Here is a 1,153,433-nt window from a genome sequence, read left to right as displayed (position 1 = left end):
GTTTTTTGATCCCTAATCTGTGGTGTCAGTATTACCTGATAGCTTTGTCTACACTATGAGATAAAGTCAAATTAAGAAACACAACTCAGAGGCGTAGTGAGGGTGTTGTGCGCCCGGGGGCAAAGGCAAAATTGGTCCCCCGCCAAATGGTGGGGCCCTGAACCTGGCGCACAGTTGAGCCTGACCCTGGAGGAGTGGGGGGAGCTTGTACTGCGTCTTATACAACCCCCTCCAGTTTGGGACTGGGTCCCGCATGCACTAACCCTCTGGCAGAGGTGGAGGGGGTTGGGCTGGGGGCACAGAGGCGGGAAGAAGGTAGCTCCAGCCGGTGGAGGCGGGCAGAGGAGGAGCAGGTGAGCAGAGGGATGATCGGGGGAATGTAGGGGGACTATACTGGCACCTCACTAGTGTGGCACCCAGGGGCCACTTCCCCTCCCCCCCCACGCGCCCTCCTCACTACACCACTGTAAATAATCCACCTCTTAGGATATTTATTGTTTAATGAATTACTTATTTTACTAACTACAGACATATAAATTATAAAGTTTTGTGGTTTGGGTTTGAGCGGGGCGGGCGCTCTTGGGGAGCGGAGGGTAATTGGGTTCGAACAGGGATACGGGAGTGCCTGGCTCTGGGGGAGTGGAAGGGGATATTTTGTTAATGTTTTGGTTTTTATTTATTTATTTCCAAATAAAATCACAAAATGTGTATTCATTTCATATGAAATATATCTCATTTTTTTTGCAATTGCACGAATAATTATATGTTTATGCAAAATCTCAAACTTACAAAGTATCTGAAATTTTCACAGAAGCCTGTTCTATTTGATTGACCATGGTCTATACTTGTTTTTATTTCAACAAAACAAGTTATGTATCATATAAAAAATTTAAAAGTACCTTAAATTTATATTTAAATTAAAAATTATTTTGAGAGTAATTAACAATTTTACACATCAAATTATTGTATTATATTAAAACAAGACCTGAAAAAAATATCATAAAATATACCTAAAACATAATCTGTAATAATAAATAATTACAACTTTCCGATAGAAGCACAGTTTCTTTGGTGTCCCTGAAAACTATCAGTTTTCATTTGTGTGGCCCTCAGTGGGCTTCAAGTTTGACATGCCTGATTTATATCTTTGTTAGTCTTTTAAATGTAACCAGACTATTATTTTTTTCAGTTTTTCCTTTGGTTATAAAATATGTTTTATTTTAAAAAAATTATAAGTAACCCCAATGCACCTACTTCTCTCCCAGAGCCAGCCCCTCCCCAGCGTCCCCCATCCCAATGCACTCACCCCTTCCCCTGAGCCAGCGCCCCCCATCGCAATGCGCTCACCTCTTCCCCAGAGCCAGCCCCCCACCCCAGGGCCTCCCATCCCAATGCACTCACCCCTCCCCCTGAACCTGCCCCCCCCCCCCAGTGTTGGGAGCACCCCGCCCATCAAATCCTCCCCCGCCCCCCCCAGAGCCAGGCACCAGAGGAATGGAGCATCCGGGTAAGGAAATGTAACCTTTAAAGTGGCCGCTGCTGCCGCCTGGCCCTGCTGCATCCTCTCGCAGCGTATAGAGAGCCAGGAGCACTTAGCCAATTCCTGAGTCTCTGTTCAAAAGTGTCACATGGGCCAAAGCAGCATGCGCTTTGCTCCCACCCCAGCCCAGCGCCCCCCTAGCGTGGCGTCTGGGGGCAGCTGCCCCCTCACTTCCCCTTCACAAGTTTATAATTGTGACAGATTCTAGACCCCTTTCTGGCCTCTCACTAGCATTGCTGTGAGGGAATTCAAGCCTCTGTGCTCTGGATTCTCTGGGTTGTGTAAAAACTCCATGTTCCTGTATGTTTCATTATTTAATCTCCTCCTTGTCACTTGATCTATCTTGTTCTATTCCTATTACATTTCTATTAGTCTTACCTTCCCCTTTTCTTCAGGGAATTGAGCTAAAACTAGGTTTCAAGACCTGGCCTACTTTTTAGCATATTCTTTGTGAGGGCTAAATACTGTTTTTAACCTTAATTATTTCCCATTGTCCACATCTGTATGGCTCTAGGACAGAACCTATCAGCAATGGTGGATCCACATACACGTCTGCACTCATGATTCAGCACTTTTCCATAATACAACTTCATAATAGCAAGCAAAAATAGTGAGTTGTACAGACATAGCCCCAATTCATCACAATAGTCATCAAAACTCATTTGATGGTTAGGTGGCCCATATAAAATGGGTCAAGTTTGGAATGCTTTTGTTGGTCCCAATGGTGATCGCGGCAAGAAAAGTATTGAAAAATAGCACTGCAGATTGTATTGCTATGTGAGTGACTCAGGGTCTGATCTTTCCATTAACTTGAATGGACTTTGGATCAGGCTCTCAATGCATCAACCCTTGCCTTCACAGGCTTTGCAGAAAAAGAGTTCTCTTTGTTCTCAAAACTGCTACAAAGCTAAGCTACTCCTAGTAGCCTGGCCTCCTTACACTTAATTTTTGTCAGTGCTTTTTCCAGCCTTCCCTTCCTTCACAGCACTATTTCACCCCACCTTGGTTAGTCAAGCAAGGTTATTCCCCCATTGTTATAGCTCACTGTGATTTTTCAAAATTCATAATTATTATTCACATTTTGAAGCTGTGGTGGGGGAATTGAGAAACATTTCACGAATTAAAGTTTCAGAGGGGTAGCTGTGTTAATCTGTAATTGGAAAAACTTAAAAAACAACAAATAGTCGTGTAGCACCTTAGAGACTAACAAAAATGTAGACGGTATCATGAGCTTTCGTGGGCACAACCCACTTCCTCAGATAAAGGAGTTTAAGGGGTCCAGTTTTCAAATAAATAGCACAGAGAGGGGATGGGGTGGGGAAGAGGAGGAAAAAGAAGAAAAGGGGGAAAGAAATTGTCAATTAGAGTATCCATGCTAAATGAAGCTGATAAGAATACTTAGTACCTACTCTAAGTACCCTTTGTTTGTTTTTTTATGTCATTGGATGTGGAATGTAGTGGGCCATCCACCCAATGTCTTTGTTTAGACTTCTGTAGTAGGAATCAAACTTGTACATGAAATTAAGTTCTGCGGCTTCCCTGTCCAGCTGGCTTTTGAAATTGGTTTGAAATAATACAGTGACTTTGAGATCCATCGATGAGTGCCCAGGCAAATTAAAATGTTCCCCAACAGGTTTCTGTGTTTTGCCTTTTCGGATATCTGATTTGTGTCCATTAATTCTTTCTCGTAGAGACTGTCCAGTTTGGCCAATATACATGACAAAGGGGCATTGCTGGCACTTGATGGCATAGATCACATTAGTGGATATGCAGTTGTACAAGCCTCTGATGTGGTGGTTTACGTGGGTAGGTGTTGTGATGACCTCGCCTGTATAGATGTGTGGATAGAGTTGGCATGGGGGTTGATTGCAGGGGTGAGTTCCTGGATGAGTATGATAGAGGTGTGATGCGTGGTTATTGGAAAGAATTGATGTAGCTGAAGTTATATATCTTAATTCAACTTTTGCCCTACAGTGTATACGTGCCCACAGAGGCCTCTGTTAGCAGTGGCTTCTTGTGAGGGCAAATGATGATACTACAGGTTGAACCTCTAAAATCAGGGATCTGGTCTGGCAACGTCCAGACCACGGATATTGCTTGACCACAGAGCCCCGGCTGGCCAGTTCAGGGGGTGGGCTGTGGGTGGGGAGTGCAGCTCTGCCTGGCTGGAGTCAATGAGGCAGGCAGCTGGGATCACAGCCCCAGCCAGTGGGAGCTGGCTGCACAGTCCTGGCTGGGACCAGCATAGTGGGGACTGTAGCCTTGCTTGGGCCAAAGGCAGTGGGGCCAGCACCTGGGAGCACAGTCCCAACAGGAGCCCAGGAGTGCAGCTTGGGCTGGTGGTGAGAATGTAGCCCCAGCTGGGGTCAGTGTGCTGAAGCACATAGCCCTGACTCCGGGTTTGGAGCGCAGCTCCGGCAGGGCTGGGGGCAGTGGATTTGCGGAGGGGAACAGGACGGACAGTTGGGAGGGGAGTCTTGTCCTCTCCTGGTCTATAAAACTCTGTGGTTCAGGACCCTTCAGGTCCCAGGGTGTCAGATCAGGAAGGTCCCACTTCTATTTCAATAAACTGAATATGTAAAAGAGTGAATGTGAGTTAACATCTACGGATGCTTCAAGGAAAAAGAACAATGGTGGGAAAAGATGTCCCAAAATGAATGAGTAGATGGAAGCTTCAGGACAAAGTCTTTTTAGAATAGCTAATTTATTTACCTAAAGGAGGTAAAAGAGAAATGCTCCACCATGCTTGGGAGGGCTGGAGCTTGTACTTGAATATCTCTGGCTCCTGTACTGGAAGGATGAACAAAGCTCTAACAAAATGCAGGACTATGTAGCACTTTAAAGACTAACAAGATGGTTTATTAGATGATGAGCTTTCGTGGGCCAGACCCACTTCCTCAGATCAAAAAAAAAAAAAAACCAATGAACAAAGCTCTGATCTACATGTTGTTCACTGGAATCAAAAGGTCAGTAATGATTCATTATTGGGTGGGACGGCAGTATTGCCTAGATAGCAAAGCTGTGAATTAAGAGCCAAGACTCCTGATTGTCATTTCTGGCTCTGATGGCTGCTCACTATAACACCCACGCGGGAATATGTCTGCCTCAGTTTTCCTCTACATACACTGGAGATAAAAAATACCACCTACATGTTTCACAAGTGCCCTGAGAGACTTACATTAGTAAGAGTTGCTGAGATCTTTGGATAAAAGGTGGGATGGAAGTCCAAAGGATTCCTATATTTTCATTATAAGCCTTTCATACAAAGCTTGACTTTGAGTGATAATATCTTCAGCATCTGTTTTTCAAGGCACTGAGCTCCTGCAGCTCTTGTTGACTTCAGCTGCAGCTGTGGAGCTCAGCACCTCTGAAAATCAGGCCCAGGCATTAAATAAAGGCATCTAATACTGCTTTTCTATTGAAGTATACACTGCAACCCAGCATTTTCCAGTTGAAGATAATAACTATAAACCATAAATGTGATCTATAACATTATTAACTCAGCGATAAAAGGTTTTTTTCATTAAACTAAAAATCTATCTTTTGGGGGCAAGATGTAGGATAGGGTTAGTGAATGGAAGGACAACAGTTTGGTCACTGAGGGATAAATCTCTCCTCATCTTAAAAGCAAGACAAAAACAGACTTTTTCTTCTATTTCTCTACAAACGAAGACCATTGTATTTCCATCCTTGTCCGTGTCAGCAGTGATAGCCCTTTTTTCCAGCATTGATTGTTGACTTCCCTTGACACCATATCACAACCCATTAGTGCTGAAAACTGACAAGCCCAGCTGCAACAGCAAAATGGCAAGTTCAAAAGAAAATATTCAAGGGACAAACACAGAACACTATTCATATAAAAAAAGTTGTGGGCTTTTTTTTTGGTCTTACCTCTGTGAAAGTCCAGAAAGTGGATATTTTGTCCCCTTTAACCAAAACTTGATGTGTATTTTTCTAACAAAATACTTGAAAAAAAAATAAGGGCTTCGATTTCTGTTTTACAAGAGCAGCTGCGTCGAGGTATATTAAAAGAGAATCTCTTTTTAAGATGCTTTCAGGAAATATCTTGCTGATGTCAATATACTGTACGTTCCTTTTTTGACAAGAGACATTTCAGATAAATTAGCAGCTCAGCAATTCCCAGCTTCTGAAGACCCAGCTCCAGGCCTTGGCACTGTTTTTAAGTTACATTTTTTTCCTGTGGAGTAATATAGTGTGTGTCTGTGTTCTGGAAGGTACAGTAATGGTAATGGCAAGTGTTCCCAGTGATTGTACACATGATTGCCCAGGGGAAGAAAATGACAGCCTCCATAGTTCCAATAGGCCTTGTACTTGCCGAGATATAGAGCTTGAGCAAGGGCAGGCAACTTGTCAAAATCTTAGATCCAAGGTCCCTATTTGATATTACTCTAAGGGCTGCAAGCACGTTTTGTTCTGTCAAAGCCCAAGGAATGCTTCACCAGACAAATGGAGCCCATCAAGTACTGAGGCACTGCCTCTAGTTGCAAATGGTTATGGGGCAGCACAACGACAAAGAACTGGGAAGAAATATTTTTGAAAAGGAAAAAAAAAGCCAGAAAATAAAAATAAGCAAAACTGGATCAGGAACACATCTGAAACCCTGTAGGACGTGGCAGTGAGGATACCCAAACAAAAAAACCCCACACCCTGCTAGCAGTGATGAGTTGCTTTGAGTAAAAGGAATTATATAGACATGTTCTTTCTAGTAGATAGCTTTGGAAACAAACCCAGAAGACATTCCCCCTAAACTCTATTATTCAACCCTGTCATTGCAAGCAGACATTAGTTCCTTCAAGCTTTGATGGCATTAGCATCTCAAGTCCCCAGTGTCCTAGGGCATTGCACAGAGACAGCACCTTCCCCAAAGTGCTTATATTCTATCTTGACAAGCTGGACAAAGGAAGCATTATTAACCTCCCCATTTGATAGGTGGCGGACTGAGCCACAGAGGCTACGTAGAAGCACTGCACTGGCTGGCCCAGCTGCACGGATGCGCTTCCGGGGAAGACTCTCAATAAATCCCTCTCCACAAGAGGCAGTGGCTATGCCATTAGGGGGCGCTCTTTCACTGTCATAGAGCTGTCCACTCTGGTTCTTAGGTCACTGTAACTTTGCTCACAGGTGCGGTTTATTCACATCGCCCTGGCGACGTAAATTACACGGAAGTATGTGGAAATGTAGACCTGGCCTAAGTGAGATGCTCAAGTTTACACAGTGAATACATTCCTGAGTAGGGAATTATATCCCACTTTCTAGAATCCCCAACCAGTGCCTTTAGCACAGCCCATTCTTGCTCTCAAACTTTCTTTCTCTCCTTCTTTCTCCTCTTGTTAGTGCCACTCAAAGGCTTTCTGAGGTACCCCAGGACACTTTTGATTTTTTTAAAGTGTGTTTTTTGGGACAACAAAGGAGTTGGATCCCTTTTATCATAACATGATCATTGCAATGTAATTGTAGCTGGTTCTCAGGAGGTTTTTTTTGTATGGTTTTCCTAATCATGCTACATGTGGAGCGTAATATAGAATGAGCTCATGCAGCATTTGAACCCCTGTAAAATAAAAGCCCTCGCTTTACTGTGCCAGTCTCAGTTGTAAAAAGGCCTACCTGTTCCACCCCAGTCACTCATGCACACTTTTTAGAACCTGCACATTTATATTTGCTTCCAATCCACAGGCCTACCAGTGAGGGTGGAGGCAAAGGGGGCAATTGCCCCTGGGCTTGGTGATTCAAAAGGGCCCCGGGTTTCCAGCCACAGCCACCGCTGTTACTACGACAGCAATGACAACTGGAGCTGCAAGCCCTGAATTGCTGCCAGAACACTGGGCAGTGCCTTCCGGGAGACACTGAGGACTGTCTGCTGAAGTCTTGCCCCTTCCGGAAGTGCAGAGCTTCCCCCCTCCACCTTGCCCAGGCAAGTCTGTTGGAACTAATGCCAATCTGTGATTTGTAAAAATGGGCCGTGGATGTAAAGTGAATGTCTGTGGATTTGCAGGGCTTTAATAATTTTATCCAAATGGGCAACATTTTCAGAGGTGCATCAAAAGATACAAGTGACCTGACTTACCACTGCAGTACTCCAGTTTTACACTGGTATACCTCCACTGAAATCACTAGTGCCATGGTGAACCAAGCCCCCAAACTCCTCAGAGTATTTCAGAGAGAGAGATAGAGAGAGATACAACCTTTCAAATGTGTAACACTGGGAGAAGTAGATTTGACCCTAATGGACTATGTCTTGCTTTTGCATTCATTACTTTAAATTTATCTCATCTGCATATCAAAATTTTAATATGGAGCTTTTCACTTGAGCTTTTCATCTGTGAAGAGCTAAGTTTAAGTCATGATGTTAGTCACAGATAATTTAGGTTTTGAGATCTTCATCTTAGTCCACAGTGATCATTTGTCAATATTACAAGCAGGGGTGCCATTTCAGATTTTGGTGTGATGGGGGCGACCTGTGCATGTCAGGATGGAGCGGGGAGAGAGTGAGAGCATGGGAGGCAGACTGAGGACAGTGGCTTCAGCAGTGTTACTGAGCACGCTCAGTACAAGCCAAGCACCAAATGGTGGGGAGAACCAATTCTACCCCACACACAGATCATCTCTATCCCCGGGCTACTAAGGCATTGGAAAACTCTGCTTTTTTGGCAGACAACTTAGCAGTTAGTTGACAGGAGCACTGTATCTAATTCCTATATAAACGAAATAAAATTAAATAAATATTAGACCCCCTCAGCTCTAACACTTAACATATTCTGACATCTTGTGGCAAATCACTTAAGGGACAATAGTTAGCCTTAAAATTGTAATGCATATTCTTACTTTGTTACTAACTCTCTGGGGAGAGGGAGAGACCATGTCAGGATTCCTGGGTGCTCTCTCAACTCTGGAAGGGGAGTAGTGTCTAGTGGGTTACTAGAAGGAAGATACATTTCAGCTTTATATAAGAAAATCAGAATGGCCACACTAAAGGTCCTTCTAGCTCAGTATTCTGTCTTCCAACGGTGGCCAATACCAGGTGCTTTAGAAGGAATAAACAGAAAAGCCAAGCATCATGATCAACTCCCTGTTGCTCATTCCCAGCTTCTGACAAAGAGAATGTAGAGATACCATTCCTGCCCATTCTTGCTAGTAGCCATTGATAGACCTGGAACTTATTTTGTTCTTATTGGAACCCTGTTACGTTGGGTTTTTCCACCATCTCCTGGCAAAGAGTTCCACAAGTTGATTGTGAAAAAAATTGTGTTTGTTTTATATCTGCTGCCTCTAAATTTAACTGGGTCAGCTTCTTGTGTTATATTAGTGAAGGAATGAATAACATTTTCCTATTCTATTTTTCCACACCATTCATGATTTTCTAGACATCTAACATATCCCCAATGATCCTTCTAGCCCTGTATCCTGTCTTCTGACAGTGGCCAATGCCAGGTGCTTCAGAAGGAATAAACAAAACAGGCAATGATCATGATTCATCCCCCTGTCGCCTATTTTGTTTGTTTTTAAATTTGCTGCCTATACATTTAATTGGGTCACCTTCTTATTATGTTAGTGAAGGAATGAATAACATTTCCTTAATTTATTTTTCTATACCATTCATGGTTTTCTAGACCTAAGATATGCCCTCACCTTTTAGTCATTTATTTTTCAAGCTGAAAAGTCCTGGTCTTGTTAATCTTTCCTCATATGGAAGTTGTTCCTTACCCCCTAATCATTTTTGTTGCCCTTTCTGTATCTTTTCCAAATCCAATATATCTTTTTTTTTTAGATGGGGTGACCAGATCTGCATACAGTTTTCAAGATGTGGGGATACAATGATTTTATATAGAATCAATATAATATTTTGTCTTGTCTATTCCTTTGCTAATGATTCCCAATATTCCGTTAGTTTTTAGACTGCCATTGCACATTGAACAGATGTTTTCAGGAAACTATCCACAAGGATTCCAAAATTTCTTTCTTGAGTAGTAACAGCTATTTTAGACCCCATCATTTCTGTGTCTAAAGTTAGGATTATATTTTCCCATGTGCATTACTTTGCACTTATCAACACTGAATTCCATCTGCCTTTGTGTTGCCCAATCACCCAATTTTGTGAGATCCCTTTGTAACTCTTTCCAGTCAGCTTTGGATTAGTCACCGTTTACTCCTTTTTCAAGAACATTTATGAGAAGTTGAGAAGCAGTGATCCAAATGCAGATCCCTGCAGCACAACACTCATTCCTATACTTCTCCCCCCATCTTTTAAGTGGAGTACCTTGCAAAGTTTTCATGATGATCTAACGATTCTTTAATTCTAGCCTTTTGTTATTCTTAGTCATGGTGCCCCTCCCTCTGTTTATAAGAACTGTCTCTGGAGTCAGAGCATAGGCTTTAAGTAGACCTCAAGCATGAAATCCAGGGGTTCAATCTTGGGACAGGGGCTACTGCCCCGCTAGCTCCCAATAAATGGCACTCTGATTACAAAACCAGTGTGGTGGGGGTGATGAGAAAGCTTGGAGAGAGAGCTTGCCACAAGCAAGGGTATTTATGTATCTTCTTTAAGGTTTAATACATCTGCCGGAAGGTAAATATGCTTCACTATGCTGGTCCAGCAACAACGCTCTCTAACATTTCAACTGTGCACCAGCTGAAACCATTGTAAACCTCACAATAAAAACCCAGAAAGAACAGACTGCAGAAATGGCAGAAACACAAGTGGATCTCAGAAAGAATTCATGATGTATGCTAGGGAATGAATGACTGGGAAAGTATGTGTTATACAGATGTGTGATGAATGATTGTGGGTGGGTTCTGGATTACTATGGGGGGAAGCAGGAGCAGATCAGTGGCAAGGCCAGGCTTATAAATCCACAGGCAAAGAGCCATAGAACAATTTTTGGAAGGGAACTGTACGATCTGAGCGATTTCAGTGCCCTCATGGGTAAGACTGGGGGCACTGGGGGACACATCATTGGCCAACACGGCACAGGTAGCATCAGCAAAAGTGCCAACATATCCGAGAGCTTTGGGCCTCTTGTGAGCTGATAGTCCTGAATATCTATTTTTGCTTGCACCAGCAGCATCTTTGCTCAGGCCACTGGCATCAGTCTGACAATATCCCGATCCATCGCAGAAACATTTGCAATGTACTGCAAGCTCGATCAATGCAAAGCCCTGATTGTGAAACTGCCCAGCCCCATCTAAAGAGCCCCGGTCTACTGATGTGGGCGTACGGGGCTCACGCTGCATGCCTATGAATATGGGTTGAAGTCTGGACTACAAGATCCACTTCCTTGCCAGAATTCCAAGCCCCAGCATCCACCAAGTGGCTTTTTGCCCTGTAGTGTGAGCCCCTCCAGCTCGAGTCCGTTGACCCTGGCTCTGAGGCTGCTGTGGGTTTTTTTTTTCAGTGTAATTGTGACCTCAATGAGTGGCCTGGTTATCAGTAGCTTCCATGTAAATGAACAGAAGTTGCTGGAATTCCTAGCAACTTGCAAAATGAAGCTACTTTTGTCGGTGTCTAAGTATGGTATTTGGCGCTCAGATTTGCACATCTGGGCCCGTAGGGGTTGCATTTTATATTAAGCATCCATATGTAGCTCATTAATAAAGAGCTCATAAATACTTAATAGAGGTTTTAATAAATAGTTACTGAATTGTTATAGAATCCAGCGGGTGGTTTATGACCATGGCTTATGTCTCTTATACCTCGTCCTGATGTGCTTATATCCATCCATAACACGCTATTCACATCTATATCAAGCCTATAGTATCTACTGATAATTTATTAGCCCTTTATAAATTCCTTTTGAAAGCACTTTAATGGAAGGTGTGAGTACTATACATATGTGGAAAGGTCTTTATGTCAAATGGCATCTGATCAAAGTCAGCTGGTGTGATGGGAGCTGAGCCCCTCAGAGTCTCAAGCGGGGCACCCAAACACTGGGGCACGATAAGTGGGTGGGCTCTTCCATCAGCTAGAAATAAAGTGCCAAGTCTTTTAAAGCCCTTTCCTCAGGGCTTGTTCATTATCTACCAGTCACAAAGTAAAAAAATAAATCATTTGAGAAACACTATGCAATGAATTCCCTGGGCATTTTCCCCACTTCAGCTGGCTACAAGTTGAAAAAATCCACCCTTCCCTGAGACCTAGCTTCCCCTTTCTTTTTATACTCTGCCCCAAGCAGCCAGGTGACCAGCTGGGATCTATTAACTCTTTACAGTGTAGCTGGTCAGGCACTCTCAATTAGTAGACATGTTTGAAAATCTAGACCTTAACCTCTGGGTTTTATAAACACCCACTGTTATTAAAATGCTTTGTGAGCATTGGATGAAAAACATGTTGTAAGTGAAAAGTATTATTGTGTATAGTAGCATATTAATAACATTCTCCTGGCTTTACTCTTGTGGATCTTGATGGATCTGTGGGGCATAGACGCAGAACTGCAGCTCATGCCAGAAGAATGCATGAGAAAAAGACCAGGAGAAAAACTCAGCAATGAATTTCTCATGGAGATTCATTCCTCCCAAGCTCTCCTTTGGGTTTTTATTAGGTAGAGATATGTCCAGGTCTACGATTCTACTAAGATTGTATCCCAATTATACAGAACCCGCTGAAATGTTCATTTATTTTCTTACCCTCTCTCTCCAAAATGTTCGGCAAAGATATTTTGCCAGTCTTGTTTACATAAACTCTCCATTGTGCTTTGCATTTTTATTAAATAAGGGTGGTGTTTGCAATATCTTGTAAATTGACAGGATACAAATTGGTGGGAAAGCAGGCATTAAAGAACCAGTGATGTTTCCTGGTAAGCTTTGAAAAACATTTTATTTAGGACCAGGTCTGCAGCTATATCATTTATGTTCCTGGGGTTCCCCCCCCTTCCTTCATTTGTTATGACTAGAGACATTTGCATGAAAATAGCATTTTGGTGGTTGGTTTTTTTTTTCAAAATTCATCTGCTCCTACAGTTTTTCTCCATCTGAAGTTTCAGTACTTGGTTTGTGACATCAAAGTTGATTTCTGTGGACACGACTGTGCTCCCCCTGAAAAAGGTAAGGCTGTGATTTTAAGGAAATGAATAACTCTGGTGATTGGCAATAGATTTAAACATGTCTTTTAGGTCACGGGTTCAAATTCAGTCCATTTCGCTAGTGACTGTAAATTGTTTACCATCTGATAGCTTTTTAGCAGCATGTGTAGGATGGGGATAGTGGCATAATTACAGTTCCGAGTGTTCAGTTGTGTACATCGCACTAAAATGGCACACTTGCTAAGAGTCTGCTTCCCTCCCATCTTTAGTCAGTGTTGAGATGCATCCAGGGCAGTGCAAAGAAGCTTGCACTACTACTTTCCATGCCATAACTGTTCCTGGGAGAACTAGAGTATCTCAGTCTCCATCAATGCAAATGCAACACTATTCCTGAAAACTACATTCCCTCAGTGAAGAGGTGTGTGTGTGTGTGTGCAGGGGAGCTGCAACTTTTTGTATAATGGGGGTACTAAGAGCCATTGAACCAAACTGTAAACCACTCTATTTAATGGAAACCACTACCTGCCAGAGGGTGCTGCAGCAGCCCCCGCCACCTCCACATCCCTAGCACCAGCAACTCTATGTGTGTTTGTGTGTGTGTGGAGGGGGTGAGATAAATAATCAGTGATAAGAATTTAACCATAGATGATGAAAGATCATCTTGCTGTCATCTGAGTGTTTATAGCAATAACAAGTGACAGAAACACTTCCCCAACACACAGAAAAATCAATGCCACACAAGCAGAAAAAAAAAGGTCTATCTACAGAATATACTTCAGAATGTTTCAGAAGTTGTCAGCTGCCCTTTACCAGCAGCCCCAAAGCTGGGTGAGCATAGATACTGTGCTCATTCCAATAGCAGACAGAGAGCCCTAGGAAGCTAACTTTCCTTGCCATATTCGTGGTCTGATATATCCAGACATCGCTCCCTTCACCTTCTGCTTTCACGCTCAAACTCATTTCCTACACCTCTAAAATGTGCTACTGAAATTGACTTATTGGTCAAGTCACTGCTCCTAACCCCTGGCAAAGAATGAGGCAGGTAAATTGCTCCTGTAGGAACCCATGCTGGTAGAATCTATGCTCACCCAGCAGGAGGGACTTCAGAGGAGACACAGGCTGCATTTCTCTCCTAGACCCGAGCTTATCATTTGTATGACACACACAGCATTCTCCAGTGGCCTTGGAGGCTCTGGGAGCCTGCACTCTTGTCTGAGCTCATCTGCCCTGCATAGAAGCCCAGTGCACTGCTGCCCTCCTGCCACCATGGTGTCTTCCCTCCTTTGTCTCTGGACAATACTCCTTTAAAACCTTCTTTGCAGCATCTCTTGCATCACTTAGACAAAAGGGCTCATTTCCCCTGACCACATTAGCCGATGCCTTTTTTCCCTTTTCACAGCAGTGATTTTGTTTGTGTGTGTGTGTGTGTGTGTGTGTGTGTGTGTGTGTGTGTGTGTGTGTGTGTGTGTGTGTGTATAAAAGGAATTTGATTGTAAGGTTTAATTTTTGCTCCTGTTTGTATTCTTTTTTCTCCATAAAGAAAGACATAACAAATGACTTGTCTACTTTAGGTGCATTTGAATAATTGTGGTTTTTTTAAAGGCTCTGTCCTGCAAAGTAGATTTCCATTCCCTGAAGAGCAACGTGGCACTCTCTGACTCCAGATAGGCAGACAAGCCTAATTCAGCTGTCTGTTTCACAGTATGGTTAAGTGGTATTGTAAACAGTCTTCCCTAAAATGTGGCAGTTTAATGGGTTGTCATCAGGACAATGTCAATTTTCATCACAGCCTGCCTAGACCAAAAGGGCATCTTATGTCCCAACTGTGAAACCTGAGGTCAGATCTACACTATAAGGCTGTGTCCAGACTCAGGGTTTTTTTCGAAAAAAGTAGCCTTTTTTCGAAAAAACCTCACCTGCGTCTAGACTGCAGCTGCGTTCTTTCGAAATTAAATCGAAAGAACGCGGCTTTTCTTTCGATGGAGGTAAACCTCATTTCACGAGGAAGAACGCCTTCTTTCGAAAGTTCCTCTTTCGAAAGAAGGCGTTCTTCAATGTAAATAGGGCTTCTTCGAAAGAGAGCATCCAGACTCACTGGATGCTTTCTTTCGAAAAAGCAAGCCGCTTTTTCGAAAGTTCAACGTGCAGTCTAGACACTCTCTTTCGAAAGAGGCTCTTTCGAAAGAGGCTTGCACTCTAGACATAGCCTAAATGTCATATCACTGAGCCAACCTACTTGCTCTATGTGGCACCCCACCACCTTGTACTGCTGGCCAGAAGCTCTGGTCTTCCCCATAGCAAAGCCACAGAGTTGGGGTAACACCCCCCCAGCAGAATAACACAAACACAGAGTACAGCTCAGCTCTTGGTGCATGTCTACACAGTGGCATTATTTCAAAATAACATGGGTTATTTCAAAATAATAAAGTGAGCCACTACACAGCAAGCCTGGAATTTCAAAATTATTTTGAAATAACTGGCTTCTTATTCTGCATTCTGTAACCCTCATAGGAATAACACCTATTTCAAAATATCATTTTGAAATAGAGCGTGTGTAGACAGGGCAGCTAGAGTTATTTTGAAATAAGTGGCCTCCAGGGCTTCCCACAGGTGCCTGATGGCCACTCTGTCCACGCTCATCAGAACTCTATAGTTTTCCTTCCCTTGCAGCCCTTAAAGCAGCAACCACAGGGGAAAGGGCTTGTGGTACACAGCTGGCCTAGTTCGCAACGTGCCATACAGCAGAGCCCTGACAGCTATCACTGCTGCCATGGCAGCTCCTTGTGCTCCCTCCGAGCCCCCCATGGCTGCAAGGGAGCAGGAAGCTACCTCCAAGCTCTTGGCGGGGGCCAAAAGAGGAAGGGGCCCCTGTGGGCCTATGTGGAGATCCTGGATCTCATTGAGATCTGGGGGGAACACTCCAACATCCAGGATCTCTGCGTGACATGGCGAAAGGTGGACATCTACAGTCGTGTGGTCGACAGCCTGGTCCAGAGGGGCACAGCCGCATTCTGAGCCATGTGCGACTGAAAATAAAGGAACTGACCCAGGCCTATGCCAATACCAGGGAAAGAAGTTCTTGATTGGCAGCAGCACCCCAGACCTGCCACTTTTTCACCCAGCTTGATGGCATCCTGGGAGGAGGCCTGTTGTCAGCCTCCTAGAGGGCATGGCTGTGGAGGAGGACAATGAGGACGAAGACGGGGAGGAGGTGGACAGCACAGACACCATGTCCACTGGCCAGGAGGTCAGACTGATCATGGAGCTGGTCCCCCCCCCCCCCCCCTTCCAGAATGTCACCTAGGATTCAGACAAGGGCCAGGGAAGAATCATCAGGCGAGTTCCATTACTTTATCTGGACACACACCGAGGGGAAGCGGAGGGTGGCAAGATGGCTGCACGCTCCTCGCCCACCTTTCTCTGCCTGGGAACTGCACAGCAGCCTGTGCACGTGTATTGCTAGTCTGGAGCAGACAGCCGCAAGGAGGTAGCCTCTAAGGAACCTTGCGCTGCTGCTCACTGGGGTTCTGAAGTGGCCTGCCTTACTCCCAGCTCTGTGGTGGGACAGCTTCCCACCACCACCCCTCACTAGGGAGGATGGGGTCACACACACACACACACACACGCACACACCCCTGCACTCCTGGGGCAGCATGCACGCCTGGGCAAATGTGATGAGGCAGAGGACACTCGTCCCCTGCCAGAGGAGCCTGCTGGGAGGTGGAGAGAGAGGAAGTGGAGGGACCCCAGCAGCACCCTCCCCAGCATGTGGCATCTGCCATTCACACACACCTCCCCGAACACCCTCCTCCATCTCCTCCAGAAGGCAGGTGTATAAGTCCTCTCCCAGTGGGACACCGCCACTGCTGCACCCAGCATGGCACGTATAGAAGCCAAGGCACCCCATTGCCCCGCTCCTGCCTCCAGGCTCCTGTCCTGGTCAGCGGCTTCCCATGCCTGCTTGTCCCCAGGACGTAGGGGTAGTAAGGCTCCCTCCTGGGACATCCGTACTCCTGCAGGAAAGGGCCTGCTGTCTAGGCCACAGATGGCCTTGCTTGAAGCACATCACCTTTATCTGATCTGAGACCTTTTGGTGTCATCTCAGCGATGAGGGCTTGGCTTCACTCACTCTGTCTTCTGGGGCGACTTTCCTTGTCAGTTTTCTTCACAGATGGATCAGCTGCAAGTGAGGTTTGAGCCACATCTCCCGAACCATCCTCCCCACCCCGTGTGACCCAGAGGTGAAGGTGACCCCAAGAAGACCTGCAGCGGACGCACATCACCTGCACTGCTTGCCCTGCAGCAGCCTCTGGAGTGGCAGGACCACAGACTGGAGGTAGACCTGGAGCTGTGCCACACCACCGGGCAGGAGCTGTTGCAGCACGCTCAGACCACATGCGCGGCTTACACCACCATTGTCGACTGCCTGGTGTCCACTCCTGCTGCTGCTTCCGCTCCAGCTCCCACCCTTCTGGCTTCTCCCCCTAGCCTCCCCCATGGCTGCTGAGGCCCCACACATGAGGCAGTTGGACTCCCCAAGGCAGGCGCCACTCCCAGCCCCATCTCTGAGCTTTTCCTCCTCCCTCTTTCCCCTTCCTTTCTCCTCCTTCCCCCTCCCAGGTTCTTTCCCCATTCCCTTAGTTACAATTAATTGGTGGGGGCCCAGATGCGGATGGTGCTGTCAATTGCCCTGCCCCCCGCAGCTGGGGAAGCCCATGGCAGCAAAGCCAGCGCCGATGGGGTCCACGTTGCCCAGGATGATGACCTTGAGCAGCAAGTTGGTGTTGATGGCCTTCACCACCTGTAAAAGGAGCCAAACAGCACGTTGAGCTTCCAGAGGGCAACGGCGACCCACTTCTGGAGGGGATGGTGGGTTGCATGTGGGTGTCCCGTTGTCTGAGGGCAGGGGCAAGCGACTCACACAGCTCCAGCAAGGTGTCCTTGTGAATGCGGAAATTCTGGAGCCACTGCTGGTCGTCCCACTGCTCCATGATGATCTGGCCCCTCCAGCTGGAACAGGTGTCCCGTTGCCAGAAGCGGCAGTGCTCAGTGTGAAGGGGAGGGAGGGTGGGTGGGATCATGCTGCCTGAGCAGCATCTGGAGAGAGGAGGGGTTGTGCCCCGAAGTGAGCTGTGGGTCCTGTTCCTGCAGGGCCATGAGGGTGGCCTGCAGAAACTGCACCAGGAGGTGCAGTATGAGACGTAAGAGCTGTGGACTGCTGGGAGGCAGGTCTGGCTCCATGGCAGGAGTGCTGTGGTGTCCGCAAGAACAACCAGAACAGGCAGTGAAAAGGCTTTGCTGTCCCTCAAGGAGGTAGGCAAAGGAAAGGAGCCTGAGACACGACTTCACCGGGGGGCGGGGGGGGGGTGTCCCTTTAAGTACAGGCAACAGCTCCAGGAAGTGACTGCTGTCCTGATGCCCTGCTTAAAGTGCTTCCGGGCCACTTTAAATGCGTTTCAGGCTCCAATCAGTGTAGACGCTTTGGGTATGTCTAGACTACATGGCTCTGTGGACAAAGCCACGTAAACTAGCTTACCCGACATAGTCAGTGAAATGGGGATTTAAATAATCCCTGCTTCATTAAAATAAAAATGGTCGCCGTGCTGTGCCGACAATCAGCTGATCCAGCACAGCGCGGGCGTCTAGATGCAGCCTTTGTCGACCGCTCCCTTATGCCTCGTGAAACGAGGCCACAAGTGATTCCTCAGTCTCTCTTCCCACTTCTCTCTATTTTGTTATAGTGGAATGGGGTGTGAGTGTGCAGATGGTAACAGGGCCAATGACAGAATCTCATCCAGGGTCTCTCTCCCAAAACCTTGACCGTTTTATTATATGGTTGTTACAATAACTTTCTGCGTGCAAGAGAAGACTGGTGTGTCTCTCCATCACCCCCATTCCCAACCAGTTCCGTTTGCTGCCAACAGCATCGATGCAGCTGTGCTGCTGTACACGATGTAGTGTAGATACAGTCCCACTCTCAGCTGTGTGTTCTTAGTGCATGGCTGCTCCAATCTTCCCAACTAGAAGGCAGGGATTTCCCCAGATCCTGGATGACATAGGGGATGGATAGGGAAAGTAGTTCAAGTTCTCTTTGAGGTTCAAGACACCCATCACTCCCTTCCTCAGAGCAGTTAGGTCTGGCAGCCAGAGTCAATTTACACTCCCTCCTTGCAGGGCAGTACAGCTTAGTGGATAGAGTCAGTAGCAAAACTCCTGTCTCTCTGGGCAGTGAGGCCTAGTGGTTAGAGTCAGTTCCAAAGTCAATATCAACGCTCCTTCACATAGGGCAATATGGCGTAGCAGCCCGAGTTACTAATTGCAGTTGTAGCATCTCTCTTTGGGAGTTAATAGGGACGGGGTAAGAAAACCAGGGTCCACCCTCTCTACCAGGTTCCAGCCCAGGGCCTTATCAGTGTTGGGGTAGCCCACCCCTAGCTGCAGGGAATCTACCCAAAACATGCCAAGCTCTTGGGAATTTAACTCCCGGCCCTGGGCTAATTCCTATCAGACTCATGACAGTCGTCTTTTCTCCACTTTCCTCTGGACTAGGGGCTTCTCTGGCCAGTCCTCACTGACTGGCAACCACAGTTTGGTCCAACCGCAGCTCTTCCTCCAGAGCTCTGGCAGCACTTCCTTCTTCAGCAGTGGTCGACCTTGAGTGAGATGCTCTGTCAACCTTTATATCTGTTCTCCAGCTGGAGCATGCCCAGCAGGGCTATGGGGGCAGGGCTCTCTCAGCCAGGTAACACTGGTTAACTCTTGCAGGCCCAGTGCAGGGTTGCTACACCCTGTCACAGACCCTCCGATTCCAGATCACTTGAGGAATGTCAGGAGAGGAGCTGAGACTACCCCGGAAAGACAAGCCCCCTCAAAACTGGCTCGCAAGAAGGAGATGGAGAAGATGAGGTGTCAGACTGTAGCCATGTAGCTAAAATGTAGCCTTATACAATGTAATGTGTCTCAGTGTACCCTGCTGGCTACCCCAGATCCTGTGTGCTTCTTATAAGCATAACAACACTCCCAATTGATGGGCAGAGGCCACCCCAGTTCCTGGCACATACACAAAAGGAGGTAAAGGGGCTCAGACCCCTCAGATTCTGGCGCACACCCATGCAAGATAGAATGTGGAGCTGACAGGTGTCACTTTCCCTAGGATCCCCTAGTCCTCCTGCTGCTTTCTGTCATGTTCTCTTCCCCATGTCCTCACCTTTCCCCTTCCTCTGGTATTCTCCTTGATGCAACCCCTACCTCCTCTCACCTCCTAGTCACCATTGCTCCATTCCCTAAAATGCCCCACCCCTACCAGCAAGAATTTCCCCTCCCCTCCTTTTTTTACAAAAATAGTTTGATTGTGTTTCTTCCTTTTCCTTCTCCCTCCAAATGGACAGACAGATTTTAGCAATATACCTTTAAACCTTTTCCAGATTTCTGCCTAATGTGGAACTTAAGCTGACACTGCCTGGGTTAGATTCAAAGGACTACTGCTTATCCCCTTGAACTTTCCAGCTGGTATGAAAGTTTCTAGGCTAAAAATCCTATGAACTCCTCTGTCCCTGCATGCTCAGCATAATATATTTGGTGTAACAAGGACTTTAAAGGTGACTGCTCTAAACAGGAAAGCTAAAATCTTTGGCTAATACAGTAAAAGCTCAGCATTATGAACACCTCTGGAATGGAAGTTGTTCATAACCCTGAACAAAATGTTATGATTGTTCTTTCAAAAGTTTACAACGGAACATTGACTTAATACAGCTTTGAAACTTCACTATACAGAAGAAAAACACTGCTAATAACATCTTAATTTAAAGCACAGAAACAGTTTCCTTACCTTGTCAAATCATTTAAAAAATGTGTCCTTGTAAAGTAGTTTATGTTTATCACAATATTATACCAATATTATATATAATATTATTATATTTTCTTTTTTTAAAAAATCCCTGCTACTGCCTGTTCCAACTTCTGGTTCCAAATGAGGTATATAGTTGACCAGTCAGTTCATAACATTTATGTTCATAACTCTGAGGTTCTGCTGTAACTTTGTAATGTGATTTCCCCCAAAAGGTGGCATGCATGTTGTTGGAGATAACTCTCAAGCATCTTGAGATTCTGGGTATGTCTAGACTACATGCCTCTGCTGACAGAGGCATGTAAAATAGGCTACCTGACATAGTCAATGAAGTGGGGATTTAAATATCTCCAGCTTCATTAAAATAAAAATGGCCACCACGCTGTGCTGGATCAGCTGATTGTCGGCACAGCGCGCGAGTCAAGACGCGGGTTGGTCGACAGGGGAAGCCTTTGTTGACTGCTCCTGTAAACCTCGTTCCATGAGGCATAAGGGAGTGGTCGACAAAGGCTTCCCCTGTCGACCGATCCGCGTCTTGACTCGCGCGCTGTGTCGACAATCAGCTGATCCGGCACAGCACGGTGGCAATTTTTATTTTAATGAAGCCTGGGATATTTAAATCCCCACTTCATTAACTATGTTGGGTAGCCTATTTTACATGCCTCTGTTGGCAGAGGCATGTAGTCTAGACATACCCTCTGTTGTGTGATGAGCTCAGCTCTGGTTTGATCACTTTCTGCATGCAAAAAAATGCAAGACCTTAAGAAAAATCCTAACTATAATATAATAGAGTACAGAAAATATGCATACACCTAAAAAAAGCAAGAAGACAAAAGAATAAATAAAAATATAACTATGGGAATAGATTCGAAAAGGTTATTTGAGACAAACAGGTATCCTAAGGAAAATGAAATTCCAACCCTAGAATCTGAATAGAAAGGAGCATAAATAGCAGCAGGTAAAACACATACTGGAAAGCAGGATGGCTCTGTGAGAATTTGAAGGATGAATAGTCTAAAACATGAAAATGAATTTTTAAGAGGATCCGAAAGGCTCCATAGGTCTGTTTAAACCAGCAGGCATAAAGGGAGATGTTAAGGAGGACAAGGACACTGCAGAGAAGCTAAATAATTTTTTGCTTTGATCCTCACCACAAAAAAATATTAGGGAAATATGTAGCAGAGACCTATTCTTTTTAGGTAATAAAGTTAAGGTACTGTTAGGAAGTGAGATATCAAAAGAGCAAATGCTAGAAGAAACTGATTTATGAAAGAGCAAGATATCATTGGGTCCAGGTGGCATACATCCACGTGTTCCCAGAAATCTTAAGAATGAAGAGGCTGAGCTATTTACAAATATATGCACCTTCCCATTAGAACCAACCACTGTAGCAGGGGACTAAAGTAGGGAAACAAAGATGGTACCAGTATCTTTTAAAAAAGACTCTAGGAGATATCCTGGGAGTTACAGACCAAAGATATATTTATATAGATGACAGGATAGAATAAAATATTTTTCTCCATAAAGGACATAAACCTTATGGTGTAAGGCAAACTGAGGTGGGGGACACTTCTATGTGCTAATTATGCTGTATTGTTCACTATGAAGTTTCTTGCATCTTTTCTTTAAGCATCAGAAACTGACCACTGTCAGAGAGAAATTATTTTGGTCTAGGTGGACTGCTGGTCTGTTCCAGTGTGGCAATTCTTATTTTAAGAATCTAGGGTTACATTCATCCTTGCACCTCCCTGCACCAATCTGGTTCTCTGTGCTCTGGGGTTGGAAGAAGGAATTTATTTCAGAAATGACAGACTATAGTACCATTGCCTGCTCTCTCTAGGCTCAGCCTCTGTGAGGGTGTGTCTAAACTAGATGGCTCCATTGATGGAGCCATGTAGATTAGGCTGATCGGCAAAGGGAAATGAAGCCGCGATTTAAATAATCGCTGCATCATTTAAATTTAAATGGCTGCGGCGCTGAGCTGACAAACAGCTGATCAGCTGTTTGTCGGCTCAGCGCGCTAGTCTGGACGCTCCCGCGCCGACCTGAAAGCCCTTTATCGACCTCCCCGTTATGCCTCGTAGGATGAGGTTTACCGGGGAGGTCGATAAAGGGCTTTCATGTCGGCAGGGGAGCGTCCAGACTGCCCCGATCTGCCGACAAACAGCTGAGCGGCAGAGCGGGGCAGCCATTTAAATTTAAACGAAGCCGCAATTATTTAAATCGCAGCTTCATTTCCCTTTGCCGAACAAACAAATCTACATGGCTCTGTCGACGGAGCCATGTAGTTTAGACGTACCCGGAGAGTTCCCACGGGCATGCTGCTGAGTTGCATTAGTGCATTCCCCAGCCACCCTAGCTACACACCTTTTTAGGTCTGCTGCCACTTTTTGGACACCCATTATATTTTCGTGCCCATGGTGTTCTCTGACAGTATGTACAGTGAGGTAGAAAAGAAGTTTTGCTCTTCCAGTCAAGCTAGGGGAGAGCACTGAGATATTAGGCAGGTCTTTCATACTCCAGTAGAGGTCAGATACCTACATACTGTAAGAAAGCTAATTCATAACAGAATGATAGATTATAACAGTTTATTTGGAGCCCCATTATATAAATCACTTAAATGGGTATTTACATAACATTCATATTAATTACCATGAAACCTATAATGACTCTGTCTGAGCTGTTCTACTTTATCTTGTAAATATGTATTTAAGCAATTTTGTAACAGGTAATATTTAGCCGATAAACTCTAGTAGCTCATTTATCATGCCAAACCTTTGTGTAAAAAGTGGATTTTGAACTGGATAGTACTTAATGGATCCTTTGGAAAACCACTTACTGTATTGCATTAATAATGTGGAAATTGCACACTGTTAATAGGGAAATGCCTTTACAAACTGTATTGTGATCTGCCTAGTGGTAGCTCTCCATATGGTCAGGAGTCTTGCTTTTTTTTTGCGAGGCAAGGAAGTGATTATATTAATTGTGACACCTGTTGCAAGAGCTGAACTGACAGGCTGCAAGGGGCTTCTGTCTGACTCTTTCTTGCCTTCTCCCTAAAAATAGTGGCAGTGGTGAACTCTTATGTACAGTATTTATATTGCCATATATAATAGTATGGAAGTACTAGTATCATGAAGTCTTTAATGTATTTGTCTCACAACAGCACTGTAAAATAGGGGAGTGCTGCTGTCTGCAGACAGTGTGACTAAGAAAGACACTAAAGGTACGTCTACACTGAACAGCTATTTCGAAATAAACTGTTTCAGAATAGTTATTCCGAAATAGCTTATTTCGAAATAGCACGTCTACACTGCAGGGATGCCTCAAAATTAGTCCGAGGCAGGCTCCCCTAATGTAGGTGTGCCATCTTGATTTAGAGTCCTAGGAGGTACTGGGGAGGAATAACTTAGAATGGCCCTGGTGAGGAGCTATTTTGAAATAGCAGCAGTAGAGCGTCTATACGTGCCTTATTTTGAAATAGCTATTTCGGAATAGGTATTATTCCTCGTATAATGAGGTTTACAGATTTCTGAATAAGCTGTCCGTTATTTCAAAATTATTTTGAAATAACAGAATGGCCGTGTAGACGCTCGCATTGTTATTTCGAAATAATGCTAATTATCTCAAAATAACAGTGCAGTGTAGGTGCACCCTAAGTGACTTGCTTTAGGACATTTGTGCCTGAGAAGGGAATTGAACTAGGATCTTTCAGGCCAACCTTTTATTTCTCTGTCTTTGCATGGAGAGGTGAGTGGTTTTTGCAGGAGTTGGAATAGGGATCTTTAACAGTTAACCACTAAAAATATTGCTAAGCCTCATAAATTACTGGTTAACTGACCCTTGGCAACAAACTCTGGCAGTGACCAGATGCTTTGGGCTGGAGCAGCCCTGGCCACAGAGGAGCCAGAGGACCGGGCAGCAGAACCTCACAGTGGGACCCAGGGATGCAGCTGTGGTGGGGCCGGGTGGTGGTCCAGGCTGCAGCAATTGAGTCAAAACAGTTAACAAGTTAAGCACTCTCATTTGTCCAGTTAACCGTTTTAACATTCCTAAACTGGTGGAGGACCTGAAGGGAACCAAGTGCCTGTTCATTTGTCAGTTTCAAGTGCTGTTGATTGTCTTAGGTTTTTTAAAAATATACCAAACTGATTAGCAGGAGGGGCTTGTTTTGTTAAATATTAAATCTACAAGGCAAACACAAAAAGTCTAAAATAAATAAATCTAAGCTCTGCTCAGAATCAGAAGGGTTTAGTACCTTAACATGTTATGCTGAAGTGCACAAGATATCAGTATGCCGGGGCGCTTGCAGTGAAATCCTGCTTGTCTCATCTAGGCCAGGTATCCAGCTGACTTTAAAGGGATTGCTCATAAGAGGGAGATGAGCAGGATTTGGTCCAAAAATTGTTTTATTGTGTATTGTGGTTACACCTCCAAGCGAGCCTCCCAGAGCCCGTAGAGGATTTGCATCAGCAGGGATTGAGCTAGGATGCTAAAATCAGCATTGTGAATGTTGTATGGGCCTGAGTACAGATCACTAGCCTGAGTCCCTGCTAGAGCCACAACACTCACACTACTATTTTTTATGCCCTGGATCGAGCCTTGCTAGTATGAGTCTGTCTACCAGGGATGGGAGGCTCATTCCCAGCTGCAGGGCAGACATACCCTGGAAATCTGCTTGGTGTAGTTAGTGTGTACTAACGGACCCTCCCTCTGGAAAGCTGCCTTCTAGCTATAACCAAAGTCACAGGGGAACACTAGGGGCTGATAGCTGGTCCAATAAAAGATATGATCTCACCCACCTTGTCTCTCTAATATTTTGGGGCCGACACAGCTGCATAGATGTCAGCAAAACTGTTGCGTGAATAAAGTAAGCAGGATTTGTTTCTAGTCTAGTAATATAACCCTCCCACCCATTTGTCCTGCATTACAAGACTATCATGCAGTCTGCACTGATTAGCAGTCACTGCTCAAAAGAGGCACGTGACTGAAGTACTGTAGTAAGGAAGTCCAATGTCAGGGTTATAATGGGTAGGCAGAGCTTAGAAGAGAGATTTGTACATCACTGGATCTAGCCAATGCTAGTCTCTTGGGGTATGTCTACACTACCCTCCTAGAACTAGGAGGGTAATGTAGGCATACCGCACTTGCAAATGAAGCCTGGGATTTGAATTTCCCGGGCTTCATTTGCATAAGCCGGGTGCCGCCATTTTTAAATCCCGGCTCGTTCGAACCCTGTGCCGCGTGACTACACGCGGCATGGACTAGGTAGTTCGGACTAGGCTTCCTAGTCCGAACTAACGTTACTCGTCATTCCACAAGTAGTAACGGTAGTTCGGACTAGGAAGCTTAGTCCGAACTACCTAGCCCGTGCCGCGTGTAGCCGCGCGACACGGGGTTCGAACGAGCTGGGATTTAAAAATGGCGGCGCCCGGCTTATGCAAATGAAGCCCGGGAAATTCAAATCCCGGGCTTCATTTGCAAGTGCGGTATGCCTACATTACCCTCCTAGTTCAAACTAGGAGGGTAGTGTAGACATACCCTTGCTTTCATAAGCACTAAATTCACTTACAGTTTAAAAAAAAGCCATTAATGGTTCCATTGGTGCTTTTGCAATTTGATGTGTAATGTAGGCTTTGATTAATTTTTGTAAAAAAGTCTGCTGTTGTTGCAAAACAACACTTCTCATGTGCAATAAATAATCAATGTATACTAATCACTTGCAAAATGTCTTTGTTTCAAGTATGTTGTGTTCAGGGTGGTTATAACTATATTGGTCTCAGAATATTACAGACATGAAGTGGGTGAGATAATATCTTTTATAGGACCAACTTCTAGTGATGAGAGAGAAAGCTATACAGCCACACAGCTCAAGATGACATGAAGAGCTCTGCATGGCTTGAAAACTTATCTCTTTAACCAACACAAGTTGGTCCAGTAAAATGTATTACCTCTCAGATCCCGTCTCTTTTGGTTTCACAGAGACAATTTTTGAGTTGCCCAGTTGCAACCTCCCCCCAACTTTCATATTTACAAAAGATTGACCCATCTTTTCTTCTTTTTCTTTTTTTTTGCCAATTAGCACAAAATATTATGATCTGGCACAAATATTTCTCCCAAATTATTGTTTTTATAACCAAGTTTTAAATCCCTGACAAACGTGGCAAGCTAACACATCCCTAAGTACAGTACTGATGCTAGCTGCTGCTCTAATGAAACAATCTACAAGATAGTTATCATTCATGTAAAATTGCTTTCCCAAAACAGCTAAGCACATTAATCATACCTGAACCAAATTTGTAATTATGCATGCACCTCAGAAAACATATAAGAACTGCCTTCTGAGTCCAGAGTTATAAAGATGCCGCAGTCTTTATGATCTTACATACCTTGCACCATGGAGCTTCTAAAAGGAAAAAAGAAAGAAATACTCAGCCATTGGAGGGTTGCTTATAGGTGAACTCTGGCTGCCTTTTACAGCATTAATTTTGCTCTCTGTGAACTGCGCTTGATACCCTGGTAAGGTCTAGAAAATGTTTTACATCTCTGACTGACCTACATGGTTATTTGCTACTGATTTGCACTTTGAAGGTGACACACTGTCAAAAAAGAAATAGCTCACTGAGGTGCTGACGAACAGCATCCTGGGCTGAATCCTGCAATGAGTTCTGACAAGAGTAGGCCCTGCTCATGCAAGTAGTTCCACTGAGATCAATAGGACCCCTTGTATGAGTAAAGATATCAAGATCAGGAACTACAGACAGTGGGAAGGATACACTATTTTAATTGTAATCTCCATTTTACTTTCCCTTAATTTTTTACTTTTCCAGCTTACTTTCATTTATTTGACTACTGTACCTATGAACCTAAAGTACCCTGCAGCACTACTGCTGTCATGTTGGTGTTACTTACTTCTGACAGAATATTTAGTCTTGGTGGTATGAGCAAAGACTACTGGAACCCTGTTTTCCAAAGTACAAACCAATCCAGCCAAGACTAAATAGTATGAACAGGCCTGATATTCAGTATACAATGTTGATAATACTTCCAAAGTAGCCAGACCTCTTCACCTCATTAGGCTCTGATTTTACAGTCCTATTGGGGCAATTCATAGAATCATAGAGCTAGAAGATACCTCAGGAGGTCATCAAGTCCTGCCCCTTGCCCAAGGCAGGACCAATCCCAACTAAATCAACCCAGCCAGGGTTTTGTCAAGCCGAGACTTAAAAACCCCTAGGGATGGAGATTCCACCACCTCCCTAGATAACCCATTCCAGTGCTTCACCACCCTCCTAGTGAAATAGTTTTTCCTAATATCCAACCTAGACCTCCCCCATTGTACCTTGAGCCCATTGCTCCTTGTTTTGCCATCTGTCACTACTGAGAACAGCCTTTCTCCAGCCGCTTTGGAACCTCCCTTCAGGAAGTTGAAGGCTGCTACCAAATCCCCCCTCACTCTTCTCTTCTGCAGAGTAAACAAACCCAAATCCCTCAGCCTCTCCTCATAGGACATGCGCTCCAGCCCCCTAATCATTTTGGTTTCCCTCCGCTGGACCCTCTCCAGTGCGTCCACATCCTTTCTATAGTGGGGGGCCCAGAAGTGGACACAATACTCCGGATGTGGCCTCACCAGAGCTGAATAAAGGGGAATAATCACTTCTCTGGATCTGCTGGCAGTGCTCCTCCTAATGCACCCAAACATGCCATTGGCCTTCTTGGCTACAAGGGCACACTGTTGACTCATATCCAGCTTCTCATCCACTGTAATCCCCAGGTCCTTTTCTGCAGAACTACTACTGAGCCAGTCACTCCCCAGCCTGTAACAATGTTTGGGATTCTTCTGTCCCAAGTGCAGGACTCTACACTTGTCCTTGTTGAACCTCATCAGATTTCTTTTGGCCCAATCCTCTAATCTGTCTGGGTCACTCTGGACCCTATCCCTGCCCTCCAGTGTATCTACCTCTCCCCCTAGCTCTCCCATTCATTTTAACTTCTATAAGATATTCTATTTGAAAAACTTTCATCTGGTTCTAGTTCACCAACTAGGTTTTAGAAAAGACTAATATGTCAGTCTGCTGGTTCCTGTGGCTATTGTTATCCTGTAGACCAGTGGTCCCCAATGCGGTGCCCGCGGGTGCCATGGCACCTGCTGGGCCATTTATGTGCACCCGCGGAGCAATCTCGGCTGGCCCCACCCCCGGGCATGCGGCAGGTGCCAGCCCCGGGCACATGGGCGGCTCCTGCCCCACGGTTGCGGTGCATGCCGGTGCCAGCCCCATGCATGCGGTGCCTGGACAGCCCCTGCCTGGGGTCACAGCACATGCCAGTGCCGGCCCTGGGTGCGCAGCACCTGGGTGGCCCCTGCCTGGGGTTGTGGCACATGTTGGTGCCGGCTCCGGGCACACGGCACCTGGGCGGCCCCTGCCCGGGGTCGCAGCGCATGCTGGTGCCAGCCCCGTGCATGCGGCGCCTGGGCAGCCCCTGCCTGGGGTCACAGCACATGCCAGTGCTGGCCCCGGGCGTGCAGCGCATGCTTGGCCCTACCCCGAGGCACGTGGCCCATGAGCGGCCCCGTCCCCGGACGCACGGCACATGAGTGGCCCTGCCCCCAGGTGCCTGGCTGCCCCAAAACATTGGGGACCACTGCTGTAGACCAACAGAAATCAATAGATTGGTTATCCAATATAAATCAGTTGATATATTTTAATATGACTTACTTGAGTTACTCCGAGGAATTGGAATTTTTCCTGGCTAAGGATTATAGGACTAGTTATTGTCTGTTTCGGTCTAAACAGAAGCATAAAGAAGGTAAAAGTTCCCTTATGGAATAGTCTGGTAGACATCGATTTTTTAGAAATTGTCCTTAAAATACAGAATTTAATAGAAAGCAATACCCATCTCATCTGATCTGTTTTTCTTCTATTCCTTATTTGCGAAACCCATTACAACCAGAGATGGTGATGATTTCTATTGTGATAGTGCCCAGTGTCCCCAGCCAGGACTGAAAACATATTGTGACAGGGTGATATATGAGCATATAAGAAGAGCTTACAGTTCATAAGAAGTCCCACATCTCTTTCTGCTTTCAAGACTACTGTGATATATTGAACTTTTTTACACTCATACTATATTTATTATTCTGTTTCGGCATTGTAATTTTCATCATAATACAGTGAGATGTTAGGTGGTGTGAATGATCCTATAGTCTCCTTCTGTGCATTTTAGTGTACTTAGATGAGTGATTTCACAACTTCCTCCTCAGCATTTTAACAGACAAAAATATTTGCTGAATACTCAGGGAATGGGAAAATCCCTCAACATTTAGGTTCAGCTAAAGTAACACACAGGGAAAAGTGCTAGAGAAGGCAATGGAAAATAATAACCTTTCTATTAGTTATTTGGAAGATGATTCTAAACCAGAGAAGAACAGAAGGAGATGATTTCCTATTAAATTCTATATATTAAAAACAATTTCTAAAAAATATCTAATGCTGCCTTAACTGTAGAGTCACAGTCAGTACCTCCATGAATGAACCTGATTACAGCAACCCTATTGGTTTCATCCTTATGAAGATGTTCCATAAGGGAACTCTTCCCCTTTTTTCATGATGCTAAGCTAAGTGGGACATCAGAGTTTCATAAAACTATGTAATCTAGCTAAAATACTTTTAGGAACTATGGGGTCGATATTTTGTTTTTCCTCGCCCGGACTTTTACTCTCCAAAGGCTACTTAAACCCTATTGGCCCAGTTGGATAATGTCCTGCTATTTGCTTTCGGAAATTGCATTATCATCTTCAAATTTTTATACAATAGCGTTTTTGTCACATCAAATGTCTCTCATAGGTCAGCTTCCTCTCTATCTTCCACCTACTGGGAGCTGTCTTGATCACTCGACTCCTTCCTTTTGTTGGCAGTGTCAGATTAGCCATCCAGCTCCTCTTGTGAGAGAGACATTGGAAAGGCCAGAATGAACTTTTATCTGAGTGTGTGTGTGTGAGTGTGTGCACCCCTGCATGGGATGGGGGGACTGGCTTTTTCTTCTTGCAGGGTGTTTAGGAGGGCTGAATGCTACTTAGGTCAGGATTAAAGAGGTTGTTCACTTCAGGATCCTAGATGCCATACAGATGGGTGCCACTTAAGAACCTATTAGCTAGCTGGATGTTGGTGATGTCTCAGGGTATGTTTACACTGCAGAGTTTTTTTTCCCGGAAAAACTACACTTATGTCCGCACTGCAATTGCATTTTTCGACAGAAAGTCGAAAGTATGCAGGGGTTTTTCCAGCAGCGGTAAACCTCTTTCTCTGAGGAAGAAGCCTTTTTCTGAAAGAGCTCTTTTGGAAAAAGATGTGTGTGAATGGGAAAGAGGGGTTTTTTTTCAAAAGAAGAGGTCTCTAGGAAAAAGCACAGGTGCCCTGGTGGACACTCCATCCATAGTAATCACAACTTAAATGCAAGATAGTGTCCAATAAATGTGGCCTCTACCTTTCGAAAAAGCAGATTGCTTTTTCGATGCACTTTTGCTGTGTGAACGCTCTCTTTCAAAAGAAGATTTTGTGGAAGATCTCTTCCAGAAAAGCTTCTTCCAAAAGAAGCCTGCAGTCTAGATGTAGCCTCAATAATGATCTTCCACTTGGGCCAGTATGTACTTGGGGAGGCAACAAGTACAAATTTAATTTTATTTACACTTTGTGGCCAATTTTTGCCCGCTCAGAGTAGTTATAAAATGCATTTTTTTAAAACAGTGAGGGTAACTAAGGGATGTAGGGAATTCTCTAACACCTGAAGTCTGTGAATCAAAATTAGATGACTTTGTAAGAGCTATATTGTAATTCAGTCACGAGATACAGGGCTTGATATAGGACAGAAGTCTCAAACTCACAGTCTATGGGCCATCTCCAGCTACAGCAATTGTGCAATCCAGCCCAGGGGGCCTGTTCATTCCCATTCCCCACCCCTTCCCACCACGCCCAGTCCCCCATGATACCTTGTGCCTTGAGAGATGCAGCCTTGGGATTTATTGAGGAGGCCTGATGTGGGGTGGCAGCAGTGGTTGCCACCTCATGCTTCTGATGGCGGCGGAAGCATGGGGAGTCATATTAGTCTCTTCTGGCCTTAATATTTATGACTCTTCAGAAAATCCAACAAGATAATAACCAGGATTCAACAATTAGGACAATCTACTCGCCCGTGGCGAGTAGATTTTAGCCCGGCACAGTGCTGCAGCACGATCAGCGCATGCGCAGTGGGCCAAACCGCACGGCTGGTGAGCAGGGCTCGCCGCCGCTTGTCAAGCCCTGATAATAACAATGTGTTTACAACACACAAATTTCTAAGTAAGATTTTCATATGAATAGATACAAATCATAAAACTCCTGTATACAAATTGTGACCATATTCTGTTGTGCTGCTATTATGAATCAATTTAAAAAAATACTGCTGGTAAATAAGCTGAGAGAGGCTACAAATCAGTTACCATTCAAATAGTGTTGGAAAGGCGCTAATTGCTCTAAACTAGCTTCACTGAAGTGCAGAGCAAGAGAACAGATAACAGGGAAATGTATTAGTTGCTTTTATTGCAACATAAAGGACTGTGGTGAGGGATTAGATTTTTCTTTTCAGCAAAGGAACCGACTTACTTATTTCCCCCCTCCCTCTTTGCTATAGTTCAAGAATCTCAAGATACTCAAAACAATTTGGCAGCATCAGCAGCACAGTTTGACAACACACAGAGTGGCACAGTGCTGCCCTGAAGACTAGTTTCCTGACGCCCTTTAAAGATTACAATTTATGAGTGCACTGTATGTTGAGAACATTTTAATGGGAACATACAGGAAAACAAACACAGATGGCTGCAATTGCTTTATTTTTTTCTAGTGGGTAATCGGCACTTGTAATAAGTCATACAGTTATTGGGGATAATACTATGTTACTGGGGCATACATCACAGATATTTTCTTTATAAGGTTCACTCAGTAAATACCATGTAACTACATATAAATTACATGCTGCCACCCATTATTTAGGATTAGATCCAATAAAAACTCCATCTGATTTCTTTACCAGGTAATCACATCTGGGTTATGTAAAAGTATTTCTTGTGAGGGTCAATCATTTGTGAAAGCATATGGAAAGAATATGATATTGAAGCCTTTGAAATAACACACACTATCTGCCAGGGAATTTTGCCCAGATTTTAATGTTGATAATATTCTACTAACGGTCCTCTTTTGAGCCAGGGTTATGTTTTGTTCTGTATTTGTACAGCACCTAGCAGAATGTAATCTTCTGCATTGCTTCATTGCAAATAATAATAACAACAGTGGCTTATATGTTTTCTAATGGCTTGGAACAGAGGGAAGAAATATTTGAATAACTTCTACCCATGGGGCTGGGGGAAAAGCAAATATATACTCCTGTGGATCCCAGTGACACATCAGGATCCTATTGTGCTAGGCGTAGTGCTTAATTTGTACAAGGGCTTGCCAGAGCTGAGCCTCAGAACCTTTCATCTTGGCAGTTCATAGTCCTGGCACTTCTGGGCTTGCCACATCAGCTATTAAAATAAAATTGCTTGATCCTGGGCATCTGATTGCTTGAGCCCCAACACCTATTTCATTGCAAATTAAGCACTGAGTCTGACTAGGCATTGTACAAACAGAACAAAAGACAGGCTCCACACCAAAGAGCTTACAGTCCAAGACAAAAGATGGCAGATGGAAAAGGCAAACAGACTGGGGTGCACTAGGAAAAACAGAGATTAAACTCTTCAGCATGAAAAGCAGTGGTCACAACACTGCAAGCTGTCCAACTATGTTTAGTTTTTTTGTAGGCAAGAGGAAATTGTGGACTGTTCCTCCAACATCTCATAGCCATTAGAATTTCCTCGGCCTACTCAATATGGATAGCACCCAGATAAATAGGATGTAGTTAAAGGCAATTGTATTTATGTAACACTGCTTACAATGGAAACAAACACACATACAAGAGAAGAAGAGTGAAATAACATCAAAGATACAGTCTTAGAACACGTCTACAATAAAAAAATATTTCGAAATAACTTAATTCAACATAATAACACCTGATTTAACAAAATCGAAATAGTGTGTCCCTATTACAGGGAAGCATCAAAATTAGTGAGAATTATTTTGAAATAGCGCGTCCACGCTGATTGGAGCCTGCTTCAGACTTAGACCCCTGGAAGTACTCTGGGGAGAGCACCACGAGAGCAGAGACTTCCTCTGGCTACATGGTAAGGCAAGCTGCAACAAATGCTTTCCTCTCTATGGCCGTGTCTCACATGCCACTCCTCCTCTGCCTCCCCCCTTGTGGGACACAAAAGCAATGCTGTGTACCCTTGTGGGCACCAAAGCCCTCAAAGCTTTGAGCCAGAGCTGCTGCAAAGCAGTGCTAGGCTCCTGGGTCTTGTGCTGTACCGCATGGTGCAGTTCGTTCAGACCACTTGCATGCTGCTCCAGCAGAATGAGGACCAGCCTGGACCCCCATCACCGAGGTCCTGGCATTCCTGCTGCTGCAAATGCCCCTCAATCCCCTAGACACTGTGGATGGCCACTTCCGGTGGCAGGAGACCAGTTCGAGCTGGTGGGACCACATCATCCTGCAGTTATGGGAAGTTCAACAGTGGCTGCAGAACTTCCACATGTGGAAGGTGACCTTCTTCAAGCTCTGCAAGTGGCTGGCCCCTGCCCTCAGGCAACAGGACACCCTTGTGCAACCCGCCATCCCCATGCAGAAGCGCATCACTCTTGCACTGTGGAAGCTCGCCTCACCAGAGAGTTACCGCTCTGTCAGGAAACAGTTTGGCGTGGGGAAATCTAGTTGGAGCCATGCTCATACAAATCGCAAAAGCCAACAACCAGGTGATGCTACAGAGGGTTGTCATTCTGGGCAACATGGACATCATCATTGATGGCTTTGCCACCATGGCTTCCCCTACTGTGTGTGGGGGGCATCCATGACACACACATCCCCATCCTAGCCCCTGATCACTGGGCCTCAGATTACATAAACAGTATGGTGGTGCAGGCCCTCATGGATCCCAAAGGACGCTTCACCAACATCAACGTCAGCTGGTCGGGGAAGATGCACAACGCTCGCATCTTCCAGAACTCCTGCCTGTTCTGAAAGAGTCACGGCGGCACTTTCCCCCCATCAGAATCAGAGAAGTGGACATGCCCATAGTATTCCTGGCTGACACAGCCTACCCCTTGCTCCCCTGGCTCATGAAGCTCTACACGGGCAGCCTGGGCCCCGCCAAGGAGCACTTAAATGCCAGGCAGAGCAGGTGCCGCATGATGGTAGAGAGTGCATTCAGCCATTTAAAGGGCAGATTTAGGAGTCTCCTCACCCATCTGGACCTCAGTGAGCGCAACATCCCCATTGTAGTAGCAGCCTGTTGTGTGTTCCACAATCTATGTGAGAGCAAGGGGGAGACTTTTCTGTCAGGGTGGGGGGCAGAGGCTGAATGGCTGGCCAGGGTATTTGAGCAGCCAGACACCGCTGCCATTAGATAAGCACATCATGGAGGTCTTGAGGGAGAGTTTCGTCCAAGACCAGTTGTGAGATTAATAAAGCCTCTTACAAAAACAAAACAAAAACAACAGGACTGTTATTTGGGGGACATAGAACAGGGGAGGGACTGGGGAAAGAACCTGGAAAGGTGAAAGCGGGAGGAGTGGCGAGAGGAATAAAGGGGTGGGGCTTGGAGTGGTGCTTGCCTCTGTGTGGTCAGGAGGCTTCAACTGCCTGAGAGATCCCACTGTCTTGTTTTCTGGGGCCCCATCAGTCCCTGAGGATGCCAGGAGGGGAAGCCATGAGGGGAGGTGGGCAGGTGGCTGGTGGCCCACTCTGTGCATCAGCAAGGTGAGGGATGAGCACATGAAGCCTTCCTCTTCTTCTGGTCAGCCCAGCATTCCTCCCGGTCAGTGGCATGCTTCTGGCACTCCTCCTCAAGTCCCTTCATAAGGGACTGCAGGCAGACCATCTGCTCCTGCATCGGGTCCCCATGTGTTCTTTTCTGCCTGCAGATCCCACATTATCGTGCAGATGGCATAGGAGGTGGTGGACGCGCTATGCTCGCACCTGGGCCAGCTGTGAAGAAAAGTAACAAGGGCAGACATCCCAGGAGACACTGTGCATGAAGACTCGCCCTAATCTCTGAGTCAACACTGAATAATAACCTCCCTTAGGTTGAATTAATAACCGGTGGTTCAGACGATGGAGATGTGCTATGAGCAAGGCCGTATGTTACCTAGACAGCAGGCACCTTCCATCAGGGGCACAGACATCCTAGGGAAGCATCGCTAAACCCACAGCCCGGGGACAAGCAGGCATGAAAAGGTGTCGGCCAGGCCAGGAGCCTGCAGGTGTGTGGGTGGGGGGGAAGGGAGAGGGGTGGGAATGGGCAGTTCAGCTTTTCACTGTGTCCTGCACGTGCTGGATCCAGCACTGGCGGCATCCTGCAGAGAGAGAACTTCTATTCCTGCTTGCACCAGTCCAGGCCAGAGCTCTCCTGTGTCCCTGGCCAGTGGCACCTGAGGGAGCAGCAGGAGTGCTGGCAGCCATAGGAGGCTCTGAGAAAGTGCTGGGGTCTGTCATGGCTCCCTCGGATGCTGCTGTCTCACACGTGCCTCTCATTGCTCTCCAAAGTGCAAGAATCCCTTCTCCTGCTGTCTGGAGTTTTAAGCTCCACAGGAGAAGGGGAGCTGTGGAGATGCCAGGTATGGCCAGAGTGGTCAGGACTGCAGCTGTGAGAAGCCTCTAGAGGTCAAATATTTTGAATTAGCAACAGCGGAGCATCCACAAAAATGCTATTTCAAAAATAACTATTTTGAAATTAGTGTTATTCCTCGAGGAAAGCAGAAGTACTGATTTTGAAATTTTCAGCCCATTATTTCGAAGTAATGGGCTTGGTAGTGTGGATGTACCAGTTATTCAATCTAAGAGGGGTTATTTTGAAATAACTCCCTAGTGTAGACCAGGGCTTAGAGGGGCATCCGTGTTAGTCTGTATCTGCAAAACCAACAAGGGCTCTGTCTAGACTATACCTCTCTGTCGACAGAGAGATGGAGATTAGGCACACTGAAATTGCGAATGAAGCAGGGATTTAAATATTCCGTGCTTCATTAGCATAAACATGGCTGCTGCTTTTTTTCAAAACGGAGCTTTTTCAAAAACAAAACAAAACAAAAAACCCCCGGCAGAATAGACGTGGATCTGTTGAAAATAAACCCTTTTTCGACAGATCCTGTAAACCTCATTTTTTGAGAAAAACAGGATCTGTCAAAAAAGGGTTTATTTTCGACAGATCCGTGTCTAGGCTGCCATTTTTTTTTCTGAAAAAGCTCCTTTTTGAAAAAAAGCAGCGGCCATGTTTATACTAATGAAGTGTGGGATATTTAAATCCCTGCTTCATTCGCAATTTCGACGTGCCTAATCTACCTCTCTCTGTCGACAGAGAGGTGTAGTCTAGACATAGCCAAGGAGTCCTCTCGCACCTTAGGGACTAATAGATTTATTAGGGGATAAGCTTTTGTGGGTAAAACCCACTTCATCAGAAAAATAGGGTTGGAAATTATAGAGACATGAGGATATGTATATCTGCCTCTGTAATTTCCAACCCTATTTATCTGATGAAGTGGGTTTTACCCACAAAAGCTTATGCCCCAATAAATCTATTAGTCACCACAGGGCTCATCAAATATATAATCATCAGCTAAATGACTACCAACTGCCTAATGACTTTTTGTGTGCATTACTAGTGATCTTTAGCCCAGTGAAAGATAAAGAAAAGCTCCCTAAAAGTTGCACGTAACATTTCTTAGAAGTCATATCCTGACTCATAAGCTGGCATCCACCTATCTTGTATGAAAGAGAACTTGACCCCTTTCTTCTCACCATCTGTCTGTCCCTTCTTCTCTCTGCAGGACTGAGAGAATTTGTCTTCACTCCTATCTTGCCATTCTGACAGGTTAATGTAAAAAGCATACACAAATTATTATATACAAATGCACATGAATGTCAGTAATTGGCTTTGGTATTTGTCTGGGGCATTACCTTATCCAGCATTCCTTTACAAACCCTGTGGCTGGTGAATTTAAAGTCTGAGATCATGGTTATATGTTTAGTCATTAAAAGGACATTTCGATTTAAGAGTCATACTTCTGTACAACATTTTTTACCTTCTCTTGTTGCAAATAATACCTCAGAATGCTCAGCTCAAAGAGGTTAAAAGAAAAAAAAACCCTTTGTTGTTTAGTATGTTTACTTTGTGTCTTGGATATTGCTTTGTAGAGTCAGTTTTAATTTCCCTTGTCAGGTCAGCTACTAAGTCATTTCTTCTATTTGTATAGACCAAGCCGGGAGGGGTTGCAAGTGCATTGGAGAATGGGATTATAATTCAATATTATCTGGACAAACTGGAGAAATGGTCTGCGGTAAATAGGATGAAATTCAATAAGGACAAATGCAAAGTTCTCCACTTAGGAAAGAACTATCAGTTGCACACACACACAAAATGGGAAGTGACTATCTAGGAAGGAATACTGCAGATAGGGGTGTGGGGGTCATAGTGGACCACAAGCTAAATTTGAATCAACACTTGCAAAAGAAGTGATCATACTGGTATGTATTAACAGGAGAGTTGTAAGAAAGAAACAAGAAGTAATTCTTCCACTCTTCTCCATGCTGATTAGGCTTCAGCTAGAGTACTGCGAACAGTTCTGTGTGCCATATTTCAGGAAGAATATGGACAAATTGGAGGGGACGTGATAACAGTTTTCAAGTATATAAACAACTATTGCAAGGAGGAGGGAGAACATATGTTCTTAACTTCTGAGGCTAGGTCAAAAAGCTATTGGCTTAAATCACAGCAAGGGAGGTTTAGGTTGGACATTAGGAAAATCTTCCTAACTGTCAGAGTGGGTAAGCACTGGAATAAATTGCTGAAATTTAAGCCCATTGCTTCTTGTCCTATCATCAGAAGTCAAGGAGAACTTTTTTTTCTCCCTTCTCCTTATAACACCTTTTTAGGTACTTGAAAACTGCTATCATGTCCCCTCTCAGTCTTCTCTTTTCCAAACTAAACAAACGCAGTTGTTTCAATCTTCCCTCATAGGTCATGTTTTCTAGATCTTTAATAATTTCTGTTGCTCTTCTCCGGGCCCTCTCCAGATTCTACATATCTTTCTTGAATTTGGTGCCCAGAATGGAGGACTAATCAGCGCAGAGTAGAGCGGAAGAATGACTTCTTGTGTCTTTCTCAAAACACTCCTGTTGATGCATCCCCGAATCATGTTTGCTTTTTTTGCAACAGTATCACGCTGTTGATTCATATTTAGCTTGTGGTCCCTTTCTGCAGAATTCCTTCCTAGATAGTCACTTCCTGTTCTGTATGTTTGAAACGGATTGTTCCTTACTAAGCAGAGTACTTTGCATTTGTCCTATTTACCTCAGACCATTTCTCCAAATTGTCCAGATCATTTTGAATTATGACCCTATCCTCCAAAGCACTTACAACCCCTCCCATCTTGGTATCATCTGCTAACTCTCTGTGTCATTATCTAAATTGTTGATGAAGGTATTGAACAGAACTGTTCTCACCAAAATGCACTCAGACCCAGCACTCATCTAGCAGCCTTTCAGCACCCACCGACATGCAGATGTCCTAGCATCCCTCCCCCCAACCACTTCTCAAGCACCCTCTACCCACCCTAGCCAGAGCTGCCAAGTTTTGCACAGATTCATGTTTTATCCCTGCCGCTGCTTGGGCAGACTATTAATGGAAATTTATCATGATATACAAATTATTTAGAAATGTATTAATGAATTCATTAGATAATTTGCAAAAAGGGTCACTTGGGGCTAAACAAAACGTGGCAGCTATGCTCATATCCTCTTTGCCTCTGCTCTGTTGCTGCAAAGGGAGTGTAGGTAGGTATGAGCCCTTCCCCTTGGACAATATTGCTGCAGCAGGGCCCTATGTGTCAACTCTGCCACTCCCCATGGGATACTCCACGGCAAGCAGCATTCTGGGGTGGAAGGGAGGCAGAGTGCAGGACTACCCTAGCCCTCAGCTCCACATGGCTCAGCAAGGGCCAAACTAATCCCTGGCAGCTCTAGGATCAGGAAGTTGAACACCATCTTCCATTCCGTCCAATTGATTTAATTCTTATATGACAGGAGATAAAAATCGCAGAGAGAGAGAGAGAGAGCCTGTGTCACAGACATCACTGTCGTTTTTGGTGCCGGATGTCTGGCTGAAATTCAGAGCTGTCAAAAGTACCAACCCACAAGATACTGTGTTCAGATGTTGAAGGATGTGGTCTCCCTGTTGACTTTTCATGTCGGAGGTAGAGTTGGTTAAACAGTTTTCACTGATGTTGCCATAGTCAGCTAAGTTTCCACCAGCAACAGAGGTTAAAGCTTCTGCCTCCTTCTTGATGCTGCTGTTTTACTCCCTGGTTTGACCAACGGGTGGGGACAAGGCTCTTTGCACAAGGAGAAACAGAAGGAATTCTCATGCAACAGGCGGATAAAACCAAAGGAGCGGCACGTCCTGTCAGTGCCTACATTTCAGAGAGCGATTGTGAGTCACTCGCACAAAATATATTTACTCTCCAGTGATGTGACTTATCCCTAGAATGCTTCAGACTTTTTATGGCTGTTCCCACTTGCTGCAGTGTCACCTGCTGGTGAGATCAAAGTAGGCAGCTGCACACTCCCCTGCTCCAAACCAAAGTTACCAACCTACGGACAACTCCTACAGATGTTTCCTCTCTGAAAGCAAAAGGATATTTTTCTCCCCTCCTTCATACCAAAGAGCAAATCCTGTGCCTAAGTCAGTACCACCTGGGATTCATTGGCTCTAATGCAAATGTTCATGGCTTTGCAGGGGTGCTGCTGAGTGCTTAACGGTTGCTTCCATGAGGCTACTCCACTTCAGCTGTGTAATTCATTGCTTTATAAAGTGCTGTGCAGTGCACTACAGTGCAGGAAGTTAATCATATGCTGTAGCAGATAATTCAGTAGAGATTCAGCCTGTTGGTGCTGGTCTCCTAAGGCCATATCTAAAGTTTTCAGTTCTTCTGGGGAAAATCCCAGAGAAGCAAATTGCTGTTGTGGCTGAATGAGGATGGCAAGATTGGCCCCCTAAGGAACAAGCTGTAGTACCATCAGCATCTCGAGAACTTCTTTCAGAAGGGTCTTTGAGGAATTTCCTTTAATTCCTTTTCAGCCAAGATCATTTTCCCCCTTTTCACTCACTCTGATTTTCTTTCCTTCCTTTTGGGCAGCTGTGGAAAGTGCACATTCTGCCATGCAATAGAGTTAAGGAAACACATGATTCCATTTGAAGAGGATAATTTTCAGTTGCTTATGGTTTTGGCTGAAATTTGGCATGTACGTAGTTGTATTTGTATGTAGTTCAGGTGTAGGTTTGGCTTGAAAGTTTGAGACAAAATGGTTGCAGTGTGTTCAAGAACAAAGTTAAAAAATACACTTTTCTGGCTTTAATTTTTGTCGGATTTTTTTGAACAGTTCTCACAAGTCAGGGTTACACTGCAGAAACTTGAAATTTGGCATGAAGGTGGTTGGTACATTGCAGATCTCTCTTTTATGGTCTGGTGAAAATGGGCTGTCACATATCAATGTTACAATAGCTATCCAAAATGTTTCTTGTGTACACACACTAGTTTGTAATGCAATCCTTTAATGGTGTGTTGACATTATTTTGGTGCTGTGCAATTGAGTGTAGGTCAGGAAAGCTCACAGAAAGTGCTGTAAGATTCTCTTGGACCAATGAGGTAAAAGGAAGAGAGTAGTGATTCCACTGACAATATAGCAAGATGTGTATATGGAGTCTGGTAATAGCTCTCACCTCATTGTTTGCTCAAGTTTCACTTTAACATACAGTATCATCTACTGCTATCTAGCAAAAAGTTGAACATGGTGGAATTCCTCCCTCCACTTTCATTTTCTTTTTAAAGTAGGAAATTCCATTTAGTAAGGAAATGCCAGAATTAAGCGTCTCTCCACAACATTAATTCTGTTCCCTTGTTTGTATGAATTATGATAACATCTTTTTAGATTGGTTAGGAAGGTGGCAGGACTTCTACCTCATTCATTTTGCACATTGAATGGAGAATTAGGCAGAGTTTTATAATGTATTATAATGTATTTATAACGTCCAGTGGTCCAGAGCACCCCTTTCTCACTTTCTGCAGAAGTTGTGGGGTATATCATGAATGAAACTAGTGTCTGTAACAGGCAATATAGCATGTCATGGATGCAGGAGACTACATAATAATCCACTCTGGGATTTGGTAAATATAGTTTCATTTATTATATACATAGGAACCCCAGTCTGCTATTCAGGAACTTGTAGTCCACACAAGGAGTGATAGAGAACATCAAGTTACATAGACCTCTGCTTCAGATTCCTTCCATTTGTACATATACCTCCCCACGTCCTATTGACTGCCTGGAAGTCATTAAGCAGAAAACTCTAAATATGAAGGAATCTAATTCAGGCCCCAATCCTGTGACATTTCGTTCTGCCTTCTAACTTCTTTAGGTAAGTTAATTCTGTGGGAATTGTGGGCACTTAGAACCTCACACAACTGGGCCTTCTTATATTAACTGATGTCCTGCAAATACGGCTCTTGCTACGCCTATTTTCTGAATCTCCAGGCAAACACACCCAAAGCTCCCACTCCCATTCATTCACTGTGGTGAATATGGAGTTCAATTTTTAACAATAGATTTATACTGTAAATATGTGTTGCCTTTCTAGTAAATGGAGCACTATGGCCATTTATTTAAGGGGTAGCTTTCCAATCTTGTCAGTGTGGCTGGCAAGGTTGGAAAGTTGGCCCTGTGCATGCGCATGTGTGTTTAACATTTTCATTTCTACTTCCAAGACATTCTTATGCTGTGGTGATTTTCACTCTATAATACAAATTGATTTCTTTTGAACTGGAGGGAGCATAAGCACAATGCTGAAAACCTTCATTATTTCAACTTCCAAAAATTGGCAAATATGTCAAGGATACTAAGCAACTGTCATGAGAAAGGGCTCCCACCTAATGGACAGATGTTCTAATTTTTTAGGATCAGCTAACCTTTTCTATTTGTTGGTTCATTTTATGCAAATTATTAGAATTCAAAAAGACTTTATATGTATAATCCAAGACACAAAGGGTCAAGGCTCATTTTTTCTACTCTCTCCACGGGTAAAGTTTTGTCTCAGTTAAATGTTAACATTTGTGATTTAAATATACTTCAGCAAGAAGATTAACACATTTTTATTTTCACTCCCTCCAGGAGTCCCTTATCCTCCCCTTCAAATGTTAAGATCAAGTGGGTAAAACAGGAAGATTAATACAATTGCTACATAACACTGCTTAAATCTGTGTCTTCTTTTAAGATCACTAGGCTCTTGAGAACCTTTGGATCATTGCTGAATAAAACACAGCTCATTAATAGCAGTGATCTTGGAAGAAGACCTATCAATTTGGAAGAAGACCTGGCTACTTTATTTATCATTTATTTACCATTTACACTAATAGAAAGGAACACAGCACCCAGTCCTGGAAGTAACTGAACTCCTGCCTCCTCCACAGACTTTTTTTTTTTTACTTCAAAAACAGGTGAGAACACTCAACACCTTATAGCAGGGGTGGGCAATAATTTTTGAAGTGGGACCACTTCACAAATTTCTGAAGTGGTCCCTGGCATCCCCGGAGGGGCAGGGCCTTAGGCAGAAGGGGCGGGGCAGGAGACTTCCCATACTCCTTGTCACGTTACTGGATTTTAAGGGGATCAGACAGGTCACTGCTACACCCAAGGTGGCGGGGGGGGAGGGGTGTTTGCTCCAAAGTCTATACAAAGGGGGCCATGTGAGGTGTCAAATGAAAGCTTATGTTCTACTGATTCTATATGTGCTACTTATATAATTGTATGATGTCTGTATGTGGAGTTATGAATATGGGATTTGTGCTGGTGTTGGAATGTTCTCAGCCTGAGACAGTGCAACGAGCCAGGAATGTCCAGTGAATGATTATGCTAATTAGCACAGTTCCAGGGACAATGGCTCACAAGGTGTCCAATACATACCTGAGGACTGCATCTGGAAACCTGCAAACTAGCCAATATCATGGCTGCTGACATGGGACACAGGGATAGGTCACTTGGCCTGTGCTTGGAAGGTACCAGGGATGGATATAAAGTGCCATGAGGCAAACTCCATTTGGTCTTCAATTCTGCTCCTGATCCCAGATGCAGCCTTGCAAGGGACAGAGAGCCGGGAAGAATTGTGGACTCATCCTGACATAGGATGTACACCAGAGACTTTTAAGCTTGCAGTTTGTGACATCTCTGCTGAGAGCCTGCATCAAGAACTTGGTGACTGGTGCATGTAATGTATTTTCTTTAACAGCCTTATTCGCCACCTTTTCTTTCTTTTATTAATAAACCTTTCGATTTTAGATTCTAAAGGACTGGCCCAGCGTGATCTTGTGGGTAAGATCCAAAGTGTAACTGTGGGGGGAGGGATAGCTCAGTGGCTTGAGCATTGGCCTCCTAAACCCTGGATTATGAGCTCAATTCTTGAGGAGGCCATTTACAGATCTAGGGCAAAATCTGTCAGGGATGGTACTTGGTCCTGCCATAAGGGCAGGGGTCTGGACTTGATGCCCTTTCAAGGTCCCTTCCAGTTCTATGAAATAGGTAAATCTCCATATATTATAACTGTGGTTGGTCTTTTGGGACTGGGAGAACCCATTCGGGGTAGGTGAGATTGGGTTCTATAACCCCTCACCTGTGTGTTAGGCCCGGGGCTGATTGTGGCACGGGGAGAGCTGAGGGGTTTGGCTCATGAGGCTTCCTGCTGGTCAGATTGGCAGCTGAAGTGTTCTGTGAGACTGGTTTGTGACTTTTTTGTGGGAAGAGTCTCTACTCTGGGGCTGTAAGGAGCCCTGGTTTTGAGCAATTTGTCCTGAGCGGATACTCTCAGCGGTGCCCAGACCCGGCCTGGTCTGTCACATGCCCCCACCCATGGACCCTGATTGGCCTGGGAGCAGGGGAGCGCATGAAGTCTTTGTCTCCCATTCCCACCCAGCAAAGGGAATGCAGTGCTTAGAGTGAACCTCCAGCTGTTCAGAATAGTGGTTCTCTTTAGGCACTGAGCACCCCTGGTGGTGGGGGAAGACTTTGCACATTCCCCCTGCTCCCAGGCCAATCAATGTCTAGAGGTGTGGGAATGCACAAAGTCTCTTGCCTCCTGTCCCCAACCTGCTAGATGCACCCAGTGCCTAGAGGGAACCGCCAGATGTTTTGAACACCTGGTGGTTCCCTTTGGTGCCGCGTGCCCCTGGCATGGGGAGGAGATTTTGCATGATCCCCCATCCCCCGATTGCAATTGGCCTGGAGGTGGAGGAACAGCAGGGTGGCTGTGGGCCAGATCAACTGGCTTGGAAGGCTGGATTCAGCCCATAGAGGCTGTCTTGCCCACCCCTGCCTTATAGGGTTGGAGCCTGAGTGAATAAAAGAATAATTTTTTAAAAAGTCCTTAATTCTTACAGATAACTAGAGATTGGAATGAGCCAGTTGAATATTGTGCCTCTGTTCTCTAGCGGCCTCAACATTTTCTGAAGATCTTAAGCTTTTATTAAAAAAACCCAAAACATCTGGTTGCAAAGAATATGTCCTCCACAGAAGTGAGGAGTCTTTGTGCACCGCCCCTACCCCCCAGCAGATTCCCATTGGCTGGTTTTTGGCCAATGGGAGCTGCCTGTTTGAAGAACAGGCAGCACCCGAAATACCCATCACCTCAGGCTCGCAGGTATTCACAGACATACATGGTCTCTGCAGCTAGTGTGGGGGCACAGCAGTCAGGGAACCTGCCTCAGAAACATGCAGGGATGAGGGTGAAGAACTGCTCAGGTAACTCTCCCAGCTGCAGCCTATTTCTGGCAACCCAGCCCTTCCCTTCCCCCAACCCTCTGTCTCCCACTCCTACCACTACACCAATATAACTCAAATCCTCTGTACCCCTTCCTCACCCTGCACCCAATATCCTGCCCCAAGTCACACCCCCCTCCTACCTAGGTCACAACCCAAACCCCTGCACCCTAGTCTTCTGCCCCAGGTCACAACCATCTCCTTCACACAAACTCTCCCCCAGACTCCTCACTCCCTTCTGCACCTCAGTCCTTTATCACAAGCTCCCTTCTGCACCCAACCTCCATTCCAGACCCTGCACCTCCTCCATTAATTAGCATGGACCAATGAGGCCCTTGACCACTTCCCAAAATCTTGGAGGGCCCTCCCCCCCAAAAAAATATTGCCCACCCCTACTTCAGACTAATGACAGAGCTGGGAATGTAATCTAGGTTTCCTAACCCCCAGGCTAGGGCTCTTCCAGTAGAACAATGGTTCTCAGCCAGGAGTCTGGGGCCCCGTGGGGGAACTGCAATCAGGTTGCGGGGGGACTGTTCAGGACTGCAGTTTGGGTTCTTGAACTCCACCACCCAGGACTGAAGCCAACAGGCTGAGCTATTTATCTTTGCCATGCCCCCTATGGTGTGGAACCCTAGGTAATTGGCCTTTTTGCTACCCCCCTACTGATGACCCTGACTTTTATGTGTTGGAAAACAGTTACTGTGGCACAGCTGGGCTGTGGAGCTTTTAGAGCATGTTGGGTTGGGGTGTGATGTGGGACTCAGAAAGAAATAGGTTGAGAATCTCTGCAGTAGGTCCTACTGTCTTCTTTTAAAACAGAGACACCATCGTTTATTTTATTTTATTGCTTTTTGTATTTCATTCGGTGTGAACAGCTAAGCTAGTCTCATCTCTTTCACTTTCTGTTTGGAGTCACTGTTGGGTTCTCACGCACTAGCACAAACACTGTGGCTCTTGTGTTTCCAACATGCAGAGGCAATGATTACATTAAAAAACCCACACAAAACAGATGTTTTCTTTTGATAGGCATCATGCTGTAAGGAAACTCTGGAGGATGCAAGGAACTGAATAAGAATATATCTGTGCATGTGTCCCTCTCTGATCATCCAGAGCTTGTTAAGGAAATGCTGTGCATGGTAGAGGACTGATTTAGCACATTGCCGCAGCTGGACTAGCAAATGATTGCCTGCAGGGGCAGCACAGGGAAAAGAATTGAAAGCAATTGCAAATGAAATCTTACTGTTTTTTAACAGGCCACAGCTGGGGAAGCAAGGGGGGGTGGGAGCTAGCAAAATGAGTGAGGAGGCTAACATAGAGTTTGGGGCTCAGCATTGCAAGGCATAGAAGAGCAGTACAGACAACAGAGAAGACTGGAAAATGGACCAAGGAAAGCGGCAGAAGTCTGGAAGCAGGATCCATTTGGACATGTCTAGAGGCTCAGGAATTGGATTGGCTCTCTTGGTCTGTACACATTTCCCCCCAAGCACCAACTGGGAATTTTTCATTTGTGCCAATTCAAAATGAAAATTCTTGGATTATGGAATTCCAGCTGTGTTCTCATGAATGGAGAGGTCATTCACTGTCCCCAGTGATAAAATCTCTAAAAATCTTTGCACTGCATTCAAGGATAGGTAGAGCTATTAATAACACTTTCTCCAAAGTTGTTAGCTTTTTCAGTCTAAACACCCAGTTGGAGTTGGTTTGTTTATGTGTTTTCAGGGAAGTCCTCCAGGTTTAGGATACATTTCACTTTCCTGGCTCCTGTCTTCACTGTTTGGTTGAAATCAGAGGAAGGGGCATTGGTATAATAATATGTCAGGAAGGGGAGTGCTTAGGATACTCTTGGGAGTATCTCAGGGCATGTCTACACCATTTAAAACAGAGAAAGTCCCTTTTAACCTTGGGAGCATCTACACCTGGCAATGAGTTTTTGCAGTGAAATGCAGCAGTTTCACTGCAAATTGAAAACTACCTCCACAAGAGGCATACAGCTCTTACCAATGATGCTGTTGTGGCAATGTGCAAGTGAAGACATGTTTTTGCTGTATACAGAACATTTAGCCTCCACAGGGTCTAGGTGTACACTGTGGCCAGCACTTTTGCTGCTCTGATGCTAGGTAAACACATGTCTGTCTCTCCACCTGTAAAGCCTGGGGAAATTTAAAACTCCCCTTCATGAAATCTTGGCAAGTGCTCATTTATCATCTGGCCAGTAGACAAGGCCTGCTTCATAGAGCAAAGGATCCCCGACTTGCAGCAGTGTTGAGCTACAGGAGCTGACCACCTTTTGGGCTGACCAATGTTTTTCTATTACCAGTTCCCTAACACTGGTGAAACTCTGCAAGGGTAGACAGCCTCAGCAAAGCTGCTGTAAAGACACTTACTTTTGCTTCTGTTGAGTGGTAGGACTGATCTGAGCCTCCAGACACCACCTGCTGGCAAAGTGACTTGTAAAGAACAGTGGAAAGAAGGAGGAAGTAGTTTGGGGTAGAAGGAAGAGGGTTGCTGGCAGTGTAACGCAGAAGCATCACTCAGCCTTCCCGGAGATTCCCCGATGGGTTAACCCTTTCCCAATTTAAAATAACAAAGCTGATCCTTTGCAGGCATTTACTGATAACCTATCCAACTGCCTAGGAATATATAATATGCATAACAAGTAATCTCATCCTGTACATCTATCTGTATTACACATCAGTACAAAGATTAACCGGGATCCCCAACCTCCTAGGAAGTTGCTAGGGAGGTCCTCAGTCATGAGGGTTAGTCAAACCTAGGGGCTGTGTCTAGACTGGCCACTTTTTCCGGAAAAGCAGCCGCTTTTCTGGAAAAACTTGCCAGCTGTCTACACTGGCCGCTTGAATTTCCGCAAAAGCACTGACGATCTCATGTAAGATTGTCAGTGCTTTTGCGGAAATACTATGCTGCTCCTGTTCGGGCAAAAGTCTTTTTCCGAAAAACTTTTGCGCAAAAGGGCCAGTGTAGACAGCAGAGATTTGTTTTCCGCAAAAAAGCCCCAATCGCGAAAATGGCTATCGGGGCTTTTTTGCGGAAAAGCGCGTCTAGATTGGCACGGACGCTTTTCCGCAAAAAGTGCTTTTGCGGAAAAGTGTCCTGCCAATCTAGATGCGCTTTTCCGAAAATGCTTTTAATGGAAAACTTTTCCGTTAAAAGCATTTCCGGAAAATCATGCCAGTATAGATGTAGCCGTACTGAACAGAGTGTGCAGTGCAGAGAGCTAGGGGAAGTTTACATACGAAGCTATGTAGTATATACATTTGAGCTACGTCTAGACTGGCATGATTTTCGCCATTTGCCCGAACGGGAGCAGCATAGTATTTCCGCAAAAAGCACTGATTTCTTACGGTAGGAAGTCAGTGCTTTTGTGGAAATTCAAGTGGCCAGTGTAGACAGCTGGCAAGTTTTTCCGGAAAAGTGGCTGATTTTCCGGAAAAACTGGCCAGTCTAGAGACAGCCTTGTAGTTTAAAATCCTTCCTTTTCTGCATTTAATGTATTCATTAATAAATGACAGTAAATCTAGAAATTAAACCCCTTTCCCCTAGTTCATATATGATTTTAAACACATAACCTGTCAATCCACTTACTAAATCAATTGTTAATGGGGTGTGTCTACTCAGCAAAGTTATTTCGACATAACATGTTATTTCAAAATAACTATGTGAGCAGCTACACAGCAATTCTATAATTTTGAAATAATTTCAAAACAATGAACAGCTTATTCTGACTTCTGTAAACCTCATTCTACGCAGAATAATGCCTATTCCAAAATAGCTCTTTCAAAATAAGGCATGTATAGACACTCCATGCCCCTTACCAGGGCCATTCTAATTTATACCTCCTGGGGCGCTAAATCGAGATAGCATGTCTATATTAGGGAAGCCTGTCTAGGACTAATTTTGAGGCTTCCCTACAGCGTAGACATGCTATTTCAAAATGAACTGTTTCAGAATAACTATTCCAGAATAGCTTATTCCAAAATAACTGGGCAGTATAGACATAACCTAGATGAACACTAGACCAGATTGTGACTGACCCGCCTGCTGCTGTGTAGGAAGGATGGGGTTCAAGGACCTGCCTCTTCTTGTGCACTCCATGCAAGGGCAGGTGATGGACACAAAAACTGCTCTGTTTATTCAATCCCAAGGGTACACGTTGCCCCCCGCCCCAAGGAGCAGAGAGGCTATAGGGTCATGGTCTTGCCTCAGTTCCCACTCTGCATCTGACTGTGGAACAGACCCAGTGCACCGAGGGAAGCGAGTACCGTGTCCTTGAGCGTTCAGGGAAGAACTGAGGCTCACGGAGGCACCATACCCCTTGCTGGGTCCCCTAGGGCAGAGCAGTCTGCACTGTCCTTTTCTCAAGGCTGTGAATAAATCACAATGTCTAGCCCTGAGAAGGGGATGACTCAGTGCTGTGTAAATCAACATGTGCCCTGAAAGGGCAGTTTTGAAATATTTATGCTTCCAAGGTGTGTAAATGGGACAATTATATCACATTATTGCTGGTTTATGCACATGTGGGACATGGGGGCAGTTAGTCCATCCTCCTGCCAAAGTAGAAAGCAGGCCTGAATAGGGAATGCATCAGCTATTAAACCGATACCGCACTTGGTATTAGACAGTTATGTATGTGAGACAGTATTATTGCTTTTAGTGCAGAAAAGGAAAAATATGAAAAACAAACATCCTGTAGCTCTTTCTCTCTCAAGGGCTCCTGCCACATGCACATAAAGCACCATTGTGAAGGAGCATTTAGCACTCTCACAGCCTTCCACGGAGATGCAAGGAACAAGTAGATAGGCAAGTAGAAGGTGGGAAGTGGAAAGCAGCATAGCTTGAGTCACTAGCTCTTTTGCTGGCAGAGGAGAAGATACTAGGCTGCCATAGAAGAGGTAGGGTGACAGGACAGTTGAAAACCCTAGTGCCAGGGATCTGGTTAGAGGCTGGTGCTATACTCCTGCTTCCTCTCCTGTAAAACTGCTAGTAGTTGCCCTGCTCATTCAGAGCCTGTACTTGTCTCCCTGAAGGGCAGGAGAACCAAAGAGTAGAATTGTTTGGTCTCTCTCTGGAATGAAGAGGGCTACCGAGATTGCAAGACCTGTCTACCAATAGCTCCAGGGTAGTGGCCAAAGCTTAAGGGTGCTGGGAAGAGTCCCAGCTGAAGTAAGACTGTAGGCAGCTATGGCAGGATTACTCAAACTAGCTGGCTTAGCTCAGGTGGAAGTGCTGTTAATCTGTTGGGCTGTTAATCTGTTGTTTAACAGTTCAAGTCTCTGGTTTCCACCTGTTGTATGTAACAGGTACTAATAAAGGTGCTTCTTCAGTGGCCTGCACTTTATCACAGAAAGTGGTGTATTGTGATGTTGTAGTTGGAAATTCTGGAGCAGTAATGTCTGTATACAAACAGCAAAAGGAAAAGCAGATCTTTGCTACTTGTACTTCTGCACAAGAACATTGTGAACATGCTAATTAAGCTTAATAACATCCATATGCGGTAGGAATTAAAGCTGCTTTACAGACAAAAAGGGAGGCACAGAATAGTTCAGGACATCTTCAAGTAGCCTTGGCCTGTGTGTGCCTAATTTGATATAGAGAGGCCCTGATTTTCGTAATAGCTGAGTATCCCCAACTCCTGCTGATGTCAAGAGGAACTGTATATGCTCAGCACCTCTGAAAAGTCAGGCATAAAGGGGCTCCAGTTTGGTACCCAAAGCAGAATCCACTTTTGGGCTAAATGACTTGCTTGGGGGGCTATGTGTGTTGGTGACAAAATGAGTGAATGCCAGTGTCAGAAAGAAAGCCCAGGAACCCTGACACCTACATTGCTACTTCAACTACTGACAGCACTGCCTATCAAATACAGTTAGTAGAAATTAAGCTGTAATGTGTGCCAAATTATTTGAGGTAAATACTGATCTGCTTGTGGCTGAACATCTACTACTGTTCCTACAACACTTTTCTTCAATAATGAATGACTTGCCATATTGTAATTCTGTTAAGTGTACTGTTCTTCTACAAATGGATTAGTGGTGGTGCATGTTTATGTGTTAAGCCCTTAGTGTATCAAGTTTATGAGCCTAATTGTCTGCTCAAAAGAATCACTTCATCAAGCCTTGCAAATTGAACAAGTCCCCTTAGTTTTTGAGTGTTCTGTTAATTCTCTGAACATTAGTTTTTCTTACTTTTTTAATTTACTTTTTATTGAGTTTATTATGACTTAAATACAACTGAGGCAAGTTCTACAATTAAACCAAATAGTTTATTACAGATGACACTAATAATTGAACGTGGAGATTATAAAATATCTTTTATTCTTTACGGGGAGCCTGAACATTTGTCAGTAGGTTGTAACTGCATATGAAATGTCTAGAAAGAAAAAGGAATAGTAATGTTCTCTTATAAATGATTGTATGGAACTTTGACTGGATGGTTGAGGGCATGGCTCTCAGAAACGTTCAGTAGATAAAGGCCTTTTAAAATAATTTTACAATCCCTCCTCCATGCCTGCTATGTGATTTTGTGAAAAGGAACACAAAACCAAAAAGGAACACAGCAACATCTTGCTCTGACTGTAATCCTATCACATCATTATTGCTGTGGTTGAGATATTAGACCACGAGCTACAGGGACATTTAATTTTATCTGAGGTCAAAAGGTTTGAGGATATTTATTGTTAGCACTATGTCTAGATTTCATATCAGTATTTCTTACTGATCCCATTCTGGCAATTAATGTGTAAGAGGGGGACCATGTTAATTTCCAAGCCATTCAGAAATAAGCAATGCCATTATTCTAATACACATAACTTTATCCATAGCAAAGCTAGGACGATGCAGGTTCTTTGGGATCGGAGGATAAGATGACACTGTATTCTTGGAAACAGGTTTTAGAGTTCTCTTCAACTAGAGCTAAGAATCAGCTTAAATTTGACCTCAGTGAGGTCAAAGAAGAGATCAACGTGGTTTATCCATTATAATTAGTATATTCACTAGTCTCTCCCTTTTCCCTCCAAGCAGCTACCCAATGGCCCACTGATGGCAAGGAATAAAGACGCAAAGGCAGGAAAATTCACATCTAGGTGCTTTTGAACATTGTGTCTAGAGAACAAGAGCTTAATTCTGCTCTCAGGTGCCTGGCTGCAGCTCCCACTGAAGTCAATGGGAGCTGCACTTGTATGAAGAGGAGAGACTGAATAATTCATTTCTAACTTAGTATAGAAAACTTCATATTTAGCTCATAATTGACATTTTCAAGATTGAGCTTTTAGTACATTGCTGCTACTGAAATAACTAGAGGAGAGTTAGGGTCTAATGAGTGATCACAGGCTGGGAGGTTGGACAGCTGGGATGTATTTCTGGGTTTGTCACCCTATATATGTGACTTTGTATAAGTCACTGAACATCTCTGTATCTCCATTCACCCATCTGCATACTGGCTATATTTACATACCTCACAGGCCAAATTCTGAAGTTTAACTAATGAACTCTGAAAAAAGCATTTTGAGATAAAAGATTTTATATAAATACAGTCAAAGTTTACATTAATATACTTGATGCAAAAGCATCTCAAATATGCTGGACTAAGTAAATTTCATGTAGACTTCCCAAAAATGGGACCAGAAATTCACCTCCAATGCAATCCCCCTGCTGGTATTAGTTGTGGAAGCTATAAATATAAACAGGGCTTAGAGACTTGTTGTCTAAGCAGGTTTAGATGGCATAGTGAGAAAAAGGTTTGAGCTCTGTCTACACTACATCCTCCGCCATTCTGATCACCAGTGCAGCTGCTCCAGTGATTGAATCACAGAGTCCATTGTTGTTAGCGGAGATCATAATTCCTCCTTTATTTATTTAGCATTTTTGATTGGTAGATCTCAAAGCATTTTACAAAGGAATCTAAGCATCATAATTATATCATGACCAATCAAGACTATGTAGAATAGAGAGATGAAGTGATTTGCTCAAGTTCCACTAACAGGGATCTTGCTAGGCTACTATGTCACTCGAGCCTTGAGTTTCAGAGATACTCACCAGCTAATTCTGGCTTGCATAAACTACTCTTGTTTCATCATTTCTACTTAAATGTGTTAATTCTGCTAACATCTTTCAATGACTTCTTAAAAATCTTAGGCAGTAGAGGCATTTTTTCCTAATTGATTGGTCGGCTCTCTCAAATACTTGCAATTAAGTCTTTGTTTTCAAGAGCTAGCAACCTGGCTGAATCTAACAGTTCAACAGTGCCTATTTTTAAAATAATGGTTTATCATAGACATACCATTAAAGAATACAAAATGCCATGTATAAATAATATTTCAGAACACCAAAAAAGTTTACATGGATTTGTATTCCATAAGAGAACAATTATTTCTTTCAAAAATGATGCTACTTATTTTGTTTCCCATTTAAAAGAGCCTGCTTTGCATTTTTTCTTATCTACAAAAAGACTTGTTTAGCACAGCAATTCACAGCAAAAATATTCAGAAACCCCTGTGCATTCTTGCCTCATCTGCTACAGTTCCTTTCTCCAGCAGAAAAAGATCTTGCATTCTTTAGATCTGTGGTTTTATTTAACAGTCAGGACTGTTTAAAAAAGACCCACTTAAAATTAACTTTAATAATATACTTGAAATGCTGAAATGTCATTACAGTCAACAATGTGCATGATAGTTTGAATAAATCTCGTAAGGTCTAGCTAGGCTCCAGTTCAGAAAAGCACCTGCTTACATGCCTAAAGTCACACATGTGCTTAAACCTATTGTCTTAGTACTTTGCTAATCAGACCCTTAGTCTCTGATCCAAGGAGGCAGTTACATGGATACTATAATAGCAGTGCGGATGTATGGACAAATCTGGTGCAGGAGCCAAGCATTTCAGGAGTTTCTGCCTTAATTAAGATATATTTCAAAAGACAGCCTGTTCTTGGCCTTTGCTTTATTCAAGGGTGACCAGATGTTTTGTTTTTGAGCCCTTCTGCGGGTGTTCTTTTTCTTAAAAAGAGGCAAATTGTCCCATATTTTCTGTGTCTCCACCATCATTACTGGCAGGTCCTGCTGTTGTCCAGATTCCTGCTTGCAAACTGGCCACCCACCAGTGATGAGAGAGGGATAAGTCCAGTGGCTGACAAGCGGGGTGGGTGTGCAAGGCTGGTGGTGAGCTGAAGGTGCAGTGTGCAGGATGGGCTCTCAGAAGGGGCAGATCCTCATCCCATTTTCAGCTGGCACTGGCTGCACGTTGCAATGGCGGGCCCCGGGCAGCAGCTGGTCACATGTTGCCTCTGCTGCCCACCCATAGGCCCTTTTCTTGCTTCCCCCCTCACTGTCCTCTCCCTGCTTTGCCCATTCTCTCCCCAAATGCTTCTGTATATCCCCCCAACAGGGAACATCCTGCTCCTAGTGCTGTGCAGAGAATCAGCCCATGGAAGGGGTGATGAGCTCACCAATAACTTGACCATCAGGCTCTTTCCTTCCCCCACTGCCTCTAGCTGGGCCAGGAAAGCCTAAGACTTTCTGGTCTGAGGTGTTGACCTGAAGGAGCTGAGCCCTGCATGTGTCAAACCCCAAACAGCACTAGTACCAGGAAGCCTCTCTGCCCCACAGCTAAGCTCAGGAATGGCAGGGGAGAACAATTTCCAGACTGTTCACACCCCAAATGTGCAGGCTCTATAGCAACCTGCAGGGCAGGGGCTTAGTACCCTTTTAATACCTGCCTGGCCTCCCTGGCAGCATGAGACTGCTTCATCCCCTAGGCATTGTCCCATGCTGGGCCACCTCTCTGGCCAAGTTCACTGAAACTTCTACAATCCTGAGCCCTGGTGCACAATGCATCCTTTGGGCTTAAACCCTTTCTGCTTGTTCTGTAGCCAGAGGACAGGAGGCAACTGGGACGTGTCGGAGGTGTTGGTGTCTTTGGAAACTGTGGGTAGGAAGAAACAAGCTGCTTCCAGTCACACAGGAGTGGGGCAAGGGGTAGGGGAGGGTCATCCCTTCTCTCTCCCCCTTCCGCCCCCCTCCCCCTGTGGCTAGTAGCAGCTCCCATCTTTTCCCTCCCACATAGTGCAGAAAGTCTGATTCTGGCCCCATTCTGGTGTGAACCCTGAGGGTTTGTCTACACTAGCCCCCTCGTTCGAACTAGGGAGGTTAATGAAGGTGAACGAAATTGCAAATGAAGCATTTTGGAAATTGACTAGCCCGGAATAACTGCCAGCGTCTACACGCGGCAGTGAAATGGGAGTTGGAAGTAACTCAGAAAAATATGATTCATATGGCATCACACTAAGCCAAAGCAGGTCAGCATTGTCAAAGTGCCCTAGTATGTGGGAACTAGCATACTAAAGATTATTCCACAGGCTTATCAACACTGGCAGAAAAACTTTAATCAAGTAACAAATTATTTTTAAAAAAAAGGTAAAATAGTGACTTAGTAACCCCATGTGTGGCTGTAAAGACAGTTTGCAGACATAAGAATGGACACAGGTTCTCATGCAGTAAGAGGAAGAATGGGAGGCCTACCATTTTCTCCTATCTGAAAGCTTTAGGAAGAGTTCTTGATCAAAGAGATAAACAGACAAACTCTCTAAAATACATACAAGATATGAATAGCCATATTGGATGAGACCAATGATCCATCTAGCTCTGTCTTCTGATAGTGGCCAATCTAGGTGCTTCATAGGAAATGAGCTGAACTGGCTGTCATCAACCCCACTCTCAACTTCTGGAAAACAGAGGCTAGAGATACTCAGGGTATAGTTTTGCCTCTGTGAACATCTTGCCTAATAGACCTATTCTGATTGAACTTGTCTAGTGCTTTTTTGAATCCTGCTCTAATTATGGTCTTTACAACATTCCCTGGCAACAAGTTTCACAGGCTGATGACGTGTTGTGTGGAGAAATACTTTTGTTTGTTTTAAACCTGCTACCTACTAATTTCATTGGGTGACCCCTGGTTCTTGTGTTGTGTGAAGAATTAAATAGCAATTCCTTATTTACTTTCCCCACACCATTCAGGATTTTATCGACCTCTATCATATTACCTCTTAGTCATCTCTTTTCCATGTGGAAAAGTTCCAGTCTTTTTAAAATCTTAAGCTGTTCCATACCCTAATCATTTTTTTTAGCCCTTCTCTGCACCTTTTCCCATTCTATTCTGTCTTTTTTGAGATGAGAAGACCAGAACTGCACACAGTAGTCAAGGTTTAGACATACCATAGTTTTTGTATAGGATAATTATGATATTTTTCTGTTGTATTACCTATCTCTTTTCTAATCTGGTACTTGTAGCTGAATCTTTGGACCAGAGCTGTGCAAAATTTGGTGGTTTCAGTTTGTGTGACACAGAATTTTGCATTTAACATTTGCATTGATTTTTGCATTATGTTGTAATCTGTTCTACTGTCCAGGATGTTTTGTTTGCTTTGTATACACATCAATTCTTTCTAGTGGAAAGCTTCTCTCTTGCTTTGTTAGTGTGCCTGTGATTGACAGCTGACTTCTTCCAGAAAAATGAGTGTGAGTTCAAGGGCAGAATGATAAATCTTTCTCAGCCAGAACCATCTAAACTTCTGACGAGAAGGAGAATGAAAAGCTTAAAATTAAGGGTCAGATTGTGCTTTACAAGAAGTACAAGAATGTGTATAAAGAGCCTGCCTTCTTTCTTGTGCAGGAACCTGACTCACATGCACTCCCTCTGAGTAGATCCCTAAGGGACCCCTTCCTTAGCCTCAAATGCCAAGGTGATCTAGCAGGGACCATGCTTCTGATTCTGCCTGCCAGAGTTTCCTCTTTTTCCAGGCCACTCCACTTCACTCCCAATGGTGGGATGTCCCTCATGGATACTGTTGGCCCCAAGTATGCTTGAGTGAAATAATGTTCTCATAAGAGAAGAGTTATTTAAACTTTGGACGGGGCATTCAAAATCATCAGCTGAACCCAGATCTAAATTTTGAAATTAGGGCCTATTTTTATAATAAGCTGTTTTTTTAATTAGGAAGTTCTACAGCAATGGTTCTAAACACTACAAGTTACAATAATGTTTTTGTGGTGCTTTAGCTCTTTACTGTAAAATACTGTGACGGAGCATCATTTATCAATAATGTATATATGATAGAGAGTAAAAAAAATATTGCTATGATGAAATTATTGGTGCTGTATCATTAAATTCAGAACCAAGGAAGATATTATAAGTCAAAGGAAAACTAATTAGCTTTCAGAAAAGAGTTCAGCCCAGCATTTTACATGGTACAGATATACAAACCCAAATTTCTCATAGCTGGCTCACTATTTTCCAGAATGGAACTATACCAGTGTGTATGAATTCATCACTCTTCCCTCTCTGTTCTTCAGCCAATCTGGATCTAGGATTTTTTACTCTCAGTACCTCCTGCTCTTAATGATCTGACAGATTCCTCAAGATGAGAACTCTGAGTTAGAGACAAGCCCAGACCCCTGACTATCCTGACCCTTTGCTCGCCCTGCATTGTGTTCAAGGGAATCCCATGAAGATGTCCACACTGATGTTGCCACATCCTGGAAAACAATTAACAAGGTAGGAAAAAATGTTTTTTTCCATGATCTGTCTGGCTCTAGTATAGATGAATGTGTCCTACCCTCCATTACTGTTTTTATCACTGAATACTCCCATATTGCTTTATTACATTTTGCTTCCAGAAGGAGTAACTGTGGAGAAACTAGAAAGGGCTAAGATGAAATCATGGGACAGTGGGAGGAGGCAGAGACCAGTCACAAACTACTGGGTTAAACGGACTTCTCTCCCAAGGCAGCAGACCTATGCATGATAGAAAAGGACCCTTCTGAGCACACAGACAGAAAGTCACATCAGCCAATGGGTAAAAATTCCAGCTCATAGTGTCTTGAAGAGGAGTAAGGAGGAATAATCATCTCTGAGGAGCTCCCTTGGAGCCTGTGACATTGCAATCCATATCCTTCACAGTGATATTACTATGATATGATTATGGCATACTTATGATGCATTTTGTACAAGATAGGTCACATGAGGTGTTATTGGAAAAGTTACAATTTGGCTGAAAATAATTTTCATATTTGTATATGTGTATCATTTTTGTGCCTAAAGTTATCAATATTGACTAGGGAGCTATATTTCAAGAGGGTATACTCTGGAAAACACCCACAGGCAATCTTTCAGGTACAAGAAGCCAGAGGGGCCAATGATCCATCAGTAAAGACAATGGACAGTGGAACAGCATAACCTTCCTGTGGGTATTTTGGCCAACGTGGGCAATGGTTGCTATAACGATGCAGGGACCTGTGTCTAGGCCTTATATCTCTGGACTCCATCTTGGGATTTCAGTGTTTTTCCATGAACTGAGGTTTGGGACAAATGGTTCCCACCATGTGCTTAAGCTATATAAGTCAGGGAGTGGCATCATTGATGGTTCTTTATTCCAACACAAGAAGGCTTCTGGAAACACCTGAGCAACAAAGACTGAACTGGAGGAAGTGCTGATCCCAGACTAGCTGGTGAATGAAAACCTGTGGCTTCAAAGCTGCAAAGCAAGTGTAGTTTGTGCCTTAAGAATCTGCAGTTTGCTTGTTTCATCAGCCAGGGTGAGAATAAGGTTAGACTTAGACTCAGGTTGTATTTTGTTTTGTTTATTTACTAGGTAATCTGCTTTGATCAGTTTACTATCACTTTTATTCACTTAAAATCCATCTTTTGTAGTGAATAAAATTGGTTTTGCTATATGTAAACCCGTGAGTTGGAGTGAAGCGTGTGGAATATCATAGCTGAAGAAGCAAAGATTGTTGCATATTCTTCTCCCCATTGGAAAGGGGCAAAACTCTATAAGCTTACACTGTACAGTTCTTGTGCAGTGCAAGATGGTATAATTTTGGGTTTATGCTTAAGAGGGGATGCATGCCTGGGAGCTGAGGGTATGTCTAGACTACAGGGTTTTGTCGACAAAAGTGGACTTTTGTCGACAAAACTATACCTGCATCTACACTACCGCTGAGTTCTGTCGACAGTAAGTCAACAGAACGCAGCAGTTTTGTCTACGGTGGTAAACCTTATTCTATGAGGAATAATGATTTTTTTTGACAGTTATGTCAAAAAACTATTGCATCCACACTGTGCTTTTTCAAAAGAGCGTCTAGATTCTCTGTCGAAAAAGCGGCTTGCTTTGTCAACAGAACTGGCTCTAGTCTAGACACTCTTTTTCGAGTATCTGTTGACAAAGCCTCTGTCGACAAAAGCCTGTAGTCTAGATGTTCCCTGAGAATTACCTTAACTGTAGCCTTTCTGTTATGCTTCATGCAGAGGCTGGTCAGACAGCCTGCATGTATATGCATCTCGGTGTGTATTCTGGTGGAAGTTTAAGACTGGGATCGGGTCTGCAACTTGTCACAGCTGCACAGTGTGAGAAAATGCTCAGGCTGGCAGGTCTGAGGGCTCAGTGGTACCTCAGTTGAAGGTGCCTAGTTCCCTGGAGAGAACTGTCACAGGGCCCATTTTGATTCTCTATGGACTTCTGCTCCACCAGGATAATCTTCTAGGTTTTGCTCAGATGGTGCTTAATAATTCCATTCCTTAGGACTAACATGTATAGAGGTCTAAGAAGAGTCAGAAGATAGAGAGGATAGGGCCTGCATAATTCTGATAGCAGTGAATAGTGAGCGGGCAGATCTTGAAAGTTTTCAAAGGCTTGTTCAGATGATCATCCTCAAGTTAGGCATTGAACAAGCATCCAGTGTGGATGTCTTTGGTCATAGATTCCAGGGTCAGAAGGGACCACTCAGCATCTAGTCTGACCCCCATTTTGACACAGGCCACAAAACTTCTCTAAAATAATTTATAGAGCATAGGGTTTTTTTGAGATTTTTTGGACAAACATACAGACTTGATTTAAAATTGCCAGTGACAGAGACTTTATCACAGCCCTTTGTAAACTGTACAACCCAAATGTTGAACTGAAAGTCTTAAGAGAACCAGCTCTCTGAGGAGACTCATAACTAAGTCCATCTGAGTTAGAAATACTGTAGGATCAGCTTTTCTTGTGTGACTTCAGCATGCTTTTAAGCCAGGAGAAAGGGTGTCTGACACTGAAATTAAAAACAAAAAAATTATCGCATTTTTTTACTTCAGGAAAGGTTCAGTTTGGTTCTCATCTTTTCCAAACCTGTTCATCCATTCCTAATGGTGAAAAGAGAATCTCTTCATAAAAGAACAACAACAAATGGTCTGTTAGTACTTTATAGACTAACTTTGCCTCTTGCACCCCTCCTCACCAGTAATGGAATCTGTCAATGTTCCCCACCCCACTTTGGTTGGGGGCGGGGCCAAGACTTGGGGCCTGAGCCTGAAAGCCATCAGCAGGGCAGCAGGAGCCAGAAGATGGGATCAAGCTGTGGCTGGGGGGGAGGGTGAGGCGGGGGTGGGGCGTTTAGGCTTGGGCCAGAACAGAATTGGGGGTAGAGTGGGGCTGAGGGATGCTCTCTTCCCCCTGTAGGGGGTTGGCCTAGACCCCGCTGCACCCCCTGGACATTCCAGTTTGGGAACCACTGGTTTGAGTATATGGCTTTCTCACTTTTATCACTGAGCAGTCACAGACTTCCTTATTACAGTTCAACCAGGAGGCATGAGAGTTGTATTTAGATCCCAATAGGCCATAAGATACATGCAGTTTTGAAAATTGGCTTCCACCTAGTGTTAGGTAGCTGCTTTAAAGTCTGATTGAATTACACGTGTTCCCCACATCCCTCTGCCTAAATTAGATTGACAAGCAGGAGCAAAGCAGACCTGTTCTGGGTTGGAGGAGTGAGGGGGAGAGAGAGAGGGTATTAATTTCCCCTTCTTAAGAGAGTGATCTATAGAAGAATCCAGCCCCTCTGATTTTCTTTCATCTCAGAAAATCACTGCATGGAAAATGAGGTTTAAATAGTTTACAAAGTGCATGTCAGCTCTTTATTTACATTGATTATTGCATGATTTGTAAGTGCTTAATACATTGGTAATACCACGTGCTTGTGTGTATGCAGAGGTAATGTGATTTGGTGGACAAAGGACAGGACTTGGAATTGGAAATCTACAGTTTTCATCCCAGCTTCCTTGTTGCCTCCTTCTGTGGCCTTAAACAAATCACCTGAACTCATTACACCCTGTCCCACGAGTGTGAGGTCCTAAGAGTGTGTGGACACTGCTTGCAGTCTGTCAGTGACCTGAGTCGATCTGTCAGTCTAAGGCAGCACAATCTAATGGCCAGAGTTTGCATAGTAGCCCTTGGATTGTAGGGCAGCACAGCCTAATGTCTGGAGTCTATAAGGTAGCCCCTGGGTTGCAGGGCAGCACTGCCCAATGGCCATGGTCTTTGAAGTTCTGGAGCTCCTGAAGCAGGTCCTTCCTCTCCAACATCCAGCCCAGACTGAGCTGAGCTGCTCCCTTTTATACTACCCCAGTACTTGGAGCATGCTCAGTATGGCTGGGAGGGGGGACTTTCTCCACCCACAGGGTATTAACTCCTTCTGTCTCAGTGCGAGGTCTGCACACCCCATCACAAACTTGTATACCACCTTTTTATTTGAGGCTCTCCAAACCATTTTACAAACACTAACTCTGAAATCTCACCAGTGAAAATAGAGAGTAATATTATTATATCCAGTTTACAGATGTGTAAGTTGAGGCTATGGACACACAGCAAATCAATGACATTTAGGAAAAGAACTGAAGAATTAGTTTCCTCTTCTTGGTCATAATTACTAGAAACATTAGTTTCCTCTTCTTGGTCATAATTACTAGAAATTATTCTTCACACTTTATGCCCAGTATGTACAAATTATGCATGTTGTCTCTCTTAATAGTTTTCTGCCCTTGAGGCAACTGAGCAGCATACATGTAATATGTAGAGGAAGTTCACTGCAGTTGTTTTCTTTAATATTCTTGAGTAATAATTTGTGTATGGGGTGATTTTCTGGACTTGTGTCGCTGGATCCTGAAATACATTTTGTATTCCAAGCCTGCAGTTAGTAGCCCTCTGGGGGAAAGGAGCTAGTGGTTTCTCTTCTCTATTGACCTTTTCTCACATCTTTTCCATCGAGACAGCCAGCTTGGCTGCGTTACCGTATGGCTACAAGCAGTGTGATGTAGTTGGAATGTATTGTTCATTAGGGACTATTTCATGTGGCTTGGGATATTATTTTGCACTTGAATGTACAGTTGAAAAGAAGTTGATAAACAGGACTGGAAGAAAGATAGTGTTGTGCCAATATTTTAAAAGGGTAAATGGGATGACCCAGTAATTATAGGCCTGTCAGTCTGACATCGATCCTCAGGCAAGATAATGGAGCAGCTGATACAGGACTCGATTAATAAAGAATTAAAAGAGGGTAATATAATTAATCCCAATCAACATGAGTTGATGGAAAATAGATCCTTTCAAACTAGCTTGATATCTTTTTTGATGAGATTACAAGTTTGGTTGATAAAAGTAATAGTGTTGATGTAATATACTTAGACTTCTATATGGGATTTGGCTTGGTACTGCATGGCATTTTGATTAAAAAACTAGAACAATATAAAATTAACATGGCACACATTTAATGAATTAAAAGCTGGCTAATTCATGGGCCTCAAAGGGGGTGTGCATTTAGTTCTAATGGGGCCCAGCACAGATTGGTTCTTTGCCTCCCTTATTTGAAATTTTTTTCAGTGACCTGGAAAAAAACATACAATCAACGCTGGTAAAGTTTGCAGATGACCCCAAAACTTGGGGAGAGGTAAAAAATGCGGAGGACAGTTTACTGATACACTATGATTTTGATTGCATCATAAGTTGAATATAGGCAAACAATGTGCATTTTAATATTACCTTAGATGAAAATGTATAGACCTAGGAACAAAGAATGCAGGCCATACAGGGCGGTGACTTTATCCTGGAAAGCAGTGAGACAGTTATGCTGCATGTTCTATAGAAACAGGAGGTGGCTCTGTGTATAGTTCTGGTGTATTTACAGTCCATTGCATGTATAGGTACAGTGTATGTAACCTTTAGCATACATCTTGATTATGAAGGGAACACATTAGAATGTTTAAATATGGCGGTTTTACTCTCCTAATCACTAAGATTTCCACATTTTACTGATATTCCCCCTCCTCCCCAACAAACATACACATGCTGCATTTTCTTTTCTGTCCTCTCATGCCTTGCTCTCTTTTTCTCCCCCAATCCCACTATTCTTGATTTTACATCTTCCATCACTGCACTCAGATCATATTCTTCTGCATACAATACATGAATTATATAAGAAGAGTTGGACTGAAAATGTAATTAAATCATTAAAAAAGTAAAAAAAATAAATAAAAAGAGGGGTTAACAAATCAAATATCACGTTATATTTGACTTCAATATTAACTGATGGGGATTAGCCAAGATGAAATTTACTTTGGAAAGGATGAGTCTGCATGGTATCACTAGTGAAAGAATCTTAGAGACTTTGCAGTTTTTGCACCAAAGAGGATTTTTTTTGTTACCTTGATGCAAAGAAAACTGTTTCAGGCATAGTGCAAGAGGGCAGAATATGTGGAAGTGTGTGTGTGTGTGCGTGAGCGAGGGGTGGTGGTGGTGGTAAGAATTCAATTTGTTTTTCAACATCCTAGGGACCATAGCATGATCTATTTCCAGCCTCCATCAGCCCTTTGTTGAAAAAGTAACATTTGTGTTCCACAATCTACCTTGTTTTGCTGATGCTAGACTTCTGTCCCCATGTGGTCAGATGATGCCACAGCTGCTTTCCCAAAATCTCAGTCATTGTCTCCAAAATAGGAAGATGAGAGATTGGACTGCACTTGGCAAGAAAGTGAAAACTTTCCATCTGGTATCAGTTGCAGGGAAAACTGGCATCTTGCTCCCCCAGAGAGGTGTAAATCCAGTTCTCTGTCAGAATTCAATTCCCACCCTCCTTACCCCACAGGTTCTCTTCCCACTAGTGCAGGAAGCCTCTCTCTGCCTCTTTAGGAGACCTAGATGTAAGGTTATTCTAGAGTAGATCAGGCCTGAGGCAGGGTTGAAAAAGGAATTGGCAGATCAGTATTGGGAAGGGAGTAACTGAATGACTGTTGCTGTGGCAAATCTGAACCCTTATTACTGTGCTTCAGGGGGTAGCCGAGTTAGTCTGTTACAGAAAAAACCAACAAATGGTCTGGTAGTTTGTTAGTCTATAAAGTACTACCAGACCATTTGTTGTTTTTTTCCTTATTACTGTGGTTCATTAAAACAGCATTTTAGATCAGCCCTGTTGCACTGAGCCCAATAGGCCAGGAATAAGGGAGGCAAATTACTATCCCTTCATCCCTGTGATAGTACCAGTGCAGAATCAAGTCTTCTATGATTGCTTTGATCAGTTTTTCTGTCTTAATGGGCCCTGGAAACATTTGCCTTGGCCAGTCTACTTCTGGCATCTTATAGATTTAGAGAAGCTTTGAGGTCTAGTAAGACTTGCCTCCTAGTGATTCACTCCTATCACTGTAAAACCTCAGGACTGAGAGCTCTCAGCTCAACCTGACCCTTTGGATCGGGAGTTCCTATTCATCTTCCACCCTGTGACATTGCCACACTTCCAGCTCTTAAATCTCAATTCAAGACACACTTGTTTGCTGGGGCTGTTTAAAGTCATCTGTGCCCCATGGCAATCGCCCCTTTAGCCTCCTTCCTCCCCTCAGTGGCCCTATATGAACACATCTGATACTTCATACGATGCTTTCTCATTCCTTTCTTTTCTCAAATGCCGAACAAAAAGTAGCAAAACAAAATGATTTTCTGTTAAAATGTAAAATTGCACAGCAGCCATTGCTCTACAGCCCAGCGTCAGACCTGCCACTCTTTGCAGGTTAAGTGAGTTTCCCTCATCTGCCTCTACTCTCCAGCCTTACAGACCTCTGTGTTACTCTTCATACTTTCAGCCATGACTTCCATCCCAATCACCTGGGGCAATTGCTAGAGTCTCAGAAAACTGGCCACTTTGCTTTTGCTCCCATCTGTCACTGCAGCAAAGAAAAGGGAATATCATTGAAAATCTGGACCTTAGTCTCTCTGCTTTTCGGTGCCCCATCTGTACAATGGGGATAACAGCACATCTGTACCTCAGAGAGGAGAAACAGGTTAAGCATTGTGAGGCATTCCGACACTATGGTGATGGGGCCATCTAAGTACCACAGGTAGAGTGGGAGCCTCCCTATACCCATATCCCTTCCCTGGGGTTATGGCCCCTTCTTTTCATCGGTGCCCCCTGAAACCTCCCTCTTTTCTGAGTGTAATCTTTTTTTGAGTCCCCTGCATTCTCTGTTCAACAGCTCCCCACCCCTGCAAAGGGATTCCTGTTTTACAGGCAATTACCAGCCCTTTCTTATCTTAACCAACCTGCCTCTGTCTGTAAACAAAATACTGACTCCCTGTGTCAGGGACACCTCTCCTCTGTACAACTCACATTCCATACTAATGCTGTGTTGTAGTTAAGAGCTAGGTGTATGAAGCTAGAGGTGGGTGGAGGGTTGGGAGGGAGCTCTCTCCCCTGCTCCCTCCCTTAATGGTGCCCCTTCTTGTTTGACCTGCCACATTCATAAGCACTCAAGCTAGTTTGGTTTCCACGTGAAGTGTCTGGAGATGCATGGCATGAAAAGTGCTATAGTAGTAGGTTTGATTTAATTTGGTTTGTTTTACAGTTTGAAAATAACAATCTCTAAATACCTGGGACCTCATGTAGCTCACTCCTTCCTCACTTAAAGCTACTTCTATTCTCTCCTAGATCACTAGGGATTTCCCTGACACATTTACGCTCTCTCTCTGAGTAACTTCATATGCAGGTTTATGCTCTGTCTCTCCCTCCCGCTCTCTCTCTCTCTCTCTCTCTCTCTCTCTCTCTCTCTCTGTGCTCTTGCTAAGATTTTCTTCCATGAGCAGAGTAAGTTTTGTCTTTGTGAGCCAACAATGAGGTCACATGCACTTGTTTGAGTATGTGCCACTGTGGTGCCCACCAGTGGTGCTGCTCCCCAAGGGTATGTCTACACTACAGAGTTTTGTCAGAAAAACGGTCGTTTTTCTGACAAAACCTGAGTTATGTCCACAATGCAATTGCGTTCTTTCAAAAATAAATTGAAAGAATGGGTTTTTTCTTCCAGCGTTGGTAATCCTCTTTCTACGAGGTAAACCTCATCCCACAAGGCATACCAGGGAGGTCGACAAATGCCTTTGATGTCGACTGCAGCGCATCCAGACTACAGCGCTGTGCCGCCAAACAGCTGATTGGCACAGCCTCCAGATCCCCATCGTCACCTGGCCAGAGGTCATGGTGGAGGAGGAGCAGGATGACCAGGGCCAGCCAGAGGAGGAGGAGCAGACGGACACCTTCACCTTATCCCTGGAGCTGGTGCGCATGAGCCAGGATGTCACCCAAGCCTCGTTGGATGCTGGGGAGGAAACTTCAGTTGAGTGGTCTTAGTTTGTCTCACACACAGAATGGGGGAGGCCGGCACACAGGAGGTGGGGTGCGAGTGTTCCTTGGTCTGGACATCGTGCTGCGATCCGTGCATGTGGAACCACGTTCAGTGTTACTACATGGCATGCAGATGCAGCAGGCAGACCTTGAACACGGTGGGATCCTGCTGCCAGGCTTAAGGGAGGACACACACGTCCTGCCACAGGGTGGGCGGGGCCTCCCAGCACCTGCCACGGCTGGAAGCCAGCTAGCTACCAGGGCAGAGGCACGACCCCAGATACACAGAGAAGTGCCTCAGACAGCACACGGGCATGCCTGCATGTGTGAGGCACCACCTGCTCCCGGGGCAGTGCTGCTAGCTGCAGGTATGTGTGCAGACACCAGAGAGGGCCAGGCTGCTTCCAGCTCCTCTGCCACCCATGAGGGGACCCCACTGTGGCTGGACACTTCCCAAGCCTGCCTGTTTGTGCTGTGTATATGTGTGTGGAGAAAGCAGGCAGCATGGTCCCTGGGGACCTTGGGGTCCCTGTGATGCATGGCCCGCTGTGCAGGCCACACATGGTCTTGCTCCCAGGACATCCCCCTCCTCTGCCCCGTGGACTGTGATCACCACTCACAGAGCAGGCACGGCCTCAGGGACAGTGTGTGCATGGATGACTGACTGCCTCTCCCTCTTTGTATTCTTCACAAGTGGACCAGCTGGGACTGAGGGGCAAGCCACACCATCAGAGCCAGCCGCTAGAGCCCGGGAATCCCAAAAGAGCTCCAGGGTCCAGGAAGACCACATGGACCAGAATGTCAGCCTCCTGTGCGACATGCAGCAGACCCTGGCACAGAAGGTCTGCGAGGAGTCAGAGTGGTGGAACCGTGCATGGGACCAGCTCATGCAATGGTGTGATTGCTTGTCACCGTGATGGCACACCCACCTGCTGCTGCTACACCTGGCTTCCACCCTCCTGCCCCCTCTCTATGCCCATTCCCCCTCCATCTGCCCCTCATGTGATGCCTCTGCTCCCTCCCAAGGTGATTCCCATCCCCCCATGTGATGCCTATGCCCCAACCCCCTGCCTCCCCCCCCGCCAGCCCTGACCCTGCTCCAGCCCTCCCCTCCTGTCTACCACCCTATGGTCTCTGGACCCACTCAAACCTCACTCTGATGAGGTCCCTGCACCCGAGGTGGCACAGATAACCTCCCCCTCTTGCCCTACAGGTTATGAGCCCCACTCCTACTCCAGGTTATGAGCCCCCCCCACCCCCTGCCCACCTTTTTGGATTGTAAGATAAATGCAGACTTTGTTTTGTTCAAAACCAAACAGGTGTCTTTATTCTGAAGTCAGGGAAGGGGCGAAGGGTGGGGATGTGTTGGGGAAGGGATAGGGCTGCAAGGCAGAGGCCCCTAGGGGGGCGACTCTGGGGAGAGTTACTGGGGTGCTTGAGAGAACTTCTCCCTCAAGACCTCCCGGATGCACACCGTGGCTGATGGGCCTGTCGGATGGTAGCTGTCTGTGGCTGCTGAAAGGCTTACCCCCCACCCTGAGAGGAAGGCCTCCCCCCTTCCTCTCCACAGTGTTGTGGAGGATACAACATGCCGCAACCACCTCGGGGATATTGTGCTCCCTCATGTCGAGATGGGTCAGCAGACACCTGAACTGTGCCTTGAGGTGGCCAAAGGCGCACTCCACCTGGATCCGGGCCTGGTTCAGGCGGGCAGTATATGGCTTCATTAGCCATGGTATCTGGCTGTAGGCCTTGTCCCCCACAATGCACAATGGCATCTGTCCCTAACCACAAAGTCATGGCGGGAGAAGAATGTGCCCATCTCTAGCTTGTTGTACAGGCTAGAGTTCCGAAACAGGCAGGCAGAGTGTGCCCTGCCTGACCATCCGACAAAAATGTCTATGAACTGTCCACAGTGGTCGACCAGGGCCTGCAGCACCATCAAAAAGTAGCCTTTCCTATTAATATCCTGGGACGCTCAATGTTTTGGTGCTCAGATCGGATGTGGGTCCCTGCTATGGCTCCAGCACAGTTCAGGAACCCCAGGGCAGCAAATCTGGCCACGATCAGGTCCAGGCTTCCCAGGCTGATGACCCTCTGCAGCAGGAGTGCGTTGATGGCCCTCACCACCTGCAGAAGGAGACAAACACACACAAAAAACAGAGAATGAAAGAGGGAGTGCCTCAGCCGTTGGGAGGTGCCCACTCCCCTCTCCTTCCTTACCCTCCCCCAAACACGCCAGGAGCCACCTCCTATGAGGCCACACCCCCCCCCCCCACTACACACAGGGACTGCACAACCACACAGGGATGGGGCTTCCCCTCACCCCACCCCCACTACACCCCCACACCCCACTTTCCTGAGGGACTCCTCTTTTCCAGGACTCCCCACCCCCTGCAGGGACTGCAGCCCCAAAGTGCCTTACTTCCCTGAGAAGGGCCCCAGTGGTGGACTTCCCCATACTAAACTGGTTGCCCACCGACTGGTAGCTGTCGGGGGTGACAAGCTTCCAGAGGGCGATTGCGACCCGATTCTTCAGGGGGATGGCGGACCACAGGTGAGTGCCTCCAGAAGGTGGGGGTGAGCCAGGCACATAGCTCCAAAAGGGTGGCCTTCCACATGTGGAAGTTTTGGAGCCACTGCCGGTCATCCACTGCTTCATGACTAGCTGGTGTCCATCCTCCAGAAATGCCTCTCTACATGGGTTGCAGTTGCAAGGGTGTAGCTCCCGCAACCAGGGAGAGGGTCCCCAGAATGAGCTCAGGGTTGAGCTCGGTCAGGACCAGGAAGGCAGGTGGCATAAAGTGCTGCAAAAACTGCAGCATGGCCGTGTGGGGCCATCACATGCTATGGGGCAGCTCCAGCTCCATGGCACAAAGGAAAAAGCTGTGGCATCCAAAAAAGCTGGGCAACCACAGCAGGCACTGTGAGAGCTTTGCTGTCCCTCCAAGAGGTAGCAAGCTCTCAGCAGAAGCAGAGAAATGGTTGTCCATGGGGATCCTTTTAAGCACGTGTCTCTGCAAGGCTCCGGCACCAGCACTCAGAAGCAACTGGTGATCTAAAGCCCTGCCTGAACTGGTTCTGGGTGGCCTTTTATGCGAGAGAGTGTCCAATCAGTCTGGACACTCTCTTCCGAAAAAAGCTTCTTCTGAAAGAAGCCTGCAGTCTAGACATAGCCCAAGAGACTCTCCCAGGTAGCATCCCCTTCACCTCCTGGGGAGAAGGTGAGACGTGTCCTTCCCCTTCCTCCTCCCGCGAGTGCTGCTCCCTGGGCAGCCTGTGTGCAGGGCAGGGTCCAGGCTGCTCCTCTCGGGGTTGGCTGAGAGTTCCTATCTGTCGCAGAGGGAAGCTGCTGCCAGCGCCCAGGGTTTGCAGGGAGTGAGGAGGTGGGGGTGGGGCAAATGCCATGTGGAGAGCGGGGGAGGGACTGAGGGTTGGGGGCAAGGGGCTCTGAGGGGCAAAAGAGGGGTGCGGGAAGGGGGAGAAGAGAGATGCAGGGGGCCGCAGCCCCAGGAGCAGCCACACCACAGCCCAGCTGCAGCTTTGGGCAGCCATCACATGGCCAGTCCAGGGAGCAGTGGGGAAGCCCCTTTGTGTCCCTGAACACAGCCCGAGCCCTAAGAAAGGGCTGGAGCTGGCCCCACTCACCGGAGCAGCCCCCCCCCCCCCCCCACCGTGGCCCTGGCCCACAGCCCCAGCCCCCGCAACATGTGTCCTCAGCTCCCCCCCTCATGATTCCCCCACCACACCGCCTCAGGCGACCCCAGCCTGGAGCAACCACCTGCCATGCCACTCATCTTCCAGCAGGAAAGTGAGTGTGGCTGTGCAGCTCTACAAAGTAGGTGAGTGGGCGGAGAATTTTTTGTGCGTGGCCACACAGTTTGTCTGTCTGTTTCTGTGTATATCTATCTGTACAATTACTAATACTGCTTGCTTTACAGGTATTAAAAATAACCAAACCTAGCAAAATAAAAGCTTCCTATAAAAACACAGACATTTGTTTTCATTCTGAGATTAGAAAGACACCATTCTTTATCTTTTCACCAACCCCAACAGCTTCTTCAAAGTTTCAAGCAGAGTCCGGAGGCTGAGAAATTACAACTGTTCTGTAATCCCCAGAGGGTTTAAAAAAATGAAGAAAATTTCTTAACACAAAAAACCTCCTGCATATTTGCACTTGTCATTATTTATTTGTATTAAGATATCACTCCGATCAATGTCAGGGCCTCACTGTGCCAGGCACTCTACAAACACAGTAACTGCTCCAGGAAGCTTACACTCTAAATACGTAAGACAGACAAAAAGTTGGAAGGGAACAGGCAGAGAGAGGTGAAATAATTTATGTAAGGTTACAAAACAAACCAGCAAGCATGGCAACTAGTGTCTGCAGTGGGAGAACGTGCATGGAGGGCCACCAGACGAGCAGGGAGGGGATATGGAGGCACCCCATTTAGCAATTAAAATTTTGGCAGGGGCATAGGAGAGCGGTGTACCTCCTGGGATCACCTCTGTTAGCAAGGGTGGTCCGGGGTTAGAGTACAGTACTAGTGTAGTACTTGGAAGATTTGGCTTCAAGTCCTTGATCTACCCCAAACTTCTTGCAAGATCTTGGGCCAATCACTTAGTATGTGTATGCCTATGTTTCCCATTCCTACAAGGGGGACAACATTATGTACCTACTTCAGATGACTGGTGAGGTACTCAAATACAAAGTCAATAGGGCTGTATATTTACCTATAATAAACTTGTTTCTTTCACCAATAGAAGTTAGTCCAGTAAAAATGTTTCCTTATCTACCTTGTTTCTCTACGTTAGATAATGCAGAACCAGCAATAGAATCTAGGTCTCCTGACTTATCCATCTCTGAATTTGTCTTTCTTTTCCTTAAACATGCACATAAAGTGGAAAAGATGCTTGTGTTGGACCCAACGAAAATAAATGTTTAAGGAAATGGGAATGTTGTGACTAGAAATAACACTGCAATGTTAATTTGCTTTATTTAGCATATTCCTAGCTGCTTGTCCTTCAGAAAGAAAAGAAAGTAGCCTCTGTCCACCTACCAAGGTTCCCTAGTGTGTGACAAACTTAAAGAGAGGGACATGATCCAAATTGGAACCATTTTATTACTTACCATAGCATTAGTTATTATCTCAGTTTCATAATTAGCCATAATAAAAGGTGAAATTACACCCAAATCTGTGCAAGGTGGAGATGGATTTCACATTAAAACCTCTTGGAGGGATTTTTTTTTTTTTTTTTGGCCAGCAAGAATGTAATATAAATTCTAAAACAACTGTTGGCCAAAGGAAAAAGTCCCACCAATTTACCTTGGCAAAAATACTGCACCTTTTATAGTAAAGGTTCATGAGACCTTAAAAAGTTGCACTGCAGTGCTTTGAACCTTTATTATAGACTAATGCAGCAGAGTGATTTGAGTAAATTGACAAAGGGATCAGGAGCCAGGTAATCTTAAATCTGTGTTCAAGTGATTGCACATGTCCATTCTGCTTTAGGTGTCTGTGCACTCCAGTGCATGTTTGTCAGAGAGTGTTTTCCCTGAGCAGTACCCATCCGGGCAGCCCACGCACCCTCTATTATCTCGTGCACAGTGCACAGATGTAAAGGGCTGAGCTGCCCCAGACCCACCTCAATTCCTTCCTAGTCCTGTCCTTGCTTCTTGAAATCTTTTCTCAGTACCAGTATATCGTATTCATGTATTGTTAGTTATTAGATAGCTTGTTAGAATTGCTTTAATTGCTCTCTGGGTTTCAAGCCCTGCCTTTTTTGTGGCAAGGCCATGCCTAATAGTGGCCCCCATCCCAGCTGCCTTAAATATTTGGGGGAGGCTCATGTGGATGACACAAATGTGGCATTTGAAGGACATTTAAGTCCTGTTTGAAAAAAGACAAGGCAGCCAGGTTAAAATATCTGCTGTGCAGGCCTGTTGCGACTGGCTCCTGATGCACCTCCATTGGCATCTGCCCCTGCCATGGTATTGCAGTTGAACCTCTTGGTGCTGCCATCACAAGTGGTTCAATGGACTTGCCCTGCACTGGGGCCCCAGGTGCTACCACCAGCAACTTCACTTCTCCATCTCGCAGTTCCAACTGAAGGGTGCCTGTGAGACTGGTACTATCTAGGATAAACCCATAGATGATATCCCTGGCTCCCCTTTCTTCAGAATCTGACTCTTTTTCTTCAATACCAATGACTACAGTGCCACTGTACTCTCAAAGGAAGCCTCATTCTCATCAGACTCTGTAGTGAGCTCTGATGTATCCCAACCTAGCTAGTCCCATCAGGAAGGGCATTCCACCTGCCCGTCCTGGCTTCTGCCTCAATACTAGCAGGTAGCTTACAAGAGGGATCCTACAAATAGCTGGGGCATGGAGGCCATTCCAATGGCTCTCTTGGAACATGGCAGGTTTCTCCCAGAGGGTATGTCTACACTACCACCCTAGTTCGAACTTGGGTGGTTAATGTAGTCATATGGAGTTGCAAATGAAGCCCGGGATTTGAATTTCCCAGGCTTCATTTGCATAAAGCCGGGCGCCGCCATTTTTAAATGTCCGCTAGTGCAGACGCCGTGCCGCGCAGCTACATGCGGCACGGACTAGGTAGTAACTCACGAGGAGTAACGGTAGTTCGGACTAGGAAGCCTAGTCTGAACTACCTAGTCCGTGCTGCGTGTAGCCGCGCGGCACGGAGTCCGCACTAGCAGACATTTAAAAATGGCGGTGCCTGGCTTTATGCAAATGAAGCCCGGGAAATTCAAATCCCAGGCTTCATTTGCAACTCCGTATGACTACATTAACCACCCTAGTTCAAACTAAGAGTCAAGAATTAGCCATCTCAGCCAGTTCCATCTGCTGGCTATCAGGAGCATCATTGCCAGAAGCACTATATTGTCGGTATCAAGCCTGGCACTGATCAGTGTCAGGGTATTTCTCCCTAGCAGCCACAAGAGGTGCAGGAACCGGAGCCAGAACCAGTACCATTAGCATGCTCTTGTGCATCTCTGATTGAGGCAATTATTGTGGAGCCTATTTCTCTGTCTCCAGTACAGAAAATAGAATTATTCAGAACAGTTCTGGACTTAGCAATGGCCAAGCCTTGCTACTATAGTCGATGTTACTTGCAAAGCAAAGCCACATTTTGGACTTGAAGACTTATTTTCTCACTGTAGTGAAGAACAGTTTAAGACTGCTAGGGCACATGGCAGTGGGCACTTAAGTGGTCCAGTTCACCAGACTGCGTCTCAGATGTTTTCTGGCTGGTTGGCAGAAGTACTGAACCTCTTTAATCCAGCAACCTTGGAAATAGGCTATGCTGGATTATGGGTGTTCGCCATAATGAAGGGTAAACTGTTGAAGACGTGTTTAATGGAAAACAAGATTGGGGCATCCTTCTTAGCAGATTTGGTCTTTTGAACAGAAGAATGGCCATACTGGCTCAGACCAAAAATCCATCTAGCCCAGTATCCTTGTCTTCCAACAGTGGCCAATGCCAGGTGCCCCACAGGGAATGAACAGAACAGGTCATCAAGTGGTTCATCCCCTGTCACCCATTCCCAGCTCTTTTTTGAACCCTGTTATAGTTTTGGACCTCACAATATCCTCTGGCAAGGAGTTCCACGGGTTGACTGTGTGTTGTGTGAAGAAATACTTCCTTTTCTTTGTTTTAAAGCTGCTGCTTATTAATTTCATTTGGTGACCCCTAGTTCTTATGTTATAGAAAAGAGTATATAACTCTGCTTTATTCACTTTTTCAGCACTGGTCATAATTTTATAGGCCTCTATCATATCCTGCCTTAGTCTTTTGCAACACACAAAGACCCCCTCTAGCATGCGGAGTGCAGAGATGCACATGCCCCCCTAAGCCAGACACCTTGGGCAGCATGCAGGGGGGGGGGGAAGGGGTGGCAGGCAGGCAGGTAGCTTGCTGAAGGCAGGCCAAATCTGGCAGTTTGGCGGGCTGAATCTGGCCGATGGGCCATATTTTGCCCACCACTGGTCTATAGGCTTATTTCCTCTTATCTAAGCTTTAATCTTTCTTGAAAGCTTTTTAAAATTCCCATCAGCCAATTCCCATATCTACCTGGGAGAAGCAGACTATCCTTTCAGCATGCTCTCTCTATTTCTGTGTCTCCTCTCATGCCTGCCTATCAGTGCTCAATAACACTCCCTGGAAAGACTCCCTTAGGTCACCAAACCCTGCCTTTTTACAGGCCTTGATCCTGTCATGATTTAACATCTTCCTTTGATTCTAGGCTGAGCCTTGGGAAGTCAGAGTAAGCCAACCTTAGTCTGAATGGAGCAACGTAGAAGGTATTTCCCGATAAACAGCTTCCCTCATTGTTTTCTCAGAGCCTCTTATCTTAGCCGTTGTTTTGCCTTTCCTGATTGATTCCTTTAACAACTGCCTTGATTTAACTTTATACATTTAGGCAGGAGACTATGACACAGGTAAATTGAGGAGCACATGATATGTATAAAAAATGCACAACTCCCTTATTCTCTACACCCTCTCATTGGAGCATTCACCTCCTGGAAATTAATTGGCTGTGAACCCTCATGCACCCTCTCATTAATGCAACATTAAAGGCAAATCACTTCAAATGCTTTCACACAAAGAGCTCTCACCTTTCAGGTTTACATTTCAGAGTTTAAAGCTGGGTTTAACCTAAGAAATACTGTTCCCATTAGAGGAAATCCCATGTGATAGTAAGGAAGGCTAGGTCTACACTATAGCCTCTTTTCTTAAAAAGCTACGCAAATTGCACTCCGCAATTTACGTAGCTTTTTCTGATTGCTTTTCCGGAAAAGGCTTTTCTGACATTTGGCCCCGAGACGGGGGCAAATGTTGGAAAAACCTCCTATTTTGGAGGTGCCCTTATTCCTCATAGAACAAGGTATGCAGGGCTTCCCGAAAGAGTGCATTTGCTCTTCTGCAAAAACAGCGGGAAAGCAAACGCGTTCCCTGGACGTAGCAGAGTTTTTCTGGGATACGGTATCCCATAAAACCCCCGCAGTCTAGACATACCCTAAGTCATCTTGACCTCCTGTCAGTCTCCCCATCCTACCATGAACACATGGTTTCTGATCCTCGAACATCTTGGTTTTATAGAAAGTGTCTCTCAGTCTTTCCAGGCTATGGTACCCCTTTCAGGAATCTGATGTCTTGAGTACCCCCAGCTTTTACCTCACTTAAAAACAACTTTAAAATACAAATTGTGACACATCACATTATTACTGAAAAATTGCTTACTTTCTCACCTTTATCATATGATTATAAATCAATTGGAATATAAATATGTTGCAGTGTATAGCATATACAGCAGTATAAACAAGTCATTGTCTGTATGACATTTTTGTTGTACTTAATTTACTAGTGATTTGTATGTAATCAGTTGTAAAATTAGGCAGATATTTATTTGAGATGATGTACCTTATGGAATACCTTTATGTACCCCCAGGGTACACATATATCTGAATGAGAACTTCTATTATAGAAGGCTCTCAGGAAAGAGAGTTATCACAAGATACCTGTGATATGAACCTGTAAGGAGGCTTTTTCTATCAAGGGTTTGAAGTCAAGACAGTAGCACCTTTGTTCTGCTAGAATTGGACTATGGAAGTTAACTTTAGGCACATTTAGGGGAGTTCTTCCCCACTGGAGATGGCAAAAAGGGGAGGGAGCAGGCCACACATCTTTGGGTTTTGATGTTGCCTACAACTACTTCTTTTCTAACAAGCCAGTCCTGGATGGGAGAAGTCTAATACGTTAGGAGAGGGGTCTTTATCTAGAGTTTTTGTTTCACTTTTGAATAAGAGACCAAATAGATTTATGGGGAAGTAGCATAGAATTTGCAGAAATCAGTCTAGAATATTTTCTTTTTTGTTTTGTTTGGGGGGGGAAATAATTAAGGGGCACAAACCATATCCTTTGCTTTGCATATTAGAAAACGCACTGATTGCAGGAAAGAAGGGAGCAAAATGGATAACAAGAGCTCTCATTTCACCCCCCACAGTGTGCCAGCTTACCAATGGTAACCTTGTGATCTGCTGATGTCATCCTTACAAAGCAGCTACTTCTGAAGAAGTAGGTTTCCTCAGATTTTACCATCTGAGGAAAATATAGAGTGAAAAAAGTGTTTGAAAGAAAAAAAAATGTTAACATGTCTGTGTTTTACCAAAAGCCTTTGTAGGAGGCTATTAACTTCAAAAGACAACTAAATTTATCATAACTTCTTTTCCCTCCTGTGTTTCTGAAAAGGGTGCTTGCTGTGATTGTCTGAGCCATCAAGGGCTTCTGGAAGGGTGACCAAGTCCTGAGCTCCCATCTCATGTGCCTACTGATTTCTAAACCTGCGTGTAGGAAAGAAGAAGGTGAAATTTCTCCTTTAGTGGTAGATGGGTTCTGAAGACTAAAATACAATTATTATGCAGACTCTCAACATGTAGGAAATAGGGAGAAAAATCCACCTCTAAGATCCACATTAAGCAAACTTTTTAGGCTGTCAAAGCAGCAAAGATTTCAACACTTCACACTTTTTTTTTGTCATGAACAATGATTCCTGAAATGAAAGTTGTGCTTTACAAGGGGATTTAGATGAAAACAATTGATTCCCAGCTATTGGTTTTGAACCTTGCACGAGGCCCACACCCCCGCCCAGTCTCATTGCACCACCAAGAGTCATGTGTATCATTTTGTTCAAGGAATCTCAGGTAATAGTGCTGCAGAATTGGCAGAGGGAACATGCTTTCTTCTCTTCCTGAGCATGGACCTCGTAATATGAATAAGATGGGAAGGTATAGAAATCATTTAAGGCACTACTGGTGCAAGAGTGTCTGGCATTAGAGTGGAACAGACGTATTTCAAGTACCACACTTGCAGGGCAATAACATGAGAGGGCTCCCTGTTTGTAAAACTACATTAGCTCTTTGTTAGGAGAACACTTTGCAGAGATGCAATAACTGCAGGTAGCATTCAGGCCAGGTGCATGCTGACTGATTTCTTAGTACACACCTCAAACTCTTCCCTCCTACAGTCTGGTCTCTTCCCTCCACATTCCAAAATCTTGTCTTCCATGCACGCATTTGCAAATGAAGCCCAGCACATGGCATTTACTACCAGCCCATTCCGGTTTGTTAGGCCTCAAGAGTCCTTCAAGTGTGCTGGTCTTTGAACCAGCCTTCAACAGCCAGTCTTGTGTTTTTTCTATTAGTGGGGCACTTGCCTCCACAGTATTGCTGCCTCCATCCCATTGGGTAGCATCCTGTTGGGCCTATTTGAGGGTCATATGACTCTCCTATATCAGGCCAGATGATGGCTGAGGCTCTTTCTATATCCTCCTGGTCCTGGCATTGGACACATATGGCCAGATGTGCTAGATACCTGCCATTACTCCATAGAGGTCTTCGGTTTCACCTTCTCTGCTGTCCTCAGTCCATAGCTGTCTCATATTATCTGTGTCCCCCTGCAACTTGGACTATTGCCTTTTGTCATTGCTTTTATGGATCTTATATGGGCCCGTATGTAGTGTAACTTTGGGTACGTCTATACTTGCTCCCTAGTTCGAAATAGGGATGCAAATGTAACCAACTGAAATTGCTAATGAAGCGGGGATTTAAATATCCCACGCTTCATTAGCATAATCTCGCCCACGTGCTATTTCACTCGCCAGCTGATTCAAACCAGGAAGTGCACTCCGGGAAGTGTTAGTTCGAATCAAACCCCTTGGTTTGAACTAACGTTACTAAAAAGAGCAGTAATGTGAGTTCGCATCAAGGGGTTTGATTCAAACTAACGCATCCTGGAGTGCACTTCCTGGTTTGAATCAGCTGGCGAGTGAAATAGCGCGTGGGCGAGATTATGCTAATGAAGCGTGGGATATTTAAATCCCCGCTTCATTAGCAATTTCGGTCGGCTACATTTGCATCCCTATTTCGAACTAGGGAGCAAGTATAGACGTACCCAAAGTGACCTTTGTTGTAGTGGGCTATTTGCTTAGCCTGCTGTTCTCTCAACTGCTACTGTGTCCTGTCTGTTGTTTTCCTGCTAGGTTGCAGAAGACTGCTTCTCATGAGAACCCAAGTCTTGGGTCTCCAACACATCAGTCCCTGTGTTGGGCTGCTGTCTAGTTCCTGGGAAGGTATATCACAATGGTCTAACATGGCTAGGCAGGGATCTCTTCCTGTCTGTTTTGCTTGAAGGGTCTCTTACCACTTACTAGGCTGCTGATCCACTCTGTCTAGTTTAATTGAGTGAAATAAATGTCTCTTCTTTGCAGCCTGTTGGCTATCTTTATTGCTGACCCTACTTTCCTGTTGCTTTGTGGGTACCCACAGGAAGACATTATGTGCTCAGATTACAATTTGGCACTGAATCATTTGAATCCTGCTGCACAGTAGCCAGCGGCCCATTGTTTGAGCACAGTGTTTCAGGTATGCCATACTATGCAAAATGGGCCTTCATAGTTTTTGCCTGGGTATTCTCCCCTCTAGTTCACTCCCCAGAAACTGGAGCGGTAATCTATTAGTTCCTGTCATTGAAAGTGAACAGGTCTATTGGGACCTGGATTAGGATTTCAAGAGTCTCTTTTTTGTTATCAATCATTATATTCATTACACACCTTACAGTGATTCATATTTACTTTCAGTTAGGTGTTCACTAGGGTTACCATATTTGAATTTCAAAAAAGAGGTCACTCCTGAGAGTGAATGTATCTGTATTGGTATCTACCATCTCATGTTGTATTAATGTGTTGTATAGTATAGTATAGTATAGTATAGTATAGTATAGTATAGTATAGTATAGTATAGTATAGTATAGTATAGTATAGTATAGTATATAACACATTAATACAACATGAGTTGGTAGATACTGATACAGATACATTCACTCTCAGGAGTGTCCTCTTTTTTGAAAGTTCGAATACGGTAACCCTAGTGTTCACCCTGGACAGTATGTACATACCCTTGCTTCTCAGGCATGCCTCTGTCCTCAGGCCAGAACCGTGTATCTGTGTCATGATGTCAGATACCAAATCATCTGGAATTCCTGCATAGATCCTTTTATGAAAACTCCTATCTTGCATGTGTAAACCCCCCTTTCCTTCCTCCTACTAGGGAGCAGGAAACACTCATTTGTGTGCCTGGAGGTCTGCTGATGTTGATGGTAAAGGAAATCCTGAGTATCCTGGTGCTGATGTTGGATAGGTAAGACTCCTCTGTACAATCCTCTGCAGAAGTCCTTTCACTTATCAGACAATTTATTTTGGTGATGGCTTGGCATGTCTGGCCCTTGTACACACAAACTGGTTTGTCTTGGGAACCTCCAGGAATAATCCTGAGCTAATCTATGCAATGGGTTTAATGTAAAAGGGCCAGTTATAAACTCTAGGCAAACTGTGTACTCTAAGATTAGAGTTAACACATCCTTAACGATTTAGAAAAATATGATCTAACAGATTGAAAGGAATCAAAATGTCACAACCACATCAAGTCTGTAGGGGACGCATCAATAAATCCATTAATAAATAGAGATACTAGTAGTTAACGAAACGTACTCACTGACATTTATCCCATAGCCATTTGCTCCACCCCAGCTGTGCATTCCTCTGAATTTCAGAGTTCTAAACATTGTGTATCTGCACTTGAAGACCTTGAAGCTGGAGACAGCACTCTGTTGGTCTGGTAAAGCAGTTCCAGCCAAGTCAACGAAGTCCCCAGGCGCATGTCCTATCCCCTAGGCCACTCTGGTGCAGAGCAATTCTAATTTGGGATCAGCCTGAGCTGCACAAGTTGCCAACTCTTCTGTGTTGTTTTGGAGTTTCCAGGAAAAAGACTGATAGATCTTTTAATATGATAAAACCTCCAGCAATATCTCAAACCAAAAGTGGTAACCCTATGAACAAACTCTCTGAAGATCAGAGTTGTTAGAGCTTTGGACTCAGGTGTCAGCTTCAGTTGGGCAGTGGGGTTTGGTTTACACAGTCCTAACAAGTGTAAGCCAACTCTGGTGACCCCATTAAAATGGGGTCATGACCCACTTTGGGTCCCAATCCACAGTTTGAGAGCCACTGTTCTATGTATATTCTTACATTAGGTGGTGCCCTAACATGCTTCCAACTGTGCAATGATATCTCCCAGTTGTCCAGAACTGTTTTAATATCTCATTAGTGTACTACTTGCTTGGTTTATCTTTTTTCTCTCTCCTGGTACTCTGATCTGGCCTGGGCATAGCACAAACATGTTTGCACCTGGCAGTGTTTTCTGGCAATGTCACAGCTTGGCACAGAACACCAATTCTAGTTCCAATTTCTTTTTTTAAAAGATTTGCTTATATTCGGCAGCCTTCTTTTAAGTACAGGCTTTGGGTCATCCAGTTACTGCTAACGGCTCTCATGAAAACTCTGCAATATTAACACTTAGCATGGGGAGAGATTACTATATATATTATGGGAACACCTAGGTGCTTCAATTGAGATTGAGTGTGCCTATTGTTCTAGGCACTGTAAAAGCATATAATAAGAGACAGAATTGCACATCAGCAGATTGATTCATAAATGTTGAGCTTGATTTTGGCCCACCTTATTAGAGTGCAAGGTGGTTAGGATACAGGCCTTTCCTTCACACAAGGATGGGCAATTCTAGGTTGGGAACACAGTCACTACTCCATGCTAGTGCTGCCAGCAAAACTAGATATTTGAAAGGGTACATATAGGGTTGGAAATTCAGTTGGCTGCGGGTAGAGGAAAGAAGTGCCTACTGAACCTGCTGAAAGAGTGACAGAGCTGTTGCTGTAATGTAGCTTACACAGGGAGAGAACCTGGTTAAGTCTGACTACCAGGGATTTGTACTAATGTGGGAGAAAGGACAATGGGGGAGCTAATGCTGAACACAAAATTAACTGCTCTCCGTTATTTCAGTGAGAATGCTGCTCACCTGGCTCGGGAGGTGGAAAATGTCAGAGCACCAATAGTGTGGGAATGGGGACTGCTGGGGTGACACAAGAGTGGCCTTTCCTCCTCCAGCATCTCTGTGCCTCCCAGTTGCCAGGCAGAGGGAGATGGGAGCTGAGTGGCTACCTGCTGCCCTTATCTTTAATTTACACCTTTACCCAGCTCTTAGCCTCTTGTGCCATTTTAGCTCCAATGGCATTACTTTGGACTGACACTGGTGAAAATGATAGTAGCGTTGAATCCCATAGCTTCGGTGTCTATAAAATACTAGCTATGTTTATGAAATGGGTAGTTAACAAAACCACTTGTATATATGCCTGAAGTAACTTTAGGTGAAAAACAAGTCAACTAATTAGCATATGAAAGATACTTACTGTTAAGTGAGAGTGCTGTCCCTTGCTGCAGGGATTTGAGTTAAGCAAAGAGACTGATAAATTGTTATGTTCACACAGGCTACGTCTACACTGGCCCCTTCTTCGGAATAGCCATGCTAATTTAGAACTTTGGAATAGGGAAATGCGCGGGGGATTTAAATATCCCCCGCGGGATTTAAATAAACATGGCCGCCGCTTTTTTTCCGGCTTGGGGAAAAGCCGGAAAAGAGCGTCCAGACTGGCGCGATCCTCCGGAATAAAGCCCTATTCCGGAGGATCTGCTTTCAAGTAGGAATAAGAGATCCTCCGGAATAGAGCTTTATTCCGGAGGATCGCGCCAGTCTGGATGCTCTTTTCCGGCTTTTCCCCAAGCCGGAAAAAAAACGGCGGCCATGTTTATTTAAATCCCACGGGGGATATTTAAATCCCCATGCATTTCCCTATTCCAAAGTTCTGAATTAGCATGGCTATTCTGAAGAAGGGGCCAGTGTAGACATAGCCACAATGTCACTCAGTGATATAATCATGGTTTTTGTAAATATTTAGTCAATCCAGCTGTTCCCAGCCAGGTTTTATCCAGTGTCAGCCAGTGCTCAGTGCTGCTGATTTATTTCTCAGGTATTTTAGTCTTAGTAAGATCACATTTTTATGAGCCTCTAAATAGTTGTAATAATAAATGGCAAGAGTGATAGTGATAATGACAATAGTAGAACTAATGAGAAAGAAGGGTGTCATCCAGAGTCCTGAATAAGAGTGAGGAACGGGATTTTTGTCTTTCGGGACAAATGCTTAGCTATTCTTTATCCAGACTAACAGCATGGCAGACCTATTCAATTGTCATCTAAAAGGGACAGTCAGTGAAGCCGAGGAAGGAGCCATTTTTCAGCATGTTGGTGATATTTTGAAGCTCTTGAGCTATTTGTTGACAAGTAAATGTGGTTCCAAAGCTTTGCAGAAGATTTCAAGATTTGTTTTTGTTCTGATTCAAAACAAAACCCCAAAATTTCAACATTCTCTTGTGAAAGAGAATTCCAAAACAATGTATTTTTCAGATTGTTCATTTTGATTTTGACTTTTTTATTTTATATTGCAGCATATATATAATATAATACACACATTTTTAAATAAAAAGTTGTCTAAAAATCAAAATGTTGAGATAAAAAAATGCCTGTATGAGAGCTTTTTCCCCCAGTTTATTTTGTTTAAAGAAAAATTTTGGTGACATTGCCATTTAGATTTTGATGGGACTGCATTATCTGATGGAAAATTATTCTGTTTAAAGTTTTTCCAAACATCTGGCATTAACCAGTTAAACTATATGTTTAACAGGTTTACCGGCATGCTGCATTGCACCAAGAGTGAGGGGAGCGCTGGAGTAGCTCCTGCTCTGTGGCGTGGCACAGGCCGCACCAGAGTCTCTTCCACCTGAAGTGCGGTGTTGTGGCCTCAGCCACTGGTTAACTGGTTACTTGTTTACATCTCTACTGATGCTGCATGCCTGTGGTTCTTATTTTAAAAAGTAAAATTTTAGGAAGGATTTCAATGAAGACCTGCTGTTCTGGGACTGAAAAGTTGTCCTTGGAGGACTTTAAGTAAGAAGGAGTGGGATTGAATCAAAAGCTGAGGCTTAGCATCATCAGTGGAACAAAAAGAGCACACTAGAACACAATGAGAAATAAGATATGTTTCCATGAACAGTAAATAAGTTTCAAGCTAAACACTGCAATTGGATTTCTTTAAATAAGTCTGGTCATTCTAATGGACAGTGACACTTGTAGTTATGCAAACTTGAATAATTGGAGTGAGCACATTGCCAGTGTCAGGGCTACAACTTCACCACACTGTCATAACACTAGGGCCGTGTCCAGACTCAGGGTTTTTTTCGGGAAAAGTAGCCTTTTCCCGAAAAAACTTCCCCTGCGTCCAGACTCAAGCCGCGTTCTTTCGAAATTATTTCGAAAGAACGCGGCTTTTCTTTCGATGGCGGTAAACCTCGTTTCACGAGGAAGAACGCCTTATTTCGAAAGTTCCTCTTTCGAAAGAAGGCGTTCTTCAATGTAAAGAGGCCGTCTTCGAAAGAGAGCATCCAGACTCGCTGGGTGCTCTCTTTCGAAAAAGCGGATTTCTCTTTCGAAAGATCCGCCTGCAGTCTAGACGCGATCTTTTGAAAGAGGCTCTTTCGAAAGATGCTTTCGAAAGAGCCTCTTTCGAAAGAAGCCTGCAGTCTAGACATAGCCCAGGTGACATACTGTGCTATACAATAGGATAGTTGTACTTGTAGCATCTGTCTTTCTGTAAGGCTTCAGGTGTTGGCTACTAGACTTGATTTACAACTGGATTGTGTGGTAAAGTGGAGAAACTGCCTGCCAGTGTGGCAGGATTTAAAGAGATACTTGGGCCCAGCTAGCTACACCCTGTTATGCCTGCGGCCAATGCTAGACTTTGAGAGTGGAGACAAGAGAAGAACATGGTTCAGTTTGGGGATGACTGGAAAAGGGATAGGAAATAGCTGCCTCCCTACCTGAGAAGAAGGGTCACTAATCTGCCAGTCAAAGCAGCTACCAGGGAGTAATAGTGTCAGAAAGCCACTCTATGACTAAAACCAATTAAATGGAAAAAAACCCCTCTAAATATTATAGTGTTTCCATTTCCCTATAGCCTGTTGCCAGTGGTAACCACAGGTTGCAATCTTGTAGGCTCTTATAAGCCAGAAAGGGCTAACCACAATGAGTTCTTAGATGGAAAAATTCTCAAGAAAAGCCAGTATGGGTCCCATAGAAAGAAGTATTGCCTGTCTTCTGTATTGGTACCTGGCAATGGTGTTCTGTTGCTGCTGGAAGAAGCAGAATTTCAGATGCCTCTACAACCAAAGCCCCAACCACCTGTAATTATTAAAGGTCACAGATATTTTTTTTGAAAGAATGGGAGTGGGGTTATAATCCAGTGTACTGGTCACATTGCATCATGATTAATTACATTCTGCATATCTAAATTCCCTGGATGATTCTTTGTATAAGACATTTGTTCCCCCAAGCCATTGTGTAGCATTTATTGTTGCTGTTTAGTATCAGCTGCATTCAACCCCAGAGAGAGCTGCATTTTGGTGATAAGTGAGCCATAGACATATATAATCTATAATTCTTTGGAACCCTTTTTGGTTTGTAAAAGGTATTATACAAATCAATGAATTATTTTCATTCACCATTGTTTGTAATATATTCTTAGTCTATGATTGAAAATAATTTTTTCCATATTGATTTTCTTCCTTTATGTTGGCCAACATTGATTTTTCCTTTTCCTAATGGAGCAGAAACCAGCCTATCTGGATTTCAGTTACTTGTTTCTCTCTGGGATCATTGAGGAGATCAGCGGAAATATCCCTAAAGGGTAGTATTTGGTCACTGACTGCAGGGGGAACTCACTTTGTTTTAGTCAGTCTACAAGGGAGCCATATATTTGTTTATAATATAACCCAATTTATGTAATTTCTAATGGGTGTGTATGTGTGTGCATATCTTTCTCCACATTGAGGGAGGAGGAGCATTGCATAGTTTGGGGTTCGTAGGTGGACATCGGGGTGCTGTGGTAAGTCTCAGAAGCTGAGTCTTCTCACTGTCTGTATCATTCTGCAGCTAGTTGTGGCCCTACCTATATGTATGCTGGAGGAGGCTTAAGAGTCTGGTTCAACAGGACAGGATTAAAGGGTATCTAGTCTGGCAGAAATGGTGGGCTCAGTGGTATCTTCAGCACATCAGGTACCATCCCAGAGGGTCCAACTTATCTTAGTCCAAGCCATCACAATAATGATAACTTTAGAAGTAGGAGGATTTTTTTCCAGAGTTCTAAACAATTTTAAGATATGCCAAATTGTTGGGGTATAGATGGGATGGTTCAAAATCTTTACTCAGATGTTGAACCACATCATATTCAAGTTTTGACGGTCTGCTTTCAGTCTCTGCAAGTCTCTGCCCTTCCTGGCATCAGCAGGAACTGGAGGACAAGAACTGCAATAAAAGGTTATTCCTGTGGTATTTTCAGTCCAGCTTCAGCTAGTAAGAACCAGCATTTTCATGAGAAAGATTGTTTTTGTCAGAGTGCCAGGTGCCTGATACTATATGACACTAAGTGCCCTTCTCTAGTGAGAAAAAGGGGAACTTTGGGCACTCAGCAAATCAGAAGTTACTCAAGAATCTTACAAGATCAGTCCCCCAAAAAGGCTCAGATAAGATCAGATAATCATCCCAGTTTTGAGATGAGCCATACTTCTTTAACTCTGGCCATTTGTCATGATGAGCCTGTGCAGTCCATGAAGAGTTAAGATTTTCATATTCCTTAATGTGATACAGATTATTATTATTGACATCAAATTAAAGTAGAAGAATCTTGTGATTCACTCTCTACCTTTATACAACCTTTGTATCACTCTTCAATAGGTTAAATAAACATGGTTCAACACCAGCCTACTGAATAAATATTATATACAGTGTATATATAAATATGATTCCATTTATCCTGAATTTCTGGAATTCATTGATTTTTAACAATATTTAAATTATATCCACTTTTATTGAGACAAATCCATTGAAGAATTAAATAGCAAAATTTGCTCCAATCTATAAACATGATGGAGGGATGATTTCTTCTCATTTGCTAAATATACAGTTCCTTAGTCTGAGACATAAATAAGGATGTTACCTAAGTAGGTCAGATTTGAGCTAGGGCTTTTCAAAAGACATGAAAGCAACCACCATGAATATGTACTTCAAAGTCAGAACCTATTTTTTGTGCACATTTTGTTCCTGAGAAGTGTTCCATCTAAGTTTTCTAATGTCATGGCTTTGCCACAGTGGCATGTCCTCAGACTCTGTATCTCTGGCAACTCACACGCTTTACTTTTTAATGCAGCAGGTAAAGGAGATAATTGGAAGACCTTCAGAACCAGTGAAGGGGAGGAGGAAGGGGGGAATTTTTCAGGACTAAACGGAGACGGAAGGATATACTTCTGCTCCTTTTTATTAGATCTCATTTGATTGGATGCTAGAAGCTGAAAGGAGGAGTGTGCATTATGAAAGGCTCCTTTAGGGGCAAACCTGAAATTAAAAGATAGGTAATATTTAGAGAGGTTAGTGAAGTTCAGTTCACCCCAGTCTCTGTGAAAGTGCAGTACCATATTCAGAATTCTTTATGAATTTAAACCCTTTTTTCATCAGCAATAGTTTCACATGATCTACCTGTCACTTTTTCAAACGATGCCTTTCTGACTTCTTCATGTAGCTCTGAAAGGGGAGGCAGCTTCCTCACTAATATGTCACTCAACCCACCCACCCAGCCACCCACAGCTTGTTTGAAGACGGCATTAAAAAAAAATACCCACAAACTCCCACCACCATGGATTTCAGACAAACCAGAGGAAGAAATTTAAATATCATTATAATACAGTCCTAGTTTTAGATGAAGTAAGGAAGAAATTTTGCCTCGGGGTTATAAAATCAATGCAGTTATTTTTTTGTTTTATTACCTATAAATCAGTAACAATGCTACTCTGAGTAGTATACTTACACAGCACTTTCATGCCTTGAGATCTTACAGTGTTCCATAAAGTACTGCATCCGCCAGGCTGGTTTATAACTTGTGACAAGGGTAATATGCTAATGAGAAAATAATGAGCTAATCCTAGTTCAACAATCAGATGACTGAGGGCTCCATAATTGCTCCAAGATGTAGGAAAGAGCAGTGATATCTAGAGTGAAGTGAGGAGGAATAATAGCATGATAACAGGAGGAACAGGCTGGGAGCTGGCTGTGGAGATAAGTCTGGGCAGTTTGGGAGCTGGGTCAAAAAACAGAGAGCTGGGGTGGGGAGCGGCTCATTGGTGCCAGGAGGCCAGTGGTAGCCAAAGCTCATGGATAGTTGGGAGTGGGTTGCAAACAGAGTGGCCCCATGGACGGGCCTGACTCAGATCACAGCCTCTGCAGGCCAATGTGTGATTGTGTCTGAGAGAAGGCCCGGGGGCTGTGTCCTGGCCACCAGGTCTGAGACCCCAGCCTATGTACCCTGGTACTGGCTAGATCCAGAGTCTGCTGTAGGCACTGTTGGTTTGATCTTTATTGTAATTGTTAACTGTACCAGTGCCAGGAGGTGTGTGCACTCTTCTTTCTCTGGCAGCCCTTGTAAAGGCATCCTGTGTTGTACCCAGAATGTTATACCCATCAGAGCAAGTCACAAAGGGCGACAGCATGTAGAGCCTAGTGCTTGAAGCATTTATAACACTTGACTCTGAGTGTGTGATGCGCTCAGCATGCTAGCAGATCTCAGAGCAGCCCGGTGTAGCATCACACTCACTGTCACACCCTGCAGTGGGGTCAGTTGTGTGTCTGAGTGTGTAGGGATCATGTCACCGATTACTGAACGGCAGTAACCGTTTAACAATTTACAGCAATATAACTGAACTGTTCATGACAGGAAAAATGAAGAATAGTGTATCCATCTGAGACTATGCTTTATGTAGGCAGAATGTAATTGTGCATGTTAGTAACCCTGGTCCAGCTTTATTTTTTAGTGTGTCTTGAAGTAGCTTGGAAACATGCAGGTCCTTTTCACTATCATGGAGAGTACAGGGTAAAATAGAGGTTTAAGAGGCTCTCACCCCATTTCTGTCCCCTTTATGTTTCCCTTGTGTTGCAAAAAGGCTGGAAAGCAGCTGAATCTCCCTACACTGTAATTTACCTGGTTTGCCATACACTGGCACCCTTTTAGGCAGGCCAGGCAGGCAGGAGCAGATGTTGCAGGAAAGAGGGTGTACTCTGCACTCTGGCTCTTTTGGGCTACTAGGTAGTCCCTTGGGGGACAGATGCAGCCCGAGCATAAGTTAGACAAACCTTTAGGGCTCCTCTAGTTTATGTGGTGGATCAAATCAGCCCCTCAGTTCAAACACCCATGTGTCCAGAGGTACAAAGGTCTTTACCTCCCCACAGCATTCTGGCCTGTTCTCCCTAAGAGCTGCAAGTTGGAATCTAGGCCTCTGTATTTTTAAGAGGGCATTGGTTTGTAGGAAGAGACACAAAGATCACTCTCAACAGAGACAAAATTTTTATTTTTTGTGGAGGAGAATGGTTAGTAATCTGCTATAAAGAGTTGAGTTGAACAGCAAGGGAAGCAAATGTCTGGTAGAGGTTAGGTATTGCTAGATGGTACAGGAGTAACAGCAAGATGCAAGTCAATCATTTCAATGTGGTGTGTCCTGTAAATGAGCAGAATATGGGGGCTTTTCAAACTGACAGCTGAGTGATTAATTTTATTTTATTTTGCCTGTTTTTCCTCTCTTGATTTTTTCCAAACATAAACTTAAAAAAAAAAAAAGGATTTCAAACACTATTCAGGACTATTGCTACAGTAATTACAAGGTTTATTACTTGAAGACCCACTCAAAACCTGTTGCCCAGCCATTTGAATAGCCATTGTGCCAGCGAGCTCTGAGATGCCCAGAATGTTTTCTAAGGTGTCAGGGGAAAGGATGGATGGTGCTAGTCCTGAGTGAATTGCTTTTTACCAGATGACAGGTATCAACATGGATACAAGAGGCCACTTCATTTTCTTCTTTTTTCCCCCTCTGCAGCTCCTCCAAACATAGCAGCTGCTGGGGAGGCAGTAAAATAAGAACTTCGCATCTTCTTAGCACTTGTATACTCTAAGTACAGCCTTGTTGATTATACATCAGCTTGATGGACTAACTGTAGCAGAGTAATTAAAGCACAGAGAACATTCTGGAGTACTTAGTGCCAGTTGCTGTCTGTTAATCCCTCTGAGTTCTGCAATAAATAGAACTCTAAGTTTAATTAATATCCAATTGCCTGGCTATCCATTGAGGGGATGGGACCTTAGAGATCAGATGTTTTTGGTTCCTCTTAAAATCATTGATAGAGTTTGCAGCCTTGCTGCATGACTGTGAGTCCTGAATGGTAGAGAGGCTCTGTAAATAGCCTGGATAAGCTAGGAGAAGAGGGGATGCAGGTCAGTGGGCAATTAAAAACACACAGAGATGCACAGAAAGAGAGACAAAGTAAAGGAACAGCTTCTTTCCTGAAATCTTTGTTTTTACTTCTAGGTTTTGGAAATAAGTTTTATTTATGCTCCCGTGTTACTAGGTAAGGTCAGGCCAGGACTGTCTCTTCTGTAGTCTCCCACTAAAACAGTGGTTCTCAACCAGGGCCATGCATACTCCTGGGGATATGCAGAGTTTTTTCTAGGAGGTTGTAATGGGGCTAGGCCCAAAGGCTGGAAGGGCCATAGAGAAGTCCTCCAGGTAGCTAGAGTGCCTAGGAAGAAATCAGCCAATCAGGGGCTAGAAGGGACTATATAATAAGCTGCAGGACACAAGGCAGGTCATTTGCAGCTTGGATCTGGGATGGAGAAGGTACATGGTAGCTGGCAGATAGCTCAGAGTGGGGAGCTATTTAGAACATTGTCTGCAGGAGGAGAAGCTGTGGAGGCACCACTCTTATACTGAGTGGGGAAACAGCCTAAGAGAATGGACTGAATGAGAGATTGGATTGGACTCAGAGACACACTTTACAGAGGGCACTGGCATGGGCCCCTGTTAGAGGTAAACCCCGGAAGGGGTTGTGATTTCACACAAGGCTGTGTGACTTGGCTGGAGGGCTGAGTAGCTGAGAAGGCTGACGGGCAGTGCAGACCTATGGTACTTGGCCAAATGGAGGTGCTTGTGGGAGGTGAGTGCCACCCTGTTACAGGGGTGTATCAATTAATCTAGATATTTGACTACTCTTATATATTTGGCTTTCATATATGACTACATAATTGAAACACAGATGTCTCTGTGGCATTCCAGGCCTTGTTGTTGTGCCAGCAAATCAAAGTTGACTCTGCTCTTCTAGACTGAAATAAGCTCTTTTTGGCTTTGAACTTCTGATTTGATACTTATTGCTATATGCCGGGTGCAGCTACAGTTTTGGCTCATTTTCTTTCTGTTGCAAACAAGATGTTGGCCTAATGCCCAATTGTTGACCAAAAAGACCAACACAGTGATTCTGTTACGTACTGCAAGTGTTATCTATTTTGCATACTAAATTGGTTGGCTTTTAAAAGTTATTCTGCTTTTTCCACTCCCAGAAGTATTCCAATTTTCACATTGTTGCTGCATGGCCCAAGCTTTTTGTCACTCAATTGTGAGAACTCCAATTGGGTGGGAGTAGGGGAAGCCATTTGTTTGTCTCCTGTATGTTCATTTTATTTTAAGACCACTTCCTATTAGAGAATCAAGGCTTAAGTTTGCAAAGAAGTATGGGAACCTTGGGTGAGGAGAAGGCAGGTGGTCTCCATATAAAAATATAATTAGCGAAGCAAATGGCAGTCCCATATGTTGTCTTACACAAACATAACAAACTTTCCTGACAATTTGTTCTTGTGTTTGGCTTGTTTTCAAGAATATTCTCTGGAGGAGCCCTCTACCTTTGCCCCTAGTTACTTCCACCTCAGAGAGAGGCTCAGAGCTTTATATAACCAGGATTGCTTTAGGTGCTATCTCGAAAGAATCCTAGAATTGTAAAGAATGCATGACAGTTTTCTAGAGAGCTGAGATCAATTTGTTTATATGTAAAACATCCTGAAGAGCTTAAGTCTTCACAGCTGAAAGTGGCTGCTACATGCACATAGTTTGACCACTTATTTGAGGATCAGGCTGGGTAACCTGGGAGGAGGAGAAAACAAGGTGGTGTGTAAGACAAGGGTTGGCTAAGAACAACAGAGCATTGAAGAATTAAACAGTTAATCCTTTTCTAATGTCCCTTTCCAAGTTTCAGAGGTTGGTATTGTCTGGCAACATCTGACGTTCTCTTTTTTGAAGTTGAATAGTTGCCCAAGCCATTGACTAGATCCTCAATAGAGTCTCTCACAGATTTATACAATACCACTTATTTCTAAGGATAGTCTCTTCTCCCCTCCCCCATCTAATTTGGCTTTTTCCTTTCCATGAAATGCTCTGAGTTATGGCACTTCTTCAAGCATTAGAAAATTGGAAAGAATTAATTGGTAATTAAATTGATGGGAGAAGATTTACAGAAATGTTAGAATTTACCACCTCAAAATGAACAAAAATGAAACGGAGGCGAGGAGTCCTGTGGTGCCTTATAGACTAACCGAAGTGTTGGAGCATAAGCTTTTGTGGGCAAAGACCCACTTCATCAGATGTGTGTTGTGGAAATTTCCAGTGGCAGGTATAAATATGCAGGCCAGAATTAGGCTAGAGATGACCACGTGGATCCAATCAGGGAGGATGAGGCCCACTTCTAGTAGTTGATCTGGAGGTGTGAATTCCAAGAGAGGAGAAGCTGCTTTTGTAGCTAGCTAGCCATTAACAGTCTTTGTTTAATCCTGAGTTGATTGTGTCAAACTTGAAGATGAACCTCATCATCTCTAGCCTGACCAAATTAACAGGGAAAAAGTTTGAAGTGTTGTAATGCTGCCTACTGTGATTTATATGAATATTTGGGACCCCCTAGGGAGGGCGGTAATCCAGGGCTCCTTGCTTGTATGAGAAACACAGAACAATTTAATATTGACAAAAAATCTTTAATTGGATATGTACACAATTTTTGAAATATGAAGAAAACACTCTATCCAGTAAGTTACAGATTTTGTTGAAGGAGCCCAATGGAGGAGTCCTTCTGTAGAGAATTTTCTCTCTCTCTCTCTCTCTCTCTCTCTCTCTCTATTGAATTTTCTACAGGAGGACTCGCCCATTGGGAGAGTCCAATAATAATATATTGACAGCTAAAAGGAACATTAATAAAATGGATATAAAAGGCTATAAAATTCAAGCCATATGGTTTCCTTAGTTCACGCATTGTGTATTTTCCTTCAATGAAAAGTGAGATTGTAACTTAATGGGACACTTATTAAATAATTGTGTATAGACTGATTATATCTATGCATGCATATTCATGATCTCCTCACAAAGCCTATGCTCTACTGAATTTCCATGTAAGCCCTCAATTTTATATGTAAGAGTAAAGTTTCAGAGCTTGGTTTTCTTAGCATCTCACAATCCCCTTTAAGTTTGGCCTTGCTAACAGTGGAATGGTAGCTCAAGCCACTGTCCAGATTCTCAATATAGTTTCTCACAGATCTATAGAAATACATCCACTTCTCTCTTTCTATAGAAAGAAAAGTGCCATATTTTAATTTCAAGAAATGCCAGAAACATCTAGGCTACATCTACACTGGCATGGTCTTGCACAAATACTCTGTAACGCAAGAATCTTGCATTAAAGTAGTTGCGCAAGAGAGCATCTATATTGGCTGGGACTCATGGTAAGAACGATGCGCTTTTGCGAAGGAGATCGTCTACATTGGTGGGACACTCTTACACAAAAGCAGGAGCCCGGAACCGTTTTGGAGAGGGCAAAAGGGCACCAGCCCTTTCTGGGGGCGGGGGCTGGAGCTCCTTTGAGACACGTGCTTAAAGGGATCTCCCTGGACAGCCGTTTCTCTCCCGCTGAGAGCTTTAGGGCCTCTTGCAGGGACTGGCAGCCGTAGCAGTTCTAGTTCTGGTTGCCCTCTGCCTTGTTGGACACCACAGCTTGTGCCTTAGTGCCATTTGCTGATTTTTTTTTTTTTACCTCCGTACTGTGGCGTGGGCCCACTTGTTCCCCCTCCCCCCCGTGTTGTATGTTTGCCTAGAGGACATACGGCAGACGTGGTCTGGGCTCTCAGATCTCCATCACGTGGATGTTTCCTGGACAGAACCAGGGGTGACTGGGGATTGTATCATCCTTGCAGTGATACTCAGGTGGTCCTTGGGCCAGCCCGAGCGCTTCCGCCCTCCCCCTCCCACTAGTCCTCACACGTAGCCCAGACACATGTGTGGCTGCAGTGGGGACTTCCCTCGGGTGGGGGGGGGGCAGCCAAGGCACTGGGAGCCATGCTCACAGGGCTGTGTCACTGCGGTTTTCCTAGGAGTAGCTGGCTGGGCTGCACAGCCCAGTCATGGAACAGTGTGCTGTTCTGTGTGCTGCACCCTTCGGGAGGTGTGGGCTCTGGCCTTAGCCCCTGGGTCCCTGGCTGGTTCCAGCCCGCATCCACCTTTCCCCCCTGGTCCGGATGTGTGCGAGCAGCACAGTCCCAGGTGTGCCCTGGAGCTGCCTGCCGCGGCCACATGCCGCTCGGTCACCAGGCTGCACATGGTTGCACATGCTGCATACTGGTAATGCTACACAGCGCTACACTCCCCCCGGGTGCATAGCTCCCCCCCGTCCTTGTGAGTGCAAAGTGGATCTTTCCCAAGCCTCTGACACACAGGAGACATCCAGGCTGCCTGAGAGGACCTCCAGCTGGAGGGTCACACTGCTCCCCTGGTCCGCCTCCTCCGACCCACTGGGCAGCTCTTCCTAATCCCCTGCCTCACAGGGTCTGGTGACAGGAGGGGCAGGGGGGTGCCTCCTGGTGTCCACTGGCACTGATGGTACCTGGGGTGCTGCCTCTCCCACAATGGCATGGAGCCGCTGGTAACGGGGGCAGCTGTCGGTTCCTGGTCCTCGCTGGCCCGGATGTAGCCCAGGTGCAGCTCCTTGACGTTAGCCTGGACCTGTTCGAGGGTCTGGGCTGGATGACTCTGGTCAGAGTGCCTAGGCCATTTGGCGGAAGATGTCTGCGTTCAGCCAATGGGACCATGGGTCGTGGAAGGCCTCTTCCTCTCCCCAGATGTCCAGGAGGGCCTTGATCTCCCCTCAGGACCAGGAAGGGGCCGCTTTGTGCCCCTTGGGGCCTCCTGCGCTGAGGGTGCGGGTTGTTGTTCTTCTTCTCCCCTTTCCCCCGGAGTGGCCATCCTGGGTGGACTGGTGGCTGTTTGGAGGGAGCAGAGCTGGGTGGCAGAGGTGCTTCTGCCTTGTGGCCTCTGCAGGTTGCATGTGCCTTTAAGGGGGCTCGGGTTACCAGGAAGTCCAGAGCTGCCTGCGCGTACGGAGCATCCAAGCAGCCACTAGGGCTTTTTTCCGTTTGGACTGCTCTTGCGCAAAATCTCTTGGCTACCTGTCTACACTGGCCTCTTGCGCAAGAACAGTTGTGCAAGAGGGCTTCTTCCTGAGTGGGAGTGTCAGAGTTCTTGCGCAAGAAGCACTGATTTCATACATGAGAACGTCAGCGTAGTTTCACAAGAACTCCCCATGGGTATGTCTACACTACCACGCTAGTTCGAACTAGCGGGGTAATGTAGGCATACCGCACTTGCAAATGAAGCCCGGGATTTGAATTTCCTGGGCTTCATTTGCATAAGCAGGGAGTCGCCATTTTTAAAACCCCGCTGGTTCAAACCCAGTGCAGCGCGGCTACACGGGGCTCGAACTAGGTAGTTCGGACTAGGATTCCTAGTGGAACGAGGTGTACCGGTAGTTCGGAGTAGGAATCCTAGTCCGAACTACCTAGTTCGAGCCCCGTGTAGCCGCGCTGCACTGGGTTCGAACCAGCGGGGTTTTAAAAATGGCGGCTCCCCGCTTATGCAAATGAAGCCCGGGAAATTCAAATCCCGGGCTTCATTTGCAAGTGCGGTATGCCTACATTACCCCGCTAGTTCGAACTAGGGTGGTAGTGTAGACATACCCCACCTGTGTAGACAGGCAGCAAACTTTTGTGCAAAAGCAGGCGCTTTTACGCACAATCGTGCCAATGTAGACAGCCCTACAGTCCAAAGTACATGAATATATACTCTAGATCTGAGACATTGCAGCTTGATTACTACAGTAATTATCTAATCACTAGATGATATCTGAATGCCAGGCTTTTAGGGCAGGTACATGCCCCGGCTTTATTTGCCATTCCTTATGCATTGCGATCTTTTTACCTCTTCGCCATGGACAAGAATTAAGGTGGTTGTGACCAAAGAGGGCATTAATGAATATCAGTGTACCTGATTTTGTTAGGTTTGGTGTGCCCATTAATTTTATGAGGAGAAGACAAAATGCCACACCTAGCAGGAGCAGGCCTTAGGGTATGTCAGCGCTGTAATTAAAAAGTTGTAGCTGGCTTGTGCTCACTGAATTGGGCTATTGGCGCTTGGGCTAAGGGCCATTAATGACTATGTAGGTGTTCAGGCTTGGGAATGTTCCTGAGCTTGGGCTGCAACTGAGCCCTGACCTCTACACCAGAATTAAACAGTGGCCCCAGCCTCACATCAGAGTCAGATGGCATGGGCCAGTGGAGGGTGTTAAATTCCCATCTAGACATACCATTAGAGAATGATTAATGTTTCCCAAAGGAAATAAAAGGTTGTACTTTACTTTCACTATTACTTTTGTGTACTCAAAAATGTTCAAGACCCATTATAAAAACAGAAAGATGCAGCCCCTGTACTAGTCACACTTGTATCATGGCTAAACTTTGAATTACTTGTCTTTCAGTCATTGATTATGGGGAAATTCAAAGGCTACCACAATAAGATCATATGGTTGCTCATTTAAGGCATGTGCATACTCCTGATGATGTTAGGAGTGCCTGGGCAAGTTAAAATGTTCCTCAACAACACACACAAACCTGTTGGGGAACATTTTAACTTACCCGGGCACTCATTAATACATCTCAAAGTTCCCATTTTGCAGGCCAATTTCAAAAACCAACTTGAAAGGGAAGCTGCAGAACTTTATTTCATTTGCAAGTCTGATATCTACAATAGAGGCTTAAACAAAGACAGTGTCTGGATTACCTGCTGGCTACGTCTAGACTATATCCCTTTTTCGTAAAAAGGATGTAAATTAGACGTGTCGCAATTGCTAATGAAGCGAGGATTTAAATCTCACCTGCTTCATTAGCATAAAAATGGCTGCCGCTTTTTTCCGGCATGAAGCTTTGCTGGAGAAAAGCGCCAGTCTAGAGGCTGATCTTGTGGAAAATAAAGCCTTTTCCGAAAAATCCCTTATTTCAAGAGGGATAAGGGATCTTTCAGAAAAGGCTTTATTTTCTGCAAGATCAGCGTCTAGACTGGCACTTTTCTCCGGCAAAGCTCCGTGCCGGAAAAAAGCAGCAGCCATTTTTATGCTAACGAAGCGGGGGAGATTTAAATCCCTGCTTAATTAGCAATTGCGATACGCCTAATTTACATCCCTTTTACGAAAAAGGGATGTAGTCTAGACGTAGCCGCTATGTTCCACATTCTAATGACATAAAAATACCATGTACTTAAAAGTACTTGGAACTCTCTCTATGAGCTTCATTTAGCATGCACACTCTGACTATTGTTTTTCCATTTTTTTCTCCTTTCCTTTCCCTGTTCATCCCCTCCCTTTCTCTGCTTTTTATTTGGAACCTGAATGCCTTAAACTCCATCTGAAAAAGTGAGTTCTGCCCACGAAAGCTCATGATACCATCTATGTTTTTTGTTAGTTCCTAAGGCGCTGCAGGACTAATTGTTTAATTTTTTTCTATTGGGGTATGTCTACACTACCACCCTAGTTCAAACTAGGGTGGTAATGTAGGCAACCGGAGTTGCAAATGAAGCCCGGGATTTGAATTTCCCGGGCTTCATTTGCATAAAGCCGGGCGCCGCCACTTTTAAATGTCCACTAGTGAGGACTCCGTGCCGCGCGGCTACACGCGGCACGGACTAGGCACGGAGTCCGCACTAGCGGACACTTAAAAATGGCGGCGCCCGGCTTTATGCAAATGAAGCCCGGGAAATTCAAATCCCAGGCTTCATTTGCAATTCCGGTTGCCTACGTTACCACCCTAGTTCGAACTAGGGTGGTAGTGCAGACATGCCCTTACAGACTAACACGGCTATCCTTCTGAAGCAGTTGAAATAAGTTTTTAGGAAGGGCTACCATAAAGAGATGGCCTGGCGATTTGAGATGGCACTCAATGACGAGGGCCAGCATGGAGGAAGTAGATATAGGAGTAGGATTTTGAAAATGAGCACAAGAAAGGTGAAGTTGCTACATAGTGATATGCAACTTGGTATATATTGAATATAAACCTAGACAGGTGACTCTTGTCCATTCTTGCGGACCCCAGTAAAATGTTAAGGATCCATGAGGATTCAAAGATTCCTTTTTTTAGCTATTCTTCTGGACAGTGTGAAGACCTGAGTATTGAGAAGTGGACATGGATATAGACCCCCTAGAAAGTATGCAACAGTCTATGCATATGTATTTCAAAACTCAAACTCATGACTAAACCAAGAGTGAGACAGAACTCTGCCTTGTAACCCATGTACAATTCTTAGGTGTTACAGTAAGTAGAGGTGTAGAGATTTACAAATGCATGTACATTTAAAGAAGTTCAAGTGAGCTATTTTTGGTATATTGTCTGTCTTATTAGTCCTTTACCTGTATTTTTCTCTTGAGTATCTGCCCTCTGCAGTTCATTCTGCTAGGTAGAAGCACAACTAACTCCAGATATTTGGCCTTTTTTTGGTTTGTTGCCTTAGAAAACAGAAGTTGCACATGGAAAAATATTAAAGGCCAACCTAGAAGAAAAAGAAAATATATAATACTCTGGCCAAAAGACCAGGAAAATCCGGTTCACTTATACACATGGGTTGGTCTCTAGTTGTATCTTTAAGGGTGAACTGAAAGGCTTGGCTCTTTGAATAGAGGTGAAGGTATCATTAGTACTAAAGAACTGAATTATCTTCACGGTTAGGGATACCATCCACTGTTGCATGGGGGAAAACATCACTCAGTGTAGGTCTTGGCAGGTAAGTACGGGAAATAATTTTTCTTAACATTGATATCCAGATCCTTAAATGATGTCAATTGGCGGAGCAAATGGAGCTATGCTGGTTTAAACCAGCTGAAAGTCTGGGTTCTGTAGTTTTAACTGGTGACAATTGTTGCTAAACCTGGATGTACAACTTGTTATCCAGCTTGGTTCCCAAAGTTTTGAAACCTAGTTGGGAGGGAAGGGAGAGGGCAGAATGTTCTTGCAAGTCTATCTTGAAAAAATTAAGAACAAAGCCAGAGAAAATGCTTGGCACCAAGTATTCTTTCTTTGGGATAACTATCAAAGTAATGATGTCTTGTAATGTCAATAGTGGCAAAGGAGATAAGTAAGCTTTGTCACCTCTAGAGCAGCAGTTCAAATCTAGACCAAATTGCTAGATATACAAGGCTGTTTCCATTAATGAAAGAATGGTCTCATTCCAATTCATAGCAGGTACCACACTACATTCCACATCGATGATCCAAGAGGGACCATAAGTGCCATTTGAGTTCATGGATTCAAGAGGTATCATGTCTCAATTATGCCGTCATCTAGAAAGGTGGTTCCTGCATAGCAGTCTAATATTGGTGGAACAAAAACCAGGACTATGCAGCACTTTAAAGACTAACAAGATGGTTTATTAGGTGATGAGCTTTTGTGGGCCAGACCCACTTCCTCAGATCAAATTGTGGAAGAAAATAGGCATGACCATATATACCAAAGGAATACAATAAAAAAAGTGAACACACATAAAAAGGATAAATCAAATTTCAGAGCAGAAGAGGGTAGGGGGGAGGTAAATGTCTGTGAGCTAATGATATTAGAGGTGATAATTGGGGAAGCTATCTTTGTAATGGGTAAGATAATTATCGTCTTTGTTAATTATCATCCCACCTAACCTCAGGATGATTCTTACCAACAACCACAGGACAACCACACTAATACCAACCCTGGAACTTTTCCTTGCAACAAACCCTGGTGCCAGCTTTGTCCACATATTTACTCTGCTGACACCATTATTGGACCTAACCAATTCAGTTATAAGATCAAGAACACATATTCCTGCTCATCCAGAAATATAATTTGTCATCATGTGCTGACAGTGTCCATCTGCTATGTACATTGGACAAACGTCTCAGATGCTTCGCCAAAGAATCAATGCACACAAAACGGATATCAGACAGTATCACAAAATAAAAACAGTTTATGGCCATTTCAACCAGAAAGGGCATTGTCTTAACGACTTGATTACCTGCATACTGCTTCAAAAGCATTTTAGCACCAGACTTGAAAGAGAAACCTCTGAACTGTCATTCATGCTTAAATTTGACACTTTACGCCGGAGTCTTAACAAAGACTCTAATTATCTTACCCATTACAAAGATAGCTTCCCCAATTATCACCTCTAATATCATTAGCTCACAGACATTTACCTCCCCCCCCATCCTCCCTCTGCTCTGAAATTTGATTTGTTCTTTTTATGTGTTCACTCTTTTTGATTGTATCCCTTTGGTATATATGGTCATGCCTATTTTCTTCCACAATTTCATCTGAAGAAGTGGGTCTGGCCAACGAAAGCTCATCCCCTAATAAATCATCTTGTTAGTCTTTAAAGTGCTACATAGTCCTGTTTTTTGTTTCAGCTAGACTAGACTAACACGGCTACATCTCTATTGACATTGGTGGGGAAGCCTGCAATACTTACTTTTGTCATACCTTTTCTATATATATAAAAGACTCCAAGGCTACCAATCAAGTGTTCTTTTCCAGCATGAAGCTAGTTCCTAAATACCTTGCAACCTTTGGTAAGTCACTACCAGAAAAAAGTGTTGGATATCGTGGTGTGTGCGTAGGAAATAAAGCCTGTCTCACTTTTTACAAATGACAGCAATCATGGCAAAAAGCAAACATCAGATAAAGTAATACAAAACTGCAGAATAAACCTGGATTGCTGCTACTGCTAATTAAACATGTCAATTAAGAGGTGCAATCTTCCAATTGTCTGAGACGGATCTACCATCAGCTTGACTGCATAAAAGAAGTTACTAACATAAAAACAAGCAATTTTATAGTAGTTAGGTCAGTGGTTTTTTCAGTGACGTTTTGGAGTGTGGTGGGAGGGCATGTATATAGTGATTATCAGGTTTGACTTGCTTTAAAATCTAAAAGTAGAGAAAATGATATTTAAATTATAACTAATAGCAGGCTTTTGGTTTTATGATGTGGCATTATTTGTATCAGATCTATTACTAAACCAGACAAAAATGTATTTATTGGGTTTCTTCAAAATTCAGGGTACAATATTTAACAAGATGCAGGAAAAATAAACTAACTCTGTGGTGTTGTGTTTTTTCGATTTTTATTCCCTGGTTGTTGACAGATTTAGCGTGTATGGCATATATAGTGGGTTCCATGTTTGAAAGGAGTGAAATCAACAATCTTAGGTATAAGAGGTAACTTGATTTGAAAATGCTGATGCATGAATGAACAAAATTCTCTGCACTGATTTACTGTTTAGGTAGCACATGCACTGTGGCAACCACATCTAATCAAGTTCAGTGCCATTCACAAGCCAATTAAGTTACAAAATCTCAGTGTCTTTTTACTTTGGTTAAAGATTTCCCCTTTCCAGTATTCTTATCAGACATTTTCAGCAAACTATCTCTAGTGTCCTTCTATTGAAGGCAATGGTGCTAAGCCCAAGGTAAATTTTGCTCTCAATTTTAACGCAAATGTTTCTAACAAGGATAATGGTACTGTTCAATTAATGCATAGGAGACATTCTAGTAAAGGAGAGCACTCAGAAGGTCTTGAGGAATGATTGCTTCTCTGGCTTGAGGTCCCTCTCCCATGGAGTATAGTATGATACTCATTTGTTATCCCTCGTGTGTAACACAGTTAGGGCCCATCATGTTAGGTGGTGTACAAATGCAAAGTATGGGAGACCTCTTACTTTGAAGAGCTTACAAAATGGGTCCTTAGCAAAAATGGACATTGCCTCCAATTATCTGCTCTAGATGTCCCAATATGACAGGGACAGTCCCTATAACTTGGGGCTTTGTCTATGGTAGGCACCTATTACCCTCTCCTCCAGCTTGATATTTCACATTTGCTATCTACTCACCCTATGTGCTCCTCTCTGCCTCCTAATGGCATAGGTGTCTTTCACCTTCCCTGAGAGCAGCTTGGCTTCAGGCACCATGAAGAAGAAAAACCCCATGATACCATGAGGTGGAGGGGAAACAGACTTTCTAATGTGAGGGGGCAATACATTTCATGGGGGGGGGGGGGGAAGCTATGTAACAAATTTTGGTATGTGGTCATGGGCCTGCTCCACCCTGGAAGAGGCAGGGCCTGAGGTGGAAGGGGCAGGGCTGGGGACTAGCCTCCTCTAGAATTGTCTAGGCCAGAGGCTTTGGCACAACAAGGGGCTCATGGCTCCTGGCTCTTCCGCTACCGTGCTGCCTGGCAGCCACCTAGGGTTGCTGTAGCAATTTAAAGAGCTCTGGGTGACTGGGAGCAGTTAGCCATTTCAATAGGATCCTTCTGCTGAGCCATTGCCTGGAAATTTCCCTGTCTCAAAACTAGATCTGTTTTATTACCATTATCTTATCTTTCCTAACTACAAATGTCATCATCAGTCATGAAAATGTTGTCTAACTCTTAAGAATCCAGGCACTGTATTGAAATCTCTGATCAGCTGCACCAGTGAATTCCTTCTGGTCGGTTAAACATGATGAGGAGCAATGGCTTAAATTTTCAGAAGGGGCTAGTGATTTTTTTTGTCTCAACTTGAGACACTAGAAAGGGACTTTTTTTTTTTTTTTTTTTTTTTTTTTTTTTTTTTCAAAAACCGCTGATCACCAGCCTATTCATAATCAGGCCACTTCAACCAGGGCACCCAAATCACTAGGCGCTTCTGAAAATATAGGCCAGTATTTCTAAATGAACCAGTTATTCATTTCATGTTGTGATCCCTTTTTCATACATAGTGTAAGGTGAAATGGAGAATCCGGTTTTCACTATCTTTGTTTGTGATGCTATCTTCTGTTTCTTTTTCTTCTTCTTCACATTTAAAAATCCTCAGAAGCTATCAGACATAGATTTGCATCCTCCCCCCTCCTATTCTGTTAGTCTGTGTTAAATAAATGTTGGTGTCCTGGATTACATTACAGCTCAAAGGGTTAATAGTGAGGCATGTCACTATGAGCTCTTCTCATGGTAACTGCGCAGTGTGAGTATCTGAACAGTACTGATGGAATTTTGGGGGTCAGATCCTTGGCAGCTCCTACCAGTGTTTGTGCTGCTCTGGTACTACAAAAGCAAACTGTAAGTGGGCTCAAAAGTCCACTTGAAATGCTCCATTATGTAGAAGAATCCTGGATAGGCCAGATCTGCATCATAAAAAGACTGTTATACCACATACTGGGAGATCAGACTGGCACCCAGCAACCACAGAATCGAAGGGATTTTTTGACCCTGAAAGCCATGCTAAGTGCACAAAGCTTTGGCCCTTAGGCTATACCAGTAGGTTCTGGATCCAGAGTAAAACCTGGGATGGGTTCTCGGGGATAATCTACTCTGCACTGGTTAGGCCTCACTTGGAGTATTGTGTCCAGTTCTGGACACCGCATTTCAAGAAAGATGTGGAAAAATTGAAGAGGGTCCACAGAAGAGCAACAAGAATGGTTAAAGGTCTAGAGAACATGACCTATGAAGGAAGGCTGAAAGAACTGGGTTTGTTTAGTTTAGAAAAGAGAAGACTGAGGGGGGACGTGATAGCCGTTTTCAGATATCTAAAAGGGTGTCATAAAGAGGAGGGAGAAAACTTGTTCATCTTGGCTTCTGAGGATAGAACAAGAAGCAATGGGCTTAAACTGCAGGAAGGGAGGTTTAGGTTGGACATTAAGAAAAAGTTCCTAACTGTCAGGGTGGTCAAACACTGGAATAAATTGCCCAGGGAGGTTGTGGAATCTCCATCTGTGGAGATATTTAAGAGTAGGTTAGATAAATGTCTATCAGGGATGGTCTAGACAGTATTTGGTCCTGCCATGAGGGCAGGGGATTGGACTCGATGACCTCTCGAGATCCCTTCCAGTCCTAGTATTCTATGATTCTGTGAAAGTTCTGGTAAGGAAATTTTCAGGGAATGTCCCAAGGTGATTACAATATTTTTATTACTATTAATTGTGGTAGCACCAGAAGCCCCAATCAGAATCAAGGACTGATTATGCAAAACACTGTATAAGTGCATCTGACACAATCCCTTGCCACATGAAACTTGCAATCTAACCTGTTTTCCTGTGCTCTTTTGACAATTTTAAGAATTTATCTTTCTGTGTAGCACTGATTTCACTTTCTGATTTCCCAAAACATGTTTGCAGAGTTGGATCCTCAAATACTACGCCTTTAAGCAGGTACAGGAACACTTTGTCTGTCACATCAGCTCTAAGATTTCAGTACCTGTATCTGTCTTTGCCATATACAGTTATGTATCTCCATTCCATAATTCTGTAGGGGATAGAGCATAAGAAAAGCCTCAACTTAATCAAGAAAAATTCAACATGTGGCACACAAGAGAGCATCAGGGTATAAAAGGAGACAGCAAACAAACAAGCAGACTCTTGTGATGTCAAAATTAATGACAAATGTACTGCTGTGCATTTAGGCTTTTTGTAGTATGTGTACTGTACAGCATTGTTCTGTGGTTTGTTTCCTTCTGCTGCTCAGCTCTGGAGGGTTAGCTGCTGCCAAGGGTGCTGCTGGGACACCAGCAGGTGTCTGAATAATTGGAACAAAAATTCTTTTAGAGAGAAGCAGTTCATAGGAAAGAAACCCTCTTTTTAGATTAAAAATATTCTTTTGCTGGTACATTTGATGCTGCTAATGAATCTCACGCTTTCTTAAAATAAAAATTATGGTGCACAGAATAGTGGGGCTAGTAAACGCTGAGCCTGGGGTACAGATTAAAGATACTCGAAGTATTCACAACACCTAAAGAAAGACTTGACCTGTACTGAAAACTGAGGCAATGAAGTGCTCGGGAGCAGTGTCAGAGTGGCAGTAATACAAATCCCACTGTGGACAACAAGGGGCTAAGGAACTGCTTGGGGCTCAGACAGCTCCACCTGCCACAGTCACCCTGCAAGGCATGTACTGTACATGCTGGAGGAAGAGCACAGAAGGAGAGCAGAGCAGCTTGCTTCTGGGGAGACCAGGGGAGAGAACACATCTTCAGCCCTCAGCTCCTGAGGAGCAAGCTGGCTGTGGGAAAGAGCTTCCTTGACAGCCACTGCCCAATTGCTCCCTATAAATACATCAAGGGGACGAACACAAGGGAGGAGTTATTTAAATTAAGGGCCACTGTTGGTACAAGAACAAATCAATATAAACTGAACACAAACTTGAAATTAGGTGAAGGTTCCTAACCATCAGATGAGGGAGATTTTGGAGAAGCCTTCCAAGGGGAATAATGGGGGCTGCGCTTGATAAATTTACGGTGGGGATGGTGCAGTGAGGTTGCTTACAGTGGCATACGGCCCATCTGCAGTTGCTATTAATCTCCGGTGCCTGGAGATGGGATACTAGATGGGCATTTTGAATTACTACAAAGAATTCTTTCCCAGGTGTCTGGCTGGGGATTTTGCCCAAATAGTTAGGGTGCAACTGACTAAGGGTATGTCTACACATCAAAGTTATTTCAAAATAACAGCCGTTATTTTGAATTACCTTTAATAGCATCTAAATAGGCAAACTGCTATTTTGAAATAAAATCGAAATAGCGGGGCGCTTATTTTGAATTTGGTAAACCTCATTCTACGAGGAATAAGTGAAAGTGCGCGCTGGGATGGTTCAAACTAATGTGTTCAAACTAGTAAGTGACCCATGGCCCATGCTGCAGAGGAAGATGAAAAACTCAGGGTACCTATCAATCTGATCCAGCAGAAAATTGCTTCCCTGCCCCAGATACGTAAGTGTATGTTTACACTACAGCGTTATTTCAAAATATCTTATTTCTAAATAGTTAGTTCAAACTAGGGAGCAAGTGTAGACGTACCCTCAAGGGTTAGGACCTATTACAGGAGTGATCTGGATGATTTTTTGGTGGCCTGTGATATTCAGGAAATCAGACTAGATGGTAATGATATCCCCTTCAGGCCTTTACATTTGAGTCTGAATTGCAGTTGTGATGTCTGTAGCTGGGTCAGCACAATATGCAATTTCAAGAGATGTCATATAAGCCTATGGCAAGAGGAGGTAATTTTATATAGAAACCAAAAAGGCAGTTCCTGAGTAATTGTCCATAGCACAAATTTGTGCCACAATGTGGTGCAATTGTCAGCTTTCAAAGCCCAGGGCTGGAGTAGCAGGAGTTGTTTCTAGAAACACCTCAGCAGAAGTCCTTAGGAGATGCTTGTATAGTAATTATCCCCATTATACCAGCTCTCGGCAGTGCTGTCAGCTGTTCATTTTTATGTGCACAAAAATTCTGAACCCAAATATATGCATAGAAAGTGATTTTTATAAACACCTCTTGCCCATAATTGTTTCTTGCAGAACAATTGACTGCTACATCCTAGAATCTCCTACCCTGTCTCTAATAGGAATGAGTGTCTTGCTATTTAGGCATCCAGCAGTGCTGAGGAATCCAAAAGAACTTGGCCTGCAAAAGTGGACTCAACAGTCTGACAGGTGCCTTTATTGGGGGGGAGGGGATGTTAACAGAGGAGGCAAGTTCTTTGCTGCATTTCCTTTTTCCTAATTAAATCACCTCAGTCTTGCCTAGAGCCAACTTGAGTATCTGCTCTTAATTCAAGTGCCGGTTACAGCTAAGCATTGTAAGAGCTGGGAGATGATGCTGTTTATATTTGATGTAAAAGAGATGCTGTCTTCCTGTTGACATATCATCCCATGTTGTCTCTCCATCTCCTCCAATGAGTTAATGTCGATATTGAATAGCATTCAGGAGAGGAGCAAGCTTTGTGGCAACTTGGAGAGGAAGGCATAGTTGGCCTGCTGTGTGAGGCCTGAGAGAGAAGATCTGAGTCATGTGAGATAATATTAGAGGGAGGTCCAATGGGATGAGGATGATCACTTTACCTTGTCAGCGGACTGGAGGTGCTCATCCACCAGAGCAACAAGTGCTGGCCTCTGGCCCAAATCAGAGGGAACCTCAATGTTGGCGGCTGAAAGGTGGCAATTAAAGCTGCTTTCTAAGCAAACTAATTGGAGATGCTAGAGAACTGGAACATGATTTTAAAAGGCCTCTAGAATTAAGTGATTCCTCTAGGAGGGGAGGATTGTTTAATTCTTTAAGAAGGCAGGTAGATCGCACTTACTGAAGTATGCGTTGTCAGTCTGTTAGCAGGGGTCCCATGTAATCTCTGCTCCCTATCCAGGAATGGGAATAACAAAAGTGTTTTATTTTTGTGTGGCATCATATGTATAGTAGCCCAATGTCTGTGACTCTGTAATGCTGGCTGTTCCCTCTGGGCGAGGCTGTTGCCTCGCGCCATGGTGCTCAGCTGATTTTTGCGCTGCTCAGCTGGGCTGCTGCGCGGGAGCAAGGATACAGAGACGAGAATGGAGGAGGAGGCTGCAGAGGACAGTGAGAGTGAGAGATGCAGCAAGAGGAGGAAAAGAGAAACAGAGTGAGAGGCAGGAGGGGGAGAAAAGAGAGAGAGAGACAGAAAGAGGCAGGAGGTGGATGAGAGCTGAGAGAGAGGGTAAAGCAGTAGGAGGAGGAGAGATAGGGGCCATTTGCACCACTTGCTCCCGCGTGGCGGTCCGGCTGAGCGGTGCAGAAGTCAGCCGAGCACCACGGCAGGAGGCGAAGGGGGGCAGGATGGTGACATACACACCCAGAGGGCGGGGCATGGACGAGCGTGCATCCCCGACGGACACAGAGGAGAGCAGAGAGAGAGTGAGAGGTAGGACGGGGAGAAGAGAAAGAGAGACAGAATTGAGAGAGTGAGAGGCAGGAGGAGGAGGAGAAGAGAAAGGGAGAGTGAGAGACAGGAGGGGGAGGCAGAAGGCGGAGGAGAGGGGAGGGAGGCAGGAGGAGGAGGAGGGGGGAGAGAGAGAGAGGGAGAGGGAGAGATGGAGCAAGAGACCAGAGGCTCAGGAGAGAAGACTGATGTGGAGGAGAGACCTGAAAATCCCGTCTTATGACAGGCTAATTGACTAGTCAACTAACAGTGAGCTTAGTGACTCTCACATGATGTAAACACCAGTGTTCTACAGTGTTTGGGGAGAACCACCCTTTGAGCAACCTCTTAAAATTAAGTAGACAGTGTGAGCCATAATAAAAAGAACATTACAGTGGAGGTGTCAGTATTTGCATTGGAAGGGGGAAAAATTGCTTATTGGCCGATCCTGCATGTGCATTTATGAATAATGAAAACCTTGTGTGACATGAGGGAATAAGCTGTAAAGTAGCACAAAGCCCTAGAAACTAAATCCATCCAAAGTGCTCCTTTTCTCAAAGAAAACCTAAAACAATGCTTTTGATTACCTGACAGTCAATTTAATCCAAAGGAAACATTCCTTTGTTAGTTTCAAGGAGAATTGCTTGAAATAGAACCAAACACATTGTATAAAGGTCTATTTTAGTCTTAAGTGGTGTGCCCCCTTTATTGTTTCAAAATTCAAATAGATATCTAATCGATGTCTATGTGGAAGTGCTGAGGCCAAGTCTGAATCCTTATATGGAGTTACCTTTTGTATGTGGACAAGTCACCAAGGTCATGTCTATATTGCAAAGTTTGGGTGATGCAGGTTATAGTGGCACAAAGCTGTTGCAGTTAGTATATTGCTTTTGTATTTATATTCTTGTCTCCTTGCCCAGTACTGTGCGCGCTTACCTGGAATGTTTGTGTTGACATAGTGTGGCCCACTATGGGTAGATATTCCAGCATGCAACCTGCCACCGTCCAGTGCAGTGTTTTGGGAAGTTTTAGCAATGCACGGAGGGGCAGAGACAAGTGGTGCCAATATGTCTGGGAGCAAGGGATCAGCTTCTCAGCATGCAGCTGTCTCCCTTCCATACTGTCAACTATCTCCTATAATTTTTGTGCCTAAAAAAAAAAAAAAAAATCCCACAAACCCTCATGCCTCTCTTTTCTGCCTACCATCTGTGACAAAAGCATGGAGCCTGCACAAATCTGCACTATAGTCATAAGCACAGTGCTCATGTTCCTCCAGTATTTGCAGAGCCATCAGAAGAATTGAATCAGCAGGGAACATGACAATTAAGAGGAGGACAGATCACTGTGGGACATAATGAGAACGAATTCAAGACTGTTGCTGGCATTCACGGAGCAGCTGCAGAAGCTGGAGCATTTCTCCTGGGCCTAAGAACCAGGCACCACAAACAATGGCTGCAGAACTTTGGGATGTGCAAGGACACATTCCTGTGTACTGAGCTTGCCCCAGACCTCCAGTGCGGACACCAAAAGAAGAGTTGCACTGACAGTGAAGTGAATGGCAATTGCATTGTGGAATCCTGCAACTTTGGATTAGTACTGGTCAGTGGAAAATCATTTTGGAGCTAGAAAATTCACTGTGGGGAGCCATTGTCATGTGTGTCATTAAGCACCTCCTGCTATGCAGTACGGTAACACACAGCGATGTGGAGGACATAGTGGTTTGATTTGCAGCACTGGCATTCCTGAACTGTGGTGGAACAATATATGGCATGCTTATCTGTTTTAGCACCAGGCCACCTTGTCAGAGTATATCAATGGAAAGGGCTACTTTTCTAGGACTATGCAAGCAGTGGTGGATCACTGGGGACACTTCTGATATCAGAGAAGGTACTTGATGCTTGCATCTTTAAGATCGTAGTAGTTTCCAGAAGCCTACAAGCAGGGATTTTTTTCTGACCTTCATCATTGGCAACGTTTAAATGCCCATAGTGATCCTGCAGGATCCTACCTTTTGCTCCTCTGGCTTACAAAGCCATACACTGGACAGCTCCGAGGAATGATTCAATTGCTGGCTCAGAGGAAGAATTAGTTAAATGTTCTTTTGGTAGATTGAAGGAATCAGGATGATGTTTGTTGACAAGATTTGATGTCGGGGCAGGAGAGCTGGCAGAACCATCCCAATGATTATATCTATCTGCATAGTATCTGTGAAGCAAAGGGGGGAACGTTTCTTCTATGGCGGATGTGGAGCAGCTGCCTGCTGAACTTGAACATCTGGAGACAAGGGCTATTAGAGGAGCTTGACATAGAGCTAAAGCTCAGGGAGGCTTTGAAAGAGTAGTTTAACAGGAAGCACAGTATTGTTTGCTATACCCAACTGTGGTGCTGTTTCTGGACATGTTAGGAAGTGTGGTGCTTTCTGTACATCTAGGAGATGCACAGTCAATGCACCTACTAATTTTGCAGTGCTTGCTGTACACTTATGATTATATTGTTTGTCATTGATCCTCTGAGCTGTTACTCTACAATATTACACAAGTAAGTTGGTGCTTTCAGAACTGCAAGGCACTCTGCATTATGTCTGAAACTAACAATGACTTATTTTCCAACTAATAGAATTTTATTCAGTAACAGAACCCATGGGGAAAAATCAGTGCAAGTTAAAAGCAAATACATTACAAACTTATAATAGAATATTAGGACTGGAAGGGACCTCGAGAGGTCATCAAGTCCAGTCCTCTGCCCTCATGTCTAGACCATCTCTGATAGACATTTATCTAACCTACTCTTAAATATCTCCAGAGATGGGGATTCCACAACCTCCATGGGCAATTTATTCCAGTGTTTGACTACCCTGACAGTTAGGAACTTTTTCTAATGTCCAACCTAAACCTCCCTTCCTGCAGTTTAAGCCAATTGCTGCTTGTTCTTTCCTCAGAGGCCAAGATGAACAAGTTTTGTCCCTCCTCCTTATGACACCTGATTAGATACCTGAAAATGGCTATCATGTCCCTTCTCAGTCTTCTCTTTTCTAAACTAAACAAACCCAATTCTTTCAGCCTTCCTTCATAGGTCATTTACCATTTATTCCTACCCTTTTTTTCCTGTCTTTTAACCAGTTCCCAATCCAAGAAAGGACCTTCCCTTTTATTCCATGGCAATATAATTTACACAAGAGCCTTTAGTGAGGTACCTTGTCAAAGGCTTTCTGAAAATCTAAGTATACTATATTTACTGGATCCCCATTGTCTGCATGTTTGTTAACCCCTTCAAAGAACTCTAAGAGATTAGTAAGACATGATTTCCCTTTACAGAAACCATGCTGACTTTTGTCCAACAAATTATGTTCTTCTATATGCCTCACAATTTTATTCTTTACTATTGTTTCAACTAATTTGCCTGTTTTTTCACTGGTAGGTGAAGCTATGGTGGTCCTTAATCTCTCCTGGATTACAGTGGGATGGATAGGGAGGTAAACCTTAATGCCAAGGAGAAGGAGGCATGTACATGTAGAGAGGTGCTATAATGGTGTTCTCCAGGACTGCAAGGGGAGGTGAGCTTGCGATTATTGAACTTGTAGAGCTACAAGAGTCTACAGCATCTCTATTTGCTTCTAGAGAAGCCCCATTCTGTCCTGGTGCATCTTCCTCTTATTGCTGGGACTCCTGGGTCTTTTTCTGGTCCATTCTTTCCTTCTCCAGGCTTTCTGCACAGTTCATCCTCCAGGCCCTTTGATTTATACTCTGATGCAGCATTGACTTACAGGATCTTATTTGCAACCCTTCTGCCAGATAACACCAGCTGCAGCCAGGGCTGGGTTCCATATCTATGGGTTCCTCTCCCTCCATCCATCACAGAACTGGCTCAAGTCTCTGCCCATTAACCTGGGAAGTTCACACAAGACTCCTGGGAGCCTCTGAGAGGCAATTCTTCTCCACTTGCAAGCACAGAGTCTGAGTGTAGAAAAATACACTTGTAATAAAAGTGTGTGTGTGTGGGGGGGGGGGGGGGGAGAGTAATGTCCCATTAATTTGGGAAAACACCACAGAGTTTGTAACCAAAACCATGAGTAACAGTCCCACCCCAAGTAAGTTGGGCAGTGCCCTTTTCCTCTCAGGTTCTTAAGTCCAGCAATGTAAATGTCCCCTTCACATGCCCAACCCTTCTCTGCACCCCACTCACAGTCGCTGCCCTTAGTTAGGGCAGACCCAGCATTCAGAGATGCATCTGCAGAGTTCACCTCCCATCCTGAGTATGGGTGGGTGGGTGGGGGGGAGGTAAAGAAGCATCTTACTCACTCTGCTAGTCACTCACTATCCGCTTGCTCTCTGGCACCACCTTGCTGGCCATCTGTCTCACCTCACTGCTGCTGCTCTGCTGGTTGCACATTAAATGTCATCAGAGACAAAAGGAAAACTCATTTGTCCCTCTTTTGGGAAGGGCTTCAAGGTCTCTCTCCCACAGGGGGTAGAGATGGATAGAAAGGACAGACTTTGGAAGCTAGTTTTTTAGTTTTAGTAATTTAAAATGTGTACTTTTAGAGAAAGGTGGTCTTTTGAAGAATTTATTAAAAAAGCACTGTCTTAAAATCCAACTATTTAATACTCAGATTGCATAAATATTTAGATTTACAAGGATTTTTTTTAGAGATGTGATTTTTATAATCTTTAGCAACAAACTAATGAAATATTTAGCAAATTTGAAACTAAGGTCCTATAGATATAATAATTAACAACTGGATTTGTCACTAAATTCAGGGCTGGCACATTGCTATTAAATGGCTTCATTACCAATTTACGGCTTTTTCACAAGTCCCATGTTTATACTAATAGGTCTGGCAAGCTGTAGATCAGTTCATTTTTCAGTTAACTGATCTACTTTGTGGGGAAGAGACACCAATCTGCAACAGCCAGCTGTGGAAGCCTTCAGGAATGGTCAGAATAGGGATAGGAAGAGGTGAGATGTTGAGTGCTAAGACCCTGCAAAGGCATTGCCTCCTCTTGCCTCTTATACCCACCCCCCATGGTGTGTATTAACATTATATGTAATGTTCTGACAGCTCAACTGAAACCAAGTAAATAAGTTTCTCAAAGAGCAAGGATAAGGTGATGCCTCTAGCAAGTATCATCAAAGCTGATAGGCACTCACCTGCCAAGTGGCCGTTTGACAATGAAGGGGGCAGGAACAAATTGGTCTGAATTTTAGAAAACACCAGGGAACCTCTGTCAACATGAGACTCCTTGTCTCTTTCCTCTCAGGGGAATGCACTTTATCTAGGGCTAACCCTCAGGAAAATGCATTTTCAAAGGATAACTGGGCTAAAAAGTGAGGGGCAAAACACTCCAAAGTTTCTCTATTTCTTTTTCACTTAAAAAGACAAAGGAAACAGCCTTTTGACTTGAGGAGAGATCCTGATCTGAAATTTGATCAGCCCTGTTGGTAGCATGTGATAACAGTTTTATCTTGAACAAAGTCTAATTTATTAAGTTTTAACACTAGAAGGCATTTGATCTTTATTTTTCTTGTAACTGTTTCTGACATCTACTCACATAAAATCTATCTCTTTCTAGTTAAGCAATGTTTATTCTTATTTCAAAACTAATTCAGCATCCTAGTTAAACTGTTCTGTGGTAACTGCATTTAAAGCAGCAAACTGTGGCCAAAATGGGCAATAGGCCTAAAATAGCTGAACTGCCCAGGAAAGGGTTGGATAGTGCAGAGCACACTTCCCCCCCAGAAAATCTGGGACTGAAAGTGTGTTGGGGTCACCTTGAAAATAGCAATCAGTTCTGCTGGGAGCCAGAGCATAATCAGTGTTTGCTGACGCACTGCTGGGGTCACACTACTGGAGTCCGAATTGCTGGACTGGAGCTGTGGCTACACAGATTCATTCTGTCAGGCAGTCTGTGAGTGGCGTAAGTAAGAGCTACAGCAACAAAACCTTGAGATGCTCTTCCCCATTGGGTAAGGGCGGGGACGGGGGGACACCACCTCACTGATCTGGATTCCATCCCAGAATATCAGAGGTGGATTACCAACGCTGACAGAAGAATCTCTCCTGTCAATGTACGTAGTGCCTACACTGGAAACACTGCAGTGGTGCAATTACAGCACTGCAGCTGCGATGCTGTAGTGTTTCCAGTGTAGACAAGCTCCCTCCCACCCAATTTTGTAAGGGTGTGTCTAGACTGGCAAGTTTTTTCCGGAAAAATCATCTGCTTTTGCAGAAAAACTTGCCAGCTGTCTACACTGGCCACTTGAATTTCCGCAAAAGCACTGACGATCTCATGTAAGATTGTCAGTGCTTTTGCAGAAATACTACGCTGCTCCTGTTCGGGCAAAAGTCTTTTTCCAAAAAACTTTTGCGCAAAAGGGCCAGTGTAGACAGCAGAGATTTGTTTTCCACAAAAAAGCTCCGATCACGAAAATGGCGATCGAGGCTTTTTTGCAGAAAAGCGTCCTGCCAATCTAGACGCGCTTTTCTGAAAATGCTTTTAAAAGAAAACTTTTCCGTTAAAAGCATTTCTGGAAAATCATGCCAGTGTAGACGTAGCCTAAGTGTTTAGCCAAATTATGAACTAAAATGCCCAGGCTCCTCCTTTGAAAATGTTAAAAACAAGTAGTTCTGTGGTGTTTTAGAATAACAAAATATATCTAATATAATGACCTTTTCTGGGCAAAGCCCACTTCAGATGAACTTGATGGAGAAAAGGGGGACCCTCAGAAGATAGAAGAGGAAAAAAAGGAGAGTGGAAAGGAAAACATGTCAATTGTTGTGCCAGTGCCAATGAGGTTAATTGAGTGGGCTGGAGGTGTCCCATATTTTGAAAGTGGTGTGCAGTTTCCTTTGAGGATGAGGACTGATAGGTCAGATATGGAGTGATGGCTTTGTGAAAAGCATTTGCCCACAGGTAATAGAGCATTTTTGTCTTATTTTTTTCTGACACAAGTTGGGGTAAGGTAATGTATTGCATTGGACCGACTTCTGTTGATGAGAGACAAGCTGATACCAGACTAGAGAGCTTGTTCTACCATCTTCTGGTAGCTGCAAGTCTCATTCCAGGATGACCCTGGCCCTGGTCAAACAAGTCTTGTTAGCTGTAAAATACACCATGCTTCAGAGCACCAGCCTTGAAAACACTGATAAAAGGCAATATTTTTACACTAACTATTTTTAACTAGTAGAACACATCACCACAACATATCATTGAGGCTGAGAGATTAGTAATATGCACGAAGTAGTTAGCTATTGTTGTTCATAAGGAGAACTTCTACAATTACATTAGATGGATATTTTTTTTTAAATTTGATATCAACAGTCATGCTTCAGGAAATGATATAACCCTGTTGACAGAAATAGGGCTATGAAGAAACTTCCCCTCTAGGCAAGTGAGCTGGGGTGTTCATGCTTAACTGCCAATGGCCTGTGAGAGGTTACTGAGGCGGAGAATGTGCCAATTAACAAGATTAGCCACCTATTTCCACTCAGAAGTAGCCTAAATATCTCCTGAATGATGATGGAGCCCATCAGAGAAGGAACAGGTGGGGCTGGGTTAGAGCTAGGAAGCTAGCACCAGGATGGGGCTGTATTGAGGAAGTCTGCTGCCACTCTCTGGACATTAGAGAGGGATAGGAGAAGGATTATGGAAATGGCACTGTAGCTTAAGATGTTATGAATCTTGGCTGCTGATTGGAGGGTCTCTTAGCTAGAGCAGTGGGCAGTCCTGGGTTCCCTTACCAGCCATGAGGAAAGTGGCATGATCAGGGGCAACGAATGGGAAGAGTGCCTGAGTAAGTTTATGGAAAAACTTTGATAACCCCAGAAGAGGGCATGTGTATGTAACCACCACCAGACAGATTTGAACCTGGGACTGCTGGAGCTTAGTGTAGGAACCTCCACAGCCAGCTGGCTCTCAGCTTGGTCAGTACAGCTCTCTTGTTCGTATCTCTCTGTAAGTGGCCTCAGTGCCACTACATGGGACAATGACCCACGCTAGGTGTGTGGGTTACCTGGCTTGAGGGCCAAACCACAAAGAGCACCATCACACAGACAGAGCAGGGGGTACAGTGGGCAGCAGAAGGGGGTAGAGGACCCAGAAAGAGCTAATCCCTTGAATCAGCAGGTGTTTGAGCAATGAGTGTGGTTCTGTCACAGCAAGTTATTCCATAATTGTTTTCATGGGGTTTCTTGCATGTTTCTTTGATGCATCAGATACTGGCCACTAGCAGAGCGCATACTAGGGTTGTGTGACCGTCTGATGCAATATAGCAAATCCTTTGTATTAGAAAAAAGTCACTTCAACTTTGGTTCAATACAGATTCAGATGGCAAGATGAATTAATAACTAACGTCTATTCAATAATCCAGTCCACTGCTTAGTCACTTTCCTTCCCCACCCTTCTTTCTGAAAATGTGCTGCCTTTTTTTTTCCTCAAAAAGAAATTCTTTTTGATCTTTAAATAGTCCCAGAATGTGAAGCCACAGAGTAATTTAAAAAGTATTAAGAGGATGTCAGTAGTGACTCTAATGATAAGATTGTGTTGCGATTTGAACTCAAAGCAGGCCTAGTGGTCCTCTGTTTCACTCTGATGGTTAAATTTAGTGCCTGTATTTGGCACAGTAAATCTTTAGAGGGCAGTTGCACTAAAAATTATATAACTAATTCAATATTTATTACATGTTGCAGAGGAAATGTTTAAAAATACTCCCTATTTGAAGTTTTGTCCTGTTTGTTTAGTGTGTGTGTACACTCATACAGAGATTCTAACATTCTCATGTGTTGCCTGCTTTTGAACTTTTAAATTACTAACATTACATTATTCCCCTTATTCTGAATTATTAGTTTGAATTGAACAAAAGTAAGCTAGAGGAACTGTTCAGAGCTGTCATCTGCTTCTGTTTTATACTGCTGCCAGCTTGTTTTCCTCATTTACCAGCTGTACATGGCACAGACCCACTGGGAACCCAGGGAGGAAGGCTGGCAGCAAGGGGAAGGGACGTGGTCTGTGGAAGAGAGTTGGAGGTCTAAGTGCCGTGGAGTTGAAATGGGACAGATTGTGTGGGGCTTGGAGTTCTGTGAGGAAGAGATTTGAGGGTTGTGGAAAGGAAGCTTGTATGCAATGGGAAGGAGTGAGGACATGTAGGGAGCCTGGGATGGAGAAGCCCAATGTCTTTCTCTCAGATGCCCTGAGGAAGCAGGACTTTGGAGAGCCCTTCAAACACTGATTCTGCAGCACAAGCCTGTGCAAACAGAAAAATGCTGAGGGAGTGAATGTGTTGTAAACTTTTTGAAATACACACTTTTAAAAGGAAGGTTCTTGGCAGAGGAACAGCAGCAACTACAATATAATTTTTTTTAACAAGCACCTTTAAAAATATCCCAGTCCAGCTCAAAGCACGAAAAGGGTAAGTAAAAGGGCAGTTAACATGGAATGTGCTAAATGCTGGTGGGAAGTTGCCAGCATATTATCCTTCTATCTTTAACCAAGGAGGACTTCACTTGCAGAAATGGCTCTTGACAAAGTTAAGTGGCCCTATACATTGTTTGAGAAATTGCCCTTATTTTGTGTGCTTCTTGTTCCAGTAATGGAACCCATGAGCAGGAGATAATTGCAGCAGTCTCATCTGTCAAATAATATTAGAAGTCAACAGCTATAATCTCAGCCACTTGCTTTACACAGCTTTTCTCTGTATTTTTTGTTCAAATTGTCAGTTGTTACATGTAAGTGTCCCCATTCCCTGTGGCTGATAAAAGTAAAAAGATTTAAGTAAATCAGGAGGCAAGCAGTAAGAGGGCTTGGTCAATGGCTCTCAATGCTAGCACAGTAAATCATGTGACAAGAGAACACTGGATGTGAAAAATTACAGCCTGAGCAAAGTGTTCCTTGTGGCTATAATATTGGCAGAGCAGCGCAAAACTGGGTGGTTTGGGTTTGCAGAGATTCAAGGAAGCTGTTGAATGGGTTTGCACTGCATGACTTTAGTTTTCAGTAACAGGTTTGAACAGAATCCAAGAAAATCAAAATCAGCCCGAATCATCATTTTGTTTTGGTGTCAGAACAAAACCAAGCAAAAATAAATTGCTGAGACCATCAGCTGAAACTCTTCCCCCCACCCCATCCTATCAGCACAGCTGTTCTCTCTCCACTACTTTTATTTACCTTTCTGCAATGCTCCTATTCTCCATCTCTGACAGGAAATCAGCCAGATGGGGTTGAAACACAGGATACTGTCTGCAGCAGTAGCTTCATCAGTGTTAACTCTGAGTATGTCTAGACTACATCCCTCTTTCGAAAGAGGGATGTAAATAAGACATATCAAAATTGCAAATGAAGCCAGGATTTGAATTTCCCGTGCTTCATTTGCATAATTGCATCACGCATTATATCAAAAAACGCTATTTCGAAAGTGAAATCAGGTCTAGATGCTGTTCTTTCAAAAAAGGCGAACCACGTCTAGACCGTGATTTCACTTTTGAAATTGCATTTTTCGACAGAATGCCGTGATGCGATTATGCAAATGAAGCATGGGAAATTCAAATCCTGGCTTCATTTGCATTTTCCATATGCCTAATTTACATCTCTTTCAAAAGAGGGATGTAGTTTAGACATACTCTTAGTCTGCAAAAGGGGCAGGATTGTTGGACTTGAGTCACAGAGCAAGGACAGTATAGGCAGCAGTAAAGTTTCTCTGCACCCCTCATCAACAAGCACTAACCCTGTATAATACTCTAAAGGTATAATCTCTAGAAGAGCACATAATGCCGTTTCCCTGTCCCTGAATCCTTCCCAGCTATTGTCACTGTGCTAATATATTTGTGTTGTGTATGCTGGTCTATTGGATTAAGGCCTCTGATGGCATTTAAAATAGCTACTGAACAATCGCCCATGAGCCTTACATATTGGTAACTCTTTGCCTAGGCCAAATTCACCCTAGTGACCTAGATGTGAAAGGTTCTCTGTCACTACTAATTGCCTGAGCTGTACATGGCTATCCCTTGGCTCTGTAAATAGTCTTAACTCTGGTAGGCTTCTAATGAGCTCTGTAGGAAAGTGCTCCTGTTCTAACTTAGTCATGGATTACATGCACTGCAATTAAAATACTGTGAGATGTTAGTGTACCCCTCCCACCAAGATGTGCTTTAGAGGATATAACCCCTTGTCATGTTGCTTTCCTGTTGATTATGTCCTTCAGCTATCAAAACTCCTTGATATAACCGCCATGCTGAGTTCTCACACAAAAACATGTACACAAAGCTGAGGTGGTTTGCTGTTTTTGATATCCGACTCAGGCATTGTTGCTTATGTATTCTGCTAGTGTCAATGACACAGTTCAGTTGAATTTTATCCTGTGGTGTTAGTTATAGGATGATCCAATCAAGGTCCTCCTCAGTCAATGCAATAGGTACGCTTGTAGCAGCTTTCCCCTCTGTCTATACTTTTATGTATATGGTGCAACAGGTAATGATTAATGCGTCCAGCAGTCTTCTTTTTTGGTGTCGGAATAATGAAATATCTATCTTGTCAGATTGTTTGCTTGATTGTTCCACTAGATGCATTCAATGCCAAAGCTAGAGCTAACATATATGTATACTAATACCTTTCTTGCCATTATTGTCAGAAGTGACAGCTGATCGCAGGTATTTGAATGATGTAGCTTGTTCAAATTTAATGTTATCTATTATGAACTCTACTTCATGATGAAAATAGCTGGGAGGCATTGATTTTTGTTTTCTGCTACTTATCTCAAGCCCATACATTTCACTTGCATTATTGACTTTTTTGATCATTTCATGCATCATCTCTTCAGAAGATGTGTAAATCAATGCTGGTTGTGAAACGTACATTGTTTATTAGGCTGCTGAGAAGGTTTACACCTTCATGAAAATCAGCTAATGCTGTCCACATCAGATAATTGTTGAGCAGGTCTGGCAAGAGAGGGCAACTTTGGAGCATGTCAACATGAGTGTAGGAAAGTTCAATTAATTATTTATCTGGGCCACAGTATTTGCATGCCTGCATGAATTTTTTATGAAGCTAATTAGCTTTTCAAGATGTTGAATTGGTTGTGTGGCAATGATTGCAGCATGAAAGACTGGTCTTACTGAGCAGGAGATACCTGAATGGCACACAAAAGCATAGGGCAGTTGGGCACACAAGTGGAGTTGAATGCATTTGATTACTGTCAACAGGTGATTCTTAAATTTACAATACATATCGTGTGTATCAACAGGAGCAAAAAATAACGGGTAGGTCTGGGGTTGTGTTGGCACAGGCATGTGCATTCTCACCACAGGTAGGGACCCAAATTATGCCCTGTGTACCAGTTGGGGACCCTGGTTATGCATAAACACAAAGTGCCTCTCCAGGGTTGCTCCATCCAAACTTCTGCGCCAGCCTTTCTGTTGTGCATGGAGGGTGCACAGACACCATTGTCTCAATGACCTCACTACCTGCATCCTGCTTCAAAGAGACTTTAACACCAGACTACAAAGGGAAGCCTCAGAACTGTCATTCATGCTTAAATTTGACACTTTACGAATGGGCCTTAACAAAGATGCTAATTATCTTACCCATTACAAAGATAACTTCCCCAATTATCATCCCTAATATCATTATCTAATGGACACTAACCTCTGCCCCTCACCCTCCTCTGTTCTAAAATCTGATTTGTCAATTTTATGTGTTAACTTTTTTTGATTGTATCCCTTTGGTATATATGGTCATGCCAATTTTCTTCCACAATTTGATCTGAGGAAGTGGGTCTGGCCCACGAATGCTCATCTAATAAACTATCTTGTTAGTCTTTAAAGTGCTGCATAGTCCTGTCTTTTGTTTCAGACATCTTTGAGTACCTGTTCCTATATGGGGCTTAACAGACATGGAGACTGTGACAATGACCCTATTCACTGGGAGCAATTTCATCCTAAGTAGTTAGGCATTCTTGAAAAGTGCCATTGTTACATGCTTTGATTTGCTATTTAGTCCCTCCAAATATTATTTCTGGCCACTTAATAGCGAAGGTATGGGATTTAGAAAATGTTTGTATTTTTAAAAAAAGGTGCTGTATACTGCAGTGTTCCAAAGTCATCCCCAGCAAAAGAGTGTGTGTGTGAGAACCTTGTAAATGCACCTATGATAAGATACCCCTGTGTGCAATTTTTCTCACACCCATAGCAATTTATTCTGGTGACAAAATATTTCAGCATTTGTTGACAATCCCGGATTTGATTAATCTCAGTCCGTGTGAAGAGAGAAGAATATCAAATGGGCCCAGATAAATCCCATTGAACTACTGTATTTCCATATATACTGGAAAAAAAAGAGCAGAGAAGATTTTTTTTCCAGGCAGAGGGTTAGTTATTCAACTCAGTTGGAGAAACAAACTTCATAGTTTTATTTTGTCATAGCTATACCTCGTATCTGAAGTACTAAATGAAGTTTGGCAAAAAGTATTTATATTTTGAAGTTAAATAACTTGGTCTGAACATCATTAAAAATGTTTTACCAGGTACTAATTTAATTCTTGGTTAGAAAGGTCATTGTTTGCTGAACAAAAGTGTGTGTCTGGGAAGTTATTAGAAACTGCTACATAGCTGAAATGAGAACACAGACTGGAAGGGGAAGCTTTGGGATCAAGAAGAGGCATCGTTCGGTGTGTGTTTGAGCATCAAAACTTCTCCAACTAGTCGTCGACCTGATAGACAGAAGGGTATGACTGGGCTGCATGAATCCCTGCTAGTCACTTCATTTTGGCATCTGAAAACCAATTTTGTTTTTTGTGCACCCAATTTTAAGCATTGTTGTTCCTAATTTTTCACTTAAAATGAACTCTTTGAAAATCTAGCTCACTTATGCAATATTTTAAAACGTGTCCATTTGGAATAGATATTTTTGTAGTCCACTGTCAGTTGCTGCAATACAACATTTGCTCCTGATGGATCTGGCCTAGCTTGCTCTCATAATTCCACATGTTCATCTTGAGGTATATCAGGGTGCCAGTTAGTTGTGAATGGTCTTGGATGTCAGCTGTTGATGGCTAGTTCACTTGTTAGTATTCAGAGTCCTGAGAAGTTGCACATGCATGTTAATTTGATCTTGAATTTGCACATTGATTTTTGAGGCACTAAGCACCTGCAGCTCTCCTCATTTCATTAAGTTCCTTGTACCCAGCAGCTTTTATGGGAGAACAGAGGTAAGGGTTTGGAATGATTTGTCTGATTCTTTCTCAGATATTGATGCACCTTGCTGAAGAACCAGGTGAAAATTACATAAAAGGATCTTTAGTTTTAAGAAGGGAAAATGGGCCAAAATCATATATATAAGAGTATGTCTAGACTACACCTCTGTCGACAGAGATGTAGATTAAGCACATTGAAATTGCTAATGAAGCGGGGATTTAAATATCCCATGCTTCATTAGCATAAACATGGCTGCCGCTTTTTTCCGAAATGGAGCTTTTTCGAAAAAACCAAACAAATGGCAGTCTAAATGCAGATCTGTTGAAAAATAAACCCTTTTTCAAAAGATCCTGTATTCCTCCAAAAATGAGGTTTACAGGATCTTTTGAAAAAGGGTTTATTTTTTGACAGATCCATGTCTAGACTGCCATTTTTTTCAAAAGCTCCATTTTGAAAAAAAGCAGCGGCCATGTTTATGCTAATGAACCATAGGATATTTAAATCCCTGCTTAATTAGCAATTTTGACGTGCCTAATCTACATCTCTCTGTCGACAAAGAGGTGTAGTCTAGACACAGCCTAAAGGTTAGGTTATACCAGAAAAATGAGAAGTCCCTGGAATGGGATTGTTTTCCATAACATGTAGAAAGGAGGGATGTAATACTCACCTGGGCCACTGAGGGCAGCAAATGCCGAGGAGAGCTATACTGCAGAGTGACCACTGGGAGCAGCTGCACAATCAAGAGTGGCCTCACCAGACCAGGTGTAGACAGACCCCTTCATCCTTGGCCCTTGGCTTCAGTACTGTAGAGGAGGGTAGAGAGTCCTGTCAGACTGGGGACAAAGGTCCCTGCTGGTCAGGGGATTACGGGGAGGGGAAAGGCCCCTGCTGCTGTGAGGGCAGTGGGGAGAAAAGGCCCCTGCTGACCAGGGGAGGGGAGAGAAGGCCCTTGCTGGCCGTGGGGGGGAGGGGACTTGAGGGGAGAGTGTCCCAACAGATGGGACCCCCTTCCTGAGCCCCTCCTCAGCCCTCAACCATCATTCTCATCCCCACCCCAGCCTCTTCCCCTGCCTTCCCATCCCAAGACCCTGCCCTAGCTCCTGCACATCCCCCACCAACCTCCTGCCCTGAAGTCAACGCTGGGTAAGTCTTCTAGTATCCATAATTACTACCAGAAAACACAATAAGAGCTGTGAATGTATAGCATTTATTACTCCTAGATTGAAATCCTGTTCCTCTTCACTTTAATCTGAATTTTGCCTTGATATCAGTGTGCCATTATTTCACCCCCTAACCTAGCTCTCACTCAACAGTGAGACCTCTACCTGCACCAACATTACCTCTAGCAGCATCTAAAATTATCAAGACAGATCCTTCCCCTGTTCAGCTCAGTCTTTATATTGCAAGAGGAAATGAGCCAACCAAAAGAATGAGCCATTCTTCCTTTCAAAGAAATGCAGTTTTCCTCTTACTAAAAAACATAATTTAATCATGACACACAAAGTATTTTTTAAAATAACATTCTCTAATGTAAATAATCATAGCAGATGGCAACTTAGTTACTAAACTACATTTCCCACAAGGCAATAGAACTAAGTTCAGTGTTCAAACACTATCCTCCCAGGTATAAGAAGTCTTGAGAAGCTGTGCTTTCTCATAGGTATTTGTGAACTGTTCTAGGACACCTAAGGGAAGTAACAATTTTTTTTTGCATACACAAATACACTGTTTAAAACAACTCCTTAATTTGATCGGAATAAACCCAATAGGCCCTAATGCTTGGTGTGGGTTCCTATTTACTATTACAATAGAAACAATAAATACAAAGCCATTTAATAGTCCTCTCCCCACATATGTTCACTGTACCAAGATAAGGCTTGCATTTTACAAAAATAATTTCCAAGACAGACGGAGATAAAGGCAAGCAAACAGCTGTTTAATACCCTTTTATTCATATAGGGCATGTCTACACTGGGGAGTTATTTCAAAATAACTTCCTTTACTTTGAAATAACAAGGCAAGCATCCACACTACCAAGCCCATTATTTAAAAATAATGGGCTTTTTTAAATAACTCCTGCTTGTGAAGAGGAATAACTTATTTTGAAATAATAATTTCCCAGTGTAGACATACCCATATATATGCATGTGTGAGGATAACATCAATAACTTGCATTTCCTCTTATGTGCTTTTCTGCACTTTCTTCCAGGCAGTTATTGAACATGATTGTTAGCTGGAGTAACTCTGTTGAAGTCAGTGGAGCAATGCTGATTTTTATATCAGCTATGGATCTGCCCTGATATTTAAAGTTAGGCTTTAGATAGCAAAGATCTTAGTCTTTATCGTAAGCTTCTTCCATATTCATTTTGTGAGGCAACCAAAGCTAGTGGCTGCCTTCCCAATATGTATGTCCAACTCCTCATCTAATGACAAGTTCTTAAGCCTAGTTCCCAGGTAACAAATAAAAAATGATTTATAAAGCCTGCAAAGTCAGCATCTTCCTTTACAGCAGTGAGACATGGACTTCACATAGCAGGTAAGAAAAGAGACTCAGTCACTTTCATCTTCAATGGCATTTTAGGCATCACCTAGCATGATAAAATCACTAATGAAGAAATGCTAATTAGGGCACAAATCTCCAACCTGACACCTATTATCAAGCACAACCTCTTTCTTGGTTGGGTCATGTGCATAGGATGTAAGATGGAAGACTTCCTAAAGATATCTTATATGGTGAGTTAAAAGAGGATTAAAGACAGAGAGGTTGCCCAAAACTAAGGTTTCAAGACACATGCAAGAGAGATCTAAAATGCTTTGGTATCGAGCCACAGACTTGAGAAGCCCAAGTGGAAGATCATTCAAGTTTGCAATCCAGTCTGGAGACAGGCATCAGAATATGATAAAACAGCAGCTCGCCACATCCAAAACACAAAGAAGCAATTAAAAACAAGCAATTAGGTAGGCATGGTCAGCAGGAAAACTCCTTTCATTGCACTCAATGCAATACAATCTTTTTTGTATTGGAAAAAAAAAGCTGCAATACCCAACTGTGATCTCACATCCACAATAATCCAATGTCTGTAAAGATGAATGGGGCCATTATCATTAGGTATTAGATAGCAAAGAAATATACAAGTTTTCAGAGGAATGGGGGAGACTTTATACTTGCTTCCTATTTCCATTTCTAATAGGTTCTTATAGGTGTTTGGCACTATCTGACCCTGGATCCAGAGATCTGTGTAGTTGTGCTTAGGTTGACTACTTGTACTTTGGGATCTAGGGGTGGAACAGGCATGTGTCAGCTATTTTCCTATACTAATGATGTGTACATGTACCAGCAACCTCTCATAAAGAAACAGGAGAAAGATTAGCATTTCTCTGAGTCTTCACTCAGTACCACAAAGAAACCTACAAAGAAACCACAAAACGTCATTGCAAATGTTGAACTTAAGGTGGAAACAGATCTTGTGTTCTGAGTTAATATCAGATTGACATGACTGTTTCAAGATAATACAAGGCATCTCTTGTTATCAGGAAACATATCCAGTTCTTATCAGAAAGCATCTAGTACTTGGAGTTTGACAAGTTGGGATAAACAAGAAATGGTCTGAATCCAATATGGAACTAATGTCCTTTGGTTGTATTTTTATTGCTTACCTGTACTTTCACACTGGATTATTTCTATCCAATTACAGATTTGGAGGAAGATTTCTATATTCCGCTGTGCATTCCTTTCCCTCGTGTGTTCTCTGCTATTGCACAGTATTACTCTGATTCATGTGTTAAATGACCTGTTAGGAGCAAGTAACGCTTTAATACTTAAAAGCAGCAAGCATTTTGGATTCCTGTATGTGGATATATGCAGGAATTATGGACATGGCTGCAAAATACAAAAATCAACATACGATCATAGCCTACAAAGTAGCAAGGTTTCTGGACTTCCCTTGCACAGCACCCTAAACTCAAAATAAGATACACAATTTGCTCTACGTAAATTGCATATCTTATTTCAAATATTTTGAAATAGCTTACTTTGAAATTTGGCTACACAGCACCAAATTTCAAAATAATGAGCTATTTTGAGATATCCCTTAACCCTCATGGAACCACCGTTACCAAGATGCCAAAATAGTGTGCCAATTATTTCGAAAAATATTTTGAAATAATGGGCGGCTTGTGTAGACGTGGGGGTAGCTACTTCAGGATACTTCCGGTATCCCGAAATTGCCATGCAGTGTAGACATCCCTAAAAAGAGTAATAGATAAGACATCCCCAAAACAAATGGTATTTAGATAGGGCAGAATTAAACCATGTATCAAGGATAAAGAAAATGAATATATATTTCATTTCCCCAATTTTACATTCTGCCCTGCAGTAAATCTATCTTGCTGTATAAACATTTTTTCCTAGACTATTTAGGGGGATATTGACATTTCTATTTGATCTTTTTATTCACTTTATGTCAACTGGTCATTCAGAACATTAGTTCACCAGCCCATCTGTGAAGGAGGGGGGGGATTACATTCCATTCTAGCTGCCATCTGTCAAACTCAGCTTTTTAGCAAAGCAGTTCCAAATTCTTATTTCTCTCTGGGGTGTGACTCCTTGGGTGCCTATGACTTCTTCTGTTTGTATGCCATCATCTATTCTAGTTTTTACACATGCAAATATTTTACCTCTTGAGTAACTTTACTCACGTGGGCAGTGTCAATGAAGCTAAATTTCTTTGTTTCCTAGATGTGAGTGATCTGTGTGCGCTTAAGTGTTGTAGGATCAAGGGGCCTACCTATTTTTACTTTTATATTGTCAATGTGTACACTAACACTGTACATTCCTCTACAGATCAGAGTTTCTGCTAGATTATTAATCTTCTCTGTCATTCTGTTTGTCAATGTTGAAGAAATCTCTTCAGTATTATTCACTCCTTGACAAGGTTCAAACTTCTGTGCACTGTGCATAGTTCCCAAGTTATGTGGTAGGAATGCCCAAACCATGGAGTAGGTACTTTTCACTCAACCCTTTCTCCCTTAGCAGCTTCCTACTGCAGTCCAGTCAGTGTGCTGTCCCATGTTGATTTTACACTGAATTGACTTTATGCAGCTCCTGTAAGTGTAGATTTGTAGACTGAAAGCTTAACAGTTCTTGTTAGAGGCGCTTGTGGGAGGGGGAGAGTTGGATTTTAGGTAGTCTGAGGACAGTTGAGGGTTTCATCACTAAATTGGAGAGCGATCTCATTTCTGACACAAGGGGACAGGTAAAGCACTCAGCACTGAGGTGAGAAATGATTTTTCTATTTACTTCTCCATTTTTGGGCAGAGTTAGAGGTGATGCTATGTCATGTGCCCTGTATGAAAATAGTTTTTTTTTTTTTTTTTTTTTTTTTTTTTTTTGCTATTCAGCATAAACAAACTTCTCTGGCCATCTCTAGTGAATGTATGCAGATGTGCCTGGAAGAAGTGAGGTTTCAATGAGGCCACCTGTCTTTTGCCCTCTGTTGGTTTCAATGAGTTTCAGTTTCACAAGAACACTGAATCAGACTAGGGATTCTACATTGCAGATATGAGATGTCAAGGAATCTGCTCTTACCCAGACCCTAGGCTGTCTAGTCTTCATGATGGAAACCAGAGTTTACCTGGACATTGGTTTTATGATGTGGCTGGTGGGAGAAGGAAAGAAATGCCGAACAAAGATGAACAGATGTATAGGAAAATGTGTCCACTAGAGCTGTTAGAAAAGTTCTAAATGTTGAAAAACTTTTTGACAAATAAGGTGGCTTTAACTGCAAAAGTTTCCCTGTTTTCTAGTGGGTCTAAAGCCTTCCCCACCAGTTTTATCCCCATTCTCCAGGGGACATTTTGACAGATAGGGTCTACCTCAATACCTACCCATACATCCAATGGTGATGAACAAATACATTAAATAGATGTTGCTTCTTAAATTATGAGCACTTGCACCTAATGAGGATACATTAATGCTTTGAGATGAATATTCACATTTATAAATATATTGTCTTGGGTTGCCTGCAGACTCAGGCAGATATCACTATATTGGTTGTGATCTTTTTACAATGTTGAAGGTTTTGCTGCTATCAAAAGGCCTGTAGACATATTTTCCAAATGAAAGATTTGATTTTGGAGCACAGTTCCAGTCTGGTAGTTTACATTCTTTGCTCCCAAATTTAAAACAATAAATGTCCCTAGATATTGCTCCAACAACTTAGGTTGTTTCTGCATGCTCAGTTCTTGTAGAATTTTTTGGGGTGTTCAAATCTTTCATAACCAATCAGTGTTCATGTCAGTACCTGGCCCAAACTGGGAAAGCTAATGATCAAACCAGGAGACCACTTTGGTAATGAACCCGGGCCATGTGTTGCCTGAGGCTTTCATGCATACGCTAAGCAGATTCCGACCAGTAGCAAAAGCCTCTTTGAGAACTTGCTTTTTTTCATTGGGAGCTGTTGGCCTTGAGAATGACCTTTTTGTTATCATCTACAAATTAACTCTTGATGTCACTTACAATTACAATTAAAGAATAGAAATAGTTGCAGGAGATATGTATAGGCTGGAGGGTCACGAGGAAGATGAACCATCACTAGATACTGCTAATAATACTTTCTAAATCCCCTTGCATATCAGTGGAAAATCATATTTTCTGTGTAGAAAATAAGAAAGTTAAATCACATTAAATGGAAAATAAAGACCTGTTTAAATTAGCTATCCTCATCTTCAGCGATTATGGGAAATAAAAGGTGGTTGGGAGTAAGATGAAAATTCTGCAAATTTTTCAAACACAAGTGAGGAGCTGTGATAAAACCCAACTTTGAGGTAATCATTTTAAAGGGTCTTTTAATTAGCTTTTCTGGAAAGATCACTGATGAGGAGCTGGAATAATGATCCCCATATGCTAGAAAATGTCTAGTCATTAGCCAGCATGGTGGGCGAACATATTAATACTTTTGCCTTTTAAACATTTCAAGAACGGCTGCTGCTGCTGCTGTTACTGGTGAGGTCAGTGATTTGTTTCATTAAATCATCTGTGGAATTTTCAGGACTGAATCATTTTCCTAATCATACAGTGAACCTCAATTCCATTTGAAATGGGAAGGGCAAAGGATATAAGGGGGAGATGGTTTGTTTTCCATCCTTTTCTTTTTTTCCCCTGTTGGCCCTCATCCACAGGAAAGTACAGGTATCTGGAGCAATTTAATAGAACAAATGTGGTGACAGGTTGCCAGTTGTCAATTTGATATAATCACATTTTCACTAACGATGTAGTCATTATAGTTCTTTGCCTTCTCAGCTCATATCTGTGTTCTAATTTCATTTTCACATTTCTCCTGTGAAATAGTGTTACAAGTAGCATCCCTGTTAAATAGGCAGAGAAACTGAGGTTCAAAGGTGGTGATTTGCTTGAGGGCATGTAGCAGAGTTGAGCTCACAACAGCAGAGTTCATGCTACTTAGCTTTAGTCTGTCTACCAGAGATTGGAGTATTCTGTTGCTTTCGATAGGTTGGAATTTTTCAAAAATAGCTCTGGGACTTAGGCACCCAGCTCCCATTGATGTTCACTAGGATAAGGGTGCTGGACTCCCATAGGCTCCATTGGAAATCCTGTGATAAAGGTTTCTAAAGCACAACATGGACACTGAGGCTACGTCTACACTGTAGCCTTCTTGTGGAAAAGCTTATGCAAATGAAGCTCTTAATGGAATATTGCCACGCTTCTTTGTGTAAGTAATGAGCAGCCATTTTTGCGCAAGAGGCAATTTGCGCAAAAAAGAGCAGTGTAGATGGCTCCCTTTTGCGCAAACTCCCCCTCTTGTGCAAGAGCCATTCTTCCACACTTTTCCCTCAGGTTATTTTTCTTTTTTCAACAATATTTTAGGTGGCTTCATACTGGGGTAGCACCAAGTCCCAGTTATGAACCTGCGCTGCACTGTGCTAGGTCTGTACAAACATCTTTGAGGATCTGGGTCATTTTTATTTAAGGCAGTGGAATTGTAAGAGTCTGTTTCGCCGAAGGTCTATAGCTTTATGTGGATTTCCACAGGTGGAAGATTAACTTAGTTTTAGCTGAATTGGAGGCTTGGGAATACAGTTTCTTAATGAAGACCTAAGTTATGCTTTAGATCAGCACTTCTGATCTCCAAAATTTGAAATAATTAATGCATTAATGGAGGTGACAGCAGCTTCCACATTCACTGCTAAACACCAACCTTTGAAAGTGCTGATGTGTAGATCTGCATGTTGATTGTAACGGACACTCAAAAACGGGAGTTTAATATGGCCCAAAATAAGTCTAATATGGCCCAAAATGAGCTGATTTAGCAAATAGTTCACATTCTTGTGCTGCTGCTGCTGCCTGAAAAAGCTAGATATGTAGGCAATTTATTCAGCATAAATTATTGCCAGCCTTAGCTAAAACAACTTACACTGTTGAGCTTCCTCAGATGTGTAGCCAATAGGGAACTATCTGACTAGATCTGTTGCACATCGTTCAGATATTTTATATACAAAATCCAGCATTGGAAATATCATGTGATTTGTGACATTCCTTGGAGACCTTTCGTCCATAAACCAATCCATCCATATATGTAGCTTTTTCATCTGTGACAGATACAATATTGATAGTATTCTGCATTGTAATATTTAATGACAATCTTCATTGAATAATTAATCACAGAATAATTTAATACAAGTCACACACACTGGAGGTTGAAAAATATTCTTCATCTAAGTAAACTGTTTCAGAGAAGAAAACAATAGAAATTATGCAGAACAGATGTAATACGTATTGGTCAAGTCAGACTTATTGTTGGGCCACAGTATGTGGGAATGTTGTAATTTATTAACAGAATATTTTTAAAAAGGGGGTAATTAGCTTTATATTCTGGAGTGATGTATATTTATCAAGTCCCCTCTTTTCTTTCACTCTCCTCCCAGATCAATCCTCTTCCCTGGACCACTTCTCAAAGCATAGAATATCTCATTCCTCCAGCTGGCCAAAGTCGCTTTCCTAGTGCCCCTCCCTGTCTAGCTGCAAAGCTTTCCCTGATGATCTCCTCTTGCCCTTCTTGCAGCTCTCTTTGTCATGCTGCTCTTCCAAGCCTCACAAAGGGCCAGAGCTATTCTTCACTTCTTCTTTGCTTGGACGGAGTCTAAGCTCTGGGATCTTTAATCCTCCCTGGGCTAAGGAGTTGAGTAACTAGGAGAGGATGTTGAAATTTGAATTGAAAAGATATACCTGCCTGTTTCTGATCCTGGCACTGGTTGCTCCATCATTTCTGGCTCTTGGGTTGGTTTCATCTGGATTCCAGAAACTGGATCCACTGCTGCTGTTGTAGTCGCTGAACTTGAGGTGTGGTTCTGCCATCTGTCTGGGTTTCTGGCACTGGTGTGTTAGGGAATACAGACTGGGCCATTGTAGAAGGCTCAAGAACTGGATTAGGCATGGAGGCCTGCTTAGCCTTGCTTCAAGCGACCATTCCACCTTCTTAGCTTGTCTCTAATGGTTGGCTAAGTCCTCTCCCTCCAACATAGGAATGGGATAATCATCATAGACTACAAATATGCAAATTCCTGACCAGCCCTTTTACGTAATGGGCAATTTGGCTGTAGGCAGGTCAAAAGAGTCTGCCTTGAAGGGCTGAACCATTACTTAGGCCTCTGGGTTGATGAGTTCGGGGTCCACTAGGGATTGGGAGATGGTGGACACATGCTCCAGTGTTTCTCCACAATAGCCTTCTTCCTGCCCACGCTGTTTGTCTTCACTCTGGGGTTATCTGGGAGGCATCTGGGCTTGAGGACTCTTGGTGTGACCATGATGTAATGAACTGCACTATGCTAGTGTTCTTGGGGGCAGCTGGCCTTCACATACCCCAGATCATTGCATTTAAAACATTGCCCGGTTAGCTTGTCACTGGGGCAAGGTTGATCGCTAGAGGATGGGGTTGTAGGATGAGAGTGTGTCTGTGGCTTCCCTTGGGGTGGAGAGGGCTCCTCCCTGTGAGGTAGGTCCTTAGATTGCTCCTGGTGGTGGGATGCCATCTCTGGGAGCCTCCCTCGAATGTCTGTCAGTTTTGTTCTCCATCACCTCCAGGTAGTTGGCTCTGATTTTCCCCACCTCTGTTATGGTTTTAGGCTTCCCATCTTGGATGTATGTTTCCTCTACAACTGTTCCATGTGTATCAGGAGAGAGAGCTCTTCCATAGTCTTAATATCTGCTCCTGATATCCATGCTTCCCAGTTCTTTTTAATCTGGTAGGCATATTGGGGTAATGTCATGTCCGATTTCTACCTCAGGGCTCTGAAATGGTGACGGGCATGTTTGGCAGTGAGTCCCATCATAATTCTGGCCTCTTTTTTAAAGAGTTCATAATTATTCATGTGTTTCCCAGGCATTTCAGCATTCCACTGAGTTGTGATCTCAGCTCCATCATGTACTGGTCTTTGGGGATGTTGTACCTAAGACAAGGCCTTTCAAAATTCACTAAGGGCTCTGCATCATCTCCTACCAGGTACACTGGGTATTTCTTGGGTTGGGGAGCATTAATTGGAGCAGGGTGGTTAGTCAGTGTAGTTGGAATACCCAGCTTCTGAGCTTTCTCCAGTTCAACTTCTAACCGCCTCTTTTCCACTTCCGCCTCTCCTCTGCTTCTATGTGCCTCATCTGCAGGAAGAACTTCATGTCGTCCTTAGATATGCATGCCTTAAGGACGATCTCCCACCCTGAACACAGCAGTAGGGGAGGGGTATGGTCACCACTCTCTGCTCCTGCCCCCACAAGATTACTTCTTCCTGGCCTCACAGGGATATGCTCCTGTCCCTCTGCCTCGTCATACAAGACTTCCTTGAAGGTGGACATCTAGCCCTGATCTGAGGCTGTTTTTTACCTTGGTGTGTCACTTAGGGAAGGTTGGTTGCTCCAGGGCTACTCTGCCTGACCTCAAATGAATGCACTGAGCTGCTTCCCTGCCATACTTTAGCCTAGCTATCCAGTTGCCCTGAAAGCTAGGAAAAAAGCAAAGCTGTTTAGTTTGGACTCTCTGGCTGTTCAGGTTTAACCTTCTGTGAACCTTTCCCCCTCAGGCAGCAAAAGAAAAAAAATCCCCAAACTCCCAAACAACAAAAGAAAGGAGAAAAGTGTCCTTTTAAAATCCCGATATCTGTGTTCCTAGTTCAAAATGATCCCACCAGCACAGCCACCATGTCAAAGCTGTTCCTCACTTTGAGTGCGGAAGGTGGGGGCTTGCTAAAGACCTTAAAAATACCTTGCCTATAGGTTTCTGCTTAAAAGCTCTCCAAGGACACAGATTCCCTGGCCTTGGGAGAGAGGCTGACACCAAGTAAGTATTTGTGTGTTTAAAAAAAAAACCCCAAACCCTTCTTCTTAGGCTCAGGAAGAAACACTTAAACTTCTTTCAGGGGGACATCCCTCCCAAGCTCTCTTTTCACTCCCATGCCCAGTATTCCTTGTAGGTGTGGTAGTTCTGCCTGGTTCAATTCATCTTGTTTCCCCAGCTCCTAGCTTAAGTCTCACAAAGAAAACAGCTGGCCGATGTATCTTTTCAATTCCAATTTCAACATCCTCTCCTATTGGCTTTCCTGTCTCTCTGGCAACACCCCCTAAATACCTGAGTTTAACCCTTTAGTCACTGAATGCTGACCTGGACTCCCCTAGTCACCACAGGCTCTTTGTTAGGATTCACTTGCAAATCAGACCTCAGTGGAACAGTTTCAAGCCAGCAGTTAAAAATGACCTTGGTGTGCCCCACCAAATTAAACAAATCTCAATCATCAGCAGACAAATTACTTTTGGGGAGCTTGCATGAGAATAAGAACATAAGAACGGCCATACTGGGTCAGACCAAAGGTCCATCCAGCCCAGTATCCTGTCTGCCAACAGTGGCCAATACCAGGTGTCCCAGAGGGAGTGAACTGAACAGGTACTGATGAAGCGATCTCTCTCCTGCCATCCATCTCCACCCTGTGACAAACAGAGGCTAGGGACACCATTCCTTACCCATACTGGTTAATAGTCATTAATGAACTTAACCTCTATGAATTTTTCTAGTTCTTTTTTAAACCCTGTTATAGTCCTAGCCTTCAACTTCCTCAGGCAAGGAGTTCCACAGATTGACTATGCGCTGTGTGAAGAAGAACTTCCTTTTATTTGTTTTAAACCTGCTGCCCATTAGTTTCATTTGGTGGCCTCTAGTTTTTATATTATGGGAACAAGTAAATAACTTTTACTTATTCACTTTCTCTACACCACTCAAGATTTTATATACCTCTATCATATCCCCCCTTAGTCTCCTGCTTTCCAAGCTGAAAAGTCCTCCTCTCTTTACTCTCTCCTCTTATGGGACCCGTTCCAAACCCCGAATCATTTTAGTTGCCCTTCTCTGAACATTTTCTAATGCCAGTATATCTTTTTTGAGATGAGGAGACCACATCTGTACACAGTATTCAAGATGTGGGTGTACCATGGATTTATATAATGGCAATAAGATATTCTCCGTCTTATCCTCTATCCCTTTTTTAATAATTCCTAACATCCTGTTTGCTTTTTTGACTGCCGCTGCACACTACGTGGACGTCTTTAGAGAACTATCCACAATGACTTCAAGATCTTTCCTGATTAGTTGTAGCTAAATTAGCCCCCCATCATATTATATGTATAGTTGGGATTATTTTTTCCAATGTGCTTTACTTTACATTTATACACGTTACATTTCATTTGCCATTTTGTTGCCCAATCACTTAGTTTTGTGAGATCTTTCGAAGATCTTTACGGTCTGCTTTGGTCTTAACTACCTTGAGCAGTTTAGTATCATCTGCAAACTTTGCCACGTCACTGTTTACCCCTTTCTCCAGATCATTTATGAAAAGTTGAATAAGATTGGTCCTAGGACTGACCCTTGGAACACCACTAGTTACCCCTCTCCATTTTGAAAATTTACCATTTGTTCCTACCCTTTGTTTCCTGTCTTTTAACCAGTTCTCAGTCCATGAAAGGATCTTCCCTCTTATCCCATGACAACTTAATTTATGTAAGAGCCTTTAGTGAGGGAACTTGTCAAAGGCTTTCTGGAAATCTAAGTACACTATTTCTACTGGATCCCCCTTGTCCACATGTTTGTTGACTCCTTCAAAGAACTCTAATAGATTAGTAAGACATGATTTCCCTTTACAGAAACCATGTTGACTTTTGCCCAACAAATTATGTTCTTCTATGTGTCTGACAATTTTATTCTTTACTATTGTTTCAACTAATTTCCCTGGTACTGACATACCAGTCTGTAATTGCCGGGATCGCCTCAAAAGCCCTTTTTAAATATTGGCATTACATTAGCTATCTTCTAGTCTTTGGGTTCAAAAGCTGATTTCAAGGATAGGTTACGAACTATAGTTAATAGTTCAGCAATTTCACATTTGAGTTCTTTCAGAACTCTTGGGTAAATGCCATCTGGTCCCCGTGACTTGTTAAGTTTATCAATTAATTCCAAAACCTCCTCTAATGACATGTCAATCTGTGACAAGTCCTCAGATTTGTTACCTACAAAGGACAGGTCAGGTTTGGGAATCTCCCTAACATCCTCAGCCGTGTAGACTGAAGCAAAGAATTAAGTTAGTTTCTCTGCAATGACTTTATCGTCTTTAAGTGCTCCATTTGTATCTCAATCATCCACAGGCCCCACTGGTTGTTTAGCAGACTTCCTGCTTCTGATGTACTTAAACATTTTACTTTTTGAGTTTTTGGCTAGCTGTTCTTCAAGCTCCTTTTTGGCTTTTCCTATTACCTTTTTGCACTTAATTTGGCAGTGTTTATGCTCCTTTCTATTTACCTCACTAGGCTTCCACTTTTTAAAAGATGCCTTTTTATCTCCTCTCACTACTTCTTTTTCATGGTTAAGCCACAGTGGCTCTTTTTTAGTTCTTTTACTGTGTTTTTTAATTTGGGGTATCATTTAAGTTGAGCCTCTATTATGGTGTCTTTGAAAAGTGTCCATGCAGCTTGCCAGGATTTTACTTTAGTCACTATACCTTTTAATTTCTGTTTAACTAACCTCCTCATTTTTGTATCGTTCCCTTTTTTTTTTTAATTAAATGCCACAGTGTTGGGCTGCTGAAGTGTACTTCCCACCATAGGAATGTTAAATATTGTTATATAATGGTCACTATTTCTAAGCAGTCCTGTTAGTTACCTCTTGGACCAGATCGTGCATGCCACTCAGGACTAAATCGAGAATTGCCTCTCCCTATGTGGGTTCCTGTACCAGCTTCTCCATGAAGCAGTCATTTAAGGTATCAAGAAATTTTGTCTCTGCATCTTGTCCTGAGATGACATGTACCCAGTCAATATGGGGATAGTTGAAATCCCCCACTATTATTGAGTTCTTTATTTTGATAGGCTCTCTAATCTTCCTTAGCATTTCATAGTCACTATTACTGTCCTGATCAGGTGGTTGATAATAGATTCCTACTGTTATATTCTTATTAGAGCAGGGAATTACTATCCATAGAGATTCTATGGAACATGTTGATTCATTTAAGATTTTTACTTCATTTGATTCTAATTTTTTTCACGTATAATGCCACTCCCCCACCTGCATGACCTGTTCTGTCCTTCCAATATATTTTGTACCCCGGAATGATTGTGTCCCATTGATTGTCCTTCTTCCACCAGGTTTCTCTGATGCCTATTATATTAGTATCCTCCTTTAACAGGAGGCACTCTAGTTCACCCATCTTACTTTTTAGATTTCTAGCATTTGTGGACAAGCACTTTAAAAACTTGTCACTGTTCATTTGTCTGCCCTTTTCTGATATGTCAAATTCTTTTTTATGGGAATGTTTTTTGTCTGATCTGGCCCATACTTTATCCTCTTCCATTCTCTCTTCCCGACTAAAACCTAGACAATCTCTATCAATAGACTCTCCTCTAAGATATATCTCTGTCCAATCCACGTGCTTCTCTGCACCAATTGGCTTTCCCCCATCTCTTAGTTTAAAAACTGCTCTGCAACTTTTTTAATGTTAAGTGCCAGCAGTCTGGATCCACCTTCATTTTGGTGAAGCCCATCCTTCCTGTATAGGCTCCCCCTAACCCAAAAGTTTCCCACAAGTTTCCCCAGTTCCTTCTAAATCTAAACCCCTCTTCCCTACACCATCGTCTCATCCATGCATTGAGACTTTGAAGCTGTGCCTGACTACCTGGCTCTGCGTGTGGAACTGGAAGCATTTCTGAGAATGTCACCATAGAGGTCCTGGATTTCAGTCTCTTCCCTTGCAGCCTAAATTTGCCCTCCAGGACGTCTCTGCTACCCTTCCCTACAACATTGGTACCTACATGTACCATGACCACTGGCACCTCTCCAGCACTACACATAAGTCTATCTAGCTGCCTTGAGAGATCTGCAATCTTCGCACCAGGCAGGCAAGTCACCGTATGGTTCTCCCGGTCATCGTAACCCAGCTATCTACATTTCTAATGATCGAATCTCCCATTACTAACACCTGCCTTTTCCTAATGACAGCAGTTCCCTCCCCTGGAAAGGTAACTTCAGTGTGAGAGGATACCCCAATATCTGGAAGGAGGGTTCCAACTATGGGAAGGTTTCCCTCTGTTCCCGTTGACTGCTCTCCTTCCCTGAGCCTTTCATCCTCCTTAACAGTGCAGGGGCTGTCAGACCAGAGAGGGGACAATTCTGCAGTGTCCCAGAAAGCCTCATCAGCATACCTCTCTGCCTCCCTCAGCTCCTCCAGTTCAGCCACCCTGGCCTCCAAAGCCCGTACGTGGTCTCTGAGGGCCAGGAGCTCCTCACACTGAATGCACACATATGCCACCTGCCCATAGGGCAGGTAATCATACATGCTACACTGAGTGCAATAAACAGGATAGCCCCCACTGCTGCTTGGCTTCTGCCTGCATTCTCACCTACAGCTACCTAGGTTATTGATAAGGTTTTTAGTTAAATCAGGAAGTTTTGATTAAAACCTTTAAACTAAACTATAAAGAATGGCAAGTGTACCTTGGCCCCTTCCAAACTCCCTCTCAAAACTCCTTGTTTGCTGCCCCAGGTCGCAAGGCTCCCTGGTCGCTGACTCGCTGCTTTATAAAACCCTGGCCTTCCTGATAGCCCCGCCCCCTGACTACAGCTCAACCAAATGAACCAGAGGCTTCTAGATTTCAAATCTTTAGAAGCTCACAGCTTCCAACTGCGGGCCACAGCACACGCTCCTTCAAACAAAATAAACACAAGCTCAGCACACAGCAAGTAACCCCCAAACACACACTACAGACAGCACCTTACCTCAAAGGTCCCATATTTGCTCCTCCTTTACCTGGAGAACTGCCTCCCAAAACTCCCTGTTTGCTGCCCTTGTTCACAAATGAAATGTAATGCAAAAGACATTGAAAGGGTGGCAATTTTGTCTTATGAGTTTGCAAAATATATCCTCCCTGGTGGGTGAAACTCAAAAGAATAGGTAGGTTAGAGCTGATAAATACCTACACTATTCAAACCTCTAAGGCTACGTCTACATTGTCATGATCTTGCGCAAATAATCTTTAACGGAAGAGTTCTTGCGTTAAAGTATTTGTGCAAGAGAGCGTCTACATTGGCATGTGCCTTTGCACAAGAGCATCCATGCCAGTGTAGACGCTCTCTTGCGCAAGAAAGCTCCAATGGCCATTTTAACCATCGGGCTTTCTTGTGCAAGAAATTCTTGTTGCCTGTCTACACTGGCCTCTTGCACAAAAACAGTTGCTCAAGAGGGCCTATTTCTGAGCGGGAGCATCATAGTTCTTACTCTAGAAGCACTGATTTCACACATTAGAACGTCAGTGTTCTTGCACAAGAACTCCCCGCCAGTGTAGACAGTTAGCATGTTTTTGCGCAAAAGCGGCCGTTTTGGCGCAAGATTGCGCCAATGTAGACACAGCCTAAGGTTTTATGCAAAAATAATGTAACACATTAGTCAATTCTATATTGGACTTTCTCATAGGACTCCTCACTTTATTTCCACTGCTGTTAAAGTAGTGGAACAGCTTTAATTGAGTCTTATCACTTCTGCTTATAGCCCCAACCAGAACAAGGAGGGATGTATGTGTGTCGGAGAGAGGGGATGGAGGGGAGAGGAATGACCAGGAAGTAAATAAATGTGTGTGGTTTTTGTGGTGTGTTTTTTATTTCTTCCTTATTATTCTGGACTTAATCAAATTTTTTGCTGGCCTAAATTGACATAGCTTCACTGAATGTAATAGAGCTACTCAGATTTATAACAGGTGAAGATCTGGCCTGTAATTTTGAATAGTAATTCAGGAATCAAATTGTTCAGGAAAGACTGTACAGCACTTATTAACTGCATAAGCACTCAAATAATTAGACTCTGCTTAGTCTTCTGGAACAATATAGTTAACAATGACCATACTTAGGCTTACCACAAGAATTAGTCAAAGGCCCTCCTACTCTCACATTACATCAACTAATTTGCATAGCCAATCCCATCCTAGAAATGTGGTAACTAGCCTTGTATCTGCCTTTTTAGTGAAATTCAACTCTACCAGACTAAGCAAGTTTGAGAAGCATTTCAAAACCCACTGACTAAACTATTTCAAAGACAAAAATGTTGCCTTAAAGAATTAAGGCAACACTTTCATGCTGAATAGAATAGCTTTGTAGTCAATAGGTTTTGAAATACTTCTGCCAGTCACAGTTTATTTTAGTCCCGTAAATAACTGGCTGGGATTCTCAGGGTTTGGATACTAATGTGACTCACTGCAGGCTGATTACATTATGGATTTTGCCAGATTCTACCTGCTTTTGGCATCCTGCTTTTCTGCATGTAATGATTCTGCTGACACACTCATAGATCCTGACATTCCCTCCAAAAATCAAGCTTTTGCCTTTCTCTTAGGTTTCAACAGCTGGATGGGATGTTGAAAGCAATTAGTGATATCTTCTGATACCTTGCAAAACATACCTGTTAGTTTCAGAGGTGAGGTTGGTAAGGCATAAAGAGCTCAAACCCTTTCCTCGGTCCTTTCCTAACCCCTGACCTGCAGCTCCTCTGAGTAAGACAAGAAAGACTCCCACTAGAAAGTCATATCTCCTCCTTTGCCTGAATGCCTAGATGTATGTTCCTTTCTTCTTACAGATGTAGAAAGCCATTCGGGTTATTAAGGAGTTATGGTCTTAATTTACCATACCCATCTTGAAATTTACCCCGGAGTTTTTTTTCTTAAAAGAAAAAATGTAAATTGAAACAATCAGCACAGCATCCTCCAACACAATAATACTTTGTGCATCTGTAGATCTCAAAATGCTTTTCAAATGTGCGTAAGTGTCATTATCTCTATTTTTATCAGTACTTTCCAAATTTACTAATACTCACTGTAGCCAGGGCTTCAATTTCTAAGTGTTATTAGTCAATGGAAACACTGTTCTATTTTGCAAGCACACATAAAGGCAATTCATTCGATACAATAGATCTGAGGGCACTATTTTTCTGACTCTGATTGCAAATCTACAGCTTTTTCTTTCTCTCCTACAAGCATACTGAGTCATGTATTTTTGAGAGAGTTGAACAAGTCTTGCTTGACCTGCAGATCTGATATCTCTTTTGCTAGCTCTACCCTGCCAGATGCAAGCAATATAAAAATATAGAAAACTTGAGTGATTACTTCTGGATATTGAAGTTCATAATTTTTTTTCGAGCAGAACTTAGAAGTTGTCTTCTGAACTGATGGCTAAGATCAGGGCTTCAGTGGTGTGAGAAATTATCAGAAATATTGTATGTTTTCTTCTTTTCTCTCCAATGAGTAATTTTTTTTTAAAGGAAGTGTGTGAGAGAAGTTATAAGACTTTTCCATTTGCACAGGAACTTATTCTCCCTCCTGGTCTCTCCCAAACAAAACATATTTCTAAAGACAGGAATTGAATAATCCATTATAACTTCAATGTTTACCTGTTTCAGTACATCACCTGATCATCAGAATACAGACAATATAATGGGGGGGAGAGGAAAGGAAGGGAGGATGAGCAGAGACCTAGTCAAACAATGACACATTCCATAAGGAAAGCTAAACTCCATAAACTTCCTAGACTTGCTGAATGTTAGCAGTACACTGCTAGAATGAACGACCTCCTCAGCACACATTTCAATGAGCAGCTGAATATGGAATGAATTTCCCACCAGATCTGTTATTCACACCTAAAAAATACCAGTCTTATGAATACAACTGGAAGAAAGCCAACATGCACAATTTATTATAATAAACCTACAAGCCCACTGGCAGACTGAAAGGTGTGCAGCCAGCCCTCTGACAAGAGGATAAAGCCAAGAAAGTGACACCATTGCCACTGCAAAGACGTGATAAGGATGGCTATCAAATTATTAATATAGGAGTGACTACACAAAATAAGCTTCTGTAATATTAGCATGCAGTGACTATGCTAATGCAAGTTTTAAATCTGAGCATGCCCACTACGAAATGGATATTACTAGGAGCCGAAACAGGCTTGGACAGATGAATGCTTTCCCATTGAATCAAAATCTCTACCGTCTTTTCTCACCATTTGACTCCTAAATAGAACTGGTTGAATTATTCTTTGATTAATCCAGTGTTTCTCAGTGTTCTGCAGGCCCACTTCAGGAAAGCCACTAGTGAGCCTGTGCTGCTTTGTTGGCCTAAAGGGTCTATAGCCATGGAGCTTCATTGCTGCCTTTCGCTCCGGTTTGTTGCTTCCAGCCAAGGGGAGCTGCGGGAAGCTGTGTGGTGCAAGCAGCCACTTCCTGCAGCTCCCCTTGACTGGAAATGGTGAATCGGAGCCAATGGGAGCCACGAGGTTCTGTGGCTTCAGAGCTCAAAGTGTCGAGGACCTGCTGGTGGTTTTCTCAAAACAGGCCCTCAGAACAATTTTGAGAAACACTGGATTCATCTATTAGCTGTATTTCTATTTCTTTTCAGGGCTAACTCAATTTCCCACAAGTTACCAGTCAACTGCAAACCAAGATAAATAAGAGTGAGATCAGGTCTTTGCTGTAGCCCCCCAAATATATAGCCTTTATAATCCAAAAACAGTAGTGTGCAGACTTAGCAAGCATTTATAACCTTTGGCCAAAGACTAGCAGACAGAATGTATTAAAAGAATTTTTTATCAGAAAATTTCTTCCCTGCTTATCAAAAATTGGCTCTTTTGGGTGTGTGGAACAGGGAATAAAAACTTTTTTGTATATAATTTTCTTCAGAACTTTTTTCCTTAAAAAAATAAAATATAATAAAAGCTGAAAACTGTTTTACTGAAAAGTTTTTGGTTACTTTCAGTCTTGCCTAGGGAAAACATGAAAGATTTCCTAACCCAAAAACCTCCCACTTTTTCATTTTTTTTCCAGAAAATTCTTACCATTTTCTAACCAGCTGTACTACTAAGTTGAACTCACTTGTAGTATATTTGGATAGTAAAATAGAATGAAAATTTGAAGTAATTTCAATATATCGCAATCCCTGTTAAATCCATATGAGGAGATGCAGTTTGTCTGCTTTCATATGGACAAATCAGTTATATTGCCCAGTTTAAGACTTAGAGCTGCATAAGTCAAATATGTTACAGGGCTCTATGTTTTTCTCAGGGAATCTTCTTTTCTGTTGATTAGCACTTTTTTCCTTTTGGTTAAGCAAGGGCTGGCCAACCCATTCCAGGCAAAGAGATATCAGTTGATCCAGCGTGAAGAGTCGGGGCAAAAAAAAAAAAAAAAGACTGCCCCTTTAAGAAAAACTTTAAGAAAACACATGTAGAGGCTTTTAGCCACATCAGGAACCCAACACCATCTTTAATACTCCATTTTTAATGACTGAGCCGTGTGCGGGGGCGGGGGCGGGGGCGGCATCGTGAGCTGCACCTGGGGGAGGGGAAGAGGCGTATGCAGCTCGCGAGCCGCAGGTTGGCCACGGCTGGATTAAGCAATGTATTTCTATTAAGACATGAGTTACTTTTATTTCCAGCCATCTAGTAAAGTGGATGTTGAATGGTTCTTGTCATGCATAATCTTACTGCAGATTTTTATGCAATTGCTTTTTTGCTTCACTGTAAGAAATACCCTAGAAATAATGGAATATCATCACCATTGTTCCCTCATACCCTTGTCTTTCCAGTAGACTGCAGAGAACGTTTTGTTTAAAAAGTACAGCATCAGACATCACTATCCTACCCACATTCAAAACCTACATTGCCTGTAGCCGGTTATCATATATAAAGCCATCTTTGCTACTATTTTAACCCTTTCTAACTTCAGATGACATTTATAGTTGAACATAACCATCAAACCAATACTCTTATCACATAAATGCCTCAATCCAGCTGTATTGGGGCTTATCTTTTCTGGCTTTGGGCACCTACACCTGCCTTTATTTCCATTCCCTAACTTAATCAAACAGATCAGAGATGTTTGTTTACTATCAATTGACTTTGATTCTTATCTGCTTCATTTAACTATCCAATCTTCAGTTACTTAGGGTATGTCTACACTACAGCTCTAATTCGAATTAACGGATCCAGACTAAAAAACTAGTTCGAATTAGCGTTTTGCTAATTCCAACTAGCATGTCCACATTAAGTGGACCCTGAACTGGGGTTAAGGATGGCCGGAAGCAGTGCCAGCAGGGCATCAGATGAGGACTTAGAGCGTGGAGCTACTGCCTCAGGCTAGCCGAGGACTGTGCTTAAAGGGACCCGACCCCCACCCCGGACAGACCGTTCTCAGGGGTGCCCCGCTTGCAAAACAGTCCTGGCTTGGATTGCCCGGAGTACCCACACTGGGCACATCACAGCACTCGGCCATCAGACCGGCTGCACTTGCCGCAGGCTGCCATCAGGGGAGAGGGGGCAATCGGGGGGCTGCAGGAGAGCTTCCACCCCCAGAATCCCACAGAGCCAGCCCAGTCCTCCCCATCGGGGGCTCGTATCCCATTCCTCCCTCACCTCCTTCCACTTACCCTTCCCTAGCCCCCCCTTCCTGATGTACAAAATAAAGAAAACGTGTGGTCAAAAATAGATTCTCTCTTTATTGAACAAAACTCGGGGAGACTGGGAAAAGGAGGTGGGAGAGGGGAAGAGAGAGGCTGGGAGAGGGGAGGGCAACTAAAATGATCAGAGGGTTGGAACAGGTCCCATGTGAAGAGAGGCTAAAGAGACTGGGACTTTTCAGCTTAGAAAAGAGGAGACTGAGGGGGGATAGGATAGAGGTTTATAAAAGCATGAGTGGGGTGGAGAGGGTGCATCAAGAAAAGTTCTTCATTAGTTCCCATAATAGAAGGACTAGAGGACACCAAAGGAAAGGAATGGGTAGCAGGCTCCAAACTAGTAACAGAAGGTTGTTCTTCACAAAGCAAAGAGTCAACCTGTGGAACTCCTTGCTGCAGGAGGCTGTGAGGGCTAGAACTAGAACAGAGTTTAAAGAGAAGTGAGATCAACTCATGGAGGCTGGGTCCATGGAGTGGTATTAGCCAGGGGGTAGGAGTGGTGTCCCTGCCCAAAGTTTGTGGAAGGCTGGAGAGGGATGGCACGAGACAAATGGCTTGGTCACTGTCTTCGGTCCATCCCCTCCAGGGTCCCTAGGGTTGGCCGCTGTCGGCAGACAGGCTACTGGGCTAGATGGACCTTTGGTCTGACCCCGTACGGCCATTATAAGCTCAGGGCTCAGGGTCGGGGGTCTCAGTGGACCACCTTGATTTTCATGCACACCTGCTCCTGGGTGGCCAGGCTGGCAGCTCTCCTGCCCTAGACGGCCACTTTCCTGTGCCTAGTGCGTAGGTCATGGACGAGGTCCACGATGTCTGCACTAGACCAGGCGGGTGCCTGCCTCTTGCGGTCCCAGGCAAGCTCCCAGGAGCTGCCAGCCTGGTCCCGGGGAGAGGGGGAGGGCTGGGAGGCATTGGGTGGCTGGCTCGAGCCGTGCCAGGTGCAGGGTCTGCTATCTGGGTGCTGGCAGGCTTGCACCTGGCACGGGCACCGTAGCCAGCCCGTGCCCCTTTAAGGGGTCCAGGGCCGGGAGGGGGGCAATAGAGTTTCCCTGGTGTTGGCCAGAGTGGCCACCAGGGAAAGCTGGGGAGGGCTAGCCTCCCATTAGTTTGAATTAAGTGGCTACACACCCCTTAATTCGAACTAGTAAGTTCGAACTAGGCTTAGTCCTCGTAGAATGAGGTTTACCTAGTTCGAACTAAGCGCTCCGCTAGTTCGAATTAAGTTCGAACTAGCGGAGCACTAGTGTAGTGCCTATCAAAGTTAATTCGAACTAACGTCCGTTAGTTCGAATTAACTTTGTAGTGTAGACTTACCCTTACTGATTCCCTCTAGCTTCCTGTATCCCACCCCCTTCCTGTTTTTCCTCCTCCTCCCCCACCCATCCATTTATTTTGGATTTGCACATCCGAAACTCAAAACTCTGGTCATCTGAAGAAGTAGGCTGTGCCCACGAAAGCTCACAATACCATCTACATGTTTTGTTAGTCTATAAAGTGCTACCAGACCATTTCTTGTTTTTTCTTTACAGACAAACTCATCTACCCCCTGAAGCTTCTTTTGAGAGTCTGGCTTATTAACAAAGTTCAAAACCCATGCAAATCTTTATTCCACACTTCCAAGATAATCCTTAGGGCAGGGCTCCTCCTCCTATCTCTAAGATCTTCCAGAAGATTTTCTCTGTAAATTTCCAGCCTGTCTACCTTGCTCCTGAACCCTGGTAAAGCAGAGTCTCTCTCTGCATAGAGCAGCTCCTGCAGCACTCCCATTTCTTTGAGATTGTTCCTAAACCCTCTCCCACAGAACCAGGCCTGTTGAATGGCTGAGCTTAGTTACCTGCTCCCATCATGTGTGTCTCTTGGGGTGTGTCTAGACTACTTAGTTTTGTCGACAAAACTATACCAGCGTCTATACTACCGCTGAGTTCTGTCGACATAACGTCGACAGAACTCAGCAGTTTTGTCGACGCTGGTATACCTCATTTTACGAGGCATAACACCTTCTGTCAACAGAACTCTGTCGACAGAAGGTGTTATTGCCTGTAACGTTGCGTCCATACTACGGAGTTCTGTCGACAAAGCAGCTTGCTTTGTTGACAGAACTCAATGTGTCTGGACGCTCTTTGTCGATGGAAGTTTTGTCGACAGTATCTGTCGACAAAACTTCCGTCGACAAAACGCGGTAGTCTAGACATACCCTTGGTCTCACTCTTGTTACCTGGGGAGGTGAACTAAGCCATCTTACTTAAAGGGCAAGCTAACCCTTCGACTCTAGCCCTATATATTTTGGAGGAGAACATTAAGTATATTACCCCTGCTTTTGTCCCTACCTCCTCTCCAGTGTTGAACAATGCTGATATTTAAATTGGGTAAGTTCTTAACCATATCATTTTTAGGGGTCTAGAAGCCATCATACAAATTAGGTTTCCAGTGAATGATCTGGTCACAGAGATCCACTTGATATATTGAAAATACCACTGAGCCCATCTACTTGCCCTCTGGACAACACCACCTTGTCTTCCTGAGCCAGAATCTCTGGTCTTCCCCAAGAAAGGCACAGAGTTGGTGTCAGCCCATAGAAGAGTAACTGTTGTTCCTGATAGGCTGGAAATAATGCTTTTCTTAGTATGAACATACTGATGATAAATCTACAGTCAATATTCTTAATTTCTGACACAGAAATAGTACATGCATACAAATCAAATATACACATTCAGGGGATTATAGGCTTTCTAAGAATAGGTTGCATAAAGCACATTCATGTTAGGCATATTCATATTCCTGAACATATTTCCACAAATATGAAATATACAGTCATAGCCCTTTGTCCCAGCATATAATAAAGCACCTATTTAAGTCTGAGTAATGTTTAAAGGTCTTGTTTTCTTTTCCTTTTTGAAGAAGTCAACAACTGTGTGCCGTTTTATATATTCATAATAAATGTCAAATTATGGGTTAGAACCCCCATTGGACTACTGCAGGATAGTCTTTCATTCTAATACCAGTTCAAATCAAGCCCACATCAATGGTAACAAAAGGCACCAATGCAAATCTATGAAGTATAAAACAAGCTGGCAATTTTTTCATTCCGTTCCTCGTGGATAAATTTTCAGAATACAAAACATGCCACTGCTATTGGCACCAACATTTGGCCTGAGTAATGAAACCAAGGACCTGAGAGTCATGGATACCGTATTGCCTTTTTGCCCCAAGTAAGGGCTGAGTCACATTCTCAAGATAATGAGAAGCTTATCTTGCTGCTACCTTTCTGGTACCTGTTCTGGACAGAGGGGAATGCAGCCTTTAATACTATCATTCCATGAAATTTCATAAGAAATCAAGTCATAAAATGGGCATTAAATCATGCAATAATTATCTTTAACTGGTTGTAGCGAATTTGTTGTGTCAACTTGTGATATTCAGGTGCATGTAACAAGGCCCTGATTAAATAACATAGGCAAGCTTGAGCCTCAAACTCAGACTTGAAGTTAGGCACATACGCAAAAGAGGCTCAGAGGAGCAATTTTAAAATCTCTCACACTGCAAAAAATCTTAAAGGAGTATGTAAATGTCTTGCTTATTTGGGGGGAAATAATGCCCCTTCTTGAGTACATTTCAGTTTTGAAGGAACAAACTTCTTGTGGCATAACAATATCTATCCTCTTAGAGACTTTTAAGTGCACATTTTTCTGTGGAATCTGAATGCCAAGTACAATAATTAAGGCTTGCATAATATACCAGTAACCTATAATTTTATATGAGAACCACATTATGCATCTAGTTTAAATTAAAAGCTATAAGTAGGAAGACTTGAACCTTGCAACACATTTAGAAGTTGAGTTGGATATTGACTTCAAACAGTATTGAACTTAAACAAACCAAAGTTCTGTTTATTACAGGTTTTAGGTTATAAGCTTGAGGAAAAAAATGATATAATAAAAACAAGCAACATCAATAGAGTAGAGAGCAAGAACCACCTGCCACTCTGCTAGCTGCAGTCGGCTTAGGGTACAAAAAAGAAATGATTGACATGGGCATACAAACATACACCCTGACTAGACATAGCAATATAGTTCAATTGCAGAGTTATAGCCAATGACGGGATGAAAGAATACAGGCTTTAAAAGTAAAACGCTTTGTGAACATAAACTCTCTCATATATTGTAGTGAGTCTCATAGGATCAACAGTCTGTTCACTACCCTTTCTTGGCTCCCTGTTTCCCACAGATCCATATCTGCAGTTACCAGACAAGTTCAAACAAGGTCAGAATGTCTGGCTTCTTGGCAGGAGTGATCCTTTCTGCAAACAATGGATGGAGTCCAGGTGCAGAAGATATGCTTTGCAGATATGTCCTCCATTGTGCTTGTAATGTTTTCCATAGTTAGCGCTGTATATCCCAGGATGTATTATGTCTCCTGCTGATCAGAAAGGGAGCTGACAGCAACCAGTTGCCAAGAGAAAAAACCTAAATTTGAGTGCACAGAAATTAATGTGCTCTCTAAAAACATACAAAAAATATCAGTTACAGCCAGCTGTCTGGAGAAGTCTCAAACACCCAGCCTGAGGATTAGAACTTAAAATCTTTGAAAGCTACCTGGTGCACCAAGATGGAAAATTTACATTTTTTTTTTTAAAGCATCTTTCTAACCCACAGGGTTATGATGACATTTAAAATGTGAGATGAGGGTAACTGATGCAGAGTTGCCTTCCTGAGCCTACAATGTCTGAATGATGGCTGTAGAGGAAATTTACCCTCCCCCTGTTAATTTCACTATTGTATTAACTCTAAAGACAAATGAGAACACGTCTGTGTTGTTAACTATTTAAACAGTGATCCTTTTATCAGATGGGATAGGAAACAGAAGAAGTGAAGCCCCTAGCAGTAAATGTGGGAGTTGCTGGTGGGATAGAACTGCAGAGGGAAGAAAGGAGGGAGTTGAAATAAAGACAGGATAGGGAACGAAATAGAGAAGAGAATGGGTGGAAAGAAGAGAAACAAGGGGCAAAAATAGTTGATGCCTGTTTTCCCACTGAAAGATGGTCAATATCAATTAACAAATGCTGCTGATATAGAAAAATGTAGTTACTATGTACAGGCCATATTCCAACTTCGATATTTATGCAAACCTCTCATTGACATCAGAATGAGTGTTCTCTAGCTGGAGGCTGGCATGGAATCTAAAATGTATGTTAAAACCCATGGTTAACTCTGTACATCTTTAAAAATAAGTTTGACACCTAGGATTTACAGCCTTCAGAGGCTTCCTTCATGTTATAATTTGTTGCCTTAATTTAAGGCTCCTGAAAGTGCAGGGCCCATTGAATAGATGGCATATACTCTCCAGCTTCTCCACTTCAGATGGAAAACCAATTACCCATTCCTGTTACAAGTAAAGTTTTTGATTTGACAGTGTTTGCTTCCTGTGAACATTGAGTGTTTGAGCTTTATTTGGGAAAATACAAAAAGCAAATATTTTGCTTGCACAGGAGCTGAAGGCAAACTTCAATTGCATTTTCAATTATAAAAATTGCTATTTGCAAAATTAGCAAAACACAGATTCTGAATCTTACAATTTAATATACAATTTACAGTCCACTTTGTGTTGACCAATTGCGTGCCATAAGTGATTGTTTTGTTTGTTTGCCTGGATGACTTCTGCAATTAATCAACATGGATTAAATTCTGAACTGGATATTTGATTGCAAAATATATACTATAGGCTATGTTGGTTAGTTACATATGTTTCCCAGTAAGGGACCAAAGTCAGTACCCTGGGGCTAAATAAGTGTTTATTCAGTTGTAAAATTTGCACTATGTAATTCTAGTCAAGAATTCTATCAAGAATTGTTAGCTGGTAACATTTTGAGAGTATTATTTGTAATGCCTGGTTAACAATAAGTATATTCCAGAATTTTGTGTCCCATTTGTGGGCAGTGCCTTTATTGAAAAAGGGAAGACTATGTTAAATCATTCATCTAGTTCTACTGTCTGAAGTTCTTGGACTCCCTTGTGCTGTATTCATCAGCTGTGCCTAAATATGCCATACCTTTTATAATGTTCAGAAATGGAGAGTAAACTGAGCCCAGCAAGCTCACTTTCTCTTGATATATGGTTTCCAATTCTGTCTCCTCTGGTACTGAAGCCTATACCTAACTGATCCCTGGAAGATCCTAACTTTAGGGCACTGGGAAAAAAATATACCAGAAATCTGTCCTTCCTAGCCTTCCATAGTTTTGCCATGAGGCATTAGATGTATCAGGAATCATTCTATTTAATTTTGAGGTGAGAGACTCCCATAACCTATATAAAAATGTATGTTGTCTCAGCATTTCCAGTTGATTGAAATGCATCTGGTTAAGCTCCAAATAAATGGAACTTCTTCAGAATTTTCTGAGACTCATTTTCCCAGGCTAGTGTATGAATGAGTTGTATAGGTTCTTTAACATGGTGAAGTAACACCTTTAGAGACAATAGAGTTGAGACACATCTTTCAGGACTCTAGGCAAATGTATTATGTCAAGCTCTGAGGGGGGAGTCTCCACAGAGGTCTTATTTATGGCTCTGCTTTATCTGTACTTGATTTTAAATGGTGTGTAAGCAATATCAAAAGTGGATTGAATGTAGCACTTAGAGGACAAGAGCCATGGTTGCATCCAGTATTTCTGAGTAGTCCAGATTTTCCAGCATGTGCATGGCAACTATGGATTATTATATTCAGGCATGTGACTGGGTATATCTACCCCGCACTGAAGGACAGGGAGTTGCCCTGGCCCAGCTGGCCGAAAAGGCCCCACCCCCACAGCCCAGCTGGGCATGCTCCCAGGGGAGGCAAGGTATAAAGCCCAGGGAGCCCCTCACTTGGGGCTGACTGACGGAGGGGAAGGAGCTTGGGCAGGAGCTCCCAACCAGCCCCTGCAGTAGCAGCCACAGCCGCCTGAGGAGCAGTGCCAGGAGCCGCAGCCGCAGACAGAGCCCCAATGGCTGTCCCGACCAAGGAAGCCACCTACAGGGTTTCGACTGATTGAGAAACACCCAGGGAGTGGAGTATCCTGCCAGGAATGGTAGGAAGTAGCCCAGGGTGGAGGATTGTCCTCCGGGAGCCTGGCGAGCATGGGTAGGAATCCCCACTGAGCAGACAGCGGAACTCACCCCTGCCGACAGGGCCCTGGGCTGGGACCTGGTGGAGCAGGAGGGCCCGGGTCTCAATCAGATGACTCCCTTGCCTGGGGAGGCTTACTTGGTGACTAAGCCTCAGGGCTGTAAATACCCTGCCAGAGGGGCATATACTTTTGACCCTGCTGCAGAGCCGTAAATACCCCAGTTGAGGGGAAGGTACTTTGGACTAGGCCCCTGGGTCTAGGGTTGCCAGGTGGTTTCAACAAAAATACTGGACACACTTGACATTACATTGCAATCTACATTACATCTGATTTAGAAAACACCGGACATTTCTCAATTTGTTTCCCGAACAGAAAGCTCCAATACTGTACTGTCCAGTTCAAAACCCGACACCTGGCAACCCTATCTAGGCCGTATATTCCCTGCTAGAGGAGCATGTACTTTTAACCCTACCGCAGGGTCATAAATGCCCCAGTAGAGGGGAAGGTACTTTTGAGTAGGCCTCAGGGTAGAGCGGCATTGGTTATAAACCAGCCTACATACCATGTTTACCCTAGAGAAAGGGGGCCTTGCACTAGGCTTCAGAGACGCTTGTACCATCGAGGGGGGTCATGCCCCTCAACAATGCAAAACCTTAAAATAAGCATGGAAGGAGAGAGGAATTTAAAATTTGGAAAAAGGTGATTCCAAAGCTTAATTGAATATAGGATAAAGGGGTTTATGAATGCCATCAAGTGTGTCTCCATTTACTCCACCCCTCCAAAAGACAGAGTAACTGAATTTAGATGGACTAGTGTTCTTGTAACAAGTTCTCATGCTAGCTACTGGATGCAACTGTATCAACCCTCAAAATATCCCAGGTCTTGCATAAATAATTTATTTGCCTTTCCTAGAATCTGTGTACTACAGAAACGTACTAAAAGTGCTTTCTTTCCAGTTGCTTACTGCACTGCAAATCTGTTTAAGTACTGGCACACTTTTTATAGAACTATAGATTGCATCTGAAACTATTTTTATTGTGTTTTACATACAACACACCTTAGATTTCATTCTGAGATTGCCCCATTTTAGTTGCACTGGGTTGCTTCTATTTGACTTAGAATGCATCCTTTTACCATAATGAACTCCTTGGGATTTGTTCATTACAGCCAGGAGCTCGTTATAAGAAAGAAGACGCAGGGCATGTCTTAACTACATTCCTCTTCCGAAAGAGGAATGTAAATGAGCCTGATCGAAAATGCAAATGAAGCCCAGATTTAAAAATCTTGTGATCCATTTGCATAATTGCATGAGAGCGTTTTTCAAAAAAGGTTTTGTTTGTGATTATGCAAATGAAGCGTGAGATTTGTAAATCCATGCCTCATTTGCATTTTTGATCGAGCACATTTACATTCCTCTTTCGGAAGAGGAATGTAGTTTAGACGTGCCCCTACTGTGGGACTAGAGGTGAGATCCAGGAATTGTGTTCATTGTATGTGGAGGTTTGTTATGAAGAGTGTTATAGCAAGGGTGCCCTGCATCTATAGTGTGCACCAAATCTTTTTTGGTGGTTTTATCTTGCACATAAGAGAGGGAAGCCTGCTTGAATGATGATACAATTGAATTTTAGCAAAGACAGTACACATGACAACAGCTCAAATGCAGGAGGGCTACATCCCCAGCATGGGGACTTGACATGTCTTTCCTGATTATGGGTATTAGACACTTTGCAGAGATGGAGACATTAAATTCTCTTGAAATTCCTTAGTATTTCCATACCTAAAAATTAAACTTTTTCTCTTTAAAGGGGTAAAATATCAGCAGCTCAGCAACCAGTTCTTTTGGCAGGTTCATTGGCATTGACTTCTGTTTAGTCACAGTTTATTTGGAAATCAGACAGCTGATAAAACACTGACATCTCAAAGAACTGGTAGTAATCATAAAGCATTATCCATGCTTTCTGCAGTGGAGTCCAGAAATGTTTAAAGGAGTTCCATAATGAGTGTGAATATCACAGTAACACATGGGTAGCCCTTGTTGTGTCACGACCAAATATAACTGAGGTAGAATTATTAAAGCGGTTAACCCCCAGTAGTATGATGCGATTATCCTTATCAGGTGATTAAAATATCCTGTAAAATGATTAAGTGAAACTGTTCCTGCGAAGGGATACTTCATTTGGTCACCGACTTTCTCCATCTACTAACAAAAGCAAGAATGTAAAATGGGCAAAGGGGACTACAGCAGCATTTGACTGTGGTCTGATTGCTGCCTGCCTCTTTCCACCCCCTGCCCTCAGAAGGGTTGTACATCTTCTTGCCACTTACTAGGTCTGTGGTAGAACCTTCGCTTGTTTTCATACTGCAGTTAAGGGATGTTATGGGGCACTGTGATTTGAATGGTGTGTGTGTTTTTTTTTCTGAGACCTTTTGCTTTATTTTTTGTGCCTTCAAGTACATGGAATGGGATTGAAAACATTGGACCCCCTTGATCCCTATTCTTATGGAAATGGTTGTGAAAGCTCTAGAGGGGAAAGAGTATTAGCTATTTTAAGGTAAAATCCAGCTCAAATTAAGTGCACACCTCTTTTCCTCGCCAAGATGCATGCTTGATGGATTTTGAATGGGAATGGAGACAACTCTTGTCCCCTCTGAAACTGCAACTAAGAGTATCCATTGTGGGGGTGACTTACTGATATAGATACTTCTCTGCTCAGAATGGAGCTAAAAGCACCTTATTTCAACTCGGCCGCTGTGTAGCCACCTGAAGAAAAGGATTCCGTGACTACCAGAAATGCCATGCTTTAGGTTAAAAATTTAATTCCTGGTATAGTTTTGGTTTTGGCAATTCTGCAGACTTCTATGTGTGTGGGGTCAGAAGTAGTATAGACATAAGTGCTAGGTGTAGTTCTAGAGGGGATGACTAAAACACATGGGCAGGTAAAATACTGAGGAGAAATAATTAGTTTCTTAACCAGATTTGCTAATAATTCACTTGTATAGCAGTTATGATGCATTTCTACAACTATATATCTCAGCATAGTGACACATACTATTACTTCCTCTCCTCAACCCATGTTAAAAAAACCCTTAATTTTTTGATGGCTCAAGACTTTGTGGGTGACTCATGCTATGAGGCAGACACTCACAGTACATAATGGAGCAGTTGAAAACATTTAACTTCCCCCATGCCCTGGTTTGCCAAAGATTTACTAGGTAATTTAAAGGGAAATAATTAAGATTTTACACACACACACACAAATAGCTCTTGCAGCTAATTATGTAAGTAAGTCGCATCTGGAACACTATTACCAAGGGTGCCATTTATGAGTCGTTGGGCAAGCAGTAGCTCTCTTCCTTAGTTTGAACCCCCTGGAATTCCTACTTGAAGTCTTAAAGCTGGATGCCCTGACTCCAGAGGCAGTTCTTAAATGCAACAGAGTTTGAGCTGCTTGTAGGTTTGCCTTTGGGGCAGGGAGCTGGTTATAAAAAGAGGAAGGCAGGGTGACTAAGAATAACAAAAGGCTGGGCATTCCAGTAATTGAAGGATTGTTAGATCATCACAAAAACATTGCCAGGTACTTCACTTAAAAGATAGAAGGGGAAAGTAAGAATGAGTGTTCTGCTGCTGGGATCTGCATTTGGATTACTGTGTTAAACTTACAAATGTTCTTGAAGAAAAGGTGAATGAGGACTTATCCAAAGCTGACTGTAAAGAGCTAAAAAGGGATTTCACAAAGTTGGATGATTGGTCAACTCAAGGGCAGATGGAATTCAGTGCTGATCAGTGCAAAGTAATGCACATGGAAAATATTATCCTAACTATAGATACAAAAGAGCTGTTACCACTCAAAGAACTTGGAATGATTGTGGCTAGTTCCCGGAAAACATCTGTTCAATGTGCAGTGGCAGTCTAAAAACTAAAAAGCTAACAGAATATTGGGAATCATTAGGAAAGGTATAGATAAGACAAAACACCATACTGTGTCTACATGAAATAATTGTATGCCCACATTTTGAATACATTGTATGCAGATCTAGTCAACCCATCTAAAAAACCCATATCTTGTGTTTGGAAAAGTTACAGAAAGGGCAACAGAAATGATAAGGGGTAAGGAACTGCTTCCATATGAGTTGAGATACTCTTCAGCTTGGAAAATAAATGACTAAAGGGAGGAGGGATATATTAGAGGTCTAGAAAATCATGAATGGTGTGGAAAAATAGAATAAGAAAATGTTATTCATTCCTTCATTAACATAACACAAGAAGCTGACCCATTTGTATTTATAGGCAGCCAGATGTAAAACAAACAATTTTTTTCACACTCAACTTCTGGAACTCTTTGCCAGGAGATGGTGGAAAAGCCCAAACAAATAGGGTTCCAATAAGAACAAAATAAGTCCAAGGAGGATAGGTCTATCAATGGCTACTAGCCAAAATGGGCAGGAATGGTGTCCCTGGCTTCTGTTTGCCAGAAGCTGGGAATAGGCGACAAGGGATGGATCATAGCGATTGTCTCTTCTGATTGTTCCTTCTGAAGCACCTGGCATTGGCCACTATGTGAAGACAGAATACTGGACTAGAAGGGCCTTTGGTCTTGACCCACCATAGCCATTCTGATGTTCCTATATAGAGCTGAAATATGTCTACCCCTTTGCTACAACCATTAGACACCATGGCCCTTCTAGAGCTGAGAGAGAGCCCAGGAGTCCTGACGGGTTCTCTCTCTCCGGAGTTAGTAACAAAATAAGAATATACATTAATATTTTAAGGCTAACTAGCGTTCCTTAAGTGACTTGCTACAAGATGTCAGAATATGCTAGTGTTAGAGCTGAGTGGGCCTAATATTCATTTAATTTTCTTTCTTTTATATAGGAATTAAAGTGCTTGGCTTGTACTGAACATGCTCAGTAACACTGATGAAGCCTCTGTCCTAAGTTTGCCCCCCATGCTTTCACTCTCTCCCCCCAGCATGACATGCATAGGTTGCCCCCCCATCTGAAATGGCGCCCCTGACTATTACAAGACCATGCTGACCTCTGTCACTCACTAATGTCACTATCACTGTCAGAAGGACCTAGCCTGATCCACAAGGTTCCAGCCCAGGGATTCTATAAACCAGAAATCAGGGGTCCTCATTCCTTGCCCTTGTTGCTGTAGCTGTCTACCAAGCCTCTACTTTTGCCTGCTTCTGGATTTACCTCTAGAGCCTGCTTTCCTCCCTGTCACTACAGCATCCTCTACACCAGTGGTCTCATACCTTTTTAACCACAAGATCACTTTTTCAATGTAAGTGTAATGTAAGATCTACCTCAAACCCAAATACCCTTGCCCCACTTCCTTCCCACCCCTTCTCTGAGGCCTCACCCTGCTCACTCCATCCCTCTTCCTCACTCACTTTCACCAGGCTGGGGTAGGGGTGCAGGCTCAGTTCTTGGGCCAAGGCATTTGGAGTGTGGGAGGGGCTCTGGGCTTAGCCCAGGGTGGAGGATCGGGGTCCATAGAGGGTTTCAGGGTGCAAGTTCTGAGAAGGAGTTTGGGTGCAGGGGGACTCTTGTCTAGGGCAGGAGGTTGGGTGTAGGAGGAGGTTCAGGGCTGGGACAGGGGTTCAGGACTTAGGCTCTGAGTGGGCACCGTTTCATTGAGAGAGCTTCCGGGTGTTGGAGAAGTGGGGTTACGGCAGGCTTAGCCCTGCCCTGCCCCTGCCCCACTCCTGAAAGCAGCTGGCATGTACAGCAATGGCTCCATGGCACCATGTGCTGTCCCCATCTACAGGCACTGAGCCCACAGCTTCTACTGGCCATGGTTCCCCATCACTGATCAATGGGAGCTGCAAGACTAGTGTCTGCAGGCAAGGACAGCATGTGGAGACCCCCTGTTCTGCCTTTTCCAGGGGCTGCAGGGACATGCCAGCCATATCCAGGAGCAGCAATTACCACAGGGACAATGACTCCAGCCACGACAGATTCGGCATTTGAGAACTCACTACTCAAAGAATTAAATTTAAGTGTAAGAGAGAAATTAAAATTATGAAATGCACAGACTAGTCAAAACCCAAAACTAACCCACTTTGCAAGCAGTAATAGGAGTAATAACAACAGCCCATATATGTGTAGGGTCAGGAGATGAGAGGGAAGGACAGTGTGTGTTTCTGAGAATGACAAACACACACAGTGTGTGACAGTGACAGAGATTTGCATTGCCAGGCTCCCTCTATCCCCTTCTCTCAGTGTGGAAATGGGGTACAGGAGTGGGGGGGAAAAAGGGATACCCGGACATCAGAGCCCCCTCTTTTCCATCCCACACCCTGCACAGCAAGCAGGAGGCACCTAGGGGTCACTTCCATGGCAGGGGGCAGGAGCAGCATGGCAGTGGGTGGAGGGACAGTGGCCTGGGGAGCTAAACCTCAGTGCCCACCAGATCACATCACCACCATCCCCCACCCCCACCAGCTCTCAGAGCTGCCCAGAGCACTCTGCACGGCACCCCAACAGCAATTTAAAGGGCCCAAGTTTCTGGGCACCATTGCTGATTCAGTAGCATCAGTGGTGCCACCCAGGAGACCTGGCCTCTTTGAATCGCTGGGCCCTAGAGCAACTTTCTCTCTTTGTCCTTCCTTCCTCCCCCACCCCTGTTGATGTGCCCGAATACAGCCACTCCCCTCGAGTCAGAGGAGAGAGGAGCAGAGAAAGAGACCAAAGAAATTAAATCATCACAAAAGAGACTTGCAGCTCTGCAGGGCTAAGAGGTAAAATCATCCTAGGGCTGCAGCTGCCTGTCTTTCCCAGATTTAAAGGGCTACCTACCAGGGCAACAAACACCTGTCAAGCTAAGATGGGGAGTTCAATGAATGCCAGGCAGTCAGAATGAAAGGAACATGAGTTGGATAGTGCACTTTTCTGAATGCTCAAGATCAGCCTGACTCCAGAGTGGGAGCCTATTTATATGTATCTGAGCTAGTTACATTTCTCTGGTTTGGCTATGACTCTGTATAACATAGTCTCAGTTCAGGCCCCTTTTAGGTGTCAGTTAATTCTTTCACCTGAGTTTTATTTTTCTCTCTCTTTCATCTCCAAGACCAGACATCTGAGTGCAGCTGACACAGACAGAATCCAAATTGTTAACCTCAGCTGAGTCTCTAAGACACCAGAGGTTCTCTGGGACCGATTCTGACCTCACACGCACCACTGACTTCACTGGATTTGCTTCTGATTCACAATGCCATGTGTAACATGGATGGATTCCAGTCATCTGGAGGCAGAAATTAACCTGGGATCTCTGGAGCTTAGGGCATGAGCCTCTGCCACATGGGGTGAAAGTCAACTGTCTGTTATCTAAGACTGTAGAGCAAACTCCTTGTTCTCTCTGTGGCTACGTCTAGACTACACCTCTCTATCAACAGAGAGATAGCATAAACATGGCTGCTGCTTTTTTTGAAACGGAACTTTTTTGAAAAAAAAAACCCATCAGTCGAGTCACGGATCTGTCAAAAATAAACTCTTTTTCGACAGATACTGTATTCCTCAAAAAATGAGGTTTACAGGATCTATCGAAAAAAGGGTTTATTTTCGGCAAATCCGTGTCTAGAGTGCTGTTTTTTAAAAAAAATCTCCATTTCGAAAAAAAGCGGTGGCCATGTTTATGCTAATGAAGCATGGGCTATTTAAATCCCTGCTTCATTAGCAATTTTGATGTGCCTGATCTATATCTCTCTGTCAACAGAGAGGTGCAGTATAGACACAGCCTCTGTGTGGTGTCAGTGTCACTAAATGGGACAGTACTTTACCCTAGACTCCTTGTTCTGGGGATATGATTTTAGAGCTGCTGCTTCTGGAGTTCCTCCTTGTCCTTCACAACCACCCTCATCCCAAGGAGTGACTGCAGCTTTCTTCCACTGTCACCTCCAACACTTTGGAGCCATCTGGCTTTATATTGGTGTTCCAGTCCTTTCCCAGCTGTGCTGCGTCCTTGCAGATGACACCAGGTCACCTTTGTTAACCCTGTAAAGGCTGGTGTTGATTGCAAACCCCATCACAATGCCCCCACTTAGGCTTCTTGGACCTGATTCTTTTCAGCTATTAGTATCCACTACTCCCTCTAAAAATCAGGCACAACTCTGAAAATGTTGATATGAGTCATTTGTCTGTGAATCAGTAGAAAATATTTGTTTGGACTCTTGGATTCCTTAAGGAGAAACTCAATAGAGGGAGTGACAGCTTTGGGAGTTTGTGAGAGAAGAGGCAGCAGAGGTTGGGCTGTTAGGAGAGCCCTAAACAGGAGGGAGCAGTGTTTCTATAGCCAAGAGAAGTAGCAGAGGGAGTGGAGAAAGCTCTATATTGTTCATGCAGATGTGGCAGACATATCTATTATAAATGAGTCGTTAGATTAAGTAGCTGCTTTGTAGCAGCAATTAATAGTTGCATGGATTCTGCCAGACAGCTCAATAATGATTCCAAATCATTTGGATTTGGAAGGCAATTGAGTAGTTCTAGAGTTCTAAATTCCATAGGAAACAGTGAACTGTGGATTCCTCTGAACAGGAGGTTCAAATGATCATCCAAATGAAGGTGAAAATACAGCATCTCTGCTTTTACATAGGGATGTACTTCCTTGGCTGCCCTTCTTGACTTTCTGCGGTATGTATGGTGATAAGAGGGAAATATGACAGGTTAGCTCCTGACGCCATTGGCTGTGTGATGGGGTCTGTCCAGAACTATGCAGCCCTGTCTAGCTTCATGGCCGTAGACTCCCAACACATGTTGAGAAAGAATCTGATTTCTCAGGGAGTGTGTGTGTATAGTTGTCTCCACTTCTCCCTCTTTCATGTCCTTCCTTACGCCACTGAAACCATCCTGTTTAGCAGCTAGTGCATGGGGATGTGGTGGGCAGAGACCATACCTCCATGGTGTCCTGAAAGGCTCACTTTGAGTAATAGCTAGCCAGGAAGAAAGGAAGACTGGCTGAGCAGCCCAAAGACACCTGTGAAATAGATTGATGCCGTAGGGAGAGGATGGCAACATGGGGGAAGAAAGGGAACAAGTTCCTTTATTCCCAGAAAGAGAATACAAATGATGTAATATATCAAGTTATAGCTGATGGTGGGTGTCTCAATCCCTTAACTGGAAAACTACTCCAGCTGTCCTATGAAAATACTGTAACTTAGCCAGTTTTCTATGACTGAGAACAAAATGACCTAAGATGATGACGAACAGCAACATAAAAATGAGTTTGCAGACTAGATGCCAGCTAGGGATGTTAGATGTTGTGTAGTTGGAATAGTAGTGCAACTGCATGAAATCTTAGTGGTTACATGACTATTTGATAGTCTGTGGGGATGGAGTCAGCAGGCAGTGCACTCTGGCCCCACTCCTGGGGAGTCCCCTGCCACCCCATATAGCTGCCCCTGTATCAGAGGCAACACTGTGGGGTGGCAGGTGGGAGCCAGTTTAAAAACCAGCTCCCTGTGCAGACCAGCTGCCTGCCACCCTGTGCTGCTGCCTTTGATAGGGGCAGCAGCATGGGGTGGCAGCAGCCCCTGTGTGTAGGGGTCCGAGCTTGCCATGGATGAAGGCTGGTCCACAGCAGCAGCCTCTGTCTGTGGGGAGCTTGGACTCTGCCCCCCACGGACAGGGGCTGCTGCAGACCAGCCTCTGTCCATGGCAAGCCTGGGCCACCATGGACAAGAGGCTGCTTGATGGCAGCCTTCCCTCCCCCCACCCCGTGTTGCTGCCTCTAATAGAGGCAGCAGCGCAGGGGTGGGAGGGGCAGGCAGCACTGAAGAGCTGGTGTTGGGCGGAGGGGGACATCGGCTTTTAAGCCGGCTCTCCCCAGCACTGGTTCCTGCTTGCCCCCTCTCACTGCCTCTGTAGGAAGGGGCAGGCAGGTCTGCAGAACTGGTACGTGCGGGGAGTCTGCTTGAAAGCCAGCTTCCTGTGTGTATCCGCCGCAGCCTGCCCGCCCTCACCCTCCACACTGCTGCCTCTATCCGAGGTGGCAGTGCAGGAGTGAGCAGGGGGTTCCAGTGCTTGTCTTAAAGCTTATCAGTTAATCAGGCTTATCAGTTAATTGTGTAGTCAACTACACATTGATATCTCAAATGCCAACCATTACACACAACTGGTAATCGCTTCAGTTTAGTTCTGATGCAACTGTACTAGAAAACTACCTTCAGTTCTAGACAGTAACTTCACATCCATATAGTCAACTGATCACTAAAAGGAGTTATTGCTGAAAGTAAATTCCACTGGTGATTCAAAATGTTTTCTTAAAATTGATACAAGAACCTGAAAAGAATAGTATTTTTCTTCACCCATCACTATGGTATCTGAATGCCTTCCATAGGTGCATTAAGCTGTAAATAGCACCTGTTACGCATGCTTCTTTCTCAATGTCTCCTCCTGGGTGGTAGTGGTAGGTTTATTTGTTTATATAATGTTCTCTTTAAATGTGTTATGAGTTTTTATTGGAAAAGTCCAAAAAATCTGCGTTGCGATTTGAGTGGACAATGGTAGCTTGACCCTATTTTCTTATGTTGAATATGGGACAACTGGTACAATTTATTGGTATTTAAAGTGAGTTCAGTAGCAATCGATCAGAACTCATTTGTCAATCAGCATATGTTCAAATGAACATCAAGTTGACTGAGCTCCTGTTAAACATAAATATTGCAAAGCTGGATTCTTTTTATTTGTCTTATCTTTAAGTCTTTAGGGTTCACACGGGGAAAGGAGAACACCTCTCCATAGACCTCTATCACATGGATAGGGTGACTGACCCTCCCTGGCTGGCACACTGTCTCCATCCACACGTTACTGGCTGAGGTCTGGCATTTGCTCACACTTACCAGCTACTGCTTGCCTGCAGTGTGCAGTCAGTTCTGGATGGAAATGGGACAGGGGGTGGGGCCCTGCTGGCTGACACCTGGCACACTGTGAGGGCAATGCTGATGGACCAGCACAGGGAGCAGCCAGCCCTGCGTGCTGCCGGTTTGCCCCACACCTGCTTTGTACACTCACTGCCATTGTCAGCAAGGGTCAGGTCAGTAAAAGGACCTACCAGTACTGATGGGAGCAGACAGAAAATATGGGGAAAATTGCCTGTTTGTTAAAAAGTTGGGAAACCTGCAGGAAGGCTTAAATACGGGCCTATCCCGCATCTGATATGATAGAGGTCTATAAAATCATGACTGGCATGGAAAAAGTGAATAAGGAATAGTTATTTACTTATTCCCACAGTATAAGAACTAGGTGTCACCAAATGAAATTAATAGGCAGCAGGTTTAAAACAAACAAAAGGACGTTTTTCTTCACTCAGCACAGTCAACCTATGGAACTCCTTGCCAGAGGATGCGGTGAAGGCTAGAACTTTAACAGGGTTCAAAAAAGAGCTAGATAGATTCATGGAGGTTAGGTCCATCAATGACTATTAGCCAGGATAGGTAGGAATGGTGTCCCTAGACTCTGTTTTTCTGGAGGTGTGTGACAGGGGAGAGATTATGTGAGGATTACCTGTTGTGATCCCTCCCTCTGGGGCATCTGGTATTGGCCACTGTTGGCAGAGAGGATATTGGGATAGATGGACCTTTGGTCTGATCCAGTATGACCATTCTTATGTTATATCTTATCCGGCCATAGGTGATGTGCAGGGACATAAGGTAGGAACAACTGGGCTGGCCAGTAGCCAGCAGAAGGTTAGCGGGGGAAGGATGCCTGGTGCCTGTAGCAATGGTTCGCCTCCACCCACTCACTGGTGGAGGAGGGTTGTCCTAGTTCTTCCCTATGCTGAGAGGTGTCATGTGGCCTGTGCCCCCCGTGCCACTTCACCTGTTGCATCTGACCCAAATTTGCTTAATAGTTGCCACCCTTTCTCTCCCAAGGAGATATGAGCACCTTCCACAAAACTACTTCAGAGAGTGCTAGTGATACCCCCCTTTATAACCTTTAATTCCATTGTTAGGGCACTGACATCACCTATGGGACACTGATGCAGAGAGGTGATTTGTACTTTTATCTCCTGTACTGGAGGAGAGTGTCCTAACTATAGGTCTACTGGATATTCTCGGGCTGCAGTCTCTCCTATTGAAGCTGCTCCACTGTGTGTACATAGAGAGATAATGAGAACAGGGACCTGAAGGCTGGGTTTCTTTTCTGGTTGAGTGCCCTAATCACCAGGCTGCAGGCTAGTTGGGCTGTGTGGTTCTCAGCATCTCATGTGGAAGCTATTCCATGTTGTATAAAATACTTGAATAGACATTAGGCTGGAGAAAAATAGTGATTCTATAGCCTGGTGTTAGGGGACTCTTCTGGGAGATGAACTTTTTTCAATTTTTCAGAGCTGCCAGTGAGCCCAACAAAAAAAAAATCCATTATTTGTTCAGGTCTAGATATACTATGGGGCCAATTTAGTGAGCAGAATCCCAGTTTCTTAGAGTTGCAATAAGCAGTGTTACTGCTGCATTTGGCTCCAGCTATATTTTTCTAGCTGTTGAAGCTTTCCAACCTAGGTAGATAGTATTTACAATCTTGCTGTTAAATCATCATATACTTTTAATGCCAGGAATGTGACCCATTCACAAAATCAAATGTAAATAGCAAACGTTTGGAGCAGTGTTGAAATTGCTTTTAGGGTGAATCATAGAAACTTACAAAAAAAACCCTGTTAAAATTAATAAGGCAAAAGTTGTGATAATGACTATCTGTTCCAAATAAAGTAGAAGCAAGATTTTTACCAGCTTCTCCTGGCAGAAACTTATGATGCTGGCTGAGATATGAATGAAAGCTAAATAGTTGTAGTCATTTGACCTGTTTCCAGAACCATCAGACATGTGGAAAGTAATATATGGGGGATGGTCTACACTTGCTTCACCAGCAAAGTTGAGAGAAATCACAGTTCAGTCTGTCAAATTTGAAAAGTGTCAGAGGATCTTTTGAAAGTGAATAAGAGGATTAAATAATAAGAGCTGAACATAGCCATTTAAAAAGTTTAAACATTTGGACAAATGAAAACAAACGCAAAAGTGAAAGGAAAGATTTTAGCATATGAAATAATTTAAGAGTGCTCAGTTAAGTGTGGGAATTTTATCCTATTAGTTAGCATTTGTGATGGGATTTTCACAGACCCAAATGGCAGTGAAGTCAATTCTCCTTCTCCCCATTCTATGATGATTGGATAACTGCCATTTGTGTCTTTGAGATTATCCTCTCCTATTGTAGCGGCACTAGAAGCCTCGACTAAGTCAAGGCGCTGTTATGCTAGGTGCTGTACAATACTCTGAAGTTCCTTGTCTTTACTGCTTATTGTTTGTCATATTTGCATTGTATTTATTGCAAGTCTCTTAATTGGCGCATCCTAATAGTCAACCTGCCTTGATTAACACTCTTACAGTTAAGAGCTCAGTCTTGCTCCCATGAAGTCAACAACAGAACTCCTTTCTGATTCAAATGGGAGTAAAACTTATAGGAACAGACCATTAGAGTTGGAAGAAACTGAGGGTGAAATAGCTGACATGAATAAAGGTTCTGTTTGATGCATTTCATCTTTGTCTTTGTCGTGTGTGTGTGTGTGTGTGTGTGTGTGTGTGTGTGTGAGAGAGAGAGAGAGAGAGAGAAGGATTCCAGAGGGCTCAGGGGAGAGGAAACAGTCCCTAGATTACAGAAGTGTATTAGTCATTCTCTGCCTCTGAGCTACAACCACTAATTAGGGTATGCCTTGCCCTACACAGGAGCACGTAATTAATACGAATGTGTAGTCATGGATCCACTGGCATTAGCATTACCCAGAATTTCCTTCTGCCACCCATCTTCGGGGGGCTGTGACACACAGTCTCCTTGGCAAAAGGTCCTGTGTTTCTTGCAAATAGTACTCAGCTCATACCTGACAAACTCCCTGCACTGTAATACATTGCTTACAGAGTATTTATCCAGGAAGGGTAACATCTTGAAAGTTTGTAGCTTGTCAACGTCTGTAATAATAGTGCAATGTGTACATGGGTAACATTTAAGGGATAATGTAACTATTGAGGCTTTTGTGTACAGGAGGCCCCACTTTACGACAGCCTGATTTATGACCCCTCCATACTTACAACCTTTTCTGTAAGTGTAGAAGGGGCCAAAATCCCCCGACTTATGTCCTCAGCCCTGCATTTATGATGGCGTATGACACATGTCATAAATGCGGCTTGAATTATGACACCCCTGACTTGCGACGCTATCCCTGGAGCCGATCACGTCGTAAGGTGAAAAGAAGTCCTCCAGGAATTATATTACTTGGTGACAGCCTATCAATGCAGGCTGAAGTTACTAACCTTCTTGGTTTAGGGATGGATGAGTTGTCTACCATTATCTCAACAGAAAACCATTAGAGACAAATGCAAACAAAGGAACACTGTAACAAAGGGGATCACCCCCACCTATAGATTAAAATAAAATATTGTATTAGTATGACAAAGTGTATAAGATCTTTTATTGGACCAATATGTGTTGGTGGGACACAAGATCTCGAGCTACACAGAGCTTTTCTGCAGGGATGGGAAAGGTACTGAAGCCACATCTTCACTTGCTGTGCCAGAGATCAATCTCCTGGCATTCACTTTTGTGGGTCTAGATAAGACCTGCTAAATCGACCACTGAGGGTGACTCTGATTGGCGCTGATACTCCTCATAGCCGTGAGGAGTAAAGGAAGCTGACGGGAAAGTTTGCTCCCATCAGCCTCCTTGTGTGAAGGTGGCACCAAGCTTGGCTTAAGGTGAGTAGACTCCAGTTACGTAAAATAACTGGAAGATTGATCTCTGGCATGGCAAGTAAAGACCTGGCCTCAGTACCTTTCCCATCCCTGCAGAAGAGCTCTGTGTAGCTCAAGATCTTGTGTCTCTCTCTCCAACAGATGCTGATCCAATAAAATATCATCTCATGCGCCTTGTTGGAGCTGGAGTTTCATATGTTAACCCAACCTTCCAGGTCTAGTGTAGACCTGGCCTGCGTGTCACAGTTACATGCAAGACTGAAAAGAGTATATGTACTGACTACTTATGCTAAACTTCATGGGACCATTCAAGATGATGTGGTCCATTAGCATCTGTCCTAGGACAGAAAAAAGGTGCGGAGTTACGGATTGTTATAACATGGCCCAACAACACAGCATGTATCAATATAACCACAAGTACTGAAATAATTTTTATAGTGGGCGTGCTGATGATGGAAACCATGTATTAGGTGTGTGTTATTGCTAATTCAACCCAGAGGTGTGCAACAGCACTCCCAGCCAACTTATCTGATGAAGTGGGTCTTACCCATGAAAGTTCACAATCCCTATATATTTTTGTTAGTCTCAAAGGTGCCACAGGACTACTAGTTGGTTTTAAAATGATAGACTAACATGACTATCCCCCTGAGACTTTTTAAAGAGAGACTCTGGATCCACTGACTGAGGAGACATTTTGTTGAGTAGGTGTGTTCTGCAAGAAAGTTTGGATTCTGGATGGGGGAACCTACTTCACTAGATAGCAAAGGTAACTATCAAATGTAAGAAAAACTTTAAAAACGAATAGTCTAGTAGCACCTTAAAGACTAAATAGTTAGAAGAGGCTGATAAGAACCATTAGTTTGCACTTGGAAAGGAAGATGACCAACACCAGATTCTACACAGACATCAAGAACCATTAGCACCTTCATTGGTTGGTTGGTTGATAATGTGCGAGCCATTGATATCACAATTCATACCATTTGCATGAACTAAACTTGCGAATGAAGTTAAATTCCAACCCTTCTCTGTGTATTTGGCTTCTGGAATTGGTCTGAAACAAAATAGTGACTTGGAGATCCATTAATGAGTATCCAGAAAGATTAAAGTGTTCTCCAACAGGTTTTTGTGTATTGCCTATTGAGATATCTAATTTGTGTCCATTAATTCTTTCCCATAGAGACTGTTTAGTTTGGCCAATATACATGGCAGTGGGGCATTGCTGACATTTGATGGCATAGATCACATTAGTGGATGTGCAGTTAAATGAGCCTCTGATTTGGTGGCTGAGGTGGTTGGGTCCAGTGATGAAATTGCTTGTGTAGATGTGTGCACAGAGTTGTCACCAGGGCTGATTGCAGGAGTGGGTTCCTGGGTGCATATGCTGGAGATGTGTTGCGTGGTTACTGGAAAGAATGTACGTCCTAGTTTGCATTTCTTGATTTCTGTTTCCTGTTGAACCATTTGTTTCCATCACTTGCTCATTTCTAGTTAAATCTGTATCTGCATCTTAAATCTAGATACCACAGGGGATGTTTCAAAGGAACTTGGGGATGGGAGTACACCTCTTGTTAATCTGTAAAGCAAAGCCAGGGCTAGTATAGCCCAGAGGAGAGTGCTTGAGTGGCTAACAGGCTGGTGGTATTGGGGACCTGACAGCCAGCTATCCTGGGGTAAAAGGATAGAAGATAAGCTGACTCTCAGCTTTGAGAACCACCCTCCTCAAACTCAGCTCTCACACTCAAGCTAAACCTATGTAGGCACTTTACTGTAACTTTCTGGCTCAAGGGTATGAAAACAGCCCTCCCCGCACCCAGAACACAGGAGGTTCCAATTCTGTAAAACACCACTGAACCAAGCTACAGGACTGGGAGCCAGACTCCCAGTGCTGTTACTTAGGCTACGTCTAGATTGCAGGCTTCTTTTGGAAGAAGCTTTTCTGGATAAACTTATTTTGAAAGAGAGCATCCACACAGCAAAAGCACATTGAAAAAGCGATATGCTTTTTTCGAAAGATAGTGTCCACCTTTATTGGATGTTATCTCACATTTAAGTTGTGGTTACTATGGACAGAGTGGCCACAAGGGCACTTGTGCTTTTTTCTGGAGGTCTCTTCTTTAGAAAAAAACCCTCTCTTCCCCCATCCACACATGTCTTTTTTTTTAAAGAGCTTTTTTGGAAAAAGACTTCTTCCTTGTAGGAAGAGGTTTACTGCTGTTGGAAAACCCCCTGTGTTCTTTCAACTTTCTGTTGAAAGAATGCAATTGCAGTGTGGACAGCTGTTTTTCTGGAAAAAACTCTGCAGTGTAGACATACCCCTACTCCTGCCTGTAGATGGTTTATATAGAGTGCTGAGAGAGCTCTCTCCCTGTGCTCAGGCTGTGGCCATGCTTTCAGTTTAAAGTGCTGCGCTTTAAACTTTTATGTGTAGGCAAAGCCTCAGTATAAAAGCATTAGTTAAGCTTCCTTAAGAACACTCCTGAAACAGAGGAGTGCTAGATTTGTCTCCCACTCTTCATTTGCCAGCTTTTGCATTAAAAGACTGGATACCCATTTAACATATGGTTTTTAGATTTGGGGCCCATGTACAGGTATTAATGCAAATTAAAAAGATAAAGGTTAAGGTTATTCCAGAAAAATCCATGTCTTTAATTTGGTCAGGAGCTCTGACTGTCAGTAGAAGATAAATCTGCTTGCAGCAGCTGTGATGGCTCTTTAAGTCTAAGGTCTGAATAGCTTAATTTGAGGGAAATGATCAATGTTAAGATACATATTCAAGATGACATCCTTGGTGCAGTAAATTCTTTCAGAGTTGAACATGAATAAAATGAGCACATTTATGAAACAATGATGTCATCTTGAATCTGGTTTGTTGAGAACCTTCCATCTTTATTCCTACCCTACCCTGTAACACTCATGGGCTACATCTAGACTGGCATGATTTTCTGCAAATGCTTTTAACAGAAAAGTTTTCCGTTAAAAGCATTTATGGAAAAGAGCGTCTAGATTGGCATGGATGCTTTTCCTCAAAAGCACTTTTTGTGGAAAAGCGTCCGTGCCAATCTAGACGTGCTTTTGTGCAAAAAAGCCCCGATCACCATTTTCGCACTAGCCCTTTTGCGGAAAAGCTTTGCGCAAAAGGAACTTTTGCCCGAATGGGAGCAGCATAGTATTTCCGCAAGAAGCACTGATTTCAGACAGTAGGAAGTCAGTGTTCTTGCGGAAATTCAAGCGACCCGTGTAGACAGCTGGCAAGTTTTTCCGCAAAAGCAGTTGCTTTTGCAGAAAAACTTGCCAGTCTAGACACAGCCACGAATTGCCAAATGCAGGTTACATTGAATGGTCTAAATTCACCAGTGGTGGAATATTCAGTTTCTCTCCCCTCAATTTCTCAATCCACTCCCATTTCTACATTAAGTATGAACTACAGAATATAAATACTTCCTAAATTTGTGAAATTCTTCATCTAAATTACTTGGTGAATGTTTTCCAGACAAAGGTCCCCTACAATTCCTGCCCATTTATGATCTAGCCAGGACCTCAGTGTTAACACTACAGCAAAGGAAAAAGATTAATCTGGGCTTACTCGGCACAACCCATCTCCAATGACTGGAGGCTTTGATGTCATTGTAGGCTTTTTAAATTCTGTATTTCTTGCAGCAGAATGGGATCGAAGTGGTGGTGCTGATTTTCTTCCACATATTGATCTGAGGAAGTGGGTCTGGCCCACGAAAGCTCATCACCTAATAAACCATCTTGTTAGTCTTTAAAGTGCTACATAGTTCTGTCTTTTGTTTCAGCCAGACCAGACTAACATAGCTGCATCTCTATCACTTTTCTTATCCCTACTGTTCTGCTACCTAGTTCTCTGCCAGCCACACACCACTGCCCCCTTTGCTGCCTTTTAACATAGAGGGGAGAGTTACTGCAACTCTATGGAGAATACTCTGTTTAATTTCTCTTGCAGCTGTTACCCATGCAGAGTATTTTAAAGCTTCTGGTGGTGGTGTTTTCCATAGCAGGGTGAAGATAATGGGTTCTTTTATTTTTTTACTTATTTTTAAAAATAGATTCCAGATCCTGCTAGATATCTTGAAGTCAACAGTTTGCACTAAGCAATTTTAAAATGCAGTTATTTTCACTTTTGTGATTAGTTCATATGTCTGCACGTGTGGTGCATAAGAATATAAGAATGGCTGTACTGGGTCAGACCAAAGGTTCATCTAGCCCAGTATCCTGTCTTCCAACAGTGGCTAATACCAGATGCCCCAGAGGGAGAGAACAGAACAGGTAATCAAATGATCCCTTGCCTGTCATCCATTTCCAGCCCCTGACAAACAGAGGCTAGGGACACCATTCCTACCCGTTTTGGCTAATAAGTATTGATGGACCTAACCTCCATGAATCTATCTAGCTCTTTTTTGAACCATGTTAAAGTCCTGGTCTTCATAACATCCTCTGGCAAGGAGTTTCACAGGTTGACTGTGCACTGCATGAAGAAAAACTTCTTTTCGTTTGTTTTAAACCTGCTACCTATTAATTTGTTTACTCTAGTTCTTATGTTATGGGAACAAGTAAATACATTTTCCTTATTCACTTTTTCCATGCCTGTCTTGAGTCTATAGAACTCTATCATAACCCCCCTCTTTTCTAAGCTGAAAAGTCCGGCTTACTTAGTGACTAGTCCCAGAGTGTTTTATGCGAAAGAAATGGCTTTAGGTTATGTGAAAAGTATCTCTTCATTCATTCGCCACTTCATGATTAACCCTCTAGGCTCCCACCGAACTCTGACAACAAATAAAACGAGGCAAGATAGAAAACATTTTCTTGTTGATGTAAACTAGAGTAGGACAACATCACTGATGCTAGTACCATATATTTTGTCAAGATTAATTTGCATGCTTCAGTTTTTAGTTATTTCTTTGGCTTGCTGCTCATGGGGAACAGCACTAAGTCGGGCAATAGAAGGAAAAGGGTCTTTTTTAGTTTCGAACACAGACTGTAAGAAAAATACCCTCCAAATGAGCTCGTATCAATATACTGACATTGATGCATTTCCTTCCACCTGGTATTCTACTGAAGCTGTCCTCATCCACTTTAGGGGTGTGTGTGTGTGTCTGTATTTAGCAGATACAGTGTAGCAAAAATCCCATCGCTAACTAATGAAAATAGTATACAATGAATTGGGCAAATCAAGCAATCTGAATAAAGCAGGAATGTTGAACGTGATGCTGAATACATTTCATTGAAATGCCTTTTGTCTGTTGCAGCTGATGTTGTTTTATGTAGGAGTTGTGGGTTATAAGTATCTAAAAGGAGAAACACCGTAAATAACAATAAACTAGGACCAGGTGTGTATGGTTGAGGAAAACAAAGGAGATAGGAAAGGAAAGGCCTCCAAGGCAGTGGAAGATGGGAGCAGAACAGGACATTCTTTATCATGTTCTCTATGACCAGAATCTCCCCGCCCCCCCGATGGACATTTATCTAATGGGAGCCGTCTTGCTTTGGGTGTGGGGTGGAGGAACAGGTAGGAGGTTGGCTTATCTATACTGATGAGGGGAAGATAGGAGCAGAGAGACTCTATTGGACATCACCCACTCCTCTGGAGATGTAGTGCCTGATGTTAATCAGGAATAACTAAGCGGAAGTCAGCAAAGTTACACTGGTGTAAGAGGAGAATCAAGGCCTTTGGGAATTTCCAGGCAGAAAACAACACCTGGACTTAATTGTTCTCATTGCACTATTCACTCCTTGGTGTTTTTTTACCTCATGCTATGGTAGTATGTGCAGTATGGTAGTATGGTGGTAGTGCAAAGTGATGGAGGAGGGAGCAGAGCTACCGGGGAGGAGGAAGAGGCTGTGGAATAGTGTGGAGGGCCAGTATAAAGCATGGAAGCTCTATGGCTTCTGGATTTGATGGGTTTTGGTGGCTACATCTACCACTTGCTTCACAGAGCAGCAAAGCCTTTCCCATTGGGCAAAACAGAGCAATCTTAGAGCTTAAACTTGAGTTTCAGGATGAATTTCTTCCTCTTTTGTGGGTAAAGTAAGGAACAAGTTATTTGAACTATTTAATGTCCTAATTGCATTTAATTATTTTAACATCATTCCGGTCTCTTTTTACCCTCATTAGCATATCCAGTATTTTTCTCTCAAGCGCCCATTTCTTTTGCACTCAAGTAGACAGTGCAATTATCATAAGCTTTAATGTAATGTTTAAAAATAATAGGTTTAAAATAAGGAATGGGTGATTATCCAAAGGGGTGAACCAATGTAATAAGGGATGGTTCCATAAAATTAGGGATGGCTGGCCTCCCTCAGAGGTGGCTGGAGCCGAACTGAGGCAGCTTTGGCTGAAGCGGCAGAGAGAGCCATCGCTTTCCTAAGGGATGCTATGGCAGGTCTTGTGTGCAGCAAGTACAGATGAAATCACCCCAGCTGGGTCAGGAGGTAGAGCTCTCAGGCAGCAGTGATCTGTCGGCATCCTTGGTCTTCTCCAGCTCATGCCAGTTAACAGTGAGTGAGGAGTAGGGGTGAAATACCATGGTTAAGGCCCTGTTGGGGATGGGAGTCTTACCTCATAAAATTGGTTGATTTATTAACTCCTGGTTTTCACAAATTTATTCTGCGGTTCACCCCTTTGTCTCTGTTCTTTTAGTTTTAGCCCCTGAGCTCAATGCTGGCAAGTTGCATTGCTCAACAAGGGCGTGTATAGTTTCCCAGGCTGAGGTGAAGGTGTTTGAGCCAATGTTGAAGTATAGAAAACTGAACCCAACTTTTTTTTTTTTTTTGCTGCTAGCAACACCTGGAAGAAGGGTTACACATATTAAAAAGTATTATTAGTTTTAGGTCCTTCATTATGTAGCCCTAGGCATCCTGTATGTTTTGGCATCCTCCATGCAATTAGCGGGGAAACTGTTCCCTAAATATTGTTGGACAGGTATGTGTGGGGGAAAGGATCTACGAAGAATCTACGTCTCCATGCTGGCTCCTGGTGTCCTCAAGTTTCTTGGCTAGCTGGCTTCTGCAGGAGCTGTGCCACTATAATGTTTCACTGCTGAGTGCTGCTACCAGAAACCTTTCTTCCATTCAGGCATTTCCACAGCACAGAAAGGGGGTTCTGCAAAGTCCTATAGCTCTGGATGGAGAACTGTGCTAGAGAGTGGCTGTTTCCTTTCCTTCCGAAATCTGCGCAGCTTCCCAAGGGTTAATGGAAATGGGAAATGATACTAAAGAGATGAAGTTTCCCATTTTAGTACTGACGCAGCATGTATCTGCTGCGTTTTTTATCATATTGGTGCGATGTTCTCTAACTTGATCTCACCAAGTGAGTAACAAATGTGTACTTTTTAGCTCACTACTCCAGTATTCTTACAGAATCATAGATAGTCCCTTTAGACCAGTGGTCCCCAACCTTTTCAGGTTGGCGGGCGCCAGGGGGCGTGGCCGTTCGCCCGCTGGGCGCCGGGGGCGGGGACACTTGCCCGCCCGGGGGCGACCTCCCCAGCCGCATGCCCGGGGGCGGGGCCCCCCCAGAGCCGCGCGCCCGGGGCCGGGGCCCCCCCCCCGTAAGTGCCGCGGGGCCAAGGCCGGGGCTGGAGCCATGGCACGCGCGGCGCCCCCAGGGGAGGGGCCAAGGCCGGCGCCGGAGCTGGCAAGGGTACGCGCGGCGCCCCCGGGATCGGCCATGCGCCCGGGGCTGGCACCTGCCAGCCCAGATTGCTCCGCGGGCGCATGTAAAGAGCCCGGCGGGCGCCATGGCGCCCGCGGGCACCGGGTTGGGGACCACGGCTTTAGACACTCCAGACTATTGTGCCACTCAGACAAAATGGCCTTAGTGATAATGGTCACATAGACCCAAAACCACACCACCCCAGAATACCACTTACCTTAGATCAACTTATACCACATATCCTACATCAAGGATAGTAATGGAAGCCAATTCTGTAGTAAACAAAGTAAAGATTTATTTTCTTAGGGAAAAAATGAGTTATTGAGAGGTTAAAGTAGGTAAAATGTATATACAAGTAAATCACAGTTTGTAATGCCAAATGGTGGCAGTGAGGTAATAAACTGCCAGTTTCCCACAAGTCTTACAGGGCTAAAAAGAATAACTCAGGGGATCCCTGACTTTCATTCCCCTACCTCCGTTAGAGTCCAAACAATCCAAAGATGGAGGCACTTTCCTTGAATCCATCTGTTATATCTCCTTTACACAGAAAGCTAGCTATGTGTCTGTACCAACATGGTTTTTCTTTGACAGGTAGTGAGGAATGCACTTGGAATCCTTGACCATTAAACACAATGACCACTTGCTTTGATTATTTTCTGTTAAAGGCCTTATGTCCTTCATTAGCCATTTCACCAGATTTCTTTGAGGGGTAATTTTAATTACAGGGTAGTGCTCAAATGTGAATGTTGCTGTTACATTATAATAGGAGTAGATAAGTGAGAACAATACAAAAATGATCCATTAATTTTCATAAAGTCTGAACATCTGAACAAATATGCATAAATTGGCAGTTGCTATTTGGGTCCGGACCCATAGGTTGGGAATCCCTGATCTAGACTAACATGAGTGAACTGGCTTGTGGCCCTGGTTTGCCAGTGTCACATCTTCATCTTCAATAGCCAGAGAGGCAGGTTAGCTAATAACTCCTGCCACTTCATTTCTTTAGTTATAATTACTGTTGCCTAGTCCAGTTGCAATTCTATGTTGAAAACTCTTCATTTTCAGGTAATGTTCAATGACTTATGATTTTAAGAGTTTTGAGTTAAATATCCCACAATTCCCCAGTATTGTGGGCATTCTCAAGTTTTATTTGCACTGTATGAACTGCCAGCTTCCTAGAATCAGCACATTACATATTTTTATGACTCCATGTATTTGTGACCCATATTTATAATGTACATACTTGCTGAGTAGCATCCCACATTTCCCACTGCTACATGACTTTGTATTTAATGTTTCTACTACAAGGACTATCAGAGCAGAGTTGGGCTTTGTTTTGAGAACTAAAATCTCTGTTTTTGTACGGTTTCTATATTATCAACTTTAATGCATGGAATCTTTGACAGCAGGGGTGGGGAACCTTTTTTGGGTTAGGCTACTAGATTTTGCTGATGACGCACAGCAACACCAGTCGGGGGCCACACACAAGTGAGAACGAGAGGATCGGGGGGGGGGGGGGTAAAGGGGGGGGCGCTCAGGCTAGTAGATTTTGGAGGGCCAGAATAGTGAGAGCTCTGAGCCTTGGGGGCCAGATCCTGACAAACCGGGGGGCTGCATTCGGCCCCGGGCCTTAGGCTCCCTACCCCTTCTTTGTTTCCTTTTAAGGAAGGATATCTATATTCCTCATTATACATCACGGTCCCAATGATCCCAGATTTCCTAGTCTGTTATTAGAAGTGTTACTTTCTACAGTACCCCCTCTAATAACAGATGGAACAACCACAAAATCAAAACTGATAGCTTTTAGGACTTTTGTGCCTCAGATCTGTGTGGCTACTTCAAATGGATAATTCCTGCATTAAGGCAGGATGGAATGAATAATAATGGATCTGTTTAGTGGCAGACCCACATGTATTCCCAAATCCCTGCTGCATTGTGGTGTGCAAAGAACATTTGCAAATACTAGCTCAACAGCACCTTTATGTGAGGGCTAATCTCTTCTTGATTTCCCAAATTCTGCCCCTATGCCAGGGAATCTGGATTCACTTTAAGCACAGAGGACTAGTGCCCACAGAGAAAGGAGGAGGGATTTGCTCCATAACGAATAACTTCTGGGCTCTGTGGCAGGTAAATAAATATTCTCTATTATAAACATAGTACTGGGGAGGGAGACTGCATGGAGCAGAAGCCTGTGAGGTTTTGGCTCCAAGTTCTGCTGCTGATAAATATTAACTTGCAGAATTTGAACCCAAATAGTTTAAAATGTAGTAGAATACCCATTTAATCATTTTAAATGAGAGAATAATCAGTTAATAAAAGGTGTTTTTGCACCAGTGCTAAGTAGTGCCAGGAAAACAGTTACCCAAGTAAATTAGTTTCTATTTCAAAGTCTCCTTATCACAGCCCCTGAACCTGTCCTTCAGAGAATTACTGAAGCCAGCTACAAATTATTTTGAAGAAGGTAAGTGACTCTGCATTACCAGTCAGAAAAGAAGTTGTTCACTACTTCTCCAGGCCTGCTGAAAACGTGCTTTGAACACACACTTGTCCTGTAGGTGTCATAAAAATCCTTGCTATTAAAGGAACTCAAAACTCCCTTTTTTTCTTTCCGGGAAGAATCCATCACTGACATCTAGAGGTCATTCCATAAGCAAACTCTGTGTCCACAGAGAGACAGACTTGGATGGTTAGTGGTTGCTAATATTAGAGACCGTCAAATACTGCAAAAAACATTTCTATTAATAGTCTTTTGATGAAATGTGTTTGTGTTTGCAGCACCTGCTTTGTGTGCTCTCTACATCAGTTTTGATGCTCATATGGCTATCATTACCATAATGTCAGAGCACTTAGATGTTTTAGCCAATGAACAGACTTGCAGGAGTGTTCTGTGAAACAGTAATCTTTTTTTTCCCTAATGCTTTAGAATGTTTTCAGGAAGCAAATTTTGAATTGGTCTTTGGCAGTGTTAATATTTGAAACATAGTTCTCAGTCATGCTTATCCAGTCAGGGCACAGAAGCATAACAAGTAACTGATGTGCAGCTAAAACAGTTGGAATTTTGAATTTCTAATATCAAATGCCACAAACTTGCAAAGGGGCAACATACCAAGAATAACTTGAAGACATTATTTTGCGAATAATTTCAAATAGCAAATATGATCAAGAACATTCTGATCTGTGTGGACAGAGCATGATCAGAAATAAATGACTAAATTATTGGTTATGAATAATTTGCTAAGCTTTGATGTGGCAATATCAGTAACTGCCAAGGCAACAGTGTAAAAAGGGAATTCGTGAGAGCCTTTTTCCTGCTGATTTGCACCAATAGCAAAATGAAATGGTGTGCTGTAAATTCTCTTCAAGCCAAGAAAGCTTTGAAGGATGAGAAGGTAAAGGGGCAGTATCATTAAGTTGCTACCATTCTTCTGACAATGGAGAGGAGTGATTTTTATTATTCATTGAATGACGTGTTGGCAGTTGTGAAGTTTTAAAGTGAAAATCCAAGAAGGACATTACAAAATACTTGGAGTGTAGCACTTTGGCAGATGATACCAAGCTGAGAGAAGTATCAGAGGGGTAGCTATGTTAGTACCAAGCTGAGAGAGGTTCCAAGTGCCTTGGAGGATAGGATTATAATTCAAAATTATCTGGACAAACTGCAGGTAAATAGGTTGAAGTTTAATAAGGATAAATGCAAATTACTTAATTTAGAAAAGAACAATCAATTGCATACATACAAAATGAGACATGACTGTCTAGGAAGGTGTACTGCATTTATCAATGGTTCACAGTCATTCTGGATGAGCATAACAAGTGGGGCTCCACAGGGGTCTGTTTTGGGACTGTTCTGTTGAATATCTTCACCAATAATTTTGATATTGGCATACAGAATACACTTATTAAGTTTGCAGATGATACCAATCTGGGAGGGGTTTTAAGTGTTTTGGAGGATAAGGTCATAATTGAAAATGATCTGGACACACTGGAGAAATAGTCTGAGGTAAATATAATGAAGTTTTATAAGGACAAATGCAAAGTACTCCACTGCGGAAGGAACAATCAGTTTCACAATTACAGAATGGGACAAGACTGTCTAGGAAGGAATACACAAGCTAAAAATGAGTCAGCAGTGTGACCCTGTTACAAAAAAAGCAGATTCTGGGATGTATTAACAGGAGTGTTGTGAGGAAGACATGAGAAGTAATTTTTCTGCTCTACTGCTTCAGCTGGCATAGTATGTCCAGTTCTGGGTGCCACATTTCAGGAAACATGTGGGCAAAATGAAGAAGGTCCAGAGAAGAGCAACAAAAATGATTGAAGGTCTAGAAAACATGACCTATGAGAGAAGATTGAAGGAATTGAGCTTGTTTAGTCTGTAAAAGAGACAACTGAAAGGGGGCATGATAACAGCTTTCACATACCTAAAAGAGTGTTACAAGGAGTGAGAAAAATTGTTCTCCTTAACTTCTGATGATAGGAGAAGCAGCAATGGCCTTAAATTTCAGTAAGGGAGGTTTAGGTCAGACATTTAGTGAAAAACTGCTTGTCATGGTGGTTAAGCTCTGGAATAGATTGCCTAGGGAATTTGTGCAATTTTCATGATGGGAGACTTTTTGGGGCAGGTTAGATAAACACCTGTCAGGGATGGCCAAGATGGTGCTTAGTCTTGCATGAGTTCAGGGTACTGGACTTGATGGCCTCTTGAGGTACCTTTCAGTTCGATGATTCTATGGATCTTCACATCCTCAATGGAATTACTTTCAGAAAATGAATGTGGGCATCATGATTCCCACCTCTTTTCATGTTTTTTTTTCTTTCAAAATATGCATATGGTATTTTGAGTTGGCACCAAAAAGAATGATCTCACTTGAACTGGCTTGTCAGACTTATCCAGGCTGCTCTCCCCAAATTGAGAATAATCTTTTAATGCCCACTTGTGAGGCTCTTTCAAGAAAAAGGGGTTAAGGTATGCGTGAAAAGCTGATGGAAACATCATACGTGGTTGGCTCACCACACCTATACTATGGTGGCTACTGTCTTCGTTTCCCCTTCTTTAGTAGTTTATATGAATCCCTGGTAGGAGTAATGGGATGAAATTAAGAAAATGAAAATATCCCGGGGGAAGAGGGGGTGGAATCAGTGTGTGGAATTATCTCTGATCAGATAAAATGGAAGCGTTATCACTTGGGCTACGTCTAGACTGCAAGCCTCTTTTGAAAGATACTTTTGAAATAGCCTCTTTCGAAAAAGAGCATCTAGACTACAACCAGTACTTTCGAAAAAGCAAGATGCTTTTTCGAAAGGGAGCACCCAGGCAGTCTGGATGCTCTCTTTAGAAAAAGGACAGTTTGCATTACATAGAGCCTTTTTTTGAAAGAGCACTTTCGATAAAAGTTGTTATTCCTCATAAAACGAGGTTTTCTGCAGTCAAAAAAACTGCTGTGTTCTTTCAATTTACTTTCAAAAGAATGCGGCAGCAGTCTAGACGCAGGGGAAGTTTTTTTGAAAAACAGCAATTTTTTCCGAAAAAACCCTGTAGTCTAGACACTCCCTTAGACTGCTTAAAACTGGACTGGACAAATCACTGGAGAATAAAATATAGAGAATGACTTTGCAAGGGCAGGAGGATAGATTTAATGTCTTAAATATAATACACAGTCAGATTAGATAAGTACATTAGCTGGTGATTTTGCTGAAACGTTGATAGGCAGGGCTCGCAAGCGCGGCAAGCCGCACTTGCCAGCCGCACAGTTCAGCACGCTGCACATGCGCTGATCACGCTGGGCTATAATCTACTTGCCTGTGGAGAGTAGATTACCTAAATTGTCAAGCCCTGTTGATAGGCAAAGCCAGATTTTTAAATTTGCATGGATGTACGTTCTGGTATCTGCACATTTTAGGTGCACGATTGCAGACAGACACAAAAGGGGGCATGCACAGAATATTTCCTGCCATGGATGGGCCTGTGTATTGATAGGCATGCAGAATCCTGGATGTCTAAAAGATTGCCTAAAGCTCTGGGATGGAGACCACAGTCAACTCCATTTGCAATGGAACTCTTAATAATAAAGTAAAGTAATAAAAAAAGCTTATCTGTGGTGGGAGGCAGAATTTTTCCCAAGAATGGTCCAAAATTCTGTAATAAATTCCTTAGGATCTAAGGACCATCACAATCCTCACCACCTTCCTCTCTAAGTGCAAAACACATTTCTTTGACTTTACTGTCTCTAATATAAACACATCAAACAGACATATTTAATAAAAATATAAAAACATAATAAAGAAATCCCTGCCGAACTAAGACACACCACTGTGCACTCTCCTTTCCCTCAGAGGAGACCGAGAGAACAAATATAACGGGTGTTAGTCACTTGACTGAATGCACACAATACTATAGTTGGGAGCATAGCAAAAGAACCAGTATAGAATAAGCTGCCAAAGTTCCTTAAGGTACGCTTCACATAAATTAGACATGCACAGGTTAGTAAGGATTCAGGGAAATGCCTCAGAAGTGGTCTCCAGTTATCCCTGGGCTGACTACTAAGTCTACCACTATAGTACTAAATCACCTAAGGGAGAAGGATAGCTGTGTATGTAATTGTGGGAGGGTGATGCAGGAAAGGGCTAGAGGGGAGAGTGTCCAGGAACAAACAGCACGGAGAACGTGAGACAGACATGGAAGAGAGAGCAGTCACATCCTGACCTGCCTTGTATCCTTCAATGGAAGCTAATTTTAAGAAGAAATCTATGCAAAGATATGGAATGTTAACATTCATATTGTGGCGGATGGATGTGTGGGCAGTAGCTAGTTGAGGCAGTTGCAGCTGTGTTCAGTTGCAAAAGGCACTACTCCAGGAGGGGAGGCTGAAGGAGAAACAGGGAGTTGAAATGGATGCAAGTACATACAGAATCTTCAGTTGTACCCAGTGCATGTCTCCTCTACCCTGCCATAACCCTTCTCTTTTTTCCCCACCCTGTTTTCCCAGGCTGAAAAATATAGACATTAGCAATAGTCACTCATTGGCTGAAGACAGTCAAATTTTTATAGACCAAAATATTGGGGTATAAAGTAAAAATTAGTTCCTTTGTTACTCACATAATCCTTGTACATATTTTGCTGTAATGATCTTTTTGTTAGACTCTATGAAAAAATAAGATTTTTTTTAATCTATTTGATGTATTCTGGAGAATTTCAATAAGCCCCTTACTAATGTATACCTGTATATATCTATATACAAATCTAGCAAGACCACCAAGAAATGTTTCCCCTAACAGAATTTATTGCAAACTGATTATGTATTAATATATACAAATGACACATCTAAAACACAATGTCAAAAAGCAAGAAAATGTAATCAAGAATTTATTATTCTCCCATTACTATTCAACTGGGAAAATAACGGTTCTACTTTAAGAGAATTAAAAAAAAAAATTCCACACACCCAAATCTGGCTTTCTAAGTGAGTGCCACTAAAATTACTGGTAAAATAATACTTAAATATATAACAATACCAGAAGTGCACTGTAATTTATCTAAATATGTTTTTTTGCTTCTGCATGTAAATGTGGGTTTATTATAAGAGCTTATTGTTGCTTGTGCGCCTGCTTGCCTTCCTTGCTGGTTCATATTACAAACAGAATAAAAGTCCAATATATTTCAAAACTTTCACCTTGTTCTCTTTTCTATATTGTATTATAACTAAAGACCATCACATAAAATAGTCACAAACTCCCTTCTCCTTGGATTTCCATACCCCACCCTGAACATAACTAGAAGTTGCGGCATTGTAACAAAGCTTTGATAAAACTGTAAGCCCTGGTCTACAGTAGGGAGTTATTTTGAAACACCCTCTGCCTCTTATTCTGAAATAACAAGTGGTGTGTCCATACTACCAGGCCTGTTGTTTTAAAATAACGGGCTGGTTATTTTGAAATCTGCACTCCTGCTTTCCTCTGGGAATAGCAATTATTTCAAAATTGTTACTTTGGAACAGCATTAGTGTGGACAATCTGGTGCTACGAATTCGAAATAATTGACCTCCAGAAACCTTTCACAGCTGCACATGTGGCTGCTCTGGCTACACCTGCCAGATCCACTGCTCTCCTTCTTCCATGGAACTTAAATAGAGCAGACTGCTAGGGAAGGGCTTGTGGCATGTGGCCAGCTTTGCAAGTCCCGTGCCGTATAGCAGCAACTGACAGAGCCAGGGCAGACCCCAAAACTCCCTCTGAGCCCTCCACGGCTGCCAGTACTCCTGCAGCACCCTCAGCTTCACTGGCCAGGGACACAGGAGAGCACGTACCTGGACTGATGTGGAGGTCCTGGATCTCATTGAGGTCTGGGAGGGAGGAGACCAACCTCCAGGATCTCTGCACCAGGAAGAGAAATGCTGACATCTACGGCTGGATGGCCACTAGCCTGGCCAAAAAAGGCAACACCCAGGCCCAGTTTCTGGCTGTCCAAAGAGTAAGAGATGCCAAGATGAGTTTCTAGAGAGGTACAGTGAGGAAGGTTATATATTTGTATTAGACTAACTTCTGCTGATGAGACCAAGTTCTAAGATTACACAGAGACCTAAGAAGAGCTCTGGCTAAGCTTCAGAGTTTGTTTCTCTCACCAACATTGGACTAATAAAAGATATTACCTCACCTACCTACTCTCTACTATAATGGGATAGACATGACTACAACAATTTTGCACACACAATGGCTTTCTAATGGTTGCGTTTACTTCCTCTGCTGCAGCCCTTACCATTGTTAGCTCTGCTTTTTCTACTGTCACATGGTCTCCATAGAGCATAGTGGAGTCCGCCAAGTTAGAAAGAGTGCAAAACTGTCTTTTTATGTATGTACATATCAAGTCTGAACTTGATAAGGAATCTTGGTATAGCATTTAAAGGATCTTTCTGTGTTTCATACTGCAGCAATCATTCTAAAATCACATATAAGAAGCCATTATAATAGTTATTCTATTTATGGAGAAACGTGTAGCTGAAATGTAGGCAAATTATTTTTCTTCATATTCTCACGTTTTTACTTAAGAAACAAATCACACAGTAAATTACCTCGGATTTGCATGAAATGTTGCATGCATCTAGATCTCAGCGTGAACTAGAGGGAAGACATTGTTTTAATTCCATAGCTCTTATAGTTTTATGTTGTATTACATTTTCCTATGCTATAATTCTTACTTGGTTTCTCTAAGAGTCACAAAACCCTCCTGGGTAGAATTTAACATCTGCAGATTTCCATGGTTGGTAACGAAAGACTAATTGATGCTGCCCAGGGAAGAGAAGCAGGTAGAGGAGCATAAAGCTTCCTCCCACGTCCAATAGGGCAGATACTGGGGGAAATGGATACTTGCCAATGGATAGCTCAGGAAGAGAAGCTCCCTTCCATTTCACTAGTGGGTATTGAAGCAACTGACAACCAGTATATCAGTTGTTTCCCTGCTCTTCCATTTGTGGCTATTTATCAACTTATACTTTTTTTCTTCTTTGTTGTCTCCCTTCACTCTTCACTCTGATAACCAGAGTTCATGTGTTCATTTTTTTAATTGTATCATTTGGTATATATGGTTGTGACAATTTTCTTCCACTATTTGATCTGAGGAAGTGGGTCTGGCCCACAAAAGCTCATCACCTAATAAACCATCTTGTTAGTCTTTAAAGTGCTACATAGTCCTGGGTTTAAAAGGAAAGCGTGAGCATAAAGTATCATAGAAGGATTTCCATATAGAAAAAACTTGGTTTGGGGTGGGGTCACAGTGTTTTGATATTCAAATTTACACATATGCACATATAGGGTCCCTTTTACTGTAGGAGCCTCTGACTTTTACTGGGAGGATCCTTTGTTCTGCGATTTAGCCCTAGAGACTACAACTCCCATGATCCTGGGGAATAAGGAGGGAAAACTGTTGCTCTCATCCAGGCAGTGTAGGGAGAGAGTTGGTGGGTTCCAATTTGGAGAGAGGAGCCAGATTGCTGATGTGGAGCCTTTTCCAGGCCAGGAGCTGCTACTGGAAGCTAGAGCCTGCTGGGGGTTGGATCTAGCAGGCTGCTTCAGGAGCTGTTGATGATTATCCCTGGAGGAGAGAGACTTTGGCTGTGGCTGTGGCTGAGAAGGGCCTGCATCAATCTGCATAGAAGGTATTGTGAGTAACTGTTGTTGTTTAGGAAAGTGTTGCCTGGGATGGAGCACGGAAGATAGACTGACTCTGGGTCCAAAGAGATCTAGAGTGATCTACCCAGTGAACGAGATGTTCCTGGCATTTCGTGGGGCCAACTCCAGTGGCAGAGGGATTTTGCAGTTGTTGCTGCCTGGACTGACACACACACACAACCTGCACAGTGCTGTCTCTTCTCTAGCCTCTGCTCTTCAAGTGCTCCCACGCAAGACTCGGGGACTCGGAATCCAGAGGAGTGCACACTTTGGGGTGGGATAAATGGTGGCAGTGTAAATGCAGTTAGGTACATTCCATTTATTTCTGTGTACTTTAATTGATTTTATTCACTTTTAGTTTGTTAAACCATGTTTCTTAAGTAAAGGCGTGTCAATTCTAATGTAATCAATTAGAAGTATATTATTTATAATTGTTGTCTTGGAGTTAGATTCAGATTATTACTGGAATAAGTTTATTCCTGGAGGCTCTAAATCTCACCATTAAATGTGTACAGGGCCAGCCAGGTGAAGGCACCACTATTGTATATTCCTTTAGAAGCAAGGGACTGTAGCAAGAGGTGAATTGAGGATCCCCCAACTACCCAGCATCTGCACTGGGATACTCAGGATCTCCTTTATGTTAAAAACATCAGGTCCCAGGCACACAGATGAGTGTGGCCTGCTCCTGAGTAACCCAACGGTGAAAGAAGGGGTTACACATGCACAAAACGAATTCAATTTGTGTGAGGGGATGGGGAGAAATCCATTTTTGACCTGCCCTAATATTGACAAATCGTGTGCAATTGTGAAAAAAGTAACAAAAATGATCAGAGGGTTGGCAAGATTTGAGGAAAGATTAAAAATGCCTGTTAGCTAAGCAAGCCAAGACTTGATGGGACAAATCCACAAATATTTGAAGGGAGGTGAACACTGAGGAGAAGGAGGAATTATTTACTTCCTGCTTCAGAAAAGCGCTTAAGCATGCACTTAAGTGTTGTCTTGGATAGGGATGCTGTCATGAACTGGGGCGTTGGTGACATAGATGGAGGCTAATAATAATGAGATAAAATTAAGAAGGAGAATTAGAGTGAATGTTTAGAGAAACTACTTGAAAGAAGTGATTGAAGCCAGATCCCTTGGAACTTTTGAAACTGGTCTCGCTAAGGCACTCCCACTGCAACATCAGGGCAATTCTGCATGATCTATCAGATCTTCTTCATCTCTGGATTCTGCATCTAGGCTATCAGGACAGCCCTGTCCCAGTGTGTGTGTCAGAAAGTGGAGCTAAGAATACCAGTTAGATCTTAAGTTGAATTACCTTGGGATTAAAAATACATTTTCAAAAATAAGGATGTTACAAATATGCAAAATGTGGTTGTACAATATGCTGAACTGGTTTTCTTCTGTTGTGTTTAGCCTCACTTTCCTGGACATCACAACCTGGCAAAGAGAATTTACACACACTTCACTTTAAAAGCTTTCATGCCAGATGTGTGATTCTGTATTTCCTTACTGCTGCTTAGGGGATGTTGCATCTTGTTCTAGCCAATCTTTAGTATGCTTAAAGGCTGACAAAATCTCAGTCTAAACTACAAGTGTGAAATCTGTTGCAATTAGACATGTACTGCTTTATAATTACTGTCACTATTTGGTTTTACTGGCAGGCATGGAATAAATACCTGTTGCCTACGGATATTTATACCTTCTAAATTACTGAAAAGATTTCAGTCCCAGTTTCAACAGCCCTGAAGAGGTAATATTGGCTGCTTCTATATACCCCTTGCATCTGCTAAAAACTGGAATTAGCAACCATATCCGGATTATTATTTTTTGCTGTATGCAGGGCAAAAGTAGAAAATATCCATGTTTAAAAAATGAGGAGTCCTGTAAAACCACTAAAGCTTATGCCCAAATAAATTGGTTAGTCTTTTAGGCTGCGTCTAGACGACATCCCTCTAGACTACTGTAATTTAGTACAGGATCTTTGGAAAAAGCCTGCCATTTTTGACAGAACCGTGTCTAGACAGCGGTTTTACTTTAGAAATGGCGCTTTTTCGAAAGAGAGCCATTGCGCGATTATGCAAATAAGGTGCGGGATATTTAAATTCCCTCTTCATGTGAAATTTCAAAGTATCTAATTTACATCCCTCTGTTGAAAGAGGGATGTAATCTAGACACAGCCTACGGTGCCACAGGACTCCTCATTATTTTTGAGGAGATAGAGGGGTAGCTGGGTAAGTCTCTGAGACTTGTCACCATGGTTTAAAAAGCAATTCTAATCTGCTAGTTCCTGATTTTGTGCAAACAATCCTGATTTTTTTGGATGGTTGTAACGCTCCCGCCCCCTTTCTTGGGGAGGGGGCCGTTCTGCTACGTTATCTCATGCTTTAATTGTCCTCTGGTACCCTGCTGGGGCGGAGGGGGACCCGGGCCCGCCCTCTCTCCAGGTCCCAATCCAGAACCCTAAGGGAGTGCGTCTGAGACGCGCTGCCCGACCAGGGGGGTTACGGCCGCAACTCACCAGTCCCCAGGGTTTCCAACCCCGTCCTGGGCTGCTTCTTCCGGCCCTTCAGGGACCGTATGTCTCAGTCTGGTTCGGCCGGGTGGCTGGGGGGAGAGGGGACTCACCCACTCTGGCTGTGGGGGTTCTCGGTCGCCCGTCCTGGGTCTGCTGTCGGTCCGGTCACCTTGTCGCAGTTCCCGTCGGGTGCCCATTGGTGTCCCCCCCCGGAGCTTCCTCTCCCCCCATTTTGTGTCCTGCCCGCCCGGCTTTTAAACCTGGCGCCCTTGATCCGGGACACCGGTGCATGCCTCCTTGGGGGTGGGCTCCTGCGCCTGCATCGGCAGCCGCTGCTGGGCCGGTGCCGTAGCGCCTCTCGGGCATCCCAGCGGCCGTTTCCTACGGTGCCCCTGGTACGGGGTGCGGGACTGGGGCTTGCACTCACGGCCGCCCGGCCACCGCCTGCGTCGGCAGCCACCGCGAAGCAGGCGCGGCAGAGCCGCTCAGGCGTCTCGGCGGCTGTCCCCCGTGGCGCCCTAGTGCGGGGTGCGGGGTTGGGGCTCGCTATCCTTGCTGCCCCGTCACAATGGTCTATATTGTTTTTTCAGCAAAAACCCATCAGTCTCAAATAACTTTTCCTTTTCCTTTTGTTCACATTTTCAGCCTTTTGCCTAGTACCAGGCAATGAGTTCAGAGGCATTAACACATGCCCTTTTTAACAATAGCAGTAGGTAACTAGATATCACAGTGATGGGTGTATTAGAAGTTAATAGACAGATGACCATCATTACTTTAGTGCCTCTTTCAGCAAGAAGTACACTGGAGCAAAGCTATCTGAAACAGGACATAACTGGAGACATTGTCACATGGATCTGTACTGTACAGAACATACTGTCGGCTTGCCCAGGGATGTTTCTGATGGCTTTAATGAGGCCAGTGTAGCAGTCCCTTGCCCCTGCATGCCACCCACCTGCTGGCAGGATGACTCTTGTAGCAAGACACAACTGGCATAACTCTGCTCTGCTCACAATGTCTCTTAAGACCTGAGGGGAAACAGAATTCAGTGAGCTGGCTGAGCTGCCTAGCTGATGGAAACACTGGACTAGGAATCTGGGGAGTTAACTGGGGTCTAGTTCCAAATATTCCACTGTATTACTGTGAGATGTCCTAGGATAAGCCAGGTATGTCTACACTACAGCACTAATTTGAACTAACTTAATTCGAATTAGTTAATTCGAACTAAGCTAATTCGAACTAGTGCAGCTAGACCTAAAAACTAGTTGGAATTAGCATTTTGCTAATTCGAACTAGCATGTCCACACTGAGTGGACCCTGAACAGAGGTTAAGGATGGCCGGAAGCAGTGTTGGCAGGGCATCAGATTAGGACTTAGAGCATGGAGCTGCTGTCTCAGGCTAGCTGAGGGCTGTGCTTAAAGGGACCCGACCCCCTTCCCGGACAGACAGTTCTCAGGGTTCCCTGCTCACTTGTCTAACTCGATGAGGGACAGCAAAGCAGTCCTGGCTTGGAGTGCCCTGAATGCCCACACTCGGCACATCACAGCACTCGGCCATCAGCCTGGCTGCACTTGCTGCAGGCTGCCATCTCAGGGGGGGTGTCAATCGGGGGGCTACAGGACAGCTTCCACCCCAAAGAGCCCACAGAGCCACCCCAGTCCTCCCCATCGGGGGCTCGTACCCCATTCCTCCCTCACCTCCTTCCACTTAGCCCTCCCTAGCCCCCATTTCTGATGTACAAAATAAAGGACACGTGTTCAAAAATAGAAACTCTCTTTATTTAACAAAACTGGGGGGGGGGGATTAACCTCTGGGGAGACTGGGAAAAGGAGGTCGGAGAGGGGAAGAGAGAGGGTGAGAGAGGGGAAGGGGAAACCTGGGAGGAGGGAGCTGGAAGGGGGAAGCCAGGGGAAGAAGGAGGAGGGGAAGTATCAAACTATGGTATGCCATATCTTCAGTACTGTGTACAGATGTGGTCTCCTTACCCCAGAAAAGATGTTTTGGCCTTGGAAAAGGTTCAGAAAAGGGCAACTAAAATGATCAGGGGTTTGGAACAGGTCCCATATTAAGAGAGGCTAAAGAGACTGGGATTTTTCAGCTTAGAAAAGATATGATAGAGGTCTATAAAATCATGAGTGGGGTGGAGAGGGTGCATAAAGAAAAGTTCTTCGTTAGTTCCCATAATAGAAGGACTAGAGGACACCAAATAAAATGAATGGGTAGCAGGCTTCAAACTAATAACAGAAAGTTCTTCTTCACAAAGCAAATAGTCAATCTGTGGAACTCCTTGCTGCAGGAGGCTATGAAGGCTAGAACTATAACAGAGTTTAAAGAGAAGTTAGATAAAGTCATGGAGGTTGGGTCCATGGAGTGCTATTAGCCAGGGGGTAGAAATGGTGTCCCTGGCCTCTGTTTGTGGAAGGCTGGAGATGGATGGCATGAGACAAATGGCTTGGTCATTGTCTTTGGTCCATCCCCTCTGGCGTACCTGGTGTTGGCCGCTGTCAGCAGACAGGCTACTGGGCTAGATGGACCTTTGGTCTGACCCAGTATGGCCGTTCTTATGTTTTTATGTTCTAAGCTCAGGGCCCAGGGTCGGGGGTCTCACTGGACCACCTTGATTTTCATGCAAACCTGCTCCTGGGTGGCCAGGCTGGCAGCTATCCTGCCCTAGACGGCCACTTTCCTGTGCCTAGTGCGGAGGTCATGGATGAGGTCCACGATGTCCGCACTAGACCAGGCGGGCGCCCGCCTCTTGTGGCCCCGGGCAGGCTCTTGGGAGCCGCCAGCCTGGTCCCAGGAAGAGGCGGAGGGCTGGTTAACAGCAGGTGGCTGGCTCGTGCCGTGCCAGGTGCAGGGTCTGCTGGCTGGGTGCTGGCAGGCTTGCACCTGGCAAGGGCACCATAGCCAGACTGTGCCCCTTTAAGAGCTCCGGGGCCAGGAGGGGGGCAGACAAGTTTCCCTGGTGGTGCCCAGAGAGGCCACCAGGGCAAGCTGGGAAGGGTAGCCTCCCACTAGTTCGAATTAAGTGGCTACACAGCCCTTAATTCGAACTGCTTAATTCGAACTAGGTGTTAGTCCTCGTAGAATGAGGTTTACCTAGTTCGAATTAAGCGCTCCACTAGTTCGAATTAAGTTCGAGCTAGCGGTTTGCCTGTGTAGCGCCTATTAAAGTTAATTCGAACTAACGGCTGTTAGTTCGAATTAACTTTGTAGTGTATACATACCCTCATATATTTCCTGTGCCTCAATTTCTCCATCTGCCAGGTGTTCCTACTACCAACTAGTCCATATTTTTAAAGCATTCTGATTTTTGAAAGTGCTATAGAGACACAGAGCATTATTATTTCACCCTCTACATTTAGGAAAAGGGAAGAGAAATGGGTCCCAGAAAGGTAAATTCTTCCCTGTTGCAAATTCTTCCCTTGGAAGGCTCTAGACTGAAAGATGAATTTCACCTACTCTCTCAGGATCAGTGGATTTATTACCGTTTTTTGCACCCAATGGAGGGTTATGTAACCACATGAAAACCAAAGGCTGTATTCACAACATCTCATAGGAAGTGACTCTCAGTGCCTGCATGGACTGACTGCTGTCAAAAGTAAGTGAAGATAGCATGGGGGACTTATTAGGATTTGTTTGCAGCAAGAATGTGAATTGGCATTATTCAACACATGTCAAGAATACATGCTGGAGATCAAAGCCACCTCTGAACAGCTTGCATGGGGATAGAGGAGTTCTGTTTTAAAGCAGAGAAGTAACAGGGGAGACTTCATTTTAAAATTTACTGTGAGTTAACAGAGATGGCACCTTTTGGCCATTGTCTGCTAACCTAAGCTGCAAGAAAATGAAATTGAGCAATAAGTAACTGCTACATGCACTGCATATTTGTCAGTTTAGTGCTCAGTGTCAGCTTGATAAGCTCCTGTATAAATCTTTCTACCATGGAAACACATTTTAATGTATAACCCCTATAGTTTCAGCACATAATCTAGTCACTGTCACCTTCAATACACAATTTCCAGACAAGCTATAAGCTAGAGTGGAGGTGGAGAACAATATTTCCTTTAAAAATTACTAGATTGTTTTTAAAGACTCAGCAACAAAACTCTCTGAATCTGAAAACTATTCAGTTAAGATTCTAGCACCAGATTGACATCTAGCATCAATCCCAATGAACACCTGCCTCCCTCCATTCCATTAGTGGCTATAGAGCTCCCCAAGGGCAGTGGGTGAACCTGGGGTTGAAGGAGGCAAGACCCCAGCTCCACCCCTTCCATCCAAAGGCCTGCCCTTGCTGCTGAGGACCCCCATGGGAACCAAGCCCCTCCATCTCCCACAGGAGCAGGCCATCTCCTCCAGTATGGAGAGGGAAGGCTGGCGGCACATCTCCAGCCTTATTAGAGCTGAAACTCAGGCAGCCCCAGGAGACTGGGGAAGTCACGCTGAATGGGAGGGAGGCTATGAGTGGAGTGTGGGTGGGACCAGCTGGGCAGTTTGGTAAGGCATTGCCTTTTCCTGCCTCTTATATCCACTGTCCATTAGCCCCCCTCCCTGATCCTCAGAAGTTTGCATGAAGCCTTCAAACTGCAAGCACACACAGCCCAGAGACACTAACCTTCTCCCGTCCTGTTACTCCAAGGTGGATATTCTACCTCTCTCATCTTACCCTCTACAGGCGTCTCACATCGGATTCTCTATAACCCTGCCCAGTCCCATTTCCAGTATGGACTGCGGACCTTACGGGAATCCTCAAATCATACTTGGTTAATCTGTGTATATGGCTACGTCTGCTCTTCAATCTGGGAACATAGTTCCCAGCAAAAAGAGCCACACCTGCCCTCATTCAGATTGAGCTAGCATACTAAAAGTGCCCATGAGAGGTAGAAGGGCTAGCCACCTCAGGTATGTTCCTTCTAGTCTCCAACAGGACATGTGGGCCTTCCATTTTCAACACAAGCAAGATTATATTTGGTCTGTTCTCTATATAACAGGTCCCGCAGATTCCCCAGTACCTTCTCCCCCACATGGTCTTTACATTGCTCTATAGAATCCTGTGTGGATAAAAAATTGGCAACCGTATATGCAAAAGTGATCTGCGGATATCTGCAGATATAAAGAAGATATTTGCAAATTTGCAAGGTTCTAGATACAAAATTTGTATCTACAAAAATGAACCATGGATATCTGCATCCACATCTGTGGATGTGGATACTCAAGGATATAAAGTGGATATCTGTAGATTTGCAGAGCTCTATCCCTCTGTTATGTAATAACATAGAATAGAAGAGTTCATGGTATTATATACATGAAACTGATAGCATGGTATTTGATTCCTCATCATTTACAGAATGATCAAACTTGTCATTCATATCCTATCAGAGCAAACAGAAGTTTCTTTTCTGGAGGGGTCGCCTGGGCTACGACTAGACTACAGGCTTCTTTCAGAAGGTTTTTTTGGAAGAGATCTTCCCAAAAAACTTCTTCCGAAAGAGAAAGTCCTCACTGCAAAATACATAGAAAAAATGATCTGCTTTTTCGAAAGAGAACATCCAGACTGAATGGATGCTTTCTCGCATGTAAGCTGTGATTGCTATGCACGGAATGGCCACCAGGGCACCTGTGCTTTTTCCTCTTTCCTCTTCTTCTGAAAGAACTTCCTCTTCCCCATCTACACATGCCTTTTTGCAAAAGAGCTCTTTCAGAAAAAGGCGTTTTCCTTGTAGAAAGAGGATTACCAATGCTAGAAAAATCCCTCTGTTCTTTAGATTTTCCTGTGGAAGAACGCTATTGCAGTGTGGATGTTCCTCAAGTTTTGTCGGAAAAACGTCAGTTTGGGACAGTGCCACTGGAACTACTCCCTGCATGGCCTAGGGAGAGAAACTGCTCCTGTCTTTTGTCCAGCTCCACTTTTTACATCACGTTTCTGAGTGGAATTAAACATATTGATTGCCCAGTGTATTGGGGAATTACTGGCTGGATATTGCTACATCCATCCCATCAGACCCAGCTATACCACCTGCTTGGCAAATATGTATTATTACGTCTCTTTGCACTGTTGCAGTTTTGCCTGCCTTGCAGCAAGTGAAAGGCCTTGCCACATGTCCGAAAATACTGAAATCCTCTCTTAGATTCGGTATAAGCAATTTTCACATTATTTCCGCCTCTCACATTGGGTGATCTGAAGCAGCTCAGAGATATGAGACAGCTACCAATATATGTGTTACAACTGGAAAAGCTTCTGTATATTTTGGATTCATTGCAATCTATTCATTGCTTTCTGGAACTACTGTGGCCCTCCAGGGCATGTCACAAATCCAGATGCTGTCCTTGAGTGCTGGCTTTTGCATTTAGGTTTCTGAGTCAGGTGAAAGCTGCTCTCCCTTGGCTTGACTCTTAAGTACCAGCGTGGAATGTGATATGATAACTGATATGCCTGACCTTGATCACTGAATACAAATGAAATAAATTGGATAATAGAGCTACTATTTGAGATACTAGAATACAGTTAATCAAATCACATTGCTCCTTGGATTTTCCTGTGCTTACTCATGGAGTTGCAGAGCCATACTCTTTGGACATCGCAGGATATTGGCAGATGAACAGTTGTGGGCACGAACTGCTATTAGACTCACAAATGCATAAAGTCTCTCCACTTCGGGTGTACATGCATATCAGGGCAGAATTGGGCTCTCAGCATGTTAATATTGAAAGTCATCCTGTGGATGAAGAGAGTTTGTAATTACTCCAAGCTCTGCCACTTGAGTCAGTACTGCATTCATACATAAGCTAAGTAAACTACAATTTAGGGCCTCAAATTATGAGAGGCCTCTAAATAAAAAATAGTATTAGTTTTTTTTTGTTGCATCCCCGACTATGTACTGGTAGATATGCAAATATAAAACTGTTTCTATTTTCTTATCCCTTTTGGTTAGAATATTTTTCGATAATGCTATGGGGCTTCTTAAACTTAACATAGTTTACGGCCTCAGCATGTCTTAATCCAGCCCTGACTTGAGTACATACCCAGGGTGTGGGGCAGGCTTACACAGCCTGTGAAGCTGTCTGTGCTGATATGGGGATGCTGTGGTTGCTGTTGGAGCTAGATACAACAAAACCACCTTAGGTATGTCTTCATGTGCTGCAGTCACACCTCTGATTGCAGTGATTGGTCTCTGTGTCAGTACTTCCCTTCTTGGAGGATTGTTGGGAGGGAAAACACTTTGCACTGCAAGATGTTCAGATACTACTATGATGGAGGCCATATAAGTATAATAGATAAAGACTTTTAAAGTTAGAATTCTCCATTTCCAAAGACTGGTGCTGCAATGAGGGTAGAGTGTGTCTTCCCATTATCAACATCATGAAGGCAATTCATGGGGCAGTGCTCCTTAATAATGAACCACTGTGAAGGAAAACAGCATGGGAAGATGCTTGTGATGTCACATTCACCATCGCACCTCTTGCCTAAACTTTCGTCAGTTATTATTGCATAAATCTGAAGCTAGTGCAGGAATCCCCCGGGCAGTAATTACATTTTCAAGAGATGTGCTTTTAAGGGAAAAGGGGAGAGCGAAGGGAATGTGTGGTGAGTTGTAAGGACTGTTAATGACTGTTAGGGTTGTACAAAATTAACAGATACAATATCTATGGTTGTTGAAGAGACTCCTCTGAACTGAGACAGCCATTTAAGTAGAACAATTTGGGATTATGGTCCATAGGAGACTTTTTAGTTAATTTGCCCACTTTTAACTGACCATTTTGCATGATAAAAGGAAGATGCTGTCTTTTTAAATAATATTGTTTTTCCTTAAAATTTGTTTAGCTTTTGCAGTGTTCTAAGTTCTAACAGTGGTGATGTTATTGGAAATTCCCCTCCCTCCTGTTTTATCATGATTTCTGCTTCAATCTAGTTGCTTTCACTCACGTAGTTTTAGCACTTTCTAACGCCACAGTCCTTTCTCAGTTCCCTCCATGAAGAAAGGTAGCAATGAACTGAATGTGCATTATCTCGGAGCAAAGATGGGTGAACAGTTTTGCCCGAGGATAGCAACATTTACCACAACAGAGCGCAGTTTTGGCAATTGACTGAATCCTTACATATTGACTCATTTTGTATGCTCATGCACTGCTGATGGCAAGACCAGACACTTTGCTGCTAATTCTAGCAGTCTTTGATGGTAGCCTAATTTCCACAGAAAAATCGTGAGTGTGAAAGAGGAAAGGGAAAATTAATGCCTGGGTACTGACATTATTCACCTTTCACCTGACGAGAAAAGTTACAATCCTGTCTGATAGCTGAGATTTTGCGTAGTTAGGAAAATGGAGCCTACAAATAACATGAAGTCCAGTGTTTTCCTTTCTAGTGCTGTTTTTTGGCCAGAAATCCTATCTTCATGCTTGCAGCTGGCACTGCTCTTTGTAACATTGACTCCTTCCTAATCATTGAACCCATAAGACTTATTTCTGCCCATCCAAGCAACACTATAACATGTAATGGGGCGAGTGGGCAAGCATCCACTATGAAATGAGCATTAAATGGGTGATGTTGTTGCAGTAACATCAGGCTTCAATAGCAAGGGTCTTTGATGTGTCTTTTACTCTTTTTTTATAGGATAACAAGTCTTGTGGATAAAGGAGAAGTGGTGGGCGTGGTATACCCAGATTTAGTAAAGCATTTAATATAGTCTCACATGGCCTTTTTATCAATAAACTAGGGAAATACAACCTAGATGGGGCTACTATAAGGTTGGTGCATAACTGGCTGGATAATTGTTCTCAGAGAGTAGTTATTAATGCTTTAAAGAATGAGAAGGTAAAGGGGCAGTATAATTAAATTGCTACCATGCTTCTGACAGTGGAGTGAAGTGATTTTTATTATTCATTGAATGATGTCTTGGCAGTTGTGAACTTTTAAAGTGAAAATCCAAAAGGAAGAACATTACAAAATAGTTGGAGTGTAGCACTTATAAAGTTGGCAGATGATACCAAGCTGAGAGGGGTTCCAAGTGCCTATAATTCAAAATTATCTGGACAAACTGGAGAAATGGTCTGAGGTAAATAGGATGACGTTTAATAAGGACAAATACAAAATACTTCATTTAAAAAGGAACAACCAATTGCATACATACAAAATAAGAAGTGACTGTCTAGGAAGGAGTAATGCAGTTATTAATGGTTTACAGCCATGCTGGATGAGCATAACCAGGGCTTGCCAAGTGGTTCTGCTCGCCAGCCGCGCGGTTTCGCGCCATTCTGCGTTCTGCACATGTGCAGATCGTTCTGCGCATGCTCAGATCACTCTTCGCCAGCTCTTCCGGGTCGTAATCTACTCGCCAACGGCCCTGAGGGCTTATTTGTCGAGCCCTGAGCATAACAAGTGGGGTTCCGCAGGGATCTGTTTTGGGACCGGTTCTCTTCAATATCTTCATCAACTATTTAGATATTGGAATACAGAGTACGCTTATTAAGTTTGCAAATGATACCAAGCTGAGAAGGGTTTTAAGTGCTTTGGAGGATAGGGTCATAATTCAAAATGATCTGGACACATTGGAGAAATGGTCTGAGATAAATAGGATTAAGTTTAATATGGACAAATGCAAAGTACTCCACTGTGGAAGGAATAACACACGCAGAATGGGAGGCAATTATCTAGGAAGGAGTACTGCAGAAAGGTTTGTAGGGGTCACAGTGGATCACAAGCTAACATTGAGTCAACAGTGTGACATTGTTGGAATCATATTTGCTTTTTTTCTGGGATCCATTAACACGAGCATTGTGAGCAAGACACAAGGGCTGTATCTACATTGGCACCCTTTTCCGGACAAGGGATGCTAATGAGACAAGTCGGAATTGCAAATGCCGCGGGGGATTTAAATATCCCCCGCGGCATTTGCATGAACATGGCTGCCACTTTTTTCCGGCTCGGAGCTTTGCCGGAGAAAAGCGCCAGTCTGGACAGAATCTTTCGGAAAATAAAGCCTTTTCCGGAAGATCCCTTATTCCTCTTAAAATCAGGAATAGGGGATCTTCCGGAAAAGGCTTTATTTTCCGAAAGATCCCGTCTAGACTGACGCTTTTCTCTGGCAAAGCCCCAAGCCAGAAAAAAGCGGCAGCCATGTTCATGAAAATGCCGCGGGGGATATTTAAATCCCCCGTGGCATTTGCAATTCCGACTTGTCTCATTAGCATCCCTTTTCCGGAAAAGGGTGCCAATATAGACACAGCCGAGAAGTAATTCTTCCACTCTACTCTGTGCTGATTAGGCCTCAATTGGAGTGTTGTGCCCAGTTCTGGGCACCACAGTTCAAGAAAGATGCGGAGAAATTGGAGAAGGTCCAGAGAAGAGGAACAAAAATGATTAAAGGTCTAGAGAACATGAGCTATGAGGGAAGACTGAAAGAACTGGGCTTGTTTAATTTAGAAAAGAGAAGACTGAGAGGGGACATTATGGTGGTTTTCAAGTGTTAGAAGGAGGGTGTTACAAAGGGGAGGGAGAAAAAGTGTTCACCTCGGCCTCTGATGATAGGACAAGAAGCAACAGGCTTAAATTGCAGCAAGGAAGGTTTAGGCTGAATATTAGGAAAAACTTCCTAACTGTGAGGGTGGTTAAACCCTGGAATAAATTGCCTAGGGGGCTGTGGAATCTCCATCACTAGAGATATTTAAGAGCAGATTGGATAGACATCTATCAGGGATGACCTAGATTGTGCTTGGTGCTGCTATGAGGGCAGGCGACTGGACTTGATGACTTCTCAATGTCCCTTCCAGTTCTATCATAATGTTCTATGATTCTATGAAATCCAAATAATGATATTTACTAACTATATTCAAGGTCCAAGGCTTACCTACATACATACCCTGCTTCTCTGGCAGGGTGCTAAATATAGAACACAGAACATCACCAGCGGTCTCACAAATGACTTCAAGGGACACTACCCAGCTCCTGTATAATGTAGCCGTAATTTGCAGAGGTATTGCTGTGAAAATGTGCAGGTCCCTAGTCCACTAGTTGGATTTATTTGGCCATTTTAGTCCATGTTAAGTGAAGAGAATCCAGATATTGCTTTCTTCCACCCTCTTTTGCCATGCACACAGGGGCTTGTCTACACACAAGTTGCTCTAGTTTAAGGAAGTGTGATTTATTTTAAACTGATCTTGTTAAGCCAGTGGGAACCCCTTCATGGATCCATTTGTAGACCTTTAAAACTGGGAATAGTGGGTTGGGTTGATGTGATGCTTTCTTGGGGTGCCCCGAACGATGAATCACCTCAGACTCCAGTGAGAGAAAGATTTGCTTGTCCTTAACTGTTGTCAACTCTCTGACACTTCTAGCCTGTTAGATACATGGGCACGCTCCTCTGGGCAATGCCAGCCCTCCTTTTTGCTTACAGGTTAGCAATAGGTACATTCCAGCCCGCAAGCCCATTTGAAGTGCTCCCCTGTGATATCCAGCACCTGTCATTGGCTACTCATAGAAATATCAGGTTTACTATCCACTAGAGATCAGAGAACACACTAGCTTGTTGATTCAACTGATGATTGGCTTGTGTAAAACATCCTAGCACCGAGAGATATTTAAAATGAAAACTATCATAAGTTTAATATCAAAGGCTAGTTTAATATCAAAGATAGTGAGTAAGAATAAAAGCAGCAGAAATGGTAACATATAAAACAAAATCAATATGTGCTCGCTAGAAACTAAGCTTCACTTTAACAGGCTAACAATCTGATTAAAGGCAGTCTTCTCTCACTCCAAGCTTTCTTACCATGTTTCCAGCTTAGGCAGGTTGAGATCTCATTTCATGAATGCAACTGCACTTCTCAAATATTTTCTCCGGTGCAGGAAAAAGAGGTGCCCTTTTGTCTTCTCCTTATATCCCCTCGAAATCTATTATTTGTTCCCAGAGTCAGGATGATCCCCTGTTGTCTATTTTCTGGATTGGTGATGTCATGTTGGCTTTGTATACAAGTGGGGCTTCCATTGTATGGGCTTACAATGGTACATTTATATGTGAATGGAGACAGTTGAATATACATCCTTTGTCTGGCAGAAACCTATTTGCCAACATTGCCCCGATTCATACTTTTAGGAACTTTTTTTCTCTCTCTCTCCTTGTGTGGTGTTTGTACATATATTTCATAATATTATTAATGATAAGTGTGAGTGACCCTGTTTTTCACTGAACAGTTCATAGGGCATTCTTTGTGGATAAATGCTGTGAAAGCAGTGTGTTCAGTGTCGTGAATGTGTCAGGCCTTTTAGGAGCTGCTGCTACACAATAGTGAATCCTTTGCCAAGCTGACACTGAGGGCTTCCTACGGCTACACTGCCATTTTTTTGTGGGAAAAGTTATGCAAATCGTGCTTGCATTTGCATATCTTCTTCTGATTCTTTTTGTGGAAGAAGTTTTGCTGCTATTTGGTCCTGTGAAGACGGGGCCAAATGTCGCAAAAAAACCCACCCTCTTTTGCAGGTCCCCTGTCTCACATACACCTGCAAATGTAAGGGTGTAAACCATGCTGGTATTAGGCAGATTTAAATTGATTCTAAATCACCTTTGATTAAACCATTATGACTTTGTGCTTGGACCCAGCCATGGAAAATAGATAGGATTTATTGTACATGACTAGGAGCCAGGAGAGTTGAACTATGGTCTGTACCTAGCTATACTGTAGATTTGCTGTATGACCTTGAGCAGGTCCATTAACTTGTCTTTGTCTTGGCTTCCATACAATAGACACAATCAATTTCTTATGTTAGACATACCACAGAGGAATCTGTGAGGCTCAATTCTTATGTCTGTAAAACACTTTGGCATCCATTTAGATTGTGAATTCTGGGAAGGCAGAAACTGTGCAGTACCGAGCTTAATGGACCCTGATTCTGATTGAGGTTATGAATGTTATAGTGATATTAATACATGAACATGTAATATGCTGCATCCTAGTGATCCTCTGATGGAAGGTGCTAACAAAGTGATATTATTCTTTACTATTGTCATAAGGAAGTAATTGTTCTGTTTGCTGGTCAGCTCTGATATAAGCACGGTGGAGCAGAGACCAAATAACATCTGAAGAGAAGGGCAGCTCCGAGAGAGCACACAAGTAACTAAGTTCTTCCCCTGTTCCTTGGCACAGAGCAGCCACAATCATAATCCCTGAATTCATGGAATAAAAGGGGGAAATCACAGCATCACTAGCCTATGCTAACTACAGCTGTCAATCCAGAACAGGTAGAAATGCTTCCTGCACTCCTTCAATGGAGCAGTAGTTCCCACATGTGCATGTCCCCTCCCCCGCCCCTTCCATGTACCAGGTAAGCGAATATCTCTAATGCAGGCCTGTAGTACAGAGCTCCTGCAGTACAAACCCTGGTGAGACTCTGACTTCCAGAATACCAATAAAGCCCCAACAGCTCAGAATCATTGCTGTGGTTTCAAGAGGGCTGTTTTTTTGGGGAGTGTATTTGTAGTGCACATCAGTAGTGTTGAATAGGTATAATTTCTAACCATCAAAAGGAATCCAGAGAACAGAACTGCACTGGGTTTCATTTTGCCCACAGTAAGCTTTGTCAGAGGAAAGATTCCTATTCCCTAACCTTTCAGAGTGGTTCAACATACGCCTCTTGGTAAAAGTAATTTGGTAATCAGCTTCTCCATCACTATGCAGAGGGGCAAAGGAAGGGGTGGGAGGTGGGAAAGCAAGCCAGCAATCTGTGTTCAGAGGCCACTCATGGATTCATTTGGTGGGTCAGAGTTTGCACACAATTAACTAATTAGGGGAAGAAGTCATTGCTGGGAGTGAAGAGCAAGCCTCTAGCTTCTAAAGTGAGTGTTCAGCACCTTTTGAAGGGTGAATACTTGACAATGAGCTCAAGCTTTAAACGGGAACAGATTTTCAAATGGAAATGTGTCTTTCATGTGCAAGGCTACATGCACTCTCTTAAATCTTTGGGATTCTGAACTGCTTAAAGGTAATTCCCCCATTCCCACACAAGAGGATTTTCTGTTTGACTCTGAAATAATTCCCTCCCCTGCTTCCAAATGATACAAAAGAATTTTTGTTTGTAGGGCAAGATTCTTCAGCCCCAAATGTTCTATTTGTGGATAATTTAAAATGTTCCTGTAAGTGTGAGCTTAGAATAACTGATACAGTCTTAACTACAACAGTACAGACACCATTGCTATCAATTCTATGCATATGTAGAATTAATTCAAAGAAAACTGTAACTGTAGCCAATAAACTGTGATAAATAAACTTCAGGCATAGGGTCCAGGCCTCATAAATATAGTGAAGCGTTTCAAGTTAATCACTTCACACAATATTCTTTGGGGAGTTTTAATCAGCACATGTTGGGCACTTGCCCATATGAAATGTAGTTAGCAGGATCGTTGACCTGATCTGGCTGCTTTTTTTTTTTTTGACATTCCTCTCTCCGGCTGGCTGGTACGTGTGAAAGAACAAATAATATAGTCATCCAGCAATAGCAGAGCAATCAAATCAGCAGTGCATGTGTGTTTGAAACAGGTTGTCTTTACAAAGTCCATGTAAATGTATTGATAGACTGATGAGGGTGGGGAATGCCGGACAGAGAAAGGAAGTGCAGATATTTGAAGCAACAGTAAAGACTCCCCACCTCTAATGCTTGTCCAAAGAATTAAGCATAGACTGTGTGCAGGGTGGTTGACAGATTTGCCAGGCCCCTGGGCAAGGTGGGGGAAGGTGGCTCTGCACCTCCTGGAAGGGGCGGGGCCTCAGGTGGAAGGGGTGCAGTGTAGCAACCTCCAGCCAGTTTTAAGTGCTGCCCAGAGTGCACTGTATGGAGCTCTGGCAGCTATTTAAAGAGTGCAGGGCTGTAGCTGTAGCGGTGGTAGCTGGGAGCCCTGGACCCTTTTAAATTGCCAGGCTCTGGGATAGCTGTCTCTTTTACTGCTCCATGTTGGTAGGCTTGATTGTGTGTTTTCTTCTCCTACCCTCTCACTAGTGGTTGCTATGAAAGCTAATGGAACAAATTTGCCCATAGGGTAAATCCACTAACTAGAGTGCAGTTACTCAGCTATATTTAATTGTCATGTGTCTCTAGCCTCTGTAGAAAGCTGCACTGTCTCCTTAGGGGTTTGTGTACTCTCCCAGTGCAGCCAGTGGCTGAATACTTCCTGTGGACTGTGTTTGTGACTCCACACACAACTGTATGAAACTGTAACTGCTCTTTAATGAGGGCTGCAGGGGCTGGGTTAGTGGAGGGGTACAGAGAGACCTCAACATCATTGAAAGTAGAGTGCATTTCAATTTTCATCTTTACATCCTTTTTTTTTTTTTTTTTTTTTTGCTACAGAATGAAAACGAAGATCTTAATCAAACTCCCTGTGCAATAACAAATGTCTTATTTGTAGTTTTATGAAGACAACTACCTGGTCCTTCTTAGCTGTTAGGCTTGTATGGGGAAGAGCACTTTGAAATTTTGCACCCAGTATGGCAAAAATACTACAAAATGAGTATGATGCACAAGGAATGGGGCACAGTTTCTTCTGTGAGTTTGAGACACAAACCTTAGATTGGGTGTTTGTGAGATGTGCTTGTGTGAATTCCTGATTTATGAGTTGAAATTTTATATAGTCTGATTTATTTTACACCAAGTCTCTCCTGATTCATTTGCTCATTGAGTACTGTTGGCATCTATATCTTCAAGGTGCAGGAATGAGCTAAGTACCTGTGAAATCTCATGCTGTGTAGCTTTGAGAAGATGTTTTAATATACTACAGGTCTCTTAGTATTGAACCACTATTTTTCCATGTCAGAGGTGGCAGAGAGAGGGAGACAACAATATGGATAGCACTAGTGGAGAAAATGCAGTTAATGCTCATCAGAGGTAGGTGGAGGGACACTTACTGAGATATTATCTGATCAATTGGAATGCACATGGATTAGCAAAGAGATGATCCCATCTAACTAATCGGATAGAATTTTTATTTTTAGGAAATAGCACAAAGAGCTGGCAAGAGGATGCTGTGGATATAATTTACCTAGGCTTCATGATACTTCTGTTACAGAAAGAAACACAAAAAGATTAATCTACAGGGTCAGCAGCATGGTATCTGGGGTGAAATGGTTGAGTGGATTAAGAAGTGGTTTAGATATGGGCTACAGAGGGAGGTGGTAATTCTTTTGGTCTGGTAATTATTTGGGGTTACAAGTGTGGTATCAAATGAATGAGAATTTGGTCTAGATTTATTTCTTTTATTTGTGCTACAAGATATGGAAGAGGAGAAAAATGCTGTAAAAGCAACATTGTCCCCAGAAGTCATGAGCACAGACAATAGAAAGAAACTGAATAAAAGGGATGGACAGATGAGTAAGCCCCTCTATGAATGTAAAGTAATGAGGCCCAGGACAAAATAGAAGAATAGACCCTAAAAGATCATATCATAGAAAAATTTGAGTCAAGAAAAACTCCTATAAGTTACAGTGACCAGATCTCTGAAACACAACTGAATGATTAAAGACAGCTCACACACACTCACGCAAAATTAAAACAGCTCTGTGAAGTGTAGTGTAAATAGAACTATTAGGTTTGAATAAGGAAACTATACTCCTTTAGTCCTAAGGAGACCCTATTTGGAATACCATTCTTAATTTACTATTAAAAGGAAATCCTAGGGAAAGAGAAAGTACTACAAAAGGCAACCAAAATGATTCTGGGAACTTAGTTATAGCAAAAAACCAAACCAAAACAAAGAAAACAACCAAACCCTAAAGGAATAGGACTCTTCTTTTTATGAAAAATGAGACACGAAGGTGTTCTCATTTTGGTACACGCCACTCTGAAAAAAACAGAAAAGATGGATGATACAGGACAATTTGAGCCTGTGTCAAATACAAGAAGAAGGGGGGCATACATTAAAGCTATGGACTCTATGGAAAAGGCTTCCTCAAGGAATGTAGATAAAATTTATTTATGTAGAGAGCAGATAATGTATTGAATGCTGAAAAGTACACTGTTATGCAAGAGTCCCAATGCCAACATCAAGTACTTTTGTCTATGTCCCTCACAGCCAGATTTTTGTCTGGAAGAGTGATTTGAAACATGTCAGTTTTCTTAAGAATACAGGAAAGGATTATAAAGGAAAGATAACCTGTGCCATCCTTGTGGGAGTTTATTGGTAGCAGTTTTTGGGAGGTTGGATAGTGCTGTGTCTGAACTCTTCAGAAAACGTCAGTAATGAAGGAAGAATTTACAAGAGAGTGTCTGTTACCTTTTACACTTGGTAATGTGGCTTCCGGGTGTCACATAGGGCCACTGACATAGGGCCGCTGGGGAAGACGGCTGGCCAGTCTCCAGCCCCCTGGAAGAAGTAGGGCTTTGTGTGGAAGAGACAGAACTGGAGGCTCTCCTCCCCCAGAGAGCCCTTTGGTGCTACCTGGCCTATGGCACCTAGGGCTCTAGTGATGATTTAAAGGACTAGACCATTGCCGAGGTAACGGTGGCTAGGAGTCCCAGACCTTTTAAATTGGTGGGCCCTGGGGAAGCTGCCCCCCCCCCCCATTGTCAGTGGCCCTAGTCTCACAGGTTTATGCATGAAAATACAAAACCTTTTGGAGGTGAAGTCTAGGCTGTGCAGCATGGAACCCCTCATTTTGTTGTAGTTTTTGATGGTAATTAAACTAAGCTAATGGGTTTGGATGGCAAGCTACCCAGCGAGGGTTGCAAGCCTCAGAGTGAAAACACAGAACTGAGATTATTTGGAGTAATTTTTAAAAATATGATCTGTTCAGATGTCTCAGAAAATGTGCAGCACGGGTGCAATTGCTGATGCCTCATAAAACGCTACTCCTGGTTGACCTTATCTGATCCTTTTGATGTTGTACAGGTTGCGTGATAGTCTAAAATTGCACTTAAAATAAACAAAAGAAACCCCGTAAGTAATTGTTTAATTTGTGAGAAAAGAGGAGAAATTGTATGAAAAAGAGAAGATTGAAAGGAAATAATATGATCAAGAAAGAGAAGAGGGAAGGAGATAGAGCAGTCAACGTTTGGACCTGCTCCACACGGCTTGCTTCTGTTTTCCCATGCAGCCTTTTGATCTGCTTCTTTAAGGAACTGATCCTGTAATGGACTGAACACCACCTCCACAGTGAAGAATTCTGTCCACTCCCAATGGTCTGAGAGCTAGTACCCCAACACTAGTACCACAGCCCTTAACATGGTTAGGCTCCAAGTGAATTCTTCACTTCCTTCTTCAATCTCTGAGCTTCATATCAAATACTTCAAGTGTTTTGTATTTGCACCTAACACCTAGGACAATTCTCATTGGAAAGAATGGCATTATCACTCTATTCTCTCTTTTCAACAGGAATGTTGTGGGCATTAGTAGTCAGAACTACATTTTGACCTGCCAGTGACACCTGCTAGCATATTGCATCTCAATCTCACACACAAACTGCTTGCAATACATGTTTAAATCCCAACCTGAGAAACAGATTTTAAATTAGTCTTTCATACAATATATATAAGAACTAACCTTACTACTACGATAGGCGTCCAAAAACCCAAGGTGTAACTCCTTGATATCTGGATTCCAGTTTTCTTCTTCATTCCTCCAAATGAATGCACCATTGTACATGACTAGCTGACACAAAAAGATTTAAATGCACACAGGAAAGTATGCAAAAAGGCACCTGATCAAATCATTTAAAGCATGGAGTAGAAACTGCTGTAGAGTGAATTATTTTTACATAGGTAATTAATAATGGAGAAACAATGTAGTGACAGTGAGCGTCTCAAGGGAGAAAACTGTCAGCCTATTTATTCATTTATTCTTCTCTAACTAAATTGATGGGATAGTCTGATGCCTTTCCAGATTCCACACGGATGATGAAACTGCAAACAAGTTTCATTTAAATAATGGGCAAATCTTCCAATTAGTCAAAGCCAGTCCTCATGTCTTAAAAATGATGAACTGTACTTACCCTGGCCTCTGTCAGCTTGAAGCAGGGGAAGAAAACCCAGCAAAAAAACCAGACATTGATCTAAAAACTTTGGAGCACGGATTCAATAGTACATTAATCTATACGGAGCCGATGACTATGATTAAGATTTCTTACTCCACGTTTAATGTCACCCAGTCTTTCATATGAGCTCATGATGTGGTTCCTGGAGAGTTTCAATTCACTGAAAATTCAGTTTAAGAAAATATAACACTGAAGTTTTCCATCTAGTGAATGGGAAGCTTCAGTGTTCTGTAAGGTTTACACTTTGGAAATTACATTCTACCTAAATGGTGAAATGTTGGTTCTAGAAATTGGTTTCACTAGGGCCAGGATGTCATCTTCATTTTAGTCTTTATTAATTAGTAACTTTTTAGCAAATCTACAAAACCATAATTGGTTTTGTCAGGTAGATAGGACTGCATATAAAACCTGAATGCCTAACATCACAGTTTGGTGAGAAAAGACCTTTTATTCTCACTGAATTAAAGCCTAACTTTTCTCCCAGATTTGGTGTGTCAAAAATGCTTTTCAAAGTTGAGCTTAAAGAGGAAGTTATAAGCATCAGTTGGTAAAACAGAACATCTGCGGCCATGGCCGAGGGGATTGTACGACTGGTGCTTTCCTATGGGTTTACGTGTAGCTATTTGCACATCTTGCATTTTTTAAAAGTTATTTTTGAGATGGGACTTTTCAGGGTGGTTAGGAGGTTTTCTCAAAGGGATCTGAACCTCAGGTGTCCCAGAAGTAAATAAAAGACAACATTGCACTGTTTGAGTGCTGCTATGTGCTGATATAGATAGTGCAATCCAACTTCCATTTTGAATTCTCGGTTCCATTTTACCATACATGAACTATTGGGACTACCTGAGGCAAAGGAACTGGTATGGACTGGATTTTCCCGCCAGAAGAACTGTTGCACTCAGCACTAAAGGTTGCACACGTCACCTATCATCATTTGCTCTCAGCACTAAACACCTGCACTCAGCACTAACTGTTTGCACACTGCACCATCTAATGTGCACACAGCACAAACCTCCTTTTCCCGCCAAGGACCTTTTAAAAGGGCTCTTGCCCTAAGGCTCGTTTTGCTTCTTCCTCGGTTGCTGCTTCGTCGGACTCAAGGCTGGTGAGATTCTTAGGCCTTTGTGACATCTTTCAGCATAGTCTGTAGTAAAGGCTCAGTCACTGCATGTGGGAGTGTCAAATAGAGACCGAGGGTCCTCACCATCATAGCTGGATAACACCTCAGCTGTCCAGGTTCCCAAGTTGTGGTGAATACCCAAGCATCAGTGAAACTAAAGCAAGAGCTACCAAGCACGGACATTTCGGGTGGCTGTGGCAAAGGCCCAGGCCTACTGAAACTGTTCTGGCCTAATACGACCTGGAATTCTTGAGGGATCACTAGATATTCCTCCCCAACGGCTATAAGCAGCCCTACGGTTGAAGGTCCCGAGCAGCTCACCTGACTCCTCTCTGGTCCTTGCATTGTATCATCTACCAATTGTAAAGTTGCTTACTTGTTTCTTCGGAGTTTCCTTTAGTATCCTCTATTTCTTCTTGGGTGTGGGTTAGTTTGCTGACACAAAGTGTCTGGGGTTGTTGTTTTATATTGTTAACTGCTGTGTTTATTCAAATTTATAATATAATTGAGTTTAAAATTTATTCTGGACTCTGGCTGTGTTTATCTGACCGGTGATTAGATATGGGAGTGCCAAGCCAAACCTCACTTCTGTGCAGAGACACTCAAAATCATAGCCCACAGTATCAAATTGCTTACCTGGGTCTCTGGGATAACAGGATCTGAACCTCAGGTGTCCCAGAAGTAAATAAAAGGCAATATTGCAGTTCACCTAGTGATGGCCCATACATCTGCCACCTCATTAACTGATGCCTGAACTGGAAAACCCTTACTTTTTGATGCCTGGTGTGGTTAGAAGACCAAACTAACAGTCTGACCACTTCCCCATGAGAAGTCTGTACTTCTTACTGTTTGCTTATAAACATAGGGTATGTCTACACTACCCCGCTAGTTCGAACTAGCGGGGTAATGTATGCATACCAAACGTGCTAATGAAGCCCGGGATTTGAATTTCCCGGGCTTCATTAGCATAAAGCCGGCGCCGCCATTTTTAAAAGCCGGCTAGTGCGAATCCCGTGCCGCGCGGCTACACGCGGCACGGGCTAGATAGTTCGAACTACGCAGTTGTTCCGAACTATCTGTACACCTCATTCCACGAGGCGTACAGATAGTTCGGAACAACTACGTAGTTCGAACTATCTAGCCCGTGCCGTGTGTAGCCGCGCGGCACGGGGTTCGCACTAGCCGGCTTTTAAAAATGGCGGAGCCGGCTTTATGCTAATGAAGCCTGGGAAATTCAAATCCCGGGCTTCATTAGCACGTTCGGTATGCATACATTACCCCGCTAGTTCGAACTAGCGGGGTAGTGTAGACATACCCATATGTCAGTGAAGTTCTGACATAGCAAAAGACTTAAACATGAGCAATTCAGTGGGAAAAAATATTTTTAGTCAGTTTTGTTTGTGATAATTCTGGCGGAAAGGAAACCTTTTTACTCAATGGGGAAATCATTTAGATGTGAGAAAATTCCTAGTACCTGTCTGAGTCTTCCACCAAGATCATCAGCAAGAGACTTGACACTTTTGATATTTCTAAGTTTTGTCTATTTTTTTTAAAAGCAGTTTGTCTGCCAAAATAATGTTGATAATAAGAATTTTAGAGTGGGAAAAAAAGGAAGGGGGGAAACATTTTTCTTATAACCATTAATCACAAAGTAATTGGGTACACTGAGATACATGTAGTCCAGTTCTATTACCATAGCATCTTACTTCAGACCTCTTTTGATATCTCTAGAAAGTTACCGCACCAAAATCAGGAATTTATCTGAAAAAAAAAAACACACACACACACAGATATTTTATAAGGATGAAACAATTAGCAAGATGTGACAGGAGCTGCTAATGGCCTACTATATATTGAAGAAATATTTGAGTGAAACTCTGCCAGCGCTTCAAATGTAGATGGTAAGAAGTCTGATCTTGTACTTGAATATACAGCTTGGAAACAATTCATGGAAGCAGGTGCACTTTTCATTACAGACAGACTCTACAGCTATTCCAACAGACGATATTGCATCACTCTTACCCATTTCAAAATTCAGACAGAGAACAATACTCAAAGAAAAATGCCAGCAGACAGAACTTTAGATGGATTAATAACAGTCTTTAGCGAATTGTGATGAGAATAAACCTACTGGGTAATCCATATATTCATTTTCAGTAAACTTTTGGTCATCAAAGCTATGCTACACCAAAGCCAGAAAACTGATACCTGCTTCAATAACACCTGAAATGTCACAGTTTGCACACAAGGGACATTTAGTGATTGTAAAGAGTTGAAGGGCCAGAAGAGTCAGGCAAAGGGCTGGTCAAAGATGAGCAAAAATGTTGAGGTCGTAGTGCATCAGTAGGAGCGTTTTATTAGCAACATCCATGCAAACAAGCAAAAGAAACAATGAAGTTGCTTCATAAGCCATTCATTGCAGCTTTAGAGGTGGTCTCCCAAGTACTTTTTTTGTTCTCCCAGATGAACCTGCAAAAAGACATGTTACTCTGCTTCATCTTTCTGAGATAGGAAAACTCAATGGCTGTGTCTAGACTGCATCCCTTTTTCGTAAAAGGGATGCAAATTAGACATATCGCAATTGCAAATAAAGCGGGGATTTAAATCCCCCCTGCTTCATTAGCATAAAAATGGCTGCCGCTTTTTTCCGGCTCAGAGCTTTTCTGGAAAAAAGCACCAGTCTAGACGCGGATCTTTCGGAAAATAAAGCCTTTTCCGAAAGATCCCTTATCCCTCTTAAAATGAGCAAGGGGCAAAATTAGCCATCCTTATAATTTTCAAAATGGAGATTGAAGTAAAAGCTTTGAGCTATTGAGTGTTTTCTTGACATACATAGTAATTAATAAATCATGGATCTTTATGAGAGAACTGAAAACTACGTGGCCAAGCTGACCAGCTTGAGCAGAACTTACAGGTTATTCAGCAGAGAAAAGGTCTGCCAGAAACCTAAAGAAGCTGTTGGAGATGTATCAGAAGCATAGAAATTATTAAAAGTTTACTGTAGTCGCAGGACCTTTATTGCTAGTTAATTAGCAATTATCTTGTTAATAAACCCTCACACTGAACAAGACACAGTTCAGTTTCTTTTCCTTTTACAAAAAGAAAAGCTCTGCAGATATTGTATCCATTACTAGACTGACCCACTAGAGGGAATTGACTAAGTTTACATGTGCCTGAATGAAGTTATGTCATATGACCTCTTCCTAACAATTCATCTGCAAGCAAATCTCACCTTTACAGGCCATTTGTATTATTGTTGTGCTAAGGAGCTCTGTTCATGTACCAGGACCCCATCTGCTGAGTGCTGTATGAAAACAGAACAAAAAGACTGTCCTTATTGCTTCCCATCTTGTCCATAGTCATCCAGTTAACACTGACACTTTATAATGCAGAATAAATAAAATGGGAACTTCGATTTTCTAAACAACCTATTGGCAAAAACCTACAGGGTTTCACCACACCGTACAATATGGCACAAATCAGTGTGACATTATGATTCCATTTTAATTTAAGATTCCCACATCATTATTTGAATATCTGTGTTGTTTAACGTTGCTTAATATTTCACATTTCACTCTACATTTTAAAGTTCCTTGTCTGATTATTAAACCAGCATGACAGCAAAATTAGAAATGGACGTTATGATCTTTTCCACAAGACCCTGGCCCTACAAGCAGTGTCACAAATCATGCCACTCCTAAACGTGATGGTCACAAGCAAGAGGCTCAGAAATACCATAGTAGTCAAATAGGCTTTTTGGAAAACGGCTTCTCTCCCAAGGTGACCTTTTGGAATGCTGTGCTTAGCAGAATAGGGGTGCATTCTCTCTTGTGCACTACAGGGCATTGCAGTAGAAAACAAGGACTATGCTTGAGCAGCCTTGCTGACTTCAGCAGAGAGGTGTGAGTGATTCGGATCAGAATTTGGTACCAAGATGAGTCTAGAGTCACGCACAGCGTGGTGGCTTTGCTCATATAAGAAACAGGGATGAAAGCACCTTGTGTCAGAAGGGGTGACAAATACGAGTGCTAAGAAGAGAATGGAGTTTATTCTCTGACTTCAGTCACCTGACTTGAATTAAGGTTCCCAGCATTGGCTGTTATACTCTGAAGGATCTGGGGGTGCTGCATGGTTTCTTTAAATAGTGGGAGAATGCTAAGGAAATCTGACATTAATAAGATTCCTGGCACATGGGAGAGAATTTTAGGTGCCTCCTTAGTTATTTTCTCCTCCCTCTTCCCCCTGCCATCAAAATCATTGCTGGGATTAGAAGTCTTTTGAGTTATGTATAAAACCCGAACAACTGATAGATTGCCCAGCAGAAAACTATTTACATGAAAACTCCTGCCTAAGCATAATTTTTCTTGAGATGACATCTATTTTGAAAACACATGATTTCCACTCAACAGTGGAAGTAATGCATACCCCTCCTTATGTTTTTTTTTGTTTTTGTTTTGTTTTTTGCTGACACCAAGTGATACTGAAGTTGCTGATGTTACAGGGCTAATACTAGGCAGAATCCATGCTAAATAGCCTATAAATCTGTGTGATCTACAGTACAGAGAAAAATATCATTGATTTATGTAATTGGAAATTTTAGCAATACATTTTTCTGTAATTATGTTTGTATTTCCCTCCAAAGACTTCCATCCCTGATGAATCTTGTAACAACTGCGACTGTACAGCACCACTGTTTATTCCACCCCAGTACTTCCCTGAAGCATAATTTATGATCTATTAGCATTGTCTTTGAGGGCTACCAAATCTGTGAAAATGCTGAAGAGCGCAGATGGAATAAAGTTTAAAGGATTTATGAATAAAACGGAAGTGGCTGATACTTCAAGTTCAAGCACAAACACTGAGTTGGCTAAATGGAGAGAGATAGCTACTTTAGCTCAAATAGAAGCTGCAGCATCAACAGGATTTGCTGGGGATTACAGTTGCCGGGGGCTCTAGTTCCAGTTGTTGCTACAAATATATTTAATAGTGATGTGCATAATGTACCTGCATATATATTTTAATTATTTATTAAACTGTTTTCATTTTTTCCCTGAAAACTGGCCAAAGCATTCTAAGGGACAACATGTAAAATAATTGCCAAAGACCAAGGTATTTACACAGTGCTCGGATTTCCACATATGAACTGCAATATGTTCAGCACATGGATTGTTGTGTCACCTCTATTAACAATATTAAGGGAGTAAAAGTCAAGAGGCACAAGAGTCTGGGGGTCAGGGTAGGGAGCCCAGATGCAAACGTGAGATGGGATGGACACAAAGGCTACATCTACACTGCAGGGTTTTTGCACAGGAAGTCTTTTGCGAAAGAGTTCTTGCGCAACAACTTCTTGTGCAAAAGTGCATCCACACCTCAAAGCGCATCACTTTTGCAATGCGCTTTTGCTTAAGAGAGTGTCCACACTGCATGGACGCTCTTGTGCAACAAATTCACAGAATTGCCATCAGAGCACCTGTGTTTTTTCGGATAGGCTCTATTTGCGCAAGAAGCCCCTGCAGAGTGTCCACACATGCCTTTTTGCACAACAACTGTAGTGCAGAAAGGAGTTATGCCTCGTAGAAGGAGGTTTACCGACACAGCAATCAGCCCTCTGTTCTGTCATTTTACTGTCAATTTACTTGTGCAAAAACACGCTTAAGGTATGGATGCTCCATGGGTTTTTGCACAAAAACCTTGTAGTGTAGATGTAGCCTAAGTGTGTGGATTTTTCCTCTGCCCTCCATCTAAGCCTTTTGCAGGGATCTTTAGTCAACTTGCTGAATTTGATTGGGCATACTTAGTATAGAAACATATTGCATTAGTTAAATAGGTACCAAGGATGAGGCTGTTTAATAATATAGATCACTATTTTGCTTATTCCCTTACATCATTTAATTCTGTGCTGGTGACCCTGAGACCCAGTAATACACACTGCAACCAATAACCACAACACTGATCTGTGTAGAATAAATGAGGGATGGTGGCAAATATATAATTTATTACCTTCTATGGTGCTGTGTTATTATTATGTGACTGCTATAGCAGTGATAGTTTGATAGATTCCTGTTAGTCAGTCAGTAAGAGAACAGATAGCATATTTTGTCAAAACCCGATGCCTATCAATAAAGTGTGTGAATGCTGCGTTTATTGAACAGCTAACCTGTTTCATATAACATAGCACCACACCCTGAATTTTCACCCCAAATGTGAATGTAACCTGAACTGTACCTTTTTTCAGGTTCAGAAAAGCATGAAAGTCATTCTTTCCTCTGTATCCTGAATCTCTCTACCTCTGCACTTTCTGAGTCTCACTAGGAGAGGAAGAAGTGCCAGTACAGTATCAGAGCTCTAGTTATATTCTGTCCCCATAATAGAAACAAGAATTATCAAAAATATTGTATCATAAGACAATCTGTTGTTACAATATTCCCAGACCATTAACTAAGAATCAGGTAGATTTGGTTTACACAAACTTTTGGGGTTCCCATTGTGCAGATACTGACTAAATCTGAACAACGGCAGATTAGGGAAAAATCTTTCCCACAGCCCATGATGCATAGAAGTGCGATCTGGACATATGACATTGTCTAGCTGTTCTTGTCTAGCAGGTAAGAGAGGCTTGCTATAGACTGAGTGATACCTGATATATTCACATTTAGCTTCTAGGCAGAGGGCTAAACAGGATTGGAGTAAAGGCAGGGCTGGCCTTACCATGAGGCAAACTGAGGCAGCCACCTCAGGTGCCAGACTGTGTGTGTGTGTGGGGGGGGGGGGTGTCACTAGGACCCAGAGTGTAGAAAATTGTGTCTGCTGCTGGTGCATATGTATTCTCTCTGCTACTCTAGATGCACAGAGATAGTGGAGTGCTGTGCTAGAGGAAGGAGGGCACAAGAGACATAACAGGCAGGAGAAAATGTGGCATGGGGGTGTCATTTGAGCTCCCCACCTCAGGTGCCAAAATGTTGTGGACTGGCCCTGCATAAAGAGAACTGAGCTGCTGGATTGGAGAGAAGGAGGAAAGGAGGCTGAGCATTGTCATACAATGGTGTTGTGATGACACAGAAAATATGGAGCTTATTAGTAATTAGAGTGACATACATCCAGACATAGGCCAGAATGCTTGGTACATCTGAAGCCAAGAAGACTTTAAAACGTGCCACAGCACATGATGTTTCTGTGTTTCACTCAGGAGACGTTGGTGGAGTAACTACAATGGATGACTAGCTAAGCTTAACCATTGGTGAGCTGCGAAATAGCTTCTTTTTCTTTTCCTTCTATTTTACATGATTTGTGCCTGTACATTTGTAATAAAGAGATGGAGTAGTTCATTTTAAACAGTATCATAAAGTATAATGCTATCACAAGGTAAAAGGCACTAATGAAGATTTAAGAAATGGTATCAGAAAATTAAAGCTATCTAGAAAGCATTCTGTAACAGGCCTCTTCAGGTTGAGGAAGTTTCCTTGATTAGGCAACCCGATGAGAAATTTACTAATAGTTTTGGACCAAGTTGTCTATTTTAAATAAAAATTATCTATACAATTTGGTGGTCCTAGCTCTTACCATTTAGGAGGCATTCTTGAACAAACACTGACAGACAGATGGACAGATAAATACATATATTTAGAGAGTTTATCTGTCCATCTGTCTGTCTGTTCCAGAATGCCTCCTAAATGGTAAGAGATGGGACCACCAAATTTGGGTTACAGCTTTCTCTTTATGCCAGGAAAATGGGATGTGTTTGGAATGGGATTGCTTCTCATAAAACTTTATAGAAAAGAGATAGAATCACCAGGTAGGAGACTGGGCTGGTTGGGGGTGGCCTCCATCCAGAATTGCCCGGGGTGGAGCCTTTCATCTCCAGCCACTCTTTAGGGAGGGTGCTGGTGGGGCTGAGACACCCCCTCATAATTCATATGGGGATGTTGCCGACTGTTTCCCTTTGTCAGGGAGTTAGGGAAAGTGCACAGTTTGCTCCATTTCTCAATCTAGCTGGGAAGTGCAGGGAGCAGAGAAACCTGGACCTACCCTAGAGGGGAGTCATGCAACCCATCCTAGCTGTGCCCGCTGGAGCTGCAGTGACCATAGAGAGGTGCTTCTCACCTGGCCCTTAGCTGATGCAGTGAAGGCTGGAGTAGTTCTCTCTCCCTGGGGCAGCCTGCACACCCAAGCTACGCTGGGTAAATTTTCTAGTGTGTATTTATGAAACTAATCTTAATAAAAGTATATGTAAGAAAGTATTTATTTTGCATTACATTCAAATGGTATATTGAGAAATCAATGTAAATTTTTAAAGATGAATCCACCAAAATGTTATAAGATCAAAAACCCTGACCAGCTATACGATTGTCAGTTATACAGAGAGTGTTTTACACGTGGAACACTCTTATAAGCCTTATAATTGAAGTGTAGGGAATAGTCAAATAATGGCCTAGAAGCTTATACAGCTGTTTTGTATGATTTCATTATTGTCGTCTTTTGGTGATTGGCCATGCAAGTGAATCAAACAACTACAAATAATTTTCCACATGATGAGCTACTAAACAAAGACAGAATCAGCAAAACTTGCAAAGAGACTTTACATAAAGACTTTTCTAACTTCAAAATGGACATTTCTGCAGAGTTATAAAAGTGTAGGTGGGACTGGAAAGAGTATGGAGGTGTGCAGAGTAGGCCAAAGGGCCATACTACAAAGGAGCCCATGGAAAGTAACTCGTGGAAGTAGTTTGCTGATACACACTTTAGATGTTATTAGGAGGCATGAGGTATGGACTTTAGTGTAGGCTAGCCACCTCAGTGACTTCTGAGGGTCTTGAGTGGGCTTGTGTAGCCCATACCTTTGCAGCTACATTGCTACCTGAGGATCCTGAGTGGGCTTGTGTAGCCCATACCTTTGCAGCTACATTGCTACCTGAGCTATTTAGATTAAATATAGGTTGGGTACATCTACATAGCTGCAATCACATTCCTGACTGATTATAATAAATATAAATACCTAGCTCTTATGTGGAACTTATCAGTAGAAGTCAAAGTACTTTCTAAAGGAGTATCAATTTCCTTATTTTGCAGAGGCAAAAAATGATGCACAAAGAAAGGGAGTGAGTTGCACAATATCACCCAGCAGCCCAGGGAAAGAGCTAAGAATAGAGCCCAGTTGTTCTACCCATTAGGCAATACTGCTTCCCCAGTGTACCAATCAATGTGCTGTGAGATTAGGGATGGGAAAGCTTGGATTTAAGTTTAACTACAGGCAGAAAGGCACATTATAGTTTATCTTGCTACCTAAGTCTGAGTAATTTATAGCAAAACAAATCTGATGTAATTATTAGTTGTTGCTGCAAATCTCAGCTCATTTTGATTTTAGGAGGTGTATCGCTGTAATACTTTGTGTCAAGTTGAACTGGCTGGGAATTTTTTATCAGAATGACTTTTTGATGGAAATGCAGTTTTTGCCAGATCAAAATTACTCGGTGGGAAAATATGGATTTTGATAAATTGTTTTGATTTTAATGTTGGGAAAACTAAAACCAATATTTTTAACCCAAAGTGAAATTTCTCAGTTTCTTGAACTGACTGGAAATGTTTCGGTTTTTGTCAGTACAACATCCATTCCACCATGAGCTGAGCCTCTTGGGTCTGATGGACTTATTCTTCCATGCTACAATGCAGTCTCTTCTCTGACCAAGCAGTGAGGTGCACCATGGGAGTTATACGATCTGTGAATTATCTGGCACATCAGCTTAACAACCCTAAATTAAGTATTTTGTTTTGGAAATGATAAAAAAAATGTTTGGTTGTCACCATTAGGATCCTTTTGCATAGAACTAATGTAACCTAAATCAGGGCTGTTTTTAAGAGGATCAAGACAGATACATTTGTGGGCACATTGAAAAAGTCCCAATGGTGAAATTCAATCTGCTTGGGATTTTCCAAAGCTAAGCAGTGTGCTGGAAATAACAATAATAGAAGACAATCTTGTCCCTTATATCCAAAACCATCTAATAGAGCACAATTTTCTTCACATCCTGTTGCCACCTGTCCTTAATATAATTGGCTTCATGAATGTTTGTCTTGAAATAACAGCATTTCACTCTTGTAGCATGTGTAAATCTCTTTTATTGCTAACTTGTTTATACAAGGAGGCTATATACTTTACACTGTTTCACTGTAAACTTTCATACACATTCAGAGATAATGAAAAAAGACAATGAACCACAGATGTTATATGTTAGTCATGTCACTAAGTATCATGTCATGTCAAAAAAGCTAAAACCATGTTAGGGACCAATAGAAAAGTGATGCATTGTATGACGGAAAATACCATCATTCCATTATACAAATCCATGGTATGCCCACAGCCTGAATACTGTGTCCAGTTCTAGTCAACCCATGTCAAAGGTATATTTTTAAAGGTTTAGAACCGGAAAAAGTACAGAGAAGTGCAACAAAAATGGTCAGAGATATGGAACAGATTCTGTATGAAGAGTGATTTGGAACAACTTTGAGGGATCTGATAAAGGCTGATAAAATAATGAATGGCGTGGAGAAAGTGAATAAGACAGTGTAATCTACCCCTTCACAAACACAAGAACCAAGGGTCACCCAATGAAATCAATAGGCAGCAGCTTTAAAACACACATAAGGCAAAGTTATTTACAGAACACATAGTTAATCTGCTGAACTCATGAGATGTTTTGAAGGCCAAAAGTATAACTTTATTCTAGAAAGAATTATATAAGTTCATGGAGGATTGGTCCATCAATGGCTATTAGCTAAGGTGGTCAGGGATTCAATCCCATGGTTTGAATGTCCCTTAGCCCCTGAGCTGAGAAGCTGGAACTGGGTGACAGGGGATGGTAAATCTCTCGGTAAATTTTCCTGTTCACTCTTTCTGAAGCACCTGGTATTAGTCACTGTTGGAACATAGGATGCTGGGCTAGATGGACCATTGGTCTGACCCAGTACGGCCATTCTTATGTTCTTAATGTATTAGTTGTTGGTGATGGTTACTAAGGTGACGAGGACAGTGTAAGAACCACTGTGGAATAGAATATGCACAACTATTTCATGTGTTTTGAAATGTGTAACACCACCTTTCTTCTAAGATGCTGTGCTGGTCCTGTTAATAGACTAGGATTTTCATAATGTTATTCAGAAAGAGCTCTTTTTATTTCATGACCTTGTGCATAATATGTGGGCTAAACTCTGTTTGAATGTGTAGGTTATCATGGTCCATTGACTGACAGAGTCCATTGTTATGTACAGGAAATGTGTTAATCCTCTCATAATTAGCACCTTGTTGGGGTCAGAAAAAGTCAAGGACATAGTCTTTATGCATTTTGTTAAATTTACTCAGCTTTTTTTCTCCTCTGCTATCACCCATTTCCCCTTCACCTTTAGCTATAGCTACTCAGCAGAAATTCTTCTTCATTCCTCACATACTCTTTCTACTGTTATTCTGTTAATGCAGTGGTTTTCAAAAGGGAATGAAACAATGCAAAAGGAAACTTTAAACCTAATAACAGAAAAAACTTTCCTAACACTGTTTCTTAGTCTGAGTAATAATTGTACCCGGAGGAAGCCAATATCTTGAGCCATTGAAAACTAGACCGATTTATTCCAAGTCAAACTTCTTTGATTCTATGGTCCTTAAAAAGAAATACACCTCCAAAATGTCGAGTGCCCAGCAATTCCAATCAAGATTGAAGTCTTATTGTGTTGGGTGCTGTATAAACATAAAATAAAAAGGCAATATTCACCCTACAACATTATAACCAATCTATGGCCTTCATTCTGCAGACACTAAAGCACATTCTAATAATTTTGTACCTGATACACTCATTTGCTATGTATTCTGGGGAAAATCATGTATGCCTTCATCCTACAAACAATAAGCACATGCTTAACTTTACATATAGGTGTAGTTACATTAAAGTCAATGTTCAAATTAATCAAGTTAAGCATATACCTAAATGCTTGCAATATGAGGTTCTTAGTATAATTTTCTCTTCCCTTTTCTTGTTGTTTTGGGAAACATATGCTCAGAAGGTTTTTTTTACTAAGACCTTACTATCTAAATAAGATATAGAAGTTTAAGCTGCCAGGTGGAGAGTCAAGTTTACTCAGTGCAGAAATCTCTGGAAGATTATTATTGAAAATAATCTAACCCTCTTCCCCCAAAAAACTATTTCAGAAGTGATTTGATTGGAGAAAGGGCAGGTTCCTTGGTGTAGGAGATGCGAGAGGTCTGAAGCACAAAGACATGCAAAAAAGCATACAATTTGAGTAAGAGTGCAAGGAGCATAGGCAAAGAGAGAGGAGTAGCAGAACCACTTCACCACTACTCAATTTTTCAATGACAACTCAATGGAAGCCACATCGAGTCACAAATGCAGAACATGAAATATCTCTACTGTTGTGAATTAGGACCCAGCCTAAAAGAAAAAGAGATGGAGCTGCTTTCAGAGCTGTGCATGTGGCAGGCTTTCTTTCACACGGCTTATTCCAGTCACCTGGAACTCAAATTGAGGCTGCAGCTTCATTGACTGGATTGGATTGTTTCTACCCATCACATCATTTCCAAAACAGAACTAGAAAGATGTCTGCAGTCATGGGGCATCCAAGTCTTTGAAAATGCCAACAGCACTACGTGCTATTTGATTGTATGATGAATATTTAGATTTACAACCCGTGGGCTTGAAATTCTCTTCAGAATTCCAGGGCAACAAGAGAATTCACAGCTGGGATAATGCAGCTAAAAAAATGTCACTAGGGCCAAACTGCACTTTTGTGGGGCACAGTAACATTCACTCTTGTTTTGATACATGATTCAAATCGTGCCCCCAGAGCACAAGGCAGAGTCACATCATCACCAGCTGTACTGGACTATTCCAAAGGGGTGTCATGATGGTCACTCCTGAAGATAGGCTAAACAAATAAAAGTATTGCTGTATTCCAATGGAGTGTCCCCAAACTCTGAAGTAACGCTGTTGTAAGTCCTGGTGTTTAGGGGCATTGCTAAAGTGTAGTGTAGCATTGTTTCTGATAAGGGAGAGACTGAACAAAATGGAAGAGAGTGGATCAAAGCCTTTCCAGACAATAACACAGGTGTCGCTAGTCCTGATGCTCTCAAAAGAATGATGTTAATAATCCATGGAACCGCATTTGGCAAAGCCACAGACATGTCTAAAGGGAAATCTAAAATGCTGCAAACTGACTATTTTCAGGTTACAGCTAACCTGCGAGAGATCCACCTCTCAGACTCGCTAGACTATCATACTTTACTACTCATTAGCCAGAACCATCTATTACCAATACTACTGAGACAGGGATGCAGACATAAATAAAATAAAATAAAATAAAAAAAGCCAAAAGGTAACGAACAGTTAAAAGAAAGAAAGGTAACAGATGTGCTTTACTCTCTTGCCCCAACTGGGTGACACTTTAATCGCTTTCTTATTCTGCCTCGTTCTGCTAAGAGACTGGAAGACATATGTCACTTTTCCACCTTAACTGTGCATTTTCTAGTTTGTTTGGATTTATGTCACAACCTTAATGGGATTTAAATGGAATTTTTATATGTGAATAATACTCTGCATTAATGCAAGAACTTTAGGTTGCTGTGCTACTGGCACAATTTGCATAAAGGTTTTTAAATATGAAAGAAGAATAGCCAGGCTATTGTAAATGGCAAAGTAAAAAATGACACTGGGATAATAGTAAGGGGAGGCTACAAAGCCACCAAAGCACTGACTTTCCTTGGGCTTAATACTGCAATATTTAGATACAGTGAGGCACAAGAAAAGAAATTAAAGGTGATGCGAATCTGTATTTAGCTATTGGAGGATCCAGAAAGGATTAAACAGATGCAGAGACCAGAGCAATGTCAGCAGGTGAGAAGACATCTTCAGCTATATGCAACTACTAGCCATACTCTACAAATGCATATGTACCTGGTTATTTGGTGTCATGTTTCTTTTGTCAGGTAATTAACTTTGTGTGTCTGTTTATGCACCCATATACATATATTCCTGCAGTTATTTTACATTTAATTCATACAGCAAAACCTAAAAAGCAAAATAAAGCTATACATGAATATTGTACCACATTGTTCAACTGTACACAAAGAATCAGCATTAATAGTGCTTTGTCCTTCTTCTATTTAAAGCTCTGTATCTCTTAGCAAATTCTGTTCACTCAATATTCACCTAATTAAATAGGAGAGTATTTATAGCCCTGTTTTACAGATGGAGGCACCGAGGGATTTTTAAGTGACTTTCCTGGGTCAGAGAGAAATTCTGTAGAAGAGTTGGGAATAGAACCACCAGCTAGATCACCTGACACTTAGTTCTGTGCCTTAAACATAACACTGTCCTTTTGGATCAGGCCTTAATTGTTCATAGCAGAAGAGTTACTGATGTTGATGCAGTCTGTGAACTTTCATATTGGTATTTTTTCATTGTTTTGCATACCATTATTATTAACATGTATTATTTACAAAATGCCCTCGGTGCACATACTGCTTTGCATGTGTATAATAAAACATTTTTTCCTGCTCTGACAATCTAGGGACTCAATCCTCCAAGCACTTATTACTTGATGATATGCTTACTACCACAAACAGTTCCATTGATCTGTCCCTAAGTGGTCTGGATAACCCAACAAATGAGAGAGAAAAGATGGGGGAGCCACAACAGCAAAGAGGAAAGTCCTATCAAGTTCACTGTCCATTTTGGTCAATTTCACAGTCACAGGTTTTTAAAAATTATCAATTTCATGATTTTGTCTATTTAAATCTGAAATTTTACAGTGCTGCAAGTGTAGAAGAGAGGGTCTTGACCAAAAAGGAATGTGTGTGTGCACGTGTGTGCGTGTGTGGGCGTCACAAAATTACTGTAGAGGTTGTACCCTTACTTCTGCGCTGCTGCTGATGGGATGTTGCCTTCAGAGCTGGGTGCCTAGCCAACACCTGCCACATTTCAGCTGTCCAGTACCAAAACTACTCAAGACAGTTAAGTCCCAGACAGACTGGAAAGAGTTACAAGAGGATCCTTCAAAACTGGGTGACTGGACAGCAAAATGGCAGATGAGATGCAATGTTGATAAATGCAAATGCACATTGGAAAATATAATCCCAACTATACATGTAAATTGACAAGTTCTAAATTAGCTGTTACCCTCAAGAAAGAGATCTTGGAGTTACTGTGAATAATTCTCTGAAAACATCCACTCAATTTGCAGCGGCAGTCAAAAAAGCAAACAGAAGCCTGGGAATCATTAAGAAAGGCATAGATAATAAAATAGAAAAGATCATATTGGCTCCATATTAATCGATGATATGTTCACATCTTTAATACTGCGTGCAGATTTTGTTGCCTCATCTCAGAAAAGATGTATTGGAATTGGAAAAGGTTTAGAAAAGGGCAACAAAAATGATTAGGGGTATGGAACAGCTTCTGTAAGAGGAACAATTAATAAGACTGGAATATTATAGCTCAGAAAAGAGATGAATAAGGGGGGATATAGAGGTCTATAGAATCATGACTGGTGTGGAGAGAGTAAACAAGGAATTATTACTTACTCCTCACTACACAAGAACTAGGGGTCATCAAATGAAATTAATAGGCAGCAGGTTTAAAACAAACAAAAATAAGTAATTTTACACACAACGCACAGTCAACCTGTGGAATATTTTGCCAGAGGGTGTTGTGAAGGCCAAGGCTATAACAAGGTTAAAAAAAGAACTACATAAATTCATTGAGGATATATCCATCAAAGTCTGTTTGCCAGGATGGGTGGAGATGGTTGTCACTAGCCTCTGTTTGCCAGAAACTGGGAATGATGGAATGGATCTTTGATTACCTGTTTTGTTTATTCTCTGTAGGGAAACTGGGATTGACCACTGTCAGAAGACGGAATAGTGGGATATATGGATTTTGGTTGTTCTTACAGTCACCATGTGACACAGTCTTCAAAGTAAGCTAGATAGTGGGTGGAATCAAGAAATACAGTAGTTGTGCTTATTTTGCACAAGCTGACCTGCTGTGATAGAAAGTGTTGGCCAGTATCCCAACTGTCTCACGTCCTATAGGTGAGTTGTCAGGTGAACTGAATCAATTATAGTCACCATGGAATGCAATAACAAATAAAAAAATAAAATGAAGAGGGGGAACGTGAACAATTTGTACTAGTAAAATCCTTATTGTCAGAATTCCAATTCAAGATTTGTTTCTCACTTTTAATCTTCTTGTTGGGATTCCCTCTGAGGCCCTTTTCACTCAGCTTACCCAAAACTCCTTGGCCAGTTCTGGAATAACTCTTCATCTAGTTCTCTGGAATAATAATAATAATAAAAACCCTTTTACTATAGCTTTCATAAATCAGGTATCCCTTTATTGGCATACAGCAAAGCTGTGTTGAGTTGAATGTGTACCACACAACCAAAATTACACAAAAAATCTCTTCCTTTATACATTTATGCATTAAGTTGTATTTACATTACAGTGCATCGTATGTTTTGGGATTAGCTTGGTTGCATTGCAGGAACCAATCCCTGTGCTTCATGTTCTGTCCAAAGATTGTCCATACTTGACTTATTCTTTGCCTCATCTCTACAATCGTAACTTATTGAGTCCATTGTTAGTACGTGGGCATTCTCCCTCTTACCTTAGCTGGCTTAGACAGTCTGTCTTTTTAGTGTATGACCCTATTTACTTCTCTTATTTAGCACATACATTTTGTTTTCACTCTAATGACCTGTTTACCTCCTTAATTCTATCCTTTAAAAATGAGGCCTCCCTCTATGTGTTAATTACTCATTTCAGGCCAGGGCTCAGCTACACTTTTCCTTTTGATGTACCATGCTTTGTAAGAAAATATTTTATCACCCTCTCAGATCACAGTGAAATTAGAGCATCAGACTATAAGAGCCTGTGTTCTCTCTCTCTCTCTCTCTCTCTCTCTCTCACTCTCTTTCTAACTAATGGGGTAAAAGTTTAATTAAGTCTTAGTTGCTTGCTGGGATTTTGAAGCAGTGCAGTACACTGATTATAAAATGGCATGAGTATTTGTATGTCTTATCGTAATATCTAGTTTTGGTGACATAAGTGATAATGGAGTTGATATTGTATTAACAGAGGTGACCTGAGAGTAGGCATCAAATAGGAGATTTATTTATTAAATGAATGAAAAAGTAATTGTTTAAAAAGACCTAATTATGGGAGAAATGCTGGAAAATATATTTACTATACTGAATACTTGTCTACCCACCATTTTTGACCCACTTTAATGTACATAAAGTTAAAAAATAATCTATACCAGTATAAGCACCTTTGTTCAAGAATTACTGCATCAACATTAGGGGTTTGTACCACTTCAGATATATTGGTTTCTTAACCAGTATAGCAATAGTAGTAGAATGTACTTTATTCCACTGTGGAGACTAAAGCTGAAAAGAGAGTCAGACAAATATGTTAACGTGCAAGCACCGAAACAGTTTCTAAAGAGATTCTAGCATACTGCAGGCAGAAAGACAGGAAGAAGGGTGAGTGCCATGGAAATTAGTGTTGCCATGTGATGGCTGTCTGGATAGAATGGAAACTCCATAGGTGGTTTCAGAGGAAGTTGGTTTGGTGATTCACACTGGGGTTTATATTTAGTGTCCAAGAAAACATTGACAGGATTTAATGGAATCAGCTACTTGGGAACTACAGAGGGGATTCCCAGTTGTTTGATGTATGGCCCTTTGTTTAAAAAAATAATTCTACCCAACAAGCTGTAGGAGGTTTATGCATAGTTTGCAATCCCACAGTGCCCTCCAGCAAAGTCAAGTATTTTGTAGAATGTCACTGCTTTAACAAGCAAGCTCATGGTCCCCTTGCAAATTTGTACTGTGTTTTTTCTAACAAGGTGTGAACGAGCGGGCTAGTCTCCCTCTCTCGTGGGGTCCCACTCTCATTCCTAATTGGCCCTCTGCTCAGAGTTTTTCACAGGCCACCCTGCCTCTTCGGCCGTCTATTAGAGTCTCGGCTTCCAATAGCTCGTACACTGGCATCACCCTTGGCGGACGGGGTAGAGGGACCCGGACCTGCCCTCTCTCACGGGTCCTAGCCCAGGGCCCTAAGGACAGGCACAGACAAGCTCCTGTCTGGCTGATAGGGATTCCTGCCGTAACTAGTCAGTGGGCGTTAGCAGGGATACCCTGCCCTGGGCTACTTCCTACCCCAGCTACAGCTGGGGGAGGTCCACACCCCTCCAGGCCATCTCCTCAACCAGAACAAATGGCTCACCGAAGCCGGCCGAGCCCTGCTGCTCTCCCGCCCACTTGCTCGTGGCGACTGTCCTCTCTCTCCTCCTTCGTCTCCCCTTTTCTCCTGTGTCAATTTCCCTTTTGTACATCCCGCCTTGTCTCTCTTGTCCCACATCTCCCCATGATGTCACCGCTACATGCCTCGGCCACCGCGCCCCTCTCGCGTCATTCCTGGCGCACTCGTAACGCGTCTGAGGTGTCTCACTCTGGTTTGTGGTGCCGTCCAGCTTTGCTGTGGCACGTGAATGGGGGGTGAACACTCAGCACAAGCAGCAAGACAGGCTCTGTGCTCCCCACAGAGTACGGCAATGGGGGCATTCAGAGTACGGGGTTATCATGCCCCGTCACACATGGTTTCTGGACTTATAGACAAATCACATCATGTCCCTTGTAGACAACCCCAGCAGGGAGACAAAATTGTGAATAGACAGGCTTAAAAATATCAGAGGGGTAGCCGTGTTAGTCTGAATCTGCATAAACAACTGGAAGTCCTGTGGCATCTTATAGACTAGCAGATTTATTGGAGCATAAGCTTTCGTGGGCAAACCACCGGCACAAACACGGGTGCATCTGATGAACTGGGTCTTTGCCCACGAAAGCTTATGCTCCTCTCTGTGAGTATCCAATAAATCTGTTAGGGTATGTCTACGCAGCAAAGTTATTTCAAAATAACAGCTGTTATTTCAAAATGACTTTACTAGCGTCTACACAGCCAAACCGCTATTTCAAAATTAATTTGAAATAGCAGAGCGCTTGTTTTGAATTTGGTAAACCTCATTCTACGAGTAACAACACCAAATTCAAAACAGCTATTTCAAAACAAGTGCTGTGTAGACACTTATATCGAAATAGGGGGCCTCCAGCCTTCCCAGGGTGCCCTGGTGTCCACTCCAGCCTCAACCAGGAACACGCCTCTCCCTCCTGCCTCCCCGGAGCTCTTAAAGAGGTTGACTCTGGCCACAGTGCCTGTGCCAGCTCCAAGCCTGTCAGCCGAGAGCCAGCAGTCACTGCACTTTACCCAGTGGCCCCAAAACATGAGTCAGCAAGCCACTGGCAGCCAGCCCTCCACCGCTCCCCAGGAGCAGAATGCCAGCTCCCAGGAGCCTGCCAGGGCCTGGAGAAGATGGGCGCCTTCCTGCCCCACCTTCTTAGCCCCACAGATGCCTTGTGGCTTTGCCATCGTCCATCCCCGTCACTCCTTTCTCCCTTTCTGGTGCTCTCCTTTACTACACTCTGTCCAGTGCAGATCAGTGGTTGGCAAGAGGCTGACAGCTGCTTTTCAGTCTTTCGTGGTCTAGCTGGAGATTTGCAAGGTCAGTCACAGGAGACTGCTGGGCTATGCCATGGAGAGGCAACAAGCAGACAGACTGATGGGCTGCCAGTTTCAAGGAATGCTGCAGACACTAACTTTCTTCACCTCACAGTATCAGGGAAGTTTCCTTCAGTGAAAGTGGGAATTTAACAGCATTCCTTACTCTTCCTGGTTCTTGGCTGTCCTTTTCAGAACTCCTTTCTGCTTCTCCCTACTTCCTTTTTCTTTTGCAAAACAGCAGCAAATCTCTTTCAGGCTAATGTTTTTCATTGTGTCTCTGTAGTAGCAGCTGTAGAGTTCCTGGGTTGTGTGGGCCCCAGACACTCCTGGGAATAACGACCTAGAAACTATATCCATGTCAAAGTTCTGCCACCACTGACAACCCAGAAATCTGTACCACCGCATCTCCTTTAATCTCATTATTACATATGAATGAACTTACCTACACATCCTGTACACGTTTCCATCACAACTTTGTTTGCTACCTAGGGTAGTTGGCATTTGGCATCAATCCCTCAGCTTGAGTGTGTGTTCCTTCATTATTACATAGGCTGACTTGGTAGCTTGGAAAACACTGAACATCGAAGGGTGAAATATTAACTCCTGACCAAAAAGCTTTTAGAGTTTAGTCTCCTGATGAATGATACTGATATGGGAAGGATCAATTGTGGTAGGTGCTTTAGGGGGAAAAAAATCTAATAACTACTTCCAAACATTTCCCCTTTGACTGGTGTGGATTCTTTCTTGTAATGACAGAAGGGAGCAAACAAAACGGAAAGCAAGATATTACAAATATAAAAGGCATTCTCCAAAAGATGAGCTGTTTTCTTATCATGGTAAGTACTGTAATATTTTTCTCAGATCTCCATAGCTCTTTTCTGAGGCAAACAAGTTCAACTTGAAATCAGTGTTGACTAGATGGGAAATGATTTACTCATAATGCCCTGTGTGTCTGATCTCTATTTTATTTATACAGAGAGATTTTTAACTTACATCTCTTGTTTTGATCTTCAAGAATTACTGATGACCATTTAACTAATGACTGCATACAGGTATGGTAGCAAAATATTCAGTGCTGCTTTTACCTTACACACTATTTGTTTTTTTCCTAAGATATTTTAATCATGATTAAGCAGTATGATATAATAATGTAGCCTTTTTTAAAAGGCAAGATTGGAAACAAGTGTTTGGAGAAGGATGTAAAACATTGAATTTGATTGAATTTTTGAATACCAGGATTCCATTGTCTGAATGGAAGTACAAGTTGAACCCCCTGATACAGCACCCTGGGGACCTGACTGGTACTGAACCAGAGAATTTGCCAAACCATGGGAGGTTAATGTTGTCTAGAAGCATAACCAACACTTCTACTGCTTGCTTGGCTCTTAGAAGACATTTAGGGGTAAATTAGAGCTAGTTAACACACAGAACACAAATAGCCAGGATGGGTGGCTGTAAACAAACTTTATGGGACCACAGGAAACTTGGCCACACCCATGAGATATGGACATCTAGCTAACTAAAATCATGCTGGACCACTGATGTTGCCGGTCTAGAGAGTGCCGGATTAGAGAAGTTCTACCTGCATAGAGCAATAAAAGTAGATCCTGTGCTATCACAGTGGAGGCTGAATATTTGCCCCATATGATTTTCTACTTTCTAGTAGTTTTTTAAAATTTTTGAAACTTCATATTTAATTATTAGGGATACATGGGTTATAGAATGGCTTGCCATGAAATAGTGGGTTGCTGGGCAAAGAACTAGATATATCAGTTATAATGATCAATACAGAAAATATCACAAAGGGTCACAGAGGAGTTTTTAGATGTGTTTGGGGTTTTTTTCTTTACACTATCTTTTTCAGTTCTCTGCCTCCACAGGAATTTCTTCAGCTCCTTCTTGGTATAAATAATCTACTTCAGGGCTGGCAAAGTGCCAGCAAAGGGAAGTCCTGAGCATAATAAATCCGGTATCTGTTTGTGCTATGCAGATCTATTGTAACAAACATACAGAATAAACATAATCAATAATATAGTTAGGATAATTAAGGGGGTCAGTCCAAAAACGTGTAAGCCGCTCCCCCCTTGCTCTGATTCTTTTAAGAGAGATTTTAAAATGGAAGAACACCTCCCAGTAGGCCAGGAGGGTGCTGCCAGATTTCTTTTTCTTCTATCCTTTCACAGACATGTAAAATGATAAGGCCTAGAGTAAAAAAGTTCGTTAACTCCTCCCACATCTTATCCTTTGTGTATTCTTCTCTGGCATATTCTATGCTGTCCATATGACTTTTATCAAACGTGAGCATGGGAATGGCTGAGATGTAAAGAATCTTTGAGATTATCTGCCAAATTCATCCCCTGAAGACATTTAATACCAGAGAGTCAAAGCTTCAAGTGAGACAGATCCACTTTGTTTTGAGGAGTAGAGTGAGGTTGCTTGTTTGTAATTTACTGGGGAGGTTGAGCCCCTCACTGGCTGTCTAGACATGGGGCTTTTCTGTTCATTTACTCTATTGTACTGAAATCAGTGACAGAATCTGTGCTAATGCGGAGTGTGAGAAATATGGGCAGCGTTTGAAGAGAGCTTATTGAAGGATGCATTGCAGGCCACAGAAAGAGAGTAGTATGCAGTGGACCCATGAGGAAGGCGTAGCAATATATACTAAATGTTAATTTATTCAGCCCATCAAACAGGTCAGATTCATTAAGGTCCCTCCAAATCTACTAAGTGAACTTGGGTCTAACAGTGCAAGTTATGTGCCCTGTGTTTGCAGTTTTGATGCAAAATCTGGCATCTTAGAGTCCAGTTTGATTATGAGATTTTGTTTTCCTAATGTAAATTCAAAGTTCAAAGTATAATTTGAGGCAGGAGCATATATGAAACTACATGGATCAAACTAAAGAAGATAGTTGCACAAACCCTCTAAAGTCAGCTTTGGATGATATCATGATGAACAGTAGGACAATAGTTTTAATCAGGGATGCTCCAGATCAAGACATTTTCCATGAGTATGGTCGATAGAAAAGTTATGCAAACTGATTTGCACACGACACAATAATTAAATGAGGAAGCGGGAGTGAGAGAAATCATATCTGATATTTGAATATTGTTGGGCCCAGTTCAGAAAAGACCACATTTGCTGATAAAAATTAAGCCAGGAACACTTCATTTATTTTAATTCCTAGAAATCAATTTTGTGATTTCTCACAGTCATATTAGATAATATCACAGAAACTCTCAGCTTTCATACCTAATGGAGAAGTGCTTGATGTTACTGGGAATTATGCCAAAGACTCATTGCCAGATGCCAACATGGCAATTATTGAAACAATAAGTAAAGACTTGCATCAATATTTTTTTCCACAGTCATAAATGTGAGTCCTTGTGGAATGTAGGTCTCTGTGTGTCTGAACGCTACAGAGGACCAAGAAAGCCAACCTTAAGTTGTCAATGGAACTGTCAATGAATATTACAGTAGACATGCTTGTACATTATCCAGGTAATGAGATGAGAAGAACATAAATGTGGTGAGGGTGATAGGAAAACCTTTGTATGATGCCATACTTCAGGACTGAGAATAATATCCTCAACCAAAACAAGGGTTCAGCAGGGAAACTAATATTTTCAGTCACTAAGGCCTGTTCTACACTAAAAAGAAAGTCACAGAAAGGTAGCTGTAGTCTGATCATGGTAAAACAAAAAAGCAATCATGTAGCACTTTAAAGACCTGTAGCACTATAAAGACTAACAAAATAGTTTATCAGGTGATGAGCTCTTTTGTTTTACTTAAAACAAAGGTCAGCCCAACTATATTCCCCGGGGATGTGAAAAATCCAAACCTGTTGGCAAAGATAAGCTAACCTTTTGTTTCACCCTGGGATACACAGCAAAGTCAGTAGAAGAATTCTTGAGATACAAACCTCCTGTTGAACCTGCTAGCTTGAGTTTAAAGCACCACTTAACACAAACAAGAGACATCTGTGTGGAGATGGGACTCAGTTTAGGGCATCACTTGAGTTATACCTTGCGCTAACACTGAAGTAAAGACAAGATCAATGAAATAGTTATACAATGGTAGGCAACCTGTGGCCCGGGTGCTGCATGTCACCCATTAGGGTTGTATGTGTGGTCCGTAAAACATTTCGTTTTGCATTGTCCACATGCAGGGTTGCCAGATTCCATTGGTTTCCATTCATGTATTTTTTTTTCTACTGGTTTTTCTAAAGTGACATGCAAATGCAGCCAGGGCTGGTGAGGTGAGGTGCCTGCTGAGTGGACACACAACATTGACTGTCAGAGCCGTGCACTCCTTCATCTAATTAAAGTGATCCCATCATTAAATTGCCTACAAATTCTAGGTACTCAAGTGTGGTTTGCAAAACTACCCTATCCTGGGAGACCAAGGTTACAACAATCTTGTTGCCCACTGAGATGAAAGAGGGACATTTATGTGACCCAGTTCTTAGCATAGGTTGCCCATCGCTGCGCTAATGGGTTTCTAAGGAAGAGGTAATGTGTCAAAGTATTTATTCAACCCAGAGTACTTCTTCATGGTGCAAGAGGAGGAAGCTGAAAATTCTTAGATAGGACTAGAACTAATCAGGAAAGATTGTAGATTAGGGAAAATCTGTTTACTGAGAGGATCCACACCCATTACTACACTGAAGCACTACAGTGGTGTATGTAGTGCTGCAACAGTACTGCTGTAGTGGCTTAAGTGTAGACATAGACTAAGTGACCCACCCTGGGTCACTCTGAAAGTTTGTGGCAATGCTGGGAAGTGAATCCAGATCTTCAGTGCCTCAGTCATCATGACCTTCATTCATCTCACTCAATGCCTGCTCCTTTGTGCTCAAGCTTTCTTTTCTATTCCTTAAAATACAGGAACCTAGCTCAGGTTTGCCTTCAAGTCTATGTTATTATGGTCCATGTAGGGAAAAATTGTATGGCATTTAGACCAAAAGTAATTAATGCTGATTACATGTTGAGAAAAAAAATCCTTGCTAATATGTATTTTCAATAAAGTTGAAAGAAAAATGATGCTGTCTAAATTGTTTGAGACAGTCAGATCTATTTTATCACATCTCTGTAGCAGCAGGATATAACAAAGCTTAAGATTTAAGGCAATTTTGACACCTTCAAGCAAAACTGTTAGCACTACATAGACTTTTAAATCTAAAGAGGATTCAGCCTGTTCATTTATTGCCTTCTGCATCTTCAAAGAGACAAAGGTTTCTTTTTTAATCTTTTTACTTTGCTGTGAAACCATAGGAAGTTATTGACTTGATAGGCACTTTTAGTATACAGTCAGCAAAAAAAAAAAAAAAAAGGACATTAGTGCAGTCTGAGGCTGGAAGTTCAAATTCTTATCTCTTTATATCACTCTCCTCTCTACTCCAAGACAATTTAAAAGCACAGAACAAATGGTGAGTTGTTATAGTATGGTTTGACCCGCTTGTTGAGCCATATCTATCTGCAGGCTTTCAGGGAAGACTTCATTACCTGACAGCTCTTCAGGGCATCATTGGAAGATGTTTTTCGCAACATGATATATATTTGTAATAAGAGAGCGTTCAGATTCTGGATCTGAATTATGACTGAGTTTTTTCTCTGTTTGTAGCACCTGTGTATTATGCTGGTGGCTGGGTGTCTCCCAGGGAGGGCGTATTTGATCTGTGGGAAGTCACAGATGTCATCATTGTAGCTCCTAGGTGTGATAGCTGTTTTCCTGTCAGGATAAATGAGGGAGCAGTTAAATGCCTTTTGTTTGGTGATAGATGAAATAGTAGAAACTACTGCCCAAATTACAGATCAACATGGAAAGGAGTTGAGACATATGATTTGAGGCAACTTCCCTAAGATCTAAATGCAAACATGGGGGCTGGATATTGTTGAGTGGAGCTGAGTGAATCTGTGAGTCAGTGGCAAGCAGTGAGTCAAGAAGACATCAAGAGAAGAACTAGGAGTGTGACTGTGAGAGAATTCTCAAAAATCTCTTCTTTGGCTGAGTGTTAAATTCAAAGAGTCTTAGAACTATGAACAAAGGTGGTTTGATTCAGAGACACAGGACTTTGTTCATTCTTTGAAAATATATAGGATTCTGTCAAATAAATGCCTGAGTCATATAATCCATTTCTCCTTCTAACACAAACAACCACAAGACCCTGAATATTGGTTAACCAGGTGGATTAAAAAAGAGGTCACATAAATTAAATTTATTTAATGAAGTGGAGAGTTTCAAACTAATAGCTCACATATGAACTTTGTGGGGAATTCAGAAAATAAACCTTGATTTAGATCCAAAGTTGGCAGCTGACTCTTATCTCTGTAATGAGTAGAATCAATTGTAGTGGGTCCTAATTTTACTGGGTTAGGTTGTATTCTCTCTAGGTCCTCCAGGGTTCCACATAAAAAGCCTTATAAAACCTCCCTTGGTGTTATCTCACATACATGAAATCTCAGAACTAATATTCTTGTAGAAGATTTTGACTAAAGTCTAAATAGCCAAGCTCAAAGAGAAGCTAACATATTAGCTCTCTTTGGAAGTATTTAGTCAGAAAAAATATGGCCAGGATATTCCAAAATAACTTAGTGGGCAATTTAAAGAAGCCCTGATTTCCAGAAAGTTCTAGGTACCTGCACTGGAACATGTGTCCAATTGTGAACTTAACAATTGAGATGCCATAAGCATTAGTCTCATTTGGAAAATATTGGACTACAGCTTTCAAGAAAAGTGCTTAATGTTAAAAGCAATGTCCTGAATAGTGGAGAGCTACAGAAGTGGTGTTATATAGAAGTGGTGTAATACAGATTTTGTTTAACATTTTTGCTCTTCCTCTACAAAAGAGGGGGAAAACATGTTAATTAACTTTGCAAAGAGTACTAAAATATTGTGCATGCAAGTTTGAAATAATACAAAGAAGGGAACTAAAGATGTTTTAAATATGATCAATAAAAAATAACTGTAGAGCCAATCATAACAAATAACAAACAAGTTAATGCTGCAAAAAAACCCAAATTATAAACCCCAAATTTTAGTGGGAAAGAGACATCTGGAAAGCAGCAATACTTAGATACAATGGCAATACTGTCATTTTTTATGGGCTGAAAATATATGCTGACCTCTACAGGTCTGAAGAGTGTCCCAGCATTGGATAACTCAGAATCAAAAAGAGAAAAAAAGAAGAGGAAATGCGACAAAAATCCCTGATGGAAGGAGTTAATTTTAATAGTTTTTTTTTAATTTTACTCTTGTAACTTTTCATTTATTAAGATTGTGAGCCTCATAGAAGTATATTTAGAGGAAGGATTGGAATGAGAGCAGAGTGAAGCTCTGGTGTATGAAAGAGGCTCACATCAGGGACTAGCAAATTTAAGAGTAACAAAAAAGTATATTAAATGTTGCTATGATGCTTCCATAGTTATCTAGTCGCCCAAATTTTGGAACCACACTATGCAGTCATCCTCTTGATCAAGTCCTGGGATATCTGGGTTCCAGTTTGCAGTATAATCCAGTCAAAATTTCTCCTTCCCCTGAGGCAATAAGACCCAGAAGTTTAATACTATATGCTCGTGTTTGGTTTTCTAGTTGTTCAATTTCATACATCAAACCTTTATTAGCCTTTGCCTTCCCATTAAGTGAGAACCCAAGCTGTGTGCTCCTGCCCTCTTTTCTTTTCCTCTCCTCAGAATTCTCAGTGCTCTTCTCAATTGCATCCATAAGGCTTTCCTCCTGCATTATTCACTCACTAGGAGAGTTGGTCAAATTTTACATCTATTGCCTGTACACCAGTTTGCACCTTTAGTTATTTAGATAAAGACTTGGGAAGGATTCATTTAGTTTAGATGACAGATTTAGCATTCAGATCTCTGACATATTAGACATATCATGACATTGCTCTTAATGTCTGTGTTGAGAGTCTTTTTCCAACTAAATCTAATTGACCTGCCCATGGGAAAGTAAAGTCATGAATGCAAATCAACATAGATTTATGGAAAATAGATCAGACCAACCTAACTTAATGTATTTTTGATGAGATTACAACTTTGGTTAATAGAAATAATAGTGTTGGCATATTATATCTAGATTTTTGTAAGGTGTTTGACTCGATTCCACATGACACTTTGGTTAAAATTAGAACAGTGTAAAATGTACCTGGCACACATTAAATGGATTCAAAATTGGCTTATGGACAGGTTTCAAAATGTAATTGTAAATTGGGAACCATTATTGAGTGATTTCGGAGAGGCAGCCATGTTAGTCTGTTTCAGCAAAATAAGCAAGGAATCTGGTGGCACCTTATAGACTAACAAATTTATTAGGGCATAAACTTTCATGGGATACAACTCACTTCCTCAGATGCTTGACTTGAAAGAAAAGCAGAGATACAAAAATGGGAGTGTAATATTTGTTGTCATTCTTAGGCAAAACAACTTCAAAAATAGACTGCAATGCAAAATTGCTGAGCTGGAATTCACATGTAAATTTGACACCATCAGAATGGGTCTGAATAGAGACACAGAATGGCTCTCATTACAATAAGTAATTTCCCTTTCAGGTACTCTCACCTTCTCATCACTGTTGGAGATCAGCCACGTCTACCCTGATTTGATTAGCATTAACGTTACACTCCCATCTCTGGATCCCTGCCTTTCTTTCATGTGAAGCATCTGAGGAACTGAGTTGTATCTCACAAAAGCTTATGACCTAATACATTTTTTACTCTTCAAAGTACCACTGGACTCCTTGTTATTATTGAGTGGGTATGTTTGCAATGGGGGTCCCACATGAGCAGGTACGGCCTGTGGATGTAGGCAACCTCGGCAGTTGCCTAGGGTGCCATGTTTAGCGCAGCACCCAATGATGACATCACACCATTGAGGGCTATGGAGGGGGGGCGCCGATTGCGCATTCCACCTACGGTGCCAGTTGCCGGCATTTCTCCTCGAGCCACTCCTGCACATGGGACTGATTCATGATTCTATTCTATTTAATATTTTTTCATTAATGACCTGGAAGAAAACATACAAACATCACTCATGAAGTTTTCAGATAACAAAAAAATGGTGATCGTGATAAATAATGAAAGGATCTGGATTGCTTGGCAAACTGGATAAAACCAAACAATATGTATTTTAATATGACTAAATATAAATGCATACATCTAGAGAAAAAACTATAGGTCAGACTTAGAAGATGGGGGACTCTGTCCTAGGAAGCAGTGATTCTGAAAAAGATTTGAGAGGACAATCGCTGAACATGAGCTCCCAGTGTGGCCAAAAGAGCTAATGTGTTCACGATATTCATAGAGGAATCTCGATTAACACTAAATAGGTTATTTTACTTTTTATTTGGCACTCATGCAGCCATGTTGGAATACTGTGTTCAATTCTGTTGTCCACAATTCAAGAAGGATGCTGTTAAATTGGAGAGAGTTCAGACAGAAGCCACAAGGATATGAATTAAAAACTATGCATCACAAAGCTTAACAAGGGATGACTTGACTACAGTACAGTCTATATGTATCTACAGATATTTGAGAATGTGCTCTTCAGTCTATCTGAGAAAAGTCTAACACAATCCAGTGCCTGGAAGTTGAAGGTAAACAAACTGAGAAGTGAAATAAGGCAACTTTTTTATGGTGAGGGTAATTAACCATTGGAATAATTTACCAAGCATCTCCAGCTCTGACAATTTTTAAATCAGGATTGGATTTTTTTGGAATATTTTCTCTAGGAATAGTTTTGGGGAAGTTCTATGCCCTGTGTTATATAAGAACTCAAACTACATGATCACATTGATTCCTTCTTGGCTTGGAATCTATGAATCTGTTCTCAAAATTCTGTGCATGTTTATAGAATAGGTAATTTTTCCTGCTGTTCCTTATTTATATTGCATCAAGTAAAACATTTCAGACCAATTTAACAGGCAAATTCTTGGTTTTATGTCCTACCTTCGCAATACAATTTTCTGAGTAAATTAAATGGATGTGAAAGTCAGGGTCTAATAACACTGAGACAGACAAGTGTTATGCAAGTTTCCCACAGGGCCAATCTCATTTTGCCAAATTATATGGTGGTTTATGATGTGGACTAAATGAAACCACTGAAATTACTTACACTTATGACCTAAAAGAGGGATTGAGCTCAGGGCATGAGAGGTAAAAGATTAGTTAAGCCACTGGCCTCTCTGGAAACAGTAAAGTTGTTTTGTTACATATTATTATTCAGGTTCAACAAATCTACATACATGTAAAATCAAAAGACACAAAACAGAGGATGAAATATACAGAATGTTAAGATGTGTAGCAGAGATGCCTTCAGGAGATTAATATATAAAACTAATGAGAAAATTTAAAATAACTTGTGCCACTCCCTAGTGCTGATTTATGGGGTCCTGCTTCCTTTTATGTCATGCAAAGAATAAAAGGCCTGATTCACAGTCCAATGAAGTCAATGGATTGACTCACAAGATGAATGCCATTTGAAAAATCCCATTCTGAAAGAGTGAGAGCAAAGATACATCTCCCATTTTTAAGCCAAACAAAATGTGAAAGAATGGAGCTGGAAGTCAAGACCTGGAAAAACAAAAATAAAACTAAGGCTAGGTCTACACTGCAATGGTAAGTCAGAAAAAGAAACGTAACTTTTTAAAGAAAAGCGTAACTTTTTCCACATTACTGTCAGAAGAGGTTTTTCTGATATTTAGTGCATCTACACGCCGCCAAATTTTGGAAAAAAATGCTCTTTCAACACATCCCTTATTCTTTGTAAAATGAGTTTTACAGGGATGGCAAAAGAGCACATCTGCTTTTTTTCAATTTTTTTTCTGAAAAAGCAGATGCATTCCTTGGATACTGGAGGTATCCCAGAAAAGCCGTGCAGTCTAGACGTAGCCTACGTAGAAAAAAAACCCCAACAAGTCCCACAACAAAAAAACCCACCTCCTGAAAGAATTCTTAATTATCAAAGAAAATATCACAAAGGTTGGCAAAGCTTCTAGCTCAAATAGGGACTGGGTCTTCATTTTACATATTATGTAGTTTAATATACCCTAATGTATAACTATGAAAATCTTATCTGTGGGTTATATAATAGCCATGTTATGCTGTAAAAATTAGATTATTTGTTCCATTGTCTTAAGACTTTATAAAGTTATTTAATTTTTTTTAAATTAAATTCATTTCTATAGTTCCTTTTGAGACTTGAATGTGAGGAGGTTGACCCTGTGCAATCCTTGCTGAAAAACCTTACAGACTGAACTCTGGCTCTCCAGCTACTTTTCTGTGGGAGCTGGGGTTTTCATCATAGAATACAATAACTGGAAGTGACCTTGTGAGGTCATTAAGGCCAGTACCCTGCACTCACAGAAGGAACAAGCACCCTTTAGATCATCCCTTATAGATATTTGTCGAACCTGCTCTTAAAAAGCTCTAATGATGGAGATTCCACAACCTCCCTAGGCAACTTATTCCATGTATTTAACTGACCTGACAGTTAGGACATTTTTCCTAACATCCAATCTAAACCTCCCTTGCTGCAATTTAAGCCCATTGCTTCTCATCCTATCCTCAGAGGGTCAGGAGAATTAATTTTTCTCCCTATCCTTTGTAACTCATTTGAGGTACTTGAAAGCTGTTATCATTCATAGCTGGATGGAAGTTGTTGGATTTATATGACCCAGATACTTTTCTGTTAACAGCCTCTCCGAATCCAAAGTCCAGTTCTAGGAAACAGAACTGAACTCCAATGGGGTCAGTGTTTTAGGAAACAGGAATTATGCACTCCACTGCCAAATTCCAACTGCCGTGAAGCACAGAAATTCCCAGTAATGGATTTCATAAACCTGTCTGACATGCAATTCCTGTAATCTTCTTCACGGCAGCATTTTGTGTTCACGGAAAGATCGAGAGTCATGGGAGCAAGGGACTTGGACTCAGGGATATTCATCTCATACCTATGTGCTCTGACCACCAGTCAGCAAGGTCATTTTCAGTCTCTGGCTTGACCTTACAAATCTTGGGATTTATACACACACAGTGGATTACTTCCCTAGGACAGATAGAGAAACCCTCATCAGACTGAGAGCTGAGATGCTAGTGTGACCCACATACCTAGGCTATGTCTACATTCGCGGCTTGTTGCGCAAGTAATATGCAAATGAGGCTAAGCGTGGAATATCGCCGAGCCTCATTTGCATACTTAATAAGCCACCATTTTTTTCAAAGAGGCTCTTGCGCAAGAAGGAGCGTCTACACTGCCCCTTCTTGCGCAAGAAAAACGCTCTTGCGTAACACCGTTCTTCCTGAAAAGTAATAGGTGTAACGGCGTTGCACAAGAGGGCTTTTCTTGTGCAAGAAGGGGCAGTGTAGATGCTCCTTTTTGCACAAGAGCCTCTTCTGAAAAAAATGGTGGCTCATTAGGTATGCAAATGAGGCTCGACGATATTCCACGCTTAGCATCATTTGCATTTTACTTGCGCAAGAAGCCACAAGTGTAGACATAGCCCTAGTGTGGTTCACTGTCCCATGTAGTGGCACTTAGACCACTTACAGTGATAGATAAGAACAAAGGAGCTCTACAGCCCAGGCTGGGAACCAGCTGGCTTTTAGCTCCAGCATCAGAGGCTCCTACACTAAGCTACAGAGGTCCCAGGTTCAAATCTGCCCAGTGGCGGTTACAAGGGCGACTTCTGGAGCTTAGTGTAGGAGCCTCTACAGTTTGAGCTATAAAGCCAGATGGCTCTCAGCCTAGGCTGCAGAGCTCCCTTGTTCTTATGGGTTACATACTTCCCCAAGCTTCAGAGACCCAGCTGAGATCCCAAACAAGCTCCCACAACCCACTGCACTGTATCAGAGGCTGCAGTGTGTGTGTAGGGGAGAAGGGCAACCCCCCACTTCTCTGCTGCTTCTGGTACATGTAACTACAAGGGTTAACTAATAAGCCTAGGCTCATCGGTTAACTGTTTACACATATACACTATCACATCCCTATTTAGTACTCATACAAACACTGCAAGAAGAATGGTTATCAAAGAGTGTAAAATTGTTTAAAAATATATCATTACCATCTGGTCCAACTGCTTTATAGACCAGTAATTGTTGCATTGCTTTATTTATTTCATCTTGGGACACACTTGCTGCTAGGATTTTTGGATAATTGTGTGTCTAACAAGAGCAAAGTTAGTTTGGCTAGAAATTTTATGGTATTTGGATATGGAGTTTTCTCCAGGGTATGAAGTTTCTGATGTTCCATAAATTTTCATTTTCTGTGTCAGTATATTGTTGTGCCTAGAGTTCTGCATTTGGAAGCTCCAATATGCATTCTATGTTGCCGGAGTTGTGTGTAAAATTATTAACTTCTTCCTTGGTTTGTTTTCTCGTGGAAAGAACCTTTACTTTTGTAGACTATTTGCTACCTCATTCAAGAGAAGTGTTTTTATTCTTTTATACTCTAGGCAAATATCATTTATGTATCAAAGCACCAGTGTGGTAAATAGGAGACACCGGAGTCATCTTTCTTTGGGTCTGACTCTTATTGTCATTGAGACAATCTAATCCAGTGGATGGGATGCTGCATAGGGAGCTGGATTCCATTTGCAGCTCTACAACTGACCTCCTGTATGACCTTCGGCACATCTCTGCACCTGTTTTCCAACCCACAATTTATCTGTCTTGTCCATTTAGATTGTGAATTGTGAATTGTTTAGTGTGGAGGCTGCTCTCTTTCTAAGTGTTTGTACTGTGTGTAGCATTGTGGGGTCCTGATGTTAGCTGGAGCAGTTGAACACTTTAATAAAACAGTTAATCTTACTATATATTTCAGATATATGCATCTGTCTGTCTGTCCATCCATCTGTTCAATAAATCCTCCTAAATAGTAGGAGCTAGGACCACCAAATTTGGTAGGCAGCTTCCTCTGATCATACCTTAAAGCAAGGCCAGGGTTTGGTTGTGCCAAGACAATGGGATGTATGTGGAATTCAGCTGTTTCTCAGAAAATGGAAAGAGAGGGATCTGTTTGGAGGCACAGTGAGAAAGCAGAATGACCACAGGAGGGCAGCAAGAGGACCGGAACAAAACTCACCATATTGGGCCATGAGGGGACAGGGGTGGAGAAAGGGTTATCTATCCACTATATATTTGAGAGAGTTTGTCTGTTTGTGTGTCTGTTTGTCTGTGTGTCTGTCTGTGTCCTTCAGTCAGGGGATATGCACCCCGGCCCTGGCTGTGCCTGGTGCAGCTGCAGCGGCCATGAACAGGCGCTTTTCATTTGACCCCAAGCTGCTGCAGTGAGAGAGGGCTTGGCTTGTCCCCTCTCACGGGGGCGGCCTGCATACTAAACCCCAACCCCACCCCAGAACAATGATTTACATAAAGAAAAACAAAACTTATTTGAGTTAACGACTTAAGCAACTCTGGTAAATCTTCTAGTTAAAATACTTTTATGTTTTAAAACTATTTTCAGTTGAACTTACTATTAAGGGGTTTCTTTCTGAATGCATACTGTGTATGAGGTAATAATTACTTGTAGCAGCAGTTGGTATAATCCCACAATGGGCAGGGATTTGTATTGGTTTCACTGAACTCATAAAATCATTTTGTGTCAATTTTATCCGGGTTTTAAAGGAAGCACCAGCTAGAAAGTAAATGGGAACTCTCCAATTTGAAGTTGAGATTTTGATGCAAGATCTGCTGCAACCAGAGAGGAACGTAATCTGAAATTATAATTGATCCAATATAACAGACACAATATATCTACCTACATTTGTCAAAAATGGGTCTAGCCTAGAATAGGGCTTGAACTGGACATCGGGGGGCATAGGCCTCATGCTAGCCTTCTGGACGAGCAAGGCTTTCACCTTACAAGAATAAAAAGAAGAATCTTTACCACTGGACATAAGTACCTCTTAATTTCAGTAACCTATGGTTGGTAGTAAGACAACAGTGATCAAATATCTTACCTAATTAAAATCACAGTGGTAACCTAAGATTGGCAGAACATATTGGAATTTGTCCAGGATGCTGGTAGCTGTTGCCTAGAGTAAATAGGGTCATTACAGAATAAAAGAGTGCACTGAAAATATCCAGGCACATTTTTTTTTAAATAGAATGAAAATGGCATTTGGAAAATTGGGACTGACTGCTATGCAGAGAAATATGAGTGTAGCTATATGGTATAAGAAATCCACCACTAAAATGTCCCCATATGTGGTACATAGTGGGGCCGACAGCCACCATGGACACCAGGACAAGGTGTGTGCAGGAGGTGGGTCTGTGCCCCCTGGAAAGGATAGGGCCTCTGGTGGAAAGGGTGGGCCCAAAGGCAGTCAGCCCTTAGCACTGCCCAGCCCATGGGGTGACCCCCTCCCAACCCTCAGAGCTGAGTGGAGAGGCATTTTCATACCTGGAGGCAACTCAAAGAGACCTGGTGGGTCCGTCTGCCACCATTACTGCAGTAGTGGTGGCAATAGCCAGGACCTATGGGTCTTTGAATCTCTGGGCCTCGGGACAATTGCCCCCTTTGCCTCCCCCCATTGACAGGTTTTGCAGTACAAGGCAGCATGATGTGCTGTATCTTTCTGTTTAAGAGAAGAATGAAATGTTTAGTATTGGTGTTCCCCTTTGTGAGCCCAGAGCTCTATTGTTTGATTTGTTTTCAAAAACAAAGGAAAGCCATAAAATAAAAAATATCTCTTCCTGCACAGTGACCCCTATGTAGTGACTACAGAGTATTCTTTCCCAGGTGTCTGGCAGGAGAGTCTCACCCACATGTTCAGGGTCTAACTGATTGCTGTATTTGGGGTCAGAAAGGAATTTTCCCCCAGGTCAGATTGGCAGAGTTCCTAGTGTTTTCTCACTTTCATCCGCAGCATGGGGCATAGGTCACTTGCCGTTTTGAACTAGAGTAAATGGATTCTCTGTATCTCGAAGACTTTAAATCAAGAGTTGAGGATTTCAGTAACTTAGCCAGAAGTTATGGGTCTATTACAGGAGTGAGTGGATGAGGGTCTGTGGCCTACAATGTGCAGGTGGTCAGACTAGATGCTCGCAATGGTTGCTTCTAGCCTTAAAGCTCATGAGAATATCTCTATGGGCATGTCTAAACTACATCCCTCTTTTGAAAGAGGGATGTAAATTAGACAGATCGAAATTGCAAATGAAGCTGGGATTTGAATTTCCCGCACTTCATTTGCATAATGGTGGCCATGCATTCTTTTGAAAACGGGGATTACGAAAGTGAAACCACTGTCTAGATGCGGTTCTTTTGGGGAAAAAAACCCCTTTTCAAAAGATCCTGTACTCTTGATGGTTTTTTTCCCAAAAGAACTGCGTCTAGACAGCGGTTTCACTTTGAAATCTCCGTTTTCAAAAGAACGCGCGGCCGATATTATGCAAATGAAGTGCTGGAAATTCAAATCCCGGCTTCATTTCAATTTTGATCTGTCTAATTTACATCCCTCTTTCAAAAGAGGGATGTAGTGTAGACATAGCCTTTGTATGTATAACTCTGTGCTTTCCATTATAGGTTTATATAATAAACCCTTTTGGTTGGAAAAACAAGTGGATTTGTATAAATATATCTTAATTCCACTTCTAATCTGCCTGTAGGATGGTATGCTTGGATGAAAATAAAAATTAGGGGCCTTATCCTGCCCCTTTAAAGTCAATTGGATTTTCCCATTAGCTTCTATAGGAGCAGGCCACTGAAGTCACTTATTGAAGTGCTCTTTATTCCTAAAGGTATTCCCACTGAACTCCAATGGGATTCTTTGCAGGACAAGACCCCAAGAAAACAAAATAGTTTTGGTTAGTCCAAATAAAAGAGTGGGAATAAAAATCAGAGCAGCCCCCCACAGTTTGTTACTGGGAATCTGCGGAAAATGGGGAATAGAAATAGAATTAAACTAATTTTCAAGCAGCATTAGAGGCTGACATCTGTATCTGAGATATGTGACAGAACTTGTGTTATAGTCTTCAGCTGAGAGAGAGAAACAAAAAATGTACGTCTGTGGAGACGTTGAATCTGCTGCTTGGCCTGATATGCCTGAGGAGTCACTTGATTTCTATGAAGTGAGGTTTCCATTACCAATTGGATAAGTATCAGCTAGCAGAGGTCACTTCTCCAATCTAGACGTGTCTAGGAAGGAAAATACCCTATTCTGTATTATTGTCAATGTCAGATTCAATTATGTGAGAGAGAGACAGAGAGAGATGAGGTGGGAGGGGGCACCTTACTTTTAGATAAGACCCTCAGTCCATTACTGTATATTCTCAAATTCCAAGCACTTTCCTTAGTAGTGAAACTATTTTCCATTCTTTCCCATGCAACCTTACATCCCCTCTTTGATATTGTCTTGAGACCATTGAAGTATAGCTGCTGTTCACTCACTTAAATATCACAAAAGCCCCCATAAATAGAAAACAAATCTGTATGCTACTGTAAGAGATGCACAAGAGCACTTTGGAAGGAATGTCTGATGGACTCAGACTGATTCAAGTTGGTATTACTATATCCCTATCCTTTAGATTAATGGGATTAGTCATATTTCCAAATGTTTACTACTTTGGATGGGGGGGGGGGGGGAGGGAGGAAGGGAAGTGGCACTGCTACCAATTCCATTAGTACCCTGTGCATGGTACAAAGGAATAGAAAGAGCCTCTCAGTTTTTTCTTTTTCTTTATTTTCTTTTCAAGGATTCACTCTAAAAATTGCACAGTTCTTTTGAGGGGAACCTTTGTTTACAGTTTCTTTTTGTTTTGTTTGGCGAACATGCCCTTTACTGTGATTAAGGAATAATTGGATTCATTTTGAATTGTAGTAAATGGCACAGTATTCTTTTCATGAAGTTTCTGGATCCGCAATTACATTTCTGCAGCACTGTCTAGCAGTCACGAAAGATTAGCAGTGTTTTCTTCTTCTGTCATGCAGTTTTCTAATCTGTCTGGAACACAAATAGATCAAGAAATGTAGCTTTGTAGATTGTATCAAATGCCACTGTATATTGCTTTGTAACTATTGGGTCATTCTTGGACATATAAGACCGACACATAAATCTATAAGAACAATTTCCAGAAAATATGTACTGGGCACTGCCCTCCCTTACTTCCTTTTAAGTAAAAATTTCATAATTAGAACAAGATGAACAATAGTACTCTCTCGCAGACGAATAAAGATGCGCTCGGCTCCCTTTCTGCTGCCTTTGAAAGATGAATAAATGGGTTTTTCTTCAGCTTTGCTAAATCTTCTCTTCCTCTTCACACCTTGCTCCATTTTTGAACATTTCAATAGGGATGAGTGAACTGCTTAGATAAGAGCCACCTCTAGAAAGAACTTCAAAGAAAAAGACAGGGACAGACAGGCATAGAGAATTCCTTCGGAATACAAAATACAGGTATATTTAGTACAAGGTGTTGGCAATGACCTTTGTTTTGTTATAATTTTAGTTCCTGTGACAGCAGAAATTGTACAATTTTTTTGGTCCAATAAAGCTGGCAGTTTCGGAAACATTTGTTGAGCTACAAGGACAGGAGAATGGCTGGAAGAGAATGACCCTGAATGGTAAATGGGGTAATCTTGTATCCATCAGAGTGGGACTATTTTCCTTTAACCCCACATCTGCAATGTGCAGACAGGCACCAAATCACAAAATCCTTACCCCACAGTTTTTATCGTATTGTATGGAGAGTTCAGTGAAATGATTATCTTTGTTGTTAATGGGAGATGTTTGGCTGAAACCTTATGCAAGTTAACCTCTTTAAAAAAGAATGTCTTTAGGAGCACGTAGAGACCTCATCTCTTGATGAAATGTAAGACAGGGATTGAGTATTTGTATTAATTAAAGAACTCGTGGAACTTTTCAAAAGAGTTAAGGGTGTAAATTCTGCTGTTCTGGCCAAATTTCAATTTGGTTAATTAGATCCTTGCTTATATAAAATGTGTCCTGTTGTTTTACTTTAAGGTAGGCTTTATGCCTAACTGTAACTGTTTTGTAATGTTTAGAACATTGCTGGTTAACTAACAGAAAAATATTTGTCTGATACATGTTTTCTATGAAAATAGTGGTTATCCATTAAATATTGTCTTCTGTGAATAATATTCTAACAGCTTATAGTTGGTTGAATGCCATGAAAGAATGTAATCTAATAAATTAGTTGATAAAAAAGCAAAGTTAGTTGAAATAATGTATGAGTTGAATAATATTTGCCCAGGCATTATTTAGAGCAGGGGTGGGGAATCCTCACTGACGTGGCCCCATCAGAGCCTAGAAAGGGCCCAGGCTAGTAGGTTGTGTGTGCTCCAGCCCCATGGGGAGCCAGGCATGGGGATAGAGTGCCAGCGTGGTCTCCCCAATGCTTGTGAGGGGAACCCTGAGCTGGGGGGCCTGGAGTTCCCCACCCTTGGTTCAGAGATTGCCACTTTCCATCTCAGTAAGAGTTATGTATCAACAAAATGATCCTGATAAAAATAGTTGAGAGTTTGTCATGTGCTCTAGTATCTTTATTTGAGAGGCGATATCTAAATTACCATTGTTATTGTAAGCCAACTCTATTTTCATTGGGAGTAAAAAACAATGTCATTTTAATGCTTGAATAAATGGGATTGTAGATGAATGTAGTGCCAGTCAATTAATCATGTTTGATTTTCAGAGATGATGTCAAAAGACAAGGTCCTTGAGACCTTTTTGTAAGAACAGGAATATGCCTTGGTGGAGTGTATGATTGTCCAAAAGCTTATAAAACTCCATTGTTTTTTTCAGTTGAAAGATGCTACAAACATACATTGCTGTTATATGTAAACTAGTAGGGTTGTTCAACAATGAAAAAGTCTTTCAGTCAGTTTTCTTCCTCGAGAGTGTATTTTTGAGGCATTTAGAACTGACACAGTACTCAGGTGAGGCCTAACAAGTGCCAAGTAGAGGGGCAGTGTTACCTCTGATGACTTGCATGCTATACCTCAGTTAATGCAACCTAAAATCCTTTTTTTTTTTTCAACAGCATCACATTGCTGACTCATGTCAAGGGTATGATCCACCACAACATCTCATTTCTTCTCAACAGTGCTCTTACCAAGCCAGTTTCCCTCCCGATTTGGCATTTGGCCATTTGGTTTTTCTTCCTGAATGTAGCACCTTACATTTGTTTTTGTTGAATTGTTCTCCAATTTATTAAGTTCTCTCTGATTTTAGCTCTATACTGCAAAGTATTGGCACCCCCCTGAGCTTTGTGTCATCTTCCAATTTGATCAGAATACTCTCTTCCTACATCCAGGTTGTTGTTAAAGATGTTAAACAACATCGGATGCAGAACAGATTCCTGTGGAACCTCACTCTAGTCCTGTCTATAATCTGACATAATTCAGTTAGTTGTTACTCCTTGTCTGTTTGTTTAATCAATTATTTATCCACCTAATGGTAGTTCTACTGAGCCTGCATTTCTCCAGTTAACTTATGAAAATTGTGTCAGAAACCTTGCTGAAGTCCAGGTACACAATGGTCCATCACGTTTCTCCTGTCCACCAAACCAGTTACCATCAGGTTTGGCATAATATGTTCTTAATACATTCATGCTGGCTCCTATTGATTATCCCTTTGCTCTCTAGCTAGTCACAAAAGGAATATTTTATACATTCCCCTAGTAATTTCCTGGAAATTGGGGTCATGCTGCATAGGCAATTGGTGTCTGTCGGGACAAGGGAAAGGGGCATAGGGAGAGCCACCCAGAGGAACCAGGAGGGGCATGAAGGGTGAACCCCAGTTAGCAATGAAAAAGTTGGTGGAGGCACAAAAAGTTCAAGTTCCCTACCACATTCATGTTCACAACTAGTCCCTGTAGGTCAAAACCAGATAAAAAATGGATGATCCCTTAGTTGTTTCCTCAATTTTCTGAACCACAAAGTACATGCTAAGAATTTGCCGGATGTATTATGTTTTTCTGCAATTACCTTCCAGCAGGTATCAGGAAGTTAAAATCCTCCATTAATACTAGCACATGTGTGGAAGCTAATGTTATTACTTGTATGCAGAAAGGAAGTACTGTATATGGGCCATTTCCTGATTTGGTGGTCTATAATAGATTCCCACCATAATATCACTACTGTTCTTTTCCCTTTTATCCTCACTGAGAGACTCTCAATAGGTCAGTTGCTCGCTTTCCCTTATACCTTGGGGTATGTCTACACTACCCCCCTAGTTCGAACTAGGGGGGTAGTGTAGACATACCCTTGGAGTAAGTGTATGCTTTCTTGACAATACAGTACAATACCTCTTCTTTTCCCCTCATACTTACGTTTTGGCACAAGCTATATCTCCCAACACTGGTTCTCCAATCATGGGAGCTGTCCCACTAAGTCTCTGTGATGCCAATTAAATCATAATTTTCTTCATATATCGTGACTTCATAACTACAGTATTTGTGTTAAGTTTTTCCTGTTACAGACTAACTCGGCTACCCTCTGAAGCTTATCTACTCACTGTCCCTCTTTTTTTGTCTTCTTCCCCTCCTTTTTTCTCTCTTTCTCCCCCCCTCCCTCCTTCCCTTATTTATTCTTGGATCTGGACTTCTAACACTCCTGTAATCTGAAGAAGTGGGTTGTGCCCACAAAAACTCATGATACCATTTACATGTTTTGTTAGTCTTTAAGGTGCTAGTAAGCAATTGTTTTTAACGTTTTTCCTGTTACAGACCTACTCGGCTACCCCTCTGAAGCGTCACCCTGTTTGCTCCCCATGTTCTTTCCATTTGTATACAGGCATTGCAGATATTTTGCAGACTGCCCTGTTGCTTTGCTTTTCGCCTTTTTAAATGTATGTGTGATTTCTAGACCCTTCTCCGGAAATTAGCTCTTTCCCTTTGTCTTGCTTGAGCCTATATATCCATTGGCTGGATTTTTGTCACCAACCCACATAGGACCTAGTTTAAAGCTCTCTTTATCAGGTTAGCCAGACAATGCCCATAGATGCTTTCCCCAGTATTTGATAGATGGACCCTATCCCAGCATAATAATCCTCTTTCTTGGAACATCAGCTTGTTACTGAAGAAGCCAAAGCCCTCTTGCTAACACCGACTGCACAGTGATGCATTTACTTCCATGATTCACTGGTTCCTGCCTGGGCCTTTTCCTTCAACAGGGAGCATGGATGAGAATACCACTTGTGCCCCAAACTCTTTTATCCTTCTTCCCAGAACCACATAGTTTGCAGCAATCTGTTCAAGGTCATTCTATTTGTGCCTAAAGCTAGTTTCCCCCCATTAACTTGAACAGAGTTTTACTGCCTTAACATTACTCTCATGGCAACATCAATGTAGTTTTATGGAAACAAGTGTTAGTGCAAGTAAACATGCAAATTGTCAGTGCAATCTGATCCACTATTAAAAAAAGCAAAAAAAAAAAAAAAAGTGTGTGTGTGTGCTATTTGAAAATAATTTTAAGACATTAAAAATTATTATTATTAATAATTTTAAAATGTTAATTTTTCAAAAGCAAAGAAATTCTGAATTAGAGTATTTGACCAAATTGTTAAATGAATTTACTTTGGCAATAGGCATGTGTGTTTTGTGCTCACTTTCTGCAAACATCTGCATGATGGAGTTTTACTAACATGTGCTCAAACAAAGCTAATTTTAAGCTTTCATGCTTTGGTAATCACAAACAAATTAATTTAAAATTTTTAAGAGAATTCTCATAAGAAATCTGAGTATGTCCAGTCATGTAATATAATACTTGATGTGATTTGTCACAACTAGACAACACAGCTAAAATTTTGCATAAGAAGACAGACATTTGCAACAACAAAAAAGCAATCCAATAATTTTGCAATTATAAATTAGTATGATCTGCAACCTCTAGTTCAACTTCAGCTGGGCTGTTTTTTTATATAAAGTCAAGTATGTCCTTAAATACTTTGTGGGATCACAGCCAAAGTGCTCAGCAGCTTATGGGAATAAATCTTTGAAAAAATTAGAACAATTACAAATATTAAAGAAAACATGAAAACTTTATTTTTATAGCACCCATTGATCTCAAATGCCTGCCAAGTAGTTGAGAGAAGAGAAGCCTCTGTTAAATATTTCAATGCCCTTGAACTTTCAGTAACAGTCTACAAAAACTCTCGCTTCAGTTCTCAATCAGGTCCTCCTTAGAAGACATGCAGGCACATTGGGGAAGAACTTTTCTAAGGTAAGAACAAGGAGGAAAGAAAAAAGGAACAATCACAGCAACAGACTTTTAGGCCTTCTCTATATATCATAAACTAGTGCTAGAGGAGACTGACAAGAACTAAAGAGGGACCCAACAAAGTATGGAAACAGGTGGCATAGTGCTGATTTAAATATAAGGTAACACAGTTAGATTAATAAATTCAAAGGTTAGAATATTTGTATCCATGGCTGGATTCAGTATAATCTCTCAGGAAAGAAAGAGAGTAGAGTATTATTCTTGTAGACAGCTCACTAAAACATATGCTCAGTATGAAGTGGTAGACCTAAATGCAAATAAAATTCTCATGTATAAAAAAGGGACAAGAAATAATATTAAATATATATATATATATATACCTATATTATATGTCAGCAGTACCCCCTTAGCTAGAATTCTATGTTCATTTCTAGTCAACCCATTTTGAAAAGCCATAACAGAAATCAAAGGGATCAAAGGGATCTAAATTGTAAACAGCAACCCCCCTACTTTTCAACCTGCATTTATACATGCATCATAAATAAAGGAGGAAAAAAGCAACACAAATGCAATTCTTTGCAAGATATTTTTTAAGGGACACATAGTTGAGGCTGCATCTCACCATCTCTCTTTGTGAATCAGCTGTACAGCAATAAAAGGTGACTCAACCAAACAATGAACCGACTGACCGACCAAATCCTGAGGCCACCAGGACTGTGATTAATCAGTTCAGAGGTTGGTGAGCCCCATTGTCTGTCTCTAAACCAGTGTTTCTCAAAGTAGTTCATGAAACCTGTTAATTGGCTGCTCCTCTGTGTTTATTTACTGGTGCCACGGTCACAGTGCCTCTCAGTTCTCACTGGCTCCAGTTTGTTGTTTGCAGCCAAGGGGAGCCGCAGGAAATGGCGTGGGTCGAGTTGCCACTTCCCGTGGCTCCCCTTGGCTGAAAATGATAAACCATGTCTAACGGGAGCTGTGAGGCTCCGTGGTTATGGCTCCGGTAAGTAAACACACCGGAGCATCCAGTTAACAGGTTTCTGAAAGTGGTTTGAGAAACACTGCTCTAAACAAAGCTTGAAGGCTGAGAAGATAAAAGACATTGGATACAGGTAAAGCTAACTTGCAATTCCCCCGTGCTGGTTATAGTGATTACAGGAGACAGTCCCACTAATGTGATGTAACATTCAGATTGCCAATGTGCCCAGGAGTTCAATGCAAATAAAGCCTATTCTTTCCCCTTTAGATTGAACACCATGAGTAATCTCTTCCCACAATCCCTTTCCCCTAGGAGCAAATATAACTGGGATCTGAAAAATATTTCTCCCACAACAAAAAAGAATGACTGGATTGTCTTTCTGCTTTCCATTTGAGCTTGGTTATATTTGGGCATGTTCCTGCTCTCACTGATGTCAGTGGTGAGCCTGCAGTCAGAAGGCGTACTGGCAATCAAAATAGGCCTGGAAAATAGGTTAAGAAGAGCCTTCCCCATGACCTCACCCCTGCATGCCCCTCAAGACCCGCCCCCTGCGCCATGTCCGGCACACAGCGCAGGTGGCGGGTCAGGCATACAGCGCGGACGCGGAGCTGCTCGGAGTGAGGGGCAATGGCGTGCGGACACAACAGCCCACCGGGAAATTCCTGGTATCCCGCTGGGCCAGTTCGCCCCTGCCTGCAGTTGACTGAAACAGGATTAGATCAGCCCCATTGTGCAAGTCTTCTCCAAAGGGGGACCAAATTTTCTGCTGACATAACTCCACTGATTTACAGGGCCTTAATTTTTGCTGACATAACAATGAATGAATTAATCTGATCCACTTTCATGGCTTTTGCAATGTGTGTCTTGTATTTTTAGGGTCTTTTGCTCTGTAATAGTGAAGAGTCCAAATTGTTCATATGATATTTAGATTTGTGTTTAACTCCTTGCTTCTCTTCTGTGTGAAAGTTTTGTGTTTTTATTCAACCACAGAGATAGCACAGTAAAGCTGCAGAATGAATCTCTAAACTTATAGGACAGACTATGGGCCTGTCAAGGAATAAGGGAAGTCGAAGGGAGTTCTTCTCATGCATTGGTTAAGAGGTAAACTATAGAATGCTAAGAAAAAATTGAACATGGTGAAGGAATTTATTCTGTTCAGACCATATTAGTAGATGATCATTTTAGCAGGCCCCGACAGTGCATTGCCAGCTAAGGCTGCTTCAGAATTTCTGTAAAGAAACTCCAGTGTTTCTGAGAAGTTTGTAAAATTTTTGAGACTGCTCAGAAGGCTGCCAGTTTTGTTGATGGGGAAACCTGTCCCCAAAAAACTACACCAATTGATTGCACAGATTCCATCAAACAACCCTTCAGAAATCAATAATGACCTGGTGATTTAGGCATTGATCTAATTTGAGTGATTTGATCCATAGGTAAAATTATTGCTCTATCTGCCATTACTAATCTTTTGAACCTTTCAGTACCCTCCAAAGAGCCTCGCACCTCAGTGGAAATGGATAAATGTAATGGTTCAGTTCAGCTAGCATCAGGTCTGAAGAAAGAAGATAGCAACAGGAATTGGGGATATGAGTTACCCTTTTTCTTATTTTTCTGTACAGGTCAGTTATTTGGCAGCATGAAACTTGATTGTACAATATTTTGAGTAAGACAAGAGAGTTGTTTGTCATTAGCCATTCTATTAGGAATAGACATCTATGGGTATGTCTACACTACAGAGCATATCGAAGTTGCTGGTGTCTAATGAATACACACTAATTCAAACTGAGAGGGCATTCTGGTTGATGTTTGTAGTCCTGCTTACACAAGGAATAAGGGAAGTCAAAGGGCAAGTGTGCTCCCTTTGACTTCCTGAAGCATAGATAGCAACAAAAGTCGAGTTAAGGTACTTCGACTTCAGCTACGCAATTAACGTAGCTGAAGTAGCATATCTTAATTCGACCTTATCACGTAGTGCCGACGTATCCTAAGCAAATTCTTTTATACATCCTCTTCCTCTGTAGTACAGTGACAGTATCCTTTGTTGTAGTGTTTCCAGGCTACAACTTCACCACTAACACAATAAACCTATCAAGTCTTTTATTGAGCTATAGAAACCATGAATATATAAAATTCATTTGACACACAATTTCATATCCTTTTCCCAGGACCTTAACCCTTCCAACCTTTGAATTAGTTATGAGTGCCAAAGATGAATACAAACAGCCAAGGGACTTTTGGGACTGGTAATGGGATACAGAGCCTTTTACCTTCAAGTAATATCTAGCCCATGTTAGCAGTGAACAAAAGTTTGTTTATTTGACAACTTGGTAGCTTATAAAAATTGAAAGATTTAAAAAGGGCAGCAAGCCCCCAAACCCAATTGAATTTTAATGGGATTTGAACTGGTGATGCCAAATTCAGATACTTTTCTTTCAGAGATTGTTCCTCACCCCACATTCAAATAACACACTAGTTGAATACTGCACTATGCCAGCCATGTATTCGGTATATTTTTTAGGCACAAAGTACAGATTTCTGGAACGTACACTTTGTTAAGTGGAATTGCTCCTTCCTTGCCTAGGGTTATGAGAACACATTTTTGTATAAATAGAAAAACAAATTAATAGTTTCCTTAACCTCTTCTCTGTGAGCACACAAAGCCTGGTTCAAGGTTTATCACAAGCTAAAAGAGGTGGCAGCTTTTTCTGAGACCCCCCCTGTTAAAACATTGGCAGCACATCATTGGTTTGGGAAGATACCAGATGTCTCACTTGATATAAAAACACAATGCTTCTAAGAACTATGGAAAATTTCCAATATGAGCTGAAAGATACTGTGGGAATTTTTAAAAAATTGGTTGCAATCTTTTCACTGAGGCATATATTGAAAAATAAAAAAAAATCACAAGTAAAACTATGGTAAGAAGTCAGACAGTTGGTTTAGCTGCTTTTGTTGGCAGCTTTAAAACTCCCTTACACTGATTTTCAGATTGCATTAGAAGTCAATGTTGCACTTTATGCACTGCTGGGGATATCCTGCTTCTTGAGGTGAGGAGGCAAGATTTTGGACCATGATATGGCTTTCTTGCTTCAAGGGAGTTGTGAAAAGGGGGGCATAAATTTGCCATCTAGTGGGCAGCTTAGGATTCTATGAGCCTGGGGAAATTCTTGGTTGGTATATAGTGGGCAAAGCAGTGTGTATGCCACCCATTCCCGCCCCAAGGCATTGGAAATTAACCCAAGGAATTAACTGTTGTGCTTTGGTGATCCACAATCAGAATAATGGTCTGCTTATACCATGGTGTCCAACCTGTTCTGAAGCAATCACCACTATAGTGACTACTGCTATATCAAACTAGCCACATTATTCAAGCCAGCTAGTCACACTCAACCAGGCAAATAGCCACATGTAGCTAGTGGCTAGTGTGTTGGACACCACAGGTCTAATAGGAGCTGTTAGCGAAGCCTCTGGAATGATCTAACTTATGTTGAGGGTCAAAAAGATCTCCTGTAGCCTCAGGGGTCTGGGCAGGGCCCGGAAAAATCATGGAGGGGATCCTCAAGGAATCCATTTTGAAGCACTTAGAAGAGGGGAAGGTGATCAGGAATAGTCAACATGGATTCACGAAGGGCAAGTTGTGTCTGACCAATCTGATTAGCTTCTATGATGAGGTAACTGGCTCTGTGGATATAGGAAAGTCAGTGGCAGGGCCAGATTAAGGGGGGGCCTAGCCAGGCAGCTGCCTGAGGTGCCAACCTATGGGGGGCGCCTGATGGCATCTGTAGGGGTCACCATGCACCCGGTTGCGCGGCGCCCCTTAGAGCTGCAATCAGGCACCACGCATCCTGGGCCGGGAGCCGCACAGCACCCCTTAGAGCTGCCATCAGGCGCCGCGTGCCCGATTGCAGCTGTAAGGTGTGCAGCGTGCCAGGGGGCAGGGCGCAGGAATGGCTCGAGCCAGCCCTGGTCAGTGGATGTGATATACCTTGACTTTAGCAAAGCTTTTGATACGGTCTCCCACAATATTCTTGTCAGCAAGTTAAGGGAGTATGGATTGGATAAATGGACTGTAAGATGGATAGAAAGCTGGCTAGACCATCTGGCCCAATAAGTAGTGATCAATGGCTCGATGTCAGGTTGGCGGTCGGTTTCTAGTGGAGTGCTCCAAGGATCTGTTCTTGGACCGTTTTTGTTCAACATCTTTATTAGTGACCTGGATGAGGGGATGGATTGCACCCTCATCAAGTTTGCAGATGACACTAAGCTAGGGGGAGAGGTAGATACGCTGGAGGGCAGGGATAGGGTCCAGAGTGATCTGGAGAGATTAGAGGATTGGGCCAAAAGAAATCTGATGAGATTCAACAAGGACAAGTGTAGAGTCCTGCACTTGGGATGGAAGAATCCCAAGCATTGTTACAGGCTGGGGACCGAATGGCTAAGTAGCAGTTCGGCAGAAAAGCACCTGGAGATTACAGTGGATGAGAAGCTAGATATGAGTCAACAGTGTGTCCTTGTAGCCAAGAAAGCTAATGGCATATTAGGGTGCATTAGGAGGAGCATTGCCAACAGATCCAGAGAAGTGATCATTCCCCTTTATTTGACTCTGGTGAGGCCACATCTGGAGTATTGTGTCCAGTTTTGGGCCCCCCACTATAGACAGGATGTGGACACATAGGAGAGGGTCCAGCGGGGGTGACCAAAATGATTAGGGGCTGGAGTGCATAACCTATGAAGAGAGACTGAGGGATTTGGGTTTGTTTAGTCTGCAGAAGAGAAGAGTGAGGGGGGATTTGGAACCTGAAGGGAGGTTCCAAAGAGGAAGGAGAGAGGCTGTTCACAGTAGTGACAGATGGCAGAACAAGGAGCAATGGTCTCAAGTTACAGTGGGGGAGGTTTAGGTTGGATATTAGGAAAAACTAATTTCACTGGGAGGTTGGTGAAGCACTGGAATGGGTTACCGAGGGAGGTGGTGGAATCTCCATCCCTAGAGGTGTTTAAGTCTCGGCTGGGTTGACTTAGTTGGGATTGGTCCTGCCTTGGGCAGGGTCTGGACTTGGTGACCTCCTGAGGTCTCTTCTAGCTCTATGATTCTATGATTCAGTGAAAGGAGATACTTAGCTACCTTTGACCCCTACGCCAGGGTCTTGTCCCAATATACTTCATTCAGAGTCAAACTGGAACAAATGGTTTGCTATTAATGTGAATGGGAGCATGATAAAACCGGTCTAGCACCCCTCACTGGGCCATTATTCTGATTGAGGACCATCAGAGCACATGCTAATTCCTTGGATTGAGTGTGTAAGCGTATGCATATATCAAGAACATATACGATACATTTTGAAAAGATATATGGGATTTGTGTGTCAGGGAAATTGTGACTTTTCTAGTAGATATGCCAGTAAAGTAGTGCTTAAAATTGGATAGCATATTGGGGTGAACTTCTGTGAAATATACAGTGATATCACTGGCCAAATTCAATTTATTTGTGATTTACTCAGATTTTGGGGGAAATGGTGGCATACCCTGAAATAAGCAGTACTTTGCTGCAATCCTTTCTTATCTTTGACACAGATTTTTAAGTACTTCATCTCCAGTTCAAATACTTGCTAACGGTGTTACACATTTTAGTTATTGTGAGTATTATAGTCATTTTTTGGGGTCTAATAAAAAACACTGTAACTTACTGGGAAACTTGGGGACTCTTCATTTCGGGAGGCTCTTTGGGTCCTCCTGGATTAACATGATTTCCACTTAAGTCTCCTGTCCTGTGATTTTTAAGTGATGTATCTCTTGATTTAAGAACAGAGTCCATATTATGTGGCGAATGTATACAAACTGGGAACACAGCACATTATTTGACACTATTGTTGTCAAACTTTACCTTTATAATAACTGCTTTTGTCTTTTTTTTAAGCTGTCAGACAAGTCCTTAGAAAAAGTCTCAGCTGCTTTTGTGTGGAGCAATGGTCACACCCAGTGGCCAGTTGGGTTAATCACATATGTGTATTCCCTATGGAGATATATGAGAGAATGACCCAGACTTCATCTCTTATTTACAAGTGTCAGTCTGGAATGAAACTGAATGTCAGCAGTAGGGCCTAGTGAAATTAATACATGCCACCTGTACCCTCTGCTTTGTTCCCTAAAGGTCCTTGATTGATCAAACTGAAGTTCCAGACCATTCGTGAAATTAACAGTAGAAAGGAAATGGACCCCCTATAGAGTCTGGCATTTTTTAAATTAGGACCTTTGGCAATAATGAGATGGATTTTAAAAGAATCAGTCAAGGACAGGCTGAAACAAAAAGCCTTACTTTTCCCCATTTTAATTTTCTCTTTGTTTCAAACTGTGGAGAAACTGAAACATTTGAACAGACAGTTGATTTTTTTTTGGTGTTATCAATGTAATTTAAATCTCTTTCTTTCTTTCTTTCTGTCTTTCTGTCTTTCTTTCTGTCTTTCTGTCTGTAAAAATACACAGAGGTATCATTTATAAATCAAAGGAGGTACATAGATTAATCCCCAACCCCTGTCCTCAGAGCTCAAGCCACAGCATCCACCATTAGCATCACAATGATACTAATGTTGTTTTCTTTCTCTTAATGGAGACTGTTTTGTCAAGATCCCTGTTTTCAATTAGAGTCAATGAATGACACATTAATGAAAACACTGGGAGCATGTGTCAGTGAATGTATAAGTATGGTCTTTGATTTGTGTTGTGAGTGGAATGGCTGATCATTGAAATTGGGAACGAGAGAAAAAGCATTCCCAGTAAAAATTAACTTTTAACATTTCAATGGACACACACTTTATTTCCACTCCACACCTCTCATTCCCATGTGCTTAGACCTTAGTGAGGTACCTCCAAAAGCTCCGATGTATGCTGTAGGGGCCTTTACATAAAGTACCACACACATCACTTATTTGATAATTAAAAGGCAGTCCAAATCTACACTATTTAAACCTGTCTCAGAGGGGTAGACATGTTAGTCTGTAACTTTAAAAACAAGTGGTCCCTATGGCCATGTCTGCACTAGGAGATTACTTCAAAATTACTAAAATCAGCATAACTCCTGATTTAACAAAATCAAAATAGCATGGTCCCACTATGGGGAAGCATCAAAATTACTTAGAATTATTCTGAAATAGCGCGTCCACACTGGTTGAAGCCTGCCTCAGACTAAGGCTACGTCTAGACTGCAAGCCTCTTTCGAAAGAGGCTTTTTCAAAAGATACTTCCAAAAAAGCCCCTTTCGAAAAAGAGTGTCTACACTACAATCACTTCTGTCGAAAAAGTGAGCCGCTTTTTCAAAAGAGAGCACCCAGGCAGTCTGGATGCTCTCTTTTTGAAAAAGCCCTGTTTGCGTTCAAGAACGCCTTTTATCAAAAGAGCACTTTTGAAAAAAGGTGTTCTTCCTCATAAAATGAGGTTTACTGCGGTCAAAAAGACCGCTGTGTTCTTTTGATTTAATTTTGAAAGAACTCAGTGGCAGTCTAGATGCAGGGAAAATTTTTCTGAAAAAAGGCCACTTTTTAAAAAAAAAACCTGTAGTCTAGACACACCCTTAGAGCCCCCAGAACCACTGTGGGGAGGGCACCAGGAGGGCAGATACTTCTTTGGCTGCTTGGTCAGACAAGCTGCGATGTGTGCTTTCAGGGGCGCCTCTCTATGGCTGTGTCTCACGTGCCACCCCTTTACGGCTTCCCCCTCACAGGACACAAAAGGGATGCAGTGCTAGGCTCATGGGCCTCATGTTGCACCTCATAGTACAGGACTTCCAGACTGCTGTGTGCTCCACAACCTTTGTGAGAGCAAGGGGGGGACATTTCTGCCAGAGTGGGGGGCAAAGGCTGAACGGCTGGCCAGGGAATTTGATCAGCCGGACACCAGTGCCATCAGGAGAGCACATCAAGGGGCTGTGCTCATCAGGGAGGCCTTGAGGGAGAGTCTCATCCAAGGCCAGTTGTGAGACTCTCTCCTATGCCTCTCCACAAGGGGCCCCTGCATGCCCTCTGTGTGCCTTCTATCCCCCACCCCTCACTTCCTCTGCCCTTCCTTCCCTCTTTCCCTCTCCCCTGCAGAGCAAATAATACATCCATGTTTCTTGAAAAAACAGGACTCTTTATTAGGGAGACATAGAACAGGGGAGGGACTGGGGAAAGAATCTGAAATGGGGGAGTGGAGAGGGGACACAGTGATGGGGCTGGGAGTGGTGCCTGCCTCCGGATGGTCAGAAGGCTTTGGTTGCCTGAGAGGGCCCACTGCCCCATGTTGTGGGGCTTTGGCAGCCCCTGGGGAGCATTGGAGGGGAAGCCATGGAGGGAGCAGGGAGGGAGCTGGTGGCCTGCTCCATGCACGATGCCATGCGCTTCACTGCTGAGGTGAGAGAGGAGAACATGGTCTCATGCTGGTGCACCAGCTGGTCCCAGGTGGCCTTCCTTTGTTCTCGGTTAGCCCAGTGCTCCTCCTGGTTGGTGGCCCACTCCTGGTGCCTTTCTTTGAGCTCCCAGATGAGGGACTACAGACAGGCCATCTGCTCCCTTATCAGGTCCTCCTGGGTGCGTTTCCTCCTGCAGATCCCACACAGTCAGGAAGATGGCATGGGAGGTGGGAGACACATGAAGCTCGCAGCTGGCCCAGCTGTGAAGTTACAAGGGCAGACATTCCAGGGGATTCTGTGCATGAAGCCTAGACCTAATCTCTGAGCCAACACTGAAAGTCTCTGTTCAGACAATGGCAATGTGCTTTGAGCAAGGCCATATGTTGTGTAGGCATGTTCCTGCAGGGCCACAGACATCCCAGGGTAGCATCGCTACGCCCACAGCCCAGGGACAAACAGGTATGGGAAGGTGCCGGCAAAGCCAGGAGCCTGTGGACAAGAGTTGGGGAGGGCGGCTCAGCATCCTATTGTGTCCCGCACATGCTGGGTCTGGCACTGATGGCATCCCACAGAGAGAGAACTTCTATTCCTGCCTGCTAGAGGAGGAGGGGGATGTTGGGGCAGATGTGTCTAAGCACTAGACGTCTCTTGCTGGAGAGAGTGCTACTGGATTCTCCTCCTCCTCTTCCTCCTCCTCCTCCTCCCTCCTCCAGCAGGTTCCCATTTACGGGATCAGTCTCCTCTGCATCACTGTGCTTGATCGAGAGTGAATGCTGATTGAGAACAGGTATGACCCTGTGCCATGTGCAGCACTGCCGTGTGGTTCAATGACCCCAGACTACTTAGTGGTGGCTTATTGTGGGAAGGTGTTCCACCACGGAGGCCAGAGTAAGGCAGGCCTCTCCAGGAACCTTGTGAGAAGGACCAAGGGGTTCCTGTATGTGAGCGTCATGGGGTTGGGTGCTCCAGACTGGTGCTCCATGTGCACACACATGCATAGGCTGTGGTGTGATGTGACCCCCAGGTTGAGTAGGCCGAGCGAGAAGCACGCAGCCCCTCACAGCCTATTGCCTGCTCCCACGTGTATATCGGGAAAGTTATAGAACTCACCTGAAGTGCCTTCCCTGGGTTCATCCAAAGCCTGGGAGACATTCTGGGAGGAAGGGGACCGGCTCCAGGGTGAGGAGCAAGCCTTAGCTCACAAGCATGGTTGCCTGGCTGGCCTCCTCCTCATCCTCGTCTGCCACTCCACCCTACTTGAGGCTAATGTTGGGCGTGTCTTGGCCAGACTCTGCAATGCACGTGGGGAACGTGACCATTCCCCCTCCCAGGATGGTATCCAGCTGGTCATCATAACAGCAGCTGTGTGGTGCTGCTCTGGAGAATCTGTTCTGCTCCCTGGCCTTGTGGTAGGCTTGACAGAGCTCTTTTATCTTCATCTGGCACTGGTTGAGTGTCCAGGTGTGGCCTCTCTCAGCCAGAGTAGTGGTGATCCGGCCATAGACGTCTGCATTTCTCTTGCTGGTGCAGAGATCCTGGAGGTTGGTCTGCTCCCCCCAGACCTTGATGACGTCCAGGATGTCTGCAACAGTCCAGGCCAGAGCTCTCCTGCGTTCCTGGCCAATGGCAGCTGAGGGAGCAGCAGGAGGGCTGGCAGCCATAGGAGAGTCTACTGGAGCGCCGGGGTCGCTCATAACTACCTCGCTTGCTGCTGTGTTACACAGGGCTATCACAATTTTTCATGTTGCAAAGCCCTTCTGCTGCCGGGATTTTTAAGCTCTGCGGGAGATGGGGAGCAGTGGAGATGCCACGTGTGGCCAGAGTGGTCAGAGCTGCAGCTGTGAGAGGCCTCTGAAGGCCAACTATTTCAAATTAGCAGCACCGGAGCATCCACACTAATGCTATTTTGAAATAACAATTCAAAATTAATGTTATTCCCAGAGGATAGCGGGAGTACAGATTTTGAAATATCAGCCTGCTATTTTGAAATAATGGGCTTGGTAGAGTGGATGCTCTGCTTATAAATTCAAACTGAGGGGTGTATATTTTGAAAGAATGCCCTTGTGTAGACTAGGGCTTAGAGACTAACAGAAATAACAACAGAACATGAGCTTTCCTGCGCAAAACCAGCTCGTCATCTGAACAAGTGGGTTTTGCCCACGAAAGCTCATGATACTATAAGTATTTTTATTAGTCTCTAAGGTGCCACAGGACTACTCGTTATATTTAAACCTGGTTACTCTTGCTCCAAATGTATTTACAAAATATCTTTAAAAACTTAAATCATTTGTTTCTTTCCCATGAAGTCCTTGTTTATCCTATACCATTTCCCCTCTCTTAGAATTGGGTAAAATCTTTTATTTATAAATGTTTCTGTTCTTCTAATATCTATATTAGGTCACAATCAGTTACTCAGTACTGAATGTAATGTGTTATGTGGGAACTTTTACTTTATTGAAGAACCTCTCAAAATTGATAACCTTCAAGGTGAACCACAAAGAAATAATGAAGATTACATTAAACTTAGATTTTTGTGCCATTAACTAGGTATTTGGGGGCCATTCATCATAGAAATATTTTTAAGATAACTTTATATCCTTTTTCCTCTGTGAATTTTCTTGGTGCTTCTTGGTTCATTGAAGAGACCTCACAATTCAGCACAGTAGAGATTTAGAAAATGATATCACACATTTTCATTTCAACTCAGATGGCTTGGCATCAGTAAGGTTAGTAACTGATGCATTCTGGGATATCTTCAATGTCTCATGAACTCCTTTGTCAAGAATATCTTACAAAAAGAATATATAATAAATATGTTAAAATTTTGTTTCTGTGATGAATTTTCTTTCTTTCCCAGACTGATTAGTGGGGACATTCAGCAGTGAGGAAACCATGCTTAACTCACTTTTCATTTTTGCTTTGCAGGTCACATTTAAAAGGAAACTTTCACAGCAGAGCAAACCAGACAAAAGAGAACATTTACACGTACAGAAAAAATTGCTTAATTTTTGTCTGGGTTTCTTTAGCTGCACGTTGGAAATATTGGTGATATAAAGAGAGACTATCAGGCCCCCAATTCAAAATAAGTTCTAGAACAAACTGTTTTAGACAAAACCTAAGACAAGTAGGGGGTTTTTGTGTGTAATTTAATAAACAATCAAACTGAAACCACCTCTGGGGCTGCAGAATTGTAGCGGTGTACGAGAACCCAAAAGCAAAACTGACTAGAAACCATCTATAAATCTAAATGAAATTCTCAAATCTACTGCAATTATCCAAGCTGAGAGAAATACAAACAAGAGAAAAGTAAATTAGGTTTAAACAATTCTTTTGGTTTTAATTATCTAAAATGATGGTATTAACATATGTCAGGATATAAGATTTATAATTTGACACAGTCCCTTTAAAAAGAACCTAAATTTTTCTACTTGATAGTACAGTGAAATCACAATGCAGTTTTAGTGACATCATAGTCTGTTGCTATGGAGATATGTTATCACAGTAATAGCACTTCAGTCCAGAATCAAATAGCAGGGACGATGAGCAGGGAACATGTAGCTTTCTGACTCTTCTCTCCCAGCTCAGACAGAAAAAAGATATGTGGCTGCCAGTCTCTGCAGCACAACACTTAATGGGCCAGATTCTTGGCCCACATCACCCTGGCTGATACGTGCTGCTGTGATAGTGCAAAGCCTCCAGACTGAAGTGCTTTACAGCCACTTTTGTCCATCTTCTCAGTTGTCTGACTACAGTGCGTCCAGACCCAAGTGATTGGCTCTATGTCTGGAGAGTAGGTTTGCTATGAAACTTGGCCCACTCTTTGTGATATAGGTAACGGCAGAAGCCGTCAAGTACCCAGTTACCATGTTCTCTTGCAAGTGGTCAGCATCACAACTGAGCCTTTAAAAGACCGGTTGGTGTGGGGCTGGCAAAATTCCTAATTGGCTCTGTGTGATTCTCCAGAAACATCAACCTATCTCCTGGTTTCTAAGTGGAGGGATGGCCACAATGGCTCTGTGCATTGCCTGTGCCATGCCCCAAATGTTGGCTCTGCTGCTCCCATTGGCTGGGAACTGTGGACATTGGGAGCTGCGGGGGCAGCGCCTGCTGGTGCAGGCATCATGAAGAGTTGCCTGGTTGTGCCTCTGTCTAGGAACTGAGGAACCTGTCACTGCTTGTGGGGAGCCACCTGGAGTGAGCACTGCCCAGAGCCTGCACCAGAGCTCCATCCTTCACCCCAACTCTCTGCTCCAGCTCAGAACTCCCTTCTGCACCCCAACTCCCTTATCCCTGGCTCCACCCCACTGCCTGAACCACCAGCCCAGAGTGTATACCTGCCTTGCCCCCCCATGCTCCAAATGCCAGCCTCAGCCCCGAGCCCCCTCCCACACTTCAAACCAAGGTTCCCTCTAAGCTGCACAGCAGCACAGCTTCACAGCTGCTTAATGAGTCCCATTCAGGGCTGCCGTGCATGGAGCTGCCTGGTTGGGGGAGGGGCACTTCTCCCTCAGCTACAGCCACAGCTCCCTGCTGAGGAAAGAGCAGCGAGTCTCTCCAAGCCAGTATGGACACGTCCCCTCCCTACTGGCTGGAAGAGACTCACTGCTCTGTCCTCAGCTCCTATAGATGCATTAAGCAGCTGTGGGGCCATGCTGCTGCACAGCTTACAGTGAACCTTGTTCGGGGCCACTCGGCAGGGCTGACATCAGACTTTTGCAGGCCCTGGGCAATGTGTGTATGGTGGGGGCGGGAGCTTGCCTTCAGGCCTCCCAGAAGGGATGGGGCCTTGGGCCTCCTGGAGGGACAGGGCCTCAGGCAGAAGGGGTGGGATTGGAGACAGGGCTTTCAGCGCTGCTTGGGGTTCTGGCAGCAATACAATGTGCCCAGAGTTCTGGCCACTGCTGTTGCTGAGATAGTGCTCAGAGCCCTTTTAAATCACCGGGACCCAGGGCAACTGTGCCCTTTGCTCCCCTTGTTGGAAGCACTGCTAAAAACAGGTGTGTGAATGAGGGTTGGGGAAAGTGAGCAACAGAGGGATGAGCTATAGACTAAGAAGGGGCAGGGCCTTGGGGAAGAGGGACAGGGAAAGGGTGTTCAGTTTTGTGCAATTAAATCATTGGCAACCCTACAAGCATGTACATAATACATGGTCAGCAACTGGGGTCAGGTCACATCCAAGGCCATGCAGCTAAACTTGCCTCCTGAGCTCCTCTGCTTTTCCCCAGGACTGCCCTTTACTAATATGGCACTTCTTTCATTTCAGGGAAACCAGCTGCCAGGCTAGGGAAATACTGGCCCAAAAACTAATAAAATAACATACAAGCAAGCAATGTTAGGCTCATGCTCCCCCTGGAGCTACAGAAAGCACTAGGAGTTACTGCCAAGATATATATTGTGGTCATAGATAGACTTTCTTCATGTGCACTGACAGGATTGATTTTATAAGAAGCATTATGATCTATGGTATCAAAGCTCCACCACTCGTAAGAGTGTATCACTTTCTCTAACAAAGACAGGACTATGCAGCACTTTCAAGACTAACAAGATGGTTTATTAGGTGATAAGCTTTCGTGGGCCAGACCCTGGCCCACGAAAGCTCAACACCTAATAAACCATCTTGTTAGTCTTGAAAGTGCTGCATAGTCCTGTCTTTTGTTTCAGCAAGACCAGACTAACACGGCTACATCTCTATTACTATCACTTTCTCTGAGAGCCATGCAGTCAGGATTGCAATGGGATTAAAATCCTGTCAGGTTAGAATCTGGTATAATGTCTATGGGAGATTTCGAAAGCATATCTTTTGATCCAGGTCCTCCTGCTTTAAGGTCTGTCAGGAATGCATTCAGCTGTGCTGAGACTCGATGCACTGCGACGCATCTCAAAGCAGCTATGTCATCTCAATAGAAGGGCCACAGTAATTCCAGTAAGATCCCATAGGAGAGCCGCACCAACATCTGGAAGGTTCCCACTGAATTATAATGGCTGCAAAGAATGCAAACAAAATTATTTGAAGAAACTTAATAGAAAAAACAAATGTTCATAAAAACATTACATGTATCATATAAAATAGATAACAACAGAGTCTGTTTTACTCCTGCAAGCCTCTCAGACTTGGATATATTCTTCTGTGGTATGATTAGGATGACAATGTGGGCATGAATTTCACAGAGTCAAATCCGTGTCATGATACATAGTTAGGCATGATGGCATGAGCTAATAGAGTGGCAACTTTCCAAAATGTCTTGATTTGGTCCATTTTGATAAATAATACTTTGCACTTACTGTACGTAGGCTTTTCATCTGAGGATAGAAAAAATACTTGATGAGGTTTGATTAATTTCTATGATAATGCTCCTGTGGTTTTATATAGTAGCTGCTCTTACTTGGATCTAGTTTGTCCTTATCGCTTTGAATTCAAAACTTAGCTGATCATGTTGTTCATATGTCCACAAGGGTGACTGCTGTAGCTTGCTAGACATGTCAATAAAATGTCTGTAACAGAACTTTTAGTTGCAGCCATTGTTTATTATTGCTTCAGTCTTTCATGGACAGACTCTTTTAGAATTTTTGTATTTCATTATTAAATGAAGCATTCTCTAACGAGTGATTACACTATCGATCACCTGCCTTAAAGCAACCAAAACTGATCAGAATAAAACCTGTTGTTCTTTTTAGTGTATATAACTTAGTTCAAGAGGCTTGATCAAATTACACAGGAATTAAACAATAAGCAACTAAAGTGAAAGGCATTTTCTGGAGGAGGAAGCTGAAGTGCACAGGTGTTAAGTGACTTTTGCCTGAGGTCCCTGAAAGACCCAGGAATAGAACTTGGAATGCTTGAGTTTAGTCCCAGGCCCTTGTGCTTGGGTACACTCCTTTCCAGTGTGGAATACTAAAAGTTACATAATATTGCATTGTATTCATTTAAGATCTACACATGAGAGTTAATTTTGATTGTGAAATAAAGTCATGAGGCAAACTAAATTCTGATAGAATGCGTCTACACTGCATCTGCAGCTTGAAATAAACTATGCAATGAGCTATGCAAATTGCGTAGCTTATTTCGAGTGTTTTGAAACAGCTAATTTTGAAATTTGGAGCTGTCTAAACAGTGCCAAATTTTGAAATAAACTGCTATTCTGAAATGTCCCTTAATGCTTGTGGAATGAGGTTCACAGGAACATCAGAATAGTGAGCCTGTTATATTTTGAAATAATGGGCTTTTTTAAAAGACGTGGAATACGTATTTCAGGATACCAGAAGTATCCTGAAATAGCACCACAGTGTAGACATATTCTTATAGAATGAATAAACCCTTCTAGCCAAAGTGGTATTTTACCTTTAAACATGACAAAATATTCAGCTTCCAATATGATTCAGATGTTACTCATCTTTGTGGAAAACTATAGAAATCATCCCTCATTTAACTGAAATCACTTTCTAAATGTTTGCCTTTTACTGGAGGTCAGTAACCTTATGGATTTGAAAATAACTGCTTGGTGACCACAAGTAGGTGACTGATTTAATGGATGTCAGATACCGTGGTGACTGGCTGGTATACTAATGTAAACAATAAGGATTTTAAAATGAAACGTAGTCACCCTAGAAATGTAAGTGAATGGTTAATCTGAACGGGCATTTCTTTAGGAATGAAATAATTAGGAAGATAATTGCTTGGAAGTTGGAACTAGTTTACTGTATTTGTCCAATAAATCAGAAGCTGAGTACTGAGCTCTCTTTAAGGAAATAAGCTTGTCTGGATGATACAGGATGTAGGTAGTGCTGTGTATCTTATCTAGTTAGGAGACGGAGTTTCCCCCTTCTTTTCTAGACAGGTAGGTATGTTTTCAAGATTTTCTGCTGTATAGGCTGTACTATAGAAGGCACTTTATGTTAGTTGAAGGGCCTTTGACATGAACTCCCTGATGGAAAAATAGATGTTTCCTCTAAGAAAAATGAATGGGGCATTACTGATGGCTAAAGGGTTTCCTCCCATAAGTGGAGTAACAATTCATAAGCAGCACGTCTCCATGGGACACAAAGCCCCTGATTGCCTAAAGTGGGCTGCAATGCACAGGATTGCAGAGCAGTCTGTAGCCAGACAGGAATCCCCCTGTAACATCCATTTTTGCTTGCCAGGAGCACACAGGGCACACAGAGCAGTAAGCCTTGAACAGAAGGCCCGGATATGCAGGCTGCTGTGACCCTGAATGGCTGTAAACAGAGATACGCCAATTGCTGACCAAGAGGCTGCCAAGGAGTGCCCTTGACTGAAACCCATATTGATACGAACACACAGCCGTCCGCGGGGGGAGGAATCTCTCGCCCAGTAAAAAAATGTCCAGTACTCACAATTTAGTTATCTCTCTTGCAAGTGTAAATTAAGTTGAATCTTGCTTGTAAGAACTGGCATCACAAAAACAGACCAGTACAATTTGGCATCTTAGATAAGAAAGAGGATACGAGCCCCTATGGGTATAAAGATGGGTCCAGCAGCACACTTACTCTGAGTGTCAATCTACCATCTAGCTGCTGGTCAGGTTAGGTGTTTGACCTCCTGAGGTTCCACAGGGAGGCCCACCTCATATTTGTCTTTCCTAGAAATTGAGGGACCGGCCCTGGCTTGACCTGCTGGAGTCGAGAGGCACAGAAGGGGGTAAAAATTGTACCTGGATGTAGTCCTTTGTCTTAAGTGTACACGTAGACTTAGAGCTCTTTAAAGATTAAGCTGTCACTTGGTACCATTATTTCTATTTTCTATCTTTATTTTCTTTGTAACCATTTTTAAGATCTATATTTGCTAGCAGTTAAGAAAGAGAGCAATAACCACTGTAACCATATGATTTATAAGCTTCTTAAATAAACCTGTAACTGTTTAAGCTTTAACCTGACTCCTTCAGTTTCTGTAACAGAACCAAGCACAATTTAAAAGAACTTCAGCCGGTCATAAGGGACAGGTATAGGGGGAGCTTGAGCGTTGGATCGTGTCACTTCCAGAGGACAGATCCGTTGGGGCATCTCTCAGCCTCCCTGGCTGCCCACTGCGAAGGGATCCTGTATCCTAGCAGTTGAAATCTGAGATGTAATAAGCTCTTCCTATAAACTCTGGGGTGTCTGTCAGCCTGTTGGCTGCCCTCCATGATGGGACTCCTGTCCTAGCAGTAAAGACACAGACATTAAACTTCTCGGGGCGCCCTTAAGCCTCCTAGGCTGCCTGCTGTGATGAGACCTTGCGTCTCAGCAGTTGAAGACTTGGGTGTGACACACACACATGCACACACACACACACAGCCCTGACCATTGGCTGACACAGTCCAAGAAATAAAGAAAGGTCACTACTTCATGGTGTGGCCAGGGTTGTTGGTCTTGATTGGAAGCATTATTTTGAGTAAAGTTGGTGGGAAGTTTTCCACCAAATCTTGGTTTAGTTGGAAAATGTTGATTAGCTGAAAAGTCCTGGTGAATCTATTAGGGTACGTCTACACTGCAGAGGAAGATCAAAGCTGCCACTGTCGATCTTCCAGGGTTCGAATTAGCGGTCTAGTTAAGACAGCTAATTCGAAGTGAGAGGGGCACTCCAGTCGATGTCAGTAACTCTGCTTTCACGAGGAGTGAGGGAAGTCAAAGGAAGAGTGTTCTTCCTTTGACTTCCTGCAGTGTAAACAGCACCAAAAGCCAAGCTAAGCTACTTTGACTTCAGCTACACACTTAACGTAGCTGAAGTTGCATATTTTAACTCGGCTTTGTCCTATAGTGTAGACATACCCTTACCAAGTCAACAAAACAGGCAGGTATTCCAGGGTTCACAGTTCCCTGGCAGGTATCCTGCTAGCCCCTGCTACATTCTTGGGTAGAGTGAGGCTGTAGGAGCTAGCAGACTTCTGGTTTTGTGCCAGCAACTAAAGCTCCTTCTTCAGGGCAGCTGGGATTGGCATTCTTAGGACTAGTAAAGAGAGAACAATTTAATTGAAAAGGCTCCACAATTTTTGCCCACCTGAAAACACAGACTGACATTTCTTAGTCCAGTTTTGCAAACAGGTGCTAAGAAAAGATTCCTGTCTTTTCTTTTTTAGTTAATGTTCACTTGTGAATATATAATACAGCCATAACATTCTCATACTATAATCTGTTCTACATTACCTAATTGCATCTGTCATTTTACTCTGAAGTAAAATACTTTGGGGGGAAAAAGAAATATGAAACCTACCACTTGAACTGCTTTTTTTTTTAAATTGCTTTTGATTTTAAACATAGAGCACCGACATTTAAAATTTAAAAGGCAAAAACAATCTGCCTGTTATCAGGGCTCTGTACTATGTGGTTTATAGCTTTGCTTAACTGATTCTTAGGGCAAAGATGTCCTCAAATGAGAACTAAGCTACACTCTGTGTATCCCTTTTTTCTTCATATCATGAGCTTTAACCAGTTTATGGACTGGCTGGTTTTGTGTTGTTTAATTATTGCTTCACTGACCTTGCTAATTACATCTGGCTGTATTATTTGTAAATGGGAGAGGTGCCAAAATATTCAGCCAGCAGCATCTTTGCTGAATCTATGCCAAATTGGCAACAAACATATCCAAGGTGGTTATTGATCCTTTTTCATGTGCTTTTACAGTTGATCCCCCCCCCCAGATTTTTTTTGCTTCTCTTTTATTCTTGAGTTAATATCCAATTAAAGTGATATCCTTTAGCATATCCTATCCCAGCAATGCATCCATTTCTTGCAACACTCAAAGTCAATTTCAGTTTTCCTTATACTTTTCTTATCTCTGCCCTTTCCTTTTGTATCTTCTATTTCTAGTACAGTAGATCAAGGATCTGGCACGTTTGTTCATTATTCAGTGGCTGGGTTTCTTGATGGACACAGAAAAATTAGCAATGAATTCTTTATTGCCCTTGAAATTCATAAAAGCCACCATGCAGACCTACCTCCTAGAGTGCCGGTAAAAAGACAGTGTTGTCTTCCGTTTGCCTACATAAAAGGCAAACAGTAGGGATTAATTATTTTAGTTAGCTAAATAAATATTTATTTTTTCATTAGAGTCTTCAGAAATATCGGTCACCATTTCCATACCTAAATAACAATGAATGGTGCTGTGAATGGCATATTTCTCAATGGGACCTGCCATTTTACTGACATTTTCCACTAGGCGATGTAATGTGATGATACCCTATGGATTAAGGCAATGTGTGCAGAACAGCATTGCAACAGTTTAACTAAAAGTGTGACGTTAACCCAATTAAATTATACTAGGGCAAACCTCTTAGTTTTGTTTAGAACATAAGAACATAAGAATGGCCATTCTGGGTCAGACCAAAGGTCCATCCAGCCCAGTACCCTGTCTGCCGACAGTGGCCAATGCCAGGTGCCAGGGAGTGAAGGTAATGATCAAGGGATCTCTCTCCTGCCATCCATCTCCACCCTCTGACAAACAGAGGCTGGGGACACCATTCCTTACTCATACTGGCTAATAGCCATTTATGGACTTAACCTCCATGAATTTATCTAGTTCTCTTTTAAACCGTTATAGTCCTATCCTTCACAGCCTCCTCAGGCAAGGAGTTCCACAGATTGACTATGCACTGTGTGAAGAAGAACTTCCTTTTATTTGTTTTAAACCTGCTGCCCATTAATTTCAATAAACTGAGTTTATTTCTGTTCATCCTAAATTAGTTGGAAATCCATTAAAATAAATTAACATAAGCAACTTTTACACAAAATTAAGTATGTCCGAACATGGTTTTGCACCAGTTTAATTAAATCTGTTTTTAAAATTGTACATTTCTGTGTAGACAATGTCTAAGACATAGGAAATGCATTTAGTCATTGGAAACCCTGAAAAAGGTGGGAGATTTTGAAAGTGTGTGGCTAATCAAATAGCCTGGTATGTTTTGCAGTTTGGGAAGGCTACTAAAATGCAGCATAAATGGTTGTGAAATGTCTATAATTAAAGGCTTTAAGCTCAGAAACAGCATGTGTTTAAGAAAACATGAGACTTTTTATCTTGCAGCAACCAAGGAAATTTTAAGTTCTTTGTTATTTTGCCAAATAAGAGTTGTACTCCCTCATTCTTTGACCTCCATCTGCATTTAGAATGGAGGCCTTCTGTCTGCTAGTTCGTTTCCTTTGTTATATTTCAGACTCTTTAGAAATGTCATGCCCTTTTTGAGGCATTAGAATATCTTTTATATAACACAGGAGATTTCCTTTAACTTTGCATGGGTTCTAAATCACTTCAGATATGGAAGGGCCTGACTGTATTTGCCAGGAAAACCTTAGGTCCTCTGCTTGTCCTGTCCCAATGACCAACCCGAGCTACAGGAATTTCTGTAAGGATCGTCTTATGCAGTACCCCTCTCTTCGTACATTTCAAAAGGGAATTAAAATTTCTGACTGCTTCATAGGAACCCTGGAGTCACAGTCCTCAGTAGGGAAACCTGACTATAACTTTCTGTACCTGGGGTATATACCACATGGATCTAGCTGCTCCTCCTATCTCAGATGCTATAAATGGCTTATGAGTTACGGTGCCTTTGATTCTTTGTGCTCTTTCCTAACATTCCTGGGCTTGCGCCTGCACCTGCCCACCCACAACCCCCAGAAAATGACACGACGAGCAGTTCCATTAAGGGCAGAGTGGGGTCCAGCCCACCTCTGTTCTAAGTTCTGGTTCTTTAAGGACAGATCCTGGGGAGTTGCGGTCCCTGTGTGGGTCAGCCGATGAAGGGGATGATGTGTTGGTAGGTGCATGAAACAGCTGTGCACTCTCCAGAGTGCCAGGGTCAGTGTAGTCAGTGTCTCGTGATGTGTCCAGATTAGCAGTCAGAGTAGGATTGTTTTATTTCCTTGCCTTTCCAGACTACTTGCAGATCTTGGCTGTTGCCTGGAACCAATGTCAAAAAAGAGAGGGAGCAAGCAGTGGAACAGGTCTCTAGAGGTGAAAAGGTAGGACGTTAATCCTTCATTCACTTCTTTCTCCTTTTCACTCCCTTAAACTTTTCTGTGTTGCCATGCACCTGAGCGGTTGCTTCAATATATCTATTTTCCACACACTGAGGTGACTTCATCTCAGGTGTAATTCCATTGACTCTGGCCCATTATTCCCATGCTGCTTTATAAATTATGTTGACCTGAGAAGTGATTTCTGTGTTAGGTATACACTATCTGGCTATTGAACTATTTTATGTTTTCTTGCAATGCAAAGGCAGCAGGCATATAACTGTCAAACTAATTAAAGTTTCAAGAGAGACCTTTATAAAAAAGTATTGTACATATTGGCCGAGTTAATTTGTTGTCACAATATCTTATGGTAAATGTTTTTCGCCATTGTTAGCTAAATTAATAATAAACATAACAGAGCACGTGGAAGGAGCCAGCTGATGATTCAAGGTTGCAGGAAACATCAAGATTGAGTCTTTAAGTGGCCCACTGCCTTAAGGTTTTCTTTATGTATAATTTGACAGAATATTACAATATGACAATATTACAATTTAGATCAATATGACACTCTTTACCCGCATCTTCACTCTTTACCAAGGTGGGCTGAGTATCCCTGTTTCGTCCCTATGCAGTGTTAGGCCAACTCAGTTTTCATGGAGATTTATATTTCTATCCAATAGCCTAAATTCAGTGCTGATATAAAAAGTGGTGCAAGTGGGTCAGAAAGTGGGTGGTATGGAAAATGTAGTGTTATTGGCATCAGTTTGGCCATCAGTGCTAATACAAAAGAAATATAATTTACACTATCGTGGTGTCCTATCAGCACCAAATTCAGCTCTGTCATATAATAAGGAAAAGTTATATCCGCTTACTCCAGGACGCAGTTGACACAGCTTGTTTACATATGTTACCCTGTGCCTCTAAATTCTAGCCTGGGAATGGAAAGAGTCATGAATTAACCTGTGTTTTAGGTCTCTATAGAAGTGGAGTGAACCCCCGGGTATAGGTTTTTGAAAGCTGGGTGCTAATCCCTTGCTAAGGTGTACTGACTATGGAAAATATATTTTTCCTAGCCCTGAAACAGTTGACATAATGCAGATTTGGGAGTAGATGGTGCTTATGGCTTTTTTGGATTCACATTCCAGCAGTATTCAGCACAATAAGAGTCAACTTCTGGGTTGGTAATTTGTTATTTCTGTCAAGATCCTTCTCATTACAGATCTCCATTCTTGGATTGGTACTCTCATATGCATGAATTTTTGAAGTTCTAAGTTTGCCCCTGTATGGGCCAACTTGTGCCTGTGCCTGTAATGGAATCCGAAAACCACTTAGGGCAGGAGTGGGCAATAAACAGCCTGTGGGTCAGACGCAGTTCACCAGCGTTATCCCTCGACAGGCTGCCAGATGCTATATTTACCTTAGTGTCTGAAGGTACGGCTGCTCACAGCGCCTGTTGGTCATGGTTTGTCCTTCCTTCCTTCCTCCTTCCCTCCCTCCACAGCTTGGCTAGACTTGTGGATCCCAGACCTCACTTACTGACTTTTAAAAAAACCAAAACAATGAATAGGCTTACACTACCTTATTTTTTCACTCAGCCACATTCTCTCTTCGGTCAATGAGACTGTAAAGGTTTAATTGAGGGCAGATGCTGGTCTAACATTTCTACCAATCAATGGCATTCTGTGCCAAACAATCACATAAAAAAGCTTAGGAACTAGCCCCTATGAAATCAAAATAGGTTGCAACTTGATTATGATGCAGTGTAGTTTCTGATGCTAGTACACTATCACAGAGCTATAAGTGGAAAACAAGCCTCATTTTGACTTAAAAGAAATATCAGCTGTAAAAGAGCATCCATGAATCCAATCCAATACACTGATGTTGGCATAGTTAGCAATGTCACACTGTAGGCACAAGAGAATGGGGTTGATCTGCTGACCTCATTTAGCACATAGGCTGTAACTCCAATTAGCACTAAAGGGAGCTTTGTATGTAGTTTGGGAGGAAAATACATCACCAAATGAGTATTATAAATATGCATCCTAAATGAATGCTATAGTAAATGCAATGGTATACTAAATGAATCCTCTCATTACTTTTAAGAGGCTGGTGAAAGTAAAATACCATTTACTCAACTGCTGTTGCCATTGAACATGTGTGCAAAATGGTTGGGGAAGAAAATGGGGAGAGCCTTCTTGCTTGTTTATGAGCAATGGCACTGCTTGAGCACCCCTGAATAGGTCAGTATTAGAGGTAGCAAGAGTCCCTTGTGTATCAGTCATTGGGGCTGGCTGCTTGACATGGGGGAGGACATGAGGCCAACTGCCTCTTGGTTCTCCCTCTATGGTAGTGCACCTCACATCTACCATCCTGTGGGTTGTGACTTCAAGTTCATTGTAAACTGAATTTTAACAAATCTAGTAAAAAAATTTGCTTTGGGAACAGGCTATTTTGCATGAAAATATTTGATGTGACATTTTTGGTTTGTGGAATTTTAAAATGAAATATTTACTTTTGCGTCTGAAAGAATTAAATAAAATTTAAAGAATGCAATCTTACACTTTTTTCATGTAGAAGATTTTATTGGAAAATTTTTAAAAAAAGAATGACACTTTCCCTGGGGAAAATGTTTGGCAAAACTCCATTTTTTCAGATTGAAATATTTTCAGTCAAAATGTTTTGTACTTTTGAAACAAAGAGCAAGTGTGTGGGTCTGTGTGCATTACTGGTAAACTTGAGTATCCTTCAGGTGACTCCCTAGAGACGTGCTGCAGTGTCTGAAGGAAGTATTGCAGCAAGAATCAACAGTCACAGAGATGAATAGTTTAAACTATAACTCTTTGTTAAGAGAGGCTGGCCAACCACTCAACAGGATCAGAAGTCTTTTTTTCTCTCTCTCTCACTCTCTACCTTCATTCACAGCTTTCCCCCAGAATACTGGATTCTGGTTACTCTTTGGCTACGTCTACACTGGCATGATTTTCCGGAAATGCTTTTAACGGAAAAGTTTTCCGTTAAAAGCATTTTTGGAAAAGCGCGTCTAGATTGGCAGGACGCTTTTCCGCAAAAGCACATTTGTGGATCCATGGCCAATCTATACATGCTTTTCCGCAAAAAAGCCCTGTTCGCCATTTTCGCAATCGGAGCTTTTTTGTGGAAAACAAATCTCTGCTGTCTACACTGGCCCTTTTGCACAAAAGTTTTTCGGAAAAAGACTTTTGCCCGAACGGGAGCAGCATAGTATTTCTGCAAAAGCACTGACAATCTTACATGAGATCGTCAGGGCTTTTGCGGAAATTCAAGCGGCTAGTGTAGACAGCTGGCAAGTTTTTCCGCAAAAGCAGATGATTTTGCGGAAAAACTTGCCAGTCTAGACACAGCCTTCTAGTTTAAAAGTGATAATTTGCAACATGGTAACTGTTAATTGTGCCACAATGTCCATTCAAACCTTTAAAACATCTCACTTTTACAGCTATTCAGTGTTCTAAAATTGTTTTATTTATTTTAAAGTACGTATTTGATGCATATGAGCAACCCTGAAGATGACAGAGTGGTCTCAGAGCCAGCAGGAGTCATTATAGGATGGCAGGACTGCTCCACAACTGCACTTTAATAGTTTGCTTCAGTAGATGAAAAATATTTTTAAAAATGGAGGGAAAATCCTTAAAAAAATGATACTTATTCTTTTCAGAATCTACTTACCTTTGCTTTGCTTGTTCATACATAAACCTCTAAACCTTCTGGTGTTTTCATTTTTTAAACCAATTTTCATTTGATTCGGTTTCATTAGATCTTTGCACAAAAGGGCATTTATGTATTGTTTGGTTCTTCTTTTGTGCATGGATTGCTTTAGTTGGAACAAGGGAGAAGGGTTCCTATTGTCTGCTCCTCCAAAACATAACCCTCTTCTGTCCACCAAGACTGAAAATACAATCCACAAAAATGCAACCGTAGAAGCAGAGAACAAAGATTCTCTAACCAGTGGATGCTTCTTAGGAACTCTGGGTAGGAGGATCTCCAGGCAACTATTTAATTCAGGGGTGGGGAACAACCCCATCCTCAGGGGCCAGATGTGGTCCCTGGCTTGCCTGGATTTGGCCCCTGGGGCTCAGGGCTCCTCTCCCCACAGCATTGGAGAGCCCGCACTGGTGCTCCAGTCCCCATTGCCTCCTGCTCAAATGATTTTTCTGTGGGTCAGTGGCCCCAGACTCCAAAAAGTTTCCGCACCCCTGATTTAACTAAAATAACAAACATAGGATCTGATCCTGCAGACACTACTGGATACAATAGTTACTACTATGAATTTGTCCACTGATGTTCAGTGAAACTACTCATGAAAATAAGGATTGATCCTGATAATATTTGCAGAAACAGAGCCACATGTTCTATCACAGTGTCTGTTCCAAATGAGCTCTTCTGACATAAATGGCAAAACTCACTCCCTTCAGTGAGAGTATAATCAGGTCCTTACAAAAGAGCAGTAATCAAGAAATTTGGGAGAAATGTATTTGGAGAAAGGGGCATAAAGTCCTATGAAACAAGTCCAGGAGTTGCAGAAAGGAGTTAAAAAACCTAAGAAAAAAATACGTTTTGAGAAAAATATTGGAGTTTAGGAGATAAAAATAGACTGCATCGAAATCCAAAGAGGTGAAACTCTTGGACCTTGAGAGATGGCAAGGACATAACTAAAAATCTAGGTGGCCTTTTGTGTTTTGGAACAAATGTTGTGAGGTGGGAAGATATTAGTAATCTGTACCTCTATCTTTCTTTTTATCTTTGGGAAACTTGTAGAAGGCAGCAGTCTGAAGGGATCTCTAGAGACAGCTTAACTTTCACAATGAACAGTTTAACAGAAATGACAGTTAAAGTAAAACAGTAGAAAAAAATAGTCCAGAAAGGGAAGAGTCTACAGTTTGTGGATTGAGAGAAAAAGGAGGTGAAGCTTAGATCACAATTACTGTGTATATCTATTCTCCAGACAAAATATGTGCAATCATCAATATTTTGTTTTTAATTCTGTGGGCATCATTCATCTGTCATACAGATGTTTTATAAGTCAACTTCAGAGAGCGGAGTTACTTCTGAATCTCAGTTACTGCTGTAAAATGCAGGAGCGACGCAGGCTCTGAACTACTGCGGTCTCATAGTGCATAAAAACAATCTATTTAGCAGCAAAATACAAATAGGATTTTTAAATAATTAAGCCAATCTCTCTCACATCTTTATGCTTTAAGATATAGCAAGTAAAGGACCCCACAACTTCTTTATGCAGATATGCAGTGAGCAAAGGTTGGCCACTCACTGACCCTGAGGAAGAAGAACCCCTTCTGAGCCTGGGTGGGCTGAGCCAGAACCAGCCCCTTTAAGTCCACAGAGGCCTGGGAGAGGGGGCAGGAAGTAGAAAAGGTAGGCCTAGGAACTCAGTAAAGGGCCTGCTGTCTGAGGGAGCAGAGGCCTACTCTGAACCCTCACTCGGGAAGACCCTTCGGGGCTGACGAATGTCCGAGGCTACCTGGACCCAGGCATTGAGGAGACTTTTTTTCTCTACGCCTAAAATTGGACTACGCAGACCCTGTGAACCTGCTGCTGCCGGGGAGCCAGGTACAGACTGAGGGAGAGTCCGGCAGTGGCCCAGGGGAAGCGGAGGACAGTCAGATGGACCTGATAACCCTTTGAGGTGTGCCAGCCTGTTGCGGAGTGGATTCCCTGCTGACCCCAGTGGCGGCCAAGGCGGCCCCTGCTAGAGCCCTGGGCCGGGATGTGGTGGAGTAGGAAGGGCCCAGCTGCTACTCCTCATACTGGGTGGTGGTCTCCCCTTTCCTGCTTGGCCATGAAAGCTGTTCCTTTGTCTGCCCCGCCCTGAACCAGGGCCTGGGTCTCCATTTGACCTTGGGAACTGTTTGCCTGCCTGCCTTCGGGGCCCAGGTCTTAAAGGGACTGCCGGATGAGAAAGTACAGGCCCAAGCACTGTACACGGTCAGTAATAAGCGAATTTGCTTACAAGATATTATATGATTTTCTCAGCATATCTTATGCCATGGGTGTTATACAGGTTTTACATATCTAATTGGAGAACTTGAAAAATATGTGGGCAGATTACAACGTTTTAAAATTTTTGTTTCCATTCAGAGATGATGTATGGGTTTTAGGAAACACCCCATTATTTCACAGAAAATGTAAACAATAAATACAACTGTAAATCTGTTTAGGGAACCTGGGGCATAAAAATACAATGCTGGATAGATCCCCAATTCTATTTTGTTCAAGTGAATTTAAGTAATACATGTGAATTACAGTATAACATACTGATAGTCCCTGTGGGCATGCAATTGAGATGGGGGGGGAGGGATCTAAGGAAAAGTTCCAGGGAAAATGTGCTGCAAGAGTATTTGTAAGTTGAAATCTTTTGTCTGCCATATTTTTCAGTCTCTGAAAGTGCTATAAAATATCATGCTATAACAATATAAAAAAAGATGGTTTTGTCTGACACAATATTTTGTAGCACTTTAAAGACTAACAAGATAGTTTATTAGGTGATGAGCTTTCGTGGGCCAGACTCACTTCTTCAGATCATATTCCGAAAGAGACTTGGCATGACTATATATATATATATATATATATATATATAATATGTATGGTCATGCCAATTATATAGCTCATCACCTAATAAACTATCTTAGTCTTCAAAGTGCTACATATTTTTTTCCTTTTGTTTTACCAAGATCAGACTAACACGGCTACCTATCTATTACAATATTTTCTGTCCTACATAACATTTTGGGGACTGGCTGCTGCACTGAATCCCAATCCTGCCAATACTTATGTGTGTGAGTAATTTTGACATGCATAGTTCATTGAATTCAGTAGACTTGCTCACATGGGTAAAGTTGTTAATGTGCCTGTTTGCTGGATCAAGCTTTAGTGTGGAAGAGTGGATGCTCACATATTCCTCACACATCCTGAAATCCTTTCACTTCTCATTCCTGCTCCTGGGATCATCTACAAGCAGCTCTCAATCTAAATAAAATCTGCAATAGTAACAAGACTCAGTATTTCATAGCCCTTCTACCCAGAATGAGCTGTAAAAATGCCACAAAGCAGCTCCAAAACAACAGGGAATATGGGCCCATATAGCTCCATTTCAGATACTAATCTTTTTCCTTCAGACTTGGCACGTAAATGTTATAATGATAACAAACAATTCTGGAAAAATCCCAAGATATCTCAGCCTAATCTGAAAAATCATTGAATATAACCCAAAGAAAAAAAACTAGTAGCTATGCATCCAAATCCATGCTCTTGAAAAACATATGAAAATTATGACGAGTCCTGTGGCATCTTAAAGATTAACAGATTTATTTAGGCATAAGCTTTCATGGGGGAAACTCCACTTCATCAGATGCATGGAGTGGAAATTATAGAGGCAGGTATAAATATATTTATGGGGAAGGAGGGAGGGAGTTACCTTATCAAGTGTAGAACCAGTGCTAATGAAGCCAATTCACTCAGGGTGGATGTGGCTCACTCCTAGGGGTTGATGAGGAGGTGTGAATACCAAAAAAGGGAAAATTGCTTTTGTAGGGAGCCAGACATTCCCAGGCTCTAGTCAAACAACCCAAATTAATAGTGTCAAGTTTCCAAATGAATTACAGTTCTTCAGTTTCTCTTTGAAATCTATTTTTGAAGTTTTGTTATTGAAGGATGGTCACTTTTAGATCTGTTACTGAGTGACTAGGGAGATTGAAGTGCTCTCCTACTGGCTTTTGTATGTTGCCACTCTTGATGGCTGATTTGTGTCCATTTATTCTTTTGTGTAGACTCGTGTTTGGTCTGGGCACATGGCAGAGGGGCATTGCTAGTGTAACCCACACACCTAGACTATGTCTACACTTGCGGCTTCTTGTGCAAGAACATCTTGCTCAAGGGTTCTTGTGCAAGAAGTCTTGCACAAGAAAACATCCACACTGCCATGTGCGCGCTGTGCTTTTGTGCAAGAGCTCCCATGGCAGTGTGGACGCTCTCTTGTCCAAGAAAGCTCCAACAACCATTTTAGCCATAGGGCTTTCTTGCGCAAGAAATCCCTGCCCAGCGTCCACACTGCCCTCTTGCGCAAGAGCTCCTGCACGAGAGGGCTTACACCTGTTAAAAAAGAGCGTAGTTCTTGTGCAAGAAGCCCTCTCTTACCATGCCGTATTGTAAATTTCCTTGCGCAAGAGGGGGCGGGCAGTGTAGACACTGTGGATTCTTGCGCAAGAATGGCCATACTTGTGCAAGAAGCCGCAAGTGTAGACATAGCCCTAGTGTGGTTCACTGTTCTGTGCAGTGGCACCTAGACCACAGCAACAGTTAAGACTAAGAGACCTCTATAGCACGGGCTGGGAGGCAGTTGGCTTTTAGCTCAGAGGGTAGAGGCTCCCATACTCAGCTCCAGAGGACCCAGGTTCAAATCTGTCTAGTGGTGGTTATAGGGGCATATATCACATTAGAAGATGTGCAGGTGAATGAGAGACCCTGATGGTATGTCTGAAGTGATTAGGTCTTAGGATGGGGTTGCTTGAGTAGATATGTGGGCAGAGTTGGCAACAGGGTTTGTAGTTGGGTTTAGTTCCTGGATTAGTGTTCCTGTAGTGTAGGGATGTAAAATCCTATTTAATTGGTTTTCTGGTTAAATGTGATGTTTAACCAATTAAAGGGGAGCAGATGGCTGGAGCAGCTCCTGCCTGCGATATGCCTGAGCCTGTCGCTGATAGGGGCTGCTCTGGACCTGGACCACCTGCTTGTGAGGCAGGTGCCCGAATACAGCATGGACAGGGGATGCTCCTGTCTGTGGCCATGATGGATGGGGAGTGTCTCCAGTGCCCCCATTCCTTCCCCCTGGTTAACCAGAACTGGTAAGCATCACCAGTTAACATTTCACATCATTACTGTGGTGTGATGTTTAGTTGCTGGTGAGTATTTGCTTCAAGTTGAGGAGCTGTCTGTAAGCAAGGACTATAAGTATATTTATTCCTGCTTCTGTGATTTCCACTCCACGCATCTGATGAAACGGGGTTTTGCCCCTGAAAGCTTATGCCCAAATAAATCTGTTAGTTTTAAGGTGCCACAGGATTCCTTGTTGTTTTTGCAGATACAAACTAACATGGCTACCAGTCTGATATATAAAAATTACGTAGTTAGCATCTTCCTGCTTATTGTGATGTGTTTTACCGAATCTAATCTTTAACTTCAAAGCACAAAGGAGAAAACTCTTCTGTGTGATCCTCTATATGAACATGTCTCTCTTATCCAGAGTGCTTTTAGTTTCATATTCTGTGCACTTCTCCTACTCACACAGCTACGATTGATACCTAATGAGAGTTCTGCATACAGAACAATTGTGGAATATAAGCAGCATTGTAAAATTCTCCATGCCAACCAACCCAACTCAAGGAAGTTCAGTTTTTTTACAGGTGTATAAAATATTTTTAGCTGTTCTCTTAGCCTCGCTATTTGTAGCAAAATCATCATTCAGGCTCAAATTGTGCCTCTGATGGAAGAGACAAAAGGAGAGAAAATCTGAGACTCCTCTTACAAGAATCCTCGCTTTGGGGAGAGGTGGAGTTGGATCCCTGAATAAAATAACCCTGTAGACCTTTCTCCAAAACTAATGGATCCCCCTGGTATCTGCATGAATCTATAAGCAGTCAGGCTCAATTAGACACTAGTTTAGGCATCTGATGACTTGACCCAGTTCTCTAGCAGTATGGCTGTATTGGAGCTCCATCATCAGGGAAAGCCCCGGCTACTTCTGCAGTCATCATCATTGAAGCCAAAAGGTGAATAATGTGTCCCTTTCCTCCCCTCTCCCACACCATGATCCCTGCCTGTGCCCCTTTCACAGATCTGAATCCATGGAGTATCCTCGCCAGGGGATGGGGTGAGTTGTGGAAACTGTGCAGAAGAGGTAGTCAACCCCCAGTATGTGCTGGCCACTGTATTGGCAACTCCTGTCAGCTTAGACTCTGTCCCTAGGTTCCCTCCTTTGTCATTATATCATATTCAACTTTTTTGGTCCTAACCTAGGCCTTGCATTACTCCCACATTCCCTATTTGTCCACCCTATTTGTGCGATTGGGAGAACCCAGCAGGACAAAGTTAAGCATGCATATGTATTTGCAAGTTTGAGGACTAAATCGGCAGTCTCCTTTAGTCTAGAGCTAAGATGTTCTCCTTCTGCTGCAGGAGTCGGAAGTGCAAAGATAGATATAAAGCTGTTAGTATGCAAGGGTATGTCTACACTACAACCCTAGTTCGAACTAGGGTGGTTAATGTAGGCAACCGGAGTTGCAAATGAAGCCCGGGATTTGAATTTCCTGGGCTTCATTTGCATATTGCCGGGCGCTGCCATTTTAAAATGTCCGCTAGTTCGGACTCCATGCCCGCGGCTACACGCGGCACTAACTAGGTAGTTCGGATTAGGCTTCCTATTCTGAACTACCGGTACACCTCGTTCCGCAAGGAGTAACGGTAGTTTGGAATAGGAAGAGATAATTTATTGTAAGTAAGGGAGGGATGTTATGAAGAAGAGCAACTACAGTAAATATTCTTTCAAAGACTGGAGCAAACACAAAACCACAAGACCTTTTTCACAGTAGTGTTCTATAGAGAGCAAGATAAAAGACAGGGAAACACACTGGACTAAATCCTGTGCTCCTTTTTAGTGCATATTCAGGCAACCGCCCATTGAAGTTATTCAGGATTTGGTCTATTACAAAATGAAAGCGCAACATTTCAAGTTCTCTTTAGAATGAACAAACCAATATTACTGTGGGTGAATTTCAAAGAATCTTTTCTGCATGCCAGCTGGTGCAGCAGGACCACTTCGTTTTTTCTGGCCCGAAAGCTCACGAGGAGACTACACGTGTTCTAAACATAGTAGAGTTGCCCCCACACCAGTTCTGCACAGAAGAAATGGGGACATTGGGGATGGAGTGAGGGAAGGACAGAGGTGTAGCTAGAGTATTCATATGGTTCCACTAACCACAATCCTTTGTGAAGCACAAGCACAGAAGTCAAGCCACTACTCAAATGTTAGAAGGCATAGCCCAATGAATAGAAAAATAGATATTCTTGACTCTGCCTGTGACCTTATTTATAATCTTAGGCAAGTCAGTTGAACACTGGGCAAAACACTGGCTCCTTTGCTTCACCCTCTACCTTAGTTTCCCCATCTGTATTTTGAGCATATGTGCCCCATTAGCAGAGCTCTTTGAGATATATAAATGAAAAGTGCTATTCAAGATAAGCTTTATATGTTATTTATTATTATTTCCATTCCCCTAATCCTTGTACTCCGCTTGAATAAAAAAATAAAGTCTTATACAGGGCCCATATAGAATTTCAACCCTGGTTGAACAACAATAAAAGTAAGGGTAGAAAAATGTCAGAAAACAAATTTTTAAAAAAATCACTGAGAGCAGAAGAAAAGGCAAGCCAAGTTTGTATTATTTATTCTGTTTTGTATTTTATCACCTTTTGAACATATGAAAGTTGCATATTCCTTGCCTTTAGGGACCGAGAGAGAAGCAGTAGAGATGAAGTTGGATGGCTGGAAATAGAGTTGGGTGAATAATTCATAACAAATAATTTCTTCAATTTTTCTATTTATCATCTTACAAATTACTCTAAAACAGATTACTGTGCTCTCAAATTCACTTATTATTAAGTAACTTGTTTGTTACTATTAAATATTATAAAGTTAAACTATTTTGATTTAATATACAGGACACATGTTATTTTTCTGTTCACTGAATGGAGGAGTATAATCTTAACTTGATTGCTTTAGGCACAGACATCTAGCTGTTTGTTGCAGCTTCCAGGGGTGGGCCCTAAGTTGGGATTCATAGTGCAAATTCATTATTGTGCTTTCCATGCATAAATTAAGAAAAAGTCACTTCAAATTAACTTTTATGTTGAATTTCCCTGCCAATATACGTGTGGGCTAGAATATGTACAGAAGATAAAAGCAAAAGTTGTGCAAACCCCCTTTAAACAAAAAATATTAATGAGAATAGTGCAGTATTCAACCTGCTCTCACTGGAGTAAATAATTGTGTTAAAAGAGACACCAGATTGGGAAGATTTTAGAGAACCTTCAAAGTAAGCTACTGGTTTTAATTTAAATTTAATTTAATTTAATATTTATTAAAAGTGCAGGCTTGACAGCCCAGGAGAATGTGTTTGGAAAAGTAGGTTGGTTTACACATCCTTTTAGCCAAACCAATCTTTTCCTTAATGCTGCAGTCTTGGAAGGAAAATCTGATTGGGATTCAGGGGCTGAGACTGAGAGGGACTGGAGACTTTGCTCTAGGTGCCAATTGGATATTCTGTTACTACAGTAATTTGTTTTTGTTTAAGGGTAGGAGACCCCAATGGTTCTTTGGCTAGCTTGATGGCAAATGTGAATGCAAACAACTGCACTGTGTGTTGGAGGTTTAACTGTGCTTGTGCTACTGATGATCTGTCTGCAGAACAAGGTAGTTGCTTTACTTAGCGTAGGTTGGTAAGAGATCAATTAGAGTGAGAAAGTTCACAGCCCACTTAAGAAGCAATATTCTCCTTTTATCTCATCTCATCTCTGCTTCTCCCTCTTGTGTAGCTGTGTGGCTGTTGTGCTAAGTGCTAATGTGAAAATTCTTCAACCAGTGCTAGGCAGATATTTCTGTGAAAATTAATTCTATCCCCTTGCATTTGTCTCATGCTTTTCTGCATCCCTATCCAACTGATCAAATTATCACCCTGATATTAAGGGACAGCACCTTAAGTACATGGATTGCTGTCTTTCTCCACTAATGATGCTCCGCTCCAGCTGGTAATTTCAGAACAACTTTGCTGAGATTGTTTTATTTTTGCAGAGAAGCAAGGAGTTAGGGTGAGAAGCCAATCATGATTCCTTTTAAATAAGATTTGAATAAAGTAATAAAGCCTTGTGTTCATTATTGAAATTACTATAGGTAGTTGAATAGTATTCAGAAAATAACTCATTCAGCAGTTTTCCTTTTTTTAATCATTGCACAGTGTTTTCATTCTTTGACCCGCTGTTCTCCTCAGTGATTATTGGTCTAATTGTCTCTATTCTATTCATGTTCTTACACTGAGTGCATCACTGTGGTTTCTGAACATTAGATCAATGGCATGTAATTACAGTCACACAGAACACAATCAACAATTACAGTGATCTCTTTTGAGATCTTTCAACAAGGAAATCCTATTTAAGAAATTGCTGTAGGATTTCAGATTTCCAAATGTTTGCTCTTGTAATTAAGCAGATGGAGAACCTGCTGGTAATGAGAAACCAGGTCTCAGAACTTCTTCTTCCACAGCTAATTTCTGCCCAGACCAAAGTAAATTATGCTACAACAATTCTTTATCAAGGTAAATAGCACTGTACTCCACTTGGCAAAGTGCCTAACAACAAAAGCCTAAAGAAACCTCTAAAGGGTTTAGTAAACAGTGGGAGATTTTCAGGCCACAGTAATAAATGAAACACAACAAAAACCTATAGCTAGCAGAAGGGAATGCCTTCTTATCTAACTACTCTGGAGGATATTTGTTGATCAATCCTATGAAAGGATGATAAGCTTGTGTGTGTCCAGAGGATGAAATAACAAGCCTGGAGGTAATAATGCTCTCATAGCATGTTTGTAAATTTTACAAATACAGCATGAGGCTCTGTGACACAGTCTGAATGGAATGGAATTCTGCTTAGCCCATGCATTTTACATGATATTTCACTACCAACTCTTTTGGGCAGTTTTCCTAGGTGACAACCACAGAATCATAGAACTGGAAGTAACCTTGGGAGGTCATCAAATCTAGTGCCCTGAACTCATGGCAAGACCAAGCACCATCTAGACTATCCTTGACAGTCCTATGTCTAATCTGCTCTTTAAAATCATCAATGATAAAGATTAACCACCCTGACAATTGGGAAGTTGTTCCTAACATCCAACCTCTTTTGAACATCTCTTGAAATTTAAGCTGATTGCTTCTTGTCCTATTGTAAGAGGTTAAGAAGAATATGTTTTCTCTTTTCTCCTTGTAACAACCTTTTGGGTACTTGAAAGCTTTTATGCCCCCTCTCAGTCTTCTCTTTTTCAGAGTACACAAACCCAGTTCTTTTGATCTTCCCTCAAAGTCATGTTTTCTAGATCTTTAATAATTTTTGGTGATCTTATCTGGACTTTTTCTAATTCGACCACATCTTTCTTGAAATGTGGCACCCAGAACTGGACACAGTACTCCAGTTGAAACCTTATCGGCATGAAGTAGAGCAGAAGAGCATGTCTTGCTTACAACACTCCAGCACGTGTCCCAAAATAACGTTGGTGGGTTTTTTGTTTTGTTTTGTTTTTTGCAGCACCGTTACACTGTTGACTCATATATACCTTGGGTCCACTATAACCCCTGGATTCCTTTCCACAGTACTTCTGCCTAGGTAGTCATTTCCCATTTTGAATATGTGCAACCGATTATTCTTTCCTAGGTGAAATACTTTGCATTTTTCCTTATTGAATTTCTTCCTGTTTACCTCCAGTTTGTTCAAATCATTTTGAATTACAATCCTATCCTCCAGAGCACTTACAATCAGTGTTCTTTCTAAGCTGAGCACTTGAGGGGCCACCCAAGAGAGATTCAAATGATGCCTAGCTGATTAGCAGAGTGTCCACAGGTGTCAGCAGCCATCAGCATGTGTTTCTACTGGTGGTGCACATTCACACATGCCTCAGTGTACATAACAAAATTTATTCTACACATTGATGGAAAAAATTAGAGAAAACATTGCTTGCAACCCCTCCAAACTTGGTATGATCCACAAACTTTCTAAGCGTACTCTATATGCCATTATCTAAACCATTGATTGAAATGAACCAGACCCAAAACTGATCCCTGCGGAACCCCACTCATTTTGCCCTTCCAGCATAATTGTGAACTATTGATAACTACTCTCTAGAAACAGTTATCCAACCACTTATTCACCCACCTTATAGTAGCTTCATCTAATTGTATTTCCTTGTTTGTTAATGAGTAGGTTGTGTGAGACTGTATCAAATGCCTTATTAAAGTCTAGATATACCACATCTACAACTTCCCTCTTATCCACAAGGTTTGTTACTCTGTCAAAGAAAGCTATCAGAATGGTTTGACACAATTTGTTCTTGATAAATCTATGCTGTTACTTATTACTTTATTATCTTCTGGATGTTTGCATATGAATTTCTTATTTGTTCCATTATCTTTCCTGGTACAGAAGTTAAGATGACTGGCTTATAATTCTCTGGTTGCCCTTGTCTCCCTTTTTTATGGATGGGTACTATATTTGCCCTTTTCTTGGGTCCTGGAACTTCTCCTATCTTCTATGACTTTTCAAAGATAATAGCTAATGGCTCAGATATCTTCTCTATCAACTCCTTGAGTATTCTAGGATGCTCATTAGGCCCTGGTTACTTGAAGGCATTATCTTAAATATTTTTTTACTTGTTCTTTCCCTCTTATAGCTTCTGATCCTTTCCTATTTTCACTGGTATTCACTATATTAGGTGCTCAGTTGCCATTAACCTTCTTGGTGAAAACTGAAACAAAGAAATCATTAGGTATCTCTGCCATTTCCACATTTTCTGTTATTGCTTTTCCTTCTTCATTGAGTAGCAGGCTTACCTTGTCATTGGTCTTCCTCTTGCTTCTAATATATTGGAAGAATGCTTCCTTGTTAACCTTTGTTTCCAGCTAGTTTGAGATTATTTTGTGCATTGGCCATTGTAATTTTGCCCCTATGTACTTATGTTGTTTGTTTATATTCATCCTTTGTAATTTTACCTAGTCTCCACTCTTTCTATGACTCTTTTTTTGATTTTTAGATTTTTTGATTGAAGATCTCCTAGTTAAGTTAAGGTTGACTCTAGCCTTACTTTCTGTATTTCATATACTCTTTTGTCCTTAATAATGTCTTTTTGAAAAACTGCCAACTGTCCTCAGTCATTTTTCCTCTTAGACTTGCTTCTCATCTGATCTCACCTACCAACTCTCTGAGTTTGCTAAAGTCTGCCTTCATGAAATTCATTGTCTTTATTTTGCAGTTTTCCCTCCTACCATTCCCTGCAATCACGAACTCTAGCATTACATGGTCACTTTCACACAAGCTGCCTTCTGTTTTCAAATTATCAACCAGTTTCTCCCTATTGTTATAATCAAATCTAGGACAGCCTCCTCCCCTAGTATCTTTCTCCACTGTCTGAAATATAAATTTGTTTCCAATACATTCCAAGAACTTGTTGGATAATCTGTGCCCAAAGGTGTTATTTTTCCAACAGATGTCTGAGTAAGTTGAAATCCCCCATCACCACCAAATCCTGTATATTGGATGATTTTATTAGTTGTTTAAAAAAAGACTCATCCAATTCTTCCTTCTGATTAGCCAGTCTATAATAGCCATCTACCATTACATCACCCTTGTTTTTTACTACTTTTATCCTTACCCAGAGATTCTGAACAAGTCTGTGTCCTATTTTCATCTCAATGCCAGTCCAAGTGTTTTTTTAATATACAAGTCAACACCACTTATCTTTTACCCTTTCCTGTCCATTCCTGAGCAAGCTGTACTCCTCTGTAACAATATTCCAGTTAATGTGCATAATCCCACCAAATTTCTGTGACTCCAAATATGTCATAGTTGTGTTTATTTACTAGCATTACAACTTCTTCCTGCTTATTTCCCATACTACTTGTATTAGTATACAGACATCTAAGATACTGATTTGATTCTCCACAACTTAGTTCTGTCTGGTTTCTCCTTTATCCCTGCTATTAAAGTCCATGCACCCCCCAATTTCTGACCCTTCTCCCAGGTTTCAATATCTTTGACTTACCTCTGGGCTTTGGTCACCTGCCCCCTACAAACCTACTTTAAAGATCTCCTCACTAGGTTAGCCACGCTGTGTATTTTCCCCTTTCTTGAAGGTGGATCCCATCTGTGACTAGCAGTTCTTCTGCTTGGAACAGCATCCCGTGGTCAAGGAATCCAAAGCCCTCCTGGTGACATCATCTTTGCAGACAGGCATTCACTTCTGGATGCACCTGTCTCTGCCTGGGCCCCTACCCTTTACTGCAAGGATCAAAGAGAACACCACCTGTGCTCCAGGTCCTATAGCCATTTCTAATCTGCCGAGGGTCATATCTTACAGAGGGTCAGATGATCCTTGACAATTCCTATGTAATGTCTCAGATAGGGGACCTTGGCAGACAGCATATCTCCTGGGATGCCATGTCAGGGTGACAGATGGGTGCCTCCATCCCCCGCAGAGGAGAATCTCCAACCACCACTACTGTACATCTCCTCCTGGGAGTGATGGCTACAAACCTTACAGATTGAGGGTACATGGCTTCTCCTCCTTCATATTTAGGGGTGATTCCTCATCTCTTGTTGCCAAGGCAACACAATGGTTCTCCATCACCATAATAGGTGAGTTGGGAGTAGGGGAGGAGCACTGCCTGCTGCCAGAAGTGACCAGCTACAAGTATCCTCCCTGTAACAGAGCCACCTTCTCCTGCCCTGGTAGTGTGACAGCAGTCCTCTGTAGCTTCCTCAGCATTGGATGTCTCCTCATTAATGCTCTCGAGGAATTCCTTGTGGGCACAAATACTCCTACAACTCCCCCATCTGTTTCCTGAGAGATTCCATCAGCGGGCACCTTTCACACTGTATGGTCTCCCCAGCCTGGTTTTCTGTGAGTGGGAAATTCAGATCACAATCTCTGTAAAACCACACCAGGATCTGGATAGAGGCATTGAAGGTCAGGCAGTCTGTCTGTCTATGGATGCACATGGAGGGACAGGAGAAGCATTGGCACAGATGATGCAACTCTTCCAAACCACAGACCAAGGTTACCCTTTTTACTCGTGCTTTTATTGGTGTTTAGTTGAATGTGTGTGTGTGTGTCCCTTCTCATAGGTGATTAAGCCAATTCTATGTCCCCTCCCTTGGGGTCCTATATTTTATTTTATATCTATTGTGGCAGGGCATTGCCCTGCACTGGCCCTTTAAGGGGCTGGGAGCTGGAGTGAAGGAGGGAAGCCCAGCTGAGGCAACTAATGAGGACTCAACTGGAGGCAATATAAAGCAACTCCTGGAAGAAGGAGGAAGACCTGCCTGCAATGAGAGAGGCTTCAGCTTAGCAAACCCAGGCTACCCAACCTAGGCTTGCCAGGTATCTGGTATTCACCTGGACGGTCAGATATTTTTGGCTCCTGTCCGGTAAAAAAAATTCAGAGAATACCAGACACCTGAGATGTCCGGTATTTTCTGAATTTTTCCCCAGCCAGGAGGTGAAAATACTGGGCACTTGACAACTATACAAACACTCAGCACCTGGCTTTTCCCATTTTCCACCCCTGGTCCGCAACACCCCCAACCTTCCGACCCCAGCTTCCATGCTTACCTGGTTCCCCAAGGCTGCTGGCACAAAATGGCTGCCAGCCAAAAGACCTATGGGAAGCAATGCTCAGCTGCTCCCCTGTTCCTATCCCTGTATTCACTCTTAAAGGGGACATGCTGTTTTATTTTTATTTTAATGCTAACTCGGCTGCAAAGAGGCAGTCATGGAGGGCAGGGCTCGCATGGAGGCAGCCCTAAAAGGCCGGGCTGCAAGGAGGCGGCCACAGTTCTGCAAGGAGGCAGCTGCAGTAGGCTGGGGGAGTTCGAGCCAGGGAAGCTCCAGGCCATAAGTCTGCAGGGCAGGGTTGTAGGAGGCAACTGGGGGGCAGAGTGGGAGAAGAACTGGGTGTCCTGGGGAGTAGGGAGGACCCTGGAGGAGGAGTGGAGGAAGAACAATGACTCCCTTCCCCCCCCCCCGCCATCCCTTGGAAAGGGGTGCAGACCAAGATCGGAGTGGTCACCCTGAAGAGAACACCTCACCCAAAGGGGGTGCGTCAACGTTGGAGCAGCCGGTTACTTCCCCAAAAGCCACCCTGAGGGAAGAAGCCATAAAAGTGAGTCAAACCCGCTACAATATGTATATTTGTGTTTTTTAAAATATTCGAGGCGGCCTACAAAATTTTTAATAGAGAGGTGGGGTAAAAACATTTTAAATAAATAAATAAATAGATATTACATAAGAACAGCCATACTGGATCAGACGAAAGGTCCATCTAGCTCAGTATCCTACAGTGGCCAATGCCAGATGCTCCAGAGGGAATGAACAGAACAGGTAAACATCAAGTGATCCCTTTTCTGTCATCCATTTCCACCTTCCGACAAACAGAGGCTAAGGACACCATTCCTACTCTTCCTGGCTAATAAGTATCGATGGAGCTCCATGAATTTATCTAGTTCTTTTTTGAAGCTTGTTAAAATCGTGGTCTTCACAACATCCCCTGGCAAGGAGTTCCACAGGTTGACTGTGCACTGTATGAAGAAAAACTTCTTTTTGTTTGTTTTAAACCTGCCACCTATTTAATTTGATCTTGTAACCCCTAGTTCTTATGTTATGGGAACAAGTTATTAACTCCATACCTGTCATGATTTTATAGACCTCTATCATATCTCCCTTAATCTCTTTTTTTTAAGGATGAAAAAATCCCAGTCTTTTTAATCTCTCTTCATATGGCACCATTCCAAACTTCTAATAATTTTAGTTGCCCTTTTCTGAATTTTTTTCCAGTGCCAATACATCTTTTTTGAGATGAGGTGTCTACATCTGTACAGAATATTCAAGATGTGGGGATACCATGGATTTATATACCAGCTGTAAGATATTCTGTCTTATTCTCTAACCCTTTTTTAAAAAATCCCTCTTACAAATTTCCCCTCGAGCTCCCCTGTTTGTAGTCTTTTGTTTGCTACCTCACACATTTTGTGAAATTTATGAGAGACTCTTAAATGTTAACATTTGAGAATTACAAGAATATTTAATTTGTTGTCTCTCTTTCCTTTTTTTTTGTTTTTTTTGTTTTGTAAACTTACCAATAGTTTTGAGTATTTGTGAGAATCAGCAAAGGATAAAAATCAAAATCCTCAGGAAAAAAAATACAATTTAGTGCTGTTTTTTCATGGTTTCTTTCCAGACTATAAATTCCATCTGGAATTAAAACACCATTCCCAGTACAATAAACTCTTCCACATTCATCAAAAAATAACAACTAGTTATATAGATTTTTTTTTAAGATAAAAGTCCATTCCTTTTTGTTGTTTCTACAAGTAACAATTCTAAGTGATCATCAAATTTCCAAATAGAAAACTGGTATGTATGTGGGAGGGTAATAGTGCAATCTGATATTCTTGTAACACCCATTTGCTATAAATAGAGAAATCTGTTATTTATCAGTGGAACTCTTTGTTAACTTAAAAATATATACATTGTTGGGCATCTGTTCCTACATCTGCAATTGACAGGACTTTTAATACCCAATTGCCATTAAGTGGACTCTCATTGGAAACTCAGGCTTTGAGATGAGGCATCTAGATTCATTTGTACTATTGCCAGATCTCATGATATTTGGGGATTTTTCTTAAAGTACCAGCGCCTGAAGTTGGGTGGCTTACATGAGACTCTCAGCTTTCATTTAAAAATAAGATGAAGTTTCTAGCTTTCATGGTTGCAGGATAAAGATTGAAAATGTGAACAATAATAGCTGAGCCACCCTCCACCTGCAAGTGACTGCAAATGAAAAGAAACCCAAATTTATTATATTTTTTAAAGTAATGATCCTTGAGTCATTCCCTTGATTCTTAGGAGGCTTGACTCATGATTTTTGAATGCTTGTAGCACTTGCTATATTGACTGAAATATCACAAAACCATTCTGTAGCATTGTAGATTGTTCACCCTGCAGGGCAGAGACTCTCTCTCTCTCTCTGTGTTTGTTCCCTGCTCTGGCTGTGCCCACTGCAACAGTAGCAGCCATGGAGAGGCACTTCTCACCTGGTCACAAGCTGCTGCGATGATAGGGCCAGGGTTGTCCTCTCCCCTCAGGACAACCTGCATACTGGTCCCCTCATCCCCAGCCTCACCTGAGCCTCCCACATTCCTGGCACCCTTTAGCGAGGCAGGGGGGAGGAGGGGATTGAAGCTCCCCTCCCTCAATTTGTACAGGGACATTGCTGACCTGAGCAATACTGGGTAAATCGTCTAGTTCCTATATAAGAGAAAGAAAATTAAATACATATTAGACCCACTGAGGTCTAATGCTAACGTGTTCTGACATTTTGTGGCATGTCACTTACAATTTTAAAGTGTATTCTTGCTTTGTTACTCACAGCAGAGAAATGACCCATCATCCGTTCTATCTCAGTTCTGAGAGGGGAGTGGGATCTATTGGGTTACAGAAGGAGGCAGGCTCATATATTCTACATGTAAACATTAGAATTGCTATACTGGGTAAGACCAGACCAATGGTCCATCTGGCCTGGTGTCCTGTCTTCCAGCAGTGGCCAATACCAGATGATTCAGAGGGAATGAATAGAACTGGAAATCATCAAGTGATTCATCCTCTGTGGCCCACTCACAGCTTCTGGCAAAGAGTAGCTAGGAATGCAAAGAACATTGTGTTGCATCCCTGCCCATAGCCATTGCTGGGCCTATCTCCCATGAAATTACCTAGTTCTTATTAGAACCTTCTTATAGTTTTGGCCTTCACAATATCTCCTGGCCGAGACAGGTGGTGAAGAAATACTTTCTGTTGTTTGTTTTAAGCCCTCTGCCTATTAATTTCATTGGGTGACCCCTAGTTCTTCTGTTATGAGGAGTAAATCACATTTCTTTATTCAATTTTTCTACACCATTCATGATTGTGTAAACCTCAATCATATCCCTGCTTAGTCATCGCATTACCAAGCTGAAAAGCCACAGTCTTTTTTAATCTCTCCTCATACAGAAGCTATTCCGTGACCCTTATTATTTCTGTTCTTCTTTGTACCATTTCCAAATCCAGTATATCTTTTTTAGATGGGATGACTAAATTGGCATGCAGTATTGAATATAGATTTATATAGAGGCAATATGGTATTTTCTGTCATATTATCTATTCCTTTCCCAATGATTCCCAATATTCTATTAGCTTTTTTTGATTAGTGTTGCAGATTGAGCAGTCATGTTCAGAGAACTTTTCACATTGACTTCAAGACCTCTTTCTTGATTAGTAACAGCTCATTTGGATCCCATAGATTTGTATGTATAGTTGGGATTATATTTATCATGTGCATTACTTTGCTTTTATCAACTCAGAATTTAATCTACCAGGGTGTTGCCCGGTCAACCAGTTGTACGAAATCCCTTTCTAATGCTTTGCCGTCGGCTTGAACTTAAGTAGTATTGAACCATCTGCAAATTTTGCCACCTCGCTGTTTACCCCTTTTTCCAGATCAATTGAACAGCACTGGTCCCAGTGCAGGTCCCTAGGAGACTGTACTATTTTCCTCTCTTGATTTTCACCACTTATTCCTACCCTTTGTTCCCTACTATTTACCTGGAGTGTCTGTCAATGGTTTCAGGATCATAAAAGGATCCTTAAACCAATGTTAATGACTAGCCTTTCATTCTTGTAATCTCTGCCTCTGTTTATAAACAAACTCCCTGCCCTGAAGGTGGAAGTTGGGAGCAGCACAGAACTCATCACATATCACACTTAAGATGTATTGCAGTTAAGAGTGACATTTGGGGCTAAGGCATGCACTGTCTGCAGACTTCGGGTATGAATCTCAGAGAGGGGCTAGAGCTCCTACCTGCCTCCTCCAAACAGTGCCCCTGCTGCTTGGCTTTGTTGGATTCTTCTGTAACATAAATAATTATCAGTCCACTTTCTAGCCCATCAGAACACATGGCCTTCAAGGGCAGTGGTTGGGTTCAAAAGGACTGCAGGGATAGGCCCCATATGGAACAAACTAATGGCTCCATGGGGAATTAATGAAATCTCATTTTTAATCTGATAGCTGAGGATCAATAATCCCCTCTCAGCATTCGATTTAGGGCCACTCATGGAATGCTATTGCTTATTAACTCTTGTATTTTATAAACAGCCTCTTCTAGTCACTGCACAAACATCTTGACTGTTGTTTTCACCATTGTTTTCCTAAAGAAACATGTTGCTCAGGTGGACATAGTTGCCAAACAAATGTGAGTATTACAGAATCACTTTGCCCCTCCCTACAACTAGTGTTTGTCATTTATTGTCCCTCTGTGGCTTCCACCCACAGTTTGGTAATTTCATTGTTGTGTGTTTTCCTAATCTGCCTTGCTTTAGTCACATTGAATTCTGTGATGTTGCCTAGTATGTACAGTGGGGTAAAACTTGAGCTACCATCTTTTCCCCATTAGTTTGCATGGACAGAGATTTGATTTTGTTCTTTTTGTAAGTATTGGTCTTCCTTTATACTTCAATAATGAATAAAACAATCCTCACTCTCCTGTTTTAAGATGGCAAGCAGGATGACAGTGGGTGGCAAAATGTTCTGCATACTGACTTTTTAGGGGAGGGGAATTTCTTAGCTTGCAGGGACTAATTGAGACAGTTTAAAATGGCAAGCTTTACTTTCCCTTAGTCTTATTTTTAAAGATTCAGAGCTTAGCCTGCACAAATCAGCTCAAACTGTACATTGCAAGGCAACTACTTGACCTTGAAGCAATCCTTTTTGAGGGAGAGGTGACAAAGGGGTTGGCAGGAAGAATTTATTGCGCTCTGGGGAATGGAGAAAGGAGCACATGAGCATAAATATATGGAGAACTGGGAGCTGGAATCACAGATGGATCTGGCAGATAAGACTTGGGCCTGTATCTCTGAGTAAGTAGGTCAAAGTGTGATGGTATCGTCTCCAATGGAAATGCGATTCAAAATCTTGTTTGAATGGTATATGATGCCAGACAGACTTCAGCAAATAGATAAAAAAAATCTCCATTATGCTCATGATGGTACAGAATAAATAGAAAACTAAACATATATTATGAATGTAAAGGAGTTCCAGGGCAGAATACCAAGGGTGACTACAGAAATCACACAGAAAAAATTCTTACTGAATCATTTTAAAGCCATTCTAGGTCTGGTCTCTGTGGAATGACATGGGCCTAGGCAAGACACTGCAGCCTGTAGGTTGTTCTGTAACTAAAGCTTTTCAAGGGAGACATGTGAGCCTCTTTCAGTGTCCACAAAGCAAGTGGAAAAAGGGAGGGGGGAGTTCTTTTTGAAAGAATATTGCTACTCAGACTGCAAAAGTTGGCCAGCACTGATACACTGTACATCCCAGTAGTATAACCTCAGGGGGCTGAGGCAAGGGCTAACAGGGGTAAGGCCTACAGCTGATAGGGAAGCTCTCATTCTCATTGACAAAAACATATGGGAAAACATGCCATTGCTTTTCACTGGACCAAGAGAACAGAATGTGGCTTTTTGAGCTCTGGCCAGAGTAAAAAAACCCAAACCCCCACACACCTATTCCAAGGAGCACGGTGCAAGCCATGGGTGCTTAGGGGCTGGAGTACCCAGGAGGAAATTAGTGGGGCAGCCTATGTCTCTTTCTGTTTCCCCAATGCCTCTTCCCCCAGTGGCCCTACTAACCCGCTCCTCCCCCTCCTTCCCAGCACCTCCCACCCACTGCAAAACAGGTGTTTCATGGTGTTCAGGAGACTCCGGCAAGGAGCGGGGAGGAGTATGGATGCAGTGCACTCAGGAGAGGAGGCAGAGCAGGAGCAGGAGCAGGGGCAAATGGGTGGAATTGGGCTGGGATGGATTCTAGCACTCCCTGCTGGAGGGAAAGTTGATGTTGATGCATCTACATACAACCACTGCAATTTTGTTATATCAGGTTTATAGCACAGGATGGAATCAACTTCTGGCTTGTAAAGTTTCTAGTAGCTTCCTCAATTCATAGTCAGAATGACCTTTTTTAGAAGTAAGTCCAGAGCAGGAAAGAGGCAACCCAGAAATGATTCAAGAGTCTTTTGTATCCTCTGCCATGTGCTTGGGATTTCACTGTCACAAAACAAAACTAACAGCACAGCTTCTGTAAAATCACTGTCACAAGATGGCGTCCGGGGTCGCATGATCAAGTCAAATGCCTTTACATGCCTTGCTGACTCCCAGAGGCAGCCATTATCCCTATGCTGGCTAATGTGTCCACAGGAAGGTTCACTGGGAAGGACCAATGTCTTCTGTGGCCCATTGTGAAAGTTAATTGCCTCTGATGGCCATTCATAAGGCTATGAGACTGTCATAGAGGTTGAGGAAGTCATGTATTCCATGATTTTCCATAGTCTCCATGAATTCCGTAGTTGCAGCAGTATGTGCAGCTGATCCCAGGGCTGGCTAAGCAGTTGGTTGGTGCTGGCGTGGCCCTGGGGGTAGCTGCTCTGGTGACCTGAGGCCAGACACTCCTGGCAGCTGGAGGCAGGCAGCCCTCCCTCTCAACTGGAGCAAGGGCTAGTTGTCAGCCCCTGAGTCTCCCTGGAGCACTGGCACCCCAGAGCCACAAAGCAACAATGCTCTAAGAGCAGCTCAGATTTAGTCAGTGGTACTTATAATTAAAGTCAGGGACAGGCTGTGAGTCTTTGTTTATTGCCCATGAACTGTCTATGACTTTTACCAAAAATACCCATGACTAAATCTTAACCTTTGCCGTCAACACAAAGTTGGCATATAAAAGAGAGAGAAAAAGAGAAAATTCATAACTTCAGATAGAATGATGATAAATGGATTTAAACAGGATAGCTGTCTTTAGCAAATCATATTCTTTCCATTAACACCCTTTACTGGACATACTTTGTACAAGATTTGTTATGACTGTCAGTGGCAATGTCAATAATACACAAGATTGTATTTCAATCACACAGCATCACAAGGGGTCACCACCAGGAGAGTGGTTACAGGTTGGGGCATAGACTAGACCCAGTGTCTCAATGATGCCCAGGAAAGCCCCTAAATAAACCTCCTTTGGTGAAGGCCAAAATGCTTTGCCAACTCCAGTCCCAGTCTGTCACCTTGTGTTTACAGCCCACTTCCATCTTCCACAGTTCTATGATCCAGCCCTTCCAAGCACTGGGACTCCAGGCGGCCAAGTAGCTACTCTAAAGTGGAGAAAAAATACAAGTTCAAGACATAGAAACAGAGAACTAGAGGAGAAAGGAGATGAAGTAAGGGGAAAGGAGAGAGAAAGCATGGCTGAAGTGCCAGAGATATCTATTTATTTATTTTTTGAAAACAAAGTGTGGAGTGCTTGTTCTTTTCAACTGTTCTCCCCACCCCGCACCTCTCTCTTTGTTGTTGTAGTAGCTTCTTTCTGTCTTCTGCCCTTTTTTATTCTGGCTTCTCCTCTGCCTTTGGAAATATTTAAATTATGATCTCTCTGTGTGGCTGTTGGGTTTTTGGGCCCTTGGACAAGGCCTGCCTTATTATGTACAAATGGGTATAATGTGGTCAAAAGTTAATTAGACATAACATATGACTATAATTAATCACAGTGCACCTCTTTTATAGAAAGCCAGTGTAATTTTCTGGGAAAGCTTCTTCTGTGTTGTTCCTCTGGAGAAGGGACATCAGTAGTCCCTATGTACTTTCAGCTGTCCCTGATCATCTGGGATTTAATTTATGAACACTGCAGTGTCATCGTGAGTGTCGTGATATTTTCTGCTTACCGTAAGCTGCTGGGATCCCATGATTTTGTGAGAATCTCATTTGAGAATCTCACAGAAATTGGCCCAATCAAAGACATTACCTCACACACTTTGTTTACAGGTTTGCACTGTTAATAAAGCTTCAGTTTCAGGGCATAGGCAATAGCTGCATGTGTCAGGAAATAACTTTTGTTTGTTTTCCATTTTTGACTGCCTCACCTTTCCCTCTTTCACACACAGCTTACTTTGAAACATTCAGAACCCTATACCTCTAGAAGCTGGGCCTGGACCACAGATGGTGGAACATTCAAAATTCTCCTATTTTTTTCCTCCCTCTGAATGAAGCATCTGGCAATGGTCACTGTCAGAGGACAGGATACTGTGGTAGATGGATTATGATCTGCTTCGGTATGTCCATTGTTCTGAAACATCAATTATTGGCTATCTCCCAAAGCAGGACATGGTGGACGATTGGGCTGTGTCACTGTAACAAGTCTATTACCCATTTTTTTAACCATTAAGATCCAGAAAAGGAAAATTCCTTTTCATTAATTCTCAGTGTTCGATGCCTAATATTCTGCCACTGTATATAGCCCCAGAAATAAAGGGCTATTCAGTAACTAGAATCTGTGGCTATGTGTACACTGCAGCACTATTTGGGGACACTTCTGGTATCCTGAAATAGCTATTCTTCATCTTTTAAACAAGCCCGTTATTTTGAAATATAACAGGCTCATTATTTCAGTGTCCCTGTAAACCTCATTCCACGAGGTTTAAGGGACATTTTGGAATAGCACTTTATTTCAAAATTTGATGCTGTGTAGACAGTGCCAAATTACGAATTAAGCTATTTTGAAATGAACTGAAAATAAGCAACACAATTTGCGTAGCTCAAATTGCATAGCTTATTTTGAGCTAAGGGTGCAGTGTAGACACATCCTGTATGGGCTGCAGAAAGGCACAAAGAGAATATACTTTCATGTATAGAATACTTGCTAGCCACTGACCAGTCTCTTGACCCTTATATCCCAGTAAGAATTAATCATGTGGTTTCTTCTAAACTAGGGCAGTGAAATACTTAAAGAAAAGGGAATTGGATGGTGATAAACAATTCCTTAATGGCCGTATTGGTCTACGTTCTGGCAATGAATACATGTGTGTCTCTTCCCATAGAAGTTACAGAGGCAATTTATTTGGAGTGTCGTCTCTGAAAAATGGAGAGACGAAGTAGCCTTTATGTAATTCATTATGTGTACAGTACCAGTTTGTTCTAGGCACTTTACACACCGGTAAATTATAAGGTCTTTGACCTGAAGAATTTCCAATCTAGACTGGGTCAAAAAATTGCATGCAGGGAACAGGATAAGAAGAAATGGGAAGTAACTGAGAAATGAATCTGAGGCTCATGATTTTTTTGGTAAGAGGAGATGCATCTGAAGGAGTACATCTGAAGGAGGACAGCAGGGAGGCATGGCTTACTGGGTGAGATGAGTTTCCAGCTATATGGGAACTGCGTAGAAGAAGGCCCAAGAACGAAGGAGGTGGGGCAAGTTGGGCTGTTTGGAGAGGGTGCAGTGGGAATGTCCTTTCCTTGTTCTTTTACATGAAAACATCATTATTCAAGGAAATCTGTCTAACCCTCAAGCTAGAGGAAAAGAGGGAGCCTGGTTTGTACATGGACGTACATGTGCTACCACAACAGCACATTGAGAATGTTCTGTTCATGTGTGTGAGTCAGCGGCAGGGTAGGCAGTCATGCTATAGACACAAGCTAGAAGACACATTTTGTAAAGAAAAAAATATGCAGGTAAAAAGCGTTTTGCACAAATCAATGTGAAAATAGAATCTGCTGGAATGGTTGTGAAAGGGACAGGTGTTCAGAGTTCCACCTTTAACTCAAGGCCTATTATCTCTCTGAATACTGAAGCTCACAATGTTCCCCCCCCTCCAATTTCAGAAGTGTCAGACGGGAGACACAGTGCCAGTGGAAACCCTTATTCCGCTCTCTTGTTAGCTAACTGCAGTGTTTTGTTCCATGGTTACATGTCTGCACAAGCCATCACTGTGTCAGTCATAATTACCACCTGTTCAGTGGCTCCCTTCAGGGTTCATCACCACTGTAGTATTAAGCAGCCCGCTGCAGGAAGCAGAGTCAACTGCCCTGGAGCAGCAACCATACGGCTGTGGATTTCAGAGTATAATTGCTGCCTGTGCACAAGTATGTCTCCTTTCCCCTTTCTCCCCCAACCCCACAAAAAAATAGACTGCCCTGTCTGACTTACTTTCTTTGGCAGAGACCAGAGCTCTATCAAATGTAGTTTTTGCCCTGAACTGGAATACACATGACTCTATCTTATGTAAAAACTAGTCTGTCTGCTCATTGTCTCTGGTATGTGATTCTTTAAATGAAATATCCCATAACAGTTACATAGTTTGAATATTCTTTTTTCTAGATGGAACTTTGAGGGACCCATATATACCCCAGTTGCCCTCAAAGCACTATATTAACTTAAGGAAGAGGCCAGATGCATAAATTTCTGTGCCAATCAATAGTTTTCCCATTAAACAGACTGAGAACCTAGATTGGAAATCAAACCAGACCTCCTGGATGTAATTGCAGAGCAGCACAGTCTAGCCAGTTAGTGCTTTTAAATGGGACTTTTTTCTCCCTTCGTTTCTCCCTTCTTTTTTTTAATTCGGCATTGGCTGCCTGACCCAAACAAATGTTCCTGCCAATAATCATGTTGCATTTTATAACTAGTTATGGCTTGTGGACAGTTCACTGCTGTGGTTATCACACTTTTTCACTTAAACATATGGCACACAGAGACACAAATTGCTCCAGCATACAGCTTTAAATGACAAACTTTGCATATTCATGGCAGACGTGGTATGCTGCTGCTGAGATATAACCCAGTCTTGGGAAGTGCTGAGTACCCACAGTTCCCACTGAAATCAATGCAGTTGCTGACATGCTGCATTTTTAAGGCTCTGGTTAAATTTGGAAAGGTGCTGTGAGAGTCAAAGAAGCTCCTGGTTCTTGCTCAGTCCAATAGAAGCTTCCCAGAGGAGGAAGTCACCCAGTAAATGAGAGGCATTAACAATATTTTTCAATGTGAGTAAAAGGTTTACAAAGCTGGGCGTGGAAGGAAAGGATGAGAAGAGGGAAGATGCAATCTAATTTTAATTGAGAACAAGGTGTAACTTAAGGGCTCAGAAGTCCAGTCTGGAGATAAACCCTGAAATTAGGACATATAGTTTCTCTCGAGTCTAAAACTGGTCTGGAACTCTTTTCAGCATTCACTTTTCCCAGCTCTAACTTCCAGCCCCAGACAGAATGAGGAAGTGGAAAAAAAAATATTGAATGTGAAAATGAAAGACACTTACTCATTCAAAATGCTCTAACTCTCCAAAAGCTGAGTTGCACTTTGAGGGACACATGAAGAAAACCCTCCTGTTTTTCTATTTATCCAGATTAATTCCTCCCTCCTTAATTTGATGGGGTAAACTAGAGGAAAGGAATTAAATGGATTTTGCAGGTGTGAGCTGACACGACCTGCTGAATCTTTATCCGATGTTGGCAGGTCTTGACTGAGGAAATTCTGCAGACTTGCCTTCTTATCGCTATCAGTTGTGCGGATGCTGGTGCAAACATGAACATGGGGGAGCCAAGAAAAATGAGATGGAGCTATTCTAATTTTTGAGTAGGGGCAGCACACAGTTTAAATTTGCATATTTTTCAGGTGCTAATTTTGTGGGAGTGTAAGAAATTTGGTAAAAATATCTCACTTCTCCCAACTTTTATAAGGGGAAGAGTTAATCATGAATCATCAGCTGGAAAATGGAGCAGCTGCTACACTTTCTCAACAGATTTTTATTAGTTTTGCATACAGCTAAACTGAGTGATATTGAAATATGGGGCATTTTGTGTTAAGCTGATTTCATAAATAATGTGTTTAAATTATGGCAAATCTCTACAACATGCTTGCCACTTTATTGTTCAAAGTACTCTAGGAACCTTCATGATGGAAGGTGATATACAAGTGAATACATTGGTATATGCCACTATTGATGCTATTGATCCATATGCTCTATCTTGATATCTTGACTAATCTTGGCTTTTAATACTCTCTCCTTTTTTGTTTCTCCTCCTACCTGTTTAATGGTACCTTAAGCATCCCTTTCCATGGGTTCTGCCCTTTCCCACATACTGTGAGTCTTTTAACAGGGCTCCAATATCTAGCCAAGTTTTTTTCTTCTCCTTGTACACCCCTTATGCCCTCTTATTTACTCATATGGCTACAATGACTATCATTGAGCAGATGACACAAACATCTGATTTGTCTCCTACTATCCAATCCAAAGAGGTATAATATTACTCCAAGTTCCACTTTAGCACATTGGTCCAAAATACCATTCATTTTATTCATGCAAATTTGATTCCTATTGAAGTAACTTGAATTAACATGAACATGAAGTAACTTGAAGTAACATGGGATTACATATGAAAGTATGGTGAGTAGAGATTGGCTCAGTCTCTCAATAGAAATTTAATAGCATTGGAAGAGAAAAAGACATTAGGCTCCCAGAGTATCCTGTACACTTTAGGCATTGCTCAAGTACCTATCTCAATCTGGTCTCATTACAGCTGAACTCACAAGTGACGAGCATAAACCAGAACTTCAAATATGAATATCCTTGAACCTTGGGAAGGTTCAGATCTAGATCAAAGCTTTGTGGCTTGGCTGCATACTGAAAACAGGTTGAATTATCACAGAATCCACTTAACAATGGAGGAACAAGAAAGTATAAAATAAGAAATTATATTGCATCCAATTAAGTGATAAGATTGGATAGGAAATAAAGTGTATATTTTTAACAATGAGGATAATTACCCATTGCAACAAATTTACTAAGGCTTATGGTAGATTCTAGCACTTTTAAAATCAAGATTGGATTTTTTCCCGAAAAGATATGCTCTAGTTCAATCAGCAATTAATTCAGTGGGAATTGTTTGGACTGTATTATGCAGGAGTTCAGAGATCCCAATGAAATTTTCTGGCCTTATAAGCTATTACTCTAAAACACACAGATAATTTAGGAAGGAATTTTGCAAAGAACTCCCACCCACCCTCTGTTAAAAACAGTCACATTTATTTTTCAGTGGGAGGGCAGAATACAGTTAATCATAATTATACATAACTAAATATTGATACGTGGAAGTTTTTACTCTACTCTCGACAAGGGAACATTGGAGAGATTGATGAATAGTTCTGAATAAAGTGAATCTGTTTAGAATTAGTCAGGCTCAAGTCAGCCAAACCAAACTTGAACACTGTGGATCTGATGTTGTAATCTGATGATGTTTTTACTGTGATTTTTATCACATTACTGGGCTAGAGCAGAAAAAATGTTAGTCTTGTGGTATAGGTTGTAAAAGAGGTTTTGCAATATGAAGTGGTGTTATTATTTCTCTGGGTGTGTCAGATTGTGCTAGGTAGCCCTCTAAACAGAAAAGATATGACTTCTTCCCTGTGAAATTTGCTAATTCAATTAGACATGTGTGACGGCGCGTTGGGGTCCCCGTCTCCTGCACCCCGAAATGGCACAAACAGACTGCACCAGCCAGTGGAATAGAGGAAGTTTATTGCCTCTCCAGGATACAGCACAGCACAGATGTAATCTGGTCACAGAGCTGGGCTAGGATGCCTCAGGCCCCCTTGAGATGGGGGGAGACTGGGCCCCTAAACTCCAGCCCCTTTCCCTAGGCTGTCTCCTCCATGCTTCCAGCCAGCAACCCACTAACTCTCTTCCAGCCCTGCCCCCCAGCCAGGGCAGCATTCCACCTTCCTTTGTTCCTCTCCATGGGGGGTGTCAGGCAATACTGGTTTGCATAGTGACTCATCCTGTTTTGCTAGGTCGTGGTACCCACGGCAGCCAGTGGGGGTTACCCCAGAGCCAGCAGCATAGAAACCAGCCAGGTACCCCCACTACGTCACAACATGTGAATAGGGTGGAGGAGGGAAGAGAACGGAAACATAAAAAGTAGCTAGGGTGTGGTCAAAATACAGTAAGGACTTGTAATAGTTTGGGGGCTGTCTGAATCTTTTTGTCTTTGCTGGCCTCTCTGAGTGCACCCCACACTTTATGCATCTACCTTTCTTGAAGCAGAATTCCATACTTCTTCCACTTGAAGACTGGACCCAGTGCATTCACTGTTTTTAGTCAACAGGTCTGACTTGATTGCTGGCACCTGTGTTTCTTCCTTTTGGAAAACTGTGACCATGGGAATACAGTGACCAGACAACTTCTTAAAAATAGAGTATTGTTTACTTTGCCAGTAGGAGTAAAACAATAAGTAGAAAAGGCTTGTTCTAACACACTTGTTAGATCAAGTGTCCCTTGTTCTAACTTACCTCTAAGCTTAACATATAGCTGGTGACTTTCCCATGATCCTGTACTATAGTATAATTATCATTAAACTGTGGGTGGCTCAACATGTCATCATTTCCTTCCTATTTGTTTTCCTTACAGTATGCTATTAAAAGAAACCAATATATTCATATAGTAAACATCACATTAAACAGATCAACAAACCATAGTAATAAAATATCACAGAGAAAACCCCATGTCTGTCATGTGACTATCCAGGAAAGATTGACTTTTTTTTTTTTTAAATCATGTTGTTTGAAACTTTTCACTATTTGGGTTTTTGGAATCACTTTTTCACTTCAAGAATTTTTGTTTCATTTTGATATTGGTTCCCTCCTCCTTCCTCTTCTCATGCCCTCCATTCTCCAATTGGGCAGGTAGAGAAAGAGAGAGAACCTTTGAAGCTAAATTAAAAATGTTGATCAAAATTGCAAACTTGTCACATTTAAAAACTAAAGCATTTAAAAGAAATGAATTTTTCACGTAAATTTGTTTCCTACAATAACTTATCTTGCATAGTAATTTAAAATTTTTTTTTACCAGCTTTGGAGGTACTTCTTCCTTAGAGAGAAGAGGCTCAGCTGCTTCTCAATGCAGATGACTTCTACAGAGTGTGAAGGACTTTGAATGATCTGGAGACCGGAGGATGCCCTCCACTTACCAGAGTATGGCTTATGGTAAACTAGCCCCGCAGATTCTGATCTTCAAATTGGAGTATATTTTTGATACTGCACGTTAAAATGGCTGTGTTACAAGGAGATGGGCACCTTACAGTAACTGATAGGTAGATGTTTTAAAGAAGTTTCAGTGTTCCAAATGTAATGGAGCCCTTAGCATTTGAATTCCAAAATCTTTAAGAACAGCCATACTGGATCAGACCAATGGTCCATCTAGTCAGTATTCTGTCAGAAGAGGAATGATTATAACAGTCATCATCTCCTTTTATCCATTCCCAGCTTCTAGCAAAGGCCACAGACATACAGAGCATGGAGTAGCCTAGTGTTGTAAGTTTGCTTTACTTGAGTACACACTGCAGCTCTTCTGAACTGAGGCAAAAACTAAGACTAGGCAGTACATCTATTATTTGCTTCAGAGTTTTCACTACCTTCAACTATTGGAATCCCTGTAACAAAGAGGCCATCACTGATTGGGAGTAATTTTTTTCTTGACAGAAGTGAAAACCCAAATTTGGCTAGATTTCATTAGGTGGAATCTGAGGCATAAGTTTGTGGCCAATTTCCATTATTCAATGAAAGGAGCCTCCATTTAAAACATATATAAAACTTTCCAAGCCTAAATCAGAATGTAGTAGCTTGCACATTTAATGAGTCATTACTGTTGATTGCTTGCATCGTGGTATTATGTAGAAGACCAAATCCTTATTATGTTAGGTGCTGTACAAACTAAAAGTATATCTAAACTGCAATTAAAAGTCTGTATCTGGCCTGTGGCTGCTGACTCAGACTCATAGAGCTTGTGCAGGGGTGGGCAATAAAACATCGGTGGTTCACCAGGGTTAGTCCCTGGTGGGGCACCATTGCTTTATTTACCTGCCTGAGTCCAGTACTGGTGATCACAGCTCCCATTGGCTGCAGATCACCATTCCTGGCCAAGGGGAATGGTAGGAAGCAGCGCGGACTCCTTCCCACTTCTCACAGCTCCCATTGGCTGGGAATGACGATCTGTGGCCAAGGGGAGCTGCAATCACTGGTAACTACAGCCCAACAGGTACATTTTTTTAGGAAGAACAGTTCTTGTACAAGAGGTATTAATTATGCAAATGAAGTGCAGCAATATGCTAATCCTCACTTCATTTGCACAGGCTTTTGCAGAAGAGGGAAGCTGTGTAGACGTAGCCTAAGTGTGTAACATAGGGGCAGCAGAGCTTTTTTTTTTTAATACTTTTTTTTTAATCTAATTTGGATCTATTATTTCCAAACTTTCTGGTGTTCAAAATTCAGATCTGAATCCAGATCTAAGCTTTTGACTCAGTCCTGCAAGATGCTGAGCACTCTCCATGAGGGACTGAGTATCCACTGACAACTGTGGGAAGCTGAGGTCAGTCAGCACCTGGCAGGAGATACTCAGCATCTCAGAGGATCGTGCTGTTTTATAGCGCAGGCCCATCTTTGATTTAAGTATGGTTTTAATTTTTTGCTGTGCCTCAGTGTATCTAATCTTTGTCCTATTAAAATACAAGGACAAACTGTTGGCACACACAGAGATGTATAAAAAAGGCACCTGGGTGCAATATCTGTGCAAGATTTGAGACAATTTCCTACGGTACATCTTTGAGAGAGAGCCTAGTGCTTGTGCTCTATAATTGTGCATTCAGTCACTGAATATGGATAGCATTTACAAGTGCAGTGTAACGTGTTGACAACCCTGCACACATAAATATTTATCATTTATTTCAGCTGTAGCCCAGCCAAAGAGAAATGAAAAGTGCTGTTTTTATTTTATTTTATATTTTTGCAATGGCTAAGCAAACTATTACATGATTTATGAAGGAAAGTAGGAGTCCTAATGGCTTAACTGCCAATTCAAGATAAAGGACTTCAGATCTACAGGCTCTGCTTCCTAAAAACATTCATATCTGTTTCTCAGATCCCACCAATTATTTCTTCCTTTGCAGCTATTAGCTCTTGAACTCCCCAGTTTGTTCTATACCTCTTTTCGATCACTTTTCAAAATTCAGATCATTCTAAAGTAAAAGCTTTAACTATCCTTTAAACCAAGCTGCCTCTTTCTTTCTAACATAAAGACTTCTCCCTTTGATAACTTCAAATGCTTTTTCCCCCTCTGCACCAAGTATTTAATTCTCACCAGTGGTTTTGCTTTTCAATCAACTCTAGCAATAACAAACTGAATGTTGTTTATCTCCTTTGGTCACTTTTTTTTTTTTAATTTTGCTGCCATATTGATATAAACAACACTATTACTTGTATAATACTGTTGTGGGTTTTTTCCTAATTATGTAAAATTTCACTTGCTCTTTAAACAAAATATAAGCTTCCTTTATGTGTTAGTAGAACTGCAGAACTGGGGTTTTCATCCCATGCATTGCTCTCTCTGGCTGTGAAATAAATAAAAGCTGAGATTTTGCATTTCATAACCTTGAAGTTCTCAGAGTAGTTTCACCTCCAGGGCTGAGTAACTGAGCATTTTCAAGCATCTTAGCGAGCAAAGGCGGGTGGGGAGAGGGGAGGAGAGGTGATAAAAAGGCAGTAAATGAGAATATAATTGGAAGTTTTCATGATTCAGATTAAACTAAATAACAAATAGCAACAACAGCAGCATCAAAAAAGCAAACCTAATGTGTGAGTGTAATGGAATGGTTTTATAATTTAAAACATAGAGTATTTTACTCTTTCAGCCTTGCATCATGAAAAAATTAGTTCATTGCTCCTAATGACTATTATTTATTTAGGACCTTTTGTCCCATAATATTTAAAGTGTTCTGAAGAGACTGAAGAAATCTCTTAAGATCATTTTATATACCAATGAAACACATCCACATAGGGGTGAGGACGGTTAAAGTGGTGACTGTTTGATAGTGCACTTCAGTGCTATGCAAGAGTTTTGGACTGGAAATGAGAGAGAATACCACAGACATTCTACTGGAGAAATGGATTAACTAGAATGAAAATAGTGTCTCATGAGTAGTGAGGAACTGAGCTAGTTTTACTAAGATCATTGGGGTAACTGTTAAGAAAACTGTTGCTGCTCACATTAGAATTTGGCCAAGATACCACCTTCCTCCTTCCCCCAGTAAAGTAGCAAAATTTGTAAATAATACACAGTTCTAGGCAGTTTAGCCCAAAGCTAACCATGAAGAATGGCAGAATAATTGGACAACAAAATGGCAGATAAAATGTAATTTTGATAAGTGCAAAGTAATGCACGTTGATAAGTGCAAAGTAATGCACATTGAGTAATGCACGTTCTATATTAGCTGTTACCACTCAAAGCAGATCTTGAAGTGACCAGGGATATTTTTCTAAAAATTTCGTCTAATGTACATCAGTGGCTGAGAAGGCCAACAGACTATTAAGAACTATTAGGAAAGATACAGATACTAAAACAGAAAATATCATATGATCTATGTAAGTCCATGGTGTACCTACAGCTTCAATACTGTGTCTATTTCTGGTCATACCATCTCAAAAAAGATAAACAAAGAGGTTCAGAGAAGGTTCAACATAGGTGATCAGGTCTATGACACAGCTTCTGCATGAGGAGATGCTAAAAAAGATTAGGGCTGTTCAGCTTAGAAAAGAGATGACTAAATGGGGAATATTATAAAGGTCTATGAAAACATGAAAGGTGTGGAAAAATTAATGGAGACGTGCCATTTACCATTTCTTACAATACAAAAACCAGGCGTCATCTGAGAAAATTAATAGGCTTAATACAAACAAGAAGTACTTTTTTGACACACTTCACAAATAACATGGATAATTGCCAGGAGATGTTGAGTTGGCCAAAAGTATAACTAGGTTCAAAAAAGAACTAGTAAGCTCATGGAGGATAGGTCCATCAGTGGTTATGTAATCCCATGCTTGGGGGTGACCCTAAACTTCTGGTTCCAGAAACTGGGATGTCAGGGGGCAAGACAAAGGTATATCAATCCAACTGCCCTGTTCTATACACTTCTCCTGAAGCTGTGATATTGACACCCTATGAGAGACAGGATATTAGGCTAGATGGACCACTTGTCTAGTCCAATATGGAAGCTCTTCTGTTCTTCACACACCATAGGATCTTTTATAATCATGAGTGAACCTGAAAACCTGTGTTTTCCACTTCTAAAAATTATCACCTTTGCAGCATATGGGCTCACTTGTTATATCAATACTAATTGAGAGTAAAGAATATCACATAATTTTCTGTACTACTTTCTCTGGCACCTAAGTTTACCTTAGAGGTCTCTTCTCCAAGTTCTTGATCCAGTCTACTTATCTTTCAAGATCTAATAGAATCACAGTAGAAGTTGGTACAGCAGTTAGTATGTTAGCTTTTCAAAAATACATGTACCCTTTTCCACCTCACAGAACAAACTCCAACACATCCATGCAAGCTGAAAGCTGATATAAGTATGCACATACTTATACACTTGTGCAACCAAGGGGTACTGACAGGAAAAATACAGGTGGTTTGTTTGAGCACAGAGAAGTGAAGCTTTTTGGAAAACATCACATAAGTAAGGCACACCATGGAATATGGAGAAATGAGTTGCTTTTGATGTTGGAATATTGGTGAAATCATCAGTTCCAGAATCTGAATAATCTTGTAGTATGCCATGTGTCATTGGATACATATATAACAAAATGCCTTATATAACCAACTTAATGGTATTTATCTTTTCAATGGATGACTGTTTACATATGGTCAAGTAGGTGGTTAGATGAGGGTTTTTTGATGTATTTTCTGTGTGTGTATTAAGTGCATTGTTTCTGTTGTAATTTTTTGCTATTATACAGTACAGCTATAATCTGCAAAAGAGACAATATGTTTTAAAACCAAGAGCAAGGGTTGAGTGAATACACTGGGACTTGTGCCCATATACTTCTGAAAATCTTGCCCTGTATGTGTACACTAATTTAAAGAAGAAAAGGCAATGCGAGACTAATGTTTGCTACAGCAATGTCATCTTTCTGAAGTAATTGTTATTTCTAAACACAGAGGTAGCCTCCAAAAGGGTTGAGGAGAAAGTGAGAGAAGTAATATATACAGCTACTGTGTTCATTACAATTTCTGGTGTGCACTTTGGACAAAAATGAATTATGACCTTTACCCTCTTTTATCTACTACTTTTCTTTCATAGATCTCCCAGTGCTTTAATAATAATAAATGATAACATCTAGTGCTTACATTGTACTTTTCATCTTCAGATAAAACAGTGCTTTAGGTAGGCAGGCAAGCATCAGTATCTCCAATATCTCCAGTACTAGTCAACATATTCCTAAATGATCTGGAAAAAGGAGTAAACAGTGAGGTGGCAAAATTTGCAGATGATACAAAAACTACTCAAGACAGTTAAGTCCAAAGCAGACTGAAGAGTTACAAAGAGGTTTCACAAAACTGTGCGGGTAGACAACAAAATGGCAGATGAAAGTCAATGCTGATACATACAAAGTAATGGACATTCGAAAATATAATACTACTATACATATAAAATGATGGTGTCTAATTTAACTGTTACCTCCCTTCCTCTCCCCCCAAGAGAGAAATCTTGGCGTAATTGTGGATAGTTTTCCGAAAACATTTGTTCCATGTGCAGCAGCAGTAAAAAATGCTAATAGAATGTTAGGAATTATTAGAAAAGGGATAGATAATAAGACAGAAAATATTATATTGGCTCTATATAAATCCATGATACAGCCATATATAATACAGCATGCAGATCTGGTTACTTCAGATCAAAAAAGATATATTGGAATTGTAAAAGGTACTGAAAGGGACAACAAAAATGATTAGGGAGAAGAAATTAATAAGACTTGGACTTTTCAGCTTGAAAAATAGAGAACTAAGTGGAATATGATAGAAGTCGATAAAATCATGACTGGTATGGAGAAAGTAAATAAGGAGGTGTTATTTACTCCTTCTCATAACTCAAGAACTAGGAGGTCATCACATTAAATTAATAGGCATCACATTTAAAACAAAGGAAAGGAAGTATTTCTTCACCCAACGGACAGTCAACCTGTAGAACTTTTATCAGAGGATGTTGTGAAAGCCAAGATCACAACAAAGTTTAAAAGGAACTGGATAAGTTCATGTAGGATAGGTCTGTCTATAGCTATTAGCCAGGATGTGCAGAGATGCAAAGCTATGTTCTGAAGTGTCCCTAGCCTTTCTTTGCTAGAAGCTGGGAACAGGTGACAGTGGATGGATCACTTGATGATTGCCTATTCTGTTCCTTCCCTCTGGGCAGGAACAGCCTGAGACAGGCTGTGGCAGCTGGTGCCCCAGGTGGAACGCATGATCGGCACCCCCGCCTGCACGGCCGTCAATGAAGTGACGTCATCATCAGGCGCCCTGTGACATTATCATCAGGCGCCTCAGGTACCCCATTGAAGACGGCACCCTAGGCAATGGCTGAGTCGGCCTATAGTCACGGGCCGCCCCTGCCTCTGAGGGACCTGGCATTGGCCACTGTCAGAAGATAGGACACTGAGCTAGATGGACTTCATAACTAGTGCCTAGAAACCAGTGCTATAGGGAAGCAGTAGTCACCCAGGAACCAGAGACAGGCAAGTGAAGAGAAACAGAAATAGAAATGTGAAAGCAAATACCCAGAAATTGATCAATTAGAGTGAAAATAGTGCTCTTACTCAAGATGGAAGGGGAAAATCATGTTTATTGCAGTAGTGTCTACAAACTACTCAAATCAAGGTTCATTGCATTGGTCTTGTGCAAACAGAGGAGATGGCCCTTGCCCTGAAGAGCTTACTATATCACAGAAAGTACAGACTCAGGGCTGGGGATGGGTGTAACACATAACTCAATTGAACAATGTGATGGTAGCAGAGGGCATGTTAGTGCCACAGTTTCTGAGTGTGGGTTTAGTTAGGAGAGGATCAGTTAAATGTTAAGAAAAGGGGAAGATAAGGTGGGGAAGAGGGCAAGGCAGGGAAGGAGGAGGTAAGGTGGGGCAGTAAAGCTGAGATTAAGGCCTTATCTATACTTACCGAAAGATTGATGCTCCAGCGAATGATCTTCCAGGATTTGATTTAGTGGGTCTAGCAAAGACCTGCTAAATTGAAAGCTGAGGGCATCCCTCATAGATCATGGTACTTCCTGCAGTTGTAAGGAGTATGGGAAATTGATGTCAGAGTTTATCCCATTGATCTCTCATTGTGAGGCCACCCCAAAAAATTGATATAAGGTACATCAACTCTGCTACACAATTGTTGTAGCTGTAACTGTGTATCTTAACATACATTTTCTCCATCAGTGTAGACCTGTATGAAGACAGGGTGTTGGGTGGGGGATGGAATGGGTAGAATAGCCGAACAACACAGGGCAGAGAAAGTCAGGGAATTGTCTGCAGTTTTGCCTGGAATGATCAAAAGTGAAAAAGGGCCCTGATTTGGATGCTTCTGTTCCTACCAGCTGGAATTTCTGGCCGGCTCATCTCTGAAGATTAATTAAATACTGCTGGAGTAATTATCATTATTATCACACCCCCCCCCCAACAAGGGGGTGTCAGAGTATGGTTCTGAGCTAGTGAGGAAGAATAATAAAACTCCAATCTAATAAATTTAAAGAAGTGATGGACTGAAAGGACACCCATAAGGTGAAAGACAGATTTCTAAGGAACACCAGGGAATCCAGTAATAGACGAGAGACAATATGAATTGAGAGTAACAATATAATAGGTAGGGATATAAGAGGTTAAGGCCCCAGTCCACAAAACACAGGAGCCTGATGTTAGTTCTACTGAAAAATTATGCGTATACGTAAATGTTTTGCTAAATCAGGTCCTATATGTTTCTGTTAAGCTGACTCATGTTTCTGACTGGTGAAAATCTTTAGGGATGACATTGATCAGCTGAAGCAGAGTTTGAAAAGGTAGATAGTCACATATTAGTCTGAGTCAATACAGGCCGACCTTAGTGCTAATTGCTGTGAAGATAGATTTACATTTTCAGAAGTTATTTGGAAGGAAATAGTTGTCAAAATGTCAGCAGTTAGGAGTTGAAATTATTTCCAGCTCCTGAGGGATAAATATCCATGTGCATATATAGTCTGTGTAGATATTGGTCTCTACGCAGAAAATTACAACACTTAACATGGGCAAATTCTGCTCTGGATAATGCAGTAAAGGGTAGCAAAGGGTGCTACTTGATGCAATCTACCTGCTCAGCCATGATTCCCTATGACAGAGAAGAATGCAGTTGTTCTTGTGGATCAAAGTACGCCCCAACCTGCTGTGAGCTAGTGCTCTAGCTGACCACATCAAATGTTCTAGAGGGCAAGAAGTGCCCACTAACTCATACTCTTTTGGGGGATAAGGTGCATAACTTAAGCCACGATTCTGGACGTCTATCACTCTTGAGAAATGTGGAGATATCCTACTCTACTGTTTATGGAAGGGGAAACAAATCTGTCTATATTTTCTTTCTGCCTGTGTCCTGGAACAAAAGGAGAGCAGAATACAGGATCTAGCTGATGTTGTAGGTAGCTACTCTACTTGCTACATACTTTAAAAGAACAAGGTCGCATCTTTGTAAGGAACTAAGTATCATACAGGGTTGAAAGAAGGGCCACACTCTGATCTGTTATACTGGTGTAAAAATCAAAGTAGTTACACCACTACTTTGCAGGAGTCACTGCAGATTCACAATTGTGAAACTAAGATCAGAATCTGGCCCAGAATGATAATAAGAATCAAAGGTAAATGAAATCTTCCCATCATATTTTATGAATACTTAAAAGATTTTACAAAGCTTCAAAATATCAGAAGGGCAAAGAATGTTGAATAGATAAGCAGAAAAATATGGGTTTGCCTTTTAGTCTGCATTTTGAAATGTCTAATCCAGGTCATGAAGGACTGCACTAAAACTCTGTGCGTGTTAAGTATGCATTGCCCTAAGGTGTGTGTCAACAATACATAAGTGCTTACTGACTAATCTTGTGAAAAGGAATGGAGGTTCAGGAAAGCTGCATAGCCCAGAGATAGAGGGAGAGAAATGCAAATGCAGATCGACCCTGTAATGAAAAACCTTCTTATTAAACTGTGCTTTATCTTGGAGCAGTCTTTCCTTTCGGAACACATCCAAGCAGAGATAAAGGCGTCTTACCATACTCATTAAACTGTGCATGGTTTGATGCAATCAGACTGGTATAATTTGCATATGGATCAGTTTAATCTAGTTCATCCTGTTTCGCACCTATTGTTAATCATGCCCAGATTCCCCCTCCTTTTCTCTTCCCCCCCACAACCCTTTGATTCAAGTAGATAAATGAATAGGCATAAGGACATCAACATCTTTGTGAGTGATCATCCGCCTTGTACTCTCAAAATGTCCCATGCTTTGCTGATTATGTCTTGGTTGGCATTCCATATGTTCTTGATAGCGTCTGTCTTTACTGATTTAGGAAAAGCTGTACATAGGGAGTCTGAGAAAGATAGAAGATTATTAACACATGCTGCAGACCCAAGTTTAAGTTAATCTCTAGCCCACAAATTAAATAAGATTTGTGTTCTCAACTTATTCAGCAGGATGGAGTTGCCATTAGAGACTATATCTCTGAATAGCCTTGTAGGTTACACTGAGCCAAAAAATCCTTTTTGGTTACTTTGTACTTACATTGTTATTTATGAATGTAAATAGGTCATAAGTAGTAAAAGCTGATCTATTTAATTTATCCACAGGGAAGAGGTAACCTGGATTTATTCAAACATACATTTTGAATTTCTTGGGTTTTTGTTGTTGTTGTTTTTCATCTGATCTCTAATAGATCTCTGCTAATCTTAATCCTGAATGACCTATTTTTTTATGCCTGATCTGGGGATAATTTGAGATATTTGTTATTTTTTTGGCCTTAAATTACTGATACCTCCTTCCAAATTTAACCCCAATTAAATGCAGTTTGCTTTTTAGGATACTATATATAATGGTATCATGCGTACTGTACCTAAGAAAGTATGGGAATAACTATTGTTTGAGAAGGGAAGGAGAGCAACATATTGGACAGTTTATGTACAGTATTCATTGCAGGGAATTTCCCACAGAAATGTGATACTACAGATGACAGTGGAATAAATGGTTTACATGTCCATATTTAAAATTGCAACCTGTGCTCTCAGCCCTGGTCTGCCCCTGTCTATAGAACACTCAGGGCTGGTCTACATGGAAAGGTTATATCTTCATAGCTATATCTCTCAGGAGCATGGAAAATCCTCACCCCTGAGAGACACAGCAAAGCCAGTTTAACCTCCGGTGTAAGCAGCACTAGGACAGTGGAGGAATTCTTCCATCAACATAGTTATCATCTCTTGGGAAGCTGGATTATCCATGATGCTGGGAGAACCCTTCCTCTAATAGTTAAATTGCTATGATCTCCACCTATAGGTTATCAATAGCACCAGGCCCGCAGACAGGGATGGGAGCGGTTTGAGGGGAGGAAGGCAGCAACTGACCTGGGGATTGGAGGGTCAAAAAAGCCCGGGGCTCCAAGCCACCACCTTTGCCCTTTAACTTACCACTGGAGCTCCCGGTGACACACCAAGTGGCACTAAAGGGCTGGCGGGATCAGGGAGAGTGGCTCTGTCTGCTCTTAGCCCCACCCTTTTGCCGTGATCTCCCACCCCCTTCCAAGAGTGTGGAGCTGCTACCCCCTTTGTCAGGGATCCGGCAATTCTGTTGGCCACCCTGGATACGTCTACACTACATGGCTCCGTCGATGGAGCCATGTAGATAAGCTTTGTAGACATAGCAAAATGAAGTGGCTATTTAAATAATCGCCGGTTAATTTACATCAAAATGGCTGACGCGCTGTGCCGATCAGCTGTTTGTCGGCACAGAGCGGTAGTCTGGACTCTCGGCGATCGACATCAAAAGCCTTTGCCGACCGCCCCGATAAACCTCATCCCACGAGGCGTAACGGGGCGGTTGACAAAGGCTTTTGATGTCGACTGCCGAGCGTCCAGACTACTGCGCTGTGCCAACAAACAGCTGATCGGCACAGCGCAGCAGCCATTTTGATGTAAATGAAGCGGCAATTATTTAAATCGCCACTTCATTTTGCTATGTCTACAAAACTCATCTACATGGCTCTGTCGACGGAGCCATGTAGTGTAGACATACCCCCTGAATAGCACAATTACATAGCATGGTTAGAATGCACTAGGAGTGGTCTAACATGTCTACACGTAGTTATGGTATCATGCTGTTAAGTGTGTTTTTGTTTTATTTTGCCCATTTCTCGTTTTGGGCATTCACCTGGGGAGTGCAAGGTAGTGGGCTCAAGTCCTACCCCCACCCCCGCACCCACCATCGGAGCAGCCGGACTGCCAACACAGGCTGCCCCAGGGATGGAGCTGGCTCCTGTATTAGGAAGGCAGGATATGGGAGCCGCTGAAGACTACATAGTATTACATAGTGTCCATTATATTTCATAGTGCCTGTTAATAATATCTGAGTATTTGATACTGTATAATCTGTAATGTGGACAGAGTCTAAAGGAGTGTGTGTTTATGGGGGGGATCTGGCTTGGAAAAAGGGAACCAACATTAATATAATCTCCACACACACCAGCTGCTATCTGCACATGAATACCAGCCATCAACATTGAGTACTCTCAATCTTCTTACCCTTTGTGGATGCTAAATTCATCATTTATACATGCAGCGGGATAAAAAGAAAGTTTAAATATTCAGTTGATAAATGAGGTAATGATTACATAAGGAACTGATTTGTCATTCCTTTTTATGTCCTGCAGTATGCTTTCTTATATTGCCTAGGAGCCCATGCTTGTTAGTGGAGCTTTCATGCTAGAGCCATTCCAAGGTATTATCATTGTGTGCCACAGAACTATATATACAGATTTGACAATATATTATGGTATGCTGTGGTATAAAGGCTGTTTCAGTGTGAGTTTGGGATGATCCATGACATGCAACAGAACCAAGCATGCTCCTTGGATAATCCTTAGTAATACCATTATTCATTAAATTTAGACAAAAGGATTTAAAATTCATAATCATCCATTCCTTCCATCTCATTTACAAGAAATGTGTATGCTTTTGTTTTCAACGTGAACAAGATATATAAACCATTATTCAACAGCAGGTACAGATTGAATCTCCGAAATCTGGGACTCTGTGGTCCAGCAACATCCCCAGGAGTGGGAGCCAGCTGAGAGAATGTGGGGTTTGTGGAGTCCTGGCTGGGCCAACAGCAGCTAGGCAGGGGAACCCCAGAATCAGCGGAGCTAAGCAGCATCCCCCCCTTCTGGGGAACCCTGGTGATAGTGGGGTCAGATGGCTGGAGAGCCCATGTAACAGGGCTGGTGACAGCTGGGGAAGACCCCCAGCAGCAGTAGCAGCAGGGCTGGGATGGCCAGGCAGCCCTGACCAGGAAACCCCTGGCGGCAGCAGGGCCAGGAAGTGGTTCGGGAGAACCCTGTCAGCAGAGCCAGGTGGCAGCTGGGAGTTCCTGGCCCCCGCAGGGGAACCCCAGCATCAGTGGGGCCAGGCAGCATTGGGGAGCCTCTGCCCTGACTGGGGAACCAGCGGGGTCAGGTGGCAGTGGGGCTCCCGGGAAACCTTCAGCAGCAGCAGGGCTGGGCCCCTGCAGCTGGGTCACCGTGGCCAGGCGGCCCGGGGCTGGGAAACCCCAAGGAACCGCTGGAGGTAGCGGGACCAGTATTGGCCAGGCGGCACTGGCTGGGGAACCCCTGAGTACTCCCAGTGCAGCTGGTGGGGAGCCTTGGCCAGACCAGCTTTAGCAGGGCAGCAGCAGAGCAGGGAGCCCCAGCCTTAGGAGCCCCAAGGAGAGGAGCCATCAGCGGGACAGCTGGCAGGGAAGCCTTGACCATCCCTGGTCTAGCACATTCCCTGGTCCGGAATGGCTCAGGTCCTAAGGGTGCTGGACCAGGAAGGTCCAACCTGTATCTTATTTATCCCTTCTAGGATTTTACATCAGGTTAGTATCATTACATTAAAAACTATACACATAAAGATACACATTTTGCTCTTTCTTTTGCTCCTTCTTTCTTTCATTCTGCAAGAGCTGGGCTTTGTTATTATCTTTGGTCAGTTTTTTTTTGCAGGGAGGGGAGGATCATTGCAGGAAGAGTAGGTCTAAGAGAGTGATTTTTATATTTGACTCTGGTGTTTGTGGTCAACCCAGTCCCTTCTGGGAGTCAGTACTAGATCTGTATACCTGTGAAAAAGAAAGATCATAGGTTCATGAGGTTCACTCTTGAGGCTGCCATTTTGATTGTTCAAGAGGAAGTGGACCGAGTCCAGCAGTGTCTCTGGTAACAGGGACTAGTCCTATGGGGAATGAGTTGAAGAGAGAAAAGTACTGAAGTAATGAGCTCTGGGCCGCATGCCTTCTTGCTGCTGTGTTCTGACCAAAGTATACGCTTGTTTTAAGTCAGCAGTTTTTGTGAATATATGTGCCAAAGGGCATAGGAGACTTGTTGTAGCACCCAGGAGGTGCACTGCTTCCCCATGTGTCTCTGTCAAAATTTTGATTGCTAAATGTAGTGCTCCCTCATGGCCCCTCCCTGTTCCTCTGGGTGACCCTCCGGCACTGCCACTCCTGGCAGTCAGCTGTTGCTTATGCCAAAGGGGTTAACATAATCCTGTCACTGTTCAATATCAAACAGCATTAAACAAGGCCCAGGCTTTAGGGTACAGAGACATCAGACTTCTTAATACAATGGCAAATACGCTAGTAAACATCCTTGTAACTTTTTAGTAAATATAAAAGAAAAGAATGAAGAACAGTTAAAAAATTGAAATGTAGAGTGTTAAATCAGGCTTTTATTTTAACTGCATCCCTTGTTTCCTTTCCCATTTGCTGCAGAGAGTTTTTAGAACGTAAGCCCTCTTTTTTGGACAGCCACTTTGATGGTGTTGAAGATGTTGATAATTGTAACTTTGAGGAAAGGAGAAGTTAGTTGAGAAGGACCGGAACTATTGTCATTCCTGTTGTTAAACTCAATCCCATTTTATCCCAATTGGTGTTTGGGATTCAGCTCAAGCCAGCAGAGGTAGCAATGTTATCTGGGTCCCTCTCTCTGACCCGGTCTTATCAGGGTTAGGGTGACAAAAAAATCCAGGTTTCCAGGAAATAGTGAGGGTGGCAACCATTTAGTTTAACTTTCTCTGTCTTCTTATTTTTTCCCATAGTCTTTCTTTTAGGACCCAAAAAGGGAGTGGTGAGTGGAATATCCCGTCCCCTCATTATTTTGTCCACCTATTAGATTTAGTTTACAACATACCAAGTTTGGTTCATTAATTTCTGCATCCACATTTTCTTGGGGTATGTCTACACTACAAAGTTAGTTCGAACTAACGGACGTTAGTTCGAACTAACTTTAATAGGCACTACACTAGCGCTCCGCTAGTTCGAATTTAATTCGAACTAGCGGAGCGCTTAGTTCGAACTAGGAAAACCTCATTTTACGAGGATTAAGCCTAGTTCGAACTAGCTAGTTCGAATTAAGGGGTGTGTAGCCCCTTAATTCGAACTAGTGGGAGGCTAGCCCTCCCCAGCTTTCCCTGGTGGCCACTCTGGCCAACACCATGGAAACTCGTCTGCCCCCCTTAAAGGGGCACGGGCTGGCTACGGTGCCCGTGCCAGGTGCAAGCCTGCCAGCACCCAGCTAGCAGACCCTGCACCTGGCACGGATCGAGCCACCCACCCGATGCCCCCCAGCCCTCCCCCTCTTCCCGGGACCAGGCTGGCGGCTCCCGGGAGCTTGCCCGGGACCGCAAGAGGCGGGCTCCCGCCTGGGCTAGTGCGGACATCGTGGACCTCGTCCACGACCTCCGCACTAGGCACAGGAAAGTGGCTGTCTAGGGCAGGATAGCTGCCAGCCTGGCCACCCAGGAGCAGGTGTGCATGAAAATCAAGGTGGTCCACTGAGACCCCCGACCCTGAGCCCTGAGCTTACAATGGCCGTACTGGGACAGACCAAAGGTCCATCTAGCCCAGTAGCCTGTCTGCTGACAGCGGCCAACCCTAGGGACCCTGGAGGGGATGGACCGAAGACAGTAACCAAGCCATTTGTCTCGTGCCATCCGTCTCCAGCCTTCCACAAACCTTGGGCAGGGACACCACTCCTACCCCCTGACTAATACCACTCCATGGACCCAACCTCCATCACTTGATCTCACGTCCCTTTAAACTCTGTTGTAGTTCTAGCCTTCACAGCCTCCTGCAGCAAGGAGTTCCACAGGTTGACTCTTTGCTTTGTGAAGAACAACTTTCTGTTACTAGTTTGAAGCCTGCTACCCATTCCTTTCCTTTGGTGTCCTCTAGTCCTTCTTTATGGGAACTAATGAAGAACTTTTCTGTATGCACCCTCTCCACCCAACTCCTGCTTTTATAGACCTCTATCCTGTCCCCCCTCCGTCTCCTCTTTTCTAAGCTGAAAAGTCCCAGTCTATTTAGCCTCTCTTCATACGGGATCTGTTCCCAACCCCAGATCATTTTAGTTGCCCTCCCCTCTCCCACCTCCTTTTCCCAGTCTCCCCCAGTTTTGTTTAATAAAGACAGATTCCATTTCTGAACACAATTGTCCTTTATTTTGTACATCAAGAAGAGGGGCTAGGGAGGGGTAAGTGGAAGGAGGTGAGGGAGGAATGGGGTATGAGCCCCCGATGGGGAGGACTGGGCTGGCTCTGCGGGCTTCTGGGGGTGGAAGCTCTCCTGCGGCCCCCCAATTGCCCCCTCTCCCCAGATGGCAGCCTGCGGCAAGTGCAGCCGGGCTGATGGCCGAGTGCTGTGATGTGCCCAGTGTGGGTACTCCGGGCAATCCGAGCCAGGACTGCTTTGCAAGCGGGGCACCCCTGAGAACTGTCTGTCCGGGGTGGGGTTCGGGACCCTTTAAGCACAGCCCTCGGCTAGCCTGAGACAGCATCTCCACGCTCTAAGTCCTCCTCTGATGCCCTGCCGGCATTGCTTCCGGCCATCCTTAAGCCTGGTTCAGGGTCCACTTAATGTGGACATGCTGGTTTGAATTAGCAAAACGCTAATTCGAACTAGTTTTTTAGTCTGGATCCATTAGTTCGAATTAGCTTAGTTCGAATTAACTAATTCGAACTAAGTTAGTTCAAATTAACGTTGTAGTGTAGACGTACCCTTGTTTAGCTAGCACGATCTTAATACCAACATTATTATATCATCAGGCTTTTCATTTAGACTTATTCAATCTTTCTTTCTCCTTTTTGTATCCTTTCCCATTGCCATTTATTGTTATAGATTACTTTATGAACGTTTAAATACTTTTTATAGTTGAGCTTAGAATCAGGATAAATTTATAGGCCTAATTATCACAACACGTAGTTATAACTGGAATGACAACATTTCTGTCATTTTTTTACAAAAAAGGATACCATGGCTAATGAACAAATTAGAAAATAATATTAAATCTGTGAAAACAACTATTTGGGAAATTTTTATCAAGTTTTTTTCAAAGAAAAGTGCTGATTTTTCAAAACTTACATTGTTGGTGAAATAAGGCTGGGTTTGACAATTTTTACAGCTCAGAAATATATCAAAAGAAATGTTTGAAATTGTTGCAATATTTCATTTTGATTCTTACAAAAATGAAAAAGTCTAGTTTCCTAGATCAGAATGACTTTCATTTTAAAATATAAGCTAGTTAGATTAAAATAAAGGTGTTTTTTTTTTAAAGTTAAAGTCCAAATCAAAATGGAACATTTCAAAGTCATTGAAGCAAAATGTTTTAGTTGATTGAACTGGAAAAAAGTGTTTTTTCAAGTTTGCAAATATTTTCAAGATTTCAACTTTTCATTCAATTTGAGACAGAAAAACATTTTAAACTCTTAAAAAATGTGTGGGACAAGAAAACAGTTTCTGTCTGTGTTCTACCACTTTACTAATACAGGCAGTCCCCGAGTTACGCGGATCCGATTTATGTCGGATCCGCAGTTACGAACAGGGTTTGCTGCCCGTCTCCCTGGTCTGCTGAGACGGGGAGCAAAGCCTCTGAGGACGCCGGCAGCGGGACAAATATTTGTATAGCAGAATACATGAACTGTCCCGCTGCCGGCATCCTCAGAGGCTTTGCTCCCCGTCTCCCTGGTCTGCTGGTCTCCAGGAGACCAGGGAGACAGGGAGCAAAGTCTCGGAGGACCTGGGCGACGGGACCATGGTGCATCTCGGTCCGCCGCCCGCGTCTCCCTGGTCTGCTGGCGGGGGGGGGGCGGCGGCGCAGCTAGTACGCCCCTCCCCCCAGCAGACCAGGCTTTTCTCGGGACGCCTGTGGTAGAGCAGCTGGGGCACTGCCGGTTGGTCCCACAGCGCCGCTCTGGGCGCTACTGGACCAACCCAGCAGCACCCCAGCTGCTCTGCCCCAGGCATCCTGATTCAGCCGCTGCTGGTCAGTTTCAGCAGCGGCTGAATCAGGACTCCTGGGGCAGAGCAGCTGGGGTGCTGCTGGGTTGGTCCAGTAGTGCCGAGGAGCGGCGCTACTGGAGCAACCCAGCAGCACCCCAGCTGCTCTGCCCCAGGCTTCCCCAAGTCAGCCGCTGCTGAAACTGACCAGCGCTGACTACAGAAAGCCCGAGGCAGAGTTGCTCTGCCCCGGGCTTCCTGGAATCAGCCACTGATCAGTTTCAGCAGCAGCTGACCTAGGGACGCCTGGGGTTCTTAAGTTGAATCTGTATGTAAGTTGGAACTGGCGTCCAGATTCAGCCTGTTGAAACTGATCAGAGGCTGATTCCAGGAAGCCCGGGGCAGAGCAACTTTGCCTCAGGTTTCCTGTAGTCAGCCGCTGGTCAGTTTCAACAGTGGCTGAATCTGGATGCCAGTTCCGACTTACATACAGATTCAACTTAAGAACAAACCTACAGTCCCTATCTTGTACGTAACTGTATCTGACTGCCTGTATTTCAATCTTTGAAATTTTATCAGTGTAATTAAAATATTTGTATAGCAGAATACATGAATTGGAACTGATTTGTGTTTATTCTGCAAACACTAAAAGGAAAATTTCCAAAATGTATTCATTGCTACTTGTAACTGTCATAATTGGTGATAATTCTGATAAGTGAAAAAGTACATATAATTTTCCTAATAATGAAAAATGTTAGCTTTATGTTTATATAGCCTATTTTTGTATCAACTAAATTAGACAATATCACATTTCTAGAGAATTTCTAGAGAACTTACATTAGTCCAAATTTTTTCTTTAAGGGTCTCATCCAACTTCCACTGAAGTCAATGAGAATTTTTCAATAGGTTTCAATGGGAGTGGGATCTAAATCAAAACTTGATATATTTGCAGTAGAAGGGATTTCCTGAAAATGATTATCTTAGGATCTTTGCTCAGCTATCAAGAAATGCCCAATTCTGGAGCATTGGTAACTTTGATCTTCTGTGGTAGGAGTGTTCTTTTGTCATAGATTTCCATTTTCCTTATTTATTTAAAACCCAAATTGGGGTGCGTATTCACAGCAGGGTTTAACTTGAAATAAGCCACACAAATTGAGCTACATCAATTGTGTAGCTTATTTCAAAATAGGTTATTTCAAAATAGCTTATTTTGAAATTGGGAGCATCTACATAGCACTTATTTCAAAATAGAGCACTCTTCCTCCGACTTTCCTTACTCCTTGTTCAATGAGGGTTACAGGAGTCATAGTAAGAAGTCTTCCAGCTTGACAGTATTTTGACATTATTTTGAAATAACTGCCTGCAGTCTAGACACAGACTAAGTTCTTTCAAAATAACATTGCTGTGTAGACGTACCCTTAATCTCATGCTAAGTGGGCTATGAGGATGGTCCTTTCTTGCACCACTTGCATCTTGTAGTTTAATTGGACTTTTCTCAGATTGGAAATCTTTCAGTCATACTCCTTTTAAAATAAACAGGTGGTTAGTCTGGCATGCTTAATATGGAAACAGAAACATCAACACAAACACCTTGCTGTTTCTATTGAAACAGAACTTTTTATCTTATATATGATAAAGATATATATGACCTCTCTAGTGAGACAGATTTGTTTTGGTGGGATGACTTTTTATGACTGAGTCTGTGTCCATTCAATCTTTGCCTTCTCAGTTGTGATTGCCAGCCAGGGTCCCAGTTAGGTTTTTTTCTGACACTGCCCAGTAGGAATTGAATAGTTACCAGATGGAAACAACTTTTAGAAGCTACCAAAATTTGGCTTGATTTGAACTGTTGTGTCATTCCTTCCCAGAGCAGTATTTTTACAGCACTGCCAGAAAGCTCTTTTATTACAATAACAAATCAGGTGGCTAGCAACATCAGTGTTTTAATCTTAATCCAACCTGCATTTCCCCCTTGTTTTCTCTTTTCTTTTTGCCCCTAAACAATACATTTACAAACAGAAAGAGTCCCCCCGCCCCATAAATACAATGGATGTTGTTGTCAGTTCAGATAAGAGCAAATGCCAGATAGGATTGCAATATTTTCAGTGCTGGCAAATGCAATCATAAGTTCAGTTTATTAATATTGCAACAGTTGCACTAAATGAGATCACTTGGATAACAAAACATTTATCAACAAAACGCTGCCACCTACTGAAGTTTTGCAAACAGCCCAGATGATTGGATAAGATCACAAATTCACTCTGTCACGAGCTTATGGTCTTTGCTAAAATCACTCTGAAAAAAAGAATGATAACCAGCAGAATGAGGCAAGACATCTCTTTCATGCAGTCTGTTCAGAAAGTGTCAGGGTAAATCCTGGAAAGTGGCATCCAAAGAGAGGAGGAGTTTTTTACTCTTATTTTCAGTTTGGTGTGGAATGTAAAGTACAATGGCTGGGAGGACATTTCCAATCAACTGCTAAGAGTTGCTATCTATTACAAATTTCTATTCCTCTTTGCGTGCTGATCTTCAGGCTGTAGTAAAGAAACCTAGTTTGTTTGCTTCCTTTACTCCAGAAAACAAATGTTTAAATAAATAAATAGGGAAGGGAAAGCTAATTAAAAAATCGTATGTTTATACCGTGCTTTTCATCCCACAGAATCCCAAGCAATTTATAAACTGTGGGTTTGATTATGATCTCTGTTGCATAGGGTGACCAGATGTCCCATTTTTAAAAGGACAATCCCATATTTAAGCCCTGCTGCATTTGACACTACTTTAAAAAAAAGGGGGGGGGGAAATTGTCTCATTTTCTGTCTCTTTCTTCCCATCAGTACTGGTGTGTCCTGTTTCTGGGTGGATCTTTGCTCACCAGCTGCCCAGCTACCAGTGGTGTGTGATGAGGGTCCAGTGGCTGACATTGGGGGTGAGTGTGCAAGGCTGGTGGTCAGGCAAAGCTGCAGCATGTGGATCCAGATGCTGCTGTTGCTGGTCCGTGAGTGCAGTCTCTGCTGAGTGCCAGCTCTTGGCCAGCAGACTCCTTCTGCACCTTTTCCAGCCAGCACTGGCTGCTTGCTGCCGTGGCTAGTGAGTGTGGGCTGGTTACATTTCACCTCTGCTGTCCACCCATCAGCCCTTTACATGCTTTCCCTCTCACTCTCTTCTCTCTGCTGTGCTCATTTACATACCCCCAATCCTCACTGCTCTTCCCCGCCTCCCAGATGGGGACTAACCAAAGAGAGATCTTATCTCATGGGAGAATTGCCTTGGGATATTGGGTTATTGATATTTGGTTATTGCTTTTTCTTTATTAATTTATTTAAAGTTAAACAGACTTTTTGACAGGGCAACTATTTTATTACACAAGCAACATAAGTCAGGCTACCAGATGAACAAGAGAAGCAAATATGAAGAGTTAAGACCGCACAGATTATGAGTTGCAGTTGTTATGAGTTGTTATACCAATGGCATTTTAAAATCAATCTATCTTACTCAGTCCCACTTAATTAATTTGTTTTGTTAATATAACACGAGTAGTAAGTTATTCCATGCCTCTTGGGGTGGGATTTTTAAGACGTGTATAATTTAGGAGCAGAAGTTCCATTTATTTTTTCTCTTTTCGTTTTTAATTATCACATGCATATAGTAGATATTTGTTTTTCATAATTCTAATATTGAAATAAATAGTACATTGGCTGCAGGCACAATGGATGAAATTCTGCCTCTACTGAAGTCAGTGTTTTTATTAATTATTTTCTCTATTTCAAACAGGAATTATTTGGGGAAAGTTCTTTGGCTTGTGGCCTGAATGATGCTTGTAGTTGCAGCATCCCTGTAAATTCTTCTTTTAATAAAGAACTAATTTAGTTTCAAAACATGGAGTTCTACCAAGTTATTGAGCAAGTGGTAAATGTAACACAGCCCAATCACTCCGGATATAACCTCAGGATAGGATTTGCCCCAGATAGCATATGTGATACAAGGGGATATATTTAAAGTTGTGTTTGGAGCTGACAGTAATATCCTCAGCAGGTGAAAGTCACTGTAGCTCCATTGAACGCTATGAAGCAATATCAGTTTACGTCAGCTGAGGATCCGGCCCTGTTATCTCTGAGGGCCTCTTGCGCATGCAGTTGTGCACCTACAACTGGACACCAGAACTTCAAATTAAATTTCTAGTCTCTTGCAGTTTTAAATGTGCCAGCTTGCTTTTAGCAGAGTGAATGTAGTTTGCTTGCAGGGGTTTTTTATTATTTATTTATTTATTACATTATACCTTGCCCCGTCTGAATCTCGTCATTAACTTTTCACAGTGTCATCTCCTGAGGAAGTCACAAGTGACGACGGCAACTTTCTTACTGTTTGGCATGTATTTCAAAATCATACTGCCAGGTTTTAATATTGATGGAAGGCAAAGAGATTAAATCCTCAAATGCCAACTCAGATTGGTTGGGATGACACAACTCCTGCTGTCTTGTTAAATTTACTTGAATTTGTGTGGGGGATGATGGGGCTTTGAAAAAAATGGTTTATTTACTAAGACAGCAAATGAGGAAATGAGTACTTGAAAACTGTAAACATTGTATTTGGAAAGGTTTGGCATTGTGCCTCAAGAGCTCTCTGCATTGTTTGGTACTTACATAACTATGAGTGCAATTTCTGTGTGGTGGGTTTGTTTTTGCATTTGTTTTTATGGACAGTTCAGAGCGATATCTAGGGAAATGGAACACCAATGGAATCAGTCTGGCTGTAAAGAAATGTTCATGCATTTTCTGGTTGATGGATTACTAAACCACAAAAGTACCAAGAGCTCATTAATGCAGCATTCTCAGAGTGTGGCTCATGGGGATGGGAAGAGCTCCGGAGAGAGAGAAAGATGTGTGCTGTTGTAAATGTGGCCTCCTGAAGCAAAGGATTATGGGAAAGGGACAGCCCTGTAACAGTTCAGCTCAGCCTTCCTTGGGGAGCACTAGAATGTTTTAGCCAGCGTTTGAATTAGGCAGGAGGAGGGAGGAAAGAGTGGAGAACAGCATTCTGCCCCAAATATCTCTACCGATGTTAGGACCGGCAGCAGAATGGAGAGTGTGTGTGAGTGGTAGGGGAGTGGAATGGGATAAACGCTCTACTTCCCAACATGAGCCCTGTTGTCAAAGAACATATAGTAGGATTTTGAAGAGGAAAAGCAGCCGTTCCAGGATGGACCCATAACCTTGGCATGTATTGAGCACAAGTCTGTTAGTGGAAACGCCAAACACTCTGTGCTATGTACAGCGTTTTTGAAGAGCAGGATGTCATTCACAGAGCTCATGTTCCTGCATTAATTGGAAAAACAACAGTTCAGTGTGCAACAAGGACTAGTTCAGCTCTCAGATATGCACACATAGTCACCATTGACTTCAATGGGAGTTGCATAAAAGGCATCTCCAGGTTAGGATTGAGTCCCAAAACAGTTACAAGTGACTCAAAGGTAAATAATTGACCAGTTATTGGTCACTTGGACAATGCAGGTTTGACGTGTTAGAGCTTTTCCAACCTTCATGTTACCAGATGTCTGTAAAAATTCATAGCAGGCTATTAAATTTAGCAGATCCCATCTTAATTAGATTAGCTTCTGCACAGCATGACAGCAGTATTTCACTGATGCAGGATTTATGTAGATTTCTGATGGGAATTCTTTATGGATGATGTCGTCTTTTATCCAGTGGGATTTACAAATAGGGAAAAAAATAGCCCTGATAATGACACACAAACATTGTCACGGAATGTTAGAATACAAAATGGCAGCTCTTATTATCTTGATGTTCTCTTTTTATTTCTCTTAAGCATATGGAGAGTGAATATGTGGTTGTTTTTGTGGTGGTTTTTGTGCCGTTGAATATAAAGCCCAGCTAGCATAATGGCACATGGATGGTGGAAAATGACAAGCAAATTCTTGTTGTCAAACTCCCTCATAAATCTAGCACCAAAAGAGTGCTTGTCTGTTCATTAATTATTTTTTACCTATGGGAAACAGAACTGTACGGTTTGTACGGGGCTGGCTTTATGTGCTGCAGTCCAGGGTCTATACATGCATTGTATAGTTCCAGAAATAGATCACTTCATTGAAAAAAAAAAGTTGGCAAAATGCGAGAGGTGCATGGATAATTTTTCTTGTCTCCTGCTTTCTCATTTCAAAGGTCACTTCCATGAAAGAAAAAACAGCCTTCCTTGTAAAATATCTGGAGGAGGAGCAGAAATGCTAGGAAAAGCAGAAGAGGCCTAAGAAGAAAGACTCCCTGCCACAAGGTAATTTTCATGTGGTAGCAAAGCAGCCCTTTTAAACACAAGGGCACACAAAACCCAGAGCATGTATGCTGGTGGCTGATAAAAAGAAAGGACCATCATTTGCTCACGCCGCAGGCTGATAGCATTCACATCATACACCGTTTGTTACTAGGCAACTGATTAAATATACGTGCTGGTCTTTCAAGCAGTGCTTGCAATTAATTAACCAACCCATTTTCATTTGGACGGTCTTCCCCTCCCCCCTCCTGTCCCACCCCACCAACCACCTTCTCAAGCCCTGACATCTGATAGAAGTGCAAGTGATTTGATGCTCCTAAAGCACTCTGATGTAATAAAATGATGGACTCCTTCCCCAGCGGAGATGGTTGGCACACAGGTAGCATACACCTCAGAGCGCATGTGCTGTGTCTGGTTGCAAGCACAACAGGCTTTTGTTTGTTTGTTTTTGCAAGTGCTAGAGCAAAGTGAGCTGCTGAAAGCACAGGGAGGTGTTCCGCAGAAGATTCCTACACTGTACACTTGACTGTGATTGCTTTGGGGGATTTTGCAAAAAGACAGGACTCCTGATCCTAAAGTCTTTTTTCGTCAAGTTCAAATTACTATTATTATTTAATATTTATATTGAAGTCGCATCTGGAGGCCCCAGCTGAGATTGAGGGCCCCAGTGGGCTGGGAGCCATGCAAACCCATAGTGAAAAATATTTGCTGTCCTGCAAAGCATACCTTCTACTAGACAAGACAGGGAAAAAGTAGGAGGGAAAACACACAGACATGAAGGTTAGAGTAATTTGCACAAGGTCACCCAGCAGGTCAGTGGCAGAACTGGGAATAGAATTTGGTTCTTGATTTGAGAAGAAATTCTCTAATAACAAAATCAAGGATTCACCCCATCCAACGTTTTTTCCTCTCTAATTTTGTAATACACTTTTCATATTTGAGTTGTGTGAAAAAGACCAATATTACACATGGAAAATGGATAACTACATGAATCCTGGAAGATCTGACTGTTCCTATTACACTTGATCAAATGCAACTGTCAGCTGCTTTGGCAGAGATCACCTCTGATGATTACAAGGAAAGGACTACATTACAGGTGGGTTCAAACGCAAAACCGCTAGCTGCAATCCACAATTAAACAGGAATGGGTATTGTTCTGCTCACTGACTGGGAACAGAGCATCAGTTTTATTGGAGTTCACAGGCTCACCGCAGTGTTTGCCTTTGATGAGACACAAAACCTTTCTAAATGAGTGCTCTCTGCCCTGCTCAAAAAATCTGAGTGCATTAAAAGAAGTAATTTAAGTTTTATTTGAAGGGAGAAAAAATATAATGTCCAGTTGTGTTTCTTTTTACCCCTCTCCCCACTGGCTTTCTGGGGTGGGATTTTGAATCAGCGGTTTTCCAGCAGTACTATCTAGTACTACAGTTGGGTCTATAATCACTAGAAGTGTGTGAGACATGAATAATATAACATAAAAGTACTGAAACCTTAGGGATATTTTTCTAAATATTGGAAAGATCCTCAGTAGGTTGTGTACTGTAAATGGAGCCATGCCAGCTTACGCTAGCTAAGGATCAAATCCTCTGTAATGGAGACAAAATCGGAATAATTTCTATGCAAAATGTTCTTTGGGTATGTGATTATTTTAAAAGATTTAATGTAAATTAGCCTGTTTTTGTTGTGCACTCTTTTGAAAAGAGAACAAGTGCTTGTTGGATTTTTGTTTTTGGGGACTTTTTTTTGCATACGTTCAGTGTCAAAACAGACACTTCAGCAAAAGATTTGCATTCATCAGACATGTAGCAGTGAAAGGAGAGTGAAGTCCAAAGTATATCATGCTTGCAGTATTCAGGTACAAACCAGCCCTTTCTGGAGCCTCAGTTTATCTCATGATAAAAGGTCAGACTAAGTGAAATACCCTACTTTTGGCAGCTGAATTGCAGGATGTAATGTACAAAGCAGTCCCACTGGAGTCTTGCACACTTCCTGAGTGGCTTTGCTGACCCCAGAATGAGGACAAAACCATTAGAAAAGAGTTATTTTGTACCATCATTGGGAGCTATGTTACAACAGCCTGTGATGAAAGCACAACCCATCAACCTCACCCAGAGAACTCAGCCTCATATGCTTGCTGTTTACATTAACAACAATGCTACAGTATTAATCCAGCAGGTGCTTATCAATAAAATAAAATAAATGTTTCTAACCAGCCGAGGAGTGAAATTCTGCATCAGGCTTCCTAAAGGAATCATGAGGACAAAAAGCCTAACCTCCATTTTAAAATCGAGCTTGATAAATTCATGAACAGGGTAACATGAATGGGTTGCTTATAATAGCAGGGGACTGGACTTGATGATCCAGGAGGTCCCTTCTAGTCCTATATTCCTCATGAGAGGTGATAATCCCACTCAGCAGCTTTGAAGATTGTCTCCTCTGCCAGCTCAGACAATGCTTTTCAGCCTTATTAATCCAGAGCAACAGAGAAAATTGAAAAATGTTTGCATTTTCCAGGTCTTTTCCTTTTGTTCTTTTCCTGTCATCTCTCTAGTGTTCTATATTTAATTATGTCTTCATTTCTTTTCTTCTTTTAGTCTTGCAGGTCCCAAGCCCAAGTATAACCTGTCACCAGCTCTCATTTTTCCACCTCATTTAAAAGAGTAAATCCAGTGGGGCTGGACAGGACAATTTGCTTGCCAAACGCAGGCAGGAAGCATATGTATAAGAGGCAGCCAGAAGCATCTGACGATGTGTCTGTGCTGTGTGTTTCAAGGCAGGCCTGTAGCAAGCCTGGGAGAACTTCTGGCCTTTGCTATAGTAATCGTGAGGCAAATCCTCCCATTGTTAGCATAGGCACAGTAGAGATTTCTAGGAGAAAGACCCTGGGGTTCCTCTAGACACTAGTGCACATAATAGTCACCCACAATAATATATTCATATTTCTAAATGAGACTTACTGACCTAGCAGATGGATTCTTGAGAGGATGCACCTCAGCAAACAAAGTTCTGGGTTAGGAGACTTGTCTTCACCATTCCATAGCACCATTTTACCCTCCTCTCTTAGGTACGTCTACACTGCATGGCTATTTCGAAATAAGCTATTCCATAATAGTTATTCCAAAATAGCTTATTTCAAAATAGCATGTCTACATTGCAGGGAAGCCTCAAAATTAGTGGGAGGCAGGCTTTCTTAATATAGACGTGCTGTCGCTATTTAGAGCCCCTGCAGGCACTGGGGAAGAATAACTTAGAATGGCCCTGGTGAGGGGCTATTTTGAAATAGCAGCAGTGGAGCCTCTACACACACCTTATTTAGAAATAGCTATTTCGGAATAGTTGTTATTCCTCATAGAATGAAGTTTACAGATTTTGGAAGAAGCCGTACATTATTTTGAAATAACGGAATGGCTGTGTAGATGCTCGCATTGTTATTTTGAAATAATGGTGCAGTGCACCTTTACACAGAGGTATTTTAATCTTTCCCCATTCTTAAAAGAGTACACTGCAGTCCTGGGATATACCCATTACAGGTCAGGGGCCAGATTTGCAACTGACACAGCTCCATTTAAGTCAATGGAGCAGCTCTGCTGATTTACACTGGCCAAGAATCTAAGCCCACATTTTTATATCTGTTGCTAATACTTACCATACTATACCAGTTTGGGGATCTGGTAGCTTTATTAATCCCTATTACACTAATTCTGCTACAGTAACTTCCCTTCTTGGCTGCTTTAAAAGTTATGAATGAAATGATCATTTAATAATCTAGTTGGACCTTAGAATGATTTTACTTTCAATGGATTGCTCTCAGTGACAGTATGAAGGGAGGAAGCAGCTCCTATCCCTGTATAGTTTAGACATCTAAATCCTTATCTCCACATCTTCCATGTTTCAGCTGGAGAATGTTATGATAATTTTGCTTGCAGCTTCACATCAGCTGAATTTCTGGCTGGCTTCAACTTAAGCTGTTTTTATTTCAAACAAGGTAAATTACCAGCTTCAGCTCAAGGCTCAGTTTCCAGGCTACCGTTTTGTTGGTATTCAAGCTTCATTTCCAGCAGTTCAGCATAATCCCTTTGGAAGGTACATTGTCCTTTACTCCTGTGCTAGGGATGTACCATTGTATTTGTCTGCTCTATCAACTTAGGACTAAGAGAACTCCTCTTCCTCTGCCTTTCTACTTGAAATCACCAGGGCTTGTTTTTTACCTCCATTGAACAATCTTTTCTTAGACATGTTTGCCGGGTCCTGCTCTCATTCACAGAGGCACTGAGCCTCTTTTATAGAATCATAGAACACTAGAACTGGAAGGAACCTCGAGAGGGATCAAGTCCAGTCTCCTGCGTTCACGGCAGGACCAAGCACCATCTAGATAGGTGTTTGTCTACCCTGCTCTTAAAAATCTCAAATGATGGAGATTCCACAACCTCTTTAGGCAATTTATTCCAGTGTTACACCCTGACAGTTAGGAAGCTTTTCCTAACATCCAACTTAAACCTCCCTTGCTGCAATTTAAGCTCATTGCTTTTTGTCCTATCCTCAGAGGTTTCTTTTGGATTTGCCAAACTCTTTGGCCATAGAAATGAAAAGGATAATGCATGTGGTAAAGGAGAATCTCTATAAGTGGCTACTGAAGAAAAGTTAAATAACGGGACATTTGATAAATATTTATTATTTGTATTCCTATAAAGGCTGAAGATTCCAGTTGAGTTGGCAGTTGGGAGCAACTACGCTAGGTGCTATACCAGGGGTGGACAATTTTTGACAGGGGGTGCCACTCCAAGATTTTAATGGAGATGCGGGGTCTGGGATGTAGGTTGGGTGCAGAAGGGAGATTGGGGTAAGGGACTGGGATGCAGGAGGGAGACTGGAGTCTGGGAGGGAGTTGAGATGAGGCAAGTGGTTGTGACCTAAGGCAGGGGACTGGCATGCAGGGGTTTGGGGTATAACCTAGGGTAGGAGGGGATTGTGATCTGGGGCAGGAGATTGGGGTGCCAGATCTGGGATAGGGTATGGGTATAAGAGGGGAACAGAGGGCTTGGGTATGTTGGGGGGGGGCAGAGAGTTGGGCAGGAAAGGGTTGGGGTACCAAAAGCAGGCCGTGGCCAAGAGACTTACTTGTCAGCTGCCAAACTAGACTGACTGCTTGCCTGGCCATGTGCTTCTTGAATAACTGAGCAGAGAAGAGGGGGCGTGATTCTTCTTAACTGCCTGTTATTCCAAAAAGCAGCTCCCATTGGCTGGTGTCCAATGGGAATGTGTTGGGGTCTGGGCAGCTCCTAACATTTCCCCCCTCCCCTCCAGTTTCAAAACAGAAATAGAGCCCTGCAGCTGTGTTTCTGCTCGGCTTGCAGGGCTGCAGGGTATCCTGACTGGGGCTCCCCGCTGCCTCTGCGGGCCGGATCCAGTGGCTTCGTGGGCCGTATTTTGCCCAGGCCCGTGCTATACAAACACAGGAGGCTATCTTTGCCTTGGGGAGCTTCTATTCAAATAAATAGGCAAGAAAGACAAAGGAGGGAGGCAAACATGAAGCATGTAGAAAGGTGCACTGCCTTGCCCTGAATCAGAGGCAGAGCTAGGAGCTCAGGTTTCCTGATTCTCATCTTAGTGCTCCATCCACTGGGCTTCACAGCCACTTAGAGACCCATGGAACCTGTTCAAGTGTATTCTAGCCCCATGAACATTACATTAAAAAAAACCAAGCAAACAAAACCCAACCTCCCTGACCTCAGGAGACAGAACAAAGCACCACAATATCACACAATGAAAAATAATGTTTTTCTGCTTAACCTCAGGGACCGCTGACTTTTTTTGTGCTTTGCTTGGGCCTTTCCAGTGATGACATTTTGTAGGCACAAAACTCAGGTGGATAATTGCTCAAGGGCACAGTATATACTTGCTCAAAGGCATACTGACCTCAGAATCATTTTCATATGTGAGCTGTTTGGGAGTTAGACTAGATAATCCTGGAGGTAACTTCTAGACCTAGGATTCTGTAATCTGTGTAGAAGAAGAGTTGGTGTGATTCAGAGAGCATCTGAGGGAATTTCAGTGTAATTTGTGAAAGGATTTTTAAAAAATTATTGAGGATTGATTAGCTGAAATCTTTGTCATGTGTAGTTCATCTGTTTCTCATCTTTTTCTGGCATACAAAGCAGTTTGCGGACAGTTACGCAGTATTTTTAAATTGTTTCAATAGCTGTTCAGGAAACTGAGAGAGCAGGCCTGATTCTCCTGTACACCACTTCTACTAGCAGCCTGCCTCTTTTAGGAAAGGATTGGCCAGTTCTGGAGGTCTCAGAGAAAAGCATCAACACCTTCAAATTCATGTACACAAGACTAACTAGTAAATGATGATTCACACTCTGAACCTTTCTATTCTGTTTTGTTTATTTATGTTTTTATATCATGCCTATCACCAAAGGTATCCCAACATCAAGAGGCGATGATGGAGCTTATAGATTTAATTTAGGTAGTGTAACTTCAGATTCCTCTCCTGTGAACATATACTAAATGTCTAGTGCATTTTTAAATGTTAAACTCTGTGTTTCCATAGCATTCTCCGTCACTAAGTTAAACAGGCTAATTAGATAGTACATTGCATTAAAATGTATTTCCTGCATCTGATTAAAATAGGTGCTGTTGCCTTGGAAAAATCCAATTGTTACCTGTACAATTTATTATTTTAGCTACATTACAGTACAGTATATACTATATACCATATCTCTCTGGTTTGGGGTTTTTATTCTTCTATTTTCTGAAGAATGAAAATAAATATTGTAGGTCTTCTAAAGTCTCATGTTCTAGCCCGCCTCTATATGCTGCCAGATATTCTTGTTGCTCTTTTCTGTTTCTTCTATTTTTTTTCGTAATGGAGATGAGGTGGTTGAAAATGAATGCAATGGGCAAGCTAAAGGTATATCATATGATTGATTAGTACAGTGTCACATAACATTTTCTTTATTATTTTAGACTCTAAGGCTACGTCTAGACTGCATCCTTCTACTGACAGAGGGATGCAAATCAAGGACTTCGGAAGTGCAAGTGAGCCTGGGATTTAAATATCCTGGGCTTCATTTGCATACTCACGCTCGGGCATTGTGCTGATCACGTGCTCTTTCGAAATTTTTTGAGGAGTACAGGATCTGCCAAAAAAGCTCCCTGCTGTCGGCAGAGCCGTGGCTACACTTTACTTTCACTTTTGAAAGGGTGCGAGATTGGCACAGAGCCCTAGCGTAAATATGCAAACGAAGCCCAGGATATTTAAATCCCAGGCTCATTTGCACTTCCGAAGTGCTTGATTTGCAGCAAGAGGGATACAGGCTAGACACAACCTTATTAATGCAGCCTGATGTCATCTTTTTTTTTTTTCTTTTTGGACCACTGCTGCACATAAAGCAATTACCTCCCTTAACCTGTCTATATTGATGCCTGGATATTTTTTATGAGATAACTAATTTAGAACCTATTGGGGTGTGTGTGAGTAGTTTAAGGGGTTCTTTCTGATGTGCACTATGTTTCTATGTTTCTGTTGCCTATGGTGAATTTCATCAGCTATCTCTGTTTTACTGAAGTTTTCCAGGAGTTTTTTTTCTACCGTCCCTAGTCTAAATAGCCTTCGTAATTTTATGTCAGCAAATTTTGTCACCTTCTCTATTCACCATCTTCTTTAGATCATTAATAAATATATTGAACATGAGTCCTACTACTTACCCCTTGGGAACTCCACTATTAACCTTTTTCCATGCTGAGAATTGGCCATTTGCTCTTACTCTTTGCTTCCACTCTCTTAAGCAGCTTTTTTTTTTTAATACATGAGAGGACTTTATTTCTCACCTTGTCGTTACCTAGCTTCTTTTATAGCCTCTTCTCAGGAACTTCATCAAAAGCTTTTTGAAAGTCTAAATAAAATATACCAACTGGGTCTCTTTTATCCAGTGTTGTGTTAACTCTTTCAAAGGTTTCTAACAGGACAGAGGGGCATGATTTTTTCTTATATAGAAACCGTTCTGGTTTTTCCATATCATATTACACTCATCTACTATTCTTGCTTTATAACTTTCTTTAATGATTTTCTTACACCTGTAGTGCGTTGCTTGAGAACAGAAAGCAGAGGGAGATATCTGTCTGTGGAGACTTTTCCTAACAGCCTTCTAGCTGTAGGGTTTTGTAGCCTTTAAGCCCTGAGGTAAGGAAACAGGAAAACAGATTAATAGACATAGCAATCTTCCCCAAGATACTTTTAGATAAACACAGCCTTGGGCATTTAGAAAGTCGGATTTACTACACCTTAAAAGAGGTTTCTGAAAAACGTGGCTGTTTTATTTTAAAGTATGCAGCTGAAGGCTTGCACTACTTTAATCTTAGCCATACTTCTCCGATAGACTACCAAGAATACAGGTCCCTGGGTTTTGAAACAGTTGTGTATAAACAGGAAACAATCTGCGTACTACTTTATAACAACAAAGATCTTTTCCAGGGCACTGAAGTGCATTTGAACACAAGCCAAAACACATTTCCAATGTGCAAGCTATACAGAGAAAGATAAATGCACACACAAGATATTGGTAGGATAAATACAACCACTGACACTTTTCTGGAAGCAAATGATAGTGCAGAAAATAAAGAGAGATGCTTGTAGACGGTATCTTTTAGGGTATGACTACACTACCACCCTAGTTCGAACTAGGGTGGTTAATGTAGGCAACCAGAGTTGCAAATGAAGCCCGGGATTCGAATTTCCCGGGCTTCATTTGCATATTGCCGGGCGCCGCCATTTTTAAATGTCCACTAGTTCAGACTCCGTGCCCGCGGCTACACGCGGCACGAACTAGGTAGTTCGGATTAGGTTTCCTATTCCGAACTACCGTTACTCCTCATGGAATGAGGTGTACCGGTAGTTCAGAATAGGAAGCCTAATCCGAACTACCTAGTTCGTGCCGCGTGTAGCTGCGGGCACGGAGTCTGAACTAGCGGACATTTAAAAATGGCGGCGCCCGGCAATATGCAAATGAAGCCCGGGAAATTCAAATCCCAGGCTTCATTTGCAACTCCGGTTGCCTACATTAACCACCCTAGTTCGAACTAGGGTGGTAGTGTAGACGTACCCTTAGAGACATGCTCATCAGTAGGTTCAAGGACCTATATATTTTAGAAAACTGTGTATCTATCTGTTTGTCCATCTGTGAGTCCATTTGTTCAAGAACTCCTCCTAAACAGGAAGTGCTAGGACCACCAAATGTGGTATATGGCTTCCTCTTATCAAAATTTAAAACAGGTCAGGGTTTGGTTGCACCAGGATAATGGGATGTGCCTGGAATGCAATTGTTTCTCATAAAATGGAAAGGGAGTGGTCTGGCAGGAGTGAGATGCTACAGAATGACCACACAGAGGCAGCAAGGGTACCTATAACCCCACTGGGCCAGCAATGGGTAGAGATGGTGAAAGGGACAGCTATTTACTATATATTTCAGAGAGTTTGACTATGTGTCTCTTAGGCTACATCTAGACTGCAAGCCTCTTTCGAAAGAGGCTTTTTCGAAAGATACTTTCAAAAAAGCCTCTTTCGAAAAAGAGCATCTAGACTACAACCAGTACTTTTGAAAAAGCAAGCCGCTTTTTAGAAAGAGAGCATTCAGGCAATCTGGATGCTCTCTTTTGAAAAAGCTCAGTTTGCGTTACATAGCGCCTTTTTTTTTTCGAAAGAGTACTTTCATAAAAAGGCTTTCTTCCTAGTAAATCTTTGGATGAGTCTCTGCCCCTTTCCAGACATATCTGAACACCTTGTTCTCTTAAACAGGGCTGGACACTACAGACTTCTTATGAGGTTTCTGACTCATCTTAGTCAGCCCGGAAATATCACAATTGTCTTTTGTCAATAGAATCAGGCAGGTGGAAGGGTGCTAACATGTGAAATAACAGGGCAGGAATTTTTTCTGAAATGTTTTTGAATCTCAGAAAATGTTCCTTTTGAGTTTGTGGGAGTAGTCAATGTAATTTGCTTTGCTTATTACTCTGGAAATGTAGGTGGGTTGAGCAAACTTGCTGAAACTTACCCAGCATCTCTTCCAGAGCAGTGCAGCCATCTTAGATTTTCTGTTACAGTGGACATGTTGGAGAAGGTCTCAGTCCCACGAGCTGCAGAGGAACTGGGAGGGAGGAGGAAGTTCTGAGTGTTATCAGTTCCCATTTAAGTAATAGCCAGCAAAGGGGTAGTAGAAAAGATACAGAAACTATGATGTTGCCTATAGCCAGGACTCCCGAGTGAGTGATATAGTTTAGGAGAGGAGTTTATGTCTGTGATTTTTAGAACAGAGGCAAGTATAATAGCCAGTTTCCAAGGATAAGCCCCAGTAAGTATTGCATTTTTGAGATCAGAACCAGCACCTCATTTTTTCTCCTCCTTATGCCCCTAGTTATTTCTGTGTAATCTACACACAGTATTTATTGTCCTCTGCTTACAGTTTATTCCGTTTCTGCTCTGCTTGATGCATAGTTTGCCCAGTCCTGAAGTGATTTACTAAAGCCTGTGAACTGTTTGGAATTCTGCTAAGCTGTTTTGGCAGACTTGATGCAGGTATTTCAGTGCTCTGCTTTAGACTGATAGTGTTACTTTGGGAAGAGAAAGCAGTTCTGGAAATTGTTTGAGTTCAAAAGGAAGGAAAATCACTTTAATCATTCAGGGTCTTAAGAAACCTGAGACCCAGTGGGATTGTCTTTTCATAATCAAGATTGTCCCAGCCGATCAGGGGCATTTTAAAGCAAGTATATAGCTAAGCAAAGTCTTGAAGTGCTGAAAAGGGCCTCAAATTGTACAAATGAAATTACTACCTGTCCTAAACTAAAAATGTACAGAAAAGGGAATTTCAGAAGGGGACTTTGTATTTGCACCCTATTCCTCTAGAGATATGTGGTTTGAGACAAATCCTCAGCTAATGTAAAGCAGCATATTTCCAGGATCTCATGCTAGGTGATCATGATGATACTTCGGACCAGATCCTGCATTTCTCTCTGACCTCTATGGGATTGCATCAGACTGCACCAGCTGCACGATTGGGCCTTCTTTCTTTTCTCATTAATTTAAAGCAACCTAAATGGTTAGTGATTACAATGTTTTTCAGTGCTCGCCTGAGATTTGTATTAATCTGTGTTTTTTGTTGTTGTTCTGCGTCTGCTTCCTACCGTGTTTTTCCTTTGGCAATTTCACTGTCTTCACTGATATTTGTAAATTGTAATTTCACCAACATGGTCTAGCAGTGAGATCTGTTTTGAGAAAGTCTCTACATTCTCCACCTTTTGCTCACTAAAACAGATGGCTGATACCCATTATTGTGTACTCTCCCAAATCCATAGATAGGGCATATAGCTGTAAAAAGAATTATTTCAACTATGGACCCAGAGGACTCAGGTTTAGGGAAGGGTGCCTGTTGAGTGTGGTCTATCAAAGACAGATTACTCTGAGAATTCCAGTTATAGGTGAATGACTTTCCTTTCTCCATCAGCAGCTGCTTTGGTAGATTCCCATCACTGAGAGTCTGACTAGCAGAAGTATCTCCTGGAGGAGGGTCTAGACTGCTCTTTTGAAACAGTCATTTTATATGGTGAAGTGAAGTCCATGTATCAGGCTTATATATTTTTGATAGATAAGGCATTTCTTAAAAATACTATAACATTTGTCTTAGATCTAGCTGAATGGGCCTCTTATACATTGGTAGTGCAAGAGTAGCTAAGTTAGCTTTAGGGGTGACCATAACGAGTGTCTAGAGTAATGACAAATCAAGGCTTGGGCTGTAGTACTGACTGACTTTAACTACCTAGCTACTAAGTAAACACAAAGGAAGGAGGGCATAACAATAACATACTGGCTGTATATCCCTGCCCTCTGCTGAGTAGGCTAAAGAGACCTCACACTATATGAAAGGAAGAGGTACCATTTTGGATTAAGAAATGTTTTATGAATTGGGTGGTTACTTGCAGGAAGTGCAGTTTTGGAACAAAGGTTGAAAAATGAACTCTAGAGCCTGTAGACATTGAATTGAGTAATGGAGGTTGCTTAGAGCCAGTATCAAAGTGTTTTAGGCATGGAAAAGAGGAGTCTCCTTTAGTGGGCAGTGATCTTTCATTTTGCATCACAACAACCATTTTTTATTTGTACAAAAGTTTTAGCTGTCTGGATGAAATTTTACCACATGCACTCTCAGAATCAAAGCGTCAGGCTACCATTACACCTCCAAGCACAACAGATGAGAAGTTTTTCAATGTGCATATAGACCCTGAGAAAATGTGTCATGTTTCTCAGCTTAAAATCTCTAATTTTTGTCTGAAGTTGTGGATGTCTTGAAAATAATATGGAAATTCATCAGGACTTCTGTGCTCTTTCAGCGTCAATAGGAATTGTAGATTAGTTGTTCATTATGATGTTTGATGTAAGGGTGTAGTATGCTGAAGTGTAATGTGATCATGACTCCCTCTAGTGGCTGGTTCCAGACACTGTCCAGCTAATTTCTTGCAGCCAAAAGCGTTCAGTGGTAGAAGCTTCTGCAGAAGGGCCCAAGTTTGATCCCCAATGACAGTTATGGTTTTGGTGTGTGTATGCAGTTCTGCTTGGCTCTCAAGTCCTTATTAATTTAGAACATTCACGTGCAGAAGAACTAAAATCCCCCAGTTTATTTTGCACAGTATTTTTGCAGCTAAAGCATTCCTTTTGATGACATTTTAAGAAAATTGGAATAAGCAAAATGTAAACGGCTTAAGGGCCCATCTCCTTAGCTGGTAGAAATCAGCCTATCTCCACTCATACCACCAGCTGAAGGTTTGGCCCAACCACTGCACAGTTCTGGACAAATATGAAGAATGCAGCTTCTTAGATTACAAAGTCAGCACTGTGATCATCCGGTCTGATTTCCAGTTTGATACAGGCCCTAGATCATGTAATAACTTCAGTTCCCCTCTCTCCCTTTCTTTCTTTTTATTTACCATGAAAGCACTCCCTAATAACTCCACTTTTGCTTCTTTTATTGACATTCTTCAGGGCCATTAACATAACTATTGTAGGGGAGATGAGCTCAAGCTAAGACGTTTGGCCCCAAATCTGTAGCTGGAGCCAGACTTCCACAAAGTCTAGTGTTCTTCATATCCAGGAAATTGGTTCAGACCCATCTGGTTTGAAACTGAAAAAAAAAAATCAACATTTTTATGTTTTCTTACAAAAGCACACTGGAATTGGCATTAGTGAGTGCATCTATGTACCATTCACTTTTATCTTACCTTTGTTAAATTATGACTTGTTCATTTGGTGGAGTGGAATTTTGCTCAGAGCTAGGCAAATATTACCAAAACCCCTCAGATAATAGTTTGTTTGAATAATTTAACTAATTTGTTTTGACTGATCATGTCCTTTTTGTGCTGACTTTCTTCAGATATTTTAGTGAATGAATTTACTGGCAGAAGTATTCATTAAAACAGCAAAGCTTACATAAATATTATAGGATATTTGCAAAAAGAAAATTTCTAATTTGGAATTATAAGTATTCACTCAGAAACCTTATTTGAAATGTCGTATTCAACCAATCAGGGAACAGAGATGTGTAATGAGATGAATATGTCTAGTAAAAACAGCAGAAATGTTGAATACCAATCTTGTAATGAATTGCTCCAGGCAAAGACTTATCCAGAAAATAATTTGTGGTAATAATTAATACATTTAAGCAAATCACAACAATTCATGAACTAAAAAGTGATTATATTAATAGAAAACTTTATTCAATGCAAGGTGTAACTAACTTTTGGTCAGATTTAAGGCTTTAGGGAGAACATTACCCATTAACTTGGACTTCATGCTTCTGTGCAACAGTCCTGCTGGATACATCTGGTTTGTTGCGTGTCAGACTGGCAGTTATGTATGAAATCTATAGAGAATGATTTTCAGGATTTTTCTTCTAGATCAACAGTTTGCCACCAGCCTTTCACAAATCTATGAAAAATGTTCAATTTTCCTTCAGTTAAGGGATAATAAATGGAAGAAGCCTCAGCTTTTGTGTCGCTCTTTTTCAGATCTCTTGAAACTGGAATACAGTGTCAGCGAAGTTTCTTCATGATTAAAATTTGTGAATGTGAACTTGGTTACTGGAATGAAAGCACACTGGGGAAGTAATGGATACCTCAGACTATTTGCTGAAATAATCAGTTGCATGGATAGCATAACAACAGTCCCATAGTGCTATTTGAGAAGGTACTACTCAATGGAAATTTTTTCTCATGTATCAGGTGAGGGAACTTGTGACAAAAAGGGATACATATGACAGCTGCTCAATTAAGGTGTGACTTGAAGGCTACGTCTAGACTGTCGCTTTTTATTGGAAAAAGGTACGCAAATTGTGCTCTGCAATTAGCATACCTTTTTCCAATAGTTTTGTCAGAAGAGGCTTTTCCAAAAACTGGCCCATCTACACTTGGCCAAATTTTGGAAAAACCTCTTCTTTCAGAAGATCCCTTCTTCCTCGTGAGAGGAGGAAGACAGGGATTCTGAAAGAGCGCATCTGCTCTTCTGCAAAAAATATTGGAAGAGCAGAAGAGTTCCCTGGGTGCAGCTGAGTTTTTTGTGGAATACCTCCAATATCCCGGAAAAACTCTGTAGTCTAGACCTAGACAAAGTTATAACCCAGATACTTTGTCATGCCTAAGGTAGATTTCCCAGGGTTTTTATAGCTCTCTCAATTTAGAAATTGAATCCTGGGTGTCAGTAAAGATCTTGGAGCCTTTGTATGGTTTGGACCATCATCATCATCATGTTCCCATTATGCATCTGGTGTTCAGGGCAATGATGAGGCTCCTCCACACCAGTCTGTTTCTGGCAAGTCTTTCAATGGTTCCCCAGCTGTGCTCCAGGTTTTTCTGCTTGGTTTCCGCAGCCTTTCACCATGTTGATTTTGGAGCTCATTTTCACTCACTTTCAGGTATCCATCTTATTGCAACTCTGCTGATGGAATCCGTTTCCATCTGAAGGACATGGCCAAACCATCTCCAGGGCCTCCGACAACAATGCTGCTCACATTTTCTTGGCTGCACTGTGTGAATGATTGTTGGTTTGAGAGTGCTCAGGGCCAAACGACACTCAGGATTTTTCTGAGGCAAATTGCAGGGAATGACTACACCTGGGGTTGGATCTTAATAAGAACAGTCAGCCAATGAGTGATACATGTCACATTACTGGCAGACTTACCCAGGTTTCCCCAAGTCCTTTAGAGCAGGGCATGGTAGTGTGGGCAGGTGTAGGAGTCAGGGCAGGGATTTGGCAGTGTTGGAGCGCTGGAGCAGGGTGGTGCGATAATGAGGGTTGAGGAGCAAGGATGGGCTCAGAGTGGGGAGTCCCATCCGGCACAAGCCTTTTGTCTCTCCCCAGCCCCCCTCCCTCCCCGTCTGCCAGGAACATTGTCTCTCCCCTAGCCCCTCCCAGCCACCAAAGGTGCTTTCTCCCCCTTCCCTCCATTGCTGCGGCCAAGGTCTGTGTGGGGGGGAAAGGGTTTGGAGCTGGAGGGCTACTTACCCAATATGCTGGCAGGCAAGATGGCAGAGCCCCAGCCCTGCTGGCCACTCCCTTGGTAGTAAGGCTGTCCCCAGTGGGCACTCTACAAGATAGCTCTCCCCTCTGGGCTTGCTGCCCCCAGTGGCCACTCTCAGCATTATGTCCCTCCAAATGTTCTCTGTGACAGATGGCGTGATGGACACCTCTCCTTTTATAATTGTTTAGATTTTTAGTACTCTAACACAGTGCCCAGAGGTTCTAATCAGAAGCAGGACTCTATGGTGGTATAAAAACAGAAGACAGACTCTAGCCGGAGGACCAACCCATTATACATAAAAGAAGCACAAGCATATGAAATCATCATTTTTGTGCTGTACGGACATCCTTCATATAGCCTTATGTTTCAGGTCAGATGTTGCTTTTGACTGTTGTGCAATATAGTATTAAGAGCACAGGTTCACAGATTTCAACATCTTCTTCCAGTTGTCATAGGAAAGTAAGCCAAGCAATCTGCATCAGGTGACATTTTCTCACCCTTATAGAGAGTTACAGAAAAGTGAAACATCAAGTGAACAAGCACATTGTATATTGAAACAGGGTGCTGGGCAAAGGGTTGCCGATCCAGCCCTCTGTCATGCCTGCTGCTTCGATAGAGGAACAAATTAGAGTGGGCTGAAGATAACTTGGCCCTTCCTGGGGAAGTGGAGATAGCTGCCACCTAATTAGCCTGGGGATGCATAAGACTCAGGAAGGAAGCTGGAGGAAGAGCAGGAAAAAAGGAGACGGCAGGGAGTAGAAGCAGGAAGATAGCTCTCTCCTGAAGATGGTAAAGAGTTTCTTGTAGTGATGAAACAGTCATGGGAACAATCCTGTAAATAAACCACACCAGTGATTACTGAATCCAGGGTCTCAGAGTAACTTTGTGAACCTAGCAGAGGCAGAAGCCAAAGTGGCCCTGATACATGTGTGTACAGTTTGAGTCCCTTAAATCCAATTGGATGTTAGAGGATGATGTCTCTGAAGCATATTTATATTCCAAGCTGTACAATTTTTCAGTTGCCCAGACCCAGGCATGTACTTATTTTTCAACTGTAGAGTTTGCTTAGTCTGTCTCTGGTGCAATCATTCTTTCATACTTACCATATGGAACTGAGGGTAGGTCTACACTACCCCGCTAGTTCGAACTAGCGGGGTAATGTATGCATACCGAACGTGCTAATGAAGCCCGGGATTTGAATTTCCCGGGCTTCATTAGCATAAAGCCGGCTCCGCCATTTTTAAAAGCCGGCTAGTGCGAACCCCGTGCCGCGTGGCTACACGCGGCACGGGCTAGATAGTTCGAACTACGTAGTTGTTCTGAACTATCTGTACGCCTCGTGGAATGAGGTGTACAGATAGTTCGGAACAACTATGTAGTTCGAACTATCTAGCCCGTGCCGCGTGTAGCCGCGCAGCACGGGGTTCGCACTAGCCGGCTTTTAAAAATGGCGGAGCCGGCTTTATGCTAATGAAGCCCGGGAAATTCAAATCCCGGGCTTCATTAACACGTTCGGTATGCATACATTACCCCGCTAGTTCGAACTAGCGGGGTAGTGTAGACATACCCTGAGTGTTTCATCTTTGTATTAAGGTAGTAAGTTACAAGACTAAAACAAGGCAATATCACTATGCTTTTACTAACCTGTTCTTCAAAATAGGATGACTTCTTCTTCTTTCAAATGTTGTATTCAACACTATATTTCTTCGTCAAAGTTGGATGTCCAAGCTCTCCAGCCAGCGAACAGCATCACTAGTTAGATTGTGGATATCCTCCAACGAGCCAGTGAATTTTTGTGTTGGGCATTCCGCAACAATGTGATGCATAGTTTGCGGACTGCCACAATCACAAAGTGGAGATGGCAACAGATTCCACTTATGCAGTAGATAACCGCACCTGCCCTGACCAGTCCTAAGCCGGTTTAGAACACACCACAGTCTCGGGGGAAGATCAAAGCCTTTCTGATAGCACTTATGAAGAGAACATGGCATTAGAATACAATACTATCTGGCAGAATTCCACAATCGTTGCATAATGTGGAATAAATCTGGCATAGACATACATGTCCCAAGAAAGAATGATAGAGATTTGTAGAGAATTGTACAGAATTGTAAAGAATTGTAGAGAGCATGCTGCAGAATCACACACAAGTCTCCTCTGAATCAGAATTTTACATTCACATACATAAGTGTTCTTGCTAGACGTGCTAGTGTACTGTTGGAATCAAAATGGAAACAATGCCATGTGACATATAGACCATTCATAACTCATCAGTACCTGATCTTCAAGCTCAAATCTTAAAATTTTGACAGAAAATGTCCATAGACTCCAATTGCAGATATTATGGGAACAGATAATGATTAAATTCATGTGATACATTTCTTTGTTGTAAATTAATATTATCTAATTTCACTAGAGACCAAATCAGGATTACACTTTTAGGGTATGTCTAGCCATGTAGATGAGTTTACTAGATATAGGAAAATGAAGCGGCGATTTAAATAATTGCTGCTTCGTTTACATCAAAAGGGCCACCGCGCTGTGCCGATCAGCTGTTTAGCGGCACAGCAGGGCAGTCTGGACACTCTGCAGTCAACAACAGAAGCCTTTGTTGACCGCTCCGTTATGCCTCGTGTAATGAGGTTTACCAAAGCGGTAGACAAAGGTTTCCGTTGTCGACCGCGGAGTGTCCAGACTGCCCCGCTGTGCTGCCAAACAGCTGATCTGCACAGCACGGCGGCCATTTTGATGTAAATGAAACAGCGATTATTTGAATCGCCGCTTCATTTTCCTATGTCTAGTAAACTCATCTACATGGCTCCGTCGACGGAGCCATGTAGTCTAGACATACCCATCTTGATTTATTCAGTGCCACTGTTGGATCAAGCAAAAAAGAGAATGGAACTCTTTCACGCATACACAGATACATTCAGACACTCATGCACTCACCTACTTAAGCATGCTACAAGTTGTGCAGAGAGCACAGAAGCCAAACATAGTGGGTCCAATGTGTCTGCTTGCAGTCACCAATCCAGGCTGGCAAGCTGATCTTACGCCCCATGGTCTGCTTGCTCTCTTCTCTTTATTGAACAGGCCCACCCCTGTCACATACACTGAGTTCTTTTCCTATGTCTGTCACTGAGAGGCCTGCCCAGATCTCATTCTCCTCATGCATATTCAGTTTTTTCTTTTCATCTTCACTGCACCTCCATTTCTTGCCTCTCATGTGTGAGTATTAGATCAGACCTCACCTAGCCCCTGGCTCATCTCTGTAGCCTCCTGGCTCCTCTCCTCAAAAGCGTAGACCAGGACTACTCAACACTTGGTCCACAGGCTGCATGCAGCCCACGGCCCATCTGTTTGTGGCCTACGGTGCAGTTTGGATTTAAGTGGGGCTCAACATGCAGCCCATGGGTGGGAGCCAAAACAAAAAAATAGTCAATATAATGGTCTTCTGTTGATATGCGTTTTTTAGTTAAATTCCTGGACTATCATTGCTCATTAAAAGTGCTGTCATATGGGTGGAAATCAGGTAAATATTGCATTTTATTAATATCAGCAGAACTGATTTATATGGGGCCTGCGTGTTGCGTAATCTTTGTATTCATGCTGTCGGTGTAAAAGAAGCTATTTGCATATATATTTGCAGGTAAATGCAACCACACTTAAGCTGCGGCCCTCAGCGTGTGCTGTGAGTATCATTGTGGCCCCCGGGGCTTCCAAAGTAGAGTAGCCCTGGCATAGACATGACCCTATTCACACTCTCTCTCCATTCACTCCCACCCACCAACTTCCTTGTCACAGGATAGAATGTTGCAGAGCTTAAAGGCTGTACAAGCAATAGCTGGAAGTTACAAAGCTTGAAATAAGTTGTAGAACTTGAAACATTACATGAAAGTTACATGGCTTACTGTGGTCCAACCTTTCATGGCTGCCGGGTGCTCAGGGGTGGGGCCGCTCACGTGCTGCACTTCCGGGGGTGGGGGCCGCCCACGCGACCTGAGCCCAGCGCTGGCACCACACATGTGCCACGCGCCGGGGGCAGGGCCAGCCCAGATGTTTTGGCGGGTGGCACATAAATGCCCCGGTGGGCACCATGGCGCCCGCGGGCACCGCGTTGGGGACCACTAGCTTACAGTAACAGAAAGTTAAGTGGCTCACAATTACTGAAACTTATATGATTTAGAACAACTGAAAGCTGCAAGACTTACAATACAAAAAGTTACATGACTAACATCCACATTACACTGGATTGGGCAGAGGATTTACACATCATTTCATAGTACATGTCATTCTCCCTGTCAACACCGGTAAGACTGAATACCTTCTGTAGTTAGCTAGGGTCAGAATAGCTCCACAATGATAGGCTTTGCCAGCAAGGTGTCTGTATGTTTGAATAGAGGACATATACATTGTATAGCATCTAAGAGAGATGCATTTTAATCTGTTTACCACCGTTTTGTTGGCCACCCTAGGAGACTGCATGGTTAGGCCACAATATCAAGGGCACATGCTTTCTGAAGAATATACACAGCCCCATGGGCTTTGGTGGATATTCTTAAAGTTACCACATGTGCTTACAGGCCTTGGTGAAAACAGTTTCATTTAATTAACTCTTTGGATCTTTAGTCCTCATAGCAATTATTTCAGCCTCTGTTTTGCCATAGCAGACTAGGCCCTGATCTTCAGGAGAGAGTTATTTTGAAATAACCCCCCTTTTTCAAAATAATAAGCGGAGCGTCCACACTACAAATTTGGCCCATTATTTCAAAATAACGGGCTGGTTATTTTGAAATCTGTATGCCTGCTTTCTGCGGGGAATAACACTTATTTCAAAACAGTTATTTTGAAATAGTGTTAGTGTGGATGCTTCGCTGCCGCTAATAACTATTCCCCAGAGTAATTCAAAGTAATTACTCTCTAGGGGCTCTAAGTTGAGGTAGTTCATCCACAGTAATTGAGCCTTCCTCAGACTAATTTTGAGGCTCCCCCATTGTGGGGACATGCTATTTTGATTTTGTTATTTTGGGAGTTATTATTTTGAACTTAGTTTTGAAATAATGTTTTGAAATAATTTCCTAGTGGAGACATGCCCTTAATATGGCTAGCAAAGTTCAGGTATAACTGAATTTGCTCATGTATAGATGCTTTATATAGCTGCCTTTTCTTCATTAGCTTCTCTTGAATCATCTCATTTAATTTACATCCATATTAGACCATATTAAGTGCCTGTAAATTATCAATAGATTCCCATAAAGTAGCACTACATTAGTCAGTAGAGTGACACAGTTTCCATGCACTTGAAATGATCAAAATGTGTATTGTTCTACAATTGCAGTCACCACAGGCATTAAGGCCTTTGGAGCATTCAGGTTATCAGGGAGAAAAGTCTGAATTATGTGTTGACCTCTAGTACTAAGACCTTTTGGGAACAAATTATGACCATTAGTCACAGCTGTTAAGATTGGAGGGAGAACCAGGGAAGAGCAGTGTTTCATTACCAATAACGGATGCGGCAGATCAGTAGGAACTGTAGGAAAGAAATCTGTGTTAACTCTTGTGATTTTATTACAAATCTCATGTCATTTGTTTCTCTCCCTGCCCTCTCAAGTCTCCCCAGATACTAGAATAGAGAGATTACATGAGAATCTCCATTTTTCATATTTTTTAAAACTGCATTTCTAGCCCTCACCATGGTGGGGGAAAGCTTGAAAACCTGAAGCAAGTTCACCTCACAAGTTCAGAAACTGGAAAGCAAGAATAAGAACTCATGAGTTTTAATTTTGAAAGCATGCTGGGAGGCCAGTGTGACATGCTGAGGGTCTGTTGATTAAGTGGTAACAGCCTGGGTTTGCCGCCTCTAGTGCCACATCAGAAGAGCCCTCTTGAAACATGATCCTTTAGTTCCACTATCATACTATAGGCAAGGGCATTAACCCCCCTTCCATTGTGGTGCTGGAAACTGCTGGTGGTACACAGAGAGATACACCTCTTTGCTTCTTCACTTGCAGAGACTACTGAAACTGTCCTAGCTTATCGCAGGGCCATGAAAGGGGGAGGCCTGTGACAGTCTGACCCTACGCTTCTTCCTGGTATTAGTAACACATCCCCAACAACACAATTATAGCTCTTAGAAATTTATAAAAGGCAATAGAGGAAGGCAGGAGTATGTTTAAGGGGGAAAGTAGCCGTTCTTTTCATCACAACATTGATGAATCTGTATCACGGAAGCTAGATCACATCACACCAATGCTCACCTGGTTCTAGTAACCCAAGGATAAGAACAGTAAAGTCCAATCTGATACTGTCTATTTTGTGTCAAGATTCAGAGGAGACCCTATGCAGAGGTGGCTTGAGGTGCTGTGAGCTGTTCTTAGAATCATAGAATGCTAGGACTGGAAGGGACCTCGAGATGTCATCGAGTCCAGTCCCCTGCCCTCATGGCAGGACCAAATACTGTCTAGACCAGTGGTCCCCAACCATTTGGGGTTGCCAGGCGCCAGGGGGCATGGCCGTTCGCCCGCCGGGCTCCCGGGGGGGCGGGGCCCCCCCATAACCGCATTCCGGGAGCCGGCGCTCTCCCCTCAAGCGCCGCGCGCCTGGGGCTGGCGCTGGCGCTCTCTCCCCCCCCCAAGTGCCGCACACCTGGGGCCGGCGCTCTCTCCCCCCTCCTCCCTCAAGCGCTGCGCGCCCGGGGCCGGCGCTCTCTCCCCCCCTCTTCCCCAAGCGCCTCGCGCCCGGGGCCGGCGCTGGCGCTATCTTCCCCCAAGCACCGCGCGCCCGGGGCCGGCGCTGGCACTCTCTCCCCCCCCCCCCCATGCACTGCGGGGGGTGAATCCGCGGCGCTCCAGGGGCCGGCGCTCACCGTGTGCCACGCGCCCGGGGCCGGCTCCGGCACCGTGCATGCACCACGTGCCCGGGGCCAGGCCAGCCCTGAGCACTTGGCGGGCGCAGACAAATGCCCCCGCGGGCGCCATGGTGCCCACGGGCACCGTGTTGGGGACCACGGGTCTAGACCATCCCTGATAGACATTTATCTAACCTACTCTTAAATATCTCCACAGATGGAGATTCCACAACCTCCCTGGGCAATTTATTCCAGTGTTTGACTACCCTGACAGTTAGGAACTTTTTCCTAATGTCCAACATAAACCTCCCATGCTGCAGTTTAAGCCCATTGCTTCTTGTTCTATCCCCAGAGGCGAAGATGAACAAACTTTCTCCCTCCTTCTTATGATACCCTTTTAGATACCTGAAAACGGCTATCATATCCCCCCTCAATCTTCTCTTTTCTCAACTAAACAAACCTAATTCCTTCAGCCTTCCCTCACAGATCATGTTTTCTAGACCTTTAATCATTCTCGTTGCTCTTCTCTGGACCTTCTCCAATTTCTCCACATCTTTCTTGAAATGAGGTGCCCAGAACTGAACACAGTACTCCAATTGAGGCCTAATCAATGCAGAGTAGAGCGGAAGAATGACTTCTCGTGCTTGCTCACAACACACCTGTTAATGCATCCCAGAATCATGTTTGCTTTCTTTGCAACAGCATCACACTGCTGACTCATATTCAACTTGTGGTCCGCTATAACCCCTAGATCCCTTTCTGCCGTACTCCTTCCCAGACAGTCGCTTCCCATTCTGTATGTATGAAACTGATTATTCCTTCCTAAGTGGAGCACTTTGCATTTGTCTTTATTAAACTTCATCCTATTTACCTCAGACCATTTCTCCAGTTTGTTCAGGTCATTTTGAATTATGACCCTATCCTCCAGATTAGTCACAACCCCTCCCAGCTTGGTATCATCTGCAAACTTAATAAGCGTACTTTCTATGCCAATATCTAAATCATTGATGAAGATATTGAACAGAGCAAGTCACAAAACAGACCCCTCTCCTGTCTCCCATGTTTCCCAAAGATTATAGCCAGAGGCTCAGATACCTCCTCTATCAGCTCCTTGAGTATTCTAGGATGCATTTCATCAGGCCCTGGTGACTTGCAGGCATCTAACTTTTCTAAGTAATTTTTAACTTGTTCTTTTTTTATTTTATCTTCTAAAACTACCCCCTTCCCACTAGCATTCACTATGTTAAAAGCTCAGGAGAATTACAGAGATCTGTGTTACTGTTGGATTCACTGAAAAAATACTCTACTTTTTATATTTTGCTAAAACAACTGCAGCTGGGTTACCATCTACTAGATACTGTTCTTTAGCTGGAAAATTGTCAGTTAAAATTAATAATTTTAGTATAATTCAACTGTAATGAAACTTTATTTACATTTACTTTGGTTTTTTTATTGTTTTAAATGGGCGTCTAGATAGATTACCCACATGCATTATTACTGTAATCTGCTTTGAGATCTAAGTATAAAAGGCACTAAGAACTTAGTGATACAATTATTATATTATTACATTGACACTTATCAATAAGCCAGACGTAATCCACATGCCATGTCACTGTCACTGAAGTAACCCAGAACTGTGCTACAGTACACAGGAGTGGCTCTTAAAAGAAAAAGCACACTTGTGGAATAGCACCGGATTTTTTTTTTTTTTGCACCTCCCTCATGAGCATGAAATGCCAGCATGGTTGAGATAGAGAAATAAGTAATTTATAACCAAAATGAAATCTGCTACAGAGAAAGGTCTTCAGGAGATTGGAGAGTTTATTTGCTGAGTTACTATGCAAATTTAACAATTAAATCTTAACTCAGCTCCTGGGGGAATAGCAGGGATTACTAAAGGAGAGAGAATTCAACCTGCTTAAAAAAAGAAGACTATAGACGAATACCCTGCAGTTGATCATTGCAGCCCTGCACAGTAAGTATTACAGCAGTCAGTGGGAATTACTGAAAAGAGTTCCCGGCATAACTATACACAACAGTAAAAATACATCTAGGAAATAGAAAACATCCCACATGTAGATCAACTTTTTGTTTCTTTGCTTGCTTGTTTGTTTGCAAAATTGAATTAATGAATTTATCTTCAAGGCCTTTGCTGAATTCTAGTTTTTTTGCTGCTGCACACAGTCAGGTGAAAATAACAAAGCTGTCAGCCCCCTCATTCCTGGCTCTTTGGTTAGATTGAACTGAGCTTTTTTATTTTATTTTTTTTAACCTACTACCCACAATTTCTAAGTTTGGTAGTTTGAGCAAGAGACTTCTGTTTTGACAGGCTGTCTCTTGGGTCCCCCAGTGAAAAGGCCAAAACTCCCAGTGCAGCAGCAACAGCTGCCTTTAAACAGGAGACAAGCACTTCCTGTTTTCCTGTGCTGCATGCAAATATAGAGGCTTGGTGCTACACAGCTCTACCCAGCTTCCTTGTGCTATGTGTACTGCATGGCAATAGCCCATACAAGTGATCATCCAGTGCTGTGTCTTTTGAGTGCATTAATGACCCTGGTCCACTGATCACCCACTTCAGCAGGGGACTCATCATCTGTGCAAACAACATTTTTAGACTTCGCAGCCTTTTAGCTTTACATGTCAGAGAACCTTTCTTTCTGCATTCATAAATAATAATTCCATGAATTGTCGTCATGGGCATTTGTTTTGTTTGGGTTTGTTCTGGTTTTTTTTTCTGAAAAGAAAGTATATTTTCTTTTTTAAATACAGTAATAATGGCATTAATTCCATTGTCACTGACATAAAACTACCCACAGTGTCTATTTGGGCATAGTTGGAGGTTTTTAAGCCAGAGACAACCCTCCCCCTCCCCTTTATTTAGTCCTTCCCTCTTCCCTCATTGAGTTTCTGGAGACAAATCCAAATACAATTCTAATAGACACACTAAACATATGTATAACACAAGTTTTCTACACAAAAATTACAGAAGTTGAGAAAATTCTTGTCAAAGGTTATCAATCTGCCCCTCTGATTTTTTGGGGCAGAAAAGTGAAAAAAGAAAGGAACAGAGGAGAGTATGGAAGAAGTGTCAACTCTGTGGGAGTGAAAGCCAGAGTGGTTGTCGTCACCTTCATGATCAGTGGTTCCCAAACTTTTTGGCATCACGCCCCCTTTTTGATTTTTGAAAAACCCTCAAGCCCGCCCCGGCCCCCTCCAATAACAGCAAAACTTGTTGAGCAAAAAAAAAGGGAACTGACCAGAAAGGAAAAACAAAAATAATAGCAGCAAAACTTTGGGGGAGGGATTTAAAGGGGAGGCTGGGTCTCCTCACGCCCCTCTGGAATTTCTTCACCCCCCCCCCCCAGTTTGGGAACCCACGTTCTAAACAGACATGTTTGGGTACAGGTAGAGATTAACGTAGTAAGAATACACAGGCCCTATCTGATTGTGTACAGATTGGGGGGAACCATAAACAAGTCATCATTTCTCGCTTCAATTTGCTTCCTATAGAGATTGCTTCTGATTCTGTCATGATACAGCGTGGAGTGGAATGCGGCAGCCTGGCCATATCTTGCATATCTTATACTAACTTTGCTAATAAGCCACCACTGAACACTGTTTAGAATTTTGAAAAATATTTTTTCAGGTTGATACAAACAAACATTGGATGTTATAATATTCACCAAATAGGTCCCAATAATGAATGTCTATTTGCATGTATTACTAAACAAAACAAATCCTATAATTCTAGGTCTGAATTACATCTCTGCCCAAATTCATAAAATGTCAAAATATCTTTCAAAAAATTTTACAAGGTAAATTTATGCAACATTGGTATTTAAATATATTGTTATATTTATAGGTACATTATTATATAGAACAGGGTTGGGGAACCTCAGGCTTGGGGCCAGATGTGGTCCCCGGCTTCTCTGGATCTGGCCTCCAAGGCTCAGTATTGGGGAGTCTGTGTTGGTGCTCCAGCCCTTCTGCCACCCACCAACAGGGCTGGAGAACAAAAAATCTACTAGTCTTGCACCGCCCTCTCCCCCCGCCCCCAGGTTCTGGTGTGCAAGGGGAATGTGGGGAGTGTCTTTCTCCTTCTCAGTTGGGGCTTCTCACTTGTGTGTGGCCCCCCCATTGATTTTTCTGTGTGTCAGTAGCCCCTGATCCAAAAATGGTTCTCAGCCCTGATATCGAATATAAGGCATGTGTGTTACATATAGCTGAATGTGCACTTAATTTCTCATAAACGTGAACGATTCTTTTCTTGCTAATGCCAGCTGAGCAGATGGAAGTTAGCTGAAGTGTGTGAGGACATATCTTGGACCTGATTTCTCCCTGACTCCCCTCCCACCATTGATGTCAACTGCCATGACTATAGACAGCAAACAGACAGGCACAGAAGACCATAACTAAGAAGGATTTATGCAACACACTGTAATTGCAGGCATTATAGCATTGGGGGTCAAAACACACTTGTAAAACCATGCTCTGGAGAGCTTTCCAAACCCATTAGGATAAATTGGGTAAATAAAGTCCGTCCTCAAAATGAGTCTAGGGCATTATCTTAGATCTCCCTGTGACAACGAACATTAAAGGCTAGATTGTCTCCCCACAGAGCATGAGTAATTCCCATTGACTTCTGAGGTCACTTGCTTTGCCTTGATCTCAGGCAGGAAGATGGTATAAGGATATGGGTGCTATTTTTTTAAATTTGCAATAGTAAGCCAGATACAAGCAGTCTGAGGAAACTTTTAAATGCAGTCTTCACAGTGATGCAGAGGAAGTAGCTAGAGGAATAATACTATTTCTCCCTGTTTAATGCTGGAAGAAAGTGATGTTTTCTGTGATTCTTTACCGTCTCTCAGAGCTTGGAAAGGAAAGCTGGGGGATGAGGAGTGACTTAGTTGAGCCTACTCTAAACCTGAAAGAAGTGCAAGGTGATTTGGGGGGATGGGCATAGCTCAGGATTAGTAGGATTGCAATGCATCACAAATGTGCTACACAGTTTGCAATAGTTCAGCAGGGACCTCTGCTCAAGAGATAGCTCAGAGGCACAGTTGCATGTAAGGACTCAGAAAATACCCACAAGTTTCTGCTGCCCTCTAATGTGAAGAAGGGGCAACAGAAATTCTCTGTGAGCAGAGGCGATCAATTCTTCATGAAATTGGGGGATTCTGAGGAGAAAGTTTCCCATACCCAAAGAAGAGCTATATGTAAGCTCAAAATCTCTCTCTCACCAACAGAAGTTGGTCCCACAAGAGAGATTTCTTCACCCACCTTGTCCCTTGAAATATGTGTTAACAACTTATGCTAAGTTATCTATTCCACCTTGTATTTAGCTGTGACACTCAGTTAGGTTTCCAGACTTGAAGAAGAAGCTCTGGGTAAGCTCAAAAGCTTCTCTCTCACCCATAGAAGTTGGTTCAATAAAAGAGAAGAAGGTAGACATATATAAAAGAGGAGAGGTGAAACTGAAGGAAACGTCCTGCCAGACACCAGACTTGGGCAGGAGGCATTATTGAAAGAGCTGATTCTGGAACCTTCTCCGCTAAGGTCAGAAAATATTTAAACAAAAAGCCCCCTAATTATTTGAACAAATTGTTGTTACTCCACTACCTCTTTGTGCCTCTGTTGCCTCCCTTCCAACAACTTCTCACCTATATCAGATGTCTTGTCTTTCCACCCACTGCAGCCTGACTCACACTTCCTCTAGGCTTCACTCTCCCACCTCCCCAGCTTGTCTCCAGCACCTTGGCCTGTCTCGACAGTTGCCACAATTTCCCTACTGCTTCTCCCATTTCCATTTGACACTGTTTTCTGAGGAACATTTTTCTGGTAACCCAACTCTTCTGCCCTACCATTTGGGGTTCATTTTGCTGCTGACATTAACCTTAAATTTGCCCCTGCCAGGACTGGTATAGAGAGGTCTAATGCAGGTCAGAATTGATATGTGCCAAGAAAGTGCTGCCTAAGGGAAGCTTGCATTGTGCTAGCCTGCCCCTAACTAGCACAGTCAGTCCCTCACTTTATGAGCATTAACTTCACCCACAAAGTTGGAAGGGAAAAAATTCTACCCTGGAGCAAATTTTCACAGTCATGTTAAACACTCTTCTCTTGAACAGCAGGGTTTATAATGGAAATGCTGATACAACCTTAACCTTGGCAGCATGAGCTCTGAGGCTGTAATAATCAATTTAAAGAGCAGAATCAGTGCTACAAGCATCAATAGGAATCCTTGAGAACATGGCATAGACAGAACAAAAAAGGGTCACAGCTGAACAAAAAAAGGCTTAGAAATTTGCTTTAAATTCTGCTCAGAGGCTGAAGGTCCTGCCCCACTTTGGTATGGAAACAATAAGGTAATAAAATACAAATTGCTCATGCCTTTAATGATTAAATGAGGTCACACCTGAGACTATCTTCTGTTTTATTCAGCTGGGCAAACTGTCAGAATAACAGCTTCATGGTGTCTGGATTATAGTTGATGTTATATGTACAGGAACTTAGGGTTCTCTGTGTGCAGGTGTTACTGAACTGAAAAATTAAAAACTCAGTGTACAATATTTTAAAATTTTACAAACTTTGAGAAAAATAATGCTATATAATCATTGCTGTTTCAATTATTTTGGTAATTTATTTCAAAATACCTGTCAGACAGTATTTCTGTAACAACAGAGAGACACACACAAATTCCTCCAGCAGTAGAGAGTTAAAGAATCTCCTACAACCAATTCCTGGTTTTCTGACCCCTCCCCTGCAAAGCACTGCTGAGAGAGTGGGGTCAGACACCTACACTGCCTTTCCCTAGAGCCCAGCCAGGCTCCCTAGCCCAGACACTCACACATTTTGCCCCCCAGTGGCCAGCTACAGCTCCTGCCTGAGCCCTACCCCAGACACTCATAGACCGACTTTTTTAGGGCACATCTACACTTAGCGCAAGATTGCTACTCCTGAGGTCGATCTTCTAGCATTTGATTTAGCAAGTCTAATATAGACCCGTTAATCAAACACTCAGGGCAACCCCACTTGCATCTGTTATGCCTTGCTCTATAAGGAGTAAGGGAAGCCAATGGGAGCATACTCCCATTGGCCTCCTGCAGTTTGGACACCACCACGGCTGAGCGTAAAGTAAGCTGACTCTAGCTATGCATTTTCTGTAGCTGGAGTTGTGTGCCGTAAGCCAACTTGACTGGTCTAGTCAGCCTAAGAGCCCTGGGATCCATAGGGAGAAATAACCTGATGCTGTGTACCGGGATTGCATGAAATTTCCTGTGTGCTGAGAACCGCACCTGCTGGGAATCCTCCAATTCCTTTTCCTTGGCCTGGCTCTGCTTAGTCCAGTGGTTCCTTGTAGTGGCCAACATCTGTGTGGTCCATTTCTGGGGCGTGGGAGGAGGGAGGGAAAGAGATGTTGCAAGCATAACATCAATTTCTGCTACATTCTGTATTGTGCAAGTGGTACGGAATTCACCCAGGAGTATTGTGTTGGTGTATAAACAGTTGCAAAGGGGACAACCCTTTTATCAGGCAAGAGATATGTGGAGTTTCAGGTTCCTGTTATGAGGAGACTGGAGAAAGTTGAAACTCAGCCGAGCTAGGCTGCCAGTGGCCTTTAATGAAAATTTCCATTTGGAAAGGCTTGATGTTGACTTGGCATGACACCAAACAAGCAGCCTGCTGCAAAATTTTACACCAATTGTATTTTTCCTAATTAAACCCTGTCTGACCTTAGCATTAAGAAACAATTTGTTTCAGGATATAACCAGTACGCATAAGCTGTTACATTCTGTTTGCCCCATTAGCATTATTTGGCTTGTACGCCTTCCAGTGCTACTGTTGCGAATGCTGCCTGGGAGCCAGAGCTATAAAAAGCTTGAACTGTTTAGGGTTTTGTTTTAAGCTAAGAGTATCATCATATTTTAGCAAAGCTGTAGGCTCTGGGAACAAAGCAGCCAAATGAAACCTTAATGTTTATTCTGCCAAGGGTGAGGAGAGAAAAATAAGACTCACATGGACCAAAAGGAATCTCTGCATTCATTTTCTACAACAAAACAGAACCGCACATCTTGCAGTAAAGCTAATAAAATCAAGTGCTATTCCTTCTTATTTTTCCCAGTTCTCGACCTTCCACTTCTTGTTACTCAGCCATGGGCAGCAGAAAGAAAGGACATTGGGTTCTACCCATGAGCACTGGGCACTGCAGACGTGTGTGTGTGTGTGTGTGTGTGTGTGTGTGTGTGTGTGTGTGTGTGTGTGTGTGTGTAAATATGCATTAAAAAATCCTTTCACCGGAGAAAATTTAAAAATCCCCTGCAGGACATTGGGGTTTCTTGTCTCCCAGGTCAGGAAAAGAGGGGCTGTGGTAGCAGGAGAAATAATTTGGAGGTATGGGGACAAAGAAAGAATGGGTCAGTTAGATATGTCAGAAGTTGAGTGTTGTATCATGCACGCAAGGTTCTAACAAACTTCAACAGGACTTTATTTACCAAAAGTGGAGCCTCTTTACAAAGCTGCTGCATCCCTCAGTAGCTCTCACTCAGCCCCTGCCAATCTTCTCCCCACTCCTTCCTGTTTCCTGTGCTTCCAGACACCCAACAGCCAATGCTTCCAGTTCTAATAATTATAAGCAGCATCTAAAACACCACATTCCCTCCTCTCTTAAGAAGCACTCTCAATTATAAAAGAAACGTTGTTCTAACCACAGCAACAAATATGGAACAAGCCACTATACTGCTGGCAAAAATATTACACTGTAAATACTACATAACATAGTCTCTAGTCCAGACAGGTGGTCGTCTGTGTCTGACAGACCATCTCTCAAAGCCCGTTTCTGGTGCGGTGTCTTGTTGTGTTGGTATTATAGTGAAGTCATCCAACATGGGCTGTGTGTTGGCCTCATCTCTTCTTGGTGCATAGGCAGGTGTAAGATAAGAAGCATTCCATACTCGCCCATCAGAAAGTTGATAGGTGCAAGGTCCCCTCTTCTCAATGATTTTAAGAGGAGATGTGAATTTATGGTCCCCTTTGTGCAGAATTCCAGTTTTTCTTACTCTAAAGAAGGAACCACACTCAAACTTCGGTTCCTTAGCACCCCGCCATTTGCCTGTGAAAGCCTTATACTTTGCTTGCTTCTGTTCAGCTGTTTTTCTCACATCATCCTCTTGGTGCATCAGGTCTGGACTTTAACAATATGTTCAGGTTAGTATTAATTTGTTTTCTATGCAGTAACTCTGCGGGTGATCTTTGTGTTGTAGCATGTCATGTAGCCCTGTATGCTTGCAAGAAATCAGTAGTGAAGGTTATCCACGATCACCCTTCCAGTTTAGCCATTTGCAAACTCTCTTTCAAGCTTCTGTTAAACCTTTCTATTTCCCTGTTGGCTTGAGGGTAATACAGGGATGATCTTCTATGTAAAATGTTCCTCTCTGCTAGAAAAGTTTCAAATTCCAGGGACGTAAATTGACTATAATTATCCGAAACCAGTTCTTTGGGATTACCTTCCCTGCTAAAAACTATAGAGAGGAACTTAATTACTGTAGGAGAAGAGATTTGTGATGTAAATGCTACTTCAGGTTATTTACTGAAATAGTCTATTAAAGTGACGGCATAATGATGGTCAATTGGTGCAGTATCAAAGGGTCCTACAATGTCAATCACAACTTTTTCCCATGCAGAATCAGGAAGAGGAACAGGCTGTAATGGTAGGGTACATTTCACTGCTGTCTTATCATGCATTTGGCAAGTGACACAGGACTTTATGATTGCTTCAGTTTGGGAGTCCTTCCATGGGCACCGAAACACATCCTGTAGTTGTTGTTTGGTTCTGACAATTTCTTGATGAGTATCATGTGCCAGGTGTATGAGTTTTGACTGTAATTCTTCTGGCACAAGTGGACGGTGTATACCTTGTAGCACACAGCCATCAATCAAAGAAAGTTCATCCCGAATTCTAAAATAAGGCAGCAAAACTGGATCAAGGTTTTTAAGGTTACTGGCCCATCTCTTTGTCAGAAATTCCCATAGCTTTTGTTGAATTGGAAATGCCAAACAAGCAGCTTGGAATTGCTTTCTTGTTACTGCAGTAAGAGTACTTGTAATAAGCGCAACTACTTCATCCTCATCCTCCAGTGAACCATGTGGGGAAGTCAAAGGCACGCGAGAAAGGCAATCAGCTATCACATTTTGGTTTCCAGGCTTATATTTCAGTTCATAATTGAAAGAGAGTAGTCTTGCAGACCATCTAGCAATACGATTTCCTGCTCTTCCTAGAACTTTCGTGGTTAGCAATGTTGGCAAAGGGCTGTGGTCTGTGCACAACTTGAATGTGCGGCCCCACAGGTAAGTTCTCCGTTTTTCAGTATCCCAGACATGAGCAAGTGCTTCTTTTTCATCTGTAGAATATTTTCTCTCAGCATCACTCAGTGTCCTTGAAGCAAATGCAACAATCCTCTCCAAGTTGTTCTCACGAAGTTGTATGAGGACAGCCCCAAGTCCATAATCAGAAGCATCAGTAGTCACAATTGTGGGCAATGCAGGACTGAATAGTGCAAATACTGGACTATGTACAATCAAGTCTTTCACAATTTCAAAACTAGCTTGTGCATCCGTTGTCCACACCAAGGTTGAACTTCTCTGTAGTAATTCTCATAATGATTCAATAACAGAAGCATAATTGGGAATACATTTTGCATACCAGGAGGTAAGACCCAAGAAGGAATGTAAGGTTTGCAGATCTGTTGGAGGAAGAGCCTTTGAAATTGCTATGATATGATCTGGATCAGGGTTTAGTCCAGCTGGTGAAATTGTATGCCCCAGAAAGGAGAGTTCTGTCTGTCTAAATTTGCATTTAGACAAGTTGAGCTTGAGGCCTGCTGTCCTGATGCAGTTTAGTACAGACTACAGGATATTCTCATGCTCCTCAGAAGTCTTTCCAAACACAATAATACCATCCAGATAGCACTGAACTCCATGTTGATTCTTCAGAATCAATGACATCATTTTTAGAAGGCACTTGGGGCAGATGTAAGACTGTATGGAACACTTTTAAAATGAAATAGTCCCTCATGTACAATAAATGCTATGAGATCTCTGCTGTCTTCTTGCAGCATAACCTGGTGGTATGCACTCTGCAAATCAAGAGTAGAAAACATCTTTGCTCCACGGAGTTCTGCAAATACTTCTATGTGAGGCAGTGGATGGCTGTCAATCACAATAGCTTTATTTGGCTCCAAAGGCGAATGCCTCCATCCTTCTTCTGTGTCACCATTATAAGTGAAACCCATTCAGATGAGTCAATCTCTTCAATAATGTCCTTTTGTATAAGCTTTTTAAGTTCCTCTGAAACAGCTTCCCTGACTGAAAATGGTAAGTGCTGTAACTTCTGTCATACAGCATCACATTATGTTGCATTTTAACTTTGTGCACAAATCCATAAGCACAGCCAAGTTTCTCCTCAACCTGGTCTTGGGTCCCAGCTGAAACTGGTGTGTGTACTGCAAGAGTGCTTTGCTGAGGAAGGTCAATTCGTCCATTAACTACAGGCAGTCCCCGGGTTACATACAAGATAGGGACTGTAGGTTTGTTCTTAAGTTGAATTTGTATGTAAGTCAGAACTGGTACATATTGTAGGGGAAACTCTAGCCAAACATTTCTCCAGAGCTCAGTTTTATTCTCCCACACCTCACTTCCCTCAGTCCTTTATTCTCAAACTGAGGTGTCTGCTGAGAAAAGCCGCTCCTTGTCTCCCTGGTCTGCTGGGGGGAGGAGGGGAGCGCTAGCTTCGCGTCTCCCTGGTCTACTGGGGGGAAGCAGCTAGTGTGGGGTTGTCTCACCCCGTTTGTAAGTAGGGATCCGATGTAAGTCGGATCCATGTAACCCGGGGACTGCCTGTACCCTGAGGTTTAAAGCAGCCAATAAATCTCTGTCAAGGATAGGAGTGTCTTTGTGGACAATGTAGAACTCTGCAGTTACGCAGCAGTCACCAAAAGTCACTGTTGCTGGCAGGCAGCCACGTACTAGAATTTGGTTTTTCAAATAGCACACCAAGTGAAGTTTGGGTTAAAGTAATGCAAATAGATGGAATCAGGTAGTATAGATACTGCTGAACCAGTGTTCAACATTTGCTGAATAGGATGTGATTTGCCTGAAGATGTGGCAGAACATTTACAGTACACCTTATCTGTTCTGGAATATGTTGAGTAGTGATTTTGTCAACACTCAGCACAGTAACTTATGGTATTGTAACTGCATGTACCTGTTGATTGGACTGGCTACTGTGGCATACCTTAGCAAAATGCCCAATATTTTTGCAGGGATTGCACTGAGATACTTTTTCAGGACATCTTGTGTAGCTTGTGAGGTGTTGTGGGGATCCACAGTGAAAGCATGCTTTTGCTGTGCTTTGAATTTGCTGATTCTGTGGTTTTTCATTAGCTTTCTCCTTGTAATTGTTTGTCTGCAGAGATAGTAGACTTTTCTGCAAAGGAGTCACAGCCGGGACTGGGCCTCCTGTATCCGTGCTCATTATTTTGGCTTCTGCTATAGCTGACTCAATCTGGGTAGCAATGGTTATTGCTTTTTCTAGTGTAAGTTGTGGTTCTAGACACAAGCGTTCTCTTACACAAAGCATGGTTGTTTTCTCAATGAGCTGGTCTCTAATCATCTCATCTGCCATATTCCCAAAGTCACAAGTTACAATCAGACTCCTCACAGAAGCAATATACTGCATTATAGTCTCCTCTGGTTTCTGCTCTCGCTGGCAAAATCTGTAGTGATTAGCTACTACATTCACTTTTGGCACAAAAATACTCTTTAATGCAGTCTGTGCAGTCTCATATTTATCACAGAATCATAGGACTGGAAGGGACCTCAAGAGGTCATCGAGTCCAGCCCACCGCCCTCAAGTCAGGACCAAGCTCTGTCTACACCATCCCTGACAGATGTCTATCCAACCTGTTCTTAAATATCTCCAGAGAGGGAGATTCCACCACCTCCCTTGGCAATTTATTCCAATATTTGACCACCCTGACAGTTAGGAATTTTTTCCTAATGTCCAATCTAAACCTCCCCTGCTGCACTTTAAGCCCATTACTCCTTGTCCTGTCCTCAGAAACCAAGAGGAACAAATTTTCTCCTTCCTCCTTGTGACACCCTTTTAGATATTTGAGAACCGCTATCATGTCCCCCCTTAATCTTCTTTTTTCCAAACTAAACAAGCCCAGTTCATGAAGCCTGGCTTCATAGGTCATGTTCTCTAGACCTTTAATCATTCTTGTCGCTCTTCTCTGTACCCTTTCCAATTTCTCCACATCTTTCTTGAAATGTGGCGCCCAGAACTGGACACAGTACTCCAGCTGAGGCCTAACTAGTGCAGAGTAGAGCGGCAGAATGACTTCACGAGTTTTGCTTACAACACACCTGTTGATACAACCTAGAATCATATTTGCTTTTTTTGCAACAGCATCACACTGTTGACTCATATTCAACTTGTGGTCCACTATGACCCCTAGATACCTTTCCGCCATGCTCCTTCCTAGACAGTCGCTTCCCATCTTGTATGTATAGAACTGATTGTTCCTTCCTAAGTGGAGCACTTTGCATTTCTCTTTATTAAACCTCATCCTGTTTACCTCTGACCATTTCTCTAACTTGCTAAGGTCATTTTGAATTATGTCCCTATCCTCCAAAGAAGTCGCAACTTAATAAGCGTACTCTCTATCCCAATATCTACATCATTGATGAAGATATTGAACAGTACGGGTCCCAAAAGAGACCCTTGAGGAACTCCACTTGTTATCCCTTTCCAGCAGGATTTAGAACCGTTAACAACAACTCTCTGACTATGGTTATCCAGCCAATTATGCACCCACCTTATCGTGGCCCTATCTAAGTTATATTTGCCTAGTTTATCAATAAGAATATCATGCGAGACCATATCAAATGCCTTATTAAAGTCTAGGTATATGACATCCACCGCTTCTCCCTTATCCACAAGGCTCGTTATCTTATCAAAGAAAGCTATCAGATTAGTTTGGCATGACTTGTTCTTCACAAACCCATGCTGGCTATTCCCTATCACTTTATTACCTTCCAAGTGTTTGCATATGATTTCCTTAATTACCTGCTCCATTATCTTCCCTGGGACAGACATTAAACTGACCGGTCTGTAGTTTCCTGCAAGGGGAAAAGTGTAAAATATACTCTGCCCTTCTAGAGGTGTTTAAGTCTCAACTTGACAAAGCCCTGGCTGGGTTGATTTAGTTGGGATAGGTCCTGCCTAGAGCAGGGGGCTGGATTTGATGACCTTCTGAGGTCTCTTCCAGCTGTATGGTTCTATGAAATCTCTGTAGCACTGATTGCAAGCAGATGTGTCTCAAACATATGAATCCAGGCAGTAAAAGCAATTGGAGGCTCGCTTGGGCTTTGCAGAAAGGGTGCAGGTGGGTTCAGAGGCAGAAGATCCATCATCGTTGCCAAAATGTTGTATCATGCAAGCAAGGGTAGTAACAAACTTCAACAGTGATAGAGATGCAGCCGTGTTAGTCTGGTCTAGCTAAAACAAAAGACAGGACTATGCAGAACTTTAAAGACTAACAAGATGGTTTATTAGGTGATGAGCTTTCGTGGGCCAGACCCACTTCCTCAGATCAATATGTGGAAGAAAATTGGCACAACCATATATACCAAAGTAATACAATCAAAAAAAAAAGCGAACACATATAAAAATGATGAATCAGGTTTAAGAACAGAGGAGTGAGGGGGGAAGGTTAGTGTCTGTGAGGTAATGACATTGGGGTGATAATTGGCGAAGCTGTCTTTTGTAATGGAGGAGATGCTAATTATCTCACCCATTTCAAAGACAGCTTCCCCAATTATCACCTCTAATGTCATTACCTCACATACACTAACAATCGCCCCTCACCCCTCCTCTGTTCTTAAAGATTTGTCATTTTTATATGTGTTCACTTTTTTTTGATTGTATCACTTCGGTATATATGGTTGTGCCAATTTTCCTCCACATATTGATCTGAGGAAGTGGGTCTGGCCCACGAAAGCTCATCACCTAATAAACCATCTTGTTAGTCTTTAACGTGCTGCATAGTCCAAACTTCAACAGGACTTTATTTACCAAAAGTGGAGCCTCTTTACAAAGCTACTGCGTCCCTCAGTAGCTCTCACTCAGCCCCTGCCAATCTTCTCCCCACTCCTTCCTGTTTCCTATAATTCCAGACTCCAAACAGCCAATGATTCTAGTTCTAATAATTATAAGCAGCATCTAAAACACCACACTGAGGTGCAGAGCCTTTGGCAGCAGAGTTTCTCACACTGAATTAAGAGTGAATCTTATTGGCCACTCAGTTTCACTAAGACTTGTCATTCCTAGTTCACAGAGAGAAGCCTGATTTGCTTCTCTTGGTTTGGGGGCATGCAGAAAACATCTCTGTGCTGTGTTTTCCCCTTTACCCAGTGCTATGGAAGCCCTTCCACTGATTCATTGCAGGTCCAGGTTCAGTGGTTCAAGCAAGGTGCTGCCAAGAGCAGGTGGAAGTTGAGGAGGGACCTGGAGAGAGGGCCATTGTCACGTGCATTAGGGCCATCCTAAAGGGGCATTCAGGGCCTGTGGCAACCTCCCTGATGCAAACCCCTCTGCTCCCCTCCTCTCACTCCACCCCTCCTGCAAACCTTGCCCCTGCTCCATTCCTGCCTTGCCCCTTTATCCCCTCCCTGAACAGCATGGCCCAGGGAATTACAGGGCCTTGCGTGGCAGCAGCAGGGTTCGTCTTTCCCATACTCACCATGTGGACAGTTGGAGACGAAATGGCCCAGCAGCCTGCTCCACCCTACTGACCCCATGCACCTCGCTTCTCTATGAACAGTGGAAACTGGAGCGCCCTGGGGTGGGGTGCTCTGTTTCCCACCGCTGCTGAGGAAGCCACGCACAGTGGGCCAGGGAAAGGTGGCAGTGTGGTAAGTGGAAGGAGGGAGGCAACCCCTATTGCTGCCACTGCAACAGCCCCTTAATACTCCCACTCTTCCCATCCATAGGACAGTTGGGGTGTTCACTGTGGGGCCCCCAAAAGTGTGGGACCTAAGGCGGCTGTCCTAATTCTTCCTATGGATGGTACAGGTCTTCCATGCATCATCTATCTCAAGACCCAGGGGACTGTTAAGCATGGGATAATGCTGGCACATTACAGTGGTTACCCTGCCACTCAGTGAATTTCTCCCCCTCCCCCTCCTCCAAATTCTGAGCACATTATTGACATCACTGAAATACAAAAATGGAACAAACAAAATTGCAACTAAACTCACACTACTGTAAATACTGGAGCCTATTTAAAATCATGTGCTGTTTGGAGATCTCACGCTGGTCCATGGTAGGGTGGACTAAGGACTAAGTCAGAACCTTATTTTGCTACATTTCCTTGCTGTTTTTGGTCTAAGGAAAGCTCTTTCATCTCCACATTTTCAAAGAGTTGACTGGAAGCTAGCAACAGAATTCCTGTGAGCCCAGGCTGTTAACCCTGTATTACTGCCAACACCAAAATGCACAAATTATTAAATATAGAGAGTTGCACATAACACTTTGACTATGATATCTGGGTCAAAACAATACTTTTGAAGACTCTGCCTGTATTCAGATTTTACACCCTGATGGCTCCTTTACAGTTGCTGTGGCTTAGAGAGAAAATATGTATATTGAAAATTATCAAAAATGCCCATTTACTTGATAGAGTCTATTGGCTCCTTATAAAAAAGCTTTTAAAGTTGAGTAAGTAAAATGTATTTTAAAAAATTGCCTAACCACAGTTATTTTATGTTCTATGTATTTTCATATTTACACAATGGACTCTAAATAGCATGTTTACGGTCTCTGGATACACAAAAGACAGTCCAGCTAAATCCAATGCAAACTCCTTTAAAATGTGGCAATTAATGTAATTTAAATACCAATTTGTGTCATTTAATTTTCTTTGTTGTTTTGGCTTTTTCTTGTTAGTATTATACCCACACACAAAATACAAAACTGCAAAAAAGAAAAGCTTGCCTGGAACTGTCTGAGAGTAGGAACAACATGTTCTTTACAGTCCATTGTGTAAATATGAAAATACATGGAAATAGAATGTATTTAGGCAAGTTTTAAAATGCATAATATTTATTCAACTCTAATAGCTTCTTATTAGGAGTCAATAGAGTCTATCAAGTAAATGGGTATTTCAACCATTTTCAATACAGACATTATTTACTCAATAGACCATAATGATTCTGAAGGAGACATTAGGGCCTATTATGTAAATCTGTATGCATTGTTAGGTGTATTCAAAAACACTGAAGTCTTGACCCTTCTTAATCTAACTGTTCAGTGGAAACTGATGCCATGACTCTTTAGAAAGCAAATTGGCTGATTTATTCTGAATTACAGTGAAAGCTTACGAGCATTAGTGTGAATCAGGCGTAGTACGGACAGGTGCAATGCAAGCCTTCCAGGCTTTGCACCTGGCTGCCCAAAAGCACATTGAAGACAATGAAAAGACATGCATTGATTTTGATTAGTTTTGGATTCAGCTCTCAGGACTTGTATTCCCTGAGATGATTCAGTCAGACCTGGGGAGTCCTCACAGCAGCCACTGAAGAGAGAGACAGAGTAATTACACAGAGTAATTCCCATCAACATGAAGCAGCCCTGAATTCCCTCATATGATTAATGTACCATTTATGGGCGGGCTGTTACAGAGGAGGGGGACCTGGTAGGCTGGAAAAGGTGGGGTGCCATGGAGCGGCCACTTTGTGCAGCCACGGTAGCCTGCTTTGTATGGCAAAGTCCCACGTAAATGAATACTACATGTGTAGGATTAACAACCCTTCTGCTGCTTCTGAGGGAAAAGTAGTGCTGCCATGATGAGGAAATCAGTGGTACCATATCATGTGATCCTGATTGCTGATTTTGAGTTAGCTACTCTGTATGAGTGGCCTGAGGCCAGGAGGTTGGGCTATCAGTTCTGGCAAGTTTGGTGGCTCTCAGGCAAAAAGAGCAAATATTAAATTCCAGCCTGGTGAAAGTTTTGTTTTCTCAGAGGGAGAAAGGATGTGCTGTAGTTTGACTATCATAGGTCCATAGGTGCTGGAAATAGGCATGTGTGGGGTGCGACAGCTGACTTGAACTGGTTTCCATTATATACAGGGTTTAGAGTTTGGTTCAATGGCTCTCAGCACCCCCACTGTGCAAATTGTTTCAGACCCATGTACAGGGAAGAGTGCCAAATAATCACAGTTTTATTTGTGGCTTTGCCACAGATTCACTATATGTCCTTTGGCAAATTATTTAAATGCTGAATGACTCAATTTCCCTCTCTCTAAAACAGGGACAATACCCGCCTCTCTTGGACTGTTAGGAGGCATGTTCTTTTTTTTAGCATTTGTAAACCTCTTGGGATTTTTTTTTTTTTGGTTGGAATGTGCTATAGAAGTTCAAATAATTATTATTCCATGAGGCTTCTAGATATCTGAAGATAGGGGATTAGCAATGGAAAGAGACCTCCATTTTTATAAAGTGCTGAGAGAAGAGGTTTGGAGAGAAAGGACAATTTGCTATATTTGATAGGGACATACATGAGATGTGTGTGCAGCAAGGAAAGTAGATCATGGAAAATGAAGCCTTATGACAAGCAGAAAATCCCCAAATTTCTTGACTGATACTTGCACTACATCAGGGATTTTTAATTGACCAAATATTTGAAAACAAAACATAGAATTGGTGCGTTTGTGTAGACTTGGGCACTCAGATAGTTACAAAGGCATAGGTTTTGCCTAATAAAAAGATAAGAAAAAGATGCAAAAGGCAGACTAAAGCAGATCCTAAACTTACATTTTGTCCTTGTGTAAGTGTGTGAACGGAGTATATTTGGGTGGAATTCCGGTGTTATGCAGCCCATACAAAGAGGGAAATTTGCATTTACAACCCACATAATGGTTACATCTGTATTCAGATAATGTGAATGAAACCCACTCTGAGGACTATACACAAGGAGGTTATCTATGCTGTCATCTCTTACCACAGGGATACCTCATTTTGGGGGGTTGACGGACTCAAAATAAGGTCTCCCCTGCACCACCCAAGGCGTACCACTTCCCACTGAGAATACATCTGGGCTACGTCTACACTGGCGCGATCTTGCGCAAATGCTCTTTAACACAAGAGTTCTTGCGTTAAAGTAGTTGCGCAAGAGAGCGTCTACATTGGCAGGATGCTCTTGCGCAAAAGCAGGAGCCTGGAGCCATTTTGGAGAGGGCACCAGCCCTTTCCGGGGCTGGGGGCTGGAGCTCCTTTGAGACACATGCTTAAAGGGATCTTCCCGGACAGCCGTTTCTCTCCTGCTGAGAGCTTTAGGGCTTCTTGCAGGGAGTGAGAGCCGTAGCAGTTCTCCTTGTGGTTGCCCTCTGCCTTGTTGGACACCACAGCCTTGTGCTTTAGTGCCATAAGCTGATTTTTTGACCTCAGCTGTCTTCTTGTGCCATGGAGCCAGGGGTGGCTTGTGCCTGCTCTGGCCCCTTCCGGCCATTTTGGAGTGCCTGCAGCTGCTGCTCCATACTGCTGCACTCATTGTTGAGGACCTTGAGGCACAGGTTGCTCTGGACTCCCTCATCAGAGAGGCCGTAGCGTCCCTGTGTAATCCCCACCTGTGGTGGGGCAGCCCTGGCCCTCCCGGAAACTGCTGCGGCGCCACGGCAGTGGGGGAAAGAGACCCCCCCGAACGCAGCGAGTACAGCCGCCCGCGCCCCGCGAGCCAGGACAGGGACGCACCGGCTGGGTGACGAGCCGGGACAGGCGGACCCCGGAGGCAGGGGGCAGAGGGAGGAGGCCGGGAGGATGATGTCACCGGCGCGCCGGCCGGAAGAGTTGCGGGAAGACGACGGGGGCGGCGACGTCATCTGCCTGCGGCTGGCGGGCAGTTCAAAAGGGAGCCCAGTGCCCGCAAGCAGGGGGGATAAGCGGGAGACGGGGGCACCGCAACAGAGGGTTGGCGGGCCCAGGTACTGGAGGCCCTGGGCGGGGACGGGGCGCGAAAGCTTCGGGAGCGGAGCCACCTAGGGCTGGGGAAGAAGCGACCCAGGGCAGGGCCGTGAACCCCGAGAGTGGGGGAGTTTAGGGTTCTCAACAACCCCGTTAGGTGAAGACCTTTATCCTGACCTTAAGGCCCTGGGTCGGGGTTCGGAGCGAGGGTGGGCCCGGACCCCCTTCCCCAGCAGGCCGAGCTCGACTGGATCCAAGTATTTGTAGCCAATAGGTGTTGAAGCGACCAGAGGGGGGGGAGCGGATGCAAGCCCCCAGGTCACACCACCCCACCATGGAGAGGCCCTTGTGGAGACTGGACACCAGTACCGACTGGTGGGACTGGTTGGTCCTGGGGCAATGGGACAACCAGCAATGGCTCGGATGCGAAAGCAGACGTTCCTGGAGCTATGTGCCTGGCTCGCCCCTGCGCTCCAGAGAAGCACCACCCGGTTGTGGTCACCCATCCCCATGGACAAGAGAGTCGAGAGCGCACTCTGGAAGCTGGCCACCCTGGACAGCTACCAATCAGTGGCACACCAGTTCAGGTGGGCAGATCCACCGTCGGTGCCTTCATCATGCAGGTAAGTCCTGGGGTGGAGGGTGCTGCACTCCATGCCCAGGGGCAGGCAAGACTCCAGGCTGGGGCGATGGGGAATGCCCCGTCACCCAGGGGTTTGGGCCGTCCCTCCCTTGCACAAGCTTGCTGGGGGGGAGAGGTGTCCCGTGGGGCAAGGGGGCCTTGGTGTGTGTGAGTATGAGGCCAGAGGGCATCACAGGGGAGGGTGGGAACCCCCCACGGGAGCACGCACTCACCCTGCCTTATGTGTTTCTGTGCACCCTTCTGCAGGTCGTCCATGCCATCAATGACGTCCTGCTCCAGTGAGTCATCCGCCTGCGGGATGTGGAGGCTATGGTGGCCGGCTTCTCTGCCCTTGGGTTCCCCAACTGCAGGGGAGCCCAGGATGCAACTCACATCCCTGTCCATGCCCCGGAGCATCGAGCGGCCCATTTTATAAACCGAAAGGGGTACTTCTCCATTGTACTCCAGGCCCTCAGGGACCACCGTGGCCGCTTCCTGGACATTTATGCGGGTTGGTCCAGCAGGGCACACGATGCCCGCATTCTATGACACTCCGGCCTATTTGGCAGGCTGTAGGTGGGCACTTTCTTCCCCCAGGAGGAATTTGCCATTGGGGACGTGCCCATGCCCACGTGTATTGTGGGGGATGCGGCCTACCTCCTGCTGCCCTGGTTAATGCTGCCCTACATGGGGCGGACAGACCACAACTGGGCATAGTTCAATGACCGCCTCAATTGGGCCCACAACCAGGTGGAGTGTGTCTTCAGCCTGGTTTCGCTATTTGCTCACCCATCTAGAGATGGGTGAGTGGAATGTCCCCGAGGTAGTGGCCGTGTGCTGCATGCTCCACAATCTTGTGGAGTGGATGGAGGAGGCCTTCCTTCTGGCATGTATGGCTGGTGAGGGCCAGGCCTTCGAACAGCCCCTCACAGCTGCCATCCACCAGGCCCATCCAGGAGGCCCTGACGGAGATGTTCTCCCAGGCCCCAGAGTAGGGTCGCCTCTGTCTCCCTTGACATCTCCCTCCCATCACCTACCCTTCCCTCCTCCCCTCCCCGTACCTCCCAATAAACAACAACACAGGGTTTTTTTTAAAAAAAACAACGTTTGGAACTTTTTATTTACAATGGGGCGGATGTAGGGTGGGAGCAGGGAGGAGGCTCTGAACTGGGAGGGGGAGCTATTGCTGGGATGGGTGGCCCCTGTGACTGCCTCTGCGGGGGCGGACCAGGACATGGGGGTCAGGCCGCATCGGGGCAGGCAGCACGGGGAGGTGGGCAGGATGGGGTACATCAGGAGGGGGCATTGTGGGAGCAGGAGGGGCAGCAGGAGGAGGGGGAACGGGCATTGGTATGGGAGGGATGGCGGGTGCATGGGGCAGTGCCATGCTGTAATGCACCACGTGCCCAATGTGTGCGGTGAGGGCAGTGATGGCATCTCCAATGCAGTCACACTGGGTCTGGAAGCAGCCCCGGGCCTGCTGGCACCACTCCAGGTCCGCCTCCACCTGGTGTGTGATGGCCGCCTCAATGCATTCGATGGCCTGGACCTCCTGCTGAAGAAGTTGGTCCCGCTGCCGGACCTGCCGGCTTGGTGCCTGGGCGGTTGGGAGTGCTGCCGCAGGGCTGGAGGGTCCCCCCTCCTTCTTGGTCCCGCTGCAGGGAACAGAGGAAAGGATGGGTCAGTCAGGCAGCCCGGTCACTGTCCCCACACCTCATGCCCTCCACCCCTGATCCCAGGTGATCAATCAAATCTTGCTTGGATATTTGTACACATGCTGTCATGATTGCAATGTAGAGCTACCTTTAGTTCAGCAAGTTCTGAGCAGCAATTGAATTTGAGCTTCACCAGACCCCACTGCCATAGTTGCAAGACTGCAAACGGAGCAACTGATGCTCTATTTTCAGTTTAGAGCGCACACACAGGCAGGCACTGTTATCATCTCAGAGTTCAGTACTGAAGTAGGGATGGCATGCTGAGCATGCCAGCTACAGAGACTAAAGAACCAGTACGTGTGTATATACAAGTGTTTGGGAATCACTCTTTTAAAGTAACAACACCCAACAAGTTCCGTTTCCTTCTTTTTGCATTCATTGAGTGGGGAAACATTATTGAAATGCGTTTTGGGGCAGATAAATTCCCTGGAGTTGCTTCAGCCCATTACTTTCTTTTAGCGCATTTGCCTTTAACTTTCACTTGAGCTACTGTTTGGCAAAGTTAATAGCTGCAAAGTCTTCGGGGAAGGTTTGTTAAATCATGTCCAACAAAATAAATATAATGAATGAGGAATCTCCAGAGAAAGTCTTGACATTTAAAAAAAATTTAAATGAGTCTCATAAGTATCAGCCATGAAATAGGCAAAGTACATTAGTAAAAATGAGATATTTTTGCCGCAATTAGAGGAATGGATAAAGGCTTCTCCAGGGGACCACACCTGAACCCTTGAAAGCTTAACCAAAAACCAGTTGTCTATTGTATCTAGAAATCTAACACAAATGATCTAATGTGTTCTGCTCATGACTTCCTTAGCACCCTGCCAGCATTTCAATGCACTTCTGCTGCTGCTGAATCAATGGGCTTTGATATGATGAAGCTGGAGCACAGCTTTGAACTCCACTGAACCCAATTATGTCTGGCTATTTAGAAGTGCTGCAGCAGTATGATGGTAGAATGCTGCTCTTTGAACTGAGAGTTCGACAGGCTTGAGTGCAACAGCAAATTCATACCTAGTAGAGGTATTGCTGGCTTCACTGTCCTTAAATGAGTACATGGAATGTGAAAAGGGAATTACATTTATCAACGTGAAGGTATTTTGGCAACCAGTGTAGCCTGTTCTGAAGAGAATATGTATTTTGTTCGATTTAGGTTAATGTCTTCCCTTATTGTGAGATGTTTTTATAAATTATACTTCAGAGCACTTGAGGATGCTGAAGGAGGTCCTTTCTTGGAATAAGGGAAGTCAAATTTTCCCTCCACCAGGGCTTGTAAGGGCTAATTGACAGCTCAGTGCCAAACTTGCCAGTCATTTAACAATTGGGATCGGCTGTGCATACTCCCTTCATCCATTTTTAATGGAGCCTTTAAAGTCTTCTTTGTCCATTAAAAAGATTAAGGAAGGGTCACTTTTCTATTTTCTGGAATACCTGGACAGGAATGATAGTGATAAGCCATACTGCATAAGGGCTTCTGAGACCCAACCCTCTTTGTGCTCACGTGACTTCATTTGGATTTCACATCCACCAAGTCTGATTTGCTATTATTGCTTTAGCAGATCTCCTGAGGTCTGACTCCCCTTCTTGTTTGCAGTTTGGGCTTCCTATATTGCTTCTCCTAGGCGGTTTTTTTTTCTTCTTCTTTCTCTGTACATAGTTTGAACCAGGAATCAGTCAGAATAACTTTTTTGGGATGAACTCTGATCAGCCCCCACTGAAATGTAAACTCACTCACCTATTTATTATGATCCAAGCAAAATTATGGATTTTCTGGCTAATTTCTGTACTCCGCATGTAAAGTTGCCATGTCTCCTGCTGATATTTACTTGGTATTGCCTATATCATTCCAAGTTAAAAGTGAACATTTATTAGTTTTTATAATTAATCTTATCAAAATATTTTACCATTACTGAGGTATAGGTTTTGTTCAGAAAGGAGTGAATCCCTTTGTTTTCACCTACTGGGAGGGGGCTAGTTAAAGATTATGAAAGTCTATAACTGAACTTAAAAGTGCATTCTTTAATGTTAAAGTTTTACTAGGTGACCTGTGGCAAGAAATGGGAAACTCCCAAGTTTTTAATCATTCTGCTCCAGAAGGAAGACTCATACTCAGGAACTTAGCTTGAAGGCATACAGAGATTGATTTGCAAGTTTGTGCAACCACCACCATTTCAGATGATTAAGAAGATAAACTATCTTCCTAGTTCTTATTAGCTGAGATAGAGTTGATGGAAAATAACTGCAAAGGGAAGTGGAAAATTGCTGTCTCCCCAAATAGGTTTATTTATGTTAAATCCTCATACGGTTAAAAAACTCTAGTATTACAGTTGGCTAACTCTTTTCAGATTACTAACTAGGCTTTTGCTTTGATTTTTAATAAGTCCCCAAACTAAAAAGGGACAACCTGTAAATGTTTTTATAATATATTTGCTATTGTTCCATTCCTAGGTCTCAAACATTTAAGTGTCCTAAACTCTATAATGGCAGGTGTATAATACTAAAAGGCAATACTTAAAAACCAGTAGGCTTTTAAGAAAATGCAGAGAATATAGAATTTAATCTTTAATAGGTTTAGGACAGAAAGATTGGAAAATGAGGGGGGAGTAAAATATAGGATAATTTTTTTAGATGGCTTTGCTTCCAGAAATGGGAGTAGACTTTTCCTGAATGTCTCTTCAAATATGGCTGTTAAATTTACTTTCCTTAATGCTATTTCATTGCAAAATTTCTGTTACTCAGATAAATCTCCTCAGCCTTGTTCTCTAAAATAAATTTAAATTATAGAAAATATCTATATTCAACTATAAAGGGAAAGCAACATTCAGCAGCAGAATCTAACTATTTACAATGTTAAAATGAACTAATTTAATTGGGGTTGCTCATGTCCATTAAGTTACTTAGGGGCTTAAGTGTTTGCAAGATTAGGGCCTAACATGTCAGCTAGCAGACTTGAAAAATATTGCTCAACATAAAATATTAAGATGAAGTGGGTTTTGTAGCTACATGTAGAGCTTTTCATAAGCTAAAACAACATAAGGTTGTTTAAATTTATTCAGTGCTTTAATCAAAACAAGTTAGTGTTATGATCTCAACAAAAGCAGAAAAGCATTTGATCTTGTAGAGTGGCACTTATGATGCATGTCAGACAAATGTCTTGTTTTGGGACACATTTCATAGGCTGATTCTTGACTTGCAACAGTGTATATGACAAAAATAAGTTAGGAAAAGGAACCTCACAAGTTGCCCCTTGTCTCCATGATGGTTGGTGATAGGTATAATGCAGTGGTCCCCAACCTTTAGAGGCTCCCGGGTGCCTGGGAGGTGGGGCCACTCACGCGCCGGGCGCCCGGGAGGTGGGGGCCACTCACGCGCCGGGCGCACACCAGGGGACTGGGATGCCCTTGCACCCGGCGCCGGCGTGTGCCCTAGGGCCGGGGCTGGGGCCGCCCGAGCGCCTTGTGCTGTGTGCCGGCGCTGCCGCCCGAGCCACGTGCCTGGGGCCGGCACCAGCGCCGCTCGAGCACCGTGCGCCCGAGCGCCCGCATGTGCCCCGGGGCTGAGGCCGCCCGAGCACCGCGCACCCAGCACCAGTGCATGTCGCGCACCAGGGGCCGGCGCCTCCTGTGCGCCGGGGGCGGGGCCGGCCCAGGTTGTCGGCGGGTGCCCATGAATGCCCCAGCGGGTGCCATGGCGCCCGCGGGCACCGCGTTGGGGACCACTGGTATAATGTGTAGATCCTCTGACATCTTTAATAAGACAAGAAAACTGAAAGTACTATGATATATTAATGGACACAGTAGATTATCTTTCATCCTAAAGAATCCCAAAGATAGTTGGAGTCTACATATACATTTAGTACTGTTCATTTCACGCAGATCTATCCCCCAAATGTTTCAGAACAAATGTTTACCCGTTGGTTTCTATTTATGATTAACCTTTCATTTCCGGTTCCTGTCTTTGCTGTGTTTGGTTGATGCTGTCCGGTGGATAAAGCCAATTTTCCAGCTGGGGCACGACATAGTGAGCATGGCTATAGTACCCAAGGATGTAAATGCACCCAGGCTGGAAGACGAATGTTACATTTTCAAACATGCTCAGCATCCAGCTAAGAGCTGATTCCTTTTGAAAGTACACATTTGTTTGCAAAAATGACCTTGCATTTATCCACATGGCTATGAGACAAGCAACTTCCAAACAGTAAGACAATTGAATCGCTTCCCCAGTCTCTTACCCTCCTTCTCTGCATAGATGCATGCGAACATCCTCTTATATTGCTCTGGTTAACCCAGGCTAGAGGGAAAACTTCTGGTGGGTGTCCCTTTTAAAAGACTATGAGTACATCACTGTTAATAAAGAACTCTCTCCTGCAAACATTGACTCTATTAACCCTCAGCATATATTCCTGTCCTCTTCCTCTTAAAACTCACCAAAAGTATCACAAGTAAAATGGCCACTAAACTATAATCAGCCAAAGTGCTAGAGTGCTCTTGTAGGATTTAAAACAAGCCACTATTTTTTTTAAATGCCCCTTTCCCTCCATCACAAGTCTTCTGCAGTAAAAAGCAGAAAATCTCTCCTGGCTCTGATTTTAACTATGCCAGCTTGACAGAGCTGGAGTAGAGGAATGTAAGCCATGAAGGTTTATTCCCTGAGGGGTACTTCCTGGGTTTCAGTGACTTTTTGTTGCTGCAGAACTGTTTCACAGCCAATTTCAGGTGTGCAGTTGCAGAATGCTTTTCGAACTGCCCTGGTTCAAAAGAGTTCAGCTAGCCTTGGCATTTGCAAACAAAGGCTCTAGAAATGTATTATTTAAAGCCTTTCTTCCTCTGTGTTTCATAAATAAAGGTGTAAACTTTCTTTACAGGCCTGAGAAATGAATTCCTTTGCTCTAGTAAGAAAAAGTGAAAGGCCAGCCTTCGGGCTACATATCCTCTGAGAGTCTTTGCACGAGAGCAAGTGAAAATTACTTGAGATAATATTCCCATATCCCTGTCTGCATGTGAGGATGGTAAAACCATTGAGGCGTGTTATGTCGACACCTTGCTGCTGCAGTCACCAGAAGGGTGGTGTAATGTTACCACAGCAACCGCACGTCTTGCGTAAAACTCTGTCTCGCTGTAGATATGGGAGCTAGCTTAAAAGTTTTATCAGGTTTTTCAAAGATTTATGATGCTTCCCTGCCTTCTACAATTGCCTGCTTGACCAGTTGCTCATGGTTGATAGCATATTAAAAGTTAGAAAACCGCTGCCAGATGGTAAACATGTTCAGTGTTTAGAATGCCTGGATCTGGAGCATCCAGTATAAATGGTATGAGTGGAGCTGGTTGGAACTAGAACATTTTCAACTAAATATCTTTTCCATCAAATGATTAGATTTCACCGTAGCATTTTGCAGTCATGTATGGCTTTTGATAAAGTTTTTGATAGGAAGATGCCTGAGATTAAAAGTTCTCTGCTCAGCTCTAAATGGGCAGAGGAAGAGAGAGAGCCCCAAATAAAACACCTAACAAAAATGGAAGTTTTGACAAGATCCCAATGTGCTAAAAGCTTTCAAAAGGTATTTTTTGTGAAGTCTTTATGAAATGGAACTTTTGGGGTCTAGCTAACTCTCATAATCAGTATTACTCTTCCTACAATAAATAGTGCAGTATTCTGCAGTAATGGCTACAAGCACATTAGTAAAATCACAGTTACCTGGTATGTTTTGGAGCATAACTATGGCACAATGTCATTCTTATAAAGGGATCAGCACACTTGGGCTTGTGGAGTTATCCACCCAGTCTGTACGTGACACACAAATTATATCACCAGTGGTCCCTACTCAGGGTCTTCTTAGGGAGCATGGCCTAGTAAATACAGCCAAAATTGCTGACTGCCAACGCGGTTGTGGGAAGGGGAGTCTGGAACCAACCATTTCACTGTGTTCCAACCCAGGATGCTTATGTCTTCCCTCCCTTGGCCTCTTCCTCTTATCCACCCTCCCCCCAGGTCAGCTTAGTTCAAGGCTTTCTCATAGGCAAGGAAATCCAAACCACAATAAGTGAAGTGGGTCCAAGGTCCACAGGATACTTCCTTCTCTGGGGTGGGTTCTCCCTTCCCTGAGGGAACTCCCTTTTGGGTAGTTGTGTCAGAGTCTTAGGCTTGGCTCTGCTCAGTGCCAGCTCTGCCACCCAAATAAGTTTCTGCCTTTTAATTCCTTCACCAGGTGGAGCATTTGCTTCAGTTGTGGCAGGGCAGGGTTATCTAAGACTAAAATAATCCATTAACCTCTTGTTGCTTGTTGTGTAGTTTGTACATCCCATCCTTGCCCTCTGCCTCTGAATGATCATAAAAGGCAGCTGAGTTTGTTGAAGTATGGATTTCCAGGCACTAGTTGCAACAGCTCATGGCATAAGTGAATTATGGTCTCGGGACTATGGGCAGTAGTCACTGGTATTTGCAGCTGTGTCCATCTCTGTGTTTCACCTCCTTAAAATGATTTGAAATCCAATTATTTTCTGTCTTTAATTGATATACGCATATAAAGATGATTCACAATTGCTCCTTGCTGCTTTCTCTCACTCTCTCTTTATGGTCTGTGCATGTAGGTTTTAGGATGTGTGCCAGTTGTATCAATTAAACAGTAACTAATTCAAGTACATTTACAATCTGTGTTTGAAATGCCAGCACCATACAGTGGTTACCAATTAAGCATGAGGCAGATTAATGGGATGCATTGTTCTCCTGGGTTAACTCCACCATGTTGTCATTAGGTATGTAAGCCCCAATGAACCAAAGACTTCATGTGACTGGAAAAGAAAACACAAGCTAAAAACTAGGACAATTTCTCCCAAGCAGAATCAGCAGAGAGAAAAGATCCTGCTCCACCCCTGCTTTTAATTTTAGTTGTTAATTGTTTCTTCGACCCAGTGGTTTAGTGATTTCACATATATTTAATTAACAGAGAAATTAATAGGGCACACTAGAAACCAAGAAAGAATGATCAGACAGACAAATGGTCTCTATAAGTTCATAGTTCTTAAAACAGATGTTCACTTCAGCTGGCTGTGGTGTATCATTATCTCTAGGAACCCTGATGAGAAAGCAGAATCTTTCATTAAATGTAGGAAAAGTAGAGTGAGCTTTTAGGGCTAAACAGCCACATCTGCCCACACCAGCAGGTCCCATCTCACTGCAATTCAGTCAATAACCAAAAAGAGGGAAACATTTATTTCTACTGTGGATGTATATTAAGGGATAGATTGTGCCTGCACCCACAGCCCAGATTAAGCGGTGATACATAACCTGACCCTCCCCAGAAGTAGATGTTTTGAAAGGTGGGGGGAAGTTTGTCACAGACACACAGAGGCTCAGACTCCGTTCTGTTTACCCCTTGTTGAGAGTCCAGAGCAAAATCTGAAACTGAGCCCCCCAACACATCCTTCCCCCACAATCCCCTGCCCAAAAAACTACAGAGCCCAAATTGTTTAAGAAGAAAGGAAGGAGTGGGCTGTCAGAGAGAGCACGGGCCTATGGAATTGCAGCCCTCCCCATGGAACTGGGGTGAAGGGTGCCGCTCTGAATGTGAACCACAGCCAATGGGAGCTGCAAGCAGACATACCTGCAGATGCTCAGATAAATAAAGCATCTGGTGGCCCATCAGGGGCTAGCTCTGGCAAATTGCATCCAGCCCACAAATTGCATCCAGGCCACTTGTTGCCCATCCCTGCTCTAAATAATTATCACCCCTTTCATCCAAAAAGATTAGTTGTTACAAACAATCCTTCTGCCCTATGGAGAGTTCAAAAACACCAAGGCCACATGCATAAGTTTTCCAGGAAGAATTGAACATGCATGTGTTTGCATGTGCATAGACCTACATGTGCGAAATTCAATTTTCATGTGTGATTGGTTTTTGCATTGTTACCTAATATGTAAGGAGGTCAAATGCAATTTTTTCTTCATACAAATGGATGTGGTTACCAATATTAAGCAGGCCTTTTGACAATTTAGCCTGAACTATTTTACAGTGGTCGTGTGGTTTTTGTTTGTTTGTTTTGTTTGTTTGTTTGTTTTGGGGGCTTTAACCGCTTCATAGTATTTCCAGACTGGTGGCTATTTCTGCCTTCCAGTGTATTCAGATTTCCAGAGGGCTAGAATATATGGATCTGTTAGAAAAGAGGCACTAGAGGGATCCTCTGCTTCCCCTATCACTCCTACCCTCCCCCATCCAGTGGTGTACTAGTAAAGGAAAAGAGATGTTGGAATCAATAGAAGACTAAATTGCCACATGGTCTTTATTGTGGAGGCTAGGTTTCGACAGAAAATCCTTGTAATCAGAAAAGAGGGAAGATGAGATTAAACTGATTAAACTGAGAAAGTCAAAAAAGGACAACTTGAAAGATTAGCTCTAGGACGACTGAAAAGCATAATCCTCCATGCATGTTAAGTAGAACAGTCCTTCTCTGTTATCAACCCCTTCATCTGGTGACCTTCTGTTGCATTAGCACACAGCTACTTGATCCAAGGCAAACAGTGAAAATTGAAAAACCAGAATGCCAGTGATTACAACAGGTATCAATACTGCTAAAATGATGAGTGGTTATTGTTAAGGAACCTCATTGGGGCTCATTGTGGAAGCAAGAGGAGCAGAAAATAACGAGGCATCAAGCTTGTGCCAGGCAACAGAAGAAGAGATGTACTACAGGGGGGAAAAAACCCTTTTCATTTGTTTCCACCTCTAAAATTACAGCAGAGGAAAAAGGAAAGGAGGGAGAGAGAGAGAGAGAGAGAGAGACGGAGACAGAAAGAGCACTAAGCTACTAAGGTGCACTTAGGAGCCTTTTCTTAAGAAACAATAGAACTTCAATAGGTTGCACACAATACATTAGCATCTGTTTTTGTTAACTGCGTGAAAAAACAACAACAAAAGCATGCATTTATTTTGCTGGTTTGATGATTTTACACATCACATATCCTATTTTATGCCAAATTATTTCCAGTGCACTAACAGCGGCAGCGACAGCAGCAGAGACGTGACTCCTGTTCCCTGCACAAAAGGCTTACATCTCCACAACACATCGCTCCCTGTTACAGTTCTGAATGATGGAGTTCACATGCTGCATGTTATTTGCTTTTCTTGAGAGGCAGGGGAAGACCTCTGAATAAAAACCAGAACATTTTTTGAACATACTGCGGCTGAGTTTATGCTGAGCCAAAATACAACAAATCTCTCATATCTGATTAATAAAATATTACTGACGAGGCTCACTTTTAATGCTATGGGACATGTATGTCTGCACATTTATTGGTTCTGTTTTTTTTTTATTTTTTGTTTGTTATTTTGTTATGGCAGAAATGGAAGCAAATGCCAAAATAAACTGCTCAATGGATTCTGAATGCACATTCCACGCCCCGGTATTTATTAAGGATAATACTTTGCACTTGTGTTCAGAGGCATTCTGTTTCTCCTTTCCTCACTGCCCCAAATATCTTTCAGAGTACGTGAAGTACCAGAAAAATCTGAGTTTGCAAAGCTGCTTTTGGAAGTTCTGTTGAAATGTGCTGAGAGCTCTTACTACTCATGCAAAATGACAAATTCTACTGTCATACAGTAACTCCTCCTCATTGTAGATATGTTCCTGAAAAATTCTATTTTAAGTGAAACCATGTTAAGCAAATCCAATTTTCCCATAAGAATTAGTGAAAATGGGAGGGCGAGGTTCCAGAGAAATTTTTTTCAGCAGACAAAAGGTGGTATTTACATATAAAGTATGAGTTTTAAACAATTTAATACTGTACACAGTAACAATTGTGAAGCTTGTTTGAAGTGGTGAAGTCAGAGGATGGAATGTTTCCCAGAGAATGGCTTACTACTAAGGCTATGTCTAGACTACAGGCTTCTTTCGGAAGAAGCTTTTCCAGAAGAGATCTTCCGGAAAAACTCCTTTAGAAAGAGATCATTTACATTCATTGGACACTATCTTGCATTTAAGTTGTGATTACTATGGACGAAGTGGCCACTAGGGCACTTGTGCTTTTTTCTGGAGGCCTCTTCTTTTGAAACCCTCTTCCCCGCTTCCCTGATCACATATGCATTTTTCTGAAAAAGCTTTTTCGGAAAAAGACTTCTTCCTCATAAAATGAGGTTTACCAGTGTCAGAAAACTCCCTCCGTTCTTCTTACTTTCTGTTGAAAGAACTCAATAGCAGTGGACATAAGTGAAGTTTTTTCGGAAAAGGACCATTTTTCCGAAAAAGCTCTGCAGTGTAGACATACCCTAAATGATGAACTAGCACTCTGATGATTCCTCAAGGGTTAACACCCCGTTAATGTAGCCTTGCACACTAGAGGCAGCATGGACTGAGGTAGGAGCGAGAAAACACAAAGGATGTACAGTGGTGGCTGCTAACACTTCCCTGCAGATGCTGAACATGATGATAAACCTACCCTATCCTGCTGGAGTGCACCTCTCTCTTCTCTAGATGGTGCATTACAAGGCTGTACAGTGCTAAGGGCTGTGTGTGTGCGCGCACGCACATGCATGTGCAGATAGAGATGTGTATTGCACCTTTAAGTATGCTGATCCACTTCAAGTACGCTGCCCTTGTAAGTAGACCAGGAAGTCCACACACGGGATTCTGTAGCTGTGATATCCTGCTCTATGGAAATGGGGTACAGAGTGAGGATGCTTGATGGGAGGGCAGAGAGGACATCCTGACATCAGTACCCCACTTTTCCCCACACAACAAGCAGGAAGCTCCTGGGAGCAGCTCCAAGGTGAAGAGCAGGAGCAGCATTACAGTGGGGGGGAGGAACAGCTGAACTGTAGCTGTCCAGTCACATACCTCACAAGGAACATAGAGGGAAACTGAAGTGGGACTGCCAGTCCACCCTGGTTCTAAACCCCACAAAGACAGGCTGCTTTTCCAGAAAACTCTGCAAAGAAGGAAGCCAAATAATATTGTAAGGGAGCATTGCCCAACTTTAAATGAGAATGTGCTCTAATAGATATGCAACGTAACAACAAGACAACATTAATGTTACACCTACACTTCAGGCTTCTTGAGCAAGAAGCAAAAATAATTCACAGAATGGCCATCAGAGCACCTGTGCTTTTTCCCATTGGGGTTTCTTCCTCTGGAGCATCCACATTTGCCTTTTTGCGCAATAGCTGTAGTGCAAAAGGGAGTTATGCCTCGTAGAAGGAGGTTTACCTACACTGGCAAAAGCCCTCTGTTCTGCCATTTTACTGCTGATTTACTTGTGCAAAAGTGCATTTGAGGTGTGGACGCTCCGCAAGTTTTTGCACAAAAACGGCCATTTTTGTGCAAAAACCTTGCAGAGTAGACATATCCTAAATGAGGAGTCTCTATATTCATATCTAGTGTAATTCCCTCAATTTAAGTGGAATAAATAAAAGGTATGAATTTATCCCCTCACTGTTTACATATTTGGCAGGGTTTTGTATAAACCCTGCATCTTGTGTGACTTTGAGCAAGGCACTTTCCTTGTTGTGGCCTCTGTTTTCCCTCCTGTCCTTTGTCAGTCATGTCTATTTAGATTATAAGCTCTTTGGAACAGATACTGGCTCTTGCTTTTGTTTGCAAAGGGCCTAACGTAATTTGGCCCTAGTCTATATACTGTAATAGATATATTTTAAATAACAATAATAATTGTCCTTTGGCTTTTTTGGTCAGTAACAGAAAAAAGTTCACTAGATTCTGTTTCCATAAAAATCTGTCAATATACTAGGGCCAAATGTATCCTGGATGTAAGCACGTACAACTCTATTACAGCGCATTTACACCATGGATGAATTGGGCCTCAGTTGCTTAACTTTCTTTCTTGCTCTCAAAATAAGAAATCTTGAATTTAGAGGATAAGGGATTCATTCAAAGAAATATCTTATTGTTTGAGAAAGAGTCCCCTCAGGGTTGGTGCTCACAGGAAAGAGGGAGGCTGAAAAATGACCCTTTTGGGTGCTAGTCTAATTAGCCACCGAAATATAAGTTGGGTGTTTTGCTAGATGAATTACAGTAATTATCTTAGTGAGGCTGCTTATGCTAAGACTGTCAGCAGGCGAGGAAACTCGGAAGCTCAAAAAAGAAAAAAATTACAAAAGCGCAACCCTTTGATTGTTTGGCCTATTATACTATAATCACATGATAAAGGAAAAATGGAAATCTGAAAAGGAAAGGAGGTAAGACAGCTGCTACAAAGATAAAATATTGAGGGCTTGCTCCCTTGTAAATAAAATGATAGGGATCCTCCTTTGCCCAGGCTCTCTACATGAAAGCATTGCAGACAAATCATCACATCTAAACAGTGCATTCATCGTACAGAAGTGACATCCTTCTTCAGACCCCAGCTGGTAGATCTGCTCCCACAGTACTATATTTCTTTATCTTTAGCATTTCCTCCTTTACTGAACTATGTTCAAATAGAGTGCAATTATTTTTGCTGCCTTGGAAGTGTTTCTTCTGCTATGCTATGGATTGGAATGAGATTGAAAAAATACACCTGCAACAAAATAGAGGATAATTTTTTCAATCTTCTGTTAAACTAGTTTGCACACCTCTCTTGAGATCAAGGATGGCTCCTGACTATAGGGTTGCTGGCAGCTATGAAATAGCTTTCGCCAAGAAGGATTTCCATAGAACTGTGACTGGCAGGTTCTTTTTCTGGGTTTCTTGTTGTTGTAAGATTGTTAATCTACAGAATAGGGGGCTGTTATTTGTGCACATACCCTCTGTGAAATGTACGAATTCAGCAGGTGGGGAAAGAGAGTAAGACAGCTGTCTTAATGACATAGAAATCAGATACACCCTTTCCAAACATTTATTGATTAAATTCTAAAGCCTCAATCTTGCAATTTGTTTTGCCCAGGCAGAGAAATCCTCCCACTCCAATTATATAGCAAAATTGGGGGCCAAGTCACCTACTAGCTTGATGTGTATGCACTAAATAAAATCCTGTCTAAGTGAGATAAGTAAGAAAATACTTGCTTTATCTGCTTCGTGTCTTTTTTTTAAATCTGTAGCCTAAACTCTCTCTAAACTTCATTTCTATTATTTAGGTTTTCCTGGATTTTCAGTGTATCTAAGTGCACAACCTTAATTTTCCCTAGCTTCTCATTAGCTTTTTTCTTCAATAACACTGAGATCTTTTTGGAATAATTCTTATATTGAAAGTATCATAAATGGGTTTAATCACTTAACTTCCAGACCAGCAGTCAAAAGGTGATCAGACCAGCTTAGGCCATTGATTTATTGCAGTTTTGAATCATATCTGCTGGTTCTGATCCCAAACATGATTCCATTTACCTTAGTGTGTTCAATACTAGAGCTGGGTCAAAATTTTCTGACTGAACATTTTTCTGTTGGAAAGTGCCATTTCATCAAAATTGAATCTTTCTATGGCAACATGCTGATTTGATGAAATTTAATTTAGAAAAAGTGGAAAAAAGCATTTTTATAAAGTGAAAACAGAACATTTGGACCTTACTAGAACAGAACATTTCCATTTTTTAATTTCCAATGGATTTTTCATTTTGTGATTTATTTTAATTTACTATTATAATATATATTAAAATATAAAATGTTTCAAAAGACAAAAACAACACAAAATGATTTCCCCAAAGCATACTTTTAAAAAATGTAATGCAGTGGACAAATGATTTTTTTCCTTTTGGTTTTTGTTCAGATTTGGAATGAAATATTGAAATGTAAAAATTCCGAGTTTCAAGCAACTCTACTTAATATATTGCGTTGAGGGGACTGTGGCATCATCTGATTAAAATATGACCATATAAATCATTGTTGTAACCACTATCCTATGTTTGCAACAAAGCTTGTGCTAAGCTTGTTGAGTGAGGTGTCGGTGGAAAGGATATTATTTGCTGGATATTATGTTATTTGCATGCATTTATCGTGTGTATGTTTGAAATTATGAATATTGACTCCATACCTGTATTTCCATACCTGGGGTAAGGCCAGGAGGTAACCAAACATCTTGGAGGGACTGTTTAAACTAAGTGGCTCATCAAGGAACCACTTAACTCACAGTGGACTATGGGAGACGCCATTCTATACTGAGTGGACTTTCTTAGAATCATAGAACACTAGAACCGGAAGGGACCTCGAGAGGTCATGGAGTCCAGTCCCCTGCTCTCATGGCCGGACCAACCACCAACTAGATCATCCTTCATAGATGTCTGTCTAACCTGCTCTTAAGTATTTCCAATGCTGGAGATTCTACAACCTCCCTAAGCAATTTATTCCAGTGTTTTACCACCCTGACAGTTAGGAATTTTTCCCTAATGTCCAACCTAAACCTCCCTTGCTGCAGCTTAAGACCACAGCTTCTTGTCCTATCATCAGAGTTCAAGGAAAACAAATCCTAGAATCCTAGGTCTGGAAGAGATCTCAGTAGGTCATTGAGTTCAACCACCTGCCCAAAGCAGGACCAACTCTAACTAAATCATCCCAGCCAGGGCTTTGTCAAGCCGGGACTTAAAACCCTCTAGGGATGTAACACCCTTTTAGTTTCTTGGAAAATGCTATCATATCCCCTCTCCGTCGTCTCTTTTCTGAACTAAACAAACCCAGTTCTTTCAGTCTTCCCTCATAGTTCATGTTTCCTAGACCTTTAATCATTTTTGTTCTTATTCTCTGGACCTTCTCTGGACCTTCTCTAGTTTCTCCACATCTTTCTTGAAATGTGGTGCCCAGAACTGGACACCCTTAACTGAGGTCTAAGCAGTGCAGAGTAGAGTGGAAGAATTACTTCTCATGTCTTGCTCACAACACTCCTATTAACCACTCCTATTAATGCATTCCAGAATCATGTTTGCTTTTTTTACAAGTGTCACAGTGTTGACTCATAATTTGCTTGTGGTCCACTATGAACTCTAGATCCCTTTTCAGTACTTCTTCCTAGACAGTCGCTTCCTCTTCTGTATGTGTAAAACTGACTGTTCTTTCCTAAGTGGGGTACTTTGCATTTGTCCTTATTAAACTTCATTCTGTTTACCTCAGGCCAGCTCTCCAGTTTGTCCAGATCATTTTGCATTATGCCCCTATCCTCCAAAGTATTTGCAACGCCTCCCAGCTTGGCATCCTCTGCAAACTTTATGGCTACGTCTACACTGGCCCCTTTTCCGGAAGGGGCATGTAAATTTCATGAGTCGTAGTAGGGAAATGCGCGGGGGATTTAAATATCCCCCGCGGCATTTAAATAAAAATGTCCGCCGCTTTTTTCCGGCTTTTAAAAAAGCCGGAAAAGAGCGTCTACACTGGCCCCGATCCTCCGGAAAAAGCGCCCTTTTCTGGAGGCTCTTATTCCTACTTCCTACTTCGAAGTAGGAATAAGAGCCTCCGGAAAAGGGCGCTTTTTCCGGAGGATCGGGGCCAGTGTAGACGCTCTTTTCCGGCTTTTTTAAAAGCCGGAAAAAAGCGGCGGACATTTTTATTTAAATGCCGCGGGGGATATTTAAATCCCCCGCGCATTTCCCTACTACGATAGGTGAAATTTACATGCCCCTTCTGGAAAAGGGGCCAGTGTAGACGAGCCCTATATGTGTATTCTCTATGCCATTATCTAAATCGTTGATGAAGATACTGAACAGAACCTGTCCCAAAACTGACCCTTGCAGAACCGCACTTGTTATGCACTTCCAGCATAACTGTAAACCATTAATAACTATTCTGAGAACATTAATCCAGCCAGTTATGCACCCACTGTATAGTAGCCTAGGTTGTATTTCTCTAGTTTATTGATCAGGTCATGTGAGACCTTATCAAATGCTTTACTAAAGCGTAGGCATAACATATCCACCACTTCCCCCTTATTCATAAGACTTGCTATCCTATCAAAGAAAGCTATCCGATTGGTTTGACATGATTAGTTCTTTACAAATCTATGCTGGCTGTTGCCTATCACTTTACTGTCTTCCAGGTGTTTGCAGATTAATTCCTTAATTATTTGCTCCATTATCTTTCCTGGCACAGAAGTTAAGCTGACTGGTCTGTAGTTTCCTGCATTGTTCTTATTTCCCTTTTTATACTTGAGCACTATATTTGCCCTTTTCTAGTCTTTTGGAATCTTTCCCAACTTCCATGACTTTTCAGGTGATAGATAAAGGCTCAGATCCCTCCTCTATCAGCTCCTGGAGTATTCTAGGATGCATTTCATCATTTCTTGTGAATGTTCAGTCCAAAGTATAGGAAATAACTGCTGCTGTGACTATACAAAATGATTCATGGGCATGTGACTTGCCCATGTGACTCCAAACACCATCTTGTTACTGTAATTGTCCACAGTAAGAACAATGGGATTCCCTCCCCATTGCAGAAGCTATAAACTATTTTGCCTCTCTCCTGCTCCAGCCTCTGTACTGCTCACAACTCTAGGCTTATTCTAATGGGAGCATTCTAACCAAAGGATTAGATTTTCTAATGATTTAGAAGCAACCAGACACTTGATTTAAGTCAGCAGTTTATTCAATCACTTCAATAAGCCTGAACTAAGAATTTTGCATGTATTGTATGTATTTGATTCCTTTAACCAATTTTAACTCACTTCTTTCTTTTTATAAATAAAACTTCCTATTGTGCACTCCAAACGTCCTTCACTAAGTTTGCTCCAGAGAAAAAGACTCATAGCTCCCCTCTCTTGGATCTCTTAATTCCATGGAGTTCTGTTCCTCTTTCTCTCTCTATGCGTAGTTCTCCCTGACCTTTTCATAGGTGAAACCACTAATTGTAATTGAATCAAGGAGCTCTTAGAATCAGCTGGAGGTTAACTGTTGAGTCACAAGCAAGGCTACATCCAATTCCCCTAAAAGGCCAGCCATCCTGTGACATACCTTTTGCATATGGTAAATGCCACAATCTGACCCATATAAATTTTAATTTCTTTATATAGGATCAATAAAGCAACACATCAGACCACCTGGTCCTCAGCCTACTTGCCTATGACTGACTGAGCACCTTTGAGTTACTATGGCTGAGCTGGATCTTGAAAAGGGATCTGAAGAGAGGTACTGGCTTTACTGATCAGCTCAGGGATGATTTCCAATTTCATAGCATTGTATTGAGCCAATGCTGTTTTCACTAACATGTGGAGTTTTAGTAATGGCTTACAGACGATGTCAATATAATCCAAAATGAAATAATAATTAGTTCCAAATAATTTCATTTTGATTTAGTTCTCATTTTTTCAAGTGTTTTGGGCTGGCCTGACAGAACAGACTATTTTGACTGCCATGCAACTTGAGCATAGGAGTGGGCAGCACATTTCATTAGGGTGTGCACCCAAAGAATTTTTTAAAAATGTACTGTTTGACCCCCATTAGCCACACCTCTGGGGGTAATACTTTTGGGGCAATATGGACACATGACCAGAAATAAATGGTGTCATGTAACACCCCCCCCCCCCAGGACTTTTCCCACCATCCTCTTACCAATAGGGATTAGTTTGGCCCACACCAACCCCCCACCCCATGCAACTATCCTGCAATTCCTTTAACCCAGTGTGCGTGACATTAACTCGGGTGGTGGAGAGGCTGGGGGAAGTGTCCTCTCTAAGAGTTTCCTCCCATGAGCACAATAAATTTTGTGTTGTGCACCAGTACTGAGTTTGTGGCTTGTTTGGATGTGCCACTGTGGCACCCAGGTTATTAATAAATATCTTATAAACCTCTACCCTTTCCCTCTGCTGACATATCTCCTCCCCTTGCTCCATCAGCTCCCCTGGTGCCTGCTGCCCCCCACCCCAACCCCTCACCCACCTCTGCTGTCCTGACTTCTGCCCTTCTCACTGCCCTCAGCCTTCCTGAGACCTGCTCCGCTCCACCAGCCCTTCTCTCCCCCCCTGTGCCCACTCCTCCAGTAGCCCCACTCTGATCATGTGAGCTACTCCTCCTCATCCCCTCTCCTAACACCTCCCACTACACACCTGCCCTGCCTCTCTCCACTGGTGCTGGTCCCTCCCCTGCAGGTGTCTGCCCTTCTGCTTTACCCCCCAGAATCCTCTGGCACCTGCACCTTCCCTTAGCCCTGCACCCTCCTGGTGCTTCCCCCTTCCCTCACTGCCCGTGCCCCCTTTACCCTCTTTTTCCCTGATGCCCACCCTCTCACCACCCTCTGCCCCCATTCCCATCATTCCCCTCTGTGCCCTCACACATGCCTTGCTCCATCCCTGCCTTCCTCATGCCCACCCCTTCTTTCAAGCCTTCTCCCGGCACCTCCCCTTCTCCCCTCTAGCCCCCCAAAGCCCTTCCCCTCTCCTTCCTAGCATCATCCTGTCTCTCCTCTCACTGACACTTCCCCTCTTACCCTTTTCCTCATTGTCTCCACTTGGCCCCCTGGCATTTGTCTCTCTCCTCCACTCTGTCCCTTGGTGCCTTCTCCTTTCTTTTCCTGACCTGCCCCCCTCCCCTCAGCACAAGCCCCTTCCTCTCTGACCCTTTCCCCCTATTTTTCCCTCCTCTTCCAGCAGCCGCCAGCTGGTCTGTAACAGAGTTCTATGGTTGCTCTGACTGTCACCTTCTGGCGCTCCCCCTACTCCGTCTCTTAGGTTTCTCAGCCCCCTTTTGGGCCACAAACCCCCACCCCACAGTCTCTGGTTCCCAACGTTCTGGAAGTCTCCCCATCACTTGGTGCCTGCACCGGGTCTGACTCATAGGATTGCCAGGTGTCCGGTTTTTGGGCCCTCTGTCTGGTAAAAAAAAAAATCCAGAAAATACCGGACACAGGCAGTGTCTGGTATTTCCTGTTTTTCCAGCTGGGCACCAAACTGAAGCTTGGTGGTGGGAATGACTGGAATTTGGGGCACAATTGGCACTGAGAACCTCTAGTGGGGGGGGGGGAGGCAGATCTGGCAGTGGGTCATGGGCCGCAGGGCTGGCCGGGAGGAAAGGGGTGCAGGAAATAGAGCTGGAGGGGGTTGAGGAACGCGGGGTTGGCAGGGAGGAAGAGGGGGGCTGGGAGGAAAGGGGGATGGGAAGCAGCTCCGGGGGGCGGGGGCCAGCCACGCTGCCCCTGACCCTCTCCCCCGGACCAGCTGCGCTGCCCCAAACCCCCCCGGCCGGGCTGGGCTGGGTCAGGCCAGCCGCATTGCCCCAGACCCCAGGCCAGGCCAGCCATGCTGCCCCCGCCCCAAGCCGCCCCCACTCCCCCCACCCCAAGCCCAGTCGCGCTGCTCCCGACCCCGACCTGAGCCCAGCCGTGCTGCCCCCGACCACGACGTCAGCCCCCCCCACCCCGAGCCCAGCCGTGCTGCTCCCGACACCGACCCCAGGCCCCCCCGCACCCCGAGCCCTGCCGTGCTGCCCCCTCCCCAGGCCAGCCTCATTGCCCCGACCCAATCGCACTGCCCCCAACCCTCCTCCCCCGGGCTGGGCCAGGCCAGCCGCATTGTCCCAGACCCCAGGCCAGGCCAGCCATGCCGCCCTCGACCTCAACCCCGGGCCCCCTCCCGCCCCGACCCCAGCTGCGCTGCTCCCGACCCCGGGGCCCCCCGACTCCGAGCCCAGCCACACTGACCCTGACCCCAACCCCAGCTGCGCTGCTCCTGACCCCAGGCCCCCCTGCCCCGAGCCCAGCTGCGCTGCTCCCATCCCCTGCGTGGGGGTGGGCACACCGCCACCCTCCCACCCTGGGTTTAAACTTACCTCACTTGCTGGGGAGGCAGGGTGACGATTCTACTCCCTGCCGCCTCTTTCCATGGGATCCTAAGACCCGCCGGTTTTAACCACGCATGCATGGTAAACCCTGCACAGCATCCGTTCCCCAGCACACCAGGGAAGCCCTTTGAAACATTAGGCACATCCCGTGCGCACGCCTATGAACTTGAGAAAGGCTAACCCACTTGTCTTTGCCGAAGGCAAAGGGACCATCTGATACCTGACTAAATCAAATTAGAAATAGGCAGATTTTTATAGCAGTGTATATTTTTAAAGCTTTTCCATTGACCGTTACTAATTGGGCATCATTTCCCAATCATATATTGGTAGAAAAAAATCAGCACATTCAAAAAAGGGAGCAAAAGCTGTTGACAAGTAATTTATTTCCTTAAAACTAAAACACACACACACGAGAAACAGTTGTGTTATGGTTTCTTATTGAGTGCTGGGAAACGCTGACAACAGAGGCAGATGCAAAACAACTTTCTGGCACAACCTGAAGTCAAACTGATTGGAATGTGTGTACAGCATTTGGAACATGTGCCTTCCAGCAGTGCTAAATACTACTTCTCAAGCTATACAAAGAAGTTGGTCCCCACAGAATCATCTCCTGTCTGTGTGGAAGGTGAGGGTAAACTGCCTTCACATCCCCATCTCCACCACCCTTAGGATTCTAGTGATGGAGAGAATAGAGACTAGGCGGGGTGGGAGATCCATATTGTTTCCCCTCATACCCCATGGAGATTCCCTGAAGAAGAGACAACCCTGAGCTGTAAGGCTAGGTTATCTTTCCCCTGAAGCTACCACCATGGTACACCCACATCTTGAATACCGTGTGCAGATATGGTGGCTCCAACTCAGAAAAAACATATTGGAGTTAGAAAAGGTTCAGAAAAAGGAACCTTTCTGTATGAGGAAAGAGTAACAAAATTGGGACTTTTCAGCTTGGAAAAGAGTTGATTAAAGGGGAAAATGATAGAAGTCTATAAAATCATGACTGATGTGGAGAAAGTAAATAAAGAAGTGTTATTTACTCCTACTCATAACAGAAGAACTAGGGGTCACCAAATGAAATTAATAGGCAGCAGGTTTAAACCAACAAACGGAAGCATTTCTTCACACAACGCACAGTAAGACTATGGAACTCTTTGCCAGAGGATATTGAGAAGGTCAAGACTATAACTGGGTTCAAAAAAGAACTATAAACATTCAAGGAGGATAGGTCCATCAATGGCATCCCTAACCTCTGCTTGCTAGAAGCTGGGAATGTGCAACAGAGAATGCTTGCTCGATGATTGCCTGTTCTGTTCATTCCCTCTGGTGTATCTGGCCCTGGCCACAGGATAGACAAGAAGAGAGAATACTGAGCTAGAAGAAACTTTGGTCTGACCCAGTATTGTCGTTCTTGTGTTCTTATCCCATCTGCTGCTTACTGAGGACAAAAGATGAGTTTTGATAGAGGGTAGGATCTAGGTTGTGCACAGCGTTGGTGAATGACAATAAGGAACAATGGTCTCAAGTTGCCATGGGGGAGATCTAGTTTGGATACTATGAAAAACTATTTCACTAGGAGGTTGGTGAAGTACGTCAATGAGATTGCTTAGGGAGGTGCTGGAATCTCCATCCCTAGAGGTTTTCAAGGCCCTGTTTGACAAAGCCCTGGCTGGGATGATTTGATTAAGTCTTGCTTCAAACAAGGGGGTTGGTCTAGAAGACCCGCAAAGGTCTCTTCAAACCCTAGTCTTCTATGAGTCTATGATTCTATGAACCTGACAGCCAAAAAAGTGCAGGTCTCTTTAAGGGTATATCTTGGCTGAATCAACGGTTTGACTGCAGCACATGTACAACTTTGATCTCATTGTCTTAAGGAACAATTATAGTGAGAAGTGGGAGTACGGCAGCATACCCAGAGGCCCCACCAGTTGCCTCCCCAAGTGAAACTGTCGTTTGGGGAGGCAAATTCCCCAACCTATCTCTTTTGCCTGTGGCCCCACTAATATTCCACCCATGCTCCGCCCCAGGCCCTACCCAAATCTCCCCAGCCCCTATACCCTCCCCACTGTGTCCATCCTCCCTTTCTGGCTTCTCCCCTCTCTAGCCAAATCCCTGAACCCAAATGAAGCAAATGGTATTTGAGAAATAAATCTCCTAGCATTAATCTTGGGAGTAAAAAATGATAGTCACAGGTTTTTTGATATACCCTGAAGTTTGTCAGAGATTTTATTTGCAAAAACTTTGTAGTAAGGATAAGTCAGCTGTCTTGCTGAATACAATGTTATTGGGTTTTTAATTATTTATTTTAAAAAACTCTATGTGTGAAGATCCAGGCATTTAAAGCTAAATTTGAATTCTCAGATCATGGTTCTAAATTTCTATGCAAGGGTTTTTTAGAGATGTGATTTTATAATCTTCAGCAACACACTAATTAAATATTTTAAAGCAATTTTTAAACTAAGGTCCCATAGACTAACATATTCTGAGTAAATAATAGTAGTGCAAAACTGGTTTTGTCAGTAAATTAAAAAACTGACAGCATATACCTAGGCACTAGCAAATGCCTGTTAAATGGTTTCATTACTATTTTAATGGCTCTCTAACAGTTTCAGTGTTCTGCTAATAGGTTTGGCAGGCTGGAAGGATTTGTCACTTTTAACTTACTAAATCCCCTCAGGAGGAAGACTCGCCAGGCAGCAGCCAGCTGTGGGAGCCTGCAGGAAGAGTCAGAACAGAGATAGGGAGAAGTGATAGGTTGGGCACTAAGACCCGGGGAAAGCACTGGATTACTTTGCCTCTTATACCACAGCCCATTGCACAGCCTAACCTGCTGCTGTCTGCAGTGCCATGACTTCACTGTTACTGTTATTCAAGATAACTAGATTGAAGCTAGTTTGGGTACATCGACAGGTGCAGTAGTCACATCTTTGACTGCAGCATAGACATACCCTGAGAGGGCTAGCTGAAGGAGAGGGAGGCTGTACACGCAAATCCTGACCTAATTCTTCCTCCCAATTGATACAGATCCTTCCACATCCTTGACAGCCTAATCTAAAACCTGTTAATTAGCCATTCTCCAGGTTACCTTCACTGGGGAATGGACCAGTTTCCCAAAGGCCACAGAAACACAGTATTATGTTCTGAGGGCTGTGTAGCTCCTTGAAAGTCTGTGGAACTATGTTGGGGTACGTCTAAACTACATGCCTCCGTCGACAGAGGCATGTAGATTTGTGTATTCGAAAAAGGGAAATGAAGCTGCAATTAAAATAATCGCGGCTTCATTTAAATTTACATGGCTGCCGCGCTGAGCCGACAAACAGCTGATCAGCTGTTTGTCCGCTCAGCGCGCTAGTCTGGACGCTCCCCTGCCGACATCAAAGCCCTTTGTCGGCAGCCCCGGTAAACCTCATCCCACGAGGAATAACGGGGCTGCCGACAAAGGGCTTTGATGTCGGCAGGGGAGCATCCAGACTAGCGTGCTGAACGGACAAACAGCTGATCAGCTGTTTGTCGGCTCAGCGCGGCAGCCATATAATTTTAAATGAAGCGGCGATTATTTAAATTGCCGCTTCATTTCCCTTTGCCTATAACCCAAATCTACATGGCTCCATCAATGGAGCCATGTAGTCTAGACACAGCCTTGGTGAGCTATGTTCATTTACATCACCTCAGGGTCTTATTCGCCTATCTTCAGGGTACTTTGGAGTATTGGATATATAAACCCATGCCACCATGGTTATGCTTTGTTTTAGAAGTGGAATTTTCTCTGTGACAGCATGTCTATTAGCTGCAGTAATGTTATGCTGCACTCCTTTGGATTAAAATGCTATTTCTAAGTGTCAGTTAATGGGTTTTAGTGAAAGCAATTTATTAAATTTTATGTACTCAGTGTAAATCTAACGTGGTAACTAAACATTAAAGTAATGGGGGAAAATCTATATTGTTCTAATTTGTATTGTATGTTCTTTTCACCAAGAATAATTGCTATTGACTGCCTAAAGCAGCACTCTCCAAATCATGAATAAGCAAGAAAAATTACTGTGAGAGGGTGTACCTGACCTTTGCAGCTCCCTCCAGAAGGCCCCATGCTCCTAGCACACCGTCCACTGGGAAACAGTGAATAGCCAGGAAAGGAAAAGGAGAGGTGGATCTTCCAGGTCTGCCAAGAGGGACGTCACAGAAGTAACCAATCGGAGCTCAGGAGGCCCACTTAAAAGAAGCTGACGGGGTCTAGTAGATTGTTTCCTAGGTGGGAGCAGAAGTGAGTATGGGTCTTTTTTTGCTTTGGCTAAAGGAACCTCAGTAGCTGGAGGCTATGGTGGACTGAACTTGCATTGAGAACTACCTGAAGATCTTAGCTTGACATAGAGCTGAAGATAAAAGGGCCTGATATGAAGAGGCCTAGGGAACTAACAGTGAAAAATGGAATCAAGCAGTATGTGGCTGTTGCTTATAGGATCTTTAAGGTTGGAACCTGGATTTGGGTTTTGGCCACAGGTAAAGTGTACGAACCCCAGGAAGGAGGTAGGCCTTATTTGGCAGCTTGAGCAAAGGGCTGAATTTCAAGGGACCAGAGCTGGGGCTGAAGATCCTACTGAGTGTAAATAGACTTAGATATTGGACTCCTTGTCTGCATCAATCTACATGGATCAGGAAGGATCTGGCTTGCTATATTAGTATTAGGAAGACTAGCAAGGAAAAATAAAATGGTGGGGAGGACGGAGAGAAAAAAATCCACGGGATAAGGTGACTTTGTTACTTGGAAAAATAGTCTCCAGCATGTCATTATTTTAGATAATATTTCATTTGGTATTTGACATCCATTAGGAATTTCACTTGTAAGAGAAAAATCTATTATAAAAAGGGTCCTCTTTGTGCTTTGCCCATCTTATTGAGTTAATTAAAACTTCATCACAACCCTGTGACTGTCCATCATGCCTCCATATAATAATGCTCCTGCAGCTCCAAAAACAAAAACAAACAAACGAAAAAAGGTGTTAACCTCATCAGCTGCTATACAGCAGGAATTCAAAGCTAGAGTCAAGAAATCTCATGCTTGGGGGATGTTGGCAACATCTCTATAACATATGACTGACAAATTACACTGTACTTGATCTCTGACTTCAGTATCTTGATCCATAGCTGCTCCCTGTTCCTCCTTTTATTCATGGTAATAGAATGTTCACCTACAAAATAACAGCCATGGTTGTTAACAAAAAAAGTTGTGATGACAAATATTTCTTTTTAACTTTACACTTTAGCATTTAAACATGCTGTTGTTGTAAATTATTTGAGTAGGAGGTTTATAAAGTATTAGAATGCCTTCATATCTATCTGGAACTATACTACTATATTTCTCCTTAGGTAGCTATATCTATATGTTTAAATCACTTCATATATGGGGTGAAGGTTCACTTTGCTGAACTGAGCAGTGGTGTGATATATTTATTATGCACCTTTGACAGTCTGACCTGCACTATGCCCACAAATCAATTCACTCCCAGGGATTCAGTTTACCCTCACAGTTGTTCTAAACAGCTGCCATTATTTCTCTTTCAAATCAAACTTCCGCAAAAATATTTAATGTATTCTACCAAATATGGAATTCTCCTTAGCTGGATAAATCACATTGGTTGGAGACCCCATATTTTGCTAACCAAAATTGTTCATTTGCAAAATGGAGTAGTACGTCCTCTTCTTATGTTAGCTCAAAGCTTTTCACATCTCAGGTTTGTTGGAAGGAAAAAGAAAATATGTATCTGAATGACAACCTTTTGAGCTACATAGTCCATAGAATTACTGGGTCATCTCAGCCTGCAAAACGTTCTCACTTTGTGTTGCAAGGATAAATCCAGAAGGTGCCTACAAAAGGAGGTCCCTGAAACTATAGAAACTGTATGTAAGGGATAATGTACTCTCTGTTTAGAGCAGGGACACCACAGTAAGTTGAACTAAGGTATGTTGACTCGAGCTACACTAGTCACATAGCTGGAGTTGTGTACCTTAGTTCAACATTGCCTTCTAGTGTTGGCCTGGCCTGAGTGGTCTGACCATATTATGCATGTCAGCATGGATATTAGATAAATGTCTGTAAAAGCACCATGGAAAAAGAGCACATTGATCAGACAGCTCTGTAACAGGGAGTGTGCAGGATTGATTCTTATATTGCAGCTTGTACCTTTTAGGCAGGGAAAGGAAATAAAACTCTAAACACGAATTCACTAGTAAAGCTATACATGTCTGGAACCAGCCATTTCTACTGCTCAGACAATATAGCAAAGAGTGAACTTGTTTTACTAAGTTTGGGAACTTAACTCCTTAGAGTAAGATACAACATTTCAAAGTGTGTGTACACAGTTGAGTGATATGCTGGATTAGGAGGAAAGAATTAGTCAAAATGCATTTCTTGGGAAAGATTCTTCTCTGTAAAACTGCCTAGAGCTGTAGTGATTAAAATAATAAACAAACAACACTCAAGTTATTTCTTCGTACAAGTGTTTCCTATAGGCAGCTTTAAGCTTCCAAGACTATAAATTTTTCAGCTTTAGAACTGAAATTACCTACCAGCCTTTTATAACTTCCCATGATTCTCTTTATAGCCCAGTCCTTATTAGGGATGGACTCTGGAACTATAGATAGAACTTTATTTTAGTGCCATCTCTTGTCCTCCCAAATATTAGGGCAGAGTAGCCAACAACCTGATGTGAGTTATGAAAATACTGAGGTGGAAACTATCTGTGGCTCATAGGTTAGCATAACCTTAGTGAGGTTCTCTAAGTCTGTTTATAACAACTTGGGGAGAGGGTTGAGTGGGTTTACTCATTGTTGATTTCAGCAGCATATTTGTAAACACATCTCAGCACCAAAAAACCTTTATAGTCTGCACATCTGCACTTTTAATTGGGCAGTTGTAACCCTGTTAAAACAAAGACAACCCCAAACACAATATACTAGAGCTCCGTGCTGCCGCAGTATAAGTAAAGGACTTATTCTTTCCCACAGCTGCAAATGGTAGAAGTATGAATCTCTTAGGCTATGTCTACACTGGCAGCTTCTTGCGCAAGAACTGTTTTGCAGAAGAGCTCTTGTGCAAAAAGTCTTCCACAAGAGCGCGTCTACACTGGCATGTGCTTTTGCACAAGAGCGTCTATGGCAGTGTGGATGCTCTTTTGCGCATGAAAGCTCTGATGGCCATTTTAGCCACAGGAGTTTCTCGCGCAAGAAATTCATGTTGCCTGTCTACACTGCCCTCTTGCACAAGAGCTGTTGTGCAAGAGGTCTTATTCCTCGTGGGGAGAGGAATAACTCTTCCAGAAGAAGCCCTGTTTTCCGACACTGTACTGTACATTTACTTGCGCAAGAATGCGCATGTAGTGTAGACACCCGGCAAGTTTTTGCGCAAGAATAACTGTTCTTGTGCAAGAAGCCGCCAGTGTAGATGTAGCCTTTCAGTGTGGAAGTTTCTCAATCAATGCTGGTTTGGGCATTATCAATTTGTGCAGATCACCTTCAAGGTCAGAGGCAGTTTTGGTAAGAACATGGGGGAGGGGAGGAGGGCACTACATAGTACTAAAGAATTTAATAAAAAGTGCTTGTTTAGGTTTGTAGTGATTACAAAAAAAAAGTTGGGCAGACTTTTGGCAGCAAGATAATTAGAACTCCATAAGGAATTCAATATGCTGCTACTTTTTTCACAGTGCCGGAGTCTTACAGGAAAGCAAGCACTGTGGAAACTATTCCAGGGTTCAGTAATGATGCCTTTCAATTAGTCAGGTGAGAATTGTGTATGGCTGATTTGTGCCACTCTGGCAATACAGAACAGCCTCAAAGCAGGTGACACTGATTTATGGAGGGAGGCTTCTCCATGTGTAGGAGAAATGCTTAGTCACCCCAGGCTGGCAGCTCCAGCCTCAAGCATAGGTGACTTTACTGGGGAAAAAGAGGTGGGATGAAAGCAGATGTGCCTTGTAAAGCTAGAAATTAACCAAGGATGGGGTACATCAACCATAGCATAGAAATTACCTGAGGATATTCTAAATGATGTAGGACCATGAAGATGTTCATGGATCTCAAAACCATTTTCCTAAATCCCCTTCCTCCTTGGCTGAACGAGAGTGCAATTCAAACAGATAATCTAGTCCAAAAGAATTTAGATTGTTGTTCCACAAAGCATGTAAGGGCATGTCTCAGTCCCATTGTCTTCAATAGGCAAAAGCTAAGAATAGGCTTACCTTTAAATGACTGTAACAAACTTTGAAATGTATAGTGTAAGTCTTCATTTCTGAAATCTGTATATTGAGATCTGCATGTGGCATGTTGGTTTTGTGAAGAACATTCAAAATATGGAACTTGTATGTTCTTAATGCTACAGTACGAATGTTGAAACAAAGTATATCACTCGAAGGGCTTTTGGGAAGGCCTTAAAGGAGGTCTAAATTTTGCTACAGACCGGTACAATTGTTTTACAAATGTATTTATGTCTCTTAAAAACATCTCAGGAAGAAACTGGTTTAAATGATGATACCAATAAGTGCAAAATTGCCCATTTCCTTGGAAGCATTCTCATTTCCCAGTAGAATACCTGGGCTATTGTCTCATTATATGCAGTTATTTATAATGAAATTGTATTTGCTACCTCAACCTCCAGCAGAATTTGTGGAGTGCTAAAGGATTGCAAATACTCTGGATCAGAAAATATGTTAGCCCTCAGAGTATTAAGAATTAACATAGTTCTGAGACAGTGCAGGAACCTGCAGCAGACCCAGGTACTTTACAGCAGAGGTGTTGCTCAGAGGAAGAGGGAGTATACTTGAGTGTTAGTGGGGGTAAAGTTGGCTGTCTTGGGCAAATAAATCCTATCTACCTCACTTCCCAACAGCAGAGGCTCTCCTACCCAGCATGGAGTAGCCACTCTAACATTCTGTAACTAACAAGCTCCCAGGGAAGCATCTGCCATGAGTGAGAGAGTTGTTTAAGAGGTTCTGAAAGACTAGGCAAGGTCAAAAGCAAGCTTATGCACTTTAGAAACATTAATCACATTCATAATAAGTCATGTTTTCAAATGGTATTTAAAAGCTACGCTCTTGTAGCATTACCATGATTGCATTGAGGAATCTGACTAATACTTGGAAAGCAACAAGGACTATTCTAAATCGGTGATACTCAGTTTGTGGCTGATGAGCCACATGGAACTCTTTAAGGTGTTGCCTGTAGCTCTTCAAAGCTCTCTCCTGAGAGCTCCACAAATATCTGATTTGCAGTGTTTCTGGAGGAAGGGAGGGAGGGAATCCCTGCTCCTTCTCCTCCTCTCCCTCTCTCTCCCTGAGCACTGCAAACAGGTGTTTGGAGGAACAGAGCTAGTTATTATTTTATCATGGGTGTGATCCTGAAGTCCATGAGAAAAGACAACTGCCATTGCCTTCAAGCGAGATAGGAATGGAGCTGGCATATGAAAAGAGGGAATAGATCAATGGAATGTCCCGTGAGAAAAAAAAGTAAGTTCGCAGGGTGGGGTGGAATGTTGTTCTGTAGAAACAAGGGAAAAGGGACACAATTATAAGTGGAGTATCTTGAAGTAGGAGAGGATGAGAGAAGGGAAATAGGAGGAATGGGAGGAATGGGAGGATGTTTGGGGAATAAATATTTCAGTGTTCCCCTACAGTGTTTATAGATGTGAAACATCTTTCTCTGCACTTTAAAAGATCAAAAGCAATAGGCAAATGTGATAAATTGTAGAGTATCTAGTTGAATATTATAGTTATATATTATTGTGTGTGTGCATTTGGTGGGCACACAGTGATCATTTGGCTCTTTTAGTTGTAGGTGGTTGAGCTGTAGATCCTGAGTCACATAAAGGCAAGTACCACTGGTCTAAGTGATGTTGCACATTTCAGGTAGCTACATTGTTACAAGCCAGCCCAGAACTGCTCAGATTCCAAGACAAATCAGAGAAATTATACTTGCTATTACTCCATAACCAAACTGTTTCTCTGGGGTAATTTATAATATGTCAGTCTCTCTCTCAGCTTTCTTTCTGCAGTCAAAATATAGAAATACTAGGACACTTGCTGTCTGATTTGCAATAATGTAATGACTTAACTACCATGAGAACAGGTACAGTTTGTACTGTAAAACAGCACATGGCATAGGGATCTTCAGTGACCAGATATAAAAGTGACTGACAAAGCTCCTTGAGACAAAAATTTCTTAGTGTGAGCCTGACCACTGCTCTTGTGCAGTACTAACTGTACTTTTAACAAAAACAGGGCCCTATTTATCGGAGGCCATTCCTAACTTCTTCATTACCCTCCACCTCCTTGCAACAGCTTAGACTGGGGGCTAGGCAGGTGGAAATATTAAGGAGGGAGCTTAGCACACATCCCTCTCTTCTGTGTCTCCCATTGGCTAGTATGTACACCTAAGTTGCTAATGTGTACAACACATAAGTTACTGGCTTTTCTGGGTCATGTTCTTAGACACCTAGCTCTCTCTCTTCCATTTGTAGTATAGGACGCATAAGCACCTAACTTGTCTTTGTGAATTGCAGTGTTATTCCAAACTCTTTTTCTTTAAAGTTTACACTATGATGCTAAGTGTTGGAAGGCCTAAGTTCCTTTGTGAATCCAACCCTGTTTGGTGTATGAAAAATTTCCCTTCATGGATACAGACCAGATACTACTGCATTCTCCATTTAAGCAAAAGAACAGCCATATTGGACCAGACCAAAGTATCTACCCAGTATCCTATCTTCTGACAGTGGCCAATGCCAGGTGCCCCAAAGGGTGTGAACAGAACAGGGACCAAGTGATCTCTCCCCTAGTCATCAATTACCACTTTCTGACAAACAAGAGATTACAGGCACCATTCCTACCCATCCTGTCTAATAGCCATTGATGGATGTAACCTCCATGAATTTATCTTGTTCTTTTTTGAACCCTGTTAAAAGTTTGGTCTTCACAATGTCCTCTGGCAAGGAGTTCCACAGATTGACTGTGTGCTTTGTGAATAACTACTTCCTTATGTTTATTTTAAATCTGCTATTAATTTCATTTGGTGACCTCTAGTTCTTGTGTTATGGGAGCAAGTACAGAAGGAAAAATCATCTACTTTCTCCACACCAGTCGTGATTTCATAGACCTCTATCATATTCCCCCTTAATCTTCTCTTTTCTAAGCTGAGAAGTCCCAGTTTTATTAATCTTGCCTCATATGACAGCCATTCCAAACTCCAATAATTTTTGTTGCCCTTTTCTGAACTTTTTCCATTACCAATATATATTTATTGAGATGAGATGACCACGTCTGTATGCAGTATTCAAGATGTGGGCATACCATGGATTTATACAGAGGTAATAAAATATTCTCTGTATTTTTCCCTATCCCTTTTTATTTACTCCTAACATTCTGGGTGTTTTTTTAAATTGCTGTTGCACATTGAGTGGCTGTTTTCAGAGAACTATCCACAATGACTCTAAGATCTCTCGAGTGTTAGTTGCTAATTTACTTCCCATCATTTTATACATATAGTTGGGATTATGTTTTCTAATATGCATTGCTTTGTGTTTATTAACACTAAAATTCATCTGCTATTTTTGTTGCCCAGCCACCTGGTTTCGTGAGATCCTTTTGAAGTCTGCTGTAGATAAACTTGGACGGCTCTACTTAAAATACTTTCTCTCTCTTTCCCGCCCCTCCCCCCAAACCTTGAAGCCAATCACCACTTAGTCTTGCATACTGGGAAATATCAGAATCTCATTCCTTACAATTGTTCTGTTCCAAAGACTTCTGGGGGGTCTTTATGTTTCGGTTGTTCTCAATTGTGCTGGATAAATAATGCAGCAAGCTTAGCAAAACTGAATAAAATTTTGATTGGCTTAACATCAGTTTAACTATCTAGAACAATTCAGTGTTCATTGATACTTCATATGATGAGTCCATATTAATGTGGACTTCATGCTGTTCATTGATACTTCATGATGTTTAGACTAGAAAATAAAATGCACTCAATTGATTAAGCTATTTGTAGGAGTCTAAGAATTAGCATACTGTATAATGGCAAATAATTCATAATGATCAAGAGGGGCTGATAAAAGGGTTCAGCACTAGTGAGTATCTGACTTCATAACCTTGATCAGAGAGCCTCATTAAAAGAGAAAGTATGGATGGAACATTGGTGTGTAGATGCCTATTTATAGAATGGTGCTTTGCCTCTTGAACTAATGAGTGCAGCTCTCTTGAATTTCATTCCCAGAGGCCCTGCTTCCATATTGCTTCCAAATTACATCACGGCACTGAACTATTACTGATTGGCTGGCAATATATTGTCATTCTCAAAATGCTTCTGTTGTAAAACACGATACAGAAAATTCAGAAATCCATTTGCAGCATGATTTTTGCCAATGTAAAATTAGGCCCTAAATTAATTAAATATGCATATTGTGGTGGGGAGGTTCTGTGCACTTGGGTAAGACACACTTTTTTTATGTTTAATCATTTGCAATGTATAAACAAACAGTGACATTAGAGTGGCCTGAGCAACAAAGTGGAGATCTTGATACAGGTTTTCCCATGGGCCTATGATGAAGTTGGGACTGAGCTGCAAAGTTTGATACTATTTGGATCTGAGGTACTGGTTGGGCCCAACTCTTCAGTTTTGTGTGGTGGTAACTACCCAAATGAAAAAGGGAACAATCTGCATTGTTGGAGGAACAAAGTTTACAAGAGAAATGTAAAGGACTTGATGAAACTTGATAGCATTAAAATAAACCAAAGTCCTGGGTTTGTAGTGAAGGTGGTTCTCATTAGCATATGGCTTTTTCAATGTGGGGAGAAGACTGGCCAGGTACAGGAATGGAGAGTCAATGTTTATGGTTTTGAAACTGGTTCGAGGTGGGAAGACAGAGGGCGGAAATCTGGGTACTATGCTTTGTAGATATAATGTTGAACCTGTCTGTTTTGACAGGACCTATCTATTCTGCCCTTTATTATGGTACAGCAGAATCCTTGGTGTAAAAAGGTAGTTTCCTGTCCTGTATTCAGTCACTATTAGACACCCAAGGTTTCCTTCAGTCAGGGCAAAGTGACAGAGTTGTGCTAAATACTGCTTAAGAATATGGGGACTGGCCTGCTGAGCTCTGTGTGCACCAACAGTTATACATGGCAACCTAATAGGAATGGAAATTACTAACAGGTTGTACAAACAAATGGTTGCCTTTCTTATCTTTGCTGTACACGTGGACAGACCATGCTAAAAAGGCTGACTCTGTAAGGATTAAGTATTTATTGACTAACAAAGTAGCAGTAATTTCTTAACTAGTAAATGAACACATTTCACCTTTCCTTGAACATTTAAACTCATTGTTTTAAGTGTTTAAAGTACACACAGAGAACCCCCCCTCCACACACACACTCAATTCATTCCATCCTTCTATAGCCTCTCCCCTCATCACAGTTTCTTTAAAACTACTGGTTCCTTTCAATCTGTCTGACATCAAAATGCTCTAATTTGGATTATGTGTATTAGGAAGCTTCATTTTAAAATAATCAAACTCTCGATGTTTCTGCTAATATAAAAAAGTGCTTCAGAGAAGGTGCACTATATCTTGCTGAGACTTTATTTTGATTGCAAATTGTTTGAAATGTTGGACTGTGATTGGTCCTGCTAATCATATGGTATTGTTTCTGTTCCCAGGTGGAATGAGCCCACACTAAAATGTCCCACAGAGAGTTGGTGTGGAAATTTAAGAACAGGTTTTTATGATCAATTGTGCTACTTCAATAATCACTTTCTGTAAATGTGTTTTCCTAATAGGTCCAATGCGTGAAGCAGGGACACGTACCCTTGTCTTTCTCCTCTTCAGTCAGTTCCTCAACCACTGGGATATAGGGTATTTTGGGTGGATCTCCCCTATTGAAACTGTTCCAATCTGTGCCCTAATCAGCAGCTCATACAGTCATATTTTCTCTCTCTTTCTCAACCAGTGACTTCAAATATTTGATACAAATTGGAACAGATTCAATCGGAGACACTGAGAAAGAGCCACTCTGGAATATACCCCAGGGATTATGATTTAGGGCAGTCTCCTGAGAAGTGGGAATTCACCTGGGTTCAAGTTTCTGTTCCAAATCAGGCACAATGAAGCTGGGCCTCCCATATCCTGGTAACGCTGCTAGACAATACTGACTTCCTGTTGTTTGGCAAACTCTTTGGCTCAGCACTGGCCAGGTCCCAAGGATGGCAGACTAGAGAGTTTCAATCTGTACCCCTCTTCTTGCTGCAATGTGAATTGCACTCCAGCATTCAGGAAAGAGGGGATGTGGTCTTGTCTCCTTAGGGAAGCTAGTGCCTGTGTTCTCTGTCCTCAGATGCCTCTTCTGGGGAAGGCTTCTAGTATCCTCCTCTCCATCCCACCCTTGTGAACACAGGGAAAGGCTTGGCATCCAGATAACTTTCCCTCATCCTTCCACCCTGTTCTGGTTAGTAAACTGAAGTGTAGCAGAGCTCTGCTTATCGCAGATGGGAGTCTGTATTATTATGAACACGGAAGTTCTGTAGTGGTTCTGAAAACTGTTTTTGCCCTGTTTCATAGAAATGAGTGACTAGTATGTCTTATGCATCAGGACACCTGCTAGCTCTGGACCTGAATGTTGTCTGGCACTGAGACAAAACAAGAATAATTCCACTGACAGCAGGAGCTACATGTAAGAGAGATCAGAATCAGGTGTAAGAGAGATCAGAATCAGGCCCTCTTGGACTTTCTTAGGGTGTGTCTAGACTACTGAGTTTTGTCGACAAAAGTGGACTTCTGTCGACAAAACTATACCAGCGTCTACACTACCGCTGAGTTCTGTCGACATAACGTCGACAGAACTCAGCAGTTTTGTCGACGCTGGTATACCTCATTTTACGAGGCATAACACCTTCTGTCGACAGAGTTCTGTTGACAGAAGGTGTTATTGCCTGTAGGGTTGCATCTAGACTACAGGGTTCTGTCGACAAAGCAGCTTGCTTTGTCGACAGAACTCAATGTGTCTGGACGCTCTTTGTCGACAGAAGTTTTGTCGACAGATACTGTCGACAAAACTTCTGTCGACAAAACCCGGTAGTCTAGACGTACCCTTAGAGAATCATTACTCAGTTCTATCTGGTGTTCTGAGTTACTCTCCTAAACTGTTTTGTGCCTAGACTAACTCTATTTTATTAAAGTAATGAAATAATACATCTTTACCAAGTCTTGAATGCCCTTTATATTAACAAAAATGCATTATTTCATCTGTCTAATTAATATCATGTTTTAATAGGTATCTCATTTCGAGTTAGGTTCCTGTATTCTTAAGAATTTTTGCTAATTTAATTGAGAGCAGTCTGAAATTAATTGTATAATTAATCTTGTCAAATTAGGTAACATTTCCTACAGTACCTTATTAAAGAAACTTGAATATTTTAAATTACCATACTATTAGGCATTAATAAGGAAGCTCTTATTCTGTATTGTTCTATTTTATAACACAAAGAAGGTAACTGCAATGTAAAAGCTAAGTTCTATAGTACGCTGATAATTAGATACGCCTAATTCTCTATTATAGCTTTTCTCCTAATTCAAACAGAGAACAGATAAGCCTTTTAGAAAAATTAAAAAACAAAATTCAAGGAATGAACTATTGTGCTTATTACTGAACACCTGGATGGTTGGCTTTTGCATGGTTGTTTGTCTCAAGTCTCACAGAAGAAGCATACCTCTGAGAAATCTAGTGCAGTGCTGTGCAGGACTTGAAGGTGTACAGAGCAGTAGAAATTGTTCTTCACATCAATTGCTCTCATGCGTCAGAATAAGCAGCATGTTGATTTCCTGAGAATGAAGAGCCATGATCCCTGACGAGCTCCTGAAAATTACAGAACACATCTGCCTCCTTGCAGAGACTGGACGAGTTCCCTCTAGAGACCTCTGGAGGATGACCATGAGGATGATGGGCAGGCCTGGAGAATCAGAGGTGACAGCTGTGATGTGGGAGAAATAAGCATGTAGGCTGAGGAGAGGGGAATGGATAATAAAGCACAATCAATTTTTTATGAGTATATGAATCAGGAAACCTTAATGCTTGACTTATCTGTTTACACCAATGAACTTTTCATTATAGAGGACTAACATTTTAAGTCTTAGTCCCTATAATTTTGTGTACTCAATATATCTATGGAATTAGATACTTCAGAAAGAGTAAACACATACATCAATGCTATATTAGTAAAACGTCAGATACACAGGACAATAGTTCCGTAGTAGGTTAGAATGTCACTGAATTTCAGTTTCAGCTATCCCAGGACTATAGCCAGTTCTGATCTATTCAGAATAGTTACTGCTGAGTGGGGACATCACCCCAAACCCCTGGTACTCTTCTTCTCCACAGTCAACACTGTTGACACTTAACATGAAGTGCTAATCATATCGGATGTAATTGGTCAGAAGGAACCAGTGTGGTGTTGCAGGGGCAGATGACTGTTTTGCGGGGCCCCGGGTAGCATAACTCCGCGGGGCCCCCCCTTTGCCACGGCGCATGCGCCGTGACGCCATGCGCATGTGCGGTGGCGCCATGGCGCATGCGCGGGGCTTTTTTAAGCGCGGGGCCCAGAGCGGCCGCCCCGTTCACCCTGCCCTATATCCGCCTCTGTGGTGTTGTCATGGCTGTTCCCCACTCTGGCACTCTGAGTGCAGAAGATGGGGGGCCTGCAAAGAGCTCAAAAAAACCAAAAACTCTTTGCCTCTATAGGCGTTGGTTACAAATAAAACCTTTTCCCCAGAATCACAATACACAGATTTTTGGGGCTCAATGCCATCATCAAGTGATTTTCTTATTATCCCTAAGAACCAGGGGTGAACACTTGAACCCACCTCCCAGGGGCACTTCAAGCTCTTTTCCCCTAAAAGAAAAACAAGCTGCAGTCCCTAGTAGTTGACCTCTCAGTCTGAGGCAGACAGACAGACCTCCTGTACCTTCCAGGACCCAAGAATCAAATCATTCCCTTAAAAAACTTATTTTTATTACAAAACAAAAGATAAACTTGATGAAGCATACTTGTTTGCTAGTTGTTACAGAGCAACTAAGGAAAACAAATTAAACACAGAAAAAAGTCTCTGGGCACAATGCTAGATTGAAGGGGAAGCATAGAATCACACAGAGCAGTTCAAACCAAAGCAAAAAATAAAGGAAAAAATACCCTGCAAGCTACTAGATTCACTTTTCCTCTTTACTTACTTCCAATCTTCTCTTTATTCAGTCCACTTCCAAGCCCTGAATTTCTTGGAGGCATGGTAATCTTGTCTGGGTTTAAGTCATTCTGGGTATGTCTACACTACCACCCTAGTTCAAACTAGTGTGGTAATGTAGGCAACCAGAGTTGCAAATGAAGCCTGGGATTTAAATTTCCCGGGCTTCATTTGCATATTGCCAGGCGCCGCCATTTTTAAATGTCCGCTAGTGCGGACTCCGTGCCTCGCGGCTACACGCGGCACGGACTAGGTAGTTCGGACGAGGCTCGAGGAGTAACGGTAGTTCGGAATAAGAAGCCTAGTCTGAACTACCTAGTCCGTGCCGCATGTAGCCGCGTGGCACGGAGTCCGCACTAGCGGACATTTAAAAATGGCGGCGCCCGGCAATATGCAAATGAAGCCCAGGAAATTCAAATCCCGGGCTTCATTTGCAACTCCGGTTGCCTACATTACTATCCTAGTTCGAACTAGGGTGGTAGTGTAGACATACCCTCTGTGTTTCTCAACTCCTGGTTTAAATGTCACACACACGAAAAAGCAGGCAAGGAATCTTCTACAATTCAAATGTAATCCCTCTATCTCAATTGGTTCTCCCGGCTCCCTGGCCAACACCTTTGCTAGCTCAGTTTAACCCCTTAGGCACCAGATGCTGGTCAGCACTCCTTCTGTCCATTACAGGTGCCCTGACAGGATTCTTGCTCTATCAATGATAACCGTTCAGCTGTGTGCTCAGTCGTGTGCTCCTTCTGTATGTTGTGCTGGTTTGCACAATTAGCCAGCACAGCAGACTCTGAGGCTACATATAGACAGCAAGCTTCTTTCAAAAGACCTTTTTTTCAGCATAGATCTTCTGAAAGAACTTCTTTCGAAAGAGTGTGTCCACACACAAAAGCGCATTGAAAAAGTGATCTGCTTTTTTGAAAGAGAGTGTCCAGACTGATTGGATGCTCTCTTGCATAAAAGGCCACCCAGAACCACTTCAGCCAGGGCTTTAGGTCACCTGTTGCTTCCGAGTGCTGGTGCCGGAGTCTTGCAGAGAAATGCGCTTAAAGGGATCCTCCTGAACAGTTGTTTCTCTGCTTCTGCTGTGTGCTTGCCTACCTCTTCGATGTGCCTGCTGTGGTTGCCCTGCTTTTTTGGATACCACAGCGTTTCTCTTGGTGCCATGGAGCCAGAGCTTCCCCTGGGAATGTGATGCCCCACACGGCCATGCTGCAGTTTTTGCAGCACTTTGTGCCAGCTGCCTTCCTGGTCCTGCATGAGCTCAACCTCAAACTCATTCTCGGGACCCTCTCCCTGGGTGTGGGAGCTACACTCTGGCAACAGCATCCCACAATGGAGAGGTGTTTCTGGAGGCTGGACACCAGTTCGGACTGATGGGATCAGCTGGTCATGGAGTGGTGGGATGACCAGCAGTGGCTCCAAAACTTCCACATGCGGAAGGCCACCTTTTTGGAGCTATGTGCCTGGCTTACCCCCACCCTACAGAGATGCGACACTCACTTGTGGCCCGCCACCCTCCTGGAGAATCAGGTCGCAATCACGCTCTGGAAGTTCAGCACCCCCGACAGTTACTGGTCAGTGGGCAACCAGTTTGGCGTGGGGAAGTCCACCATCGGGGCCCTCCTCATGGAGGTAAAGCACTCTTGGGCTGCAGTCTCTGCAGGGAGGGAATCCTGGAAAAGGGGAGCCTTAGAGAAAGGAGGGTTGAGGGATGGGGGGGGAAGCCCCATCCCTGGCAGGGGGTTATGCCATCCCACCCTCACACAGCCCTGCTGCTTGAGGGGTGGCCTCATAGGGGGTGGCTCCTGGAATGTTTGGGGGAGGGGAGGAGAGGGAGTGGCCACCTCCCAAGGGTACAGGCACTCCCTCTCATTTTCTGTTTTGTGTGTTTGTCACCTTCTGAGGGGGAGGGGGGCTCAGAGTGGCATGGGAGTGGCTAGCTGTACCACATCAGGTACGGGGACCTCATGAGAGTTGGGGTTGGGTGGATCTGGGGACCGCATGGGGGTGGACAGGACGGGGTGCTGGAGCAGAGTCAGAAATGGCAGGAAAGGGAAAGGGGGAGGGGGCATGGTCATTGCTTGGGGAAGGAGCAAAGGCATTGCTTGGGGGGCAGGGTGAGAGGAATAGGCATAGCGGGGGGGCAGGAGGATGGTGGGCAGGAGGAGTGACAGAAGGCGGATGTGCCATCATTTCTCTCACAACGGCACACATGCTATCATACCGCTGCATGGGCTGGTTCCAGGCACGGTTCCTCCACTCAGTATCCTCGCAGATCTTCTGCGCCAGGGTCTGCTGCTCTGCCACATGAGGTCTTTCTAGACCCTGGTGTGCTTTCAGGTCCCCTGGGCTGTAGCAGCTGGCTCAGGTGGCATGGCTCACCCTTCAGTCCCGACTGGTCTGGCTGGGGAGAATACAAAGAGGGAGAGATGGTCAGTCATCCATGCAGACACTGTCCCTGAGGCAACCAACAGTCTTCGGGCCAGAGTGGGGGGATGTCCCAGGAGCAAGAGCATGTGTGGCCTGCACAGCAGGCCCTGCCTTACAGGGGCCCGAGGTGCCCAGGGGACCATGCTGCCTGCTTCCTCCCACCCCCTGGGCCCACAGACAAGTAGGCAAGGGAAGTGTCCAGCCACAGTGGGATCCAATGGGCAGCAGAGGAGCTGGAAGCAGTCTGGCCCTCCCTGGGGTCTGCACACACGCCCGTGGCTCACATCACTGCCCATGGGAGTGGGTGGTACCTCCCAACATCTGCCATGGCTGGAAGCTGTCTAGCCACAAGGGCGAAGGCATGACCCTAGATACCCTGAGGAGTTTCCCTCCTCTCCCTTCCACCCTCCGCAAGCCTGGCAGCAGGATCCCACCTGTGCCCAGTGTAGAAGAATGGCTTTGTAGAAGAATGGCTACTTTCAAATCCATTAATGATTGCCCAGGCAGGTTAAAAAGTTCCCCTATATGTTTCTCTGTGTTTACAATTTCTAATATCTTTTTTGTGCCCATTAATCCTTTGTCATAGAGACAGTCCAGTTTGGCCAATATACATGGCAGAGGGGCATTGCTGGCACTTGATGCATCTATCACATTAGAGGACATGCAGTTGTATGAGCCCCTACTGTGGTAGCTTATGTAGTTAGGTTCTGTGATGGTGTTGCTAGTATATAAGGGTATGTCTAGACTACAGGCTTTTGTTGACAGAAGTTTTGTCGAAAGATAAAGCTTCTGTCGACAAAGAGCGTCTAAACTAAGCAAGTTCTGTCGACAAAGCAAGCCACTTTGTTGACATGACAGTGTAGACACAAAGGACAGTGTAGATGCAATAACGCCTTCTGTCTACAGAACTCTGACAAAAGGCATTATTCCTTGTAGAATGAGGTTTACAGCTGTCGACAAAACAGCTGAGTTCTGTCAACATTATGTTGACAGAACTCAGCGGCAGTGTAGACGCAGGTATAGTTTTGTCGACAAAATCCACTTTTGTCCACAAAATCTTGTAGTCTAGACACACCCCATGTGTGGACAGAGTTGGCAATGGGATTTATTGTAGAGGTAGTTTCCTGGGTTAGTGTGTCTGATGTGTGGCTGCTGGAAAGAATTTACTTCAGGTTAGATGTAGTGTTAGTGTGTCCTGTTAATCATAAGCCATGTTAATGGACTTGTATGAAACTTCTTACAAGTTGGAGAAAGTGATGTGAATAGAAGAAAGTGGGCTTGGGGAGTTTCATTCCACGTATGCCAGGGTTTGGGTATTTGCAGTTTTATCAATCTGTTTTGCGTATGCTGGAGCTGGGAAATGGCAAGCCTATCAGCTCATCTAAGCAACGTGCAATTGGCTGAAAAATCCTTTGAAGCCAGGAAGGGCTGGCAAGTGCTGTCAGATACAAAACTAAGACTAGGTTTCAATCTTTAGTTCACAAACAAGAGGCGTGCTTGATAAGGGAGCTGCGGCTGCATTTTGAAGACAATTCAAGTAAGAGTCCTCCTTTAGTAGCGCTCCTCAGCCCTTTTAGTGGGTTGTTTTAATGCCCTCTAGAAGAAAGAGGTCTGAGGGGATGGCTTTTGAAGACTAGTGTGAGAAAATAACTAACACAACCTGCTGCAGGGAACCAGCCTGTAAAAATCTTATAAGGTGAAAAGTTAGTATATGTGTATAAGCAAAAGTTTTTGGACAGTGGGGTGGTCAGTTTCCTGTGCTACACCTTTGGTACTTACGCCAGTAATTATCATGGCAATGGCACTGCTGTTGCATATTAATCCTTAAGTGGATATGTGCTCAGAGGAAGCTACAGGAAGCACAGAATACAGTACCGTTAAGAGACTATGCTGTACTGAGCATGGTCATTCTCTCTGGGGGAAGGGGATGATCTTAAGATTCTAGCACTTGTAAAGCCCTCTGGGCATGAGTCACACTAGAGAGAGGTGCAGTGTAATACAGGCCAGTTAGCAGTGATAGTTCCTTTCGCAGTGTACCAAGTCATGAACCTGACAGATCTGCATTCCTGTTGATTTTTAGCAGAACTGTCATTCTGATTAGTTTGTGGGTTTTTTCCCTGTGTGTAATGATATTTGTACTACCCCTGTGTGGCTAGTCTCCCCCACATAATCTGCAATATTAGACGTTCTGCATTATATTACTTCTCTTTGAGATTTGATTTCAGCCCTGTCAGCCACGCTGCTCAACCTATCACCGGCCTCCTGCTGGTAAGACTGATGCCACAGACTCCTCGCCTGTTAGTCTCTGAAGAGCAGGGGGGTGGGGGGAAGTCTTCTGCAGTATTTATTAAAATCAATCTCTCTCATCTGCAGGGTTTCTTTTTATTATTTTCAACATTTTTCCTCCCACAGTCATTGCACATTATCGTTAGACATTAATAAAACTGGTCACTCACAGTGAGGGGAGGGGGGGAAATGTGCTTTTTATCAGGTATGTATTAAGAAAGCATGCTGAGCCCAAATGCTGCCTCTTGCAGTTAGTCATTTGTTTCTTATGAGGCTTCTCATTTCCTACTACCCCACCTTTGCAGCAAGCATGACTGCAGAGAGGCCCTATCCAGAGATACAACTCCTAAAAAGTTATGGGGAATCCTGTTTCCCAAGGGTTTGGCAGTGACTCTCTCAGGCTAGTGTTTGGAGTTCACTTCACCTGTGCCCAAATGATCCAGCTCAACTAGAATCTTGATATTGTGTCATAAAATCATAGAAATGTAGGTCTAAGGGGCCCTTAGGTAATCTAGCAGTCCAACCTCCCATGTTGATGTAGCTTTAAGTGTACTAAGAATGTCCTCACCAGCTATGCCTAACCTCCAGTAATAGGTATTCTACAGGTTTCCTGAGTAACCCATTCTGCTGTTAAACTATCTTTATAGTTCAATTATTTTCCTCCAATATCTAATCTAAATCTCTCTTATAGGGAATTAAGCCAGTTACTACTTGTTTTGCCTTTGGTAGAAATTTATCATCATTCATCCCTGGCCTCTTTACAATACTCTTTTCCATATCTCAGGACCATTACGTCCCACCTCAGCCTTCTCCTTTCTCAACTAAATATGTTCAGGTCTTCCAACCTCTCCTCACAGGTCAGCACAAGCAGAGACTGAATGCATGTGAACAGGAGTACTGTTACTGCTTTGCTGCTGTCATTCTCTGCCTCTACAACCTTAAGAAAACAAAGTAAACATGCAGAGTGATGACAAAGAGGTCTCAGACTGATTTGTCACACTCTGGTGCAAGGACTAAGGGGAGTCCATATGCACTTTGCTATAATCATAGGCAGCAGTGGGCCAGTCTGATACCCTGACCGAAGTGAAAGCAGCTGAAGGGCAGCTCTGAACTTGTGCTCCCTGCTGGCACCATTATGGGGCTGGTGGCAGATGGGAATAGTGGTGGAAAGCAACACCCCAGCAAATCTGCCCAAGATCACCCCTGCACTGAGGGCTTTGGTGGGAATGGTGCAAAGCTGGTCCATTGATGCAGCAGGCTCTGTCTAGCACAAAACCTTCATGCGCCAGAGCTGCTCCCTGAGAAAGGGGGCTTATGACTTCTATGCTGGTACAAAGTTGCCTTTGGTCAGAGTTGAATCTTACCCAAAAACAAGTCAACAACTCATAGCCCAAATGCCACTGAGAGCTCTCTAATAATGCCACCAGTTTTGGCTTTCATGGCTAGGCCTGGTTAGCAGTGACAATTGGATAAGCTGTCAGTGGCCTATATGAAATGTTTACTGGCTACTTGACTGAAACAGTTGACAAGGGTCGGCATCGCAACTGGCTCTTCTGCTGACAGTCTCAGCAGTGAGACCAAGGAATGGATGGTCTGAAGCTCAGTAGGGCAACATGGAGGAAACCGGCTGTGTAGCAGCAAAACAGAGGTCCCTACCACTGTGAAACTGTCAGCTCTCACAAGTATTAAATTCGAGACTCAGCCCCAGCATTCAGATAAACTACAAATTCTATACCTATTGAGAAATACTCGTATAATTTGGTGTGGACATCACCGCCAATATTTCGGTATGACAACTGTTCAGTAAAAGCTGAGAGCTTTTTTTTTTTTTTTTTTTTTTTTTTAACATCCGTAGCAGGAATCAGGCAGAAGAGGAGCTCTGGGAAATCTCTGCAATGAAGCAGAGAGATTATCTTTAGGGATAATACTGTTTCCTTATTACAATTTCATCTTTCAGCATTAGAAAGTGACTGAATCTTTATCATGACAATGGCCACAACAGCAAGGTCTCAGAAATCTGTCTGAGAACAGCATCAAAACCAATATTATATTTAGTGCTACTGAAAACAATCAAGCTTAATTGCTCATTTTACTAAGTTTTACAGCTGATTTTAGGAGCCTGTTTTTAGGGAAGTGAGTTTTCTTGTAAAAATTTGAACTTTGACTATCTTTTTGATAGTTCCCATGGTCTGTCACATGCATTCTGGGATTGCATCCACCATGTGGGGAAGGTGGCAGTCCAATGAAGCAGAAAATCTAATTTGCTTTGCTTAATGCCACCTGCTCCCAGTTGATTTCTTTCTGTGATAAATTTATTTTTGTGAGGATGGAATGAAAGATAAAGAGTTACTGTTCCAAGAGACCTTCAAATTAAAAATGACAATGGTTTCCTAATAGATGCAAGATCTTAAGAATCCACTAGCTTTCCTCTATCTGCCACTGTTATTTAAGGTCAGAAGTACATGCTGCATAATTAGACATATTAAATACACAAAAGAATACACCGAGATGGAGACCTGCTGAAGAGAAATGCTGCTACTAAAATGAATCCAAGTGTAAAGCGTTAATGAAATTTACTATTGAAATGATGCTATTAATTACTTCTATTTGGACAGAAACTTGGATAGGGAAAAAGTTAGGAAACATTGAAATTAATATGGAACCAGTTGTAATATTATATCAGCCTCCTTGTCATTAATTACATGGTCATGAAGATACAGTCTTTAATTGCATGAAGTGTTTTTTCTGCAGAGCTTCTTCCCCATGCAATGAACAGGATTGGCACTACTCATGGAATGAAGTTTCAAGGTTTATAACAAACAAGGCCGGGATCTACAAGAACAGAAAGAACATCCTTCCAAGGACAGGACTGACGGGTCTTAGTGGATCCCAGGAAGTGGACCCAAATTTCATAATTGAGTAGCTTGAAATAACTCTAGATTTAAACATTGTTGCTTCCTATCTATATTTTAGGACTCCGGCTACTGAGGACAATTTTCTGGAAGAAAAATATCCATCTTTTCTCTATTCTGTATGAGCTCTACAATTTCCCTGATTCCTCAGGGGAAAAATGCTTTTTCCCCAATGGAGCTACACTCAGTTTTAAAACTGACTGCAAAACAAGAAGACAAAAATCTGCTCCTCTTTTCCTTGTGTTCTTAAAGTTCTGACAAGGGCCTTCCTCTAGAGAGCCATCTTCTTTGCTTCTTTGTATTTACTGTCACCTGCCAGCATTTTGTTCTGTCTCGGAGACAGTAGGCTAGCTACACTGGCAACTTCTTGTGGCTGCTTTTACCAATAACATCAAACAAGCTGGATTAATAGCAATGAACACAGTTGTTGGGGGGGGGGATTAATTTTTTTTTCTCTCTGTGAGTGATGAGTTTTTTGTTTGATTTCTGACTTTGGATCTAATCAGTTCATTTGAAGAGAAAATGATCCCAGGGATAGACAGCTGATGTTCCCTATTGGACAGAATTTGAAACAATCTAAATAGTATAAGTTACAGAAAATATGGCTGTCAAACTGAACCTGATTTTGATGCTTGTAAATAAGTTGGATATTAGCATATTACTCAGTCAACAATTCAGGCTGAGATGGTCTTTCTGGATTCCTTATGTTCATATTGAGTTTCATGACTTGCCATCACTCCAGAAAGACAAGGTGGGTGAGGTAATTTTTTTTAATGGACAAATTTCTGCTTAGATCAGAAACCTGTCTTTTTCATCATACTGAGCTGCTCTTCAGGTGTTGGGGAACCCTAACCCGATTTTAAGAGAAGTGCTGTGTAGTTCAATAGCTTGTGTTTTTCACTAGCAGAAGATGATCCAATAAAATATATTATCTCACTGTGTCTCCCTAATATCACGGAACTAACAATACCTAACAATAACATTTGCCAGCAATTCATCAGTTAGGATATGTCTACACAGCACAATTATTTCGAAATAACTGACATTATTTTGAAATAACAATGCTAGCAACTACACAGCAATTCCGTTATTTTGAAATAATTTTAAATAATGGACGGCTTATTCTGAAATCTGTAAACCCCATTCCACGAGGAATAACTCTTATTCCAAAATAGCTATTTTGGAATAGCAATAGTGTGGATGCTCCACTGCTGCTATTTTGAAATAGCTCCTTCCCAGGGCCATTCGAAGGGTATGTCTACACTACCACCCTAGTTCGAACTAAGGTGGTTAATGTAGGCAACCGGAGTTGCAAATGAAGCCTGGGATTTGAATTTCCCGGGCTTCATTTGCATATTTCCGGGTGCCGCCATTTTTAAATGTCCGCTAGTTCGGATTCCATGCCCGCGGCTACATGCGGCACGAACTAGGTAGTTCGGATTAGGCTTCCTATTCCGAACTACCGGTACACCTCGTTCCATGAGGAGTAACGGTAGTTCAGAATAGGAAGCCTAATCCGAACTACCTAGTTCGTGCCGCGTGTAGCCGCGGGCACGGAGTCCGAACTACAGGACATTTAAAAATGGCGGTGCCCAGCAATATGCAAATGAAGCCCGGCAAATTCAAATCCTGGGCTTCATTTGCAACTCCGGTTGCCTACATTAACCACCCTAGTTCAAACTAGGGTGGTAGTGTAGACATACCCAAAGTTATTACTTCCCAGTGCCTTCTCAATCAAGGTAGCACATATACATTTGGGAAGCCTGCCTTGGACTAATTTTGAGGCTTCCCTGTAGTATAGACATGCTATTTTGAAATAATCTGTTTCAGAAAAACAATTCTGAAATAGCTTATTTAGAAATAAGCCTGCTGTGTAGACGTACCCAAGTACTCTAATTATATGAGCAAAAGGTGTAATGGGTCAGTGACACAAACCAAAACATTGGCACAGTCCTGGAGATTGTTGCATGTACGCTTTCTCTCCAGTGGACAGTATCACACCCCAAGAGAGCAGTACATTTTAAAATAAATATTCTTCATCATTAGCTTTCTAGGGGTTTTCAGGCAGTTAGCACCTGGTTAACTGATAGCTGGCACATGCATACGCTATTTTGAGTCTTCTGTGCTGTGATAAATCTAATTTTAGTGTTTAAAATGTTTGTGACTATGTAGTGCTATTTCCATGATGCCCTGCTTGGCTCCAGGTCACTTACATTTTGTCAATCAGTCCTACAATGTTATTTATTTATCTATCACTTAATAACCATGCTGCACAGAATAATTTATCTGGCATAGCATGACAATTTGTACTGTAATTTGACCCCTGCTGTTGCAGACTTGCATTCTGTTACAGCAATGACTGAGAAAATTAAGATTCCTAGGTCACTTTTCAGACTGTTTTCTGCTTTTCATAATTTCATTCCACTTCATCTTTGATCGAAGAAAGAAATGTGAAATTGGCAAAAATCACCATGTTGTTCCACTCTCTAGATCTTAGTTAAATTCCATAAAGCTATGAGGAGCAGGGCTATACATACTTGGATTGATAGCCTAGACTTTTATGCTACCAAAGTTAAAGTAAAAATTCTACAAATGTTTTGCACAATTCTCCTGCGATCTCAGAATACTTTACCAACCTCTTATTTTTCTTACAAAGGTACGTAAAATACCCTCAGTAGTATATCTTTTTTCCTCCTCCTGAAGCCTAAATAGTGTTAAGAAAGTCAGAAATAGAATATAATTTTTATGCTAACTGGGTGTGGTGGTGGTATCTAGTGCTTTATGCATGCCCATGTATGGATGGAATAAGGGGATGGGGAAAGCATGAAAGAGAAACTTAAAGGAGATGGGTGTCATAAAATGTTACACGTTAGCTTCTTCGTCACAGAAAACTGAAGGAACATAAAAATAGAGGATATTGAAATAACATAATTTAATTCATCTGTGTTTGACAGTTTAGTTTTAGATGTACTCCATAAGACTGATGTTTTTGCTACATGTGGTACTCCATTTGAGGTGTTGGCTTTCAACACAGTAAAAGGTGGAGCTGATTGATAGAGCACTGGATTTTCTTACCTGGTCTGAGAGGTGTTGCTACTTAGGTGCATTTTCTATGGAATAACACTTTCCATGTTCTGTTTAGTGCCAATTATTGTATTTTTCAGTGCAATCTTCCTTCTCAGCTATTGTAGACAAGAGTGTGTAAGTTTTCCTCTAAGGATGTAAAGGACTGTTTTTGTTACACATGTACAATGTCTAGCACAACATGGGCTGAATCTCTGATGGGAGGTAGGGGACCTCTAGGTGCTACTGAAATATAAATTATAAGATCCCTTAGTTTGATTTGAAATGGGAGTGTCATACTTAATAACAGTCACAAACTGTTATCATTCACACTGGTTTGGATTGCAGTCATGATAAGTTTCAGTTCGTGAATTGGCCAGTCCTACCCCTTTCAGTCAGAAAGGTTAGCAGATGTTAGCTCCTCCATTAGGAGGAGCATTGCCAGAAGATCTAGAGAAGTGATTATTCCCCTTTATTCGGCATGGGTGAGGCCACATCTGAAATGTTGCATCCAGTTCTGGGCCCCCCACTACAGAAAGGATGTGGACGCATTGGAGAGGGTCCAGCGGAGGGCAACCAAAATGATTAGGGGGGTGAAGCACATGACCTATGAGGAAAGGTTGAGGGATTTGGGCTTATTTAGCCTATAGAAGAAAAGGGGGGATTTGATAGCAGCCTTCAACTTCCTGAAGGGAGGTTCCAAAGAAGATGGAGAGAGGCTGTTCTCAATAGCGATAAATGGCAGAACAAGGAGCAAGGATCTCAAGTTACAGTGGAGGAGATCTAGGTGGGATATTAGGAAAAATGATTTCATTAGGCAGGTGGTGAAGTACTGGAATGGGTTACTTAGGGAGGTGGTGGAGTCTCCATCCTTAGAGGTTTTTAAGTCTCGGCCATAAAAAGTCCTGGCTGAGATGATTTCATTGGGATTGGTCCTGCTTTGGGTAGGGGGCTGGACTCGACCTCCTGAGATCTCTTCTAGCCCTAGGATTCTGTCTTTCCTCACTCTTGCTTTGAGAGCAGCAGGGGTAAGGTTATAATTAGTTAATAAGAAGAACTTTATGATTGCTTCTAAATGTCCCATCATAAAGATCAGGGTGTTGGGCTCACTTTCATTTGTGCTTCCATAGGCTTTAGAGCTACGATTTCCATGCCACTTCTACCCCAAGAGACTTCTACTGAAGGGTTTTAGAGCTGACCGTAGATCCCACCAGACTATCCACTGTTGATTTTGAGTTGAGCCTTACTCTTTTTCCTGTACTAATTAAGCTAGAGTTCCATACTCAGGAAACATATTACACTGAATGGCTACATCTAGACTGGCATGATTTTTCCGTTAAAAACATTTGCGGAAAAGAACATCTAGATTGGCACGGACGCTTTTCCACAAAAAGTGCTTTTCCGGAAAAGCGTCCGTGCCAAGCACTTTTTGTGGAAAAGTGTCCGTGCCAATCTAGACGCGGTTTTGCGCAAGAAAGCCCCGATTGCCGTTTTCGCCATCGGGGCTTTTTTGCGCAAAATAGTTTTGAGCTGTCTACACTGGCCTTCTTGTGCAAAAACATTTCCGGAAAAGGGCTTTTGCCCGAACGGGAATGTCAAAGCATTTGCGCAAGAAGCACTGATTTCAGACCGTAGAACGTCAGTGCTTTTGCGCAAAATCAAGCCGCTGGTGTAGACAGCTGGCAAGTTTTTGCACAAAAGCAACTGCTTTTGCGGAAAAACTTGCCAGTCTAGACGCAGCTAATGGCTACGTCTGTCATCGATATCTATTTCTCTAACCCACATTTATTCTTTTAGAACTTGATCATTTTATGGTTTTGGATGGCAAGTATTTGAACTGAATATTTAGATTCTGATTCTCAAATGTCATGCAAGAGTTCATCACTGGACTTTCTTGCTAAGTGGAGCTGTAGAGACCAGATATGTAGGAGATTTACTACCAAATATACATGTAGTGAGGGTATTATCTGTGTGGATCCAGATTTGCAGGCAACAAATAGAATCACAGAGTCTCCTGACTCTGTTTTATTGTAAAAAAATATATATGCTTGGTAAAAGTTTGTCTAGAAATAGTCACATACACAATGCTGAGTTCCTCACACTAATACTGAATCTACCTAGAAGGATAAAACAAGATAGTTGGCTCCAGAGGTACTAATATCTGGAATTGCACAGAGGTACTTCTAGAAATACAACTATAAAACTTTCTGTTTTTATCTAAAAGCTAAATATCAATTCGGGTGGGGGATGGGGAAATGTCATTCCCAGGCACCAGTATTGGGCAGATCTACAGACATATATGTTTTCCATATGCAAAGGTTCTAATAAATAAAAATAACAAATTGGCAGAGCCTTCCTCATCACAGTTCTGCTTGGTCAGTCTCTGGCTTGTGTAAGTTCTCCTTTTTGTTTTGAATGGCTTCAGGCCTACTGGGATGTGAAATTTCCCAATGATCAAACTTTGAGGCCAACTGCAGGAAGAATATATTGGGGAATACTTGTCCTGACTCTGACCTTTTACTTCCTGGGTCAGTCCCTTGCAGTTGCTTGCCTTGCAGAAATTACATGGAAAGTCTTTCATCATTGTTGCTGCTCACTTTTATTCTGAAAGTACTGCAAACCCTGTAAATTAAAGGGTGCGGCAAGAGACATTTTAAAAATATGAAGACTATGGAGTTTATCCCTTGCTATATTTTTAGCAGTAAGAAATCCAGTCATAATACTTCACATTCCAGAAATGAGAGCACTGTAGTCAGGGGAGAGGATAGAGTAATTTTTCTCCTTGTAGCAATACCAACGTTAATTGAGATAATAGAAATGTTAGGTCTGGAGCTCCTGGCTAGGGTGAAAAGGCAGACTACAGAGGATATAGGGGTATGAGGAAGATTCCCCCCTTCCCTCCGTACTTCTCTTGCTGCTTTGTGTGTGAGGGGAACATTTAAAAGTGATCATAAAGTTCTTAAGAATGGACTAAAACCTCACCCCGCTACTCTCAAAGCCAGAGCGAGGAATGACATCTGCTCACCTATTTCTCTGAAGTGGGTAGGCCTGGCCAACCCAAGAATTGAAACTTGTCATGATTGAAATCCAAACCAGTGTGAATTAGGACAGTTCAATTCAGAAAAGCAGCCAGGAAACTGCTATTTGCATATTAGTTAATTGAGTGCCCTTCATGTAGATTCCTGTTTCCTCCTCCTGCTGCTGCTGCTGGTACCCGTGTGGTAGTACAGATTCTCTTGTTTAATGTCTGTCATGGGTGGTGGGTGAAGCTTCCTCTGGGGGAGGTTAGTTCACTACCCCACCTTCACCCAGCCCCTCCTCCCACTTGGCCCCTGCCACCACTTGCCACATTGGTCCTCTTCTTCCCCTCTGTGAGATTTCGCCCCCTCCATTCCCTCCCCCCCCCCACTGCCTGCTGCTTAATGTGTCATACCCCCCTTCCCCCTGCCTTGCAGAGGAGGGACACAGTGAGTGGCAGGGACTTCTGGAAAGGGGAGATGAAGTGGAGGAGAGGAAGGACATAGCTAGGCAGCAGCAGGCAGTGTGGGCTTTGGAGAAGGGATAGAGCAGGGATAGGAAGATGTAGCCATGTAGCTAACATGTAGTATTTTAGTGTTGGTATCAGAATATAATAATAAACCTTGTGCAAGGTGATGTGCCTTAGTGTACCTTGTGATCCACTCTTTCTGACTAGCAGGAAGGAGCAGCCTAGTGCCATTGGTAAAGATGCCTTAAGCAGGCTGTCTTTGGCTGATACTGATATCAAGGCAGGAACACATTAGTCCAGTCCTAGCAGACGATGGCCACCATATGTCATAGGGTTTGTTGATGTAAGTGATAGATGTTACAGAAGTCTGTAACTTGTAATTACAAATAGTTCTGTACTTGGTAGTGATAGGTTTTGATAGGAGTGAAGAAAGTGTGTGTTAATAGGATGAGTTATAAGGTAATTTTTAGGCTCAAATGTACCAAAAGGGATCTCAGAGACACTGGAAGGTCATATAAATACTCCCCTCATAAGAGCAGATTGACAACCCTGAAGGTAGAAGCAAGCACTCACAAGGTGGGAAGATTATATCCCACTGAAAGCAGGGTCTGGCAACACCCAGAAAAGTTATTAGCAAACTGTTTTTATTGTTTATCATCAATCTCCAGATAATCAGTCACTTTGCAACAAATGTTTACAACAATGCAGCAAAATCCATGGACTTACATAAGAAGGGAGTCTTTTAAAAGATGGGACTTTGGATTCATCCTGCCAACCAACAGCCTTGGAGTATCAGAACTGTGACCAAAAGAACCAGATCCCCACTCAGGCCCAATGCAACTGGCCGTTAGATTGGTCCGAGCCACAGACTGGTACCTATAACAATGCTGGTGGGACACTGTGTATGAATTAATGCATATGCTTTTTACATTTTATTCTCAATAAACATGGAACATTGCCCTTTCTTCTAAGAAGATCCTGTATGCTTCTTATTGGCATAACAAAGAGATGGCGCATAAGCAGGGCCTCCAAGGTGGATCCAGCGGTGGATCTGTGGTAGTTATGCCAGAGGAGGCTTAGCTTATACTCACTGCTTATGGTCCCTGTAATTCACTGTCCCTTCTCACCCCAATTTGTACTTCCATCTTCCATCTTTTCTGTCCCAAAGGTCACCATGGTGCCCCCTCCTTGGCAACAGATGGTGTTTTCAGCAGTACTGGTTACACTTACATCAACAAACCAATGCTGCTGCAAAGATATGATGAACATTTCTGATACCTTCCCCTTCCCTGCATGTAGAAATGTAGGCACTCTTTGTAATCCTGTGTCATTTGCCTCCCTTTTTTGGTGCACACTTTCCTTCTAGTGTAGTGTGACCGTGTCCCCGCCCTCAGTCCGTCTCGGGGGGGGGGGGGGAGAGAAGCGGTCACTCGTCTTTTCAGGAAAGTTGTTTAGCCTCGGGCGACGAGCCCGTTCATGGTTAGGGTTCCCTCGGGAGGAGAGAAGGAAGGGGGGCCCGGGCCCGCCCTCACTCCCGGACCCCAGCCCAGGGCCCTGAGGATGGAGACTACCCATAAGTCTCTGTCCAGCTGGTGGGGGGGTGCCCCTAAACACACCAGCCCACGGGCTATCTCGCCGCCCTGCCCTGGGCTGCTTCCTTCCTCTCTCCTACCCCGGTTCCAGGGTGTCAGTCCTCCACTGCCGGTTCCCTCTGCCGAGGCTGACGGCATTCCCGCGGCTCCTCTGCAGTCGGTTTTCCCCCTGCCGAGACCGTCGGCGTCCTTGCGGCTTCTCTGCCGCCCGGGTGGGGGGTATTCTCGCAACCTCCTCGCGTTCCCCTGTCGGGACCTTGCCCCGCTCAGCTGTGCCGCTGCTCCTCTCCAGCTGGGCGGTGCGGCTTTGCTCAGCCATGCCGCGGTGCCGCCAGCACAGCGGCGGTAAGTGCTCTGTTGCCCTTCTCCCAGGGCACAGAGTCTTGGGGGTTGGGTGCGGGGTCTCGGCGCCCCGTCACATGTAGTCAGAAAACAATCAGACCTCAAATCAGAGTCCATTTCTGCCTCTTTAAATTTGCCTTTGAGGCAAAGAATTCTGATAAGTAGCTAAGAATGGCAATGACTCTGGCTGTCTATGCCTGGAAAGCACCTGACACATCTTGGCACCTCCACATAATGAATAATAAAATGCATGTTTCAGAATCCCAGAGGGTTAGGCATATCCAGAATGGAGAAAGGCATCGCCTTGGTTGCAGAGTACTGATCCTGCTGTTTTCCCATCGTTATAAGAAGTGGGGCACATTGGCCTTGATCTGATTGGCTTATGTAAAAATCAATAGAAGATGTCTGCCTTCACTAAGCAACTCTCCACGCTTTGTAATTACTGTTATTCTGAATTCGAAATCTACGATCCACATTAATCCCTGGCTGCATATTTAAAGTTAATTATTTGTGCAGCTGCTTACAGAATCTAATGATTTCAAAAGGTTACTTCTCCTGTCCTTGAACAGTTATTTAATGCATTTGAAAGGTTATGTCTCTTCTTTGTATCTTACCCATTGCTTTTCTTTTTGAAGATAGTTTCCATAGTATTATTTGTTTAATCTGCTTTTTCAATCACATTCACAGTAAGGTAAAATTATACAGTAAGGTGCAAAGCTGACTAGCACATTGTTGTTGATACACAAATAAGGTGTTCTATTTAAAAGGGAAATGTAACCAACAGTACCCTTTAACCTATAGCTGTTTTCATAGAATTTCATGATGCTTGTCTTGTTTGCTTCCTGAAAAATTATCAAGTACCATAACTGAACTGAACCCTGGGCATATCTTTTCTCTCAGGTCTCAAACACTATTTTAAAATTCACTTAAAGGTGGAAAGTTATTACACACAGCTTTTAATTAAATTCATGCCAGGCAGGAGGATGTTTTTGCATAGCCTTTCATTATAAACTGTAAAGTTAGTTAAATTTAACATTAGTTAAATATCAGATTCTGCAAAAGCAAGAGAATCTAAAGTTGGGAGTGTCAAACCCCTTATGTCAACTCGTTATTCGGCATCGCCCAGATAAGGAATTCCAAGTGACTTACCAACATCATTTACCCCACAAAGGGGAAGAAAGATGTAAATTAAAGCTTTGCAAAGATTTTTTTTCTTTAGTTCATAGGCCAAACTGAAATACACTTTTTTTGATTGACCCAAAATAACTTTTCTTAGCAAAATGAAAAATATATTATGAATCAAAATGTTTGACTTGGTAATTAAACATTTTGAGCATTTTAAACCATTTTTAAAATACAAAGAAAGGCATTTTTGAAATGCTTACCAAATAGAAGGGGTTAGTGAGGGAGATGGTGCCAGGCCACCTTGCCACTTTGTGGTTGGGATGTGAAAGTCCCGGATTCAAGTTTGCCCTCCTGATATTAACAGGACATTGAAGTCTTGTGATGAGTTTGACCAAACAGCATTTTTTAGTGAGTAAATTATTCATCTGAAAAGCTTTGCCTGGTTCCAGTGTAAATTATGGTTTCCCATTTTGCAGGTGAAAAGGGAGAATCACTTAAGTGACTGGTGCAAAGTTACATGAGAAATCTGTGATAGAGCTGTAATCATAGCCCAAATCCTGTGAATTAGCCCATGACCATTTGGTCATTTTATAATAACTTGCTGCAAAGTGCCTAAATATTTCATCATGCAATGCATAGCGTTACTTAGTCATAAGTTTGTCAGAGGCTGGAGAGGGATGGCAGGAGACAAATCGCTTGATCATTGTCTTTGGTCCACCCTCTCTGGGGCACCTGGTGTTGGCCACTGTCGATAGACAGGATACTGGGCTAGATGGACCTTTGGTCTGACCCAGTACAGCCTTTCTTATGTTCTTATAATGTAAAGCTGACAGAGGCCAATTGACAGCAGGCAGGATCAAACCTGGGTCTCTTGAAGCTCTAGCATATGAGCCTCTACCACATCAGTTAGCTGAGGCAGTAGCAGGCATTTCAATCTTTAGCTGGGCTAGGTGCCACTAGAAGGGGACTATGCACCACAACAAGGATATAATAACACCTTTCCTTTGTGCCCAGGTCTTGCAATTATTTGAGAAGATGTGTAAAAAAATGCCGGTACTCCAGGGGGAAAGTAGTTGAGCTCTGACTGGAGGTGCTCGTACTGCATACCAGGCAGTAGCATCACAAAAAAAAGCACTTAATTACATCCACTAATGTGGATTGAAATGGTGGATTTAAAAAGCTTTATGAATGCTGCAGGTAGTCTTGACTCTCTCTAGAGCAGTTTTGAGCAGTTTTCTTGTCCATCCTTACTAACTGTGCAGAAGTGATAAGTTACTGCCCCTTGATCAATGCACTATAATCGCTTCCAATGAGTTTCATTTGAAACTCATGAATTACTTGTCATTGTATCAATCTGGTATCTGAATATAATCTGCAATGCACATAACTTCCCCCAAGTTTTTTTTACTAAGGATATGCATAGCAGACTTTAGTCAACAATAATACATGCTCCCCTCTGTGGCATAGTGTAGAAGGGATAAAAGAGTGGAAATGCTCTGAAAAGCACCCTAGGTATGGAGATAAGCAATAGCTATATTTCGTGTTTTCCTTTCCACACCCTCTGAGAGTATGGAAGCATCTTCATGTGGAAATTAATAGCTAAAGCCAAGCATGTTAGGGATTGGAGGCATGATGTCAGAAGAAACTTCTGAAAAAATCCAGCTTTAGGGATCCATGAAGCTATGGCCCACTCACACTTAACCTGGCAGACATAAAGAAAAGCTCAGATTCTCTTGTATGTTTTTTTTTAAATAGAAAACTTGAGCTCTTTTGCTTGTAATGAGTGCCTTGAAAATGTAAACTAATTGCTGGGTCTTAAAAACAAAACAGCAACAAAAACACCATCCCAAATTATCAACCAGGTTGGTCACAATCCCCTTTCAGGACTCCAGGACAAGACTTCAAGGTCAGAAAACAAATATGCAGGTTCCCTATATCAACTTCCCAGGAAGCCATTTACTGGCAATACATCCATCCCTAATAGACCTGAGCAAATTATTCACTTTTCCAGTTTGAGGACCGAACCGGGCCCTTCTCCCCACCCATGAAAGTAAAGTTCTGAGTTAACCTGAAATTGAAATTTGGGGGCTTTTTCCTCACTGAAATGAGAACTTTCATTCAGCCTCAAATGAAGCTTTCCATTGCGGGTGGTGGTTATTAGGGATGTTAAAATATGTTTATTTAGGTAAACATGTAACTGCTGAAAATTTCAGTGGTTACATGTTTACATGGAGGCAGCTCCCATGGAGCCACCTGCCCTGGCCTCCCTGTGCTGATGCCAGCAGCACTGGGGATGGGAGTAGCTTGCATGTAACCATGAAGATTAACTGATGAGCCCAGGCTCGTCCATGTACTGTGTACACGTTTACACTTTAACATCTCCAGTTGTTACCCTTAAAAAAAACTAATTACTGTATAGTTAAAACACGTGTGACACTGGTGGCATGTCAGATACCCCCCAATCCTGCACCCCGTCTGCAGCAAGATGAGACTCTGCGAGCCAGTAGAATAGAGCAGGTTTATTGCTTCTCTAGGATACAACACAGCATCAGCATGATGTGGACCTAAGGAGTTAGGGCCAGGCAGCCTTAAACCAGGTAGAGGTCCACAGGCCCCCGAACCCTCAGTACTCAGCTTAGTCTCTTCTCCATGTTTTCCCAGCCAAGACTGCCCCTTTTCCAAGCCCCACCCTTCCTTTGTTCAGACCCCTTCCCTGGACTGGTAAGAACTGGTTGGACCATAGACTATGTGACCTGAGGGTCCTCAGGGCAACACCCCGCTGGGCAGTGCTTACTGACACAGGCCAGAAGAGGTCACCCAGAGCCCAAGCATAGCAACCAGAGAATGGCCAAATGGACAGCACCCCCCACTACATCATAGTGATTGAGGGTTGTTTTTTTAATTCTAGCTGACACATTTTGCCCAATTCAGCCTAACTTTGAAAATAGCTTCAGTCCACTCAAAACTGCATGTTTGTGAAGGCAAACTATGAATCCCAAAAGTTTTGTTCAGGTCTAATCCCAAATTCCCTAGCCAGGTGTTTAATTAGCTGCTGAGCAGTCTCCATGAGCCCTGCCTCATATAAAGGCTTAAGAACAAGACCCTAATCCTAGTAAGACACATTCCCTGGAGAAACAAGGTGGGTGAGGTGATATCTTCACTGTCTGTTGGTAGGAGACAAGCTTTTGAGCTGCAACTAGGAGCTCTTAATATCAGATGGCAAGAGTCAACAGTTTCCATTGTTGGGACCGACACTGCTACAGCAACAGTGCATATGTTCCTCAGAGGAATTTAGCAACAGATGTACAGTTCTGTACCTGACTAGTCTGTTAATTTCTAAGGCAGGGGTCAGGAACCTTTTTTGTGTCAGGGGCCACTGACCCACAGAAAAGTCAGTCAGGGGTTGCACACCAGTGAGAAGCAAAAACAAACAAAAAAACACCCCTCACTGACGTGGCCTCTGACTGAGAAGGAGAAACATTCTTCACATTTACCTCCCACACCAGAAACTGGGATGGGGGGGCAGGCCAGTAGATTTTGTAATACTCCAGCCCCAGGGTAGGGAAGCAGGGGGCCTGGAGCATCAGCATGAACTCCCCAATGCTGTGGGGGCCCTGAGATTTGGGGGTCAGATCCAGGGAAGCTGTGGGCTGCATCTGGCCCTGGACCTGAGGTTCCCCTCTCCTATTCTAAGGCCTTGTCTATATTTAAATGGCTACCACGTTTCAGTGAAGACGCTACTTATGCTGGCAGCAGAGCTTAGGTAATTCACTTCTCAAAGGGGTGGTATCTATGTCGAAGCGAGAAGCCTTATCATTGATGTTGTGAAGTCTACACTGAGTGTTAGGTAGTGTAACTATGTTGCTCAGGGATGTGGAAAATCCTGAGTGACATAGTTTTACATAAATTGCTAGTGTAGACTGAGCTTAAGGGACAGTGCTTTTTTTGTTTTTGCATCTTGTGCACCATAATGACTGTACAGGTGTCGCGAGAATCACAGGTCCAATGATAAATACCCAAGGGGGAAAGGACAGAACCAGGTGGACAGTTTTATCAAATAAAAAATATTTATTTATGACAATGGTGAATTTATAGTATTTATTCTAAGATTTTTAATAGACCGTGTTAATAATGGATTTACAGTATTTATTATATTTATTCTATGGTTTCTAGTAAAACATGTCAGAGATATAAGGATGGGAATGGCAAGGGGAATAATCTCTAATCTTAAAATATCCAGCTACAGTAATTAAATAACAGTGATAACTACAAACTCTTATATACTACACAAAAACAACTACAACACTAAGCTTATACAACAGGAAAAAATCAAATCATACATACCAACTTACACAGCACACGGAACATTTCACAGATATCGGTTCAGTTGCGAAGGCCTTGGTTACGCCCAAGAGTTGGGGGAGGTGGCTGGTCGGTTGATCAGGCCGGCAGCGCTTTGGAAGTATACGAGAAGGTGGTACGTGTGTTGCGAAGACCTCCTAGAGCGAACTGTGCCATGGGTATTTATCCCCAAATCTGCACATCGCTTTCCTGCACTTGCATATTACCATATATGGCCCAATGGTCACCAAGTGGGGGGGAGGGTCTGTGTCCCAGGGGTTGGGCCGAAACAGTGCAGGTTTCATGTGACCAGGTAAGCCCCACAGTTCTTACGCCAAGGTGACGGGTGGGAGAGTCAGGCTATTTTCCCCTTTTCACACCTTCCCCTTTTCTAAAGGCAATGGTATGCAGGAAGGGTGCGGCCGGTTTCTCTCAAGGAGTCAAGAGCGGTCTGGCCAAACTTTTTTACTGGGTGGCAGTTTCTTTTCGCTAACAACAGGCAGTCCCCGGGTTACATGGATCTGACTTACATCAGATCCCTACTTACAAACGGGGTGAGGCAACCCCGCACTAGCTGCTTCCCCCCAGCAGAACAGGGAGACACGAAGCTAGTGCCCCACCCCAGCAGACCAGGGAGACGCGGAGCGGCTTTTCTCAGCAGACACCTCAGCTTGAAAATAAAGGATTGAGGGAAGTGAGGTATGGGAGAATAAAACTGAGCTCTGGAGAAATGTTTGGCTAGAGTTTCCCCTATAATATGTACCAGTTCTGACTTACATACAAATTCAACTTAAGAACAAACCTACAGTCCCTATCTTGTACGTAACCCGGGGACTGCCTGTATGTCTGAACGTCCATTGTTCTAGGTGTCACTCTAGGATCTCATTGCACAAGGAGTTAAATAAGGGCAAAATATGCCCCCCTTTAAACTTACTTCAGATTCATATGGAGGGAACTTCAGACCATTAATTAAGTTAATCAGAATCCACTGTATCTTTCTATCAACTTGCTTTTTGTTTGTATGACTGGAAGAGATCCAACTTCTCAGGCTACGTCTAAACTGCTGCTTTTTATCGGAAAAAGGTACACAAATTGAGCTCTGCAATTTGTGTACCTTTTTCCCATTGTTTTTTCGGAAGAGGCTTTTCTGAAATTTGGCCCATCTATGCTGGGCCAAATTTTGGAAAAATCTCCTCTTTCGGAAGAGCCCTTCTTCCTCGTAAAACAAGGAAGACAAGGCTTCCAAAAGAGCGCATCTGCTCTTTCGCAAAATATGTTGTAAGAGCAGACGTGTTCCCTAGATGCAGTGGAGTTTTTCCAGGATACTGAAACTCCATAGTCTAGATATAGCTTCAGTGACTTGCTCATCTTAATGACAGTTTCAGGTGATGCAGAGGGTGTGTGGGATGCATGAAAGGAGATGCATTACTAAATGAATCAGATCTCCTAGAGAGACAGCTGGGGATAGTGTGCAGTTACCTATGACTGGTGTGCCCAGGTACATCCATATTTATAAACAACTATATCCTTGTATGGGAACCATTAAATCACTCTCTCCGAGGCAGCCCTGCCTGTGGCAGATCTACTTATGTTTATCTATGTCTTATGTCATCTGAGGATTGTAACCCTGTATATAGAGGGAAGGCTACTTTTTAGCAATAAATTGTCTAGCCAACAGCAAAGCAAATGCCTCCTATGCATAAAGTTGAAAAGCCTAAATATAGAGCCTGCCAGCGAATGGCTGTAAGATGACTGAGGAATCACCAAAAAACAAAAACTCAAGAAGCTTTGACACTTAACAGGACCAAATGTTAGCTTTCCATGAACAATAGCAGCAGTGGCCAGGAGCTCTGTGCCCTTCTGAATTGCTGGGCCTGGGGTAGCTGCCCCCTTTTCCTCTCTTTCCCCTGTTAGCAGGCCCAGGGGCATGGTAGGCACTGAAACATCTTCTGCCCTTGTCAGGGTGGCTATGCTATGAGTGCACAACCAAAAGGTGCAGCAAAACGCTCCCTCCCACATCCTGGCAATGTGGGTCTTCAAATAACTAAATGTCCTCTGAAAAATGAGATGAAATTCCATCTGAGTATTTGACAGATCTGTTCTCTCAGCTTCAGCTCTATCAGAATTTCTGATGCTATGTTAAACTATAAATCCTATCAAAAATTCATTCTCAGAGCTTCACTGACTTCAATGGGCTTACCTAACAGATACATTTGACTCACCCTCTTTTTTTAAGGGCTGGTATGTTGCCCACCATAAATGTTCTTTAAAGTAAGTATAATGGAGTAACTAGCAAATATCAAATTAGTTAAAATTGAAAACTGTGGCATCTAGTTTGCAATTCAGCACATGAAACCACCTGGCTTTGGATTCATTGCCTAAAGTTACCACAACAGCTTCTGAAATCACAAAAGAAAAACAAGAATACCTGCAATATAATTGAGCCTTTAAAAGGGAGAATCTGTCCTCAATTCAAAAAATAATCAAAGGTCAATCTGTTTCAGGTCTGTGTGGTTTTAAAATTCTTCAGGGTGTCCAAAAGAGATGTTTTCAGTCTGTCTCTGGCTCTCACGCACACTGCACTTCCCTGATTTCAGAACATAAATCAGTGTTTGCTAGCACTTCTATGAAAGTGTAAATAAAAGAGGCCTGATGACTCACTGCACAGAGGCAACAACTAGCCTATTTCACAGGCAAGACCACAGCTGCTATCTGCGTGCTCTTGAATTGGTTCAATATATCCTGTTAGTGTGAATGGATGTTATTGACTTCTCTGTGCTAACAGGCTGGCTTTGGAAGTGGAAATGGGGGAAGCAAGGGAAAATAGTTCAGAAATTCTCATGTTGAGATTCAGTGATACATATCCTTCTCACCTCTCCCATTTGCATCTGCACATCCTTTGTGTGTTTGGTGGCATCTAGATGAAGCAATGGGCTTAAACTGAAGTGAGAGATGTTTAGGTTGGACATTAGGAAAACCTTCCTAACAGTCAGGGTAATTAAACACTTGAATAAATTGCCTGGGAAAGTTGTGGAATCTTCATCACTGGAGATATTAAAGAGCAGGTTAGACAGACATCTATCAGGGATGATCTGTGACCAAACCGTTACAGGCAAAGAGCCAAAATAGTTGTGCATATAGTGCAAAGAGCTGGAGGGGGGGAAGCTCCAACCCCATTTGGTTGAACAACAACAAAAAAAAAGGACATTGCCCAGTTAAAAAACCCTCAGGTTGGCTTTTTGGCCATATCAGGCTCCCGCTGGCTAGCACCATCTTGCCGGCACCATTTTGCTTCGCTGCACCAGATGGCTCTCCAGCACCCACAGTGAGCTCAGGGTTCAGGGAGGCTCCGCGAGCCACACTTTGAGCCGGGGGGGTGGAAGAGCTGCATGCGGTTGGCCACAGCTGATCTAGATGGTGCTTTGTCCCGTCATGAGGGCAGGGGACTAGACTTGATGATCTCTCAAGCTCCCTTCCAGTTCTAGTATTCTATGATTCTGAGACACATAGTGGCTAGACAAGGTGGATGAAAGAGTCAAGATGTGACTCTCGGTAACTCAAACTACATGTAGCTGACCCTTGCTATCTCCAGATTGGATCCTAGAAGATCTGCTAGCTTGGAAAGTGAACCACTCGCTTCTGTGTAGAAGGGGAGAGATAAAACTTGTAATCCCTCCAGAATGTGTGGGGAATACAAGAGGGGAAATTCACAGCTTCCTAAATAGGGGCCAATATGGTGCTTAACAGGGAAGTTATACTTCCTAAAATGGCCCATGGTTAGGATCCATTTGCATCTCACTTTTCATTTGAAAAGACAGGAACTAAATGGAGTTGTATCTGTTTACATGTTATACTGATGTACTTCCTAAATGTGCCACAACAATGTCATATAAACTTGCAAATTGTATAACCATTGAAATTTGAAAGTTTCAGAGGCGTAGCTGAGTTGGTCTGTAACAGGAAAAACTTAAACAACAACAAATAATTTAGTAGCACTTTATAGACTAACAAAACATGTAGAGGGTATCATGAGCTTTTGTGGGCACAACCCACTTCTTCAGATGACCTGAGTGTTGGAAGTCCAGAACCAGGCCCTAGGACTTGGGGAAGTGGGAGGGTCCCAGAGCTCAGGTTACAGCCTGAAGCCCAAACATTTAAGCCAGTTTAATGGACCCTTAGCTTTAACCCCATGATCTTGAGTCAGCTGGAATGGGTCTGTCACAGGTGTCTAATTGCAGTGTAGACCTATCCCAAGAGATTCCCACCCACACAAATCAATATGGAGTATGAGGCAGTGCAATCTGCTGAAACTGCTATACAGTTTAAACAGTCATCATGGTGTAAGTATTCCTAAATCGAAGTCCATGGTAATCTAATACAATAGTGATTTGCAATATGGTAATTACAACTATGACTGGACTCATTAATTTTTGGTAACAGTTGTTAAGCAGCTCATTAGGCAGGAATTGGACAGCACACGTCAATCTGGGAAGACTTTCAAAACCTTCCAATATTTTTTCTGTTCAGAAAAGGGGGGGAGTGAGGGGGTGGAGTTTAGGAACCAAAGCTGTTCAAACTCCGCAAGCCTGGTGGGCTTGGCAAGCATCCTACTAGTTCAATGAGCCCAGAGCAAGCCAGGGTATGATTATGTACAGCATTTAAACTGCAGGCCTGAAAAATATCAGTCAGTATTTTAGAACACTCTCTTTTTAATGGACACTGCTTCCTGCTGGAAAATATGCTGTGTGAACATTGCACACAATCCCGTATGTCCTTTCATAAACTGGCACAAGTCGGTGGTTTCTGATTTCATTCTGTTTTCAATGTGTTGATCCAAGACTTGCATGGACTGATTTTGTTGATCTGTATTAATTCAGCTACAGTACACTAGCTGGAAATAAACATGCATTAGTTCCTCTTCATATACCTGTACATTGGTTATTTCAGAACCTGCAGACATGAAAATTAAAGCTGTCAATGGCAAACACACCAGGTGTAACATCTTCTGAACATATGCTTTAATCAGAGACTTTCTGCAGGTATAATCAATTGCTTTTATGCAGCAGGAGGGATAAGGTCTGAGATGAGACAAAACTCAGGCCAAACAACCCTCCCTCTTGAAGGACATTTGATGTGAATTGGATAGATGGTGCCTTTTAAAAATTGAACCGGTTCACGTAGGATGCTTAAAGTTACTAGATTGACTAAGGAGAGGTGCTTTAATGTGCACATTCCACCAGATGACATGGGACAGAATTTGGCTGTGCTGGAAGTAGAGTTGACCCATTAAATCAATTGAGCTACATCGGAACTGAACCTGCTACAACTGCCAAACTAGTTGCTGCCTCTTTTCTTCTCCACAGAGCCTCTCTCGTCAGGCTCTGAAATCCAAGGGTTGCCAAAAATCAATTCTACTTTATCCCACTTTGTTACCTTCCTTCTTGCCATCTCTTCTGTAAACCACCAACCCCCTGCTTCTGCTCTATGAACATTTTTATTGCTTATTATCTTACTAGAAGTAACTAAACCAGCCATACAATATAACTGTCAGGCTACTCCCACATCTGAGCTGCTCAGTCTCCAGTCTCAAGCTGGGCCTGATCAGTGCCGTACTGCTTTCCTTCATCTTTGTTTGTATTCCCCACCGTCCTCGCCGTTCTGCCACTTACCTGTGGGTAATACCATTTTTCATTTTGGTGGGCATTTCCTAATACTGCCAGTGTCCCTTTATAAATAGAAAATAATGATGGGATATTGTCATCAGAACTGATCTTGCTATCCACATGAGGAAATTATATGCAAAGGAGAAGGGTTTTTTCCAAGATCGGTCTTTCAAAATTTGTCTGAGCTGGGTTTGGAACTCAGGCATACAGGTGGCTTCTAACCCTTTGTGTAGTCCATTTAGACTTCACTGTCACATTGTTCAAAACAGGTCTCCTATATCCAAAACTAACATTGTTTTTCTTCAACTCTTCCACTCCCCCACAACTACACACTGCCTTTATATACTCAGATTGCCTCTTAATTGATACTTCAATTAGTACAGTAAAATCTCACATAGTTTCTGATGTCACTGCTTCTTAATATGAAATCACATACTACTTTTGTTCAGTAGGAAGCCCATCTGTCTGTGAATTATGACAGTCCTTCTTTCCTAGTTCTCCTTCAGGGTAGAACAGATTTCTTTTATTTCTCTGCTTTACTGAGTAGCCATCTCTTTTCACATCTCGTTAGCAAAGTACCTTTCAAGGAAACGTCTCCAGTTCCCCAATGCTTGCAAGTACAGTGCTACCCTTGTACTTCAACCATTCCTACTTTCCTTAAATTACTGTGGATTGCCATGCAAGCTATTATTGTGAGGACTAGTGCCCTGACTTTGCACCAGGTAAACAGAACAGAGAAGGGTCTTTTTTTGGAGGTAAGGTGGGGTGCCAGGTTCAGTCACCTTTATGTGGAGCAAGCAAGTAGATTCTTGCAAACTGAACTCTACTCCCTTTCCACCCCCTCGAGTTTTACAAGAACTCAGAAGCAGAAGATTTCATGAACCTCTGTAAATGACAGTTGTCTAGACACTTTCATAATGGCAGCAAAGCATAAGTGATGTCAAAAAGGCAGGCTTAAAGTTACTAGATTCACTAAGGAGAGGTGATCCTCTGGTGATCCTCTGGGGTATGCTATTAATGTTCACTTCTCTGCCTGCCTCCCTTTGGCATTGTTTAGTGTAGCAGATTCTCAAAGGGGAACACTTTCTTTCTTTAGGGTAAAATGTCTGCCTCTTTCTGAAGGTATGCTGCAGTGAGCTATTTGCTATGAACATAAACTTGTGGAGAACATGCCACTGGGTTTTTCAGCTCTCTGCCATGTGTCTATCAGGTCCGTGATAAAAACCAGCACCAAATAAAATTTCTGCTTGGCCTTTAGACAAGCATAAACCCAAATCTGCTTAAAGTTTACTCCACTAAGCCCCTAGGAGCTTGTCCATGCTTGAAATAGTTTCAAACACGGGGCTGTTGACTCCTGTTTGAAATGGGATCACTCTGTCATGATCTCATTCTAGTGGTGACTTCTGGTGGTGGCCTGTTTAAGTGTGGTGGGTTTTTTAGCATCAGAAGGACAGATAGAGAAGTGGGAAGAGTGAGAATGAGAGAGGCTTTAGTGACGTGCCAATTTTTTTTCATGGATTTCATTTAATGTTTATAGTTCTCTCCAATGAGGAAGATAAATCTTTAGAGAGCTAAGGGCACACAACTATCTAAATGGGAAAAGCGCACTGCTTTTGTTAAAGTGAGCCCCAAGGATTTTTGGAGACGGGCAGAAATCTTCAGCTGAAATTCTCGGTGAAAAATGCCAACTTGGATACTCCGAATTGTGAATTCCTGTCAGTTTTGCTGACTTGTTCACGTAGGGTACAAGAGGAAGGGAAACACCCCCATGGCCAAAAAGTTGTTTTGACATGTTTGTTTCAATAATTTGATTCAGAATTACTCTTAATTTAGAAACTTCCGTCATATTTATTTAAAAAATAAAAATTCAAAAACAAAACACCTTGAGTCAAAATTATTTTTTTGAATTGTCAGCAAAACCAAAATACATTATTCATATAGGTCTAATAGTGGCTGCTGTAATTAAGGTTATATTGGAACTTCATTTTCCTCTTTCTTCTCTCCCCTCCCCTCAGTGAAATACTCCATTGGAGCGAAATCTGTTTTCCAGATTTGGTGTTATCCCAGAGGTGTGGTGGTTGGTTTTTTTTTTTTTTGTAAGGGAAGGGAGTTTTGGAAACTTTTTTTTTTAAGAAAATTCCTGCAATTAATATGGGTGTTTCGATAAGAAAAGGAGAAAGGCATAAAGTTAAGTAATAAACTCTATTTTGGAAGGTTTCCAGCTCTTCTGTTTTTCAGAGTAGTAATTCTAGTAAACTGCCACCTTACACAGAAAGAAATAAATTGCTGCATATTGTAAAGTAGTTGTATTGACTCAAACTGGACATGTTTTGTGTGTAGTTACTTCTGGAGAAGTCTCTTGGTAAGATCAATAATTTTGACTTGCTACACTAGATCATGACAATACTGTCTAGGCATATTAGGCATGGAGTTTTGTTAGTCCTTTATGAACTGTCTCAGCCTCTCTATTGTAATTTTTCACACACTTCCCTTTGTTGTGTGTCTGGGAAGTCTCAGCTGTGTGGAAAAGAATAATTTAGGGGATTAGTAATAGGATGTGGAACATTTCACCCCTAGGTCACTGGTTCGAATCCAACTCCCATTCAGTAGTGATTGAAAATCACTGCCATCTGATTGCTTTTCAGTGGCCTATCTGACATGAGCTAGTGGGCCCAGTCTACATCCTAATAGACAGGTATCCAAATCTTCACATTTAGTTGGCTTTTTTGTAGTCTCAGCAGCCAGAGGACCAATTTTAAATAGATGATATTGGGTGAACTATAGTACCTTCTTGACCTTGGAGGTAGTCTTCTAGGTAGGTAAGTGAGAGGCAATGTGAGGAAGGTAAGTGAGAGGCAATATGGAGGAACTTTTATGCTGTTGCCTTCATTGCACTTGCTGTGGGTAAATAGACAGCCTTACAGACTCAAATCTACTTTTTCTAATGCTAAAGTCTCTCAAGAAACTTAAATGGTCTCCTTTGTGTAACTGTCCTAGGCTATTAATCTAGAATCTAGCTAAGATAAAAGTCAAGTGAAAACAATTCAAAGGGGAAAGGTAATGGTCATAGCAATAAACACTTCCTCAGCCATAGCTGTCACAGAACCCTGTTAAAATACAGAGCCAAGACTGATCATTGGAATATCCCAGGTCACTGGGGAATTGTCCAAAACAGCCCCCTAGGACTAGTATTGTGGAATCTCAGCAGAGACTATATTGATACATGGGAACTGTGATCTTTTCTTACCGCTACAAATCGAACCATGAACTTGGATCTTATCAAGCCCTGAGCAGGATTGGAAAAAGGATGACATTTATATGCCTAAGCCAATTCAAAGTTAAAGAGCACAAACTGTAGAAGAGATGCACAAGTATTTGTTTCAGGGCATAAATTGAGACCTGATTGGGGGAAGGACATGTAGGAAGAAATTGCCTTCATGGATAGATTATTCCATGACTTCCCATTGTAGGGATTCTTGCATCTTTCCCAGAAGCACCTGGTACTGGCCACTGTCCTGTCAAGATCATGATAGTAGATTAGATGGACCACTGGTCTGCTTTTGTATGGGAATTCTTAAGTTCCACCCTTTTGTTTGGGTGTGTCGGCATTCATTATTTCTGGTGACCACTTTTGGTGGTTCTCAAGCAGTTTTTTCAGTTACACAGTACTCTGTCTGAGTCACACACTGTCTGCATGTTAACCAGAACAGACCTCTTTGGAAAATACAGTCCACCAGAGCTGTCTATACCCATCAGGTGGTGCCTCTTTCTAGTCCTCTCTGGGCTTTGATCTTTAAGTGGTCCAATCCTGGAATGAGGCTATATCCCCAGGGTTTCTCTTTCTGCAGCTCTCTGAAGGCTCAGTCCCTATTCAGTCATAGCAGCCATCCAGGAGCATCTTGCTCCCCCAGTGCCTGACCACACTGAACTGTCTGTGGCCCTGCTACTCTGTTAGGTACTCAGGCCTGCAGTACTTTCTTCTCTAAGCAGCATCTAAGTGCTGCTCTGTTCTGCAGCTCCTTTTATAGGGCCTTCCTGGCTAAGATTGGCTGCATTCCCTGCAGTCACTCTAGCTTGCTTGGAGGACCTTTCCACTACTCCATTCCTGGAATGGTTAAGGCAGAACCATGAGGCCTCCAGCAGGGGTCTTTGGGCCTAGTCTTCTCCATCACACCAACCCCATATCACAGGTCTGTTTGCTCTGCACCCCTTGCACCATCTGATACAATCCTTCAGGGTTGCCATGGAGAGTTCTTGAATTTTTCCACATGTTGCATAAGAGACCCAGACGGAGTGAAGGGTACCAGTCAGATTCCTCTGGTAAGACTATGTGTGTGTGTGGCATGAAAACCATAGGCTGAGTATTGGTGCTTTTGGTAGAGAAAGTGAATTTGGTTTTGTTGTCTTTCACATGAAGCAATACAAATAGTAAGCTGAATACTGAAGTCATTATTCAGTTCTTACTTAGACCTACTTAGGCAAAAACCTGATTGGAATTAATAGGAGCAATGACAGTGTTCAAACTAAGTATGGATTTCATGATTCCACCCTATGTCAATTTTTATATGTAATTTCTCATTTCCGTACAAAGGAGAGACTTCTTAATTCCAGTTCTGTAGAAGAAACCTATGGAAAAATAGTACTGTGGTGCTGCCTTCTACGAGCCAGTAGGAATAATGTCTTAGGTTACAAGAAAGAGCAATAACAGTATCACCAGTACAAAGAACAAGTAAGAACTTCTTGCTTTTTTATCACTGACTTATTTTTTGCCAATTTAAGATCAAGATCTTGGAAAGAATTACATTTTGTCTTAGGAGGAACTGACAAACACATTTTCAATTACCAACAGGGTGACAACAGAACAAATATGTTGGTGGTTTTTAAAATAAGGTTATTTCTGGCTTACAAAGGTGACTATTTATAAATGACTGAACTGGAATCTCTTATAAATTATCTTTGTAACTTTTCCCATACAGAGGCCCGTTCTCCTTAAAGTGGATGAGATAAATCCCCACAACTAAGGTGTTATTTAAAAAAAGAAACCATCAACGAATTCTTTATTCTTTTTTAAGAAAGATGAGGGTCACCACTCACATGTCTACAGTCTCTCTGGACTTCAGTGACAGTTGTTTGCTCACAACAGAATCTGGACAAGAACTAACTAGAAAAGTATGATGCAATCACTGAGAAAATATCAACAATGTCATTGTATGAGGGAGGATTGTAGATGTAAACTCTTTGGGGCAGGGACTGTGATGAAATGTTTAAACTCTATTATGTTCAGCCTACCCTTGGTACCGTGTGTACTATACCTCACTTGAGCTAGCAACAGCCTTGAATATCTCGAAGAGGATGCAGCTCTTGTATCTCTCCCCAGGGTGGAAGTTCTGCAGCTACTCAAAATCTGGTACAGTCAACTGACCTGTTAGAGCAGTCTCATAACTTAGAGTTTAGCACCCTAAACTCGAAATAAGATGGCAGCTCTTATTTCAAAACTATTTTGAAATAGCTTGTCTTGAAATTTGGCACTTCCCGGGGCTCCCCTTAGCTGCAAAGAGTGAAATGGAGCCAGTGGGAGCTGTGAGGCTCCGTGGGTGCGGCTCCAGTAAATAAACAAACCGGGGCGGCCAGTTAATGTGTTTCTGAAAGTGATTTCATGGAACACTTTCAGAAACACTGACCTAAACACCTACTAAAATATTTAGCCAATACATTTACTGGAATAAATGTTAACTGTTTAGATCTGCAACATTTGTTTGCAAGCTAGTTTGCAGGAATAACTAATGACTTTAGATTAATAAAGTTTTAATTCATTCTGGGAAAGCAAAGAAAAATGGAAGCCAGAATAAACAGTGAAGACAGAACTGTCCCTTAGCTACACTTTTGAAGTAGATAAGAAAGTACATTAGCAATATTAGTTCCACTAAAGTTTACAGCCTTAAAGTGTCATGACATTTTGAAGATTCCTTTCCTTCTTGTCCCCCTTGAGGTGCTACTGCCGTGATGGAGGAGATCCCAGGTGAATATGTGGCTAATACTGATAATATGCGCCTCAATTTTAAAATGTTTGTGAATAAATAGACAACCCAAATCCACATTGGAGCATTTAAATTAGCATGCATAAAAAGGGCATTTTTTTTCCCTAGGTTTGATTTAAATTCCCAAACATGGGATTTAGTTGCCTTTCCTCCCTATCCCAATTATTATATATTGGTTTATAATGATATATTATTATTTATTGGTAGTAGTACCCAAGGGTCCTAATTGGTCTTGGGAGCCCTTGTACAGGACCAGGAACAATTACATTGGCTACGTCTAGACTACAGGCTTCTTTTGGAAAAAGCTTTTCTGGAAGAGAGAGTCTGAAAAAACTTCTTTTGAAAGAGAGCATCCACACAGCAAAAAAGCAATCTGCTTTTTTGAAAGATAGCATCCACATTGATTTGACAATATCTCACATTTAAGTTGTGATAACTATGGATGGAGTAGCCACTAGGGCACCTGTGCTTTTTTCCTGGAGGCCTCTTCTTTCAAAACAACAATAACACAAACAACACCTCTTCCCCATCCACACATGCCTTTTTCCAAAAGAGCCCTTTTGGGAAAAGGCTTCTTCCTCATAGAAGGAGGTTTACTGCTGTTGGAAAAAACGCTGCATTCTTTCGACTTTCTGTCAAAAGAATGAAATTGCAGTGTGGACATATGTGTAGTTTTTTCCGGAAAAACAGCTGTTTTTCTGGAAAAACTCTGCAGTGTAGACATACCTTAGAAAGACATGGTCCCTGCCCTGAAGAATTTACAGTCTCATTTGTAGATAAGAGGTAATACGTGATGGCAATAAACGAAAGGTGGAGGGAGAACAAGATAGCAGTAATAAGATGATGTGGCTGGATGGGTTACCTAGATGCATAGCTAGAGAGTTCCAGGTCTTCTAAAAAAAATTGTATCTATTTAAATGCAAATACTTGGACACAGAGAGAAGACCAATGCTGAAGTAGGAGCAAGGGAATAGAGGAATTAGAAGTGTAACAAGGGCAAGAAGAGAGAGGTATGGAGGTAGGGAAGAGATGCAGCTATAGTAGATGATTAAATTGGCGGGGACTCATACCACTAACAGTGGGAGTATCCCATCTAACAGAAATGAGATATTCTCGTTATTTTTTTCTTTGGGATATCTCTTTTTATAGAGTGAGTTTCAGCAGTTCAATCAACTTTAAAATCCAATGCAAACTTGATGTTACACAAACCATGCATTATGAAGTGTTCATCTGGCCAACCTGGCCACTGAAGTGAGACTGTGTATCATCCAGATGTTGAACATCTATCCCTCCCATTTTTTTTTAAAGGAAGTTGTAGGTGTCCCTGGAACATGTCATATTTTTAAAGGTGACTTGCAAAGGTGTGGAAAACATGTGATTGTGTGCCTTCTGCTTTTTTTCACTATGTGTAAACAAGACTTGACATGTCACGTTGCTTGGGTGGTTTTAGCAGCTATGTGCTTAGAAATGACGCGAATATTAAATATAGACTTTCCTGATGTTGCTTGAGAATTCACTTAAAGGTTTCATCTCAATGTATTATTTATCTGAATTGTGCATGGGGATCCCAATTATGAATCAGAACTTAACTGGCCATATATGCTTATACCACACCTAGCATGATTTTTTTTCGCTCTTTGTGGAAAGAATGGGGATGATGAATCTTTAACAAAGCTATCATTTCTCCCTAGTGTGTCTCAGATGTTTGAGTTTAATCACTGTGTCTGGTTTGAGGGGGAAAGAAGCTAAACAGTATGAATGAATATCACTGCCTTTGTCAGTTAATCAGGTTATCAGCTTTTTATTTCTTACTGACTTAAGCTTAATATTTCGACCATTTTTTAGACTTCTAGGAAAAAACTGGTACAAAAGGACTGAACAGCTAATATAAAGTCAAGCAGTAAACAGAAAAACCATACCACAACAAACAAACAGAACCCATGGGGTTTTATTTTTGATGTATAATAAAGAAGCAGAGAAGACATAGCTCAATTTTGTTTTCCTTCACAGGCCACCTTTGAATGAACAAATGTCACTGGTTTTGTAAGCAGCAGTCTGTTCTCTGCATCCTCTCCCCCTTCTCTTTCTTGGTATTTTGGACTACTTTGAAAGCTCTCTTTTGCAAGGGCAAGTTGTTTCTCATATCACTGAGTGAAAAACTACTCTAAAATCTGAACAGTTTGATCAGATGGGAAGAAAATGTAAACAGGTTCAGTCATGCATGAAAGTGTCTAACTGAACTCAAATATAAATGTAATTTGCTAGTGCCAGAAGTGCAAAAAAATGTGTAATTTGCATGGTAAGGCCAGGGTTAATAAAAGAAGAGATGAAGCAGAAAGACAGTTTTCACAGAAACTGAAAGCTTGAAGCTCTTATTGAGCAATTTTAGATCAAGCATCCAATATAGTTAAAAACACACATTGCATGCATCGATGTGCAGGGATCTTTTCATTTCTAAGGAAAAGGGTGGTTCGTAAATCAAATGAAATTCTTCAGTGTCATCACTCTCTACTCCCACTGACTTCAGACTTGCTGGACCACTGGCCAACATAGAAGAGGAGGGCGGTATCATGCCCCCAAAAGGGATGGGGCCTCGGGTGGAAGAGGCAGAGCAGGGCAAGCCTTCCCCAATCAGCCCTTCAGTGCCTCTCGGGGCTCCGGTGGTGATTTAAAGGACTGGGGCTCCAACCATCTCCAATGCTGCAGTAGCAGTGTCTGGGAGCCCAGCTTTCTGAAATTGCCAGTCCCCAGGGCAGCTGCCCCCTTAGCCATTCCCTGTCGGTGAGCCTGGTGGAAGATATATGAAAGAAAAGAAACACATGCAGGATCAGCTTTGAAGATTAAAGATTTTTGGGGTGTTGTTTCTATAGATGCTGGATAATGGTGCAAGTAGAGTTAAATTCTTACCTTTATGGGCAACGCCTGGGAGGGACAGAAGGGGGCATGTGAGTTCCTCCCATCACTCTTCTGATGTAGTCCAGAGCCCCAGTGCTCTCCCTTTTCCCCCTCTTCAGGCCATGTTGCCTGGTGGGGCACGTCGCTGTCCTCCCTTTGGACACGTTTTCAGAACTGCAGGGTTCTCTAGAGCTACTGCAGTGGAAGGAGCAGAAAGTAGAGCCAGAAGGTAACTCCGTGCCAACAGCTCCTCTGGAGAAAGGGGTTTCACTGTCCCCAGCCTTGTCCTGCAGCGGGGCTATACAGAGACCGACAGGAGAGAGGAGAAATAGCTTCACTGAAGTGCTAGGGGTGGTAAAAGTTGAGCTGGAGGAGGTGCCAGCATGAGGTCAACCAGTGGCCACATGTTCTGCTCCTGTGTCTCTTCCAGTGTAGCACTGAAAATAAAAATCTTAATGGTGCAGCCTACCAGACCAAACCACCATATTTACATCACTGATGCTGGATCAGGATGTCCTTAATTACATAAAAACACAATCAACGAATAGAGCTTTATGAATAGTTGTTTTTCTAGTCTGTGGCAATTGTGGGAAAAAGAAATCGTTTTGGGTCAAACCAAAGCCATGGGCATTTTAGCAAAACCAAGACATGTAAACCAATAGTTTTGAGTAAAAAAAAAACATTTTGTTTGGCCCAAAATATAATGTTTCAATTGTGAATATTTTTATACTGAATTTGAAGGAATTTTCTACATTCATTTTAAACCAAAAAGTTTGAATATTTAATTTTGAAAATGTTAATATCACAAGCTTAGACTTACAATTTGATGGGAACGGGGGATTTTGACACTATCAATTTGGTGAAACTGACATGAATTTGTTGCCAAATCTGCTTTTTTTTAAAAAGTAGACAAAAATGTCATCCAGTCAAGATCCTTTAAATGAGTTAATCTCCTTCAAAAGTAAAATGTATTATTTTGACTATATACTACACAACTAGAATTATTGCCATCAATGATCTTCCTATGTACTTTAGTTATAGACCCACATGTAGTGTAATGAAAGAAGCCTGATACTTGTTATATTAGCATGATGGCAAAATTCCAAAACACAATTCCTGTATGCAGCTGATATGCCTCTTATTTATCTTTAATTTCAAAACTCCAAATCTGTATGCATATGTTCTGAAAAACACCCTCCAAAAATGGCTAGTTTCAAACAGAGTCATTTATTTTCTCCATGATGGTATGAAAAATTGGAAAAAAAAAACAAAAATAAATTATTTGGACTGATCGAAACCATTGTTTTGAATTGCCATTCTAATGTTTCCATTTTTGGAAAAAAAATGTACTGAATTTGGGAATTTTCAGTGTAAAAAAAATGGATTTTTTTTGACAGGGTTGGGGGATTTACAGTTTTCTGAGAACAACTTTCCCAGCTCTGGTGACTAAAACAGTTTATGAGAAATGTTGTACATTCTGAATGCATGAATTTGCTAAAGTGGGTCTACACTACTATATTGAACCTATTGATTCATTATTGGGAACTGTCATCTTTGTAGTTCAACATCCAGCCTGTAGAAGGGTCCATTGTCCCCTGCAGTTAGAGGGGACACACAGGGCGGTGCTGGGAGCAGCCAGCCTTCAGTGTCACCCAGAACATGCTGCACATACCAATCGACTCTTAACGTCGCCTGTAGTGCATAACCCAGCAGGTAATTAAAGTGCCTGGTCTTCTGGCCGCTGCTTCAGCAGCAGCAGTTGTAAGCCCTGGAACTTTTGAATCTTCCAGGTCCCAAGAGAGTAGCTTTTGTGTTTTGTTGGATTCTTTATAATGCTAGATCAACGTCTGTCTGGCCTCCTTTGTTGTGACTGAAAGGTTGGCTGTGGGCATCTCCCAACCACACGACCTATTTCATTAACTCACATAGCAAGATTTCATCACTTCACATACAATTCAATGGGATATTAATGTTGAACTGATCAAGACTTTTAAAACGATATCTCACAAAGCCTACTGTGTACAAAACATGCCATAAGTAGAAGACAGTGGTGAATATGGAGGTTCCAGGGTGCTACTCTGAGGTACAGAGTATCACACATGAGTCTCTAGCTGTGTAAACAGTTGTATGAGCATGTACTACATGTAACTGGATCTTCCATTAGTGTTCAGAAATATGCATAAAACCAAGATAAAACTTTGACCATTATCCCCAAAATCTGGCCCTTGTGATTAAATCAACAATAAAGATTGTACCTCGCCTACCTTGTCTCTCTCATATCCTCGTACTGACAGAACTTCAACAATATTGCAAACAACTATTGATGAATGACAGGCACAGGGCTAGGCAAGAAGATCTATGGGGGTCCACTGTAGTGACTGGACTAAGAGACTCCCTCGTACAACATATACTTGATGTTTTGCCCCACTGATGAAAGCAAGTATCTTCTTGTGACTGGTTTAATTTGTTTTCCAGACTGTTGGAGGAAGGAACTTCAGACAGCTCCTGCATTCATATTTGGTCCTAAAGCAATCAGAACACAACAGACGAACTAAGGTAGGGTACTGGGCCTTCCTAAAACTTAGTGTTGTATCCCCTATACTGCTCAAGTCATGTGACTCTCCTCCCTATCTTTGATAGGTAAGTACATTCCATCAGGGATGGTGTAGACGGAGCGTGGTCCTGCCTTAAGGGCAGGGGGCTGGACTCGATGACCTCTCGAGGTCCCTTCCAGTCCTATTATTCTATGATTCTATGATTCTATGATTCCCTTGTTCCTTAAGCTTTGTTAATATATGTAATGTATCCCTTATTTCACTCTACCTTGTGGCTGCACTGCTGAGAGAGACATGGAAATTGTCAGAGGGATTAGGAATGTCATTCAGCAATATGAAGTGAGACTTTTCAGTACACTGTTGGAATATGCAGGCAAGCTGATGTGTAATTGACTTACAGAATATTGAGCAGACAGGGCCTAGACCTAAATAATTGTACAGAACATTAAAAACTTGATATGAAACAATTTTTCACAAACAACCATTGTGTGTGTCTGCTGTGGCATAATACTAAAAATAATAGAGGAGACTTAGGATAATTTATCTGTAAGTGAATTATAGTACAGCATACGATAGGGCATTTTTGTCACTGTTAAGGAACATAATTGCCATACTGGATCAGACCTGGATCATATAGCCCATCTAGTCCTGCATTCTGTGCATACTTTGAAATGGCAAAACAAAAATATGGAATACTGTTGTGACTGTCACATTACACTCCTTATCTGCATTTTCCTCCATAAACATGGAGCTTAACCCTGCAAATACTTACTCACCTGTGTAACTTAAAGTATGCTATTAACCCAATCATCAAAGTCAATCTCAGGGTGCCAGTGAGATGGGGCACTGGAACCGGGAGGACCAGCAGACCAAACCCCACCCCACCCCACTTTTTACTGAGCGTAAGGATGAGTAACAGGGAAAGGATGGAGTGAATGGGGTGAAGGGTTGGGGGAGAAGGCATGGTGGGGCATTGGGGAAGGGATCATGTGGAGGTGGCACCTCAGGGAGAAGGGGAGGTGTAAGGGAAGAGGCTTGGGGGCGGGAAAGGAGCAGTGTGGGAGTGGAGTCTTGGGAGTGGGGCACTTGTGTTCACTTCCTTTTAGGGGGATTCTGCTGCTTTGGCAGAGCAATGCTCTGGCATCCTTCAGTCTGAAGACACGCTGCCTGTTGGCTTAATCTTATTCAGACGAGGATCTCGTTCATCTTGGTTGGAAATGCTGGGAAAAGGTCTTGGGGTAAGCTGTCTTGTAGGAGGCCAGGAAAGTCTTGTGATTAAAGTTGAAGATCTAGAAAGCACGTTATGACTTTGTTTTATAAGTAACTATTTGTTTGCAATATTCTTACTTTCTATTATTTTGAATCTGCATACTTTAATACATTTTATTGTTGTTTTATTTATAATATAACTGTGTTTTGTGTTAAGTGGAGTGCTGGTAATGACTTTAAAGCAGTAAACTGGTGTGTACTGTTCCTTTGCAAAGAATATATGAGAGAGCTCTGTGAGTGTTCTGTGGAACAGTGGCCAGGCACTCAGGGGAGACGCTCTAGGACTCAGTGGTTGATCTATGACCATCATTAATCTGCACAGAGAGTGAAGCTGCTGGAGTCCTTGCAGGCTATACTTGTGGTCACAAGGGGTGGTGGAGTTATGGAGCTCTCTACAATAGCTAATATAGATTGTGGCAATATTTGGTTAGTTTATGTGAATGAGCAAAATCTCACATCCAGGGTGAGAGCCTCCTCCTGATCCTGACAATTTTATATCAGGTCAATGGGCCAGAGTGATATAAAAGAGCCCTAAAAACCCTGGTTCTAGCCATGGGAAGGTTCCCTGCAACAAGCACTGCAGAAGTCAGCTGCTCTCAGTTTAAGGACCTTCCCTGCAAACTCTATTGTGAGGGGTGTTTTGTGGTGGAGGGACACTCTGGGGGAAGGGACTGCAGTGCAGAACACTTGAATTTTTAGATAGTCCATTGGCAGTTCTTAGACTACCTAATTTACCCCACGGGCACATCCAGCTCTTGGAGTAACCCAAGACTGGGACCATACAAAGATGGCGGAAAGCTGCTCTAGCTGACTTTCACCCTGGGCTTTGAATTCTGTAGTACCTAATCTTGTCCATAGAGAATGCATCTCCTATCCTAGACCCAAGACTGCCATGCCAAAGAATTAGGAGAAAACCAGGTGGGAGGGGTACAAATTGGAGCAGTAGCCTGTACCAGGTGTGCTGTAATACTTTAATTTTTCTCCTTCACAAAGTCTCTGAGCAATAATTTCTAAGGTTACTCTTAGCGGCTTCCCTCCTCAATACTTCACCACCAGTATTTCCTCAAAAATACCATCCAAGGATAAACGTAAAAAACAACGAATGGTCTGGTAGCAATTTATAGACTAACAAAACATGTAAATGGTATCATGAGCTTTCATGGACACAGCCCATTTCTTCAGATGACCAGAGTTTTGAGTTTAGGATGTGCAAACCCAAAATAAAAATCCCAGGTTATTTCTACATCTTGTGATATGGCTACCATATGTTCCCAAAATCCATTCAGGAATGTATTCAGCACTGTCAGCAAACTTTTTTGTTTTCTGTTTTCTGATTTCCTTGTCCAATTCTGAACCTCTGCAAGGTGTCCTCAAGCCCTTCTTCAGATCTTATTTCCAAATCAGCAACCACTCAAAGGACCTGCTAGCCCAAGAGCCATGCTTTTTGCATGATAACAAACCTGGTTGGAGGTATCACCCTGTATCAGGTTGTTGGACTATAAAGAGACACAGCTCATATTCTTATAATTCCCTTTTATCTTTACTCAATATAAATTATAGACAATGAGTAGTCCTCTGGTATTTTATAGAATCATGAACTTTTGTGGGTAAAACATACTTTGGATGAGTTGGAGTGGAAATAATAGTGAGTTTCCTTTTATGCAGTTGTTGTTGTTGTTTTGTTTTTACAAAAGTTTAATTCATCCTGATCATTCATTCATCGCCTTTAAAACTTCTGGAACTGGTTCTTGGTGCCAGCAGCCTTTGTGACCTTGAGGACGTTGAATCAGATTGTCTTGCTGAGGGGACGGCATTCCCCCACAATCACAGTATCACCAATCTGGACATCCCTGAAGCAGGGGAGAGGTGCATAGACATGTTCTTGTGGCATTTCTCAAAATGGTTGTACTTGCAGATATAATGTAAGTAATCCCTGCGGATGATAATAGTACTCTGCATCTTCTTCTTGATAACCACACCTGACAGGATAAGACCTCGGATAGAAACATTGCCAGTGAAAGGGCATTTCTTGTCAATATAAGTTCCCTCAATGGCCTCATTGGGGATTTTGAAGTTCAAGCCAATGTTCTTGTAGTAACGGGGGAGTTTCTCCTTGCCTCCCTCTTCCAGAAGCACCCACTTCTTGTTCTGGAAGATGGTAGGCTGTTGACAGGCTAGTGAACAGACAGGATGGGAGTACTGATGATCATAGTCAACATCCTGATTAAATTCCAATGTGGCTGCATTCCACTAAATTGTCCTTTTAAATAGATGGTGCATTTCAGCTGTGGGTGAAATAAATATTGTGTGTCGTGTATAAGGTACATTGTTAAAATCAAATTGATATGCTAAAACAAGAATTGAAGCAAGTAAAATTGGCATTGCCAGGAGAATTCAAACTCTGGGATTTGGGATTAATACAAGAGTTATTTATTTATTTATTTCCAGGAGAGGCGAAATGATGGTATACAGGCAGTCCCCGTGTTACGTACAAGATAGGGACTGTAGGTTTGTTCTTAAGATGAATTTGTATGTAAGTCGGAACTGGTGTCCAGATTCAGCCGCTGCTGAAACTGACCAGCGGCTGACTACAGGAAGCCTGAGGCAGAGTTGCTCTGCCCCGGGCTTCCTGGAATCAGCTGCTGATCAGTTTCAACAGCCGCTGAATTTGGACGCCTGGGACAGAGCAGCTGGGGCGCTGCCGGGTAGGTCCCCGCAGCGCCGCACCTCAGCGCTGCGGGGACCAACCCGGCAGCACCCCAGCTGCTCTACCCCAGGTGTCCCCAAGTCAGCCACTGCTGAAACTGATCAGCGGCTGATTCCAGGAAGCCCGGGGCAGAATATCTCTGCCTCGGGCTTCCTGTAGTCAGCCGCTGGTCAGTTTCAGAAGCAGCTGACTTGGGGACACCTGGGGCAGATCAGCTGGGGTGCTGCTGGGTCGGTCCAGTAGCGCCGAGGAGCGCCGCTGCGGGACCAACCCAGCAGCGCCCCAGCTGCTCTACCCCAGGCGTCGTCGGCGAGAAAATCCTGGTCTGCTGGGAGGAGAGGGGGGCGCACTAGCTGTGCCCCCCCAGCAGACCAGGGAGACGTAGGTGGTGGGACCGCCGAGACGCGCCGCGGTCCCACCCGCATCCTCAGCGGTTTTGCTCCACGTCTCCCTGGTCTGCTGGGAGACCAGGGAGATGGGGAGCAAAGCCTCGGAGGATGCCGGCAGCGGGACAGCCGCGGCGCGTCTGGGCTGTCCCTCTGCCCACATGCTCCGCGGCTTTGCTCCGCGTCTCCCTGGTCTGCTGGGGGGGCTCTCCCCCCCCCCCCAGCAGACCAGGGAGACGCAGAACAGCTTTTCTCGCCCCGGAGGGCGCAGGCGGCGGGACTGCAGCGCATCTGGCCGTCCCGCCGCTCGCGTCCTCCGGGGCGAGAAAAGCCCTGTTCGTAACTGCAGATCCGACATAAGTCGGATCCGCATAACTCGGGGACTGCCTGTATATGTAAAATGAGAGAACTGTGTATATAAACACATATGAGAAATAATTCCTCTATCGTAAGTGTCTTTAAGGAATTATTCCTTTTTTTTCTCACAAGTGAATCTAAACATTCCAAGATGTCGTCTTCTGTGTTCAGCATGTAACTTTTTTTCTCCTTCTTTTTTATCATTGAAATGGCAGGTTATGGAAAATAACAAAACCAAGGATATTTTAAAACTCTTTGTAAGTTGTAAAAAAAGACAGAACTATATAGCACTTTAAAGACTAACAAGATGGTTTATTAGGTGATGAGCTCATCACCTAATAAACCATCTTGTTAGTCTTTAAAGTGCTACATAGTTCTGTCCTTTGTTTCAGCTAGACCAGACTAACATGGCTGCATCTCTATCACTTTGTAAGTTGTGATTGTCTCTGTGGGCTCACATTTTCTGGGGTAGGCAGCTCCTATTGCCTGACTTCTCTCCATGTCATCTTTCAAAATATCCCCTATTCAGAGTCAGACTGGATGAACACTCCCCTTCCTACATAACCATGTGAATTTTTAATGTTTGGCATTAAGGTGAAACCATCATCTCTCTCTGTCGTCTGGGCGATGGGCCATCAATTAAATTCTCCTTTGTCCAGATGTAAAACAGCTAATGGCTGCAGCTTCTCTCCATAATAGAGCCATTAGTGATAATCTGCCCCTCTCTGCCAACCAGTTTATTCATATGGGAATAGATGAATTGGCAGTAATCTGCCGTATAAACCTGGTTGTATAGTTGCCTTGAAATCAGTGAATGTCTCTCAAAATGCAAAAGCTTGCTCTACAATACCTTTGTCTGATGTTATGTAATTATATATTGAGGTAGCTGTATTTAGATACTCAAACACCCTTTTCCAGTATTTGAATCTACGGCCCAACTCATGCTTCAACATAATGGATAAATAAAATGATTTCAATTTGGTAATGTGTATTTCATCCACATTGGTTGTGTTCAGTATTGGTACCTAAACCCTAAATTCTCTTTAGTATCTGCTAGTTTGCAGACACAACAGATACTATACATGAGTTTTGAAACCCTTTCTAAATATGCCTACCTGACTTCAGCACAATTAATGTTTTACTTTTTATGTTGCATATTTCCTTTCAAATAAACTTACTTCTGTAGTATTAAGTAACTACTGCATTTCCCACTAAATATAAAACAAAAGGGGGAAATCAAACACAGATATCTAGTGATCAATGATACATTTTTCAGAGATGTACATGTAAAAAGCCCTATATTCAATGAGTGAATGATCTATCAGGTAAACACTTTGACAAGCTTAAGTTCAATAACTTAGTAAAAAAAAGACAGTGACCCAGAGATATGAATTTCTACTTTTTATTTCCTGGGGTTGAAGGGTATTGATGTATATCTGATTATTATTAGATTTGTGTTTTTGAATGTACAGAAAGTATACTAACACAGTATGCATAATTTCTGAACAGTTAGGTAAAACATAAAGAGAATTTAAGAGAGCAGATATTTCTTGTATTGCTTAAATGTAATTAAAAATGTGCCATCCAAAAAGCTTTTTTTGTGTTTAAAAATACAACCAAAAGCACTCTGAAGGATATGTTTATGTACACATACACAAGTTGGATTTTCAAAAGCACTTTGGTTTGGCTTAACTCTTCTCCCCATTGACATTAATATCATAATTCTGAACATGTCTGAAAATCCCATTCTTCGTGTATGTGCAGCTTTTATTTGTACACACATTTTCTTTAAATTATAATATGCCCACACAAACTTTTGTGTTTATATATACTGTACACACCTATACATTTGTGTTCAGAAGGGTTTTTTTTGTCTGGCTCCTTCTCCACTGAATGTTTCCAACTTGGGACAATTCTGTCCTCCTGCTGCCAGTTTTCCAATCCAACGTGATCCACATTCAATAACCTTCTACTGTACCATTCATGATGAATGTCAGCTTAATCTTAGTAGAATTTGGGGCTTTGCCTGACAAGATGATTACTGCAATATTTAAACAGCCCCTACACCCTTAATTCACTAACAATTTATGGTCCATCCAATGCATGACTGCTGTTTTTGTTTCATGAATGCCCATATGGATTCTGCCATGAAATGAAAAGGAAACTGATAGTCAGTACATGGGTTCACTCAACTGTGTTGCAAATAAATCTCTTCAGGTTATGTGCTATAGCGTGTGTAAAAGTATACAAAGAGCAGAACGAGAAATTTCATCCCAAATAAAAAGTGAAAAACTCATCTATTGAATTGACAAGAGAGAGCAGATTATGGATGAATACCAGCTGAGGTTCCTGTAGCTTATAGTTAGGAAGAGGAGCAGTCAGCTGTTCTCTGTATGCACTGCTCATTCTGGTCTCTCTGAGCTTCTGTGCACTACCAGACTCATCCATAAGCATGTGTAGCTGAGGTGATAGATCCAGCCATTTAAAAGCCGACTTTCATTTGAAAGCCTAGTCCCCAGAGTAGGCACCAGGAGAGGAGGCTGTGCTATGATTGGGAAAACTGAGAAGGAACTGAAGAATAAGGTTTAGGATAATGCTTCCCATGAGGGCAGGTTATTGCATAACATCACGGTCTCTTGCACCTTCCTGTGCAAAAGATAGTACTGCCCAGCCCATTGCTGGGACAGGATATTGCACTAGATGGATAACTGACCTGGTTCAGAATGGCAATTTTGGGGTTTAAATCTTAATTTGAACAGCTACAATACATCTAATTGGAGAAAAAGACATGAAAATGGGAGTATATTTACCATGTTACTGTTGAATGAAAGTCCCACTCTCCCTCTTCTATTTGTGTCCTTCATATCCCAGGATAGTGACTGAATAGATTGTTTCAGTTATAGTGTGCACTTTTTGTCTCATGACTGTAGTGTGATAAAGCAACTGGTAGTATTTAGTAACTCTCTGAGGCAGTAGTTTCATCTTGGGGGACTGAAATTGATGTAATTCATCATGGCAGGTGAATATGCAAGCTGTGCCTCTTGCCCTATCACACAATATAGCCAAAGCTGTGGTAGACAGTGAGTCAGAAATAGCTCTTTCCCCCCCTTCTGAAATGGCAACATTGTATGTCAGTGTAGCTAGAATTTCTAGATACAACAGCTCCGCTCTCTAACCAAACTGGGTACTGCTGCCGGTGATGGAATTTCTGTTTTATTGCTGTAGTACAGGCAGTCCCCGGGTTACATGGATCCGACTTACATCAGATCCCTACTTACAAACGGGGTGAGGCAACCCCGCACTAGCTGCTTCCCCCCAGCAGACCAGGGAGACGCAAAGCTAGCGCCCCTCCCCAGCAGACCAGGGAGACACGGAGCAGCTTTTCTCAGCAGACACCTCAGCTTGAGAATAAAGGACAGAAGGTATGTCTACACTACCCCGCTAGTTCGAACTAGCGGGGTAATGTACGCATACCGCACTTGCTAATGAAGCCCGGGATTTGAATTTCCCGGGCTTCATTAGCATAAGCGGGGAGCCGCCATTTTTAAATCCCCGCTGCTTCGAACCCCGTGCAGCGCGGCTACACGGGGCTCGAACTAGGTAGTTCGGACTAGGTGCCTATTCCGAACTACCGTTACTCCTCGTGAAACGAGGTGTACCGGTAGTTCGGAATAGGCACCCTAGTCCGAACTATCTAGTTTGAGCCCCGTGTAGCCGCGCTGCACGGGGTTCGAAGCAGCGGGGATTTAAAAATGGCGGCTCCCCGCTTATGCTAATGAAGCCCGGGAAATTCAAATCCCGGGCTTCATTAGCAAGTGCGGTATGCATACATTACCCTCCTAGTTCGAACTAGGAGGGTAGTGTAGACATACCCTGAGGGAAGTGAGGTGTGGGAGAATAAAACTGAGCTCTGGAGAAATGTTTGGCTAGAGTTTCCCCTACAATATGTACCAGTTCCGACTTACATACAAATTCAACTTAAGAACAAACCTACAGTCCCTATCTTGTACGTAACCCGGGGACTGCCTGTACCTGCAATGCAGTTAGATTGCTACCAGTGGTATATGGAGTTTACTTGATTGTTTTTTTCCAAAACATGTTTCTTTGGTTATGTTCAAAATTTGCCTAGATCTTCTCTCTGAAGAAACCATTCACTTAGGGTATGTCTACATTACCACCCTAGTTCGAACTAGGGTGGTTAATGTAGTCATACGAACTTGCAAATGAAGCCCAGGATTTGAATTTCCCGGGCTTCATTTGCATGTTGCCGGGCGCTGCCATTTTTAAATGTCCGCTAGTGTGGACCCTGTGCCCGCGGCTACACGCGGCACGAACTAGATAGTTCGGAGTAGGCTTCCTATTCCGAACTATATGTATGCCTCGTTCCACTGAATAGATTGTATACGAGGCGTACAGATAGTTCGGACTAGGCTTCCTATTCTGAACTATCTAGTTTGTGCCGCGTGTAGCCGCGGGCACGGAGTCCGCACTAGTGGATATTTAAAAATGGCGGCGCCCGGCAACATGCAAATGAAGCCCGGGAAATTCAAATCCCAGGCTTCATTTGCAAGTTCGTATGACTACATTAACCACCCTAGTTCGAACTAGGGTGGTAGTGTAGGCCTACCCTTATTTAATATATATATGGTGGAAAAGCTTTGTAGTTTCAACCAGGATCAGACTCTATTGGGGCAGGTGCTGAACAAACTGAGGTATGTTATTTGAATATATAATTATATTTTGAACAGGCCAGTGGTTTGCCTGTTTTATTTTATATCTTGTACTGTATTTCAACATCTTATCAACATACAAATATGTTTTTATTGTGGGTGAACTTTCTGACAGTGCATAGACTGGGCCTTTGCTTTCAGAATAAGGTGTAGTTGAAGAATAGATTCCTCGCACCCAGCTAGACTACCAAGTTAGTGCATGTCTTAATTAGGGCTATGTCTAGACTGCAGGCTTCTTTTGGAAGAAGCTTTTCTGGAAGAGATCTTCCGAAAAAACTTCTTTCAAAAGAACACGTCCACACTGCCAAAGTGCATTGAAAAAGCAATCTGCTTTTTTGAAAAATAGCGTCCACACCGAATGGATGCTATCTCTCATTTAAACTGTGATTACTATGGATGGAGTGGCCACCAGGGCACCTGTGCTTTTTCCTCTTTTCTCTTCTTTCAAAATAATTCCCTCTTCCCCGTCCACACTTGCCTTTTTCCAAAAGAGCTCTTCCTCATAGAAAGAGGATTACCAATGCCAGAAAAACCCCTCTATTCTTTTAATTTTCTTTCAAAAGAATGCAATTGCAGTGTGGATGTATTTTAAGTTTTTCTGGAAAAATGTCTGTTTTTCCGAAAAAAGTCTATAGAGTAGACATACCCTAGTAGAGGATGTTATGGGAAGAATAGTGAATGCAGCCTGCTTTATTGTTAGGCTGAGAATCCATGCACTATGCAGATCAGTGGTTACAACACTCTAGCCAGCACAGAAATGATCCATTTGTGCTCCTTCTGAGAGCCCTACTATGGAATCAAGCTCCAAAGCACACACATTAGAGAGGCCTCTTGTGTGGCCACCCAATTGCCCCTTCCCACAGTCAGAATAAAGGAGATCTTTCCTTACTCTTTTCTTCACCTTGTAATCCTCTTACAATGAGATAGGTGAGTTCAAGATGTCACAGCACAGCTCATGGGATCTCTTCTTTAATTCAGTGTTTAGTTGTAATGTTGATACAACATGCAGAATGCCTGATGGGCATAACAGAAACATATGGGTTCAATATAAAAGTCTTTAAGGTGACTGGAATGCTTCTGGCTTTAGCTACTGAATGCTTGGCAGTAACTTTCTCTGGAGTTATGGTGTAGTGTCACCTGCTTTGCAAGGGACCTTGGAGTTATGTGGCAAGACCCAAAAGTGACCGGGGTCATTCTTGGAAACAGGTGTCGATCAAGAGCAGAAAGATACTGACTTAGCACTAGAACTGTGCAAACAATTGCTTTTTTTCATGTCATTGGCAATTTCAAAATATCAAAAAATCATTATGAAATAAATGAAATTTTCAAGTTTGAGCTTTCTAATGTTTAAACCAAATTGAAGGAATTTCCGAAGCCAAGTTTTGAATAAAAATGTTTTATTTAAAATTTGAAATTAGACATTTCAATTTTGGTGGACATTTTATGATTTTTTTTTTATTGAAACAATTTGAAAAATCAGTATAAACATGTGAGATGATTTGGTTTACCAGAGTCTGCTTTTTTTCCCCCCTCTCTCCCGAAAGAAAGTTTGGTCAAAACAACTTGCTTAGCATTATTCAGCACCTCCAACAAGCAGTTTTCAACAATAGGATCCTAGGAAGCCAGGATCAGATTTTGCAACTTTCCTTCATTGGCACAACTTGTAAATTGTGAATTTTAAGCTTTCTACATTAAGTTTACTGCATGTGTTACTTATATGGTCCTTGTCACTCCAGTGTCTAAGTGACTCAAGACACAAATGAATTTATCCTAGCAGCCCTGTGAGAGAGAACCGTCTGTAACAGATGGGCAACAGAAGAACTGATGCACAGGGATTAAGACCTGACTGCATAAAAGGAGATATGCATGTAAATCCTTGCTTTAGACACCTCAGTCCTGGTTTCAGCACCATTGTGAGGCACAAAACCCAACCAAACCCTGCAGGCACTTAAAATTGTTCAGCATCTAAGTTTTTGCAGTAAAAATTTCCTAAGTGCCTTGTGTATACCCTCTGAGTGTCTGCACTCAGATTGTCTGGGCACCTATCTCCTGTATAAGCAGCAGATTGAGTCACAAAGAGTGACTGACATTTGATCACCTAAGTCTGGTAGGCCTGCTTAGGGTTCACCTATTGGATAGGACCCATAAGGTGAGTTCCCATGCAACAATGGGTGGGGTAGAGAGGATGTAAGGTTTCCTTAAATATCTCCTATTCAAGTTGTTCCACTGTGGATAAATATTAGTCACTGAAGCAGATGAACTGGATCCTGGGTTTCCTGCATCCCAGACTCACTCTGTCCAGAGACAGACACATCCTTCAGCTTAGCCTCTTTCAATGGCTAGGTTAGATGGCCCCCTATTCAGCTAGTTTGTCAGCTTTTGTGAATCATAGTCAAAGTGCCTGTCTCTTTCCATTCTTTGTATGGACGTGCAGGAGCCTAACTCAAGATGGGCGTATTGCTGTGATTTTCCCAGGTTACTACAAGTTGGTGATGTGAAGGCAGATTTTCTGAGTCGTGCTCCACTCCAGTAACCAATATTCTGAAGGCTGATTTTGAGAGGCGGGTTGTGTGTGTGAATAGTATTATACCCACTTAGGGGTCATTTCACCCAGTTCCAGAATTTAGCCCTATTAATCAGACTCTATGTTGGTCTTATGAATGATCACCCTTGCTCCCCTGGAATTCAGTGGGAGTTGTGTCTGCTCAACACCTTTGCAAGTTAGGCCACTTCTGCTTGAGACTAATCACAATCAGTTTAGCCACGAAAGGCTTGTGACTTTGAGAATGTTTTTCATATTCCTAAGCTTCAGGGGGTAGCCGAGTTAGTCTGTACAGGATAAACTTAAAAAACAAAAACTGGTCTGGTAGCACTTTATAGACTAACAAAACATATAGATGGTATCATGAGCATATACCATCTATAAGTTTTGTTAGTCTACAAAGTGCTACCAGACCAGTTTTTGTTTTTTAAGTTTTTCATATTCCTGTTCAGAATAATCAAAATAACTCTAATCCCTTTGAAAATGTTCACACTTAACAAAATCTTTTACTTGGTACTGTATGCCTAGGCAAGTGAGCATACATGTTAGCTGGGCATGGCAGTCAACTAAACTAAACTAAAATAAAAAAGAAATCTTTCTTTCAACATTGCAGTCTTATCACTGTTGGGCTATATTTTTATTATCCAGAATTCCAAGTTTTGTTTTAAATTCTGCACATCACAGCCATACTAAATATCCCCTTAGACAAGACACAAAAGCTGCTGAGTAAGACCCCTGCAAATCAGGGATGCTTTTTCATAAGACCAACATGCATAATTTATATCTGCATACAATTAGCCTGTTTACATTTATACATTTTCTGTTTCCTTTTATGTGAAATATTCCACAGGATACTTGGTAATGCATTCAGAGTAGCCTTTTTTAAAAATAAAGGCTGCAGAACCAAACAATTTATAAAACCTAACACCTAATAAATACTTTATGTGTGTAAAAAAAAAAGTGTTTTCTTACTCGGTAGCAGCAGTTTTTACATTAAAGATTGCCTTGCTCTTCCCCAGTATTTAAGCTCTCATGAACTAGTTTATAAATCTTTATACATTTATTTAATATATTTAAACTGTGTCTGAATTTAGTAGCATACTGATAGTCCTCCCACTGTAGACTAGGTAAAGCACTACAACTGCAGTCTGCTGCCCCTTGATCATCCCCGGAAGGAAACCTTTATTAATATTGTAAATTCTGTGGATGGACTTTGTCTTGTGGCTTGCTAATAAACTAGACTTGAACTGATCAGCTAAAGGTACAAATGCTACATAGGTTTTTGGAATGATATCTCTACAATACGAAGCTCATCCACATTGTGCTCTTTCCAATAATAAAACCACCAGACGTTAATAGTGTGGTGCCATTTTAGTTAGTATCTGATTTTTTAAAAAACGTTTAAAGCAGAATATAAAGAAAATCTCATCGGGTCTTAAAATCTCTGAATTGATCAGTATAATTATCTACTGTGAACTCTTACATGTATAGTTCATAGACTTTTATCAAGTGATTTGAATCAAACTCATAACTTCTGGAGCATGAGATATGCAGCGGGGTAAAAATGCATTACTCAGTAAGAGTCTCCTAAAATGGCTATGTTTTAGTAAATTGACAACTTGAAAGTGACAGTCTCTCTAGGATAACTTTTACGCCTGGCATAACCAACTATTGGAATTGACCTGAACAAAATAGTTAGCTAATGAAAACATGCTTTGTCTAGCACACAGTTCATCAGTTCTACTACTCACTCACTGACAGTCAAGAGGTAAGAGTCACTTTCTGTACCTTTCTTCCAAGAGACTAGGTTGGCTCCTCACCAGCATTTCCTGTCTGAGTGAAATCCACCTTGTTGCTATTACATGGTAATGCATTTTTAATGCTGCTGAATATCTCACCTTTTAAATACATAGATTACTGTATAGACATTGTGGCCCCATTTCATACTAAAGGTATATTTGTAAATAGTTTATAAAGGGCTAATAAATGGCTAATCAATTATTATGTGCTATTACAAAGTAGGAGGCTGCTTGTCATGGCTCAGAGTCATCTGTAACACCTTTTACTAATGCACTTATTGTTGGTGGGGTTGGTATGTTCTCAGACAGGAATTATTTCAAGGAAATTCTATAGGCTGTGTTAAACAGGTCAGGCTAGATGATCACAGTCCTCCCTGCTGGCCTTATAATCTATTATTAAGATTGCCTGACATGCTCCATTATAAGATCCCATTTTCAGCTGCCTATAATTTTTGTAAAATTTTAACCATTTGGGATAAAATTTTACATGCCAGAAGTCTGCTTCAGGCTGAATATTTGTGTGTGTATATAAGCTGATTGTGTGTAAGTGTGTGTGAGAGAGAGAAATTTCAGCTGCAATAGTTCAGCTGTTTCAGTGAATGAGGTTAGGAAATATTTTTGTAAATAGTCTTCAGACATTTTATTTGAAATGCACTAGTATCCCCATGCTTTAGTGCAAGAACTTGAACTTGTTCTTTGTTAGGCTTATGTCTTTGGCCATCCCTGTGAAAATCTATCCAAAATTGGAAAAGGAATAACTCTTTGAAAAATAAGTTTACACACGCTTAGGAGAGACTTGAGAGAGTTAGGGTATGTCTATACTACAGCACTAATTTGAACTAACTTAATTTGAATTAGTTAATTTGAAATAAGCTAATTCGAATTAGTGCATTTAGACCTAAAAACTAATTCGAATTAGCGTTTTGCTAATTCGAAATAGCATGTCCACATTGAGTGGAACCTGAACCGAAGTGAAGGCTGGCCGGAACCAGTACCGGCAGGGCATCAGGTTAGGACTTAGAGTGTGGAGCTGCTGCCTCAGGGTAGCCGAGGGCTGTGCTTAAAGGGACCTGACCCCCACCCCAGACAGAAAGTTCTCAGGGTTCCCCGCTTACTTGTCTAACTTGATGAGGGACAGCAAAGCAATCCTGTCTTGGAGTGCCCTGAGTGCCTGCACTTGGCATATCACAGCACTCGGCCATCAGCCCGGCTGCACTTGCCGCAGGCTGCCATCCGGGGTGGTCAGTCAGGGGGCTGTCAGGATCCAGGAGTCCCTGCAGGAGAGCTTTCACCCCGAGGAGCTTGCAGAGCCACCCCAGTCCTCCCCATCGGGGGTTCGTGCCCCATTCTTCTCTCACCTCCTTCCACTTACCCCTCCCTATTCCCCCTTCCTGATGTAAAAAATAAAGGACACGTGTGTTCAAAAATAGAAACTCTCTTTATTTAACAAAACTGGGGGGAGGAGCTAACCTCTGGGGAGACTAGGAAAAGGAGGTGGGAGAGGGGAAGAGAGAGGGTGGAAGAGGGGAGGGGGAAACCTGGGAGGAGGGAGCTGGAAGGGGGAAGCCAGGGGAAAGAAGGAGCAGGGGTATGCCATATCTTCAGTACTGTGTACAGATGTGGTCTCCTCACCTCAAAAAAGATATTTTGGCCTTGGAAAGGGTTCAGAAAAGGGCAACTAAAATGATTAGGGATTTGGAACAGGTCCCATATGAAGAGAGGCTAAAGAAACTGGGACTTTTCAGCTTAGAAAAGAGGAGTCTGAGGGGGGATATGATAGAGGTATATAAAATCATGAGTGGAGTGGAGAGGGTGAATAAAGAAAAGTTCTTCATTAGTTCCCATAATAGAAGGACAAGAGGACACCAAATGAAATTAATGGGTAGCAGGCTTAAAACTAATAAAAGAAAGTTCTGCTTCACACAGCGCATAGTCAACCTGTGGAACTCCTTGCCACAGGAGGCTGTGCTCACTGAATTCTTGAGTCTCTCCCTCCTCTTAATGCTGACCAGACTAAGCATGCACTTCCAGCTACTCTGGGCCAGTTTGGGGCTGGGAACTGAAACTGAGAGCAGAGGGTCTGTCTTTCCTGAGCCTTTCCCCACCCCCCAACCAGGCACATTCATGCACACACAGACACTCCCCAGGCAAGTGCCCAGGCAGGACAGAGGAGAAAGTTGCCTAACTAATCGATAGGGGACAAACCAGACTGGGGAGAGGTCAAGAAGTAGACTGGCCCTGGCTGGGCCAGTGACAGGCAGGATGTAGGGACAGATTTAAGATTGTATGAGGAGCACAGGGAAGGAGACTGGACCTGGAGACAGTTGAGGGAAAGTGATTAGGCAAAGAAACAGCAGGGGAAGCCGGGACTAGCTAGGCAGGGATACTTGGTGTGTGGAGGGTGAAATGAACACTCAAGGAAGGGGATGAGAATAGAACTCTGAGCAAGTCTGGAGGGGAGACTAGGACTGGCTGGGCAAGGAGACGGAAACTGAGATGAGAAGGCTGAAGAGTGGAGAAAAGACTGAGCCAGCAAGGAGAATAGGAATGAGACGAAGAGACATATCCCTAGCTTGCATACCTATTATCCATTTATTAATTCTCTCTATAAGCTATTTGTAAATGTATCCTTGATATCGTTACCAATATTTCTTAGTTTTAAAGATGTCCAGGGATTACTGCATAGAGCAGTAGCAACGTCTGTAAGTAATGTTTAAATGCAAATGTTATGGTTTCTACCCACTGAGACTGACTAGAAATCTGTGTTTTGGTCTGTGTAGAAAAACATCATTGGTACAAGTGTTTACAAAAAACAACTAGATTTTCATATTGTAATACTGCTTTATAATGGAAAAACATTTACAGCCTTTGCAGGCAGGGTGTCATGGAGACTACAGAATTAGTCAATAGGGAAGTCCTAGGTATTTGCTGTTTACTTTGGCACCAGTGACTGAGGAGGACCTCTAAGCATTTTTATCTCAAGTACCATAAATATAGTGGAATTGATATAATTAAATATTTACTAAAATATTTTAGTATTTTTAGATTAGTTTTAGTCCATAGGCCTTGATTCACCATTGTATTACTTCAGTTTTCTGCTGGGATAGCTCCATCAAAAACTGGAATAATGCAACGGTGCATCAGGCCTGTAATGTTTCTTTTTTGTTTGTATTGCTGGTGCAACCTCAAAGCCCAAGTCCTGAAACAGGACCCCAATGTGCTAGTCACTGTACAAATGTAGAATAAAAAGATTTTTAAAAACTGGCTAGCAATGGGTTTAAACTGCAGCAAGGGAGATTTAGGTTGGACGTTAGGAAAAACTTCCTAACTGTCAGAGTGGTTAAACACTGGAATAAGTTGCCTAGAGAGGTTGTTGAATCTCCATCTCTGTAGCTATTTAAGACCAGATTAGATAGACATCTATCAGGGATGATCAAGACAGTGCTTGGTCCTGCCATGAGGGCAGGGGACTGGACTCGATGACCTCTCAAGGTCCCTTCCAGTTCTAGGGTTCTATGATTCTGTGACAGCCCTGCCCAAAAGAGTTTGAAGTCAATGACAAGACACAACATACAGAGACACAGACCAATGGGAGAGTACAAGGAAACAATGACATAAACAAAATGGACATCTAGCCATATTGTAAGTACGGGATGAAAGACTCAATTTCTTCCTGGCCTATACCATGCAACCCAGAATGTCATGCCATGTGATAGCTATATGTGCTGATGTGTTGCAACTGAGACATATTCTACTCCTCTTGAACTGGAAGAATAAGTTAAGATGGACTAGAACTTGGCCCATTTCATGCATTCCCAAATTACAGTAGAGGCTTGCAATCAAGTCTAACTGCTTAGAATTGTTTGCTTTGATTCAAATTAATAATATATGCTCTCTTCAATTTTTTTCAATGATGCCTGGCTAGATCTACAGAATATAGTGTGTAATTTAGGTTTTAGCATATTGTCCTTTTATATTCTCTCTGCAGGAAGTGAATTACTGTATTAACTTGTCTCTGTGTTGGCATTTGGTGAACTTTATTCGTGTGTGTATAGAGCTTCGGTGGACTATGTTAGAGTTTCATAATATATGAAAGGGATGCCAAGGCATTTTCAACTATGTACACATTATGGTGTATTTCAATATAGTCATGCAAAATAAAATAGATAGAAAAATTTAAAATCAGGAGGGAGTTGTTCAGAGCAACTACCAGGTGAAAACCAAAATTTTGCATCTCAGTGTATTTATTGGGATTCAGCTGGGAATTTGTTGGTAAATACGTGTAATTTTAAGTAAATCTGAGAGAAAAGCGGACTTTATAATGTCTCTTTGGATAAAGTGAAGATTTTTTTCTAACTTAAACATAATATTTGCAAGACAACTGTCTTGTTGATCTACATTGAACGCATAAGGCCAATTTCATCTGTTTCTCATCAGTCTGACTGTGGGAGAAGGCAGAACAGATAAAAAATGGGTATTGTGGCAGACAAGGAATGGTATACTGGATGCCATGGTCACTCGCAGATTTGGTGCTACCCCTTTGGTGCTCTGGACTGATTTGAAACTGGGCTGTCATCAGTAGGAATACAGGGACACGGCAAACAGTACTAATCCATCTGTCCTGCCTGGGGATAAATTCTTCATTCAAGAGCAAAGGACCAGACTGGTAGAGGGAAAGTATAAAACTTATGTAAAAACTTGGTTTGGTGTTTCAGTTCCATGCTGTTATGGCAGACCTAAAAGGGGGGAAATTCTTCAACTAAATTCTTTGTTAATAAAATGAAAGTGTGGATGAGGCAACATCTTTGGACCAGTTTGTATTGGTGAGAGATATTTGTGATAACAGTGCTCTTCTTCAAGTCAGGTCACCCACCTTGTTTCTCTAATATCCTGGGATCAACATGGCTACAACAATGCTGTTTCTATCTTTAATAAAGTGGAAGAGAATGGCTGACATGTTGGCTGTTTTAATTGGCCATTTGTATTGGGGAACAGGGAAGAAGGATGGTCTTGTGGATAAATCACAGGATTGGGGCTCAGCTGTGAACTCTGATCCTGGTGCTCTCACAGATTTCCTGTTAGAACTTGAGCAGGTCATTTGGGTCGTGTTTTATATTATGGAGGCTAGAGCAGATTAGCTCCATAGTTTAGATGCATAGCTCCATAGTATTCCAAGAGACTATCACCTTCCTCTATATTAGTTACATCAACAGAACCACTCTTCACTCAACATCCCTGTGTGTGTGGGTAGGATTATGTCATCGTAGATATGTTTGTCAGACATGTGGGTTTTTTCACACCTCTTACTAGCATAGCTATGCTAATACAACTTTCAAGTGTAGACCACGTGTTAAAGTACTTCTGCCTTATTTTTCTAATCCATAAAATGGGGATAATACTTTCCTCAGAGGGGTTTCATGATGCTTAGGGACTGTCTGGATATGAAAGTTAATTTGTAATGTGTGAATTTAAAGTGGATTAACTATTCCTGATTAACTCCATGTGTGGATGCTTTTATTTTGGAGTATAAGTATTTGCTCCAAATTATCTTAAACCACAGTTGCTTCCTAAATGGATTATGCAAATTTAGAAGAAGACACTGTAATTCTGGAATAAGTGCATCCACACACAGGAATAGCTGTTTTGGAATAATAGCTCAGATAGTAGTTGCTTTAGAAAGAGTTAAACACAAATCATGATTTTTTTCTATTTAATGTTTTTTCTTCCCCAAGTTATCTTTTCCCTGTTTTTTCACTAATCATGGTAAAAGGTAGCAACTACTAACTCCAGCATATGGTAAGCATAATTGGGCTCTGAATCTTTTCGAACCTATGTCATCTGTATGTTTTGCAGTCTGATCCTACATTACTTATTGAAACACTTACCGTGCTAATCTGAGACTGCACCCATAGATGCTGACTCTGTGGATGCTCACAGGCTGGAGCACCCATGGAAAAAAATAAGTTGCCTAACTAATCCACAGGGGACAAACCAGACTGGGGAGAGGTCAAGAAGTAGACTGGCACTGGCTGGGCAAAGACTGGGTCAAGAGACAGGTAGGATGTAGGGACAGATTTAAGATTGTATGAGGAGCACAGGGAAGGAGATTGGACCTGGAGGTCCATTGTCAATAAGCTCCCCCACTGTCCTGCCCTCCATGGTCAGAGGTATTCAGGAGGTGCTGTGTGGGAGAGGGTGTTGAGGAAGGGCACACTCAGGGGAGGGGACAAAAACAGGGTGGGAAGCAATCGGGCAGTGGTGGAACGGGATCAGGAAGAGGCAGGGTAGGGTGGGGCCTTGCAGGAAGGGGTGAAGTGGAGCAGGGCCTCAAGCAGAGCTGTGTTTGAGCAAAGCAAGGAGGAAGCCAGCTCCTGTGACCACAACCATCCTGAAGTGCTTACAAGAAAGACAAAGGATGGTAGAGAGGATGTGTCATATCTTTCTTACATCTGAGAAACAGATCTGAAGGCTAAAATTGTGACCACATAAAAGCTTATGGGGATTTTGCCATTGAGTATGGTGGGGTCAGGATTTCACCAAACTAAGCAGCAGATCCTTGATTCATGTAAAGTGCCAATGGAGTTATGATAGTTTACCCTGCTTGAGGATCTGTAACCAGGCTGAGGACTGGACTCACTACTGTGTATTCCCAGGCCAGTGCTGAGTCACAGGATCATCCTTCCATCTTGAATTTGTAATTAAAATGTCAAGTTTCGTTACAGCAAAAAACAAACCTTGCCTTCCCACTGCAAAAAGCTGCTTGCCTTGCACTGATGGTGAAACTTCTCAGCGGAATGCATTTATTTCAGAACATTTGAGATTTGACCCAAAAGGCTGAATTTACCCTTTTCATTAGAAAAACAGCATCAGAAATTTTGCTCAGCATCAAATCACATTTTGTATCAAATAGGCACATACAAAAAAATCTTTTGATTTTTTTTTTTAACACAAACATTTTGATGCAGCTTTTATGTGCAGGAAAAAATGATTGTATAAAATACTGAAAATGGATAAAACTGTAGAAAGAGCAAAGCAGAAGTGAGGGTGTCAGTGTGCACATGCAATAAAGATTACTAACGGCAAAAGGCAAGGACAAGACAGGGGAGATGCACACACCGAATGGGGATAGAATATCACTGCAAATGTAGTAATAAAATATCCAGGACAGGAGAAAACAGAGCTCAATAAAAAGAAGACGCAAATTAACAATATAAAAAGAAACAGTCAAGATGCCTTACAGAGCCTTGAATGTGCCTTATATTCTTTCTTTATTTATCAATAACTGTGGATTTGTCTGTTCTCTTCAGCCAAAATGAATTCATTCTGGAAGCCTGGCTGATTCACAGCAAGCTTGTGTAGCACAGGGCAAGGGTCATTATTATTTAATGGTCCTTAATCTCCCAGTGTATTGAATTTGCAGTCCCTAGGCCTAACCCTAAAATAAAATGCATTTCAAAGGAAAGGATGTGTATTGGATTAGTGTGACACCTATCAGGGTTCTAATGCAAATTGTATATCAAAGCACAGATGTGAATTTAATGGGTGAACTTCTGTTAGGATGTCAGTCTATAAATTGATTAGTTATATATCTCAAGCAGATAATTCTATCAAACGAACAATATGCCTGTAAATGGTATAGCCAGGTTATCTATCGTCTTGACCAAAGAAATTTTGAAATTCCTAGTGAAAGTTATTATTTCATCCTATCTGATCTTTAAAAGCTACCCTAGGCACTCTTCCCATCCACAACTCAAGTTATACAGAGCTGTCATGCCCTCATGCTATGTAAACTCATGTTAGTTAATACAGGGTATGTCTGACTTGTAATTTGAGCTCTGGCTCAGCCTTGAGCTAAACCCCATTTTCTCTACATTCAAGTATACCTGATTCAGGTTAGTAAGCCCTCTGGACATTAGGCCACTAGACAATTGTAGCATAGAGTGAGAGTGTTGGTTTATGGTAAGAAGTGTTTTATACAAACACATCCATAAACATACCATTCTTCCTTTTTCCAGTGGTCTATACCACTCCATAACATGAGTGCCCAATGCATCCCTGATTTTTGCTGCCTGGGTGTGTCCTGCTCCAGCTCTGACACATGCACTCTTGGCTGAGGGTACTGGTTCAGCAATCCTTTAATGTCATGGTTTTATTCAGGGGGCAAATAGCTCACCTTTGGATTCACAAAGACTGGGAAGGGCATACTAACCACAATAATGTGTACAGTACTGATGATACTGGGAGCCAGACAATTTTATAAATCATGCCTGGGCCATTTCAGACTGCCAAATGCACACTTAACCTCATCTGTAACCTTTACTGAGCTGTAATTAAACCTCATTTTGTCAGGCCTTCTGAGATCAGAATACAGTTTCATAAACCACAGCAAAAGGATATATGTAGGGTCATCTAAAATAAAGGTGTATGGGGGGGTAGTTACTCCATTTATGAGGTCATTTGGTAGGAATAGGTCATTTGGCCTGTCCATGAAGATAGACTCCCAATGAGTAGAAAAGGACGGTTTCATGAACTCTTCCTGTGTAGCACACAATGTCCATAAATTGACACCTTTGGTCCATGAGTGCCTTCAGAACAACGAAGTAGCACTCCTTGCAGTTGATGTATGTGTGTGTTCCTTGTGGATGGCAAACTGTGGGCACATGAATCCCATCAATAGCCCCAGTGCATCAACAGTTACGTCTGCAGTATTATTTATGTCCACCTCCACTGGGTAAATCTGATTGCCTCAGAAACCTCCACCTCCATTTCACTCACAGTTGACCTGCCAACACCAAACTAGTTAGCAACAGTACTGTGTGTAACTGCACTGACATCTATGGAATTGTACCAGTGTCAGTGAGGGAAGAATCACACTCAGACCTGTGAGCTCTATGTTTCAAAAAACTTTCTTGGAGTCTCAGGGAATCTTTCATTTCCCTGGGGATTGTGTTTCTCCTTGCAATTTTTGAATGTGTGGCAATGTGCAACTGCATCAAAGCAGGTGTATATAAATGCTGATGCAGAACACAGAAGGGTGAAGGGTACTTTAATAGGTACAGTAAAGAAGAGAATTCTGAAAATGGAAAGCGATACTATAATAGAGACTAGAAGATAGAATGATTGCAAGAAAGGGTGTAAAGATTCTTGCATATAAGAGGATAACATCATAAGGAAATACAAAAAATGAGATAGAAGGCTATCATTGAAAGTGGTTAGCATGAAAGTATAGTCCAGGAGACAAAGGGGCAAAGACCATGGTTACTGAAATTTCATTCACCAGAGAAACAGGCATCTAATTTTCATGAGCGTCTTAAAGTTCAGTAGGCATAAAATCACACAGTTAAGTAATGGAATACCAACACTTTGTCATGCATACATACATATAAACAAGATGTTTAAAAAATAAATATAATCTTATTTTTAACATCTTATGCCCCCTTCCAGAACCAATTTAGCAATTTAGTCTGTAATACCCTGGCATGGTTCCTATGAAAATGGGAGCAATTTAAGATTCAGCAAGTTTGAGACTAATATATTAAATTGTAAAAAATCCAGCCTAGTGTATTCAAATAATGTTAAAGGGTGTCACTTATAGTCACAAATCAACAGAATTCGGAGCAATAACTGAATGGTTTTTCTCCTGTCCCCTCCACTGTACATAGGTACTATAGCTGTTATCCATTGTTTGCAGCCTCCTCTAATACTCAACCCCAAAGAGTTAAAGATAGCTTTCTGAGATGTGAGTTATGAGGTGAGATGCTTCAGAAAAGAATAAAAGAGAAAAGCAGTTGTAAGCTACTCATTTCCAATTTAATGTTAATTTAAGTGTGTTGAATTTCCAGTTGACATGGATAATGTACTGTAGTTGGAAGAATTTCAAAAGAGATTGGTGATCAAAATAATAATTTTTCCTCTAAAACAATGGGGTCTATTGGGTAAATACTAGAGCACCTCAGAAATTATTTTTAAAAAGCATTAGAAATAGCCCCTTTTTGTGGTTTTTAACTTTTTTTATTTAAATGATCAAAATCAGTATTGAACTGTCTACCCAAGCACTACTTTTTTTTTTTTTTTCTCTAATGGGCTTTTGGTAAATGAAAAAATGCTATTCACCATTTTTAAATGCATCCAAAAATAAAGTAAAAGGAAAAAGTCAACTAGTTTTCATGAAAAAAGAAATTGATAAACATCAATGAAAAGTCTTTTCCAATGTTTTTATTAGCTCTCATATTAGGGTACGTCTACACTAGCCCCCTAGATCTATCTAGGGAGGCTAATGAGGGCAACCGAAATTGCAAATCAAGCCCGGGATTTAAATATCCCACGCTTGATTTGCATGTTCCCAGCCAGTTGCCATTTTAGAAATTGACTAGCCCGAAGTAACTGCCCGCATCTACACGCGGCAGTGAAATGGGATTCTGATTCAAAGCCCCTAAATTGAATTAGCTGGTAAACCTCATTGCAGGAGGAATACCAGCTAATTCAAGTTAGGGCTTTAAATCAGAATCCTGTTTCACTGCCGTGTGTAGACGCGGGCAGTTACTTCGGGCTAGTCAACTTCTAAAATGGCAACTGGCTGGGAACATGCAAATCAAGCGTGGGATATTTAAATCCCGGGCTTGATTTGCAATTTCGGTTGCCCTCATTAGCCTCCCTAGATCGATCTAGGGGGCTAGTGTAGATGTACCCTTAGAGTATGTCTGTCTGGTCTGTGTTTCCCTGCTCTGAAGGATCTGGGCAATGCTGGGTAAGTCTGCTAGTAAATACATATGTTTTAGAGAGCTTTGATAATTGTGCAATATTGATCCAAAAGACCATAGTGGTTGAAAAGAACTGTATTTGGTCCTGCCATGAGGGCAGGAGACTGGATTCGATGACCTCTCGAGATCCCTTCCAGTCCTAATATTCTATGATCTAGCATGATAGTTGGTATTTAGAAAATTTGGGAGGAATATATTGAAGTAAACATTTGTTACAAACAGTAGACACGGGGTATGCACGGGCTCTTAGTCATCAAAGCACTTAGCCACATGCAACTGTCAATGGAACTTGATAGAACTTAACCTTCTTCTTACAGTTCGTCATGTTCTTAAGATTTCCTGAACTGGAGATTTAGGGCTAATCATGTTCACATTTTAGGCAATTAGGAATTTGTTACTGATTTCCAAATGAGCATAGAATTGGTTTCTTAAATATATAGGCCATTAAATTGTCACCATACAAAAAACAGTGGAACCATATTATGACTATTGTTTTCCTCAGTTATTAATTTTTAATATCAAATCTGATTAAGTTTATCAAACTTGTAAAAGTGTAGGGAAGCCTTAACTAGTAGACAATTCAAAAAATATTTTTAAAACAGCTACATAACTTAATTTTATTATGTTAATAGTTTTGGTGACGTCAGGTGACAATCGTGGTTGCATTAAGCTGGTATAAAAGGATTTTTTTAAAAAATCAAAATTTAAGAATATATTGAAAAATTGTTATTGAACTGAAATGCATTTAAAGTATCAGCCTTGATCAGTTAGTGATCTCTGAAAATTTGTTTTTATAATAAACCATTATGCAGAGACTTCATTATAAGTATAAACACGACTGTGCTGAAGTAAATAATGTCAGCTTCTACACTTTTTTCTTTTCTGGACTACATTTTATTTTCTTGAGCATGACATATGGTTATCAAATGGACTTTTAAATGTCTGTACAGGATTCATATAAAGTCTGCAATCAAAATTATTTCCAGGACTCCTGCAGATGCAGAACAGAATTAAAAAGGCAGCAAGCAAAGGTTTTATTAATTATATATACTGACTGGTGTTTCTCTTTATTCCCTATCGCACTAAAATTGCCTTACTAAGCTTAAGCTAAGAAGTTCAGATTTGCATTTGGCCAACTACCAAAAAGTTTGTTGAATCTGCCCTCCATTCAGAAGAATACATAGGAGTCCTGGGCTTTGCTGACTTCATAAATCCAGCTTCAGTGAATGTGGCCAAAACAAATCTGTCTTTCCTTTCCTATACTAGTGTTAATACCATGCTTCCCACTGGACATCTTCATCCATTCACTTGTACCGGTGAACTACGGACATTCCCAACTGCAGACTCGTTTATTTTGCTTTTAAAACACAAAAGTGTTACCAGCTAGAGCAATCTCATAAATGCCAATGAGATGCAGTATTCTGCAATGCAGATGTATTCAGGGCAACAGCCAATCGGATAAATAGTAGGACGAGCAGGGTTTCAAGTTCAGCAGGGCAAATACTGTTTAGATTTGATTTAGAGATGAGACGAGCACAGGGCATATGAGACTTTCTGAGAAGGGTATTTTCCTTTTAGCCTAAGGAATCTTGTGCACATTGCTGGGCAGAATTAACATTATAAACCAAAACCATAAAGCTTGATTTCTACTTGGCTCACATGAGTTTGCAACATTACACCAAGTTCACAATTCAATCTGATCCTTTTGCTTAGTTCTATTAATTATGTCAGATAACTTAAGACTGAAGGTAACAAACCTTTTATGGATTGCAGAAGTTAAATATTGTTACATATATTGTGGTTAAAATATTCAGAGTTAGTACTTTTCACTCCATTTTTTATATATATCAAGATGAGTCCTGCTGTAGGTTATGTCATTTTTGTCAAATTCAATCATGTGAGCCATCAGAAAGGTAAACGGAACAAAATACAGGCAGTCCCCGGGTTACATACAAGATAGGGACTGTAGGTTTGTTCTTAAGTTGAATTTGTATGTAAGTCGGAACTGGTACATATTGTAGGGGAAACTCTAGCCAAACATTTCTCCAGAGCTCAGTTTTATTCTCCCACACCTCACTTCCCTCAGTCCTTTATTCTGAAGTTGAGGTGTCTGCTGAGAAAAGCCGCTCCACGTCTCCCTGGTCTGCTGGCGGGGGGGGGGGGGGGGGGGGGAGAGGGCGCTAGCTTCGCGTCTCCCTGGTCTGTTAGGGGGAAGCAGCTAGTGCGGGGTTGCCTCACCCCGTTTGTAAGTAGGGATCCGATGTAAGTCGGATCCATGTAACCCGGGGACTGCCTGTAAATAAATAAAACGGTGGATTACTATAAAGAAGAGGAATCATATGCAGAGAAAGAAAGAAGGAAAAATGGATGAACACAAAATTGACAGAACAATATGGAATAAGAAATGGGAAAATATGGATGATGAATAAAGAAGGGAAGAAAGATGAACAAGGCCATCTCTAGAATGTAACATTAAGATATCTTAAGTATAATCTTAAAGAGTACATCTACCCTTTTGAGCAATTTTGGATACTGGAAGGGTTCTTCTGAAGCAGCCTGTTATTTGGAAATAGATTTTGACATAACGGACACCTTATTCCGACATCCCAGTAGCCCTCTTCAATGAGAGTTAAGTGGCAATTTGGAATAGCGAGGTATTTTGAAATTTGGCACTGTGTAGACACATCCAAAGTGTCCCAATGTAATTTTGTTCGCCTTTGCCATTTTCCTTCATAGTACAGGTTCCACTGAGTCATGCTTCAGTTTATAAAAGAGTTAATAATGATTGACTAATGTTTGCATAGATGGTTATTCAGATGTTACAGTCTAATAGGTTAACAGATTTCTTATAATAATAATCTGTAACACATCTTTGTCATATATATAAAAAACAGGACACATTACTAGATACCTAGTCATTCTACCCCAACTGCTCTGAGTATTGTCATCCCTCCACCTCAAGTGACCCTTGACAAAATCTGTTTTTTTTAAATTGTCATTAAGAAAAACCAAAAGAATCTGCAGACAAAAACACCATTCAGGAGGTTGTGACACCAACTGACAAAAGCAGGAAAATTGATAATGACACTTAGGTCACATTTTTGTGCTTTTCTTCACTTGCACAAGTTGAGGGGAAAATGTCAGTTCTAATATTAAATTTCCTGGAGTTTTGTCATTTTTGTCATGACGTTACTGTTGTTGAGCAGAAAGCACATAGTGGGGTCTTGTCTGTGAAAATGAATGTACAAATGCAGTAAAACCATGCATATGATTAACATAATAATGGGAAACATGCACAAACATTAGCTGAACTTGACTTGTTTGACTTTCATGGGCTTAGCTAGAAAATGTACCTAGTTTCAAGACTTAGTATGGAAAGGTGAAGAAGGAAGTGTAATATTCCTTGGAATTATTGCCCTTCTGAGGAGTGACAAGGTGAAATGTTCCAGGATACTTGAAATTTTAGTCCATCAATATGGTTATTATGCAAAATAGAATAGCTTCATTAAGGATTTATCTCAGATTCCTAAGCCCTAGGCCATGGAAAGCTGAGTGTATTGTGAAGGTGAAAATGCTCAGTCTCTAAAGCAAGAGAGCTATCCACATCAATTTGCAGCAGGCTAAGTGGCATCAGCTATGGGAGACAGGCTATAGTAACTTGCTGGCTTTCCAGAGAATTACATTGCTGCAGTCCTAAACAGAAGAGGAGAGAATTAAAGGAGAGACTCACATAAAGTAGCAATTTATAATTTCCCAAATTATTAATTTCCCAAATATGGTATTAAGATGTACTCAATTTGTTTGTATTCTATACTCACTGGAACTATAGCTGTACGCTAATTAAGGGACGCCTGAGTAGTTTTAACACAGGACTTTGCAAAACATAGTGTTTTAAATTAGCAGGAATTTGTACCAGCTTTTGGTTTCTATCTATGTAGGCTTGAATCCCACTCCCCTCTCTGAGTTTAACTCTGAACTTGAACCCTGAATCTAAAAGAGAATCCAGACACAATTGCTGAGTCTCTCCTGGTTTCATTAGTGGTATGATACTGATTTTTCACATGGTTTTAATACAAAGTCATAAAAAGGCTCAGGTTAGTGCTAAAGCTTTATGGACTTTAGCAATTCTCTCAGTGCACGTAGTCTGAGTCAAACAGAACCTGAAACAAGGCAAACTTTGTAGTTTTGTAATTTATTGTAAACATCTAAAACAAGCAATTCTAACAGTTGGTTTACAATCTGGTGATAGAAAATAATTACACATCATTTATAGTGTACTGCCTAAAATTTCTGTGCTCAGTGGCAGTATAGATTCTAATATATCATTATCAGGAAAATTTTGGTTCAGAAACTTGAAATAATTATGTTAATCTTTTATTTTTTTTAATTAGGCTTGTTAATTAGCGAAACAAATTGTGCATATAAGAATTACACTTTGATATTTCAATGTAAACCATACATTATTCTTTTAATGATATGCTATAAAGAAATTGGTATAGAATCAATGAGGCAAATGGGTAATAAGTTTATGTGTGTTATTAACCACCACTCAATCCCACATCATTAGGGAAACTGGTATCTCAAAATTATTGAAGATAATTATTGCTTTATAGTATACTTTCTATATATCTTTTTAAGAGATATGACCTGAATACTCCTTAACTTTGGGCAAAATTTGGCTCCAATTCCAAACTTTGCCTTTTGGCTCATCTTTATACAGTAAAACTCCAATAGTCTGGCACTCCCAATAGTCCAGCATCAAAATGGCAAGCGCTCCTGACGGAACTGGGACGGAACCCGGAACCATTCAGATCAGCTGCTCTCAGGTGGGTTATAGCAGGGAGGGGAAGTGTTTGGCTCTGGAGAAGGGGAGGAGAGGGGGATTGGGTTACGCTCGGCAACCCGACCAGCTCATTGAAAAGCCGGCCACTCAGCGCACATGCGCCAGTGCCTGGAGGGAGATGCACGGCTGTACCAGTGGCTCCAGGACCTGAGCATAAGGATGGGGGGAAGGGGGATTGGGTTGGGAGTATGCAGTACCTCCTGATACTCCATCATATCCGATAATCCGGCATCACCTACATCCCCTTGTATTTTCATCATGCACATACAAATATTGTGTGTAATGGAAAAAGTGCAATGGTTTCATGTAATTAATCTTTAGTAAAAAATACCGAGAGACCTTTATAGTGCTGTTTAATTTTGACACCCATGGAGCCATGCTGTTAATCTCATCATGAGCATAAGATATTGTCTAAAAACCTACATGTATCTAACTTAATGTCCAGACACATCCAAACTCTCTTCCTAGGAGGGCTTTTCTTATAGGTAGCATTCAAACTGGGGAGTATAGGCATTTTTTCAGGTTATGGAACAGAAATTATACTTGAAAGTACAAAATACTTTACCAATAAAACTATAAGGCAGAAGTTTCCAGCTTGAAAGTTTTAGCCTTGTAAATCCTCATTTAAACACCCAAGTAGAAGTAGCCTTGAGCTTCAGTAGTCACTTGCACCTGTAGTTGAAAGTTTTGTTGTAAACCATACTCTTTTATGATGTGAGCTGCAAACTGTTTTTATTGATATTGCAGAATATTAAAAGCTGGACATCACATAGCATTGTCAGATCATTCACATTCTAAGCAAAATCTGTATGTATTGAAATTGGAAAAAAAATCTAATATAGATGTATGCAATCTTTATATGCTCTTCTAACACACAAAGGTTGGTGACCATGGAACAGTTCAGCACATAATACTTGATGTCAAGGGTTATGTCACTGTATCTAAGAAGTCTCTTTTCATCATCCCTTCTCTCTGGCCCACGAGCCATAGATTAAATGGGGAACAAGAAGTTCTCCAGAGAACACAAATGAACTTAAGGAGAGATGATTAATAGATCTGTAAACCATGATTGCTTGTGGTAAGATTGTGTGACTTATTGCATGGGACTGTACTAAACACTTTTCAGTGAAAGAGTATCTGAACAGACAAAGGAATCATATTAGTTCAATGGTTTGTTTAGATTTTCACTAATCCTCGTGTAGACTTTAGACACAACATATAAAAGAGCTTGTAAAGCACTCACTGCCACTATGCAGCTATCTTTTGTTCTGTACAGCCATAACTTGATTTGCAATTAAATGGAACCCAGTGAGCTGTTAGCGACAGATTTGTACTCCGTATACTAGTACTGGTCCAGATGTCTGCTGTAACGTGGATTATTCTCCTCTAGCAGCCTATAATTAGTTATTTCTTTAACACTGACATACTCAGAGCTTATATAAGAAACAAAGATATAGATTGTCCCTGCCCTGAAGAATTTACAGTCAAAAAAAAAAAAAAAAAGGACACTGGGAATAATTTAGACCTGTTTGGTTCTGAAATATTATAAATTAACTTCTTATAGTTCTTGTGGAATGAGCTCTAGGAGACATTTGAAAAAAGGAGTTGGTGGTGGTTGGTGAATCAGGGTAAGAGCCTGGCAGACTGATACTTATCACTGATAATAGGTAAGTGTATTTGCATAGTAGCATTCCTCTTCTCCAAATGAATCAAGTGGTGGGTAAGAGAAGAAGGAGGTGACTTAAGATGACCCCAGGGTAGATTGACTGCAGTTGTTGCAATTTGTTTTTATTGTTGTAGACCTTTATAAAATATTCCTTGCAATAGTATCTGGATACCCATTACTTTAGATTATAGTTCCTCCCAAAACAATAGTTGAATACATAACCATAACCAACAACCTTAACTGGCAAAATAAAGCTAGGGAACTAATCTAGATTCCTTTGCCAATATGTAGTTTGATTTTGTGCATATACCTACATCATGTGCTTCGACTATATCTCAAATTACTTGACTATTTTTTAATTTTAACATTAGAATGTTGAATCAATATGTTGTAAGGCCCAAATACAAACTAAAACCCTTGAACAAGTTATAGGCAACCAGCTCAATCCACTTGTTCACGAGCTGCTTCCGTTTGCACAATGTCTAATGTGGGAGAAAGAATACTTTGTATACAAATGCACACTAGGCCACCAAAACATGTAAGATGCATTCTCTTTGCCGAGGAACTGTGTGGATTTGGGAATAGTGTCTTTTTCTCACACCTCTTTCCAGTGAAAATTGCAGTCTGCAACACCAAAATGCTTCAAAAATTTGTGTAGATTTTGCCAGACAGTTTTGTTTGATTGGGAGGAACCCTTTAATTCTGTCCCGTCCCCCCCCAAAAAAATATTTATTTTCACATGTTCAAAAATAGAACATTTAAATTTTTCAGATTGAAACCACTTTTCATTTCAGAATTTCCTTTGTTGTTTTAAATAAAATTATCAAAACTGTGAACTGCTTGAAACATCACCTTTTGGGTCAACTGAAGCAATTTTTTTGGACTCTCCAGTGAATCAAACCCTGTAAGTTAGCTGGTTTTAGACATGAGCTATGTTTTACAAGGAGATCAATGCAGTATTCTATAGAAAAATATTTGTATTAGGGAAGAATGTGCTGACAAACATCTTAGAGACTAAGGGTATGTCTACACTTGCACCCTAGTTCGAACTAGGGATGCAAATATAGGCATTCGAAATAGTCAATGAAGCGGGGATTTAAATATCCCGCGCTTCATTGACATGATCTCGCCGGCGCGTTACTCCGATCAATAGCTGTTTCAACAGTGAAAGTGCCTCTTTTTTTGAGGAGTAACGTTAGTTCAAGCCAAGGGGTTTGGTTTGAACTAACGTGCCCTGGCGAGATCATGCTAATACCCTAATACAGTTACTGTGCCCTAGTATTTAAATAGTCACCATACAGCAGCTTAGTCCCAAAGTTTCCTGACAGAGAAGAACTCTGAAGAAAATAAGACTTATGATAAGATAGTGGGTATTGTGCTACCATGTCTGTGAAGGAGTGCTTCAGATGAGAAAACAACCTGTTTGTGATAGTAGGGAATCCATTATTGTTCTCATAGGTTTCTTCGTTTTGTAGATTGTGTATGGACAGAGGGGCAAAAGGTATGCATTTAGAAGCATTCAGCGAAGATGAGAGCTGGTCTGGTGGGGACAACAAGGAGAAACTTCAGAAAAGTAAAATCTAGTGTAGATTCATTTTTACTTAAGATTTCCTGGCTTTGCAGTGTTATTTTGCAGTATTCTTTCAATCACAAATACAACTTTCTCCTCCCCTTTCTTGTTTCTACCATTACATCCTGGAAGCTTCTCTCTCCCTCTTATGGGTACTATCTGTTATCTCTGTAGAAAATATTTTCCCCTTTCTCTAGCTCTTAAAAGTGTCACATGCATATGGAAGACTTTAAAATTCAATTACTAATACATCCATTTGACTTTTTGTATAGTTTTTAAAAGCTTTTCTTTTTCCTCTAGTTATTAACTATAATTTGTTTAGACTAATGTTGGCTCCTAGGCATTCCACTATATTCTTTTATTTGATTCTGCAATGCAGTCATAATATAGGATTTCTTACCCCAACCAGTGGAGGAGGATGTGATGTCTACCGTAAAGTTATAACTTCATTCCAAGTGAAGACAGATAGAGAGGCTGGATTGTGAATAAGAGCGATCTTTCCCCTAAAACACTTCTTAATGCACTCTTTTCCATGAGTTAACCACATCATACAACAAAAAATAAAATGCTGTGTAGTGGGGTAGGAGATGTCCTGTCTATATAAGTAATAGTATGCACTGTTATGCCATTGAATCCAAGTATCAATACAAGTTATTTCAGAAATAATCTTATATGGAAACTTAATATACCTTGAAAAGACATATGCACATGCTTAACTTTAGTTGTTCCATTGGCTAAAATAGGACTGTTCATGCTGTGTAAAGGTAAATACATCCATAAATCTTTGAAGGATTGTGACCTTTATAAATATTCTATGATATTTGCTTAAATCTGGTGTTTAGGAAAACATTCCCTTTGATAAACTGACTGGTAACAATGCAGGTTGAAAATGAACATTAAAGTAATTTGAATGTAATAATGGAGCATTTTTTTGAAAATTTAAAAATACCTATTTTTAAAGGGGGGGAAATAAAGTATTAGCCCATCTCTACATCTACAACCACATCTTAGAAACAGTCTCATATTCTGGCAGGGAATATTGTGCTGAATGGCTCCAATGTACATGGTGGTTATAAAGACAGTATCCTATGGTATTTCATAACTGGTACTTGCTCTGATGGGGTACATCTACACAGCAGCATTATTTCGGAATAACTGATGTTATTATGAAATAAACTAGTGCGCGTCTACACAGCAAGCCATTATTTTGAAATACTGTCAAGCTGGAGGACTTGTTATTCCAACCCCTGTAACGTTCATTTCACAAGGAGTAAGGGAAGTCAAAGGAAGAGCATTCTTCCTTCGACTTCCTGCTGTGTAGACAGTGCCAAAAGCTGAATTAAACTATTTTGATTTCAGCTATGCAATTGATGTAGCTGAAGTTGTGTATCTCAATTTGACTTTTGCCCTGATATGTAGACATGGCCATAGAGAATGAAAATATATGGAATGTGTTTTTAATAAGTGAAAAAGTGACTGTTGAATATATCTATGGACTGGTTATGTGCAAAAGTACAGTGATGCTAAGGTCGAATTAATAAACAAACATTTGATTAAGACATAGTATCTGATGCTTTTGCTATTGAAAAATTTCTATAGGAGAAAAGGTACCAGTGTGATATGTTTGATTGTTTCTAATGCAGTAGCCTTACAACAGCAAATCTCACATTATACAATAGCTGGTTAATTAAAATATTATTAGCAGTAATTAATATTTAATATTATGATTAACATTATTATTAAATGGATGCAGAACTTAAAGTACAGGAAAAAAGTACCCTGTGAACAAAAGGTTTTATGCTACTCTTCTCTTCTATGGGTCTGGGTAGAGATGTAGCTGTATCTTCATGTCTTGAAATAAGAGTGGTCATTGCCTTCTTTTCAATGGTATTTGTAGTAAAAAATTGTTTAATGATTTTGGTGTAGAAAAGCTGTGGCTTAGCCAGGAATAATTTTCACTTACTAACTCTAGCTCCATAATGGAGCACATTCATCATAAGTGTTAAAATTAACTGAAGTTGTTCAAGGTTATTTATGCATAATACAGTTTGACTGAAATAGGGACTCTCTGAGGGATTCCAGGCCATTTTCTCTTTAACTAAAACATGAAAGAGGGCTTATTCTTTTCTTTAGGTGAAAATAGTTGCATGTGTTTCATTTATAACTTCTACACTATGTTACGTGTTATATTAAGGTGACAAAATTCCTTTCTCGATATCTCCTTGCTTCTATATAAAATATAGAGCTTTTTATTTCACTAGCTGTTACAAACAATTTATTATTATAAATAGCACCTTTACTCCATCTGAAAGCACTTAACCAACAAACAGAAAGCACAGTGCAAATGCATAGCACTGAAGTGAAACTGTTTAACCGTGCATAGCGACCCTACACAATATTTTGAATAGGACTTGAAAAATAATTACCAATTGAAATTGCGTGGCCCACTACAGTTAATGCTGCTGCTAAGAAAAGTACCAGGGAACACTTAATGACTGTAAATGGGCAGGATCTTAGTTTTATGACTCATCTGATATAAACAATCTCAGAGTCCTTTAACACCATGTCATGGAACTGGTTCAGTAGTGATTCAGAGGGAAGAGTGCCACTTCAGTTGGTCACTACCATCACTTCCTGCAGCACCTGTGTGATTATAGTTGGAGGTTCATTCTTTAAAGCATTGAGTAGGCCTAACTCTGCTTAACATGTGGTATCTGACAAGATCACAGCACAAAGTGACAAAATTGTGATGGTGTCAGGTTCCAGTACAGATTGAAACTCTCCAGTCTGGCACTCTTTGGTCCGGCATATATGTGGTCCAGCATGAGTTTAGTTAGCTGGATGTCCACTTATCATGGGTGTGGCCAAGTTTCCTGACGTCCCATAAAGTTTTTTTACAGCCACTAGTCCTGACTCTGAATGTTCTGTGCTGTTATTCAGCTCTAATTTACTCCTAAATGTCTTCCAATAGCCCAGTAAGCAGTAGAAATGTTGGTAATGCTGCTAGACAATATTGACCTCCTGTGGTTCGGCAAATTCTCTGATCAAGCACCAGTCAGGTCCCAAGGGTGTTGGACTAGAGAAGTGCAACCTGTACTTTATCTAGGGCTCTGCTGGTGACTCAGCATGACAGATGTTTGCTTTGACTCTGCAGAGAAATGCAATTATTTTTACTGACTTACCTGACCAGTCATCTGAAGAAGTGGGCTGTGCCCACGAAAGCTCATGATACCATCTACATGTTTTGTTAGTCTTTAAGGTGCTACTAGACTATTTGTTATTTTTTAAGTTTTTCCAGTTACAGACTAACTCGGCTACTCATCTGAAGCGGTTTACTCCTGTTAGTTCTAATTCTAAAATATAAAATGGCAGAAGCCTGGAAACAAACCAAGTTCAGGGGGAAGTTTAGACAGAGGTTTGTTGTTAAAGCCTCAGGCAGAGGTTGGGTCTGGAGACTAATCCAGTGTGTACATTCATTTCTGATTAGATGGACACTCTTCTGGTTCACAACCCACAATATTTTGATAGATACCTGTAAACATCTTACAATTCAAGAACTGAATAAAAGAGGCTAGATGTAAAAAATACATTTGAATGAGCATTGGATTATGCAAATAATACCTGCAGCATTAAGTGTAGATGTGTGGAGCACACTAAATAGGATTGTAGGAGTTTTAGAGACAAAGATTTCACACCTATTTCTGTAGCCTGTTTATTATTTAAGAATGTGCCATACTTTAGTAGGGTTCTGAACGCTGGCCACTGAAGTAGATCTAGAATACAATGGAAATTAAAATGTTAAGATGGTGGTGTTACAAGCATGGACCATGTTCAGAGTGAACAGATTAGGAAGTATAATGTGGAACCAATTACATAAATGCTGAGGAAATCCGGGTTTAAATGGCTTGTGCATGTGAAAAGACCAGAAGAATATATAGGAAACAGGGTGTTAACCTTCAAGTGAAAGGTAAATAGAACAAGAAAAAACTTAAAAAACAATAAAAAGTCTAATAGCACCTTAAAGACTAACAAAACATGTAGATGGTATCACGAGCTTTTGTGGGCACAACCCACTTTTTCAGAAAGCTCATGATACCACCTACATGTTTTGTTAGTCTTTAAGGTGCTATTAGACTTTTAGTTGTTTTTTATGTTTTTCCTGTTACAGACCAACTTGGCTACCCCTCTGAAACTTGTAAATAGAACAATTAAAAGACTCAAAACTAGATGGAAGATGTTATATAAAAGAATTTGATAAGCTGCTGATTTCTGAGGAGCTGCCCTCAAGACAGATAGGAATGGAGAAAAGGGGACTAAGGGCTAACTCCATATAGAGAAGAATGTGACTAGAAAGAGGAGGAGGAGGAGGAGAAGGAGAGTACAACCTTCTGGAAGTGTACACGAGAATTAACAAACCTCTTCATAAATAGCTCATAATCTATTTTAGACTACCTGAATAAAGAAGATTCAGCTACAAGAATGGTAGCACAAAGTGTCAGAGCCAAGACTTGAGTTGGGAAATTATATAAACTCTGTTCTTAAAGGTGGATTTACTATAAAGGAAGGAGGTCGTTTGACAAATGAGAAGATGGGAAGCTGTTCCCATCAAAAGAGCAGCATGACTGGAGTACACACAGAAAAAGACTGAAATCTTATCCCAAATGATGTCAATAATAGTTCCCACTGACAGCAATAGAAACAGGATTTGACTCCAAAGCCATGTTTACACTGGGAAACTATTTCAAAATTACTAAATTTGACTTAAGAACTCCCAATTTAACAAATTTGAATTAGCGTGTCTTCACTGCAGGGAAGCACCAAAATTAGCCCGAGGCAGGCTCCATTAATGTGGATACTCTACCTCAGACTTAGAGCCCCAGGAAGCACTCTGGGGAGCTGAGGGAGTTGGAATTAGCAACACCAGAGCGTCCACAGTAGCGTTATTTCAAAATTACTATTTTGGAATTAGCATTACTCCTTGGCTGTTTCTACATTTGTGCGATCTTACGCCAAAGCGGCCACTTTTGCACAAAAACATGTTGCCTGTCTATGCTGGCAGGGAGTTCTGGCGTAAGAACCCTGATGTTCTAATGTGTGAAATCAGTGCTTCTTGTGCAAGAACAATGATGCTCCCACTCAGGAATAAGCCCTTTGCGCAACTATTCTTGCACAAGAGGCCAGTGTAGACAGGCAACATGAATTTCTTGTGCAAGAAAGCCCGATGGTTAAAATGGCCATTGGAGCTTTCTTGCACAAGAGAGCATCTACACTGGCACAGATGCTCTTGCGCAGAAGCACATCTCTTGCGCAAAGGCACGTGCCAGTATAGACGCTCTCTTCCGCAAATATTTTAACGCAAGAACCCTTGCGTTAAAGAGTATTTGCGCAAGATCACGCCAATGTAGATGTAGCCCTTGAGAGTTCAAATTCTGCAGCCCGTTATTTTGAAATAATAGGCTTGGTAGTATGGATGCACCCCTTATAAATATGAACTGGGGTGTCTGTGTTATTTTGGAATAAGGTCCTAGTGTACACCAGCGCCAAGAGTAGGAGATGGAGACACATGATTTCACAGGAAATAGATGGAGGATGTTATATAAAAGGATTTGATTAGCTGCTGTCTTCTCCATCAAGATAGATAGGAATGGAGAAAAAAGGACTGAGAGCTAACTCCGTATAGAGGAAGAGGAGAAGAAGAAGAATAATGTACCTTTCTGGAGTATACATGGGATTAACAAAGCTGTAAGAAGACAAGTTTCTTCACAAATATGTAATTATCTATGTTGGACTCCATTCTCTAGCTGTTGAACTATTAGGCCATGTAGCCATGTCACACTACAGATAAGATTGAAGCAGCCACAGTCAATCTTCCAGGATTCGAATTAGCAGGCCTAGTGAAGACATGCTAATTCGAACTGAGAGGGCACTTCCGATGCTGGTAGTTCTGCTTCTATGAGGAGTAAGGCACGTCAAAGGGGAAGTGTGCTCCCTTCGACTTCCCACGATGTGGATGGCACCAAAATTTGAGTTAAGATACTTCCGATTAAAGTACGTAATTAATGTAGCTGAAGTTGCATATCTTAATTCGAACGTATCCCTTAGTGTAGACCAGGGTCTAGAGAAAAGATTGTCAAGTTTGGTCCAAATTAAAACATAAAAAGTGACCCAAATCCAATTGGACAGGTATTCTGCTTTTAGGAATATTATAAAAGCAACTCAAACATCTTTTCTCTCACAGAATAGTTTTTATCCAGGCATTCGTCTCTGAGATACATTTCTTCAGCATACATTTACTTATTTTTTAAGGACAGAGGGGAAAAGCTTTAGGGCCAAAAATTATTTTATTACTTTATAAAATAATAAAGTTAAGAGGCCTATTTAAAATGGCTCACATTACTTTCTGTGGTTGTTTCTGTAAATTTTCCAAAGTGGTGGATAATCTTAATGCGTCTACTCTAACAAGAGTGTCTGGCAGATGCTTTTATGCTGCTTTTGCTCCTGTGAGGTTACAGGGCTTTCAGGGTTCTATTCATATTCTGTGGAGAATTAGAAAAAAAAGTTACATATATTGTTTCAGGTTGTACTCAGAGTGCACCACACAGAACATCACTTACAATTCAAATATCCATAAACTACAGAGATTATTTAACTCTTTTGTTTCTAAGGTTATTGCATTTGTAGCACCTTGTGATATTGGATTTTATTATTTTTAGACTAAACTATGGCAAATCTCAATGTACAGACTTTTTTTTAAGACTGTAGAACTTTAGTGCTGACATTTCCCTGGTATCTTGGTTCTACAGAAACACATAAAATACTAAAAGTAAAACAAAACCCATTTAGAACACTATAAAAATTTTAAAACTGCTGTGCAGTGCAGCAGAATTAAAACCTGTATATTGGCAGAATCACTATTAAAGACATTGCCAAGAGTACCAGAAACTCAGCCCAGTTTTTGGAAAAAGAACATCTTAATAGGACATCTAAATTACACATTTGGACACTTAAATCGGCACTTATGTGTGTAAATGCCCACTTATGCACTTAAGTGCCAATTTCAACATTCAGATAGGAGATTTAGACATCCCTTTAAAGCATCCATATCTCATATTGGTCCAATAGTGTTTGTATATATGAAAATAAATGTTTATAACAGAGCAAGAGCAATGTGAGCCAAATATGCATTTTATACAGTACTGGCAGCCAGAACAGATTTTATTCCATTACACATTAGATATGGTAAAAGAACACACAGATCCCCAGGACGTGTGCACACATTGTCTTGTACAGTAGAGTGCACGTAAAATCCATCCCTTTAGAATAAGGCATTATGCTAATAAGCTGCCTTAGCATATACACATCTTCTCTAAATATAAATAAGATGAAAGTGTGTTAGGGGTACACAAATAAACTGTCTCCTCCAAAGTTTTATCTAATTCTCATAGGATCAATTAATATTGATGAATATACCCACTGTTTAAAATGTTTTGCTAAGTAGCAATTGTGCAGTATATTGGATATTAAGCATTTTAGACCTATCAGACAGGAAGCCTCATTCAGTCAGAAATTCATGTCTTGAGCAGGCTTTTCTATGCTTTCCCATTTTGAAAACTGTAAGCTATCATAGAAAACGTAATCCCACATTCTTCCTTCAAAGAGCTTGTTGAACAATCTTCTTTTATGATACTATAAGGCTTAACAAGTGTTCTACCATGTACTTTTGCTAGACAGCATCACATTCTTGTGATGCCTGTCCTCTCTGTCAGAAGCACTTCAGACATAAAAAGCACAACTAGGAATGGAAGAAAATCATTATCAACCCAAACCTCCTTGTGAATCCTTTTGGGAATTTTAACAGTAATTTGAATCTTTGTGTATGTGTCCTAATTTTCATGCATCGCTGCACCACCATGTTTAGGCTTGGATGGGAAGTAAAAATTACAAAATATTGAGATAGAGGCTATTCTAGTATTTTCTAGCACAGTAAAAAACCAGGAATATTTGTAATCTCCAAAAATGGTGGGGGTGTTCTTCTGAATTTTCATCCTAGTCACCAGCTTTAAAAATTTGGGTTACACTTGGGATAAGTACCTAAGCTTCTGATTGCGAGACTATCTGCTCATTTGCAGGGTTGACTCATTATTAAAGTAGGTATGCCTAACTCTTTGCAGCCATGAAAAATATACTTTTCATAGGGAATATACTTTGGAAGTGTAAGACAAGATATATGTCACTCACTGGACTTTAGCCTCTCTCCAGGGTTAGAAAAAGTCCTAAAATCAGGGCTAGGTCTGATAATGCTGACAATGTCCTCTGGCAAATTTAATATACAGAATAAAAAGGCAATGAAATGTTCAAAGAAGCCTCAGCTGTGGCCTTAGACAAACAGTGATGGGACAATCTAGAATAAAATCTTTACGCAAATTTAGAAAATTAAATCTAAGTAACCCCTTTGTTTCACTTTTTAAAAGTATTTTAACAATATTAAGGCAGATATATACAAAGATGAAACAAATTTAAACAAGGTTAGCAAAGCTACAATTAAGATAAATGATCATGCAAGTATAATTTGACTTAGCTCTCTGTAACTTAATACACTCTATCAGTAATTTTTGAGATTATTCTAATTGTAACTGTGAACAAAATACAACAATTTCTTATTCTTCAGTATACATAGATTACCCAATAGTGTATTTCACAATTAATTCTAAGCAATAATTTTTCCACTTGGGTTATATCAAAGAATTTATATCAAATTTGTGATAACCTTTTATTTTGCTTATGGTACACTTAGTCTGAAATTACTTTTTTTAAAAAATTTTCAAGGTAAATTGTAACATTAAACCAAATTCAGCTCTGGTGTAATAGGTACAAATTCTTCAGTTGCTTTTGCGTACGCAAAGTCTGATAAATAGGTCAATTTTGTAAACTGCACAAAATTTTGAAGATGATAAACATTTATTTTGATCAGTTAAGAAACTGCCATAACTCACAATTAGCAAGAGCTTACAATACTATTCCGTAATGAATACGGTTTTTCCTTTAAATTCATTTGGGAAAAACTGAATTCAGAAGTATCAGCTACTACTGAAGAAATATGTTATATCAGAAAAATAATTTTTTCACCTTTCAGAATTGTAAATTTTTATTTAAACATGTAAGTTTCAAGTAAGACAAGTTATGTTTGGATGTCTTCTATGTTATAGAGTTAAGGAGCATGCAGTTTATATAATTAAATATAAATGAATAGCTTCAAAAAAGACATTTAAGAAACTGCTATATAAATATAGAAGTGATATCCTATCACTAAGAGGTGATTTAAAAAAAATAGATTCAAAATCACGTTATTTTCCTCACTCATGTTCTAATGTATTATATTTATTAAATAGTATTTATGCAGCAATTTACCAAACTTCCCTGGATTTCACTTTTGTGTATTTCTTGAGATTCTTCAACTTAGAGGTGTGTCTGCAATGTAAATAGTGAATACCTCTTACATTTTAAAGCCAAGTGTTTGACTTGCAGTGATATACACAGTCACTGTATATGTGAGCAAAAGTAACATACTTGAAGTAAATCTAGAAAGGATTGCAAACCTGATTATAGTCCATATAGCTACCAAACTGTAACAATGTTTGCAGATGTCACAGAAAGCCTCTTTTTGCTTGCTGCAAAACTGATGTATGACTTTGATTCTCTTCAGCAATATAACACATCATTTCACCACCAGACAATAGAAAAGGCCAGTGTGATATCATGTTGAATGCAGCACATTGAACTATACACTAAAAGTCTGCTGGTCCAGCCCTAGATTATGCTTTAAGTGAACAGCAAATAATGGTTTTTCTTCAGAATTGTGCATTACAAGAAACTTGAATGCAGATAACTTGTACTTGTGGGCCATGATTTGACAGTCTCCTTTGGAAAATTACAATATGATTCAGTTGATTCTCCCTGATTCTGTTGGCCCTTTTCTCCTGAAATAGTGGCAGTCTGCTCCCTATTTTGGGACTTCTGCAGATGTGTTGTTGTCTTGCAAGTTTTTCTGGGTATAAAGTAAGGCATGGATTATGAAATAGTGTGGATTGGAATATATTAAAATTAGGGTTTAAATTATTTGAAAGTGTTCTTAACTGAAAATATGTCTCAGACATTCTTTGATCCAGGTGGGTTTTGTGTTAGGAGCTTGAGATAAAAGAGTAATTTGTTCCCTAATATTTCTTTAAGTGTCTGGAAAATATATCAATTAAAACCCACCCTTTCTCTTTGTAAATAATTTTCCTTTTGGAAACAGTGTATGTATCATAAGCACAGCTAGCTCACCCTTCAAACAACTGAATCTGTCATGCTGTTGGCAAATAATTCAACTTAAATCTAAAAGGAATCTCATAGGATATTTAATGCAGTTTGAAGAGAGGGGAACATCTTTCCGATATTTCTAGGCAGCTTAGCAAAACTTGGCAAACATGACGTTTCTTTAACCCATTTTCCTAACTTTTGTGTATATGAGAGAAGGAAATGCTTGATTCTCAGGGAAAACAACAACAAGAAGAAACAAATATCCTTTCTTGTCTCATCATAGTCTGTTTGTAAAATATGCTATTAACATTTTTCGAAGATGCTTCAGTGTATGAAATGTTCCAGCAGCAAACAATCAACTGGTTGTTAGGTAAATTTCACTTTGCTTTTCATCTTTCTTTTTCACTTTTTATTTCCTTTGGGAAATTTGTAGAGCATTAGGTTCCTCCTCCTCTAGTGGCAGATTTTTTTCCCTCATAGTTTTAATTACTTCAGAAGGTGTTTGACAGAAACCTTGAAGTAGCAAAAATTAGGAGGCCTCTGTCTTGGGATCCAAAGCACCTGCAAGCTAAAAAACACTTCTGAAATATTTGTTTTCCTGTTGTTTTGTGGTTGGTCCTTAGCACTATAGAACTGTAAGAAAAAAAAGTAGTCTGAAATAATTAGTGTGATTGGGTATGTCTAGACTACATGCCTCTGCTGACAGAGGTATGTAAAATAGGCTACCCGACATAGTCAATGAAGCAGGGATTTAAATATCCCCGGCTTCATTAAAATAAAAATGGCCGCCACGCTGTGCCGGCTCACCTGATTGTCGACACAGCATGGCAGTCAAAACGCAGATCGGTTGACAAGCAAAGCCTTTGTCGAATGCTCCCTTTTGCCTCGTGAAACGAGGTTTACAGAGCAGTCGACAAAGGCTTCCCTTGTCGACCGTTCTGTGTCTTGACTGCCACGCTGTGCTGACAATCAGCTGCGCTGGCACAGCGTGGCAGCCATTTTTATTTCAATGAAGCCAGGGATATTTAAATCCCTGCTTCATTGACTATGTCGGGTAGCCTATTTTACATGCCTGTGTTGGCAGAGGCATGTAGTCTAGACATACCCATTAACAGGGCTCGCCAACCAGTGGCGCGCCCCACTCGCCAGCTGCGTGGTTTCGTGCGGTTCTGCGCTCTGCGCAGGAACAGATCTTCCAGGTTGTAATTTACTTGCCACAGGCGAGTAGATTACATTATTTGTCAAGCCCTGCCCATTATTATGAAGTAAACATATTTTTGTCAGACATCTTTCAGGTCTCTCCTTTTGGCTTTTATGTTTTAAAATTATTAGTAGTAGTAGTAGTTAATTGGTTACAGTGCATTTAATAAATCATCAGTACATTTTACTCCTTTAATCTGTTTTGCCGTTATTACTATAATTCATGTGATGGAAGCTATATTTACTTTTGGTCTTTGATACAGTTTCTACAACTAACATTGGCATGTTCTTAGTGCCTCACCTCCAAACCTCAGTGTTCTTTTAACAATGCATTTGCATGGAATATACAATAGAAATCAATGTGCTGATGTGGCTTATTGTTATTTTGAGGTATGTCTAAGTGGAGGTGGAGGGCATGGCAAACATATTCTTAGGCTCAAGGAATATTTTCATTAAGGATGGGTCTGTGCTTAAAAGTTTTGTTGGCATCACTTTGTCAGTTCGGAGTGTGATCTTTGCGCATTTAATTTGGGGAACTGGTATAAGTGATACCAGTATAATAATTCTTTTGCCAGTATAAGCTGAGTCTTTACTAGAAGAACCTAAATCAGCAAATTTGTTCTAGTTTGAAAAGAGGGTAACAGTGGAACTTATACAAGATCTAAGTAATTTAACAAGATTGAAGTAGAATGAGGAAATTGTGCTCTGCATTATTTCATAGCTACTATGGGGCTGCTGCATGGAGGCCTTAAAATACTGTTTGAGCATTCACTACACAGTAGGAAGAGAGAATTCTAAGTACTCTTCTTTCTTCTTCATCTGGATGTTGTAGAAGATCTTTATGATGTGTGGAATTAACTCACTAAGGCTATGTCTAGACTGCAAGCCTCTTTCGAAAGAAAGCGTCTAGACTGCACGGAGAAATTTCGAAAAAGCGGCTTGCTTTTTCGAAAGAAAGCATCCAGTGAGTCTGGATGCTCTCTTTCGAAGAAGCCCTATTTACATTGAAGAACGCCTTCTTTCGAAAGAGGAACTTTCGAAAGAAGGCGTTCTTCCTCGTAAATTGAGGTTTACCGCCATCGAAAGAAAAGCCGCGTTCTTTCGAATTAATTTTGAAAGAACGCAGCTTGAGTCTGGACGCAGGGGAAGTATTTTCGAAAAAAGGCTACTTTTTTCGAAAAAACCCCTGAGTCTGGACACAGCCTATGCATTATAACTTGCATTTGACTGAATATTGATACTACATTCCCTGCCCAGTTCCAATTACTGCTTTTTTGCCTGATAATTTAAATCTTTTTTTCTTTCCCATATTTATAAGAAAAGTGTGTGTATGGGGAGGAGAACTTGCTTCAGTGGAATTAAAAAAACTGTCTGTTTTGCTCACCTCAGGGGAAAAGCAAGAGAAAGCAGAACATGCTAAGTGAAAGTACACAAAATTAGAAATGGCAATTGGATACTTCTGCCTGATAGCAAGATCCCTGGGAATGACCTATCATTTGGATTAGAGCAGACCTAGATACAAATTCAGTGGTACCCTGAAATATATTACAACTTGAAGAAATACTTAGTTATCACTCTTCCCTTTTGGCCATGATCCAGGGTGGTATTAGGTATATTCTGATATCGTAAACTGTATGTTCTTGCCAGGAGGAGCATTCAATGAGACAGATCCTAACAGTAATTATCTAGATTTGATATTTTCAAGGAGTCAGGTACATTTGGAATGTAGGATTATTTCTATTCCTAAAAAATTTCAGTTACATAATTGACTTGCCTCATGTTATCTTCCTACGACCCAAAAAAGTTCATTGGCTTGATCCTTGCCATTCTGCAGTTGTCCGAAGTATGTGGGGAGAAAGAGTTATGTACTCTCCATGTATATACACAACCCTAAATCAGGACTGTATTTTCAGGCTGAGGCATTTTGCTCCACATTTTTTGTTTTGTTTTACAGGACATTTTTTTGGATTAATGCCAGCTTGAGAGAACAATGAGGAGTCCAGTGGCACCTTAAAGACTAACATCATTAGGTGCATTCGATGAAATGGGCTTTTGCCCATGAAAGCTTATACCCAAATAAATCTCTTAGTCTTTAAGGAGCCACAGGACTACATGACTCCTTGCTTTTGTGGATACAGACTAACATGGCTATCCCCTTGATAGTAGGAGAGAGTTAGTGTGCATATTTCATATGCCATATTCAGCCTGATTGCAGAAGCGTAGCTACTGAACATACTGTACCAAATCAAAGAAATGCAGAAGATTCTACTACAAATGAAAGTTCACTGAGGTTGAAGCACCCTGACATAGGAAACCTCACCAATGGGTCACACAATAGAATATGCCACCATTGTGTAGCAAAACATATCATTGTGCTATTAGACTACTGTCTGTCAGATAATAGCCAGAGTATGAGAATAAATGTGATTAATTAATAAGTCAATACCAACCTTGTTATGAATTTTTGCCAAGTACAATGTGACTGAATATTTTAAAAGTACTGCATTTCAAACCTAGATACTTATCAATACTGGGAGAAAGCACTCCAAGAAATTGGATGTCGTTTTTAGTGGATAACTTCAGTACTGATTCATCAAATGATATCATATACCTCTGACAGAACTCAAACCTGTCAAATGTTCTAATGGAATATAATAACAATGATGAGTAGTACACTTGTAGCACTTACTAAAAAGAATTCCTGGATTGACAAATTGGAATGGCAATATTGGCAGACTTAAAATGAAGCATTTGTACAGTATATACAGTAATTAGAGCTGTGGAATAGATTCCAACATGAAATGTAGAGATGTTTCTTAACATCTTTCTGAAACCTGATGCTAAGATAGTGCCTAATTTTCATCTTGTCACTCACAAAATTCTTTGCATCTGTTGTTTCAGTGTGTGAACAGTGACCTGGTAAAAGCTGCTCCTAAAGCTTCAGAACAGAGCATTAATTAATAAGGGAAAAGCTGGTTGACAGATAATTGGGAAAGAGTGGGAGATTCCAGACAATATAGTTGCATGACTATCCTTGGAAAATTATAGAAAGAAGAAAAAGCCATTTTATAATGAAGTATTTGGGTAAAGCTGGTTGAGGTAAAAAATAACTTTAGATGAGACTAAATGAAGCCTTCTGCTAGTGTACAGACATCCAGAGGTAGATCTTGTCAACTGCCAGGATAATCATAGAATAGTAGGACTGGAAGGGACCTCCTACAGCAGCTCAAACCTGTTTCTTCCTAAAATTGCCTACATCCAGTCTACACTATTAACTAGGTTCCAGATACACTGTATGGTGCAGTCTCTAAATCCTAGCATGAGAGATGGTTTCCTCTCTGGACAACTGTGGGAATCTACCAAGTACAGTGGTTCTCAAACTGGTGACCCCTTTCCCATAGCAATTCTCTGAGTGTGACCTCCCCCCCCACACACACACACACCGTTATACATTAAAAACACCTCTTTGTATTTTTAACGCCATTATAAATGCTAGAGGCAAAGCGGGGTTTGGAGTAGAGGTTGACAGCTCGTGACTCAACATTTAGTAATCTCTCAATCCTTTTGAGGGGTTCCAACACCCAGTTTGAGAACCCCTGATTCCAAGAACAAAAATCATAAATGGCAATGTGCTCTCAAAATGAATACTCTCTGGTTGGTGCTTTTATGAAGCACAGCGAAAGATAGGAAATTTCCCCTTCTAGAAAGGAATATTTTTGAAACACCCCTCATCAAGCTTCTAGGAGTCTCAGAGCCTCTGGCACAAATGACTGGGCAGGCATTTCTACTAAAAGTGCCCTTCTGCTAAGCTGTCATGGGAGAGAAGTAGGGACAGTTGGAGGTTCTTTATATAAATAATATAAAATAGCACATCCTCATCCTACCACCAGTTTAGTCCCACCAGGGTAGGATGGACTGGAACCACTATAAAGAATTGGATGATGAGAAGGTTACCTGCACAAACATGGCTCCCTGAAGCAGATATACAATTCCATGCTGCAAAGTGGCATAGCTGTGGAGTTTCCTACCCTATTTTTGATTTTCCACAATGGGTTTCTTCAGCTTTCTGCATTATTTACAGACAGTACGGGTTTCTCAACCATTACATGACCAAGAAAATGTATACATTTTAATATTTGCTGTCCAAACTCTTCATACCATTGTTTAACCTTCTTTCTGGGAACAATGCTACATATGGTAATTGCCAGAGAATATAAACAATCTACTTATTTAGCAGTATTAAAATATAGTAACTTTTGAATATTTCATAACAATGTTTTAGATATAAATCTTTACCAGGAAACTCTGATAAATAATTTTGTAAGACAAAATGTAGGGAAAGGAAAGGAACCTACTTTTTCTGTTTGAGTACAGTATGAATTAATAGATTCCAACTCCAGAAGGGACCATCTATTCTATCATCTATTCTGACCTTCTAATAACATGAACAATAAAACTTCCCCAAAAGAATTTCTAGAGGATATCTTGTAGCAATACATGCAGTCTTGATTTTAAAAGTCAGTGACGGAGAATTCCCCATGACCCGTGGTCATCCTGTACCATATTTTTCCTTCCATATATTTTCTTTCCAGTGTAGAATTGTATAATTCAGGACTAATTAACCTCCAATGTCCCACATAATGTTGATTTTTATAACATATGCACACAAATAAATATGAGGTAGGTTTTTTCCGTGCAGTATACATAAGCAGAAAAAGCAGGTTACTTAGTATGCAAGAGGTAGTGCCCTACTAATATGCAGTCCTGTATTTTATTTACAAAAGGCATGTTTCAGAATTTCCCTAATGCTTTACAAATGAGCCAGTGCCCATGCTTCTGGCATACTTTTCCCATAGTTGGGAGAATATAGCATTGCATCCTATATACAAACTATTCTTGGGGTTTTATATATATCCAATGACAGCTTCTACATTTCTGATCACTTGGGTCATTGGAAATGTGCAGGAAGGTTTGCTAACTTGAACTTTTTTGCAGGTTCTACAGATATTTTTGGAAAATGCTGTAATATTTTCAAGAAATTTTTAAAGAAAATTTACTCAAAAGAAGTGTCTAGTAAATTTAATTTTAAAATTAATTTTCACCTCATCTTAAAATTATTTTTAATAACTTTCCCTTCCCTATTCCATCCCTTATTACATTCCAGGGTTTTAATTCTTCTCTTGAGATTTTTGTCCTTCTAGACCATTTTGTCCCCCTCTTCAGAGATCTTTTGACCCTCCTACATCTTATTCTCTATCTCCATCTTGACTTCTATAATGAAGACCAAAAAGTCCCCAAGCTCTAATATGTCTGGCAAAACCTGGAACTTTATTCCTATGGAATGCCCCTTAAAATTAATCCAATCACACTGATATAGCTCGGTAGCTGGGTATTTCTGTTAAAATGCTCAACAGTAAGTTATTATCGTTAACGTCTACAACTAACAATGAGATGAAGGAATCAGTTTTTGTCTTTTAAATTTATTATTTTCAATCTGTGTAACGCATACAGAGAAGCCATCTTGCATTGTTGCACATTTGGGAGGATATCTTGGATAGCCACTCTACCTGGGTGTTTCTCAGAGTATCCTATGTACCCATAGACACATGCTTTTTGTCTGTATTGGAATATATGCTCCTTTTAAAGTTTGCTCTTTTCTTTTTTCATTTCTTTCTATCTTTACACTGGCCTCCTCAAGGGGAGGATGAACACAGCTGTTTTAATGATACACCAGTTAAAAGTACCTTGTCTGAAAATATCTCCACCATTAAGCAGTTTGGCAATCCTGGTTTGAAAAATTTACATCTAAGAACCATGAATTACTCGTATAGGTACTTGATGCACATTTGATCATGTGTCACATGGTCATATATTTTTCTCTGTGTACAACAAACTGGGTGGCAGGCCCCCCTGAAATCTGACTGAATTCCTGCTGACCTGCCTGCTGACCTAATCTCACCCTTGTTTTAATTATACAGCTAGTTACCTTTCTCACACCTGTAATGGTGCAGTCACCCTCTGGAGAAAAAAAGGAGTTTCAGTATGCGTAACTGTGCCTAGAAACGTAAAATCCTAGTGTGGACAAGTCAGTTGTTGTTTTAACATATTTTTACCATTTACAAATACTAGCATTTACCTTTGTTGGCTAACACACGTTAAAGTGTCAACTGCTTCATCCACACTAAGATGTCACCATGTATTAATTACCACGTCTTAAAAAAAACCTTTCCCCCCTAATGAAGACAAGTGTTGTATTAAATTTTGTTTGTTGTTTCTACCTTTTACCTCTACCACTCACTTGTGTAATTTCTACCCTGGATAAGCTACTTTTTAACATGAGCTCTGTTCCTTTTCACTCTGTTGCATTCTGCTCATCTTGTCATCTAATTGTATAATCATAACCTCATCTATAATCCATTGTGAGATATTTTTATGGAGCATAGCATCATAAGTTTGAAGGAGTCTTTGATGGCACCTTTGATTTTCTTATCCACCCTTGGGGGTCCTTAAGGAAGGAGAAACTCTCTAGGGATCTGTTTGTACTCTTGGATAACTCTACGTTTAGCTTGGCATGTGAATAAAGTCAATTTAATTTCTACTTCTTCAGGCATCCTAGCCTGCTGGCTACTCTGCTAATTGGGTTGGAGAAAGAGAGTGGGAGAAGAAGGAAAGGGAACAAGGGATGAGGAAGGGTGAAATAACGATTTTAGATTTTACAGTGGAAATTAGTAACAGGTCCATGCATGATAGGGGGGTCTTTTTCTGACCTCTGAAAGGTCAAGGATTGTTCAAACCTATTTAATCAAATAAGAAATACTCTCCTTGCCAAATAAACTGTCGTTTATCTTCTTTACATTAAAGACAATGTATATTCCTCTGCCAATAACTACCCAGTCACTTACATGAGTTTTCTAACTATTCCTATTTCTCTAATGCCTTGCGCTTATAAATATGCATAAATTGTAATTAACTATAGTAAAGCAGAATCACGAGTGAACACAGCATATAACCAATGGCTATTCAATGTAAAGCATTAACATGTTGACATAATGCACAAGATGACACATAGTAAATGTACTTACAGGTGAATTCAATAGGCATAATTAACACTACAATTGTACAAAAATAAGAAAAGTAAAGGGGAAGGTATCAGTCCAGCTGTCAAATATCTATAGTACAATTCCAGAAAGTATTTCCAGATAGCATGCCTTTCCATTAAGCCTTTACCCATTTAATAATTAGTATAAACCAGTCAATAATTCATATCTGTTAAGAGTAGAACAAAGATATGAGGAAATTACAAGAATTTATCAGCCTTGTCTTTTTATAGGTGACAATGAGCTGGATTCAAATTAATGCCTGCAGTTTGGACAATTAATATCACAATCATAACTGCTAGGCTTGAGCATAGAGTGGAAGTGGAGGATGCTTATTTAGAAATAAGTTGTGGTAGGAGATACCGAGTGTGCACCCTCAAAAGAAGTTAAATTGAAAAATATTATAGGAAAGACAGGAACCAAAATTATCTTAATCTGATCTTGAATGGATTTTATGAAGCATATAACAGATATTTCATAGGGGACTATAATATCTTTCTCAGAAGTTACATGGATACAAAATGTCTTTGAGGGACAGATTATAGAGAACAGAAAAAAATTGTATTAAACCAATAATTATATGGCTCTAGAGGAACGAGTTTTGATACAAGACCCCGATAGAGACTGGTATAAGAAACTGCCGTGCCAAAGGTTTTGAGAAAAATGGACAAACTGGAAGACAGGAGGTGTATTATTTTAGAAATGTAATACTACAACCACTATTAAAGATCATTCCTTTGTGTTCAGGTAACACCAGGGTGCTGCATTTCCCTACATGGGCACAGGATGTAATGAGGGAAAGGTTTCTTATGCATGCTCCCATCCTTATCCATGTTGTCTAGGATGTTAAGATTTTTGCGGGGGGAGTTTTATACCAAAGCCTGGAAAAATAAGGTTTTGGGGTACTTTTGTGGGCCCCCACTTCTGAATTTATCGTGCCAGAGTGGGGAAGGAGCCTATGACATGGTAGCAGTGGGGGGATAATTTTGAGAACCCAGGATTTTTAAAAGTACACAGGTTTTTCTTTTCAGTTCCAAGCTTTGCAGGGTTTTTTTCTCTTGTGTTTTTTGTTTTGTTTTGTTTTCTGTGCCGCCTTGGGGAGAGGCAGACAGAAGGTTACCTAAAGCCGGACACCGACCATCCAACCCAACCAGTTTGTTTTTTTATAGCTTTTGGGACAACTGGATAGCTAGGCTAGAATAGGCCTTTGAGAAACCAACCCTTCCTAAGTAACACCTTGAGGTAGAAACAGTTTCAGAGCAGGGAAAGATGTCCAGCTCTAGGACAGATTCATACCACAAGGAGAGAGCAGGAACAAGATGTAGCAGCCCTCCTCTCTCCACACCAGTGCCTTCTACGTGGGAAGCTGCCTGTAAGGCAGCCCACAGACCTCTAACTGAGAAAGAGGTGGAGTTCTTACAACAATTGGAGCAAATACACACAAAGCATCAGGTAAAGCGCGCCCAACGCGAAGCCGAGGAGAAGCACGCCCAACAAGAGCATAATGCTAGGCTAGCAGCAATAGAAGCAGGGTATGTCTACACTACCCTCCTAGTTCGAACTAGTGGGGTAATGTAGGCATACCGCACTTGCAAATGAAGCCCGGGATTTGAATTTCCCGGGCTTCATTTGCATAAGCGGGGAGCCGCCATTTTTAAAACCCCGCTAGTTCGAACCCCGAATGAGGAGTAACGGTAGTTCGAACTAGGAAGCCTAGTTCGAACAACCTAGTTCGTGCCCCGTGTAGCCGTGCTGCACGGGGTTCGAACTAGCGGGGTTTTAAAAATGGCGGCTCCCCGCTTATGCAAATGAAGCCCGGGAAATTCAAATCCCGGGCTTCATTACAAGTGCGGTATGCCTACATTACCCCGCTAGTTCAAACTAGCGGGGTAGTGTAGACATACCCGCAGAGACAAGGCGAATGGAAGAGGAAGCACTGTCAAAGATAGTGGAAATAAGGGCAGGGATGCTGCGAATGGGAGCAGACGCACCAACTTCAACAACTAACCATCCTGCTCTCACGAATGTTCCAGTCACTGTTCAACATCCCAAGGAACTCCAGACCCAGAGAGTGGAAGAACAACAGAGACTGTATCCTCCCAGGAGTTCAGTGTACTACTGAGTGGGCATGGGATGCGATTATGGCAGGACAAATCTGTGTAATTGGGCTGATATCTTAGCCCAGCCCCAGAACATGTATGAAAGTAAATCTTCTGTGTTACTTGTAGCTAACAGGGAGGTTTCTGAAAGAGGTGCGTATGCATCTGGGAAGTTGTCTGTGACTAGGCAGTCCTATTGGGATCAAAATAAAAGTTTCTCAATGTTTGCCTGTGGGAGAGAGCTATGTGTCTGTGAGTAATGTTTCTGCATGTCTGCCTGAAGCCTCAGAGGTGAGTTTGGAATCAGAAACAGGGCAGGAAGAGCCCAATAATCAGGGAAGTGTTCCTCTGGAACAGTCATGAAATGGCTGGCCAGAGTGAAGTTTTAGCTGAGAGAAAACTGCCCAGACCAAAGGAGGGAAAAACCCAGAAATTCCTTTGTCCCAGTTTGAAAGTCCTACCTGTATTCCTATTGGCTGAATCTACCTGGCTTGGGTAAGGGACATAGTTAACCCCTTAGTCCCCCAGGCTGCTAGGTAACTCTCATAATCATGACAGGGCCAGAATCTGGCAAATAGTAAAGAGAGGGATATAAAAGCACACACAAAAATAAAGCCAAATAAATACAATACCTGCCTGTAAGTCTAAGTCTGTACATTTCCTCAATATTTTTCCACAGACTTGGATATTCATACAATACTTTTCTGAAACTGTCCACTGAAAGAGAGTACATTCTGCATACTGTAACTGCTTTCACAGTATTAGTCCTTTTCCTATTGCCCCATAGACACATTTCTGGATTGAAGAAAGATGTAATATAAAAAAAAACATAAAACACTTTGTGGAAACTATAAATCTTCTTTCTCATCCCCCATAGTCTTCTTTTATTTTCTTGTTGAAAACTTAGATAATTGAAGACTGAATGAATACCAGTGGAGAATAAACATTGTAATCCATACCATATACAGTAATGCCTTATCTATATTCAAATGAGTCAGAATATAACATTTACCACATTACTTTTCAAAGAGCCTTCAATTTTGCCCCTAAACATATGATCCTTGTGGAAGAAAAGTACTTAGTCACCTTTTAATTGTTTAAAAATTGTAGTATATTTGACGAAACTGAGGCAGCCTTTGATAAACCTATATGAGCAGCAACCTAAAACACCTTTTTAAAAAGGAAGCAGAATATTACTTTTACTACCTGCTCATCCTGAGCTATTCACATTCAGCTGTGGAGTTTCTGGCCTTGCTGTCCTCCTCCATCATCTGTCCAAAGAGCTGACCATGTTTTAGCTCAGGCATATGTGGAAGGTTCCCTTGCAGTCCAAATGGCCGTAGCCACTGCAAAAGATTCTAGCACACGTCTGAGAACTAAAGGTGCCCACTGCAGTCTTTGGCAGTCTTTGGTAGAATAGAAATCCATGGAGAAAGGACCATGATTTCAAGTAGTAAACAAAATCACTGACATAAATTGTGTCAAACCCAGGGTTGTTATTTGTAGGAGCAGGATGTGTGACTGCGTCTGCTATTGTGAAATATTTTTTTCTTAATAGAAATAGCATAAATTTATAGAAATTTGGATTAAAAATAGGGAATCCTAATCAACTGTATTAGCCTAACTAAATACTTTGGATAGAGCATCATTTATTCTTTTATGCATTGCACACATCATGAGCCTAATGCTCTTCTCACTTACACCAGTGTAGCTCTACTGAATTCACTTACTGTGCTAATTCATTCTTGTTGAAGACCTGGTCCACTGAAGATCAGTTTGTCTGAATCTTCACAAGTGTATTCTACCTATAAACAGCGGTTCTGTGTTAAATTCAAAATAAAACCAAACCTCAAAAACTTTGTTACCATGAATGTATTATAAATACTTGGTGTGGCAGCCATTTTTTTCTCTTCTACTTTTATGAAAGGATACAATATCTACATAAGACATTCAAAATAGGCAATGGAAAAAAATCACTGACGTGATAGAAAAAAGATACTATCTTACACCAAAGATGTTAATCAGAATGGCAATAATATTGATTATCTTTCCTATTTTTCTTAGCCAAATCTTGAGGTTCTAGGTATCTCTACATCCAATTATTTCAATGGTAGATGCAGTTGTTCATCTGGCAACTATTAATAACTGTCCCTGAAATTCAGGAAATATGACAGGAAGATTTTTTTGTGTTTGACTGTATTATGCTCTCAGTATTATTCACAGCTTGATAGTTGTGATGCAGTAGTGGCTTGAGGTGTATTAAAACAAATTACAGGATGTTTCTTTCATTTCAGCACATCAGACTTCCTGCTTAATCTATTTTAAGCTTCAATAAATAATGTTATCATTTTTTCCTATTTATAGGAATAGTTGATAAAATGTCGAACACTCAGTTTACCTTGGGTTGTTACTGTAAAACTGACTCTCTGCAGGTGTATGCACATAGACAATATGGCAATATTCATATGAGAAATCAGAGCCATCTGATTCATTGCATTTATCATATATCTTTTGACCACTTCACCTGCAGCCTGCCCATTACATGATTTACTTTCACGTTCCAAACTCTTGAGCAGCTTCAAAGAGTGAATATTTATACTTTTTATATCAGCTTGTCTGAAAAATGTCTCTGCTTCCTAAGTGCTATTAATTATACTGAACAATGATCATGTATCTGAGTGCACATATACTACAGTTCAAAAATTAGTAATATTTAAGTATGGTTCCAGTGACAAGTTGAACATTTATTTTATCTCATGATCGGGTAAGATTTGGATTTTGAATAGCAAATTTCAAAAATGTGTTGATAGTGTGTAACTGGCCAAAGGAAGCAAGCAAGGGGATTACAAATGTAACTGAGGCTATGAAGTACGGGGAGAATCATTAATGGCTGCTGACATTGGTCTTAATCTCTTTAAAATTCAGTCAGGTATAATGAATCCTCCTTTGTCCACTTGAGAGTCCCAACCACCACTCTCACTGGAATTCTTTGGGTAGGAAGCAAATATGGAGTCCCCACCCCCTCAATTTATATCAAGTCTAGTTTCTTGAAAAGGGAGCATGTGCAAATTGTATCCTTGGACAGGCTTTCTTGTGATAATATGTTTGAGTCATGTTACGGTCTAAATAAGGATAAACAGATGCATCTATAGAATCCCAGCACACCTCGCCTTGCAGAGTTACAAATGCTTCCTGATACCTCAGAGGAACAGAACTCTAATCTAGATCAAAAGATTTCTTATTGTTTGAAAACCATTCTCAAATGTAAGTAGTATAGCAATTTCAAAACTCTGGAATCCCTTGTTTATTTGAATTGATTTTTTTTTTCAGATATGAAACAGCACTTGCAAAACATTATTTCTAGTCATCACGTGGTTCACAGCATTCAGTTCCTTTTGGAAGCATTCTCAAATAATCATTCAAAACTTGTCTGAGAATCTTCCATTTGAAATGATATGCTCAGCATAGCCAGTTAGAACACTGCTATCTACCACACTTAATGTAAGATGTACTATATGAAAGCAATATTTTCAAAGACATTTTTGGTTAACTATCTTAGAATCAAATTCGGGATGAAATTTTCAATATTGACCAGCCCATTTCTGTTCCCACTGAAGTCAGTCCTACCTTAAATCTAGGCACCAGTGAGGATTACATTTTCAGAACTGCCTAGCATTGATTTAAATCTGCTCCCACCAAAGTCAGTCCTGCCCTAAATCTAGGCATCAGCAAAGAAGTGTCCTAGGACTGTAAAAATGTAGGAATTGCTATGCCAAATTAGATTAGTATCCTGTCTCCAACAGTAGTCATTATAAACTGTCCTGGAGGAAGGCTAATGAAACCCTGTAATCTATAGTTATAGATTTAAGATGCCCTAAGGAAATTTTTATCCAGTCCCCCATCTGTTAAAGATTGGCTTAGGGGCTGTCAGATGAGAGGATTTATGTGTGTTCAAAAACTATTGTTTTAAAAAAGCTTACTATGATGTGGATATTCTTGTTTCCACTATAATTTATTTGAGGTGTGTTATATTAGATGTTTTCTTATTACAGAATGTGTCCTCTTTACAAAGATGATTCATAATTTATTGTCTTATTATGCCACTAAACAGCATACACAACTCCTATTGACTTCTATCAGACTTTTACATAGAGAATGTGACAATATAATGCAATACTTTTGAAGTACTTCCTGTAACTATTCATGAGTGTGTCTGCAGTGGTACTAAGTAGTAAATTAAAGAATGGGAAAGTATTCCTACTAATTCCTTTTATCATACTGGTAGGGAGACAAGAAGAAATCACAGCATTTTGGTTCAATGTACCCCAAAAAAGCGAGAAGGCAAAAGATTTGCTAGTGAAGTCTATTATATAAACACCAGTTAATAAGGATTATACAGAGTTCTGGGTTGATAACTATGAGAAATGAGATGTTGACCCAAATGGATAGAAGAGGGAATCTCCAGATCTGGAAAATATCCAGAAAGAATATCATTCATGTTCTCTTTCCTTATAATATCCTGAAAATGTCTCAGTAAATTCACAGGTGTAGTCACTCCACTGTAGATGCATGCTGAAAAGATAGGTTTGTGTCCAAAAACAGGGTCTGTCACCCTTTCTGTTTTGAAAGATTATTTCCTTTAGGCTTTGTCTAGACTGCAGGCTTCTTTTGGAAGAACCTTTTCTCAGAAGAGATCTTCTGAAAAAACTTCTTCTGTAAGAGAGCGTCCACACACAAAAGCGCATGGAAAAAGCTATTTGCTTTTTCAAAAGATAGCATCCACACTGAATGGACACTAGCTTGAATTTAAGCTGTGATCACTGTGGACGAAGTGACCAGCTCTGGATAATACATTCTAATACAGTGAACTAGTTTCTAGGAAATCCTCTAGACTAATGAGTACATGTTCTTGTTCTGATCAGGGTTAAAAAGGATCAGCTGCGAACTCTTCCACCTGGCAAGCTGAAATTCATAATGACAGAGCAGGTTGGGTGGAAATTATAATATTAGTCCCAAATCAACATGAGATGGGTGGACACCACAAAAAGAGGTTCCAAAATTATCAGGAGGAAAAATTGTTTCCTTGAAGGACTAAAGGTGCCACTTCAAGAAGGCCACCATGGAGGGGTGTTGAGATGCTGGCATAGATTGCTGCCTGGTTTTTGGGGTGTTTGTGTAAATGAAGATTTGCTGATACAGTGATAGGGCTACAGCCCTGGATATATGAATTGAGAATGAGAAACCTAAGTAATTTGCTCACCTGGGAATTCATGATCTCTGAAGAGATGCAAAATGGGATTATCGCTGTGATTTGCTGAGAAAGTGAAGGAATATCAGGTATTGGTGAATTTTGCTGGGAGATGAAAATGGGATATGAAGTTCCTCAAATTATTATGCATTTATAGCAGCACTAAGATACACTTCATGTTACTGAGATCTTGGTTGGTAAATTGGAAACCATGGTGAAGTAAAGTGGATACAAATATATTTTTTTTAAATCCTCCCCAGTGAAAATAATCAGGCCCTTTTGAGGTTCACCAAGCAAAACAATGTCCCAGGAATATGGAGTGAATAGATGTTGGAAGTACCACTCCAGGGAAGTTTGTGCTTATAAAGCCGCTTGAAAGGGTTGTCTGGATTCAAATTAGGGAACAAATCCCAATATTCAGGCATGAAAGGGAGTATGAAACTTAAAAAAACTTGTCTCCTAGGAAAAACAGATCTTTGGGTCTGAGGGGATCCTGCTCTTTCCATAGGCAAAGTGTTTTGGCAGAGACTGAAAAATGGGGTTTCCATAGACAATTCCATAGACAATTGTGTGTCTCCCTAGTTGTACAAATACCAACGAGTTTCAGAACGTGCACTGCCTTCATGCTGAAACAGCAAGAAGCATTGTGCCAGTGAGGATGGAAAATATTTTTTGTTGTCCCCTGACCCCAGAATGGCTCCACCAAAAGGAAAAAGAAGCCAGCCAACAAGTGAGGGGGAAAAAATCCCACAATACAAAAATGTCTGAGCCATGCAGTGGCATGGCACCTCTTGGAAGTTGCCATCCTGCTCCCTGACCCTGGAACCAGGCTTCTTTCTTTCCTCTTCTTTGTGAGAATAAAGTTGGGAATGGGATAGGGTTGGCCTAAACTCAGCAGGCAGCTCTTCTGCAAGGGTTAGAGGCTGGAAAAAGGAAGGAGGTCACATGAGTTTAATTATTTCAATCTCTGCAGCGCAAGATACCTTTTACGAGGAGTAACGGTAGTTCGGAATAGGAAGCCTAATCCGAACGACCTAGTCCGTGCCGCATGTAGCTGCGGGGCACGGAGTCCGCACTAGCGGACATTTAAAAATGGCGGTGCCCGGCAATATGCAAATGAAGCCCGGGAAATTCAAATCCCGGGCTTCATTTGCAACTCCGGTTGCCTACATTAACACCCCAGTTCCAACTAGGGTGGTAGTGTAGACATACCCCTAGAGAGAAGGTTATGTGAGTTAGCCATCTAGCTAGTTGCTGAAGAAGGATGGATTAAGTCAAAATCAATTCTAAGGCATAACAAGCAAAGCCGCTTCTTGGACATGAAAGGGATAGCGTCAGAACTTGAGATAAGAGACATGTGGGAGAATTTTCAGTTGGTTCCCTGCCCTTCATCTTTTTTACTCTACATGAATTTCTATTGTGAAAATGAAGCTGGGAAGCAGTGGATCTTTTTCTTCATTCTGCATCCTCCCTCTTTTCATCAGGTTTTACACCTCCCCTTCTTTTTCCTCCTTAGAAATGAAGGGTGGGGGCAGAAAAGATTAAACAAAACAGATAAGGAAATGAGCCAGCTGCTCCATGAATCAGTGTCAAGGTGAATCCATACATATGTGTGCACATAAGTGGGGGGAAGTGAGAACTTATGTGGTTATATAATTGATAGATATTTTAGTTTCAAGTAGGTTGAGCCATCACGTTGCCTTAAAATGAGTATTTAAGTAATATAGTCTTCTTTATCTATGTATTACTGTTTAACACACATTTGATAAACTTAAAGACAATTAAAGTGCCAAATTCTGGCTTCAGTTACCCACTAGTGACTCCAATCACATTAAAAGATCAAATTTCTATTTTTATACACCTCTGATATTCCATAGACTTGAATTCTATAGGTAAAATTTAGTCCAAAGTGTGTAATACATGCTATGTGTATGATATGATCTGTTTGATTTATGCCTTTTAACTTAGATACCAAATTAAATAAGAATTGTTGCCTTTAGTTTGTCTTTGATTTGCTAAATGGACTATCTACTATCATTCAGCTTATCAAGGCACAAAATAAAAAAGCAGGTCTCTCTATATCAGTTTATGGATGCCAGTGCATATTATAACAACTATTGGGTAGTACTAATAATTATAGAAAAAAGGTTCCAGACTTCAGCTATGTGCCAAATTAGAGCTATATTTTGAAGGAGTTTCTAAGTTGCCACTGGAAAAAACAAAATAACCTCCTTCCCCTGTTTTTGTAAAACAAAAATCTGTACTTCCATACATCTCTAAATCAATCAAGCTTTCCAAACAAAGGAGTCAATCAGGAAGCTGTCTTTCTTCCCTTATGCTAGTAAATTATTATTTTAGTTATGCTGCAACAATTCATTGCAAAAGCTAAAAACATTGAAAAGGTATTCCACTTTGTCACTGACCTTTTCCCATTTTGTCTTCATTAAAGCAAATCAGTGAGCAAGACTAAATGCCTAAAAATTGGAATAATTAATTAACTTTAAAATGGAATCTATAAAGCTTCTGTTTAGTGATCTGTAATACCATTTTGAATGCCCATTTTCTGTGTCTGAATAACAGGAAAGACTGTGCCAAAAGATGTCCCCAAAATTTGTCAGTGCTAACTACTTCACTAAACTTAAAGCTTTCACCTCTGGTGATTAGTCAAATTTTGCTCTAAATGGGATTAATTTGGGTGTATCTGTGAAGAAGATTGTCAGGGTGCACGTCCCTCTTCTCATCTGTCCTCAGGTCTTTTTTTTTTTCCTTGCTGAATTTAAAATGAAGCTTGAGCTATAATCTTGCATGGCAGATAGTGGATCATTCCTTTGATAAACATCTAAAATGCTAATGAATGTGGGCTGCAGTTCTGAAACAGAAAAGCAAATGATTTAACAAGAATCTGGAGGGTAAAAAAAAAATCTGACTTAAAAGACGCTCTTTTTGTTCACATTCTATATTGTTTCCCCAAGAAAAATTTTTTGCTCTGCAGAAAAACAGAAAATCCAACTACATCAAAATGTGGAAGCATGAAAAACTGATGAGCTTTCAGATTGTCCTCTTTTGCATGCAAATCATATCAGAACTTCTCATTAGCATAAATGCATGAGCAACTCTAAATGCTTTTAATTTCCAATCTCAGCCAGCAGAGGAGTAATTTGTCACTGTCAGGGTGAAAATCTAAAAAGAAAAAAATAGAGAGAGAAGGACTCCGTGCTAAATTGGAATCATATAAATTTTTGATTTGCTAATTGACTGATGCTGCAGTTCAATCAACTGTCTTGAAGGTGTAAATAATTCAATGTACAGTCAGAAATAAAAGCATAATGTGCTTCTACTGAAGGCATATTAGCATTCACTGCAGCAGGACACACCTGACCATGTCTTTTTCATAGCTAACCCTTTAGACAAATTATAACTATGCTGGCAAGCGCACTTACACTAACAAATGAAATAACCACTCAGCAAACTGTAGACTTTCACATGAATATATTTTTTGTGCTAGGGAAGAGATTTTAAAATATTTTTACAGCAAATATTCCAGTAAGTCAGATCTAATTCTTTCAAGAATGGAAGCATAGATTAGTACTGTACTAATACAATTATAAGATACAGAAAATGCACCAATAGAAATCTTAGATTTCTATTAACTTCTCATTATTCTGTTCCTTTCATCAACTGCTTTAAATGTCATATGCAAAGTGTATTTTTTGAAGAAACACTAAGTTAAGAGTATATTGGAAACTGTGCAGTTAAAGTGATATGTATAGAATAGATATGCTTCGGGAGATTAATAACTACAGATTCGTTCTGGCCCTCCAAAAAATGTAGAAAAACTATCCACCTCTGTATCCCAAAATGGGGTCCACTTATGAAGTAAAGACAATAAGAAGATGATTGAGATTGCATGAGACACTCTGTCCAAGGAGCCATAGATCAGCAAGGTCAGAAGTTCCTCTCCACAAGAACTGAAAATAAAACGTCTAAAAGAGAGTTTTGTTAATCATGCAGGCAAGAATCTCAATTTGCATATGGATAAAACCTCTTTTTCCTTCCCAGCCTACGACTAATCTACATTGGAAGCACTACAGCAGTGCCAGTTGCACCAATGCAGCTGTGCTGCTGTAGTGTGTCTGTTGAAAACGTTCTATGTTGATGGGAGACAGCACTCCCATCAGCATTATAAAATTACATCCATGAGAGGTGGTAACCGTGTTGACAGGAAAAGCTCTCCCATCAACACTGCACAGATCATGGTGGTGCTTAGGTTGGTGTAACTTAGGTTGCTAAGGGGTAGCTTGTTCACTCTCCTAAGCAATGTAAGTTTTACTGGCATAAATAATAGTGTGCACAAGCCCTAAGTTTCCAAATAAGAGTGTTACCCTGTTTTCTTATGCAAAGTAACCCATTTCACATTGTGAGATGGATGAGGAAGCTGCAGAGGAAGCTAGAAATAAATGGTTAAATGCTGGAAGGTCAAATGGGGAAAACTTATGTATTACCCCATGAAATGCAAGTCACATGCTTTCACCCCAAAATATCTTCTTGTAACTCAGATCAACTCTTCACTATATGTGGAAAATGTCTCTTGTTCTATTTCAAGGCCTAAATAAACTGAAATGCTTTTGTGCTATCCAAGAATGTATGAGGTATGTCCTCCAAATTTAGAAGTGGAGAAATTGTGTTGGTTTTCATTGTATATAATCATTAAACTCTAGGAGTAATATGAATAATCTGGCATCAGGAAGAAGGAATGTTTAAACATATAATTTGGAATATTAAGAGAAATTGCTTAAATTGTGCATGTGGGTGTGGTGGTGAGGGCTGAGGAAATCCAACTGACAGTAGCATCTGCTAGTGAAATAAAAACAGGCCTGGCCAAAGAGTTTGTGGGTCCCAAGGTGATTGGCTGTGCCATGCGGCCAGGTGGCTCCCAACCAGGGTAGTGAACGAGCGGCTTGGTGGGTGAGTGTGGGGCCCTGAAGGTGGAGGGCCCAAGGCAACTGCCTTACTTGCCTTGCCCTAAGGCTGGGCCTGACTCCAAACCTTGAAATGAATTGAAAGCAAACACTCTCCGATAAGACAAAAAATTAAAAAAAATGTGTTATACACCATTGCCATCTATTGGGTAATAATGAAAACAGGAGAAAAACTGGGGGTATGTCTACACTACCCTCCTAATTCGAAATAGGAGGGTAATGTAGGCATACCGCAATTGCAAATGAAGCCCAGGATTTGAATTTCCCGGGCTTCATTTGCATAAAGCTGGCCGGCGCCATTTTTAAATGCTGGCAGTTCGAACCCCGTGCCGCGCGGCTACACGCGGCACGGAGTAGCTAGTTCGGATTAGGCTTCTAATCCGAACTAGCTGTACTCCTCGTGGAATAAGGAGTACAGCTAGTTCGGATTAGGAAGCCTAATCCGAACTAGCTACTCCATGCCGCGTGTAGCCGCGCGGCACGGGGTTCGAACTGCCGGCATTTAAAAATGGCGCCGGCCGGCTTTATGCAAATGAAGCCCGGGAAATTCAAATCCCGGGCTTCATTTGCAATTGCGGTATGCCTACATTACCCTCCTATTTCGAATTAGGAGGGTAGTGTAGACATACCCTGGGAGAGCTGCAAATCCATACACTCATGTGGCACTGATCCAATAGAAATTAGAGGTGGCCCTCTCCATCAAATCCCTGAAATTAGGATACTTTCACACTGAAATCACTATGTGCTCAAGAGAGTTGACTAAGCCTAACAAGAAGCTGCAGGACCCTAAGGCTACGTCTACACAGCTTCTCTCTTGTGCAAAAACCTATGCAAATGAAGTGCAGATTAACATATTTATAACATAATTATATAGGAGCACTTTTTGCGCAAGAGATTTTTGTGCAAAAAGGTACCGTCTACAGAGCTCCTTTTTGTGCAAAAAAACCCTCTTGCGCAAGAGCCATTCTTCCTCATTTTTTCAGGATTGTATATTATTGTGATTCTGGGTCAGTTAATAAAATATTGGGTGGTTAAGAATAAGCAAGAGTTCTAATTCGAGAAATACTCTTCAAGCTAAAAGTTGACCTGAAAAGAACCCAGTATTTAAATTAGTAAATTAGTGATCCCTGAACTCCATAAACAGGGGTTATACTGTTGAATTCTATTACATATTGGCTCTAACAACTGGCAAGCCTACTTTGTATTCAGTTTTAAAAATCTAACTGACACCTCAGGAAATTACTAAAAATTGACCCCTTTTCATGCTTGCAGCAGGTACTAGCAGTAGTTTTGTGTTGTAAATTCTAGAGGGATATTTGGTTTGCTTTTTCTTCAGCATAATCCAAATATTTCAAAAACTATTTTAAGTGAAATATTTCCACCAATATGTATTACGTATTTAAATCAAATAAGATTTTACTATCCATCTTATGGTTGTAAAATTAACGGTGGTACTAACAATCTAACTGATAAATTAAAAAGACTCTTGAATATTCTCAAACCTTCCCACAGAGGTAGACTGAGGGAGAGATGTGGCTCACAATGCTCTTGATGTGCAAAGTGGATTTTCAACATACAACATGAAAATCTAATATAGATATAGATATAGAGACCCGTTGAAAAACTAATCACTTTGGCTGGAATTTGTGGAAGACATATTTCATTAAGTAAAATATAAATACTCATCATCATACTACTATTCTAGATTAATGATGCAGAGGATAATTGTCATATTAGCTACTTTTTATCTGTGCCTTACATTTATCCATAGTGCTCTATCTCTGCACTCTCCTCATATCACCCAAAATGGAGATTTTTTTAAAAAAGTAAAATATTTAAAAATATTTAGTTAACAAAGTGTCCACTCAGCTCTTGATCCAGGCAAATTTAACAGGATTTGCGCTGGTCCAAGAAATCCAGAATTCTAATAATCCAGGGCCAGATCCTACTCTATGCAAGATTCCCACTGACTTCACTGAGACACTTAATATGAATAAAGTCTGTAGGATTGCATTCCATGGCATTAAACTTAAATTGGGGTATGCTGTTCTCAGTCTGCTTCCATTGATATCAATAAGAATTTTGCCATTGAACTACTGGGAGCAGGATCATGCCCTCTGATTATTGTAAACTACATATTTTCTTTTTAAACAATAATATAAAAAGAAATAGCTGAGGGATATGAGTCATTCCTTGAAAAAGATGCTTGACTGAGGCTCATAAAAATTAATTTCTCGTCTGAGATTTTAATTCTCTGAAATTATCATTTGTCTTTATCATTATCATTATCATTATCGTTATCAATTATCATATCAAAAAAGATATTTTGGCCTTGGAAAGGGTTCAGAAAAGGGCAACTCAAATGATTAGGGGTTTGGAACGGGTCCCATATGAACAGAGGCTAAAGAGACTGGGACTTTTCAGTTTAGAAAAGAGGAGACTGAGGAGGGATATGATAGAGGTCTATAAAATCATGAGTGGTGTGGAGAGGGCTGATAAAGAAAAGTTATTTATTAGTTCCCATAATAGAAGAACTAGAGGACACCAAATGAAATTAATGGGTAGCAGGTTTAAAACTAATAAAAGGAAGTTCTTCTTTACACAGCGTGTTGTCAACCTGTGGAACTCCTTGCCAGAGGAGGCGGTGAAGGCTATGACTATAATAGAGTTTAAAGAGAAGCTGGATAAATTCATGGAGGTTAGGTCCATAAAAGGCTATTAGCCAGGGGATAAAATGGTGTCTTTGGCCTCTGTTTGTCAGAGGCTGGAGAGGGATGGCAGGAGACAAATCGCTTGATCATTATCTTCGGTCAACCCTCTCTGGGGTACCTGGTGCTGGCCACTGTCGGTAGACAGGATACTGGGCTAGATGGACCTTTGGTCTGACCCAGTACGGCCGTTCTTATGTTCTTATGTCTGGATTCTGGTTCTTGGGTCCTGGCTTCCCATTGCAAGATGAACTGAAACTCCCCAAACTCTTGAAGGTTTCCTGGAGTTTCCAAATACTACTAAAGGTAATATAGAGACATGGATCTCACTGAGGGCAGCCTGTCTCCTGCTGTCTGCCGAGATCCAAATGTAAGAACCCATTCAATAAGATCTTTTTAGTGAACAATATTTCTGAAAAATACGTATTTAGGAGTGGACCTACTTGTGCCAAAGTGGCAAGTGTTTCCCAAAACCTTTTCTGTGGTGGAAGGTTGAATTCTGGACTCTTTTAGAAGAACAAGAGGACAGATATGGAGGCACAATTATATGCAATAATGTCTAAATCCCCCAGTGTTGTAAGCACTATCCTGCACATATTAAAAGAGAGTCCCTGCTCCAAAGAGCTTACCACTCAGATAGACAAGGCAGAAGATTAGGAGGAGAAACAAGATGTGAAGTATCTTGCTCAAAGTTACACTGCTGGTGAGTGGCTGAGGTGGAAACAGAGCCGAGTTTTCCTAAATCTCATGCCCATCCACCATACCATGGAATTCATCCCTGTCCTGTGGCCCAAAGGTACAAAGATGTTATAGTGCAGATGTAACCTCCTCCTGCAAAAGAGCCCCTCTAGCTGGCAGAGTTAGCGCAGAACCACCTCCACCTTCTACCACACACAAGAGGCTTTCAAAAAATGAGGTAGGCCAATAATGTGTTGGAGATAGCAGTAGGAGTGACCAGGGTGTTCTTACCTCCAACTAACTTTCTCTTTCTTGAGGTCCACTGAAAAAAGAAAAAAATTGAGGTTTCCTTCAGGTCTACCTGAACTTACACAAAGGGTAGAACCATTTTCTGGAAGCGTGAGAGCAGGAAAGGCACAAGCTGCTTTATTCTTCTGGACACAGCACTGGTGCAGAGTTGACTGTAACCTCAGGTTGCCTCTTCTTTTTATGGAAAGTGTTTAGCTGGAAAAAGAAGTTTCCCAGACACATACTTCTCCTTTCTACAGGCTTTATTCTCACTATGGGTCAGAATAAGGACAGCCCCTTATTGCAATACAGATAAACCATCTCTGACAGGTTCACTATTCAGAAAAGATCAGATACTCTTGTGCTTTTAGCTAAGCAACACTACTCATCGTCAAGAGGAGAAAGGGATCTGAAAGCAGAAAAATCAGACCTACCATTGTACACAATAGTGGGTAAAAGTCTTAAGATCTTGTTCACACTGTAAATAAGCAATTAAAACCTTTCTCTAAATGATTAAAGCACAAAACACAGATATTTCAGGCTTTTTTGACATTTAAAACAGACCTTTAAATGTGTGTATTTTTCTCTTTTTAATCCTTTGTTATTTAGCTGCCTCTAGTTCTCTTGTGACTTGTACATCATTTAGGCAACAACTGTGAGCTAATCATTTGGACACAGTGGAAGAAAGATTTGTTAAATGGGGGAAAGTCAGTTTTGCTGTAACTAATTGTTGGTTAATTCTGTATTTTAGTAGCATGTACAGAACACTGTCTTCTATGAATAAAGCTGTAAATGTTACTGGATGTTACCAAGCATTTTACAATAGCTATAGAGAAAAATACTTGCAAAAGGAACACTTAGGAGAAGATCAACTTGCACCAAATGGCAGGTGTTTTCTAAAAACTTGTGGGCAAGGTGAATTTCTCATTTGGGGAGCTGTGATGCCCCATCAATGTATCTAGTGTTCTATTTTTTAAATGAAGCTGAAAGGGACAATGAGAAAGAGGATCAAATTCTGCAACCCAGTTCAAAGGCAAAGTAAGCAAATTTTGTGACGAGGATCTGCACAAGGGTTAGAGGAAAGACCATCTTCCCCTTCAAGCATATAGCACCAGCAGTGATACTCTGTGGCTGTTTTTCAGTGTTATGGGCGCTGTAGCTCCCTACTAAGGACTCCTGGGGATTTGCCAATAGCTGGGTAGAAAAAGACAGATGTTAAAAATAAAAATTGGAAAATAAATAGTTTTTTTAACACAAACACCAACCCCTGACTGCTAACCATATAATTGTAACCTCTTTCAGTCCTCCTTTAATCCTGTCACCAGAGTTCTTTCCCCAGAGCACCCGATAAACCTTTGCCATAGCCACAGAACTTACCACCCACCTCATCTCTGCAATGTCTGGATGCTTTCCCACTCCTGTTCCAGACCTAAGAGTTTCAGCCCTCCAGCTAGGCTCCAGAAAGCCCTACAAAGGTAGGTTATCAATGAACAGAAGAGAGGAAAATTAACACAAATGAATCATCCCAAAATTGTATTAAGGGCTTTCCTGAGTCCATAGGAAATAGAGGGAAAATTGTTCCTTCACAAGATGAGTCAGCATCAGGTTGGCCAACCATCCATCCAGGACTAACTGGCATCCATAGCTAGCCAAAGAGCTCCTGTCTTCAGCCAGGCCTCTTTCCTGGAACTGAAATTCCTGGAAACTGAAATTCCTCCTTCCTACTTTGCCATCAACTGAGCTGGATTTCTCCCTTTTAAGCATCTCCCTCCAGTTCTGAAATCTCGCACACGTGTCAAGGGACACATTAGCTCATTAACTCTGTGTGGCCCAGTGTTGGGTTGCATACTTCATCAAAACACTTATTTGCCATATTTCATCTTATCTTACGTTATCTAGGGGGGATAACTTTTTAAATGTTTTTCCAAGACAGCTCAATGGGGCTCCACTCTGTTTAGCACCTTTGGTGCTATTACGATACAAACATACATTTTTTAAAAACCCCAGTAGCTCCATTGACCATACTCTTGCTATTATCATGGCTCCAATCCTGTCAGCACAACAGCATGGAGAAAATTACCTTGAGGCAATATTCAGTGATGTATGTGGTCTCTGTGCAAGTAAAAGACCTTGGCTTTCACACTAGGGCCCGTTAGTACGATTTGGCTGTAAATAATATATTATGCCATATCTAATTTATTTAATAATCTTAATTTATTATTTTCAGCTTGTCACAGTGTGTAATACTTTCTGATGAAAGTTCTATGCTGTGCAAAATTCCAGTACACTAAAGCTAATTAACTTCCGAGTAAGTTGCCATTGTAAGGGTTAGGCAATATTTAATGTTTACAGGTGAAGAATTACCCTCCAGAAATGGTACTTAAAATGGTACAGCAGGCTCAGATAAGAAATGCTTAATTGCCAGTTACTCAGCTCCCCGCCTTAGTGCACCTGAAAATTTTAACATTATTAGTAGCATCAAAATCAGAACATGGACGGAAAAGAAAACAGGTATGTTTGGGAGGCAGCAGTCTCACCTCAGATTCTGTGCTACCTTAGGGCATGTCTACAGTAGGAAATGATTTTGAAATATCTTATCTCAAAATAATAACTCCACACTACTGCTATTTAAAAATATCTATTTCAAAATAAGCGTTATTATTCAAGTAAAGCAGGAGTTGTCATTTCAAAATAACTATCCTGTTGTTTTGAAATATCGGGTTTGGTAGTGTGGATGCTTCACTTGTTATTTCAAAATAACAAGTAGTAGACCAAGGCTTAGTGAAGGAATAGCCATCTTCAGTGTTTTTTTTGGGACGGTACTGCCCAGTACGCAGTACCGGCACCTCCAGTCGCAGTACTGGCATCTCCAGTTAGAGCTCAACAACCTTTTCCCCTGGAGTACCAGCACCTTTTTTTACAAAAAAAGCACTGGCCATCTTTAATTAAATAAACATTCTTGTATTCTCAGGTAGAACCTTCTGGCTCACAGAAATATAGATAATGGGTCTAGTAGTTTAGAAAATGGCATATAAATGAGACAGTACATAAACAAACCTACTTCTGCTCCCTGAGGGGTAATTTCAAGCTGTTTAATAAATTTGGGCAGGGGGTTATACTTGGATTATCTCTCTGGGTATGTCTACACTACACTCTTATTTCAAAATGAGCTATTTCAGAATGACTCCTGAAATAGGTATTTTGAAATAGTGCGTCCACACTACAAATTCCCATCAAAATAGCACAGATTTATATCCATACTGATTGGAGGCTGAATCGCATTTAAGGTCCCCCTGGAAGCACTCCAGATAGGGCATCAGGACAGCACTTTCTTCCTGTAGCTGCTGTCGGAGGCTATCTGAGGCTGGTGCTTAAAGGATTCCCCTTTACAGCCATGTCTCAGGCTCTTCTCCTTTGCCTGCCTCCTTGAGGGACAGAAAACTCATCTTAGGGTATGCTTACTCTACCCCCCTAGATCGATCTAGCGATGCTAATGAGGGCGACCGGAATTGCAAATCAAGCCCAGGATTTAAATATCCCGCGCTTGATTTGCATGTTCCCGGCTGGTCGCCATTTTAGAAATTCACTAGCCCGAAGTAACTGCCCGTGACTATACACGGCAGTGAAATGGGATTCCAATTTAAAGCCTTAACTCGAATTAGGTGGTATTCCTCCTGGAATGAGGTTTACCAGCTAATTTGAATTAGGGTCTTTAAATCGGAATCTCGTTTCACTGCCCCCTCCTCTTTCTTCCCCCTGAAAGATTCCCATGCAGGGGTTCGGTGTCCTTTGTCTTGCCATGCTTGTCTGGGAGCAGATGCTGCCCTGGGAGTGTGGGCATGACTGTGGCTGTGTCCAGACTCAGGGTTTTTTTCGGGAAAAGTAGCCTTTTCCCGAAAAAACTTCCCCTGCGTCCAGACTCAAGCCGCGTTCTTTTGAAATTATTTCAAAAGAACGCGGCTTTTCTTTCGATGGCGGTAAACCTCGTTTCACGAGGAAAAACGCCTTCTTTCGAAAGTTCCTCTTTCAAAAGAAGGCGTTCTTCAATGTAAATAGGGCTTCCTCGAAAGAGAGCATCCAGACTCGCTGGGTGCTCTCTTTCGAAAAAGCGGATTGCTCTTTCGAAAGATCCGCCTGCAGTCTAGACGCGATCTTTCGAAAGAGGCTCTTTCGAAAGATGCTTTCGAAAGAAGCCTGCAGTCTAGACATAGCCTTCGTGTGTCATTGATCCTGTATTCCTTAGTGGTGGCTTGTCATGGGGAAGTGTCCCATCACAGAGTCAGGACTAAAGCCAGCCTCTTCAGAAACCCTGTGAGCAGGAGCGCAAACTTCCTTTGTGGAAGCCTCATGTGGCATTCTGCTCCGGACTGGCACTCCATGTGCCCATATATGCTGTATGTTCCGAGGCCAAGAAGGCTGAGTAAGGAACATGCAGCCCCTCACTGTCCACCGCCTCCCTCCGTGTGTGTCTAGGGAAAGTAGTTGAACTCACCTGTTGGGCCTTCCCTGGCTTTGTCCAAACCCTGGGTTTCATCCTGGGATGGGGGCGGATGGTTCCAAGAACAGGATGAGTTCCTGGCTGGCAGGCATGGTATCAATGCTGACTTCCTTCTCCTCCATCCCTTCCTCCTTCTCATCCTCTTTGTCCACGGGCCCACCCTCCAGGATGCTGATGACAGACATCTCCAGGCTAGAGTCAATGACAGGGGAGGGGAAGGAAAGGACCAACACCCCCTTCCCCTTCTGGGATGAGGTACAGCTGGTCAAAGTAGTTGTGCCACTGGGGTGCCACCCCAGAGCAGGAGCTCTACTCCCTGGCCTTGGTGTAGGCCTGCCTAAACTCCTATATTTTCATGCACACCTGCTCCTGGGTGTTCATAAAGCCCTTCTGGCCCAAGCTTGTAGCCATCCGACCATAGACATCTGCATTCCTGCGTCCGGTATGGAGATCCTGGAGGTTAGCCTTTTCTCCCTAGACCTCAGTGAGATCCAGGATCTCTGCACCAGTCCAGGAAGGGGTCCTCCCCTTCCACCACTGGGCAGGGGCTTCAGAGTTGGCTGCCGTCTCACTTGTAGCCATGGGGGTCCCAGTGGGAGCACAGGGGTCTTCAATGTCAGAGGTAGGGCAGGGCATAGCGTTGCACTGTGGTTGGAGGCTGTCAGGACTGGCCTTATGCTTCAAGTGATTTCCCCTGTGGCTGCAGCTTTAAAGGCTGCGGGAGAAGGGAAGCTATAGAGTTCTGAGGGGTGGTGACAGAGTGGCCACCAGGGCACCTATGAGAAGTCCTGGAGGCCAATTATTTCAGAATAACCACAGCTGCCCCATACACACACACTCTTTCAGAATAACTATTTCAAAATAGGCATTATTCCTCATGAAATGGGGATTTATTATTCTGGAATAAGAAGCCTGTTATTTTGAAATTATTTTGTAACAACGGGATTGCTGTGAAGATGTTCACCTTGTTATTTTGAAATAAGGCTGCAGTGTAGACATGATCTCTTTAATCAAGGAATGCTTTACTGCACATGCTTTCCCACATACATGGAGCTATCTTAGCCAGATATTGATACAAGTAAACTTATAGTAAATCCTGGATTTGGGGCAGCTGATTGAATGTTCCACATGAAGGAAGAGTAAGCATTTCTGAAGTTTACAAACATGCCATAAGCTACTCACTTCCCTTATATAGCCAAATAAATAACTAGATACACGTGTGCAGAATAGACCATGATTTACAATTATGAACAGGTACATGTTATCAGGGAAATGAAAATTCAACTATTTTTTCAAAGGGAAAGATAGAGCCTGAAATGTGTTATACATATTTCCTCCCCAGTTTCTTACTTATGGTAAACACACTCTCTTGTAGATGATTCTTAGGTTTTTTTCCATAGTACCTCATTCTTACAGACATAAATGCAAATTGATTTTTTAATTAGAATTGAGGCAAAAATAAAACATTATGCTGCTCTTGCAAATGAAAAAGATCATTAGTGATTGCCAAAGGCAACAAAGTTGATCTTTTGGCACTATATTGTATATAATTACTAATTTTCTTTTTGACTCCTATCCTGTGTCATAGAACACACAATACATCTGGCACTATGGTAACTCAGTAGGTTACCTCATTCTGACCACTCCTCATCAGACTTGTTTCAAATTAACTATCTTTTCAATACTGTAGTGGTAAAGCAGGAGAGAGCAAACACTTTCCTTACTTATTTTGCAGAATTGCCAAGGATGCTATGAGCATACCTCCGGCAGATTTAATTGTAATATTAATTAACTGGTTCACTTACTAATTAATCTGCTGCCCCCTCTTTTCAAACTCTTTAGAAGCAGACACTGAATTTTTAGAAAAGTTGCTCTTGACAGTCACACTGAACTAAAAGTTTATAATAGTATATGCACAAAAAAAGCAACAGGATCATAGTGGTAAGATTTAAAGTCACAGCTTTATTCACCTAAAAATTAAAAGAACCGTGTGTAGTTAAGAAGCAGCTGTTAGTGAATTGAATTATATGATTTTAAAAAGACTAAAGTAAAACATAGGAGATACCCTGGCCTGAAAAGAGACTGAACTCACAGTTGATGATAATATCCATGTGATAAGTAATAGAGCTTGTATTCAGTTGCAATTGTGTCTTCAATTCACATTTAATTGTGTCATGTACACTCTGCCTGTAAACCCATCTCTCTTCCTTTGTCTAATGTTCTGCATCTCTCAGTTGCTTTACACAATTTTTTTAAAATCAACCTACCACACACATGTTGTCTTTCCCGTCAAGTGTGGAATTTTTCTCTGTTCATCCCCTTATTTTTCAGCCTGCCAACATTACACTAGCCTAAACCCTAGGATAAATTATTGGATTAATCATTCATTCATGGTTTGATATTGCACCCATACTGATGCAGTGCTAGAAACAAGAGCTATATATCATCAGAAAGAGGATAATCCAATTTTGTCAATGAGATACATAACATTGTTTCTAATCCTGGAAAGTCTTTGAGATACTGGACCTTAAAAATGTGACATTTTTATGTATGGAAAAGGCCATTTTAGAGTGTTTTTCCCTATGAGCACAATTGGACTCCTAATTAACCATAATTTATAAGTAGAGGGATACAAAAATAGTTCTAATAAAATATAAAGCACACTAAAATGTTTGTCTGTGGTATTTTTACCTCTATCACCATAATGTCTTAGTTCATCACAGTCTAACACACATAAATATATTCAGAATATTCCTGTGAAGTATGATCATCCCTTTTTTACAGATGCAGAAGTAAGGCACAGAGACAGTATGTGACTTTCCCCAAGTCCCACAGGAAACCTAAATAGATCCTAACCACAGCATCATCCCTTCTCTTGCCAAATTTTATTTTTTACTATAAAATGCACTGCACGTACAGGAGAAATGATAGGGTATGTCTACACTTACACCCTCTTTTGAGACAGGGATGCAAATCAAGACATTCAAAATTGCAAATGAAGCCGGGATTTAAATATCCCGTGCTTCATTTGCATAATCACCTTATGGCACTATTTCGAAATAGAACTATTTTGAAATAACAGATACTGTTAAGACACGGTTATTTTGAGAGAAAACCCTTCTCTCAAAATAACCCTTATTCCTCATACAATGAGGTTTACCAGTTATTTCGAGAGAAGAGTTTTCTCTCGAAATAACCACTTCTTAACAGCATCTGTTATTTTGAAATAGCGCCATAACACAATTATGCAAATGAAGCATGGACTATTTAAATCCTGGATTCATTTGCAATTTCGAATGTCTTCATTTACATCTCTCTCTCAAAAGAGGGTGCAAGTGTAGACATACCCTTAATGTGGAATGACAAATATTCATTGGTGTTTTCTTAGAACAACCTGCATGGTTTGCTCATAGCTTCAGCATGTGCAAATAATGCAGTCATCTTTAAGTTACATCTCTAAAAAAGTGTAAATAAGTTAACAGAATAGTATATTTTATTCTCACAAGTTTTATTTAGATAAGGAGGCTAAATGAACCCAATCTAGTAAATACAAATCATCAGTGGAAAATTAGACACCACTCTCTACTGAAAACCCACTGACTTATACAGTTACCTACATGCTTCCAGCTCCCATCCAGAACACACCATACAATCCATCATCTATAACCAAGCCCTTCGATACAACCGCATCTGCTCTAATCCCACTGACAGAGGCTAGAAACTTCAGGATCTCTACCAAGCATTTATAAACCTCAACTACCCACCCAGAGAAATAAAAAAGCAAATTGAAAGAGCCAGACAAATACCTAGAAACCATCTACTTCAAGACAGACCCAAGAAAACCAACAATAGAACACCACTTGTCATCACCTACAGCCCCCAACTTAAACCTGTCCAACACATTATCAATAAACTACAGCCGATACTGGAACAGGATACTAAACTCCGAGAGGCTCTGGGAGACAGACCCATAGTCTCCTATAGACAACCACCTAACCTCAAGATGATTCTTACCAACAACCACAGGACATACCGCACTAATACCAACCCTGGTACCTTCCCTTGCAACAAATCCCGTTGCCAGCTTTGTCCATATATTCACTCTGCTGATACTATTATTGGACCTAACCAAGTGAGTTATAAGATCAAGAACACATATTCCTGCGCATCCAGAAATATAATTTATGCTATCATGTGCCGAAAGTGTCCGTCCGCTATGTACATTAGACAGACGTCTCAGACACTTCGCCAAAGGATCAATGCCCACAAAACAGATATTAGACAGGATCACAAAGAAAAAACAGTTTCTTGCCATTTCAACCAGAAAGGACATTGTCTCAACAACTTGATTACCTGCATCTTGCTTCAAAGGCCTTTTAAGACTACACTTGAAAGAGAATCCTCTGAACTGTCATTCATGCTTAAATTCGACACTTTACACCTAAGTTTGAATAAAGACTCTAATTATCTTACCTATTACAAAGATAGCTTCCCCAATTATCACCTCTAATATCATTAGCTCACAGACATTTACCTCCTTCCCCCCCCCAACCCCCTTCTGTTCTGAAATTTGATTTGTCCTTTTCATATGTGTTCATTTTTTTTAATTGTATCCTTCGGTATATATGGTTGTGACAATTTTCTTCCACTATTTGATCTGAGGAAGTGGGTCTGGCCCACGAAAGCTCATCACCTAATAAACCATCTTGGCAGACTTTAAAGTGCTACATAGTCCTGTATTTTGTTTCAGCTACACCAGACTAACACGGCTACATTTCTAACACCATTCTAGTAAGCACAGTTAAACTAGTTCACATGGATAGTTTACTGTTTTAACTCAGATTTTGCTCTAAAGGGTCACTGAAGTTTGTATTTTCTACAGAAATGATGTAGAAAGTTTACAGATGTTACCATTTTAAAACTCAAAATATTCAGCAATCTTCAATGAGATGTATTCACATAAGTAAAATTACAGGAGTGTTTTCAAGATTGGGTCATAAATGAGAAATAATATACATTAATGCATTCTTTTAAGGTCATATCTACACTCCAAGGTAAGATTGGCTCTCATATGGTTGATTTCTGGATACCCAGTTTTGCAAAGCTGAAAGTCCATATCCTCAATGCCCAGAAGAATATAGTCCGAGTAGTACATCCATATTAGGGAGTCTACTGTAGATTCAGAGAGCAATACACCCATTGCCCCCTGGGACCAAAACCATGCAGCGGGTGGTTATGGGCTCATGTCAGCATCCCAGCTGAAATGGCAGTTGAAATTTTATTTAAAATTAAATTCAGCTACATCAAATATACCTGACTGTCCCTTAAATGATACATTACTCAGCTGGCTAATTTCTTGGACAGAATTTCTTCATCAAGGAGTAAGAAAGAGGAAATATCAATTTTGTTTGTAGCTTCCTTATAAGGTGATCTTCACCAAGAAATGTAAATCTCTAGTGTTAAATTTTCTGGTTTTCATCTGTTCAATTTCTGCCCATTGATTCCTGAAGTCTTTTAATCAAGTAAAACTTCCACTGATTTCAAAGTGAAATTTGTCCAATCTAAGACTACAGAATCAGTTTTCCAAGCTTGCAAATAGTCTTTCCCAGGGGCATTATTTACTATAGAACAGAGGGCAAGCTGCTCCACCCTGACCTTGGTTTTCCCTCCTCAACTTTTCATAATTTTATATGCTCCATGATGTTTTCCATTATTTTTTTGTTTCCCATTCTCTTCCTTTTCAGCATATAATAGAATAATAATTTCAAAGAGGTTGAGCTAAGCTTTTTATGAGTCTGCAGCACTTGCTTTTCCTAGCCTCCCTTAATGACTTGCTTCTGAACAGCATCACGAGAACTGTCGTCCATGTGAGAAGGGATGACCTCTGAGAACTGGCATAAGAGTCACATTTTGAAGGCTACGTAATTGTCTTTTATTCTGGACAAGAGAGGCCCACCTTGGTAAAAATGGTCTTGTGATTTAGTTGGGCATATATGCCAATTTTTATTCACTTTTTTAGTAATAAACATTTTTGCCAGCTGAAAAATCCATATTGAGGTATTCTTTCTACCAGCTGGTGGCAAAAATTATTAAGGATCTATTGGTATGTCTGTCTACTACTCAAATGGAAGCCCAGGTGTCTGTACTGGTGTCCCAATTAGAAAGAAACATGTTATTTAATTGGAAAAGCGGTTCACACATTTTCAGATCTCTAGGCAGGCCCAAATGAGACAGAAAAAGCTGGTTATATTAAAACTGGAAGTTTCTCAAATTGGCACAGAGATACAAAATTGTGAGCTATACTGGATGGGGGAGGGTAATAATTTTTTTCTGTTGCCAAAAAATAACTTTTGGACTGCAAATGGCACCTTTCCAGGAACCTGATAAAAAATCTGTTGTCCTCTGAGGAGGAAATTAAGTTTTTTGGGATTTCTTACAAGTACAATGAAAGACTTATTTGCTCCCAGTGATATTACTGCAATTCCTTCTCTTACATGCAAGAATTTATGATGGCCTGGTTTAAATGGACCTAACTTTGTCCTCTGTATAACCTGTAAACTGCCTTTGATCAAAGTGAGAGATCCTTGACTGATTTGTTCTATTTTTATTACATGTAGCTCTTTTCAAAGTAACTGTTGCATAATTACTCCATAGCCACATCACAGCCACTGCTGCATAGCCAGTTATATTACAAACTGACTTCTAATAACTTTATTTTTAGATTGTTGCCTCCAAAACTAAGCACTGTAGCTGTTCTTAAAGAGGTCTAGTTGCATGGATCTTTGAATTCTAGATGTAAAACAATGTTGAACTTGTTTTACAACAGCCAAAAACAGTTTTTTCTTAATATTATTGAAAGCAAATTTGACAGATCTTTTTTTATTAAACTTTTATAAAAGTTTTCCTGTTTCAAGTTTCAATAGTACACTAAGATGTGGCAGAGGGATTAATTTGAATTTAATCAAAGCTCTATCTCTAATTTTATTAACTGGTGCAAAATAAAGTCCATTCAACTGTAAGAAAATGCATGAAATTTTAGCTAATTGTCCAGTGTGAATAGCTATGTCCCTTTTCTGCATAATTTCTCCAGAGATATTTATATGAAGTTACCACATCCCTCTTAACTATACATTTTAGATTTAACCTACAGTCTCTTGTGTACACGAGGAAACTTAATGTAAAACATTTAGATTCTGAGGGAGACAGATGAAAATATTTTAACATAAAGGTGTGGATAATTGTTGCAGCTTCAGGGAACCAAGAAGTGAAATTTCAATAAAATGTGTGTTGTGTTATCTATGTGTTCAGTTAGTCAGTAAGCATATTAAATATTATTCCAGATTAGACCATTGGTCCATTAGTCTGGTATCCTTCTTGTTTATAACACTGTCACAGTCCTATAGCAAAAAACAAAAACAAACAACAAACAAAAAAAACCCAAAACAAAAACAAAGCTCCCTTCCACCCCGTAAATCCCATTCTAATAATGGACAGTTACGTGATAACATATCAACAGGAAAACTAACTAACTCCAGGCAATCAGTGATCGGCTTATGTCATGAAGTATGTTAGGGGCTAATACCATTTTTTCATCCCAGCTAGTGTGATTGCAATTAATATCTTTATTATTTGTATAAATTATAAAAATAGTATTGCAGCATGCTGAATTTGCTATTTAATGGTTCAATCCTATGAGAAGCTAGGCATATCCCTAGAGGTGCAATGTTCCGAATTCCCACAAGTGCCCAACGTTGAAGGTGCTCATCATCTTGATGCATCTGATTCTCAATGAAGTGTCCTTAGTTGACAAAGAAATCAATGAGATGTAAACACATGCATGTGACTGTTTTCCTGAAAAGAACTGGAATTAAGCATGTGCTTAAGTGATTTCCTAATCTGAGTTTTAGTGTTTCAACTGTTTGCTAAAACATTTGTTGAATACTTCTACATTTCTTTGTTTAAAATTTTTGCTACAGTGCTACTCTAAGCTTGTCAGACAGTATACTATATCTCTCCTATATATTTTCAATGTTTGTAACAGAGGCAACTAAGGTCCAGATCCACAGAGAGATACTGCAACACAGCAGAGCCTGGCTTTTAAGCACCTACCCACTTTGTAGAATCAACAAACCTGGAGTTAGGAGTTAGGCAACTAACAATGTACGGGAAGAATAGGCACCTAAAAATGAGATCCAAAAAAGACAGTTCTGTTCAGCATCTATGTCGTAAGCTCTGTCCCTCTCAGTCCAGATTTAAATGTCTATTTCCCTATCTATATTTGTCATCCACAATCATGGAAACCCCTCTTGGAATCAGGCTTAAACTGTTTTTGTAATAACTGCAGCTGCATGTGCTTATGCCCACACCAAATGAACCGGGGGAAAGGGTGAGGAGGGGGGAGGCTGGGACCACCCTTATGGGCTTTATCTCAGTGGTTAGGGTCCTCATACAGGATGTAGGAGAACTTAGTTCAATTCCCACATTTATCTACTGAGGAGAAGAGATTTGAATACCTACTGCTCCAATGAATGTTTTAATTATTCTCACTTTCTCTTTAGTCTAATGCACATTTAATTACATATGTGTAGTGGAGCATCTTCAATAGAAGAGAGTGGGAGCAACCAATATCCTAAAGTGCAGCGGTTCAAGCACTCACCTGAGAAATAGAAGACCATAGAATTGAACTTATATTCCTCTATTGTGAGTGAGTGATCTAACCACTGAGTTAAAGATGATAAGGGAGACCACTTCTCCCTTCCATCCCAGCTGTGATGTGTGGCATTAGCATGAGGCAGGCAGACAAAGGCAGTTGTGCATATGCTCAGTGGCAGTTCTCTTTAGATTTAGGAAGTTGGGCTCCTAACGTGGGAGTTAGGGCCACCTAAATCCTTTTTGTGGATTTGGGCCTTAAATCATATAGGTCCCATTTCAAGATAACACTTAAGAAGATGCTTGCTTCCTTCCCTCTTCAAGATAACATTGAATCACATGCTTACTTTTAAATAAGCAACTTGAATCCCATTGATCTTTGATTTACACACATGATTAAAGTCAAGCATTTGGTTCAATGATTTTTTGAATAGGGACCCTTAATATTAGGGATGTATGGGAGTAGTCAGCTAGTTGAGTTGACTACTTTCATTCCCCCACCCCTTCCTGCCTCTGTATTAGAGGCAGGAAAGGGGGTGGTGGAAGCAGGAGACCATGCTGGGGGGAACCGGCTTAGAAGTCGGCTTACCCCAGCACTGTCTTCACGGTGCCACCCGACCTTCCCTTCCCCCCTGCTGCACTCAGTGATCCACTCATTCATTATGGACTTCAAGATATGGGGGGGGGGGGGGGAATCTCAGACTTCAACTTTAAAATTTCCAGAAGAGGTCATCAGTCTTTTTTAACAGATTTAAAGTGTTCATGTGCTGTTTAAAGCTACAGTCTTGAAATTTGAACACTCTTTTATTATGGCCCAGTATGTATAGACATGAAATTAGACTTTCTGACATAGGTTGCCAAAAGCTGTTCAGTTCTATTATTTACAAAACTTAACATTTATATTTATAATTTATCATTTAAACTTAAATTATTTTCTAAGACAATAACATTCAATTTTAGGCCTTCAATAAATCTTGTATGAAAAACACATAAGAAATGTTGTTCTAGCTCAGCTCAATCATCCATTTAATATTGTATTGTGTTGCTTGTTACAAAGGACAAAGTACCAGATCCTTCATGGATAGATGTAAACTACAAAAAACAAAAAACCTCAAAAAACAACAACAACAAAACCCCAACAAAGCAAGAATAAAAACACAAACCAAAAGTGAAATTGCTATCTATAGACAGAGTAGTTTGTGGCTCAGTGTGTAACACTGTTAAGTATATATTTTTATATAAAGTAGGACTCTTTTTTAAAGGGGGTCATTCCCCCTCCCCCCCTTCCCCCCCGAAATCAATGGCAAAGCTTGCATTGACTAAAATAGTACCAGGAATCAGTTCAAAAACTATATTATTTTCTTCTAAAAATCTGTCTTAAGTTATTTGGAAGTTTTTTTTCTGTCGAGTTGTGTTATAACAACGCAGCAAATCATGTCTACTATTATTTCATTCAATAAGAACTCGTGCACATTCATTTCTAATGACTAGTCATGTGATCAGTCCTTCTAGACAAATAGGATTATTTCTCCATTTCTATAATTGAATCTGATATGTAAGTCTGGACATTGTTTCTTTGTTGTGCCACTTTGATTCTCCTATTTAATTGAAAATGTGTTATGTTTACAGAACATCAGATGGAGCACATAGTATTCTAGTATGAATCTGTTAAACCATCTTTAAGCCACAAGATGGCAATGGTGTTTACTTTTTATTATTGTTAGAGCTTAGATTATTTTCTCTAACTTTTTTACTAAAGTTTGCTTTTAGCAAGAGATGGGATTTCACCCTTAAGAGCCTCTTTTAAGTTAATTATGTACCTTTAGAAATATTGTCAACTAATCGTGACTCCAGCAGAGAACAGGGTGAGTCTAGATTTGCTAATCCTCCTATCTTCTCACTAATGTCCTCCCTCAAACCAAACGAGAGCTAGACACGGTGCTCAGCTTTGAGAGGTCTTATAGAAATCTCTAACACTCTCAGAGCTGCTTATTTATCACCAGCAGGAGGTAGTCCAAGCCTATTAGCTCAAGTACCCATCCCACGTTTTCTTCCAAACTAAGTGGGGAAATACAAAGTGCGAGGCAAATACAGGGGACTGACACCAGCAGTTCAGGTAGTATATACAAGACTCCAGATTCTCCCTCCCACAACTCATCATTTACCACCAACAGGAATTAAGTGCCTAAGGCACTTAGTAGCTTTATCATATCACCAGAACCTCTCACTTTCAGAACATGCATTCTTTACACTTGCTGGCTGACTGCGTAGTTGGCTAGTTAGCACTTCCCACTACATTCCAGTTACCACACTGTTTTAGGACATAATCCAAAGCCCACTGAAGTCAATGGAATTGCTCCCATTAACTTCAGTGCAATGTTAAAAAATTAAGAATAAAATATAAACATGCACAACAAAATAACAAATTCAACAAGATGTGGTTAGAAACACCAAAGTAAGCCCATGACAATGTAAATTTTGGTGGCCCATCCACTTTTATCCTTGATCTGGTTTTTTTTGAAACTCACTTTTGCTATATTTCTATTTTCCTGAGATTTTAGATAGGATTTTATTATTATTATTTGGCTGTAATATGTTTAGCACAGATATGGACTGTGCTATTTAGCAATTATAAAAATAAAACATAGTATTTTCCATTTTTAAATTTTTATTTGTAATTGTTAAAATGTTTAAAAAGACCTAAAGTACAGTACCTATTGATTGCAGAATGGAGAACAGGCACGCTGATTATGTGACTGAGTGACCAGGAATATTACAGGGCTGTCAATGATGAAAGAGAGAGGAGAAGAAAGGAGAGCTTGAGAAAGAAAACCAGGAGTTCACTTTTGGCCATTATATGTTTAAATTGGTAGAGACATCCTCAAGTAGAGGTCAGAGATAGAATGACCCTACATATATTGGACAGAGAGAGAGAGAGACTAGAAGTGGAAAAATAGATTTGTGAGTAGCAGTGAAAGTAACTCAAAATTTCTTACAAGTACTGTCCTATTGCTACCAGGGTCCCTGATAGCTCTTTAAATAGCTCCCTGCTGGCTTTTGCTGCAGCTCAGCCAGCTCTTATCAGAGCTGGGTGCATCCGCTTATTTTCACCTCTGTTTGTGAGAATATTTGAATGGATATGATACTAAGGGTGTGTCTAGACTACAGGGTTTTGTCGACAAAAGTTGGGTTTTGTCAACAAAACTATACCCGCATCTACACTACTGCCGCGTTCTGTTGACAGTAAGTCGACAGAACGCAGCAGTTTTGTTGACAGCGGTAAACCTAATTTTACGAGGAATAACGCCTTTTTTTGAAAGTACTCTTTCGAAAAAAGACGCTAGTGCATGCAAACTGTGCTTTTTCGAAAGAGCATCTAGACTCTCTTTTGAAAAAGCAGCTTGCTTTGTCGACAGTACTGATCATAGTCTAGACACTGTTTTTCGACAGAGGCTTTGTCAACAGTATCTGTCGACAAAGCCTCTGTCAAAAAAAGCGCGCAGTCTAGAAGTAACCTAAGAGATATTGCATAGGATACAGTAGGACGCCAAAGATAGGCAATGAAGGACCCTGACCAAAAGTGAAAAAGGAAAAGAGGACCTATAGTACACATTACTAGGTCCTTGATTCAGGAAAGCAACCTTGTTTAGGGCAGCATGTAAACTCTCTTGAATAGGGATGGACTTAAGGATATAGTTCCCTGAATGGGGATCTACAGGAATGAGCAGAGGAAAGAGATGAGCCAGGAAAGGCAGACTAACACAGCTACCTCTCTAGAAAGTATTTGGATCTGGCTTTCCAAAGTGATCATTATAACCAAATATTTACAGATAAGCATTAGGACAATATCCACACCCTCCCAGGGAAAAAATATAAGCTTTCAAAAATAAAAATTTATCACAAATCAGTAACTTTCTGAAGTGTTAAGAAAGTAGGGTGTCATAAGAAAATTTAGGTGTGATATTTTAACTATTAAATGAATATTTGCCTAGCATATTTTAATAGATAATATTTGTTTTATAAATTATTTTAATAACAAAATGCATGCAGGTATTGAACAGCACTTGACAGGTAGGTAAAACTAAAATGTTCCTGAAAAAGAACATTTCAATGGATTGGAGCTTTGGAGCTTTTAATTAGATAGATTATAAAACTATAACTTAAAATATTTTATACTTCTACTAAAAGATTTATCCAGCATTGCTTAGGTACTTCAGGGCAGAGGGTGAGGGCAGTTGGGGATGAAGGGGTCAGAGTAGGGGCTTTGGGATGTACAGGGGCTTAGGGTAGAGGACTGGGAGTGAGGGTACAGGAGTCAAGGCAGGGGGTTGGGAAGTGTGAGAGGAACAGAGGTGCAGGACTCAGTGCAAGGGGTGGGGACAGCCGGTTGCTGCTCCATAGGGCTGGCCCCAGACAGAGGGGGCTGTGCTGCCCAGCTAGTAACTGCTCCCTGGGGTTGACAGGAGCTCCTCTGCTAGGTTGGCAGCATTGCTCCCTAGGGCAACAATCAATAATCAAACATTTGCCATATAATCAACATATAATCAATTATCAAACATTTTCCATAATGTCTTCTATGAAAAAATGTTAATTTTGATTTTTTTCATACGTTTCAAGATTTATTATTCTAAGTACTGTCATTTTGTTCAATGATGCACAAACATAGGTCAGTATCTCTCACTCAAGTTGCTTCTAATTTATATTAAGAACTAACCCTGTAATGCTTATTCATGGATGAGCTAACCTTGAAATGCTTGTTCATGGGATGAACTAACCCTGAAATGCGCTTATTCATGGAAGCTTAAATGAATGGATGTTTTGCTGAAATATGAACTGAAGTGGCCAGCGTCACATGCAAGAGGAGTGGGTCTTCATGATTTCAGCACAGGAATAGGAATCAAGAGCTAAGTTCTAATCCTGGCTATCTGACATTGATTTCCAATGGCCAGTATGGTGAATCACTTACATCAATAGTTGGAAACTAGCTACTGATTTTGGGTTCCCAGCTTTTTGGATGCCTACCTTAGGCCTGATTTTTCTGAATTGCTCAGCACTCAACACTGCAATTTAGGCCAATAGGTAGCTGCAAGTGCTCAGTATCTTTGAAAAAGCAGGGCTCAAGATATCTAAAATGAGTTTGAAAATTTGCCTAATGACACTCTCTCTCAGTATTACCATATGTAAAATGGAGTTAACATACTTCCCATGCTTCCCCAGGAATGTTGAGAATTTAATTACATGATATTTGTAAAACAGTGTGAAGAAAAACACTAGTTAGGTATTAAACTTTTTACTTGCATTAAGTGGGCATGTCTAATATTGCAGACAATGGATGTGGTTATCAAACAAGTAATGGTCCCTCAACACTAGCAATAAATAACTTTGCGAACACCACAGAATCTGCTGGAATTAACTGAATTAGATGTGAAGAATACTGACTGGTATTTTCTCAATTGTGTTACACACAAGGGTTAAAGAACTTCTTTGTAAAATGATTTTTGTCCAGTCAGAACACTCTCTTGTCTAAATGGTTTTATAAATACAGCTACAGGTCTTAACTGGAAGAACCAATCTGAGACTTTCTACTGTCACAACTATAGCTTTGGATGAATGAATTTTAATCTGACCCTCAGGAGTCAGTCTAGCTGAATAAAAACAATGAAAAATGCATGAGAACAGCAATTTCAACATGGCTATTTCACAGACAAGCTTATTTTATGCATCAATAGCAAATAAATCAAGAAATTGGATGGACTTTCTGAATGTCTTTCACTATTCTAAGTAAATCCATCTAGCAAGAGTAACCAACACTTTTAAAGATTGGAGTGTAAGGAGAGAAGGAATATTGATCAATTGCTTTATTTAGGATGGAATTCTTAACACCACCTTTGCAATGAATTTTGCACATAGAAATGGGAATTACTATCTAGCGGCTATACACTTTGCTGCAAGATGCATTAATTTCTAGTGTTTGGAGTCTACTCATTATGTAAACAGAAACTACATTAAAAAAGAAAACAACTTTTTATGTAAACAGGTTAAGATCACATGCATGTGGTAGTCCAAGAAATAACAAGTAATAATTAGCAACATGTCAGTGTCCTCTAACTGTACACTGTTGTTCAGCTTTGTTAGTCTGCAGAAGTGCCTCAGAAAGGGGACATACAATACATATTATAATAAAAGTGGCCTGTTCTGAAGCAATGGGAGTTGCAGGTGCTCTTAAACTCAAAAATTAGGCCATTTTTATTTAGATATCCAACTGTAGGTATCCAAATTTTATATTTTTGTATGAGTAATTAGAGATCAGTTTTCCTTTTAAATCCATACAGTATTTCATAATTAGAAAACAAGCTATGTATGTCACTTTAGCATGATACACCAGAATGCAGTGACACTTTGAAATGAATGACTACGGATCAAGTTCTCAAGTTGTTCCTTAGCTCCCCTGCCTGTGTAGTGGGTCCTAATGAACTTCTTGGGTTACCCAAAGTGGTAGGCTATGATATGAAGCTGACAGATACAGGGTCTGATTTTTCTACTGCTTTGCACTTTGTACCGTCATTTCAACCTGTAGAAAATGGGTGGAAAATCCAACCAAATCAGAATCCTCCACCTGGTTTGCATGCAATGTTCTTCAGATGTAAACGGCTACATGGTGTGAAACTTAGTGAAGAATTTGGCATTAAAGGTTTATTTGTCTTTTTGAGGGGGGTGGGCGGGGGGGGGGGGGGAGAGGGGAGAAAGGTTAGCAACATAAGAACATAAGAATGGCCATACTAGGTCAGACCAAAGGTCCATCCAGCCCAGTACCCTGTCTGCCAATAGTGGCCAATGCCAGGTGTCCCAGAGGGAGTGAACCGAACAGGTAATGATCAAGCGATCTCTCTTCTGCCATCCATCTCCACCCTCTGACAAACAGAGGCTAGGGACACCATTCCTTACCCATTCTGGCTAATAGCCATTAATAAACTTAACCTCCATGAATTTATCTAGTTCTCTTTTAAACCCTGTTATAGTCCTAGTCTTCACAACCTCCTCAGGCAAGGAGTTCCACAGATTGACTATGCACTGTGTGAAGAAGAACTTCCTTTTATTTGTTTTAAACCTACTGCCCATTAGTTTCATTTTGTGGCCCCTAGTTCTTATATTATGGGAACAAGTAAATAGCTTTTCCTTATTCAGTTTCTCCACACCAGTCATGATTTTATAGACCTCTATCATATCTCCCCTTAGTCTCCTTTTTTCCAAGCTTAAAAGTCCCAGTCTCTTTAATCTCTCCACATATGAGACCCATTCCAAACCCCTAATAATTTTAGTTGCCTTTCTCTGAACCTTTTCTAATGCCAGTATATCTTTTTTGAGATGAGGAGACCACATCTGTACGCAGTATTCAAAGCAAAAGTTCATGATTGGTGGACATGATGTAACAGTACCTAATACTAATATCAAATCCCTTTATATACCTGGGACACCCTCTTCCTTTCTTACCCAAAACATAGAAATCCACCTTGTATAACTTTAACTACCCTCAAAAAACCCCTCCCATCTGTCTAGGATTTTGGTATCTAGCAGCATAATGAATCTAGCAGCATAATGGGCTGATTGGATAGTGACACTGGATTCATGGCTTATTACAACAATCTGCAACCCAATAGCCCTTTCCTTTTCTCCTGTGACTGCAGAAGTGATAACATGTCCCTCTGCTTTGGATGGCCTCTTAAAATATATGCCTGCTACTTATCATAAACCATCTAGTCCACCTTACATTTTGCTATGATCATAGCATCTGCAGGTACCACCCCACAGCCACAGCTCCCATTTGGCCAGGAAAAAGAGCAGCTCAGGGTCAGGTAACTGACAATAACCTCCTATACATGCCCCAAACCCTCTGTCCTGAGACCACCCATGTCCCTTGACTACCTGCCATGACCTCTGCAACCCTGAATACCCCAACTTCCTGCCCAAGCCACTTCTCCAGCCCCCTATCCTGAGCCCTCCACACCACCCAATCCTCTGCCCTTGTCTCCTGTGCCCCCACACTATAACCCCCTACCCTGAGCCTCCCACAATGTGATCTGACAGTACTTGTAAGAAATTTGTTACTTTCACTCCTGCATAGAATCATAGAAGATTAGTATTGGAGAGACCTCAGGAGGTCATCTAGTCCAACCCCCTGCTCAAAGCAGGACCAACCCCAACTAAATCATCCCAGCGAAGGCTTTGTCAAGTCGAGACTTAAAAACCTCTAGGGATGGAGATTCTACCACTTCCCTAGGTAACCCATTCCAGTCCTTCGCCACCCTCCTAGTGAAATAGTTTTTCCTACTATCCAACCTAGACCTCCCTTGCCATTGCTCCTTGTTCTGTCATCTGTGATGCTGGGAATTATTCTTCTAGACCTGAAGAAGAGCTCTGTGTAGATCAAAAGCATGTCTCTTTTAGCAACAGAAGTTGGTCTAGTCAAAGATATTATCTCACCCATCTTGTCTCTCATATTTGCACACAGCATGTATGAAAGATGACCTCTCAATATTTTGGGCTGATCTACCAGAAAAGGAAAAAGAGTTCCTGAAACAAGGGGAAAGCTCCCTCATTATCTGACAGTAACTGCTGCAACTACAGAGTGATTTTATTGCATTTCCATAGTTGAATAAAGGCTCTCTGCGGTCTAAGAAGGAAAAACATGATTAGCAAAACTCATGAAGACATTCACTGTTTCGAGTACAAGTGACACTTGCTTGCCTATAGCCATTTTTCTAGTAAGTGAAATAACTTAATGAATAATTGAAACATTGATATTTGATATCTACTCAGTAATTCAAAGGTAAAAGAGAGAGTATATTTTTTTAGATAAGTAAACATTACTATCCTAAATTTGTTTAGCTGTGGTCTAAGATCAGTGTCAGCTTTACGCAGTGACAGGAAAGAAATCAAGACTAAGTACACATGGTTAACCTGTGTTTTGACAGACTGCAGACTTGATTGTCAGAGGTGTTAAACACCTGCAGCTCACTGATTTCAGTGGGAGCTGTGAGAGCTCAGAAAATGAGCCACAGGTCTTTAGATTACCATTCATACCTTGCAGCAAAATATTTTTTGCTCGAGGCTTCCTTTAAATTATGAAAAGCTCCTTTTTGATTTCTTCTTTGGATGTGTGGAGCCTTTTTTTTTTTTTTTTTTTTTTTATAAAGAGAGCTCTTTGCCACACCTAAAACACTGGGGCTGGATGTTCTATTTAGGCTTTTGAGAAATTGAGATAATTAGTTATCTAATTATCAGAGTAATGAAATGCTAGTCAATGAATGGGAATGGCATAGTAGGAATTTCAGACTGAAGGCTGGACTCTGTGCTATATACCATATATACTCGATCATAGCTACTTGACCTTGGTGTCACTTTTTCATATACTGCCTGGCTCCTTTCCTGCCCAGATATAACTGGGTAGATGGGGGTGGATAAGGAAACCCTGCCCTATCTGGGCAGAATGGGGAAGTTCACTCTGCTCACAGAGCTGGTTAAACTCCTCAATGAGACATTCAATGAGGGAGTGAAGTGGGAGACAAAGGCCCTTCCTTTTGCCTGTGGCTTTTCTTGGCCTGCCATGCTTTCTGAAGCCTGCCGGGATACTATTCAATGTAAATTCCCGAGACAGGGAAGCAGAGCTGAAGAGGCAATTACCTCAAAAAACAAGTCCAGTCCCATGATGTGTCTGGGAATTAGACATGCTATTGAGACAAAACATTTGTAAAAATTTTAAAAGAAAGTTTGATATTTCCTCTTAAAAGATGTGTTCAGCAGGGATGTCTGCTAGACAGATAACACTGGGGAGAATTTCACTGAGCAATACATTTCTCTGCTGCCCGTGGATGAAAGGTGTGCTTCTGTCTGAACCAGGCTGAAAGCAGCAGGCTGAAGTATCCATTGTAATGGTTATGGGACCTCAGCACAATGAAGAATATTCCAGAGTCTTTTAGGAACACATTTTTATATGGGCAAAAATGATGGAAGAATGAACTCTTGTGATCTGTGGAACACAGAGATTTTTTAATGATAAATGCTATGTTAGCTCTTAGCACAACTATGCCCCCATGAGAGTTGCAATACTGCTATTCTACTGATAAGAAAATCTTCTTGCCAAAGTGATTGCAACCAGGAAGGCAATCTTTAAAGAGAAAGACTATAAGAGCACTTCTGATAAGTGATCAAAGAAATGCTTAGTCAGGGTGTTTAATACAAGATTTCAGTTCCCAAGGGAAGTTCTCTGTGCTATTACAGGGATGACATGTGAAGCAGTTCCGTGAAATCTTCTGATGTCCAGATGAGATGAAATTGTGCGCAACATTACTATCTCTAAGTGTGCTGGGAAAAGTGGGCCACTTGCATTTTTCAAATTTGGAGCTTTATGTGAATAATTAGACCTTACTATAAGAGCTCCAAAATATGTTACATCCTTGCTTTGACTAGACCCACATTGCTAATTCAAACAAAAAACAGGACTATGTAGCACTTTAAAGACTAACAAGATGGTTTATTAGGTGATGAGCTACTGCAATGAGGTTTACCAGCTAATTTGAATTAGGGGCTTTAAATCGGAATCCCGTTTCACTGCCGCATGTAGACATGGGCAGTTACTTCCGGCTAGTCAATTTCTAAAATGGCGACTGGCCGGGAACATGCAAATCAAGCACGGGATATTTAAATCCTGGCCTTGAATTGCAATTCCAGTCACCCTCATTAGCCTCCCTATATCGATCTAGGGGGCTAGTGTAGACGTACCCTAAGTGTCCACATTGGCACCCCAGCAATATAGCCACTGCACAGCAAGCGCTACGTGTCTCATCAAATGAGTTTACCTAGAGAAAAACCACTGCGAAGTTGGTGCACACTGAGTGCTTTCCAGTATGGACACTTGGGGAGTTACAGTGCTGGGAGCTGATTTACTGCTCTGTAAGTTGCCAGTGTTGACAAGAGTTTAGTTTCCCTTTTTTATATAAAAGAAAAGCAATGTGTTTTCTATTTCGGAACAAAATAGATAGCCTAATCTGCAGCAGAGCTGAGGATCTGATTTCCTTTCTTTTTAATGTAAACTACTGCTGAACCATTGTCTGACATTGCCAGTTTATTTTTGTTGATTGGGATTGGAATTAGGACAATGTATGAATATCTGATTGCTCTGACCTTGAGTCAGTTGATACTGTATTGAAGTTCTGTCAGTTATCCTTGGAAGAGATTCATAGATTCCAAGGCCACAATGAACCATGTGATCATCCAATCTGACCTCTGGTGACACAGGCCAAAACTTTCAAAGTAATTCCTAGAGCTTATTTTACAGAAAAACAACAGTCTTGATTTAAAAATTGTCAGTGATAGAGATTCAACCATGATCCTTTTTTAAATTCTTTAACTGATGAACTACCATCACTGCTAGATGTATGCCCTATTTGAAATCTGAATTTGTCTTGCTTCAGCTTCCAGACATTGGATTGTATTATAACTACTAGACTGAAGAGGCAATTATTAAGTATTTGTAGGTATTTATACATTGTAATTGAATCATCCCTTAACCTTCTCTTTGTTAAGTTAAACAGATGGGCCTCTCTGAGTCGATCACTATAATGCATATTTTCAAATCCTTTAATTATTCTCATGGCTTTTCTCCGACTCCTTTCCATTTGATTAACATCCCTTTCTGAATTGTGGGCACTAGCACTGAACACAATAATCATAAGAACATAAAAATGGTCATACTGGGTCAGACCAATGGTCCATCTAGCCCAGTATCCTGTCTGCTGACAGTGGCCAATGCCAGATGCCCTAGAGGGAGGGAAAACAACAGGTAATCTTAACGTGATCCCTCTCCTGTTACCCATTTCCAGACAAACAGCAACTAGGACACCATTCCTACCCATCCTGGCTAATAGCCATTGATGGACCTAATCTTCATGAATCTATCTAGCACTTTTTTGAACCCTGTTAAAGTCCCGGTCTTCACAACATCTTCTGTTAAGGAGTTCCAGTGTGGTAACACCAGTGCCAAGTAAAGAAATATAATAACTTCTCTCTTCCTACTCAAGAATCCCTTCTTTATGCATCCCACTATATTAGCATTTTTGTCAGAAACATCATTTTAGCAGCTTATGTTCCATTGATTATCTACCACAACCCTCCCATTCCCCCTCCCCCAAATCACTGCTTTCCAGGATAGTGTCCCTCATACTGTAAGTATAGCCTATATTCTTTGTTCCTAGATATGTAATGTGATAGTGTGTACCCCTGCGTTCACCCCTTTTACAAAACAATTATAAATTTTGTTCAAAGTATGGCTATGCATAATTTACTGAAACAGCTGTGGGTCCCCATGTACTAAGACTTTATGTCTCTTGACCCTCATCTGAAGATAACTCTTGAAGAGAAAAAAAGCCTAAAACAACAAGGGAGGTGACCCCAAACTTCTCCTCCTTTCTGTCAGTTCATGTTATCAATAAAACCTGATGAACAAAGGAAACTGCTTTGGACTAAGGGCGGGATCTTGAATGAAAGATTCAGCCAGTAAGTCTGCCAAAATATATGGGGGGACGACCTATGCTTTCACTCTACCTTGTTAAGTTAGGCATTAATTACCATTTACTTTTATTTTCTTGCAGTCAATTCTGACTTCTATTCTTCATAACTTATAATCACTTAAAATCATACACAACAGGAATAACCTGCCAGGGGTCCATTGTGATGTTTGGTGATGAAGTTTTTACTTTATTATGCTCCTTGCAGATTCTGGGGCAAATGAGGAGGCGTTATGTGTTATTCAGCATCCTGGATTTTTCAGTAATCTCTCTGGACTCCAGGGAGAATACTGAGGAACCCAGGAAGCTGAGTAGCAAATACTGCTTGCTACCTCAGCCACTCCAGAACCTGCCTGAGGCATAGCAAAAACAACTAGGTAGTAGAGCCAACAGACACCACTGTTCCTGGTGCAAAGTGTGGGGGGGGGGGAGGGGGACAGCTCTGCACCCCTGGAAGTAGCAGGGCTGAAAGCAGAAGGGGCGGGACCAGGTGCGGTCAGCCCTTAGTGCTGCTCAGAGCACCCTCCCCCAGCCCTCAGAGCTGCACAGAGCAGCACTTTGGTGGCAATTCAAAAGGGCCTAAGGTTCAAGCCTCTGCTGCTGCCGCAATAGCAGTGGCAAGCTCTGGGTCCCTTTGAAACTGCAGTCCCCAGGGCAATTGCCCCCTTTGCCTCCCTCCTATCTCGATTGGCAGGCCTGGGTCAAGGGAGGGGAGGGGAATTGTAACTGGTGCTAGCTCAACGAGACTCTGGACAAGTGGGGAGTACAGAGGCAGGGAAGGAGGGATTTGGGACTACAGTCAAGCCCAGAGCTCTTCCAGCTAAGAGGAAGCTTGTGATTCCAACTACGGGGAGGGGAGCACAGGGGATCTCGGGCTCCGGTTGCAGAGGGTGCACAGGTGGAATGGGTGGAGCTAGTGGCTAGCCTCCTCAAAGGGGGACTCTACCTGCCACTCATGCTTAGAATCTATCTTTCTGTAGTTAGTAAAATTGTTCTATTGTTTTATCTAGATCAGTGTGTTTGGAAAGTGCCTTATGGGAGAAAAAGAGTTGTGTATGTCATTTTCTGTTAATGGCATGACAGACTTTATATGAGCTTGTATTGTCCAGAAGAGTGCTGAGCAGCACCAGATGCACATTTCTGCAAGTAATCCGGGACTGAGAATTGCTGGTGTCACTGAAGTAAGATTCATGCATGGCTGGCTCTAGTACTCTTGCACTAAAACTGGGAGTGATTTATATGCTGAAAGCTGTGTATGAGAGGACCAGGAGTGTTTGCTCTCACAGCAAAGCAGTGGCTCCCCAGATTGGAGAACTGAACTCCAGTTGTTCATTAGACCAAATTGTACCCTGGGTAATGTCATACATATCTTTACATTTAGCCTTATTAAAACACGTATTAATCTGTACCCAGATCATCAAGCCATCCAGATCACACTGAACCAGTGACTTTTGTCTTTCACCAATCTCCCAATTTTTGTGTCATTTTCAAAGTTTATGAATGATGAATGTATGTTTTCTTCCATTGCTCATTGATAAAAATATTAAATAACTTTGGCCCAAGAACCAATCCCTGCAATATTCACTGGAAACAGACCTCCTTGAGGATAATTGTCTATTTACAACTACATTTTGAGACCTATCTGTGAGCCAGTTTTAAATCCACTAAATATGTGCCTTGTTCATTTTATAGTCTGTTTTTTTATTCCAGAACATCATATAGTACAAAAGGCCTTGCAGAAGAGTATTACATCAAAACAATTAACTTTATAAACCAAATTTGTAATTTCATCAAAAAAGATTTCAGATTAGTTTGGCAAAATCTATTTTCCATAAATGCATGTTGATTTGCATTAATTACACAACTCTTCTTTAATTCTTTATTAACCAAGTCCCATACCAGCCACTTCATTATCTTGCCTGGGATCAATATCAGTTCTGTTATCACCCAAGTCATCTCATTTACTATTTTAAAAAATTGTCATAATAATAGTGTTCTTACAGCTTTCTGGAACTTCCCCGGTTCCCCAAGACTTTTTATTAAAAATATTAGTATTTCAAGAAGGAATCAATCAGCTCTTTTAAAACCCTGGGATGCAAGTTACTTGGACCTGCTGATTTTAAAATGTCTAACTTTAGTCGTTTCTATTTTGCATCTTCCAGAGATACTGGTGGAATGAAAAAAAGTGTTATCACCACTATATGATGAAGCTAGATACAGAATTTTTTCCCAGAATACAGAAACAGAAATATTTACTGAACACTTCTGTATTTTCTGCATCATAATTGATCATTCTGTGCTTTTGATTTAGCAGTAAAAATTGTTCCCAGAATGAGCTTCAGAAACAGGCATTAATTATCACCACCAGCTCTCTCCAGTTCTAACATTTTTTGGCTCTGAGAGTATCTACTTTCTTCAAGCCACAAAAATAAGGAGGTACTCCTGTTGACACTAGGGGTGTGTCTAGACTACATGCCTCCTTCGACGGAGGCATGTAGATTAGCCAGATCGGAAGAGGGAAATGAAGCCGCGATTAAAATAATCGCGGCTTCATTTAAATTTAAATGGCTGCCCCGATCTGCCGATCAGCTGTTTGTCGGCAGATCGGGGGAGTCTGGACGCGATGCCCCGACAAAGAAGCCTTTCTTCATCGACACAGGTAAACCTGGTTTCACGAGGCTTACCTGTGTCGATGAAGAAAGGCTTCTTTGTCGGGGCATCGCGTCCAGACTCCCCCGATCTGCCGACAAACAGCTGATCGGCAGATCGGGGCAGCCATTTAAATTTAAATGAAGCCGCGATTATTTTAATCGCGGCTTCATTTCCCTCTTCCGATCTGGCTAATCTACATGCCTCCGTCGAAGGAGGCATGTAGTCTAGACACACCCTAGGGAGTAGGAAGCACAGAGTTCATACTCTGCTGTTTCAAAGGGTTGGAAGAAATGGGATGAGAATGAGAAAGGATATCATTTAATCTTGAATATGGATTTTCATACAGTTCTAGGATGTATACCAGGGTGGATATATCTAAGACCCATTGCCAGACAATACTTGGATTGTACTTTGCTGTATACCTCCATATGTGGAATCACATCAGACTGCATCAGTCTATTGTCTTATTTACAGGCAGTCCCCGGGTTACGTACAAGATAGGGATTGTAGGTTTGTTCTTAAGTTGAATCTGTATGTAAGTCGGAACTGGCGTCCAGATTCAGCCGCTGCTGAAACTGACCAGCGGCTGACTACAGGAAGCCCGAGGCAGAGTTGCTCTGCCCCGGGCTTCCTGGAATCAGCCTCTGATCAGTTTCAACAGGCTGAATCTGGACGCCAGTTCCGACTTACATACAGATTCAACTTAAGAACCCCAGGCGTCCCCAAGTCAGCTGCTGCTGAAACTGATCAGCGGCTGATTCCAGGAAGCCCGGGGCAGAGCAACTCTGCCTCGGGCTTCCTGTAGTCAGCACTGGTCAGTTTCAGCAGCGGCTGACTTGGGGACACCTGGGGCAGAGCAGCTGGGGTGCTGCTGGGTTGGTCCAGTAGCACCCAGAGCGGCGCTGTGGGACCAACCGGCAGCACCCCAGCTGCTCCACCACAGGCGTCCGGAGAAAAGCCTGGACTGCTGGGGGGGGGGGGGGCGTACTAGCTGCGCCCTCCCCCCCCCAGCAGACCAGGGAGACCTGGGCGGGGGACCGAGACGCACCGCGGACCCGCCGCCCGGGTCCTCCGCGGCTTTGCTCCACGTCTCCCTGGTCTGCTGGAGACCAGCAGACCGAGGAGACGGGGAGCAAAGCGGAGCAAAGCCGCGGAGCACGCCGGCAGCGGGACAGCCGCGGCGCGTTTGGGCTGTCCGCTGCCCGCGTGCTCCGCGGCTTTGCTCCCCGTCTCCCTGGTCTGGGGAGACGTGGAGCAAAGCCGTGGAGCACGTGGGCAGCGAACAGCCCAGACGCGCCGCGGCTGTCCCGCTGCCAGCGTCCTCAGAGGCTTTGCTTCCCATCTCCCTGGTCTGCTGGTCTCCAGCAGACCAGGGAGACGGGCAGCAAACCCCGTTCGTAACTGCGGATCCGACATAAGTCGGATCCACGTAACTCGGGGACTGCCTGTACTTGGAAGGGAACAGACCATTTTCCTGGGGTATCTATGTCACCCATGCATTTTGATCAAGTCAGTTTTGTCTTTTGCAGTTTTAGCTCATCAAAAGGGGTTCTGAAATTCATGGTAGGATCTAGATTTTCCTGTAGCCACTATATTTTAATGGTGACCAGTGCATGTTTTGCTTAGGAATCAGCTTTCTGTGGCACTAGGCAGACATGGTATGATGCTGAGTTATAGCTCTTCACTCTTGTTTGAAATCTCAGGCTATCTGGGGAAGTGAAAGCCATAAAAGAATTTTTTAAACTTGAGCAGGGGAGAGTATCCAGTAGGAAATCTGGACTAGTATTGATTAAACACTTAGACTTTTCAGTTTAGAGACTGAAATGAAAAATCTATGATAAAATTGGTTAGATTTGAATGAAAACAGAAATGTTTTCATTTTTCTTACTGAAATGAAAAAAAAAGCCAATTTCATCAAACAAAATATTTCATTTGATCCCAAATGGTTTTGTTTGGTTGGTTTTTTTTCATTTTGTGTGTGTGTGTATGTGTGTGTGTGTGTGTGTGTGTGTGTTTCTTGTCACGTTTTGGTTGGTTGGTTTCGAACATCTAAATTTCAAAACAAAACAATTTTTGAAGTAAAAAGACAAAACATTTAGTTTTCAAGTGGTCAAAATGAACTATTCTGACATTTTTTTTAATGTTTCTCAGACCAAACTTTTTGCTGATATCAGTCTGCATTTTGCAAATATTTTGGTGTTCTAAAATGTGTTTTCAGTCAATTTACTATTTCTAAAAATTAAAAAAATCACCAACTCTGTATAAGATATGCCACCCTGTCTCTAAAATAAGATGAGGAGGCAACAGAGGCATGAAAAACTGCTGAGGTTGTTTTAAAAATTGCCATGTTATATACCAAAATAAGAGTGTTATATCCAATTCTGAGAGTATAACCAGGTCAGATTTAATTGTGAGTGGTCTTGCTACCCTTCTTTATCACATTTTTTGCATTTATCCCTTTCAGGGGCTTATTGGAAGGAAAAAGTTTATCACCATTCTTCAGAATGGTTTCAACAGATTCCTATTCAAATAGCTTAATCTGAGGTTTCTCCTTCAAATTTGGAAGAGGATGAGGGTCTAAGGAAATATCTCTGTGGTGGGGGTTCTTTTATTGTTACTTTTCATGTCCTTATTCTTTGAAAAAAATTGTTCTGAACAGCTAGAGAAGAACTAAAAGAAGTTGGGAAGAAGAAAAAGGATTCTCGCTCCTCTTGCTCTTTACTGGAAAGAAACCAGAACTGTAGCAATTTCCTCTATGAAAGAGTAACTTCTGTGGTCAGAGTCTATAGAATAGCTGAACAACATTTGGGAATTCCTTGAATTGACTGGAAATAAGAAATATTGCAAGTGATCAATCACTGGAACAGTTTTTCAAAGATCATGGTAGATTCTCAAACTTCCCCTCCCCCCCAAAAAAACCCACCAAAAAAACAACCCACCAACCCCAAATTTTTAAATCAAGATTGGATGTTTTTTCTACAAGATATGCTCCAGGAATTATTTTGGGGAAGTTCAATGGCCTATGAAACAAGAAGTTAAACTGGATGATCACTATGGTTCCTTATGGTCTGGGAATCTATGAATCTGTGAAATGTTTTGATTTGTTGAAATGACAAAAAGGCCTCATTTTAAATCATGTGAACGTTACATTGTATTTTCCTATTACAGCATTGTAGTTGGAGAGCCTAGTGTCTTCATTCTTCCTCATAACCTTTCCAGAGAACCTGGATCATAAATCCCAAGATGTACAGAGCTCTGTCAGAGAGAAATCTGCAAAATAATTTGATAGTCCACCCTTTTCAGTGAATAACAAAATGGTGTCCTCAATGCAGCGTGACTTCTCATGCTCAGGGTTTGCAAAGTCATGCTATGTGAAGACATGGCATCCTCTATGCAGCACAACTTAATACATACAGGCTGTGTCTAGACTGCATCCCTTTTCCGTAAAAGAGATGCAAATTAGACACATCGCAATTGCAAATGAAGTGGGGATTTAAATCCCCCCCACTTCATTTACATAAAAATGGCTGCCACTTTTTTTCGGCTCGGAGCTTTGCCGGAAAAAAGCGCCAGTCTAGACGCGGATCTTTTGGAAAATAAAGCCTTTTCCGAAAGATTACTTATTCCTCTTAAAATAAGAAATATGGGATCTTCCGGAAAAGGCTTTATTTTCTGAAAGATCCGCGTCTAGACTGGCGCTTTTTTCTAGCAAAGCTCTGAGCCGAAAAAAAGTGGCAGCCATTTTTATGCAAATGAAGCATGGGGGGATTTAAATCCCCGCTTCGTTTGCAATTGCAATGTGTCTAATTTGCATCCCTTTTACGGAAAAGGGATGCAGTCCAGACACAGCCACAGTGTGTGCCCTGATCTACACTAGGGAGTTATTTTGGAATAACTCCTGCTATTTCAAAATAACAAGCAGAGCATCAATTCTACCAAGCCCATTATTTCAAAATAATGGGCTGGTAATTTTGAAATAGTAAGTCCTGCTTTCCATAAGAAATAATGCTTATTTTGAACTCGTTATTTCGAAATAGCAGTAGTATGTTAGTACTCCCTAGAGTCATTTGAAATAATTACTCCCCAGTGCTTCTTGGTTGAAGTAGTGCATCCACATTAAATTAAAAGCTTTGGGTAGGTCATCAAAGCAAAATATTCTGATTTGAGTCAAACCAACCTAAAGGAAACTGGAATGTTTTCAGCAAACCATATTTTCTTGCTGAAAATTATATTACATAAATTGCATTTTCTGTGATAAAAATTGTTCAGCTGTAAAATACTTGATCAGTTCTTTTTTGAGGCATAAGGATCTTGTGCAAAGGGTTTTTTTTTTTGCGCAAAACAGACCTGTCTACAGTACTTTTTTTTTTTGTGCAAAAGCCTCTTGCGCAGAAACCATTGGCAGAGAATATGCAAATGACAGCACGACAAATGCTAAAGAGCACTTCATTAGCATACTCTCTGCCTACAAAAGCCCGCAGTGTAGACATAGCCTGAATGTATCCCGTTGAAAGAGTTGTTTGCTGAAAGGGTAACTTAATGAACTACATTGTACGTTTGAAATAGAGTTCCTGGAACAGCAGGTTCAAATCCTAATAAGAATAGCTTAGATCTTCAGGCTTCTGAGGAAGATAAATGAAGTTTACTTTGTGTGTACAGTATTTGTAGAGATCCTTAAAAATAGATACCCTGATTGATCTGCACAGACTTTAGTGATCCCATAACACTTTAGGTAGTTTGCACTGGTAATTTGACCAAAAGTTCCCCAATGTGCGATGGTTGGCTTCCATTATATGCCCTGGAGTAGCTATGTCTTAGTAGTATTTATGAGTGTTTATAAAATGGCTTGGGATCTTTAAGCATGAAAAGCATTATAGAAATGTAAAATATTAGCACTTTCATTTCATTAAATCTACTAGGGTATGTCTACACTACCCTCCTAGTTCGAACTAGGAGGGTAATGTATGCATACCGCACTTGCTAATGAAGCCCGGGATTTGAATTTCCCGGGCTTCATTAGCATAAGCGGGGAGCCGCCATTTTTAAATCCCCGCTGCTTCGAACCCCGTGTAGCGCGGCTACACGGGGCTCGAACTAGGTAGTTCGGACTAGGGTGCCTATTCCGAACTACCGGTACACCTCGTTTCATGAGGAGTAACGGTAGTTCGGAATAGGACCCTAGTCCGAACTACCTAGTTCGAGCCCCGTGTAGCCGCGCTACACGGGGTTCGAAGCAGCGGGGATTTAAAAATGGCGGCTCCCCGCTTATGCTAATGAAGCCCGGGAAATTCAAATCCCGGGCTTCATTAGCAAGTGCGGTATGCATACATTACCCCGCTAGTTCGAACTAGGAGGGTAGTGTAGACATACCCCTATATATTTACGAGTGTCTGTCTGTCTATGTGTCCATCCATCTTTCTGTCTAGTCAAGAATTCTTCCTAAATGGTAAGAGCCAAGACCACCAAATTTGGTATACAACTTCCTCTTATCATTACGTAAAACAAGGTAAGGGTTTGTTGTGCCAGGAAAATGGGATATGCATTGAATGGGATTGCTTACAGAAAAGAGACAGAATCATGAGGCAGATGAAAGGGGCAGACTGGGGGTGAATCTCACCCCAGGGACTGCCCCTGCCCCAAGCTTCCCATCCCACAGGTGCCCATTAGAGAGGGTGGGGGGGTCTGAAACTCCCGCCCATTCATATGGGAACATTTCTGGCTGTTCCCCTTTGTCACGGAGTAAGGGGAAAGTGCAGAGTTTGCTGCATTACTCAGTCTGGTTGCGGAGTGCAGGAATCAGACAAACCTGAACCTGCCCCTGCCAGGGGACATCCATGCAGCCCCTTCCCTGGCTGTGCCTGCTGGAGCTGCAGCAGCCATTGAGAGGTGATTCTCACCAGGCCCCAAAATACTGTGATGAGAGAGGACTGGGGTAGCCTGCATACTGAACCACTCATTTCCCTTCTCCTCCCCCTGCCCCGCCACTCCAGAGCAATGATTTAAATGAAGTATATACATTTTCATTTTATTTTCCAAAAAACAAAAATGAATCAAGTTAAGGACCTGAGCAATGCTGGGTAAGTCTTCTAGTTTCCTTGTAAAAGGGTAACATTTGGATTAGTTCTAGATAACTCAGAGCTCTAAAAAATGCAATTATTCATTGCACCCTTGATTATCATGAATAGTAAGAAGGTAGACTTATTATAAATATAATTCTAGAGGGGTAGAATAGTAGAGAGAAGAACATCAAGGTATAAATTCCTAAAATAATTACATTGTCCTGATGCTTTCCTGAATTTGACAGCAGTACCAAAAGAAACAAGGTACTGTTTCTACCAGCTAATGATAATGCCTTCATCCAGCATAGCAATAATTGAGTTTTAATGTCCTGTGCAGTTACTTGTCATAAATCCTTTATACATGAAACTCCAACCTCTGGTAGGCAAGATTAATGGCTAGCAGTGTATATTATATTTATTAAACCTCTTTATAAGTTGCTTGGCAATCTGTGTTGCCATCAAACCAGTTGAAATAATTGACATTTAGCACATCAACCTTCTTTTGACTAAGAAACGTGACATTCATATAGATAGTAAACATTTGACAATTGCTGTAAATGTCTCCAAATTTAACGCCATGACCTTTTCTCAGGTAAATGTTTTGGGATAAAATGTAAATAGTAAAAATACAGCTGTATATCAAATACTTTGGAATGTCAAGTTTACTGTCTTGTTACCTTTGAGAAGTTTGCAGGTTGTATTTGGCATGTTGCCTGTATTTTTAACATCTCATACTGACGTTCTTTTAATGTATTTACTAGAAACCTTATACAGGCAGTCCCCAGGTTACGTACAAGATTGGGACTGTAGGTTTGTTCTTAAGTTGAATTTGTATGTAAGTCGGAACTGGTACATATTGTAGGGGAAACTCTAGCCAAATATTTCTCCAGAGCTCAGTTTTATTCTCCCACACCTCACTTCCCTCAGTCCTTTATTCTCAAGCTGAGGTGTCTGCTGAGAAAAGCCACTCCGCGTCTCCCTGGTCTGCTGGGGGGGGAGGTGTTAGCTTCGCGTCTCCCTGGTCTGCTGGGGGGAAGCAGCTAGTACAGGGTTGCCTCACCCCGTTTGTAAGTAGGGATCCGATGTAACCCGGGGACTGCCTGTATATAATGTTAGTTTTCTACTTTTTGGATTAGTGGAAGAGAGTACACAGTTCATTAGATTATAAAACAGCTTTATAGCTACATTGACAAAATAGAAACAAAGCAAATTACAACTAAAATGAATTAAACATTTTCTACTTTTTAACAAAGTTGTTTTAATAATCACGCTGATTTCTAAATGGTGTTTTAACAAGGAATTAAAGATTTGTTCCCTTCTTGGCTGGCTATATATTCTAGAACAGTGGTGGGCAATACTTTTTGATTGAGGGGGGGCACTGCAAGTATTTGGAAAGTGTTCAAAAGCCACATTCTTCCATGATATTAATGGAAGAGGTGTAGGGCCTGGGATGGGGATTAGGTGCAAAAGGGAGTTTGGGTGAAGGAGGTGGTTGTGACCTGGGGCACTGGACTTGGGTGTAGGGGTTGGATTGTGACCTAGGCCAGGGAATTTGGCTACAGGAGGGGGTACAGGGGATTGAAGTTCAGGGATTTGGGTTGTGAGCTACAATAGGAGGGGACTAGTATCTGGGGCAGAGGATTGGCGTTCCAGATCATGGAGGGGATATAGGTGCAGGAGGGGGCAGAGAGGGCAGGAGTGGGGGACAGAGGGTCAGAGAAGGGAGGGGCTGGGGTGTCAGTGGCAGGCTCTGGCCAGGAGACTTACCAGCCAGCAGCCCAGCACTTTCCTGAAGCAGCCTCCCTGCCTGCCTCATCCCCGCACAGGCTGTAGCCATGTGCTCTGTGAATAGCTACCAGCTGTGGAGGGGAGGAGGTGTGGTGCTTCTTGGCTGCCTGTTGTTGAAACAGGCAGCTCCTATTGGCCAGTTTCTGACCAAAAACAGACTAATGGGATTGTGCTGGGGGTGGGAACAGCTCCAAAAGACTTCCCAAGTCCCTCTGGGCTCACAGATTTTAAAGCAAAACTACCCAGCAGCCGCCTTTCTGAGCAGCATGTGGGCAGGGTGAGGCAACTGGGGAGCCTGCCAGGGGCTCTCCGCTGCATCTGTGGAGCAGATCTGGTGGCTTGGTGGGCCAGATCTGGCCTGTGGGCTGTATTTTGACCAGGTCTGTGCTAGAAACTTTGCTCCAAAAAGCCATAAGAAATCAATTTTATGGGAAAGAGCACCAAAGGGTCAAATTCAGGTCATATTTAATTCAAAGGTTATTTTACTATTGGCTTCAACTTGACCTGGATTTGTTATAAGTGAAGATGAAAGAAGTTTACTATGCACTGGAGTGGAGCAGGTGAGAAATTTTTGAGATTACAAAAATGTTCCCATTCCACATCATGGCAAATCCAAGGAAAAAAATCAGGGAAAACCCAGAGACACCCAGCGTTAGGATAGCAAATAGCTCAGTTTTCAAGGCATGAGCGTAGATTAGGCAGCTGAATCTCAGTCTCCTATAATACCAGCTTCTGTAAGTCGTCTTAGGAACGGCACAGAACATAGTGTTGTGTCCCTGACCATTTTGCTTAACAGCCACTGATGGCCATATCTGTAAAAAGAGAAATAAAAACAACCCAGAAAACTACAGACCACTCAGTTTAACTTCTGTGCCAGAAAAGATAATGGAGCACGTAATTAAAGAATTCATCTGCCAACACCTGGAAGATAGTAAGGTGATAGGTAACAGCCAGTATGGATTTGTAAAGAACAAATCACGTCATACCAATCTGATAACTTTCTTTTACAGGATAACAAGTCTTGTGGATAAGGGAGAAGTGGTGGACATGGCATATCTAGATTTTAGTAAGGCATTTGATACGGTCTCACATGATCTTCTTATCAATAAACTAGGCAAATACAACTTAGATGGGACTACTATAAGGTGGGTGCAGAACTGGCTGGATAACCATTCTCAGAGAGAAGTTAATAATGGTTTACAATCCTGCTGGAAGGGCATAACAAGTGGAGTTCCTAAGGGGTCTGTTTTGGGACTAGTTCTTTTCAATATCTTCATCGGTGATTTAGATGATGGCATACAGAGTACGCTTATTAAGTTTGCAGATGATATGAAGTTGGGAGGGGTTGTAACTGCTTTGGAAGATAGGGTTATAATTCAAAATGAACTGAACAAACTGGAAAAATGGTCTGAGGTTAATAGGATGAAGTTTAAAAAGGACAAATGCAAAGTACTCCACTTAGGAAGGAACAATCAGTTTAGAATACTGAACTAGTCTGGTCTGACCCAGTTTGACCATTCTTGTGTTTTTATATGGTGATGGGCAGATTCTGAAGTTAAGCCCATCAAGAGAGAAATGGCAGTAACATGAAACCAGTTCTCACTAATCAGATACCATCAATATCTTTTATATATAGATATTCCCCATTCAGCTTGGGTGCGGGGACCTCGTTAAACTTGGGTTTGGGTGGGTGCTGGGAACACGGGAAGGTGGGCAGGAGGGGGGTGCTGGAGTGGTGTCAGGGATGGCAGGGGGGCAGAGGGAGGGGGCATGGGCATTGCTTGGGGAGGGGACAGAGGCATCGCTTGCGGGTAGAGTGATGAAGAATGGACATAGCAGGGGGACAGGAGGGTGGTAGGCAGGAGCAGCCGGATGTGCCATCATTTCCCACATGATGGCACACATGTTATCGCCCTGTCACACGAGTTGGTCCCACATGTGGGTCCACCACTGAGTCCTCCCAGATCTTTTGCACCAGGGTCTGCTGCATGTTCTCAGGAAACCCACATGCTGCCTCATTAGCTCTTCCTGAACCCTGGAGCACTTTCAGGTCCACAGGGATTGGGCGGCAGGCTCGGGTGCCATGGCTCACGCCTATGTCCTGGCTCGTTTGGCTGTGGAGAATAAAAAGAGGGAGAGGTGGTCAGACATCCATGCAGACACTGTCCCTGAGGCCATGCCCTCCTCTGAGAACAAGTGACCAACAGTCCTTGGACCAGAGGATAAGGGATGTCCCGGGAGCAAGGCCCTGTGTCACAGGGGCTCTGAGGTGCCCAGGGAACGATGCTCCCTGCTTCTCCCCACCCCCATGGACAAGCAGGCAAGGGAAGTGTCCAGCTACAGTGGTTCCCATGGGTGGTAGAGGAGCCGGGAGCAGCCTGGCCCTCCCTGGGACCTGCACGCACACCTGCACCTCGCAGTGTTGTCTGCTGGAGTGAGTGGTGCCTTGCACATATAGGCATGCCATGTGCTGTGAACGGCACTCCTCAGTGTGTATGGGGTCATGCCTGTGCCCTTGTGGCTAGCCTGCTTCCAGCTGTGGCAGGTCATGGGTGCCTCCCTCCCCCTCCCCTGGGGCCAGATGTGTGTGTGTGGCCTCCTTTGAGCCTGGGAGCAGGCGCCTGGGTGGGCTCAGGGGCTGCCTGCTGAGTCTGCGTGGTGCACAATAATGCTGCACATGGTTCCACGTTAACGGACTGCAGCATGATGTCCAGCCCAAGCAGGCCGAGCGAGGCTCGCACCCCACCTCCTCTGCACCTGCCTCCCCTGCTCTGTGTGTGTGACAAAGTGAGAGCACTCACCTGAAGATCCCTCTCCGGCGTCAAACGATGCCTATGACACATCAAGGCTCACAGGTACCAGCTCCAGGGACAGCATCATGATGGTCACCATGTCACCCGCCTCCTCCTCCTGCCCCTGCTGTCCCTTGTCATCCTCCTCCTCCTCTGTGACCTCCGGCCAGGCGACAACGAAGTCATTGACCATGGATGGGGAAAGGGTTTCTCCACCCCAGGATATGGTGCAGCTCATCGAAGTAACGGCAGGTGTGGGGTCCTGTCCCAGAGAGCGAGCTGTGCTCTCTGGCCCTCGTATATCTCTGGCAGAGCTCCTTTACCTTACTCTGGATCTGTTCTAAGGTCTGGGGTGGGTGTGCCCGCTCTGGCAGGGCCTCAGCCATCTGACCATAAATGTCTGCATTATGGCATTTTGAGTGGAGATTCTGTAGGGTCTCCTCCTCCTCCCACAGCTTGAGGAGAGACAGGATCTCTGCTCCAGACAAGGGTGCATGCTAGTTGGTACCCCTCGGTGGATCCTGGGAGCCCTGGTCATGCTCCCTGCAAGGGCCAGGAGGATGTCGGGGGGCTTGGTGGCTGTACCACGGGTCAGCAGGCCTGTGGCAGGGAGAGCCATGCAGTCAGTGTGCCACTCCAGGGCCAGCTTCCTGCCACAAGGCTTGTCCAGTGTGCCTGCAGCTTTAAGAGATGCCAGGAGACAGGAACTATAGAGTTCTGATTACTTTGGATGGAGTATCCACCTGTGTTATTTCCTGGAGGCCTCGTCTTTCGAAAAAAAAACCCTCTTCCCCATCCACACACCCCTTTTTCCGAAAGAGCTCTTTTGGAAAAGGCATTCTTCCTCGTAGAAAGGGTTACTGCTGTTGGGAAAACCTCTCCATTCTTTCAATTTTTTTTCGAAAGAACACGATTGCATGTGGATGTAACTGAAGTTTTTTTGAAAAATGCCCATTTTTCTGAGAAAGCTCTGCAGTAGAGACATGCCCTGAGACCTCGACTATGTCTAGACTGCAGGCTTCTTTTGGAAGAAGCTTTTCCAGGAGAGATCTTCTGAAAGAGAGCATTCACACTGCCAAAGTGCATCGAAAAAGTGATCTGCTTTTTTGAAAGATAGAGTCCACACTGAATGGACGCTCTCTTGCATTTAAGCTCTCTCGCATTTAAGCACCAGAGCACCAGTGCTTTTTCCTCTTTCCTCTTCTTGCGAAAAACCTCCCTCTTCCCCATCCACACATGCCTTTTTCCGAAAGAGCTCTTTCAGAAAAAGGCTTCTTCCTCATAGAAAGAGATTTACAGCTGTCAGAAAAACCCCTCGGGTTTTTCAATTTGCTTTTGAAATCACTTACGTCCACACTGCCGTCACGTTAAGTTTTTTCAGAAAAATGGCTGTTTTTCCGAAAAAATCTCTATAGTGTAGACATAGGCCTCGGTGTGAAATCCTTCCAGATATTTTCAGAGAGCCAGAATTACAATGTAATTTTCTGTTACAGAACAGTTAAAAGAATGAACTAATATATGCTACCAGAATTCCATCTATATAATGAAATATCTTTAAAGCAAAGCAAAGCAAAAAGATACTTACCTCCAAAATAGACACTGCCAACTAACTTTTCTCATATATGACCTGTGTAGATGATCACTTTGCCCTTTTCAAGAAAGTGCATCTTATTCTCAAAAGATCCTTCCCCGTACATAACATCTTTACTTTGAAAAAATTCAAATTCCAGTTCATTGGTCACTCTGTTTATAATCACATATCCTGTATCTTTCAGCCATGGCATATTGTTGTCCATTACATGATGACAGTTATGGATCATCATAGGTTTTTTTAAAAATCTATGTGAAGTTCTAAAATAAGACATAATATTAATATTATTTCTTTATATTCTGGCTTATTGGTTAGACAGAATTGAAGCAACATTCTTAGGTAAGACTGTTTAACAAACTCTATTATAAGCCTTTGCTTTTACTCTATGGCTATGTCTAGACTGGCCACAAATTCCGGAAAAGGGATGCAAATCAGGTAAGTCAGCATAGGGAAATACGCGGGGGATTTAAATATCCCCCGCGGATTTAAATAAACATGTCCACCGCTTTTTTTCCGGCTTGGGGAAAATCCGGAAAAAGCGTCTAGACTGGTGTGATCCTCCGGAATAAAGCCCTTTTCCGGAGGATCTCTTATTCCATAAACATGTCCGCCGCTTTTTTTCCGGCTTTTCCCCAAGCCTGAAAAAAAGCGGCGGACATGTTTATTTAAATCTACATTGCACCATTATTTTGGGATAACTAGTGTTATTTCAAAATAACAGTGTGAGCATCTACACAGCCATTCATTATTTTGAAATAATTTTGAAATAATGGACTGCTTAGTCCAAAATCTGTAAACCTCCTTTTACAAGGAATAATGCCTATTCCAAAATAGCTATTTTGAAATAAGGCATGTATAGACACTCCACTCGTGCTATTTCAAAATAGCCCTTCACGGGGGCCATTCTACATTATTCCTCCCCAGTGCATCCTGGGACTCTACATTGAAATAGCACAGCTACATTAGGGAAGCCTGCCTTGGACTAATTTTGAGGCTTCCCTGCAGTGTAGATGTGCTATTTTGAAATAAGCTATTTCAGAATAACTGTTGTGGAATAGCTTATTTCAAAATAGCCGTGCAGTGTAGACGTACCCTAAGAGGATAAATACAAAAGAAATCTTTTCTGTTGACTGAAAGGTCACTAGCATTTATTATTTCAAATGCATTTATTCAAACTAAGCGTAAAGCAAATGAAGTTTTACTATAAATCAGATTTAACTTACAAGTATCAGAAATACGTGCCATTTTGATCTTATGATCCTGGCAGCCCTAATGATTAAACATGCTTAACTTTGAGCACATGGCTAATCGGTCAAAGCTAACTCATATATTTAGAGTTAAGCACATATTTAAATACTTTGTTGAATATGGTCTCTATCAAGCCACTCACAATGCCTAGCATAGGTCATATGGCTGACGTGGCCTGTCACTATTAGGATCCTTGTCAGGTGACTAGACATCCTGATATTATCGAGACAGTCTCTATAAAAGGAGCTCTATCTTATATAGGCAACTATGATCCCTCTCTGAAAATAAGTATCCTGATTTTTCATGCTTGATATCTGGTCACCTACAGTCACCAAGGTAGCCACTTGAAGGACACTGCAGATGGCACAACTTGTAGCAACTGTGAGGCTGCTTTAAATCTTACTTCATGCCATCAGCTCAGGTATTGGTGTGTGCAAAGGAGTCCAACAATACATTTTTGCATATAATCACAGGTTTCCCTAAACATTGATGAAGACTCATAAGAATATGGCCCAGGTTCCCTCGTCTCTACATAGAAGAAACCAAGGAGAAGGAAGAGAGAAATGCACACACAAAAAAACAACAGATTAGGTCTTGCAAAGTGCAGAAGAGCAAATGTTTCACACAGTTTGAGATACTAAGAACCAAGGCTACATCTACATTGGCCCCTTCTCCGGAAGAGGCATGTTAATTTCCAACTTCAGAATAGGGAAATCCGCGGGGAATTTAAATATCCTACTTCGAAGTAGGAATAAGAGATCCTCCGGAAAAGGGCTTTATTCCAGAGGATCGCGCCAGTCTAGATGCTTTTTTCCGGCTTTTCCCCAAGCCGGAAAAAAAGTGGCGGCCATGTTTATTTAAATCCCGCAGGGGATATTTAAATCCCCCGTGGATTTCCCTATTCTGAAGTTGGAAATTAACATGCATCTTCCGGAGAAGGGGCCAATGTAGACGTAGCCCAAGTGTAGAGAGATTCTGAAGAGGCTGCTATTGTCACTCATTTACTTAAAGAGATTGCCAATATGTTAAAACCATAATACATTTCTGATTTGGAGCATGCAAAAGCTGGAACTTTTTGGCTTTTCTGCAAAAGGAGGAAACACAGTCTGACTGTCTCTCACAGCCATATTATAATGCTTCTGGCTCACTCAACCACATCTAAAGCTAGAATGCAAAATGTTTTTTATTTGACTGGATAAAACAGTAGAAAATGTTCTCTAAGGAACAATCCTCCATTGACTAGAAGATAAAATTGATTGATGCAATTGGTTATTTCCATTTCTAATTTTATAATTCTAGGATTTACAAAGGAAAAAATTCTAATTTAGAAGATGACTTAGATTATTTTTGTTTAAAATCTTCAGTCACAAATAGTGACACATTTTCCATTCCAGATAAGATTCCAAGCACTGATATTTTGGATAATTTTTCTAAAGCTAAGGATAAGCTAAGATTTCCAGTAAGAACATTTACTTCAGACACTGAACATGCAACCTTGTTGCATACATGGTCTGTAATAAGTAAAATTCCTTTACTTCTTGTTCTATATTAAAATGTATACATATTAATTTTGAAATCAATAGGAATTGAACATGCACTCGTCTGTGGTCAGCAACTGATTTAACAACCTGCAATGAAAGACACAAGCTGTATAGGATAGTAAAAGCCAGAAAGAAAGTGGTAAACATGGTGGCTTATGCAATAATGAGATTATAATTAGCAAGGAAAGTAATGTGCAAAGCCTGAGAACCTGATGAATTATGTGTGGCTATTTTCAATATTTTTAAAAAGTATAGTCTTTTAAAGCAAATACTGTATATGTATTTATCATATATAATCTGCATTTAATGCTATCTGGACATTCACTGTGAGTGCTAGATTTACTTTTGAGAGATTTTCATACTCTGTATGAATATTATATAGTAATTTTAATATTGACTATACACAATAAGCAATTATCTGACTAGCTTCAAATTGACTATGGTAGAACTAAAATGTTTAATATTACATTGATTATCAGTATGTTAACTGCATGGCAAAAATGTGTATGTATGATCACTACTTTTATTATTACAATTGACTTGAACAATACAAAGCAGAGGCAGAGTCACAGCATGTGTCCAAACATATTTTTTCTGATGTTTGCTAGAAATGTGTTTGAAATGCTTGTCTTGTCTAGTAAGGGGAATACATTGTTACTAGAGGAAGAAAGAAGAAAGTGCTTGTCAGGGAACTGAGACAGGTTGATATATATACATTTTAATAAAGAGCAGGAAGTAAAGGAAGTTTACTTATTACAGACCATGTACGGAACAAGGTTGCATGTTCAGTGTTTGAAGCAAAAGATCAACCTGTTCTTGTTATACAGAGGAAGTTTTGGGCACTAAAGTGAAGAGGTGAAGAATTTGAGATTGTACACCGGGGAGGGGATTCAGGGCTTTTGTTTCCAGGTAAAGCAATGAGGTCTGGCAGCATAATATTGGACTTCTGTAGTGAAGAGGGGGATGAGGATTCTTGTTAGTGGAAGAGGTTTAGCAGCTTAGATAGATCTCAGGTTGGGACTTCCCACAATTAAGGAAGTTTTTGACAGCTGGGAGAGAAGGTTCAGTAATCAATGTTATAATCACTAGCTCCCCTTCTGTTTCTATCTCCCCCACCCAGCTAACAAAATAAAACTTAATCTAAGGGATATTTTTACCCTTTGGAACATTAGCCATGCTGTAGCCAAGACACATCATGTGGTACATAGTCCAAAGGCATACCTGTGTCCATGAGGTTTATTCTGTGAAATAGAAAGCAATTCAATCACTTACCAGATTAAAAATATGATATCAAAGACTTTTATTTTCTGTAGTGTAGTTGGACTATTTCTGAAAGTAATTTAAGAAGCTTCATAAATACATTTCTTCTCATATTTTGCCTTTTCCATTTTGCTAAGATATTTTCCCGTTAACAATGGACAGTAAAATTGATGCTATTACATGTGTAATGTCTTCACCAAAATCATAGCATCATTTACATACATTCATGAGAACAAAATTTTATTTCTGTAGTTTGTTAAATTCCCCAGTAAAAAAAATCATGGATTTAAATAAATATCTATTTATATATGTACATCTCTAATGTTGTCCCCGTCCCAAAACATTATATAAATCTTTCTGTGTGTGTTACATCCAAAGGATGAAATTCACCCTAATGCAAATACTCACAAAAGACTTATACAGTAGTACCAATTAAAAGGCTTTTTTTTCTGGTCTTGTGCCCTGAGATGAATATCAGTATCTACTGTTATTAAATAATTGTCTCTCCCCATTATCTCATGCTCCCATAATGTTATGCAACTAAAATTCAATAGATACAAAATAAAAATAAATATCAATATTATGTATCAAAATATTTTCTTAAAATGTGTTCTGCCAACCTTACTTGTAGAGTATTATTTATTTAATATTTATTTAATATTTATCAATACAGTGTGCTCTTCTAAATAACACTTTTACAGAGATAACTTCAAAGATTTATCAGATGTCAAGTTGCAATCTTTTACAAACATATTTCTCAGATAGGGTTTTCAACATGTACATCATTATTTCATCCAAAATATATAGTTTTATGAATGAGACTGGTAGTTTTAATCTAATAGCATTTGAAACCAAGTATTTTACAGCCATTTAGATCCCTTGAGGAGGGATATTACCTTTCCCTTGTACTTCTGTCTGGCTTGGTGCCTTACCATTTCTTCAAGATGATAGCAAATTGGGAGTAAACTTCTTTAAAACTCTCTTGGAACATGAAAGTAAAGAACATTGTAAGGGAAGGGAGGAAGTTTTCCATAAGAGGACTGGAAGAAGGGGTTTAGGAACCTTTTACTAGTTCAGATCTTTACATTGTGTTAGTCACTAATAAGAACAAAAGGCATGAGTCCTTAAAGGATTAGGGGCCATTTTGACAGGGATCTGAATGTAGGTAATCTTAATGGATTCCCTTCACTTAACTACAGGCTAGTGTTAAAGATGAATAAATATTCATAGAATGTAGCTCCATGTATGTACCTTATAGCTTTGTAATTCTTGAAATACATGCTAGAAGATAAAAGATGTTAGCAGAAACTGTCAACACTTGGTCAAATCAGATGGAATACCTGTGAAATTTTACAAGTTTCTTGTGTTTTTGCACTAGGGGGAGTTTAGTAAGAAGAGACTACTGTATAGAATATTCAATCAGGGCAGTTCCACAAAACTTGTCTTCTGAAACCAACTTCAGAAGTTGGAAAGAGTTTGATTTAGGCAATTTAGAAACATAGGATTAAACTGCACTGGTAGTAATTAAATTAGAGAGACAGTATTAACAGCTTGTTTACTGTGAGGAAACCTCTGAAAAATATTTCAGTAAAAAACTAGTCTGCAAAAATAATTGACATTTTCACTGTTTTTTTCAATGCTTGTTTTCATTTAAAATATTTGTATGAAAATAGTTCTGTTGCTTAGGATCTCATTTGCTCCAGAGGGATTTTCACTTCAAGTCAAGAAGTAGCAACAGCAGATGAATTCCTAAGAGCTTGTTTATTTGCAAATATCCCTAGTAATAAAAAGGAAAACTGATTAAGAGCATGCATGCTGTAGAAACAGAATAGTTCCTAAATAAAATATTTTCAATATTTCCCATGAGAAGTCAGTAGTTTTAAAAAGTAAGTTCAAATTCCAAAACAAATTGAAAGCTGTATGCTAAATTTTCATAATATATTATAAATGTAGTATATTTTTGCTAATTTTGAAAGGCAAAGCAGCAAAGACTAAAGGATGCATTCTGTCAACTTTGGAAATACAAGTTCCATCAATTACATGTATGCAATTATATCTCAAGGTATTAGACAGAAAATACATCTTTTAGTTACTCACAGATCAGGTCAACTGAAAGTGGGGGTATTTTTGGTGTACAAATATCCATTAATTTCCTATGAGGTATTGTGTGAAATAACCCAACCCCATCTCCACTTTACTAAAGGCCATAATTTTATAGGAATTATATATTACATCTTACCAAAATGTCTTCACATTGAACCCAACCAGTATTTGCAATTTCTGATTCAGAGATTCTGAAATTTTCCAAGAGGGAATTCCAGTGCCATATTATTGTCAATAGAATAATCATGTGTATCAGGCTTAAATAGCTATTTATCTTGTAATCAGTCCTGAATCCAACCTTCACAGAAAATAGTAAATATTTCATAATTACAAAATTGTTAAACATAAGACAAACTATTAACACAGTACTGATAATCAACTCTTTATTTGAAGAAGTGACTGGATGTGCATACAGAAAAATTATAATATAATAGACCAAATTTAACAGCAATGTGTTGAGTAAGAATTCTAACTAATGGGCATATGTGGATGAAAATAGTAAACAAGTGTAATTAACATCAATGTGACATTCATGTTTAATTCCTATACACATTTTATTTCAAATTTACACCCAGGCTGTGTCTAGACTGGCAAGTTTTTCCGCAAAATCAAACGATTTTGCGGAAAAACTTGCCAGCAGTCCACACTGGCAGCTTGAATTTCCGGAAAAGCACTGATGATCTCATGTAAGATCGTCAGTGATTTTCCAGAAATACTATGCTGCTCCCGTTTGGGCAAAAGTCTTTTTCTGAAAGACTTTTGCGCAAAAGGGCCAGTGTAAACAGCACAGTAGTGTTTTCCGCAAAAATGTCCCAATCTCGAAAATGGCGATCGGGGCTTTTTTGCGGAAAACTACGTCTAGATTGGCCATGGATGCTTTTCCGCAAAAAGTGCTTTTGCGGAAAAGCATCCTGCCAATCTAGATGTGCTTTTCCGAAAATGCTTTTAACGGAAAAGTTTTCCGTTAAAAGCATTTTCGGAAAATCATGCCAGTGTAGACGTAGCCCCAATGTATAACAAAACCGGACCCCAGATGTTGCCAAACTAGGGAGGCTCAACCTGTATTCAAATTACTAGTTTGTACAGGGTCCACCATCAGTGAGAGGTCACGCTGACTCCCTCCAGGGCCCACAAGTTTGAGCCGCAGGCCTCGGCCTCACCTTTGGCCTAGGGACAATTTATAGGGCCCAACCCTGGGTCAGGATAGGCAGACAGACAAGGGATTAACATAAACTGGTCAACAGTTCATGGGTTAAGATGTAGCCCTGGGTTAGGGCGACAAGTCTCTATCACGAACGGTGTAGCAGTTTACAACCCTGGCCGAGTCCCAGCTGGGCAGGGGTTGGTTCTCCTCACTCCCAGAAAGCCGACAAGCACAGGGGTTTTTCCCTTACAGGGGGAACCCACCATCCCTAGTGGAGGAGTGGCAGAGCCCAGGGCCCTGATAGTGTTGGCCTTGCTGCCACTAAGTCACCAGGGATCCAGGACATTACATGTTGACTATGTCGAGGGGTCTGCGGTGTTCCAGGCCACAACGCACTGCCCACCCAACCTCCATCTCATCAGCCATCCCAGGGTCGGCTATCCTTGGGCCCCTTCCTAGTTCCCCCTGTGGGCCTACCAAATAAAATGTCTTTTTATTTGCTCCAGTGGGTCTGCTGGTGATACTCTGCCAGATCCTCCATCCATCGGTTCAGACTCTGACAGGGGTCCAGGTGGGCCGGACCAGTCATCTGGGCCTGGCAGGTTTGGCGTGGCCTCCAGCGGCTGCCAGGGCCTCAGCTGCCCGGGCCATGGATCGGGAGTTGGCTTAGGTCCTAGTGGTCCAACTCAGTCCTCCAGCCGGGGATAGCGCGGCCGAGCCCTGCGAAGTGGGAGTTGGAGCCAAGCATCTGCCCTGGTCAGTTGCCCGGCTCTGACTGAGTTCCCAGCTCTTATACTGCTAGTCCCACCCACTGGTTTCCTGTGGGTGAGGGTAGGGGAGGCTGGACCTTCCCACCAAGGGGTCTTAGAGGGCACTTCTTCTTCTGGGTCAGAGGGCGGCCATGTTGCTGTCCTGTACTCATTACACTTTATCTGCTACCACATTCAGATAATCAGTGGAATGCTAGACATTGCACTAAGTAAACTAATGTAGATCAATATGTTTCGAGCAAAGTTTCATGTTATTTCTAATGTAATGACTTCCACAAAGAAAGGCATTAGGAATCTAGAGCACATAAACTGTAACTTTTACTTCAGCAAAATTTGGGGGAAAATGTAATATCAGACCCTAGTTATCAAGCAATCTACATTAACATATTTAACCCCACAAAGCTGCAATTTTCAATGCCTGTGAAGTATTAGAATTCTGCTTATTCAATTTAGTTAATCTATTTGGATGAAAAATTAATAAGGATTTATTTAAAAGCACTCCTTCGTGAAACTTCAGTATCCAAAATCAACTCAATAAATTACAAGGAAAAATTAGTGTATAGATGTCTTTTAAATTATCTTTACAAGAATGCCATCATGTTGTGAGAACCTCTAATTAGGTATTTTTATTCTGTAAATCGTAAAAAAAAAGAAAACGTTTAAAAAAGGTATTAAACATAATTTTGAAAAACCTATTGAGTGCTACTTAGTTCATCTGTATGCTAACCCACACTAAAAGACAGCATGTTGTTAAGATGTCCTTGAAGCAGCACAGCAGGGATGGAGTTATAATCTCCCTCCCAATCCCCCTACTTTAACCTTCTGATAATTTTCTTTCGTGTTGCAAGGGCTACTGAATGAAGGGTAAAAAAGAGCTCTCTTATATAACATCTTTGCAATGTATAATCCTGTCTCTATTCATTATGTATGTGGTATGTTAGCTTATTCATCTTTTGTATTCAATATATGAAAAAGTTATGAAACATTACAGACCAGGTGCCAGTAACACACTGATAAGTTTAAAAGCTGTGAAAATCCCATTAGCCTGTTATCCCAATAGCTGAGATAAAAAGATTTAAATTTGTAGATCATCTGTCCTATATCACAGTTCATGTAATTGTATGGTTAAAATATATGTATTTGGCTGAAACATATATTTTAGGAAGGCATGTAATTTTGATATGAAGACATCAAGAGATGGAGAATCCACCACTTATTTTGACCATTTGTTCCAATGGTTTATCATCCTCGGTGTTAAAATGGTATGCTTTTCCCATTTGAATCTGTCAGGGCCTCAGCTTTCAGCCATTGGTTCTTGTTTTGCCAGAGGTGAAAGAAAGGGGGTGTGCCCTGGAACACCACTCTGAAAAGAGCCAGCTGTGCTCCGGCAAGGGCCAGCCTAGGCTACACTGCTTAAAGGGCCAGTCCAGGGCACGCTCTTTAAAGAGCCAGCTAGAGTGCCGTTTGCAATGTGCTATCCCAGCCAGGATCCTGCTGCTGCAAACTGGTGCTGGCCAAGTGCACGTAGCCGGTTGAGACAGCACTACAAGTTAAAGGGACCATCTGTGAGCATGCGGTAGGAGAGCTGTGTGCTGGGCAGTGTATATGCCATCCCTGGTGTGTACTGTTGCTAGCAGCCCCTGGGAAGAAGCCAGAGGGTCTCTCACACCGCTGCTGTTTTCCTTGCAGCAGTGCCCACATACGGATGGCTCACATCTCTCTTATAGCCAGGTAAGGTTACCTGGCCCCAAGGCCCTCTCCCCCATATCTAACCTCCAGCCCTGACTCCTGCAACTCTCACATATCCACCCACTCCCACCCTGAGCCTCCTACACTCCCTTGACCTGAGTCCCTCTCCACACCAAACCCCCTACTTGAGCTCACCACTCCCTACCCTGAGCCTCCTGCTCCCAATCTCTGCTCTGAATCCTCCCCCCCCACACACCCTGCCCTGACTCTGCCATTCCCCTGACCCAGTCTTCTGCCCTGACTCTGTTTTCAGATTAGGAAGTATAAATAATGAGTGAAATGCTTAAGTAAATGTATATTTATATAAGATATTCGAGGAAATAACAAGACTTTCATAGAAATTGTTCACTTTTCCTCTCCTATTGCCATTATTTTACTTAAAGTTATATCAGTCTCTAGTAATTCACAGAACAAAAATACTAAAAAGCCTATGGGTATTAAGATAGTACGGAATCATTTTGTTTACATTGTTGCTTATTTACATGATGTTCTTCTTCCTGTCCTGTATATGAAGAATGTTTTGTGTGAAATTGACTGCTGATTCTTTATGCAGACCTCTTTCCTTCTACTAAAAGAACAGAAAAAAAGATATGTTATCAGCTAGTAAACTGGCCATGAGATTAGGGGCTAGAACAGGGGTGGGCAATAACTATTGAAGGGGAGTCACTTCATGAATTTTGGAAGTGGTTGAGGGCCACCCCTAAAGGGATGGGGCTTGAATAGAAAGGGACAGGAACTTTGCACTTTCACCCCTCCTCAGGTCTCGATTGGCCTGGGAGTGGGGGAGCAGGAGCATGGCCAAGGGCTGGATTAAATGGCTTGGTGAGCTGGATCTGGCCCACCCCTGGCCTAAAAATTCCTCAGTTCTAATCTGGGATATACCAGCGCTTGCTATGGGCCTTTGTCAATTCATGTACTCTCTCTGATTAATTTTCCTTTCTATAGAACAGTGATAATAATTACCTATCTCACAGATTTGGTGTGAGGATTAGTTAGTAATTCTTGCATAGTATCTGAAATATGGAAAATGATACAGGTAAAGTGGTAACTGTGATTATTAATAAAAACTGTAATTTTCCTGTTCCCAGTAGTGCACATAGAGTATAAGGCTTAAGCTTTGCAAATCTAAATAAACGAAACAGGATAAAAATTCTGACCAATTTGTTGTTTGAACTAATTTGTTCCATTGTTCAACAAGTTTGTACAATTTGTTGATAGAATCCGCTCCAGTTTTCATTTCTAAAAGATAAATCATTTTAATGTTAACTAGTAGCATCTACTTTAAGCAATATTGATTGTTTTAACTCGCTCTCAAAAAGTAATCCACTGGTAGAACTCCTAAGAGATTTGAAATAAGCCATATTTTTATATAATACACTGTAATCTTTTTTGTTCTAAAACAATATCCTGGGAGAAAGTAAAACAAAATATTATTAAATATAAAGCTAGATATACATTCAGCTAATATAATTTGAACTTAAATACTTTAATCATCTAATTCAAGCTAGAACGTGTTCCTGCATTTATATTAGTGTTCAGACTTAAAATAAGGATCCAAGCCATTTATGGTTCTAAACAAACTGCCAGCAAGATAAAGCTACCTACCCAAGGAAAATTCGTTTACCACGTTAAACTAAAAGAAAAAAATGACTTAAGTAATTATCTCAAAAATGTATCTATCATATTATTTCTCTAGTACAATGTGTCTCATCCTACTCTCATTTGTAATGGTGTAATTCAGATAAATCTCATTTGAAGTCCATTATTGACCAGTGTAAAACAGATGTTAGTGAGAAAAAAGATCAAGGCCTTTGTTTTCAAAAAGCCTTTCTGAAAGTTTAATTTTTCTTCACAGAACTTTTGTTGAGATAATCTGAGTTTACCCACTTCTCATTTGGGGACTATTCAGGTTAGTTTAGCCAGTTCTTTTTTTTATCTCTACTGGAGCAGTTCTTTGAAAACCTCACTAATGCTCACATACTAAGCCTGAAAGGTGTTGGAACATCTGCAACCAATTGAACCTTTGAGTCCACTCCAATCTTGCCACACTCTTAATTCTTGCACAGACTTATTCACAGTAGTATAAGTCTAAAAGGAGTACCAACTCTAAGCAGAAGTTCTTATTTTACCTTTGGTACAATATTATTTGGGACTATAAAAACACTCCAATATGGGTCTAATTACTTGGTTACACTTGGTAACAATATTTTAAAGTTTTTATAATTTGTAATATTGCTTCTTGGAATCATGAAAATGAGACAGCTGGAGACTGACATAATTTGAGAGCCTTTTCACTGAGAAATATCAATATGCCTAATGTCTAAGTTAGAAAGTTGTCTTCCGTGGTGCCATCTTCTCACTTCCCTTTATTCATCTCCGCACCTGTTCTTTTTACCTGCTCCCTTTTCCCTCCTGTACATGCACATCAAAGGAAGAGGATTTTGATCTGACCACCAGAGATGAGGCACAGGGCTAGGAATGGTGGAGGAGCTGAGAGGATATGTATGGTGAAGTACAGATGGCTCCTCTTTCTCCTTGTGGCGTCTAGTAATGTCCCGAAGTAGTGCTCAGACCATGGTTGCCACCCAGCATCTCACTTGAACCAGTGGAGAAGGTGGCCAGTGAAGCTCTAGCTTGCAAATGGACCTGCCCACAAGGTTCCTGATTAGGGGAAATATCCAGTCACATCAATTGTCTGGGATGCACAACTTAAACCAGAAAAAGGTACAAGAAGTTGTCTGACCAATTAGATGAATCCCTGGCTGCCTGCTTATACTGGCCCACTTTTCCTCATTCCTGTCTCCCGTCTTATTCCTGGTTCTTGCCCTCCTTACCTATAGACCCCATCTTTCCCAGTTTCCATTTTCCTGCCTCGCTCCAGGGCTCTGCTTCTACATCACACCCCTCATGCTGAATTCCATTTCAATTACTGGCTTGGTACTGACTCTGACTTTTGGTTTGGTACCTGAGACTAACCTGAGCTTTGGTTCAAGGCTTCTGACTCTAACCATTAGGTATGACTGTCCAAGCCCTAGTCCCTACATCAGCTTTCTCCATTATCTCTCTAAGTGTGCATCTAGACTACAGGGTTGTTGTTTTTTAAAGTCAGTTTTTTCGAAAAAAGTTCACCTACATCCACACTGCAGTCAAGTTCTTTTGAAAGAAAATCAAATGAACGCAGGGGTTTTTCCGACACTGGCAAATCTCATTCTTCGAGGAAGAATGCCTTTTCCGAAAGAGTTCTTTCAGAAAAAGGCATGTGTGGACATAGGAGAGGGAGTTTTTTTTGAAAGAAGAGGCCTCCAGGAAAAAGCACAGGTGGCCATTCCACTCATAGTAATCACAGCTTACATGTGAGAGAACCTCCAATGAGTGTGGATGCTCTCTTTCAAAAAAGCAAATCTTTTTTTCAATGTGCTTTTGAAGTGTGGACACTCTCTTTCGGAAGAAGCTTGCAGTCTAGATGTACCCTAAGTGGGCCCAGCCAGTGATAGACTCAGTGGAGTTACTGGTGCCAAAGGATTATCAAAGCACTTCATGAGCAGGTGATCTGTCCCAGTCAGACAGACAAGTACTGCACATACAGGACATGTAGTTGGCCATTAAGAATCAGGTGTAAAGGAGGAAGTTTATTAACTCCATGAAGACATAGCTGTGCTTCAGACCCACCCAACTTTGTTGTCACCTGAGCTGCGACCTGCTGTTCTTCTCCCCCAAACAGTTTGATGGAAGCTAAGTCTTCATGAATTAGTGCTGTCTCTTGTTCTTGCTTCAGCTGCAGACAAACACTTTCACCGATACCAAGGTAGACCTGGTATTCAGCCTGCTGATGGGGGAAGCATTGGACAAGCCTTACATTAGTGAAAAGCCAACAGTCCAGTTCTGTCCATCTGGATGCCTCCCAAAAGGTGCATCTCTGATAACCCCAACCATGCTTCCTCTGCTGCAGCTGCTCTACAGAAACGCCCACAGGTGTCTGGCAGACCTACTTCCTATGTAGCTCACTTCTACTTCTCATATAGGACCCAGAATGGAATCTGATGGCCAAGATATTATCGTTACAATAGGGCTTTCAGGACTAGATTAAGCGTGAAGTGGCCTGAGTCAGTACCCTGACAGATCTGGACACCTTCATAGATCTTGTTGTCCATATTGACAATAGTGTATGCTAGTGATGAGAAGACAGAAAAAGAGTGTCACAACCACATCCCCTGGTATTGTATTCTGCTCCATCAGTTGAATCAATGCCTTTGATCACTCATCTGTAGAATTCCTCAGGTTCATCCTTTTTCTCTCTGTTATCAATCCATACAAATAGTAGCACCATTATCTAGAATGGGCCAGTGCCCTCTCTAGAAGAACACCAATCATAGGAACTTTGAATATCTGCATAGGCTCAGAGCCCTCATCCAAAGACATCTTTGGTGGACTTTCTTCTTTTTTTGCTTTGATTTTATAATCTATTGTCCAGGACTCAAAAATAACAAAGCCAATGCCAAAAGGGCAAACATTATGCATTCTAGAGGACGTGATCTCCAAAAATCTCCTGCCTCATAAGTTTCTGGACTCAGCTTCCTACTGAGATCTGTACACGCTCATATGCTCAGCCTCAGCCCAGAGGATCCCTCCTGACAAAAAGAAGCCATAAGTTAAAAACTCTATGACATCCAATATGGGGGTAACCTAAGGAAAAGGGCATATCTATTGGGCAAACAGATAGCAAATGTGAAAAATCAGGACAGCAGGTGGGGCATTAGAGGCACCTATATAAGACAAACCACCAAACAGTGGGACTGTCCCAATAAAATTGGGACATCTCATCTTCCTACATATATATGTTTTCCTAAGTCTCTTATGTCTAAGGCCTTACAAATATGTCATGACTCCATCCTGAAAGGACATTTCGGTTGCTTTAAAGCTCAGCACCTAATTTTTTATGTCTTCTGGTGGCCTCATTTGCAAGCCACACTGCAGGTCTAGGTCTAAAGTGCCTCCCATTAAATCCCTCAGACTCTAGCAACCCCTTTAGATTCTGCCTGGCCCATAGACAGTTACCACCTTAGATTTCAGGGTAGTCAAACACTGGAATAAATTGCCCAGGGAGGTTGAGGAATCCCCATCTCTGGAGATATTTAAGAGTAGGTTAGATAAATGTCTATCAGGGATGGTCTAGACAATATTTGGTCCTGCCATGGGGGCAGGGGACTGGACTCGATGACCTCTTGAGGTCCCTTCCAGTCCTAGTATTCTATAATTCTATGATTTGGTAGTTGACCTACCTGTGTGCAGTGGGCTTCTCATAATTCTGACAGTAGTGGACTGCCTAACAAAAATGGCACACTTTATCCTCTGCACTGGCCTACCTTCATCCTAGGGAACTGCCTCACTGTGGATACACCAGGTCATCCGCCTCCGTGCTCCCCTGGAGCTTGTCATCACTGATTATGGACTGATCCAGGACAAAATCCAAATTGCTCCTTGCCAGAAGCAGGCAATAAATTCAGTTTGGTACTGAATATATCTTCAGCTTTTGGCAAGGAGCTCTTCAGATTTTGAGCATTCTTTCCTGCCTCTCTCTGTCTACCATCCTCAAACCAATTGGTCAATGAGAGAACCAACCAGAATCTGGACAAGTATCTACAGTGCTATATATATTTTCCTTCGATTTACTGGGCCTTGCTGCTACCTAAGGAAAAGTTTCCATACATTAATACAGAAGACACTTCTACAAGGCAAAGCCACCCCCTCCCCTTTTTTTTTTAATTATGGGTTCTACTATAGTTCTACCAGGAACTGCTCTCAACTTCCTGTAATCTAGCAGTCCTGGACAGGATACAACAGACACATAAAACACAAGATGACCTAAAGCACTAAGAAGAGCTACAAACAATATGCAGACCATCAAAATGACAGTAAGCTAGAAGATATGGCTTTCAATGGCATCAAGAAGGAATTTTTCCTTTTGGGTGATACTGGCTGAGGTCTGGTGGGATTTTCAGTTTCCTCACAGTTTCATAGAGGCAGAGTTGGGTTAAAAGCAACAGGATTTGAAAGTTTAATATTAGGAAAGACACTGTTTAGCTTGTCACAGCTTGTGTGAGACTCAGGATATGTTAGGAACTTGCACCTACAGGAGAAGAAGCAACTTAAAAAGCAACAAATATTCTAGTAGCACCTTAAAGTCTAACAAAACATGAGCTTTCACAGGCGCAACCCACTTCTTCAGATGACAAGAGTATTAGAAGTCCAGATTCAAGCATAAATAAGGAAGGGGGGAGGAAGAAAAAAGAAGGGGAGGGAAAAAAAGAGAGACAGTGAGTAGATGGTTCAAATAGTTACAAGAGGCTGACGAGAACAATTAGCACCTCCACTGTTTGTTTGTTTGGTTAAGTCATTAGGATGTGGAAGGTAGTGTGCGAGCCAGCCCATGTCCCTTTTCTTACCATTTGCATAAGAATTAAACTTGTGAATGAAGTTAAGTCCCAACCCTTCTCTGTGTATTTGGCTTGTAGAATTGGTCTGAAACAAAATGGTGACTTGAAGATCCATTAATGAGTGTCCTGGCAGATTAAAGAGTTCTCCAACAGGTTTTTATGTATTGCCTTTTCAGATATCTGATTTTTGTCCATTAATTCTCTCCTATAGGGACAGTCCAGTTTGGCAAATATTCATTGCAGTGGGGCACTGCTGGCATTTGATGGCATTGATCATGTTAATGGATGTGCAGTTAAATGAGCCTCTGATTTGGTGGCTGATGTGGTTGGGTCCAATGATGAAATTGCTAGTGTAGATGTGTGGGCAGAGTTGGCACCAGGGCTGATTGCAAGAGTGCATTCCTGGATGATTATAATGGAGGTGTGTTGCGTGGTTACTGGGAAGAATTTGTTTGAGGTTAGGGGGTTGTCCGTAGGTGAGAATTGGCCTTTCCCCCAAAGCCTCTGAGAGAAGGGGAGAAGTGAAATCTTTGGTGGCTGAGGTGCCACATTGGATCCCTCTCCATCCCCACTCCATGCATGGCTAGAAAGAAAGAATTCAGAAGTGAGCTGAATCCAATGGATAGGCCAAAGAGTTATTAGCTTTATGGACCTATAACCCTTTATTAGATACAATTAAATGCCAAGTTGTGCAGGCAAATGGTGGATATAGTGCTTTTCTAGAATGTAAAATTAATAAATCTGCAACTTGCCACGTAGGTATATCTCCATTCATATAATAGATTTATCTCCCAAAACTGGAAGGGACCAAAGGTCATTGAGTGCAGTCCCCTGCCTTCACAATAGTACCAAGTACTATCCCTGACAGATTTGCCATAGATCCCTAAGGCTATGTCTAGACTGCAAGCCTCTTTCGAAAGAGGCTCTATCGAAAGATACTTTTGAAAGAGCCTCTTTCGAAAGAGAGCGTCTAGACTGCACGCGGAATTTCGAAATAGCAAGCCGCTTTTTCGAAAGAAAGCACCCAGTGAGTCTGGATGCTCTCTTTCTAAAAAGCCTGTTTGCTTTCAAGAACGCCTTCTTTCGAAAGAGCACTTTCGAAAGAAGGCGTTCTTCCTCGTGGAATTAGGTTTACCACCGTCGAAAGAAAAGCCGCATTCTTTCGATTTAATTTCGAAAGAACGCGGCTGCAGTCTAGACGCAGGTGAAGTTTTTTCGAAAAAAGGCTACTTTTCCCGAAAAAAACCCTGAGTCTGGACACAGCCTAACTGGCTTACTCAAGGATTGAGCTCATAACCATGGGTTTAGTAGGCCAATGTTCAAACCACTGAGCTATGTCTCCTACTGATTAGTGTAGCTCTTGTTCATTCAACTGTATGTCCTCATCAACAGAACTACTTTATAGATCATGCCATTGACTGATTTAAATCTAAAGTAATTGAAACAAAGAACATTTTTATGTGAGAGAAACAAGTCCAGCATACTTGCACCTGGTACTTTTATATACAGTATTACCATGCTGCAGTGTTAAAAATTCCAATTTCCAATTAGTAACATCTGTGTAAAAAATACAGTTGTTAAAATTAAATACAGTAAACTTCCGATAATCCAGCACCTTTAGGACCCAGAGGATGCCGGATTATCAGATATGCCGGACTATCAGAAGGGGGGGCTATGAGGGGTCTGGAGTGGGGTGGGAGGGGATGCCACCCCAGACCCCTCATAACCCCCCTTACAATAGTCTGGTTCTGCCCCAGGCGTCCCTGATTCAGCCGCTGCTGGTCAGTTTCAGCAGCAGCTGAATCGGGGATGCCTGCAATAGAGCAGCTGGGGTGCTGCCGGGTTGGTCCCGCAGCGCCGAGGGGCGGCACTACGGCACCAACCCAGCAGCACTCCACCTGCTCTTGGGGACGCCTTGGACAGAGCAGCTGGGGTACTGCCCGGTTGGTCCCGTAGCGCTACCCCTCGGGGCTGCGGGACCAACCCGGCAGCACCCCAGCTGCTCTTGGGGATGCCTGGGGCAGAGCAGCTGGAGTGCTGCCGGGTTGGTCCCGCAGCGCCAAAGGACGGCACTGCGGGACCAACCCGGCAGGACCCCAGCTGCTCTGCCCTAGGGGTCCCCGATTCAGCTGCTGCTGAAACAGATCAGCGGCTGATTCCAGGAAGCCCGGGGCAGAGCTGCTCTGCCCGGGGCTTCCTGGAATCAGCTGCTGATCTGTTTCAACAGCGGCTGACTTGGGGACCCCGGGGGCAGAGCAGCTGGGGTCCTGCCGGGTTGGTCTCGCAGCGCCGAGGGGCAGCGCTACGAGACCAACCCGGCAGCACCCCAGCTGCTCTGCTCCTGGCTGCCCTGATTCAGCTGCTGGTCAGTTTCAGCAGCAGTTGAATGGGGGAAGCCTGTCCGGCTGCCCCAGCACTTCCGGGTTCCTGATGGTGCCAAACCATTAGGAGTCCCGGAGCATTGGATGCTGGACTAATGGAGTTTTACTGTATTAGGATAGTCTGTCTAAGAAATATTCAGACTGCTTAATCCACCTGTTTTTTAGCAAAATAAATAGAGGTCAAGGATTTTTCTAATGTGATTGAACAATTACTTTACTTTGTAAATTAAGTTTGTATTATGATTGGTAAAAAAATTAAATTACATCTCATGAGACTGCAACTTTTTATCCCTTGCACTATTATGATCTCTCTTATATTGTTACTTTGCATTCCTATGAGCAAACCTTGATACAAATCTGCAGTGTTCATGTCCATACTTCTCTTTGTCTGCTGGTGATGTGCATCCTCACCAAGAGTGTGTCCCCACCAGGAGCTCAGCAATTGACTGGATTCCAGTGGTGGTGCTCCCCACCAGCCATAATCATGCTCCCAATAGGGTGCCAAGAGCCCAGGCAGCAGCCCAGATTGGAGCAGGGAGCAGAGCCTGAGCGTGGCAGCCTGAGCCAGAAGTCTGCATGGCAAGTTGTAGACTAGGTAGCAGCCTAGCTGGGGAGCCAGGAGATGGCTTTCTTGTCCATCATAGCCATGAAATTAACAAGAATGATATTCAATAGACTTAAGTAGCGCAGTGTCTACAGGGGCACTGTGGAGCTCTAAATACATCAGCATAAGCCCTATGCCTTTTGTGGAGGTAGAATTATTATGTGGATTTAGTTCAGCAGTACATTGTCAGGAGCAAGGCTTAGTGTGACCACAGACACCGCCTAAGCTGCCTTCTGTCAACCTTACACTTGTTTAGACCAGGCCTGAGACTGTGGTGTATATGAGATATGTAGTGTCTCTCAGGGGGATTGCAGATTCCTTGCTCACATCTTTTGTCAGCATGAGATCTGGCATATTAGTCATTAACGGTATTAACAGTTTTTTTGCAATCTCTGTGGGCATTTCCCAGACTCACAGTATGTTTCAGTGACAAACATATGCCAAAAGCTCATAGACCCATATACAATGATGATACACACATTCTGATTGCATAATGATGCTCAACAGTTTATAACTTTTCCAGTGATACCTCACAAGGCATACATCATACAGAATATATCATAACCTAATACAAGTGAGTAATATGGGGGTACAGGGTGTTATTTTGAGGTATAGTTTGTCTGGACATGGGGACTTGTGGTACTCCAATACCCTCAGGTTTTACCCCTAACCCACTCCTCACACCATCCTCTCACCAGCTGTCTGCTGCTCTGCCTCAGGGCCCATGAGGGCTTCAGCCTCCCACTTCCCTGTAGGCCCTGCCTGAGCCATGGGGAACCCAAGAGCCTCTGCCACTCCCTACCCAGGACACTACAGAACAATACTCCTCCCCCACTCCTCACACCGTCATCTCCCCGGCCATCTCCTGTCCTCTCTTTTCCCCCTTTGATTACTTCCCTTCCCTTTCTTTTCTATCATTTCCCTCTCTTTTCCTATCCTGTCCTTCCTCCTTGCTCACTCCCTTTCCCCCTGTCTGCTCCCCTTTGCTCCATTCTCTTTGTAGAGCTCCCCACATTGCAGAGGAAGTGGCGCTCCCCACAGCACAGCACCGGTGGCAGAGAAACTGCCTGGGGAAAAGCAGTGCTGCTGGGCATCCAGGGGAAAAGCAAAGCCCATGCCTCATTGACCTCCTCTTGTCTAGCAAATTCCCTGGTTTGGGACCACTCTGGTCCCAAGGGTGCTGAATGAGGGAGGTACAACCTGTAATGAAGTTGTTGTGTTCTCACTCTACCCCAGGCAGTTGTCAACATATGGGGTAGGAAGAAAAGCACAGTCAATGCACTAAACACTGTAATATTGCCAAAGCTCATGATTCTATCTTGAGTCTCTCAATAATTACATTTTTTTAAGCCCAGGCTCCTGGAATTAGATAATCACATGAGCATCTCAGTTTTCTTTTCTTTTTTTAAAGTAAATTTCTAGCCCTTATGGTTGCAGAAAAAAACAGAAAACACAACCCATGTACACCTTAAAAGTTCAGATTCTAGACAGTGAATAAAAATAACTTCATTTTATTAGAGATATTAAAAGAATTACTAACAAACTTTGAGGGTTTGTGTTTCAGATAGCTAGCATTTTATTTGGAAGTAGACAGTTATGTTAGAGTTTTATGGCAATATTGAACATAAACCAACTCTAAATAATTTTTAGGCATATGTGGGACAGTTTTGTAGTCTTGCAGTCCCCAATCACTGTAAGATTGCTCCTATGAAAGGACTACACTGTGTCTTTGCTTTTGTATGGGAATATAGTGGTCCCATAAGTGATTTTTGCCCCAAATTGCAAAAGACAAACTTCCTTTGTTTCTACATTCCACATGCTGGTGGGAGAAGTTGCATCCCAAGATTATGACAAAGCACCCACAAAATGAAGCAAGAGCTTCATTCATGGCATCTTTTAATCAGAATTAATTCCTGATTCCTGCATGGGTGGATCTATGTTAAAGGTCTGAGATCATTACATATGATCATAATAAACAGCTGTCATGTTGAATTCACATTACCTGATCATTGTTTATGAAGATATAACAGTGTCACAAATAACTGCTAGCACATATGAAAAATCATTGCCCTTAAACAAGAAAAAAATAGAGTGCCATTGCGTTGCATAATGGTATGAGACTCCTTTAAGAAACCTGGCATCTGGTTTAGAAGCACTTCAAAGCAGAATGCTGCATTGAAATGTGCTGCTTTGAAGTGCAGCTGCAGATCCAGACACATTTTGCAGCCCAAACCATCATATGAATCTGCTGTACTTTAAAAGAAATTCTGTTTCAGATGCCAGTTTTGACTCGTTTTAGAAAATTGCTGTCTGGATCAGCTGAACTTCAAAGCAGAACATCTCAGTGCAGCATTCTGCTTTGAAGTCCAGCTAATTCAGGTGCTGTTTTTTTTAAAAGCAGTCAAAGTTGGCATCTAACCTTTCCAATATTTCTCCTTGCACTCAGTACCTTTTTTCTTCCTCCCTCCCACCCTCATCATTTCCTCTTCCTTTTGCTTCATTGAAAAATAGTTCTCATCCACTGTTTGTGTTAGGCTGTGTCTAGATTGCAGGGTTTTTTTGAAAAAAAGTAGCCTTTTTTCGAAAAAACTTCACCTGCGTCTAGACTACAGCCGTGTTCTTTCTAAATTAAATCGAAAGAACGCAGCTTTTCTTTCGACAGCGGTACTCCTCATTTCACGAGGAATAACGCCTTTTTTCAAAAGTGCTCTTTCGAAAAAAGGCTCTATGTAATGCAAACTGTGTTTTTTGCAAAAGAGAGCATCCAGACTGCCTGGGTGCTCTCTTTTGAAAAAGCAGCTTGCTTTTTTGAAAGTACTGATTGTAGTCTAGATGCTCTTTTTCGAAAGAAGCTTTTTCGAAAGTATCTTTCGAAAAAGTCTCTTTTGAAAGAGTCTTTCAGTCTAGACGTAGCCTTAGTGATTGTGGTAGTCCAGAAGAAACAGGGACGGTGAATTATTAACTTTGAAAGGGTTTCTGAAGTGAACTATTAACTATAGATATAGCATCTGTTGAACAGCATAATGGAACTGGTCAATCAATTTTCATTAGTTTGTAGAAGTGTGTTAGTGAATAATCATAGTACTTTTATCCTTTCACATGTTAACAATAAAGCAAAAAGTAGGTATAACAAAATTGCATTTATATATAATACACATTCACAACCCACATCATAACAGTTTAATTACAATCGCTGTAGTGAGTATCAACAATAGTATAAATAGCATAACATAATATCATTTTAACATTATCAGTTTAAGTGCTTAAAATGTATTTGTTGAGCATGACAGAATCTCTTTAAACTACACTATTATCATACATTGCTTCTCATGTTCTGGGAGTACTAAAATGAATTGGACTCACATTTGGACAAACGGCCTGAAGTATTTCATTTTTAAGAAACATATCTGTGTTGTCAGGGGCAAATTTTGCCTTTGAGGCATTCATGTGAAGAATGCTTTAGGAAACAATTCTGCTGTTGAAGTCAGGTAGGGAGGAGTGGTAAAGCATTGTTTCAGAGGCTACATAGCTCTGCAGGGAGTAAAGCAGAGGCCTTATCAGAACAGAGGTGGGAATGAAGCTTGGGAATCTGTCACTATTTGAATCCTTAACCCCCTTCTCTCAGCAACCCCTGACCTCAGAAATGTGCAAGTGACATGCAGTCTCTCTCACTCTCTGTCTCCAACCTGCTTGTGTTCTGCTCCTTCCTCCACCCTGTGTGGGTACATCTACACAGTCGTGTGCTGCTCAAAATAAGCTATGCAATTTGAGCTATGCAAATAGTGTAGTTTATTTCAAAATTTGGTCAGTCTACACCCGTGGTCCCCATGGTGCCCGCGGGCGCATTTCAATGCGCCCGCCAGGTGCTCAGGGCTGGCCTGGCCCCGGGCACATGGCGCACGGGCGCTTGCGGGGGGAGCGCGCTTGGCGGGAGGCGGCGGGGGCGAGCGCCGGCTCCGGGCGCGCGGCACTCAGGCGGGGGGGGGGAGGAGCGCTGGCTCCGGGCACGCGGCACTCAGGCGGGGGGGGGAGGAGCGCCGGCTCCAGGCACGCGGCACTCAGGCGGGGGGGGGGAGGAGCGCCAGCTCCAGGCACGCGGCACTCAGGCGGGAGGGGAGGAGCGCCGGCCCCGGGCGCACGGCACTCGGCGGGAGGGAGGGGGAGGCGGGGAGCGCCGGCCCTGGGCGCGCGGCCCTTGGAGGGGGCCCTGCCCCCGGGCGCGCAGCTATGGGGGGGCCCCGCCCCCGGGCGCGTGGATGGGGGGCGCCCCTGGTCCCCGCCCCCTGGCGCCCGGCGGGCAAACGGCCACGCCCCCTGGCACCCGACAACCTAAAAATGTTGGGGACCACTGGTCTACACAGTACCAAATTTCCAAATAGAGCGCTATTCCAGCATCTTCCTTATTCCTTGTGCAATGAGATTTACAGGAAGTTGGAATAAGACACCCCTTATTTCAAATCTATTTTGAAATAACAGGCATGCTATTAAGACACACACAAAGCTAATTCGGGACAACGGACGTTATTCTGACATAACGCCGCTATTCCCCGCCTGTACCCTGTCTGTCTTATCTGTTTAGATTGTAGGCTCTGGGGGTAGGGGCCAACTGCTACTCTTGGAGAATGCTTGAATAGTGCCCAGTACAATGAGGCTCCATTCTTGTTTGGCCCATAGGCACTATATGATTAATAACAAACATTATTAAGTCTTTCCCGCAGTGGATGCTATACAGCCTGGGTGAGAGGATTGTGTAACCCACATACCTTCTGGTTGTGGTGTAGTGTCCCACCTGGAGGTACTTGGTGAGAGAGAGAGAGATGCTACAGCATTAGCTAAGCGCTAGCTGACTTTTAGCTCAAGCAGTAGTGGCTCATGCACTAAGCTCCAGAGGTCCCAGGTTTGGTTCCTCCTGTTGACATTACAATTACACCTTCTTTCACTATGGAGGTCTCTGGCCACCAGTTGAATTATTCAGAATAGGGACGGAGGAGAGAAGTGGAAATAAACTTAATCAGTGGTTCTTTCCATTAACTATGCTTCTTTCTATTAACTGTAGCATTGTCTGAATGTCACAACAGTCAAATAAATCTCCCCTAAAAGGGACCCTGTAATAAACTGACAGTATTTAGTGAACTCATCCTGTGATTAGGTCTTAATTCTGCTAAGAAATAGTGAATCCTGCTGACTCATTTTTGCTGGTGTCTCGTTAACTCCAACTTGGAGTAATCCTTTGAATTTAGGGTTCCAGGTTGACCAGCCCTTAGGAGGGACTCCTAGGAACAGCCACACTAGGGGGAAAGTCTTATCCTGAAATTATTATAATCATCCATTTCTTTGTAAAAACCCCAAATCCTAGGGGTAAAGTTTTGACCCTGTACAGGATTGTGAACTTTGCTTGAAGTGAGCTGAATAAAGACTGCTCTACCCTGAAAACATACATCAGCATAGCTATGTCTTTCAAGGGCTGAGAGAAATCCATACCCCTGAGAGATATACCTGTGCTGATATAACCCCTGGTGTAGATAATGCTTGGATGACATAAGTATTGTTCTTTAAACCTGGCTACTGCCTCTCCGGGAGGTATATTATTTTCAGTGAGGAGAGAACTTTTCCTATTGCTGTTGTGTCTACATAGAAGTGTTATAGAGGCACAGCTGTAGCTGTGCTACTGCACTATTTTACATGTAGACATTGTCTGAGTCACTTATTCAAATATGCCAGTAGGAGTCATGGGATTTTTCCTCTCCCCTTCCAGTTCCCCCACCATAAAAGTGGTATGAAAGTGGTCATAAAATGGATGGCTAACTCATGCTGCAATTTATGAAGAGGCAAAACAAAGAGCCACAACAGATCTTGGACCAGCTGCTTCAGAGACTCACTAATCCGGGTGGGCTGCCAGGAGTGTCAGTGATCTCCATTCCTTCCTTTGCAAAGACTGTATTGGAAGATGACCAAGAAGCTTACCTCATCATTCTGGAAAAGATTCTTACTGTAGCCATTAAAAGAAGGAGACCTGGGCGAGGCATAAGGACCTGTTTCAGATTGGTAAAACATAAGGCATATAGTGGATTTTGGATGAGAATGCTCCTGCAGACTACAGTACTAAGAAGTATTGATTGTGGGGTGTGATGAAGCAGAGCCATATAGTCTTGTGGAGAGGCTCTCTATATCCCAGACAAGTACCTTAACCACTCTGCTATAGCATATTTTCTCTCAGTCTCTCCTGTTGAAGCTGTTCCATGGTATATAAATTTTGCATTGTGCCACCGAAAGTTTGAAAATAACAGTTCAGACCAGTGGTTGGGTAACAGACAAGGAATATGGGAAGACCCACCATAAAGTCCCCTTGTTCCAACGCATAAGAGGATTCATGGCTGTGAGTCCTGAGCAGATTGAGGCACTTACTTTGAACCCAGAATTAGGTGTCTAATTGCAGAATTTAGAACACACCCTTCTCCTTGGCCTTTTCTGGCCTTGCAGTTGGCTGGTTTAGGTGACTCAGCATGATGAAATTTTGTGGATCTCTTTTTTGCAATTTTGTGGATCTCCTTTTTGGGCTCCATACTGCACAGGGAGCCTTCACACCTTGCTCAGGGCTGTGGATTCTAATGGGTGTCAGGACACCTATATGTTAGGCATTACAAGGCTGAATCCAAGGGTTAAACCAAATTAAAGGCACTTTTATTCTGAATGAGAGTGTCCACACAGAGGCTTAATGCAGTTTAACTAACCTACTTTAAATTCACACCTTTAGTTAATTCAGATTAAATTTCCTTACTGTCTCTGTCTATACAAGCCCCCAATCTCCTTTATAGAGCTAGCCCAGAGTCTCCCTGGGGTGCTGGGTAAGTCACTTTAAGCAAACTTATCAAAAGTGGCCACTAAATAAATACGTGTTCCTTATTTTCTGGGTGCCTGATTTGAGACCCTGATGTCTGATTTGCAGAAGTTCCTACTACTCAGAGTTGCATCCAAAGTCACTGGGAGCTGTGCTTTGAACATATAAATGCTAAGTATGTAATCCTGAGTACACTGCTATGGAGTCTCAGATTAGACAGCCACAATTAGTGGATGCTTTTGATCTCAATCTCCCTATGCCTCATTTTACAGGGTGTAGTCAAAATAAATTTGTTAATGTTTGATAAGTAGTCAGGTCCTATACTGATAAGCACCATCAAAAAGTAAACAAACAAATTAATAATTTTGTATTTAGAGCAGAGTTCGAATGTGGTATGGGACCATATATTGCACAATGAGGATAAAACAAAATATTTAATAATGTCCCACTAAATGAGGGTATGTCTACACTACAGCACTAATTCGAACTAACTTAATTCAAATTAGTTAATTCGAACTAAGTTAATTCGAACTAGTGCATCTAGACCTAAAAACTAGTTCGAATTAGCGTTTTGCTAATTCGAACTAGCATGTCCACATTGAGTGGACCCTGAACCGAGGTTAAGGATGGCCGGAAGCAGTGCCGGCAGCGCATCAGATTAGGACTTAGAGCGTGGAGCGGCTGTCTCAGGCTAGCCGAGGGCTGTGCTTAAAGGGACCCGACCCCCACCCCAGACAGACAGTTCTCAGGGGTTCCCCGCTCGCTTGTCTAACTCGATGAGGGACAGCAAAGCAGTCCTGTCTTAGAGTGCTCTGAGTACCCGCACTCGGCACATCACAGCACTCAGCCATCAGCCCGGCTGCACTTGCCGCAGGCTGCCATCTGGGAAGGGTGTCAATTGGGGGGCTGCAGGAGAGCTTCCACCCCGAGGAGCCCGCAGAGCCACCCCAGTCCTCCCCATCAGGAAGAGGTCCCGGGAAGAGGCAGAGGGCTGGGTGGCAGCGGGTGGCTGGCTCGTGCTGTGCCAGGTGCAGGGTCTGCTGGCTGGGTGCTGGCAGGCTTGCACCTGGCACGGGCACCATAGCCAGCCCGTGCCCCTTTAAGGGCTCTGGGGCCGGGAGGGGGGCAGAAGAGTTTCCCTGGTGGTGCCCAGAGTGGCCACCAGGGAAAGCTGGGGAGGGCTAGCCTCCCACTAGTTCGAATTAAGTGGCTACACAGCCCTTAATTCGAACTACTTAATTCGAACTAGGCGTTAGTCCTCATAGAATGAGGTTTACCTAGTTTGAATTAAGCGCTCCGCTAGTTCGAATTAAGTTCGAACTAGCGGTTTGCCTGTGTAGCGCCTATCAAAGTTAATTCAAACTAACGTTTGTTAGTTCGAATTAACTTTGTAGTGTAGACATACCCTGACTGCTGAATACCGAGTGCTCTGAATAAAGAAGGAGTCATGTGGGAAAAAAACAGTATCTGATCAGGTAATTAAGGTCTGTATTATAATACATAGTCACAAAGGGTCTGAATTAAGGCTGTATAGGCATATTTTATTTTGGTATTTTCTAACTTTTGAATGCTTGACTTTGTAACCCTCAAGTTCTTTTAAAATAATTGTGTGTATTTAAGATATATACAAAATAAATATTCTATCTTGTTAGGTATTATAACAGATTGTATTATGAAGAATTATATTAATTTCTGCTGAAACTGTGGTTAAAGCCAGTACAAAATAGTAAATGAGGATAATTAAATGAAATCAGCTTTCTTTTTTTGTAAAATAACATTTAAAAAAGAAATTACTGGACAACGATCAGTTTGGTATTTGCACAGGTCATAAGGCATGTCAGTTTGCTGATTTACTCTTAGCAGGAAGTCCTTAATTAGAAAATTCCTAGAGAGAGCTGCAGCTCCCAGTAGGTGCTTATTAAGATCTAAAGACAAACGTAGTTAATGGAAAAGCTTGAGGAATGGACAGAGAACTCAGGTTATGTTATAAGGCAGGAGTGAATTGCTGTTAGCATAAGAGAGTGACAATCAAGATGGGATGCTGGATTTTTAATGAAAGTCTGTCAGTTCTCTTATTAGTAAGTATATCTTTAATATTAAAAAACTAATTGGATATAATTAAGCATTTTAAGCTTGTTTAAGATTTTTTTATGGTTTACTTATAGTAAATGAACATGTGACATGTAAAACCTGTATAAAATATTAAACCGCTTTTATAAGTAACCTTTAAAAAACAATTAAGTGTCTTATGTAATATTTAAGTCTATTCCTTTTTGTTCTCAGATTAAAGGAAAAGTGATTCATAACTGTATATGAAATTGTGCTTTGAATTATTTTGTGATTTGTTTGGGTGAGGGAGTTTCCCCAGCCTTCTCAACTCTTTTTATTTCTGGTGATCTTTAGTTTTCATTCTCATTGCCCTTTGTAAACATATATACATATACAGTTCCATTCTAAGTCTCATACCTAAGAACAGGTTTACTATCTGACTTTTACTATGTGATGGTATGTCCTTTATTGGGGAACACATTTGCCACAAAATAGACTCAATTTTCCATTTCTATTTTCTCTGATCTTCTAGACCTGTGTTACACATGGTACAGAAGTACTTCCCTGGTTTTTTAAAAAGAATAACCACAAATTATTTAATATGCAGTAAAATATCCAACAGAGCATTCATCAGTCATCTTCCTCGACCTCTATCCCCCACTTTTTATTGTAGATGGTGTGGCTGGGATTGAATTTATATCTGTTTATTGACACATTCTACTGGTATGAAGAAGATGATGCTTACCTTTATACACGAGTTATGCTGGGTGTAAGTATAGCTAGACTTTGAAGCACCTTCTCAAATGAGAAAGTTGCAACAGGCATATTTTATTATCGTCCATTACTGTTCTATTTTTGCTGTTTAAAGTAATTTTTCCGTATGAGAGACTTGCTTTTTAATATGTTTCCTTTCTTTTTTAACCTCCTCCCAAATTTGTAATATCATTTTTTATACCATTATGTGTATAGTCAGCACTGGCTTGGGCGAGAGCTTCTGCGACATGCCTTAATTTTAACTGCATGTTAATCCTGCTACCAGTCAGTAGAAACCTTATTTCATTCGTAAGGGGAACAAGCATTGTAAGTATAGTTTTTGAAATACATTTATTTCTCCCCCCCCCCCCCGCATAGTTCATCAATATTGTCCAAATAAAAAATTTCAAAAGAATATAATTGTTGGAAAAATCTTTCCATTTAGTTCTCAGTTATTACTGTACACAATATTATTATATGGCTAGGATTAAAAGGTGACTAATCATTTATAGTATAAAGACAATACTATTTAGAGCTAGATTCTGCATAATACTCATAATGCAAAGTGTTCTGCATAGAGCACAAAGTAAAATGTGACCGTGTAGACAGGGAGTATGGGGAACTCAACTTTCATTCATGTAGAATGTCCTTGTGTATCCATCCTGTTACTCCTGTCTAGTGTCAAGCTAAAGGCCAAACTGAGGAACACATTGGTGGAGCCTCATTATTCCAATGAAAGTTGAGATTCTCACATACTCACATGATTCCAGGAGGAAAGGCTTTAAGAAAAAAAGCAAACATTTCTAGTCTTGCAATGAAATCACACGAGTTGGTAATATTATGATAATGTACACTGCTCAAGAGCTCACATGATCAATATCTAACTCAATAATTGATTTCCTCTGGATTTCTGCCATTTCTGCTTCAAATGTACTGAATCTCTGGGGGAATTATTTGAATAGCTCATGTCACTATGTTGCATGCAATTGCTCGATTTAAAAAAAATTAAAAAGAGCTGATGAACTCACTATCCTCGTCCCCCCTGTATGAGCTGGAAATACTAAATTAACTATGTAACTTATAAAATGACTTCTGCTTTTTTGTCAAGTGTTGTAGAGGAGTCCTAAGGAGACAACTTGACAAAAACCTCACATTTCACAAGATTGTTGCCTATGGAATAGCTGCAAATGCAAGTAAGTTTTCTGGGTTTTTCCTCTAGTTTGTCTTTAAATTGTTGCTTAGTAATTATATATTGATTCTACCTCATGTTGTTATAATCTCTCTGTACCACTCATCTGTAGAGGTAGAGGAACTTGACAGGGTAGGAGTGAGGGGAGAGAGACATTTGCTAATGGATACACTTGCTAATGGATAACTCTTCCTGCTTGTAGTTTCTAGCACCCATTGGCCATCTAGGAGAAAATGTGCTGATTACCCAGCACTCTCCATCTCCCAAGATTTAAGCTGGTGCAGGGGTCACATAAAGCCTCTTTTGGCACTGGTTTCCAGTAAACTTAAGAGAATAAAATGAACAGGTCCCAGAGATAAAAAAAAAAAAATCTGGGATTCTGGTGATAAACCTTAAGCTCATGAGATCCCCTAATGGCAGAGACGGTGCCAGAACTCAGGGTACGTCTACACTACAGAGAACGATCCAAGCTGCTGCTGTTGATTTTCCAGGATTCAAATTAGCAGGGCTAGTGAACACAGCTTATTCAAACTGAGAGGGGCACTTTGGTCGATGCTGATTCCATAAAGACTAAGGAAAGTCAAAGGACGAGTGTTCTCCCTTCGACTTCCTGCAGTGTGGACAGCACTAAAAAGCAATTTAAGGTGCTTCAACTTCAGCTATGCAATTAATGTAGCTGAAGTTCTGTATCTTAATTCGACCTTGTCCCATAAAGTAGAAATACCCTAAGAGAACTGAATCCTAAGGGGTAGTCTGAGGAGAGCCTACCCTGAGTTAGGGGTTATATGGTAAGGAGCTGTGTAACTCTTGCACTAAAACTAGTAAAATGCCTGGTATAGGAGTATATGAATGATTGGCAGATAGTGCCCCTCTGCTGTGTTAAAATGTAATAAAAGTTAGGGGTCTGCCACTTAGTTCCATGCACATGTTTGTCTCCATTTTGCTGCTGTGTCCATATCAAAAACGCCAATATGGTCATGGCTGTACTATCATCATTTAGTGAATGAAACTTTAAATATCACCGAAGTCCTACATGCTGACCAAGAGTATGCACAACATTCTAATTTTTTCTTTATTAGCATTAATAACATTTCAGCTACAATAATTTCTAAAAGTTACTTTGCTGTTAGCTCCGCCCAGCTTTAGAAACCTACTGCTCAATGTAAAGACCTCACTCCAATAACGTTTATCAAATCCTAGTGAGAAAGGATGTTTTGTGAGGCAACATAGCATTTTCATTGCACTGTGTGAGCACTGTGCCAGATTTCTAGAAAAACCTAGCTCAGAGTAGACATATTTAAAAGCTTAGAGTCTGTCTCTTCCATACTCATATGCTTACTAACATTATATCATTTAATTTTCATAGCCATACCATACTGCAGAGTTATCCTTTCACTAATGTTATCAGCTTTCTGGGGTGAATCCTTGATCCCATGGCAGTGTTGCTGTGGCTTTCTGAGCACAATTTCTATCATTAAAGATAAATAATTTATGGTTCAGAATCAAATACATTTCCCTCCCCCCCCAGGAATCTGTGTCCCAGCCTTGTTGGGGTTACAAGGATTCTGCCACACAGGAACATGGAAGGAGAGTCGTTGAAGTCAGGTTGGCCTCTAGGTAAAGGAAGTGGAAGTGAGGACTCAGAAGATCCTTTTGCGTGCTCATTTCACTTGTGTAATTTATAAGCCAGAAAAGTTCCCCACAGAGGAGAGACCATTCCCCTGTTTATATTAAAATATTAGTAATGAATTATAATTTAAATTAGTGGATTACTTAGCTATAACAATACGCCCACTGAAGTTATGACAAAATTCCTATTCACATCATTGGGGTCAGGGTTTCATGAGGTTTTTTTATTTTTAAATCTTTGTGGCTTTTTTAAAGCAAGGAGGAAAGAAGGAGTTTATTAAGATTGCTACAATTGCAGCAAATTTTAAGACCTGAATTCTGCTCTCAAAATGTCATAGTTGATTTTTATTCTAATATTTTGCTATCTGTACATAAAGGATCTTCTTTCCTATGCATGTTTCTGACATTAAACTTTCCAACAAAATCCAAATTGAGAATGGATGGAATTTAATGTAAAAATATATCAGATAATGTGCTGGGCTTGTTGGTTGTATTACACGGATTCATAATAAATTAAGGTATGATTCTGAGTTTTCTTACCATTGAAAACTTAAAATCTGACAGCAGAAAGAGTAAGTGATGTTGCCACAAAACTTGGAGTCCATTTGTTAAAGCATTTACAGACTTAGACAGGACTAATGACTGCAGTGAGGTTACAAAGGACAAGATTTTGACCCTTTGATTTTATAATAACGGGAATACTGAGATGGTTAATTAGTAGCAACTAAATCCAAAATGATGATTATCCACAGCAGGCATGCAGAAAAAGAGAGATAAGCACACACAATTTCAGTTTAGCTCAATGAGAGGTATGCATGCTTCCGTGACAGCAGAATTGGCCAAATAAGACTAAATTGACCAGACTTAAAGCATGTAATTAAATTACATTTCTTTTTGTTCTTTTTTTATTATTTTTAAAATATACTATGAACACTGTTTTCTAATTGTAGCCCTTTTCCTCCTTTATCCCTGCAATAAAAGCATGTGATTTGAACTCAGTAGTAAACTAGGATGAAAAATGTGAAGACTAGCATACAAATTACTACACATGCATCCTGTTTTAAGGTTACAGGTTTTACTAATAAAAAGGCTAAAACCTGCAGCCCTTACTAAAGCAAAATTCCCATTGATGTCAAAGGAAACTGTGCTGAGTAAAGATTGCAGAATTTTACCCATGGTGTATGTTTACTCTTGAGTGATGGGAAAATACTGATACAAATAAACTACAGATGAAGTATTCTATGCTCTGTATACATAATTAATAAACTGAGAACAAAAAAAATGTTCATAAATTGTAGGAATTTGTACTATGGTTTTTGAAATATTTAGCAAATTTCACACACTGTAGATCTAAAGAAATTTTCCAAAATGCACTTTAGAGAGATAAAAATGTTTTGCTAATGGCAAGGTATCTGGTGCCAGGTTTTTTTATTTGCTACAACTATTACACCTTAAAGGAACTACACTGAAAATGGAATTAGATGTTTGCATTTCTCTTGCTAGCCTGCTATAATTCACTTTTAGATTGAGTTATTTTTTTCTTTATGTGGCATTTAAGAAACTATCAGAAACACAAATCTAATAAAACTCAGAGCAGTATTTAAGATCATAGGCGGCCCAGGGAAACCAACATTCTGAATGCATTTATTTGAATTTTAATATATTTTGTTCAGTATAGAATTCTATTTTGTGTGTTAACATCTTACGCAAAGTAACTTTCAGAAAAGCACAGTCTGACTTGTGCTAGAAGGCTTATGTTCTGCTTGTCAGATACAAGTTGGAGTGCTTGTCAACTACCGGAAGGAAGAAAATTACAGACTTAAGTAGATTTCTTAGTAAGGCCTCCAAAACATTAAATAGGAAGGATCTGTTTGCATTGACAATAGAACTCTGATTATGGTAGAAGAAAAGAATAATGTTCTGCTGATACCAAATTACATTTTTACAAAGATTAGAGCAAAATATCTTAGAAAAACTGTAGTGGAAATTCAATGTTTCTTTTTCACAGAAAGAGATATAACAATGGGAGCTCTCTTGAATGTTTTCTCTATGCTGCCTTAACTAAACCCCATACTGAAAGTCTCATTTATTGGGAGAAAGAGGTTATGACTATTTGATCTTGGTATTCTCCTTTCTGATTCCATTATGTTCATTGTAGTTTTGTGCTGTGGTAGTTTGTTCAACAGGAATTGACCTCTAACCCATGTCATTTTGGAAAAGTCACAAATTAATAAACTCATGGGGGAATTCTACAAAGGAGAGAACAACCCATTTTTAAATGCACAGGCATCAGTTTCCCATTCCCAAACCATAAAACAATAAAACCTAAAGGATTTCTCTAAACTTTACCCTACGTACAGATAGTGAAGAGTCTTTTCTTGGAGATAGACATGATGTCTGTCCCCCTCAGGAGCTGGAGAGAAACTGCCCAGGGACAAAGGAGGGGAAAAGTCAAAAGTTCCTTTGTCCCAGTTTGAAATTCCTACCTACATTTCTATTGGCTAAGCAGATACCTGGCTAGGTACAGTTAACCCCTTAGTCCCTAGGCTGCTGTCCATCTCTCATGATCATGACACCCTTGATCAGAGGAATTTTGTGAATTGGAATAAAAACAAAAGTAGCAAATGTATATAAACAGTTATTTTATCCCTTCCTCCCCCTTCTCTCTCCCCTTCCTCTTTGTACATCACCGGTTGTCTTAGGTCCAGATAGGCATACTCTTACTCAGACTGGATAGCAGCTTCTTCCAAAGAAGAGTTTCACTGACATCAGTGTGATGAACGGGATCAGAATCCGGTTCTTAGAGTGTAAACTCTTGGCATAGGGACTATGTCTTCATATGTACAATGACTAGCATACTGGGGTACTATTGTGATAGATACATTTAATAATTTTAAAAAAATAAGCATATGACAGTTCCTGGAGGTACAAAGGGCTATGAGACACCAAGCCCCAATGTTTAGTCTGAGGAAGCATTGTCTGTACCTACTATGGGTCAGGTCCCCAGCTACGTTGACCATAGACAATAAAAGCCTTCCTCTGTGGGTCTTGCAAGCCCTGCGATCATTCTACATGTCAGGAATTGGCACATTCCAACTCTTGCACCCTCCCAACATCTCCCTAGACCGCCCAGCCCTGGTCCACTGGACACTCACAGTATGCATAGGTTTGCTGCAGGCCTGTATGCAGGAATTTTGGGGAGAGGGTGCTATTTTTTGTAAATGTGGACCTCCATTTTTTAAAATATAAAGGAGTTCAAAATAGTCATGCAATTAGCGTTCATAAGAGAGGTTCATGAAAAAGTTGTGTGAAAACAGTGATTGTAATAAAGGTGGCTTTTTCCCCTTCCTCCACAAGCGGGAAGATGATGCTGGCACTCCAACCTCACGGGTGGGAAGGAGAGAGGGCAAGGCTGGAGCACCAGTATGGGCTCCCCACTGTGGGGGGGAAAAGGGGGCTGAGCTCGAGCCACAAAGCCCCTTCATGCTTACTTGGGGGATCATGGGTTGGTGCATTCACACCCTTTGCAGTCCCTCTCCCCCCCGCCACATATGGGCCTGTGATGCATCCAGAGAAGCTGAACACCCAGCTTGCCAGCTCCACCTCAGAGCATTGCTCCACTTAACATACAGAATTTAGACATTTTATGGTGAAAACATATAAGGTTATTTAAAGCAGGGGGGTCTCAAACTTACAGCCTCGGGGACATCTGTGGCCCAAGCAGTTCCATAATCCAGCCCATGCGTAGCTCCTGGTATGTGAGTCCCTGTGGTCCTGGGATATGTCTGTGTCTTTATCATTCCACCAAGTCCAACCCCTGCTCCACCCCCGTCCTGCCTCTTCCCACTCCTGCTCTGCTCTTCCTCTCCTTCCTACAAACCCCCTCCCACAAGGGACGCAACTTCAAGGATTATGCTTACTTGGGGCATCTGCTGGAAACTGTAGAGATGCAGCAACCTCTGTTCTGCTCTGCTGCCATATCTCAGGCCCACCCAGTTGCTCCACTTCATCACGGCGGTGGGAAGCAGAGCACCCCAGCTCCTATGTGGGCTGGCTTGAGAGATGGTGGCAGAGTGGAGTGGGCTGCTGTGTATCTGTGCCTTATCACAGCTTCCGTAGTGATGAGTGCAGGGTGGGGGGAACTAACCCTGTGGACAACCTCAGCACATCCAGGACCCCACAGGCTAACCTGAGTAAGAGGGGGCACCCTATCCATAGGAGAGTTGGGGTAGCTGCCATGGGACCCTCACGCTCTAGGACCCAGGACAGCTGTGTCAAATCGTCCCATTAGTGGGATGGCTTGGCACACAGCTCCCTTGAGTCACAGGGACATGCCAGTAGTGGTGCAGAGGTAGGAGCTGCAAGCCACTCTAGCCCCACTGTGCTACTGGTGGTGGCATTGGAAGTCCTGGGATGGGGGTGTTAAATCACTTAAAGACTCAAGCAGGAACAAGCTGAAATATTGGAAACAAATGGTTACATATAAAATAAAAGCATAACACGCATTTTAGAGTTTAGACCTAATTAAGAAGATACTCTCATGGCTTGTTGAATGTTGCTCACCCAACATTCTTTCCATGAGGCTTGGCTCTGAACCTTCTTCCAGGAAACAAACTCTCAGTCCTCATGCTACCTTCCATAAAGGATTTGTGCCTTGAGTGTGCCTTTGAACTTCAAGATATACCAGAACAATACATTGTCTTTATTCATAAACAAGACACCTCTTCACTGCTTGTTAATTCCTATTAATGTCCTCTCTCAGGTTACATGTACACTAGGGAGTTATTTTGAAATAATAACTCCCGAAATAACTATTTTGAAATAAGCTAATCCTCTTCACAAGCAGGAGTTATTATTTCAAAATAACAGTTGTTATTTCAAAATAACAGTTGGCACTCACCTTGTTATTTCGAAACAAGGGGAGTTATTTTGAAATATCTCCCCAGAGTAGACATGGCCTCATAGCTTTCACAGTCTCTCAACCTGCATCTGGCTTAGTCAGTAGGCAAATTGGCATGCATCTTGAGGCATATGATAAATAAAGGCCCAGGCAGGGAGACAGGTGACTGTGACCATTTGTCTGAAAAGTGCATTTTGGGGGTATATCACCTCAAGGTGACCTGCTTTTACTCCAAGACCTATTTTGTATAAGTTTGTAACTCTTTAAATATTATCTGATATTTATTTCACAATGAATGTTGACCAGTGGGCTTCCAGTTCTTGGTAAATACCTCACATGCCACCATAAAGTGAAGTATTATGCATCTCTCTAAAGAGAGATGCATAAAATAAGCATATATTTTAAAGGGATCCATGTGACCCCTTTAAAAAGACAGACGTATCCTGTGCCCTCTGCCAGTTGGCACCAGGGGATCCCTTGGTCACAAAGGGTGTGTCTAGACTACATGGCTCCACCGACGGAGCCATGTAAACTAGTTTACTCAACATAGTCAATGAAGTGGGGATTTAAATAATCCCTGTTTCATTAAAATAAAAATGGTCACCGTGCTGTGCCAACAATCAGCTGATCCGGCACAGCGCGGCAGTCTAGATGCAGATCAGTCGACAGGGGAAGCCTTTGTCAACCGCTTCATTATGCCTGTTTTAAAAGGACTTTTTCAATTATGTGATATATGAACAGATAACACTGGAGTGTAGATAGGTGATGGAAAACCTATTATAAAAACTAAAAATAGTATAAGTTAATAGCTGTACTATAAACTTCTAATTGTTCTTCAGTGTTGCCTTTTTAGCCTACTGTGTTTAATTTAAAATTTTGCATTAGTTACTGCTGTTCTCTGAATAGTTGAGGACCTATCCTGTTTAAAAAATGATGAAATCTTGAGCTTAACATAATTAGGTTGCTTGTCTATGTGAGGCAGTAGAAACATAAGATACTTCCCTCCTTTCATTTGAAAGTACGTCCTAAAAATGGATAATCCGATGCTTTGGGATGGGACAGAGCAGGCAGCTGCCTGTTTATACTTTTGTGGTCTGAACAGATAATACTTAAGTATATCACAATATAAATTCACAAAAACAAAACCATCTTTCTAAAATGACCGCCTTTTATAGTCTATGTGTGTTGCCTTTGGGCACAGGCCTGAATAAGAAATGGTACATAATCACACTATTGCACATCAGTGACATCTCTCTCAAGCTCCATTCCTCAAACATCCTGGCTGTGTCTAGACTGGCAAGTTTTTCCGCAAAAGCAGCTGCTTTTGCGGAAAAACTTGCCAGCTGTCTACACTGGCTGCTTGAATTTCCGCAAGAACACTGACTTCCTACTGTCTGAAATCAGTGCTTCTTGCGGAAATACTATGCTGCTCCGTTAGGGCAAAAGTCCCTTTTGCGCAAAGCTTTTGCGCAAAAGGGCCAGTGTAGACAGCTCAGATTTGTTTTGCACAAAAAAGCCCCGATCGCGAAAATGCTTTTGTGTGTCTAAAGTGCTTTTGCGGAAAAGCGTCCGTGCCAATCTAGATGCTCTTTTCCGCAAATGCTTTTAACGGAAAACTTTTCTGTTAAAAGCATTTGTGGAAAATCATGCCAGTCTAGACGTAGCCTCTGTGTTTGTGCTAATGAATGGATATGGACAATACTATAATCCTTAAAGCGTAGATGCCCTTCTCAGTCATGTTTAGTCAGCTGGTGTAGAGATGGAGCTTGCTCAAAGGGGGGTGCCTCTTCCGCTCTCTCCATAATGCCAGAGCTACAACAGGGACATCTTTACTAATACCTATGGCTTACATAGCATTTTTTTTCAATAGTACATCTCAAAGCACAGCACAATCTGTAATGTACAGCACCTCACAACACTCCTATCAGAGAAGGAAGTGCTTTTATACTGGGAGGGGGGTGTTACCCATGGGGAACTGAGCTGTTAAGCAGCTTGCCCAAGATTACACCAGAAGTCTGTAGCAGATCAGGAAACTGAACCTAGGTTTCCCAAATCCTAGGCTCATGACTAAGCACTGGATCATCCCTCTTCTAGCAACATATGGGACATCACTGTATATTAGATCAGGACACATCATAGCCTTTAGTGAATTAAATGACAATTTAAATTATTCTATCTTATTTTAGCATTTGAAAATCAAGGGCACACATCATCATCCCTCCTCTGAAGTGCACAGTCTCCCATGGCACTAAAAGCTAAAGGGCAGTAGATCTGGGAACACAGGAAGTGGCATCATTAGGACCAGAAATATGGGAAGATTATGTTGACTGTGTTACTCCATTTTATATTTTGACTATAACCAGTTGCCATGTATTACACACTGACCAAAGTCTATTTTGTTGTTGATCATTATGTAAAGATCTTAATCCACATGGAGACTTTTTAAATGTTTCATGTCATAGTTAATAAAATTGATGCTGACATGCATTCATATACAACTTTAATTTGCATAACTGTCTCTTTCAAACAGTCATCCATATTGTTGCGCATATGGTCAACATAGAGCGATATCATATAAGTCAATCAAAGGAAGCAGGGGGGTTACGGAATAAACTTTCTGGCATTGGCAAATCACCAAATGAAAGCTATTTGAACCCAGTCAGAAGCTATGAAGTGGTAAGTTGTTATTAGATGCTTGTTTGCTTTTCCTTATCTGAAAAATTGTTCTCTGCCGATCCCTTTGCTGATAAAACTATATTTCAATGCCTTTTAAGCAGAGGTAGGAGATGCTGTCAAAGATTAAGCTGAATTTCAGCTGTAAACACTATCTAAGAAATGCAATTTTCAGGTTTTCCACCTCAGAGAAATTTTTGCTATTTTAATTAGCTAAAGAAGGAGATAAGTGGGGTGTGGATGATGAGTGTTATGATTAGCTGAAAATGTAATAAACTTGTAAGTTATTGATATGTGAAATATGGCTAGCTACCGCTTAGCAGAAAAAGAGAACAAGATCTTAAATCTGAAAAACTAACAAATTGAACTTCTTTCATAGCTGGTATTAGGTTCCCACTATGGTTATGGAAGGTTCCCTTAATCTGGGGCTGGATTATATTCTTTGGTGTACATCAAGAGAAATTTCATTTACTCTGATGAATTTACTCTTGATTTTATACCAATATGACCAAGATCAGATTTTTTTCCCCCTCAGTGAGTACAAGCTGCAGTTAGCTGATTCTATTTTTAAGGTTATTGTGTTAGACCATAGTTCATACTAGTGTTATTTGCTTGCTTGTGTATAATGTCACATACTTCAAATATAATGAGAATTATATTATAAGTGCTAAGTTGAGAGCAGATGATGGGAAAATAGGTATTTGGATAGAAGATGGAATGGCTTGCATAAATAAGTGTATTTGTATTGTTGTGCAAGTGCAAATTTATGATATTGTATTTATTATTTTTAACTCACAAAATGTGAATATCTGCCAAAAAATCGGATGCACACTCAGACCCATGGGGAAAGCAAATTCTAGTGTTTAGAGCTCTTGCTGGGATACCAGACCTGTAGTCACCAGATGCACTCTGATGAGTTCACCACTAAATGAAGAGAAAGAGTCTTTAGGTTTTTCAGGTGGTTTACTCCATTTTTTTCAGTGGTAAATCTACTCTCCTTAACACAAATTTTCCAAGCTTCTCAAAAAATAATATACTTGCCTGGCAATTACATAATAATAGCCCTTCTGAATAATTGCGAACAAAGGATTCCTTCTACTTTTACAGAAGAAAGTTCTGAGAGCAGTAATTCAAATATTCTTTTCAGCTTAGTTATGTCTCTGCAGTAGCAATATATGAAAAAACTGTGACACTTTTCACTGTTTCATCTCAACATTCAAACTAGCCACTGTAGTGTAAATGGTCAAAATGTCACCTAGATCAATCTTGTTAGCATGTAATAGATCTGAATATATTCATCACAGACACCAGTTTGAATATGTACTCTGTGCTGTCAAGTGTGAACATTTGAGTAGTTCAACTCTAAAAATGGCACTGTGGAACTTTATCACCTCTCCAGCACTTCCATATCAAATAATTTCACTTTACAAGTAAAAATATTTTTCTTTCTTCTAACCCTACAAAGTCAACTTGGAATCTGGTAGTCAAGCTGGGTTCTTTCATTCTTGTACAACATCCACAGTATTCTAGCTTCTGCAGGCCAAATAAGGCCTTAAGTAACTATTTTAAAACTAGCCAATTAGCCCATCATAAAATGAGATTATCAGGTCTCTCCTCCACGTCCTATTCCCTTTCTATCTCAGTCTTCTCTCCTGAGACTTTGGTCTCTCGCTCCATCTCGCTTTCTCTCTCTCCCCTCCTCCTACTACCTGCCCTCCTCTCTCTCTCACCTCTCCTCCGTCTCCTGCCTCTCTCTCCGTCTCTCTTTCTCTTCTCCCCCTCCTGCCTCTCACTCTCTTTCTCTTCTCCTCCTCCTCCTGTCTCTCACTCTCTCTTTCTCTTTTCCTCCTGCTCCTGCATGGGGAGCGTGGAGCCCAAATGGCTCTTTGTGCCACTTGCTCCCATGCGGCAGCCCAGCTGAGAGGCTGCCTATGAGCTCCAGCTGCCCCCCTGCACCGTTTCCCTTCATCCCAGCACTGATCCTGCAGCCTCCCAGTTGTCCTCCCCCTCCCCCTCATTCCCTCACCCTGCCCCTGGCCAGGCTTAGCGCTCAGCCCCCACTCACAGGTGCTGACTGGAGGACTGAGCAGGGGGAAGCCATGGAGCAGGTGGCTAGAGAGAAGTAGCACTTTCCTCTTAAAAGCGCCGCTTCTCTCCAGCTGGCTATGAAGCTGCTTGTGCTCCTCCAGCCCGCACCTCCCTCCTGGGCTCACTCCAGGTTGCAAACTCTCCCGCGCTGGTTGGACTAGACGTCAGCACAGTAAGGACGTGACGGAGGCTTCAGGCCCCGCCTCCTGGCCGTGAACGTCACCTCCCCGTCCCCCTTCACCTCCCGCCGTGGCGCTCGGCTGACTTCTGCGCTGCTCAGCCGGGCCACCGCGCAGGAGCAAGCGGCCATTTGGGCCCCGCGCTCCCCATACAGCACCGCCACACTGCATGGGGGGCACGGACCCCAAACGGCCGCTTGCGCTGCTTGCTCCCACGCGGCGGTCCAGCTGAGCGGCGCAGAAGTCAGCCGAGCACCACGGCAGGAGGCAACAGCGCCGCCCAGAGGGAACAGTCAGTGTTTCAGTGTTACAGAGTTACAGACATTGGGATACTATATATATGATAGTGTAACTGATCTTACAGTATCTGTTGTTCTTTCAGGTGTGTGTGTGCACCAGTGCATTTGACTCAGATTTGTTAGCAGTACTACCAGATAGCACATGCACCCCTGCTCTCTTCATGATCCGTTAGGCAAGGGCATAAAATGGGCATGTTTGCCATTTCCTTCTTCATTCCTTCACTCCATTGTAATAAATTCCAAAATAGAGGGAAGGTGTGAGGTCTGTGAAATATACATATGCCTAACACATCTTGAAGAACAACAGTTTCTGTGAGGTAAATAACCTTCTTTTAAAATCCTTTGAGAGATTGTGCATATATACATTCCACTGTAGGTGACTCCAAGCAGTTTTTTTGCAGACAGAAGGCCTTTGGATCATCTGAAAAGGGATTGTAATCCCAATTTGCCAAAGCTGGCATTGTCAAGAGAGGTCTCAGGGATGGCATATAATGAGTAGAGAATGTATGCACAAACCATGTCAATACCATGCTATTGGGTCATTACTCAGGAATGCTGTGTCATGGGAGGACCAGCATATCCAATGCAGCTCCCTTGTTGGCCCAGTGTAGGGTTGGTCAGATAATCATTGAGATTCTCTGCTGGGTAAAACAATTGCAGTGGGGGAAAGGGGACTCTGGGTCCCTGGTGGGGCTAAGTAATTAAGTACTCGATAGCCTCTGGAGTGGGGTAGAGCAAATGTTCAGTCTAACCTATCAAAAAAAGCAAACAGACTGCTAGGAATAATGTAAAAATGGATAGAGAATAAGACAGAGAACATCTTATTACCTCTCTCTATATATATGGTATGCCCACATCTTGAATACTGCATACAGATGTGGTCGCCTTATCTCAGAAAATGTATTGGCATTGGAAAAGGTTCAGAAAAGGGCAACAAAAATGATTAGGTATTTGGAACGGGTCCCATATGAACAGAGATTAAAAAGACTGGGACTTTTCAGCTTAGAAAAGAGGACACTAAAAGGGGATATGATAGAGATCTAGATAAATTCATGGAGGTTAAGTCCATCAATGGTTATTAGCCTGGATGGGTAGGAATGGTGTCCCTAGCCTCTGTCAGAGGCTGGGAATGGGTGACAGTCTGACCTAGTATGGCGGTTCTTATGTAGCTTCCTGAGTCTCTTGGCTGGGGCAAATACTAACTGGGGACTCTAACTCTCTGGGGAAGGTAGACCAATCAAACAATCTGAAGCCCCTGGGACAGGGCAGAGCAAACACTCAGGTACGTCTAAACTACGCTTTATTTTCGAAAGAGGATATGCAAATTCCTCTGATATTTGCATATCTTCTTCCGATCTCACTTTAGAAAGCAGGTCTTTTGAAAGTGGAAGTAGTCTGGACGTGGGTTTTTTTCAGGAAAAAAACCCTTTTCAAAAAACCGCTCTTCCTTAAAAAATGAGGTTTACGCGTTTTTTTAAAAAAGGGGTTTTCCCCCCCAAAAATGCGTCCAGACTACTTTTACTTTCAAAAGACCCGCTTTTAAAAGTGAGATCAGAAGAAGATATGCAAATTTCCATGGAATTTGCATAGCCTCTTTCGAAAATAAAGCGTAGTCTAGACATAGCCTGAGTCTCTAGCTAGGGCCCTATGATCCATGCCTATTTGCAGTGCAGGGCAGGAGAGCAGAGGAGCCCTGCCCCCCTGTCTGCCACCCCCCAACTCCACCAGATTCTCACCCAGATCCTAGGAAGCCAGAAAATTCCCTGTTAAGCATTGGCTTCTAATACATAAGGCCCATTTCAGGCATCTCCTTGGCTGGCAGCTGCTCGACCATCCCAGTCAGTTTCCACAGTTGACTGGTCATTCATAGGTAGTCTGGGTCCACAACCCCAACAGCCTGAGAATTGCTGGCTCCTTGGTTGGAACCGGCAGTACATGTTGTTCCTCCTCCAAAACCAGTCCCAGAAGAGCTGCACTGCCTCCTTTCATCTAATCTGGAGCATGTGTAGAAGGCATGAGAAGCAAGGTCTCCTTGGCCCATAGTGGTCTGGTCTGACTGGCCCCAGTGTCACATACTGATGTAATGGAGGGAGGGAGGGAACAATTACTCTCAATGGAGAAGAGACTTTAGTGAGATTGTAACAGCTTGATATAGTCAGAGACCCAATGTGAGATTCATTGAGATGACACTGCACACCTTACAAAGAACTGGGATGAGGCAGAGGCAACCAGATTTCTTTGGGACCAGAAAGGAACCAGAATAAAATCTTTTTGGATACTCTATCATGCCCAACTCAAAGGGCATGTCTACACTAGAAAATTATTACAAAATAACTTATTTTGAAATAATAATTCCCAAAATAACTATTTTGAAATAATGTGTTCACACTCCAGGGAAGCCTCAAAATTAGTCCAAGGTAGGCTTTCTTAATGTGGACATGCTACCTTGACTTAGAGCCCCCAGGAAGCACTGGGCAGTAATTACTCTGAATGACTCTGGGGAGTAGTTATTTTGAAACGGCAGCAGTGGAGCATCCACACTACCACTATTTTGAAATAACTATTTTGAAATAAGTGTTATTCCTCATGGAAAGCAGGAGTTGTTATTTTGAAATAACCAGCCCTTTATTTTGAAATAACAGGTTTGGTAGTGTTGATGCGCCACTTGTTATTTTGAAATAAGGGGAGTTATTTCAAAATAACTCTGGGTATGTCTACACTACCCCCCTAGTTCGAACAAGGGGGGTAATGTATGCATACCGAACTTGCTAATGAAGCCTGGATTTGAATTTCCCGGGCTTCATTAGCATAAAGCCGGCTCCGCCATTTTTAAAAGCCGGCTTGTTCGAACTTGTGGAACGAGGTGTACAGATAGATCGGAATGGCTACCTAGTTCGAACTATCTAGCCCGTGCCGCGTGTAGCCACGCGGCACGGGGTTCGAACAAGCCGGCTTTTAAAAATGGCGGAGCCGGCTTTATGCTAATGAAGCCCGGGAAATTCAAATCCCGGGCTTCATTAGCAAGTTCGGTATGCATACATTACCCCCCTAGTTCGAACTAGGGGGGTAGTGTAGACATACCCTCTCTAGGGTAGACCAGGGCTAAAAAAGACTCATAGCTCTTAAAGTAACATGGTCTTATGAGAAGAGTCTCTGAAAAGGGATGGGAAGAGTAAGGTGGGGGAAAGGGAGGGAGATGATTATGTATCCAGTGTGTTGAATACCTATTTGTCCAACATGATGTTCTGCCATGCACAATACAAAAGGGAATGTTGTGATCATAAGAGAGGAGAGATCATAGTGGTGCTGTCTTCAATCAAAGAATCAATATGACTGCCTTCATGTAGCAAATATCAGGTGAGAAGAATCCATTGCTGTGAAATATGAGGGGTATCTTCGAGAAGGTCTTGATCTTCTGTCTGCTGGGACCTCTGATACAACAATGATCTCAGGTAGGGTTGTGGTTTATTTTAGTAGTGGAAGTGTAGACTCTTAGGCTATATCTACACTACCAGTTTATTTTGAAATAAGTTGTTTCAAAATAATAACTCCCAAAATAACCATTTCAAAATAAGCTTATTCCTCTTCACAAGCAGAAGTTATTATTTTGAACTAACAAGCCCATTATTTCGAAATAACAGGCTTGGTAGGGCTTGTCTAGACTACATCTCCGATGTAAATGAGCCCGATCAAAAATGCAAATGAAGTGCAGATTTAAATAGCTCACGCTTCATTTCTATATTCACGTCCGAGTGCTGTTTTGAAAAAGAGTATTTCGAAAGTGAAACCGCAGTCTAGATGCAGTTCTTTCAGGGGAAAAAAACCCTTTTTCGAAAGATCCCATATTCCTCATTTTTTCAGGAATACACGATCTTTTGAAGAAGGGTTTTTCTTTAAAGAACCGCGTCTAGACTGCAGTTTCACCTTCGAAATACGCTTTTTCAAAACAGCACTCAGACACGAATATGCAAATGAAGCACGAGATATTTAAATCTGCGCTTCATTTGCACTTTCGATCGGGCTCATTTACATCCCTCTTTCAAAAGAGGAATGTAATTTAGACGAGCCCGTAGTGTGAATGCTCACCTTGTTATTTCGAAATAACTCTTCAGTGTAGATATGCTCTCAGTGAGGAAAGTGTTGTATGAGAATCTTTCAGTATGTGCATAGCATCACCTGGCAGAAGATAGCTCTGAAAGGGTAAACCCTCAATTGTAGTGTGCAGCTCTGTTGGAATTCTGGAAGCTTGCAGTCAGGATGAATGCCTCACGGATATAGCAGTGGCAACAAAACACGGGGCTGTCAAGAGCAACTATTTTTGCCTGAAATTATGTAAGTTAAAGTGAAATAAGAACAAAGTAGTGCTATGTTCTTACAGCCTATATGCCAATAAACACCCCACATTTATCTCTCTCAAAACGATTATGGAGTTTTTCAGTGCTGTTTTGGTTATTACCTTTTTTTTTACTTACTCTTAATGCTAATAATTTATTCTCTCTCTTTTCTGAAGCACTCTTGTGCAACAAAAATAGATACAAGTACTAGCAGGATTATGTAATTTCCTCCCATCAATTGCTGAAATAGACAAATTGAATTTAATATTTGCATTCATGTCTGGAACAAGCTTAAATGGATAACAGAACAGATCATCTTTTTTTTTCATGCAGCTCCTAATCTTTTTGTCTTGTCTGGTTTGTTGCTTACATTTATTCTTATACTGAAGCTGCATCTTTGATTTAGTGTCTATACATAATACTTTGTTCTTATTTTAGAGCACAACAACACAGATACTAACTACCATAGCTGGAGTAACTGGTGTCGTGATCACTTTGGCTTTCATTCTGATCACGACTTCATCCACAGAAATCATCAGAAGATCATTCTATGAGGTCTTCTGGTATACCCATCACCTGTTTTTGGTTTTCTTTATTGGTCTGGTTATGCATGGTATGGGGTGAGTATATTTACATACTTACACACGCACATATTTATAATATCCTGTGTGAGGTGATTATATATGATAATATTAACACTTTCAAGGTTAACACATGATTGTAATATGATAGAGTGGGTGAGTGTGAGTGTGAGTGTGAGTGGGCAGGTTGCTGTGATTTAGGCAGCAACCAAGCAGCAGTTTTGTGTATCACAGGGATTCTTAAAAACATGACTTTATCACCTCATCACCTTAGTGGATAGAACCCAAGAAGCTTCCATACTTTTGGTCCCTTAAACCATCAGGGACAAAGTATGATATTGTTACTCAAACTAATGATTACTATTATTACTTCATTTTATTTATTTGTAATATCATAAGGTATGTCTACACTACCACTCTAGTTCGAACTAGGGTGGTAATGTAGGCAACCGGAGTTGCAAATGAAGCCCGGGATTTGAATTTCCCGGGCTTCATTTGCATATAGCCGGGCGCCGCCATTTTTAAATGTCCGCTAGTGCGGACTCCGTGCCGCGTGTAGTTCGGACTAGGCTTCCGTGAAATGAGGAGTAACGGTAGTTCAGACTAGGAAGCCTAGTCCGAACTACCTAGTCCATGCCGCGTGTAGCCGCGCGGCACGGAGTCCGCACTAGCGGACATTTAAAAATGGCAGCGCCCAGCTTTATGCAAATGAAGCCCGGGAAATTCAAATCCCGGGCTTCATTTGCAATTCCAGTTGCCTACATTACCACCCTAGTTCGAACTAGGGTGGTAGTGTAGACATACCCATGGTTCTTACAGCTAGGAGTTCTAGTCATGGGCCAACACCCTATAGTATTAGGTGCCATACACTTTACAAAAATGACTGTCCATGCCCCAAAGAGCTCACAGTCTAAGTCCAAAACAAGAAACAACAGATGGATACAAACTAGTGGGGAGCCCAAGAAAACAGTGAGACAATATTGGTCAGCACAACAAATTTAATACCTTACTCCATGAGTAGTCCCACTGACTTTTCTCTCCTGTCCTGTTCAAATACTCTTAGTGTATATTTGCTCTTCTTAACAATGCCACACTATCGTCTCAAAAAAGAACACCTGAGAAAATAATAATGAAGTGCTGAATCATCAATTAGGGTATGTCTACACTACAAAGTTAATTCGAACTAACAGACGCGCTTAATTCGAACTAGGTAAACCTCATTCCACGAGGACTAACGCCTATTTCGAATTAAGTAGTTCGAATTAAGGGCTGTGTAGCCACTTAATTCGAACTAGTGGGAGACTAGCCCTCCCCAGCTTTCCCTGGTGGCCACTCTGGGCACCACCAGGGAAACTCTTCTGCCCCCCTCCCAGCCCCGGAGCCCTTAAAGGGGCACGGGCTGGTTACGGTGCCCGTGCCAGGTACAACCCTGCCAGCATCCAGCCAGCAGACCCTGCACCTGGCACAGCACGAACCAGCCACCCGCTGCCACCCAGCCCTCCCCCTCTTCCCGGGACCAGGTTGGCGGCTCCCAGGACCCTGCTCAGGTCCGCAAGAGGCGGGCGCCCGCCTGGTCTAGTGCAGACATCTTCTCCGCACTAGGCACAGGAAAGTGGCCGTCTAGGGCAGGATAGCTGCCAGCCTGGCCACCCAGGAGCAGGTGTGCATGAAAATCAGAGTGGTCCAGTGAGACCACCGACCCTGAGCCCTGAGTTTAGAATGGCCGTACTGGGTCAGACCAAAGGTCCATCTAGCCCAGTAGCCTGTCTGCTGACAGTGGCCAACACTAGGTACCCTGGAGGGGATGGACCGAAGACAATGACCAAGCCATTTGTCTCGTGCCATCCATCTCCAGCCTTCCACAAACAGAGGCCAGGGACACCATTTCTACCCCCTGGCTAATAGCACTCCATGGGCCCAACCTCCATCACTTTATCTCACTTCTCTTTAAACTCTGTTCTAGTTCTAGCCTTCACAGCCTCCTGCAGCAAGGAGTTCCACAGGTTGACTATTTGCTTTGTGAAGAAGAACTTTCTGTTATTAGTTTGAAGCCTGCTACCCATTCATTTCATTTGGTGTCCTCTAGTCCTTCTATTATGGGAACTAATGAAGAACTGTTCTTTATGCACCCTCTCCACACCACTCATGCTTTTATAGACCTCTATCATATCCCCCCTCAGTCTCCTCTTTTCTAAGCTGAGAAGCCCCAGTCTCTTTAGCCTCTCTTCATATGGGACCTGTTCCAAACCCCTGATCATTTTAGTGGCCCTCCCCTCTCTCACCCTCTCTCTTCCCCTCTCCCACCTCCTTTTCCCAGTCTCCCCGAGTTTTGTTCAATAAAGAGAGTTTCTATTTCTGAACACACGTGTCCTTTATTTTGTAGATCAGGAAGGAGGGCTAGGGAGGGGTAAGTGGAAGGAGGTGAGGGAGGAATGGGGTACGAGCCCCCGATGGGGAGGACTGGGGTGGCTCTGCGGGTTCCTCGGGATGGAAGCTCTCCTGCAGCCCCCCGATTGATCCCCCTCCCCGGATGGCAGCCTGCGGCAAGTGCAGCCGGGCTGATGGCCGAGTGCTGTGATGTGCCAAGTGTGGGCACTCAGGGCACTCCAAGCCAGGACTGCTTTGCTGTCCCTCATCGAGTTAGACAACCCCTGAGAACTGTCTGGGCGGGGTGGGGGTCGGGTCCCTTTAAGCACAGCCCTTGGCTAGCCTGAGACAGCTCAACGCTCTAAATCCTAATCTGATGCCCTGCCGGCACTGCTTCCGGCCATCCTTAACCCCGGTTCAGGGCCCACTCAATGTGGACATGCTAGTTCGAATTAGCAAAACGCTAATTCGAACTAGTTTTTAGGTTTAGATGCACTAGTTCGAATTAGCTTAGTTCGAATTAACTAATTCGAATTAAGTTAGTTCGAATTAGTGCTGTAGTGTAGACTTACCCTTAGCGATTTAGCCCTTAGATAGTAGCAGTTTGTGAGGGAGATTGTTAGAGCTCTGCTCTCAGATATCCACTTTACATCCATGGGTATCCATGATTGCAGATGTGGATATCTGTGGGTCATTTTTGTGGATAGAGATGTGGACGCAGATACAAATTTTATATACATGCAGGGTCCTGACGACTGTGGCTATGTCTAAATTGCAGGGTTTTTTCAGAAAAAGAGACGCGCATATCTTTTTATGCTTTTTTTCAGAAGGGGCTTTTCTGAAATTTGACCTGTCTACACGGGGCCAAATTTAGGAAAAACCTCCTCTTTCAGAACATCCTTTATTCTTCTCACCAAGAGGAATGCTGAAAGAACACACCAGCTTTTCTGGAAACTGTTCCAAAAAAGCAGATGTGTTCCCTTGATATGGCAGAGTTTTTCCGGGAAAATTCTGCAGTCTAGACATAGCCTGTGACTCAGAATATTCAGTCTCCCTCCTACATTGCTGCTTGCTCCTGGACATGAATAAACTGCAACAAATGTCACAGGTGCACTTCTGGGAATGCCAGCATAGCTACTCAACTGGACAAAGGAATGGCAACAGGCAAGGCTCTGCCTACTCCTCACCCCCTTTTACGTCTTCACATTCACCTGAGAGAGAGAGAGAGAGAGAGAGAGAGATGTAATAGCTCTATGGAGCCCCTTCTATGTAGGAACTAGGGCACACTAGCACAATGGTTTAAGGATGTACCTTTTATCCCCACTAGTCCCTTGCACTATGGCACAGGACAGATCATGATCTGGCCCAAAAGAAATCTGAAATGGAAAAATAAGGCCAACAATATGTTATCTCCTCCTCTTCATCCACAATCTGCACCAGCTCTAGTATATTTTTAAACTCAATAGTTGAAAAGAATATGCTCAAAGAAATTCACTTCATTGTAAATTCTTTAGGATAAAGAAATCAGAATTTAAATAAGTTAACAAAGAACCAGACATCTCATTAGGGCTCTTCTCAATTATTTGGTGCACTTTAAGTACATGTCTTAAATGAGCAAAGAAAAAAGAGTAACTATTATTTATTTTTTCTGCACCGCACCAGCTATTCAGCTATAGATGAGGACAAAGTCTCTATTCCAAGGAGTTTGCCTTCTGACTCAATCCAGATGAGACAGATATCCATGTTACATGTATTGACTCACCAAACTGCAAGAGGTGTTGCTGCATACTTATAGCATAGCATACACATTCCACTTGGTGGGTTGACAATGAAAACCCTATAAACATTATGGAAGAGGTATGGTTGAAATTATCTGTAAGAACAACATTAAGACAGAATACCAGCTGCCATATTTCTCTTTCTGCATTCAGTGCAGTATTTGTAAACATACTGGTATACTGGGCCATCCTTACCCATACACAGAATATGCAGTTGTGCCGGGCACCTGAAAATTTGGGGCACCACTGCGTCTTAATGTCTACTCACCTATGTCTTCCTATCCCAGTTTTATGTCTCTGCTTCCTCTGCAGAGGATCTAGTTAACTTAAAAGTGAAAAAAACTGCTGGACCTATTAACAGAAGTTGTGAAAAAGCCATGCAAGTGGTAATGAAGCCATTTAACAGGCATTTGCCAACTCCTGTCTGTTTCTGAATGTACTGTGTTAGTCTATAGGAACTTAGTTTAATTTTTTAAAAATATTTCCTTAGTGTGTTACTGAAAACTATAAAGTCACATCTCTAAAATATCATCCTCAACTGAATGCCATTGGGCATAAGGGCACCAGTTTACTAATCCAGCATAGGACCCCATAAAACCTAAGGACGGCCATGCTGGTATATGAAAAGAACAAAAGAGACCATTTCAATTGTGTATATCTTTTTTTCTTTTAATATGTTAAGTCAGCTCGTCCGAGGTCAGACACCACAGAGTCTGTTGCTGCACAATGTCACATATTGTAAAGAGCACTACTCAGAATGGGAGAAAGTCACTCATTGTCCTTTGCCACTATTTTCTGGCAGTGAACCTGTGGTAAGAATGATGCTTATGCTTCTTTTTATTTATGTCTATTCTTGAGGAAGTACAATGGCACTGTCTAGACTCAGAATGCTGGAGTTCTGTTCCTCAGTCTGCTGCTGGCCTGTACAGTGACCTCAGACAAGTAGGAGCACTTTTCTGTGCCTTAATCTCCCTCCCTGAAATATGAGAACAATGAAGCTTACCTCTTTTCTAAAGTGCAGTAGCATCTGCGATGAAAAATGCTTGATATCATTATTTCTCAATAATTGTTTTTGGTATAGACCCTTTAGTCAGAATCAAGCCTTCTGTAAATAAATTCATTACAGCATGTTTGTGATTTGTTATTTATTCAGTATAAGTAATGTGCGTGATAGCTACATTATATAAATATAAAGAATAGGGCTGTGGATTAATCACAATTAACTCACGTAATTACAAAAATAAATTGCAATTAAAAATGAGTCATTATTAACTGCAGTTTAATTGTACTGATTAACAGTAAAACACAAATTGAAATTTATTAATATTTTGGATTTTTTCCTACATTTTCAAATGCATGTATTTCAAGTACAATACAGTATACGAAGTGTGTAGTGCTCAGTTTATATTATTTTTGTTACAAATATTTGCCCTGCAAAAATGATAAACAAAAGACATAGTATTTTTCAATTACTCTCATACAAGTGCTGTTGTGTAATCTATTTATTGTGAAAGTGCAATTTACAAATGTAGATTTTCTTTTGTTACACAACTGCACTCCGACTTAAAACAATGTAGAACTTTAGCTCCTACAATCCTATTCAGTCCTACATGTTATTCAGCCAATCACTGAGACAAACAGGTTTGTTTAAATTTACTAGAGATACTGCTGCCTACTTCTTATTTACAATGTCATCTTGAGAGTGCGACCAGGCATTCACATGGCACTTTTATAGCCAGCCTCACAAGATATTCACATTCCAGATGTGCTAAACATGAATATGTCTCTTCATGCTTCAGCCACCATTACAGAGGACATGCTTCCATGCTGTTGCCGGCTTCTGCTTGATAATGATCCAAAACAGTGTGGTTTGACATAGAAGTGAACAGCTTTATCTTCTGGAAATGTAAACGAACTTGTCTGGCTGAGTGAGTGGCTGAACAAGAAGTATGACTGAGTGGATTTGTAAACTCTAAAGCTCTACATTGTTTAAGTTTCAAATGCAGTAATTTTTGTACATAACTCTACATTTCTAAGTTCAATTTTCATGATAAAGAGATTGCAGTACAGCAGTGGTTCCCAACCTTTTTTATACCGGGGACCAGCAAACCCATTCACAAACTTTTGGGAATCTGGTAACATTTTATTTGCATATCTGCATATTCATTATGCAAATAATGAATATGCAAATAAACAAATACATGTTACCAGTCTGCCAAAAACTCTGGCCCCCAAAGACCCCCCAGTGCCAGCCCTAACCCCCCATTCTCCAGCACCAGCCAATGACCCCAGAGTCCTCTGCATCCAAACCCTCAAGTGCCAGCGTCCCACCCTCAGAACACCCCAGGGCCAGTTCCCCATCCCAAATGCCTCAGTGTCAGCCCCCCCACCTCTTAGAGTCCCCCACCATCAGACCCCCCAGTGTGAGCCTCCTGTTTCTAGAGCCCCACTGCACCCAGCCTCACCAGAGACCTCCCTAGTGCCAGCCCCCAATATTAGCCCCATCCCCAAAGCCCCACAGTGCCAGCCCTGCCCCTATATCCCCCCTCTACTAGCCGCACCCCTAGAGCCTCCCCTGTGCCAGCTCCCTACCCTGGATGCCTCAGTGCCCCCCACCACTTAGAGCCCCGCATCCCTTAGAACACCCTAGTACTAGCCTAGCCCCAGAGCCCCCCCCCACTATTAGCTTCACCCTCAGAGCCTTCCAGTGCCACCTCCCTGCCTCTTAGAGACCCCCACCTTTAGAGCTCTCCAGCACTAGCCCCACCTCCAGAACCCCCAGTGCCTGCCCTGCCCCCCTCACCTAGCCCTGCATTGCCTCCCAGCCACCAGCTGAGCACTGCTGCCAGGATCACAGCAGCTTTAAGGTTGCTGTGCTAGGCTCCAAGCAGCCCTTCCACCACGAAGCAAAGTGCTTTTTTGTGTTGGGGAAGAGACCCTGCCTGTGCCTGGTGCTGGTTGGCTGAGAGGCAAAGCAGGACACGCCTCTCCCAACAGCCACAGCGGGAGAGGTGTTCCAGAGCCCCACCCCCCAGAGCCGCCACAGCCCGGCAGCCAGAGGTCCACAGCCCAGCAGCGGGTCGCAGCCCAATGGTTGGGAACTGCTGCACTGTAGTACTTGTGTTAAGTTAATTGAAAAATACTACTTTGTTTTTTACAGTGCAAATATTTATAATAAAAATAAATATAACATGAGTCCTGTACAATTTGTATTCTGTGATTTAACTGAAATCAGTATATTTGAAAATGTAGAAAATATCCGAAATATTTAAATAATTGGTATTCTATTATTAACAGCATGTTTCATCTCATGATTAATTTTTTAATCATTTGACAGGAAATTCTGTCCTCTAAAAACTTTCTAAGGCAGTGGTTTTTAACCTGAAATCAGCAAAGGATTCAGCACATCAATTTAAAATGGTTACAGGTCCACAAATGAAAAAGGTTGAAAGCCACTGGTTTAAAGAATAAACATATAAAAGATAAGATGCTGTAGGAAATACAGAGATTTTTTTTTATTATGGCTTTAATAGAGGTTACCCAAATATCAGACACACATATTAAGTTGGAAATAAAAATTATATCCTTGCTTTGGGACATGTATTTCCTACCATATAGTCTTGAAATATTAAAATAGGTGAGAAGAACAGAATTAGAAGCAGGGAATTTAAAAAGAAAAGGGAGAAAAGCAAGAAAAATATATCTGAATAGTGGTTTTGCTACAAGATTACAAATCCACTGGAGGTAATTAAATAGTAGACATGTACAGCATATCAGATGTCTAACATCTAAACAAAGCCATTTAACTTTTCAACCTAAAGATTTTTAGACTGCACATACACAATTTTAAGAAAGAAAAAATACATTGAGAATTTTTAAAATACTGAATGTTAATATTTCTTCTACCTTCTAGTGTAGTGGTTCTCAAACTGTGGTCCATGGACTACTAGTAGTCCACGGCCACCTTTCAGGTGGCCCGCAGCTCGAGCTCCACCCCCTCGTTCCCCACACAGAGGGAGCCCACACTGGTGCTCCAGGCCCCCCCCCCCATCCCCCGGTGAGTTTGGAGTGCCAGCACTGGCTTCTCACTGTGGGGGAAGGGGGAGAGAAAGCCCCGAGCTTAGAGGCACTGTCTTTAGGGACAATGATGAGCTGAGTTTATGCTTTCACTCAGAATCTTCTGACTTTTGTCAGCTTCGTAGAATTATTTAAATATGTATTTTTAAATTTAATTTTCAAGACTTATCCTAGGTAAATTGCAACTCCAATCCCTTAGCATCATCTCAAAGAATGACATAATCTGAATGAAGATTTCCTTCTCATAAATGATGCTTTATATCCTAGTTATCATTCCAGCTTGCATGCCCAAGTCAATGTTTCAGCAAACAAATATTGATTTAGGTGGCTTGAAAAGCCATATCTTTTTTAGGTCTTTAGTTCACTTAAACGAGCTTTCTCTGCATTCTTCCATCTATGAGACTGGAAATATGATGGCATACTCTTTATAGACAAATATCTACATGTTTGTGGTCTTGCAGATTCAAATGCATTTAATTATCTAAAGCTATTATAGTCCTGCTGAGTACAGTTATAGCTAATATACATGATCAGCTAAGAATCTTTGATTATTATATTGATCAGTATATATGATCAGCAAAGTACAGTGATCATGTATAATGTCTATAGTATGACCAGTTTAGTACATAAATCAACTTAGTCCAATTATTGAAACAGAACAGATGGATTATGTGACAAAAATTGCATATTGGATAAATGGCAGGCCCAAAGCCAACAATGAGAGCACTGGAGAAAAGCGAGCTATCTCTAATCTGAACACTCTGAAATGTCTCAGAGTCTTTGTTACAAATATAGGGGAGTAGGACTCTGGCTTTGTACTCCTTGACCTAGCAATATACATACAAATCCTTTTTGAATGTTAATTGGCAAAGTTTTTAAAAGGAAGTTCTTGGCCAGCAGGCCAGAATACAGATGTACATTAACACAGCTTTTGTAAAGTCTCAGAGGGGTAGCCGTGCTAGTTTGTAACTTTAAACACAATGAGTAGTCCTGTGTGGCACCTTAGGATATGTCTACACTAGAAAATTATTTTGAAATAACAAAATTTGACATAACTCCCAATTTAACAAAATTGAAATAGCATATCCCCACCATGGGGAAGCATTGCTGTTAGTCAGAATTATGTTGAAATAGCATATCCACAATGATTGGAGCCTGCCTCGGACTTAAAGTCCCCAGAAGCTTTCTGGGGAGGGCACTAGGAGTGCGGAGACTTTCTGTAGCTTTCAGGGGCACCTCTCTACAGCCACGACTCACAGGCCACTTCTCCACTGCCTCCCCACTCACAGGAAACAAAAGGGATGCAGTGTGCTCTGGTTGCCTTTGTAGACACCACAGTACTTGCAATAGGGAGCCAGAGCTGCTGCAAAGCAGTGCTAGGCTCACAAACCTTGCGCTGTACTTCATGGCACAGTTTGTCCAAACTGCTTGCATGCTGCTTCAGCATGACGAGGACCAGCCTGGATCACAGGCCCTGATCTCCCAGGTCGTGGCACTCTTGCTGCTGCACATGTCCCTCAATCCCTTGGACACTGCGGAATGGTGCATCTGGCTGCAGAACACCAGTTTGGAGTGGTGGTACCACATCATCGAGCAGCTTTGGGACTATCAGCAGTGGCTGCAGAACTTCTACATGTGGAAGGCTAGCTTCCTTGAGCTCTGCAAGTGGTTGGCCCCTTCTCTCAGGTGACAGGACACCCACATGCAACCTGCCATCCCCCTGCAGAAGTGTGTTACCATTGTACTTTGGAAGCTCGCCACACCAGACAGCTATCGCTCTGTCAGAAACCAGTTTGGCACACAGGGCCGGCCCACAACATTTTGGCATCTGAGGCGGGGAGGTCAAATGACGCCCCCATGACTCCTCACTTGGGCCAAAACTTTGAAAGGTCTCAATTGTGCCTTCTTCCTGTTCTACTCCTTTCATGGTACTACAGAGAGAATACATATGCACCAGCAGCAGAGACAAGTTTTTGCGGATGGGCAACAGAGGGTTTTTGTGCAAAAAAAGCCAATCGACTAAAGCACAGTTGCTCTGGTGGCTATTCTGTGAATAGCAATCAGAGCTTTCTTTCGAGAGAGTGTCCATGCAGTCTGGATGTTCTCTTGCGGAAAAGCGCATCACTTTTGCAATGCGCTTTTGTAGTGTGGACACGCTTTTGCGCAAGAAGTTTTTGCAGAAGATCTCTTCCACAAAAAGCTTTTTGCGCAAAAGCCTGTAGTGTAGACATAACCTCTGTAGACAATACAAGAAATGTGCTTTCTTGGTAAGTCAACCAAAAGCCATAGAAGAAAGGTTTAAATCATCTCATTTTATGCTAACTGCTGATTTAATCAGAAATGGAAACATTTTGTAACTTAAGTTTTGTTGTTTTTTTATGTACAATGTCCTATAGGCTTGGAAATGGGTTTTAGGTCCTGTGGTGATATACATCTGTGAAAGAATTGTTAGGTTCTGGAGATTTCAGCAAGAGGTTGTCATTACAAAGGTATGTAATACAGTCTATATGTCTGAATAAATAGCAACATACAAATGAAATGTGTTCTATCAACAGAAGTTTTTTATCTGCTAGTTTTGCTGATGACCTCTGTGCGCTCTGTATCTTTATCTTGACCACTAGCTTCATGAGCTCTTCCACTAATACCATATAGTTTTGCAAAATACTGCTTTTATTATTTGGTTTTAGCATGTAAGCAAACTTGATCCACAATATACCATACTGATGAGGCAACCTGCGGTCAGATGATATCTCTACCTCTTTAGACTCATTGAGTGAAATACTGATCTTATTAAAGTCAGCAGCAAAATTTCCACTGACTTTAATGAGGCCAGGATTCTATCCATAGAGCCTGGAGACCCAAAGGGGGTTATGAGATATATCCTTAATTGATATAAAATCTTCATTTCTCCATTGAAGTCAATAGAACTATGACTGCTTATATCAGATGAGTATCTGCCTCTAAGTTCAAGGCCTGTGGATTTCATTGACATGATTGACGAAGAGTCCTGTGGCACCTTATAGACTAACTGAAGTGTAGGAGCATAAGCTTTCGTGGGCAAAGACCCACTTCGTCAGATGCATGTAGTGGAAATTTCCAGAGGCAGGAATAAATATGCAGGCCAGGATCAGGCTGGAGATGACCAGGTGGATCCAATCAAGGAGGATGAGGCCCACTTCTAGCAGCTGATCTGGAGGTGTGAATTCCAAGAGAATAGAAGCTGCTTTTGTAGTTAGTAAGCCATTCACAGTCTTTGTTTAATCCAGAGTTGATTGTGTCAAACTTAAAGATGAACTGTAGCTCAGCAGTTTCTACACACACCGCACCATAATAACTCGAACTCAGGAACCAATCCTTGCAACAAACCTCGGTGCCAACTCTGCCCACATATATACACCAGCAACACCATCACAGGACCTAACCAGATCAGCCATACTGTCACTGGTACATTCTCCTGCACATCCACCAACGTAATATATGCCATCATGTGCCAACAATGCCCCACTGCTATATACATCGGCCAAACAGGACAGTCCCTACGTAAAAGAATCAATGGACACAAATCTGATATTAGGAATGGCAACATACAAAAACCTGTAGGGGAACACTTCAATCTTCCTGGACACACAATTGCAGATCTAAAAGTAGCCATCCTGCAGCAAAAAAACTTCAGGACCAGACTTCAAAGAGAAACTGCTGAGCTACAGTTCATCTTTAAGTTTGACACAATCAACTCTGGATTAAACAAAGACTGTGAATGGCTTGCTAACTACAAAAGCAGCTTCTATTCTCTTGGAATTCACACCTCCAGATCAGCTGCTAGAAGTGGGCCTCATCCTCCTTGATTGGATCCACCTGGTCATCTCCAGCCTGATCCTGGCCTGCATATTTATTCCTGCCTCTGGAAATTTCCACTACATGCATCTGACGAAGTGGGTCTTTGCCCACGAAAGCTTATGCTCCTACACTTCAGTTAGTCTATAAGGTGCCACAGGACTCTTCGTCGCTTTTGCAGATTCAGACTAACACGGCTACCCCTCTGATGATTGACATGATTGTAAATTAGGAATAATTCCACTGAAATCAACTGAGTTACACTGTTGTGAAACCAACTTATGTGACATCAGATTCAGGTTCTATGGGTAGAATCCTGGCCCTGTAATGATAATTGTGACCTAAAACGTGGTTCGTTACACAGGCTTTGACTTCTCGAACCCATAACGCAAAATACCATATAATACGTGCAATGTTGAGTAAGAACAGCACAATGATATATTGTATAGTGCATTGTCCACTACAAACTAAAAATCTAATGTGTATCCCCCTTTTGGGGAGGGCAGTTCTAGAACTGAACTAGAGAAGCTTTGTAACTTACTAGAAAGGAACATGTATTCATAATTAACACAGCAGAACAGGACAAATAGATATTTTATTGTGATTTACTCATGGTATAGGTGGTGACTCATTCCTCTGGAGTACTTGAGCTCCATATGAAGAAATGTGGCTTTAAAATGGAACCTGGCCAGTATATATTTCTACAGTGCCCTTCTGTATCACAACTGGAATGGCATCCTTTCACGCTTACCTCAGCTCCTGAGGAGGAATTCTTCAGTGTGCACATAAGAGTAGTTGGAGATTGGACGGGAGCTCTATTCAAGGCCTTTGGAACAGAGGAAAAGGTCTTTAAGGAGCCTTGGAAGCTACCAAGGTTTAAATACAAATCTTTGTGTTGCCTTTTGTAGAATACTAGATGATAATTTTGGAACCATCTCAGTACGTCATTATGCTAAATAACAATGGATATGGAAATGAACTTAGAACTCTTAGTTATCAAAAAGTTCTGTCACAAATCTCTGATTCAGGATCAGCTTATACAGAAATATGACCATTTAGCTATACCTGTATATTTATGAATATGATTAAAAGGACAGTAGCAATGTTCCCTCTAATCTTTTACATCCATTTGCAGAATAAATTTGTGTGCGCACCAATGCACATGCAAATATGCATCCCAAGTAGAACAAAAAAAATAGCTGTGGGTACTCTGCTGATCTTCTGAGCAACTTCACAGGGCTGTGACCATTAGCCATTTATGTATGCTAGCCTCTTATCTATATATTTATGTGTTTAGGTTCTTATAATGGCACCTATCATTATAAATCCTCACCTCTTTCTTGCTCCCTAGCTCTATGTTGTGCTCTCCTACAACAGTGGTTCTCAATCAGGGGTACACAGAAATCTTCCAGAGGGTACATCAACTTACCTAGATACTTGCCTAGTTTTATAACAGGCTATATAAAAAGCACTAGCAAAGTCAGTGCAAACTAAAATTTCATCGAGACAAAGACTTGTTTATATTGCTCTGTGTACTATACACTGAAATGTTAAGTACAATGCTTATATTCCAATTGATGTATTTTATAATTATTGGTCAAAATGAGAAAGTAAGCAATTTTTCAGTAATAGTGTGCGGTGATACTTTTGTATTTTTATGTCTGAGTTTGTAAGCAAGTAGTTTTTAAGTGAGGTGAAACTTGGGCATACAGAAGACAAAATAGGCTTCTGAAAGAGGTATAGTAGTCTTGAAAAGATGAGCACCACTTATCTACAGCTCTCTTCACTTCTACTTTCATTCCTGTCTCCAATAGAATCTGACTTTTCCCAGCTGTCCTGATCCCACTTTCAGTAGAACTCCTATCTACTGCCTTCAGGGTTTTCCCTCTACATATCTGTGATATCTCTAACCAACCTGCTTTTTCCTCCTTCCTAGCATTCTCCCTCCACTTTGCTCCCACTTCACAAATCCTTTTTTAGTTACCTCCCTCCCCTTTAGATCTTTTTATAGAGTTAAGTAAGGCAAAAGAGGGACCAAGGATTCTTAAAAGTCATATAAGGATAATGCAGAATCTTTAGATTCATGACAGTTTCTTCTGCGTCCCCTAATCGTTTACTAGTAGAAATGGTTCTGTGACTTGCTAGGCATGGTATGAAACTCTTACAGGATCTGCAAAAAGTAATGTTTTCAGAGAATTCATGTTACTGGTAAGTAAACTTTGTTTACCTTCATCAAAATAAAAATTGCATGTCTTAAGAACTAACGGGGAAGGATGCATTTTCAAATAGTGGACAGGGATTTAGCCATCAACATCTGCTGATATTAATGAAATCATGCTGCTAAATCATTGCTGCACTATATAGAAAATGTGTTTTAAAATATTCCCTAAATGCTATATGCAGAGAATGATACATCTTACACTAATGCAGTGTATCTGCATGCTATCTCAGCAGCTGATGACAAACCTCATCATATATGCTTTTTATGCCCTAAATTTCCACTGACTTCAATGGGAGTTTTGAGTGCTTAGGAAGTGCAGGATAGGACATAACATGTACAAATCAAAACAGATGTAGAAAGGAAAAAATAAGTGTTTACATAACCACATATGTACATTTGTGGCTAAATTGTTAAAGAATGTCTTTAGCGCATGTTTAGTTGCTATTTCGCATGCAATTACATGCACAGTCTGAAATACTTGAATAAAAGCAAACCAAATGACTAGTGTAATTGAAAATGGAAAAATAGAGTAATTGATAATGGGACATGTTCGTTTATGTAGTAACACCCTTAAACAAGCTGGCATCACAACATTCAAAAATAATAGATTTTCAAATAATTAATGTAAATGTATTATGTGGACTGTTGCACAATGATTACCTCTTCCTTTCTTATTAACATACTCAACTCTTCCTACATCTGCATGTTCATTTACACTATTTAAACTTCAATTTACTGTGATTCAAGTAATGACATCTGCATGTATACAGAAAATCTGGAACAAAAGAAACCTATGCTTTCTGAAATTAAGTATTAGATTATGAAGAATTAGGCTGAACAAAGCACTCAAAATATACTGTAGGGTTACATCCCATGCCACAGGAAGGATGGATTAGATGATTGCATAGTTCTTTTTCAGCTCTAATTTATATCATCCCTATCTAAGTTCACTGATGCTGACTGAGAACTGATGATTATAGAAGAATTCAGACCTGAAAAAATTTCTCTTAATTCTGATACTAAGTATAGTTTTTAGTTTTATCAAGTATGTATTATTTCTGAAATACTTTTTCTCTGAAAGAGTTCAGAAACTAATTCTTTGCTATGATTTTTCTCTTTTTCTGTCTCTTTCATTACATAAATACAATACTAAAAACATGTCAGAAAGATTACTAAATCTGTTTCTCTGTCCTTTGATTTATACAACATGGAAAATAAAGCTTTAAAATGGGATGCTTCTCAGTAAATCATAATTAAATATGCAAATATCTTGACTAAATTTGGACATGTAATTATATGACTAATCATATTTCAGAAAGCTTGAAAATAGCAATTGCATGCTTAAATGGATGGCCAGGCCCTGAACTTACATGGATGCTCTTGTACTCTCATTTCATACAAAATAGTTGTTTCACTATGAAATACTGCCTTCTGAAAATTAAATCTTTGTGTGACGGCAATTTGTGTGACAGCTTATATGTGTCATTTTTTATATATGCAACAAAAGCACTATTTTTTAAAATATAGCTCAGTCTCTCTCAAACTTTAAACAAACGTTATTTTGTTACTCCAGACTGGCTGTGGATGGACCATTTGGTGCTCCAACTACAGATGTTTTCCACTATCAAGTGAGTGTATGCATTGCAGCAGGAATAGGAGTCACTCCATTTGCCTCGATTCTAAAATCCATATGGTTTAAGTGCTGTAATCCTAATACAGAACTGACACTGGAAAAGGTAGGGGGAACATTTGTTTATAATTCCTTCAAAAAGTTTACTGCCTTCACATCCTCTGGAAGTATTTTAATAAGATAATACTTTTCCAGGTTAGATAACCTGTTCCTTCAAGTTGAGGGTAGAAATTGCTTCAGTTTCTATTGAGATGGAGAAACTCTCTCATTTGTCTTCTGCCCAGTGAACCCAATGATTTTTCAGAATGTTCTAAGAAAAACATACTTTTTAACTGATAGCCCAGTGTTAAAGGCCTTACTGGATATTTTTATTATTTTGGCCCTCAATTACCAGTGCAGTGGTTTCTCTTCTCATTGCTGTGTACAGCTGTGACGGAGGCGTTAAAAGTTATTTGCAGATATATTCCACTTGTTCACATTAGGGCTACGTCTAGACTGGCCCCTATTCCGAAATAGCCATGCTAATTTCCAACTTTGGGATAGGGAAATCCGCGGGGGATGTAAATATCCCCCGCGGGATTTAAATAAACATGTCCGCCGCTTTTTTTCCGGCTTGGGGAAAAGCCGGAAAAAAGCGTCTAGACTGGCGCGATCCTCCGGAATGAAGCCCTTTTCCGGAGGATCTCTTATTCCTACTTTCAGGAATAAGAGATCCTCCGGAAAAGGGCTTTATTCCGGAGGATCGCGCCAGTCTAGACGCTTTTTTTCGGTTTTTCCCCAAGCCGGAAAAAAAGCGGCGGACATGTTTATTTAAATCCCGCGGGGGATATTTAAATCCCCCGCGAATTTCCCTATTCCTGAAAGTAGGAAATTAGCATGGCTATTTTGGATTAGGGGCCAGTTTAGACGTAGCCTAGCAGTCTAGCTGTGACATGCAGACTAGCAGGACTGATGCAATAGGTCAGCAGCCTGGTGAATCCGGACTGTTGGTAACTGTTCTGGACACTTCTTGATATGAGGATTTTTCAAATTATTTCATTATGATCAGATTGCATCACTAGAATGTTGTCAGAAAAGGAGATGACAAAAATGTCATCTCAACTGACAGTGTATAACTCAGAGAGTGTGGGGAAACTGTGGGCTACAACTTGTAACAAAGACTCACTCCCTGGCCACTGAAAGCCACAGGAAGGTTTTGGGTCCCCACACAGCCACCAACAGTGCATCCTAATGATCAAGTGGGGGCTGGCAGGTTGTCTCCCTGTTGAAACTCAAGCCTTTCTTTCAGCACCCTATCTCGAGTTTGCAGTCCTCCCCTTTAACACTGGGATTTGGGAGACTGGGCCTTCCAACTGTCAAAGCAAAGTCTTTTCCAGCTGGCCTCTCACCTAGGAGAAGGTTCTTATTGTTGTGACGGTTTTCCTGGAGTAGCTAGAGAGGCCCCGGCCCACCTGCTCCACCAGCCTTCAATCCAGGGCCCAATGGTGGGCAGCTCCAATCGGTCCCTTAGCGTGCTAAGTAGCTGCCTTCCCAAACCACTTTCTACCCAGGCCTCCTTCAGCTCCCTGGAAGAAATCACTTCTGTCTAGTCTCTGACATGCATACTCAGTCACTAGCCTCTACTTTGTGTGTTCTCACAGGTCTGAGTTTTCAGGTCTCAGGTAATGAGCTCCTGGGCAGTATTTCCCCTTCGGAACAGTCATCTGATCCCTTCCACTGCTCTGCCTTCCGGGAGCTGTCCTTCCCTATTTTAAGTCATGCCTGCAGCTTGCGCAGGCTTTACAGGTATGACTGGGCACAGCAGCCAGAGCCCAAAGCTGTTTCTTAGTCCCTTGCTCTTCCATGTGGAGTTGGTGTACCCTATCACACTTCCATATTGTCATTCATTGTAAATAATTCCCATCAGCAGTGTATAGGGATTTCTGTCTGTCAGTCTGAAACTAAAGATTATTAAGAGTACGGCTTTGGAGGCCCATTGTTCAATTTGTATTGTCATTGTACTTTCTTTCATGATTTTTTTTCGAACTATACTGACAATGGATTGGGATCTCACCATTCAAATAAATAGTTAACCTTTCACCCATGATATTTAATTCACAGAGGAATAAAAAGATGGAAATGTGTTTTTTAAATTGTCTGCTCCAACCTCAACATGCACTCTGTTTTTAAAGTCAACTTTTAATAATTCATAGACATTTGAGCTGCATGCAAAAGCAGCTAAACCTGTAACTAACTTCCTCCTTCCCCTCAAACACCTGTCCCTCTCCCCCTTGAGTTGTTTCTTTCACTTCTTCCCTCTTTCTACCTAGCTTCCTCAGGAACTGAATTGCAATGAAAATTCTCATAAATCATTGTAACGTTTGGGTGGGAGGAAATGAAGTTAATTAAAAATTTTGCAGTAAAACTAAGGAATTAGATAGAGCTTCCATTCCTGGTGACTAAACAGCAAGTGTGTCCCATGCAAAAAGGAGTTAAAACTAACTTTTGGTACGGACCAAAATTGATTCCTTTCAAAAAGTAGCATGTTTGTACATGCAAATCCCTTCTAATCAATCCTGGAGGCTTTTTGTGTTTAACTTGCAGTTTTCAGGAAAACTGTTGTGGTGCTGTAAGCTACACTTAGCAACTACTGGTGACTTTCCCACCTTGCAAAATCAGGCAGATTCTAAATAAAATAGAGGGAACACAACAGAGGTTTTGAACTATCATTTGTTGTAATAATGGTAAAAAATATGGCAACGCCTCATGAGAATAGGGTGAAGAGGAGACAGATGGGGTGAAAGTGGAGAGTGAGACACTTGAAAGAAAGTAGCAGGTATAAACCGTTCCTTCCCCATTCAGAGGGACAAGCTTATGGCCCTTCCATCCATTTTAACTCACTTTCTAATGTAAAAACTTAACAGGGAGTGTTCAGTGTTTCATATTTAGGGTCAAAGCCTGCAATTATATCTCTGGGAAAACCAGTGTAAGTGTCCACCCACAGGGACCTGAATGCAGGTCCAAGGTGATTTATTTGATGACAAATTGCTACTGAATGAGCAGCATGGTTTCTGGGAATGCAGGAGGTGGGAAGGGGTCCAAGTAGGCCAGAGCTGAGCAAAATACGGCCTGGGGGCCAGATCCGGCCCACCAAGCCACCGGATCCGGCCCACGGACCATCCTGCCAGAGTCCTTAGGTATGCAGCTGCACAGGTTAAAGCTTAGTCTGTGTGTCTCTCTGATCTTTGGGGAGGAGGAAGTTTAATGAGATCTCCCCGCCCCCCAGCCCAATCCTTGGCTCCTATTGGCCAGAAACAACCACCCAATAGAAATTGACCCCAGCCAATCTCTCAGGTCCTGGTAACAACAAGCCAACAGGAGCTGAGGGATTGGCCTGGGGGATGGGAGCAGCGCAAGACTCTTCCTCCTCCCGGAGCTTAGAGCCATGTGGAGGTAGCAGCTTTCAGTTTTAAGTGATCTGGGGCTGCAGCAGACTTAGGTAAGCGCCTCCCAGCCAGAGTCTGCCTCTCCCACATCATCATCCAAACCCTCTGCACCTCCCTCCCTCTGGTCACAACTACCTCCCAGACTCTGTACCCCCTCTTGCATCCCTCCCCCAGGCCAGAATTCTCTCCTGCATCCAAACACCGTCCCAGACCCTGCACCCCAGTCCTCTGACCCCAGGTCACATCCAAATCCTCTGCAGTTTGCTACCCCTTTTCCCCTTCTCCCAAGTCACAATTCCCTCCCAGATTTTGCAAACCCTCCTACTATCCTTCCCCCAGGCAAGAATCCTCTCCTGCACATAAACCCCCTCCCTGACCCTACACCCCAATCTCCTGACCCAGGACACAACCCCCTCCTTTGCCCAAACTTCCTCGCAGACCTCACACCATTTCCTGCACCCCAGCCCCTTATCCCACATGCATCCTTCTGCACCCAACCTCCACTCTAGACCCCACAACTCCTCCACAGCAAAGTGTGGCCCTTGACCTCTTTCCAAAATCTTGGAGTGGCCTCCCACCAAAAATTATTGTCCACCCCTGAAGAAGACTGTCAATACACCATGCTTTAATAGCAGTAAGTCACTTTTTAGGTATTTACTAGACAATGTGATAGCCTTTTGGGATGTATTAAGGCATAAGATTAAAGGAACCTAACTCTACCCCATTGACCCATTAATATACACTCTCAATGGCTTTTTTGCATTAAGTCTCACAGGACTTCTGTGAGAAACAGGAGTACAGGTTGGATCTCCCTGGTCCGGCACCCTTCGGACCTGACCACTCCCGGATGAGGGATTTTGCAGAACCAGGGGAAGTCATTTCTAGCCCTTTTGTTACTGGCCCCACCAGCTGTGGCTGGCCACTGGCCTCTCAGCTGGCTCCCCGCTCTGCTGCCAGCCCTACTGCCATGCCGTTTCTCCCTCCTCTTTCCCTGCTAAACAGGGCAGTCCAGCTCCCCATGTGTTAGGCTCCTGGTCCCGCTGGGCAGCTCCACTGCTGTGCACCGGGCTACAGCCCCGCTGGGCAGCCCAACTGACATTCACTGAGCTCCCAGCCCTGCCAGGCAGCAATGCTGCTGTGAGCCAGGCTATGGCCCCGCTAGGCATCCTACTGGGGCTCAGTGGACTCCTGGTTCCGCCTGGAAGCCCAGCTGGATTGCCCAGCTGCCAGCCCTCCACCGGGACTCTCAAGTTCGGGAACATCCATGGTTCTTCTGGACTACAGATGTTCCCAGACCAGAGAGTTCTGGTTTGCAGAGGTTCAACCTATACTATTATTTCTACTTTACACGTAACTTTTCTGTGTCATGGTTTCCTCGTTAGTACAATGGGAATAATTATACATATTTCTCAGAGGTGTTGTGAGCCTAAATTCAATAATTTTGGAAAAACATATTGAGATCTGGCTGGAAGGGGCAATGGAAGTTCAAACTATTATTAGAATTTTTTATCAGTCATGTTAGTGAGAGTGACAATCTCAGAATAACTCTTTTTTCCCCTTGGCTAAAAAGCTTCCATTTGTGACATAATTACACATAATTTGAGGTAGATAGCATTCTCCTTATATAGTGATAAGTACCATAGAAATATCTACTAAGGAAATAAATAAGAGGATTTTTCTTTTTTTGAACAACTTTGTTTTGATTTGAGTACAGCTTTCATTTATATTACTGAACTAAAGTTTCTTAGTGTTGCCCACATATAGTTGATACAAATATTCATAGTTTGCATAATGTAGACAGCTGTATAATTTGAAAAACACAGCAAATCAGAAGCTGTAGAGTATAATTTTCCTATTCCTTTTTTGAGGATTTGCATGGGGCATTCCAGTACTCATGGCTGAAGTTTTACCACTCAGTTTAGTTATGCAAAGGCTGGTTTCTTCTTTATAGCACTAGCCTTAATTTCAGAAATTTGTGGTTGTAATTTATGAAACTCCATTGGTTAACCCAGATTCTAACTGTGACAAACAGCTGTATCCTCCTGTTCCCTGTTTAAGATTCACCTAATCAGGCCACAAGCTTTCCAGCAAAATACAATTATTTGGAAATATTGAAAGACTGCAGAGCTTATGTTATCAAATGTAACCTTGTGTCAAAGTTGCTTTTTGGAAACATCTTTTATGACTATAAGAGCAAATGCTAAAATTCTTGACAGTCTTCTTAGTGCCCCTATGCAGGACCCTCACCTTTTGAATGTGGAGAACAGAGATAACTACAGGTTGAACCTCCTAAATCCAGCACTCTCTGCTTCGACAACATCCGAGGTCTAGTAGGATCAGGTCCCAAGGGTGCTGGATCAGGGAGGTCCAATCTGTACAGTACCAGACTACTCCCTGTAACCCAAAGGGGTGACATTACTTAGGTGGTGGGCTCCTTCCCAGCCACGCAGAAGCAGATGTGGGATAGCCCACATCCTAAACATTTGAGAACAGCATTAAGAGCAAATGAACATTTTTCCTTTGCTCCCCCTGAGTCATTCTTACCATGTCACCTGAGTACAAGCTTAATTTGTTGTTCCACTCCCTTCGCCTGTACTCTCAGATGTGGGAGGAGAGGGAATGTTCATCAAGGAGTAGTTATTAATGACTTGCACTGTGCCGAAAGCTGCTTTATGGAGTATATGCATGCACCTTATATGAGAGACAGAGCAGAACTCTCTGCTCTTGCTTACTATGCCAAGTGTAAGGCACAGGAAAATGAATGATAAATATGTGAGGCTGAAGAGGGTGTGGAGTATAGGTGCATTATTAAAATAAGAGACTACTCAAAATCCTACCTTACAGATCTGATTAATAGTAATACTGCATCTAACTCAATCTGCAGAAAGAGCACTTTGAAAATTTAAGGCCGTTTACTTGTGCAAGCCATCAAGTTGATGAATGTGAGGTAGGTGGGGATTAGTGAAACATAAATCTAATGAGAGGCTGAGGTTTTTTTTTATTCGAGGAGCCTAAATAATAGCATAGGCAGTTAATACTGTGATCCCTACAATAAAAATACAAAATGCAGAATATCACTTATAGAAATATACCATTCCTGGATAATTTCATTCTGCAGTATTAATGAGGGTGAATTTTACTCTATTTTCATTGTATTTGAGTCATATATAAAATATGTTGTGAAGTGCCCAGAGGAATTCAGTGGATACAACGAATGGCTCTTTATAAATAATATTTACCATTATTACTTTTATTTTACTAGGCCACTGTGTGCCTCATAGCCTCATTTTTCCATGGGCCAACTTTCCTCACCAGCTTCTCTCTCCTTCTTTCTCAGGACTCCATTTGTGGAAACATATTCATTGTGAAGAGAAATTGTGTTAATTAATTACAAACATTTCTCATTTATAACAAATTACAATTTTAATAAATGTATTCGCACAGCTTCAGTGGACCTACAGCAGGAATTAATTTGGCTCAGTATATTGGGTTTGGGAAATTAGGTCCTCTCCCCTTTTTTCCCCTCTCATCTGCACTAGCCATACTTTTTAGTAAGGTGAGTTGTTGAAAAGGAGTGAGTCATTAGATGATAAACTAGAAAGTGTGGGGACAGTTTCTCAGGTGAAGTCACAATAGCTATGATAAAATACATAGTGATGTTTTTCAGTGGTCTGATTTTCAGAGGCACTGGGTGCTTTTAGCAACTGCTGACTTCAAAATTCTCAAACAAAAACTTTGTAAAGAGAGGCATAAGCATGTAAATATTGTACATAGTGATTAACTTAATAGTAAACTGTTGTTAATTACCAAAAGGAAATGTTATACTGCCAGGAGGCCTGATTTACATCATATTTACACACCAGTGTAAGTCATAGCAACTCCATGGAAAGCAATGGGATTATATTCATGTAAAAACAGCTGTAATAATAAAAAAATTAGGTCTCAGATATTTAGAGTTAAGGTTTTGCAAATAACCATAATCCAGACCCTATATCTTAGATTGTATACTCTTTGAGAGAGATAACTGGCTTTCTGATGGATTAGTAAAGTGTCTAGTATACTTAGAGAGATTACACAAATAATTACATTCAAAGAACATTTTGAAGATTGCAAGGCTGCCAATACCTAGCACCTCATCCAATCTCAAGCTCCTCCAACCTTCAATGGCTCTGAATCCCACTTCCTCTTATCTTTTCATCCAATGTCCCTATTATTCCACCACCAGGCAGTAGGTTTGCAATCCCCTTCCTCTGCCATGCATTTCTCTCATTTGTTCCCAATCTCAATCACCTTCCCTAGACAACCTCAGCCTCTCCTTCCCTGCCTCCCAGTCTTGCTCTCTTTGCCTAGCTAGTTCTAGTCTCACTACCTTTTTGTCCCAGACACCTATATACCCTGCGCCTGGTCCAGTTTTTGTTTCTTTTGCATTTGAATCAGACAGCTTCTGTGCTGTCTAGGTTTTATTAAGAGGGCAAGTGAGAGCAAAGCACCTTTCTCTCAGCTCCAGTGCGTGGCCTTAGCCTAGTCTGCAGCAGATGGGCACGGCAATTACAGGGGAAAGTCCAGTTTCGCTCCTGTACCTCTTGCCTGGAGCATACTCAGTTATTCTGTGAGAATGATGCATGCATAGTCTAGTCATATGTAGAAACTGTGAGGGGATAGCACATACTAAGTTTCTCTGTGAAAGCAGTGCATGTGTACTCCTGACACACAGAATTGCTGTGAGGGTCTAGAGCATGCTCAATTGCTTTGTGGGGATGGCACATGCACAGCCTGGTTGCATGTAGCTGCTGTATGGGACACAAACAATCATTCTGTAGAGAAGGCACATGACATACTCAATCTGTTCATCTGTGGGAGTTATCAGAGGCTGGCATCTTTTGGATTTCAGCTGTTAAAATTATAGTGATGCTCTTCTCAGTGTTTTCAAAATCTCAGTGATTTTTTTCATAGGCTTATAACTTGGACAAATTTAGGCAGATTGTCACAGGATGACAAAATGTACCTTCCTGACACAAAAGCCACTCACTTGCCAAATTTCAAATCTCTGTTCTGTAACTTGAGGGCACTGTAGCATTACAAAGAATAGTTCTCACAAAATTTTTAACAAGGCAAAACGTATTTTTCCTCTAGTCTCAGATTAGGATTTTTAAAAAAATCATTCTAAGGCAAACACACAGCAATGAAAATTTCAGTCCAAATGGTAAAGTTTTGCAACATTATAAGTAACTGAAAACAAAATATTATAATGGGACTTTCTGACAACCTTAATCGTAAGTGGCACTATCACCTCCACTTATAACAAATGGAGACCCATAATGAATTTAATTAAGAGTTCTGTCTAGGAGTATAGATGTTTAATGCTGAACTCAACACAGTATAGGCAACCTTAAGACCAAAAGGAGATAGTGGACTAGTTCACAAGCTTTTCACGGTGATGGACATGGTGTAAGAATCTCAACAAAATACTGTAGAATACCTTTCTTAGCAGATGAATGAAATTGAGTGTTGTGATATTCTCTTACTCCCAATTTGATCATATCATGAAGTCACTTCAGAGGCTATGTCTATATTACAATGAACTATCAGAAAAAGGTACGCAAATTGCGCTCTGCAATTTGCATACCTTTTTCCAATAGTTTTTTCAGAAGAGGCTTTTCCGAAATTTGGCCAGTCTACACTGGTCCAAATTTCGGAAAAGCCTCCTCTTTCAGAAGAGCCCTTCTTCCTCATGTGAGGAGGAGGACAGGGCTTCCAAAAGAGCGTGTCTGCTCTTCCGCAAAAAAAAAGCAGAAGAGCAGACATGTTCCCTGGATGCGGCAGAGTTTGTATCCCAGAAAAACTCCGTCGTGTAGACATAGCCAGAGTTTCATAGGAATTTCAGTCTCTATTTTAAAAAAATGCAGAGTTAAGTTTTGTAAACCAGTGTTGAGATGCATTGACAGACTTAAATGGCTGCATATTGCCTGTTTGGATTAATACTTTAATAATTAAATTCACTCAGATTTTTGAAGAAGAAGATAAATGTGTTTTTAAACCATAAAGAAACTCTACAATGTCAAAAATAGATGGGATCATGTTTAAATTTCCATTGGAGTACAGTAGCATGCTATAAGTTTAACCACTTATCTCAACATAAATAATTTAAGAGCTTTATACAAAGCTTGTTGAAAGCTTGTGCCTCGTTGAATCTCCTTTCTTTTACCTGACAGGTTTATTTCTATTGGACTTGCCGAGATCCATCTGCCTTTGAGTGGTTTGCTGATCTCCTAGTCTTGCTGGAAACACAAATGGCTGAGAAAGGGAAACCCCATTTTCTAAGTTATCATATATTTCTTACTAGCTGGGATGAAAGTCAGGTATTAATGAAATGTATTTGAGTTAACATACCTTACTTTTCCAGTATGGCAGCATGTCACCAGCATATTATCTATTTAATACTCGAAACGTTTAAAAGCTTCTAAGTAAATTAGAAATCTAAGACCTGTTTGCAAAAGTGATTTAGGCCTAGATCCTCAAAGGCACGTAAATACCTTTCAGGAGTGGGGCCTTAGGAATTTAAGTCTCACTGAAAGTCACTATAACTTAGATGCTTATGTGCCTAAATCATCTTTAAAAATGGAATTTAGGTTTCTAAGACACTTCGGCATTTTTGAAAATGCTACCCTTCCCCTGCCATCTTTTTAGGTTCCAAAGTGCTACCCTCTCATGATAATTATGTCCTTCTCCCACCTGAATAATGTATATGTCCACTTTTTATTCAGAGAGAGAATTATCACTTTACAGCTTACTCAGTATATACAGTGTTGATTCCAAAATGACTGATTGTTTTGCTGTAAATGTTGCTTTAGGCTACTTATATAGCTCTACATGATGACGAAAAGATGGATGTAATTACTGGTCTGAGACAAAAGACTTTCTATGGAAGGCCGAACTGGGACTCTGAGTTCAGGCAAATAGCAGAAAATCATCCTAGGTAAGGCAGGTTAACTTCTAGCCTTATTATGTAACTCTTTCTCAACATAAACAGCAGGAGGGCAAATCTTTTGAAATGACCCTTTTAAAATAATTTAGTTTTTTGCCTGTGGAAAGAAGATTTATATTTAATGAAGCTTTTAATGAAGAAATCTCAGAAAGAGAATGCCAATAAAATCTAATTTTTGGATAAGAAAATCTAATATTTATAAGTATTTCAATATCCTGGCCTTTGCCAGATATAATTGAAACACACAATCCAATTACTGTTCTGCACAAAGGACAAAGTAACATTAATTTCCCTTGAAGATGGTTATTAAAGAGATAAACTGTGATTTTTTTTTCTTATGATGTCAAGGATATGTTTGTTCTCCCAACATATTTGGCTACTTTTGCAAGGCTGTGCTGTTCTGTTATTAGTTCATCTCTGCTGGCAAAGACAGTTCATTTGAACTTGGTGAATTTTCTAGTGGTATAATAAAAGGTTCTTTGTTCCTGGAAGCCTTTGAAGAAAGAATCTGAAATATTTTTGTGTTCAATGTTAGAAAATTCTGGACTCTTTCTTTGTGATTCTTTTCCATTTCCGAATATTCATCTGTTAATGCAGGCCAAAGGCCTGTGGAGGAGAAAGGGTTGAGAAAGGAAAAGGAAAAAAATCTTTGTGAATGAAAAACTAAAATCCTAGAAGTGGAAGAGAAGCTACAAAAACATCATAAAAATGCAAAAATAATAGTAATAGAGAAACCAGTTGATAGAAGTAAAAATGAAAACAAATCAAGAAATAAGGAAAAATAGGCAAATGGCTGACTGTAAAAAATATAATTTTTCTTTTGTATTGTTTTTGAAATATTGCTACTATCTAATCATATCTTTAGCATTTAGCCTTATAGTCAAATTTAACTTGCAGTCTAAGCTTTATTATTTGTTAATTTTCAAAACGTAGTTGTAAAGTGAAAAAACTTCAAAAAAGGGCATTTTCTGTGCCGCTTTTCATGCAGAATGTAGACGATAATGAAGAGAAGTCCTGAATGCAATGATACTTTCTTAAAAATCCAGCACTGAAGTTTTGAGAACCTGAATTTGGGTCATAATAGGCCTATCAGTCTGATACTGATCCAAAGCAAGATAATGGAGTGGCAGATACAGGACACAATTAAAGAATTAAAGGAGGGATTTATAATTAATGCCAGTTAACGTGGGTTTTTGAAAAACAGATTTGGTCAAAGTACTCTGATTTTTTTTTTTTGAGATTACAAGTGTGGTTGATAAAATTAATATTATTAATATAATAGACTCTATAAGACATTTGACTTGGTATTGTACAACATTTGGATTAAAAAAACTAGAATTATATCAAATTAACTGTACACATTAAATGGATTGAAAGCTGCCTAACTGATAGGTCTCAAAATGTAATTGTAAATGGGGAAACATCATCAACCAGGTGTTTCTAACGGGGCCCCACAGGGATCAGTTTTTGTCCCTATGCTATTTATCAATGAAAGATCATCACTGATAAATATGCAGAGAAAAAAATCGAGGGAACGGTAAGTAATGATAACAGGTCATGGGAGCACAGCGATGTGGCTCGCTTGGTAAACTGGGAGCAAACAAATAATATGAGTAACTATAAATATATAAAAGCTTCAGAGGGATAGCCGAGTTAGTCTGTAAGTCTACACTCGTAGCCTATTTCGGAATAGGGCTGCAAATGTAGGCATTCGGAATTGCAAATCAAGCCTGGGATTTAAATATCCCACACTTGATTTGCATCTTCCCGGCCAGGTGCCATTTTTTAAATTTACAAGCCTGGAATAACTGCCCGCGGCGTATACACGCGGCAGTGAAACGGGCGTTCGAAATAAAGCCCTATTTCGAACTACCTGTTATTCCTCCTGCAAGACCAGTGCCACGCACACCGAGTCCAAAGTTGGTGCCATCACCATCAGCACTGATGCCACCTCTATTGGCACCGCACTCCCCGGCACTGCACGAACCGGCTCCTAGCTGTCATTGCCCTGCTGCGCACATGCAAGAATATAATCCACCAGTGCCACATAAGGAACTGAGCTCTAGTCCCTGTATGCCTATTCTTTCAGGTGCCACTCCTGATCCCCCTTTCTCAGTTCGGGGCTCTCCTCCCACACTACAGTTGCCAGTACTGTCCCACTATAGTGACTACAAAGGTGATAATCGGAGCATATTTTCATCCCAGCACTCTTATCCAACCAGAGTGCATTCACTCTATGATAGTCTCCAGCCATGCTATTCTCTCCATCCTCCGTGGTATTCTCACTGGTCCTGTCACCCACATCATCTACCTCACTGGTCTCCATACCAGCCAACAGGTGTTCATCCTCATACTTCTCCCTCCCAAACTACAGACATGGACACAGAGGAGGGACAGATCATCGACGACCCTGACATCCCCAACCTGATGTGTCGCCAGCTAATAAATCCTCCTCATCACCAGATGAGGCAGTTATCCCCGATGATCTGTCACCAATGGATGACCTGAAGCAATTCCAGGACTTGTTCAAAAGGGTTGCTGCCATCCAGGAGGACGTTTTATCACAGGTGATGGATAAACAACATAAACTTTTGAAAAACCTTCATCCTTCCACTAAGTCAAGAATCGCACTACCCCTAGATGAGGCAATTCTAGAATCAGCAGATGAGGTCTGGTAAACACCAGCCACAGCTCCACCAACCAACAAGAGAGCAGACAAGAAATATTTCATCCGCTCTACAAGCAGCAGTGGTCTCAGAAGAGCTCCAGACCAAAGTGGAGGATCTGCCATTTGACAAAGTTAAGCCCTTTGAGGAGAAAACGGATGAAGTCCTTCTCTCCAGCAAGAACAGTTTATGCGTTTTAGGGATGTATACACCCCCATATTGAAAGAGACAGTATGCTCCCTACCAGAGACATAGAGACTTCACATTTGGCAGGCAACAACATTAAAGGCCATTCGACAACAATTGCTCCAGGCCAAGAAACCAGCACAGACGCACCAATGACACTCACTCATCCAGCCATCAAGCCTCTAAGCAGAAGGTTTGAGGCTTTAGTCGAGGGCCTGCATGACCTCTCCACTTCACCAGTGACTTTCCAACATGCCATATTCTGTCACCATTTGCGCACTTTTTACAACCAGTGGGCAGCAATTACTGCGGACCACTGGGTCCTAGAGATAGTGAAGTGCAGATACTCCATTACTCCAACCTCCCCATCCTCCCTGTCCCTCTTCAGGGATCCTCTCACGAAATGCTGCTCCGTCAAGAGACATACCAGCTCCTATATATAGGAGCTATAGAGAGGGTACCTGAGCAATATCAAAGTAGGGGATTTTACTCAAATTACTTTCTCATGGAGAAAAGAACAGGTGGCTGGAGACCCATCTTCGACCTCTGCCATCTAAACAAATACCTCCATAAACAGCTTTTCAAGATCGTCATACTCATGGCAATTATCCCTGCACTGTTCAAGGGAGACTGGTTTGCAGCCCTCAGCCTCTAAGATGCGTATTTTTATATACATCTGACGTACAGACACTTCCTCCAATTTACAGTGGCTTCAGATCATTTCCAGTACAGAGTTCTGCCTTTTGGGCTTTCGTCTGCCTCCAGTGTCTCCTCCAAGACCCTGGCTGTAGCAGCAGCATACCTTTGTTGCCAAGGCATCATGATATACCTAGATGATTGCCTCATTCGAGGCTGTTCAGAGCAGGCCACAAGAGACATGCTTTTCTTCACCAATGGGTTCTTTGAATCTTTTGGCCTCGTTATCAACAAACAGAAGTCTACCCTCTGCCCAACACAATCCCTAAAATTCATAGGAGCATGTCTCGAGTCTACCACGACACACGTGCACCTGCCAAATCAATGTTTCGATGCAATAAAAAGCCTGGTTTCAACCATGACATTGAGCCTCACAATCCCAGTACTTATCTGACTTTGACTTATGGGACACATTGCCACCAGAACATATGTCATCCACCACATGCATCTACACTTCCAATGCCTTCAAAACTGGCTTGCCTCCCTCTATGCCCTATCCAAACACTGGGTGCACAGACATGTCCCAGTTCTCATAAGTATCCTTTCAGCGTCATGATGGTGGACTGATCCAGGGAACCTCCTTGCTAGTTTATCAGGCACAACCATCCAGCCACATTACCACAGATGCATTCCTCCTTGGCTGGAGCACCCATTTTCAGCATCCCTTCATTCAGGGCAAATGATCTGCTCACAAATCCAGGCTCCGGTCAATCTCCTGGTGCTCTGAGCTGTGCACAACACCTGCAGTCACTTCTGCCATCACATTCAGGGTTTACCGTCTGCATCCTTACAGACAATGTCACTATGATGTTTTACATGAATCGACATGGAGGTACATGTTCCCGCCCTCTGTGTGGAGGAGGTATGCCTGTGGAACTGGTATATCCACAACAATATCACCATCATGGCATCTTCCTGGAGTCAAGAATGTTATTGTGGATACACTCAGCTGCAAGTTTGCAATAGAGTACGAGTGGGAAATCCATACCAGGGTCTTGCACGGTGTCTTCTACTCATGGGGTTGGACATTGATAGACCTTTTTGTGCCATGCCACAATACCAAGTGCCCTCTATTGCTCCAGGGTGGGCATAGGATCCAGATCGTTAGCAGATGCTTTTCTTATCCCATGGAATATTCACCTTTTCTATGCCTTTCCTCCCATTCTACTCATCCTCAGAGTTCTCCACGAGATAGAGTCAGACAAGGCCCTAGTCATTCTCACAGCCTGGGTGTGGGCCAGGCAGATCTGGTTTCCCTATCTCTATCAGATGTCTTTCCGACCCCCCTATCAGCTTCTGACCCACCCAGACCTCCTTTCGCAGAACAGAGGCACCCTTCACCAGCCACAGCCACAGCCACTATATCTGATGGCGTGGCTCCTCTCTGGTTCTCAGAGGCAGAACAGAAGTGTTCACAAGTAAGAAACATCCTACTCCACAGGAGACATCAGACCACTCGCAAAACTTACTTCCATAAGTGGAGGTGGTTTACGGCCTGATGTAAGAGAAACGATATCCACCTCTCATATACACCTCTCCACATGATCCTCAACTACATTATCTTTCTGCAATAACAAGGTTTATCAGTTTCATCACTCAGGGTGCATCTAGCTGCGTTTGCAGCATTTCACCCTACAATTGACAGTTTCTCTATATCTGCTCATCCGATTTTTAAGAGATTCCTCAAAGGGCTACATAATCTTAATCCACTATGTAGACCTATTTCTCCCATGTGGGATCTAGAATTAGTTCTCTATGCATTTTACAGACTACCATTTGAGCCAATGGCCAAATGCTCACTCTACCTGCTAACAATAGAGATGGTGTTTCTAACAGCCATCAAATCAACAAGGCAAATTAGTGAGATTGCTGCTCTCACAGCATTCTCTCCCTACACTGGATTCCACAAATACAAGGTGGTTCTACTCCCCCACTCTTCATTCCTACATAAAGTTTGTTCCAATTTCCACATCAATGAGCCTATTGTCCTTTCAGCCTTCAGCCCAAAACCTCACACTTCTCTAGAAGAGACTATTCTACACACTCTGAATATCTGAAGGGCATTATCATTCTATATCGACTGTACTCGACCCTTCCATAAATCACAGAGCCTGTTCATTTCATTGGTTGAGCATTCCAGGGGAATGCCTCTCACATCAGAGCGGGTCTCAAAACTGGTGACATCCTGTATCATCCAGTGTTACTCCCTCCAAGGTACACCTCTTCCTATGCTCCCTAAGGTGCACTCCACTCAAGCAATGGCAACATCAGCAGCCTTCCTGAAGGGAGTTCTGCTCAAGGATATTTGCCATGCCGCTACCTGCTCCTCTAACCACACTTTCAGGAGGCACTATGCAATTTCCACACAAATGGAAATGAACTCTGTGGCAGCCAGTGGAGTCCTTTCATCTGAATAAAAAAACCTTACTGAAGCCCATCTTCCATCTTTAGGGTACAGCTAGGTAATCGCCAACTGTTGAGCACCTACAGGGACATCACTTGAAAAAGAAAAGGAAGTTACTCACCTTGTGCAATAACAACAGTTCTTTGAAATGAGTGCTCCACTACCCACCCTCCTCCCCTCTTTTTCAGTTTGACATTCATGTAAGAGGGCATTCACAAAGAAACTGAGGGGTGTCTGGCCAGGTGCGCAAACTCCAAGGGCGTGAACTCTTGCACATACATGGCCCAACTAGATACTGCTAGAAAAAATCCCTGATCTGTGGCATGGGATGAGCCCGACGCCAACAGTGAAGGACTCACAGGTACACAAATGTCAAAGAACTGTCTTTACTGCACAAGGTAACTTCCTTTTTTTGTGGTAAAATTCACTTGAACCGCATTCACACATTCCTTTGAGAAAGTTTATTGGGAGTAATCATCAGTTGCACCTCATTGCTGCAAATTTAGCTTTCTGTTCTAATGGTGGCAAGGAGTCCTGTGGCACCTTATAGACTAACCGAAGTGTTGGAGCATAAGCTTTCATGGGCAAAGACCCACTTCGTCAGATGCATGGGGTCTTTGCCCACGAAAGCTTATGCTCCAACACTTCAGTTAGTCTGAATCTGCAAAAGCGGCAAGGAGTCCTGTGGCACCTTATAAACTAACACAGCTACCCCTCTGATACTTGTTCTAATGGTGTAAATTCCAAAAATTCACTGCAGTAGATGCACCGCTAATCATAGAATACTAGAACTTGAAGGGACCTTGAGAGGTCATCAAGTCCAGTCCCCTGGCCTCATGGCAGGACCAAGCACCACCTATATCTTCCCTGATAGATGTCTATCCAACCTGCTCTTAAATGTCTACAGTGATGGCGATTCTTCAATCTCCTTAGGTAATTTATTCCAGTGTTTAACTACCCTGATGGTTAGGAATTTTTTATTAATGTCCAACCTAAACCTCCTTTGCTGCAGTTTAAGCCCATTGATTCTTGTCCTATCATCAGAGGCCAAGGAGAACAACTTTTCTCCCTTGTCCTTATAACTCTCTTTTAGATACTTGAAAACTGCCGTTATGTTCCCTCTCAGTCTTCTCTTTTCTAAACTAAACAAGCCCTATTCTTTCAATCTTCTCTTATATGTCATGTTTTCTAGACTTTAATCATTTTTGTTGTTCTTCTCAAAACCTTCTCCAGTTTCTTCACGTCTTTCTTGAAACATGGTGCCAGAACTGGACACCCCCAACTGAGGCCTAATCAGTGCAGAGTAGAGTGGAAGAATGACTATTTGTGTTTTGCTCACAACATTCCTGTTAATGCATCCCAGAATCATGTTTGCTTTTTTGTTTGTTTTTTAATTATTTTATTTTATTTGCAACAGTGTCACTCTGTTGCCTCATATTTAGCCTATGGTCCACTATTATCCCTAGATCCCTTTCTGCAGTACTCCTTCCTAGACGGTCACTTCCCATTCTGAATGTGTAAATTAATTGTTCCTTCCCAAGTGGAGTACTTTGCATTTGTTCTTATTAAACTTCATCCTATTTACCTCAGACCATTTCTCCAGATTGTCCAGATCATTTTGAATTATGACACTATCCTCCAAAGCACTTGCAGCTTGGTATCATCTGCAAACTTAATAAGCATACTGTCTATGCCAATATCTAAATCATTGATGAAGATATTGAACAGAACTGACCCCTGCAGAATCCCACTTGTTATGCCCTTCCCACATGACTGAGAATCATTCTACTGTGCAGAAATTAGCCATTTTTCTGTTGTCTGCCTAGATATTTGCCAACTTGGGCATGGAATTATTCTTCTGTGAGGACTACTTACATGTCAAGTTGCAAATTTCAGACACTTTTAAATTGTCTCTGGGCACAGATGTGTAATTTTTCCCATCTTCATAAAACTTAAAAATAACTGCAGGGATTTTGTGCACTTATACAAAATTATCTCCACTTAGAGACGAAGAATGAAAAATTTCAGTCCACGGAGTAGATGATTTTTTTTGTGTAAAACTATGGCATTGTGAAAATAGAGAGTTATCATTAAAAAAATTTTAATGAACATGGGAAAACTTTTAAAATCTATTTGTGAAGAGGCCACTTTAGAAGATTTGGAAATCCTGTGGGTTTTTTTCCCAAAGATGTGGTTTATTCATTTTGTTCTGTTATCTTTTTGCTACTGCTACAGCAACAGCATTGGTGTATTCTTCTGTGGACCCAAAGTTCTCTCCAAGATCCTTCAAAAGAAGTGCAACTTGTATTCATCAGCTGATCCAAGGAGTGTTCAGTTTCACTATAACAAAGAAAGTTTCTAAACAATATTTTTGAAATGTTAAAATCAATGTCATTATGCTGTATATTTTTAGGTATCTGAATATAGTTGAGGATCTGGGCTCAAGTATCTTTATAAACAAGGGTTTTAAAAAAAAATTTAAAAGTACAAACATGAATCACACTACCCCCCAGAATTCACAGAGGTTAGTAGAAGATGCAGCTCTGCAGTATATTAAAAAAAAACAAAAATCTATTAAATTTGTACAGAGATATAGAACACAGTTCATAAGGATCACATAATGTAATTATTCATCCATGCAATCAAACCATGAAGCAGAAAACATTCCAAGTGTGTCAGGAGTTGAATAAGACATGACAAAATTATATAGGTACAAAATACATGGAAGAATATTCACTAGAGAAGACAAAACTGTACAGACAGACAAACAAACACATAAGGATAAAAATTACATCTCAGGACTAAAGGAATATTTTATAAATTTCCTGTTTGGGGATGGCGTTTGTATGAACTTAGCTGGCGCTACAAGATATAGTTGTATTGTTATTGAGTTGAAGACGATGCATCTTTATTTGAAAATTGTGCTAGTTTTCTGAAATGTCTGCCTATGTGAAATGATTAATGTGATGCATACAGTGTAGCAGTAAAGTGAGTGAAGAATTAGAGTCTCTGGCAGTTCACCTAGAGGCATTTATCTTTTATTTTTTCCCTGGTGCCAGAGATGAGCCTCGGGGTAAGCTGAAACTTATTTTTTTTTAATATAAATTAAGCTTCTTTTTTTGTGTTAAAAATCTTGAAGGGAATGAAGAATGTGTATGAGCACCAATACCAGCTGCCATTGCATGAAAGAAAGTGGTGACAATCTCCTGTAGATTCTGAATGATTGTTTTAATGGGCCTGGATCTGAAGTAACAAGCACAAAGATACTGTGCTGCCAGAAAAACAGGATCTGTTCTCCTTTACCTCATGCAACAAGATGTAACATTTAGCTTCTGGCTCAATGTGGCATCTCTTCAATGCTTTGATTTATTCCCACTTTTGCAAATCACGGTGGTATGCTATACGAGACGCATTTAGAGCTCTTGTTATAGTTCATTGAGTAGCATCACAGTTACCACCGGAGGAGAATTTCACTTGTATCAGAGCTGAGTGACCTAGAATAAAAAGAAAATAATAACAATAATAGTAATAAAAAGTGGGGAGGTTTGTTAGACTAGAATGAAACTGCATTTAGGTTGAATGAAAATCCCTTTATTATGAATAAATTTGAAATCAAAATGGAAACTAGAAAGATTTGGCTTAGTGCCATGTTTTGAATAGCATGGAGCATAGAGCAGCTATGATAATGTGAAGGTCTATGTAATTATTATTGTGTTTATGTATGAAAACATCTGTCAGGGAAAATGAAAGGTGTCTTCATGGATTTGTCCATTCAGCTTCTTCAATGGAAAGTGTTTACGACTGTAGAAAAAATATTAGTAAATAAAATATAATCAAAACAGCACAGCTTCATCTCATACTGTACTAATGTAGTAGTCAATTAGAGGCCCATACCTACAGATCATTATTTGGACCTTACAACAAAATTAACTTTAGCAACAGATTTACTGTAAGAATTTTTACTTGTGCACTTCCATTCACCACCTCCAAGTATAATCTAATATATAAAGGAGAATGTTTGTAAGTTTGTGCGCTAATAACTTGGACACTATAAGAGCTACTGCAGTCAAATTTGCATGGGATAACCTTTCATTCAGGAGAAGGTTTTAAAGTACTTTTGGACCCGAGCGGGTCCAAGCTCAAGCTGTAAAAATCAAAAAGTAACCTGCCACGCTGCGCTGCAGGGGCCGCCCTGCCCACCGTAAGTCCCATGACCACTGCCTGTGGCCCCCAGTGCCGTCCAGGACTCACCCTCTCCTGCCCGTGAGGTTACATAAGTGACCCCCTCGTCCCCCCCCCCCCCCCGCCTCGCACTGGTATGCAGTGCCCCAACCCCCACAACGGCTCGGGCACTTGCCCTGCCCCCCGCAACACCTGCAGCCCCAGGCACAAGCTGGGGTGCCCCTCCCGCATGTAACCTCCCCTCCACTCGGGGTCACCCCCCCCCTCTGGGGATTACACGGACCTATATTTTAATCCCTATAGAAATCAGTGCAACTTTTCTACCATTCAAAGAAAGATAGTGGACTACTGTTTTTCTACATTTTGTTCCTCCAGTTTCCTGAGCAACGCCAGGTAACTCCAGCTAGTTCAGAATAAATGATTATACAATCTCTGGGATATTTTTCACAAAAAAATCCTGTGTCATGGAAACTGTGTATTGTATACTGAAAATTGCCCTGTTTTATACCAGAAGAAGAAACAAGAACTGCCATATTTACTGCAATCCATCATAAATACTGAATAAAGATCCCTCCATCTTTCATTTTGTTATGAGAAAGAGCTGTATTTGGCAACACCAAATATTATAAGCTACAAAAAAATGGAACTTTGGATACTCCAGATTAGCAGGAGAATTGATCAAAGCTTACCCAAAGAGAGTTGTCCTGGAAAGGGGATAGTTTTAAGTGACTATTTCCTGACATTTATGTCGCTATTTTCAATTGTGCAATGGAGTTTTGTTACAGGAAATTACCTGAATGTGAATATGAAAAACAAAGTGATGAGAAGTGAAACCATAAGTGCCAAAAGCAGTGTTGTAGGAGGCAGACAAGGATGGAGAAAGGCAAGGATGCCTAGTCTCTTGGGCTGAAAGCTGCCCTCTTGTGTATAGCTGATGTGTGCAGTCCACAGGCTTATTTTCCCCTGTGGTACAGGAACAGTCCATGCACAAACTTGCTGTGGTTATGAGTTCTCAAGAGGTTGTAGCTTGTTGATACCAAAAATCAACAAGCCTAGAAGGCATAGCATTCTCAGATTGTCACCCATCCTATTACTTATTGATCCAAGTCTGCTTAGTTCTGAAAACCAGATGAGTCTAGGCCATTCAGGCACATAGCAGTATCCAGCATCTCTTCCTCCATTTGTAACTTATTGTGACCCTTATAATTTCTCTGCCACTGAAATTCTGCACTTCTAAATCTTCAGAGTTAAAACTGGGGGCTGAGCAATGTTCTCCCTGAGTCAGGTTGTGTCCATGCTAGGGAAAACAGTATTTTCAAAATATGTGAACTAATGTGTTAGGGTATGTCTACACTACCACCCTAGTTCGAACTAGGGTGGTAATGTAGGCATACCGCACTTGCAAATGAAGCCCGGGATTTGAATTTCCCGGGCTTCATTTGCATAAGCCGGCCGGCGCCATTTTTAAATGCCGGCTTGTTCGAACCCCGTTCCGCGCGGCTACACGCGGCACGGGCTAGATAGTTCGGAATGGTTTGCTAGTTTGAACTATCTAGCCCGTGCCGCGTGTAGCCGCGCGGCACGGGGTTCGAACAAGCCGGCATTTAAAAATGGCGCCAGCCGGCTTATGCAAATGAAGCCCGGGAAATTCAAATCCCGGGCTTCATTTGCAAGTGTGGTATGCCTACATTACCACCCTAGTTTGAAGTAGCGGGGTAGTGTAGACATACCCTTAGTTAACTTACTTGAAACCCCAATAGAGGCAGGGACATTGTTTTTTAACATTAGTTAACTGGTAGGAACCAACCAGGGCTATATTTTAAACACAAGTTAAAATGCAAATTGCTTTGTCTATGCTATAGTTTTAATACATGATAACTAACACAGTTGACATTTTGAAAATAGTTGTTTTGCTAGTGAAAGTAAACTTTTTAAAAGGTTTATAAATATGCTATGTGCTCTGTTGGGAGATGCTGGTTTTGTATACCAGGATGACAACGCTGCCAGTAGTGATGCTCTGGAATATAATGCCCAACAGTGGGGACCCGTGGGCCGCTTCACCTAGTGGCAACTAGCTGTGCCAGTTCCTGATGATTCCCCCTTGCCGGACGCCTTGCCCCCTCTCCTCTGCCCCTGCTTGCAGGCTGGGTTTCCCCAGTCGGTCCATCGCTGGCGGCTGTGCAGGGCTTTCCCCGCCTCCCTGCAAAACGGTGGAGGGTTTGCTGCTCGCCAAGCCATTCCCCGCTGACTCCCCTTGCCGGATGCAGTGCGGGTCCCAGCAGACCAGTCACAGGGGCATACTCCCAACCCAATCCCCCTCCCCTCCCCAAACACCTCCCCGCCCTGCTGTAACCCAGTCCGCTTTTTCCCCCAACCTTATGTCCCGGTCCCAACAGACACCACTGCTTGAAACGCAACCCCCACCTTTTCCATTATTTTCAATGGGAAAGTTGACCCCACATAACACGTTTTCACTTCACAATCATTTTCTGAAACATATCTATAGTGTTAAATGAGAAATTACTGTATTACAAAGATAATAACGACTCAGTGGCAAGATTACAAAGGGCTGCTTCACCTAGTGGCAATATTGCCTAGTGGCAAGAGTTGTGAGGGGAGGGGAACACATGCCCACCCTGGTTCCACCAGTTCTGAACCAAGGTACTTTAAAGCCATGTGCCCTGACACAGGCTTCGGGTCCAAATATCTCCTCAGGCCTCCCTCATGCCCCTTTTGCTCTCTCTCTGGCAGCTCCTCTGCTTGTAACAGTAGGTCATAACCTGTGGTTCCTGCCTGCAACTGAATTCCCAGAGCACAGCTTGAAGGCTCAGCCCCAGCAGCAGGGGCGGATGAGAGTTTTGCGGGGCCCAGGGCGTGGGGCCTATTGAAGCGCGGGGTCCGGGGCAGCACAATTTCGCGCATGCGCCAAGGCCACAGCTGTCAGGAAGTAGTGCGTGCGCAGGGCCTATTGAAGCGCGGGGCCCGGGGCAGTCGCCCCGCTTGCCCTGCCCTATATCCGCCGCTGCCCAGCAGCTTGCTAGCAGTTGGCTTTTGTACACAGACACTTTTGCACATACAGACGCTCTCCTCCTCAGACTAAGCAGAGTGGCTCCCTTTGGAATGCTCCTTCTACTGGGATCATGTGCAACGAGGACAAAGATGCATGGTCTCCTGGGCCCAAAGCAGTTTGTGGCCTTGCGTCGCCAGTGCATGGTTGGTACACCCTCTTATGAATACCTTATGAAATATGCAGTGAAAAATATTAAGCCATGTGCTACAGTGAACGGTCAAAAATGGTGCTTTTCAAAGGCAAACTGTTTCAAATATTTGCAACTCTTCTCAAACAAAATGTTTTCTAGCATGGAAAGACCACTTGCATTCATTAAGGAGAAAAGCCCTGAATGTGCAAACACATACACAGGTACTTTAACTTCAAGCAAACTTTTTACTATTGAAAGACTAGATATGGTTCTCTCTAAAACTCATGTAAAGCCCTAATGGTATAATTCACCGTTTGAGCAGACATATCCACACTAGTGCTGATCAACTAGCATACCAAAGATAGAGTGTAGCCCTGACAACATGCCTGGTGAGAGGAGCCAGCCACTGTGGGTATGTGACAGCAACATATAGCTAACCTATCTGGCTGCTCACGCAGCTGCCACTATACTTACTTTAGTTTGATCAGTGCAAAAACAAATAAGTCTCCTCAGGCTGGAACATATACCTCTAGCTCAAAATTTAGACATACCCTTCTAGTCATGGGGAATTGGTGTAGAGTGACAGATTAGAATTGGGATTTGAACTCTGATCCAAATTATACTTTTATTGAACCACTGAACCATCTCTAGTCCTTCATGACTGCTTATCTAGTACTGTATAAAGGACAAAATCTGAAAACTCAGGTGCCTAAAGTTACACAACTAAGAGTATATTTAGGTATGTTAATAAGTGACCTGATTTTGTGAGGTGGATGAGTACCTTTAACCTAATTTTTAAAATGTTGGCCTAACACCTATTTCAAGTGTGTCACAGAAAGGAATCAAGGAAATACAGCTTCTAATACATTTCGTCTATAATCACATAAACAAACACCTTTTAGCCATCATCATTGTGTGTAGATGGTATTTACAACACATGCAAAAAGCCATTTAGTTTTGGACATGAATATCTGTTGAAAAATAATTGTTATTGTTACTAGTGGGCTGCTCCCCCTTGCTCGCTACTCTCACCAACCGCCCTCTCTCTGAGGGTAGGTGACTGGCCAGCAGTGAGGGGGCAGGAGCGGGCTGAGGGCAGGGTGTCTGGCGGTAGGAGGGGGAGCAGGAGTGAGCAGGAGGCGCAGAGTGTCAGTGGAATGGGTGAAGGGGTTGGGGAGTGGTCAGGCTTGGACAGTGGAAGGGATGTGGGGTGGCTGGGGTGGGATTAGGATCGGATGGCAGAGGGGACCGGCATGGCCTGGGAAGGTGCGTGGAGGTTCAGGCTTGGATGGTGGAGGGGACCCTGCGTGGCCCAGGGCTTGGGGGGGGGGGGGGAGTCGGGCTCAGATGGCAGAGGGGAGTGGAGCTGGAGCAGTCCATGCCTGGAGAGGACAGCACCAAGGCTGGTTGCAACAAGTGGCTGAGTACAGAGGCGGTGGCAGCGGCATGGGGACGCAGATGATGTGGTGCTGTCACTGTCATCCTGCAGATTTTTTTTATTTATATATATAGATTTTTTTTTTTTTTTTTTTACATATTCTGGCTTTGTTGACAAGTCAAATATGAGTTTTATGGTCTCATACTAGTTCATTTTGTGTTTCTCACAAAAGCTACCATGTGAGTTGGCATGATAGGCATTTCCAATTCAAGGGCAACCCACGTATTGGGTCAAAACTGAGGTACATTTTACACAAACTCGGATGGGAAGTTGCACAAACCCCATGCCTGCACTGTATCCAACTGATGCATAAGCACAATACTCACTCGTGCATCTTTAAAAAATTGATTGAGATTAAAATAATGAGAGATTTCAAATTTAAAAGATCGCTGATACCTGATCAGTCCTGCATCATGGAACACTCATTAATTATATATTATTATAATATTATGTTACCTTTATATAAAAATGTCTATATTGAACAACCATCATTACACATTAATTTTAATAAACTAGCCATGCAATTGTCTTATTTTATGTACTGCTGAAGAATTCAGAAGGCTATGTAGAATGCATACAAATGTACTGCTAGCCACTGAAAATTCTTTTATGGGATTTTTAATTCATCAGACCATTGGAGTATAGTTAAGATGCATAGTTTCACAACTTTGAATGCAATATCAAAGAATGAAACAAACAAAAATATATGCTGTGATATAGATGAACTTGTCTTTGAAGCCAGATGCTTTATTTATCTGAGCATCTGCAGGTATGGCCACTTGAAGCTCCCATTGGCTGCGGTTCACTGTTTCTGGCCAATGGGATCAGCAGACGCATACCTGTAACAATAATGCACACATTGGCCGGGAACAGCAAACTGCAGCCAACAGATGTGGCAAGCAGATGTAGCTGCTAATGCTCAAGTAAATTAAGTGTCTAGCAGCCTGCCAGGGGCCAACCCTGGTGAACTGCATCCAGCCCACAGGCTGCTTATTGCCTACCCATTGATCTTATGGCTTTGCTACATGCTGCTTGTCTTATTGCTAGACTTAAATGTAACAATAATGCAGCCCACAAGCAGTGAGCAGTTTCTTTGGGGAAGGACACAAATATACACAGAATTCAAAATCACTGTTGTAGACCCCAATCCAATAAAGCATTTAAGCAACTGAGTAGTCCCTTTTACTGAATTCTCCCCTCCCCCCCAAAAAAAATCCACCGGGGAAAAAATTCTGTTGAGAAAATAAAGGGGGAGACCAAAGTTGTAGAGAAAAAAAATAATTTTTTTTTGCTTAACTCTCAGCGTTGGGTTTTTTTTTAAGTGTGGACCCTTTAAGAAATGCTTTTGAGGCTTTTTGGCCCTAAGAGGCTGCTGGTGGCCGTCTGCTATCTTGTCTCCATGCTCCAGGCCAGACAGCTCCCCTACAGAACCCAGTAAGCACCCAGAATTTTCATCTCCTGGCTGGGAAAAAAAAATCAGAAAATACTGGACATTTTAAGTATCTGGTATTTTCTGAATTTTTTTACCATACAGGAGGTGAAAATACCAGACTATCCGGGTCAATACCGGACACTTGGCAACCCTACTTATAACTTCACTGGGATTAGTCTCATGCTTAAAATTAAACATACACTTAAGTGCTGTGCTAGATCACTGCTGTAGGTAGTTCACAGGAAGTGATGCATAAACAAGAGATTATTTTTCTGGAGTTAGATTAGAAAACTGGAAGTAAGGGTTCTTGGATAAACCAGGGCAAAGTTTTTCAGATTCAACTTTTATTAATGAAAGATGCAAATTTAGTGACATTGAACTATTTCATAAATGTATATTGATTTTTCCTAATGGTTTCAATTAGAAAACAAAACAAAAACCAGAAAATCAGAAAAACTGAAATGTTTTATTTTGACAATTTGAAAGGAAAGGTTTTGCTCTTTTCGTTTGGAATGATGCTATATTTCAAACCTTCCTATAATTTTATTTCAAAACCATTTTAAAAAATGATCAAAATTGAAACAAAAATATATATCTTGGCACAATAAATCGTTTTATTTGACCAAAAATGATTTTTTTGCTTTTCTAAATTACCAAAAAATCATTGGCTCAGCTCTTCTCCTGGGTTTATTTCTGACAGTGTAAGGGTGGGCCTGTGCCTTTCCTCCACATAGGCATAGTCAGCCTAAATCTACCAATTTTAGCCCTTTTTAGAAACCATATTATCATTAACCTCATTTACTCTTACCCCAGTAGCTAAGATGTTTTAATGGCAAATATTTTGGATTTATAGTAAACAGATGTATGTATATGATCAAATGCTTCCATGCCAAGTAGATGCTATAACATACAATAGATTTCTCCCATAAAGTAAATGAGAGAAATACACAAAACACTTAATGACATCAATCAAGTTATAGTTAAAAAGAGGGGCGAACTGTGAATGAGATAAGTCAAAATAAGATAGATTGATTGATTTAGACTATTACAACGTGGGTTAAAATGAACTAAGATGGGGAAAGTAATAAGCAGGGCTTTTTAAAAAGTCTTTAGAAACCAATATTATCTAAAATGTCTGAGCATGGATTTTTATCCTAGCATTCTTAACCCTAATGAGAGAACAAGAACAAGACTTGAGGCCTGCTCCTACTTCCAGAAAAGTGCATAGCAAAATATTCAGTAGCTTATATGAAAGCAGGATCAGACCCTGTAATTCAGAGCACAGCACTATCAGGATAGCTGAGGTTTAATTTTTATGTATGAGATATCAAAAAGTTTTCAACAGGATGAAAGACTCATTTTAAATATTTCATGTAGAGAATATAGTGGCAAAGAATAGAGGTAAGTAAATAAATAATGTTCTGCTTCAGGTTCCTGAGATGCACTTATCCCCTTTATGACTCTTGATACTGCAGTGCATTTCCTTGCTTTCAGACTTCTCTTACCTCACTCCTACTTAAAGAATTTTCTAAGATTACAGACATAGATCTGTTCATCTCTTGTCTAGTCTCCTTTAACAGCTTAAGATAAATCCTATCTGAACCAGGTTTGAAGTCTCCATCCTGATTCTTTATCACTTCTGTGTTATTGGCTCTGAAGAAATCCAGGCTAGTGCATGTACAACTACCATCTGATGCTATTTGATTATTGTCCTGTCTTGAAAATATATGTAATGCTATATCTGTTACACTGTTATTTATGTCAGTAAATTCATCCTTCTTTACTATTTTCTATGCAATTAATGGGGGCTTTTTTTTAAAGCACATTTTACTTCTTTAAAAAGTAATCCAAAAAATGAAGCTTCAGGGGGTAGCTGAGTTAGTCTATACAGGATAGTCTGTACAGTGAGCTGTGCTCACAAAAGCTCATGATACTATCTACATGTTTTGTTAGTCTATAAAGTGCTATCACACATTTGTTGTTTTTTAAGTTTAATCAGAAAATGGGAGTTTCACTAGCATCGGCAAACAAAGCTTTTTACTATACTTCTCTGGTCTGGTATTAGTTAACACAGGGAAATACAAAGCTCACCTAAGAAAAGAGATCAATTATTTTTCAAAATTCTCTGTACATACAATAAATTTGCAAAAAAAAGTGAAGTACTTCCCGTGATGGAAGTGTAACCATAACCAGTCAATTTAAAAGGATTCAGTATATGATTCAAATCTTCTATGGGACTGTTATCAGCTGGTTCCTATTAATATTTGTAATAGTTATTACAGGACTTTCTAATTACATGAAAGTATAAAGGGTAAAATTTTCTGAAGTGCTGAAAGTCCTCAAAGTATTTTGGTGCCTAACTCCTACCGAAATCAGTAAGAACTAGGCACTTGAATACATTTGAAGGCATGAGCCTAAATCCCATTTTCAAAAATGCTTATTTTATTTAGGAGCCTAAGTCCCACAGACTTTCAAGAGGACTTGACAAATTTAATCTTGCCTCCCCAATATCCATTCTGAAAGCTGCTGCAAAGATCTTTTTGCAAGCTGTCATTTTGAGTACTGTCACTTCTTTGAATTTTCCCACTGGTTCCTCTTTCTCTAGCACAAACAAACTGCTTCTCTTCTTTTCCAAGGCCCTTCATAGCCTAGCCCTACCCTACCTATCAACTCTCATCAACACATGAATGAATGTTGAGTCCTGCCTCCCATTAGCCCAATGAAACCAGCCTCTAGCTTCCACTTGTTAAATTTTCAAAGAGGAACTTCAGTGCTTTCTCTCACTCTGCTCAGGCTCCTCACAAACATCTGAAAAACTTCCTTATTATCTAAACAAACTCATTAAACCGCCTTCAAATTCTTCCTTCAAATCATTTTGCTGCGATGCCTACAAAAATACTTGACAACTGCTGGTGTGCTGAGACCACTGAGTGTCATGGTGACCATAATTGTCTCATTATTTCATTGTCCTGCCCTGCCTGTCCCTATCTGTCATCACTGGTTTTATACTTAGATTGTCAACAGGGGATGGGCAATGAGCACTCCATGGACTGAATCAGGAGTGGGAAATTCTGGCCTGGGGGCTGGATCCAGTCCGTGGCGTTAATCCCTAGCAGGCCCCCACCTCTATGTTTACCTGTGCCTCTGCACATATCGGACCATCGCAGCTTTTGTTGGCTGCTGTCGCCCCCCTCCCCCCCGACAGGGGTTGCCACCCTCCTCCGGGGCATCATCCAACCAGCTTGGGCCTCTGCCCGAAGCGTGGTGCCCCTTTTTAGGGGAAATACAGCCCCACGGCCTAGCCCCCAAAGTTCACTGCCCCCGCAGTAGGGGAAATACAGCCCCACGGCCTAGTCCACAGTTCTCGCAGGCCCAGAGGCCTAGTCCAAAGTTCTTTATCCCAGCCCTCAGTCGCCGGGGTCTCAGGCAGCAGGGGTAGGGGGGTCCGGGCCCTCCCTCTCCACCGGGCCCCGACCCAGGGCCCTAGTAGTGACGGGAGGCTCCCACCACTGGCTCGGCAGGGGCTCCTCCCCGCAACGCCCCGAGCCCTCAGGGGCTTTTCCAGCTCCCTGCCCTGGGTCACTTCCTACCCCCAGCCCGGCGCGGCCCCACCTGTCGCCGTTGGTCGGGTGGCTGTACTGGTCCTTCCCCCGGCAACATCGGCGTTGGCAGTGGCCGGTCCGGGTCCCGGGGGTGGGTCGGTCGGCGGCTCCAGCATTGGGGCCGGGGCCGGCTGGGGCCTGGCAGCGGCGCGTTCAGCACTCTTGGCAATTCTCTCTCTGGCCAGTGGGCACTAGCTCCAGCTCGGGCCGCAGTCTGCCCCTTCTGAGCAGGCCAGCAGCCTTTTGTACCTGTGCTCCCCTTGGAGCATGCCCAGTAGGGCTCTGTGGGTGGGGCCCGGTCCGCCCCCAGCACCAGGTGGTTTCCCTGGGCTTGAGTGCGGGGGCAGGGCCGCCCCGTCACAGATGCGAACAGTAAACGGCGACCAATGAGAGCTGCAATCATCTGATACTTGCAGAAGCTCAGGTAAACATAGTGGTGTTAGCTTGCCAGGACCATTTTTTTATTGCCCAACCCAGACCCGCCCCAAACTAGCTGAATCTTTGTGTGTCAATGCAGTGGGATCTGTCTTAAAAAGGCTATATTGTTAACTACCACCACGATATTTTGAATTATTTTAGAATAAGGCTGGGCTTCTTTTAAGAGGTGCTGTCAAGATTTTTAAAAATAAATTGGCATAGCCAATGTGCAAATCAGCATAGGTCTCCTGACTTTAATGGAACATTACACTAGCTGAGAAGCTGGCCTAATATCTTTAAAGAAACCTCATGTATTTCAAACACACTGATGTATAAAAATTTGAATAATACCTTTTCATTATTTATACTGTACAGTTATTTTTTGCACGTCACTTTCTAATTCACCAGCATAATACAGATATGTTTGGGATTCCAAAATTGCATTATAATTAAAAACAAAACAATATTTGCATTTAAACTTTAAAATGTCATAAAATCCTTTATATTAGGTTTCATAGGCACTCCTCTGCTTCTTTTTGGCAAAATGTAATTTTAGCCTAATTTACTCTAAAGCTTTCAAAATCTAGAAGAGCTCTGATTAGCAACCTATGTATTCATATATTTAACTACACTTATTTTTCAGATTTGTTAGTGAGGTTTTGTACTTTACATTTTGCTAAGTACATTCACCTTCATTCTTCACTGTAAGCTTGTTTCACTGACCTTCTGCTTTTATTTCCAGGTACAATATTAATATTCTGTCAGTCTAACGCCACTCTCTATAGTTATTTAAATATTTTGTTCACTAGCAAGGATTATAGTATTCACTTAACATGGAACAAGAGTGGCACCCAGTGGCCAGAACAGTCATCTCTGGCATGTATTCACAGTTTTTCCATTCTGCTTCTTAGGCTACATCTATACTACCGCAGAAAGTCGACTTGCAGTATGCAACTCACATAGTTATTCATGTAGCTGGAGTCATCATACCTTAAATCGAGTTACCATGGGGCCTACACCATACTGGTCTCAACAGGAGAAACTCTCTCATTGACTTCCCTTATTCTTCTCGTACAGGGTACAGTAACAGTGTTGACTGTAGAGTGAGTGATCTGTGGTTGATTTAGTGGGTCTTCATTAGACCTGCTAAATTGACCACGAGTGGATTGATCTCAAAATCTCCTTGGGAGAGCTTTTCTGGGATGCTGAAGATAGGAAATTAAGCTCATAGAATAATTTTCCTGTTCTACACTGGCAATAAAAAAACAAAGAACAATTGTAGATAATTTCCTAAAGAGGTCACTGTCTGCACTCCTCTGCTGCCATAAAAATGTCTTTATAAAGAATTATTTAAAGTGGAGTAATGAGCAACTGCTAGATTCAAACACCTCAAATTCCATAACACTTCTATACCCTCAGAGCCAAATTGTCACTAACTGTTGTGCAGATGCACAGGAAGAGGGGGAGTGCATTTAGCACATCCTTCTCTAGGACCAGATATAATATCAATCCTTCCACTTAAGGAAATGGAATGACGTGTGGACTGCCAGAAAGCTGGACCTTGTTCTCGTCCCTTATCCACACTAGCCTACAGAACAGTCCTGACACACTCAAAGGAAGAGGCTAGAACATCCCAAAGGATCCTTGGGAACAATTCTTCCTAGGGTTTCCCCTGTGGTGATACTAGAGTTGTCAGGTATTTGGTTTTCAACCAGAACATCCAGTCAGAAAGGAAAACTGACAGCGCCCCCCAGTAGGGGGAAAGGGTTGAAAGAGCAGCTATTGCTTCTGGAGCCTGGAGGGGCGGCTCTACTTAGCATACCTCAGTGTGATGGAGAAAACTGGCTTACTCCAATGGTTCTGGGGTGGGAGTGGGGGAGCAGTGGCCATGGCCATCCCACTTTTTGAAAGTGGACAGACTATACTGTCTGCTTTTCCCTGGGGTTGACCCTTCCCCCACTCCTTCTCCTCCTCCCCCAGGCCTCACCACCTGACCAGACTTGCATGAAACCTGACTGAAGAACTCAGGCAGTTGTGGAAACGACATGGACACTCCATCTTCTCATGATGTGGGGACACTGACAGCAGCCCTTGGCCCATGTCACTGGCCCTCAGGTTCCGTGCCTGGTCTAATATATTTAAAACCTACCAATAGTAATTCCAAGCAACACATTCATTTTAAGGTCAGTGTGATTATATTTTCATTCTTGAGATAATTCTTAAATTATAATAAAGTGAATGTCTATAAATATAGAACCACAATGTAAATAGTAAATATGCCATTCACTGAGCTCATGAGACATCTGTAGAAGGAAAATGTCATCAGCACTCATAAAAAGAGGAGCAAAAGAATGAACTTGCTTATATCCTCTTGAATTTATAGACTACAACATGCCATGCTAACCCTTTCAATGGAATCTCTTCACTGGATAACAGTACAGTATGGGTATGTCTACACTACCCTCCTAGTTCGAACTAGGAGGGTAATGTATGCATACCGCACTTGCTAATGAAGCCCGGGATTTGAATTTCCCGGGCTTCATTAGCATAAGCGGGGAGCCGCCATTTTTAAATCCCCGCTGCTTCGAACCCCGTGCAGCGCGGCTACACGGGGCTCGAACTAGGTAGTTCGGACTAGGATGCCTATTCCGAACTACCGGTACACCTCGTTTCACGAGGAGTAATGGTAGTTCGGAATAGGAACCTAGTCCGAACTACCTAGTTCGAGCCCCGTGTAGCCGCGCTGCACGGGGTTCGAAGCAGCGGGGATTTAAAAATGGCGGCTCCCCGCTTATGCTAATGAAGCCCGGGAAATTCAAATCCCGGGCTTCATTAGCAAGTGCGGTATGCATACATTACCCCGCTAGTTCGAACTAGCGGGGTAGTGTAGACATACCCTATGATAGTATGGCAGATACTGTTCCATAGCTAGATTGTACTCCTGGCCCTGATCCTGCGATTGCAGGCAGACCTCTGCAACTGCCCTGAAACCAGTGGTGTTCCTGCTGGCCATGGAGATCATATAATTCCAACCTCAAAAATCAATAAATTAGCCCTGAGGTTGAGAGAAATTTTTCTTCCAATTTGAAGTGAGTTAGACTAAATGTTCCTAAATCACAATATTTTGAAAACAGATTCACCAAAGTTCCAAAATTCTACATTTTTAAGGTCACTTATACCAAAATAACCTCTCCCTCCCCAGAATAAAAAAGATGAGAGAGGTTAAAGGGTGCTGAGTTTTCCAGGTTGAATTTCAGGACCACAATTTACCTGAGTAAAGTCTAATTTCAATTGTTAGTAAGGCTTTATTATTATGTATGGTAGTGCCCATTATGGGCTCGGTGCTTTCCAAACACTTAAGAAGGATAGTCAGACACAAGGCACTCACAACCAAAGATTAGGAAAGCTGTCACACCAGGGAGAGAGGACTAGTGATAACCTGATGGAGGGTCAAGTTACCCTGTCCCAAGAGAAGAAAGACAACACGAGGCGTGGAGGTGGTCCAGTGGCCAAACTGCTAGGTGATGGCACCAGCATACACCATACATTTGTGTGGTGAGAAAAAAGCACACTTAGTATTGGAAATATATATTAATTGTGTGATTAAAACAATGGTCTGAGGTGCACATTAGTTAGCATAGCAGCTGTGGGGAGAGTGCTCTGGGCGCTGCAGGGGGAGGATGGAGTGGAAGGGGAAGGATGGGACCTCGGGAAGAGGGGTTGGGGCTGTGGGCTAGCCTCCAGAGAGTTACCTTTCTTTACAACACAGTCTCCCTCAGAAACCCCACTAAACTTCTCTGAACATAAATTAATGCAGATCCCATCAGCATCCATTTGCATCGACTCCCCCACCACAGATTGATGAAATCCTTATGGCAAAGTGGGTGCCTGCAGCCATTGGGGGAAGTCGTAACAGCACAATGCCTGATCTCCAGAGCAGTAACAGAAATGTAGCCGTGTTAGTCTGGTGTAGCTGAAGCAAAATACAGGACTATGTAGCACTTTAAAGACTAACAAGACTATTTTCTTTCACTATTTGATCTGAGGAAGTGGGTCTGGCCCATGAAAGCTCATCATCTAATAAACCATCTTGTTAGTCTTTAAAGTGCTAAATAGTCTTGAATTTTGCTTGGTCTCCAGAGGACTGAGTGAAGGCATTGCAGATCTTTGGACACAGCTGTAAGCTTTTGTGATTTTGTCACACTATTTGGTATTTTTCTTAAAATTTCTGCTCCTAGAATGAATACAAGTACATAAAATGTCAGCTTTCGATTTAAAAAAAAAATCTAGCCTTCTCAGTTTTTGAGAAATCTATAACTTGAGTGTAACCTAAATACTTTGAAACCAGAATACAAATAAGTGTTGGACTCTTTTTATATTTTTAAAAATCTCAAGCCAATGTCATGGTTTTTGAAGGAATGACTCATGATTTTTGAAAGCTTCCACATAAACTGTCCTAACTTCTGACAGATGCCCAAAATCCAAGCAAATGTCAAGGGATCCACAAACTTAAGGCAAAAACTCAGTAAATCAAAATTTGTGAGGTTTCTAATCCACAAAGTCCTTATTTCAAATAAGATTGAAAGGTGTAATCTTAGACTGAATGACTTAGCTTGAGCTAACAAACACCTTTTCAATGAATGCTTGTTCTAGGAAAAAGATGTATTATGTTATATAAAATCCTAGTGTAGATAGCATGAGACAGGTTTCAATGCAAGGGTCCACCCCACACAGAGAAACTGACGTAAATGTACAACTTGCCCTGTCTGCACTGGGATTTTACATTCATAGATATGTAAAAGCTCACCTGTGTTCCTAGTGTAGACAAAACCGATGGGAGAAGCCCTAGACTCTACCTCAATTAGTTTACATGCTAATATGAAATTACTGTGTCTTGACTTGAACTGTAGAAGGTTTAATTAGAAAGAGAGGATGAGGTCTAGGCTATTTTACATTCTAATCTAGATAAAGCTATGTGTAATTAGACTAAATAGGGGGAAAAGTAGCCTAACATATTGAAATACTTTCAATTAATTAAGAAGTTGTTTTGTCAATTATTAAATCAGAAGGATATTAATTTCCTTGGCCTTAATCTACCTTGTGAAGCTGTCAATGCATTGGTTTACTATTTGACTTTTAATTAAACTTTTTGTATTTAAAACATTTTAATTATTTAGTCTTTACAATTGAATATGAACATTAAAAAGTTTATGTTAGTATGCATTTAAATTTTCCTCTAAATCTGCTATTTCCATCACTGGCTGTAAACAGCTCTGCTAATTCCATGGCCTTTTACATAACTGATGGTTAAAATCTGGTTTATAATATGAAGTGCATGGGTTTGAGCCAGGACAAATCCCATTGACTTCAATCACAGCAGGATCGGGGTCCATCTTGGTCACCTTACTCTTTATACAGGGACTTGAACAAATTAGTGGGATCAACTGATTTGTTATTGATATTAGAGGCTTTATTCTGTGAATGCTACCTAGAGTTCTCCTTGATGATTTCCCCTGATTGGGGGTACTTACTGGAAACATTTCAATGACCTTCACCTTTCCACCTCCAATTACCTATATGCACTTCACTTCTCCAGGGCTTCCCCTTAGCTTTTTATTAAATATTCCACTTCCGGAAAACAGCTTCTTACCATTCACATGCTCTGTCAAAGAAATCAGCAAGCAAAGAAATAAAAAAGCAAAATCATAAGTAGAACCTTATAACCCATCATTACACTACCACTGAGAAAAGAACATTCTTCTCTGCTGTGCCCAGTGACTGTTGATGTCAGCGGGGACTCTGACAACTAGCACTGGCAAATGTTGAAATAAGGTACTGTATGCATATTTTTAGCTACAGTATGTTCTGTAACTCAAGTACTTGTGACATATCAATTGCTTGGTTTTATTTTTGTCTTTTGTTGATGGAGTGATACTGCAAGCTGCTGAGTGCCTGAAACTCCCATTACAGTCAGAGGAAGTTAAGGGCATGAAGGCCCAGATCCTCTAAGGTATTTAGTAGGGATGTTAAGGACGAGTTGACTTGCTGACTATCTAATAAGCATTTGCTCATTAGATAGTTGACAGGATAGTCGACTAGTCGCTTTCCCCTCCCCTTTGCTGCCTTTATGAGAAAGAGGCAGCAAGTGGGGGTGGGAAGAAAGGGGTACATCAAACCGGCAGTGTCACTTGGAGCCAAAGGCCAGATCCCGGGCTCCAAGTGGCACTACCGCTTTGAAACCCACATGCAGCCTGAGACCAGCTGGGGTGTCCCCAGGCTGCACGTGGCATTTCAAAGAGGCAATGCTGCGTGGAGCCCGGGATCAGCTGGGGACTCATCTGCTGACCCCGGGCTCCATGCGGCGCTGTCACTTTGCAATGCTGTGGGGAGCGCAGCATCAGGCTCCCCCTAGATTGTTGCTACATTTCAAAGGCAGAGGTGCCCTATCGACTAATTGAATAGTAAATCCAAAATACATTGACTATTCAATTAGTTAATTAGTCGATATTTAACACCCTTAGTATTTAGGCACCTATCTCCTATGGGATCCCTTGAGGAGTTAAACATAATTGTCTCCAACTCGAGACCACTAAGGGTGCATCTACACAGCACTCTTACCTCGAAATAAGCAAATTGCGTAGCTTATTTTGAGGTAATTTCAAAATAAAGCACCATTCAAAAATGTCCCTTAATCTTTGTGCAATGAGGTTTACAGAGATGTCAGAATAGTGAGCCCATTATATTTCGATATAACAGGCTTGCTCTTAAGACATGGAATAACTATTTCAGGATACCGTAGGTTGCCCAAAATAGCTCCACAATGTAGATGTAACCTAAGGTATGATTCTCAGAGGTGCTCAATACTCTCAATTCCAGTGGAAATTAAGAGGAACTGCAGGTGGTGAATACTGATGAAAATCAAGTCCTAGGTGTGTAGAGTTGGAAATTAGTTAACTTGGAAATTAGTTAACTAAAGTTTTTAAAAAACAACTCTAATATAAACATATCCTAAAAAAATAATATCTGCATTTCTTTTTTTTGTTCTGCTCCATACTTAGAATTGTTGCACTTCCTCAGACCTGTTCAGGAACAAACCCAGACAGAGGTTAAGCTGGAGCAGTATTCTTTTGGGGATGTTTATTGGCACAGATTCTTAAGAGTAAAGTGATACTCACACACATACATCACATTCATGCTGGCAGTTTGGAGGCAGGCTGCAAGTGTGATGTAGATTACTTTCGATTTCGCTGGTGGCTGGAGTACTGGCCAGGTGTCAGCTTCCTGGAGTCTCTACCATGATGTTCCTTGGGACATCCCTTCAGATCTGCTGGAAGCTTTACTTTCTCTGAGCTGGTCTTGGGTTTCTGCTGTGATGTTACATCTTGTCCAAGAGAGAGCGAGAGATTTTCTAGACACATCTCAGTTAATTTATCTGCTTGCAGGGTCTTTGTCTGCCACAGAAGGTCACAGATCCTAAACTGCCTTCTTGGTTGGGTATTTTTCATTCACACCTCACACACATTCCAGAGGTTACATTCATATTCAGAAGCAATGTGGTTTCTAAGCAAAGTGGGGCCTCATGGCCCTGAGTACAAGAAATTGCATTGTACCAAAGATAACATACCAAAGGCATGATAAAAAGCTTCACAAATTGTAACTAAGAAAGCGAAGGTCAGGGAAGAAGGGAAAAGCAGAGGAGTATGTCTGGTCAGCTAGACACCAGTGAAGGCGGGGGAGCGGGAGAGGTCGTGTCTGACTGGTTTCAGGAATATCACTTTCAGAAATCATTTATGGTCAGATTGTCAAAGCTACTGAGTATCTGCAGCTAACATTGATTACAGCAGCTTCTGAAAATTGATACATCAATGTCTTCATGCCTCCACCTTCCCAACTGTAAAATGGAAATAACACTACGAAAAATTAGAAGCTTTCTCGGTGATAAATTATATTTGGGCTTTGAAAGTCTAAGATAAATGATGTTATATGTATTCTGTCTATTGTAATGAAAGTTTTATTGAAGGCTATACATGATTTTTTTCTTATAACCTTGTTTTATAAGCTCACAATTTTCTAGGAAACACCTATTTCAAAACCAAACCATGCATCAGGGCTGTAAAGTTAATAAATCAATGTTGCTAAAAGAACTTTGGGCTAGACCCACAAAGGCTCTAGATACTTAGCTGCCACTTTCAGGGCCTACATCCAATATTTAGGCACCACTGAGATCTTTGAAACCCCCACTCAGCTGCTGCCCAACTCTTAGTTCCCTGAGTGACGAAATTTCTGCAAGCTTGCACAACACTACCCACAACTGATACCATACTGCTTGATGCCCTTATCTCCTGCCTAAGCCCCAACATGATGCTCAAATTAGCTATTTCCCTGCTTGTCTTGACTATATAACCCAATCCAGTAGGGTATTTTCAGAGCACACCAATTCCCACCAGATTTATGGGGGTGACCAGATCAGGAATTTTGGGGTGAATACATGGGCATGCATGAATACCAATAGCTAGGAGTCACGCTATTCACTTGGAATGTAGGAGACCTGATTTCAAATTTCCACTCTCTTTGATGTATAGCAGGTGTGGCGTAGTGGGGGTGCTGTCTGCTCTGTATCCCAGGATCCCCCTGTGCTGTGCTGTGCTGTGCTGTGCTGTGCTGTGCTGTGTGATTCCCACTGATTCACCCACATGTTGTGATGTAGTGTCAGTACCTTGCTGGTTCCTGTGCTTGGGTTGTGGGCTGTGAATGACCCCTACCGGCCTCTGCCTGTGAGCACTGCCCAGCAGGTGGGCTGCCTAAGTCATGTAGACAAAGACAAAGTTGGGGCAGCAAGGGAACTAGGGAAGTGAGTGTTCAGGGGAAGGGTCAGTCTTGGGCTGGAATCATGAAGGAACCAGTCTAAGGAGGGGGCTGGACTCTAGGGGCCCAGGGACCCCATCTCAAGGGGTCTGAGGCATCCTGGTCCAGACTTCTGTAGACACATCATGGCTATGCTGTGCTGTATCCTGGAGAAGCAATAAACCCCCTGTATTCTACCGGCTGGCGCAGTCTGTTCTTGCTGCTATGGGGGTGCAGTGTTGGGGGAACTCCGACACATCATCACAGCAGCATCTTCCATATTCCAGGTAACTGCCCAAACCCCAAACTATAGTATTTTCTGGACTAAAACCTTTCATTCTCTCCTTTTGAAACTGTTTCTCTCAGTTTGCTGGCTTTCTAATGATCCCATTTGTAGGTAACTCATTCTTGCTGTGGATTGGATAGGGAGCCTGAACACCAAATGTGGGTCTGAGCATTCCTCTGGGCAACAGGACACCTACACATTAGTGGGGCCCTATGTAGCCAGACACAAACCCCATCTTGTTTTTCCACGAACCCCATCTTGTTCCCCCCCCCCAGAGAGCAAGAGAAAGGCAGTCAGCCTTTGATGCCCTGGGAACGCAGGTGTGCTGCCTGTCCCTGACTCTAGCATAAACAGAAACCAGACAGTAAATGGGCTAGTTGACAACCCGGGGCCTCCCGTCGCCCTGATGGCTAGTACCAGTAATTGACACGCCTGCACTGTCCCAGGAGAGGAATCTTCGCCCATCACATACCAGAGGTGCCCATTGTCTGCATTTTCCCAGGTGTAAATTATGCTTTGCACCCTTCGTGGGAAACTTGGTGTTCAAAGCCTTTTTTCCTAATTGGCCACTTGAGACCAGGAAGAAGCCTACATGACCCAAGGGGTATAAAAAGAGGTTCAGCAGCCCACCCCATTTGAGCTCCAATCATCTATACCTGCTGGCAGGTATTGATTGTCTCCCGAGGTCTGTGGGACGCCCAACTTCGCCCTACTTCTTCCCGAGGGATTGAGAGAAAGACGCTGGCAACGCCAAGTCTGGAACGCAGGGGTGAGAATTATACCTGCTATGTGTCTATTTTGCATGCATTTAATAAGAGCTCAGAGAACCAAAAGGGTTTCATGGTACCTGTAAGTGACTTATTAGTGTAATTTCTGTCCTGTCCTTTGTAGTGTCTGTCTTATCTGTAACACAGCAGTAGCATTTAACAACTAAGTTTACCCTGTAACAATAAAATAGTAACTGTTTAAGCTTTAACCTGACTCCTTCAGAACCAAGCACAATTTAAAAGAACTTCAGCCGGTCATTAGGGACAGATATAGGGAGAGCTTGGGTGTTTGGATTTGTGTCACACCCAGGTGGCAAAATCCACTGGGGCACCTTTCAGTCTTTCCCAAAGCTGCCCGCTGCAAAGGAATTACGAATTCTAGCAGCTGAAATCTGAGGTGTAATAAGCTCTTCCTATAAACTCGGGGCGTTTGAGAGCCTGTTGGCTGCCCTCTGCGACGGGACCCCAGTCCTAGCACTAAAGTCACAGACGTTAAACTATTTTTCGGGGCGCCCTCTAGCCTCCTAGGCTGCCCACTGCAACGAGACTTTGTGTCTCAGCAGTTGAAGACTTGGGTGTAACACACACGCACACACTGCCCTGACCGTCGGCTGACACCCTACCGAATTCATGGTTCATTTTGATTAATTTCAAAGATATAGGGTTTTTAAAATGGTAAATTGCGTTTTTTCAGCTATTTAATTGTGAAATTTCACAGAGTTGTAACTGTAGGGATCCTGACCCAAAAAGGAGTTGTGCAAATGTTATTGTAAGGGTGTGTATGGCTCTAGTACCCTTACCTTTGTGCTGCTGTTTGATGCTGGGCAGCTGAAGGCAGAGCTGCCACCAGCAGCAGCAGAGAAGAATGGCAAGGTAGGATATTGTCACCCATATTTCTGCTTTGATGCCTGCAGAGCTGCGACCGTAGTCAACAGATGCCATGCTGTAGGTGCCATGCTAAAAGGAACAGTACTTCTGCACTGCTGCTGTCTGGGTGCTGCCTTCAGAGCTGGGCTCCTAGCCAACATTACATCCACTGCTCTCCAGTTTCCTAGTTCTGAAGGCAGAACAGAAGGGTGGCAATATCATGACTCTCTTAAAATAACTTTGTGCTCCCACTGCGTCAGGACCCCCTAATTTGATAAATGCTTGTCTTCCCCATGATACCTACACACTATGGCTGTGCCTACACTGTGCCCATTTTGCGCAAGAAATATGCAAATGAGGTGAAGCATGGAATATTGCCGAGCCTCATTTGCATAATTAATTAGGCTCTGTTTTTGCACAAAACCCCCGTCACGCAAGAGCCGTACTTCCTGAAAAAAAATGCGGAAGAATGGCTCTTGCGCAAAAGCCTCTTGCGCAAAAAACAGAGCCTCATTAATTTTGCAGGTGAGGCTAGGTGATATGCCACACTTCGCCTCATTTGCATATTTCTTGCACAAAATGGGCAGAGTGTGGACATAGCCTATAAATACACAAAGGGCCAGTTTTCATGGGAGCACACTAGATTACATGGTCCATGTTGTATTTTGCATGGCTGTGAATTTGGTCATTTGGTAGGGTCCTCCACATTGGGCATTGCAAAGCTGAGCACTGCAATGTTTTCATTCTATTGTGGGTATGATCCTTTTTATTTTCCACCCCCTAACTTCGTACAGTTTTAAGATGAAATTATACTATTGGACCCTCCTGCCTAATGAGGCTTAAGACTGCCACCCATCCAGATGAGTCTGCACTTCGGCACGCTTGTATGGGTGCCATTCGAAAAGCCAGGGGAAGAGGTGGAGGGGCAGGGGCAGGGCCCTGGTGGAAAGAGGTAAAGGGGAGGAGCCAGGGGAGGGTGGTGGGTGAGGAAAGGCAGTGCCAAAGTCGCGCCAATAACTCTCAAATCGGGCTTGTTTTTTGCCTTCATTGGCCTTTTGCACGTGGCCGCAACTGCAGGGCGGCAGGGGCCCGAGATGCCAGCAGAAGCAGAGAGGAGCGGGCAGGGCTCGGGACACCGGATTTCACGTTGAGCCGTGGCACAAAGTGCCGCCCAGAAAGCAAGTTCGGGCAGGGAGCGCACAGCGGTCACCCCAGCCCCCTGCCCGGCGCTCGGTGAAGTCCTTGCCTCATTCAGCCGGAGACCAGAAAGCGCATGCGCAACAAGGGGGGGAGGCGATGTGAGGAGACCAACATTGCGCGCGCGCATTCTCGCTAGCAGCAGGGACGCGTGGAGGCGGAATGAGGACGATGTGGCGCATGCGCTGTGGGGAGACCACTCACCATCGAAAGCCTGATTGGGTGCCAACATTCTATTTCCGGTTGGCTTTCATCTATGTCCGGGTCACTAAGTGACGCCGGCGGTTATTACTGGTTAGCGCGCTAATAAAAATTACATGTAAAAAGCCTAGCAATCATCTAACTGTCGCGCGTGTGTTGCTGCTCGGGTGTGCTCGGCGCGGTCGTGACATCGGCCTCCGCCGGTGAGTTACGCACGGGCAGCTTCCCCTCGTTCCCCTCCCCCGCTCGACAGCTCCCGCCCATTGGGGCTTTTGCGCATGTGCGCAGGATGGCTTCTACGTCGCCGCGTGGCTCGTGAAGCGGGGGGGGGGCGGGATCGGAGGGCGGTTTGTCGCCGCGGGCACCGCCCAGTCGGGGTGACGTCACGTCGCTGCCTGAAAGCTCCTCCCGGCCCGTTAAGCCGGGGGGGGGGGGGACGTTTGTCGTGCGACAGCAGCGCGCGGAGGGGGGGGTCGGTTGGGTCCTCGGCTGGCCCGGCCCCCTACTGAGCGGAGGCGCGAGGAGAGACGCTTGTGGAGGGAGGCGGCCGGGGTGAGAGCCGGGGGCTTTGAGACGGTCCAGGCGGGAGAGCCCGGGGTTTGGCAGCGCCGGGCAAACGGGGGACTGAGGCTTCTCAGTGGTTGGGCTGCTGGAAGTGCCCCGCGTCATGGCAAGTTGCAGCCACTGGCGGGGATTGGGCCTGTGGCGGCTGCAGCGCTCCTGCTTGCAGCCCTCCTCGCGCTGCGTGGCGCTGTGACCCTCTTCTCATAACAACGTGACACGAGGCAGGATCCCGCAAACTGAAGTTGCTGAGGCTTGGACTTCAGCCACATGAGCAGGGCTCACTGGGCCCCAAAGCAGAAACCTGAGCCTTCAAGTTCAGGGCTGGAGCTAAGCCTCAGCCAAAGCCTTTCAGGACAAAGCCCCCTTGCTTGGACTTCCTGCCCTGAACCCCAGCAAGTCAGTTGTGAATCATTGAGCTGTAGGTTCTATTCTGCTCTAAATAGAAAGCCATTGGGGCGTCCAAATGAGTTAATGCTGCTGGGACTTTTTGTCAGCAAGGCTCTTCAGATTATCACAGTGATGCATTGCATGCTGATGCTGCAAGGCTCTACTGTGGAATACTGGGCCCTTAAACTTAGGGATGTTAAATATTGAGTGACTAATTGAATAGTTGATGCATTTTGCATTGACTATTTGATTAGTCGATAGGGCGCCTCCATCTTTGAAGCCCTAGGGCTCTTGCTATGCTTCAAAGGCGAAAGTGCCATGTGGAGCTGGGAGTCAGCGGGGGAGTCCCCAGCTGATCCCGGGCCGCTGTCCTTTGGAAGTGCCGCTTCCTCTTTCTGATAGAGGCAGCTAGGGGTTTGGGAAGTGACCAGTAGACTATCCTGTTGACGATCTGATTTACTAGCATTTACTAGTTCACATCTGGATGATGGACAGGTGTAAGCAACATTGTACAAAATGCTCTCTTTCATCACAAAACTTGATGTTTCAGAGAAAAGAGGAAATAGTTTTTTTTTTCTTTTTTTAGGGAAATTAATTAAATGCATGAATTGTATCCTACTTGTGTATATTTTACTGATATCCCCTTCTAATGTAAAACCATTGCTTTTTCATTTTAAAAAAGGTAGAATTAATCAAAATACAGATTGCTAAGTAACACTACAGGTTGGACTTCCCTGGTCTGGCCTCCTGGGGACCTCATTGGTCCCGGATGAGGGAATCTTCTGAACCAGGGTATGTGGGGGGGTAGGGTGCCAGCCTCTGCTGGGTTCCTCTCCCCAGCTACTTGCCACTGCTCTACAGGCTATGCAGTTCCAGCAGCCATGCCAGCCCCACCAGCTGTGAGCTCTGCAGCCGCCCCCCCTTGGCCCCACCTACTTCCCAGCCCCGCTGGCTGTGGGCTGTGTTGCCCTGTGGGCTCTGCTGCCCCATTGGTCCTGCTTGCAGGCTCTTCTCCTAACCTCTGGCAACCTCTGTGCTGAGGCTTTCTACTCCAGCGACATCCATGGGCCTTCTGGACCACAGATGTTTCCAGACTAGAGAGTCCAGGCCCACAGAGGTTCAACCTGAATTTTGAGAGGTATAGGGTGAGTTAATTTAAAATCTGCTTTATGACCAGCATTGATACTAGTGCTGCCTTCTGCACGTAATACTTAATTTAAAGGTGTGAGTAGATTCATTAAAGTTGAAACTGCTTATGTATTTAAATTTAGGTACATACATATTAGGGATGTAAAGGATTAACCAGTTACAGTACATGGTTAAGTGGTTAACCAGTTTCCTAGCTGAGCTGGAACAGCCCTTGGCTTGATGTGGGTAGGGGGCTGCTCCAGTCCAGCTAGGCTGGTGGCTAACCGTTTACATAGTAAGCATCTCCCAGGTCATTTAAAGTTTAACTGGTTAACTTTTTAAATGGGATTTTACATCTCTCATACATGTGTGTTCCCAAGATAAAGAGTGGTTCGTAAGTCCTGTGAATTTTTAATATATGCTTCTAAAGCAATAGGTTAATTTGATAGAATTAGAACAAGTAAATATTTTGAGTCTTGCATTTCATTCCATTCTGTTTCTTAAATATTTAATTTTGTCCTACTGTACATTTTATTATGCTTAGTGATTTCTTTCCCTGTTTTTTAGGAGCAAGAGTTAACAATTTTGGTCCATGGCTGCTTCAGGAAAAGTGGCTTTTCGACTACCACCCTTGCCAACTATTAGAGAGATTATTAAACTGTTTAATCTCCGAGCACAAAAGCAGTTATCTCAGAATTTTCTCCTGGATTTGAGATTGACAGGTGGGACATTTTTTATCTTGGATCTTTTAAAATTTTATTCACATCTACCTATTAATTTTCTCCGTTATTTAAGCTCTGTCTCCATTTATTTGTATGGGGACTCATGTCTTACTCACTTTGGTACATTTTTAAAAATTTTAACTCAAAATAATACATTTGCCTGTGAATGTGCAAAGATTTAATTTTTCATGCGGAGTAAATGCTATAATGGAGGGTAGGGTAGAGTTTATTTATACATAACAAAAGATTAAATTTATTTAAATGCAAAATTCAGCTCACCCTTAATTATGGAGCTGTGCCCAATGCTATAAAAATTATTGTCAAAGATTACCAGAGAATAGTAGGGAACATTGGGGCAGGGGAAATGGGTTAGTCAAATTCTATGATCTTCATCTTCATGTAGAGACAGTCTGGAACAACTCCATATATAGACAGTCTTAAGGGTGCAATTCACAAGTGGGGACTAAGGCACCTAAAATGGTAGCTGGACACCTAAATCCAAAATTTAAATCCACAAATCCTTACCCAGCTGTTGCCTAACTTTATAGGTGCTTAAATTGCTTGGTACATACGTTTCCACTGGTAATGTCCAGTAGATATCTACACTTCTGCTGGTAGTTCTGCTACTACCCAACAGCTTAATGTCTAATTCATACCTGAGCCCCAGAGGATTGACAAAATAAGCATCTCCTGCCTGCTTTGCCTTTGCTATGCAGCTGGTGAATTGGGCCTTGCACAAAACCAAGAAGGTGGTTGTGTTGCCTATGACTCCTTGTATCCAATAGCACAGAGGATGAATACACATTTAAAATATGGGTGAACCAGGTTCATATCTTCACACTGGCTAATGTGTAGTGGGGACTTAAACTCTGGTCTGCTACCTACCAGGTATCCTGTCAGCCTATTGGATATTGGTCTGGGTCTTGTCCAGTCTCTTCTGTTGAATTCTTTCCACTTTGCTTCCTTTTTTTTTTTTTTTTTTTAAAAACAATTCACTGTATTCTCCCTCCTAATGCCTGAGTTTTGTTTTCTCCTCTTCCTTTTTATACAGATTTTCTTGCTTCCCACTCCTTTAAGTCCTTAGCTGCCCACAATTACCTCTGTTCTTTTTTGCCCTAATCTTTCTGGTTGTTCTTCCTGGCTTCCCCAGCCTCTTATCTCAAGTAACTCTACTTCTTAAATGCCTTAATCCCCAGGCAGCTCCTTTCTACCCATGTTCATTTTATATTTCTTTCGAACTGCTTCATTGTAATGGAATTTCCATTTAAAGTGGGCAGACTCTGCAGTAATGCTACAGGAGTTACCTTCCCTAAAGAGAATTGCATTATCAGTTTGTAAGGAGAAAATTATTTTTCTATTTTTAAGAAAGTAAAATAAGCTTATTGTGTATCTTTTTCTGATTACATGAGATTCTCTGTTAATCTAGAAATGAAACTGAATTCTCTGTGGTCTGGCAAGCTCCATTCGCCACAGTACTCCCCTCATTTAACTAGGAGGTGCCATTATTTCTGTCTATTCTGAGATAATTCATTGTTTACTGTAGAAACATAAACTACACAGAGCTTGGTGAGGTCAGTGCCTTGCAAAATAAAAGCTTTGTATGTGCTTTGTGACTTTACAGATAAGATAGTGAGACAGGCTGGCAAGCTGAAAGATACCCATGTCTGTGAGGTGGGTCCTGGGCCAGGAGGAATTACAAGATCCATTCTCAATGCTGATGTTGCTCAACTCCTATTAGTTGAAAAAGATACTCGATTTATTCCTGGACTGAAGGTATCAAATGAGAAATACTTTGTTGTATAATTAGCACACATTTAAACATTTCAGACATTGAAATACTTGTTTAAAAATTAGATTTCTTATTTTGATATGTACAATTGAAAGTATCCTAGCTCAGTAGAACAACTTGTATCAGAAATATTTTAGTGTTCTCTGCTTTTTTCTGCAGGGTCAGATGTTTAGTTAATCTGTGTTGGCTGCACGGAGTACTTTAATCTATTTTATTATATTTGATTGGATGCATTACCCATTTATTGGAAATATACAGTTTAATACCAATTTATACAGAAATCCTTTTAAGGGTTTGAGATTTAAAATCGTTTATAGTCCATCTCAAACCTGTTTATCTGCTCAGATCTTTTTTCCCAGATTGACATAATTACATTTCTGTACTCATAATCTCTTTGTGAAAATCCGTTCTTCAGCCTAAACAATGTATAATGCTTCATCTCCACTTGGATGATAGGTTACACCAAGGGTGGGGAACCTTTTTTGGGTCGGGGGCCATTTGTCACAGAGAAAAATCAGTTGGGAGGCTGTGGTGGGGTGGGAGGAGGCTGGAATGCCATCATGGGCCCTAAACCCCAGGGGCCAGATCCAAGCAACCCAGGGGCCACATCAAGCACCCAGAGCCTTAGGTTTCCCACCACTGGGTTACACATTTCCAAAAAAACCCCCCCCTGCTTTTTAACATCCCTAGTGCATACCATTGTTTGAATCTTATTTTTGTTTGGCTCTAAAAATCTACTGTTGAAGCAGATTTCTTCAAGTAGAAGCATCTATTCTGGCTCCTCTGACAAAGTATCTTGGCTGTACATACAATTCTACTAATCAGACTAGTTCAGTGAGTCACTGATTTTTCAGTGGCAACCCACTCCCAGCAGAAATTCATATGCTTTTTGGCAGGTTATTCAGGGTGCTAGAGGTGTTGAGTAATAGGGGATGTGGATAACAAACAGTTTCTTCCATCCATTATTATTAAATTTGGTTTTGAGACCTTATTTTCTAAATAAGATGATAAATTACAAAATGAGTACTTCTTTGATGTGGGTCATAGCCTTTCTTTCTCTAGTCTTTCACTGAAAGATCTCTGTCTCAGTCTAGAATAGTGGCATATAAAAGGCCTAGGATTTGAACAGCAGATAATGCCAGATATTAAAATACAGGACTGTTGTTTAGAAGAATTTTTTACTATGTGTGTAAAACCTTCTACATTTAAAGCATTCTACATTTTTATTAAGTTCTTTTCAGGGTTTGCCTTGATTTTTTTTTCCTGTTATAAAACTGAAGTGGGGGACTGTAATACAAATCTGAAAAACAAAGAGCCAAAAAGCAGAATTCTGCCCTCAGATCGCACATGCAAACGCTATTGACATTGGTCGGTAGAAGTTGCATACATAGCTAGAACTTTATCCTTTAGGTTAAAAGAGAAAGGTCTGGGTTTCCTTGATTTTTGTTGCACATCCTAGTTAGATAGTACTTCCTCGGAGTATCTAGGGTTGAGACACACCTTGCTACCACCTACACTTACTGTAAAGGAGTCTTGTCTTTGCTGCTGAGGTCAATTCCTTGGGTTACAGGCAACAAGCATTCCACCTCTGCCAGCACTAGCTCTTCTGCCCCTCTGCAGATTAGCTATAGGCATACTTCCATCTTCAGTCCTTGGTATGCTTCTCTACAGTGTCCAGTCATTGTACCACTGAACATTCATTGTATTCCCAGATCCATTGCTCCCAAAGGGAAAATACATCCCAGCTTGTGAGTTATACCTCAAATCATTCCTCTGCTTAAGAACAGCATTTAGAAATGTTTATAGTGAAAACAAGTAAGTTTATTTATCAAAGCATAGAGATTTAACAAAACAGCAAGGAGTCCAGTGGCACTTTAAATTTGTTAAGTCTTTAAAGTACTACCAGATTCCTTGTTTTTTGCTGAAACAGACTAACATGGCTACCTCTCTGACACCTTTCATAGGCTATGTCTAGACTACAGGATAGCCCAGAAAATGCCTCCATGTCCAGGGAACTCATCTGCTCTTCCGCTTCTATTTGTGAAAGAGTGGACACGCTCTTTTGGAAGCCCTATCTTCCTCCTCCCATGAGGAAGAAGAGCACTTCTGAAAGAAGGGCTTTTCCTGAAATTTGGCCCAGTGTAGATGGACCAAAGTTCGGAAAAGCCTCTTCCGAAAAAAATATCAGGAAAAGGTACTTAAATTGCAGAGCACGATTTGCGTACCTTTTTTCCAATAAAACCCCAGAGTGTAGACATAGCCATAAAGATTTAAGTTAAAGCAAGTAGAAGAATTGAAAATAACTGACTAATATAAAATCATAACTTGTGTTCTAGAGCCTTTAACTAGTCACTTTTAGAGATGTGAAAGGTTAGGGTGATGCTTACAGGTTCTAGTTAACCAGTGGGGGCTGGAGCAGCCTCCAGCCCGCTACAGACAGGAGGCTGCTCCAGCCCAGTGGGTCCCACCATGGACACGGGCACTCCAGCCTGTCTGGAGCAGCCTCTGTCCTTGGCAGGCCCGGGCTGTTCTGGCCAAGTTGGAGCAGCCCCTCTGTACAGTTTGGGGAGGAGAGGGGGAGGCTGCACCAGTTTGGCTGCAGCAGATGGGGAAGGAGGGGACTGCCTGCCCACCCTTTAATTGGTTTTAACCGGTTAACCAATTCAATGGGATTTTTACATCCCTGGTCACTTTTGTGTCTTACAGTATTGTTCTCCAATGGTTTTCAGCCAGGCGGGCTGTGATCCCCTTTTTCATTTTGCCAACTTGTCGTCTCAGTGATGGATGAAATAAGTCTCTCTGTATTCTTTTGATATGCTGGATGAATACTTTCATTTTGGTCATAAACTGGATACCCTCTGCAATGTGTATCTTCCTGTAGATTTGGTTATCTCTAGTCAGTTTGGCATTTGGATTACTTGATGGCTTAGTGTGCAAATAAATTTGTTGTGAGGCACACAGTACACAGTGACGAGATGCTTCTTTTTACATCGCGGGGAGGGATAGCTCAGTGGTTTGAGCATTGGCCTACTAAACCCAGGGTTGTGAGTTCAATCCTTGTGGAGGCCATTTAGGAATTTGGGGCAAAAATTTGTGATGGATGGTACTTGGTCCTGCTGTGAAGGCAGGGGACTGGACTCAATGACCTGTCAATGTCCCTTCCAGTTCTAGGAGATAGGCAATCTCCATTAATTTAATTTAATCTTCTGAATGGAATCTGTCCAAGTCAGTCACCAGGTAACATGCCTTTAACTTTAAGGCTTCAAGAACAGAGTTTTCAGTAGGGATGTTAGCATATAGATATGTAAACGATTAACTGATAAGCCCAGTGGCTGAGGAGGGATGATGCCATGGTGCTCCAGGCCTGGCCTTGCTCCTGTCAGCCAGAGGAGGCTGCAGCACGCCAGGCCCAACTCTGGCTCCCCAGCGGCAGGGGAGGGCCAGGTTGCCAGTGGGTGGGGCTTGGTTCCACGGATGGGGCCTCAGGTAGAAGGGGCAGGCTGGGGCTTTACCCTCCCATGCCTGTCCCCCAGCCTGTGGACGCTATGATGTGATGACATCTCTGTCAACCCACAGGAAACATTTTGTATATATGTATGGAAAGACTGATGCCCAAGTACTTTTATAATGCTGTCAAATAGAGCAGTATAAGGTTCTTATCTTCTATCTCTAATATGCTAATGCATTTTTAAATTGTGAGTTATTAAACCACCCAAAGACTCTTCTTGATAATGAAACCGACGATTAAAAAACAATTTCACACACAATCCCTGTCTAAAATATGTATAGACAGCTGTCTACTTTGTTTGGTACTGTTTTCTCACTCCATTGACCTTACTACGTTATCTTGCATCCTTGGATGGCTCCCTTCACTATAAAATTTAGCAAAGCAAGGCAAATTAGTGTTATCTAAGCAGTTTAACTACTACTGCAGTGAAGAAATCTAGTCTTAAATTTGTATTAAAATCCAGACTTGTTTCATGTTAGATTATTTTCTCTCCAGTTGAAACATTTTGCATCTAAAAGAAATAGGGACACTTTTTAGCATTAAACTCCATTTCGGTTCCCACTGCATGGAATTTAAATCTCTGTTTTAATACTTTATTTCCATGAACATTCCTCAGAAACACCAGTTTCCTTTGGCTCAGGAAGTTGTGAGAGTTAGTTTTCCATTAGCAATGTAGAGGTGAACTTTCTAAACTTTTTTTCATCCTCTTCAAATCCCTTAGTGAAGCAGCATGATTGAAATGAAAGATGCAAGTTATGCTACTGAAATGAGTTGATGAGCAATAAATCTGTTACCACAAGAATGTAATTCCTTTTTTCCATCGGTTAAACTCAGAACATTTAACTGTTCTAACGTGTTTAAATTTTCACAGCCCAAAATTGCTTTTTTATGATCTGTTTTTTCTTCATCTGCTGTAAAAATATTTCTAAAAATCTTACTGCAGGCCCCCGACTTGCGACTGCCCAAATTCCGACCCCCTGTACTTGCAACCATTTTTGTAAGTGCGGAAGGGACCGGAAACCCCCAACTTACATCTTCGGCCCACATTTATGACGGTGCATGGCTCCTATCGTAAAGGAGGGTTCAAGTTCTGATGCCCCCAACTTGCGACACTTCCCCCAGAACCAATCGCGTTGCAAGTCGGGGGCCTCCTGTACTGTTTGCTCCATAAATAGTAAATGCAGTGGGGAAGTGTGGGCTCTGGGGTGTGAATGAGGGATTTGGGTGCGGGAAGGGGTGAGAGGCGCAAGCTCTGGGAGGAAATTCGAGTGCAGGAAGAGGTGGAGAAGGGGATGCTGGCTCATCGAGGGGGCTCCAGGCTGGAGAGTGTTGGGATCAGGTGAAGGGTTGGGGTGCTGGAGCAAGCCGCAGGTTTGTGGATGTGGGGGTGCAAGAGTTTGGGTTGGGATATATGATGGGCTCAGAGTGGGGAAGGGTTGGGTATATGAGGGGTTAAGGGCACAGGTTTGCAGTGTGGATAGTGCAGGAGTGTTGTGGCACAAGACTGGGGATGTGGGGATGCAGGAGTTTGGGGATGAGGGGCTTAGGGCAGGGGGTTCAGACATATGATGGGTTGGGGGGGAGGGCACGGGAGTGTTATGATGCTGTGGCCAGATGCGGGCTTGGTCCCAACTGTGGGATTGTTGGCCAGGCTTCATTTTTAAATAAAGTACAGTAAACTTCCGATAATCCAGTACCTTTAGGACCCAGGGGGTGCCGGATTATCAGATTTGCCGGACTATCGGAAGGGGGGGGGCTATGAGGGATCTGGGGTGGGGGGGATGCCAGCCCAGAACCCTCATAGCCCCCCCTTCCGATAGTCCGGCTCTGCCCCAGGCGTCCCTGATTCAGCCGCTGCCGGTCAGTTTCAGCAGCGGCTGAATCTGGGACGCCTGCAGCAGAGCTGCTGGAGTGCTGCCGAGTTGGTCCGGTAGCGCCGACCCTTGGCGCGGCGAGACCAACCCGGCAGCACCCCAGCTGCTTTTGGGGACACCTTGGGCAGAGCAGCCGGGGTGCTGGTGGGTTGGTCCCGCAGCGCTGCTCCTCGGCGCTGTGGGACCAACCCGGCAGCACCCCAGCTGCTCTGCCCAGGTGTCCCCAAGTCAGCCGCTGCTGATACTGATCAGCGGCTGACTCTAGGAAGCCCGAGGCAGAGTTGCTCTGCCCAGGCTTCCTGGAGTCAGCCGCTGGTCAGTTTCAACAGCGGCTGAATCCAGATGCCTGGGGCAGGGCAGCTGGGGCGCTGCTGGGTTGGTCTGATAGAGCCAACCCTTGGCGCTGCGAGACCAACCTGGCAGCACCCCAGCTGCTCTGTCCCAGGCGTCCTGATTCAGCCGCTGCTGAAACTGATCGGGGTGATTCCAGGAACCCCGGGGCAGAGCAGCTCTGACTCGGGCTTCCTGGAGTCAGCCGCTGGTCAGTTTCAGAAGAGGCTGAATCGGGGACAGCTGGGGTGCTGCCGGGTTGGGTCAGTTTTAGCAGCAGCTGAATCGGAGAACCGGGGGGCAGAGCAGCTCCAATGGTCTGGCTGCCTGGAGCACTTCCGGGTTCCTGATGGTGCCGGACCATCAGGAGTACCGGACCATCAGATGCCGGACCATTGGAGTTTTGCTGTATTATGTCCAACACAAAACATTTCAACATTGTCTTTATTTATGGAAGGAGTGGGGAACCTGTTTTGGGTCAGGGGTCACAGTTCCACAGAAAAATCTGTCGGGGAGTCAGATGCGAAAAAACCCCAAGCCTCACTGATGTGGCCCCAACTGAGACACCTGACTTCCCTGGCATTCCAGCCCCATGGAGAGGGTAGGTAGGACTGAGGTTCAAGGCTTCAGGCCAGATTAACTCTTATGGAGTTCCAAGGTTAGTGGATTTTGTGGGCCCCTCTACACTTTGAGGTGGGGTCAAAAATGAGGGACAGAGCTGCCAGTGAGTGGGATAGGGATAGGGATGGGGGGGGGTGCAGAATCTGGGTGGGAAGTAGGGTACAGGAGCAAGCTGGTGTTAGGTGTCTAGCCAGGAGCACGATGCTGGTGAGGGTCTGGCCGGGGGGCAGGGTGCTTTTGGGTCTGGCCAAGAAGCAGGAGTAGGGTTCTTGTGGGGGGGTCTGATCAGGGGAAGGGGGCAGGATGCTACTAGGGGTCGGGGCACAGGCAGCTGGTTGGGTGGATGTCCCTCTTTGCTCCACCCCTGCTGGAGCGTGGCACAGCCTCCGGGAGCTGACTGTCCTGACGGGTGGCTTGCCCCTCTTTGATCCAGCCCAGCTGGCCAGAGAGGTCAGCCCTTGGACGCTGCTCCAACAGTTCCCACCAAGGGGAACTGAAGATCAACCTACAGAGACTAAACGATGGACCAGTAGATTATGATCGGCTGGTTGGTGACCACTGGTCTAGCTGAATAGTTAGTGTGAAAGAGACTGAGATGTAAATCTACAGTGCAGTAGTGTGCTGCTTGCCAATTGTCCATGTAGACCTTTTAGCACACACTTTTAGTTCCCTATTGCATTTTGATATCCACTTTAAAATGGAAGTTATGTCAGTGCACAGTAGGGGACTTTTTAGTGCAAGTGAGCAGGGTACACACAGACTGTGTGGCATGATAGTGCAATGTAGATTTACACTCTCACTTGCCACAAACTAGCAGTTTATGTAGACAAGCCCCGAGTAACAGATATTGCTAAGATTTTTTGAAAAGGGTGTAGAGCACTGAAAATTACAAACTACATTAATTTTTGTATAAACTTTCTATAATCTCCAAATTTGTTCCAGTACAAAATTCATTCTTTTATGACTGTATAGATTTGCATTATAGACTTGACCCTGAAAGGTGTTAAATCATTTAGACTGATCCTACACCGCACTTAAGCATCTAATTTAATTAAGAGTGTAAATAGTGCCATTGATTAGAATAGAACTAATAATTTGTTTTGCTCTGTGGGATGCTGGAGCAGCCTCTGTTTGTGGGGAGTGTGGGACCCCCATGGACAGGAGCTTCTGCTGCCTTGCACTGCTGCCTCTGTATTGGATTTTTTAGATCTACTCTCCTCAAGGTTCCTGTCTGCTATTCTGCGCTGCTGCCTCTGATGTAGAAGCAGCAGCAGAGGGTGGCAGGGGGCTCCCAGGTGGTGGAGCTTTGGAGCACAATGGCTGCTGGCCCTGCTCTTTGTGGGGGGAGCATTTTAGTAACGTGTAACCACTAAGAATTGTTGCGGCTACATAATTACTAAAATTATTTCTAACATCCCTAGTATAGGATCAGACCTGTAATTTGTAATGTGTGTTTAGCTTTTGTATGGAAATGTTTGTTCTGCCCAGACCTAAAACTATTTATTCCATTTCATTAGTACATTATGTCACAATAAAAATACAGGGCTGGATTCATGTCCAATGTAACTTGACTGGAGCCAAGGATAAGTACGATGTAATATTTTTAAAAAGTTTACCACATTTTATTGGCGCTAACTAAGCTAATTCTGCTCGTCTACAAATAGATGCTGTCTGAAGCAGCTCCGGGAAAAGTACATGTTGTTCATGGGGACATTTTGACATACAAGTTGGAGAGAGCTTTTCCAAAGCACCTTGAAATGAAGTGGGAAGATGGTTAGTATCTGTTTTTACATATGTGGTGTTCCCTCCGAATTAGTTGCTATGAAAATTAGTTTATTTGAGAAGGTACTTGGAGTTTACTGTTTTACCATGATTTCCATTTCTTCTTACTTCATCTACAGCACACACATTGGTTTTGAGGACTTTTGGTGGACAGCAGTTGCTCTAATTTAATTAAAGCTGTTAATGGTTAGTCCTTCAGACAGATTTTTCCTGGAAGATAAGATTAGAGAAGCCAGCCTTCTTTATTCCAAAAGAACAAAATAAAAAATAATCACCTGCCTCGTGCCTTTGTGAGGCTGGCCTACTCTAGCAACTTATTTGGTATAACTTCATCACTAAGGGAAAATCTGCACCTCTAAGCAGTGGAGTTACAGCAACCTCATTCCCATTGTAGACACCACTGTGTCAATGGTAGCGCTTCTCCCCTTGATGTATCTACTTCTTGTGAAGTGGTGGAGGACATATGCCAAGGGGAGAAGCCCTCCTTTTAGCATAGATAGCATCTCCACTGAATCACTAAGTCTGTTCAGCTGAGCTTGCAGCCTTTTTACTGTAGACAAGCCCTAAGGCAAAGATGCTGAATTTGTATTCCACTGACTGCTGGCCTTTAGGTATGTGAAAGTTTAACTGTGTAAATGGTTAACTGATAAGCCTGGGCTTATTGGTTAACATTCACGGTTACACATAGGCTCCGGGTAGATGTGGGGAGCAGACTTAAAAGCCGGCTCTTGACATGCACCGGCTCCCAGGGAGCTGCCTACCACGAGCTCCCCACATGTAATCATCTCTTGGAGAGCTGACTGCTACACAGTTACTTAATTACACACATTTTAACATCCCTACTGGCCATAGATGATTCCTTATGCTCCTTAACTTTCTTTATCAATTTTCTATGGTTCCTAACATCGGATTTATATTAATACCAGCTTGCTCTCTCTTCCATATATGTTATATGACTCTTTAAATTTTTTAACAGCAGATATCACTTTTAGCCAGCATTGTTTTCTTCCTAAATCATGGGATTGTGGCTTTTTGGGCATCTTGTAAGATGCACTTAAATGTTAACAGTTTTCTGATTAAATTCTTTCTCCCAGCTGATTTGGATTATAAGATTACAAGCTTACAGGTTTGTGAAATAGGCTTTATTAAAACACCAACTATTCTATATGTTACTCATCTGCACTTTATTCTGCTTGCATATTATAAATGTGATCAAGTTATGATGACTTGTACCTAAGATACTATTCATTTTTAGTTCTGTGCTCAGTTCTCTGTTAGGACAAGGTCCAAGGGTACGTCTAGACTACATGCCTCTGTCGCCAGAGGCATGTAGATTAGGCTACCCGACAGAGTAAAATGAAGCGGCGATTTAAATAATCGCCGCTTCATTTAAATTTACATGGCTGCCGCGCTGAGCCGACAAACAGCTGATCAGCTGGGATGAGGCATACCTGGGATGAGGCATACCTGGGTTGTCGACAACTCCCTTTGATGTCGGCAGGGGAGCGTCCAGACTATCGCGCTGAGCCGACAAACAGCTGATCAGCTGTTTGTCGGCTCAGCGCGGCAGCCATGTAAATTTAAATGAAGCGGCGATTATTTAAATCGCCGCTTCATTTTACTCTGTCGGGTAGCCTAATCTACATGCCTCTGGCGACAGAGGCATGTAGTCTAGACGTACCCTAATATAGAATTACTTCATGTTGGTTGCAACACTTTTTGAGTAAGGAAATTGTCATCTATAATGTCTTTAAATTGTAAGGATTATTTAGTACTGGCAGCATATGCCACTCAAATTGAAGTCCCCCATGATTACAGTTGTTTTCCTATATTATAGACGAGTGAATAGGCAGTCATCCTGATCTTTAGTGTGATGTGGTTGTCCATAGGGGCATGTTTATATTTTAGAATAACAAGGTGAGCAGCCACACTACCATGCTAGTTATTTCAAAATAATAATTCCTGCTTGTGAAGAGTAATAAGCTTATTTCAAAATAGTTATTTCGGGAGTTATTTGGAAATAAGTTATTTGGAAATAACCTGGTAGTATAGACATAGCCTAGCAGTCAACAACTGCTACCCCGTCTTGTGCTTTATATGTCAGGGCACTGAGACATAAGCATTCAAGATAATTTTCTTCTGTGTTGTTAGTGACTCAGAAACAAGTAATGCCCTTTTTACATAGTGCCACTCTTCCTCTTCTCACTTGATCCTTCCTAAATAAATCATAATTGTTGATTTAACATTCTAGTCATGTGAATCATCCTACCAAGTTTCACTAATAGCAGCTAGATACAATTTATGCTTAAAAATGAACATTTTCTGTTCCTCTTGTTTGTTACCTAGATTTCTAGCATTATTTTATAGGCTATTCAGTATTATTTTCCATTTACTTTCTTTGGTGTCTTGATTAAATTTATTCTCAACGTCTTGATTTCATTCTGAATGCTCACATCTTCCTTTTTTGTATCCTTCCTTTTCACCATTAGTTTGGGAGGTTTCTACCTCAATAAAAGAGGGAATAATCTCCTTGGGGGTAAGCTGGCTAGAATAATTAGCAGGAAATTAAACTAATCAGACTTCTCTAACCATAGAAGGTGATTAGTGTTCCACAAAATCAAAGGCCTTAACTGTACTCCATTTACCTACCTATTTTTAAAAAAGATTTATTTTCATAATTCTTATAGATCCACCAAATGTACATATCATTGGAAATCTGCCGTTCAATGTTTCAACTCCTCTGATCATCAGGTGGCTTGAAAATGTTTCCAAAAGAGATGGACCTTTCGTTTATGGTAGAACTCAGATGACTTTGACTTTTCAGAAGGAAGTAGCAGAGGTAAGCTTTGTTATTGGCTTATTAAAAAGCTTATAATTGGACAAATTATTTCAGCACTTAGTAATTTAGTGGTATATGAGAGAAACTAGAGATATTTGGTTGACGTCCAGGGTGTGTTAAAGTTGCTTAATAATCTATTTTTCTCTCAAATTGTAATTTAAGGCAGGAAACCTGGCACAGTGCTTACATTTGTGTGTGCTTAGCTACAAATTTACAAATTATCGAGTTTAATATTAAATTTTCAAAATCTCCTTATTTCTTTTAACTACATACTGTTTATAAAATATTTCTTGAGACATTTCATTGAGACATTTCAAAATCTTGTTTTCTGTGAAGTCTGCTTCATTCACAGCATGCTACTTTTCTGTCTTAAATGATTTCCTTTCCTCATCAGCTGATGTGACATTTTGAGTTAGCACTTCATCTTGTTTTTCTAAACCTTTCAGTTACCTCAAGAATTACATTGGAAATAATTTTACCCCCCTTTAAACTTCCCTTGTTTATAGAGATTTTCACATTTAAAATGTGTAATATCACTGATTCCCACTAATGATTAAACACTTAAAACATAGGGAACATCTTGTCAGTATAGCCCATAGACACTTTGCTTTCTGGAATATAATCTGGATGCCCAAAATCTGAGTGGGATCATTGCCAGTCTCTTTATCACACGCTGACAAGAATAAAACAGAGTGCACCAAATCAGTATCAGTGTTTTAGAATACCAGATTGAGAAAATGGCAACCACTTTGTTGTTCTGTATACTGTGTATTGCACTAAAAATTTAAATAACTTATCAAAACTGAAAACCAGGTTAGACATTGTTTTACCTGAAAGGTCTTTTGTAAATTGTGTAAATGAGGAATACAGTGATTGTATGCCATAAATTAAATCTCAGCTGTTATTTTGGGTACCTAAAGTATTACTGTATGTATATGTCACATCACTCTGCTACAGTTACCACAATGTTTGGGAGAACAAGGTTCAAGATAGGTACTTAAGTGCTTTTAGTAGAAGGCTGTAGAAAACGTGTTCTTTGTGTTGTGAATGTGAAGTAAAGCAGCCATGTGATTTCTGGCATAAAAGATCCACTTCTTTTTCCCAGAATACTTGATAACATAAGAGCTATTAGCCTAAACATTAAAAAATGGCTAATAGACTAGGCTTTAAAGTATAAAGTGGAAAGATGTGAAATTCTATGATAGCAACAAGGAAAAAAACACAAATAGTTGAGAACATAAATGCATTCTGTTGTTTATATAGCTATAATCAGCTGTATGTGCCTTTCAAGTTTTTTTCCATCATGACATGCAGATTATAGTGTTTCTGTACCCAACATAGCTCCAATGACATGCAAAATAGCATACCCATTAAGTTCCTTGTATTTAGAAAGCTGGAAAGACTAAACATTATAAAGTGGAGTGATGTGCTCAAGGTCATGGAATGAGTAAGTGTGGTTTGTTGTTGAGTTTTCGCTGTTGGAGCTTCTGTTCCTTGGTTTTTCATTTATTTAAATGTCCATGATTCCAGTGAATATTTTATTAAATAGAAGATCAAAGACTTTCAGTGTAATGGTTTGCCTTTCTAAGACGTACACTGCCTTCAGGAGAAAAAAAAACAAGTTGTCTTAAGGTCAGTCAGGAAACTGGGAGTCAATTTCTAGGTTTCATTCCTGGATCTGCCTCTGTTGAGGCTTTAGGCAAGTTGTTTCATCTCTGTTCTTTAGTTTAGCTGTTTGTAAAAATGACACTTCTAGGTATCCAGGGGATAGGCATCTTATAAATACTTAAAATGTGTTTGCTGAAGAGGAGGAATAACAACACTTAGGCAAAAGCTTCAGAGGGGTAGCCAAGTTAGTCTGCAACTGGAAAAACTAAAAAAAACAACAAATAGTTGAGCAGAACCTTAAAGACTGACAAAACATGTAGCTGGCGGTATGAACTTTCGTGGACACAACCCACTTTATGCCCATGAAAGCTCAATCTTAAGGTGCTGCTAGACTATTAGTCTGTAACTGGAAAAACTAAAAAAAACCAGAATAGTCTAACAGCATCTTAAAGACTGACAAAATATGTAGATGGCATCATAAGCTTTCATGGGCAAGCAGTGGGTTGTGTCCTCGACAGCTCATGATACCATCTGCATGTTTTGTCAGTCTTTAAGGTTCTGCTCAATTATTTGTTGGGTTTTTTTTTTTTTTAGTTTAACACTTAGCCATTTTCTCAGAAGTGTATAGAGAAGTATGTTTAGCTCATCGAATGCAAGATATTAGTAAATGCTTTTTTTCTTCCAATAAGAATAGAAATTCTGTGACCAAAAATTCTTACTACTATTGTTGTTTTTACTTGGCACAAAATTAAACATTGCCCATATATGGGTTCTAGATGGAATGAGAAAATGTGAAAGATGAAAAAGGGCAAGAGAGAGGAAAAAAGTGACATTTGGTACAGATTCTGACAGAAAACATCTTTGTACAACTTTATGGCACATTACTTGCACTTTCTTGCCTTGCAGCTCAAAAGTTACATTTCCATCTACTCCTCTCAATGTTATTTCTCAGCGTAAGCATGTGCGCGTGCGCACGCCCCTACTTCATTCCTAGCTCCATTTTAGTTAGTTTATAATAATGCATAACTGCTGTGGTGGACATTTACAAAATTAGTAATAATTATTGCTTTAAGTTTTTTGGGGACTTGTTTTTTAAATTAAGAGATCTTTGGAGCTGTATTTTTTAAAAAAATGAAGATTTGTTACTTCAGGGGACTGGACTTGATGACCTCTCGAGGTCCCTTCCAGTTCTAGTGTTCTGTGATTCTTTTTATTCAATTATATCACTTAAACCATATTTTTAAAATGTCATTTAGTTATTGAGGGGAGAAAAATAATCAGCCTTAACTTTGTAATAAGTTCAGATGAATTTCCACAAGAATTTATTTATTTGCTTCCTTATATTGATTAAATTTAAGTAACTGATCTTGAAAGATGACAAAAAGAATACAAGAAAATATAAACATCCAAACATAGACATTGGGAAGAAAGGGGGTTCTGAAAGAACTGGGTGACAATGTTGTCTTAAGCATGAGTTTACAAGTAGATCTGTACTTCTGTGGAGCTTCATTGATATCTAAAGGGTTATGGGAATTAGGCAAACAGATCTGATTACAGGTTTGGGGCAATACATTATATGTAATCCAGATATCAGGCATGTTAGGTAAAAACATTAGATAGTTTGGACATTAATTTTGATCTTTTTATTTACTTTTAAGTGCATGCCTTTAAAAATAGTTTTGCTACTCTTGGTTTTAAATATTTTACCTTAGATTAAGCTGCAAGATTATAGAGCTTTAATATTTTTGCCACTTGCTCAGTCTAGATTCATTGACTACAAATGACACTCTGATTATCCCATAGAGACTCACGGCCACCACAGGAAGCAAGCAACGAAGCAGACTGTCCATCATGTCTCAGTACCTCTGCACTGTTCAAAACTGTTTCACAATTCCAGGTCGAGCCTTTGTTCCAAAACCAGAGGTGAGTCCTCTTTGTGCAGTGAATCTGCTAGCAGGAGATAACACACTATAGCTTCAGCTAATTCTTTATTATAACAGCAAATTGTAAAAAGATTAGAACCACAGAGCTGGAAGAGACCTTAGAAGGCCATCAAGTCCAGCCCCCTGCCCAAGGCAGGACCAATCTCAATTAAACTAACCCAGCCAGGGCTTTGTCAAGCCAAGACTTAAACACCTCTAGGGATGGAGACTCCACTTCTTCCCTAGGTAACCCATTCCAGTGCTTTACCACCCTCTTAGGAAAAACTATTTCACTAGTATCCAACCTGGACCTCTCCCACCGCAACCTGAGATCATTGTTCCTTGTTCTGCCATCTGTCACTACTGAGAACAGCCTTTCTCCAGCCTCTTGGGAACCTCCCTTCAGGAAGTTGAAGGCTATTATCAAATCCCTCCTCACTCTTCTCTTCTGCAGACTAAATAGACCCAACTCCCTCAGCCTCGCCTTGTAGGTCATATGCTCCAGCATTAATAGTTGTACAAAAAGGACTGATCTTGAGAGATGTTTAAAGCTATTGGAATGGGAGTTGAGGGAACACAGCACCTTTCAGAATCAAGGACAAAATCTGTGGACCCAATCATTGAAAAGACGTAGAAATATTGGAGGCACTCAGAGATGAATAATGAAATGACAGGAAGCAAGGAAAACCTTTCATATGAGGAGAGCTTGAAAAGCTGAATAAATGATGAGTAGTCATGAGCACCTTTGTTAGAGACTAACAAAAATATATAATATCGTGAGCTTTTGAGGGGGAAACCCAAGCAGGAAAGATTTATGACTGTTCACGGAGGAAATGGTATAAAGAAGTTTAAAAAAAAGAATATGGGAAACATTCAGTGAAGTTGAAACATAGTGAATTTAAAATTGACAAAAGGAAATATGTTTTACATGACATACAATTAACCTGTGGGACTAATTGTTACCAGATATCATTGAGACCAAGAATTTAGTGGGACTAAAAGTAGGGTTAAAAATGTATGTGAATAACAGTCACAGTGACTTGCATAGGGCTGTCAATTTATATGCGTTAACGCCTGAGATTAACGCAGGGCAGGATTAACACATTAAAAAAAATTAACGCATTAGTCACAGGCGTTAATGCTGCACTGCCCCTTTGAAGTGCTTCTCCAGCACTTCAAAGGGCATTGCATTAGGAGCCTGGGATCAGCTGGAGTCCTCAGCTAACCCCGGGCTCTGTGCAGCGCTGCCCCTTTGAGGCACAGAAGTAGTGGAACGCGGAACCGGGGTTCAGCTGGGCACTCTAGCTCATCCCCGGCTCCATGTTGCTGCCCCTTTGAAGTTGCTGTCTCCATTATAATTAGCGTGGTTGCACATGTATAACTGAAAATTGGTTTTTCTCTGTTTCCTCTTCTGGGCTGCACTGTTTTTCCTTCAGCCTTGTAATCTCCCAGATCCTTAGCTTTTTCTCTTTTCCACTGCAGCCACCCCCCATTCTCTCTGCATCCAAACTTATGTGTTTTACACTGCTAATTACATGAAAAACTATCTGGCCTTTCTTACTGCTGACGTAGAGAAAACGCTATTGAAGACTTCTTTTGTTGGTCATTTACTCCCTCTAACTTTGTTTTTTTATAAAGTAATACCAGTATGTCCTGGCTCCCTTTTATACCAAAAATGTGTGATCTGAGAGTGAATAAGGAAAACTTTGTGCTGGCTTTCCCCTCTTCTCCCACAAAGGAGGCAGATTGGGGACATATCAGTGTTGGTGTAGTCAAAATTGGGACTACTGCAAACCAGCCTTCTGAATCACATAACTAGCTCCCTGATGCTTCCCACTTTCCTATGTTAATTAGAGCACCACATAAGAACCTCGTTCAGACTGTTGACAGGCAGTTTGCTGGCAATGGGTTGATCTGAATGAAGTCCTATAATCCCCCATCTTTCTCTGAGTAGCCATCTTCAAAAAAGACAAGAAGCTTAAAGTTATGCTTTTATTTATTTAATATTTTCTCTAAAGTAAAGCCAATAGTGACTGTCACAAGAGCAAAAGAAACAGAAGTCAGTAGTCAAAAACATTGCAGCTATTTTCACACCCCTTTTGCCATATTTTGCTTTGTCTCCTGCTGTTTTGCTGTAGATTTATCCTCTTAACTTTTTCATTATCTTTGAGAGTTTGACTAACGTACAGCCTTAATTAGATGATGTACTGTATGTGGAACATTTTTTTTCCTCTCAGAAAGTTGTTGGAAGTGCTTGTTGTTGGAAGTTAAACAGCTCTTGCTTGGATTTTGCATTGGGAAATAAGGAACTTGGGATTCTTCTATATAAGTAGCCTAGGCAAAGGAATCTTTCTTAGTTGCTTTATGTAATTAATAAAGTCTTCAGTTTTGCTTACACATTCAAATATATGTTTTGGTCTTTCACAAGACTTTTTTTTTTTTGGTTCTTGTTTTCTCTGGCGATTTTTTTAAAAAAAAACAAAATATTGATTTAAAATTATAGGCTAGAGGTGTACTTGATTACGTGTTGGATATTCCACTAAATTGGACATGCAAATATTTTTAAAACAATAATACCTTAATTAATCTATCAGAAAAATATAAATGCTTCAAGAAAACTATACACTCCTTAATTAATAGCTTTTGACAATATAAACTTAATACAACTGTTTTGGAGTGTAGTGGGGCACTAGAGCATTGTCCCTAAATAACTTTTTGGCTATTTCAGTTCTGATCCTACCTCAGTCTGCATACTGAATTACTGCTGATCTAGCACAATTGCCAATGGCACACAACAAACATCTTGATTAAAATAGGCAGGAAATTCAAATGGTCACTGTTAAATTATACTATAAGGCAGGCTCTGAACCCCTAACTCAGAACTACTGGATGTATGATAGCCACTCTGTCAGTGTGTATATAGAAAAACATCTCTCTCTAAAAACCTGTAACAAAAGATTAAGCTTCATTCCTTCCACACCATTCATATTTGTCTTCTTTGATGCTTTCCATATTAATCTATTTTATACAACAATTTTAACACAGTATTTTAGGAGTCATGAGTTAGTTATTTAAGCATTAAAAAGCTGTAATAAGAATGAACAAGACATATTATAGTATCTGACTGAATTGTGAGGAACTTGTCATATCCTGGGTCTACTCCTCTTTTATCCCCCCCTCACTTGCTTCAGTAAATTCGCATCATTTTCTTTAACACCTAGGACAATATTTGGCATAAGACATCTCCTACAGTGTCCAATAGGTTCTGCATACTGGAAAGAAGGTTCGGAGACTTTAGAAACCTCAATCAAGTTAATTAAACTGACAAAGTGCTTGTAAACTAAGATGCTTTCATTCACCACAGCTATATATGGTGGATTGAAGTGGGCCTGATCCATTGACTTAACTCAGTTTTGAATCAGGGTCTATGAAATTACTTTAAAAGAGCCAAAAATTCACACTGTTCAATAAATAATGAATAAATAACAGTAAATGAAATACTCCTTTATTAAAGGTTAGGGATTTGCTTTCAAGAGTAAGAAAGTCAGAGTAGGTTCAGATTTTTCTTGTGCCTAAATATATAGCTTGTAACCAGTGAGTTAAAGCTTCCAAGCATTTCCTCAGTCATCATGACACTTCTTTTGTTATGTCCTTCCTTAAAATGAATATTTGTTGTTTGGTGGTAGATTGCCAGCAGTTGGAAACTGCCTCATAGACATTTCTTTTTAAAATAAAAAATGGAATCCACAGCAGGTGAGGATTTTTTGGGCCACTTTGGCAATATATGAATGGTAGTGTTAGCTCTTCAGCTCCTGATATGCCAGTGTACAATATGATTATGTTTTTTAAAAAGAAATCTACTTACCATGGCATTTGGGAGCTGTAAATAAAAGGCAGATGTAGCTGTGATTTAAAAAGCAATACATAGGGTTTCACATAGAGGAGAAAATTGGTTTTGTTCAATAATTAAAACAAAATTTTAAAAAACCACAATCCCAAATTTTGGTGCATTACTGATACCCTGTACTTGCTGAATAGTTTTCCTTTTGTGTTTAACTGTCTATGCTGTAACTAACTGTCAGTTTAATTGTACTGTTTGAACAGGTTCCTTTCTCTTCAGTAAATTTTAGTTGGAAAGCCAAAGAACTTGGACTGACAAATCCAGCAAAAAATAACACTTGCATAGATATTTATGCTTTATTTCCTGCAATCTTTTTTCCTGATTTAATTACAAAGAAAAATACCTTGTTACAATGTCATTGCAGCCCTGACATGAACAACAGTTCACTGTGTTGTTTTTTTAATCTAAAGCAAACAAAAAAGCCCTAGTTGATAGACATTACTATATTTACACATAGTCCTTCAGGTTGTAGCCTGCATTGTTCTCTTGCTGTGTGGCTGGGAGCTGGTGTTGCTTAGTAGGGTAAATCCATGCTCCCTGTTGCTTTTTAAAACAGGAAGTGCAGAAGATCACACCTGCAATGAACAGAAGTCCTGCTGAAATGAATCCAATATAAACAGCTCCTCCTGGTTCATTTTTACTGCTCTCTGGGACAGTTGGGTCTAGAAAATTTGAAATTATCTCTCTTGTGTACCAGGATGTTGGTACCAACCCAAAAATTCCTGCAAGGATGAAGCAGACCCCTCCAGCAAAAGAAGTGTAGTTCTTGGTCTGCCTGTCCCCTCCCAACTTTGTGCACTTCATTCCTACTGTGGAGATGCAGATTCCAAAAGCTGATAGGATACAAGATAGAACCATGGTCGTCCGTGCAGCCTGGATGTAGATAGGGAGGGATAGGATTGAATATTTCAGAGTGCAGCTAAACATCCCGGTGCTGTACCATGTGCAGTCCATCCAGAGTCCTTGCATCTGTGTTATAGCTGTTATTATATTTGAACCCACGTCTGCATTTACTTTCCAGTTGGGCAGTAAGGTGGCTGTGATTGCGCCGAAAACACCCAACAGAGCTAGAATAAAAGCAAAGAACTGTAGACCTGCTGAAGCCATGATGATTATCTTCTGTCACCTTTTGTCTGTCCGTTCTTCTGTTATAAACGTATGTAACTGGCTGATAGCTTCCCAGCCAAGGCGGTAGCCGTCTGTGTGTGACAGAAGAAAGGGAGGGGAGAGGGGAAGTGCAGGGGGGAAAAGGAGAAATCAGGAAACAAAAACGCTTGCATTGAAAATTAGAGCTATCTGAATGTGACCCTGCAGCAGATGAGAAGCCTGCAGAACAACTGAACAGCTGTACACAAGGCACTTGAATGTAAATGATTAGAAATGGACAGCGTTTTAGAGATTGATTACAAGAAAGAGCTGCCCTTTCATATGTGACTAAGCCAGGAGCTAAAACTTGCTCCATCAAAGTCATGTTTAATGGCAGCATCCAGGTTTTTGGCTCATTAGACAAAATAAATGCTGTATATCAAATTATAGAATTTGGCAAATATACTGGGGGACAATATATTTTACTCTTGAAGTACTTGACCTTAATTGTGTAATAGGAATTGGCATCTAGCTGTCTATTGATTTTTTTTTTAAATAAAAATATTGATAACATTTTCTATTTGTTCTAAAATGTTCTTGTTTAAAAATAGCAACTACTCTTATGTCTAATAGCACTGTCACTGAATTGCACACTTTTGGAGATAAGTGAGAGACAGGTCAGCTTAATTGAAAGTATATTACAAACAGGCTATCATTTGTTTAACCCTTTTCTGAATTTTCTTTAGTTCCAGAAACATGGTCCTCGGATCACACACAGGATTTTAGCAGCAGTCTTTTGATTGTCAGCACAAACACAAATAATAATTGTCCTGTCATTCATTTGATCTGTCAGACTTAGTTATCTATATAATGTCTGTCACTGTTGCATCTGTGGTCTTTCTGGACATTAAGGAATTCTAGTTAGTAACTCCTTGTTAGAACTAGTTGTAGTCTGAGTGCTGTCAGGGTCCAATGACTTGGTGGGGAGCTAAGGCTGTTCGGCACCTTGCAAGCATGCCTTAAATCTCTGCCTTAATCTTTCCCTAAAATTGAAGCTTGATGTCCAGTTAAGATTTTGGCCTGAAAACAGACAGTTTTCCCCAGTCATTTAATATTATTGCGTACAACGGTTTTATCATAATAAAAAGGATTTTTTTTTAATTTATTCATCTCAGATAACTGTAAGTTTGCCAGTCCTCCAGGATTGGCCTGGAAACTCCAAGAATGAAAGATTAATCTTTAATTAAAGATTGTCATGAGAGGAGGTGTTCAAGAATATGTCCAACCAAAATTGACAACCCTAGGTCATTAAGAGTAGGAGAAATAACCTGGGGTTAATTTATAATCTGTGCAGTCTTTTATGCAGTGTTGTTGTGGCCTTGTCAGTGTCAGGATATTAAGCAAGGTGGGTGAGGTAACATCTTTTATTGGACCAACTTCCAACGATGAGACAAACAAGCTTTCTAGTTGCACAATGCTATTCTTCAGATATAGGAAAAGTAATGAGTGTCACTGTGACACACTCAATACTTTTCCCAGATCTGAAGAAAAGCTCTATGTAAGCTCGAAAGTTTCTCTCTCTCTCATCACTGGAAGTTGGTCCAGTAAAAGTTAGCTCCTCACCCATGTTGTCTCTGATACAAATTTTAGGCCAGATTCTGCCACCTTTATAACCACTGTGCTTTAATCTGTCACTAATCCCATTTTTAATATGGCTTGATCCCGAGTCTCTGGCAAGGCTCATACTGATTTCAGTATTACAGAATCAGTCCCAATATGAGTAAGAGGGTCAGAACATTCACTTATTTATTTGGTGGAGAGGAAGAATCTAGCTAATAAGGGATGGAGACAGGATCATAACATTGAACATCCATGTGAGGTTGAGAGGTTCAGCATCAAAAAAAGTTATTTTGACAGGTGGTGTTAATGTACATTAGCCTGACTGACAAAATTAGCTGACAACATCTGTGGACAAAAGCCTACCATTGAAAACAAAACAGTTCTAAATATAGTATAGCCTCTTCAGTGACTAATAAAGACTTCTTAAATGAAAACCAATTTATTTTTTTCAAATGCATAGTGTTGCTCAGGGAAAAGAGGAGAAACCAGTGTGTGCTGTCAGTATTTTTTAAAAAGGCCTTGAAAATACCTGTTGGGACTAAGGACTAGTCGGCTACCAGATAAGCAAATGCTTATTGGATAGTTGAGTGGACTAGTCACTCCCTCCCCACCCCCACTTGCTGTCTCTATCAGAGGCAGAAAAGGGGGGGCAAGCGGGGATACTTCAAAATGGCAGTGCTGCACGGAGCCCAGGTATGGGCTCTACACAGTGCTGCCACTTTGAAACGCTGTGGCAGCATTTCAAGGGGGCAGCCCTGCATAGCTGACGCCAGGCTCAGAGCTGCCCCTTTGAAACACTGCCTCAGCATTTCAAAGTGGCAGTGCACGTAGCCTGGGGACTCTCTACTTGATGCCAGTGTGGCACTGCTGCTTTGAAATACTGCGTGGATCCTGGGATTGGGCTCCATGCGGCATTTCCACAGAACCCGGGGTGACCTGGGGACTCCCCAGCTGATCTCGGGCTCCACGCCAGCATTTGAAAGCGCACACAACCTGGGTCAGCTGGGGAGTCCCCAACTGACCCTTGCTCCACGGGGCATTTCAAAGCGGAAGCGTCCGCGTGGAGCGTGGCATACCAGCTTTGAAAGGTACAAGAGCCCTAGTGGGGGTTCTTGTGCATTGCAAAGGAGGAATGCGGAAGCACCTATTGAGTAGTCGATGGAAATTCCATCGACTACTTGGCTAGTAAATTAATCAATATTTAACATCCTTAGTTGGGTGTCATTCTTACTTCTTGTCTTGCTTAGTTGGGCACTTCTAGGAAAAAGAGAGTTTGTTTTTAAAAAGCCTCATTTGTATTACTGTATGAATGAGTCGTGAACTAAAAATACATATTTACACAAAGGAGCCTGTTGTGTACCAAAGTGGATGTGTTGTGAAAGCCAATTATGTATTCAACTGATTACTTATATTTACAGAGGAGGGAGGTTGAGTAGAGGGAAGTGGGGATTTGTACCCAAAAGAATGAAGCACTTTTGAAGGCATTCTCTAGTTGGCATTCATGCTTAGTATTCTATACTCTTTTATAAAATATCTTGAGAGAGTTAAAAATGTTTGGACCTTCATAAAAATTATTGAACTATGAAATTAGCTATAAAAATGATTGGGGTTAATCTTAACTTTCACATCATTGTCTTAATTTTCACATCAAAGTTGCTCTTTTCACAAGTAAAAATAACTCATCAGCTCTGCCAGTTCATCTAAACATCTGAAAATCTTACCTATGCACTCTGGGTTGCTGTTGATCATCCACAATAATAAAATCTGTAATTGGATCTTGGGCTCCCAGAAAGTACTTTATCCTATGCTTACCTCTGTCACTATTCAGGACACCACTTAACACACTTGCTTAAACTCTGCTAGCATAAATTCAGGCATGTGCTTTCCTAAAAAGAGATGCTTTCCTGAATTGGAAGCTTAGTGAAAAATTCTGTTGATGAACAAACTAGAATAGAATCTGGTCACTTTTCCATAACTATGATAGTTGTGCACAACTAACATGGATAAAAGATAATAAATTTCTCAATAAAATCAGATTATACTTTAGAATGGTCAGGGAACAGATGTACTGTGTAAAAAAGTTCCAGTTTTACAGTGACATTACTGACCCTAAGCAGTCTGTCTTGTAGTTTAGGCTGGAACTTTTTTCAAACTGATGATACTGAGAAAATTTTGTTCACTCATGTTACATATGGGAAGTCAGGCTACATTAACAAAAGCCAGAACACTTGCAGTAATGTAATGCCAAAGGTTTATACCTATGAGGATGGACACAATTCCTTTTAAAATGAGTGAATTTCTAGATGTCAAATGGAACAGAATAGAAGCCATTTCTGTTTGTCATCCCAAATAAGGCAGCTTGGAGTCACAACAGCCTGTGGAGGAGACTTGGATAGGCAAAACTTGCCTTATGAAATCACACTTGTTGGCTGGCTGGCTGAGGCTTTGAGCAACATCACAGGGAAGGAAGGGACATCAGCCTGGGACCCCTTCAACGTGGTTGCCAAGCTCAATGCTGTTTGAACAGTTTTTTAAGTGTCTTTATTTTTTTGCTTGTGTAAATGAAAACAAGTGGATTATTCAACACCAGAAGCTTGGGGGAAGTCACAAGAAATATGTGGAAAATGTTGAAGTTAGCGGAATGCAAGCTTTTCTGGGATAGTATGCTCTTATTTTTTATGTACTGTGAAGTGAAATTAGTTTAGATCAGTGGCTCTGTGGTAGCACTACCCATTAAAGATCTTGTTATTTATTTATTCATTCAAGTAATCCTCTAGTTTTTCTAGTGTGTGGGTTTAGAGAATGAAATTAGAATTTCTGTGTGTTAGCTAGCACAATTTTAGTTAAGAGGCTATTCTACATCTTTCCAAACATATGATTAATACAGTAGCCAAATTGTTACAGTTAAGGTGCAATTTTTAGAAAAAAAATAGTTCCTAAATTAATTCCAGTTTTAATATCAGTAATTCGGGTCATGTCTGAACACGTCCCCTTTTACAGAATCCCTTTAGTTTACTCTAACAAGAACTTCTTCAGCAAAAGCATCTTGCACTTGCTGCGACAGGACCCTGCAAAGGCATGATGGAGCTTCCATTTGCATGGCTTGATCAGCATATTTGGTGTTTAGTTCTCATTTTTTTTTCTAACCATTTCATTTGTAAGTTTCAACATACTCAAACCTGCAAATATCTACCCTAAAACATTGCTATCAGTAGTTTTGTATTGTAATTAATAGTTATATGGTAAATTCTAGGCACTATAAAACCTGTTATAAATACTGTGAACCATAATAAAAATACTATCTTAAATTTCTTCTTGTGTAGCACTTACCGCTGAATGGGAGGACTGAGATGTTTTCTTCACTGCCAGTGCCCTGTAGAAATATAGTTTCTCTGGAATGTAAAGATCTGTTCTTCATATAAAATAGCATTGGCTTTTTTTTAAGCAAAAAATTGCTTTGTGTGTTCTTTTTCAGTCTTCAAGTGTAGCCCTGCTGCCCATTCTCTCTCTCAGTTCCATCTATCAGAGAATAAAGGACCACTTTGTTCAATGTGTTGTGTTGGAGCAACACTCTTAGTGAGCAAAAGCAAAGAGATTATGAGAAAAACACATGTAAACCCTTTGTCCTAAATACATAATGATATCCAGATCCCATGATGAACATTACAAATATTTGGCACATACAGGAAAATCTTGAGAATCTAGAAAATTTACAGAGCTGTGTGTTTTTAAAAAGTAGATTTTAGAATAGATTTCAATGTAATTGTGTCAGAATAAAGGTGTTCTCTATCAAAGATAATTGAATAAATGAGTTGACAGTTCCAGGTAAGATTTATGCTATAAACTTGAATTCATGATTGGAAATACTGTATCCAAATCCATGTAATTTTCATATTTACATACCTTTAACAGCCTTTAGTCTTTTGTCGATCTTCCTCTAGTTGATTGTGTGTCCATGGTCCTGGGTGAATGAATAAAATAGTAATGTTCAAGAAGGCTTATATGGTAAACACAGAGTATGGTATGAACAGAGATTAAAAAAACTTGGACTTTTCAGTTTAGAGAAGAGGAGACTAAAGGGGGATATGATAAGAGGTTTATAAAATCATGACTGGTATGGAAAAAGTGAATAAGGAAAAGTTATTTACTTATACCCACAGTATAAGAATTAGAGGTCACCAAATGAAATTAATAGGCAGCAGGTTTAAAACAAACAAAACGAAGTTTTTCTTCACTCAGCACACAGTCAGCCTGTGGAACTCCTTGCCAGAGGATGCAGTGAAGGCTTGAACTTTAACAGGGTTCAAAAAAGAGCTAGATACATTCATAGAGGTTAGTTCCATCAATGGTTATTAGCCAGGATGGGTAGGAATGGTATCCCTAGCCTCTATTTGTCTGGAAATGGATGACAGGAGAGGGATAACGTGTGGATTACCTGTTGTGATCCCTACCTCTGGGGCATCTGGTATTGGCCACTGTTAGTAGACAGGATACTAGACTAGATGGACCTTTGGTCTGACCCAGTATCGCCGGTCTTATGTTCTTATGTTAGTATTTTCCTGAATGTTATTTTTCACTGGGTTAGGCCTGAATAAAAACACCAGATGTGAGCATAGTACATTTTGAGGAATTTAGTTCTGCTTTAAAAATATACAGCTGTCCTGTATCTCTGTGGTGGATAGATAAAACCTCAGTTCTGAAAATTGTCTTCTCAGAATGCTGGCTTGTGTTCAGCTTATTTAGAGTGCAGGCAATTGGTATTTCTTATTTTTGTGAAGTTTTAGAATGCTTGCTCACCCAAGGTGTGGAACAGTCTCAGAAAGAAGCATCTAGGGTTGCAGTTAGCACTGATCTGTTGTTGTGTTTATTTCCCATAATCTTGATTTTGTTGCTATCACAGGATGTATGACAGAGTTACTTTACCTGACAATAACTGATGATTATCACATTAAACAAGTACATTTAAAAAAAAAGTTATCCAGGGAATGGGTAGACCTAAGTTAAATTGTGATTTGAAGGGGGTTGGGGACCTTGTATCATGTGGCAGGAATCTCCATCATACTACATAATGGATGTTCTAGGCTCAGAGTTTCCTGGTATGCTGTAGGGGTTTGGAGGGCCTTGGGAGCCCAGTGCCATGCAAGAGGGATGAGCCGGGAGCCTGGCCTGATGCAGGAAGGAAGAGGGAACCTAGCGCGATGCAGGTGGGGCAAGGGGGGGAGGATTGGCACGCAGCCCAGCTGGGTTACCCAGGGGGCCAGGAAGCTTGCCATGTTGCCTGGAGTGGGGAGCAAGTAGCCAGAAATCTTGGTGTTGGTGTGCAGCTCAGTTGAGCTGTCGGGCAGCCAGGAAGCCATGGGGCAGGAGTTGGGAGGCGGCAGCAGAGAGGTCAGAAATGACCTTGCCTGGTCTGGCAAAATTGCCCATCCAGGACCACTCAGATCCTAAGGGTGCGGACAAGGGAGGTCCAACCTGTAGGATACCCTGCAGGAATTGCATTATTTGTAATTATTTTTGCCTATTTTAAATAAAAGCTGATAATAAGATTAACAGATGAATCAGTATTATTTAAATGTATTTGTATTCATTATATTGGCTTATGTTATTCTAGCCTTTTTAATATTCATAACATAGAACAGGATAGTAATGTATGTACTTTATAGGAAGTGTCCTATTACAAGTAAAAAGCATTTTCCTTTTTCTGTTGCCGTAGTAACCAGGCAGTTTCCTGGGTATCTAAGGAAAATTACTCTTCAGCATTCACTTACTCACAGGAGCTCTGTTTTTTCTAGAAGCTGGCAATATTGTTGGTTGGCTATGAAATGGCAATTTTCATTCAAAGGAAAGCTGATGTCCTTCTAAATTGCATTTAATTTTTTTTCTGAAATGATCTGTCTTTAGAAAGGGAATTCCTAGTTCCACAACCAAGAATTAATGTATCTCATTTTGCAGACATCCTACAAAATGCAAGGGGGCGGAGTCGATGATCCAAATGGGTTTTGTTGGTCCTGCTACCTAATTGTGAAAATTCTGTGTTGTGTGCCTTAAGTTAAATTTTAAATACCAGTCACTTAAATGAGCACTGACTATACCTGTGCAAACAGCTGATTGTGCATGTAAAATGTTTTTGTACATGAAAATGGGCCCTTGCATGCATCTGCTAGATTTTCCCAACCAAGTACACGTTTTGAATATGCAGGAGAATAATTTGGATGTACACTTGTCTTTTTATGAATGATTTTTTGGCTGCACTTTATTCTCTAGGGCCAAGTTCTGGTTTCAGTTATTCTGATACTAATCTTTTTCATTGATGTATGGAATTTTTCTGTGTAGTAACTGGATTGTCATTTCAGTCCAAACCAGTGGTCCATCCAGTCTGACATAGCTCAATACCAGATGCTTGAAAGGGAGCTGTAAAGCTTCCATTATAGATAAATGCAGTAACATTCCTGTAGAAGTTGTTTCTCTGCTAATCCCAGGCATTTCATTGTTGCTTTATATCTCATAGCATGAGTTAATACGCTTTATACTTTTTATCTTATTGAGTATGAAGATGTTTTCACTTCATTATATTACATTTGATATTATTTAGATACTCAGCTACAATTATTTTATACAAATTCCTATGTGTTACTTGGGATTAAATAAAAAATACTCTTGTATGCTTTAGGACTATTTCAAGAAACTGAATAGAATTTGGTCCCTAATTTTGAAAATTTGCCCGCTATAATCCAGTATTCCTTATTGTTCAGAATGAATTTTTTTGGCCTAGCCTATATGCCTGGATAAGTAATTTAATCAGATTAATTTGTCTGGGATGACATTTACGTACAGTAGGAAGTCACCGTCATTTCATTTTACTTTTAGAACTCTTTTTTATGGGTTATATATGAGGATCAAAGCCACATTATTCCAGGGCCTGTATGCACACACTCACCAGTCACTGCTCCAAATAGCTTACTTTTTATACTATTAAAACTAACACAATAAAATGATAGCTAGATAGATAGATATAACAGAAGGATTTATAGATTGTTAGTTCTTTAGTGCTCTGTCAGTAGCTATGCTGCTTATTCATTATTTGAACTTACCACCTCTGAGAATTCACCTAGACCTGCTAAAACTTGTTAAAATCCAACTTGCATTTGGCTACATTAGAGGCTTAAAATGTTAGCTAATGCATTTACATGTTGCTCATTGTATCCTAATCTATATTAACTCTGATACAATATGAAACATGGTGAAAGGTGAGCAAGATTTGTAATTATATAAATGACTTTCCTCAACTGCCCCTCAGCCTGTTAAATGTTGTCCAGTTTTCTTCTGTGTATTATGTCAGAATTGTCTTTTTACGAGGGTGTGCACGAAAGGTTAGTAGCTTCACAGATTAATTCAGGCAATGTTTTCCATACATAGAAAGTGGCATGGAAAAAAGTACAAAGATGTTTGAGAGAGGAGCATATAACAGATGGTTGAAACTGACATCATTGACAGAGTAGCAGGGATGTGTATGTGTAGTGTAAGTGGAAAGTATGAAAGTACTGACTTGTGAAGGGGCTTGAAGGTAAAAGAGTTGAAATTTCATCCTTGTACTTGAATGATTGTAATGTTATTTCATAACTTTATCAGCTAGCTATTTCAGGCTGTTGTTGTATTTTTTTTTTATGTTATGCCAAAGGAAGGGGACTCTAACTCTGATTCCTGACACCCACACTGCCATCTTAGGAATTGTAGGAATGTACATTAGAAGGGAAAAGATTGGAAAATGCAAACCTATGTTGCTATCTGGTACCTAATATTTTGCTTTTCATTATAGGTAGATGTGTCAGTAGTGCACTTTACCCCTTTAGTGCAACCAAAGATACGACAGCCCTTCAAACTGGTGGAAAAGGTTGTTAAAAGTGTGTTTCAGTTCAGAAGAAAATACTGCTGTCGGGGAGTAGAGTAAGTAAATTCTTTAACCAGAATTTTCTTTAGAACTATATTGTTGTTGATGCCTACTAAATCCATAAAAAATAATGCAGCCTTCGTTTGTTCACTTTATGTAAATTTGCATTGCTTACAAGACATCTCAGTGCCTCTCATCCAGCTCTCCTCAAAATGTTGACTGAAGATCAAAACAATTTTAATATAATTTACATAAAAGTTTACTTTGCACCCACTACTCCATAATTAAACCCTAATGCTTTTTTATTAACACACTACAGAATTGAAGCCAGTGGAATTAAGAGGGATACGGTTGTCATCATTTGAATAGTTTCAGGTTTTTAAACGTACTTTTAAATCTTCTGAATACAGATTTGTAAAGAAACTGGCAGATATTGACAAAATGTGTTCTGGACAGTAGTCTGTGTAGGTTGTGTCCAAAAGGAAAGGTCTACATTTCTGAATGGAAGATAAAATTATTAAATTATATTTGACTAACCATGAACAAGAGATGAATTACTACTTAACTTCACTTTCTGCCATTACCTTCAGATATCACCCCCTCCACTTTGGACTAGTGTTCCCTCTAAGATTTTCCATCCATGAATGGAATGAGTTTTTTGTTTTGTGCACCAATATTGGTGTCATCTGCGCTTGTTTGGATGTGTGCCACAGTGGCACCCACCAGTTACTAACAAAATTACATTTTTTATGTATAGTTATGCAAGAAAAAATACAAAAAAATGGATAATTAACAAGGACCATGACCCTGCACCCACCCACCCTGAAAACTACCCAGCTTGCTGGCCCCTGCCCCCAGCATCCACTGTGCATGCTCCACTGCCTGTGGGTTGGCTAACTCCCTACCCCAACACACACTTTCTAGTTGTGCCCAGCCTTGCAATCTGCCCCCCATATGCCATCAGTATATATGCCAGGGCCATGCTATCTGCCCCCCAAACACAAACAGCCAGTACCTGGGCCTAGGGTCCACAACCTAAATACCACTGTCCAGAGACCTGTGCCCAGCCCTGCATATTGCCTCCCCTGTCTGCTCCCCCTCCCATTCCCCTCCCCCCCCCATATCACCCAGATACCTGTGCTCGGCCCCACACGTTGCCTGTTTTTCCCCTGTGCCAATCACTCAGAGACCTATGTCCAGACCTACATCTTGCCAGTCCCCCCCTCCGTTGCCCAGACACCTGCGCCTGGCCCTGCATCTCACCTGTCCCCCCTCATTCCCCCAAATCACCCAGAGACCTGTGTCTGGCCCTGCGCCTCACCTGTTCTCCATTCCCATTGCCCAGAGATCTGTGTCCGACTCATATCTCATCTTCTTCCTCCCCCCACCCCTCAATTTATCTGCACCTGGTATGAACCACCAGCACAGATGGCCAGCTTCTGTGCTGGGCCCCATCTGTCCTTGGCCCCACTGCCTCCCCTGCTGGTACAGACCGCAGTACCTACCTGCTGCACTCTCACCCGAGTTCCCTTCTGCTGCCTGCTGCCAGCTTCTCTAGTTCCGGCCGCCGCTTAAACAGCCGCCTGCCACGTGGCTGTGTGGCAGTGTGTAGGAGGTGGGAGAGCTGGAAATTTTTTCTGTGCACCTGCGCAAACACGCAGCTTAGAGGGAGCCCTGCTTTGGACCCTTTCTACTGGGTAAAAGGCTACAGTGGTATAAAGATATTTTAAAAGCCATATTGTAAAAGCTGGGAGAGGATCCCTCCATTTCTGCACTGGACCAGATAGCTATGTGCTATCGTCTGAGGTAGGAAGGTAAACAACTGGTTGACTATCCGATAAGCATATGCGCAGCGGGGAACTGGCAGCACTTCCGCCTTTGAAATGTAGTAAGAGTGGGGCTCTTGTACACTTCAAAAGCAGAGAGCATGGGGCCAGAGGGGGATTTCTTGAGTCCCCCTCTGGCCCCATGCTTTCTGAAGCTCATCTGCAAAGGTGGGAGTGCCCTTATCGACTAATTGAATAGTCAATGCCAATTGATTTGACTTATTCGATTAGTAGAGTAATCGAAATTTAACATCCTTAGTCTGAGGACCTACTCGATCCCAGTATGCCCCTCAGCACTGGTGTCTTAAGTTCACAGAATGCAGTGCTGCAGGTATTCTGGGAAGAGCTGCTGCCCAGAGAAAGCTGGGGCTGTGCTGCTGTAATTTAGACAGCTGTGTTGTCAAATTTTGGGGTGAGAGAAGAATCACTGTGTCTTTCTGTGAAGCAGAAATTGCATCTGTGTGAGTTGCAAGCTCGGTGTTGCATCTTTTAGTGGTGCAACACATTATCTCACCCATAGTCTTTGAAACTAACAGGAAAGTTACATGTATTTCTCTGAAGTGCAGGAAGTTGATCTAAACCTGCAGTGCCAGTTTGTCTGTGCTAGAGGCTGAATACATACCTTGGGAGATGGTAAGTGAACAGGAGGCCAGGCACAGTATGAGCTAGTGTGTGACACACTCTTAGTTGAGTAAGAACTGCTGATGCACAGAAAACACAGACATTGCTGTGTTAGTATGTCATGCAGAATGTGTTTTCAGAAGATTAAACAATAAATGATCATTGTCTTTAATCTCAAATTTCTGATACAGTTCTAAGTTCTTTGAAAAGGAAAAAAATCTGTATTTTTTGCATGTTGTATAGCAGCTTAACATGCCTTAGTACAGTGCCTAGCATATAATTAAGGATTACAATCCTCTTATTGTTTAGCTGGCCAAAGGAAATTAGCAAATTCCAGATGCTAACTCAGTATTCTTTCTTATAATATGATGCTTTACATAGTTATATGAAAGCAAGGTGGAAGGCTGAACATGTTCATATGTGTGCAAAACATGGCATCTAAAGTAATTGATACATTTGTAATTAAGTAGAATTGCTAATTACATTTGTTGTTGTACTACTCCATTCGCAGGATGTGTTAGCATAAATTCTGTCTCATTTTAGAGCATTATAGATGTTCACTATCTAACATGACCTCTACAAGTTGCAGAATTATCCATGATCAGCATGTTCAAATCTCAAATTATTTTGTAATTTAAGGAGAATTAGTGCAATATTCCTCTTCAGGCAGTAAGCAAAGTGTTTAATTTTGAGGACCAGTATATTGACATACTAAGGATACTCTTCCTAGGTGCCTATAGGTAGTTCATATTGCTAAACAAGTGTTTTTTGCCTAGCTCTAACAATTCATCCCTTCCCTCTTAAATAAGTCTTCTATAATCCTTAGCTGTGGCCATTTGAGAACTGAATCCTTTCCTGCACAGGTAACAAACCTCATTCTCCCCTTTCCACTGTTCGTAACAGCCAGTCTTTGGGCTTCTGGCCATCAAGTCTGTGTGTCACGTTTCTGCTGCAGGAATAAATATTGTTCCCTAGAATGAGGGAGGGGATAGGTCCTGGCTACAGGGAGAGGGGTAGCACTGACTAAGCAAAGAGATGGAGGCAAAGCAGGAATTCTGGTCAGCCCCTTTCTCCAACAGGCAAGTGCCCTCTCTGACAGAATAGCAGCTCCACTAAAACATTGGAAATAAGACAGATGTCAGGCTACATTTTTCTGGGATCAGGCTTGTTTTATAAGGGTATGCTAAGATACAGGGTAATGGTATGCTGGTGCTCTGGTCATGTCTTTTTGTGCCTTGAAAATTTGCACTGGTTCCCCTTTCTTTTCACTACTGCTCTTTGTCTTCCGTGGCACTCCTGACAACCTGCCTCCTTCCTGATTTTTAAAAACTTTCAAGAAACAGACCTGTTCAATGAAGCATTCCAGCTTCCATGAGTCTGTTTGCTCTAGGTCACACATGTTTATACCTCTGACAGTTCATAGGCCTGCTTTTTTTGCTCTTTTTTTTAAACACATTTACTTAAGATATTAAATAGCAAGGGCCAGGAAAAAAGTTAGAATTATGATTATGTTGAACTAAATCTGTGTTAGAGATGAAAACAAGACATACGGGGTTAAGGTAAACTTTTTAAAGAACAGGTTTTTTTATTTGAATATCTTCCTCCTTGTTCCCTTTTAGAATCTTGTTTCCAGAAGCTGAACGATTGGAAAAATGTGAACAGATGATGATGATAGCAGATGTGGATCCAACATTGCGTCCAGCTCAGCTCTCCATTTTACATTTTAAAAACTTGTGTGATGTATACAGGAAAATGTGTGATGAAGACCCAAGCCTTTTCACTTACAACTATAGGGAAGAATTGAAGCAGAAGAAAACTAGTAAAAGGACATTCAGGGCACTTGGAAAGGAATGAGCATCTATCACAAGTCAGGCAAATAACTCTTTTTTGGTGGTGTTTGATCTAATTATTTCAGGGAAAGGAGACTTACACACACTTTGCTTTTTGTTGAAATAGGGGGTGTGGGGAAGTTTTCGGTCTTATTCCATTCTACTGTACAGGAAGAGGCTGCATTGAAGTATAAGAGCCTTCAACTGCTGAGGTTTGGTGTACCCTCTACTCTCTTCTCTGGCTAAACTTTCAATGAGGTGTAAAGTGAGATACATGTGTCAGAATTTTGGTGACTGGGAGGCATCTCTGAAATGGAGTTTTGTATGAGTGATAAGCATTAGTGAGCCCTTAAGCTGAAACAGTCATCTTCAAATATTCTACAGGTTGTACCTCCAAAATCCAGGACCCTAGTCCGGCAACATCTATAGTTCAGTAGGACCACGGATGCTTCTGGAACAGAGAGCCCGGGAGCTTACGGGCAGGACATTGGAGTCAGCAGCCCAGGGTAAGAGCCCTGCAGCTTCCCCCCACTGAACAGGAATGGAGCCCTGCGGCAGGAGCAGGAGCCTATGCTGCCTAAGGAGTCAGCAGTAGCAAGTGGGAGTAGGGAGGTGGCCTACTGGGGGCAGCCTGTCAGCAGCAGGAGACCTCTCCAGGCTGCAAATTCTCTTGTTCAGGACTGGTTAGGTCCCAGTGATGCCAAACCAAAGAGGTCCAACCTACATTAATACAAGATTTTTACCTAATACAGTCAATCAACCAGTTTCAAAAAGGATAAAGTGCATAGAAAGTTTGCTAATATTCTCATTTATCCCAAAGAAAAGAGCACAGTGTTGAAAGCCCCAATAAGAGAAAGCTGCAAATAAACCAGGAAACTAGACATAATGCTCATTTCCCTTTTACTGTACATGTTGGTAGAGAAAATAAAAATACAATCAAATAAAGCATTACAGTACAAGCTTTGTTTATATTTACATATATATATATAAAGTTAACAGCATCTTGCAACCTACAAAAAGGACTCCTGTGCACTAAAACCCCTTAAAATAATTTAATTCTGCTTTAAATAAAGCAAAAATTAAAATTGCTGAAAAAATGCCCAAAGGAAAAGTTTTGACTTTTTTTAATAAAGCTTATAGATCACAATTCCTGCAGCACCTTTTCCATATAACTTAAAATATTTAGACTGCACCTTTTTTTAAAGGACACTAAAATTTTGATAACTGCTCAAAAGGGATGAACTTGTTTACAGACTCTGGCCAGCTTAATCAATTTTTCTTAATCCACAAATAAATTAAAATAACTTAAATCCTTTACAACTATATTTTTGTGGAAAAATGTATTAGTGCACAAAACCAACAGTAGTTTTTTCAGCAATTTCCACATCAGCACTAGTTTTAAAGCAAGTCAAATTAACAGGTTATTTAAAACTTTAAAGTCCACATAAAATTTGACTTATGTAGCACTTAAAGCTAGGATTTTCCATGCCTCTCTACGGTTTCATAAAAGCAGTCCTCATTAACTACGGAAGCTAAACTCTGGACACTAAATTCTCTCTCTAAAATAGAATTTAGATCCAAGTTTGCACTATCAGCGTGACCGTCCAGAGAATGGTGATGTTCTTGCATTGCCAGTAAAGTTCCCTTATGTTTTGTGCTGTTTGCTTTTCGTTTAATTGGACAGAAATGCCCACGCACCAGCTTTGGGTGGTCTTCAGCCTTATCAGCCCCAGGCTGTTTGTGCTCTGTGTCAGCACTGGGCTCCTCTGAGATCTTCAGCCGCTGGAACTGTATCTCAATGTCTCTTGTAGGGCTGCCCTTTGTTAGGCTCTGCTGATAGTCCTCTTCCTCATCACTCAGAATATCAGATTCCTTAACAAGGCTGTCTGAAAAATCTGGTGTGCAGCTCGGACAGTGTTTCATAGGAGATGAATTTTTGGATTCCTGCATGCTTTCTGTGGTATGGCAGCTGCTACTCTGAGTACTGCTACTCAGGCTGCATTCATCAGAATCCAGTAAGTTTCCTTTCCCTGTCTCAGTGTTCCACTCATTACTGGATGAGTTCTTCAGTACCTTTAAGGCTCTTGTGGAAGCTGCAAGTATAAAAGGCAGTCTTAATTTTGCATTACAACAACTTTTGCTAAACAAGGGAATTATTTAATATCCTGCTGTAGCACAATCATAAGTTTATGGCTTTCTGAATTATAATTGAATTAGTCCCATTTGGACTGAAATATAGTGTGTCCTTTAGGAGATTAGACTGCTGGTATTGACAATATTTGATTTTATATTGCTTTAGGTACTAAGACTAAGGTCACTGAACATTTAGTATATGCAAAATCTTTTGTAAAGCCACAGATATGACTTGCAAAGCAAGAAATCTAAACAGTAGTGAGGCTGGATCAGTTACTTAGTGTGTCATATGGCCAAGTGCCATGTGAGTCCCAGTTCATCTGTGTGTCAGTTGCTTCACATGCTGCAAGAGGCATGCTTTTAGTCAAGATTGTCAACACCAGGTAGAGGACTGGCAATATTGGCAACAGCTACAGAAGGCTGTGATCATTTAATCTGACCGCCTGTATAACCAAGCCACAGAGCTTCCCCCAAGCAAGGCCTAGAGCATATCTTTTAGAAGACCATCCAATCCTGGCTTTAAAAATGGTCAGGGATAAAAAAAATCCACATTCCAATGGTTAATTATTCTTACTTAAAAATGTGTACTTTATTTCCAGTCTGAAGTGGTCCCCACCTTCCAGCATTTATTGTACCCCACCTTTCTGTGCTAACTTGAGCTCATAATTAAATATTTATTCCCTGTGTAGGTACACAGAAAGTTAAGGGGTGATTTACAGTGTCTTTGTTAGATACAAGGAAATCAATCTATTTAACTTATCACAGTTAAAGGGATGTTTTGTAAACTTTCAATCATTCTTATGGCCCTTCTTTGATCCCGCTCCAATTTATCAACATCCTTCTGAATTGTGGGTGCCAGAATTGGACAAACTATTCCAGCAGTAGTAGTGATACCATTGCCAAAAATACGTAGAACATCCTCTTGACCTCTAGTTGAGAAGGTCTATTTATGCATCCAAGGATTGCATTTGGTCACAGCTTCACACGGGGAGCTCATCTTCCAGAAATTATTCACCAAGACCCCTAAATCCTTTTCAGCATCACTGCTTCCCAGGAGTAATTCTCCTACTGTGTACGTATGGTCTACTGTCTTTGGTCCTAGATGTCTACACCCAGCAGTAGAAAGCAGTGCTCCAAAGAAGGCCTGTACTCCATCAAAAAATGCTGATAAGGCATTCAGGTGGAATGAATAGAAGGTGGGAGGGAACACTGCCTCATTTCCTGTTCTGTTGCCTGAGCTTTGCATAATGGTAGGGAAGGCTGAAGGAAAGCTTGTAGTAAGTGGAAAGCCAAATCTCTTTCTACTGGAAGTAATAAATTTAACCTACAATAGGCCTGTTGGTGCAAGGAAGCTAAATGGGGTAAATTTAGAGTGTGGGTCACAAAAGGGAGAAGTGGCAGCAGTTCTTTGGCATACTTCTGCTGTTACCTTAACCTGAAGTACACCACAAGAAGGATTCTGGTGAGGTGGATTTTCTCCATGTCATTGTCTCTACATCAGGATACGACAACAAAAGTTGATGCTGGTAGCAGCTTAAGTTGCTTTTCCTTCTGTGATAACTTCCTGAATGAGAGACGTCTGGCAGCTATTTGACCCTATTCCTTGGAGAAGAGATCTAATGTGGAATTGTAGAACTGGGAGGGACCTCAAGAGGTCATTGAGTCCAGTCCCCTGCCCTCACAACAGGACCAAGCACCGTCTAGACCATCCCTGATCTGCTCTTAAAATGTCTCCAGAGATGGAGATTCCACAACCTCCCTAGGCAATTCATTCCAGTGTTCAATCATCCTGACAGGAAGTTTTTCCTGATGTCCAACCTAAACCTCCCTTGCTGCAGTTTACAACTATTCCTTCTTGTCCTATCCTCCGAGGCCAAGAACAACAATTTGTCTCTCTCCTTCTTCTGACACCTTTTAGATACTGAAAACTGCTATCATGTCCCCCTCTCTGTCTTCTCCTTTCCAAACTAAAGAAGCCAAATTTTTTTCAGCCTTCCCTCATAGCTCATGAGCTCTAGACCTTTAATCATTCTTGTTGCTTTTCTCTGGACCTTCTCCAATTTCTCCATATCTTACTTGAAATGTGGTGCCCGGACCTGGACACAATACTTCAATTGAGGCCCAATCAGTGTAGACACATCAGAAGAATGAATTCTCATGTCTTGCTCACAACACCTGTTAATGCATCTCAGAATCATGTTTGCTTTTTTTGCAACAGCGTCACACTGACTCATATTTAGCTTGTGGTCCACTATGCCCCCAGATCCTTTTCTGCAGTATTCCTTCCAAGACAGTCACTTCCCATTCTTTGTGTGTGAAACTGATTGTTCCTTCCTCAGTGGTGTACTTTGCATTTGTCCGTATTAAACTTCATCCTATTTACCTCAGACCATTTCTCCAGTTCTTCTAGTTCATTTTGAATTATGACCCTATCCTCCAAAGCAGTTGCAACCCCTCCCAAGTTGGTAATATCTGCAAACTTAATAAGAGTAGTGTCTATACCAATATCTAAATTGTTGATAAAGATATTGAACAGAAACGGTCCTAAAACAGACCACTGTGGAACCCCACTTTTTATGCCTTCCTTCATGATTATGAACCGTTAATAGCTACTCTGAGAACAGTTATCCAGCCAATTATGTACCCACCTTATAGTAGCCCCATTAAGTTGTTTTTGCCTCATTTATTGATAAGAAGATCATGCCAAGACAATACAGGCAGTCCCCGACTTAAGCGGATCCGACTTATGTCGGATCCGCAGTTACGAACGGTGCTGCCCCAGAGTACACGGACTGCGGGACCTCGCAGTCCTGCCGCCCATGTACTCTGGGGATTTCTCTGCGTCTCCCTGGTCTGCAGACCAGGAAGACGCAGAGCAAAGCGGCGGAGGGGAAGCCTGGGGTGCCCCACTGCCCGAGCCTCCTCCCCCTCCCCCCCCGGCTTTGCAAAGCGGCAGGGGGGTTCGGGTGGGGGGCAGCCCAGGCGCGCCTGGGCTGCTCCGCTGCTGGGTTCCCCGAGGCTTTGCAAAGCCGCGGGGGGGGGGGGGGGAGGAGGCTCGGGCAGTGGGGCACCCCAGGCTTCCCCACAGCTGTCCCACAGCTGTCCTCAGAGGGGCTTTGCTCCCCGTCTCCCTGGTCTGCTGGTCTCCAGCAGACCAGGGAGACTGGGAGCAAAGCTGCGTCTCGGTCCGCCGCCCGTGTCTTCCTGGTCTGCTGGGGGGGGGGGGGGGCAGCTAGTATGCCCCCCCCCCCAGCAGACTAGGCTTTTCTCCGGACACCTGTGGCAGACCAGCTGCGGCTGAATCTGGATGCCAGTTCCGACTTACATACAGATTCAACTTAAGAACAAACCTACAGTCCCTATCTTGTACGTAACCCGGGGACTGCCTGTATCAAATGCCCTACTAAAGTCTTAAGTATACCATGTCCACTGCTTCTCCCTTATCCATAAGACTTGTTGTCCTATCATCAAAGAAAGCTATCAGATTGGTTTGACATGATTTGTTCTTTACAAATCCATGACAGAAGGGATGCTATGGGATTAGTAATAAGAGCTGGGATTTTCTAGAAGATTTCGGGTTTCACAAGCTAAGGCAAATACAACTTAGATGGGGCTATTATAAGGTGGGTGCATAACTGGCTGGATAACTACTCTCTCAGGACGGTTATTAACATTTCATAACTACTCTCTGTTCTGGAGTTGCCCAACTCTGAAATATAGTTCTGCCAGTGGGGCAGTCTATTTGGAAACTGAGGCTTTAGGCCTCTGGACAGGCTGTTTCTCAAGAAGAATATGGGATAACTGGCACTTTTAATATAAAGCCTCTCTACCAATAAGTACATTGGTATTTTAAAACAAATTATACTAAAAAGACACCACCCCCTTCATGTCTGGAAAGAGAAGAGGTTTAGGTCATGCTAATCACCATTAACCTGCCAGTCTGTGTTTCCCACTATAGCAAACTGACACTTACCCAATTTGGCTGAAACAGGGATACGGTTCTTGAGTGGAACTAGGCGATCTTTACATGTTTTCTCCAGTGGTGATTCACATTTTATGTGACGTCTGAAGTTCTCCCGCAGAATGGAGCGAATCACCTTAACGATGTTAGTCTTGCCCTCACAGTCACTGCAACATTTAAGAAACAGCAACAATAGGACAGATTATAGGTCACTGTCATTATTTTATTTTCCCATGCCCAAGCAGTCTTTCCATTAAGAAGCTGCCTTATTCTGCTACAGAAGGCTGGTGCTATTTATTTATAAGAAATGGACCATCTTCAATAGGAAGACTGAAGAAGTCCTACCAGAATACCCAATAGCTCACTGGTGCATCAGGCAGTTGGAGGAAATCTGAACCTGGGTTTCCCACAGTCTGGGTGAGTGTGCTAGCCATTTGGTTAAAGGCTACATGGGGTGACCTCATTTCAGCAGCTTTGTGTTTTATACAAGACCCACTCAGGTAGGCATGCTCTGAGCACTGCAGGGGAGATAGGCATGACTCCTAGTTTGAGGACTAGGTTTAGGCATAAGAGGCAGCTATGTGGATGCCCAAGGGGACTGAAGCAGCTGACAATTGAGTGTCTAAGAACATTAAGTGTCATTTGAGCAGGGATTTTGAGTATCTGAATTTTGGGCTACATCTAAACTACACCCCTCTGTTGGCAGAGGGATGTAAAGGAAGCACTTTGAAAGTGCAAATGAAGCTTCATTTGCATAATCACGTCATGGCGCTGTTTCGAACAAGTGCTATTTCGAAACAAACTGCAGTTTAGATACGTTTTTTTTTCGACAGCGGGGCAATTTTTCGAAAGATCCTGTACATTCAAAATCCTGGCTTCATTTGCACTTTTGAAACATTTCATTTACATCCCTCTGCCTACAGAGGGGTGTAGTCTAGACGCACCCTTGGACTTAAACTCCCACATGCCACTTAAGGTGCCTAAATCCTTTATGGAGCTAGCTGTTGATTGCACCAGACATAATTCTCTGTGTTCCTGACAATGAAGGACTGAGCCAAATTTACTTTAATATCAGATGTTTTCTGCACATCAAATTCCATCCAGTTAAACAGTGGCTCAGTGCCTGGATTTGAGATGATGGGTGTTTTAGGAGTGCTGAGAGACAGGAAAAAAGGTCACTCAGAAAAATAAAATGTTCTCAATGTAGTTTTGTCATTCCATTAGTATAATTTTGTCAGATAATCTTCACGTTAAGTTCACCTGCTGCACAACTGAAAGATTGTTTCAGGCCTGCCTTCTACTTCTGACTTTGTGTGAATCAGTTCCCAGATGCAATTGTTTTCTGTTCCTAGAAATAGAAAAAATATTGAATAATGCATGTTTTCAGACTACATAAACCTCATTAAAGGCTGAGCTTCTCACCAAGACAATGTTCATCGAAAAGTTGTGGAAATCTGCATGATGGGTTTGAGAGGAGCTAGAACCCTATGAAGAGTATGCAGTTACATGGTTACACACTGCAGGCTCTGCAGCCGGCTCCCCAGGAGGTGGGGTTGGCAGTACCTGACACTAGCCCCAGTCCTAGGAAGCCAGCGTGTAACCTGTGGAGAGTAGGGGAGCTGGGCCTGCCACAGACGAGGGTTGCCCTGACCTACCCCAACAGAGCCAGAACCAGTAAGCATTACCCCTTATCCAGTTAACGGGTTAACCTTTCACGTCCCGAATGAAGAGTGCCAAATGTTACAACTTACAACATGTCTTCAAAAACTCAACCACCTTTCCAGGGTCTTCCTTTCTGGGACTCATTCCAACAAACATGTTAATGTTTCCCATTATTTCTGAAGCCTCAAAACCCAGCCTACCAGACCCCTGTGAAGTCTGATTGTTAGGAATTTTCCAACCTTACACACAACTGAGGATCTTGAACCTCCAATGGCAACACTGGGCTAGTCCTTGCAATAGGCAGGCTTCTCTTTGCTTCTGTGTCTGCTTTATTCCTCTCCTGCTCAGCTATTAGTTTCTCACATAATTCAGCTCAGCTATATCAACTGGGGCTCTTTCATAAACTAATTTAAGTCTCATACCTGAAGCACTTACACAGCCTCCATCACCATAGCCCTTCGCAGTTGTTAATATATTAGTCCTCACACCCCCCTTTGAGATAGCAATTCCCTATTATCCCTGTGCTTCCACAGGGTGAACCGAGGCACGGAGAGTAATCATGGGTTTTTGTAAAGTATCTAGTCACCTAATTTCCATTTATTTTAGGGAAGGTAGGCACCTAAGTGCTTTTGGAAGTTCTACCATAAATGCCTGAGGTCACAAAAGAAGTCTGTGATGGAGCAGAGAATGGAACCCAGATCTCTGGCTAGCAAACTAATCACTACACAGTTCTTTCTCTCATGCTGCATTTTAATTATATTCCTTGCCACCCCTGGACAGTAGTGGTATTATGCTGGGTACCAAATATGCTAGAATTTGGCCCATATTCTCAAGGTTGCTTTGACTAGCCCCTTCAAATTTTTCTCTACAGTTTTGTTGTGAGTTTCTGTTTTGCCATGTTAATCCTAACTTGTTGCAGTTCTATTCTCAGTTTGTCGTTACATAGAGATGTTACCCTGACAAGTCAGCTTCAGGTTGAGTTTAATGTCCTTTATGCTTGAGCTTGTTCTCTGATTACAGAAGGGAAGAAAATGAGGTGTGACAACAGAGTCTCTGATGAAAATATCTATTAGTGTATAGTCCTTACAAGCACATGCTGCTGTAAGGTGTTAGTTTATACATAGGTAGCCAGATAAACGTAGTATCAAATAAAAATGTCCTCCTACAGTCTATACCAGGAAATGTCTGATTGTTCACAAGACTTCAGGAAGCAATATGTAGACATCTAATGTATTAAGAAATATATAATTACCTGCTGTATTCCCCAGTCGGACTTGAAGAGCAGATAAAGGAATTAGCCAACGAAATTTAAATGGATCCAAGTCACCATAATTATGTGCAGCCCGTGCATTATTGGGCTACAAATAGAAAAAGAATCAAGATGTATTTTTTTAAATGAGCTAAAGCAATATAATAGGTCTGCATTGGTATCAGTGTTCTCAATAAAATGGCCTTCTGTCCAAGAACTTACTTGTAACAGAGAATTTTAGTTGAATATTGTTGCTCCTTGAATACATTACTGTTAGTTTGACTATAAAACACAGTGAGATCTGAGAAATACTGAATACTGCACATTTGAAAAATTAGTTTTTGAAATTGCATATTTTCACATGAAATAAACGAATGGAGCAAATTCACTATGAGTAAGCCAACTACTTATTTAGCCAAACAAATTCTTCAGGTGACAACGCTGCTATACTTGTTCCTTTTATTACAATTGTTTACATCTCTCATAGCATAAGCATATTACACTGATGCTCCACATCATCTCCTTTCTGTGCAATTAGCTTATTCACAGGGACAGAAAACCCTACTATGCAAACTGAGGCATAGCACATTTCTTTTGGGATTTAACTGCTTATTGTGTATCAATCTCTGCAAGTTATTTCAACTCAAGTTATTTGAGTTGTCTCCTTGTGACCTCCTAGGAGTAGAGAGTTGAGGGTATTTCAAGTAATTGCAATGTATAAAATATGACACTTAGCTATAAACTTGAAAATTGTTTTAGCCAGCCCAATTAAATAAGTACAGGCAGTCCCCGGGTTACATGGATCCGACTTACATCGGATCCCTACTTACAAACGGGGTGAGGCAACCACGCACTAGCTGCTTCCCCCGAGCAGACCAGGGAGACACGAAGCTAGTGCCCCCCCCCCCCAGCAGACCAGGGAGACCCGGAGCGGCTTTTCTCAGCAGACACCTCAGCTTGAGAATAAAGGACTGAGGGAAGTGAGGTGTGGGAGAATAAAACTGAGCTTTGGAGAAATGTTTGGCTAGAGTTTCCCCTACAATATGTACCAGTTCCGACTTACATACAAATTCAACTTAAGAACAAACCTACAGTCCCTATCTTGTACGTAACCCGGGGACTGCCTGTATGTTACCTTTTCACATGACAGTTCACTCTGGAATGAAAGATGTGGTGTACACAGGAATAGCTTTAGCCACGTGGTTCCCCCAGTTTAAGACAGAAAGTAAAGAATGCTGTATTCAACTAGTACCAGAGGAAGAGGTGACGTAATTGCTAAATAATTGAGTTTGAATTATGCCAAAATATGCAGGTTAATGAGAAGTCTCCTGGATTCTTTAATGATTCCCAAATGTTTAAGTTTGATCTCATATCTGGCAGAAATCCCCTCTCAGCATCCTCCTGGAGCATTAGTTCACACAGAAATGTTCTGCTTATTGACTCAGTAATGCAATCTGTTGCAATATCCAGACCACTGTGATCTCATTGCATTAAACCAGCAGTGTGTACCACTCACTTTTCCTTTAGTGTTCACATGTTCACTTTTGAATCAAAGTAGTGACCCTAGATGACCTGGTGGTTCCATCTGTCAAACTCTATGATCCCATGCACAAATATCTATAGCTTGGAGTTCTTGTCAGACTTACCACTTTCTTTTTCAGTTTGCAGTTCTCCTTATATACCAGTATGACAGCCCTCTTAAAAACTGAAAAGAAAGAATAAGATGCTTCTGATTGTAGGTCTAGTATTCAACAAAACAGATCTGATGGTTATACTGACTGACTGAAGTTATTTCCAGTTAACTACAATCTACGGGGTACTTTTTAACAATCTACCAACACACACACATACAAAAATTCCCATAGCATCTGCTTAAGTGTGACTTGTTCACAAAACTACTTTTTTAACAATATTGCTCATCCCTAATTCTTTTAGAAAGCTTATTTCCCGGTATCAAGATTACAGAAATTGGCCTTATATGTACTTGTATAAATTGAAAACATTATTGTGAAAAAGCGATGAGCCAGCAACTTCCCTTGAGGGGAAGGAAAATGTTGCAGAAAGAAGAGGCCCATTATAGATGTCAAATTTCTTCTTTGATGCAGTTCAGCATTTCCTTTGAAATGCGAAACCTCAGAGCTCTCAAAATTCTTGACTATCTGTAGTATTGCCATAGGGTCTGAGTGCCTCACACTGTAATATATCTAGCCTTACAGTGCCTCCATGAGGTAGGGAAATGCTGTTATCTCCATTTTGCAGATGCAGAACTGAGGCATTTAGTGAGTCACCTATGGTCACTAGGAAATGTCTGTGGTGGAGATGGGGAATTGAAGCCAGGTTTCCTAAGTTGCAGGTTATTACTCTAACTAGAAGACAATCCAGCCTCTCTACATATCACTCAGACATCTTTCTTTAGGGATAGTGTTTGGGAACACCCAGTGCTTGGTCTCACATGGTCACTATGAAAAAAAAATCACTAATAAATCCAACTGTGTTAATCTGTAGACAAACAGTACTTCCTTCTGTATGTGCTTTAGTTTCAAACAAATGTCCAAGTGCCCTAAAGGCTACCACAAGCTGGCATGTTAAACAATTTTTAGCTCCTCCTCAGTTCCTACATAAATTATGTGTCTAAATGAAACCTTGAAATTCAAGGTCATCAGCTAAATGAATGAGTAACTCAAACCCTCAGGAAGTTATTCACTGTCTTCAACCCACGTAGGTGCATGCAGATAGTGGTAATGTTTGTAGAGATGAGACAAGGACTTTGGTGATAGTAGAGCAGGCAGAGGGAAAAGCCATCACAGAGAAGTTAGTGATTATATTACTAATCTCAGTTTCAGATATCTAGACCTTGATCATTTACAGGACCATGACTGTAGCAGGGCTTACATTTTAGTTAATCTGATTAGTAAAATATAAGTTGTCATATACTACTAGCAAGAAGATGTACTGAATATCTTTAAGGTTGTCTCTTAATAGGACACTAACCAAACACTGTAAGTTCAAGGTCTTTTCTTGCTTTGCCCAGTGATGGAAAAGGATTCAACCAGGAAACAGCAGAGTACATCAGAAGTTCTCCCATTGAAAGTTCTGTGACCTATATTATGTTTTAAAAAATAAGTTTAAATTAATGTCCACCATTGTGAATCAGTGCAGGCTGACAACATTAAATGTAAGCATACCTTTTTACTACAGGCAGTCCCCGGGTTACGTACAAGATAGGGACTATAGGTTTGTTCTTAAGTTGAATTTGTACGTAAGTCGGAACTGGCTCCAGATTGAGCCGCTGCTGCTGAAACTGACCAGAGGCTGACTACAGGAAGCCCAAGGCAAAGTTGCTCTGCCCCAGCTTCCTGGAATCAGCCACTGATCAGTTTCAACAGCGGCTGAATCTGGAGCCTGGGACAGAGCAGCTGGGGCGCTGCCGGGTAGGTGGTCCCAGGACCAACCTGGCAGCACCCCAGCTGCTCTACCCCAGGTGTCCACAACAAAAGCCTGGTCTGCTGGGGGGGGGTGCACTAGCTGCGCACCCTCCCCCCCCCCCCCCCCAGCAGACCAGGGAGACCCGGAGCAAAGCCGCGGGGGCGGTGGGATCCCGCGCCTCCAAGGCTTTGCTCCGGAGCAAAGCCACAGAGGCGCGGGACCCCGCCGCTTCCAAAGCTTTGCTCGGGGTGTCCCTATCCCCCCCAGCAGACCAGGGACACCCGGAGCAGCTTTTCTCGCCCCGGAGGACGGAGTGGCGGGACCACTGTGCGTCTGGGTGGTCCCGCCTCCCACGAGTTCCGGGGCGAGAACCCCGTTCGTAAGTGCGGATCCGCGTAACTCAGGGACTGCCTGTATATATCTGCACGTGTGCACACACACTATATATATTTAAAAGATACTTACTCTCATAACAATAGCATACAAGTTTTAGAAGTTGGGTAAATTTACCTCTTAGAGCTTACTTTTGCTACTAACACTTAACATGAAGAACATTAGGTCTGACTTGAAGTTCAGTCATTGAGATATAGCCAACTGTGATGTTCCTTTATCATCAGTGTATAAGAATGAATTAGGACATGGCTGATAATCTTCGGATTTTCTTTCTCTTGAGCAGTGCTTTCTCTCTTCCAGAACAGAAATAATTTGGCTCTTTTTATCAGGGTTAAACTTAAAACAATTAAATTAGTAACTGTTGCATATGATGCACCCTAGCAAGTGATCCCCTTATACGTCATTGGCTACAAATGGCTAGATCTAGAGAGCTTGCTGGTCCAATTTCAGAAAACAGCAGAGAACATGATCCATTATGCTCTCTCTAGTTTTCTTTTTCAACTAGCCAATTAGCCCGTCATAAGATGGGATTTTCAGGTCTCTCCTCCACATCAGTCTTCTCTCCTGAGCCTCCGGTCTCGTTCTGTCTCTCTCTCTTCCTCCTCCTACTGCCTCCCCCGCTCTCTGTCTCTCTTTCTCTTCTCCTCCCCCTCTTGCCTTTCACTCGGGGGGACTGCGGCGCCCAAACGGCCGTTGGGCTCTGTGCTCCCGTGCTGCATGGGGACTGCAGTGCCCAAATGGCCGCTTGCGCTGCTTGCTCCCCCGCGACAGCCCGGCTGAGCGGTGCAGAAGTCAGCTGAGCGCCACGGCAGGAGGCGAAGGACGTGACTCAGGCAACAGCGCCGCCCAGAGGGAACAGCCAGCATTTTGGCGTTACAGACTCTCAGACACTGGGCTACTATATATATGATATGGCAATAAAATAACGAATTTGATTAGAGGGGTAATAATTGCACATTTTATTTTGATGCACTTTCATGTCTAGAGCTTAGATAAAAGCAAATAATGTTGAGGTATTAGTAACAAAAAAAGCCTTTCCTTAATGCTAACGGTATCTCTCACAGCAAACAACAATATATTACAAATATTAATAAGACAAAAATAGCTACCTCCACAGCTGATGCAGTCAGTTCATACGAGCTGATCCACTAGCCCATAATACCAACTAATGGGTTGGGTTTTTTTTTTTTGCTCTGATAAACAGATATGTATGTACCAGTACTAGATGAACCCAAAATGATTGTTGTAATGGGCATTATAATGAATCCTGCTAGAATATTTTTGATGGAACAGGATTCCAGTTTCTGAAATCTAAGCACTCATGCCTAAAATTTGAACTCGAGTTTTTGGACATTGAGAACCACTGTTGTAGGTTATCTATCAGGGGTACATGTATCCGTGAGGGTATGCAGAGGTCCCTCCTGGGGGAGAGGGGGTGCATCAACTCATCTAAGCACTACTGAAGTCAATACAAACTAAAATTTCATTCAATGACTTGTTTATAGTGCTCTATTTTGCACTGAAATGTAAGTACAATAAATTCCAATTTACTTTATATGATAAAAATGAGAAAGCAAGCAAGTTTTCATGAATAATGTGCCATAACATTGTGATTTTTACGTTTGCTTTATTAAGCAAGTAGTTTACAAGGGGATGAAAATTAAGGGTACGCAAGATAAATCAGGACACAATGGTGTGGAAAGGTTGAGAACCACTCTTCATTGTTTTCTTCCTGTGATTTAGTGACTGTCTGTTCCCAATGGCCCTTCAGAGCAGACCTATAGAAGATTTGCCAGCCGTCTGTAAACATGACAGTACTTGCTGAGGTCTGCCTATATGAACACTCAGCTTGCAGAATGGGGTGTAAATCTACCTTGCATCTGGCTTGCCATGCACAAAGTATCCAGTGCACTTTGAAATGACCGTTTTTAGTGCACGTCACTAGGGTCTACAGGGACACATAGTATGTGGTAGGTTATTGTGATGTAGATTTACATCGCAACTTGCCATGCACTTACAGTTTTGTTTAGACAAGCTCTTTGAGAAGGAAAGAAAGAAATTTGATGGGACAGGTAGAAAACAGAGTTAAGAATATACAGTGTCTTAGAGGACTACACCTGACGTGAATAATATAATGTTCCATTTTTTCCTCTTACCTCCTTCTCTGTTCCACTTTGATCTGCAACCAGTTGGTCAAACACAGCACCATAGTCCTCATATATCTTCTGCATTTCATTGATATGACTGGCTACTTTTTCCATTGCCTTCAGTGCTTCTGAGGTTTTTAAACAAAATCCACCATTTAACAGACTAATAATTCAATTTCATATTATAAAGACATGATTTTTTTATGAAAGCCTGTGAGAGATTTTTACTCAGGGTCCCAATTATTCAAGGTCTCAAGCCATAATGGTCCATGGCCAATAATCATTATGAATAGATCAGTTACTTTACTTAGTCATAGTAAATATGGACTCCATACTTGCTGATCAGCATATTCAGTGAACTTCTTAATGGGTGTTTTAAGTACTCCCAAAGACTAAAATACATATTTTAGTAAAATAAAAGCTATAAATTATATAAAACTTCAATCTGATGGTAGCTGTGGCACTATTAACATAAACAAGAATCAATGAACAGGAGCATCAGTGTGACTATAGACACGCTAACATATGCTGTTTTCATGAGTTTTACAATTTTTTTGAAAGAGTAGGGTTTGGCTTTGCACAGGAAGACTTAAGGAATTACAGTTGTGGCCACCCAGGCTCTGCATATTGTATCTTGGGAAAACATTCATGAAGTTAAATTCTATAGACCATCTTTTTAAAAAAATACTACAAGAAAAGCTTTGAATTTCAGCTGGATTTTGCAGTCAGACACAAAGGGATTAGAGAAGTGAGGTTTGCTTCCTCACACCCTGCCAAATGACCATTCTTTACATATTCCAGTGTCAAGTTTACTCCACAAGCAACTCATCTCAAGATTGTTTTTGATGCGGAAGAACTATTTTCTTGTATAAAAGTTTCCCCAGCTCTTGGGGTTTTTGGCACAACTGCATGTTACACTTTATTTTTTTAATGTGTTCAGGTTTGCTGACACCTGTATTTACTTAGCATCTATTCTGAATCCTTCAAAAATAATATTAGAGGCTCTATACAGCTCCATTTGAAGTTGAAGGACATTTTTACCACTGGCACCTGAAAAACTGACCATATGTGATAAGACTGTTGCTTCAATGTTAACTTCATATTTCTCAGGCTACGTCTAGACTGCAGGCTTCTTTCGAAATAAGCATTTCCAGAAGAGATCTTCTGAAAAAACTTCTTCCAAAGGGGAGCATCCACACTGCAAAAGTGCATTGAAAAAGCAATCTGTTTTTTCAAAAGAGAGGGTCCGCACTGAATGGACGCTCTCTCGCATGTAAGCTGTGATTACTATGGACGGAATGGCCACCAGGGCACCTGTGATTTTCCTCTTTCCTCTTCTTCCGAAAGAACTCCCTCTTCCCCATCCACACACGCCTTTTTGCAAAAAAGAGCTCTTTCGCAAAAAGGCTTTTTCCTCATAGAATGAGGATTACCAATGCAGGAAAAACCCCTCTGTTCTTTCGAAAGAATGCGATTGCAGTGTGGACATAATTGAAATGTTTTCAGAAAAATGGCCGTTTAAAAAAACAACAACAAAAAATCACCCCTCTGTAGTGTAGACATACTCTCACTTATACTAGAAAGTAATTTACAATTCAAATACAGAATGAAATAGTTGTTTTGCTTGTGCGAAGGCTGGAGGACTAGGTCCTAGGAAAATAGTCAACCCTATTTTCTTTAAAACAAAAGGTCTGTTCCTTTCTAAAAGAGAAGAGTGCAAGTCGTAAACTCCATCTCTGCAAGAATGAGGGTTACAGGCAATTTTCACTCATTGATTTGGCTGAGCATTTTTAACATGTTTCGACAGTGAATAATAACCACAAGATGGAGCTTTCTTCACCATTTCTTATCATTTAAAACAAAAACACTGAGCTGTCATGATTTTGTTTCAAGAATAATACAGAGTGGGAAGCTTAGTTCCATCCATGACAGCAGCTCTTGGCCATTTTTTTAAAAGACTCTCCAACATCTAATTTCCAAGAAAATTCTGATAACAGAGCTTATTCTTAATTACTGTGTTTTTTTAAAGGCAAGAAAGTATGATTCTCTCTAGGATTTGAGAAAATGTTCCAGTATCACAGAAATTCTGGTAGTGTGCTGCAGTTGTACATTTTAATAAGGCTTGAAATTAAACTGAAACTTTCTGTAGTCCCCATAGAAGAACAAATATCGATACCTGTCAGGTGATAATGCTCCTCACTCTCATTATCTGTCAGGGACACCAGCTCCTTCAGGAGCAAAGGGTACTTCAGCACTCTCTGGACAGGCTTGATGAGGTACGACTCCAGAGTAGAAGAATGCTGTTTCGTGGGGTTCCGTTCATCCAGAAAGGCCTTAAAAGCTTTATCTGTTTTGGCTAAATATAGAAAGGATAGATGGTCAGTTCAATGGACAAGTCACAGAGGCTAAATTGAGAACAGTATGCTTCCATTAAAAAACAAAACAAAAAACTTTTCATATGCATTTCAAACAATGCTTAATGCAGAAAATGACAAATTAATGGTAGATTTTAATAGCCTAATAATTATAAGTAACATATCATAGAACTAATAGTTGCTAAGTGAGCAACTGGGCATAACTCAATGTACTGTAAATTTGGCCTGCTCTAAAGCAACAAAACACTAAGATCTCAGTGTGAAAGAACTACTTTATCACTTTCATCTCACCCCTCTTCAGCTTTGACTGACACACAACTTCATATATTGCGTGCACACCCAAATATAGATCTAAAAGCTGCTGTTTTTTTAAGCGTGAACTGAATCTGTAGATAGCACTGCCTTATGGAAAAAGCTTCTGTTGCTATTCGAGCTAGTCTGGAGGTGTTACTTGCAGAAGAAAACTTCTGATATTGCATTAGATCATTATTACGTTATCTCACAAGGACAGATCACAGATACTCACATTAAAAGACCTCCCACTTCTCCTTTATTAATATTAGAATTCTCATGGGGCACAAGCCTTAAATTGATAAAACTTGTGATAGTGATTTATGTGAAGTTAACGTCATGCAGAGGAATTATATCAATTAATTACCTCTCTCAAGGACTTTCTGAACTTTTATGTGGTTTGCACAGAATCCACTGTACAGTTTGAAGTGGTCAGCATAATACAGGAAAGAGCCTCCAAGTGAAAATAGCAGTTTCTGAAACCAAGATAATAAATGAAATAAATACATATATTGGTTAACATCTTAATTAAAGGCTATGGAGTGATTTAGCTTGCTTTTTAGTATTGTGGTCCCATTTTCAAGCTCGGGCAGCTGCTGTTCCGAACCATGTTTGAAACGGTATATTCTCTACATATAACCAAATACCTACATTGACAACTGAAGTCTCTGCATACCAGAACATGGTTCTATTCTGAAAAGCCAGATGGTCTTGGGAGATTTTATATTTGTTTTGTTTCACTGGCTTCCCTATAAATGTGCTCAGTTTACAACTGAAAAAGGTGGTTGAAATGCACTTATCCAAAGAGTAGGTGTTCAAAAAACAAGCATAGCCTCTCTAAAGTATGACTGTATATAAATGAGAGGGTTGTAGTAGACTATGGAGCCTTTTGGCTTTAGGTTATAAATTAAATTCCAATTCAGGTCCATAAGTAAAAGTTGTTCCTGCCTGACAATTGTTCAGGGGCCTACAGTGAATGAATGGTTTCAGCCAGCTCCCTGCGGACATCACCATAACATCCACTTCATCTGGCAGTATCAGCACAAGACCAAGTATTGCAAAGATACGGACACCAACTCTCCTTTTAGTCATACAGATGGTCCTTCCATGTCAGGAATGAAGGTCCATCAGGGGAGCAGAGCTGTTCATCATAGAGAAATTCAGTCTCTATTGCTGGCAATATGATACATATTTCATGAGCATTGAATTCACTTTTTAAAAAAAGAAAAACAAGGACTTTTTTAAAAAAGTAAATTGAACTTTCCCTATTTAGTATGGATCTTTGGGAAATAAGCTAATGAAATGCATACAAAATAGAAATTTAATACTGTAATTATCTGCCCTCTTTGCAACGTTTCATAGAACAATCCAAAGGCGGAGGGGGAATCAGTAGTTGTAATAAAAGAGAGAGAATAAACCTCAACACCAGAACTCTGCACAAACTTCCAGACACATTACAATGAGTTAAAAGACCACATGTTTACCCGAAACTGGGATGGGGTTTCCAGTGTGTTAAAATCTGAGGAGGCAGAAATTCCATCTTCTAGAGTCTCCAAAAACACCCTCTGGAAATCCAACATTTCTGGCAGACTGCCAAACAATGACTCCATCTGTGTGAAAATCAAACATGGCAGACATGAAGCATCCAACTTTAATGGATGCTATGAGGAGACAATCCATTAAGGGGCTATAAACAAAGGAGTGCCACAAGTCAACCACCTAACCTCAAGATGATTCTTACCAACAACCACAGGACATACCACACTAATACCAACCCTGGTACCTTCCCTTGCAACAAACCCCGTTGCCAGCTTTGTCCACATATTTACTCTGCTGATACCATTATTGGACCTAACCAAGTGAGTTATAAGATCAAGAACACATATTCCTGCGCACCCAGAAATATAATCTATGCTATCATGTGCCGAAAGTGTCCGTCTGCTATGTACATTGGACAAACGTCTCAGACACTTCGCCAAAGGATCAATGCCCACAAAACAGATATTAGACAGGATCACAAAGAAAAAACAGTTTCTTGCCATTTCAACCAGAAAGGACATTGTCTCAACGACTTAATTACCTGCATTCTGCTTCAAAAACCTTTTAAATCTGCACTTGAAAGGGAATCCTCTGAACTGTCATTCATGCTAAAATTCGACACTTTATGCAGGGGTCTCAACAAACACTCTAGTTATCTTACCCATTACAAAGATAGCTTCCCCAATTATCACCTCTAATATCATTAGCTCACAGACATTTAACTTCCTCCTCCCCCCCCCATCCCCGTTCTGTTCTGAAATGTGATTTGTCTTTTTCATGTGTGTTCCTTTTTTTAAAATTGTATCCTTTGGTATATATGGTTGTGACTATTTTCTTCCACTATTTGATCTGAGGAAGTGGGTCTGGCCCACGAAAGCTCATCATCTAATAAACAATCCTGTTAGTCTTTAAAGTGCTACATAGTCCTGTATTTTGCTTCAGCTACACCAGACTAACCCGGCTACATTTCTATCACAAGTCAATGTGTTTTTTTTTCTTTTGTTGGGTTTTTTTGTTTGTTTCTTTTCTTAATAGTTTTGGAAACGAATCCACAAGGACAAAGTGGTTAAAAAGCCCAAGTATTTTTTAGTCAGGAGAAGGATTACCATTACAAAAGATCTTATATGCTAAATAGAAAAACACAATGGTGTGTGCTCTATTATTTGCTGTCAGGCTTCTCAGCAATGGAAAAGCCCAAATGTCAAGTGATTTTACAGAGAATAAAAAAGAATGAAGAAAACATTGTTAACTATTATCTCACCTCATCTTGGGTAAGAAAGGTCTCATTCTGAAGGGGTTCCAAGTATAATTCAAAAAGGCAGCTCAAATCCTACAGGAAATAAAGATTTTGCTCAGCTTTATATAACAACTCATACCCATGTTACATTTAAAATCATGGTATATAATAAAAATGATGGTCAAAAAGGAAAAACCGAGAAACAATTCACTTTTTTGCAACACTAAAAACTATTTTTAGTTTAGATTCAGGCAACACGTCTCTCAAATGCCATGGGTGAGAAGGGCAAGGAGTCTCTCATTAGCAGGGTAGAGGGTGGGACTGCTACAGCACTCACCAACAGGAAGTGACTGCTTTTGTAATCCAGACTTAATTAGCTTGCATTCAGAAAAAAGTTTAACCTTCTTTACTAAGTAAACAAATTATTAATACTAGAAACAGCTGAAATTATGCATTGTGTGTTTTAATCATGAATTGACCAGTGCATTAGGTTCCATAGTAAAGATATTCTTCAAAGAGCCAGAAAAGTGTTGTCTTAAAAAAAAAAAAAAAAAAAAGCTTAAATTCTGAAGAAGTGTGGAAAAATCCACAGGATGACCCGACTGAATGAATGGAATCCTCAGGTATCGTAGATGCCCTCTGCAAATGAATGTCCTCATACCCCTTTTTCCCCATATAAAGGACTGTATCTCAAACTTCACAGGGATCTAAAATGTTGGGCCCAATCCTGCAGCCTTTACTCACAAAAGTTATGTCCATTGAAGATTATATGAATATTCAGGAGAATGAGCACTATAGGTTCAGGCCCTTTTGTGGTATGGTACAGTCTGAGCCATCAGTTGATGGGACTCGTCTTCTGTGATGACTTTGGTGAGTGACTAATCCAATCCTTGATCAGCAAATCTGATTCCAGATGTCACATAAAATTCACCATTTGGGGGTGCTCTACACTCTTTCTTTTCTTGTAATGTCTGGAAACGTTGACTCTTAAAGCATCTGAGAGTCTGTACCTTAGTTTGCTACCAGAACAATCTGTCTTGAGCTATGATTTCCAGGTCACCAGGAGATATGCCACAGGAGTTCATGTTTGCCTTTAAGATATCTTTATAACACTCATGCTGACCACCAATAGAGGGATTTTCAGGAACAAGTAGGCCATAGTAGATCATCTTTGGTATCGGTGTGTCCTCATAACATGACCAATCCTGTGAAACAGTTTGTTTAATAAGCATTGCTTCCACACTCATCACACCACACAGCTTAAGGACCACTGTGTTAGGAATTTTGTCCCACAGACTCACATGGACAATCTTTCTGAGGTGACGTACATGGAACGGATCGAGTTTCAAAACATGGTGTCAATATGGTCCTTGACTCCAAGCCATATAGCAGGATATTCAGGGCAACTGCCTGATGAACTGTTACCTTTGTGTGACGTTTAACACCATGGACATTCCATAAGCACTTGGTCAATCTTCTGAAGGCAGTGCTGGCTTTGACTAGTCGATACATCAGCAGCAGCATTTATACTGAAGGACAGTATGCTTTCATGGTAGCAAAATTTATCAAAAGCCTTAAGAACAGTATCAGCTGGGCTCCTTCCACACAGACTGGGATATAACCTTTGTCTTCTTGAGGCTCAAAGTGAGTCCAAATTGGTGAGAAGTAGCAAAGTGATCAAAAAGCTCCAGTGCATCCTGGACTGAATAAGTCACCAATGCACAGTCACCAGTAAACAGGAGGTTATGGATAGTTATAGTCAATACTTTGGTGCAAGCCTGAAATCTTTGGAGATTGCAAATGCTACTGTCAGTTCTGAACTGAATAGGTATGCACAATCCTTGAAAGCAACTACAGGTTGGATCTCTTAGGACCTGACCAGTTTCAAATGAGGGAATTTTCCAGACCAGGGGAGGTCCCTTGCCACTGGCCCCCCAGCCTGCCAACCTTTCCCACTGCTGGCTCCACTTTTAGCCCAACCAGCCCCACTGCTTCTGGCTCAGCTGGGCAGCCAGCTCTGGCCACTGCTGCTATGGCGCTCCCTGCCTGGGGAGGCCATGGGGCTCTCTGTAGGCTCTCAGCCCTTGTTGGGGCTGACAGATGCCCATATGCTGCCACTGGACTCCCAGCCAGGGCTCTATGGGGGTTGCCAGACCGGGGAGTCCAGTTTAGGGAGATACAACCTGTAACAGCATAATCTAAAAGTAGTTGTTGAATAGGAGGAGCAAGGACACATCCTTGCTTTGTGCCATTTGATACTTCAAAAGGTGCTGATGTCTGTCCATTGTTAGGGATGTGACCCAATATACCATCATGAAAGGACCAAACTATATTGGAACATTTTTCAAGACAGCCAATTAGCTCAAGTACTGTCCAAAGCCTGTTTCTGTTGACCGTGTCAAATGCCTTGGTCAGGTTGATGAAAATCATCTAAAGATCCTGATGTTGCTCTCTACATTTTTCTTGGATTGGCTTGGTTGTGAATATCATGTTGGCAATGCCTTGACCAGTACTAAGGCTAAGTCTAGACTACGTAGAAATTTTTGAAAGAGGATATGCAAATTCTGTGGGAATTTGCATATCTTCTTCCAATCTCAATTTCGAAAGAGAATCTTTCAAAAGTGAAAGTAGTCGATACGGCTTTTTTTTTTTTCAGGAAAAAAAACCCTTTTTCGAAAAAATGGCTCTTCCTTAAAAAAGGAGGTTTATGCGTTTTTTTTCGAAAAAGGGTTTTTTTCCAAAAAAAGAACATGTCCAGACTACTTTCACTTTTGAAAGATCCGATGGAATTTGCATATCTTCTTTTGAAAAAAAAAAAGTAGTTTAGACGTGCCCTGAAAGTCCACAATGACGTTCAGGAATTATGCCATTTGTGAACACATATAATAGCCAGTTGTAGAGGATGTAGGCCAGGATCTTACCAGCTAGAGACAGCAGTGAGATGCCCTAGTGGTCATTACAGCATGCACAATCACTTTTCTCTTGTATATGCGTACAATTAGGACATCTTTGAAGTCCATGGGGGACTTACTCTCTTTCTCCCAAATGGTGATATATAAATGGGTGACATGGCATATCAGATGGCCACCACCAGCTTTCTAACTCTCTGATGGAATAGTCTCTCTGCCAGGTGCCTTCCCAGATTTCATCTGCCTGACAGCTTTTTGTTCCTCATCAAGAGTTGGCGGTATAACAGCTGAGAGTCATTAGCCCCCTAAGGAATCTCTGTCAAAAGTTGATGTCTGGTTGAATACATGTTCAGCCCAGCGGTCAAGGATTTGAGGACTATCTGTAATCAGAGTGCTGCCATCAACAGAGCACGCTGGTGTCAATCCACAGCTCAGAGACTTCCTTCAGCCCATAGAATGCTTTAAAAATCACGTCTATCAGCTGCATCTATAAGTTTGACTGCTTTACATTTCCACCAGTCCTCTTTCATTTGCCATAATCTGACTTGTGCCCTCTGCTTAGCTTGAATGTATACGGATTTCCTAGAGGCATTCTCTTTATTGTTGATGCAGGATAGGTGTGTCACATGCATCTTATCAAGAAGATCTTAAGCATCTTTGTCCTTATCATCAAACCAGTCCTTGTGTTTGCATTTTTGAAACCTAGTATTCTGACAGCAGGTTTGTAGGTTGTTTCCTTAATGTTAATCCAGTCCACAAGTTTGAAGGAGGAAGGTATCCTTCGAGGACTCATTCACAATACTATGATGTCCAAGCACCTTTAAACCTGTGGTGCAGTCCTGACCACCTCTAGCATTAAAATCGTAAAGTATGTACAGCTTGGATTTAAAAGGTACTGCAGAGATCACTGAATTCAGGCTATTGTAGAAAGCCTCCTTTTCATCATCTTCAGCAGGCACAGTGGATGCATATTCACTGACAAGTACAAGCCACTTTCCCTGCCTCTGTCTAAGCTTTGCAGTCACAAGGTGAGGACTGATAACGTGGCTGGGATTCAAGCTGGAGGACTAGTGATGTCCTGATGGCAAAGCCAAATCTCGCTTGTTTTGGATGCATCTTCCACCTGCATCCAACGTCACATCCTCATCGCTGTAGGACTTTCTTGATGCTAAAGACTGACCTCTTGTTAATAAGATATACCTTTGCATATGAATAGATTTAAATGAGGCTGGCTTGTGAGTTCTGATCCCACTCTCTCTTCTCATACTAACCGTCATACAAAGACACAGGATCTGCAACATGTGCACTGGAGGGAGAGCATACAAGTTGCCTTCTCCTAAACAGATGTGCCTAAAAGGCGTAGTAAGCTCTTTCTGTCCCAGTTTGCAATCAAGAGTTTCCCTTCTCCAAGGTATCTGTCAGTCCACGGCTCCTTATTCCATATTATTCAGTGCAACCCCTTGAGATCACTCCTCAGAGAGCTTCCTCAGTCTGCCAGCCTGAGGACGTGCCTCAACACCATAGTACCCCATCACAAGCAGGCACTTTTAGTAGTCGGCTAATAAACAGATAAGCCTGAAAATGTACAAGTATCACATGCAAAACATTGTAAAGTTCAACAGGAAGACTATAGCTAATCAGGAAGCTTTCTCTTTTACCTTGACATATGATTTTTCAGTGTCCATAAGTTCTTGGATGACCTTTCTCAACCTATCAGCATCAGACAGAGGTCGTCCCAGTGGTCTCAGGGGAAGATCTTGGCTGTCCTTTTGTCCTTCCATACCGTTTGCCTGGACTTCAAGAAAATTCTGACACAATGTAGAGATTTGTTCAGTGCTCTATTGGATTAAAAGAAGTGGACACATTTGAAAACATAAGACACGAAATCCAGATACAGCCTTTTTAAAGCTTTCTATAAGGAAAGGGGATTCTAAGTTCATGTTTGCTGTTATTCTAAAATCACTGGGCCATATCATGCTATTAATTTTTTAAGCATTGCTCCCTATTGCTTTGAAGTCATAATACAGCATGAAAGAAAACAACCAACAGCACAATGTGGTCTTTACAAGAAATATTGTTTCACAGATCAAAACAGTAAAATTTACAGTTTTCTAGTGACCTGATCCAGCATTTTTTGTATTGATTCCATGGATGGTTGAAGTGGACAATATAAAATCATGCTCAAGCTGCCACATCTATTTTGATACTAAGTGTGTTTCTATATGATCTATTTCTCCCTTTTTGCTATATTCATGCCAGGGAGTTAGGAGGGAACAGAAAGTAAAAGGTTTCTTAAAAAAAAAAACTAGCAAAACAGTTTTTATTTGTCATCTGCTTCAGATTATTAACTTTCAATAAGACTCAGACTTCTTAGTGTCAAAGTCACTTTTGAAAATGGGACTCTGGAACCTAAACTTAGGAGTGTTGGAAGATTTTAACCACTGTAAAAAAGGAGACAAGAAATTTAGGCAGAATCAGAGGGGGCCATTAAAGAAAAAAAGCAGTGAATCCTAGAAGAAAAGATGTAAAAAAAAAAGAGAGAGAGAGAGGATGCCTCCTGACTGTACAAGACTGTTTCCTAGTATTCCACTGAGTGCTTAGTTTAGCACAGTTTTAAATAACACACGAAATAGGATTTCCAACATTCCTTATATGTCTGACTACAACTTTATACCATGAGCATGGTGGGAAGACAGGAGTTGCTATAGAGAACTTTTTTCTGGGTGTCTGGCTCGTGAGTCTTGCCCACATGCTCAGGGTTCAGCTTATCGCCATATTTGGGGTCGGGAAGGAATTTTCCTCCAGGGTAGATTGGCAGAGGCCCTGGAGGTTTTTTGCCTTCCTCTGTAGCATGGGGCACGGGTCACTAGCGGGAGGATTCTCTGCATCTAGGGGTCTTTGAACCATCGTTTTGAGGACTTCAATATCTGAGATATAGGTGAGAGGATTATTCTAGCAGTGGGTGGGTGAGATTCTGTGGCCTGAATTGTGCAGGGGGTCAGACTAGATGATCAAAATGGTCCCTTCTGACCTTAAAGTCTATGAGTCTATGAGTATCCGAGAGGCTGAGGTATATAACTATCTCCTTAGGAAGCCTATTCCACAGTCCTCATTCTTAGAGATTTTTCCTGATCATCAGCCTATATTTTCTATTGTCCAATTCTACCCTACTACTCTCAATTACATGTCTCCTTGTACCACTATGAACTGTTCTTTTTCCTCCTCAGTGATCATGTTTTCAAATACTTTATGACTAATACTGTGCATCTGGACTGTTTAATATTAAATACTAGATCACCACAAAATGTTGTACCATTTCTTCTTACATACATATGGCAGGAGTCTGTATGCAAATTCTTCCCTCATTGTTCTGAACTATGGTTCTGATTCAGCAAAGCAGTCAGTGCAATGCAGAAGCTCTAAAGTTACTCTAAATTATCCCAGAGGCCATTTCAGCTGACCCAAAATTACGGAAACAAAGTGGTTCCTTTTCACCCTCTTCCCTTCTCACCAAGTCCGAGTCCAAACTCGGCACAGCAGACTTTAATCCAGAATGTGAAGATGAGTGTCTGAAGCAATGATATCAGACTAAACTCTGAAACAGAACCTGCAACGGCTTGCCACACTTACAGTGTCATCCAGTGGTCAAAAACATTTGTTCTGATGTTTAGGGAAGTAGCTCCTAAATGACAATACTCTGCCACATTTCCTGTACCAGTTAGGCAACATGCATCATATAATTACACCATAAATTGCAGCACAAAATCCCAGTTGATTATTGGACAAAATAAATATGCATTCCTAACATCCAGGTAAGTGGATATAATTTTTAATATATCAAACAAGTCCAATGCATGCCATATAAACATAGGACTTTCCAGGCCCTGACTTTAAATGGCCACTATTCCCAAATAATGCTTACAGTACCTTGCAACACTAATGCATGCAAACATCTACTATACAATCCTGTGTAATTACAGCTTTCAGGACTACAGAAACTAGTTAAGGGCCATATTTACAGCATGAAATAGGATTTGACAAAATACAGTATACATTGAATAGCATCTGTTGAAAGTATAACTTTGTCTTGCTGAAATTTGTTAAAAATCACACTTAAATATGTGGCATTGAAAAACAGCAGTTGTTGAAATAAATATTCCTTTCACTCTGCATATGATGTTTTTATTTTAAGAACCTTTACAGGAATATGAATTTCCGAAACACTTGAGTTTTGTCTCCTTTGTTTCTGATGTCAGAAAGTTTGATGTATGTATCATAATGACTCAGACTTCAGGCAAAATACTGCTCAAGGTGTGTGTGGGCAGCCGTGATTGACATCCAGGGGAATGCAACCCTTGATCAAGGATGCTAGATAGCCTATTGAAAGTTATAAGCAAAGCTCAGTACAGTAAAACTCCGATAGTCCGGCATCCAACTGTTCGGCACTCCTGATACGCTGGCATCAAAATGCCAAGCGCTCCTGACCAGCTGATTAAAAAGCCTGCCGCTTAGCACACGCGCTGGCTGTAACCAAAGGGAGCATAAGGTTGGGGGAGGGCGGGAGGGAGTGGGATCCTGTTATAGTATGGAGAAGAGCGTTTTGCTTCAGCGAAGGGGAAAGGGGAGGGGAGGAGGAGGAGGATCAGGTTACAGCAGGAAGGAGAGAGAGGGGAAGAGGAAAGGGGAAGGGAGAGGGAGGAGGATCAGGTCACAGCATGGAAGAGATGCGAAGAGGAAAGGGGAGGGGAGAGAGGGAGATCTTGTCCTGGCCAGCTGTTAAGATGTGCAGCTGTACTGGACCTCCTGATTCTCTGGCAAATCTGATAATCTGGCACCACCTAGATCCAAAAGGTGCCGGATTATCGAAAGTCTACTGTATTACTCCATAAGAGAACACTAGTGTTAAACATGTCATCTTCTGTATGCTCCTGAAAGGGGCAAGGGATGTTACAGCATTATCTGGAGGCATTTTGTAGAATGACCATGAACTTTGGAGAACTGAGCTTTCTCATCCTCTTCCTCATTACATTATTGTTGGAGCTTTTGCCTTCATTTTATTAAAATGTCACAGCAGTTTTCATTACAGCAAGTCTAGTCCTCAGATGTCGCAATACAAGCCTCCTGCCTTTGATGAAGGCTTCCAGCCTGTACAAACCTCTTTAAAGTTTGAAAATTTGTGTTCTGTGAAGTCGGATGCTGCCAAACTTGGCTCCATAATGCACACAGGGCTGTGCACTCTCTTGGGCAGATTATTCACTCCTTTGCACCTGATACAAAGTATGAAACGCTGCCCAGTGGCACATCCACATAGCACAGGTGTCCAGGGCCACACTAGATGCAAGGCACCACAGGAGGCAGCCCTTATAGGGAACAGTTTCAGCAGTGGAACCATGACAGGTCCACTATGTTCTGTCTGGAGCAGCAGCCCAGCATTCATGAGCAACTCTGTAACAGCAATCCAATACCTGTTCATAAATTCCTGCTTTCATTTTGTCCTGCTCCTCAGCTGCCTGGGTTTTTCCAAGCCACTCTTAATATACAGTTCACAGCCTCCTCCATCTCTTCATTCCTTTTTTCCCCACCAGTGCACCTTCCGCTTGGCCCAGCCTCCTGCTCACACTAAATGACCTACCATTCTAAATCCAAATCCCTCCTGGAAACACAGCTTTTCTTTAAAGCCTTCCTATGCTGATTCCTCATCACCACCTCTCCACATCAAGCTAGCCCATCACTTGGTATACAGCATGAGTGGCAGGTGGCATTATTCAGACAGAGACATCTAAAGATGGCACTTCTCAGTACAGTAAACTTCCGATAATCCGGCACCTTTAGGACCCAGGGGGTGCCAGATTATCAGATATGCTGGACTATTGGAAGAGGGGACTATGAGGGGTCCGGGATGGGGTGGGGGGATGCCACCCCAGACTCCTCATAGCTCCCCCTTCCAATAGTCCGGCTCTGCCCCAGGCATCCCCGATTCAGCCGCTGCTCTTGGGGACGCCTGGGACAGAGCAGCTGGGGTGCTGTCAGGTTGGTCCCGCAGCACCGAGGAGCGGTGCTACAGGACCAACCCTGCAGCATCCCAGCTGCTCTGCCCCAGGCGTCCCCAAGTCAGCCGCTGCTGAAACTGACCAGCGGCTGATTCTGGTCAGCCGCTGGTCAGTTTCAGCAGCGGCTGAATCGGGGACGTCTGGGGCAGAGCAGCTGGGGTGCTGCCGGGTTGGTCCCGCAGCCTCAAGGGGCAGCACTATGGGACCAACCCGGCAGCACCCCAGCTGCTTTGCCCCCAGATTCCCCAATTCAGCTGCTGGTCAGTTTCAGCAGCGGCTGAATCGGGGAAGCCGGGCACAGAGCAGCTCCAATTGTCCGGCTGCCCAGAGCACTTCCAGGTTCCTGATGGTGCCGGACCATCAGGAGTGCTGGAGCATTGGATGCCAGACCAATGGAGTTTTACTGTATATATATATATAATATTGAAGTGTATATAATAATTTTCATGAATCCCTACTGTATTTTATCCTATAATCTTATTAAAATATTTCCTCTCTTCCTTCCCTGTCTGCTAATTCTATGCAGTCAGTTATGAACATATGCAGTTTAAGGGGGAAGGGATTTGCATGCTTCTCTATTGTTTAGGTAGTCACACAATGTCCTTACAATCTATTGCCCAGAGGGGTCCAGGATTGCAGCCTCTGCTTTTCCTGTAAATAAAGTTACAGTCCCAGATTCTTTGTTAGAAAGCTCAAGAAGGGAACCAAATGTTAATATTTTGGTTATATCCAAGCTGTCATGAACCTTTGGTTAAATGAGCACAATAGGCGGGTAGAGGGGTGGGTGGAAAGGACAGGGAAGCCAATGGTTTGTACCAGGGTTGTTTTCTCTTCCTTTTCCTGTCCCTATCAGGGCACAAGAGCAAAGTGCACAGCTTGTCTGCCTCCTGCACTCCCCAGCCAGTGAGAAATGCAACAAACTGTGCACTTTCCCCTCACTCCTGACAAAGGGGAATAGTGAGCAATGTCCCTGTGTGAATGAATTGGAGTGGGGAGTTTCAGCCCTTCCTGCCCTCCCTAAAGGGCACCTGGGAAATGTAGCACCCAGTCAGTCCCTTTCACCGGTCTCTTTTCTGCATGGTTTTATGAGAAGCATTCCAAGCACATCCCATTTTCCTGGTACAACCAATCCCTTACGTGGTTTTAAGTTATCATAGAATGATAGAACACTAGAACTGGAAGGGACCTCAAAAGATCATCAAGTCCAGTCCCCTGCCCTCATGACAGGGCCAAGCACCATCTAGACCTTCCCTGACAGATGTCTGACTAACCTGCTCTTAAATATCTCCAGAGATGGAGATTCCACAACCTCCCTAGGCAATTTATTCCAATGTTTAACCACCCTGACAGTTAGGAAGTTTTTCCTAATGTCCAATCTACACCTCCCTTGCTGCAATTTAAACCCATTGCTTCTTGTTCTCTCCTCAGAGATTAAGGATGCTCTCCTTCTTCCCATCTCCAATTTCTAAACATCTATCCTGAAGTGTGGTGCCCTGAACAAGACACGATACTCCAGCTGAAGCCTAATCAGCAGAGAGTATGGTGAAGAATGATTCTTGTGTCTTGCTCACAACACTCCTGTTAACGTATCCCAGAATGATGTTTGCTTTTTTTGCAACAGTGTCACACTTTTGACTCATATTTAGCTTGAGGCCACTTATGACCCCTCGATCCCTTTCTGCAGTATTCCTTCCTAGACAGTCACTTCCTATTTTGTACATGTGATAAGAAGAAGCTGAATACTGAATTTGGTGGTCCTAGCTCTTACTGTTTAGGAGTTCTTGAACAGACAAACTCTCTCAGCTATATAGTAGATTAGCATACGGGCTGGGCCAAAATGCTACAAGATAAATAAACAATCCTTTAGTAAGTTGACTATGCTCATCCAATGGAGTAAGAAGCTGTGGCATCCCTCCCTAGTTTCGCTCTATTTTCTAACTTTTTTAGGGCCCACTGCTGTTGGAGGCACTCAGCACCACTGAAGAGACGCTCAATATCTGACAGGATTGGGCCCTTAAGTACTACAGCTTTCCCTTCCTATCCCAATATAGTACTCATGTACCTTAATTTTAACCCAAAATATATGTCAGATATTGTCCTTGAATATATGCACACTACTTCCACCTGCTTCAAGGATATAATTTAGCTCTCTTAATTATCACAACTTCTCCCCACCTCTTCTCAGTTTATTACTCAGAGAAGATTACTCAGCATTGTGATGGGATGGTCACAGAGATCCCCTTGTGAGTTAAACATACCACTGAGCCAGTCTACCTGCCCACAGGGGCACCCCACCATCCTGTCCTGCTCAGCCACCAGTTCTGGTCTGTCCTGAAAAATGCAGAGAACTGGAGTAACAGCCCACCTCTGCAGAGTAACAGACACGGAGAGCAGCTCAAATCCAAGAAGGCTCAGTCACAGGGACTTGACACAGCACCCAGGTGAACAGCCTGAATGAGACCAGAATGTCAAATAAATCTCTCTCATTAGGAGGGATATTAAATTTAGAGCTCCTGAGCCTTTCAAGAGCAGAAGCTCCACAGGGAGCACAAGACCAGTGGGAGAGGTCCATGCTCCCTGCATCTCCTCAGCCATTTCAAAAGGAAGCCCCATAGGGAGTGCAGAGCCAGTGGGGGATCAAAGTAAATTACTAAGCCAGATAAGACAAGTTGTTTGAAATCATCTCTGCCAGAGCAAAGGGTTTTTTTTTAACCTAAGTCTAGCAGCTTCTCTCCACCCCGTCCTTAAGAGTTATTTTGTTTCCGTGTCTTTTTCATGTATCATGTTCCAGGGTGGAGAGCTGTCTGTGAAACCAGCTGTAGGCAATCATTGTTTGCTTCTTTTTTCTTATACAGAATTTCCCCAGGTAAGGAAGTCATTGTTCAATTCTCCCCATCCCTGTGGAAAAATACAAAATTCAAGATGGATTCCAGATATAGGTGGCATGGTCACATGTCTTTGTAGAACCAACCACAATAATCCAGGCTTACAGGAAAAACAAGATTATTCACAGATCATTGCTTTGAGCACTGGACCCTTAAGTTCCTTGAGTACTTCTAATGGCCTTCATTAGCGCATACAGGGTACGTCTAGACTACAAGCCACTTTCGAAAGAGATTGTCTAGACAGCCACAAGGGTTTCAAAAAAGTGAGACACTTTTTGGAAAAAGAGCATCCAGGCAATCTGGGTGCTCTCTTTTGAAAAAGCCCTGTTTGTGGTCAAAAACGCCTTTTTTTGAAACCGCTCTTTCAAAAAAAGGCATACTTCCTGGTAAAAGTAGGTTTACTGATTTCGAAAAAACCACAGTGTTCTTTCAATTTAATTTTAAAAGAATGTGACTGCAGTCTAAATGCAGGTGGCCTTAAAAAAAGGCCACTTTTTTGAAAAAAACTCAGTAGTCTAGACCAGCATTTCCCAATTTTATTTGGCCACAGAACCCTTTTTAGCTCAGAAGTATTTCAAGGAACCCCTAGTTTCTAAGAAAAAAAAAGCCAAGTTCTACCGCAATTTGTCTGTCTCTTTAAGAGGGGACAGAGGAGTGCAGGGTTCTCACGGAAACCTTACTTTCGCTTTGCGGAACCCCAGGGTTCTGCGGCGCACCAATTGGGAAACACTGGTCTAGACACACCCCTAGATATATAAATGGGGTTATACTTCATAATTCTAACTTCATACACAAGACAAATTCATGCACACAAATAGAATAGGAGATTACATTTAGGAGATTACATGCTTTCCAATGGTAGCTCTCATGCTTCATTTTGAATAAAGCATATTTGAATTATCCATATTCATAGTCCAAAACATAATACTATAAAAATAAGGGGATGCAACATCACACTCATTAACCATTTTGTAAGGCCCAATTGAAGGGTGGTTGCTTGTCAACAACCAATGACCATTAATTCCAGACATACTATTAAGTACTCCTGAACATTCTGCAGACATCTAGGCAGTTCACACATCCTGTCCTGCTGATAGATCATGTCTGTCCTTGGATGCTGGTAAGTGCCAAAAGCAAGGCAATTCAAGCAAAGGACACTACATATCAGTCACAATAATGGGGATTTTTCAAAAGGTCAAGCAACCTTTCAACCCCGCTATCCACAGTAACATCTTTGGGATATTAATGCTTTGAAAATTAAGCAAGCTATGTCTTCAGCATCACCTTCATTAAGGTGCAAGTATATGGAAAGAAAGGTATTGTTCTTCTGGGATTTTTTTCCTGCATCAACACACAGGCAATTTAAAAAAATTCCTCAGTAGATCAGTGTTAAGCACATTTCATACATCATGACTGAAAAAGAAGTCTGCTAAATTCTAGGTTCAAAAATGTCATTCTTGATTAAGAAACTATGATTGCTTTAACACCATATTAGGAGTGCATTCTTTCCCAGACTTGCTAATTAAGCCTGGATTATTATACTAGCCATATGCCAGCTAAAAGTCCAATTAACAGGACTTTCAAAAATTGTGTTCATTTCAAACATTAAATACAAATGTTCTACTAGTATTTCCAACTCCTATCTAGGAGCTAGATATATTAAAAATGTGAAAAACAACAAAACCTTCACATTATTTTGACATTTAGCAAAGTGATAACCAGACAAATTCTGTTCCCCACAAAAACCCACCATTAAAGACTACATATAAAATAATCAACCATCTTGGAAAAGGTTATTTTAAGATTCCTTTTTGCTGTAAGTAATGTACAGATTTCCTGTAGGGACAGATTTTTGTCAGCTTTTCATACTACTGATAGAAAGTTAGGTAGCTAGAACCCCCATGCTGGGTCAGATCAGTGATCGACTTGCTAACATTGTTGTGTGTCTAACAGTGACGAGCATCACAGACGAAAATCCAAGAAACCTCTATAGTGAGCAATTATGGAATGATCTGCCTAAAAGAGGAGCGTTTCCCCAAACAACCTCTGCCTCTCTCCCAACTCAGTTTGTTGTTGGCTGGAGTCTTGAGGATCACACATGTACTCACACACCACTCTGTGTGTACTACACAGGAATCTGGGAACCTACATGCTATGTCAGCTTTATAAATGAGCATATTGGCAGTAAGAGTCACCTCATATTGAGTAGGCATTTTGGCAAAGAAAACTCTAGGTTTTCATAGCAATCACATGCTAGGTATGAAGGGCTTTTCTCTCTCAGCATACTGTTTGTAGGGAACTCCAGAGCTTTCCTGGATAGTGTGCTAAGAATTATGGGATAGCTTTGTTCTGTGCTCATTTGCTAAGCTGCTGCTAAAGAATCTGTTTCCACCACCTTCTGACATGAGAGTTGGGGCGACACATGAAGGGGTACGAGGAGGCATCTGACCCCAAGGCCATGGCTGAGAGCAGCAAGGAGATAGCAGACAGACTAGTAGGAGGGCTTGGCACCTGCAGCAGTAGTCCAGCTCCCGTGCATGCACTGGCAGCAGCGGGGGAAGTGGAACAATGTGATCCCAGCTCACTCTGTTTTCCCAGCTGCATCGCTTCGGGGAGGGGGCAGGAATGCCCCACACCAACAAGTGGGAAGTGAAGCAACATGGCTGGGGGAGCAGAGCAAGCTGAGGCCATGTTACTCCACTTCTGCTGCTGCTTGTGGTGAGGGTGGAGGGAGGCAGTCTCCTGCTGCAACACTCAGGGATCGGGTTGGGGCAAAGGCTGGGAGAGGGCAAAGCAGGGGCAGGGAGAAGCAAGGCCTGGGGAGGAGGGTCATTGTCCCGGCCTTTGCAAGGGTTGGGGGAAGGGGTCATGTGGCCAGTGACCCCCCCATGTCGCCCCTCACCAGTCACCCCTGATAAGAGTAAAGGGTGAATTCTGCACCTCCTGAACATATTGTTGGGTTAGAGGAGGCAGTGATTCACTGGGAGAGAGACAAGGGCTGGTTACATTTATAACGTACACCTGAAACATTTGCAAACCTGTTTGCACGTATAACGTTAAACTGCAGCCATCCTGATTTAGCGTTCAGTAATATGAACTAGGGATGTAAAATTCCACCCATTCAATCAGTTAATCTTTTAAATGTTATGTTTAACTGGTTAACCGCTTAAGAAGCGTGGCCAGGAGGGCTGCTCCAGTCCAGGTGGTTAACCATTCAAATCCCTAATATGAACTATTCACAAATCCTATGTATTGCTATGTCAAATTCGCTTCACTTGAGCTATATATTTACACATATGGGGTGCATCTAGACTGGCAAGATTCTGCGCAAAAGCGGCCACTTTTGCGCAAAAACTTGCCATCTGTCTACACCGGCCACTTGAACTTGCACAAGAGCACTGACTTTGTAATGTACAAAATCAGTGCTTCTTGCACAAATACTTTCACGCTCCTGCTTGGGAAAAAGCCCTCTTGTGCAAGAATACTTGCGCAAAAGGGCCAGTGTAGACAGGGAAGAACTGTTTTGTGCAAACAAGCCCTGATGGCTAAAATGACAATCGGGGCTTTCTTGTGCAAAATCATGTCTAGACTGGCCACGGATGCTTTTGCACAAAAGCACTTTTTGCGCAAAAGCATCCGTGCCAATCTAGACGCGCTTTTGCAGAAATACTTTTAATGGAAAAACTTTTCCATTAAAAGTCTTTCTGCCAAATCATGCCATTCTAGACGCAGCCATGGTGCAAGAGATTTGGTCTTTTATTCCTCACAGATTTGATGGATAATGTGAATCATTATTTCTAATTGTTTTTTCTGATTGTCAATTTAAATATTTTAATTTTGCATCAAATGTTTTTAAAAATCTCTTGGGATTCTGTTATTTATTCAAAGTTGACAAATGAAGAACCTAGAAAGTTTAAAGATACATTATGATCTCACCATATTTTATATCAATTAATATTTCTTTTTAAACATCTTCAAGCATCACAAAATACTGAATTCTTTCTTCTACATACATATGCCCAGAGATCTTTGCTCTGTGTCAAAGAAAATTCTTAGTTGCTGAATGAGAAACTATGATAATCACTAAGATTTTAACACTTTCCAGTTGCACTCCTTTATAAAATACCTTAGCTTTGTCATTCACATTCTTTAGACATAGGGAAGAGTAATGTTTCAGCTGGTTCATTAAAAGAAGCACTTGTTATGACAGCAAGAATCTCAGTTAAGACTATAAGAGACAGATCCAAAACCCACTGATTTCAAAGGAATCAATGAAATCAAGCCCTGAGGATTACGTGGTTTCCAAAAAAAGAAAAAAAAATCAGCAATTGATTGGTGATAAATATTCTGCCTTGCTGCAACATTTACAAGGTATTGATATAACCACATTCTGTTACTGATAATGCCAATTAACATAGAAGCTTGCTGGGGTTGCACCAGAGTGACCAAAAACAGATTGTGTCCCAGGTGGGGGGAGGAATGGTGGTAAGCTTCTTAAGCTATTAATTTCTGACTGGATAATTTTTACTCACCCATCTTCCCTTTCATATAGATGCTGAACTACTGATTTTTTTTTCTAAGGTCATCAGTTTACTCCACCTTTTGAAAGTTCTCAACAGCCATACTATGACAGTTGCATCAGTGGACGGATAGCTTAATAGGGTACCCATCCTCTCCATGCCATCTAATGGCATATGAAAGGACCTATCACACTTGCAGGTCCTGCATATAGAAGAGTGCAGGCCTAGTTACTTAGTGTACCTCCAAGGTGATGAAACGGCCCTAGCCTTGCTACTGCCACACTACCATCTAAGGAAAATTTGGCCACTCGTGGAGGGATTATAGCTCCCCGAGTCTTCTTCCTTTCTGCAGTTCTGTATGAACAGCTCCCCATTTTGAACCATGTCGCAATTCAAAGAGATACACTGGTGTGTGTCACTTGGCTGGAATGATTCTCTCTCTGGACTCTGACATCATTGGTGCTGTGCCGACATGCAGTGCACAATAATAACTATGTTTCTTTCTCCAGTATTCAATCACTGCTGTTAGGCTGTCCCTGCTGGGTACATCAAGAGCCAGGGAGATGACAAAATTGTGCTTAAATGCTTCTGTCTCAAGCCAAAAATGTGCAGAATGTTATTGTCTCTAAAATTGACTGACATCTCATCCTTGAAGAACGAATCCAGTACGCTATAGCTGGCAAAGAATATTTAGTGCACATGGAAATTTGGGGGATTTTTCCCAGAGTAGCAGAAAGGAAAGATACATTTCAATGTAGCTCGTGTCGATTTCTGTCACATGCAAATATCAGATATGTTTGTTTTATTCCTTCTTTGAGTTGTCTTTCATTAATGAGAAACTCTCAGCCCAGTGCTTCTGGGGAATGTTCCTATCTCAAACCAGGAAAACCAGCATGACAGCACACTGAAGGAGTCACAAGTTCACACACTTGCTCACGAGCTCTTTGAAAGTCACCTACTTTTCATGTGGAAAATGAATTACACATCCATCAACATCATGGTTCTCATTCATGCTGGTTGAATTGCATGATCACTGCTATACACAACAGACAGGAAATGTTTGGGATTTGCAGCAGCTGTTGATGAACTTCTAGAAAGTCCTTTCCTAAGTAGTTCATGCACACTGAAGGCCAAGTGTTGGGACCTTGTGTGGGTGTCAGACACAGCTGCCGTCTCCCCTTGAACAAGAGGGCAGGGACTGTGAAATACTGGCTCCACTATAGTCAACAGCAAAACTCCCACTAACCTCATTGGGGGCAGGATTTCAGCCCTGGCTTACCAGAACTGCTAGCTATCCCAAAAGGAGAGAGGCAATGCCAGAATCATGGTTCCAACTCCATTCTGCACATGCTGTACCATCTGGAAATGTAGTACAGTAGCTTTTAGAGTTCCCCACGGGGCTGTGTAATGCTCTCAGTGCAAAACTAGGCCTTCAAGGCACAACTGAACCGAGAAAACCAATAATGATAAACACACTCTTTCCTTAGACGAGCTTGTCCTCTCCCAATACATCTCGATTCCATACTGGAATGTTGCCCACATAGCACTGAAGAAGAACAAATGATTTCATGGGAATTATGATCACAACTGGTCCCCTGCCCCTGCTGAAAAAAAGCAAGGAAGATAATTGCTGGTTGTTCCACTAGTTCTGGGGTCTCATCAATTCCTAAAGAAAATTTCTCACCATACAAAAAACCCTAATGTCTTATTGATGGCGATCAAAAGCTTCAGGCAGCTATTTCTCTTGAAATTAATGATATGCTGGGCATGCGTGCACTGCCTGAGCTCTGCTTTGCAATTGCCAATAAAAAACTGTACCTATGAACAACACTTCCTGGAACTGCCTCAATGTATAAAATGCGTACAGGGTTGTGTGGACAACTAGTGGCTTCTTCCTTCTTTTATATCATCCCTCCCAGAGAGACCTCTGTTGAAGCCTGGGTCATCTCAGTTTGATATTCTTTCAATTTGAATTAATGCCTATTGTTCATGTGTTCAGCATAATGGGAATGGCATTTGCCAGCCAGGAGTTTTACAATCTTTGCTGCACAAAACTGTCTGTCTTTCAGCCTCTCTCTCACTTTTTTTTAAATTAAAGATCAATATTCTTCTGGGGAAATTTTTGAGATACAAGATAGGAGAATATTTGTCATGATCCGAGAAAAGTTCTGTTCTGGAAACAATCAGATGCCTGAACAATGTATTACCGCTATCATGCATCCACATCCTGGATTAAATCAAAGAGCATATTTGTGCTGATGACATGTATGTTGTACACAGGATAAGGTTTTAAAACTGACTTTTCTTCTCTGTATTCAGCTTTTTGTGGAGGGAAAATCTGACAGCTACTAACATTTACTGATTAAAAGCAAATCCTTCCATATCCTATACACAAATTCAATTAGTGGCGTCTTTCTAGTTTCTACTGGATACATGTCCTCCTCGTTATAACTGGAGGACACCAATTTATAAGTGTTGATAGCCAAAGCAGAAAGGTCATTGTTTATTATGCCAAAATGGTCACTAGTACTTATACACAGTAAATGCCTTTGTGAATACAATACTCATGCACTAACTGTTGGGAAACAAGTTAATGTATGTACCATTACAAACAGCCATTTGCCTTCCCTTGGATTGCAAAATGATTCTCATACTTTCTGCATTTGTTATATGATTTTATTAATTTCCTGCTGAGGAAATTACTCATGGTTCCACAATTCCATGGCAACTATGGTGGCTGCCTCCAAAACAAACATACAACACTTTTTAAAATGTGTTTATGGAGGAACTGGATGGTCCATGAGATTGGCAATGGGTTTCAGAAGCTTTCACCTATGTTTGAATGTGGGCTAAATGGATAGTAACACTATCTAATAACATTGTCTCTCAAAGAATATGATGGTGTTCATACGTTTCCAAATGAAGACATTTCAACACCATGGCATTTAGGCAGCCTCGGTAGAGATAAGGGATTCTCTCAGCACACTGATATGCCAGGTTAACAACAAGGGCCACAAAATATCCACCATCACATGAATGTGCCACAACATTTATAAATGCAAAGTGACTTTTTATGATAGGAATAGCCATAATGAACCAAAAGAAAGTTAAACATCTTTCAAGTGCAGGGCTTCTTTTTTTAATACATGAAGTAACTATTTCAGATATTTTCAGGAATTCATTGTTAGCACCTTTTAGACAAGTTTGTGTTGCTGTTGCCTATGCTTTACCTATTGTGTAATAAATTAAGGATTGAAGCTTCTAGGAGTCTAGGGCCATCGTTCCAAACACTGGCATTAGCACCAAATGCACTAGCAAAAGCTACTCCTGCGGAAATTCTGTGGGACTATGCACTCACAGAACCCCTTCTTCCCCCAGGAGAATTTCTGTGCTTCCCTGCATAAAATAGCAGGGAAAGCCACATGGGGGATGCCCATGGACACATAATTTGGAAAAAGAGGTGAGGCATGTGGGCACACTGTGCAAAACTGAATGCCCTTGCCCCGCCTCTCGCCCTAAGCCCTCCCACTCACTACAACCCCTCTCCCTCCATCATTTGTTCTCTCTCATACCAACCCTTATTTTCCCAGACCTCCTCCCTTTAGTGAGCCCCAATCACCTTCACCTGGATTCCCTATGAACTCCCATTGCCCCTGCACCTGAAACCCCATGTACCCAGAATTCCCATGGAGCATCCAGACTGCCCCACACAGAAACCTCTCTCTCTGGACCCTCCCCCCACACTAAGCCCCTCCACACTTGAATCCTGCCGGGATGAGCCTGCCCACCCACCCTTGACGTGCCTGGTACAGAGGTGCAGAGCCCAACATATTTCTGGGTCAGGCACAGACCTTGCACTGTGTCAGGGTCAGTGCAGCCTCAATGCCAAGTCTCTGTAACGGAGGTGGGGTGGTGGTGGTGGTTTTGGGTGATCTCTCACCTCTGTGCAGTCAGTGGCCCGTGCTCCCCACTGCCATGCTGGAACCACATTTATTTATTGACAAATACAATTTGGAGAATTTTACAACTGTGTGCATAATTCTGGGGTGGGAGGCACAGAATTCCCTCAACAATAAAAGGAGGGGTACGTGCATGTGTGCATAAACCTTTCTTTATCTAAGTGCATATCTGTTGAAGAAATGTGTTATGAGGATCACTATTAAAAAGTAACAGGTTGACACAGATAAAATTCTGCCTTTTAGCGATGTTTTCTAAGTGTCGGAAGTCTAGGACTGTGCACACTTTGTGCAAGGAATGATATGCCTGACTGGCAAAGATGTTTGGTGAGATTGCATGTACAATTTGTTTATTTGCATGTGCAAATGGCCAGATGTTAGTGGTTATTAACGTAGATATGCACATTTACACAGCCATTCAGCATATCTATATATGAAAATTAGAAGCATAAGTGCAGGCACATTTTGGATAGTTTTGGGGAGGAAAAAACAACTCCAAAAACTTGTTTTTGCCAAAGTTAGTATTTGCAAGTTGCATACTGAACAGGTATGCACTTACCTTCTGGTATTCTGAAAATATAGGTTCCTCCCATGTGGAATCAGTAGGATGACAAACCTCAATGTATAGAGGGCAATAATTGCTGTCTCCTAACCTATTTGCAAATGTTCAGAAGCTTATCAACAGGCAGAGTTAACGAAAATATCTACTACTCATCATCGGAATGAAATTAGCTAGTTCTCTTATTTTTGGTAAATGACTATTTTTTCAAAAACAGTTCAAAATGGGAAGGCTTTTTTTTTTTCAAACCTTCCAAACATTTGCCAGTCCATAATTTAATGTGTTTGACATTTTTTTCAAGTCGACCAATAAATAAATCCATTAGGTTCTGAAGAAATAAGTACAATTTCAGCATCAGATGGATCATTTTGCAAAAGCTAGAAAGCATTTATTTGTAGTGTTTTTCTCATAAAGAAAGTGGGAGTAGTATAACTGCTCTGATCATATTTCTGTTTTAGACAACTCATTTTGATGTGCCCTTTTAAAAGATGCATCAAAGTACTGATAATCCTTAACGTGAAATGCCATCTGCATTTATTTGTATTCAGCGAACTAGGCACACAAAAGATAGTATCCTAAATATGCTCTACTTCATTTAACAAGTTTTGGAAAAGGCTGGTATATGTTATTCTGAATTGTTGCATTCATTCCACTATTTTTATAGGCTTTGTAAATACATTAAAATAACCATTTTTCTTATTAACACTTTATCATACATCTTTGAACACACTGACTTTTTTTCAAATGAACACATATAATATATAAGGTAGTCCAACAGGTTTTCACACTGCATTAACAACTATTTGGCGAAGCTGGAGACATGCAACCAATTTGAGGACAAAAATAGCAAACCAGCTTCATTAATATGTCTTTATGAAGAGAAGACTGAAATCTACTGTACTCTGGTCTTTTTTAATTATCGCCCGGTAAATATCAGACCTGAAAACATCTCTCTCCTACTTTCACAAACACACATACAAATATCTAATATCCCAGCGAGAGAGAGAGAATGCTTACATCAGGGTCTTTTCTTTTAATTTTTTTTTTTGTTCAGATTTAATTTGTTTTTCTCTGATGATGCTCAAAAGATTTAGAGGAGATGAAAGTCAGATTGCATTAGTGTTAAAGAAAGCCTTAAAGGAGGGGTACCTTCTTTGTAACATGATGTCTTTTTTAAACAAAATAAAATGCATAATGCATTAAAAGAATCTACAAAAAATACACAGTAAGTATAAAGAAGCTGGCAACTGCACCGTTATATTTCCAGTGAATATAAACAATAACTTACAGGACACATTTTTGAGAACTATGACATAAGAATAAAAATAAAAGTAACTAAACATAAAAGGCACTGAATACAAAATGAAGCTTATGTTACTTTAATGTATGGAGGACTTGATCCTTGGCAATTCTTAATATATCAGCATTTCAGTGGACACCAGAAACACAGGGAATTACATCTCAAAGCGATTAAAAACAGCTAAATGTAACAATCAGCAATCATGCTGCATTCCCAGATTTTTCAAGGTCTTCTATTCTTATGTCAACAATACGCCTACATATTGCAGAAACAACAACTGCCACGGTTACATTCCACTGCCATATAAACAATATTTTAACACGGTCTGAGAACGTATTGACAGGGAATATGTTAAAAGTGTATCATTTATTGCAATAAATAAATAAATAAATAAATAAATAAATAAAAGGAGGATAGTTAAAAGGGTATAAATTAGGAATCTCAGAGACAGGAAAACTGCCAAAACTACAGAACTGCCAAGAGCAGATGTTTACTTATTTTATTTATTTTCTTAGAGCATATCAAGAAGTTTCCTTTTCTGTAACTAAGTAACTCATTATCTTCCTGTTATCGCATGAATTTTTAGATTGATGGACAGACACAAAACTATTTCAGTGCATTCATTCATCTGTCTCCTGGACTAAAACAATGAATGAAAGATTGTTAGTGTCAATATAGTACACGTAGGACAAAAGATTTTCTTGCCCCGAATTAGTGTGCATCTCTGAAATTCATTTGGATGCCCTCTTCAGTGCATTCTTCATCAAATATTATTCTTGTCCCTTAGGCTATTGCGAGAAAAAGGTTCTACAATGAAAAATAAAACCCCCAAAAGAATAAATATAAAATCTAATAAGCAAACATACAGATTTATATTAGGAATTTAGCTTTCATATTGCTGTTTGCTTACTTACCAGTTTTAGGAAAAATTCAACCAAAGTTCAAAGGATTCTGCTTCCATAAATCAAGTGATTACATCTACAGCTGTTGTCTGTTAGGAAATGAACATTCATTCTCTCTCTCTTTCTCTGTCTCTCACCCGCCAATCAAGTAATCCCAAAACTGCCAAGATATGTTCTGAACCACCTACCACCATCAACGTCTTCTTCACAATGCTCTACTTGCATATGTAGCCTCCTCTCACCCCCATACTTCTGAAACATTACATAATACTGAAATATACTTACAACTGTACTTTGATACAAATGCATCAAATTAGCATACATAGATATACAAGGCAAAGAAAAACATCAAAACAAAAACAGATACTACACCTTCGGAGGTTGCATTATTTTCTTGTACTAGCTTTTTATTAGTAGTGCCTATTGTTCATATGGTGATCAATCCTAAATTAAAAACAAAAGCCACTTTTTGTTTCCAGTCACCAAATGTGCACAATGATTCTACTTTCTAACTTACTGGTTTTAAGAATCCTACATGTATTAGAAACATCGACAGGGTCGTAAAAAGAGCTCTGACAGTAATAGGCACCCTCCAACCAAAAGAAGGCAATCAATTATAAACCATTTGCAGAAATTGTAGGGCTGTCAATGACTCGTTTACAGCTGTGGTTCATCAAATCAAACTGCATCTGATTGCTAAGCCATTTTTTCCACTGCTTTTAGAAAGCTAGGAGACCCTCCATTAACTCTTAAAAATAATGTTAGTGTTACTGTATTCCAATCAATCAAAGACCCCAACTGCAATATCATCTGGGAAATAACACATGAGGAACCGGTATAACAGGTAGACACTGCAAAGATTTTTATGAAGGAGAGTTATCAGGGAGTAAACCTGTCTGATCCCTTCCAGCTCTTTTGGAATTAATAGTGGCACATAATTTAGAGGATCACAGTAGCTTATCCCATCCAATAACTACTATAAATGAAGTGCTCTCTGTGTATCAATATCCTACTGAACTCTATTTCCCATTTTCTAGTGTATTTGAAAAAAAGACATCAGGAATTATTCTGGCAAACAAGTCTGTTCCTTTCATGTTGGCAACTAAATGTTTCTTATTTCCCTATAAAGACAAACCAAAAGTACAAGAATGTCGTCCTTCAAGCAGCCTGTGATCTGCTTTGTATATCTCTCTGCACTATTCCAGAACTGTTGTTCTCCCTCCTCTACCACACACTCCCCTGGGTAAGATTACAGAAGATGGGACTGCAAGGAGAAATGAGAGAAGGGTACAAAGGGGTTAAAAGCGGTTCCCCTGAGTACAAGATTGAATCGGACCAACTTCACCCATGGCAAGTGCCTCTCCCTTATGGGCAAGAACACTGAATTCAGAAAGCAGTATACATGGAGCAGCTGCTTTGATCCCCAAAGCACAATGTATCTCAAAGCGCCTAGCAGGGGCAGAGCACCTCCACATTGTCCCAAGTGACTCAACAATGTATTTTAAGGGGAAAAATCAGACCCGTGCTCCATGACTGCTTCTTGGGAATTAGACCAGTCTGCTACCTAGCTGAGGAGAAAAACTGGCTCTAATGTGCCACACATCCCTGCACAGCACATAACTCAGCTCTGCAAGGTTTCCCTGTACACCACTGCACCGATGGACGGGCTGCAGAAGCACCCATAGAGGTTACTCCACACACTCGGCTGAAACAGGCAAGACAGGAGTTCCAAAAGCTACAGTGGAGAATTCCTGTGGTCTGCCCACCTCCACTAGCCATAGCCTGAACTAGAGCCCAGAGGTACAGTATAGCACACTGCTTGTACGTATTCTTCTCAGGTTTTTTTAATGTATTTTCATTCATTTCTTGCTCTTTTACTAAGTACTTTGTAGAACTAGCACAAACAGCATGTTCTAGTGTTATGAAAACCATCACATCTTAATTTTCCAGAAGTGCAATACAATGGTATCATCCAGCATCTGCTTTGAGATACACCACACTCATCAACAAAATAAAAAGAGCATACTTCCTCTGAGAGAACTGCAAAGCTCAACTCAACCAAATCCACAAAAGAGGAAACTTGAGGGCATTGTGTAATACATAACAGTCCCTTCTTGCACTAAAACAGCCAATCACTCAGTTGGTATACAGGTTCCAGTTTCACAAATTTAAGCTCATCATGGGAACAAGAACAAAAAACATCTCTATCAAGATGAGCATTTTCAAAAGCAGCCCCTGATTTTGAGTGCCCAGGAAGAAAGACTTAAAAGAAGTGCTGAGCACCCAAAATTTCAATTGACATTCATGAGAATGGTGAATGCTCAAGACTTCTAAAAATCAGACTTCATGTATTCCTTTTGGCCAGGCAATCAAAAACAAAAATCCAAGCACTTAGAACCAATGGCCTCTCCATTGTAGAGTAAATAACTGCTGCTGTGGTCACCGCAACCCTAAAAAGTTATAACAACTATTTGGAACAACAGCACAAAGAACAGACATTCAGAGAACAGCTAACCAACTTAAAAGGCACAAATAGAGCAGCGATTAGAATGCTAAGTTATCATCTCGAGTCCTAGGCTCAAACTCCATTTTTAAGTGACATGTGAAGATAAATGTGGTGAACTCTGACTTACTCCCATTTGTCCACATGACGATACCATTGGAATAAGAGCTATGCCCCAGAGATGTTACAGGTCAAAGCTGGCCTCAAGCTAATACTATTAGTCCTACAGGATCAGAAGCAATACATTAATTTACTAAGAAAAATATATAAACAAACTGGCATATAATCAGCCCCCCTTTTCTGTATGCTGCAGAGCGTCATGTTAAAATGACCCCATTTTGTTTGTGTATTACTGCTAGACCTGGGACATTCTCTTACCCTGAAAGGTGGGTCCATCTTCTGCTTGTGTGGCACTTGGTCCAAAGTGCCATCAGTACTGCTCCTCTTCAGGCCAGCGGTGACATCAGGCACGTTGCTAAAATCTGCATTTGAAAGAAAATCAACCATCATTTAGGGACTTATACATGAGAGGGAGAAGAATCAATTTGTTTTCATTTGTCAATGCTCTCTGCTTGTACTCAGGTCATTTGGGGGGAGGGCATAATACAATAGTTCCCCTATATAGAACAGCACAAAAAAGAAATGGAAAAACTTCAGAGTGGAAGCTCTGCTTTGGAAAAACACAGCTGGATAAGACAGAACATCTGAAGTAACATGCACATTTGATCTACAAAAATAAACCTCTTCGTTCTTGCTAATGGCATGCTTTCTAATGTAGCCTCATCAGGAGACTGTGCCAGTTGATGGGGACGACCAATCAAGGTGATTAAATATACAAAACCATTCTCTTTGGAAGAACATGCTGTTCTAGGACAGACCTTGGTTTTAAATTACTTAATGGGCCAAAAAGAGAATCTCTTCTTGGAATAAGTAACTTCTTTTGGCCTTTGGCTCTCTTACCATTTAAGTCACTTGCATTAATGCTGAATGAATACTCACTGGTAATGCAAAGCAGACATCAGGTTCTTGCCCTCACACTAGCTTATTTCAAAACTTGTGTCCACTTACAGAGCAGCCGCACCAGAGTAGAGCTTGAGAGAAAACCCTCTTTTTATACCAACTGGTGGGTTTACCTGTCAGCACAGGAATTTTGCCACTTTGAGAGACTGATGGGAGAAGCCCTGCCTTTGACATGGCACTGTCTACACCAGCAGTTAGGTCAGTATAACTGTTGCTCGGGGGTGTGAAGAATCCACAGCCCCACGCGATGTAGCTAGACTAACATAAGTTACCAGCATAAAGCAAGGGAGCAATTACATCATCCCTATAAACACACCAGACTTGGGTGGGACTTCACACTGTGGGGCTAGATGCCTTTGCAGGACCAGGGCCTCAGTTAATTACTTGCTGAAGAGAGGGAATGTCCCCTTGACTGCTGTAAAAAAAATGCTCATTGCATGAACTGGTGCTGTACAGAAATGTTAAGCAGAGTGCCCATGGCAAATAAGAAAGGAAGAAAAAAAACCTGAAAAAAATAAAAGAAGATATAAAGTTAAATGAGAAACAGATAAAATTAACAGAACAAATAGGCAAGGATCAAAATTCCAACCAAAAAAATACAGAAAAGACAAGAAAAATAGAGTAGTCAGGTACAAAGTAGAAACATGAATTCTATGAGAGAGTTTGCTTGATTATTCTGCCTCTTCCCTCGGACCCTTCCCCTGTGTTTTGTCTTTTGAGTTTAAAGATATCTTTTGGTACAATGACTATGTCACCTCAAATATTTACCATTAGCACAACATGGCCTGACTGATTAGCAGCACAGGGTGTAGCCACAATTTAAATTTGAAATCATTATTTTTAAAAGATTACAAAAAAGCTTCACTACCAGGGAAGGAGCCATGTCTGGAACATTACACATCCTATTAAAAGTTGGATACCACGCTAACACTGGGAAGGAAGGATATGGCCTACCAATTGGTCTCGAATTTGTATCCTCTTATTTCTTCCTTTTGCAATGACAGCAAAACATCCTTCAATTGTGCTCCTGTATGCCATCAGAACTGGTCCCAAAGGTCAGACAGGCAGCAGTGACATCAGCAACAAGTCTAAAAGCTGTGTACTGTATATCCTCTCTCCTGCCTGACCCCCTCCGCACCCCCCCCAAAAAGAAAATTCTCTCAGAGAATGTTACATTTACAGAGGAGAAGGGTTTTCATATTCAAGCTCTCTCTAACTTGCAGAAACTTTATCTGCATCAAAAGGAAACAGAAGTAAACAACAAAATGCAAACTATACAACCTAAAATGTGTATTGAGGAGCTCTCAGCACCCACAGATACCAACAACTCCTATGGGTGCTCAGCACATCTTGGGATTTGGCCCAATATGCCCAAATGTTTTGATAAGATCCCTTCCTAATTATATTACTTATGCTGTGTTTTGTCATGCTGGCATGCAGATCCATGACTCACCATCATTCAAGAGAAATGATAATGTAACCTCCACTAGAATTTAAAAGAAAATATGCTTCCTAAAGTCGGCTACTTACTGTTAATTATTCAGTTAAAGCAGGGCAGATAGAGCACAGATGGGACAGTCAATGGGAGATGCAAACACACGTCCAAGAATTCCAGACATGTAAGGAAATTTAGTCCTCACATCTCTGCATTTAGACAGGCACACGTCAATAAGGAAGTTATTCAAAAGACTGTGAGTTAAGGTACAATGGAAGCATGTCCTTTACAGAGGTCTGAAGAAGCCACATTCTTATGCTACATTCCTAACCAGCAAACCAGAGGAAAGCAATGTGAATGTGTCAACATCATCAGCCATCCGGTAAGTAACTCCACAGACTTCATCTACCTACCACAAAGAAACCATCAACCGATGCAAATATAACCAATCTCCTTTGCCTGTCTAATTAACAAAGAAGTCTTAATTATATTCTGCTCAGTGCTGCTTTTGCCAATTCAACCTCCCTCTGCAAGTGAAAAGAAAATTATTAAGGGAAGCAAGAAGTAACAGGAAACCTTGTCTCTTAACTATCAGCCTGCTACAATCTTTTTTTGACAACATTTCAGGGCTTATTCTATTTAAAATTTTCTGACCAATCTGAAAACTCATCATCCAACACATCAAGCGTTACGAAACGTCAAAACGCTTGCAGCTGGCAAAGCTTCATCTTAGTCTAAGAGAAAAAAATAGATGGCGGTATGTTTCAACCTGCCATTCTGTTGACAGCATCAACTAGGGAAAAACTTCAACAAACTCTATAAAAAAGGAACAGATGGCACAGCAAAATTAGATCTACCCAGTTTCCCTCTCTGCATAGGGTTGGAGCGCTGCAGAAAAAGCATGCTCATCTTTGGAAAGTGGGAGAGGTTTGTACATTGCTTCACCCTAAGGGTACGTCTTCACTGTGGAGCTATTTTGGGATACTGGATGCATCCCAAAATTGCTATTCCGTGTCTATTGAAGCAGCCTGTTAATTCGAAATAGATTTCGAAATAACGGGTGGGCTTATTCCATCTTCCTAGTAACCCTCATTTCACAAAGATTATGGGGCATTTCAGAATAGCAAGTTATTTCAAAATTTGGTGCTGTATAGACAGTGCCAAATTATGAAATAAGCTTATTTTGAGCTAAAGGTGCTGTGTAGACACAGCCTAATGTACTCCTATCAGGATCACAAATGGTCTTCTCCTGATGGACTTTAAACTCAGTCCTGACTTTGGCAAGAGTGTAGTGACTGCAATTAAATGCCTCAGTAATGGAGGGTATAAAATAGGTGAAATGGAAGTGATTTGAAGGAGGGCTGCAGAGGACTCCTCAGGAAAAAGAAGTAGATAGGATAGAAGTCTTAAACTTGGTACAAGGTTAGCAAGCTCTCACACTCCTTAAAAATAAATAAAGTATTTAAAAGATTTTTAATGGAAATTATCTAACTCTTCAAGCACTCATGCAGAATAATCATCAGCTTCAGTGCTTTCTTCTGTAACGAAGTTAATTTTGTTCCCCTTCTCTTATATTTCCCCTTTAATGGAAACCCTGTCTTCCTCCCTGCTCTTGCAAAAACTAACGGAACGAAGGGAGCTGAAGAACAAGCAAACAAAAACTCATGCACCTGCCCTACAGAAGCCCTGGTCTACTGAGGAAGGGAGATCAAAAGGCTCATGAAATAGACTAGAAACTTCATCATGAAGATTTAATTTATCCGAGGAGAACTTTAGACTCTATGGTGTTAAGAGAGACAGCAAAGAAGAATAGGCTTCAATATATACAAGCAGACTTATGGCCTCTGCATTACTTAGAACTAAAGTAGTTAAAAATGTACTGAGACCAATGGGCCTAATTCTCCTCTTTCGCTGATTTTATATGGGTGAAACCAATGCCAGAGTTACTCCTGAGTTACTCCTGTACAGAGGTGAGACGAGAATGGATGCTTACACAGACACTTCAGAGAAGCTTACAAGTGACAGATAAAATCAACTGTGATAGTCTCAATCTAGTTCCTCCAGGACAGACCACCAGATGACATTAACTGAGTGTTTGCAGAAATATATTTTGTTGCCTCACGAAATGCTACCATGCTTACTCATTTGAGTTCAGTACCATTCTATAGTACTGAAAAACCATTTGATAGCCTTTCTAAAATGAGATGGCCATCCCAGCCCAATTTCTAGCATACAAAGGCCTACCCCAGTAAAATTATTGTCACAGTTGGTACTAATTTGCACCAGTTGTTGATAATCTCTGCAGAGAAGTTGACAGCCATGGGGACTGAACTAGCCACTCACGTTTACAAACAGTAGCTTAGAATGTTGGCTGTAGAGAAGGCGTACAAAGTACAACTCAGGAGGACACTGTACTGCCCTGACCTGGGCAGGCTGGGTGCCCAGCCAGTTCCTAAGCATAATTCAGAGCAGCCTGTGAGCTGCTTCAAGTTACACTGGCTGCAAGGAACCCAGGGTATTGACACTGTAACCTGGAATCTGAAGTAAGCCTAAGCATCACATCCATGCTCTGACTCCATCCCATCTACTCTCAGCAGGGATGGTGGAAGGAGAGTGGTATAACAACTGCTACATAAGCTCTCTTCCACTAGTACATGGGTTCACAAACTGGGGGAGGACGTGGTCCCTGGGGGGGCGTGCGAGGCAACCCAGCCTCCCCCCATCAAGTTTTTCAGAAATCAAAAAGGGGGGCGTGATGCCAAAAAGTTTGGGAACCACTGCACTAGTGGATCCCTGTGATGATGCTGTCATGGATAACAACACCATCCCTATGCCTGGACACTGCAGGTACCACAAAACAAAACAGCTGCACTGCACCAGAATATCTTGTGAGACACACGGGACATGGTAGGGCAAGATGTCTGCATAAAGGCATTGTTCAGAGGCAAAGAACAGATAAACTTGCTTGAACCATATTTCAGGTTTTTTTAAATTTGCAATTTAGCAAAATTACTGTATTGAATTAGACATTAAGAATTAGCAGCCCTGGTCTGTTGTGCAGGAAACAATCAATTCAATGAGTTCCTTGGATGATTATGCATACTTTAAACACTACTTGCTGGCTCTCTCTGTACCCCCGATCTATGATACACAATTTCTATAACATGGAAATCAGAAACAGCTTTTGTGTAAATATACTGATTCAGGCATATAGAAAGCTGCATTTGTTGGTTTTGTTATTCTCAAGAATGGTCAGTTATGAAAGCCTGCAATTCTTTTTTTTGTGTGTGTGTAGCCAAGGGAAAAGCAAGGTTCCAGAAATCTGGAAAGAACGTTTTCAGAGTCTCTGGTAAAAGTCATTGCACGGCCTCAGCCAACACTCAGGAAGGTAAAAAGCCTGGGTGGTCTTAGTTCTACAGCAGCAATTGAAAAAGAGTGGTAGATTAAGTATTCCTATTCCACCACATCTTGGAAAGAAGAAACTGGAGTGTGGTGAACTCTGTGCTCTTGGAGAGCAGAATTCATAACTTCAGTCAAATAGTTCAGCTTGTCAGATACCAACATATGCTTCATCTTAGTCCACTGAAAACTAAAACAATTTCCTGTTTCCAACAATACACACTCTTTTGAAATAAAATTGCAAGAGCTTAAAAGAACATAGCTCCTTTTGAGAAAAGCATGTATCTTCTTAGTCTCCTTCCTTCCAAATTATAACCCTGTCACATACCTGAATCTCCATTTAAATGGGAGGCTGTGCAAAGATGACATTTGATTCAGAAGAATTTCTTAATAATTTACAAGAGAAATGCTTTAGTTTTCTTACAGAAGAAATTAGAGTTTAAACAAAGATTCACAAAACACGTGGGGTACAATCTGATGAAGGCAAAACTCACTAAAATTAATGAGCTTTGTCTACACCGGGCCTGAGGAATCAGGCCTTTTAACTTCTTTGGACCAGAACATTCTCCAGGTTGTCTTCTTGGAAAGGCCATTTTGCACTGTCTCTCCCAGCCTGGCTTCAGTCAGTCATCACTGCATCTTGCTGTCTAATGGCCAAGGAAAGCCTTCTATGACAATGGTGATTGTTCTGGTAAGGGTTGGGAAAGAGAAGGCAAGGCTTTTCAGAGAGGCAAAACACACACGTGTCTGTAAAACTCAGAAGACATCTAAGCCATACCCTAAGGGTGCATTAACTGATCTTGGAAGAGTGAGATGTGTCCAGAAACTGTGATAATTGGGGAATTCTTTGCAATGAAGTTTCATTGGAGCTTTTCTGCAACAGAATCAGACAGTAGGCAGAAGGCTCCAGTGTTTTACCCTAAAGCACAATGTTTCCATCTTGATGCCTCCAGTCTTTTGTCAACCCCAGAGTACTATTTTTAGAAGTCGTCTGCTTCAGAGATAAAATGTGCTATTTATTATGTATTTTGATGTGCTGAATTCAAATATGACAATTAAAACAACAGATTGGCTACTGTTTCCAAGATATTTAAGTTTTTACATTTTACATCTATGTATATTGTGTAGATAGAGTTTTAATCATAAATTGTAAACCTATGTCTTTTCATTTGTTTATGGTTGCTTTACGTGATAATATTTCACCTGTCCTGTTTATGTAACACTTTAAAAATCAGCAAAAGGGTTATATAAATAAAATTTATTATGAAACAAAAGGCAAAAAACTATTATGTACATAGTTTAGTCCTATTCAGTGTCTACTCGGCGCTTCTTGGCTTGTCTCTTGTATTCATTAAATGGAGCATCTCTTGTCACTGTCCAGCAATAGTCTGCAAGCATTGATGGGCTCTATTTGCCCTGATAGCGTTTCTCCATTGTCACAATGTCCTGGTGAAATCGCTCGTCATGCTCGTCGCTAACTGCTCCGCAGTTCGGTGGAAAAAAATCTAGATGAGAGTGCAAAAAATGTATCTTTAGTGACATGTTGCACCCAAGGCTTTTGTATGCCTTGAGGGGGTTTTCCACCAACAACCTGTAGTTGTCTGCCTTGTTGTTTCTGAGAAAATTTATTGCCACTAACTGGAAGGCTTTCCATGCCGTCTTTTACTTGCCATGCAGTGCATGGTCAAATGCATCATCTCGAAGAAATTCACGAATCTGAGGACCAACAAAGGGTATGTCTACACTACCCCCCCTAGTTCGAACTGGGGGGGGGGTAATGTAGTCATACGGAGTTGCAAATGAAGCCCGGGATTTGAATTTCCCGGGCTTCATTTGCATAAAGCCAGCCGGCGCCATTTTTAAATGCCGGCTAGTTCGGACCCCGTGCCGCGCGGCTACATGCAGCACGGACTAGCTAGTTCGGATTAGGCTTCCTAATCCGAACTAGCTGTACGCCTCGTGGAAGCCTAATCCGAACTAGCTAGTCCGTGCTGCGTGTAGCCGCGCGGCACGGGGTCCGAACTAGCCGGCATTTAAAAATGGCGCCGGCCGGCTTTATGAAAATGAAGCCCGGGAAATTCAAATCCCGGGCTTCATTTGCAACTCCGTATGACTACATTACCCCCCTAGTTCGAACTAGGGGGGTAGTGTAGACATACCCAAAGACACCTTCCTTCATCTTAGCTTCACTTAACCTTGGAAATTTTCCACAGAGGTACTTGAAAGCTGCTTGTGTTTTGTCCATGGCCTTGACAAAGTTCTTCATCAGACCCAGCTTGATGTGTAAGGGTGGTAACAAAATCTTCCTTGATTCAACAAGTGGTGGATGCTGAACACTTTTCCTCCCAGGTTCCAAAGACTGTCAGAATGGCCCAAGTATCTTGATGTAGTGGGAATCTCTTGCACGACTATCCCATTCGCAGAGAAAACAGCAGTACTTTGTGTATCCAGTCTGCAGACCAAGCAAGAGAGCAACAACCTTCAAATCGCCACAAAGCTGCCACTGATGTTGGTCATAGTTTATGTACCTCAAAAGTTGTTTCATGTTGTCATAGGTTTCCTTCATATGGACCACATGACCAACTGGAATTGATGGCAAAACATTGCCATTATGCAGCAAAACAGCTTTCAGACTCATCTTCGATGAATCAATGAACAGTCTCCACTCATCTGGATCGTGAACAATGTTGAGGGCTGCCATTACACCATCGATGTTGTTGCAGGCTACAAGATCACCTTCCGTGAAGAAGAATGGGACAAGATCCTTTTGACAGTCACAGAACATGGAAACCCTAATATCACCTGCCAGGAGATTCACTGCTGTAGTCTGGAGCCCAACAGCTCTGTCTTACTCTTGGGTAGTTCCAAATCCCTGACAAGGTCATTCAGTTCACCTTGTGTTATGAGGTGTGGTTCAGAGGAGGAGGAGGATGGGAGAAAATGTGGGTCCTGGGACACTGATGGTTCAGGACCAGAAGTTTCATCCACTTCCTCATCTGACTCAAGTGAGAATGATTCTGGTGCATCAGGAACCGGCAGTCCTTCTCCGTGGGGTACTGGGCGTATAGCTGATGGAATGTTTGGATAATGCACAGTCCACTTTTTCTTCTTTGACACACCTTTCCCAACTTGAGGCACCATGCAGAAGTAACAATTGCTGGCATGATCTGTTGACTCTCTCCAAATCATTGGCACTGCAAAAGGCATAGATTTCCTTTTCCTGTTCAACCACTGGCGAAGATTTGTTGCACAAGTGTTGCAGCATATGTGTAGTGGCCATCTCTTGTCCTGATCTCCAATTTTGCAGCCAAAATAAAGGTGATAGGCTTTCTTAACCATAGTGGTTATACCACACTTTTGTGATGCAAAAGTCACTTCACCACAAACATAGCAGAAGTTATCTGCACTGTTCACACAAGTACGAGGCATCTCTGCTCACTTTGGCTAAACAGAAATATGTCCCTTTGCAAAATCAAACACTGACAAATAAGAGCACGACACTATGATTTTTAGAGCTATTTAGGGCAATTTGTTCAGCGGAGTGATGTAAGCTTCGTTATGATTGCATCATCCATGACTTCTAGGAATAACATGATGCAATTCATATAATGTATGACGCAATATCAGCTTCAGATTGCATCATTCATTGTTTACCTAAAAAGCAAGTACTGTCCAAACCCAGTCATAGATTTATTCATAGATTCAGTCAAAGATGTATTTTAGTCATTTCTGGTTTAAATTGAGATACCTTCCCTTTATAACTCACTTATCCTCCGCCATTCGCAAGTCAAGGGTCGTATATACTGACCCAATAGCATATCTTGAAAACTAGAGCCAATCAACAATTTTAAGCATCATTTTCGTTCTCAAGTGACCCAGAATTAGTAAAGTTTGACTACATTTATTTCAGAAGCATTTTGGCTGTAGAGCAGTGATATTTGCCCAATCTGTGGGAGGCATATCTGTGGCAGAGATGGGGACCATCCTGTTCCCTGAAGGAAGATCTCATGGTGAGGATGGTGGTCCTCTCCTCAAATCCTGGTCAACAGAATAGGGTGATCATGGTCTTTGTGAAGTCAATGCAGATGGAAAAAAATTGCAACACAAGTACTTATGCACTAAATGGAGAGAGAAGGAGAAACAAAGATACGACCAGAAAACTGAACATTAAAGATTACTTCGCCCAAAATCAATTATTATTTCTACATGAAAAAGTTCATCCCTTCTTACTCTAGTGCTCTGTCAATACACGATGCAGCATATGAAAATTACTTATTCTGGGTGATAGCTGCTCATGATGTAAACTAATAACTTTGAGAAGAGATTTAAACACACAATCCAGACAAGGCACCTCCTGAACAGGTATCTAACTTAGAGACAACTTCTGAGAGTCTTTAAGAGTAAGTTTCAGGAGCTCAATAAAAGCACAAGAACTCTTGGATATGAGGACAAGTGACAAAACACAATATGCAAGTCATTTAATTAACCAAGTTACTGCTACTATGTTTTTCACTGTTCTTTGGATCAGAGTTTCTTCGTTAAAGCATAGCCTGGAGAACTGTTATAAACTTATGAGTTTAATTAGTCAAAATAACTTCTAATGTGGATAAGAAAATACAAAAGCCAAAATAAAGATGGCTATATTATAATATACACTGTCAAAAACTAAACTTAACATTAGATGTTACAATTTTCAAAAGAAAAAAAATCAGTTCAGTTAACTTCAGGTTTTCTTACCTTTCCTCCCCCCCCCCAAACAAAGGCAAAATTTTATATTAGTTCTACAATTATGTGGGCAAGTGAGTGTGTTATCAGCATGGAACCATGGCTCCTTAAACGTAGATCCTTATTAATCTCCTATCAAGTTTATCTGCTAGTGGAATTATAGAACTGCTGACATTAGACCAACCAAAACAATTCTAAGTAGAATTCAGAAACTACACAGGTTACTTAATTTATCAAAGTATTTTCAGTTCAGCCCAAAACTATCTTGCTAAGAAGCCAAGCTTTGCCAGCTGCAAATACTCAAAACAATCACACATTACACTGAGAACATAATATGAAGGTAATAATTTTGAAGATATTTTAATTTCCCTGGAATTTCAATTTAGTAGACTCTCATGTTACTTTAACCCAAAGTTCAACAGAGGTAACCATGTAGCTTACAAGTCAATTCAAAGCTGCTTCTTCCTTTTGTTTACCAAGCTGTCAGTTCTGTTTACAAGAATATCTGTGTGGTTTCTGGACTGAACTTCTTGAAACATCCAGTTTCTCTCACAGATAACTTTTGCTGTTGGGAAGCACAGTACCCGATACAAGCAGCACTAAGCTTAGTAAGTATAATAAATTTCTCCAGACTCAACACAGTCACTTCTAGACAACTAACATTTAACTTGTTAGTGTAACAAGAGATTTTAGTCATGCAGCGAGTTTTGGGTGAGATACATATTTCTGAAAAGCATTTAGCCTTGCATAACAGAACTATTTCTTGGGTAAACAGTACATGTACAAAAGCTATTTGCTACTTATCAGTTGGAGCTGGCATGAAGGCAAGTTCTCTAGCTCAGCTTGTCAGTTACAACAGATGGCTACTCAAAATAGAAAGTTCACTCAGGTAATTCACTCCAGGCATTATGACATTTGAATACTTATTCTCTTTCCAGATTTCACAGTGGTTTCCTTAGTTAGGCATTTAAAAGACTATTCACAGGCTGCTTGTCAACAACAAGACTTTAGCTGTTACCAAGCAGAGGGTGCTCTTGTAGGCTGGCTGGTCAAAGTCCTGTTCATAGTCTCCTTCATTCAGATGTTCTGGCTTCAGAAAATAACATGTTGAACAGTACAGAGGATTTTATATATTTTCAGTTGCATAGGATGGCTGGGTTCCTCTTCTTGGCGAGCTAATATGAGGACCAATCAGAAAATAAATGTGGCTTCTTCTTCAAAGGTCTAGCCAGGACAAGTAGTGTCCTTTTTAACCATCCAATGAGAAAACAAGGTGTCTCATGTATGGCATCTTGCAACATTGGATCTTCAAGATTTTTGTGCAAAGCATCTTGTGTCATACCTGTTTGTGTAAGATGTGTTGACCCATACATTGAAGCCTACTGGCTTTGCTCCAGTCAGCAACCTATTCCAGCAAATTATGTTCTGTGGCCCCATCACAGTTTGTTCCAACTTTGCACAATTTTGTGGGTTTTTTTAAAACTTTTACTATCACTTTTGACTGTCTGCAAACATGTCCATTTCGAAGTTAGAACATAATCTTCATGTACATTTTTTTCATGGTCCTTGATGGTTCTGTTATTGTTTAATGTAGCAACATGAAGTCATTTGATTCATTTGCATAGACAATCACCAGTAGATACCAATTAATAAAATCATACAAGCCATCTGTATATACTTCTGTAACAGTACCTAATGATTCCCTATGCCTCAGTGACAAAGTTAGTAGGATTGCCTCACACGTGAAAATTTATTTGTGCAACTGCCAACCATAAGATCATCTGTCCTTTTGGTCATTTAAGTCTTATTTTGGTTGGTTCACCTTAAAGACTGTCATTTCTGCATATTACTTAAATACAGTGTATTTAATACAAAACAAATACATTGTGAGATATGGTTCGGAGGGGTAGCTGGACTGGTTTCAGCAAAAACAACAAATAAATTTGCTAGTTTTTAAGGTGCCAGTGTATAGCACCCTAAAGACTAGCAAATTTATTTTGGCATAAGCTTGTGTGTGCTGGAGCATGCATGCATCTGACAAAGCAGGCTGTAGCCCACTAAAACTTATGCTCAAATAATTTTGTTATCCTTTAAGGTGCCACAAGACTTCTTGTTGTTTTTATTGTGAGATATAGCTTTGTTAAAGACTAATTGTGCCTATCTCTATATCTTATTGATCAAATTTCTATTTAAAATAAACAGCATGGTCCAAAATATTTACATTATATTGTCATCTGGTTGTATAAGCATCAAAACTTCCTCAAACTGAAGGGAGCTGTTTCTGAATGCTTTAAATGACTTTAATTTTCTGACTGGTCAGGCAAAGCAAAACAAAACTCCATTGATTTTGATGAAAACTGGAAATTGAAAAAACACTAGCACTTAAAAAAGGTGTTTCTTGCTAGCTATCTTTATGGAAGCCACCTAACACAGGTGAGGGGCAGTTGCTTAAGCAGTAGGCAGAGGGAGAAGAGACAGAGAGAGAAACTTCATTCCTCCTCACACCATGCATCCTGCTTCCCCAAGGCCTGTCCCATGGTGGGAGAGAAGAAATGGAAATAGCCATCTGCCCATCCTTTTGAACCTAAAAGGGTGGAAAGATATTTTGAAGGGGGGAGAAAAAAGGAGAGGTACACAGAAACCCTGGTATAGGGGAGCTATGGAATCCTGAGATGAGCAGTGGGGCTGACAGCCAGCACAGAGCCCAGGCAAGTTGGGGATGCGTGTTTCCATGCCCCTAAAAGGGGTGGGGCCTTGGGCAGAAGGGACAGGGCCAGCTAGCCCCCAGTACTGCCCAGATCACTGTGTGTCCCCACCCAGGCCTCAAAAATGCACAGAGCAGCACTTCAGCAGCAATTAAAAGGATCTGGGTCTCCAGCCACCACTGCCGCTACTGCAGCAGCAGCGGCCGGAGCCCTGGGCCACTTTGAACCTCCAGGCCCCAAGACAACTGTCCCCTTTGCCCCCGCGTCAGTGGACCTGGGTATGAGGTTGCAATAGGGGACAGTTTTCTTGGGGCCTGGAGGTACTGGGAATACAGCCCTAGGAATGAGGGAAAACATGGGAAAATGGACACTTATCAGGAGCCCACTGGGCAAAAGAAGAACTATGATGAGGGGGTGTTGTTAGCCTGGAAGGGCTTAATGACTGTACATGGCACAGACTTCATCCATTCTGAAAAGGCATTTGCACTGAAACAACTGGATAACAACTCCCTGAGCTTGGCCGATGGGAGAAATGAAGTAGGATATGATATTAAATACTACAGTTTGATCTACTGTATCTCTACTGTGAAGTTATGGGCATAAGTACATAACACTAAAAAAATAAAAGAAGAAGTTGCTTCATACTTTAGCAAGAATTTGTGGCTAAGCCTACTGTCAGCTGCTATAGTTACCTAACCTACAGCTCCACTGAATGAAATGCAGAACTGCTGCTGCTTGATAGGTTTCAAAAGCTTATGCCTAAATTATGGCAAAGATTCTGGCCTCAAGTATGGAGGCAAGTAACATTATACTTATAATAAACTCCACATTTTCTGTACCATTACTACACCAGATTTGGTAGTGCTGAGGAACTACCCTGTGCACCTCGGGCAGTCCCATTGGGCCAAATTAACTCCTAGTTTAATTCTATTGTTTTTAATACCATAACAACAGGCATTAATAATTTGGCCCACTGTCTTCACTGAAAGGCTACGTCTAGACTGGCATGATTTTCCGCAAATGCTTTTAACAGAAAAGTTTTTCCTGTTAAAAGCATTTGTGGAAAAGAGCGTCTAGACTGGCACAGACGCTTTTGCGCAAAAGCACTTTTTGCGGAAAAGCATCTGTGCCAATCTAGATGTGGTTTTGCACAAGAAAGCCGCGATCACCATTTTCGCCATCGGGGCTTTTTTGCGCAAAACGGTTCTCAGCATTTGCGCAAGAGGGCCTTTTCCCAAACGGGAGAGTCATTGTATTTGCGGAAGAACACTGACAATCTTACATTAGATCATCAGTGTTCTTGCGGAAATTCAAAGCAGCCAGTGTAGACAGCTGGCAAGTTTTTCTGCCAAAGCATTTGCTTTTGGGGAAAAACTTGCCAGTCAAGACGCAGCTGGGGAGTGTAAATCAGGGTAGCAGTTGAAACTGAACAGAATTATCTTTCAAAAGAGAAGTTCAGAGCTGAAAGCCTGAATGAATTTACAGCTTAATCAATCTTTTAACATACCCAACACACATTTAACAGAACTTAACAAGACAGTTTGTCAGGCTCCAGCAGGAACTCATTAAACCACTACTCACAGGAGCAGAAAGGAAATTTTGCCCATGCACTAGACAACAGGTGATTTTGTTATCCCATTTTATGAGAGGCAAATAAGAGCATTCACTTCCTTGGCTTTAATGATCCTCCCCTGCATACTACACAAAATTTTATTGTCATAGGACAAAAGTGTGAATTTTGTATCCTTCTAGCTGCCTTTTAAGACATCTGTGTGAACTGGTTGTAGATAGTTCAGGATGGGCAGCTGATGCAATGCACACTGTTCTCTCAGGGTATGTCTACACTTGCACCCTCTTTTGAGAGAGGGATGCAAATGAAGACATTCGAAATTGCAAATGAAGCCGGGATTTAAATATCCAATGCTTCATTTGTATATTTGCATTATGGCGCTATTTGAAAATAACAGACGCTGTTAAGACGCGGTTATTTTGAGAGAAAACCCTTCTCTCAAAATAACTGGTAAACCCCTCATTGTATGAGGAACAAGGGTTATTTCAAGGGAAGGGTTTTCTCTCAAAATAACTGCGTCTTAACAGCGTCTGTTATTTCCAAATCGTGCTATTTCGAAATAGCGCCATAACGTGACTATGCAAATGAAGTGCGGGATATTTAAATTCCGGCTTCATTTGTAATTTTGAATGTCTTCATTTGCATCACTCACTTGAAAGAGGGCACAAGTGTAGACATACTCTAAGAGTATTTTAGACTTATAAAGTCAGTATACTCTGCTGACACAGGGCATTCTGCTTATAGTCACATTTGTCCATGGAGCATATGGAGAAGGAATTAAAGTGGACAAAAAGGACTGACCCTCTATATAGTCTCCTATATATTATCTCATCTATGCAGTCATGCAACATAAAGGAGGACATTTTCATAGCTAGTTGCATCCCTCCTGGCTAGGAGCCTGTTAGAAACAAATAGGCAGTAGATAACAATATGTATATGCTTGTGAAATTAAACTGCCTTGGGCAGGAGGGCCATTATCCAAGAGGATTTCCAGTCTTCTTAGCAAAGAGCTTCACCCTCTCAAAGGGGTGGTCCTCAATTGTGAAATGCACCTCTTTTGAGAATCCCAAAAAACGAAGCCATAATGCTTGCTCTCTGAATCACCCCAGCCATGGAGCTGGACTTAACTGCTGTGTCAGCAGTCTCAAGGGCAGACTGCAGTGACGTCTTTGCCATTAACTGGAGCTCCTGGATAATGGCTTTGAATGAGGCAGGCAGTGCTTCTGGCATCTTTTCAATGAAGTCATTCAGTTTCAAGTAGTTTATATAATAGTTTGCAATCAGGGCCTGCTAGTTGGTGGTACAAAATGGTAGAGTGGCCAAGAAGTACACATTTCTCCCACACAAATCAAGCCCTGTTATGGGAGACGCCCTTGACATGTTTGTTGTTAGCCATGAGAGTTGACAGTGTCCATCAAAATGGAGCTGTGTGGCAGGTGGGAAAATAGGAATTCCAATTCCTTAGCAGGGACATGTATTTTTCGTCAACCTGCTTACAGGTTGGGGTCCACTGTTGCCTGGGCATTTTGTCTTTTACCAGGCTTAAAATGGCCTCATTAATTGGAAGGGTGATGTTTAAGGAGGTAGAAGAATAGAAGGTATAAACTGATGGTAGAATGTGGAAGAATGTGTGCCTCCCTTTTTGCCAGTCCCTGAAAGAGATAAAACTTGTCCACCAAAAATGATGGAAAAGGCATGAGGAGGAGGAGGAAGATATGGTCCTTAGAGTTTCTTCCTCCTCAGAACTGGCTTTCTGTTCCTCTAAATTTTGAGATGGTTCCAAAGCCCTGAATGGTGTGGCTGGGTGACCGTGCCATAAAGGTTCTTGGGCAGTGTTCTCTGTAAGCTTGGCAGCTGTGCAGCCACTCAGGAAAAATTCAAATGCTACCCAATTGATTAACAGAGCGCCTACAGCGCAGTTTTGTGTTTCTATTGGAGGTGCACATTTTCACATGCCTTGGTGTGCACAAAATTTATTCCACACATGGACAAAAAAATCTGCACTTGGATGGAAAAGATTAGAGGGAACATTGTTCTCAAGTAAGCTCAGAACTCAAGTAGTATGTTTACCCAAGGGTCCCAATATGACCATGGGATAGTGGTGGCACAGATCCTGATGGTGGTACCCTTGCATGGCCATACCAGGGTGGAGCCATCTGTGAGTGCATCCTTGGGCTCTGCTGGTAGTGAGTATGATATAGAGTTGGGAGAATTACTGCAACACAACTTCCTCTGGGGTACTGTCTGAACTCTCGCTAGAGGGTAGAGGAGCATGGCATGGCTACGGGGATATTTCCTGTGTTTGGTTAAGAGGCTCGATGCAGAGATCTTGGTACTGAGAGGAGGAGAGTCTGGTGCAGCCAACATGTGGAGGTCTCTTGATGATGAAGTTTCACCTCTACCAATTGTCCCGGCATCAGTGGCAGTACCAGCAGAAATGGGCATCTCATGTCAGTTCAGCCACCACTGGCATTAGTGATGCAGCCTCATGGATCGTGCACCTCTTTTTAGAGGAGTGCCAACTCCTGTCCTTCAGTGCCCATGACTCTGTGCCCGTGCCCATCAGACCCTTGAGCCTGCCAGTAGGACCGGTTATTGTCTGTTTCTGTAAACCTTGGGTAACACTAAGATGGCTTCAGTGCCAAAGATACGGAAAGAGATGGCAATCACTTGAAGTTATCCCAGACCTTACCCTCTCAGACAATTTGAGAGAAGGGTCAACCTGCTTCTTCATCCCACAGCCCTTAGATGTTAAAGGCTGTGCAGAAAACGCATGTCTACACGCCACTGAAGTGGAAGAGCTGACTCCATGAAGATAATGTATTGGCAGAGCTCTCTGTCTTTTGCAAAATCTTGGCCAGAGCTGTTGGCAAAGACTTCATTTCTATTGTGTGAGACATTCCCCAAGGCAGCAAATGCACAGAATGCTTATCCGTAATCAGGAGCGCTTCTTTACAAATGAGACACTTCTTAAAGCCCAATGAACTGGGGAAGGGTACTTGACTGGGGGGCAAAGGTAGGGGAAAAAATAAAGGTTTTTATTTTTAAGGATAAAACAAGGAAAGAGAAAACTGTAACTGTAGCTAGAACTGTAACTAGAAGGCTAATAACTATCGGTAAATAAATAAAAATGACAGACATAATGCACTGCTAAGGGCTCAGTCTCTAGCCAGGGTGGTTGAAAAGGAACTGAGGGCCGTTAGCCTATGCACTGGCTAGCTTCATAATGCAGCAGAAGAAGAGTGAATGTGCGAGCCCAATGGACTGTGCTACCAAAGTTCTCTAATCAGTACTGCTGAGACACAAGCACCCCTGCAGCGGAGCACCCACAGGGACACTACTCAAAGAAGAAACAACATGCAAATGCATACAACACAAAACTGATTGCATCCTTTTAGCAACATCAGTGAAAGAATAAAAATAATCTTGTCTTGGAATCTCTGCAATACTAGAGAATCTTAGATGTGGTAGTGAAAGTCTTTAAATTAGTAACACAGATCAGAGAATCAGCAAAAGATTCAGAAACAAGGTAATTTCTTCAGGAAGAACGAAATGATGTAAATATTAACATTGGGGTAATTCTATATATTTTCATTTCAACACAGTGTTTTAGAAAAAGCCCTCAGTGTAAATGACGAACGTTTCACAGATTTACTGAAAGATCTGAATCAACAGATGGAGGGAGACAGAAAGAGACGTGGGCTGCTGTGAAACTGGCAAAAGCCAGTGCTTCAGTCAAGAGTCTGCTACCGGAAGCAATGAGCTTATCAGCTTGAAGTTTTTCCCAACTCACTTTCTCTACACTGTTATAATGTGACACATACAAGGCTCTGAAAATGAGAAACACTATGGATCAGGCGAGTTTTTTGTAAGTGTTACTAGACAGTCATCTTAGATTGTCCCTTTACGATATGAATGGCAGACACTCACAGAGGTTGCAAATTTGTCTCTGAAAAATATTGAAACTGGTAAATGGACACGTGTGTTTATTATACTGAATACTCCAGGTAATTCCAGACTAGCAAGACAAACAAGCTGAGTGATGGTGGTCCTAATATAATTAATTAAATATTTCCATCATAATGTGTTTTATGACACTAACATTTACATGCCAATAGTCAAGTTAACGGTATTTTTAATTGAACTAGGGCCCGAGAGAGATGCTACTTATGGTATTACAAACTTATGGTAATCAGATTTTTTTACTTCAAAGATGACTGTATAAGGTTACTTTATAATTAAATTCATCCTAACAACTTATCTTTTGTGATTTTTTTATTCTTTTTAATCATGTCAAGATTAAGATCAGAAAACACTTGCTACCACAATTAAGCACAAAGATGACTTCCTTTCTCTCAGGTAGCAGTGACCCTGAACTAGGCTTCCCGTGGATTTTTAATAGAACCCTCCAGAGGTATAAAGAGGGAACTGCATCTTCTTTTTTCCCCATTCATGATACAGTACATTAAGTTAAATCTGCTTATATCTCACATGTACAACTGTCTAAATGAGAAAATCCCTCCAAAATATAAAGTATTTCAGGCAGTATCTTAAAAACATGCTGACATCACAAAACACATTTCTCCAAGTAGGGACGTAAAATCTCATTTAATCAGTTAACTGGTTATCCACTTAAAACAGGGGCTGGAGGGAGAGCCACTCCAGCCAGATCCACCACAGTTGGAGGGGCGGATGGGGAGGAGGGAGGGTGAAGCACGGCAGTCTCAAACATAGTGATATTTACACTGCTTATTTGTGATGTGGCATTTGATAGAATGTGTCAGTTCACAAAAGGCCAAATTCTGTGGTCCCCACTCACCCCTAGTTAGACAAAAAGGGACAGTTACATGTTTCTATAACTGGTGTTCTTCCAGATGTGTTGCTCATGTCTGTTCCACATTACATATGCGTACTCACCTCATGCATTGGTGCCAGAAGCTTTTCCACCTAACCAATATCTGCAAGGGAGTGGCTCTGGTGCCCCCAGGAGGGGAACCTTCATGTCATGGTAGGAGAGGCATCCCCTGCCTTCAGTTCGTTCTTTCTGGAAATTCTGACAATGGGGATGAAGAGCACATTGTGGAATGGACATGAGCAACACTTAAGATGGGACTGCACAAAGGACACGAGGGAGAAATGCTGCACTCAGATATCCAATAAGAAAACCTCATCCACTTAGGTCAGTTAGCATTATGAATGGCTTTCTGCTTCCCAGGAGAACTTGCGCGATCTCCCTCCAAGCAGGTGTGCTCTTCTGATTCAACCTCAGAGCATCCACACCAAGAAGAGAAGAGAGTCAAGAAAGGCTGGGGAGAAGGGGCAGATTGTGCTCATGGGACAGCAGATCCAGACAGATCAGAAGGGTCCAGAGAGGGGCCGTTGCCATACTCACAAAAGTGATGAACCAGCAGCACTGATTCTGGGGCAACCACAACAACTAGCACTTTGTCCCTCTTGATCTTTATTAGGGCCCTGCTGATGAGAGGGATTGGAGGGAATCCGTATGTCGGACTCCTGACCAGGTCAGAAGAAAACCGTTGGAGCAGGAGCCTTTCCTTAGGCCCTGCCAGGAGAAAAAATAATGGAATTTCTGTTTTGCCTGGGGGTGGGTGAACAGATCCACTCAGGGAGTTCTCCACCTCTGGAAGATTGCATAGGCCACGTCTGGGTGGAGTGACGACTTGCAATGACAGGAGAAGTCCCTGCCCTGGTGAATCACCTCAGCATTTCTTAATCCTGGGAGGTGAAAGGCTTCCAGATGGATGTTCTGTCTGATGCAGAAGTCCCAGAGTCAGAAGGCCTTTTCACAGAGCCCTGACAAATGTGCTCCCCCTTGTCTGTTAATGTAGAACATTGAGGCTGTGCTGTCTGTTGGGGCTCTCATCACTTGGCCCAACAGGTGAGGCAGGAAGACTTCTCAGGCCAACCGGACTTCTCTGGGCTCTTTGAAAATTTATGTACAACATTGCCCTCCTCTGGGGACCACATACCTTTAGTCTGGAAACTTCTGAGGTGTGCATCCCACCCGGTGCACAACACCAACTCAACTGAGGGAACATGGACTCCTTCCAGGACATTCTTGCTCTCAGTCCACCACCATGGCAAGGCGAGTACCATCTGTGTGGTCCCTGGACTCGAAATAGGTCAACGTCAGTCACTACTACCGGGGCATGCCACCATATGGCCTAGTAGGTGCAGGCACACACTGGCCATTGCCAGGGGAAAATACGGACATTTCCCTCAAGACTCAAAACCTGTCCAATGGCAGAAACCTTGTGCAGGCTGAGTACCATGTCAATAAATCTATCCTCTGCACAGGAATGATCATGGAACAGAATAAGCAATAAGATGAACACGTGAAGGCAAGTAAAATCAACATGGCAAAGAGCAGAGGAAGCCGAACTAAAAAAATCTGAAGCACAACCGGGAAACCATTGAAAGACTTGCCAGAAGCAAATAGGAGTTCTGAAGCTTCATCACTGCCCTAAATGCCAGAGGCCTAATGAGAACATGATGTTGTTAGGATTATAATGGGTAATCTTGACATCGCAAAGCAGAGTACTCAGCATTACTGGAATGATTCAGTGGAACTGGTTAAAAACATTTCTTTCTTGCATAAGTGATCATCTATTTTTTCATTGCCCCTCGGAGGAAATCACTATAATCACAGAAATGCATGAAATTTAAATGGATTTAACAGAGTTTTTATCTGGATTTCTCTCTTGTAGCATTAGGACAATTTTTAAATGCATTAAAAAACAGAAAAAAAGCAGTAGCTTCAAAGTAACAGACTGGCAGAGGGGAAGTAGTACAACCATCATCATTTCCTCACCATTTGCTGTATTCTTTTTCAAGTTATCCAGAAATTCTTCTAGGAGCTGTGACTGGTTAGGAGGGGGCAACAAATTTTTAGGGTCCATGGAAATCACGCCATCTGACCATGTCATACATGATGCTTGCTTAGGGCCATGACTTGTTCTCACTGTGAGCATGACACTTCTCTCTGAAAACAATAGTTCCATCTGCCTGAGGTCAAGATCAGACACAGCCTCTCCATTTATAATCAAGATTTCATTGCCCACTCTCAGCCCTGCAAGAATGAGAAAGGAAAAAAAAAAAGAAGCAGGATACATAGGTATGCTGGTGAACAGGGCTACAAAACAAGCTTCATTGCGTTTTCACTATATATATTTAGATAAATGACTTAATCCTGCCGTTATTTTACTGCATTCAGTGGGAGTTTTCTGCGTGCGTCATGACTGCAGGATTGGTTATTTGTTGTGTCACCTATGACATAGCTGTTTCTACTCAAAGACTGAGGCCAGGTCTACACAAGCGGGGAAAATTGATTCAAGAAATGCAACTCCAACTACGTGAATTGAGTAGCTGTTTCTACTCAAAGACTGAGGCCAGGTCTACACAAGCGGGGAAAATTGATTCAAGAAATGCAACTCCAACTACGTGAATTGAGTAGCTGGAGTCAACATCCCTTGCACCGATTTTCTGGGGCATCCCCCCAGCCGGAGGTCGACAGAAGAAATGCTCCGTCAACTTCCCTTACTCCTCGTGACAGCAAGAAGTACAGGCTGCCTACCAGGGCTCCCTCTGCATTCGATTTAGTGGGTCTTTACTTGCTAAATTGAACTCCAGAGGATTGATCACCAGAGTGTCAATCCTCCAGCAAGTGGAGACAAAACCTGAAGTAGGAAGACTCTGATGTGCAGCTTTAGAAAAGGGTTTGATAGAAGAATCACTCAGATTCTCAGACCATGAGTTCATTTTAAGGTGGCCTTTGGCATGTGACTAGCCTATAGGCAAAACAGCTCCCAATTGGGGAAACACAAGGGCTACGTCTACACTGGCCCCTTTTCCGGAAGGGGCATGTAAATTTCACCAGTCATCGTAGGGAAATCCGCGGGGGATTTAAATATCCCCCGCGGCATTTAAATAAAAATGTCCGCCGCTTTTTTCCGGCTTTTAAAAAAGCCGGAAAAGAGCGTCTAGACTGGCCCCGATCCTCCGGAAAAAGTGCCCTTTGAAGTAGGAATAAGAGCCTCTGGAAAAGGGCACTTTTTCCGGAGGATCGGGGCCAGTCTAGACGCTCTTTTCCGGCTTTTTTAAAAGCCGGAAAAAAGCGGCGGACATTTTTATTTAAATGCCGCGGGGGATATTTAAATCCCCTGCGGATTTCCCTACGACGACTGGTGAAATTTACATGCCCCTTCCGGAAAAGGGGCCAGTGTAGACGTAGCCCAGGGGATTTATAGGTTGATTTGTTTATTCTTACAAAATTGCTACAGGGAAATCTAACAAGTGAGGTTTTTTTACAGGAAAATTCAGCTAGAGCCAAATAGTGACCACTGTACGTTTCAGGATCAATAACAGCCATTTGGCTGTTGCTCTCCAAGGCTATGTCTACATAGCAGCATTATTTCGGAATAACTGACCTCATTCCAAAATAACATAATCCGCATCCACACAGCAAGCAGTTATTTCAATACAATGTCGACATGTCGTCGAACTGGAGGACTTCTTACTCCAACTCCTGTAACCCTCATTGTATGAGGAGTAACGAAAGTTGGAGGAAGAGCGCTCTCTCTTCCTGCTGTATAGATAGCACCAAAAGCTGAAATAAGCTATTTTGACTTAAACTATGCAATTGACATAGCTCAAATTGCATAGCTTATTTTGGCTTTGGCTCTACTGTATAGACGTGCCCCAAATGACTAAGGGAACAATTCTCCCCTTCCTTTGCAGATGGCCACAATACAGCAAAATCAATGTTTCAGCAATGTGGAGGGAAGGTATCGACCTTAAGCGCCTGAGAACCACAAAGTAGAACATGTCAGTGGTACCCTGCAATATAAAGCACAAGATAGTTCTTTGGGAGCCAGCCTGTTCCCAGTGATTATTGTGGGCAAAAGGAAAGCTAAGAGCCATGAAGTCTAATTCAAACCAGAAGGTTCCACACGGGAGGTGGAGTTTTTTTTTCTCTCCTGTCCCTGTGCAAATCTCAATGTTTAGTCTGGAAGCAGAATTTTCCCAAAGTGTAGACAAGACATTCTTCTCACTTTACTACTTGTTAAAAAAGTTCCTTGATAGCTTTATGTGAATTATCTAACCTAGCATCATCTACTATCCATGGTGAACAAGCAAGATGATCAAGAATATTAAAAGCAGAGCTCAGACAATAATTATACAATTTCCTGAAGTTTGCTACTTAATAAGTAATGACACAAACCTTCTTTGTAAGCCAGCCCATCTGGGAGGACATCACTTATGAATATATGAGTGAGATGCTGGTTTTCAACAACTTGAGCTGTGACTGCAAACCCTGGAATTAAGAAGAAAGATCGTTTTACCCTCATCACTTGGTCTGCTTCAAATAATGATGAGGTGATTTTTTTTTTACAGGAATTTCTCATTTAGTTTTGTATATTGAGCAAATTTAATATATATAATCAAAGAGGTGTCACATTTCTGACACACAACTTATAAATACACATGTGTATATGCAGACCCACACTGCAAGGACAAATTTTCTCATGCAAATTTCTTTACTCTTAAAAGCATGTAAGCAGTTATGAGATATTTTATTGTTTTTCAAAGGCAGCTCAATATAGCATTTCAGTAACAGATCACCTGGTTCAGTGAATCTCTATAAAATACTTGGACAAATATTGTGAGGATTTTATATGATTTCTTGTAAAAAATTGGGAGATAAAAGATTCTGAAGACATGCACCATTTTTGCATGTTAATAATCCATTTTGGTGTGCAACTTGATCCTGTCAAAATTAGGCCCTCATTTTGATGGCTGCTGTACAAACATTACAAAAATAAAGTCCTTGCCCCAAAGAGCTGCCTCCTTTCTCTAGCTGAGAATACTTCAAACAAGGAGGTGGGTGAGATCAGAAGTCAACATGAAGGTAAAGGAGTTCATTTGCAATGCCATGAAAATTCTCCATTTTCTTTTTCTCATACCAATTTCTGGTTTCAGTTCCTGACCCAGGGAGACTATAATATCAGACCCAATACAACTCATATCACAGCTTGTCTACGTTGTGTGTTAGTGCACACTGGAGGGTTGTAAATTCTAGTGCACACTAACACCTCATGCATTAATTAGACCATGTGGATCCTGCAAATACACACTAAAAATTCCCTAGCATGTGTAATTATAATACTGAAAGAAGACTACATTTACTGGAACATTAGAACTTGAGCACTAGACAGGTCCATGTGGGCCAGTTAGTGTGCTAGAATGTACCCCTCTCTGGTGTAAATTAAATGCACCATATAGACATTTTCTTAAAATCAATGGAAAGACTGCCTTACTGGGAATGAATTGGCCTGAATGGAAGTGAATTAGGACCCCAATTTTTTTTCTGTTCCTATTTCTCTTTCTACTATATTATCTACCTTCCTTTTTTTCTTCACTGCCTTGCTCATTCTTGTTACCTAAATGACTAAAAGCCACATTTTACAATGAGTAAACATATTGATAGTCTTCGGAATTACCTACCACAGGGAAAATAAGCCCGTTAAAATTTCTGTCGACTGACAGCTTGTTGGCCCAGCCTAAACAGTATGTTTTGCTGCCAAAAAGGAAATCATACTTTCAGAGTGGGCTGTGTATTTCTATTTAGTTGAGCAAGAGAAAGTTGGCTGCCAACTCTTCAGCAACTCCCTTACTGGCTGGTCAATGAAGTGGCATGGGGAAGTAAGGCTTTTACTTGCTCCTCCAAATCCAGGAGTAAAAAAAGATAAAAGGTCAGCAATGTCAAATGGGGAGCAATTCTTGGGTTTTCCTTAAAGTGCTAACTTATGCACTTTGCAAACTTGCCATACTGACCCATCTCTAGTTCTATAGTAGCCCAAAAGTTGTTAAACAGAAAGCTCCTGGAAGGAAAAATTAAGCTTCAAAGGAGAAGGAAAAGGAAAATCATTGGAAGGGATTTTACTAGTGTAATCCACAAACCTATCATCCCATGTAGTGCCACGTAAACCATTTGCAGAAAAAAAAGAATGAGTTTGCTCTACAGCCTCACCTAAGAACCAGCTCTATAGCCCAGCCTGCAAAGGTTCATGCACTATGCTCCAGAGGTCCCAGGTTCATTTCCACCCGTTGGCATTACACTAGGACTTACCAAAATCAGTTATGTTCTCCGTCTTAGTAAGATGAACATGGTAAATATTTAAAGGAAAAATTTCTATTTCATCATATATCTGTGTGAGAGAAAACATCACAAATTATTCAACTGTGAAACTGTAGAGCTGGAAAAGCCAAATGTTCTATACGTCATTGAAATCAGTATAGATTTAATTTAAAAAATAAGGTGTATTGTTAAATAATCCATAAACAAAGGGCTGGATTATGCCACCTTTACTCACATTAGAAAAATGTGTTATGCTGCAAGTATCACTAAACTCTGTGGACCTAACTGTGGAAAATAATATTACCTATTGCAAACTTTTTTGGGCAAACTTTTTTTGGTTAGGTTGGGGGCGGGAGATCACATGAAGCTTTCCCCTCCCTCCAGAGCAGAGAGGCACATGGAGCAGTCCTGTATTTAAAACAGCAGCAGAGGGGGGGAAAGGAGGAGAAGCTCAGGGCGGGGGCAATCCCAGGACAGTCCCAGCCACAGGTGGGAGGGCAGGCCCCTTTTCACCTGCCTGGTGATTCCATCTCTTTTCTGTATGGTTTTATGAGATGCAATTTCATTCCAGACATATCCCATTTTACTGACAGAACCAAATCCTCACCTTGCTAAGATAAGATGAAGTTGCATCCCAAATTTGGTGGTCCTAGCTCTTATTGTTTAGGAGGAGTTCTTGAATAAGCAGACAGATAGACAACAAACTTTCCCAAATATATGGTAGAAAATTTAGCTGTGGCTAAAATGATCGGGAAGTTCTGATGTAAAATTGGTCAAACTTGCCTGATCTTGTATGTATTCATATGCTTCAGGAATACAATACTCGTTATTTTCATCTACTAATCTTCTAAGTTGTAGACCATAGTGTTTTGGTTCCAGCTGCCTCATCTAAGAGATAAAAAGGACACATCTCAAATTCACAATTTATTTCAGAATTCCAGATCTCAAAGATGTGACACACAGAAAGCCTTTAGCAGTTATGCAAAGGCAATCCTCAACAAGTTATCTTCTAAATGGTTTTGTGATTTATTGTCTGTATTCCCTAGATGACATGGTTCCAGTTCACATCAGTGTAATTTTCAATTTCTTGTAAGAGCGGCGAGGAGTCCTGTGGCACCTTATCGACTAAGTGAAGTGTTGGCGCATAAGCTTTCGTGGGCCAAGACCCACTTCGTCAGATGCATGGCTACCCCTCTGATACTTGAGTTTCTTGAAAGGACACTCAGGAAACAATTGCATTTTCATTACATCTTGTCTGTTAGATTAACCAAACATCATGTACTTTCAAATACACTTAGAACTATGCTCCGTCCTTGTGAAGTTACACACATCTTCATCATTTTCTATGGCTCTTCTGCATTGCTCAGTTCTACACACAGAACCTGCACCTCTGAGGCAGAAAATGCATGTGCACATACAGCTTCTTAGGAGAGAGGGTTTCCCTAAGATTGCTTTTATTGGACTTTTTACTGCCCAGTTTCATCTATGATCAGTGAATAACACCTACTTTTCATCATATGTGATTGAAGAGAAAACCTAATATCTGCAGGAAGTCAAAGGGGAATGGAACTACTCTCTAAGGATATACTAGCCTAAAAGAGATGAGCCTCTGGTGAGTCTATTAGATTCAGCTCCCTGCTGAGATTACTGAAGCAAATCTTGCATTTCAGAATATTACTAGTAATAGAGCAGTGTGTCAGAACAGAAAGTGGCTCTGCATCCATTCTGATCATTTCAACACTAACAGGCCTCTGAAGTTTGTGAAATCTTAATCCCCTGAGAACAGACTGTTTCACTGACTATTTTCATGTGTAATAGACTGTACAGGTAATGTGTGCTTTGTATTCTAAATAATTATATGAAAATGCATATTCTCTCTGTGTATTACCCACATGTTTAGGTATGCCAAATACAAACAAGTGAAGATATTGAACTATGGTTGAAATTTTTTTTTTCCAGATTTTCTCCCCCCCCCCCCCCCCCGCCCCACACACACTTTGAAACAATGTGTTGTGTTAAAGAATGAAGATTCCTTACCCTCACCAAAATGGAATGGCAATGTAAGAAGGAAAAAGAGCCAGAAAAAATGTAGCAAAAAGGAGTCAGTATTAGACTGCCTATGAAAAACTTTACATACAGAATAGAAAGCAAAAAAATAAAATAGAAACAGGTTTCATCAAAAAAATTAAATAAAACCCAACAGAATAGAAAGAAAAAAGATAAAACAGACACAGGTTTCATCAAAGGAAAATAATTAAATAAAATAACTTACTGCTAGACAACCAAAGTGATTAAAGGCATAACAAAACATTTCATATTTGCATAAATGTTCTATAGACAGACACACACATTTTGGAGCTCTGTAATAAGGAAGACGAGTAATTTACTTTTAAACTTGATTTTATATCCCTATATCCCTTTATTTATTTTAGCATGGCTTCTATGTGTTAGATTGTCAATTTATTTTCAAATGTTTCAGCTCTGTCTTGCCATCTTGTGGTCAACCAAAGTCTTGTAGGATAATAGCCGAGACCTTCTTTCCTGAAACGTTACTCTTTTGCAAATGGGGTGATGAATCATTCTTTTTTTTAAGTTAAGGACTCGTTTCTTTCTCAATGATCCATGAGGAAAGCAGACTAACATGAGCAATGACAGAATTCTATCTTTTTAGTGATAATGTGTAGGTTCACTGTGATTTCACTGAATCACTGTCCTTGTGTCGAGTTAGAAAATGTAGATAATATCAGATTTCTTAGAAGAACAAAATAATTTTATGAATTTTATTTTATTCAGCTATTATGGAGTAAAAGTAGTTGTGATTATCTTCCTGCTAGAATCCCCAGAACTCCTTAACTTCAGCCAAGTAAATCAACATTCTTGGAATTTCACAGTGGTCTAATGTAGAATAGGTGAAGGGTTTTTTAATCAGAAGGTAAGGTCACTAGGACATAACATTTCTTAGTTAACAGGACTTTTAAAAACAAGGGTTTCCCCCAAAATTATTGTTTTATTTCATTATAAATGGAAAATGGTTTGACACACAAACTCATTTCAGACCATTGACACAAGTGATCACTAAAATGCTGAACTATTTTTGGTGTTGTGAAGGCTCTGGTTGTAGCTCCACAGTGAAGACTGAGTTCTATTTTTCCTTTAAACAGTGACTTTAACCTCTGTTTCATATGAAAACTACAGTGTATCCTCCCCAAACTTATAATTCTTATTCTAAGAACAGGCTGAAATTTTTGAGAATTTGTAAGTAATCAATTAACTAATTTATTAAACAAACATCTGGTCCTTTAGGAAATTAACACTGGTGTCAGTCTTTTCTTTGTCTGAAATAATCTTACCAATGGAGTGTCACAGAACCTTCAAACTTTCCATATAGTTAAAAGAACTAAACTATTACCAGAGGCTCTATTTGAAGAAATTAGGTTCTAATTAAGCTAAGTTATTTATTATGATAATGATTAAACTCAGATGAACTGTTGAAGTAGTTTTTAAAATGGGCCATTTTAACATCAGAGGTAACTGGGCCAGTTACCATCCTTCCTCTACAGCTAATTTTCATAGAACAATTTGATTCATTGCAACAACTCAGCGAGATAAGGGAGACTGGAGATATGTCAAGAGTGCTCCTGGGTAGATTAACAGGTGCAGCTGTTCCTGCTTTTTCTTGGCTGCATCAAAGAATGCCCCTGCTATGCTTGGAAGGCTCCCCATGGCACTTCTGCTTTTGGCTCCATTCAGTGAGATTTAAACAGCACAGCTGGAAGAACTGAGACAGATACACAGGAGGAATATTGGGACTTAGAGACAGACTAGGCTCTCCCGGTTTCTGTATCAGCATAATTAACACACAGGTAAAAATGGCGGCCTTTTAATGCCCACAAGTGGCATTCAGGTATGAGAACTCTGTACCTTGCAAGCCAAAGACAAAATATCTTCCACTCTGTGTTCTGGCTTGAGGGTTAACGTGACTCCTAGCCTATCGTAGAAATGAACATATGTTTGGATATCCCAAGTGCTCTCTTTCTGGCCACTTTCTGATGCAGAGCAGTAGATATTCAACATTTCATCAACTTGCTGCTGAAAAGAAAGAAGAAATTGATAACATGGAAATATAACTAATGTATTACACTGGAGGTTTGCTACACATATGTACTGTGTATCTCTCTCAAAGATGTCACCTGTCATAAAAGGATAAATTATGTTACCAGTTCTCATACAGTGTCTCTGACTTTAGCCCAGATTTTTTCTAAAGAATGGATTATATTATTTCTGTTGCACCAAGTGATACTATTTTGCTCACCTATCTTATCTTACTAGTTCAAATTAACTCCGAATGTGGCACACTTAGTAAAACAAATGGAAACAGATCTTAAACAGGATTAAATAATTAGTACCATATTTTATCAGAGACTTTGAATAGATCACTATAAAGTAGAACCTCAGACTTATGAGCACTTCAGGAATGGAGGTTTTTTCATAACTGTGAATAAAGCATTTTTCTTCCAAAATTTTACAACTGAATATTGACTTAATACAGCTTGAAATATTATGTAGAAGAAACATGCTGCTTTCCCCTTATTTTTAGTAGTTTACATTTAATGCAGTAGTTTTCAGTATTTACTTTTGGGCAGGACTCTACTGATGCCTTATGGCGTACTTTTGGTTCCAAATGGAGCTATTTGTGGTTGACTGGTCAGTTTGTAACAAGTTTGTAACTATCAGGTTCTACTTCATTTCTAATGAGAAAAAGAGGATAATCCAATAATCTTCCAGCAGAGGGCACTATGGAGCAAGACGCATCAGTGAAACAGCATAGCAAAGGCATAAACTGTTTTTGCAATACCTATAGTTTAAGATTATATGTTGTGTGCTAGTGAAGAGCATTTGATCTTTCATTACTTAGGCTCAAACTGAAGCTCAATTCAGAGTTAAACACAAAGTACATCTGGCAAATCACAACCAACTTTAATGTGGACGTAATGCATGGCACAACAACATTTTGTATACATTTTTACAACATTTGATCCCTCTTAAATATCCCTTTCCATTTTGCAATTTCTTCTGTGCCACAATTTACTCTGGATGCTTCAAAAGCAATCCACCAAAGGAGAAAAAAAAGATACAGCTGCAGCAGCACTGTGTTGAGACTAGACCTTCAACTACTGTATTGTCAGAACTCTGAACCAGATTGTGGCTAGCCTCAATATACATGTAGACAACAGAGGGGATTTTTGTGAGGGAGCACAAGAGAAAGAACACAACCATAAATAGAGTTTCCAGGACTCTTATGAGTTAAGTACATGCACCAATGGAATAGCCACATCAAAGGGGGAGGGAAGAAGAGGAGAGGCCATGACCCCACCCACTCTAGCAGCTAGCAAAACCAGCCCTCTCTGCTGGGAGGTACAAAAGTCTATGAATGCCTTCTGTATGCTTGGAAACTCTGGGAGATGCAATTCTTCCTGGAGCACCTGCAGGGTCTGTGCAGCTCCAGGGGCCCAGTGCAGGGCTGTGATTAAAAGCCACAGTAGAATTCTTATAATGGAACTGCCTTGGGCATTTTCCTCTCTGCTGGCACAGCACCAAACATAATGACCACACTCAACAAATAACAATGTCATTGGTATTCTTGACATGCATGACGATCACAGCAGTAAAAACGGCTTATCAAACAACCACAATAGTGAATTTACCACATTATCCATAAACTCAAGCTGCAGCCAGATGAGAAGTCTGGAGCAGGAATTATTTTATAAAGAGTAATGTTTTTGCAGACATTTTTGGAAGATGTACTGAGCTTATGCCTTTCAAAAAAGAAATCACATTTCCCTAGTGGCAAACTGTCAGCTAGAAAAATGATACTAATGACAGAGCCTCAGCTGGAGTCAATTGTCATAGCTTTATTGTAGTCAGTGGAGCTATGTCAATGTATAACCCCTGAAGTTCTGCACCCCTTTGGCTACTGTACCATACTTCCTACAGAACTGTCGCTATCTTATAGATGATTATGCCTATATAACTATGCTTACATCAGAAAGTTCTGAAAAGTCAAGAAACTAGGAATCAACTATGAGCTCCTACAACTGTACAAATGCTGGCAAAGAGATAAAGCAAGAAAGATTGCTGGCAAGAATTAACAGCAATTAACCCAGAGGTATCCCGGAAAAGCAATGCTGCGTCCAAGGAATGTGTCTGCTTTTCCGAAATTTTTTTTGAAAAAGCGGACGCGCTCTTTTGCCATCTCTGTAAACATCAGTCTATGAGGTATAAGGGATGTGTCGAAAGCACTTTTTTTCTGAAATTTGGCACCGTGTAGAAAAGCCTCTTTCGAAAGTAAATCGGAAAAAGATACACAATTTGCATGCCAGAAATTGCATATCTTTTTCCGATTTATCACTGCAGTCTAGACTTAGCCTCAGTGTGCTTCTTGGAGAGGAAGGTAAAAAAAAAACCTGCATGTTAACTCAGAAGATACTACAGCAATTCAATGGTTTGTAATTATCCATTGGATTATTGAAGGAAAATCAGCAGCAGCCCTTCAGTTTGCCCATTATAAATCAACCAAATCTCTCACAGTCATTGGTAGAAAAAAAACTTAACAGAGGAGCAAGGGAAAAACATTATTTAAACATATCTTCCCCTCCCCCGCAATATCTTGTAATTATATTGTCAAGTGTTTTTTAACCAACATATACTGCTAGGAATAAAAATAATCTGTTCCCCATGTATAGCGATGCCCAAACATAAGCAATACAAAGTATTTGGTGTAAGGAAATCTTAAATTTTTCTGTGTTAAACTACAAATATATTCTTTAGCTGTGGTCAAGATACCGTTGCTTCACAGACATTTTCCATCTCAGAAACTGTGACATTAAAAAAGATATTTTTTCTTTTATGCCTGCAGTGACTAATACTACAATACTTCATTCATTCATTGCCACAAAGTTATAACAACCCAGCCAGTTTTCCAGCAACATGTGCCAGGACTTTCAGGCTGTCATACACTATACCACAGTGTTGCTTGAGGAGCAGTAGGATACTTCATGATTTTCCCATCTTGCTGTTTGTTGTCACAGTCTTCATAAGAAACACCTCAGAAAAAGCTGCCTTGAACACTCCACTCCTTGTATTTCACGAAGAAGCATGATATGAAAGGTTTGGATTCTATTTTTGTTTTTCATTTGAAAATAGCTAATGACACTTGGTTGATTCTAAACTGAACTATTTTGAGAGTTACTGTGAATCACGTCTCAGTTGTTCTGTGAGTCATCAAAATTCTGGGATTTAAAAAAAATCCATAGACCATATTTTGAACCCCCAAAACAAATTTAAGAAACGAACACCCCAGGTCTGCATATTTAGCAGACTAAATTTGTTACCCCTCTGCTGCCATGAGTGGAAATGCAATGAATGTAGCATCAAATAGCAAAGAAAGGCCATAGATTTCACTCCTTTCCTACAACCCCGGCAAAACCACTCCATGGATGCTCAGCATGTTTCAGGTTCTGCCCGTTTGGAGGAATGGGCAACTGACAGAAAGACATGGGTGTCTGATGTCTTTCCCTCCCAGCTCTGTGAAGGTATTGCAACATTCACTTTTGTTTTATTCAGGGTAGACCAATGGCACAATCAATCCCTTGGTGTTAAAGAGAGAGGAGGTGCTAAAGTCAGTGGCTGACATGGAGGCCATAACAGCATTGCTTCTTCAGGAGACATGCTGTCATGGGAACCTAAAGAAACCAGGAGGCTCAGGTTTAGAGGCTAGAACCATGTTGTGTCTTGTTTCTGTAGTACAGATTTGTTAACATCAGATCTGTGGGGAAGGAGGCAAACCTCATACCACACCCAATAGAATAATTCAGAAGGAACTCAGTGGGTTCCCCATAGGAGTTTATTTGGCCCAGAAACCCTATACAGTTACAATGTATGTTCACTGCCTAATGAAAAGAAAGGGGTGACTTTCTATAAACATTCCCCCTCCTCCCTGAGTATTCAGCAAATAACAGGCATTAAACAGCTGAATGACCACATTTGTTTTTACAGATTTTTTTCCATCAAATAACACAAGAGATGATTTTCATAGACATAACAACACTCTAGGGTCCATTCACAGTCAAAAGAAACCAGTTTGTGCCATGTTCTAATCACTTGATCAAACCAGTTTCCTGACCAAAGGATAATGTTACCTTCTCTCTCTTTTAATCCAAATGAGAACTGCCTCGCCATGTATAACAGGAAGGCAGAGATTTGGCGTTTACTTGCTTTGTCCTTACAGGAAACAAAGGTCTGCAGCTTGAGAGAATTTGCTGCCACTGTTTTTAGATGCACAGATATGTGATAGGCTAGAAGAATAATTAAGAGCTCTCATGTTTTGTAAAAACATTTCTATTTAAACAGATAATTAAGTGTTAGATGAAAGAAACAAGCCAACCAACAAGATTAAATTAATTAATTAGAGGGGAATATATGAATAACCCTAAGAAGGCAGAAGAGCTAGGAAGCTCCCGGATTCTACAATAGATTTTACGTCCTCAAGGTACCTGCAGATACAACTAGCAACAAATTAGTCAGGAGTAGGTTGTGGAAGTTCTGCAGGATACTGCTCTACTTCAGGGGCAGTACAGCACAACATATGTGCCCTTTTCCATTCCTAGACAATTGTGCAGCCAGCAGAGGTCAGGTCACTGTTACCTACCTCCTCCTTTTAAGTGACTTGCACTGTGGCAAGCATTAAAGAGGAGGACTGTGACCAGCCACAACAGCAATGGGGAAGGATTCTATTGCCCTCCACCACAACCCCTCTCACACTACACAACAGCCAGCCACATTTGATTCTATGTCTTTCTACCTGAAAATACAGGCAGTGAAACATTACAGTTTAACCTTTTAAATATACAGGTTCTGTCAAACTAATCTGTGGCAAATGGCACGCAAAAATCCAATTATAGATTGGTCTAGTCCAGAGGGGGGCAATAATTTTTAAAGGGAGGCCACTTCACAAATTTCTGAACTGACCCCAGATCCGGGCGAAAGGGGCTGAGCAAGAAGACTTCTTGTGCTTCCTTGCACACAGACTCTGATTGGCTAGGGGGTGTGGAAACACATGAAGTCTCTGCCTCCCTCCCCCTCCTGCTCCCAGGGCCTAAAGAGAATCGGTTCCCTCTAGGTGGCATGGCAGGAGGAGACTTTGACTGCTTCCCTGCCTCCTGGCCAACCAGGGAGTGAGGGTAGAGGGAGTGCACGAACTCTCTTGCCGCCGCCCTCCCCCCCCCCGCCACCGCTTGCCAGAGGCATGTGGTAGCTAGAGAGAGTCGCCAGCTGTTTTAAAACAGCTAGCAGCTCCCTCCTCCGCCCTGGTGGGAGGAGGAGACTTTACACACTCTGCCTGCCCCCAGGTCTCGATTGGCCTGAGGGCGGGGGAGCAGCAGGGCAGCCGCGGGCCAGATCAAGCAGCTTGGCAGGCCAGATTCGGCCCACGGAGGCTGTCTTACCCACCCCTGGTCTAGGTCCATGGTGCCCAACATGCTAGCCATTAGCCACATGTGTCTATTTGGCCGGTTGAGTGTGGCTAGTTGGCTTGAACAATGTGGCTATTTGGATGGCTAAGTGTGGCTAGTTGGCTATGGTGGCTACGCTTCAGAACTGGTTAGATACCATGGGTCTAATTTGCAAATTAACTAATTGCTGATTCTCTCTTGCATTCTCTCTCTGTTTATCTCGCACCCACATGATACTGACAGACATGTATCCTTGTTGATCAGGATGATATAGGAAGTTTTAGTTAAGGAAGAACCTTACACATTTAAAGTGTTTTCCCTAACAGTTTATAAATCAAATTGTGGTTCTCTCAACTAATACCAGGGAATAGTTAATAACATTTCTGAAGTAGCATTTTTCACCTACTCATGCAACATCCCTTCAGAATTTTAAAAGGAAGTTTAACAATACAGTACAAAGACCAGTTTATCTTACCTCAGAAGAACTGGATGATTTTTGTAGTAGTTGTGTGCCTGTTAATCCATTTCCCCCCGTTGAATCAAAAATCTAAATTAAAAGAAATGGACAGATAAATAAACAAAGTCCTATGTAACATGTAATATTAGCTTCCAATACAGCTAACCCTCTTGTGAATAATAAACAAAGATGAAAGGTAACACAATATCATTCCATCAATGAATCTGAGAATAGGTTAATGTTTGTGACATGTTACCATTTTATTTTAACTAGGAATGTATTATGACAACCACTATGTTTTCTCCATTGTTAATGCTGCAGCAAGACTCCTCTTATAAGGCCATACACACATCACACACATTTACTCTCTCCCTCGCTCTTATCTATATATGTTTATATCCACATGATAAATTGCATTTGTCTAGAATTTTCAAGTGGCAAACTAACCCTCCAGACAACAGCCACCAGTCCTGGTAGCCTATAAAATATCACACCTTCAAAATCATGTCACTATTATTTATTGAATATCTGAAACACAGAGAAGTTTACCTTAATAAAAAAAGAAAGCAAAAACAGTAATAGACAATGGCAGCTGAGTATTATCCCCAGATTAGAGATGGGGAACTGAGGCACAGAGAAATTAATGCTAAAGTTCAATTTGTAAAGTGTGGATAAAACTTACATAACTCAGAGGTGCTGCAAGGCTAAAAAAAATTAATATCTAGACAGATGACGACTAGTCATCATTCATGACTTTCCCACTTGTAAGAAATAGGACCAAACCCCTGTCCCCGAGGCATCTGTAAACAAAATATCATTTTTTGCTCACTTCTGATATTAACAAAGTAGGAGAATATGAGACATTAACTTATTTGTTAGTGTCTTTTTTATCCTCCCAGCTAAAGTCTTAGGATACAAAAGACAATCCCAAACACTCTTCTCTTGGCATGTCACACATGATGCAGCACAGAAATGTGAACACACAGCAACACTTGTGAGGTTCCTTTGCCAGGTCCCACTCAGAGCTGTAATACATTTATAATCAAAGAAAGAGGAGCTATTTCAGAGACCAGGGATAACATGAGCTTTGACACTGCCCATCTGGCAGAATTCAGTTTGTGCAACTGCTTGGTTTCTAAACAATGGAGCAATAAAATACTATCTTCTTCATTCCATTTTACATCAGGAATCTTCCCATGGTGGACTTTTAAATTAATTCTACAAAATAAAATTGGACTGGAGATAAAAAAATACTTTGGAAAGGTTCAAGACGATGCTATCTGACTTTCTGCTTAGAGTACTTTGAACCACAAAAAAATTGAGTTAAAAAATCAATGAAAGAAAGGAAATTCAGAGCCAAAGAGGACAGCCTCTTCTTAACTCGCAATCTAATGATTAGGCACAACAGCACTGTGAACATAGCCACACACTCTGTCATACTCTTCTGCTCATCCCAAATGCCTACTGCATTTAATAGATACACAAGGAAGGTAGGATGGGCTCCAAAATAAATCTGTCTGTATAGCTATGTAATACTATGGTACCTTGTGAAGGTCAGTGGGGCAAAATTTCTGCCATCATTCTTAAATTCTTCGCTCTTACAGACCTGAATCAGAGCCCTAGAATTACTGACATGCTGTACATAGTGCTTACTTTTTCTTGGCTTTCCAGTAGAATTTTAAATAAAAATTGACGTAGATTTTTAAAAACCTCAGAAAGTGTATGAAAATTGAGATTTATTTAGAGCCAGCTTGTTCCAGCCTTTAGCATTAATCCCTTGCAGCAAGGGTGATCAAAGGATCATTCTTGACCAGATTGTTGCCTATAAATCTGAGCATGAAGGGGCCCTCCTCTCCATGTTCAGATTTCCCCCCTTCACTCAAAAGAAGAGTGATGCTTTGATGACACAATCCCCCCCTCTAAACTCTATGAAGGCCCTTCTATAGGGTCTGGGACATGAAAGGGAGTCATATGGTGTCAGGATAGGGAGCAATAGTGATTAAGTATGGGCCCAAGGCAGGGGATGCACAGTGTCTCTTCCCCAGCCCTATAGATTAGGCAGGTTCTCAGTCAGGCTTGGCTCTCTCAATTATTTGTTAGCTGTGTTCATCATGAAAGCACATCTCTCTGATATGCTGAAATATGCAACTACCCAATAGACTACTCCCTTAGTCTATCAAGTAGATAAATATTTATCCATTCAGAATATGAACTGCTAGACCATAAAGCCCAGACATATTAATGTACAATATTAAATCTATATATCAGCTCTGGGGCTATTGTGATAGGAATATGTATGAGCATGTTTTAAAAGCCTGAAAGCAAATTGCTGGCATATTTGCAGCAGCCAATTTTCAAATGCTACATGCTCAGGCACTTTTGTTTAATAAAAGCAAAATGCAAGACTGAGGGAACAAAAGAAAAATAATATGGATTAATGAATGACCCACGTAGCTGGTTTTACAAAATGAGCCCTATTAACACGTTTGACATGCAGAAAGCTTCTGAAAACAGTAGTGTTCTGAGTGTGTGCATGAGCCCACCTTCTTTATGACAGTTAAACACCAATTTTGGTCTGTGTTTTTCAGGGTACCCCCTAATCCATCTCTCATACTGCCTGTAGAATTCAGAAAATCTCAGCCAGATCCTCATCTGGTGAAAACTGAAGTAACTCCTTTGAAGTAAGAGGTGCTGTGCTGATTTACACCAGCTGAAAATCTAGATCCCTATGTCGTCACATTCTTCCCTCTCTGGCTGAAGGAGTACCAGGATATTAGACCTACCAGGGCTGCTTTGCCTATCTGCCACAAGCGGTCACGCCAAAGCAATACAGGAATCGCCACCTCCCCGACAGAGCCCCCTTCCCTCCCAACATCCTCAGGCCTTGCTTGTCTGGAGCCACTAACTTGCTACCCCATGGGTCAGAATCTCTCATATTCAGCAATGTGCACACACAGCAACAGGAACTTCATTTTACACTGCTGTCATTTCTAAGATAAAGGCAAGTCTCTGAATGATTTTAAACTGGCATTTACCTGATTTACTGAAGGTCGTTTTTCTTTCCCTTTTCTTGCCAAAGTGTCTAGCCCTTTGAGTGAGGAAAATAAGCCCTTCTTACTTCGTACCCTCTGTGACAAGGAGAGTGTTCGTTTCCTGAGAGCAGCCTCGTCCCTGGAGCAGATCTATTAAAATGCATACAAGCTTTCACATCTCAATCACATAACAAGGTAAATCCACAGTAATTATAATGAGGCATCAAATTATTTGAGTTTATCTCAACATGGACCCAGACTAATGGATCAAACCTTCTGCACTGCTACTCCTTTTTGTATTAATACAAAGTGACAACTGAAAAAATAGGATGTAAAAAAAAGTCAAGGTAGGGAAGATATTGTCCCCATCTGACAGACCTTGTCTTAACATTTCAAGGAGGACCTTCAAAACTCTTTCACCCTCATTCCCTAACCACATCAAATATGATCCAATCCTGTTCATTGTGATCAGCCTTACGATTTCTGACGAGGGTAAGAGAGATTGAGGATGAGGATTTTCAAAAGTGTCTAGTGATTCTGGATACCTCCCTACTTTTGGGGGCACAACTTGAGAACGTAAAGAGGCCCCATTTTCAGATGGAAAGTACTCAGAATATTCTGAAAATCAGGCTCTTTCAAGCTGCTCATCACAAAAAAGCCTAACACTAATGGGCCCCAAATCACCAATCACTTTTAAAAATATTGGCTCCAGCCTTCACCTCAATTTGACCGATTTAATTTATATAAAAGTTGACCTGTGAATTTAAGGGAGAAAAAAAAAATCACCATGGCAAACATTCCACAATAAGAAGTTTACATTTGCAAGCTCATCTCTGCAAAGAAGTGGACCAGAAACTTACATGGTGGTCTTATTTTATTAATAAGGGAGAGCTGTAATAAGCATCGACATTTCAGAGTCCCCAAATTGAGGGTGAAAGAAAGCATGGCCCAATGCTTTCAGGTCCCAAAATTAGTCTCTGGGCAAAATAGTTTCTAAACTGCTCGAGTCAAGGAACTAATGGGGTGCACATGCATGTGTGAGCTTCCCTAGCTTTACTGTTCATAGAGATAAATCACTAATGATAAGGTAACAATACCCTTCTATAACAGAGTCATACAAAAAGTGCAGTTACACTCACCAGTGCATGAAAGGATGAGACTGAGAATATGCCCAGTCTACCCAGTGCCAGTTTTGAAGGACGGCTGGTGGCAGCGAGAAGGCTTTTAGGGTTTGGTAACTCCCCACCCTGCAGACTCGCCAGGTAGCAGCGCATCCTGAATAGGTCCATGTTAAATTTCTCTAGATTCTGCTCCCATTGCTGGATCTATTTAAATACGAAGAGGGACAATTAGAGGGAAAATGTTTTTGAGGTTCCTACTGAAAATGCGAGCTCTGCCACAAACTTCTAGTAAATTACTTTCATCTGGAGGTATATGGAATGGATTAGTTTTCCCCCTGCCAACACACATTTAGTCATATTGTGTTACAACAATTCAAAAGATGGCTTGAAATAAAACAAAGCTGGTGGTCTTAAATATATACTGACAAGATGAATATATCATGGGTAGCTTGCTTCCCACAGAAGCTTCTACACAAAAACAAATCCTCGTGGTTCTTGAAATTTCAAGAAAATTGATTAATTTTGTTTCCTACATTTTTATGAGTGTAGATTCTTTTTGGTTGCCTAAAACCAAGTTGCATGCCTCAGCTAAATCAATCATTCAAATAGCAAGGCTGATGGGTTTTGCTGCTCTTTAGTGCTCTTCCTTTTGAATCCCTCATCCCTAAAGAAGAGGTAGGTAACAACAGGTAACACAAGTATTTATGGTCATTAGTTCTATGAAGAAGTAAACATTTCCTATACCTAATCATATCGTACATGTGAACTAAATACATTATATGCCTTATATACAATATAGAGCCTGCTGTAGCGAAGAGTGTCTGCTTAATTCAATATTAAATACATATTTACACACACACACGTACGCGGAGAGTCCAATTTTTAAACTAAATTAGGTACCCAAATCCTGAATTGAGGAGTTCAAAGCGTGTGCACTTATATGAATAAATTTTTAAACTGAATATCCAAATGCTGGACTGGATACTAGACATAAGTAGCCGGAGTTTGCCTAAATGGGTAATACATATCAGATCTGGTTTAACAGCAAGCGTTGAAGAAGTTATCTGGCCGGGATGGGAAAGGAACTGCTCCAATCCCATGTGGCCCACCATAAGCAGGGGCTAGGCCTGGTCCACACCCCTGCCACAGGTTACACACTGGCTCCAAAGGTTACACGCAAAGCCTCCTCAACAGGAACAGGGCCAGCAGCTCCCAAGGAAGTTGCTTTGCTGTGGCTCTGCAGTATAAAGCTTCAATAAGCCTGCAGCACATGTAATCATTCAGATTTTCAGTAGTTCCCTTTTTAACTGACTTTTTACATCCTTAGTGTGTATGTACGCAAGCACAGACCTTTTCTGAACACGTGTGGGCCAGATTTTGCTCTCAATGACACTGGTGTAAATGACTTGATTTGAAGAGGTGTAAGTGCAGGCAGAATCAGGCTGCGTGTGAATGACGTGTATATATTACATGATTCAACAGAAAAGAGCAGCTGTATTTTGCAAGTTAACCATGGCCAAACTTAGGCCTAGTCTACACTAGAAAATTGGTCAGGAATTTGAAAAATTCAACTTGAGTGGCATAGTTAAGCTGATGAAAGTCCCCGGGTAGATACTGCTGGCACACCAGAAGAATTCTAGTGACCCCCTCTTCAGGAGGTAGATTGCCTACAGTGATGGGAGAATCTCTCTTATGGGTGTAGGCAGTTTCTACACTGAAGCACTACAGTGGCATCTCTGTGATTCTGTAACATTTTAAGTGCAGACATACCCTTAGAAAAATCCTATAATCTGAAAGCTATTAAAAATTTAATCTGGACAAGTATCTTTCAAACGTTTATTGCCCACAGGACAAGCTAATAAGTGTACTGATTAAGTTTCAACACAAATGTGTTAGTCAAAGCAAAAATCTGATCATGTCACCAAAAATCAGAAAGAAATTAATGACTTCTTTGCCCAGTCTGTTGCACTGCTAAATTCTTTTGGCTCCTTCAGAATGCTGCTCTCCCGAATGCACTTCACAAAGAGCACACATGGATAGGGAAAGTATAGCTTTAGGAAAATACTGAAACAACAATATTTTCTTTTTGGACAACTCAGTTTAACGTTAATGTCATCCATAGACAAGTCACCCTTTCCTAGTCCTTAATACTTTATGAGTGACACAAACACAAGTCATGTAACCAAGGAAATGATTCACTAATAAAAATAAAACAGGTAGTTCTGGATAAACTATGCAATATCCTAACTTTTGCAATAGGGTTTTCATTTCTGCTTTAACTTGCTAATAGCTCTCTGAACAGTGTTACTGCTTTTTCTCCTGCCCTGCTTCCTTATTTCTTGTGGCTCATCTACATCACTATTTTTTTCGCAATGGTGTTGGAAAGCACGAGAAGCCATATTAGTATAAATCATTGTTTTAGAATGATGTGACACACCTGCATGGGAGCGAGAGAGGAGTATAGCTTCACCTGTGCAAAAATACTTCAGGTAGACAAGCCTTGAGTTGCCAGTTGCATGCTTGTGTGGAACACCAGAAGTTCAAAATACATTACTCATTCTGAAGAAGTAGGGATGTTCAGTCCCAGCATGTTTGATGCACACTCCTTTTTATTTTCTCCAAATGTTTGTTTTAATGTCTGTGCTTCATTGAACAGGAAAATTACCATTTCCCACGGTAATGGATTTTTTTTAAAGTCTCTTTCTTGCGGTTGCAATTATTCTGTAAGTAGAGGCACCACAGAAAGTTTCCTGTAACAGTGTTTGGGACTGGTGTCTTTTTTCATCTTCTGCAGATAACAGAAAGGGCTGAATGCACTACTGTATTGCTTTAGTTTTATGCCAGTGCAACTCTTAATGTCATGGGTGAAAAAAATGATGTAATGCAGAGGTACATCAGACCCCTTGTCATAAAGAAAGATGAGCAACGGTGGTACTAGGAAAGTACTGCAACTGAGTGAGTAGCCACTAAATCAGTGGTGGGCAACTGTAGGCAGCTACTGAGGTTCTTTATGTGGCCCACAAGACATTTTGTTTCCTTTTCACAGACCACACAAGTGTGCCAGATTCTGCTGGTTTCCACCCATGTAGTTTTGTTCTACCGATATTGCTAAAGTTACACATATGTAAAGCAAGAGCACATGAAACAAGGTGCATGCTGACTGCACACAACATTGATGAGAGAGCCATGTGCTCCCTCTGCATCCAATCAAAATGTCAGCACATCCTGCACATGCTGGTTGTGCAAGTGCAGTTAGCAAAACTACCCTATCCTAGGAGACAATCTTGGTTGCAACAATCCTGTAGCCCAGTGCGATGAAGGAGGGCCACTCGCATGGCCTACTCACTAGTCTAGGTTGCCTAATGCTGTACTATATGTTCTGGATTCATTCTGAGCTACTCCGTTATTGAGCTACTCTGTTATTATTCTTCCACCTCTCCCCTTACACAAGTGCTCACAAAGTTGCATCATTATATGCAAAGCCCCAAAGACAGCCTCCAATTTTGTGTTGTGTGAGTGTGAGTGTGAGAGTGAGAGAGAGATTTATGTTCTGTAAATCAAGAAAGAAAAAAATGTTGAGTTTTATACCTTTAAAATGGGTTTTTAGGTTACATACAGAAGAGATACACAAATGTACACAGAGAAAAGACAGAGCGATACTCTTCATATAAGGAAAATACTTAGTGCAGTCTCCCCAGAAACAACATATGTATGCATGCCTACGGGTAAATCCTTACAAGGAACTCTTCCCTGGATTTATTTTATGATTGTTCTTTACTTTAAACTTCCCTGTACTTCAACTCCTTTCCCCAAACACTCTAAGTATGTGACACTTTTTCATCTCTCTCTGCTTCACAGATAGGATAATATAGTGTGTGGTTCTACAACAGTCTTCTCTCTCAATGCACTGATGGCCACACAGAGTGAAAATGTGTTCCAAGCTTTCCACAATAAAAATCTCAGGTCTGTCTTTTTGCTGTAGCTGGAAGGTGTGCTTCCCAGCTTGGCTAGCAATACATGCATAAGTTCTGATCAAAAGAGCAGTGGCACAGAAAGCAGTGTGGGCTAGCTTGCCAAGTGCATACCTCGGGTCTTGGATGGGATTGCACATGAGCAAGTAGCTCAAGCTGCAGCACAAGCTGCCGCAGCAAGGTTGCTATTTTTAGCATACTACCTTGAGCAGAGTTAGCCTATGTAAGTTTACACATACTGGGAATTACACCTTCCAACTGCAGCACAGACATAGCATTAGAACAGAATTTTCAAAAATGTTCAGCTGTGGCCTAAGTCAGCTCCCATTGCAGTCCTGAGAGTTTTCAAGGAAGGCAAAGTTAGGCTGAGTGTGAAAAAAATCCCACACTTGCACCAAGTCGGGATGTTCCTGGATACTCAGGGATTTAGGCCCCCAACTCCTAGCTAGTCATTGAATTCAGAAACAAAAGTTCCTTAAGCTCCTTTGAAAATCGTTCTTAAGCCTTTCTACAGAAATGGACTTCAAATAAATAGAAGCAAAAATGGGGAGGGGCCGAAAGAGATGCCAGGATCTTCAGGAGAATTACATGACTGTGTTTATCAGCCACGCAGGATGCTAGCTAATCAACTCCAAAAGCAGCAGTAATCATGATGTTACGTTTAATGGCATTAGCAAAAGATGTGGGCAGGGAATTTCAGGGACTGTCTTGTAGTCTTATCAAAACAAAGGATGTCTGGAACCAATTGGAGACTGTAAACCAATACCAGCTGCTATTTGTCTAAACCTTTTAAACTACAATAATTCTCCCTGCTCACGATTTATACACTTGAAGACTAAATGGGAAAAACTTACAACCTAAAAGCAATAACTTCAAAGTAACACACATCCTGGTCCAACATGTTAATTACAAAGCATGGGCTAGTAACTACCATCCTTGCTCTGCCTTTAAGATGAATGAGGCAAATATCCCACTGATTTCAGATGGAGTTAAGAGTGAAGGATTTAACCCCATCATGCACTCACACAAGGTCCCTACTTCTAATTTAAGACAAACGTTAAGAAGTCAGTGCAACAAATGATAGGGAATTGAAGGAGAAGAATAACAGGTACAGTAGGTGCCATATGGCAAGCTAGCATTTATCCAATACCTTCAAGTATTTTGTTTGCAATAGTAAAGGTTTGGATTGATAGACAGAAATCTGCAAAGTCAGCTAGGGCGATTGGAAACCCAGTTCTTATCAACTGAATCCAAGTCCCATTGGTTAAAATCTTACCCACTGTGTATAAGCCTTCTTGAAGAAGTGGATTTTGGAAAGGGAGTTAAAAGAGGAGAAGGATTGGCAGCACCCTATACATTACGGTCAGAAACAGAGGTCCAGTTTTACAAGGTATCATGGAGGTGGGTATGAGAGAAAAACATAAAAGGGGCATCCAAGTAAGTGGCTTGAGAGAAAATAAAGGGAGAGAAAGGCAGAAATAAGATATATTGTGGCAGATTTCAAAGACATGGATGAGGTACTTGAATGATTTAGGCTGAGGGCCACTAGAGCAGTGGTCACCAACCAGTAAATTGGGATCTACTGGTAGATCTTGGAGCCTTTGACATGTGATCCTGACAGGTTTGGCTGGGAGGCTATCAAGTGCTGGCACTTCATCTGCCCCTCTCAGCACTGCCGTACTGCTTCTGCCCTCTGCCTTGGAGCTGCCCCCCAACCCCAGGAGCCTCTTGCTGCTGTGCAGGGCACAAGAAGAAGAGGAGGGGGTGCTGATTTCAGGGTGCCCTTCTCCCCACTCTGTACCCAGTCTCCACAGAGTGAGTGTGGAGCAAGGATGGAGAGTTTGTTGGCTGCCTTTGGGAGTGGTGCAGGGCCAGAGTAGGGATGAGCCTGCCTTAGCCTCCTGCACCACCATCCAGAAGCTACCTGTGATAAATGGTGCCCAGCTGGAGCCTGCACCCAAACTCCCTCCCAGAGCCTGCACCCATCCTGCCCCTCAACACCCTGCCCCAGGCTCAACTCAGAACTCCTGCCACACTAATTCCTTTAGCCCAAGACCAGAGACCGCATCCCCCTCCCTCGCTCCCCAACACTCTACCCCTAGCTTGATAAAAATGAGTGGGGGTGGGAAAGGGAGAATGGAGTGACCAGAGGTGGGGCCTTGGAGAAGGGGCGGGAAGGAGGCAGATCAAGGGTGTTTGGGTTTGAGGTGGATCCTGGACTGCACTTAAAATCAAAAAGTGATCTCATGCTTAAAAAGGTTGGAGACCACCGTGATAGAGGAATTGTAGGGTGGTTGAACATGGTTAAAATGCTAGGCAAAATGGATTATTTTTGCAGCAGTTACCTGGACGGGGGAGGAAGAAGCTTCAATAGTTCAGGTGCAGGAGGAAGGAGGCTTGGAAAGGATTTGGGAAGCAAGGATTGCTCCTAGGCTACTAGGAGAAATGGCACCTAGAGCAAAGTCTATTAATATATTTGAAATCAACTGGAAAACAACTAAAGGGTATAACATACCACACCCTGATAGCATGAGATGAGATAAGATGCTTGCTCCATTAATGTCTGTGCTAATTTAAGAACCTATAGCCTCTGTTGTAGGGCTAAAATACATGTAAAATAGTTAAAAGATAAGAGCCTAGAGAGACACAAAGGAATTTAGACACCAGCTCCCACTGATTTCTGTGGGAGTTAGATGCCTAAATATCTTTGAGGATCTGGACCAAAGTGCCAGTATAGGCTGCTCCAGAATATGTTGCACTGTTTGTGGGTTTTGTAGGACCAATAAAAAATGTTGCGCGCTTTAGGCAGGAAAAACACAGAGTAACAAATCCATCTCCACTCAAATGCTTAAAATGGGGTGTCAGAAATAAGAGCTAACTCATTAAAAGGGGATGAGTACATCCCAGGAAATATAGATGAAACACATTTAAATGATTGCTATAAAAATACTCTGACATGAAAAAGCTTTGTATTCACTCAGACTGAGCTAGAGTTACAAAAAAATACAAATAAAAATCCTTGATAGATAATATGATCTTAAAAAACAAATTCTTTCCATTGCACCAAACAAAGACAAAGGTGGTACAAATCAAAAGGAGCCCAGGTAAAGGTGAGGAGAAGGAAAAGTCCTTTTGTGAATTTACAACACTTTAAAAAACTGATGTGATTTAATGACAGCTGTTTTTCCCCATATACAAAACACAGTGCTACTTGCTAACAGAAATTACTTTAACAGGACTACTTATGAGAGTAAGAAGTACAGGATTTTTCCCTGAGACTTCTTTTAGGCAGAATGCACCCTTAGAAGCTGATCTGGGGAACCTACTGTGGTCCCATGGATTTAAAAGAAAAAAATCCAACTGTTTTATAGTAATATTTTTTTAACCACACTGCAAACACCAAACTCTTTGCATTCCATTCCTCAGTTCTCAGACACAATCCATATTGCACCCATCTGGTTGAATGAGTCATTCATTATCAGGGGACTGTGTAAAGATCTTTTTTATTTTGTCATGTGTTCTTACACAGAACTTAAGGCAGCAACTATGGCACCATTCCAGGAATGTGTTTAACATAAGGGTTACTTCAACTAGCACTAGATCTTTGAAATCAAAGAAAAGCAAAATGGAATAGAACACAATAAAACACTAGTGTAAAAATCAATAGTCTCCTTTACTTTTCATTCTGCCTACTAAGTTATTAAAGGATATTTTGTTTAATGTTTCATAACAAGGAGAATACACACGGAGAAAAACTACAGAAAATTTTTCCAGCCATTACCACTTTCTTTTCACTGGAAGTATAGAAAATGGACCATATTGACCACGCTAAGGAAAGGACTCATCATTTTACCAGCAGTAAAGCAAGGACTCATCATAGTATCTGGGAGCAAGGCACTGTCTCTGTAAGGCACAGATTTAAGAAACTTACTAGGCAACTTGCCTTTTGCAAAGGATAGAATAATTTGCCTGCAACCTATAAACTCCAACCTCTAACACAGCTTCTTCAAATGCAAGATGCTCTACATCTTAACTTTAAGACAATATTTTATTTTAAATCTTGGGTTTTTTTCTCTCTCGATACAGAATTTGAAAAATGGCAAATGCACTAGTGTGAATTCCAGAGCATCATTTCCCTACTTCTCTCCATACCTCTTTACCTCTTTCCAAAGTGGTGAGCTAATATCAAAACAGAAGCATTTTACTGAGGATGGAGAGGACAAGTTTTCACATACAAGTGACAGTAAAAAATAATGGGCTAGAACCTCCACTGATGCAAATCAGTGTAGGGCTATTGTAGTCAATAAAATGACAATAATTTACACCACCTGATGCTCTAGCCCAGTAAAACTAGATATCAGTTGTTATTCCCTAAGGCTGCCAATATTTACAAAAGTTACTGTATTGATTGTAACTAAAACTCTTGCAGCAAAAACATCCAGAACCCAGTCAAGTATTATTGAAAAGATTATCTTGGATGATCAGTACTGTGACTGTTTACTCATGTATATTATCTATGATTATTACATTCTATTAAAAATGTGGACTTTGGGAGGTTGGTTTGCACAACAAAAAGATCTTGAAATTAAAGTCATGATCTTATAAATACTTGTTACTGAAGAAGAAATGCATTACATATTACATAGAAAAAGAATCTGTTAAATGCTAAACAAAACATGTAATGCACTGTCCTCACAGTAGAAATGAAAGAAAGGACAGTAGAAGTTGGCTGAGAAGAACTAGTATATTTCTAAATGACTTTGAGTGAGCATGCAGTGCTATTGATCTTTCTATTTTGGCTTTTATGGTAGCACACGAAATACACTTGGCTGAAAAAAACCTAGGGAAACTTCCATAAAAAGTCATTCTAAGCACGTGTCTGCTTTTACCATTAACATTTCATTGTTTAGTGCCTGCTAATAAAAAGAAAATACCTCTCCTCACAACCATTTGATAAGTGAGTTAGGTATAATGTGCACAGCAAATGTGACTGTCAGAGATGTTAACATTATTTAAAAAAAAAAAACACTATGATTACGTTACCATTATGGAACCTACAAAAAGAAACCCAGAATGCATGCAAGCTGATGTTACTCAAAGTTGTTCCATGCTATCCTTTCATGCTGAGAGAAGTTCAGAAGTTCCCCACGTGCTTCCCTCTCCGAAAGTCTTTCCCTTCAAATGGAGCCTCTTCCTAGGGCAGGAAAAGGCTCGGGCAGACACACAGTGCAGGGACACTACACTGCTACAAACAACAGTGTAGATAAAGTGCCACGGAAGGTACAATTTCACAGAGTTCAGGCATGTCGTCACTCTTCTAAGCTGTGCCTGACTATCTACACTGCTTTTTATATATGTGCTGTAGCGCATGTACGCCGCATGCCGCTTCAAGACATTGCAGTATAGACATACTGTACCCTGTGACGTAGCCAAACATGAGGCACCAACCTGGGGGGAGAGGGGGAGAGTGTGCTAACTAGTGTTTCTGGTAAGTGTTGCACTTGTGCAGTAACACGGGAGAGATTCGTGCCAACCAGCTGATTAGCCCACAGGTAGGTTTGTGTTTCTCCTGGTGGTTTCGCATATGCCTTGGTGCACATAAACATTTATTCTGCACATGGATAGGAAAAAAAACTGCATATTGATGGAAAAGATTAAAGATTAGAGCGAACATTGGTGCTAATCCTTCCCTCTCTTAGAGATAGATGCCTGAATCCAAACTGCAGAAATCAATCTACTTCTGCCTAGGATTCCCAGCCCCAAGCTCTTTCTTGATGTTAGGTGCTGACTCTATTTTAGAATAATTTTTGGATAAACAATGAAAGAATCATTGGGCTACAGACACAACATCAAGTATGAGAATAACCCTGTGGCTGGGAGCTAAAGCTGGTTGGCACGAATCTCTCCCGTGTTACTACACAAGGTGAGAGGTGGGAAATCCAGGATCCAATCCCCCCTGTTCAAATTACTTTGTAAAATTATCTATCCAGAGAGGAACAGCTTGAACAGGAGAGATGGGTGCAGGCTCATATCAAAATTTCCCCAGTGGTTACTCCCGAGAGATGGCAGAGCCCAGTTCAAATCCCTGCTTCTCCCATAGGCGGGGAGAGGGACTTGAACCAGATGTCTCCTATACCTTAGGTGAGAAACCTAGTTACAAAGCTAAAAGTTATGAGTAAGGTTCTCCTCCCCCATCGCAGGACCCAGCATTTTGTGTATGTAGGGCCCAATAAGTGAGGCAAAGTCTGAATTTGCTTACTGGATTAGGCCCCACAGGCAAATGAGGCAGAGAACTACCTGTCTTCCCATGGTTTGCACATTGCTCTGGAGCTGAGGCAGAAAAAAAGACACTTTGGGAACAGTTACTGCAAACACCAGTATTAGATTGAGGGTGAATTTAGGTGCCTACAGAGTTTAGAGGCACCTGAGTGGGGATTTGTGAATCACATTGGGACCAGATTCTATGATTGAGGTTCTTAAAGGCAAGTTAGTTACTGAAATCCTTTTGTTTAGCTAGCTCTGGAAAACTTGTGCAAAGAAACTGAAGGATTTTACCCTAAAACATTAAGAATTCAGATTCCATAACTGTCTAACAATTTTGTTCCATATGTTAATGATGATTCATTTTTAATTCTTATATGAGCAGCTAACTATAAGCCACAAGAGCCGAAGGCGGGAACGTCTGGCTGATAATTCACCCAACAGAAGTATAACATAGACCTTGTTTGACTTTTGCGGTATGCTTCAGAAATAGCCATTTCCATATATGGAAACTTAATTAGTAGTACTGACAGGCAAAGTTGTAGCAGTTAGTGTCTATAACCACAGGCGAGGTCTTTTGCATGGCATTGTACAGCTGCCAGTGATTTCCCTGTAACACAGTGTGAATCCATCGGGACACTTTTCTCCAGCCTAGGAAACGTTAACAAAAATCTAACCCCAGAGCAGGTAAGCTTTGTAGTCATTAATACATCCTTGTAACAAGTAGCAGGAGTTCACATGTCATTTGTAGTACCTGATTCTCTATGGCCTTCCTGTTTTTTGGATCACTGACAATTGAGAGCTGTAACTCTGCCATCTTTTTCATCTTGCTATCCATGTCAATCTTCTGGATCAGGCTCTTGGTCTGGTTTTTCAAAAGCCTGATAGTATCCTCTTTCCCAAGCTTCTTTGCAAAGAGGGAAGCACACGCTGAGTGAATTGCTGTAATCCAGTTTTCCAGGTCTGTCTGGCTGGTTGCCTACATAACAGATCAAGAAAGCGACATCAAGGAGGGGAAATGGTGCCTGGTGATACTAAAAAGTTTTTGTCAGGTGCGTTGATTTCTAAGAGCTTTATGCTTAAAACAATGCGAGTGTATAGAGTTCAGTTAAATGGGTTCCAACTAGCCTTTTCTCCACTGTCTCATAGGAATATTAATGGTTAACTAGTAAGGCTTTTAAATTACAGTTAACTGTGAGGCCAACCATGGGGGTCTGTATAATTAAACAAGGACAAATTAGTGGAGGGAACCCAGAGGGACAAAGAAGGATACATTTGTATAAAAAGAGTATTCAAACATCACAATTACAAAAATACAGCTTCGCGGCAATGAAGTTTTCCTTTGGAGGATGGCTGGACTTTATGTGTTTCTCCAAAAAATACAGACAAGCAGTTAGTTTCCCTAGATTTTTAACTACTGTTTTGAGTTCCAAACCTCAATATTTAGCTAAAGCAAAACTCCCTTTGAAGCTAATGGGCGTCTGGGGTGGGCCCCTCAGTATAGAAGTGTGGAGTGTTAATAGATGCATCTGGATTTTGATAATACTGCAGATTCCCTAAGGGCTGTAGGGGGTGAATAATAGATGCCTTACAGCTTAATGGAAACAAAAAGGAAGGGAAAGGGAGTGACAGGGACAGGGCAGTGCAGAAGAGGGTCAGGATGCAGCTGTGAGACCAAAGTGAAGAGACTGCAAAGGAGCAGAAGAAGGAGGATGAGGATTAGAACAGTCAGTCTTCACAGACCATATGACTAATTATCAGAGAATCATAGGGCTGGAGGGGACTTCAAGAGGTCATCCAAGCCCTGCCATGAATGCAGAGGACAGGGCAAGTATTATCTAGACGAGTGCTTTTTTTTGTGATGGTACTGCCAGTCAGATCTTACCTGGAAAGATCTTACCCGGCACATCCAGTCAGATCTTACCTGGAAAGAACGGAGTGTACTGGCATCTCTGTATGCAAATGTCCGACAGTCGGCTGGGCCGCATGTCTTAAAAGGGCAAAGCGGGCCCCACTCCAGCTTTTTTTTTCCCCTCAACAATTTTTCCTCTGGAGTACCGGCACTTTTATTTTAATTATTATTACAAAAAAAAGCACTGATCTAGACCATTCCTGGCAGGTGTTTGTTTAATCTGCTCTTAATCTCCAACGACAAGAAATTCCACAACCTCCCTAGACAATTTATTACAGTACTTAGCCACCCTGACAGGAAGGATTTTTTTTCCTAACGTCCTAGCTATCCTTTCCTGGCTGCAATTTAAGCCCATTGATTCTTGTCTTTCCCTCAGAGGTTAAGAAAGAATAATTTGTGTCCCTCCTCTTTGTGACAATTTTTTTATATACTTGAAAACGGTTATGTCCCCTCTCCATCTTCTCATTTCCAGACTAAACTAACCCAATTTTTTTCAATCTTCTCTTACAGGCAATGTTCTCTAGAACTTTATTCATTTTTATTTACATTTATATCATACATAAAGACATCAGTAAAATATCATTACCTGAAACAGATACACATCTCCAAAAGAATTACTAAGGCAAAACACATTTTCCTTCTTGGGATGTTCTGGGACAGACTGCACTATGCTGTCTTCTGCAAATAGAGCATATCTTGGTGAATTGCTCTGTTCCATGGAATTCCTCCCATAAGTCTCATAAAACAGCAGGGTACAACCTTTGGGAGGGAAAATGAAAATCAAAGTGAGCTTCCAAAGTTCTCTTGAATCTTAATTCTTTATTCATCTGGCATATAGTGTAAAACACACTTTAATGACAGTGCATATCACTGCTGCCCACCAGGAGTTTGAAAGAGAAGTATTATTATACCAGGAGAAAGGCGTGGATAAACATAGCAGCTTTGTCAATAAGAAGGGAAAACCCGACAACTAATAAACAGGACGAATATTTTCTGAAAGATACACACTTGCGCTTAAAAAAATTACAGCTTAGCAAACTCAGAATGCTGAAATGCTAGAGCACAAAGAAAGGCTGCTCAGCTGAAGAGGCTGTTGGGTTTAATAATTTGTGGAGCCAGTTCTCTCTCACCCAGTCACCGGGGAAACCTTAATATTTGCTAAAGAGGATTAGTACTTTTGATCTTCAAATACTGTACAAAATGATTCAGCATCTCTGGAGATTAACTTTGGTTCCCTTGCTCATATCTGCAAATTCTGTAGTAAGACACTGATCACTGTTCACATAACTTGGATGTTTTAAAGGATTTCTCTTTCTTTGACTGTATTCTTGGTTTCTCAGAAAGAATGATACCTGATAGCAGACTGCCACATCTGCATCTGGGAACTGAAACTCAGTAGCTAAGCTGATAATCATACATCTACCAAAGAAAAGTTTAGGGGTGACCTGACCATAGCCTATAAGTATCTTCATAATGAAGAATAGTGATAGAGATGCTGCATAGTCCTGTCTTTTGCATAATGAAGAGAAATTTTATAATAGTGAGAGGTCAGCAGACAAAAGGTATAACAAGATCCTATGGGTGGAAGTTGAAGTTACACTAATTCAGACTAGAAATAAAGGTTTTTCACTAATTCAGACTAGAAATACATTTTTAACAAGAAGGGTCATTAAACAATGGAACTATTTACCAAGGATTTTGGTGGATTATCCATCACTGGTCATTTTTAAATTAAAGTTGAACATTTGTTCTAAAAGATATGTTCTAATTTAAATAAGTTATTTTAGGAAACTCCTATGGCCTATTTTATAGGGGAAGTCAGATAGATGATCACAGTTGTCCCTTCTGGCTTTTTAATCTATGACTATATATTTGTTCTGACCTACAGAAATATATACTAAAGTATCTGAATCTGAGCCAAATGAAAATAAATATTATACCTTTTCCTGCCATTTTCAAATTAGGAGGCACATAATGCAGGTTAGGGCCAAAATTTAAGTTTTGCTATAAAGTGATGATTTGAGAATTATAGGGTATCTTTGTGTGTGTGTGTGTGTGTGTGTGTGTGTGTGTGTGTGTGTATGCTGCACACATGTGATACGTGTCACGGAGACATCATACAAAGTAATACAAATAGAAATGCTTTGGTTTTATAGCTTTTTTTAAAAAAGAAGAATTAAATTGAAAACAAATTTCCTCCCCTTCTTTTAATGTTGCCCCGACTAGTATTGGAAATTCCAAATCACAGTGTTCTAGTTTATGAGAACTTTAGCTGTGACCTAAATCACCGAGTTCAGATGTAAAATCTGATCCACCTTCAAACTTCCTAAAAGTTCAGGGATGCTTGGATCCTGCTATCCAGTTTAACCCTTTAATGACCAGTGCATGCTAGGATTTATGAAGTTTGGAGCCAGTGTTCTGGTTGTGACCCCTTTCCATAGAGAATTAAGACAAACGAAAGTGAATCTGCCAGTCTCATTTTGTTCCCTAGCACGAATTAAATGTAAACAGTAAATTCAAAATTAGCACTCAGAGGAAAAAATTCCCTTCTTCATATACCCCACTGAGGGCATCCCAGTCCAATAGTGGGAGCAGCCTATACTAGGGATGTAATAGTGTAGTTGGCTTTTGCTTCTCAGTTAATGCTACTGACTACATGCATTCCTATCCCTTCCTCTCCTTTCCCACAATGGTGGCGCTACTAGTAAAAGTTTGTAGAGGGCTAGCCAGTAGCCTGGCTTAGTCCTGGCTCAAGCTGGTCTCGGGAGCTACCCCCACTTCAGCTTTGCATTTCAAGTAATTTAGGAGCCAGCGGGCAGGCAACTCAGCTCAGTCCCGGCTCATGCCAGTCCTAGGAGCTAACCCTGCTGCAGCTCTGCAAAGAACGTATTATAGCAGAGCCACAATGGGAGGTAGCTTCTGGGACCCGGCGTCAGCTGAGCCTCAGCTGGGCTGCCTGCCTGCCAGCTCCTAAAGTACTCTAAATGCAGAGCCACAGCAGGGGTAGTTGCCAGACCCAGCACAAGTCAGAACTGAGTGCTTGCAATGCTAACCCTTACCGATTAATAGTGTAGTCGACAATATTTTTTGTCACCTACATGATTAACAAATTACACGCTTCTAAACATCCCTATGCAGCCATTTATGTGCCCTTCCCTAATCACAAACACACATACACCCAGGGTGGTATCTGACAGAACTGGATAGTGTAGTCGCAGCTTTGTCACCAGCCTGCTTATGCTTTGTTTCCTCATACACACTAAGACTATGTCCACACTGCAGGCTTCTTGTGCAAGAACGGCCATTCTTGCGCAAAAACTTGCAGAGTGTCCACACTACAAGCCTGTTCTTGCACAAGAAAGTTTACAGGAGATCGTCAGAAGAGAGCTTTTTGCGTAAGAGTTATTCCTCTCCCCACAAGGAATAAGTCTTTTTGCGCAAGAGCTCTTGTGCAAAAAGGCTAGAGTGGACAGGATACAGGGATTTCTTGCGCAACAAACCCCTATGGCTAAAATGGCCATTTGAGCTTTCTTGCACAAAAGTGCCACGGATGCTCTTGCGCAAAAGCACATGGCAGTGTGGACATGCTCTTGCACAAATAGTTATTACGCAAGAAGCCTGCAGTGTAGACATAGCCTTGGGCTCCAGTCAGATGCAATTACAGGGTTAGGGCCATGATTAGCTCCCAACAGCCAGGGCCGGGCCAAGCCATTTGTGCGCTCCAGGAGTGCGGTGCCGCCCCCAGGAGTGTGACGCATGCGTGGCCCCGCCCCCAGGCGCACGGAGCATGCACGGTGCCGCCCCCACCCAGCCCAGCAGCCCTGCACAGCGCCCCCTACAATGGGGCGCCCCAAGTGGTCGCCCGGTTGGCCCGTACTTTGGGTCGGCTCTGCCAACAGCATGGTAAATAAGAGGCAGTGCGTCTAGTGGGTTACTTTTAACTTAGTAGAAAGGGCATAGCAGTATCAAATCCAAATTCTCCACTTGCATACATCAGCAGCAGCATTTTACAGTCACTCTGCACATATATTGCACATATATAAATGACCACACAAAATGCAAGGAAGGAAAGAACTAAAGCCTAGAGGTTTAGAATTCAAGGCAAGTTTTAATGGGTTGGTGATTTGTTCTTCTACATATTTCCCGGGGGGTTTTCAGTCAGTGAGAACTGTACCACCTTAAAATATTTTGTACTTATCTGGATTTACTATTCTGTTTAAAAAATGCAAATTAAATTGTTTTAAAATTCTTTCTATCATCATTAAGGTGTTATAAGAATATTTTAGTACATATTTTTATCCTAATAGTTTTTGACTAACTTTTTCAGAGGACCAGGGCTGAACTCTTAAACCTGCCAAGTTACAGCAGCACTATGATCCTTATAAATAGATAGGTCTCAATTCTCCCTATACCTGATGTCCCACTAAAATGGATTATGGCCACTGTGTTTTGATCAAAGCTTGTGGTGAGGGGGGGGGGGGGGCTTGCAATTTCCCTTGTTAAAATAAATTAATTAGGGGTGACAGATGGGAAGGAAAGTTCCTCTTGTTAAAGGTTTACTATTCAAGCTCAGGTCTTGACAGCATACCAAGTAAAGGAGAGGCCTCAAGACACTGATAAATCCAAGTCTGGCAGGTTACCAGAAGGTTGTAAGCCTTTTGCATAAATTAAACACATTTCAATAGAATGCAGAGAAATATGCTGTTCCCCATTCACATATGTGGCTCTTTAAAATATGTAGTTTAAAATATCTTGGTTATTTATATTTCCAGAACAACTTAACCCAAGATCTACACAATGAGTTCTGAAGCAAGTTTCTTGATCTTGTGTGATAAATAAATAAAAGGAGCCTTGAAATCCACATAGGCAAGTTTATTTTGGCAACAGAAATCTTTGCAAGACAAATAAAGTGTATGTATGATCAAGGAAATGAAGGAATATCTATTTATGAACTAACAAGACAAAAAGATCCAGCACCATAAAGGCAATTATAACACTAATCCCATATGAAAAGCATTCAAGATACAGTACAAAGACCTATACAAAACAAGTGTAGCATACTTAGTGTAAGAAGTTTCATTGATCCTTTTAAAAAAAATCTTTCAAAAGACAGATTAAACTCATATTTACAACACTTAAGAGCCCAAACAAAGGTGAGGAAAGGGTGGCATTCAGATACTACCTTTTTTTTTACATTAACTATTTGCAGGCCTAATTCATTTTACTGCCTCGGTATAGCGATAAGGAAAGATGATTAAACCTGTTAATTAAGTCTGCCTGAATTTTGTTTGTTAACAACAGATCTCAGAATTATTGTGCAGAATTACTGATATTCTTTCCTCCCACCCTCTTTCTTGCCGATTTAATTTGTATGCATTGACACTGCACATGTTGAACACTGCCAATACACACAGCACAGGATTTACTTTTCTTCAAGTTTAGACGCATACAGTAATGAGTCAGGTAATCATTCTGAAAATTGAAACCTGTGGGAATTCCTCCCCTTCAATCTTAAATACGCTAGGAAACTATTTATTTCAACTATTTCCCTACTTATTAACTCAGCATTATATTTACTAAAAGGCAATTCCCAGCAGTGTAATCTATAAAATTTAGGAAGTCACCTCCCTGCAACAAACTGTATGTTGATTTTCCTCCATGTATTCACTGAGACACCTACTTCCTCCATTACAGTCAGCACCAAATGTATAACCTTAGCTCCAACCCAACAGTACCCACCAACCCACCAGCAGCTTTCCCTCCTCCACCCTTCAGATTAGCTCCACACTGCTGCTTCACAACACGGAAAGCAGGGGAAGAGCAGCGGTGATGCAGAACAGCAGCAGGTGGGAGGAAATGGTGGATGTGGGGTGCCACAGGAGAGACATGGGATCATGGCTGGACTAGGGAATGCAGGGCTGCACCAGAGTTTGAGAGAGAAGGGAACTAGCCCTTCCTCAGCCATTGCTACCTTAGCACTATGGGATGCCCTTTACGTGCCAGTGCTGCCGCACAGAGGCTCTCTATGACATGCCTACCTCAAACACAGGACAGCCAGGGGAAGTGTCCTGGGGAACAATCTCTGTATTGACATATCAAGGCTTCAAGAGATCCCCACTGTGTTGCTGCCTCAGCACACCACACAGGAGCACCATGGGGATCTGAGTGTCTGTGCCACAACATCAGTGAACCAGGGCTACTTCCGACCCGTATGTTTAGTTAACGTATACCCATTTACAGATGTATATAAACTCTGAATTCAACACCTCAGCTCACCCAGGGAAATGTCCATGGGCCCCCATTCAGCTGTGCATTTTCTAACCCATAATGCTTCCTGGCTTGCTCTGAACCTTTGACACTGGGGCTTGGAGTAGTCTAAGATGTGGGCTGGGCCACACACAAGTGAATAGATGGACAATGGCAGGAGTAATGCACCAGCACTCACACTGATGCTCATCATCAGCGAAGGAGGATAAGGAGGAGGATCTGTCACAAAAGGCTAAAGTAGTGGTGCAGGCATTAGAGGTGGGGAACTGCCACTCTAATGTGTTTGTAAGTGAAAAGAGCAATGTAGGCGTATTAAAAATAAAAGTATGTTTGGCTTTCCAGCACGTAAATTCAAAGTAATTTAGTGGCTCAAAAAGTATCCCCAAAAAGAAGAGCAAATTTTTGCTCAGGAATAGATAATTAGGCAATATTGTCGTAATAAATAAAAGGGCCATTTTTTTTTTTAAATTAAAGCTTTTCTGTCCACACCAAAATGCATAGGTCATGAAGAAATTGTGAACAAACACCCATGGCTGCGCTAAGCAGTCATTGCAACATCCAAATACAGAGACACAGATTTTTAAAGCCAAAAGAGACCATCTTGATTACCTAAACGGACTTCGTATATAATACAGGCCATCGAATTTCATTAAGTAATTGCTGCAACAAACCTATAACATCAGGTTAAACCAGGGCATTTCTTTTAGAAAGGGACCCAGTCTTAGACACACATGTGAATGAATTTGTGCCTGCAAGTGGGATTCCACTTTTTAAAAATCTGGCCTTGTGATGGGGAACTGCCACTCAGAATCGTCAATGCTCATGTTTTTTCGTTTGACTGTTTTGTGTTATTTGTTGCCGGAGCGATGGGATTTCAGAGAGAGCATAAGCACGACTTTTGATGACCCAAAAAAATTCAGTCCCAGTGAGAAATTCAGCCTGTCAGAAGCCAGTAGTTTCTCACCTATGCTAATCTTTCTCCCCAGAGAAGAGGGAGGAGCAAAGAGACCTGTAGCTCAGCTCAATTCTGCTGGGTCTTCCTCTCTTGCCTCCTTTGAAAAACACTGACAAGTGTGCGATATTGCTCTTTTTATTTCCATCCTGCAGTGTCTATCCTGCTAAGAGACATAGGGGGGTGAAAAGCTCCTGGAACTGCTCCACTCTCAGGTTGGAAAGGGGGAGACAGAACCACTGCAGCCCTCCCAGGCCTGGAAAAGGGATGAAGAATGCCAAGCAGTGCAGTGGAGCGGCTTGTGAGACAATGCGGGTGGGAGGGAGAGTTGAGTGGATGAGGGGGGCTGGGGTTAGTTGAACTGAAGAGGGTTGAATTTACAATGAAGGCAAGATGAATTGCAGGGAAGGGACAGGCAGCTGTAGAAGAGTCCTGCATTGAGCCACCAAATCACCTTACCCAACACATTTGAGAGAGCAGGCAAGCAACAGTAAATTACCTCACATACATACTGAGGGCTGGCAGAGGAAGTTCAATAATCAAGTCAGACGGAAAAAAACCCCCACTTTTTTAAAATAAAAAAAAAAAATCACATCATTGTGTGGGCCTGTCTCATGATTTCTGGGGATGTAACTCATTATTTTTCATCCTGAATTTGGCAATGCTGCATCCGCCCCAATGCTGTCTCAACACAGCAAGCATGCTGTGTCCCGGTTTTCTTCCTTGTTCTCCAGTCTGTCCTGACTGCCAAACCCAGGACAGATGACTCGCCTCACGTGCTGCTCAACGCTTTTTTCCTCAGGCTGCCCTTTTACAGCCTATGACAAAAACCAAGCATATTCTGTTGCTTCCATTAAGTTTTCACCAACTTTAGGGACGAGAAGTTAACATGAGCCTTGCTGGTCGGGATATCACCAGGACCACTCAGTCTGTAGACTGTCATTCCTCTCTCATAGTCCAACTTTCCATGTCATTTCCCAATGACATCCAGTCACCTCTGTGTGGTTTGATCCTAGACACAGGATCCCTTGCAGGAGTGTGAAATTTTCCTGTAGTCATCTTCCTCAGCCCTTCCCGGGATCTTACCCAGGTCACTCTGGCCTGGGCAGTCTCCATTATCCAGTCCAAAGAGTTTTCCCTCCCCTTCAAAAATTTCCCATCCTCCCTTTCACTACTATCAGGTACCTGTAACTTATCCCCCAAACAAGTCCAAGTGGGAAGCAACTACTGTCAAAGGGAACAAAGGACCATTTTCCTAATAGGGGCTAGTCACCCCGTGACAGGTTCAGAATTGCTTTTAACCATGCCTCTTGTAAACAGACACACATCCAAATCTTCATGAACCCATAAATCAGAAAGCTTAATCAAATATCATTTGATTTTCAATACCAAATGCACAGCTATATACATCCAAAGCCGAAGGTACAAATGTAGGCCTGCTTTTGGTAAGGTATTTAAGTACATGCCTATTTTTAAGCATGTGATGATTTGTGTACTTAAAGTTAGGCATGGACTTAAGTATCTACCTGAATTAGGCTTTGTCTACATAACAGCATTGCTGCAGCTGTAAAGTCTCCTGCACTGCTGCTCTATGCCAGTGAGAGGTCTCCCGCTAGCATAATTAAACCACCCTGAACAAGTGGCAGTGGCTATGTCAGCAGGAGGATATCACCCACCAACATAGCGCTGTCCACACCCTCACTTCTGAGGGTGAAACTTTTGTCAGTCAGAGGAGGGTTTTCCACATTCCAGACCAATAAACGTTTTCCAGACAAAAGAGCTAGTGTAAGCAAAGCCCAAGGTCTTCAGAAGCTGCGTTTTGATCCAAAACATTTTGTAGGTTTCATTAAACAAACAAACAAATAAAACAAAAGCACGATAAACTAACAGAAAACAAAGGACAGCACCTGTGTGAGCACATTAAAAGAGATTAACTATGATTTACCTTTGAGTGTTATCCAGTACTGCTTCCACTTTCTCCGTGCAACCAGCTCAAGTTTTTTCTCCTTCTGTAGAGTTACCAATGGTTTGAAGAAGAGCCACCCTGCTTTGCGCACAACTCCTTGTTCTTTCTCATACAAAAGATCCAGTTGTTCTAAAGAACTGAGTGATTCACTGCTGGAGTCTTCCGTTTCTGTTGACGTGTCCGTATTCTCAACATTAGTCCTGCTCATGTCCAGCTCCCGCATGAAATTTTCATAAATATTCTGCCTCAGGGCATCACTGCTGATTGCATTAGTGGATTCACTTCTCTGGGGCAGAATGGGGCCAGATCCAGGTGACCACAGTAAACCAGACAGCTGTGAAGGTGCCAAAGTGTCTGTAGTGAGGTTATCGATTCTGCTGTCAAAGTATTCACTCAGATCCTTGGATTTTGGCTCCTGTAATTAATGCAAATTACAAGTAATCTACAGTGAAGAGGTATATCTTACACAGTCTTGTTTGTTTCATCTTTCTTCATTTTAAACTCCACCAAAGCATGTCTGCTTTAACTAAGATGGTGGCTGTTAATCTTAGCAATCTTTGCTACTGTCAATGCTATAGCAACATTTTTATTCAAATAGAATCTCAGTAAGGCTAACCGCCAAACCAGCAGTGTTCACTGACTCAATAGGCTTTAAAAAATAAAAATCAGAACTCATTGATAATTGCTGTGACTATGATTTCCAATAGCCCAATGAGCACTGCAAGTAGAACCATATATCCCTGACAACTGTGAATTAATCTGCTTTCCTGATCATCATAAAACTGGGCTAATGTCTTTAACACCCTGATCTGTCTATAATAGTAACACTGAAAAAAGTAGTTCTGTTTATTTAAGGGTTTTTATAATGGGGAGAAATTAAATTCAATCTAGGTGGCTGGGTTTCAATTTCTGACCTTTTAAAAGTGTGGATCTTCAGATTAACAGATATAAATTAATGACATTAATGGAGCTAATCTGATTTTGCCTCCTGAGGATCTGAAAAATGCCAGTCTGAAATCTGACATTTTTAATCCAACTGAATTCACCAACTCTCTGCCAAGATAAACAGACTCAGCTTTGATTTAAACCTGAGAGGAAGTGGGTTGGATGATTTGCATAAAGCCAAGTTTTAAAATGGAGTGGTGTATATTTTCTGAACACTGAAAACATTGCTATTGCAGTGGGGACTTTACACCCAGATCCAGCAGTGTACAGTTCTATGAAATCCATTTGTATTACTCATGCTTATAGGATGCAATTTCATTTGTTCTGCAGCAGGGCAGGGCAGGGAAGTTCCCTTTTATGTGCTCTGCAATGCATCTTCTACATATGATTTTCATGTGGAAAGTTCAGTCATTCCTGCAATAGGGATGTGAAGGACTAGATGGCAGGATAGTCAACTACAGGCAGTCCCCGACTTACGCGGATCCGACTTATGTTGGATCCGCAGTTACGAACGGGGCTGCCCCGGAGGACACGGACTGCGGGACCTAGCGGTCCTGCCGCCCGTGTACTCTGGGGCTTTCTCCGCGTCTCCCTGGTCTGCAGACCAGGAAGACGCGGAGCAAAGCCGCGGGGGGGGCTTGGGCAGCGAGGCAGCCCAGGCGCGCCTGGGCTGCTCTGCTGCCGGCTTCCCCGAGGCTTTGCAAGGCTGAGTTGCTCTGCCCCGGGCTTCCTGGAATCAGCTGCTGATCAGTTTCAGCAGCAGCTGACTTGGGGACGCCTGGGGTTCTTAAGTTGATTCTGTATGTAAGTCAGAACTGGCGGTCAGTTTCAGCAGCGGCTGAATCTGGACGCCAGTTCCAACTTACATACAGATTCAACTTAAGAACAAACCTACAGTCCCTATCTTGTACGTAACCTGGGGACTGCCTGTAGTTTCTTCCCCACACCCTTGCTGCCTCTATCAGATAGAGGCAGCAAGTGGGGGTGGGTGAAGGAGGAGAAGAGGGAGGTACTTCAAAGCAGCAGTGCCACACGGAGCCCGATATCAGCCAGGGACCCACCAGCTGACCCCAGGCTCCATGCAGTGCTGCCACTTTGAAATGTCCCCAGCTGATCCTGGGCTCAAAGCAGCAGCGATGCACTGAAAGTCCCCAGCTGATCCCAGGCTCCACACGGTGCTACCACTTTGAAATGAATGAGGAAGACGATGCCAGGTTCCCCGTGACATTTCAAAGTGGCAGCACTGCACAGAGTCCAGAGTCAGCAAGAGAGTCCACTGCATTTTAAAACAGCCCTAAGGATGTTGCTACCCCTCGAAGGCAGAGGCATGCTATTGACTAGTCAATGCAAAAATGCATTTTCTGTTCGATTAGTCAATTACCCAATACTTAACACCCTTATCCTGAAATAGTCTGTCTATAGGAAAATCCAGGCTTTAAGGCCTAACTCAGCAAAGCCATCACCACACCCAATGCCCATTGATTTCAGTGGGCACTCGGGCATCTTAATATCCCACAAGAATTAGCTCTATAAGCAAAATTACAGTTAAGGGGAAACATTCCACCAAGTTAGATTTATCTCCCATCCAACTGTATTTTACTGATATTCTTAAAATACATTATGCTTAAAAATTAAGGGAGAGAGAAATTATTTGCTTCCTTTTGTATGAAAAAAAATTAACAAATGTTATTTGAAAATACCCAAGGGCTGTAAATAGCTCAGCCAGAAGCACTATTACTCTTGAAGTGTTATTTTTTGCTCAAGTTTATACTGCTTCTAAAGTGATATTTATTTGCACTCTGACTTCTACATATGGATAAAATAAACAAATACGGGTCTCCTCTGAACTAGTCACACCAGGAGCTTGGAAGCAACTGCTTTTTCCCCCCTCCCCACTTCTTCCACATCTTCGATGTTACACATCAAAAATGTACTGGGAGAAGCTGTGCTATGTTTTGACAGTATGATGACCTCCAACATAAAGCCAAGAGCAACACTGAGATCCCATGCCATCACAGATGTCACAAAAAAGGTCACTTTTCAGCAAGAAGGTTGCTGCGGCAGTAAGCTCAGAAATGCCAAATGTAATTTAAAGATTATTTGCCAAGTCAATACATTTAAATTTAAACCTGGAAGAGACCCTTCTAACATCTACATCTTGTAGATCACTGTGCTCAGTCTTATAGGAAAGCTGCACCTATTTTGCTATCTAGTTTTAGCAGGTCATTGGTCTCTATCCTTTCCAGAGCTTATTACTGACTTAGCGTCCTAAGACTAAGTCCTAATCAATAAACACAACACAAATTGGTCCAGTTAGCACATTCTTCAGTACCGGGTAGTGAGAATCCAGCCTGACCCAGAAGGAGCCTTTACCAAGGGGTCAATCACTCCACTGAAGTCAATTGAGTTATGTCAGTATAAAAGTCACTTGAGATCAGAATCATGTTGAGTGTCTGAAGTTCATACCTGCAACTAAAGGCAGCAGTAAACCTAAACACCAATGAAAGTTAAAGAGAACTAACATCCTAACATGCAGATTTGGGTGAGAGTTGGATTCATATTTATTTGGCTAGTTAAGATAATTTTATTTCAACTCCAAATAACAATGGATACGGGGAACAAGAGAAAGAAGGCAACAGCACTTTCCCAAGTGTAAGTGTAGAGGCAAGAAAAAATTTTTAAAAAGATATTACACACGTGCCTGAAAGATGGTTGCATCTCATAGATTATACAACTCCTAGCGTTACTCCAGGCACCAACTAGCTGCAATTCTCTTGTAAGATTTGGAAATCTCCATTTCCCTTTTCTTTAACCCATTGTAGGCATGGGAACCTGCTGAAACACTGGCATTTTAATATTTTGTTATTGCTCTTCAGAACCAGTTTCCTACAAAAAGGCCAATTTTCAGTTATTTTAGAGAATATAGTATTAGGTTTGCAAATTACTAATAGGGCCTCATTTGGGGGCCCTCTAAACAAATAACTTGTGTTTACTGTCAACCATGCCACTACTCGTTACAACTGCAAAGACTCAATGAGCCCCAAACCAATACTATCACAGAATTTTTCTCTCTAAGGATCCATCTACATTACCACCGTAACCATGTAAAAGACAGCTGTCCTCTGAGCCAGTTACACGTCTAAAATTGGTAAAGTGATCAGGACCCAGCTAAGCCAAACAAACTACGTCTATGGACAAGAAGCTACATGTTTTTGACCTGCTGTTGCTAGACTCCTTAACTATAACACAGTTCTCTGTTTCTCAGTCCCATAATTAAGATACCTTAATTAGAGTTGGGGTTGATTCCTTTCACCAATGTCAGAGCCTGATTTGATACAGTTTCACCAGCAACACTCCCTGCTGTTGGGGAAGTCAGTGAGTCTCTGTACTATGTACACACAGCTGGTGCAAAACAGCCAAGAATCCCTTTATGCTTATCATTCTGAAAATGCTGTAATTCACTAATTCACAGCAAAAGAGCTATGTTGCAGAGATCATATTTAGAGCCTGATATGAATTTTTATAGAATCTAAATATTCAGTGCTGTTAATATCACTGGTGAAACCTGGGGTAAAAAGCCAATACACTTTTTATTCATTCATTTTTGTCCTGTTTTCTAGCAGTGAAGTGAAAAGATAAGGCCTGAAGAAAGTGGAGGGCTCCATTCTAACTCACAAAAAGTCTCAAGTAAAATAATGAACAAACTGAGCAGCTTTCAGTTTCTGAGTGCTGAATTCTGAGACACTCTCTCTGAATGTATGCAGGCCATCAGCAAATTAACTGGATTTCTTGGCACCCAATACTGCATGCCGTGCCCTGAAGTTGTGTCTGATGCTGGTCGTAGTGTGCAGTGAGGACCAGCTCCGGGAAGATTATGCCTCAGGAAGGCAGAGTGCCTACCAAATCTCCCCAGCATACCGGAGAAGCATGGTTGCTGCACCAGACCTTAGGGAGCAGTGTGTGATCTAACTCAACTAGATAGTACTGCCGGTGCTATAAAGATGTAGATACATTGCCCCACCGCCTTTCTGCTCACCTTTGCGGTGGCTCGCACCCCTGCAGTTCTAGAAGGGAGCAGTCCTTGAACTAAGGAGAGCACAGACAGCACAACTTGGGCCAGCCTTTCACGGTAGGCATTATAGGAGTGAGAGAAATTTCTGCAGTCCCCAGTTGTGCAAGGCACAGTCTGGCCCTTACAGAGCTTATTCTGGGGGCTAGAGCAGGGGACAGGAATTTCAGGCTTGATCAGAGTTATCCTCAGTTCCCATTGAGAGGATTAGCCTTAGTCTGTTTAAGGAGACACCTACCAGATAACCAGACGGCACTTCAGCTTTTTTACGTAGAGAATTATGAAGCCAAAATCATACATAGGAAGAAGTCAGCTGGATAAAAACCATCTTCATAAAAATTACAGGTTTAATCAATAGCCCCACAGTGTACAGTTGGATTTGGAGATACCTGGTTTATCCTTTTTTAAACTTGGAGGCTACAAATGATGTTTTGATATATATATATATATATATATATATATATATATATATATATATATATATATATATATATATATATATATAGGATCAGATCTCTTTGCTTTAAACACGAAAATTATTTTAAAATCTCCCATTCATCTCATGAAAAGCCAGTGACCTGAAAATCTACTCATGGATATAAAAGTTGAACCTCTCTAGTCCAGCACTCTGGTCTGGCAACATCTGTGATCCGGCATGATTTTGGTTAGCCACATGTCCACTTATCCTGGGTGTGGCCAAGTTTCCTGCAATCCCATAAAGTTTGTTTACAGCCACCAGTCCTGGCTCTGAGTGTTCTGTGCTATTATTAGCTTTAACTTACCCCTAAATGTCTTCTAAGAGCCCAATAAGCAGAGAAATTGTTGTAATGCTGCTAGACTATATTGATCTCCCATTGTTGGGCAAATTCTCCGGTTCAGGACTGGCCAGGTCCCAAGGGTCCCAGACTAGAGAGGTTCAACATATATTCGCTTCCATAAAATGAAAAGAAGAGAGGAATGGAACAACAGGCAGGGATGGGGGAGAATTTTTTTCTTTAAATCCCTTTAATTGAAATTTTCCAACTGCCTCTAGTACAGTCTTTGTCCACATTTCATAATTTACCAAAGGGGTCACCCATCATTGATTAAATATTTGAAAAATGAAACACAGACTTACACTAATGAAAGGTATCAACAAACTGGCTCTCAGCACTAGACTTTAGGATGAGTTTTTCACATACCTGCAGCTTTCTTTTCTTCCTAGAGAGGCTTCCTGTCCAGTCACTGATGCGTCGCATTCTGCTTTTTAATGTGTCCTTCTTGGAGGCATCGTCATTTAGGGGTTTGGATTTTCTACATGGGAGGGTATAAGAAGAGTACTGTGTAGGGCCTCTGTGTCCTACTTTGGAAGAGACATCAATATCTGAGGCAAAAGAAACGCGATTGCTTAAGCTAGCATGAGTACTAATGTATTCATCAGACAGCCTGAGCGTGGATGATGGGCTGCTTTCTAAATTTGTATCCTTATATAGATCGCGGAGCGAGGAAAGAGATGAACTTTGGTTGAAGGACTTTTTGCTGTCATTTGTGGGAAAACTGGCATGAATACTTGTATCAGCAGTGCTCCTGGTCAAGTAGGAGCCATCCAGCTCATTGATATCCCCATTGTTGCCCCAAGGAGCATCATACCATGAAGACTCTGAGCTCAGGGAGCTTCCTTTACTGGATCTAAGTCTTGAGTCGGTGGGAGATAGACGATGACTTGAAGTGTCATCGGTACTGGAGTTCCTCCTCACATCTAGCAGATCATTAGATTTTGATTCTAAAGTAGGTGAGTATCTCAACAGCTGGACTGGTCCATTGGATTCCTCTGTAGAAACTTTGTTGTTGCTACTATTGTGAAACTCAACCCTTAAACAGCCATCCAGCTTCCCCAGTGTTTTAATGAGAACTTTGGGGCTCTTCCTGTCCTCTGGTGGTGGGGTTGATGCTAGGCTTTCATTCGTTCCATAGCAATGTAAAAGATGCCCATTGCAATCCCTGGAGGCAACATGATTACTTGCAGCTTCACGGTCAATATAGTGAAAACCATTCTCAGGCAAAAACACTGCATTGTTCCCCTGGCAGTAGTTTCCCAGGGCATTTGTCCTGTGTTTGGCATGGATATTGCTTTTAGAGGCTTTAGCCACTGTGTCACTGATCCTTGATGAATAAGGCTGGTTACTTTTGAAGTGGGAGAGGCAGCTCCTAGCTAGTGATCTCGATTTGTAGTTAGTGCCACTGCTGCTGTGCCCCCATCCATGCAAGGAGCAAGACTTTTCGTCATTAGCATGAATGCTGCGAATTTTCAGAGAACAAGGCTTCTGCTTGGCACCTGATGCAGCAGTAGTGTGATTTTTTGATCCATGAAGACTGTACTGGCTTTCTGAATTCCCCATTTTCCACTAAATTAAGAAAAGTATAATTAGTATCAGTGTCCAGAAGATGAATAGAGCATTTTTACACTCTAGACAGGAACAGATTTTTTATTGTATGAAACAATTTTCCAAATAGAGTCACTAGCCATTTTCAGTATTTATTTTTTTCTGGGGGAGGGAGGGTAGAGGGGAAAGCTCATTCTTTGTGTGGTTTGTTACCCTGCTCTAAAGCTACTAAATACTGACATCTAACCCCACTGAAACGATTTCAACACCTCCCTCCTTCCACACCTCTGGCAGCAACATCTTATAACTTGTAAAACCTTTAACTCTCAAGAACAATTGCATAATGAAAAGGAAACAACAGGATAATCACTACTTAGAAATACAGTGAACTGTACTTTCAGAAAACCCCTTTTGCCAGGAGACATGCAAACTGCAGTTTCAGCTTAACTAGCTTCTGTGCAATAAAATGTTCCTTTGGTAAATTGTTCAGCAATGATTAAAAAGAGCCAATCTGGGCGGGGGGGGGGGGGGGGGGGGGGGGAGAGAAGGGCGTGGGGGCTTGGTTTTTTTGAATAGCTGGATCCCTCATTTAATACAAAACAGTACACAGTGTTTGTTCAGCACACAGAAGTTTGGAAGTTCACTCAACAGAAAACACTTGAGCAATCCTTGCTCCCATAAAGTAGCAGTTACAGGAGAAGTTAAATTGCTAGCGTGAGAAGGTTGTATAATCTGGCCCCATATAAATTCACTTGAAAATAAAATGTCAAAATCAGCCCACATTTACTTGGGTTCAAACTCCATTGGCTGCAACATACATACAAATGTCAATAAAGAATGTTTTTAAAAGATATAAAACAAGTCATTCTAAACCGTGTTTTCAATGTTGATATGGTAACTGGTGCTTCTTTTCATATTAACTTTCAGACTGTTGGGCTGGACAAAACTGGAGCAATCTCCTTACAGGCTACTCAGAATTAACTCATTGTGAAAACATATACACATATTTTTACATTACATTTATTTTAAAACCTTCCCTACCACCACCCAATTTAGTTTTCATTAAGTCTTCTGGTAAATGGTTTATTATATGAAATAGAAACGGAAATACCTCTAAAATCACCATTAAATGTGGGTGCAATTAGCAGTCAGCATACTTCCAATTGTCTTGATAACCAGCCACCACACTTTCCAAAAACAGGATGACATTCCATGCAAACTTTCTGAAAAATTCAAAAACAAGGAAAAAAAACCTCAGTCAATACATTTATAGACCTCTGCTATCAGATAAATGAACATAAAAATAAGGCAATACAGAAAGAGAGAGAAGAGAATTGGTTAAGAGTCTTTATATATCAGCTGCTACATAGTCCTATACACTGTTTGGTAAGTGGTGTGAAATCATTGCAATAGAACCTAATATTGGGGTGTTTTTTATGTTCTGAATCTTTCTTACTCCACTTTTAATGATGAATTGACACAAACTTCCAGTACTCTGCATTTTGCTTTGGTAACATCAATTAAAGTTCCATCAGGCTGTGCAAGTATGCATTACAATTTGGACCACTTATACTGAACTGTTTAGTCTCGTGTTGGGTTAATTCCAGCTACAATCCCAGAGGTAAAAGGCTACTGGGTAACTCACTCTGCCAACCAGCCACCAAACTTTCCGTACAGTTTATTCTGATTTTAAATTAATCTTCCAGTAAAACAACAAAAAGGAAGCACCGGGCTCTGCACACACCAAAAGGTAAGAAGACAAAAGCGGCTATTGAGAGGCTGAGAATACATTAGCTGTTCACATATAATACAGAGTCTGTAATGCAAAACAACAGGACAGGGTCTGAATTTCACAGAACTCAACAGCAGGTTATTGACTGAAAACACTAAGTAGAAAAAATGCATCACTGGAGAGAAAGTTTGGGGAAACACTATTAGAACATCAGTTTAATGGATATACTGTTAACTAAAATAAAATTGGTGGAGAGGTTACAAGTAATCCATAAAGAGTACAAAGAACTATGACATTTTCAATTGAAAAAATATCCTCTTGGTACAAAAACAAAACAAAACAAAAAATATACTGAAAGATTTAGCTTCTTTTTTTAAAGAAATACCAAAAATGCGGATTATTTTATGTCCATGTTATATATTAAGAACCACGCAGGAATTCATCAGCAAGCTGTGTGTTTGACTAACTTTTAGGATAACCTAAATTAAAAGTCACCAACCAGCATTAAAAACATTACTGACCAAGAGCCCTAGACACAAGCCATCGAACAAATATCTAACAAGTATATAATTTTTTACCTTGTTCTGCAGTATCTACACACCACTGTACACAAAAGCCACAAGCACTTACATCGAGCCACTTGTTTCACTAAATGTAGGGACTTCAACATCTTATGGTAAAAATTATGGTAAAAATCTACTTTGATATTTTTAATTAAGAATTTAGATATTCGTGCATTCCCTTATTTTATAGGTACTGTTTATGCCCAGAAAATCATTAATTATATAAAGCTGCTTTAATAATAGTATACACCACAATGGATTTAACAACAGAAGGGGGGGGGGGGAAGAGACATACATTTAAGATGAGATAGAAATTAACAAAATGGAAAAAAAAATCCATAAACGTTGTCAAGTTCCCAGTTACTCGGTCAATATAAATCTTTAGCAAACCTGCTTTCATCATTCCAATAGGAGCAGATCACAAACTAGCGAGTTTATATGCAGAGCCTACGTATAAGAGAATAAAGTACATTTGCAAGGAGGCATTGAGAGGCTTATTTCTATTCATAAGGGGACATTGAATCCAATTTGTCCAAAGAAGCAGGCAAAGCACCATCTGGTCTCCATAATGATTGAGGGGTAATCCTTTTAACAGAAAGGGTAGTGAGCAAGCTTCTGTTGAGAACCTCAAAAGATAGACATCAATTCTTCAGAGCTCGAGTCATTGGTACAACTTCCATTGTGCACGTCTGATACCATGAACATATTGTATAATAGGTGAAGGAATAAATTTATCTAAGACATATTATCTGTATAACAGGGTCTCAGTTAGTCTAGGAGCCAATTAAAAGTACAAAAGAACAGTCAATAAATTTCACAGAAATAACGATATGGGATTTTTTTCAGCACCCCAGGACTTCAGAAAGCCAGGACAGTCTAAGCATTCAAAACAAGGGAAATAAAAAATCATGACATCTGCAAGACTACAGAGCATCAACACTCTCTAAATTAATCGTGGTCATTGCTATTTTCCTCATATTTGTATAGAGATTTTTCCTTCAGTGACCTACAATATAGATGAGTTGGGGAAATCTGTTTGGTACCAAATCCAAGATGACACTGGTGCATTGGAAAAAGGACTGTAAGCCAAGTTCCAGTTGCTTTGATTCTGAGATACCACATATTTCAAACCCCCATAATTTGAACATGAAGGACTGACCTCAGCTACATCTAAAGAATAAAAACATAATTTTTCATAGCACATATGTGTTTAAGAGATTAATTATCCCAACAGTTTGGAAGGATGGTTGTATGGACACCTCTCGAACAAAACCAGTTTCTATTAAACGTTTTATGTCATCATAAACAGTGTAGTTGTAGAGTGGCTTACCTCATTCAAGGATGATAAAATAGGTTTATTTACTTTCAATTGTACTAGACATTCCATGAAAAAAAGGTTTTAGTCTTCACCCTAGGTGCTCCATGACATTTTTAAAAATAGACTACTCCAGAAATCACACACACACACACACACCACCACCACACCCAATAATTAACGTATGTCAAAATCCAGCAGCTAAAAACATTTCTCCATGTTTATGATCTTTCATATAAAGTCCTTCCAATCTCTCTGGGCTCAAGAACAAAGACATGCATTGTAGCAGGCTCTGTAGCTTATGTTTATCGGGTAATCGAGTTGTTGATTACTTGCTAACATCCCTACATGTACTTTACAGGTCCGATACTTGGCTGAATCTCACGCTAAAAGAATAGAGTGTCACTTGAATGATATTAAAAGAGGCAGTGGTGAGGGATCTGGGTCACAACTGAACTCCATCACTATGAAATCATTAGAAAGATTATTTTTAGACTAATACAATCTCTTTTCCAAGTAGGCAGATCCATGTCATTGTCACAGTGTTGCCAATAACCATCAGAACCAATAAAAGGATGATGTGTTTCAGTGAAAAATCCAGGCTCCAAAAGAGAACTTAACCCTTGTTATATTGCCATTGCTCAGCTGTTATGAAAAAGTAAGCACTTCATTGAGGGAAAAATGGTCAAATTTGCCTTTACCACCCCACACTCCATGAACTATTTGTTTGAACTCTGAATTCAATAGACTAAGAGCCTTGTTTAAGACTAAGTGTAAAACATTAAAGTAAGGGGAAATTCAACAAGAGAGGCGGGGCAATATAATCACATATACTCCATGGCTACGTCTACACTGGCCCCTTTTCCGGAAGGGGCATGTTAATTTCAGCCATCGTAGTAGGGAAATGCGCGGGGGATTTAAATATCCCCCGCGGCATTTAAATAAAAATGTCCGCCGCTTTTTTCCGGCTTTTAGAAAAGCCGGAAAAGAGCGTCTACACTGGCCCCGATCCTCTGGAAAAAGCGCCCTTTTCCGGAGGGTCTTATTCCTACTTCGAAGTAGGAATAAGACCCTCCGGAAAAGGGCGCTTTTTCCGGAGGATCGGGGCCAGTGTAGACGCTCTTTTCCGGCTTTTCTAAAAGCCGGAAAAAAGCGGCGGACATTTTTATTTAAATGCCGCGGGGGATATTTAAATCCCCCGCGCATTTCCCTACTACGATGGCTGAAATTAACATGCCCCTTCCGGAAAAGGGGCCAATGTAGACGAGCCCCATATGTAACTGGGCAGTTAGCTTGTAGAGTGATAGTAATACCATGCATGGAAAAATGCAAATAATCCTAACTGGAACACATTTTCTGTCTGAGGATATATTGAAGAATTAGAGATTGGAATATGGGGCAGAAGGCCGAAGGAAGATGTGGAGAATGTCAGACTAAGGCTAGCAAGACCACCTAGAGCCCATGAAGAAGAGAAAGGTATTGTATTTCCTTTCTTTTACTGGTGACATTAAGATGAGATCAGACATCAGAAAGCTATTCTAGTGAACCAACAAGGCATCCGCTATAGAGACTTTTCATGGAATACAGGCAGCAAAATCTTGATGTCCTATCGTTCTGGCTAGTAGCAAACAAGTTTTCATGCCAGTCTTCCACTGCTAGAAGACATCACAGAAAAAGGATGGGCAGGAGTCCACTCCTCTGAATATCATGGCCACTTGAAAAAAAACCACAACCCTATCTGAAGTTCCTATGCTGAAATTAAGAAATGGGAAGATTGGGGGCGAGGGGATATAAAAGAAAATAAAATGTCAGGGATGGTATTTGGTCCTGCCGCGAGGGCAGGGGACTGGACTCGATGACCTCTCAAGGTCCCTTCCAGTTCTATGAGATAGGTATATCTCCATATTATCAATGAGCTCTCTGTTCTACTAGTAAAAATACTGACCTCGGGTTCCATATTGCAACCCTTTGTACAAACCACTGCAGAGTTTGTACAATAGGTAGTGGATTAATCTAAGTGAGCCCACACTGACAGATGAATGTGTTTTTCTTTAGATGAGTGTGGTAAAGGGATCCCTGACCTTTCTTATGGAAGCACTTATTGTTTAGCACTTGGCATTGACCTCCGGTGGGAGACACCATGGCAAGTGCTACTGATCTTCTATTTTTTTCCCACTTTTTGGGGTTTTTTGTTTAAGTATGTGCTTATTTTTGAGACAAAATGATCTAGCCTTTGACAGGAGTTAAGTATGTAACAAAAGAGTCTCCAGAACTCACCAAAATCAGATTTCTGTCTATTCCTTCAGGCATTCTGCTTAAAAAAATTTGAAATTCTGAACACAATAGTTTAAAATTCTACAGATTTTTTTTGTCAAAACAACACTACATAATCATTCCAGTTTCAATTATTTTGGTGATTTATTTCAAAGTACAGGTCAGCAAGTATATGGGTAACACCACCAACACCCACACCCATCCACCCACCAGAGAGTAGAGAATTAATTTATTGCATGTCAATTACTGTTTGTCATTCCTCCTGCCCTGGCTGGGCTCTGGAAGGAGCCAGACATCTACAACCCCCCCAGCCTAGCACCCACCTGCAAGGTCCCCCAGCCAATATGCCTGAACACCCACCTCCCCAGAGCCCAAACGTGGGCTGCCCCAGCTCAGATACCAGCACCCACCCTACCCCGAGAGCCCAGCTATGGGACCCCTCTTACCCAGACATGCATCCCCCTCTCTTGCCCTCCAGAGACTAGGGATCCAGAGAGATAAACAGCCCTGCAACATCAAGCTTGGTCCCAGGCTTGCACACAATGCCTTCTCCTTCCCCTCAGAGAATGCAGGGAACTGCAGTTGTCATGATCCCGCTAGCTCCCTCTTCCTCCCCCCAGCAATTAACTAACAGTTAATCTATATCAGGGCTGGGCAAAATATGCCCAGGGAGCCAGAACCACCCTGCTGGGATCCGCAGGCACACAGCTGCCACGGTTTAAAGTGCAGTCCCTATGTTTCTCTGCCCTGCAAGCGGGGGAAGTTTTGTGTGATCTTCCGGTCCCCAAGCCATCCGCAGAACCAATTGGCCAGAAACAACTGGACAATAAGAACTGACCCCAGCAAACCTCTCAGCTCCGATTGGCTGGAAACAGCCAGCCAATCGGAGCTGAGAGAGTGGCCTGGGAGACGGGGGCAGAACAAACCTCTTCCCTCACTCAGAGTTGAGAGCCACATGGAGCAAGCAGCCTGTATTTTCAAGTGGTCTGGGGCTGCAACAGGCAGGGAGTCCAGCCTGCTTTGGGGGGGGGTGTTGCAGGGCTGCTGGCAGGGAGATGCTTAGGTGAGTGCTTCCCAGCTGGAGCCTGTCCGCACCACAACTCCTTCCCCCAGGTCACCTTCCAAAGTCTCTGCACCTCCCTGCCCAAGGTCATAACTCCCTCCCCCAGGTCATAACTCTCTCCCAGACTAAGGACGTTAACTAGTGGTTAATTGATTAGTCGAGTAGTTGATGGAATTTCCATCGACTACTTGACTAGTCGATAGGCACTTCCACATTCCTCCTTTGAAATGTACAAGAGCCCCAGTAGGGGGCGCATTCCTCCTTTGAGATGTACAAGTAGGGGCTCTTGTACATTTCAAAGGAGGAATGTGGACTCCACGTGCAGCCCAGGGACAGCAGGAAGTCCCGCTGACTCCGGGCAGCATGCAGGTGCCAACTATGAAATGCACAAGAGTCCCCAGCGGGTGCCACTTTGAAATGCCACGCAGATCCAGGGTCAGCTGGGGACTCCCCAGCTGATCTTGGGTTCCAGCGTTGCATTTCCATAGAGCCTGGTATCAGCTGGGGCCCCAGGCTCCACGTGTGCAGTGCCGCACAGCTGAGCTGGAGATCAGCTGTGCAGCGCTGCCCCTTTGAACGCCGCCTCAGTGTTTCAAAGCAGCAGCGCTGCACATCTGATCCCAGGCTCAGCTGTGCAGCCCTGCCACTTTCAAGTACCTCCTGTTCCCCCCCCCCTTTTGCTGCCTCCATCTGATAGAGGCAGCAAGGGGGGAGAATCAACTAGTCGACTAGTTGAATGATTATTCGATAAGCATTTGCTTGTCGACTAGTTGACTAGTTTTTAACATCCCTATCCCAGACCCCTGTACTCCCTCCTACACTCCTCTCCCCAGGGCATAATCCTCTCCTGCACCCAACACCATCCCAGACCCTGCACCACACTCCCCTGCCCCAGGTCACAACCCCCTCCTTCATGCAAGCTCCCTCTCAGATAACACACCATTTCCTGCACCCTAGTCCCTTGCCTGGTGAGCACTTCTGCACCCAACATCCATCCTAAAAGTGAGGCCCTTGACTACTTACCAAAATCTTGGAGTGGCCTCCAACCAAAAATTATTGCCCACCGGCTCTATAGATGGGCTCTGCTCAGTCTAGCGGCCCCTAATGGTATCTAGCAGCACTACAATCCATTTCTGGGTGGGGAGAGTGAAATTCTATGTGCACACTGTTAATTTCTACAAAACTCTGCATTGTACAGTGCATTGTGCAGAATTGCCCCAGGAACACCTACTTTACAAGCAAAGAGGGGATATTCCAGGCTCACTTGCACATATTCATGCTAATTCAAAGAGAGCTGGCATGAATATATTTAGTAGTATCGGTGTGGTAGCAATGGGCAGAGGCAGTGGTTAAACAGCTTGGATATTACACACCCAAAACTGCCTAAACTTCACAAATATGTATTTGGCACAACTAAGCCATGCTACTCCCCATGCTACCACAGCTACACTACTATTTATATTCTCACTAACTTTCATTGAGCTTGTGCAAGGATGTGTATGCTAGGGGAATCACACACCCCAGCTCGTAATGTATACATTACCTTAAAAGGACTTTCAGGAATTTATAGTAAGTGACCGTAATATTCACCTTCAGGATAGGGAAGCTGAACTGGAATAAGAAAAAAAAAAAAAAAAGAGACATTGTGGTGCCAATGTCTTCAAACACGACCAATCCATCTGCATGTCAAATAAGGGTACCACAAAAAACTCTCATCTAGATTAGTGGTGCTATGAGTATGCAGAATCTAAAAGTATTTCAGTGTAACAAAAAAATCCCTCTCCCATATGAAATTGACAGTTTGTTATTTTCTTTTACAGCACTTATGTGGTCTGGAAAGCTATGGCTTTGACTTGGACCAACTGTCTCCCCTCTTTCTCTAGCTAAAGACAGTTTTAGAAAAGATTCTTCTTTCAACAATTCAGCAATTCCTGATACTTTTTCTTTTGAGCTTAACTCAATTTTATACCCTCCTTTCCACAATGGTCAAAGCATCAACTTTAGATACTTTACAACCTACTGAGTTGTAGCAAATTACCTGTATTTATCCCTTAGCTGCTCTACATCATATGGTCTGTGTAGGGACTGGAGGGATTAGTGTTTTCTTTGTTAATTCCACAAGAATCAAAGGCTTCTTAAGTATAAGTTATCTTCTTTGTCCACTTTGGTTTGCAGCTTAATGTGCCACAGTCAACAGAAAGCCAGAAAGTAAGCTAGACTTCACCTTTTTTCAAGGCTGTATACTGATCTATATCTGAAATAACCAGGGAGGTGTTAATGTTACCCTGTAGCAGAATTAAACACTGAGTTTCTTACTGGCAACAATTTACAGTATTTTTGAAAACTATGCATTTTGGTCACATGAATTCACAAATCAGAAACAGATTTCTGATTCCTGCAGCTCCAATCACATTCTTATGACAAAAAATATACCATAATAATTATACAATGGTATTCTTGGCAGAATATTTTGCATTTATATACTACTGTATTCCAGCAATGAACTAAAGCAGTGCAAAAAATAGGATTTAGTCTTAAAAATCCCATGTGAAGCCAAATCCATCTCAAACTCATCTGATTCTCATTAATTTAAAAAGAAAACTGTTCCATGCATTATAGAAGAAAACAAAATCAGACAACAGTTTTCTTCATAAAACAGTAATCATTATTCAATTTTTGCCAGAAAAATCTTTAAAACTACTAGTCATTGTAAACATACTTCTAATTTTACATATAAATTTTAAAAAACCACCTCTTTTTTTGTTTTACATATAAAGTCAGTATCAAAAAGTTTACATCACTCTTCACATGTCAGCACTGCAGACCCTACAACCAGAATATCATTTTTTCTTACTTAAATCATTCTTCTGACTCCAAGCCTGTGTAACATTTTTCAGGTTAGAGAAGTATGGAAGACTGATTCAAGCTTGAAGATTCTTATCCTATTTCAGTACGTCTGACACAGTATAAATCTCTGGAGACATAATTTTCTTCCGCGGGAAAATCAAAGACCATCATTTTTAACTGTTGTTGAATTGACACACAGTGGCTAGTGTGCACAACCACTTAAGCAATAACCCCCCCCCCCCCCCCCCCAAAATTAAACAAAAATCAAAAGTGACAGTTCAAATTTTGGTTAATGTAGCCATAAGTAGTTAGAAAGCTAATGTGCCCTCTCTCAGAGAGATGTCCTGACCTTGCAGGGGGATGAACTCAGTGATCTCACAGGTCTTTTTCATGTCTAGCTGCTTTGTCCAAAATGTATAAACCAAAATATAATGTGGATTAATATAGGGCCTTCAAGATATTTCAAAATATTTAGGAAACTAATCAGTTAGATCTTGGGAGTGCAGGGCTCTGTGCCTGGAAGAACTACAAGCAAACTGAGTAAATTTCTCAAACTCTCCTCCCTTTTTTCATCTTAAAGCTTGTGGGCAAGATGTGTGCAGAAACTAATATTATATGTAGTCCTACACCCTGAGGATGGGTGGTTTTGTGGTGAAGGTACTGGACTAGAACTCAGGTAGCTGAGTTCAATTTCTGCCTCTGACACAGTCTTCCTGGATGACCTTGGGTAAGTCGTTTAGTTAACCTACATCTCACTTCCTTCACAGACAGGAGAAATGGATGGGATTGTCAAATGTACCTCAGTGACTTAAAAACACAAATGCCACTGACTTTCAATGGGCTAGTGCTTTTAAGTCACCCCGGTGTTTTGAAAATTCCACCCAATAATATTTCCTCTCTTATCCTTTACCTGACATGTCTATTTGGACTATAAGTGTTTTGGGACAGGGATTATCTTTTAATATGTGCACGCACCATAACACAATTGCCCCCAATTGCAGTAATACTGTCATATAAACTGTATGGAAGAGGCAGAAGAAGAGGTCTATGTACTTTGGAGGCAGCTACAGTCAGCTAGTTTGCCATCTAAGTTGACTCAACTGTGCCCATCTTAAACTGTGGGTTCCAACAAAAAGACGCTTAGTTGAGAGCAAGGCTCCATTGCTCAGCAATAATTCTCCCACTCATACATGAGACTATCTTTCATTAAAGGGGGAATGGTGGTTAGCATACCTAGGTCTTCCTTATTCGGTTAAAAAACTTCCATCTCCACTTGGACAACCAGTGGAGATGGTTCAGCCTGCTATTTAATATCTCATCTGTGGAAAAAGAACTTCCTTATTTGACTTAAACTCACACCTTTCTCCTCCAAAGGAGAGAGTATTATCCACTGATACAGAGTTTACATGAGTACCCTGAACTAACACAGGTCACCTTTTGACAGGTATGTCTTTATTTCAACTTCTTGTATTTGTCCTATGTATCAAAATTGAAACTGGACCTTGCTGCACCGCACTAGTCCGTTACTTAAACGATTATGTGTAAATTTCAAAATTGACTACTCTAATATGGAAATGTCATACTTCAGCAAATAATTTAAATGGATATTCTTAAGTAGTCACGTTATATCTGCAATCAGGTCTAAATATTTTTTTTCCTTTCCAGTTGAACCTAGCAGGGAGATCCAAACACCAATGAGGCCAAAATTCTTGTTTCTTGTCATTTTACTCTGTTCTATCAGTATAAAGAATGGAACTTTCCCCCTCCAATATTTTAAATGTATTTAACATTAAGGAAGGAAACTTTTAGCCCATTGTGATTTGTATTTCTTGTAAATTACTGAAATTATGAGACAGGCTAGGAAGAATCCAAGAAAGAAGGAAGAGAGAAAGAGAGTCTGTGCGTTAATTGTTATGGAATAGAGCGATAACTCTAATAGAGCTTTATATTTTCAGCAGAACACTAAAGCATACCATACATATGACGTTTTCCTTAACTCTTCCCCATCCCCACAAACACAAAATCCACCACTTTCACAGCTGAGCTGTAAGGTGATTTGGCAGTGTCTAATTAATCAGTTACAATGATCAAGTTAAATTCATCACAGATACAGAATTCTTTGGAGAAAACAATTCTCTTATATTATGTGGTATAGATGTAATTCTAAAGAAACCACAATATTTGGCAGACAACGTAATAGAGATAAAAAACTGTTCATTCTGCATAGTGCCTTCTAGTTCAAAGGTCTTTTATTTTATTTTAAATATTGTTCTTGTGCCTGACAGATAAGATAGCTCACTCCCACCCCCTTCCCAATTTTTACTGCCCACCAGCCTTACCTTCAGAAAACCTTCTCCTTCAGCCTCTTCTCCCTGATGTATCACAAAACTATGCAGCACACACTCACACTCACACAGACACTCCCTTTCTTTCTCCCCGAGTAAGTCAGGAAACTGTGTTTAACACTTCAAAATGTTCAGCCGTTATGAGCTAAAAACAGATCCTTGGCTATGCTGGATGTATTTTTGTCTGTAAAACTACACACCCTCCTCATATTCAATTTTTTCCATTGGTGGAACAGTATGATGCAGACTTAACCAGAAAGTGGTTTTCCATGGGCCGCTTGAAATGATTAGCCTGGACGGCCTTCCATGCTGCCTCAAAGCCACCAGGGAATACTCTATGACTAGGCTGTTGTTTGACCCTGCATTCCAGAATTACCACGAAAGTTCCATAGGAAAGCTACTAGAAAGTTTGCTGAATACAGGTATGCTAGCTTGAACGTAGCCTCAGTGTCTTTTTTTAAAACTCATTAACAGCAAGTTTCTATACCTAACACCCTTGTGTATAATGCCTTGATAAATACAAAGCTTCCAAATCCACTCCTGGAATGTTATAGGCATGAAAAAACCCTCAAAATAATTGTATGGTTTTACATAATAATGCCATGCATATCTTGGAAGAACCTATGCTCTCTTTGGTTTTGTTTTTTTAAAGATGTACTGAGCTGCAATAGCCTACAGGATGAACTATTTGTTTCTAATAACTGTCATAAGATAAAAAATAGACACATATATTACATAAATGACCATATTTTTTAAAATTTTAGTGCTTAAGCCTAGGCTCCTAAATCTATATTTGATTTCCAGAGGTGCTGAGCAGCCACATCTACTGATTACAGTGGGAGCTATGGATGGCCAGCACATCTGAGAACAAAGCCACATATTTAGGTGCCTACAAAACATAGAAGCCCAGTTTTAAGCACAAATGTTTTAATATTATGGCCAGAGTGCATTGTAGAAGATATGTTAAATCGGTAACAATTCTAAAGAAACATTCTAGAATGAACAACGAGAAGTCCTGTGGCACGTTATAGACTAACCGATTTATTGGAGCATAAGCTTTCGTGGGCAAAGACCCACTTCGAAGTGGATCTTTGCCCAGGAAAGCCTATGCTCCAGTAAATCGGTTAGTCTATAAGGTGCCACAGGACTTCTCATTGTTCATGTTATTCAGACTAATACAGCTATCCTTTTGATTCTAGGATAAAGTTCATCTAGTTAAATGCCGTATGTATCAAGTCTGTTTAAAATGACAGCCAATGATCATAGCTGCCAAACCATATCATCTTTGTAATCCCTACAAACACTCCCTCCTCAAATAATGAAGTTCAAAGTAGGACATCAGGTTTCTCATATCAGAATCTTTCAATCAAGCTACTATGAAAATGCACAAGTAGTTGTGCAAGGAATGGGCTAAAATGAAGCCTGACTGTTTCAAAGGGATTGCCTACTGCAACTGACAAGTATTTTTCCATGGATGACAATCACTGAGTTAGGAAGTGTGCTGATTTCATGAGAGAGAAATCTGAAGGATACAGAGTTTCTTACAGGGATCATCAGATTAACAACAAGCAAGCACTTTGATTTTCTTTGGTCTCTTTAGACAGTTGAAAGGAACTGGAACAAGCAGATCTATTGTAAGGAACCGATTAGTTCCCTGCCAGCTGGCAGGGAAAGTTCAAACCATGTGAAATCTCTTATCATCTATCACTATCATTTCAATCACTGAAAAATTTCACCTCTTCTACAAACTAATGTTCTGCCCCTGTTCCGGTTACTGCTTCCTAATCTCATTTCCCTATAGCTACATCTAGACTACAAAGGTAAGTCGGAAAAATATACGCAATTTGCATATCTCTTCTGCTTTTCTGTCAAAAGAGGCCTTTCTGAAATTTGGCGCGTCTACATGGCACCAAATTTCAGAAAAACCTGCTCTTTTGACACATCCCTTCTTCCTTGTAGAACAAGGTTTACAGGGAAAGAGCGTGGCAGGACGTTTGCTGGGAAGACTGTTCCGTAATGGACCAAAATAATGTGAATTGATGACATTCATGGCATACTGGCCCACAATTTTTTTGTGTTCTCCTCGGCTCTTTTGCATTGCCAGGTGATGTTTAAAATAACATGGGCCATTTGCTTCATTTTTGTGCTGTCAGATCCTTTAGAATTGTTAGATGCATGGGGTCACTATTTTTTATTTCATTTTTTTTCAGTGTGTTTCAAAAGCAACTAGAGTGCCTAGCTATATAGGGCTTCTTGTAACTCTCTTATAAACCAATGCATGTGTCAGAAGAAAAATAAAAAATGGGAGATCAGCTTAGAGAGCAAGCAGGATAATGGTATCTGCATAGAACTGTAGATGATAACATCAGATAAGATAATAAAATGATCTGAACTTAGGGGTCAAAGTGAGAAAAATAAGCTTCATGCATCTGAGTTGCCAAACTCCTCCCCCCTGCTCCCTTTCCTACATGCTGGAATGAAATATTTTAAATGCTTTACATTTAAATAATCATCATTACACATCTGAGTTAACAGCTCCCTGAGATGAATAGGGTAGTTCACACCTCCACAAGCTATTGCTTCAAGCTTTCTGCACTCAGTTCTATATCAGTTAATTTAAAAAATGTGAGCTAAATTTTTCTTCACAACCATAACAGGCAGAAGCTTTCATTAAAAAAAAGTAAGTTGAGTCACAAAAACAAGATAACAGCTGATAGATGTGACAACACACCATACAACCACATGCCTTCCCAACCCAATCCGTTTCTGAGCTGGTGTCTATAAAAAACACAGAAATAGCATTGATATGTCACAGTATTTCGCAGGTTCACACAATTCTCTCATAGCACAGGACACAACTTAATGGAAAATGTGTCTATTGGACTAACTCTTCTTCCATGTGGTGTCACAACATCTTTTTGACACCTACAACTGCTTACATGGAAAAATAGTATTAGGAAAAGATTTATTGTATTTTTAGCTTTTTCTCCTTCCCTCTCTCTTTCTCTCCCTGCTATCCCCTCTGTTCTCAAGACCTCTGAACATAAGAATATGGAAATGAGTCTAAAGAAATCACAGATAATTATGAGGTTATCTAGGAATATCAACCATCATCACTTACTCAGGAAAATCTTTTGTTGCAAACAAATGCAACAGCATGTGAAAGACTTATTACAGCAACATGCGTTTCAAAGGTTTTTAAAATGTATGTTCTTGCATAGCACAAAACTAAATTGAAAAATGTTCATAGAAATTTAAAACGGATTACTTAAAATATCTTAAATAATTTGCATTTAGTTCAAAGCATTTGGAAACTGGAGTCTTCAAACAAGCAATTTAAAATTCTATCTAACGTGCACAAATATTTATCGGCAAGGGTTTCATGACATAAATATTTATAAATCTCAGGTGTTTCACATTTCATAACCAATGTTGCTTGTGCCATTAACTGATCCAACAGAGCAGTTAACTGCCTTGACAAATACTGGATATTTATTATCTGACATTAAAGATGGAGGGTCAGACACTTAAATATATTTTTAACAAAGGGACACTGGTAAGTCAACAGATCATGATAAATTCATTTTGAGTCACAGAGTTGATATTTGCAGCAACACACTAAGTCATACATGAATTATTTATAAAGAGCGTTTGTTACCATGGGATAAATATGGGGGACCGTCTAAGCAAGTTCTGTCAATTAATGTTTGCTTAGGTAATCTGTATCAAAAGACATAAGAATAGATCTGGTGTAAAATACATTTTAATTAAATCAGTACTGCTAGCTCTTGTGGTTATCACAAGTTTCACAATGTTTGGTGTTTTAAAGTTCCATTCTCTGAGAATACAGCTCTTTTTATTAAAAAAATAGATGTCAGCTCTTTTTATTAAAAAATACATTTCCAGCAGCCTTCACTGTTGCAGAGAAAAGTTTGAAAATTGGACTAGAGTGCACTCTAAAGGCTCAGAAACCAGAAGGCAAATAACAAAATTTCAAAATATACTACTTTAAAAAAAATAGCTCATATTTTTAAGCCAATCCCATGATTTTTTGAAGTTTTGATTCGTGTTTTTGAGCATTTGGGGCTCATAAGACTGCTGAAGTCAACTGCTGAATTACATTACAATTATACAGAAATGTAACTAGAAACAATCTTGTATACAAACACTAAAATAAAGGTTTCCCCATATACATTTTATACTTCTTAAATGGAGTGATGCACATGAAAACATGTAAGATGCTGCAAAGAAATATGCCCAAAGCAGAATTAATAAGGACAATTTCAACAGAATGTCTACCCATTTACAACATTCTTTCTGATTGGGGATGGTGGTGTTTAAATTGACAGGTTCCTAATGGCCTAGATTACTCAGCAATTCTCAGAGGACTCTTTCTTCTCATTAGAAAATAAAATGTGAAACAACAGAATTATTCCCAAGAAGCCCATCACACCCAGTTGAGAGCACCAATCACAATATGTTCTGGTTTAATCAAATGAGTTAAGTAGAGAAGAAGCTTCTATTATCTTTAAAATATAATCTGGATAAGAGGGTTGGCTTTTCACATTTGTTTCAGTATAGCAGATCAAACTTCAAAAATCCTTGCTTTAAATAAAGAGCCATACATTGTGAAGCCCTATAGATACCAAAAAAGTAAATACAATAATTCCACCAATGGAGAATTGACAAACATGTTGATAAGACCAAATAATTTAAAAAAAATATATTTTGTGAAGTTTTATATTACAGAAAGACATCATGATCCTTCCCCTACAATTAACCATCTGATAGATAATAGGTCTACATGTACTGTCTTAGCGGCATAAAAAGTGGCAGATAACTAGCACTCATATTTAAATGAAAACATTCATAAATATTCCTGTACTACTAAAACTGGGGGGAGGGTATACATTAGGGAAGAGGGCAAAAATGACAGTAGCTGCATCAATTGTTTCCTAGCTAACTATCTTACCAGAAATCAGAAACACTTTCTGTGCCAATAACTGTTTCACATAGCCCATCCCTGTCAATAGAATCAGGAGATAGCACCCGATGTTTTCAGAGGGAAGGATCAACAGGACTAATTCAAACCATTTTGCCAGAATCAACAGAATTCTCTATATTTTGACTTCCTCTGAAATGACAGTACTTGACTGGAGTTCCTGAAACAACCAACAATAACAGTGATATTAATGTAGTAATTTAAAAAAAGTATTAGAATTTTATGAGGAAAATATCTCTCTCACACACACACACACACACACACACACACACACACACACACACACACACACACACACACACACACACACACACACACACACACACACACACACACACACACACACACACACACACCATAAATAGTTACCAGATCACCATATAGAACAAAACAGATTGTGGTACACTAACAATTCATTGATTAGGTGACAAAGGATATTGCTTAAAATGCAACTCTCTTATTTTGTCTATAACAGCCTGTCTGGGGATCAGAAGTTAGAAACTTATCACTATACCAAAACTCCCTCCAAACATGTTTAAAAAAATACTACAAGGGTAAAATGATCCATTAACGTGAGTTGAAACAATTCATATTCATAATCACCTCCATATAAGCACTTGAGGTAGCAGAAGGCAGAGACTTAAAAGACTGCCAATTAAAACAGAAAGATGTAAGGTGTTTTGCCAACATAACATAGTAAATACCTAACTGCATAAAAAAAAACAAAAACACTAACTAAACACAGGGCATATTCAGCCATCAAATGTATCTACACTGACCACACAACAGTTTACAACAAGATCATATGTAGCAAGGAACTAGCCAATTTCTTCTAACAATCTTCCTGACTATGGCCCTAACTGTCCCATATGCAAGAAAAATCCCATGCAGGGGATCAGAAACTCAGTGAGATTCTCTGTGTTGTGTCACATGCATTCTACCTGTGGAGAGGCTTGTCCCATGGATGAAGCAGCAGGGACCCACCCCCAGAACTAGCCGATATTTTGGGATCTGCTGGCCATTTTCATGGAACTGCATTGCCAGGGATTTCCCCTACCACTTACTGTCTATAGAACAACCTCTTCCACTCCTATGTTAAACAATGTGACAAGGAAATGCACAAAAGCTCATGGTCTATGTTAGTGTGAAATTTTCTGTGGTTCCTCCTGATCTCTACCCACAGTCTGAATCCACCTCACAACATGTGGTGTACTCCATGCCACAGCATGGTTTCAGCAGGGTACAAGGAAAGACATGGCATTCCTCCCCTTTGGATGCATCAGACAGGGTATCTGGGCTATTTGTTTCCTTTGCCTGTGAAGACTTAGGATACAATTTGAGACTTTGTCTGCACTCAGAAACCAGAGCTTTATGGGAAATAAGCATAGCATTGACATCTTTCATTATGATTTTCTATTAACTGTTCCAAATTCCCTTCTCTTTGCCTGGACTTCAGGGTCTGGATCTGGGAAGAGAAAGGATTTTCTTGCCCTCAAATAGGATATCTTGTTTGCATCTGGCAGCCATAAGGACTCTTTCCTGGTCCCTGGCATTTGAAAGGGTTGCAATTAACGTTCCTCTTTGTTGACTCTTTCTAGGGGAAATACTATAGCTTTCTTCCATATATAGATGAGCATGATGCATATCACTATTAAGTATACTTGCAAGAAATACAACCAGCAATGTAGGGTTTGGTAAGTTTTTTGCCTCCAACAACTCCAAACATTTTTGCAGAAGCATATCTGGTTTTCTAACTGCTCTTTTTTTCTCCAGTAACACTCAACTATGGTTTTTGATGAGAAGCCTAATCTGAAGCATCAGTTTTACAGTTCTGTATATTCCTTACTACCTTGCCAATTTATCTTCCAGTTTCTTGAAATGTTACTGTTGACATAATGGTACTGCTGATACAGGGCACAATCCAAACCCAAATTGCAGAAAATGGAAAGACTTCTTTTGATTTCAGCAGGCTTTAAATCAGGTCCACAGCTTTGGAGAAAAGTCATGAAGGTCTGCCTTTAGGTCCTCCTGATTCATCCTAATTTTAGGCACATGAGTACTCTCACTGGTTTCAGGCTATGCTGGCATGGGAAGACCATGCCAACATATTGAAGCCATTGCAAAGGACATAGTTCAAATTAGATTACTACAATTTATCTTTACTTTCCCGCATCTATCAAAAACACCTAGTTACAGATTAAATCAAGAAAAAGATTAATTTCAAAGACAGAAAGAACTGTACATAAATTGAACCTCTCTAGTCCAGAGCACTCTGGTCCAGAAACAGCCATCATCCAGCATGATTTTAGTTAGCTGGATGTCCATTTTTCATGGGTGTGGCCAAGTTTCCCCGCAGCCCCATAAAGTTTACAGCCACCAGTCCTAGCTCTTGGTGTTCTGTGCTGTTAATTTATCCCAAAAGTCTTCTAAGAGCCCAGTAAGCAGTGGGGGTATTTCTACACTACAAAGTTAATTTGAACTAACGGACGTTAGTTCAAATTAACTTTGATAGGCGCTACACTAGCGCTCCGCTAGTTCGAACTTAATTCGAACTAGCGGAGCACTTAGTTCGAACTAGGTAAACTTCATTCTACGAGGACTAAGCCTAGTTCGAACTTACTAGTTCGAATTAAGGGCTGTGTAGCCCCTTAATTCGAACTAGTGGGAGGCTCTGGCCAACACCAGGGAAACTCTATTGCTCCCCTCCCAGCCCCGGACCCCTTAAAGGGGCACGGGCTGGCTACGGTGCCTGTGCCAGGTGCAAGCCTGCCAGCACCCAGCCAGCAGACCCTGCACCTGGCACGGCTCGAGCCAGCCACCCGATGCCTCCCAGCCCTCCCCCTCTTCCCGGGACCAGGCTGGCGGCTCCCGGGAGCTTGCCCAGGACCACAAGAGACGGGCACCTGCCTGGTCTAGTGTGGACATCGTAGACCTTGTCCACGACCTCCACACTAGGCACAGGAAAGTGGCCATCTAGGGCAGGAGAGCTGCCAGCCTGGCCACCTAGGAGCAGGTTGGCATGAAAATCAAGGTGGTCCACTGAGACCCCCGACCCTGAGCTTACAATGGCCATACTGGGTCAGACCAAAGGTCCATCTAGCCCAGTAGCCTGTCTGCCGACAGCAGCCAACCCTAGGGACCCTGGAGGGGACGGACCGAAGACAGTGACCAAGCCATTTGTCTCATGCCATCCCTCTCCAGCCTTCCACAAACTTTGGGCAGGGACACCACTCCTACCCCCTGGCTAATACCACTTCATGGAGGTTGGGTCCATGGCTTGATCTCACTTCCCTTTAAACTCTGTTCTAGTTCTAGCCTTCACGGCCTCCTGCAGCAAGGAGTTCCACAGGTTGACTCTTTGCTTTGTGAAGAACAACTTTCTGTTACTAGTTTGAAGCCTGCTACCCATTCCTTTCCTTTGGTGTCCTCTAGTCCTTCTTTATGGGAACTAATGAAGAACTTTTCTTGATGCACCCTCTCCACCCAACTCATGCTTTTATAGACCTCTATCCTATCCCCCCTCAGTCTCCTCTTTTCTAAACTGAAAAGGCCCAGTCTCTTTAGCCTCTCTTCATATGGGACCTGTTCCAAACCTCTGATCATTTTAGTTGCCCTCCCCTCTCCCACCCTCTCTCTTCCCCTCTCCCACCTCCTTTTCCCAGTCTCCCTGAGTTTTGTTCAATAAAGAGATTCTATTTTTGACCACACGTTTTCTTTATTTTGTACATCAGGAAGGGGGGCTAGGGAAGGATAAGTGGAAGGAGGTGAGGGAGGAATGGGGTACGAGCCCCCGATGGGGAGGACTGGGCTGGCTCTGCGGGCTTCTGGGGGTGGAAGCTCTCCTGCAGCCCCCCCAATTGCCCCCTCTCCCCAGATGGCAGCCTGCGGCAAGTGCAGCCGGGCTGATGGCCGAGTGCTGTGATGTGCCCAGTGTGGGCACTCAGGGCACTCCAAGCCAGGACTGCTTTGTAAGCGGGGCACCCCTGAGAACTGTCTGTCCGGGGTGGGGGTCGGGTCCCTTTAAGCACAGCCCTCGGCTAGCCTGAGACAGCAGCTCCACGCTCTAAGTCCTCATCTGATGCCCTGCCGGCACTGCTTCCGGCCATCCTTAACCCCGGTTCAGGGTCCACTTAATGTGGACATGCTAGTTCGAATTAGCAAAACGCTAATTCGAACTAGTTTTTTAGTCTGGATCCGTTAGTTCAAATTAGCTTAGTTCGAATTAACTAATTCGAACTAAGTTAGTTCAAATTAGCGCTGTAGTGTAGACATACCCTGGAAGTGTTAGTAATGCTGCTAGACAATATTGACCTCTGTGGTCCAGAAAATTCTCTGGCTTGGAACTGGGTCAAGTCCAGCGGATGCCAGAGTAGAGAGGTTCAACCTGCAATACAGGGCTAATCCTGGAAAGACTTCCACTCCACTGAGCCTGTCAGTCACTCAGCACTTTTCAAATCACTCAGAAGGTATTTCTTAATCGCCTACCAGTGCTGCATAAAATAGCCAAGAATCCAGCATGAAATTTTATACCTGGGCATGGATTTTGAATGCCCTGACGTTGGAGTTTGATTTAGCCCAGCGGTCACCAAATTGCTGATTGTGATCAACTGGTTGATCCTGGGGAGTCTGTCAATCTATCACAATCTCTGGTGGTGGAACAGGGCTGTCCCCTAAAATAGGCTCTCTGCTTGCTCCAGCACCATGATGTCGGCCCATTCCCAGAAAAGGCCAGTGAGGCCCTGTGTGAGTGGAGCGGTGCATTGCACCTGCCTATAAGCACTGCCCTTCCCCCTTCCCCCCACCATGTTAGCTCCTTCCAGTAGGAGTGTGGAGACAGGGCTGGCAGTAAATGCTGCCCTCCAACTCCCATCTTCCTCCTGTAGCCTGCACCTTATACCTCTTCCTGCACCTCACCGCCTGCCCCAGTCCTCTCAGAGCCAACACCCTGCACTCCAAACTCCTGCCCCAGCCTTGACCTCTCTCCCAGAACCAGCAACATGCACATCCTTCCGCACCAATCCTGTACCTCCTCTCAGAGCCTGCACCCCACACTCCCTCCTGCACCCCAACCGCTGCCTGGTTAAAGTGAGTGAGGGAGAAGAAAGATGGAGTAAACAAGGTGGTGCTTTGGGGAAAGGGCAGGGTAGATCCTGGGTTGCCTTTCAATTTAGAAAGCGATCTTGGGCATCAAAAAGATTGGAGACCACTGGTTTAGCCCTTTGTAGAGATGGGAACTAGCTTGAATCCAGATTCAAGTTTGAATTTAAATCCATTATTGAAGTTTAAGGATGCTCAGATCTGATGACATTCGTTGAAACATTTCAAAATTTAAATTTCTGACCCAAAATATCTTCAACAAAAATGCTGAAGTAAAACAAATAAAAAACAGGAACAAAATTCAACATGTTATGCCATTCAGCCACTGCCCCCTTCTGAACAAACTCTAACTATATTTTAATAAGTATAGAGGCACAGGGTGTCTGAATTTCAGAAGAGTTGAGCACTCATAACTTCTGCTGAATTCAACAAAAGCTGTAGGTGTCTCCCCACTTCTGAAAAACTGCCCCATTCTGTGTCCTAGCCTTGAAGTGGGAAGCTATCCCTTCCAGGGGTAGGATCTAAGCCATCAATTTCAGAAGAACTGGTTATTATTTATTTGTTTAACACTAGGCGATACCTTCCTTTCATTTAGATTTACAGTAAAACTCCATTAGTCCGGCATCCAATGCTCCGGGACTCCTGATGGTCCGGCACCATCAGGAACCCGGAAGTGCTAGGGCAGCCGGACAGGCTTCCCCCATTCAGCTGCTGCTGAAACTGACCAGCAGCTGAATCGGGGAAGCCAGGGGCAGAGCAGCTGGAGTGCTGCCAGGTTGGTCCCGCAGCGCCAAAGGATGGCGATGTGGGACCAACCCGGCAGCACCCCAGCTGCTCTGCCCCAGGGGTCCCCAAGTCAGCCGCTGCTGAAACAGATCAGCGGCTGATTCCAGGAAGCCCGGGGCAGAGCTGCTCTGCCCGGGGCTTCCTGGAATCAGCCGCTGATCTGTTTCAGCAGCGGCTGACTTGGGGACCCCTGGGGCAGAGCAGCTGGGGTGCTGCCGGGTTGGTCCCGTAGCGCTGAGGGGCGGCGCTATGGGACCAACCTGGCAGCACCCCAGCTGCTTTGCCCCAGGCGTTGGGATTCAGCCGCTGCTGAAACTGACCAGCAGCGTCAGTTTCACCAACAGGCTGAATCCAGACGCCTGGGGCAGAGCAGCTGGGGAGCTGCCGGGTTGGTTTTGTAGCGCTGCCCCTCGGCGCTGCGGGACCAACCCGGCAGCATCCCATCTGCTCTATTGCAGGCATCCCAGATTCAGCTGCTGCTGAAACTGACCAGCAGCGGCTGAATCAGGGACTCCTGGGGCAGAGCCTGACTATCGCAAGGGGGGGCTACGAGGGGTCTGGAGTGGCATCCCCTCCCACCCCACTTCAGACCCCTCATAGCCCCCCCTTCTGATAGTCTGGCATATCTGATAATCCGGCACCCCCTGGGTCCTAAAGGTGCCGAATTATTGGAAGTTTACTGTATTAAGCTTTCATTTAAAAACATTTCCAGCTCTTATGGTAACAAAGAGAACCTTCCAAATGTGAGAAAAGAAGAATCCTAAGCTATGATATATGCCTGTGTCTGCTGTCCGATAACTTCCAGGTGTCCACTATTCCTCAGAACTTTGCTAAGATACAGAGGTATAAGATGTTCCTATTCAGTATCCTGTAGGCAACGGTAAAATTGTCAAGAATCATATTGATTTTATGCTACTATTGTTTAGGAAGGTTGCAAACAGCAGCAGAGGCAGGAATTGGAACTATTCCAAGACTGGGGGAGGGGTATAGTAGCAGTGACTCCCCTGACCATCACAGACATCTGAAGGCTGTTGCAAGCTAGAACAACAGTAACAGCCCCTTTACATAAGCAGGGGGAGTGTCGATTGTCAGAAACCTCCTCCAACAATAGGAGTGTCTGGGATGCTGAGTTAGAGAGCAGAGACAGAAACAGCTCCTTCTGCTTTCCAGCTGGGAGAGGGCCAGACTTTGCATTATCAAACATATATACTAGCCACTGGCCGATATCAAAGACAAAGACATTAAGCAGAGCTCAGAGACAGACCCTTAGCAAGAATCTCAAGCACTGGACTTTTTTCCCCTAGCACCCAGTATGGAAAGCTAAGATTTTCAGGAGGTCATTGCCCTGTTTCTCACTGCTGGGCCCCTCCATGTAACACAATTAACTCTGGCTCTTAAGCGTAGTCCTCTGGCTAACAAGTATCTTCAAATTTTTATTATTACTAGTATTTTATAAACTACTGAGGTGGCTGTTTGGTTATCACAGACACACAGCATAGCCCTATGTAACTTCTCATTAACTACAGAGAGTGCAGAATAAACAAATGGGCAGGACAACAAACCAGGATCATTTTGCTTACTGTGCACCAAACAAAACTTACGACCCTAAGTGTATTTAAAAGACAGAAGTGATTTATTACCCAAAATGCGTGCATCTATGTCTCCTCCATGTATTGTATTCCCCAGCACTCATTCCAAAGCTGTTGGGGCCTCCACAAACTTTCTTCCTATGAGCAAAAGGAAAAGTCTGTTTCTCTGTTGCCCTGCATCTTGTGTAGTCATTTCCACCTAGGCAAAATCTGTCAACTGGCTTCAATTTTACCATTCTAATTGGGTTGCATTTTAGCCTCACTTTGTACTGGATACCTGAGTACACAAGATACAATGCAAGGGAGATTTTGGCCCATTACTTCCACCTAGTTTTCCCACAAAAATACTCCTCTCTCACTCAAACAAATGGCAACTACAAACTTTTCTTCTCAGCAAGCCATTACTGCTAACTGCTGGGCAAGATGAAAAATATTTTAAGTGGTTCTCTGATATTACAACAATGGGTGCAAATTTAAACATATCGGAAGTTAGACTGACAAATAGATTGAGATGGGGCACTTCTAGGAACAATGCAGTATGTGGGCTAGAATTTATTGTGACAATGGTCCAGGAAATAACATCATCCACATACTCAGACACAATATTTGATCTCCCTGGAGTTGATCTAAAATTTACCAAGTGATGTGACCCATCTCCTCACCACAACACACACACATATTTTAGCTTCCTGTTTTCATAATGTTATTTGATTTCAGTGTGCAAAGCTATCAGCAGTTATGTCCAGTTATGTATAAACAGCAATGTTCCCGCATTTATTGGCACCGGTTATTGTACTGTGTTTTTCACTTCCTTTACTTGGGATTAAAAGTGCCAGTCTCGTTCACTTTCAGCTAAAATGCCATATTCTTTTACTATTTACCCTTCAGGCATCTATTATACTTTGTTATGATGTATTGTGTTGTGTGATGCAGCAAGTCAAAAACCAAAAAGAGGTGATATATTAAATGGTAATTTTATCCCCCAGAATGTAGAAACAGAACAGATAACAGGGCTGAGGAACATTTTGACAAGAGTTATACGGCACTTTCTTTCTGCCAAATTAAATCCAAACATCATGGGTTCAACTTTTACAGACTCTAAATCAGTGGTTTTCCAACTAGGGGCTGCATCCCAGTATTGGGTCATGGAATGTCAGGCACTGGGTGGGACTCATTGCTGCAGGGTGACTAGTGGAGGTGCTACGACAGGCTTCCTACCTATTCAGGCACCGCAGACTGCGCTGTGCCCCAGAAGTGGCCAGCAGCAGGACCGGCTCTGCATACAGGTAATAATTAAAAGCTGCAAGTCACTATTGTAAAGAACATCATTATTTTCCTTCCTCAGTTTTCTGAAAGGAAGTCCTTTCTCTTTGTTTTGGTTATTAAAAAGAAACTCAGGTTTGCCTTCAAAGCTCTTCCCTGGCTTTCTATGAAAGCCACATTTGCTGAACTATTCGCCTCACCAGCAGCAGGTAGAAGAGGAAATCCACACCTACATTAACACAGGTCACTAACAGTCAAAGCTGTTGTCAAGCCCTGGATTAAGTTCACAGACACAAACAGTTTATTAACAAATGAACAACCCTCACACTCTCAACACTGCTAAAGAGTTTAGAAGTCTAATGCATCTGCATAGAAAGGCAGGGAGCAGACCAGCAGCAGAAAGTGGACAGAGCCATGGCTCCAAACCCAATGTGTCTGCGAGGGTAGCTAGGATGGTAAAAGAAAATATGCCCATCTCCAATGCAAAGAGAAAACAAGGAGACAAACTAGCCCCTTCTGGGGACAGTGCAGCTATGGACTGTCCTATGCAAATGGATTGTGGAAAAGCCACAAATTCGCCCTCAATTAATAAAGCAAATTACTATTTAATACTGTAATCGTGTTCCTTAAGCATGACTGTTCTTTCTTTTTTGAAAAGTGGAGTTGATGCAACAGGATATTCATTCCAATAAATAAAAGGAAGTTGCACTGTAATGTGCTGAGTGCTATCAATAACACTGGCAAAAGTTAGAGAAATATTTAACTTATGATAAAAAGGGTGGTGGATTTGCTGAGTGATAGAGGAAACAGTCACACCAGGGATTCTTCCTGATTTGCTTTTCCCGGTACTGAATGTGTTTTTTTCCCTTCACAAAATATATCACAATGCTCTAGAATTTTAAAAAGTGGTGTATTGCTTGAAGCAATTGAATGATGTACCATATAGAAGAGCAGAGGTGGTCAATAAAAAAAAATGGCGGACTCCCAAGATTAGTCTCTGGCGGGCTACCACTGTAATATTTACCTGCACCTCTGCAGGAACCAGGCAATTGCAGCTCTTGTTGGCCACGGATCACTGTTCACAGCCAATGGGAGTGGTGGGAAGTGGCACAAACTGACATTGCTTCCAGCTGCTCCCATTAGCTGTGAATGGAGATCCGTGGCCAACAAAAGCTGAAATTGCTGGATACCTGCAGAGGCACAGGTAAATATAGTGGTGGCAGCCTGCCAGGGTCTAACCATAGGCTGGAATTTGCACACCCATGTAGTAGAGACTGAAGACATTTACAGAGTCATAGTATAAAGCCAGAAGAAACAACAAATCACCTAGTCTGACCTGTATATCCAATGCCCTTACATTTCAAGTAACTAACTAGTGTTTGGCTAAAGCACATCTTCAGTTCTGATACCAAGACATAAAGAGATTTAGAATCCCCACCCCTCCCTTGCTCGTTTGTTCCAGGAGTTAATCACCCTCATTGTTAAAAATGTATATCTAATTTCTAATTAGAATTTGTCGGACTTCGGCTTCCAACCACTGGTTTCTTCTTATGCCCTTCTGTCCTAGATTACAGAACTCTTTAGTACCTTGTATTTTCTCCCTTCAAAGTTACTGATGTAGCCTAATCAAGTCACCTCACAATCTTTTATTTGAGAAATTAAGCAGATGGAGCTCTTTAAGTCCCTAACTTCAAGGCATTTTCTCCACTCATGGAACAAGGAAGTTATTTATCTATAAGCTGGGAGGAGGGGTCTTCCAGGTGTGTGGCCCCATCAGTACTCCACTGAGAGTTATGTGCTTGAAGTTGGAGAATTTGAAAGTTATGTCCATTCATCCACACATGCACCCTTGGCTTGCCTCATGTTTCCACCCCAGTTGATAAAAGGTGTTCGGTCTGCTCCATTTCTTTTTCCACTGGGAATCAGACAGATCCCTAGTGAGCCCACACCCCTGTAGCAGGGAGGTAGGTCGGCATAATAATACTTAGCAAAATTTAATGCAACCCAAAATCCATTTAGAGCCTCTCTGTACGGAGCTGGCCTGAGGTTTTCCTACTGCAACAGTTTGGGACGTTGTTAATCCCCCTTAGTGGAATACAACAGAGACTGTCACTCAAAGAAGTGGATGTAGTTACTTACCTGTCACTGGAGGTTCATCGAGAAGCATGACCCTATCTGTATTCCACTTCCCACTCTCCCGCCCCTCTACTATAGATCTGTCTGGGGGACTTCCTGAGAAGAGTTGTTCTCTTTAGGTAGAAGCTCACCGGACATCCAGGGAGTAGAATCGCCATTCCCACGCTGACACCAATAGGAAAGTGAAAGTGGTGACTAATGTGCAACAGGGAGATCACCTTTGGGGGGAAAGTTTGGGTGCAGAAAGAGGGAAAACTTTGTGGAAAACTGTGAAAGGCAGGTCCTCTGATCATAACTTCAAGTTTGCTGACCCTTCTTTTGGAAGTGATAACAACAAAGAAGGCATCATTCATGAAAAGGAGGGAGAACAAGCATGATACTATGAGTCAAAGGGGGAGGGGATTCATTAGCAAGGGTGAACTGGATTCAGGTCTCATTGTGATGCGATCAACTGGACAGGTGGGAAGTTTCTCGTGAGGCACTTCCAAAACATGGCAGTCAGTGGGTGTATAAAGAGAGTAACCTTCTATGAAGGTTGGAACAGTCTAATCACCATTCAGTGGATTCATCATTCAGATTGAAACCTGATGACATCAAGGATAGAAGGCAGTCCAGGCTGAATGGGGGATCCCCTCTGATTTTAGTAAAATTCACTTTTGTTGGGCCCAGAAGCAAAACATTTCCACTTCCCCAAATAATATTGCCTAGTGGACTCCTTCCTATTATGCTGCTGAAGAGGATACTTTGCACAGCCCAGGAACAGATCCATTCTCAAGCGGACACTATGCTCTGAGGTGGAGCACCTGTGGATTGGGATGTCTTTCATCATTGTACTTAGGGTGACCGACAGCAAGTATGTAAAATTGGGACAGAGTTTGGGGAAGGTAATAAGAGCCTATAAAAGAAACCAGCCCGAATATCAGAACTGTGCAATATGGTCACCCTAGTTGTACTGTGTGAGCTGATCAGGGAAACTGAAGATAGAAATTGGTGGTCAAGATGACACGTAAAGGAAACTGGGAACCAAAACTGTCTAGGTCCGCAGGAGAACTCTGTCTCATCAGCTGTCACAAAGCACCAGAGGTAGGAGCAGTGGAGGAGGGGAGTGTAGTTGATTTGTTCCGACTAGGAGAGTAGAAGAGAGTGTTGTTCTGAAAGTGGGGGTTGAGAGCTCTCCTGGAGCAATATGTGGTGCATTTGTTGTTTGTAGGCAAGGTATACAGGTGTCTTGTCAGGATCCCCCATCGGATGAAGAGGTAGTGTGCTACCAATTTGTGAAGTTCCTAGTGGTGGTTGGTTGCAAAATATCTGCTGAGCAAGTCCGCAACCACATTTTGTATCCCAGAAAGATAAGCAGTAGACAAGAAGATCTGATGATTGATACACCAATTTCAGAGATGGACTGCTTCTGAGCATAGAGCACTTGGTCTCATCTCTCCTTGCTTGTTGATATAGACATAGTTGTATGACAGAATGAGAACATAAGAGGAACAGATGAACAGGCAAAAGGATCGACATGCCTTTCTTAGAGCGCAGAATTCCAGAAAACTTCTGTGCATCCTGGATTCTCCGGGAGACCAGGTTCTCTGTGTCATATGATCCGAAAGAGTGTTCCTGTGACTATATGGGATGAGTTAGTGATGATCATCTTGTCAGATGAAGAGGGGGAAAAGGAAACCCCCTCGTATACAGGAAATGGATCTGTTCCCCACTGGAGGGATGCCAGGACCTTGGTGGGGGACTCAGTATGAAGCCCATGGCATGATGTTTCAGCAAGTTAACTGATTGGAACTATGTCTGGAGACAGCAAAGGTGGAGAAAGGTGTGAAAACATGTACAAGATGCCATTTGGCTAAGGAGGGACAGGCAATCCTGGTCAGTACATAAGGATTGCTGACAAAGCAAGTTAAAATGGGTCTCATTGTGTAGAACCTGTCCCTTCATAGATAGGCCCATGCTGTAATCAAACAGATGATGGGCTCTATAAAGTCCTAGGACAGCATGGAGTCCAGGATTGATTTTAACATTAATGCTGAGTTCAAGGCATGAAAGAAGGCCAAGCAACGTCGAGGCGGATGTGGGCTTTGAGGTGGACTGCATTGCTAGAAGCCAACCACTGAGATATAGAAACATGAGAACTTCATAACATTTGACACAGGGTGCTAAAATGGAGAAACCTTTAAGGTTCTGGGAGCAGTGGCTATTTGGAAGGGAAGTAGTCTATATTGGAAATGGTGGGTGCTTACTATGAATCTCGGGGAATGTTGGTGCACTGGATAGACACTGATGTGAAAATAAGCGTACTTCATATTGAAGGCTGTAAACCATGTGCCTTTCTCTAAGGACGATAATCACTGCCAACGTGACCATATGAAACTTTAGTTTGTGAATAAAGCAATTGAGAAACCTGATATCAAAGATTGGTCTCCACTTGCTTTTCTTCTTGGGTACCAGGAAGCAAGTCACATAGAGTCCCACTCCTTGATATTCCAAGGCAATGTGTTTTACTGCTCCCTCTGTTGTAGTAACAAATCCACCTCTTGGGTGAGAACGCTCTTGTGACTGTGGTCCCTGCACTATTTCACAGGGACCTTCTTCAGTCTCCTGACTCTGGCAGAGTTAAATCACCAGCTCTGTCCCTCTCAAATTATCCCTGAATTTTGATAGCCCCCAAGTGCTGCCCCGCTTTCTTAAGTGACCACTTAAGTGTTCTGGAGCAAGGGCACTGAACCAACTTCATTTCCTGGGACCAGCCATCTTGAGACATTATCTGAGTAATTTGCCAGCTCCTAAAGACATTAAGCCAAAATGGGAATAAATGTAAAGCACTTCCAGCAATCTTAAATCTTAGTATAATCTTTTAAAAAGTTGTTTGTATTTTAACCAGAACAATATACAACACACTTTGAAAAGAAGGAAAGAAGATTAAACAGAAATGTTCTCAAGGGCAGGATAAAAATCTTTGCTTACACTCATCTATGTAGTCACGGAACTCATGAATTGATGGTTCTGCTGCTCTCAATTTAACCATACATGAGTCACTCTACAGATAAAAATAAACATTTTCAGTGTGTAATTAACTCTTAGCAAACCAAGTAACGCAACAGCAGAGAAAACAATAGAGAATTGATCAAGCTAGGGGGAGAGGTAGATATGTTGGAGAGCAGGGATAGGGTCCAGAGTGACCTAGACAAATTGGAGGATTGGACCAAAAGAAATCTGATGAGGTTCAACAAGGACAAGTGCAGAGTCCTGCACTTGGAACGGAAGAATCCTAAGCACTATTGCAAGCTAGGGACCAACTGGCTAAGTAGTAATTCATCAGAAAAGAACTGGGGATTACTGTGGATGAGAAGCTGGATATGAGTCAACAGTATTCCCTTGTAGCCAAGAAGGCGAATGGAATATTAGGGTATATTGGGAGGAGCAGTGCCAGCAGATCTAGAGAAGTTGTTATTCCCCTTTATTCGGCATTGGTGAGGCCACATCTGGAATATTGCGTCCAGTTCTGGGACACCCCCCCTCACCCCACCACCTATGCATTGGAAAGGGTCCAGCAGAGGGCAACCAAAATGATTAGGGGACTGGAGCACACAGGGCTGGCCTTACCATGAGGCAAAACTGAGGTGGCCACCTCAGGTGCCAGACTGTGTATGGGGGAGGGGGAAGGGCGCCACTAGGAGCCAGACTGTAAAAATTGTGTCTGCTCCTGGTGCAGCGAGGGGACATGGTGGCATCATTTGAGCTCCCCGCCTCAGGTGCCAAAATGTTGTGGGTCAGCCCTGGGAGCACATGACCTACGAGGAGAGGCTGAGGCATTTGGACTTGTTTAGTCTGGAGAAGAAAAGAGTGTGTGTGTGTGGGGGGGGGGGGGGGGGGGGGGGGAGAGGAGTTTGATGATAGCCTTTAACTCCTGAAGGGAAGTTCCAATGAAGATGGAGAGAAGCTGTTCTTAGTGGTGACGGTTGGCAGAACAAGGAGCAATGGTCTCAAGTTACAGTGGGAGAGGTCTGGATATTAGGAAAACCTATTTCACCAGGAGGGTGGTGAAGCACTGGAATGGGTTACCTAGGGAGGTGGTGGAATCTCCATCCCTAGGGATTTTTAAGTCCCGGCTTGACAAAGCCCTGGCTGAGATGATTTAGTTGGGATTGGTTCTGCTTTGGGCAGGGGGCTGGACTCTATGACCTCCTGAGGTCTCTTCCAGCCTTAGGATTCTATGACCATACGCTAATTTTATAGGATATTTAGGCCTCACTCTTACATACAAATCCTTAATGTTCATGCTCAACTTTAAGCATGAAAGGAGTCCCATCCAAGTCCAAGTCAAAGGGAAAAAGAACATGAATTGGGATGAAAGATTGTGGGAGGCTCAGTGAAACCTTGTTGAGACTACTCAGGATAAACAGCCACCCTTCTCCAGGGCTATAGGCGACTGATGCCTGCAGAGGAGGACCACTCAGATGGACAAGAAGTTGGCACGAGGGTACCCCGTTTAGCCATTAAAATTTTGATGGGAGCCTACGAAGGCGATGCACCTCCCGAATGCTACCACAAGTCACTTATGTCTAAGGTAAATGTTAAGAAGCAATTAAACTTCCTTTGAACCAAAAGATTTGAAACAGAATGAAGCACAGGCCACACGCAAGCTGGGTCAGAAATAGAGCAATGTGGGCAGAAGGGTTTTGCTGGGCATGGGCTAGGTCAGTGTTTCTCAAAGTGATCCACAGACCCAATTTAAGGAAGGTGCTAATTGGCTGATCTGGTTTGTTTACTCATTAGCTTCACAGCCATGGAGCCTTATGGCTCCTATTGGCTCCAGTTCACTCTCTGCAGCTCTGGGGAGATGCAGGAAGTGGCGTGGCCTAGGTTTCTGCTACCCACGGCTTCCCTTGGCTGCAAATGGCGAACCGAAACCATTGAGAGTCACGAGGCTCTGTGGTTACACAGTCAGTAAATAAACAAACTGGAGTGGCCAGTTCGCAGCTCTCTCAGAATGGGTCCATGGATCACTTTGAGAAACACTGGTTTAGGTGTAGAAGAGTGTGAGTGAGCTCAAAAGAGTGCACACTCAAACAATCTGAAACACCAGAGGAGCATACAAGTAAGGCAGCAGATAATGACAGATAGCTAGAGAAGAATTTGTACCATGGCCCTGAAATAAAGCTAAAGGACAACACTTTTTGGACATAGGGCTGGCGGGAAAGAGACATTTGGAATATTGAGGAAAGAAATTGCCTTGTGCTGTTTGATTCCTACTATGTTCAGGGAAAAAGGAATGTGTGTATCCTCTTTGTAAATAAACACAATTGTATCAAAGAAATACCTGACTATAATCAATTTCTCTTTGTAATAGAAATGCCCCAAGACCTTGCATACTAGCTAATTATTTGGGTCAAAAAAGGGTAACAATGTTTTATGCAGCAAGCTTTCTAATCTTGGCCATGATAGGCAGAGGAACTGCTGATTTTCCTAAAGGAGTAATGTTGCTGATTGCTGCCCCTTTGAGTTCCACACCCTCCAGTATGCTCAGAGCAAAAGTCTTTCAAGGACATTTTGAAAGTGATGGGATATAACAGCATACATGTCACAACAGAGTTCTATTTCTTTGCTTTTCATTCTTTGAATAAAAATTCTCAGGAAACCAGGAGTCTGACTGAGACTCTTCCTGTAGCAAGAGTTCCTCCTATGAAGATGTTAATCAGTCAACTGGGGGGAAAAGGTGTATTTTTTAATCTTAGAGATTTATTGTCAGTATTAGTAATGTCTTGGTGAAGGTTAAAGAAAACATGAACAGCTCTTTCTAATGAGACCCATTTGTCTACCTACAAATTCTGCCTTTTCTCCATTTTGTTCTAATGTTTTTCTTTCCTCCTCCCTTCCTCTTCACCAGAAAAATGACGTGTTCTGATCACAGTCAGCTTCTTGTCCCAATTCCCTTTAGGTCTGCCATGAAACGCAGGATGCATTCATCCTGACTTTGAAAAGCAAACACCAGGCTTGTACACCCACTACTAATGAATGCTGTAGCCTGGGTGAATTTTGAGAACTTCATGTCCTGACTCAGGAAAGCATCCCTGTTCAGAAAGCATTTAGGCATATGTTTAACTTAAAATGTGCATCTGCATTCCACTGAAATCATTGGGCCTTAGGCACTTACTTAAAATTAAGTACTTTTCTGAATCGGGACTTAAAATACAGGCAGTCTCCAAGTTACGCGGATCCGACTTACTTCGGATCCACAGTTACGAACGGGGATTTTCTCGCCCCAGAGAACTGGAGCGGCGGGATGCCTGGTCCCGCCGCCCGCCTCCTCCGGGGCGAGAAAAGCTGCTCCCCGTCTCCCTGGTCTGCTGGGGGAGCCAGCAGACCAGGGAGATGGGGAGCAAAGCCGCGGAGGACCCGGGCCGGACCGCGGCGCTGATCTGGAAGCGCCACAGTCCGGCCCGGGTCCTCCGCCGCTTTGCTCCGCGTCTCCCTAGTCTGCTGGGGGGGGGGACGCAGCTAGTGCCTCCCCCCAGCAGACCAGGGAGATGTGGAGCAAAGCCCGGGGCCTGTGGTAGAGCAGGTGGTGCGCTGCCGGTTGGTCCCGCAGCACCGCTCCTTGGTGCTACTGGACCAACCCGGCAGCACCCCAGCTGCTCTGCCCCAGGAGTCCTGATTCAGCCGCTGCTGATCAGTTTCAGCAGCGGCTGAATCAGGATGCCTGGGGCAGAGCAGCTGGGGTGCTGCTGGGTTGGTCCAGTAGCGCTGAGGAGCGACCGCGCTACTGGACCAACCCAGCAGCACCCCAGCTGCTCTGCCCCAGGCGTCCCCAAGTCAGCCGCTGCTGAAACTGACCAGCGCTGACTACAGGAAGCCCGAGGCAGAGTTGCTCTTCCCCGGGCTTCCTGGAATCAAGCTGCTGATCAGTTTCAGCAGCAGCTGACTTGGGGATGCCTGGGGTTCTTAAGTTGAATCTGTATGTAAGTCGGAACTGGTGTCCAGATTCAGCTGCTGTTGAAACTGATCAGTTTCAGCAGCGGCTGAATCTGGACACCAGTTCCAACTTACATGCAGATTCAACTTAAGAACAAACCTACAGTCCCTATCTTGTACGTAACCCAGGGACTGCCTGTACTACACTTACTCTTTCCTGCAGAATCATAAACATATGGCTGTACTGAAGCCCAAGGATTACATGAATTTTCTTCTTTTCATTATGGACCTGGCAGGATATTTCCCACAGAGATAATTGTATGTGATCCTGAATATAGTTTCAGTGAAAATTTTAAAAGCAGTGTATTTTACCTTCTCATCTTTTAATTATTTTTTGTAATTTACTCTTCATTGGCCTTTACAACAAAAGATACACATTAGGGGTCCGCTTAATAGCTTCTTAAAATGCATATCTGAGCACAGCTTGTTTGCACATGATAGGCACTGTCTTTCAGGCACAAGCACTGATTTGCACAAAAATTATTTGCCTTCCTCCTACAGTACAAATGTAAACTTCTGCACAAATATGCACACTCAGTCTTTGTGAGAATGTGTAAGACTGTACGCTGAAATTATGATCCATTACTAAACTGCAAATTAATAATCTGCAGGTTTAAATCATGAGAAACTACAATCCTAGGTTGTTGCAGACACCAGGGCCAATGGAGTAGGAAAGCTTTTATTGTGTAAAAGGTTTGGAAAAAGTAAGAGTTGATAGTGAGAATATTTCAAATTTCATTTACCCATTTACATCCATGGCAAGTACAAGTTAGGGATGTCAATGTCTAGTTGACTATACAACTAACCGATAAGCCTGGGGAGCTTGGACCCCCCTGCAGACAGGGGCTGCTGCCACCCTGTCTCAGAGGCAGCAGCATGGGGTGGCAGGCAGCTGGTCTGTGCAGGGAGCTGTTATTTTAAACTGGCTCCCCTTTTGGAGCGGCTCCTGCCTGACACATGGTTAGGTCCTGTGATGATATCGTTTGTATAGATGTGTGAACTATACAAGCAATATGATCATAGGACCTAACCATATAAACCACCACATCAAACGCTCATTTAACTGCACATCCGCTAATGTGATCTATGCCATCAAATGCCAGCAATGGCCCTTTGCCATGTATATTGGCCAAACTGGACAGTCTCTATGAGAAAGAAACCACGGTTTCAGTTTCAAAATGGCACTTGTTCAAAACAGCACGAGAATGCGATTATGCAAATGAAGTACAGGATATTTAAATCCCCACTTCATTTGCACTTTTGATGTGCTTTATTTACATCCCTCTGCCGACAGAGGGTTGTAGTGTAGACACGGCCTAAGATGCTACTAGACTATTTGTTGTTTTTTTAAGTTTTTCCAGTTACAGACTAACTCAAGTACCCCACTGAAGCTTTATAGACCAATCAGCAGATACAGACAGCATGCGTGTTCCAGTATATTGCACCTACTGAAGATTGTCAATTCACCTATAACATATTTTTCATTCTTTTTCCTTTTTCAAATCCTCAACCCTCTGTTACAAGAGTTCTCCATCTCCATATACAGTAAAACTCCAATAGTCCAGCACTCCTGATAGTCCGGCATCAAAATGGCAAGAGCTTAGTGAGTGAGCTTCAGCAAAAAATGAATCACAAGGTAACAGCGGCAGCATATGAACTGAGCAAAAAGGGTAAAAAAGGCTTAAAAAAATCTAAAATATTACAGTATACTGTATACAGTATGTACAATAAAAAGGGTTAAGAACACTTTATATACAGTATATAATGTACACTATATATATATATATATATATATATATATATATACACACACACACACACACACACACACACACACACACACACAGGCAGTCCCCGACTTATGTCGGATCCGCACTTACGAACGGGGATTTCTCGCCCCGGAGGTCGAGGTGGCGGATTGCTACCTGCGAGCTCCGGGGCGAGAAAGCCCCGTTCGTAAGCTGCTCCGGTGCCCCTGGTCTGCTGGAGACCGTCTCCAGCAGAACAGGGGCACCGGGCGGGTTCCCGCGCTTCTGAGGCTTTGCCAGAGCAAAGCCTCAGAAGCACGGGAACCCGCCACGGCTGCCGCTTCAGTCCCGGTGCCTGTGGTCTGCTGGGGACGGTCCCCAGCAGACCACAGGCACCGGGACTGAAGCGGCAGCCGCAGCAGGTCCCGTGCCTCTGAGGCTTTGCCAGAGCAAAGCCTCAGAGGCGCGGCACACCGCTGCCGCTGCGGCTCTGCTCCCCGTGTCCCTGGTCTGCTGGGGGGGGGGGGCACAGCTAGTGTGCCCCCCCCCCCCCCCAGCAGACCAGGCTTTTGTTTTGGACCCTGGGGCAGAGCAGCTGGGGCGCTGCCGATTGGTCCTGCAGCGCCACTCTGGGCACTACTGGACCAACCCGGCAGCACCCCAGCTGCTCTGCCTCAGGTCCTGATTCAGCCGCTGCTGGTCAGTTTCAGCAGCGGCTGAATCAGGACGCCTGGGGCAGAGCAGATGGGGTGCTGCTGGGTTGGTCCAGTAGCACCCAGGAGCGGCGCTACTGGAGCAACCCAGCAGCACCCCAGCTGCTCTGCCCCAGGCGTCCCCAAGGCAGCAGCTGCTGAAACTGACCAGCGCTGACTACAGGAAGCCAGAGGCAGAGTTGCTCTGCCCCGGGCTTCCTGGAATCAGCTGCTGATCAGTTTCAGCAGCAGCTGACTTGGGGACGCCTGGGGTTCTTAAATTGATTCTGTATGTAAGTCAGAACTGGCGGTCAGTTTCAGCAGCCGCTGAATCTGGATGCCAGTTCCGACTTACATACAGATTCAACTTAAGAACAAACCTACAGTCCCTATCTTGTACGTAACCCGGGGACTGCCTGTAGATTATATATATATATATAAAACCAGTTTATAGTACCTCCTGATAGTCCGGCATAGCTGATAATCCGGCACCACCTAGGTCCCATAGGTTCCGGATTATCGGAAGTCTACTGTGTATGTATTTTTTTTATATGTAACTAGTTATTTACTAGGAAAGGTACCAGAAGACTGCACTCATGAATATGCAGTACAGTTCCTGGATTTTGTAAGATCAATAAAACTTTCTGTGAGTGCGACTTGCAAACGGCTTTTTTTCCCCATCAGTTCTTTAGATAAGCTGATAAGACTCTCAGCCTTCTTTACCGTCCTAGAACTCTTATCCTCTTTCTGATTGATCCTACCAGGAAGTCAAAATGAGGCAAAAACTAGCAGAGCTTCTAAAGAGCACAAGCAAGTTCGCTACATTTTCATTTCTTTTCCCCATAACCTTGTTCTTTCTTAAACAAAAACAACAAAGGAATTTACATCAAAAAAAATTAGAACACACACAATGTTAAGTTTGAAAGACTAAGCACATAGAAGCCAGGCAATTCCAAAAGTTAATACTGCTTTGGCGATATCAAATCTATCACACTACACATACTGCAAACACCTTTCAAAACTCAACATTTACCACACCGCACCAATTCAAAGTACAAGACTTTGCAATGACTGCAGACACCCTGGTGGCCCAATAAAAGTAGAATTTTAATAGCATTCAGCATTTGCAGTGTTTTAGTACATGAGCTCTCTCATTAACAGACCATTATCATGTACATTACTTTCTATTGTTTTTAAATTAGGAGTCCAGGTTTATCTCCTTGCCCAAGACACATCATAGCATTGATCTCCTCCTAAACTTTACCTTCCCTAATCTATGCCATGAAAAAAATCTGAACACAAATCTTATCTATTTAGAGGTGACCTGTGACCACCAGACAGCTTATAAAGTCACCACAGAAAGATACATTTCTGTTTGAGAGCATATCAGAAAATAGCACATGGTCATCCTACCATCATCATTTTCCCCTTCCCCGGCATTATCTACCCTGAGGACACATTGAGCCCTGAATCAATATTTGTTTCTTCCAGGTTTAAATTAATAACAAAAAACAAAAAAACCAAGATAACTAGAGATGTTATAATGTAATGTGATTCTTTGTTTCATTTTTAATGATGTGATATCTATTGTCACCTTTACTGCGCTTGAGAAATGTTTCTTAAGTTTAGAGCGCTAAGAAAAGAGAGGAGGACTCTCAGGAGATTGCAAGGGAGAACAAAGGACAAAAAGACTTGCAGCCAGAAAGACCAGGAAGAAGGCTGTTGAACCGCACCAACACCAGAAAGGAGGAGACTAGAGACTCCCTACTTAAGTGCAGAGAAGATCCAGAGAACAGAAGGGTGCACTGTCTGTCGGGAGCTCAAATACAGTAAGCTGTCAGGAGCCAACTGATCACTATTTGGGGTAAGGAATTTTCCCCCAGATCTGACTGGCAGAGACTCTGGGGGATTTTTGCCTTCTTCTGCAGCATGGGAACATGGGTCACTTGCAGGCTTATGCTAAAGGATACATTTGTTTCTCTTGAAGCCTTTTAAACAAGATTTGAGGATTTCAATAACTCAGCCAGATGCTATGGGTGTGTTAGAGGAGTGGGTGTGTAAAGTTCTAAGGCCTACAGCGTGAAGCTCAGACTAACGCAAAAGAAGTCTGGTGGCACTTTAAAGACTAACACATTTATTAGGGCATAAGTTTTCATGTGCTGCAACTCACTTCCTCAGATGCTAAAAAGAAAAAAAAAAAAGATACAGAGATGGGAGTGTGATAGCTGTGTTGATTAAATCAGAGTGGATGCAGCTCATTTCCAACAGTGAAGAAAAGGTGAGAGTACCTGAAAGGGAAATTACCTACTATAATGGGAAACCACTTCAGGTGTCTATTAAATCTTTTTTAAGTGTGTCAGTTTTGCATATGAATTCCAGCAGTATATCATTCCAGTCTATTCTTGAAGGATTTTTGCCCGAGAATAGCAATTTGCAATTCCAAAATGGTGTATCCAGGGAGGTTAAACTGTTCCCCCAATGTTTTTTGTAGGTTGCCATTCTTAAAATCTGATTTGTGTCTATTTATTCTTTTTGTGTAGAGACAAGTTGGGTTTCTCTGAAGTACATGGCAGACGGACATTGTTGGCACATGATGACATATATCACATTAGTGCACATGACATACACATCAATGAGCTTTTGATGGTATAGCTGATGTGGCTAGATCATGTGATGGTGTCACTAGGGAAGATGTATGGTGAGAACTGACAATGGGGTTTGTTGCAGGGATAGGTTCCTGGATGAGTGTTTCAGTTGTGGGGTGTGCGGTTGGTGGTGAGTATGTGTCTCAGGTTGGGGGGCTGTCTAAGCCAGGACTGGCCTGCCTGCAAAGGTCTGAGAGAGTGAGGGACCATCATCTATGACAGCTTGTAGATTCTTGATGATTGGTCTCAAACTCCCGGTCCAGGGTCCATCTGCAGCCCAAATAGTTCCACGACCTGGCCCACACACAGCTGCTGGCACCTGAGTCCCTGTGGCCCTGGGTGCGTGTGTCCATACTATTCCCATAAGTCTAGCCCCTGCTCCATCCACACCTCTTCCCATACCTGCTCTGCCCTCTCTGCCTGCTTTCCCTCAATCTCTCCCCTCTTGAGGGATGTGGCCTTGGGGATTGATAGGGAGCCTGGCGTGGGGCAGCAATAGGGGTCAGCGATGCATCAGCCTCAGCTCTGCTCCACCGCCACTCCCAGGCCAGCCCGGTCACTCCACTTTACTGCCAGAAGCCACTCTAGCCCCACTGCGCTGCCAGTCATGGCAGCAGAGATTCCCATGTTGTTTTAAATTGCCCAGTGGCAAACAGGCAGGGTCAGAGGACATTGGGGGGGGGGGGCGGGCACACAGAGGACGCCCCCCCCCCCAAGCTTGCCAGAGGGGTGTTCCTGTTGGCCTGCTAGAAGGATTTGATCACTAGCTCTGGCCTTGATATAAATTGAGTTTGAGAACCCTACCCTAAACCATATTCCCTCTCCCTTGGCATATTAAACTTACAAAAGTTTTGGATAGTAAGTAAAAGTGGTTTCTGCAAACCAAACCAATCAAGTGATAATGTAACATTTAAAACTGAACCCAGGAAGAGAGTTTGGAGGTAGAGAGAATGGGGGTATATACGAAGCAAATGAAATTGTTTAAGAAATTACTTGGTCTTTCAGCTAAGATCTAGAGTCACATTGGTTACATATCTCCCCTTCTGTTTTTTTGGTGTTTCTACATTAAAGGTAAGTAGATCTGATGATACTTTTATGGTAAGTAATTCCATTGAAAACACAGTTTAAAAAAGAAATGCTGACAATTATATGACTCAAAACATTATAGTGAACATTTTGAAAATTATGTGACTACTCAACAATGCATTCAAATGCACTTTAAAATTACCTATTCAAAGCTACTTTATTCTCAGTACAGTATTTCAGTTTACAGAAGAACACAAAACATTGGTAAACAATATTGGTAGGATTCTTGTCAAATACGTTTATCACATTTTTCACAACCTGTGGGTATAGTGAGAAAGTAATGCTGCATTCTATATTGGTAAGCAAGACCCTATTCCACAACCCAAAGTGAAGCAAAATGCTCCAGATTTTGAAGAGGGAAAGAGAGTCTGGTGTTTCTGAGGCATGCATTCCCTTCCTCAAAAGCCTGTGGAATTCCTTCTGGTTTAAACACCAGATGGCAGGGAGTCCATTCATCCATGGGTGTCTGCCAGTGCAAAAGCAGGGAGAGACAGAACAGGCATTTTACAAAGCATGTGCCTCTGGGGACCTGACATAAAATACTGCAGGAGAAATCAGTAGCAGTTAACTGAAGATTAACTATCCATCTGCATCGCAGAGGTTCAGGGGAGGGGGAAAATGAGGAAATAATTCAAACACAACAAGATATCCCAAAACCAATACAGCTCCCAGGAGGGACATACTTCCAGGATTCAGACAGAGGAAGAGCTGATGGAGAAGCAAAGAGGCTGACTCTTCTTTTATATATAACCTAAAAACCCTTAAGCTGAAAGAAAAGATCTTGAAATGAAGGTGAATTTCCATTCCAAATCATGTAACGAAGTGGGTTTTACCCACGAAAGCTCATGATATATTGGTTTGTCTCTAAGGTGCCAAAGGACTGCCTGCTGTTTTTAAAGTTACAGACTAACCTGGCTACCCATCAGACTTTTTCATCTCAACTCAGACACTCTCAGAGAGGCAGTAAAGGCAGTGATACAGAGTGTTTCACATCTTAGCCTCTTTTTTTCCTCCCAATCTCCAAGTTCTTGAAATAAATAATTTTAGTCCCCTAAAACAAAAACACACAAAATAAAAAAAACTTAAAGACAGCATGACAGAAAACATTAACAAAGACAGTTCCCTTGTGTGAGATTAGGCTCCACCTATGCCTTAGAGAATTCTCATTCTATCCAAAATTATTCTAAAGGAATTAGCTAAAGGTTTATGTAATCAATTCGGTTCACTGCATAGCATGTCCTTTGCCCTGAGTTATTCATCACTGACCTGTCTAATTCACCATAAAGGAATTTCTGAGGAACTGCCTTGTAGTCAGAAAGACACTGTTGGGGAGTGACAGGGGATGGTACACACAAATAAATGAATGGTTTGACGGCATAGACTGCTTTGTTTAGAAGATTTCTCCAGCTTTGAAAAACATGAAAATATGTAAAAACAAGAATAATTGTAAGATTTTGTTTACTTAACCACAGGAAAGCAAGTTCTGAAATTAAAGAAACAATGAAGGTGATCACTATACAGCAAATCCCATTATGTTACATGTCTGTTTGCATTCTTATACAACTTACATTCTATAAAAAATATATTTTATTTCTTTACTTAATGAACCCTTTCCTCTTTTTTTACCCTCATCCTTCTATTTTTCATCGTTATTATTCATTGTTCAAACAATATCAGTAGCTCTTACTGAGTTAAACTGTTTTGTAGGGTAAAAAAAACGCTGACACTTCAGAGGTGGCTGCATTTTAGCATTTAGTTAAATAATACCACACTTAGATAAATGATCTTTATAAACACATCTTCTCTTACTTTTGCTACACATAATGCTAAAAATGTATTATATGAATCCCTTTTAAGAAATCTTTCCACAAGTTGTTCCACGTTTGAGCAAAGTACTTATTGATACAGCATTGCCATTTTACATTCATTCGAAAAACTTCACACTCAATCAACTAAAAAAGGAAATAGCTATTTTTTTTTAAAAGCGCTCATTTTCTATGAAACCTTTGTTATTAATTTACTGAGATTCACCCCATGTTGCCTTTGTGGATTACAAGGCTAGGAGGAAGCATCAGCTGGTTAATAATCATCCACATCTGCCTCAACATCACTTTTATGCAACAGCTCACATCCTCTCATTGTTTTATCAACTACTTTCAATGCATAAATTGTCATGACTGTTCCTCTACATTTACAGGAAAAAAAAAAACCTTAAGTGTAAAAATGGCATGGCCTGACTTATCCCCTCTGCATTTGCAGTGACAAAAAAACCAGACAGTTAAAACCATTACATAGAGTTCATGCAACATTTATTAAGAGGATTTTATAGCCTCCTCCCTACCTTTTCTTTTTTTCCTTTTAACAAGGCTCTGATTAGTCCAGAAGTAGTTTGACTTTATTAGAGTTTATCCCAATGAAACAAAGCCTCATAATCATGGTAGTGCGAAGAGAGAACACTTCACCCCCTGTGAGGCTTATGAATTGCCAACCAGTACCCACAGAGCTGGCAACAGGCCAAAGTAAAGTTTTTAGCAGTTCCATTACCCAAACCTTAATTGTGAAAATATTAATAATTCAGAATTAAGTAGTTGCATGACAGCAACAGTAACATCTTACAGAAGCACATAAAGTAAGATGTTAAATATACATATTGAATTTCAGAATTTTAAAAAAATTTTGAGCATTAAATCGTTGTTAGGGGGCTTTAATGTCATACATGTTTATATTTTAAAATCACCATCACTTAAAGTACCCGTACTCCTTAGAGCTGATGTACACAAATTCAGGCGTCATCTCACTTTCTTTCTTTTTTTTAATTAACTTTTTAAACCTGAAAGGACCAAAAGGAGAGAGTGTACTAGGGTGTGGTCCACACTATAGAGTTAGGCTAGCTTAAGGTGGTTTACATTGCCCTTAATTATGTCAATGTCTATACTGAAATGTTCCCTCTGCTGAAGTAAGTGGCCTGCAACACTGACAAAATAACTCCCGAGGCACAGCACTTATATCAATGTAATTAGGGCAGCACAGTGTCTCTATAGACACCACATTACTTACATGGACTGTCAATTGTCAGCCCTGAGTGGGACTCTGACAGCTGGAGCCCCTCGCTTCCCTGCAATGCGGACAACCCAAGCAGTCAGTCAGGTTGGATTCACAGCTGCCCACCCACTGACCCATCTGTTACTGTCCCCTTACAGTTCCTCCTCCTGGTGAGGACATGCACTACTGACTGAAGGAGCAAAGTATGGATTTCAACCACTGCAAATCACATTACTGCAGCGGCTGCACATCAACTGAAGCTGATTTGATTTTGTAGAGTAGACAAGACCTGTGTAAGCACTCTCATGCACCATACACTCCCAAGATCCAAATTTAGTGATGGTGTAAATAGGTACATCTTCAGGGCTAAGTTTTACTCAAAGCAAGCCTGAGGTAATTAAAATTTCTCCAACGCCTTACCCCACTTTACTTCCCCAGAGACACTGGAGAGGAGAACTCACAGGCATCTTATCCTTTGTTCATGAAAAGGGGAGAAGGGCAGCTGACACCATGCAACATCGTCCTCTCCTCGCTGTGGATAGATGCTTGGGAAGGGGAAGGTCAAGATCAAAGATGAACATGACAGGAGATGGGATGGGTTGAAACACTATCACCCTCTAAAACACTGTGGGAAATCTGCTGAACATAGTAGGAAGTTGAAAGGAGATCAGGGCTACCCTAGTCTCACCATGTAGGCAAGGGCCTTCAGTGGCTGGGCCACTGGGTCTATCACCATTCTATGTGTTGAACCCCTTTTGCTCTATGGGAGAGAAAACCTGCCATTACATTATTTGGAGAACCCCAACGAGGTAAAATTTGGCTGCATTCCAATACTAACTCCTTTTCGCATTCTTTCTCCACCGGGGTGGATGACTGAGTCACTGGCTTCTTAATTCCAAGATGAGCCAAAGAGCAATGGTGCATACTGTAAAATTTTAAGAACATCATGCACTGCTGAAGGACTGAATATGATGAACTGTGACATTCAGATATTCCATCTTTTTATGTACAAGGTCCAAAGCAAACCCAACAAGCACCATATTCATCATCACTCAAAGCACATTCACAACACAAACAAAAATCACACCATGTGAAAGGAGATTTTCTAAACGTTAATCTATTCTATATTATGGGTTTTACACACACACAAAAGAAACCTTGAAAAGCATTTCTTAACATTTGAGTCTGATATCAAGCTGTTCTTTGATTTCACAGAGTTGCTGCCTCTATTAAATGCTTAACTGGTTTTTTTTCTAATAGTTAATGATTTGAGTTGTTTTTTTTTCCTAAATACAACCACTGTTGTCAGATGTGCTCATTGAAGAATAGCCAAAGTACAGTATTAGCAAGTGACAGTATATTCAAAACTGTGTTTGCACTAGTACGATAACAGAAAAGGAAATACCATTCTCAAATACATACAAACTATGTCCTAGAAAAATCCTCCATCTGCTGAACGCTTTCTGCCAAAATTACTTAATTGAACAATTTAAAAATCACATTAGGAATATACAGAGGGTACTGAAAGTACTGCATAGGCAGGCTTAAACAGTATAATTCAGCAGACAATCAAGAGTGTGTCACGACACACTGAAAAGCACTAACACAGTGGTGAGGAATCTAAGGCCTGGGGGCTGGATGCTGCCCCTGACTTGTCTGGATCTGGCCCCTGAGGCTCAGGGCCTCTCCCACCTCCCCCACCCCCAGCACTGGGGAGCCTGTGCTGGTGTTTCAGCCCCCCTGCTGCCCCACTGCAGGACCGGAGCACACAAAATTACTAGGCTGAGCCTCCTTAGGCTCTACTGTGTGAGGGGAATGTGGGGAGTGTTGTTTCTTCTCAGTCGGGGTCACGTCAGAGTGGGGCGGGGGGGGGGGGTTGTTTCTCACTTGTATGCGGTCTACAACTGATTTTTCTGCAAGTCAGTGGCCCCTGCCAAGAAAGGTTCCCCACCCCCCTGCACTAATAGGACAGAAGAAAATTGGAGCATGCTGAACATCATCTGAGCTTCCACCTGTGAGCAAAATAAATACTGATTCTACTCAAAGCATCTTGTGCTTTAAGAAAAGATTCAACTTGAGTTTACATTTCCCCTAGCACTACTGGAACACAAACCCTTAATCAAGAAGGGGCGGGGGAACCCCACAGTACTGCAGGGTTAAACAAAAGAAAATAGTTTGTGAATTGTAAGTAACCGAGAGAAGGAGGAGGACAGGGTGCATTAAGGGCTAGGTTGTGGCCTTATCCATGAGTCTGAGTAGTCACTTTTCCTTAAGGAAATCTGAGGTACAACCCCACTGCAAGCTAACTACTATACAGGGGAATTCATACCCTGCCCCAACCTTTAGGTGCAGGGATTTTGGAGCAAAAGCACAGCCCCTGTTTTTCTCCTGTCCTCCCCATGCCCTTTGGGGTAAACTGCACCCGAACCCCATGTTCCTATACTTCTCTGGCCACATATTCAACTTATGACCCTGACCCTTCTGGAGCACTCAAGAGTAGACTCTTTGCTCCTTCTCCCTCTCCTTGTGCAAGGATAAGAAGAAAAGATCACTGACCTGTATACTAACTTGAGTTCTTGGAGCTGTTTTGTTCTAGGAGTTTTCCATCACAGAAGGTGTACATGCCTGTGTATTCTTGTCCAAAGATTGTAAATAGCAGTAGCCTCAAGTCCACGCCTGCTTAGAGCAAAGCCTCATGCTCTCAGGCAAGGACACACAAAGAAGAAATGGACCCCACTGCCACTCCAGTTCCGTCTCAAATGCAAAGCCCAGCAGACTCTGCAGCAGAGGGGAAGGAGGCAGGGACAAAACATCTTGAACTCTAGTTATTGTACAGATGACCTGGATCCACAGGCTCAGTTCTATGGCTCCACTCTTGAATCAGTCTCTGGGAGGAATTCTTCCATGTTCCAGATCTCCACTTTTCTTCCAGAGTAAACTAGTCAGCTTCCCCACTTGCTTAGATTAGACCTCTGGGCCTTCAGCTCTCTGTTTCACACAGTGAGCTCCATTTAGTGAGTCCCCCCAAAGACAGATCCCAAAGGAGACATGTACAACCGCAGGAAGTAATGCACCTCTGCAAACATCTGCAGTGACACTCAGCCAGCACTGTCAAACAATAGAGTTTATTAGTCAACTGGAAGAATACAGCATAGGAAGTCTGGGATTAGCACAGAAAAATTACACTAAAGCACAGTCCCTTCTGGGTAGCCAGAGCCCCAAAGAAGCTTTAGTGAGCCCCACTATTGAAGCTCTGTCTCCCCAGCCATGTGATCTCCTTCATCAGATTCTCAAGTGTGCCACCAACTGCTTTCTGAAGCCAAAACTTAACTTCCACTTTACTACCCCAGCAAATCTTGGGAGATGTGGCTCAGCCTTCCCACGGAGAGAAAGGCTGTACATACCTTTCTGGGTCAGTGGCTGCAAGGTGTCCATGTTCAGGCAACTGAAGTTGCCACGGTCTTCTCAAGAATTATACTGACATGGGGCCTAAAGCCCCAGACAGTTAGGCACCATTCACGCTTGCTCCTAAGAACAAACCATTGCATTTCACACACTAGGTAACATGGCAGCATACCATGGAAACTGAGGCACAAATCAGACTCAAAAATATTACAGAAAATTTCCACTTCATCACAACAGGTAAATACATACTCAAAAAAGGAGAAGTTATCTTCATAAGTGCTCCGCCACGGGAGACTCCCAAGCAAAATCTCAACCTGGAGGAAGGTGGTCAAGAAGCCAATCTGAAACAAATCAGAGGACTCAGTCACCAAAGGTAGCGTTGTTGGCTCTGTATGTAGGTATGGAGGATGAGTCTGGCAAACATGTGAAAGTACCACCAGGTTGGACTCTTCAGATTCCTGCTGTAAAGACATTCTTCTTGGGGGCTACAGAGTGGATTGTCCCTCTGAGGGAGATGTATCCCAGCAGCTTCATCACAGGTCAAGGGACAACCAAAAATCCATTGTGATGGTCTTTAAGTGGAAACTGGCTAGCCCTTCATCCTTTCAGCATAGGATACAATGGAGAAGGGCCTTAAAAGTTTCAGTCGTCAGAACGTAGAAGGTGAGGGTCCTCCTCATGACTTTATGACTAGCTTTCTCTCAAAGTATGAGACTTCAGATAAAGTACAAGTGAATGAATATCTTGGTTGATACGAAAAACCTAATCAGGCTTTAGGGGGGAACTGAAGAGGGAGGCACAGCATAGCTCTGTCACAGCAGAAGACAGTGTGTGGTGGGGTCTGCCAGGAGCAGTCTGGGTTCTTCCATTCTTCTGGCTGAAGTGATAGCTATCAGAAATGAAGTCTTGGGAAAGAGGTAGAAGAGAGAACAGGAAAACAGGGGGTTCCCAAGTCATTCAGAACCCCGGTAAGGGCCCATGTAAGAGAAGTACTGGACAAGGAGGAATAAATGGTATAAATTTTGAAGGAAGGTGGTCATAGTCGGATGGGCAAAGATTGAAACCAGTTCTAATGGAAATGGAAGGCTATATCAGCCACCAAGTGTACTCTGAGCTCACTGAGATAGTACTTGGGTTTAAGTTCAAAAGGTAACTTGGAATCCTTGAGAATGATGCTTCTGAGGCTTACAGAGAGATGAGACCACCAGGAATGGCAACGTTTCTACTTTTGGAAATAAATCTTATGAGTAGTGAGTTTCTTGCTAGACAAATAAACTGACTGAACATGAGCCAAGCAGTTTAAGTCTATGCTCAAGAACCAGGGAGAGGTGAAGCCTTCAGGGATGGGATGGGAAAGGAAAGATGGGATGGATAACAGCAACAGAGCTCTTTGACAGGAGATCCTATCTGAGGGGAAAGCAGAATGAGACAGTCACTTTGCCCGGGCCACAAACTGGTAGCAGAGCCACTCTGTAGATGCTATTACAGCCCCGTGGCTGCTGCAGCACCCACCACTTTTGCATATTGCAGCTAATTCAGTAGTACGACCCCTGGCTGAGCCCTACCTTGGCTCTCAGCTCCACAAGAATGCTCAGGGAGTCACCTCACCTGGAAAAAGGATGTGTGTCAAGTAAAGGAAATCCCCAGCAAACCCTCCAGATTCCCACAACACCACCATTACCCGCCACCTAAGCAATATTCATTTCCTCACAAACTAGCAGAAAAGTTCAGCATTACCTGGCAGCATGGTCAGTAGATCATATAAGATCTGATTTATATGGACTTTCCATTACAGAATCAAGCTGGAGAAGTTTCAGTTATAAAATGAAACAGGTGGAGATTGTGAAGAAAGCAGATGAATTAAAAATCCCAGAACACCAGCTCAAAAGACAGCAAATTCCACAAAGAAGGAAGATGCTCTTATTGAGAGAGGTGCCCAGATACTCAAACACAAGATTCATACCAATACTGATTCTGTCATGGACTTCATTTGTGGGCCTAGGTAAATTATTTAGGCCAAATATTAAAAAGCAACTTCTGGTATTGGATGCCTAGGTTGCAATACCTAGATCCTAATCTAATAATGGTGCTAATTATCATTATTATTTCATATTTCTATTGCACTTGCAGCAGTGGACAAAAATATATAATAGGAAGGGGAGCTGACTAACGCTATTGTCTATATGTTGTTTATGTCATGTGGTTAATTGACTTTGCACCATATTATATGAGAAGAGAAGGGAATTAATATATCTGAACAAAGGCCATATTCTCCAGAAGCCCCTTAATCAGCCAAACAAGCACCATGTCAGAAAATGCCAGATGCAGACCTCTAATTTGCTGGGCTGATGTCAAGTTTGAGGCATCAGCATGGGGTACTTCCTCAATGCTTCTTTCTTGCTAGGATGATGTCTAGGCCCAGTTTTCTGTAAGGCTTCTGTCTCTGTTCTTGTAGCTTTCATAAAGGCAGAATGATCTTGTGGTTATTGCACTGCACAGAGACTCAGGAGATCGTGATTCAAACACTCAACTCTAGCATCTTGAGGGAAGATTTTTCAATGTGTTTTTGAAAATCTCTTCCTTACTTGCTCTCGGTGCCTCAGTACTTCCTTGATAAAATAGGGGTGTTCTTATCTTGGTCACAGGAGTGTCGTAAACACAAATTCAATGATAATGTTCTCTGATTTGATACAATCATTATGTAAATAGTTTATTGGGCTGATGCCAAGGCACTGGCCTTTGTGTCACAACTGGCTCTAAACTCCTTCTTAGAAAATTAAAGGAACAGGCCACCATGAGCTCACCGCCTCAGCACTGCACAAACATAGAGGTGGACACCGGTTAAGTAAATAGGTGTGAGGGCATTGTGCCCCTGAAAATCAGGTTTCTTTTATGTAAAGCTTGGCACCCTTAAATTAGAGGTTATTTTTGAAATTTTGGCCTTAACATTTCAGCTCAATTTTTCCAATCTGTGAACTGAGAAGAATACTCACCTACCTAAAAGATGTGTGTGAAGTCTGCTTGATTACTAAAGGTGTCAAATTTAATCTCAGGTTTAAGGGGGCACAATTCTTTTGACAGAGAGAGCAGCTCAATTTACAGCAGAGCTGAAATTGGCCCAGTATTTGTTAAACACTTTGCAGATGAAAGCTGGTGTGTGTGTGTGTGTGTGTGTGTGTACATATACATATATATACATATATATATATATATATATATATATATATATATATATATATATATATATATATATATATATATTGTTGTTCATGGAGCCTGTTGAAACACAGCAAAAGCCTGGCTCACAACTTTAAAAAAAGTAAATACGTTTATTAAGCATGAGACTGATCGATTTTGCTGCTATAGAATATACCTGTATTGATAACGTAGAAAATATTCTAGTTATAACAATTACAGATTGCCCTTTTTTGCGACTGCAAAAAGGAGCAGAATGGTGTGGGAATGCCAGCCAAAATGCATGAGCCTCCTTGACCAGCTACCAGTATCCAAGTTACCAGAGAAAGAAAACACATGCATTGTTTTCCTGTCAATTTACTTTGGCTAACATTTGCTGCTAACACATTGAAAAAGCTGCTGCTGTTTGTTTTTAGAAAAAACTTCCCACAGCATCCTGGGTATTGTTAAAAAAACCACTATTTAATCAAAAGCTATTTTCCCTAAAATTATTATACTACTACCATAGCATTCTAAGGGGAAAAAAAGCCATCTGAAAAGTAGAGCCTTTTAAAAATTAAATAGCATGCCTCAGTGCAACATGTTTCTGTGCAGCAAAGTTATGCCAGACAAATCCTTTTCAGCATGAAACAGACCAGAACAATGATTCCCCAAGTGAAGGAAATAGCATTGTACAGGAATTTCAAGAGACATTTATATTGCAGGGCTTCCTGAAATCACTTCAAGTCTTCAGCAGTTATCTGAATGTCAGCTTCAAGTGCAGGAGAGAAAATAAATAACAAAAAAAGATATCTTTGACTCCCTCTGTTTAATGGGTGTGGGGGAGAAGAGGACGGGAGAAATTGACTTTTTTGTCCCCATTCCCAGTGTGCAAGAGTGCTGGAGCACCTCTATACAGATGCTCTATTGGCAATCCACCTCTAGCTCCACCAGGCAGTTTTAGTTGTGCAGAGGGCCTTCCAAGGACGGGGTTAGTAAAATTTCATCGTGTGTAATGGAATTACAGAATTACCATCTTTTCATCCCTGTCTTCTCTGACTTGTGCACAGTGTTCCCTCTAACCTGTGGGGCAGCACAGCTTCAAAAGTGATTAATCAGCCCCCATAAAGTCAGAGGCTCAGGGCTCTGCACATGGTGCTGATTGACTGGGCAAGGCTGATTAATCAACTGTGAATCTGTGCTGCTGCGCAGCTTAGAGGGAACACCAGTTATGCATTATCGCCATGCATCTGAATCAGAAAACAAGGCAGCACAGTGCTAATCTTTTATTAGGAGAACACACCTTCAGTCCTCTTTTGGAAAAATCTTATAGCGAAAATAGGCCAACTCCTTTTCTCACACTCTAAGTGCACTGACATAGGCTGCTATATAAAGCTATTATCCCAATAACTTTCAAACATTTTCAGCTTCTCCCTTCCTTGGAAACAACTCTTCTCTTTGTTACAAGTTACTCCTCTTGTTGTAACTGAAAATGAAAAATAGCAGAAAAGGGCATCCTGTCTTCCTTAAAGTAATTCCTTTAGTTTCCTTTCTGAGAAGATAAGAAACATCTGCATGGACAGATACATGCTTTCTCTAAATATGTAAGAAAAGGAGGCATTTAAAAATCAAACAATTCCTGCAGCTAAATTGGTTATTATCCACATTGAGAAAGTTTAGCGCATGAAGGACTCTTTTACAAGAAGCAGTTAAAGGCAGGGAGGAAACTGTAGGTAAACATTATGGTGGGCACCTTTTATATTTGTAATTAATTATGCTATCACATCTTACTATATTTTTAGAAGTGTGCTTCTGTCTGAGTCCATTTGTTCAAGAACTTCTCCTAAATGGGAAGAGCTTGGACCCTAAATTTGATATGCAGCTTCCTCTTATAACTTAAAACAAGGTCAGACTCTGGTTGAGCCAGGATAATGGGATGTACATGGAAACAGATTGTTTCTCAAATGTAAAGGCAGGAGTCTGGTAGGAAGGACAGTTATATGCAGAATGACCACATTGGGGCAGTAAGGGGCCAGAGATGAAGACTGGGACAGCTATAACCCCAATGAGCCAGCAGGGGGCCAGAGGAGAGAAAGGGAGAGCTATCTACTATATACTTCAGAGAGTTTGTTTGTATAACTGTCTGTCCCCCATCAGGGGATATGCACCCATCCCTTGGCAATGCCTGCTTCAGCTGCAGAGGCCATGGAGAGGTGCTTCTCACCTGGCCCCAAGCTGCTGCTATGAGAGAAGACTGGGGTTGTACTCTCTCCCCAAGGCAGCCTGCATATTGAGCCCCTCAACCTCAGCCCCACCCCAAAGCAATGATTTAAGTGAAGAGAAACAAAGGAGTTAGAGTATGTCTACACTACCACCCTAGTTCGAACTAGGGTGGTTAATGTAGGCAACCGAAGTTGCAAATGAAGCCCGTGGCACGGAGTAGGTAGTTCGGATTAGGCTCTCTAATCCGAACTACCGGTACACCTCGTTCCACGAGGAGTAACAATAGTTCGGATTAGAGAGCCTAATCCTAACTACCTACTCCGTGCCGTGTGTAGCCGCAGGCACGGAGTCCGAACTACCGGGGCTTTAAAAATGGCGGCGCCCGGCAAGATGCAAATGAAGCCCGGGATATTTAAATCCCGGGCTTCATTTGCAACTTCGGTTGCCTACATTAACCACCCTAGTTTGAACTAGGGTGGTAGTGTAGATATACCCTTAGGGATTTGATCCACACCAGCTAAATCTTCTAGAATTGTATATTACATACTGATTTTTGTGGAATCCCTGTTTAGCCTCCCTGCCACCTTCTCTTTCCTTTCCTCCCCAATGTCTCATTAGCACTTGGTACCCCACCTTGAAAAATAATTTACTTTTACCCTCCTGGAAATACACTTCTTTCCTCTCTCCCCTTTCTCAATCTTCCTGATGACCCTGACAGCTTTTTTGTTCTCTCCCCTTTTGAACAAAGTCTTCCTGATGGTTTTCCCATTCCCTGCACCCTCCTTCCCTGCAGAAAAGAGCTTGCAAAATTCATTCACTTATTACAGGCATCATATTATATGGACAAACCAGATTTTATCTGACTTAGTCCATCTTAAGAGGCTTGCACTGTAATACCATAGTTTGAAGTAAATTAGTCTAGCTCACTGGCTGTCATGGCTGAGCCAGAGTCATTCCACAAAGAAAAGGTCATCTGCCATGTTGCTATACAGATCAGAAACATGCATCCGTATCAAAGTTCTTAGTATTATGTTCATGACTCTTCATCATTTGGCTTCTGTGACCCAGACTTTAGTATTTTCTGCTAAGTTTTCTTTCGTCATGTATCAGCTCTCTCTGATCCTTCAGGGAACCCAGAACTAGTAAGCTTGTGGCTGTCAGGCAGCCAGATGGGATATTCAGTAACCCACTCCCACCCCCATGCTCTCCCAAGATTTCTGCAGGCTTTCTCCAGTTTGCCTCTTTGGATTTCAGAATTCTGTATGTGCTCTGTTTGAGGGGGCATTAGGACAGAGTCTATTTCATCCAATATATTTGGAGACTTTTATTGTGGTTACATCTTTAATTCTGTTTGTGCTGTGCAACAGATATCTGAAAATTTATAAAAATATCAAGTTAAAAAAGATGCAGCACCAAACATGACAAATTTATTATAACAAAAATCCTCTGGTTTGAACTGTTTTCTATAGCTAGGTAAGCAGTACAGATATGGTTGTGTTTACTCAAGTTAGGTGTGACCAATACTCTTTTCTTCTTTTGAAAATTATGAACCATATTCACCAGAACATTTCAGTTGCTTTGGACTCCCCTGGCAATATAAATCTGTCAACATCGGAGAGCTTATGGAAGCTCTGCATCATTAGTATGGCACAAATCAGCTACACTGTATTGGTGAATTTGGCACTGTACTTTTTAAAAAAAATATACATAACCAAAATACAGTCAAGGATTTTTTATATTGAAAATTCCTTACTCAAGGATTTCAACAACTGAGACTTACCCTGCTGCAAATCAGGAATTACTTAAATTGATGTCGATGGATTTAAACTGGCACATAAGCAGTATAAATGAGATCAGAACAAAGGCCCACTATCTAATTGCAATGGCTAAAATAAATACAATTATAACTGCCTGCCACTTTTCTTCTTCCCTAACTCCTCATCTCCCAGCGAATGGTCTGGTAGCACTTTATAGACTAACAAAACATGTAGATGGTATCATGAGTTTTCGTGGGCACAGCCCACTTCTTCAGATGACCGGAGTTATGACTAGGGGATAAGAAAACTCGAAATACTCCCAGAAAATTCATCTCCCAGTAGTCTGTCATTATTTGTATACTGACCTCAGGTTCCATGTTGCAACCCTTTGTACAAACCACTGCAGAGTTAGTACAATAGGTAGTGGATTAATCAACCATTCAGTAGTCCCCGGGAGTGGGGCTGGCAGCCAGTGTATTCCCAACCCCAATCCTGGGGAGCCCCCTGCCACCCTGAGTTGCTGTATCTAAATCTGAATTTACACTGGTGCAACTGTGTCTTCTAATTGTCTGTAAAGCACCATGCACAGAAAAAGTGATAATGATTCATGTAAGTCACTTGGTTTATTATAGTTAACATAAGATATGAAATAATCAGTGCAGAACAACCTGTGCTTTAAAAAGCCAGCCTTGCCACTGCAAGCAATAGCATTTTTGTTTATCTGAATGCCATCACTTTCAAGGTATGTTTCTTTATCTCTTCAAATTCATCTTCAAGATCAAAAACAAAGGAAGCTGTATTCCACTGGGGAAAGACTCATATTAGAAGTTTCCAAAGAAAGGCACACACCAAAATCTCCGGTTCCTTCGTATATAATGTGGTTCTGCTTAAATTCTTAATTTCTTTACAGAGTTCCTTATTTTCTTTATTTCAAAAGAGCCATAAAGTGAAGTTTATGATTTCATAATTCCACCAGTTCTCTAGCCATTTTTAAAGTCCTCTAGCAAAAATAGGATAGGAAAAAATGTTGTTTATTATGCAAAAACCAAAACCTTTTTAAAATAAAGAGTTAAATACTTTATACATCATACAAAAATAAGGGATAAACACAACTTTTCCTTTGCAAGTCACCTTTAAAAAAAACTAGTGTGCCATGTTGACAAGCGAACTGGGCAGAAAGCAAATGTTATAGTACAGATAAGACACAGATAAAGGATACTGGACTTGAGCGTCCACCATTAAAGTTAACAGGATTTTTTTTAATGCAAGTAGGATGAAGCACATCAAGTCACCAAACCAGATTTGTGGGCAAGTTCTTTAAAAAAAATGCCAAAGGCTAGTTCTCAGAAATACTATAAATAATTTGAACTGTAGAACTCCAGAAATAATGTGACACAGTCACTTTTAGGTGAGAATGAAGAGAGTTCTGCTTCCAAGGTATCTGACAGCTATTAATCCTTTGCATCCAGCTCTAAAATGGGCAACAGCAGTGAGTCTCATCAGCTCCATGCCTTCCAAGGCAGCATAAACACGTGCCTCCATCCTTTCTTGAAGATGCCCTGACTATATCAATATAATTCAGCACATTCCCTTCAACTATCCAATCCCTTCTCTGTTGCAATGTTTGTATTTACTCAGTATTATGCTGGATGGACACATGGATCAAGGAGCAGAAAAAAGGCATGTATGGTAAGGTGATGAACTCTCATACTCTCTCAATAATTTTCTTAAAATACAGTCAACAGTACTAGTTACAGTCAGATTCTCCAGAACCGTCTTTAGAATTGTGCAAAAACAAACAAACAAACAAACACACACCCCACACATGGGTATAAACGTTTCTTGCAAGACTCAGCAAGAGCAAAAAAGAACTTGGAGTACTTTGAAAGAAAATGAGGACAATCAACTACTTCAAAACAAACAACATAGGCACACCTCTTACTTCATGACTTTAAAGACATTAGGTTTGCTTTTGTGCCTCCCTTACTTATACTTGCATGGGGGGGGGGGGGGGAGAGGAGTTATTAAAAACATGGTATTTTTCCAATGAGTCTAGGGCAGAGGGAAAGCACTTGCTGCCATTACAATTTTGTAATTCTATTACAACACACACACTTTATTCAAGCATTTCCTGATTTTTGAGCACCAGCCTTTGCAACCTGAACATTTTTTAATGTCGTATTTTTGTATGTAACTTATGTATCTATGCTCATCAGCATGGAATCTCGGTGATTTATAAGACTGAGAATTCTTCATCAAAAACAAAAAGATATATTTGAACCAATTATCCCATCACTTAAACTATTTTGTTTTTTCCATCAACTGTTACTTCTCAATTTCCTAGCATTACAATGTTAGAAGATAAGACCAAATCGTAGGCCATATATTTTCTATTATATGATGAGTCATTCTCAGGACACTTCTATGACGCACATTACTTAAGCCATTTCAAAAACATGTGGATTCTTCTGAAACGGTGGGATATCAAAGGAAAAAGCCCTCTAGATAGCAAAACAGCACAGATGGCCTCTGGGCAGCTCCCAAGTTACCAACACCCAGCAGGATTTTGTATGTCAAAGAACCAGATGCTGCTGCCAAGAAAAAAAAAAAAAACCTCTTCCACAGCATGGTCCATGGGCCCTTTGATGGTGAAGATATCAATCAGACAACATAATATGGATTAACTGGCAATCTGCCACTTGTCAGAATGCTAATAATAACCAATTAAGAATATGGCCAATTCAATGAGTAAAACAATGTGTTTTAAAACTGCTACTCATTAAAGTCCCAATTCATGAAAACATTTAAACCAGATGCTTAATTTTAAGCACATACTTAAGCACCTTCCTTGAATCGGGACGCTTTCCGGAATAGGAGACTATAAAACTGCTCAGGTTACAAATGAAGGAAACGGCTATTCCTCTCACATTGGGAAGGATAAAAACAAGTGGACCATCCTGTTAATACACAGTAACATCTTTAGGGTCTATATCAAGTGTCCAAGAAAGACACTGACTTTAACAGGAGCAGGGACAGAACCTTAAGGTAGTAAGGTCTCCTTTTGTCATGCTAAATGGTTGTGCAAGATGATAATGAAAAGTTCAGTTTAGGAACTTATGGTCCTTCAAAAAAACATCAAACAAATTGACTTCACAGGGGTTACGTCTAGACTGGCATGATTTTCCGCAAATGCTTTTAATGGAAAAGTTTTTCTGTTAAAAGCTTTTGCAGAAAAGAGAGTCTAGATTGGTACGGACGCTTTTCTGCAAAAGCACTTTTTGCAGAAAAGCATCCACGCCAATCTAGACACGGTTTTGCACAAGAAAGCCCCGATCGCTATTTTCACCATCGGGGCTTTTTTGCGCAAAAGAGTTTTCAGCTGTCTACACTGGCCCTTTTGCACAAAAGCATTTCCGGAAAAGGGCTTTTGCCCGAACGGGAACGTCAAAGCATTTGCGCAAGAAGCATTGATTTTGGACAGTAGAATGTCAGTGCTTTTGCGCAAAATCAAGCGGCCAGTGTAGACAGCTGGCAAGTTTTTCCGCAAAAGCAGCCACTTTTGCGGAAAAACTTGCCAGTCTAGATGCAGCCCGGGAGAAATACAGATGAGGAGAGAGGACCCCTGGAACATAAAGAGCAGGTATACAGGGAGCCATATAAAGTGCATGTGCAATGAACCCATAGGCTTTGTCTACTGTGAGTTTTTGCGGCAGAAAATATGCTAATGATGGAAACTCCCTCCCCCCCCCTCCACACACACACCAAAAATTATTGCCCACTGCTGAGCTAGGGTCTATTTCAGGTGTGGATATGTAAGGTTCTGTGTCCTGCAATGTGAAGGAATTCACATTACATTATTATGATGGTCTCTTCTGATGTTAAAGCCTAGGAGCCTTTGAGATCCTGGTTATGACAGACGTGTGTAAATAATGAAGTCTCAGCCATATTTGCAAATATATAGGCATCATCAGATCTCTCTGAGAAGGGCTCCTCATTCCTGCAGAAGTGGTAAATCAACCTAATTTAAAAACTTTACAAAGGATTTATTTATAAAGAAAAACATTTAGCTCTGTCTCACTGAGATGGACGCAATTTCCCAGAAATTTTACAAAATAAAGAAATAGAGAGGCAGCAGTGTGGAGGGTGAGGGGGGCAGGATGGAGCCGATACATGTGGGGAGCTGGTTTTCAAGCAGGTTCTCCTTGCGTGTCACCTGTCCCCACCCATTGCCCCCTCCTACAGAGGCAGTGGGGGAGAACAGGAAAGAGCCAGTGCTGAAGGGAGCCTGCTTAAAAGTCAGATCCCCCCAGCACCAGCTCTGCCGTGCTGCCTGCCTCTCCCCCCCCCCAATGCTGCTGACTCTATCAGCTGTATCAGAGGCAGCAGCACTTGGGAGAAAGGGCAGAGGAGGCTGTCGCAAAGCAGCCTCTGTCCGTGGCAGCAGCACCTGTCCACGAGGGGTCTGAGCTCCTCATGGACAGAGGCTGCTCTAGCATTCCAGGGAGCAACCTTTGGGTACATCTAGACTACAGGCTTTTGTCGACAGAAGTTTTGTCGACAAAGAGCATCTAGACTACATTCAATTCTGTCAACAAAGCAAGCTGCTTTGTCGACATGGCAGTGTAAACGCAAAGGACAGTTTAGATGCAATAACGCCTTCTGTCGACAGAACTCTGTCGACAAAAGGCGTTATTCCTTGTAAAATGAGACTTACCAGCATCGACAAAACTGCTGAGTTCTGTCGACGCTATGTCGACAGAACTCAGAGGTAGTGTAGACACAGGTTTAGTTTTGTCGACAAAAATCCACTTTTGTCGATAAAACCCTGTAGTCTAGACACACCCTTTGTCTGTGATGAACTTAGGCCCGCCATGGACAGAGGCTGGTCCATGGAAGCAGCCCCTGTCCACAGGGGGTCCGAGTTCTCCACAGACAGAGGCTGTTGCCGTAGAGCAACCTCTGTCCATGGAGAGCTTGGACCTCCCACAGACAGGGGTTGCTGCCACCCTGTGCTGCTGCCTCTGGATCCCAGGCAGCTGGTTTTTAAATTAGCTTCCCTGGTGGACTGGCTCCCGCCTGCCACCCCACTAATATAGAGGCAGCAGCACGGCATGGCGGGGGGCTCCCCAGGAGTGGGGCCTGGAGTGAATTGGCTGCCAGTCCCGCCCCAAGAACTATCGAATAGATTTCATGTGGTTACATGACTATTCAACTACACAGTATCTAACATCCCTAGTAAAGTTATCCAGCTAATTTCCTCACTGCTGCACGGTCACTAGTCACTCACTATAACCATCCAACCTTAATGTGGCATCCTCATACATTCACAAATATATCAAAAAGCTCCAAATAAAGAGGAGATTACAAAATCCAGTTACTTATTCAAAGGATAAATTTCCCAATAACCTCCAAGCAATATATTATTTGATATTACATAAGAGTGATCATAAGTAAAAATAAAAAAGTGACATGAGTGAAATGAATGCATCCTTTAAACTTTATTTTCAAAATTTAACACTTCAGAGGGATTTTTTGTAGGTCAAAAGAATTATTCTATGGAAATTATAATGAAACTGCTGGGTATTGGATAGTCAATGCATACACACTTTATACTTTTTGTTTATGAATACATTGCAGCATTCACAATTGTATGAGACAGCATTAATTGCTATACTGTGCCTGTTCTTTTGAGCCCAACCTGTGCCTAATGAAGTCATGTGAAGTTGTATCATGGACTTTATTTTTAATAAAGGCTCAGTCCTGCTTTCACTAGACATAGCATGTGATTGTATAATCCTCAAATATTATTTACTCTTAAATGGCGAAGTACTACAGTGGTGAAGCAAGTCCCGAATAATAAACTGTTCCTAAAAATAGGAATGTGCATTTTGTCTATGTTTAAAACTCCAGCTTCTTTTAAAGCCAACAGAAAATAAGAAAGAAAAAAATCAGATGTAAATGAAACTGCCAAGTTTTGGCTACTGGCCAGTTTTACGGGGGGCGGGGGGGAGGGGGACAAAACATCAAATACTTTCACCAACCCAATTGTGAAACATTTTGTCATAAGCAAAGGACAGAATCTGCCAGCCAAAACTCCTGTTTGTTTGGAAAAAATGAAAGTTTTGTAAAATGTCACACTGTAAAAATAAGCATAATTTTCTTCAGATGAGAAATTTAACCCTTGCCTGATTACTTAAAAATCAAGGAATCATGCTCACAAGTCCATATCTACATTCATACACAGATACATACGGACACACACACAGACTGAGATGGTATGAACTCTTACGAATCTTAAAATACTATGTGTGAAATCCTGGCTCCACTGAAGTCAGTGGCAAACCTCCCATTCAGTGTAGCCAGGATTTCACTTATTTGTGCCAAGTCAGCTGACAGAAAAGGGTAGATAAATTTTTAATAAAAACTATGGTTATTTTTAGTTGCCTTTTACTATTTCCTTGATCTTTCATCCAAATCCTGCCCTCTCCCAAAGGTCATAATACATTGAAGATTCAGTACTAAGATAAGGGAAATGCTATGGCCTCTGATTTATTTTTCCTTACACCTAAGTCATTTTTGGACCACACCCCCTTTTTTCTTTTTTGAATGGCTGGAGTCCCAATTAAACAGAACTCAGCAGAACTTACTCACTTACAATTTACTAGTGTAGTTCAATGATAATTTATTGTGAAGCATTAAAATCCAGCTTTCAATGACTCATCCCCATTTACGAGGATGAACCAGAGCTTTATACAGTTTGAGCACTACATTTTTTAAATCTGCTTTCTAAATGTCAGCGTGAAGTTAATTCTAATTCTTTTAGGTTACTATTTTTATTTAGTGGGGAGTTCAGATACTTTTTTGTTTGGCTGTTTTTGTTTTTAACCATCCAGAGAGTGATTCATGGCAGGAGAGGAAGGCAAGTGCTGCAGAACATTATGCAATCTGTTTTCCACAGTGAGAGATCCGAGTCCACATACTGGTACTGAACACAAATGGAAGTTAGTTTGGCAATTTTATCCCAATCTCCTATTTGTGCACATCACAAAACAGGGACAGAATTTCAACCTTTTCAAATTTAGGTGCAAATTTTTTAAAGTGTGGAACAACTTACTAAAGTTGCAGTAGATTCATCACTGCAAATTAAAAAAAAAAAAAAAAAAAAAAAAAGAAGATGATGATCTGATGTTTTTCTGAGAGACATGCTCTAGTCCACGGATTAATTTAGGAAGGTGCTGTGGCCAGAGTTACATAGAAAATTAAACTAGATGATCAAAGTGGTCCCTATTGGCCTTGGAATGTATGAATCTATAATCAGTAGGTCTGGATTAATAATCAGAAATGAAGTGATTAGATAAAGACAGGTAAAAAAGATGTCTGATTGCCAGATCACAATATACCTGATTCCACCAATAGCTGTTCGTCCCTCACTTATTACTACTTGTTAAATGCGAACAATATGCTTCATGTGGTACACAAGAAAATAAAGCCCCTTCCCCAAGGAGCATTCAAAGCTGAACAACGTGCACGTCATTCATTCACAAGCAAAAAAATTTTAAAGGCAAAAAGATGAGAAACTGAGACACAATCATGCATCTTTTTGAGTTAATGCCTAGGGAGTTTTTATACAATTTTAGAAAAAATGGAGAACCTTTCAGAGTACTTGTGAAGAACATGCTATCCATTGTGAAGTGATATAAACAGGTTTGGGGACATTGAGTATTTGTCTGGACCATTCATGTCTAATGTCACATCACCACCTTCTTTAACTTTATAATGTGCTGCACAACTGAAGGTTTGAAAACACAAAAATCGATTGGAGACCAAATACAGAGAAGATGTGTCTTGAATATTGTAAGTTAAAATTCTCACTGATTTCCACAGGAACATTTCAGCTGTATTCAGTAAAACTTATCTATAAATACTACACTGCCTAGTTTCTAAATCAATTATTCATATTTCCAAGAACCTGCAAAAATTTCAGATAAGTCACTGCTACAACTTCACACTCTCCAATTCTTAAAAGGTGGGACAATTAACAATTGAGAGGGGAAGGAAATGAAGTGCCACAGCTACACTGCCCCACCTAATTAATGTCCCCCATTGGCTCATGCTGAGAAACTAGGGTTATGTGTCCAAAAACAACATAAAGAGGGCAGGGTACCTGACAGGATGAGGCAGGACCTACTGCACTTTGGGTAGAAGGACCTAAAGGCCACAGAATGTAAACGCTAAAGCAACAGCAGTCTTCAGCATTTACAGAGAAGTTGTGGGCTGATCTCAGGTCACTGAGGAATCTTCTCTTTCTGCCCATAAAGAAACCACAGCCTAAGTGGAATGTGCAATCAATCTGTATCAGGCATTAATCTTTACCAATCCTGTCTGTCTATGTGCCTTGGCAATACAAAATCACATCTATTTTACAAACAAAGTTGGCATTAAACTCGTGTGTCTCTGCAAAAGAGAAAATAAAGATTCCAGTTTTCTAAAGGCTAAGGAGTCCTTTGAACACTGAAGGCATACCCATTTTTATTTCTTTAACATAAGGGTTGGAGCAAACGCAGGCAACTCAGGAGAATACAAGTGGGCGGGGGCAGCTAAAAGGTGCCATGTGATGTCCCTACATGACCCTTCCCCAGACCCCCGTTCTGCTCCTGTCCTCTCTCCAGCCCACATTACTGGGATGGAGGGGGTTCCTGTTTCACTGCACCACTGAATACCGATTTTTGAGACACAGGGCTCTCCAGCACTGCAGCAGCAAATAGAGCAGAATGTGGGTCTGCTGGGTAGCTCCATGCCTGCAGTTCCTCTGGCCTGGCTGCACCACCCTAACCCCTCCACATCACTGTGTCTCCTGGGGTCCTGCACAGCCCCACTAGAGGTCAGGGCTGGGGATAGTACTGATATAGCTGTGCCAGAGGCGGTGCCACCGCAGGACACTGACTCCTGGAAGTGGCAGCACCACGTTCTGTTCCTTTCACTAATGTAGTTCTGCAGAGTCCTGCGGTTCAGTTTTGTCAGCAGCTCCTCCAGCATAGCTGCACTGCCCCCTGCCCTGTCCTCTGCAGGGGCTGTGCAGTCCCCAAGAGACGCAGCCACAAGGGCGGGCTGGTGGCAGTACAGCTGCGCCAGAGGAGCGACAGGCATGAGGCCACCTGGCAGCCCCACTTTCTGCTTCTGTTACCCCTGAGATTCCCTGCTGAATGTGATCTTTCTTGCCCTTCCCACGTCACCTTAAGGAAAGTGCCTTTTGTGTGAGCACATACCAAAGGCAACTGTTGGTAAGGTTAAAAATCACATGAGAAACCAAGTGCCTAACCAATGGGTTAAATTAAAACACTAATTATACTTCCTCTGTGGGCAAAGGGCTGCTTCTTGAGAATTCCAGAAGAGAAGGGTCCCATTATGCAATTTTTATTCCAATGGTTTGCAAGAAGCACTATTTGTTACTGTGCAAATATCAGACCAAATACACAACACAGAAGTGAGGACTCCCTTTTTCTTCCCCTGCAGGCTTCAGGCTTTGGAACTGTATCTGGCATGTCCAACTTTTCATTGTCTTCCTTAGTTAAGCTTTCCATGCTCATGCTCCTGGTAGGCAATAGGTCTGAGCCATATCGTGGTGGAGGAATGGAACATGAAAAAGATCTCAAGCTACACTGGGAATGGGGAGTTAAAATGGAGACACTCTGTCATCTATAGTATGGGAGATTTGCAAAATGGAGATGACTGGCCAGCCAGCCTTGAAACTGTATTATTTTTACTTTGTTATTTTATTGTTACTTTAACACTTTATCATCCACCATATAAAATATAAGCCAGAGTGAACTTCCAAAAAAAAAATCAAGAATATGCATATGCGTGGCTAGTCCCATAATTTACTAGGTGCATAATTCTTGCTTGTCACTTAACAGTCTATTCACTCACGTTTTTCAAAATGAGTTTAAAACAAAAAGATTTGCTTTGGACTAAAAATGATGAAGTTGTTCTCCGCTTAATAAGCCTGTCCCAAGGTTTTCTTTTTCCAAAATATGTAGAGGTGTTATTCATAAGGGTTTCCTTTTGGCCCACCAAAGTAGGCACAGGGTTTCTTTCAGTCAAGTTTTAATTTTCCTGTCCCCATATTTGTTTACATAAACTATGACTGTAGTGCTGTTAGTTACCTTTGGAATGTGATGTTATGAACAGGGATTTCCCAAGTTGAATCCAACTAGCCCACCATTTACATGAGGAAAGTGTGTTTTTCCTCTTCATCTCTATTTCCCAGACCAGTCTCCCAATCTGAATTTGCAATCAGTTGATTCTTTTCTAAGTTGAATGTTAGTATAGGCTTTAGGGTGTTCTCCCATTTGACTGAATAATAGGACTGAGATTTTCACATGGAACCAAGTTATAGTTTGCTTTTCTTGTTGTTTTAATCTAAGTACAATTGCTGTAAAAGCCAACAGATTGATTTGTGAGCAGGTCTTAATAGATCATCGCTCCTGAGGTTGCTACCTTACTGAATATGCCAATTACATTAAGCCATATTTCACACTACATGCAGCAAATGTATGTGCATAACACACCTTCAACACCCTTAATATACATATAAACCATCCTTAATTGTTCTTTATGAAGAACCCATTACAAAACCAGAAGATGCTGAGTGTCTGGTGCTATGGCACCTTTTCTCAAAGTACCTGATGCCAAAATACTGCCAGTGTTTTATTTATTATTATCATCATCAGCATGTCTCTACCAAAAATTAAGAAGCTCTTCTATTTAGCTCAGAGTTTTCTGACTCTCGCATGTTCAAACCCGTGTATGGGGAGGAAGGAGAGAGGCACGAGCTCAAGGTGCTGAATGTGTACTGAAAGTTACACAATGCTTTTAACTCATTGCAGTGGGAGCTGAAAGCACTCAGCACCTTAATCCATAATGGGTATGACTTGAAACCAATAGGAAATTGGTATTCATGTCCCTCTTTAAAATGCAAACAAGCTACAGACAGAATGAAGACAATTATTCAAGACAGGACCCACAGGGATGTCAGTGCTATACTCATAGGATTTGTCTTTAAACAACTTATTTTATTTCCTGAACACTATGTGATGGCATAATTAATAAGGTCAAACTGTTTATTACTTTTAATAGGCTCTACATAACTTTTGTGATGTGCGCTGGCAGTTGCAGTGATTAAACAATACCAGTGAAATTGCAAAAACAATCAAGGGCATTTCTCTGCTTCACTGGTTAATTTCTGGTTGTAAAACTGAACAGATGGAGCTTGTGGGCTTTATTCAATATCTTGGACTTCTTTTAATTAGATTCCTGTTCAAGCTTGTCTACTTTCAAGATCTCATGTTTAAAAACAACCTTGGGAATCCTGTTTTCTTGTCTGGTAGAGACTAATGTATAAAGGAAATGCTGTGTTTTAATCTCTTGAGAACTGTTCCTGCTGTTTTAGATTTAGAAATGGGCCACAGGTAAACAGCCTCATATTAATAGGATATTCTGATGATATAGCTGTGCAACAGCCAAACACCAAATTAGTGCCTCAGGCTCATTATACGCCTTAAAAGCATTTTTGTTATATTTACATCAAGAACATTCTGTATGCCATAAACTTTTCCTGTCACATTTTTATTAGCCTCAGGCTAAGTCAGCCAGTTTCACTTCCTGCATGTGATGGTTTATTTTAGGTTTCCATAGTCTTTTTGAAAAAAAAAAAAAAAAAAAAACAAGCAAGGCACCTAGAATCAAAGGTAAACAAACAAAAAAATGTTGGTAGCTGTTAAGGATTCAAACAAATTCAGAGGAACTTTACCTATATAAAATGATATTTATCTATGCCCCCAAACAAACAAACACAGGAAAAATGTGTGACATTGGACCCAGGACTACAGTTTTTCCAGTAGTCAAAACTCCCATCCACTTCAGGATCAGGTCCAATGTAGTCTTTTCTTAGTTTAAAAAAAAATCAGGCCAACCAAAAAGTAAAACAAAAGGAACATACCTGGTAGATAGTTTATGCAAGACATAATTTGGTGTCAGTCATCAAAAGGGTTAGATCCCAAGGCAACCACCTGCCCGGAGCAGGGCGCAGCACAGGTTGGACCTCTCTGGTCCAGCTCCCTCAGGACCAGAGTGGTTTCAAACCAGGGAGTTTTCTGGACTAGAGCGGTGCGGGAGGGATGGATGGGGGGAGAACATTGGCCGTTCTGTTGCCGGCCAACTTGTTCCACTCCTGGCCCCTGTGCTCTGCTCCCAGCTGCCAGCCCCAGCCCTCAGTCCTGGCTGATAGACCCCACTTCCAGCTGCTGGCTCCCGTCTACCAGGCTCTGGCCCCCATCCTGGCCACTGAGCTCCAACTCTAGCTGACAGACCTGGCCCTGGTACTCTGCTCCCAGCCACCAGCACAGCTCTCTGGTCCAGCAACATCCATGCAGTGACATTTCCAACCCAGAGCACCCATGGGGTCCCCGATAATGCCGGACCATAGATGTTGCCAGACTCAAGAGTTCTGGACTAGAGAGGCTCAGCCTGCAGATTCTTGTGCTACTCCTGGGATGAAGGCTGTGATTTAGAGAGGCCCCATGCCTACTACACCACTGCCATGATGACGTGGCCACAATCTGGCCCAAAGTGATTTGCCAGTGTGGCTCAGCAATCCTATTAGAGGATTTTAAAAGGAACATGGATTTGAAAGAGATTAGATTTTAAAAGGAAAATGGGAGCAGTTGCCTGTATCCACCTGCCAGTGTTTATGGTGTCACAATAGAATTTCACGTTTTATAAAAAGTTACTTCCTTTTGGGTTTTTTTTAGTTCTACTAATTTTGCTTGTGACAACAGTAGGAATATAAAGACCAGGGGCCTAGATCTCCTTGATCCTACACTTCATATAATCATTTATACCTGTGCAAAACAAATATAAAACTATCAAATCTGAATTTGCCTCTCACTGTAGCTTTTTACGCTAAGGGTGCATCTTCACTGCACCGTTAGTTCGAGATAACTAGTGTTATTTTGAAATGCGAGCATGTATTTTGAAATAATTCAAAATAACCAATGGCTTATTCCAAAATCTGTAAACCTCATTCTATGAGGAATAACACCCATTTTGAAATAGCTATTTCAGAATAAGGTGTGTGTAGAAGCTCCATTGCTGCTATTTTGAAATAGCCCTTCACCAGGACCATTCTAAGTTATTCCTCCCCCATGCTTCCTGGGGCTCTAAATCAAGATGGCATATCTACATTAGGAAATCCTGCCTCGGACTAATTTTGAGGCTTCCCTGCAGTGTAAAAGTGCTATTTCGAAATAAGCTATTTCGGAATAACTATTCCAGAATAGCTTATTTCCAACTAAGCACACAGTGTAGATGTACCCTAAGGCTAGGTCTAGACTAAGGGTTTTTTTCAAAAGGAGATATGCAAATTCAGTGGTAATTTGCATATCGTCTTCCGATCACTTTTTCGAAAGTGAGGTTTTCAAAAGTGAAAGGAGACTGGACGTGTTTTTTTCAGAAAAAACCCTTTTTCGGAAAAAAAAAACCTTCTCTTCCTAAAAAAAGGAGGTTATGTAGTTTTTTGAAAAAGGGATTTTTTTCCAGAAAAAAACCACATCCAGACTACTTTCACTTTCAAAAGACCCGCTTTCGAAAAAGCAATTGGAAGAAGATATGCAAATTCCCGCAATATCTGCATATCCTCTTTTGAAATTAGAACGTAGTCTAGATGTGCCTAACTGTATAGAACTGTGAATGAGTATGCAATGAGACTATAGAAGAATGAGCAAGGTTGAAAAAGAAGGGCCTTATTCCTCTGCCCAGTTGAGTGAAGGCTCTGGACAATCTAGCTCCATGTCAGCATAATGAGTGCAAGTATCCACAGGACTGAACAGTAAAGAGTCTTGAACATTAAAGATGCAGTTTTACTGAGGTTGGTCGCAGGGCTTTTTCTGCACAGTTCCTACAGAGTTGTATTTCTTTTGGAACAGTGATAGAAATGTAGCCGTGTTAGTCTGGTGTAGCTGAAACAAAATACAGGACTATGTAGCACTTTAAATACTAACAAGATGGTTTATTAGATGATGAGCTTTCGTGGGCCAGACCCACTTCCTCAGATCAAATAGTGGAAGAAAATAGTCACAGCCATATATACCAAAGGATACAATTAAAAAAAAATGAACACATATGAAAAGGACAAATCACATTTCAGAACAGAAGGGGGATGCGGGGGGGGGGGGGGGGGGGTATTTCTTTTGCTAATTGTCAGATACCACAGATCTAAAACACATTGCCAAGCAAGAACTTTGTCCTCTGTGCCGCCAGACTGCAGAGCTCCAGGAAGAAACTGCAGCCACACATTGTACCAGTAGAAGCTACGCCTGCTGATTCAACAGGAGCAAGTGATTAGGAGCAAACTGCTGATTGGTGACTAAGATATAAACTGTCCCACCCTTTGTCTGAGCAACTAGTTCCTCAAAAGTAGAAGACCTTGCTTCTTTGTTGGACTCCTACTCCCTCTTCCTGTTACCATGCCTTGCCCCCGCTCGTGCTACCATGCCCTGATCCCTGTTGCATGGCCCTTAACAGGATTTCTGACTCCAACTCTGGCTTAATTTTTGGTGGGCCTCACATAATGACCCTGTGTGTGGCTTCCGACTCTGACTTTAAACTTTGCCATGATTTACAACCGTGAACCTGACCAGCTCCTGGCTCTCACCATTAGGTCAACCACACTCACCATGACCCTGACATTCATAACTAACAGCACTCCAGCAGCTCCACAAAACATTTTAAAACATTTTTATATCAGTAAAATAGAACTTTAGAGCAATTCAAAAGGGTCATAAAAATGAAACAGCCTATCATCATTCCTTTATAAAACACTCAGGGTAAACATCTTTAAAACGCCAAGATACAAACTGACTACCACAACATTATCTTCATAAAATTGCAGCAAAATGAATCATATAAAATCTGCATCAACTATTTGTAACTCACCACGAGGAACAGCAAACCACAGGCAACAGCAGTTGTGAGCGGTTGTACCTGCGGACACCCAAGTAAATTAAGTGTCTAGCGGCCTGCCAGGGGCTAACCCTGGTGAACTGCATCCAGCCCACAGGCCACTTATTGCCCACTCCACTATACACAGAATGTAAGTACAATATTTATATTTCATTTGATTTTATAATTTCATAGGAAAAATGAGAATGTAACCAATTTTTTCAGTAATAGGTGCTGTGATACTTTTGTATTTTAGGTCTGATTTTGTTAGCAAGTGAAGTGAAACTTGGGGTACGTAAGACAAATTAGACTCCAGAAAAGGGTACAGTAGTCTGGAAATATTAAGAGCCATGATCTAGTTTAAAAAATTGCTTTGGGGTCAGTAAGAGTGAAAGGTATGCTTTGCATTTTCAAAAAGTGACTTTCGTGTATGATTTGGGAATGGTATAGATGGACACCAAAATTCTAAATGTAGCCCTTTCTGGACAGAGGATCATGTTCTGGCAAATGAAGCTGTTCGTAGCAGAAAAGCAAAACCCAGAGGATATTTTATTACGAGCAGTTATAGGCAGGATTCATCTCTGCTATGAACTAATTTACAAAACTTTGATATGAACTAGGAATCCAATGCAACTCCTTTTGTAGTCAAATAAAACTTTCCCATGGATTTTAATAAGTGTTGGATAAGAACTAGGTGAAGATTAGAAGGGTTACTCTATTTTGTATGTAGGTTTATAAATTGAAAATTAAAAAATTAACCAACAAACCTTGCATCATTTATTTGTCATCTGGCACCTCTTCTTCCCACCACATCCTGGGCAAGGAATATTTCTTGTATTTAACACTGTCTCTGCTGCTTCCCAAGTTGAGGAATTCTTATACTGTTATTCTATATTTTAGTAGAGCGGTCTGTCTGGAAAATAAAAACATTTGAACATTTGTAAGCTTTACATTGCATTAAAGTTGCCTTATTTTTGGACCCTGGCAATTAAATTTCCAAAAAGGTTTCACCTTCAAAACACACAGGCACACATGCAACAAAGGTAGCTAGTAGATTGGCTTGTTTATTTTTTACAGACACTTGGCATGTTTTGTGTTGAAAATGCAGATGCACCTATTGAAATTAGCTTTGAAAGCCAGAAGCATACTGATAACTGTCTACCCAGAGAGGGGCAACTTGCAGCAAAAGCACTGAGGAATTGCTGCTCAGTAATCCAGACTCTCTCCAGAGGAGCACATGGGGCAAATGCAATAGGTGAAGAATGCTCTTCCCTCCCGCCATTCATGCAGACAGTTCTACTGTTTGGTTGTGATACATGAGCATGTCCTTCACCACTGTGGTTACATCTAGATCAGTGATGGAGAGTCTAGGCTACTGAGTGTGCCACATGAGACTAGGGTTACCAAATGATTTAAATAAAAATACTGGACACACTTGATCTCAGATTGGAAGGGGGAAGGACCAGCTGGGAGGGAGTTGGGGGGAACGGGGCTGGCCAGAGGAGATTGAGGGGGGGAGGAGAGAACCGGCCAGCGGGAAGCAGGGCTGGTCGGGAGGGGGAGTGGGGCTGGCCGGAGGAGATGCGGGGGGGAAGGACGACCGGCTGGCGGGAAGCAGGGCTGGCTGGGAGCAGGAGGAGGAGGAACCGGGGAGCTGGCCTGGGCACATGCAGATCCCAGGGTGCTGCCCGTCCCATGCACGGTCCCAGTGGGGCTCATGGGTAAGTCTGGCCCTGGGGATTCTATCCCACCCCAGCCCCGTCCCTGCCTCTCTACTGCGTAGTTGCATAATGCCTGGCTGGTAGACACGATACTCACGCAGCATGAGCGTGTCTACCAGCCAAGCAGTACGCAACTATGTACTGATACTCATGATAATAATAAATAATAATAATAACTTAATTAGAAAATACCAAACATTTATATGTCCGGTATTTTCTCAATTTGTTTCCTAGGCAGAAAGCTCAAATACTGGACTGTCCGGTTCAAAAATGAACACCTGGCAACCCTATGTGTGACCCTCCATCTCAGTGGACCACAAGATTGTCATAAGGAAGACAGTCTCCCAAGATAGCAAAACTACCCTAACTGTGCTTGCATACCTAGAATTTGTGACATGTGCTGACTGAACTGTAGCAGCTCTTTGATTGAATGAAGAGTGACCACATGGCTCTGACGGTCACTATTGTGTGAAATCAGCATCCACCTCACTTCATGTGCATGACACTCTAGTAATGCTGGTAGAAAAAAAATGGACATAAACCTGTGGAATAAACCACAACACTGCATGTGGGTAGCGATAAACAAAATTTTTATGGGCCACACATAGAACCCTGATGGGCCGGCCACATGTGGCCCTCGGGCTGCAGGTTGCCCACCATTGATGTAGATGGCTGAGGCACTAGAGAGGAACAGTGAGTCAACCATCCCACAGGGACAGCACCTTAAATAGAGTCAAAAAGCAGGAAGGCTTTTGTGACCCATTCCCATTTGTGCTTCCCGATAAGGCTGAGCACACATCCTTCATAACAAGTCAAAAGAGCATTTTTGCCATTTTCCTGCAACCAACCGTTTGAATTTGGAAGCATCTCTGCTTCTAGAGCACAGAGCCTGCTAATTTACTGCTTTTCTGCCTCTTCCACCTCAGAACAATGAAACTGAAGACACCACAGGTGTACCTCTCTACCTTTGTGAAATGAAGAGGATGTGTAACCTAACTCTGAGCAGCAACCAAATCTATGCAGCAATGAGGAGGTGTGATTGCAGACATGACTAGCTAGCCTTAAGTAACTGACTGGGTACCAATATAGCACAGAGCCATTGCAGCAGCAGAGGGCAGCTTCCTGTAAGTATGTACTCAAACGGCAACCCTTTATGGGCTGCTGTGGCTTCAGTGCTGTTTTCAGATCGAGTTTGGTCAGCCCAAACTCTCAGGTGTGCCTATATGTGCTGCTGTCATTAACACACACAGCTTCCCCAATTGAAGTGTAGCCACACCTTAGACACTGGAAATATTTTTCAAGTCTGGAAAGGAGCACTGGGTTTCCTTACCAGTAATGTCACTTTCCAGCTGGCAAACTTTCAATTTTATTCATGTGTCTTTTCCATAGAGCTGAAGTCAACGTATCTGTTTTTCAAACATTTCTCACTGGTGTTTAGCACCATGTTGTAACCACTATCTTTACTTGTACAATAGTTTCATTGAGTGAGTGAGCAGATCTGAGAATAGCACTGCTATTCTGTAATGTTTAATATTAATTAAATTAAAATTAACTTTGACTGCATAGCAGGAGAAGACCATACAAAAATTATGGGGACCCTATTTAAAAAAAAATTAACTTTCAATCTTGATCTACAAATAATGTTGGCTAAATTCATGTCAAGTGTAAACTTATCACCAAACACAACATTACACCAACCTGAGTTTTCTTTTTAAAGGTTATTCTTAAAGATTTGGGCCCTAGCTTGCTCCAACTAGTCAGAGGCAGAAACACCCACTGACTTCTGCAGAAGCAGGATAAGCCTCTTCAAATACAAGGAATAATATCAAATAATGCATGCTGCAATGCCACAACACTGACAGGTAAGTTAGCAATAGACTTGCAGGGTTTTTAAAAAAAAAAAAAAAAAAAAAAAAAAAAAGCCCTATCACACTTTACTTTATTCCCAAAAGGAAATATGAGAAATAAGATTTAAATCATATTAGTTGTACCTCGTTGCTATCGTTGTTATCATAAGAGATGCCTCTTGAAAGCTTCTTACATATATGTTTTCTCATTACCAACGCATATCTCCATTTCACAATATATTTGGAATGCCAAATATTTAGAATATATGAGCCACTACTGCACAATACACAGGGCACTACAATAAATGTCTGCTGAATCTTGCCCTCATATGCAAGTAATACTCACATTGATTTTAGTGGGAACTACAAGCATATAAAAATGAATATGATCTGCTTTTTGTAACAGTCTAGATCCATGGAGACATTTCAATAATAAAATTCAGTTTTCCAAAGCTTATACACTTATGGCCAAAAATGCTAAATCCTGGACAAAAGATAGTACAGATTAAAGGTCAGAACTTTAATGTACAAGAAACCAGCTAGATTGATTTAAAATAATTATTTTAATCATTAAGTCAACAAAACAGAAAAATAATAATTTAAATTTGCTTTTGCATTTGTGCATTTTTTTTTTTTTTTTTTTTTTTAGGAAAATAAAGTAATTTGCATTGCTTGGTAACTATTAAAACAGGTTGATTTTCCAACTAGACGTAGACTTTACATTGCATTTGGCACTTTTATTTTTTTTTTTTACACTAGCCACATTTATTTGGGCAATTACATAGATTAATACATTTATTCTGATTCTTTATTTTTACATTTAAAGAAAGTTAGAATATGGTAAATAGTGCATTTTTTATTTTCTAGAACTGTCATATCTGTCTGAATGGAAATTATAATTAAATGTAAAGTGTGTGAAAGTATTTTTAAATGATTTTATTATTTAAATAAAACTACAGTAAGTGTGCTGGATACATAAGAAAAATATTTAAATATGTTTTGTATATAAAATAAATTTTAAAAAGGAAGAATAATCCATAATTAGTTAACTGAACTGTTTCTGGTCACAATGTCCTTCAAGATTACAGAATTAGCAGAGCTCATCCTTACACTTTGGTTTATTCATAGATTAGAAGAGGAAAACAAGCTTTCCTGCTTTTTTTACCTCCCAAGTGATTTCTTAACCATAAATGGACAGTGAAATGAACAGAATAGTCTTTCTGTACCTGTAAAATCAGTTAAACGATGAGTAAGCACTACAACAAACCTGGGCTCTAAGTGCTCAACCAGTGACTTCCCTCAATTCAGTGGTCTGATGTTCTTTAAAACTTTGATATCAAACTTACTGCTCCATCTTTTTAATTTAAATTATTTTGATGTGTTATAAGAAGTTGAGACTTTTAACATAACATAAAATTTAAATACATTTTAATTTCTAAAAATACTTATTTTAACTTAAAATCTCTGATTTCTTTAAATCATTTTTATCCACCCTGTTAAGTGACTAGATGGAGTAACTACTTCTGACATGAGAGAATTGTTTTATGACAGGCCATCACAAAGATCCCCAATTAGGGACTCTCATATTTCTTTCTTTATGGCTCTGCAGCAGGGTCTCACAACAAATTTTTGGTGGACTCAGAGTGCAACAACCTTCAGTTCTTGGTGGCGGCTGCTTTGACTTTTCCAAATGTCACCAAATCGGCTTGAAGCTCCCAGACAGAGCTCCAACATCTCTCATCTCCATGTAGGAGGTAGTTGTGGTTGGAAAAAAAAAAGATCAGCTGATGGCTTGCTTCTGAGAAACAGTGGTCTAGACCTCAACCCCTCCTGGCAAAATATCTTTAAGAAAAGCCAGCACATTTCCTCTTTGAAATCCATCAGCAGTTCAAGAAAGTCTGCCATGTGTAACAGCTGCTAGCCAGCAATTCTCCCTCTGCTTTGGTACACCCATGTCCCCAGATCTACAGAGATCTGAGTGACCAGGGTAACAGGTAGGTATTGCTTCCATATACATGCAATTTTCACCTTCAATAGCCAGTTTGTTACATGGATTGGAGCATGCAATCCCAGTATCCTGTTTATAAAAGATTTTCATCTAAATCTCCATCTACAGTGGTAAACTGCTTTATATCAGATTTCCCCCTGAATTTCTACTGAGATTGAATCAGTTTTGAATTATCTGATCTCATTAGAACATTCCTTTAAAAATGAAAACTAAAGGGCAAAGAATTGTTATATTAAAAACAGCAGACTACTTAAACACCACAAAAATCAAGATAATTCATATCTCAGTATGTAACACTATACTCAATATAATCTCCTGACTTGCGTATTAAAGTAGTATAGTTTAGTACAACAAATACTGTATGCTATAAAACCAAGACAGAAAGGAACAAGTTAAAAAAGCATAACCATGCCTTACAATGCGTGAGTTTTAATTAGACAATTAGACTTAAATTAATCTACAATTTATGTTGGCAATTAATCTTTTGTTACAAATACAGTCACATTTTCCTACCAAGGAGAGCAGTAAGTAAAGGCAGATGCTGACATAATGCTAGATCTGGTACTACAGGGAAGAACTTGGAGCAAAGCTGTTACACAGCTCTCCAATTCACAATGGTAGCAAAGTCCACCTCAAACTCAGTGCAGGAGAGGCTTGGGGCAGCAGTAGGAATGAAAACCTCACTCTGTACTTGCAGGCTGGACCAACATAGTCTGGCACCTTCGGGAACTGACTGGTCCCAAACAGGGGATTTTGCCAGACCAGGGGCACTAACTTCTTGCCCCACAGCTCAGCTCCTCCTGGCCCAGCCACCCGTCTCCCTACCAGCTTCTCCCTGAAGGCAGCCTGCTGCAAAACTATGCTCCTGGACAAACCAGCACTGCCACAGCAGACTGTGGGCCTGCAGCTGGGGCTCCCAACCCCATTGCAGCTGACCACCGTTCTGCCACCAGGGCTCCTAGTCCTGCCTGGCAGACCGCTGACCCAGTGAAGCCCACTGCCACTCTGGCTGCTTTGCTGCCGGCTAAGCTATATTCCCGAGACAGGCCTCCACCCTGCGCAGCTGGGCTCCCAGCCCGCAGGGCTCCTGCCTCTGGCTCTCCACCAGGACGCTGGTGCAGTGACATCCGTGGTCCTTCTGGACCACCGATGCTGCTGGACCACAGAGTACCGGTTTAGAGAGTTTCAACCTGCACTTCATTGGCAACCAACTGCTCCCAATGCTTAGTGGAACAGAACCAGACACACTATTCTATAGCTTTTGGTTAGTCTCTAAAGTGCCACAGGACCACTCATTTGTCTGTAACTTTAAAAACAAACACGGTTACCCCCTCTGAGATTTTTTTTTTTTTACACAACCAGATACAGAGCAACTAACAGTTCAGAAAAGCAAATGCATTGAAAGCATTTGATTTGGTGAGCCTGATTTGTTCCATCTGTTGCACATCTCACATGTGCTGAAAGGGGTGTAATGTGCTACCAGCAGCTTCACAGGTCTCTCTGGATAGCAAGGAAGTGATTCAGAGCATGAAGGTGTGAAATCAGCTTCTCTTTGAGTTAAGGTTGCTTACTTGCTTGTAGTATCAATGGCATGCAGCATCTGTGCAAATTGCACTGTGAGCACTTGGGCATAATACTATACACTCGTGTCATCTCTTCCCCCTCCCAAAGGAGGGCACTAATAAGTAGAGCACATGCACGGAGGAAGGACTGCCTGGAATTTGGAATACTTGCAGTCACCTTCTGTCTGAGGAGTCTTGCCCTTGTTCATACTTTGCAAAGCTTATTCCCCTACGTTAGAGACCAGAATGTGTTTTCTAGGCCAGCAGAGCACCTAGGTCAAGGGGGAGGAGCTAAGGAATCCATTGCTTTTTTCCTCTAAGCAAATCCAGAAGTTTTGTACATGATCTTCGAACAGAATTTTGGATGCATAAAGGTGTATTGATTTACTGATTTACAATCACATTTTTAAAATGACTGAATGGTATTTATTCCAAACTTAATCTTACTTTATTTCATTTTATTTTCAAGATGCACTTCAAGTCACTTTGAAGTGTAAAGGAACTGTTTGGATTGATGGGTCACGGGCAACACATTAATAAAAATAAAAACTCACATTATTTCCCTGAACTACTAGAGATAAGTGTGTCTGATCTTGTGGGGGGGAAAATGCAAACATCTTATTAACACCACTTACTCTAATTCAGTGAATTCTATGCAAAAAACTAATGATCATAGAAAAGGCTCTACATTTCCACTCCACAGTTTTAATGAGAAAGATAATCATTCACTAAAGCAGTTGAATTGCTCAGGAAAAGTTGTCATTGCACAGAGATTGTTCCACACTAGTGAAACTTGCTCTAATCAGTTACAGCTTAAATGGCTATTTTTATCAGGTAAAAAAAAACCTTCAGCAGTGCTTTCTTAGTATTTTAAAACAACATCTTAAAAAAGGTTATGCTTCCCAATTCCTACTTCAAAACTATGGGCCCAATGCTGTGACATACCATAGTCCTTCAAAGGAATATAAACACTTAGTTGGAGCTTTAACTGACATACAGATGTCCCAGCTTAAAAAACAAACTACAGATTAGTTAAAACAATGAAAACACAGACAGGAAAAGGACTGGATACCAATGGAGAGTGGAGGATGGAACACCATTACCGTCTTCCCTCTTGCAATGTTACTTAGGCTACGTCTAGACTACATGCCTCTGTCGCCAGAAGCATGTAGATGAGACTACCAGGCATAGGAAAATGAAGCAGCGATTTAAATAATCGCCGCTTCATTTAAATTTACAGGGCTGCCGCGCTGAGCCGATCAGCTGTTTGTCGGCTCAAAGCGGTAGTCTGGACCCGCGGGTGTCGACATCAAAGGCATTTGTCGACCACCCAGGTATGCCTCCTGGAATGAGGACAAACAGCTGATCAGCTCAGCGCGGCAGCCCTGTAAATTTAAATGAAGCGGCGATTATTTAAATCGCCGCTTCATTTTCCTATGCCTGGTAGCCTCATCTACATGCCTCTGGCGACAGAAGCATGTAGTCTAGACATAGCCTATGTTCCTACTGAAACCTTATTTACAGATTGAACTTCCCTAGCCTGGCACCCTTTGGGCCTGACCAGTTCCAAATCAGAGAATTTTCTGGTCTGCGGAAGGTCAATATTGTCTAGCAGCATTACCAACACTTCCATTGCTTACTGTGCTGTCAGAGGACGTTTAGAAGTAAATTAGAGCTCAGTAACAGCACAGAACACCGAAAGCCAGGACTGGTGGCTGTAAACAAACTTTATGGGACCATGTGAAACTTGGCCTCACCCATGAAAAGTGGACATCAGGCTAACTAAAACCATTCCAGACAATGCATGTTTCTGGATAAGAAAGTTATGGATTAGAGAGGTTCAGACTGTAAAATTATTTTTTCTTTTTCTAGGTATCCTACCAAAGGATATTATTATCTAATATGTTTATATTTAAGATGGGGAGGACTGGCATGTAGTGCTAGGCTGCATGCCAGTCCTCCCCCATCTCAAATATACAAATATTTATGGGTGGGACTATGTGTTCTCATATTCATTGCTCTGCTATGCTGCTGTTACTTAACATTCGTTCTTTGTTCAATACCAATTAAGCAGTAAGCACTACATAGTACACACAATTAAAAACACTCACAACAGACTTCTCCACTAGCATCAGATAATAAAATACAGATGGGACGCTTTTCTTACATCACTATGCTATTTTTTTAAAAGTAGAAATGTCCAGAAGTCAATCATTTCTGGATGACTTTTCAGCAGCTTCGTCGCCATCCAGCTTCCATGGATGATACATTTACTCTATATATCTCATATTTCAAGGTACTAAAAACAAAAAAAGGGAAAGAATTTTTCATTCAGTATTCCGTTTTTGGCTGTATTTATTGTCACAGAGCTGGTATAGCAGTGCTCATAACACGAGCATTTCAGGGGGGAGGATTATTACTACAGGTTGAACTTCTTAAGTCTGGCACTCTCTAAACATCCATGGTCCAGCATGATTTTAGTTAGTCAGATGTCCACTTACTGTGGGTGTGGCCAAGTTGACTGAGGTCCCATAAAGTTTGTTCACAGCCACCAGTTTTGGCTTTCAGTGTTCAGTGGTGTTATTTAGCTCTAATTTACAACAATGGCTGAATGCAGCGGCAGAGGATGGATCAGAAATACAGGGATTGATCCTCTGCTCATTAAAGTCAATGTAACTCCTGCTTACTTCAATGGGGCAAAATTAAGCCTATAGAAAAATGGGAGCCTCGTGGCCACACTTTGAACAATGTATTTATTTCAAAAACTTTTGCAGTGGAACAAACTAAATACAATAAAAAGGTTGCGCCCCACAAAAAGTATTTTGGAAATGGAGACAAACGATTTCCCTTTTTATTTAAAACAATATTGTAAACTATATAGTAACTATACGAGCATAATGTAGACCAGGGTGGGCAAGATATGGCCCGCCATGCTGTCGGATCCAGCACAAGAACTGTCCTGCCAGAACTCTCAGCACGAAAAGGCTCCCCCGCCCTTGGTGCCCAGAGCAGAGAGCGACATGGGGAGCAGCCAGCCATTTTGAACAGCCCAGGACTGTGGCAGCCAGGAAGCCTCCTTCAGGAAGGGTCCTTCAAGGCTAGTGGCCAGAGACCACCTAGGTAAGCAACTCCCAGCCAGAGCCTGCCTCTGGCACCCCTCACCTCTTCCTTTCCCCCCCACAACTCCCTGCTCCAGGCCACCATTTCCTCTTGTCCCAGATTGCCACCCAAACCCTTTGCACCCCACTTCCCCCAGACCGTGCATTCCTCTTAAACCCTTCCCCCAGGTCAGAATCCTCTCCTGCCCATGCACCCCAAGTCCCTGCCCCAGACCACAAACCCCCTCCTTCACCGAAACGCTCTCTCAGACCCCCACATCCTCTTCTGCACCCCAGTTCCCTACCCTGAGCTCCCTTGGCACCCAACCTCTGTCCCAGACCTCACACTCCCTTCACAGAAAAGTGTAGCCCTTGACCACTTACAAAAGTCTTGGAGTACCCCCCCCCCTCCGATCTAGACCCATAAGACAACCATCGCCAGAACAGGGCTGTTTATCTGCTTGCTGCATCAGAACTCAAATGGGATATGAGGAGGATGTCCCAAAAGATAGCAACACCCAGCCTTACTATATACATATGGAAAGCATACATGTTATTAGCATAATAGGAAATTCCATCATTTTTAACTTTTAAGATCTAATGGAGGAGACATGCCAAAATTATACTGTCCATCTCCCAGGTTAAAAATAAAAATCAAAACCCCTTGAAGACCAACTTTAACAGTTATTTCAGTAATATTTTTAAGGAATCCATCAGTGCAGAGGAAATAAAGGGAGAGAAAGTTACGCAAATTAGATGCAAGTCCTCTATTGTAACTCACATAAGTCTCGTACATTTTTGTGGTGCCTTATATTATTGCACTGATAGCATACAGGCAGTCCCCGACTTATGTCGGATCCGCAGTTACGAACGGGGCTGCCCCAGAGTACACGGACTGCGGGACCTCGCGGTCCTGCCGCCCGTGTACTCTGGGGCTTTCTCTGCGTCTCCCTGGACTGCTCCACTGCCGGCTTCCCCGAGGCTTTGCAAAGCCGCGGGGGGGGCTCAGGCAGCGGGGCACCCCAGGCGCGCCTGGGCTGCTCCGCTGCCAGCTTCCCCGAGGCTTTGCAAAGCCGTGGGGGAAGCCGGCAGCGGGACAGCCCAGACCCCCGCGGCTGTCCTGTTGCCGGCGTCCTCAGAGGCTTTGCTCCCCGTCTCCCTGGTCTGCTGGTCTCGTTCCACCGCCCGTGTCTTCGTGGTCTGCTGGGGTGGGGGGGGCGCAGCTAGTACGTCTCCCCCTTCCCCCCCCCCCCAGCAGACTAGGCTTTTCTCCGGACGCCTGTGGCAGAGCAGCTGGGGTGCTGCCGGTTGGTCCCGCAGCGCCGCTCTGGGCGCTACTGGTCCAACCCAGCAGCACCCCAGCTGCTCTGGTCCTGATTCAGCCGCTGCTGGTCAGTTTCAGCAGCGGCTGAATCAGGACACCTGGGGCAGAGCAGATGCGGTGCTGCTGGGTTGGTCCAGTAGTGCCGAGGAGCGGCGCTACTGGAGCAACCCAGCAGCACCCCAGCTGCTCTGCCCCAGGCGTCCTGATTTAGCCGCTGCTGAAACTGACCAGCGCTGACTACAGGAAGCCCCAGGCAGAGCTGCTCTGCCCCGGGCTTCCTGGAATCAGCTGCTGATCAGTTTGAGCAGCAGCTGACTTGGGGACGCTTGGGGTTCTTAAGTTGTTCTGTATGTAAGTCAGAACTGGCAGTCAGTTTCAGCAGCGGCTGAATCTGGACGCCAGTTCCGACTTACATACAGATTCAACTTAAGAACAAACCTACAGTCCCTATCTTGTACGTAACCCGGGGACTGCCTGTATTTTCCTTAGTTTAGTTATTATACTATATTTTAAATAAGGACATTAATTACTGATCTTCTTTAATATTTCTATTTTTTTTCTCATGAGTGTGCATCAAAATGTGGCTTCAAATTAAACAGACTTTATGGAAATACTGAGCAAAATGATGCTAAGACAAACAGTTAAGGAGAACCATTCAAATTGTTCCTGTCCACCACAGTGCCAGTTCCAAAATTCATTGAACTCACTGGAAAGTCTCCTGCCAAACAAACAAACAAACAAACAAAAAACACACACCTTTAAAAATCAAATGGACCTGTACAGGATAATTGTTTACTTCACTTTATAGTCCATATGTCTTTACCAATTAAGAACAGAAGGCTGACACTGACAATAACGTTTTCAACCACATATCTAAATTGATTTTTTTTTTTTGCGTGAGCATGTTCTGATTTACAATATGCATGCTTAGTGCTTTTGAACAAAAGCTTTTCAGAACAGTGCTAATGGCTTGGAAATGCTGTGAGTACTAAAAGGTGTGCCATGACTATTGCACGTGTTAGGAAATCCATGGTAACATTCACCTAGGTACAAAACATCATTCTCAATCACTGTTAGTACAGCAGATGACTAGTAAGAGTGTAAAACACAACCTAGACATTCCTGTTCAAAAGGCAATATGCTATTTCTTGTGATCCTATGGTGCTTCTTACACACTAATAACTTTTCAGTACAGATGAATCACATTAATTCTGTAGATGCAAGAGATCAACAAGTTGTGGATTCCCGCCCCCAACAAACATTTTTTTTCCAGAAACACACAGCACTTATATAGCCACAATTACAATAATGAAAGTACCTTAAAAACATCACTTTCTAAAATGTTACTACTTCTGCTGGTTAGCACTTCCCAATGAAGGGAGGTGCTTTTAGGCCTTTTAAGAAAGGACTTAAACTAAGAGAGCACAGAAATAGGGAGGATTTGGAAACTATACAAAGCAAGGCACAGAGACTATTATGGGAGTAGGATCCAAAAAGACAAGTTGTCCAAAGCAAGGCGTGGTGTATGCGCTGCACCATCTGAATAGTAGCCCCAAACATGGGCATCCAGCAGAGCCAGCCCATCTGTAGGAAGGACCAGAGCAACTGCCCCAGGTCTCATGCTTCAATCGGATGCGGGGTCCAGGACAAAACCTAGCACCAGAAGCACCAAGCAACCCAGCCACAGCCCACTGTGTGGAGGATGCCGAAGCCAAAAAGAGAGATGGGGCAGGAGCAGGAATTTGATGGAAGGAGTGGAACGGGGGCAGTGAGGGGACAGGAAAAGAGAGCAGGATAGGGCCAAGTTGCTTGTTCCAGCTGATGCCAGGTTCCATCACTAACCCACTCAGGCTAGTTGGCAGGGGCCCTCGCTCCCACCCTGCCCCCACATGTGCCCTGGCCCGTCTTGTGGATGCAATGGCTCTGAAAATAGAAGACCACCAAACGCTGGCAGAGCCAGGCCCATGTTCCAGAATATTGGTGGAGTCCCATATAACAGTCCCATATAACTCATCCTCTATGGCCCCAAGGAGGCAGTGTGCTGCAGATGATACCCTTCTAAGGCCAGATACACACAATGTGGGAGACACAGAAGTGGCTTAACAACACCTTAGCCACCAATCCTAAGCTGCAGCTACTGTGCTGTGCACCTCCATAGAGAAACAGCCTTTGGAAAGTAGCTTCAGGGTTCTATTCCCCGCTCTGCCAGAAGTGACCTTTCCAAAACTGCATCTATACAATGGGAGCGATGATACTCGCATGTGGAGTACCTTACCAGGCATAAGACCTTTTTAAATAATAAGGGCTGTAAAATGCACGAAGTTTTAACAATTAATCATTGGAAGCAGTAAGATGAGAGGCCCCGCAGTCTCCTCAGGGCACCTAACATGTCTTCCCCACAACCAGAAGGAAAACGGGATCTGCTGATGCGTCATGATTCAATTTGGAGCTCTGTGCCTGGAAGCATGCACAATGCAATCCTCTGTGAAACTGGATTAGAATTCATGCAGACAGTCCATTCAGAGACGTTTGCAGTTTTTAATCTACTCTAATGACCATGTAGAAATGGCAATTTTCCAGTCTTGTACCTTAGACACCCTAGGTGATTTCAATGAGGACAGCATAAGGCACCATTCCCGAGTTCAGGACAACCCCTTTTCAAGTTTATGCTCCAGACCCCGGAGGCTTTAGGGCTTCTCAAAGAAATGGCAGGGGGAAGGTTTAGTTTAAAAAAACAAAAAAACATTGGCAAATCTGCCCAATTTTCCCTAACGACATTCTTGGAAACAGCTGAACTGCTTATGCTGAAACTTTCCAAAGAGTTCTGCCTGTGGAGACAGCACGCATGGAAAATGTTAACTTGAATGGCTGAAGTTTGGCGAAGTTTAAGGCAACTGAAAATGGGGTAATAATGGAACGTGTTAGGCAACTAGCAGTACCAGCTCCACCTATAATGTACATATTGCTTTAACCAGGAGGTGACAAACCCAAAGTGCCCATCTTGTTAAAAGTAAACATGCTCCTTTCTTGCATTAGTGCCCCTGTGAGAGAAGCCAACAGTACTGATTTTCAAAATGCAGTACAAAGCATTATATATTCCATTTGTCTTCTACACAGGACTATATCATTGTGGCTCTAGCAGGGACTCCAAAGACTCCTTAAAGAAAAAAAACACAGATAAACAACTTATTGCTTCTTGAAAAAAGATTACTGGGCTTCTGAATATCAGAGACCAACACAAATTGCTCAGTAGATTCATTAGCAATAGAGACAGCATTTTTGGATGTACTGACTGTCCTTCCTATTACCAGAGTAATTTTTTAAAAAAAATTAAGAATAGTTAAATTATCTTCAGTGATAACTTTGTTTTCCACTATGGGTCTGATATAATGTTAACATGATCAAAATTAAGAGTTATGCTAAATTCCATTGTTTATGGGTGTGCTCCATTTAAAAAAAAAATCAATCACAAAAATGCTATTTGCAAAACCTAGTAATAAGTACGTTTGGGACAAAGTCTCTAACAATATCTCGGTCAATATTCCCACTGTAGATGCTTTAACGTGCCATCCGTGTGAGTCCTCCTAAGAAAGAGCTCCTGAATTTGGCCCATGCCCCGTATATATTTAAGTCATTCCAGCCTCGATATTATACAGTGCCAAATAGCAACAAAACCTAGCATTATTTAAAAAACATTTGCATGCCAGATCCTGCAATTGCAGGGTGCAAGAGCCAGCAGGAAACATTGGTCATTTTAGTAACAAACTAAAATTACATCCTTTTTAAGTTGGCGTTCTTGTATCATTTACTTTTTATAGCCAGATTTTCAAAACATAGTAATTGCTATTTTTATTATACAGATTTACTCAATATTTAATTTGCCAGTTTTCCTATATATAGACTTTAATTTACTAAAATAGCAGTTTGCAACATCCAAAGCCCAAGATGGGAGACCTAAAAACATACATGTATAATTGAAGATTTTTGTATAATATGTATGATAAGAAATTTTATTCTTTTCAGATACATCATAAAATACCAAGATTGGGAAAACCACAAAACAAAACAAAAACTACCATATTTCTTTGCCCCCTCCACAAGAAAGGATAATTGCATGGATAGCTCAATAGACATTTTATAAACCACATATTATAAACTAATATAGCCATATAAATCTAGCCTTTTGTGTCTGTTGGCTCATGCTATTTCCAAACTTTATTTCTTGCTACATCTAATTTTTTTAAATACTAAACATCCAAGAGTTTGTTTTAAGAAAAACAAAAAAAAAAAGTGTTGACTTTTGTTATCCAGTTAACTATTTTTGGACTTCATAATTATGCATCAAAAACAGGAAAATACTTTAGGGACAGATTTTGTTATCCTTACGCCTGTTGAACGGTACTCTACCTCACCAAGTAGTTCCATTTAAATAAACAAAATCATTAATAAGGTAGTAATAATCAGTAATTAGGGTGGCAGAATCTGGTCTCTAAAGTTACAGAGTGCTATACATTGCAAAAGCTAAGTCTCTGTTTCTTATTCAACCAGTAGAATGCCACAAGAAATGTATTCACATTCCAATACATCCCAGTCTCCGGAAGTTGCAATATTTAAGTTCTAGAGGGGTAGCTGAGTTAGTCTTTAAAGTGCTACCAGACTGTACAGGCTAACAAAACATGTAGATGGTATCATGAGCTTTTGTGGGCACAGCCCACTTCTTAAGTTGCGCATTAGAAAGGAACATATATAGCAGACCAGATTCTTGTCTCACACCTCCCAAGATTATAATGTTTCACAGAACACTGACTTGATTGGAGTTTCCATGCTGAACATTTACATTGATGTGAGATCATAATTTATAACTGTACTCCATTTAAAACCTCTTCAACATCATTGTGTTTTTCTCCATTCTCTTTGTTATTTTCCTAATCAAAGATATTGGTCCTGAAACAAGAAGTTCTTCCTCCATGCCAATATTTTTTAACCTTCATATTCTTGATAGTCCAATGATGAACTTGTGACATTTCACAGAAACATCATTTTTATACACACCTTCAGGAGTACGTTAAAACAGGAAAAGCTTGGGAATTAAAAAGACCATTCAACCCCAAACCTCTTTAACAGAAAAAAAGGCCAATGCAGAAAGTTAATTGCAATTTGTACTGCTTTTTATATAAAAAGCAGTACAAATTGCAAAAAACACACCCAGCCCAGTTTGAGAGTGAAAAAAAACCTCTTTAAAAACCATATACATACACACACCCCAGACAAGAGGAAACCTAAGATGGTTCCAAACTAAGATGGTTCCAAACTGAAATGTACATTTACTTTAGTACATCTATGGTTCTCTAGCCAAGCTAAGGAAAGAACTCAGCTACATAACAATGAAAATATGCAAAGGCACTATTTTGCTGAAGAAGCACTGTGCAGTCTAACAGTTACTGAATTAAAAGCAATATTTAAATAGCAAAGCAAACCTTAAAAGTTTACTCTGCAGACAAATTCCCTCCAACTTTAAGGAATGTGACAATAATAACAAATACTATATCTCTTCTGCCTGATAAGCAGTAAGCAACTTTCCATATAAGGTGAAAAATGTGCTAAAGCAGCTCATGCAATACCATTAATTCTCAGTCTCTTAATATTCAAGAATATAAATGATCATATAACTAAGCTTTACAAGAAACACTGGATGAGCATAATAATGCAATAGCTATACATGTTGTAAATCAGGCTCGGTGCACCAGGAACTTTTAGCTAGTTCATCCTTTTAAGTCACATAGGGTATGTCTACACTACCCCCCTAATTCGAACTAGGAGGGTAATGTAGGCATACCGCACTTGCAAATGAAGCCCGGGATTTGAATTTCCCGGGCTTCATTTGCATAAGCCGGGCGCCGCCATTTTTAAATCCCGGCTAGTTCGAACCCCGTGCCGCGCGGCTACACGCGGCACGGAGTAGCTAGTTCGGATTAGGAAACCTAATCCGAACTAGCTACTCCGTGCCGCGTGTAGCCGCGCGGCACGGGGTTCGAACTAGCCGGGATTTAAAAATGGCGGCGCCCGGCTTATGCAAATGAAGCCCGGGAAATTCAAATCCCGGGCTTCATTTGCAAGTGCGGTATGCCTACATTACCCTCCTAGTTCGAACTAGCGGGGTAGTGCAGACATACCCATACAGAGTCTGAGTCGTCTATATAAAGTGACTTAACTTACAAATTAGACTGTCCCATTTTCATTCCTGAATGTCCCCTGCACTTTACCTTACTCTGGTAAGCCTGTGTATTTCCTATTCTTACTAGATAACTTACTGTTTACAGTCCATCTGGAATTGTAAGTACACCAAAAGAGGAGGAAGAACAGGAGGGGGTTATAAGCCTGATTACTAGCAGAGCCAGAAAACTATCAGTCATTATTACTATACATTCTCCAGGCTGACTGTATGCATAATAGCAAACTTTCAGCAGCGAACAGGCATGGGACCACTTCTGACTTTTGTCATTTTACAACAACATTTGTTATGTAGAGGTTATCAGTACTGGGAAATAATAAAATATATTTTAAACTTTTCCAATGTATTGCCTATAGTTAGTCCACTTCAGATAAATGTTACTAAGATTCTCAGCCAATTCAATGGACTTTGAACCAGCCCAATTAAAAGGTCAGCATGGAAATCAGAGGTCAATGTTCTAGACAATGTCATCTACAGAATGTGAAATGTGAAGTTTCTGAAAGGTATCTTGCTCTTGGCATTAACACGTGGTAAAAAAAAATTCAAGCATGTAGCATTGCATTATAAGCAGTGTGTTTGCATTCACTTATAAACCTATAATCTGTTCTTCTGTTTAACTGGCTGCATTTTTTAACTATTTGAGACTAAACATCTGTTTATAATTGTGACAGATAAGACAACATCTTAATTTAGCAAATGTTAAGAGCAGCACAGATTAGTGAACAGTGTAAGGGAATCTCACCAGCCCTTGCCAATTTTCTCCTAGTCCTTTCACTCCATGAATGCCCTGGTCTGTCAAAGCCTCTTTACTATGATTCTCCACCCTAGTCATTTTCCCCTCTCTCTCATATGATGAAGAAATAAACCTGGTTACTGTAATTGACTCACTAGATTGCTATATGTAAAAATCTAACATGCCTTGCCCAGTCAGTGATTTGACATTTTACTTTACACTTCTTTTATTCTTGAAAACCTGTATTTACAAATACAAAACATAATGGCAAACATTCTTAGCTACCTGCTTGATTTTCAGTCTAGCAATGCAATGAACTAGGATTTGTGTGGAGATAATGTGTTTTTTCCTAGCAGATAGGAACCAGAAGCGGAGAACTAGGAGCATTGTTCTGAGTCCTGCATCTCTGTCTCATAGCTAATGATTCAAGATTATTATGATGGGCCTTGCAGATTCCCATCCAATCAAATCAGCAAGTGACTAGAGACTGTAACAGAGCCAGATGGAGAAAGGGTTAAAATAGTAGACTTACAAGGGATCTTTAAGATTGTGATTCGCGGGAGAGGTACTATGTTGGGGTGCGTAGAAAAGGATTCAGTAACTAAAGGGTTAGAACAGCGGTTACCCAGAAAGTGTTAGCAGGGGGCCAGGATAGCCAATAGGAAGAAAGTGTGAGATTAGAACTAAAAGCAATGGTATGCTTGCTCCAATTCTTTGTGTGTTTTTTAGAGAAAAAAGGTGAGGAGAGATTAAATGAACCTTGGGATCTGGACATGGACTGTCCAGCAACGTTCATGTCTCCAAAGGAAGGATCCTGGGAACAAAAAAACGTGAATAGATAGGGAATGTATAGTTGGATGCAATCAGAGTTTTAGGGGTTTTTTTTTAATTTTTGGTTTGCAAACTCTATACTGAGTCCATGTGCCCACCCCCACCGCACACACATGCGCATGCGCGCGCACACACACACACACACACACACACACACACACACACTAACTCACTCAAGCTGAATCCCAGGGAAGCAATTGTTTCATCTGTTTTTTCAATTGCTCTGTAACACCTGTCAACCAAGTATGCTTTACTAAACTATGTCTTTTTTTGTTTTGTACCACGATCTCATTACTGTGTCCTACAAGGCAGGAGAGTCTGTGTGCACGTGCCTGCTTTTAGAAATTGCACTTTGTTTTCAGGCTTTCTCCTGGGGAAGGGTAAAAGAACTTGGGGTATGCCACAGGAAAATAATTCCGAAGTAAGTCTTCTTGGCTTTGTCTACGCTACAAGGTTTTTCCGGCAGAGACTGTGCTAATGACAGACTCATTAGCATGAGTCGCGAGGTCATTAGCATATTTTCTGCAGATGCTTTTTGCACAAGGGGTTTTTGCGCAAAAAGAAGCAGTGGAGCCTTGCTTCTGTTTTGCGCAAAAAAAAAAACCTTTTGCGCAAGATGCTGAATAGGCATAAGGATCTTGCACAAAAGGGTTTTTTTGTGCAAAATGGAAGTGGCTCCACTGTTTCTTTTTGCACAAAAACCCCTTGTGCAAAAAGCATTGGCAGAAAATATGCTAATGACATAACGACTCATGCTAATGAGTCCATCATTAGCACAGTCTCTGCCACAAAAACGTAGTGTAAACATAGCCTTTGAGTTCAGAAAAGGGGGTTTGCACTTGTGTGGTGGCAGCTTACCACTCAAGATCAGGAAATCTGTAACCTTCTGGAGTTTTTAAGCAAAAGCCTATACAGGCAAGGTATTTTTAAAGTCTCTTGCAGGCCCCCAACTTCCACACTCAAAGTGCCAGAGTGGGGAAGAGCCTTAACAAAGATTCCCTCAAAGAGGGAGGAATCTTTTTTGAGGGAGGGAGTATAAAGACAGGGAGGGGAAATGTCTCTTATTCTGCTTCTTAAAATCTGTTAGTTGACAAAGGGAGGGGAGGAGCAGAGGGAAAAGCATAGGACTTAACATGACGAATGTAAAAAAAAAAAATCTTCATGGGACTCTGAAGTCCACAATCCACTCTCATAATGACCTGATGGTAATAATCAATTGTACTTTGTCCCCGGGAGCTGCAGGGTCAGATACAGCGCGGGTGGGGCAACGGCCCCACTTGCTGCCCAGTCGCTCTCTTGGAGAGGCTGCTGCCACTCCTGCCCGGGACAATGGGGCAGCGAGTGGGGCCGTTCTCCCGCCCCGTGTCCTGGAGCCACTAATGCAGCTCCTGCCGGGGCCACTTCTTCCCCAGTGGCAGCAGCAGCAGCAGCAGCCGCCCCTGTGGTCTCTAGGAGCAGCTAATGCGCTGCTGCTGGGGAAGATGCGGCCCCAGCAGGAGCCCCATCAGATGCTCCTAGAGAGCATGGGGACAGCTGCTGCTGCTGCGGCGGCGGCGGAAGAATCTGCCCTGGCAGCAGCAGCCATCCCCATGCTTTCTAGGAGCAGCTGACGGGACTCCTGCCGGGGCCGCTTCTTCCCTGGCAGCAGTCCCTATCATCTGACATATTTGGTAATCCAACCATATGTCGGTCCCGTTTACGTCGGATGATAGGGACTCTACTATAGTAGCAGTAGTTTTCTAGTCACCATGGTATTCAAATGTTTATTGCACATTACTAGAATTGAAAAGGACCTTGAGAGGTCATCAAGTCCAGTCCCCTGCCCTCATGGAAGGACCAAGCACCATCTACATCAGTGTTTCTTAAACTTTTTAAGACAGAGAAACACTAAACAATTTTTTTTAAGAGGACCACCAAGGATTTTTTGTTGAGCAAGAAAAGGGGGAGGGGCGGGAAAAAGTTATTGACCAAAAAGATCGGGGAAAAGTTATTGAGAAAAAAAATCACCATTTTGAACTCTGTTGTTCTCCGCGGCACACTTCCGACTGGCTCAGTTTTAGAAACACTGATCTACATCGTCCCTGATAGATGTCTGTCTGACCTGTTCTTAAATATCTCCAATGATGGAGATTCCACAACCTCCCTAGGCAATTTATTCCAGTGTTTAACCACCCTGACTGTTAGAAAGCTTTTCCTAAAATCCAACCTAAACCTCCCTTGCTGAAATTCAGGCCCATTACTTCTTGTAATATCATCAGAAGTCAAGGAGAACAATTTCTCTGTCTTCCCCTTGTAACACCCTTTTAGGTGCTTGAAAACTGCTATCATGTCCCCTGTCAGTCTTCTCTTTTCCAAACTAAACAAACTCAGTTCTTTCAGTCTTCCCTCATAGGTCATGTTTTCGACACCTTTAAATCATTTGTGTTGCTCTTCTCTGGACCTTTTCCAATCTCTCAACATATTTCCTGAAATGTGGTGCCCAGAACTGGACACAGTACTTCAACTGAGGCTTAATCAGAACAGAGTACAGCATAAGAATTACTTCTTGTGTCTTGCTCACAATGCCCTTGTTAATACATCCCAGAATTATGCTTGCTTTTTTTGCAGACCCACCTCCCCTTACTTGCTGCCTCCTACAGAGGCAGCGAGGGGGAGCAGACAGGAGCCTGTCCTGGGGGGAGCTGGCTCAAAAGCCTGTTTCCCACAGCACCAGCTTTGCAGTGCTGCCTGCCCCTCCTCCCTCTGAGCTTCTGCCTCTATCAGGGGGAAGGAGCAGGGGTTGTCCGTGGCATCCTGGGCCTGCCACAGACTGAGGCTGGTCTGGGACAACAGCCCCTGTCCATAGGAAGTCCAAGTTCCCTGTGGACAGGGGCTGCTGCTGCGGACCAGCCTCTGTCCATGAGGAGTGCGGACCTCCATGGACAGGGGCTGCTGCCATCCTGCGCTGCTTTGTATCAGTGGCAGCAATGTGGGGTGGCAGGCAGCTGGTCTGTGCAAGGAGCTGGATTTTAAACTGGATCCCCTGAGGACCAGCTCCTACCTGCCATGCAAGACTAGATGGAGGTAAGGGGCGCACGGCGTCCCTTACAGCTGCCATCAGGAGCCGCGCGCCCAGCTCCTGCAGTGCTGGCCCCGCGGCGCCGGACAGCAGTGCCCTTGCCCCTACGGCTGCGGGGCCATGCACGGCCTGGCGGGTCTGCCGGGACCCACATTGCATCCAGCGAGGGGGGGAGGAGTCGTTGGGGAATGACACGGCGAGCAGCCATTCCTCCGCCGCTTTGCTTGAATCCCGGCAACGGGCTGGCTGGGGAAATCGTATTATTCCAGGGACAGTCGTGTAATTCAAAAAACGTTCCCTAAAAAAAAAAATCATGCTATTGCGAAGACATGTTAAGCAGGCACGTGTTAAATGAGGAATTACTGTACTTATAACTACTCTCTGAGAATGGTTATCCAAACAGTCATGCATCCACCTTGTAGTAGCCTCATCTAGTTTGTATTTCCCTAGTTTATTTAAAAGAAGGTCATGTAAGAGTGTATCAAAAGCTTTACTAAAGTCTATATATACACCACTTTTACCACTTCCCCCTCCAACACAAAGCTTGTTATCCTGTCATAGAAACGTATCAGATTGGTATGACATGATTTGTTCTTGAAAAATCCACCTTATTATCTTCCAGATGTTTGCAGATGGATTCCTTAATTATTTGTTCCATTATCTTTTCTAGCACTGATTTTAAGCTGACTGATCTGTAGTTTCCTGGGTTGTCCTTATTTCCCTTTTTGTAGATAGACACTATATTTGCCCTTTTCCAGTCTTCTGGAATCTCTCCAGTCTCCCATGAATTTTCAAAGATGATGGTTAATGGCTCAGATACCTCCTCAATCAGCTCCTAGGGTATTCTAGGATCCATTTCATCAGGCCCTAGTGACTTGAAGACATCTGACTTTTCAAAATAATTTCTAACTTTTTCTTTTCCTATTTTAGCTTCTGAACGTATCTAGTTTTCATTGGCATTCACTATTTTAGGTGTCCAATTGCCACTAACCTTCTTGGTGAAAAATGGCACAAATAAGTTGTTAAACACCTCTGCCATGTCCACATTTTCTGTTATTGTTTTTCTTTCTTCATTGAGCAATTGACTTACCCTGTCCTTGGTCTTTCTCTTGCTTCTAATATATTTGTAGAATGTTTTCTTGTTACCCTTTTTGTGTCTAGCTAGATTGAGTTCATTTTGTACCTTCGCCTTTCTAATTTTGCCCCAACGCACAAGTCCTACAATTGACAGGTACTTTCCCCACCTCTTCTCTGCTATAAAAAACTTGGCTTCCGTTATTTCTACTCCAGTTCATCTGATGAAGTGAGTTTTGCCTACAAAAGCTCATGATACTATGTATATATTTTTGTTAGTCTCTTAAGTTGCCACAGGTCTACTGGTTATTTTTTAGTTACAGACTAACACGGCTACCTTTATGAGACTTTTCTACATACTTAATAGTATTTGTTTATATTCATCCTTGGTACTTTAGCCTAGTTTCCATTTTTTAATAGGACTCCTTTTTATTTTTAGATCATTCAAGATCTCCTAGTTAAGCCAGGGTGGCCTCTTGTCATACTTCTTATCTTTTCTATGCTGTGGAATGGTGTGTTCCTGTGCCCTTAGTAATGTCATTTTGAAAAACTGCCAACTGTCTTCAATTGTTTTTCCTCTTAGTCTTGCTTCCCAAAGGACCTTACCTGAGTTTAATAAAGTCTGGCTTCTTAAAATCCATTGTCTTTATTTTTCTGTTCCCTTCTACCATTCCTTAGAATCATGAACTATATCATTTCATGATCATTTTCACTCAAGTGGCCTTCCACTTTCAAATTCTCAATCAGTTCCTCCCTATTTATTAAAGTCACATCTAGAACAGCCTCCTCCCCCTCTCCCCAGTAGCTTTCTCCATCTTCTGAAATAATAAAATGGCCTCCAATTTGTTCCAAGAACTTGTTGGATAATTTGTGCCCTGCTATGTTATTTTCCCAACAAATATCTGCTATTTATCATTATTACATGGTAAATATTGTAATAAGCATCTAGGTCCATAGAATTTTTGTGTTGGTTCATTTCACGTATCTTCTCTGTGACTTTGGATAAGTACTTTTTTCCTTGTAAACTAATTCTCTTGAAGGCAATGCTCTCTGGGTTTTCATAGACTTAAATACAGCCACTTACAGGTACACCTAATTTTAAGTCTATAACCAGGTTTTCAGTGGTATCCTACGTTCTGAAAATGAATATGGCCATGGAAACTATATTATTCAGATAAAGTCAAATATTACATTTTATTGAAAAGAAGTTGGAGAGAGGGAAGGCAAATGTCTTTGAATGAAAAGGGAATTTTAACCTTTTAAATTACTCTTAAAGGGACCATTATGTGTTCTTAATTCAATGCATGGAAGGCTGATTCGGATGTGGCCAGGAGCAAACATGCCTTCAGAAAGTATAACTTACATAAGCAAAAGGCAAAATGGGTTGACTGTTCTGCATGTGACAACAGAGAACTCACATGGCTAACCACCAACTGAGAGCATCTTAAGAAGCTACAGGTCAGTGGCTCCTACACTGCAGGAAATAAGCCCAGAAGGTATAACAATCATCAGGAGTAGGGAAAGGAAGCACTTTTGTTGTATCTGCAGAGTTAATTACATTTAAACATACAGCATTTAGAAAAAGCAGCTCACCCAGGAATTTCCCTGGAGGCTGAGCCCATGCGCTGAAACTCAGATTTTTACTAACATCAGTTTCTCTTATGATACTGAATGGGTCACTGATCTCAAACACTTTTTAAAATGAAATATATATTTAACAGGGCATTGATAACTTTTCAGAACAGAAAAAGGAAGCCAACTGAAATTCACTTGATTTCAAACTTCTTTACCAACCCAGATTAATTGTGTTACTAAACCCAAATTTAGTCCAGTTTGGGATTACTTCTTCCTTCCACCATCTTTCACAGCACTTTGAGAAGGGGAGACCAAGCGTTCCCCAGTTTGTGGTTCTAAGTGGAAATTATTTAAAACTTTATGGTGCTCTCACCTGTACAACAAACTACCTAACTTATAAATGACTTACTTTAATTTCTGCTAATAAAATAAATATATTTTAAAGAAGAGAGAAAAGATGCCCATGTGGCTAAGGCACTGGATTGGGATTTGGGGAATCCAGGTTCAACTACTGCTTCTGCCACAGACTTTCTGCGTGACCTTAGGAAAGTCACTTAGATACTTCTCTTAGTATTTCAAGGTCCAAGTAACTTGGGGTATCTCTTTACTGCAAAGAAAAATCCATGAAACTGAGTCTCAAAGCTTGGGTCAATGGACTCGGTCATGGGCTAAAAATAGCGTGTACATGTTTGGTTTTAGAGGCTGGGCTCAGGAGACCCAGAACATTTATACTGTAATTTTCAGCCCCACAAGGCCAAGTCAATGGACCCAGGCTATGAAACTCAGTGCCCAAGTTTTCCTTTGCAGCACAGACCCATTTTCAAAAATACTTTAGGAATCTCCGGGTATGTTTACACTACAAGAGTTACAGCAGCATATCTGCAGCACTGCAGCTACACCACTAGAGTGCTATTGGATACACACTTACTAGAGCAATAGAAAAGAGACTTCACCAATGAAAAATAAATCTACTCCCTCAAGACACTGAATCTTACACCACTCTGCACAATATCTGAGTACAGCTAGTGTTTATAGTTTTAATTGCTATGGTTTATTTTTAATTCTTGATATTTTTATCATACACTGTTTGTATAATGTAGCATGTCTGGTAAGAAATGAAATCTTTGTAATAGGACACTTCATCTATAGCAATTCTATTATCAACTCTTTGCTGAGAAGTGGAGAGATCGGTAGGTTAGCAAAGTACGAAAATGTAGACTAGTGAGATTCTTATAAGGATCCTAGCACTGCTGAAAAACAGATACCTCTTCTTTCAAGATTAAAAAAAAAACAAATATCTTAATGCAACCTAATAGTGGTACAAAGAACACAAACTATGAAAATTTGCCAACATCTCATCTTATAAACTAAGAGCACTACACAGCTCTCCATAGTATTTAATCACATGTGCTCTATTTTTAAGAGACTCATCTCCTCCCTAATACAGCACTCCTACGGACACTGGAGTAAAAACCTGGAAGAAATAATAATGACGTCAATGTGTGAATCAGAGGGAAACAAGAGCTGTTCAGGAACAGAAAGTAAATCATTCCAGAAGAAACACAACACATTTAATTGTGCTTAATGGTCAAGCACAAGTAAGTGCAGAAACTGTTAAAATTAAATTATTACTGTAATTTGTTGTGGAACAAAGTAGGAAAAGATTATTCAGTCTTTTTAATAAAGCCGACATTTTTGTGATGACACAAATAATGTCTCAATGTTATATATGTCATATTTGCTGCTTTTTATAATCTATAGAGTTAAGTCAATAAAGCAACAATTATTGATTTTTGTCTTCAGTATCACAGTGTTCAGAAGCTTACACAGTGGTATGTATATAGGGATACAGAGAATAAAAAGGTTAAATACCACCTTGACTAGTGGAAAGAAAGCAATTTGGGAATCAGTACTATAAGGATACTCACAGCATCACTCAAACTTGTTTTTAGCCAAGGATGTCTTCACTGTCATTTATGAAAAAGAGTTAAGTGAATGCTCAGTCACTACTGACCTTCACTGCCCTGTAACCTTTGGTTACAGTTTTTTCACAAGAATAATTGCACATGGTGAGGCCTTCCTGCAAGATAAGCCATTATACTAAATTTCTGGCACAAGATTTTGTCTGTGACACTTATTCACAAATATTTTATCCCCAGCAGTACGGAAACTGGGTCTGAATTTATGATTTACAGCCTTAAGACCCACCCACACCACTTGGGTCAAAGTTTCATAACAACAAATATTGCTGAGAAATGTCATCCAAGCTGAATCCTGCCAATGAAAGCTCCCTATTGCACATTTTCTAATGTTCTGTCTAGTCTAGTTTTAAGTGTTTCCAGGAATGGGACTCCCATCACTTCCCTGGAAAATTATTGTACAGACTAACAGACCTGACTGTAAAAATGTTTTTCCTGATATTTAGTTTAAGTTTACTTAACTTCTTCCACATCTTACTATTTATAATCCCTTGTGGCACTATATGTAATAATGCTCTTTGCATGAGATATATATACTTCAGCTACTCTGACTGTTACATTCATCCCCACGTATCTCTTAGCGAAACTATCCATGGTTATTTTCTTTAATCATTTATTGCTCATTTTTAGTCCCTTGACCAGTTTTATTATTGTTCTCTGAACTACCTCCAATGTAGATGTAACTTTCTAGTAATGCTGATCCCAGACCTGAATGTAATGTTCCAGATGCAATCATGCATAGCTATAAATTTTCCCTTGTTATGAAGCTCAAAAATTCCATTGGCCTCTTTATGCAGTATCACACTGCAAATCTAAGTCTAGGTTGCTATTTCTAATACTAGCATCTGTTAATACAACTTTCCTCTTCTACCTGTTCTTTCCCCTTTCTACGTAATTATCTATATTGAGATTCCAGTTATTCCAAGTTTCAGTTAAGACCCCAATAGTTCCCAAACTTTTCGGCATCACGCCCCCTTTTTGATTTTGGTTTTAAAGTGCATGTTAGATCATTTGAATGAATCAAACACACTCCTTCTCCCCCTTTCCTATCTAGTTTAAAGCCTACCTTACCAGTCCTGGCAACTTAGAATTTAGAAGTATAATCCCCCTTCTTATTAAGTGGAGACCTTCTAATCCAATCAGTTTCTCGTCACAGTAATCATTCCAATGCTTAATGGAATCACTGCCCCCTCCCTGGGGCAGGGCTCAAGTTGGAGGGGTGCTGGAGCAGAGCTGGAGCAGAAATGAGAGGAACTTGATGGAGTATCTATCGGTGGTGAATGATTTTCAGTACTCAACTGTCTGTAGTGATCTTGCCCCAACAGATGGGGAATAGGCCAAGACGACCTCTAACAATATGGGGTACTGAAGCTGACATCAGTGGAAGCTCTCTGGTCTTGACCTGCAGGTCAAAACTGCAGTTTGGTCCACTGCTGGGAGAGAGTTGAGGAGATGACTGTAGACGAGGTGGGAAAGCAAGGCTGCTGTGATAGATGTCATTGATGTAAGGGCTCCTGCTGGTAGTAGGGTGGGTAGAGCATGTGAGAGTTCAGGTGGAAAGGCTGTTTCTACTGTCTATGGACTTAGAGCCGGGATTTGTGTACCAAGGGGCTATCATGTGGCTACGGTAAGTGGAGGGATTCATCCATCTTATCATGGAACTGCATGTGTCGATAAGCTTTTGAAATAGTTCGGTACCGAGGTCACCATCAGTACCATTAGATCCCTTTTGTGACTGACCCTTCCATGCAGAGAATCTTGGGCGTCAGTCTGGGTTGGCTCTGTGTACATCATCTCATGTGACATGTCATAGCTTGGAAAGGAAATGCTGTACTTGGGAGAAGTCCAAAGCAGCCATCTCCCCTGCGAGTGTTGTTTCTTTTTCTATCTGGACTTACCTTTGGCACCAGTGGTTCCAGAGCATGCACAATGGTTTGAGGGTGCTCACGACCAACAATGGCTGCTCTACAAGTGCTGGGGGTGGGGGAAAGAAAGGGAGAGGTGTTTCCTAGTCCTGTGTCTCAATGCTTCCTCCATGTGGTATATATGAAGGCAGAGCTCACAGGCCTCCCAGGTCCAGGGAGGGAAGGATTTATTACTGGTGGACCACGCCACAATGTGTGTGTCACTATCTAGGGCTCATTCTTCACAGAGAAGGAGTATGGACAGAAAACACAGTTTTTGAATCTGGAGCACAGTTCGGGAATATGATCACCGAACAGAGAAAGACTATGCTAACTTAACTAAATACTAATGAAAAAAAGACAAACTATTTACAACTAAGTAGAAGTGAATCACTCTCTTAGAAAATTAAAGAGTGCAAAGGAACAGTGGGTTCCAACTCAGGCCATATGGCATTAGGAGGGAACTGGAGAAACATCAATGCAAATGACTGTTTATGCACTCAGCTTCGGAGCATGAGTTGATGCACTACACACATATGAGCATCAGACACTGCTAAAACGCTTGCAGACTCAGCTGCATAACACACGTGCATTCATGGACCCAAAGAGACTACCACTTGATGAACTGATGGTCCCTGGGCATCAGCTGGCTGAGGGCCAGCCTCTGGAAGAGACACAATCTCATGTAGTCCTGAACTAACGGAAGCTGCAATAGCTTCCTTATTCTGTCACCACCTCCTACATACCAACTGGTTGACTGTAGCCCCAAAAATATTTTTCTTCAGAGCATCTGTCTCCTCGGACAAAATAGACATTGCTGGCTCCCTCATCTAACGACAGTCTAGTTTTCCTTCCTTCACTTCCTGGGGTCCACAGTGGCCACAAGATCATCTCCACTGAGCAACACCAGCCTAGAAAAGTTGTTTCCCTATCCAAACCTGCTCTACAGTTTCACTAACACAGCTTTCAGACTGGGGTTGTACAAGAGACAGTGCACTGTTGTGAGAGAGCAGTATCAGAAAAATACTGACACTGCACCTCAGATTCTTCATAGTGATACTATTAGGATATTATTTGGCATACTTATGATCCATATAGTACAAAATGTGTCATGTGAGGTAGCATTGGAAAAGTTATGATTTACTAAATACAGTTATCCTATCTGCATGCAAGCATCATTTTGCTATCTAAAGTTATGAATATTGAATATTTACCTGTATTGCAAATGTGCACCCACAGCTAGCCTTTCTGGTACAAACAATGAATAAGCCAGACAGTTCTGATGGCCCACCAGCAAAGGCAATGGACACTGGAAGAACTTAACTTTCATGTAAATGTTCTATACAGCCTGCTATGTTCCCTAGAAGGCTGTTATGACTTAGCAAATACACAAAAACATGTGATCAGGCCAAATGCCAGCTTCATCTTGGGATGTATGTATTTTTCCACAAACTGGTCTGGGAACCAAGTTTAAAATAAAGGGTTACCACCATATGTTAAAGCCGTATAAAGGCAAGGTATGGTATTATCTATGGTTCCTCATTCCCCCACAGCTAAACACCTAAGAGACGCTCCTAAGGAAAAGGACTTGAAACATGGGTGGGGATCCCAAGCTACACCACAAATGCATCTTATCCCTTAACAATCTGGAAGCCTGCTTGTATTATTATTAGTCAGGGTGAGAGACTGCGAATTCATATCCACTCTATTAATATGTTAAGCTTACTTGGCATTTTTATTTATATTTTAAGTAATCTGCTTTGATCTGTTTGCTGTCTCTTATTATCACTTAAAACCTACCATTGGTGGTTAATAAATGTGGTTTTGCTTTATCTAAATTACTGATTTTGAATGAAGATCTTGGAACGCTTAGCTCAAGGGGCAAAGGCTGTTGCATTTCCTCTCCACATTGAGGGAGGGGTAAATGCCATGAACTTACACTGTACAGTTTCCTGTACAGCATAAAAGAGTTTAATATGGGGTCTATACTCAAGCAGAGGCATATTTGCCTAGGGAGCTGGGGATTATCTTGGCTGTAGCTGTTCAACTCTTGGTTCATGCAATGGCTGGTCAGAGAGCCTGCATGTAACTGCAACTGGGTGTGCCACTACCTACGTAAATGCTGATGAAAGACAAATGTAGGACTGGGAGTGGGTCTGCAGCTTGTCACAGCAGCACAGTGGAAGAGGGAGCCCAGACTAATGAGTCAAAGAGTTCAGCGGTACCCCAGTTCAAGGTGATTCTGTGGGGGAATTCTGTCACAAATACTGTTTTTGTGTAGGGGAGTCAGACAACTGCTGAGGCTTCCTCTATATAAAATATAACAACTTAGACACACTGGTCAAAGGTGAGAGAACAAGTCAAGTCAATGTAGACACAGTTACACCAACAGAAGAATGCTTCTGTTGGCAGAGGTAACACTATTCAGGCAGTGATATTCCTATACAGGCAGAAAAACTGATGATGATAGTGATGTATGCTATGTTTACAACAGATTCTGTAGTGTAAACCTCACTTGTGTGACCTGAACTGCTTTCATGACCTTTTTAATCTTCCAGAAAAAGGGGCTGTTGGGGTGGCAGGCTTTATGGGATAAAAAGGGTATTTGATCTAGCTGATCGCCAATGGGTAATCACAGAGACACACAGTACCATACCCTCTTTCACCAAAGGTGAAAGTTCACCATTACAAAATCCCAGCCTTCACACTGAATTCCAAAGACTGAGAGTCTGGCCATTAACAGACATGCTGGTTCAGTTTACCCCTGTGGTATCACAAATAAATCTGACTCAACGTGCACTTATCCAATGAAAGAACAGGCAGGTTAACTTGTTGAGACTGAGCAGTCACACTACACTGAAATGAAACATTGAGCCAAAATGAAACAAGGAAGTTGAAACGAGCCAAATCTAAACTAAACACAGTTTCAATTTTGTATTAGTGTTGAATTCAAAACTTTTCCCATTGATCTGAAGCATTTTTGTCATAATTTTCCATGGCAGTCCTGCAAAAGATTTCTATGCTGACAAAACAGCATTTTCTAATGGAAAGGTGTACCGCAGGAAATATTTCAACCAGTGCTAGCAATAACATATTTGTTCTGCAAAAAATAAAGCTCAATTTTCATTTTTCTTTAACCCAGCCAGCATAAATACAAACGACATGTTGCTCTCATGATCCATTATTTTGGAGGATAGTAGCATAAAATGCAAAGATGAGACATTGCTCTCAGACATTGCTCTCAGACTTCCAACAAAATTTTAAAATATCAGAAACCGTATCTCAACAGTGTGGATTCCAAGATAAAGAGTGCATCTCTTAAGACAGATGAAGGAATATAATAATACAGAACCCTAAAAATTATTTTGTATTTTCTTAACAGTCTGCTCCAGAAATAACTTCTACTAAACATGTAACAAATTTCTCATTATTTAAAAAAATTGCTACAACTTATGTTGACCATAAACAGACAGATATATAGTTCACATGCTGCATGCAAATTATTATATCCACAAAATATTATACTTCACAACCTGCTGGGTTGCATTGCACAAAGGGAACCAATAAAACAGATGTGGGAGAAATATAAAGGGGGGCAATTTGTGCATAGGCTATATCCTAAAAAGATTATTTCTTAACTATTCAAGACTTCTCAAAAGTATGTTCAATCCCATTCCTAAACATCCAGCTTGTATAGCAACTTGTGTTTTGAATTGTAAAAGTAGTGCCACTTCTGGCTACCTTTCGTTGTGACAAATTTTATTATCTCATGCTGAACACCTCCTTTCACGGGAGCCATTTTTATTATTTCATTTGTATTTAGTATTAGATTTCAAGGAAAGACATGCCTTTGATGAGGCTTGACACTATTTTTACTTTACATACCAACTGGTTTCTAATAGATGCTAACCATAATTTCATATTTAGGGCAGGGGCGGGCAAAAGGGCCTCTGCAGGCCGGATCTGGCAGGGCGGGAGAAGACTTCCTGTACTCCCCCACCCCCAGGCCCTAATTGGCTTGGGGAGGAGGAAGTACATGACACTTTTAAGTGACATGCAGGGGCAGGACAGAGCGGAGGAAACTTCACACACTCGCCCGCCCCCCAGGCCCTGATTGGTCTGGGGGCAGGAGAGCATGGGAAGTCTCCTCACAGCTATGGGCATGGGCACGGGCACTGAAGGGGGGGGGGGCAGGCAAAGGTGCTCCTCCACCCCCAGACCAATTATGGTCTGAGGAACCTGGAAATATCCCAGCCCCGCTCCTTCCACTCACAGCCCTGCCCCTTCCGGTGCAGCCTGGGGCCACTTCAGAAATTTTTGAAGTGGCCCCCAGAAAAAAAATGGTTGCCCACCCCTGCCTTAGGGAGTGGGGAGACCCTCATGTGCTGCCTGCTCTGAGGTGTGCTCGCAATACTGGCCACATGGGAAATGAAATTCAAACTTTCCTGGGGCTTTACCTGTTCACCTGAAAGCAGGAGAGGCGTAAGTTCCGGCCAGAGCGGTCACAATGGGGCACTGGGAGATGCTTCCTGGAATCCAAGAACAGGGGCGGTCTATGAGCCTAGGCGAGCTAGGCAGCTTCCTAGAGCACCGTTGTCCCAGTTGCCTGATGATGACGTCACGGGGCGCCAGGGCGCCCCGTGATGACGTCACAGCCATTGACGGCCGTGCAGGCAGAGGCACCGATTGCACCGCCCCGCCTAGGGCGCCAGCTGCTGCAGCCGGCCTTGGGCTGCTCCTGGCCAAGAACCTTGACTTTCACCAACACTGTGTGTCTACACTACCATAAATTCGACTATGCAAGGTCAGGAATTGCGTTACTCCTCATGAAAAGCAGGAGTACCTGAAATCGACTTCAGCAGCCCTTAAAGTCCATGGAACAGGCTTGGTAGTGTGGAAATATTATTTAGAAAAAAAAACAACAACCTTATGCAGCTAAATTCGCTCCAAACTCCTAGTGCAGACTAAGCTTCAATTTTATTCTTGACTTGCACTCAAACTTCCATTACTGGTTATTTTGCATTATAGGCATAATCACTAAAATACAGTGACTCTCTGTGTACAGACAATAACCTTTTGATGGCTATGTTTGTAAAACTGAAAGTCCTATGTAAACAGGAGCAAATTTTAAAAGTAACTGAAATTGGCCATACTATTTAGAGATTTTGTCTTACAGAATGCCAAATGGTGCACACCCAGTGTTTGCCCCATAAAATGTCAAACAAGAGGACCACAACCTTTCAGTAATTTATTTTTGTTTAATTGATTTGGTGGAGGGTTGTTTTATTTATTTGAGTTTGTTTGTTTGATTTAATATAGTGCTCTACTGTGGCCAATAACTTTATCTACACAGCCTGTATATGAGGCTTTCACAATAATTAAAACAATGGAAGGGGGGAAAAGATGATTGTTAAGAAAATTTTTAGTAGCAGAAATGTGGAAGAAAAATGTTTTTTCCATAATCCAACTGTATGTAACATTATGAAAAATTATTACCAGTGTTTAGAAAAAAAAACTGCAAAGATATCTGTCAAGAGCTACAGCAACTGTCCTATGAACTGCCTGATAAAAAGAAGTGCTTTCTTCATAAGACAATATCATACAGAGCCCAATGTCTGTGACTCTGTAATGCTGAAACACTGGCTGTTCCCTCTGGGCGGCGCTGTTGCCTCCCGCCTTGGCACTCGGCTGACTTCTGCGCCGCTCAGCTGGCGGGAGCAAGCAGCACAAGCGGCCGTTTGGGGTCCGCGCTCCCCATGCAGCAGTGGAGAGAGAGTGCGTGGCAGGAGGGGGAGAAGAGAAAGAGAGATGAAGAGAGAGGCAGAAGGCGGAGGAGAGCTGAGAGAGGGGGAGGGAGAGGCAGGAGGAGGAAGGAAGAGAGAGGCCGGAGGCTCAGGAAAGAAGACCAACGTGGAAGAGAGACCTGAAAATCCCATCTTATGATAATTACCTAAATGTTGTGCCTGCTTTTTTGGAAAAAAATTAAAGTATTTGCACTGAAATAGCATCTTTCCTCTGGAAACGTCTCACCTATGAATAAGATTTCATCACTTCATCACAAAGTTACTGTGCTGATTTTATCAATGGGCAAACCTAGGGAACGTGATCTACCACTAGGTCTTCAATTTAATGAGTTACAGCACAGCTTTAAAAAAAAAAAAAAAACCACAATTCAGGATCTAACTCTTATTGTCCTGTTCTTTCTCCACTCCCCTTGTAATTTATTTAAGGTGGTAATGTTAAACCTTTTCCAATGCAAGATTTAAATTTAGTAAGAATGTTTTTGAGGTCCAAGTAAAGATAGAGAACCTGCATGGGCTGCTGAAAGGATTCTCTCTGTTTTCATAGTTTTTCAGGTCAGGAGGGACCCTTTGGATCATGAGTCTCCTACATTATTGTATACCTTTGAAGAGACAGAGATTAAAACTACCTGCTCAATTGATTTGTTGGAAGTATTCTCCAGTGTTTAGATGGTAGCTCCTTCATAAGTTCTTCTACTCCTTGCCAAATTAGAGAGGAATGGGTATTTCATTATCTGAAAGCAGACATACTTCAGAATCCAACCTGACCTGATCCAAAATAAACAGTGTTCCCTGTAAGATGAGCAGTTGGGTGGCCTCCCAGGAAAGATTCAAATGCCACCCAGCTGATTAGAAGAGTGCCCACAGTCGGCAGCATGTTTCTACTGGTGGTGCACATCTACACATGCCCCAGTCCACATAAAATTTATTCTGCACAGGATGGAGAAATTTAGAGGGAACACTGATAACAGGCTGCATTACTTTCAGATTTTAATAGTACTGGAAGAGCTAACTGAAGTGATTTCTGATTGGTTAGTTACTTCAGTAGTTTAAGCCTATTGAAATAATAATAAAATAATAATAATAATAATGAGAGTGTCTCACTCTTTCAGTGAGAAGAAAAGTGAATAAACTCTGAACACTGGGCAGCCCTGGACTAGTTTGAAAGACTCTTCCCTGTATGTACAGATACCTTCCAATGCTATTAATGGGAGCTACAAGCAGGTATGACTAACTGTTACATTTATACTTATGGAGAAGACTGAACTGTGTTTCCATTTGCCTCTAAATTTCTCTATTCCTGCCAGAGCAGGAGCTGCCCTCAATAAACTCTCTTAGGACAGAGTTCACAATACGTGCTTTAATGGTTATAAAGAGTAATATACAAACAGTAACAAGAAAATCACAATTACTTGTTTACAAGAAAAAGACTATCAATGCTCGTTGGTAATGTACAATGTGTTGTGGAATCAAAGTTCACATAATTTAGTGCACTGGAAAAGTCAATACGGTGTTGAGTTCAAAAAATGTTATTTTTATTGCTTAGCCAAAGATTAGAAGACTCCATAAATAAAACCATCAACAAAGATTGGTTGCTATGTGCTGTTTGTTCTTCCGAAGCAACGATTTTTCTTGCCAGGTCAAGGAGTCCAAATAAACAGTGAATATATAAACCACACACACAAAACTTTATGCTGGAGTACAGTTTAGAAGTCATGGAATTGACATGTGCCAAACCTTACTGGTCAGCTGGTGTTTTTTAATTACAGCCTATACTTGCCTTTTCTTAGCTGTTATTTACACTTTGAGACAGGGACCTTGTCTTTCTACCTATCTTAAAATGCCTAACTCACAGTTAGTAATAATAACAGAGGGCAGATACTCTGCATTAGGGATACAAACGAGTAACCAAGCCCAGGAGCACACCCCAACCAGTGGCCCACATGGGCAGAGGGCTGCTCCAGCCCTGCCAGCCCCACCACACCATGGGCCAGAACCAGGAGCCTGGTGGAGGTGGCAGCAGCCCCATGCCGGGCCCAACAGGACCGAGGAAGGCAGCTGACGGATGTAGTGGCAGTCCAGGGCAGAGCAGGGCAGGGCTGGGGGAGGCAGCAACCAGGCCCAGCAGCAGCTCAACATGGAGGGGAAGCAGCTGGGGGCTCACACAAACAGAGCAGTCTGAACGCACTTCTGCTTAGAATCATAGAATACTAGGACTGGAAGGGACCTCGAGAGGTCATCGAGTCCAGTCCCCTGCCCCCAAATACTATCTAGACCATCCCTGATAGACATTTATCTAACCTACTCTATCAGGGATTAGGAGGCAGAGGGATGTACCACTGGTGCCAGGAGCTACTTGAAGTAAGCACCTTCCACACCCTGCACCTTAACCCTTACATAATGCCCTACCATAGCTCTGATCCCCCATCAAACCCCTCCATCCCAGCCCAGACTCCCCTCTCCCCTGCCAAACCCCTCTGTCCCAACCCAAAGCACCTTCCTGCATCCCAAATTCTTCATGTCTAGCCCCCACCCCAGCCACGGCCCTCAACTCCACCTATGCCCCAGGCCTGATCCTCCTCCTGCACTCCAGACACCTCATCCCCAGCCCGGAACCCCCTCCCACACTCTGGGGTGGGTCTGGAGATGAAGGGTTCAGAGCCCACAACACCTCCCTCACCCCAGCCCTAAGACAACCTACTGACAATAAGTGAGTGAGGGTGGAGAGCACAAGCGACAGAAGGAAGGGGGATGGAGTAAGTAGGAGCAGGGTCTCAGCAACAGGGTGTGGTGGGGAGCAGGGTAAGTATGTCTGGTTTTGTGCAAGTAGAAAGTTGACAGCCTTATCTGCCTGTGGCTGACCTGACAATTTACAGCTCTGTGGCACAGTGCCATTTCCTCAATAGGATTTTACAGCAGGATGGCTGACACAATGTTAGGCAGCTTGTGGTAAAAACATACAAAACTACATGAAAAAAGTTGTATTGGTTGTGGTAATACTTAAGAAAGAATATAATAATGTTTAGTACTTATGTAGCACTTTTTCCTCATTCAAAGCACTTCACGGATACCATAGACAAGATTGGGTCCATGATTATAAAGATAAGTACTTGTGTAGGGCTGCAGCATGAAATCTCCCTTTTAATAAATCATATCTGACATAATGTAACCTCATGAGTTGCAGCTCAATTTTTATTAATGGAATTTGGATTAATTTATTAGTAACTTGTTAAGTATTGCTTTTGGAAAATCTGTTATTGTAACTTTTTTAAAAAACATGTGTTATATATATTGTAACTAAAAACCCATTTTAAAAACTTTGTACTGTGTTAACTCTTAATTTGGGGGGGGGGGGGGTGATATATATATATATATATATATATATATAAATAAATAAATTTAAAAAAAGCAATCAGTCCCTGAAGCCAGCCTGTCTGGAGACCAACTGCCAGCTCCACCTTGATGGCTGAGAACAACATGAGTAAACTCTGCAAAAGAACCCACCCAAGAAAGAGAGAGATAAAAGCCTCATCAAGAAAAGAAGACCAAAGTCCCATCTGCCATTAACTGATGACTCATGGTCATATAGTGTCCTGGGCAATCAGACAGGACAGGCTCCATGGACTAAAACATATAAAAAGATGAGTACAAAACTATAGAATTCGGTCTTTCAGTTCTATAGTTATCCTCCAGGTGCAACAGTGCACAGTGACCCGATCCCCCTCATGTCTAGACCAGCGGTTCCCAACTGCCAGTCCGTGGACTGGTGGCGAGCAGTGAACAGCTGCTTGCCAAGCCAAACCCTGCTGCCTCAGATCCACCCACTGGAGAAGTGTGTAGGGAGTGGCACGTTGGGGTCTTTAGGAGTCTGTGCTGGAACTGCATGTGCTTGTGAGTCTGAGCAGGGTGCGAAGGGGTGTCTTATGCCTTGTAGGAGCGGGTCCAGCCCCAGAGAAGGCCCCACTCAACCGTGTCACAGGCTGCTCCACAACATCCAGAAGAGGAGCACCAACCAGTCTTGGAGCACATGTGTGGAACCAGAAGTCTGCCAGTCTTCAATTCTTCAAGGGCCCTTCTTGGCCCCTAAGCTGAGGTGTTTCTGTGGTCTGTGGCTGCCGCTCGCGTAGGGATCTGTGAGGCAAGGGAGAACAGTGGTGGCAGCAGCGCCTCCGGCTGCCCTGTGGGGTTGAAGAATGACGATGGCACTCAAAGTGGGCAAACTTGGAGAAGTGGTGGGTTATTCATTGTGTGCATACAGATGCAATGCAAAATAAAGTGTGACTACTTAAAATGAATTACCATAATGAACATGCAAATGTTTCTATGCTGGTCCAGCAAAAGTTTTTGAAAGAGTTTGTCGGTCTGCGGTATAAAAAAGGTTGAGAACCACTGGTTTAGCCAGTGGAATAACATGAGCAACTGAGGCTGGTAATAAGGCTGAATGTGTGTGTGTGTGTGTGTGTGTGTGTGTGTGTGTGTGTGTGTGTGTGTGTGTGTGTGTGTGTGTGTGTGTGTGTGTGTGTGTGTGTGTGTGTGTGTGTGTGTGTGTGTGTGTGATTTTTAGTAGCTAGAGATAGCAAATGAATTCTGCCTTCACAATAAACGTATAAGGCATATTGCCTTATCCCCCTAAACAAGATTCTGCTAGTTCTGTTTCTACAAGTACAGTATAACATTTGCACCCGAGATTAATCCCACTGAAGTCACTATTCTCAAGTAGCACTTTTACTTATTTTTTTAAAAACAGAATTTGATACTAATAATTAAACAAGCTTTCCTCTAAAAAAAAAAAATGTCCAATTTGGATATACTTTCATTGTCAGTTTCCTGATCTGTAACAATTATAATATCTGGAAGGGGGGTTGAATCTCCACGCACAAGAAAACCATGCGACTACACAGTTAAAACTGATATTTCTGCTAAAAGAATAAATTAAGCAGCGTTAGAGTTGACAATTTAAATGTTCATATGTCAGGTTTCCCTGCAATGTCACAAAGCTCTCTGGGACTTTGAAACTTGTAATTACCTTGGCCCAGAGCATCAAAGTTCCCATTAACACCAATGGGACCTAAGTGCATATGGACCTTTGTACATGGAATGTGAGAAAGAGGAGGTCTGGGAAGGTCACCTCCTTTAGCTGGCCTCTACAAACTGTCCAACAAGCACACTTTCCCTTCTCCTCCGGAGAAGCTGAGGTTTTCAGGACGATATGGAAAGATACAAGGAAGGTGAAGAGTGAACAGCATGTCATTTCCAGTAGCTAATTATAAACTATAGACAACTGGAGAAGAGATACAGTCAGGTAACATACTACTGGGTTTAGGTGAATATAGGGAGGTTGCTGGAGAACCCATTCACACCTTGCCACATTATGGCTTTTGAGTAACAAAATGCAGGTGATTATCAGGACATATGCATTTTGACAGTTAGAAGATGTGAGATGCACAAGTTTTCATTATTTAGAGACCAAAAACGTTATGACTTTAAAGACTTGCATCACTTTCTTCATTATGGACAATTCAAATCTGCCACAGGTATGTGTATGCATTAGGGTTGTAAAGAATGGTTTAAAAAAGTAATTAAGTAACTGTTAAAAATCCTAGCAGTTACATGCGCTGCTGGCTCTGCCATATAAGGCTCATAGTGCAGACCCTGCAGGATAGCTGGTTCCCCAGGAGAACAGCGGGCAGCCATGAGCCGATGTGCATGAGCCGGCTCCTGCCCATGCTATGGACCAGGGCTGGCAGCCAGAGTGTGCTGGTGAAGAATTTAACTGTTAACTGAACTGATGCTTATCGGTTAACTGTTAAAAAGGCTACCCTCTTACATCCCTAGTATTCATTGAAGAGTAAAGGCATGACAAGTCTGCAGTTGTCAAGTTAACGCTACAAATAGAGGCTGATACTAGTTCTACATACAAACTTGAAACACTGACATTTTTAGCAGCAAAATAAAATGGTTTCTTCCATATATTTCAAACTTTCATAAGAACTGAGATTACGCAGAGATTATGTCAGCCCAAACCAAATATTTGTATAAAAATAACAAGGGGTGAAATTTAGAGGTGAGAATTGCATGGATTCTAACAATTATTCAAAATTCTTCTTCAGACAAAATGCCTACAGCTCAGCTCAGCACTGAATGAGTCTGGTAATATACAATTACTTAACAAGCTTTGTATTCTAAACAATAGTATCTTAATGGTTCAAGTTTCTGTATTCTCTTGTATTATACATACAACAACAACAAAATTATGGAGAATAAATACTGCAAAAACTTCATTAGAAACCATGGCAATTATACACTCACTACGGATACCACTACCACTACTACTAGTATGGCCTGACTACTTTACAATTAAAGTAGCTCCTATCTAAGGGTATGTCTACACTGCCACCCTAGTTCGAACTAGGGTGGCTAATGTAGGCATTCGAACTTGCAAATGGAGCCCAGGATTTAAATATCCCAGGCTTTATTTGCATGTTCCCGGGCGCCGCCATTTTTAAATGCCCTATAATTCGAACTCCCTGCCCGCGGCTACACGCGGCATGGACTAAGGAGTTCGAATTAAAGCTCCTAATTTGAACTACCGTTACTCCTCATTGCAGGGGGAATAACGGTAGTTCGAATTAGGATCTTTAATTCAAACTCCTTAGTCCATGCCACATGTAGCCGCAGGGCTTCATTTGCAAGTTCGAATGCCTACATTAGCCACCCTAGTTCGAACTAGGGTGGCAGTGTAGACACATCCTAAGGGTATGTCTGGACTCCAGGGGTTTTTCGAAAAAAGTGGCCTTTTTTCGAAAAATCTTTACCTGAATCTAGACTGCTGCTGCATTCTTTTGAAAGTAAATCAAAAGAATGCAGCAGTTTTTTCGACCACAGTAAACCTCGTTTTACGAGGAAGAACGCTTTTTTTGAAAGTGCTCTTTCGAAAAAAGGTGCTATGTAATGCAAACTATGTTTTTTTTTCCAAAAGAGAGCATCCAGACTGCCTGGGTCCTTTCTTTCGAAAAAGCGGCTTAATAAAATTATTTTAGGAGCATGTCTGCCCTCAGATATTTTGGAATAACTGACGTTATTTCAAAATAACAAAAATGCATGTCTAAACAGCAAGACATTATTCTGACAATGTCAAGCTGGAGGGCTTCTTACTCCAACTTTTGTAACTCTCATTTTACGAGGAGTGAGGGAAGTTGGAGGAAGAGTGTTCTTTCTTTGATTTCCTGCTCTATAGACAGCCCCAACAACCAAATTAAGCTATTTCGACTTCAGCTATGCAATTGATGTAACTGAAGTTGCGTATCTTATTTCGACTTTTTCCCTGCTGCATTTACATGCCCTTAATGTTTAAGTTTAGTCTTCTTTACTGAAGAAGCACATTTAAACTCAGATACTTTTCAGTGGATGCAAATATGGCCTCTAGTGCACGGCAGTCAAAAATAAATAAGGAGACAACAAAGAAAAAAAATGTAAACGATCATCTGAATCAATGCTAATAATAAACCTATTTTCAGCTGTGCTATCTCCAGCAGTAATTACAATAGGGCAATTACTAATAAAGGCTTTACAAACTATTTTCTATGGGAAACAAGTATATGTTTTACAGTACACAGTGTGATACAGAAGCTGGTGGGAAGAGGCAGGGAACTAGAAAATATACGCAATCCACCGGAAGCGCCCTTTAGACTTTGACTCTTGAGCAGGCTTCCTAATAAAGTCCTTAAGTATTATATTATATAATCTCATTGTTACAATGTATTGGCACTTCCTCAATATTTACTTTAACTGCGTGTGGTTGTGATTTACTTCTTACAGATTTTTCTATGGGTCATATAAAATAGTTGTCACATTAGGGTGTAACTGGTCATGACTGAATTATACATTTAAATGGGATACTCATGAAGTTGAGGTAGTAAGCTCCCTGGGAGGCTTCGCTGACGGCTCTGCAGTCTAAAGCTTATACACAAGCTTTAGAGTGCAGAGGCTGCTGCACATGTAACTGTGCTACCACTAGGGTTTTTAGTGGTTACAGTTACGTTTTTTAAACAACTTTTTACATTCCTAGTCACAAGCCCACGCCTCAGGTTTCTGTTGGGATTCACACCATCACATGACCAGCAGCAACCTTTCAGCACTGTGCAGGAGGGAAGGGATGAGAGCTGCTTCCAGCCAAAAAAGGGTGGGTGTTAGGGATGTTAAATATTGGTTAATTGAATAGTTGAGTAACTTCATGAATTCTTCTCAGTTAGTCGACTATTCTATAGAAACCCAGGGGCAGAGCTGGCAGCCAGGGTGCTCCAGCCTCATTCCTGAGGAGCCCCCTGCCACTCCATGTTGCTGCCTCTGTATCGGGGCAGTGGCATGGAGTGCCAAGTGGGAGATGGTCTGTAAGGGGAGCCGGTTTAAAAACCAGCTCCCCTCATGGACCAGCTGTCTGTCACCCTGTGCTGCTGCCTCTAATAAAGAGGCAGCAGCACAGAGTGGCAGCAGCCCCCATCAAGGGGGAGAGGGTCTGAGCTCCCGGACTCAGTGCAAGCTGGAACTGAGCCAGGCTGCCTGCCCACATGGCTCCTAATATACTTTAAATGAAGAGCTGCAGCAAGGGTAGGTCCCATGCCTGTCATAAGCCAGGACTAAGCCGGGCTGCTGGCCAGCCTGCTAAAAAATTCAGTGGTGGGGAGGGGGGGGGGGATGTGTGTAGTCTATAGCATTAACATATAAGCTTTTGCTTATTCGGTTAATCAACTACGCTATTACATCCTTTGTAGAGGTAGGGATGACCTGGCCCAGGTTTTTCCAGAGGTCATCTGTTCTTTCCAATGCCCCTTTCCTGCTCCCCTGTGACTAGAAGTAGCTTGTCTCTTCCAGCCCATAAAAAGGCAGCTAACAGCTCCAAGCTGCTGCTTGCCACTGACATAACCTAGTCACCTCCTGTCCCCTGGCTACAGCATGGACAGGAATGGGTTACGCCCTAAGAATTCATTGAGCACCAGAGGTGGCTCAGAAGGGGAGGGAGCCTAGGGGACAGACCAGCCCTGACTTCCGTGGGAGTAGGACCTAGGCAGGAGCAGTTTGTGAAGAATGTACTAAGCCCCCTGCCTGGTGACCTGCAGGGTCTGGGCACAAACAGGCTGGAAACAACTTCCTCCCAGCCACTACAAAGTTTAGCTGAAGAGCAGAGAAACTTCCCCCTCCCAGCGCTGTGTGGCACTTTCGCATATGCAGGGCTTGGATCCCCCTGGCCAGTGCAGGGTCCAGAGGGTCTTGAACTTCCCCTGGGTATCCTCCCTGCCAAATGCAGTAGGAAGAAGGAAGGAGCTGGCCACCCAGGCTGTTGGCAAGCTCAATGATCTGACTGGGGGTAGTTTTCTGCATAGTGCTGGGAGTGGGACACACCCCACTAGGGAAAAAACAGGGATATAAAGGAGAAATGGGTCTGTGGGGTATGAACAGGCATAGCAGCCAAAGTAGAGATGTTCGTGTGTAGTCATTTACACGATTAACCAATAAGCCCAGGCATATTGGTTAATCCTAAGGAATACACACACCTTTGTTGTCTCTGTGTCAGAGGCAGCAAAAGGGAAGAGAAGCACAAGCCGGGTCCAGGGTGGAGCAGCCTGCTCCCCTCTTGCTGCCTCCCAAGAGGCAGCAGCATGAGAAGGCAGGCAGGAGCCAGTGCTCAGTGGAAGCCGGCTTTTAAGCCCCAAGAGCACTAGCTCCCGTGGAGCCGCCTGCCCCCCTACTGCTCTGATAGAAAGTCAGCAGTATGGAGGGTGGGATGGGCAGGCAGGAGATGTTACATATTGGGAGCCAGCTTTCAAGCCAGCTCCCTGCACATACTGGCTACGATGGAGCCATCTGCCCCCCTCCTGCTGCCTCTGTATCAGTAGCAGCAGAGAGAGAGAGACAGACAGAGACAGGGGGGCTGGCAGGAGCTGGTGCTCACAGGAAGCTGACTTAAAAGTTGGTGCCCTGTGAGCACCAACTCCCACCTGCCCTCCTGTGTGTCAACATGTACCCGCTGAAACATTCAGCAATTACACATTTACCAAAACCATGTTTGATAACATCCCTAGGCCAAAGGTGAGGTGCAGGGCAGCAAAGGTGACATGTAATCAGCCACTGCCTGCCCGCACTCACCAGCCATGGCAGCAAACAACAAGGGCGGGCTGGAACCGGGGGCCTAGGAGAAGGCTGCTAGCCCAGAGCTGGCAAACAGGGACTGCACTGAGGAACCAGCATGGTGAACAGCCAGCCCTACACATTGCAGTTTTTCCTGACCACCAGCCTTGCACACTTAACCCCTGAGCCCCCACCACTCACTGCGGGTGGATGAGCAGCTGGCGAGCAACAATCGGACCAGCAGTAGAATATGGGACTATTTGCCCATTAAAAAAAAAAAAAAAAAAAAAGCAAGGTTACCTGCAGGACAACTTAAATACAGGACTGTCCCTTTAACAATGGGGCCTCATTATCCTAGGCATATGACCACCTGGGAGGAGCATGGAACTGATTTAAGACTCCTGGGCTGCCTCTAGACAGGCAAGTTTTTCCGCAAAAGCAGCTGCTTTTGCGGAAAAACTTGCCAGCTGTCTACACTGGCCGCTTGAATTTCTGCAAGAACACTGACTTCCTACTGTCTGAAATCAATGCTTCTTGCAGAAATGCTATGCTGCTTCTGTTCGGGCAAAAGCCCTCTTGCGCAAATGCTTTTAGACAACGCGGTATTGTTTTGTGCAAAAAAGCCCTGATGGCGAAAATGACTATCGGGGCTTTCTTGAGCAAAACCGCTCCTAGATTGGCAAAGACGCTTTTCCACAAAAAGTGCTTTTGTGGAAAAGCATCCGTGCCAATCTAGACGCTCCTTTCCGCAAATGCTTTTAACGGAAAAGTTTTCCGTTAAAAGCATTTGCAGAAAATCATGCCAGTCTAAACGTAGCCCTGAAGTTTTCCCCATCCTACCCAAAGCAGTAGCTACAGCAGGGGTGGGCAACCTCAGGTCCGAGGGCCAGATGCAGCCCCCAAAGCTCAGGCTCCCCCCCGAGCATTGGGGAGCCCACACTGGTGCTCCAGTCTGCTCCCCCCACCCCCCACCAGGCTGGAGCACACAAACTCTACTAGCATGGGCCCTCCTAGCCTCTAGTGTGCAAGGGGAATGTGGGTAGTGTCTTTTTTCTTCTCAGTCAGGGGCCATGTCAGTGAGGATTTGTTTTGTATTAATTAATTATTAATTATTATTATTTTGCTTTCACTTGTGTGCAGCCCCCCAACTGATTTTTCTGTGGGTCAGCCTCTGCTAAACCAAAAAAGGTTCCCCACCCCTGAGCTAGAGAGACAGATCCCTGGAGTGTCTAGGGAGGTTAGTCAGTCCCCATTAAGCTTATAGAAAACAAGATGGGGGGGGGGGGGAGGGTAGCACAACACTTCTTTTGCAAAATATTCTGGGTTTTCAAAATATTTTACTTCCAGATAAAAAGCAAAATGAATCTTTAAGGGTGCGTTTTGTTGTGGTGGATTCATTTGGAGTTTGTTTGGTTTTTTTATGATTGGTCGAGTAATGGGGAAAATGTTCTTAATGAAATAATTTTTAAATTAAAAGTTTTTAATTCAAAAAGTAAAAAGTAAAAGTGTTATAAAATTAAAAATTGATTTAGTTAAAAGAAGATACTTCTGAAATGTCCATGAAAAGGGTTTTATAAATAGGAGTAGTATTACCATAGCACCTAGTCACAGGCCAGAACTCTATTGTGCTAAAGGCTATTTTCATCTTTTTGACCAGCTTAAGGAATGAGAAACACATGTAACACTTTGTTCTGTGGAGAAACATCCATTACCACTGCAGGCTATCATGTTGAATTGAGCACCATGTTTACCACATGTGATTATCAGTAGTAGTTGTATTATGGTAGCATATGGAGATCTCAGAATCAGGACCCAAGTGCACTAGGCATTATACAAATATCTAATAAGGAAAAGTCCCTCCTTTAAGGAGCTTAAGATCTAATACACTCATAAAAATACTGCATATTCTGCCATTTAAACTATGTGGTTTACTGTTATCCAAAGCCCCACTCCTATAGACCCTCACATGTGTTTTTAAAACTTGATTATCACAAGAAGTCCCACTGACCTCAGGGGAATTATTCACAGTAATCATGTTAAGCATGCATAGGAGTATTTGCAGACATAGGGCCCAAATCTGAAAGGCTCATTTGCTAAAAAAACCAACAACATGTATCATTAAAGGTAGAGTTGGGAAGGAAATCACTCATGCAACCCCTGCTACAAAAGACAGGTTCCATCCTACATTCTTTGCACACCCAACATTTTCATTATTTCAGTAGGATTCTTCTAAAAGCTGTATTCAGACAGTTTACTTCATGGTGTGAATATAAATCTTAACTTTAAAAACAAAAAGGCCTAACCTGATTTCAATGAAAGTTTTGGGTGTGTAAGGAATGAAGCTTGGGGCCCACTTCTACACCCTTGGATTCACATGCACACATGCCTGTTAACTGATGGGAGCTATGTAGCACTTCTGAGGACACAGTTCTGCTTCACAATGTTTAAATTTGATTGAAAAGTACTATCTTCACACATTTTCCTTGCAAATTAAAAAAAAATCACTACCAGATATTTAGGTGTTTTTATTGTCATTGCTAAATGGTTTTTATTTCCTTTTTTGCTGAACTTTTTTCATATTAGGAGAGCTTACATGCATCTTTAACTAATAATGTTACACATTATAATGACTTGTTCTGCAAATGTTTGTAATAAAAGGTAGTCAGTACCTGTGACAAGAATGGTTTCCTTTTCCAAATACAGTTTTATTAAACAAACCAGTATATGTAGGACTTGTTTAAAGTCATTTAATAGAGCATTCAAAGAAGCAGGTGTTCCCTCTTTTAATAAGTAGGTCACCAATTGTAACAACTGGGGGATAGAACATCATCCATAATAGGGGAGATTGGGGGCTGCAGCCACATCTTATTTGTCAATAATAGCCTTATCACTGCACTCAGATGCCTTAATGATTACAAGTGTCACCGGGCAGTGAGAGCCTGAGGCTACTAGGACTAAGCTCAGAAACAGCTCCAGCTGGACAGGGTTTAGTGGGAGGCTGCTCAGCTTTTTCAAATAAAGCCCCATTGCCATTAACATGTTGCACAATGGCCATCAGCAACCTTTAGCCAATCTGCTGAAAGGGGCACTTCACAAAAGTTGCTTTCGACACCGAACATCAAGGTCTCCTGACTTTTTTTTCTTTCAACCCCCACTTCCCAAGTGCTAACCCCCAACTTCATTGTTCCAGCTCGGCAGTAGAAACACAAGTCCTCCTAGATGGCCGTTCGCTAGTCGGGGTTTCCAAATTTTACTTCCTAGAGGCAATAACACGTCTCCACCTTTCCACTTCCAACCCCTGGGTTCTGCTCCCTTTCCAGTCCGTTGTGAGAGGACTCTGCGTTTTCCCTCGCTTGCGAGAGCTTTGTTAGGAAAAAAGCTGGAGCCCTTCAGCTTCCCCGTGCCCCTTCCCCACACACACACCGAGCAGCGCCACGCTCTGCCAACAGCGAAAGGTTGCCCTGGGGCTAACGCAAAGGAACGGCTCTGCCACCAGCACCGATTTGCAGCTCTGAAGCAGCCCGGGTGTCCCGGGGGAGCAACTCACACCCCCCCCCCAGCGCGAGCCCCCCGGCTCCCGCACACGTTCCCCTGCTTGGCCCCATCTGGGAGCAATTAAGGCGGGGGCCGGTCGCTGGAGGGAGGAGGGTGCAAAGGAAGGACAAGGAGGCTGCCACGCTAGAAACCAGGGGCGGCCGGTGCCCTCCCCCAGCCGCTGCCCTGCGCGCACAACGGGGTCCCCAAGCAGGGACCCTGCCTGCTCCCAGCCCCTTACCTGGCTCTGACTGGAGGCAGCGCCGCTCCGCGCCCCGGGCTGCTCGCGGGGACTTTGTCCTCCCCCCGCATCTCCCCGCGCCGCTGCCGTCCGGAGCCAGCCCAGGCGGGGCGGCGGCGTCCTCTGGGTGGCTCCCCGCGGAGGCGAGGAAGCGGCCGCCTTGACTCGGGTCTGAGCGGGACGCAGCGGGGCAGCCCTCGGCTCGGGCGGCGGCTCTTTCTCCTCTCGCGCCCAGCCCCCGGGAGCCGCAACTCGCGGCTGTTCAACTCCTGGGCGGGGGCGGCTGCTTCTCGCTTTCCCCAAAGCGAACGCTGCTTCCAGCCCCTGACGCCCCAGCCGGCAATTGTGGCGAGGGGCGGGGAGAGTTCACTCGCTTGTTGATTTGGGAACTGGAGTCCAGCCGGTTTGTGCCCCTCAAGAAGCGTCTACACGGCAGCGAACGACCAGCAGCAAGGCCCCCCAATGGCGACTGGAGCCTGCGAGGGGTGCAGGGAGGGCCATCGGGGGGGGGGCACGTGGGGCACCCTATTTAGCAATTAAAATTTTGGTAGGAGTACCACCAGTGCTGCCGCCAGTTAACAATGTCCGGCTGGGTTGGCTCCAGGGCCCATCAGCTGAGTTGCCCTGGGGAACTATGCAACTGCAGCCTGCCAGATCTGGCTGGAGCCTGGGTCAGACCCTGCATGCAGGGAAGGTGGCAGAACCTGATGGATATAGTGTACCCCCCCCCCCTACCCATGTCTGCCTCGCAGACTTCTCCTGTGGGTGTTTTATCCCAGTGCAGACAGTGTTAAGTGTGGGGGTCTGACTCAGGCTCAAGGCTTAACACCCCTTCCATCTACCCACAAGTGGCAATTATCAAGGTCTTAGAGCCAAAGCAGAATCCCGTAGGGGTGAAGGGTCTGAGCCTGAGTGAAACTGGACTGCAGCTTCAAGCCTTATAGCGTTGCAGGGTAGACACAGCCCAGTTGGACTAATACTCTCAGGCTATGTCTAGACTGCAAGCCTCTTTTGAAAAAGAGCATCTAGACTACAACTAGTACTTTCGAAAAAGCAGGCCGCTTTTTCGAAAGAGAGCACGCAAGCAGTCTGTATGCTCTCTTTTGAAAAAGCACAGTTTGCATTACATAGTGCCTTTTTTCGAAAGAGCAATTCTGAAAAAAGGCGTTATTTCTCTTAAACGAGGTTTTCCGCAGTCGACAAAACCACCGCATTCTTTCGATTTACTGTCGGCAGAACACGGCGGCAGTCTAGACACAGGTAAAGATTTTTCTATAAAAGGCCACTTTTTTCGAAAAATCTCTGTAGTCTAGACATACACCGAGAGTCTGCCAGTTAAACACCCACAGTTGGCCTCACAGGGCGCAGGCTCTAGGACTGTAATATTACTGTGTAAACATTGAAACTTGGACAGTACCCTGGGCTCTGGGACTCTTCCCATTTGTAGAATCCCAGAGCTCAGGTTCCAGCCTTCTCTTGGCAAGCCCAAGTCAGTTGACTTGGGGAAGCTACGGATGTTTAACTGCAGTAGACATGCCCTTGTCTCTGTTTCAATGGAAGATTGGCCATGAACATATAGAAGTTCAATGTCTGTGTAACGCACACACCTAGGCTATGTCTACACTGGCGCAATCTTGCGCCAGAAGTATGCAAATGAGGCTAAACGTGGAATATCACCGAGCCTCATTTGCATATCTAATGAGCCGCCATTTTGCGGAAGAGGCTCTTGCACCAGAAGGAGCTGTCTACACTGCCCCTTCTTGCGCAAGAAAAACCCTCTGGCGCAATGCCGTTATTCCTGAAAATAATCAGCGTAACAGCATTGCGCAGGAGGGTGGTTATTTCAAAATAACTCCATAGTGTAGATCGGGGCTTAGTCTTCTGTGCTTGAAGGAGAAGTTAAGATTCTGAGGCTTATCTTGAAATCCACGAACTTCAGTGACTGTTTCAGCTCAAGAGAATTGATCCTGAGGTTCACTTTATTTCTCCTATGCTTTCTTTCAATGCAGCATTCAAACTTATAAACAATTTTTGGGATCACTTTTTTCCTTCCCTTCTCTAGTCTTCTGCTACTATCGGCAGAAAATTATGTAAACAAATGAAATCATCTCATGGCCTGTTTGTAAGTTTTTTTTATTTACATATTTAATGAGGTATGTATTCCTTGAGTCTTGGTCTTTTATAAACATTGAACACCTGTTTTTCACTAAAGGTAAATAATCGCTAGCAAAAATAAATGTCTACCTCCAATCCTCTATACACACAATTTAAGAATAATCCATGTTTGGGGAACTACCCAAAACAGAGTTTCAGTGCATGCTTGTTGGCTCTTCTGCAGCTGTTAGCTATCAAAAGTTGTAATGGTATTACTTATGATTTTGGTGCTTTAATAAAACAAGCCATGTGTGTTCATAAATCTATTAGGAATTCTTGGGGGAAGATAGAGATGAAAAATGGGAAAGATGAAAATAATATTTTCCAGAAAAGACAACATTAGGAGGAAAAGAGATTTTTTTCAGACATCCAGAAGAGTGTAACTAACAATGGAGAGTAGAAAATTATATATGTATAATGTTTACAACACTCAGTATTTTTGTATAAATGTAATTTCTAAATGTTTTATAGATATATTATATGCCATAGGCCAAATCTTTTAGACCCAAGGAAACCCGCTTACGATTTCATGGGAGTATTAGGCTACGTCTACACTGGCCCCTTTTTCTGAAGGGGCATGCTAATTTTGAACTTGGGAATAGGGAAATCCGCGGGGGATTTAAATATCCCCCGCGGGATTTAAATAAACATGGCCGCCGCTTTTTTTCCGGCTTGGGGAAAAGCCGGAAAAAAGCGTCTAGACTGGCCCGATCCTCCGGAATAAAGCCCTATTCCGGAGGATCTCTTATTAATAAAAAAAAAATAAAAATCTCTTCTTAATAAAATCTCTTATTAATCTCTTATTAATAAAAAAAAAGTGGCGGCCATGTTTATTTAAATCCCGCGGGGGATATTTAAATCCCCCGCGGATTTCCCTATTTCCAAGTTCAAAATTAGCATGCCCCTTCCGAAAAAGGGGCCAGTGTAGACGTAGCCTCCGAGAATAACCTGCCCTCGTGTTGAAGAGGCTGAGAACTGTTTATTACATTCAAGAACCATTGTGGCTCTTTTGAAACTGGAGACCTATTTTAGTAAAACCAGGGCAGGAATCTGAGCTGAAAAATTTGATTCTAGGTTCACATCTGGAGGTCTGTGCTACTGTAATGGTTAAGCATGTTCTTCTGATTTGGGGTCCTGGTTGTAGCCCCAATTATGATAATAGTCAATTGGAGTCTATATTCATCAGAAATATGAAAAAGCATTAACATTCATTTTATTTTATCTTTACATTCCTAGATTGGGAGCACAATCCTACAATACATATTCAAAGAAAACTCCCAATAATTTCAATGATTGTTCTGAGGGTGCAAGGAATCCAGAATTCAACTATTGTTGATTATTATTCAGATATGACAGAAGTTCAGTTTTCTCCTTCCTCTTTACCCTGTGTACTATTGACCATCTAGTGTTCATATGTTAGCATGCTAAAATGTAGTTTTTGTTTGGAATTTTGCATTTAGAATTTACAATACATTGGCCAGAACCTCAGCATTGCTTTGCTGACTTCAGTGACTTATCTGAGGATCTGGTCCACTATGGTAACATGTGATAAAATTAATTATTGTTACTAACAACTGCCTAGACAGCAGAAAGATGCTGACCAACTCCAACGGGCAACAGAACAACAGATGCAAAACCTGAAGCCATATCTCTACTGCTACAGTGATCGACACCATTTACAACACACCTTTTAGGATCCGGGGCTCCTACACATATCTATCACATCATGCGGTGTACCTCATCCAATGCACTAAATGCCCCAATAACAAGGATATGAGTGAAACCAGACAATCACTCTGTTCTCGAATGAACTCTCTCAGGAAAATGATAAAAGATAAAAACACTGTAGCACCTGGGGGTGATCATTTTTCATGAAGCACTCAGAGGCTCATCCTCAATGGAAACCTGCACAACACTTTCAAACAATGAGTAAGGAGATTTAATTCAGTGCTCTGCTAGACACCAAAATTCCCGGGCATTGACTTTATGGCATATTTCAGTAATCTGTAGCCCACTAACTCCCTCTTTTTGTTCTATGATTACAGAGTCATTAACAGGCCACAGTACCTTGAATGATCCCTTACAATATATGCACACGCATGACTACTTGTGCTAAACAATCTGTTCCACCTTGGTTTTTGCTGTAATGGTGGAAGTACCTTTCCCAGACCTGAAGAAGAGCTCTGTGTAACTGGAAAGGTTATTTCTCTCACTAACAAAAGTTGGTCCAGTAACCAATATTACCTCACCCACCTTCTTTCTCTATGCAAATACTAGACATTTTGTTTAAATATTAAACATTTAATTTATTCTGATGAACCATTATGAAAGCAGACTGGAAATTGATTGGCTGTCTCCTATCTTGGGTTATGAAGATTTTTTTTATTTCTGTAGTAGTAGCATTTAAAATGTGCTGGGCCCTTTCCAAACACGAAGACTGTATCTACATTGCAGGCTTCTTGTGCAAGAATGGCTGTTCTTGCAAAAAAACTTGCAGAGTGTCTACACTGCATGTGCGTTCTTGCGCAAGTAAATTTACAGCAAGGTGTCGGAACAGAGGGCTTCTTACACAAGAGTTATTCCTCTCCCCATGAGGAATAAGCCCTCTTGTACAAGAAGGCAGTGTGGATGGGCAACAGGTAAAAGATAAAAACAGGACACCCCAATGGCTAAAATGGCCATCAGAGCTTTCTTGCGCAAGAGAGTGTCCACACTGCCATGGATGCTCTTGCGCAAAAGCACATTGCAGTGTGGACTCACTCTTGCGCAAAACATTTCTTGCACGAGAAACCTGCAGTGTAGATGTAGCCATAGGGTACGTCTCCACAGCAGGGCTAAAGTTGGAATAAGCCACAAAACTTCAACTATATCAATTGCGTAGCTTAAGTTGAAATGGTTTGCTTCGGCTTTTGGCGCTGTCTACGCTGCAGGAAGTTGAAGGAAGAACACTCTTCCTTCGACTTCCATTACTCCTTGTTACAGGAGCCAGAGTAAGAAGTCCTCCAGCTCGACATTATTTTGAAATAATGGCCTGCAGTGTGCGCTTTGTTATTTCAGAATAATGTCAGTTATTCTGAAATAATGCTGCTGTGTAGACATACCCATAAAGAAGCACAGCCCATGCTCCAAATAGTAAATATTTTGAGAGTGGCTTTGATATAAGTGATGCTTACAGAAACATGGAAAGACAAATTTCCTGTTTTTGTCACAAATTGTCACTGTTCAGCAAAATAACAGCAAAATACTTGGTACCACTGTATTACTCAGTATACTATCACAGACAGACATAATAACAATAACAAAGATTGAGAGCTGCAACCCACAAAACAGGGGAAGAATATTTTATTTTCCATTTCATTTTCATATTGTGGAGTTTGGTAAAAGTTAGCAGAATGACCTAGAGAGAGATCCAAATAAGTCCAATCATTCTCTGTTCCCTTTGTTTCAAATCCATTCTGTTCCAGAGCTACAGCAAACCACGGCTATGTCTAGACTGCACTGCTTTTCTGGGATACTGGAGGTATCCCGGAAGAGCAATGCCACATCCAAAGAATGCGTCCACTTTTCTGAAATTTTTTTGGAAAAAGTGGATGCGCTCTTTTGCCATCCCTGTAAACCTCGTTCTACGAGGCATAAGGAATGTGTTGAAAGATCAGGTTTTTCCAAAATTTGGTGCCATGTAGATGCGCCAAATTTTGGAAAAGCCTCTTTCAAAAGTAAATCGGAAAAAGATACGCAATTTGCGTACCTGAAACAGCGTATCTTTTTCCAATTTAACACTGCTGTCTAGACATAGCCCAAGCCTCCCTCTGGGTCACAGCCCCACCACCAGTGAGCCAGATAGTTTGATTTATTGTACAGATGTGTCAAGCACTGACTATATGAAAATGTGAATATTCAGATTTCTCTCCTGGGCCCAAGTGAACGGCAACAAATCAAAACTTTAATATTATAAATGCACCTGAGCTGAAAAGTTATTCTCCAGATTCAAATTTTCCTATTGCTCAAGGGTTTTGATTCAATCACATCCCTGATAATAAACTTCCTGTTACACAAGTTTAATAGATGATTATCTGCCTCAGCAATGAAAATATATGCTTTTGTATTATCAGCATCAGACTTTCCTCCTGGTCAGTCTTTGTAATCAAATATTGAGACATGCTCTTTTGATTAAAACCCTGAAGCCTAGCTATGAAGAGTTTCAGGATGAGTTTGTGTTTCTGAACTGTTGCCACAAATTAATGTTTATTGCAATGCTAGACAGTTTGCAGCAAATTTAGCAATGGTAACTGCTTTAGCTTGGGCCATGAGAGTCTCAAGTCATATTGGTCCAGATTGTCTGTAGTCAAGCAATAAAAATATTTGGGACTGCATGGTGCTTAGAATTCTAGCTGTACACAAGCAGGCTTTCACTACCAAACCACCAGAAAAATTATGTTTTATGGAACTTCTCAGCCTTGAAATAAGTGGATGAAGCTCCCTTTTAACTAAATAAACACTTTTGTATCTAGAATTAAATTTGCATTGTTTAACAAGAATTCAGTTTTCATCTAACTGAATCAACACTCTCTTTTCTTTCCAGCCTCTGTTTTAGGTGTGTTTGATACACAAAGAGGGAACCCTCCCTGAATGAAGAAAGTGACTTTTTTATTCAGACTTACTTGTGTATTTAATGAAATAATGGAAATAACAGAATAGAGTACATTTACCAATTTGCAAACATTGACTAATCAAGCATCACAATATCCAATAGGTAAATACTATTGTCCTTGTTTTATAGATGGGATAGTTGAAACTAAATGACCATGACATGCCACGGTCCAAAGAGAGTAAGGTATTCCAAAAAGCTTGTATTTTATCTCAGTCCCCTACTACTTGCAAATAAAGCAAAGGCCCCAAGGCTCATAGATACTTTCTGATGATGCAGGCTGTTGATAGCTTCTTATTTATCATGTTGTCATGGCGTATGCACACCCCGTCCCATGAGGGCGAGGGAAGAGGGGTGTGTGGACATCATTGCACTGCTGTCAGACAGTAAGTAACCTGAGTTAATCCATCTCCCAGAGACAATGTGGCCTAATGGCCAGAGTTTATATAGTAGCCCTTGGATACAGAGTAGTACGGCTAATAGCCAGAGTTTGTAGAGTAGTCTTTGGGTTACAGGGCAGTATAGCCTACTGGCTAAAGTCTTTGAAGTCACTCTTACATTGCAGGACAGCACAGCCAAATGGCCAGGGTCTCTGAGGTTCTGGAGCTCCTGTAGCAGGCCCTTCCTCTCCAGCATCCAACCTAGACTTGGCTGAGCTGCTCCCTTTCATACTGCCCCAGCATTGGGAGCATGGCTAGTATGGCTGTGGTATGGGGTTTCCTCCACCCACAGGGCATTAATTCCTTCTGTCCCAATGCAGAGTATGCTTAGCCCATCACACATGTGAAGGTTTTCTCACCAAGTCAGTAGCTGCATGGGTCCTTTCAATATGGCTACGTCTAGACTGGCATGATTTTCCGGAAATGCTTTTAACGGAAAAGTTTTCCGTTAAAAGCATTTTCGGAAAAGAGCGTCTAGATTGGCACGGACGCTTGCAAAAAAGCACTTTTTGCGGAAAAGCGTCTGTGCCAATCTAGACGCGCTTTTGTGCAAAAAAGCCCCGATCGCCATTTTTGCGATCGGGGCTTTTTTGCGCAAAACAAATCTCAGCTGTCTACACTGGCCCTTTTGCGCAAAAGTTTTGCGCAAAAGGGACTTTTGCCTGAACGGGAGCATAATAGTATTTCTGCAAAAAGCACTGATTTCTTACAGTAGGAAGTCAGTGCTTTTGCGGAAATTCAAGCGGCAAGTGTAGACAGCTGGCAAGTTTTTCCGGAAAAGCGGCTGATTTTCCGGAAAATCTGGCCAGTCTAGACACAGCCTATGTGTATACTACCACTACTAATTGGTGTCATAAAAATAGCATCAGTGCATTTGATAGCTTAGCTAAAGACTAAGACAAACAGGTAAGTTTTGTGATGAGAGGTACCTGAACTATATTATCAAACTGTGTTTATCATATTTGAGTTCTGGGTGGGTTGGAGTAAATAGGATAGATTTAGAAATTTGGCAAGTTTCTCTTATCTGCAGAAAAAGGAGACTGAGTCACTTTAATATTGAAAGGTATAGTAGCTGGAAAGGATGTTGTGCTGCCCACTGATGAATTTCTAACTAATCATTGTGCAGTGGTGCAGGAATGTGTGTGTGTGTGTGTGTGTGTGTGTGTGTGTGTGTGTGTAGGAAGCTCATTAATACTCCCTCCCCTTGAAAAACTGTGCATACTTAGCCAGGTAGATGCAAGGTCTCTTACACATTTTGTTCCTCTATACAGGCAGTCCCCGGGTTACGTACAAGATAGGGACTGTAGGTATGTTCTTAAGTTGAATCTGTATGTAAGTCGGAACTGGCGTCCAGATTCAGCCGCTGCTGAAACTGACCGCCAGTTCTGACTTACATACAGATTCAACTTAAGAACCCCAAGCTTCCCCAAGTCAGCTGCTGCTGAAACTGATCAGCGGCTGATTCCAGGAAGCCTGGGGCAGAGCAACTCTGCCTCGGGCTTCCTGTAGTCAGCGCTGGTCAGTTTCAGCAGCGGCTGACTTGGGGACGCCTGGGGCAGAGCAGCTGGGGTGCTGCTGGGTTGCTCCAGTAGCACCGCTCCTCGGCGCTACTGGACCAACCCAGTAGCACCCCATCTGCTCTGCCCCAGGCGTCCTGATTCAGCCACTGCTGAAACTGACCAGCAGCGGCTGAATCAGGACCTGGGGCAGAGCAGCTGGGGTGCTGCCGGGTTGGTCCAGTAGTGCCCAGAGCGGCGCTGCAGGACCAATCGGCAGTGCCCCAGCTGCTCTGCCCCAGGGTCCAAAACAAAAGCCTGGTCTGCTGGGGGGGGGGGGGGGCACACTAGCTGCGCCCCTCCCCCCAGCAGACCAGGGACACGGGAGCAGAGCCGCAGCGGCAGCGGGGTGCCGCGCCCCTGAGGCTTTGCTCTAGCAAAGTCTCAGAGGCGCGGGACCCCGCCGCTGCTGCGGCTTCAGTCCCGGTGCCTGTGGTCTGCTGGGGACGGTCCCCAGCAGGCACCGGGACTGAAGCCGCAGCCACGGCGGGTTCCCGCGCTTCTGAGGCTTTGCTCTGGCAAAGCCTCAGAAGCGCGGGAACCTGCCCGGTGCCCCTGGTCTGCTGGAGACGGTCTCCAGCACACCAGGGGCACCGGAGCAGCTTACGAACGGGGCTTTCTCGCCCCGGAGCTCGCAGGTAGCAATCCGCCACCTCGACCTCCGGGGCGAGAAAGCCCCGTTCGTAAGTGCGGATCCAACATAAGTCGGATCCGCGTAAGTCGGGGACTGCCTGTACCAGTGTTTCCCAATTTTATTTGGCTAAGAAACCCTTTTTTTTTTAAACCCGCTGACCAAAAAAAAAAAAAAAAAGTGGAAAAATGCCAGGGAAAACTGGCTAAGCCCCTCCCCCCCAAAAAAGGGCAAAAACTGTCAAGTGGAGCACTATTTGGGAAATGCTACTCTATACTGATTTTCAGCTTTTCTATTCTTCCTCCCCCTTGGTGCACATGAAGAATATATCTTCTTCCCATGCCATATGGGGTTACCCAGGCATAACTGTTTTAGCAAGAGCTTCAGAGGGGTAGCCGAGTTAGTCTGTAACAGGAAAAACTTAAAAACCAACAAATAGTCTAGTAGCACCTTAAACAGTAACAAAACTTGTAGATGTCAAGTATCAGAGGAGTAGCCGTGTTAGTCTGATTCTGCAAAAGTGGCGAGGAGGGAGTCCTGTGGCACCTTATAGACTAACCAAAGTGGTGGAGCATAAGCTTTCGTGGGCAAAGACCCACTTCGTCAGATGCATCTGACAAAGTGGGTCTTGCCCATGAAAGCTTATGCTCCAACACTTCGGTTAGTCTATAAGGTGCCACAGGACTCCCTCCTCGCTGCTTTTGCAAAACTTGTAGATGGTATCATGAGCTTTCGTAGGCCAACCCACTTCGTGTCATCTGAAGAAGTGGGTTGCACCCATGAAAGCTTGTACCATCTACATGTGTTGTTAATCTTTAAGGTGCTACTAGACTATTTGTTATTTAACTTTTTTCCTGTGTTAGCATGAGTGGGAATTAAGTTTGTGAGTGCTTTACACAGAAAAATGCCACTATAGCTCTTGGTACCTGCCTAAAAGTACTGGTTTAGCAGATTTAACATATGTATTGTGGTTCTTCACATGGACCACAGATACAGCACTTTCTACTGGGAAGCTTTATTCATAGTCTTGGTACCAAATACCCCATGCACAATAATAACTGGAAAGTAAACAGCATTGTGCTAGGGAAAAAACAATTTTGACATGCCAACTTTTTTATAATCTGAATGTATTTTCTTACTTTCCACTTTTCATTTCTTCTCCATCTATTCCTACTTACTCTTATCCATATGTTCTTTTAGTTCTCTTGAAATCCTATTATGGATAATGTTCCTGTCTTTCATTGGAAGTATTTAAATAACTAATCTTGACTCTCGAATGGTAATCAGTTTGATATGATGACTAATCATAGGGTGTTCTGCCCAGAGCATTAGCTTAGGTTGAGAAGAGTACACCTAGAAACACAAGTGTCAGTAAGACGTGACTCAGAATTACATTTGCACTTTTACGGTGATATACTTATTTTCCAAACATAGCACCTGAATGATCTTTATATTCACTACCAGTAGCTGTACAGTACTCAATTTAAGTCTGAGAATCTCTTGGTTCATAGACACAGCATTGCACGTCTCCAGAGCAGTATATGGAACTATAACTTAGTTTAGTTAAAAGAAATATTGTTAACTTCTGATTCCTGAATTTGGTTGTCATCTAATAACTATGATAATCCTTAAAATGAAGATGTATGTATACTATACTATGTCATCTAAATTAGGCCTCAGTTCACAAAGAGTAGATGGATGAATGAGGCATAGAACTGGGAGTCGGGAAATCTGGGCGCTGTTCCTCACTTTACATGGACTCTCTAAGGCTATGTCTACACAGCAGCATTATTTCAGAATAACAGATGTTATTCCAAAATAACATAGTGTGCATCTACACAGCAAGCCCAATATTTCAAAATAAATTTGAAATAATGGGTTTCTTACTCCAACTTCTGTAAACCTACTTTCATGAGGCGTAAGGGAAGTTGGGGAGGAAGAGTGCTCTATTTCAAAACAATTGCTGTGTAGACAGCACCAAAAGTCGAAATAAGCTATTTCGACTTAAGCTACGCAATTACCGTATCTCAGGTTGTGTAGCTTATTCCAAGGTTAGCCCTGCTGTGTGGACATGTCTTTAGTGTCTCTGACTCAGTCATTGCCATCTTTATTTCTCAGCTTCCTTATTTGTACAATGAGGTTATGAATACTTCCCTGCTTCGCAGGTTCTGAGACCACACTCATCAGTTTGTAAAATGCTTTGAGATCCTTAATTTCAAATGCACAGAGGATCACTTGTTCAGGCAATCTAATATATGCTAGCTCTGAAAATGGAAACCCTTAAACACAAACAAAACACTTTTCTTTTCAGTTAAGGTCTCTGAGAATAGTCATTTCCAGCATACAAACCAAGACATTCCCAGCACTGAGTTGCTTGAATATGTTATAATAGATTGGAATAGATTAGGGTGTATTATCATGCACTCATATTTTTATCCATGGCAATGTTATGCATAAGACCACTGACTAATTCATAAAACAATAATAGAACCTGACTAATATTAAGCTATGTATGCCAGGGACTAAGGCCAGCTCTCCATTTCTCATGGAAGTAAGAGACATTTTCAGAAATGTTGAGCATCCATCATTCCACATGAGGTCAGGCACACATTCTTTAAGGGTCAAAGGAAGTTCTGGGGTCAGGTACTATGTACCCCACAAATGGGGGATAATAATATTTCCCAGTCTCACAGGAGTATTGCGAGGCTACATTAATGTGCATAAAGATTTTTGAAGTTCTAGGAAGTACTGTAGAAGAACATGATATTATCCTGGGTGATGAAATACTAGAGTGAGGAGCAATATGGATATTCCAATTGTAGCTTCTATTTAGCATTTCTTCCCTACGATCATCTAGATTCACTGCAGCAGTTTATTTTTTAGTTGAATGCCCCTGCTCTTGGTTAACATGGTTTTTGCCATTTTCACTTCAGGCTCGAGCTGTTTAAAACCTATCTATTCCAGTTCTCAGATGATCATGGCAAGCCCTATGAGGCAGCCTCAGATTGATCACAACCAGCTAACACATTCTGAAAGATGTTAAATCTTCTTCATATTCATATTTAGAAATGAATTAGTTAAAACGTGTTGCTAAACAGGACCTATAATCCCAGTTCCAATGGGAAAAGGGAACATGCACATGTCATCTTGTCTGCATTGGCTGTTTGGATTGGTCTGGGTTCACGTCATTCAAACAAACTGTCTTGGACAGAGTCTTGCAGCAAAATGAGGGCAGGTGAAAAGACAGGGGGAAGGGCAGGGACCAGCCTTGTGGGAAGTGGCTTGTGAGGTTCCTATTCACTACTCAGTGGGCCAGCTTGCAGGGATTTAGAAAACTAGGTTTAGCACTTGTTTTTTGTAAAATCAATAGACACCTGAAGCCCTGAACACTAGGACATTCCTCCTCTTCAGATATTCATGATCATCCTAACAAAAAGCCCTGTTGCTACTGTGCATGATGTCCCCTTATGTTCTGTTGCTTCATCTCTCTCTCTTTCAGGGGCCTTGATTTGGCAAAGTGACCATTTAAGGGTAGAACTGGGGGCAGATGCCGTGTAATGATCTGTTTCACACAGTACTGAAATGTAGTCAATGATTTCACACCTGGGTGCCAGTCAAAGACGACCAATGCTAATAGGCAGCAACATTTTAAACTACCATCTGGCTAATTAACTCTCTTCACACAGCCCTGAGATTTAGTCAGAGACTCCATTTGCAACCTTTTTTGACCTGAGCCAAAGTAAGCTGAAAGTGCTGGAAAACAGGAGAAACATGACCCGATAAAACAGAACAATTCCATGTGAGAACAGTGACTTCATCTTCCATTCCTCCCCCGCAGGAATGACCTAGCAGCATTGGCTCTGAATTGTTCAAGGCTAGCCTGTGATCAGCAGTCCTTCTAATAATACAGCACAGATCTGATTTTTTAAAAGGGATTTTCAAGAATGTAAGGCCTGCTTCTCCACACAGTCACCCCTGGTTTATTCTGTTGTAACTCACTTGAAATTAATGGATTTACACCAGCATGAAACTGGTGTAATGGAGTGGAGAATCAGAATCTGACATTATAGGACAAAACTATTTGTTTGATTTTACTTGCAAACTATAGTTCTGATGAAATGTGTCAGACTGAAAGCCTAAAAACTAAAATCCTCTCTCTCTTCATTAACCTGGTAGCAGCAGCGCAAGCTCGGTCAAGCAAGCTGTGAGATGCGCCAATATGCCTCAACCCTGAGCTGGGTACACCATCTCTAATGTGACAGGGCGGGTTTGTCTTCATGTCCATTCAATCTTTGATATCTTTGTGGAGACTGCCAAGGGGGACATCAGTTAGTGCTGGTTGTGATGTTCTTTTATTATACTGTGGAAACCTGTCCAAAGTATTCAGACTGACATCAGCCAATTCATTGCACTTAGCAGTCAGATAACCTACTTTCAGTCACTGCCAACCTACTCATAGTCACACTCATGATCTAGATCTGAAAGGTGCTGTATTCTGCTTAATACCCCATTGCTAGTGCCATAATTGAGGTGGAATACCTGAGGGGATGGCATGCAAATTTTATCAGCAGGAGTTTCGGATGGTGAATGTGTTCATGAACAGAGAAATTCCATATTAAGGATTAGGGATGAAGTGAAAAAGAAAAAAATTCCTTACATCCTATTTTTACATGGCCGTTATTTGAAGCATCTCAGGGGCTTGTGATTTATCAGTAGCCCCATTGGAGATAAATTAATAGGAAAGGAGCATATGAGGCAGTCAAAAGTACAGGATACATATTATTTATTCCATGTTTCTGTGATTTATCACTTCCACATATAGGCTGTGTCTAGACTGGCAAGTTTTTCCGCAAAATCATCTGCTTTTGCGGAAAAACTTGCCAGCTGTCTACACTGGCCACTTGAATTTCCGCAAAAGCCCTGACGATCTCATGTAAGATTGTCAGTGCTTTTGCAGACATACTATGCTGCTCCTGTTCGGGCAAAAGTCTTTTTATGAAAGACTTTTGTGCAAAAGGGCCAGTGTAGATAGCAGAGATTTCTTTTCTGCAAAAAAGCCCCGATCGCAAAAATGGTGATCAGGGCTTTTTTGTGGAAAAGCGCGTCTAGATTGGTCATGGATGCTTTTCCGCAAAAAGTGCTTTTGTGGAAAAGCGTCCTTGCCAATCTAGACGCTCTTTTCCGAAAATGCTTTTAACGGAAAACTTTTTCGTTGAAAGCATTTGCGGAAAATCATGCCAGTCTAGATGTAGCCTTACAGTGTACCAATGTATTGATTTTTTAAAATACTATCATAGCTAGTGTGACTGTAAAGACAATCTGATATTACTGACAACAACTCTCTCTACAAATCTGCACAAAGAGAAGGAAACTACAGGCTGGACTTCCCTGGTCTCGCACCCTCGGGATCTAACACATCCCGGACAAGTAGGGTTGCCAGGTGTCCGCTTTTGCCCGGACTGTCCGTTATTCGGGTACCCCATCGGGTAAAAAAAGCAGAAAATACTCAACAACTTTGGTCTCCCCCCCACCACCTTTTTTTTTTTTGGCTCAACAAAATTTTTTCTGTTTTTTGTGCTGAGGGTGGGAGGGGGGTTTTCTGTATTTTTTATTAAACCATCTGGCAACCCTACGTACAAGGGAGTTTGCTGGACCAGGGGAGGTCAGGGCTCTGCCAGAAGTGCTAGTCTCCTGGCTAGCTCCTCTCCTGGCTATCACTCTGCTCCTGACCCCTAGTGGCTGCCAGATGGACTGTGCCCCAGGCCCAGGGGTTGCAGGGCTGGCTAGGCTGCACTTCCCGCTTTCAGGGGCTATTGGGTTGGGCCAGCACCCAGCAGCTGCTGGCTGAACTCTGCTGGTAGCCCCCTCCTGGACTCCCAGCCAACAGCTGCTGTGGGGTGGGAAGGGTGTTGTCTCTGGTCCAGGGTTTTCTGGTCCAGCAATATCCAGGGTCCTGTCAGACCATGGATGTTGCTGGATCAGAAAGTCCTGGACCAGAGAGGTTCAACCTGTACAATAAGCACCACTGCAACAAATAGGCCAGATACCTTGCTGCATAGCAATTTTTACTTACTAGAACTATATAAAACTAATTATGCTAATGATTCTGGTTCAAAAAAGTTTACATATGCTGACAGTCAAGTTTTAATTTTTATACTTTATGGGTCAATCATGTTGTTTGGATGGCTGGAAATACAAGTCCCTTAAACAGAAATGTGCAAGAAACTGAACTGATCAACAGAATCTGGCCTAGAAGATTGTGGTTTAGAAATGAATATACATCGTTAATAATTTCAGCAGTAGATCTGAAAGTGCATTACAAAGAAGGTAAATATCATTATCATGAATATTTATGTAATCAGTAAGCCACAGATAACAAATGACACATATGCAGCTGGATTGTCCATATTCTAAATTTTAGGTAAGCAAGGGCTGCTCCTCATAACAAACACCACTGCACAAATAGCTTCTAAGACAACTCACTCCCTTTCTCTGGAAAATACTTTTAATCTGCTTACCCTGCCATTGCAAGAGCATGACCGTTAATAGAGAGGGTAGTGTGTTTTCAATCGTTTTATTTTTTTAAACGATTCTTTCAAATAATTTGTAAACACAGATAGGAGCAAATGAGCAATATATGTATGTGCCCGGTTTCAAAGGCATTTGAGTGTGTCAGTAATTTGATATATTGCTTTGTGAAAGCTGTCACACTGGTATTCCACCCGATTCAGCATTGATGTGTCAGCACACTGGCATAATGATACATATATAATTTCTCAGCTTTGGCAGCACATTTTCACCCAGCATCTTAAAACTAGAAAATTAAAAGGGCTGTTTTTCCATTAACATCTTGTGCACCCTCTCTCTGTTAGAGGAGCAGACTCCCAGGCATTCTGAACGAGTTCTATGCCAATGTCTAAAAAGAAAAACCGGTGGTTGTTTTTTTTTACTAGCTTCAGAAATGTACAATCCTAAGTAATACATTTGAGGAGATGAGGAAAAACTTGAATACAGCAGATATATCTCAGGGCTCTTTGTAAAGGAAACACAGCCACTCAGTCATCAGCCCAAAGCAGGAAGGTTAAACTTCCAATTCCAAAAATGGCTTTACATGATCAGTAGAGAAATGTCAACTACTGATCAGTTGGATAAAAACACTGCCCAGGTTTCCAATATGGAAGTGGGAGAAGAGCTGGTCAGGATTTTTTCAGCAAACAGATTATACTGCTGATTAGTCAAAACTGAAAGTTTTGATGAGGAAAGGCTTGATTTGGACAGACCTTAATTGGGAAGGTTTCTCAAGTCTAGAATGGCGTTTCTGCTCAAAAAGCACAGAAAGAAAAGCTACGTCTAGACTGCATCCAAGGAACGTGTCAGTTTTTTTGAATTTTTTTTTGAAAGAATGGACGCTCTCTTTCACCATCCCTGTAAACCTCATTCTATGAGGCATAAGAGATGGCTTGAAAGAGCACTTTCTTTCGCAAGTTGGCACCGTGTAGATGTGCCATATTTCGAAAGAGCGTCTTTCGAAAGAAATAGAAAAAAGATACGCAACTTGCGAACCGTGAATTGTGTTTCTTTTTCTGATTTAACAGTGCAGTCTAGACATAGCCAAAGAGAAAAAGAGTCCATTTAGCCTGGTTATTAGGTTCAAGTGGCTCTCCCACATCCCTTGTGAATGCCCTAACCACGGGGTTGCTGGCTATTCCTGACTGACTGACTCTGGTTTGCACACAAAGGTCTCCATTTCAACATGATGTAAAAATGGGGAAAAAATTGAAATCCCAAAAAATGGCCCATTTATTTCTATATGGGAGATAAAAAAAAGCCATCACTGCTAGGCTGCTGTTTGACATCCAACCCAGGTCTCTGGAGGTTGCTATATTCTGATTGCTCAAGTGGCCTGTGTGAAGTGTGTAGTTCTCTGAGTTCAGATCACACTGGAAGAGCATCCATATCACCAATATGGCAGGCAACCCAGAAATACCAAAGCTACATCACAAAATAATAACCAAACAGTTATGTTTCACAGCATCCAAACAGAAAAGTGAGATAAAATATACATTCTTTTGCTGGAAGGTTGCAACATAACATTGACAGTGTTCCCTCTAATTTTTTCCTTTTATGTGTGAAATAACTGTTATGTGCATCAAAGCATATACGGATGTGCACCACCAACAGCAACACATGCTCCTGGCTATGGGAGTTCTGCTAATCAGCTGGGTAGTATTTGAATCTCTTCTGGGTGGCTGCCCAAGCGTTCACCTTAGGGTTTGTTGTTGGCCTCCGTCGGTCAGTTGACCATGGATGACGTATCCTAGTTCTCGTCTTGGTTCGTGTCGAATTGTCTGGGACAGCGTCGGGGACAGCGTCGTTGGTGGCTGAAAAGGCCAATCCGGGACAGGCATTCTTTGCCGCAGAAGTCGCAGCTATAGGTGGTTCCCTGGCTGTTGTTGTTGCGTAACTTCCTGCGGGCTCGCTTTTCTTCTGATGCACGCATCATGTTCGTTTCGCCTGACTTGAGCTGTGTGGTCAGGGTGCCCCTCCACTTTGGGCGGTCTGCTGCGAGGTCTTCCCAGGACTGCGTGTTTATGTCGATGGCTTTCATGTCCCTCTTCACGACATCTTTAAATCGCAGGTTCGGGCGCCCTGTGGTTCTCTTCCCAGATGCCAGTTCCCCGTAGAGGATGTCCTTTGGGATCCTCCCATCCTCCATGCGGCGTACATGGCCAAGCCAACGCAGGCGACGTTGTCGGAGCATGGTGTACATGCTGGGGAGGCCGGCTCGAGTCAGAACTTCGAAGTTGGAGACTTTGTCTTGCCAGGTAATACCCAGGATGCGGCGCAGACCTCGTAGATGGAAGGCGTTCAGTCTCCGCTCTTGTCTCGCGTATGTGGTCCATGTCTCGCTCCCGTACAGCAGGGTGCTGATGACGCAGGCGTTGTACACTGCCATCTTTGTTGCGGTTGTCAGCCTGGGGTTGGTCCACACTCGGGTTGTCAGGCGGGCTAAAGTAGAGGCTGCCTTCCCGATCCTCTTGTCGAGCTCAGCGTCAAGGGAGAGATTATCGGTGATGGTGGAGCCCAAGTACGTGAACTGGTGGACGACGTCAAGCTGGTAGTCGTCTACTGTGATGGCTGGTGGAGTGACAGTGTCCTGGCTTAGGACGTTTGTTTTTTTCAAACTGATAGTCAGCCCAAAGTCTTTGCAGGCCATGGAAAAACGGCTCATCAGCGACTGTAGTTCTTCCTGGGTGTGTGTGACGACTGCTGCGTCGTCGGCAAATATCATGTCCCTGATCAGCGTCTCGCGTATCTTCGTCTTGGCTTTGAGGCGAGAGAGATTGAATAGCTTGCCGTCCGATCTGGTGCGGAGGTAGATTCCTTCCGTTGCTGAGCCGAAGGCATGCTTAAGGAGCAGGGCAAAGAAGATCCCAAACAATGTGGGGGCAAGAACGCAGCCTTGCTTGACGCCGCTGCTGATGCTGAAAGGCTCGGAGCAACTGCCGTTAAACTGCACTGTTCCCTTCATGTCTGTGTGGAAGGATTCAATCAAACTCTGCAGTTTTGGTGGGCAGCCGATCTTGTGAAGGATTTTGAAGAGTCCGTCTCTGCTGACCAGGTCAAAGGCTTTGGTGAGATCAATGAAGGAGACGTACAGGGGCATCTGCTGTTCTCTACACTTCTCCTGGAGTTGTCGTAGGGAGAAAATCATGTCTACGGTTGACCGTTCTGCGCGGAAACCACACTGTGACTCCGGGTAGACACGTTCAGCCAGCTTCTGCAGTCGGGTCAAGATGACCTTAGCAAATACTTTGCCTACGATGCTAAGAAGGGAGATGCCTCTGTAGTTGTTGCAATCACTTCTCTCGCCCTTATTCTTGTAGAGGGTGACGATCTTAGCATCCCGCATATCCTGCGGTACGGCTCCTTCTTTCCAGCACTGACAGAGCACTTTGTGAAGAGGGTGCAGTAGGGAACACTTGCACTGTTTCAGCAGGTCTGGAGGAATCCCGTCGCTGCCGGGGGCTTTTCTTGAGGCCAGTTTATCAACAGCCTTGCTGAGCTCTTCTACTGTTGGCTCTGCATCAAGTTCTTCCATTATTGGCAGGCATTCAATGGCATCTAATGCTGCGGAGGTCACCGTATTCCGTCTGGAGTAGAGGTCAGAGTAGTGTTCCACCCATCTCCCCAACTGTTGTTGCTTGTCGGAGATTATTTCTCCAGTAGATGACTTGAGGGGTGCTGTTTTGCTCTTGGTAGGGCCCAGCGCTTTCTTGATGCCGTCGTACATGCCTCTTGTGTTCCCTGATATGGCTGCTTTCTGGATGTCGTTGCTGAGCTGCTGCCAATATTCGTTCGCACAGTGTCTGGCAACCTGTTGAGCCTTGCTCCTAGTAGCCCTGAGAATTTGTAGGTTCCTCTGGCTTGGTGACCGCTTGTATTCTGCCAGGGCGGCGCGCTTGGCTTCTATGACTGGAATCATCACAGAGGACTTTGCTTCAAACCAGTCGTGCGTCTTTGTGGTCCTCTTTCCAAAGGTTGCCAGGGCAGTGCAGTGCATTATGTTCCGCAGTGTTTCCCACTTTCCCATGGCAGAGTCTCCTGTCTGTGTGGCGTCAAGTTCCTTCTCAAGCGCTTCTGCGAATTTCTGCGTCAGGTCAGGCTGTGACATCTTGCTGACGTCGATGCGAGGATTTCCTTGTTTCCTTGAACGATAAAACCTCTTCGGGTTCAGCCTGATCTTGCAGCACACTAAGGAGTGGTCTGTGTCGCAGTCAGCGCTATGATAAGAGCGTACGTGCAGGACGCAATTGATAGCTGAGCGGCGAACTAATATAAGGTCCAACTGGTGCCAGTGTTTCGAGCGCGGATGTCGCCAGGAGACCTTATGCTGGGGCTTGGTCTGAAAGTATGAGTTGGTGATGCACAGGTTGTAGAAAGCGCAGAGCTCGAGCAGGCGTTGGCCGTTCTCGTTCATTTTGCCGACGCCAAATTTTCCGAGGCACGAAGGCCATGAGTCATTGTCCGCACCTACTCTGGCATTGAAGTCACCCAGAAGGATGAGTTGTTCCTTGTCGGGGATGCTGTTGATGACAGATGTTAGGTTCTCATAGAACCGGTCTTTAGTTTCCAATGTTGCGTTCAGAGTTGGGGCGTATACGCTGACGAGGGTGATAGGGCCCGTGGTGGTGTTGAGACGAAGGGTGAGGAGTCGTTCTGAGCCATTACTGCCTGGTTCTACCATACTCAGTAGGCTATTTTTCACCGCGAAAGCTACGCCATGCTGTCTGGGCTCGTCTGGGGCCTTTCCCTGCCAGTAGAAGGTGTAGTCTTTTTCTTTCAGAATGCCTGAGTCTGCCAGTCGTGTTTCCTGTAGGGCGGCGATGTCTACGTTCAGCCTCAGAAGTTCGTTGTTGATGACTGCTGTCTTTCGTAGGTCGTCAATGTCCCAAACGTCTTCGGAGAGGCCCGTCAACATTGTACGGACATTCCAACATCCCAGTTTAAGAGGTGGTCTCTTTCTCAGTGTTTTGTTGCCTGGTGCGATGGTTGCAGCCTGCCGTTCGGAATATTCCTAATCCTCATGCACCCAGTGAGGAAAGCAGACTGTGGCGGGGCAGTACCTGACTGTCTGGGGGCTGCCCAGCTTGAGGCGGGCGGTAACTGCCCAGTGAGACCCGAAGATCCCTCCCACCGTCGGGAACAACCCCTGGCGCCATGCTCTACGCCAATTGAGCTGTGGCTTATAACCGGTAAACTGTTGCTCCCCGTGTTGTTTCCGCGCTAGTAGCGCTAGCGAGGCTGGAGTGTCCTCTCCAGGGTTGCGAGATATGTTGGTAGTTGGATACTAGCCAGGGCGATGTAATATGGAGGAACAGGCTATTGCCCACGTAGCGGGTCCCCCCTCTCCACGTCGTCGATGGATCCAAAGGAACAGCAGGGCTGCTACCTTAGGGTACACTGAACATTTCCTTATTTCTTACTATTCTGAACAATGTCACACAGGAACCCGCTCCAAAATACCAAACCCAAACAAACCAAACCAGAGAGATACAAAGCAAGCTGCACCCTAAAACAGAGAGGCACAACTCAACCCACTTTCCTCTAGGCTAGCTGGCTGCAAACACGCTTTCCTACAGACCACCTTAGCATGCAAGCAAGACAAAGACACCCACTGTACATTAAAGGGACAGCATGTAATTTTTACCACAGTTTTCCACACAACACATTCACAACTGACACTAATAGGCAAGCACGCAGGATGGTTGTCTCAGCGAACACCATGGAATGGTCATGTACAATTAAATGTCTTCTTAACTCTTGATATGGTTGCTACAGACCGAGGGTGACGCAGTCTGAGGAAGATTGAATTACTGTTGCTTCCCGGGATCTCAATACAGTATTTTCATAAAGCACTGAATTTTCCCCAAACAATGAGCAAAGATTATAAATAAAGCTGCCCATGTATATTTTAAAATAAGAAATGGAACAGACAACAACCTGCAGCTTCTCCATACCTGGCTACAGGTGTCAAACATTAGATGCAAAGAACCTCCTTTCCATAAAATGCCTGATCACAGGCTCACAGCTAGGATTTACATAGAGTTCTTTCCTCCTTATCCAATACCATCGCCTTTTCCCAGTTGAAATGAAGTGGAGAAGCAAAAGACAACAGTCATGTTGGACAGGCTTCCACACCTCACTAAGTCTTCCACTATTTTGCCTTACCCTCCTCTGAATACAGGCTTTCAATCCCTTTTATTTATTTGCTTCAAGAATTATTTAGGTGCTTAAAGAAAACAAAAACCACCATCTGGAACAGAAATGGTCTCTAAAAAGCCAGGACAAGCATATGTGTGGGTGTTTACTTTGAAACAATGTATTTCCAAAAGATGTAAAAAACAAAACAAAACTGGCATTTCTTACCAGAGGTAAACAGATGGGTTTCCACTATATGTATTAGCATGGAGGAAACCTATCCCAGTACAATGTCTGCAGTTTGCCAAGGCCTCATTCCAGACCTCAGTTTGACAGCTGGCTCCCCAAGGACTAAGCAGCCTGGAGCTCCTCTAATATATAAGGCTGCCTGCACTGCTGCTAAATCAACACATCTTCCTTTCAATTAAGTTCACCAGTTTGACATCCCAGCGTGATACCTCTCTCCAGGGCAGACTGCAGAGAGAGACAGTACACTCTGGTGTACTCTGCGGAACTCAGCAGTATTATGATGTGTTAATCTCCATGGTTGCCAGCAACAACAGAGGTAGCTTAGAAACCCTACCCATTGCGGAATAGTGGAATATCATCTAAGAGGGATGAGCATTACAATAAATCTGAAATTGGTGTTTGATAATTGTGCTATATTGTGGCAGAATACAGTACAATCCACCAACCATTGTTAAGTATATATACTCTTCTATACAAAAGCAGCCAACATATGGCAAGTACATTTGCCATTCTGTACTGTATTAGGTATTCATACTGTTCCTGAGAAATACAGTAATGTCCTTTAGCTAACTGTCATCTGAAGAAGTGGGTTTTACCCACGAAAGCACATGATACCATCTACATGTTTTGTTAGTATTTAATGTGCTGCTAGACTATTCGTTGTTTTTTGAGTTTTTCCACTTACAAACTAACTCAGCTACCCCTCTGAAGTGTTTATATTATGTTCAGTCATACAGTTTTTGTGACACCACATGTTGTACAGTGGGGCAATGAACAACACACTTCCAAAGAGAACCAGAATACATTTTCACTGCAAGCTGACAGCAGACAGACATGGATTCATCTTTACTCCATTGAAGCTGAACACCATACAAAATTCAGAAGGAAAGAGGTTTCTTCCTCCATATAGAGAAGTGTTTAATGCTAGTGGAAAGTAAGTATCAGATAGCATTTGAGATTGAAACTTTCCCTTTATTCACAGAACTTGTATAATATGCTTAGAAACAGGACCCTAAGTGGTTGCACTAATATATTGTGTTGTATCCTTGTTCTATGGCCACCTCTGTGAGTGAAAGTTAATCACTTGGTTCAATCTATCATCACCACTGGCCTTTGCCTGAATCTTCTTGAGGGTATCAGTGTCAGCTGTGAACATGTTTTTTGTGACTGTTGATTGTAAACTGGCTTAGTCCATTGACTTATTCCACGTAGGCCCTCAAACCACTGTCTGACAATAGCTGTTTCATATCACTACTATCCCGGAACACATTGGTGACACTGAGTTAAAAGCTCAAACATTCACTGTTGAGTCTTAGGGAAAATGTTCTTTCCTGGGTGATTGTTCTGATAGCCATTGGGTAGAATTAAGTACAGTAAAAATTCATGCTAGCATCACATGAGGGCCTGTTCTAAAATCAACCTATTAGGTAGGTGACAATATAGTTGCCTGGGAAGAGAGTGGAGAAATATTTTTGTTTCTATCGCTAGACTGTTTTTCAACATGATGGTTGCTGACGACTCTCTTGCACTGTGTTGTTCCTGCTGAATATCATATTGAAATGATGCTTAATGCTAACAGAGCAGCAGGAGGAAAACATAGTACTGACATTATAATTAGAGATGGTCCTGAGCTACAGTGTTTGAATCTAAGGGTATGTCTAGACTACATGCCCCTGTCGCCAGAGGCATGTAGATTAGGCTACCAGGCATAGTAAAATGAAGCGGCGATTTAAATAATCGCCGCTTCATTTAAATTTACATGGCTGCCGCGCTGAGCCGACAAACAGCTGATTAGCTGTTTGTCGGCTCAGTGCGATAGTCTGGATGCGCGGGTGTCGACATCAAAGGAATTTGTCGACCACCCAGGTATGCCTCCTGGAATGAGGTTTACCTGGGTGGTCGACAAATACCTTTGATGTCGCCACCTGCGCGTCCAGACTATCGCGCTGAGCCGACAAACAGCTGATCAGCTGTTTGTCGGCTCAGCGCGGCAGCCATGTAAATTTAAATGAAGCGGCGATTATTTAAATCGCCGCTTCATTTTACTATGTCTGGCAGCCTAATGGACATGCCTCTGGCGACAGAGGCATGTAGTCTAGATGTACCCTAAGTTTAGGGTTCAGATCTGATCTGATATGTACCCAGGTCTAATGATAACAGCCATGGTTAATGCCATAGACACATGGAGAGCAGAATGTAACGCACTAGTCCACTACCAATGTTTACCCTTGTTTATGTATCCAAAGATTGCACTGGCCCTTTTTGCTACAGAATCACATGGCGGGGGAAGGGAGGCTGATATTGGGTTGTTTGTTCGCTATGACCCCAATTCTATTTCAGAGTCACTGTTTCTCCCCATCCTGACGTAGGACCTGAATTTCTTGTAGCTAGATGTATAACTTTGAATTTGGCTTCTTTAAAACACATTTTGTTTGAGTGGGCCTAGCTTATCAAGCATTCTCAATCATGCTGTATCACTGGCCTGTTCTCACTGTTATTTACCACTTCACCAATCTTCATGTCATCTGCAAATCTTATCAACACTGATTTTTATATTTACTTCAAGATCACCGATGAAAATATTGACTAGTATTGGGCCTACAGTCCCTGCAAAACTCCCCCATTCAATAATTAATCCCAATTGACAACTACTTTTTTACATTATCCATGAGTTATCATTATCCTTGAGTATTCAGACCCCCTACTAGCTATTAGTTCAAACCATCTTAACTCTCAAAAGTTGTACTATTTTAATGTGAATAATATTTTAGATGAAAATTCGGGCTCTCTTCCTCAGCCGGTCCTTCCTGTGCTTCTGTATCCCTATTGAGCTAATTAGCTCACCCAGCCCACCAGCCTGATCAGTTAATTACTTTTAATTATCCCAATCATCTTTTTCCAGGGAACAAATGAGTGTCAAAGTGATCAGAATGCAGGCTTAGCTGTTTATTCCCTGCACTCTCTCATTGTGTCCACACAATAACTAGTAAATAGCTATAGTGGACATAGTACTTAGTGTGAAAATTTGTTCAGGTTCTTTGGTAACAATGTAGGAATAATGAATGCATTGGAAGAATAAAGATCAGTTCACAAATGACTAGCTAACAAAAAGAGGGGCTATGTCAGTAATGAATATATTTGAGATTGAACAGTTCAACTAGCTCTCTCCAACAGATGTGTAGTAGCCATGGAAATTACAAAGTACAGTGTGGTCATAACTTAAATTAAACATTGTTAATATTACAACACAGAGCTGTTTTAATAGAGTCTTACTGAAGTGGACTTTTAAAAAAGATAGTCCTAAAACATTATCTAGAAAATACCAATTAGTATACTCTAAAGACTCTTCTTTGGTAACTTCCATCAGCATCAAAATAGATGCTTAAATGAATAAATGCATTAGTTATGCATCAGATCATGCCATCAATTTTGTTAAGTATCCAAATGTTGGAACAACTGATATGATCAGAGTCTTTTCCAATGTGAATCAGAAGTAAAGCTTGTAGATTCTTAACTGAACAAGAACGAATGTGCCTTTTGAATTATTTTTTCAACACCAATGTGACTTAGGAGCCTTAGAGTAATCGGTACATACTATATAAATAATATAAGCAGAAAGGACAATCCATTTAAAAAAAAACCAGGTTAATGACAAAATTCACCATCTCCTTGCATCGTATGTAGTCATTTACACCACTGCAAAATGAGTGCATAACATTACCCAGTTAGGATTATTGTGTTTTGCAGTAACTTTGCAAAGCAATGGTGAATCAGACTTCACGTCTAGAATAAAAACAGACCTTGCAGTTCTTCCAAGAGCCTGTTTCAGCTGACATTTTCCATTCAAACAGTCAGTTTGGTCTCTGGGTTGGAGATTAGTCATGTCACGATTCCAGAGGAGTTAAAGAAATCAACACATTCCAGAAGTGATTCATTGAAAGAGGTTTCAATGTCATTTGCATATGTTTTAACCCCAAGCAGCAACAATCATCTCAGGATTTGCCTTTGTCTTTGTAATATGTAATTGTAGTTTATTTTTCCAGCTATCCAAACTGTACATAATTAAAGTCATATCGAGCAAACGTTGAATGGTATGAAAAGTTTTGGCATATGTGTACAATTTATTATCTGTAGAATTTGGCATCCTTGGCAGCATTTAAGAAAAAAAAAACTGGCCTGATTTTGTGCATACGTAATGCTCTTTGAAGCATTTTGTTTTTCCATACAAACTATGACTTTTGGTGACACATTTAACCATTTCCTTCTCTATAATTGTCCCCTCTTGCATTACGATTTACATGGAGAGAAAACAAAACCTGAAAACATGTTCTGGCAACAAGAGGGCTTTTCAAAAAGCTCAATCAGGGTGAAGAATTTACTATAATTCATTGGCATGCTAGCCTAGATACATGCACACACAACCAGCAGTATGTAGACTAACTTCATACAGGTTTGACCTCCCTGTTTTGGCACCTTTGGGACCTGACCAGTCCCAAACAGGAGAATTTTCCAGACCAGAGGAGGACCCCTGCCACCTGCCCCTGGCCTGCTACCCTTCCCTGCTTCTGCCCTGGCCAGCCACCCTGCCTATGGACTGTTTGAGCTACCAGCCCTGGCCAGGCTGCTGCCGGCCATGGCTCCAACTGGGTTGCCAGACACTGGCTGTGACCCTGGCTGGGGTCTTCAGCCCCACCATCACTGGCTCTAGCCTGGGCTGAGCTGCTGGACACCTGCCACTAGGCTTCTGGCCCTGGGGCTCTCTGCTCCAGGAATATCCAGGTCCTGCCAGAATTTGCTAGCCAGAGAATCACAGTTTGGGGAGGTGCAACCTGTAGTCAATAAGTGGCAAAGCCCGTTCTCAAAGTGCTCCCAAATAACTGGGCTTTGTTCTAGGGAGATCTGTGACACCTTGTCCCTTTGTGGGGGTGGCTGGGGACTCCAGATAATTATGGCTCCATTGGCAGTACTCCTACCCCTGCCTGATCACAACTGCCCTTTCCAATATGTACACAGGAAACTTCTCAGAGCTGGCTCTGTAGCTCACAAAGTCTTCACTGCTAAAAGACTTCACCACTTTTACATCAGGTTGGCGATCTTGATGGCTTTTTCAGTGTAGCCCGCCGAAGAGTTCACACTCTTGAGACCTGATCATGACCTTATTTGTATTGATTTTACACTGATATAACTCCACTGACAGGGTCCACTGGCTCAGTCAGAAGTTGAAAAAGGTCTGGGTTCTTCTAGTCATCCCACTTTTGGCCACTCCCGAAGAAAAATCACTATGCTAAGTAATTAATGGTTTGGAGAGAAGGCATTTTAGAGAGAGGGGAAACCATCCTAAATTAAAACAATATGCTCTTGTACAACCCTTAATAATGTGGATAGGGTTGCCAGGTATCCATTTTTGAACTGGACAGTCCAGTATTTGAGCTTTCTGATTGGGAAACAAATTGAGAAAATATAAATGAGAAAATTTAAATGCCCAGTATTTTCTAAAGAAGATGTAATATAGATTGTGATGTAATGTCAAGTGTGTCCGGTATTTTTGTTGAAACCATCTGACAATAAAGTTTGAAATTTAGTTTGAATTTAAAGCTATCTCTTGAATTTTTAACTATTCAAATATTTGTTAACAAATAATTTCAGAAAATAAATCTGAATCTTCTAAGTCTTTGGAAAGACAGAAATGAGAGAAAAAAAAGTGACAACAAATACATGGAATGTCTAAAAAGCCTTGACTAACACAATGTTGGATTAACAATTTTTGTTTTTTACATATTCCACATAGCGTATCCTAATGTATTTATGAATGATATACTGGTGAAAAAAAAGTTCTACTATAATGTATTTTAAAATAGACCTTTGTCAGGACTCAATGAACTGAGCAAGTGGTAATATTGGAAAAGAGCTCCCTCTAGTGCTCAGAAATCACAACTTCACATCATGGTGATAATTTTCTGGCTGACTGGTGTGGTATCTGTGAGCTAGAACAATCAGCTGCAGGAGATACAGGCTAAAAGAATTCAGAAAGTCTACAGCTAATCTATAAAAGAGAACCAATACAGAACCCTACTGATTCCACTCCCCCCCTCCAGCCTACACACCTTAATTCTCTCACAACAATCACAGAAATTAATCACCAAATAAAAATATGAAAAAATATAGAGAAACCAAGCAAGTCCTAAGTAAATTTGTTGCTGAAAGTACTACAGATATTGACAGTGGGAGGAGAATGTGCCGTAGAAGCATGAGCCAAGAGAGAGTTGTCATGTTTCTTTAAAGGGAAAGAATAAGATTTAGCTATGTGTATAGCTTTTGCAAAGTAGGAAAGCTCTCTTTGAGAAATATTTTTCATCCAGGGCTCCCAAAGAGTGCAATACTTTATTCAGTCTTGACTAAACCCAAACTGATATATTGAATATATATGTTTGCGTGGCCACTCTTTATCTTTGTCTTCATCAGGACAACTCATTAATGCTCCCTAAGAGACTGCATAGCTGTAATTCTCAGCCGCAATCACGAGAGCTTTTACAAGCTGCATTACTCCATTGACTCGTTACAAGACCTTTAGCAAGGCATAGCTGCACCCTTCTTTGGGGTATCTTGCTTGCCCTGTGGTGCTAAGTAGGATTGTTACCCTACATGCAGGAATTGTGACAGCAAGAACAGCCGCTTGAGTAGGGGTGACAATTAGGAAGGGAAGACCTATTGCACCTTTCCATCTCTCCCCACATAGACAGGATAAGTATAAGTGATCTTGTACAGTCTTCTGGGAAGTGCAGATAAAAGGTGCTATTTAATGTCCAAGTATTATCCTTTTGAACCAAAGGAGGTTACCCTCCAAAAACTATATGAACCTGAAAAACTTAGATTTCGAGTCTGAGGGTGACATTTCAAAAATAATGTTCTGATGCAAAATGTAAACGGTGTTTAATAAGCCATGTATTAATCAGAGCACAGCTGGATTGGAAAGACTCACAATTATTACAAGTACAGAGAATGGTGAATTTGGCAGTATTGGGATTGCAAACGGAAAGGAAACTACATTTGATTTTAAGCATATTGCTAAATGTCCCAATTATTACATGAAATATCTGAAACCTAAAAGGGAAGTAAAACTTTTATTGCAAGACTCTACTCAGCATAAATCCAAAGTTCTCCTCAAATTTCACAGTTCAGCAGCTGTCAAAGCAAGGTTTTATTCAAGGGCTGAAATAATTTCTTTGCTTTGCTCCTGGAGCTCAAACCTCAACTATTCCTCCTCAGACTCCCCTGGAAGATGAAGATAGATGGGTACTAAGGACTAACCTGAGTATATAGTAAAGATCAAAGATTACCACACACACAGGGCTGGGCTTTCAACCTCAGACTGACACTACTATGTTTGATTGCCCTCCAAGGAATTTATACAGAGTTACCAGAAAATGGTGGCAAGGGTTCTGCTTATAAGACTTTCAGGATCAGCAATATTCATGATAGTTGTAATGGAACACAACTGTATATTCATGTCTACTCCCTTGCCTCTTCTGACTCAAAGCATAGTTTTTCCCTTACCTATGCACAAATTGAATCAGATTATGAGTGGGAGGAAAGATCAATATAGAGTCAACCTATGCAAACTTGGTATTTTGGCTCTGATCCCTCTGCAAGGCCCTTTTCCAAAGACTGAAAGGCAATAACCCTCTCTAGGTGTTATGATTCCTTGTGCAGTTCAAGTAGGTTCTGTTCTTCAACTGGGCCTCTATTGTTTTCTACTGGTCTCTGTTAGTTTTTACTGGAAGATCAATAAACCTAAATCATCAGTAGCCAAATAGATCTCCTATTCGGCTACAAAACCTACTCTACCATCTGGAACCAATAGGAACCAGCTGAGAATTTTCAACTGAATTTTCCCTTAGGGATTCACGAAATGCAAGAAACACAATAACATGTCAAGAAAAGGTATTGTACACCACCCTGTATTTCCACACAGTTGATCCATGGTATTTCTGGGTTAAATTGTTGTCTGGACTCTTAGACCATTTGTTAGTACAACCACCATATTCGGTACAGTACTAGCCAGGCACTGAAGTGAAGTTCATCCTTTTATTCTGTTCAGGTTATTATACTGCCCTCATCACCATAGCATCTCATTAGTGTGTTAAGCAATGTGACTGATACCTATTACTTGGGGTTCATTCTTTCTCTCATCCTTCTTACCACTGTGCCTGTGGATAGAGAAATGCCATCACTTCTAGAACTCAAAAGTTGGAACGATTTAAAATGAATAGCAAAACAGCCCTTTTAATTGACCATAATAAATTGCAGTGTTTAGTAAATGACAATTAATATTCTGACATGATAGTGGGCCAATGTAAAGGTAATGATTAATTCCTTGCTATAAGGCTCACAGTAGAAGACTTTGTGAAATTGCCTAAGAAATTATCCTGAGGTATGAATAAGTCTTTGCTCTGATATTCATTAATTTAACAGCTGAGTAAATATAGCTCTGTCCTTGCTAAAAGAAAGTAAGAAATGAGTTAAGTGCACTGCAGATTAAGGAAACAGAACATCACAACTTCAAGTGACATCAAACTTGAAATGTAGCAAGTTTTTCATTTAAAAAAAATGAATTAAATCTAGATTCAGCAGCGACACCTGCCCCTTGCAAGAGTTCCAGGATCTTCCGCAAGTTCCTCTCGGCTCTCAGCATTAAGAGCATCCCTTTACATATTCTCAAATCATTTCCCTGAGCTGAAGCAAAGTTGGATATTATGCCTGCTCATGGGCCACCCTGGTATGCAGAAGGTGTATCAGCTGGTCTTATTAAATGCCCATTCTGCCATATGACCTCAGGCATGCTTAACCAGTGAGGTCCACAACCTGGAAGTCATCTATGCACCCAGTACAACACTGTGCCTGCAGATCCACTCTGGAGGCTGCCTGCTCCAGCTGGAATGAGACTGGTTTCATGCCTTGAATATTTTATTAAACAAAATGTATCTTATAGAACTGAGTAATTGAACTATCTAAAAAAATGGACATCTTTCCAGTCCAGTCTGATTTTAGTTTTATTTCCCAGGCATAGGGTTTTTTCTTGGTTGATTTTACTGGATGATGTAGGTGATGTAGAACATATGTTTCTTATTTCAAGGGAAATTGTTGTCATTGAAATGATACACAGTAGATGTAATTAAAACCTTTATCATGGTGCCATTTCAAATAATATTATTATGGTATTTGCATTTCTATGCCTGCTACATCTCTCACCTACTTACTATAAATATAAAAGACTTACAAGTAAGTAATAATTGAGAAAATGTTAATGGTGGCCAATATAAAAGGTTCTTATAGTAAATTAATAGATTTTTGAACCAGATGGGAACATTATAATAATCTAGTCTGATTTCTGAAGTAAGGCATACCGTAGAATTTCACTGAATCCTGCATCAACTTCTGACTGAGTTAGATCGTATCTTTAAATAGGCCTCTAATCTTCATTTTAAAGATTTCAGATGATAGAAAATCCATTACATGCCTAGATAAGTTGTGCCAGTGGTTAATTACCCTGACTATTCAAAATTTGTATCATATTTCTGGTTTGAATTTGTCCAGCTTCACTGGGTCTTATTGTGATGGTTGCCCTATAGCTTCCCTAAAATGCTTAGAGGATCATCTAACATTAAATCGGTTGTAGACGGTCATGAACTAATCATTGCAGCCCTTCTCTCTTAGAAGCTATCTCAGCAGATCATTGGTTTACCATTATGAAGAATGTATATCTGACAGTCAGCAAGAACAAGTCAATTACAGTCATTAAAAGTTAGTACTGAGTCTGCTGAAATTACTATTTCCCATGGACTTGAAGCTAACAATGCTATGTTGTTGTTCTTGTCACTGTTAGATGTAGAAGGATTAATTTGTGCTTTGTTGACTGCTGATGCTAATAAATTACAATAAAAATGTTAATAGAAATAGAAAATATTGCTTTTTTGGCCATAAACAACCCTCCTTAAAAAATGGATATATAGTAATTGGTAGATCTTCGAGTTACTATGCTTCTCTGCAGTTTTCTGACTTTGTCAGCTCATTCTTTAAATGTGTGCCTGGGTTAGTGCAAGGTGGCCTTTCTTTTTTTTCAAGTTAAATAGACACTTTGGGAAATTCTTCACAGAGGGCAGAATTACTCTAATCACTTCTACTACTGGCTTTTTGGACCCTTCCCACAAAAACCATCATGTCCATCTCTCAGGCCTTGTTTCAGTTGTGCTTTTACTTCTCAACTGGTATGGGAAATTGGAGTAACGCGATCTTGAGAATTAACTGATGATGTAGAGGTAGTGTTAATATTCTCTTTATGTTGTACTCAGGCACATGAGGGCTGGAGTCACTGCATATACACATCCAGGGAATGCCCAGAACTCCTTATGCAAATTCCAACACTCCATTCTTCTTTCATCCATTCTGGAGCTTGAAAGTGCTTTCTCCTTTCGCATTCACCAGCCATGACTTGTTAAAAGTGATCATGGTCACTCCAACCTCATGTTTAGGAGGAGGTTGGTTTGAATGTGCCAAAAAGGAAAAGGTCTGATAAATGTACAGTAATTGGCCTGGAGCTGCCAAATACTGAAGAATGAAAATTATAGTCCCCAGATGTTATAGTTGCCACACAGTAAATGTAAAGAATACCTAATTACAACGGTAGCTAAACACTGCATCACATTACCCAGGTGAGTGTTGGAATCTCTGTCTTTGGAGGATTAAGAACAGTTAGACAAATACCTCCTGCTAGAGATGGTCTTGGTCCTACTTCAGTGTAGGGAACTGGACCAGATGACCTACCAAGATCACTTCCCGACCTACATTTCTATGATTCTGGGGCTAGTAGAACCTGATATTATGTGGGAGGCGGGGAAGACAGATGCAGCAGGGTGGGGGTAAACTCCATGGAAAGGATCCCTTTATTTAAAAGAAAAAGTACAATGGTGAGAAAGTATAGTGTGAAGAAAACCTCCTGGAAAAGGGGATTTTTACATAAATTCTGTTTTGTGTTATTTTGTTCATCTGTTGTTTTTGATATTTTTGAGCACAGCAGTAGTTGTCCTGGATGCTACCTCAGCCCCTGATTTATTGTGGGATAGTCGAGAAATCACATAGGTCTAACAGACAGGTAGTGATACCTACTTCATGGGGATTTTGTGTGACATTATTTAATGTTTGTAAAGCAATTTAAGATTCTTGGATGAAAGTCGCAATAGTAATTTTTAAATGTGAAACTATGTACAGATCCTTGGTAATTTATTTCTTATAACCTTTGGATTCCTTCTTTGTGTGCCAAGCAGCACATTAACAACAACTGAGCCACTACATTATGGATCAACTGTTGAGGTTTTCCCCTCATATTAATTACATGGATTGGCAATGCTGCTTGCTCAAATATATATATTTCAAAAGAAAGTCAATTTTAAGCCTGAGCAATCTGAAGTGTGATATGTAATTGTGGAAATAAGTGGTATTTTTGAAGCTTTGGAGACAGGTAGTAGGAACAAAACTGCATCCAAACATTTGGAAACACCATCATATTTTTACCATCAAAACCCCTGCTGTGACCCAAAATGTTCACTCTTTCTATGAGAACAAAAAGTCTGATACTCAAACAACAATGGATAGAAAAGCTGTCATGTACCTACTATTTCATGTCTAAGATAAAATTATGCCAAAACTGATGTTCTCCTTATTTTGGGAGGCACTATTGTCTGCTAAGGAATCTACTTACAATCATCTTATTTAATGTGAACTTCATACTGGAATTCAGTCTGCAAAGTTAGTGTTTTGCTGGCTAATTACACAAATCCACATTAAGTATTTGTTCTAATTGTGCAAATATTGAATTAATTCAACTTATCAAAGTCAGCTAATGCTGTGTATGAAGCTATCTGTAGCATGCATCAAAATGTAGAAAGTCATCAGAGAACAATTACTTTTGAAACTGATTGAAGAGAGGAAGGCCGTGGAGCCCTTTAAATATTCATGCCCATTGACAGAGAGGTTCTTGTGCAGATGCTGAGGCAAAGGGCGAGGACACATCTGAAAAGGGGATTCATCCAGGGAACAAAAAGCTCCACCCTCTGCCCTTATTAGAGTGCCATGGGATTTTCTTGTTTTTTAAAATCGTTCCTTCAACAGATGGGGCCACAGTTAGGCACCTTCTTTTCAAAAACTGACTTCTAAGAGAACACCCGGGCATATGGCACAGCGTGCAACTGCACAGACAAAAGAGGTCTGTCAGCTTTTCTGAGGTGGGCACTACTTCTTCCGCATTTCTGGTTTGACACTTGAATACAAATTGTGTCATAGTCACTTTGGACAACAGCCCTACGAATTTGATGGCTTCAGTTGTTCACACATTTAGGCCTCTTCTTGGTGTGAAAGTAAGTTAAATTTCTTACTGGTACTGTCATATTGCAACCCCATGCAGGGAATTGCAGTAGAGGATTGCGATATGATAGTACCTATGATTTAAATCTGGGATAGAGTGCAGGAGGCTTAGGGTGGGGGATAGTAGTGTTGGGGGGGGGGGGAAGCTCAGGACAGAGGGCTGGAGGATGTTGGGGTTTGGTGTAGAAGTCAGGGCACATGGCTTGTGGGGAGCTTGGAGCATGGCCACTGTGCTGCCCGACCGCCAAATCCCTGGGACTGGAGCCTGAGTGTGCTGTGGCTGTACTGCCCAGGGGCTGTGGGTGCTGGCTGCAGCCCAAAGGGACTGGAGTCTTAACCCTCACACTCCTAACTGTCCAGTGCTGGGGCCTGGGGCTACGGCAGGGGGGAGGATTGAGCTCTTGTGGGGAGGAGGGCAGAAAGGGGTGGGGGCAAAAAGGGAGGAGTGGGCCACCCATACCAAGCACTGGCACAGAACCTTATCCATGTATGGTGGCCAGCTGCATCTCTTATCAGTGCTCTGCATTAGGGAGCTTTTTATGCCACAGTTATAGCTAAGGCCCTGTCTTCCCTCAAAAGTTACACGGCCTTAACTATATCAGTGCTGTTACAGTGGTGCAACCCCCTGAGTAGTACTCATTACTATAAAAGTGTTTATAGTGGGATAGCTTATTTCTTTCAGTGAAGGGTAACCAGAGAGACCTTGGCAAAGGATCCCCTGTTCTTTGCAAACAATGTTCACCTCAGACCTGACATACTGCACCAAAGCCACATCTCATAGGATATTTATCCCTAAAATAAACATGAAAGTTTGCTACAGAAAGCTTGAAACTTGTTAAGATTCATTAGCATAGATAATATTTAAGGAATAATGTATTTATATTGAAAGTATGCTTTATGGACTCAGTAGAAATTAGTCAACAAGGGATAACGTGTCTCAGGGTATGGCCACACTTAAAACACTACAGCAGGGCAGCATGAAAGGCTGTAGCACTTCAGAGTAGACATTATTTACACTGAGGGGAGGGATTCTCCCGTTAGTGTAGGTAATCCACTTCCCCAAGAGGAAGTAGCTAGGTTGATGAATTATTCCATTGACCAAGATCTGTCTGCATGCAGTTTTAGGTCATCTTAACTATACTGCTCAGGCATATGGATTTTTCACACTCCTGATGGACATGTTAAGCTGACCTAATTTTCTAGTGTAGACCAGGCATCAGCAATGACCCATTCAAACAAGTGATATTTGTCACCTGTCCCTAGTCAGCCAGCAAAGTAATGCATGTTCCTATTGTCTGCTCTTGCTACATCCCAGAGCAATCAATGGAAAATCATCAAAGACAATGGCAAACAATAGCAACCAGTTGGAGGTGAAAAGGAACATTCTAGTAAGCATCCTGGCTATGAAGAAAGATAATATTACAGCAGAGTACAGGGAAGGACACTTTGGATCCATGTATTGTGGAAAACCGCTTAAAGAGCAAGGGGGCTTTCATGAATCTTTGGAGCCTGGTTCTTGTGAAACTGCTATTTCTACAAGAGACTGAATTTTGGGGGGAAAGCCTACTGCATTAGATAGGAAAAGTAACACTAAGTGTAGACCCAGATTCACATTTTACAATTTTGTTTTGTGTTGTAACCAGTTATTTCCATCACATTTCTTCACTTTTAGTTAAACTTTTATTTTTTTATATAAAACCTTACTTTTGTTTTATGACAAGTGGTGTGTGCTACAGAGTGGGAATTTAAGGAAAAACTGGAATACTAGGTTATGTTACACCTTTGGGTGCAGAGGATCTGGAATTTCTATGAGTAGCCAGTGTCAGGGACTGGATACCACAGGATAATGCTTCAGAAGGACATGGCCACTCGGGTGTGCCAATTGTTAACCTGCAAAGTGAAGTTAGGGTGAGTTGCAGCAAAAGTGCTTGACTGGCTGCAAGGCTGCTGGTATTAGTGAGCGGACACCCAGCTACCATATGAAAGCCTCCCTCTTGTTGGAGATAGGAGAAAGAAGGTGACTCATAGCACTGAGTGCTCCAAGAATCATCATAGCTATGCCAATATAAGGTTCTTTTATACTAGCATCACTGCCTCCACAATAAGGGCTGTACTGCTACCTGATATCGGGTTTTAAAAAAATCACATCTTTAACCCACACGGTGATATAGGCTCAAAATCTATGTGCAGAGCAGACCTAAATCTTAGCTATATAATGATCTTTCATTTCTGCATCTCCCCATTAAAGTCTCGTAAAAATGCAAATAGAAATAGAATAATCTTTTAACTGTAAAATCATTTCCCCTTACACTCAAAGGGCCACAGCTACTGTAGTGATGGGGTAAATTTAAGGACGGGGGGAGTGTATTAATTTTCACAGACTGAGTTTCTTTTTGGCTCTTTATTTCTCCTTGTAACATCACTAAAAGGGTGAATTTTACTACTAATGAAAAATGCAAAAAGACAGCAGTCATGCAATGTGAAAGTTGTGGGACCAGGCACTTGCAAATTAGAGGCTGATTCTCCCTTACAGTGCACCAAGTATAGACATTCACGTGTGAGTTCAGTAGGAATGTTAAACACTACCATTCTGATGTGAACGACTACACAAGGACAAAACAATAGTGGAGGAAGTCGAGGCAATCCTAAAGGCTTTATCTATTTTTCAAACTTTAGAAACAAATGGAGACTGGATTTTTATGCTAGTCAAATGTTTCAGTAGAAAAAAAGCTCTTCCATTTGAAGGGCGGGATTCTCTAAGGCCTTGGGCTTGTGCCATCCCTTACAGCAAAGCAAAGTGGATGTAAAATGCTACTAAACTGATTTGAAAACATTATACACACTTTGCTCTTATTTTGCTCTGGAACAAGTGATGACATAAGGTAAGATCAAGCCCAAAATGCAGAAATATTTTCCTCTCACATGCTCACTCTATCACCCTTTTTTAGAAGAGCCCCACTAACATTAACTATGGTTCTAACCATGTACAGATAATGAAAGGTTACCTGGAGCCCTTGAGCTGTCTCATTGAAAAAAAGCTCAGTCTTGCTGCTTAGGTGTACTGCATAGATAGGCCTGCGAGGAGTAGGGTCACTCTTCATAGAAACAGGTGCCAAGGCCCAGATCGTTCAAGTTGTTTAGGCATCTAATTCCCCAAACTTTAGAGAATCTAGGTCTAAATGCCTAGTGTCAGTTTATGCAACGAAGTGGTTCTTAAAATACCCATTGTTATTTGTAATATCAACATCCACAGTAAGCTTCCAAAATGTGTGACTATTGCTACTGGGCACTGAGCTAATGCACTGAGCCCAAAGAGGATATATTGGAAGTTTTTAAAGACATATTGTAAAGGTTAGAGAAAATTATCAGAAACAGAGCTTTGAACTTAGATCTTTATTATACAGCTCCATAGCTGTGGTCACCATGCAGTTACACCATAATGGGAATGATCTTGCCAAAAGGTTCTCACTAATCAAATTTCAAGAGACCACAGAATACAGCATTCCAAATAACTGGCACTTTTTAATTTTGATAGAGCAAAAATAAATAGAGGAATGACAAAATGTCCTTTTCACAGACAGTGGGACATTATACATGTTTCTTCTTTTCTATAGCTAGTTAGGAGATTAACAAGACTGACCCTAAATGGAAAGCTTTCATTTGAGGGATTATGCAAGGCAAGTGTACCCTTTCTTGAGACACACAGCACTTTTGGGGAAGTGCATTTATCAAAAATGGGTACAATATAATTTTATATTTCAATACAACTTCCATCCCTATTTCCAATCCCTTTGGACACTAAAAGGAAATGACAGGACAGGTCTAGTCAGATATTGGCCCTGGAATGATTCCTGTCTAATTTTCATGGAACTTTGACAATGTCAAGGTTAATCACAAATCTAAATATTTTCAGGATCCAACATCTCTGGAGTATAGTCACCAGTCAAGAGCTGCACAAAGACTGCACATGTAGTGTTAAGTAAAAGTGGTTGCTTCTAAAAAAAGAACCCTTTTCTTAAAATGTGCGGATAAAAACAAAACGAGTTTCATTCCCTGGAGGATCTTCTTGCAACTTGTCTTTCAATTACTTGCACTAGAATATGCTACAAATAGAGCTAGTTACAATTTACAGTCCAATATGATCTTCTGGTCCTGCAGAAGAGCCTGTCTCTCTGATGGATGCAAAATTCTTCATCTGAGTTCATCCTCAAAAAACATAAATAACATCTAGAAACTCATAGAGTTTATGGTTTTAATTTATAAAATTTAAATCTGCACCAGACAGGTAATACTGGTATATAAATTTGCCATCCCTGGGTTCTATCGGAAACAGTGTATTGGTGCACATGTAATGCTGGGTTCCTTCTAACACTTCAGAAACAAGATCCGTTGTGATGCACATTAGAACATTGAAGCACTCCTCATTTAACTCTGCAGGGCCGGGGACATGGTAAGCTGCCAGAACTTCCTCCATCATCTTGCCTGTTGACAAAAGGAACAATAACTAGTCATCACTGGTCATGGGAGTGTTTCCAATTAAAAAAAAAAACAAACCCTGAAAAAGAGAGATGATGTCACTCAATAATAACTATTTCGTAAATATCAGGAATCTGTGATGCAGTTTTCAATGTTTTTCTTATCCTTAGCATGCTAAAAAGAAGAAATGTATTCTATACTGAACACTTCCTAAAGCACTACCCAGGACAGAAACCAATAGCAAGTCTTCTTATTTTCTATTCTCCTATTTTGTTCCATAATTTATAATATTTAAAAATATTTATAAATGTTCTTTAGGTAAAGAACATCTGCTATTTTCATAGTCAATGCACTGCTAGTGAAAAAGGCTGGATTGATAATGCTGTAGTTTTTCTTAGGTCACACTTTTTATTAAGGGTACAGTTTAAATAGTTTATACAGGGTTTAATCATAAATAGATATTTTAATGAATCACTAATTGACTGTTATACATTTTGAAGAGTCCAGTAGCTCAAGAAATTTATAATTATTTCTAAAACATACTAATCACATCTGTGACATATTGACTGATTATCCCTTTATATATTTACTCTTACTATAGAATGTGACCTTTCCTTTTTGGTATAAAATTAGGAGGGGGAAATGAAAGGTCCCCCATCCTACAATGAGCTTCTGTTCTATAATGGAAGGGCAACCTATGCAAGTGATGGAGTAGAGCAGTTCCCAATCTCTACTCACTGTACCACAAGTCGAAATAAGATATGCAATCCGAGTTATGCAAATTGCCTATCTTATTTAGATGTTAATTCAAAATAGCTTATTTCAAAATCAGGTGCTGTCTACACAGCACTTATTTAAAAAATAAATCACTATTCCAAAACACCCCTTACTCCTCGTGGAATGAGGTTTACAGGGACGTCAGAATAGCGAGCCCATTATATTTTGAAATAACGGGTGTGCTCAAAAGACACGGACTAGTTATTTTGGGATACCCTAGTATCCTGAAATAACCCTGCAGTGTAGACGTAGTCTTAGTGGCCTCCAGGGGGAATGTGAGCCAAGGGATTACCATGACAACCATGACAACATGTGTGCTGGGATTCTGAGCCCACCTACTTATTTCACAAAGGCCATTATAGAGTCATCAGATTGTAATGACTCTCAGTCATTATTGACCTGGGTAAGATTACAAAAAAGACAATTTCTTAACTATATTTTATATACAGCAGTTATGCAATGAAGTTTCAAACTGATCGCTGTTGTTTCTCTGAACACTCCTGTAGCATCACTGTGGCAATCCAAATTTGCCTTTGATTTAATTATTGCTTTTAGCATTTTCACCTAATGCATCTTTACTACAGTGTCTTAAGTGCAATTCAGATTCTTTTTCTGTACTATTTTGTTTAGCAGTTAATATCTACAATTGCCTTTTAAAATATTTTTGAAAAGTAAAGTATCATGGAGGAGACACGTTTTGTAGGACCACATGAATTTGCCATAACTCAAACAGATTTACAATTTTATAACTACTTTTATGAAGCATGTATGGTGTTGCATAATTGTATAATGCTATTAATTTGGGCTAAGTGTGCATCTATCCATTGCCTCCTAAAATATATTATTGTTCAATACAAACCTCCACTTACAAAAAACCCAAACCAAAATCCAGCAAAAAAAGGTACTACCATATTCTTTCGGAAATAAATCAGTTAGATAAATCCTTGAAAAACTTAGGTCTACCTAATTTCACACTAATATTATTTGCATTGCACTAGTACCTAAAGCCTCTGCTCATCAATCAAGTCTCCATGGTGAAAGCACTGAAATCTGACTACCAACAGAGTCATATCCTAAATATACTCTTTCAAGGAAATCTGTGTAGTTGTAGACTCTGAGACAGTCACACAAATAACATAGACAATCTCCTAACTTAATTCAGATTATAGAGCTCTGTCCAACATTTAACATAAAAACAATATATTACAGGATTATCTGAGTAAGTCACCAAAGTGAAATACTTCCACAAAGCTGTTCTGTTCCTCTCTCTTTTCTTTAGCTAGTGATAGAATTGCACAGTAGCCTGATAATGATGTATTGTATTGTCTGTGCTCTGGATCTGGGGAAACTGTAGGCCAGTGGAAACAACAGTACAAAACCAGGAAACATTAAACAGGTAGAGATCATTAAAAATGTCATTTGTAATTTTTTTGGCATATGCAGTATTACTTAGGCTTTAGCTACATTTGGCAATTATACGACAAAACTTTTGTCATTTACAGATGGTTGCCCTCCTCCCAGAATGACAAAAGCTTTGCTGTGGCCAGTAGTAGTGTAAATAGTGCTTTGTCTGCAAAACGCCACTCATAGGGAGGGAAGTTTTTTGTTGGCAATAGTGACAACGAAGTGTTTAAACTGCCTGACTTACAGTGACACAGCTGTGTCACCACAACTATGTCACTAAAAGCTGTGTAGTATAGAAATACCCTAAATATTTGTATTACTAAAGAAACGTTTCAGGTGCATTTAAGTGGAATAATGGTGATAGCCAATGGCCTGTTCAGTTAATCATAGTTATTCATTCCTTGTAAATATTGCAGAATATAACCAATGCTTTTTTTCCTACTTGAACTCTCAAAGTACAGTTATTATATCATAACAGTGATATCTAAACTAGCAATCTGAATTCAAACTGAGTCAAAACAATCCCCCTAAAACCCTGCTAGTATATGGAGCCTCACCAGGAAAAATGAACATTTTTTATTTCCAACAAAGCTACTGAAACAATTCTTATAGCAAAGTTGGAAAAGGTGACCTTAGAGAAGAAAGTTCTCCAGAACTCGTTTAAAGAAAATGTGTCTAGTTGACATCCATTGAGAGAGATCTCAAATAATCATTGGTTAAAAATAGTCCCATGAAGTTTTAAAAAAGCAGAGAACCTTAAACTGTGCAAGATTCATCTGTTTCTAAAGTCACAGAGAATGTAGAAACAAGCTTTCTTTGGTTTGGCTCATTATAGAGATGAGGCCCCAGGCAGGCGCCCCTGATTGCACTGCAGCCCCGTGCGCTGTGCAAAAATGCTGCTGCTGAGCTTCCTTTCTGTTTCAAAACTGGAGGGGAAGGGGGAAGTTTCAGGAGCTGCCCCACTCTCAGCACAATCCCATTAGCTGGTTTCTGGCCAGAAACAAGCCAATGGGAGCTGCTTGTTTGAATAACAGGCAGCCAAAAATAACCATGCCCTCTCTCCTTGGCTCAGTTATTCACTGAAGCACATGGCCAAGCAAGCAGACAGACTGACTGGCTGGGAAGCGTTTTAAGCTTTGCAAGCCTTAGCTTTGCAGGCAGGCAAACTAATTTGATAGCTAGCTGGTAAATCTCCTGGCCACAGCCTACCTTTCCTGCCTCAATCCTCTGCCTCCCACCCAACATACCCAAACCCCCTGCCCCTTCTTGCACCCATACCCCCTCCCAGTTCTGGCACACCAATCTCCTGCCCCAGATCACAATCCCCTTCTACCATAGGTCTCATCCCAAAGAGTACAACCCTCAACCACTTTCCAAAATCTTGGAATGGCCTCCTGTCAAAAATTATTGCCCACCCCTGGTTTACTATGATATTTGGTTCTAAGTTTGAACTTGGATCTGAATGTCATCAAAGTTGTACTTTGAACCTATCTCTATACATAAGTTCTAATAATATTTACCCTGATGCCAATACTTCTCACAGATGCTCTGTATATTCAAAACCTAGTTGTTAACCATTAAAACTTATTTTTTAAATTCTTACTTCTATTAGAACTGCAGAGCAAACACAGCCTACATTGAATGAGGTGAATATAGTGCAACTCCTCTGTTGTCACAGGACCATGATTAAAAGACAATAGGGTGTTAGTGAACTTCTGTCATTTATGATGCTAGGAAAAGGACTTAGCTTGTCTCTCTGAGTCCAGTATGCAAGGGTATCAGTTCGAAAAAAAATCCTTTATTAGTTGTTGAGATACAATAAATATGGAGCGAACAATCAAGGTTCCCTGTTCTGCAGCTGCTTAATGAGCCCTGCTCAGGGTTGCCGTGCACAGAGCTGCCTGGCTGGGAGGATGGGCATTTCTCCCTCAGCTACAGCAGCAACTCCCTGCTGAAGACAGAGCAGCTGGTCTCTCCCAGCCATTAGGGACACATCTCCTCCCTACCGGTTGGGACTCACTGCTATGTCCTCAGCAGGGCTAAGGGAGAAGTGTCCCTTCCCCCAGTCAGGCAGCTCCATGCGCGCAATCCTGAGCCCCTTTGCTGGGCAAGGCTCATTAAGAAGCTGTGCGGCCGTGCTCCCACGCATCTTAGAGGGAACCGTGCTCACAATATCATTTTTTACTGTGGCACTTTTGTGGCACTAACGTACATTTTAAGATTTCATAATTAAATACAAAATCAGGAAATGCAAACTCAAAGATCCAAAGCAATGTCAACTCAATCATGTTGCATGTTTGTAGTGTTATACTTGTGTTTACTGCTTAAATATGCATTTATGATATTACTGTTTGGTCTCATTCATCTCTTCTTTACACTTTGACATTCAGAATCCCTTCAGTAATATTGCTGTGTTGCTCTGCTTTGTTCTTAGGTTTAAGAAGAAAGCTTTATTGTAACAACTAGCTGGCCGAAGGGTGAAGGACTGGTCAATAAATCTGTGTGTGTTCCGGTTATATATATATATTATTTTCTCACGTTGTGGCATTATTAATATAGTGAGGGAGACATGGAACTTATACAAGTTTCTTAAAAGATGTTTTTAAAAGGCACAGGCCTAGTTTTCAAATAATTTCAGGGTTGCCAATAGGACTAATGGACACTGGGTTTTCTGGATGCTGCTGCTCTTTGAAAGGGAACCAGTGTTGTGGGAGGGTGAGCCATAACCTATGGCAGGGCTCCTGAACACGTGGCCCATGGGCTGCATGCATATTTGTTTGTGGCCCACGGTGCAGTTTGGGATTACGTGGGGCTCAACATGCGACCCACAGGTAGGATCCTTTGAACATGGCCTCCACTGGGAACATGGTCCACAACGGCGAGGCATCTCCCAAGCAGGGTGATCACTGAAAAATGCAAATGGATGGGCTGGATGGGACAGGTACAGGGTGCCAGTATTTCTAGCCCCCAGGGAAGCGATGCCAGGAGTGCCAGAGCATTGTGGGAAGTACTTTGTATTCATGTCCATCAGTGTGAAAGAAGCTATTTGCATGTATATGCAACCACACTTAAATTGTGGCCCTCGGCATGTGCTGTGAGTATCATTGTGGCCCCTGCGGCTTCCAAAGTTAAGTAGCCCTGACCTATAGTGTGGAGACAAGGGTATTGGGTATGTGAGGGCTTTTTTTCTGACCAGAAGGAAATGGGGGCTGAGGAGAACTGGCTCTAAAAACATAGAGCTTTGTGAGATGAGTGGCTATCCAGGTCCTTTGAGGAGCTGGGAAAGGAGAACTGGGGTTTAGTTATGTGTATGAGCCTTTGAGAGGTTAGAGTGGGGAAAACAGGACTGGGAGGAACAGAGGTCCTTCATCACAAAAAATAGCAGTCTAGAGTCTATGGGGTTTCCCTTAAATAGAAGAAGGCATGGGGACAGGGATCTGGACTCCCCTCCTTGCACCTGGTTCTTCTGGCACATCTTCCTCAAACTAAATCCCAGACTGGATGGAGGCAAATATGGATGGGAATTCCTTGTCCCATGGCTGCTTGAGGCGCCTGCTTCCCCCACTTGGTCACTATTGAGAATGAAATGAGGCTGCTATGTCACCAGGAGTTCTCATCCGTTTCCAGGGCTGGTTCCTTCGTGGATAGGGCATATGTTTGTCTGAATTTGAAAAATCATATCTCTATGTTTTATAGTGCCTGCATTAAACAGGTAGAGTAAACCTTCTTGTATACAACAGATAATATAGTATTGAGAGACTGTTTCATATGTAAAATGTCACTATCTTCCATATTTTCTCTTGAATGTAGTGAGCAATAATAATTGTTTGCTTATTGTCCTTTACAATATCTTTTAACTTTACAAATAAAAAAATGTCCTTATATTGCAAGCTATTTTGAGAGGCATGCTTGCATGATTTAGACATAGTAGCAGAAGCACTACTATGACTTTAACAGGGTTCAAAAAAGAGCTAGATAGATTCATGGAGATTAGGTCCATCAATGGCTATTAGCCATAATGGGTAGGAATGGTGTCCCTAGCCTCTGTTTGTCTGGAAATGGAGGACAGGAGAGGGATCACATGATGATTACCTGCTGTGTTCACTCCCATTGGGGCATCTGGAATTGGCCACTGTTGGCAGACAGGATACTGGGCTAGATGGACCTTTGGTATAATCCAGTATGGCTGCTCTTATGTTATGTAATTATGCAGGAATGCTGCTGATTATTTTTCTTGTACATTAACTCACTTCAGAGTTGTTAGGATTGTGTCTACAAGTTGGAAGATAGTATAATTGAAGTTTGCAAAAAAAGATTTTTTTCAAACTGAGCATTCTTAAAAAGTTTCAGTCGACACCACAGATCCACAGATTATGGGTAAGACTTGGGCTTTCCCAAGAATTGTCAAGGTTTCTAGTCAAGATCTACTAGACTAGCCTCTCCACTAAATGCTTGATTCTCAACTAGTTGCTCTGAATGTGCTAAATGTTCCCACTGTGTTGTGAAATGCCCTCTTTTTGGGCTCACAAGTCAGCAGCTGTTGTAGGGGTTTCTACTGGTCCCTGCAGAGCTGTGTTGATGGGGACCAGAGGAAGGCAGAAAGAAACCATAAACCAGTAAGGTTAGATAGTTTCTGTAAGAATGGCCTACATCTCCCAAGATGATTACCACAGCCCCATTTCTTTAGGACAGGGTGGAGAACCTCAGGCCTTGGGGCCGGATCTGGCCCCTGAGGCTGAGCACTACCCCCCAGCAATGGGGAGCCTATGCTGGTGCTCCAGTGCTCCCGCTGTCTCACTGCGGGGCTGGAATGCACAAAATCTACTTGCTTGGCACCCCCTTGTGCTCTGGTGTATGTGGGAAGTTTTTTTCTGTTTCTTGGTTGGGGCCATGTCAGTGAGGGTGACCCAGGAAAGGTTCCTCACCCCTACTCTAGGTGGCTCAGGAATGAAGATTCCCAACAAACTTATTGGAAACTCAGGAAAAATTCATGTAGTATTATCCCTAGTTTACATGGAGAATTGAGATAGAGAGATTCATTTGCTCAAGGTCAGAGTGAAAGCTAATGACAGAGACAAGACAAACTTAGATGTCTCCCAACCCAATGCCTCAAACATTTGACCATCAATCCTGAATTGTATACATGTAAGGAATGTCATGGTTCTAGTTCTGATAGATGTGCCATAGGGGTGGATTCAGCTGACTTATTGCTGACTTACTTAAATGTGAAAAGGAAAGAAAACTGGATGTTTCTCATCTAAAGTAGGAAATGCAAAAGCATGAGCATGTAAGAATATTGATCAAAACACTCTGATGCTTAGAAACAGCAAGAGGGATGAAAACAAGTGCCAAAGAGAAATTGTGTGGGGGAGTTAAAATGGTACTTCCCTCTGGCCTGCTCCTACAAAATCCAGATGGGTTGGTACAAATTACAGAAAATTCAGCAAAACTCCTAATACATGCAAAATTTTATATGTTGAAATTTTTTTTGCTGTTGCCTTGAGGGAGGAAGGGGGAAAGGAGAGGTTAGAATTTACCCAGATTAAATTTAATCTAGAATATATTTATAATAAATCTTAATTTAATTTAAAAAAGTATTCAGCAAGCACTTAAACACATGCTTAAGCCAATTCCTAACTTGGGATTTGATAAACTGGGACTACAAATACCACAGACCTTATGAGCTTGGCAGGTAGAGAGTTTCAAGGTCAAATGATTGAATGCATATAAGAGACATAGTTGCCATATGTACTCTCTGAGGGAAAACAACATGGAAGATTTTGATATAGAAAATACCTCTGATAGATATAGATATGATAATTTGACTCTGAGCAAGCTTTTCATCTAACAGGTGCATCTTCAATTGGGTTTGCACTCATGTAGTGGAGAAGCAGAATTCGGCCCTTTAAAAACCCGTGTTTACCCCTTCTACTCCTTATCCAAATTAAGGATGTTATGATGTGGGTAACCAACTAATCATGTAATTGATACAATTTGTATCAACTACATGATTAGTTGATAAGGGAAGGCACTCAATCTTGGCTCTCGACAGTCCAGAAGTTATCCCAGCTGCAGCTCTGCAATTTAAATGTATTAGGAGCTGTGTGTGCAGGCAGCCCAGTTCCTACTACATTTAAACTGAAGAGCTGCAGCAGGGGTAGGTCCTGGACTGGCGCAAGCTAGGACAAAGCCCAGACCACTGCGGCTCTGCATTTTAAATGTACTAAGAGCCAGCCAGCTCTTACTAAATTTAAAATACAGAGCTGTAGAGGTTCTGGGCTGGCGTGAGCCAGGACTGCTCCGTCCCGACTTGTGCCGAGTCCAGCAGCGCCTGTTCGCGGCAGCCCAGGATGGCTGTGGGCAGAGGCTGCTCTGGCAGCAACCCCTGTCCATGACCAGCCCGGGATGTCGCAAACAGGGGTTGCTGCTGGAGCAGCCTCTGCCCATGATCAACCTGGGCCACAATAAACGGGCTGCTTTGCAGCAGTCTCCCCTCCCCGCTACTGTCTCTGATAGAAGCAAAGAGACGGTACTGGGAGGAATTGGCTTTTAAACCAGCTTCCCCCTGCACTGGCTCCTGTTTGCCCCCACTTGCTGCCTCTAATATTGAGGCAGCGGGGGAGGGGAGAAGCGAGTAGTCGAGTACTTGACTTGACTACCTGATTAGGCTTATTGGGTAGTTGACTGAGTACTCAACTCCTCACTTACATCCCTAATCCAAACTGCAGGTGAAGACATTAAAGCAAAGGAGGGGGACAAAGAATATGTTTATGTGAATATTGAAATCTAAAGCTTTATTTATCAGTACAAATGTATTGGAATGCCCAGAGTTCAGTCTTTATTCTATACATTACAAAACATTAAACCAACTTAAAATAAAAAACAGGCAAAATATTTGTCCTATGCTGAAACCAAAATTTCTCAAGTGTAAAGGATAAAGTGGCATCTTTATTTACTGCAAAAACAATGTATCTATAACAGAAGTCTTTTTATTACTACAGTACAACTTTATTTTGTATATCATTTTTCATACAAATTGTATATCAAGTTTTTTTTTTACAGAGTTCAATACAGTTTCAAAGTAAAGCACATAAGGAGAGAAATTTAAAAAAAAACAGGTGTGACAATCTAAGTGTTGATGGTCAAATATGAGCGGATATTGTAGTGGAAAATTGTAGTGATTTTTAACCTGTATTTAAGGAAAATAGACTAAGGCCTCTTGATAGAAGATTAGGGTGGAAGAGACCTCAAGAGATCTTCTAGCCCATCCTCTGCTCCAAGACAACTAATCCCAACTAAATCACCCCAGACAAGGCTTTTTCAAGCCGGGTCTTAAAAACCTCTAGGGATGGAGATTCCACCAAGCTCCCGAGGCAACCCATTCCAGTGCTTTACCATCCTCCTAGGAAATAATTTTTCCTAATATTCAACCTGGACCTCCCCCACTGCAACTTGAAACCATTCCTTCTTGTTCTGTCATCTGCCACTGCTGAGAATTGTCTAGCTCCATCCTCTTTGGAACCTTTTTTCATGTAATTGAAGGCTGCTATCAACCCCCCCTCATTCTCTTCTGCAGACTAAATATGCCCAGGTCCATTGGCCTCTCCTCTAAAGTCATGCACTGCAGACCCCTAATAATTTTCATTGCGCTGGACTCTGCAATTTGTCCGCATCCTTTCTCTAACGGGGAGCCCAGAACTGGACACAATACTCAAGATGTGGCCTCACCAGTGCTGAATAGAGGAGAATAATCACTTCCCTTGAGCTGTGGGTAATGCTCCTAATGCAGCCCTGTATGCCATTAGACTTCTTGGCAACAAGGACACACTGTTGACTCATATCTAGCTTCTAGTCTACTGTAATCCCCTGGTCCTCTTCTGCAGAACTGTTGGCTAGCCAGTCAGTTCCTAACTTGTAGCAGTACATGGGATTCTTCGGTCCTAAGTGCAAGACTCTACACTTGTTCTTATTGGACCTCACTAGCTTTCTTTTGGATCAATCCTCCAATGTATCTAGGTCACTCTGGATCTTACTTCTATCCTCCCCCCCAGTTTAGTGTCATTCATGAACTTGCTGAGGGTGCAATCCATCCATCATCCAGATCATTAATAAAGATGTTGAACAGAAACATCTTTTTGGACAAAAAAATCAGACAGAAATCAGGAAGATCACTGGTTTGACACGATAATAGAGGGAATGGAATAAAAATTAAACCGGAGACTTGGCAAATATTTAGAGCTCTTCTTCATTGTGTCGATGCTTTTCAGATGTTGACTCTTGCAATTAATGTTCACAGAGCATCTGTGAAGTGGGTAACAATAGATCACGTCAGTTTTATAGAAAGGAAACTAAAACACGGAATTTCACTGATTTGCCAGGCAAAAAGGCAGCATGAGAGTCCAGATTTAAACTAAGGAAATTCTGCCACTCTTTACTATAATAGCTCCAGCACTGATTCATATCTCTTGCTAGAAAGAATTAAAAGGAAGTTATTTTCTAGTCATTTTACACTTCTGTCTTCTACCTATAATGGTTTGCTTTGTAAACACACTTTTGTAAATGCTTATACAGCTAAACAATGGATAGGACCCCAAGCCCACCAGCAAATTAAAAAAAAAGTGCGCAGGGGAGCATAACTACTGTATGATTATAAAATAATTGTGTGTGGAAGGAACTTCTCATGTTCATCCTCCTGTATTAGGGCAATGACTAAAATAATTTTCAAACCATTTCTATTAGAATGGTATTTTGTCTAATCTTGAATATTTCATGTGAACACAACTATAAATCCACTTGGCAGGTTGTTCTATTATATAAGAGATTTTATATACCATTTTTCTGATTGTTAAAAGTAACCTTTTTTGTGTGGCATCTTAGGACTCAACACTGAGAGGCAGTACCATATTGTGATATCCTGTTCCTGTCAATGGTCAGGGGACTCCGCCATACTTTGGTGTAAAACCCTGTCACTTTCCCTCATGCCATCTGAAGATATGTCTACACTTACATCCTCTTTCGAGAGAGGGATGCAAATGAAGACATTCGAAATTGCAAATGAAGCTAGGATTTAAATATCCCGTGCTTCATTTGCATATTGACATTATGGCGCTATTTTCAAATGGCGCTATTTTGAAATAACAGACGCTGTTAAGACGCGTTATTTCGAGAGAAAACCCTTCTTTCGAAATAACCTTTATTCCTCATACAATGACGTTTACCAGTTATTTCGAGAGAAGGGTTTTCTCTCAAAATAACTGCGTCTTAACAGCGTCTGTTATTTCGAAATAGCACTATTTCAAAATAGTGCCATACCATGAATATGCAAATGAACCATGGGATATTTAAATCCCGGCTTCATTTGCAATTTCATGTGTCTTCATTTGCATCCCTCTCTCGAAAGAGGGTGCAAGTGTAGACATACCCTTAGAGAGCCTTGTGAACCTCACAGATGGACTGTCAGTCATTTTACTCTTGTATGTGAGCGAAGGCCAAAGTCCTCCATTATTTGACCGATGTTGGCTTGAGAAGCTCAAAGTAATTGGTACCTTATGCTCTGAAGCATCTAGCAGAAATTAATTTGGACTGGTTAGTGAACATTGGAGTCCTGTCACCTGTTTCGCATAATGAGAGAGCTACACCCACCATAAAAATGAAAAAGGATGGCTCAGTCCGAATGTGAAGATTTCAAAGTGACGCTGAAATGGGACCCAGTTTTATGTGCAGACCAGTATCCACTACATATTTAAAATGTAGTCATGAACAGTAGTTTAGTAAATTAAATTTGCTCTGTGCACACCTATAAATAGAGACTGAGATACCTGCAAGATGATGGATTAATTGCCACACAAAAAAGGCTTATTTCATTTCAAGAGGTTGCCTTTTGGCATCACCCTGGCACATATCCTGTCCCAGAAAACCATGTATAACAGGGGTTCCCAAATTTTTTGACATGGGGACTAGTAAATCCATTCACGAGCTTTTGGAGGACCGGTAACATTCATTTACATATTTGCATATTCATTAAGCAAATGACAAATACGCAAATACGTATGTTTTGGTCCTCCCAAAGCCTCCAGGGCCAGCTTTAGCAAAGCTTTTGATACAGCCACCCACAATATTCTTACCAGCAAGTTAAGGGAATATGGATTGGAAAAATGGACTGTCATCCAATAAAACCCTGCACCACCACATCGTGTACTGAAAAGGGGCTCATTTATTTTCAGAAAGCTGACACCATCTTTGGAATTTTTTATCCATATTCTCATTCCGGATGGTGAATGCACCAGGTTCTCTCCATTCTGACACACTGTAGTGCCTTTAAACCTCACTGTCAGCAGTGGGGATATTTAAAAGGCACAGCTTTTACATTTTTATTCAGGATCTGCGTGCGCTCTGAACTGTCCCGCTCCCCGCTGGCTGATTCTCTCCCCCCTTCCTCTCCACCCCCACCTTGGGCCAGCCCCGCTGTCCCCGCCAGACGATTCTCTCCTGATCTCTCCTGGCAAGCCCTGCTGCCCCCGCCAGCCCTGCTTCTGCTGGCCGGTTCCCCCCACGATCTCCCCTGGCCAGCCCCACTGCTCCCGCCCGCCCAGCCAGCTCTGCTTCTGCCAGCCAGTTCCCCCCCCCCCCCCCCCGCAATCTCCCCTGGCCAGCCCCACTGCTCCCGCCCCCTGGGCCAGCCCTGCTTCTGCCAGCTGGTTGGTTCCCCCACAGCCAGGGGCATGGGCACCTAGAGGAAACAAGGAGGGGGGGCACAAAGGGGGAACCGGCTGGCAGAAGATTTCATATGCTCCCCCACCCCCCAGACCAATTATGGTCTGGGGGTGCGGAAGCAGGGAAGTATCCTGGCCCCACCCCTTCTGGAGCGGCCCAGGGCCACTTCAAAAATTTCTGAAGTGACCCCCAGCAAACAATTATTGCCCACCCCTGGGACAGGCTGTTGTACCTGCCACACCAAAGTTCTCATCAACCCAATGAAACTTCAGATTGTTTTCTCAATTCGATGGCAAAATTACCCCCCACTAGTGGAGACATCAACAAAAAAACAGGTAAGGATGATGTGCTTTTTCCTTGTGAAAAGGCTGGTACAACAAGGCATAGTCTTGTATCAAAAGAATCCCCAGTTTAAACAACTCATGTCATGTCAGTGAGAATTATCTGTGATTCCCAGCGGGATCTTATGGGGAATACAAACAATCATTCTGAAAAAAACCTTCAATCTCAGATTGTGTAAACTCTTCACAAAAGTCATTTTGGCATTGATGAGGGCCATACCCTGGAACCATGTCTGGTGGCCAGGGATTAACAGAGACATTAAAAGGAGAGCAAAATGCTGTACTACATGTTAGGAAATTCAGCATAATTCTGGCCTAACTCATCTACACTGTTGGACATAGCCTCAGACTCTCTGAAGATGTATTCGTGTGGATTTTGCTGAACAGTAGCCCAGATAATTGGACATCCTTGTACCTTGTTTAGCCCATTTGGTTTATCATCACATGATAAATGATAATGGATCTCAAGACTTCTGAAGAATTTCAGAGATTCCTAGCTTAATATGGAATTCAGCATATAACCTCACCACCCTACGATAAATGAACTAGGGTTATGCTTTGTACAAATACATAAGCACGGCTTGACAAACACCAGCGAGAGCTACTCGCTAGTCCTGCACTGCGCATGCATGAAGCGCCAGTGAAGGGGGCACATGGAGTGACCGGCCAAAATCTACTCGCCATGGGCGAGTAGATTCAGCAGTCTGTCAAGCCTAAGGCATGCTTATATACAAGATATGGGGAGGGTAATAATTTTTGATGGAGGGGCCCACTCCTAGACTTTGGTAAGTGGTTAAGAGCTGCACTCTTCCGTGATATTAATGGAGGAAGTACAGGGTCTGGCGTGGAGGTTGGGTGAAGGAAGGGGTTTGTGATCTGAGGCAAGGGCCTAGAATGCATGAGAGGATGCAGGGTTTTGGGCAAGAAGATCAGGTTGCAGGATCTGGGAGGAGGTAAGGGTTCGGGATGGTGGGTAGGGGGAATTTGGGTTATGTGAGATAGGATGGCAGGAGTGGGGGGAGGACAGAGGGCTGGTAGAAAGGAGGGACTAGGGTGTCAGAGGCAGGCTGTGGCAAGGAGACTTATGTGAGCAACTCCTAGCCAGCAACCCAGCAAGTTTCTCAGGCAGGATCCCTGCCTTCTATGCTCCTGTGAACAGCTACCAGCCTGAGTGGAGGAGCTGGGAGGAAGGTCACTTTGCCCTCTGCCTGTTTTTCAAACAGGCAGCTTCCATTGGCTGAAAACCGACCAATTAGCTTGGGTGGGGTTAGTGTGCAAAGCCTCTCTCTCCTTCCCCCTAGGCTCACAGCTGTTCAAAGACAAACAAGGCCCAGCAGCAACTGTTCTAGGCAGCATGCAGAGGTGAGGCAGGCAGGGAGGCCTGAGGCTCGCGCTGTGCTGGAGGGCCATATTCAACCCATGGGCCGTATTTTGATCAGCCCTGCCTTAGAAGCTAACAAGTCTATTAAGTCAGAAGCAGAAATTGGACATTTTCTTAGTTGTCTAAAGAAATGCACCAATGTGCTACTGTATGCAGTCACCTGCAACTCTAAGCCTTTTTTTTTTTAAGCAGTCTTTCAGTACTAATTGGAGCCTGCTACTAAACTATGCAAATTGATTAATGTGAGATCTGTCATTATTCTTATCAAGTTGAAAACTAAGTGTGGACTTGTAACTATGGTTCTGAAGTGAAATGGGTACCTGAAGACCTTGCCAAATGATCCATTTCATTTCTAGTAAAACTGATAGTATTGTATGGAAATGACACATGGACCAGTTACAGCTAACTTTGCATACATGTGATATTAGAATCAATGCCTTATCAATATGAGTACTATGAAAGTATAATTTAAACCTCAGGAAATATATCCCACCAGAAACCTACTAGCCAGAAATATCGAGAATATTATTTATACTGAGAAATTATTTGCAATATTCTTTGTTTTAGGTATAAGTTTTGTGAGTGTCAGATTTGATTAGATCAGCTGTAGTCACATTTGGAGCAATAGCGGATTAATTATGTTAATCTAATTATATACAGATCATGGACCTGATCCTGCAATGTGTTTCTCAATCTGCATAGAGCCTCACTGAATTTACTTGAATGAACAGGCACACAGGGGGAATGTACAGTTGAAGAAGCCAATTCTGCTAAATAGCAAATGTATACCATCTAAAAATTGAAGTATTTAGTATGTTTTAACTAAAGTTGCTTTTCAAGCTTCTTTAGAGATGAAAACACCTATTGCTCTCTTCAGACATGTTTCATGCATATTATAGAATATATTCTCAAAATAAGCTTAGCATAATTATTCTAAATACTGGCTAAATTCAGGGTTACTAGATTATAAAACAAACCCTCCAAAGACACTAAAACCAGAATTCCTTACTTTATTGTGCTTAATGTGATCATTTTTAATTACACTTATTCTAATTTTTAAAATGAGATGTGTTTAAAGAGAAGAAAAAGTTGAAGTATTATGACAAAGTGTCCACAGGAAGAAATTCTTGCTTGTTTTTTGAAAAGAGAATTAGTATTAGTTCATAGAACAGGTACCAGCACAACTTGATTTAAAACAGTACATAGAAATAAAGGGGAGTTCAGCAGTGCAATTATGTCAGATCACATTCAAGTACTATTAGGTCTACAATTAGGAACTAATTTTCATAGGCAGATGTTATCTGAATTCTGCATATTAATTAAAGAATAGCCACTGGACTGTGAGCAAAGAGCAGGCAACTACCGCTACTTATGTGGTCCCTCGGCTTAAAATAGTTTTAAGTGCTCCCTCTGCTGGTTCCACAGCAACTAGTAATCAAGTTTCCGATATATGTGGAACAATGTTAATAAAGCCAATGCAAAAACTAGGATATTAAAGTCATGTTAATGGCAAGGACTATGAAGAATACAAATAGCAAACACTGACATAAGTGAAAAGAGTAAATGTTTAGAGGAACATTTTCAAGTTTCTAAAGGAAAATAACTAGCTTTGCTTGTTAAAAAATATTAAGTCGGGTTGACAGTGATCCTTTTTTAAAAAGGTTGGAGTTGCATACCATACATATACATTTTTTTGCCCAGTATTCAAATGCAGCCATGAACTATTTACTGAAATTCATGGGCATTTAATAAATGCTTAGGATAAAATGTACAGTGTTAAAGAAACCAAACCAATGTTACTAACCAACCAAACCTTTGTTACTAAGGGGAGAAAAGAGGAACTATCACAGCTGATTCTTGCAAAGCTTTGTACTAATCTGAAAATTATTCATTTTTCATTATGATTTCTACTACAAATTGTAGAAGTATTCTACTCACATGAGTAAGGCAATCACGATTTAGCCTCACTACCGTCTCTAAGAACTCTTCTACTTTTAAATAATTTTTCCAACTGACAAATTTAACTTGCATTTATTTTTGTTCCCATCTCACAATAATTCTCCCCTGAAACACTAATGATTCGCTGTGTACAAATTATAAGTCTCAGTGCAATGTAACAGCAACATGTCTAAAACCATAGCAGTCTTCAAAACTACCGAAAATTAAAAGTAAATCTTTATAATGCTGAAGTATGCTTATAACAACCCTTAATGGTATTGGTAATTCACATGTAAAATGTTGTACTATAATATGATATAACAGTAGTGAAACATGCACAACACATGACTTCACTCTTTTGTCCTTCACAAATCCCTTTATTTTAGATTTGACAAATTGCAGAAATATATTCAAAAATGTCTAATGTTATTGTGGCCTATTTCTTTATTAGCCAAAAACCTGTTTTGTTTAAACTGTGTATTCTACTCTGAAATTTTCATAAGTTCTAAGATAATACAAATAAAGACTATGAAGTTAGGTCTCAGGGAATGTTTAACATACATAAACCCTTTTGCATAGGTGGGAGAGAAGGCTCTGCTAACAGACTAAAGGGACACTATAAATCTGTTTGGGCCGCAGAATTTCTCTCTCAATAAAGCTATCATATGCAACTTTGCTAGGAGACAGTTTGATATAAGTCAATATATTTTAATGGTGAAAATGCTCACAGTTAATGTTATATAGGAAATATGGTTGAGACTCAGAGATCTTTTCCACTGCCAAGAATCTCTCAATTAGCAGCTCTAGCAGACTGGTTTTCCTAAATGGAAATCCAATTGTTTTTCTAATTTTCCTTGCTGTGTTGCCATTGGTTGGCTTCTTACCTATGGGATACTCATTTCATTCCATTAGTTCTTGGAAGTCATGAAGAGGAGAAAATTCAGAAAACACTTTTGCATTAACTTAGTGGCAATATACAGCACACACCAATCCTCTCTTCTGGAGGACATTGAGTATGATAGTAGATACAACTTGACTCCACCTCCATTCCGCTAACCGTCACCTCAATTTCACATGAAGTTTTAATTGCTTCATGGGAGCAGGGTAGTGGACTGCTGGTTATGTAATACAGGTTGAAAGTCTGTAATCTGGATTCCCCTGGTCTGGCAATATCCCTGGTCCGCATCATTGCGGCAACCGTGTGAACGCACTCAGGAGCACTGCCAAACTGACAGGCCAAGACGGAGCCTCAGTGGGAGCAGAGCTACCATGAGGAATGCAGAACCCCTGGTCTTGGGGGGAGGGGAGGGTAGCGCAGAGCCCTTTACCCCCTCCCCCCCACATCCCATAGCAGAGGTACGGGGGTGTAAAGCGCAGCATCGCTGGGGGAGTATGGAGCCCCCCCCAAAGTGGCAGAAAAGCAGCTGGGTGGAGAACAAAGCCCTAGACAGCAGTAGGATACTAGGGGAGCGCGGTGCTATCAGGCAGTAGCAGAGCCCTCAGGCAGCAGCAGAGCTGCTGGCAGAAAGGGGGCCCCCAACCACCAGTGAGAGTGCAGAACCTTGGGGAGAGAGCAGAGCCTTCACCAGGGAGAGAGTGGAGCCGTGGGGAGCAACGAAGATGCACAGGGAGATCTCCCTCCTCACAGCTCTGAAGGGAGAGCAGAGCCCTGGGTAATAGTGTAACTGCCTGGGAAAAAGCAGAGCCCCTGGGCGGCCAGGGAGAAACCGAAGCCCCTGATGCATTGACCTCTCCTGGTCTGACAAATTCCCTGGTTCTGGACCAATCAGATCCCAAGGGTGCTGAACCAAGAAGGTACAACCTAAACCAGGAGGAATATGCCATGTTTCACCTTTCCTTCACATACTGTCCCTCCAGTCTTCTTGCTAAGTGATTAATATATGGTTTTACTCTGAAAAGTGACACAAAAATGGCACTTTCTTAACAGAGCTGTTCACTGTGTATTCAGAGCAATATCTGCTGATGTAAGTGACAATAAGAGAGTTTTTGTTTTGTTTTATTACTGCTCTATATTCAAGTTAGGACTGAGAGCAAACAGATCAGGGGAAATCCTGTAGAGTCTATTTTTTCTGTACATCCGCAGATTTGTTTACTTAGTGTAACTAGGTGTAAATAGTTAACCACTAAGGCATCAGAGATGGCCTAATTTGGACTATAGAGCCTTTATTACTGATGGTAACACACGAGGGAAAATAGAATGCAGCTCAATATATGTATCTCTGGCTGAATTTGTAAGCGAGACAGTTTAAATAAATATCTTTTTATTTCTAAACTGAAGACATTTTACATGTTGGTCACTGAGAAACATCATACTGGAAAGGTCACTATGCCATTTTTAGAGTCACTTTTGAGAATAGAACCACACTATAATGGGATTTTGTTGTCAATGTTTAATGTCTCTGCATATATTTACACACAATTGCTAAAATGTAAAGATTAAAACAATGTTCGTTGTAACTATTAAAGGACAATTAGATTGCTAAAGACTCCGACCTTATTTACTATTTGTAATATAATAGCGCCCACAAATACCAACCAAGAATGGGGCCTGTTTGTGCTAAGTACTGAACAAATATGTAGTAAGAGACAATACTTACTCTGAAGGGCTTGCAATCTAAACACACAAATCAAACAAGTGAAATAAAATAATCTCACTTACAGATGGGGAATTGAGGCACACAAATTAAATGATATGCATCAAGTCACAGTGAGTGCAGAGTGTCAGGAATTGAATCCAAATCTCATGCGTCCTAATCCACTGCCTTAACCCAAGTCCAATCTGTCCTGCTGGAAGTACTGACATCTGTATACTATAGAACAGTGTTTCTCAACCTTTTTTTTTATACATTACCCCTTTAAAAAAAATTAGTTTTCAGACACACCATTTTTTTTCTACCATTGCAATACATTTGTTTAAACAACTAGTCATAGCCAGGTGGGCGATGAAATTTCTGGGTATAAAAAGTACAAAAATAATAAAGCGCTGTAAAACTTAAAACAAAAAATCAGTTTTCTCCAAATTTCAGTTGTGTTGATGTACCCCCCCAACTTCTCTTGAGTACCCCTAATGGTACTTGTACCATTGGTTAAGAAACACTGCTATAGTACATATGATGATGCTACATGAGATTTATGCATCACAGTTAAGATACTGTTTAGGCTTTCAACCTTATGCTAAACTGACCATCCAAAAAACAAAAAAAAATGCTTGTAATGTTGACATATGCAGTGTAACATTGTAAAATGAAAAATTAATAGTAGATAATTAAATTTTAAACAATGAACATATTTTGCCCTAAACAATAAGTGTGTGATTAAATCAGTATTACAGTAAACGTCCGATAATCCGGCACCTTTAGGACCCAGGGGGTACCGGATTATCAGATATGCTGGACTATCAGAAGGGGGGGGCTATGAGGGGTCTGGAGTGGGTTGGGAGGGGATGCCACCCCAGACCCCTCATAGCCCCCCCATAGCCCCCCCTTACGATAGTCCGGCTCCGCCCCAGGCGTCCCTGACACAGCCGCTGCTGGTCAGTTTCAGCAGCAGCTGAATCGGGGATGCCTGCAATAGAGCAGCGGGGGTGCTGCCGGGTTGGTCCCGCAGCACCGAGGGGTGGCGCTACGGCACCAACCCAGCAGCACGCCACCTGCTTTTGGAGACACCTGGGACAGAGCAGCTGGGGTACTTCCCGGTTGGTCCTGTAGCGCTGCCCCTTGGGGCTGCGGGACCAACCCGGCAGCACCCCAGCTGCTTTTGGGGAAGCCTGGGGCAGAGCAGCTGGAGTGCTGCCAGGTTGGTCCCGCAGCCCCGAGGGGCAGCGCTAAGAGACCAACCCGGCAGCACCCCAGCTGCTCTGCAGCCGGCTTCCCCGATTCAGCTGCTGATCAGTTTCAGCAGCAGCTGAATGGGGGAAGCCTGTTCGGCTGCCCCAGCACTTCCGGGTTCCTGATGGTGCTGGACCATCAAGAGTCCCGGAGCATTGGATGCCGGACTAATGGAGTTTTACTGTAATTAGAATGTTCATGTTAAAACTTAAATGTTTTGACAGATGTTATTAAAAAGAAGGAAAACAGATTTAAATCTCAGATTGAACTTCTCTACAGCCCATATTACAAAAGTTAGGAATTTAGGAAAATTACAGTTGACTCAACCAGCAACTGAAATCAATGACAAATTTTACAGAATGTATATACAGAAAGAACACCAACGAGTCTGGTAGCACTTTGGAGACTAGCAAACTTGTTAGTCTTCAAAGTGCCACCATTCCCGTTTTTATTGAAACAGACTAACTCTGAAACCTGTAATATATAGAAATTCTTGTCATGCTGAATTTGAACAACCTATGCTCAACATAATGAATACATTTTTCCCCAAATTGTTACTAAAACTGGTTCTATTTCATATTAGCACTTTGGGGAAAAGGGGTTAGTGGTGATAGACAGTAAAGAAATACAGGCAGTCCTCGGGTTACGTACAAGATAGGGACTGTAGGTTTGTTCTTAAGTTGAATTTGTATGTAAGTCGGAACTGGTACATATTGTAGGGGAAACTCTAGCCAAACGTTTCTCCAGAGCTCAGTTTTATTCTCCCACACCTCACTTCCCTCAGTCCTTTATTCTCAAGCTGAGGTGTCTGCTGAGAAAAGCCGCTTTGCGTCTCCCTGGTTTGCTGCGGGGGGCGCTAGCTTCGCGTCTCCCTGGTCTGCTGGGGGGGAAGCAGCTAGTGCGGGGTTGCCTCCCCCTGTTTGTAAGTAGGGATCTGATGTAAGTCGGATCCATGTAACCCGGGGACTGCCTGTATACAGGAAACCCCTGCCTTACGACAGCCCGAGTTGCAACCCCCTGCACTTACGACCATTTTTATAAGTGTGGAAGGCGCTGAAAACTCCCGACTTATGTACTTGGCCCGCATTTACGACGGCGCACTGCGCCTATCGTAAATGCAGGTTCGAGTTACGACGCCCCGACTTGCGACACTTCCCCCGGAACGGACTGTATCACAAGTTGGGAGCCACCTGTATATTTTTAAAGATAAGTTGGAAAATGTCGCTTTAGCATTAGAAACATTTTATCATTCTATGTTGCAAATAAATTTAACCTTGGATGATTATTCCAAATACTGAGTCATTGTTTGAGAGTGGTTCTAAGCAGGCAGAAGAATGGTGGGCATTGGACATTTAAACCCAAGATAAATTGACATATTCCAGAATGGATGACTGAGCATTGTTCACGCTCTCTCAAAATGGTATAGCTCGGCAATGGGCAACCTAGGCTAATGAGTGGGCTGCACAAATGGCCCTTCATCTCCAATGTCCGCAAGTTTGTTGTAACCAAGATGGTCTCCAAGGATAGGGTTACTTTGTTCACTGCTCTGTGTACCTAGAATTTGCAGGGTGTGTGCACTGAACTGTAGCAGTGCTTTGACTGGATGCTGAAGGAGTGCACAGCTCTCACACTATGTTGTGTGCAATCAGCACTCACCTTGCTGTATGTCCTTGCTGTATGTACACATCACTTTAGTAATAAGGGTAAAAAAAAATCTACATGGATGGAAACCAGTGGAATCTGGCAACCCTGCATTTGGACAAAGGTAAACAATTTCTGCCAATTTTTAAAAAGTCTTGCTATTTCTAAGTGCCAGGGGGTACCATAACCACTTGTCAATGAAAATTTAGTATAAAAGACTGTATCTATTATGGAAAAACAAGGGTGTGAGATAGCTTCTATGCTATTTAATAACTTTTTGGCAGACATGTTCCAGATATTGAAGATGACCTCCAAGGCAGAACTGAAATAACCTATAGGATGGATGATAGCCTCTTCAATCTGGACCGCTTCAGAGCTGAGACTAAGACCACAATAACATCAGTGATAGAAAGCCACTACGCTGACAATGCCCAGGTAAGTGCCACCTCTGAAGATGGGCTCCAAGCAATGGCCTACTGTAGGTTGGGACTGTCTTTCAATGCATGAAAGACCAAGGTTCTCTTTCAGCCAACACTGACTATACCATTATCTGAACCAATCATCATGGCACATGAACAAGTGCTGGAGAATGTCAACAGCTTCCCTTATCTCGGAAGCTATCTGTCCAGCAATAGTGACATCAATGATCAATGCTGACATCTGCCATCAAATCTCCAGTGCCGCTTATGGACTTTTACAAAGGCAAATCTTTGATGACCATGACATCAAGACACAGACTAAGATTGACGACTACAATACTGTAGTCATCCCAACGTTGCTGTTTGGAGCTGAAACTTGGGCTCCCTACAGATGACATATTAAAGATCTGGAGAAATTCTACCAAAGGTACCTAAGAAGAATATTGGGCATCATGTGGCAGGATCTCGCAGTGTCCTCATAGAAGCTGACTCTCGCAGCATTGAGGTAATAGTCACCGACAGGCAGCTACAGTGATCTGGTCATGTGCTCAGGATGCCTGACATACACTTGCCTAAACAGATTTTCTATGCTCAGCTGAGGACTGGGACGATGTCTTGTGGTAGGAAGAGGAAGCGTGGTGACCAGAAGTGGGCAGAGGTCTTGTGGTGTGCACAGGAAGTGCTACAGGGATGTTCTTAAGAACACCTTGGTAAAGTGTAATATTGACATTGACATCTGGGAGAGATAGGTGAAGAATCGGGTAACCTGGAGGACCACCATCAAAAACGGTGCCCAATACTCTGAGGTCAAGTGACATCTCCATGAAAAAGATCAGAGCCTCATGTAAGGAGTGTGCTCAGGCCCACATTAGCGCTGCTATTGATCGAGAACACACATGTAGCCACTGCCAGAGAGTGTTCTTTTGCCAGAATTGGCTTAATTGCTCATCTATGCACTCATCAGTTATAGGCGTCCAAGAGAAAAAATCTTACTCGATTCAAGGGATTCCGGAGAGAGAGATTATGGCCCAACCATGAAGGAATTTACCTCATTGTAACTGGAGTTTTTGAAATCCAGTGTCTTGAGCATAATCTAAGTATTATACTAGCAGGGTTCCCGGGGTGGGTATTCTAATGCTATCTCGAAACAATCAAAACACCACAAGCAAAAATATAGAACTTTAAAACATTTACATGAAAAAGAGAAAGGATTAGCTTTGGACTCAGGCCATGTGATGGTAAGAAGGTACTGGAGAGGTCTGCTCTTTATACTAGTGGTTGGAGTGTAAGGAAAATGGGCTCAGGCACAGACTAATGGACATTTTGCAATAATGTTCTGGTCCCAAGAATGAAGTGAAGCACATGTATACCCACAATGGAGGATACATAATGACTTGAAGAACCTGTAATTCACAAATGCAGTTCTACAAATACTGCCTAGTACAAACAAAATTCTGGAATTAGGTGACATGATCTGAATCATATCTGCCACCTCACTACTATTGCTCATGGAGCTAATGGTGAACTAGGAAAATTAATTTTCCTAGTTTAGAAAGGTGAAGAAATCAATTTTCAGTAGAAGAAACTATCTTAATACATTTCCAGGCTAATCTGCCATGGCTTGTACAAAACCATTCTTTACACAGTAGATGACAATTACGGAAATGAAATAGATATTTACAATTTTGGTTCATAGTCTACATTTAAAAGAAAGGAAGCATCCTCCTGTTGTAGCTTCCAGCAGATATATTTGTGTGGAACTGAAGAAAAATTATTCTTGTGTGGATACTTAGAGACACTGGAGTAGAGAAAATATTTTTAAAATTCCACCAGATACCTGAGAAAGGGAATTACAATGGCCTTTCTATTGTCATTCTGGTTTTAAAAAAATAAAAAACGGAAAAGAAACGGCACTTCGTTAAATAAATACAAGAGTTATTAATCTTTCACAACTGTTCTATGAGGTGTATTGTTCATGTCCATTCCATGCTAGGCATGTGTTTATTGTGTGCACAGTTGCCCGTGATTTTTCCCATAGTGTTATCCACAGAGCCAGCTCTAGTGCCTTTTGGAGTCATGCACACAGGTACTGGTATAATGGGTGATACTGGCCTCCTTGCCAGTAACTCCAATCACATGGTAGGAGGGTGGGTCATGGAATGGACGTGAGCAACACATTTTGAAGAACAAAAGTTACAAAAGGTTAGTAACCGTGTTTTCTTCCATTTCATGACAGGTCAAAGGACTCTCAAGCAGTATCTGTGGAGGCGGGCTGAGTTCATGGCCATGCTCACAGCAATACTGCTCTCCTGAAACCAGCATCATCATAGGCCTTTTGGGTGATGGCCCAGTGGTATGAACTGATAACCATGTCGTGGCTCTGTATGAGTACCTGCATGAGAAACAAAGCTAATAAAGCCTGGGCTCTTGAGCTGGTCCAATAAAATGTGCTGGTGCAATGGCCAGAGGTGGAGCTTTCATGGCTTTGTAGAAGGTTTAAATACAAGTGGCTATTTGAGACAAGAGTCTTTGGGTTGACATGGGTAGCCCTATCATCTTTTCTGCTATCACTACAAGTGGTATGTACTTGCAGAAGGGTTTCATTCTCTCCATTTAAAAAGAGAGGGGAACTGTGCTGGGAAAGTGCTCTGTGTGGATGTCAAAGTGTTTGGCACTGATTTGGAGTGGCTTGTCTCCAAGACTAGTCTGATAAAGCCATTCTCTTAGAGGAACCTAAGCTGAATTTCCTTGTTCTTCTTAGTGCAAAGGCTGAAGCTTCTGCATATCTGGCACTTATCTGAAACGTGAGTGTACCCCAGAAGTTTAGACAGCTAGAGTGTGGGTAATATACTCATGTACATTGGCTTGCCTCAAGAGACACATGGCTTGAAACCCAAGTACCAGTGTAAATCCAACCCTCAGGGTAAACCATCCCTCGATGAGAAGACAATTATTTACCATTGCCTCTTACTAAGAACTATATATGCTAACAACAAAAAATAACAGAGAAGAGTCCAAATCACTGGAAAAGAAACCTAGCCACAATGAGGACCCATTAATTAATCTTCTGTAGCATGCATGCAGCTTCTGTACAAAGGAAACCAATTAAGGGTCAGAACAGTAGACATCTCAACTTAAAAACTGTATAATGATCCCATATCTTCTGGGTCCTCAAATTTGTTCCATGATTTTCACTTAACTTTTCTGCTCTTTACTTACAATTTTGATGCCAAAAATAAATGCTATTTCCATTAATAGAAAAGACTACTTCATGAAAATATAAAAGGCAATTAATAGTCCATTATATATCAGTTTTCTATTTCCATGGGCAGTTTGGATTCTAAAAACTACTCTTAAGATGATCTTCAGGTCATATTAATACACATGGGATGATGATAGTCTAATGTCTGCTCTTTACTGGATTTAAATATTCTGGAAAAAAAGACAAAAAAGCACTATGAAGTTGATTATAAAATCAGGGACCTCTGCACTATCAAGAAAGGAGTAAAACTTTTTTTTTAAATGCTGAACTGTGATGAAATTAGAACCTCAAGCCTTCTTTTCTATTTTAGTGCATATTATTTGCAATTAACAAGCTGTACACCGGACAACAATAAAGTATTATGTCCAGGACATGTAATATTCTATATGTTGTTCTACTGGATAAGTAATTTTAGACCAAAATATCTCAGTAGAGTGACTTCAAATCTATTTTAAGTAGTACTTCCATATCATACTGTGTATTCTGTGGCAACCTAGTCCTAAAATTTGTGGCAAAGACTCCAGATTTTGCAGCACACTAATGGAAATTCTATGGCAGCTTCAGAAAAAACATAAAACTCAAGTTTTTAAATATTGAAGTAAATAGTTACCAAAATACTAATGCTTATGAGATTTATTTTGATATTTAATTTTTTATTCTATGCCCACATTTTCAGTTTTCAATGTGCTGCAGATTTTGGTGTTAAATAATCACAGAAATATATGATTGGAAGGGACGTTGACAGGTCATATAGTCCATACCTCTGCACTGAGGCAGGATTAAGTATTAGCTAAACCATACTGACAGGTGTTTGTCAAACCTCTTCTTAAAAATCTCTAATGATGGCGATTCCACAGCCTCCCTAGGCAATTTATTCCAGTGCTTAACTACTCTTATATTTGGTATATTTTTTCTAACATACAACCTAATCTCCCTTGCTGCAATTTAAGCCCATAGCTTCTTCTCAACCTCACTGTATAGGGAGAACAAGGTATTGCCCCTTCATTATAACAACCTTTTACGTATTTGAAGACGGTGACCATGTTTTCCCCTCAGTCTTCTCCTGACGAAACAAGCCCAGTTGCTTTTAATCTTTCTTTGTAGGTCACATTTCTAGATCTTTAATAATTTTTGTTGCTCTCCTCTGGATTATCTCAAATTTAATCACATCTTTCCCAAACTGTGGCACCCAGAACTAGTCAGTGAGGCATTATCAGTGCTGAATAAAGGGGAATAATTATTTCTTGGTCCTTGGAGTACAATTCTGTGGGGTGAGGAATTATTTCACTTTTGTGAAATCATGACATCCAAGGATCTCTTGATGCTCACTGGCAGAGAGCACAAGGGTTACAGGAAATCCCTGAGTCTAGTATTTACATACATGTTTACCAAAACTTATCATGTAAATGGTTCTCTAGTGAAAGCCTGTGTCGTGCTGGTCAACATAATCTTTGCAAAACGTAAGTGTAGATAAAATGTAAGGGGATGTGTGTGTGTGTGTGTGTGTGTGTGTATAATATATAAACATAAAATTATGTTCTTAGGAAGAGTTAATGGCAGGTCCTCTGAAATAGCATGCTATAAAACAGGTTCCACCAAAAAGAAGAATGTAGACTCTTGGTTCCCTAGAGGAACATTATGTATTATTTGCAGAATTATTGTAGCCATGTTGGTTCCAGGATATTAAAACAAGGTAGGTGAGGTAATACCATTTAATAGACCAACTTCTGTTAGTTTAAGAGAGCTTTTGAGCTAGAGCTTTTCTTCAGGTCCTGTATAGCTCAGAAGCATGTCTCTTTCACCAACAGAAGTTGGTCTAATAAAAGACACTATCTCACTCACTTTTGTGTGTCTTTATGTATTATGCATCTTACAATACTAATTAAGAGTTTGCTGGGACTTCAAGAGAAGAAATTAAACAGCTGAAAACCGGGGGGGAAATCCTGTTTACAGGAAAAGAGTAAAGGACTGGTCTAGCCTAAAGGTGCAGACACACACTGGCATACTTATCTAGAGACAAGCTGCAAGAGGCACATCGTTAGGATGCCACACCGGAGAGTGATGTTCTGGCATGTTCTAGTATAGACCCGCTAAATTGAATGCTGAGGGCAGCTCCGGCCAGTACCTGTACTCCTCACAGTCGTGAAGAGTAAGAGAAGCCAATGGGAGCATTTACTCCCATTGGCCTCCCACTATGGGGACACCGCCCATCTCGGGTTAAAGTAAGCCGACTCCAGATACATATTCTATGTAGCTGGCATTGAATACCTTATGCCAACCTTCCAGGAAAGGAAGGTCTCAGTCATCCTGATTGAAAACAGCTGTGAGGAGGACTTTAAGTAAGCAGCAGCATAACTAGACAAACTTCCACATACTAGGTAATATGCATATGCTTTAGAACACATCATTTTTGTATATGTAGGCCTTTGTTTCCATTAATCCTACTGTTTGAATTTCAGTTATAATATATTTATTCATAGAGAAAGCAAGCAGAAGTTAAGTGCTGTTTGTTTGATGAGCAGTGGCTGAGTACACACTGAGGGTACATCTACACAGCAACAATATTTCAAAATAACTAGTCTACAGAGCAGGAAGTGATTTAGAAATAATGTTGAAATACCGTCAAGCTGGAGGACTTCTTACTCTGACTCCTGTAACCCTCACTGTACGAGAGGTAAGGGAAGTTGGAGGAAGAGTGCTCTATTTCGAAACAAGTGCTGTGTAGATGCTCCCAATTTCAAAATAAGCTGCACAACTGATGTAGCTCAATTTGCATATTTTGAGTTAAGCCCTGCTGTGTAGATACACCCTGAATGTCCAGTGAAATAATGGTTGCACCCTTCAAGATGCTCAGGGTTGCAGTGTGCCTATAGCTAACTTGCTTAGGTGATAGAGACTGCAGAGACAGAGGAGAGTACTTGTGCTAATGGTGGCAGGGGCAGTGAGGGAGACGCTAAGGTAGTGGTCACCAACCAGTAGATCGGGATCTACTGGTAGATCTTGGAGCCTGTGAAAGGTGATCTTGACTTGTTTAGCCAGGAAGCTATAAAGTGCTGGCACTTCAGTTACCCCTTCCCCCACTGTCATGCTGCTCCTGCTGTCTGCCTTGAGGCTACCCCGCTGGGAGCCTCCTGCTTGTATGTGTGAGGGAGCGGGGTGCTGGGTGGGAAAAGCAGAAGGGTGCTGATGTGAAGGTGTCCTTCCTCCCCCAAGTCCCGTCCCCTATCTCCACACAGAGAGAATCTCTCATCATGCTCTCATACTCTGTGTCTCTGTCACTCTCACAAATGCACATTGCCCTTCTCTCTCATCTCCCGAACCAACACACGTGGGGGGTTGTTACTTCTTTTACTGCTTGCAAAGTGGCCTAGGTTGGGGTTTTGACTGGTCTGTGCATTTCATAATTTTCATTTCTCTCTTATGCTTAAATGTAATTCTTCGAGGAATGAGTTTTAAAATGCCTAACCTGTCATGTCTGGAGTAATTATCCCTATGGTAATTGCTGCTCCTGGACGTGGTTGGCATGTCCCTGCAGCCCCAGAGGCGCAGAGCAGGGGGTCTCCACATGCTGTCCTTGGCTAAAGACACCATTCCCACAGCTTCCACTGATTGATAATAGGGAACCGTGGCCAGTAGAAGCTGTGGGCTCAGTGCCTGTAAATGAGGGGCAGCACATGGCACCATGGAGCCATTGCTGTACATGCCAGCTGCTTTCAAGAGTGGTGCAAGGTCAGGGCAGGAATAAGCCTGCTTTAACTCCACTGTTCCACCTCCCAGAAGCCGTTTCAGTTAAATAGTGCCCAGCTAGAGCCTGCATCCTGAATCCTGTCCCAGCCCTGAACCTCCTCCTACACCCAACCTCCTGCGCCAGATGCGAGTCCCCCTGCACCCAAACTCCTTCCCAGAGCTTGCACCTTGAAACCCCTTCTGGACTCCAATCCCCCACCCTGGGCTAAGTCTGGAGCCCCTCCCACAACCCAGACTCCCTGGCCCATGACCAGAGCCTGCACCCCAACTCCTTACCCCAGCCTGGTGAAAGTGAGGGAGGATGGGAGAAGGGGGGTGGAATGAGCAAGGTGAGGCCTTGGAGAAGGGGTGGAGGGAGTGGGGCAAGCGTATTTGGGTTTGAGATAGATCTTACATTGCACTTAAATTTAAAAGGTGATGCTATGGTTAAAAAGATTGGAGATCATTGAGCTAAGGGCTGGTACTACTATGGCGTCTCAAAACCCTGGTTAACCCATCAGGAAACATCACAGTGGCATTGGCAAAAGATTGTACTTCCAGTTTTTTGGTTTGCTAAGGATCACTCTCCAACCACATCTAGACCAAAGAAGAGAAATACAGAGAGATTAACAAGTGAGAAAGCTGGAAATAAAAGAAAATTTACAGTTTGTTATTTTTGTTTATTTTTGGAAGGGGAAACAGAACAAAAGGAGTAAACCAGAGATATAAGCTAAATTTAACAGATGCTATTTAGAAAGACTCTGTTCATGCTGTGGTTTAAATGCTGGAAGGAGAAATGTAGATGAGATGAGATCTCTAGTCATGGATCGTGATAAACAGCAGGAAGAGCGAAAATGATCCAGCCAGAGGGCTTGAGACTGGGAAGCTAGTTGAGTACCAGTCCCAGAGAGGCAGCCATAAAGGTTAAACTGGTCATATTAGAGAACCAGTAAACAGGAAATTGTGAAAAGGACCAGGAGGCCTAAGAAAGTGAGTTGCAAATAAGGCAGAGCAAAAACTGAAGGCAGAAAAAGTAAAAGTGGGAGGCAGAGATGCAACACTCGAAGTTGCCCAAAGAGCAGTGGAGCTAGAGGATAAAAAAAGTCTGAGAAAGAGAGGCAAGAAAGAGGAGAGGCTCCTCACTCCAGCATACTGGATTGCTTACAAGCGATCATACAGCTGAGTCAAGCTGTGCCTATAAATAGAGAAACCAATTACATTGACAAATATTTGAACATCTTTAAAAGGATTTTCAATGTAAACGGAATCATTAATGAATATAGAATGATTGTCATACTCCCCAAACTGATGGGTAAAGCTTTGCAATGTTTACTTAAATGGATGTGAGAGAGATTATGTAACATGTTCAGTTTAAGGCATCTATTTGAAATGTATTTGGGTATAAGCTTTAGTAGGCTGAAACCCAACACATCTGACAAAGTGGGTTCCAGACCATGAAAGCTTATGCCCAAATAAACATTAGTCTTTAAGGTACCACAGAACTCCTTGTTGTTTTTATGTTAAAAACGTAACAAATTTCTCCAGAGGCGTACTACCTTAAATTTAGATACTTGATAATTGAGTTATAGGAAACATGTTCATGAAACAGGAGATTTCAGAAAAGAGATACAAATAAAGGAGCAGACTATTATAGGAAAGTGATACATTTATCTGCTTAGAAGTAGTTCTTTGAAGTCTACATTGAGATTAGGGGTGCTGTGTGGGAGAAGTCCCCAGCTTCTATAGTGGTAACAGCAACAGACTTGTGCTTGTTAGCAAGGGTGAAAAAAGGGAGAGAAGGTAGTAGACTGGACTTAAGACCACTGCTCATTTTGCTTAGCTGCATAAAAAGCCAAGAGCCCAGCCACCAAGAGAAAGAAAATGTTGTGCATAATCAACAATCTATTAAATCCCTTGTAGAGAAACCGATTCCTAGTATAAACTGTACTTAAGACTTAAGTCCCAACCTTAACTTAGATATCTAAGTATGTGGCTGTTTAAATACACCACAACCCTTTTTGAGATAGAAATTAACTAACGTATCAGCAAGCCACAGGAGAAAATAAGGTTTACATTTTGCACCCTGAAGAAAGAACTGAGCACTGGAAGTTTCAGGGTTGCTCTCCTAGAAACATGCTTGGTAGGCATTAGGGCTTGAGCACAAACTTCCAAAATTTCAGAAATGGAAGGAAGGTTTAAGTATAGCTCCAGCTATGGGATTTTTATTTGTGGTTCAGTAAGAACTGGACGAGGAAATGTTTAATTGGCAATTTTTCCAGACATTCTTGGTAAAACTGGACTTCTTTTTTCTACTATCAGTCTTGATATAATCTTTAAAAGGCAAGGTTGGCTGTAAGTAACAACATGAAAGTAGCTGGGGGGATTATTTTGTATTGCCTCCTTCATATACAAAGAAAAAGAAGTCACTCAATGAAATTAGAACCAACTAATTCTCCAGCTGTATTTCTGTAATTGTTGGAGAAGAAACTAAGGCACAGAAAACTCCGTGAAACTCTGGACCCTCTAAAGTCAAAGGAAGAACTCCCATTGACTTAAAACGGTTTTCACAAATTGTTTTTAAATTAAAGCCAATGAAACAGCACTGTAATTTTATAGAAACATAAGGCAAATGAAAAGAAGTTAAATTATGTGAAGTTAAATTTTATTTACAGAGCTTGCTAAACTTAGAAGTTATATGTAAAGTACAATACAATTTAAATGCATAGGCAGCACAAATTCAGTGGAGTTGTCTCTATTTTTGGTGTACTTAACTCAGCAATTAAAAGTCAGATTGGTAGTTTATGAGATTTAGTAAAAACTGCTTGTCTACCATGTAGGAAATATTTCAGATACTTTCTCTCTGAGTAAAAATACTTGCAACTTTTCAACTTGTCATCTAGACAGTGGCTTATTTAAATGTGAAACTACTGATGTAAGAAATGAATAGGGTAACAGATCAAACTATCCTCAGGTCAGCACTTGAATTAGTACTCTGAGCTTGGTCTGGGGACTGATTCACTCAAGAGAAAAAACATTTCTGTATACATTCTTCAGTTCAACATATTCATCATACATAGGGTTGCCAGGTGTCCGTTTTTGAACCAGACAGTCCAGTATTTGAGCTTTCTGTTTGGAAAATAAATTGAGAAACTATAAATGTCCGATGTTTTCTAAGTAAGATGTAATGTAGATTGTGATGTAATGTCAAGTGTGTCCGGTATTTTTGTTGAAACCATCTGGCAACCCTAATCATACATGTCTTCACTTCTTTTCTTGGGTGTCTGAGTTCTCCAGTGTCAGTGTATCAGGCACTTAAAGTTATTTGTTTTTACCAAAACTGAGTGTATTTATTTCAATGTTTTGTTACAGAAATAGATAAGATGGCATTTGAATCTTAAATATTTATTCTTGGAAGCTTATAATTTTACCAAAGAATTACATCTAATTTAAATTTCTTGTTTGTGTTCAGCATAAAGATTTGCTTCAAAAGAATGCTGCAAGACAAATTCAAACATTTTTAGACATTTGAAAACTAATCACTAAAAATGTTAGTATTTTGTAAAAATAGCTTTTAATTTTTCTTTAAACAAAATATACATTAGGTTGATTGTGTTTACCCCAAAGTTATAATTTCCACAACTTTAACTTTGCCCCACTATTCATATATAAAAAGATTGCAAACTGAATAGAGCATTTAAAAATATTTTATCTAATTAAGCCCCATATGCAATCTGTATCTTTTGGTATTACTTCATAAAATATTTTGTGGTCATGTAATAAAGGTCCCAGTTTTTATGAATACAATGTAATGAGGAAAAACTGCAAATTATAATAGCAGAATTGATTAATCAGAAACTTAATTGTGAATTCCATAAACCGATGTGCAATTAAAATCTCATCCTTAACAATGAACTAATATGGGGCTCTTTCTGAATGTATTGAGCATATATTTAATAAAAATGAAGCAATTGTCTTTATCAGTAACTATTCAGGAACAGCTAATGAGAATCAACCAAGAACTCATACAGCTGATATTGTCAAATATTCATTTTTAAAATGCGTCAAGTTTATCAACAAAAAAAAAATTGGAGTATAAACTACCTTCCTGGACCTTTAATAAATACTAAAAATGAGAAACAAAGTATTTTTTATTTAACTTTGAATGCTGGTGCTTGAGGGACAGGTTTAATTAAATGAGGATGAGGAAGTGGATGGAGATTCTGAAGGGGATTTCTGAGCATCCCCCAGGTGCTGCTGCCTCTTCCCCCAGTGGGCTATACCCAGCCCTCGTTCACCAGGAGACAGCAAGCAGCACAAGTGCAGATCAGAGGACTTTGGAGAAGCAATCACCCCCGATCCTCCAGAATCCTTTGGCCAACACTTGTGCAGCTTGCCACCATCCACACCTCTTGCCTACTCTCCTGAGGCTGCAGGTGAACTTTTGTTTGTATGTACAGATGTTCATAAATCAGATGTTTGTAACTCGGAGAGTGCCTGTATTTCCAACTACTTGAAACTTTAACAAACTATAAAACATAAGGTATTCTTGGTAAGACTTTTAATACATTTCTCTAGTGACAGAATAGTTATGATCAAGCCTCTTACATATTCCAAGAGAAAACATTGGACTGATGTCCAACAGCTAATGATATTTTTTAGAAAGAAATACTATGAAGGCCACAAGAATCCTACCTCATATTTCCCAGAGCTAGTAATGTGTTCCTTTGACTATACTGCTAACTTAAACCATATACTTTATATTCCTTTAATGGGAGGCACTCAGGCCCCAATTACCTCATTAACAGCGTAACTAGAATAACTTGTGTGATAAATATAATATTTTGATCAATTTAAAGAGTAATGGTAGGGTTATTTTGGAAGGAGGGGGAAATGGAAAAAAATGATTATGTATTTTGGAATCATTTATTTAGCTGATAAGTATTTTTAATGTTGATCTCACCATGATAGCAGGGCTCCAATTCCCAATTTTCTAGATCATACTATACACCACAATCTCACTTTCGACTGGAAAATTAGACTCAGACACAAAGTCTGCTCCTTCCCTGATGTACTCAATTTTTACTAACACTGGCCAGGATTGATAAATGAGTTTTTTCACTAGTGAAGTACTTGTCTATATTGGAAATTTTTGAACATCAATATAGCTATACAGTTACAACCCCAATGCAGATGTGCTCTATCTAGATTAAGTAGCCTTGCACCTATGTGTCTTGCTCTCATTTCATAAAGAGGTTAAATTCCTCTGACTAGCAGCATGCAAATGTTTCGAAGTTCACTGGAAAACATCAGATGTATGGTAGCTTTAACTCTCATCATGTGTGTTATGATTTGGATAGATACACAGGAAAAATCCATATAGAAGAAAAATGAAGTATTGACAGAACAACAAGTACAGAAGTAGTATCTGAGATTACTTAGTCATATAGGAAAAAATGTGTAGGTATATGAATATGATTGTATCTAATAGCACGAAGAAAAAAATTGGAAAGTTAAATTAATCCCCCAATATTTAAAATTTATTCTGTAAATTCTGAAAGTCAGGATACCAATGACAACTGTTATCACTGACCTTATAAAATCAAATATTTTAACTACTTCAAAAAACAAACTGAAAAAAACGTAAGTTGTGTAACAAATTCATGTTTGTTTAATGAGTAAATCAAACATTTCCCTCCCTTCTAATCTTTGGCCCTAAAAGATGGTATGAGTTGGACTTTCATCTTAGTTACTTTTCTTCATCATGCCAATTTGTGTGTGTAGGCTACAAAAGGATACAATTTTAAGGCAAATCAAATGTTATAGAGTACCGACCTCAAAATAACTACTTTAGGTGTTTTAAACAAGCCAGATCATCATCACCTAAAAACCCATTTCAGAGAAGATTCTTTTATTGGAGGTCAGTTGTTTAAAAAGATGTTAAAAGTTTTCTTCAATTTTTACAAGCTCTACGTGGCATTTTCTTCACACCTTATCTTCAAAATGAACAAAACAATTTATCATGAAGAGTCAAAAGCACTGCATAATATGAATACAGAATATAGTTAAACCTATCAAAAACGAACACCATCTGCATCAAACTTCTTTTTTTCCTTTAAACAGGGGAGCAAATGGTTATGATTAAGATATTCTGTCAACCAGTTATTTTCTCAGCCACCATTCTGATTCCCATACCAGGCTTCTATTACAGTATGAAGGGGAAACAGAAAATATACTTTTGACATTCCTGTTTGATTAAACATTTTCATATTTATAACAGGATGTGTCAAGATATTGAATCAAGCAATTGATTCAAAAACTGAAAATTCATAAAGGCCAAGTGTCCGTCACCTTCCAATAGTGGTTTGCTTAACACAAGACTGAAAATAAGCATCCAGGAAATAGGAATATGCCAAAATGTAATCTATTTGCATAAGTCCAGAGAACTCCTTGCATGTGTTAGAAAAAAAGTAGGTTATGTAACACTAAAAGAAACACTTATAACCATTTTAAACAGGAAAGCAAAAATCATTGTGCCCTTTATTACGTACATTAAAAAAACCCCTAATGATGCGCACAGCCTCATTTTAAAAACTGATCAGGTTTACAAAGTGAAATACATTCATTTTTAGTTTAATTATTATAATGCGGGGGAAGGGTACTATCACTAATTGCTATTTCTAAATGTGAATGTAGGAAATTTGGCATTCAATTTTTGCAGTTCTGAAGATAAAGTGAGTGAAATATGTGAGGCCCACTGGATTTAGAATCCAGAAAATGAATTAAAACCTTTTCAGGCATGTGGAACCTCTGTATACTTTCAAATTTGATCAGTAAGTTGATCTATCACAAGCATTATGTTATGAATTTCCTCCACAGGCTATCTCAAAATCTTTAAAAAGATACTTAAATGTGATGCCCACCTATGTGCATTATAGATTAAACTATAGGACCAATACTCTCAAATAGCACCTTCATAAACAGAACCCTTTAAATTAACAGGTATTTTTGACAGATTAATTTGCTAAAGGATCTCAGAATTTTACAAATTCTAAATTTGTCTAAAAATGTCCTACCTCACACTTAAAAGCTTAAAATAATTGCATGTTAAGGCTTGTAGAAAATAATGTCAGCATACATACGATCTCACCATACCAAATCAAGGCCATGATCCTACACTAAGACTGATATGGACACAGAAATCTGCTCTCACAAATCACAATGCAAAGAATGGAAGAGGACACAGAATGTCCAAAAAAGGAACATTTTGCATGTCTGAATGGATTTGAATAAGGTTTTCAACTAAACATGAAAATTTTAATCTTTGACATTTAAATTTACATTTTTTCAAATTAAAAACATGCATATTCTATGTTAGTTATGCAGATCAAAATGTAAGCAGTCTCATGTATCAGGTTCTTTAATTGTTGGAATGTGGCAAATATCTTCACTGTCAAGAACAGCTCAAGAGCGTAGAATATTCTTTTCTTGTAAAAGGATAACATTTTCTTGTGAACATTCAAAGAAACATTTTCAGTGACAAGATTAAACAGCTACAACTTGCTATTTTAACTGCTAATAAAGAAGTGATTTAGACCCTTTCCTTATATTGTGAATGCTTTACTCTTGGGGCTCTTTTTCTATGATTAGACACTACTAAAATTAGAAGGTCTGAAAAAAGTTCTAACTGGAAACATGATGCAGCTAAAGACTATTTTTCTGTATACAATAAATTTTTATTCTACACAATAATCTGTTTGAAACTGTAATAGTACAGTATACATCTACACTAAGTACAGTAGCCAATTTATTAAATTTTAAAAGACGTTTACACAACAGATTAAAATATTAACACAGTTATGCTCTTAGGTCTAATAAATATACATTGCAGAGAGTCAACATGTTTTCCCTGACCCAACAAACATGCACAAGCAAATGGCAATGTGACCAGGTTATATAGCCTTGCCAACTGAATTGTTTAAATTCTCTCACCATGTGGTGCACCATCCTACTGCAAACAATGAACATACTGCAAATCTCAATTTAAGAAAAGGCAAGGAAGATTAACTTTTCTATCTTGTTTTTTTGTTTCATTGTGTAACACACAATGGTGAAAGCAATGCTATTGGAAATATTTGTATTTTGTTACGAACATTTGCAAAATCCATGAGAATAACCTTTTTCCATGTACAACTATTAACTTAAAAATGTCAAAGCACTATCCAACTGAAAAGAAAGGAAATGAGTAACTTAAAGTACGGTACAGCCATTCTGTGTGTTCAGTCACTAAGTCATACACGCCTGATTAGTGTATATTGGAAGGCTATAAGGCCCAACACTGATGCAGTTCCTTGATCTGTACAGTCTGCATTTGAAGGTATTTTTGCCCTAAACACAGTGAAACCCAAAGTCCCCAGGCACATTCTGGTATCCAGTATATCAGGATGCTCCTGTTACCTGCTACTGCTTATTTAATGCACTTGAATCTCACTGCTTCCTAATACTAAATATTATTACTACTTGCAATCTAGGTGTAATATGATTCATATACAAGCTTTTAAAAAAGATATTTTCAATTACAAAAGCAATTTTGGGGGCTTTTAAAATAAAAATCCTGATAATTGAGGAACAGAACCAGGTCACCAGGAAAAAAAAGAGTATAATATATAACCTCTCTGTCAGTCCAGATGTATCCTTATGCACTACAGCTGAACACCCAAGTGACATCCTCACACTTCATATCCTTTGGGAATTTTTTTAAACACAATACAAACTACAGATAAATTAGGATTCTGTAATGTAAAGACCAACTCAGATTTCCATGAATTAAATATTTTCTGTTCTACAGAACATAATATCGACTCTCAGAACTTACTGAAAGAGAAAATTCTCTCTCAAAACTGAGTCTGAGGATGCATTGGACTCAAGGAATTTTTTTGGAAGGAAGAGAATAAATACACTGCAAATGGGAGAAGCTGAAAATCTTCCATTACTAGATCACCAAATCTTCCACCTCTGGTTGGAAAAAAAAAATGCAAGCAAAACAGATGAAACAGAAGAGAGCAGTGCAACTGGATTACCTAGGAGGCCAATTCATCTCAACATTTCAACTCAGAAGTTCTATTTCAGTATTAAGCCTCCAAAGCACCAAGCTCACTTTTTCTATTCACATGTAGATTTTTTCAAGAAAAACCAACAACAGCTTTATACTTTTCATGCAACATTCTGGACTTCATAGATTCACTGCGAGCAAATAACCACAAAGTACTTTAATTCTACCACTATCTATCCAGAACACCAAGTATATTACAAAATAAGACAAGGCAAACATTTGCTTCAATTTTGGCTTCATGCATATCTACATTTTTTAAAAAATTAAATTCCTACTGTATATCCTTACAGTATCTCTCATTTGTTTCGCCTTCTAAAAGTAATAAGAAGAGTACCTATAAATGTAAATTTGATTTATTTAATCAAATTAACACCTAACATCTAATTATCTTGCTACCTTAAGAAGGTGAAAGACTTATTTTTATAACCTAATTTCATTTCAATTTTATTAACCTGTCTTCATTATTCTGTGTGCACAACCCACAGGCACGCACAAGAAACAGCGATATCTACTTACAGTTTACACAAGTATTTACATACATGTTATATACATAAACTAATGTGACTGCATGATTTTCAATATAAAAGTATATGCTTCTTTCTAGCACATATAATTGTTGCATTGGTCTTACAAGAGTAATATAAACCTTTTGCAACAACTAGCTAAAGCATATACCATAGCTGATCCACGTTTTCATAACTTGTAAGTTTTTTTTTAAAAAAAATACAATACCTAGAACACTGTTATCAAACAAATATGTTTTATTGGCATCTAAAAACAAAATGCACCCAACATTAAAATGTACTTTTTATCATTTTTTAACCCACTGCAGTACGTAGAACATATCACAGACACTGACTTTAGAGAAAACAGAGACTATAGTGTAGATTTTACAAAATCACTTTTAATCTCTGTATTATGCTCCTTAAAATAAACAGGACTATTTTTTTTCTTTTCTTTTCCTTCTTTTTTCTTTTTTTTTTTTTTTGCCAAATTTCAGGAACATGTAATATTCACAGCTTTGTCTATATTTAAAATTCTGCAGCAGCCTAAAAACATGGACAAGATACACCAGCACCTGCTTTCAAGTATAACAATTTCCACAGCCAACCTAATGGTAGTATCTAAAAAATTCCATTTTCTTCCATAGGAAGTCTTTGTTTGACAAGCTGTTATTCATCGTTGTGACATTAAAAGCAACTGGGGGCAAGTCTGTGTTTTATCAGAGAAATAAAAAATGTTTACCTACCATGTTCAAATTAAGAACAGTGTTCTACACAAGTCAGTTGTACAGTTATTTAAGTGAAAGAAGAACATGAACATCAGATTAACTTAATTCTGGCAGACAAAAGTGAACTGCTAAGGTCCAGTCAGCCATTTATCTATTACAGAGAGATGACAACTTTACAAAAGGTATCTTTTACCTACTGAGTGATGATTATGTCCCCTCAGTTTCTGTGCTTTCTACCACTGGTTCACTTTCTATATCAGCTTCTGTGTCACTCTTCTCTTTGTTTATCTCACTTGAAGATGCTAGTTTTTCATAAAGTTCTGGATCATTCTGCACTTGCACATTTGGTGGCTGACTTTCTGTCTCTGTATTTTCACCATTTACCTGGGGTATATTATCAGCTTTGCGCTGTGAAGTGGCCCCTTCAAAATATTCAAAAACCCTTGGATGTGGAGGAGGGATCCAGTTGTTCTGAATTCTGTCTCTTCCAAATCTGTTTCCATTTACTTCTCTGCAAAAATTAAAATCTCTGTCATCCCTGTCCCTCTGTCTTTCCCAGGGCCTTCTGCGGTCATCAAAATCTCTGTGAGCGTCTTGTTCAAATCCCCTGTTCCAGTTCGGACCACTTCTATTATCAAATCTGTAATTTATATGCCGAAATCTCTCTCTATCTTCATGGAAATTTTTAGGAGCACCATAGATAGGGAAAATGTTGTGTTCTCTTTCATCATAATCTCCTCTCTGTCCCCAAGGTTTTTCTGAATTGAAACCAAAATGCTCTCTTCGACCAATATTATCCACACTTGGTCTTCCAAAATTTTCTCTCAGATCTATATGTGGTCTTGCAAAATGTTCTCTTCCATCTATTGGAGGTCTTCCTAGACCCTCTCTTGGATCTACTGGTGGCCGTCCGATAGAATCCCTGACATCAACTGGGGATGGCCTATTAAGAGTCTCTCTGTTTTCCACTGGTGGAAAGCGATAGTCTCTGTCTCCTTCCTGTTGAATGCCATCACCTCCAAGTGGTAACCTTTTTTCTGGATTAGAAATGTTATCAACATTTTGTCTTCCAGGTGTCCCAAAATGTCTTTCTGTTTGGTTAAAAAGATCTCCCGGAGGAGGAAAAGGACCTCTAGGTGGTGGATGAAGGGATGGGTCAAGGATCGTTGGAGGAGGGATATTGCGCTGTGGTGGTATTCCAGGCTGTATTAATGGAAATCTTGGTCCGGGTGACTGGGGTATTAGTCCTGGACGGATATCTAAGAGAGGCATTCCAGGCATCCTTTGACTACTAATACTTAAATGGTGTATGTTTTGAACACCTGCTGGATGCTGCATCCCCAGAAGTCCCGAACTACTTGAGACATGGGGTGGTGGTACTACTAGAAGTCCAGAGCTGCTTGAGACATTTGGTGGCGGCAGTCCCGCCAAAAGCCCAGAGCTGCTTGAGACATTTGGTGGCGGCAGTCCCGCCAGAAGTCCAGAGCTGCTTGAGACGTTCGGTGGCGGCAGTCCCGCCAGAAGTCCAGAGCTGCTTGAGACGTTCGGCAGAGGCAGTCCTGCCAGAAGTCCAGAGCTGCTTGAGACACCAGGTGGTGGCATTCCTCCTGCAAGTGCAGAACTGCTTGAGACATTGGGTGGCAGCACTCCTCCTGCAAGGGCAGAACTGCTGGAGACACTGGGTGGCGGCACTCCTCCCGCAAGTGTGGAGCTGCTTGAGACACTGGATGGCTGCACCCCTCCCACAAGAGCGGAGCTACTTGAGACATTGGGTGGCTGCACTCCTCCTGCACGTCCAGAGCTGCTTGAGACACTGGGTGGCTGCACTCCTCCCGTGAGTCCGGAGCTGCTTGAGACATCATTTTGAACTGAAATGAAATAACAATATTTAGTAGACTGAAAAAATTAAATGTGACACTAAACAGTTTACAATACAAATAATATTTTAATTAGTGATGTCAGATATTGGATAATAGAATAGTCGAGTAACTGCATTAAATATTATTGTTTGACTATTCTATATTCCCCAGGAATCTGCTATCTCGTGCTACTGTCTCTGTATCAAAGGTAAGGATATTAAGTATCTGTTAATTGGCTAGTCGAGTAGTTGATGGAATTTCCACATTCTTCCTTTGAAATGTACAAGAGTCCCCGCTGTGAGCTAGTCGATTAGTCCTTAATATCCTTTATCAGAGGCAGCAGCGTGAGGTGCCAGGTGGGAACTGGTCTGCAAGGGGAGCCAGTGTAAAAAACAACTGATACAGAGGCAGCAGAGCAGGGGGTGTGAGAGCCTTCACCACCCTGCCATGGCAATAAATGGGGATGTCTGCCTTGTCCAAAGTGTGGATTTCGGGCCTATTTCAAGTCTGGTTCACCAAAGCACTCAGGCAGGGCCCAAGAGTCAGGCATTGTTTTGCATAAAAATACAGATTAAGCAGGGTATGTGAGACCATATCAAGAACACAGGACAAGCGGCCTTGTACTGGTACTTGTTTCTGATAAGCAAAGAAGTACAGATGCAGCCATGAAACTGTCAACTGCACACATAGCAGTTACATCCTGAACAGCAAGATGTACCCCAAATAGGGGCACTGGGCATTTTACATATGCTACACAATATGTAATCAATTGGTAAATATTATTAGAATGACCAAGTTTCGCTTTGCTATAAATTGGGCTTAGCAAGAACAATCGACGGGAGGGAATGGGCAAGACTAACCCACACATCCTCCTCAATGTAACTAGAAGTGATTAAGCCCTTCACATTGGTTACATCAGTGGTGGCATTCCTATGCATGGGACCACCTGCCTGGTACTGTAGATAGCATACGGGTGAAGCGTAAGTGAATTAGGCTTTATTATTGTATATAGTAGATCTTTTAGTAATTGCTTTTGCATTGCTTTGCGCTGTAATTGCTTTAGCATTTATAGTATTTAAGGTTTAAATTGTATAGTAATTGTGCTTAAGGCTTGTCAAACTTAAACAACTGTATTAACTGCTTAAAGCTTGCAATAAATAAGAAAGTGGTTAAGTAGCCCTGGTGTGTACTGATTCCCTTGGGTCTAAAATAAATTGAACCACACGACAGGGGTGGCAGCAGCCCTCTTCGTGGGGAGAGGGGGGAATCTGAGCTCCCCATGGACAGAAGCTGCTGTAGGGAGTGTAGGGGGAGGCTACTGCAAAACAGCCTCTACCCATGGGGAACTGGGACTGACCCTACGGACAGGGGCTGCCGCTGCAAAGCAGCCTCTATTTGCAGCCTCCCCTGGCCCCCTATGCTGCTGTCTCTGATAGAGACAACAGCACTGGCGGAGGAGGGGGCAGGCAGCATCTGTGGAACCGGTGCTGGGGGTAACTGGCTTTTAAGCCAGCTGTCTCCAGCACCAGCTCCTGCTTTCCCCCAGCCTTGCTGCCTCTGCATCAGAAGATTAACCAATAAGCCTAGGCTTATCAGTTAATAATATATTCAACTATTCATTTACACCCCTAATTTCACCCCTGACGTCTTCACATAGTAAAGACTGAATCGAAAGTTTTAAGGTGCACGGAAAACTACATGCTCACTAAACCTACTAAGAAAATGTGGACATTTCTGAATGAATGCTTAAAACCATGTACTAATTTCTCATCCACTGAGGATATTACCTACTGGAAAACGGAGATTCTAAAAAACACTCATTACTGGTAACTCTTCACTGATCAAATCCAAAATCCAAGAGCATGCTGAACAGAAAACTTCCAACACTTGAATGGGTTAACACAATGCACGTGGGTTGACTTAAAAACTTGTATTTATAGAGTCAACATATATGTAAGCAGTGCTTTATTTGTGATGGTACTGCCCGGAAAGAACGGAGCGTACTGGCACCTCTGTATGTAAATGTCTGACAATCAGCTGGCCCCACCCTGCTTTTTTTTTTTTTTTTTTTTGGTGCTCAACAACTTTTCCCCTGGAGTACCGCACTTTAATTTATTTATTTTTTTAAACAAAAACAAAACAAAAAGCACTGTATGTAAGTATACGTTTCTTACCAGATCTGTTGTTTTCACTGGAAGAAATCTGAATGTCTGCAAGATGTGATCCTTTTTCTTCTGACTCTGGTTTGCTGCTTGGAAGAGGGTTAAAAACACTTCCTGTTGATAATGTTGGAGTGGCTAGACCACTAGACATGGTGCCAACTGGTAAAACAAGGCTACCAAAAGAAACATCTTTCATTGCCTCTTGAGTAATGGATAGGGGAGGCTGCACTAGAGCTGAAGGGAAAAAAATACAGAATAAAAATCATCTCAGTATTTCTTAAACTATGTTGCAAAAGTTAATTCAGCAGATACTTTATTGTTAGAGTATGTAATGAAATATGTTCATAAAAACTAACAATATTGTTCACTTTGGAGTAAACTACTTTTCAAAAAATATTTTAAATCCTTAAATATAAGCTTCCCAATGCTTCACTCTTAAGTAGTAGATTATGAATTAATACAGAAAAAAATACTGGTTTCAACTAGCTTTGATATTCAAACAATTAAATGGAGCCAACTTGAAAAAGTTATGTATTATTTTCATTATTCAGTCTAATTCAAGGACTGAAAGAAAACAATAATTTGCTTAATGGATGTAATTTGGCCACTTATACAACTCTCAATTAAACAATATATGCATGAACAATACATTATTTTCAAATAATTTCTTCAATGACTGCTGAGAAAATATTAAATGTTCTGTTTATTAATATTATTATACCAACTTACCTATGCACTATAAACTTGTTCTAAATACAATGGTGAATACAGCACACAAATACCCCATACAACCCTGTATCTACCAGAATTTGCATTGAGAACAGGAGGGATAAAAATCAAGTTTTATTTTTAAATTTAAAAATCATATTATTTAAATTAAAAATACAGGATATTTTAAAATAAAGCTATTTAAAACTACATCTGAAATTATGAAACTATATATTGAGACCTAAACTTACCATTATTTATAAAATAATTTAAAGTAAATTAAAACAATAATACTGAACAGTACATGTTAACTGCTGAAAATTAAAGAAAGTTTGAACCATTCAATTTGTGGAAAGTGATACTGCCTAAGCTTCTGGAATCACAGTTTTCTGAAGTGCTACACCAGCTTTTGATGGCAGTATCCTCCCTCTGCAAATGCAGAGAATATTTTCTTCATTTCAGTTTATTCCACTAGTTCAATTCAATGACTACTGCATTCAAACTGAAAGAAAAACAACAACTGAGAGTTGAAAATGAAGAAAAGCTTGTTTTCTTCTTCCATTTGCTATAAATAAAACCAGATGAAAGAGGATGAGATTTACTTGTTCTATAATTTTGAAGTATAATGGTGACCAGAAACAATCAGCTCAATTCAATAATCACTTTGTTTAATAAATCAGTTTGCTTTTCAATATTTGGACATTTTGCGATATGCTTTTTTTCCTTATGCACCCCACATATTTTAGGTAGTTTTATTTAATTAAAAAATATTTAAAAAAATTTTCTATACATTAATTGAATTAGCATTTCCAAAATACTGAGACACAAATCACAAGATAAACTTTAATAAGAAATGCATCAGCCACCATTTTCTATCATAATATAAATGTAAAAAATAAGAATCTAAATAAATGAAAATTAAGCTATATGAATGCTTAAATAAATGATTACTGATTTAGTGTTATCTTCCTGGTTAACAAAATAACCAAATGTAATGTAAAGACTTTATTTAGTTGCAGATCAATCAGGTTTATTCTGCAGATAAGGAGAATCAACTTTTCTTTAAGAAACTAAAAAGTTACAAAATACAAAACCATACTAAAATTGTTTGTTTAAATCAAGATTTTTTTTACTTGCTGAATTAAATCAATCCACTTGAAGTACAAATTAGTACATTAAGTAGCTAGTTTTTATTAATACAAAATTAGCATTCTTAAAAAAAGACAACTCACATGTTGGGACTACTGATGGAACAACAGGTGGTGGAACAACAGGCGGTGGCACTGGTGGAACCGGAGGAGGCATAAAACCTACATGAACAATGCAAAATAACTGAATAGAATGGCCAACTCTAATAAAAATACTATGATAAAAACTCACTAATTTGCACTAATCAGGAAAAAGATTGCAAACTGGCAAGTATCAGTGGCATGGGAAGAGAATCAGCCTTTGTTACTGGTTCCAACTTTAACCCAGAAAATGTATATGTACCTCTTTAAGTGGCCATTTACACAAGCAATACTCAAATGAACAGTTAGTTTCAACTAACAATCAAATGTTTCAGTTAAAAAAAAAAAAAACTAGATACGAATAAATCTGCAAACTAAAGTTTGATTTTTAAAACCAGACTGAAAATATGAAGAATTTACTAAGACTACTGACCTGAATCTCTAAATCAGAAATAATCCGAGGGCATAACATATGTTTAAGATGTTAGCATGGATGTACTTATACAATTAGTTAAAACGGTCACTTACCAGGAGGTGGTTGGGAAGGGTTGAAACTTGCCCGCAAGAATGGAGGTGGTGGAAGTCCACTGTAGCCAGGAGGCGGGACAGACATTGTTACAGGAAATGCTGGTGGAACTAAACTAACAGCAGGCACAGCTGGAGTTACTGGAATCTTTTTTTTTCGGGGGAGGGAGAGGAAGAAAAAAAAATCCAGAAATTATAAATTTTTACATTATTTAATGACTTTGAAAAAGAAATAAATTGATTACAATTGCTGTTAACTCAAAGTGGTAATTATAATCAAGGTTCTGCCTGGGTAGATTGGAAATTCTGCAGCAGCTTCCGGTAAATAAAAAATTGAGGTTTTATAAATTCAATGGCTGAAGCCCTGAGTAATGGCAGCTCCTCCCTGCCCCTGCTGCAGGAAAAATAAGGCACACTAATGCCCTTTTTTAAAAAAAGCAAGTTAGGATGCCAAGAACAGCCCTTAAAAATAGGACTGTCCCAGAAAAAACGGACAGATGGTCACCCTACTCAAAGGAGTAACCATGTCAGTCTGTAACAGAAAAAACTTAAAAAACAACAAATGGTCCTGCAGCACCTTAGAGACTAGCAAAAAATGGTATCATGAGCTTGGTGCTACAGGACTATTAACTTACTAAGTTCTTTAGGGCTACATTCTGTCCAAATTACATTGATAGAACTTCTCCAACTTGGCCCTATAATTAATACTTAGACCGTAGGCCTGCAAATATATACGTGATTAACTTTAAGAACAAGTAGTTTACAGACTTCATGGACATAAACATTTGCCAGCAAAGAAGCCACTGCAACTTGCCTCTCTACTGTAGAGTCAGAAAATGTTTTAAAATATACTTTCATTGCCTCACTATAGGTGAGCAAGAATATCTAAACTATTTGAATGAACACTGGGAGAATGCCATCATATCTTTTCATATTCTGTTTTAAACATAAAATAATCAATACAAATACATATTTATATATTATACTTAGTTCAGGAACTAGAATTTTGATAACCTACAGGAAAGGAAGATAGTGGGGAAAGAACAGAGAAAGAAAGGAAAAAGGAAAGGTAAGTTGAGCAGAGAAGGATTTCAAAGGAATTTCTTTTTTTTCCCCTAACACTGTTTTTTAACAATTGAAAACCTACTTTGTTTTTCTTTTATAATTCCGTCACCTTCCATTTAAAAATTGAAGTATTTAAATATTTCAGTGGAAATATTGATAACTTGACAATGCTTCAAAAATATCATGATTTAGTAGGCTAAAAAAAGGTTACTCACCCTGTGCAATTACTGTGGTTCTTCTAGATATGTTTCCCTGTTGGTGTTCCACTTAAGGTGCGCTTGCGCCCAAGGTGCCTCAGATCAGAGACTTTAGGTTGCACTGTCCATTTGGCCCACTCATGAGTTCCCCACAGCCTCATACCCTGCACAGAGGCTACATAGAACTGAATGTGCAAACCACCCTCAGTTCCTTCACTACAGCAGAGAATTCTGTGAAGAACTCTCAAGCAGATTAAGAGAAGAGTGGATATGTTGAAGAACCACACAGTTCCTGCACAGAGAAAGTAATCTTGTTTTCTGTGAGTAGTGTCTCTTTAGGTACTCCACTACAGGTGACTATCAAGTAATATCTTTTACAGAAGGAAACAATTCTAAGATCAAAGATAAAACAGTAGAATCAAATATGGCATGAAGTTAAAGCATGAATGACAGCGTGTTCAGAAAATTTATGAATGGACTGTCAAATCATGACTCTATATATTTGCATGATGGGAACATTCTTAAAGCCTACTAAAATAGAGACAGATCTCATAGTCAATATGCTACAGGGAGGCTGAACATTAATTTGTGTGTGGAAATTGGAGATCCCTTAGTTCTGTCCCCACTAGGGATGTTAAAATGCATGTAACCGAATAAGAATGTAACTGCTGAATATTTCAGTGGTTACATGCAGGGGCAGCCAGCTCCTGGCACACATGGGCTTTTGCCTGCCACCCTGCTCCCACCTGCCGCCCCATACTGCTGCCTCTAATATAGCCATTTCCAGGTAGCCGTTTTGGTAACTGATAAACATGAGCTTATTGATTACCCATTTAAATGACTAAATTCTTACATCCCTGTCCGGACTGAAGAAAAATAATCTGGGCGATTTCTTAAAGGACCTAGTTATTAAGAAAAATACTAACGCCCTAATGAGCTCACAAGTATATAATGTCATATTATCCTTTATCCCAGTGTGGTTTAGGGAAGAAAACTGAAAGGTATATAGGCTGATTTATGTGGAATTCCAAAGATACCTTTGCAGAAACTTGGAATGCTGTCGCAGGGTGACCTTAGTCTTAAAGAAGACTAAAGTATGCCATGAGAACAACTCTACCCCACTCACTGTTTTAGTGGAGGTGATGGCTACTAGAAATACAGTTTTAGTAATAGATATGGAAAGGAACAAGTATTCAAAGGGAGGCCTCATATGACATCTGAGGACCAAGCTGATGTCCCATGCCAGCTGCCTTGTGGTTGGATAAGCAAAGATGGAAAACCCCTTACCATATGATGTAATATCATAACTGTCAAATGCACTTTTATGAGTTTAAAGATAATCTTGTCAATTTTAGCTATAAAATGTATCTAGTACAAATGGCAATGGAGAGGGTTTAGGTGTAAGATGTTTAAATCACATCTGCTTGAATATCATCCATTTTTGGGCATGTATGTCACAAATACACTGCTTCCTGTTACATAACAGAACACTCTTCATTTCCCCTGAATAGGTTTTTCTTATCTTGCAGAGCACCTTGGGTATCAAGGGAGTTAGGATGAACGCATACAGAAGATCCTCATTCCAATAAAAAAGAGCAACGTCTCAGGATTTGGTTTAAAAAAAAAAAAAAAAAAAAACACTACTGAAGGCATGGAGAATAGTTTTTTTTAAACTGTTTGGAAAGTTATGGAAATAGACTAAAAAAACTGATCTTCATTCTGAAGCCCAAAAGAACTACTTTAACATTAAAAAATACTAATGCCAAAAGCTCAACTCTCACAATTGGCTATGTTAACTTAGAATGTTAAGTTAGAAATCTTGCATCAATGACAAAAAAAAGTGGGAGGGGGACCCCCAAACCGGGCTCAAAACTGACCTGCAGCATAGTTACAGGTTGAGTATATGCTTCTGTCTGTGTGGTAACGGCCGTATTCTTATCAACAGTTGCACTCTGAGTAGTTTGGATATTCTCTTTAACAGCCTCTGCACTCCTCACAGTTTCCCACTCTAAATAAAATAAAAAAGGTATTTTGTGAAAAGTGAGTTTAGTTTGTTTTCATTTCCACATTAAAAACCCCACAATCAACTTAAAAAAAAAAATCATATGTTGGTTAGAAAGTGACAAGCAACAATGAAGCCTACTGTAACTAAAAGTATCTGGTGGGTGAAAAATGAAATACGTAAAAATTATATAGATATAGACACACAGAATCAGTCTCTTGGCAGAAAGACCCTCGACCATCAGAAGCAGAACACAAACATCCTGTAACTTTTTTTAAGTGAATGGAGAATGAACAAAAAATTCCAGGTATACAATTAAATGTAGCTCCATCAGAAACTGATTTGTTTTAAAATGTTCAAGAAATTTAAGTTGATTGTCACTTTATAAATGATTCATGACATATAAAGAATGTAGCAGCCCCTTATGTACTGTCATGCATATTTTACAACATGTCTATATTACTGAGTGACTAATCTGACACATGGTCAAATAGTGTGATTAACAACAACAAAAAATCTGCCTCCAATATCCCAAGGAAAAACGAAGTTGGCATTCTAAACACAAGGTGTTGGAATTAATTTTCAGTATAGATTCAAATTTAATTTTGCTGCCACAGTTAGTAAAACCAATATTTATACACTCAAACATTCCTTAACAGTATCTAAAGCAATGTCTACAAGGCCCCACAATTTGGACTCGGGGGGGGGGGGGGGGGTGAATTTGCAGTTTACATATGGGGATGGCACAGGTGTGAACTAAAAGGTACCTAACTTCACATAATATGAACTCTTAGTTAATTTACATAACAAGGCCTCTTTAGTTAGCTCCTGCAGTGTGCACATATAGGAGAAGTGTGCAGTTCACACCCCCACAATCTTAACTAGGGATGTAAAATCCCATTTAATTGTTTAACTGAGATGTTTAACCAGTTAACCCAGATGTTTAGCTGGTTAACTGATTAAAGAAGGGGCCAGGCGAGGGTTGGGGGAGGTATTCCTGCCCAGCTGGACTGAAGATGCCTCTCCACCTGCCGCTGTTGGGCTGGGGCGACCCCAGCCAGAGCACCCTGAACTGTTGAACTGTGTAGATAAGCCCTGTGATACAAAACAGATTATAAACCAGTGGAAAAAAGGATCAAATATCACCGATAGTCTCAACAGAAAGTATTTAACAATAAAGGATATCCAGATCAGTCTCTTCCATCATTTTACTTTTACATCTTTAGGCCTGATGTGTCAATCATGTCTCAGATTTTACAAGCACTAATATTTGCATATGTACTTAGTAACAATGTAGAAAATCAAAAGCCACTTTTAAAAATATTAATATTTATTGTCATGCTTAACTCCAATGGTCTGAATGTTGGCATAGTATTATGCTGACCTGCAGTGTTACTGTCAGATGTTGACTCAAATGCAAGACAGAAGAAATCCAAATTTCTGGATTTAAGAGCTCAGTGCCCTCTGAACTAAGGATGTTAAATTTCGATTAATCAGCTAATGGAGTAGTCAAAGGAATTTCCATCGACTACTCGATTAGTCAATAAGGAGAGCGCTCGCCATCTCACTGTGTCTCTCTTTTAGAAATGTACAAGAGCAGCGGGTGAGACACAGTGGATTCCTGCTGCCTCTCTCCCTTTGAAGTATAGGCAGCTCCTGTACATTTCAAAGGGATAGAGGCAGTGGGAACTAAAGCAATTCCCACTGGTGCAGGTTCCATCCTGTGCTTCTTCCTTTGAAATGTACAAAAGCCACAGGTGGCTCTTGTATATTTCCAAGGGAAAGGAGCAGCACGGACCGGACCATCGTGAGTGGGACTGTTTCAATCCCCGCTCATGTCATTTCCCCTGCTGCTCCCTGCCTCCCATTGAGACAGTGCTGGGAGAGCGGGACACAGGCTTTTAACCATCTCTTCCCCAGCACCAGCTCGTGCTGCCCCCTCTTTCTGCCTCTCTCACAGAGGCAGCGCCGGGAGGGGGGGCAGGGAGGGGGGGGAGAGTGACCAGTCAAATTCCTGCTCAACTACAAGCATTACACTAGTTGCTTACATCCCTACTCTACAACAAATGCAAAAAAGAACATGTACACCATAAATACACATTTACTGAAAATGAATTTAAGGAATAAAGAAAATAAATATTTTTAATTATTCATACCTGTATTTACAGTCTCCTGGTCAATCATGCCTCCTTCAGCAAAGCCATCTAAATCATCCAATTTCACTTTTTCCCAAGGTATATACGAAACTCCAAGATCCACATCCCAAAACTGCTTGTACTCTGTTTTCACACCTTTATTTAAAGCCCAAGCAATCTGAAAATAAAATTAAATTAGATGATGTAGCTGAATTAAAACACTTGAGTTATCCACTTCACCTTCCAATCAGTGCAAGATTGTGCTCCACTGTACATGAACTGATGCTTCACTTGTATATGTACCAAGCAATAGGGCGTGCTCTCAACATCTAGCAGCAGTGGCTGCTTGGAAGACCTTTGCAACCAAAGACCCAAAAGAACTTTAAGAAGTGTGCTAAATATCTCTAATTTACAAATGGAAAAATGGAGGCATAGAGCTAAAAAGACTTACCAAAGGGTATTGGAGTAAATTAGTAAAAGCACATGTTTAACTTCTAACATACAGTCCTCACTAAAATCAATGAGACTACAGGCAGTCCCCGAGTTACGCGGATCCGACTTATGTCGGATCCGCAGTTACGAACGGGAATTTTCTCGCCCCGGAGGACTGGAGCAGCGGGACGCCTGGTCCCGCCACCCGCCTCCTCCGGGGCGAGAAAAGCTACTCCCCGTCTCCCTGGTCTGCTGGGGGAGCCAGCAGACCAGGGAGACAGGGAGCAAAGCGGCGGAGGACCCGGGGCCAGACCCGCGGCCGCTTCCAGATCAGCTGGAAGGGCCGTGGGTCCGGCCGGGTCCTCCGCGGCTTTGCTCAGCGTCTCCCTGGTCTGCAGACCAGGGAGACGCTGAGCAAAGCCGCGGAGGACCCAGGCCGGACCCGCAGTGCTTCCAGATCAGCTTTGCTCTGCAGGCCAGGGAGACGCTGAGCAAAGCCGCGTAGGACCCGGCCGGATCCGCGGCGCTTCCAGCTGACCTGGAAGCAGCCGCGGGTCCGGCCCCGGGTCCTCCGCTGCTTTGCTCGGCGTCTCCCTGGTCTGCTGGGGGGGGGGGGGGGGGCGCAGCTAGCCCGGGGCCTGTGGTAGAGCAGGTGGGGCGCTGCCGGTTGGTCCCGCAGCACCGCTCCTTGGCACTACTGGACCAACCCGGCAGCACCCAGCTGCTCTGCCCCAGGAGTCCTGATTCAGCCGCTGCTGATCAGTTTCAGCAGTGGCTGAATCAGGACGCCTGGGGCAGAGCAGCTGGGGTGCTGCTGGGTTGGTCCAGTAGCGCCGAGGAGCGGCCGCGCTACTGGACCAACCCAGCAGCACCCGAGCTGCTCTGCCCCAGGCGTCCCCAAGTTAGCCGCTGCTGAGACTGACCAGCGGCTGACTACAGGAAGCCAGAGGCAGAGTTGCTCTGCCCAGGGCTTCCTGGAATCAGCTGCTGATCAGTTTCAGCAGCAGCTGACTTGGGGACGCCTGGGGTTCTTAAGTTGAATCTGTATGTAAGTCAAAACTGGTGTCCAGATTCAGCCGCTGTTGAAACTGATCAGTTTCAGCAGCGGCTGAATCTGGATGCCAGTTCCGACTTACAAACAGATTCAACTTAAGAACAAACCTACAGTCCCTATCTTGTACGTAACCCGGGGACTGCCTGTACATATAAACCTGAAATTAAGCTAGCGTTTAAGTACTCTGCATAGTCAGGAATAGAATCCAGGTGTCCTGACTCCCAGTCCTTTGTGTGTTCAAACTTCCAAAGTATTCCTTAAACAGCAGGTTACCATTTTAAGGTCTGTCTCACTTCCTACCCAAATACACATTTTATAAGAAAATTTCCTACTCTACTTAATACTAACAGAAGTTATTTTGCCTCCTTCTCATGCTCTATTTTGCATACCTTAATCAGACTCATAATATAGAAAAAAACCAGTATTTTTTTAAAGTACATGGTTAAATCATATAAAGATTTCTGCTATATTTAAGTTAGACTATGTTACTGAACAAAACATGGCTTACCTTAATAATTTTAGATCCAATTTTGTAGGATCCAGAACTAAGTTTCTGAAGAGCACGATATGCATCTTGTCTATGAACCATGCAGACATATGCACAACCTCTTGGAGGAATCATCTGTGAAAAAAAAAAAACATCTCATTATTATAGCAATTAACTGTTGTTTAGACCAGTAGTTCTCAACTTTTTTGATACCGGGACTGGCAAACCTATTCACAAACTTTTTGTGTACTGGGAACACTTTATTTGCATATGTGCGTATTCATTATGCAAATGATGAATATGCAAATAAAATATTACTAGTCCACCAAAAGCCCAGCCCCAGCACCAGCCATTGACCCCAGAGTCCCCTGTCTGTCCTAACTGATTCTGGCAAGTTTCTGCTTGGTTTGGATTAGCCCTTTTGTTAGTTTATCCCAGGAAAAGGGACTAATTGAATCTGGGACTATTATACTTTCCTTCTACCACTCTTCTGTAGTCATGTGGCCTGTCCCTATCACAATTCAGAGTGTTAAATGGAATTTAGAAATCTAACCATAGACACTCATATTTGACAAATTTGGCCTATAATAATAAGCTACAAGAAAACTTTTTCCCCCTTCACTTCACACATCTTATATTTCCCTAAATGCAACATGCTTCATGTTTGTCATGTTTTCCTAATATTAAGTACATATTAGTATGGATTTGGCAAATATATCATACAGAATAACTTTCCTAAAAATTAGTAATATGCAGACAGACAGAATTTCAAAATGAAGGACACTGTGCTCACTTACATTAATAGATTCTATTTGTCCAAATTCTTCGAACAAATTAGTTAAATCTTGCTGTGTGGCCTTCTTGTCTACTTGACCAACCCAAAGAGTAGTACTGCAAACTGTCAAAAGACACATTGAATTAAAAAATGACAATACTTTGTACTACATTGTATTCTTCATCTAATAAGTTGAATATGTTGAAAAAAAATTACATCTAAACAACCAATCTGAGGCAAGAATTATAAATATTTTGTGCGGGGAACAGAGCTTAAGTAATTAGAGGCACAAGGATTAAGACTTGATGGAAATGATAAAATGAATTAATGATAAAGCAAGAAATCTTGACTCCCTGCCCATGGCTCTAATAAAAATACAACATTCCATTCAGATAAACTAGCCTTGGTAAAAGGTTCTTGATCTTTATAACTAAAAAAAAAAACGCATCATAAGAGATCAAGAAATAAAAACACAAGATATATCATCAGCTAATGCACCAATTAAAGAAACAAGTAGTTTTAACAAGCAACTTTTCTACTGAGCATGCAATCTCGCATGTAAATCTAAAAACTTACAGAACAATTTACAAAACAGATGAATACAATACATGAAAAAATAAAAGTTAAGGAGCATTATAGGAACTGGTATTTAAAGAGTGATCATTAGGTCAGCTTCCTTCCTCTTCTGAACGTAAAACTGCACAGAAAGATTTTTCGTATCAAAAGTCCAAAAGTCATTCACCTGAAAGCTAACTCATGTCTGATACTCATTTTGATATTAACCTTCTTGTGAAAGTTGTATTTGGATAATGCTTTGATGACTATCTTCATCATTTTATATTACATATCTGTATCTATCTTAATGAGCGTTAATGGCATATCAATTTGCAGGTATTAAAATGAAGACTATCAAAATTATTTGTGAACAAAAAATTGAACTTCAAACTGCTAGTTTTTTTAAACCACATTTCTCAGATAGAAATCAAGCAGCCCAGGGGAATTGATTCTGAAGAGCACAACTATTCTAAAAGTTGAAAAATGAATTTTGTTTTACAAGAACATCTTGTTCCTTAAAAAGAGGGATAGAAATTTTACTTTACTTGGAGCCCTGCTGTATTGCAGTAGTGTTAAATTTAAAAACATTTAATGGTTACTGTGATGTACTTAAATTCAGCCATAGAATACAGTAGAATAGTGATAGAAATGTAGCCGTGTTAGTCTGGTGTAGCTGAAACAAAAAACACTTTAAAGACTAACAAGATGGTTTATTAGGTGATGAGCTTTCATGGGCCAGACCCACTTCCTCAGATCAAATAGTGGAAGAAAATTGTCACAACCATATATACCAAAGGATACAATTTAAAAAAATGAACACATATGAAAAGGACAAATCAAATTTCAGAACAGAAGGCGGATGGCGGGGGGGGGGAGGGGTAAAATGTCTGTGAGCTAATGATATTAGAGGTGATAATTGGGGAAGCTATCTTTGTAATGGGTAAGATAATTAGCATCTTTACTCAAACAAAGACTGCACAGGGGCTGTGGATGCAAGAGGAGAAGTAGATGCTGGCTCAGGGAGGGGGCTCCAGACTGGGAAGGGATGGGGTTAGGATTAGGGTTGGGGTCCTCAGCAAGCCACAGGCTTGTGGATGTAAGGGTGCAGGAGTTTGGGTTCAGTGTGTGAGGGGCTCAGGGCAGGGTGGTTGGGAGTATGATGGGCTAAGGACACAGATTTGAGGTGTGTGGATGGTAAAGGAGTGTTGTGGCAGAAGACTGAGGATGTGGAGGTGCAGGAGTTTGGGGATGAGAAAGGCTCAGGACAGGGGGTTCCAGTGTATGACAGGGTCAGATTTGGGGTCTGGGTGAGTGTGTGCAGGAGTGTTATGATGCTGTGGACAGAGGAGTGCTTGGCCCCAATTGGGGGCTTGCTGGCCAGGCTTCATTTTTGAATAAAATATAATGTCCAACACAAAAGGTTTCAGCTTTGTCTTTATTTATGAGAGGGGCAGGGAACCTGTTTTGAGTCAGGGGTCACTGACCCACAGTAAAGTCAGCTGGGGCCACACAAGCAAGATGCAAAAAAACAACCCCTCCAAGCCTCATTAATGTGGCCCCAATTGTGCTGGTGCGGGCAGGGTGCTGGGGCAGGGTACTCGTGAGGGGGTCTGGACATGGGGAGAGGACAGCGGGGGCCAGTACCTTGGGATCCTGCAGCTGCACGCCCGGTCCGGGTCTCAGGAATCACCGCTCCCCAAACAGCTGGCGTGTTTCCTGAACAGCCAAGTCTGTCACACGCCAGCGACTTCCTTCCTCCTAGCCTAGTGCCTTCCTGCACCGCGGGGGGGGGAGGAAGGGGGAGGAGAGAGGAGAAGAGTAGGAGTCCCAGGACTGAGCCAGCTCCAACTGCTCAGGAAGTCTGTTCCTCCGCTCCCCATGGCAGCCACATGCTTCCTGAGCAGTTAGAGCTGGCGCGGTCCTGGAACTCCTACTCCCCTGCTCCCTACCCCGTGCAGTAAGGCAGCAAGAGAAGAAAGTCGCTGGCGTGCCACAGACCTGGTGTTTCAGGAAATGCGCCGGCTGTTTGGGGTGAGGGGAAAGCAGCTTGCGCAATTCCTGAAACCCCGGGCATGGCGCACAGTGCACCTTGCAGGAAGCCAGAGCTACCTCCATTGTCACTGGAGGTAGCGTCAGCGAAGTTTTCTTCTGGGGGGGGGGGGGAGGGGGGGGGAGAGGAGGGGAAATGGAGAGTGGGCCCAAATGCCTCGTGATCAACTGGTTGAGCCCCCCGGAGCGACCAGTTGATTGCGATCGACGGGTTGGTGACCACGGTTCTAGAGGGATACCTCAAACTCTTTTACCACAAAAGAGCTTGAAAAAAAGCACAGAGAATTGCTTCCCTGGGACTCAGCTTTAGTTACGGGGAGAGGTGAGGCCACAACATGGACTCAGCACAGAGGAATTTAACTAAACTTAAAACAAATAAATTAGCCTGACTGCCTCTAAATAAACATTGCCTGTCCCAAGCTCATTTCATCCCTCTCACAGCCTCTGTTGCTCCTCACACACAAAGGGGACTGAACAGGCAACCCATTTTTTTCAATTTAAATCTTGGCACCTTCTTCCTATTGGCTCTCCTGGCTCCATGCCAACATTTCCTGGATTTTTTTCAGGGATTCTCTGAATTCAATCCTTAAGTTCAGGGGTAGGGAACCTTTTTGGGTCAGGGTGTACTGACCCACAGAAAAATCAGTCAGGGGCTGCACGCAAGTGAGAAGCAAAAAAAAAAAAAAAAAAAAAAAAAACCTCACAGACGTGGTCCCTAACTGAGAAGGAGAAAGACATTTCCCACATTCCCCTCACACATGAGCCTAGACGAGCCCAGCCTAGTAGATTTGTAGATTTTGTGTGCTCCAGCCCTACAGTAGGGTAGCAAAGGGGCTGGAGTGCCAGCACAAGCTCCCCAATACTGGCAATCCGTGAACTGCATCCAGCCTCTGGGCTTGAGGTTCTCCACCTCTGCTTCAGTTATTGAATAGTGGTATGTTTAGAAAAGTGCAGCACTCCTTCCATCCATCACATTTCCTGACAGTGACATAGCTGTAGTTTTACACTTAATATAGTGACTGAAGAGCTCTTTCCACTGCTGTAGTAAATCTACTTCTCAGAGGGCCGGTCTACACTGTAGTGCAGAGGTGGGCAATAATTTTTTAAGGGGGGCCATTGCACAAATTTCGGAAGTGGTCATGGGCTGCCCCAGAAGGGGCAGGGCCTGGCAACTTCACATGCTCCACTGCCCACAGAGCCTGATTGGCCTGGGGATGGGGAAGTGCGTGAAGTTCTTGCCTCCCACCCCGTCCTACAAGGGGCATATGGCGCCTAGAGGGAATCACCATCCATTTCGAACCTCAAAGGGGAAGCAGCCTGGGGGTGGGGAAGTGGCTGTGGGCCAGATCAAATGGCTTGGTGGGCCAGATCTGGCCCACGGACGTTGTCTTGTGCCCACCCCTGTTAAAGTGGGAGATCAACTTAAGTTAGAGAACTTCAGCTACAAGAATAATGTAGCTGAAGTTGATGTACTTAGATCTACTTACCACAGTATCTTCACTGTGGTGTGTTGACAGGAGATGCTCTCCCATCAACTGCCCTCACGCTTCTCATTCTGGTGGAATACCAAAGCTGACATGAGAATGATCTCTCATCAAGACTATATAAGTAACCTCTGCTGGACTGATTGCTGCCTGTTGCTCCATCTGACAGTACAGACATACTTTAAGAGGCACTAGTTTGTGATAGAGCCAGGAATAGAAAAAGTTCTGCTGGGTTATACATCCATAGCTATAACCACAGCTGAGATTGTGAAGTATAAACATACTGTTAACTAGAAATCTGTTGCAGATTATGTACCAGCAGAATAGCCACAATCCTAACTGGACAAAGACATCTGAATTCATGGCTTCTGGCACCTACTTCAATACACATTCTTCTCGGCTAAAGGCTATTTTATGGGGAAGACTCTCTCCACCCTCCTTTTCATTCTCTATCTCCAGAGTACTAGTGTTTTCTGCAGGGATCACAGCTGTCTCAAATAGCACTCCAAAGAACCAGAACAAAAGATGAACAACTTTGAATTAACTGGGTTTTGGATACCAATCTTGATGCTGGTCACACAAAAACAATGACTCCCAACTGATGTAATTTTCTTGTAGATCCTGCTCTATATACCCCCATTTAATCCTATATACACACAAAAAGTATAATAAAATGCTGTTATTTTAGAAACTGGTAATTTGAGAATAGGATGGAAGAGGAAATAGTTCTCAGGAACCTATTGATAAAATGAACTCAAATCAGCATCGCAAACTCTACCCTGCCCCCTGAACTGACACATCATTTTCCAGGCAATCTATATATATTTCCAATGCAAATATAAAATTCGACATTAAACGGAATCTATGATGTAACAATGTTCATGCGACAGATGCCACTGCCCATTATTTTTACAATAGTAAAATCTTTGAAGGAACTGAATCCCACTTTCTTCACGATGAAATGATTGTCTTTTGAGACTACAGTTACTAAACTAAAATTAGTCAAAATGGTACATTTCCTTACAGCGAAGTGTAAAGGGCTAATCGCTCTCTCTCTCTCTCTAATACTAAGATATCGAAACATAAAGTAACTGTTACTTACCACTTAATGTTTTAGATCGAATAGGAGGCAATCCCTTTTTTTGGCGTTCTTTTTCCCTTTCTCTAGCTCGTCTTTCACTGGAGTATGACCGCGATGACTTTCTCTTTCTTTCTCTTGACCTTGAGCGTGAACGTTTCCTATGTTTACGTTTTCGGGAACCAGACCGTGACCTAGACCTCCGTTTTCTTGGTGACCTACAAAACATTAATTTTAATACCTTGAACAGAGGACAGGGGAGATATGTTCATTTTTATTTTTATTAAAAATCAACACTCAGCATAGTAATATAGACTTTCTTTAGTGTTTGTTTAAATGCTTAATAAAATAATATGCAAATGATTTTTCCTACTGTATAGCGGAAAGATATGTCCTGCTCTTAGTGTGGAAGCTAAAAAGGGCATTAGTCTGACTTCAAGAAAGAAATGTAAAGTAACAGCAGAAAAATAAGGATTACAGAAGAAAAGCCCTTCCCAAAGTCAACATTTTAGCTACGTATTTGTATTATTTAGAAATTTAAGGAATCCACATCTAAAAAAAATTAGTTGCCTTGCCAAAAAGTCAATTAACTATACAGCTTAATCCTGTTTAGATTAGGGATGTTACATTTCGATTAATCAATAGGGTGCCTCCACCTTTGAAGTGGAGCAACAGCCCTAAGGCCAAAGCACTGCGGGGAGCATGGGGCCAGCATGGGCCTGCCCTTGTGCACTGACGGTATTTCAAAGAGGCAGCGCCGCATGGAGCCCAAGGTCAGCAGGGGGAGTCCCCAGCTGATCCCAGGATTCACGTGATGCTGCTGCTTTGAAATGCCGCATAGACACTGGGGGACACTCCAGCTGGCCCCGGGCTCCATGCAGCGCTGCTGCTTTCAAGCACTGCCTGCTCTCTCCCCTGCTTTGCTGCCTCTCTCTCACGGAGACAGCAAGGGGGCAGTGGAAGCAACTATTGGACTAGCCTGTTGATTATCCAATAAGCCTTTGTTTATCGGATAGTTAACTAGTCATTCACATCCCCAGTTTAAATATAGACTATTTAATTCATTTCCAATGTAATACGCAACCATGTTGGAAGCCAAAAATTCACAAACAAAACAAACATAACACAGTCTCTGTATTTTAGAACAGAGTTGATTATACTTGAATAATAAGTTGATTATGAAACCTTGACCGAGATCTTGAGTGTGTTCTTGATCTTGAGCGAACAGCTGATTTCTTTTCTTCTTGTTCAAAAATCTCTTCTTCGACTACATCTTGCCCTTCATCTATATCCATGTCCTAATTATGAAATAAATGAGAAATAAAAGCAAAAATATACAAAACATACAGTGGTATACAAAGAGAGACAACATAATTTCTAAAGTTAATTTTTTCCTCTCAAACCTCAGTAATTTAATGAGAAATGGTAAATTTCACCTGTTGTTGAATATCCATTGAATCATCTAGGTTTGTTTCCACTTCTAAAAACTGCTGTTGACTACTCCCTTGTGATGGTGATGCAGAGTGCTCGGACCCAAAATTTCCTTCTTGATTTTCCTCAGGGCTTGCCTGCACATGACAAATATTACATTAAAAAAAATTTGGAGACCAAATTGTTCATTATGTCAAAGTATGATACGATGTAGGACATACAAACATGACTGTTGGAATATTTTTTTAAACAATTTATTTGCAAGTGTCTGGGATTTTTTTTAACCACTTCATTTTTTGTAAATGCAAATAAAGTTAATGTGCAAACCTGCTAAGAGAACTCTGAGTTAAAGTTTATTTACCTTCATTACACTCTGTATACTCCAGTACACAAACAGTGTTTAACACAGCCAACATGTTTTCAGTTCCCATCAAAATTACTATTATCAAGCTATGAGTTAAGATAACGTTTATGAAGAAGATTGTTTTTTCACAATTCTGGTTAATTAGAACTAAACAAAACGACCAAATACGTAAACTCAGTAATCTTGTATAATAGAAAAAAGCATGTATCAAAATAGTCATATTATTTTTAAATATATAAATATTCTGTTAGTACACAAGTCATTGGTAACAGCTTATTGTAGTCAATTCCATAAAAAAACAATTTCATGACTGATTATTTTGTTATGATGTAAAACTAGTTTAAAAATTATTTAATTCTAACCTCTTGGACCAGTATGAGATAAAACAAGACAAGACAAATTATGAAAATGTTTAGTTTTAAGCCTGGATGTTAATTACAAAAAAGAAATCTATCACTGCAACTTCATCTGAAAAATGTGCAAATCACACTAATTTTAGAATGTAAACTACAAAATTGTTAACTATTAAAGGAAAATTAACACAACAAACTTACTGGATTTTCACATTAGTGCTTAAGCTTGTTAAAGTAAATGCTTACAATGATTCTTGCAAACACAGGATGTACAAGCTAGAGGGTTTGAACAATCAGTTTCCTAGATGAAATACTTATTTTGTTTGGGAAAAAAATCACCCCTTAGATAGCCTTTAACTGAATTAATATATTTTAGAAAAATAAAGGAAACAGCTCTCCAACTTAACAACAGAAGAGGAGGTTACTCACCTCCTGTAACTGATGTTCTTTGAGATGAGCATCCCTGGGGGTGCTCCACATCAGGTGTCGAGCGTCCCAGTGCCTCTAGATGGCGTTTTGCTAGCAGTGCTTCAGTGTGGGCCGCGCATGCACGGCTCACAACGTGCATGAACTCCCTGACTAGCTATGTGTAGGCACAGCCACCCCGCCTCCCTTCAGTTCCTTCTCTATCCGGAACCGGGCGGGGGATCGTGATTGACAAGATTGCTTTTATTTTATTTTTATAGGTTTCCAAAGTAGAGGGGAGGAAGGGAGGGTAGTGGAGCACCCCCAGGGACGCTTATCTCGAAGAATGTCAGTTACAGGAGGTGAATAACCTCCTCTTCTCCTTCGAGAGAGAGAGGTCCCTGGGGGTGCTCCACATCAGGTGACTACAAGCAGTCTATCTTATGGACAGGGCTTGACAATCTATGTAATCTACTTGCCCGTGGCAAGTAGATTACAACCTGGAAGAGCCGGGTTCGGGCGATCTGCGCATGCACAGATTGCCAGACAGCACGGCTGGCGAGCGGGGCTTGCCGTGGCATGGCGAGCCCTGCTTATGGAGGTAGGGACTTCGGATCCGGTAAGTATTCTGTTGCACCACAGCCTTCGCTCACTTAGCGTGGCATAAAGGACCCAAGGAAAGCCAGTAGAGTTTCGTGAAAGTGTGATCCGTGGACCACGTTGCTACTGCACAAATGTCCTCCAGTGGAACTTTTCTGAGGTATGCGACCGAGGTTGCAACTGGCCTCGTAAAGTGTGCTCGGATTGGAGCAGGTGCAGGTAAAGTTATTAAGTGAATAGCGGGTATTAATGCACTCTGATATTCTTTGAGAGGATACTCTCTCTCCCGTGTTATGGTTAGCTATGGAAACAAACAGGTGAGGAGAAGACCTGAATGATTTTGTTCTGTCAATGTAGAAAGAAAGAGCGCTTTTGATGTCAAGTGTGAGCATCTGTGCTTCAAAGGCACTGGAATGGGGCTTTGGGAAAAACACATTTGATTGATGTGAAAGGCCATGAGTACCTTAGGTAAAAAATTAGGGTGTGGCCACATGTAAGAAAAATAGTAAATGGTGGTCCGGACATGAGAGCGGCCAATTCGCTTACTCTGCTTGCTGATGTGATAGTCTCTAGGAACGCTGTTTTAAGCATTACATGGAGTAAGGAACATGTGGCCATAAGTTCAAAGGGCAGTTTTGTTAATGTCTTCAGAACCAGGTGGAGGTCCCATTGTTTTTGTGGGGGTGACACGTCAGGGTATAGAGCTTGGAGGCCCTTCAAAAACTGTTTCATCGTGGGGTGTGCAAACAAAGTGGTGTCATGCAGTGGTACATGGAATGTTGTTATAGCTGGTAGGTGCACTCTGACTGAGGCCAATGAGAGAATAGACTGTGTCAGGTGCAGTATGTAATCCAATATTATTGGGAGTGGGGCTATTTGCAGTGATACATTGCGCTCGCAGGCCCAGTGTGTAAATCAAGTAAATTTACTGATATAGGTTTTTCTTGTTGCAGGAGCTCTGCTGTGCAGAAGAACTTCCTGGACTTGTTGGGAGACCTGGAGCTCTATGCCAGTGAAGCACTGAGGTGCCCGCTTTTAGATGGAGCATCGAGAGTTGAGGGAGAGGTGTGCTGATTTGCGGGTGATAGAGGATGTAAGATACCTGTGGGCTGTCTGGATTTGAAGGGGCGTGCCTGTAGTTAGACTGGACACCATTTTAATTAAACTTTGACTGATGGAGGCATAGTTAGCCTCTTTGTCAGTGAATGAATGTTTGGTTTGTACTGCGTTAGGAGCCAACCTTGGAGAAACCTCATAAATAGCCTCACATTGCGTACCACAGGGTTGCAGGAAGCCATATGGCCTAAACGTCAAAGGAAGTCAAGTGTGGTGACTTTTGGCATGTCCTGTAGGGATAATGCCAGGAGGCTGATGTGAGTAGCTCTGTCGGGAGGGAGAGAAGCTTTGGCTGTGACACAGTTGAGGTGTGCCGCAATAAATTGGATGGTCTGCAAGGGTGTAAGCATTGATCGGGGGTGGTTTACTAGAAGTATTAGAGAATGAAGACAGTCTAGCACCAGATGAGGGTGTTGATGACACTCGTGTCTGGACCTTGTTTTGACTAGGCAGTCGGCCAGGTAGGGATATATGGCAACTCCTTGTCCGAGGTGGGCAGTGACTGCCACTAGGCTCTTGGAAAATAGAGATAGAGAGAGCCCGAAGGGTAGGACCATGTACTGAAAATGGTTTGGTCCCATGTGTCTGAGGTAATTAATGATGAAGGAAGAGGGTTGCACTAGGAGGCCAGCTGCATAGTGACAGCTGTAGCCATCGTTCTTGTGGCTGTGTCTGCTGCATCGAAAGCCGTTTGCAACACTATACGTGAAAATTGACTCCCCTTCAGAAACAATGGCTTTGAAATATGCAGTTTTTTGCTTTCGGGCAGATCATCAATAAATGTGTTCATGTTATTGTTATAATAGTATTTACTAAGCAGGGCTGAATAAATTGCTACCCTCAGCTGGTGTGTGGCTGCAGCATACACTCTTTTACCAAACGAGTCTAATCTTTTATTGTCTTTGTCAGAGGGGGTTAAGTAATTTTGGTGCCTATTTCTTTGCTGTGCAGCATCCACCACAAAGGGATTAGGGGTGGGGAGAATATGTGAAGAGAAATTCAGCTTGTAGGATATTACCGAGCTCGTGGGGAATATACCGTACTTCCTCCACAGGAATATTTAGATCTTGTGCAACTCTTTTAAATAAGTTTTGGAAAGAGGAAACGTCCTCCAAAGTGTTAGTGGAGGGAGGTAGAATTGCCTCCCCCGTATCAGCTAATGATGTTGTGTGAGCCAAAGATCCCATCGCTGACATAGGGGAATATTGGCTCTCATTATCACTCCTCCTAATGTGTCTGTGAGGCGATTCAGTACATCGTGAGAGCCTTATCTATATGTTTAATTTTAAATAGTCTCTTTCTGTGCTGTTGTGGAGGTTAGTTCCACATTTGCCACTGTGGGCGGTAGGCCACGAGCAGGAACATCCACAGGTAGGGATCCCAGGGAGTCATTTGCGCTCTGATAAGGTCCAGTTGCAAGTGACTGTGTGTCCCCCGTGACCCTTCTGAATCAGGGACCAGTTGTGATGAAACGAGTCTAATCTTTTATTGTCTTTGCCAGCACCAAAATCCTCTCCCTCTTCATGTGAGGGGGGAGACGGCGAATCTGAGTCATCAGAAAGCAGTGACTAAATGTGTCTGTCTTCATTAAAAGTGAAGAGATGAATCAATCTGCAAGACTTTATTCTCCCTGTATGTGATATGGGGAGTTTGAGATGTGGGGGGCTGTGCTAGCTGAAAGGAGCCCGTTTATCCCAGAGCTAAGAGGGAGAGCTATTGCCCCTAATAGTTGAGAGGAAGGTGCAGTATTGACTGAGTGCTCTATCCCTTCCCTAGGTGCCATCATGAGAGGCTGAGGTACAGGTGGAGCTGTCATAATGGTCGGCATTACCAGGGTTTCTGAGGTTCGCACGGAATGGCCTATTGCCTCTGTAAGGGCAGCATTTGAAACGCTTTCTGGATTACTACACTGTTCGTCCGAAGTACGTGGACAGTCAAACGTGCTCAAATGGTTCTTATCTGAGTGGTCTGACTTTTTTACCACAGACTGCCTTTGGTGGGTTGCTGAGGTAACGAGCTTGCACTTCTCTAGGGGAGTGAAGAGTTGCATCAATGTGCAAGTCTTTATTCTCCCTGTACGTAATCAGAGAAGTTTGTGACGCGGGGGGTTGCGCTAGCTGAGAGGAGCACGTTTTTACCGCAGAGCTGAGAGGGAGAGCTATTGCCCCTAATAATTGAGAAAAAGGGAAGTGTTCTCAGAATGCTCTATCCCTTCTCTGGGTGCCATCTTGAGAGGCTGAGGTACCCGTGTAGCTGTCATTGGGTCAGTGTTACCGGATTTGCTGAGGCTGGCACAGAATGGCACTTTGCCTCTGTTGGTGGAGCGTTTGAAGTGCTTTCAGGCTTACTACGCTGTTCACCCGAAGTACCTGGTTGGCTAAACATGCTCAGACGGTTCTTGCCTGAGTGGTCTGATTTTTTTCCCTCAGACTGCCTCTTGGTGGGTTGCTGAGGTAATGATCCTGCCCTTCTTTTAGAGGGCTTAGAGTTATCTTTGTTAGGTATTAAGCCATGCCCAGAGCCTGGGTCAGAGGCATGTCTTTTGTTGTTGTCATTATGGAGCTTTTTCAATATAAGCTCCTTCTCTCCGTGAGACCCGAGTCTCATTTTGACACAGTGCGGGCAATCTCTGTGCGAATGAGAGCTCCCCAGACATGTGAGGCAGGAGTCATGCCCATAGAGGCAGACACCGCACCACTGCAGAGCGCACAGAGTTTGAAGCTGGGAGAGCTCATGCCAGCTTGTATGCTGAAGCGGTGGTTCAAACCCTGTGCCGTCTTTTTTTTTTTTTTTTTAAACTAGTACTAATTTAATCTAAATAACAAGAAACAGTGAGGGTATGTCTACACTACCATCCTAGTTCGAACTAGGGTGGTTAATGTAGGCAACCGGAGTTGCAAATGAAGCCCAGGATTTGAATTTCCCAGGCTTCATTTGCAGGTTGCCGGGTGCAGCCGTTTTTAAATGTCCGCTAGTTTGGACTCCGTGCCCACGGCTACACGCGGCACGAACTAGGTAGTTCGGATTAGGCTTCCTATTCCGAACTACCGGTACACCAAACAGTAGTTTGGAATAGGAAACCTAATCCAAACTACCTAGTTCGTGCCGCGTGTTGCCACGGGCACGGAGTCCGAACTAGCGGACATTTAAAAATAGCGGCTCTCGGCAACATGCAAATGAAGCCCGGGAAATTCAAATCCCGGGCTTCATTTGCAACTCCGGTTGCCTACATTAACCACCCTAGTTCGAACTAGGGTGGTAGTGTAGACATACCCTGAAAGACTTAACCAAAAGCTAGTAACTAACTAAAAACTAACTACTTTAACAACTAAGTGTGCTGAAGAGAGAAGAGCACTGCCATGTTCTGTCAGTAGACAGGGACGGTAGACAGGAAGTGAAGGGAGGCGGGGGGAAGCATCTGCGCATAGCTAGTCAGGGAGTTCGCACGCATTGCGCGTCGCGTATGCGCGGCCCCTGCTGAAGCACTGCTAGTGAAACTCCATCCAGAGGCACTGGGACGCTCTACACCTGATGTGGAACACATCCAGATTTTATGTGAATTTTAGTGCAGAAGGCAGATGGCTTTCTACATAAAGAAAAAAATGACTTTTATAGTTTCAAATTCAATTCAGAGAAGCCAATTTCTTAAAAAAAATATATAGAGTAATTTTTTGCACAGGACACATGCAAAAGAATATTACTTCTCTTCTGGACAGGCTGGGAAAAAGCTATTATTACCATCTTTATTATTAATTATAATAATGCACTGCATTCAAAAAACTGTCAGGGCACCATGATGCAATCTGACAGTACTAAATGTACTGGGCATTCATAAAATGAATTAAAATGAAACTAAAAAAATGACAAAAAGAGAGCTCCATATAAAACAGACGTTTAGAATCCATGTTTTGTAATGACCATTTATCAGAACATACTAAGGGGGCTGTGGCCCCTGCTCGCTGCACATGCCAATCCCCCTTTTGCGGGGGGTAGGCAACCCTGGCTCTCCCCATCAGTCACAGGTGAGGTCCAGGCTGTGGCCACATCAACCTGGGTCCCTTCTCCCTCCCCCACCAGCTTGAGTCCCTTCTCTACCCCACCCCCTCTGCTGCCATGCCAGCTTGGGTCCCCTTCTCCCTCCAACCCTCTGGCCAGCGGAGGCCCCTTCTTCTCCTGCCATGGGAGCCTGAGTCCCTTCTCCCTCTCCTGCCACACTAGCCCAGGACTCCTCCTCCCCCTGCTGCACCAGACTGGGTCTCTTTTCCCTTCCCCTTCCACGCCAGCCCAGACGGCTTTCCACTCCCCCATCCCTGAAAGCCAAGGTTTCTTCTCCTTCCCCCCCCCTTTTCTCTCCCCTCCCCAACAATAACCTCCCTTCCCCCGCTCCTGGCCCTAGTGCATGCCAAGCCTGTTGTAACCCCAGCAACCGGAGAGGCACAGAGATGCCTGCCAGCCCGATGTGGGGTGCAGCAAGGTGCAGATAGTGTCATGTGCATGCAGTGCTCCAGGGCACTGCAACCTGCTGAGGTGGGGAAAGGAGCAGCGTGGGGGGGCACTGTCCCAACCTCTGCCTCGTGCAGTCTCACCTGCACTGCTCACTGCCCTAGCTCTGCCCACAGAGCCCCCCTCCCAGCCCCGCCCCCCCCGCTTACCTGCTGGCAGCGGAAGGGAAGGAGCAGACAGGTCAGTGTGGTGGCTTCCCTGAAAAGCTGAGGACTGCTCTGGCAACTGCAGTAAGTACAGCCACTGAGGAGGGGGTGAGTATCCTCTGGGGCAGCCAGACTCTGGGTGACTGGGCGCCGTACTCTAGTTCCCCAAGAGCCCATTGCTGGCACATAAGTCTGGCTGGAAGCCCCGCTCCTAGCACTGGCCCCTGGACTGCTCTCCTGAGCACTGTCCTCTCCGCTCCTTCCCCTGGCCTTGGGCTGTGATGTGGGGTCTGCGGGCTATTGTGCCATGTTTCTTGGCACTCAAAGTGCTGTGGGGGTGGGGATGGCAGAAGGAGAGTAGGGGCTTAGTTTAAAATAGCAATTTTTTCCAAGTGGTGAGGGGAAGCAGCAAGGTCAGGCTCGAGCTGGGACAGGGGGGAGGAGGGAGAGAGGGAAGAGGCAGGTGGGACTCAGAGTGACGTGGATGACATCACTCCATTGTCCCACAGGAACAGTTTTGTTTAAAATATATAATTTCTAGCCTGCTAATCAGTGTTCCATCTTATATTTTCTACCCTTGGATGGGCTGAATTTTCTTTTGGGCAGGTTGAAATTTCTCATGTGCAACACCAATATTGAAGTAGTGTGTGGATGTGCACCACCAATACAAACAAAAAACATATATATATAGACAATAAATTAAAACAGAAAATAGTTAACAAGGAGCAATGCTTATATTTCACATGAAATCAAATTAAAAAAATTAACACTACTCTTGCAGTACATTTATCATTATCCTAACAACTTTAGCTAGTAAACACACAAAAAGCACATTAGCCATACAAACTCTACCTTAAGACGCTAAACAAATCTATGAGTCAACTAGAAATAATCATGCTCTCCTTGCAAATACTAATACAATATTTACTGACACTGGAAAGGAGAATAAAAGGCATTCATTAAGGCATATATGATTTCTCTGGGGAATGTTTAGGATCCACGCTATACAGGCAGTCCTCAGGTTACGTACAAGATAGGGACTGTAGGTTTGTTCTTAAGTTGAATCTGTATGCAAGTCGGAACTGGCGTCCAGATTCAGCCGCTGCTGAAACTGACCGCCAGTTCTGACTTACATACAGATTCAACTTAAGAACCCCAAGCTTCCCCAAGTCAGCTGCTGCTGAAACTGATCAGCAGCTGATTCCAGGAAGCCTGGGGCAGAGCAACTCTGCCTCGGGCTTCCTGTAGTCAGCGCTGGAGAGTTTCAGCAGCGGCTGACTTGGGGACGCCTGGGTCAGAGCAGCTGGGGTGCTGCTGGGTTGCTCCAGTAGCACCGCTCCTCGGCGCTACTGGACCAACCCAGCAGCACCCCAGCTGCTCTGCCCCAGGCGTCCTGATTCAGCCACTGCTGAAACTGACCAGCAGCGGCTGAATCAGGACCTGGGGCAGAGCAGCTGGGGTGCTGCCGGGTTGGTCCAGTAGTGCCCAGAGCGGCGCTGCAGGACCAATCGGCAGCGCCCCAGCTGCTCTGCCCCTGGGTCCAAAACAAAAGCCTGGTCTGCTGGGGGGAGGGGGGGCACACTAGCTGCGCCCCCCCCCCCCCCCCCCCCAGCAGACCAGGGACACGGGGAGCAGAGCCGCAGCGGCAAAGCTCTGGCAAAGTCTCAGAGGCGCGGGACCCCGCCGCAGCTGCGGCTTCAGTCCCGGTGCCTGTGGTCTGCTGGGAATGGTCCCCAGCAGACCACAGGCACCGCGACTGAAGCCGCAGCCGCGGCGGGTTCCCGCGCTTCTGAGGCTTTGCTCTGGCAAAGCCTCAGAAGCGCGGGAACCCGCCCGGTGCCCCTGGTCTGCTGGAGACGGTCTCCAGCAGACCAGGGGCTCCGGAGCAGCTTACGAACGGGGCTCTCTCGCCCCGGAGCTCGCAGGTAGCTATCCGCCACCTCGACCTCCGGGGCGAGAAAGCCCCGTTCGTAAGTGCGGATCCGACATAAGTCGGATCCGCGTAAGTCGGGGACTGCCTGTATAAGGAAAAGTGAAACAGAGACCTGTAAAAACAGATCAAAGTTCTTCTGGTTTGAAACTTTCACCTTGTGTGTGTCACCAACTCAAAGAGTAAAATCCCCAAAACAAATTAATACCAGGCTCCGGGGTTTGTAGACAGATGAATGTTTCAGAGCTTGCAAATATGGTTTCATCCTCCAAAACAGCATCACACCTAATACTTGCTACTCCTGACTCATAACAGCCAAAACTCTTCCACATAGTAAGGCCAGATCTTGGCTAATACACGGTATACTGTATTATATTAACACTAGATTTAAACAAATCATTAAGATCAGTGTTTTAGATATCTGCGAAGCTAAAAAAACCCAACCCCTGTTAAAATAATCTTTTTCTTTCCTACCTTAAGCCATTAACACCTCGCCTATGTAAACTTTGTTTGAAACGTGATCATGCAAATATTGTGGCGCGTGCACACCCCATGCAGCCTGCTTTCCCCTCCACCATCCCTCCAACTCAGACAGACAGAGAGGACTACCACAAGTGAGTCAGGACACCCCAAACAAACTGGCTCTTGTCTCCACCTCATTGCAAAGATGCCAGAATCCACCCACTCCTTTCCCCTCATCTATCCCTGTGCAATCTGCTCCCCCAGCCTAGCTGGGGGTTGGGATAAAATCCTGCTTCTCAAACTTGCAGATACGAGCAGTCCAGCTGGGAGTCAGGACAGGACAGACAGCACTAACAAATTATCCACCCCCCCCTCCCTCCTCCCAGGACACAGCACTAACAAACTTCCCCCTGCCTCCACCTCACCTCTATGCCAGCACTCACTCACCTGCTTTTTCACCCACCTACTTCATGCCCACCTACCTCATGCAGTCAATCCTTTACCTCCCCCTTCCTAGCCCAGGAGGCTTGAGGAGAGTGCTAGCTTTCTGCCTCTCAATTTCTCCCTGCCTGCACACACAGGACTCTCTAAACTCACCTCTCCTTTGACCTCCCCCCAGCCAATTACTCTCCCCTCCTTCTCCCCCAGCCTTCTCCTTCAATTCAAACACACAGCTCCGTATGACACTGCTGCTTAGCAAGACGCCTCTACCTGCTGCTAGTCAGCTGAGCTCCCTGCCTGCGCAGCTTAGCAGGAACTTAGCTGCTAGCCAGATGTATCCTTTAGGAAAATATAGGTGTCTTAAGTATCCAAAAAATAAAACAGAATGGTGAGTTAAGGAAAATAATGCTGTGATAACAGGCGAACGCATGAAACAGAAAAGTAATGGGCAATCACAAGTTTCAGAAAAACAGGACGGTCATATAAAAGAATCTGGGTACTGTTCAACATTCTGCCAACTTGATTTCACTAGAGTAAGGAATAGAGTTTTTAAGGAGAGTGAAAGTACAGAGAGAAACTGCTGTATATTTCAATGTATGTATATTTAAAAGTTCTTATGTAGCACAATTCAGTATCTTTTACTTTTGTGGGGGGTTTTATCTTGTTTTCCTTAAAACCAACAGTCCTTTGAATATCTCCTGTGTTCCCAGATTCCAATTTCTACTTTATTTCTTGCTCCTTTTGCAAGCCATCTTTCTAGCCCTCCATGAAAGAAGGAATTAAAAAACAAAAATCTTGTTTAAGAGTGAACAGAATGGCTTGAAGTGAAGCATATGTGCAGTTCAACTAAAGGCTAGTCCCTCCTAACTTAATAAGTACAAAAGTTATAGATCACATTTGTTTTGGATTTTTTGTTTTGTTTTTTGTCTTCACTTAATCCAAGTCATAACTTTATAAACCTAATCCATGTAATTAGCCAGTGACAGAGTTTCATTATTATGAGTAAGAATATTAGGGGGAAAAAACAGTTTATTGTCCTAAAGCACAGTCTGTATTTTTAACGATGTGGAAGAACACAAGAATCAATTACAGTAATAACCATAAGATGGAGTAGTTACCTTTTGAGGCTGCTGTTGCTCTAGAAGTTGCTGTCGGAGATGTTCTAAATTTTGTTGTTGCAGTTGTTCAGCAAGTTGATGAAAAAGTGAGCTGTTCACAGACTCTGATACTAGAGGCCTAGAATAAAATAATTGAAAAACGCTCAGCATTGAATTTTGTTTCTTGAGACTAAATAACCTAATAAACAAAATATATTTTTAAAAAGTAGCATGCTACACATACATTTTCCAAACACACAGGCAATTTAAGACACACTAGGGGGCATAAATAGCCATTAAAACTGTTAAATGATTAAACAATTATATTGCTTAACCAGTTAACTGCTGGGAGAGTGGGTACAACAGTTAACCAGTTGGGTTGGGTCCCACAAGGGCTACAATCCCGCAGTCTCTGTGGTGCAGGGATCCTGCCTGCCACGCATGGCAGGGGGTGTTCTAGCCAGACCGGGCTGCTCCAGCCAGGCAGTCTGCGGGTGGGATCCTGCTAGCTAGTCTCATAGCTAGAGATGTAAGCAACTAGTCAACTACCTGAAAAGCATATGCTTATCAGGTAGCTGAATGACTATTCGACTACTCACTCCCCCGCAGCCTCTATCAGAGGCAGTGGGAGGAAGAGGAGGGAGCTGTTGCTGGGAGGAGCACACTTAAAAGCTAGTTCACCCCACACCATCTCTGCAGTGCGGGAGGAGTGCAGGGGAGGCAGAGCTGCAGCAGTCCCAGAGCCATATTTAAAATGCAGAGCCACCTTATTGACTAATCGAGTAGTTGATGGAATTTACATCAATTATTCAATTAGCTAATTAACCATGACTTAACATCCCTACCCTCAGCATCACAGGGGAGGCCTACTTCTTCCAGGTAAGCATACTGGCAAGCCTAAGGCTTACAGAGTAATTAGTTAACCTTTTACATCCCTTAGCTCTAATTATTATCCCTCCAAATGAAATATAAGATTGTAACTCTATGTAAAGCACTATTCTCAAACCAAACTCTCAATCTGTTTTAAAATGGTAGGCAGGCAGCTGAAGGGTGCTCACACAATGGCAGAAATGCTAGATGAAACATTTAAAACATATAAATGTTCTATTAAAATGTATGTAAATTGTTTTCTGTTACCACTGCTCCAGTACAGTAGTTGACATATACTGAAGGACCACTAACTGGTCTATTTTTCACATTCAATATTCAATTATGGCAATGTTTAATAGGAAAAATAAAAAAATCTAATTAAAAATGAATGTAACCTGATCTTACAGTTGGGAATTGGGAGTTTCTTTTTTAGGCTCTTCACTTAATTCAGGCTCTTCCCCAAAATCAAACCTGTCCATCAGCTTCTAGGAGAAAACAATCAAAGAATTAGAAAGAACATGTATTATAAACTGTTTCCTAGCAAGACATTCAAAATACTTAGTAATCTAAAAATAGGAAGTTTCTATTTCTACAAAGACATAATGTAGGAAAACTGACTATTCTTTTAAATAGAAAACCCTTAGCTGTATCATTCTTGAGCTCTGCCAGTTAATCCAAGAAGAACATGTGTTGTCCAATAGTTAACATAGGATTACTCTCCTGAGGTAAAATATTAAATATAACCTGCATGTGCATGTGAGATTTTTCCTTTAGCAGTTGGCCAATTATTATGGCCAACACTAACATAATACGTGGCATTGAAGAATTACTACTTGTTAGATACTACCTGTGGATATCAAACAAATTAGGGCATAGTTTTCCTTCAATGACAATTTAATTTTAAAGAAAAAAAAAAATCAAAGATATAAGCAAAATATATAGATTCAGAAACACAAGTTACCTGCCATGGAAACTGTGGTGTTTCTTCAAAAGTGTTGCCTCTGCACATGTAGTGCCTAACAAAAGCCCTCTCTCACCACTAAACATTCAAATGTTTTATTACCAAACACCTCAATTCCTTCTGCTAAACACCAGTTTTATAAAAGCACAATTTAGAGAGAGGAGAGAAGGTAAGGAGATACGCAGAAGATATAATAGAAAATAACTAGTTAACATAATAGCTTTTTTCCTTCTTCAGGATAGCCTCTGATTATTTTAAATTATGAAAGCCTAGTAAACAATGCAAACCCCTAAGAAAGGCTGCCTATGGGTCTTGTACTAAAACAAGGATTATGCTGAACTACTTTCCCAAAGTAAGCATCAGATCTAGAAGTAAAAAAGAGTAGTCTTGTGCAAGTGTGTATACAGAATACCAAGGAGCAGCTCTTCAGATTTCAATGAAGAAAATATTAGACACCTTAGCCGTAAGAGGAGCCAGTGGCTGTGAGGGATAGGAAGACCTCATCTGGGACCACTTAGGTCCCAAGGGTGCTGGACCAGGGAAGTCCAACCTGTACTTTAAACCTCAAAGTGATCCACATCCCATGCAGAAATTAAAAAACCCAGGTCTATGCCAATCTGACATTGGAGGAAAAATTACGTCCAAACACTGAATATGGCAAATATGTGGACAAGAACCAGCAGGCCGATACTCTCTGTATTAACTCTGAGCTCTCCTCATCTAGTGTTCTCATTTGCACTAAGGTTGCATTAGATATAAGAACAGTCTAAAATAGCCTTAATATAAAGAAGATCAGGGTTGACTTCTTACTGGTCAAGAGAGAATTTGCTCCTTATAGCCCTTCATTCTCCTCTAAACTGGCCATGCAGACAAGAATATCTGCCAACAGAGGGAACAGGTATTGAAGCTAGTATGAGTGGCAGATCACAAGTATCTATGGATCCTAGTCTTAAAAGTGATGAGATCATCTGTATAAGCAATAGATCGTGAGAAGCATTCCTGAGAAAGACAGAAAAAGTGGTTGTATGGAGATCAACTGGATGCATAACCCCCCTCCCAAAATGACCTCCAATACCCATCTGTCTGACATTACAGCCACCCACACTAATGAAATAGAAAGGCAACACCAAAACTGAAGAATAGCTCTTGTGACAAGACATCTCTGGTCTTTATAAAAAGAGGTGGCATTTTGAATATGCTGCCTACTCCTTTCAATGATTGTGTCCCATCACCAGAAAGTTTGGTATTCGGTGAAAAAATTAAAACTCAGGATCCCTGGCTGGCACTTAGGGGTTTTTTTATATATGTAATCAGACATTTTGCATTGGTGTGGGGTGCTGCTGCTGCTGGAGTTTACTAAGATAGACAGACGAAGAGCTTCATTAATTGGCAGTGTTATTAATGCAGAGGTAGAGATGGGTTAGAGAACTTTCTGGGTGTCTGGCTGATGAGTCTTGCCCACATGCTCCGGGTTTAGCTGATCGCCATATTTGGGGTCGGGAAGGAATTTTCCTCCAGGGTAGATTGGCAGAGGCCCTAGAGGTTTTTCGCCTTCCTCTGTAGCATGGGGTACAGATCACAGCTAGAGGATCTCTGCATCTTGGGGTCTTCAAAGTATTTGAAGGCTTCAATATCTGAGATATAGGTGAGAGGATTATTCTAGGACGGGTGGGTGAGATTTTGTGGCCTGCACTGTGCAGGGGGTCAGACTAGATGATCATAATGGTCCCTTCTGACCTTGGAGTCTATGAGTCTATGGGTAATAAGTCCAGTAGCATGTGATGGGAATTCTGGATAGGGATGTAAATACTGTTTAATTATTAGTTAACCAATTAAACATTACATTATGGTTAAAGGCAGAGACAGGCATGAGGGCTTCTCCAATCCAGCTGTGCAGGAACAGCTTCCCCAGTCGCCAAGGCAGCCTCCACCTCTGCAGACAGAGGCTACTCTGGCTGAACTGGAGTGCCTCTGCCTGTGTGGCACTGGGGACAGGCCCGCTGCCAACAGGGGCTGCTCTGGCCAGGCTGGAGTGCCCTCTGTCCTGGAGAGCAGGGAGCTGCTCCAGCCCCCACAGGTTAACTCTGTGGTGTCCAACACACTAGCCACATGTGACTATTTGGTCAGTTGAGTGTGGCTAATTCATATAGTGGCTACTGCTTCAGAAAGGGTTGGAGCTATGTAAGGGTGAGGCTTACCGGTTAACAGTTAACCATTCACATCCCTATTCTGGATTACTTCTAGGGGAGTATGCAGGCTGACAGCTACCCACTTCATCAAGTCCTGGAAGTGCCTAAAGTCATCAATTAAATGAGGTCAGTAGTGGAATTATTGCTTCATCGGATGATGAGCTGTTTGTAAGAGGGCAGCCTCCTTGTCAGATTTTGCCTCTTTCTCCTCAGAGTTTTCTTTGTGCTCAGAATTGGGAGGAGGGATGGAAAATACCACATAATCAAGTCTTCTTTGTTCCCTGTGGGACTAAACTGAGGCCCCTCAAAATTGTTGTTATACATTGCCCCTGGATCCCAATAAGGTCAATAGGGGATACCGCAAGATCGGGAGTGAGAGTGAAGGTAGGGAATCCAGCACTGGTCCTCCCAAAGAAAACAAGGGTCTGGAATCTTGCAGTTGTATTTATAACAGAAAACAACATCCCCTAAAATAAATTAGAGATCCTTGTATCAGAAGTCGAGTCAGAATGCTTCTCACACCTGGGAAAGGGGGTGACACAACCCCTCCTGCCTAGTGGATAGTTGAAGAAGGAGAAGAGGCTAGTCTCCAGGTGATCAGGCAGACTTTGGTACTGAAAAGCATCTGGAAGTTGCAAGGAGCAAAGACTTAGGCTTATTCCATGCTGCAAGCTTCTTTGGATACTGGAATTCCTAACTTACTGAAAATACAAAAAACCCTCAGTACCATTGCTGATGACATTCTGGAGGCCATATGAGGCACTGAAGCAGGTACTGAGGGTGTCAATGGCTGCACTGAAACTGATCTCTAGGAAAAAGTGGTCTTCAATACCAAACTCTTTACCATTGAGGTATGAGTCTCAGATGAAGTCTTAATGTGCTTCGTGGTACCTGAAGTACACAGAGCCTCACTAGCACTCCTCTCAGGGCCTAGTGTCTCCAGTAACTGGAGCTTCTTTGAAGAACACTTCTCTGATACTTTGTCCCTCTTATCTTCTTCCCATCGGAAGCTCTCAGTACCAAAAGCACAGTTATAGGGCATCTCATGAAGAGTGTTAAGAGAACTAGGTTTTGGTGTCATCTTGCCTTTAGAAGCTCAGTGACAACAGGGCACTGACCAACATGAAAGTTTGTTGTACAAGGAGCTGCCCCGCGCAGTGCTCTGAAGCCTCTCATGACTCGCTCCATCATTAAAAGTATATAATTTATTTCCCTGTTTTTATAGGCTCTTCCTTTAAAGGGTGAGCAGATTTCATAGTCTCTAGGAATGTGTGTAGCTGATCTACAACATTTTTTTCCTCCCTAATAATCCAGTAGAGACTATCCTCTCATAGGCGTCCTGCTTTTTATATACCAAAAACAATTGTTTTTAACTCTGTACATTTCATCTTCGAATTTTCCTCCAAATCTTCCTAACATCTAGTTATATTTTACCATTGCCATAGTTTACGCTCCTCTACCTTGCTATTCAACTCTATTTGTTCTTGGGTCGCCTCCCACTCTTTTTAGTGATATAGGTATACTATTTGTGCTCTGTTAATCTTATTTACATAGCCTCCATAGTATGTCTAAGGATTTTAATTTCCTCAATTTTACTGTCTTTAGATTAGGTTTGTCCCTTTAAAAACAAAATCCCTCTCAAGTTTATGCGCCACAGAGCTTCCATATGATTCTCACGCTAAGCATATAAACTTGATTATATTTGTTGCCACTTTTGCTTTGAAGTTCAATTGTAGTTATTTCTTTGGTGTTTGTGATTTAACAAACCTACTGGTTCTTAAGTCATCTATAGTCTTACTGGAAAAAGAAGCAACATAAAAGCTGAATTTCTACAGTATTTTTCTCCCTGAGAAAACCTTTCAGACTTTTTTGTATATGCTCAACCTTCCTTCTTGTGCAGGTAATCTTCAAACTCATTAAATACAACAATGACTTGGCTTTACTAATGGAAATTAACTTTGGCCTTCTGAAAAATGTCTATTACTCTTAAATTATATAAAATTAATCATTTGTGTATTTGTATTACCTTCTCTAAAGAAAATAATTTTTGTATTTGGAAAATCATTCATGCAAAAAACTTCTTTGTAGCTTAGTCATGCACTTCTTAAGACACTTAAAACAGATGCACAACTCATGAGATGTCTTTAAATATAAACAGCAACAGTATATGCATTTATTCAAACTTGGTCCTCCAACTTCTACCTTGTTAAAAGAGACATTCTGTTCCAGTGGATTAAGTGTGTTGGCGGCAGCAGCTGCAGCTGTAAGTTGTGCTGTGAGGGCCTGTAACTGAACAACAAGACCAGCATCTAGCGCTTGAAGAAGTGAAGGCTGTGGCTTCTGTTGTTGTATTTGCAGCGTCTGTATTAACTGCTGAAGCTGGAAGAGACAGCAATAACTGAATTAATAACAAATTAAAGCTCAGCTAACTTTTTGCCTTTCTTGTGAATAAAGATCTCACCAGTGCAGCATATCTATCTCAGGGCTATAATTTCAATTTAGTCTGTTGGTAGTTACAGCAAATTACATTCCCACTTACTGGCTAATTTGCTTTCTGCAGATCAGACAAGATACTGTAGACATGAGGTTCCACCTCCTAAAATCGGTGACCAGTAGGATGACGACCAATGACAATCCAGGATTTTTCTGCTTTCTAGGGGTCCCTCTTCTGCTTCTCCAGTTTGATTCCTTTTGATCTGTAAAATAATTTGTTAGCCTGCTCTACCCTCTCAAGAGTCCCTCTAGATTAGGAAATGTTGTACCAGTGTAGCTACACATGTAGAATGAATCACTGAATCATTGGACTGGAAGGGACCTTGAAGTGTCATCAAGTCCAGTCCTCCATCAAGTTACACTGGTACAAGCTCCATTTTATGCTGGTGCAGCATGTCTGTATCAAAGCTTTGCACTTGTGTATGTATACTGCCTACCAGGCAAGTGTCATGTTGAAGCTTGGGCATGGCAAATCCAGTAGTGGGAATCTGTGCTGTCTCAACCGAGCCACAAAAAGGAAATTAGTCAGTACATGGGAATATAATTTGCCCTTCTGTGCCTCATCTTGAGAAAGAACAGATACTGGGTTCTGTACAGCAGTATCATGAGAGAAAATAATCTAGGAAAGGAGAACAGGAGACTCATGGCTGAACCAGAAGAGGGAGCCTAAAGGCAGGAGATGGGTAGTAAGATGAACAAGAACCTCAAAGGTCTCCACCAATTCTCTTTAATGGAGTGTTCCAAGGCACTCTGCAGGTAAGGACAACATCTGCACATTATTTAAATGCTTGTTATCTGCTTAAGCAAGAAACACAGAGAAATTGGCAAGTCTTTTCTAATGACAACTTCCGTCTGCAGCCCAGATGTCCATCATTCTGCTGAGGTGGGTACAAATCTCAATGGACAAGGAACTTTTCAAGTCTTATAAATCTCCTGGAAACTGGCTTTGAATCCTTCAGCCATAACAAGACATCCTGAGCCATAACAAAAGAACGATATAGGGTTCTGTGTCTCTGGAAGATTCTAGGCTACATGCACTACAAAGACCTTCCTGTGATCCATGGTGTGTCAAAAATTTCTGTTCCTGGTTCAGTACTGGGACTAACTCTAAAGGGACATGTCCTATTTACTTTAAAGGAAACTATGACTTTTGAAAAAAAATCTGTAATAGATGTGTTACTATGGAATTCTAAATATGGAGGACTACAGAAAATGTAAAAAAGCTTCCTAAATAAAAGAAAACACCTTCAGAACAGAAACCTATACATTTGCCAGTGAAAAAGCTCTCCTTAAATTATACCAACCAATTAACATACCAACTTTGCTCGTGCAAAAAGGAAAGAAGCTCGCTCATATGGCAAGAGTCTCTTCTAAGGTAACCTCAGACTTTAAGGAGTAGGTGCTTCAACACTTTAAGAGATAAGACACCAGTACCCCAAAATCACTGGATCTAGTTCACTACTCTTGAAGGGTACTCTACTCAGGCCAGAGTACCCCTTTTTTATTTCTCTCACCTTAAATCTGATGTGGGAAGTCTTTTCTACAGAACGAGAAACAGGTTTCTTTCCCCACCTAGATGAATTGGAGTCCCAATTGTCTTAGACTTCATACAAAACATTTTTATCAAAGATCTTAGTCCTAGTGAACTGAGTTTGCAAGCCTCAGTTTTTCTTAGGATTCAAACGCCAGCTCACCAGTTCAAACTAATGAGTGGAATAGTAGGTTCTTTTTACTGATGGGTGTCAAACTTCCTGAAGATGGTGACCCTTTATTATTAAGTGCCACTGGGAAGTCTTTATAACCTGGGTGGGCTGGTTTTGTCTTCCATAGTCCATCTAAAAGTTAATGAACTTCTGCCTTGCTCTGCTAATGCTCTGTAGAGAATCTCTGTTGCTATGAGGGACTTTGTCTCCATTGTTAGTGAATTTGGGCAGTTGATTTTGTCTGTCAGACCACGAAGCCCTTCAGCTACTGCTTTACTCTGCTAACAGGGTGGAGGCTTTGTTCAATCAGAGCAGAAGATTTCTTAAGGCACCTGTGGGAAAAAGTTGACTGCAAGGGGCACAGCTGAAGTGTTCTCTTTTCTGTATGTGTGTGCTTAATAGACTATGGCCATGTCTGACCACCATTAGAGGTCACCTTCTTGTGTGCTGCCTTGAGTGAGTCAGGAATCAAACTGAAGAAGCTGAGGAGAAAGACTTAGAATGGGAAAATCTTGGATGATTGGTTGCCATCCTATCTCTACACTCTCATCTTACCCGTATGTATCACCACAAACAGCCATTGAGTCACTGTCTTCTTTTCACTCACAAAATACAGTCCTAAAATGTGAATGGGGGGAATCACAAATTTTGACTGGGGTTTGTGGGGGGGGGCAGATGTTGCATACTGAGTCCCTGTTACATTAACTACCTCATTCTCGCTCTATATATTAATGTTGACCTCAGGATGTATTGACATACCTCCCTACTGCATCCCATATTTTCTTCCGTTTATCTTTTGATTCAAAAGCTATATCTGTACCTTCTGCCTTCTTTTAAAGAGTTTGCAACTCCCTTCTGGTCCACAGAGTCCTTCCCTTTTCTCCTCTGTTGTTTCTTCTTAATTTCTTTTAATAACCTCTGACCGGTAATATTTGAGTTCTCTCAAAATTCCTACCCCACATCTCCCTTCTCATTCTACATCTCTATTTCTCTAGGACACCATCCCTACCAAATCCTACTGTCGCTTATTCCATGTTACCTTTTTACTCCTCCTTACAGGGTCTTCACCTCACTTTGGTACCCTTTTCACTCAAGTTCCCATTGTTCATTTCCCTGAGTAAAAATTGTCATGCCTCAGGCTTCTGGCTAGTTGCAGAAGATACTGATTATCTTTAACATACCAAAACTGTTGCACTTTTAGCCCATGAGATGGCAGCATCAGTCTGTGACAGTCTCCACACACTAATTTGGGTGGGACAGTTTTAGTGCTGCAATGTAACAGCTGTCCGACATCTGCTACATTCAGGGCCACCACAGCAGCCCACTCAAATTGGGATACTAGGGACTGCCGGAGTAGACGTGTATGCCATTATTACCTGATGATGAAACCTACATTTTCAAAAGGAATATTGACTCAGTGCCCAATTTATGGAATGTTGATATGGACTAATTTTCAGAGACTAGGTACTCAGCATTTTCTCAGCATCAGGCATCTGAGATGCATCAAGCTGGGCATTCATACAGTGATGTACCCAAATTCAGTCACTTGTGAAAATGTAGGCCAAGAATCATGTATTAAGAATACTGCTAAACTTCCTGAATATCCTGAGAATGAAAGTGAAGGGAATATTTAAAGGTCAACTGCAAGAGAAAATTGAGAACTGGAGTTAAATCACAGACTTCCATGTTGAGGCACCCGCCACTGCACTCAGAAAGGGTATGTCTACACTTGCTCCCTACTTCGAAGTAGGGAGGCAAATGAAGCATACCGAAGTTGCAAATCAAGCCCGGGATTTAAATATCCCACGCTTGATTTGCATGTTCCCGGCCACTCGTCATTTTAGAAATTCACTAGCCCGGAATAACTGCCCGCATTTACACGTGGCAGTGAAATGGGATTTAAAGCCCCTGACTCGAATTAGCTGGTAAACCTCATTGAAGGAAGAATACCAGCTAATTCGAGTTAGGGCTTTAAATCGGACTCCCGTTTCACTGCTGCGTGTAGACGCAGGCAGTTACTCGGGGCTAGTGAATTTCTAAAATGACAACCGTCCGGGAACATGCAAATCAAGCACGGGATATTTAAATTCCGGGCTTGATTTGCAACTTCGGTATGCTTCATTTGCCTCCCTACTTCGAAGTAGGGGGCAAGTGTAGACATACCCAAACATATTTTAACTTTCAGGATGCATTCAGCATAGCAATACATTTTAACTATCATTTAAGGCACCCAAACAACCCTCAAATTAATTCTTTTTTACTGTACTATATGGACTGCAATGAATCTTTTACAGGTTTCTGATGTCACCTTCTTGGATACATTCAGTGAACCAAGAGAATTTCACAAAGGATAAAAAGAATTGTTAAATATTTCAAACTTATTTATGAAGGACAGTCTCGATAGCCATGGTGTCCAGCCAGTCCTGAAGCAAATTATTATAGCAAACTAGCCATATTCAACAGACCAAATAGCTACATGATTCAAATCAACTAGCCATATTTACCTAATGGCTAGCATGCTGGACACCTCGGCTCTATGGACCTGTTATGCTTAGGACAATTTTTTTAAAATAACAACATTGATAAACACTTTCATCTGTCATATTAAATATTGTACAAACACGTCTAACTACCCCCCAAAAGTATTTACCTGTTGGCCTTGGGGACTCTGTAAGATATGTGCAACAGCAGTAAGTGTATCTGTATTAGCAATTTGAGAAACCCAAGGATCAGGTAAACTTTGTACAACATTAGCTGGAGTAACAGGGGTCACAGGAGTTCCTAAAAGAGATAAAGCAAGACAGAGCTAAGTTGTCAACACTGTTTTTCATATACACAAATTGCAGCAGTAAAAACAAACTGAAAATCAGAGTCATAGTGAATATGACAGTTTATTTTGCATTATGGATCAATTGTGTAGAAATAGTTTTTGAACAATAAGCCATCACAAAAGTCAAATTTCTACATAATTTTTAAATGTCTGAAATGAAATATGGGCTTGTAATTAAAATAAAATGTTTTTTTTAACTAAATGTAGTACAACCGGTCCCCGACTTACAAACGGATTATGTTCCAAACACCTGGTCGTAACTCGATTTGTTCGTAAGTCGGAAATACATGCTTTTACATACAGCCGCGCTGTTCTTAAGTGCAGATGGTGCGTTTGTAAGTCGGGGACTGGCTGTAATGGGGTTAATGGGAGGTTGGTCGTAAATGTGGACGGTCGTAAGTCGATGCGTTCCTAAGTCAGGGACTGGCTGTACTTTGGATAAGTGCCACGATGACATCCATGGAAACCAGCAATTCTTTATACACAGAACAGCATGGGGCAGGAAGAGTACAAACTTTCCCACCCATCTGCCTCCAGTGGTGGAACTATCTGTAAGAGTCTCATGACCAGTGTTCTTTGCCTGCTGAGTGCTTGAGCAATTGCAGGAGATTCAAATGCCGCGCAGCTGATTAGCAGAGCGCCCACAGCTAACAGCATGTGTTTCTATTAGGGGTGCACGTATACATGTACTGGTGCATGTAATAAAACGTATTCTGCACATGGATGGGAAAATTAGATGGAACACTACTCATGACACATTATGCTGTCCTGTCTGCTGAGACTGCCAACAAGAATGCCACTGGATGCAAAATACTGTAGTGTTCACTGTGATCTTGAATTTGCACAGTCTCTATTATGTAGATCTTCTTTTGTGTTTTAGGGTGACTGAAGGAGATTTGATCTGGTTTCAAATTCATTGTTAAGTCATCAGATGGTAATGACTTCTGGAAACTACAGAGATGGCCATGTTTGAAAATACATGTGAAAGTATTCACTAAACACTAACATGCCTCGAAATACTACTGAGACAATGAACAATCAATCCTTAAAACTATTTTCAACTTTGCAGCATTACAGGATAGATATAATCAGGAAACGTGAGTAACAAAGTCAATTCTGATGTTATAAATTGCCTTGGCCTTAGTCATTTTTAAGGCCTATTAAAAACATAATATAAATGATAAAACTGTAGTTAAAATGTTCTCTATGTAGAAATGCTCTCAGTGCTTGTCTTAAGGTATTATTACTTATAAGTGTTATCAAAGATAAAAAGTCCCATTTTGCTCGGTGCTGAGTACACAAATAAGACAAGACACGAACAGTGAACAAAAACAGACAACTTGTCTTAGGGTAAGCTGAGAGGAATAAGGTAGCAATAAAATAAAAGTTAAATAGAAAAGAAGAAATCACACCTCACACTTGGTCAAACCAATATCATAACATAGCAATCTGCAGACAACACCTAAGAAGTAGGCTTCACACTTGGGCATATATTCAGCTACCCAAAGCTACCCATGACTCAGTAGTCTGCTCTGTATACTACAGTACAGATTATAAACTTAAAAATATTCATACAAATAGATCAACTGAATCACAAGACTGAACTTGTGAACAAGTAGCTATGGAGAGATGTTGGCCCCTAGAAAAGGAAGCAGGTCCTGGCCAGCTGCAAGGTAAAACTTCTTGGAAAAGGTACATTTGCTCTATAGGCAACTATATAAAAGATGTCCAGTAGTCTGCACCCTGGTGCACGCTCCCAGCTCATCCATCAGCAGGGCATGTCTACCTTCCTCAATTTCCACTCAGACCTATCAGATTCTATGGGTGAGATTCTCCTCTGTTTTGTCTTTCTCCCATCCAAATTTGTGGGAGGAATACTTTTGAGTCAAAAGATAAGAGTTCCGAGGCTGGAATTTTGCCAATTAGTTCTCTGTTTTAGTTCTGATGAGTTCTGCCACAGATGTCAGACCAACCTTCCTGTAATTCTGAAGTGAAGGTAAATGCAGAACAATGCCAAATCCAAACTACTGCAACATTTTAGATTTCAGAAGTGTTAGAACTGATGATTTCTAGCAGTTTAATACAGTAAACTGAGTATGAATATAAAAAATGCACACAAAATAAATGAAGCTGAAGCAAAGCCCTTACCTAATAAGATACTTACACACACACACACACACACACACACACACTAACAAAAATACAATTTCATATATATAAGCAGGCTTATTTATACAGTATTTTGTGTTTTCTACATAAATGGTGCATATACAGATTACTTTATGTATTAGTGTGATTAAGTCTACACAAACAGAAGAAAGCCAACTCTAGTGCTACCGATATCATGGAAATTCCTTAGATTATCAGTTAAGTATGATCATACGTATAGCTAACAAATACTAATTTTGCTTGAAGTAAATGCAAGACTCTTAGTCTCATTAAGAGAGACTCTCACAGATTTATGACATGAATATTGAACAAGGTTTCCCCCCTCTGATTTTTCATTATTTGCAACCATAAAACCATTTCTTATTAAATAATCCAAGCAGGATAAAAAAGTGAAGTTTGTTGAAAAAAAAATAGATTTTTTAAATTTAAATTGGATTTCTTTAATTTAAACAGATTTTCAAAAACCTATTTACAATTGAATTTGAAATGACACCTTGAGCAAAAACCTAAATTTACAATAATCCATTCCAATAATTTAAATCAAATTACAGAACTAATACTAAGCAGTACATGTTTGCTGCCAAAGCTTTTAGGAAAAATCAAATGCTGAAATGGAAGTCACTGGCTAAATAACTGCAACTAGAGTTTGTATAAGTTCTAACCCATTTTTTGATAGCAGCAGCAACCTCTTTTGCAGATGGAGAGAGAATATTTTAATTTCAATTTATTCAACTAGCTCAGTTCAATGACTAGATTCCTTCAAAGTTAAGAAACTGAACAGAAGTTAAAAAAACAACCCCACAGGAAAACTTGCTTTCCTCTTCAATCTATGAATAAAAACTAGGCATGAGCATAAGATCTACTAGTTCTGAAGTCTTGAAGGACATGGTGACCAGAAACAATCAGTTCAACTCAATAACAACAAAGAATACTTCCTCTGATTTATGTCAATTTGTTTTACATACAAAATCTGTTTTGATAAACTTTTTTCTTACAAATCCAGCATATTTAAGGTGGATTTATAAGAAATAAAAACATTACAAAGCTGTTTTTGTGCAGTTCCAAATTCTATCCATATAAAAGCTTGATGCAAATCACAAAGAATCATCATCTACTCAACAACAAAAAATTATGTCATTATTTTCTAATAAAAAATGTAAAAACTAAAAATGAGTAAATGTAAATTAAGTAATATAAAATGCTTAAATAAATGTGTACAGATACACTGTACCTTCCTGATGAGCAGAAATAGATTCCAATTTTAGTGTAAATTGCAAATCAACTTTTTAATTATTACCAACTAATGAGAATCAACTTCTCTTTAAGAAAACAGACAAAAGTACAAATGCAAATCAAGACTGAAATTAATTATTTAAATCTAGATTCACCTCTTGATCATTTAAATCAGTGGTCCCCAACCATCTGAGGCTGCCAGGCACCAGGGGGCGTGGCCATTCGCCTGCCAGGCGCCAGAGGGCAGGGACACTTGTGCACCCAGGGCCAGCGCCCCCCCTCACCCCAAGCGCCGCACGCCCAGAGCACGGGCGGCTAATTCGCGGCGCTCCTGCGACCACTCAATTTAGTTATAATACTTGCCTGAAGGCTAGTGAAAATTCTGGTCCATTATCAATCATGTAAAGTTGGCAAATATTGATAGCCGAACAGAACAAATATTGCCAAACAGAACAAATTTGAAACAAGTTTTCCATTGTCTTTACCTGGTGTATTGTTGCTCATAGCAGCTGTAGTACTGGGCAAGACTGGAGTCACAACTGGAGGAGGAATTCCTGCTGCCATATCCAGGAGAGGCTGGATAATTTCACTCTTGAATACATTATTTTTCTGCCACAGATTTAGCACTCTAACAATTTTACTCTAAAGGAAAAATAGGACAACAAAAGGATTAAAGCTAGAAAACTACATTATGCCTATTATGTTTTATACTGTCCATTTATGAGGGTAGAAAGTCTTGCATATTTAGTAGCATACTACAAAATGATTGGTTTTGCTTCTCCAAATTCTGTACTCTTATTCTTAGGGAACAACACTAGAAAGTTATCTTAAGGGATACTGATACTTAAAAACAAGAAACTTTCCTATGCACCTAGGATTTTAATACAAGCACATATTAAATGTGGCTCAAATTTAGCTAGCTTTGAGCCCCAGCATAATTTCTATCCACTGAAGTGTGCACAACTCAGAACAACAACATTTACCTACTGCAGAAGAAATAGGAGAAGGAGCCCAAAACTATGTGGTTTGAGTTCTGCTAGACACTATGTTTAAAATGTTGTTGTTGAAGTAGTATATTTTAAAGTATTAATCTGAAAGAGCATACATACCTTGTCATCTCCAGGACAACGGTATAAATTCTGGAAAGTGCTGATGATATTATTGCTAAATCTAGGAGCAAACACATCCTTTTCTTGCCCAAACTGATGCCGGGACTGTCGCACAATAGAGTCAATAACATAGAGACCAGGCACCTTGTATTCTGGTTTGCACTACAGAAAGAAGATAGTTTTAAAATGTGTAACTGAAAAAGAACAAAATCACAGTTAAGATTCCAAAGACAGAAAATATCAATAAAATCACAATAAAAAATTGACTCACCAATAATACACATGTAAATGCTATGACGATTCACAATAATTTTTAATCCAAGTATTATGGATATCAGCAGGGCTCGACAAATAATGCAATCTACTCACCTATGGTGAGTAGATTGCAACCCAGAAGAGCTGGGTTCGGGCGATCTGTGCATGCGTAGAACGATCTGCGCATGCGCAGAATGCCGGACAGCACAACTTATGCTCCGAGCTCCGGGGCGAGATAAGCTGCTCCCGGTGCCCCTGGTCTGCTGGGGACCGTCTCCAGCAGACCAGGGGCACCGGGAGCAAACCCGCAGCAGCGGTGTCCCTGGTCTGCTGGAGACGGTCCCCAGCAGACCAGGGACACCACGAGCAAACCCGCAGCAGCGGGGGACCCTGCGCTTCTGAGGCTTTGCTCTGGCTAAGCCTCACAAGCGGGGGACTCCGCCGCGGCTGCGGGTTTGCTCCCGGTGCCCCTGGTCTGCTGGGGACCGTCTCCAGCAAACCAGGGGCACCGGGAGCAAAGCGGTCCGGTGCCAGAGCAAAGCCTCAGAGGCGAGGCACACCGCCGCTGCCGCTTTGCTCCCTGTGTCCCTGGTCTGCTGGGGGGGAGGGGGGGGGGCGCAGCTAGTGTGCCCGCCCCAGCAGACCAGGCTTTTGTTGTGGACCCTGGGGCAGAGCATCTGGGGCGCTGCCGGTTGGTCCCGCAGCACCGGTCTGGGCACTACTGGACCGACCCGGCAGCACCCCAACTGCTCTGCCCCAGGCGTCCTGATTCAGCCACTGCTGGTCAGTTTCAGCAGCAGATGAATCAGGACTCCTGGGGCAGAGCAGCTGGGGTGCTGCTGGGTTGGTCCAGTAGCGCCGAGGAGTGGTTCTACTGGAGCAACCCAGCAGCACCCCAGCTGCTCTGCCCCAGACGTCCCCAAGTCAGCCATTGCTGAAACTGACCAGCGCTGACTACAGGAAGCCCGAGGCACAGTTGCTCTGCCCCGGGCTTCCTGGAATCAGCTGCTGATCAGTTTCAGCAGCAACTGACTTGGGGTTCTTAAGTTGAATCTGTATGTAAGTCAGAACTGGCGGTCAGTTTCAGCAGCGGCTGAATCTGGACGCCAGTTCCGACTTACATACAGATTCAACTTAAGAACAAACCTACAGTCCCTATCTTGTACGTAACCCGGGGACTGCCTATATCACAAAAGTAAGACTTTTAATATATAAACTACTTTTCAAAATTACATTTAATATCTAGTAAGTTTGCACTGTATTCATACATGATAAATTTGAAGCCATCTCAATTATAATAGCCATGATTCAATTTTCTCTCTCAGTACTTACATGCATCATGCTGAATATTAAATGATGAAAACTAGTTTCACATCATTCCCAAAAACTGGACTCAAACAAACAGCCTGGCAATTTTAAACTAAAACAAGGAAAGGCATATAGTTTTGAAATTTAATGTTACTGTACCGTGGTCAGATAAAAAGCACTGCGCCAATGACTAGGCAGAGAAAATTTCAACAAAGGGAGTTGGGGCAGGGTGTCAGTACATTTCTATATACAGTACTCTTTTCTTTCTTAACAATAACTGAATCAAAACACTGGCTCATCTAAAATACTTATACGCAACATGTGTCTTTGCTTGATAAGACACCAATTATATTTTCAAACTTTGGGAAAGTTTCAAATGGTACAGTACCTAAAGACCAGTAGGGCATGAAGTACAATCCTATTAACAAAGGAGAAATTACTCCCAACATTCTGTGAATACACAAAGCTGAACCACTGTAACTAAAATCAGTTTAAAGACTGATTCAGTTAAACGGGTGCAAACCTTTGTGCAGACATTCTTGTATCAGTGCATCTTGAATCTGTATGTTTACTGACACAACCTAAAAATATAAGAACCAAGCTTTAACTTGATTTAAGAATCTCACATTTATGCTGGTTTAACTAGATCAGTTTGAACACACAGCTTCCAACTTGTGCAACTGTGAAGGCCGAAGAAACATATGAAACCTAATGTAATTCATAAAATATGCTCAAATATATTTTATATTGGTTGAAATTGGAATCAAATATAAGACTGCAACTTTCCTATCATTAGAATAATAGACTTAAGAGACAGATTACATATTCTAGTCCATATCTCTACATTTCCTAGCGATGTGGATAGTCCAGTTCTAGAAGTCCCAAGTTATTGCTGATCCCACTGTTTCTCCAGGAAAAGTGATTGACAGCCTCATTATCAAGAAGTTTTTCTGGATATCACCTTTTTCCCCCTTCACTAGTTTTACCCCATTGATACCATACAACAGTACATAACATCACATAATTCCTCCTTCTTCTTGGTGTTTATAGTCATTTAGAAGATTGACCGATAAGATTAATCTTACTGGCTAATCCAAACGATTATATGCACCCCCAAATTGCTGCCTCTGTCTCAGAGGCAGCAAGGGTGGAGGGCGGGTGCTGGTATCTAAGCCAGCTCCCTGCGTGTGCTGGTTCCCATAAACCTCCTACCCCTCCCTTCTCTGATGTCTCCCATAGAGGTAGTAGTGCAGGGGGCAGGCGGGAACTGGTTTGCACAGAGCCGTCAGAGACAGAAGCAGCAGTGCAGGGTGACAGCAGGATCCCCAGAAGTGGGGTCGGGAGCACAATGGTTGCCAGCCCCACCCCCAAAGACTGAATAACCATGTAACCACATAAATCTTAGCAGTTACAGGATTATTAATTGATATTTAACATTCCTAACCACTACAACTAGCTATACACAACAAGAATTAGATCATTTGCAAGGTTGTGAAGCAACAACCCTGCACAGAGCTCTGACTCCAGCTAAGAACGGCAAAATGGAACTGAGAGGGATTTGGGTGGTACTGCCTCACATAGCCAGAGCACGGGTGACAGCCACGAGGGGCAAGTGATGCCTTCTGCGTATACTGCTTGGCAAAATTTCTGGCTCTGGTGTGCTAGGTGTGTGCATGGTAAGTGAAATTCACATCTACATCGATTCAAAGAACTTGCAGAAGCAAGGAAGAATGTTCCAATAACCATTGTATGCAGTGAGAAGGAACTAATAGGGAGTCGGGGAAAGGCTCTGGCCTACACATCATCAAATAGCAGCATGAGGCATATATACTGCTTGAAGGGTATCACTGAAGCAATATTCTCCAGCAACAACTTACTAGACATGTGAGCAAACCTGAAATGGAATGGACATGTACTATCAAAGTAGCATGAGTGTTTTTAAATATTCCCATTCAAGTATCACTACCTTAGCATTATGGTTGATAAACTGTAGCTATCATAGATGCAAATCATAAAAAGCAAGAAAATAAAAGACTTCCAAATATGCAATGTATACTACATCCATTAATTGCCATTTCTCACGTCAACTACCTCTCTTTCACTACCTAGGATCCCACATATTTCCATATTTCCGCTGGGTTAGGGTTCCTCCTGCCCCAGGATTCTCATGTTCACAGATGTTGCTGGACGAGTGCGCCCTGGTTTAGGGAAGTGAAACCGGTATTGCTTTCCTAAATTACACTTTGCACAGTTCTGCTTTTGACTTTATGACAGTGTGTATAATCAAGCGACATCTAGTGTCACACTGCTAATGATGGCTATGACATGTTTTTCTGTAAACTTCCATCAGTAGTTTTTTTAATTAATTACTTTATAGGAATAACATTTGAAATTGGTATGTGTGTACATTACCGTATTATGTTTTCAGTCTGAGGCTGTACATCAATTGTTCAGGATTTAACAAGAATGAGCCTTAATTTCTATTGTTCCCCTCAATCACAGTCTATGCTGCTTCTTATCCGTATGTTAATAGACACACTGAACAAGCATCATGTTTAAAAACAACTCCATCTTATATAATGACAAAAGATTGTCTTTTCAAATAGTAACCAAGGAGGGTGCTAAACGGCATCAACTAAAAAATCACATTTTTTACAACTTATCACATCTGGGTATCTTGCATCCAAGAACATTTATAATTTAAAAAGTGAGCTAAGCAGCTTTTGGAACATTTTTATTAAATCTTAGAAAAGTGGAAAAGAGTAAGAGAACTGGAAGAAAACCAAAGTTGTACCAATATTAAAATAAAGGTAAATGGAGTCTCCTAGTAAAAATAGGACAATCAGCTTGACATGGATTTCAGGAAAACAATGTCTAATGCTTCTAATCAAAGCAGGTCTCTTCAAGTGAATTTAATATAAATTGTTGATAAGATTACATATCTGTTAACTTTTGATGGGATATACTTTAGACTTCAATAAGATGTATGACTTAGTAGTGCACAATATTGTGATTTTAAAATAAGCAATGTACAAAATCAATATAGTACATGTGAAATTAATTAAAAACAGAGACAGAGCTCAAAACACAATTGTTAATGGGGAATCATCTAGGGAGTGATTTCAAAATGGATTCCTGATAGTGGTGGTTCTCAGTGCAATAACCTATTAATGATCTGGAAGAAAATATACAATCAGCACTGATAAACTAACCTATTTTTAAGCTGACAGCATCCTTTTAATGCTACATAAACCTAAGTACAGAATTAATCCGAATTCCGAAGGTAACTAATTTAAAAAGAGTAATACTTTCATAATCTTATCTCTGTACTCATTCTGCACAATTTATCTTACATATAACCATCATCTCATATACTAACTTATTTTCTAGTCGAGATGACTATTTTAGTTTTCCAGAATTTGTGCATGACTGATATTCCACTGAATTTTATATTCACACAAAATATTTATCTGTGTTTGTAGATCACAAAAAAAATCTCTTCAAATTGTATCCAAAATATAATATAAAATCCTAGTTCATATCCATATGTTAATATAATAGGTTCAAATTACATACCTTTTGAATGAATTTCTCAACACTCTGTACAACGTGTTTGTAGAACTAAAATATAAAAGAGATTCTTATAGTGTAGGGAACCAACAAAAAGGCCAAACCAAAACATATCTGATTTCCAATATTATCTTGACTTTGCTTTCTACCTCTGGTGTTTATTTCTAAACCTACTGTTATTTTATTCTAAGGAGTTAAAGGAAAAGGTAGATATACTGCATATTACATAACATACCATTGATCTATATTTTACCAAAAGTTTAAAATTTGCATTTTCACAATCTAAGAAAGAGAAAACGAGTAAAGGAGGATCTTATCGAGTCTACATTTTCTTCAAAATAAGTAACTCAGAAAAAGTTTCCCTAGTTCACTGCACTTGTTGGAACATCCATTCCAGCAAACATTTTTATCCAAATCATACAGCAAATTAGGAAACGTGGTAAATTTCTGTGTTATGCCTCTAAGGACTGCAATCCAGGAGGAGGTGGGGAGAATGAAGCAGAAAGGGGGAAGCAAACGCTGTAGTATCTCTAAATTCATGGCTGCCTCCTGATTTTTGTACATAGATTGCTCTGCAACCCAGAACAGCCAAGAACTCTGTGGTGCTCAGGGTGTGACAGAGATTCCCCCTTTGCCCATGCTTAAAGAATTAGAGTTCTAAATCCATTACAAAATATACTAATTTCCATGTGGTATAACAAACACCAACAATAGGGTTGTTCTTGCATTGTTCTTTTTAAAATTATACATCGTAATTACTATATCATTTGGCTTTAAATATATGCTTTTCCTTCAGATGTAGGAAATACACTGAGAGTGTCATTGGAGAAAAGCATCGTATTTCCCAGATCTGAAAAAGTGCTCTGTGTGAGCTCAATAGCTTGCCTCCATCACCAACAGAAGTTGGTCCAATAAAAAATGCTACCTCACATACCTGGTCCTTCTCATATTACACCTAAATGTCTTTTATCCAGCAACCCTGGGAAACAGTGTATGCCACATGAATGAATTTTTCAAACCATGGGAGGGAGCTAGGACAGGATCTGGGAGGAAGGGAGGGCGTGTGAGGGGGATGCGAGTGGGGTGCTTATCTGATGCCCGGCTCCTGGGGCCACACGTGGCTTTCCACCTTGCTTCCCCCCCTCTCCATTATGGCAGTAGTGGGGGGAAAGCCTCTGGAGAAGAACTGCAGTTCCCCCAGCTAAGGGGGCAGAGGAGTGGCAGTGGACAGAACTGCTTCCTCAACCCCCAGACAGGGTCAGAACCAGGGATATTCCCATATAAGGCAGGTTCAGGTGCATTATTAACCATTTAGTTCAGCACTTTATACAGAACTGTTGCTTCTTCCTCAACAGTTCATTCCATTTCCCTGCTGTCATGGTACTATATCCCTCTGACTGGCTAACTCCCTAGAGTCCAGAATAGGGATGTAAAATCCCATTGAACTTGTTAACTAATTAAACGGGGACAGTTGGGAGGGGTTAGGGTGGCTCCCCCTCCCCCCCACAGCTGTCAGGGGCTGCACCAGATGTACTAGAGAGCCCCTACATGTGGGTCGCCCAGGCCCACTGCAGTATGCTGGAGCACCCCTGGGCTCACCAGATCAGCCCCTAACTACGGCAGGCCATGGTACTTTGGTGAGGGAGCTGCTCCAGCCCTCACTGATTTACCGTTTAAACCAGGAGTGGGCGAAAGGGCCTCCGTGGGCCGGATTCGGCCCGCAAAGCGAGTGGATCTGGCCTGCAGAGGCCCTGCTGCAGGCCAGTTAGGGTCTGGGGGTGGTGAAGCGCCTGAAGCCTTCTCCGCTTTGCACCCATCCTGCAAGCAGCGTGCGGCAAAGCGCTACGAGCTCCCCCGCCCTCCCAGGAGCACATGGTGCTTTGAAGCACCACACACTGCTTCCAGGGTGGGGGGAGAGTGGAGGAGGCTTCGCACGCTCCTTTGCGTCCAGGCCAATCAGGGCCGGGGCTGTGTGAAGCTTCCTTCACCCTGCCCTGGCCCAGTGAGTAGCCCAGAGTGCTTCAAAGTGCCACTTGCAGGACGGGAGGAGGCTTCCCGTGCTCCCCCAACCCCAGGCCCTGATTGACCTAGGGGTGGGGGAGTGTGCCAACCTTCTTCCAGGGCATGGGTGCCTTTTGGGAAGGAGGGGGGGCAAATGGACTCCCCACCCCCAGACCAATCATGGTCTGGGGGCAGGGTAGCCTCGCCCCTTCCCATTTAGGCCCCACCACTTCCAGGGCTACTTCAAAAAATTTTGAAGTGGCCCCTGAGCAAAAATTATTGCCCACCCCTGGTTTAAATAGTCACATTCCTAATCTAGGTGCCACTAATTTCTTTGAGTCCCAAACACCTCTGAATACTCAGAGTAAAAATTCTGATGTGAAGACTTAAATGTCTTCCTTGCTTTTATACTCTAATATTTTTTCCTTCAATTTCCCATTCCTTCAACTACATACTAGGGATGTAAAATCCCACTGAATTAGTCAACTGGTTAAATGTTAACTGATTAAATGGAGTGAGTGGGGGGAAGGGCATTCTAGCCCACTGTGCTGGAGCACCCCCACCATCACAACCGGCCTGGAGTGGCCCCCACTCTGCAAGCAGGGGCTGCTCCGCCCTGACTGCTTCCAACCCTGCACTGGGCTGCCAATTCCCAGTCTGTGAGCACATATGGGCTGGGAGCTGGCAACAATCCCCACTGCTACGATTGCCGCCCGACCTCCCTTCCGCATGCAAGGCTGCTGACTCTCAGCCTGCAAGACCATGCCTTTCATTTTCTCCTCTTTTTTTCAATACTGTTTTCTAATATTTTTTTCCCCACTTAGGAATGTCATATCTTATTTCTTTTCAAACTGTTCTATAATTTGTATTCAAACAACATGAAAAAACCCAAAACACTGAATGCTGTGCCGTAACACAAAATGGTTAGAATTCTATGGTCATGAAAATAAGGGTATACTTGTGATTACAGGCAGTCCCCGACTTACACGGATCCGACTTATGTCGGATCCGCAGTTATGAACGGGGCTTTTCTCGCCCCGGAGGACACAGACTGCGGGACCTCGCGGTCCCGCCGCCCGTGTACTCCAGAGCGAGAGAAGCTGCTCCGCGTCTTCCTGGTCTTCAGACCAGGAAGACGTGGAGTAAAGCCGCGGAGGGGCACGGGCAGCGGGGCAGCCCAGGTGCGCCTGGGCTGCCCCAGCCCCTGCGCGGCTTTGCAAAGCCTCGCGGGAAGCCGACAGCGGGACAGCCCAAGCGCGCCTGGGCTGCCCGAGCCCCTGCGCAGCTTTGCAAAGCCTCGGTGGAAGCCGGCAGCGGGACAGCCCAGAAGTGTCTGGGCTGCCCCGCTGCCCGAGCCCCTCCGCGGCTTTGCTCCTCGTTTTCCTGGAGACCCCCCAGCAGACCAGGGAGACACGGAGCAAAGCTGGGGAGGATGCGGGCGGGACCGCGGCGCATCTCTGTGGTCCCACCGTCCGGGTTTCCCTGGTCTGCTGGAGGGGCGCAGCTAGTGCGCCCCCCAGCAGACCAGGCTTTTCTCGCCTGGGGTAGAGCAGCTGGGGCTGCTGGGTTGGTCCCCGCAGCGCCGCCCCTGCGGGGACCTACTCGGCAGCGCCCCAGCTGCTCTGTCCTAGGCGTCCAGATTCAGCAGCTGTTGAAACTGATCAGCGGCTGATACCAGGCAGCCCAGGGCAGAGCAACTCTGCCTCGGGCTTCCTGTAGTCAGCCGCTGGTCAGTTTCAGCAGCGGCTGAATCTGGAAGCCAGTTCCGACTTACATACAAATTCAACTTAAGAACAAACCTACAGTCCCTATCTTGTACGTAACCCGGGGACTGCCTGTATTACACAACTTTAAAGTACAAGGGTGCTGGAACAATTTATATAGTGGGGGTGCTGAGATCCATTTAACCAAACTGTAAGCCTGGTACATAATGAAAATCACTTCAAGCCACGGCATGCAGTAGCACCCCTATAATCTATAGTTTCTACTCTGAAAATATAAAGTGGCTTTGTGGGATTTGATCTTTATTATATTTCACTGATCTCACAACAAATTTGCCGTTAAAACGCAGGGTGAGGAAAGACTTACTTCTAGACCTTGCAAACTCATGTAGGCTCAAAGAGTCAAGCTAATGTCTTTCTTTCCTCACACATCAACACTACCAACAATTTTTTAAGCCACAACTAGGCTGTCAGTTAAACCTGTAAAATCCCATTAACTTCTCATAGCCGTGCAAAAATTGGAGAAGACATACAGAATGAAAAAAATTATTAGAAAATTCTAAAAAATATTAGGTTATTTAAAGAATAAGTAAAAACAGCAATAACTGGAGGGAAAAAAACAATAGCCAATTCCTTACCTTTATAGCCTTGATTGCTGCCTTGGTGATCTGTGTCATTTTAGCCTTCGAAATAGGTGGTTTGTATTCATTTAGTGAGTACAACTGGGGGGAGAAAGTGAAAGCTTTGTAAGAAGAGAGTAAAGAACTCTCTGAATGGGCACTTAACTTTGAAAATTTGTGCCTGTGTACTCCCCATAGTCATCCTAAAAGATGTACATAATCCTGACAGGCCAATTAACCTATAAGGCTGGGAAGCTCACCTGTTCAGGAAAAGACAGCATACCTATAAAGTGGTGGAGCTGGTGCCAGAAAGTCACTTTCCCTGGGAAGACGGAGAAAGGGGGATTTGGAATTAAAAAAAATGGGGGGGGGGGGAGGGTTTGTCTAGCAGATCCAGAGGAAGAGTGGCTAGAAGAGTAGAGAATACAAGCCTAGGCTAGGCAAGGTAGAAATGTGTCTACGGGAGTAGCAGGGAGGTTTGTGGTTGCTCAGACCCTCACTACTGGACTCAAGGTCATGGGCCAGAACAGGGCAGTACAGGGTCAGGGCTGGGGTCAGTTAGCAACCACTGAGTGCGTAGCACAATCCAGGCAGGGAACTTGGAGGCAGTCTGGGACCACGTATTCTACCCAATGAGAGAGTGGCCCAGTCAACACATTCAACTTAAGGACCATCTTGTGAGAAAGATGCTGATAGTACACTGTAAAGCGGGAGGACGGGGGGGGGGGGGATGGACTCCTGTGACTTGGTTGGAGGGATAAACCATGAAGTTGAGGAACACAAGCTTCTGAGGAGCAAAAAAGGAAGCAGAAGAAGGGGACATTAGGCTGAAAGACCTAATACTAGAGCAGTCAGGAGGTGGCACCACCTAGCAGCACGTAAAGCATCCAGTGGCAGCCCCTTAAAAATATAGTTAAGTTTCAAATAATTTAGGCATAAAATTATCTGCCTCATTTGAGAATGGAGTTATACAACATAATTAGGTAACTACATATACAATTAATCATGCATTCCTAAAAGATACTAAATTCAATAGTAATTTAATAACTACACAGACTGTATTTCATCCTCTGTATTTGCACACACATCCCATTGTCAATAGTGAACCAACACAACCAAGCTCATCAGAGGTTTGCTGTGGACTGAGTGCAATATGTAATCCTAAATTTGAAGTCATGACCAATGGACAATAATTAAAAATATAATTCAACCTTCTCCCCTGACCAAGTTGGACATCCATAGTCCAAAGCTTCTCAACATTCATTTTCTTTTCTTCTTTCTGCCATTCTAACACGGATATAAGATGGTCAGGATGCTGTGATTTTTTTTATATACTTGTAGCAACAGATCATGGGCAAGGCCAGAAACACAATAATAAACCAGAATTCCTTCAAATTGTGCCTAGAACCTATCTACATATGTCAGATTTTCTTTCAATTTACAAATCTATTTACAGTTACTCTTCCTTGCTATTTTATATGACAGAACTATTTTAAAAATAATTAGGGCTTCCCCATGGAAGCTCATGATATAATTTATTTGTTAGTCTCCAAAGGTACGTCTACACAGCAAGGCTAAAGTCGAACTAAGCTACGCAACTTCAGCAATGTCAATTGCATAGCTGAAGTCGAAACAGCTTAACTTGGCTTTTAGTGCAGTCTACACAGCAAGATGTCGAAGGAAGAACACTCTTCCTTCGACCTCCCTTACTACTTGTGAAATGAGGTTTACCATGAGTCGAAGTAAGAAGCCCTCCAGCTCAACATTATTTCGAAATAAAGGCTTGCAGAGTAGATGTGCACTATGATATTCTGAAATAACTCTGCTGTAGACTTATCCTAAGATGCCACAGGACTGCTCATTGCTTTTAAAGTTAAAGACTAACATGGCCACCCCATGAAAGAGTATTTTTAAAAACGTTGAAGTTGAACCTCTGCTTTTCTCTGCAATATCCTTCCCCATAACTGACTTCTGCTCCCCATCTCCAATTTTCTGCATTCCTCTCCTTGTCCCTCTCTTCTGAGATTCTGGTCCCCTTCTACCCTGTATCTCCCACTTCCCCCTAGTTTCCAGGATGCTTCGTCCACCCTGTATGTCATGGGTTCCCAAACTGGGGGGTGTGAAGAAATTCCAGGGAGATGCGAGGCGGCCCAACCCCTTTCCCCATCAAGATTTGAGGCGGTGTGAGGGTTTTTCAAAAATCAGAAAGGGGGGCATTATGCTGAGAAGTTTGGGAACCACTGCTGTATGTTGTCCGAACCCAGCAGTGGGATCATTAGCTCAAAATCTCTTTGCTCTTAAACCCAGTGGCTGGCACCAAGTGATTCTAGGCAGCCGGGACCAGCAATTGTAGGGAAGGCCCTGCTCAGATTTTGGGCTGAAGCATGCTTTGGAGTTGTGTAGTACTGGTACACATGCAGTCCAATCAGCATACAGGCAGTCCCCGGGTTACGTACAAGATAGGGACTGTAGGTTTGTTCTTAAGTTGAATTTGTATGTAAGTCGGAGTTGGCGTCCAGATTCAGCCGCTGTTGAAACTGACTAGCAGCGGCTGAATCGGACACGCCTGGGGCAGAGCAGCTGGGGTGCTGCTGGGTTGGTCCAGTAGCGCCGCACCTCGGCGCTGTGGGACCAACCCGGCAGCCCCCCAGCTTCTCTACCCCAGGCGTCGGCGAGAAAAGACTGGTCTGTTGTGGGGAGGCGCGCGCTAGCTGCGCTCCCCCTGCTCCCCCCCCCCAGCAGACTAGGGAGATGCGGAGCGGCTTTTCTCGCCACGGAGGACATGGGCAGTGGGACCGCAGCGCGTCTCGGCGGTCCCGCCGCCCGCATCCACCGCGGCGAGAAAAGCCGCTCCGCGTCTCCCTGGTCTGCTGGGGAGGGCACTAGCTCCGCGTCTCCCTGGTCTGCTGGGGGGGAGGTGCCTCTGGCGGCGACAGTGGGGGAGGCACCCCGCACTAACAGGGCCCCGCCCCCCGGTTTGTAACTAGGGGTCCGACTTAAGTCGGACTGACGTAACCCGGGGACTGCCTGTACAATTATAAATGAAAGGTTAAGTTTTCCTTAATTTGAGAATGATCAACAGTAAAAGATCAGTGAGATAAAAAAAATGAGAAGATGAAGCAGAGGCCCCAGAATTTGGACACAACAATCAGAGTCTTTGGGTGACAGCAGTTTCAGTGAAGTGAAGAACTGAAACTAGGCTGTAGGCATTAAAGGACTTGGCTAGCAAAGAACTCAAGGTAATAGTTACACACAACAACGTAGACGCTGGTGTATTTGTATGTGGAATAGCATATAAAGAATATGTATGCAGCTGCAGATTCACAAAGAAAATTACCTGCATGGATCTTCTCTTATGCTAACAGCCAACTTCAAAATTGTATTTCTCTTGAAGTAGTTGGGTGCACTGTCAACAAATATATCTGCAGCTGCATTTGTTACAAGGAGTCTGATGGCACTTTAAAGACTAACAAACATATTAGGTACCAGGACATAAGCTTCTGTAAGCAACAACACACTTCTTCAGATGATGAAAAGAAAAATATACCGCCTCCCCCACCACCACCACCACACACAAATGCTCAACTCAATTCTTTCCAGAGAAGGAGAAAAGTATTGTAAACTATTTTTCCTATAAATTGAAAGTCCGCACATTAAAACAGAATTTGATAATGGACTATAATTTAAACAACTGGTGTATTATGTCCCCAAAGCAGTGACTAGTAGATTGCAAGGCAACTTTTCTGGAACAATATAGTTATTTTCTACTGTGTGTAGTTCAACACAGAGGATGCACACAGCCCCAAAATACATACTTTTGTGCAATTTTACAAGGTTAATTTAAGGTAACAACTTCAAAGGTTTTAAACATGGTTTTGTTATATTCCTTGTAAGTGAATTGAAAACAAAACTTTATACTCCATTCAGCTAGGAGAACTTCACAACAGTCAATAGCCCAGCATTATTCAAATAAAAGAGGGATAATGTAGCTAGTGGCCACTTTAATCCTAGCTACAGAGGTGTCGTAACTTACATAGCAACCTTCCTAAATAGTTGCTGGCAAAATGTGTGCTCTTTGTTAAAACTAGGAATGCTGCTCTGCTTTACTCAGACAGCACAGTTCTCTGCTATGTTGCTCCAACTGCCCTGCTTGCGATACAGATTGGGTTCTACGACTTTTGGCATGTCTCCAGTGAGGCACTTCACTGGTCATAGTTTAGCTGTTCTTGGCTAAAAGGCTAAACTGCATTGATGTCAAACATTTAGCTGCTAACTATGATAGTCTTCTGAACTATAATATTAGCAGAAAAATAATTAGTTTTAACAGGAAAAAAAGTATTAGATAGCTTTTCTTCAGTCTTGTGGATGTCTTCTAATCCAACAATCGCTGACAATCAGTCTTTTCCTTCCCAACAATACATTTTACAACTTCTCTCTCTCAAATACATCCATAACTTTGGTCACCCGCCTTCCAACTTTACTGATTATATTTTTTGTTTTACTTAAGATAAGTTAATCTTCCATTTTAGAAATTATTTTTCTATATTATGATATTTACATGACATAAAAACTAGCTTTTCCACATCAAAACAGAGAATATTGAATAGTGGGTACTTATGAAAATTTTGGCCTATGCACTTAAAATTCAACCTTTTCTAGATGTCATGATGAAAGTATTTTGTTTTTGTGGATTCCATTTAGAAATCTGTAGGCATCCTTAAAACTGACAAGAATTTGATTCAATTTACATTAGTTTCTCAAGAAAGCTATGTGCAGCAGCACAGGCAAGCAATGAGGATGTTCAGAGTAAAGGACCCAAAATGCAAAATGGAGGAAGAGCAGAATAATGGGAACCCCTACCATGTACCAGCAACCCACCCAGATTTTTGGTAACTGGCTCCTGAAACTTTGGAACCTACGTGACACCAAACCCTAAGCTAGGATACCCTGCCCTAGTCCTTATACTCTTGTATCCGTTTGTTGAGACGTGATAATGGACAGACATTGAGTGGTATCCTTGTTAAAGAGCAACAACTGTTCCAGTCACTGTATCCATCTACACCATTTGTCACTAACCAGTAGATCCCGATCTACCCCCAAGGAGCCTTCTGCCTGCTGTTCAGGATGGAGAAGACAGAGAGCAAGGCGCTGGTATCATGGTGTCCCTCTCTCTCCACCTCCACAAAGGGAGAGGAGGGGGACAACAACCTTCGGGATGGAGGGAGTATGCTGGCAGCTTCTCCTACGTCTGAACATATTCAGCATACTTAATACTTAAGGAGCAATGCAAATCTGTCACACACTGTATCTCTGTCACACAAATACACTAACTTTCACACTCCCCTCCTGATCCCAACATATATTTGGTTGTTGATACTTCTTTCGAAGTGTGTTATTTAACATTTTTGACTGGTCTATGCATTTCATTATTTTTATTTCTCTCTTATGCTTACATTTAATTTTTGAGTAGTGAGTTCTAAAATGCCTAACCAGTCATGGCCAGAATAATTACCCCTATTGTAATTGTAAATAATATGTATTATATCTAGGCTTTTGGTTTCTATTGGTGGTGCACATCTGCAAATTCCTGGATATGGGGGGCACTCTCCTCTATTTTTTTCTGTCCATGTGCTGAACACTAGCTGGCAATCTCCTGGAATCGGGATCCATCTCCTGGAGGCTCCTGCAGACAAATCAGGAGATCAGCTGATCACAGTCCAGAAATGCAATGGGACTACAGCACACTCCTCTCCTGGATGCAGGTGGCATGTCCCTGCAGCTCATGGGGGAGGCGGAGCAGATGGTCTCCACATGCTGCCTTTGCTTGAAGGCATTGCCCTCAATAACTCCCATTGGCTGGGAATGGGGCGCAATGGCCAATGTGAGGTGTGGGGGTGGTGTCTGCAGAAGGGAAACAGCACGTGGGAGCCAACCACCCCTCCTCTCATGGGAGCCACTGCTGGACATGCCAGCCACTTTGCGGAATGACATAGGATCAAGGCAGGGGTGAGCTTACTTTAGCCTCACTGTGCCACTGCCCGGGAGCTGCCTAAGGTAACCGGTACCAAGAAGAAGCCCACATCTTGAACCTTTGCCCCAGCCCTAAACCCTATCCTGCACTCAAACTCCCTCCCAGAGCCTGCATGCTGAACCCTATCCCCTGCACTCCAATCCTCTGCCCCAGGCTCAGCCCAGAGCCCCTCCTCGCTCTGAACTTTTCAGACCAAGACCCAAGCTTGTGCTTAAAATAAGAGATTTTAAAATGCATTTAATTACAACTGTGTAACCGCTGATTTTTTCAGCGGTTACATGCAGGGTGACACACAGTTCCTGGAGAGTGAGTGCACCCGAAGGGACCAGCTCACCCACACTCCAACTCCTATGCTACTGCCTCTGAGACAGCTCGGAAGGGAGTCTGCGTGTAACGATGATGGTTAACCTTTGAGCCCAGGCTCATCAGTTATCCTAGCTTACAAAGGTTGGATATCACTGCCCTAGTGCCACAGACCAGGAACTGTGTATCCCGCCCAAAAATGTACTGTTGCCATTATCTGTGTTCTATCATGGCACATTTTAAGATAACTGCATAAAGCATTGTTGCTGTGGAAGCAGGCTCAAGGGAGCCCTCAAAACAATGAAAAGTTAACAAAATTTCCGTAACACTTATAAATTTTACTTTCCTATGTAAGGAAAGGCTAGGTTGGCCCCCGTCATAACTCTTATTTTTCACGTATATTTTAAATCAGCTGAATCCTTCCTTCCCTCCCTATGCTAACAAATCCACATCTCTAGAGTTAAAAAAAAAAGCAGACATAAAAAAAGAAACCTATTGACTCTATATTTTATAATAATGCAGGAAAATGGGTGCCAATCCAATCCCCTGTCCAGATCACATTTTAAAATGGCATACACAACACAGAACTGCACTCGCTCAGTAGATGGGAACTATGATAGTTCTCTCTCCCACACATTGTCTCGCTTGGCTAGTTAGTGAAGTAGAAGCATGCACAACTACTAAAAGACAGTGAAAAAATAATAGCTTACCTACCAAGAAAGTGAAAGAATAGTGTATAGGTAACATTTTAAAGCATGTTAATTCTGATGTAGTATTATGACAATGCTGCAACTGTTTCCTCCTTTCATCTCTTTCACATTTCATAAGTTCTTCTATTAGAACTTTTTCTTCTTTGATCAGCAGCATCAGTAAGGACCAAGTACATCTGTTCTCTTGAACATCACAACTAATTCAGCAGCAGTTGGGGACCATACTGCTCACGCACAAGACACTTTGTCTGATGCAGTAGAAACTGTTAAATAAAACTGCAGAATCACATCAGATTAATTCTGCTGTGCTACTGAGAAAGCAATGTACACAGAAGAAAAAAAGCACAGAAGCAATTCAGGAGTAAGGAAAAGAGATAGGGAAGGCACGCACGCACGCACCCAAAAAACAGATGACTCAAAATTACTATTAAAGTTCAAGACTATGACACACACCCACATACCATGTTTTTGGACATGATTTCTCTGAAATGTGTTTGTCCTAAATAAATAATACTTTGTTTTATACAGGCTTTTTAGTTATTGGATATATCATCACTGCCATTGTTCTTAGAGAGAAAAATAGCAGGTTCTAAACATAAGTCAGGCCTGCTGAGTTAATCACTGGTAGTACCAATGGTAGTACCAAAAGTTCTGCAGACCAAGACCAGATCTGAGTGCAGGAATTGCACATTTACTATAACTTACGGACAGCAGAGAGACTATTGAAGAGGTATTCTGCAATGGGGTGAGAGAGATAAAGATGAAATATGTTTCTTTTCCAAAACTGCCAACACCAGCAGATGACAGAGACTGATGAAACTCTGGATAATGGGTACACAACAATGATATATTCAAGACTTTAACTGGTTTCACTCTTCCTACTGATTATGGGGCAAAGCTAAGATGATCAAAAGCTTTAATTTGATTTTGCTATTAAAAATACCTCAAAACACATCACCATTTGGAGAAGAAATTGAAGCTCCTCTCTCAAGGAAGTGGAGAACATAGAGGAGTGGTAAATTTATCTTTTCACAGTAGGGTAGAAATGTGGAACTCCTTGCTTTCTCAGCAGCCAGCATTGCCAGATGGTTCCTGATTCCTCAAGTCAGAAAATGAAACTCTTCAGCAAGTCCTAAGGATAATGTCTTGGTGGGAAGCAAATCTGTTCCCTGAGCACACATGAAATCAATTCTCAAAGGGCTCTGGGTTTCTCAATACCCATAGGGCATCACTGCCTCTCCTTCCCCTACATGTTCTACCATTCCCTACTTAGCACATTTTTTTTTCAAGCTCCAACTTCTTTTAAGTTTCTTCAACATCATTTGTCTTCCATTTGTAAACAAGCTACTTTGATACTTTGTAAACTTGAGAATTAAATGTACAGAAAAGTTTGATTCGTGATTTAAGTTTCCATAGTTTTACGTGTACTTATTCAGTTTTCTAGTTTACTATAGTTTAAAAAGAATCCAAAAATAATCTGATGGCTGATTACTTCCATACCTCAAGCTAGAACATGATTTTTATCTTTCTAAAATTCTGAGATGAGTTTGAATTTAAAAAAAAATTACAACAGCACTTCAGAAAACACATGACCAGTCCAAATGGTAGCGGTGCTGATAACAGAAGAAAGACTAAATCATGTGAAAAACACTCAGGCAACAGCAGAGGTTCCTAACCACTCCAACTAAAGCATGGAGAAAGCACTCCACCCCTAAAAAACCAAAAAAGCTAAGACAATACACATTTAAAGAAATATATCCATAGATTTATCAATTATTGAACCAAAATGCTATTACAGAGTTAACTGATTAACTAGTAAGTAATTAACAATTACTTCAGTGTGCATTTTGTTGATAAATTTGAAAAAATAATCATTATGGTGTGATGACTGCATTTCCTTCACCATCCCCCAGCATCTCACTTAGTGGTCCTTATGGCCACACCTAAAGCTGGTTAAGACTTCACCTTAAGATGATGAACTACATAAGGACTATTAATTTTATTGTTATTAAGTACTGGACCCTCAAAACTGAACTCTTTTACATTATTGTAATGATTGTTTTTCCAAATCTTGGTCAGAGACCAGGAGGTAAATCTTAGAAGCTGTTGCGCACATCTATTAATTACTCAAAGCATGTGTGGGTCAAACACACTTCTTAATTTGGTACTGTGGCTCAATTGTTATGGAAAATTTATTTTGAGGTAAAGATAACTGAAAAGACACAACAAAGTCCATGCCATTATGCAACTAAACTATGTTTGGATTCCTTAATCTTATTATACTTTGCTTTAAATGTAACATTAGCTTGAACCAGTTTAAAATAATCAGAATCATCTCCAGGTCTTATTCCTACTACTGAGTCATTCTGATAATATGTATTGTTTCCTGTTGTTTGCTTATAAAAAAATACCACGAAACAACAGGGGAACACAATGACACAGTCTACACAAACCATTGACAAATGACCAAACAGTGTAATCTTAGGCCTGATTTATACTAGACCAGGAAGGTAATCTTAAGGTACACAACACCAGCTACACAAAATACATAGCTGGAGTCATCTTACCTTAAGCTGAGCCTTGGCAACATCAACATAGCGGGAAGTCAACGGAAGCAAATGCTCCCATCAGCTGTCTTTACTCCTCACAAAAGGAGTACTGGATGCCAACGGGGCTGCTTCAGTGTTCAATTTATGGGTCTATACTAGGGGTCGGCAATCTATGGCTCACAAGCCAAATATGGCTCGCTAGGAAGTCAGATAATGCTTTTCTGGAGCCCCAACTCCTCCCCCCTTTTGTTCGCTCAGCAACAGGGAGTCAGCGCTTGCACTGAAGCCCCCGCAAGACTGGATGCTGGGGGGGAGGGGGAAAGAGCTCCAAGGCTTCCCCGGATCCGGCGTGTGGGGAACAAGCAGAGCTAAAAATGGTTTGGTGCAACAGTATTTCCCTTGCCCCCAATCTGGGGTAAACCAGGAACCAAAAATAGCTCCCTGCGTACTGCTAATTTGTTCCCTTGTGACACACTTCCTGCAGGCCTCCCCTGCCCGGATACTTCCTGCCAATGAAAAGGAGTAGAGGAGGCATGTTACATGTTGCTTGCCATGTGGCATGAAAACCAGTGCCCTCCCCACCCCCAAACCCATACCTCCCATCCTTACTTACCCCTTGCACTGGACAGCCTGCCCTCAGTCTCCTGGCTAGACACCCTCTGCCTTCAGCCCCCTAGTCAACCTCTCCCCCGGCCCTCTGCTCCTGGCCAAAATCGCCACACCGCATAGCCCCTGGCCAGACACCCTCTTCCCTCTGCTCCCTGGCCAAAAATCCCCCCTGACTTCTGGCCAAAACTGCTCCATCTCCTGGACAGATACCCCCTGCCTTCTGACCAAAATCCTCCCCCACCCAAAATTCCCTCTGTCACCAGCCTCCTGGGCCAAAATCCCCCCAGCCAATCAGCCTGCCCCCCGTCAAAAATCCCCCCCAGCAAGGCAGCCTGCCCCCTGCCCCCTTCACCATCCCTATCCCATTCACTGGCAGCCCTTAATGCCTTAATGGCACACTTAATGCCTCAATTTTGGCCCCAACCCAGAGCCTGGGAGGGGAGGGGGAATCTGGGCACAAAATCCACTAACCCTGGAACCCTAGAAGGGTAAATCTGGCCTGAGGCCTTGAACCTCAGTCCTCCCTATCCCTCCTCTATGGGGCTGGAGCAGCAGGGGAGTGACATGTTTCAGTTGGCAGCCACATCAGTGAGGGTTGAGGGTTCTTGGAGGGGTTTTTTTTTTTTTTGCTTCTCACTTGTGTGGTCCCCAACTAATTTTTCTGCAGATCAGTGGCCCCCGACCCAAAAAAGGTTTCCCACCCCGCCATAAATAAAGACAATGTTGAACATAATATTTTACTTTGTTTAAAAATGAAGCCTGGCCAACAAGCCCCCAATTGGTGTCTGGCCCCCATCTGGCTGCAACGTCATAACACTCCTATGCGCCCATACACACCTACCCTGAGCCCATCATACACCTGAACCCCCTGCCCTGAGCCATTCATACTCCCACATCTCCAGCCCCCTGCCAAAATACTACTGCACCCCCACATAACCCAACCTTGTGCACTGAGTCCATCATATACCCCAACCCAGACTCCTGTATCACCAACCCTCTGCAATAAGATTGACAGAAGACAGCCTGAATGCCTGCATGAAGCTGGATTTGACCAGTTATGATGTAAACTTCAAGGAACTGTGCAAAAAGATGCAGCAGCAAAAGTTCCATTAAATAAAGTCTGTGAGTACAATTCTTCATTTGTGGTATCATTAATCATTATGTCAATTATCAATAATATTAAGTTATATATATTCAGTCATGCAAATGGGCATTCTTATACAGCTCTTTGCACTTGTTCTGAATTTTGATGTAGTTTATCTCGTTGATTTAAAAAGGCTGACAACCCCGATCTATACTAAACCCACTAAATTAAACACCAGAAGCCTGACCTCCAGAGTGTCGATCTTTCTGCGGTACACGTGCCCTGAGGTATTAGGGCAGCTCTAGTCTCCACCAATTAACCTTAACTGGTAAGAAGCTTCATGCATTAAGGGTGAGGCTTACCGGTTAAACCTTTACATACCCAGTAAGCATCATCCATAATCAGTATACCATATTTTAGCGCATATAACCCGCGATTATACAAAGTTTTACAAACCCTGCAACTGCCCCTCTCCCTCCGCCGGGGTATATATGTCTGCAGGGTATACAAGTTTATTTTTACTTGCCTGGGCATGTGCTCCCATAGGCCGGCCAGCTCACCTGCGCTCTCTTTTCCCCCCTCCCAGAGGAGGATGGGTTGCGCCTGGCTACGGCTGCGCAGAGCCTGGACGTGAGTGCAGCTCACCTCTTGCAGGCCAGCCAGCAATTACCACGTACCTTAAAGTAACATATATAACCCGTGGGCTATACACTTGTGTGGATTATCTTAGACTTTTTTTTTTTAAGCACATTTAGGAAAAAAATGCGGGTTATGCACAGGTGCGGGTTATATACGCTAATTTACGGTAATCAGTTAACCTTTCACAACCATCCCTAATTTTTAAATAAACTTACAAATCTATTTCTGATTATTACCACTTTTGGTTCAAGAACCTTGTATACGCGCTAGCCAATATTAAAAACAAAACACACTTTTTTTTCCTTTCAAGATCTTAGTCTGGTTCTGAGACATCTGTGTCCCAGAAGAAACGTCAGTGTCAAAACTGACACTCAGAGAAGAACAAGCCTTTGAGCAGTAGTGACGTCAAATGAGGTAGACGAGGTAGGTTGTTAAAAAATATGAACAAAGAAATATGAACTCAGCAAAAGAAAGGCAAACTGATTTTAAACCACTCTTTCAAAATGTTACTTTCCTATTGACATAAGCCATGAAAATTCACTTTGAACAGAACGTAAAAATCTCATCAGATAGCTCAGCATATCAAGAGTAGATGAACATTTCTCTCTATATGTTTAAAAAAAATCCTGTGGAGCTCTGCAGGCAGGGCTGGGGCAGTAAGCAGCATAAGTGAAACAGCATGGGGGAGAGGTTGGGACAGCAGCCTTCTGCATTGCTATTTTCCCCACCTCAGCAGGCTGCAATGCCCTGGAGTGCTTGTGTGTACACAGCACTACTTGTGCCTCACTGTGCCCCACACAGGGTGGACAGGCACCCCTGTACCTCCCCAGCCACCAGGATTTAGAGCCGGGCCTGCAGCATGCTGTGGCTGGGAGAGAGGGAGGTTAGGGTGGGAGAGGGAAGGAGATGGGGCCCTCACTTGAGGGGGGTGGGGAGGGAGAAGGGTCTGGGCTGGCATAGCTGGGGGGAGGAACCCGGGCTGGGGCAGCAGAGAGAGGAAGGTGAATGGGGGCCTAGGTTGACGTGGTATGGGAGGGAAAAGGGGCCCAGGCTGGAGGTGGGAGAAAGGAGGAAGGGACAGGGAGGGAGAAGGAACCCAGGCTGGAGTGGCCGCAGACCAGCCCTTCTCAGTGGACGGATGGGAAAGCCAGGGTTGCCTACCCCCCATGAACGCAGCAAGTAGTGGACAGAGCCCCCTATGTAAATTTGTAAATTCAGAATTTTGCAAAGTTGTTTGCAAATATAAACAAAAGAAACAATAAAAAAAATGAAAAAATATTTCCTTTAATCAAATCAAATACCAACATTAACTGATGATAATGATGAGTGATCACTCATTGCCAAGTATGTTCATCTTCCATGGAAGTTGTGGACCCTCAGGTAGCGGATAAGGCTGAGCCTTGAACCACAAGTTCTATTACAGTGAGGACAAATGTTTCCAGGGACAGCATGAAGTTGTTGCATAGGACTTCTCTCTATTTTGAGCAATCCTGGGCTAATGTCTCCCAAGTGACATCAATGTTGCACTGCTTTAAGTTATCCTTTAATCATAGACTCATAGAACTGGAAGAGACCTCAGAAGGTCATCAATGCCCTGGAGTGCTTTAGCAAGTCCTCATAATGCTTCCATTGTCCTCCCACTTTACGGTATCCATCTTGCAGCTGAGAAAACAGGATCTGTTTTGAGAGACGATGGTCTGGCGTCTGAACAATTTGACTCGTCCAGCGAAGTTGCTGATCGATGATCATTGTCTTGATACTGGTGGATTTTGCCTTTTACAGAAAACGGATGTTACTGCACCTATCTCCCAATTTGAACTTCAAGATCTTGCAGATACCTCTTAAGGACTTTCAAGCGATGTCTGTAGGTTGTCCAGGTTTCAAGCCCATACAACAGTGTTGGGAGAATGACGGCTTAATAGACAAAAAGTTTGGTGACTGTTTGAATGTCGTGATCTTCAAAAACCCTAAGCCTTTGCTCACTTACAGCATTGTAACCACTTCAATGTTGAATAAAAAACTAGATACATCCACTATAAGACTGGTCCCCTATATGTACTGATCTTCCATTCATTTGAATGGAAGTCAAACTATAAGCCTCCACAGCTGCTTTTAATTTTGGTTTTGATATGAGACACGGGTACAACTCCCTCAATTGTGAGAAAAAGAAAAAAGAACACCATACTACTGTTAGATCAGTGTACTCAATATTTTACATTTGTTTAAATGTTATTTCTGAGCTGTCATCTGAACTAAACCAGTAAGTTACAATAAACCAATGTAAAGTTATCAATTGTATCCAAACTGCAGAAGTGAAAGCTTTTCTGAGATACTTCTACAATTTTGCCCATAGCATTTATTGCTAATTTACCTCTACTTTAAGTGAATAGGGCCACTTTTTAAAAGTGAAGTATAATAAAATTTACTAGTGTATCACTGCAAGCATTAAGGAGTTAGATTTGAAAGTAATGCAGCATTGCTTACAAAGTTCAAGTATTTTTTGATGCAGGATGACTACAAATCAATAATTTTTTTAAGTTCTGATATTTTAAAATTTAAATCAGATTTGTTTTATATAAAATGCTCTTTGAGGGAAAAAAACCTATGTAAAGATAGTTTTAATTAAGATACATCAAAGCTCAAAAGATATCTCATCATGGAACAGGGTTTATAAATTCTAATTCATGTAGTGATTAAGAAAAGTTTGTAAATGTGTTTCAATAGTTAATGGATTTGGGACCCAATTTTATGGGGTTCCAGAGGCTTCCAAATAGATTATTTAGATTAATCTTTCTTTCTACCCACTGGGACACATTGCTCAGTCTAGAAGATACCATCAGATATGTTTAGTTTTGCAGTTCTCAAACTGTGGATTTGTGTCTTCAGGGCTAACATACTTGCCAACAGCAAAAATGTTTTTTAAATAAATAAGATATGGAGGTGAGAAACAACAGATCTCAATCCTACTTTCCCTCGGCAAATTTGTGTACACAGAGTCAATCCCTTATCTCTCTCTAAAAGTACAAAGTTTCAAAAAGTTCAGTGAACAGAAGAAGCCAATATTTTAAGTTTCTCACATTGATCTGGCTGATCATCAATTTTTGTTTTAAAAAATTAATTTAACTATTTGAAACAATTTTAACAGAAACAAACTTGATTTAAAAAACCTGAATGTTTAACTAAATTTAAAAACTCATATACTTATTTTGTTAAAATATTGTATGTTTGCATTTGAAAAAAAAATCCAGAATACATAACATTGTTGTTTTAGTTAAATAAAACAATGTAAATGTGTCTGGTAATGTTCTCTTCCGAATACAGAATGGCAAGAAAATCCTCCAAATATAAAGAATTGACCAGCTGAATTAGAGATAGTTCACCTCCCAATGACTTCATAAATATCTGCTTCAATTACTTTTGGTAAATGAAATAACCAAACAATCATTCATTTTCTGACATAGCTATAAAACTAACCTGAAAAGTTTTCAAAATAAATCACAGTTTAAAAATATATAGTGTGTACCATCTGAAAATGAAACCTATATCTATCTCTAAATTGTGAAGACTATGTATTAAAAGTATGACAACCCACGAGAATGCACTTTTATGTAGAAAACCATAGTTAAATCGAGTCTTCCTGACTAGCAATTTTAATCAAATCCACTCTGTTCAAATATCCCTCATTAGACCTCCCAAAAGCATTTTCAAAACCAGTTACAAAGTGTATGATCTTTAGGAACAGGATTGTTAGTGGCAAACTCTGCAGGTTGAAAGGGAGGGGGTGCAAAGTCACAAATACTGCCATAGATTTGACTGATATTGGTTACTTTCAAGGCCCCAATCATGCAAAGAGCTTTGCACCCACCTATCGTTCATTTCCAGGTTCATGGCTTTGATAAATAACTTTTTAAAATACCAGTTTCAGTGTTGCCAAAAACTCAAACACACAAACATAAAATGTAACAGGGAAAAAAAGTCACTGAGCAACCCCCAATACCAATGTCTGCTCACAATAGAGAGCGGGGGCAGGGGGAGAAAGGGGAGGAGGAAAGTGCAGGAGGGAGAGAATTCATTAAAAACTGTGACTTGGTCATTCATTTTTGTACACTCAAAATGTGCTTTTACATTAAAGTTTTAAATTCAGAACCCAAGAGTTTCTTTTCTTTTCTTTTCTTTTCTTTTCTTTTCTTTTCTTTTCTTTTCTTTTCTTTTCTTTTCTTTTCTTGAAGAGTTCTCTATTTAAATCTTTCTAATTATAGACAAACTTTGTGAAATAAAGTCTACATATCTGAATATTCATTTAGCTGGGTGAGAAGAGCTTCAAAATTTTTCAATTTCATATTGAAAAACACAGCTCACATGTTCCAAGGGTTTCTGAGCAGAGATTCCAAATCAATGTACTTATATTATGTTGTTTTTGTGGCAACAGTGCTCTTTTCTCTATCTCAATACACTCATACATAATCTTACTAAAAACTGAGTTCAGAATCAATTTCTAGCATCGGATTTAAAATTCTCCCCAAGCCCAATTATCAAACTACTATTTCTTCCCCCTAAGAGTCATTAAATTATGTAATGGGTAATATATTTATAGTTCAGATATGTTATGTTTAACTACTATTTATTTTTTTCTATATTCTCCAATTCAGTTGCTCTCAACTTTTCTAGACTACTGTACCCCTTTTAAGAATCTGATTTATTTTGCATGCACCAAAGTTTCACTTCACTTAAAAATTACATACTACCCCCACTGTGCCTCTACATTTATAGAGATTGAGAGCTGGCATGCAAACACACTGTGTTGAGTCCTGGCTCATGCTTAGTCTGACAGTTACCCCTGCAGCGGAGGGACTGAGCCAGCATGCTCACGCACAGGCTCTCGAGTAATGATGTTAAGGAAAAGGGGGTACTTCAAAATAATTGCACCACACATGATTCTTGGCTCACCTACGTGACACTGCCTGTTGAAATGCCGCCTCGGCGATTCAAAGCAGCGCTGCGTGGAGCTGACCCCTTTGAAACGCTGCCATGGCGTCTAGGACTCCTCAGCTGATCCCAGGTTCCAGCACAGCACTCAGAGCCTGGGGTCAACTGAGGAAATGCTGCATGGATCCCGGTATCAGCTGAGGAGTCCACAGCTGACCCCAGGCTCCATGAGGGTGCTTCCGCTTTGAAATGCACAAGAGCCCCCCCTGGGGACTCTTGTACATTTCAAACCTGGCACCCACGTGCAGCCCAGAGTCAGCGGAACTTCCTGCTGATACCAAGCTGCACATGGAGTTCCGCATTCCTCCTTTGAAATGTACAAGAGTCCCAGTCGGGGCTCTTGTACATTTCAAAGGAAGAATGCGGAAGTGCCTATCGACTAGTCAAGTAGCCGATGGAAATTCCATCGACTACTCGACTAGTAAATTACTCAATATTTAACACTGTTACTCTCAAGCTCTTTAAATGCAGAGCCGCAGCCGGGGTAGCTGTCAGACTCAGTGCGAGCTGGGATTGAGCCAGTGTGTTTGAGCGCCGGCTCCCAAAATACTTTAAATGCAGAGCCGCAGGAGGGTAGGTGATTATGTGTAGCCAATAGCACTAATCTATAAGCATCCACCTACTGGTTAATTGTTTAACCAGCTACACTATTACATCCCTAGTTGTAACACTAGACCACTGCCTATCCCCAGGGGTATGTATGTCCCTGGTTGAGATCCACTGCTCTATTTTGAAAACAATCTAGATTCTAATTTTGGTTGGTAGTGACAATCTGCTGGACTTCTACAAATCAAAGTAACCACTCTCTTCAATAAACCAAAGTTTATAGTTACTTCTATTTAAAAGGTAACTCCTTATCCATTCACTAAAGCAGCACAGCTTCCAGGCTCTAATACAAAAGAGTCTCAAATTCATGTCCCATGGGCCATCCCGGACAGGAGCAGTTGCACAGTCAGACCAGGAAGTTCCAGAGGCGTGGAGGGCAGGCTGTTCATTCCCATCTCCCAAGCCCGGAACCTTCCTGCCACTGCCCCACCCTCTTTCACCATGACATCCTGCCCCCGGGGGAACCCGGACTTAGGGATTACTTCAGAGGCCTCGGGCAGCGCAGCAGCAGCAGTCTCTACCTTCCCTCCCCCTTTATCAGCAGTAGCTGTAGAGATGAGGAATGCACGCAGCGAGAGTACACACTCTGCTTCCCCACAGCTAACACAACTGCAGGGAATTGGTGGAAGGGAATGGCCAGACTGCTGCTGCCATGGTGGAACCCCTTGGTAATTCCTGAGGCTACACACTTTCGGGGAAGGTGTGCTATGGGAGCAGGGAAGGAAAAGCATGGGGCTGTGGCAGGAAGGAGATGGGAAGGGAACTGACAGGCGCCCACCCAACCTGCTGGGACTTCCAGACTAGATTCCCCAACTGCTGCAGCCAGGGATGGCCTGCTGGGCATGAGCTTGAGAGCCCTACTCTAATACAAGGATAGTAAACAAACATATCCCAGCCAAATATGGACTACTAAATGTATCTGAATGGACCCAATATCTTTTTATTTATTATCAGTGTTCCCTATAAGCTGTGTGCTTCAGCAGACATCCAGTAGAGGTTTAAATGCTGACCAATTGAAAAGCAGAGCACCCACAGTTGCCAGCATGTTTCTATTGGTGGTGCACATCTGCATTGGTGGTGCACCTTGATGCACATAAAATCTATTCCACACATGAATAGAAAAAAATTACAAGGAACATTGCTTATTATCATTATTTTTATTTTCTCTGGACCTTGATCAAGAAATATGGAATTCAGAAAAAAAACATTGACTAAAAAAGCATCCCTTCTCTAATAGGTAGCTTTCATTGCAAATCACACCACTCTGAACAATTAAAACAGTGGTCCTCATCCAGGAATACATGCAACTCTGAGGCTATGCAGGGGTTCCTTCCATGGGATATATCAACTTACTCTGATATTGCCTAATTTTACAAAAAAAGCACTAATGAAGTCAGTACAAACTAACATTTCATACAATTACTTGTTTATACTGCTCTATATATTACACATTGAAATATAAGTATGGTAAAAACCACCTGGCACTTCACAAACTAGAATGTGCAATAAACTGACATTTCTAATCTGCATGTAAAGTCCGGTTTACAGTGTGGTTGGTGTGGAGCCAGCAGGCAGTTGGGGAGTGGAACAGGACAGACGCTGGGAAGGAGTTAGGATCCAGGAAGAGGGCTGGGTTGTCAGCTGAGGGTGGGGAGGAAGAGTCGCTCATCTATGGTGGCCCCACATTCCTGTTGCTGCTGGCAGAGGTGTGTCCAAGTGGCTCTGCAGGCACGCTGCCTCCACCTCTGCTCCCCAAGTATTGACTCCACAGCTCCCAGCCCACTGGCTGGGAACTGCAACCAATGGGAGCTGCAGGGAGTGGTGCCTACAGACAGGCAGTGTGTCTACGTGCAGCAGAGATGCTCAGCCATGCTGCCGCCAGGAGCAGTGGGGATTGGGAGCTGCTTGTAGGGCCACCAGAGGTGAGAGCCCACCCAAGCTATTTCCACACCCTAACCCATGTCCCCTCACAAAGCCTGAACCCCACAGCCCCTCCTCCCCTGCAGTCCAAACTAGGGATGTTAAAATTTGTTTATTCAAATAAACATGTAACTACTGAAAATGTCAGCTGTTACACTTGGGAGAGGAGGTGTCAGCAACTCCCCAGGAGACAGTGCACATGGGGACATAGCTTTTAAGCCAGCTCCCTGTGAGCACTGGCTCCTGCCTGTCCCACCACTGCCTCTGATACAGAGGCAGCAGTGTGTGTAGGGTGAGTGGAAGTGGCTCCCCAAGAGCCAGTGATCATGGGGAGCCCACTCTTGACACAGAAGCAACAGTGCAGGGGGCAGGCAGCTTTATGGGAATTGGTATGCACAGGGAGTCAGCTTAAAAGCTGGCTAGTCGTGCATACCAGCTCCACCTTTCTCCACCTCCACACTGCTGCCTCCAATACACATGGGGGGGGGGGGGGGGGGAACTGCATGTAACTTTACATTAACTGATGAGCCCAGGCTCATGGGTTAATCATGTAAATGGCTACACTTTCACATTAAATATCCCAAATCCTCCCTTTTAGTTAACCAGCTTTTTAAAATTTACTGGCACCCTCAGTCCTCTAGCATGCTGGATAAAAAGGCCTTTACTGTACAATATTGAAATTCCAAATGATTTGTTTTTTATTTATATGATAAAAATGAAAAAAGCAATTTTCAATAACCGTGTCCTGTAAGACTATTTGTATGTCTAATTTGGTAAATAATAATTAAGTTAGGTTAAAGTTAGGAGGTATGAAAAACAAATCCGACTCCAGAAAGGGTTAAAGTAGCCTGAAAAAGTCAAGAACCATTGACTTAATAGACCATTATATATATATATATATATATACACACACACACAAATTTCTCACATGTATGTATAACAGGGATGGGAAATTATAAATGTTTAACTACCTTTACTGGTTTTCATATCACACATTAGCTTTAAAATTTGAACAAATAATCAAATCTTTTGTTGGCCTCAGAACTGGAAATCAAGTTTCCTTCTTCATTACAAATGTAACTTTTTTAACTTGACGATCTATTCCTGCAATAGTCAAGACCAAAATAAGGCAACCCAATTCCGATCCCGCACTTCAATAGCATCAGTAGCTACCAGCATCAAAAAAAAATTCAAATACTGCTTCAACATCTTGACTGGTAGATACAAATTTAGAGGCCTTTTCTACCATTTCAGATGTAGATGATGTCTTGATCTCTCACATTCATGTGATTAAGCAAAGATGGGGGAAATCTGTTTTTGGTTTAACTGCAGTAGGAATAGCACTTCCAGCTATCGAGAAAATCAGGGAATAATCTGAAGGATCAAGGGATTAAAAACTGAATCCAGGGGGGTATCTCAGACAGGCGCAGAATAGGAAGGCAGTGGATCAAATCTGGACCACCAGACACTTTTGAATGCACCACAACATTTTTTTTTATTTACTTCTTATTGTTAATATTTTTCATTAAGTTCTCTGGAATCTAGACCGTGATTAGACCTTGACAAAAACAATTGAATACACCTGGTCTAAGAGCTGTTGAAGTGGGAGGATGTGTATGCAACAAGGGAAAGAAAGGGCGGTAGCAAACACGAGAGCTTCAATGGAGAAGAGACACCTGCATGGACTGGGGAAACAGTAGATTCCCTTCCCTTAGTACAACCCGCTTAACCCCCACCACCGACAGCCAACACTCCGTCCCCAGGAGAAGTCTTCCTTCCCTTCCCCTCACGCCACCTGCACTCAGACCCTTGCCTCTCCATCTCCTCAAGCGTTGGAAGGTAAGGACGGGATTTCCGCGCTGCGCCCTCTCCCTGGCAGTGGCACGCCCCTGACGCCGTCAGCCACGGGGAGCCCCCACCCTTTCCTACTCCCGCAAGGCAGAAGGAGCCCCCCACCCTTGCCCCGCAAGCGCCGAAGGGGCAGCCCCTCGCCCGGCAGGAAGCGGGGACGATTCCTCCCCGCGCTCCCCCAGGCTCAGTCCCGCAGGGGTGGCGGCCGGGCGAGGCGCGCGCACGCACCGGGGGGGGGGGCAGACCCAGGGGCGCCTCTCCCGCCGCGCCCGTCCCGGGCAGCGGCTACTCACCTCGCTGTTAAAGGCTTTCACGGCCTCCATGTTGAGGCCGAGGCGGGGGCCGGGCGGCTCGTCTCCGCTGATGGCGGCTGGGCTGGGCCGGGGAGGGGGCTGGTCTCTCTCAGGGTCCGCCGGGCCTCCTCGCCATGGCGGGTGGCGCAGGGGGCGCGGGAGCCGGGGCCCGCTCGTTTCCGTCTTTTCCCTTCTCCGCTCGCCTTCCTGGCCCGGCTTCCCGCCCCGCGGCGCCGGTTCCCTGCGCTCGGCCTGGCCGGGAAGAGACGGCGGGACGCGGCGCAGCAGCAGCCGCACAGGCAGGCAGCGCGGACAGCAATATGGCGGACCCACGGGCTCCTTGGCAGCGCAGCTCGGAGAAGCTGAGAGCAGCGGAGGCGGCGGCCAGAGCGGCCCCTGGTGGTCGCGCGCGCACCAGCCAAGCCCGCGGAGAGCAAGGACCATAGAGATGGCGTCTAGAACATCGCTCTGCGTCCGCTCTGGCAAGAGCGCCTTCCGGCTCTGGAGGGGGCTGTTTGCGCCTCCTGCAGGGCCAGGTTGAGCACTGCAGGCTGGGCGAGCGAGCGGAAAGGAGACGGGAGGCTTCATCGCAGGCAGCTGCCTCTGGAGCTCCGCGCGCGGGAGGGGAAAGCGGGGGAGAGGGTAGGAGCCAGGGAACGGAGTCTCTCGTGTTAGGGAAGCTCAGTTTCTCCCCCCCCTCCTTAACAATTCCTGGGGCAGGCTCGCGTCCCCTGGCCGCACTCCCCACGCCACGCCGCACTCCCCTGGAGAAAGTAAGGAAGAAAAGGAGAAACTCATTAAAATGTGGACCAGCAACAGGGCAGGATTGCCTCCAGGACTGCTGCGCCGGATTACAGATGGCTGCACCAGGCTCTCTCTTTGCTTGCCTTCTAGACAGAAGTAGGGAATCACACGCACCAGTTGCTGAGCCTGAGCAGGAAAAGTTCAGTGCAGTACCACAATGTTTTCAACAAACCCCTCATCACTTTTTGGCTTTTGTGGTTAGAAGCTACACCTATTCATTTATATTCTCCGTTCACAATCCAAGGTTGTGTGTGCTAGTGAGGCAAACTTATGGGAAATTTATCATGTAATTGATAGAATTTCTATTGACTACACAATTAGTCAGTGAGGGAGAAAGCTTCTGGGACCTAACCTGGCTGCAGTGCTGCAATTTAAATGTAGTCGTGACTGGGCTGCTTGCCCACCAGGCTCGATTTCAGCCTTGCTATGTAGATGTACCCTTAGTTTTGTGAGATCTTTCTGAAGCTCTTCACAGTCTGCTTAGGTCTTAACTATCTTGGCCAGTTTGCCACATCTACAAATTTTGCCACTTCACTGTTTACCCTTTTCTCCAGTTCATTAATGAATAGGTTGGTCCCAGTACAGACCCTTGGGGGACACCTCTAGTTACCTCTCTCCATTCTGAAAACTTACCCTTTGTTCCTGCCCTTTGTTTCCTTCTTTTAACCAGTTATCAATCCATGAGAAGACCTTCCCTCTTATCCCATGACAACTAACTTTACTTAGCCTTTGGTGAGGGACCTTGTCAAAGGCTTTCTGGAAATCTAAGTACACTATGTCCACTGGATCCCCCTTGTCCACATGTTTCCTTGAAGAACTCTAGTACAGTGGTCCCCAACTTTTTGGGGTTGCTGGGCGCCTAGGGGCGGGGCCGCACATGCGCCTGGGGTAGGGGCGCAAGAATGGCTTGGGCCGGCCCTGGTCACTTGGCGGGCACACATAAATGCCCTGGAGGGCGCCATGGCACCTGCGGGCACCGCGTTGGGGACCCCTGCTCTAGTAGATTTGTAAGGAATAATTTCCCTTTATAGAAACCATGTTGACTTTTCCGCAAAAAATTACGTCCATCTATGTGATTGACAATTTTATTCTTTACTATAGTTTCAACTAATTTGCCTGGTACGGACGTTATACTTACTGGTCTGTAATTGCCAGGATCACTGACATTAGCTATCTTCCAGTCATTAGGTACAGAAGCTGATTTAAAGGATAGGTTACAAACCACAGGTAATAGTTATGCAATTTCACATTTGAAATGCAAATAACTGTATGGCATGGAGCTGGGGATGAATCATTTGATGATTGCTGGATCTGTTCATTCCCTCCTAAGGCATCTGGCAATGACCACTACTGGAAGACAGGATACAGGACTTTTGTCTGACCCAGTATGGCCATTTTTATAAGGTGAGATTGAGTTTCTACAGCAATGATTTAACAAATGCATTTAAAATGAGATGTGTCCTTGCCAGATAGGTTTTTATTGCTAGAGGTAAGCTTAAAAAAAATGGAGGAACAATCGAGTTGCAGTCTAGATTATCTGTATTTATACAGCATTTTAGTACAACAGGACTCTTTTCAATACAAAATAAAGTAGCCAGTTATTTTTTTAAGGGAGGGGGGAATTTTATCATTTTTTGTTATTTAAAAATGTCTTAATATTCCTCCATGCACTGTGAAGCCTCCACCCAGTCCCTAGGCAAGATCTGGGGGATGGGAAGAAGAGGGCTGGCTCTGTGTTCCCAGAAACGCTGGGGCTAAGGGCAGCGCTCAGGAAGCAATTTAAAGGCCCCTGGAGCTCCAGTTGCTGTGGAAGCGGCAGCTGTAGTCCCATGGCAATTGCCCCTTTTACTCCCCGCCTCAGCAGGCCTGTCCATGCATAGACCTATCCACTGAAAGAGTCACACATAAAGTGGGGAAACACTGAAACTGACTATACACAGACACCCTGGCCTTATAACTTCTAAACAAATGCCTAAGGCCCCTGATGGTACTACTCATATAGATAAAAGATAAGCAGGTATTTACATACCTGGCAAGATTTGGCTTAAAGTAGTCTTAAATGCGTCAACTAGCATTTTCTCTTTAGTATTTCAATTATAGCAACATCTAGGATTACAGGTAGCAATTGGAAATTGTTTACATTTTTTAATTTGTGCTCCTTAAATGCTGTTTTTGTGTTAAATCCTTTAAAAATGTATGATGAGATGCAGGATGAAAATTAGGGTTGTTATGCATCTAAAAAGTTTTACACTTAAATGAATATTAACATGTCAATTTTTATATATATTATACAGCATGGTAACTGAGGGTGCATCTACACAGCACCCTAAATTGCATATCTTACTTTGATTCTATTTTGAAATTTGGCGTGTCTACACAGCACCAAATTTAGAAATAATGCACTAAAGGAGACATTCCTTAACCCTCGTGTATCTATTGTTAAGACAGGGATAGCTGTTTATAGCTGTACAGTGTAGACGTACCCTGACGAGGCTCGTCAGTTGTAGGTCTTATTGAACTGCATTTTAAATTTGAAATTAGTTTCTTGAGTAGAAAGCTAGTAGCAGAAGGAAGATGACTAATCCTAGTACTTTATCTACTCTATGAAAGGGAGAAACTTGAAGTTAAAGCCTTGCATGTATCGAAGGATTGCCAAAGAATAATGTTCTAGAATTATGGACCATTTCCTTTCCAGTCCTTGCATGTGTAAAGCAGTATTACTTGAATAACCCTACAGACATCTATTGTAAAGAAGGCAACAAACAAAACAACAAAAACTAGTAAGAGAACAGAAAAAATATTTAACACTTAATATCACTGTGTTCAAAATACTATAAAAAGCTAAATTAATATATACAAAGGAGACTGTGCATGAAAGTGCAGAGAAGAAGGCTAGTGGGTATATAGAGAGCTTATTGGAAGGAAAGGGTGAAATAGACTCTCAGAGTACAGTTTCAGAATGAGTAATTTGTATAACTACTCATTTCCAGGATATGGAAATGGAAAGAGACAGGCAGCTAAAAAAAATAGTAAGAGCTAAAGTGGAGAGAGAATTTTTTTTAAAGGGGTACTTTATAAAAAAAAGGATGAGAAACACTGCTTTATAAAATTATAATTACCCCCAGTACCTACAGTTTTCAGGCTCAATTTTTTTCTACCATTGCAACACATTTGTTTAAACAACTTAATCATAGCCGGGCAATTTAATTTTTGGGTGTACAAAGTACAAAAATAATAAAATGCTGTAAAACTTAAAACAAAAATTCAGTTTTCTCCAAATTTCAGTTGTGTTGGCATACCTCCAGACTTTGAGTACCCCTAAGGGTACTCGTACCACGGGTTGAGAAACACTGTTATAAAATATGTAAAGTAAGTTGTCTTGACATTAGGTAAAATACCTTCAATATCAATGTCGGGGTAACTAAAAACAAGTAATGTTTTCAAAATATAAAGTAGTTGACCAATAAATTATAAACATTGGATGCAGTTTTAAATACATACACAAACTTGATACAATACTATATTTACAATAATCCTCACACTGACATTCCCTGCATTCATTTCATTACACAATACTAGTACTTCCCATATCCAAGAGTTCAGTTTAGTTTAGTCATACCAGTTAACTCCAGCTTCACAAAATACTGGACCTTTTTCTGCTTTCGCTAGCCAAAGCATAACTCAAGACGTTTTCATAACTGCTTGAAGTAAGTATAAGAAGAGGTTTCTGATTAACCATATAGGAGCTCCCGTTTCAGAATCCACTGAAATTCAGAGGCTTGTGCTGTGAGCTGGATGAGATAAGTTGTAGCCTATTTAAATCAGAGCAAGTTCTGAGGAAAACACCCTTAAATTAATCGATTCCTATAATTCAGAGTTCATCTTTACTCCAGAAAAAGGGCCACAAAAATGGTAGCCTATTCCATAGTTTACTTGCTTTCAGATTCATAGCTGTCAACTCACAAGTTTTTACTAGGGAGTGAGCACATTTTGTTATAAGCTGGGCATTAGTAGAATTTTTCAAGAAGACTTAACTGCAGATCTCTCTGTTCTCAGGTACCCCCATTTAAACTTTTCGGCTGTGTCTACACGGCACCCCTTTTCCGGAAAAGGGATGCAGATGAGACAAGTCGGAATTGCAAATGAAGCGGGGGATTTAAATATCCCCCGCTTCATTTGTATAAACATGGCTGCCACTTTTTTCCGGCTCGGGGCTTTGCCGGAGAAAAGCGCCAGTCTAGACGGGATCTTTCGGAAAATAAAGCCTTTTCTGAAAGGTCCCTTATTCCTGATTTTTATTTAAATCCCCCGCTTCATTTGCAATTCTGACTTGTCTCATCTGCATCCCTTTTCCGGAAAAGGGGTGCAGTGTAGACACAGCCATCTGGTATCAATGGATTGTCCTCAGACTTGTGCAATAATTCAGCCTACTGAATCTTTATTACGGGCAACATGAGCCAGTCAGAACTCAGTTTGACTTTCATATTCCATCTTAAGGTTGTAGGGGGTAGTGGAAAAAAGGTGATTTTGATTGTAAACCAAGTGCTGGATAAAACTAGTAGCTTGTAAACCAGTGCTGGGTGTGGCAGCTGAGCTAAGTAATCTACCAACTGTACAATCTCCCTGATACAGCCATGAAATTGTTGCATACATGTTAACTGTTGAATAAGGTGGTAATTGGTTGATTTACATGTGATACCACAATGGTTTAGGACTCTTGACATGTCAAATACACTAAGCATGCTTTTACTGCTGCTGTACCTTGCACAGATGTAATTTGTAAAGTCAAAGTACCTGACAGTTTAAAACTTGACAGTCACAAACCACGAATACCAGTTATGATGAAACCTGATGACATTCTGAACAAAAAGAACCCTCTGCCATGCTTGTAGCTCTTTCCATCACTTCATACTGAGTGAGACATTTTAGGCTTTCAGAGTGACAATCTTAGATTATACTCTCTTATATATTTGAGAGTTTGTGCATCTGCTTGTCCGTCTGTGAATCCATTTGTTCAAGAACTCCCCCTGAAAGGTCAGAGCTAGGATTACCAAATTTGATATGCAGCTTCCTCTTATCAGAACTTAAAGCAAGATCAGGGTTTGGTTGTGCCAGGACAATGGGATTTACATGGAATGCAATTGTTGCTCAAACAGAAAATGAGGGGTGTGATAGCAGGGACAGATATACTCATGAACCTAAAGATAAATCTGTAATATCACTTTGCAAAGAAGGTCTATATCATTAATCATCTTCTGCAAAATAGGGAAACTAAGGCATAGAGAGGTGACGTGACTTGCCCATGGCCACCCAGAGGAAGTGGCAGAGCTGGTAACAGACCCCAATCTACAGAGCATGAAACAGCCCGCCCAGCTAACTCAAATACTTACATCTCTGACTTACATCACATTAACTGCCTTTATTTGCCCATCTTATATCCCAAAGATTAGGCATAAAGAAACTGAGAAGGCCCTCACCAAAAAATGTCTGAGTTTCAGCCTGGTTACTTTCAGAAAGCACTCCATGATGCAATTCTTTGTCCAAATGGGCAAGTGAGGAAATTAAAGTGAGGAATTTAATAGTCAATTGTCATTATCTTTGTATGAAAAAGCTCCTTATGGTACACCAAGTTGACTAACAAGGGTGGAAGGGCAAGGCATTTATTGAAGATTGATTACATGGTATTTTTACTTGTAAACAATAGTAGATAATCAAAATAAATGAGATCTGTTTTGAAAAGAACAGCATTTTCCTGCTGTGGTGTAAGCACACACTTTCTTTTGTCTACTTTAACTTTGTTTGCTAGTGGTACCTCCAATTTATTAAAAAAGAAATAATAGAACAAGGAACAGTAACATCATGGGGGATATATCAGAGAACTAAGAACTTGGTCCTGCTGTGAAGGCAGGGGACTGGACTCGATGACCTTCAAGGTCCCTTCCAGTTCTAGGAGATAGGCAATCTCCATTATTAGATTAGATATTAGATTTCTTATATTATCTGTAACCGAATCAAAACCATTACAGAATGTGACATTTTGAATCCTGTACTGTCCATTGAGCTCCTGGTGAATTTTTCCTAACTTACAACAACCCAAGAACTCTTGCAAGACAACAAGCAATTCTGTGGTACCATAAAAACTAACATTTATTAGGTCATGCGTTTTCATGGGTAAATCCATTTCATCAGATGAGTTGGAGTAGAAATTAGAGAATGAAGGGTATATAGAGCAGCAAAAGTTACCTGTCCATTGTTGGGACAGTGTTAATGTGGCTAATGAAGTCAGGCTGGATGTGCCTCATTCATAACGTGATGTGGAAATGCAAATATCAAAGGCAGGGATATTGCATTTGTAGTGCATTAACCACTTAAGATTTTTATTCAAGCCTAAGTTGATAGTGTTGAACTTGTAAATTAACTTCAGTTCAGCTGTCTCCCTCTGTAATCAGGTGTTAACATTCTTTTGCAGAAGAATGGCTACTTTAAATCCGTTATAGAACATCCAGAGAGCTTAAAATGTTCTTCAACAGGTTTATGTGTGTTACCTCTCCTGATCTCTGATTTGTGTCCATTTATCCTTTGTCACAGAGACTGTCCAGTCTGGCCAATATACACTAGTGGATGTGCAGGTATCTGAGCCTCTGATGTTATGGCTAGGTCCTGTGATGGTGTTGCTTGTATAGATGTGTGGGCAGAATTGGCAATGGGGTTTGTTGCAGGGGATAGATTCCTGTGTGAGTGTATCTGTGATGTACTGTGAGGCTGCTGGCAAATATTGGCTTCAGGTTGGGTGCTGTCTGTAGGCAAGGACAATACTAATATATGCAGGCACATGATGGGGGCTGTACCCCTTTAACTTCAACTGTTTTTAAACTAAATGGATATAATTGTTTAAAATGGGACAAACAGAGCTTTTAAACCATTTTAACAAGCTCCTTGGATTCCACATAGAGTGAATCTGAGCAGAACTGGTTTCTATGTTCCTTTGAGTTTTAAACCAGACTTCGTTAGAGAATAGCTCATCAACATATTGGCTGCCTATAGCGGAAGTAAAAAATATTGGTTGGAATAAAAATCTAAGGGTATGTCTAGACTACATGCCTCCGTCGATGGAGGCATGTAGATTAGACAGATCGGCAAAGGGAAAGGAAGCCGCGATTTAAATAATCGTGGCTTCATTTACATTTATATGGCTACCCCGCTGAGCCGACAAACAGCTGATCAGCTGTTTGTCGGCTCAGCGCGCTAGTCTGGACGCTCTGCGTCAACCTGAAAGCCTTTTATCGACATCCCCGTTATGCCTACTAGGATGAGGTTTACTGGGGATGTCGATAAAAGGCTTTCATTTCGACAGGGGAGCGTCCAGACTAGCGTGCTGAGCTGGCAAACAGCTGATCAGCTGTTTGTCGGCTCAGCGCGGCAGCCATTTAAATTTAAATGAAGCCACGATTATTTAAATCGCGGCTTCATTTCCCTTTGCCAAACAAACAAATCTACATGGCTCCGTCGACAGAGCCATGTAGTTTAGACGTACCCTAAGTGGTCTATCCCTTTATTATTAAATTATTGTATCCACTTTATTTCATAATCCTAAACCCTCTATTTGTTTATCTTTGATATTGGAACCTATGATATACCTCACCCTCTGAAGTAAATAGACTCTTCTAATAAAGAGCGCCTACTTATGTTGGCTGTGCTATTATGCACAGCACCTCCATTTCCAAAATGCTGTTGAGCCCTTACTTGCAAGTTTCATTTTTTAAAAGTGAAAAGTTTTTTTTACAAGCCAAAAACATTATGATTTTAGATTCACTGAAGACTTTTTGGGTAACTTGACATTGCAACTTTTATACTAACATGAACACCCTAATTCACTTCTGCCTCTCCCTTCCTTCTCCGCTTCCATCCCCTATTTATTTTGGAACTGGACTTTTAATACTCCAGTCATCTGAAGAAGTGGGCTGTACACACAAAAGCTCATAATACCATCTAAATATTTTGTTAGTCTTTAAGGTGCTGCTAGACTATTTGTTGTTTTTTAAGTATTTTCTAGTTACAGACAAACTTGGCTATCCCTCTGAAACTTTATGAGCGTATGAAAATAAGTTGGCCAGAAAGTAGTCTATTTTTATTATCCATACCATGTACATTTATCTTGTATGCCTTATCAGTTCAATACATATATTTACTCTTAATGGTGCTCTGAAACTGTTGTTAGTAAACTAAATGAAGGACAAACAGAACGAATATAAATAGTAAACAAGCAAACTAGATTTATACAAGGTTTCCAGGTAAATAATCCAAGTTACTCTTAAAAAACACAAGTATTTATTTTTGACTTGGATTTGTTCTTTACACATTTTATAATCAGCAGAGTTCGACAAATAATGCAATCTACTTGCCCATGGAGAGTAGATTGCAACCCGGAAGAGCCGGGTTCGGGCGATCTGTGCATGTGCAGAACGATCTGCGCATGCGCAGATCACTGGACAGCGCGGCTGGCGAGCGGGACTCGCTGCGGTTCAATGAGCCCTGATAATCAGTTATACAAAAATTAAATTAAAATGCCAAGAACTTTAGCACCATTGTTTCCCTGAGTATTAAGAGAAACTGAGGTATAAAACTAACTCCTCACATAATGTTGCAGGTATGTTCCTGAAAAATGCTACTTGAAGCAGAACTATGTTAAGCAAATCCCGTTCCCTCACAAGAATGAATGTTACTAGGTGGAGGATTAGGTTCCAGGGACCTTTTTTTTCAACCAGACAAAAGACAATTGTACACACATGCAGTGCAAGTTTAAATAATTTTAGACGCTTTAATACTGTACTTACCAATGATGATTGGTTGTCTTTTCTCACTCCACACACCCTGGTGCTTGTGCTGGAGAGCCCCTGTACCACTAAGAAATTGAAACATCTCTTACTCATAAATCCACTGTCAGAACAGCTCTAATAATTTTGGGAATTCCAGGTAAACATGTTAGCCTCAATGGTTAGTCAATATTCATAGAATACTAGGACTGGAAGGGACCTCGAGAGGTCATCGAGTCCAGTCCCCTGCCCTCATGGCAGGACCAAATGCTGTCTAGACCATCCCTGATAGACATTTATCTAACCTACTCTTAAAAATATCCAGAGATGGAGATTCCACAACCTCCCTGGGTAATTTATTCCAGTGTTTGACTACCCAGTTAGGAACTTTTTCCTAATGTCCAACCTAAACCTCCCTTGCTGCAGTTTAAGCCCATTACTTCATGTTCTATCCTTAGAGGCCAAGATGAACAAGTTTTCTCCCTCCTCCTTATGACACCTTTTTAGATACCTGAAAACGGCTATCATGGCCCCCCTCAATCTTCTCTTTTCTCAACTAAACAAACGCAATTCTTTCAGCCTTCCTTCATAGCTCATGTTCTCCAGACCTTTAATCATTCTTGTTGCTCTTCTCTGGACCCTCTCCAATTTCTCCACATCTTTCTTGAAATGCGGTGCCCAGAACTGGACACAATACTCCAACGGAGGCCTAACCAGCTCAGAGTAGAGCGGAAGAATGACTTCTTGTGTCTTGCTCACAACACACCTGTTAATGCATCCCAGAATCACGTTTGCTTTTTTTGTAACAGCATCAGACTGCTGACTCTCATTCAGCTTGTGGTCCACTATAACCCCTAGATCCCTTTCTGCCGTACTCCTTCCTAGACAGTCGCTTCCCATTCTGTATGTGTGAAACTGATTGTTCCTTCCTAAGTGGAGCACTTTGCATTTGTCTTTATTAAACTTCATCCTGTTTACCTCAGACCATTTCTCCAATTTGTCCATATAATTTTGAATTATGACCCTATCCTCCAGAGCAGTCGCAACCCCTCCCAGTTTGGTATCATCTACAAACTTAATAAGCGTACTTTCTATGCCAATATCTAAATCGTTGATGAAGATATTGAACAGAGCCGGTCCCAAAACAGACCCCTGCGGAACCCCACTTGTTATACCTTTCCAGCAGGATTGTGAACCATTAATAACTACTCTCTGAGTACGGTTATCCAGCCAGTTATGCACCCACCTTATAGTAGCCCCATCTAAGTTGTATTTACCTAGTTTATTGATAAGAATATCATGCGAGACCGTATCAAATTTGCCTTACTAAAGTCTAGGTATACCACCTCCACCACTTCTCCCTTATCCACAAGACTGAGTATTCTATCAAAGAAAGCTATCAGCTTGGTTTGACATGATTTGTTCTTTACAAATCCATGTTGGCTGTTCCCTATCACCTTGCCACCTTCCAGGTGTTTACAGATGATTTCCTTAATTACTTGCTCCATTATCTTTCCTGGCACGGAAGTTAAACTAACTGGTCTGAAGTTTCAAGGCTTGCAGGTTGTTTGTTTGAAGGAGAGATTGATGATGGAGGTGTTTCTTTAAGACAATAGGTGTTTTTTTAAGACAATTTTGTTTATTGACAAAGAATATATGAAGTCCTGTTTCCCTGAACACAATGAGAATCCTACAGGAAGTAGTTTTTTTTTCTTCACAGTTCCACACTCTTTCCAGACTGTACTCTTCCCTAAAAGCTCTTGGCTTTCTCAGGGACATTTTATTGTAAGAATACGGCCTTATTTCTATTGCAATATTGGAAGGACTGTAGTCATATTGAGAGGCCTAAAGTATAGTGCCTTTATCTGCAGCCAGACTGAAAGAATAGCAGTCATTAGCTGTAAAGCAGGGAGTCACTTTTCACATTTATCTAAATTGTATTAAAATAGTCTCATACTAGACTGTTTAGGAGACTCCATCCTTATGTCATCCAATATCCCCAGATAAACGGATCTAGAAATAGCATCTCATCTAGCAAGAAACTCCTTATGAATAGTTGGAGTTGTGGACTCCTCATTCTGTGATTATGGTCCTCACTTTCCTATTGGTCTGTATGATCTCTGACAGGTATTTTCTTTCTGCTGTATAATTAATTTTGCTATGTCTAAATCCACTAAGATGGTGAGTCATCGTTGGTTAGGTAATTCTGTTATAGTACGTTATGGTTGGTTACTAAAATTGTAGTAAAATAATTGGTTACAGTATAGATAAAAAGGAGTCAAGTTTTACTATATAAACTGGGATCCAATAAGGAAACCAGCAAGAAAGGAACAAAGGAAAAGAAGAAGCAGGAAAAAACTCTCTTCCAAGACACAGTCTAAGATCAGAGCTGCCAAGAATTCTCTGCACTACTGTGATGTGCAGCAGACAAGACTGACCTTCTTGGTGAGCATGGCACTCTATATTTAGCATAAGTATTATAGTTGCTTGGTAATTCTTAATAAATAGACAGTAAGGATATTACTGTGTAAGGCTCTTTCAGTGGTAAAAGATCCTGCAAACCTGCAGGAAGTTATGCCTTGGGCCTTAGAAATTGGGTCAGGTTGGGTATTTAAATTAACAGGGTTACATCCTGAGCCCTAGAAATTGGGTAAAGATATATGCCCCTAGAATGTTGGAGTAACAGTGAATTGTGTGGGTAATATTACCAAAGATTCACCAGTGGTATTCTTAGTATTCCCGCTACTTCTAAGACTCACCAATTCACAGCTTCAGGTAACAGTACTAGGCTCTTGCATTTGCATTGACTCCCCAGGGAAAATGCCGTGATTCAGTACCTACACCAGTATTGCATGCTGGTCTGTGATTTGAGTAGTGTCTCCTGCTTCAGCTAATACTAAAAGGGAAATTTAACTGTTCCCTCATTTTGTCTGAATGAAAGGTGGCTATCATGCCCACAAGCTTCAGGAAAGCTTGACTAGCCAGAATAATAAAGGAAGAACACAAGTAGAAGGATGCAACAATGGCTCCTGTGTCACAGATAAAAAATGCTACAAAAGTTAGTATAATGAAAGAATTACTACAAGGACTATAGTCCTGACAGTCATTGGAATGGTTGAATCCTAGATATTTTAGTCTGCCCTTATGCATGCCATCATCAGCACAATAAATAATTTAGAATCACTTATTAAATATGAAGTTACATTATATGAGAGGAGGGATGTATGAGGTAATTTTTATTGCAGTGTTCTCCACCTTTTTTCTTTCTGAGATCCCCACCCCTAAGATACAAAAACTTCACAGCCCAGTTGTGTGTCAACTGTTTTTCTGCATATAAAATCTATTAGGAGGTACTAAACAGAGGAATTGCTCATGGCCCTTGGAGGGGTCAGTGCCCTGGGATTCAGATCCATGCAGTGCAGCTTCAGCTTTTTGCCCTGTGTTCCAGCAAGTCTAATGCTGCCCCTGCTCAGTGGATCCCCAGAAATTTGCTTGCATCCCCCCAGAGCCGTGGTCACCAGCCAGTAGATCGCGATCTACCGGTAGATCTCAGAGGCTCTAAGAGTAGCTCTTGAGTCCTCTCTGAACTGCGTGCCTGTGCAGTACATTTACATTAGATTTCCTCATTTGAGGAGCAGCTACTCACCGAGCAACAGCACAGGTGAGTAGCTGCGAGGAATGGTGGGAGCTGGGAGGTCGGGAGGGCTGAAACACCCCAGCCAGCTGACTGTGGCTTTCACAGCTGGAGCTAGGCGCAGCCTCCCTGGGCTGAGCGCAGGGCAGCCGGGATGGAGGGAAGAGAAGCAGCTGCCCGGCCAGCTGGCCATGGTGCTCAGCCAGGGTGCACCAGGCTTCACGTGAGCTGGCGCAGAGGAGATGCTGCCTGGCCAGCTGGCTGTGGCGTTCAGCCCAGAGGAGGCTGAACCGCGCTCCAGCTGATCGGGCAGCTTCCCCTCTGTGCCTGCCCACGTGGAGCTTGGTGGCACCCTGGCTGAGCACCATGGCCAGCTGGTCGGCCAGCCACTTTTCTTCATTCCAGCCCGGCTGCCCTGCGGTCAGTCCGGAGGGAGCGCGGGACGGAGGCTTCCCTCCGTGGCTGGTGTAGGGAATTCCCTGCCCCCAACCTTGTTCCCTTCTCCTCTACCCCAAACTTGTCCCCCGCCCTCCTGACCCCCTGTTCCCTCTCCCTTGCCCCTCCACCCTGCTGCAGAAACCTGCCCCCCCCCTGCAGAAACTTGTCCCCCGGCACTCTGCCCCCCCTGCAGAAACCAGTTCCTTCTGGCACCCTGTCTCCTACTACAGAAACCTGTCCACCCCCCCTGGCACCCTGTCCCCTGCTGCAGAAACCTGTCCTGGCACCCTGCCCCCTCTCCCCTGCCCCCACTGGCACCCTGTTCCCTGCCCCAGAACCCACTAGCACCCCTCCCCAGTATTGTGTCCCCTGCTCCCAAATGACTTTTCTATGGGTCAGTGACACCTGACTCAAGGCAGGTTTCCTGCCATTCTCATAAATAAAGACAATGCAGAAACTTTTTGTGTTTAACATAGTATTTTATTTAAAAATGAAGCCTGGCCAACAAACCCCTAGTTGGAGCCAAGCCCCCATCTGGCCACAACCACTCCTGCATTCTCCCTTCCCCAGACCCTAGATCTGAGCCTATCAAACACTGGAACCTCCTGTCCTCAGCCCCTCACATACCCCAACCCAAATTTCTGCACCCTCACATCCGCAAGCCTGTGGCTTGCTTAGTATCCCAACACTGCCCAGCCTGGAGCCCCCTTCTCGAGCCAGTGTCCCCCTCTCCACCTCCTCCTGCATCCAGATTTCCTCCCAGAGCTTGCACCTCTCACCCCTTCCCACACCCAAATCCCTCATTCCCACCCCAGAGACTACACATCCTGTCTCAACACAGCAAGGGTCCAGCTAGACTGCAGGAGTTTTTCAGGATTCGGGAGATATCCCAGAAAAACTCTTCTGCATCCAGGGTTGCGTTTGTTCTTCCGCTTTTTTAGTGGAAGAGCAAACAGGCTCTTTTGGTCACCCCTATATTCCTCTTTCCACAAGGAATAAGGTGGCTTCCAAAAGAAGGGGTTTTTTTCTGACATTTGGTCCAGTCTAGACAGGCCAAATGTTGGAAAAACCTCTTCCTACAGAAGAATTTTTTTTTTAAAGCAGCAGTATAAGGATTGGGGATAGCAAGTGATGGAGAGGAGGAGAATAGAGAGGCCGGGGCTTCGAGGAAGGGGCGAGGCGGTAGATCTTGGCTTGGTCTGTCATTTAAAAAGTGATCTTGGGTGTAAAAAGGTTGGAGACCACTGCCCCAAAAGGTCCCAGACTCCTGCTTGAGAACAGCTGTTTTACTGGACTAGGGATGGGCAAACACTATCCTGTGAACTAGATCGAGTCCTCCAGGGTTGGCTCCTGGTGGGCCCCCACCGCTATTGTTACTTGCACCACTGCGGGTATGAACACTTGCAGCCGCCATTGGTCACAGATCACTGTTCCTAGCCAACAGGAGCTGCGGGAAGCAGTGTCCTGGGCCATGCCACTTCCTGATGCTCCCTTTGGCTGGGAACAGTGATCCTCAGCCAACTGGAACTGAGATCAACAGTACCTGCGGAGGCGCAGGTAAATACAATAGCGGCGGCCTGCTGTTTTATTGCCCACCTCTGCAGTGGTCTATTTGTGAGAGGAGTTCTTTACCTCTGTGTGATTCAAAAGCTTTCCTCCTTCACTAACAGAATTTGGTCCAATAAAGATAGTACCTCACCCACCTGGTCTTTCTAATATTCCTAGGACCAATGCAGCTACAACAAGACTGCATATAATGAAAGAAACACCTGCTAAGGATATATAGGAATAGTTAGGCTGTTTATCATGGTAAGAACAACAGTGACATCTAGTGAATGAATATGAATATCACTTATTTAAAAGCTTCAGAGGGGTAGCTGAGTTAGTCTGTAACAGAAAAAACTTAAAACAACAAATAGTCTAGTAGCAACGTAAAGACTAACAAAACAAGTAGATGATATCATGACACTCTTGTCAACTGAAGAAGTAGGTTGTGCCCACGAAAGCTTATGATGCCTACATGTTTTGTTAGTTTTTAAGGTGCTACTAGACTATTTGTTGTTTAAGTTTTTTCCTAATATCACTTATGTCAGTTTACTGACTTGGACGGAACAGATGAAAGGCTGTTTAGACATCACCAGATTTTAGGTTTCCTTTCTTGGGAGACAGAACTGAGTAATTTAAGATTCTAACTCCAACGTACAATTAGCCATGTACTGAAGTATACTTGAGAATTATTCAAGACCAAATGTTGCCTTCTGGTAGCTGCATGAGATTCTTGCTTATTTTAGTGGGAATTGTATACACATCAACAGAATTTCAGTATAAGCCTACTAGTGCTTCAATTATTGACATTTTCCATATAAAAAGATGAAAATAGGAGAAATTAGGTTTATACTATGTGGCCAGGTCTCCCTGGCAGCAGAGTGGCCTAGTGATTGGGACCCCAATTTAGCGGAGGGAAAAGGGGTGCAGCTCCCTGCTGCTTTTGCCCCAGGCCTGGGAATTCCAGGCTTTTATCTGGGTATAGACCTTAAATTTGGGGCATGGCCCCAAAAGTCCAAATTTCCCCCTCCATGAGGGTTCTTTGTAGGTTCCCCCTTCTTTTGCCCCAGGGGGTAAGGTTGGAGTCTTATGTGCTCTGGCAGCTGGCCAAGTAGACTGGTTCTGACTCAGGTCCTGCAGACAGCAGAACCAGCTTTTTTCTCCTAGCTGGTAAGCCCCTAATTGAACCAGGCTCCTGTCTCTTATCCTCCCTCCAGGTCTGGCATTGGCTGCAGGTAAAGCAGGGCGGGACTAGCTGGGCAAAAAGGCTTTGTTTAGCCCCTGCACTGCCAGGCCCTCCTCTCAATCCCTCACACACTACTTCCCTTTTTCTTTCAATTAAATTGCAGACACTGATAATATCTGAAATATTTAATAACAATATGTGGCAAACCACGTCAGCTACAAGAAAATTAATGAATAGTCTTAGATATTATTGAACCAGTATTCACTTGAAATGGACATGAGGGCCAGGTTGTGTGTTCTTATACAAAGGTAGCCCCCAGGGGGCCATGGAATTTCGTTCAGGTCCCCTCCTGGAGTTTCTTCAAAAATTTTTCTCTTGGAGGGGGAGGGTTGCACTACAGGCAGTCCCCGACTTACGCGGATCCGACTTATGTCGGATCCGCACTTACGAACGGGGATTTCTCGCCCCGGAAGTCGGGGCGAGAAAGCCCCGTTCGTAAGCTGCTCCGGTGCCCCTGGTCTGCTGGAGACCGTCTCTAGCAGACCAGGGGCACCGGGCGGGTTCCCGCGCTTCTGAGGCTTTGCCAGAGCAAAGCCTCAGAGGCGCGGGGAACCGCCGCTGCTGCCGCTTCAATCTGGGTGCCTGTAGTCTGCTGGGGTCCGTCCCCAGCAGACCACAGGCACCCAGATTGAAGCGGCAGCAGCGGCGGTTCCCCGCGGCTGCGGCTTCAGTCCGGGAGCCTGTGGTCTGCTGGGGACCGTCCCCAGCAGACCACAGGCACCCAGATTGAAGCGGCAGCAGCGGCGGTTCCCCGCGGCTGCGGCTTCAGTCCGGGAGCCTGTGGTCTGCTGGGGACCGTCCCCAGCAGACCACAGGCACCCAGATTGAAGCGGCAGCAGCGGCGGTTCCCCGTGCCTCTGAGGCTTTGCTCTGGCAAAGCCTCAGAGGCGCGGGACCCCCCAGCGGCTGCGGCTTCAGTCCGGGAGCCTGTGGTCTGCTGGGGACCGTCCCAGAGCAAAGCCTCAGAGGCGCGGCACCCCGCTGCCGCTGCGGCTCTGCTCCCCGTGTCCCTGGTCTGCTGGGGAGGGGGGGGGCGCAGCTAGTGTGCTCCCCCCCCCCCCAGCAGACCAGGCTTTTGTTTTGGACTCTGGGGCAGAGCAGCTGGGGCACTACTGGACCAACCCGGCAGCACCCCAGCTGCTCTGCCCCAGGTCCTGATTCAGCCGCTGCTGGTCAGTTTCAGCAGAGGCTGAATCAGGACGCCTGGGGCAGAGCAGATGGGGTGCTGCTAGGTTGGTCCAGTAGCACCGAGGAGCACCCCAGCTGCTCTGCCCCAGGCGTCCCCAAGTCAGCTTCTGCTGAAACTGACCAGCGCTGACTACAGGAAGCCCCAGGCAGAGTTGCTCTGCCCCGGGCTTCCTGGAATCAGCTGCTGATCAGTTTCAGCAGCAGCTGACTTGGGGACGCCTGGGGTTCTTAAGTTGATTCTGTATGTAAGTCAGAACTGGCGGTCAGTTTCAGCAGTGTCTGAATCTGGACGCCAGTTCCGACTTACATACAGATTCAACTTAAGAACAAACCTACAGTCCCTATCTTGTACGTAACCCGGGGACTGCCTGTACTATCTTCATACACAGGGAAAGCCAGAGGTGTAGTATACAGATCCTATGAAAGCCAAACTCAGGGCCCCCTGAATAAAGGTGCTGTGCCTTCATATGGACTTTGGGCCTTCCTGTCACAGCTCTGCTGAACTGCAGCCATAATGGCTGGGACATCCCCAGAAGGCACCTTTAATTGGGACACACCAGTTTAAAGCAAACTCTGCTTATAAGTTATAACAGCTTTTGGCTACTTCAGCTTCCTCCTAGCTTTTTTGAGGGAGGGGGCTATGCCCCTGTCTCTTGCCCCCATATACAAAATGGGATAATACTTCCTTTCCCTCATGCTGTCCATTTAGATAGAAAAGGCTGATGCGTGGGAGGGGGGCATGGATTGTTGAGTGTCACCCTTGCCCTAGATTGGCTTCCAAGGGCAGGGAGGAAGAAAGGTGCCCCCTCCTCTGAACAGGGCACGGTGCGGGACAAAGCTGCTCATACCTAAGAGAGCCTGACTGGGAGGAGTGGCATTGGCTCTATGCCCTTGCTCAGCTGCCAAAGACAGGGGCCCAGCATGGGTATGTGTGGACTGGGAGGAGGGGCTACAGCTTGCTATGCCGCTGTCCCCAGCAGCACCTGGGTAGAGAGTGACAAACTGAAAAAAAAAGTATAACTGATGTTTCAGAGTTGCATGTTTCCCTACTCTAAAGACAATAAAATATAACCAAATCTGCCCTGAGTAGCATGACACCTATACATGAGTTAATTAGTAGGAGACCAATTTAAAAGCAATTTATGCCATTGATCTAAGCTCTTTAAGGCAAGTATACTCTGAATAACTTACCTCAACTCTTAGTTTTTTATTTTTTTCAGAACCATGTTATTCAGGCATCTGAAATAAACCCTTCTTGAAAAAAGTCGTATTGTGACTTTGAGTGAAACTTGTTTACATTTATTGTTCAAAAGGCAAGTAACTCCAAAGGATTCAGGCTTTCCATTATATATTTAAGTTATTTTACAATCAGTAGGGTAGTTGTTTCAGATCTAGTGCACATTTATTCTGTTTAGCGGTTTGAAAGTATTCTTCTCCCCACTGTCCTTCATATTAGGATTCTTGCTAAGCTTTTGGTATAGGGAAGGATCAGAAGAAAAATTACTGTAGGTAGGTATTGAGGGTTCACACCACATTCATCACCATTGTATCTGTGGGACTGATATTACAAATGCCAACACCGTTGCTTGGCTTTACTCCATTGAATGTCAGTAAGGCTTCATGTAAGCACAAATAGCCATCCACCTTTGTGACTCTTACTTGAACACTTCCCGCTACTTAGCCTCAAAATGGGCTATACATAAGGCTTTGTGACGGGCGGAGTCACTGTCCTGAGGGCCGCACCCCATCGCCGGGTGTTAACACTGCCTTCCTCCATCCGCCTAATTCCCGTCCCCACGTCTACTGGGCCCCAGCTGTGTTCCTCCCTGGAGCCAGACGCACTGTCCCGCGTGCCCTTCAAGCATGCTTCTCCCTTGTCCTGCTCAGTTCTTTTCCCCTCGGGGCGGGGCTAGAGGGACCCGAGGCCCGCCCTCTCCGCCGGGTCCCAGCCCAGTGCCCTTAGGTGCAGGGGACCATTCCCTCTGCACAGCTGATGGGGTGACTTCCCCAAAACTTTCAGCCCATGGGCACCAATACCACCCTGCCCTGGGCTGCTTCCTATCCTCCTCCCTGTCTCTTGCCTCCGTTCCCCTAGTCTGGGGTCCTACAGGGCTCGTGGCACCTCCTCGCTCCTCTGGCTCTCCATCCTAACATTCCACAGAGCTGGAGCAAACAAACTCTAGCCTGGGTCCCCCTAAGCTCTGGTCTGTAAATGGAATAGGCGGAATGTCTTTCACCTCAATTGGGATCCTGGGGGGCCACATCACTAAGTTAGTTTTGGGGGTTTTTTTGCTTCTCACTTATGTCGGCCCCCTACTGATTTTTTTTTCTGTGGGTCAGTGGTCCCTGACCCAAAAAAGTTTCCCCGCCCCTGCTCAAATCCATCTGGGAAATTAAAATTTGCCATTACAATACAACTCCACCTAGTGTTTACCTCACTACAGCCTCTCTATGACTTACGAACCGGTTACAGACCAAGCAATTGGTCGTAACTCAGTTTGTTTGTAAGTCGGACCCCATAGAGTTACATGCGACCATGCTGTTCATAAGCGCGGATTGCATTCGTAACTCGGAGTCTGCTATTTACGACAGTTTTGGTCGTAACTGTGAACGGTCGTAAGTCGACCGTTCGCAACTCGGGGACCAGCTGTACTAATATTAAGGAGTTGTATTTCTCCAAAAGTTCATTATCATAGTGTGACAAAGCTCCTATTATCACACTGGCATCCTGCACTCCTGGGTAGCATTATTCTGAGTATTTCCTCATTTGGGGAAAACAACAATTTCCAATCTAATTGCTCACCTCAGTATCTCACTATGCTTCTTAGTTTAGTCCCTTTGCTTCAGAGGCAAGCGTCAGTCTGATTTAGCCACTCTCATCATTAGCAAGAGGGGGGAAAGGGAATGAAAATAAATCTTTTAGTCTCTCTGGACTGGGAGGCAACAGACTAGATTTCTTGAGGCTATGTCTAGACTGCCGTGCTTTTCCGGGATACCGGAGTATCCCAGAAAAGCAATGTCATGTCCATGAAACACATCTGTTGCTTTTTTGGAAAATGTTTCGAGAAAGCGGACACGTTCTGCACCATCCTCGTAAACCTTGTTTTACGATGAAGAAGGGATGTGTCAAAAGAGCACTTTTTTCCAAAATTTTGTGCAGTGTAGATGTGCCAAATTTCGGAAAAGCCTCTTTTGACAGTAAAGCGGAAAAAGATACGCAATTTGCATACTGCAAATTGCATTTCTTTTTCTGATTTATCTTTGCAGTGTAGACCTAGCCTTAGTCTCTCTCCCTCTGGCGTGGGTTTATCTGCCTCCGACTCTTGAGGGTCTGTTCCCGAGGCCGGGTAGGGCTCCTGTTCCTTCTAGTATCTGGGGGTATGTCTACACTACCACCCTAGTTCGAACTAGAGTGGTTAATGTAGGCAACCGAAGTTGCAAATGAAGCCCGGGATTTGAATTTCCCGGGCTTAATTTGCATCTTGCCGGGCGCCGCCATTTTTAAATGTCCGCTAGTTCGGACTCCGTGCCCGCGGCTACACGCGGCACGGACTAGGTAGTTCGGATTAGGCTTCCTATTCCGAACTACCAGTACACCTCGTTCCATGAGGAGTAATGGTAGTTCGGAATAGGAAGCCTAATCCGAACTACTTAGTCCATGTCGCGTGTAGCCGCGGGCACGGAGTCCGAACTAGCAGACATTTAAAAATGGCGGCGCCCGGCAAGATGCAAATGAAGCCCGGGATTTGCAACTTCGGTTGCCTACATTAATCACCCTAGTTCGAACTAGGGTGGTAGTGTAGACGTACCCTAACAGACTTTCTAAAGTTCCTGCTGTACATCCTTTTCCCATAACTCCTGGTGTACCACTACACTAACAAAAGGGGAGGCTTTTTAACCAGTTTCAGCTGGTCCTTGATAGACTCCAGGTATCCCAGTCAAACCTAATTGTTTCAACTGGTTCTAGCAGGTTCTTGATTGATACTAGTGTCTTAATTAACCTGAGGAAGGCCTTATTTACTTACCAGAGGCACAGAGACTTGTTAAACCTGGGGCTAATATACCTGCTTTCTGTTACTTTCTTGTAGCCTTCTGGCTTGTTCTCATCACAATACGAACACCCATGAAAAATTTCTGTTTAGATGTATTTTGTTTAAACAAAACCAAACAACTCAGTCAAAACTGGGTTTAAAAAAAATAAACAAGCCACAACCTCAATTACAATTGATGACTGCAGAGGGAAGAGTTCCGTTCATTTTTGGTCTTAATTAAATTCTTTTAAAATATAACCATAGTATAAACCCTCATTAAATGTGTAAAAACCCTCATTAAATGTGAATTTTATGACACACATTTCCAGAAACCTATTTCCTTTTTATAGATATTTTTATAAACAATATCTCCTTTAACCATGAAATGTTGTCAGTATCTTACCCTTTATAATCAGGGTGTGGAAATTCAGTCTTCATATACTAGCTGATGATATCCTAGCAGGGGAGAGTATAAAGCTAGAGCAGGGGTGCCAAAATTGAGGGGCCAGGGGACCTTCCCCGTCTTAAAAAAATGGACAGACATGGCCAGCCTACTTTTCACCATGGGACCCCACTCTTTTTTCCTCCTCTTTCCCCACAGGAGCTCAGCTGGAGATTCCAAACAGTTGTGTCTAGGTTGGGTCCCCACAGCTGTTTGTGTGTCTCCTACTATAGCTGGACTGTTGCTCCAGGGCCTGCCCCTCAGCTGGAGTTGAATCAGGCTAAGAGCCACATGGGCAGCCATGGGAGGCCTGGGTCCCTCCACCTGTCCTGGGCAGTGATATGGGGGGGGAGGGACACAAGTAGGGTGATGTTTTCAAGGGTGGGAGAATTGTCTCCCTAGCTCTTCTCTTGTTTCTGGCTTGCTTTGGGAGAGGGGTAAAGACTCAGTGTTTGGGGCCCTTGTCCCTCCCTCCCCATTTAGGAAGTCTCTGTCACTCCTGAGCTAGAATAAAAGCATTTTGTTTTGGTTTTTTCCATGAAAACTTTTTTTGTAGGGCACTAAACTGTAAATAATATGCACATTTTTAACAGTGAGGATAGTTACACATGGGAGTGGGTTAGTGAACAAAGCCACAAATTCAACATCACTTTAACATTCTATGTCTTTCTGAAAATATGCTCTACTTCTGGAAGTAGAAGTCATTGTGATATTTGATGGTCTGTGTTACACAAGAAGTCAGACTTCAAAATTATAATAATCACATCTGGCCTTAAAAATCTATGCATAGAATAGATTTCAAAACTGCTTAGAGGGTTCAATGTTCTTGCAGCTAGACTACTACTGGCTATATACAACCTTTAGAAATCTGATGTTTAGGAAGCATTTTGGCATTCAGGAACATATAACCTGATGAACAGTTGCCACCATTTGTATGTACAGCTAGTGGCTAGATTTTCTTAGTTATATGGGCACTTAAAGGTACCTAGTGGGATTTTGGTTAGCCACCTAGCACATACAAGCACATCTGTCTGTCTGTCTGTCTGTCTGTCTATCTACTTGTATTACATATTAATTCTTATATTTTTGAACTGTGCTTACATTCATATATTCCAAGGCCAGAAGGAAAACACTAAGAGGACACAGGATTGCCCTGAATTAATTCCTGTTTGAACTAGAGCATACATTTTAGAAAAACAACTCCTCTTGAATTAAAAATTACCAGTGATGAAAAATCCACCAGAGCATGTGGTAAAATGTTTCAATGTTTAATTATCCTCACTGTGAAAAATCTGCATCTTACTTACTTCCTTTCTGAATTTATCTAGCTGTAGTTTGCAGCCAAGAAGAGAAAGTAAGACAGATATATTTAAAAACTCTGTGTATTACTTCTTCAGAGAGAAATATGAAGCACAGACCCTGATCCTGCACCACTGAAGTCAGTAGCAACATTTCTCTGGATTTAAATAATTGCAGCATTGAACTCCTAATGAAACATTAAAGTGCCTTGAACAATGCTTGCGGACACTTTTATTAGGGCAAAACTGATATGTCACTGATCTGCTTTGACTTTTATGAGTTTATACATTAAATTTGAAAGATTTACCAGAGGAAATCCTATTATGCCCTTGTTTCCATCTTAATTTTTCCTCATTAGAAAATACATCATTCCAAAATACATCTTTTACATCCCTGTATCGTGTACATTTGGGTGTTAATATCTTTCGTGGAAGTAACTGTTTCAAAAGATAGGCAGAACTCCTGCTGATTTCAATCTTCAGAATAATTATTGTGTTCAGTAGGGGAGCATTAAACTTCACTCTTCATAATTTGATTTCCCAAATAAGTACATAAGAACTGCCATATTGAGTTAGATCAATCTAACCCAGTGCCTTGTCTCCAACAGTGACTAGTAGCAGAGCTTGAGTGAAACACCTATCTTTTACCCTCCCAGTTTCTGGCAGCTAAAGAAGTTGAGGTTCTTTTTGAGCATGGGAATACATATATGCTCCATGTATTTATCTAGTTCTTCTTTGAACCAGTTACACTTTTGCCCATCAAACATCCCATGGCAACAAGTTTGACAAGTAAAATGGAGCATTATGTGAAAAAGAATTTCCTCTTGCCTATACCTTTCATTGGATGACTCATGGCTTTGTGTTATAGGGAAGAGTAAATAACACTTCTCTATTCCTTTATCCATTTCGATTGATTGTCCTAAAATATTCAACCAAATATCCGGAGAGCAATACAGAAATAAAACTCCATCCAAACACATACCCCTAGTTATCATCAAACATCCCACAATGGAACCAATTCTGGATGGGGATCCATCCTGAAAAAAATCTTTCCTTAACAGACCTCTCTTCTGGCTTTCAAACAATCCTCCTGCATCTCCAACTTCAGCACCAGCAGCAAGCTATCCACAGACCAGGATAAACCAACTCAAAGTGATACTAGGGACTAGGTCAGTTGTGGGCAACATGCAAATATCAGGGTAATATGATTACAGTCTACAAGACATTTTGATGATGTTGAGCATCTGAAGGCACTGCCCCCTTGCAGCCACCATGGTTCTCTGTTCCTGACCAATGGGAGCTGTGAGGACGGGAGGTACCTGCAGACGAAGGTGCTTCAGGCACATGCTGGCTGCCTCTTCCTGTGGCTCCCACTGGCCAGGAATGGCGAACCAGTCACTGGGAGATCAGAGAGCAGTGCCTGCTGATGGTCAACGTCAGCAAAATGTCTTGCAGGTTATTCTGATGGGCTGCAGGCTGCCCATCACTGGATTGGATCCTGCCAGAACAACAGACAGAAAACCTGTAGATATAGTTCCACTGCTACAATGCTTGACAAACCCCACAACACACCTTCGAAGACCCATGAGTCCTTCACTTGCCTATCACAACATGTGGCATATGTCAACTAGTGTACTAAATGCCCCCAGTTGCAACTAAGTGGGTGATACCAGACAGTTTCTATGCTCTATGTCTTACCCATCAGTCCTCTATGGCTTACCCATTAGTCCTCATCCTGAAAGTAAAGCCACACAATACATTCAAAAGATAAACACGAGCTTAGACTCATAACTTCACTAGACATTAACAATTATGGCCTGAACATCCACTCTGAATTTATGGCCTATTACAACAATCTATAATCTGCTAACATCCCCCTTTGCTCCAACTCCCCACCAGCTGCTTTCCTCCCTGTGACTGGAGGGATGTCAGTAAGTCCCTTCAATGGTCCCTTGAAATATGTGTTAACTATTTATGGTAAACAGTCTGCTCCATCTTGTATTTAGCTGTGACTGTTTGGTCTGGTCTACAGTATAGCACTTAAGTCAACATAAGGGAACTGACATTGACCTAACTGTCAGCTGTCTACACTGCAATGTTGTTTCCACTGATGTATGTTACCCACTGCACCGACCTAGGTACTCCTCTACAGCAAGAGATTTAGTACTTAGATTAATGTGGTTAGGTTCTGTGGCGGGGCAGCCCCGCCACTTCCGGAGACGGCCACGGCCCGGGGGCGCCCCGAACCCAGGGAGCGCTGTTAGGGCCGGCCGGCCTGAGCGACAGGGAGAATCGGCGTCCGCCTGGCCCCGCCCCAAACGGGACGTCACCAACGCGACGGAGAGACGCGGCGCCCGTAGATGACGCAGGGCGAGACGTCATCGGCCTGCGTCGGGCGGGGGATTTGAAAATAGCCGCCGCCCGCCCGGTAAGCGGGGGCGAGTGGAGGGACGGAGCAGCCCCGGAGGAGCCGGGGGAGACCGGGTACTGGCGACCCTGGGTGAGGTTAAACCCAGGGGGCTTAGGATAAGGGAGAATGGACCGGGGAGAGAAAGAAGTGGCCCAGGGCGGGGCCGCGGAACCCGTGAGTGGGGGAGTTTAGGGTTCACAGACCCCCCCCCCCCGTTTTGAGTGAGGACCAGTGTCCTGACTCTAGGGCCCTGGGTTGGGGTCCGGAGCGAGGGCGGGCCCGGACCCGCTTCCTCTCCCCCTTTCCCAAGTGTGTGGTCGTTGAAGCAGCGACGGTGTAACCCGTGCGTGGCATAGCACGGTGAGACTAGCGAGGTTTACGAGATCCTTGAGCGATAGGAGGGGCGCGCCTGACAACAGTACGGTAAAAAAGGGGGGGGTTTCCCCCTCCCCCCTCGCCTTCCGGGGCAGGGCGCCTTACAGGTTCAAACACACTGTGTCTGGCAAGATGGTAGGAGTCACATAAGTGAGGCTTTGTCCAGGATCTGAGCTACTGTTGCCTCAGTCACCCCAGTTCCTAGTGGACTACTCCTTGTTTGAAGACATGGGGAGCTGCTCTGTGAAATGATTGAAACACTTGCTTACAAACTCAATATACCTTGATGGGAAGCTAAAAGCCATCTACTGACTTATTTAATAATTATATTTGGTGCTAATTATTTAGGTTGGTTTGGAAAATTTTGAGTAGTAGTATCTATAGCCACCAACTGGTCACATTTTATCTAATTAACTCTTATATGAGATGTCCAGATGTCCATTGAAGTCAACATGATCACTAAACCTTTCTACCAGTCCTAACTCTGAGTGAAATCCAGCTTAAGGCAGAGGCCCAATATAATGCCCTCCCCATCACTTAAGAATCTCTTTAGACCTATGAGCAAAGCAGCCACACAGAAAGGTGCTTTTCCCCCAGGGAGGGATTCACACCATCAGCACAGAATAAGCCAGTATTAAAGAAGCTATTGGACCTTAACTGCATGAATTTAATCATCTGACTACTCCACAGAGGGGACAGCTTTGACCTGCCCATAAACTGAAAAGTGAATTCCCCCCAAATTTCTTCCCTTTGAATTTTCAGCTCGTCAGGCCTGCTCACTCTCTGTTCCTATATTTTAAATGTCTCTTGAATAACAGCCTTTTAATACAAAAGGGGAAGAATAAGCCTGAATCTTGATGTCCTGGAAAATCCATAAAAGACATAGAGATTGCTATATGGGTGTGCACTAGTTTGCTTTTATTTCCCCTTCCATCTTCAAAACTTAATACTCTTTATTCTACCATACTGTTGTTATGTTATATCAAAGATATAAAAAGGTCACCTGACATCACATGGCTAATCAAGGCTTCCTGGTGAATAGGACCTGGCCTTTACGCCCTACCCTGAATGTGCTATTGACTTGCTGATAGGAAGTCCTGTTGCGATAACAAAGGAATGAAGCAACAGGAATGACTGATTCAGCAGTCACAGGAAAGGGATCCATAGCTGCCAATCCATCCAATTCTATGCAACCCAAGCTGCCTTCATGTAAGGGTGGAGTCCAGCATTGTTTTGTATTTAATTCTTTTCCCTCTTTTCTCAAATGTCACACATTTTCCACACAGTCAGTATTTTTTTAAAAAAAGGCACTATGGGAAGTCTAAAAGTATTAACTGCCTCTCCGCTGTGATAGCAACTAAATACACAAAGACAAAGTGCTGTATTCTGAATGTCAAGACAATTTATAAAATTAGTCTTAGAAACTTTGTGGGCTTCAGTTCCTGTCATTTTGATCTACTGCAGAACTGTCACAGCCTCTAGGATGATCTAAACACAGTTCTTTATAAGCAAAGAACAAAACCCTTCATTTATGTTTTTTAGATATGTTTTATTTTAAAAAAAGCAGCCTTCTTTAGATTCGTTCAAAGGAACACTGGTCCAAGAGTCTATGTCCAAGAGTCTGCCATAAATCATGGAAACAAAGTTAAAAAGCCTAGAGAACATAGGAATATAATTTTTCAAGAGATATTTCATTCCATTTGCTAATAAATGGTTTCTGAAAGTGGAGCACACTGTAAAATACTTAGCATGGCTATGAAATATTTTTGCTATGTTTGGGCAATACACCATTAGCACAGGGTTTTTTTACCGTTCTCTGAAATAAATTGAATGCTCTGCTCCTGAGTTGAGAATGGATTCAAAATTAAATGGTATTCTAGAGAATAACCCACTAAATGACAATATATGGCAGGCTAAGCACCTGTCCATTTTAGATTATAAGCGCTGTAAACCAGCAACTGATTTAAAAATGACTTCCTAGAAAAGTGTGATTGCTACAAAATCCAGATTAGGCCTAAAATAAATAGTATATGATATAAGTATAGCCATACAGATAAACATATCAGACCAGTTGTCTGTCTAGTGTTGGCCAATGGCCAATATTTCCCTGCACCTATCACACATAAAGCTACATTCACTACTCTTTTCAATTAAAAAACAAAAAATGCTCACACATTGGAACATTCCTAACATTGGGTTCAAAGTGGCCTATTTTTTCTAGTTAAGTCAGTGAAAAGCTGTGTTACATCTATAGCTGTTCTCAGAAAGGATTGCCTGTTGATAAAGAAGTCTTTGGTTTGTTTTGGGCTGCATTCCCATTTTTGAGAGGCTTGAATGGTATCTTCTATCTGTAATTAACCATACATACAGTCTTGTTCTTAAGATGGAACTTCCTTTGCTGTTTAGAGGCATACATACCTCTGTGATTCTGTTATGTTAAATAGCCACTATGCTTAATCAAATTATTTTATAACTTATTCACTTTTTAATTTAGGTTTATTTGGGGTCCTTTTGACTAACTTTCTCATCCTTTTTTGACTGGAGAGGTAGGATCCAGAATGCTGGAGAGGCGCTAGAACTCTGCATAAAGATGCAGAATCATTGCCACTGGCTTCTATGAGTAGAGGGACGTGGGAGATTAAAGTCTCTGGCTTTGTCTACACTTCAGTTTAAAGCATAGTCATGGTAGTACTTCAGCACAAAAGTGCGGTCATAGCACGAGTGCTGGGAGAGAGGTCTTCCAGAGCTCTAGATAAACCACCTTCACAAGGGGAGTAGCTAACAGCGCAGGGAGCAAGTGCTGTAACTTGCTATGCGGGAGAGGGGGTTTTTCACACCCTAGAGCCAGAAAGTTGCAGCACAGTAAAGTAACTGTGCAGACTTAGCCTCAGAGGTACAAGGAAGGTCTGGCAGAGGTCAAGGAGTTCATTCAGGGCCAGGGGAAAATCTAGGAACAGCCATGGTTGAGAACATGTAGGCTGGTAATGTTTTGTTATTTATGATAATAATGAAATCAAATGGAAAGTTCTACAACCCGATTCTGACCATAAATAGCAGCAGAGAATTCCCTCATGGATGGTAAAGCTGGTAGAAGGGGTCCTTAGGCCAGCTTCCCCAATATAGGAAGTATGCCAACTAGAGAGAGAGCATTTTGGCATGTAGTGTGACAGTACAAAGTAGGGATGTAAAATCCTGTTTAATTGGCTAACTGGTTAAATGTATTGTTTAAAGGGGAGTCATATGGGGGGGCTGCTCTAGATCATCTGGACAGCCCCCCACACTTAATGCCGGGCTGGAGCAGCCCTCCCACCACAAGGAGCAGGCCCTGCCTGTGGAGCTCCTGGTTCTGCCCTGGATAGAGGCTTCTCTGGCCAGGACACCAGAGAAGCCCTTGTCTGTAGTGGGTTTCCTGCAGGGTTGAAGCAGTCCTGCAGCCCCCACCAGTTAACCTTAACTGGTAAGCTTCACCCATTAAGGGTGAGGCGTACCAGTTAACTAGTTAAACCTTCACAGGCCTAGTACGAAGCTCCACTCCCCCGTGCTGCCTCTCCACTGATAAAAGTTAGAGCAGTCCAGGGTCTGCTGTAACTCATGTTGGGCTGAGGCTCAATCAAAATGCCATTACACTTCTCTTGCTACTGTCCTGAACAGTGCTCAGCCACAGGGAAAAAATGACCAATATATCCAAATAAGTTTTTGAATTTCCAACAGTTTGACCTCCAAGGAAGTTACAACCAGCAGCAGAAAGCATTGTTTTCACTTAGTTTGGACCTTCTATCGTGATCTCCACAGGTACTGTGCTTGAATTACCCAGAGTCCTTCATATAGTCTCATATCCCATTGTAGACCTGCTTCTCCCCTTCCTTGTGCTCTGGATAGTCCTTTACACTTGTGCAATGTGGGTGTAAATGCTAGCAGGTTCCAGTATAAAATAATTCAGCACTCACCCCGGATGGGTGTAAATGATTACTCAAGGTACAAGGCAGTGAACAATCACATTCTCAGTCTCCATTTCAACCTGCCAAAGCTCATCTCTGGTAGACCTTAGTCTAATTTAAAAATTGTTTCCAGGTCAAATTAGGGGTGGGGTTGCAGAATCCATTTTCCCAAAGAAGGAGTTTATAATCAGTGTATTTCTGGTCATTCAGCACCCTTAGTGCTAGACACTAGGTGGCAATACTAGTACTGTCACATAGCACCATCAAACACTGACACAGCGTAACTCTGGCTGATGGGGGAGGGGAAGCTCTATAGCTGAAACAGCTTTTAAAATGTGATAGTGCAGTAATTGTAATTACAGTAATTGGCTCCCTGCAATAAAGGGGCACACAAATGCAGCCCTGGTGAGTCATTTACATACTTTATACATTTGTAATGGGAAATCCTATTTTTCTTTTTGTTTCTGCTCCTCACACACTCTAATTACCTGGGGGTGGCGTGGTATGGAGAGGAACTATAGTATTTTATTGGTCCTATTGATGTGGAAATACTTGAATTAGTATTAAAATATGGTTCTGAATTGTTAGAGGACTGTGCCATCCTCGCATGTTTGCAGAATCTGGCTGCCCCTAGAAGGTGATTTTTGGATCTGTTGGAACCTGTCAACTTCATTCCTCAGATTAACTAGAATAGGTTTGAATGTGCTGCCTATGCAGGGACTAGTGCTTCAAATGATCTGAAAATAGTATAGGTGGGGTTTCTCTCACCCCCATATCTGCCTACCTCGCCCAACAATTATGTCCCCAATTCCCAAATCAATCCTGTCTCCTCTGCCCCCACTAATTCTGCCCCTACCAGCCCCCTTTCTATACATCACTCTGATCCCCCTGCAGCTACCAGGGTTCTTTACCCCACTCCCAGGCATGGTGGGGGGACTGCAGTGTGATCCGATCCCCTCTCCTTTTTCCCAGGTTGGGTGCTGTGTTGTGCAGGAGAGACAAGAAGGTAGAATTGCCTTGAGCAGAAATGCCTCTTCCCCCCACATCTCCTTCTGTGAGAATGGTGAAAGCTCTTAAGGGGAAGAGGCTACTGTGCCTAGTACTTGTGTAACATCGGTAGACCTGGTCATTGGTGGGCAGAATTGAACCTGGGACCTCTCCAGTTTAGTACCTGAGACTGTACCACATGAGCTAAAGGCTGTCAGCTGAGGCTGTAGACTCATTATTCTCCAGTAAGTAGTCATGGTGCCACTAGGGACAGTACAGTACACCTAGAAGGTGTGTGGGTTACACCTGCAGTAGCTCTAACTGTTCATTCTTCCTCAGAAGGTAGGCAGATGGGGAAGTAGCCAATGAAAAGAGATTTTCCCTGAGGTAGCGCTCCCACTCAGTGACCTCGCTCGCTATTTAGAAATTGTATTTCCTGGGTCTGTGACCCATTACTGTCTAGCACACTTTAAGCATTGTCTGGGACAGAGAAGAAAAGAGACTGTGAATCAATCCAAGGACTCTTACATGACCACGAATGCTGTTCTCATCCCCAGGGCCATTACCATGGCCCTTGAATTCCATACCTTGGCCATGCCCCAGTCCTAATGCACCTATGGAAAGTAGTATTAGTGTGTTTTCTGCATCTTTCAACTTTAATTTTTTAGCAACCTGATGTCTGCTGGTGGCAGCTGCCATTTTGTATAGCTTTTCAGATGTAGCCCACTGCTGGAGAGGTACACATTATGCTTGGTTTTTTTTTTTGTTTGTTTGTTTTTTATGCTTTCTCATTAATCCAGAATAAGTCATTTGGACTGAATTAGATGGCTGCTCTTTTTATATGGCACATTACACTTAGATTCAATTCATTCCATTGCCATGCACAATTTATCTTTTTGTGTATTCTTCAATAAATATCAATGAAGGTAAGATTGTTATTCAGTTGTGTCATACAACTTCCTCTGTGTTTCTTCATTGTGCATGGCTTTGTAACTTACTGGAGAGCTACTGAGGCTCAGATATTGCCAAGGAGGTGAATTTATCTGTTTGCTGAAGGTCAGCTACCATATGCCGTTTAAAGACAGTGATTGATATTTAGAAGTGTGTTTATTATAACAAAACAATCATTAATTTTCATACTGACTCTAAACATTCCTTGCTGACCTGGTGAAAAGAGTCAGAAATGGTCCATCTTCAGCACTGTTTTTGAACAATTATAGATTTAAAAAAAATTTTTTTTTTAAATTTAGCTGCTCTTTTGTACATTTATACTTCTTTTGGTAAACTCTTTCCATATTTCTCTTGATAGATATTTAATCTGCTTTTGGCATTGTGTTGAACATATCCTCTGTGTTTAGACTTGTTAGGAGGTTAGTCTTTGCATTTTTTGAAGTGAGTTAGCCTTGAGTGTATTCAGTTTTTTTTCACTGAACAAGAATTACTCTCTCTTGGTCACTCCTTAGAGCTCCATTTACAGTGTGAAATCTGTATTCTGCAAGCCTCTATTCATGTGAGAAATCTCATCGACTATGCTGGGTCTTATACTTGCATGATTACTTATGTAGGATCAGTGTTCCATTTTGTTCAGCGTATGTAACATTCTAAGGGGAAATTATGTAAGTTTGAAGTGCTATGAACACATGTTCTGTCAGAGACTTCTTTAGTTATCCTGGGCATGTCACTTACCCAGAGGTTATCTCTGTTTCCATAGAATAATGTACACATTTTTAATAGTGCATATGAGTAACCATTAGAACAAACCACTCAGAAAAATGGTGGATTTTTCTATCTCTTAAAGCCTCAACAGGCTCAATATTGTATTTGCTGGCCAGGAATGAATATTCATCTCCATTCCTTAATAGGAGAGTGTGATACCTGCTGCTCATGTGGTAAACTCCAGAGAATGAGACTTATCAAATGAGCTGATCACCTATCCATGGGAAAAGGTAGAAGTGGACTTATTTACCTCCAGTGAAAAGTAGCTGCTGTATAAAGTGGAGTTCTATTCATATATAGGGAACTTGATGCCCTCATTGATACAAAAAGCAAGGCATGGATTAGCAGCTAAAGGCCCATTTTGCAAGATATGGCATTGTAGACACAGTAGTCATTGACAACTGACCCCCATTTGCCTTGGAAGACTTCAAGAATTTGCAAGCAAATGGTAGTTTGATCATCGCAGCCCCTTCCAAGCATAACCCAGAAGGTAATGGTAAGGTAAAATCAGCTGTGAAAACATCTAAGGCCTGGTTTGCATTAGAAAATTAGATCAGTTTAACTACATCAATCAGGGACATGAAAAATCCACACTTCAAAGTGGCATAGTTAAGCCAAACTAAGTTCCTGTGGAGTGAGCACGAGGTTGATGGAAGCATTCTTCTATTGTCCTATCTACCACCTCTCAGGGAAATGGATTATTTACTTCATGGGATCTCAGATTTGATTTCACTGCAACAACAAAATACTACATGACTCCACAAGTGGGACCAAAGCCTAAGGGCTTCAGCCCCTGGCGGAGGGCCTGTAACCTGAGCCCCACTGCCAAAAGTTGATACTGAAGTCTGAGTCCTGCTGCTCAGGCCTGAACCCAGGGCCGTCCTTAGGCATATGCGGAGTACGCAGTCACATAGGGCACCATGCTTTCTGGGGCACCACTCTGCCAGCCCGGGATGGAGGGGAAGCATAGGCGTGCGCTCTGCACCGGGGCCAGTAGGGGCGCTGCCGGCACTTACGGCCCTGCCAGAAGACCCCACCGGGCAGAGGGACTCCGGCAAGAAGGCCGGCAAGCTGACCCCGGCTGGAGAAGGGAAGCTGTCAGCCCGGGCAGCAACACCGGGAGGAGCCCGGGCTGCGCCGGGGGTGAGGTCACATGCGGGTTGGCGTTGCAGCGCTATTTTTAAATACAGCCAAGCCGCGCCTCGATAGGAGACGCACCGAGCGGGGCATGGGGGAGCAGAGCCTTGCTAGGGCGGGACCAGCCGTGTTGTGATGGGCCGGGGCTGCGAGGGCTGAGTGGCCCGGCTCTGGCACATGCTCTGGAGCCTGGGCTGCGGGGACTTCTGGGGCCCGATCGCAGCCCTGCTAACAGGAAGGCAGAAGGTAGGTGAGGGTGAGGAGGAAAATAGGGGGAAGGGGTGGGAGAGGAAGGTGCTTGTGCTGATGGGAGGGGGGCAGGTCAGGAGAAGAAGAAAGGGGAAGGCACCCAGAGAGGGGCGGAGAAGAGACATGCCGAGGGGGCAAATGCAGACAATGAGGAAAAGGGCAGGAGGGGAGGTGTCAGAGGGAGGGGGGACAGAGTGATGCTGGAAGAGGAGAGGGGAAGGGCAATGGGGGTTGGCGGGGGGGAGGTGCTGGGAGAAGGCTTAAAAGAAGGGGTGGGGATGGAGCAAGTCATGTGTGAGGGCACAGAGGGGCATGAGGGGAACGGGGGCAGAGAGTGGTGAGGGCGGTAGGCAACCAGGAAAAAGAGGGCGGAGGCAGAAAGGGAAGGAGGAGGCACCAGGAGGGTGCAGGGCTAAGGGAAGTTGCAGGTGCCAGGGGATTCTAGGGGTGAAGCAGAAGGGCAGACACCTGCAAGGGAGGGACCAGCACCAGTGGAGAGAGGCAGGGAGGTGTGTAGAGGGAGGTGTTAGGAGAGGGGATGAGGAAGAGTAGCTCACATGATCAGAGTGGGGCTACTGGAGGAGTGGGCACAGGGGGGAAAGAAGGGCTGGTGGGGGGGGGGCAGGTCTCAGGAGGGCTGAGTGCAATGAGAAGGGCAGGAGTCAGGACAGCAGAGGAGGGTGAAGGGTTGGGGGCAGCAGGCACCAGGGGAGCTGATGGAGCAAGGGAAGGAGACATGGCAGCAGAGGGAGAAGGTAGAGGTTTATAAGATATTTATTAATAACTTGGGTGCCACAGTGGCACATCCAAACAAGCCACATGAGCTCAGTACTGGTGTACAACACAACATTAATTTTGCTCATGGGAGGAAACTCTTAGAGGGAACACTTCCCCCAGCCTCTCCGCCCCTGAGTTAATGTCACATACATTGGGTTAATGCAATTGCAGGATAGTTGCATGAGGGGGGTTTGGTGGGGGCCAATCTAATTCCTATTGGTAGGAGGATGGTGGGAAAAGTCCTTGGGGGGGGAGATGTGTCACATGACACCTTTTACTTTTGGTCATGTGTCCACCTTGCCCTGAGAGTGTTGCCTCCAGATGGGGTCGGGGTGTGGCTAATGGGGGTCAAAGTACATTTAAAAAAAATTATTTGGGTGCACACCCTAATGAAATGTGCTGTGCATGCCTATGACAGGAAGCTGTGGAGCATGTAACAGTAGGGCTGGGTCCTACAGAGAGCCGAATGCACTGCCTGCAGCACAGTCTGAGGGAAAGGATTGGCTGCTGGGGTCTTTGGGAAGGAGAGGGAGTCGGGGATGGAAGAGCAAGTCAGTCATAGGGGCACCAGTTTAATAATCTCACGTAGGGCACCATAAATCCTAAGGACGGCCCTTCCTGAACCCCTTCAACTTCAGCCACAGGGATCGGGCTTTCAGCTGCAAGCCCAACAAGTCTAATGCCAGCCCTGGTGACCTCATTAAAATGACATCTTGATCTACTTAGGGTCAACCCAGAGTTTGAAAACCACTGACCTACAATGATGGCAAAATCCCACCCATTAGAATAGATTTTGTTTATACTTAAGTGCTACAGCAGCACCATTGCAGCATTTCAATTGTAGACAAGTCCTGAGAGACTGTTACATCAGTCTTGTTTCTTGTAGTTAAGACCCCTTATTAGCATTTTTTGGCATTAAAGAATACCCCATTATAGGGTGCAGAAACAGTCAAATACAAGCAGTGGACCAAAACCCCTGATAGCAATGACAGGAAAAGTGATGCAGCCAGCAGGATGGAGATGCCTCCCAGCGGAGATGTCCAACAATCAGAGAAAACAGACAGCAGAGTTGATAAGTCAGCCAAGCACCTATTGGCCCTGGAGACAGCACTTCTGTGAGGATCCAACCATTAGAGAGACACCAGAAGGATTAAAGGAATCATGAAGCACCCAGTGCATATAGATGACCCAGTGCATATAGATGAACTAGCAGCCCATCACCTAGAGAAAGGAAAGCCTATAAAGATCATCGCAGAATGGAGAGATGCAGAAGTAGCTGGTGGCCAGCCTCACAGGGAGGGTGGAGATTGCACAGAGAGGTAGTTTGTTAAATTCAGAGAGATGACAGGGAGACAGAGATGAGTCATGCCCAATGTAGTGGACTGTTGAATATATCAGACTATCTTAAAACCTATGTAGCCAGCTGATTCCATGGTCAACATGAGACTCCACTTGGATATAGAGTGGATGAAGGGAGACAAGAGAGTACTGGTTTAGATCATTGTGGCTAATAATCAGGGTAGTCCAGGAAGTTGAAAATTTGAAAGTGGAAGGCAGCTTGGGTGACAGTGATCGTGAAGTCATAAAATTCATGATTCTAAGGAATGGTAGAAGGGAGAAAAGCAAAAGAGAGACAATGGATTTCAGGAAGGCACTTCAGTAAACTCAGAGAGCTGGTAGGTAAGGTCCCATGGGAATCAAGACTAAGAGGAAAAACAACTGAAGAGAGATGGCAGGTTTTTAAAGGGACATTATTAAGGGCCCAAAAGCAAACTATTCCACTGCATAGGAAAGATAGAAAGTATAGCAGCAGACCACCTTGGATCAACCAGGAGATCTAAAAATCAAAAAGGAGTTGTATAAAAAGTGGAAATTAGGTCAGATTACAAAGGATGAATATAAGCAAACAACACAGGTATGCAGGGGCAAGATTAGAAAGGTGAAGGCACAAAACAAGCTAAATCTACCCCAAGACAAAAAGGGTCACAAGAAGACATTCTATAAATATATAAGAAGCAAGAGGAAGACCAAGGAGAGGGTAGGCCCATTGCTCAGAGAAGAGGGAGAAACAATAACAGGAAACTTGGAAATGGCAGAGGTGCTTAATTACTTCTTTGTTTTGGTTTTCACCAAGAAGTTTGATGGTGATGGGATGCCTAACATAGTTAATGATAGTTGAAATGGGTAGATTTAGAAGTTAAAATGCAGAAAGAATAAGTTAAAAATTACTTAGAAAAGTTAGATGTTTTCAAGTCTCCAGGGCCTGAAATGCATCCTAGACCACTCAAGGAGCTGATAGAGGAGATATCTGAGCATTTAGCTATCATATTTGAAAAATCATGGAATTTGGGAGAGATTCCAGAAGACAGGAAAAGGGGCAAATATAGTGCCCGTCTATAAAAAGGGAAATAAAAACAACCAGGAAACTACAGACCAGTCAATTTAACTTCTGTGCCTGGGAAGATAATGCAGCAAGTAATGAAGGAATCTATCTGCAAATATCTGGAAGATAATAAGGTGATTGGTAACAGCCAGCATGGATTTGTAAAGCACAAATCAATGTCAAATGTCAAACCAATCTGATAGCGGTTTTTATAAGATAACAAATCTTGTGGATAAGGGAGAAGCGATGGACGTGGTATACCTAAATTTTAGTAAGGCATTTGACATGGTCTCGCATGACCTTCTTATCAATAAACTAGGGAAATACAACCTATATGGGGCTACTATAAGGTAGGTGCATAACTGGCTGGATAACCATTCTCAGAAAGTAGTTATTAGTGATTCACAATCATGCTGGAAAGGCATAACAAGTGGGGTTCTGCAGAGGTCTATTTTGGGACCAGTTCTGTTAAAAAACTTCATTGACTATTTAGATGATGGCATAGAAAGTATGATTATTAAGTTTGCAGATGATACCAAGCTAGGAGGGGTTGCAAGTGCTTTGGAGGATAAGATTAAAATTCAAAATAATCTGGACAAACTGGAGAAATGGTCTGAGGTAAATAGGGTGAAGTTTAATAAGGATAGATGCAAAGTACTCCACTTAGGAAGGAACAATCAGTTTCACACATACAGAATGGGAAGTGATTGTCTAGGAAGGAGTACTGCAGAAAGGGATTTAGGGGTCATAGTGGACCACAGGCTAAATATAAGTCAATAGTGTGACACTGTTCAAAAAAAAGCAAACATGATTCTGGGATGCTGTGATGTAGTGTTGGTATCTTGCTGGTTGCTAGGCTTGGGCTGTGGGTGACCCCCACTGGCTGCTGTCTGTACCTCGGCCCAGCAGAGTAGCTGATGGGTCAGGTAGGTAACCTGTTCTGCTGGTTACCTCCCAGGGAGAGGAACAAAGGGAGGAAGGTGGAGTGCAGCCCCTGGCTGGGGAACAGGGCTGGAAGTTGGACAGTTTCTGTCTGGTATCATGGAGGAAGCAGCCTAAGCAAGGGGCTGGGATTTAGGGGCCCAGTCCCCCCATCTCAAGGGGCGGCTGAGACATCCTAGGCCTGCCCTATAACCAGATTACATCTATGCTGTGCTGTATCCCGGAGAAGCAATAAACTCCCTCTATTCTACTGGCTGTTGGAGTCTGTTCGTGCCATTACGGGGGTGCAGGAGTCGGGGAAACCCCGACACGTCGTCACAGATGCATTAACAGGAGTGTTGTGAGCAAGACACGAGAAGGTCTCAACTGAAGTATTGTGTCTGAGCACCACATTTCAGGAAAGTTGTGGAAATATTGGAGAAGGTCCAGAGAAGAGCAACAAAAATGATTAAAGCTCTAGAAAACATGACCCGTGAGGGAAGACTGAAAGAACTGGGCTTGTTTAGTTTAGAAAAGAGAAGACTGAGAGGGGACATGATAGATGTTTTCAAATATCTAAAAGGGTATTACATGGAGGAGGGAGAAAAAAATGTTCTCCTTGGCCTCTGATGATAGGTCAAAAAGCAATAGGCTTAAATTGCAGGAAGGGAGGTTTATGTTAGACATTAGGAAAAACTTTCTAACTGTCAGGGCGGTTAAACATTGGAATAAATTGCCTAGGGAGATTGTGGAATCTCCATCACTGGAGATATATAAGTGCAGGGAGGAGACAGTGTGTGGTCCTGCCGTGAGGGCAGGGGACTAGACTTGATCTCTTGAGGTCCTTTCCAGGTCTCCTATTCTATGAGTCTCAGTTGCCCTACTGCTGTTTCTTTCCATTGCAGCAAGTATTACTTAGAATATAATGTAGTGGGCTGAAATCAAAAGGCACATAGCTCAGAGTGCAATGATTCCTCCAGCAGAGCATGGAATGCCCTCTCAACAGAGAAGCCAGGGACTGTGCCAACGTCTTTCCCACAGCTTTGTCAGTGAATTTCAGTCACTGTCTACAACAGGGCTACTCAACACATGTCCTGCGGGTGGGATCATTTGAACATGGCCTTCACATGGGAACACGTTCCACAATGGCGAGTCAGTGTAATGGTCTTCTCTTGATAAGCGTTTTAGTAGTTAAATTCCTGGACTGTCATTGCTCATTAAAAGTGCTGTCATAGGGGTGGAAATTGGGTCAATATTGCTTTTTATTAATATAAGCAGAAGTGACTTAAATGGGGCCTTCGTGTTATGCAGTCTTGCCTTAATCTTTGAATTCTTGCCCCATCAGTGTGAAAGAAGCTATTTGCATGTATATTTACATGTATCTGCAACCACACTTAAGTTGTAGCCCTTCGCATGTGCTGTGAGTATCATTGTGGTCCCCAGGGCTTCCAAAGTTGAGTAGCCCTGGTCTACAACATTCCTGTTGGTTACCAGTCCAAGATAGAAAAAGGGTCTTTTATTTGATTGCTTTTTATTTCTGGCAGAGGTTTTCATGAACAGTGAAAACTGTAGGCATCAGAGAAAATAAGCTTGTTGAAAAACAGCTTCTTGTCTCTGAAGAAGGCAGCAACATAGTTAATATAACCATTGTACATAGTTAATGTAACTTCTCAAAGAGAAGTTTGGAACCGTGCCTCTCTGGGGCTCTGTGGTTTACACTCTAAACAGATAAGACAGACAAAGGGTGAGCTGCGGGGAAAGAGGCACAGAGTTGAAGTGACTTGCTCGAGGTTACACGGAAAGTAAATGAACAATCCAAGAATTTATCTGGGGCCTTATTCTGGCCCTTAGAAGGATATATTTTGGTAGGCAGATGATCTCACAAAGATTATTTCCCCCAAGGACTTTATAAAGCATTATAAAGGAATATATTTATATATGCTTTATTCTAATGAAGGTCAACAGTTTAAAGAAACTGGACTTGCTTTATTCATGAAGATGAAAGATGATGCTGAAATATGTTTACCACAGAAAATTTGGTGGAATTAGTCTGAAACATGCAGAATGAGATCACTACATATAGGCTGTGTCTAGACTGGCCAGTTTTTCCGGAAAATCAGCCACTTTTCCGGAAAAACTTGTCAGTTGTCTACACTGGCCGCTTGCATTTCCGCAAAAGCACTGACGATCTCATGTAAGATTGTCAGTGCTTTTGCGGAAATACTATGCTGCTCCTGTTTGGGCAAAAGTCTTTTTCTGAAAAACTTTTGTGCAAAAGGGCCAGTGTAGACAGCAGAGATTTGTTTTCCGCAAAAAAGCTCCAATCCCGAAAATGGCCATCGGGGCTTTTTTGCGGAAAAGCGCGTCTAGATTGGCCATGGACGCTTTTCCGCAAAAGCAATCTAGACGTGCTTTTCCGAAAATGCTTTTAACGGAAAAATTTCCCGTTAAAAGCATTTCCAGAAAATCATGCCAGTGTAGACGTAGCCCTGATGTATAGACATAGAATAGATGCAGGAAACTAAAATGCCTGGGCCCTGATTTGGTTCCACTATCATTGTGGCCCCATTATGCTGGTACTTAACAGTGCAAAAGAGCCATAAAGATGGCTCAGTTAGTCACTGCTGCAAACACTTGTAGTTTTCTGTTCAGTGCTTTGTTTGTATGGCTGAAGTACTTTTTAATTACCTGTGATTGGATGCTTTTCTAGGGTTGCCAGATGGTTTCAACAAAAATACTGGACACACTTGACATTATATCACAATCTACATTACATCTTATTTAGAAAATAACGGACATTTATATTTTCTCATTTATATTTTCTCAATATATTTCCCAAATAGAAAGCTCAAATACTGGACTGTCTGGTTCAAAACCGAACACCTGGTAACCCTATGCTTTTCAATCCGCTTTTAAAACAGCGTTCACATGCTGTATATAGTAAAAAATGCTACCCTTTCTGGTGCTTCGCTTAAGTACTGAAAAAATTAACAACAGAAAAACATAGAATGTGATTCTAATTTACATTAGACACTTTTTACACCATTTTGACATGTAATTTGTGCTTCCTTTAAGGCCCCTTTAAATTGCTACACCAAAGTCCCTTTAGAACAATGTAAATTGTCCTTCGTGTGAATTAGAATCAGGCAGTAAAATTCAGCATCAGGCTTCTCTACCAGCTGCTACTAGAGTTTTTTTCTCACCTTACCAAAAATCAGTTTATACCCTTTCTCATCTCTCTTGCACTCTGCTTAGGTAAAGTAGCTTCTGCCCTACTAGTGAATCAGCAGAATCTACTTAATCCTTTCTTGGTAGAATCAACATCGGTTAACAGAATAGTCTGATTCAGGTAAACACGGCTAGCCTGTTAAATTACCAATTTCCATATGCCCTGTAAAATTCAAAGTAACATGAAATATTATTTTTGTAAAAAAGCATGTGGATTACACAAATTTCCAAATTCTAAAACATCTTAGAACATTTCCACACTCTTCTGGGGCTTTTCCTTAAAATGTTATGAATTTTAAAAGAAAAACATTGTTTTCAGAAATTCCTAATGAAATAAAATAATAAAAAACCTGGCATTTTATTCCCCTGAACTCTAAAATAATTCAAAACATTGCTGGAGTTCCTGCAGTGGTCCAGGTCTGAAGCTCTTATTCCCGTGATTAATGAGGATTACTTATGTAAGGAATATTCATGGAAGTAAGGGTTACAGAATCACTTCCCTTCAAGAGGTTCCAGCTCTTACTTCAATTCTGATTTTTAGTCTAGAGGTTCTTGTTTGATACAAGTTGAGCCTCTCTGTGTTTGTCAGACTTCATTTCTTTGCCTCCTTTCTTTAGGCCTGATGCTAGCCCATTGCTGTTAGTGATAACAGGATAAGTCCCATGCAGCCAGTTTCTCAAAAGTGGCCATTAATTTGGGGTACATCAGTTTTTGGGTGCTCACCCTGATTCACCTAAAACATTTAAAGGGTGATGCTGAACACTAATAACTCCCATTGAAGTTAATGGGAACTGTGGGGCATCTCTGAAAATTCAAACAAAGGTGTTTCATATTGAGAATGTAGAAGCAGTGGCACGCACAATCAGTAGCTACATCTGCAAATGCTGGTTTTAGCTTTTTTTGTTAGGAAATATGTTCTCTCGCTTCCACTTTGTTCAGGTGAAGAGTCCCAGTTTCATTTAAAGGAGTATTTTTCCTCTATTTAATCCAACTTCTAGACGAGTCAGTGGCAAAATTATTTGACTTCAGTGGAAGCAAGATTGATCTCCCAATAATCTGTTGATTTCTTGCCATATGGCTCGTTCACACACAATGTTACTTTGCTTTTTCTGCATATGTATTTTCCCAAGGGAAGAAACAATGTGTTCTAATTAAGAATTTTAAACTTTAGATTTTTTCCTTAAAACAAAAACAAAAACCTTGATCTGGTTGAGTGATGCACTAGGTTGTTATTTATGCTAAGAAGAGTCGGTAAATACAGAATGCAAGTGTATTAGGTTAATTGCATGCTGTGTCAGTCTAACACTCTAAAATAAGGACCACTGGCATGTGCTATTAGGAAGGACAAAAGAAGAGAAACTTGTTTGGAATTATTTTAATATCTACTTTTCTCCCTTTTACCATTAATACTTTATTGGGGTCTGAGATTGTTGCTTCAGCAAGGCAAAAGAAGTGGGAAAAGTTAAGTCAAATGGATACACTTCCATTTAGTATCAGTGAACACCAATAATCTCCAAAATATGTTACACATATACAGTAACTTGGACTGGTCTATCCCAGACATTTGCATCAGCATAGCTGTCTCAGGAGTGTGGATTTTTCACATCCTTGAGAGAGACATAGCTATGCCAACTAGGAGTACTTCTGTCGATATAGCTGCCACCTCTTGGGCAGGAAGATGAATTACAGTGACAGGAGAACCTCAGAGAGCAGGGGTTGGCAAACTTTTCAAACCGAAGAGCCAAACTATATTAAAATTCAGAATAAGTGATCAACAAAGAGCCAGTGTGTAAAAATACCCATTTGCATGACTGAAAATATACAACTGAATATTATTGATAATTGACATGATGATAATTAATAGCATAAATGAAACATTGTACTCACAGATTTTATTTAATGGGACTTCTGCTGCTGCTGGGGGTGCAGTTTGTGGATGTGGGGATGCAGGATGTATGAGGGGCTTAGGGCAGGGGTTTGGGATGGGTTGGAGGTGAAGGAGGCAGGGCAACATGCTGGGGGTTGGAAGTAGAGTATGGGGGAGCTGGAGCTGAATTATTTTACCTGATCGGGTTGAGCTGCTGCACCCGGATGCAGCAGTAGCTGGACGAGAGTCTGGGTCAGGATCACCACAGCCAGATCATGACCTCCCCTCCTACCCATGCTGCAGCAGGACGGGGGCTGCTAGCAGCCCTTCCTAAGGCCAGATGGGGGCCAGACCACAGGGCCTGTCCCAGGATTGGGGCCAGGGACAGAATGCTGCGGCCAGATGGGGGATGGGCACTTTTCTTTCTCATGTTAGTTTACCAAACTTAATTTTAAATAAAGTAAAATACTATGTTCAACATTGTCTTTATTTTTGGCAGGTGTGGGGAACGTTTTTTGGGTCAGAGGCAGCTGACCCACAGAAAAATCAGTCAGGGACCACAGAAGTGAGAAGCAAGAAAACAACCCTTCTAAAACCGTCCAACCTTCACTGATGTGGCTTCCAACTGAGGCACTTCACTCCCCGGGTGCTCCAGCCCCATGCAAGGCAAGGGGCAGAGAGGACTGAGGTTCGATGCATCAGGCCAGATTAACTCTTCTGGGATTCCTGGGTTAGTGGATTTTGTGGGACCCTCTAGGCTCTGGCTTAGGGCAAAAATGAGGGGTCCAGTGTGCGGGACAGGGGTGCAGGAGCAGACAGGGAATATGGTGTCTGGGCAGGGGAGAGGGGGCAGGAGCAAGCTGGGGTTAGGTGTCTGGCCAGGAAGGAGGGGACAGGAGCAGGGTGCTGGTGAGTGGCCAGAGGGAAGGGGCAGGAGCAAGGCATGGGTGGGTGTTTGCCCAAGAGGAGCAGTCAGGAACAAGCTGAGGGTGCGGGGTTTCAGACAGATGGAAAGGGGCATGCAGAGTCTGGGCAGCACTTACTTGATTTTGCACCCCGCCCTGCTCTCAAGCTCCCTGTCCCAGGCATGACTTCCCACTGCTCCATTGTCTGGATTCTGGCCAATGGAGCAGTGTTGGGATCTCCTACCTGGGGAAGACTTTGAGGCGCCTCGATGGGACAGGCCTTGAGACAGCTCCAACAGGCCCCCTCAGCTTTGCACACACCACCCAGTGCCAGCTCGGGAGCAGCTCCAATCTTGTGGAGGATGTGAGGCTGGATCGCCAGCATGGGCCCCCATTGCAGGGGTGAGAACTGGTGGCAGGGGGAGCCTGAGCTCGAGCTGGAGCCATACTTGACTCCTAAGTGAGCCATAGGTTGCCAACCCCTGTTATAGAATTTACACAGAAGTACTACAGTGGCACAGCTGTGAGGTGGTGGCATTTTAAGTGCAGACGTACACAAACTGGTGCTAACTGTGATGCTTTGATGTAATTATTGCACCTTTATGGAGATGCAAAAGGAGCACAGCTAAAGTAGAATGCTTCCCTAAACCACCCATCTGCAGCAGCAGCTTTGTGGGGAAAGAGGGTGCTAAATTTTCAGTCTGCCCTGACAGAGGCCAGGCATAGCAGCAGAATGAGGAGTAACAGTTAATTCGAACTAAGGACTTAGTTCGAACTAATGTTTCACTGCCGCATGTAGCCGCGTGGCAGTGAGTTCAGGCTAGTGAAATTTCAAAATGGCAACCGGATGGGAACATGAAAATAAAGCCCATGATATTTAAATCCCGGGCTTCATTTGCAACTCCCGTCGCCTCATTTGCCTACATAGCTCGAATTAACGTGCTAGCGTAGCCATACCCTGACTGGCTAAGCAGGACCCATCTTGGTCTCCTATGCCACATAGTGAGTGCTGTAACAATCTAGTCTGTAGTGTTAATGCAGGCATGTCCAAAGTCCGGCCCGCAGGCCAATTGCGGCCCGTGTTCCGGTTTAATACGGCCCCACAGGTAATTTGGCAATATCTATCTTTTATGGCCCCCAACGAATCCATATGTATTGAGATGAATACATTGTAAAATCTCAGTTAATGTCAGTTGGTCTAAATCAGTTATAAATATATTTGGACACAACATGTATACTTGGTGTTATGTTCCTGTTCATATTTTTTGAACTTAAAAGTTGACAGACAACCTTTATTACCAATAATATGTAATGTACTTTACAATGTTCCTGACATATATTTCAGCTTCCTGGATTTTTTTTCATCTGGCCTTCAGATATGAAAGGCAGAGTGATTTAACACCTGTTTAGATTTGTCATCCATGTGACGAAATGAAAAGTATGCCGTTTGCAATAAACTTTGCATAAAATAGTTAATTTGCATTTAATTTTAATGGTTCGAAGAATGTCAGGCAAAATGGTCGGCCCTCACGCTTGTTCACTTCATCAAATCTGGCCCTCTTTGAAAAAAGTTTGGGCACCCCTGTGTTAATGTAACCGACATGCCTACTGGGTGTGGTTCACTGTCCCATGAAGTGGCACTTAGGCCACTTACAGAGAATTTGCTCTACAGCCTTATGTGAGAGGAAGCTGGCTTTTAGCTCAGGCTGCAGAGGCTCATGCACTAAGCTCCAAAGCTCTTGGGTTTGGTTCCGCCTGCTGGCATTGCATTAATAATTAGGATTGGTGCTGTTATTCTCAATAATGCGATACAAATAATGCAAGCTTCTGCAAATAAACAGCCATACTCTTAACTTTGTGTATCCCTTTTTCCCAAACTTACCTCCTCTAGAGTCATTAAAAAAATGACATGCCCTGTCTAACCATCTCTGTACTTCATCCATATGCTAATCTTTCACATCAATCTCATGCCCTTCCTTGGTACTGTTCTTTAGTATTGTTTTCCTTTTTTGTCTCTCAGTGTTCTCCCATTGGGCTGATTCCATTTATAAATACGACCCCTCCCCGCCCCCCCAAAATCCTTTGATTCCTTAACTCTGCACTAGAAACAATAATGGCCCAGAAAAAAAGTGACTCTATCGTTGTGTAATTCAGTCTTCTGCTTCCTCTGATCCTTGGCTCCCAAAGTGCTTTTGTGGTTTGTGATGTCAACAGGACCCTTTAAACTTAGATAAAAACTGGCATAGAATTGCACTAGCTGGCTTTGTTATGCCATTGAAAAGTGTTGCAGATACTTTCGCCTCTGCCAAATCAAATCCTAATTGTTTCTTTTTTTAAAAAAGAGCCAGAGAAAGGCACAGCTTGTATTCGGGATTAATTGTTTCATTATATCCACTACTTCAGATTTTATTTCCTACTTGTCATGAGTGAAATAGTGGAGCAATTTATGGACCATCTTCAGGAGTTTCCTCTCTCTTTTTGTGTCTTTTTCTTGGACCATTAGCAATAACTTTCACATTACTACTGATGTGCTTCTTAGGTGCAGAAATACATGAGCTCTCTCTGTCTTGGAATCCTTTAAAAGACTTGTTTGTGCTAAAGAGAAACCCACAAGGCTCAGACATGGATATCATGGAAACTAAATTGCTATCCATGTTTTGAGAGCACTATTGCTTTGGCTGTGAGAAAGTTTAACATACAGTGAAAGCCATATACACTGTCCCCTATTTGTTAAACTTAAAAAACAACAAATGGTCTGATAGCCAGACCATTTGTTGTTTTTTAAGTTTATGCTGTACAGACTAACTAGGCCACCCCCTGAAGCCTCTATTTGTAGTTATTTATCTGTATGCACCCAAGAGAACAAGTGCTCTAACTATTTAACAGAAACTGTTTGTATTTGTATCTATTTTATCTAGAAACTTTCTCCCTAATTCCTATAATGTGGTGAAGAGTGACCAAGCCCTTTGTCTTGTATGTAAATAACCACTCCATGGTTCCATCAAAAGAAACTTAATTATGTGTGCACAAGGTCTCTTATATCAGTGCAGATACTAGTAAACGTCACTCAGGATTTGTTCTCCATTTGTTCCTACATACATTCCCATAAAAGAAAAATAACTTTCTAATTTAACATCATATTTTTTTATTTCAAGCAAAAGGTTTTCCAGAGGGAACTACTGAAGCCCACATGGAGTCTTTGGTGTCCACTACTCCCATCCCCTAGATGCCCTGGAAGTGTGGTGCTACACAAGCCAGCATTCTCTCTAAGCTGAGTGCTTGTGCAGCCGCCCAGGAGAGGTTCAAATACCGTCCAGCTGATCAATGAAGTGCCCACAGCCGGCAGCAGCCAACAGCATGTGTTTCTACTGGTGGTACACATCCACACATGCCTTGGTGCACATAACAAAATTTGTTCTGCACACAAATGGAAAAAATACCTAATACTGACACCATTTGAGTGGCAGAATACATCAATGTCCAACCAAATTCAGTTTTTTATTGTATTAAGTTCTCCAGCAAGGTTGTCAATTAGTGCCTATAGTGATACAGACACTTGTCATCCGTTGTCTGAACTGAGAGCCACCAACTCATTTCACCTGACCTATTAGGCAAACATTTCCTGGTAACAGTTTGGCCTCGAGCAGCTATGGTGAGATTTGAAACAGTGATACAGCGGAGCCAAAGTCATATTTATGTCTGTGTGCAGGTGACTGGCTGGGCTACGTTATGTGACTGTCTGCACAGTACTGGGAGAATTGTCTCTTCCTGTGGAAACCCCTGGAGGAGAGACTAGATGAAGGAGTTGGGGTCCAAGAAGAGAGGTGTGTCTTTTGGAGATTTTCCTCATGCTGTTCTATTACGGATGGGAGAATTTTAATCTGCAGATCCATCTTGAATCACTGGAGCCCACATGGAGTCTTTGGTGTCCACTACTCCCATCCCTTAGATGCCCTTGAAGTGTGGTGCTACACAGCTTAGATGCTACTCACCTACAGCTATACCAGGACGCTCATATCAAGAGGATCTCCCTTCTGAGGAAGTCTCTGCAAATAAGTTCATACAGTCTTGGCTGTGCTAACTTTTAGGATGGAGGAACCATTGGTTGCTATAATAAGCCAAATGCTGTGTACAGCCCTGCTCTTCCTCTTGATGCATGCACTCCTAAACAGAAACCGGGAATGGGGGAAAATCCAATGACTGGCTAATGATGGTAAATGACCTACTACTGAGTATTTCCTTACTTATTTTGAATAAGATGGAAAAATACCTAATAGAGATAAGCAGTTCTGATTATTCAAGTTTCAGGCTAGTTCTCTCTTCTAGTGGGAAGGGGGTTCTTTTAGTGAACAGCATGTTGCTAATCATTTTGTTGCTACTTCATGAACCAGGTACAAAGTCTCTAGTGTTACCTCAAGAAAGTAAAACACCTGTTGTGTTGAGGTCTTGTGGTTTCCATATAATCAGTATGTCCCTCTGGTATTCTGGAATCTCAATGAAACATGTAGCCTTATTGAGCTATACTTGGGGCTGTTAACAAAAGTTTTACTTGGTTAATAAAGATACAATAATTGCTTTCTCTTACATATCAAAATTTCTTGGGGGGACATAAGGAAGAATAACAAAGAAGTTTTATTTTTTACATAAATAAAGTTTCATTCCTGCACTTGTGAAAAGATTCCAATCCATCTCTTTGATTATTGAACATAATTGTGATAACAAAGCAACAAAATGGATGAGAGTGTCTGCCACAATATCTCCGTGTTGAGATTATCTGTTATTTTTTCAGCAGTGAAGCACACATTTTTGTATTAGGAATCAGCGTTCTTTTTAAATAGGATCTTCAGAATTGTTTTGTTCATTATTGGAACTAATGGTTTGTACAGTCAAAAGAAAATTAAGCAAGTGATTTACAAATGAAGCTTAATATCTTTAACTGGGATTTTTTTGTCATTTAAATATCTTCATGTATTTCACAACAAGACACTTCTAGTTTGAGACCAGATTCTTAGAATTCAACCTCCAGTTTACAATTGGCCATTATGATCCCATGGGAACAGTGCAAAAGTAAAGGGAGAATAAGCAATCTGGTAGATGATACAGTAAAGTCTCTCATATTAAATGTAAAAGCAGAGTCCTGACCATTGGTGGTCATTCAAAGTCACATGACACCAGGGGCAGATGAGGATTTTGCGGGGCCCAGTGCAGTACAATTTCACGCCCCCCCCCTTTGAAATGGTGCATGCGCTGTGGCACCACGGCGCATGCGCGGGGCTTCTTGAAGCGCGGGGCCCAGGGCGGCCACCCCACTCGCCCTGCCCTGTATCCGCCCCTGCATGACACTGTAGGTCCTGGAAAAAATCTAATTTGATATCTGCATTTGGTCTGCCTAAAATCTCACTTATCATGTCAAATGATAAGGTGTTCTCTTTATTCTCTGTACTTCACTGAAGTTACACGCTTCACTTTGCTTTGTGTAAACTGCTGTGAGGCATTAAACAAATAACATGTATAGCTCAGAGCTGGCTATATGTAAGTCATTTGAGTCTAAGTTAACTACATTCGACAGGTGTGACGAGATGAAACTGCCTATAGGTTATAACTATAAACATAAAAAGGTAGTGAGTTCCTAGGCTGGAACAAGACAATGTAGCATGAAACAACTTTCCCACTAGCTGTGCCTTCAAAAGTGATCTGCAGAGCTAATGCAAAATTGAAGGTCAGAAATATATACTATATGGTGCTCTAACTAGATGCAGTCAGCTGAGAAATGCATTTTGAATTCCCTTTTTAAAAGTTCCTTTTCCATGTCTATTAAATCCACCTTTGGCATAGTCTGGTTGCTAAATACCCCTAGACTATATCTTCAAGTGACAGCATTTATGCCAAAAATGCCATATAATCTAGCATGCCATTGATGCCAAAGAAAGATAAATTTGGGGATGTCTCACTATCTTGGACATGCCAGATTAATTCACAAATGAAGATAAAGAATTTGGTACAATATAGCTTTGCTGAATATCCCTGACAGCCTGGATTGAAGCCACATTTAGCACACATTTCTGAATTAACTCCATTTTTCATTCCAGCTTTGTAGTCCTCTTGTAATATAGAGATCCAGAGTGTGAACCAGCTAGAACCTGGTAATCTTACCGAGAAGCCTCAAGAAGGCAGATGAAGCGGAGGAGGAAGGGGGCCTAACTGGCTTGCATCTCCTCTAAACAGCATTATGAGCTGAAAAGAAGGGAGAAAGGTACTCTGTCCAGCTTCAGGCATAAATGGTCTAAGAGGCAAAAAATATGAAGCATGATGTCTTGTATTTTCTGAGGTCTTCATGAAATTCCTCTTATCCTGACTTCATTTGTTACCTAGTGTATAAAAAATGCGTATCTTTTTCATTATGAGGGCAGTGGAAAATCTAGAAATGTTTGATTAGACCCCCAAAACAGATGAAGTCAGTGGGTGGTCTGCGTTCCTTGTGACATTTCATCCAACGAGTGAACCCTGAATTTGTTAAAATCACTCACTTTTTAATGTAGACAGTAGGGTAGGGCAGGAGAGGAAACAAACTAATGTTATGTACCAAGACAATGTGTTCTACCCCTGATAAAACAAAGGAAGGTAAAAAGGCTTTGGGAAAGAGAAACATGTATCTGCATATTGTTAGGAATCAGGTTATTTTTCCTTTTGTGTTGTAGCCCACTCTGAATGCTTTAGCGTGGCGTGGGATTGCTTCATCTTGTTGCTAACACTTTCTTGCCTTGTGTTAAGATTTTTTAAGTCAAATGCTTGTTGTCAATTAAAGAAATGCTGGTCAGCCATAGGTCTTACCCCAGTGGAAATTTCATCTCTGTTTCCTACATTCAGTGGACTACTCTTGGCTTTCATTGCTTAAGGAAATGTCTTGATTATGGTACTCTTGCCAAACCTATGAGGCACAGTAAGCCTTTTCAGAGGAGGGGGTCAAAATGAGTGTGACTACTGTGCTGCTGGACAAACATGCTAATGTTGTTTTTCAGATGTGTGGAAATCTCCACATCAATTGGTTTCCTTCAGCTTGAAAGAAACTCCACGCCAGCAAAAGCAGCCATTGACAGCTCTATTAATGTCTCCATTCAGAGCTGTTTTGGCTTCAGATAGTCAGTAAATAAAGTAGTTGCGCCAAATGTGGGCCCTCTGCTGCTTTGGGACTCCCTTGTAGAGTAACTGAATGTTAGCTGAGAAGGTATTTTGGAATTCTCTCCATTCGTTTGTGCAGACACAAAGCTTCCTGTAGTATTCTCTGCAGAGATGTTTAACAAATGTCCATAGACCCAGTTTTATTTGAGCCTCCGCACCTGAGACAGGTCTCTTATGCAAACTCTCTAGTGTATATGTTTAACTGCAGCATTTTCCATTTTCATATGCCTGTTGTACTATGTCACTGATGTCAATTAAGAACTGTCTAGAAGCAGGGACTGGCTTTGTGATGTGTCTGTACAGCACAGCAGGGCCCTAAAGCTTGATTCTGATTTTCTGTCCTAAAGCAATGTTTAGTGTTATTATGGATTGTTAATATAGCCATCAAAACATAGATGTTAGTCTCTCTTCATTGTTAAATCTGTGAGCTGTGCACAAATCAGATAAAGTGTAGAGTTCTTCATAAACTGTAATCTAGGTTCCTGTTCCTTCCACAGTGGCATACAGAAATCTTTGTGTTCATCATCTTTCTTCTGTCTTATTTTTCTTTTGTTTTATTGCAGGAAAGATGAAGTAGTGAGTTTTACGCTCTGTTCCAAAGAAAGTAAAGTTTGTGGCAACTCTAACCCACTGCAAGAAATGAAATTCACTGTTGGGCTGACTGTCAAAAATGCTGTTTCCAGCTGCTCAACAGCTGTTGCATTCCACCCCAGAGCTGGCTGCATTTCAGGTGAAATAATTCATCTTCCTGTCACACGTGTACACACATACATGTGTAAAATGCTTTGGGATCCATCTAGGTGAAAGGTAATAACTGATATGAAAGACACATTTATTTGCTAACATTGAAGCTGTGACCTTTCTCTGTTTAAATAAAATAGCTGAAGAAAAAGTACCAGTTATTTAGTATAAAAAAAGAACAAAAAGTCCTGATTTTAACACAACTTAAAAAACAACAATGGTCCTGTAGCATCTTAGAGACTAACAAAAATATGTAAATAGTATCATGAGTTTTCATGGGCTTTTGTGTGGGTTGTGCCCACGAAAGCTCATGATATTATTTATATAAGTTATTTTGAAATAATAACTTCCGAAATAACTATTTCAAAATAACCTTATTCCTCTTCACAAGCAGGAGTTATTTCAAAATAACAATCCCATTATTTTGAAATAACAGGCTTGGTAGTGTGGATGCTTACCTTGAGTCACGGGATGGGCTCCCCCTCAGGCTTACAGCCCTTTCATCATCGGGGTCGTCCACCTGTGCTCCTTCCCCCACCCGTGCTTCTCCTCAATTAGTTCCGCCTCAAGTCATGGTCTGTGGCTCAGAAGTGAGCCCACTGAGTCAGAGTCCAGCTGGGCGTACGTAAACCTGTGTGAAGGAGGAGGGGGACTCGGGCCCACCTCCACTCTGAGTCCTGACCCAGGACCCTAGAGACAGCGGCGTATTGGTGCTGTCTGGTTGGCGGGGATTTCCCCCGTAACTCACCAAGGATATGTCTACACTACAGAGTTAGTTCGAACTAACTTAGTTCGAATTAGTTAATTCGAACTAAGCGAATTCGAACTAACGCATCTAGAACTAAAAACTAGTTCGAATTAGCGTTTTGCTAATTCGAACTAGCATGTCCACATTGAGTGGACCCTGAACCGGGCTTAAGGATGGCCGGAAGCAGTGCCGGCAGGGCATCAGAGGAGGACTTAGAGCGTGGAGATGCTGTCTCAGGCTAGCCGAGGGCTGCGCTTAAAGGGTCCCGCGCCCCACCCCGGACAGACAGTTCTCAGGGGTGCCCCGCTTGCAAAGTAGTCCTGGCTTGGAGTGCCCACACTGGGCACATCACAGCACTCGGCCATCAGCCCGGCTGCACTTGCCGCAGGCTGCCATCTGGGGAGAGGGAGCAATTGGGGGGCTGCAGGAGAGCTTCCACCTCCAGAAGCCAGCAGAGCCAGCCCAGTCCTCCCCATTGGGGGCTCGTACCCCATTCCTCCCTCACCTCCTTCCACTTACCCTTCCCTAGCCCCCCTTCCTGATGTACAAAATAAAGATAACGTTTCTTCCAACATTGACTCTGTCTGTATTGAACAAAACTGGGGGAGACTGGGAAAAGGAGGTGGGAGAGGGGAAGAGAAAGGCTGGGAGAGGGGAGGGCAACTAACATGATCAGGGGTTGGGAACAGGTCCCAGATGAAGAGAGGCTACAGAGACTGGGACTGTTCAGCTTAGAAAAGAGGAGATGGAGCAAGGACAGGATAGAGGTCTCTAAAAGCAGGGGTTGGATGGAGAGGGTGCATTCAGAAAAGTTCTTCATGAGTTCCCATAAAGAAGGATTAGAGGACACCAAAGGAAAGGAATGGGTAGCAGGCTTGAAACTAGTAAGAGAAAGTTGTTGTTCTTGACAAAGCAAATAGTTAACCTGTGGAACTCCTTGCTGCAGGAGGCTGTGAAGGCTAGAACTGGAACAGAGTTTAAAGGGAAGTGAGATCAAGTCATGGAGGTTGGGTCCATAGAGTAGTCTTAGCCAGGGGGTAGGAGTGGTGTCCCTGCCCAAGGTTTGTGGAAGGCTGGAGAGGGATGGCACGAGACAAATGGCTTGGTCACTGTCTTCGGTCCATCCCCTCCAGGGTACCTAGGGTTGGCCGCTGTCGGCAGACAGGCTACTGGGCTAGATGGACCTTTGGTCTGACCCAGGACGGCCATTGTAAGCTCAGGGCTCAGGGTCAGGGGTCTCAGTGGACCCCCTTGATTCTCTTGCACACCTGCTCCTGGGTGGCCAGGCTGGCAGCTCTCCTGCCCTAGCCGTCCACTTTCCTGTGACCTAGTGCGGAGGTCTTGGACAAGGTCCACGATGTCCGCACTAGCCCAGGCGGGTGCCCGCCTCTTGCGGTCCCAGGCAAGCTCCCAGGAGCCGCCAGCCTGGTCCCGGGAAGAGGGGGTGGGCTGGGGGACATCGGGTGGGTGGCTCTGTGCCGTGCCAGGTGCAGGGTCTGCTGGCTGGGTGCTGGCAGGCTTGCACCTGGCACGGGCACCGTAGCCAGCCCGTGCCCCTTTAAGGGGTCTGGGGCCTGGAGGGGGCCAATAGAGTTTCTCTGGTGTTGGCCAGAGTGGCCACCAGGGAAACCTGGGGAGGGCTAACCTCCCACTAGTTCGAATTAAGGGGCTACACACCCCTTAATTCGAACTAGTAAGTTCGAACTAGGCTTAATCCTCGTAAAATGAGGTTTTCCTAGTTCGAACTAAGCGCTCCGCTAGTTCGATTTAAATTCGAACTAGCGGAGCGCTAGTGTAGCGCCTATGAATGTTAGTTCGAACTAACGTCCGTTAGTTCGAACTAACATTGTAGTGTAGACATACCCCAACTCTCTGGGTATTAGGCAGAGCTGCCAGCTCCTGCCCCCATCCTGGGTCGCTTCCTCCTCCTCACTTGCCTTGCTCTCTCTCTCGGCCCATGGGGTTGCCCTTTTGGCCGCCGGCCACTGTCCCGGTCCTGCCGGCGGGGGTGTCGGGATCCGTCTGGGGCAGGTCCCTCCACCCTTCTCCTGCTCTGGTGTCCTTCCCTCCTTCCTGCTTTCTCCGGGCACCCTTTGAATGGCTGGTGACATCACCGGCGGGGAATCCCTCGCCAGTTCCGTCCCTGTCCCTGGCTACCCCTGTACAGGTCGGGCAGGCGCACCAGGGTACCGCACGTGAGCGGCGGAGTCCCCGGACCCCCGTGCTTTCTGCCACCCCGGCCGGTCCCTCGGTGTCCCCGCCGGCGCCGCCCCTGCCTTCGGCATGCCGGGGAGTGCAGGGGGCTGTGTGCTCCGTGTTGCCAGAGACCGGCGCCCTGTCACACCTTGTTATTTCAAAATAAGGGGGAGTTATTTTGAAATAACTCCCCAGTGTAGATATGCCCTAAGATGATACAGAACCCTTGTTGTTTTTGAAGTTTTTTTTAGTTACAGACTAACACAGCTACTGCTCTGAGACTATTTTTAACAAACAGCCATGTCTACTTCTTATAAAGTTTTCAGAGCTCCGATGCTTTTATACTTGTTTTATGTTTCATTTAGTGTACACTGTATGGCAATAAGGTGATTTAATACAATTATCTAATCAGTATATATATCTTAGAGATATAATAAATTAAGGTAGACAAATTTTGTGTGTGTATATACAGAGAAGAAAAAAATGCAGCAACTGACCTATAATATTTTGGACTGGATTCTTAGTTGGTGTAAACTGGTGATTCATAACAACTGGGCTTCTGATCCATGGTATTTATCTTACTGAGTACATGTTTCTTTTTAAAATGTTTTGAGCCTGATGCTCATTTACATTGAAGCCCCCTTTATGTTGCTCTGGTGGTGTAAATTAAATGTATGCTCATTTTAAGACTCTTTATGTTCCCAGAGTCATGGAAAGGGGCCTTATTCTTACTGAGATTCAGGCTGATTATTCTGAGACTCAGCTTCACTTGTAAAAAGCAGATGTCAAATAGAACACACAGACCTTTTTTGCAACATTGTGCAGATTTCTTGTTATCTGTAGTTTATATTAAACATAAGCAGAGCTCAAATTCCAGTTACATATTAACTCCAGAGGAGAAATCCAGGCCCCATGGAAATCCAGGATTTCATCCCAGGGTTTTTCCCAGTAGTTTATGTAATAAAACATATGTAATTTTAGGAGGGAAGGACTTTCCCTTCCATTGTTTCAGGCCCCTTTACTGCACTTGGCAGCAGCTCAGACAGCTTTGTGACATCTATCCTAGCCAGAATTCTGCATCCTTCAGCACAGAACCTCCCAAAGAATACAGCTGGAAGTTGTTTTTGCTGTTACAGTGGATTAATTATGTCATGGCTACTTGTTTGGATGTGGGGATCTATTTATTTACATAATGCTTTTACCCTTTGTCCTGTAAACCTGAGACTCAGCTAGTCCTTACAAGCAGCAATATTACTAAAGCTGAGACTAGCAAGTTTCACTGAGACAGGATAGCATCCCGCATACACAATTCCTATTGACTTCAGAGGGAATTTTGCATACCAAGCCTGTACAGGATCATGGCCCAAATCAGCAGAGTCCATTAGTGTTAATGTTTCTAGCAATGCAGCTGCATACACTGCAGAATAGCAAGAGAGAGAAGCTATGCATCATCTGATGTTGCTGATGGGGTAATGGATTAGTGGAATGAGAAGAATTTGTTTTGTTCTGAAAAGTGGAGGATTAACTGCTGCCACTGTTGACTCTTGTCATGGGAGGAGAAGGAGTTGATAGGGCATTTACCACATCACGCCTGTTGCATTGGACTTTTGCTCCACCTACATCCATTGCTGCTGCCAACATTTTTCTCTGCCAGTTGTAGTTTACCTTTCATTCTGCAAGAAAGGATTGTTTTTGTAGGACTTTGCTGGCAGCAGTCAAAGAACACTTGTATTTCCATTTTTGTCCCACTACGTCCCCATTTGCTTTTGCTTTTTAATTCTCTTCGGGGTGGTTTTTGTTAGTCATATTCACTGGCCCAACTTTTTACACCCTGCAGCTCTAAACATCCTTCCAAACCAAATAAAAATTAGAGATGGATCTGAACTGCAAAGCCGGGTTACATCCTGAACTTCCCTTGTGCTAAAGGCCTATTTGGAACTGAAGTTTTTGTTCAGGCCTGTTTCTAGGGAAAACAAAAACAATAAAGCAAACCATTGCTACTTTAAGTTCCTTCCAAGGAAGCAAAAGCAGGCTGCTCAGTTAAGGTGAGGCTTTTGGATACAATGCAGCAGTGCAGTGTTAGGTGCCTAATACTGAGCATGTAAGAGTCTCATTGTAGTTAATGAGGCTGCACACTTGATTATAAAATTAGGTGAGTGCTTGAGTACCTTGCTGACACAGGTGACTCATGCTAGCATTCAGGAGATTCACCACCCTCTTAGGCCCCTGCCAAAATTTTATTTACTAAATGGGGTACCCTCAACATACACCTTCCCAACCACGCTCGATGGCCCTTCTTGCACCTTCTCCTCCAGGTACTAGTCACCCCTGCTTGTCTGCATTAAAGTTTCTGCCTCACCAACTTCCAGTGCCAGTTAATTACATTCATATTACTTGCAAAAACAAATATGTAATATCCATACAGCTTTAATCCCAACACAGACCCAAATCCAGCACTGATTGATCCCTGTGCACCATAATCAATGCGTATCGGAGTGTAGAGATGGGACTTTTATTTATAGTTGACAACGGGAGTATTCATTATATAAATCATAAGCAGCTATAGAATTTGAGAACCCAGTGAGCAGACGTGTGCATGATTCCCTTGAGCTCAGATAAGACTGGGAGCCACTAACTTTTTGTGTCTGATCATCCAGTCAGTTGGGTCCACTGAAGTCAATGATTCTCTGTGATCTAGACCAGGTAACTTATCCTCTCTCCTCCAGTTTCTGGACTGCAAAGTGGGCTGGTAGTGAATTATTGCTAATGTCTGTGAAGAGCTTTGATGATTAAGGGCAGGTCTACACTGCTGCAGTAAGTCAACCTAAGGTACACAACTCCAGCTATGTGAATAATTAATCTGGAGTTGATGTAGCTGATGAAGCTGGAGTTGATGAAGTTGGCATTTAGGTTGAGTTACCATGGAGCCTACCCTACACTGCTGGGGGTCATCGGGAGAAACTCTCCCATCAACTTACCTCACTTTTCTCATCAGGGGTATAATACAGTGGTCAACTGGAGAATGAACTGCTGTCAATTTGGTGGGTCTTCACAATGATGGCAGATCACTTACTGCTAACTTGGTGTGCAAAGATGTCCTACAGTGGAGAATGGAATAAGACAGGCCTCCCCAGAAACCTGAGAAGCATTGCAGAGTACCTCAATGAGAGGTTTGTGGAGATGTGCAGGTAGGATTCCAGTTCCCTCTCCAGACACATTAACAAACTGTCCCAGGGAGACCTCACTGTGTAGGCAAACTGGCCACCCTTATATCCCTCAGGGAAGATCAATCAAATTAAACCCAATTACATTTAACCACAGTAGCATGATTACAAATATGAAGGTACCAGAAGTGCCCCCCCGCCTGCCATCAGGGTTTGGCAGCAATACAATCTGGAAGGGGACTGGCTCCAAAGTTAGGAAAAGGTCCTGACTGTTGTTGAGATCAGGTCCTCTGCTTGCCTGATGAGCATTCTCCTCCTCATCTGCAGTGTCCTCCTTCTTGTTGCCGGAGGCTGTTTGAAGAGTTTCTTGGGAGGTATCCACAGACAGTTTTGGGACAGTGCTTGGGTTCCCCCTAGAATCCCATGCAGCTGCTCATATAAATGGCATGTCTGAGGCTCTGACCTGGACCAACCATTTGCCTCCTTTGTCTTCTGGCCTGAGCTCCTTTATTTTCATGCAGCACTGTTGAGTGTCCCTGCTCTATCCTTTATCCACTAGGCCTTGTGCAGTCTTGGCATATGAATCAGCATTTCTTCTGCTGCATTGGAGTTCGGCCTGCACAGATTCCTGTCTCCACACAGCAGGCAGATACTCCAAGCTGGAGCTCATTTGTGACCCTGGACATTCATGGTCAGGTGTGCTGCTGGGCTTGCTAAGCTGGCCAAACAGGAAATGGAATTTAAATTTTCCCAAGGCTTTTCCTGTGTACGTGGGGGTGCAGCAGAATTGAAAGTTCTGACCAGAGTGGTCACACTGGGACACTGTGGGACACCTCCCACCGTCCAAGACCGTTGACTTTAACAATGCTGCATCGGCCCTATCCCCAAATCCACCATGTCAGCTCAAAGTTAGCACTACTCCTCCCATCAAGGAGGAGTATAGAAATCAAATGTTAAAACCCTGAAAGTTGGCGGAAGGGGATTGGTGATGTAAACTCGTTCACTATAAAATTGACCTAGTATAGCTAACTTCGATCTAAACTTGTAGTGTAGACTAGCCGGGTGTGTCTACACTGGGCCACTTATTCCGGAGAATCAGCCGCTTTTCCGGAATAAGCCGCGAGCTGTCTACACTGGCCCTTGAATTTCCGGAAAAGCAACGATGCTGTACTGTACAAAATCAGCCGCTATTCCGGAAACCGTACGATGCTCCCGCTCGGGCATAAGTCCTTTTTCCGGAAAAGCTTTTCCGGAAAAGGGCCAGTGTAGACAGCTTTTCCGGAAAAGCAGAAGAAACGTAAAAAAGCGGTTTGGACGGCGGGAGACCCCGTAGAAGCCACGGACTTCCGCATTATCCGAGGGCTTAAAGAGCCAGCACGCTACTGGCCGCACGTGGCAGGAGGCCCTCAGAGACCTCCCTTCCCAGCTCTGCGACGTGGCAAGTGTGCTGCCCAGCCACCTCAGCGGAGGCATGGCAGCTCGAGGTGGTCAGCCACCGTCACCCGGGGCAGAGGAGGAAGCCCCCAGGGGCCGGAAGCGCAGGGCCCCATCCTGGACCCCCAGGGAGCTGGAGGCCCTCCTGGACCTGTGGGAGGAGGAGGAGGGTCTCCATGACCTCCAGTCCCGCCGCCGGAATGCTGAGCTGTACACCCGGATGGCCCGGAACCTCGCCCAGCAAGGGCACCCCAGCCGCAACTGCGAGCAGGTCCGCTCGAAGGTTAAGGAGTTGCGGCTGGGGTACGTGCGGGCCACGGAGGGGAGGGGAGCAGGGCCTGATGCCTGCCCCTATTTTGAGCGGCTGAACTCATTTTTGGGCGAGCCAGCCCCGCAAGGCCCAGCTGTCCCCGTTGACACCTGCCAGCACCCCCCGATCATTCGTCCCACCGAACCGGAGGAGGAAGACGACAGCGGCGGCGCTTCGGGAGAGGAGGCCAGCGTTGCCACCCAGCAGGCCCCCTCCAGCAGCTCCTCTGTGGCCGGGGAGGAACCCACTGGTGAGTCTTTGAAGGTTACACTCCCAAAGGGCGGGGGGCGGAGGGCGGGGGGGAGCGAGACCCAAGTGTCCGGAGGGGGGAAGGGGAGAGCATGTCACTCAGGCCACGTGAGCTGCACGCTGCATAGCATGCGGCAGTTAGCAGCACGTGCAACCACGTGCAGCCTGGTGACTGAGCGGCAGGTGGCCGTGGCAGGCAGCTGCGGGCACGGCTGGGACCGTGCTTCTCACACACATTTCAGCGGGATCAGGGGGAAGGGTGGATGCCGGCTGGAACCGGCCAGGGCCCGAGGGACTCAGCCCAGAGCCTGCTGCTCCACCAAGGGGTGCAGCACAGGGAATGGCACACTGTCCCAGGCCTGGCTGTGAGGCACAGCCAGCTGCTCCTGGGATAAGTGCAGCGTCACAGTCCTGTGACCGTGGACCGCCACCGAGCCGCTCACCTGCTCCCAGTGCCTTGGCAGGTTCCCCGAGGGAAGTCCCCACTGCGGCCACACCTGTCCCTGGTCTACCAGGCTTGCGGGAGGGATAGTGGGAGGGAGATGGGCCCCTGAGTTTTGCTGCAAGGATGGGACATCCCCCCACCCAGTCACCCTTTCTGGTTCTGACCAGGAGATATCGCACGCAATGGGATCTGAGAGCCCAGACTGCCACTGACAGGTGTGCTCCCAGGCACTGCGTGGGGATGCATCTCGCTCCCTGTCAAACACCAGTGATTAGCCCTAAGCTTTTCACAGTGTCCACCGGCAGGGAGTTCCACAGGTGAACGCAGCACAAGCACCCTCCTGCCCTGCACGGAGCCAGGATACAGACCGGTGCTTACAATACTGCAGGGAGGACCCTACTCCCAGGGGTGGTCCTTCTTGCCAACATACAACACCCCCCGGGAGCAGGAGGGGAACTGAGTGGGCCCAAGCCACAACTGTGCGGTCACCTGGGGCTCTGGGGTGGAGGGCATGGAAGTGTGGGGACAGTGGATGGCCTGCCTGACTGACCCGTCCTTTCTTCTCTTCCCTGCAGCGGGACCCAGCACCAGACCAGCGACTCCAGCAGCAGCGGCACCCCCAGCTGCCCAAGCCCGGAGGACCAGGCTCCGACACCGGGACCAGCTGCTTCGGCGTCATGTCACCGCGGTGGAGGGGATCCAGACCTCCATTGCG

The 1,153,433-nt window shown here is 42.2% G+C and overlaps 5 protein-coding genes, 3 long non-coding RNA genes and 1 pseudogene across 23 annotated transcripts in view; 5 read left to right on the top strand and 4 right to left on the bottom strand.

The window, feature by feature from the left end:
- Window positions 1-226,603: 226,603 nt before the first annotated feature.
- NOX3 (NADPH oxidase 3) lies at window positions 226,604-639,021 on the top strand. 2 transcript variants are annotated; one of them, XM_075924491.1, is made up of 17 exons: window positions 226,604-226,648; window positions 226,735-226,814; window positions 328,735-328,843; window positions 449,171-449,251; window positions 582,057-585,217; window positions 585,862-585,957; window positions 586,158-586,268; window positions 587,050-587,134; window positions 596,190-596,335; window positions 603,671-603,852; window positions 608,641-608,770; window positions 614,432-614,524; window positions 616,490-616,743; window positions 619,664-619,826; window positions 629,358-629,504; window positions 629,997-630,121; window positions 638,318-639,021. In XM_075924491.1, the coding sequence occupies exons 5-17, from the start codon at window positions 585,173-585,175 to the stop codon at window positions 638,442-638,444; spliced, it is 1,704 nt and encodes a 567-aa protein (XP_075780606.1). In that variant the 5' UTR covers window positions 226,604-226,648; window positions 226,735-226,814; window positions 328,735-328,843; window positions 449,171-449,251; window positions 582,057-585,172; the 3' UTR covers window positions 638,445-639,021. The 2 variants fall into 2 exon arrangements, with proteins under 2 accessions (XP_075780606.1, XP_006115042.2); XM_006114980.4 differs by lacking the exons at window positions 226,604-226,648; window positions 226,735-226,814; window positions 328,735-328,843 and adding an exon at window positions 414,434-414,488.
- LOC102449653 (small ribosomal subunit protein uS17-like) lies at window positions 452,228-454,470 on the bottom strand (annotated as a pseudogene).
- Window positions 639,022-639,291: 270 nt separating the features above from the next.
- Window positions 639,292-662,651, bottom strand: LOC102458736 (uncharacterized). Its single transcript, XR_331479.4, has 3 exons — window positions 662,519-662,651; window positions 657,529-657,734; window positions 639,292-639,576 (listed from the first exon to the last, which is right to left on the bottom strand). It is a non-coding gene; the product is annotated as an uncharacterized LOC102458736 (long non-coding RNA).
- TFB1M (transcription factor B1, mitochondrial) lies at window positions 662,581-705,407 on the top strand. Of its 6 annotated transcripts, none has more exons than XM_075924496.1 (9): window positions 662,906-663,067; window positions 665,162-665,316; window positions 666,938-667,089; window positions 675,103-675,211; window positions 677,908-678,059; window positions 681,471-681,590; window positions 696,013-696,140; window positions 700,151-700,403; window positions 700,745-705,407. In XM_075924496.1, the coding sequence occupies exons 2-8, from the start codon at window positions 665,187-665,189 to the stop codon at window positions 700,383-700,385; spliced, it is 1,026 nt and encodes a 341-aa protein (XP_075780611.1). In that variant the 5' UTR covers window positions 662,906-663,067; window positions 665,162-665,186; the 3' UTR covers window positions 700,386-700,403; window positions 700,745-705,407. The 6 variants fall into 6 exon arrangements, with proteins under 6 accessions (XP_075780608.1, XP_075780612.1, XP_075780611.1 ...); XM_075924494.1 differs by adding an exon at window positions 664,328-664,611 and having other exon boundaries at window positions 662,913-663,067; window positions 700,151-705,407; XM_075924493.1 differs by lacking the exon at window positions 662,906-663,067 and adding an exon at window positions 662,581-662,718 and having other exon boundaries at window positions 700,151-705,407.
- TIAM2 (TIAM Rac1 associated GEF 2) lies at window positions 701,244-885,859 on the bottom strand. Of its 5 annotated transcripts, none has more exons than XM_006114983.4 (27): window positions 885,721-885,859; window positions 816,306-816,417; window positions 814,013-815,215; window positions 807,797-808,232; window positions 799,219-799,391; window positions 797,475-797,699; window positions 786,507-786,692; window positions 785,371-785,517; window positions 782,354-782,425; window positions 776,291-776,458; window positions 773,153-773,257; window positions 772,361-772,439; window positions 770,453-770,545; window positions 768,044-768,301; window positions 746,736-746,839; window positions 725,341-725,520; window positions 720,798-720,866; window positions 719,482-719,607; window positions 718,365-718,473; window positions 717,508-717,687; window positions 715,341-715,459; window positions 712,357-712,465; window positions 711,012-711,070; window positions 709,369-709,474; window positions 707,715-707,802; window positions 706,467-706,621; window positions 701,244-702,453 (listed from the first exon to the last, which is right to left on the bottom strand). In XM_006114983.4, the coding sequence occupies exons 2-27, from the start codon at window positions 816,318-816,320 to the stop codon at window positions 701,834-701,836; spliced, it is 5,184 nt and encodes a 1,727-aa protein (XP_006115045.3). In that variant the 5' UTR covers window positions 816,321-816,417; window positions 885,721-885,859; the 3' UTR covers window positions 701,244-701,833. The 5 variants fall into 5 exon arrangements, with proteins under 5 accessions (XP_006115045.3, XP_006115046.3, XP_014425008.2 ...); XM_006114984.4 differs by having other exon boundaries at window positions 776,291-776,455; XM_014569522.3 differs by lacking the exon at window positions 885,721-885,859 and adding an exon at window positions 827,328-827,493.
- Window positions 885,729-1,092,332, bottom strand: SCAF8 (SR-related CTD associated factor 8). 6 transcript variants are annotated; one of them, XR_012902730.1, is made up of 22 exons: window positions 1,091,921-1,092,332; window positions 1,070,358-1,070,441; window positions 1,066,004-1,066,048; window positions 1,060,865-1,061,026; window positions 1,060,241-1,060,397; window positions 1,056,174-1,056,304; window positions 1,051,530-1,051,706; window positions 1,046,583-1,046,662; window positions 1,045,329-1,045,446; window positions 1,033,896-1,034,027; window positions 1,033,645-1,033,757; window positions 1,032,484-1,032,677; window positions 1,027,316-1,027,416; window positions 1,026,540-1,026,653; window positions 1,024,567-1,024,723; window positions 1,022,286-1,022,416; window positions 1,019,150-1,019,294; window positions 1,018,625-1,018,702; window positions 1,016,697-1,016,918; window positions 1,012,857-1,014,531; window positions 973,866-983,355; window positions 971,776-972,879 (listed from the first exon to the last, which is right to left on the bottom strand). XR_012902730.1 is itself a non-coding variant. In XM_075924488.1 (21 exons), the coding sequence occupies exons 1-20, from the start codon at window positions 1,091,948-1,091,950 to the stop codon at window positions 1,012,871-1,012,873; spliced, it is 4,032 nt and encodes a 1,343-aa protein (XP_075780603.1). In that variant the 5' UTR covers window positions 1,091,951-1,092,332; the 3' UTR covers window positions 885,729-885,866; window positions 1,012,857-1,012,870. The 6 variants fall into 6 exon arrangements, 5 of the variants coding, with proteins under 5 accessions (XP_075780603.1, XP_075780602.1, XP_075780601.1 ...); XM_075924488.1 differs by lacking the exons at window positions 971,776-972,879; window positions 973,866-983,355 and adding an exon at window positions 885,729-885,866; XM_075924487.1 differs by lacking the exon at window positions 973,866-983,355.
- LOC142827923 (uncharacterized) lies at window positions 978,687-997,708 on the top strand. Its single transcript, XR_012902731.1, has 3 exons — window positions 978,687-978,766; window positions 995,201-995,351; window positions 997,572-997,708. It is a non-coding gene; the product is annotated as an uncharacterized LOC142827923 (long non-coding RNA).
- Window positions 1,091,477-1,140,972, top strand: LOC142827924 (uncharacterized). The gene is made up of 4 exons (XR_012902732.1): window positions 1,091,477-1,091,615; window positions 1,094,055-1,094,128; window positions 1,135,847-1,136,077; window positions 1,139,962-1,140,972. It is a non-coding gene; the product is annotated as an uncharacterized LOC142827924 (long non-coding RNA).
- A 10,669-nt stretch (window positions 1,140,973-1,151,641) lies between these two features.
- The window catches only part of LOC142827922 (uncharacterized), a 2,511-nt gene continuing 719 nt past the window's right edge, over window positions 1,151,642-1,153,433 (top strand). Inside the window, exons 1-2 of the mRNA XM_075924483.1 lie at window positions 1,151,642-1,152,274; window positions 1,153,294-1,153,433. The exon at window positions 1,153,294-1,153,433 is cut by the window's right edge and continues 719 nt beyond it. Of these exons, the coding sequence (XP_075780598.1) occupies window positions 1,151,752-1,152,274; window positions 1,153,294-1,153,433 (663 nt within the window). The 5' untranslated portion in view covers window positions 1,151,642-1,151,751. The remainder of the gene's footprint in view (window positions 1,152,275-1,153,293) is intronic.

Source organism: Pelodiscus sinensis, chromosome 3 (genome assembly GCF_049634645.1).
Source record: "Pelodiscus sinensis isolate JC-2024 chromosome 3, ASM4963464v1, whole genome shotgun sequence".
Lineage (NCBI taxonomy): Eukaryota > Metazoa > Chordata > Testudines > Trionychidae > Pelodiscus > Pelodiscus sinensis.
Note: the sequence above shows the minus strand (reverse complement) of the source record. Positions and strands in the feature narration are given on the sequence as shown.

What these genes read in the sequence shown, in the direction of transcription:
- NOX3 (XM_075924491.1), top strand. Translation starts at nt 585,173, where the DNA reads ATGGGATGCTGGATTTTTAATGAAAGTCTGTCAGTTCTCTTATTA. An exon ending in TCGTAAGGGGAACAAGCATT is followed by an intron (nt 586,269 to 587,049) that starts GTAAGTATAGTT and finishes TTTTTTGTCAAG; the next exon opens with TGTTGTAGAGGAGTCCTAAG. An exon ending in CAGAACTGACACTGGAAAAG is followed by an intron (nt 619,827 to 629,357) that starts GTAGGGGGAACA and finishes TTTACCTGACAG; the next exon opens with GTTTATTTCTATTGGACTTG.
- TFB1M (XM_075924493.1), top strand. Translation starts at nt 665,187, where the DNA reads ATGGCTGCTTCAGGAAAAGTGGCTTTTCGACTACCACCCTTGCCAACT. An exon ending in TTCAGAAGGAAGTAGCAGAG is followed by an intron (nt 678,060 to 681,470) that starts GTAAGCTTTGTT and finishes ATTATCCCATAG; the next exon opens with AGACTCACGGCCACCACAGG. An exon ending in TACTGCTGTCGGGGAGTAGA is followed by an intron (nt 696,141 to 700,150) that starts GTAAGTAAATTC and finishes GTTCCCTTTTAG; the next exon opens with AATCTTGTTTCCAGAAGCTG.
- TIAM2 (XM_006114983.4), bottom strand. An exon ending in GAGATGTGTATCTGTTTCAG is followed by an intron (nt 797,700 to 799,218) that starts GTAATGATATTT and finishes TCTGTTATGTAG; the next exon opens with GCAACCAGCCAGACAGACCT. An exon ending in CCTTGAACTTACAGTGTTTG is followed by an intron (nt 711,071 to 712,356) that starts GTTAGTGTCCTA and finishes CTTTCTTTTCAG; the next exon opens with TTTTTAAGAGGGCTGTCATA.
- SCAF8 (XM_075924488.1), bottom strand. Translation starts at nt 1,091,950, where the DNA reads ATGGAGGCCGTGAAAGCCTTTAACAGCGAG. An exon ending in AACCTGTAACTATGCTGCAG is followed by an intron (nt 1,019,295 to 1,022,285) that starts GTCAGTTTTGAG and finishes CGAAAAAAAAAG; the next exon opens with ATTCCAGTAACTCCAGCTGT. An exon ending in CAGTGAAAACAACAGATCTG is followed by an intron (nt 1,014,532 to 1,016,696) that starts GTAAGAAACGTA and finishes ATTTCATTTCAG; the next exon opens with TTCAAAATGATGTCTCAAGC.